General features: G+C 41.4%; 1 protein-coding gene and 1 long non-coding RNA gene across 5 annotated transcripts; one reads left to right on the forward strand and one right to left on the reverse strand.

The window, feature by feature from the left end:
• Window positions 1-31,151: 31,151 nt before the first annotated feature.
• On the reverse strand, window positions 31,152-553,574 carry ASCC3 (activating signal cointegrator 1 complex subunit 3). Of its 4 annotated transcripts, XM_069974770.1 has the most exons (43): window positions 553,500-553,574; window positions 520,708-520,817; window positions 483,830-483,979; window positions 481,084-481,231; window positions 480,176-480,735; window positions 443,763-443,883; window positions 439,782-439,989; window positions 438,157-438,295; window positions 437,941-438,066; window positions 401,634-401,834; window positions 397,706-397,846; window positions 335,293-335,457; window positions 318,582-318,758; window positions 298,902-298,973; window positions 255,111-255,245; window positions 173,210-173,401; window positions 170,903-171,127; window positions 159,870-159,989; window positions 159,295-159,459; window positions 158,111-158,197; window positions 146,976-147,152; window positions 146,075-146,300; window positions 143,638-143,792; window positions 136,959-137,057; window positions 136,423-136,591; window positions 135,181-135,401; window positions 134,322-134,407; window positions 132,106-132,272; window positions 131,415-131,560; window positions 128,159-128,279; window positions 122,095-122,237; window positions 107,867-108,004; window positions 107,664-107,784; window positions 107,182-107,314; window positions 105,877-106,002; window positions 96,730-96,841; window positions 90,602-90,736; window positions 62,570-62,794; window positions 41,737-41,888; window positions 40,000-40,150; window positions 36,298-36,504; window positions 33,660-33,835; window positions 31,152-33,573 (listed from the first exon to the last, which is right to left on the reverse strand). In XM_069974770.1, the coding sequence occupies exons 3-43, from the start codon at window positions 483,917-483,919 to the stop codon at window positions 33,426-33,428; spliced, it is 6,606 nt and encodes a 2,201-aa protein (XP_069830871.1). In that variant the 5' UTR covers window positions 483,920-483,979; window positions 520,708-520,817; window positions 553,500-553,574; the 3' UTR covers window positions 31,152-33,425. The 4 variants fall into 4 exon arrangements, with proteins under 4 accessions (XP_069830871.1, XP_069830868.1, XP_069830869.1 ...); XM_069974767.1 differs by lacking the exons at window positions 520,708-520,817; window positions 553,500-553,574 and adding an exon at window positions 500,561-500,602; XM_069974768.1 differs by lacking the exons at window positions 520,708-520,817; window positions 553,500-553,574 and adding an exon at window positions 495,725-495,789.
• Window positions 453,868-455,880, forward strand: LOC138794751 (uncharacterized). The gene is made up of 3 exons (XR_011363489.1): window positions 453,868-453,923; window positions 454,064-454,197; window positions 455,822-455,880. It is a non-coding gene; the product is annotated as an uncharacterized lncRNA (long non-coding RNA).
• Window positions 553,575-995,000: the final 441,426 nt, after the last annotated feature.

Here is a 995,000-nt window from a genome sequence, read left to right on the forward strand (position 1 = left end):
AGGACAGCCCTGCAGGTTGGGGTTCCCCCATATGACAGTTCCCCCCTCCTTACCCCGGCAGAGCACTCACGTGGTGTCCTGTGGAGCGCGGCTCCCGGGCTGCTGATCACCGGCCGGTAATTGGGAGCTCAGGAAGCCCATTAACTTGTTCCTGTCTCCGCGCTCTACTTAGTACAACTCCATCCCCGGTGCCGCTCCGTGTCTCCTCCCTCACTGCCACTCACAGCGCCCGGCGGCTGCCCATTGGTCGGAGGACTCCGTTAGCTGCCCACTGATTGGCTGCCGACCGAGATGACGTCAGAAGAGCGGAACACTATGAGGGGTCCTGGCCTGTGACCCCATGACCTGTCCTGGCGGCGGACTTGCCTGCTGCAGGATCCGGGCGGAGGGTGTGCGGCCGGGGAGGCTAAGAGCAACAAGTGACGGAACTTTACCGGGACTGATGGATGACTCCATGCATCCGGGACTGGGATACCGGGACTCTGCATCCGGGACTGGCGCCTACTGCCCGTTACATCATGTATTAGGTTCTCTCCGTGTACACTGCCTCTCCTCCTGTCCTCACCCTCTATCTATCTATTCAGTCCTATTTATTTATTACATAGACAGATAGATAGATAGATAGATAGATAGATAGATAGATAGATAGATAGATAGATAGACAGACAGACAGACAGATAGATAGATAGATAGATAGATAGATAGATAGATAGATAGATAGACAGATAGATAGATAGATAGATAGATAGAATGAAATGGACAGAGAGGGGGAGAGAATATACAGAAAACTAAGACAACAGAACCAATAGAAAATAATTATTATTTATAGGGAACAATATGTGATATAGATTATGAACGGATATAGATACATAATAATCTACAGATTTTTAGGTAGATAAAAAAATAAAATACATGATTGATAAATAAATAAATGTGTTTGTATGTATGTATATATATATATATATATATATATATATATATATAGTGTAAAACAGTAGATTATAAAAAGCAAGAAAAAATGGATAGAAACATGCATGTAAAAGACAGCTAATAAATAAAGAAACAATTATATATATATATATTAGGAGAAGATAGATAGAAAGTAGATGATAGATTATAGAAAGATATAGAAAGGATGTTGATGGGAAGATGATATATGCGGAATAGATAGTAGATAAATAATTACATAGGTTATAGGTATAGATTTTAGAGAGTAAGTAGATAGATAATAGATAGATGATAGATAGATAGATAGATAGATAGGAGATAGACAGATAAAAGACATATAGATATTATGATATTATAAGAGCAATTATAATTGTAAAAGTAAGAAAAGGACATGGTAGATACATATATATATATATATATATATATATATATATATATATATATATATATATATATCACCGCAGCACCGATCCTCTCCCGGTTATAGATTTCGCTCTGGTTTCACATAAACAATTGAATCTAATTGGAAATGAGGGAAAACAAACAAGTGGCGCAATATCCGGCGCAGTCTACAGGCGCAGTCACCCAGAGCGGCCTCTACCTTACACCGCACTGTCTCCTGGAACCTGTTCACACCTGTCTGGCTTATTCCTATCCGGCAGAGGAGACTGTGCTGGGGGAGGGCGGGCAGCCACATGATGCGCACACATTATTCACCACTATAAGCCATTATTACTGCGACAATTTCCTCACCCAGGACAGGGCTGCACGTATCACAGGGGGTTAACCCTTTCTTACATGGAAAACATTGACAAAGATTTATTACAGATAAAAGCAACAGAATAATAGTGGATTATTACATCTACATGATATATTACTATCTAGTTGTACATAATAATATTATGATATAACATAAGTAATACAGGGCAGAATAATAGTATGATATAACATAGGTATTACAGGGCAGGGTAATAGTATGATATAACATATTACAGTACAGAATAATAGTATGATATAACATAAGTATTACAGGGCAGAATAATAGTATGATATAACATAGGTACAGGGCAGGGTAATAGTATGATATAACATAGGTATTACAGGGCAGAATAATAGTATGATATAACATAAGTATTACAGGGCAGGGTAATAGTATGATATAACATAGGTATTACAGGGCAGAATAATAGTATGATATAACATAGGTATTACAGGGCAGAATAATAGTATGATATAACATAAGTATTACAGGGCAGGGTAATAGTATGATATAACATAGGTATTACAGTACAGAATAATAGTATGATATAACATAAGTATTACAGGGCAGGGTAATAGTATGATATAACATAAGTATTACAGTGCAGAATAATAGTATGATATAACATAAGTATTACAGGGCAGGGTAATAGTATGATATAACATAAGTATTACAGGGCAGGGTAATAGTATGATATAACAGGTATTACAGTACAGAATAATAGTATGATATAACATAAGTATTACAGGGCAGGGTAATAGTATGATATAACATAAGTATTACAGGGCAGGGTAATAGTATGATATAACATAAGTATTACAGGGCAGGGTAATAGTATGATATAACATAGGTACAGGGCAGGGTAATAGTATGATATAACATAGGTATTACAGTACAGAATAATAGTATGATATAACATAAGTATTACAGGGCAGGGTAATAGTATGATATAACATAAGTATTACAGGGCAGAATAATAGTATGATATAACATAAGTATTACAGGGCAGGGTAATAGTATGATATAACATAGGTATTACAGTACAGAATAATAGTATGATATAACATAAGTATTACAGGGCAGGGTAATAGTATGATATAACATAGGTATTACAGTGCTGAATAATAGTATGATATACCATAAGTATTACAGTGCAGAATAATAGTATGATATAACATAAGTATTACAGTACAGAATAATAGTATGATATAACATAAGTATTACAGTACAGAATAATAGTATGATATAACATAGGTATTACAGTACAGAATAATAGTATGATATAACATAAGTATTACAGGGCAGGGTAATAGTATGATATAACATAAGTATTACAGGGCAGAATAATAGTATGATATAACATAAGTATTACAGGGCAGGGTAATAGTATGATATAACATAGGTATTACAGTACAGAATAATAGTATGATATAACATAAGTATTACAGGGCAGGGTAATAGTATGATATAACATAGGTATTACAGTGCTGAATAATAGTATGATATAACATAAGTATTACAGTGCAGAATAATAGTATGATATAACATAAGTATTACAGTACAGAATAATAGTATGATATAACATAAGTATTACAGTACAGAATAATAGTATGATATAACATAAGTATTACAGGGCAGGGTAATAGTATGATATAACATAAGTATTACAGGGCAGGGTAATAGTATGATATAACATAAGTATTACAGTGCAGAATAATAGTATGATATAACATAAGTATTACAGGGCAGGGTAATAGTATGATATAACATAAGTATTACAGGGCAGGGTAATAGTATGATATAACATAAGTATTACAGGGCAGAATAATAGTATGATATAACATATTACAGTACAAAATAATAGTATGATATAACATAAGTATTACAGGGCAGGGTAATAGTATGATATAACATAAGTATTACAGTGCAGAATAATAGTATGATATAACATAAGTATTACAGTGCAGAATAATAGTATGATATAATATAAGCATTACAGTGCAGTATAATAGCATGATATACTGTAGCATATCTATTATAGTGAAGCATATTACTCTACCATAGCACAGTACTATTACAGTACACTGTCACAGAACATTATTGTAGCTGTACCATATTGTAGTACTAGATGACTATAGTAATCGTAATGCAGCTTTACAGTAAAGTGCAATACTACAGTAAATCTTACTACAATATTATGGGACGTTAATTATAGTATGTGTACTGTACGATAAGTTGTTACAGCAGTGCTACATTGAAGTACAATACCCCAATATATTACACAGTAAGCGTAGCTTCACACGTACCGCACCACAGCTGATTTTCTGCTGCGGATCCGCAGCAGATTTGACTGAATGAATGAACTCAGCATTAAATCCGCGCTGTAAAATAAGCTGCGGATCTGCTGCGGATCCGCAGCAGATTTGATGGTGTATTCACTCATTTAGCCAAATCTGCTGCGGATCCGCAGCAGAAAATCTAATGTGATACGGTACGTGTGAAGCTGCCCTAATACAATGTTCCAGAACCTTACTACAAACAACCTCATTCCATTATCACAGTCATCTCACGGAATAATATTAGTAATACAATTAATATAATATATTATATAAATAATATAATATATAATATAATATATATAAATAAATAATATAATATATAATATAATATATAAAGTATAATTCATTGCTACAACACATTACTGTAGTAGTACAATCCCCAGTATAGTAGATGTAGACGGTACATTGCAGCGCTACAGGACAACAATCCCTACGTTATCCATTGTACATTACTGTGATACAATAGTACATTGGTACACAAGTACCATCTTATAGTTACACTATTAGGCTATGTTCACACAACGTTTTTTCAGCTCCGTTTAAAATAACGTTCGTCATTTTGAGTCGAAAATAACAGATGTCATTTAGCAGCCTGACCTCCCCTTAGTGCAATATTCTAGTTTTAGTTACTATTTAGACTTTGGATGCGGCTTAATTGAAAAGTCCATTAAATTTAATAGTAAAAACGGAGAAAGAACGGTGACCAAAGAAAAACTGTGTGTGAACAACTAATAAAAAACGTCCGTTGTTTGCAAAAGACGTCCGAACATAATGATGATGCTTATTATTTTGACATCCGCCGTAAAAATGTCCGTTATTCAATGCATTGTGCGTATTGGACGTCTGTCTTCCCATTGACTTAAATGCCTTGCCATCAGTTTAAATCATGGCAAAAACGGACGTTTTGTTGAATATCAAAATCAGCCGCCTTTTCTCTCTTTTTGACATTGTGTGAACATAGCCTTACAGTACATTGCATTGTATCAGTGATCTCATGGTGTGAGCACAATATCACATATTAGTAATCATAGTAATCAATTAATTTCTATAGCAGTACAATCCCCCAGTATAGTAGATGTAGGCGGTACATTACATCGCTACCGGACAACAATCCCGATGATGATAATAATAATAATATTATTATTATTATTTTTATTTTTTTTATTTGTATAGTGCACATGTTTTTTTTTATTTTATTTTTTTGTAATGACAATTTTATTAGATTTTGAACAAAGCATTACAGATTCTCAATTTCTACAGGTTATACATAGTAGCAATGAAAAGAAATATAATGATAGTATAAAAGAAATATATAGTATATACAGTAAAGTAATGCCATATAGTGATGTCTAGATCACCCAGCTAGAATATACTTTGATATTGTACATAATATAAACCGTAACCGTAACAGGATAATAAACACAAAAAACAGAACCTGCCCCATAACAGACAGGGAGACTCCGCAACCGCCAGCCAGTGCAGTCACTCATATACCAAACCACAGTTATAGAGTCTTAAGAACCTTTCTGATATTGTACAGAGGGCCATTCCGAGAGGAAAAAAAATCTGCATTAATGATTTCTTATCAATATCTGAAAGGGATTTCTCAATAAAATCTCTCCACTTCTTAGAGAAAGACAACAATCCCTATGGTATCCGTTATACTGTGATACAATAGTACATTGGTACACAGGTACCATCTTATAGTTACACTATTACAGTACATTGTATTAGCACAGTCATCTCACGGTATAAGCACAATATTACATATTAGTAATAATAGTAATCAATTACTATAGTAGTACAGCGCCACAGGACATCAATGTGATACAATAATACAAGTACCATCTTAGAGTTACACTATTACAGTAGTAATACATTTCTAATGTACATATTACTTCTCACAATATTGTACACATCCTACAGTTATACCCTCCTAGTACATTACAGTGATACCCTCATAGTACATTACAGTGATACCATCATAGTACATAACAGTGATATCCTCCTAGTACATTATAGTGATACCCTCCTAGTACATAACAGTGATATCCTCCTAGTACATTACAGTGATACCCTCATAGTGTACTATGTATTACAATAATACCATCATAGTACATTACAGTGATACCCTCCTAGTACATTACAGTGATACCCTCCTAGTACATTACAGTGATACCCTCCTAGTACATTACAGTGATACCCTTATAGTGTACTATGTATTACAATAATACCATCATAGTACATTATAGTGATACCCTCCTAGTACATTACAGTGATACCCTCCTAGTACATTACAGTGATATCCTCCTAGTACATTACAGTGATATCCTCCTAGTACATTACAGTGATACCCTCATAGTACATTACAGTGATATCCTCCTAGTACATTACAGTGATACCCTCCTAGTACATTACAGTGATACCCTCCTAGTACATTACAGTGATACCCTCATAGTACATTACAGTGATATCCTCCTAGTACATTACAGTGATACCCTCCTAGTACATTACAGTGATACCCTCCTAGTACATTACAGTGATACCCTCCTAGTACATTACAGTGATACCCTCATAGTGTACTATGTATTACAATAATACCATCATAGTACATTACAGTGATATCCTCCTAGTACATTACAGTGATACCCTCATAGTACATTACAGTGATACCCTCCTAGTACATTACAGTGATACCCTCATAGTACATTACAGTGATACCCTCATAGTGTACTATGTATTACAATAATACCATCATAGTACATTATAGTGATACCCTCCTAGTACATTAGTGATATCCTCCTAGTACATTACAGTGATACCCTCCTAGTACATTACAGTGATACCCTCATAGTACATTACAGTGTTATCCTCCTAGTACATTACAGTGATACCCTCCTAGTACATTACAGTGATATTCTCTCCTAGTACATTACAGTGATACCCTCATAGTGTACTATGTATTACAATAATACCATCATAGTACATTACAGTGATACCCTCATAGTACATTACAGTGATATTCTCTCCTAGTACATTACAGTGATACCCTCTAAGGCCGGGTTCACACAGCATATTTTTTAAATTACTAGCGGCCATTGTTGCACATTGCAACACTGGCCACTATTTATTGAAAAAAAACAACAACATTGTATTGTTTTCTATGGAATCCCGTCCAGAGTGTATACATTCTGTATACACTCGGGGCCAGGATTCCATGCGGCAGCACAGAAAACTGACAGAGCAGACAAGGTACAGTGCGGCTCCGGCCGCACTTTACATTGTCTGCAATGGCTAATTAGAATGTGGGCACAAACGTATGTGCCCGCATTCCAGTTTGAAAGAAATGAAGTTCATCTGCCTGGCACTACAGTACCAGCTGCATTAAACTTCACAGACAGCGGCCGTTCTGTGACATAGACCGTTCTCTGTCACAGAACGGCCGCAGTCATACATTGTGTGAACTTAGCCTAATAGTGCATTACAGTGGTACCCTCCTAGTTTATTACAGTGATATAGCAACGGACGCTGTTAAACTGCTGGCCGCCGGGCTGCATTCAGGACGTTCCTGCAGCCGATACCTCTGTATCGACTGCAGGAACATTCTTTTTTTACTATTGATTTGCGGGCACCGTCAAGTGTGCCGGCAAATCAATTAACCATTCACTTCAATGTAATGTGCGGCCGCCAGCCAACTTTACATTGTGCGAACAGCTATTATTTCCGGACGCTGTTCACTGAACAGGATCCAAAAATAATAGGCAGCTGCATTATTTTAACGCCCGTTCTAAAGAATGGGCATTAACATTACGATATGTGAATACAGCGGGCGGCATTGCATTGACTTCAATGCAATGCCGCCCCTGCAATAAAGAACGGACGCTGATTCCATTGCAATCAGCGTCTGTTCTTTACTGAAATATTACGTCGTGTGAACATAGCCATACCCTCCTAGTGCATTACAGTGGTCCAGACAGTAAATTGCTACAATAGGTCTTTCAGTATGGGATAGACCATCACAAACGCACATATTTACAGAAGTTCCCCTTCTACACAGTCACAAAATGTACATCATTCCAGAACAGGAGCTCCATCTTGTTACAGTATACAAAGCATTCTTACGGCTATTTACAGCACTACACTTTACTGTGATATCGAACACTACAGGTCTCGGCCACAGTCCATATTGGTGCAATCCTACAGTACTTTGGTTAACTATAGGAATTATGCTAACAATAAGTTGTTACCCTGTCGTAATGTTTCATAGCAATATACTATAATAAAACAGCAGTAAAATATACTATATATAAAATATAATAATACATTGCCAAAGTATATAATACAAGTAGTAAAGATTTCTCAGGGTATTATAAGGAACAGCTACAGAACACCATCAGTACATTCACTTTAAAGTGTCACTGTCGTTATAACTTTCAAAATCTAAATGAACAGTAGATGTGATATAAAGCAAGTCTGCAATTTACATTCATTATTTTTTTTTTTAATTACTATGAAAAACATGGAACTTCCTGTTTTCTGACACTTTTTTTCCTCAAAAAACAGGAAGTCTTTGTTTCCCAGGCCATCTGAGCACTCACAGAGAGAAGGCAGTCATGTGACTGATGGACACATTGAGCCGTGACTCTCTGTACTGGCCGGAATTCCTGTGTTTAGTCTGTTTTTTTTTCAATCTGCCTTGAGGAGACTGGACCTGGATTTTTGGTAAGTACAGCTTTGTTTTACAGCATGATAACAGCAAAAAAAAATATGAATGTATATTGCAAACTTGCTTTATTTCACATCTACTGTTGATTTAGAAAGTTATAATGACAGGTACACTTTAAGTTTTGCGCATGAATAGAACGGCACCGCTTTAAGGTATTTTATATAGCTACAGTATATTTTACAGTGTACTTCCAGTGTTACATTATAAAGCTATAAGAAGAGATTTATCAAACATGGTGTAAAGTGAAACTGGCTCAGTTGCCCCTAGCAACCAATCAGATTCCACCTTTCATTCCTCACATACTCTTTGGAAAATGAAAGGTGGATTCTGATTGGTTGCTAGGGGCAACTGAGCCAGTTTCACTTTACACCATGTTTGATAAATCTCCCCCATAGAATTTAAAGCTAAAGTGTAACATTACCAAGGTAAAATATCACAGTACTATACTTTACATATAATAACTACAGTATAATATGGATGGCACAGTACACTGTTAGATCACAGGAACAATTGCCTGGTATACATTGCTCCAGTACATTATACCTTCTATACTACATTGTTATAGAACTGATTAAAAAAATAAATAAAAAAAAAATGGAAAAAGAACACAGAAAACTCTCTGTGACCAGAACTAAGTGTATTTCCTGTATGTGCATATAGTTAGGGGTCCTCCTCTGTTACAGGTTACGTATCTGCTGCTTCTTATCCACATCACTGAAATTACTCTGCCTGACTGCTAAACAGTAATGTGCATAGTAGATATTAGTATTCCTTCCTGCGTGGGAGGTTGGTGCTAGTGGTTATAACTGCTCACACTGACCTTTTCAGTAGTCTGGGCCTACAAGTATTGCAGTGATACAATCCTATACGGTGAGGAACATATAGGTCGTGTGCACGGGGTGTATACAGTAATAACGTTATATCACAGCGACTGGGCAGCATTAGAGCAAATATACGTGGGCTGCTAATTGAATAAACGACGGATGGCTGTTCACCTGCAGAAAGACGTGTAAATGAGTGTAATTAGTGAGCCGGGCTCCTGGGCACGGAGCAGACGAGTTACTGTAACCTCCAGTCATAGAGTAGTCATCAGCGACAATTAGTAGCCGGCTAATGAGTCCTCCAGCCCTTCTCCCAGCTACTGGAATGGTATTATCTATTTATCTATCTATCTATCTATCTATCTATCTATCTATCTATCTATCTATCTATCTATATCTTCTATCTATATCTATCTATCTATCTATCTCCTATCTCTATCTATCTATCTATCTATCTCCTATCTATCTATCTATCTATCTATCTATCTATCTATCTATCTATCTATCTCCTATCTATCTCCTATCTATCTATCTATCTCCTATCTATCTATCTATCTATCTATCTATCTATCTATCTATCTCTTCTATCTATCTCTTCTATCTATCTATCTATCTATCTATCTATCTATCTATCTATCTATCTATCTCCTTCCTACTAGGAAGTGAAACCTTGATTCACAGTCCTATAACACTGAATGTTTGGAGTGCCACCATTTTTTATTTTACTATAGTACTTAAAAACTGATAGGACAAAGAAAAGAAGTGTCCTTTAAAGGGAACCCGTCACCATGAAAATGCTACTTAAGCTATCGCCATCATGTTATAGAGCAGAAGGAGCATATATATATATATATATATATATATATATATATATAGTGATACCTTGGTTTAAGAGTAACTTGGATTGAGAGCATTTTGCAAGAAGAGCTCACAGTTTTTCAAAATTGTAACTTGGTTTAAGAGCTCCCTGTACTGGGTAGGAGCAGGAGTGGGGGAGGGGCATGGTCTGTATAGTGTGGTCTACAGCACTGTTCTCTGACCCAGGAAGTCTCCATCACCTTACAAATCATAGCAGATCCACTTACATCAGAAAACAGGACTGTGGAGCTAATCTCTTCATAGCTGTAACACCCCCCCCCAGAGAACAGAGAATGCTGTTATACTGTGCCCACATCTGGCCTGCTCATTCCTTCATGATCCCTGCAGTCTCTGTCAGCCCTTGTATTTCCCATCTTCTTCATTCCTGCTATAATGTGCCTGCACTTACACTCAGCTATACACACTGCTGCTATAATGTGCCTGCATGAACACTCAGCCATTTAAACTGCTGTATATAAAGTTTCTGTCACTGTTCTCCTGCACAGCCCTGTGATTCTCACTTCCTGATTGGTCCATGCTGAACACACCCCTTCCCCATTGCTGTCATGTGACCACACAGCCCTCTGACAGCAGCCCTGCTTCTCTATTCTAGCCTGTTGTACTACACTACTGCATGGGGATCTGCAGTTCCATCCTGTATCTACAAACTGCTGCTGTGTTATCAGGTTTATGCACTTACTATACATTATACTCCACATGCTGATTGCTATACTGTACAGTAACTTATAATATCACATATTCAGCTGTTTCATCATTGTTTGTTTCATCTTCATGTTATTTAGAATAAAAAATTATTATTATGGGAAAATTTGCTTTGGTTTAAGAGTGATTTGGATTAAAAGCAGGGTCCCGAAACGAATTATGCTCGTAATCGATGGCACCACTGTATATTGTTATAGAAAAAATTCAGTATAACGTGTTTCTGTATAAGGCTATGTTCACACAACGTTTTTTCATCTCCGTTTAAAATTACATCAGTAATTTTGAGTCTAAAATAACGGACGTCATTTAGCTGTCTGGCCTCCCCTTAGTGCAATGACGAGTGTTTGCACATTATTTTAGTTTGGGGTTACTGATTGCCCTTTGGGTGTGTCTTAATTGAAAAGTCCATTGAATTTAATAGTAAAAACGGAGAAAGAATGGTGGAAAAAGAAAAACTGAGTGTTAACAACTAATGAAAAACGTCCGCTTTTTGCAAAAGACGTCCGAAAATAATGATCATGTTCATTATTTTGACGTCCGTGGTAAAAACGTCCGTTATTCAATGCATTGTGTGCATTGGACGTCCTTCTTCCCATTGACTTCAATGCATTGCCATTGCAGTCAGTTAAAACGCTTTTTTAAATATCAAAATCAGGCGCCTTTTCTCTATTTTTGACATTGTGTGAACATAGCCTAACTTGTAATTTATTGATTGAAATATCTGATGTTTCAAGGCTAAGGAGTCGAGTCCATTGAGTGACACCGCCCACTGGACTCCTTGGATGAGCAGGGATTTCAATCTACATGTTACAAGTTATACTAAATCTTTTCCCACAAAGTTATATATCAATCTGCTCAACTCTTCCTGCTTTATAACATGATGCTGATAGATTTGATCAGCGTCGGACTGGGCCACTGGAGAATCCTCCGGTCCCCACGCTGACGTGGCACACTAACTGTCGGGCGGCAGGGCCCCGACAGTTATACAGTGTTGCTCTTGGTCCCCCCTTGCCGCACTGCCCCCCCCCAATCACTGTTGTGACGGCAAGCATTTGTGTCTTCCTTGCAGTCACAAGAGGCAATCTGGCCCCCAGCTAATGTTCAGCTCCCTGAGGGGTAGTCACGCACCCGGCCCGCACATGCATCAGAAGCTCTGTGTGCACCGGGGGCTGGGACTTTCGGTTCAGGAAGCGCGTGTTAGAGACGCTCCCTGTACCGGAAGTACTGGCCTCAGCGCACACAGAGCTTTCTGATGCGTGCACTCTCCCGACAAGAGGGGAATCTATCAGGGGGAAAGCAGGGGCCATCTATAAGGGGATAACAGGTGAGGCCATGTATAAGGGGAATAACAGGGGGGGGCGCATCTATAAGGGGGACAACACAGGGGGCATCTATAGGAGGGATATCAGGGAGCCATCTATAAGGGGAATAACGGGGGGGGCATCTGTAAGGAGGACAACACAGGGGTGCAATTTATAAGGGGGGAAACATAGGGGGCCATCTATAAGAGTGAATACACGGGGGGCAACTATAAGGGGGACAACATAAGGGGCCATCTATAAGGTGGCTACACAGAGGGGGGCATATATTATAAGGGGGATCACATAGTGTGAACCTACCCACTAAATAAGGGCACAAAGGGGCCAATACAGATGTGCAGTTTGTAGAGAGATGAGGATGGTAGGGAGTGAGGAGCCTAATATGTTTGGTAGATTCTGTGGATTCGTGGCTCAGAGAAGTTCTCATAATGGCCCAGGGCAGATGGAGAAGAAATTGAAAAGGGAAGAACTCTGATCAAAGAAGACGTCCCCTGTGAGTCACTTGATATAACTGCACTGTAATTTATATGGTGTATACAACCTGTGTAGAGCTGGGTCCACCTCTATATGACTGGATGAGGTGATATTGATCTTTGTACAGAGGATTTTATTCAGTAGCAGCGGTGGTGTTAGTCAGTATGTGGTGGTATTAGTCAGTAGCAGTGGTGGTGTTAGTCTGTATGCGGTGGTGTTATTTTTTTACTTGTTATCTGGTACTGTGTTTCATTGGTTTTAGTATACTGGATTTGGTCAGAAACAGGTATGGCGGTAATATGTATAATGATAATATTTCCTTCCTATATACTTTGTAATGTGTGTTATTTAAGTGAACGATGGCCCCCTTCCCCGTGTTCCCCCCACCCCGGAAGTGTGGGGCAGTATACTTACTCAATTGCTGTCAACCACGGGCACTTAGCGGCATTAGTATCAGCCATAGATGGGATGTGCAGCCGTTCCACTCTCTCCAGTTCGTGTATACTTACTCAATTGCTGTCGACCACGGGCGCCATCTTGAGTTGACGACGTCGGCATTAGGGAGGGCTGGACTCGGCCTCCCGAAGATGACGTTGTTGACCCAAGATGGCGGCCGGGGTCGACAGCAATTGAGTAAGTATACTGCACCACACTTCCGGGGTGAGGAGAACACGGGGAAGGGGGCCATTCACCTAAATAACACACATTACTAAGTTGTATAACTTTGTAATGTGTGTTATTTAGTGAATAAATGTTAAACGCCGCACTACCCCTTTAAGGCAGTGAGGGCTTGCACCCATTTTCTGTTGTAGGCATTTACCCCCCCCCCCCCCCCCCGCTTGCAGGAAATGCCCCTGTAAGTGATGTCCCCTGACGGCAATCTCCCTCGCCTTCATGTGGATATCCACCTATAAGTAATTTCCCCCCTGTAGTTAGCATCTCCCCGACACCAGCCCTCTTCCATCCACCTTGTAAAATGCAAAAAAAACAAAACAAAAAAAAAACAACACATGCTCACCAGCTGACCACCGCATCTTCTTGTGGCTGCTGGTGTAATGCTGCCTCCGGCCACAAGAGTGACTGGCAGAGTGGGAAGCCAATGGCTCTTCTCTCTGACAGTCAGAGCGACATGGCCTCACTGCTTAGCTGTGAGCTGTCATTTTTTTTTCTATTTTGAGCGGTTTTGTGTTTACGCCGTTCACAATACTGTAAAACTAACATGTTCTCTGTTTCTCAAGTCAGTACAATTACAACAATAGGTAATGTATATGACTTTTATTTTATTTGATTGCTTTTAAAAAATTAAAGACTTTAAAAAACAAATAAATAAACATGTTTAAAAGTGATGTATCTTCCTTTATAACCTTTTTAACCTATTTTTTTGGTCTATGGGGCTTTTTGAGGTGTGATTTTTTTTTTTGTGCTCAACTCTTCCCGGCGACTCCTTAGTCACAGCTGGTCTCTTACTTGTCCCCAGTCCTGTGCACAAGTTAGTTTTGCCTGGACGGCCTCTTTTAATATGTTTTTTTAAAGACTTAGTGATGTTGTAAATTTTCCATTTTACTATTGATATTATAAAACATTTTTGGGCCACTGGCCTTAAAGTGACTGTACCACCAGGCTGAAGCACTGGAGGCGGGCCGACCCACTCTTAGTGGCAGGAAACCCTAGCCCCTCTATGATAGGATTCCATTGATTCTAATGGAGTCACGCCATGGAGGGGCTGAAGTTTCTTGCTACTGGGGGTGGGTCGGCCCGCCTCCAGTGCTTCAGCCTGGGCCTGGTGGTACAGTCACTTTAAAGCTAGGCTGAGACTTCCAGTGTTGTCTGAGATAACAAGTAAGGGGCTGCTGGAAAGTGTTCGGTACGGAACCAGACATTGATTGACTGCAGCAATGCAACGGTACTGGCAGTCTGGGCCGGGGGTTGGGGGCCTACAGATTTCCTTTAATAAGTAGATGAGAGGATGCTTTACAGGTTTTATATACACGTGCATAAAAAAGTGTGTGGACAGGAAGGGATTGGTCTGGACGCAGTAAGCTTTGAATGGCGTTTTTTATTGTATTTTTTTAATTGTATTTTATTTATGTCTTTATTAAGGAAAAATTGTTGAACAACAATCTGGTAATAAATCAGTCTAGGAGAGAGAGCAGCTAGAGACAAAGTCATCTCCCCCACCCTTCAGCTTGTCAGCAGCATTCTAGCACTTAGTGTTACCTTTTTCTTGCTGTGCTGCTTTTTTTTTCTTTCCTTCTGTTCGCATAGCACCTTGCAAAGCCAGTGCATCAGTAACTCCCCCCACATCATCTATATAAGTATATTTTGTAAATCAGCAGCCCAGCACAGTGCCAGGCTCTTCAGTGCACCAGCCTTATGTTAAGGCATAGCAGAGAGGTATTGGTTTGGCCAGACAATGAAGGTAAAGAAAGTACCAGTGTGTGTACTACTAGCAAACAGAACAGCTCTGGTCCTGCCCCTGAAATGCAGAAAATTATAGCTGCATATGGAGGGAACTTTCAGGGCCTCAATAGCAGCAGGAGTTACATTGTCACCACTCTGAAGGGTTAATCTAACAAGACACTGCAGGTTTTTAAATGATAGGTAGATAGATTCAAAACAAATAACCTATAATAAAGGCCCTATTACACTGTGTGAATATCAGCCTTACTTGGCCTGTTCCCGACCGTTCAAGCCAATAATCGTTAGGTGTAATAGCGCATGTTTGAAGGCCAAGATCAGCCGACATGCACAATGTCATAATATGTATATGTAATAGGAGCGGCAGCAGCAGCAGACCGCCAAAGACTTTAATGGGCCACCTGAACAATCTAAGGATCATTTGGGCGGCCCCTCCCCTCTCACTGTCTGCGCATGTAATAGTACAGTGCAGTGAGCAGAAAGAAGGGTGACAGCGGGAGTTGAACTGACTGGTAGGTGCTCAGTTTCCCTGGAACATTGAGTAATACAGCTTTTAAGCCCCTTTTAAAAAGTACACTAACCAAATGAAGGGTAAACAATACAATATAATACCGCCTACAATGTCCATGAACAATTAATAAAAACTACTCCATATGTCAAAAAAAAACTTCACCCTCCAAAGCATTTTATAGTCCTGTTTCAAGGATTTGACTAAAAAACACGTTGGAAGTCTTGAAAAATTATGAAATGTGTTGTAGGGTGAGGTGGAGGGGCAAATATCTAATAATGGGTCACATGACTGCTGTTCTAGTTTATTATGGTCTTTATACCTAGTCACTTGCACTTTATAGCAATCCAGCTAGCATCAGCACTCCATGGATTATTCCAAGCCCCTGATGTGACAAGACATACAGTAGGTTCTTTATATGAAACTGCTTTAGCACTAACCCCTTTACACACACACACACACACACATATATATATATATATATATATTTTTTTTTTTTTTTGCATCGTAATATATTGATTGATCTTGGGTTTGGAATATATATAAATTTAGGGATGTTGATGTTTTGTGACACCATGAATCATGCCATTTGATTGATACATGTATGAAATGTGAACTTCACCCCTTTTTTTAAGTTGTCTAGTGTCTACGTTTGGGTTATTTGGGTAATTACGGTTCTAATTTTCAAAAAAGATTGAATGTTTTTGGTATATGGTACAGTTTCTATCAGACGTTCAAATACTTTCAATTCTGTTCAGTTCTTGTCAATGTTTAATTTACTCTTGGGGTTTGTAAGAAGTGGGGATAAAGGGGGACATTTATTAAGTCCGGTGTTATCTGCGCCAGACTTAAAATTGTCCCCGCAGCTCTGACAGTACAGAGATTAATGTAGAGGCGCACTGCCTCCACATAAATCCTGTGCATGCGAGTGCGCGCCAGGAAATCTACGCAGCTAAGAGCTGGAGTAGGTTTCTTGATAATTTTTTAGTGAAAAAAAAATTGAACTAAAGGGAACCCAGAGTCCGCGCCCCCCCGTTCCGCCCCTCCACACCCCCTCTTGGCGTACCAGGCGGAAAATCGCCAGATCCGAATATTTATACGCAAAACAACCATTTGCGAATAAATTTATTCGCATCTGACCATTTTCCGCCAAAAAATACACATTTTTTTCTTGATAAATGTCCCCCAAAGTGTTTAAAGGTGTTGTTCTTATTCTATTAAAATATACTTTTTTTTTTTTTTTTAAATAGTTTAAGATAATTGCTTAGATTTACAAAAACTGACTTTTTAGAATTGGAAAAATTTCACTGGCAGTGCTTGTCCACCAGTTACATAGATCTTGTATTATTTGCATGGAAAATAAACCAAGGATGAACAATAAGGCTGCATTCCCACGTTTCGTACGGAACACGGACATGGAATGCCTGTAACGGAGGGGGAAACTGTATGCATATGGGCCGCACTGCAATGAAGCAGCCTGTCTTTACAGTGCGGCACATGTGTATAGTCCCTTACAGGCATTCCACGTCCGTGTGAATGCGGTCTAAAATTTACAGTATGTAAAATACAGGTGGTCTCCAGCTTCAGGCAATAGTAAAACTTTATATGCACATATTAAAAGCAAGGAGTACACAAAAACATTTTAAAAAATACACAGAAAAAACTTCATGACATGTTCACATTTATTGAGATTCTTACTTACTTATTCTTATGAGTTCTTACTTAAAGTGAATCTGTCAGGTCAAAATTAAAGTACAAACTACTGGCAGATAGGAAGTAGTAGCATAACAAAATAAAATCCAGTACCTATTTGGTAGCTAGCTGTGCCCATAGAATGCCTAAAGACACTTGAATCCACTGGTGGCAGGTGTCAAAGAGGCATAGCTTCTCAAGGGCCCCTGTGCTGCAGCGAGTCTTTGTTCTCAATTACTGTCCTACCCTTGTCTGACAGACAGGGTTCGGCTCAGCCAAAGCACAGCAATCTCTGTGTACCAGTATTCACTTAATCAGAACTGGATAAAATATGTGATCAGCTGATCCTTTAGCCCTACTTTTGAGTGTTTTTGAATAACGTATTACAAATTACAGTGCGGATGTTAAGAGACACACTTTCCTAATACAAACTCTTCATCAGAGCTGGGGTCTAGGAGTGTATTGCTTTTGTTATAGAAGCCCAGTGGTGAATGACTAAGTCCATAGTGATCTAAAGGGGAACCCACTTCTTCTTTGGTCATCTAGTGGAAGATGTTTTTTCTCCTGCAGAAATCCACATCGGAACCAGCTTGGTGCTGGTGGTCCAGTGGAACTCGTCCTCCTTTATGATGGTCCAATGTTGTACCTCCTCCTTCATGCGGGTCTCCTGGGAAAACTTCCATCTTGCCGGCCTCCTGGGAAAGCTTCCTCCTTGCCGGCCTCCTGGGAAAGCTTCCTCCTTGCCGGCCTCCTGGGAAAGCTTCCTCCTTGCCGGCCTCCTGGGAAAGCTTCCTCCTTGCCGGCCTCCTGGGAAAGCTTCCTCCTTGCCGGCCTCCTGGGAAAGCTTCCTCCTTGCCGGCCTCCTGGGAAAGCTTCCTCCTTGCCGGCCTCCTTTGGAATTTCCTTCCTCTTGGCCCCCTGGGCAAAAGCCATTATTCTTGAAATTTCCTCGATGAACTACCCTCGATTGACTTTACTCCCTCTACAGGTAAGGGAAATGTCTCTCTTCCATGGTTGTAAAGTGGAAGGCCTCCTCCTAACATCCCAGTGGAGGATAACCACTTTCCTGTAAGCTCTCTGGTTGGGCCTACTCCGTTTGTTTTTTGGGGAAGCCTTCTCGTTCCTGCAGGCCCACTAGGAGGATTTTATCTTCCCTGCAGGTCCCCAAAGCTACCCTCTTCATGCAAGCCATTTAAAGGAACCTTATGCACCTTATGAGGAAACTCCTCCTTTCTGCTGGGCACTTTGAGGGAAACTTATCCGTTAGCCAAACTGGAACAACTTCCTCTACATATTATGTGGCTCCCTGTTTTTCCCCTTTAGGTGTGTTCCTCCGTCTCCTTTGGGGGGGGGGTATTATATTTATTTTCTGTCTCATTTGTATGAACCTAGTATATTATTGCCCCCTTGGAATAACAGTCTTTTCTTTGTTTGCACCCCCCCCCCCCCACCGGGAACCCTCTAATTTCTGATGGCTCTCCTGATGCTCACCTGTGTGGGGGACATTCATCTTCCCTACTGACCTACCTCCTCATGCAGGTACAGTAGATCCATTAAAGGTCCATTCGGATAACCTTCTCTGCCCTGCTAGTCACCCAGGCGCCCTCCTTGTCACCCAGGCACCCTCCTAATCCCTCCAATAAGTATAACCTTCTGCTACTTGGGAACAGTCAGGGAGCTTCCTTTGCTTTTATACTCACTAACTTGTGACAGACTCCTCCTACATTTAGTTAGCCCTGTCATAAGACCTTATCTTTGTAAGGAACCTTCTATCTGCAGATACCTTTGGGAGCCTACTGCTCCCAAGTCAGTACCCTACAGAACCTGAATTACAAATCTCTGGCACTTTCTGGCATCAGTTGATTTGAAATTTTGTTGTTGTTGCTACTGAACTACCCCTTTAAAGGAGTTATTCCACGGAACGATTATCGTCCGTATTCGGACAATATCGGCCGCTACGGATGATAATCGTCCCGTGGAATAGAGTGCAACGATCAGAGCCGACATCGTTCATGTCGGCTGATCGCTGCAGTTGCTTGTTTTTCAACATGTTGAAAAACAAGCGACTGATACAGCAACGATCTGCTGCCATCGCTCCGTTGAATAGGAGCATCGGCAGCAGACGCTGCTATATCTTATGGGCTGCCCGGACGATCAGCGATCACCCGGGCAGCCCCCCCGCAGCTCCCCCTGCACTAACCCGCTTGCTGCCGCCGCGCCGAATAGCGGCGGCAGCGAGCGGGGAACGAGGAGCAAACGAGCGCTGACAGCGCTCGTTTGCTCCTCTAGACGGCCCGTGGAATAGGGGCATAAAGCTAAAGCTTTGGCTGTCCAGGCATGATGGGAATTGTAGTTGAGCCACAGCTGGAGGGATGAAGTTTCTCTATCTCTGATCTATATGAACAATCAATGTATTGTATATAAAAGTCCCCTAAGGGGACTACAAAGTACTGTAAAAAATAAAGTAAATAAGTAAAAAAAAAAAACTATAATAAAAGATCCCATCCCAAAATAAGTTACAATCACCTCCATCTTTCTGCTCTTTCTCTCATTTATTATGTTTCTGCAGCTGTGATGTTGTGCCTTACAGTAGGTCTCAAGTTGGTGTACCTGGTTACATTGTTCTCTGAGTGGATCTAATTGCTAAACTAAAGTGTCTGATCTAGTTGTTTATTGCGTACTGAGGACGAACAGTTGGTACCTGTTAATTTTGATTTGTACTCTAGCTCATGCTGTATTCTTATTGCTGCCTTTTTTTGCACTAAGTTTTGTAATTTTGGAAAACGTTTTTTTTTAATAAAAATTGTTGAATACGAAAAAAAATAAATCACCCCCCTTTTCCCTTTTTCTATATAAAATAATTAAATAACGTATTCGCTATTGCCAAGTGCAGAATCGTCAGAACTATTAAATTATCGCATTCTTGATCTTGCACGGTAAACAGTGTAAGTGCAAAAAAAGCCAAAATGCTAAATTGCTCATTTTTGGTCACATCAAATCCAGTTAAATTGTAATAAAAAGTCATCAAAAAGTCTCATATACGCAAGCAAGGTACTGATAGAAATTACAAATCTTGGTGCAAAAAATGACACCTTACACAGCCTCATAGACCAAAAATCAAAGCGTTATAAGGATGGTAATAGAGTAAATTTAAGCACATTTAATTTTTTTTTTTAAAAAGGTTTTGATTTTTTTTTTAAAGGCGTCAAATTAAATAAAAGCTATAAGTTGCCTATTGTTAAATTCGTACTGACGTGAGGAATATAATGGAAATATGGAAAAAAATATGTCCGTCATTGCAAAGTACAATCGGTGTCACAAAAAAATAAGGGATCATGTGGGTCTCTAGGAAAAAAAAAATGCAAGTGCTATGGCCTATTGAACACGAAAGACGAAAGTACAAAAATAAAATTTGGCCAGGTCATCAAATGGTTAATAAACATTTCCAACAGTCTGTTTTCTCATTTTGAGTCACTGAATGCAAAATGATGGGGAGAAAACATCAACAAAAAAAAATTACTTCCAGAGACAGCCCCACTCTTGTCTCCACCATGGGTACGGTTTTGCTGCTCCGTTTTATTGAAGTAAATTGAGCTTAATTGCAAACCGCACCTGAACTGGAGACAAGAGTCGTGTTGTCTCTAAAAGAAAGTGGCCATGTTTTTGTAGCACTGGATAACCCCTTTAAAGAGCGACTTTGGTGCCAACCCTTTAAGCGTTATACTTTCCCTTTGAGACCAGTTTATGTACTGTCCTTTTAAAAGCAACTTAGGTACCACCCTTTAATAAGTAACAATCCCTGTAAAAGTGACTTTGGTACTGTCCTTTAAAGAGCTACTTTGGTACGGTGCTTTAAGGGCGACTTTGGTACCTTCACCTCTGCTACTTCACTGACTCATCTCTGCTACATCATTTGGTCAGCTCTGCTGTGTCATGCGGGTATCAGCTCTGTTAGATCACTGGCTCAGCTCTGCTGTGTCATGCGGGTATTGGCTCTGCTAGATTACTGGCTCAGCTCAGCTGTGCCAGGCGGGGCTCGGCTCTGCTACATCACTGGCTCAGCTCTGTCATATGGGTATCGCCTCTGCTACCTCACTGGCTCAGCTCTGCTGTGTCATGTGCGTATCGGCTCTGCTAGAACACTGGCTCAGCTCTGCTGTGTCATGCGGGTATCGACACTGCTAGAACACTGGCTCAGCTCTGCTGAGTCATGAGGGTATAGGCTCTGCTAGATCACTGGCTCAGCCCAGCTGTGTCATACGGATATCAGGTCTTCTAAATCACTGGCTCAGCTCTACTGTGCCATGCGGGTATTGGCTCTGCTACATCACTGGCTCAGCTCTGCTGTCATGCGGGTATCGGCTCTGCTAGATTACTGGCTCAGCTCTGCTGTGTCATGCGGTTATCAGCTCTGCTAGATCACTGGCTCAGCTCTGCTGTGTCATGCGGTTATCAGCTCTGCTAGATCACTGACTCGGCTCTGCTGTGTCATGCTGGTGTCGGCTCTGCTAGATCACTGGCTCAGCTCTGCTACTTCAGTGACTGACCTCTACTACTTCACTGATTCACAGCCTTATATTGGTAAAGAGCATTACTCGGTTACTATGACAATCTTACTCATGTCAGTGAGATAAAATTGTTAAGGACCTTTCTTCTTCTATATCTTCTATTGGCCAATAGTGGACATGTGACTGTGTGGATGTTGTGAGGCATTGACTGACAAGACCTTAGAATTTCTATTGGCTGCTATTTGCATATGTGCTGTAGAGACTGGCCGTTATTTCCTATGGGAAATTAGGGGCCTTTAAATGTTAATTTCTTAAACATGACGAATCCGATTGAAACAAAAAATAGATAGCACACCTGTCACCGCCGAGGGCTTCAAAACGCAGCTTTAACGGTGTCTGTGTACAAACCAGTTCGGGCTGTATTCATCGCAGAAGAATAGCTAGAAGAAGAAGCGGAAGAAGAAGAATACGGATTACAATATAGTGCTTTTTCAAGCACTATAATTAACTCCTTTAGTGTTTTTCTCCTAACCTAACAGCCATACCTACAGTATTTTCCATCAGTAGAGCTGTATGAGGCCATGTTTTGTGAGACAACTACTTTTTTTTTATTGCAACTTTTTATTTTATCATATAAGGCAATGTAAAAAATGTTTTGCCTCCTAACAGATATTTGACATGGATATACAGTATGCTTTGCAAAAAAAATGGCTGGGCACTCCGAAAGCCAAACTGTACATCATTACCAGAAAAGGGGGCCCTGCTCTTAAATTTAATGTGTTTCACGTCCCTCACATAATTACTGATCACATATTGATAGCATATCTAGTTGATTAAATGTTTTTTTTTTCCGAAACCCCTTTGAACACAGTACTATGTATAGTATGATGAAATGAAGCAATGTAATCCAATCCATAGGTCATATCTGTATCCCAGACTATTCTGAGTGTTTAGACACAGTATGCCAGATATTATCATTACTTTTATCCACTGATTAAAGTTTTTGACTCGTGTAACATTTCGTTTCTAGCCTGATATGGACACTTCCAAATGATTGGCTTATGGATTCTGCAATAGTAACCACATCCAGTCTGGTAATAACAGCTTCATTCCCCTTGATGACTAATTCTGTCTTCAGATCCATTTTTATGACATCTTCCTTATCTTACTTCTTTATCTTCACCCTTTAATGAATCCTTCCTGTGGCCAGCAAAGATTTCCTTTCCTTGTTTCTTCAACCTGAACACTAAGCTAAACAGAACTTTGGCGGTGTAAAGTAGTGACACTGTAATTAATGCATTACCACACACACACAAGGCACAAGGGATCGCTCGGAAGAGATTTATTTTTTCAAACTTTCATATTATTACAATCTTCCTTTGCTAAATACTTCAATGTACTGTTAAAAAATGTTAACGTTGTCGGTAGGCTGAGGTTTCACTGAAGACGTTAGTTTTTTAAATCATATATAGTGAAATTCCTCCAAAGCATAAGGGAACTGCACAATAATTCAATAAAAAATATTATCATCATAATTCTTTCCAGCCAGATATTTCATATTAAAGCTGGTGTAAAAGGAAAGCAGAACTGGAATTCCCTATAGCAGTAGCCTCCAAAAGTGGCTTCCAGAACTCAAATGCCCCCAGGACTGATATGTGTAACATCCAGGCAAAACACAAAAACAAATATATGAAAATACACACCAATATGGCCCATTCACACAGTAAAACAGATGCCACGTTGTCACACAGTGTCTCTATGGGATGGCTCGCACATCTCCGCTTCCACCGCTTTCCGCTTAAATAACTGACATGTCAATTCTTTGAGTGGAGAGCGGCGGGAGTGGAGGCGCGCGAGCCAACCCATAGAAACACTGAGGCAGGTGGGATTGCGCGGCAGGGGGGCCGCTGCGGAATTCTGCCTGTTTTGCTCAGGGTGATCATACCCATAGATATCAAAAAACAAATGATGATGGGAATGGACCATAGCAGTCAAGAGCTAAAGTAGACACGATATGAACAGAAATAATTAGGAAGTGATGTAAGTCTATATTCACTACACTCTTTGGGTGGCTGACTATCTGTCGCTGTGCCAGAATCAGAAGAGAGTAAGCCAAAGAGTACACTGAATGTGGACTACATCACTCACCATGGATCACAGTATCCACTGTGTCGCTCATACTCCAGATCACAGAGAATGTAGAATAAGTACAAGTAAGGACCCCTTATATAGAAAATAGAAAATATGTTCAAATTTCTTATGAGGAAATTCAGCCATATTTCAGACCCACGGGGTCTGAAGGGTGTCCATTCCAGAAAATAGGTTAGGATTTTATAGAAGTCTATGGGAGCGCTGGAATTCTGGACGCTTTCCTAATGCACTTCAGGAAAGCGTCTGGAATTCCGGATTGTTGGCCAGCAGAGTCCCCTTTAAGCTGCACAGCCCTGAAGGAAGGCCAAGCACACTGCTACCAGCCGCCTGCTTAGCCCAGGATCTCTGGGCGGTGGCCGGCAAAGGTTACTGTATCTGTATCCTTCTTGGGACACAGACATAGTTTTAGAATGGCACAGCAGGTGCTGCTAGTACCCACCTGGCCATTCATTTTCTTAGACTGCAGGAACCTCTGTCTTGCAGCCTATGAGTAGCAAGAACAAGGACCCCCAGTATCGGCTGGCGTGATGACATCGTATGATCACGCCAACCAATACTGGGGGACCTTGTTCCTGCAGCGAGAGAGCCGGAGAAGAGGAGAGGAGCGAGGCAGATTTTCTGTTTGTGTAAAGGGGCATAACTCCAGAAAAAAGGAAGGATGAGAGGTGGATTCCACCAAACTTCTGTATGTTATAAAGTATCCCAGCACATAAAGTGTATAATTTTTGGCACTGGTACAAGATTTATATCCCTATATTGGGATCCTTTGATTATCCCTCTATACTGTATGCACCAAATGGAAAGGATAATTGAACATCAGAAACATTGGCCATTACAGTAAAACTGTACATGTTAAGGCTGGGTTCACACACAGTATATTTCAGGCAGTATTTGGTCCTCATGTCAGGTCCTCATAGCAACCAAAACCGGGAGTGGATTAAAAACACAGAAAGGCTATGTTCACACACTGTTGAAATTGAGTGAATGGCCGCCATATAACAGTAAATAACTGCCATTATTTCAATACAACAGCCGTTGTTTTTGTTTTTTTCAAACATATTTTTATTGTTTTCACTTTTTACATCATATACAGCAGGTAGTCATAAAACTTAGTAAAAGTACATCAGTGTGCCTCTGTTACATTAATAAGAGTAATCCAGAGTCTAGAATGCAGGGACAGGTAAAAAGCGCCTGCTATGCAAAATAAACCAACATAAGAAACTAGAGAAAAACATCCCCTGAATTCTCCCTCCCATCCCCTCAACGCCCACCTCCCCCATCCCCTAAAATACCCTCCCCTCTCGCAGCAATAGGTACTCGCATCCACCCGTCAATTACAGTACTTAATCTTGAATTTTCAGGATTCCTAAAGAGCCTGCAATATCCGCCTTCAGGTACCATGTGGTGTTCCGGAAGGGAAACATCACCTTCCGAATCTCCGCCTGGTCCAGAAAGGTTATTATAAACGTCTTCCATTTTAAAAAAAAAAGGATTTTGCTCTCAGTTTCCTTGTTGGCTCAGCGTCCAATTGGTCCATTTGCAAGTAATGTTTCATTTGTGAAAGGATTTGTTCTACTGAGGGCATCTCCCCCATAAGCCACCTCGCCAGTATGCCACGTTTAGCTACCAAAATCCATAAGTGAAATAGATGCGTAATCCTAACATCGGGAGGGGGGATATGTAACAGTATGTGGTGGGGAGTATGCGGACAGGTGAAGTGGAGTTTATTCTCCAACCAAGCTAACAATGTCGACCAAAATGTCTGGACTATGGAACAGGAGTATAGACCATGTTCCAGATCCGTACCTACTTCTCCACACTTCGGACAGGCTATGATTCTATCGGGATGGGCCTGTGTTCTAGGGAATGTGAACCCATACGTGGCATGGTGCATTATTCGAAATTGGGATTCCCTCCATTGCTCAGAAATCACAATAGACCGTATAGTGTTCCACCCCTTCAAGGCCTGAGCCAGTAGATTGTCCATAGGCTACTTAGCTTCCCAATATTTCAGAATAGTGGACGCCGGCCCTTTGGTAACTGCATCTTTGGTAGAGTGCATAGGAGTAGAGGCTGTAACATACATAGATATGGGGTTAGAAGACAATTCTGTGGTCAAGTTGCGTAAGCGGGAGATAAGGAAACTATGAATTTGATGAAAGGCCAAAAAGTGTCCCGGGCCCAGCCCAAACTTAGTCTGCAACTCGGGGAAGGTAAGATACCGTTTCTCGGAGGTGCACACCAAGTCCTGGACTCTAAAAATACCCCTAGCCCTCCATTGGGTAAAAAGGGGGTTTTGTTGTCCCTGGGGGAATGCTGGTTGATTCCAGAGATCCAGAAAGGCGCTAACTTGCCAGGGCAACCCCAGGAGTTTACGGCCTATTTGCCATGCTTTGATAGAGTCACGGAATAACAAGCTAAGTCTTATATCGCGTGGCATGTCTCCGTATTTTGTGTGTAGTAGGCTATTAAGGGACCAGGGATGGGCCAGATGGGTCTCCAATGCGTAATTGGAGTAATTACTAGACCCTCGTAGCCAATCCAGTCCATGTCTCATAAGGCAGGCTACATTGTATAAACGAGCATCGGGTAGATTTAGACCTCCCCTCTCTTTAGGCAACATAAGCTTCTTATGAGCTATTCTTGTCCTCTTTGCAGACCAAATAAATTTACAGATAGCCGATCTGATAAGATTTACATTAGCATGTTTTAATAAAAGCGGAATGGTCTGGAGTGGATAGAGGAGCTTGGCAAACCCTATCATTTTGACTAGGGCTACCCTAGCAAAGAATGAGAGAGGTAAGTGGGACCATCGTTGGAGGTCTGAGCGTATCTTCTGTATTATGGGGGGGAAATTTAACAAGTAAAGGGACCCAGAATTGGTGCCTATCGTAATTCCTAAATAAGTAATAAAGTGTCTAGTGGATCGTACCTGTAAAGTTAGTGGCGGTAGAGAGACGGAGGCGTGATGTTGGGAGAGGTCTAGTAAATTGCTCTTGTCCACGTTGACCTTGAAGCCAGACTGCTGCACAAAGTCATACAAATACTGAAAGACTTTTGCCAGGTCTCTACCGGTGTTGTTAAAGAAAATCAGGAGGTCATCGGCGAAAAGAGCAATGCGTACAACAGCCGTTGTTTTAAGATAACAGCAAATATTTCCCAGTATATGGCGGCCATCCACTCAATTACAACATTTTGTGAACAGAGCCTGTGCTTCCAATCCACTCCTGGTTTTGGTTGCTATGAGGACCTGACATGAGGACCAAATACTGCCTGAAATATACTGTGTGTGAACCCAGCCTAAGCACAGAAAGCCTTAAACCTTTGATTACCCACTCAGGATATCGGATTATACACACAGAGAAGTGTTGTGCACTCGGTGAATCTATTCCTTTTTTTTTTGTGGGCAATTCAATATCAGTTTTTCATGAACAAAAACAAACTACAAAAAAAAAACTAACCCTTACTGGCTTAAAGGAGCCAGAGCGACGGCAGCAGATCGCTGCTATATTATTTGTTTGTCTTTTAACATGTTGAAAAACAGACGACTGCAACGACATCCTTCATGTTGGCTGATTGTTGTCTTCTATTAAACCAGACGATTATCGTCCACAATGGATACGGCCGTATACGGACGATGATCGTTTTGTGTAATTGGGCCTTTACAGTCCCTTAAAATACCCTAAAAACTAACCAGGAAAACTGACCTTAACATGAACAATAGATAGATATAAGTGTGTGTTATAAGGTTGTAGACATTGTCCTGCATCTTTTACCAACAATGCACAGATTGATATGTGCTCTGTGCTGTGACCTCAATAGAAACAGTGAGCTGTAGCTGGCCTGTCATTAGCCACAAAAGATTTTTAAAGGGGTTTTCCAATTAAAACTTACTTTTCCCCTATCCACCTGTCGACATGTGGCTGTATTCAAAACAAAAGAGCCCCGCAATCTGTGGATAGGGGACAAGCAGGTTTTAATCAGAAAACCCCTTTAAATTATGCCAGTGACAATTTATTGATTCTAGAGATGAACAAGATCTTAAAGGGGCACCCCAGAAAGTTAAACGAAAAATAAGACACTTTTTAAAAAAATTGTGTACTTGGGAGACTAAGCTACAATTATGAATACAAAAGGGAAGATTTACCAAGCTGTCTTAAAGTAAGAGTCTCATCGTGTTCCATTGAAACCAATCAAAACTCAGCTTTCATTTTACCAGAGCAATATGAGAAATGAATGCTGAGCTGTGATTAGTTATGGACAAGTGAGTCTTACCATAAGACAGCTCGATAAATCTCCCCCAATGTATTTATGAATGTATAAGGCCTACAGGAAGGTTTTCTGTTCCGATGCAAAGGTGTCCCCCCCCTCCGCTATCAGTAAAACTGTAAATAGTTTTCTGGGGTTAATTCACCAACAAACCTTGTGTCATAAACAAACAGCACGAGAAGACATTGACAGCAAAGATCATTCCTTTTTATTTGCTTACAGCTTCTTGTTCACGCTCAAAAATATGTATAATATTCGGAAATCAGCAAAATATAATTGAAAACAGGCTTGTATTTTTGTACATAACTGCTGTGCTTTCGATTTTCTCACGATGTTACAATAATTAACTTTCAGGTATGTACAGCAATTACAATCGTCTCATATTTTCACAACCCACTTATTTACATACAAGTTATATGAAATCTATTTACTCTCTATACTTCCCCATAAAGAACAAACCATTGTGAGGGTATGTTCATACAGGGCTGTTTTCCTTTCTACAGTGCTTCTTTTCACTCCTTATATTGTAGATTTTGGAGCAGATTTACCGCTACAGGTTTTGCAGATTGAAAGCAGAAAAAAAGGGTTAAAGGGGGAGATTTATCAAACATGGTGTAAAGTGAAACTGGCCCAGTTGCCCCTAGCAACCAATCAGATTCCACTTTTCATTCCTCACAGACTCTTTGGAAAATGAAAGGTGGAATCTGATTGGTTGCTAGGGGCAACTGAGCCAGTTTCACTTTACCCCATGTTTTATAAATCTCCCCCATTGAGTTAAAAAATTTGCAGCTCTGGATCTTGTGGTGGATCACCAGCAAAATTGCAAAATTTGCATCAAAATACTTTGTTGCTTATTTATTGCGGCTTTTAACTTTCCTGAAGTCATTGGTGAAGATCCCCCACAAATCAGATGTGATTTGTCACTTTGCTGATACCGTGATGTGCTGCAGATTTTCTGCTCATAAAATCTAGATGAAGATCCGCTGACTATTAGAGATGAGCAAATTTATATTACAAACAAAAGGAAGCGCTTTGTTTGCTCGCCAGTCGGCTTATACGCCGGCTGTCTTTGATCTCTGTGCCACTCCCTGCCACTCCACCCCGGTGCCTGGAAAAGCTGGATCCAGTCCCAGGAAACTGAGAGAAGTTTCCCAGGACTGGATCCAGCTTTGCAGGTACCCGAGGCGGAGTGGCATGGAGATCATAGGCAGTCGGTGTATAAGCAGACTTCCAAGCAAACAAAGCGTTTCCTTTCGTTTGTAATGTAAATTTGCTCATCTCTACTGACTATCCTCCCCATGTGAACATACGCTCATTGCTTGTCCCCAAGGTCAACTCTTGGGACTTGAAAATAAGAAAAAGGTTGTGCAGACTATTGCTTTTATGTTGCAGATTAATAAGTGGAGGATACAAGGGTTTTGTGCAACAATTACAGATAGCAGAAAAAAATAAACTAATGGATTTTTATGGACTTTTCCTTTAAATGCAAGAACAAGGTATATTGAAGGAAAAAGGCACAAACGTTTTCTCTCTAAAGACCACTATCTGGTGGTAGTTATATGTTATGTTCTTACACTTTAGATACATTGGCAGGTTCTCAGAAAGTGGTATATAGATTTGATATAAATCTAATCTAAGGGATAAAACATCTGCTCCATTAGTTAAACTAACGTATCAATTGGCCCAAGAAAATTATAACCTCTCACCCTCAGCAGACTTTGTCAAAATTTCAAAAAAATTACAGTAGTTGGCAAATTAACATTAGGCTATGTTCACACACCGTCAAGATGACGGACGATTTTAATGGACGTTGGTCATTTACCAGCAAATAACGCCCATTATATGTATTGTTTTAAAATAACGTCCGTTCTTTGCTGTTAAACGACGGCCACCTAATTTTGACAGGGTGTGAAGATAGCCTGAAGGGTTTTTCCACGATTACAAGTTATTCCCTATCCTCAGGATGAGAGATAACTATCTGATTGTTGGATGTCAGGCTGTTGGGATCCCTCCTGAAGGGAACCGGCAGTGATCGAGCATAATGCTTGGCCATCTCTGGCAACTCACATATACAATGAATGGAGCAGAAGGTATACATGCACACTGATGCTCCATTCTGACATAGGCTCGAATCCTTAATGTTGAGATCCCTGGGGTCCGATTAGATAGTTATCAATAACTTGTAATCATGTGACAACCCCTTTAAAGTAGAAGTCCGGCAAACATTTTTATTAAAGTATTGTATTGCCCCCCAAAAGTTATGCAAATCACCAATATACACTTACTACGGGAAATGCACATAAAGTGCTTTTTTTCCCTGCACTTACTTCTGCATGAAGGCTTCACTTCCTGGATAAAATGGTGATGTCACGACCCGACTTTCAGAGCTGTGCGGGCTGTGGCTGCTGGAGAGGATGATGGCAGGGGGACACTGAGGGACACAGGGCACTGGAGGGACACTGAGCATCCCTCTGCCATCATCCTCTCCAGCAGCCACAGCCCACACAGCTCTGGGAGTCGGGTCGTGACATCACCATTTTATCCAAGAAGTGAGGCCATGATGCAGTAGTAAGTGCATGGAAAAAAGCATTTCCGGTAATAAGTGTATATTATTAATTTGTATAACTTTTGGGGGGCAATACAATACTTTCATAAAAATTTTCGCTGGCCTTCACCTTTAACATAGTATGATTAATAACAAATAATACATACTTCTGTATGGTTTAACTCAACAAGCTTTAAAAGAAATCACTACAGAGAAACTGGTAACAAATAGGATCCCATAATTTCCTATGGTGTCAATTGTGTGCCAGGTGGCATCATCCTATAGGATCCAGTGTACCGTATATTTGGCTAAGAATTATTTTTAATTTGTTTGTTTCTCCTAACAGTAAAAATGGAGGCACTGTGCATAAAAGGCCTCAGTTGTTGTATAACACATGTTCTATGATAAGCTAAAGTTCTTCTAGTAAGATTCAGCTGGGCCTTAGCTTAGAGGGTGCTGTGGACCCAGGAGACTGCTGGATCAAACTGTACATATATCAATGTACAATCTTCATTAAGTAGAAAACTTCATTTGGTAACCATTCCTCGATACCATAATGAAAGTCATGTAAACATACACAGGAATGTTCGACTATTGTGATCTCTTACATAAGGCTCTGTTCACATTAGGACCATTTAAGCTGTTATCGCTCATTAAAGAGGTTCCAATAATTGAATATTAACTGACCAGGTTAGAGAAAACCAATATAATTTCCCAATTGAAGCCATTTTATAAAACGAATCTTGTGTATAAGATATTGCGGTTCCATACAGGTTAATAAACCAACCGGTGTTCTACAAATTCCTTCTTTGAATTTCCTCCTGCATGTCCGGTGCTGGTGGGATGAAGCCACTTATAGTGTGTGGATTCTTAATGGCTAGCAGGATCCCTCTGGTACCAAAGCAACCAAAGAACTGCAGGGGACACTATTACAAAAATATATCTAGAGTGTCTTTAAGGCCTCTTTCCAACTATGTATTTTCGGATTAAACAACGGCCGATGTTGCAGGATCACATTAACCCCTATGGAATCCTGGCCAAAATGTATACACGCTGTATACATTGTGGCCGGGATTCCATGCGGCCGCATAGAAAACTGCCTTGTCTATTTTGTGCAGCCGCTATACACTAAACAGCGGCTGTACGAAATAGCCTGTGCACACAATTTAAAGTACGGCTCCTGGCCGTACTTTACATTGTGTTCTATGGCTAATTGGAGTGTGGACACACCTGAATGTGCCCGCATTCCAATTAAGCTAAAGTGATGTTGAACATCTCAGACAGCAGTTGTTCTGTGACAAGGCCGTGTAACAGAACAGCCGCTGTCTGGCCATGGCCTTTAAATAAGCTTTAATTGACAATGTGTTATATTTTGTATTATCTGTCAGTGATTTATTCATAGGACAACCTCTTTAAATAGAAAAAAGAAGCCATAACAGTTAAATCCATTTTAAAATGTGTCCTGACAGATCCACTAATATACATTGGGTCGATCAGGTTTCCAATTTTATGCTGATAGAAATAATAGTGCAATATAACAATCCTATTTCTGCAGCCCCCAAAAAATGGAAAACAAAAGGTACAGAAACCAGTGCTAATGGCAGCAGGCCTAGCCAACCTTTCACACATCGGTATTAGGCTGTTTAAACAACGGCCATTTCGTGTGAACAGCCATTAACGCTACCAACAGCTAGAAATAATGATCGTCATAAGGGCCGTAGGCAGCGTTTAATTATGGCCGTTCACGCGGAACGGTCGTTGTTTAAACAACGCGTGAACATAGCCTTTTACTGTCAGCAATTACGCAGACAGTATAGTGTCCATTAATTTAAACGTACCCTTTTATACAGGCCATGGACCTGTAAAAGGGCCATGATCCTGGCAAGCCAATTTACGGGATATATTTGCAGCACGGATCCCCCCTACTTTGGTCCATGCAAATATGGACAGTGATGCACACACATCTGAATGTGGTCTGTAGTTGCGGGTCTGCTATTGACTACAGGATTACCGATGAGTGAAAGGGGAAATTCTGAAAGTTGTAGACATTTTGTATATTTTCCTATATCGTACTATCCTAGTTACAATATTATATATATATATATATATATATATATGTCTTATTGACATTAGATGGCACCTTCCATTTTATACTAAACTGTTATTACACAAAAAGGCAACTTTACATAAGGCCAATGCGGCTCTGCATTTCCAGTGCGGCCAGATATTTGTACAAGCGTGTTGTGCTAAGGTGGAAACTTGACTCTTCTTCTCAGGGAAACATCAAGCAATTCCTTTACAGTTCAGAATGACTTAACAGCTGTTTTCACAAAGAGAGTTCCCCTGGCGGAGTTGTAAAGGTCAGGTTACTTTATGGCAAGGTCACGGAGAGAAGCAGAGACCTCCGTGTTCACTTGGGCTGATACACTGGCTGGAATAATGTTGAGATACAAGTCATACTGTTGGTCCATGCCCAGGTAGCTGTCACTCATGATATACAGCGTGTAGATGCACCTGAGAAACAGAAGGAAAGGGAGAAGAATTTCAATAAGCTAATATACTCTGTGGAAATGTCATCTGTAATAATCGCTGCCACTTACCTGCCAACATTCTCTGGAGTGTAGAACGCAATGGACACAGTGCTTCTACTTCTTATGTATCCCACTCTCTTAAGTGCAACCAGCTCTTTCTTGTCCACCTCTCCCAGGATTAAAAACCAACCCTCATCTTTTGCCTTTGGGAACTTGGGAGCAATTGCTTTACTGTCTTGCTTTCCCTAAAATGAATAATAAAAGTATAAGAATATTTTAGATAAATAACTGTAATTGTGTAAATACAAAAGAAAAAAGTGCTGCTAGACGACTATACTAATGTAGACCCCATTATTCAGTCAGTGATTAAATGTTTGTTTCCTTCTAACCAACTGCATCTACATCTACAACACACATAACTGCCACTATTTAAAGTGTACCTGTCTTTCAAAATCTAAATCAACAGTAGATGTGATATAAAGCAAGTTTGCAATATACATTAAGAATTTTTTAGTCGTTATCCTGCTGTAATACAAAGCTATACTTACCAGAAATCCAGGTCCAGTCTCCAGAAGGCAGATTTTCTGACTTGTGCTGGTTGAAAAAAAAAACAGACTAAACACAGGAATTCTGGCCAGTACAGAGAGTCACGGCTCAATGTGTCCATCAATCACATGACTGCCTTCTCTCTGTGAGCGCTCAGATGACCTGGGAAACACAGGACTTCCTGTTTTCTGACTGTTTCCTGTTTTTTTAGAAAAAAAAAATCAGAAAACAGGAAGTGCCGTGTTTTTCATGATAACTAAAAAAAATTATGAATGTAAATTGCAAACTTGCTTTATATCACATCTACTGATGATTTAGTTTTTGAAAGTAAGAACAACAGTTACACTTTAAATAATTTACAATGTGGATATTTATCATAGTTCTCCTTTATGTCTACTCTTCTGTTTGCTGTAGCATGTGGGATTTCTATCCCTCCTTTTCCAATAGTTACTAGTAAGAATGAAGACTCCAACTAACTGCAGAGTTTCTGGCCTTCAGACTATCAAAAACTGCCCTGCTCATTCATCACAAAAAAATTTGCCAAAATTTCTTATTACAAGAGCAGGATATTAGGATTATAAGTAATGAAGAGGGTATCAGTACAGTAGCATTAAACCTCGCCATTGGATGATTCAAATGTACCCTGCGGTTTGGAATAAAAACATTGCTTGATAAATCTTCCTGTCTTTATCTCAATGAAAAAAATGTATTGCAAAATATCATTCTGGCCAGGATCGTGTAGAAGTTGCAAGATAATGAAGCCACATACTGCGCCAACAGAGAGACAGGTACTGTTTTATCTTGGCACTGTCTCATTGTCGGAGCAGGAATGGTGCAAACTGAAGCCACGGTTTTAACTACATCAAAGCGTCACTATTGTGGTTATTTTGAAAACCACCATATTGGATCATGGGTAGGTTTTTCCAATAGAAAGATCGTCAGAATTATCTTGATTGCCAAAATCAAATTTGCAATTTCTCTTGTGGTTCAACAGTTATCAATACAGAAAGTTGCTTGATGTTCAGCTTCAGCTCTGTGTTCAGCACCATGAACAACACACTGAAGAAGGCAACTAGCTGCGCATCACAGGGAATGTTCCTGATGGTTGTTGCAACTTTTTGTGTTGGTAACTTTTAAACCACAAGAGATATTTTATTACTGCTATTTAAGGCATTCAATTCCCAGTTGCTTGTCTCCTTCCCTATCCCTCTGCCATGCAAGCAGGATGTTCAATAACATCTGGAGTGGTCACTAGAGGCTGCACTGCCTGTTCCCATGTGAAGGGAGGGGATACTGTGAAGAGGGCAGGGACAAAATCTAATTTGTAACTCTGGACAAAATCCAAATTGTGCCGCACTAAAAGGGGAAATTAATTAGATTAAAGGGGTTGGCCACTTTATAAATAGTTCAGTATACAGTATTAGTAGATGAACTCACAGTATATACTGACAGCAGCTCCCTGTGTACCTTATAGAGCTAAAATCACTCCCTTCCTCCTGACTGTGCTGCCCTGCTCTGGGGTGATTATGTCCATAAGATGGCCGACATGGAGGAGCATGTGAACATGCCCCGCCCCCCAGTGTCCACCGCTGAGCCTGTATATGTCTATGGAGGAAACAGGGGGCGGGGCATGGTCACATGCTCCTCCATGTCGGCCATATTATGGACAGAAACACCACAGAGCAGGACAGCACAGCCTGGAGGAGGGGAGCCTGGTTCAAACTCTATGAGGTACACAGGAAGATGCGGTCAGTAAGTGCAGTGAGTACACTTACTAATACTGTACACTGACCTATTTTACTATAAAGTGGCCAACCCCTTTAATCACAGAGCTCTAGTTGGAAATAGGAAATAAATGAACCAGGGCGGCCACAGGTCAGAGTCTTTTCTCAGGACAAGCCACATCATGTCCCCATCCATGTCTGTGATGACAGTTACTATCACCCTTTATGTACACCATCTCCGATCATACACTAGGTTGGGGTATAAGGCCATCAATTCAGTCACCATACATTTGAATACATTTAATATCCTGAATATCATCATTGTCTTTTCACTTTAATCCATTGTACGCTACCTTATAATAAACCTATATTAAAAAATATTAGAAAAATACTACATAACAGACTACATTAAGATCTTGTTATGTGACTGGCTGTACCTTTCTGTATCCTGCCCGAAGCCGGTGCAGATTCACCTGCAGCACGTACTCCTGATCAGCATGTAATGAAACCCATTTTTTCTCTTGTGCCCCTGGAAAAATGATCGGTATGGGGAGTTCATTGTGCGCCTGTACCGGATCCTCCCACCATCCTTTAATGGTCATCTGGACGTCAATCACTGGGAGATTTGAGACAAAGGCCCATGCCTAAAAAGAACAATAGTAAATCATTCTATTCATAAAAAGGGAAAAATTCACAATGAAAAAAAAAAAAAAAAAAGATTCTGAAGACGTTCCATGCTAAGGAATGTATGTCGCTTACGTCAGGGTTTCTTGTGTTTTTTTCTGCCTGAAGTTGGGGGAATAATCCAACCTGTATTCTGTACACTAACCCTTGTGTTCTTCACAGTGCTATTTGCATTCAACCAATTGTTTACAAGACAATGCTATAGAGCATCCCTCCCTACAGTCTATTATTCCTGCTCATAGGTTTGCTTGTAAGATTAGTACAACCATAAATGTGATTGAATACTATATACCTCTGTTTGTGTACATACACCGATAAGACTGTAGAGGGGCCACATATATGCTCACACTATTTTTGCAGGTACTAGGAACACCAGCCAAACATATTTATCTGAGGATTAATCTTCATCTATTGAATCAGACAAGGACGCCACCATGCATACAATTATTTAATTAGCAGCCAAATCCTCTTCCAGTTAGCAGCCGTTGCAGGCATACTGATGTGGCAAAAGATGCAAATCTCACAGTAGTACTGCTTTTTCTCATTACTACTGCAATTAACACTTAAATTGATGCTTTAAACCCGCTAATTTCTGGAATAATTCTGAATTTTGATGTTACCTGGGATCGCCTCACAATAGAGTCGGCACCAGATTGCTACGCAAATTGAAGTGCTTTTCAGCCAAATAACCATCATCGTATCAGACAGAACCAATTTGCATTTGGTTTAAAAGATAACAGAATGACAATTTATGCAAATAAATTAGGTAAGTTTACTTCTGAGTTCTCCCCGAGCTAATTATAACAATGTCCCGATCATCTCTCATCGCATGTGAAACTTGTTGTGCGCGAAACTTCCATTATGACGGAAATGGAGTAAGTGAATAGGCTTGGTCCAATTTGTACAAAATTACCTTTACATTGAATTTTTTATTTTTTTTTGGTTTATAGTAGTCAAGCTCCTTAAGGAGACGGTACATTTTTATTGAAAATTTTTTTCCGTTTGCATTCTTTGGTCGGGACAAATATGGGTTCAATAAAAGTGATTACAAGCAAATGGAACAATCAATGGCAGAGTGTCAGTATTAACATTAATGGCGTTGTCAATTTGAAGGATACAATAAAGAGGTCTGCACAGAGCTCTGCCATAAAGCTCCCGTATAGCAGTGGATAGTAATAAAAGTCAAAACTAATAATAATGAAATTACAAAATCTCCTTCTAGATGGTTCCTTGCACCTTCCATGCCTAACAAGTAGACTCTCTAGGGAGCAAGCTGCATAAAGCAGGACCTCTATTCTCTAATTATTGCATTGTACTTTTACGCAGGAATAATTTCCTATGCTAAAGCATCTACAATTATCTGCTGATGTAAAGATAGGCGGAGGCTGTCATTATCAATGGACTGAATAAACACATATAAAAAGGTGTACAATTTATTTCAACATTGAGCATTACACCATTTGCACTCAAGGGACGAAGAGGGTCTGGATTAAAATGTTTGCTCCTAATGGAAAGCACATAATAGTCTGTGGAGAAAACATTTCCATGTGTAGTAACAACAGCTTAATGAGCAGAAGCAATATCATATTAAGCACCTAATGAAGTGGATAGCCATAAACCCGGTTCTTTGTTGGTTAACAAGTCTAGTTAGGTAGGAATGTCATTTCCATCAGAAATTCATAGAAATACACTTATGTAATTATTGTATTTCCATTCAAGGTTATTTGAATAATCTCTACAAATCATTAAATGCAGAAAGGAAGTTGAGGGATTTCGCAATAAGGTAACCCTGCCGGTATATCAGACCGAAAGGTCCGCATAGGGAATCTAAGAAATGAACTGCTGATGGCTTTGAGCACCGTTACGTGCAGGACAGAGCTCTGCGGATAAGTCTATGTCATAGAAAGGCTGTTAGGAATGAGGAATTGTTTGTTAATGGTGCGTTCACACCTACAGGATCTGCAGCTGATTTTCTGCAGCAGATTTCAGTTAAATAACTGAACACAGCATCAGATTTGATGCTGTGTTCAGTTATTTAACTGAAATCTGCTGCACAAAATCAGCTGCAGATCCTGTAGGTGTGAACGCACCCTAAAGGGGTATTCTGGGCAACAAGTAAAATTTGGCTGCAGGCATGGGCAGGGGGAACATAATAAAGACGCTGTACTTACCTCTCCCCATGGCTGCACAGCACCGCATCACAGACTCCAGGATCCCAGCTGGAACTCATTTTTCCCTGGGTTCCGTTGTTGAAAATACTTGCCCAATCAGCCAATCAGTAAGTGTGTTGCTGACTTGCCCCCGTCACTGATTGGCTGAGCAGGTAATCCAACCCCCTGGTAAAGTATTATTTTTCTTCACTTTTTAAAAACATATATTACAAGTAATAGTTAACATTTTCATAAAATTATCTTCAGAAATTTATATTTTATTTTGATAACGGTATGATTAGTATTATGTATATCTATCTTTGGCCTTAAAAACTAAGTTTTGAATTATCAATGGTAACAACATGGCTAGGATCAAATCTTCTGCCTAAACTGAAAGAATTGTGCTCTAGACCTATACAATATTTGTTAAACTTAAAGGGGTTGTTCCATAAAAAGGATAATCTCACCAGATGGTAAAAAAGTAGATATCAACGTGGACACACATGCTTAATTTAACCCTTGCTACCTTACCAGGGGCAGATTAACTTTACCATAGGCCCCAGGCTGCTCACCAAGCCTGGGCCCCCACCCCACTCTAAATATGGCAGCACTAGCATGGTGTTCATGGTATAGTATAGATAATGTCATGATTGCTGTAAAAAGGAGTGTTTTTTTGTGTTTTTTTTTAAATCCTGGCAGAACTGTAACCAAGAGACAATACATCACTAACAGTATAAGTCTTTTTGGGTGGCCATGGGCCCCCCAGTAGCTCAGGGCCCCGGCCCAATACGGACCTATTATAATCCGCTACTGTACCTTACACATCAATAAACCTTTGGGGTCCGTGAGTCTGTTGCTTCATGAGTTAGGTGATAAATGACAATCACTGGGGGTTTAACTATTGGGACACCCACTGATACAAGAACGGGAATCCAAAGCCCCCCACTTGTTTGCAATGGTGGGCATGCACTTCTTTCTCAGCTATATCTTTCAGTCAATGAATGTGGTAGCAGTGCACACACATGACCGCTGGTCTATTCAAATGGGAGAACCAAGAACCTCATTTTGATCATTGGTGGGTTTTCCAGTAGTAGGAAATGATGAATTACCTTACCATTCTCATCATGCCTGGAGCTTTTGCTGTCTAGTAGTAATGGGAATCATAGTTTTAAACCAGCTACAGGGTTGCAGGTTCCACATCTCTGCTTTAAACGTTAATTTCCACCCCTTCAATTGTGTTTTTTAAATACAAATTTGTCTTTCATTAGTGCATGCTTAGTGTAGAATATAATATAAAGTAATTACCTGTGAGATATGTGCAGCTGACAGTTCCCTTTCTGTAAAAGAAAAAAAGATTTCTTCTTTGCCTTTACATGCAGCCACCAGCTCTGGAAGACACTCAATAGGTCCAGTAACTTCTTCAGAATTACAGATTTTCTGTCCTGAATTCCATTTTCTTAAAATACAGGAAAAATAATTAAAAACAGCACCTACACAATGCATCTCTGCTGTGTACTGCAAGTATGCTGTTGTACATACAAGAATTCTGCACATATAATCTGCTCTACAATAAAGTATAGTAAACTCGGAAACCCTTTCATCAGACATTTTTATAAGCAGTAGGATGAACATACTTGTTAACTGGTTAAAACAAAAAGATCTAAATTATCCTCTTAAAGGAGGAGTCCGGTAAATGTTTTTATGATGAATTTTGGTGATGATTTATAGATTGTAAGCCCGCGCGGGCAGGGTCCTCTTCCCCCTTGTACCAGGCTGCCATTTGCCTTATGTAATGTGTTTTGATCTTGTATTGTTCCTGTCTGTTACCCCTATACCCCTATGTATAGCGCTCTGGAATTAAGGGCGCTTTATAAATAAATATAAATAATAATAATGATGCAGTAGTAAGTGCAGGGGAAAAAAGCACTTTATAAGCATTTCCCGTAATAAGTGTATTTTGGTGATTTGTATAACTTTTGGGGGGCAATACAATATTTTAATAAATTTTTTTGGCAGGTTTCTCCTTTAACTGCATTTAAAGTACCAATGTCATTAAAAATAAATTCTGATGTCATCAGGAATGTCCAAACATTTTTTATTGCAGTGGGTCTCACTGCTCAAACCTGCTTCGATCGAGAGATATGGCGGGGGAGAGAGTGCGATGGCTGTGCCATCCACTCCCCAGCTAATTCTGCGGAATGGTTAATTCCGACCATGTACTACATTGTTGGAATTTGCGGGCTGCAGGGGAATGGATGGCACAGCAGCTGTGCTCTCTCCCTGGCTATACAGTGGGTCTACGCCGTGAGACCCACTGCGCTTAATAACTTTTGACAGGTCTGATGACATGTCAAAAGTTATTTTTAACGTCAAGTACTATGATCACAAAACAGAGGCTAAAATTTAAACCTACAAGAATTTGACTATTTACATAGTCATGGGGTGCTGAGGATGAAGGTAAGCTACTTACCTTCACCCCTGGGGCTGTTTCAGTGGTATTAGGTGTTTAATCCTTATGCTATCTAGGCATTTTGGTGCATTGGGGATGGGACTACCACCCCCAGTGCTTCGGTCCGGCCTGCCCCTTCTAATGAATATTAGCCAAGTGGGCCGGCCAAGGTGGATCGGTGCACTGGGAGGTGGTCCAGTGCACTAAAATGCCAAATTAGCATAAAGAGTAAACTCCTAATAGCACGTAAACAGCCCCGAGGTGAAGGTAAGAAGCTTGCCCTCATCCTCAGCTCCCCGCGCACAATAGTGACATATTAGCAGGTTAGATTCTTCTATTTAATGGGGTCTCTACAATAGACAATCTCTAATGTCCCTCCAGCAATAATCTGTTCTCTGTGGAAAAACCTGGAAGTACCACCACTGGCAAAAGTAAGCAATAAACAGTACCCATTGTAAAGAAAAACTAGTTTATAACATAGGGCAGGATAGGTCCTCCACAGTGAGAAATAGTATATTGTGTATATAAATGACCATTTATAAATCTAGTTAAAGACCAAAGAAACTTCTCTACAGAAAAATACACATCCATACCTGAAGAGATAGAGGTGGTGTTTCTCAATATTGGGCACCGTGAGTAAACAGGAGTCGTGTATCCATCGAGCTTGGACTACCATTTGCACAAGATGTGTGATATTTAGGACTGTGACAAGCCAGCCATGATGAGCTGCAACATCCAACATTGCCTAAGGAAGGTGAAATATACTACACCTAATTATTATTGCTAATATAGAAGAAAAAAATTGCTTTCATTATTATTATTATTGATAGATACTAAACATAATCATATATAATTGACTCAAAGAGTTTTATTTAACCAGTTCTCAACAACAGTTGTTATTAGGCCTAACTCCTCTCTGTCCACACTAATGGCTTCTTGCTGCCATCTACAGAATATAGGCTGATTAATACAGAGTGAGACAAAAGTCTCAGGACTCATTTATTCTAGAAACGAAAGGGTAAATTACATATTTGAATACCCCAGAAAGTAATGGGTGAGGGGGCTATCTTTTAGACTATGTCTGGAACACAGCCATCATTTTTAAAATCGCCATATTGGATCAAGTTCTTCCAATGGAATGGTGGTCATGTAGCATCTCAAAGAAGACCTGAATTGTCTTGGAAACTGACCGCCACACTCTGATGTGCACCAAAGAAAACTACGGAATAAGCACAATCACAGTAAATAGGTGCACACTTACTACAGTATGTAGTATACCACATTATGTATCAACCTTGGAAGAAAAAAGTACACAGGAAACCAAACTGGCACACCAAAGCCAAATTGGCAAGTTGACCTAAAACAGCAGCCACTGAAACCACTGGAGCTGAACCCTTACAACTGGAGGCAATGCTATGTCCAACCATCCTGTGATTGGGAAATCTTCCTTCTGCAAACACTGAGCAGAAGTAGCTATTCCAATGGTCAGCGACCGCCTCATCTCCATCAATTGAGGTATTCTCCCCACTACTTACAGTACTTAAGTAATGCCGCTGTTTTTCTTCTTTCTGTCACTAATATATTTTAAGGTGGTTTTATTCCTCTCCTTAGCAGAATTTGCCATTTCTTCCTCTTTTGAAGCTTTAGACGCATTTTAGGCTATGTTCACACATAGTATTTCCATCAGTCTTTTTTAAACCAAAACTAGGAGTGGAACTGACAGGGCAAAATTATCATGGAAAGATTTGCCCAACTTCTGTGTTTTCAAACCACTCCTGGTTTTGGATTGAAAAAAGACTGACCAAAAAAACTGCTAGAAATACTATGTGTGAGCATAGCCTTAATCTGCTTAGCCTTCTGTATAATTTAATACACCTCTCTGTCATCTACACCTATAGCCTCTTTATATCTATCATAGGATGACTTTTTCCCTTCTACTTCTTCATTATACTTATGCTAATTTGTCATATAAGATGGCTTCTTAAAATATTGTCCATTAACCTCCCAGTCCTGCTGTTTTATCCCATCAATCATTACATAATTTATTATCTGGTGAAAAAACGATAAATTATCCTGCTGCTGAGGCTGTGGGGAACATAACAGACCTGTATACTTACCCATCCCACTGCTGCCAGTTCCCAGGCCACCCACTGTTTGCCGCCATCCTCTTCCGCAAAGCTTTCTCTGACATGCTATGCGGACAGGAAATGCCCATAAATGAGCCCATGGCTAGATAGAGCTGCCTTTCATGACTACCTTTTTTTTGTCTTCATATCCTTCTCCATCGGTGAGATTTAATATAGAATACGTAAATGAGGGTCAAAAAACAAATTTCCTCTTCTTGAGTTGGTGCGGAAAGCGGAAATTCAAAGCTCCAATGACTTCTCAAGCGCAATCCACCCAAAGAATTGACTAGTCAATTTTTTGGGTGGAAAGTGGATTCTTGGTGGAAGATTCAGTGTGTAAATTCTGCCGTGTGAACAACAGACCGGAAATCCCATTGAACACAACGGGACATTGCTCTGTACATAATTTACAGGTGGAATTCCAAGCGGAATACATGTCATATTAAGCACGGATTCAACTTGAAATTCCTTGCCTACGGAAGAACATACCCTAAGGCTGTCTCTTGTCAGCCGCTATATTAGTAGGGTTATAGACAGAAGGCTTTTCTAGACTTAGCTTACAATGCAGATCTGATCATGTCCTAGAGTAATCTTACACATGAACATGATGGGGATACTTTGTGCCCATCTAAAAATGAGGTTAAGTGTTCAGCTGAGCTCAGTTTTATACAGTCTATCTGAAGTGACAGAGATAGAAGCTAAATTCTGTCTAACATCATGTGAACACTATCTGTAACAAATCTTGCTAAAACAGCTATAAGCCATGTTCACACACTGTATGAACATCGGCCGTTGTTTGACACGACCACTGTTCGCAGTGTCAGATCTTCACCCGGCCGATACAGCAGTCAATAAACAGCCGTTGTTTATTGTAAAAATACGTAGTGTGAATGCGGCCATAACATAGATATATACCCCTATGTTTAAGCGCCCAGGGCTATTAATTGTAGTCTTCAGTCTAATGTTTTACAGACAAACAGTAGGCTGTGGACTTAAGACAAACTAAACACTGGAAGCTTCTTCCAACAAAGGACTTGTGTACACACAGTTTCAATTAAATTAGACAAATTCTCAAGAAGCGCAGAATTGGTTCAGAGATGTAAAGGATGCACTTAGGTGCCCTATACAACAGCTCAGCTTTCCCAGGTTTATTATTACTACGGCTTTCTAAGAAGTACATGCTCAGTGGAAATACACAACATTCATATTAACAACTATGATCACAAACACTGTAAGCCGCTCCTTAAAAGGGAAAAGGAGGTTTGGAAGAAAGCCTAACCCAAACCTGAACATCTGCAGCGTCTACAACGCTCATCGGATAGTTCACAGATTTAATAAATAGGCTGTTATGCTTGTTCATTTTAACCAATCATTATGCGTGATCTCCAATATCTAGAGTTGCACAAATCTTTTTTCAAAAAGTCCATATAATAAATGCGTCTAATAGTTCACTACACCTACGCCATGCCCCACTAATATTGAAGCCCCACCCCATTGTTGGACAAGGTGCCAAAGTACCTAAACTGCGCAGAACTCCCAATAATGGAAGTCTAGGTTAAAGTGAATGCCCACACGAACATTATTATTTTATTTTTAACTTAAAAGGTAAATTCTGCAATTATTTTCTTAATCTATTTTAAAGTGTACCTGTCGTTTTTTTGTTTGTTTTTTTGCAGAAATCAATAGTCCAGGCGATTTTAAGAAACTTTGTAATTGGGTTTATTAGGCAAATATGCCATTATCTGCATTCAAAAAGACTTTCCCCAGGTCCCCCCCTCCCTCCTCTCTCTCATCCACTGCTCATTATCAGAAAATCTCGACTCTTTTACATCAGTCGGGCCTTGTCTGTTCTATGGAGAGGGGAGGAGGAAGGAGGGAGATTAGTTGCCAGCAGAGAACAAAGGATTACACAGCGGGACCTGTGTGAAAGCTGGTATTCAGAGGTCAGAGAGGTCAGTGCTGACCTCAGAGGAGATAGCCCGGTGATGTAGCTGTAAATTAACTCTTTGTTGTCCTGTTTTGGTGCCTCATCTCTCTCCACCCCTCTCCATAGAAAACCATGAAGACGGGGGGAGGGCTTCAAACTGCTTCTTCATGATAAAAATGCATTTTTCAGCTAATAAACCCAATTACAAAGTTTCTTAAAATCGCCTGGACTATTGATTTCTGCAAAAAAAAAAATGTAAACTACAGTAACACTTTAATATTAGTTGGAGTTCCCAATACAGTTATACAACCAAATAATAAAATCTTGTCTGCCTGCAGCCACCATTAGGGGAGGTGCTGTGCATATTGCATACACAGTAGATTTACTAATAAAACCAAACCTCTTCCTTTGGAGATCTATTTTAGAAAAAAAAACTACACCGGGTTTTCTGAATAGGAATAAACAATATGCCTAATTTTGTATGAATAGTTGTAACAGAGTGATTTAATTTCTAATGCCGCATGACCCTACCACTCATTTTGACCCATAGCTATTATTATTTTCCTCTACTTTGGAAAAAAAAAAAAAAGCATAAAAAAAAACAAAAACAAAAAAAAACATTAATTTCCAAGCAGAGAAAAATTAAGTCCCCTGTATGCATTCTGTTGTCTATTAAAGTGAGTAAGGCTGCAGCTGTGCCTTCTTTCTGTGTAGATTTAAGTTAGCTGGACAGTAGCAGGGAAGCTAATTGTAAATCAAACACAAGTTCATGACACTCCCCGCTATTCATTAGGACGCCGACTGATAGCAGAATTGATCAAGCCTCGCTGTAGTAAATCAGCAGGTCTACCTTGACAACTCGAATCAACTGTTTTTCTTAGGAATGAGGATTATAACCGTTGTGTTATTTACAATGCCTCAATGAATGAGCTGTTGATTTTGTCGCCGCTACTATTTACCGTCTTCTTATAGAAACATGTATTTTTTATTTTTATTTTTTTAATCCAAATTAGGCAAATTGTATTTGAGAATCCTATTTTAATCTACAATTTTAGCTTCTTTCAATTTTCCGTATAATAAAGGTTACTTTTTACATATCTCATCCCGGCAGCAAATCCCTTATGTAATAGGTAATTCGCTTTCAGTGTCGGCTTTTGTTCTTAATTAACATAGGTGGTAACAGTATCATGGGTGAGTAAGTCTCTTCTAATGCCAGAGGGCTAAGTTTATTAACCTGGGATTTCAGGCAAGGTTTTGGAGTGCTTTTAACCCTTCATCCAAATCCACCAGTTGATATAAATTTACAAGCACATTTGAATACTTTGTGGAATCACGAAATGGACGGAAACTACTCTATAAGGTGAAATTAAAAAGTTGAAGAATAGCACAATTATTGCATTTTACTTCAGCATTATAGGGGCACTTACAATGATACAATGACTAAATGATGATGGTTCATGTAGGAATTATTCTATCATCTGGAAGCATCTTATAGAAATAGCAGAGACCTGTTTAGCATTTTCATATAAACCCATATTCAGTAGGTGTCAAGTGTAAACAGTTGCAGGAAACTAACTTAGTGCGGTACGTTCTATGTTCAGTCTCTTTCCAAATATCTGTCTAAGGGTACAAACACACACACCGTATACGCAGCAGATCTGCAGCAGATTTGATGCTGTGTTCAGTTATTTAGATCTAATCTGCTGCGTATCGCAGCAGAAAATAAGCTGTGTGTACAGTGTGTGTGTTTGTACCCTTAGGGTGCGTTCACACATACAGGATCTGCAGAAGTATATAGACTGTATGTGCCTTCTATATTACATACTACTTAGCAAGACTAAGGTCATTTTTGGATTCAGCACACCTGTAATGCCCTAAATTTGCTTAAAAGGCATTCTTAACTACAACTATTTTTATGGGGCTTCCCCATTTAATCAGTGTGTGTTATTAAAGTGTCACTGTCGTTTAATTTTTTTATTTGCAGAAATCATTAGTACAGGCAATTGTAAGAAACTTTGTAATTGGTTTTTATTAGCCGAAAAAATGCATTTTTATAATGAAAAAGCAGTTTTAGGGTGCGTTCACACCTACAGGATCTGCAGCTGATTTTCTGCAGCAGATTTCAGTTAAATAACTGAAATCTGCTGCAGAAAATCAGCTGCAGATCCTGTAGGTGTGAACGCACCATTAAGCTCTCCCCCCTGTCTTCATGGTTCTCTTATGGAGAGGAGAGGGGCTAAGGGAGATGAGGCACCAAAACAGGACAGCAAAGAGTTAATTTACAGCTACATCACCGGGCTATCTCCTCTGAAGTCAGCACTGACCTCTCTGACCTCTGAATACCGGCTTTCACACATGTCCCACTGTGTAATCCTTTGTTCTCTGCTCTCCGCTGGTGACTAATCTGCCTTCTCCCCCCCCCCTTCCCTCTCCATAGGTTAAAAAGGGCTTGACTGATGTAAAAGAGTCGTGATTTCCTGATAATGAGCAGTGGATGAGAGAGAGGAGTGTGGGGGGGGGACCTGGGGAAAGTCTTTTTAAATGAATATAATGACATATTTGCCTAATAAACCCAATTACAAAGTGTCTTAAAATCGCCTGTACTATTGATTTCTGCTAAAAAAAACAAAACAGAAAAAAAAAATGACAGTGACACTTTAAGACCTCCTGTCATTCCCATCTTTCAGATCGATTGGTAACATTATGAAGTAGTGTGGGCTGAGTACATAAGGCTGCTGTAGAATAAATATTGCCAGACCTGATCAATCTACTCGAAGCCTTGGGCAGAAATCCCATTGTATCATTATGTGTTCCATGGAGCTGCAGAATATGAGGCCCCTACGCTACTGGAAATTCATACAGGACCATACAAAGTTGGTCTTTCTACTGAATTCTATATTAAAGGGGTACTCCAGCGTATCAACTGATACCAGAAAGTGACAGAGATTTGTAATTTACTTCTATTAAAAAAATACACAGTGCTCTCTGCTGCCACCTCTGTCCATGTCAGGAACTGGCCAGAGAAGTAGCTAATAGAAAACCTCTTCTGCTCTGGACAGTTCCTGTCAAGGACAGAGTAGGCAGCAGAAAGCCACTGTGTCAGACTGGAAATATACCACTTCCTGCAGGATACCCAGCAGCTGTACTGGAAGACTAGAGATTTTTAATAGAAGTATATTACGAATCTATATAACTTTTTGACAACAGTTGATTTGAAAGAAAACATTTTTGCTGGACAACCCCTTTAATCTAACAGACAAAGAATTGTGACCTTCTCTACCAGAAACATCTGCTTATGCTTCCAGGGAGAATATCTCCAACATATAGCCCTATACTAAGTCCTTGACTATGAATAGCAAACTGATAAAATGCTCAGTCCTAGACTTACATGTCATATTCACTGCACAAAACCAACTTTCCCAACAATAATCCAGGTCTTCGTATTTTCCACCATGAACCCCTCTGTTGTACACGGTGCAGCAGCCTTCTATATTACAGCTTTGGGGGGGGGTCACAATATTGTAAAGGCTTCAGCACTGGTAATAAATTGTTCCAGTCCTTGCTATGGACATGTTTGGCTGCGGCCATTAGCATTTATTGCTCACACCTCGGATGCTTTGTGTTGCATGTATGTGTTTATCTAACTTACAAGCAATATTTTGCCTTCCGTTAATGAGGTTAATTATTGATGTGTTTGGTGATAAATCTTCCAGGTTATTTTATAACCCAGGAGTCAAGTGTTCAGAATTACACTAGATTGCCGGGAGCAATTTGACTGCATTTACTTTCCCTTGAAAGGCTGGAAAATAAGCTAATGCTGGAGGGCACAGCCAAAACCTAACCTCCCTATAAAGAAGTGCCGCTGTGTATGAGGATACAAACTTTGATTTGAAAGATTTCACTTTTTAATGATAGGTGGCTAGGTAGGGTTCATGTAACTGCAAATGTTTATGTTGTTCTGGCATAGGAGCAGGGAAATAATGTAAATGTCTGTACTTTATTAGCACTAGAGGGCTTTTCATGGGGTGGACTACAAGTCCAAGGAATGGGGACAGGAGCCATCAAAGTTGATTAAGTTCTTCCTCTTTATACACATAGCAAGATATTAAAGATAATATATATATATATATATATATATATATATATATATATACAGTAGTGGATTATAATAGGGGCATGACATTATCTATACTGATCTATGAACGCAAGGCTAGTGCTGCCATAGTTACAGTGGGGTGGGGGGGGCCCAGGCTTGGTCTATGGTAATGTTAATCCGCCCCTGTATATATATATATATATATATATATATATATATATATATATATAGAAAAATGATTGGGTTGAACGGCACTGTGCAGACTTAAAGTCAGATGGCTTCCAGCCGATGGGTGCACGTCCTTGGCAGTCGACCCCCGACTCCACAGATAATGCAGTAAAATGAAGCAGGTAGACGGCACTCCAATAAAGTAAATAAGTTCAGGTTTATTCACCCGTATACGTACAGCGACGTTTCGACTCACCAGTTGAGTCTTTCTCAAGCAAGTACAAAGTGTCATACATGTGGTATTTATACACATGTATAAGTATACATTATGTTACATAGCGATCCTAGTAAAATCCATGCACAATGGATTTCTCACTAGGATCGCTATGTAACATAATGTATACTTATGCATATATTTTTCACGTGACTGCACTAGATGAGTGTATTTATGTATATAATTTTCCATTGTTTATGTATGACATCATTGATTGAGAGACATACCCCTCTGGGCAGGGCCGTTTTAATACATTGGTGGGCCCAGTGCACAGCCCTCAAGAGTGGGCCCCCCCTCCCTTTTCGGCACATTGTATAATGTACTGAATTTGCCCCCACACTGTATCAAGAGCCCCAATACATACAGTAGTTACCTTATAACACTATTTCCACCATACAGTGATTACATATTACATAAAAACTGCACTGAACAAAACAGAAAGATATCACCAATGATACCATTACATAATACCGCCCTAACACTACAACCCTATAACAGAGTGCAGTTACATCCAGTGACTCACTGGGGGCGTCTTCTCCGATCAGAGTCTGTCACCTTTTCTTTTTCTCTCCATCCAGCCTGGGCCACCTTGAAGTCTTCTCCTGGCTGTGAATCTTCTCTCCAGAATCTGCCAGACAAATATTTTAGGCTCCAACACATACAGTAGTTAGGTCCCTTGTACCCCTATACAGTAGTTACACCCCTCTGTACCCCTACATAGTTACACCCCTCTGTGCCTCCATAGTTTTAAGGTGTCCCTGTAGTATATAGCCCCTCATGTGCTCCTCCAGTTATATACAGACCTCCTGTGCTCTCCCACAATAGTATATAGCCCCCCTGTGCTCTCCCCCAATAGTATATAGCCCCCCTGTGCTGTCCCCCATAGTATATAGCCCCCCTGTGCTCTCCCCAATATATAGCCGCCCTGTGCTCTCCCCCATAGTATATAGCCCCCCTGTGCTCTCCCCAATATATAGCCGCCCTGTGCTCTCCCCAATAGTATATAGCCCCCCTGTGCGCTCTCCCATTAGTATATAGCCCTCCTGTGCTCTCCAATAGTATATAGCCCCCGTGCTCTCCCACAATAGTATATAGCCCCCCTGTGCTCTCCCCCCAATAGTATATAGCCCCCCTGTGCTCTCCCCCCAATATTATATAGCCCCCCTGTGCTCTCCCCCCAATAGTATATAGCCCCCCTGTGCTCTCCCCAATAGTATATAGCCCCCCTGTGCTCTCCCCAATATATAGACCCCCTGTGCTCTCCCCCATAGTATATAGCCCCCTGTGCTCCCCAATAGTATATAGCTCCCCTGTGCTCCCCAATAGTATATAGACCCCTGTGCTCCCCAATAGTATATAGCTCCCCTGTGCTCCCCAATAGTATATAGCTCCCCTGTGCTCCCCCATAGTATATAGCTCCCCTGTGCTCCCCCATAGTATATAGCTCCCCTGTGCTCCCCAATAGTATATAGCTCCCCTGTGCTCCCCAATAGTATATAGCTCCCCTATGCTCCCCAATAGTATATAGCTCCCCTGTGCTCCCCAATAGTATATAGCTCCCCTGTGCTCCCCAATAGTATATAGCCCCCTGTGCTCCCAATAGTATATAGCCCCCTGTGCTCCCCCATAGTATATAGCTCCCCTTTGCTCCCCCATAGTCTATAGCTCCCCTGTGCTCCCCCATAGTATATAGCTCCCCTGTGCTCCCCCATAGTATATAGCCCCCTTTGCTCCCCCATAGTATATAGCTCCCCTGTGCTCCCCCATAGTATATAGCTCCCCTGTGCTCCCCAATAGTATATAGCCCCCTGTGCTCCCCCATAGTATATAGCCCCCTGTGCTCCCCCATAGTATATAGCCCCCTGTGCTCCCCCATAGTATATAGCTCCCCTGTGCTCCCCCATAGTATATAGCTCCCCTGTGCTCCCCCATAGTATATAGCTCCCCTGTGCTCCCCCATAGTATATAGCTCCCCTGTGCTCCCCAATAGTATATAGCTCCCCTGTGCTCCCCAATAGTATATAGCTCCCCTGTGCTCCCCAATAGTATATAGCCCCCTGTGCTCCCAATAGTATATAGCCCCCTGTGCTCCCCCATAGTATATAGCTCCCCTTTGCTCCCCCATAGTCTATAGCTCCCCTGTGCTCCCCCATAGTATATAGCTCCCCTGTGCTCCCCCATAGTATATAGCCCCCTTTGCTCCCCCATAGTATATAGCTCCCCTGTGCTCCCCCATAGTATATAGCTCCCCTGTGCTCCCCAATAGTATATAGCCCCCTGTGCTCCCCCATAGTATATAGCCCCCTGTGCTCCCCCATAGTATATAGCCCCCTGTGCTCCCCCATAGTATATAGCTCCCCTGTGCTCCCCCATAGTATATAGCTCCCCTGTGCTCCCCCATAGTATATAGCTCCCCTGTGCTCCCCCATAGTATATAGCTCCCCTGTGCTCCCCAATAGTATATAGCTCCCCTGTGCTCCCCCATAGTATAAAGCCCCCTGTGCTCCCCCATAGTATATAGCTCCCCTGTGCTCCCCAATAGTATATAGCCCCCTGTGCTCCCCTATAGTATATAGCCCCCTGTGCTCCCCCATAGTATATAGCTTCCCCATAGTATATAGCTCCCCTGTGCTTCCCCATAGTATATAGCCCCCTGTGCTCCCCCATAGTATATAGCTCCCCTGTGCTCCCCCATAGTATATAGCTCCCCTGTGCTCCCCCATAGTATATAGCCCCCTGTGCTCCCCCATAGTATATAGCTCCCCTGTGCTCCCCCATAGTATATAGCTCCCCCTCCCATATAACATTGAAAAAAACAAACACTTACTCACCTGGGTCCACGCGTTCCTCTTCTCTTCCTTCTTGTGGCCGCACTTCCTGCGGTCACAAGAGGCTGCACTCCCCTTACCCTCGCGCCGACGCTCCAGTGACGTTGGGCGCTAGAGGGAGAGTGCGGCCTCTTGTGACCGCAGGAAGTGCGGCCACAAGAGTGACTGACAGGGAGGGAGCCAATGGCTCTTTCTCTGTCAGTATCGCTGCCGCTGAAACGCCGCAGCGGCAGCAGGCGGGCGGGGGCAGCGGCGGACGGGGGGGCCCTGCAGGGGGCGCCATGGAGGGGTAAGTAGATTACCCATCCATGGCGCTCCCCCCTGACAGGCTGGTGGCCGGAGCCCTGTGTGACCGCACTGGTCGCACATAGCAACGGCCGGCCTTCTCGGGGGGGCCCCTTTAACCAGTGGGCCCGGTGCACGTGCACCATGTGCCCTCTGGTTAAAGCGGCCCTGCCTCTGGGTGTTACCTTTTGTATAAATACCACATGTATGACACTTTGTACTTGCTTGAGAAAGACTCAACTGGTGAGTCGAAATGTCGCTGTACGTATACGGGTGAATAAACCTGCACTTATTTACTTTATTGGAGTGCCGTCTACCTGCTTCATTTTACTATATATATATATATATATATATATATATATATATATATCTCCGCAGCACTCTGATACACTCAAAAGAATATGGGGTTTATTTCACCCAAAAACTTGGGTGAAATAAACAGCATATTCTTTTGAGCGTATCTGGAGTGCTGCGGTTTTCTCTTTTTATATCTACTTGGCACTATTGGTCCACTGTGCTGACTGCTTGAACTGACTTGTTTTTTATTTGAGGAGTGCTACAGAACTTTATTTTATATATATATATATATATATATATATATATATATATATATATAATTTTTTTATTTATTATTATTATTAGAATTTAAATCTGAAAGAAATAAAATAAATACTACAACAACAACAAAAAAACAATCCTCTGTACAATGGAACACCAAGGTCATCCGCTTTACACCAGGACAACATTAATGGATACGTCCATAGTTAACTATGTGCACAGCACTATGGAAAGAAAGTAACAGTAACAACTCCTATGTTTTCTTAGACAGCACCAATATATTGTGTAGTGCTCTACAGGGATTGCAATGACCTATCCTGGTTGCTGTCCCTAGTGGAGCTCACATTCATTCACATTAGAGCACCCAAGGGAAAACCCAAGCGAGCACATCAAAAACACACAGACTACGTACGTACGTTTTGAAGTTGTACCTGACTTTATGTAAACCCAAAACGCTAGTACGGCACAGTAATTGTTTATACCACTCCTCCACAGTGTTATCCTCCTACTTGTCTAGTGTAAAGGAAGCCACCAGGGGATCTGATAGCAGGCATTTCAAAAGCCCTGGTAAATTGCATGGTACATATTACTCTCTTAATAGACTGGGCAGCTGACAAAAACATCACTGAGCTAATCACAGTATAAAATGAGTTAAAGCAATGAGGAAAGCAAGGGCGTAGCTATAGGAGGTAGCAGTCCCACCCAAGGGGGCCCAAATGCCCTCTGATACATAGCCAACAAGGGGGGGAATTACGCAGGATTTACATATCTTGGGGGAGATTTATGAAAGGTACGCCCGGGAGAAGGTGCAGATTCACCCCTTCTCCCTGGAGAACGCCTTCTGTATGCCCCGCTTGCCCGATGGGTGGGCTGGCGGAGCTTGGGGGGGCGTGATTAGGTGGGGAGGAGCCATAAAACATGATCAAAATCTACACCTGCTGGTAGCAGGTGCATATTTCATACACTGGGGCAGGTTCAGGCGCCCGGCCGGATTCACTAGGAGGCGTGCGCCTTTTAGTGAACCCTGACGGGGAAAAGGGGGCGGGGCATAACACAAGACCGGCATACTTGTACGCCAGTCTTCGTAAATCCCCCCAATCCAACCAATAGTTTTATGCCAAGACAGGAAGCAACCTATGCCATTTTTTGTCCATTTTGTGCACCAGTCCGGCATCCACAGGCGGATAGAGTAACAACATTGCATGCACATCACAAACGATGCATCCTATTCCAAAGCTGCTCCCATTAGAAATTATGAAATCAGATATACTCTAGAATTTATCTAGACCATGCAAGAAAGGAAAAAAAAAAAACCTAGATCACACATATGTGATGACTACGTTGGAAGGAAAATCCTAACCGGACCATCAGCCCTACGTAAAGGTTCCTTAGAGATTGTGCAGTGGAGTCTGGGAGCTACGCTTCTCGAGAAAACACAGTATAGACAGAACTAAACAACAGAAAGGTGAACAGATTTACCTTAGTACAATGACACTTTGCCTATAAATCACAATGTAACCAATTTCTAACATCTGTTGAGAATGTTCTCTAGGAGGAAAAAATCTACATTTCCCGCTGTATAACACAATATGTGTTTCTATAATAATTTCCCGTGCAACAGTTGTTCCTAAGATCAGCTGCTGTCTAACAAACTTAATTAATGAAAAAGTCATTTCCCGGCGCTATGTGGGGCTCGAAGAGCTTCAAGTATGGCAGCTAGTGCCGAGTTAATCAAAATGCTAATGCGGGATGAATTAAAGTTGTGATTAACATTTCCCAGCTAACGCTTAAGTGAAATGATCACACCAAATGGGTTAAGCACTAATCATGTTATCCACTCCCATACAACAAAAAGGTGGGTGGCAATGACTTGCTGCTTTCATGTCTCCATCTACTTGGACGTGCATCTTAATTCAGTTGATAGAACAGTCAAAAGGCTTTAAAGTACACACAATTTATGGACGTTTTACAAAGAGAAGTATCAGATGGGGCAACATTGGTGGTGGTGGTGTAGCCAGTCAAACAAAGTAATGCTCCTTCATCCCAAGCAGAAACTGACATTATAGTAGACTGCAAGCTGCTTACTTCTCTCTGTTACTCTGGGTTCACCCATCGGTCAGTGGGGGGTGAGAGAAGAGATTTACTATAGCCTTAACTTCACAAAAATGTAACCTCTGTTCACCAACCGTAACTAATAAGCAAATTGCTTCAAGCAGGTATTAAATGAAAAGCTCAGATAAATTATATATGTTTAACAACTATTTCCATAGCTTGTCCCTCTACACGTGTGCCTTTGTCATGGGACAGACTTTTTTTTTCTTTTTTTGGGGGGGAAAATCCAAAGTATATGAATGAGGTGGGTAGTTTGTTCTCCTGCCCAAAAGCAATGGGTTACTTTCCGTGGGAGTAGGTGAATTTCCTGATTAATACTCAATATGTGGAAATATCAGAAAGGTTAACTCTGCTTTGGGTATCAAAACTTTAATTGCTGTAAATGCAAAATGCAAAACCTGGACGGGAGGAGAAGGCAATATTAGGCTATGTTCGAACATTTTTTCAGCTCAGTTTAAAATGACGGACGTAATTTTGATTCTAAAATAATGGACGTCATTTAGCAGCCTGGCCTCCCCTTAGTGCAATGACTGGTGTTTGTATATTATTTTAGTTTGGAATTACTAACTGGACTTTGGATGCGGCTTAATTGAAAAGTCCATTGAATTTAATAGTAAAAATGGAGAAAGAACGGTGACAAAAGAAAAACTGTGTGTGAAAAACTAATAAAAAACGTCCGCTGCTTGCAAAAGACGTCCATAAATGATCATGTTCATTATTTTGACATCGGCGGTAAAAACGTCCAATAGTCAATACATTGTGTGCATTAGACGTCCGTCTTTCAATTGGCTTCAATGCATTGCCATTGCAGTCAGTTAAATCGCTGCAAAAACGGACATTATTTTAAATTTCAAAATCGGCCGCCTTTTCTCCATTTCTGACGTTGTGTGAACATAGCCCTATACTGTCCCACTTGCAACTATCTAACCTAACATAATCTATTATCTCTTTTATATGTACAGTTTATTTAAAAAAAAATAAAAAACAGAATGATTAGTTTAGGACTATGTATTAGTTGGAATATCACTTAAATATCAGACTAAAAAAAAGGCATAACCACCCCCAAAACGTTATAATGGTGACATTTTTCTGACAGAGTGTGATAAGTGTACTATTTACTTGTATAGGTCCATTTCAGATACATGACTATATAAAACCTGAAAATACTATTTTTACACTTTTCGGCTTCTCAACAACTAATGATACCATTGGCATTTGGTTGATACAGCTTATGCTGCGTTTACACGGAACAATTATTTTTCGAATTTTCGCGATAATCGCATTTGAGCGATAATCGGCTTGTGTAAACACAATAAACAATCAAGCGACGAGCGAGAAATCGTTCATTTTGATCTCTCAACATGTTCTCAAATCGTTGTTGGTCGTTTGCTAAAAATTTGCAGATCGCTTTGTGTAAACAGTCTTTCACCGATTTACCCTATGTGTGAGATAGGCTTAAGCGATCTTAAAACTATCACAATAACGAATTTTCATAACGATATATCGTTCCGTCTAAACACTGATCGTTATAAAAAACACATTGTTACTTCGAAATCGTTAATCGTTCGATTGGGTGAATTATCGTTGCGTGTAAATGTACCATTACTGTTAGTTTCGGGGAATAAAATTGCTAGTCAGAACCAATATGAAGGAAGAGTGAGAAAAAAAAAAAGAAAAATTAAAAGTATTTGGCTGAAAATTATTTGGCTGGAAATTAGCACAGAGGTCGGAGGACATCCAAGTAAATTTTAGTGCACCTTGAAGCATATCTGTCACAGTGCTAAGGTTGAACCTTCTGCATGCCGATGAAGCGGACGCTGGAAGTTCAGGTTGTTGTGAAAACATCCTGTGCCCCGATGAGTTTTATGCATGAGCCTATTCTAAGTCATTAGGGCTTCATTTACCGAACTCACTAGAGTATGGAACGCTTCCACATCAACCGTGCAAGTGCAAAGAAGGGAGGAGAGGGGGCGCTGCAACTCAGCCAGCCACACTGGCTGTTCAGGTGAGTTAAATATAGGGGGGCTGCAGCTCCCTATCTAAAAGTCACATTTTAACATGTGCTACGGACAAAAACAACAGATCCCAGCACAAAAAATAATTAATCCTCATACATCCCCATAGCTGGAAAAAAAATAATGGGTCAGATTGGAATAATTTTAATTAAATTAATTTTTAGAAGTAAAATAAATAAAAAAAACTAATATAAATTGGGTATCATTGTGATGGTACTGATACAGCTAGTATGTCATGTTTTACCATAAAATGCACTGCATAAAAGCAAAAGCCTCCAGAAATAAATTTCCCCTCACAAATATTTTTTTTCCTGTTTCACTGTACATTTTGTGGTAAAATGCAAAGTGTCACCACAAAGTACAATCGGTTCTTTTCCTGGCTTCTAGAAAGCAAGGAGGAAAAAATAAAAAATGCAAAAAGAAAATCAAGTGCGTCCTTAGGGGCTTTTAAAGGGGATCTGTCACTAGGTTTATTCCGCCTTAAATGAGGGAAGCATAAACTAGTGATATAAATGCTGGACAGATCAGTGTATTACTTACATCATTCTATTCAGCCGTTCTCCTAATATGCAGGAGAATAGGATTCTTGCCTCACCCCTCCCCCCGCAGCTCCTGATTGACAGTTGACTGCCTATACACAGAATAGATAGATAACTGCAGATCAGCAGCTGGTGGTCGAAGTTTTCTTCTCATGAATAATGAGGACTACTGAGCTCATGCACATAATGGAGAGGACTACTTATTGCCTATGTTATTCAGGAGGATATTTCTGAATTAGCAGCACAGAACAATGTAAGTGATACATCATTCCGTTCGGCTTTTCGGTCTCTAGTTTATGCTACCATTATATAGGACAACATAAACCTACTGACAACATGTAAATGCAGGTGTCAGTTTTGACTTAGTCACCCTGCAGAACAGCCAATTTTGGCTAATAACGGTGCTCCCCAGCTACTGATAGCCACCGGGAGCTGCGCCATTTATAGTTGTGTCATGGCACGACCCGATCGGTATAGATGGAACTTTTTGATCACATATTTAATTTTATCTAAAATATATGTCACCAAAAAATGCAATTCTAGGGTTTAGCATAGTTTTTTGTTTACAATATTCACCATGCAGGATCAATCATTTTTTATTGTTATAGTTCAGTCAATTCCACAATCGGTCAAAATCTGTCAATTCTTTGAGCGGAGAGCGGAGGTAGCGGAGGGGTGTGAGCCATCCCATAGTGACACTGAGGCAGACGCGATTCCATGGTGAAAAGCTCTACCGCTGAATTCTGCCTATATTACTCAGTGTGAACATACCCTAAGGATCTGGAGCACCTGGAATCTAAGAACAGGTATTAGAAGTCTTTAAAGATAGATTTATAAAAAAACAATGGCGGCATACAGTACACTGAATAAAGACTTCTATTCCCATTGTATGAACTGCAATCCAGCTAAGAAGCAGGGAGCATTGCCCACATGGTCACCGTGTGAATCCTTCCTTGTCATTCACTGGAGGGAACCATTTTTGCTTTTTAATCAGCCATTCCTAAGGTTTTGTGCAGGTAATATCGGAATCAGGTTACAGTAGTAGGTGTGTGGGTGAGATTTTACAAATCCCATCTATCAATTATCCTTGTTATTATAACCTAGAGGAACACCTGGATTTGCATGTGGCTAACAATATTTCCTTCATTCATCATTCATACACAATGATACCGTCACCATGACAACAATGTCAACTTAGGGAGGTTTACAATTATCTTCGGCGTGCACAAATTAAATCTAGAAAAGACCCCCTACTGAGAAAACATGTGATGTTCTTAGGGGAAACACGAGTCCAGCACACCTGTGCTTCATAGTTGGCTAGTATGTTGCACCACAATATTCCAATGTAAACCACTCAATGCTGCAAACTGCGGTATAATTATTTTTATTTTCAAATCAAAATCAAAATGTAAATCCACCTGGTGCAAGAGAAGGCTTCATGTCCATTTTGCCTTGAATATTTGCACAAATGTGTGTGTATATACTGCTGTGTAACCTCATAAAGCGTACAGCTAGGCATGATCTGACTTCTGAAGGTTTACATATTTAGCTTAAAGGGGTTATCCGGCAAGGGAAAAGTTAACTTCCTGCTGTGCTGTACCCTCGCAGTCACTAATTGGCTGAGCAGGCTGTCACCGCTGAGTCTGACTAGGAAGTGGAGGCGGATCAGTCAGCAGGGGAGCAGGGAGAGGTAAGCAGAGCTTTTTTATTTTCTATATACTTGTAACAATATATAAAAACTTTTCCCTCACCTGATAACCTATTCAATTACTGCAGACTTAGATGGTGCTTGAAGGAACCTCCAAATTAATGAAATTGTACGAAATTGAAAAGTTGATGTTTTAAAGTAAGGAAAATGGGTGTAAAGGTCTCTGTGGCGAAATGACTAAGTTAAAGTATCTTCAAATCTTGTGTTTCCGGTATGTAGTAGTTAGTACCTATAAAAAAGAGGTAGCTGGGGAAGAGATGGGACTAGGATGAACTGTCCTGCTGCAAAACCTTTGGTCCTGGCATCACATGGATGTTACTGTGACATGTAACACCCATTAAACAATGTTGCAGGACAAGTGCACTTCCTCTGATAGAAGAACAACTGATAGAAGGACAACATACCCTGAAAACATAGTTCAGGAAAGGTTTGAGGGACATGACAAAAAGTTCTAGATATTGACTTGATTTCTACATTCTCCAGTTTTCTGTTCAAATTAGGCATTTTTTGAGTGTGCTGGAAAAACAATCCCACCTCACTTGCAAGATTTAAAGTGAATGTACCAGCTCCAGAAGTGAATCCCCCCCCTACAATACATTGTCGTGCCGACACACAGACCCTGGCGGTGTGATCAATTTTTCAAGACGCTGGTTCCTGCAATCAGTGCAGTTTTCTTCATGGGCATCTGCCCTCTCTAAGCACTGGAGGTTGGCCCGGCGCCCCTAGTGTAATGATAGCCCCTCCGCTCGGTCACGTCCCTCCATGCCATTCCTTTCCAGCGTACCTGTATTGTCATGGGAAACGCTCACCCCATTTAGGCTTTCTACTTCAGCTAACGGCAAGGAAACTTGCATGGTGAATTTTGATTACTATTTTTATCAGACGACTCTCCTGTTTAGGTGATAACCACCATGGAAGGCCTGATTGCCTCTGTAAAATGGTGGTATTTCCATGTTGTATTACTTTTGATATACAATTCTGACTAATAAGTAAAGCTTTGCTGATCTTCTTGTAGACTTCACTATTCTTGCATAAAAACACTGTGACATTTCTCTTCCATGTGGTGCCATTGATGACAGCTTGAACTGGCATTTTCCGCCCAAAATTAACTTTTGACATTTTGCTGCCCATGGGGATAACATGACAGGGTATTCTTGCTCTTACGCTCTCCCTTTACGCTCTGTCATCTCTGGGTCCCCGATTGAGCAATCTCGCCTCTACTTCTGAGAGAGGCTAATATAAGGGTGACAGATCGCTCACGAATACCCCTTTAAGTAACACCCTTTTATAGTAAACTGTCTGCTGGAAACCTATATAATGAATAATCAATACTCACCTGTGGTTAATTCTTTTTTATAAGATTTTTATACTCTAAACTTTAGCTTTGCTCCAAAAACTTTCAATGGAGTGTGCTGATTTTTGCCACATGGCCTTAAGTAAATTTGTTAGGAAGTTTACTTTTTTGTGTAAGGAAATTATAAATCTATTTTGCCCACGTTTGTGAGAATATCTTGCAGTATGAAAATGTTGATTCTGAAAGGAAACTAAATATTACCTTACAAATCTGTTGGAGTGTACTCATTTATGCTGAGCACTGTACATGTCCCCAGAAGAATAGATGAGTTTAGTAAAGGTGCATATACAATATACATATACAATACATTTATTACACAAAACAATTATCGTACGTACTCGACCAATAATCCTCTCGTGTAATAGAAGACAATGTTCAGACGACATGAACTATGTCGGCTGATCGTTGTCTGTCATTTGACTTTCAACATGTTGAAAGATAAACAACTAAGATAGCAACGATCTGCTGCCGTCACTCCGTGGAATAGGAGCGGCTGCAGCAGAGCGCTGCTATCTTCTATGGGCTGCCCAGACAATCTAGCGATCACCTGGACAGCCCCACGGCTCGCTCGCCGCTGACACGTGTAATAGCGTTGGCAGGGAGCGGCGAACATGGAGCAAGCGAGTGCTAACCTCGCTCATTTGCTCCTCTGCATCGCCCCGTGTAATAGGGGCTTAAAGGAGAAGTCTGGTGAAAATTTTTATGAAAGTATTGTATTGCCCTCCTAAAGTTATACCAATTATCAATATACACTTATTATGGGAAATGCTTATAAAGTCATTTTTTCCTGCGCTGACTACTGCATCAAGGCTTCACTTCCAGGATAACATGGTGATGTCACGACCCAACTCCCAGAGCTGTGCGGGCTGTGGCTGCTGGAGAGGATGATGGCAGAGGGATGCTGAGTGTCCCTCCAGTACCCTGTGCCCCTCAGTGTCCCCCTGCCATCATCTTCTCCAGCAGCCACAGCCCGCACAGTTCTGGGAGTCGGGTCGTGACATCACCATGTTATCCAGGAAGTGAAGCCTTGATGCAGTAGTAAGCGCAGGGAAAAAAGGACCATGTACATTTCCCGTAATAAGTGTATATTGGTGATTTGTACAACCTTTGGGGGACAATACAATACTTTCTTAAAAATTTCACAGGACTTCTCTTTTAAGTCTTCAGACTCTTTCACTTTTTCACATTTTGTTATATTGCAGCCTACTGGTAAAGGTAAAAACACTCAGAATTGAGGCCAAAGGGTTAAATTGCAGTTTTATCAAACCAGAGAATCTTGTTTCCCACAGTCTGAGAGTTGTTTAGGTAGTTTCTTTTTTTGCAAGCTTTAGGTTGGCTTTTTTACAACATAGCAAAATGTTAAAAAAAAGTGAACAGGTCTGAAGACCTTCTGGATACACTGTGGATCTGACAAACTGATGAAAAAACAAGCTTACCTGGCACACTCTTATGGCTTGATCCAGGACTGTTTTGGTGTCAGTGCCATAGTCAGGACAAGGTAATGCGGCCCTACTGAAATGGGCTTGCAACAGCAAATGTGCTTTGGTGTGTGCACTGTCCATAGAATGTGGGTTCACTTCAATAGGAAGATGTTTCGCTAAATCGCTGTTCATTTGGTCTTCATTGTGTCTGACTGGGAGATCTGTGTACTCTTCAGCATCCTTTAAAAACAAAAAAAAGTTTGTAACTTTCTATCAGTTAAACATGTGGTTTATACAATATATACAGAATTCTCACTGTCATGAAAAACAACAACTTTTGACACGTCACAAATGTTTTGATCTGTGAAGGTCTTACTGTTGAGACCCCAATGATCAGGAGAATGAGTGGGGGACAGCTCTTGTCACCATGCTGCACTTCCTCTCTGTCAATCATCTCCGTTTAGGCAGCCCCACAGACATATAATGGAGCTGCCTACACAGAGATAATTGTGAGCCAGATAATGAAATTTGCCACCATACACTACTGGCTTATTCTCCTGATCAGTAGGGGTCTCAGCAGCGAGGCCCTAAACAATCTCAATTTGTCCATGTGACATGTCAAAAGGTTTATTTTTATGACAGTGCTCATTGTAGGCAATGAGGGATTATATTATACAGCATCAACACAATATATGAAATAATTGCATTTAAATCTATTGCAAGCGAATCTATTTTCTGACTTATCAGAACAACAAGCTTTGTATGTAACACCAGTAAGTTTATTTTACAGTATGTTAAAAGTAGAAGTTCCATTAAAAAAAGTAAAAAAAGGGTGTGGAAACATAAGGCATACTTACCCGTCCTCGTGCACTGTAGTGCCACTCCCAACTACTGCAGTAACGTACCTGGCTTAGTAACTGCCCGCTCAGCCAATCAGTGACTGGGACGGGAAACAAGGACAACATCCATGACGTTGCAGCTGGAAGAGCTGAGTATGTGACGTACCTGGATTCCAACCGAAAATGTCAGCTGGCGGCCATCAGAGTGACCCAGGAGTGGCGCTGCAGAAGCACAGGGACGGGTAAGTATACATTGTTTATTAAGTTCTGGGACTTCCCTCTTAATTTGGACAAACACAAAAAAAAACCCCATTGCAATCTGTTTCTTTTTGCTTTTGTTCTTTTATACCGTAAGTCAAAAGAAAACAAATTCTGCTACTTGGCATAGCATCCATTTTTACCATCCAATAACAAACTCTTTTTAAACTGTAGAAAAAGTATACATTAAATGGAAACAAAAAAGCAGCATAAACTTGGTTTCACACGTACAGAATCACAGCGAAATCCACTGCGATACTCTGTCTTGTCATGGCCCGCCTAATTAACCCATCAGCTGCCAGGCTTTAACCAGCTAATACATTACCTGCCTACGCTTCCGGGTCACTGGTATCCCGCTCAGCCAGTCAGTGAGTTGTCCCGCCACAGCCGCTGATTGGCTGAGTGGGATGTCAGTGACCCGGGAGCTGATGATGATCTATTAAACAGAGTCTACTAACAGATTTGAGCATGTTAGGCTATGTTCCTACTTAGGGAACATATTGGGGGAAGACGGACGTCTTGTTATATAGACGGCCGCTATGAAAAATCACGATCATTATTAGTGGCTGTCTATGTAACGGCCTTAACCTAAGGAATAAGATAATAGGGCACTTTACTGTGATCGTAGTGTCACCTTTATTACGTCTTTCTGCTGCACTGTTATTCGGGTAAATGCAGTTTCATCAATATGCAACTAGCCTGTTTAGTGCATCGAGGACATTACTTTACCCCTATCTGCACCGATAATCCCACCCGCCTGCTCTGTAAATCTGTCAATAACCACATCTTAAAACCATGGCAAACGGAATTCCCGATGCAGTTTTAAATTCAGATTGACTGCTAAATGTGAATACACTATACAATATGTAATACTCAAACACTCCCACCACTAGAAAGACCTCGTCCAACAATACCATAATATTAGGTGACTGCTATTTTATCTTTTTATTTTTGCTAGGGTTTTATGTGATGTAAAGCATAGCCTAAAGTTCCAGAACCCTACAAGTAGCTATATAGGATCAAAATAAGCTGTAAAATCATGTACAGTGGTGCTTGGATTACGAGCATAATTCATTCCAGGACTGTGCTTGTAATCCAAATCACTCTTAAACCAAATTTTCCCATAAGAAATTATTAAAATCTAAACAATTGGTCCCCCCCAAAAAATAATTTTATATTCTAAATAACGCAATAATGTAAAACAAATTAAACAAACATTCAGAAACAGCTGAATAAATTATATTATAAATTACTGTACAGTAAAGCAATCAGCCTGTGGTGTATAATGTATAGTAAGTGCATAAGAATGAAAAAATGAGATGCAGATCCCCATAATGCAGAAAGCAATTTGGAAGGGGGGTGTGTTCAGCATGGACCAATCAGGAAGTGAGAGTCACAAGCTGTGCAGGAGGACAGTGACAGAAACTTTTCTATACAGCAATGTGAATGACTGAGTGTAAATGCAGGCACATTATAGCAGAAGTGTGTATAGCTGAGTGTAAGTGCAGGCATATTAGAGCAGAAGTGTGTATAGCTGAGTGTGAGTGCAGGCACATTATAGCAGCAGTGTGTATAGATGAGTGTTAGTGCAGGCACATTATAGCAGCTGTGTGTATAGCTGAGTGTGAGTGCAGGAACAATATAGCAGCAGTGTGTATAGCTGAGTGTTAGTGCAGGCACATTATAGCAGCTGTGTGTATAGCTGAGTGTGAGTGCAGGAACAATATAGCAGCAGTGTGTATAGCTGAGTGCTATACACTTCCTCTCTCACCCAGAACAGGGAGCTCTTAAACCAAAGCAATGCTCTTAAACAAAGTTACAATTTTGAAAAACTGTGAGCTCTTCTTGCAAAGCACTCTTAATCCAACTGTAGTTGCTTAGTGGGATGGCTACATTATCTTTGGCTGTAGAGAAGATGATGCTACCTGGAGGGCCATATAGCTACACTATTGAAAGGCCACAGTCTGGAACAGGTTTTCCAAATTCATAGCCATTTATTATTCTCCTAAACGCTTGTTGAATAACCAACAATAGAGACATCAACAACGTTGTTAAGTGTCTGTGTGATTAACAATTAATTGACGATCCAAACAACAGCGTATAAAATGTCCCGCAATACGTATGACGCGAAGAATTGTAAAGTAATGCCCCACCAGTGCCACAATGTAGTGCGTGAGGTAACACATCTTTTTTTTTCTTCCTGCCAGTAATAGACACAGTTTTTCTCACACTTTATGTTAAATAATCCTCTGGGCATTAATACCTAGCAGGAGGCTTGCTAAATGAGCTGTATGACCATATGGCTGATTTTGTGTTCCCCACAGAATGACTACCTAAATGCAAAAGTTTTTTTTTTAAACACGTGTAAAAAAAAAAAATTCAGCTGTTTTTCAAGTCTTGTATAGAGGCGTATGGGAACGAGAGACATACCCGGAGCAAGCTGTGTTTTGGAAAACAAAAAACAATAGCTGATCACCCCCCCCCCCTTCTTCCGATAAAAAAGGTATGTACTGTAGGGTTTTTAGATTTGATTATATGAGTACAGTTTTTACAGTATTTTTTTTAATAAAGAAAAAAATTTCGTAAAGAACGCAGCATTTTCCTAAAAGCTTTTTCAGATAAATACAAATGTATAGACAGACACAATGCAGGAGCCAGTGCACAACATAAAAAGACAATCGCATTTTACACAAATCATTCGTTCACATCAACAGGCGCAGTCCTGTTCGGCAGAGTTAGTATTTTCACACTGAACTAAATTGTTGGATTAATTTCCTGTTTGAAACCCTTAAGTGCAAATTGTTAATTTTCTTATCTTCATGCACACGGCAATTAAAGGAAATTGAGAAAAGCAAGTGAAGCTTTGATTCAGCTTGGAGCGGAGATGAATGGAGGGCAGCAGGGTCAGCAGAGTCCATTATATTCTTATGTGAAATGCTGGTGCGACTGCCCTGTCCTTGTTTGTTTAGTGGAGGCTGGATGGACTACTAACTGCAAATCTGTTCCTTGCGATTTGACCAGGCGGCCCAGCATAAAGATGTCTCCCCACTGCAAATGTTAAATGACAGTGATTGACAATCATACGATGAAGTCTGCCTGTAACCCCCTGCTACTGTTTTCAGATTGCAGCAGAAAAGACGGAATAAAGAAACATTCTTCATAATCACATCAAATGGGCCCTGCTGTTCACTCAATATTTTTCATTTTCGTTTCCCTTTTCATTACAAACCGCAATCTGTTCTGCAAATGCCATGGACTCGACAGTAGCAACAAAAAAAAAAAGAAGAATGAATTTATCTAAACACATTCTGTCCGTGCGCTTTCTTTAAAGCGCCAATAGAATTGGACACAATTTGCTGCTTGGATATAAATAGAATATAGGTAAAAATGGCTACTCAAATCTTTACCTTAATACTAGAAATTAGATTTTAGACACAAAATAAATAGGTCAAAAATAAAGCTGCGTCATATGTCCAAAAATATTTATATCATCTTATGAAAAAAAAAATGAAATGGGGTGGGGGGGATGATTTCCTGATAAAAGTGTAAGAAATGCATGCAGATACAGGCTACACTCACACAACTAAGCACAATAGAGAAACAGCCAATCAAGGCTAAAAGACAACCAAATAATAGTATTCACAGAAAAATGCCCCTCTATAAAAAATAGCTTTAATAAATATGCATTAAAATACTAGGATATCAAAAAACAGCATAAAGTGCTCACCTACACCGCACACATATACAAAAAATAGCCATATGCCAAATATAAACAACGTTTGCCTTGATCTCAGTACAATGGCTTAGCAGAGGAGATCAATATGTATAACAAACAATGTAAACAGCAGTGGGTCACGGGAGTAGGATGCATGCCAGTGTAGGGAGCATATAACCCTTATATGCCCTACCGTGGTGCACCAAACTACCCCTGCTCGCTCAGGGAACCATCGGAGTAGAGGCCCTAATAAGGACGGCTTCCGCCCCGTACTACCCCTAGGTTTCGACCCTGCGCTTACCCTTAAGCAGCTCCCTACGCAGCGTTTCATCCATAAGGAATCGTCAGGGGAGAAGGATACAATTCGGGTAGTAGTGCCGCACACAGATGGAATAGTGCAGCAATTCTTGGCCAAACAATCTGCGTAGTGCGTCCCAGCAGTGGCTGGTGCACCTCATGGGCACTGGCGCTCCCGTCTCAGCCATACGCTGATGACTGCAACAGGTGCACCAGTGAATGCATTGAAGTAAATGGAATGAAGGACGTCCAATGTACACAATGTATAAAATGACGGACGCTGTCTGCGTGGACGACAAAATAATGATCAGGACAATTATTTTCGGACGTCTATTGCAAACAGTGGATGTTGTTTTTTAGTTGTTCACACAGTTTTCCTTTTTTCACCATCCTTTCTCTGTTTTTACTATTAAATTCAATGGCCTTTTCAATTAATGACACACCCAAAGAGCAATTGGTAACCCCAAACTAGACTAATGTACCAACAGCCGTCATTGAGAGGCAGCCAAACTGTGAAACAATGGACGTTATTTTAAATGGACTGTAAAAAAACGTTGTGTGAACATAGCCAGTAGGTCAATCAAATGCACATGACCCCACAAATAGAAGTGTAATAATGTTATTTACATAGGGGATTTCATAGTCTGTATAAGGGGTAAGGTTGGTCATCATGATGCACACATACAATATTATCTAACAGGTTATGTAGCATGCTAGTGTTGAATTATAAGGTATAAGAAAAACAATCTTACATCTTTGTTAGCATATTACCTACAGTAACTCCAATACCGTGGGACACATATCTTTACAGTTATGTTACTGCAGTATAGCAGTGGGTGATGTGGGAAAACAATGTTGAGGCACCGTTCACATTAATGTAAAAAGGCTTCATTATGGACTAGAATAACGGTGCCGAATCTATATTGAAAGGCATATGTTTGAATATCAAAGTACTTTTTTATGGGGTGTGACATGAGGACTGATTCTGGAATGGCATAAGGTGTTATTCCTGTGGTCAAAAAATGCTGGTAAGTGGCATCAGATCCCCAGGCGGAGACTATGAACACAAATGTGAACCTAATTTTCATGTAAATTCTAAGATATAAACAGAAATTTATTGTATGACCCCAAGCTTTAAGGGTCTCAGTGCTGATGTAACAGGGGTTTTCCATGGATAGGCCATCAATAGCTGATCGTCCATCCAGGGCTGAGACAAGGGGTAGACAGAGTAGGCACCCACCTAGGGTACTATCAACTATCCAGCTCAGGGGGCCGATTGCTGGTGTTTGGTAGCCCTGGGAATCCTAGGTACTTGCTAGCACCGCTTACAAGTGAAAGCCAACAGATTCCTTGCACTGTACACAGCAGATTGCATTGAGTCTGTGCTCCAAAGAATACTGGCTCACACACATGCACAATGACTTTACTTATTGTATGTGCCTCTGTTATCAGCAATGGGGGAGGAGCACATTTTTTTTCCTAAATGGTGCTTTGTCTACCTTCAGGGGGGCATATACCTACTGGGGCACCAGCTAGCTACAAGGGCAACTACCTACAGGTGGGCATCTGGAAAGGGAGCAACTGTGTACTGAGGAGGCATCTATCTACCTACTAAGGGAAATATACCTACTGGGGAGGATGGCTACTTACTGAGGGTAGACACCTAAAAGAGGCACCTACCTACCTAGACGGGCACTATTATCATTTGGGACACTAAGGGTGGGCATAAAGTGAAAATGATTTTGGAAAAAGTGCAGAGCCTAAGGGTGCATTCACATGTCCTGTGTTCCTCATGGAACTTGGGCGTGGACCCTGTAACTGGGGCGTCCCTGCCTGGGCAGCATCAGCATGTGGGATAAGATGCTGGGAATGGGAGAACCGCATGAATATACGTCGCTCACTATACGCAGTATACGCAGCACATATTCATATGCGTTGAACACTCCGTTACAGGCATTCTATGTCCGTGTTCCGTGCGTAAGATATTTCCCCAACAGATTTTGCAGATACAAGATCCAGCAGTCTGGGTCTAAAAGGAAAGGGAACGTCTACATACAGTGAGATAAAATGCCGCCTGTATGTCATTGTATGTAATCACTTATGCAATCTGCAGAGCATGTATATCTGCTGCTTTACGGTCAATAAATGGGGTAATATCGGTCTGATAATAATAATATTTATTTGTACAGAGGCAACAGACTCTGCTGCGCTCTGTATATAAGGTGTTTTGTTCAGTAACAGTATGGCAATAACATTCAGGCACTATATTGTTATGCTATGCGGTCATGCTCTGGCAGTGGTATTTGTTCCTTGTATTATTTTTAATGTTGGCTAGATATACCGGGTTTTGTTCAGTAACAGTATGGTGATATATTTCAGTCACTATACCAATATAGTCTACCAATACTGGTACTGTTGGTAATGTTTGTCGTGGTATACTGGATTTGGCCTGTAATAGCATAGTGGTAATATGAATGGGGATAATATGTGTGCCTTGTATACTGACACCTATTGGCCTTGTCTCACCACACTAATAATGAAGCTGGGGTCATAGAGAGCGTTAGGGGCAAGCAATATCCTGGCCAAGAATAGAGACTGCAGTATCAACAAGTCTGTCCACTGTAGAAGTAGGAGCAAGGCCAAGAGGAGCAAATTGCCACTACTCTATGCTGACCTGGGGCTTTGAGGGTTCAAATGTAGTAGGAGTAACTATCACCATAAGAGACTGTTACTAGGCTGTCTTCTTGAGTTGTCTCCTATGAAATTGCTAAATTCTTTGTTGGATGACATTAACACAGCATCTCCAAAAGGGTTGCCTGCCCTATCTAAAATACAAGGATTGCAGTGATATAGTAGGCAAGTCACTACCATGATTACCTCCTCTACCTCACACTGCCTGCCAATAAAATCTGTGTGCAAGACCCGTGTTGGTGGGGTTATGCAACCTGGGCAATTGCCCTATTCCCCAAATTTCCAAAAGGGTTGTCTGCCCCATCTAAAATACATGGATGGCAGTGATATAGTAGGCAAGTCACTACCGTGATTAGCTCCTGAACCTCACACTGCCTGCCTAGAAAATCTTAGTGCAGGACCCGTGTTGGTGGGGGTATGCAAACTGGGCACTTGCCCCGGAACCCCAATCCAAATGGTGCCCAGATTATAAGCACTGCCTTGAAGGCAAAGACAGTTGAGACCCATGTGTGGGTTTGATACTACTCTATGGGGTATTAGGTATTTATGTACAATGATGTACTGAACTATGGTTTGTATACAGAGATTGCTATAGTAATAATCACTGCATCCACATGTATTTTTAAAAAAATGGGGTAGAGTACATATATGTGTGATTACATCTGAGTACATCTGTATTATTATTTTTATGGTGGTTATTCCTGGGGCAGAAGAGCATTTTACATTAGATGAAATAAAGTTGTAAATATACTTTAGTGATGCCATGATCTTTATCCATGGGTGGGTATATTTAGTAGAGGAGCTGTTCTCACTAGACAAACCTTAAAGTGACTCTGTACCCACAATCTGACCCCCCCCCCAACCACTTGTATCTTCGGATAGCTGCTTTTAATCGAAGATCTGTCCTGTGGTCCGTTCGGCAGGTGATGCAGTTATTGTCCTAAAAAACAACTTTTAAACTTACAGCCCCATGCCCTATGGGCGTGGCTCAGAATATCTGTGCCCTAACTTTGCACCACCCCTCTGTCCCTCCTCCCCACCCTCCTCATCATTAGGAATGCCACTGAAACATTTTCTCCATGCTGAACATTTACACAGGTGACTTAACGATCCAGCCCATGTGCCGTGCTGACACAGCTGACGAATAGGAGGCAATCTGCCTGGAGCACTCCTAATGATGAGGAGGGCAGGGAGGAGGGACAGAGAGGTTGTGCCAGCCTAATACATACACAATCTAGGCCACTCCCATAGGGCACGGGGCTGCCAGTTTAAAAGTTGTTTTTTAGGACAATACCTGCATCACCTGCCAAACAGACCCCAGGACAGATCTTGGATTAAAAGCAGCTATCCGAAGGTACAAGTGGTTTGGAAGGGTTAGATTGTGGGTACAGAGCCGCTTTAAAGGAAAAAAAGAAAAAGTACAAATTTCCTTTCAAATAGTGTTCTGGTTTTGCAGCGTTCAATAGCCTAAGAAAAAAAAAAGTTTTCAACGCCTAAAAAAATGGCACAAAATGAGCAGATTCTGTAAATTTCATAATTTATACTTTTCAACTCCATATTCTCAGTGCTCCCATGTGAAATCTGAAGCTAAATCCATTCAATTTCCAGGGATTTTTTATAACATCAAATTGTCTTTTTAATACCCCTACAAATTCTACAACAATAACGCCCCACTCAGAGTTGTCAAACAGGACAAACAAGACAACCTCAGGTACTCCAGCAAAAATATTTTTCTTTTAAATTAACTGGTGTCAGAAAGTTATAAAGATTTGTTATTTACTTCTATTTAAAAATCTCAAGTCTTCCAGTACTTATCAGCTGCTGTATGCCCTGCAGGAAGTGCTGTATTATTATTCAGTCTGACACAGTGCTCTCTGCTGCCACCTCTGTTCATGACAGGAACTGTCCAGTGCAGGAGAGGTTTTCTATGGGGATTTGCTGCTGCTCTGGACAGTTCCTGTCTTGGCCAGAGATGTCAGCAGAGAGCGCTGTGTCAGGCTGAAAAGAAAACAACATTTCCTGCAGGACATACAGCAGCTGATAATTATTGAAAGACTTTAGATTTTTAAATAGAAGTAAATTACAAATCTATATAACTTTCTGATATCAGTTGATTTGAAAGAAAAATATTTTAGCTGGAAAACCCCTTTAATGCTTCCTAGCCCTGCCTCATAGTGCACAGCCTTAGTAGTGGGCATTGTTGGGTGACTTGGTAAAATCTCACTAGAAAACCCCTTAGTTTAGATTTCAGTTCAGTGAAAATCAAAAGAGAGCCAGCACTTTCGCAGATGGCTTCATGGCATGTGCGCAGGGTTTACGCAAGCTCAGATTTATGTGGGGAAAACAAATAGGAGCTTTGGGAAAGCTTTCTCCCCCACACACAGGAGCAGACCACATGGTGAACAGCTGGGTGCTAGCGGTCCTTAAATAACACTAACCATACTTTGTTACATTTCTTCAGTGGTAATAAAACAGTAGCACGGAAGGTGTTGGCACTAAGCAGTTTGGATTTTCTTACAATGGTGGATTTTGTGATTCACAAAGGGCCCTGTTCTCTGTTCATGTTAGTTAGTTGAACAAATAGGCTTACTAGAAGACATAGTAGCTTTACCTATATAGCCATGCCAAATGTTTGTTTTTTTTATGGTCTCACTTTTGTGTCCCATTATCAGTAACATATTACATCACATATTATTCAACATATCAATGAAGTAAATTTTTTTTTATATATATATATATATATATATATATACACACACACACACACACACTCACAGTTTATCAAAATTATGACTTGGTTTAAGAGCATTGCTTTGGTTCAAGAGCTACCTGCACTGGGTGGGAGGGCGAGTGGAGGAGGGGCATGGTCTACATAGCGGGGTCTACAGCACTGTACTCTGACCCAGGAAGTCTCCCTCACCTTCCAAATCATAGCAGATCCACTTCAGGCTGTGGAGGTAATCTCCTCATAGCTGTAACCCCTCTTTCCCTGGACAGAGAGTGCTCCATTTATGTTCCCCCATATACCCTGCTCATTACTTCATGCTCCCTGCAGTCTCTGTCAGCCCTTGTATTTTCCATCCTCTTCATTCCTGCTATAATGTGCCTGCACTTACACTCAGCTATACACACTGCTGCTTTAATGTGCCTGCACTTACACTCAGCCATTCACACTGTTGTATAGAAATGTTTCTGTCACTGTCCTTCTGCACAGCTCTGTGATTCTCACTTCCTGATATCTACAAACTGCTGCTGTGTTATCAGGTTTATGCACTTACCATACATTATACTTCACATGCTGATTGCTGTACTGTAAAGTAACTTATAATATCGCATATTCAGCTGTTTCTAAATGTTTCATTTGTTTTAACTGTTATTCATAATAAAACATTATTTATGTGTGTACATTTTAGAGGTCTCTATTACTAGAGATGACCGAATCTCAAGCATTTTGGATTTGTCCAAACCCTATGGTGCGGCATTTGATTACCGGTGGGTGGAGAAGTTGCATGCAGCTCTAAGGCTGCCTATAGCTCTATCCATGATTTCCAGAACTTTCTAGGGTTGCATCCAACTTCTTCAGTTACCGATTCTCAAATTCTGCACAATTGGGTTTGGATAGACCCCAGCGTGCTCGAGATTTTTTCATCTCGCTCTACTACCTTCATAAGGCTACATTTCTTATTTCATCAAAAATGTATTTCTCATCATATATTTGCTCAAGTGCTTCATATGGAATATATGTATCCTCACCTGTTACATTGGGCTAATTTCATAGTCAAGTTAGCAAACCTTCAAACATGAAGAGAACATAGGAAATTCATGCAGCTATATCTCTGGACTCAAACCTTTGGCTCCCATGGCTCAGTGACTGGATGAGCAGACCCGGAAGTGGTGAGTAGTGGGGACCTGGCACCATTGGGATGGTAGCAGTGACAAATTGAAACATATATTTTTTAGCCTAGCTTGGCCACTTAAAGAGGATGTACCACCAGGTACATCCTCTTTAACCTGAACCCACGAATCAATCGGCGCCGGCCACGGGGAAGCCGGTGGCGCGGTCCGTTTTTCGGATCCGTGGGTTCAGGTTAAAGAGGATGTACCGGGTGGTACATCCTCTTTAAAGGAGTTATCCAGCGCTACAAAAACATGGCCACTTTTCCCCCTCTCTTGTCTCCAGATTGGGTGCGGTTTAAAACTCAGTTCCATTGAAGTAAATAGAGCTTAATTGCAAACCACATCTGAACTGGAGACAACAATAGGGGGAAAAGTGGCCATGTTTTTGTAGAGCTGGATAACCCCTTTAAAGATAAAGAAACTGCAGGAAAAACTCATACATAGAATTTAGCTGCAACCCACGGAGTGGTGGGGGACATTTTTTTAGGTAGAGAGATTTTTTTTTAATTCCTGGAAAACACCTTTGATGCTTATTTTTCACATAATCATCCCTTGGAGCTCCAGTATTGTATAGCCTATGGCAAAAATATTATTATCACATCCTGAACAGAACTACATGTAAATAGAGGATGCAAGGTCCGGATCAGGAGGTCCCATCGAGAAGCAGACCGACAGCTGGCCAGGTCTGTTGTACGGGTACAGTACATGTAGTTTCCCCCACCACTATTTTATTAGCATATATGAGAAATGTGTTTTATTAGGAGTGATGTGTTGGAATACAAATATACCATGGATAGCAAGCAGTCACTGTTTCCACAGCAAGCAAGGCTTCAGGTTGCTGGTTATGTATTAATATTCAATGGAGGCGAGAAACCTCCTACATAAACATATCAACACATCTCTTAGCCTGTAACAATAGCTTTAGGTGGAGAAATTATGCATGTCCTCCTAGACTTGCGTGCAGGCTTCCTATACGTATAGAATTCAGATGACATGGGAAACCGGAAAGATGTGTTTGCTCCCACTAATCAATAACTAAAAACATCAACAATACACACTAACATGTAACAAACGACACAAGAAAAGGATGACATTGTAGGGTAGACTCAACACCAGTTATCACCAATGGCTCGTTCCATGACCAAGTTTTGCTATATAAGTAATTTGGCTCCTGCATTATCTACAAATCTATAAAATACCTTCCATGGCAGAATGTAAAACCTACAGAAAAAAATCCATAGCTTGCCTATAGAGAACAGGCTACAACGAATTAAACAGACTGCAAGTGATACGTTAGCTGCCACATAGCGTTCCTAACCAGAGAATCTCCATATATCCAGCTGTGTGCATAACGGCATGTCATCTCACCAACACATAACACAACTGAGAATGTCCTTCGAAACATGGAAATATTTGTATTAAAAAGAACAAAGACAAAAACAGGTATAACACGTATCAATGCACATAACAAATCCATAAAGTCGTCTACCTGTAAATAAACACTGTCCGCCAGTCACATCCTGCTAGAACTGAATTACGTTAATGTCAATTTAATTTGGCAGTGTTTAGGTACTACAGATGTAAATGGGCACGTGTCCGATACAGGTTCCTATGGACCCAACTGTATGTAACAGTCTACCCCTGGATCTGGTCACAGCAAAAACAGTAGAGGACTTCAAAATAGGTTTAGACAAGTTCTTAGACCAAAATAGCATAAATACATATGTATAGAATCTATTATTATCATCCTCCCTGCCCCTTCCCTCCATCCACCCCCTCCTTGGTAGAACTTGATGGACATGTGTCTTCTTTCAGCCATACTAACTATGAGATGTGGACCCATCATATGATCATCTTCCTCAGGGAAATGTTATTCCCTGCCAGGAAGGCAATAGCACTATGGTGGATAGAAAGGCCCCGCCAAAGAGGTGGTGTCATATGAGCGCATAGTTTATACTACATAGAAAGTGCCCCTCCAAATTTAGTAAGGTATGGGACCTCTGGTGTCAATCACCTCTGACAATGATTTCCAAAATAGAAATACCCAACTCTGGATAATTTCCATATGCTAAAACACCTCGCTTGCCCATCGCATGACAGAGTACTTTCCTGGTCTGCAGTTATGTATTAGACCATGGGTCTCCACACTGCGGCCCTCCAGCTGTTGCGAAACCACAACTCCCATCATGCCTGGACAGCTAAAGCTTTGGATTTGGTTGTCCAGGCACGATGGGAAATGTAGTTTTGCTGGAGGGCGGTAGTTTGGAGACCCATGTATTAGACTAATAGTAGACTAATGTTTATGTAATTGTTATGTTTTCCTTTGATGGTTTTGAGTAATGAGTTATTACTGAACTTTTGCTGACATGTTTGTTGATATTTCTTCTCCTTAACGTACATGTACTGTATGTTATACTTTGTCTTCATTGGAATATCTTCTAATAAAACTGAGTTAGGGTGCGTTCACACCTACCGCATCCGCAGCTTATTTTTCCGCGGAAATCCGCAGGTCTGGTAGTGCAGATTTCAACCTGCGAGAAATCCGCATATGTGTGCGTTTTGCGGTTTTTCTGCAGCAAGTTTATCGCAACTGAAATGTCCATTTAGAATGAGAGACATTTTAAACGGACATTTCAGTTGCGATAAACTTGCTGCAGAAAAACCGCAAAACGCACACATACGCGGATTTCTCGCAGGTTGAAATCTGCACTACCAGACCTGCGGATTTCCGCGGAAAAATAAGCTGCGGATGCGGTAGGTGTGAACGCACCCTTAAAAAAAATTCAAGAGTTGTTATAATTCCCACAGACGTTAAAGGAGAGAGCTGTATATTTGCTATTAAAAAAAAAAAAAGGTGTCCAGGGCCGATCAGTGACCCCCCCCCCCCCCCCCCCCCAACACTGACTAGGCATTTCATAAAGTTTTAGATGTGACTGCCCCTTTAATGGAATGTGGTGTCTGTGTAGAATATGTTGGTTTTTAGTAACTTTACAGATGAATAATATTTATAATTAATATACTTTGTTTACCACTGTTGCTGTGAAGAGATGAGCGCAACTTGAGCCCGATTATTTGGCATTTGATTACCAAAGGCTTAAGAAGTTGGATGCAACAATAGGGAGTCCTGGAAAACATGGGTACAGCCTATGGCTGAACGATCGGACCTAAGCATGTTCGAGTTACGCTCTTCCCTATTGCTGTGCTCCCTTTAGGCTGCATTCACACGTTCACTGTTTTTCATGGTCTGTGAATGTAGCCCACAGTTTTGCATCCGTGTTTTTCCCAGATCTGTTTAAAGCATTTTAAACTACACTGATTACATCACATCTGTGTACATCCGTGAAAAATACGGATCTCATTCATTTCTATGGGGAATCTGTGACGTGCTTCTGTCCCGAGTTAGGTGATGTCCTATTTTTAGTGTCAAACATATAAATTTTATTAAAGGACAAAAGATAGCAGATATATCGTTCAGTGGCCTACATGGCCAGCTCTAAACAAAGAAAAGGTAATAACAAGAAAAATAGATCCAGTGTACCGTTACATATCATGAGGTAATATATGCATCACAGTAATGACATAAAGTGGGACCAGTTATGCAAACTTAGAGAGATACATAATAAGAAATATCCGCAACAAATGGAGAATTAAACCAAGGGGTCCAGGTCTTCTCATAGAGGGCAATCGTATCAGCACGTATGGCTGCTATCTTTTCTGAGAGCATAATTTCGTTCACCCTTATTATTATTTTCTCTAAATGGAGATGGGATTGCTTCCAACAGGACGCTATATGGATACGTGCTGCCAGGAGAATGAATTGTGAAAGCTTAAATAGCTGGTTCGGCATCTTAGGTGGGCGGACTCCAAAAAGACAAGCTTTAGGGGTCTTAGGGTAAGTGTGTCCTATAGTTGTTCTGATTACATCTACCACTGATCCCCAGAGCGCTTGCACAATGGGACATGACCACCAAATGTGGTGCATAGTGCCATTTACCAAACAACCCCTAAAACACAACGGAGAGACGTCTGGGTATATGGCATGAAGCCTGGCCGGTACGTAGTAAGCTCTATGGAGAACTTTAAGAGCAGTTTCTGTCAGAGAAACCTGCCAGCTACCCTTGCTAAGAAATTCACTGCTCGTCCTCCACTGGAGGGGGGATAGGGAAAAATGTAGGTCTGCCTCCCATTGTACCATATAAGGCAGTTTCACATCTATCGGTGATGTCCTATTTTTAAACGGAACGCAATGGATACGCGTGAAAACACTGAACATGTGAAAAGCCCAATACAAAGCAATATGCTATAAATTTGTCAGCGTTCACGGACAACTTTACGGAACATGTGAATGCAGCGTGAAGTCCCTATTACACAGGGCAATTCAGAGGAGCAAGCGAGCGCCGACCTGTCAGGTCAGCGTTCGCTTGCTCCTCCTTCCCCACTTGCTGTCGGCACGTGTAATAGCGATCGTTAAATCGTCCGGGCAGTCCATAGAAGATAGCGACAGTCTGCTGCCACCCCTCCTCTTCCACAGAGCGTTGGCAGCAGAGCGTTGGCAGCAGAGCGTTGGCAGGCTGATCATTGGTGTTTAGGCCTGTTGAAAGACAATAATCAGCCGACATTGTGCATGTCTTCTATTACACAAAGTGATTAAAGGCCTTTAGAATGGAAGGCTAAAACACAAGAGATAGTGTAGAAGCAGGACTGTATTCTGCACTACTCCTCTCCATTGCATAGCAGAGCCTAGCGCCAGTCTCTTGTATTTAACCTCTATGGGGGACACTTGAAAGGGAGTTAAACAATCACTATCACTAAAATAACAGTAGCATGAACACCTTCTCAGTGAGAATGTCATCAGAGCTGCTCTGAAAGTGGAGACTTATTTTCATCTACATATAGAGGCATATACAGGCATAACCTAGTCAATATGTGTCACTACATCACAAGCACATTGTTCATGCTGCTGTGTACTATGCTGTATTTACTAACTGTGTTCAAAGGCAACATGATGTGGAGGCAAAATGTATACAAATGACTCCAACTTCCACAGGAACATGTCGGGGGTTTGTGAAAACAACACTCGATAACCAGTGTGAAATGCAGGTCAGGGGCAGTCAAACAGGTCAGTGATCACTTATAAATTCTGAAGGGCATAGGTTTCACCAATTCACCTTTTTTTTACTTAAATCACTATGGCAAACATTGTGGATGGCATTCTTGGCGATCGAGGGTCAAGAGCTCGGAGACCTTTGCCACTGTCTATAGAGTAATAAGAGGTCACACGTTGCTACCAACAAGCCGACAGCCTCCGAGGGATTCCATTCATAAATAAAGTCACTTACATTGTATAATACCTGAATATAGGCAAAGGAGCTGAATAAGTGGAAATAGAAGAGAAAAATGAGGGGCAAAGGCTGGTGCCTGGAATACTGTACAATAAAACAAATATACTCTAAGGGCTTGTTCACATGGCGGAAACTGGAGACAAAATCTGCATCAATTCTGCTCTGAAAGGGCATCCTACTATCTTTAAAGGGAGTGTACACAGTGCAATACTAGCCAATGCCATAAACACTAGCTCAAAATCAGACCTGTATATCACTGATTATTTCTAGGTGACATAAAAGACTGGACAAATTCTGCCAAAAATATTATATGCATATAAGTGGAAGTTAAAGGGGTACTCTAGCAAAAAATATTTTTTATTTCAAATCAACTGGTTTGGCTGGGTTCACACTACGCTTTTGCAATACGTTCTTTTCATCTGTTTTGATCTTTTTTTCCATTGACTTCCATTATAAAAAAAACAGATGAAAACGCATCTGTTTTTTTTTTAAACATACACAAGAATAAGGTCACCTACATTTTATGTACATTAAAAAATCTGATGCGTTTTGATACTTTTTTTGTAATTGAAGTCACTGGAGAAACGGATCAAAACGGCTGCACACAAATGCATCTGTTTTTCCATCCATTTTTTTTACAAAAACGCAGTTTGAACCCAGCCTTTCAAGTTATATAGATTTGTAATCTACTTTTATTTAGAAATTTAATGTCTTCCCATACCTATAAGCTGCTGTATGTCCTGTGGAAAATGGTGTTTTCTTTTCAGTTTGACACAGTGCTCTCTGCTGCCACCTCTGTCCGAGAGCAGGTAATTTTTTCTCTGGGGATTTGTTACTACTCTGGACAATTCCTGACCTGGACAGAGGTGGCAGCAGAGAGCACTGTGTCAGACTGAAAAGAATACACCACTTCCTGCAGGACATACAGCAGCCGATAAGTACTAGAAGACTGAAGAGTTTAAAAAGTAAAAGTAAAATTACAAATCTATGTAAAACTTTCTGAAACCAGCTGATTTGAAAGAAAAAGATTTTTTGCCGGAGCACCCCTTTAGGCATTCAGTAGGCCGATATATACGAATGAAGTTTATTTTTAAGATATATATATATATATATATATATATATATATACATGTGCTATAAGTCAGGGGTAAACTAACTTTGTTAGCAAATCGCTTGGCTTGAGCGTAAACTTTCAAGGACTTTTTTTTTTCTGCAAGCAAGAGTTTGGTGCCAGATGTTTTTCAAGATCCCATTTGGATTTTAGCTACTTAGATTTGCAATCAGGTTTTTATACATCTAACTGAGCTTCTGTTTCCTCTGGAATCAGAAAATTAACTAGCTTTGTAGCATCTTCCTTGATCTGCCACCCGTGCCCTGAGGATTACAGACTCCACCTGAGCTTGTTTTACAAGCATAACAGAAAAAATTAATCTCTGCTGGCAGCGCTCCCACTGGGACCCTAATGAATAATGATATCCCTCTCTAGCTGCCCTCTCAGTCCGACAGAAAAGCCACTCTAACCTAGAAATGTAGGGGCTGCTGAAACCAATCCAGCTGTGGATTAGCAGTCAGTCAAGCATCCATCTGCTCTTCATGACAGGATACAAAAACACAGGCTTACATAGCCGTATCTAGTAAAATGATCAAACCAAATGACGTAATAAAAAAATGCATATAAAACAATGTTATGGTATAAAAGCACAGACCCTTATAATACTACAAATGTATATAATCGTGTACATTGTCATACATATGTATTTGGATCATCTATAATACCCGCACAAATGTAATCATAATATGCTATGATAAAGCATTTAATAAGAATATTTAAAAAACTAAATCACATATGTCTATGCCATTATGTTCCCAAATGTCCACCCAATACTGATGGCTGGTAAGTAGGTTGTTCATTAAAGGATCTCCTTTTCACGTATTACAGAGACATGTAAAACGATCGGTCACCACAATCTCTAGAATAAGCAGGGAGAAGCACGTGGCTCATCACTTCTTTTCCAGTCTTGCGGTGATCTCAGTCTCGACACTTGAGATAGACTCCATAGCCTAACAAAGGAGCCCATCTGCTGCAGCAAGAAGGAACGGGAAGCTAGATGGGAAGAGAAGCACTTAGACAAATGCTTCTCCTGACTCACTGTAGAGATTGGTGGGAGTCTGAACACCCAGGGGGACATTTACAAAGGGTCCAGCAAGTGAGTATGCCAGGGAGAAGGCGCAGATTTGCCCCTTCTCCCTGGCATACGCCTGCCGTATCCCCCCAATCTGCCCAATGGGCGGGCAGTGGGAGTGTCAAGGTGGGGAGTAGGTGTGGCCTCCTCCCGCTCCTCATTTATCATGTTTTATGCCTGCTCACTGGAAACAGGTGTAGATTCATTGCACTGGGCACAGGTTCGGGCGGCCAGCCGGATTCACTAATAGTGAATTTGGAAGGGGAAAAGGGGGCGAAGCCTAATTTATGCCTGTCTTCATAAATCCATTACCCCCCCGAACCCAGCTCAGCACAAACTGGTAGACTGAATTATCACTGACTGCCAGAACTCCGGTTCCTGAGATGATGCCAGTCCCTACTAACCATTATGGCGGTAAACCTTTATCCGGGGTCTTAATGGGGATGGCTGCAGTTTATTACAGGGCCTCAGGGCTACAGTCTTAGGTTTTATGGAGGTTTCAGAAGATGACACCCCCCCGACAATGAATCATTTTATAGCCTGTTGATTTCCAAAATCCTTGGAATAGTGGAGACTTAAGAGACCAGTAAAACACTACTGGAATCAGGACACACGAGGCTATAAAATAATACCGTACAAAACCTAATTCTTCGGGACTCCCCACAGGTCCTCTGTAAGCATTTAAATCATCAGGTCTTGTCACTGCATTTATCAAAATTCTTAAGCTTCAGCGCTTTCTTATAATTTTAAACTATTTAGATTAAAGAGACAAAAGGACATTCAAGTTTGCCATTTGCTTTAAAGATTCATTTCAATATTTGTGTTGGCAAACTGAAATAATGCTATAAGAACACCCACTTTTTTTTAATAAAATGTCAAAGTATCAGAATAGTGACATAATCCCTAGTAATTTGGTGCACAGTTGATCACACCACAGGAGACTAAGAGCTTATTCCCAAATTCTGTGAAACATGGAACCCATGGACAGGTAAGCCCTGTAATGAACTCTATCCCTGCCCGGCATCATGTATCAATATGATGCCGGCAGTGAGGAAAGTGTTTGAATCCTTGCGGCAATGTAATGACACAGCCGTGTAAGGATAGAGTCCACTACAGCGATTACCCATCTGTCAGTTCCGTGTTTCCTGGAATGTAGTGTCTGAATGCTGTGCCTGACGGCTAAAAGGTACTGCGAGCGTTTAAAGCGACTCTGTACCCACAATCCCCCCCCCCCGAAAGCCGCTTGTACCTTCAGATAGCTGCTTCTAATTTAAGATCTGTCCTGGGGTCCGTTCGGCAGGTGATGCAGTTATTGTCCTAGAAAACAACTTTTAAACTTGCAGCCCTGTGTCAGACTGGCGTGGCTTAGAGTGTGTGTGCCCTAGGCCTGCAATGCCTCTCCTTTCTTCCTCCCCGCCCTCCTAATCATTAGGAACGTCCCTAGAAGGATTTCTCCTATTCATCACTTATTCCACTTAGCCCTATTCCACGGAACAATATCGTCCATATTTGGCCAATATCGGCGATTACGGCCAATAATCGTCCCGTGGAATTGAGGGCAGCAATCAGCCAACATCGTTCATGTCGGCTGATCGTAGCGTCGCTTGTTTTTCAAACATGTTGAAAAACAAAACAAGCGTCTGATAGCAGCGGTCTGTAGCTGTCGCCCCGTGGAACAGGAGTGCCTGCAGCAGACCGCCGCTATCCTCTATGGGCTTCCCGGATGATCTAGCGATCACCTGGGCAGCCCCCTGCGCCCCCCTCCCCGGACTCACGAGCGGGGAACGAGGAGCACATAGCGCTCGTTTGCTCCTCTCCATTGGCCAGTGGAATAGGGCCTTAAGTGGTGCACATGTGTTGGATTGTTAAGGCACCTGTGCAGTGTTTAGACATGTGATAAATAGGAGAAATCCTGCCTGGGGCATTCCTTATGAGGAGGAGGGCGGGGAGGAAGAAAGGAGAGGCGACACGACCTAGGGCACAGGCACTCTAGACCACGCCAATTTGACACAGGGCTGCAAGTTTAAAAGTTCTTTTGAGGACAAGGTACAACTGGTTTTGGGGGGGGGGCAGATTGAGAGTAGTTGGAGCTGACTGGTTGCCTACAAAATGCAACCAATGTACAATTGGTAACAGTGCTACAATGCAAAAATATCTTTTATCTATCTATCCATCTATCTATCTATGTATAAGACCAAGGTTTGATTAAGTCAATATATTCTCAACCATTCAGTGGGATTCCCATTTCCAATTAAAGTAGCCCTAGTGTGGCTATTTGTTTGGGATTGTGAACCCTATAGAGGACACAAACTGGTTTGACGTGTATTCTTGCAATCATGTCAAACTTTACACATATTTTGAATAAAAGAATTTGAATATTCGCGCGTGGCTGCTTCATTACCATTCTGCGATTATTTAAAGACTTTCCCCGCTCCCAGCAGCATATTGACAGAGAAGGGGGGTTTTCAATGTCAGGCCTTCCACGGACGGCACGTCAGTGAAACAAGGAACGTGTGAATAAGGCCTAAGGCTACATTCCCACAACAGGACACTGACAGCCATCTTTCTTCTAGCGCCAAAAGACGGCTGTCATGTTTATGTTCATTATTTGCAGACGCCTTCTAGCACTAAAAAGACAGCCGAACAGAAAGAGGGCTGTTATTTTCCCGTTGAGAGAACATAGCCTTATGCTGTAATATAAAGAGGTCTTTTAAAGTAGCACAGCAAATTACGTATTACTTCTGTGAAAAACAGAAAAGAATATTATTTTTTGGTCTTCTTTTCACTGCTGAAAGATAAGAACATTCAGAGCCGGGGAGCCATGTCAGCATCAGGTGGTGCTAAATTAGGTAGAGCTCCAGGATTGCAGAATACACAATGACAGCTTCTCTAGCACTGGGGAAAGCCTTTAAGAAAAATAAAAACTACAAGATGCTTGCCCTATAGAATTCACAATGTATTTAAGTTTCTATAATGGATTATCAAAAGCAGTGGAAATCTTTTATGTAGTTAATAAGGGGCATGGCTGCCTTACACACTGTATTTAGTATGCAACTACTGTTAGGAAAAAAAAAACAATAAAAAAAAAAAAAAAACAGAAAATGGTATGGCAAGTAAATATTAGTACACTGCCCTGCATAAGGAAGGTGTAAAGGAATGGGGGGTGCTGAAGTACATACAGGCCCAGCATAACAGCTTCTTCCTGCCTCCTGTAGCTACTTGGTGGTCTTATTAGAGGATGATGTAATGGTCAAATGATGTCTGGCCTATCAGGTGTGGCTATGTGTGGTATATAGGTCCGCCTCCTTTCTTCCCTGCCCTCTTTTCCCCATGTACCTGACAAGAGCATCCCACCTGCCCTCCCTACATTGTTAGGCTATGTTCACATTTTGTAAGAAACCGGCCGTTCTGTGACCCGACCTGATCTCTAGCACCACTGTATTCTGATGCGGGCGCATCCGTGCGCGCCTGCATCAGAATTTCCCACTGCTCACAATGGAGCGTGCGGCCGGAGTTGCACGCTCCATTGTGAGCACTGACAGGGTTTTCTGTGGCCACTATTCAGTGAATAGCGGCCGCAGAAAACTGACATGTCATTTTTTCCAGGCCCCGCTAGGGATCCCTGCCGGAGTGTATACTATGTGTATATGGCAACAACAGCTGTGATTACTACGTAGCTTACATAGTGTGAACATAGCCTTTAAATGTATTGTTCTGTATTTTGTATATCATTGCCTATTTCTTACATATGGTCTTGTTGTCACAGCTGGTGGCTGGTGAGATATCTTTACTTGGAGGAAATTTAGTTGAACACCGGTGGTTGGTGGCTGGCATGCCGCTTGTTGGAACACCTCCTGTGCTAGGTTTATGTATATGGTTACTTTGGTGGTGTAGGTTCCCTCCCTTCATAGATACACAATACATTTATATCTTTAGGTTTTTACAATAACAAGATTTGAATTCACTTTGATAATGGGACTTTTTTGCAAACGTGTTTCAAGCAGCAAATTGTCAGGTTTTTGCCTATTTTTTCGTTTTCGTGTTCCGACATATTTACTTAAGGAGTGCATCATAATAAAGGAAAAACTGACAAATCTGTCATTTTTGTCCCAAAACCTGCCAAGTGGGCATGTAGTGGGGGTGTCATGGGAGTGCCCTTTAAATCCCGCCACAACTAACCAACATTTTTTTTATGGGTTTTCTATTCGAAAAATCTGCCACTTATAGTTTGTCAGGATGGTCGGGTTTTAGTTTTGCCCTGTGAAAAACCCGACAAGTTTATTAAGCGCAATGTAAATTTGATGCAAAACCAGCAGCATAACGTCTTCAGATTGACGCATTGTTAGTAAATGAGGTCCAATGTGACTGCTTAGAAGGATGGATATTGGCAAACAGGTAGAAAATGTGATTTACTTCAAGATGGAATTAGCCTTGCAATTCAGAGGATCTCCCCTGAATTCTCTGGTGTAACTACACACTCCAAAATATACTGATATATTAAGCAGTTATTTAATCATAAAATAGTAAAGTACAGTATATCACTATAATATGCTGTCATGCGGGTGTGATCCAAGAGAATTTGCACCTTTTCTGAGGCAAAGGATTTCTATTTTATTTTCTGATGGGACTCATCACCACTTTTTGAAAAGACAGGTATATGGATGTATCAGATCAAAAATATGAAGCTTGGTAAGTTGTTATGATGCCATTAGTATGGCAATTAGTTTACGTTTCCCAGTTAGTGGCTTTTTTTTCCATTAATAGAACGGAAATGTTTATTGTGAGTTGAAGTAACCAGCAGGATAACTAATGTAAAGCTGCAAAGGCATCCGACACACTTCAAGTATCATTTGCCCCCTAGTGGATATTCCAGGTTATTAGATAAGACTGGAAATAAGACACAATAACACACATTCACATATTTACCGTGGTCAATTCTCATTCGCATTTCTTTGATATAACATTGTACATTTGCACTTAGTCTTATGAAGAAAGCTTCTGTCAGGCTTTTTGCTCTCCCCCCCTTCTCTTTCAGCATTACAGATCACAGAATGAAAGGGATACACCAGAGAGAAGAATGTAAATGGGGGTCAGGCTTAATGGAGGGCACCTCACACAACTTTCTGTTGTCCCCCTTCCTTCTCTCAGTTTTACAAATAGCAGAATGAAAAGGGAGGGAGATGTATGCCTGAGACAAGAAATTGCACAGTGGGGAGAAAATACATGGAGGGCAGCTCACACAGGCTGGAGATAGGGAGGATAGCACACTAAAGGTTTGCAGTGGAAATCACATGGTCTGTGTACAAGTAAGAAGGTAGAGCACCATAGAAAATTGTAGACTCCTGAACAAGAGACCTCACATCCAGTATGTAATAAAAGGAAAACACAGGAGCAGGCTGAGACTGGCTCCAAACTGAATATCAGAGGGGCTGAAAATGCAAACTGCAGTTAAAGTGACACTGTCCCCCCCTTTTTGCTTATGAATTGTCTACACAGGTGTAAAGGGTACATTTGCAGTTTTCATATCTTATTCTATATCATATGTAATGGTGCTTGTTCCAGTAAAAAGTGATCGTTTATCATCTGGGGACTGTGCTGCCTGGGCGGGGCTTCATGGGAGCAGCGCCACTTAGCCACACCCACCGCAGGCCCCTCCCCTCTGTGACGTCAGTGTCACATAGGCCTGCCCCCTTGGCGGCCATTGATTTGGGTCGACTTATAGGGGTGGGGCTTAGACCTTTAGGCCAGCCGCTCCAATGGCCTAGACAGCTATAATGGCACAGAAGGGCCAGAGAGGAAGAGGTTTTCTATAGGAATCCTCATAGAAAACCTCTCCTGCTCTGGACAGTTCCTGTCTCGGCCAGAGATGTCAGCAGAGAGCACTGTGTCAGCCTTAAAATAAAACATTTCCTGCATGACATACAGCATTTAAAGGACAACTCCCACGGAAATTTTTTTTTGGCTTATTTAACACACATTACAAAGTTATAAAACTTTGTAATGTGGTTAAATACCCGGCCTGGCCCCCTTCCCCCACTTTCCGACCCCCGACCCCCCCCTTCCCGGAAGTTAAAGAATGTATACATTACCTATTACGGTCGTCACGGTCCTCTTCTCCCGGGCGGCATCTGGTGACGACGACGTCAGAGTCGGGGGGCGGTCCGGGTCTTCTTCCTCATCGGCGTCTTCATTGAAAGCGAATGGGAGAGAAAAGGCTGCTGGTGCGCATGTGCACCAGCAGCCTTTTCATTGGCTGGAGCGCATCACATGGCTTCCAGCTTGCTCAGCCCTGATTGGCTGAGCTTGCTGGAAGCCATGTGATGCGCTCCAGCCAATGAAAAGGCTGCCGATGCACAAGCGCACTGACAGCCTTTTCTCTCCCATGGACCCGGAAGTAAGAGACATCGCTGGAAGGCAGACGCAGGTGATGGTGAGGCGGACGGCGGGCGAATGGAGTGGCGATCGTCACCGGAGGGATGGTGAGTATGTTTTCTGTGGGTTTTTTTTTTGGGGGGGGGGGGTCCCACCGGAGTTGTCCTTTAATAAGTATGGGAAGACTTTAGATTTTTTAATAGATGTAAATTACAAATCTATATGACTTACTGACACCAGCTGATTTGAAATAAAAAGATTTTCGCTAGACAACCCCTTTAAAATGATCTCATAATAGAAAAGCTTTGTATAAAATCAGAGGTGGTTACTTATATACTAAATTATAAACACACACACACACATACAATGCATACTAAGTATGAAGCTACATCCTGGCCTGTGTTGTCATTTTTTAGTGTTGGTGTGTTAGTTTTGGAGTTAATTTCCCCTTGACAATATCACTTATAAGTAATTAGTATTGGCATTAGCATTCCCTGTTACCAAAACTGTTAAATGCCCCCATAAGTGCAAGAAAGGCGCTAGCACGGTACAGATGTGATGTTACTGGATGACAATGGAGGTGTGGAGCAATTGGCTTAATTAGAAAGCTCATTAATTTGCAGACAAAAAAAATTTCCCCTAAATGCTGTGGTTTACTTCTTATTAATACCAGCCCTTCCAAAACCTTCAATTTACACTTCTAATAGGGACGCCTAGAAAAGTAACTTAATTACCAATTATCTGCTCCAGAAAACATGAGATTGTGAGAGGCACGGCTGTGAAAGATCACACCTAGCTCTATCTGGCGACACAATCGTAAAAGCTGCACACCAAATGTTATAGTCGCCAAATTATGTTACAGTAAATGATACTCTATATTTATAAACAGAATAATAATATAGAATATGCACATACACAAAGGGTTTACCAGCTATAGATAAATAAAACTTATTCAAACGCCTGGTACTAGAATTTGTTTCTGTATTCTAGTTCCTCAGCTTTCGATTTGTCCTGACCTGTGTGTTTAGATGGTCTCCTCTTTGCTCATCTCTTTCCAAAAACTGTTTTGATCCCCCCCCCCCCCAATAAATAAAGAATTTGAAAAAAATTCAGTATTTTGCATTTCAGTTTCAGAAAAAGATTGCAATGCTATATAAATATCTATATAACAGAGCTTTAAAAATACTTCTTGAAATAGAAAAAACTAACAGGCTTAGGTCTATACACAATTACCAGTGATTTCCTTTTTATTCCAGTTGGAAAAGTTTAAAGTGGTTGTCTTATGATGACAAAGCATGTGAGGCCATCATGTCAATGCAGGGATAGATTTCTCTTACCCTCGGTAAGTGGTTATTATCTACAGAAGCTGGAAAGGCAGCAATACATAGTGGCAACTCAAATAAATACTGTAAATACATATGTAATACATGCACACCATGGGTCCTCCAGAATAGCTATTTATTTTAGCACGTGCCCATGACAGGGCAAAATCAAATGGGATGTCATCCTGAGACAACCTCGTTAAAGTTTAACAATGGTATAATATAGTTAAAAAGCAGTGCCAGACATCTGGACAATGCAGACAGTTCAGATGCAGGAGGGCCCAGAAGGAGGAAAGGCCCATTCAACCCGTGTCCCTTGGTGGGCGCCAATGTCTGTACAGTACACTGTGCTGCAGGACGCTCCTGGAAATCCAGGACACGTGTCCCAGATTTACAAGCAAGTGTAGCTTTCAACTGTGAAATAGTGAGTAGAGGACTGAGACTTCTGCCACAGGTAGGGTCTCTGTTCCATGCAGCCTGCATCAGTAGCTGAGAGAACATATGACTTAAGTGCTGAACCAGAGGGGGTGGGGGAGTCTGCAGAGGAGCAGTGTGAAAGGTGAGGTTTATTTTATTTATTCAGACATATGGGGGAATAGAGGAGCCCTAACATTATACAAGGTCACAAAGGGGGCCTTACACTAAGCACAGATGAAAAATAACACTAAATAGGGGGACAGAGGAGGTCTATTACTGTATAGGGGCACAGAGGGAACTAGCTATTATATAGAAGCCTAATTCTATATGTGAGAACATACTGGGGTACAAAGGGGAGGCCTGATATTATATGAGGGCATAAAGGGGCCTAATTACTATATTGGGGAACAGAAGGTGACTTAATACTATATAGGGCCTAACAGTATATAGGGGCACAGAAGAGCCTAATGACTATACAGGGGCACAGAGTGGGGGTTAGACCATATGAGGGCACAGAGACGCCAAACTACTATATGGAGGCACAGAGGGGCATAACACAATATGGGGGTGCAGAGGGGGCCTAATACTATAGGAGAGCACAGATGGACCTAACTACTATATTAGGGCAGAAAGGGGACCTAACCGTGCTCAATGAAAACAGAAATGGTTATATAAAATGAATCATGACAAACATGTCAACTTTAATCCACTTACTGTCAAAACTGAAAGCAAGTCTTCAACAGAACATTCTGCCTTTAGTCTGTCCCGAAACATCCGAACAGTCTGGTGTTTCAAATAATAATATGAAGCAATCCGTCCATAGGTTTGAGGCTCAATGGTGCGATTGTCCTATGAAGAGGAAAAAAAAATTCTTAGTCATGGACTTTGGAAACCTAAAGGAAAAAAGTAATGCTAGGTTCACACAACTGAGGGGAAAATGAAGCGTAAATCTAGCCTAGAATGCACAACAACCAATATTTAAACATCACATACAAGTTATAAAAATGATCAAAGTAATAGCACATCACTATGAAAGACTATATAGTACTTGTGATGATGAGATAGAACCAACAAAGTTAAAGAGCAACTAATTTTTTTATGTACCGTATTTTCCGGCGTATAAGGCGACTGGGCGTATAAGACAACCACTGACTTTTAAGCAGATTGTCAGGGGTTTGCCTTATACATAAGCATAGATGTATGTAGATGAAGATCAGCTCACCTGATTGTGCAGCTCCAAGTGAATAAACAGGATGGGTGGGGTGCACGAGTCCTGGCGTGTGCTAGACGCTGGATTCAAGGAATAGTGGATAGGCCGTGAGTAGGTCGGCACTCCCCGGGGAGTGCCGACCTACTCACAACCTATCCACTATTCGTTTTCCTTATACATTGGAAAATGTTAACCCCTGCTGCAGTCAGGCAGGGGTTAACTGCAGCAAATTTTTTTAAAAAAACAAACCTTTAACTTAACTAGGGCCCGTTCCTGGCCTCCGCGCGCCTCCTGTAATGTTCCCGGCGCAGGCAGCGTGACGTACACTACCTGCGCTGGGGACGGAGATCGCCGAACCTCTCCCAGGCAGCCAAGTGCCTCATCAGAGGGGCTCGGAGACGCTCATATGCCAGGAGAGCTTCAAGAGAATGAGAGAGGCTTTGGGAACTTCTGGCGCCTCTCTCCTTCTCCAGAAGCAATCTCCCGGCAGTTAAAGGTTTTTTTTTTGTTTGTTTTTTATAGTGGTTGCCCCATACGGTGGGGATGGGGCCATTTTTTAGCCCCCCCACCGTATGAGGCGACCATACCCGGCGTATAAGACGACCCTGGACCTAAACCCCGATTTTTTGGGGTTAAAAAGTTGTCTTATACGCTGGAAAATATGGTAAATTTTGCTCAGGCAGGTGCTAGGGCATAAAAAAATAAATCTTATACTGCTCAACCAATCAGTGGCTTGGGTGGGACACTGCGGTCACTGGTTGGCTAAGTGGGCTATTCCATGTGCCGACCCCAGAGGTGCTGTGCAGTGGGACTGGGGCTCTGGGAGAACAGATAGCGACAGGGGAGCAAGCAAGGTGAATATAGGGATCTTTTTATGTCTATGTCCCTGGAACAGAGGACCTGTCACCTCTACTGTGTCTGTTTAAGCAAACACTTGTTTTTGTCATGAAATAACAATTCTGGAACATCTTTCCTTATAGCTCTGCGATGTTCCACTGTTATTCTTCCTAGAAATGTATACAACTCAATATAACAAACTGGGTGTTATCAGCTGAGAGCATTTCCCTAAAGAGTCTGGCACTGTAGGCTCTGACTACATAGTGTCAGACAGTGTAGGGTCATGCTCTCAATTCATAACACCAGCAAAACACAACAATCACTGAGCTCTGGTGGCAAAAAAAAATCAAAGAAGTACTCATTCAAAAATATACATAGCCCTCCAAAAAATTAGAATATGCAAAACAAAAAAAAAGGGGGGGGGGAGGTGTCTGTGGAGCCTCAGTTACGAATCGCAAAACACGGGTATAGCCAGATATTCCTCCTTGGATGGAAACCTGTTGCTAAGGGGAGCCTCGTAGTGAGCACTATACCACCCTGATGTGTAGGCCCTTAAGTCCCAGTCGGTTGAGAGCATGAGGACACAATGGTGGCCCCTTTTATGTCAAAGTCTAACTAAGTTGCAAGCATTATGACATGACAAGGGAAATATAAAGCCAGGCATCCATCCACAGACAGCTGTTTCAGGGTCATGACTGCAAGTGCCTAGGAGGTGGACCCTTTATGTCAAAGGGTTTGCATCAAGAATCAAAGTTGGTAAAATCTAATGTGTGTCATATACATATGTAAAAGTGTATTAATTCACATTTTTAGTAGAGTAACTTTCATCGCTGTACTGTTTTTCTTTCCCATGGATTTAATCACTTCCTGGTTTTCTCTCTGAACTGTGACCCTGCTGTTGCCATGCAACAGTGCACACACTTTCCTACAATTTGCTTTGCTTGCAGGCTCAGTGGAGACTAACTGCCAGTACATCCTGGCGATTTTAGTTGAAATGATTAGTTTGAAATGTTTAATCTCACATAATGCATTGGTTTACATCTGCTTTCTTAATTAGACAGCCCCTTTAAAAGGGATTATATAAGATTATAAAAACATAGCTTCTTGTTTTGCTGAAACAGCACCACACTTGTCCACAATTTAAGGTACTACAGCTCCTTTCCATTGATGTGAATGGAGTCAAGTTAGTAATGCAATAGGGAAACACTCAGGGCAGATAGCTGCGAGCCCCTAACATGAAAAGCATACTCCTGGACAATGCTAATTATTTTATGTGTCATTTTAAGGTCTTATATGTTCTACAAACGTCTGCAGACTTTCAGCCAGCACTAGAGATAAGCGAACCGGGTTCGGGTTCGAGTCGATCCGAACCCGAACGTTCGGTATTTGATTAGCTGCTGAACTTGGATAAAGCTTGGGCAAGTTTGGGTTCGGATCGACTCGAGCATGCTCGAGGTTCGCTCATCTCTAGCCAGCACCAAACACATCATTCTCTTAGGCTAGATTCACACGTCCGTTGTTCTGTCAGCAATTGCAGGCACACAATCACGGACAGAATATAGGACCAATGTTATTCAATGGCCCCGTTCACGTGTCTGTACCTGTGTCTGGGGCCGCGATCTGTGGCCTGCTGTAATGGGGACCACGGATTGCTATGCTAATGAAGCGGCAATGTAGTTCTCTGTAAAGCACGGAGCCCTACAGATGCACATTCGTAGTGTGGGCCGCGGTCGCGCGCTGCACTACGGGTGTGTAAATGTAGCCTTAGACTGGCAAAGAGTTCTTTGCTTGTAGAACTCAGTTTCCCTCACTGTTCTTTAACACCTCTGCCAAAGGACAGAACTACGCATGCTGAAATCCAGGCCAACCCTTCTCTCCCCTGACTTCTTCTGCTTCCATATACATTAGAATGTTACCCAAACAAGCCAAAATAACAAAATTTTGTGCAACCTTGATAAAATATACATAGGAGGCTTGAGTGGTCAGTGGGAAGAGGCAACCGTGTTTCTAAGGAGTCTTGTTAGTGAACAGTTTGATCCATTTCAAAGTGAAGTAGTATGGGTTAAAATGTTTTACCTTAATGGTCAATACGATAGAATATGGAAATTCGTTAAAATCTTTCGGAGAACCTTAGAAACCTTGTAGAACATCTAAATAATTATGAAGTCTTGAATTACTTTCTGCAGCTGCCTTCTGCTATATCACAGTTTAACACCTTTGTTGGCTTTGTGTTTTGCGGCACAAATTGCCTATTTTTAATTTGTACCTTGGAGACATTTAACGCTCCCCATTACATTTCTCTATGTAACTTCCATCCCTTCCTACTGTACAGTACTGTGCGCACTCTTCACATGCTCCTCATTAGGCATGGACTACCACATATGCTCTTACATCCAGGCGCTCTCAGATGGTTTGGTAGAAGGGAAAAAATAGACTTTTAATCAATAATACCTGAACTATTGAAATGTAAGAAGTCATTTAGGTTCAAAGCTGGAGAGGAATGGATAGTCCTTAACAACTAGAACCTCATCACCCTCATACTATTATGTTAAAGGTGACAGCAATTTAAGGTATTGGAAAGAAAAGACCCTGCCCTTTAATAACAATTCAAATGATATACTGCAAGAAATGAATGATGAAGAATAATCATTACAAACATAAACCTACAATTAAAGCATAGAAAGCCAATGTGTTGTAGAGGGAGAAATTGATTTGCCACTACCTGCGATACAACATGAACTACCCACATGAGTTGCAATATACCGTATTTTCAGACGTATAAAACGACCCCTGACTGTCAAGATGATTTTCAGGGGTTCAGATTATACGCCAGAAAATGTTAACCCCTGCCTGACCGCAGCCCTGCTGCAGTCAGGCAGGGGTTAACTGCGGCTAAATTAAAAAACGAACTAACAGTTGACTCACCTGGGGCCCGTTTCCCGACCTCCACGCATCTCTTGGCTGCGTTCCCGGTGCAGGCAGTGTGACGTACTACCCGAAGCTCTCCTGAGCAGATGAGCGTCTCATCGGAGAAGCTCGGAGACGCTCCGCTGCATGGAGAGCTTCGGGAGAATGACAGAGGCTTCAGTACTTCTGGAACCTCTGTCATTCTTCGGAAGCTCCCCCGCCAGCCGAGCCTCTCTGATGAGACGCTTGGCTGCTCGGGATAGCTTCGATGATCCCTGGTGCAGTAAGTGTACATCACGCTGCCTGCGCCAAGAATGGGGCACAAGGCGCACGGAGGTCGGGAACGGGCCCCAGGTGAGTTAACCATGTTTTTTTGTAGTGGTCGCCTTTGGGGCCTTTTTTTTAACTCTCCCACCGTATGGGGTGACCATACCCAGCGTATTAGGCGACCCCCGACTTCTAAGAAGATTTTTCAGGGTTAAAAAGTCTTATACGCCAGAAAATACGGTACTGTTGTTCATTATATTTTACATAAGACTATGTTGCTAAGTTGTATTTCATTTGCTTTAATGGATCCATGTTATATGATGCATCTAATGTCAATATTGATCAATTTCCCTTTTGTGCACTCTACTCCTGGGGTTCCTATTCCTAAGTGCCTACACTAGGAGGCACTTCTAAGGCCCTTTACACAGGGCGATTATTCCTCAAATGCTCGTTCGTCAGCTAACTGCATTTTTATACATCACTAAAATTATTGGTTGGCAGCCCATTTCCTAGTGTCAACAGGAAGTGCTGCCATTAAAACCAGACGTGAACCCCTGCACGGACGATTCAATATAAGTTTGTATGGCTGTTCACTCCTGATGGTTAGTGATGAGCAAGCATAGCAAACGTTCAGGTTTGTCCAAACCTGAACACTCAGCATTTAAAGGGGTTGTCCAGTGGAAAAAAAAAAATATTTCTTTCAAATCAACTGGTGTCAGAAAGTTATATAGATTTGTAATTTACTTCTATTTAAAACCCAAGTCTTACTATACTTACAAGCTACTAAATATCCTGCAGGAAGTGTTGTTTTATTTACATTCAGACACAGTGCTCGCCGAGACAGGAACTGTCCTGAGCAGGAGAGGTTTTCTATGGGGATTTGCTATTGCTCTGGACAGTTCCTGACATGGACAGAGGTGGCAGCAAAGAGCACTGTGTCAGACTGGAAAGATACACCACTTCCTGTAGGACATACAGCAGCTGATAAGCATGGGAAGACTTGAGATTTTTAAATAGAAATAGATTACATATCTAAATAACTTTCTGACACCAGTTGATTTGAAAGAAAAAAACAAATCGCTGGACAACACCTTTAACTCCTGTTTAAGTGTGAACTTGCCCTATGTCAGTTCCAAATTTAAAATATTTGATTCTTATAGCCCATAGTCTTCTGTGTATACATTCTATTATCTTTCATGTAAGCCACATAAAAGCTGGGCTAAAAAAAAAAAAAAAGTGGTACAAAGAAATTTAAAAAAATTAAGAAATTAAGTGAACGAATCAATCCTCCAATCAAAAGACTGCGACTTTCTTCCAAGAACAACATTACTAATATTGAGTGGAGAGGCCGAACTGTTTGGGCTCGGCAAGGTTGCCAAACCTAAACAGTCCGACCTCTTGACTCAACATTAAAGACCATGCCAGCAGGAAGATCAGACACAACCAATGGATAAGTGTGGTGTTGTTTGGGAGAAATATAGCAGTGTTTTTTTGAATTCTAATTCTGTTAAACCCTTTTAATATATTATTTGTCTGGTGGTTTATGTTATATCATGTAAAAAGTATTGAAAAACAAAACAATACATGCAACCAGTACTGATGGGTACGTAGAGCTCCTCACCTCGGCAATCTCTATGCAGTATGAACATTCCAGGTCAATGAGTGATTTCTCCACAAGACTTGAAAGGAATTTATTCATTGATTCATGTCCAACATCTTCCAAATTGTAGTAGCTAGGGTAAAAATAAGACATTATAATACATTGGAGGCAGTGGCAGAAAAGTTAAGTTCCGTCACTATAAACTCCCTTTTATAAATTAATGTCCCCTAGTGCATTAAAACAAAACAAAACAAACAAAAAAAACAACTAAAAGAAAATTCACTTTAGAACATAAAGTTTTGGATTTAACACTTTAATGACATCTAAAGAATTAAGACAATGCTTTATCATGCTAACTGCATTGAATCATCCGGCCATTATTGTTTCGTTGCTGTAAACAGACAGCCTGCCATTTTTATCAGCATGTTATTTCATTTAATTCACAATGAAACCCGGTTTTACAATAATTGACTTGTCAGAAGCTCTAATTTATAAATCTGGGCTCTGCCAGCCTCCTAGATATTGGTCTCAAGCAGCATACAAGCAGGGTTGAATATTTACAATGCTGTTAACAGGTGCTGAGTTGTTTAATGACTCTAATAGCCAGAAGCGTACTGAGAAAGCCAGCGGGATCACAATTACAGGCTGTTTGAACACAACAATTACTCGTCCCCTGAGAGGTGTGAAAGTCAAAGGCAGTTTCATACTAACAGCATCTAGCACATGGGCTAGACAGTCAAACTTCTATTAGTATTCCAATGGGAAAACAGAACAAGCCCTTCTGTACCATAAAAGAAGGAAGAGTAGAAAATGAAAGCAACTTTAAAAAAAATACAGAAAATTAATTTCATTTGTATACAGTGCATAAAGGAAATGCTATAAATGTGCATGTGATAGAAGCAGATGATAGTTATGTTATTATTTAGGGCTGCGGTCTGTAATCTTCACACTAAAACTTTTACAGTACTTGGGCCAGTTCTATCACGTCACCATACTGTACCACTAGAAAAGTCTTTAAGACATCATTTCTGTGTCTATAGGTGGTGCTCGTAGTAAGAAAAAATCCCAGCAGTATTACAAAAGTTCAATCTCGGCACTCACCATCATGCTTCATCATTTTTATTTTAGAAAAAAGTCCATTACAAAAATACAACGGTAAGAGGACGTTTCGGCGTCAAGCCTTCCTCAACTCAGGAAGGCTTGACGCCGAAACGTCTTGTTACCGTTGTATTTTTGTGATGGACTTTTTTCTACAATAAAAATTATGAAGCATGATGGTGAGTGCCGAGATTGAACTTTTATAAACCATACTGTACCACTAACATATACAGGATGATGACTATACAAAATAATGAATGTTCCATTGGCTATCGGAAGCTGGTGTTGATTTGTTCCAATGTGGACTGTTTAACTGACCATCACAACAGGTTCACAATTTTTAATTTACCACTAGGAACCAGGTATATATTTGGGACATCTGAAAAGATATGTGGAAAATTCTGCTGACTATTAGGCACTAGGACTGTTTATTAATGTAGAGTGGCGATACAAAACTGTTCAGGTCCAGCAACGTTCTTTGAATCCAAACACTTGACATCTGACTTTCTGCTGCCGCATAAGTTGGACGTAGCCCTGGGGAGCCTATGGCTGTATCCATGTTTTCCTGGACTCCCTAAGGTTGCATCCAACCTCTGCAGCCACAGGGAGTCAAATATTGAGCGTTTGATTTCGGAGAACGTTGCTGAACCTAAACAGTTCAACATTACTGTTGATTTATTTCGCCACCAGGCATTTCGGGCTGTAATATTTCACTGACTACATGAGGCCATCGGTTCCGCAGTCATAAATATGAAGATCTAAAGAATTTTTCATACATTGTTCTATTAACATTATAGTTCAGTTACTTCACTTTCTATTAAAATTATATAAGAAATGTGTCAGCAGCAATACCTAGGGTTATTTTTTGAGGTGGCTCTGTATTTTTTAACTGCTGGCATCAAACACAAATTCAGGAGATAGCTGTTGAACTAATACTATAGGACAGCTGTTTTCTCTGTTAAAAGTTCTTGCTCCTATAGACCAGTTACCAGCATTAAAGGGGAACTCCGGATAAGAAAAACTTGTTTTCTATTAAAAGTACATTAAAAGTTATATAGATGTGTCTATACGATGTATTACTGAATCTGTATGGTTCTCCCACACTGGTAGCTGATAGAAATCCAGGAAGTGAAAAAAATTGTCTCCTGCTCCTTCTGCTATCCCCCCTAGGAGACAAATCTTCCTTGCCTCTGTCTCACATTGTGTGTGTTTGCTGATGATGCATACAGGGGGCAAGGCGTGATATCACAGGAGGCTTGGCTGGATCAATCCCCTGACTGATTCACCATCTCTGACCGAACAGAATCAGCTGCTGCACTACTTTTACTGATTGTAATGGGTGGGGGCTGTGATGATCACATGAGGGAAAGCACTGCATTCTGGGAAATGCCAAACCAGGAAGAACAGAAACACAAAACAGAGCAAACCCTCCCGAAACGAATGGATTTTTGGTAGTTTCAAAACTGGGATAGACAGTTAGGTCAGTAATGCATTATGCTTCTGCAGAAGTTTCATTTTTTTAACCTCTACCTGGAGTTCCCCTTTAAAGACAGCTGTCTTAAATTGTTACCTGTCTAAAAGTCTCCTGTCCACAGACACAATTAATCAGTCAGTCTCTAACCTCTATAACATGGGAGAGATGGAAAAAGCTTTCTAAGGATGTCAGGTACAAGATCATAGACCTGCACAAGGCTAGAATGGGCTAAAAAAACATAAGTAAGACACCAGATGAGGAGAAGACAACTGTTAAAGCAATAGTAAGAAAATGGAAGAAATACAAAATGACTGTCAATCGACATCCATCTGGTGCCCCATGCAAAATCTTACCTCGTGGTGTATCCTGGATCATGAGGAAGGTGAGAGATCAGCCTAAAACTACATGGGGGAACTTGCTAATGATCTCAAGGCAGCTGGGGCCACTGTCATTAAGAAAACCATTGGTAACACATTACATCGTAATGGAATAACATCCTGCAGTGCCTTTAAAGTCCCACTGCTCAAGGAGGAACATGTGCAGCCCCATCTGAAGTTTGCCAATGAACACCTGAATGATTCTGAGAGTGATTGGGAGAAGGTGCTGTGGTCAGATGAGACCAAAATTTAGATCTTTGGCATTAACTCAACTCACTGTGTTTGGAGGAAGAAAAATGCTGCCTATCACCCAAAAAACAATGTCAAGCATGTAGGTGGAAACATTATGTTTTGGGGGTGTTTCTCTACTAAGGGCACAGGACTACTTCACCGCATCAATGGATCATGTACCATTGGCTGGGTCTTCCAACACGAAAATGACCCAAAACATACAGTTAAGGTGACAAAGGAGCACCTTAAAAAGAAGAACCTTAGGTTCATGGAGTGGCCTAGCCAGTCTCCAGACCTTAATCCCATAGTAAACTTATGGAGGGAGCTAAAGCCCTGAGTTGCCAAGTGACAGCCTCCAAATCTTAAAGGGGTACTCCAGCGTGGGGGCACTTTTGCCCTGGGACCGAGACGAGGTGGCCAAAGGAAAAGACGTCCACTCACCTCCTTGGTTCCAGCGGCGGGTCCCGCATCATGGCGCTCTGGTACCCGGCCGCTTCCAGGTGTCTGATGTGCGCCCGAGACGTGACGTCTAAGGTCCACTCAGCCACTCAGTGACAGAGGCGGGATCTGAGCGGACTTGAAACGGATCCCGCCTCCTTTACTGAGTGGCTGAGCGGACCTGAGACGTCCGCCGCTGGAACCGGGGAGGTGAGTGGACGTCTTTTCCCTCGGCCACCTTGTCCCCGGTCCCAGGGCAAAAGTGCCCCCACGCTGGAGTACCCCTTTAATGATTTAGAGATGATCTGCAAAAAGGGATGGACCAAACTTCCTACTGACATAAGCGCAAACCTCATCATCAACTACAAAAAATATCTGACTGCTGTGCTTTCCAACAAGGGTTTTGCCATCAAGTATTAGGTCTTATTTGCCAGAGGGATCAAATACTTATTTCTCTATTCAAAATTCTAACAAATTTATATATTTTATACAATGGGATTTTCTGATTTTTTTTTTTTATATTCTATCCCTCACTGTTTAAACAAATCTACCCTTAAAATTATAGACTGTTGATGTCTTTGTCAGTGGATAAACTTACAAAACCAGCAAGGTATCAAATAATTATTATATAGCTAAAACATGACACATATAACAGAAACCCACTTTTAATAGCTCACTGCGGGATAGGTGCGAATAAGTGGGACCCTGAGAAAGATCCTAACTTAACAACACACAATAATAACACACAACATTATAAAAAAAACAAGAAACTAATACAATGTCCTAAATTATGGACACCATTGTTGGTGAGACTAACACAATAGATCTAAGTTGTCCAGAAAAATATAATGATTTGTTGCCTCTATTATTCCACTAAATAGCAAACATGTCAGCTATCTCTCAGTTGTTCTAAATTGATGTAGCAAGGATATCTGTAAAACCAGGGAGAAAATGTAAATTAAAGATTGATGCCAACGACCACATTAAATAAATAAATAAATCAATCTCTCAGGGTCCATGAATAAGAATGATACTTCTCTAATACATTCTATTAAACCAATGTGCATAGAGCCTAAGATGCCACATGGCAAGACAACGCTCCTTTTTAGCCTATGACCACAGAATGAAATTGTAAGAAGTGAACAGTATATTTTCTAATAAGACTATTAATAATGAAGCTGAGACGCTCCTCAGCATAAGACACAACCACAGCAACAACTACTGTACGTGATTTCATGTATTTCCGTAAATGCCTTGTTTTACTATCCAAGCCAACTTTTTGCTTTTTACACATTGTAATTCTATGTGATTCTTTCTCTAAAGCTCCTTTATGTGACTTATTTACCCTATTTCTAAATGTTACAGATGCCAATACTTTCCTCAACAAACACTTTACCTTACAAAAGGAGTAACTGCTGTACAATCTGGAGCGAATACTTTATACTTTTTAAAGAGTCACAAAGTGCAACACCCTCTACTTGTGCCCTTCAATTTTCTTCTTAACCCTTTCTGGACCGAGCTAATTTTCGTTTTTGCGTTTTCGTCTTTTCCTTCTTGTGCTTAAAAGGCCATAGCGCTTGCATTTTTACACCTACAGACCCACATGAGGCCTCATTTTTTGCGTCACTAGTTGTACTTTGCAATGACAGGCTAATTTTTTGCATAAAATATGCTGCGAAACGACAAAAAAATGATATGCGCAGTGAAATTGAAAAAATAATTTTTCCTTTAGGGGGGGGTTCGTTTTTATGCCGTGTGTCCTCTGGGAAAACTGACATGTTACATATGTTTCTCAAGTTGGTACGATTAAAACGATACATAACATATATAACTTTTATATTATGTGATGGCTTGTAAAAAATTTAAACCATTGTTAACAAATATATGTTCCTTAAAATCGCTCTATTCCCAGGCTTATAGCGCTTTTATCCTTTGGTCTATGGGGCTGTGTCAGGTGTCATTTTTTGCGCCATGATGTGTTCTTTCTATCGGTACCTTGATTGCGCATATACAACTTTTTGATCGCTTTTTATTACAATTTTTCTGGATTTGATACGACTAAAAATGCACAATTTTGCACTTTGGGATTTTTTGCGCTTACGTCATTTACCGTGCGAGATCAGGAATGTGATAAATTAATAGTTCAGTCGATTACGCACGCGGCGATAGCAAACATGTTTATTTATTTATTTTTTATTTATAACATGGGAAAAGGGGGGTGATTCAAACTTTTATTAGGGGAGGGGGCTTTTTCTTAATAATAACACTTTTTTTTTTATACATATACTAGAAGACGATGTAATTAGCGGGCACAGCGATCATACAGTGCCCGCTAATAGCCGCGGTCTGGGGCTACATGCCGCACCCGGGACCTCGGCGGTTCAGAAAGGGTTAATATATTGCTGCCTTTATATACAACATAATAAAAAGCCTATTCATACTTCTCCACATTCTCCTGGGGTTCTTCTGTGGCGTTTTCGGGTCCCCTACTGAATGCTCCCACAGCCACTTCTGAGATGGACCTGTCTTGGCAGTGACAACCTGCTCAGCCAATCACTGGCCACGGCACTGTCCCATATCAGTCCGTGATTGGCTGAGAGCACTGCCACTGCCAAGACGAGTCCCTCTTGAAAGTGGTGAGGGGAGCATTCGGCGGGGACCCGAAGACACCACAACATATATTATGTTGCTCAAAAATGTCAACAAAAAAGGCTGTAAAACTATGCGTTGGCCATTTCTTGGATGTTTATAATAGAGCCTCATTCTGCCGTGTATTTTGGGGTAAAACATGTCAAGACTGAAAAAACAAAAAAAAGTTTGAAAAAAGGGGCAAAAAAGAAATAAAAAACACCCAGATGGAAAATAAATAAATCTGAAAATACATATTGTAGCCTAAATAATAGCAGAAAGTTTAAGGACAACAGGGTGGCTCAGTTGTTAGCACTGTTGCCTAGTAGCATTTTGTTCCTGGATTCAAATTCAGCCAAGGCCAACATCTGCAAAGAATTTGTATGTTCTCCCAGGGGGGTAACTAGGATTCATTGTGCCACCCCCCCCCCCCCACACACACACACACTCAGCCAGCCTGGCGCAGCCCCCCAGAATTCCTTCTTTCTCCCAACCAAGTCCGTATTAGTATGCTGATTGGTGGGGTGGGGGTTGCTGTCAGTGCCATAGCTAGTACCATGGAGGCAGAAAACACTTTGCCAGGGTAGGCCCCCAGCACACGGGGCCCGTAGCAGTTGCGTGGGCTGCCTCCATGGTAGCTACGCCACTGCGTTCTCCCCCTGTTTATGTGGATTTCGTCTGGGTATTAAAATATATATATATATATATATATATATATATATATATATATGTGCCAATTTTTTTCAAGTGAAAAAAAAAGCAAGAAGGAGGAGTAATGGAGCATTGGAGCTTTCCTCCAGTGTGTCTCATTAGTAGCCTATTCAGCAAGTGGTGCTCTGACATTCCTCCAGATGCCACCACCTGCCAGCAGACACACCCTCCAAATCAGATGCTCAATTACTCGCTTAAGAACCCATTTCACAGACAATAGCGCATGTGGTTCAACAGATCTGGAAAATAATCAACAAAGCAGGGAGAACAAACAGGGATGTGTCACTTAAAGATACTGAACAATGTCACTTAAATCCCCTTATTAGAGGCATAGCTAGCACTAGACTTGTAACCCTTAGATGTCTGCTACAGCTACACATGAAGAAAGTCAATTACTTTCCTCTCCATTTTGATATCATGCAAATTTACAATATGAACTTTCTTAACAAAGCAAACATATAAGCAACAATATATACCGGAACTTAGCTTAGACTACTAAACAAGTGTGGTGATACTAGGCAATAAAATAGGATGGATATGATTTACATCATTACTTTGCTTCCATTTTGCTTGTCTTTTTGGTGTCATTTTGCTTTGACTTTTACGTTTTTATTAGTTTATCCACACACTGACCCAGTGATTCTGAATCCAATAAAAATATTATCTGTATAACATTTAGGGCATACACAGCTATAGTAGTGCCCTACAGAGTTATACCAGTGCTTTCTTATGACTCTATACAGACCCATTAAAATGTCCATTTGCATGTGACGTAATACTTTATAATTACAGATGCAAAAAAAAATTATTAATTAATAGGAAAAAAAAAAACTTAAAATGATTAGTGGGTTTTATTCTACCTATTACCTATTATGGCTGTGCAGTGATGAGCTTGGGAGTGACATAACTGCAAAGCCCCACCTCAATGCCTCCAGTGCACCAAACCGTCAAATTAACATAGTAAATTGAAAGTACCACTAGAACCAATTCTTTTTTTTTTTTTTTTACATGAACAGACCGTTGCTGGCAAAGGGGATGCGGTGCTGTGGTCCTTTTTTTGAATTGTCAGTCTATTCCTGAGCTCCGGCCCAGTATGAAGCAACTGGGGGCGGGCCTGTGGGCCCCCAGTGTGACGATCTCCCCTCTGTGATGCAGCTTCATTGATTCTAAGGGCCCTATTCCACCGGACGATTATCATTTGCATAATCGTTAACGATTAACGATCTCAAGCGACCGCTATTGCGAAAGACCTGAAAACGTTCACTCATTTCCATGGAACGATAATCGTTACTTATGATCGTAATTGCAATTGTTTTTTCTTCGCTATTTATTCGCTATTGCATTCGTATCTATTGCGAACGACCGAACGATGTCTTATTCAATGCGAACGTTTTGCGAACGAGCAACAATAAAAATAGGTTCAGATCTTATAAAGCGATACACGATTTCTCGTTCGGTCGTTAATCGTTAACTGCATTTCAACCGAACGATTATCGTTTAGATTCGAACGATTTAACGATAATCTGAACGATAATCGTCCGGTGGAATAGGGCCCTAATGGAGCTGCATCACGGGGGGGGGGGGGCTCCATCACACAGGGGGACTGCGGGCCCGTCCCCAATTGCTTCATGCCGGGCCGCTGCTCGGGAATAGGCCGGCGCAGTCATCGGTCTGTTCATGTAATAAAAAATAAAAAAACTATATACCTAGTGGTACATTCACTTTAAACTAAACATTTAACAAACAAGGCGCTGAGGATGAATGTGAGAAAGTTACTTTCTTCCTCAGTCTTTGGACCTAAGAGAACATAACAGCGAAAGGTATTTATAGTAAGGCTGGGGTCACACTACGTTTTCAAAGTCCATTTAATGTATCCGTTTTACGGAAAAAAAGCGGATGCAAAAAAAAGATGCAAAAACGGATGTGTATGTACGGCTTTGATGTCCAGTGTGAAGTTCTGAATAAAGGCTGACATTTTTTTTTCCTCTAATTGGTGCTGGATCCTTTTTCCTATATATGGCTTTTCTGGACTAGAACCTTCCGTGCATCTCGGAGTGGCTGGAGCGGCTTCTACACTTGCTACACAATGATTTGTTAACACTGCCATGAAATACTGACTACAGCAAGGGCAAAAACAACTGAAATAAGGGTTCAAAATCAACACCGACTCCCGCCATTCAATAATCATAAGTAGCTCAAAAGAAATCCCACCTTGGGTTCATCAAAAGTCGACGGAAAAAATAGGTCCATGTGATATAATCCATTGCATCCTGTTTTGAGGTTATAGTTCCAGCTGCAATCTCTGCATTTAAATGGTCAGACAGGACTTCCAGCAAACTGAAAGACAAATAACAAGGAGGAAGGAAGTTGTGTTTAGCAATGTGTGGGGTTCATAGGACCAAACTAGTTTGCTCTATTTGGGTTGTATACAGGTTTACTTTCCTTTTTTTTGTAGTGGGTTGAATTTAGGTTGAACACATGATGTATTTGCTTTTATTTGTAGCCATTCCTTAGCATATATTTATATTGGGCCACTTTAATGCCTGTATATTCTCTCACAGTGTATACTCTTGTATAACTTCAGAACTTCTGTATTTGCATACAGCAAATTTATATACTGTACATAAATATAAAGTAGAAAATGAGTTGCACTCACCGGTAAAATCTTAAATTTTATTTCTTCATATTAAAATATTCGGACACTGGGCAGGCGCCAAGATCAAATGGTGACAGACTGTTTCACGCCCACGGTGCTTCCACAGACAAACGTGTGGTCCGCAGAAGTGCAGTGGGCGCAAAACAGTCTGTCACCATTTAATCTTCGAGTCTGTTAATGTTATGTCTGCACAGTGGCTGAATTTTTTAATATGAAGAAATAAAGTTGAAGATTTTACAGATGAGTGCATTTCCTACAGTATATTTATGCAGTTTTGAAGTACTGGGCACCTCCAAGTTTTTTGCCAGCTGCTGCATGGTATAATATAGTCCTGAATCTTCTGTGACTAGTAGTGCCACCTCTCTCTCATTTACTACATTTTATATACATTAGATTTAGAGATCAGCAAACCGGGTTCGGGTTCGAGACGATCCGAACCCGAACGATCGGCATTTGATTAGCTGGGGCTGCTGAACTTGGATAAAGCTCTAAGGTTGTCAGGAAAACATGGATACAGCCAATGACTATATCCATGTTTTCCACATAGCCTTAGGGGTTTATCCAAGTTCAGCAGCCACCGCTAATCAAATGCCGAAAGTTCGAGTTCGGATCGACTCGAGGATGCTCGAGGTTCGCTCATCTCTAATTAGATTCCATGGTGTTATACAGTTTTTTTTGTCTTGCTTTGTTTTTGCTGTACATGATATCATAGAGCTACAATATCCTTCCAGGTCCTGGTCCCTGGGAGTCACCCTTATTACAGGGTTACCCCTTCCCCCTTATCACAGGGTTATGCCTTTGCTTGTCTAACTTGTACATTTTAAGTGTTTTTCCATGGTTTGTCATATCTTGTTCCTTACCTGGATTCAACAGGGAATGGTTCATAAAGGAACTTCTTGTAAAAATCTTTTTTTATGTCATGGACTAGAATCACGGCTTTGCCTTGGTCATCAAACTGAGGTCTACCGGCTCGGCCCATCATCTGCAGTACATCTAGGAACAATGCAGTAGGAAACTTGTAAATGTGGCAAGGCTTGCAATATGCATTAAACTGCAGTGAATTTTAGAGGTGAATTACAAGGGTGGTCTAAGATCAGACTTCACCAATGAGATCTTCTTACATGTACTTGTCTCATATATGAAGAAAATTGGCTTTTTGTTTTTATTTAACAATACAGCTTTTTAATGAAATAGGAAATCCCCCTTTAAATGTATGATTCACATGTTATATACAGATATACAAACCCCGATTCATTGTTAAATAAAAACATTAAATAGCCAACTAGCCTTCTTGTATGACTAGGAAGGCTAGATATGTATATAGCTATGACCTTGTTAGTACCTGTGATAGGATAATCCACATATCTTCTTGTTTTACCATCATAGAATTCAGTTCCCTTCACAATAACCAGGTGAGCAGGGAAATTAACCCCCCATGCCAATGTACTGGTTGCGATTAGAACCTAAAAAAAATGTTGAAAAAACAAATTCTAAGTGAAAGAGATAATCTACAATCTAACATGCTAGTGTCAGGGAGAAACTAACCTGGATTTTGCAGTTAACAAAAAGCTCCTCCACTGTCTTCCGATCCCTTTCATGCAAGCCGGCATGATGCATTCCAATTCCAAATGCAAGGGTGAGCTTCAAGTTGGAATCCCTCACGGTGGCAATGATGTCATCCATCTGTGCAAAACACATAAGCAAAAGAACTGATATGAGATCTTCCCATGTCTACCCATTACAATTACATTTCTGCTTCCAAAACACAATCTAGTGATCTCAAAACACATTAAAGAGGGTGTACCACCAGGTACATCCTCTTTAATCTGAACCGACGGATCAAACAGCGCCATCACGGGGAAGCCGGTGCCGCAATCCGTTTTTCGGACGGCGTCCCGGTTCCCATGCACGGCCCCATTCTATGCACCAGAACCGGCCGGTGCTCAAGCACTGGAGGTAGGCTGGGCCGCCCCTAGTGGGAGGGAATTCCCTCCCCGTATGACGCGGCTCCATTAGAATGAATGGAGCCGCGTCATAGAAGGAAGGGAATTTCCTTCCAGTGAGGGCGGCCCAGCCTACCTCCAGTGCTTGAGCACCGGCCGGTTCCGGTGCATACAACGGTGCCGTGCACGGGAACCGGGACGCGGTCGGAAAAACGGACTGTGGCACCAGCTTCCCCGTGACGGCGCAGTTCGATCAGTCGGTTCAGATTAAAGAGGATGTACATGGTGGTACATCCTCTTTAAGATTATGTTCACACAGGGTGGATACGCTGCAGATTATCTGCTCTGGATTTGTGGGGGCAAGAGATATTAAAGGGGCTATCCAGCGAAAATCTTTTTCTTTCAAATCAACTGATATCAGAAAGTTATACAGATTTGTTATTTACTTCAATTAAAAAAATCTCAAGTCTTCCCATACTTATCAGCTACTAAATGTCATGCAGGAAATGTTGTTTTATTTTCAGTCTGACATGGTGCTCTCTGCTGACATCTCTGGCCGAGACAGGAACTGTCGAGAGCAGGAGAAGTTTTCTATCGGGATTCATAGAAAACCGAGACAGAATTCCCGTTTCAGCCAGAGATGTCAGCAGAGAGCACTGTGTCAGACTGAAAGTAACACAACATTTCCTGCAGGACATACAGTAGCTGGTAAGTATGGGAAGGCTTGAGATTTTTTAATACAAGTAAATTACAAATCTATATAACATTTCTGATATCAGTTGATTTGAAAGAAAAAGATTTTTGCTGGACAACCCCTTTAAAAGAGTATTATTGCAAAACAAAGGTATTTGCACTAGAATAGAAATTACACCTGAGGAAGCAGCCTGTGTAAGTAGCTCTGCAGCCGCAGTACAATAAAGCACAGTGAGCCGTGATTGACAGGGTTGTATTACACCGATCACTATAGTAAACAAGCATCAATCTGCTAGATCGGCCAACGATTTTAGGTAAGGACGCAAAGACACAATCAGCCAATGATCGTTGCCATCAGCTGATTATTGTTCTGTGTAATAGGGCCCTTATCCCAGCCCTTGCAGCATCATACATTACCTATCCAGGCTTCTTCTCCGCGCTGTCTTCATCCCCGGGTCCCGCGCGCTCTATCTTCAGAATGGCCGGTCAGCTGACCGGAAATTCTGCAGATAGAGCGAGCGGGACCCTGGGATGAAGACAGCGCGGAGAAGAAGCCTGGACAGGTAATGTACGATGCTGCTGCTTGTCAAATTGTCGGTCGCCCGCCGCGCACCGCTATTCAACCGTAGCGATGCACGGTGTGGGAACAAAGATTTTAGGTCTGGCCCTAAATGAATGATCAGCCGATGACACGATCATCGGCTGATCGTTCTCTCTATTTCACCGAACGATAATCGGCCGAATCGGGCCAAATGGGGCCGATCCGGACGATTATCGTTACTGTGGAATAGGGCCCTAACTGTGCTAGGACCAGAGCCTCTGATGCCCAACAATTCTTGACTAAGGGTACTATTACACAGGCCAATGAAGGCCCGATCAGTATTGTAAACAAGTGCCGATCTGCTAGATCGGTGCTCATTTACTGGGCCTATTACACGTCCCCATAATCTTTAAGCAAGGGCTGCGATAGCGTTAGTGATGTCCTGCAGCCCTTGCCCAAACAGTTACTACATTGCATCTCCATGCTTCCTGTTTTCTCCTGCGCTCTGCATGCTTCCTGGTTCCGTGGCTGCAGCTTTAGAGCAGAAAATGGGAAGGATTCACCAAAAAAAGGCACATAATGACTGTATTGTTGAGCTGCACCTTTTTGAAAAAGTTTTTGTCACACTAAACACCTGATTGTTTCAAAAATTCAAATGGAGTGCTCTGAAGTATCTATTCATTATCTACTTGGAATCCTGGTCAGATTCAAATTTGCTGGCACCAATTTCGTGGTTTCTGGGATTTGTAGTGCTGCTGATATCATATATATATATAAACTGTACCAGCAGATCACTGATAAATCAATGGAAAAAGTCTAAAAAAAATAAAATAAATAACCCCCTAATTTTTATTTGTTTTTAACATTTCACCTCACAAATTGTACTTTTCTTTTTGCAGTATATTGCATGGTAATGTGCAAGATCTCATTATAAAGGACAATTGATCATGTAAAACAAGCCCTCATATGGCTGTGTTCATTAAAAAAATGGCTCTATTTCCACCTGCAATATTTCAATATTTCTGTCCTGTCTGGATGTAACCATGAAAGTCACACCTGTAGTGGTCTCACTTCTTAGGGATAGAACACTATGGGGGACATTTACTACTGGGTCAAAAATTTTCAGTATTCGTCTGTTTTATACCCGGCCAAATAAGGGCTAATTTAACAAACTGTTCATAAATTGGTGAATAGAACATTCTCAGAATATTGCGCAAAACATTGCGCAAACAAATCCACCTGATACTGACCAGACGTAAGCCTGCACTAGTTTGTGCAAATTATAAATTGGGCGCAAATCCCAGAATTTGCAAATGTTTGGGTGCATAGTGAAAACAGGCAGATTAGAATAAAGTCCCACCTAAAAAATATTTGCTCGTTGAATACTGGTTCAAAAATAGAACTTAGATCAAAGATGGGCAAAGAATCTGATTATTGACCTAAAAATGAATCTGCCCTAGATAAATTCCCCTCCTATATGTACATTACTGTGTACTCCTATGCAGCATGCAGTTATATACTTACATAGATACCACCATTGATCTAGTTATATAATCTACTGCTGCCATTGCTCTAAATCCTTCCTATTACTCTATACTTAAAGGGGCGGTGTCATGAAGCGAGGAACGTATAATCTGATGTGTACCACATACACAGATGTAAAGGAGATCAAATGTGATATTTTTAGTGAAGAAGCTTACATCACTGCACTATTTTTATTCTATATGCATCTGATCACTTTCTGATTTTCTCTCTGAACGATGACCCTGCTGTTTCCATGCAAGGGGCCTTTCACGTTTGAAGCTCCACCGGTCCCATATATTGAACAGGATGTCTCATGCACACTCCGCCATCCACCCAAATAATTGACATATCAATTCTGTGTCACATCCTATGGAATGAATGGGACAGGCTGCACTTCCACGCAAATTCCTGGTGTGAACAGCCCCTAAAAGTGCAGGCACATTCCCACAATCCTCCTTGCTTACATGTAAAGTTAAACCCAACCAGTACTAATGGGACATGTCATGTAACTGCGATTGAACTGAGCATGAGTGACCCAAGAAAACGATCAAACAGTTTACAAGATTAATGACAAAGAAGACCAATAGCTTCTCCTAGAACAATCCTTTGCCTAGGATGTGGTGCAAATAAAGCAACTTGGGAGCATTTGTAACCCTAGTGCTGGAGAGCATGCGTTAGATTTTGCCCACAATTTTAAAGCGATACAACAACACTATTTTTCAGCTAATACTCGGTTCAGAGATATTGTTTCTATAACAAATTAGTAGTGAATCCCTCTTTTTTCCTGGCTTGCTGCCTAGCATGGGTTCGGTGCCCCGTGGTGCAGTTAGTCATGTTCCACTAAGCAAAGTAATTTAGCTGCGAAAAAGGATAGAGCCCTTTGCAGGAGAATGTACTAATATACTGTCAGGCTAGCAGCTGGAAGCCCTGGTCACTTTTCACTGACCTCCCTCTAACTTTCACATAAATCACTTCAGCAAACAAAACTACTTTACCTATTGGTACAAACCTTGGGGCTTACAGCTCTCAGGATGAATCAGTTTCTACAATGATACTTTCTTTTTTTTTTTTTTTTTTTTTTTTTATATGCCCTTATCCCATTGCAAATGTCTTCTGGGTTTTATCAATACAGTGGTGCCTTGGATTACGAGCATAATTTGTTCCAGGACCATGCTTGTAATCCAAATCACTCTTAAACCAAAGCAAAATTTGCCAGAAGAAATCGTTGAAATGCCAACAATTGGTTCCACACCCCCAAACAGCTAAATATGTCGTATGTCAAGTTACTGTACAATATTGTACAGTGCTGTAGACCCTGCTATACAGGCCATGCCCTTCCACCACTCCCCTCCTACCCAGTAGAGGGAGCTCTTAAACCAAAGCAATGCTCTTAAATCAACAAAAGTGTAAGCTCTTCTTGCAAAGCACTCTCAATCCAAGTTACTCTTAAACCAAGTTACCCCTGTATAAGGTTTTATTGCGCATACTACATACAGATAAATCATTGTCTTTATTTTGCAGTCATTTACATCTGTATCAACTGAGGTAAGCGCAGCAATGATTGGACTCATGTTAATGTTGCATGTATAAAACGTATTTATAGACTTTCTTTACATATTTTACTTATTCTACAAGAATGTAGTGCGAAGCTTCTAGTAAGAAATAAGAGGTTGACAAAAGAAATGAGTGCTTATTATTTTCCTCCAGGAAGGATCATGTTCACTTGGTTAAAATTTCCCAATGTGCTTTGTACAATAATTACCTGTAAGTGTCTAAGTTGCTTGTTACCGCTATTACACAGTTGACATTATTATGACCACCGGCTAATATTCAGAGTAATCGCCATGTGCAAGAAAGGCTGGGAGCTATGGAGCTATGCTGACTGCTGCTGGAGGATGCATGGGCAAGCATCAAGGTGGTCCCACAGCCATGTCATTAGGTTCATGTCTGGTCAATTAGGGGTAGTACTTGGCCATGCTATTCCAAACAATCGGCTAGGGTCAACATATATAGTTTGCATGCGTTTCATTTTTTTGAAAGAAACTGACCACAACTGAATTCCCAACTGATGCCAAAAAGGCATCAGTTGTCATCAGGTTTTCTATCCTTTTTTTCATAAAAATCAGTTGGCATCAGTTACAATTAGTTTATTACATCAGTTGTTATCATTTTTTTCCTTTACATAGAGGGGCTATCTATTTTAGGGGGCAGTAGCACAGGAGTAGATGGCCCCCTGTGAGGTGTACCCCTAAAATAGATAGGGTACACCTCACAGGGGGCCATCTACTATAGGGTCAGCTACTACAGAAGGCAGCATCAAAGCAGGTGAACTACTAAAGGTGGGCAGGGGGAACAACTCACATCGGAGCCATTTACATGGGGAAATCTATAGGGTCAGCTGCTACAGAAGGCCACCAGAGCCATCAGAGCAGGTGAACTACTACGGGGAGTGGGGCAACTCACATCGTAGCCCTTTACTGGGGGCAGCAGGAGATGGGGACATCTCCTGTAGAGTGCTGCCCCTCCTGCTAGGGGCCCCTCTGCTTCAGGGCTGGGGTCACAAGGGTTAATGGGGGGGCTGGGGACACCTTTCCTTGGAGTGCTGGAGGAAAAAAGCCAGACGGCGCATAAATGCATGCGTTGGTACCAGCAGGGCCTCCAGCACTCTATAGACGTCAATGGATGTGGCCCCTGCATCATCGGACTGCGCGGTGCATCAGGACACTGGAGGATAAGTTTTGCCGCACAGGGACATCCGGCGATGTGGCGGCACTATTTGCATGCCGCATGCTTTGAACGGTCCCACTGAAAACAATGGGATCAATTTAAAGATGTGTTTCCCTCTGGCACTTTTCTCCTGCACCAGAGGGAAACGCCGCCACACCGCCTGATGAGTGTAAACCCGGCCTTACTAGACAGCTGTCATTTAACGTTAAATAGTAGACGTTATTTTACAACAATGGCTGTTATTATAGGAATACCACCTGTTATTTTTCGTTAAATGATGGCTGTCATTTTGACAGTGTGTGAACATACCCCAAAGGTCACAGAGAACAGGTATTATTCACATTTATCCCAAGGGGACAGATTCTATTGTCATCTACAGGTATGTCCATGAGGCTTGCCGTAAAGCATGCCACTAAATGTTGTTAAAAACAGCTCGGGCAAGCTGGCAGCCTCCATAACAATGTACAAAAAAACAAAAAATACAACCATAAAATAGAAACAGATTAGAAGAAAAGAATGTATTTTAGTATTTGACTATAATCCGTAAAAGAAAATCTAGGCAACACATTCCCTTTAAATACAGTCAAAAAATGACCCCATAAGGGGGCCTAAATTTTAAAATAAATTTTAATTTTAATTTTTAATTTTAAAAATAATATTTATTTAAACAAAAAACGATTGACCAAATACAAAAATTTAAACTCCAAGAAAATAATGCATTTTACGATTTTTGACCAATTCAGTCGAACATTAGTGAATTTAGCTGTTAAAATATATTTCTTTTTATTCAAAAGGACAACAAGGAAGATTTCTTACACTTACAACTAATGTTTTCTTCATGACAAATGGAATCGTCTTGAAAGCAGAGTAGCCGTAACCCTCCCCCCCCCCCCGGAGCATGTGTAAAATGTTGAATCATTTGTGTATGGTTCTGATACCTGCTTTCCAGCGTGTTAAAATTTATTGGTGCAGAAAAAAAGGTCTTTGTAAAGGATGGGATTCCATCTGAGTAGATACATTACCCCATGTCTGAAAACCATTCGAGGCAGGGTATAATTCAGCACAATGATGACAATGCTGGCTCCAAAAGAAAAGACAAGACCAGATTGGACAAGAATGAGCTAACAGATTGTGCAGCCCAGTTCTGTCCCTTTGAGTGTGATATATTGTTTCAAGATGCTAAGTGCACAGGCTTTTTTGGAGCAGGTCTGCGGTTGCTTCTGTTGGTTTTTCCTCTTTATTTTTACAGAACACTAATTATTAGTCGTCTAATTTCAGGGCACATCAGATTCTTACCATATGCTACTGAGTAATGCCCCTTGATTGCCTGCAATGCCCGGTGAAAGCGCGATATGCCAAGAAACACAAGTCTTTAGCGCGGAGATTTACTAACGTCACATCTGCTGCAGATGTTAAATGGAGTAAAAACTTCTTTTTCATAATTAAGTGTTCACTTTTTATGAGGCACTTTTCTATCATAAAATCTCAGCTCTCAGGAGAGCTCAGGCATGTTGGCCTTCCATGCTAACTGCTAAATGCAAACGCTGGCAATAAAAAAGAATTAATATATTAAGCAAGCTGCCCTAAAAGATCAGCACTTATTGGCAACCGGTGACTTTTATGGTTTAACTACAATGCATAAAAGCAATTATGAAAGATTTGTACAAAGCATAAACGTGTATTCATATGGGGGGCGGATTTATCAATCCTGTGACGGTATATGTGCGGCAACAATCACTGATTTTAATCTGTGATTTTTTTTTTTTGCCCACGTACACTCTGCTTGTCGGATTGGTGGGGACACAGCAAGGTGTGGAGGAGGCGTAGCAGATGTGGTGCAAGCATGCCTAAATCATGGTGCAAGCATGCCTAAATCATGGCGAAAATCTACATTCTGAGGCTGCTGCAGGGCAGCATCAGATTCGCCAGATTTACTGAGAGGCATGCACCTCTCAGTAAATCTTAGTAAGGCTGGGTTCACACTACGTATGTTTTTGCAATCCATTTTTTTCAGTCATTTTTGCAAAAAAAAACAGATGGAAAACGGATGCATTTGTGCGTTCTTTTGTGTTTTTTTTCTTAGACTTTCCATTGTAAAAAAAACAAAAAATGGATCAAAACACATCCTTTTTTTACGTACAGAAAAACGTACTTTATCTTATTTTGTGTAAGTTAAAATATAAGATGTGTTTTGATCCCTTTTTTTAATAATGGAAGTCAATAGAAAAGCAGATCAAAGCGGATGTACACAAAAGCATCTGTTTTTTGCAAAAACATATGAAAAAAAAATATGATAAAAAACATAGTGTAAACCCAGCCTAAAGCAACTTTTTTGGGTGCGGAGAACCTTTTTTTTTTACTGTCTATAGGGTCAACCCCTTCTCCAGGGCTCTTTTTGTTTGAATCCATTTCAGCTCTCAGTAAATCTGCCATGGGGCACAAGGGTGGGGATTTAAGTAAGGCCATTTCTTTTATTAATGAAGCCTGTTTCCATGAAAGCTTGAAAGTTATTCCATTTTAAACATCATGAATGATTAGTTGTAACATCAGGGGACCTATATCTTGCCATTAAATTCTGCTGCAGCTACTATATGCAGAATTTCACAGTGGCCTTTCAATAACTGGCCGACCATATAATAGATAGAAGGATTGGGTCTGTCAGAGCTGGAGTTGCTATTACACGGCAATGCTGATCTGCCTCATAGAAAGGGAGCTTCCTCTATCATGTCCAAATTAAAATACTGGAATAGTTTGGTCCACTGCTGCGATCTAGAGCAGGGGTGTAAAATTCAAATACACAGTGGGCCAAAATTAAAAAACTGGACAAAATCGTGGGCCAACCTTGATTATTATTGAAGTGCAAATGGGGCGGTCCTGGCACTGTCAGCAGCATGCGGTGTTCCTGGCGCTGTTAGTGGTGTGAGTCACGCAGCGCTGTGCACAATGGTAAATGACATGATAAATTGCTATGACATGATTAAACCCTGACCCATGTAACAGCCAAACCCCCCCCCAATATTGCCTCATGTAGTAACCAACCCAACCAAAACTGCCCCACACATGAGCCAGCCCTCCCAATAGTGCCCAAATAGTAGCCAGCCCCCCCAAGTGTCCCATATAGTAGCCACCCCTCCCCAATAGTTTCATATATTAGCCAGCTCTCCCCCATAGTCTCTCTAACAGTGGCCAGCCCTCTCCTTTAGTATGTTATATAGCAGCCAGCCTTCCCATAGTCTCTTATATAGTAATCAGGCCCCCCATAGTCTCTTATATAGTAGCCAGCCCTCCCCCATAGTTTCTCATATAGTAGTCAGGCCTCCCATAGTCTCTTATATAGTAGCCAGCCCTCCCCTATTGTCTCTTATGCATAGTAGCCAGCCCTTCCCCATAGTCTCTTATGTAGTAGCTAGCCCTCCCCTATAGTTACTTATATAGTAGCCAGCCCTCCCCATATCATAATCTAATGCGATATCGGCGGACAAGATGCAATTCAATTTGTGAATTGCCTGGTGGGCCAAAAATAATGGCACTGCGGGCCAGATTTGGCCCGTGGGCCAGAGTTTGACATGACTGACCTAGAGGCTCTTGAAGTTAGTATGTAGCTTTCATGTAGTTAACTCTGGACTGCAGGAATACATTTTCTCACAAAAGGCATGTTAAAGCGAATGTACCATCAGGCACATTCGCTCTAAATTTCGTCAATGAATAGAACAGTGCCGGCGCGGGGGAGCCGGTGCTGCGGTGCTATTTTTAAATCGCGGCCTGGTTCCAGTGTACAGCATTGTTCTATTCACGGACACCGCCTGGGGGTGAAGCACTGAAGGTGGGATGGGTAACCCCGCCCTTCGGTAATGTGGCTCCATTGATTCTCCATTGACCACGGCACCAGCTTCTCCATACCGGCGCCTTTCTATTCATGGACATTAAAGTGAATGTACTTGATGGTACATTTGCTTTAAGTCTTATAGACCATGTTCTATCAGGAAAAATATTTGCAAAGAAGGTATAGTGCTGTCTCTCTGGTGCCACCTATTGGAAGTAGCAGAAACATGACCAGATTATTAGCCAACCAAAAGCTACGTCGCATATTTTTAACCAGTGGGGCACTGCACGGCCTATAAGACTCCACAGACCTGTTGACACGCTCCTCAAGGAGAAGCTTTATCCTTCATTCCCACGAATGCACCCTGCTCTCTACTGATGAGGCGCAGTAAACCCAAAACAGCGGGTTATAAATGGGTTTTCTCTTCCTTTTGGGAGAGATTCTGGCTTGGCAAATAATCCCCAGTCCTTTTTCAAGGCTCTATAAGAAGCTGAGCAGTAACGTGCCATAGTAGGCACCAGAGAAGGCTAGGGGAAGGCTACTTTGCATATCAAGGATAGCATACTGGCCAGAGGAAACTAGACCTGTAAGGAATACAAAGTTTCCCCTATCAATATACTAAGAGAAGCTTGAGTTCTGAAAAGAATATGGTCCTGACATTTGTAATCCATTTATACATGCATGCATGCTGACTGAATTCACATACAGGATAATTGTATCTCTGTTTGATATATTCTGTATTTAAATGGACATAACTTTTTTTGCCTTCCAATAGCTGAGCTCACATCCCCCCCAAAAGCCTAGTCTCATAATATTCAAGAGAAAAGAAAACAGCTATTCAGTGAAGTTAATAAAGTACTCCATGGAATACAAAATCCATCATTTATGAGCAGATAACCATAAATACAGCCCAGCAGCCATGCTAATGATTGCACATGCACAGCTGTAAGCAGTAAAACTTTCCCTATTGTAAGGAACACTACCAGGACTCCATGCGGCAACACAAAGCCGGGATATGCTGCTACCTTACAGCCAGCCACAACTAATGCGATTTCTCTGCTTTTAACATGTAAGATATGTGTTTCATATTTTTTTCTAATACCATCTGAGCTGAAAGACGACTATTTACAAGGGCATGGAAAAAAAAAAAGAAAAAAGGTCAATTGCTTGATAATATTTGTGGTTTAAGTATATCATTTGCCTATTGGTATATGCTACAGGTATAGTAACTTTTTGCATATACAGTGGTTTGCAATAAATTAGAATCAACAACATTTTTTTTTTTTTTTAGTAATTCAATTCAAAAAGTGACCTCATATATTCTATTGAGTCATTACATAGAGAGTGAACTTTTTCAAGAGTTTATTTCTGTTAAAGTTATTGATTATGGATTACAGCAAAGAAAGACCCAAAATGTTTTTAACACAGAAATGTCGACCAATTAAAAAGTCTGTACAGTAAATGCCCTCAATACTTGGTCGGGGCACCTTTTGCATGAATGACGGCATGAATGCGGCAAGGTGGCATAGAGGCAATCAGCTGATGGCACTGCAGAGGAATTATTAAAGCCTAGGTTGCTTTGTTAGCAGCCTTCAGCTCGTCTGCAATGTTGTGTCTTGTGTCTTTCATCTTCCTCTTGCCAATACCCCATAAATTCTCTATGGGGTTAAGGTCTGGCGAGTTTGCTGGCCAATCAAGCACAGTGATGCTGTAGTTAGTAGACCAGGTGTTGGTACTTTTGGTAGTGTGGACAGGTGCCAAATCCTGCTGGAAGATAAAAATTCCATCTCCAAAAATCTTTTCAGCACAGGGAACCATGAAGTGCTCTAAAATTTCCTGGTAGATGGCAGCGTTGACTTTGGTTTTGATAAAACACAGTGAACCTACACCAGCAGATGACATGGCTCCCCAAACCATCACTGATTGAGGAAACTTCACCTCAAGCATCTCGGATTGTGTACAGCCTCTCCACTCTTCCTCCAGACTCTGGGACCTTGATTTCCAAATGAAATGCAAAATTTACTTTCATCTGAAATCAGCACCTTGGACCACTGATCATTAGTCCAGTTCTTCTTCTCCTTGGCCCAGATAAGACGCTTCTGGAGTTGTTTATTGGTCAGGGATGCAACACTTGTAGCCCATGTCCTGCAGACGTCTGTATGTGGTGGCTTTTGAAGCACTGACTCCAGCAGTCTACTCTTTGTGAATCTCTCCCAAATTTTCGTTACAATCCCGTTAAGACTGCGGTTCTCCCGGTTGCTTGTGCACCTTTTTCTACTACACTTTTTCTTTCCATTCAACTTTCCATCAATATGCTTTGATACAGCACTCTGAGAACAGCCAGCTTCTTTAGCAATGAACTTTTTCGGCTTACCCCCCCTTGTGGAGTGTGTGAATGACTGCCTTCTGGACCTCTGTCAAGTCAGCAGTCTTCCCCATGATTGTGTTGCATACTGAACCAGACAAAGGGACCTTTTATAACACTTAGGAAGCCACTGCAGGTGTTTTGGGTTCATTATTCTAATTTTCTGAAATACTGAATTTTGGGTTTTTCTTGGCTGTAATCCATAATCATCAACTTTAACAGAAATTAACGCTTAAAAAAGTTCACTCTGTATGTAATGACTCTATAGAATATATGAGGTCACTCTTTAAATTGAATTACTGAGAAAAAAAATAACTTTTTGTTGATATTCTAATTTATTGCAAACCACTGTAGAATCACAAGATGTTCAGCACACCATAACCGAGGAACTCTGAACAGAGACAAAACACCAAAGGGCATCTGTATAAAAGAAAGAGCCCTGTTTGTTAGGGGTATCCCTAAAAACATCACTTGACTAAATGTGTAAGGGGTCATTCAAACGTCTGTGGCTGTGTCAGTACAGTAGCATGAACCTTTAAATTGCTTAGGAGCTCCCGACATCATAATTAATCACGATGCTGGGAGCTCCCCGGTCCAATCCGCAGAACACAGTCCATATACGGACGGAATTCTACGGCCACTGTGTGAGCAACCTCAGCAGAACTGATTTTTCTAATGAGTTCAGATTGACTTAAAGCGACTCTGTACCCACAATCTGACCCCCCTAAACCACTTGTACCTTCGGATAGCTGCTTTTAATCCAAGATTTGTCCTGGGATCCGTTCGGCAGGTGATGCAGTTATTGTCCTAAAGACAACTTTTAAACTTGCAGCCCTGTGCCAAACGGGAGTATCTGTGCCCTAACTTTGCACCAACCCTCCATCCCTCCTCCCCACCCTCCTCATCATTAGGAATGCCACTGGAACATTTTCTCCTGTCTGAACGATCCAGCCCATGTTCAGTATTAACACAGCTGACGAATAGGAGACAATCTGCCTGGAGCATTCCTAATGATGAGGAGGGTGGGGAGGAGGGACAGAGAGGTTGTGCCTGCATATTGCATACACAATCTAAGCCCGGCCGTTGGGCACGGGGCTGCCAGTTTAAAAGTTGTTTTTTAGGACAATAACTGCATCTCCTGCCGAACAGACCCCAGGACAGATCTTGGATTAAAAGCAGCTATCCGAAGGTACAGTACAAGCGGTTTTGGGGGGGGGTCAGATTTACAGAGTCGCTGTAAAGAGGCGGTTCTGCAAGCAATTTTGCAATATACTTTGTATTTGTTTGAGTCTTCAACGTTTAAATGAACATTATACATGTGGCCAATAAGTCTCTTTCTTCTTGACAGACTGCGTTCCAGTGTCGATACTTTGTCTTTTCACTGTTCAAAAAAAGAGACCGAACACAGGAAGTCCCAGTCCTTTGTGTGCTCACAGACATGGTTCGGTATTGACTTACAGCCCTTTTTTAGTGCGCAATGAGCGGGACAAGTCTTTACTGCGTACAGTATATGTACAGATGCTACTATATGACTGCACTCTTAGATAGGGCAAATTGATCTCTACAGCAGCACACTATGCACAGGAGGGGTCTAAGAGCTTTCGGGAGGGCTTTCATAAATGGTTGTATAATTCTATAGTCACCCATACAGGAGAAATGAACACCCTGGGGGAGATTTATCAAACATGGTGTAAAGTGAAACTGGCTCAGTTGCCCCTAGCAACCAATCAGATTCCACCTTTAATTCCTCACAGACTCTTTGGCAAATGAAAAGTGGAATCTGATTGGTTACTAGGGCTGAGCCAGTTTCACTTTAAACCATGTTTGATAAATCCCCCCCACTGTCTTCACAGGGAAGCATGTAGTAGTCTGGTGTTATAAGTGAAGAGTGCCTGAGCTGCAATAAGCAAAGGGTTCAGAACGTATGGATACGGTGGTAGTGGGGGCAGGGGGTGTTAAGGCAGGGAGGAGCTGTAGCGTACTCGTCATAAATCTACTAGCACATTTATAAAGATCTCTGGCTTGGCATACATTCCCAATCATCGGGACAAATTGCGTATACATCTCTGCTAAAAATAATGTTATTAACATACTAATAAAATAAACCAAAAGACTTCTTGTGGCTATATTACTAAATATCCTAACTTAAAATCATACCTCTCTTTCATCCATATTGAGCCACTGTTTGGGGTCATTTTCAGTCGCTAGGAATGCAATCAAATCGATAGCAGTGAGACGGGTCTGACGTCTGGACGACACAAAGATGAGTACAGGCTTTGCAGGGGAGTGACTTCTTATAGCTGTAATAACAAAGCAGTAACACAGTTGGTTATCCCTTTATTAGACCACTTTTCATGGCAAACCTCCTTAATATCGAGGCTATATTCCTGTTACCAGGCCCAAACATTTGCTGTTTGAGGACCTGTTCACACGTACAGGATCTGCAGCAGATCTAATGGCGCAGATATCAATTCAATTAAATGATGGGACACAATATCAAATTAGCTGCAGATCCTGTACATGTGAATGGACCCTAAAGTCCATATTACACAGCCAGAGACTCACTCAGAGAATCAACCGGTGTCAGAAAGTTATATACATATTTGTAATTTACTTGTATTAAAAAATCTCAAGTATTCCCATATCTATTAGCTGTTGTATGTCATGCAGGAAATGTTGTTTTATTTTCAGTCAGACAGTGCTCTCTGCTGCCACCTCTGGCCGAGACAGGAACTCGGTTTAATATGAATCCACAAAGAAAACCTCTCCTGCTCTGGACAGTTCCTGTCTCGGCCAGAGATGTCAGCACAGAGCACTATGTCAGACTGAAAATAAAACAACACTTCCTGCAGAACATACAGCAGCTAATAAGTATGGGAAGACTTGAGATTTTTTAATAGAAGTGAATTATATATATATATATATATATATATATATATATATATATAATATAATATATATAAGTGAAATCTATATAACTTTCTGATATCAGTTGATTTGAAAGAAAAAGATTTTCACTGGATAGCCCCTTAAAAACAGAAAGTTTAGGCAGAGAGATGTGCAGACCATATTGATCACTTTACCAGCGGCACAAAATTTACCTATAATCGGCTAAATGAAGGTTCCTATGAACCCTGGTTAGCGATAACAGGACTGTGTAAAAAGCCTTCAGAGAAAAAATGATGAAGCTCCCTTTAGCTCTTTCTAAAATGTGTTGTAGGTAGTCAAAATTTTTAATAAGTTTGCTCTATTGTATATTTCTAGTGGAAATGCTATATTTTTCACTTATTGTCTCAGTTGATCACTGTAGTTTAAAACTATTTGCCTCCAACCAATGTGATTTCTAACATATTACAAAATCTTTTAATTTCACTTCAACTCTGAAGTCGTAGCCACTAGGTGTGTCATTTCCTGGTAAACTACTGTTTGCTGCCTTTTAGGAAAATCCCATCTATAGTAGCAGAGAGACCAAGACTGAACACAGGAATTGGAGTAGGGGTCTATATGGAGTTATGCAGGGGTGACTGTGTGCATGCTCTGATAAATCAAGGCCTCCCTCTTATCTCTTACCACCCAGAAAGTTCTGGGCGGCTGTGAAATTACTTGTGTCCTTACTAAATGCTGCTCCCTCAGTGTAATCACTCTTCCCATAAGTCATCACTAGCAGGAGGTTAGGCGTCTTGCTGTGATCCACCAAGGAACTCTTAGGAGTTCAATAGTAGCATTAAAGGTGAAGTCCTGGGAATTGGAAAATCTGGCAGCCGACAGGGGGAATTTGATAACAAGTACGAACTTACCTCCCCCCATGCCTGCGGTGAGCAGTGGGACTGGCCTCGGACCTCTTCCAGGTTCTGGGATCTCTGGGGGGGCACGTCACGTCACGTTGATATGGGGGGGGTTTGATAGACTGGGGGGGTTGATAGACTGACGCCGCTCCAGCCACTCATTGGCTGAGCAGCCAGTCCATCACCCAGGACAGGCATTTTCCACCAAGGTTTGACCCCCCCCTCCGCCGCTAGGCTCTGGTGCGTATACTCACCAAAGGTAATCGGTGTCCCATGGTGTGGCTTTGTTCCGGTCCTGTGCCGCGGTTCAAATCCGGTGCGTGCTCACGTCCTCATCTCCTGTGACCCCTCTTCTGTCTCCTGTGATCGAACGCCGGAAGTCACACTTTACAATGCATTCTTTATGGGAGAGCGTGACTTCCGGCGTTCAATCACAGGAGACAGAGGAGGGGTCACAGCAGTGGATGACGTGAGCGTGCGCCGGATTCGAACTGCGCCATGGGACCGGAATAAAGCCGCAGTAAACCAATCACCTGTGGTGAGTATACGTGCCAGTGCCTAGCTGGGGGCCAATAAAAAGATTTTGTAAACTGCTTCTTTAAGGAAGGGATAATATTTATCCTGGACATTTGGTCATATGATGGGAAATCCGTGAGTATTTAACATAAGGGTTTGCTGTGGATTTTCTTGCAGGTCACGGCTGCAAAAATTCTGCAAATCCTTTCCTCACCATACAGGCACAGCCTTAGGGATTTGTGCATTGTGTTTACTGTTGCGTTATTTCAAATTCTAAAATTTGCAGAGCATCTGATGTTGAACCAGGCAGCTCTTGCTGAAGGTGGCTCACAGGATATTCCTTTAATGCTTTTATTACTAGACACATAAATGGATTTGACATTTTTACAGCTATTGCAGATGTTTGTCTCTAGACACCTTGAGTAACGTGGGGTAAAAAATTCCACCATTTAGAGTGTAAATACTTATGCTGCGCCCAAGGGAAAGTCAATAATGAAATAGACTAGCCATCTGATAAGGCTGTTCCGGGGTAACTCATCAGGAGGTGTCTAATACAGAGATTACGCCTCCTGAATTATAGGAGATTGCCGGTTTATGCTACAAATGAGTCTGTGGAGATGGCAGGAATACATCATCATTATATACACATACAGCCTGGAAGAATCTGGAGACACAAGATGTAATGGGTTCTTTCTCCCCCAAGAACAGGTGCGATTAAACAGCAAGAGCCTGATTTATTGTTCATTAGTGAGTTTTACATAGCGTTTCTGTAGCCTATAAATAACGGGAATAGTCAGGGCCAGTCTAAAAACGCCATCAATACTGCGGCTCTGTCACAGGGCTAATTAGAAAAGCTAAACAGTCATTTCACAGGAAACTACAAGGCTTGATGTAAATTTTATTTCTAAGAATGAGATATCATAAATACCACCCAAATACCCAAACAGGAATCCATTCATCTGTGGCTAATGCATTTACCGCACATCACATCCCAGGCATGCTTTTTATTAATGTCCACTGTGGAGTGGGGTAGAAAAAAGGCTGCGGATCTGTAAATGATAACAGCCACAATAATGGGATTTTTTGTAACAATTTACTAAAAAGCTACTTTTCTACAAGGCTTTGAGTCTGCGAATGAAGAAGAACTGAATGTGTTGTGTGCGGCATCTCTTTTTGCAATGCCAAATTTCTGTCAGTTAATGGGGTTATATGGGGAGCAGAAAGCAGCTGATGCCTTCTCCTCCCCGCAGCTTACTCCCTCTCTTACCACATATACCTTCCGAGAAGTGAAGGAGTGGGAGTAAGTCCTGATCACCATCTGCGATGAAAGTATGCCCGCATGTGATGTCCAAGAGCTGTACGATGTTGCCCCAAGACCGGTTATTGTGATGTTGTGGCAACATTGTGTAACTTGCTTATTGGGACTTACACCCACCCTCTCACGTCTTGGGAAAGGAAGTAAGTGCCAGGGAGTAGTAGGCATCAGCCATATTCTGCTCCCCATACAACTTCTTTAAAACTGGGTTAACATCTGGGTCAGAAGCTTTGTTTGGGGCCTCCATTGCAAAATATGTATAAATAACAAAAAAAAAAAACATAACAAGACCATAGCAAGAAGATCAGCGCAAAACCCAAAGTACCATATTAAAGGTAATAAGGTCCATCGGGCTCTGTTGGTGTCCGTCAAGCAGCGGACCAATTGGCCCCATTTACGGCTGTATAAAAGTATCTGCAACAGAAGCCCTGATTGTTACGGATTTGAACATAGCCTAAAACAGCTTAGTAAGTTGACCAATACTTTTTATAGAACTCCACAGATAACATACTCTATGACAAACTTAGCTTCAGGTGCATAACTATAGTAGAATTAATAGGGTCTTAAAATGATTATCTAGGCAGGGGACTTTTTCACCTTCCTGGCTCCTGCACCGCTATTCGTATCAGATTTCTTTGATTATGCCACAAAAGTGCTGGATGAAGGTGGTGCTGTGGATATCGCCTATCTGGACTTCAGCAAAGCTTTTGATACAGTTCCCCATAAAGAGTTGATAGAGAAGTTGGAGAAAATTGGACTTAATCCCTGGATAGTTCAGTGGATTTTTGGTTGGCTGAAGGATAGATATCAGAGGGTTGTTGTTAATGGTGTATATTCCGAGCAGAGACTGGTTACAAGTGGTGTGCCACAAGGGTCTGTTCTGGGTCCTATTCTTTTTAATATGTTTGTAAGTGACATAGGAGAAGGGTTGATAGGTAAAGTTTGTCTGTTTGCTGACGCCACAAAAGTGTGCAATAGGGTTGATATTCCTGGAGGTGTCAGTAATATGGAAAATGATTTAGCTTTGCTAGATGAGTGGTCCAAACAGTGGAAATTGAAGTTCAATGTTTCCAAATGTAAAATAATGCACTTGGGGAGGAGGAATCCTCTATCAGAGTATCACCTCGGCAATACTGTGTTGGAAAAGACTTCAGAAGAGAAGGATTTAGGGGTAGTGATTTCTGACAGCCTAAGGCTGGGTTCACACTATGTATATTTGAGGCTGTATTTGTGAGGCTGTATAGCAACCAAAACCAGGAGTGGATTGAAAACACAGAAAGGCTATGTTCACATAATGTTGTAATTGAGTGGATGGCCGTCATTTAATGGCAAATTTTTGCTGTTATTTTAAAACAGCGGCCGTTATATTGAAATAATGGCAGTTATTTACCGTTATATGACGGCCATCCACTCAATTTCAACATTGTGTGAACAGAGCCTTTCTGTGTTTTCAATCCACTCCTGGTTTTGGTTGCTATGAGGACCTGACTTGAGGACCAAATACTGCCTGAAGTATACAGTGTGTGAACCCAGCCTAAAAATGAGTCACCAGTGCAACCAGGCGGTGGGAAAAGCAAATTGTATGCTGGGGTGTATAGCAGAGGTATAACCAGTAGGAAGAGGGAAGTTGTGATCCCGCTGTATAGAGCTCTGGTGAGGCCACATCTGGAATACTGTGCCCAGTTCTGGAGACCTCATCTAAGAAGGGATATTGATAAAATAGAACGGGTCCAAAGACGGGCTACAAAAATGGTGGAGGGTGTGAGGTATAAACCATATCAGGAAAGAAGGGAAAGGGGGGACATGATTGAAACCTTTAAGTATGTTAAAGGACTAAATAAGGGGAGTGTTTTTAGTAAAAAAAAAACTGAGCTCATGAACAAGAGGACATAGTGAGAGGTTAGTTGGGGGAAAGATCAGAAGCAATGTGAGAAAATATTATTTTACTGAAAGAGTAGTAGATACCTGAAACAAACTTCCAGCAGATGTGTTTGGTAAATCTACAATAACAGAATTTAACTCTGCCTGGGATAAACATACATCTATCCTAAGATAATAAGAAAGAAAATACTAAAAGGGCAGACTAGATGGACCCAGTGGTCTTTTTCTGCCGACAATCTTCTATGTTTCTATGTAACTGATTTACATCAATTTATACATCCCTTGAATAGACAATGAATTATTGTAAAAAAATAAATAAATGAATGAATAAAATAAAATGTAGGCAATACATTCACTTTAAGGACATTGGTCTGTGTACACTATATCTTTTCTACTGGTTTGCAATATAGAAAAAAAGACGGAGACTTATCTCATTATTTATAAACGGTGCTTATTATGGGGGTTATATTAGAATTTAAACACTTAGGGGGAGATTTATCAAACATGATGTAAAGTGAAACTGGCTCAGTTGCCCCTAGCAACCGATCAGATTTCACCTTTTATTTCACAAAGAGTCTGTGAGAAATGAAAGGTGGGATCTGATTGGTTGCTAGGGGCAACTGAGCCAGTTTCACTTTACACCATGTTGGATAAATCTCCCCCTTAGACCTGGGCTTTTCTATGAAATGTAAGCCATGCTTTATTTTACTGTTTGGACACTTACCTTGAAATGCAGGTTTGTTCATGCTAGCCATACGAGGGCAGTAGTGTTGTCCAGGGAAGCCCTGAATGTGGACCTCCAAAGGTACCGGTCGAACAGAAGGACGAAAGTTAAACAGTCCCATCTGCAATAAAGACATAGGGGCTGACTTAGTAAGGTGTTCTAGGCAAAAAATGTTCAGGTTTTTGTTTATTTACCCAATCGGTTTAGTGTTCTGACACATTTACTAAAGGCGCGCAACACAAAATGTCGACAAACAGGCCCAGACTGACAATCTGGCAAATGCCTGGTGGGCTGCTTGCCAGTCCGAGGGGGGGGGGGGGAGGATCGGAGGACAGACATCGGGCTACAGAACTAAATAATGCAGAAATAGTACTAGAAATTAACTACCGACTACCGCTAATGGCTGCTAATCGGAGGCTGAGGGCCACTGCCAAACTAAAGGGACCGCCCACTGTCAGACACTTACTCCGATTGTCTGGCTGCGGGCAACTCCCTAAGTCTGGCGGCGGTCCTCAGCCTCTGAATAGCAGCACTGCAGGAGGGTTGTATTAGTTACTATATGGGGCACTATTGCGGGGGATTGGATACAATAAAGGGGCACTGGCTACTATATGGGACACTTTGGGGGGGGGGGGGGACTGGCTAGTATATGGGACATTACTGGGGAATTGGCTACTATATGGGGTACTATTGGGAGAGAAACTAGTATATACTTCTATAAACTTCTAGTTAAAGTCAATGACACTGTCTCCTGTCCCACAAGTCCATTGCTTCAGAATAACTTTTGACTCTGACCTGTCATGGAAACTACACATCAATGCTGCCGTAACCACCCCCTCTGCCACTTCCACCTCAAAAGCATTTCTTGAATCCGCTCTTTTGTCAAGACTAACTCACCAACCATAACCCACCATCGAAGCTCTCAAAGAAACCTGAAAACTAAACTCTTCCGAGAAGCCTACAATAACTTTGCTGCCACTGTACTGCTATAAGAACAGCTACTTTCCTAACCTACTGTCTCTTTCGCTTTTCCCTTGTAAACTGTAAGCCCTCACAGGCAGGGTCCTCTCTCCCTCTGTTCTATTCTCTCATTCATTTACTTCATGTTTACTGTACCTGCTTTTTGTTCTATGTTATGTACTTAAACTCACTTTTTCAAAGTACAGAACCCAGGAATTCTCATTTCCCACAATCCCCTGCACAGACATCATCATCAGGATCTTGCTGTGTATATATCAAGCATATACCGTACTTGATTCGTTCTATAACTTAAATGACTTTTTCAGAAGTAAGTTGATGTTTTATAGCTATTTGTTCTGCAGCCATGCTCCCCATACCAACACCGTGACTGTGTTGTATGTGATCAAAAATAAAAACTGGCACTCCATAGAGAAGTGCAGAATATGTTAGCTTCTTCTCTCCTGTAGTCTGGGCTGCTGCTGACACCTGTTTTATGTTTTATGTAAAATACAGTATATGTAAGGATGTACATGTTAATGCCTACTGAGCTTGGGTTAGGAAGTTCTTAACTCCTTCAAGACAGAGCCCTTTGATGCACAAAAATCCGGGTCAAATTAATGCAATCTTCCTCCCCGCCTCCTAGGAGCCATAGCACTTTTATTTTTCCACCCACAAAGCTGGTTGGGGTGTCATCTTTTGCGCCATGATCTCTAGATATATTAACATCATATTGGTGTAGCAGAAAAATTGTGATTGCTCTTTTTAATAATTTTTTTGTGATATATAATTTAATAAAATCAGCAATCCGGTGTGTTTTTTTTTTGTTTCTGTTTACGCCGTTTACCGTGCGGTAACAATAACGTTATATTTTAATAGATCGGACAATTCCGCACGCTACGATATGTAATATGTTTATTTATTTATATTTATATTTTTATAATGGGCAAGGGGGTATTTTAAACTTTTATTGGGAGGGGGTTTATACGTTTTTTTAATACTTTTAAAAACTTTTTTATTACACTTTTTTTTAACCCTTATTTACTGTAAAATATGCAATCATTAGATTGCATATACTGATCTATGCTATGCCATATCATAGCATAGATCAGTGTTATCGGCGATCTATGTATAGAGCTTCTACACACAGATCGGGGACCTGACAGGACGGAGGTAAGGAGCTTACCCCGATCGGGACCCCTGCAGCTCAGGACCCCCAATAACTCAGTGACAAATGCTTGATCTGTCACTGAGCACCTTAAACTTAGCGATTGCACTGTTTAAGGGGTTAATGAGACTCAGCTGCGGGATCGCAGCTGGGTCTCATTACCCGCGGCCCCGAAGACTGAGGTGAGCGGGATTGCTCTCTGCGCAGCGGTACCGCTCCAATCAATAACCCTGTCAGTACAGGGAACATATATATACATTCCTACTGCACGGAGTATGTGTAGTAGGAACGTATACATACATATTACTGACGCGAAGGGGTTAAAGAGAACCCATCACCATGAAAAAGCTACCTAAGCTATTGGCATCATGTTATAGAGCAGAAGAAGATGAGCAGATTAATATATAACTATGGGAAAAGATTCTGTATATCTTGTAATTTATTGATTGAAATCTCTGATCTTTCCATGCTAAAGAGTCCAGTCCATTGAGTGACGCCGCCCACTGGACTCCTTAAAGGGACTGTACCATCAGGCCTGGGCTGAAGCACTGGAGGCGGGCTGACCCACCCCCAATGGGTGGAAACCCCCGTTCTTCTATGATACAGCTCCATTGATTCTAATGGAGCAGTGTCATAGAGGGGCGGAGGTTTCCTCCCATTGGGAGTGGGTCAGCCCGCCTCCAGTGCTTCAGCCCAGGCCTGATGGTACAGTCCCTTTAACTCAGAATGAGCAGGGATTTTAATCAACAAGTTATACTGAATATTTTCCCAAAAAGATATATATGAATCTGATAAGTTCTAATGATCAGCCGTTTAAAGGGGGACCTTCTATAGTTTTAGTAGTGCACCTTACTTTTCATTCATCCCACACCATTAAATAGTGCTGTGGTGTAATACCTGACACAGCCACTGCCGGCAGTATACAGCTGTGCCCCTTAAACACTGAAGAGGAAGCGGCATTCAAAGGAAGCTGATGCCCCTTCACACGGCTGGTCAGCTATGCTGAACCCCCTCTACTCTAATATTCATGGCCTGTTCTTAGGAAAGGTCATAATTTTTAGATGACTAAATAGTATTAAAAGGGAAATTATTAGGTATGATGTTTATGCTTTTGCAGCAAATGTTACCCACCTGGCCAATGCCCAACCAATCTGCAAGGTCTCTGGCATTTGCTAGAGCAGTTGATAACCCAACAACTCGTACAGTCTTCTCTGTATGTGAGGAAATGAAGTTGGTCCGAGACACAATGACTTCTAGTACAGGTCCTCTCTCATCCCCTGATAATGAAACATGGCGGCAATGAATACATACAGTGTAGAAGCTGTAGCAGAGTTATGCTCTGTTGTTAATATGTTTTAAGTGACACTGTCACCCCCTTTCTGTATCAGGACCTCCCTAAACAGCCGTAAAGCCTAAATTCAGCAGTTTTCATACCTTACTTTATAACAGATTTCTTGGTGCTTGGTCCAATGAAAAATGCTTTTTATCATTGGTGGATTGTGCCACCTGGGCTCTCCATGATGTCATTGTCGTCTAGGCCTCTCCCCCTTGGCGGCCATTGGAATGGGCCGACCTAAAGGGGGCGGATCCTAGACTTCTAGGCCGGCCCATTCCAATGGGCGCTAAAGGGGTGGGGTCTGGACGGCAATGAAGTCATGGGAAAGGCGGGGTCTACAGAGCCAATGTGGGCAGGGTCAAGTGGCACTCCAAGAAATCTATTATAAAGTAAGGTATAAAAACTGCAGAATTTAGGCTTTACAGCGGTGTAGAGAAGTCCTCATACAGAAAGGGGGTGACAGTGTCACTTTAAATCACTACTCACCAAGCAAATGGATTTCATCAATCACTAGAATGGCAACCTTTTGCACGTAACTCCTGTTCTGCCAACTCCTGCTGACACCATCCCACTTTTCAGGGGTAGTGACAATGAGGTCAGCTTCCGCTATGGCTCTCATATCCGGAGTGACATCTCCTGTCAACTCTACAACTCTGTGAACGAGAAAATGTGTGTTTAGTTCAACAACAATGAAGTACTATATAAAGTGATTATTGAAGATATCCTAACCACACATTCCAAGACAGGCCTGAGAAAGGACAGCTTCTCACGTCACTGTGAGCAAGAGCAGTCCTGCTGATGTCATTGAATCCCACATCATTCCATGTGATCTGTTTCCCATTAATCCCTTGTGCGTCTACGGCTCTTTTGTAGCAGAAGTCTTTAGGGACTTGTATCAATAATCCCCAGATGACCATAAACAAGTACATCTCTGAGAATGGGGGTATTTTTAACATAACTGGTTTGGTTTACAAGATAAACTGGTTTGGTTTAAGATAACCTACAATTTTGCACAGAAGTGCATGGAGTATATGAATGAGTTGAGGAGGAAAACCTTAAAGGAGAAGTCCAGCGTCAGACAATTTTTTTTTTCAAAAGAGCTGGGGAAGAGGTGGCTTGTGCATATTTTATGTATTCTGTCCCTTTTTTTTATTTTGGCTGGCACTTCTCCTTTGTAAGACCCATGTGATCCAAATTAGCAGGAAGCACCTGTGTACATATGGTAAGTACCTCCTTTGATTCTCCGTTTCTACCTGCAGGAGTAATGGTGAGAGGTAAGAGCTTGTTCACACTTGTGTTGTTTGGTGCCCACTCTCTCCGCCGGTGGTGCCTGCGGGGTTCGGGGGGCCCTTTGGGGTTTGGTCCTGTGACATTGAAGTTGCAGGCCATTCCGTGGCCCCCCTTCTTGGCTTGCGCACGCTTTGCGGGGATTGTGTTCGCTGACCGGCACAGTGATGTTTTTTGGTTAGGGACTCATGTGTATCAGAAGACCTGCACGTGGTACATGAGGCAATATGGTTTGATCAAATTGTATACTAACTTCTGGTTTTTAATGTAGCTGAACAAGCTTTCGTGTCAGCCATGGGTGCGATGTGTAGCCATTTCTGTCTTTTTGGCTTGTACATAACAACATGCACCTACCTCTCTGGCTCCAATGCAGGGGTCTACTGTCCCCCACTCCGGTTCCCGCCCCCCTGACCACTTCCTGGTCTGAACAGGGACCCGAGTCATACCAGCCCTACTCAGCTAGTTATAGTCCAATTTCCCAGGACCGGATCCAGCTTTTCCCACCACCTGGGGAGGAGCAGCACTGGAACTTGGCGATACCAAATTTAGACCCGTTTTTTATGGTTTATTACATTTTCAAACCCCCAAAAAAGAAATTATGTGTGTTTGCATATTCGGGGTAATTTTTTAACTAACAGAGCTGTACAAGGGCACAGTTTACATTTTTTTAGTGGTACTATTTTTGGCAACATCAGACAATTTTGATGTTTTATTTCATTTTTTTAATGAACAAGGATTAAGAAAATCCTATAATTTTTAATGACATGTTACTGATATTCTGCCGGTCAGTACAAACACAGCAATACCTCTTTTTTTTATATGGTATACTACATGTACGATGTACATTTTGTTTGTAATATTTTCATTACCATTTATTTCATTTTTATGGAGGCATGATTAACAAAAATTGCTTTTTTAAATTATTTTTTTATAGTGTTTAATGTGCTACAGAGTGTGAAGCTGCGATCACCATCAGGATCGCCTGGCATTATGTATCATTATGATGCTGGGAGCTCCGATCCTGTTCAAATCTTTTTATTTCTTTTTCCTTCTACAGTAGCGGGAAGATTTGAACAGGTTTGGAGCTCCCGCCATCATAAAGATACCAGGACTTCCTAATGCCGGCCCACAGCTTCACACTTCATAGCATCTGTGATCAAAGGAGCGTGTGAATTTCTAAAGGATAAACTGGTGGGATTGAAGCTCCACTCTTCTGCTGTCAGTTGTGGCAGGAGCCCAACAATATGTGCCAGATAGGTCCTGCGGCGGGTAACACTGGGGCTGCTCCTAAGCTGGTGTCATCCTCTTAATCTACCTGGTACGATGACTTGAAGTAAAACGTTTGTAGTCCCAAAGTCCCAGTTATGTCATTTACCTACTTTAGGTAAAATTACACTGAGTGATCAGATACTTACTTTTTGCCAAGTTTTTCTTCAATCCTTACTTTCCAGTCCTCCATTCTTTCACGGACTAGAGCCTTCAGTGGAGCTATATAGACCGCCTAGAAACACAAGCAAAGGGGAAACAATTTGTGCCAATCAGTAGGATAAAAATATAAGGGGCCAACTCCAGCATGCTCGAGTTTCATCATTCGGCATTTGAATACCGGTGGCTGCAGAAATTGGATGTAGCCCTAAGGCTGCCTAGAAAAGGCTGGAAAGACTCCCTAGGGCTGCATCAAACACATTCAGCCACTGGTATTCAAATGCCGACCGATCGGATTTGAGCACGTTAGAGTTGCATGCATGTCTTTTTACTATCATCTACAGACATTAGAAAAAAATTCACCCAGATACAAATGTTGGATATGGGTATCTTTCAGACAAATATAAGAATGATTACAGGTATTATCTGATAAGACACTGGGTTCTGCTACAAGAGGGCATATAATTGCTTCAAAAGTCTCTCAGAAGCTACTTCTGGGTAGAGTAACCCTTGGTTAAAGATCATTGACTCCTAGACAAGCCTCTATGATGCACTCAGTTAACAGACTTGGAGAGAAGGTCCATCATCGAAATGAGAGAAGCAGGATTTCAATAAAAATTCTGCCTTTAGGCCACTCTGACCAAGCTGTTAGGAGGTGTTGGGAGCAGTGGTTACATGAGGGACATACACATGGTGAACAGGCTCCAGAGGGCCCACACAGACCCCCAGTAGAGAAGATTTATGATCTGACAAAAAACAATAACCAAAAATATTTTTATTCCCCTGGACAACCCTTTTAAACCTTTATAACTCACTCTATACATAAATATATTGAAACTCATTTTTGACCTTGGATGTTGGATACTTGTTGAAGACTCTAAAGATGGCCAACTCGGCAGCTACTGTTTTTCCAGAGCCTGTGGGAGCCCCGAGGAGAACATTTGTGTCCGTATGATAAAGAGTATAAAAGATCTGAGTCTGAACTGGGTTGAAATGTGTAAATTTGTAAAGGGCTTCATATTCTCTATGTCCCAAGGCAGTGACTGGCAAAGGCTGCAAATCCAGTAATTCTGAAAAAGAACCAAAAGAAAGCAGGGAATTTATTTACCTTCCATAGAAATTAAAGTGTACCTGTCGTTATACTAACTTTGGACATATCATAGAGACACGCCAAAGGTTTTCATAAGTCTGAGTGCTCAGACCTGTACCGATTGGGAGATAGAGCGGGGATAGGACTGCAGCTGCAGCCCCTCCTCTCCCTGCTCTGAGTTAAAAGTTATAAGTCCGATACTTTTTTAAAATTCAGAGCGGAGAGAAGAGGCACTGCAGCAGTCTTCTCCCTGCTCTATCTCCTTATTAGTAAGCGTCGGAGCTCTCAGGCAAGGACCAATCAAAACTTTTGACATGTCTCTATGAATTGTCAAAGGTTTTGTATAATGAAAGGTAAACTAAAAATAGCTCACCAACGCCTAATATAATGCAAGAAAAGCAAGTTAAAAGACAACAACATTGAAACACACCAACACAACAAAGACTGATTTAGTAAGATCAAGTTAGAAAACTAAGGAGGCCTCTTATGTATAGCCACAGAATCATAGCTACTTAATTTACAAATGTCTTCTTCTTAAATCTGGAGGGTACTGTCATGTTCATGGGAATTTAGGTCGGCCATCACTACTGATCCGTTATAACAATGTGCAGTATCTCTGCAATTACACTAAGAAGTTTTCTAGCGAAGAATAGACATTTCAAAAAATTTGGACCATGAATCTGCTAAATTCATGAGCTTTCATGACCTAAACTGACAAAAAATGGTCATAAAGACCATCCGAATTCCAGCAGATCCATCAAAGGTCACTTAGATATAATGTGGAAAAATGTTATAATGTAATTGTAAACGTACTGTCCATCACTATATAGGAATAACATGTATGTTGAGGGAAGTGAGACAGGTCCCCTTTGCACTTGCTGAACAAAGACAATGTTAATGGTGTATGTGTTTCGAGTCTATAAAGAATGACTGGTCTGATCCAAGCATTGAAACTGTAAGAATGTATGTATATGTGTTAAACTTGTGCACCAACTTCTTACCCGTGTGTGGTGGATGCCTCTCCGGCAAAATGAGATGTTGGAAATTGATTATACACACGGCTTCAGCTCCCAGCCATCGATCAGAAACGGCTCTGATATAGTATTGGGAGGGTAATGGTTCAAAGATGGGTATTGTGAACACCAGACACTGCTGCTCTATAGTGACAACCTGAAAGAAGGAAACTGATCTTAATAAAGGTAACATGAACAGCCTATTTACAGAGGACCATTCAGCCCTCCGAACACGGCAGTGCCTTCTGCATTTACTCTGATATTCTTCCTGGAGATGCAGGAATAAACTGACTATTCGCCTTGTCCCTACACAGTCTGATACAGTCCAATCGGGGCAGATCCTGCCATATTATAGCAATGTCCAGCTGTCAATTTATTCATGCACAACACAATGCCGCGTTCTAAGAAAAGGTGACATGAAATCCTCTTTATATAAATTTTTTTTTATAACTACAATATTTTATCCATAGGTCAAAGCAAAGGAAGCCGCAGTCACAAAGGTAAATGCTGTATCAGTACTATACCTGTTTCTTCTGAAGTAGAAAGTATTCTGAATGATAAATATGGTCATTAGTAGGATCCTCAACCCAAATCCACCAAGGTTCTCCAACAGTCCCATGCACCTAGGATACAACAACATACAGTGGGAAAGCTCAGATAATAGGTTCTAAAATCAGATTTCCTGGTTCATGTATCACATGCGCACTCATGCATTTCAGATGTTGATACATACATCAGTCATTTGGTAAATCTGAACATTTCATGACTATCCATGAACATCACATCTTTTATATACTGTATGTATCCTGTTTAAATACAACTGTTCCAAAATTATTTAAGTGTCCCATATGCTCTTGCAGTCCCTTTAACTGATTAGAGCCAGATACTGGAACAAGTCATTTTTCCTAATCTGTTTCCATTTTTTGATTTATGAAAAAAAAAGAAAAAAAAAAAGGGTTTTCGGGAGCTGTACCGTTCCTTCAATCAGAATAGAGCTCTCCACAAAAATAGCACTTACATTTGGGAGTGGTGTCTCAACACAACTCTCCTTAACCCTTAGGGGACAAAGCGAGTTTTCATTTTTGCGCTTTCCTTTTTTCCTCCTCGTGTATATAAGGCCACAGCGCTTGCATTTTTTTCACCTAGAGACCCAGATGAGCCCTTATTTTTTGTGCCACTAATTGTACTTTACAATGACAGACGTAACGTTTGCCGAAAATATGCCGTGAAACCAGAAAAAAAATTATATGTTTGGTTAAATTGAGAAAAAACACACAATTATTTTTATTTGTGTGTGTGTGTTTGTTTTTACGCTGTTCGCCTTGGGTAAAACTGACGACTTATATATGTTACTCAAGTCAGTACGATTACGATCATATGTAACTTGTATAACTTTTATTTTCTTTGATGGCTTTAAAAAAATGAAAACCTTTTTTTAAAAAAAAATATATGTTCCTTAAAATTGCTTTATTACCATGCTTATAATACTTAGAACACTTTTATCCTTTGGTCTATGGGGCTGTGCGCCATTTTTTGCGCCATTATGTGTTCTTTCTATCAGCACCTTGATTGCACATATGCGACTTTTTAATTGCTTTTTATTACAGTTTTTCTAGATTTGATGAAACGAAAAATGCGCAATTTTGCACTTTGGAATTTATTTGCGCTTATGCCGTTTACCGCACAAGATCAGAATTATGTTAATAGTTCAGGCGATTACACACACAGCGATACCAAACATGTTTGTTTATTTTTAGTTATAAAATGGGAAAAGGGGGTGATTCAAACTTTTATTAGGGGAGGGGGTTTTTTTATTGAAAAAAAAAAAAAAAAACACTTTTTTTTTAACACACATACTAGAAGTCCCCCTGGGGGACTAGTATTACTACTCTAATCTCTCATTGAGATCTATGCGGTATAGATATACAGTATAGATCCATGAGATCTGTGTTCTATTGCTCTCGGCTGCTGCAGCCGAGAGCAATAGAATGCTGAACTGAGATCAGCGTCATTACGGCACAGACCCAGTCCCAGACCAGATGCAGGGATCGCTCCTCCGCGATCTCGTCGCAGGGGGCGATCCCTCTGCTACACCACAAATGATGGGGGACAGCAAGCATTGAGATGAAGCTGTCAACTTTGATAGCTGCATCTAAATGCCTAATTAGCGGGTACAGCAATCAGACCACGTCCACTAATAGCCACGGTCCCGGGCTGCATATAGCACCCGGGATCGCAGCGGTTCAGAGCGGGGTAACCACGCGGCCCCCCTCTGAACTCTGCTAGCGACGCCAGGATGTACAGTAACGTACTGGGGCGTCTAAGGGTTAAATGAAAAACGCCCAACTAGCAATAGGTCTAGTCCGCTGCAATCCTTCCAGATCTTGGTATTCCTTACCAGTATTACAATATGTCAAAGAAAAGACAAGGGAGAGCGAACACAATTGTAAAACATATACTTTAAACAAATCAGAAAAACGCAGTGCGAACCCAGCCTTATGCGTTATAGCAAGCCTCATGGACCATAGGACCCAACAGACAAGACCTGTACCATTCAAATGAATGAGAACGACTTCTGAGTATGATCAGTGATCTTTATAGAAGTCATTCTACATGGGAGGGGGCTAAGTTGTCAGCAACAGCTATTGTGTGTACCTCTGTTATCTATACATTGATGTCCCCTGTCACTGTACTCCTGTCTGCTTCAATAAACAGGAAGTCTCGGATTAGTTTTAGGCCTAGTGGCCAAAAAGAAGACTACAAGATTACAGAATTATTTTATAAAATAAATAGTAAAATGGATCATTAGAAAAAAACATCACTGACAATTTTTGAAAACATAAAAGTTAGGATATGCACTTTCTGATCCATGAGAGTCCAAAGGCGGGGGTCTCCACTGATCCTGAGAATAAAGGGGTGCAGTGCTAATAAATTAGGAATACACCATCTAGTTTGCCCTTATTTCCCTTTTCTATTGATCTGAGGATATAGGATAATTCCAGCCAACTTTTACATCCTATTTAACAACCACATCTGCTGGTAGATAGTTTCAAACATCTACTACTCTTTCAGTAGAATAATATTTTTTCACCTTGCTTCGGATCTTACCCCCATTTCCTATATAACGCACAGGAAAAGAATAATAATCTCCAAATCATTTTTATTATTATTCCCAAAAAGTCACCCAGTAACAACATGGTGAGATGCGCAACGCGTTGTCACGCTGTAGTGTATTTTATATGCTGCTTTAAATCTGTAAACTTTCTGACATAAAGCGAGGTAAAAAAAAAAAAAACTCTCCGCCACATACAGATCAAATGCAATCGGTAATGTTACTTAGAAACACCATGATTAGCTTGTTTCCTTAAAACTAGATGGGATAAATAAATGTACAAGCAGGTTCAGTCGGGAAAAAAATATTAGATTAATTGCAAGCTAGACGCTATCCGACAACAATTCATTTCCCTCATTTATTGTGTCGCCTGAGTGGTGCACTGTATTATGAGATAAATGAAGATTACTTCATAAAACTTAAATCAACATTTATAGTATTTCTCACTCAACGGTGACACCGAGGTAACTAATGTACTATGCAGGCATAAATCTCCAAATGTAATATGGAAAATAGATTCAAATAAATTCCGCACTAGCTTTGGGACTTAACCGTAAGCTTATCACTGTAACTTTTTTAAATTAACTTTCAAAGGAAAAGAAAAAAAAAACAAAAAAAAAACGATCTGCCAGGATTGTCCTAGAGATGTAAAAACCAGACAGGATAATGAACACGTAAGGCATAAAGGCTGCATCGGAGATAAAGAGCTACAGGGTGTTGACCTTGTGAACTGTTTGGGTCACCACATACTGGGTGACCGAGTGCCTCTCACCGTGTTCAGTCTATGTTTTACAAAAGATTGGCAAGTCAGTGAGCTGACCTAAAGGTTAAATCCAACAGCAGGCATTAATGAGCTTTGTACTGGTGCTGAACATGACAAAACTGTAACCACCTCATCACTCGGGCAGACATTAGCTTCCTTTTGTTTCCTTTTTCCGCCTTGTTATTTTTCTATCATGTTCCAATAATGAATTAAACATCTGTTTAGCCGAATTACATAATGAATTTAAAGCCATGAAACGCTTGGAGGCATTGTGACATCATTTCCAGCTAGCCAAAATTAAGGCTTTGCATATTTACATAGCTATATATTCCATGTACTATAAAAAAAAAAAATAATAAAAAATAGTAACAATAAAAAATTATATATATATATATATATATATATATATATATATATATATATATATGTATTTACACATGCACACAAACATACATAATTTATTCAGTTTCTCACCAATATAATTATAATTTTTTTCAAGCATTACAAATTTTGGGGAAGACAAATCTTAATACTTACCGTAGATTAACATAGAAGGTGTTTAAGTCTCTAGTTAACATACTGTATGTGTTAAACTGGGTTTGTGACAAATACCTAACCAGTTTGCATCCATAAGTCACAGGCAGATCTATTAAATCAATTGTATTGTAGCCTATGGGTGACAGGTGGCACTATTAGGAATCTGTTTAAAAGATATAACAGATATATCCTGAAAAGCTTACGTTTAGGTGAGTATATGTTTTATTGCTGGGGACCGATGAGATACATTGATATCAGTTACCCATAAGCTAATATGCTATGTATTTAACATGTGTATTTTTGAGACATGGAATAGCAAGTCTAATTTTCTATGCTATACATTATTCTCTATGGGGTATGTTCACATACATTGTATAGTATATGCTGCTGATTTTATGCTGGGTAAAAGAATCTAAATATACAGCTAAATTGAGCATCTTACCTCCATTTATCTTTTTATGAAATATTAACACAGAACAAAAAAAGGTTATGTGACTGGGAACTTATACAGCATAACACGTACCAAATAACTTTTTGAAGCTGTCAGAGAGATAGCACTTTAACCACTTCATGACCAAGCCAAAAATGGCCTTAATGGCCGCGCCAATTTTCACTTTTGCGTTTTTTCCTCTCTGCCTTCTAAGAGCCATAGCGCTTTTACTTTCCCATATACAGGGCATGTAAGGGCTTGTTTTTTTCACAATGTAACAATACCTTTTAATCCATCACAAAATGAACCCCCAAAATATTATTTATTGGAAGCAATCAGAAAAAAGCAATACAATTTTGTAATTTTTGTGAGGTTTCTGTGTTAATGTAATGCACTTTATGGTAAAATTTACTAGATATCTTAATTCTAAAGGTCAGTCTAAACACAGAGATATGCATGTTTAAATAGCTTTTATAAAATTGGAAAGCGGGTGATTTAAACTTTTATTGGGGAGGGGCTATGTCATATTTTTTTTAAACATTAAAAAAAAACACTTTTCAAGTCTCCCTGGGGAACTATTACATGCAATCACTAGATTGCATACACTGGTCAGTACTATGCCATAGCATAGCATTGATTGATGTTATCTGCTCTCTTCTGGTAGAGCCTGCCTGTGGCTGAAGATCAGACTGCACGGAGGTGATTAGTATACCTTACAGTTAAAAGTGGCGCTTAAGGGGTTAGTGGTGGGCGGACGCATTATCGCAGCAGCCCATCATTGATGGTGAGGGTCCGGCTGCTAATAGAAGCCAGTCCTAACCCTCTATGAAGTGAACACAGCTCCAGAGATCACTACATAGAGCCTGTACAGGTCAAGATGTAGATGTATGCCATCTGTCTTTAAGTGACGGACATGGATGGCATACATTTACGTCATTTGTCATTAAGGGGTTATGCAGAATTAGAAAAAAACAAAACAAAAACAACTATTGGCTTGTAAAAACAGCACCTCCCCTGTCCTCAGGTTGTGTGTGTTATTACAGTTGAGTTCTGTTCTTTTCAAAAGAACTGAACAGAAAAACTCAAACTGGGGAAAATAAAGGTGCTGTTTCTGGAAGAAGGCGGCCATGTTTTCTTAAGTCTGGATCATCCTTAATATTCTTATTTAAGAAAAACTGTGAATTTCTATGTGTAGGTGGGGACAACAGGATTCACAAGCTTTATCTATAAGAGAAACAGATCACTGATCCCAGGGAGACCAGCCAAACGATAACACTGCTGGCTGACGGTTAAAGCACTCAATGCAGTGAACTCCTAAGTGCATTGCTCCCTGGGAAACATAAATATCCAAAAGAAGAGCCTGTGGAGCCTCATTTAAGAGTCTCGAAACACGGGACTAGCCAGATATCCCTCCAGGAAGGACCCAGCCAAGGGGTGGCTCCTGTAGCTTTATCTATAATTCCAAGCAGCAGTTAGGCCTCTTTCAGACATCTGCTAATTCTGTCTGACTGTGGTTCAGCATCTACGGGCAGAATGGGGATCTATTAATTTCTATGGCCCCATATACACATCAGTACTTGCTACGGATGTGAGTTGGGGCCATGTGTCCGCTTCAAACGGCGGGACAACATTAAAGGGAACGTTAATGGGAACCTGTCATGTTAAAAATGAAGTCCACTCTGCAAACAGCATGCTATAAAGTGAGAGCAGATACAGTTTTTAAGGGCAAAGTTCCAGGATAACTTTTTATTCCTTTATTAAAGTCTCTGCTTACTTTGGGTTAAGTAGTTAAGTGGGTGGTCCTTCTCAGTGACTGACAGCTATCTATGTATAAGTTTGCATACAGTGAAAGAGCTTTTACATAGGGACACTGAATCAGTCATTTTCTAACATTAATGGAGTAATATTCTGAGTTGACAATATGTCTTCCAGTACTTATTAGATGCAGTATGTCCTGCAGGAAGCGGTGTATTCTCTCCAGTCCGACACAGTGCTCTCTGCTGCCACCTCTGTCTTTGATAGGAACTGTCCAGAGCAGTAGCAAATCCCCACAGAAAACCTCCCTGCTCTCCAGATTGGAAAAAATACACCTTTTCATGCATACAGCAGCTGATAAGTACTGGAAGACTTGAGATTTTTTTTTTTTTATAGAAGTAAATTACATATCTCTGGCACTTTGTGGCACCAGTTGATTTGAAAGAAAAAAGTTTTTGGTGAACTAACCCTTTAAGGGAACCTTCTCAGCAAGGGCTCTATTAGAGTTGAACACCACACACTGGAATACTGTGATACAAGATAGTGTACTATTTTTTTTTTGTCCTTATACTTAGGTAGTTAGCCCATTAGAAGTGACGGTAATACCTGATCATTCCACTTGAAGTCTGGATTGATAGTTAGTCGAACTCTTAGAACGGTGCGGGTAATTGGCTGGATAGTCGCTTCCATTGTAATGGATGGAATTTGATGGACGCACTGTTTCACCCTTAGCCCAATGTTCACATGATGGAGCATGTGACCTAAAAAAGGTACAATAGGTTAGAAACGTTTGCATATACAGGAACACTAATGCAATCAGACTTGTAAATCAGCTAGACGAGCATATTACAGCTTACATGCTTTGCATTGTGGTGTACAAATGACTGACTTTTTTGACCTGGCATGTTCTAATGTTTTGTAATACTTAACTGGAATTAGTATAGTGCGGTTTTAGTATTAGCAACTTGGAATAATAATTGTTAACCCAATCAATGATTTCCATACACCAAAGTTAAAAATAGCCCCAAATATTAGAGACAATAGAATTTGGACATTTTCTAACGTGTCACGATAAATGTGGCCAATCTGGAATATGCAAACGCTATTTATATTTATAAATAATTATTTATGTATTCATTATCTACCCATTGTTAATAAGTAGGAAAAATAAGAGCACGATTAAAGAAAAATTCTCAGGGACAGGAAGATAAAATGTCGCTGACCAGTCCTTCTCCACTCACATACAGGAAACTTAATGGACGTTTTTCTTATATTCCTGTCTGCAGCTACAGACACTGTCATCATCTCTACGGAAATCTTGAGGGTATCCCATAAACAAAAAAACCCCACAATTTCTACTGATCAGTGCAGGACAAAATGCAATTTCTACACAAGAGCACAAAAGTCCATGTGAAAAAATACTAACCCTTTGGGGTTAGTGTTTAAAGGGGTACTAAAAAGCTGATTTTTTTATTCCTTTTAAATAAACTTGGAAGAGAAGATTATATCGATTGGTAATATACTACTATTTAAAAAAACTTAAGTATTCCAGTACTTTTCAGCTGCTGTATGTCCTGCAGGACGTGGCGTATTCTGTCTAGTCGGACACAGTGATCTCTGCTGCCACCTTTGTCTGTGTCAGGAACTGTCCAAAAGAAGGTTGTGCAAAGGGTCTGGGACTTTAGTGGTCCTGATGGCATCTGATGGATTTTACTTCTTGAATGATGGGAGTAGTAGTGGTAGATGTACAATCAAAACTTTATTGCAGGATTGTACATCCACCACTACTACTCCCATCATTCAAGGAGTAAAATCCATCGGATGCCGTCAGCGCCACTAAAGTCCCAGACCCTTTGCACTTTTGTACCTCCAGCCTGCACAACCTTCTTCTGATTCTCCACCAGGATCCCCCGGCCCCACAGGCTGGTTGCAAGTGGATATATATTTCATTATGCGATCAGCGCTGTCGGGCTCGTTGCACGACCACCCCAGGTGAGCGGCTCTGAAGCCACCTTTTATATTGTGTTTGCAGTAACACACTATGTGCGCCTCCGGTGTTTTTTAATTTTTTCAGAGGAATTGTCCAAAGCAGTAGCAAATCTTTTGCTTTCAACAGTTCCTGTCACAGACAGAGGTGGCAGACTGGATAGAACGCATCACTTCCTGCAGGACATTCAGCAATTGATAATTACTGGAAGGCTTCAGATTAAACAGAAATATATTATAGAACTTTCTGACACCAGAGGATTTGAATTTTTGTTTTTGCCAAAGTACCCCTTTAAGATCCATATTTCCCCAAACCTCAACAACTATGACTCACTGGTCTCCTACAGAATGTTCCACACACACACACACAGTAAGGCTATGTTCACACTATGTCAGAGACCGGCCGTTCGGTGACCCTTCCGGGTAACGGAACAGCCGGTCTCTGAAAAGATCATGCCGGCTGGTACTGCAGTACTGACCAGATGATCTTTAGGGCCGCAGAGCTCTGATGTGGGCGCATCAGTATGTGCCCACCTCTGAACTCCCCACTGCACGCTATGAAGCGAGCATCAGGAGCCGCTCGCTCCATAGTGTGCACTGACAGGGTTTTCTGCGGCCGCTATTCAATGAGTAGCGGCCGCAGAAAACTGACATGTCAGTTGTTTGCGGCGCTGCAAGGGATCCCCGTAGGAGCGTATACTATGTGTATTTGCTCCGGCCGGGATCCCATACATGGCAAGGTAACATATATTTTCGTAATTATCATGGCCGTCGTACAACGACTTACTACTAAGTAGAGAGATACATCGAATATGAGAGAAAGTGGTCCAAAAACCAAAACAGGAAACATTCATAGAGAATAATGTGAAAAACAGAAAGCATCCTAGATCTGTGTGAATATCTGTTACAATAGGAACACGCACAGCAAACAAGCCAGAAAGTGGACGGCCACAGCTGCTGCAGCAATAGAGGAAAGATTAATAGTTTACAGTGTAGAGTGGTCGAGGGCTCACTAAAACCAACATAGATTTGACATAGATTAAACTATTTATTTTACCAATCTCATCTTTTCCCATATCCCTCAGTTTATCGATGGTTAGTTTCTTCTCTTCCAGCTTTGTGAGCACAGTAGGGGGAAGAACAGAGAATTGCCTTAGGGGGCTAGCCCAGCCCCACAGACGCTTGTCGATGACTTTGCTAAGGTTTAAAAGCCTGTAAGTCATTGCTGGCCATCTTTTCCTTAGGGCTATCTCAAAGAGAGCTCTCACAATTCTTGCAGCATTCTATAAAAACAAAAACGTAAATGTCAGATGTCTCTGAAACTTATAGGGATGGACCAATTGATGATAACCATTCTGTCATTATATCAAAACATTCTGCCTAATATTGTGCAGTTGCCCTCGGTACTACAAAAAAAAAGTCTATCCCAATGAGAAATGGACCTCACTGAAACTCAATTTTCCAGCACAGATGCTAAATCAAAGCTGGGCCAAGTTAGCAAAACAGCAGTCATGAGCGTAGGCCTAGTCTTCTCGCCTCGATTGCTCCATGGCCCAGTTCTGGTGCTGACGTGCCTACAATGGGGTCAGCATTTCTACTCTGTGATTACACAGCCCCATACACAACATATTATGGTGCACTGTTTGTCCCAACTCCTTTCTGCTGGAGCATTAACTTTTCCAGCAATTTATTTTAAAGTACCTCTTCTGAGGGATCATATCAGGCTGGCTATTATTTACTGTTTACTACCGACATTGTGCAAACGTTCTGTTGGCTGATCTTTGTCTTCTATTAAGCGAATATGCCCGATAATCGTTTTGTGTAAAACGCAACACTGTGATTTAGAGCATTTGCTTTAGCACAATAAAAGAGAAATTTGTTAAAATGTCTGAAATATTTATTTGTTTTTAATTCTAAGATCTGCACATTTTACGAATATTCACCAATTCTAATATTACCTGGGCAACATATGCCGAATCAGATATGAGTGAAAAATTGTCCATTTCTCCACGTCCGATATATGTCTGAAGAAGAATATTTATTTTTCCATAGCCATTTTCCACTCCACCGGCGACAGGCAGTTCACAATAATTATCAATTAGATGCTCTAATTCTTCGCTCTCCTCATCACGAACCTATCATGTAAAAAAAAAAAACACATTAAATATAAAGTATAAAATAAATAAATACAAGCTATAAAGGGCTGAATGGATGACCAGGCACATGAAAGAGTGTTGCAACCAATTATGCTTACTTCCAGGTATTTCCAGGGCAATGAATTGTCACAAATTTGTCCTCAATCAGTGTATTGGTATTACTGAACACATGGTTGTTGGTGTCATAGACGCAGTTGATTTTCAGTGGTTTGTTTTGCAGTTGATTTTCAGAATAAAATCAAACATGATATTCTTCATATAATAGCTTGTACCCTAGGAAACAAACTCTGCGAGCTAACAGCTGTCATATCTAGGGAACGTAGATCTGACTACAACGCCAGATGCATGGTTCAAGAACTATAATAATTAGGAAATAGTAATACCTGGACACACATTGAAAAGGAAAGACATAGTAGAAATAAGTCTGAAATCAATAGAAATTTGCATGTGAGCTAAAATAGGAATTGGTACTAGAATAGGTGTGATATATATATATATAGGCCACCAGTGGAAAAAAAGAGGATTTGGAAGACTAGGAAAAGAAATTAATCCACTTATGGGCTCCTTCCGATATATATACATCGGTTTGGCAAAGTCTCCCTCTGACATGGTAGTAAAACACCAGGGGGAACGGACACGGTACTAAACTTATTGCTGTCAATGAGACTATTCCAGGCATCTGTGATGTCAGTGGAGACAGTGAACAGGTCCAGTTACAGAAAAGTAAATCTGACAAAGTCTTCCTCTGCAGAGGTGGTCAAACACAGAAGGAAAAATGATGCTACAACCGATCCCATTATTGTCAATGGAACAGTTCAAGGCAACTGGCAAATCAAGTAAGAACACCTAATTGGTCCAGACGCCAGACTGAATACCGTGTCCTTCACCATTTCCTTCTTCGACTTTGAATCTTCTTGTACTGAAAAATGCTGGACGACAACTAACATATTCTTGCATCTTTTGTGGCATCAGCTAGCCTGCTAGGGGTCTGTTTTTCTGTGCATGTGCAAACACACACACACACACTGAAACTGATAAAAATTACAGCTCATAGCGCAAAAAATAAGCTCCCACGTGTATCCGTAGATAAAAAAAAAAAGTCAAAATATGGAGGTTCAAAACCATATATATTTTTGTTTATAAAAAACAAAACAAAAGGTATTAACTGCCTATTGCTGTAATTGTCCTGTCCTACAGAATAAAGATTACATACAGTATCTTATTTATTGCAACGTTAACAATGTACTGTAGGCGCAAAATCACTTAATAGGTGCAGAACTGCAGGTTTTTTTTGTTTTTTTACAATTATGGTTCATAATATTTTTTCCTGTTTTTAAGTCTGTTTTATCATAAAATGAAGCATGTCATTAAAGGAGAAGTCCAGCGAAATTTTTTATTAAAATATTGTATTGTCTCCCAAAAGTCACAAATTTACACTTATTACGTGAAATGCATGCACATACAGTGCTTTTTTCCCTGCACTTACTACTGCATCAAGGATTCACTTCCTGGATAAAATGGTGATGTCACGACCCGACTCCCAGAGCTGTGCGGGCTGTGGCTGCTGGAGAGGATGATGACAGAGGGATGCTCAGTGTCCCTCCAGTGCCCTGTGTCCCTCAGTGTCCCTCTGCTATCATCCTCTCCAGCAGCCACAGCCCGCACAGCTCTGGGAGTCGGGTTGTGACATTACCATTTTATCCAGGAAGTGACATCACCATTTTATCCAGGAAGTGACATCACCATGTTATCCAGGAAGTGAAGCCTTAATGCAGTAGTAAGTGCAAGGAAAAAAGCACTTTATAAGCATTTCCCATAAAAAAGTGTATATTGGTGATTTGTATAACTTTTGGGGGGCAATACAATACTTCAATAAAAGTTTTTGCCGGACTTCCCCTTTGAAAAGGTCAATTTGTCCAGCAAAAATTAAGCACTCATATGGGTTATTATATGGAGAAATATATGAGTTATTTTTAAATGTGAGGAAATTTGACAAAAATCTCATACGGGGGAAGTGGGTCAAGTGTGAAATAATGCGCATATCTATGTATATATGTCACAGTGTGTGCACATGCATTAGGGTCTGTTCACACTGAGTAAAACAGGTGGAATTCTGTGCGGAGCCCCTGCTGCGGACTCCGTTTAGAATCCCGCCTGCCTCAGTGTGTCAATGTGATGCCTCATGCGCCACTGACATGTCAATTTTTTGAGCGGAAAGCGTCAGAGAGTGGAGGCGGCCGAGGCATCCCATTGACACACTGAGGCAGGCGGGATTCTGAGAGGAGTCCGCAGCGGGGGCTTCGCATGGAATTCCACCTGTTTTACTCAGTGTGAACAGACCCCTAGTGTTTATAAATGTGTATTTGCCTGACAGTGTGTATATGTGTTTTCTTGCAAGTATGACTGTGAACCTCAATGACCACCATGCCTGAACGTCTATTCAGAGGCCTTGAATAAGTATCTAAAAAGGCCAAGACGATATCTATCCATGCAGGAGCATCCCATGACTATAAAGAGTGAAATCTCGTTGAGAATTATTTTTACCAGAATATTCTAAAACCTAATAATCTTCACGGGAGGTAGGATACGGGATTAAACAGCCTTGGAGACAATTGCTTATTAATATTATGTCTTCATACATTTCATAGTCTCGGACTTTAGCACAAAAAAAAAATAATACATATAATTATTACTTGCTTCCACCCAATATCTAAGTCAAAGCAATTTTTCTCATAAGGCTGCAGAGCAAATTGTTCTTCTGTAACTAAAGCAACCTAATTGAAAGTATATTAATAATGACACAATTACATTTTATTATTCATCACTATTATTAAGGCTGTCATTGACACAGAAAAAATTGCTATGCTAAACAAATTGGCCTGCTAACCCCACCATCCTGCAAATGATGAGATTTCATTTCAATTTGACCAAAAGGAAAATGTCTATCCATCCAGATTAGAACAATCTTGTATTAACTTTGAATGTATTCATTACAGTTATAGCGCTGGCATGCAGCTGGTGGTCAGCGGAAGACGCATGCATGCGTAGCTCCTTAATCCAAGGGCCGCAGATTCACTGAAGTAAACTGTCAGGCAAATAAAAGTAATTTCCCTTGAAATGGAAAATCAATAAATTTGGCATGTTGGCGAATTTTCATATTTGCAGAGTGGAGATGCCACAGTTAGAACCCTGGTTGTGCAGATCCTGCTACATCAATTAGACAGATCATGTCATCTACCACTATTGTTAATCCTGGCTCTGTGGTAAGAATACTGTAGTAGTAGTATTCTAACAATGCTGATTATATATATATATATATATATATATATATATATATATATATATATACCACTGTTCAAAAGTTTGGGGTCACCCAATTTTGTGTTTTCCATGAAAAGTCACACTTATTCACCACCATACGTTGTGAAATGAATAGAAAATAGAGTCAAGACATTGACAAGGTTAGAAATAATGATTTGTATGTGAAATAACATTGTTCTTACATCAAACTTTGCTTTCGTCAAAGAATCCTCCTTTTGCAGCAATTCCAGCATTGCACACCTTTGGCATTCTAGCTGTTAATCTGTTGAGGTAAGCTGGAGAAATTGCACCCCATGCTTCTAGAAGCAGCTCCCACAAGTTGGATTGGTTGGATGGGCACTTCTAGCGTACCATACGGTCAAGCTGCTCCCACAACAGCTCAATGGGGTTCAGATCTGGTGACTGCGCTGGCCACTCCATTACCTATGATAGAATACCAGCTGCTGCTTCTGCTGTAAATAGTTCTTGCACAATTTGGAGGTGTTTAGGGTCATTGTCCTGTTGTAGGATGAAATTGGCTCCAATCAAGCGCTGTCCACTGGGTATGGCATGGCGCTGCAAAATTGAGTGATGGCCTTCCTTATACAGAATCCCTTTTACCTTGTACAAACCCCCCACCTTACCAGCACCAAAGCAACCCCAGACCATCACATTACCTCCACCATGCTTAAAGAGAACCAATCACCTAAAATTAACTGTCCCTATAATAAAAGATTCTCTCTCCCTAAATCTATTCCTGAAGATACAGACTGCCTGTGCAGTCTGTATCTTATGCTTTTACCTAATCCTGTAAAGCGGAGCAGTAAGGACGGGGGCGGCCATCTTGATGACGTCACAGTGGTGCGTTCCAGCGCTGGAACGCAAGGGACGTAATCAAGATGGCGCCCGGCTTTACTGCACCGCTACAGAGGACTGGGTAAAGTATAAGATACAGACTGCAAAGGCAGTCTGTATCTTCATGTAGTTTATTTCTGAAGATACAGACTGCCTGTGCAGTCTGTATCTTATACTTTACCCAGTCCTCTGTAGCGGTGCAGCTAAGCCGGACGCCATCTTGATTACGTCCCTTGCGTTCCAGCGCTGGAACGCACCAGTGAAGTCATCAAGATGGCCGCCCCCGCCCTTACTGCTCCGCTATACAGGATTAGGTAAACGCATAAGATGCAGACTGCACAGGCAGTCTGTACCTTCAGGGACATACTAATAGGCCCAGTTAGAATAGACATACACAGTGATCTCGCGCTGTATAGGCCGGGATCACTGTGTATTTACAGAGCGGCGGCAAAGGCTCATGGGAGCCCTTCCCGCCGCTCGGCATGCTGGGAGCTTCCTGTCTCGCGCCGGCTCTTTTGAAAAGAGCCGGCGCGAGACAGGAAAAGAGAATGTGTATATTGTAAAATCACGGGCATAAAAGTAAATAATTCCAATTACAAATATTAATAAAATATTAATTTACAGCTAATTAGCAAAAAAAAAAAATTTAAAATTTCGGCCATGATTGGTTCTCTTTAACAGATGGCGTCAGGCATTCTTCCAGCATCTTTTCATTTGTTCTGAGTCTCACAAACGTTCTTTTTTGTGATCCAAACACCTCAAACTTGGATTCATCCGTCCACAACACTTTTTTTCCAGTCTTCCTCTGTCCAATGTCTGTGTTCTTTTGCCGATCTTAATCTTTTTCTTTTATTGGCCAGTCTCAGATATGGCTTTTTCTTTGCCACTCTGCCCTGAAGCCCAAAATCCTTCAGCCGCCTCTTCACTGTAGATGTTGACACTGGTGTTTTGCGGGTACTATTTAATGAAGATGCCAGTTGGGGACCTGTGAGGCGTCTGTTTCTCCAACTAGAGACTCTAATGTGCTTATCTTCTTGCTTAGTTGTGCAACGCAGCCTCCCACTTCTTTTTCTACTCTGGTTAGAGCCTGTTTGTGCTGTCCTTTGAAGGGAGTAGTACACATCGTTGTAGGAAATCTTCAATTTCTTAGCAATTTCTCACATGGAATAGCCTTCATTTCTAAGAACAAGAATAGACTGTCGAGTTTCAGATGAAAGTTCTCTTTTTCTGGCCATTTTGAGCGTTTAATTGACCCCACAAATGTGATGCTCCAGAAACACAATCTGCTCAAAGGAAGGTCAGTTTTGTAGCTTCTGTAACGAGCTAGACTGTTTTCAGATGTGTGAACATGATTGCACAAGGGTTTTCTCTTCATCAATTAGCCTTCTGAGCCAATGAGCAAACACACTGTACCATTAAAACACTGGAGTGATAGTTGCTGGAAATGGGCCTCTATACACCTATGTAGATATTGCACCAAAAGCCAGACATTTGCAGCTAGAATAGTCATTTACCACATTAGCAATGTATAGAGTGTATTTGTTTAAAGTTAGGACTAGTTTAAAGTTATCTTCATTGAAAAGTACAGTGCTTTTCCTTCAAAAATAAGGACATTTCAATGTGACCCCAAAGTTTTGAATGTTAGTGTGTGTGTGTGTGTATATATATATATATATATATATATATATATATATATATTTATTTGTTTTTCCAAACTTATTTTATTGAAAAGGTCAGTTAAGCATATACAATAAGCATTAGGGAATTAGGGAATACGCAGTTCCTTGTCCAGAAATACAATCAATTTAATACATAGTGACCTCAATTTTTTGAAATTTACAGAGACCACATATATTCCCAACGTTCCAGATGATCTAAATAAAAGTGACCGGTTGGGAAAAAGCAGAAAAAGTGTAATAATACAAATTAATATAACATATGAAGGTATTTGAGTAAAAATGAAATGAGTGTGTACCGAAAGTCCTTACGTTTTGTACTATAGAGGAATGACCATATGGCATAAAATAGAGAGAAAAGAACAATTGTTGGCTCTCAATACGAGTATTCTAAGTACTGTCTAGGTAGGGGTGGAGGTTTGTAGATATTGTTTGTAGTATATGTTCCACGGTTCCCATAGAGTTAGATATTTCTCATATGTGCCTGATTCCCAACTGCATAGCTCTTCTAATCTTGCTATGAGTTGAACTTTTTCAATCCATTCTTTTAGGGTGGGTGAAATATCCTCTCTCCAATGCAGTGGGATTAACAGTTTTGCAGCTGTCAGTAATAGAGTTGGTAGGTGGTTTTTAGATGGCGTAAACCTCTGATTGGGGACCCATAGGAGTATTAGTAATGGGTCTAAGGGTATATCGCTTCCACAGATTACCAATATTTGTTGGGTGATTGTTTGCCAAAAATTTGTTAGTTTTGGGCAATTAAGCCATATATGAGAAAGCGTACCTGAACCTGAATTGCATCTCCAGCAGGTGTCTGTTTTTAGTATATTCTTTTTTTTCAGAAGATAAGGTGTTCTGTACCATCTGGTAAGTAATTTATAAGAATTTTCTTGTATCTTAACACATCTCGAGAAACCGTGGGAGTTTCTGAAGATTTGCAAGGTTGTAGTGTGAGAGAATGAAGTATTAAGCTCCTTTTCCCAAGCACCAATGAAAGGTGGAGTGGAGTCTGCCTCCTTAGTTAAAAGGCCATTATATAATTTAGAAATTAAACCTTTAGGAAGTCCATCCATGTTCAGGTAGTTTTCTAGCCATGAGGATTCTCTATAGGAAGGAAATTCTCTTAGGAATCTCTTACATTCACTTTGAAATATCTCATTATTGGAGGATCTGGCAATACCCATCGAGGTGTTATCATATAAATCCTCCAGATCTGGTATGTTTACGGTTGTTCTAATGTGTGGGTATATAGTCAGATGCAGTAGATTCGACCAGGGAGATGTCAGAGATGTTTTAGGTCCATACAGGAAGGAAGGTAATAACCCTAATGGCATGTGTGGTGGTGGGTCTTTTGTTGCTAATGTTTTATAAAAGTAGTTTTGCCACACATCAAGGGTTCCTTTCAATAGGGGGCCAACCCATTTATCTGTGTATTTACATTTTGTCCATAGGCAAATTAGGTTATCTCTACCTAATATATGTTTTTCTAACTGTACAAATAAAGGGGATGTCTTAGTTGAAGTCAGAGATAACCATCTCGCCAAGTGGATTGCTCAATAATATGTCCTCAAGTCGGGGAGGCCACAGCCACCTAGTGATTTTTGCTGTCTCATGTGCGTATATGCTATTCGGGGTCTTGAGTTTTGCCAAATAAATCTATTACAAATGGATCTCCATTTAGTGAAGAAAGCTGCCGGGAGTTTAATTGGGACAGTCTGTAAGAGGTATAACACTTGCGGGAAGATATATGTTTTTATCAAGTTTTTTCTTCCTAGCCATGACACAAAGGGGATTTTTAAAGACTCAAGTTGTTTGGAAATCTTGGTTAGCTGAGGTTTATAATTCAAATCATAAAGTTTACTCAGGTCGTTTGGGACAAGTATGCCTAAGTATTTAATTGCCGTACCTGGCCAGGAAAAGGGGGCTAATTTTTTTAGTTCCGTGATTTGAGCGTGAGGTACTGAGATGTTTAAAGCTTCGGATTTAGTATAATTAATTTTAAAATTGGATATGGTACCATAGTCTTTAAATATTCTGAGTATTGTGGGGAGAGATTGTTTTGGGTTTGTAACGAATAGTAATAAATCGTCTACAAAGGCAGCTGTGGTGTGGACAGAGGAGCCAATTCTAATTCCCTTTATGAGAGGTGTTTGCTTAATTTTTTGTAGCAGGATTTCCATAGTTAAAACAAATAGAGTGGGGGATAGGGGGCAGCCCTGTCTTGTTCCATTTCTGATCAGAAAAGGATCAGATAGTGTGTCATTTACTCTAATTCTAGCTGTAGGGACGGTGTATAGAGACATAACGGCAGATATGAATTGTGAAGGGAACCCAAATAGTTTCAAGGTGTCTATTAGAAAGTCCCAAGCTACCCTATCGAAGGCCTTCTCTGCGTCTGTGCCGAGAAGGATTAGGGGAGTGTTAGATCTTTTAGCGTAGTGAATTCCGTTAAGTACTCTAGATGTGTTGAATTTGCCTTCCCTGCCCATAACAAAGCCAGTTTGCTCTTCAGTAGTTAGGTAGGGAATCATTTTTTTCATCCTAATGGCTAGAAGTTTTGCCCACCACTTCAAGTCGGAGTTGAGTAATGAGATGGGTCTATAACTTCCGCAGTGTGTGAGATCTTTTCCCTCTTTGGGTAGTATTGTTATGTAAGCCTCTAACATTTGTTTTGGGAATTTACCTCTAGCTAGCATATCATTACAGAGTTTTGTAAATTGTGGGGTAAGTATGTCCTTAAATTTTTTATAATAAGCTATGGATAGACCATCAGGACCTGGACTCTTGTCCCCCGGGATTGAGGTCAGTACTTTGTCTAACTCGTCTGTTGTAATTGGGTCTATAAGTGAAAGTTTGTCATGTTCCCATACATTAGGGAGTTTTATCTGTTGTAGGAAGTCTTTTAATAATTGTGATTTGTAGCTGGGGTTGGTATTTTGTGTTTGAGGGATATTATATAATTTCTCATAGAAGGAACAAAAAGTTTTTGCTATACTTGGGGTGTCTCTTACTATTTTGCCACTATCATTAGTGATTTTATATATAAAGGATTTTTCTTTCCTTTGTTTAATCAAAGCTGTCATAATTTTTGAGCCTTTGTCTCCATGTGTGTAGTGTTTATACCTACATCTTTGTAGTGCTTTAGCTGCTTGTATGTTTAGCAAATCTTTAAGTTCCATTCTTAACTTAAATAGGTTATCTTTTACTAGTGCATCAGCATTTGTTTTGCGTTTGTTTTCCAAATTGGAGATTCTGCTAGTTATCTCTTCTATACGTGCGGTTCTCTTTTTTTTAACTCTGGAACCTAGAGCTATTAGTTTGCCCCTTATGAACGATTTATGGGCTTCCCAAATAATGGGTGTGGGAACCTCTGGCGTGTTGTTATTTTTAAAATATTCAATGAGTCTGTCTTTTAAGAGAGATATGTTGGAAGGGTCTCCTAGTAGGGTTTCATTCAAGGACCATGTCCATTCCTTCTTTGGAGCCCCTTGATAGTTTAGCTTTAAAGATATTGGAGCGTGGTCTGAAACTGTAATCGTGCCCATATTAGTGGATACCAAACTATGTAGATATCTGTCTGTTAGAAATATACAGTCTATTCGATGATAGGTGCCATGTACAGGGGAATAAAATGAATAGTCCTTAGCATCTGGGTTGAGTATTCTCCAGCTGTCTACAAGATGTAGGTTGGCAAGGGCTTATATATATATATATATATATATATATATATATATATATATATATATATATATAGATATAGATATATACACACACATACATATATATTCGAGATGCATACCTAATGGATACACAATGTAGGCGAGATTTATAAAACATGGTGTAAAGTAGAACTGACTCAGGTAGTTGCCCCTAGCAACCAATCAGATTCTACCTTTCATTTTCCAAAGAAAACTGCTATGTGCAAACATACATCTGGTGTATCTGAAGACTGCCTAGTCTCTATTTTGGCCAGCTCTTCATTGGCTTGCTTCAAACCAGATTCACATGAAAAACCTTTTGGGTTATCCCACTTTCAGTTGCGCAGCATAAAAGTGTTTTAAAGTGATAATAAATGTAGTGCAAGGTATTATGCCAGTTTTGGTTTAGGGTGGGGTGGGGGTTACACTACAAATCTGGCAAAGTTGCAGTAGTCAGTACCGCTAGGAATCCTCCAAGAGCACAGCTGGATAACAGCATGTCTGCCATGAGGAATGCTCCATCATACTGTCCATATAGTGGCCCATAACAGTTTTTTTTTTACTATTGTATGCTATGATGCCTCTTTGTTCAACAAAGGAGACCTGTTACCCCGGCTGCCGGGGTGAAGGCCGCCTGACCCCCCGCTGGAGCCCCTTAGACTTACAGCTTCCAGGTGACAGGTCTCCTTTAAGGCTATGTTCACACATAGTATTTCAGTCAGTATTCTGAACAGTATTTTTTTTTGCAACCAAAATCAGAAGTGAAACTGACAGGACAAAACTATAATGAAAAGATTTACCCAGCTTCTGTGTTTTCAACACACTGGTTTTGGTTGAAAAAAGACTGACGGAAATACTATACAGTATGTGAACAGCTTCTGTTATTACTGGATGTTATAGGCTGTGTAGGAAATAAGTGACTGTAAACCAAATATATAGGACTAAATAGCAATGAGGAGATTATGAATTGTACAGCACAGTGGTGAACAACCTGCAGCAAAGCTACAATTCCCATCATTCCTGAATAGGTAAAGGCTGTCCAGGCATGAAAGGGACTGTAGTTTTGCAACAGTCGGAGGGCTGCAGATTGTGCTTCTCTGCTATAGTGTATTTGTATTTATTTTCAATAAGAAAAATTTCGCTCCCAGCCAACGTCCCCTCAGAACTGTCCGTTCTGCACTGTAGCGCTAATTACCAAGTCAATGTATTGACAGTTTACTAAAGACTAAATTCCCAGTTCAGTTTCAGGTTTCTCCTGGGACCAATTACTTTATTGGCCATATTGCACCACGGCAGAAATGAAGCTCTAGTTCCTGAAATAAATCAGCACACAACACGTCTATATAAGTGACTATATCTGTAAAATACACTCTCACGATACGGCTGCCACTTATAAACAATATCTTACCTTGATCTGCTCGAATTCTTCAGCTTTAGAGACAATAGCAAAAATATCCCCCTCGGTTTTGTGGGCATAAAATAATTCATTGAATGTCTGTCGAGTAAGAAAAGGATAAAGGTGAAGTGACAGGTCACACTTTTACAATTCTAATGATTGCATGTATATGTCCTCAGTATGACTTATTAAGACACAGTAAGAAGGTACGTCTAACACAGGGGTAGGGAATATTGGCTTTCCAGCTGTTGCAAAACTACAACTCCCATCATGTCCACACATAATGGGAGTTGTAGTTTTGCAACGTCTGAAAAGCCAATATTACCTACCCCTGGTCTAACAGCTTCACATGCAGACTAATGGTTTGTTTACACGGAGCGGTAATTCGCCCAATCGAACGATTAACGATTTCGAAATAACGATGTGTTTTTTTATAACGGAACAACATATCATTTGGAAAAATCTATTTTGCGATCGTTTAAAGATCACTTAAGCCCATCTCACACATTGGGTGAATCAGAGAAAGACTGTTTACACAAAGCGATCTGCAAATTTTCAGCCAACGACCAACAACCATTCAAGAACTTGTTGAAAGATCAAAATGAACGGTTTCTCGCTCATCACTTGATCGTTTGCTGTGTTTACACAAGCTGATTATCGCTCAAATGCGATTGTTATTGCAAAAATTTTAACAATTATCGTTTCTTGTAAATGCACCATTAGAAGGTAATAGGTTGGCCTAGAGTAAACTCGAAGAATCTGATACTTTTCTTTCTATGGCCATTTCCTCATTTTAAGAAACTAGAAATAGTATGTTTAGAGAAACAATCAGAAGAGACACTCAATTTCTAAATTTGTCCCTATACTATTCTGCTTGACTTGGAACCCATCCAGTTGACTCTGGCATAGAACTGCTGAGCACAAGCCAAGGTACTTCAATAGTATTATTCCTCTCCTTACCTCAAAGCTCTACACTTATGACTACACATTAGGACCTTCGCCAGTCCTTTTGGCTACACATTCACACCACAGCAGCCCTTTATATGCATCTCCAAGTACCTCACTGGCATCATCCTATCTCACATAGGTCTTTGTATGAAACAACTAATAGGTCACTTTGCCACTTATTCTGTTAAAATGCAGCTATGGACTGTTCGCTTTCAGTATTGTATACTTGTAAAGAGACTATTTATTACCTCAATTGTATTATATTTAATGTAAAAGTGGCTGGCGGTTCTGCCCAGGTCTGTAGAGGAAAAGAATCCCGTTCTTTCTTCAAAGCGAATCATACGAGCTTTGTCGAGTTTGCGTCCCACTTCAATTACGAGTTGTTCTCGGTGCTTCTCCAATATGGGATCCATCTGTTGGCGGGGCCAGAAAGAACAGAATTTCAGTTATCAATGTTCTTGCGTCCAATGACATCTACAATATGTACTGCCTGAAAAATAACTTACGATTTAAAAACACTTTGAAATATAATAGTTGTAAAACATCAAATTGTAATAGTCTACATAGCCGTATGCATCTGTCATATGCAAGGTGTGATTCCATCGCCGGATCATACACAGAACACAAAGGGTTAAAATCCGCAAGGATCACTGCTTGCCTTTGGCTAAAACCATTTCAATCACCAAGGCCTAAATAAATTGAACTAAACTAAATGAGCTAAAAGCGGGGCTGTTATCATGTCAGAAAACAAAAGCAAATATTTATCCTGGCATTACCGACTGGAGAATAGGGGTTAGATATTCATAAGAAATGGATTTCCTACCTGAAACACCTTATGACTAATGCCGTATGCTAATGGGTTTGCTCTCATCCGTACAAAAAGATAAGTGTAACTCAGCCACTTTACTGCCTCCTCCACATTGGTTACTGTTCCCAGTGCGATCTGTAATAAATAGTACAGACATATCAGCTGCGTTACTATTGGAGAAATTTCTTTAATTATTTTCACACAAAGAGAAAATTAATAAAAAAAAATAAAGAAAAATAAACCATATTACACAGTGAGTTTAAAGAGGTTGTCCGGGCAGGGCACTTTTTAGATATGTGAGGAGGAAGTAATTAAAGGAGAAATTTTTATAGAAGTATTGTATTGCCCCCCAAAAGTTATACAAATCCCCAATATACACTTATTATAGGAAATGCTTATAAAGTGCTTTTTCCCTGCACTTACTGCTGCATCAAGGTTTCAATTCCTGGATAACATGGTGATGTCACTTCCTGGATAACATGGTGATGTCACGACCTGACTCCCAGAGCTGTGTGGGCTGTGGCTGCTGGAGAGGATGATGGTAGAGGGACACTGAGGGACATAGAGCACTGGAGGGACACTGAGCATCCCCCTGCCATCATCCTCTCCAGCAGCCACAGCCCGCACAGCTCTGGGAGTCGGGTTGTGACATCACTATGTTATCCAGGAAGGGAAGCCTTGATGCAGTAGTAAGTGCAGGGAAAAAAACACTTAATGTGCATTTCCCGTAATAAAAGTATATTGCTGATTTGTTAAACTTTTGGGGGGCAATATAATACTTTCATAAAAAATTTAATGGGACTTTTCCTTTAAAAATAATTAACTATAGTTACTTCTCTGGCTCCTGCCCCAGCAACTAAGTGGCAGATTCTGTGTTCTGGGGCTGCTACGTCCCTCAGCCAATCAGCAGGCTGCATCGGTGTCCTGTCTGAAATGTCACTGCCCTAGAATCTGGAAGTGCCACACAGCAGGGATTGAGGGGTAGGATGTGGTAAGTGTAACTATTTAAATCATCCCCTCCCCATTTATCAAAACCGGTCCCCTGTCCAGACAACTCCTTTAATTCAGAATATATACATAGACAGATAGAGATATCGATATGGGAAAGGGAGATCGATATAAGATAAAGATATAAGACCGCTAATAGATAAATAGACAATATACAGAGGTATAGATAGAAAGACAGACGCACAAAATAATAATCCTATTCTGCAATACAAATTGTGAAGTCCAAACAGTTGTCAGTCTAACAAATTACTATAAAGAAATTCCATCTACTCTGTGTGTTACTATGCTAGGGAGATTTTCCTCGGACGAGAGGAAACTAAAGGTTTAGTGTTAACCTTGGCTACAGTTCACGCTTATTTTTTTTCTACTTTTTTGGAGAACCAAAAAAAAAATTAAATTTTTTTTTATATATATATATATATATTTTTTTTTTTTTTCCATAGGTTATATTTGCAACTATTCATATCCATCTATTCCTATGGGGTATAAAATTGTAACACAATAATTATAATCTATTTCGTCTATTCCGTCTCATCCTACAGAACAGTATGCATCCTTATGCATGAATAGTAGTGATGTAAGAATTGCATGTTATTAACTAAAATGTAATTGTAGCTTTCCTAACGTCGAAGGATAGGATTATAATAAGAAAATGTACATATGTCATAAAGGCAGCAATAAAATATAAACACTTCATCTTTAACACTGCAAAGATTCATATAAAAAAAAAAATAACAAAGGAAAGCAAAAAGTGATATTTCATTGGCTCTAGACAGACCATTGCATATTGTAAAACAAATATAACAAAGGATATAAAGAAACCCTGCGCATGGTACATCTGACCCTCGAATAATTCAGTTCACCACTGTCTACATCTCAAATCCCGGTTTCAAACTATGCAATCTGTCACCCCATCCTAAATTCAACGCTCCATTTAGAGACAGTTTATCTCGGGGATATTCTCAGAAGGAAAAAAATAATCACTTTGTTTGGCCCGTGAAATGCACCTACATAGCAAAATACTAAAAAAAAAACCCACAATATTTTCAATTATTAAAAAAAAAAAAAAAAAATGTATTTTTCACATAATATTTAAACTGCGGAGATAAGAATATTTTTTACTATAGAGGAATGTAACTATCAATATTTGCTGAATTTTATTTCTGTGTTTTCCCCAAACACAATGAGGAGATATGGCGATACATTCATGAAAATTCACAAACAGAAACAAATTAACCTGTGGGAAAGGTATTAAACTGGCATTAGGAGAGCTTTACTGGAATCTGCTCCGTGACTAAGAGTACATGGAAACCCAAACATCACATGACATGTAAAGCACACAAATATTAGCGGCATCCTTTATGAAACCTGCCATTGTATAGAGCTTGTATGCATCTGTTGGGCTATAGAAAACAACTATATAAAACCCATAAAACAACTGTGTGAGCTATTGTTGTGCTCAGAAGCAGCGTGAAACACATAGAGGGGATGATGGCCCAATGGAATACATTACAATCTACAGCCAGTCTTCCTTACTCAAGATTAAAGCTAAGAGGTACTGTATAGAGGAGCATGTTGTCCATTTATTATAGACAATGCCCACAGTAATGTAATATATTAACTAGAATTATACTTCTCCGACTATTACAAGAGCTGATGTTATAACTAGGGAGCCCCATGACTTACATCTGTGCTGCAGCTTGCTGAACAATGGGTGGATGGGGGTGCTGCTGTGCAGGCAAAAATCTAGAGGAGGTGCTGACCCTCCATTCTTGCAATTATTTGAGAAATACCAGGTGATAACCCAGAAACCCAAAAGTCAGACCCCCTGAGAGTTTTATCAGTATACCATAAATTACTAAATTGGAACAACCATTAAAGGGGTACTCTGAAGAAGTTATATATAAATTGTCTTCCAGTACTTGTCAGCTGCTGTATGCCCTACAGGAAGCGGTGTCTTCTTTCTGGTTTGACACAGTGCTCTCTGCTGCTCCCGCTGTCCATGTCAGGAACTGTCCAGAGCAGTAACAAATCCCCACAGAAAACCTCTGCTGCTCTGGACAAGTCCTGTCCTGGGCAGAGGTGGCAGCAGAGAGAACTGAGTCAGACCAGAAAGAATACACCATTTTCTGCATGGCATACAGCAGCTGATAAGTACTTAAGGACTAATATTTTCTTTTTGTATAACTTTCTTTACCCCTTTAAAAACGGTTAGCTTATTTCATTATCCTTCAAACCCACAGGGTGTGTGAGAGGATGCCCATGGTTCCATGGTACTACCATGGCTCCTCCAACACTGATGAGAGCAGACAGGAAACAGTCTATGAAGTTTGGGTAGAATGTGATACCCTAAGATCTGTTTTAGTGGCATCTTCCTGATGCTTAGTGCTGCACAGTGATCTATCATTATACTAGTAAACACTGACCACCATTGCAAGGAGGATACATGTATGTGTGAATCTTCTTCCCGTTTGCACATTCATATACACAGTGCTTACACAAAAACATATTGATAATAATGACAATTCTCAGTATATAATTCTGATCTGCGAGATTATTCAATGTAGCCCCTACTAGAAAACGGACTGTTTTTGGCTAGAAACATATGTTAGTATATTTTGTATACCTATACATCGATCCTCCATTTATCGACCTCATCCACAGGTTATATGGGAATCGAGTTTTAGATTTGTGCTGCACGTCTATAACCCCAAAGTGGTTCTAAGGCTAAAAGTATGTTTCCCATTTATCCCTTTTAAAGCACCAACTGAAAGTAGAAGACGTCGTATATCAGCCGATAGACTTCTTTATTTCTCCCGATGACTTTCTAAGTCTGCCAACATTCTACACAACTGTTACCCATAAAGATAATGGAAACCTCTCCCCTAATGCTATCTCCAGATTTGGCCAGGAAAGTGCAACATTAAAGTGGCAAATAAAAACAAACGGTTAATAGCTCATCTGTAACCGGCTCCGGACCAGGAAGTCTTTAAAACGTTGAGAGCCAACATGAAACATGTCATTTGGCAACAGGTATCACTCACTCCATCCCATCTACTGCTATCTCCCTCCTAAAAAATAAAAAACTAAAAAAAAAACCAGAACTATATACTGACCATATGTATTACAAACATAAAAGATATGGCCAGGACTTTGCAGATCTTATATCTTAAAGGAGATATTTATAACCTTAAAGTTGATAGCTTACAGCAATTTCTAACATTAACATTTCCCAGGTCGGCCATACTGAACGTCCCTCCTCTCTTATAAAGCTTATATTCAGAGGTAGTTGTAACCTGGTTAACCGAACAGTCAGTTCGCTGCCAGTAAAAGCTTTTACTGGTCTAGATTAAAATACCATCCATCCATCAGAAGAAACCAGAACGGTACCTGGAAAGTTAAAAACAAAGACAGGGACACTTACCGCTCAGATAATATTACAGCCTATAGACTAAGGGCATGTTCACACTGAGTAAAACAGGCGGAACTCACACTTGTCTCAGTCTGCCATAGCATGTCTATGGGAGAGTGCGCACTCCTCAGCAGCCGCCGCTTTACGCAAAGCGTAAAGTGACATGTTACTTCTTTGAGCGGAGAGTGGCGGCAGCGGAGGAGCAAGCGCCCTCACATTCACTCACATCGGGACACTGAGCGCGGCAGGGATGCACCGCAGAATTCCGGCGTTTTTGCTCAGTGTGAACATACTCTTAGCCCTAAAAAAATCATTGAAAGAACATTTGACCTGAAAAATATGACTGTAACGACGATAGAATGATAAAATGGGCGCTGTGACGCTCCCCTGGTTTTGCATTACCGGTATGTCACGGCTTTAATAAAAAAAACATGACCCCAGACAGTCATGCTTTCAATGTGACTCTATTCCATGTTCACACAGTGAGGTTAGGACCAGGAGTGGGTCCAAGACTAAGGGGGCCTATTAGACAAAGAGATTTTTAACGATAAACGATTGCAAACAAGATCATTTAATGTTAACCTGAAATCGTTCACCATATTACACAGAACGATAGCCGTTAGTTATAATCGTTACTATGATCATTTACTCCATCTGTTCCCAGCAAATAAAGGAACGATGTGGAGTATGCCGAACGATTAGTGAATGCGGAATTACAGAAAATGATTAGCGAACGATTAACTAAGATTTTGGTGTCAGCACCAAACGAACCATGAACGATTTCCCGTTGGCGGTTTGATTGTTGCCTGTATCAACATGAAACGATTATTGTATAAATTTGATCGATATAAGGGTAATTCACACAATAATCATCGCGTGTAATGGGGCCCTTAGGGGAAAAAAAAGAAACAAATAATTTCATTGTCCTTCTTAGCAAGACAAGCAAGAGACACCAGTATATAGATAAGCTGTGAAACCAGTATATAGATAACAGAGCTCACAACTATAGGCCTCATTACAGTAAATGATTATCGGCCTTACTTGCCCGATTACCAACAGTTCAGGCCGATAATCATTTAGTGTAATAGTGCAGGTTGAAAGACTACAATCAGCCAACAAGCACAATGTCGGCTGACCATGAAATTTTAGGCCAGGTTCCCCCTACGTGAGACACCGGCAGTTCTGTGACCCGGCCGTGTCACAGAACAGCCAGTGTCAGTGGCGTTCATGAACTTCATTTATGTTAAATTGGGATGCGGGCGCTAGGGATCCCGGACAGAGTGTATACTATGTGTATACACTCCGTCCAGGATTCCCTCTGACTGCAGTGCAACATAACTTTTCTATTAATCATGGCCATTGTTGCAAATCAGCAACAACGGCCGTGATTAAGAGAAAGGTTATGTTGTGTGAATGTAGCCTTAACATGCTAAAAAATCACAATGTCAGTGACAGTCTGCTGATCATTGCTCCACTGGCCGCCACTGACTTCAATAGGTGGAAATCTACGGATAATTTAAGTGGCCCCTCCTGCTGTTCCCTGCTCACTGCAAAATCTTCCCAATAGAAAATCGTGCCATGTAATACGCCCTTTAGACGCCCTCTCCGGAAGAATGAGCCCACAAAGCATGCTCACAAATGTGTCCCATACAAAAAATAGGATCCGGGGACATTCATTGTATGTGTCAATGAGGCTTGTCATAAAGTACTAACATCTCTTAAAAACAGTCACGGCAAGATGGCAAAAAATCAGAAATGAGAAAATAGAAACAGATCAGAGAAAGAGAACATGTTCCAGTGTCTGTCTCTAATCAGGAAATAGCACTATCGCTATTTAAAGCTTTCGGAATTTCAGAATGAAATGTTCTACAACTTGTTATTGTTTGTCACACATCTCACTATCTTCAGGATCTGCTTGTTGTCAGCAATGAGGAACAAGTGCAGAAGCTAAAAACTCATACACTACTAATACTATACTTCTCCATACACTTTATACTAAAAGTCAGATGAATCTACGGCTGGCAGCAGGTTCGGAAGTCAGGACAAAGGTACTGTATATTTAAAAGGATTGGCCCAGGTTATAGAAACATTGCTGCATTCTACCAGAAACAGTACAGCTCTTGTCCTCAGTTTGGGAGTGGGGTTTGCGACTCAATTCCATTGAAGTGAATGGAGCTGCATTGTAATGCCACATACAAAGGTATGCACAGGGTTTGCCTTTTTTTTTTTGCAAGAAAGTATTTTTCTAATTCAGCATAGCCCCTTTAAGGAGCAAGGTAGAAGATGGTTGAAGAGGGGATTTAGCTGTCTGGAGGGGGTTTATAGAAACTGGCACTGAGGGCCCCAGCCTGAAAATGGAAGCTGTAAGTAATAAATAATCTAATCTAATATAAATATAGTTTATTTAAAATATTTTATAGATATATACATTTGGGATTTCCATTTCTTTACTGTATGGATGGTAGCTGTAATATGAAGTAATAAAATATATATATATGAATAAAAATGTAGTGCAGCACACCTTTAAGCAAAATGGTTTGGTGCCTGCCGGTGAGCACCCCTACGACCACAGCTGCTTGCGTATATAACCAGGAAGAAACCGTGGCACTCGAAGGTAGTGAAAAAAAATGGTGGTTTATTACCCCGAACCGCGGTTTTACTAGGGATTACCCAGAGAGCAGTAAAGGTCCTACCTCTTCTGCTCTCCGGCGCTGCACTTCCCCCTGACCGTCTCTGGTGACAACTTCCAAGATGGGAGGAGAGGCAAGTTGCGGGCAATGATCATTAACCTGCCTGACGTTACCGATGTTGCAGTGACATCGGGCAGCTATTGGTAATTCGCTGTGTTTTTAATCTCTTCTCTATCTGTGTATTCCCTAGTGTATTTTTTTTAGCTTGTGTGTCTGATTTATGAAATTGGAGTCTACGTGTGCAAAATGTTGTCACAACATAGCTTTGTCTTTAGTTGCTAGGACTGACAAGAGATCACTTATTCTTTATACCCATTTCAAAAGTGGTGTTGGGTTCAAAAAGTGCAAATGTTTTGCACAAAAATAGAGTTGCATAAAATGACTAATACTTCTCCCAGGCTATACTTGTATCTAGACTAAATCTAAAAACAGATTTGCACAAAAATTTGCACCAAAATTATATAAAACAAACCCATCAATCTGTGGCCACCACGTACATGTGAAAATTTTAAGTGACATCAGGTGACATTTTAATTTCCATCATCAATGAGCAGGTTGTATTGCTTGACAACCAAAAAACTTGTTAAAATCGTAAATCAGTCATGGTGTTCAGCTTCATTTCTTGGTTTTCATAGTTGTTTTAAGCAGAGACTCTAAAATCGCTTTCACAGTGTAATTCTTTCAGCAGATCAAGCCACTTAGACGAATACCATGAACAAGATAATCTATACATTCTTGTTGCTGACAGAAATACAATGAGTGCTGCATATTTGGTCTGAGAACGCCATCTGGTGGCAAAATCGAAAATTAAATCTTAGGTATTTGGCGCCATCATGTGGTCACACATTACATGTGCATGTAAAAAAGAACAATATTTTTCCCACCTATTATTTGACGTGAATAATGACAATGAGATATACCACCTATTAAGCAATTACTGCAACTATAGGTGTCTGCGGATATTTTTATTTTCAGTCACTGGGAACATGAAATTGTCATATTTGATCCAAATAATGATTATTAGAGAAATAGAATCACATTTTGCTACATCTTAGGAACAGGGAGTGTTAAATCACTGTACGTGTATCTCCCAAAATGGTTACGCTACCCCCTAGGCTGCAAAGATTGGCCCTTTTCCGCCTAACACCCCTATGCCAGTCATTATATGCCCACAGACTCTGGACTGACAGGCAGAACCTTGTACTTTCAGCCTGGCACAAGCACTTGTCAGTGGCAGCCGATGTCATCACTAGGGGCACCCAGGAGAAGCAGGAAGGTGAGTGCACGCGCAAAGCAAGTTCACCCAGCTACCGCTAGTGACACCCTGCACTAGACCAAGCATGAAAACAGAGATCAAAGATTGACACCCCCAGTGGAAAAGCAGATCTGAACGCGCGGCAGGCGCAGGACTTTCAGATTTATTAAGAGGTTTGCACGGTAATTACGGTGAGGTGCATGGGGCGGGACTTTAATTAAGACTGGCACAACCCAGCAGGAAGGGCCCGCCCAGCCAGTCAGTGACTGCAGTAGTGTACCGCCCCAATCACTGTGTGGCTGAGCGGGCATTCCTGTAGAAACAGGAAATCCAGGAGGATAGCGAGGGGCCAAGAGGAAAGAGGTAGCCCTACAGGGGCACAGGGATGGGTAAGTACACATTCTTTACCATGCCCCCGCACCCTCCAGCCAGAAGTGAATTTTTTTTATTTTTTTTTGGGGGGGGGGGCGGCAGCTTCTCCTTTAAGTAGTCATGTGGGTGGTCGTACTCAGTGACTGACAGCTCTCTACATGCAAACTTATACACAGATAGTTGTCATTCACTTATTAAGACCACCCACATGACTACTTAGCCCTGAATAAGCAAAGGCTAACATAATTAAAACACAAGATTAGGAGTGGTTTATACAAAGCCACATAGGTATGGTACAGCAGCACACAGTGACGCTGCATCTCTGTAGTATGGAGCCAAAAGAGACTCCATGTGCTGCCACATGCTGCAAGAAATACAGGAGTACAAACTAACAACATGACCATAAAGCTCTGACTCCTGAGATCTCAGCCTGAGGACTGAATTTTTAGCACACAAATATATAATACAAGCTATTCCCAATTCTAGCTCTAAGCTAGTGGCAGCTGATAAACTAAACCTAGAGACCAGGAGGAGAAATGGAATAAAAGAACCATTAATCATTTTTTTAAGATTTGATACAGGCTTCAGAACAGGCTTTAAGATGTTTAAAGGACATCTCCAGCGCTGATTAAAAAAAAAAAAAAAAAAACTAAACTGAAGCTTCAGTTGGTGTCTTATTTTTTCTTTACTTCCTGGTTTGGGCTTTCCCATGATGCACTTTGTCTCCTGTGATGTCTAACTGACTCTGTAGAACTGTTAGACTGCTTACAGCTTGCTCAGCCAATCAGAGCTAAGCAACCTGTGTCATCTGCGGCACATGGAGCACAATCGCGGCTGAGCAGCTGATGTTGCGGAAGAGGGGGTCGGCATGAGGGACGGCTGGAGCGGTCCGGCTGGCCTCCCGAAGATGACATCATTGTCACAAGATGGCGGCAGGGGTCGACACGAATGTGGTAAGTATAATGCACCAACACTTCCGGGTCTAGCGTAGGTGGGGGGGAACACGGGGAAGGGGGCCATTCACATATATAACACACATTACAAAGTTGTATAACAGTCATTAGGTAAGAATGGGTTTACTTTACTTCGTGGTGGGGGATTGAGGGGGGAAAAGATAGGGAAGGGGGGCAGATAGGTGATTGACGCATATTACAAAGTTATATAATGTGTTTCAATTACTGGGAAAAATATTTTTGCCGGAGTACCCCTTTAAAGGGAATGCGTCATCAGAAAATTACCTATTGTTTAAATAAAGTTTTTAAACATGTTGAATTTTGGTTGAATTTTTGGTGACATTTTTTCAAATTTTTCATTCTACTCTATATTATAAAATAATCCTCAGATCTGGCAGCTTTCATTTTCACCACTGGGGCTAAAACTAAGCTCAGATGTCCTGTCCTGTCTATGGTGATAAGAGGAGGTCGCTGTAAAGTGATCTGTACAGCATTGCAGCGACGTGTGACAACAGTACATAGAGGAGACAATAGCAGCTCCCTGAGGAATGACTTTCTCAGAGGTCACAGAGCATGCTCAATAATGTTTTACATTCATCTTAAGGAAACAGGTCTGTCTATTATCATCTGCGTCCATGTGGCTTGCCGTAAAGCATGTCAATAAATGCTGTTAAGAACAAGATGGCAGCCCCCATAACAATGTACAAAAAATGAAATAAAAAAAATTATAGTCAGAAAATAGTATCTGACTTTAACCAGTTAAAGAAATTCTAGGTGACACATTCCCTTTGACAACATAGACAGGAATACAGTGAAAGGTGACACCAGTATAGAGATTACAGATCTCAACTTAGACCCCCTCTCCCGTGGAATGAACCCACAGAGCATGTTCACAAATGTGTATCACACAAACAATAGTGTCTGGGAATGTTTATTGTGTATACTGTATGTCGATAAGGCTTGCTGTAAAACACTGTCACTAAATGCTGTTAAAACAGGTTAGGCAAGATGGCAGCCTCCATAATAGCACACTGCAAATAAAATTACTATCAGAAAATGGAAACATTCGGGGGAAAAACAACTTATTCCAGTGCGTGTTTCTAATCAGGAAAAACAAATGTAGGTGATACATTCTCTTTAAAGGAGAATTCCAGGCCCCCTGGACTCGTAGGACTCCTCAAGTTAACCTCCTCCCACCACTGCACTGTAAATTAAAATCGCTGCAGCCTATGCCTCATGCAGGATAACACAGGCAGGATAACACAGGCGCAGGAGCTGCTCACAATTTGGTTTTCCCATGTGAAATACATTTTTGGTAGGTGATTCAAGGGTAAGCGCAAAAAAAAAAAAAAAGTTACCTCTGCATTCAGATTATCTGCAAGGCTTTCAAGGAACTGACTTTCAATTGGATTTTGCTGCGTAAGCAGAGACAGGTAATGGCTGAGTTTATCGTGCGTTGTAATGATGGTGCCTTCTCCAAATTTATCAAATTGTGGACGTCCAGCTCGGCCAAAGATCTGCATGACATCTAGAATTCCTAGATCCACGAATGAACCTCTTTTGGCATCATATATTTGTGTACCCTATATGGAAAAAGTTAAAATATAACTGATAGGTAAAACTGTACAATAAGCCACCAGAACTGTCTTTATACGTAATGCTTTAAGGGTGTTGTCATGTCAGATATTTCAAGATATTGTACATATTTTCCCATTGGCATTTCCTCCATTACCATTAAAGTCAACAGGACACTTGAGCATTTTTTTCAGGGGCCTCTTATTCGGCAGAGGGGAGGATGTTTGGTGTACCTAAAAATCTCAGAAAGTAATGGAAACACCATTGAAATGGTACTGGCACAGCAGTGGGAGCATGCATGGATGCAATAATAACTCCCAGGTCCCTGAATTAAGTTACTTTTACATACTGTAAAATAATATTGCACACCCATCCCAAGTCCACCTTCTAATTGTGAATAAGACCCTAATGTGACTATCATTATAATTGTGGGTAAGAGCCTGTTGTGACCTTCCTTATAATAGTGGGTAAGAGCCTGGTGTGACCCTCCGTATAATTGTGGGTAAAAGCCTGGTGTGACCTTCCTTATAATAGTGGGTAAGAGCCTGGTGTGGCCCCCTTAAAAATTTTGTGGGCGAGAGCCTAAAACTGCAAAAGTTTGGAAGGACCTAAGTCTCTGGTGTCCCTCGCTCACCTCCAGCCTGCTTCAGCCAATCACTAATTGAGACAGGACAGCACAGCGGCCAGTGATTGGCTGAGCAGGCTGTCACTAGTCTCTCGAGTGACAGCCCCCCCAGCCAATCATTAGCCGCTATGCTGTCTTGTCTCACTTAGTGATCGATGGAGCAAGCTTTTGGTGGATCTGAGGGACACTGGAGACCGATAAGCGAACCTTGTGGACCGCACTAAAACAGGTAAATACTAGAGATGATCGTACGAACCCGGAACATCGGCATTGGACTCCTGCTGCCTTCCCGTTCCCTGGGGAAGGTGGAGAAAGCCCGAGTACTGCCTGGGAAATAGGAATACAGCCTAGATAATAGGGTGTATCCCTGTTTTCCAGGCGGTACTCGGGCTGTCTCCACCTTCCCACGGAATGGGAAGGCAGAGAGAGTCAAATGCCGATGGTCCGGGTTCGTATGAACCTGAACCTCGGCCCTGTTCGATCATCTCTAGTAAATACCTGCAATCGTTTAGCTGTTTTTGTGAAGTTCATTTAAGGTTCGGTTTGGACAAGCCCGAACTTTACTTCAAAGTGTGGCGAACCTGCCGAACCCAACTTTTAAAAAGTTTGCTCATCTCTATACAGACTACAGAAATGTGTTGCATTTTAGGCTTTAGTTATACAAGCACAGTTCCTAAAAAGGTATATCCACTATGGATTAGACTATTCCCATTACAGTACGTTTCATCTCGCTCTATACAAAATGTAGACAATTATGCTTTTGTGTACTATATATATATATCTGTATATGTATATATGCCCTATATATTTATGCAATACACCTGGCATTACTTTTTCTCTAGTGTTATGGTGCATTGTAAGTTTTATTACATGTCACATAACAGCCACATATACATTTACAACCTGCAAGAAAGGAAGGCAAATCAAAATAACATTTACACTTGGGCCTTGCTAGCAATGTCATCTTAACAAAAGGAGAAAGCCGAGGGTATGCTTTTATTTAAGGCTTCAGAGCTGCTTCTAAGCCCTCGACGCTCCGTTCAGCAATTCCTAAGGCATGATTTGTCTTTTTTACATGCAGACAAGTTGTAGGTTGCTATTCAATTAAATGGAGCACGAGAGGTTTAACCCGACGGGTCATTTGCATTGTGCACATCCCGCGGCAAACAGCTTCTCCCCAGACTGTGCTTGTACAGAAGTGAACTGCCAGGTGATTTCTCCTGCTGCAGTCGGGGAATGGCAAGATACTGGGCAGCATTTATTATATGGCTTTATTATGCACTGATGAATACAGAGAAGGGCCGGACCATGGAAAACTCAGATGGCTATAAATTACAGCTGGGTATGTGCCGGAAAGAACCTCGATGTATTAACAAAAAAATGTATCACTGCTTCAATTGTTCTAATTTCCACTGCAGAATAAGCGGCGGACAATGTTATTCCGTTCTGCGGAATAATCTCTTACCTTAATGATAACAGCGTGAGCAGGGAGATTGACACCCCAGGCTAATGTGGCTGTACAAACCAGGACTTTGATATGTCCCTGAGAAAAGAGGTTCTCCACCAAACTCCTATCTTGCCGCAGCATGCCTGCATGATGAATACTAAATCCATCTGGAAACAACTCTCTTAGCTGCTTATTTCTAGACCTTTGCACCTGTAGAAGACAAAAGCATTTGGTAAATGACTGATTAGTTCATAATGAAAAGACATTCATGTGTAGCGGAAATATGCAATCACGCAACGGACTAAGGCTCCTTCTTTTGATATTCTTAATACCGCTATTGTTTGCATTGAAGCTAAAACACGAAGTGTGGCAAATGCAGACAGCCCTTTGTTCCACAACTAAGGCTAAATATTCTTACTACATATTAATGTTGTGCCGTGCCTTCGTGTAAAGGCTTCTCGGTTGTGCATCATTTCCATCCACCCGTGCTGTCAAGCTCAGAAATGATGACAACCAAGCTATCAAAGTGAACCTTGAGACTGACATGTGACTGACAGAAAAGAGAAAGATGCTCTGAAATACCAGATTTAATGATGGAGCATTGATTTTTGAGACCAGCCTAGTGAGGATTTAGACCTACTGTAAACTACACGGCCAACAATGCCCTGAGAAGCTTTGGAGCAAGGCCGAATGTAGATCGGAGGGATCAGCAAATGCCAGCTTGCTGTTGTGCTTGTTGATAGTATGGATGGGATAGAGACTAGATGGAAGATGGAAGCTTTCTTCTGTATATGGCTTAGTGTAGATACTATCTTGCCCTGGCAGATACATAGTAATACAATTTCATTAAAATGTGTACTTATGCTGCAAATTTGTGCCCCCCTCCCACTGTAAACCACTGGTATAGTTGCGTAGTGTGCATCAAAGCATCTTCTGTTCCAGGGTCGAAATCACTGCTAGTGCCATAATTTGTGTAAAAAAAATCTTTTGACCTTCAGAGCGGGGTCTGCGGCTCTTCTCTTCTCTGTTCTCCATTATAGCTGTGCCCCTGGCCGCTGAGTAAGAGACAGATGCTGCAGGCCCAAAAAAAGATATTTTGTATTGAAATAACAGCACCAGGGGTGATATTTGGACCCCAGGACAGAAGATGCCCATAAGATTGAGGGGGGGGGGGGGGGGGGGGGGGGAAGAGTCACTTTAAGAGGCTGTACTCCCTTTAACAACACAAAGGGACAATCATAGGTAGTTAACCTGCCATCATGCCAAGTGTCAATGTGAAATAAAGCAAGTTTGCAATATAGGTAATTTTTTTTTGTTGTTATCATGCTGTAAGACAAAGCTGAACTTACCAGAAATCCAGGTCCAGTCTCCTGAAGGCAGATTTTGTGATAGAAAAAAAAAAATTCCAGCCAGTACAGAGAGTCACGGCTCAATGTGTCCATCGATTAGATGACTGCCTTCTCTCTGTGAGTGACCAGATAACCTGGAAAACACAAGACTTCCTGTGTTTAGGCTCTCAGAAAAAAAGAGCATCAGAGTACAGAAAGTGCTGCGTTTTCCATGAAAAAAAAATAATGAATGTATATTGCGAACTTGCTTTATATCACATATACTGTTGATTTAGATTTTGAAAGTTATATCGAAAGTGACATTTTAACATTTATCCAACATGGTAGTAATACACTTATCTGCCATGATACTAAAACCATTGAGGCACAGACTCCACAAGACGTCCTGTGGTGTCTGAGACATTTGCAGGTGTTCCTGTCAGGGCTGTGGAGTCCGTAACCCGCAGTTCCGACTCCAACTCCGACCCATGAAATTTTATCAGAGTCCACTCAGACTCCTGCTCCTTCATAAATGGCCGGTCATATACCAGGGGAGTTATTTATCACACTGGCTCAGCAGCTTCTCCCTAATGTTCTATATGATCCTGGGGCAACTTCTGAGGGAATAAAGGAATACTGTGTATAAAGCAGCTTCTCCTGTGTGTGCAGTGGATGCAGCCAGTCTCCAGCCTGCATGTCCTGAACAACTCACAACTAGACTAGATGGAGCAGGTGATCTTTTCCTGCTGACAGTCTTCTATGTTTCTAACTAATATTCATCATATACACAGAAACACTGCTAACAATGCCAGATACCTCTAATATAGATGTCAGCCATAGTGATATAGAGGGGGTCACACATAGTTTATATAAAGAAGTCACACATAGTGATATAGAGGGTCACTGTGGGTGTGGGGGTATGCTGCAGCCATAGCACACACACACAGCCTGCTGCAGCCATAGCAAACACACACACACACACACACACAACTGCAGCCATAGCACACACACAGCCTGCTGCAGCCATAGCACACAGAGTCCTACACACATGCAAAGCCTGCTACAGCCATAGCACATACACACACACAGCTGCAGCCATAGCGCACACACACACAGCTGCAGCACTAGCACATATACACACACTCAGTGGCAGCCATAGCACACACACACACACAGCCTGCTGCAGCCATAGCACGCACACACATACACACACAGCTTCAGCCATAGAACACTGAAGAAAAACACCACATTGAGGACAGAGGTTACTGCTACACTACTTCTGTCTTCTCCTCCTCCTCTATATTACACAGGATATCTTCATATTACACTGCTGCTCATGTACAGTCATTCAGCATCCAGGAAGTGAACAGCACAGATCTCCCCCCACACAATGGACTCTTCCAGCTCAGAAACAAACTGCCAAATAGTGACTGACAACTTTTCCTCGACCACCCTTACCTAATAAGGACAGTGTCCTATTAAAATGTTGCTCATAATATATATATTGACTAACAAAACTTAATTTTAAATTGTTCTAAGATTTTTTTTTAAAGCTGGGGTCGGTACATTTTTTCCCACTCCAGCCAAAGCTAGTTTCGACTCTGACTCCACAGCCCTGGTTCCTGTAAGGCAGGGCCTCTATGGACTGGACTGGGTTTTCCAGCATATCTTGCAGATGCTTTATAACATGTACAAAATCATAAATGAGTGTCTGTGGTTTTAATGGCTGATCAGTGTATATGTAACACGTCAGGAAACAGAATTGTTTCAGGGCCCCATCATAGGAATGGTTTCTCATTGCCAAATTTGGATCAAAGATTTAAACAGAACTCTCTGCATCCTACTGACAAATCCCTGCGTGAGCAGTAGCATGTACAGCCAGCCTGAGATTAGCCACATGCAGTTACCGAAAACCCATTTGGGATTCCAGTCAGTCTGCCTCCACTATAATTGATGGGACCTAGTGTTCTGATATTATGTGCCACATCCTTCAACTTATAAAATACATTGGACACTGATTTGTAAACAATCGCAGACGCCGTTCTCATAGCCGTATTTCAATATTCTACATTGTCCACGAGTAATTGAAAAACAGTGCATTAACATTTCTTGTCAGCTGCTCGGCGGATATTCATTGTAGCATGAATTTTCAATCTTATGCATAAGATTAACATAAAAATATAGACAATCTATTAAGAGAGTGCTTTGACTGCCCTGGTCCTTCTAATTTTCGGAACTCAAAGTAACCGTATGGAATCTTTATCAAATCTAAGCAAGCAAGCGCACACACAAACACACAGACACACAGCGGCCCTAATGCTTTACAAATGTATGCTGAGTGCCTGAGAATTTTATTATTATTACTTTTTTTTTAACAGATAAAGGTTGTGTAGAATTGTTGTATGTAAAAACTGGTACTCCAAGTAGTCGCGGCATACTGCAGTAAACTTTACAGCATTCCTTGTAGATGGGAAACCCTTCATTTTAATCATCTAGACAACATAGCGGTGAAATGAGAGCGCTAGGCGACACACAAACAGTTCTACTACCAAATGGAGCTGCGTGTTTGGAAGACACTGATAGCAACAGCCATTAATCATCTTTAGTCATTCTATGTATCTAATAGAACTTGTGCTGAGATAAGCACAGGCTGGAAGCAACCCACTGTCCTTGTTCTTAAAAGCAAGCTATAAACTAGCAGCTCATAAGACCCAGTATAGCAGACTTCTTTGTAGTTTGAGGTAAAAAATGGCTGACATGCAGCAAAAACAGTATATATAATCCCCACACAGGGGCACATACATATATGCAGTAGAGAGAATACATTATATGACTGGACAACAACAATATAAGGTTAATAGCAACTCAAGGGCTCAAATTAAGATTATACAGATTTATATATACTCTCATTACTATATATATATATATATATATATATATATATATATATATGTAAAAATAATATAGTAAAAAAACTTGATACCAATAAAATTTAGAGATCATGGTGAAAAGTGAGTCACAATAGAGCAATTTTAATCATAATTAATCAAAGTTTTGTTCTAAAAGTAAAATCTACGCAAACGTGCATATCGTTATATTCGGACTCACGTATAGAATATACTGCTTTACGTAGACACAGAAACCTCCCCAAAGATATAAAATTGCATTTTTTCCAATTTAACCCCAATAAATAATATGTTTGGGGTTTCTTCCTACATTTAATGGTGTATTAAAAGGCGCCATTACAAAGTATACTTGTTACTGGGAAAAAAAAACAAAAAACAAACAAGCCCTGTAGATGGAAAAATAAAAGTTCATGACGTGAGTGTATTCTAGGACATTGCCCCCTGGGAAATCAAATATTCAAGAGAACACTCCAGAGACACCATCACAGGTCTCAACACAGTGAGCTAGCCAGACCTTTCCTCTGGGAAGGAACAGCCAAGCCAAGGAATGTTTCCAGTCAAGGAAACCACCCAAGAAAGGTATCCATCCACAGACAGCTGTTTCAGAGTATTTGCCCTTCATCAGTGTGCAGTAGTTTCTGGCTAGTGGGAGCAATGCTAGTAAGTGCATGCAAAGAGATGATGGTTGACCTCAGGGAGATCAACCAAAAACACCACAGAGACACCATCACAGGTCTCGATGTGAGTGTATTCTAGGACATTGCACCCTGGGAAATCAATGCAAATAAACACTCCAGAGACACCATCAGAGGTCTCAACGTAGTGAGCTAGCCCTACTTCACACTGATGAGGGGCAAATACCCCGAAACAGCTGTCTAATGATGGATACCTTGCTTGCGAGGTTTCCTTGACTGGAGACATTCCTTGGCTCCATTGTTCCTTCCCAGAGGGAAGGTCTGGCTAGCTCACTACGTTGAGACTCGTGCTAAAAATCTACAGTTTGTGATTTTCTACTGTTGGTTATAGACTATCTATGGATTGCTATCCGTTTATACAGCAAAACATTCATTGTTGCTGATTGATACCAAATCGCTACCTTGTGGAGCACAAACTGCCACAACAACGTGACTGCATCTGAACTACTGTAACCCGCAAACTCCGTGGCACATAGCTGCCTATTATATCTATAGCTACTCTGCCTATTGCTGTTCGGACATCACCCATTACAGACTTAACCCGCAGTGCTGGTATCCAAATATTCATTTATTTATTTTCCCGCCAGGGCCCGGAGGCATTTTTACTAGTACCTTTATTGTATTTTATTGTTTCCATGATCATTATATGTGATTTTATATATTCTAATTAAATCAGCATTTTATATTGTTATTTTATTGTGTTTCAATACTATATCACATAGGGCTGCTGGGACTTAGAGGACTATATAATTTTTGTTAACACTTCTTGGTACTCATATGCCACTATAGGTAGGGGCAGACTATATTTTAAACTCAGGCATTTGCACTTAGACCTGTGAGCTGCACCACTTCCCCCTTACGTTGAGACCTGTGATGGTGTCTCTTGAGTGTTCTTTTGCATATTTGATTTCTCAGGCAATGTCCTAGAATACACTCACGTCGAGACCTGTGATGGTGTCTCTGTGGTGTTTTTGGTTGATCTCCCTGAGGACAACCATCATCTCTTTGCATGCACTTACTAGCATTGCTCCCACTATCCAGAAACCTACTCCACACTGATGAGGGGCAAATACCCCGAGACAGCTGTCTGTGGATGGATACCTTGCTTGGGTGGTTTCCTTGACTGGAGACATTCCTTGGCTTGGTTGTTCCTTCCTGGAGGGAAGGTCTGGCTAGCTCACTGCGTTGAGACCTGTGATGGTGTGTCTGGAGTGTTCTTTTGCATATGAAAAATAAAAGTACTAGAGCTCTTAGAAGCCGAGGAGGAAAAATCTAAAATGCAAACTCTTTGGGCTGGGACATTCAGGGGTTAAACAGGTATCACAATTTATTAAGAAAAGTAAACTTCAGGACTGTAAAATAAAAAACAGCAAACTACTCACCTCACCTGGTCCAGTGTCAGCACTTTATTCCATCCCGATGCCTGTGTTTACCTACACGGATCATACACGATTCCTGTTCCGCTGACTGTTATACAGGGCTACAAAAACATGGCCACTTTCTTGTCTCCAGTTTAGGTGGAGTCTTGAAACTCAGTTCCACTGAAGTGAATGGGGATTAAAGGGGTTATCCAGTGCTACAATAACATGGCCACTTTCCTCTAGAGACAGCATCACTCTTGTCTCCAGTTCAAGTGTGGTTTGCATTTAAAGGGGTTATCCAGTGCTACAATAACATGACCACTTTTCCCCCTCTCTTGTCTCCAGATTGGGTGGGGTTTGAAACTCAGTTCCATTGAAGTAAATGGAGCTTAACGGCAAACCACATATAGGCACACCAGGGCTAAACCAGGCAAGGTCAGCGTGCCACAGTGTGTTATTTTACAGCCCGGGCAATCTGCAGTTTAGTTTTTAAATAAATCAGAATATCCCCTTTAATATTTGCAGGTGAAGCTTCGAGTCTGATCTGCTGGCTGTGATCTGTAAGCCATGAATTACCTACAGTGAAAAAGCCTCAAGTTATGAAGTTGTAAGGCTGAACCTGACTGAAAACAAACATCATCTAAGAAAGAGTCACAGTGCTCCGGTGACACGTCTGGTAGTGGCGGTGGATGTATTTACTTTCCTTTGGGAAACGTTATAACCCTTACTAAGATTCACTCTTAGTAATGTACTCAGCTGCTGCTTTCTATTGGTTGTGGGAAAATGGATGCAATGATGTTCTGGAACCGTCTATTCAGCTATTTCACTGATAACCTGGATATCTGACCAAATGTGGCAGCTCCAAATTCTTTTTTTTTTATTACTAGAAAAATCCTATATAACAAATTTTGCAAATAAAAATGTTTTTTTTATTTTTATTTTTTTTAAATATTATTATGCTCTAGAAGAGGTTGTGTCACACACATGGCCCGCAGGCTGGATCCGTTTCAACACGTCATTTTATGTGGCCCGCAAGGTTTAGGCAGCACCAGTCTAGCAGTATACAGCCACAGCAGCCGCCAGCACCAGTCTAGCAGTATACAGCAGCCGCCAGCACCAGTCTAGCAGTATACAGCAACCAGCACCAGTCTAGCAGTATACAGCAGCAGCTAGCACCAGTCTAGCAGTATACAGCAGCAGCCAGCACCAGTCTAGCAATATACAGCAGCAGCCAGCACCAGTCTAGCAATATACAGCTGCCGCCAGCACCAGTCTAGCAATATACAGCAGCCGCCAGCACCAGTCTAGCAGTATACAGCAGCAAGCACCAGTCTAGCAGTATAAAGCAGCAGCCAGCACCAGTCCAGTAGTATACAGCAGCAGTCTCCAGCCCCAGTCTAGCAGTATACAGCAGCAGTCAGCACCAGTCCAGCAGTATACAGCAGCAGCCAACACCAGTCCAGCAGTATACAGCAGCAGCCAGCACCAGTCCAGTAGTATGCAGCAGCAGCCAGCACCAGTCCAATAGTATGCAGCAGCAGCCAGCACCAGTCTAGTAGTATACAGCAGCAGGCAGCACCGGTCCAGTAGTATGCAGCAGCAGCCAGCACCAGTCTAGCAGTATACAGCAGCAGTCAGCACCAGTCTAGTAGTATACAGCAGCAGCCAGCACCAGTAAAGTAGTATGCAGCAGAAGGCAGCACCAGACTAGTAGTATGCAGCAGCCAGCAACAGTCTGGCAGTTTACAGTAGCAGCAGCAGCCAGCAATAGTTCAGTAGTATGCAGCAGCAGCCAGCAATAGTTCAGCAGTATGCAGCAGCAGCCAGCAATAGTTCAGCAGCATGCAGCAGCAGCCAGCAATAGTTCAGCAGTATGCAACAGCAGACAGCAATAGTTCAGCAGTATAAAGCAGCAGCCAGCACCAGTCCAGTAGTATACAGCAGCAGCCAGCAATAGTTCAGCAGTATGAAGCAGTAAGCAGCAATAGTTTAGCAGTATACAGCAGCAGCCAGCACCAGTCCAGTAGTATGCAGCAGCAGACAGCAATAGACCATCAGTATGCAGCAGCAGTCAGCACCAGTCCAGTAGTATGCAGCAGCAGACAGCAATAGACCAGCAGCATGCAGCAGCAGCCAGAACCAGTCCAGCGGTATGCAACAGCAGCAGGCAGCACCAGTCTAGCAGTATACAGCAGCAGGCAGCACCAGTCCAGCAGCATGCAGCAGCAGCCAGCACCAGTCCAGCGGTATGCAGCAGCAGGCAGCACCAGTCTAGCAGTATACAGCAGCAGCCAGCACCAGTCTAGCAGTATACAGCAGCAGGCAGCACCAGTCTAGCAGTATGCAGCAGCAGCCAGCACCATTCTAGCAGTATACAGCAGCAGGCAGCACCAGTCTAGCAGTATGCAGCAGCAGGCAGCACCAGTCTAGCAGTATACAGCCGCAGTCTGCACCAGTCTAGCAGTATGCAGCGGCAGGCAGCACCAGTCAAGCAGTATACAGCAGCAGCCAGCACCAGTCCAGTAGTATATAACAGCAGTGAGCAGCAGTCCAGTAGTATACAACAGCAGTGAGCAGCAGTCCAGCAGTATGCAGCAGCAGTCCAGCAGTATGCAGCAGCAGCCAGCAATAGTCCAGCAGTATGCAGCAGCAGCCAGCAATAATCCAGCAGTATACAGCAGCTGCAGCCAGCACCAGTCCAGTAGTATACAGCAGCTGCAGCATCAGCCAGCACCAGTTCAGTAATAAACAGCAGCCAGCAATAGCCCAGCAGTATAAATTAACTTTTTTTTTAACATTTGGATGGTTGTTCTTACATATGGATAGCATGTAATAAAGGTTATTAAAAAAAAAAGTTAAAAGGGCTGTCCTGGATAGATAAAAAACAATATCGCCACAACTGTGTTAAGTTGTTTAGGATATTAAAGTTCTGCTCCATTCACTTCAATGAAGTGGAGCTGCAGTGTCTGGCACAATCCATGGAAAAGGGTGGTGCTGTTTTTGGAAAAAAAAAAGCTGCTATGTACAAAATGGCTCTTTAAAAACATAGGTTTAGCACCCCAGCTCTAGAGTATGAAGAAATATTTATGGGTTAACTCCAGTGCCTAAAAAGTCAAATCTGATCATTGCGAGTCCAGTCACATACCTGGTTGTAGAGTTGATTTAAAGAAAATTAAAGTAAAAGTTCAAGTTGTCAACACATGATAAAGTGCCTGGTAACATCACAAACACAAAGCTAGCACATTGCTGACTGCGCTGCCCACTTTTTTATAACTTGAGAGCAGTTGTGAGCTTAGGACATCTAGGAATATAGTGGGACATTTTAACTCTGGAAACCAATGATTTTTATGTTTCATTCTGCAGGAAAACTATTTGTTTGTGTTACTTAGCATGTAACTTCCCAACTGTACATCTCTCCCGACATCTGTCTATGGAAAATGGTTATCTGATTAGTCCATGGAAGGTACTGTGCTTAAAGGGGTTATGGTATGTTCACACTGAGGAATCTGCAAGGAATTTGAACCAGAATCAGCACTTAAAGGGGTTGTCCAGTGAAAATCTTTTTCTTTCAAATCAACTGATATCAGAAAGCTATATAGATTTGTAATTTACTTCTATTAAAAAATCCTGTATGTCCTGCAGGCAATGTTGATTTATTTTCAGTCTGACACAGTGCTCTCTGCTGACATCTCTGGCTAAGACAGAAATTCTGTCTCGGTTTTCTATGAATCCCCTTAGAAAACCTCTCCTGCTCTGGACAGTTCCTGTCTCAGCCAGAGATGTCAGCAGAGAGCACTGTGTCAGACTGAAAATAAAACAACACTTCCTGCATGACATACAGCAGCTAATAAGTATAAGAAGACTTTACATTTTTTAATAGAAGTAAATTACAAATCTATATAACGTTCTGACACCAGTTGATTCGAAAGAAAAAGATTTTCGCTGGACAACCCCTTTAATTTCCAGTGGATTCCGCTTGAAATTCCACCCATAAAATATGAACATACCAAAGTTCCATTGTGTTCAATGTCATTTCCGCTCTGTTGTTCACACGGCAGAATTTTCTGGCAGAATTTTACGCAATGGATCTGTTTTCTGCCCAAAGAATTGACATGTCAATTCTTTGTGCGGATTCCGCTAGAGAAATCCTATAGAAGACAAAGGGGCTTTAATTCTGAAGAGCTGAAGAGGAAAGTTTTCTGCTTGAAATTCCTTGCCTATACAGCTCTGGCGGAATGCAAGTGGAATTCAAGCAGAAAACTTTCCTCTTCAGTTCTTTGCCTATAAGGGTGGGTTCACACTACGGAATTCTCGCGGATAAACTCCACGGAATTCCGTCGGCTGTCCGCACACCTTTCCGCCAGCTCCATAAATACCATTCTATGGGCCAGCGTATTCCGCTATCTGCCGAAAGAAAGGACATGTCACTTCTTCCGGCGGATAGTGGAATATGCCGGCCCATAGAATGGTGTCTATGGAGCCGGCGGAAAGGCGTGCGGACAGCCGACGGAATTCCGTGGAGTTTATCCGCGAGAATTCCGTAGTGTGAACCCACCCTTACTTTGTGTAAATATATCCTTATCCAGCATTAGAATAACAAGGACACTTTCTTCCAGAGACAGCACCACTCTTGTCTCCAGTTTGGATGTAGGTTTTGCAACTCAGTTCCATTGAAGTAAATGGAGCTTAACTGCACACCACACCTGAACACAAGAGACGTGGTTTCTCTGGAAGAGAGTGTCCATGTTTTTCTAACGCTCGATAACCACTTTAAAATGGGAGTGTGGCCTAAAGTGTAATGGGTATGGCCTAGTTGGACAGATGTGGCTTGAGAAGCAACACCTTAGAGGAGATTTATCAAGCTCTTGTACGCTGATCAAAAATAAGTCCCGCCCCCTTTCCCTGGCTGGATTTACTAAAAGGCGCACAGGACTTGGGTCTGTCGTATGGCGGATGCTGAAATCTACACCTGCTCCAGAACAGGTGTAGATTTCTACCATGATTTAAGCCTGTTTGCAGATATAAACCATGATAAATCAGGCTGAACTGTGATTGGTTGCTGTGGGTATTTTACATCAGTTTTAGTTTCACACACTTTTATAAACCTGTGCCTATGTATTAATAAACGTGTCCCATTGTAAGCACTGAACGCCTATTGAACAACTTCTAGTGACACAATGGCAAAGAGAGGTACAAAAGGTAGGAAAGTAGGCCTATACAGTAATATAAAACAAGTACAACCCCTGTGCAATTATGTGAATGGGGTATTTACCACTAGGTTAGGCTGATAGGGGTTCCTAGTTATTGAATTGCCCTGATCTTTTACTGACATATATAATTTTAAAGGTGGGCCAGGTATGCTCAGAAGTTCCACATCCAGCAAGTAATAATAAAACAAATTTTGCTCAAACATTTAACTTTGCAATAGTGATCTGCATGGCAGGCGAGAAGCAAACGGTACGGTTACACAAAGCACTAAAGTTAAAATAAAATAATAATAAAAAAGCAACCAACACTAAGCACTTCTTCCCTGAGCCGACACAATACATTTGTATTTCAACAGGAGCAAAACCACATATCAGTCGCTTAATGCTAAGTAGACCGCAGACAGGAAGAGAAATAAAGCAAACATGCAAAATTGAGGGGAAAAAAAATCAATATTAATGTCTCTAGTCTTTATTGCTTACAATTTTTCCAATGTAGATAAAATAATGTCAAAATGTTACGAAAAATGATAGGTGCAATGATCCAAGAAATGGAAGTGTGTAAGACTCAATTGCAGGTGAGAATTCATTCAAAGGCGCTGAAATAGGAATGACAAAAGAAGCTTCAGAAAGGCTGTACGCCTGGAAAAAAAATGGTTTTGCAAAAATATGCAGAACTTTATGCATTTTTTTTTATCCCGTCTATGACATTTAAAAAAAAAAAGTGAATGGGGCTTAGCAGCTTCTTAGCAATCAAGAGCAGATCCATTAAAGAAGCACTACATTATCTTGAGTATAGCTCCTCCTACATAGTGGGAGGCAGTGAGAGTTGGCTGAATTCCCGGCTATAGTGGATATAGAATGAACATCAGACAGGAGATTGGGCTAATAAAGAGAACAGAGCGGTTTGCATTTAAAGTAGAAGAAAAGCATAAGACCACAGAAAGTTACAATAGCAAAAAAATAAATAAAAAAAAATAAAAAAATATTGAACAGGGCTCCTTTTTATGATTATTTTTGCCCCACTCAATAGCTGGCCTGTCCATACAACATGGCTTGAGACCATACAACATCACTCAGTTTTCTCTGCTGCAGTAGCTGAGTATGTCCCTATGGAGGAGGCTATGTGGTGTAATGGTCACATGCACCAGCATTTACACCATGTCCTGGAGAGGGTAACTGAAGGATGGCATGGTTGGGCCAGTGATCGTGGGGGCGGATCCATAGTAAGATACCCATTGGGGCAGAAGTAGTCATAATGGTGTTGCAATATGTTGCCCTGTTTCATTCTTATGTTAAAAATGTCAAACAGCCGATGTTCTTACAGAGTGTGAACATGGCCTTAGAGTTAATTGAAAGGAAGGCTCTAGTCTACTTTTAGTCTGGATACAAATTAAGATACAGGTTTTATTTGGCATTCTGCTGCACATTTACAAAATGAAGTTGCAGCTGGGTCTGTAGATTCTGCACTATTTTAGGTCAATTCCTTAGACATTCCCAAGAACCCCAGGCAATTTGTCAAAACTACGACCTTCTCTCAAAGTCTGTCAACTGATCAAAATGTCTTCATGTGCGTCATAGAATTGCGTTAAACTACCCCAAAGTAGCCTCTGAGGGCCTCTTTATTACAGGTCAGTAGGAAGGCACTTTTATACCAGTGTGTAATCAGACCACATATGTAATAATTGACATATCTACTGGGTGTTCCATTCATCCTGCCAAAGGGGTGTGTCTCAACACAATGTGACTGGAAAGGGTCCAACTGTGTGGTGAACCTTCTCTCAACCAGTAGCACTCAATTGTCAAGTTACTCATACTGTACATTTCCAGGGGGAATAGCAGATGAAGGAAAAAAAGAGAACATGCAGAATACAAGTATATATTAAAACGCATATCCTGAATGAGATGACATGTTCTTTTTAAAACTTTTTTCTTTTTGTGCTTTTTTTCCTTATTATTTTTATAACTGTACTACAATAAAAGTATTTTCTTTATATTGAGACTAGCTGCTTGTCACATGGGTAACAATATATTATATCACCATATCGGTAGTGCTTCACATGCCTTTTTTATATCATTGAAATGGGTCAAAGTGACCTGACATTTATTTGATAATACTGTACAATGCTTAAGCTCATGTTTAAAGAATCTGGTGTTCTAGGCAGTCTCTTATCACTCCAAGGATAGGTCACCCTGAACTGATTAGGTTTGTACGTTAAACGTCTTTCAAATTTAAATATAAACTAATCTCCTCATTGAAATACTAAATGTTATTAGTGCTTAAGATTTACACAGGTTCAAAAAAAATAAATCATAAAGCATAATTTAACAATGACATTATGCTCACTTCTTTAGCTATTTTTTTTAATGTCATACTCAACAAAGGGCACATAAAGAACATAGGAATGGTGATATACTATAGGTGTCCAGAAGTATAGGAGGAAAAACAGTTAACAGTAATAAATATTTTTCAGTTGTTATTATATATGTCCCCACTCCAGAACACAAACCTGTCCCTTCAAATGTTTGCATGTCCTCATACTGTGTCAGCAATGCCATCCATAAAGACATTACCTTCTTTGCTCCAGGCTGTACCCCTTGCTTTGGCTGCCTTGGCCCACAGGTTGCATGTTTGCACCCGCTCCATTTCTGAAAGGGATATTCCAGGAGGAAGATGTGCACAGTGCATTGGCAAAACCTGGAGCAATGACAGTTTCAGGCTACACGCCTATCTTTCAACCAGGTGACTGAAAGATGGGTGTGCATACTTACCTACCTGGGTCTCCCGAGGTTCTTCCAGCTGAGCAGAGCACCAATGCAAAGATAAAAACATCTTGAAAGAAGCAGCTAGCGTGACCAGTTGGGAGCCAGAGGTCATCAATAGGGGACCATATCAGTATGTGTTGATTGCAATATATATATATATATATATATATATATATATATATATATATATATACACTCACCGGCCACTTTATTAGGTACACCATGCTAGTAACGGGTTGGACCCCCTTTTGCCTTCAGAACTGCCTCAATTCTTCGTGGCATAGATACAACAAGGTGCTGGAAGCATTCCTCAGAGATTTTGGTCCCTATTGACATGATGGCATCACACAGTTGCCGCAGATTTGTCGGCTGCACATCCATGATGCGAATCTCCCGTTCCACCACATCCCAAAGATGCTCTATTGGATTGAGATCTGGTGACTGTGGGGGCCATTTGAGTACAGTGAACTCATTGTCATGTTCAAGAAACCAGTCTGAGATGATTCTAGCTTTATGACATGGCGCATTATCCTGCTGAAAGTAGCCATCAGATGTTGGGTACATTGTGGTCATAAAGGGATGGACATGGTCAGCAACAATACTCTGTGGTGTTGCAACAATGTTGCAATAGGCTGTGGTGTTGCAACGATGCTCAATTGGTACCAAGGGCCCCAAAGAGTGCCAAGAAAATATTCCCCACACCATGACACCACCACCACCAGCCTGAACCGTTGATACAAGGCAGGATGGATCCATGCTTTCATGTTGTTGACGCCAAATTCTGACCCTACCATCCGAATGTCGCAGCAGAAATCAAGACTCATCAGACCAGGCAACGTTTTTCCAATCTTCTACTGTCCAATTTTGATGAGCTTGTGCAGATTGTAGCCTCAGTTTCCTGTTCTTAGCTGAAAGGAGTGGCACCCGGTGTGGTCTTCTGCTGCTGTAGCCCATCTGCCTCAAAGTTCGAGGTACTGTGCGTTCATAGATGCACTTCTGCCTACCTTGGTTGTAACGGTTGGCTATTTGAGTCACTGTTGCCTTTCAATCAGCTCGAACCAGTCTGCCCATTCTCCTCTGACCTCTGGCATCAACAAGGCATTTCCGCCCACAGAACTGCCGCTCACTGGATGTTTTTTCTTTTTCGGACCATTCTCTGTAAACCCTAGAGATGGTTGTGCGTGAAAATCCCAGTAGATCAGCAGTTTCTGAAATACTCAGACCAGCCCTTCTGGCACCAACAACCATGCCACGTTCAAAGGCACTCAAATCACCTTTCTTCCCCATACTGATGCTCGTTTTGAACTGCAGGAGATTGTCTTGACCATGTCTACATGCCTAAATGCACTGAGTTGCCGCCATGTGATTGGTTGATTAGAAATTAAGTGGTAACGTGCAGTTGGACAGGTGTACCTAACAAAGTGGTCGGTGAGTGTATATATATATATATATATATATATATATATACACACACACACACACACAGTATATGCACCCAAAAAAGTCAACAGCTTATTGCTATCTTGTACCACCTATATTGGGCAGCTCCACTGTCAGCTATTTACGAGCGTCGGAATCCGTGGCAAGTTAGCTGCGAGAAGAGCAAGGGGTGTGCGAGCCCTCCCATAGACACACCAATGGATACTGAGGCAGGCTGGATTCCACAGATTTTGCTCAGTGTGAACATACCCTTAGTGTGCACATACTCAAAGAGAGAGAAAGAGAGAAACAAAGAGAGAAGATAGAGAGAGAGAATAATAGAGAGAGAGGGATGAGAAGAGGGAGGAGAGAGGGGGAAAGAGAGAACGAGAGAGGAAAAAAGAATTGGGATCAAAAGTTTGTTCCTCTCTGTAGAACTAGACTTACAAAAAAAAAACCCTTTGTGAAATGGTCTTTGTAGGTTGTAAGAGTGTTATGAAATTATTTTATCTGATCAGAACCTTGTCAAGCTTTTCACTGCTTGAAAATATTTCTGTGGCAATTTATCTTAAATGTCCTTGAGTGCCTGGAGGTGTACTGAGGTATATAAGGTCTGCTACTAGTCCTGATTAAAATTGATTTTTTCCCCCCGATATCCCAGGTGTTTCTAATATGCCAAATGCCTGACCTTTTTTCGGACATGCACACTTGCATAATCTGCACACAGTCATACCTGCTATAAAATGTTTAACAAATCTAAGAGTAAAGCTTTTAGAAAAAACTAAACATTAACCATCGCCGAGCTCGATTTCATATTAAAAACCTTGGACTTGATGAAAGAGTTACTCATTCTTCCCTGCATGCTCAAGCATTTCCAATTTTTTTTTTTCTTATAAGCTGTTACAGTATGTCGAGGAGGTTGTGAATGCATTACTTTAAAACTCAAGACCGTGGTGCACTTGGGAATTGTGATAAGTGTCAACGATAACCATCAGCATCGAGAGACACATCGAGATTCATCTCTTAATTGCCAAGTACAGCCTCTCACACAAAATGAGAATCTGTTAATGTTTGGTTTTAATTTACATTATTTAGTTGATGTTGTGAGGCTGAAAAGCCGGAGCTGAACTTAGTAAAATCTGCTAATTTGCTTGTACAGTGATCACAGTGCTTGCATATTAAAGTTGACGCTATGTTAAATTCCTATCGAAAACGTGTAATTATAAATATAGCCCAATAAATGTTGAGGGGGTAAAATAAAAAGCTTCTGCATTGCTCCGACGGCAAATTGTTCCGTAAGCATTGTATGAGCAATTACACCAGCAATCAAGGAGACTGACAATAAGCTTAATATTCCCATAGTCTATCAAAAATATCCAGTCTAAAATTAAAGGCCTAAAAGGAAATTATACTAAAACACAATCAGAATAATGATACCAAAAAAAGACAGAAATCTGCTCAGCTAGTATATGATATGCAAAGCCTACAGATGCAATCTTGTAATGTTTACAAAGTTATTACGCCAAAATACAGCTGAAGACGCATCCTTGTTCATCTTCAGAGACAGCTTTTCAGATAAGATGTGGCGCTGCTCCCATATGTAAGGGATGTGACTGAGTCAGGGAGATGCCGAGTATTTGTGCTAGCTATAAAATGTCCACAATCTTCTCCCAGTTGGGATGAAGAACCTCTCCACAAAGGACCACTAAATGGATAGATGGTAACGGGAGTCAACTTCTAAGCCTGTGTTTCAAATGGCGACATATTTTACATTAATGTGTAGCTGTCATATGACGGGAGAATTGTCAAATGAATGAGGTACCCCCAAAACGAGGAGAGAGCTTCACCCAGCAGTGACTGGAATACAGATACAGGTAGGACACTCAGCAGCTCAATTGTGCAGAAAACAGTGGAAGCACCTAGAGATCAGCAAATTTACAGTAGGACGAAGCAAATTGCTTAGTTCCTATCTGCATTGCCCTCATCGGGCTGAGAGCGTTGAAGTCCGCTCTGTGCCGCTCCTCCCCAGGTACTGGAAAAAAGATGGATCCAGTCCTGGTGCCCATATAATTCAGTCAAAAGCCTGCTGAAGCCATTAACTTTGGCAGATTCAGATGACTGTTTTAAGTATAGGGCGGCCTCCCGATTCTCTCCCGATAGAAGGGTAAGGAGTAGAGATGAACGAATCTCAAGAACACTTAGTTCTGTCCAAATATGAACTCTGTGCATTTGATTAACGGGCTGAGGAAGTTGGAAGCAGTTCTAAGGCTGCATGTTTTTTAAGACTCTCTAGGGATACATGCAACGGTAATCAAATTGCAAGAGTCCTAAACATACTTGAAGTTTGCTCATCTGTAGTCACGAGTGTCGTATATAAACCACCCAACTAAGGTTCTGAGAGACATTAGCCGCCACCAGAGTAGAGGATCGATGCTGTGTCCAAATTTCATGTGTATGGGGTGGTTAGGAGCTACAGATGTCAGCTGGCAGCAAAGTGCATAGCCACCTTAAAATAGAAAAAATGTACAGCTGCATGCCTCCTAATACATTTATCACATCTATAGATGTACATGCAACACAATTCTATCACAGCTATATCTATAGAAGATATCAGGTGTAATTTCTGTAACTTTTCAGGCATAAATTTTTGTAAACCTGTTAAGTCTTAGCAGGCCATACCGATTCCACAAGTTCCACCAACTTTTTCTTTCTTACAAACTTGCAAAGTGCAGGAAAAGAAGTCACTACATTTCTGCACAAAATGGTGCTGTGCGAAAATCTGCTACTTTTCTAAGCGAAAAAAATGGTCAATGGGCTTAATAAATTCCTGCTCATGTGAAAGAGAAAGAAGAGGATGTCACAAGGATGTTCACTCTGTCCTGAAATGACCACTGCTCCCAACAGCAGTCCTGGCTTATATCGAGAATTATCACACTGCCTGATGACTTTCTATGATTTCAGAAAAATAATGTTATTGCTTAAACTGCCCTGTTTGGCAGAAGCCATTGGCAAGAAGTCAATAGTCGATTCAAGTATCTTTACAAGAACATTAAGATAATACACTGGGTAAATATATGCATTCAGTGCTAAGCATTTGAGCAGAGTAATTTACCCATCTCGAGTACATTTTAAAGTGGCTCTGTACCCACATTCTGCCCCCCCCCCCCCCCCCCTCCCTAAACCACTTGTACCTTCAGATAGCTGCTTTTAATCCAAGATCTGTCCTGGGGTCCCTTCGGCAGGTGATGCAGTTATTGTCCTAATAAACAATTTTTAAACTTGCAGCGCTGTGTCAAATTGGCATGGCTTAAAGTGTCTGTGCTCTAGGATTGCACCCCTCCTTCCCTCCTCCCCATCTTTTTACCATTAATAATGCCCCTAGGTAGGATTTCTCATATTCATCACTTTGTCAGAAAACTGAACATGTGCTGGATAGTTAAGGTCCATGTGCAGTGTTCAGACAAGTGGTGATTAGGAGAAATCTTGCCTGGGCTATTCCTAATGATGAAGAGCGCAGTGAGGATGGACAGAGAGGCGGTGCAAGCCCAGGACATAGACACTCTAGGCCACGCAAATTTGACACAGTGCTGGAAGTTTAAAAGTTGTTTTTTTAGGACAATAACTGCATCTGAGGGAGGGGGGGGGGGCTGAGGCAGATTGTAGGTACAGAGCAGAGTTAGACTTTCCTCTAGATATTGATTAATATATTTATACACATTGGCTGCATAAAATGTGAATGTTTTAATGAAGCAGAAGAAAATTCAAAGAGCTCCTTGTATGGCTGTAAGCTGCTATGCAGTAGCTGAGGATCTACAGCTGTTGCACAACTACAACTGCCTAAGCATGTATAGAGCCTAATCGCTCTGCATTTTATTACTGGTGGCTGACAAATTTGGATGCCGCCCTAAGGCTGCCTGGAAAACATGGATATACGATCCTTAGGGCTGCATCCAACTTTCAGCCACTGGTAATCAAATGCCAAGAGTTGGGGTTTAGACAAACTCGGACCTACTCAAAGTTGTGTTGATCTCTAGTCAGGAGTGTTGTGCAGTAGTTTTCAAACAGAGGCTCCAAAGTCGTTGCAAAACTGCAACTCTATCACTTTTCAGTCAGCAGAACCATAGAGTCCTGGCATCAAGAGTATGAAGTATGCTAAAACACAATGGGGTAGATTAATCAATACATAATGGTACCTTGGTTTAAGAGTAACTTGGATTTAGAGCGTTTTGCAAGAAGAGCTCACAGTTTTTAAAAATTGTAACTTGGTTTAAGAGTATTGTTTTGGTTTAAAGTGACCCTGTACCCATAATCTCCCCCCACCCCGGCTTGTACCTTCAGATAGCTGATTTTAATGCAAGATCTGTCATGGGGTCCGTTCGGCAGGTGATGCAGTGATTGTCCTAAAAAACAACTTTTAAACTTGCAGCCTTGTGTCAAATTGGTATGGCCTAGAGTACCCATGCTCTAGGATAGCACTACCTCTCCGTCCCTCCTCCCTGCCCTTTCATCATTAGGAATGTCCCTAGAACAATTACTGCTATTCCTTACCTGCTAAAACACTACACATGTGCTGGATCATTAGGCACCTGTCTAGTGTTCAGACAAGTGATGAATAGGATCACTTGTCCAGGGGCGTTCATAACGGTGAGGAGGGCAGTGAAGAGGGACAGAGAGGCGATGCAGGCCTAGGGCATGGGACTCAAGGCCACGCCAATTTGACACAGGACTGCAAGTTTAAAAGATGTTTTTTATGACAATAACTGCATCACCTGCCGAACCAAATTTGCTTTGGTTTAAGAGTGATTTGGAGTACAAGCACAGTCCTGCACGAATTATGCTCGTAATCCAAGGCACCACTGTATTTGTAAATGTTTTATGGCAGAGCATTCGATTTATAAACCTTTCAGCATTTTCATGCTCGGCCACAACAAAACAGCACACCCATCCATAGAATTCTTCAACTAACTATATGCATGTCCAGAACCCTGATTTACATGCTCTATGGAATAAATACTAATCTAATAAAATCTAAAAAATAGAAAATAAATGTAAAAACAGCAGCTTTTCTGGAAACCTTTACATCTAGAGCTATATCTTTAAAAAAAAAAAATCTTGAAATGTGGTTCCAAATGGCCCATTCTTTAAATGTTCCCTGATAAATTCATGTTAATCTTGGAAATGTTTAACACAAGGCGAATAAAGAAAAATATTAAGCTGCCTCTGTGTATTTTATGTTGTCTGTGTTTTCATGTAAGTTCAGGATCAAACCCCAAGTGCAAAGGAAATCTACATAGACGCTAAAGGGCTGCAGAAGAAAATCAATCAAGTCTACAGTAGTAGAGAGGGAAAATCAATGCTACTCATTTACAGTACACTTTAGAAAGGTAAATAACCTGGACTGCGGGCGAGCGTTGCAGGATGCAGATTTCATTGAACTGATATAACTGCAATTATGTTTTATGCAAATCAGAAAATCTAAAGTACTTGGGGTCTCTGTGACTACAGATTGCAACAACGGCCGCTGTTTAATGACTGTGTGGCTTAACATTAGAGTCTATAGAACATCGGCCATGGTGTATACACTCCGGACGGTGTTCTATGTGGCCGCACAAAAAAAGTGACATGTCTATACTGTGCAGCCGCTATTCAGTGTACAGCGGCCGCACAAAATAGCCAACAATGTAAAGTACGACTCCCAGCCATACTTTACATTGTGTTTTATGGCTAATTGGAGTGCCGCCACACTCGAATGTGTCCGAATTTCAATTAAGATGAATTGATTGCGGTATCGGCTGGGGGAAGATCTCAGACAGCGGCCGTTCTGTGACACGGCTGTGTCACACAACGGCCGCTGTTTGTGCCATGTGCGAACATGGCCCTAGGCTGTTTCTATTTTTTCCCAGACTCCTTAGGTCTGCATCCATTTTCTTCAACCAGATATTCAAATGCCGAACAATTGGACTCAAGCTGCAATCATCTCTATTCCTAATAATAGAAATGGCATCCAGGGCCTATGGAGTTAGAAAGTTGACATAAAGTTAGCTGAGGTTATATACAGAGCTAGAAGAGAGCAGTAAGCAGCTCTTGATATGTTTTAATAATGTCAAGACTTTAAAGTTAGATTCCTTTCAGCTACAGAACATTTCCTAGATGCTGGGTGAGCAGAACCCTGATCAAGAATTGATAAAGGTTGGAAGAGAGCAGTAGAAGTTGTTGGGTTGCTCTGCACAAATCACTTCTTGTGATGGAACGATGTTAAACACTAGACGATAAACTGTACAAGAGAGGGATTGATGATGTGGGCATGGCCACATTTCATACAATGGTAGGAAAAATACAGATGAAGTGTACATGGTAAATTCCATTAGAATGATCCTTGCTCTAGGCGGGGAAAACATTTATTTTGGGTGTGTTAAGGAGGCATGCTATATTGTGGGTGCATTTTGCCGGGGGGGGGGGGGGGGGGGGCTTATTATCCTCATTGTATGGACCTTACAGTTAGGGTATGGCCATTCAGTGCGTCGGCGGCTGAATGGCTGAGTTGCCTTGAGACGTCTTAGACCAGGAAGCGGCCGCGGGATGGAAGAACGGGGCAGCGCAATCCAGGACCCCGCGCTGGAACCGGGGAGGTAAGTGACCGGCGGCCTCTATTTCCACCCCTTCCCCGCCATATCATAAAAAGAACCCCAGCCCGGAGTACCTCTTTAAGCCATATTGGGAAACTACTCTCCAACTTAATGTGCATTAAATATTCATCCAACAGAGGGCTTGCCCCCAGACAGATGCTCTCTGTAGTTATAGCCGAGTATATGTTTTTCTTGATTCATTTTATAACCTCTTGCTTTGACTTTATTACAGTAAACTATCTTTTTCCAAAGGCCCAGAAAGAGAGACTGGAATAAACTGCCCATAACAACCAATCACAGCTCAGCTTTCTGTAAAATGAAAGCTGAGCTGTGATTGGTTGCTGTGGGCAGTTTTCACTAGTTCATAGTGTACACAGTTTGATACATTTTTGAGACACGTCTGCTATGTTTTTGAACAATCAACTGAAAAGGTTTTGTCTACAATCGTAAATGATTCTTCTCTCCCATCCCAGTAATACAGTACACTCTGGATTTGCTACCATAGAAACAATTGAACCATCCACTGTATATAGGAAATTGCTAGCAATGTGCAATATCACACAAAAATATTTCACTAAAAAAGAAATCCAACATATTCAGTTTTTTTGACCAGTTGAGCTGGCATGATTTACAAAAAAATATATAAATAATTATTATAAGAACGACTGATATATCAAAATGGCTACAAAATTATCAGTGTCTCTGGCCAGCTTTTCTCACCACAACACACAAACTATCTCGCAGAGGTACACCAATGACTAGCTTATATATCATTGGGATTTCTGTCTGAAACACACAATTGTGAAGGTTGTATTGATTTAGTCAGCAGAGGCATAGACTGTGCTCACAACCTAAAGGCTCAGACATTGCACAGGCTCAGCGTGTTTGACATTTCAAATGCTAAATGCATACGGTAAATCAAAGAGACATTTCATCAGGTTTCAAATGCTAGTTTTTTAATACAAGTGTTTGCTTTACGTAACTTCGCCCATATGTTTGCTATATGCAATAGAACATTTCTTCTGAACAATCTACAGCACAGTAACATGCTCACATTCTAAACAGAAAAAAAACAAATGCTTGCCCATGTCATATAAGGGCCAGTTCACACAGAGTAAAAAACTGCCGGAGAGTCTCCATGTCTCCGGCAGTCTATGGGAGGGCTCGCGAGATTCTCTCTCCGCTCCTCTCGACGCTGTTTCCGACCTGTCAGTTCTTCTGCTTGGAGAGAGGAGGCGCGAGTCCTCCCATAGACATGCCAGTATGACACAGAGGTTGGCAGGATTCTGCAGTGGAATTCTTCGCCAGTTTTACTCTATGTGAACTGGCCCTAAGATGGTAACTAGAGGTAGTGACAAAAGCCAAAGCTTGATCCATTATTATATAGAGAAACAGAAATTCTGCTCTTCATTTTCAGATCTTTACATACATTTTTAATAAAATTACCACTATGGGCAAACACAATGGCCGCAAGGTAAGGTGACATGTAATAATCTGGAGTTGAAGGGTCAATACCAGTGCTGAGTGGACCAGTCAAACTGTACGGGTTAGGGAAAGTTTTCCGAACCAAAGCACTTGGCATTTGATTCCCCCTGACTGCAGAAGTTGAATGCAACCCTAAAAAGTCCTGGGTCCTGGAAAAAATGCATGCAGTCATTTCCCTGGCATCCCTAGGGCTGCATTTAACTTCTTTCTCAGCAGGGAATAAAAGGTCAACAAAGTTGCCAAGGCCATTTGACAGACCCACTCAACACTTGTCATTACTCAAAACACACCTCTCATAGGAGTTAGGGCAGGCTGTTGTTATTATAATCTGGAAATCTTGGTGAGACTATGGGGGATTATCTATGGGAACAAAGTCCTACTGGCAACACAGCAATATAATTTCAATGTAAATGTAATCATCTATTGGCGGGGCAACACTTCTAGGCCCTGTATAGAAAGACTTTCTTTTTTCTGAAGCCTGACCATGTACTGTACCTGTACGTCCATATCTTCAGAGGATTGAATATCCTTAAACTGATGTACCATAGATACATATGTATGTACAGTATGTCTGGCTGGTTAGCTAAAGGTTATATACTGTACATAACTATGAACTAAAGTATTATATAACAATGATTACTTGGGTTGGTCATGATGTGCTCACTTGATTGTAAAATACCAGGCCACTTTCTCACACATGTATGAATTTTAGCATGTATTACTGCTGCAATACCCAGACTTGTGCCCATAATACAGATACTATCATCTACCTCTATTACAGCCAAGAGATTTTAATTGTGTAAAAAGAAAACAAGTTTACTTGTGTAAAAAAAAACAACACTTGGATAGAAGGACCAATTTTTACACAAATCCACTTGGCTTTTCCCGTGGCCTGTATAAAAACTAAAGTTTGAAGAAGATTTTTTTTTTTAAATAATGGGAAAACATGCATCCAACTGTTTATTAGCCCTTTAAGGAAAATATGGAAGGGCAAGTTAACATATGCTAACCGCTGGTTACCGAACTGCTAACGATACTTACAATTGAGTATATTCATCAAAGAAAGGATATAATCACAAGTGAGATAAGCCCACTTCACACTGTTATTTTATTGGGTCAATTTATCAAACATTGAGCTACTACAGACAATGATGGATCAGGGCTACGGGATAATATTGTGCACAATAAGATATTATCTCATGTGAGATATTACCATCTGCTTGATGAATGTACTGTAAGAATAAAACATTTGGATATTCATCCTCTACCACTCATATTTTTTTTTTAGCACGTAACTGTCTGCAGAGTCCCTTGGATACAGCAGGTGATTTCCATAGATTGAGTCTAATAAGCTTTCATCATCATCACTAATCATTTAATGGTCTTCTAAAGCAGCATTTCCATGGCAGATCCCATAACAGGTGAATGCTGGGGCGTAAAGTGTATAGCAGCAGCCGGCACACAACTGGGGGTAGGCAAAGCAACATGTGGAACCCTTTATGTCAGCATACACGCTATACTGAACATGAATAGTAAATTAAAAATAATCATCGCCATTATGGCTCCAGAAGACAATAATGCAGTCTGAATTTCCCCTGGTAGTCTGGGGCAGTAATGGGTTAACTTCCTGCGCTTAAGGCTGCAGAACCCCCTCCTTATGCTCATCCACCTGTGGCTGTAGACTGATCAGCATATATCAGTCAGTCATAGAATAGACTACGTTGAATTATATTTTATCCTAATGCTGCAGTGTTTTAGAGAAGACCTAGTTTTAATAAGTAGTAAAGGCGGCCCGGCACTCACTAAATAATTCTAATTTTTATAGTGCAGTAAGCATCAGGTACATTAGGGATGCGTTTCAGCCAAGCATGCTTGGGCGAAATGCGTCCTTACTGTACCTGATGCGTACTGCACTATAATAAATTAGCAGAATTATTTGGTGAGTGCCGGGTCTTCTTTACCACTTATCTGGATACCTACCACCTCGGGCACCACCACTGATGGAAGTTCTGTCATCTCCACATCTACATAGTTTTAATAGGTGAAAGATTTACCATGGCCCTTCCACAATGTATGTAGCTTCATTCTTAGTAAAAGCAGGTACCATGGGGCTGGTAAACGGCTAATCGGTGTAGGGACTAAGGTCAGACTCCCACTGATCAGATATTGAGATTCTCTTTTGAGGATCAGCATCAGGAAACTCCTTTCAGGCTTCTTAACATCCTGATCAGCTTGATTGACAAGTTTTTTTCTATACACAAATAGGAAGGAACCTGTCAATCAAGCTGGGGTTGGGTGGGGGGAAGTTGGGGGGGATTTGTCCAACCAACATTTCAAGAAGGATTCCCCTTCCTTCTCTATATCCATGCCGTTATTATGTGGTTTTCCACTCCACTTGCTGCACCATCTGCGCCTTGAACCCTAGTGGATCGTATGCGGTTTCTGTGGTCCTGCCTAGAATCCGTTTTCTTCTGCCTTGCGTATGGCGGGGAGGTGGTCATCTGGGTGGCTCCCCGCCAGTGTCTGGTCTCCACTCTCTGCCTGTCAGCGCGCTCAGAGGGGATGATTGACAGGCAGAGAGATCCGTTACTGGCCTCTCTCCCTGTCAATCATCCCACCGAGCACGCTGACAAAGAGCGGTGACTAGACACGGGCAGGGAGCCACGCAGATGACCGCATCTGCCTGCCACATGCCCCGGTAATAAAACCTCTTTTTTTCCTGTACACAGCTTCTGCTGCAGCCAATACGTGCATCGGGCTGCTCAGAAACTCTATATAGTGCTCCAATTGGGCTGATTGGTTCCCTTTAAGGTGTGGTTTGCATGGTAAACTCCATGGTAATGGCAAGCTCCATTCACTTAAATGGAACAGAGCTCCAAAACCTACACTAAAGTGGAGACAATAGTCATGCGGCCTCTGGAGGAAAGTGGCCATGTTTTCTAATACTGGATAACCCTTTAACTGCTGGAAAAGCTGTCGTAGTGCAGACATCTTGGAACTTACAGCTCTATCTGTTCTTCTCCACTGATAAATACTGTTTAAATTGATATCATAAACAGGAAATAGAAGGCTTCTGAAGTCTTCTTTTATTATCCGTACTAGACTATTTCCATTCATTATAATACAGCGTGGCTGGCAGATATCTCATTATTGCGAGTATTGATTAGTAACTTTGTATGGGAGACCTGATTAAGAGAGACATATTGAGCGTTGCCATAGACAATTTCTAGCCTTCCTGTTGATTGTCCATTAATCTTGGTAAACTTTCCAAATCACCAGAGGTGACTGCTCTCCTCTTATCAGCTATATCGAGCTTGGAAAATGAACAGACACCAACAGTTCAATTGAGGCCATAGTCATTCCTGCTAAACGCGGCTGAAGAATATGAGTAAAAACGACAAAACTATATGTCACTCTGAAAAGGGAATAAATCCATAGCCTGGGTGTGAATGCAATTTACCTCCAGATTTGTCTTTCATATGGTGTTCAGCAGAATAAGCTGTAGTCTACAATACCCAGGGTTGTTCATCAATATGTTAGAAAAGTGAATAAATGCAGGAGGCATACAAAGAAGAGGCTGATAATGGCTGTTTTAAAACATTTACAATATTTCTGGTGTAAAAAAAAAAAAAAAAAACCTTTTTAGTAATGTTTTGATTTAATGTGCAGCCCCTTATGGACAGCCTCTATCTTCCTATAGCAGGTGCCTGTAGAGTCCCAACATACTTTCCCATCGGGATTATTCACTATATGGCCATGCTACTGCAGAGGCTCTGGTCCTACTCTGACAACCAGTACATATAGCTTTTAATGATGAGCAAACCTCAGAAAAGTGTCCGAACCCAAACCCTCATTTAGCTCCTGGCATCCATAGGAGTTAAATAACACCATACAGAGTCCTAGAAAGCATGGATAAAGCCTATGTATCCATATTTTCCTGGCATCAATAGGGCGCCATCCGACTTCTCCAGATGCCCGGAGCTAAATGCCGAGTGTTTGGGTTCAGTCTCTTCTCTGGAGTTTGCTATATGTTTTGGCTATGCATAGAGGATCACTATGTAGAGAACTGGCTGTGGGGAGAGTGTCCACCAGCACTTAGCTCAGTAGGTGCATAACAATTTTTACGTAAGCTCTTCCTTCCTAATACAGGTTTATTGACAACACACAGTTGTATAGTATACAGGGAGAAACAGCGATCGGCACCACTCACTAAGCATAGCATGTCAAAGTCCACACTTATAGGAACAGAAACCATGGATCATTGCAGCGGGTAGCAGATGCACATACACAACCAGCTACAGCTGTTTCGCGCCCATGTATGCTTCTTACAGACACGACTGTATAGTGTGTGTATAGAGAAGTGTGAGTAGGACTCTTGCAATCTGCCCCAGACTCCTTTATTTGAAGTCCACCTTTTACTAAAAATCCTGGTCCACATAGTATAAGCCAATATTTCACAGAACTCAACTGGTGCCAGGAAGTTATACAGATCTGTAAATTACTTCTATTAAAAAATAAATTTTAAAGTCTGACACAGTGCTCTCTGCTTCCACCTCTGTCCATGTTGGGAACTGTACAGAGCAGGAGAGGTTTTCTATCGTTATTTGCTGCTGCTCTGGACAGTTCCTGACATGGACAGAGGTGGCAGCAGAGAGCACTGTGTCAGACTGGAGAGAATACACCACTTCCTGCAGGACATACAGCAGCTATTTTTTTTTTTTAATATAAGTAATTTACAAACCTGTATAACCTTCTAGTACCAGGTCATTTTTGAACATTTTTTTCCTCTGGAGTACGACAATGACTGGGCTAAACATAGGAGAATTTTGGCTGAACACACCATGTAAGTATGCCATGTTTCTCAAGTGTTCCTAATCCTATTCTTTTTATACAAGCGTTTTGGTGCTCTATTTCATCATGATTTTCAGTAGCTATTTTCACTTTGTCTTTCCTCCAGATAAGGCTGCAGAGTAAAATACCAGCCCAAATGTCATTGACCCTAAGGCGATGTTCACATCTGCATTGTTTTTTCCGTTCATTTGCATCGAAATTGAACAAAACAGAGCTGCATGCCAGACACCAACAGTGTTCTACATATCCTACTAACTTTTAGACTATGTCCAAATGACGTCCGTCATTTAACAAAAATTAACAGCCGTTATTTTAAAACAACGTCCGGTATTAAATGACGGCCATTCCATAAAAAGAGCTTCCATTTTGATGGTGTGTAAACATAGCCCGATCAGGTCTGCTAGATGTTCTGTTGCTGCAAGATGAGGAAAACTGAGAATATGTTTATAAGGTAAAATATCATTTTACTTTGCCTAACATAAAATCGTTCATGTAATAATCAACAAAATATCCTCCTGATACACGAAGGTTAAAACCTTTCTCAACTGCAATTACACAACTATAGATTTCCAATAATGAACTGTATGTATTTTTAAACAGTCTGCGTACTGCCTTGCACACACACCATAGGATAACTTGATGGTGGGATCCTGGTTAAGCACTTTTTTTTTTTTACATGGATCACTGCAAGGGAAATTAGAAAAATAATTTGCTATTAGTATCTCAAATGAAAATAAACCCCAGAGTATTTTGCGATACTTTGGCTTTAGATGAAGGTCGTAAAGCTCAAGTCAATCAATGAACAGTACAGGAATTACTGCCATTTACCTATACACCCCCCCCCCTCCTCTTGATATCATCACTCCCATACTTCTTTTTAGATTAAAATGCACGTCACATCGCACCTCAAGGGAGAGGGGAAACGTATACTTGGAAACATAAGTGAGCAAGCCAGCACGGAAGACAAGAGTAGTAGCGCTAAACATGGCAGGGGCTACTGTTTGTAAAGAGCTAAAGAAAAAAAAAAGCATTGCACACCCTGGAAGGCAGTTAAAGGGGCATTCCCCTGCCCTGGCACAGAACATAACAAACAGGCTATTCTTACCTTTCCACGCTCCTCCAGTGTCCTCCTATGTCATCCTTGGGTCCTGGCTGAAGGGACCCGTCTTCTCTAGTCACAGCCCTCTTAGGCAATCACTGAATAAACCAGAACAGGGCCACGGCCAGTGACTGGCTGAGTGGGCTGTCACTGCTGAGATGGGTCAGTTCAACGGAGGAGCAAAGAAAGGAAAGAATAGCTTGTTTGTTATGTTCTGCACCAGGGCAGCAACATATGAAAAGTTTAAAGCGACTCTATACCCACAATATGACCCCCCCCCCCAAAACACTTGTACCTTCGGATAGCTGCTTTTAATCCAAGATCTGTCCTGGGGTCCGTTTGGCAGGTGATGCAGTTATTGTCCAAAAAACAACTTTTAAACTGGCAGCCCCGTGCCCAATGGCCGTGGCCTGGAGTATCTGTGCCCTAACTTTGCACCACCCCTCCGTCCCTCCTCCTCCCCGCCATCTTCATCATTAGAAATGCCCCCAGAACATTTTCTCCTGTCTGAATATTGCACGGGTGCCTTAACGATCCAGCCCATGTGCCGTGCTGACACAGGTGATGAATAGTAGAAAATCTGCCTGGAGCATTTCTAATGATGAGGAGGGTGGGGAGGAGGCACAGAGAGGTTGTTCCAGCCTAATGCATAGTCACTCTAGGCCACGGCCATTTGGTACAGGGCTGCAAGTTTTAAAGTTGTTTTTTAGGACAAGAACCCTGTCAGTGCACATTATGGGCCCTAAAGTACCGGCCAGGATGATCTTTAACGAGACCAGGGTCACGGAACGGCCGGTCTCATACTGTGCATGAACATAGCCTTAAAGTGTAACTGTCATTTAACTATCACTTTGCAGAAATCAATAGTATTAACGATTTTAAAAAACTCTGTAACATGTGTTATTAAGCAAAAGAGTTTCATTCTGTACTTAAAAAGCTGTTTTCCAGCCTCCCCCTCACTTCAGAAGAAGAAGCTTTTCTGTGTCCATTATGGTCTATGGAGGGGGAGGGGTCTTGTACTATTGATTCTGCAAGAATATTCAAAATAACAGCTACACAATTTAAATACACACACACACACACACACACACACTAGCCATTGGGTATAAAACCTAGCCTGCCACTATGCAGATATGTCAGTAACTATTTGGTATGAATTTTATGAAGTCATAATGAAACCCTGTGAATATTTTGGTTTTCTGAAATTTGTATGCTATCCTATGGAAAATTAATTAATACATGGTTTATTCTCCCCAAATGCAATGCAAATAACCATTTATTCCCATAATGTATATTTCCTGTTTATAGGCCATTTCATTAAGCTACCTCTAAGCTCTAATAGCATGTTTTCTCTTTGGACGGCTTATATGTGGTTATCACAGGAGTTATTCATTTTGTTCTTTATGATGGTAATAAGCACTCTCTTGGTCAGTGTTTCAAAGAGCATGAGTCATAAGCCCGTAAGTAGGCGAAAATGGCAAATTTAATGTTATGAAGTATTAAACCTTTACTAAAGCGCTCGTAACAGTTGGGACTATGACAGAGCAGAAAGTCAGGTCTTCTGCAATGATAATATTTAGGTGTCAGACTGAAAATGATATAGTTTATCTCTATTACTGCTACAGAGGTCAGGATAATGTTCTTTAGCAGTATATAGATAACACAGCTATTTTACCTCATGGATGCTCTTCTACAATTAAAAGGGTATTTGACCACTAAGATCACCTAGTTTGTATGGAAAAATGATCTTTTTGTATTTCCAAAAACATAAAGGGGATCATTCTTAGACATATTTGTAAACAAAACTATATAAAATGAATTAAAGTGGTATTCCGCTCAAACATAATTTTCATATGTTGTTGCTCATGGTGAAACTAACAATTCATTCCATACTTGTTATTATCTATTCAGTCTCCTTTCCACAGTTATGATCCTGCTGTTTTTTTAAGACAAAGAAATAGGTGTCTGAGCTGTTCTCTCCATCTCTGCTCTGACAACCCCCCCCCCCCCCTTTCCCATCTCCACACTCCCTTCTGAGACAGCTCATGTAAAAAAGTCCCTGGCTGGCTGTATCTGTAATTTTGCAATGCTTGAAGGGTTAATCTGAGGGTCAAGTTGCTAAAGGAAGGAGTCAATGACAGACTGAGCACAATCGATGCAGCCCTTTATTAACAGTGAGGATCCGGTGTATGATAGCAGCCAGCCTCACCCTCTATGAAGTGAGTAGAGATGAGCGAACCTGCTGAGGTTCGGGTTCGTATGAACCTGAGCTCTCGGCGTCTGATTCCCACTGCCTGCAGCCTCCGTGGAGAGGGTGGATACAGCTGGAGGACCGCCTGGAAAACTGGGATACAGCCATAGCCATAGCCATAGGTTGTATCCCAGTTTTCCAGGTGGTCCTCAGGCTGTATCCACCCTCTTCACAGAGCGGGCAGACAGCGGGAATCAGATACCAGAGTTCAGGTTTATACGAACCCGAACCTCAGCAGGTTCGCTCATCTCTAGAAGTGAGCTCAACTATGTGCCACAAGACCTTCTGGCATAGCTGTATGTCATGGGTCCTTAGGTGACAGGCTCCTTAAGGGGTTAAAATCAAAATGTTACACTAAAACACATTTAAGACTCTGTCAGTAGGTTTACGGTGTCTTAACTAAGCATAGCATAAACTAGTAACAAAGAAGCTGAACAGAATGATGTAACACTTACATTGTTCTGTGCAGCTGATTCAGAGATATCCTCCCGAATAATATGGACAATAAGTAGTCCTCTCCATTATGTGCATGAGCCCAGTAGTCCTTATTATTTATAGGAAGCAGAAAACTCCGCCCACCAGTTGCTGATTGGCAGTTATCTATGCATGCTGGGTATAGGCAGTCAACTGTCAATCAGCAGCTGGAGGGCAGGGAAAGGGGTGTGGCAAGAATCCTATTCTCCTGCACATCAGGAGAACGGCTGAACAGAATGATGTAAGTAACACATTTCTGTCACTTGTTTATGCTGCCCTCATTTAAGGTGGAATAAACCTAGTGACAGATTCCCTTTAGGCTTTGCTCCTTTTCCATTATAGTCATTAAGTAGAAGGAATAGCACAGTATGGGGGGGATGTAAACACCAGTAGGTGGACAGGAGTACTGGAGCAGGCAATGTGAGTACAGTACAGTTTACTATTTTATAGATCTATTATGCTACAGTTATGCTACCTCTTAAAATCAGTAGTTTGTCTCTGCACATATGTGACAGGTCCTGGGGTGGTATAGAGCTCTGGATAAGGGATTCTAAAGGGGTACTCCCCTCTATCATATCAGAAGAAAATACTTGGGGTGCCTCTTTAAGATCGACCTCGTTGTTAAAATAAGAGGTACATATTAAATAAATGGGTTATTTCAGGTCCCTGCACACAAATGACACAGTTTCTGTTACACTCGTTATGTACTCTTTTAACTATCCCCAAGAGAGCATTTATCTGCCAAATCTACACAGTAAATGATCACAGGGAACCAGCCAGTTACTAGCAAAATTATAGACAAGAACATTTGATAGCTTAGCTCTACTGCATCTGAAAAGTACTTTGAATTACACGAATACTGGAAAAATATCTGATAGGGTTAGTACATTATATAATTAAATCTTCAAAGTAGAAAAGTACTTATCGAACAACCTAAACTAAAAGACAGCTTTGCATTTCCTTACTTTTTTATATCTATAAAATGTTTTATGTATTTTATCATTGTAAATTAAAAGAAAATACTTTACATATTTATGTGCACAGTAAGTTCAGGCGTCAGCAATGCTAAGGACACATTAAGGTAAAGGGAAATTCCAGCTTTTTTTTTTTGCTTTTTTTTTCTAGTTAAAAAATAAATCTTCTGCAGCAGGTTTATTTGTTTCATCTGATGTTGGATGGTATGCAATAGAATAGATTAAGAAAAGTTATAACCAAGTGTATAACAACCAATTCCATTATGACTGGACAGCTAAAGCTAAGGGCATATTCATCCAACATCAGATGAAACAAATAAACCTGCTGCAGAACATGTAACACTGCTTACCTGTCTGCCCCAGTTCTGAAACTACCAAAAATCTATTTGTTTTGGGGCACTTAGGGGGAAATATATTGTCAAGTTTCATTTTTCTAACTAGAGCATGGATTGATAAAATTATGCACAGCATTTTTTTTTCACCTGGTCTGGACCAGTTGTAGGCCTGCGCTAGTAGATTTGATTAAAAAAAAAAAAATCGGGGCACTTGATAATAAACAAGATGCAAATCCCGAATTATGCAAATATTTAGGCAAATGCACAAAACAGACAGATTATTAAAAAATCCCATCTAATAACTATTCAGACGTTAAATACTGGTTCATAAATACCTATTCACCAAAAAAAAGGCACAGAGCACTTAATAAATGTCCCACTTAGGCCTTATTCACACATCCGTAGTTCTGTCTTCAGTTGTGGATAGGACATAGGACCAATGTTTTTCAATTGCCCCGTACAAACGTCTGTACATGTAGTGGGGATCGGGATTTGCGGCATGGATCGCTATCTCAATGTAGAGCTCCGGGAAGCATGAAGCACTACTGGTGCACATTCGTAGTGTGGTCCGCAGCTGTAGCCTTAGTTCTGTACTTTGTGGTTGTACTTCCAGGTTGAGGAGTTGCTCACTCATTGCTTTCCCTCAGCTATTAATTACAGTTCTCCCTCCCTGCCTTAACCCATCTGTGAGGTTGCACCACCAATACAATACTAATTTTGTAGTCCTTTTATTTTCTGTCACTGGTAAAGCACGGAAAAGCTGCTGAAGTCAGTACTATTAGTGATTACATTAGATTAGTAAGTTATATACAGTCACCGGCCACTTTATTAGGTACACCATGCTAGTAACGGGTTGGTACCCCTTTTGCCTTCAGAACTGCCTCAATTCTTCGTGGCATAGATACAACAAGGTGCTGGAAGCTTCCTCAGAGATTTTGGTCCATATTGACATGATAGCATCACACAGTTGCCGCAGATTTGTCGGCTGCACATCCATGATGCGAATCTCCCGTTCCACCACATCCCAAAGATGCTCTATTGGATTGAGATCTGGTGACTGTGGAGGCCATTTGAGTACAGTGAACTCATTGTCATGTTCAAGAAACCAGTCTGAGATGATTCTAGCTTTATGACATGGCGCATTATCCTGCTGAAAGTAGCCATCAGATGTTGGGTACATTGTGGTTATAAAGGGATGGACATGGTCAGCAACAATACTCAGGTAGGCTGTGGCGTTGCAACGATGCTCAATTGGTACCAAGGGGCCCAAAGAGTGCCAAGAAAATATTCCCCACACCATGACACCACCACCACTAGCCTGAACCGTTGATACAAGGCAGGATGGATCCATGCTTTCATGTTGTTGACGCCAAATTCTGACCCTACCATTCAAATGTCGCAGCAGAAATTGAGACTCATCAGACCAGGCAACGTTTTTCCAATCTTCTACTGTCCAATTTCAATGAGCTTCTGCAAATTGTAGCCTCAGTTTCCTGTTCTTAGCTGAAAGGAGTGGCACCCGGTGTGGTCTTCTGCTGCTGTAGCCCATCTGCCTCAAGTTCAACGTACTGTGGGTTCAGAGATGCTCTTCTGCCTACCTTGGTTGTAACGGTTGGCTATTTGAGTCACTGTTGCCTTTCTATCAACTCGAACCAGTCTGCCCATTCTCCTCTGACCTCTGGCATCAACAAGGCATTTCCGCCCACAGAACTGCCGCTCACTGGATGTTTTTCCTTTTTCTGACCATTCTCTGTAAACCCTGGAGATGGTTGTGCGTGAAAATCCCAGTAGATCAGCAGTTTCTGAAATACTCAGACCAGCCCTTCTGGCACCAACAACCATGCCACGTTCAAAGGCACTCAAATCACCTTTCTTCCCCATACTGATGCTCGGTTTGAACTGCAGGAGATTGTCTTGACCATGTCTACATGCCTAAATGCACTGAGTTGCCGCCATGCGATTGGCTGATTAGAGATTAAGTGGTAACGTGCAGTTGGACAGGTGTACCTAATAAAGTGGCCGGTGAGTGTATATTGGGGTGGTCGTTTTATTTAACCACAATTTTCTGATTAAGGAGTGCCCCTTTAAGGGACAATATAATCCCTGTCCCTTTTTGTAGACAAAACCTCTGTGAAATGACTACTGGGGTGTACATTTGCATAAACCCTGCCTCCTTTTACCTTAGGATGATTGGAAGGTATGGAAACATTATTACTCCTTTTCCTAACTGAGAGAATGTAGCAAATGATGATACTTATAGAAGAAAGGGAAGAATAGTTTTCTTTATAGTTTGAAAAACACTCCCCTAGCTTCAACACACACACACACACACAAATCTGATATATCTTCATTAAAGGGGTTGGCCACTTTATAGTAAAATTGCTGAGTATACAGTATTAGTAAGTGTACTCACTGTATATACTGATAGCAGCTCCCTGTGAGCCTCATAGAGCTAATATAAGACTTCCCCCTCCTGTAGGCTGTGCTGTCCCACCCTATGGTCTGTCCATAAGATGGCCAAAATGAAGGAGCATGTGACCACGCCATGCCCCAAGTGTCCATGCCCCGCCCTCAAGTGTCCACCATATATGTCTATGGAGGACAATGGGGCGGGGAATGGTCACATGCTCCTCTCTGTCGGCCATCTTATGGACAGATTGACCACAGAGCAGGACAGCTCAGCCTGGAGGGAGGGAGTGTGATTTTAGCTCTATGAGGTACACAGGTAGCTGCTGTCAGTAGGTGCTGTAAATACACTTACTTATACTACACATAAAAATTTTACTATAAAGTGGCCAACCCCTTTAATTTTCCTTTACACAGCTGGGGTGTCTAGTGGAGCTGTAGTAAACTGGCTACCAGCGGTAGTTAGGCAGATTAAGCTGTATCAGATGGAGTTTGACTTTACTATGGGTTTCTGGCTCTTTGGCAAACAGCCCGGACAGAGAGTAGAACTCAAAAGCTTTAAAAAATAAAAATAAAAATTATTTTTAGAGATACAGGCTCATTTTATAAGAAAATCAGATCATATTTACTCCCCCTGTCTTATTACCACTTCTGCTATTTTTTACTATAATATTAAGTCTAAAAACATAAGTGGTTTACAAGATACCAACAGAGACCATTTCATCTGTAGCTTGCTCTCAATTTCACACACAAAGATTTTGACTTTAGTCCAAACACAACTCATAAACTTTCAGCCATTTTTTTCTTATAAATCAATTCAGCAGAATGAGATTTTGCTGCCTGGCTTATTTGAAGCTTGTGTGTGGAAATTTATATGGTCTATAACTCTACATGTAGGCCAGATATCTTGTCTGTTGGTTTGGACCTGTCACCGCCATAATGACAGATTAGTAGGAGTTCAAAATTGTGTAGGCTGAATAGGAGGAGCAATAAAAATTCTCTCCCATTTCTGTGGATGATCAAATTTTATAGCTTCAAAATAAACCGATTAACATGTAGTAAACATCCTACAGTGTTATAAGGTTTAGGCTAGGGATGCCCTGAATCTAAATTTTAACACTTGGCTGAATATTATATTCTCCTAGTGAATACTAAACCAAACATATAGCTCAGATTGAAATATATAGGCAATCGCTGGTAAAGAAATCCTCTAAAATGGCATCTGTAAAGCTTTATAATAGGACTGACACGTAAAAGAAAAGAAAATTGTATTGTTGGCAAATCCATAAGTTTTTTTGGAATCCATTTAAAAAATAACATACATAATTACATACTTAGAACTGTTTAAAAATGTTTAATTTGTATGTACACAGAAACGACGACCAACCATAGAGTTTGTTCCCAAAACGTCTTTTTATGTAAAATAACGGCCGTCGTTTTTAAAATAACATCCGTTATTTTACAACGACAGCCGTCAATAATGTTCATGATCGTTAAGTATGGCCGTCGTTATAAAAAAACAGACGTTATTTTGCCTAAAAAAGATAACTTTTGAACATATCGTGGATTAGTAGTCAAAATATCAAATGCTCTTCATAAACAACTAAGATGTAAGTTTCAAAGCATGATCGAGACTAGAGAAAGATCTTCAAAAAACGGTGACAACTTTCAATGATCACATTTAATAAATCGTTACCACTACAAGGTTATGTTCACTCAGTAAAATAAAGGTAAATTACAGCTGTAATTTTGAATTCAAAATACGCCCATATTTTCAATGTAATAACGTGCGCCATTAAAGTCAATAGGAACGTGGAAAACACTGCAAAAACGTAAAGAATAATGGCCGTTATTGATTATGACTGTCCAAATGATGAAAATGGCCATTATTTATTGCCTGCTTATGCCAAAAACAGCTGGGGAAACTGCTGCAATTCTGTTACATGTGAACCCACCCTAAGGGTAGATCTGGAAAACAGGCTGATATGCCTCTTCGTAAAAGGGCAGCTGTCAGGGAAGCTGACAATTAAAAGGAACCTGTCATTCCCCGCTAGAGCCCTGGATACTTACCCAATCTCGCCAAGTTCATTCTCTATGGGCATCGGACTCATCTATGCAGCGCGCGCCGGACTTCCTACAAGGATATCTCTGTCCCGGGACTGGCTCCAGGAGTGGGATTGGTGAGATGGGGTAAGTATCCGGGGCTCTAGCGGGGGGTCGTGCTGCCTACACCCCGGCACGGGGGATGATAGGTTCCCTTAAAGCAATCACTGGTTTTACCTGCTAAAAAATCATTGCCCATCAGAAGCACAACTACTTGTGTAATATTTTATGTACAGCCGCAGGACAGATTGTGCCTAGTAAAGGCTCTGTAAACAAGCTCTGATCATAGTGATAGGCGCTCTTCTACAGACAGGGCTCTCATAGTATCCTACGTGTTCCAATTTCCCTGTATCATCGTAGGGGGGGGGGGACTAAGCATTACAGTTCACAATCAATATGTTATATGTGCTACAAAGAGGGAACAGGCCCTCCAAAGAGAGAGAGATGCATGAAATGAGCATATTAGATCAGGATTTCATAAGGTGTGCACATTTTTTGTTTCAAAATCCCTAGAACCTGTGAATGTTCCTTTTGAAGCACAGTTATCTGACTTGTTCAATGTGTTGTCCGTGGTGCTGAACACTGAGCTGGAACTGAACACAAAGCAACTGTCTGTGTTGATAACTTTTGAACCACAAGAAATATTGCAAATCTGATTGTGGTAATCCATTTCTTAGGTGATTATGGTCTTTCTGGTTATGCTACATGACCACCTTTCCACTGGAAAATCTTACCCTTGATCGAATATGGCGGCTTTAAAGATGGCTATGTTCCAGACTAAGGCTGAATTCACACGTCCGTGACCACAGACAATTTTTGGTACCGTTAAAGTGAATGCAGCCATTCACATGACCTGTGCCGCGACCCCCACCGCCATCAGCATTGTGAAAATATAGGACACGTCCTAGTGCGGATCACGGCACAGATCACACCCCAACCTCTCCTATGGATCGCATCACGAATGGTGTGAATGCAGCCATAGCCTAAAAAATAGTCTCTTTCGCCTATTACTTGGGATATTCATATATGTCATTTTCTCTTTCATTTCTCTGAAATAGAAGGGTGTCCTAAGACTTTTCTTTTGACTTTTTTGAGATATATATATATATATATATATATATACACACACACACTCACACTTTATTGCAGGAAGTGGAATGTAAACTTCAAGTAAATGTACTGTTAAAGGACATTCAATGAGCGCTCAAGTACTTGACTTTTTACCGCTCATATACCAAGCACCTTTAAGGCAAAATCCTCCTTTTAAAACGAAGACACCGAAATACCATCTGATGTGGTTATGCACTCCTAACGTTTAAATGAGGAACAAAATCTAAATATCCTTCACTTTTAATAGAGGAGAAAAGGCTACTAATCGTGAAAGATATACGACTTTTCATCAGCCCAGAATTTCCAGTTCCACTTCAAGTAGTCCTGGATATCTAAACATTTCTGCAGTAATATAAAAAAGGGTGATTGGCTGAAATTACATTTTTATGCTTTGAAAGTCTTTTTACACTTCCAGTTTTTGAAATCTATATAGCTAAAAAAAAGCATAGCTAAAATAGCTATACTAAGCGGAAATTTGATGACAGGCTAGAAGTGAAATGTAATATTAAGTCACAGTTTTCTATGATTTTCACTAAAGTATAAAAATATCACTCCATGATCTAGGAGCAGATATAGAAAATTCACATGACTAATATAAAGCCAAACAAACATGGACATGCTAGCTGCATAAAAAAAAAAAAAAAAAAAAACTCACTAAAAATGTATTAGTGCTCATGCTTATAATACAGTAGGTACGGTGCAGAGAGCACGGGATTGATGCTATTATGAACAGGCTAGCTTTTGTACTGTATGGTGCAGTTCTCTCCCTCAGTAGGAAGACTTGAACAATCTCATTCGCTGTTTAGAAGCTACATACAGCCAAAAAACTCAATTCTGCTATTAGACACCAGAAAATTATAACAAGTTTTTGGTCACTAGCATCCAGTTGGTAAGGAAATGATGTATTTCCTGACATGGGAATGGGCTTCCAGTTTGCTATCAAAATTAAAGTATGTGATTTTAACAGTTAAAGGGAATCTGTCAGCACCTGGGCTCTACTTAAGGTGCTGACAGTGTGCTGTAGCTGGCAGTCCCCTAGTGAGCATGTTGCCTTTCAGTAATTTGTCCGTGCAGTAGATTATGCACAATCCTACTGTGATGAAGTGTCAAAGTGTTGTTTGTGCCACACTCAACACTCCTCACCACTCCTTTCTCTTCCCTCTTGATCAGAAATAATCCATGCTGCCCGGTCTCCTGCTCGCTCAGCTGTCAGCCAGTGTGTCTGATTGCAGATCAGTCCTCTGTAGGCAGTTTATGTCTGAAAGAAACACTCAGATATAGTTGAACCTCTGAACCCAAATGTGTTGGAGCTGTGGTCTAGGGGTAATTTATTTGTCTAGAGACCTGCCAGCAGTTCATTCTTTGGTTCAAATCCCTGTTGAAATTGATGGCCGCCATTTAATGGCAAATAATTGCTGTTATTTTAAATCAACAGCCATTGTTTTGAAATAATGGCTGTTTTTTGCCATTAAATGGCAGCTTTCCCCTCAATTTCAACAGTGTGTGAACGTAGCTTTTCTGTGTTTTCAATCCACTCCTGGTTTTGGCTGCAAAATTCTGAGCATAAATACTGTGTGTGAACATAGGCTTAAAAATGATGCAATAATGAGAAACAAAATTTTAAAAAATAGAGACCTAGGTTTCATTTCCATCTGGGGATTTGAACCAAAGAATGAACTGCTGGCAGGTCTCTAGACAGGTGAGTTACCCCTAGACCACAGCTCCACAAATTTGGGTTCCGAGATTCGTATATCTGAGTGTTTCTTTCAGACATACACTGCCTACAGAGGGCTGATCTGGGAGACATAAGCCACAGCCCTCTGGCTGTGGCTTAAAGGGGATATTTGGAAAGCAGCAAAGGTCCTACCTTTTCTGCTCCCCAGCTGCTTCACTTCCTCCCCATCTGCCTGTCCGTGCAAGTAACTTCCGCAGACCAGAGGGGGAGGGAGCATTTTGTAGGCAGTGACAATAGCTGCCTAATGTTACCAATGTTAGGGTATGTTCACACTGAGGAATAGGCAAGGAATTGAAGAGGAAAGTTTTCTGCTTGAGATTTCTTCTTCTTCAGTTCTGGCGGAATTGGCAAAGAATTTGAGCGGAAAGCATATATTCAGAGCCCCAATGACTATGGGATTTTGGGCGGAATCCACCCAAAGAACTGACATGTCCCCTTGTAGGCTTTTCTTTAATAGGCATGTTCAGCGGAATAACAGATAAGTGAATTCCAAATATTAATTGAACATTATCCACATTGTTCACATTGGCATAATAAAAATAAAATTATTTTTTTTTAAAAAACAACCCTTTTGCTATGCGAGTGTTGTAAGTTTTTCCATTTTCTCTAGGCTGCTATTTAGTTAAAATGACACTATTTTAACATGGGCTTTCAAATCACTTTATTTTTGGTTAAAAGCTTTGTGACGCGGTTGTACTCAAGGTTACATACTTGAAATGACAGCAAGTTATTGTTGCTTCAAAAAATTCACATTTATACCTCAAAAATCACAGCCTTAAATTAAGCATAACATCGCAACTGGAATGTGCTGTGTTACATTTACCATTCATAATACCTGACCTTCCGCTGAGCTGTATATGATTAAGATTGCATAGCTTTGACCTTTACTGTTCTGCCATGAACACTTATAAAAGCAAGCAGCGAAGGCCAGCATGTAATGCGTTCGTGTTTCTGACATTGGCCTCGTAGTGGCCAGCTAACATTTCTGGAACTGCTGTTTTCTCTTAGGACTGCAAACCACTGCTGAATAGCAATGCAATTGTCTACAATGTGAATTGTTCAAGTAGCTGTTTGTCCTCTCCCGTCCATAAACATAGAGTGACAGAACATCTATTACTTTTTTAAATAACATTGAACATTTGCTTATAACATAATCTCTGAATTGTTCAATTTACTTAAAAATCCTAGCCATTCCTAGCTTGTCTGTTTTGGCAAATACAGTTGTGCCTTGGATTAGGAGCATAATTCGTTCCAGGACCGCGCTTGTAATCCAAATTCACTCTTAAACCAAAGCAAATTTTCCCATAAATCATAGAAATGCAGACAATTGGTTCCACACCCCAAAAATAATGATTTATTATTCTTAATAACATGTATAACGGATGAAACAAACATTCAGTAACAGCAGAATATGTGATATTATAAGTTACTGTACAGTAATGGAGAAGATGGGAAACACAAGGGCGGAAAGAGAATGCAGGGAGCAGGAAGGAATGAGCAGGGCATATGTGGGCACATACATGCAGCGCTCTCTGTCTGGGGAGAGAGAGGGGTTACAGCTATGGAGAGATTACCTTCACAGTCCTGTCCCCTAATGTGAGCCCCAGCCTGAAGTGGATCTGCTATGATTTGGAAGGTGAGGGAGACTTCCTGGGTCAGAGTACAGTGCTGTAGACCCCGCTATGCAGGCCATGCCCCTCCTCCACTCGCCCTCCCACCCAGTACAGGGAGCTCTTAAACCAAAGCAATGCTCTTACACCAAGTCACAATTTTGTAAAACTGTGAGCTCTTAAACCAAAACGCCCCCTTAACCAAGTTACTCTTAAACCAAGGTACCACTGTACATACAATGCCCATGACATAACCATTCTGGATGAGCTATTTTTTTGTTATAGCTTTGCGATGTGCTGTTCCTCTGTTACTACTAGAAATCTATGACCCAACAACCAACTGGGTGTTACCAGACGTAGTCCCTACACTGGCACTATCCAATCAGAGTAGACAGTGTCAGACTGTAGGGACATGTCCCTAACCGGTAACACCCAGTTGGCCGTATTTGGGTGATAATCGCTTTGTGTAATAGAAGGTAACGATCAGCCGACATGCACAATATCGGCCCATCGTTGTCTTCTAATGTCTTTCAACATGTTAAAATACAAACAAAGAGCATGGCAACGACCTGCTGCCTTCCCTCTGTGTAATAGCAGCGGTGGCAGACAACCACTATATCCTATGGATTCCCCGGATGATCTAAAAATCATACCCCCCCCCCCCGACGCACTTACCTGCTCGCTTGTCAGCGCGTGTAATAGTGGGGAAAGAGGAGCAAGCGAGCACTGAGCTGATAGGTTGGCGCTAGCTTGCTCCTGGAGATCGCCCCGTGTAATAGGGGCTTCAGTCATAGATTTCTAGCAAGAATAAAAGAGGAGCAGCACAACACAGAGCTAAAGGTAAAGATGTTCCATGAGCATTGCATGTATTTTCTAAAACAGACAGGCCAGGAGTGGTCACAGGTTCCCTATATAGTGAAACTGTCAGCTGTAATTCAAGTTCCAAATTGCTGCTAGAATAATGAGGCACATGGTACTTTTCATAGTCTATTGGATTTGGTTTATGGAAGCCGTAAAGTGTACCTGTCATGACATATAAAAAAAATCCCAGCAAATGGTAGTTAGTGCTTGCATTATGTATGCTGTCTATTTTAATTTTAAAAAGGTACTATGGTTGAAAATTTTTCTTTTTCTGGTTTCAGAAAATTATATAGATTTGTAATTTACTCCTATTTAAAACTCTCCAGTCTTTCAGTACTTATCAGCTGCTGTGTGTACTGCAGGACGTGGTATATTCTTTATAGTCTGACACAATGCTCTCTGCTGCCACCTCTGTCCAAGTCAGGGATTGTCCAGGGCAGAAGAGGTTTTCTATGGGGATTTCCTACTGCTCTGGACAGTTCCTGACACGGACAAAGGTGGCAGCAGAGAGCACTGTGTCAGACTGGAAAGAACAGGATAACTCCACAGGCTTCTCATAGAGGTACATTGAAGATACTGACTTCTAGCCTGATCAAATGCATTGCGTATAGCAGACTGTCAGAGGTAGGGTCACATGATCCCACAGGGGGTCTGAAATGGCCTCTGAGCTGAGGAACAACATAGTACTGGCAAGCAACAATCAGCACAGGTCAGCAAGCGTGCCACCTTACTCCCAGGCAGCAAAAATAAAGTGTGTTTTTTTGTTTTGTTTTTTTATTTTGGAACAGAAATAATTTTCATACCCTTTTCCTATGGACCACTCAACGTGCCAGTCTCAGGATACACATTATTATTAAAAAAAAAAAAAAAGAGCTTGATAATTCTGTCAATATATTTTTCCAATATAATTTAAAAAGGGAAAGGTAACTCTTAACAGGTCAGTAAAAATGTTTCAAAGGTTCTGCCATCCATGTACATTAAAGATAATCTTAAAAAAAACTATTTACAGAGCTATTTCAGAGAGTCTGTGAACTCTGTCTCCAACGATGGATCTTCTGAGCGATAGCACTGGTAGCCAATATAGTCCAGATCACATCTACTTTTTAACCTGGCGTCAAAGCTTTGAGATCATCCGTACGAGAACTGGCCGAGTAGTTTCCCAAATCCTGGTGAGTGCGACCGTTCTTTTTTTTTTTTTTTTGTAAGGAAAGTGATACGTTGAAGAAATGATTAGTTTGACATCAGTAAAGTTAGTAAGAAAAATTTTTGACCTTCTGGAAGTATCATACAAGTATGAGCAATGGTTCCGGTATACCAAGTTTCAATTTAAAGTAGCGGTTTATACGTACAGCTAATGAGTAGCTCATTAAGAATAGAGCAAATATTGGGAGCATGCCACTGGACTATCTAATGATTTCCCTTAATGTAAAATTGATCAATTGCACTTTTAACTAGATGCTATAAGAATTTTTATTACTATTAATACAGCAATCAATTCAACTGGAATGAGCCCAACTATAGGGCACACATTCGGTGTAGTCTTCTGTACAATTTATATGGCAAGGTGATTCATTGAAAAAAAAAAAAAAAAGTACCTGTCCTATTTGTAAAGTAAATTAAAAAAGATTACTTAATTATTTGCTGAGGAAGACATCAGCGCTTTATCAGTAAAAAAGAAAAAAAAAAAAATCAATACTTGTTTCAGTCAATAACATTGCAGGATTTTCAGCTTCAGAACAAATTTTCATCATCATCTAATGACAAAGGAAGTGAAGTTACATGCATGGAATAAATAGGACTACTGTAATAAGAATGTACTAGGTGTACAAGGAAAGCCTGGGAATTGCTAATCTGAAAACTCTTACAGTCTGGCATAGGGATATATTAAAGGGGTACTCTGACAAAAATAGGAGGATGGGGGGAGCAGAGGGAGCTGCAAAGGGGGCCTGGGGAGGACATCAGTAGTGGCGGCAGGAGGAGGCAATGTGTCGCAGCCTCTTCCTGCCGCCCGATCGGCGAGGGAGGCATCAGTTCTCCCCATAGATGCTGCGGTCAAAACGGCCGCAGCGCCTATGGGGTTAACTGCCCGGGGGTGTGACACAGCCTCCTCCAGCTGCCCGATCTCAGTTAGGGACAGTGGGGGGAGGCAGGGAAAGCATGACGTCCAGGGACGTCATGATGCGTTCTGGCACTGCTTTTCATGACGTCCCTAGACGTCATAGACTTTTTTTCCCCACAAAAGTGACTTCACTAAAAATAGAAAAACGCAAATTTGTGAAGTTCTGTAAAAAACACAAGACCCTGTGCTGTAAGGCTGCATTCACATGTCCGCAATTTTGCCGATCTTACGGACAGGGACGACATGCAATGGATTGGAATCAAAATGATTGGTTAAAAAAAGATAGAGTAGAGAGGAGGGATGGTGGGGTAACCATTAGTGGTGAGCAGATCTGTCAAACTGTTTGGGTTCGGCAACATTCTCCGAACCCAAACACTTCATGTGTGGCTGCAGAGGTTGGATGCAGGCCTGCAAGGAAAACACAGATACAGCCTATGGTGGTATCCATGTTTTCCAGGGTTCTCTAGGTTGGCATCCAACTTCTGCAGCTGTGGGGAATCGAATGCCAAGCGCTTGTGTTCAGAGAATGTCACTGAAACCAAACAGTTGAAAAGTCCGCTTAAAACTAGTAGCCATTTAAGAATAGTCTAAAATCAACAGTGGTCCATAATACATATAAAGAGCTGGACTCTCTGGGTTTGCATTCAGTCTAGAGGGATCTAATATTAGGATAGGCGTCATCTATAGGAATTCAAGGAATATGGAGGACTATGATAACATGTTGATGGATGAAGTTATCAAAATATCTGTAAAGGGAGACATTATAGTTATGGGTGAGGGATAAATCTACGTGCTACTGTACTGACACGGCTGTGTCAGTACAGTAGCACAGAAATTTAAAAGTTTCAAAGCTCACAGCATCATAATGAATGATGATGCCTGGAGCTCCGAGGTAGTGTACAGTTCATGCACGGACTGTATGCACATACTGTATATATTGGACATGTGAACAGCTAAAACAGCTTGTGAGGTCACCAACCAGAGGAGAGAACATTTTAGATTTAGTATTTTCTAATGGGGATCAGGTGTATGATGCCAGAGTAGAAAAAAAAATAGGTTGCTGTTATTTTCAGTGTTTATGGTTTGACATACAAACTGACTGCATGCAAACCTATACTACAACCAAAAGTACAGCGTTTTAGACAAATGTTGAGGAAATTGGGGAGTATTAACAAAATGAATAAAAATGGTAAGAGAAAACATCAGGAGCAAGAGTTCAGTGGGCGGTCAAAAGAGGAAAAAATGGCTAAATCTGTTAAGGAGGGGAATATAACCTTCTTCAGATATATTGCTGACAGGAAGAAGAAAAACTGCAGCATTACAAAAAGAAGTTCATTTTAAAAAATGGGCACAAAACATTTATTGATGGACATATGGTGGTCGATTTGAATAGCTACTTCTGCTCAGTGTTTTCAGAAGGAAGCTTTCACAATCCCAATATGGTTGGACATAGCATTGCCTCCAGTTGTATGGCTTCAGCTACGGTGTTTTCAGGGGAACTTTGCCCGTTTAAAGTTAAATAAGGCAATGGGTCCAGATGGTGTCTAGTCTATAAAGTGACACTGTCACCCCCTTTGTGCATTCTGACATCTCTACACAGGTGTAAATGGTAAATTTTGCGGTTTTCATACCTTATTTCATATCATACATCATGGTGCTTGTTCAAGTAAAAAGTGTCCTTTTATCAACTGCAGATTGTATTAAGTTGGCGTGACCTCACGGCATTAGCACCACTAAGCCCCGCCCACAACTGCACATTTGGCCCCACCCCCTTGACGTCCATTAGTTGCCCGTGAGGCCCCACCCACTTAATACAATCTGCAGATGATAAAAGATAACTTTTTACTTGAACAAGCACCATGACGTATGATATAAAATAAGGTATGAAAACCGCTAAATTTACCCTTTACACCTGTGTAGAGATGTCAGAATGCACAAAGGGGTGACAGTGTCACTTTATAGACTAGACACCAAATTTACCCGTGTAGAGATGTCAGAATGCAAAAAGGAGGTGACAGTGTCACTTTAAAGCGACTCTGTAAACACAATCCCCCCCCCCCCCCCCCAAACCACTTGTAGCTGCTTTTAATCCAAGATCTGTCCTACGGTCTGCTCGGCAGATGATGCAGTTATTGTCATAAAAAATTACTTTCGAAATTGCAGCCCCGTGCCCTACGGGCGTATCCCTAACTTTGCACCACCCCCTCCATCATTAGGAATTCCACTGGAACATTTACTCCTATTTAAACATTGCACAGGTGTCTTAATGATCCAGCCCATGTGCTGTGGTAACACAGGTGGTGAATAGGAGGCAATCTGCCTGGAGCATTCCTAATGATAAGGAGGGGAGGAGGAACAGAGGGGTGGTGCAAAGGTAGGGCACAGATACTCCCGTAGGGCACAGAGCTGCAATTTTAAAAATAATTTTTTTATTTTTTTTATGACAACAACTGCATCACCTGCCAAACGGACTGCAGGACAGAGCTTGGATTAAAAGCAGCTATCTGACGGTACAAGCGGTTTAGGGGGGGGGGGGGGTCAGATTGTGGGTACAGAGTCGCTTTAAAGAACTCGGATCTGTGATTGCTTCCCCCCTGATGGCCATCCCTCCTAACAGTAGATGTTCCTGATAATTGGAGAATGGCTAATGTTATCCCGATCGACAAAAAGGGTAGTAAAGAAGAGCCCAGTAACTACAGGCCAGTTAGCTTGACATCTGTGGTAGTAAAAATGACAGAAATGCACTTAAAAAAAAAAAAAAAAGACGTTAATTGATCACCTGAAAAATTAACAACTTGATGGATTCAAACCAGCATGGCTTTACTGAGGGGAGTTCAAGTCAAACTAAACTTACTGATTTATTTGACTATGTCGCAATGTGCTAAATTAAGGTGGTGCCATGGATATTGCCTAGTGGGACTTCAGCAAAGCCTTTAATACAGTTAATACAGAAAAACTGAAAAATGGACCGTGAGAAAAGACTTATCTGTATACCTAAATCTGTATAGTCTGGAGGAAAGAAGGGAAGGGGTGACATGTTTGAAATCTTTAAATATATTAAAGGAATAAAGGTTCAAGAGGGGAGTGTTTTTAATAAAAAACTGAACACTAGAACAAAGGAGGCACAATCTGAGGTTATAAATCTTGTCACAGAGAATCAGTAGCGGCACTCACCCATAGGTAAAAGACGCTTTATTTCACAGGCAGAAAAATGGACAAACAGTAGTGCAATCCACTACTGTTTGTCCATTTTTCTGCCTGTGAAATAAAGCGTCTTTTACCTATGGGTGAGTGCCGCTACTGATTCTCTGTGACAAGATTTATGAACTTTACCCGAAGCAGAGCACCCCTGATGGTTGTGACGGAAAATTGGGTTTTATGTGCATAGCCCGTGCCTGCAGACTCAGTCGACCGGAGTGCCCGCCTACATATCTACGTTCCGGTGACAATCTGAGGTTAGTTGAGGGAATATCAGCAACAGTAAACAAACAGTAAGTGAATGTAAACATGCCTGGAATAAATGCATCCTAATATAATAAGAAAATAAATAATATGAGCTAGGCCATATGGACCAGGTGGTCTATGCTGTAGTCTATGCTGGCAGTAGATTAGAGCCAGCACCTACTGCTGATGTACCGTACCATTATGTGTGCCGTATGAGCTAAGAACACCAATGTTTGGATGTAATGGCCCAAGAGAATTGGTTAAAACCATTGTTACAAACTCACTATTTTTCATTGCTAGTGATGGTCACTTTTATACATATGGGATGCAGGAATTTACTATAAATGAATGAAATAAACTATTACTTTTTATTTCTAAATGAAGGTTGTTTTTTTTCTTGTGTTTTACCAGCATCAAATCTGTTTCTAAAGCCATTTTTCTGGCTCCCCTGTAAGAGAATGTCTTACAGATCTGAGGGGAATATTGCAGCTGCAGCGTTGTACATACACTTCCTCAGAAATCCAGCAGGGGTCTCCCTTTACACAAGTTGTGAACCATCATCGACTGCATTAAAGTTCAGCGTAATGATGAGAGTAAAATCTAAAATGGACCATTAGCATTTTCATCTGCAAAGAACAGCTGCTGCCTTTTCATGTTCTGTCCCTCCCAAAGATGTCTGCATGATATGATTTTGGAGAACAAGCTACTGACAACTAGGTAGTGGTTAAGTATAAGAAATGATTCTTACATACAAGTAAACATCCTGTATTTATGTGGGCATTATGTTAACCTCAGGAAAGTCACAGTACTGTACTCTTCCTGTGCTAAGCACTACAACCTCCTTATAAACACATTATAGCGTATTTCTTTATCCTTGGAAAATAAAATCAGTTTACTACAGAAAGGGCTTATGTTTTATCCATCAGCAGCAGCTCCTGTTCAAGCTGGAGCTACATGCGGACATAAAGGGGACAATGCCGCACCGACATGGTAGATGAGCAGGTCTTATTCTGCGCTAGTGTCTCAGTTGGGTTACATGGTAGTTCTTGATACAATGCAAACTTGGATGAAAACTGCTAGGGTGAAAATGGCAATTCTTCATTTCCATAAGATTAGGGGCTCTTCTATATTAGCCAATACATTCTATGTAATAAAAACAAATAAAAACATCAGGGGTGGGCTATCACTCTATATACGTGGCTTTTTTGTGTAAATATGCTGCAAAACAAAAAGTACTTTGTGCAAAAAAAATAAGTGCTTTTTTCACCCCCACATATTTCCATAATTTTGTCTTTTGCAGTTGATTTATCAAATTTTACGATTTAAGATTTACCTAATTTAGAAAAATCTCACTGCACCCTGGACCACACATTGACACTTATCTACATCTCAGCAATTTACAAACAATGTGTACCATTTTGGTACATTTGAGGTACGAAAAAAGACTTTAAATACACCAGCATAGGGAAGAGTTTAGAGAGTGCAGTCAGAGTTTCTATCAGTTGGGTTTCAGACACTAATGGCTTACTTTACTGTTGGTGGATGCCTTTAGTAATTCTGTCCAGTCTCAATGTGCACAAAACTTAGTCCACTGCACTCTGTACCCACAATCTGACCGCCCAAACCGCTTGTACCTTCAGATAGTTGCTTTTACTACAAGATCTGTCCTGGGGTCCGTTCGGCAGGTGATGCAGTTATTGTCATAAAAGACAACTTTTAAACTTGCAGCCCTGTGTCAAATTGGCATGGCCTAGAGTGTCTATGCCCTAGGCTTGCACCGTCTCTACGTCCCTCCTCCCCACCCTCTTCATCATTAGAAAACCACCAAGAACAATTTCCCCTATTCATCACCTGTGTCAACACTGCACATGAGCAGGATCGTTAAGGCACCTGTGCAGTGTTCAGGTGAGGAATAGGAAAAATGCCTGGGGGCGTTCCTAGTGATGAGGAGGGCGGGGAGGCGTTGAAAGCCTAGGGCGGACACACACTGTAGGCCACGCCAATTTGACACAGGGCTGCAAGTTTAAAAGTTGTTTTAGGACAATAACTGCATCCCCTGCCAAACGGACCCCAGGACAGATCTTGGATTAAAAGGAGCTATCTGCTGGTAAAAGCGCGGTTGGGGGGGGTCAGATTGTGGGTACAGAGTCGCTTTAATGTATCTGTCTAAAACTAGAACACACTTTTTGAGAGTTAGACAAAAAAGTGTGTATCAGTTGGAAACAAATGGATTTTTTTTGGCGCACAATAAGATTTAGGCACATTTATTTGTGCACTTGCGCATTTTTTCCGTGCTGTGCAAAAAACCACAGATTTTGCAGACAGTGAATTTATCAGTAGAGGCATGGGATTTGATGAGTCTTGCACAATGTTTGTGTAAAAAAATTTTTTTGCCTAAAACAATCTACCCCGGTGTAGGAGTGGAGTACTGCTGCATAATCACACATAATAAATCTGACTAGTAAAGTAGCTAATATTAAACCACGCCGCCTCAGAGCATAAAAAAAAATGAAAAATAGTGCAGACTGTGCAAACTGCCCAAAAGTAACGCAAATACCTTTATACATTTTCCGCCAATTTTTACTCCTATCACAGAAACTCATTTTTAGCCAAAACAGTAGCACAAACTCAATGATACCCGTGCCCCTTAATTTGTCAGTCGTAACATGTGGCAAAAATAATGTGCACATTGTTACCATTGAATATTTGTCCAGCAACTGATGGTAAATTCCCCTCCTAATCACAGTTCAAGTAAAGCCTTACATGTAAGCTGTCAGATGAATGTCTGTATTAGAGATGTACAATGCACTTATATAAGCAATGTATTAGTGCTGTCTATATAACAACATGTTGCACACAGCTGTAATACATAACAGTCAACTGATCTAATTGGATTTGAACTGGAGTAAGGCTGCATTGCCACGTACCAGAAACTACGGACCCCTACAGACGGTGAAGTTGTGAACCATCATCGGGAACTCCCGATATCTATGTGTCATTTTGATGCTAGGCGTTCTGAACCTTCCTGCTACTGTACTGACGCGGCAGTGCGGCACAGTGGCAGGAAAATTTGAACAGGTTCGGATATCTCAGCATCAAAATTATACATAGAGTCCAATCTCCAGCTTCACTGTCCATAAAGGTCTGTAATTTACAGGATGTGGGAATGCAGCCTAAAGGATAATACCAAACAGAAGGCACACAGCCCCCCCCCCCCCCCCCCCCCTGTTTGCCGGCTTTGCAAGATTTCCTGCACCAATTAAACCTAAATGCCTTGTAAAAAATCCTTAAAAAAGAACCCAGGGGTAACTTTCCTTCTGACTGCCTCAATTTCTGGGATGTCTCTTGAAGGGATATTCCCAACTTGCACAGGATAGGGTATAGGCAAGCTGCAACATTTGGAAGCCCCAAGGACAATGAATGGAGCACTGACCAGTACTGGCATAGTGTCTATCATGGTTGGGGTTGGAGGGGTGGTGGTTCTTCTGTTCTTGTGATTGGTGGGGGTCATACTTCCACTGATCCCCCACATTTAAGTCCAAACTGGCTATTACAGTTGCTTATATAGGGCATATAGATCAATGACACCAGGAAAAGAATGAATAATCTTTCTCGAAATGTTTGTACAACATGCTTTCCTACAAAATCATTAGTAGATGAAAGATCTATCCCAAACAAAAGATCTTTCACATGATTATTGGTCAAAACACAGTTAATCTATCCCCATATGTCAACAGTCTGTCCTTTTGGCTAAATGATCATTCTAAATGAGCATTGTTAATTCTAAGCAATAACAGGTAAAGGGGTTGGCATTTTCTAGAAAACCTCAAAGCAACTCTGTACCCACAGTCTGATGCCCCCCCCCCCCCCTCAAACCACCGCTGCTTTTAACCCAAGGTCTGTCCTGGGGTCCGTTCAGCAGGTCATGCAGTTGTTGTCCTAAAAAACATTTTTAAACTTGCCGCCCTGTGTCAAATTGGCGTGGCCTGGAGTGTGTGTCCGCCCTAGAATTGCAACGCCTTTCCGCTCTCCTCATCACTAGGACTAGGGGTATGACACTGCCCCGGATTGCTGCAGATGACAGCTAGTAGCGATGAATGGGAGACCGAGCGGTGTAACAGAGGCAGGGGGAGAGGGGAGTTCACTTGTTTGTTTTTCTCACCCACCCCCTTTCTCTCGCCTGCCCCTTCTCCTCCCTCCCTTCTGAGACAGCTGATGAAAACAAGTCCCTATCTGCAACTTTGTATTGCCGGAAGTGTTAATAACAGTAAGTTTATTGGCAACTTGACCTCAGATTAACCCTCCCTGCATTACTAAAAAGCTACAAAGTTGCAGATAAAGCCGGCTAGGGACTTGTTTACATCAACCATCTCAGAAGGGAATCGGGGGAGGAGAGGGAGACGGAGAGAAAAGCTCACACAGTTTTTGTGTCCTTGGCAGAAAACAGCAGCTCAAAACCGGGGGATAGAGACTGAATAGATAACAACAAGTATGGAACGAATTGTTAGGACATGGACAGCAACATATGAACGGTTATGTTAGAGCGGAATACCCCTTAAAGGATTGCAAATTTTTGAGAAACCCATTCAACACTAAATCAGGACATGCTATCAGAACATTAAAAAGGCTTAAAGCGTAACTGTCATTTCAGGGCCATTTTTCTGAAAACATTAAATATCAACAGTACAAGCGATTTTAAGAAACTCTGTAATAGGTTTTATGTACTTGAAGAGTTTCCTTCTGGACTGAAAAAGCGATCTCCCAGCCTCCCCCCTCACATCAAATGAAGCAGGATTTCTGTCTCCATTATGTGGCTATGGAGAGGGGAGGGGCTGTTAGGAGTGACTGAGCACGGAGGATTTCTGCACAGCACAACACCCTGCAATCTTCTCTCAGTAAGTTCATAGATAAGCACTGACCTTTTTGACCCCTGAATTTAGCGTTTTAGGTGCCCAGAGAGTCTACAAACAGCTGACCTTCATGTCACCTCTTCCTGCTCCCTCGGCCCCTCCCCCCTTCATAGGCTTACAATGGAGAGAGCAGAACCCGTCTTCACTGGCTTCTCTGTAATGAAGACGTGTTTGCCTGATAATGCACAGATAAGAAGTCAGGGGGGGAGGCTGGGAGATTGCTTTTTGAGTACAGAAGGAGGCTTTTTTGGCTGATGAAACCTATTACAGAGTTACTTAAAATCGCTTATACTACTGATTTCTGCAATAAAAAAAAAAAACATGACAGTTACGCTTTAATTTAAATACTCTCTACATGGCCACATGTAGTCATGCATCTTAGACAGTGTTTTGTGAGAATTTTGTTATCTCAAACCATACATTTCAAGGCTGCGTTCACACTACGTATATTTCAGTCAGTATATTTCAGTCAGTATTGCAACCAAAACCAGGAGTGGATTAAAAACACAGAAAGGCTCTGTTCACACAATGTTGAAATTGAGTGGATGGCCGCTATTTAATGGCAAATATTTGCTGTTATTTTAAAACAACGGCTGTTATATTGAAAAAATGGCAGTTATTTACTGTTATATGGCGGCCATCCACTCAAGTTAAACATTGTGTGAACAGATCCTTTCTGTGTTCTTAATCCACTCCTGGTTTTGGTTGCAATACTGACTGAAATATACGTAGTGTGAACGCAGCCCAAGAGATGAGAAAAGAAGAGTTATTTTTTCCCCTTTAGACACTGATTTTAACCATACAAAATGTGCATGTGTCCCCAACCAGCAAAGACCACCTATTAGGATACTCATACTCGTCTGAAATCTGTATGTGTAAACTCAAACATTAGCTTAATACTGTACTGGACATAAGTACAGATAAAGGACGGGTAGATTTTCGATAGACGTATTCCGCCTGGCCCAAAATACCTATTACCCAAAAGACTATTCCCTTTTTACAGTTTGGTTTGGTCTGTTTCTAAACTTGAAATAATTTATATAAAACAGTCATGTGCAAACATTGATTTGCATGAAATTTTAATAAAATTTCCAAGCACTGAGATAAAACAGCTGACTGTAACAGGCAGGGAAGCTAGAGAGAATAATGTGCATGCATACTCAATGAGACGTTTATACAAATAATAATTAGCCTGCACAATTCGCACGTTATTACGCATGCCTCTCTATGTGTCTCTTTCTCAGCGCATCACACGCAGGGGTTTACATGTAAATAATGGACGCTTCATTGCCAATTCATACTCGAGCAGTTGTTTCCTCACTCAACTATCCACAGGTCATCACAGAGAAAATGGTCCAGTTCATGGTCATTAGCCAGATAACAGCAGATTACCTTACACTATAAATATCTTACAAAACAAGAAGAGCAAATTGCTGGATTCATTACCTCTGAACTAGTCAGCTGACAAGTAGGCAAAAAAAAAAAAAAACACAAGCCCATCGTTCTCTTCTGGAAAGCCATTGAGTACGCAGTGTAGGTATCACAAGCTGGATCTTAAATAGAAAACGTGCCTAAAATTTTATGGATATTTTTGAGCCTCATATTACAGTGGAGAGCTGTATTATGTTGCCGTTTTTGCACGTGGTGCGATGCATTAGGCAGGTAGTTTAGAAATGATCTAATCGGGCACTCTAGAAACCATTCCATTTAGTTTAATGTATGAATTGGAGCATGAAATGACAAAAAGAAGCAATTTTCTTGTGCACATTCATATTCCTAAATCGCAGAAATGTGTTATCTACATTATATTTTTTTTTCCACTTAGATCCTCTGAGTATTTTACTCTCAGCTTAAAAATATAAAAAGGAGATAGAGGAGACAAGACTAACAATAGGAAGGAATATACAATACAATGGCTAATAGTGTGCAGTGAGTGATATCTCATACTTCTCAGTAATAAAGGTCTACAGTGTATTTAACAACATTTTAAAGTGGAGCTTGAACTGATCACAGCATTGAATACACTCCTATACTGTATGCCTATACTCATAAGGTATCATACTACATTTCAGAATAATTACTAGTAGTGAAACATCAGTTTATTATGTCAATTCAAAAGTGACAGGTGCCCCGCCCCCTTTCCCCCTAAGCCCCGCCCCCATTTCCTGCCATCAACCCGCCCCCTCTAGCCCTAGTGACAGTTCCCCCGCCCACTTTCCCACGCATCCCCCGCCCACTTTCCCACGCTGTTAACCCTGTCCCACATGCATGTGACGTATCTGGTATGACAGATACGTCTCCACCCCCTCCCATATCAAGACCTATGAAACATCCCCCAGATTATATCATGCACCCTGCTTATCGCCCATATCGGGTAACCCTAATAAAATGACTAACCTTTATCTCAAGTCCCAGTCATGGTTCTGTGTGTGTGTAGTTGTAGCAGATATAATAGCAAGAGAGATGGAGAGATCCGTACAAATCCCTGTCTTGAAGCGAAGTGTGTGAATTAGCTTACAGTCTTCTGAGAGGGGTCTGAGTACACGCCCATATCCTGTTGTAATAGGGAGGCCTTGAGACATGCCAGGACATGTCCCCACATCCCATAGCCTATATACCCCACAGTGTATATATTAGGCGTAAAAATCAAACAAGGCGATAAAAGTTTAAAAGCTTTATTGAATAAAAAGATGTATACAATATTCGTATAATAAGCAATGTTTTTTGTTCATAAAGTTACATTTTGTAAAAGTTAAAATAAGCGAACAAAAGTACAAAAATGGTATGACTGTGATATAAATAACAGAAGTAAAGTCTTGTGACTCACACACAAGACGGGCCTCACAATGAGACACTATTCACCTTAAAAAGTCATTATTTTGTTCAGATATATATTGTATTTCTTCAAAGGAGTCGTAACATGTGGGGTTACACAGGGTTAATTGTCTTAAAGGTCTTAATTTTGTTAAAAGTCTTGGGACTCTCATACATGTGAGTTCTCACAATGAGTCACTATTTTACTGTGTAATAGCACATTGTTTCGAAGGGTGGTTATTAAACAATTAAGACAGTTCATACAGGGTCATCTGCAAAATTAAGGTGTGAATGGCTGTAAAGTTTGTAGTGAAAGTCTCGTGATAGTCTTGCACAGTGTAGATAATAAGCCATAAAGTCATTTGAGCAGCAAAGAATTTGTACTTAAAGCCTCGTGATAGTATTGTAAAAGAATGTCATCACAGCGGCACAGTGTAGATAATAATCCGTGATGTAAATTTATCAGCAGAGGATAGAAGAAATACATTGTAGGTATATAATGTTTTATCAGTTTATACATAGAGGAAAGCACTCCTGTTTAAAAACTAAACACGCTGTACATCCTAATTTTACACAAGCCAGCTTATTCTTCACAAACACATCTACTAAATGGTCATTTTGTTTAAAATCCTTGGTAAAGAAATGCAATGCTTTCTTGTAAGAAATACCCCTAGCCAAATGAAATAGTATAAAAAGACAATAATGTCCGCAGAAAGAGCTGGAAGTATCTTGCAATTGAATATTTTGATATGTGTATGTCTCACAATTCCTTTTTAAGAACTGTAAAAATTCTTTGGGAAATATTTCAGCATCCGGGGAGAACCCGTAGCTGTCAAAAAATATCGCTTTCTTATCATTACACAATACAATTAATATCCAGTGACGCCCTCGTTTTTGCGACTCGTCCGTGTTCACTATGTAAGCCGCGGGCCTCTGAAGAACACGCTGTAATGGTAGAAAATCACACGGAAATACGCCTTCAAATAAGACATTTATATAAGGATCGGATTTAGCTATATTCGTGAGCTGTAGATTATTCATCTTTAGTTATAGTCATTGAGTATTTCTCTTCTATTGTTTATCTCTAATATGTTTGAATTTATTGCATAAACAATCATATTCAGGGTGTGCGGTGTTGGTTCTGCAAAGCGTATCTCGGCGCGTAAATTTCCTGTTTTTATGAGGGAAAAGTGACCGCCCGGCTCTTGATCCGGCGATAGATCGAATGCAAAAAATGTGTAGCCGTTCATAAATTCTTCGCGGTCTATCGCTAGCCCGCTATCAGATTTTTGTTTACCCGCTATGTGTGCGAGGGCGGCGTACTCTCTAATGGCTAATTCAGCCTCAAAATTTGGCTGAAAAGGTTTTGCAGGTATCTGTTGTCCGTCCAGGTACAGAGCCGCATGATTTATGCTGTAGTGGTGAAAACATAGCGGATTTCTTTGGTAGCTCCCGCTAAAGGCTTCATTGTCCACAAAACCTAATATTACTGTTTTAGGGATTTGACCAAGAAACAGATTCTCATGATTTGTAATTCTTGTTCCTGTTGGAATGCTGTATACTTTTAAGCAGGCTCTATCAATGGCGTATTTGGCCGTAGACGTCAGAAGGGCTTGGCTGTGGCCTATTCTGACAGCCGGTGAAACCTGTACTCTTTTTACATAGAGAGCCGCTTGCAGGATCTGTATTTTAAAAGGCTCTGCTTCGGCTGACATCAGGCTAAATGTATCTTTATTTCTGGTCAGTTTGATTTTAAGGTCCAGGCCATTGAGTATGAGTTTGGGTTGATTGAATATATCTCCAAAAATTGGTCCTAAAAGCTCTACAGGCTTAGAGCGCGCCGTTGTCCGTGCTCTTTTGATGAATCCTGAATTTTCACCAGCAAGAGCTCTGTCGTGGTGGTGTCCCGCTGAATCTTTGTAAAATAATCCGGCTGTAAACTGAGATGACAGTGTTTGTGGGCTATAATTTAAAATAGTCTCGATGTAAGCTCTGTAACTGTAAAGGTTATCCGATTGTGAAATAAGTCGGTCGCCCAGGGTAATGTCCACTTGATTGAAAAGCGTAGCTATGGGGTAATTTATAAAACCCACACGAGCCCCGTCGGCTATCGCTGTGTTGTCTTGTTTGACAATGCGACAGTTTATGTACAGGAGGGTGTTGTTCAGGTCGTAATAATATTCTCCGCTACCTGAAATGAAGAATTCCAGCGGCGCATTGTCGGCCAGAGCTGCAATAGGTTGAACCTCTACAAAAAGCGATTTTTCTATACTCGTTTGTGTGGGCGGAATATCAAAAATATCCAGTTCAGATTTTGCACACTCTACGGATCCGTCGTGTATGAACGCCATGATAGTCCTCTAGAAGATGTCGTCCGCTGAGCGTCTAACTGATTTGTGACGTCTGAGCCTTTTGCGCGCTATAGTCTTATTCATGAGCAAGGGCGGGAATGATGTATCGAAATTACGTTTTCTTTTACGTGACTTTTTTGTTACATAAACGAGACCATCGCCGGCCTGCCGCTCTTTCGGAGGCTGATTTATTTTATCCATGATAGCCGTTGATACGCTTGTGAAGGCATCTTTAGCAATGTTTCTGGCAGCTGTTTTTACGTGCGGTTTTACAAGTTCTATACCCTTTCTGAAAAGAGGCACAGCGCGACGAAAAAGTCCTCTAAACAGACCCGCAAGACCGGCGCCATACATGTATTCATCACCACGGAAGCCTTCTAATCCATGACCCGCTTGAAGGGAATAATAGCGGGCATAAACGGCGGGGTCGCCGTAAACTCTCTGGGACAACATTTTAGCGTGACAGCTCCCTGCACGGTCTGAAATGTAATCTCACGATACTTTTCCCGTACCTAAATTTAACAGGATTACCTTGATCCGACAAAATCGAAACGGTTATAGAATCAAAGTGCTGTTTGCACAACGGTATGTAATCCGGTCTTGTGTAGTGTAGGGTAACAACTTCGTTGTGTTGTCCGCGGATCTCGACGGTTCTTAAAAGCTGTACATAGCTATCACCCACCAGCTGATGCTGTATTATATCGGTGTACACAAATAATGTGTAAAATCCAGCTTTTATATCTGCGTAAAAAGTCTTCTTATCAGAGTAATTAGGTTCTGTGGCGTTTTCAACATAACCTGGTAGCCCTAAAATACGGGACAACTTATCGCTGGGCGCAAACTGCAGGTTTTGCGATTCAGTTGCAAATACGGTTCTTTTTATCTGGTCAAATCGTAATTTAAAGGGTTCTTCTGTTAATCTCAAATTATCGATTTTTTCGTTGATGACTTTTACCACTTCACCAACACTAGAGTAGAAACCGGATTTGATGTAATATTCCTTTAGTTCTCCATCTCGTTTTCCCATAAAAAATGCTCCTTCTTGATTTCCAAGGGTATACCAGGTGTGAGGGTATTGTATCTCTGTCAAAGCAACTTCATAGGGGCCGGAAAGGTGAACGGGTTTTGCCAATTTAGTTGTGTAGGTCGAAATTGTGTTTTCGGGGTAAAATCTGGATGATGAATTACTAGGTAGCGTGATATAAAATGAGCCGGACTCCATGACCTATACACTAGTCAGCTGCTTTTCCTCTATCCAGCTGTTGAATTTAGCGGGATACCCCCGCCACTTTACAAAATAATACGTTTTACCCCTGTTACGTTTTTTCTTCAGTATTTTCTCTATTCTGTAGACACGGTCCTCGTTCTCAGGAACCTTCTGAATTTCCTCGTTATAAAATGTACCTTCTATGGGTTCTCCGTACAAATCAGCGAGTTTATAAAGAGGTTTTTGGAATTTTGTGTTGACATTGTTGATCACAAAAATCTCATCCGTGTAACTTTGCTCGTAGCCTTTACTGAAAGTCCCCTTATACTGAGCGATTCGTACGTGGTCACCAGTTTTTAACCTAGGCTTAATAGATTTAACGCTCAGACTTGAACTGTAAATGTTTTTCCATATTCTTAAGGAGTTACTCTTTGTCACATCGACGGGACGTGCTTGAATCGTACTGTGATAAGTATGATTGTAACTATATACTAGATCCTTTAATACATTTAGGTATCTAAAAGTATTGTGTTTTGTGAGGTAGCGCCACATTTTAGTTTTTAATGTGCGATTAAAACGCTCTACTAGTGCGGCTTTTACTGTGTTTGAAGTAAAGAAATGATGAATATTGTATTCTTTACAAAGGCGCCTCATAGAATTATTCATAAATTCCCGTCCACGATCCGTCTGTAACTTTTGTGGAACACGTTCATCCCCTTTAAAGATCAGCTCAAAGGCTCTAGCAACCGCAGGACCCGTCTTGTTTTTCAGAACCACGCACCAGGCATATTTTGATAGTACATCTATCACTGTTAAAATGTATTTTATTCCGTCATTGTCTCTTGAATATTCGATGAGACTAACAAGATCAGCTTGCCATTGTGCATCGATATCCGAAACAAAAATCCTGTTTCTCACAAAGTTTTTTCTCACAGGTTTATGCAACGTATAGGTATCTTGTTGACTCAGCCACGATCGCGTCGCTTCTCTGTTTATTCCGTGTTTCTTAACAGATCTGTATAAGTTTTCAACACCCCCGAATGAACCAGCCTCTTTAGGATTATAATAGTGTTTTTTAGTATCTTTTCAGGTTGCGTACATGCCATGTTCGTATCACGAGCGATGGTAATCATTCTTGTCAGTATTTTTGTAAAGCCTGTCAGAGGGTATCTTGTGCAGAAGTGATAGGAGATCACCCGCGGTGTTTAACCTGTCGTGTATTTTGTCGCTCGCGTGATTGTTTGCAATTGCACATACAGCTAGCTAGAGATGATCCGGAACTCTGTAGGTTTAAGACTTTTTGTGATCGGTGCTGTCGTTTTGTGGTCAATAGGGATGAAGGTCATAAGTGTGGTGGATTGCGGTGCAATGTGTGCAATGTTCAGCTAGCAAGGTTTGATAATCATCTCTGCTACATGCAGCGATACAAGGCAAAGGCAGCCTCTGATCTGTACATATTTTATGACTTTGAGTGTATGCAGGAGACTGGCACACACATACCAAATTACGTTTATGCCACTACACTGTACGGAGACTCTTCTTGGGAATTTGAAGGTGAGACATGCGCTCAGGAGTTTGTTCGTTTCTTTACCTCTGGTAAATTCACTGGATATACATTTATAGCTCACAATGCCGGCAGATATGATTCCTATTTTATTATTAAAGAACTGATTAGAGAAAAGTTGCAAGTCAAAATGGTTACCCAAGGAGGTCGTTTGATGTGTGTTACTCTGCCTGATTTGCGTATAAGATTTATAGATTCTTTAAATTTTATACCCATGAAACTTAGTAAAATGCCTCAAGCTATGGGATTTTCAGACTCAAAGGGACACTTTCCACACTATTTTAACACCGTAGAGAATCAAAATTACGCGGGCCCTGTACCAGCTATTGAGTATTATGGCGTTGAATACATGCTGCCTGGTGACAAAAAGGAATTTATGGAATGGTACGAAGAACAAAAAAACAAAACTTTTGATTTTAAATCTGAACTGAAAGCTTACTGTAAACAAGATGTTGTTGTCTTGAGACAGGCCTGTGAACGTTACAGAGACAGAGTGATGGAAATGACTAGGAAAAAAGTTACAAAATACTGCCCTCAACAAATGAAAAATGTTGAGGTAACTCAGTGTGTTGATCCTTTTCAGCTCATCACTCTGGCCTCTGTATGCATGGCAATGTACAGATTTAAGTTTCTTCCAAAAAATATCATTGCCATTGTACCAGAGGACAATTATCACAAAACCCAAAAAACGCTTGATTGAGAAAGACACAAATCTCCAATCATTTCTTCTTGAAATGCAATTCCCAGAGGCCTTAGATCCTCGTGATGCGCTTTATGGAGGCCGAACAAATGCAGTCAAACTCTATCACAAACCGGATGTGGGGGAGACTATACAGTACTACGATTTTACCAGTCTGTACCCCTTTGTCAACAAAAAAAAAAAAACATATCCCTCAGGTCATCCCACCATCATTTATGACAATTTCAGGTATATAAAAAATTACTTTGGCATTGCAAAAGTGAAGGTCTACCCTCCGAGAGATTTGTTTTTTCCTGTCCTGCCGGTAAAAATTAACAAAAAATTAATGTTCCCTCTATGCTTCACATGCACTACAGATTCACAGCTGACCGTCTGTATGCATAGCGATGAACAACGATCTCTGACGGGTACATGGTGCACGATAGAACTCGAGATGGCCTTGGAAAAAGGGTACAGAATCGCACACGTCTACGAAGTATGGCATTTTCCCGACACCACAGATAATCTGTTTGCTCCGTACATTAAATTACATCTCAGGGATAAGCAAGAGGCCTCAGGTTTCCCTAGTTGGTGCACGGATGATACCAAGAAAAAGCAATACATCGACGCTTTTCTTGAAAGAGAGGATGTGCAATTACAGGCCGAGAATATAGCCGTAAATCCGGCCAAAAGACAGATCTCCAAGCTTTTCCTTAATTCATTATGGGGAAAGTTTGCTCAGAGATCAAACTTACCGTGTACCAGCATTGTGAATAACCCAGAGGAGCTCTTTCAGTATGTCTTTCTCCCCTACCACGAGGTTACTGAATTAAATTTTATAGATGACGAGACAGCCGCTGTCAATTGGAAATACACAAAAGGACACCACACATTGAACAAAAATACAAACATTTTTATAGCCTGCTTCACAACCGCCTATGCCAGATTAGAACTTTACTCGCTTCTGGACAGACTGCAAGACAGATGCCTTTATCACGACACTGATTCTGTGATTTTTGTACAACGGGAAGGAGACTGGAATCCGCCTTTAGGTGATTATTTGGGGGAGCTAACCAGTGAAATTCCCACAGGCACATACATCACAGAATTTGTATCTGCGGGTCCAAAAACCTACGGATACAAACTGAATTCTGGAAAAACAGTCTTAAAGGTAAAGGGCATTACGCTGAACGTGTCTAATGCGCAATCCATTAATTTTGACAGTCTGAAGGATTTAGTTCTCGCCTATCGCCAAGACAATGCAACAGATACTCAAAAATGTATAACCATTGAGCAGTCCGGCATTGTTAGAAACAAAATGCAATTTAACATTGAAACGCGGCCACTGCGCAAAACGCAACGTTGTGTTTATACAAAGAGGGTTATGTTAGACGATTTTACAACCCTTCCATTTGGTCTCTAAAGTCAATTATCACACACTTACAACCGTCTTTTTCAGAAGTCCTAGCCGGCCTTTTTAAAGAAGCTCCGGATAACCGACGCTCCTAACAGGCACGACTAGCAAGCGGCGAGCGACACTAAACAACTTTTTGTAGGCGTCACATATTACACGGAATTTTAACATTATGGATACCCGCTTACAGCATCCTTTTTCGTGCATTTTAGCCGGACCTTCAAACTCCGGCAAGTGTTATTTTGTAAAACAGCTGTTGCAGAATTCAGGGACTCATTTATCACACAAACCCGATAATATTGTTTGGTTTTATGCGTGTTGGCAAAAACTGTACGATGACTTGTCTCATTCTTTTCCCAACATTAGGTTTATTGAAGGACTCCCTCAGACTTTCATAGACGATGAGCTATTTCCCCCTGACAAGGTGAATTTGACTATTGTTGATGACCTCATGGAGAGCGCTAGTGAAAATAGTGAAATAGAGAAAGCATTTACCAAGTACGTCCATCACAGAAACCTCAGTATATTGTATCTAGTGCAAAACATATTTTGTCAGGGAAAAAAGAGCAGAACGATCAATTTGAATACCAAGTACATGATTCTCTTTAATAACCCACGTGATAAATTGCAAATTTTAACATTAGCGAGACAAATGTACCCCGGGAAAATACATTTTTTCTTAGAAGCTTTTGAGGACGCAACGCGAGACGCTTATGGCCATCTGCTTGTGGATTTAAGAGCCAACACCCCCGAGCAGCTTCGTTTAAGATCAGGTTTCTTCCCACCAGCTTTACCGGCTGTGTATATTCAGAAGAAACATAGTTCAAAAAAGTGAAATTTACAATGAGGCGAGCATTCTATCAGTTGTACATAGTACTGACAAGATGTCAGAAAGGATCCGCCGTAATTGGACTCTCTTAAAAACACTGGTGAAATCCACTCCGTCGGTCAGAAAATCTATTTTGCGCGACGCGAGCTCTGATTTAATAGCCTCCATAGCTGAAATAGCCTTAAATATTTTAAAAGGAAAGATACCTCTGAAAGATCGCCAGAAAAATATACTAAAGAAGTGGCGTAAGGCTATAAGGAGGCTGAGCGATAAAACATTGGCCATAAAGAAAAAGAAGCGCTTAGTGATTCAGTCTGGAGGGTTCATAGGCCCGTTACTGGGATTTGCAATTCCGTTAATAAGCAGTCTACTCTTTAACAAATAATGAATCATGCGGAGAAAATGTACTTGGTACCCAAACACGAGCTCAACAAAATAAGTCAGGGCGTCACACCCGCAAACAACATACGTCAGAGTGTGATACTACGTCTCGATGGCGAAATTGCTGACATTTTACATCGAAACGACATGCCTGATGATGTGAAAATTAAAAGATACACAGATATTCTGCAGAGATACTTGGTACTTGCTAAACAAGACGTCAGTGAACTAGCAACTTTAAATCTTGTCACGCCTCCTAATTCTGGCCATCAACAATCGCCAAATACAAACCCTGATAAAAGTGATGATGTACGTGAAATTGTAACTCATGTTAACCAGCGGTTTAAGAAAAATGCTGAACTTCTACTGCACAGACTCCTACAGAACCAAGAGATTGCCGCATGGAATGATAAAGGCGAATTTCTTTATAAAGGAGTTGTTGTTCCTGGCTCTAACATGCTGGACTTGGTTCGTAGCACAACCCAAAGCCACGGTCTGCTAAAAAGCAAAGTGCCGCAAGGATGGGATACATTTATGCACGCCATGGCTGAAATAAATATACCCTCTACTGTTGTGGGGAATTCCTCTACTAGAGAAATTCTAGACGACTTAAAGACGGCACTGAGCTATACTTCTGGAACTGTCACCCCTAAACGCAGCCCCCCTGTCTATTCAGCCTACCACACCGCTGGGGATAATGCAGGGTAGTTTGCTACCTAAAAAAAGGACTTTACCCTTACTACAAACAACCTGGTTAACTCTGTAAATGCAGACGTCTTGTAGCTCTTGTATATTATGTGATGTCTTTGATAATGCGGCCATACCATTTTTGTACTTTTCTTCGCTTATTTTAACTTTTACAAATGTAACTTTATGAACAAAAAACATTGCTTATTATACGAATATTGTATACATCTTTTTATTCAATAAAGCTTTTAAACTTTTATCGCCTTGTTTGATTTTTACGCCTAATATATACACTGTGGGGTATATAAATAGTGACTCATTGTGAGAACTCACATGTATGAGAGTCCCAAGACTTTTAACAAAATTAAGACCTTTAAGACAATTAACCCTGTGTAACCCCACATGTTACGACTCCTTTGAAGAAATACAATATATATCTGAACAAAATAATGACTTTTTAAGGTGAATAGTGTCTCATTGTGAGGCCCGTCTTGTGTGTGAGTCACAAGACTTTACTTCTGTTATTTATATCACAGTCATACCATTTTTGTACTTTTGTTCGCTTATTTTAACTTTTACAAAATGTAACTTTATGAACAAAAAAACATTGCTTATTATACGAATATTGTATACATCTTTTTATTCAATAAAGCTTTTAAACTTTTATCGCCTTGTTTGATTTTTACGCCTAATATATACACTGTGGGGTATATAGGCTATGGGATGTGGGGACATGTCCTGGCATGTCTCAAGGCCTCCCTATTACAACAGGATATGGGCGTGTACTCAGACCCCTCTCAGAAGACTGTAAGCTAATTCACACACTTCGCTTCAAGACAGGGATTTGTACGGATCTCTCCATCTCTCTTGCTATTATATCTGCTACAACTACACACACACAGAACCATGACTGGGACTTGAGATAAAGGTTAGTCATTTTATTAGGGTTACCCGATATGGGCGATAAGCAGGGTGCATGATATAATCTGGGGGATGTTTCATAGGTCTTGATATGGGAGGGGGTGGAGACGTATCTGTCATACCAGATACGTCACATGCATGTGGGACAGGGTTAACAGCGTGGGAAAGTGGGCGGGGGGATGCGTGGGAAAGTGGGCGGGGGAACTGTCACTAGGGCTAGAGGGGGCGGGTTGATGGCAGGAAATGGGGGCGGGGCTTAGGGGGAAAGGGGGCGGGGCACCTGTCACTTTTGAATTGACATAATAAACTGATGTTTCACTACTATTACTGATGAGAAAACCACTGTTTATGTGCTGGATGTGTCATTCACTTTTATTACTAAGTGTTGAAAAAAAAATAATAGTTCTATGAGCTTCAGTGAAACTTGAAAGTTTCCCTTGATCTCTGTTCAGGCACACTGCATGATGTGCTGAAAAATATAATGCATCCGCAAGGTCTTCGCACTGTTTTCACATTTGTGCTTAAAAAATAAATAAATTATGTTTTCTCCCATCATTCTGCACTCAATACCCCATAGTGAGAATTTATCATAAAGGAAAAACCTAAAATAATACATTGATATACTGTAAGTGTTCATGACCTATTACAGCCTCCAGTCTTCTTGGGTACGATGCCACAAGGTTTGCACCCGGATTTGGGAATTTTCTGCCTTTTTTCTGTAGACCCTCTCAAGGTCTGTCGTTTTGTATGGGGACTGTTGGTGGAAACTTTCAGGGCTCTTCGGTGATGCTAAAGTTAGCTCAAGTCAGGGCACTGTCTGGGCCACTCAAGGATATTCACACGGTTGTCCCTAAGCCGCTCCTGTGTTGTCTTCAGCCCAGTCTGAGGTTTGAACCACTCTGGATCAGGTTTACATTAAGAGTAACTATGCACTTTGTGCCATTCAGCTTTTCCTAACCAGTCTCCCTGTCCCAGCAGCTAAAAGACATCCCAACAACATGGTGCAGCCACCACCATGCTTCACTGTGGGGTTGGTATTGGGCAGGTAATGAGCAGTGTCTGGTATCCTCCAGACATGATGCTAAGAATTGAGGTCAAAACCTACAATCTTGGTTTTATCAGACAAGAGAATTTTGTTTATTACAATATGTTTCTTTTTGCTGATGGGCTTTCATGTATATACATATGCTTTTAACAGAAAACGTCTCATTACATAAGAAGAATTTGCAATGGATGAAAAAACTAAAAAGAAGCATAACAGATATGAGCAGCTAGATTTATCCGAGAATCTCCCGGTACTTTAATATAAATTACTGTAGTACAGAGTAGACACAGGTAGCCGGCACCACTAATTTCGAAGTGGCGCGATCAAGGTAACAGGTGTATAGCTCTAGATGGCTCAGACACAAAAAAGCCGCCCTCATGCGGTGCACAGACAGAAAAGGAATTGAATAAATGTTAAAGAGTAGATATAAAAAGCCTGTCACTCACGGCTCTTATGTAATAGGCGTTGGCTTTATTTCTTTTCAGTTACATAGCAGGGAGGGGATGGGCAGGGGTTCAGTACTTGTCTCCTGAGACTACGGCCATTTCAGGCCATCTGCCCTTCTTCCGTCCAGGAAGAAGGACAGAACGCCTGAAATGGCAGTAGCCTCAGGAGATGCGCCCTGCGCCTGTCTGCCCTCCCTGCTATGGAACTAAAAAAAAAGAAATAAAGCCAATGCCTATTACAGAAGAGCGGTGAGTGATGGACTTTCTATATGTACTCTTCAAAATTTATGCAATCTTTCTCTGTAAAAGAAATAATGCTGATGCCTATTACAGAAGAGAGTTGAGTGCCAGACTTTCTATATCTGCTCTTCAAACTTTAATATGCGTATACTTTTACATATCCCATACATGATCTGTAATAAATGTACCATATATGCAAGTATGAAAACAGGCTGTGTTATTTTCATCAAGGTTGTACTGACTTGCTGGTAGCTGCTTGTTATTTAAATGTAGGGAAATCAATCAATGATCAAAGGATCTTTAAGCTAAAGTATGTAATCTATGGCTGTCCTCAGGCACAAACGAGCGTTGATCAACAAGAATCGCTCTTTAGAAGGCACACTTGTATAGTTCACTGTTTCGTTAATGTGGCCTTTTAAATATATTGCTTTCGGCCACACATCTGTCTACACAGGTAGTCGTGTGGCCGATAGCCGTAAATTTTACGGATAAAACACAAAAGATGTGATAAGGCAAAGTAGTATTTTTTAGCAATGCTCCTTGCCGTTATTTGGCCGGTGTAACAATCTGCTGATGGCCAGAACAATCAATCACTGTGGTGGTGCCCACCCTCCACCAATAGCAGGAAGCATTCAGGAAGTCCGATTCACACCCCATCAGATTCACAATCACCACCCATAAGCTAGATTAATTTTTCATCAGTCTTATATGGTGTGTTTACCATAGGAGAGATTTATCTGAAAGATCTTGGAAGCCAAAGCCAGGAATGGATTTGAAAAGAGGAGAAACCTCATTCTTTTCTTTATGACCTGTTCTCTACTTATAGTCTGTTCCTGGCTTTGGCTTCAAAAATCTGTCAGACAAATCTCTCTGGGTAAACGCACCACTTATCAGCCCTCCTGAGCCTAAAATCAAGCTCCATGCAATCTGACTTTTCAGGGGAAAGTACAGGCAATCAACCAAATATTAAATCCCTATATCTCAGGAATTGGGGCAGGGAGAAAAGGGCATATCAACAAAAACAATTAAAAAAAAGCCCAAAAAACATTGGAATCGGGAACGCCAAAGGTAAATAATGATATAATTTTTTTTATTTTTTTTTTCAGTGACCACAGATTCTCTTAAGTAAAATGAAAGGCAGTACTGAACACATGATTATTTTATGAGCTTCTAATAGTGGGTCAGTTTTCAAAATAACCTTCAAATATCAATGTTAATTTATTTTTATTTCATATAAGACAAAAAAAAATGTTATTACACAAAACAAAGACTAATTTTTATACCAATAATTGACGATGGTCCGATAATGGTGGCATTCAACACAACACCACTGTATCAATTTTCTCTAATCTTAATATAATATTATATATGGGAACAAATGTAAACACATCAATATTTATCTATCGGTCACTATTCATCCATTTTCTCTAAGTTCTCATAAATGCCTGAAAATCTAAACGCATCAATATTTATCCATTCGTCAATATTTATCTCTTCTCTCCATGTTTTCATATATGGCTGCTAATCTAAACATATCAATATTTACTTACTTGTATTTACTTTAAGCTCCAAAAGCATTATTCAATTCACAAATACTTTCCCTATCTCTTTTCAAATGTCATATTAATTTAAGCAATAGTCATAGTGCGGCGTCTAGACGTCAATATTACATGAAAATTTAAAAAAATTAAAAAAAAATGCCCAATTTTCCTAATTAACTAAAAGAGAGAATTCTTTGGCATCAAACAAGTCTTACAAATTCCATGCAAATTATTTCAAAATAGGAATGACTGCCAGTCCAGCAGCCTCACTGTAAAATCTTCTCAAGCTGTTTCTTCAAAATATTAACTGGAGCTGCCAGAGCTGGCACGATATACTGCCCATTCCTCTCCCTGACTGTGCAAACAGTGAGATACTTCATGTTAACCAGATGAAGCCCAGGACCAGATTGATACAATGCACCTAACCCTGGCTGGAATTTCCGAAAACAAGTGACCTATTACATAACAAGTCATTGTCGGGTCCTCTGCACTACAGTGGAGCGCCCGACCATTCATTAATTTGGGAAAAGATCATAGAGAAAGGTCATAGAGAAGCAATGATGGGTTAAAGAGGTGTTCTACAATGGAGCTTTGCTGAATTAATCAGCTGCCGACATGAAATATTTATACAAGCTGAAGGCATTTGGCATTATTTAACGCTCTGGGACATTTTTTTTAACTTTAAATCCCACCTGGGCTTCATTCTACAATTTTAAGACTAGATAAACAGTTCCAGTAAGCCTCGTCCTTCAAAGATACTGTATAGTGACATTAATTCAGTTCTGAAATCTGTAACCTGCAGCCATTGATCTAATTGTGAAGGACCGTAAGGAATTGCATCCTAAAAGACAATGTCTTCCCTTGGTCAATTCAACTTATTCCATTACACGTCTGCATGGCAATGAGCTCAGATCCTAGTCCAGCGCTGTGACAATGATCATACGGGAAAGCAGATTTGCCACTGGCTACCTAGACATTCCGAGTTTTGAAGGACGGACACGTAATAGTAGAGCAACATTATCATTTGTTTCTGCTGCTAAGCAATTTTTCCAGCAGTAAGTATGAGCCGCCTTGCTTCCAACTTACACAGGGTGCAGTGCTGCTGACTATTAAACTGTTAGAAGCCGAGCACGGGTCTTAGAGATCAGATAGCAAGTAAATTGGTGCGAGGCGAGCAGCGGAATGTGGAAGGAAAAAAAAAAAAAAACAGTAAAGGACAAATAGGAATAGACAATACCTAAAAGGCAAAAGAATCAAAATGAAAATAAAGGTGGAAAGAAGTCAGGCTGAAACTGTACGATGGGAATGGACAAAAAACAACAGATAAAGGAACATCTGTGAAGAATGAGAACTACAAAAGGGAAAAACAGAACAGCTGAGCACAGGTAAACACTACACTAGAATAGAAAGTGATGAAGAAGGTGAAAAACATCTATCCAGTAATTACAGCAATAACACTAGGTCCAAAACACACGTAAAATATTCACATGTATATTTCTCAGATACTTGTACATTGTGATCAGATCGCCAGATGTAAATTACCCTGAGCTTGATATACTGTCCTGGCACTGCAGTCCACCCTGTCTTGTTTTTTCAGACTTATATGAGTGAAGATCTATCCATAGGAGAGATCATCAATCGCTGATCAATGGGTTACCAACAACTGGCATCTCTGCTGATCAGCTGGTGAGCACACAATACAATCCTTAGGCAATGAGACAGCGGTTGTAATGTAAATTGTGAGGTTTATTCACACCAGTAATGATGTTTCTAGTATCACCAATGGGAATACTACACTGTCAGTGAGGTTGCCGCACCTGCTGCCTTTACTCCCTGTCTGCTCTATCTGTATCATTTTTTATCACAAGACAGCATTCTGTAACCCCACCATTTATAGTATATATATATATATATATATATATATATATATGTGTGTATGTGTGACAACACCCAGGGTGGGGCGAGAGGCTACAGCTCGGAGACACGATACAGCCAAACCTCCCATGGCATCAGACGATGATACGTTGTCTATGCAGAGAGGGGGCAGTCAGGGAGCTTTAGACAATACACATTTGGTAGATTTCCTATTTTCAACTTAATTTCAGAGGTGAATCATGCAAAAGCATGCAGAAGCCAGTACTATTACTGAAGATTCTATATTAGAAAATTGTGTGTATTGGGGTGATAGATTTATTTAAATACAATTTTCTTATAGCAAAATATCCCTTTAAACCAGGATGCTATTTAAAGCAAACCAATCACTAGGAATTTCCTTCTAAAGCTACTAGCAGCGGCCAAAAGATGGTGTAAACCATTGTCTTACCATGTATTCTATGCGGTCTGTGGTACCTTTAGCTGAAGGAACTCAGATTTTTTAGGGCCCTATTACACAGAGCAATAATCAGCCTGATTTGGCCCATTATTACTCAGCGTAATAGAGACAACGATCAGCCGATGAAACGATCGTCGGCTGATCATTGCTTTAGGTCCAAATCTAAAATACTTGAACACCGACCGTGCATCTCTACATGTAATAGCGATGCGCGGCCGGCAGCTGACGATTCTGCAAACAGTAGACATTACCTGGTCCCGGCCAGTGATTGGCTGAGCGGCCCGTCAGCTCAGACAGGCCACTCTGAAAACTGCAGCGCACGGGACCCAGAAAGAAGCAGAGTCCTGAAGCGTGGATAGGTCATTTCTACTGTTTAAGCAAGGGCTGCAAGGACATCGGTAATGATGTCTGTGCAACCCTTCCTAAATGATTATTGAGCAGTGTAATAGGCCCAGTAAACGAGCGCCGATCAAGCAGATCGGCACTCGTTTACAGTATTGATCTGGCCCCATCAGCCTGTGTAATAGGCAGGGTTGTAGAGTCGGAGTCGTGGAGTTGGAGTCGGAGCTAGCTTTGGCTGGTGTTGGAGTCGGAAAAAAATGTACCGACTCCGACTCCAGCTTTAAAAAAATCTTTATAAAATGTAGAATTGAATTTTTATATAAATTTTACAAGTTTTGCTCTTGAATATATATTATGAGCAACATTCTAATAGGACACTGGCCCTATTACATAAGGGGGGGGGTCAGGGAATATATCAGTAATAGGACACTGGCCCTATTACATAAGGGGGGGTCAGGGAATATATCAGTAATAGGACACTGGCCCTATTAGATAAGGGGGGTCATGGAAAAGTTGTCGTTCACTATTTGGCAGTTTGTTTCTGAGCTTGAAGACTCCATTGTGTGTGTGTGTGTGGGGGGGGGGGATATCTGTGCTGTTCTCTTCCTGGATGCAAGATGACTGCAGTGTAATATGGAGATATCCTGTGTAATATAGAGGAGGAGGAGAAGACATAAGTAGTGTAGCTGTAACCTCTGTCCTCAGTGTGGTGTTTTCTCTCTGGGAAAAGATTGTGTGTTTTTCTTTAGTGTTCAATGGCTGCAGCTGTGTGTGTGTGTGTGTGTGTGTGCTATGGCTGCAGTAGGCTGTGTGTGTGCTATGACTACAGCAGGCTGTGTGTGTGTGATATGGCTGCAGCAGGCTGTGTGTATGTGTGCTATGGCTGCAGCAGGCTGTGTGTGTGCTATGGCTGCAGCAAGCTTTGTGTATGGGTGCTATAGCTGCAGCAGGCTGTGTGTGTGTGCGTGCTATTGCGTGCCCCCACAGTGACCTTCTATATCAATGTGTGACCTCTATATTACCGTGTGATCTCTATATCACTATGTGTGACCCCTCTCTATATCACTATGTCTGACCTCTATATTACAGTGATCTGGCATTGTTAGCAGTGTTTCTGTGTGTATGGTGAATATTTAGTTAGAAACATAGAAGACTGTCAGCAGGAAAAGATCACCTGCTCCATCTAGTCTAGTTGTGAGTAGTTCAGGAAATGGAGGCTGGAGACTGGCTGCATCCACTGCACACACAGGAGAAGCTGCTTTATATCTTTCCTCATTCCCTCAGAAGTCACCCCAGGTACATGTAAGACATTAGAGAAAAGCTGCTGAGCCAGTGTGATAAATAACTCCCCTGGTATATGACCAGCCATTTATGAAGGAGCAGGAGTCGGAGTCGGTCCTGATAAAATTCAGGTGTTGGAGTCGGTCCTGATAAAATTCAGGTGTTGGAGTCGGTCCTGATAAAATTTAGGAGTCGGAGTTGGAGTCGGAGTTGCGGCTTACCGACTCCACAGCCCTGGTAATAGGACCCTTCATAAGTAACCGCTAACTGTCAGTACATATACATATATATTCTGTCAGTTTCCTTTTAATACAGTATTTATTTCATGCGGTTCTTTATTGCTCAGAGGGAACAGTCCTCAGATCCCTAAGTGCCCCACTCATGAGCTACAAGACCTAGAGGGAACATGGCCAGTGACACAGCTTAAAGTCACTACAGGCTAAGGCCAGGCTCCATGTAGAGAAGTTTCCCAAGGGGGCAGGGACTGAAGATGGATTTCTAAACCAGGGCTCAGTCTTTAGCTATGCCCCTGGTCAGAACTTACATTATACTACTTTAAATGCTACTTTTGCTCTACTATTAAACCATACATAACTGAAAACCTAGAAATAAAATATTACAATGACCTTAATTTCTACACTGCCCAGTCAAATTTATACAAAGGAAGGTTCTGATCTTCCCACATAAAATGAATAATAAGTGTTAAACTGTATTAACACGAGCTGAATATGGTTGACTCTCAGGAATACAAATTGAGTGCTCAGTCAAGCGAATAGGTATCAATATTTTAGCCAAGAGGCAGAGAAGGATGTTCACTGAATTTACCATGAGTATATGTCCCACTTTCAGGATTTTAATAAGTCATGAACTGAAATATGCCACTTACAAACATTTATGTTACTGTAAACTCCTTGGTGCTCACTAAAACTGCTTTTGTTAATAAGTGCAGTATAAGAATAAGAAAAATATTATTAGATTCACCAAGTGATTAGGCATTATTAACCAAATATATGTACATAAACATATAGACATTAAAGAGGATGTACCATCAGGTACATCCTCTTTAATATGACCCACGGATAGAATGGGGCTGTCACAGGGAAGCCGGTGCCGCGGTCCATTTTTTGAACCGCACTGTACGGCACTGTTCAATGCAGGGGTACCGGGCCGGGGCTGAAGGACAGGAGGTGGGCCAGACCACCCCCAGTGGGCGGAATCCCCTGCCCCTCTATAATGCAGCTCTATTGATTCTAATGGAGCCGCATCATAGAGGGGAGAGAATTCCCTCCCACTAGGGGCGGGCTGGCCCGCCTTCTGTGCTTCAGCCCCGGCCCCCGTGGATAGAACTGTGCTGTACACAGGAACTGGGCCGCGGTTCAAAAAACAGACTGCAGCACCAGCTTCCCCGTGACGGCGCCATTCTATCCGTGGGTCATATTAAAGAGGATGTACCTGATGGTACATCCTCTTTAAGTTAAAGGAGTATTCTGCTCAAACATAGCTTTTCATATGTTGCTGCCCATGTGAGATAATTGTTATCTATTCAGTCTTTTTCCCATAGTTCTGAGTTCCTGCTTACTGCTGAAGACACACAAAACTCTGTGTGAGCTTTTCACTCCATTTCCCCCTCCTCAATTTCTGAGACAACTAATGTAAACAAATCCCTGGCAGGCAGTATCTGCAACTTTGTAGCTTCTTCTTGACCCTGAAATGTCAATAGAAGCATAGTTATAAAGCTGGCGAGTAGGGATGGTCCGAACCTGCTGTGGTTCGGGTTCGTATGAATCCAAACACTCGGCAGCAGATTCCCGCTGTCTGCCCGCTCTGTGGAGCGGGCGGATACAGCAGTAGGAACGACTATGGCTATGGCTGTATCCCAGTTTTCCAGGTGGCCCTCCCGCTGGATCCGCCCGCTCCACGTAGCGGGCAGACAGCGGGAATCATTACCAAGGGCTCAGGTTTGTACGAACCCGAACCGAACTCGGTTTGGACCATCCCTACTGGCGAGGAATAGGACTTTCAATCACTGGGGCATCCTCTGACGGCTTCTCCTCACTCTGCCAACCTTTTGCGATATATTTCTCACTATGTGCATAAGGAGAGGTCAGTCAATTTGGGCCAGTAGGCAGACGTCTCTGGGGACTGTCCAATGACTCAAGCCCTATTCCTGGCCAGCTTCATTACAATTATCCCTCTAAAATGCAACAGCAATTCAGAGTGAATCATATTAATGTACAGAGAAAACCCCTCAGTGTTTAATGTTGCTCATGGTTCAGCAGAATAACCCTGATGATAGTTTTTCTTTAAAACAATCTGCTTTGCATCCCATAGGCCAACTAAAGGCCCTTTTTGGAGGGAAACACTTATGCAGAACAAGGTTACACCAGTAGGGGACACCTATCGCTAGCTATGGAGCATAAAACTCAAGCCGGCCATACACGTCAGATAGTTGTTGGTCAAACAAATCTATCCTGACTCCCTAATATACTTGCAAGCTTGGTAGCGTATTAATACATTCTGAATGGGGAGTGGGGTTAGCTATTACCAGACCCCCTCTGGCACAGGCTTATCTAGTCTGACATGTAGAAATCCAGATGCCCGTTCCATTCCTGACTGCTGTTAGGGAGGCCCCCATACATATTTATTTGTTGGTGGGTTGAGGTAACATTAATGTAATATGTTTGGTCAGTTTAGATATATTTCATTATGCTATCTCAGGTATGAAAATCTAGGACAAGAGCTTCACAGCAGGATCACTTACTTCATGTCAAGAGCGTCTATTAACATTTATATTTTTAGTTACTAAGCACAGACAACATATGTGTACCACAAAGACATCAAAGAATGGGAAAAAAAAATGTTTTACCAGTGGCATATAAAAGAGACACTCAAGTAATTGTTTTACTTAATGGAAATGACAAGACAAAACCCAAATAGCACAACTCATTTACAATGGAATTAATGTAATGGCTCATGCTGTGAAGCTCAGTAACGGCACAGGCAGGCGCAGGGCAGGTACGCATCGATGCCAAAACATTTTTCGTCTTCTTGCAAACTTTCAGCTTCACGCTCCTTGTTTTCAATTATAAATGTACAAATCATATGCACAAATTAACATTCCGAGTATTTGTCTCCAGCAATTGAGAATTTTTATTTAAGAACAGATGTTTGGACTGGGTCCAAGCTATTGCACAAAACAGTGGGGATGACTCTCTAATAAATCTTCCCATTGTTTTCGATACTTTTAGTATGATAAATACCTGGCACAACAGATGACAATATTTCCACGGCTTTAGATAAGCTCAGTTCATTAGTGGCTTTATATGTGCACTTTACATTTTAGTAATTCATATAAAAGATTATTCAAATGGAGCTATTTAGATTATGTTACAGTATTTGAATTAAGTACATAATCCCGAAAGAGAAAAAAAAAGTGTCTCTGTAAAAGATCATGACTATGATGCAGGTGTGTACGGCGCTGGGGAATATGCTGAAGCTATACTTCACATAAAAATAAAAAAAAAATATTAAATTAATGGAGAAGTCCGACAAAACAAAAAATACAATGCGGGGAGGGTGGTGCAGGGAAATAAGAATGTATACTTACTAGAGATGAGCGAACCTCGAGCACGCTCGACTCCATCCGAACCCGATCGTTTGGCATTTGATTAGCGGGGGCTGCTGAACTTGGATAAAGCTCTAAGGTTGTCTGGAAAACATGGATACAGCCAATGACTATATCCATGATTTCCACATAGCCTTAAGGCTTTATCCAACTTCAGCAGCCACTGCTAATCAAATGCCGAACGATCGGATCGACTCGAGCATCCTCGAGGTTTGCTCATCTCTAATACTTACCAATCCCCACCGCTCATAGCATATTATTTTCGACTGCCTTCCTGGTACACCAAGATCCGTGAAAAAGTACTTGCTCAGCCAATTAGCGACTGCAGTGACAGTGGTCTTCCCATACATTCGATACGGCGAAACATTCCATTCATGTGTTCTCAATGAAGTGAGGGGGGGGGGGGGGGGTTTGAGCCACTGCTAGACAGCTGTCAATTTGTTTGAGTTCAGCAACAATTGTCGAACCCGATTGATCAGTGTTTGATTTTAGACTACTGCAGAAGTTGGATGCTGCCCTAGGGCTGCCAGGAAAATATAGATACATCCTATGGCTATTTCCACAAAGTATAAACGTTATTAGGCACACAAAATAACGACCGTTATGTTGAGGATCAAACAATGGCTATAATTTTGAATAAAAATTGCATTGAAGTCTATTGACAATGGACGGAGATAATTCACATGCTCATTATTTCGAAGGCCAATGCAAACGACGGCCGTTGTTCAATAAATGTGTGAAACAATAGCCGATGTTTGCATTGACATCAATGCAAATTGTTGCAGTATGAAAAGAACAGCCGTTGTTTAAATTGAAAACAATGGCTGTTCTTTTCATAAAAAGTATGTTTTGTGAACATAGCCTATGGCTGTATCTGTGTCTTCCAGGACACCTTAGGGTGACATCCAACGTCTGACGCTGTAGGGAATCAAATACTGAGCATTCGGGCTTGGAGATCATTGCCGAACTCCAACGGTTCGGCAGGCCCGCTTGACACTACTCACTTGGCTTATATCTTTGATAGAGATGAGCGAACTGGGTTCGGGTTCGAGTCGATCCGAGCCCAAACGTTCGGTATTTGATTAGCGCGGGCTGCTGAACTTGGATAAAGCTCTAAGGTTGTCTGGAAAACATGGATACAGCCAATGACTATATCCATGATTTCCACATAGCCTTAGGGCTTTATCCAACTTCAGCAGCCACCGCTAATCAAATGCCGAAAGTTCGGGTTCAGATCGACTCAAGCATGCTCGAGGTTCGCTCATCTCTAATCTTTGAGAACAATGGGTTCAGGCAGTTGAAATTCAACATGCCTGATTCTTCTCTTCCCTGGCACAAGTCAGGAGGCCTCCATACACTTTAGACACTGGGCCGAGCCTGCTGAAGTCAGCAGATTTGAACTGGGTACAGTGTACGCAGATCAATTTAATCTTAAAGGGGGTAAAGAAATTTAAGAAATCACAATCAAATCTGTAGTAAAAACCTAATTTTCTATCGTAAAATGAAAGGCTATACTCACTTTAAGGAGAAAGTTTGCCTGAGACACAATATTTAGACAGACAGTGCTACAACATTTAGCCGACATGTGTAATGATGCAAAAAAGAAAATTTTAATTTGTGAGGAATAAATATGGAGCAGTAATATATATGCAGCTTAGTTTCAACACTAATTCCACGGCTAATGGATAAAAATGAAAACTATTTTCCAACCGAAAAGGCCAAAATTAAAATATTACTTTTCCCTTAACATGCATGAAATACACAGTCACAGAATTATGCATATATTTTCGTGTAGTAATCACGTTTTCTTTCTAAGTGAAAACCTGCAATTTCTCATGGGAAATAACCAAATTAAAGACACAGACGCTTAGAAGCATCTCATACACGGAATACAATTACCTGGTTCAGCAACGTACTCTCAAAGGAATAACAATCATAACAATATGTTAGTCTCCCAACAAACTTTATGAAGGTAAACCCCCCTATGATTTGCATCTCTTTAAAGAGGTAGTATGGGATTAGATTAGAAAAATGGGGCTGCTTTCTTTCAAAAACAGCACCATACTCAGAAGGGATAAACTGCAATACCATGCACAACCAAAAGACAGTTAATTTAAAGTGTACCTGTCATCATAACTTTCAAAACCTAAATCAACAGTAGATGTGATATAAATCAAGTTTACATTTTTTTTTTGTGATCATGGAAAACATGGCACTTCCTGTTTTTTGACATTTTTTTTTTTTCTCAAAGAGTCAGAAAACAGGAAGTCCTGTGTATCCCTGGCCATCTGAGCGCTCACAGAGAGAAGGCAGTCATGTGACTGACGGACACATTGAGCTGTGACTCTCTGTACTGGCCGGAATTCCTGTGTTTTGTTCTTTTTTTTTTATCCAGCACAAGTCTAAAAATCTGCCTTCAGGAGACTGGACCTGGATTTCTGGTAAGTACAGCTTTGTTTTACAGCATTATAACAAAAAAATAATGAATGTATATTGCAAACTTGCTTTATATCTCATCTACTGTTGATTTAGGGTTTGAAAGTTATAACGACAGTGACACTTTAAAGCAATGGAAAAATGTATATAGAAAACTATCAGCAGATTAAAAGCCAGGGGTCTGCGCCAGGTCTTTTTCTCCCATGATTGTAGTGTGACTAGGGACCCTTTTATGTGCATTTCCCTTCTTGGCTTGTATGCACTATATATGTTTGTACATAGTTAGTTGTTATGCACTTTTTATATTATTGGTGTTTATGGGGGCTTTTTTTTGTAGATGCAGTATAGCACTTTATTATAAGCAATAGAATCATTGTCAGTATATTTATTGTTGTTATTATTGTGTTCTATCTATTTGAAGAGGCTTGCCTTACGGTTTATCATAATTGAGTATATACAATTGTAATTCATTTGAACCATGTGGAGCAAAAATATTGTATAAATTTCCTAGTGGGTTGGTGAATAATCATGTCCAGCTATCCATAGTAACCTATGTGTGTTTTTAAATTGTTTTAACAAAGTCTTTTTGTGGTGTTGTGTACCAATAAAGCTACCTTTGTATACTCTGTAATATATGGTGGCTGATGTGCCTATTTGTATAGTGTCTAGATTTTTTTATTTTCTTGTGTAATAAGGTGGGGCAGGACTATCCCCCTCAGTGTGCCAATCCGCACCAACTGGCCTATCCTTCTAATGAATATTTATCCGGCACTCTGCAGAGATGAGAACCTTAGTGCGGTCACTGCAGAACACCGCCCCAATATTCATTAGGAGGGGTCAGATGGGTGGGGAGGATTGGTAAGGGAAGCGGTTGTGCCCCCAGTGCACCAAAATGGCTAATTTGCATAGGAAAAAACAAAAAATTTCCTGAAAACATCGATGAGGATTAAGGTAAGAAAATGACCTTCATCTTCAACACCTTGTGCGCTATAGGGACATAACAGGTTAGATGCTTCTTTTCCCTTTAACAAATACCATTTCTATAAACAGTGGTATAGACAACACTGCTAGAGATTGGTGTAACACAAGATGATGAAAGCAATGAGCGGGAGGTCAATGGATGCCATCGCCTTTGGCACCAAGAGAGCTTGTGGTAACCTTATATTAGAGTATGTTCACATGCAGCAGGTTTGTAGCAGAAATTTCAAACATCAGTAACGCTTACCAGGAGAACAAAGTTTAAAGAAATGTGGTCACAAACGAAAAGCCAGGTTTGTCAACAAAAAGCAGCTTGGCTAAAAATACTATTTACTAGTTTAACAGCAACAAGGCAATCCTTGCTGAAAGAGTTAAAATAGATTCTGCTAAATATGTAATTTTACATTAACATGCTTATATGGATAAACTGGCAGGAGAGATAAGAAAATATACTCAATCTTTAATCAGGCTAGAGATACAAGTGGCACTAAGTAGGGCATGAAGCCCCATGCTAATTGCAACCTCTTAGATGAAAACATTCAACTCTACAAACCAGCAGCAAACTATAAAAAAAATAAAAAAACTAGAGAACTAGAGCATATTTGTCCCTTACTTCTCAAGAGCTGCAAAGAGTTAAACTGATCCACAAATGAACTCATGTTTTATCCAGGGAACACATTTTGCACGTCTGACAAGGTCAAGAAGAAGGTAACGGTGGATTATTCAGCTCTTACCTGTTTTTCAGCGTGACCATAATCTGAGCCTTGATTTGGCAAAAAATGTAAAATGTGGCCATTGTTTTTTGCTAGCTCCCTCAAGGCCATCGCTGTACGGACTGTGGAATTCCTGGCATGGACGAAAACCATTACCTTAAAAAAAACAAACCACAAATATTAGGAGGCATGAAAACAGTAGGTATAGCTTAGTTAATTACTGAGCAAAACACTGTTTGACCTACAGTGAATAGGATCTGCATACAATACAAGTAGATTTTATGTTTAAATGTTAAAGGAGTTATCTTAGCGTATGGAAAACATACAAGCGTGCCTAAATGCCAGATGATACCACAATGCAGTAGAACAGTTGTTTATATATTGCTAGGGCTTGGTGTTAGCAGAATTACCAATGTACAGGACTATAGTTTGCCATGTTTTCGCTTCCCTTTCATAGACAATCGGGGAGATTTATCAAGACAGGCATCACCTACTCCCACCAGTGCACCAACATAAATCCCATGAGCACGGAGCTCCCTGTGCAGTGAAATTTACGTCAGCACTTGTAATTCACCTCAGTGAGCCACCATAAGCTGTTGTTCACGTGATAAGGCAGCACCACGTCTGCCTGTGCTCGCACCCACTGCCCCGTCCTTCCCCCGCCTCTCTGGCAAGAGTGGTGAAGGGGGCAAATATTTGCATAGTTTTTGTGCAATACGGAGCAGTTGTTTGCACCACTAGTGCAGCATAATAATCCATCCCTATTCTTTATATACAGCTACCTGCATGCCTCTCTATTATTACAAGTTGAAAGGTAAAGCTATAACTACTCCATGTTATGCTATTCTGTTGCATCCCTACATTTGCCATAGAAATATAGAAGATTGTCAGCAGGAAAAGACCACCTGGTCCATCTAGTCTGTTCTTTTAATATTCCCCTTCTTATTATCTTAGGATAGATATCCCAGACAAGTTTAACCCATAGCTGCACCAGGACGTTATTGAACGTCCTCGTGCCGCTATGGGAGTTCAGAGGGGGGTCGCCGCGATCCCGGGTGCCGCATGTAGCCCGGGCTCGCGGCTATTAGCGGGCACGGTCCGATCGCCGTGCCCGCTAATTAAGTACTTAGAAGCAGCTGTCAAAGTTGACAGCTGCTTCTAAATACTTGCTGTTATACATCCCTGGTGGTCTAGTGGGGGGATTGCCCCCCTGCGGCGCGATTGCGGGGGGGCGATCCCTGCATCCATACCGGGCCGGGGTCTGCTCCATAATGGCGCTGATCCCGGCTCGGCATTCTATTGCTTTTGGCTGCAGCAGCCAAAAGTAATAGAACACCGATCTCATGGATTCATGCAGTATAACTATACTGCATGGATCTCTATGAGAGATCAGAGTGCATATACTAGAAGTCCCCCAGGGGGGCTTCTAGTATATGTGTAAAGTAAAAGACAAATGTATTTTTAATAACACAAAATCCCCTCCCCTAATAAAAGTCTGAATCACCCCCCTTTCCCCATTTTATAAATAAAAATAAATAAATAAATTAATAAACAAACATGTTTGCTATCGCCGCGTGCGTAATCGCCCGAACTATTAATTATTCACATTCCTGATCTCACACGGTAAATGGCGTCAGCGCAAAAAAATCCCAAAGTGCAAAATTGCGCATTTTTGGTCGCATCAAATCCAGAATAATTGTAATAAAAAGCGATCAAAAAGTCATATATGCGCAATCAAGGTACCGATAGAAAGATCACATCATGGCGCAAAAACTGACACCTCACACAGACCCATAGACCAAAGGATAAAAGCGCTATAAGCCTGGGAATGGAGCGATTTTAAGGAACATATATTTTCTTTAAAAGGTTTTAATTTTTTACAAGCCATCAAATCAAATAAAAGTTATACATGTTACATATCATTGTAATCGTAACAACTTAAGGAACATATATAACGAGTCAGTTTTTCCCCAGGGTGAACATAGTAAAAACAACCCCCCCCCCCCCCCCCCCCAAATAAAAAAAAAAAACATTTATTTTTTCCAATTTCACCACACATATAATTTTTTTCTGGTTTCCCGGCACATTTTAGGCAAAAATTACATCTGCCATAGCAAAGTACAATTAGTTGCGCAAAAAATAAGGGCTCATTTGGGTCTCTAGGTGGAAAAATGCAGGCGCTATGGCCTTACATACACGAGGAGGGAAAAACGAAAATGCAAAAATGAAAACTGGCTGTGTCCCCTAAGGGTTAAATTCTGTTATTCCAGGTTTACCAACCAGATCTGCTGGAAGTTTGTTCCAGGCATCTACTACTCTTTCAGTAAAGTAATATTTACTCACATTGTTTCTGATCTTTCTGTACAGCATGAGTTGGAGACTGCACAAAGTACATTAAACTTGAATGGGAAAGCTTCAGGCATGAGAACGGAAAAAATAACCAGGTACATTTGGCTTCATATTTGGCAAAATGGTACTGTATTTAGGCTTCACACAATGACCATCTGAAGAAAAGGCCAAAATATGGCCAAAAATGATGTTGCTTGGACATAATCTTACAGTGTCTTTGCACTTTGAGTACTAGCACATTTAATATTATCTGCAATCTAACTACTACACACACTGTCTTACATTGTCAGGCTATTTTCACACTACGTAGGTTCCTCAGAAATCACCGCCGTTTTTTCAACTTACGTAGTGCTGCAGGCTGAGGGAATCCCGGCCGGAATGTATACACATAGTATACACTCCGGCCGGGATCTCTAGCGGTGCCATAGAAAACTGAAAGCCCTCTCAGTTCACACGATGGAGCGAGCGGCTCCGGTGTGCTGTGGGGAGTTCTGATGTGGGCGCGCACGGATGCGCCCTCATCAGAGCTCAGTGGCGCTAAAGATCATCCGGCCAATACTGCAGTACCGGCCGGGATGATCTTTTCTGAGACCGGTCGTTCCATGACCCGGCTGGTCTCTTACTGTGTGTGACCATAGGCTCACATTGTTGAGGAATTTTAACTTTAGATATGCAAATGGAGAATTTAAAATACAAACTGGGCACAAACAGAAGTTTATGTGTACCGGGGAAATGAAGCCATAATATATTCCAACTATTGTAGGGGAAAAAAAACAAAGCACTTTCAAAGTGAGGTTTAAAGTGAGGTTTGTTTTAATGATGTAAACAATGGTTTAATTTGCACTGCAGTTTGGTTTAATGAGGTGTAGAAAAAAGAGGTTTAGCTTTGTGCACCAAGTTTTTAGACTGTTTTGGATTCTTAGGCCGTATGCTCAGTGAGTAAAATTATGCATCATTATTCTCTTAGATCTACAGAAAATGCTCTACTCGAAATCCATGGAAATAAAAGGACGCAAACACATAGGAAGAATGATTATGTACAAGTCATTATATTGCAATAAAATCATTATTTAGGCATAAAGGACGTTTAAAACAACACTTTGTATTCTACTTTTACTCTTTGTTATACTTTCAATACGTTCTTGGGTTTATACTTGGAAGCACATAAGCTACAAAAACGAGTGCTTCCCAGTTAATTTATGGCTCCTTCTTCCACTTCTGTACTGGCTATATAAAGCAGTATAACACAGAACTCGGGCAGAGACAGGCTCCTATCTATATTTCCATAGACTAGAATGCTGTATGAGGCTTGATCCCCTGTTTAGTTTAGCTACAAAACAATTGTTATTTATAAGATGGCCAGTTCTTGTAAAAATTCTATAGGAAACTAAAATAAGATAGCAAAACAAAATGTGCACAAGAGAACATGCTACTTCTTGAGGCTATCAAGTTCTACTCATTAATAAAAATGGAACATATTTTACTCAGGTTTTTAGTTTATAAATAAACCAAGACCCCCAACGATTAGGAAAACGAGAAAGATAATGAGGTGGCTCTGTCTATGGTACCACTGAAAAGAGATGATTGATGGTGAAGAGGAGATGTGCGCTACAGTATGCATCTGGCCAATCACAACTTTTGACATGTCCCTGACAAGTCTGTTTTGAGGGGCTTTATAGAGAGTGAGTAGCTCCTTCTGTCGTCTTACTGCCCCTTCGCAACATGATGACAGGGTGCCAGTAGGTTTTCATGGCAGCCAGGCGCTTAACCAACAAAACACAGTAATCACTGAACTCAAGGAGAACAAAAACTCAGATGAAGTACTCAATCAAGAGTCTCCACTGATGCCCCCAAAAATTTAAATATGCAAAAAAAGAGTCTGTAAAGTCTTGGTTGCGAGTCTCAAAACACGGGATAGCCAGATATCTCTAGCCTGTTGCCACGGGGTGCCTCCATGATGGGGAGAGCACCACACCACCCTGATAAATAGCCCCTTAAGTCCCACTCGGTTGCGAGTATTGGAACATAAATAGGGAAATACCAGGGTGGCCCCTTTTTGTTAATGTCTAACTCAAGGTACGAGTATTGCGATCATGACAAGGGCTTGCCAGGCTAGGCATCCATGCACAGACAGCCGTTTCAGGGTATTTGCTCCTCGTCAGTGTGGAGTAGGATACTGGGTAGTTGGGGCTATGACAAATTAACCAACAAAACACAGTAATCACTGAACTCAAATTTCACTGAACTGAAATTTAAATATGCAAAACAAGAGTCTGTGGAGTCTCAGTTGCGAGTCTCAAAACACGGGATAGCCAGATATCTCTAGCCTGTTGCCACGGGGTGCCTCCATGATGGGGAGAGCACCACACAAAGCCCCTAGGATTGCCAGAAGAATGTCAGATTTGCCCATAAAAAGCCTTTATCAAATAGTAAAAAAAAATTAAAAAGATATATAGCACCATAATAATCACACATTATTTAAAGAGATCATTATTTTCTTATAAGTTTCCATTCTGTGCAATAAATATTATTAACAGCCTGGTTCTAGAACAAGCCTTATCATTATGCAATAAGTAAGTCTGTCCTTCCTCACTGCTGCAATATAAGAATATTAAAGGGCATTTAATGACACTATCTGTACAAAAAAATTAAATAAATTGTCTTTGCAAAATATTTTATATTATTTGATAAGTTTTTATTTGTGTGAACTATAATTACAAGCAGCAATCACCATTTAATCTGTTTAAAAAAATTGTAAAGAGGCTTGACCTGAGGGGAAAAAAATATAGATATTGGGCAATAATTACCTAAATCAATATCATGGCACATTTAGCCGCGGTAACATAAATTGAAGATAATTATGACATGCCCCTTTTGAATCCACACCCACTTCAAAAGACACACCCATTTGGCCAAGCCAAACTGCAGAATTTTTCTTCTTCTTGAATGATTGCATTAAAGGGGTTATCCAGAGCTACAAAAACATGGCCACTTTCCCCCTACTGTTGTCTCCAGATTGGGTGGGGTTTTTAACTCTGTTCCATTGAAGTAAATGGAGCTGAATTGCAAACCGCACCTGAACTGGAGACAACAGTAGGGGGAAAAGTGGCCATGTTTTTCTAGCGCTGGATAACCCCTTTAAAGCTGGGATGAGAAAGAAGGGGAGGAGGAAAAGGGAGAAGAAGAGAGGAAAGGAGAAAAAAAAAAGGGGGTGGGTGTGTGTGTGGAGTAGACCACGTCAATGAGCTAACAGAGGTTTGCATTCACCTGTTTCTGTAAATTGGTCCCAATATAACCAGGTCCAGAAAAAGCGTGGAGCAATCATAAAACTGGGCCGTGAGGCCCTCTATACGCTTAATTGGGGAGATTTATCAAACATGGTATATAGTGAAACTGGCTCAGTTGCCCCTAGCAACCAATCAGATTCCACCTTTCATTCCTCACAGACTCTTTGGAAAATGAAAGGTGGAATCTGATTGGTTGCTAGGGGCAACTGAGCCAGTTTCACTTTACAACATGTTTGATAAATCTCCCCCAGTATCCTCAACCTTGAAGACACTGGAAGGATCAGGATTCTTCCACAAGACCAGTACACATGTTTTAGCAGTGTTGATCAGATGGCGGAGAACCGAGTGGCGGAGGGATTTTAGGGGGATGTCAGAGATATGCAGGAGAAAGAGAGCAGGGGGGAAAGGGAAAGGGTAGTCTGTGAAGGTAGAGGCAATGAAACTTCCTTCAAGTAGGGGGTAAACTTAGGGAAGCTCCAAAAGGTATACAAGAGAGAACCCTCTTCCCCGCAATTTCTCCAGCGCTCGGTGAGGCCTTCGTGAACATCCTGTGAATACGAGTAGGGATGTGGTACCAGCCAGAGACTTCCTGGAATCGGGAAGAGATAAAGGATGAATGATTGCAGGAGTATACTCTTTCCACCTGAGCCGCAGAGAAAGAAAGGCCTAAGTCTTCCTCCCAAACTGACAGGAAAGGAGGACAGGGTTGTTCTGGCACAGAGCACAACATGGAATAGAGGGAGTGACGGAGAGGGCCAGAGCCCAAGCACAGTGCAGTTCTGTTTCATGTCTTCAGCTCCAATGCAAACCTATGTGTCCCCAGGTTACAAGACCACAAACCAGCCTTTCCGTTATATATCCTATCTGGTACCCATCATCTTATATCTCTAAGTTATTAAGAAGATGGATGCCTTACACTGTACATACAGAGGGCTCTGCTATACATTATATATACAGGGGGATCCACTATATATTACACTGTATAATGCTGTATATATACATATGTTCTTCTATACATGATCCTGTATATGTAGTGACCCACCAGGCACTACAAAGTTTTATCTGCAATATGACATGTGCTCTGTATAAAGTAACTGTATAATGCTTTATCATTGGTGTCCAGCAGGTGGCAGTGCATTGCCAACATGTTGACAGTGAGCATTGGGACCCAGCGGCCTTCCACCTCAAGTGTGTTGCCTAGGCAACAGTAGGAGGTCTGACAGGTCCTGAGAGGAGTTGAGTAGATGTAGTCGGTGAGGAGGAGCAGACACGTGCTCTCCATCATAGTCAGATATAAGCAGTCGTGTGCTGACTAAAACCTTCAAGTAAGTGAAGTAACCTGCTGAGTGCAGAGCAGGCAAAGCAAGGAGAGAGAGAGGAGAGATTCTAACCAGCCAGATAAAGGCTATAACCACTAAGGCAGAGGGAACCCAATGCTCACTTCATGCAGCCTGACTGGAGAGTGACTGAACACCATTCCAATGTGCTGTATTACTGTGTAAACCAGAAAGTAAAGTCCCTCAGTTATATCACCGTCTATTCATTGTCTCCAAACACTGGAAACCAACCACCTCATTGCTGTGACGACCGCCCGGGGCCTTAGGAGAGCCAGGAGCGCTAAGGTAGGAGTAAAGCACCGTGACACTATTGCCCCTGACAACACCACCGGCACCCTATCTGGTCCTAATAGAGCCTCCAGTCCACCGTGCGGACGTTGCATATATACAGGGGTATCTGTTTACCATTAAAGAAAACCTGTCACCCCCCCATGCTTGGGCAGAGCCCGGCCAACCCCCAGCTAGAGACCCTTATACTTACCCGGAGAGCGAAGTCCCGCTCCTGGAGCCGCTCCCGCTGCCGAGATATCACCGTGGGAAGCCCGGCGTGCGCATCAGAGATGAGTCCGATGCCCATAGGGAATGAATGGAGCTGTCATTCTCTATTGGCATCGAACTCATCTCTGATGCACGCCAGGCTTCCCACAGTGATATCTCGGCAGCGGGAGCAGCTCCAGGAGCGGGACTCCGTTCTCCGGGGAAAGTATAAGGGTCTCCAGCCAGTGGGTCGGCCAGGCTCTGCCCCATCACAGGGGGTGACAGGTTCCCTTTAACTACAAAAATGGACTAAGTTTTAGATTGTAATTTGCACTATTAGCCTAAAAGCCAATTTTTTTTTTCTTTCAGACTATGATTAAAAAAAAAAGAAGACCATTTTACCCATGTAAGCAATAAGGGGCATGTGTGCAGACTATGGCACACTTTGTATAACAAGCAAGCCAGCTCATGACACATGACTTTAATTATGACCAGCACACTGCCAATGTAGAAAGTGGCCATTTTGAGGTTGAGATTTAAGGCCCTTTTACTTTTCTAGGAATGCTCATTAACTCAATAATCATCTTGTGTAAAAGTACCAGTGACCAGTCACACATCAGGTCATCTAAAAGGGCCCTAAGTAAACCACACTACCCCATATATATATATATATATATTATACAAATATTCTATTATTAATATATATTAGAAAATTTTAACACGTGTGTATCTCTCTTTCTCTCTATCTCTCTCTCTATACACACACACACACACATATATATATATTATATATATAGAGAGAGAGAGAAAGAGAGATACACACACGTGTTAAAATTTTCTAATATATATTAATAATAGAATATTTGTCATGTTTGCAGAAAAGAAAAAAAAAGGAAAAATATAACACACGGAACGTCCTAAAACCTCTGACCAGCAAACTACGCAATCCGAGAGAACAGCGAAAATGGGATTATTATGGTCCATTACATTTCACGGCTGGTTTTCTCCTATGTATGGATAAATGCAGAGACTGCCACATACTTTGTAAAGCAGGGAGGGCTACCTTCAACATTGACCCAGTGAAAGAAGAGAAAAGTAATCAGGGTCCATTTACTATATTTTCTTCTTCGAGCAGATTTCTCTGCACCTCTGAAATCAATAATCTTTATCACTTCGGTTGCATTCATACTAATTCATTCTCTTTGTCAGTTCTGCTTAATTAAATCCATTTGGTACACCTCATTTAAAATCCAAGAAAAACTAACAGCAAAACATGAATTCTGACTATTTGTTTCAAATAATTCAACTATGTTCTTTTCCTACAAGAGTGCATTACATGTTACCTTCTACTACCTTCTACTACATCCGAATAGTCTCTCTAATTCCGAGACTGCAGGAATTCAGTTCAGGTCTGCTATTATTGTGAAAAGTGTTAGATTAAGTGCTGTGTTTAAATCAAAGGAAACGCACATCATTTCTGCATAATAGGCACTTATTACCATGAAAATGCCAGAAAGTATCCATTAAAGTGATCAACTAAAGAACATTGTAGTATTGTCCTCCTCCAGTGAGATTAAAAAAAAAAGTATTCTTTTAAAAAAGACTAATAAAAAAATTGAGATTTTTTTTTTTTAGCTTTTCATTCCCAAACAGCATCAAAGGGAGCTGTTAGGTATGTTAATGTAGCTAAAAATATTACGCAATTAAATTTATACTCCAAAACCAAGAGCATAAACAGATCCCAAAGTGCTGATGGATTTAAATCTCTTGTATGGTAAGACTAATGTTGGCTGTTAGAGACGAGCGAACCTGGAGCATGCTCGAGTCCATCTGAACCTGAACCCGATCGTTCAGCATTTCATTAGCGGTGGCTGCTGAAGTTGGATAAAGCTCTAAGGTTGTCTGGAAAACATGGATACAGCCAATAACTATATCCATGTTTTCCACATAGCCTTAGAGCTTTATCCAACTTCAGCTGCCACCGCTAATCAAATGCCGAACGATCGGGTTCGGATGGACTCGAGCATGCTTAAGGTTTGCTCATCTCTATTGGCTATAGGGATGTCACGATACCAGAATTTTGAGTTCGATACCGATACCAGCTTTTTTATTTCGATACCAGTTCGATATTTAATAAAGTTTGGAAAAAATTGCTAAAAAATACAAATGTAATGACCCCCGCCCAAACTGCGGATATGATGCTGGGATACATACTTCCGTGTGCACAACAACTCCCAGCATACCTCTTTGTGCATATATACCTGCTGGGAGTTGTGCACAAGGAGGTATTACTGGGAGTTGCAGTTGTGCAGCAGACCCCCAACCCCAACCCCTTCCCCCCAAGTCCTGGACCGGATCTACTGCCACTGTATCGGTGAGCCGCCAGGGGGACATGAAGGGCCACTGCAATGGCTTCTGGAGGGGAGGGGGATAGATGAAGGACCGCTGCACACTGGCAGGTCCCGGGCACACCATGGCAGTCCCAAGTGTATAAAGGGCTGCTGATCACACATCATGGCATCCCACGCCACCCCTGCAGCGTGCGGAGAGCGGTACCGCAGACATGCCTGTGTGGTGTGTACAGCAAGCACAGCGCTCACCTTTCTCCCCAGCTAAGACCAGCATTCCCAGGGTGACAGCCCTTCTCCTCGCCTCAGTGCTGGTGATTAAGTGTCCTATACCAGCGGCACCACATCTATCACTTGCCGTTGTTCCGGGAGGACTGTGTCTCCTGCAGCGCTTCCTGTGTGTCTGCCCTCCCCCGTGCAGCTGCTGTCTCTCCCACCATCTGTCTGTACCTCCTCGGTCCCAGTGAACACTCTCCACACGATTCTCACTCTTTCTTCACCCCTGGAGCTGCTCTGGAGAGGTCAAATGCCGCTGTCAGTTGTGACAGCAGTATGTACTCAGTAAAATAGCCGGCACTAGCCACTGCTGTGTGTGGCTATTTGAAGTTCGCGCCGCTGTGAGCAGAGGGTGCGCGGGCTGAGGAGGTGGCGGCACAGAGAACATGGCCGGCGCTCAGCTAGCCGCCGGCTGTGTTCTCTGCACTGTACTTTATATTAAGCTGCGCTATAAGGCAGCTTAACATAAAGTATCGATACCAGGAAATCCTGGTACCGAATTGTTTTTTTGCCCGGAATATCGATAGTAGTATCGATATTTCGGTGCATCGTGCAACACTAATTGGCTATACATCAGAGATTTCAGACGGCTGTATTTTCAATGACTTGTTTGTTTGGCTGCAGAGGGTGTTATTTTGGATTTAATGGTATAAGATAAAGAGTTACACCCATATCCACAGGATATGCCATAATTGACAGATGCAGCTCCCACCTCTAGGATCTGCACCTATCCAGAGATCGAGAGCTCCCGTACACCCCTCTCAGCTGCTGGATTCCACGAACAGCCAAGTGGACTGCCTTTGACTTAAATGCAGCACCACAAGCTAAGCTGTTTAAAGGGGTTATCCAGCGTTAGAAAAACATGGCCACTTTTCCCCCTCTCTTGTTGCCAGTTCAGGTGTGATTTGCAATTAGGCTCTATTTACTTCAATCGAACTGAGTATTAAACCCCACCCAATCTGGAGACAAGAGAGGGAGAAAAGTTTTTGTAGCGCTGGATAACCCCTTTAAGTAATGTATTTTCCTGAGTATAAGACTACTTTTTTAACCAGGGAAAACCTTCTCAAGAGTCAGGAGTCGTCTTAGAGGGAGGGTGCCAAAAAACTTTCGAATCGGAGTGAAGAGTCTGCGGTTGCCGCATACGGTGGGGGGAGCTCAAAAATGTCTGCATCCTGTCATACCTTTCTATATATCAGAACTTGCCTTGGACCAGAACAAAGTTATGTCTATATGGCCATAGCGAAAAAATAAAATAAAGATCTCACTTTAGCCAAGCTAAGATCATACAAAACATTATGCAGGTTGTTTTAATACAGCCGTTCTACAGGCAAGTAATGTTGCCAATTATAAAGCGTTTATATATAAGGGGCAGAGCAAGCTGCAGGCAAAAATAGATACAGTAGAGTGGTGATGTGCCCAGAAAAAAAAAAAAACATCTTTCATCCAACTGGCCCGCCCTTGTATCCTACCGGTATTACTGAACCTCCTTCTCCGCTTCTCAGATCTCGCTGCTGTCTGATGTTTTTTTATAAATTTTTATTTGCTGTAGAAAAGGGATAGTCTTATATGGCAAGTATATCTCAAACTTCATATTTTAAATGGAAAAGTTTGGGGTCATCTTATAAGGTAATGCCTTGCCATGTTAATGTAGGTTACACAAAATACACAAAACTGCTTGCTCAGCTGTTATATATGCCTTCTGTGGGCAACTAGGCCATATGCCATTGTCATGAAAGGTGCTAAAAATAAGCCTTTTCAGCTATTCAAAACCTTTAGTGTAAGGAGTACTCCGGCGCTATAACAAAAACAAAAAGCGTAGCGGGGGGTGAACAGAGTGGGCTGAAAAGGAAAGTCCATCTGTCCCCCATGAATATACTACATTTATCCAAAGATGCGCCTGAAATTTAAGTCAGCATTGGGCACTCCTGTTCCGCATATAGACAAAAAGTGGGGGACCTTGCCCGACAAACGAATCCAAAGTACAAAAAGTCACAGCATAGCCAGGTGGTCATGTATAAGCAAATAAGCAAAGGATCTATTGTATTCCACCATCCCCAGATAACTTTAAACCTTAGGCTCCATTCACATGTTCAGGAGATACGGTCTGTGCACGGACCGTACTTATTAAATGTGTGAATACTGCCTTACTATTTGGGGGAAAATGATAAGTTTCAGAAGAGCGGCTCTGCAATAAACAGAGAGGTGAAGAGGCAAGAGGAAAATTATATAATCTAGGACATAGCACTGAACCTTTTTACTTGCCTTAAAGGACAACTCCCACAAAAATTTTTTTTTGCTCATTTAACACACATTACAAAGTTATATAACTTTGTAATGTGGTTAAATACCCGGCCTGGCCCCCTTCCCCCACTTTCGGACCCCCGACCACCCACCCCGGAAGTTAAGGAATGTATACATTACCTATTACGATCGTCACGGTCCTCTTCTCCGGGGCGGCATCTGGTGACGACGACGTCAGAGCCGAGGGGCGGTCCGGGTCTTCTTCCTCCTCGGCGTCTTCATGCAAAGTGAATGGGGATGAAAAGGCTGCTGGTGCACATGCGCACCAGCAGCCTTTTCATTGGCTGGAGCGCATCACATGGCTTCCAGCTTGCTCAGCCCTGATTGGCTGAGCTTGCTGGAAGCCATGTGATGCGCTCCAGCCAATGAAAAGGCTGCCGGTGCGCAAGCGCACTGGCAGCCTTTTCCATCCCCTGGACCCGGAAGTTGGAGACATCGCTGGATGGCGGAAGGCGGCGACGGAGAGGCGGACGGCGGGCGAATCGAGTGGCGATCGTCACCGGAGAGATGGTGAGTATGGTGTCTGTGTGTGTCTGTGTTTTTTTTTTTTTGGGGTCCCGCGGGAGTTGTCCTTTAAGCTCAGTGCCATTTATAGAGATGTGCTGCCTGACAATTGCTGCGAGGCAGAGAATACTTAGCAACCAGGTACTCTCTCAATCGTAGTATATACCTGCCTATATATCAAAACTTGCCTTGGACCGGAACAAAGTTATGTCTACATGACCATAGAGAAAAAATGCAATAAAGACCTCGCCCTAGCCAAGCTAAGATCATGCAAAACATTACGCAGGTTGTTTTAATACAGTCGTTTTACAGGCGAGTAATATATAAAGCGACTATAGTATTCAATAGAAAGTCACAAAAGATGGCTGTGGTCTTTTATCCGAGCAATATTAAATTTGCTTCACATCGCAATTACACAGCCTGAACAGTTTCAAATATTTCTGAGAGCTTACAGTCTCTATGGACTTTCAATAATACAGTATGCATATTACTGGTTACCAGAAGATAAAATTGACGTGTTTCTTTAGTCAAGCGTTTAAAGAAAAACTATTTATATAACATGTATTTTTTAGGCACAAGCTGCAGTTTTTATGAGTCTCTGACATTTTTATGAAACATTTAAAGGACATCCAAAGTCAAAATTAGATTTTTCTTACACATGAAGCATTACTGTAAAATGGTCAGTTCTACCAGGAAGGTTCACTTTATCACTGTTCAACGGTAGATGATTGAAATAAAAATCTATCGCACTTAAAAGGTACACAAACCATAACTGCAGGTTCTTCTTAAAGGGAAACTAACAGTAGGTTAGAAGAATCTGGTTATTACGTTCCCTTAGAGCAGGAGAGGCTATGGAAGAAATTAGCTTTATCACCTTTAGGCCACGTTCACACAACGTAAAAAAAATCAATAAACAACGGACATTGTTGCAGATTGCAGCAACGACTGTTTTTTACTGACAGCGGCCAGCTGCATTTGTTTCTATAGAAAACACCGGCCGCACTGTATACACTCTGTATACAGTGCGGCTGTTATCTGCAGCCGCACAAAAAACCCGTCATGACTATTTTGTGCGGACGCAATTTACTGAATTGCGGCCACACAAAATAGTTTGCGCACACAATGGATAGTACAGACCCCGGCTGTACTGCCCATTGTGCGCTATGGTTAATTGGAGTGCGGGCACAGCCGAATGCGCTTGCATTCCAATTAGGAGAAAGTGACGTTGAATCACAAAGAGTGGCTGGTGTTTGACACAGACGCTCTCATGCAAGGTGTGAACGTAGCCATAGGGGCCTATTCCACAGGAGTGATAATCAGCTGAATCGGCCCCATTCGGCCAATTTTCGCTCCGTGGAATAGAGAGAACACAATCAGCCGATGATCGTGTCATCGGCTGATCGTTAATTTGGGTTCAGATCTAAAATCGTAGTTCACCACCAGCTCATCGCTACGGTTGAATAGAGGTGCACGGCGGCGACCGAAGATTTCAGCAGAACCATACATTACCTGTCCGGGACGCAGGTCTTCTTCTCCCGGTCCCAAAGAGGGGCTGTTTGAACTGACAGACCGCTAAGTCAATCACTAGCCGGGACCGCCGCGGCCAGTGATTGGCTGAGTGGTCTCTCAGTTCAGACAGCCCCGCTCCAAAGTTGCTGCAGCTCGCGGGATCGGGAGAAGAAGACCTGTGCCCGGACAGGTAATGTATGAAGCAAGGGCTGCAAGGGCAACGGTAATGTCCTTGCAGACCTTGTTTCACGATCATTAGGGCCGTGGAATAGGCAAAGTAAACAAGCGCCGGATCGGCACTCGTTTACGTAGTTGCTCGTCCGGTGGAATATGACCCATAGCCTAGAATCACACATGGCAGTTTTTTTTTAAAATTGCCACTCCAGTTTTTGTGCCAAAACAAGAAGTTGATTCAAATGGGATGGAAAATATACATGCAAATATACATGCAAAAAAAAAAAAAAAAAAAAAAAGCTGTGTGTGTTTCCAGTTTTATGAATATGCTAATTAATCTGTTTGGGGCTCTGAGGGAATTAAAAAACGTGTGTCTTGTGACTTAATAAAGCCCTATCATTACAGCAGCCTCAACCCTGATTTTAATAGAAGTGAATGTAGCAGTGGCTTGGTGATCATGACTGATGGTTCCACTGAACCCATAAAGTGATAACACCACAAACTACTGAGCTCTAAGAGATAGGCGTCTGAAAAGAACTATACATTATATTCTATTACTCCCTGGAGGTACACTTTAAAATCTGTCAATAGCCTTAAAAATCATTTTGCAAATGTATTGCTGCATCTTAAGCTGCAGCCAACCCTAAAGAGACTTTACAGCTTAATGTCTTATTGAATGCAATGTATAACAGTATACAGTAAGCACCTAGGCTCCTCATGGAGGTGGTTGCACGCACTTCACACACCTTTGACACCTAAGCATGGAATTTGGAGCTCTGTACCAGAAAAACAGCACATCATTTCTGTTTATAGCGCTCAGAGCTTTGTTGTTGATTCCATTTTTGTTGTTTTTACATTATAAGAAAAAAATCAGACCATGAGGATGTTCTCTCCTTGTTCTGTATCATGTGCCTGAGCTAGACTTCCAATGGAAGTCTATGGGACCACCTTGTTCACAAAGACACAGAGAAGGGGGAGAAGTGAATGGCCACGTCCTTCTTTTCCAACTCATTCTACTGACGTTTGTGGTCAGATGTACTACATTTATCTGACACTGTGGGCTGGTTAAGAAAACCATGGTACCTGTCAGTCAGTCAATTCAGTTCTTGGAAAAGCCTGACACTTTGTACTGGGGAACAAAGAGGAGGAGTGGTCAGGACCGAGCTCAAGGCAGAGAGAAGCGGGACAGGACTGGGAATAGGAGACTGACGGTTATATAGGTTGTTTATTCCAGTCATCCCAACAATGCCTATATCCACGACATCCAATGTCCTATAGAGTCCAGCATATCTGTCCCATTACAGCTACCCCTAGTGCACACTGCGCAAACTGTTTTTGTAGCTCACTAATAAGCAGCCTCCAGCACCTCAACTGAACCAGGTTGACTCTGTAACTTAGACTTGTCAGGAGGAGAATGATAGTTCCTATGTCCAAACTGCCAATCTTTCCCAAAAATATAGTACTGGGCACATGATTTACCAAAGTCCCTAGCAAACTAGGCCCTGCTAAGGATAGCCAACTCGGGGATGTCGCACATCTCACTAAGCTTTCCTTAAGTTTCACAGACATAAGGAAGGAATCTTGTAGAAATACATTATAGCAATCCCTAACCACAATTTCTCTCTCTGGCTCACAATATAATATGAATATAAAAAAAAACCACTTGACTTAGACGTCTCTAAACATTTCCTGGGGGGAAGGGGGGGGGTGGGGAAGGGGGGGGGGGGGTGGGTGTAATACGGTAAATGATTTAACTTTACTAGATAAGTGGTCAAAATAATGGAATCTGCAGTTCAATGTTTCCAACTGTACAATGATGTGCTTGGGAAGAAGGAATCTGCGTTAGCAAAGACTTAAGAAGAGAAGGATTTAGGAGTAAGGATTTCTGACAGCCTTAAAATAGGAGTCACCAGTGCCACTAGGTGGTAGGAAAAGCTAGGCGGGCCCACACAATTATACTACCCTAGGACCTTGGTTTTAAAAGCTAGTGCCGCTCGACAGCGAGGGCTCGCTTCATAGGGGCTCATATTGATGCCTGGTGCGTGGACATTAAAGAGGATTTCCAGGATTTCAAATACAGCTGATTATTTTGTTTTTGAGTAAGTAAAGTGGTACATCCGCTTTTCTCCCATAATGACCAGCTAAATTTTAGGCTGCGTTCACACGATGTGTGCTACTGTATGGCTATATAGTGGCCTACCCTGGAGCCTTCTCTTTGAGGTCAACCTGGAGCACTACCCATACTAGTAGTGATGTGATAAGATATGGCAACACAAACATTTAGTACTAAATATATAGCAGAATTGGAAGTTCATGATGTATAAACACATATATGTTAGTCAATTAATCTATTTGTTCCTAGAAGCACAACATATTTTTCGCACCATCAAGCAAATCTTTCATTCGCACCATGCTGTACTACGGATCCAACAGGGAAGCATACAGCTTTTTCTTTTCTTTTTTTATACAATGAATATAGACAGTTCAATAGGTTCACTGCAGTGTGCCCTTCATTATTATTATTTTCCACTAATAACCTATCATGCTCCTCTCTCCTACCAGGCACAGCATTTGGTCTCCTAGATTTTGTTTTTCATCCTTACATTTCCCTTCTGGCCTTATTATAACACTAAATGTCAAATCTACCAAGTGCCCTGTATTTTTTTTTATTATTATTTTCATAGAAAGTATACTTCTAGTATATATTTCTGTTTGCAATATATGCCCTCAAAAGTCTCAAGATAGCCTTTTATAACAGTAATGAAAGAGAAAATGATATGTCTAACTACCCTAGCAAAGGGTAGCCTTTCTTTTAGGCTATGACCGGATTATGGTCACCATATAAAAAGCCTCTAAATTGGATCACTGGAACTTTTGCCCTTGATTCAGCATCCTAAACACGCGCAGGCACTGAAGCTGGGAGGAGCGGCGCATGTGCGTCCAGCGACTGAAGTCAGTTCCCTCAATGAAAGAAAGGACTTTGGCTAGGATGCATGCAGGACACACGCTCCTTCACATCACATGCACAATTTTTTTTAAATTGGAGGCAGAGCTGGAATTATTATTAAAATAAAAGGAGGAGGAAGAGCAGGAACTAGTGATGAAGCATAAAGAAAACTAATCACACCTACTGCTAGGGAATGAAAGATTGGTTTCACCCCTGAGACCCATCTCGCAGGTGTTATCAAATCTTTATCAAACCTTAGGAAGCAGATATAAAAAAGGGTCTATAGTTCTCTAGGTCTCTAGCCTGGTTATTAATCAAATCCTATTTAATTTCAAAATCAATGATACCCCCAGTATCGGCATCTTCCAGCAGGGACCAATCTGTTTTTTTTTTAACTGGCAAGTAGGATGGCTTCTTACTTCTTTATACACAATCACACTGCTTTGTTGCTTTTACATATATGACTAACATTCACAGCCTTAGTTAGCTTTTTTTTTTACTATTATTAATGCTGGTAATGTCTTTATTTAGCTGACCCACAGGGGTTGAAACTACTAGGGGCGGTGATATGCCCCATAAAAGGCTGGCGATAGAGAGCGGGCTAATTATCTGAAAAATTGGCCCTGCTGGTACTGTATGTCTATGTAGCTGTGTTTAACTAAGGATTGGATGCAGGTGGACAGTGAATGCAGACGGACTGGGTCCCAAATCTCCAAAGGAAGAAGTCAAGAAATGCCACAAAAATTTTTTGAAGATCTCAACCCATCAGATATTGGCAAGATTAAAGAGGACCTGTCACCCCCCTTGCCGGGGTGACAGGCTCCCGACCTCTCGTCGGACCTCTCTTCAGAGCGCGCACGCCGACTTCTCACCGTGATATCTCCATCCCGGGACCGGCTCCGGCAGCAGGACTCGGCGGGATGAGGTATGTATAAGGGGATCTAACTGGGGGGTCGGGAGCCTGTCACCCAGGTACGGGGGGTGACAGGTCTCCTTTAATGTGTCAGATTCTGAACAATGTGGAAAATGTTGCAGTCTTAAAAATTTGTACACATATATGTGATGGGTCTATCCAGTTGTGTATTCCTTTTGGCTAAACCAACCCAGCTCTAGCTTTCTGCTTTCTCCCCCACACATCCATTCCTTCTCATGCTACAATAGGGGCAAGCCATATTATTCTTGGAGATAGGCATATTACTGCCAAACAATGGAACTTTTGACATCTCCTATTCAAGAAACACATTGGTGAATCAAATTTACAAAGAAGAACTTATAGATATATGTTTAAAAAAAAAAGATAAGAATCTGACAGATTTTTGAAGCCAAAGCCAGGAACAGGCTATGAACAAAGAACAGGTCATAAAAGGAAAGACTGCGATTTTTCCTCTTTTCAAATCCATTCCTGGCTTTGGCTTCACAAATCTGTCAGATAAATGTCAGATTTATGTGTATATTAAATGGCTAACTGGAAATCATAGTTTGATGACTCGTTGAACAAACAGGTAACAACTTAGATATTAGAAGGAGTCTTTTCCAAAGGAAAGTATATTGTATTTAAAAATGGAAAGCCCTTAGTCCAAAAGGGTGAAGGGGAAAAGGGTAAACCAAGTGTAATGTTAATGTGCATTTATTATAAGGTACAATGCCATCTAGGACTTTGTCTCCTGTTCCTTGTACTTGTCTATTTATATATAGGAGCTGCACATAATAATTCATATGCTAGTTCATAACTTTTTACTGTGAGATGATAGTGTCAATATAATTCATATTTATTTTTACCTCTCATATGTTTTATATACATACTGGGAAGTGTTATAGCTTAGGGGTAGGTTTCACCTCTATGCTTGAGAAAGAGGATGTGCCCTCAAAACATTTCAAGACATAATCTGAGCTCTCGATGCGGTGAAGATACCACATCCTAGATGTTTAATCTTTTAGCACTAGTGGTTATGTACATTGTTACTTTTTATTTATGTACCATTGAATAATTATGAAAAAAGTTAAACTCAAGATAAAACACACTTCTTCATGCATACGTAAAAACTAAAACAGAATAAGGCCATGTCCCCACACAGTATTTTTACTCAGTGTTTTGGTCAGTATTTTTCAACCAAAACCATGAGTGGATTGAAAACGCAGAAAGACTATGTTTACACCTTGTTGAAATTTAGTGGCTGGCCGTCATTTAACCCCTTAAGGACAGAGACAATTTAAATTTTTGCGCTTTCATTTTATCCTCCTATGAGCCCTTATTTTTTTGCGCCACTAATTGTACTTTTGCAATGACATGCGACTTTTGGATCACCTTTTTTTTACGATTTTTCTGGATTTGATGCGACCAAAAATGCTCAATTTTGTACTTTGGTGGGTTTTTGAGCTTACGCCGGTTACTGTGCGAGATCAGAAACTAGATAATTTAATAGCTTCGGTTATTACACGCGTAGCGATACCAAACATGTCTGTTAATTTCTTTTTATTCATAATAGTTTTATTAATAATAATAATTATATATAGCCTTAGACAATATGCATTACGTGTAGAGATGAGCGAACCTGGAGCATGCTCGAGTCGTTCCGAACCCGAACTTTCGGCATTTGATTAGCGGTGGCTGCTGAAGTTGGATAAAGCCCTAAGGCTATGTGGAAAACATGGATATAGTCATTAGCTGTATCCATGTTTCTCAGACAACCTTAGAGCTTTATCCAAGTTCAGCAGCCACCGCTAATCAAATGCCGATTGTTCGGGTTCGGATCAACTGAAACTCGAACCTGGTTCACACATCTCTAATTACGTGTATTTTTTCTTTTACTTATGTCCTAATATGCATTTGCAGTGAATTCCATTGTAAATTAACTAACAAAGTTCCATACTGAACAGTATACTATAGGCTGTAATTCAAAGCAAGAGTGAACAAGGCTTTTAAGAAAGTAAATTAATGTGAGTAATTTAAAGTGAATCCCGTAGGATCGCATTGGTTTTAATAATGGAAGGGTCAAAATTTATGTGTGCTCTTACACAAGCAGCTACAGCAGCGGCCAGTGCTTGCAATTTAGCATGAATTCTCAGCTGACAATCTGGACTTGCAGCTTAAAACAATAGCAAAACGAGATGCTGCCTTCCATTTAGTCCCATACCACAAGTACTAACCATGGGTAGAATGGCCTGTCTAACAGGACTTTGACATGTTCAGGTTTTGTGATTCATTTGAAGAGGTCAACAAAAGTATAATTTTTGGGAGAGAAAGCTAAAAAAAGTTCAAACAAATTGGAAAGCACTCGTATTTTTAATGTGTAAGAGAACGAAACAAAACAAACAGCCCGCAGGAGCCCTCACAAGGAATGCAGCCTTTTAGATTTTTTTTTTTTTTTTTTTTTTTATAGACAGTGAAGCAGCAAACAAAAGTATCTGCATGTATCAAGAGGATGGCTTCTGTAAACGACATGCACATTACACATATTCATTCTAGTCTTGCTCTATTACATCTAAGTGAGCATGGCCGTATCACTTTAGTGTGAACCACAGAGAACATCAGTTTAACAAGTATAGGCAGTGAAGCATAGCTCCTTTGTTTCCGCAAACATATCCAATAAAACATATCAATCTTCCAAACTGAATTGAACCCATTGATGTTGTTTTAACAAACTGATGCTAATTTTCCAATCTAACCTTTTGTATTGAACCAGAATGTGTAACAGGGCTTGCTTAGCATCATTACATAAAATGAAATTCAACTATATTTTGGTTTAGCAAAATGTAATCATTCCTGTTCAGTAGCATCGGAAAATATAGCGATAACAGAAAAATAGATGGATCACACATATAAGAAAGACAAAGGAAAAATGTGAAAGAGATGCTCAATTGGTGCAAATAAATTGCATATATATGAATATTTTGGTCAATGGAGTGGGCCAGATGATATTGAGTGACTGTTGATATCTGTTAACCCTTACCTGCACCACAACGTACAGCTACACTGTGGTGTTGGTAGTAGGGTATAGACAGGGCCAAGGACTCAAGCCTTTTCTATACGCGGCGGTGTATGCCATTGGTGGTCCGATGGTCAGATCGTCTCTCCATGATGCAATTGCAGGAAGCAAATCCACTGTGATGACAACCCAAGGCCTCTGGTAAGCCTTGTCGGATCAATACAGTACATATGTGCTGAATTAATCTTTATAAGAAATCTATGTATTGATAACAGAAGCGCCCTAGGGGGACTACAAAAGTGTGTAAAAATAAAAAAATAAAATAAACTTATAAAAGTAAAAAAAAAACATCTGATAATATATGTTCAAAGCGACTCTGTACCCACAATCTGACCCCCCCCCCCCTTCTCTTCGACACTGGCCGGGGGTTGAAGCACTGATGGAGCCTCATTGGTTCTAATAAAGCTGCGTCATAAAGAGGTTTGGAGTTTCCTCCCACTGGCGTCAGGCTGGCCCATCTCCAGTGCTTCACCCCCCGGCCAGTGCCCAGGAATAGAACAGCATCATACGCGGAAACCGGGCCACGGTTCAAAAAAAAAGGACCAAGGCAAAGGCTTCCCCTCACCAGCGCCGTTCTATCCATGTTGAAAACTTAAAGCAAATGTACTGATGGTACATTTGCTTTAAGCACATTTATTTTTTTTTAAGAAAAATGGTTTAATTTTAAATGTTTTACTTTTTTTTAAGTAGTAAAATAAAAGTTATATAAATTAGGTATCATTCTGTAACTGTAGGGATATAGAGAACATCTTACGGTTATCACAGGCAAACAGCATTCACCTTCCAAATAGATGAATAAATGAAAACAAGAAGGGGGGTGGCTGTGTCATGAAGGGGTTAAAGGGGTTATGCTAATCTCTATTCATTTCAATGGAAATTAGCTGCAATGTCACATATAAAAGGATAAAAGTGGCACAAGGCTTGCTTTGCGCTTCCTTATTAAATAAAGCAGCATGTTTAGGGGACTTTGAGATAGGTGAAGGTCTTATCAAGTGTATGGCTAGCTTCTATTGTTTGCATTAGACTCAGATTAGCTTTGTCACTATTTATTCAGCTTTACCAGGCCTAAATATAAGTATTAAGAATATCTGTGTCTTAAAGAATTACTATCAAATAAATTCAATTTTGACATTTCTCAAGACAAAACATTGCACAGTGTCTTGCAGCAGCACACTTCACTACCCGGCCATATGCAAGACCAAACTGATAGCGACCATAAACTATTAACTAGAGTTAATCAGACGTACTTGATTGGCTGCCAGGGAGTGAAGCACGCTGCCATAAACTTCACCCAGCTATATCTTATGATTTCAGATGGTTCTGGCTTTGAGACTCTGTGTGATCTTAAAAGCTGCAATTCACATTCCAAACTTCTGTCACTGTTACAAAGCTATTTGAGCCAGGAGACACATTGTACCTTTCATATATCTGTCTGTACTTCTATAATGTAGAAAAATCCTTTTTATTATAGTATAAAGATTCAAAGAGGCATTCCAGAGTTCTTGAAGTTCAGCAAGCTGGAACACCTCCTTGCTCCGTCCCAAAGCCCTCACATGGCTTATTATATAGGGGAAAAATAAAAAAGTGTGGACAAAGATTGATGGCAGGGGAAGGTGTTAAAAGGGTTATCCAGCAAAAAACTTTTTCTTTCAAATAAACTGGTGTCAGAAAGTTATTTAGATTTGTAATTTATTTCTATTAAAAATTCTCAAGTCTTCCCAATCTTTTAGCTACTGTATGTCCTGCAGGAAATGTTGTTTTATTTTCAGTTTGACACAGTGCTCTCTGCTGACATCTCTGGCCGAGACAGGAACTGTCCAGAGCAGATGAGGTTTTCTATGGGGATTCATAGAAAACCAAGACAGAGTTCCTGTCTTGGCCAGAGATGTCAGCAGAGAGCACTGTGTCTGACTGAAAATAAAACAACATTTCCTGCAAGACATATAGTAGCCGATAAGTATGGGAAGACTTGAGATTTTTTAATAGAAGTAAATTACAAATCTCTATAATTGTCAGTTGATTTGAAAGAAAAAGATTTTTGATGGGTAACCCCTTTAAAGCCTATGGATTTAGAATGTTCTCAAACGCCTGTAGGTAAAACATGTAGCTATCCCAATATTTCTGCCCATATAAGTGTAACCAACTCCCCCTCCCCCCATCAGCATTAAGACCACCTTCTTAATATTGTGTAGGTTGCCCTCATACCCCTGCCAGGTGGGTATCCCATGGATCAAAGGTGACAGCACATTTCATACTGTATATGTTCAATCAGATTAAGATTTGGGTAACTAGGCAGCAATGAACACCATGAACTCTTTGTCATGTGTGTCACGGGTTATCTAGGATAAGAAAAATTTGGCGGCTTTTTTTTCCCCCCCTTCTTCAGAAAAAGCACCCCTCTTGTTTCTAGTTTGAGTGTGGTTTTGCAGCTCAGTTCCATTCAAGTGAATGAAGCTGAATTGTAATACCACACACAACCTGAGAACAGGTAACCAATCCACTCGGGTATTGAACACTATTTAGGCAGAGCTTCTTGTTTGCTTGTGTCAGGAATGTGACTTTGCGCTCCTCGGTCCGTGCTGGGCGACCGAGGAAGCGCTGAGCCTCTGGTTGTTTTTTGTTTGCAGTCCTGTCTGAATGCTGTCTTAGTTTCCCAGCCACACCCGCATTGCCTGTTACACTCTGGCAGTGCAGGGGTTACTCCTTATAAGACCTGTCCAGCTGAGCTGGGTGCTGGGATCAGGGCTGATCCAATCAAGTGCTGGACCCAGTCCCTGATTCCAGATAAAAAAGCAGCAGGCTCTTCATTTCCCTGCTGGCTATTGAGTGTTACTCAGCTAAGCGCTTCATCTCTCCTGGTTCTGTTACTTCTGTTGCCTGACCTATTGCTTGATCTTCCAACCTGCTTTGTCTGCTGCCTGCCCTGACCTCCTTGCCTGTCTCTGACTCTTCTTCTGCCTTACGTTTTTGTACCTCGCTGACCGCCGTTGCTGAGCCGGACCGTAGACTTTGCATTATTGTGTTTGTTTCGTCTGTCTTGTTTTGTGTATCACCTGGTGTAGGACAGGGACTGACACCGAGGTTGTCCACGGCCGTTTAGGGCCGTTGAGGCAAGTAGGTAGGGTCAGAAGGTGGGTTCTAGTGGTTAGGGCTCACTGTCTCGTTCTGTTCCCTACCTACGTCCTGCGCATTTGTGACAGCTTTGTTATTTTAGAATGCATAAATAATCCAGTAGCCAGGCCCCACAAACGATCACAGTATCATTTGTGGGGCCATTTAAATATATTGCTATTAGTGACATATTTCCTGTTAACACAGGTAGATGTGCAACCCATAGAGATATACAGTATTTTACCGCCCGCACAGAAGATGTGATCAGCCATTGAGCGTCTGATCACTGACAAAAAGCCAGTTATCAGCGAAGGAACATTTCTTAGAACTATCCTTGCCAATAACTGAACTTCCCACTATCATCATTACGAGGATTGCTCAGAATGGAATTCTCTTGCAAATATACATACACATATATGTATTTTTTCTATATTTTGATATTTGGTTTGCTACATATAGATATATGACATGTTTTAAGTAGTCAGGCAGACATGTAGGTTTTTTTTTATACACATGTGAAAAGATAACTAAAGCAAAGAAGAAAAAAAGAAGAAAAATGTCATGGCAACTAGAAAGAAAGCACATATTCTTCACATTAGTGGTTGTATTCATGGAACTAGAAAAACGTCGCACAACAGAAAAATGTGTCTATTGCTAATGTACTTCATCTGAATTTTATGAAGAAATTGTTATTTATAATATGTTTACAATCCCCATTAAGGGACTAGATTACAGCCTTGCCATTTTAATCTAAAAGTTGATCTGAAAATTTCAATGAAACTGGAACGACACTTATTTCCATTATGTACGCTGCAATTAAAACAGGAAATGGTGTACCACAGCAGTGTCCATCCGGGATGACTTTAGCTATGCAAATCCATACAGTAATGTAATTCTGAAGAATAAGCATAGTGACTGCTAGCTGTGTAATTAAATGCTTATTTTCAGATGAAAAGCAGGACTGCTGTTACATGCAAATGCATTCCATGGTTTTACATGGAATAAAAATTAGGTAGGTAAATGCATGTTACAAGCAGAAACATGAAATCGTCCTGAAGTCATGTATTCAGTAACAGATTATAACAATAAATATCAGTCATTGTGACGTTCTGCACTCCCCCAAGAGGTCAGTTTGTACAGATTTAAACCGAGACCCCCTTTCCACACGGGGACAGGAAAGTTGAGGAACCCCCCTTATGACTAACACCAGTAAAATGGATTGATAATACTGCCACCAGCTCCCCGTTTAGATAGATTACCACTATATAGGGCCCAATGGTGTGTAGCAATAGCCTAGTGTGGATCTGTGGATCGAGATAAGAGAACAACCCGAGAGTAAATTGAATATTTAATTGCCTTAAGGGTACACTAGATAAGACACTATATACATGTTATAATATATAGACAGATAGAAGATATATACAATGGTTAGATGGTTCAGTTTTTTTACACTTTTACCATGAAGCCCGTTGAAGGTACTGCCTGGGGCAGCGACACCTGCTGGCCAAAATGGGGCCGGTCACAGACTGTACAGGGAATCCCCTCATAATGCCAGTGATTTCCTGCTCTGTACAGGGTTTCCCGCCTAAGAGCAAAAAGCTTCTGTTTTTGAGCAGGCTCTTTGAAACTCAAGATGAATTGCAAAACACAGCAGCGGTCCTATACCTTTCCACAAGTTGTCAGCCTCCAGAGTCCCGCACAATCGTCTCTAACATTTATTTGAGGAAAATACAGTATACAGATGCAGGGAAGTGAACATAAGCGTTGGCCACTTAACGGCACCCGCTGCTTCGCCTGGCCATGGCTTCATTAGACAACAATTCCCAGAAGGTGGTGCACATCATTGGAAGTAAAACGCATCCACACATTCAACTCAAGCAGGCTGCAGTTGATCAACCAAAAACATTGGGGAACTTTTACTGACGATCAAGTGTAAAACACAAATATAAATTACTACTCTTCCACGCTGCTCTTATTCACTAAACAGACACCCTACCCATCAATAATACTGAGGAAATCCATGATACAGCTGCCATTTACTCAATACACTAGCATCATGTTTTAATCTCTGATAGATTACTATTAAGTTCTGTGTCTAGGATGCACGGCTGAATAGTTCACAAAGACAGCTGCTTATTATTCATGCTCCGACACTCAGCCAAGCTATTTCGGGCACACTCTGTGGAACGTTTTATGAGTTTTACCTAGAATTACCTTCACAATCAATATATGTGCATTATCCCAATGAACGCACTTCACAGTTAACATAACAGCTATTCATCATGTTGTGTGTCCATCAGCAAAGAATACATTTCCAGCTCTTTACATGGGCAACATAATTGTGAAGCCTGGGCTAACTGAAGAGATACAGCTCTGATGCTGCTAAGCAATAGATCTATTTAAACTATTATGTGTTTTCATAATTACAGTCTATACAAAGTAAGCTGTAACTACAGTGTATTACTTTTCCTACTGAAAGGCTTGCTATAAGCTCAAAATGATAATTCATATAGATATTGCTAAATAGTAACAACTGAAAGGCATCAAAAGGAATTCTGACAAAGAGACCCATCAAAGAATTGATGATCTGAATTAAGAGTAGTTCAAATCATGTTGAGCCGAAGAGTGAACAGAAAAATCAGGCGTCTAGGAGCTGCTGCTTTTAAAGGTGTTGTCTGGGATAGTATCTTAACTAGCCATGCTGCCGCGGCTGTGGGGGTCACGATGGTGATGTATACTTACCTGTCCCCCTATGCCGTAGCTGCCGGTTTCCAGGTCGCCCGCTCTGCGCCACTGTGAGCATTTTGACAACATCCATTGACATATTGTTCCCAGAGTAGTGGCAAGTTAGCAGCCCATGAACTGGCATCTGCGGGGGAGTGGGACTAGTATACATTATTGTTATGTCCCCCTCAACTCCAGTACCATGGCTAGTTAAGAAATTATCCTGGACAACCCCTTTAAGGAGGCCTCAAGAGCTCTAAATTGGGTTTCTGAAAACATACATTTATGAAATATCAATAGCCTATGTAACAAATGTCAGATGGTTTGGAGTCTAACTGATGGAATCCAATGGCTAAAATGAGGGGGATGCAGTTCTCAATAAAGCACTAAGCCCCTTCTAAATTTGGGATCATATTGGATTTAATGGGTTGACATGAGTAAACTTTAGGGCCCTATTACACAGAGATAATATGCTGATATGGTAGATCAACTGACAACGATTAGCCAATGAAAGCAATAATCAGCTTGTGTCGTTTATTCCAGCCTAAAAATCATTGGCCGCTGTGTGCGCATTGCTACATGAAATAGCAATGGCCAGTAGAGATGAGCGAACCAGCTGAGGTTCGGGTTCGTATGAAACTGAAAGCGACTCTGAACCCACAATCTGACCCCCCAAACCGCTGCTTTTAATCCAAGATCTGTCCTGGGGTCCGTTCAGCAGGTGATGCAGTTATTGTCCTAAAACCAACTTTTAATCCCGCAGCGCTGTGTCTAACGGCACAACCTCTCTGTCCCTCCTACCCGCCCTCCTCATCATTAGGAAGACTACAGGCAGATTGCTTCCTTTTCCCCACCTGTGTGCATAATGAACATGGGCTGGATCGTTAATACACCTGTGCAAAGCTCAAACAGGAGTAAATGTTCCTGGATCATTCCTAATGATGAGGAGGGTGGGGAGGAAGGACGCAGAGGCGGTGCCAGCCTAATGCATATACAAATGTAAGCCCCGGCCGTTAGACACAGCGTTGCAGGATTAAAAGTTGTTTTTAGGAGAATAACTGCATCACCTGCCTAACGGACCCCAGGACAGGTCTTGGATTAAAAGCAGCTATCCAAAGGTACAAGTGATTTTGGGGGGACAGATTGTGGGTACAGAGTCGCTTGAACTATCGGCTTCTGATTACCGCTGTCTGCCCGCTCCGTGGAAAGGGTGGATATAGCCCGAGGACCGCCTAGAAAACTGGGATACAGCCTATGGCTAAATCCCAGTTTTCCAGGCGGTCCTCAAGGTTGTATCCACCCTCTCCACGGAGCGGGCAGACAGCAGGAATCAGAAGCCATTAGTTCGGGTTCATACGGACCCGAACCTCAGCCGGTTCGCTCATCTCTAATGGCCAGCTGATGAATGGCTGGCTGAAGACTGTGTAAAGAAAAATAGTAAAGTTTATACATACCTCTCCACGCTTGCCGATGTTCTTCTCACTTCTGCCCGATGCTTGCAGACGCCGCTGGAACTTTAGAGCCAACCAGTGATTTGCTGAGTGGCCTGTCACTTCACAGACCGGCTCTGAAGTTCCATCAATAGTGCGGGCAATGGGCAGAAGCGGGGGAAACACCGAGTACTGTGGATAGTTATGTATAAATTTTATTATTTTACATCTAACGATGTCTGTGCAGCCCTTGATGCTGGATTATAGAGCAGTGCACTGGGCTCAGTTAGTGATTGTCAATCTCGCATATTGGTACTCATTTACATTAGTGATTGGGCTGTATAATACGGCCCTTAGTATGACTGACAAAGGTGAAAAGGTGGAAAATGTAGCACTCAGGACAGTGGTAGAGACCTTCTGCTTTTGCAGATGTATGCTCTGCTACTGTGGATACTATCATTAAGGGTCATAGTAGACAAATAGAGCTTAGTTTTCTTTGATTAACAATAAACTATTGTAGACAACCCGGGTATCGTTCATCATAATACCCGGGACTTTAGTTATTAAAGGAAAAGTCCTGCGAAAATTTTGGAGAGGATGATGGCAGAGGGATGCTCAGTGTCCCTCCAGTGCCCTGTGTCCCTCTGCCATCATCCTCTCCAGCAGCCACAGCCCGCACAGCTCTGGGAGTCAGGCGTGACATCACCATGTTATCCAGGAAGTGACATCACCATGTTATCCAGGAAGTGAAGCCTTGATGCAGTAGTAAGTGCAGGGAAAAAAAAACACTTTATACGCATTTCCCATAATAAGTGTATATTGGTGAGTTATATAACTTTTGGGGGGCAATACAATACTTTAATAAAAAATTTCTTCTCCTTTAATTGTGATCGTTCGTATATTCTATCGTATAACAAATGAACAATGTGTACATACTGTACAACGAAAGATTTATGAACGATTAATGGCAATTTTAGGCTCAGCTCAAAAAATGCGATCAACAGCACAAACAAATTTTCGTTATTTGGTTACTGTCTGCATACACACGTAAAGATTATTTGCTTAAATTTGAACAATATAATTTTTTGCACTATAATCTTTCTGAGTAATAGGGCCCTAACATTTGCTTTAACCAAAGGCTCAATCTAAGCTCATAGTATTAAACAAACTAAACTTGTAAATGGAATGGAAATGGAGAGAGAGAGATTTTTTTAATTAAAATATATTTATGTGCATCACCAGAATAGGCTGTTTCCTATTACAAGAGAGACAACTCTACTTTGGCAATGGATGACTAGGTATATAATCAACATTTATATTGTTATGTTAGATTTGGCCACCTCTTGTGTCACCTCTTAACACTGAGGGTAAGTTCACACTACGGAATACGCGTAGTTAAGGCCGATAAAGTCCTGCTCCATATCACCAGTATATAGAGTAATTGAGCAACTGGCTTTGAAACCATCCATTGCTATTCTATACTGTTGTCTAAGGGAGAGATAGTTAACCTAACAATCTAAGATATAGTGCCTCCCGTTCAGGACCAAATCTGTTCCTTGGGTGTACGATTAGGAGCAGTATAATCACATATTATACTATAACAATGTTCTAACAGCGTAAGAGACCCAGAAGTCATATAAAACAGCAAATGAAAAACAAACAGCAGGCTGAATCGTTAAAGGAGGCGATGGGAGAAAAAGAAGACGCAGCTCCAGGAAAGCCAAGGCAACTTTTGTTTGCATGAACACAATGTCTGGAAATGTAGATAATGCAGTGTGTTAAAAGGGAATTATAAATGCTTCCCCAAATAACCTCCACTTCTGTATCCACCTAGAGTTCCCCTTTCTACCTACAAAGCATAGAAGCTTTGATGGAAAAGGTATCACTCTAAGCTTCGAGTCGCCTTACGCGCAGTCTTCCTAACAAAAGTTGATGGTTAGATTACGGTCTCATCATAATATGGTCGAGCAATATACCAGATGAATGGTTTTCAGTTTGTGAAACCGACACAGAGATAAGAATGCAAGTATGATTTATCCCTGGTGGATGGTCGGTCTGCAAATGTTTTTCATAGTTTAACATCAGTTTCTTTTAATGTATTCACTGCAAACAGAAAACCTTGTCTTCTCATTAGAAAAATACTCAAAAGAGATGTTATTCATGTCAACGCAGCGGTGCAAATGTCACATCTCACATAATACTGATAACCTATACTATTCCCAGAGCAGCATAACAACTTCTACTATGGAGTAGAATTAGGGTTATGCAAAAAATCCTACAAAGTGAGACGTTCATTGGCGCTCAAAATTAAGTAAGGAAATGAGTGCTCGAAGGATCAACAGTAGAAGCCTAACCCAGAGAAGTCTATCAAAAGCCCCAAGTCTAAGTAAGCTATCTATTATTATTAATATTATCCATCTTTGTAAGTTACACAGGAGGAGATGGCACACTGGGAGGAAGAATGATAAAGCTGCACATGCATTTGGTAATTCAAAGTGAAGCCTACAAATGAGACGTCTCATTAGCCGGAGCAGATGGATAAAAATTAAAGGCTGAATCGCCAACTTTTAATTTCCCAGTAGCCAGGAAGAGCTTGGAGTCTTGCAGAGTACGACTGTTGAAAAACCAACATGAAAAGATTTTCTCCATCTGTCATAACACATGCCGGAGTGAAATACAACTACCTCCCACTGTCCTTTCTTCTGCAAATGGCAAGGATATGCAGAATGTGTATTAAACACATGAATATACAACTGTACCCATATATAATCATTTAAACTGGTTTTTACATCAAGACACTTGGCATTTAAGGTAGTAAAATGAAGATCTCACGCTTGGCTGTTAGAAAACGCGGCCATGACCGCTCTGTCTGCAAGGTGCAACGTAACCGGAGCCGCACAGCAAATCTGCTAAGTTGTATATCTAAATATTTGAAATGAAACTAATCACTTTCTGACGTCTCCTCGAGGCAGATCTGGAAGGAGTGGATTAAATTTCTGGACGCGAGCCTTCAATAATTTGCTGTTACAGATTGCTTATGCTTATACGCGTTAGGTTAGCATTTTATTGTTAAACACTACAGCATTACTTCTAGATGGTTTCTGCAGAGTAGAAGTCTTGCTCTTCTAAAGCGAACAAATATTTCTGTCCTTTCAGACTAAATAAGAAAAGGAGCATAAACAGTGTGCACAGATGCAACCTTAGCTGTGATACCTTATTACCGCTCCATAATGGATAGATCCATCTTTAACCCTTTAAGGACATGGCCCATTTTCGTTTTTACGTTTTCGGTTTTTCCTCCTTGTGTTTAAAAGGTCATAGCACTTGCATTTTTCCACCTAGAAACCCCCATGACCCCTTATTTTTTGCGTCACTAATTGTACTTTGCAATTACAGGCTGAATTTTTGCATAAAGTACACTGCGAAACCAGAAAAAAATTCGAAGTGTGGTGAAATTGAAAAAAAAAAAACGCATTTCTTTTATTTGGGGGAAATGTGTTTTTACGCCATTCACCCTGGGGTAAAACTGACTTGTTATGCATGTTCCTCAAGTCGTTACGATTAAAACGATATGTAACATGTATAACTTATATTGTATCTGATGGCCTGTAAAAAATTCAAACCGTTGTTAACCAATATACGTTCCTTAAAATCGCTCCATTCCCAGGCTTATAGCGCTTTTATCCTTTGGTCTATGGGGCTGTGCGAGGTGTCATTTTTTGCGCCATGATTTGATCTTTCTATCGGTACCTTGATTGCCCATATACGTCTTTTTGATCGCTTTTTATTACATTTTTTCTGGATTTGATGCGACCAAAAATGCGCAATTTTGCACTTTGGGATTTTTTTGCGCTGACGCCGTTTACCGTACGAGATCAGGAATGTGATTAATTAATAGTTCGGGCGATTACGCACGCGGCGATAGCAAACATGTTTATTTATTTATTTATTTGTTTACTTTTATTTAAAACCTGGGAAAAGGGGGGTGATTCAGACTTTTATTAGGGGAGGGGGCTTTTTACTATTAACAACACTTTTTTTTTTTTTTTTACACATATACTAGAAGCCCCCCTGGGGGACTTCTAGTATATACACTGTGATCTCTCATTGAGATCTCTGCAGCATAGATATGCTGCAGAGATCCATGAGATCGGCACTCGTTTGCTTTCGGCTGCTGCAGCCGGAAGTAAACGAGTGCCGAGCCGAGGACGGCGCCATCTTGGACGCGTCCCCGGCCGGCATCAGTAACGGAGATCGCTCCTCCGGGACAAGGTCCCGGAGGAGCGATCTCCCCCACTAGACACCAGGGAAACGGTGCCTCCGGTAATCGGAGGCAGCTGTCAACTTTGACAGCTGCCTCCGATTAGCTAATTAGCGGGCACGGCGATCAGACCGTGCCCGCTAATAGCGGCGGTCCCGGGCTACACGCGCCACCCGGGATCGCGGCACTTCAAAGCGGGGCCGCCGCGCGGCCCCGCTTTGAAGTGCAAGTGAGGACATAGGACGTACCGGTACGTCCTATGTCCTTAAGAGGTTAAAGAGGATGTACCATCAGGTACATTCTCTTTAATATGACCCACAGATAGAACAGCGCCATCACGGCAAAGCCGATGCTGTGGTCCGTTTTTTGGACAGCAGCCCGGTACCAGTGTACGGCGCCGTTCTATCCACGGGTATCGGGCCGGGCTAAAGCACTGGAGGCGGGCCAGCCCACCCCCAGTAAGAGGGAATTCCCTCCCCTCTATGACACAGCTCCATTGATTCTAATGGCGTAGCATCATAGAAGGGAGGTAATTCCCTTCCACTGGGGTCGGGCCGGTCCGCCTCTGTGCTTTATTCCCGGCCCGGTACCCGTTGATAGAACGACGCTGTACACTGGAACCGGGCCGCGGCTTCCCTCTGAATGCGCCGTTGTATCTGTGGGTCATATTAAAGACGATGTACCTGATAGTACATCCTCTTCAAAGGGGAACTCCAGGTAGAGGTTAAAAAAAAAAAAATTTAGCTGCAGCATTTCCTAGCATCATTTCCTTGTGTTACTGCATTATTTTGTGAAGACGCTGCAGTACTGCAATGAAACTCCAACGTGTGTGAACACAGCCCTAATTTCACTGGAGACTTTTGCACAAGTTGCAGCACCTGCTTCTGGCCGGTCAGAGATGGTGAATCAGTCAGGGGATTGGGGGATCCAGCCAAGCCTCCTGTGACACGCCCTGCTCCCTGTCTGCATCATCAGCCTGTGCTCAGCAAACACACACAATGTGAGACAGAAGCATGGAATCTTTTTCTACTAAGGTGGGAGAGCAAAAGGAGCAGGAGACAATGTGAATTGGCACAGAGTCCATTTTTCTTAACTTTCTGGATTTCTATCAGCTACCAGTGTGGCAGAACCATACAGAAATGGTAATAAACTATATAGACACATCTATATAACTTTTAAAAGAAAAACAGTTTTCCTTATGTGGAGTTCCCCTTTAATAGTGTATGAACAAAACATCTTCATTTCCACTGAATGCAACACCAAGAATAAAAGGATGTATCCATTCCCAGCTTCTTTTCATCCTTCCCACTGTCATCATCTGTGATACAAATTATTTTCTTTAATTTTAAGGGAATCTGTCAGCTACAATTCATGTTGTAAATTGCTGTCACTTTTAGGTAGCTGTAGGTCAAGGAGACATGTGGTACCTCTCCTATATCCAGCTGTGCTTCCAAAATGTAGGAACAAAAACACTTTTATTCTCTGGTAAAAGAAGTTAGTAAGGCTGTTCTAAGCTCCTGAACAGCTGCATTTACACAGAGAGATTTATCGGACAGCTTTTTGAAGCCAAAGCCAGGACAGAAACAGGTCAGGGAAAGACGTGAAAGAGTTATTTTTACAACTCTATAGCATAATATTCTCGGAGCAGAATTTAAATAGAGCAGCATAGACTTTAATTGAAATCAGTAACTCAGCGAATTTCACTGTGGGAAAGTCACACCATGAAATCCGCTGTGAAATCTGTGTGAAGGCACCCTAAAGGTAATTTATCATGTAGATTTTTAAATATTTTTTTTGTTATTTATTTATTTTAATATTGGTGCATGCTCTTTGAGCTGTGGAGGGGGGGGGGGTAGTGTGGGGGCATATTGTGAATGGCCTGATGCCATTTTATCTGTTTACTGATGTCACCTTTCAATGTTATTTTGTCAGTGACAGTTGACAAAGGCAAGTAGCCGAAATGCGTTCTGTAAAGTTTTTTGTTTCATGGATTGATACAATAAAGACTTCATTAACTAAACTGGTGAGTGCCGAGAGATATACAGTATGAATATTCTGTCAGTGGTGGCAGTGAGGAAGCAGTTCTCTCTAAAGAACAGTAACTGAGTAGATCCCTGTCAATCAATGTGTGTAGCCAATAAAATTTGCACTTGAGCGCACCCACTAACGACCAATGAACGATCAAACAATTTTTTATTCCACAGAAAAATGTGCGAAACGAGCAACAATAAAAATAGGTCTAGGTCTCTTCAAACGATCAACGATTTCTCATTCGTCGTTTAATCGTTAACTGCTATTCAAACGAAAAATTATCGCTTAAATCCGAATGATTTAACGATAATCTGAACGATAATCCTCCCGTGGAATAGGGCCCTAACAGCCCTGCCTCTGTATCTTTCTAGTTAACACGTTTCACAAGTCACGGAAAGTGGGGCAGGGAAAAGGCGGCCTCCTAAACGCCCTAATGCTAAAACCAGGCCCACCAAGGAGATGTCAGATTGGACATGTCACTGCCCTAAAATGAAGGCTGATCCTAATCAGTGTGACGAAAAAATGTAAAAAAAAAAAATGTTTTGTTTTTAAATTATATTAATATTACAGTAAAAATTTAAATCACCTCTTTTTCCTATTATACATATAAAAGAAGCATATTATGTGCAGCAATAACACATACTGCTGTTTCTCTTTTATTGACAAATAAAACTTATCTGCTTAAAAAAAAAAAAAAAAACTAAAAAAAAAACCCACTGTGGAAATTGTAATATGGTGTTCAAAGGTGAACATATGCTTTAAGTATGTGGTATCTCAGTGCCCTTATGCTGTGTGTCTATACATTAAGAAGCACATGTGTTGATAATAAAATAGGCACATAAATGAGCAGAACAAGGTGAGCAATACACAAGAGATGATCCTAGTTATAAATCAGGAGCAGAGGGATTGCCATATACTGGAAAAGACAAAAGACAAGGCCTGAGATAAATTAGAGAAAAATGCGTATAAGCATTGACTGTATGCTTTATTGTGTAACGCACCCACCCTTAGGGAATTTATACAGAACGGGATAGGACTGAAGCACAAAAGAACTACAGCAATAGGAATATGAATCTGTCAACACGGCATACCACACTAAATGGGTGGCTGGAATTAAAGTATAGGGAAAAAATAACTTTCCAGGGATTATAATAATAGAAAGGGCAAGCATCTTTTCTGATCAGGTAACGTAGATTGTAACTTTTTTTCCAATTGGTTTGCATACTAAAAGTTAAGCACTGATCAGCCATACTATTAAAGGACAACTCCGGCAAAAAAATTTTTTGGCTTATTTAACACACATTACAAAGTTATATAACTTTGTAATGTGGTTAAATACCCGGTCTGGCCCCCTTCCCCCACTTTCCGACCCCCGACCCCCCACCCCGGAAGTTAAAGAATGTATACATTACCTATTACGGTCGTCACGGTCCTCTTCTCTGGTGTCAGGTGACGTCAGAGCTGGGGGGAGGTCCGGGTCTTCTTTCTCTTCGGCGTCTTGAGAGTGAATGGGAGAGAAAAGGCTGCTGGTGCACATGCGCACCAGCAGCCTTTTCATTGGCTGGAGCGCATCACATGGCTTCCAGCTTGCTCAGCCCTGATTGGCTGAGCTTGGTGACGCAGGTGACGGTGAGGCGGACGGCGGGCGAATGGAGTGGCGATCGTCACCGGAGAGATGGTGAGTATGGTGTCTGTCTGTGTTTTTTTTTTTTTTGGGGTGGGGGTCCCGCCGGAGTTGTCCTTTAACGCCACAATTCATCTGAAAGGGTGAGTTCACACAGCACGAATCGCAGAGGAAATCTCGCTGCGAGTTTTGCAGCGAGATCCGCTATGATGTAAGGTCCTGGCAGGTCCCTGGGAATGCATATTCGCAGTGGTCTGAAAAACTGAAAATACTGCGAGTATGTCATTCACCTGCCCTCCTTAATCGGCTCCTGCTGTCTGTATACATTACCTGTCTCCTTGCTGCAAGTGGTAGACCGCACAAGGGGAATCCCAAAGTGGGTTGCCCTGTTGAGAAGAAATGGCTTCCCTAATGGGGAGAAGCAGCAAAAAGGAGGTTCATCAAACAAGGAGGTTTCTTCAAAGGGGCAGTTCTTTCAGCTTCAGTTATCTAAGCCCTGCAGTTCCCTATCCCCAACTCTTGTCAGTCACTACTGCACAACACTATACAGAGCAGGGTCCCGTTCCCCCCGAATACTGTATGTTCATATATATAGTACACAAGGGGAGCGGCTGCCCAGTACGATCACTGCCTGGCATCTGCTGCACAGCGAGGGGTGGTTGCTATTTTAATCACATATGTTGCATTTTCCTGTAATTGATAGCATGACATGACAAGCCCGAAGACTTTATCTATTTAGCACTGTGTATTTCATTGTTTAAAAAATTCTGGTAAGATATAAATCTGTGTCAAGCCCCAATACGTCCAGTCATGTGAGGAATGAAAAATCACCTCTTCCATTTCAGTCAATGGGCAATAAAAGAGGTGTGAAGCCATTGCCTTAATCCCATAAGGCTAATGCAATGTAATTTACTATTACCATCACACGTCTGAGCCGGATAGAGTTTAAAACGATACAGATGTCTTCTCATGATATCGTCAAGTCATAGTTGTACCATATTCTGGACATATATACATTCCAAATATTTAAAACAAGGAATGTGGACCGTCACCACTCACCTCTGTAATAGGCCTTTTACTATGAAATTCAATGCATAACAGCAGTCACATTCAGCTAATTTTAATGCTCCACTAAAGAACCTGGCACTAAATTAACTTACAGTCACGGCCCTGTCCTGCCTTTAAAATAATGCTTTCCTAAGTACTCCATTTACAGAATAAATCAAGGGAGATACCCTCTGTTTTATCTGCAATAGAGTTAAGAGCTTTCTATTGCTTCACATTTACAGAGCTCATGGTAAACTAGTGTCCTTACTACATCCTCACATAATAATATCCTATTTATTTGTGATGACTAGGAAAGGGCTGACCTGTAAGATTACCTCCTATCACAACTACAGCAGGATTAGTACAATAAACTGCATGCTTCTCACTAACATTAGGGAAACAATGAAAACATTGCAATATCTACAAGTATAATGCAACAAATCAATAATATTGAATAACCATATTTTCATTAGTTAAACCTTCAGCTTGCACCTTTTGAGCTAGTCTATTGTGGATTTGGAGGTGTGCATACCATCATTATCCATTTGTTGAAGCCATCCTCTTTTCTGTTTCAGCTTGTTTGCAGGTGGTGTTACAGTATGTTTGAATTACATTCAATCTGTTCTTCCCTCTACCTGTTAAATGTTCCCTGTACCATTTGGTGCAACACGACCCCAAAGCATGACTTGTCCACCCCCATGCCTAAAGGGGTTGGACACTTACTTATCTAAGATTATATATATTCGAATTCCTGCTTAAAGCAGTATTCACACGGTGTATGACAGCGGCCATTCTGTGGCACAGCCGTGTCGCAGAACAGCCGCTATCTGTAAAGTTCAAACCGGTAGGTATTGCAGTACCGGCCAAATGAACTTAATTTCCTTTTTTACTGTGTGCCTGCATTCCAATTAACCATAGCAGACAATGTAAAGTGCGGCTGGAGCTGTACTGTACATTGTCTGCACTGTCAGTTTTGTGCGGCCAGCATGGAATCCAAGCCGAAGTGTATACACTCCGGCCAGGATTCCATAGACTTCAATGCCATTGGCCACCTCATTAAATAATGGCCGTTGTTTAAATGGGTGGTGCAGTTCTGCCTCTTTTCTCTTGTCCCATCCCCTACCGGGAGTTCTGTAGTTTCTTTAATTTTTAACTCGCGTCGACACATTGCCCCTGCTGTCATCTTGTATCAACGCATCACAGGATCACGTGTTGTGGGCTGTCCTGGGCTGTCCAACCCCTCTTCTGTTCGCCTCCAGCTCAGTAAACTGACTCCCTGAGTTTTCGCCCCGTACCCACTCCCTGCAATTACATGATAATCGCAGAGAGTGCATACAGAGGGGCAGGCAGTACAGGACAGGGGGAGTGAATATGGTAAATAGAGGGGAGCAAGAAAGCCAGGATAGGCGGGTAGAGGGGGTGGCCATATGATGAAAGGACGTGCGCTGCAGCCTGGGAATTGTAGGCAGTCTGCAGCGTGCGCCCAGCCTGCCAACACAGGAAGCGTGGGAGTTTTAAAAACCAAGCGGGGAGCAAACCAGAGGACTGAGAAAGGCGTATCAGGGCTCCTATTAATGCTTCCCAATGGCAGTAGGCAATAAAAACAGGTCTACAAATGTTTTTATTATTTATTTAAGCGCCACACTACTCCTTCAATGAATTTATACGTTGTGTGAACTTAGCCATAAAGTGATGCTCCTTACTAATATGCATTCTGTTTCAGTTCTGAACTGTTCATGCACAGCTATGTTGAAGTAGCCAATTGCCTGTGCAGCCTTCCATAAGAAGTGAGGCCCTGGGTGCAGTGGCGGAACTACCACCATAGCAGCCGTAGCCGTTGTAATGGACCGAGCCCCCTGAGAAGACACTCGCAGCACCCAGCCACCGAGCAGGCCTCCCGGGTGCTGCAAACGCCAAGTCGCAGTGTGCCCACGCCCCCATCCTCAGCGTCCCCTGTGGCACCCGCCCCCTCCTTCCCCTGTCCTGCGGCTCCTGCCCCCGTCCTCAGCGTCCCCTGCGGCTCCCACCCTGTCATGTGTCCCCCTGCGGCCTCCGTCTCCGTCCCGTGTCCCCCTGTGGCCCCCGTCCCCATTCTGTGTCCCCCTGCGGCCTCCGTCTCATGTCCCCCTGCGGCCTACGTCCCCGTTCTGTGTACCCCTGCGGCCCCAGGCCCCGTTCTGTGTACCCCTGCGGCCCCCGGCCCCGTTCTCTATCCCCATGCGGCCTCCGTCTCCGTCCCGTGTCCCCCTGCGGCCTCCGTCCCCGTTCTGTGTCCCCCTGCGGCCTCCGTCCCCGTTCTGTGTCCCCTTGCAGCCTCCATCTCTGTCCCGTGTCCCCCTGCGGCCTACGTCTCCATCCCATGTCCCCCTGCGGCCCCCGTCCCCGTTCTGTGTCCCCCTGCGGCCTCCGTCCCCGTTCTGTGTCCCCCTGCGGCCTCCGTCTCCGTCCCGTGTCCCCCTGCGGCCCCCGTCCCCGTTCTGTGTCCCCCTGCGGCCCCCGTCCCCATTCTGTGTCCCCCTGCGGCCCCCGTTCTGTGTCTCCCTGCGGCCTCCATCTCGTGTCCCCCTGCGGCCTCCGTCCCCGTTCTGTGTCCCCTTGCCGCCCCATCCCTGTTCTGTGTCCCCCTGCGGCCGCCGTCTCCGTCCCGTGTCCCCCGTCCCCGTTCTGTGTCCCCCTTCGGCCCCCGGCCCCGTTCTGTGTCCCCCTGCGGCCTCCGTCTCGTGTCCCCCTGCGACTCCCAACCCCTTCCTGTGTGCCCCTGCAGTCCCCCGTCCCTATCAGCCCCCCCTCCCCCCAGCTTTCTGGGGCCAATCCCCCCACCCCCTCAGTGTGCCAGGGCCACCATCCCCAATATCCCAGAGGCCCCTGTGCAGCACCCCCCCCCCCCGCAACCTCACGACCTTCGGGGTCCCTGTCCTCTACCATCACCATCACTGCCCCCCACAGACTAGAGAGAAGAGGAAGGCGGGAACAGAAGCTACACAGGACCGAGGACAGAGCAGGAACCAGGACAGGTGAGATTACACCCAGAGAACTACAATCCCCACTATGTGCTGATAACAGTTCATGAAGGGAGATGTAGTTTTACAGCCTGTGGACATTCAAGTTGCAGAACTACAACCCTCATCATTTCCTATTGATGGTTCATAGTGGGGATTGAAGTTCTGCAAGGGATTAGAGGTTGACATAGTATAGGAGGGGGGAGGCATTGACACAGTAGGACTACTTCTCCCAGCATGCTGTGTGGTAATATGCAGGACTACATCCCCCAGCTTGGTATATAGGGTGGGCTGTAGAACTACATCTACCATCAGGGTGTGTAGTAACATACAGGACTACATCTCCCAGCATAGTGTGGGGTAATATACAGGACTACATCTCCCAGCATGATGTGTGGGGTAATATACAGGACTACATCTCCCAGCATGGTGTGTGGGGTAATATATAGGACTACATCTCCCAGCATGGTGTGTGGTAATATACAGGACTACATCTCCCAGCATGCTGTGTGTGGTAATATGCAGGACTATTTCACATAATAGGAGTTGTAGTTTTGCAACAGATAAGACAATGACAGGGTACACAAGGGGGGATGGTGGCACAGTAAACTAGCGGCTATGTGGGTGCATGTGTATATGTAGGGCTCACAACACGTTGCCAGAGGCCCCAGACAGTTTTTTGCTATGGGGCCCCATGAATCCTAGTTATGCCCCTGCCTGGGTGAGTATATGACATTTCATGTAACCTGCACATCCATATGTAAAAAATGGACCTTATAAAATGAATATTTTGTAGTATGCCATATATTATATATAATATAATGTATTCATTTAAGGGAGTTAAAAGATGGAGGATCCTGTGTTTTGCATGTCTGGATTCCATGCATGCTAAATACCCATTGTGGGCCAGATTCTCGAAAGGTCACTTGGTTTCACAGGAAGAGTGTTTACAGATGCAAAATAACAATGTGATACCAAATGACAATTTGTCCCTGTGATGATCAAACTAGGGATGGGACGCAAGAATGGGGGGAGAACAAAGGAACCAAACATGGTTTATTGAGGAGGTGAAAGGAAGACAGGAAGGGAGAGGACACAGACAAAAAGGAAGTCAAGAGATGGGAGACTAGACCTGAAGGGGAGCTGCTACTGTAAATGTGACCTGTGTGTTTAAGAGTACAGTGTAGTAATTTATGTTGTTGGAAAAGTAATACTTTAGTTTTCTCTAATGTACAATTTATTCATTATTGTTCACATTGTATAGTATTTTTGTAATTATTCAATTACTTTTTGCCTCCTTTAGATCTTTGCACAACCACTATAACAACTATAAAGGCAATATTCCATACTGACAATATATGATTTTTTTACACTCTTGTAATTCATTTGCTGGCCTAACCGCGAATCTAGTTAACCCAGTTCACCCAGCAAGAGATTATCTACAGTCTAGGTATATATATATATATATATATATATATATATATATATATGTATATATATATATTAATTCTTACACATACTGCAGCTCTATGCACACTCCTGATACAGTTAGAGTTACAATGGTCTGTGTTATCTACAGTCTGTGCTCTGTGACAATATCCAATGTTCACTAGTTTGCATGCCCACAGTCCTGTCATTGGGCACTAAAGTCTGGGTGACAGAACAGTAGCTCAGCTTTAAGACAATACAATACAGGGCAGAAGCAAGAAGAGCAGGGCAGGTATCCTACTCATTTAAGCTTGCCAGCACAGTATCATGGCAAGACACCATGGGATCCACTGGGGAAGATCAGGACCACTATGCACATTATACTACTATTGTAGGAACCTACTCATTTATGTCAAACATAAATAAAAAGGCTACTACGTACTGGCCAATGCCTTTAAACGCTGGTTGAAGAGGTGTTTTTAACATGAAACTCTGTGCTATTTTCTCAAAATATAAATTTTCTCATTGTGGCCAAAGAGTTCTATATTAACCTCTTTGGTCAACAGGACTTTTATTCCAAAATATATCAATTAAGGGTGACCAAAGGGTTGACCAAAGCTGTATATTCAAAGGGGTATTCTCATCTAAGTTTGTTATTCCCTATCCACAGAATGAGGGAAAAGAATCACTGGGGCTCAAACCACTTGGACCCCGGTCAATCTAGAGAAAGAGAAAGATATAGGGGGGCATTTATTAAGTCCGGCGTTTTTTACGCCGGACTTAAAAATGCCCCCGCAGCTCTGGCGCTACGGAGATTTATGTAGAGGCGGACTGCCTCTACATAAATACCGTGCGTGCCGGTGCGCACCGCCGAAAACCTACGCCAGCTGAGGACTGGAGTGGGTTTTCGGCGTATATTTGGGCGGAACGGATGGTAAATCGCGCGGACTCTGAGTCCGCGCCCTCCGTTCCGCCCACTACACGCCCCCTTTCCGCCCCCCTGGCGTACTCGGCGGAAAGTGCCGATTTGCGAATATTTTATTCGCAAATCGGCCATTTGCGTATAAAAAAATACGCAAATCGGCACTTTCCGCCAAAAATCATCCGTTCACCGGATGATACATGTGGCCCATAGTGTGTGCGCAGATGACTGAGATTTCCTACGTTTGGTCTCTTTATTTCAATCGGCACAAGACTAAAAAGCTGCCTTCAGGAGATTGGTGTAGCTGTTGTTATAAAAAAAAAAACCTTTGATCAGTTAGGGTCTAAGTGTTCAGACCTGTAAGGATCGGGAGATAGAGCAGGGAGAGGACCGCAGCTTCATAGGAGCTCGTTATAAGTCTGACTCTTTTTTTAAATTCAGAGTGGTGAGTGGACACGCTGCAGCGTGCCTTCTCCCGGCTCTATCTCCCGATTGGTGTGGGTCTGAACATTCAGAACTGGACCAATCAAAACTTTTGACATGTCTCTATGACATGTCAAAAGTTTTTTATAACAACAGGTACACATTAAAGCATAATAAAAAAAAAAAAAATATGTAAATTGCAGTCATGCTTTATATCACATCCCCTGCTGATTTAGAAGTGCGGTTTACACAGGTTAAACTGTACTTAAGCAATGATCTCTACTTAGGATTACATTCTGTGCACTGGCTGATCATACCTGCCGACCTGCTCTGACTTCTCTAAGAACATTCTCATAGCAGACTTCTTCCATATCGTGGAGTTGTTGTGTCTAGAAAATCAGAAAAGACAAACATTATATACTGTACATAAAAAGAAACACACACATAGGACAGCATTTACCAAGCATAAAAATGGAATGAATTTAATTCAATTAAAACCTATATCACAGCACTCATTTACTCCTACATTAAAGGGGTTATCCAGCGCTACAAAAACATGGCCACTTTCCCCCTACTGTTGTCTCTGGTTTGGGTGCAGGTTTTGAAACTCAGTTCCAGTGAAGTAAATGGAGCTTAATTGCAAACCACACCTGAACTGGAGACAACAGTAGGGGGAAAAGTGGACATTTTTTTTTTTTGTAGCGCTGGATAACCCCTTTAAAGGGAACCAGTCACCATAAAAATGCCACCCAAGCAGCAGCATCATGTTATATTGCAGGAGGAGCTGAGCATATTGATATATATCTTAACCCCTTAAGGTCAAAGCCAATTTTCGTTTTTGCGCTTTTGCTTTTTCCATTTTATGTTTAAAAGTCCGTAGCGCTTGCATTTTTTCACCTAGAGACTTATATGAGCGCTTACAGGCATAATTTTTCCATAAAATATGTTGTGAAACCGGAAAAAAATCATTTGCGCTGTCAAATTGAAAAAAAAAAACGAATTTGTTTTGATTTCGGGGAGTTTTGCATTTACGCCGTTCGCCCTATGGTAAAACTGACTTGTTATGCATGTTCCTCAAGTCGTTACGATTACAACGATATATATAACATGTATAACTTATATTGTATCGGATGGCCTGTAAAAAATTCAAACCATTGTTAACAAATATATGTCACTTAAAATCGCTCCATTCCCAGGCTTATAGTGCTTTTATCCTTTGGTCTATGGTGCTGTGTGAGGTGTCAGTTTTTGCGCCATGATGCGTTCTTTCTACCGGTACCTTGATTGCGCATATACGACTTTTTGATCGCTTTTTATTACATTTTTTCTGGATTTGATGCGACCAAAAATGCGCAATTTTGCACTTTGGGATTTTTTTGCGCTTACGCCGTTTACCGTGCGAGATCAGGAATGTGATTAATTAATAGTTCGGGCGATTACGTGTGCGGTGATACTAAATATGTTTATTAATTTATTTATTTATTAATTTATAAAATGGGAAAAGGGGGGTGATTTGGACTTTTATTAGGGGAGGGGATTTTTTTATTAATAAAAACACTTTTTTACTTTTTTTTTTACATGGACTAGAAGCCCCCCTGGGGGGCTTGTATATACATAGCACTGATCTCTCATAGAGATCAATGCTGTGTATATACACAGCAAAGATCCATTAGATCGGTCATAGATTACTATGGCCTGCTGCAGGCCACAGCAATCTATTGCCGAGCCGGGATCAGCGTCATTCCGACACTGAGGCCCGGCACGGGCAGAAGAACGGATCTCTTCTGCCGCATCGCGGGGGGGAGATCCGTGACACTAGACACCAGGGATAGTGTGCATAAAGCACTTCAATGCAGCTGTCAGGTTTGACAGCTGCATTGAAGGGCTTAATTAGCCGGCGCGGCAACGGGACCCGCGCCGGCTAACAGAGGCACTGCCCGGCTGCAGATTGTAAGCCGGGATCGGTGCCGTTCAGAGCGGGGTACCGGCGGGACCCCGCTCTGAACACCCCCTGCGGCACCATGGCGTATCAGATACGTCATGGGTCGCTAAGGGGTTAATGGCAAAAAAAATTCAGTATAAGTTGTAATTTATTGATTGAAATCGCTGATGTTTCCATGCTAAAGAGTCTATTCCATTGAGTGACACCGCCCACTGGGATCCTTAAAGTGATTTTGTACCCACATTCTGACCCCCCAAACCACTTGTACCTTTGGATAGCTGCTTTTAATCCAAGATCTGTCCTGGGGTCCATTCAGCAGGTGATGCAATTATTGTCCTAAAAAAACAACTTTTAAACTGGTTTACACTGCGTATGCATTAGGCTGACACAACCTCTCTGTCCCTCCTCATCATTAGGAATGCTCCAGGCAGATTGTCTCCTATTCATCAGCTGTGTCAGCTTGGCACATGGGCTGGATCGTTAAGCACATGTTCAGCATGGAGAAAATGTTCCAGTGGCATTCCTAATGATGAAGAGGGTGGGGAGGAGGGACAGAGGGGTGGTGCAAAGTTAGGGCACAGATACTCCCGTTTGGCACGGGCTGCAAGTTTAAAAGTTGTTTTTTAGGACAATAACTGCATTACCTGCCGAACGGACCCCAGGACAGATCTTGGATTAAAAGCAGCAATCCGAAGGTTTTGGGGGGCGGTCAGATTTTGGGCACCGAGTCGCTTTAAAATAGAATGGTCAGGGAATTTCAAACATCTTGTTACAAGTTATACTGAATCTCTTCCCACAAACTTGAGGAATTGTATCCCGCCAGCCTCCGTGTCCTACTGGGAGTCTATGGGAGGCAAGAGAGCCTTCTCTGTCCACGCTGAAGAATGGATATGTCAATTCAGCGGGGAGAGAGGAGGCGCCAGTTTTGCTATGCGTGAACGGTGCCTAATTGGGGGGGGGGGGGAATCACTTCACAGATACTGTTATTTAACCCCTTCGGGACCAGGCTAATTTTCGTTTTTGCGTTTTCGTTTTTTTCCTCCTTGTGCTTAAAAGGCCATAGCAGTTGCATTTTTACACCTACAGACGCAAATGAGCCCTTATTTTTTGCGTCATTATTTTTACTTTGCAATGACAGGCTGAATTTTTGCATAAAATATGCAGCGAAATCAGAAAAAAATGATATGCGTGGTGAAATTGAAAAAAAAACACAATTCTTTTTCTTTGGGGGGGCTTCGTTTTTATGCCGTGTGTCCTATGAAAAAACTGACATGTTATGTATGTTCCTCAAGTTGTTACGATTACGACGATATGTAACATGTATAACTTTTATTGTATCTGATGGCCTGTAAAAAATTCAACTTCATCATGAACCAGATACTGACAATGCCACAAACAACAACCCTAGTCAAGCGCTAAACGGTCCATTGTGTTATTTTATTGTATCCAATAGCTTCTATTGAATATATTTTACATCTTAATGGAAATATAACACTACTAATGGCATATGTTTTAAATCCAGGGATTGTCATATTTCATAGAGTAGTAATTGCTTAGGTAAATATATATGTTTACTTATGCAATTCTCAGAAAACAGGATATAATTTAATGCATGGCGAATAAACGTGAATTTCCATAACTAAACAAGTAAAATGTCATTCTAGCATTTTAAGAAAAGTAAACATCCTCAATGAATGGCTGTATTCCCCGTCCTCATAGTTAATATGCCACACTACAAAGACCTTATCATGCACTAGCAGAACACTATGGAAATTGATTTATATGCAGCATAGCTGTCTATTGTCTCCTATAGTGTTATTTACGTTAATATCCTAAATCGGTCCTGGAATTGTATGTGGTCATCATCAGAATTAATGTGTTTAGTTGTTGTTTTGAGAAAGCTGCCATATGCTTACAGATTAACTCTTAAAGGAAAAAAATACAACGAATAAAAAAAAAATATCCTGGGATAATTAATATTTAAATATTTAAAGCTGTTACTGCACAAAAGCAAGAAGTATAGAACAAAGGCAAAATTTACACTAAAAGCAGCGATTGGAAGTACATTTAAGTGTCACTGCCGTATTTTGTTGTTGTTGCAGAAATCAATAGTACTGGCGATTTTAAGAAACGTTGTAATTAGGTAAATATGCCATTATCTGCATTCAAAAAGACTTTCCCCAGGTCCCCCCTTCCTCCCTCCTCTCTCTCATTCACTGCTCATTATCAGGAAATCTTGACTCTTTTACATCAGTTGAGCCCTGTGTAACCCATGGAGAGGGGAGGGGAGAGGGAGGAGGGAGCTTAGTCACCAGCAGAGAGCAGAGAATAAAGGATTACACAGTGGGAGCAGTGTGAAAGCCATATTCAGAGGTCAGAAAGGTCAGTGCTGACTTCAGAGGAGATAGCCCGGTGATGTAGCTGTAATTAGCTCTTTGTTCTCCTGTTTTGGTGCCTTATCTCCCTCAACCCCTCCCCTCTCCATAAGAGAACCATGAAGACAGGGGGGAGAGCTTCAGGGCGCCTTCACACATACGACCTCTTAGCGGAAATCTCTCTGCGAGTTTTGCAGCAAGATCCACTTCAAGGTAAGGTCCTGGCAGGCCCCTGAGACTACATACTTGCAGCAGTCTGACAGAACGCTGCGAGTATGTAATGCAGCCGCCCCCTTAAACCCTTAATTGGCCCATGCTGTGTGTATACATTACCTGCATTATTATGCGATCGCGGCGGGGCTCAGCGTCGCTCCGACGCTGTTCCCGACTCGGCAATCTATTTAGTTGGTCTGCAGCAGACCATTATAATAGAGCCATGATCTGATGGATCATTGCTCTATTATATACACAGGATTGATCTCAATGGGAGATCAGTTCTGTGTATATAGAAGTCCCCCAGGGGGGCTTCATATTACTGTAAGTGAAAGTAAAAAAAAAGTGTTTTTATTAATAAAAAATCCCCTCCCCTAATAATTCTGAATCACCCCCCTTTTCCCATTTTACAAATAAAAATAAATAAATAAAAAACAAACATGGTTGGTATCGCCGCGTGCGTAATCGCCCGAACTATTAATTAATCACATTACTGATCTCGCACGGTAAATGGCGTCAGCGCAAAAAAATCCCAAAGTGCAAAATTGCGCATTTTCGGTCGCATCAAATCCAGAAAAAATGTAATAAAAAGTGATCAAAAAGTCGCATATGCGCATTCAAGGTACCGATAGAAAGTAAACATCATGGCGCAAAAAATGACACCTCACTCAGCCCCATAGACCAAAGGATAAAAGCGCTATAAGCCGGGGAATGGAGCGATTTTAAGGAACATATATTTGTTAACAATGGTTTTAATTTTTTACAGGCCATCAGATACAATGAAAGTTATACATGTTATATATCGTTTTAATCGTAACGACTTTAGGAACATATATAACAAGTCAGTTTTTGCATAGGACATACGGCGTAAAAATGAAGCCCCCCCAAAGAAAAATAATTGCGTTTTTTTTTTCAATTTCACTGCGTATATAATTTTTTTCTGGTTTCGCAGCATATTTTATGGAAAAATTCAGCCTTTCATTGCTAAGTACAATTAGTGACGCAAAAAAAAGGGCTCATGTGGGTCTGTAGGTGTAAAAATGCAAGTGCTATGGCCTTTTAAGCACAAGGAGGAAAAAACGAAAACGCAAAAACGAAAGTTAGCCCGGTCCTTAAAGGGTTAAAGTTTTTTTTGTAACCATACAGGTACATGGTCGGGCTAGAAAATAAACTGCCCTGCCCTGGTAATAATGTTCTGAAGCAAATGCAACCTACAGCTTAGGCTGCAGGGTATTCAGGGCATTGCTAGGAGAGGTGGTACGGTGTGTGGCAGGTAAACAGTAGGACTCGAGTGGATCGGAGTTCCAGGATGGGTGGCCTACAAAGAGCATCAACAAGCTCTAAAAGTACCTGCAGCATTTTTGAGAAACAAATATTGGGCAGCAATGTAAATCTAATTTTGTATTTGACGCGAGAATAGGGTGAACATTATTCATATGTGGATACATTTTTCTCAATGTAGAAATAGAACATACTGGACAGAGGTCAGACTGGCAAGGAAAAAACATGGTTCAAGTGAGATACAGGGTATTCAACACATCATTAGTACAGATGAGCTGCCTGGAAAACATGGACACTTTGCAGGACTCCCTAGGACTGCATCGAACTTTTTCAGCCACCAGTTATCAAATGTCGACCATACTTGAGGTTCCCTCATCTCAAATCCTTAGTATCAGTGTACATGGTATCTTTTGATGAGAGAAAAGCAATTCTTCACCTAAGAGTCAATATGTATTCTAAAAGACACTGCTGTAAAGTGAAAAAGCTTATAGGTTTTAATTAGAGATGAGTGCAACTCAAGCATGCTCGAGTCCATCCGAACCCACAAGTCTCTGCAATAGATTACCGTTGGATGAAGTAGTTAGATGCAGCCCTGGGAGTCCTGGAAAACATAGATATAGCTATATATATTCATGTTTTCCTGCACTCCCTATGGCTGCATCCAACTTCTTCAGCCATCGGTATTCAAATATAGAACTATGAGATTATAAAACAGTTTGAGTTGAACTCATCTCTAAAATTTAGGTACCTAAATATCTATCACATAGAAATATCACAGATGTTTTAAGTATTTGGATATGCCCAATTGATGTGTAACTGATTCCCAGGCTTAGAGTGTTACTGTCATTTTATTTATTTATTTATTTTTGCAGAAATCAATAGTACAGTACAATAGTAAAAAAAACTTTGCAATTGGGTTTATTAGGCAAATTTGCCATTATCTGCATTCAAAAAGAGACTCCCCCCCCCCTCTCTCTCTCATTCACTGCTCATTATCGAAGTCTCGGCTCTTTTACATTAGTCGAGTCCTGTCTGTTCTATGGAGAGAGGAGGAGGGAGACCTGACTCCCAGAGCTGTGGGACACTAAGCATCCCTCTGCCATCATCCTCTCCAGCAGCCACAGCCCGCACAGCTCTGGGAGTCAGGTCGTGACATCCCCATTTAACCCCTTCCCCCAATATGACGTCATGAAAAGCAGTGCCGGAACGCATCATGACGTCCCTGGACGTCATGCTTTCTCTGCCTCCCCCCACTGTCCCTATCTGAGATCGGGCAGCAGGAGGAGGCTGTCTCACACAGCCCCCTCCTGCTGCCACTGCCCAGAGGGGAGCCGTGCTCCCCCCAGGCAGTTAACCCCATAGACGCTGCGGTCGTTGCGACCGGCGCGTCTATGGGGAAATCTGATGCCTCTGCCTCTTCCTCAGCTTTTACTCCCCCCCCCCGCCTCTCTCCCTTCTCTGACCCCATGCTGCTTCTTTGTGCATTCCGCCCCCCCGATCCTCTTGTCCCCGTGCAGTCCGCGCCCCCCCCCCCCCCGATGCGCTTCTCCCCGTGCGGTCCGGCCCCCCTCCCCCGATCCGCTTCTCCCCGTGAGCCCCCAACTCCCTCCGGCTCAGGCACCCTCTCCCATTCACTCCCAGTGCAGGGACCTGATCGTTTGAATGAGCTATCAGCTGTAAAGCTGACAGCTCATTCACTATATCATGCATTACAGCACAGATCATGTGCTGTAATGCATGATACATATATCTGCAAAAGTAGAGAGAAAAAAAAACACACACATAATTAATTAAATAAAACACATCAATAAATAAATTAAAATAAATAAATAAATATACACATTCCCCATCCCCCTTTATAAATGATCCCCTATAAAAAAGATACACATATTTGGTATTGCCGCGTCTGTAATGACTCCGTCTATTAACCTGCTACATTAATTATACCATCTAATGAACGCCATTAAAAAAAAATAAATAAATAAAAATCCCTCACATAACTCCATTGGCGAAAAAATAAGAATATGCAAGACACAAACAGTTTTTATAGCATAAATGTCATAAACTATAACAAAAGTTATATAAAGGGGTTATCGTTGTAATCGTACCGACCTGACGAATAACGATAACATGTCATATATGACGTAGAGTAAACTGCGTACAAAAAAATGGTGAAAAACAGCTGCTAAGTTGTGTTTTTTATTCGTACCACCTTATAAAAAAATTAACTAAATATTGATCAGGGTGTCACATGTCCCCCAGAATGGTACCGATGGAAACGTCAACTTGTCTTACAAAAATATTTTGGCCCCGCAAGGCCTCTGTGACATGGTATAATGGCAATAAAAAAAGACCCCAAAATTCACCAGGTCTTTGTCATGTCTGCGGCCTGTGGTTAAGTCAGGTGACGCACTGCGGCCACATATAGGGGATTTCTAGAAACATTGGCATAAGGGGAATAAATAGTGAGTTCCATTTCTCAGTTAGTATTTGCTGTGTTAGAGGAAAAAATGGATTAAAATGGAATATCTGCCAAAAAATTAAATTTTTAAATTTCCCCTCCAACTTGCTTAAATTTCTGTGAAGTACCTAAAGGGTTCATACACTTAAGAAATGTTACTTTGAATACTTTTAGGGGTACAGTTTTTACAGTAGAGGGATTTATGGGGGTAACTAACATATTGGCCCCACAAATCCACTTCAGAACTGAACTGGTGCCTACAAAAATCTGAATTTGAAATTTTCCTGAAAATGTGAAAAATCGCTGCAAAAGTTCGAAGCCCTCTAACATCGTAACAGATAAAAGGATGTTTACCAAATGACGTCACCATAAAGCAGACATGTTGTAGATGTTGCTGTAATAATTAGTTCATGTGGCATGACTATTTTTCTTAGAAGAGAATTTTGAATATAAAGGATTGTAAATTTTTCTAATTTTTGTGCAAATGTTGTGTTGTTTACAAAAAACTACTGAGTGTATCAACCAAAATATACCACAAACATACAGAGGAATATGTCACGAAAAAACAATTTCAGAATGACTGTGATAATTAAAAGCATCGCAGAGTTATCACTAGATAAAGAGAGACAGGTCAGATTTGAAAAATAGGCCCTGGTCATTAAGGCAAAAACAGGCTGCGGAGGCAAGGGGTTAATCCAGGAAGTGAAGCCTTGATGCAGTATTAAGTGCAGGGAAAAAGCCCTTTATGTGTGTTTCCCGTAATAAGTGTATATCGGTGATTTGTATAACTTTTGGGGTGGCGATACGATACTTTAATAAAAATTTTCGCCGGACTTCTCCTTTATGGCCATTTTCAGCACTGTCCCGCCCCAGAGTGCCGATTCAGCCCGCTTCACTGATAATCATTGGAAGGGGCAGGTCGGGCAAGGGCAGAGCAGTGCTCGAAGGACAGGGCAGTGCTTCAAACAGCCCTACCGGAGGCAGGATTACATTAAAAAAGAACAGCACTTGGGATGAAGGTAAGAGACATACTGTACCTTTATCCTTTGCTACCTGTGCACAAAAGGAGTCTATCATCGGGTCAGATTCGTCTAACCTGCTGATAGTTTTCCTTTAAGCATAGCTTAACGCAGTAAAAGTTTTCATTTTAACTTTGAAGTATAGACTTCTATCTGCTGGTTTGAAAGGCTGAGTATTAGGGGGGGGGAAACCTTAATAAGGTTTCAAAATTGAAAAAAAATATAAAAAATAATAATACACAAACACACGCGCACATGCACACCCACCCACACACAAAACCCTCCCTGTAACAAGCAACATCTCCAGTGGACTAACAGACTGATTAATCAAAATGTGACATTTTTGGTACATCATACAGGGTTTTTGTTGGTTGTTAAGCAGGTGAAAGGGTGGTTTATACCAACTATCAAACATGGAAAAAGAAGTACAATAGTCTGGGGTGACATTCATCATGAACATGCAAAACCCTCTGGTGTAGACTTAATTGGAATTTCTGAGCAATAGCTGAATACAATTGTAGACAGAATGCATAAAGCTGTTCTATCAGCTAAAGCTACTTGGAAAAGTCAAAATTAGGTGATCATAGTTAATTGGTAATAACACTGTAATTGTGTTTCCTTAAACCATGATGGAACCAGATAAAAGAAAAGTACCCGCCTCAGTGATTTCCGAGACCAAGATAAGGTTAATTTAATGAAACATACAAATACTTAAAGCCTCCTTTTTTCTTTTTACTGCTACACCTGAGTAAACAAGAACCAACACCTTGCCGGTGAATAGTTAAAGGGAGGAGTGGGAATGGAAAGGTGCCGGCCCGTAATGGTTTACTAGCAAGTGTAATTGCTGATTTTCTCCTTCATAGAGAGAAACAACAAAGAAGAAAACATGGGTGGGATAATAGATTGAAGCCCCTTGCAAAGCAAAAGATCCATTAGTAATATTTAGCCTGTAATGTCTAAAAAAAAAAGGTGTAATGGAAGACCAGGTAGCCACTTTACAGAACTGATTTATAGAGGCTTCATGACTTTCTGGCTGGGAGGTGGCTAGAGTCCAGGTAGAAGGAGCCATAACCCAAAAAGGGGCTGAATATCAAAAAGTAATGAAGGCTAAGCAAATGGCATGCTCAATACAACTGGAAACAGAATCCTTACTAGCCTTACAGCCCACTGGGGGAACCTGCAATCTGGACAAAAAGACTGGTGGGAATCCTGAACTCTTTCTTATATTCCAAATAGTTTTGACCTCCTGACATTAAGCATATCAAAAAAGACTTCCTTATCATTCAAGGGATTCTCAGACTAAAATGGCAGAACCACTTCTTGTGCTCTATAAAAATTTGAGAAAGCTTTGTCAGTTCTGACAATAACTCTGTCCTAAAGAATCTGTGTTTAAATCAAAACACAAGAAAGGAATGAGATATCTCCTTCCCCTCTTGTTTAAGATTAGAGATGAGCAAACCGGGTTCGAGTCGATCCGAACCTGAACGTTCAGTATTTCATTAGCGGGGCTGCTGAACTTGGATAAAGCTCTAAGGCTATCTGGAAAACATGGATACAGCCAATGACTATATCCATGTTTTCCACATAGCCTTAGGGCTTTATCCAACTTCAGCAGCCACAGCTAATCAAATGCCGAAAGTTCGGGTTCGGATCGACTCGAGCATGCTCAAGGCTCGCTCATCTCTATTAAAGATGTTTTCAATGTTATCATCTCAAGAGAACAAGAATCCAAAGGCTGAAAAGATCTCCCAATAATGATTTAAAGTGTCGCTGTCTTTATAACTTTAAAATTCTAAACCAAACTTACATGTGATATAAAGCAAGTTTGCAATTTACATTATTATTTTTTATTTTTTTTTATCACGGAAAACACGGCACTTCCTGTTTTCTGACTCTTTTTTTTTCTGAGTCAGAAAACAGGAAGTTCTGTGTACCCCAGGCCATCTGAGCGCTCACAGAGAGAAGGCAGTCATGTGACTGATGGACACATTGAGGCATGACTCTCTGTACTGGCTGGAATTCCTGTGTTTAGTCTGTTTTTTTCTAGACTACACAAGGTGAGATTATTTCTGCGAAAGATCTCAATACATCACACTGTATCTAGTTCTATTTTGTTATCTTTACTATGTTTCTATTACTATTTCTATTACTGCTCATTGGAATTGTACCCATAATTACAATCATACTTTATTGTTATATTCATGCACTTATCTTTTAACCAGCAGGGTCTGCGTGCCTGACAAAAATTGGCACTTAGCACTTAATATACAATGGATGCAATTCAGTTAACTCTGTTTTCTTGATAAAAAAAAAATAAAAGAAATAAAAAGAAATTTGAAAAAAAAAAAGAAAATCTGCCTTCAGGGCACTGGACCTGGATTTATAGTAAGTACAGCTTTGTTTTACAGCATAATAACAACAACAAAAATAATGAATGTATATGGCAAACTTGCTTTATTTCACATCTACTGTTGATTTAGATTTTGAAAGTTATAATGACAGGTACACTGGGATCCCAAGCAGCTACTTTAAAGGGGTATTCCAGAAAAACAAAATATTCTCCACCCACCCATGTTTTCATTGACTGTCAGCAGTAAGGGGCGACATGGGACCCTTTCCTGCCACCAGTGGCTGTGTTTGGAACTGGAGAGCTTTAGAAGCCCGGTCCCTGCCATCTACTCTAATGCATATTATAATAGTCATTATAACTGGGGAAGTTGCAGCACAGTGAAGCAGTGGATCAGCCGCAAAGCAAAGGGGCCATGTCGGCCATTACTGTTGACAGTCAATTGAAATATGTAGATAATATACATTTTTATATCTAAAATAAAAAGAGGGCTACTCAATAGCAATACGAGCTTGTTTGTCATTGTGTGTCTTGGTAGAACAAGGTCAACTTTCAAAGATACAATTAAGCAACCAACTACTTGTCTTTATCAAGCTATTCATTTTAATTCCAGTGTGCAGCCAAATCACAATCTGTAAGGATAATTAAGGAGAGGCAATGGCAGTTTTTATAGACAGATACTTGATACAATTAATGAAGGTTAAAATATGCACATTGCAATAAGTGCCATATGGCAAACTATCCTTTTGTGTATAAACTTGAAACTGCTCCCTACAGTTGGCAGGTATCTCGCTTTAGAGAAACGTGGATGAAGATGCTACTTAACCCCTTAAAATTGGCAGACTGCTCCAGAAAGTATGTATAAAACAGTGGATAAGTTTACAGGGCGTATTGATAACACAACAGCACAAATCGAGAGCAGCGTGTAAGTAGTTTTATAGGAAGCATGTACTTGGTGCAAGTGGTGAGAGCAATAATAGCGAGACTAATGAGACTTGCAATGTGTATGTGACAGGCGCGAAGAAACTTCATAAAAGAAAATGAGGCAAGAATGTAATCAGATGCAATTGCGCTTTGGAGCCAACTCATTTTACAGGATACCTGTTTCTTGGTGTGATATTGCACAGGCTGATTTACCAATTATTCAAAACACTTCAGTTAAATGACTCTTGCGATAGCTTAGCAAATATTTTGTTCCTCAAAATCTTATCAAATATATATAAAATATAGCGTAAAAAAACAAAAGATAAAACTGATGCATAAAACAAACATCTGAAATAAATAAGGAATTGAGTGGTTACCCGACTCTAGTTGATGATGAGAGCAAATGATTCAGAGTGATGCATTGGATTACTACGATCCTCCACTCAGAGATATGAAGGGCAACAAATGGTGAATCTATAGCAACTTTAAAGGCAAGCTGTCAGCTCTAGATCATGCTCAGAGCCGAAGGGTTAATGAGGGTGTGTTGATCATCAGAACGCATGCTGGCTGACAGTTTCTCTTTAAAAGGTGATAGGATCATGTTCTATTTCTTTAAAAAAGAGCGATTGCTGTCAGAATGCAGCCAAATGAGCAGATTAGACAAATCCAACCTCCTGATAGCCCCCTATTGTGCAGGAGACATTGAGGATGAAGGTATGTCTCTTACCTCCGTTTCGGTGCAGTTAACTGTTTGCTTCACGGTCGGGTAAGACTATTAGGAGCACTGCCTTGCCCCCCTATCTACGATCCGGCCCGCTCCATTGATTATTATTAGAAAGGGGCAGGCCGTTTGGCAGACTGATCAGCACTAAGGGGGCAGGGCAGTACTCCTAACGGTCTTATTGAACCGTGGAGCAAATGTCAAACAGCCTTGGAATGGCGCCAAGGGTGAAGGTAAGAGACATACATTCATCTTTCGTGCCTCCAGCACAATAGGGGGCTTTTAGCTGGTGAGATTAGATGAACCTGCTGATAGTTCCCCTTTAACATGTATATATACACCACTCGTTGAGGATAACTGTATACAGAGAGAGAACACAGAGAAATGTATACACAGTGTATACGGATTGCATTCTCTGGTGGCGAAAGTGGCTTCAGAGATTTTGAAAATCTATCTTGTGAGCGGGATCAAACCATAGATGCTTATCAACTTTAAAATGGGCAGCAAAAAAAAAAAAGGAGAAATACTTCAAGAGGTTCGTCGGTCAAGGACTTTTTTTGATATGTGCACGGGGTGTTCAAAAATAATAAAGCGCACTTAACTACCTGTCTCCCACAAACTCTTTCCTGCTGTACAGCTGCTTCCGGAACCTGTTGTTGTGACATTGTAGCCCCCTCAGCCAATCAGCAGTTGCAGTGGTGTCCAACCTCAGCCGCTGATTGGCTGGACGGGCCTGCAACATCCCAACAACAGATCCCAGAAGTGGCCATGCAGTGGGACGGAGCAAGTGAGATACTGGTGGTGCCACGGAAGCCAGGGAGGTAAGTGTGCTCTAATATTTTTAAACACCCCATTCCCTGGTCCTTTAGGGTATACATTCATGGAAGATAAATAAGGATTCACTGCTGCGTGGGGTGGAAAGTTAACAAATTTCATCAACAGGTTTTTTAAATTCTATCTGCTAAGGGTCCATATGGAAATTGACAAGAAGCATTGTTACCAAATAGATTTAATGCAGATATTATCTACTGACTTTAATAGGGAAGTCAAAATTTACAATAATCCTATGGCCCAGATACAGTATTGTCCTGCGTATAAGACTACTTTTTAACCCAGGAAAACCTTCTCAAAAGTCAGAAGTCGTCTTATACTCCGGGTGTTGGCTTATAGGGAAGGTGCTGAAAAACTTCGGAAACGGACTGTGGAATCTGCGGCCACGGCTCATGTTTTATAACTTAATTAGCACTGGTAAACAGAAACCTGAGCTGTGATTGGTTGCTGTGGTGATAACCAGAGTGTGTGGGTTTTAGGCAGCTTGATAAATAGGTGCCTTTGATCACACACTGTAAACAAAAAAAAAACTTTTTTTTCCAGAAGTTTTTTGTTATTTTGGTCCTTTTTTAGCCATCTATAGTTAAAAAAAAAACAGTGAGTGAACACAGCTAACTGCAGATGCTATGTCTTGAGTGACCAAGGCTATTTGGGCCTTTTTGCCCAAACAGTTGTCCCTTTTTTTCCGTATTGAGTTCTATGAGCCATAACCCTTTTTATGTTCTCGTAATGTAGCTATATGAGGACTACTTACTAATGGACATTTATAAATTTTTGGAGAGATGGTAGAATAATGGGAAATGCAGCTGTCTTATTGTGTGTGTGTGTGTGTGTTTTAAATTTACCTAATTGATCCTGCTGTAAAAATATTAATATAGGTTTTATTTTCTGAATCACTATAATTATAGCCAAACCAAATGTTTACAGTTTTGCTGGTTTTACTACTGCATTTTGGAACATTAAAAAAAACAAAAACGACACACACTATACACCTGTCTCTCCAGCCGGCTGTACATAGGCACATACATGGCACACACAGGCTTGAAGACCCATACATTTAATATTTTCAGATTTTTTTTTTATTAAATTATATTTTATGAAGCGTTTTTATTTTCTTTTTCCAGAAATGTTTAAAGGAGACCTGTCACCACCCGCGGCCGGGGTGACAGGCTCCAGACCCCCAGATAGATCCCCTTATACTTACCTCATGTCGCTGAGTCCCACTGCCAGAGTCGGTCCCGGGACGGAGATATCCTGGTGAGAAGCCGGCGCGCGCGCTGTGGAGATGGGTCTGGCGTCCATAGAGAATGAATGGAGCCGTGCGCGCGCAGCAGAGATGAGTCCGGCTCCATTCATTCTCTATGGACGCTGGACTCATCTCCTCAGCGCGCACGCCGGCTTCTCACCGGGATATCTCCGTCCCGGGCAGTGGCGGTCTTTGGCACCAAGCACCCCAAGCGATCGCTTGGGGCCCCCAACATCCAGGGGGGCCCCCCACGCCCCGCTCTTGTGCTCAAGACCGCTGGACAGGGCTGCTGCACCCGCTCGCTGCTGCCATCTGAACTGTAACTATGAGCACTCGTAATGAGCGCTCATAGTTACATGCAGCAGCACTGACAGGGCGGGAGACATTGGCTCCCTTCCTGTCAGTCACTCTTGTGGCCGCAGGAAGGGTTTTCCCTGCGGTCACATGTGGCAGCATTGTCCTTGTGGTGTCGGTGCTGCAGTGACATCACTGGAGCATCGGCGCCAGGACAAGGGGAGTGCGGCCTCTTGTGATCGCAGGGAAAACCCTTCCTGCGGTCACAAGAGTGAAGAGAAGAGGAGACGCCCAGACCCAGGTGAGTATAAGTGTTTGTTTTATTGTGTTATATACTATATGGGAGGGAGAGCACACAGGGGCCTGTGTAACTGGGGGAGCGCACAGCGGGGGTCTATATAAATAGGGGGAGCACACAGGGGGGCTATATAACAGGGGGAGCACACAGGGGGGCTATAGACTACTGGGGCTTCACAGAGGGATTTATATACTACTGGGGGCAGCACACAGGGGGTCTATATACTACTTGGGGCAGCAGAATGGGGTCTATATACAACTTGGAGAGCACACAGGAGGTCTATATCCAAGTGGGGGAGCACACAGGGGGGCTATATACTACTGCGGGAGCACCCAGGGGTCTATATACTACTGGTGGGGCACACAGGGGGTCTATATACTACTGGAGGAACATACAGGGGGTCTATATACTACTTGTGAGGCACACAGGTGGTCTATATATAACTGGGGGAGCACACAGGGATCTGTATATTACTGGGGCAGCACACAAGGGGTCTATATAATACTGGTGGGGCACACAGGGGGTCTATATACTACTGAGGGAACCACACAGGGGGTTTATATACTACTGGAAGAGCACACAGGGGTCTATATCCAAGTGGGGGAGCACACAGGAGGTCTATATCCAAGTGGGGGAGGACACAGGGGGGGCTAAATACCCCTGAGGGAGCACACAGGGGGCCTATATTCTTGTGGGGGAGCACACAGGGGGTATATACAACTGGGGGCAGCACACAGGGGGTCTATATACAACTGGGGCAGCACACAGGAGGTCTATATACTTCTGGGGGAGCACACGGGGGGCTATATATAACTGGGGGAACACACAGGGGTCTATATACTACTGGGGGAAGCAAACAAGGGGTATATACTACTGGGGGCAGGACACAAGGGGTATATACTATTGGGGGCAGCACACAAGGATTATATATTACTGGCGGTAGCACACACGAGGGGGGGGCCCCAGACATAACTTCGCTTGGGGCCCCAGAAATGCCAAGACCGCCCCTGGTCCCGGGACCGGCTCCGGCAGCGGGACTCGGCGACATGAGGTAAGTATAAGGGGATCTATCTGGGGGTGGGGAGCCTGTCACCCTGGCGCGGGGGGTGACAGGTCCTCTTTAAGGAAATTTCACATGTGATCTTCTGATCACTCATGTAATACACTGAATTTTCATTGTATAGCAGTGTACTGCTGTATGCCTGTCAACATAACACTGACAGGCAATCTATACACCTGTCTCTCCAGCCGGCTGTACATAGGCACATACATGGCACACACAGGCTTGAGGGCCTCCAGAAGGTTTCCAGCTGCCATGTACACCTTGCCATATTACGGAGGGGTAGCTTCTTAAAAAAATAAAAAAAATGTCATTTTCATGTCTAATTAGTTGTATAATGTCTTTATTTGTAGTAGTTCTGGAAAACATTTGCATACATCGGATTTCCCTAGAAATCATTAAAAATGTGTAAAATAAAAAAATATTTATGTCGTTTTTATTTAATCTTTCAAGATGCAGTACAAAAGAGCTGTCAAGAACTTATTTATTCTTACTACTACAATGATAGGGATGCATATTTCAGTTACTATATAGGTGATATATGCCTAAAAATTATATTTTAAGGATGGGTTCCCACTGTATTTGTGTTAAGTTTAGTATAAATGTTTTGTACTCTTGAAATTATAAAAACATACACATTAACAGATGCAAACTACGCATTGTTCTTTATATCATACCATAGAACCGTTTCCCCTGACTTACATTATAAAGAAAAACTTATTGCAACATGAGTTTTTATTAGCTTTTTTTCTTTACTTTATTGTTTTTTTTATTACTGGCAAAAGATTTCTGGCACAAAATACTGCCAAACATGCCTTGAACCACAATGGAAAAAGATGTGACCTTGTTAGAAAGAGAATTACACACAGTGGGGAAAATAAGTATTTAATACACTGCTGATTCTAAAAGTTTTCCCATCTACCGAGAATGGAGAGGTCTGTAATTGTAATTTTTAAATAATTATTTCACATTTTATTGCATGAAATAAATCCATTTCAGGACCTTTAAATGCTTCTTATGGAGTCACTCCTTAGTTGCCCTGGCTGTGTGTTTCACGTCACTGTCATACTGGAAGAGTTGGCAAAAACCTTAGTGGCACATGGCCCCCATCCACCCTGCCTTCAATATGGTGCAGTTGTACTGTCCCCTTTGCAGAAAAGCACCCCCAAAGTGTTTCCATCATGCTTCACGGACTGTGTTCTTGGGGTTCTACTCATTTTTCTTCTTTTTCCAAACATAGAGAGTTGAGTTGATACCAATAAATTCTATTTTTGTCTCATCTGACCTCATAATCCTCTCCCATTCTTCCTCTGGATCATTCAGATGGTCATTGATAAACATCAAATGGGCCTAGACAAGTGATGGTGTGAGCAGGGGGACCCTGTATGCCCTGCAGGATTTTAATTCATGACGACGTGGAGTGTCCAAACTCTATTTAGGTCATTGACTAGGTCCACTCGTGTAGTTCTGGGCTCATTCCTGACCTTTTTTCAGAATCATCCTTACTTTATGAACAGTGATCATGCATGGAGCCCCAGAGCGAGGAAGAGACAGTCGTCTTGTGTTTTTTTTTTTCATTTTCTAATAATTGCGACAACTTGTAAATTGTCCTGTAGCCCATCCCAGCCTTGTGCTGGTCTATAATTTTGTCCCTGGTGTCCTTAGACAACTCTTTGGTCTTGGACATGGTGGAGAGGTTGGAGTGTGATTGATTGAGTGCATGGACAGTTGTTATTAATACAGGTAATGAGTAGTGCTAACATTCTTGCTGGTTGGTAGGTGATCATATACTTGTTTCATGCAGTAAAATCCAAAATAATTATTTATTCATCATACAATTGGATTTCAGCAGTATTGTTTACTTATTTTCCCGCACTGTAATAGGTGCACACAACTTTGAATCTATTGAAGTGTCTAAATTATAAGACAGTATGAGCCACTGCGATAAACCTAACTTTTTTTAGATAGTAAAAGTAGGTAGCAGATCCATTTTACATACCATAAATACAACAAAATATGGTAAAAAAAAACATTTCAGTTGCACTTTTCTCACGCTATCTTGGTGATTGGTATAAAGAGTGTTGATGGATGTTATGTCTAAAACATTTTTAGGGTATATTCACACGGGCGGGCTCGCAGCGAGATTCTCGCTGCGAGCCCGGCAGGTCCTGTCAGTTCCCATAAACTACATACTTGCTGCGGTCTAAACGACCGCAGCGAGTATGTAATTATACCGCGCTTAACCCCTTCTACTCCCGCCGGCTCCCCCGCTGTAAGCAGCATACATTACCTGTCCTTGCTGCACGGGTCCGGCGTCCTGCTCTCCCGCCCGGCCAATCAGTGGCTGCGGCTGGGCAACACACTAATTGGCCGGACGGGAGAGCAGGACGCCGGACCCGTGCAGAAAGGACAGGTAATGTATGCTTACAGCGGGGGAGCCGGCGGGAGTAGAAGGGGTTAAGCGCGGTATAATTACATACTCGCTGCGGTCGTTTAGACCGCAGCAAGTATGTAGTTTATGGGAACTGACAGGACCTGCCGGGCTCGCAGCGAGAATCTCGCTGCGAGCCCGCCCGTGTGAATATACCCTTAAACATTTTGCAAGCTTATGTCTAGTGCTCCATGTACATTGTATGGATCATACCCAAGACGACTGGTGGCTGTACTCACAGCCAAAGGGGCTACGAGTGAGTGGTCTGAAAACTTATGGCAGATAATATTTTAGCTTTTGCCTTTCAAAAAAACTACTAAAGATTGCTTAAGTTCTTTTTTAACTTTGTTATTATAGGACACCAAAAGAAAATGCATGATTTTAACACAAGGCTTCAACATAAAATGTAGAAAAAAAAGTGAAATGGTCTAAAGACTTTCCAAAAATGTTGTACATATGGAGAGTATACACACACACACCTATACACATCCAGTACTGATGGCAGTAAAAAATAGTACTGCTTTGATAGTGGCCCTGTTAAAATTTATACTTGCCTTGTTGTTTGACTTTATTCCAATAAATGTTTGTCCAAGGGGAACAGGTCGGAATCGTCCATCGAAGTAGAAAAGACCAATATAAGGATTGACATGAAGAAATGAAGCAACATCCAAGTAGTTGGGTAAAGTAGCTGAAAGGCCCAAGATCCTAATCATACTTTGTGTTGATTCCACCTGAAACAATAACAGAATAGATTACTTACACTGAAAAACTGTAAACTATTGAAAAAAGTAAAAAAAAAAATAGATTTATTATTAATGAGCATTTCTATGACATTATAGCATATCAATGAATTTATATTATGACCATAACTATGTAATGGGCACTGGAAAAATAATAATTGTGAATTCACAATGAAAGTATTGGTATGTTAAAATGTCTGAATATAGATATGCCAACCAGCGTATAAAATGTTGATTATTTACAGTCATTCTCACATCAAAGGTCTGAGAGCATCAAAACTTGTTTTATAAGACTACTAAATAACTAGTAAAGCAAAAGCACAGAAAACCAAAGGGGATACCAATGCTCCTTGAGGAGAATGTCATAAAGATGTATAGAGAATTACAGGCCTTTCAGGCTCCACTGGAAACTTTGAGAAGGCAGGATAAGTAAAGTAGCTCTCGCATACAACAATTGGCCTCTAATCAGTTAGCACCCGGGTCTGTACGGACAAGGGGCAATAACCCTGAAGACAGCTGTCTGCATATAGGTACTCTTTTCTTTTGGAGAGATATTTAGCTTAAAGGGGTACTCCAGGCCGGGGGGTATTTTGGAGGATGGCCGTGGAGGGGGTGGAAGAGCTGCCTTGAGACGTCACGTCTCATGCGGCAGCTCAGACCAGGAAGTGGGACAGGAGTACTGAGCGGCGCGATTCGGGCACTGGAACGGAGGAGGTAAGAGACTTCCAGCTTCAATTTCCATCCCCTCCTCAGCGGTCCACCAAAACACCCCCCGCCCCAGATTACCCCTTTAACATCTATCCCAAGTCATTCTGAGACTTAGTGTGTGTGAAAAACTGACCGGAAGGAAAATCCATTTTTTCAAGGTAGTGTGAGAGATATAATCTAGTGGGCACTTTGAGAGGGACAAGTGTCCCATAAGTGAACTGTGTGCCTCCTGCAGATACTGAATGATCTGAGGAGTGCATGAATCAAGTATATGACTAGGTTGCATCTGACTGCTGTATCTCCTTACTGAATGGTCATCAGAGTTGGGTAGTGGTTACCCACCATGAGAACCTAAGTCCCAGGTTTGCTGAGAAGCAAGCTCCGGACTACCGATACAAACACAAGATTATCCAATGGTATTCTGTGTGGTACAGGGGGGGGGGGACTCCTCTATTACCCATGGAGGCACATACTTGTAAGTAGTTCAATTAAGAGTGGCCTAGTAGGTTGCTACTTGGAGGCTGGAACGCAGAACACTAGGAATGAAGTGTTGAACCTAATCATTTGCATAAAAACATTCTCTCTTTTTGGTTGTGTTAATATAAGAACAATGTGAACAATTTATCCTTCCCGGGTGAATAAAAAATCAACACTCTTTAAAATATGGTGGGAAGCAGAAATTATAGAATGCCATACTCGCTTCTCCGCAATGCATTTTTTTATAAGTAAGATTGGGAACATAGATTCCCAGTATGGAAAAATTAATCAGAGATTCCCAATGGTAATTAGGTTGGGATTTACTGAACCAGACGGTGTGTGCATGTCTAGTTACAGAGGCCGATCCGGTCCTGTGAGAGCAAACTGAAATAATCAGTTCCATGTCACAAAAATAGGTATTGTACGCTAAACTAATAAATGCTAAATCCTTGCTTCTGTGTTTGTGTTGAGAACACACATGACGTAGATTATGGCATTGTATAGAACAGAAGACACAATCTGTGTTGTCTCTACATGGCTCTGTATACAGATTACGATAATCGAATGGGCTGTTACAATTAGATTACTATCAGTCATCTGTATATAAGTACAGCAGTAAACGCCAAGATAATGTGTTTCTCACTAGCCTGTTCTCTTTTCTCTTAAAGTGGAAAAAATATATAATAATAATAATAATAATAATACAGGAGGAAAAAGACCCCCTTTCCGCCAAGAATGCATACCTATCATAAACTACATGCATTAATTTTACTTGACAAGCATGCATGTATGGGTATCGGGTGCTCAAGAATTAATATATTCCTATGAAACAGAATAAATTTTATCCCAAACATCGCTGGCTACCCCAGCCAGCAATTTTAATCTGGTCTTTAATCTTGTCTTTCTTGGGCCTATTCGTTTTTGGGCTTTTACCAAAAACATATATACTTGGATGACTGTCATTCATGTACAGAGACTGTGTCTAAAGCTAGAGAAGGGAGACACATATAAATGATTTTTGTTTTCATGGCATATAGATAACAGGTGGCGTTTCCACTAAAATTTAGGGCATTATAACTAGAGCACAAACAAGAATGTTTTATGGGAACTCATGAGGTCACCAGCCAACCTACCTAGTGAAAAGTGTAATTTAACAGGCTACTATTGGCAACTGCTTTACTTTCTCTCTGCAATAGTTTATATATAAAAGGCACAAAACTATCTGTTAAAATTAACAAGTAAACCATCCGGATGCTGTCGCATTATAGTATATCACAAAAGGAGGTTTGCCTTTTTAACAAACTAAAGTTGTATTTCTTTCCTACATGTCACAACATTGCCTAATACCATATCTGATTCCACTATGGACACCCCTAAGCTACACTCACACTTTGCAGTGTACACTTTTATTTTTTTTTCCAAACTACATTTTCGTTTTTAACTTTAAGTTAGGGGAAAAAATCCTACCCAGGAAAATTATGCTTGGGCCATACAGCTGACAAATAAAGAAAAAAAAAAAATATTTAATACACACACAAAGCACTCATTATTTTGTGTATTTTTAGCAACCGCTAAATACGGTATGTACTCTTTTTAAAAGGTAAAAGATTTTAGAAAATCAAGGGGTTGGAGTAGTATATCGCTTTAGACTGTTAAACTATAACGATGGGATAGAAGGGGTCCTTCACAATAAGCTGATTCCATAGTTTTCACCTACTAGAACTGGAAATATCAGCAGTTATCTTTGGAAAACCAGGCAGTAAAACCAACTTAGTTTCCCTGCAGCACCACCACAGGGGAAATTAAGCTATTCAAATCGATAAGCTGTCTGCGTAATGTAGGACGGTAGAAGTCCTTCTGAAAATTAGATACTTTTTGGAACTGTTCTCCACTCTCACTAAGGAACAGGAGATTTTCCTCTATTAACTTTGAATTTCCTGATTCAATATATAGGAAATGGGCATTACTAATACCTGTAATCAGGTCTATGATAGCACCCCTGGAGAGAACCACCCAATGCAGGACACGAAACGTGTTAAAATAAAAGTTTAATACAACTCTTCACACCTAATTTTTTTTTGCAAAGACTTCTGCAGAGCCAATCCTAACACTATGTCCAAACTAACCTTTATTAGGGAGGTTGTGAGGTGTGATCCCGGCTCGGCAATCTATAGATATGGGCTGTAGCAGCCCAGAGCAATACAGCACTGATCTAATCGATTAATGCATGTGTGTGAAAAATGCATGTGTTTTTATTTATTAAAAAAATCCCCTCCCCTAATAAAAGTTTAATATCACCCCCTTTTCCTATCTTGTAAATAATAATAAAAAAATAAAATAAAATAGAAAAACATATTTGGTGCGTGCATAATCACCTGAACTAATAAACTATCACATTCCTGATCTCGCTCGGTAAACGGCATAAGCGTAAAAACCCGCCAAAGTGCAAAATGGCTGATTTTTGCTCACATCAAATCTAGAAAAATTGTAAGTGAGCAAAAAGTCACATACAGTATACGCAAGCAAGGTACTGATAAGTACAGATCATGACGCAAAAAATAATCTCACACAGCCCCAAAGACCAAAACTTAAAAGTGTTGTAAGGCTCAGAATAGAGCAATTTGAAGTTACATATCATTGTAATCGCATTGACTTGAGGAACATAGATAACATACCAGTTTTACCATAGGGCGAACAGAGTATCCATAAAACCCCTCAAAATAAAAAGAATTGCACTTTTTCATTTATTTCACTGCACTAATAATTTTTCGCAGCATATTTTGACAAAAAATTAAGTCTGTCATTGCAAAGTACAATTGGTGTCACAAAAAAATAAGGGCTCGTGTGGGTCGGTAGGTGAAAAAATGTGTGCTATGGGCTTTTAAACAAAATTGAAATTGAAAATTGGCTCGGTCCTTAAGGGGTTTAATAGAGACATGTGGCACTGGGCTGTGGTGCGCGGGAGCACACGCTCTGCCCCTTCATCTCTGCTACAGGGAGCTGAATTCTGTAGACTGCTCGTATTAGCAGTCTATGGAATTCAGCTCTCTGTAGCAGAGATGAAGAGGCAGAGTGTGCTCTCCCGCGCATGGCACTCCTTTGTTCTAGCTCTCGGCAGGGTTCTCAGCAGCCAAACCCTGACTAATATACACTTCTGACATGTTGCTATGACATGTCAGAAGTTTGTTTAAATGGTAGTTACACTTTAAGGCTATGTTCACACTATGTAACAGTACGGCTGTTGTTGCCATCGTACGGCTGTTGTTGTGCGGTGTGTAACATAGCCTATCTTCTATGGGATCCTGGCCGTAGCGTACACACATTGTATATGCTCCGGCCGGGATCCCGTGCGGAGCCGCAAATAACTGACATGTCAGTTTTCTGTGGCCGCAATTCAATGAATTGCGGCCGTAGGAAACCCTGTCAGTTCACACAATGAAGCGAATGAAGCTTTATTGTGTGTTGTGGGAGGTTCTGATGTGGGCGCGCACTGACGCGCCTGCATCAGAACCAAGCGGCCGAAAAGATCATCCAGCCGGTACTTAAGTACCGTCCGGGATGATCCAGGCAGAGACCGTCCGCTCCGTGACCCGGCCTGGGTCACGGAACGGCTGGCCTCTTGTGTTGTGTAAACATAGCCTAAAGAATTAATCCAGGCTTAGAAAAACATTTTAGACACATATCTAAAGGGATATTAAACAGGGTATTCCAAAAGCAACTAAAGCCATTCCAGCTCCCAGTTTCACTGACTGGCCCTGACAATGGTGCATTTTTAGCAGCACAGAGGCTTCACAGAACATTTTCCCCAAGTAAACTGTAAAAGTCTTCTTTTCATATCAACAAAACAAATTAAAACTATATACTTAGCCGTAATTACAGAGCAGCTCTTGAAGAGTCAATTTTGCAGAATTAAGAAATAGCTACATGCGTAGTATAATCTCTATTACCACAGAAAATGTCAAGTACACCAGCAATTGCTGCAACTTGGGCAATTAGGCAATGAGGTGTTATTTTTTCTTTTAAAAGCACTTATACCTAAAATGCCTAATTGGTCATATATTCATAAATGGGGTGAATAGGCCTTTGGATAGGATTATAGAAGCACTGTGTCACTCGATTAGATTTAGCTCAGAGCTAACATATTCAACATAAAACACAGCGCAAGGAATTCCCAAGTTGTGTTCCTGACATAAAAAGCAGCCACCACTGATGGAGAATAGTTTTGCCCAGAGGACACCTGTGTCAAGCCATCAGCCGCGGCAATTGGTCTTTAACCCCTTCAAGACAGAGCCCTTTGATGCACAGAAGTCCAGGTCAGATTAATGCAATGTTCCTCCCTGCTTTCTAAGAGCTATAGCGCTTTTATTTTTCCACCTACAGGGCTAGTTGGGGTGTCCTTTTTTGTGCCATGATCTCTAGTTTTTATTATTATCATATTGGTGTAACAGAAAAAGTTTGATCGCTTTTTATTAATTTTTTTGCGATATATAATTTAATAAAATCAGCAATCCTGGTGTGTTTTTTTTTCCGTTTAGGCCGTTCACCGTGCGGGAACACTAACGTTATACTTTAATAGATCAGACAATTCTGCACTCTACAATATATAACACGTTTATTTATTTATATTTTTATAATGGGCAAGGGGGTCTTTTAAACTTTTATTGGGAGGGGGTTTATAAGGGGCTTTTTAATGCTTTTCTAAAACTTTTTTTATTACTTTTTTTATTTTTTACTCTTTTATCACTGTAAAATATGCAATCATTAGATTGCATAAACTGATCTATGCTATGCCATGGCATAGCATAGATCAGTGTTATTGGCGATCTATGTATAGAACGAAACAGAAGGGACAGGTACAGCTCACAGTCAAAGTACTGGTTCTGGCCGAGGTTAAACTAAAGGTGCCCTAACCTAGAAATGGGCAGGTATGAAATGGGGGTAATAAAAAATAGGTATAGTCCTAAAGACCAGGAATCAGCCCTACTTCATATAATAGTAGTTTAAATTTAATGTGATTCGGTGATAATGATACTTAAAACATGATTGTGTAATATATAAGAGTAAAAATCAACACATGTGATGCAGAATAATAAATGTCACAAGATACAAATGTTGCATATCATAAAAGTCACATGAAGGAAGAAAAGAGAAAAAAAGGGGTTTAAAAAGAAAGGTAAAAAAAGTCTCTGTATATTGCGGTACCGCTAGGTGCTGGCCATATATAAAGTCATATTTTGGATAATCGTATCAGACCCTTGGGTTCATCTCATAAAAGTCTCTATTGCAAAGAGGGCAAGATGCTCCTTCAGATATAAATAAATAAATAATTTATGCATGGTTGATGGTTGGTCTGGGACCTGTGGTCCTACCACTCTCCAGATACGCAGTCTATTTGATTATGTATATAGTGTCTCTGTGTTGTACACATACTTCAACTCCAATTCGGGTTGTTACTGAAATTCATAAGTAGAAGATATACGATATTGCTAGGCTGCGATGTGGCGGCGTTTATAACGCCTCTCACCCGTCCTGAAGCGGCTGGTGGTGGCGCTTCCTCTGATTTCCTCTCTTGTGAAGCGGACGGTCAGTGATCACAGTTCCAGGCTGGAGCGATCCTGCAGAGCGTCCTCGTGTCTCTGGAGTTGGATTCGCGAGCAGTCTCCTAGCCTCTCTCTCGTTCCTGACCTCTCCGACCGGGACCGGGAGATGTGGATGTGAATGATTATGAATGCAAGGCGTAGTGTAGCAAACTACGGGGGCCCCCAAAAAAGGCGATATTACACAGTAAAAGGCAGAGGTGAAAAAATAGAAAGATAATAAATAAAAATTAAAAATTAGAATAACAGTCTCAATATGAAGTGGCCAATCCTATATGGTATTAGTCCACAAATAGTGTGTGCCAAACGCGTTTCAAGGTTCTTTAAAAATTAACCCCTTCGTCAGTGGCAATAAAGATATTGATAGATAAAAATAAATAAATAATTAATATCTATATTATATCTGAAGGAGCATCTTGCCCTCTTTGCAATAGTGACTTTTATGAGGGTCTGATACGATTATCCAAAATATGACTTTATATATGGCCAGCACCTAGTGGTACCGCAATATACAGAGACTTTTTTGACCTTTCTTTTTAATCCCCTTTTTTTCTCTTTTCTTCCTTCATGTGACTTTTATGATACGCAACATTTGTATTTGTGACATTTATTATTCTGCATCACATGTGTTGATTTTTACTCTTATATATTACACAATCATATTTTAAGTATCATTATCACTGAATAACATTAAATTTAAAATACTATTATATGAAGTAGGGCTGATTCCTGGTCTTGAGGACTATACCTATTTTTTATTACCCCGATCTATGCATAGAGCCTGCCTGAGAGCAGACTCTATACATGGATTGCCAAACCGACAGGACAGAGGTAAGGAGCTTACCCCCGCCTGTCGGCATGGCTGCTGGGGTCCCGATCCCTCAGCGACAGATGCTTGATCTGTTACGGAGCACCTTAAACGCCATGATCGCTGAAGATCGCAGTGTTTAAAGAGGATGTACCACCTGGTACATCCTCTGTAACCTGAACCCACCTATCGAACGGCGCCGGCACGGGGAAGCAGGTGCCGCGGTCCATTTTTCGGACTGAGGCCCCGTTCCTGTGCACAGGGCCGTTCTATGCACGGGAACCGGCCGTTGCTCAAGCACTGGAGGCCGGCCCGCCCCCACTAAGAGGGGAGCCCTCCCCTGTATGACGCGGCTCCCTTAGAATGAACGGAGCCACGTCATACGTTCGATAGGTGGGTTCAGGTTAAAGAGGATGTACCAGGTGGTACATCCTCTTTAAGGGGTTAATGAGAGTCTACTGCGGGATCGCAGCTGCCTCTCATCACCTCCGGCCTCGGACACTGATGTGAGCGGGATCGCTCTCTCTGCAGCGCTCCCGCACACATCAGGAAACCCCTGTCGTTAGAAACGTATGTATACATTCCTACTGCACGGGGTATGTGCAGTAGGAACGTATATAAATGTTACTGACGGGAAGGGGTTAATAGCAGCCAATGACGATATTAATAGCAGCTTGCCGATATTTAAAAACTGTGGCACCTGAATCAATTTCATTGTATATGAGATGGCGAAACATTCTTAAAGGGGAACTATCAGAAGGTTAGACAAATCCCTATTGCACACACAGCACTGCAGATGAAGGTCTCTTCATCCTTGGTGCCATTCCTGTGTAGTTTTAATGCAATCCTGTTTCCATTAGGGCCATTTGGAGCAATGCCCTACCCCTAAAAATGGCCTTACCGGACACAAGATTAAGTTGAAACTACATAGGAGTGGCATTGAGGATGAAGGTAAGTGACATACCTTCATCCTCAGCACCCGTGCACGATTGCACAAAGCACTTACAGGGTTGACTAAGCAATGTCAACCCTGCAACGTGAAAGTGGGGTTCCTATGATTGCCATGTCCTTCAGGCCTGTCAGAAGCAGTGTCTTGTAGTGGGTTATGTTATAACAGCAATTGCAATGATTGCAATAACAGCAACGATTGCAGCTTCAAGGGGAGAAAAAAGCTGTAGAAAAAAAAAATAAGGCCTACAAGGTGGTGAGAGGGTCTGTTCATTTTGTTTGGCAGGTGTTTGATAGTTATGATGAACATCCTTTCTAGAATCTTGTATCTCTTCCAGGCTTTACCAGACCATATACTGTACAACAAGGCTTCTAAACCTAAATCAGGAGATATAATGATTATTTCATCCTGTCGCTACAGTGCTAAATAGTTATAGCACTATAAGCTTTATGTTATATGTAAATTAGGATATAACGCCCCTATTCCCTCGGGCTGCAAGATCCTTCCTTCCTAAGACCGTTATGTTGACAAGTAAACACCCATGGTATTTAGACTGAAAGGCTTTTGCGGCTGCGGGAACACCCTGTGGGCTTTATCTTCTAATCTGCACAAAACTTTTAAGGCTTATACCTTTTGTGCTGGATCAAGAGAATGTATTAAGAGTTATATCTCCTGTTTCAGGGTAAGAAGCCCTGAAGCTGCTGACATGTCCACTGCTGCGAGGCCTATTACTGCATGTCATAGAGGTTTTGCAATGTTATTGACTGTGCGTGCTATTTTCACAAATGAAACACATTAAAAGCAACGTGTTTCCATAAGAAAAAGAAGCAAAAACTGCAGCAATTGTGGAAAAACCTGAATATTTTGCTGCACTGTAATCGATTGCGTGCCACACAGGGTACAGCCTAAAGCCGTGTTCCCATTGGGTAGAACACCGGCCGGGTAACACAGAACAGCTGGTGTTACTGAAGATCATCTCATGATCTTCATTTCTGGTGAATTTGGATGCGGATGCACCAGTGTGTGCCTGCATCCCAATTCACCACAGCACACAATGGAGTGTGCGGCCAGAGCCGCGCGCTCCATTGTGTGAAGTGACATGTCTCTGTGGCCACTGTTTAATAAATAGCGGACGCAGGAAACTGATGTGTCAGTTTTTTTTGTGCGGCCAGAGTGAATCCCGGCCAGAACATATATAAGTGTATACGCTCCGTCCAGGATTCCATTCATTCAAATACAATGTATGTTTAGCATAAATCACAGCGGTTGTTGCAAATTGCATATTTATGCTAAACATACGTTTTGTGAACATGGCCTAATACTTGGTATTAGCATTTAATTTTAGTTGCCTTCCTGAATGTTCTCTTTTCTATAAACAGATAAGAAAGATACCTTTTACATAGTTCATTATCCATCTGATATAAAGTCCTGTTAGCAGCAGATAAACAGAATTGTTTTGTATGATTGTATACATCTGATATCTTTGTTGCTGTGAAAACATTGATAACCTGTAAATCTGTGATTTTTGCAATCTGAAAGAACTCATTCATTTGATGAAGTGAGAGTATTGTAGGACTATACTGCATGACCTGAAATACAACCACAAAGTAAGGTATTCATAGGAGATTGTATTCTGCAATTTCTAGGAAGCAACCCTGAGCTTGAAACAAATACAAACCAATCACTTGTATACTGTATCAGGAAATGTCTTCAGGTTGCATATTACCATAAGCTTGGATACAAGAAGCAGCTGGATAGCTAGAAGTCCCAGATAGAACAAGGAATTCAAAATACACCACATGCGTTTTTGTTTTCTTTTCTCATTTCGTGCACATCTTACTTGATATAAAAGCAACACAGTACTTCTAACATAGTGACACCTTCTTTAGAAGTGGTCTACTGACACAAATCTCCTTCCTGCCATGTTATATAGGCAGCTGACTGCACTGCATGTCATGAAATGGGCATTGCAATTGAGCCTTGTTTTAGCAGGTATAAAATAACAAGCGAGGCTCATGCTGCTCGGCTGAAACAAAAGGATGCTTATGATCAATCTGTACGGTGCCGTAAGAATGCTGTCAATATAGAGAAGTTGCAGTAAAAACAGATATTGTCATACTTTTTTTTTTTTTTTTTTGAGAAAACGAGAGAAAATATATGAGAATATATATTATACATATAGTTTTGTTTGTCTTTTCCCCTCAGTAATTGCTATTATTTTTATAATTTAATTTTTTTTTAAAGCACTCTTAATTCCAGAGTACTGTACATACGGGTAAAGGTTAACGAACAAACTGTAATGTAAAATCAAGAACTTACTACAAGAATAAAGCAAACAGAGTGTGACTTCTTGATAACTGAGGTGCAACTTAGTGGCAAAAAAATATGGTTCACTTAATAGAGAATTAGTGTGAAAATGTTGTCAGTGATTACCCCCCCCCCCCCTTACGTTTTAGTAAACCCATATTGATAATTTATTGATGGACACTGTTATTTCAAACACCTTCTTACCAGTTGATAACTTATACGATTCCTTATGTTTCTGTAAATAACAATTTACAGAAGTTGCTTATTACCCCCCCAAATGCTTAGAAGATGTTAATGCTGCGTTTACACTGAGCCATAATTCGCCCAATCGAACGATTTCAAGGTAACAATGTGTTTTTCATAACGATCAGCGTTTAGACAGAACAATATATCGTTTGGAAAATTCGTTATTGCAATCGTTTTAAGATCACTTAATCCTCTCACACACATAGGATAAATCGGTGGGAGACTGTTCACACGAACCGATCTGCGAATTTTTAACGAACGACCAATGACAATTTGAGAACATGTTGAAAGATCAAAATGGACGATTTCTTGATCATCGCTTGAACGTTCGCTGTGTTGACAGGAGCAGATTATCGCTCAAATGCAATCGTTATAGCGAAAATTCGAACGATAATCGTTTTCTGTTGCTGCTGATTACATCTCCAACTTCCTGTTTGGACCAGTGTCTGTGTGCTGCATATTCCTACAGTCCCCACAATGCATTGTTTCCCTGGCCTGCCTCTGTAAACCTCCCACCTCCTCCTCCCACCCACAAACATGGCCACAACCCCGCCCTCCATCCCTAGCTCCTCTATTCCCCGCCTCCCTCCATCTATTCCCCTCCCACTGCACAGCTTAGTCCCCTACACAAGCAGTAATGGTAAATACTGACAACCCAGCCCCCTTATTTGTGTGTCCAGTGTGTCCAGTGAATAAAAACTGCAGCCGCCATTGTCTACTTTTAATATGGCATGATGCTGAGGGTTGTGGTTGTGCAACCTGGAGTTGCACAGCTTGAAAAATTACTACCAGCATCTTGTTTCCTTCTTCCTGAAATACAGAACTTCCTGTGGGATTTTTTGAAAAACGGGTAACATTACAGCTGTCCTAATGAGTGTAAGTGGCAATGTTATACAACTTTCCTTTTTAAGTGCAGTGTTAAATTATGTAATTTGCCCGGAGTACCCCTTTAACAGCAGCAGTAAAGGAACGAAGATCAGTTTGTCTCCACCCTACGGGGCGGTTCACACTATGGAATTTGAGTAGAATTTCAAGCGTAGTGTTGGGTGCGGACTCCATTTGAAGTCTCGCCTGTCAATTCTTTGGGCAGAGTTCACGTAAGACATCCCATTGAATGAATGAGACAGAATTTCAAGCGGAGTCATCTCAAAAGTGAGCACAGGCATATAAAAGGTCTATAAAAGACAAATAAGTAATGTAAAGACATTATATAAAAGAACATGGAATATATTTTAAAGTGTTGTCTGACAACATGTATCATGTTCTATCATGTTGTAAAAATGCTATGAAAATATAACATCACATTTTTGTATGCCTAGGGGATTTTATGGGGAAAAAAAACCCTTTAAGTAATTGGAAATCTATGGATCATAGGTGACAGCCCTATACCAAAGCTAACAGCACATTTTCAGAGATAGCTTCATTTAGAGCCTTAGAAGAGAAAGAAACAACCACAGGCAATTCTCAAATAAAAATGTTTATCATTAAGCATTACAAATGGAAAATTTACTAAAGGTGATCCTGAAAATGGAAAGCTAAAAGGGATTATTTTCTCTTTAACCCGCACTGTCATTTCGCTGACACCAATCATTGGTTGTAAATCACAAACCTATCATCTTATATTTCTCATACTGACAAGTTAGTTTAACTTGTGAGGGCGCCATTATAACTAAGCATAAAAATCACTACATACAAAAGAATTCATGGTTCACAAAATATAAGATTCAACATATAAGCCTCCACACAGCCCAGTAGATTGACAAATGGAAAAAAATTATACAGGTCAGAGATTTTAAAAGGGAATTGTGAACTAAAAAAAAAAACACCCTAAACTACTCACATGGCTACTTTTACTATGTAAGTAGTAAGACGATCTATACTTTTATTCCAGTTATCTCAGGCTATAATCACCTGAAAAAATACTTATTACTACTCTTAAGTGTCAAGGAGGTGTGGCCAGGTTACTAAAGTGTAATTAAGTATCCTGGCCACGCCTCTATGACACATGACGGCTAAAATAGAAAGAAAAAAAAACTTTTTTCTTTTAGGTAATTGCAGCCTCAGGTAACTACAATAAAGGTATGGATAGTGTCACTGCTTACATGAAAGCAGTTTGAAAATGCAAAAATGAATATTGTCTGTGTCCTCTAAGGGTCCATTTTTACATGGTCAATAGTGTAACTTAAACCATAAAGAGAGAGGGGTATTTTGACATAGGAGAACACACAGATAGCCCTATGTGCACTATATGTCTGAAGCTTTGGAATGCTAAGGCTGGGTTCACACTATGTTTTTGCAATCCTTTTTTTTGTGAAAAACTGATGAAAAAAACGGATGAAATTGTGTGCATTCGTTTTGATCTGTTTTTCCATTGACTTCCATTATATAAAGAAAAAGAAACACGGATGAAAACGGATTCGTTTTTTTAACAGACACAAAAATGAGGTTGACTACGTTTTTGTGTACATTAAAACATAGTGTGAACCCAGCCTAAGCAGCTAACAATGGCGGCAGGCAAAGAAAAACCTACAGCCTTGCAGTGTGCTCTCCTATATTGCCCCTCTTCCGGCAGGTGTCAGGTAGCATTGGGGGTGTATTCTAGCAGACATGTCTAGTTTAAATCACTGCTACCTATATTAACATTAACTTTCTTAAAGAGTAACTATCATTTCACTTGCGTGCCATTATACTCTTTTAAAAATCCAACAGGCACATAGTCTGCTCCTAAAGCAAGTGGACTACAATACTGCCATATATTTTGTGTTTGCATAGAAACTTATGAATGACTGGATTTTAGATAGGGTTAGTTAATTTACCATGAAGTACTATGTTCACAGAAACCAATGTCATTATGTCATAACAGCACAGTGTTTCAACAGGGGTCTCTATGAACTGCTATTTTATTAGCCGTGGGCATTCTTGCTGTTTACTTTCTGAAAGTAAAACTATAAAGGACATATAACATAGGGAGTAATTGAGGAAGAAGAAAAAAGATTGCTGGATGTGGATTATAGCAGGAGGGGAAATACACAGTACCTGTAGGATAAAAACAAAGAGAAAGTGACTTTTAAAGTCAGACTTTGCTCATTAAAGTAGTTATCCAGTGCTACAAAAACATGGCCATTTTCCCCCTACTTTGTCTCCAGTTTGGGTGGGGTTTTGAAAATCAGTTCCATTGAAGTAAATGGAGCTTAATTGCAGACTGCACCTAAACTGGAGACAACAGTAGGGGGAAAAGTGGCCATGTTTTTGTAGCGCTGGATAACCCCTTTAAGGCTATGTTCACACACTGTCAAAATGACAGTCTGCAAACATAGCCTAAAACTGAAGGAGAAAATATGTGTACCTAGGAAACATTGAACATTAGACTATAATGCAGCATGGGCAGCCTCATATGCGCATGGATTAAATAGTGTGCAACTCTACCATAGCTTTTTTCCACCCACCAGAAAAGATTTTCAATAAATTGTACATATTCAAAATAGCTTCAATAAACACTACTGCTCAATCTGTAAAAAACAGGCCATGATGCAACTAAGATGAATGAAAAATCACAACATTCGCATAAACTCCCAAAGAGCCCTATTACACAGAACGATAATCGGCCGAGCCGGCCCTAACCGGCCGATTATCGCTCCGTGTAATAAGCACAACGATCATCGGCTGATCGTTAATATTCACTACTACGACTCCCATCTGGGATATCTGGCTAGTCCTGTGTTTTGAGACTCTTCAATGAGGCTCCACGGGCTCCTCTTTTGCTTCCCAGGGGTAATGCACCTAGGACTTCACTGCATTGAGCTCTTTCACTAGCAGCCGGCAGTGTAGTCATTTGGCTGGTCTCCCTGAGTTCAGCAATCTGTTTCTCTTATGGCTCTACTAGGCATTGCTCCCACCTAGCCAGAATCCTGCTCCACACTGATGAGGGGCAACACCCCGAAACAGCTGTATGTGGATGGTTACCTGGCCTTGGTTTATCCCTTGTCATTACACTGACTTATAGGGCCACTTAATCTGTTGGATTTGGTGGTTTCCTAACAAGAGCTCTCCCTTGGCTGGGTCCTTCCCAGAGGGATATCTGGCTAGTCCTGTGTTTTGAGACTCTTCAATGAGTCTCCACGGGCTCCTCTTTTGCATACTCATGTTTCCAGGGGGCAATGCACCTAGGACTTCACTGCATTGAGCACTTTCACTAGCAGCCGTCAGTGTTGTCATTTGGCTGGTCTCCCTGAGTTCAGCAATCTGTTTCTCTTATCATTTTAGCAGTGAAAACTACTTGCCGTTCTGTGCCTGGAAGTCCTGGATCTTGCTACTCTGCTCTGATTTCCTACCAGGATCCCCCAGCCCTGTGGACTGGCTGCAAGGTGCAAAATTTGACCAAGTAATTGGCAGTGTCGCGCTTGAAGCACAACCACCCCAGATCATCGCTTTTGAGCCATAACTGAATATCAGTTTCCAGTATGCAGTGTTACACTACGTGCACCCCTGGTGTCTTCTATCTGTCCTTGTTCTATTAAAGTGAAGCAGCCATGTTTTTCCACTCCTGGATAATCCCTTTAAAAAAAGAGGTCCAACATACTTCCAAATGCACAATTGTTTTTTATATCTTTTATAGCCTCAGGTGTCCTGATTCGAACAGTATTTTAACTTAATTAGTCCCCAACCCCTTCCCTCAATGTACTTGGCTGACTCTCTTTGCCTATGACAAAATTGTTAAATATATTAAAACAACAATAAATGGCTAAGGGGTGTGAATAGGAGGCTGAGGGGCAAGAATCATGTGATTACAAAGCACCAGATCCCACTCTCATTTACACCCTATTTTGTAATGAAATTTCACCCATCAGTGTGTGTGTGTGTGCGTGTGTGTGTGTGTCTGTGTGTGTCTGTGGGGGGGGGGGATCACAGGAAAGAAGAAACCTTGTGGTAACCAGAGCACCCAAGGCAATACAATTTTCTAAGGTTATCCAAAGGTTGTTTGCAATGTTGCAGTGTAGACCTATTAGACCAAATGATCAAGTTTAGAATGGAAAGTAATCATGTTTCTGTAATCCTGAATAACTCCTTCAAGCTAAGCAGGAGGAGAGCTTAGCCTTGGAGTACACAACCTATATAGAAAACATATTTCCCAGAATTATGTGAACAGTTCACTAACAACCTATAATAACGAACGTTTTTTGGCATTTTTCCAGAATAAGAGTGGTTTCTACCACATGGACTGGTCCTTCAGGCGACGTAAAGACAGAACTAATGCAGATAAACAAATGGAGTTGGCAGTGGAACATACTAACAAACTAGGTGGCCCCATAAGTCACAAAATTTTTTAGTGAAAATGTTAACACTTTTGTAACTATACATTTTCTATATTTTTTTCATGATGCAATAACAACTGGTATAAAATAAGAGTTCCAATAAGAGTTAAAATGTGCTTACCTGTCGTAATGTCCTGGCCACTAAACTTTCCAATACTGGACCTCTGTCTTCATGCAGCAGATGCACTTCATCTAATATCATCAGTCTCACAAGCTGAGACAATGCCACATCTCCCACGCTTTTTCTAGTAACAACATCCCATTTCTCCGGAGTAGTCACAAGCATCTATAAAAAAAAAAATTGCACAGAATTTATTTGTATTATCCAAAATTAAAAAAGGGAACACTAAACAATAGTTAGAAGGATTTTAGTATGTCTGTTCTCACTTCACACTGTATATATGGCATATATGGAAGGGCTTGTTCAAAGGTCAAAACCCCTTCTTAAAAACAGTCAAACTTTTCCCCAGCAGGAGACACTGCAGCAGACATGAAGTAATATGTAAATGCTGCCGATTTGTTTTCTATTTCTATTGAAGTTTATTAGGAAAACCCACTACAAGGCTATGTTCAAAAATAGTTGTTTTGAAATAATGGCTGTTATTTGCCATTAAATGATGGCCATCTACTGGTTGGAAAATACTGACCAAAATAATGAGCAAAAATACTGTGTGCAAACATAGCTCAAATCTGCAAGATTTGTGATTAGACTATAATCTGTTAAAAATGAAAATAAAAAGTCTGACTATAAAGATTTCAGTCTTTTGTTAACATACTCATATTTTTTTTTTTCAAACTGAATGGGTGTCCTGAAACACCCATTAAAAAAATAATAATTGCAAAGCAGATCTTTTCCTTTTCTGGGCAATTTATCCAAAAATCATACACACACAATTTTTTTTTTTTATAAACAAATAAAACGACAACACAAATAAAGAATTACATGTACATAACCGAGAATACAGATCTAAACACATAAACAGCACTTACAATAATTATTTAAGTGGTTATTAGGGTCCATTTACACAGAAAGATTATCTGACAGATTATCTGCCACAGATTTGAAGCCAAAGCAAGGAAAAATCTCAGTCTTTCCTTTATGACCTGATCTCGGTTTATATTCTGTTTCTGGCTTTGGCTTCGAATCTTTGGCAGATAATCTGTCAGATAATCTTTCTGTGTAAATGGACCCTTAGAGTTACAAAACCTGTACAGCTTCCTTAAATTAAAAAAAAAAAAAAATAATCCACAGACGCAAGGAAAAAAATTCCCAATGTTTACAGACCGTTTAGGAATTCACAGATAATTGGCAACTCTGGTAGCTATGTAATACATGGGGATCTAAAGGCCACTGATGTGGGAGCTACGCTGCTCAGCAACTCTTACCTCTCTTGACTTAGACATTCAAATGTTTAAAACTTTTTTTATTTAAAAAATCTTGTTTTCCATTCTTTTCACATGTACTTGATTTAAACAAAGAAATATTCCCCAACCACTTCCTCTTAACTAGTTGAAGACCTAGACTGCTCAAATGACCTGGCCTCCAACCCCTCAACTAAAATGCATGCCACCCTAGACTTGATTTTGTCACATGGAAGTTTAAAGGGGTTATCCAGTGCTACAAAAACATGGCCACTTTCTTTCAGAGACAACACGGCTCTTGTCTCCAGTTCAGGTGGGGATTGCAATTAAAGTGACTCTGTACCCACAATCTGACCCCCCCCCCCCCAACCGCTTGTACCTTCGGATAGCTGCTTTTAATCCAAGATCTGTCCTGGGGTCCGTTCGGCAGGTGATGCAGTTATTGCCCTAAAAAATAACTTTTAAACTGGCAGCCCTGTGCCCAACGGCCGGGACATATATTGTGTATGCATTAGGCTGGCACACCCTCTCTGTCCCTCCTCCCCGCCCTCCTCATTATTAGGAATGCACCAGGCAGATTTTTTACTATTCATCTCCGGTGTCAGTACGGCACATGGGCTGGATCGTTTAGTCACCTGTGCAATTTTCAGACAGGAGAAAATGTTTTAGGGCATTCCTAATAATGAGGAGGGTGGGGAGGAGGGACGGAGGGGTGGTGCAAAGTTAGGGCACAGATATTCTAAGCCACAGCCGTTTGACTCAAAGCTGCACGTTTAAAATTAGTCTTTTAGGACAATAACTGCATCACCTGCCATACGGACCCCAGGACAGATCTTGGATTAAAAGCGGCTATCCAAAGGTACAAGTGGTTTGGGAGGGACAGATTGTGGGTACAGAGTCACTTTAAGGTCCATTCACATCAATAAAACTGAGCAGCAAAACCCCACCCAAGCTGGAGACAAGAGTGGTGCTGTGGAAGAAAGTGGCCATGTTTTTGTAGTGCTGGATAACCCCTTTAATACCATTCCAAGGAGACAGAGGGTGCAGAAGGCTTAAGGGTACATCCATTTTTCCAAATGCACTACTTACAGCTTATTACTTCATTTACTTCTTCTGCATAGATGGATAAAAAAACAACACAAATCTTCCTGTGGGCCAAATACTGTGACAATTTTAATATAATAGGGAAAGAATTTGACTTTTTCTATTTACTTGACCCTTTAACTTTTTTAAATTTAACCAGGAGGTGAAAAGATCCAATCCAATTTTCTGGTATAAGGCCATGCTCACACCCTGTACAATGGCTAATAGGCTGCCTTTTATTGTAAAATTGAAAGGCATGATACACTACAGTTCAGACATATTGCAGTATAAGGCTATGTTCACACTCACAGCCGTACAAACAGCAGCCATCTCGCGTGAACGGCTATTGTTTAACGCTACCTACATCCGGAATTTATCATCATGATCATTAATTCCGGTCGTAGGTAGCGTTTAACAATAACCATTCACCAGAAACGGCCGTTGTTTGTACAATTGAACACAGCCTTATACTGCAATATGTCTGAACTGTAGTGAATTATGCCTTTCAATTTCACAACAAAAGGCGGCCTATCAGACCTTGCCTCTGGAAGGTCTAATGGTGTGTTTACACCTAGTTATCTGACAGATCTTTGAAGCCAAAGCAAAGAATGGATTTGAAAAGATGAAAAATCTCAGTCTTTCCTTTATAACGTGTACTTTTTTTATAGTCTGCTTCCGGCTTTGGCTTCAAAAATCTCTCCGTGTAAATACACCATAAAAGACATCTGTACATGGTGGACCTCTACTGTGATTACACTGCAGTGGACTGATGGGGTACGGGTGGAGCCTCTTCCTGATGTCAACCATATGGATAATATATTAAGAAAACTAGAAAAATGACGATTAATGAAGATTATGAAGATTATGAAGAAATGAAGATTAATGACGAATTACACATGAAAAATTTTCTTATCTTCTCACATTACCTGTCGGAGACAATAATTCCCAAACATAGGGGCGTGCTGACAACAGTCTTACCTTATAGCTTAATGAACCTTTAAATAGAAGCCATAAGGTCAATTCTGCTCCCATTACCACCAACTAACTATATGAAATACATCAACAGCATGGCGTTACACAAACCTGGGCCTAGATGGTGCAGATGGAACAGTTATCATTTGGAAATTAACCATGCCAGCCATTGAGATTAGCAGCTGTACTTCGACACAAGACTAATTAGCAAACTGTAATGGAATACATTTAGCAATGCATATTACAATTTTCAAGGTGTGAAAAACAAGTAATCCCAGCTATTTAAGTAATTTGTTGGAGCTATGCTGCATTTACTGAATAATATTCATGACATGAACATAAAACACGGAAAGATAGAACTTGTTTTCTGTTATATTCTAATAAATGCAAATGACTGGCCGGTAATAATGCGGGCATACCTCTGGTATAATTATCAGCACCAAATCAGCATTACAATCCAAAGAAATTACTGCAGCCATTCACTTCTATGAAGATACATTACAGTATATGGGCACTTACACATTACACCTACAGAATCTTTTAGGACATATTCTAAATCCAGAAGGGTTAAAGGAGAAGTCCGGCAAATTTTTTTATAAAAGTATTGTATTGCCCCCCCAAAGGTTACACAAATCCCCAATACACACTTATTACAGGAAATGCACATAAAGTGCTTTTTTCCCTGCACTTACTACTGCATCAAGGCTTCACTTCCTGGATAAAATGGTGATGTCACTTCCTGGATAACATGGTGATGTCACGACCCGACTCCCAGAGCTGTGCGGGCTGTGGCTGCTGGAGAGGATGATGGCAGGGGAATGCTCAGTGTCCCTCCAGTGCCCTGTGTCCCTCAGTGTCCCCCTGCCATCACCCAGCAGTCACAGCCCGCACAGCTCTGGGAGTCGGGTTGTGACGTCACCATTTTATCCAGGAAGTGAAGCCTTGATGCAGTAGTAAGTGCAGGGAAAAAAAGCACTTTATGAGTATTTCCTGTAATAAGTGTATATTGGTGATTTGTGTAACTTTTGGGGGGGCAATACAATATTTTAATAAAAAAATTTGTTGGACTTCTCCTTTAATATGAAGGTTCCCAGATACAGCGGCTTTTACTCTTCCACTCAAGATTTTGGAGTTTGTCTGTAGGAAGGTTTCCCTATTCATCTAAGGTCATATTTTTAACAAAGCCTAAGGCTATGTTCCCACACAGTATTTTTGCTCAGTATTTTGCAACCAAAACCAGGAGTGGACTCAAAATACATGGATGACCATCATTAAATGGCAAATAACAACCATTATTTCAAAACAAAGGCCATTGTTTTAGAATAAAAGGAAGTATTTGCTATTAAATGACGGCCATCCACTCAATTTCAACAATGTGTGAGCATAGCCTTTCTGGGCATTCAATCGACTCCTGGTTTTGGTTGCAACATACGGACCAAAATACTGAGCAAAAATACTGTATGGGGACATAGCCTTAAAGAGGATGTACCACCAAAGTTTTAATATTGACATATACATACCATCCTGTTGGCGCTGCAGTCTAGAACCCGGTGATGTGGAGCTTTAGTAAATCCTATCCTCTGTTGCTGTTATATCCGCCGAAATATTTATATGCTAATGAGCTGAGGTGAAGCACAAGAGGCCGGCCTGGCACCTTTTATTCAAACTCCTCTCCTCCCCTCTCTGTGAAGTGCTTGTGCTGGCACACCTCATATTCTAATACAGAAACACCTCCTATGCTATGCCGGGAACCACCTACTGCACAGCCATGCCTCCTGTCTTCTGGCCCCTCATCACGCCGGGATCACCAGCGCCATCATCAGAGCGGGGTCCTACTGCGCAGGCATATACCTAGCTCTATGCTCCACCTCTGATGACAGCACTGAAGATCCTGGCGTGATGACAAGGCGGCTGGGCGGATAATTTGGCAACCGAGAGGCGGATTTACAAAAGCTCCACATCACCGGTTCTAGACTGCAGCGCCAACAGGATGGTATGTATATGTCAATATTAACACTTTGGTGGTACATCCTCTTTAAACAGCATTTGTGAGGTCATACACTGATGGAAGGGCCTGGCTTAAAATTTCTTTTCTAGTTTTACTTAAAGATATCAATGTTGAGGTTCACACCAAACTCACCCAAGCATTCCTAAGTTTCCAGATAGCAGGAAGCTTACAATTGTCCATTAAGCATTAAAATATCCCTTCACTGAAACTAAGCGGTATAAACAAACAAGCAACACATGCCCGTAGCATTATCGCTCCTCCTTAAAACTTTACAGCTTGCATAATGCAGTCAGACAAGCTATACTCTACTAGCTATATTCAAACCGAGACTCATCCATCAGACTACCAGATAGAAAGGCATGATTCATCACTCCATAGAACACTTTCCCACCACTCCATCCAATGCTTATGCTTGTTGATGTAATGCCTGTAGGCAGCTGCTTGGCCATAATAATCCAATGCCATGAAGCTCCCATTACATGTTTTTTTCCTTTGCTTATTTTGATGCTAGAAGAGATTTTGAACTGTGCAGCGGAGCATTCATAATTTTCATGCACTATGGGCCCGAGGTCTTGGTTTCTCCACTCTGTAACTTAAGTAATCTCCACTTCATGGCTCTGATGCTGTAATTCCTAAGCTCTTTGACTTTTCAGTCACGGGCCACCTCCTTTTCTCACACTACACTTCCCCCTTTGACGCATTATCACCAAGTTTGGCTTTCAGTGAATCTCTAGGGTTTTTTAATACACAGTAACCCAATAACAAAATATAGTCATAATTTTGAGATAAAAACATGGCTGTAATTTCAATGTAATAATGTGCTCTACTAAAGTCAATGGAAAAGTGGTCGGTAGTGCACAAAAATTTTAGAATAACGCCCATCAATGATTACGACCATCAAGATAATAAACATTCTTACTATTTATGATTATCTATTGCTTTTTCAAATCACTTTTTTAACTGTCCACACATTGTATTATTTTTATTCAAAATTATTGAAGAATTTTTGTATTATTATACTGTGAACATTATGTCCTTCCTATATCTAAAAATCAATCGTACTAAAACTGAACATGTATGCCCTCCTTCTACAAACTGACCTACACCTGACATCTGCTCTTGATGCTACCATAACCCCCAGACAGGCTTATGTTTGACTCTGATCTGTCTTTCACTTCCCAGTTTTAATCTCCTTCATGTTCTTGTCAAATGCTTCTAAAAAAAATCTCTAGAATCTGGCCATTCCTCACTGTAGAACAGCTAAAACTCTTATTGCCTTGGTTCATTCATGCCCTCTTACAGCGACTCCTTACTAACTGGACTTCCATTCTCTGAACCCTACTTTTTTAGCCACCCTAAATTCAGTAGCCAGGCTCATCTCCCTGTCGAACCTCTACACCAATGCCTCTTCTCAGTGCCACTTCACTGGTTGCCCATTCAGCACAAAGTACAATGTATAATCCTCTTGCTCACCCACAATGCTCTCTACCCTGCTACACCTCCCTACTTCTACGCTCTCACCTGTACCTACCTACCTGTGCTATATGCTCTGCCAATCAGTGACTTACAACTAGAATCCTACATCATCCGGACCTCTCCCTCCTATGCCCAGGACTTTACCCGAGCTGCAGCGGTTCTTTGGAATGCATTAACTTAGAAAGTCCGACTTATTCCACTTATCCAAAGCTTTAAATGTCACCTGAAAAACAGGTTTTAAACCTGGTTGATTGGTTCATCCACCTATACTTTCTGAAATATGGCTGGACCATTGTAAAAATGAAGCAATCTAGACCCTCTGGCCTTTCTTTTGCACCTTTTCCTCACATACTGTAAGCAGGGCCCTCACTCCTCATGTCTGACCTGTTTTTTTTATGATTGAATTTTAATACTTTTTTAAAAAAAATTAATAATGGAAGTCAATGGAAAAATGGATCAAAACGGATTGTAAAGACGTAGTGTGAACAAAAAAAATTAGAAAAGAAAATGTGTTAAAAAAAAAAAAAGAGACCGGTCATCACAAATAAAATATGTACAAGGGCACAGCGTAATACAAAACAGGTTAACAATACATATTTTTGCTGTCAGACTAAAATTCTTTCAGCCCATATAACCTTTTTTTCCATGTCTAAACTGGTTTAGAATTACTATTAGGTTTTGCTACAGGTTTATCTTACCCATAGGGAAAAGAGCAGACGAGAAGCATTTACATTTTAAATCTCGCTGAAGGTTACATTTAGAAGCATTACACCGCTTTAAAATAAATAAATAAATAAATGTGCATTTTACTTGTTAAATTTACAAACATTAGCATCCACAATGTGCATATTTTAATGAGAATGGAATAGGTCAGAATCCATTTAAAACTGAAATGATACAGTCATAAATATGTCAAGCCAAATGTAACATGTATATCAGGAATATTATCAGTGACGTGAAAACATATATGATGAGATAATATTAACAGTTAAGGAGTGAAAAGTCTATGTTCACATGACAATACTGATGATGAGGTTAAAGGGGTATTTCTTCAAAGAGCTAAAAAATTGAATGCTTCCAAACCTCGCTTTATATTACCCAAGTCTCCTTGAGTATTTTGAGACATATCCCGTCTTTCTAGCTGCCGCCACTTCTGAGCTACAAGTTTTTCTAAAAGCCGGTCTATAGCCAAGATGGCGCCGACCAGGAAACTACATTTCCCACGATGCAGTGCTTCTCCCTATCATTTGGTGGAAAGAAGAATTGTGACATGAAATAATGTGCAATGCATAGTACCACAGTACTGATTCTTCTCCAGCAGCATCTATCAATTCGCATCCGTCCATGCTCCGGCTGCATACCCAAAACCTTCTCCCCCCACACACACACACGCAGCTGACAGACCAGCTCCAGCTGCATCCCTGAAAACCCTCCCCCCCCAGAACACAGTTGACAGGCAGTCCATGTCCTTGCTGCTGCCACATCCCTAATCCCCCCCACCACACATCTGACAGGCCAGCTCCTTATGCTGCCCCTACATCAGCGATTAGATATTTTACACTACAATTCTATTTTAATGATACACTCATTGTTAAATGAGAGAACGAACCTACTGATATTCTCCCGCTGTACTTGTTGTCTTTGTCAGCCCTATGGTTTGTGTTCAATTGAATTAAAAAAAATATGCATATTATGCTGGTTAGGAGCACTGGAGGTGTTTCATGGCAGCACAGAGCAAAACAACCCCCTTGGCCTGGCCGCCGCCTCCATCAGTGACGCCTTCTTTGCGCATATTCTTATATCCATAATCAGGCCGGTCAGGAGGCTGTCCATTCTGCTGAGAAACGCCCCCAATGCTCCTAACTAGCACATTTTATATCTGCTCTTCATGCGACTGACCCACTGGGCTGACGGAGACAACAAGCGCAGCGGCACAATCGTCAGGTACAGAACTGCAGGGAGATATCAGCAGGTTTGTTTGCGCATATAAGAAGTAATTAGTTACTAAAATACGGCATTGAAATCGATTAGCATGTATACCTTAGGCTGTGATCAAACTAAGATTGGTGTTTAAGTTCAAAGCTTAAGTTTGAACGTTTGCAGGACTATAAAACTTTATTCCTGAATAGACCATATTTACTATCTAAAGGTCCTATTACGTGGAGCGATTGTTTAAAAATTCGCTATAACGATCGAAAATCGAGCGATTATCTGTCTGTGTAATAACACCCAACGAACAAACAACGAATGAAAAATCGTTCATTTTTGTCTTTTAACATGCTGAAAAATTATTGTTGGTAGTTCGCCAGTTATTTGCATATCTGTTTGTGTAATAAGTCGTTCGCTGATAAAACGTGTTGTGTGGGTTGTCCTGAGGAATCAAAAAAAAGTCAAGGAGGTCGGCACTACCACTCGCACTCCATGTAGGTTCCGCTAGGAGTAAAAGTCCAAGTGGTGCAGGCTCCACAAAAGAAGCTTATAACAAATCAATCCAATGTGGAAGCTGCACTCACCATCCAACATTTTCAATTCTTTATTTCATCGTAAAAAGCAACAGACACAGTATGGACAAAGGCTAGGGCAGATGCCAGGCAGGTATGGTAACAGCCTGTTTCACGCTATCGCGCTTCTACGGACCAGAAAAGGCGCGATAGCGTGAAACAGGCTGTTAACATACCTGCCTGGCATTTGCCCTGGCCTTTGTCCACAATGTGCCTGTTGTTTTTTACGATGAAATAAAGAATTGAAAACAATAATCCTATATAAGGCCAAAATAGTGCGGTCTATGCGCACCCAGAACTACCCAACATAAAACCAAAAAAAAGAAACTACAGATGCAAGACCAATATATATATACAAGTACTTATTTTTATTTGAAATATCAAAGAAATAATTATTTCAGTTAAAAAATACATAATACATAACAAAGGGGCTGGAGCAAATACAAAACCCCATAGAAACGGTGGATTAACTGGGTTCTTATATATAAGATGCTATATCGCAGAATAAATAACAGTAAAAGAGAACCTATATATATATATATACACGTATACTGGGCACTGGGTTGGTACTACATACAATATATAAATACAACTCAAAGTGAGTACATAAAGAAAACACACCATTTAAATGTAGTGAATATTACCCATACATGTCTTAAGTACACGAGTCCACCTCACCATACACCCGGGTGTATGGTGAGGTGGACTCGTGTACTTAAGACATGTATGGGTAATATTCACTACATTTAAATGGTGTGTTTTCTTTATGTACACACTTTGAGTTGTATTTATATATTGTATGTAGTACCAACCCAGTGCCCAGTATACGTGTATATATATATATATAGGTTCTCTTTTACTGTTATTTATTCTGCGATATAGCATCTTATATATAAGAACCCAGTTAATCCACCGTTTCTATGGGGTTTTGTATTTGCTCCAGCCCCTTTGTTATGTATTATGTATTTTTTAACTGAAATAATTATTTCTTTGATATTTCAAATAAAAATAAGTACTTGTATATATATATTGGTCTTGTAAAGAATTGAAAACGTTGGATAGTGAATGCGGCTTCCATTCTATCTCTGCATTGGATTGTCCTGAGGAATGATTAGCGAGCATAAAACAACATAAAAATGATCAGTCATAGCAGTAATAGATGAATGTAATAACCTCAGAATTGTTCACTACAAAACGCTAGTTTTCACTAACAATTGATCGTTATAGCGAATCTTTAAACGGTAATCGCTACATGTAATAGGGCCTTTACTTAAGTCTGATTCGTTCCAGAGAAAAAAAATTATCTCCTTGCCCAGGAATTATAAAATGTATTTTATCCCAGAAAGATTTGATTTTATCACAGCAGAATATATGTGACAAAGTCCCAAGATTTGCTTTGCATCTCCAACAGTTTGACAAATAATTACAGTCTACTTTAACAATTAAGGGGATTTATACCAACGAGAAACAATCTTATAATTACGTTCCCGAAAACTAGCAGAGATGGAAAAGAAATGGGGGTTTTCAGGATTATTTTCTTGTGATGATATCGGTGTGGGAAGTAGAAATTATAACCTAAGGTAGAACGTTCTCATGTGAGGAAACGTCAAATGCGGGAATACCAGTTACTTTTATTGAATCAAAGAAGTTATTGTCAGTAAGACGGCTACCAATAGGGATTGCATTTAGAGACTGGTTGTAGAAAAATTAGTAAGAAAAATAACTAGAAAAATAACCAAGATGATAAATATGGTCTATTCAGTTACTCATGTGTGATCCTATACCTTTTGAACACAGCTAAAATTCTGTTAGTAGGCAATTGGAAAGAAAAATATATTTCCCCTATTCTTGAATGGTTAAACAAAATGCATGTGGTTTCTTCTTTTAGGCTGGGTTCACACTAGTGATGTCACGATACCAAAATTTTGAGTTCGATACCGATACTAACTTTTTTATTTCGATACTCAATACCGGTTCGATACTTAGTAAAGTATAAAAAAAACACAGGGGTAGAAATATAGTCACTAGTCATTATCATTAATACAATTCTGCTTTTCCAAATAGCCTGATCACTAAAACAGCTCTGCTATACCAAGCGATAAGACAGCTCTGCTGCACCACCCATCACTAAAACAGCTCTGCTATACCAAGCGATAAGACAGCTCTGCTGCACCACCCATCACTGAGACAGCTCTGCTATACCAAGCGATAAGACAGCTCTGCTGCACCACCCATCACTAAGACAGCTCTGCTGCACCACCCATCACTGAGACAGCTCTGCTATACCAAGCGATAAGACAGCTCTGCTGCACCACCCATCACTAAGACAGCTCTGCTGCACCACCCATCACTAAGACAGCTCTGCTGCACCACCCATCACTAAGACAGCTCTGCTGCACCACCCATCACTAAGACAGCTCTGCTGCACCACCCATCACTAAGACAGCTCTGCTGCACCACCCATCACTAAGACAGCTCTGCTGCACCACCCATCACTAAGACAGCTCTGCTGCACCACCCACCACTAAGACAGCTCTACTGCATCACCCATCACTAAGACAGCTCTGCTGCACCACCCATCACTAAGACAGCTCTGCTGCACCACCCTCCACTAAGACAGCTCTGCTGCACCACCCATCACTAAGAAAGCTCTGCTGCACCACCCATCACTAAGACAGCTCTGCTGCACCACCTATCACTAAGACAGCTCTGCTGCACCACCCATCACTAAGACAGCTCTGCTGCACCACCCATCACTAAGACAGCTCTGCTGCACCACCCTCCACTAAGACAGCTCTGCTGCACCACCCATCACTAAGACAGCTCTGCTGCACCACCCATCACTAAGACAGCTTTGCTGCACCACCCACCACTAAGACAGCTCTACTGCACCACCCATCACTAAGACAGCTCTGCTGCACCACCCATCACTAAGACAGCTCTGCTGCACCACCCTCCACTAAGACAGCTCTGCTGCACCACCCATCACTAAGACAGCTCTGCTGCACCACCCATCACTAAGACAGCTCTGCTGCACCACCCATCACCAAGACAGCTCTGCTGCACCACCCACCACTAAGACAGCTCTGCTGCACCACCCATCACTAAGACAGCTCTGCTGCACCACCCACCACTAAGACAGCTCTGCTGCACCACCCATCACTAAGATAGCTCTGCTGCACCAGTTACCAAGATTGCGGAGGAAGAGAAGAGGAGGTTACACAGGATCCCACACACTACAGCAGATCTTATCTGCTCCTCTCAGCCCCGGCCACCTCCCCCACCTGCCAGCCGGCTGGATCCTCACATGTGCTGCACTTCCCCCGGCCTCCTCTCCCGGATCTCACATGTGCTGCACTTCCCCCGGAAAAAAACAAAAAAAAACACAGGGGTAGAAATATAGTCACTAGTCATTATCATTAATACAATTCTGCTTTTCCAAATAGCCTGATCACTAAAACAGCTCTGCTATACCAAGCGATAAGACAGCTCTGCTGCACCACCCATCACTAAAACAGCTCTGCTATACCAAGTGATAAGACAGCTCTGCTGCACCACCCATCACTGAGACAGCTCTGCTATACCAAGCGATAAGACAGCTCTGCTGCACCACCCATCACTAAGACAGCTCTGCTGCACCACCCATCACTGAGACAGCTTTACTATACCAAGCGATAAGACAGCTCTGCTGCACCACCCATCACTAAGACAGCTCTGCTGCACCACCCATTACTAAGACAGCTCTGCTGCACCACCCATCACTAAGACAGCTCTGCTGCACCACCCATCACTAAGACAGCTCTGCTGCACCACCAATCACTAAGACAGCTCTGCTGCACCACCCATCACTAAGACAGCTCTGCTGCACCACCCATCACTAAGACAGCTCTGCTGCACCACCCATCACTAAGACAGCTCTGCTGCACCACCCATCACTAAGACAGCTCTGCTGCACCACCCATCACTAAGACAGCTCTGCTGCACCACCCATCACTAAGACAGCTCTGCTGCACCACCCTCCACTAAGACAGCTCTGCTGCACCACCCATCACTAAGACAGCTCTGCTGCACCACCCATCACTAAGACAGCTCCGCTGCACCAGTTACCAAGATTGCGGAGGAAGAGAAGAGGAGGTTACACAGGATCCCACACACTACAGCCGATCTTATCTGCTCCTCTCAGCCCCGGCCACCTCCCCCACCTGCCAGCCGGCTGGATCCTCACATGTGCTGCACTTCCCCCGGCCTCCTCTCCCGGATCTCACAGACCCCCGCTCTCCCTCTTCATCCTCTCCACCCCCAGCCTTCTCCGTCCTCCTCTCTCCGTGACCTCCCGCTCTCCCTCTCCAGCCGCTCTCCTCTGTGCAGCTCCGGCTCCTCTCCCAGACATCCCGCTCTCCCTCTCCGTACTCCTCTCTCCCGGACCTCCCGCTCTCCCTCCAGCCTTCTCCTCCGTCCTCCTCTCCCGCTCTCCCTCTCCAGCCGCTCTCCTCCGTGCAGCTCCGGCTCCTCGGCATAAATCATCTCTCTGATAACAGAGTCTGGTGGAGCCGGACTGTGTTATCAGAGAGACACCAGCAGCGGGGGTCTGTTACACACAGTAGCCGACCCCCCGCTGTATATGGAGCGGGCTCAGGAGGGGTCAGATGCCGCTGTCAGTGTGACAGCGGCATCTATATACTTAAATAGCCGGCACTAGCAATAGCTAAGTGCCGGCTATTTGAAATTGGCGCCAATGGGAGCGGAGGGAGGGAGAGCAGAGGAGGAGACTGCAGGGGGCAGGGGGAGGCACATAGAGAACACAGCCGGCGCTCAGCTAGCCGCCCACCGTGTTCTCAGCTTAACTTAAAGTTTCGATACCAGGAAATCTTGGTATCGAACCGTTTTTTTGCCTGAAATATCGATAGTAGTATCGATATTTCGGTGCATCGTGCATCCCTAGTTCACACTATGTATATTTCAGGCTGTATTTGGTCCTCATGTCAGGTCCTCATAGCAACCAAAATCAGTAGTGGATTGAAAACACAGAAAGGCTCTGTTCACATAATGTTGTAATTGAGTGGATGGCCGCCATATAACGGTAAATGACTTCCATTATTTCAATACAACAGACGTTGTTTTAAAATAACAGCACATATTTGCCATTAAATGGCGGCCATCCACTCAATTACAACATTATGTGAACAGAGCCTTTCTGTGTTTTCAATCCACTCCTTTCCTTTAACCCCTAGACGACCCTGGACGTAGGGTTACGTCATGGAAGTCTGTCCCCAGACGACCCATGACGTAACCTTACGTCCTGGGTGTTTTTCCCGCTATGAAGCGCGCTCCGGAGCGCGCTTCATAGCAGGTGGGGGCCGGCTGCAATCAGCAGCCGGGACCTCACCGGTAATGACACGCTGCAGCGATCGCGCTGCCGCGTGTCATTAACCCCTTAAACGCCGCGATTGCGGCGCGACCGCGGCGTTTAAGTGTAAGTGACAGGGGGAGTCCCCTGTCACTTACCGATCGGGACCCCCGCAGTGTGACTGCGGGGGTCCCGATCGTTGAAACGGACCGCCGGAGGTCTCTTACCTGCCTCCGTGCGGTCCGATCGGCGATCTGCTGCACTAAGCCTGCACAGGCAGGCTCAATGAGCAGATCGCCGATAACACTGATCAATGCTATGCCTATGGCATAGCATTCATCAGTGTAGAAATCTAAGTATTGTATGTACAAGTCCCCCAAAGGGACTTCAAAAGTGTAAAAAAAAAAGTTCAAAACACTAACACACTACCCCAAAACCCCTCCCCCAATAAAAGTCTAAATCACCCCCCTTTCCCATTATATAAATAAAACATATAAAAATGAATAAATAGATAAACATATAATATACCGTAGCGTGCGTAATTGTCCGATCTATTAAAATATAACAAGCGTCATTGTGATCGGTGAACGGCGTACACGAAAAGAGGGGAAAAAGTGCGCAGATTACCGATTTTATGTTACATTATATATTAAAAAAAATCTATAAAAAGTGATCAAAACGTCCGATCTTCACAAATATGGTATTAATAAAAACTAGAGATCATGGCGGAAAAAATGACACCCCATACAGCCCCGTAGGTGAAAAAATAAAACCGTTATAAGCGTCACAATAGGCCCATTTTATTAATATTCAATTGCCAAAAAAAAGGATTTCATAAAAAAAAATATATATAACATTAGAGAATCTGTGTAACCTGCATATGGTTGTGTTCGGACTGACCTATAGAATAATAGTGTCATGTCGCTGTTACCATATAGTGCATTACGTAGACACAGGAACCCCCCAAACGTTACCATATTGCATTCTTTCTTACGATTTCACCTATTTATATCTTCATAAATAATATATTTGGAATTCCATCATAGATGTTATGGTAAAATGAATGACGCCATTACAAAGTACAACTATTCCTGTAAAAAACAAGCACTTACATGGCCTGTAGATAGAAAACTGAGAGTGCTAGAGCTCTTAGAAGGGGAGGAGGGAAAAACAAAAGCACTAAGATCAAAATTTGCGCGGTCCACTGGGTCATTTTGGGCCTGGTCCTCAAAGGGTTAAGAAGAAGCTTTTCAGTGAAAGCAAAACTATCAGCAGGTTAGAAAAATCTATAGTGCTGGGACTACTGCCTCCAGTACACCGCTCCAGTCCACCCCTGGCAGATCTGCTGTCAGGATCGGTAGTCTTGCCCCCAGTGTACCAAACCACCTTACTGGCCTAGGGATTTAACTAGAAACTGCACAGATACAGTGCAGAGGATGAAGGTAGGAAATGTACCTTCATCCTCAGCTCCCTGTGTGCACTAAGGACATATCATCAGTTTACATTTGTCTAACCTGCTGAGAATTTACCTTTAAACAACACAGCTCTGTGAGTGACAGCCCTGAAGTCTTAGGGGATAAGCTTTAAGTTATCCATACAAACCTCAAGAACACTTTTAAGAGAACATTATATCTCACACGTTTATTAGGCTGATAAGCTAACACAAAATAAAGATAATTTATTTTGGACTTTACAAGTAAAATTGAAGGGCTTCCTCTAAGTTATATCCAATTTACTTGACTGGACTAATTGCATAGATAATATACAATCGACAGTGAAAATGAACAAAGATCAAATAGAGAATAAAATATCCTCCTTTGATTTAGTATAGCTATAATGACCGCAAGAACAAATGTCATCCTTTTAAACCTAATGTAACTTTTTAAGTCTTAATAGTTTCTTTATAGGTATAATTTACAGTTTCTCAGTGAAATAGCAAATACATGGCGCACCTGGGAAATATGCACAACCTTTAAACGGCATCACACAAAATGGATAATTCTATAACTAATCAACATGAAAAACCCAACCTGGGAATTCAATAAGGCAAAACTTCTGGATTACTAATGTATGAAAACTTATGTACCATTTCAGAATTTCAAGGTTTAATCTGATAATGCCACAGAAAATGGACTCTGCCCTTGGGGTGGGGAAAATTAAACTATTTTTACTTATATACATGGAGCAGGTACTACATAGCAACCATGCCAAAGAAATATTCTTTTTCAAAGGAATCTAATCTGGGCTGCCAAATATTAGTCAAGCTTAATATGGATCCATGGACCTGCATTTTTCACTGTGAACTATGAGAAATAATAAGATTCCTTTATGTGCTCAGAGAGTCCTCTTGGCAAAAAAAAAAAAAAAAACATCACAAAGCTGTGAAACTATACTGATTTTCCGACTACTTAAAAGGTAAAAAAAAAATAAAAAAAAAGATATAAGAAAATTTTATAAAAATCAATAAAAGTAATTAAGATGCTTAAAAAGTGTAGCTTAAGTTAAAGAAGAAGTCCGGCCTCCCCTTTAAATCATCAGCTCCGAATTACTACTACAGGACCCCTGCCAGGCTCCGGGATCTCCAGTGCTGCACACGTCATGACCTGGCTGCTCAGACAGTCAGTGACTGGGGCAGGGCACTGTTTAAGTCACTGATTGGCTGAAAGGACTGTCCATTAGCTGGGACAGACAATTTACCCTGAGTAGTGATGTCATCACAGATCAGGGAAAAAAGGCCTTTTGGCGGAGGTCCTTAGGCCAGTCCACTGCTCATCTCGGGTACAGGGAGAGGTAGGTTAGGCCTTGTTATTACACTCCCCCAGCCCCTGTCCATTTTTGAAAATGGCTGGACTTTTCCTTTAGGGTGCGTTCACACATACAGGATCTGCAGCAAATCTGCAGCAGATTTGAATCTGCAGCAGATCCACAGCAGATTTGATGGCCCAGATTTGATTTGCTTTGAATCTGCAACTTCAAGTCTGCGCCATCAAACCTGCTGCAGATCATGTACATGCACCAACTGCAAATTCTGCCCTTATTGTCTGCACACTCTGGATGGGTTACTATTTCAGCCAGTCTTTGAAAGGAAAGAAGGCGAAGGGATGTAATGCATTAAGGTCATTCTGTATACCTAGCAAACAATGAGGTAAAAGATGATGTCTCGGAGGGCTGATTAGGCTGGGTTGACGCTACGTTTTTGCAATCTTTTTTTTTTTTTTTATCCGTTTTTTTGTAAAAAAATAAATAAATATATATATATATATATACGGATGAAAAAAACTAATGCCTTTGTGTGCATCCATTTTGATACGTTTTTCCATTGACTTTGCAAAAAAACGGATTGCAAAAAATGAGTGTGAACCCAGCTTTATAGATTGGTCATCAAGAAAAAAAATTTGTTGGAAGTGTGGTCACCTTGTTCCCAAGTTGGAAGCAGGGTCTGCTTTAAAACTCAGACTTTTGGCTTTTGTTTTTATTTCAACAGGCAGTTTCCCACTTGCCAGTATTTCATACAACACATCTGATTCTCACACAGGCCATTCTTGTGTGAATTAGGCTTTCAAAATTAAACATAACTCAAAAGTGGTAATTTAGGCCTCCATTTAATCTGGTTTACAGGGTATAACATGTGCCCACTAGAGATGAGCGCTATTCAAGTAGTTGAATACCAGAGGTTGATGAAGTTGGATGAAATCCTAGGGTGTCCTGGAAAATATGGATAAAGCCGCAGGCTGTATCCATGTTTTACAAGACCCCCTAGGGCTGCATCCAACTTTGTCAACCACCAGTATTCAAATACCGAACAATTGTTCTTGAGCATGCTCGAGTAGCGCTCATCTCTTGTGCCTAACTATCAACATAGGATCTACCATAATGTCCCAAAAAATCTCTGGAATATATGATGGTCCTTTCTGGCGTCCTTATGATAACAATTATGTTCAACGTAACATTTTCTGCTATCTGTAGCTATATTATGCCATTACCTCTCAGGAACCCTCAACAAATCTTACAAGCTTATACAGTTTTTAAAAGTTCAACTTAAACACACAAAGCTGCCAAATGGAGAACCAATTCATGCCGACAAATACATTAAATAATGTCTAAATAAATATGGGCCACTGTGGGGTCCTTGGCTGGATCAATCAGCCTCATAAGGTCTTTAAAGGGCCCTGACCAATTTCCCCTTAAGGGTACAAACACACACAACGTATACGCAGCGTATTTTCTGCTGCGATACGCAGGAGATACGCATGCAGATTAGATCTAAGTAACTGAACACAGCATCAAATCTGTACCATCAAATCTGCTGCAGATCTGCGGCGTATCTGCTGCGTATACAGTGTGTGTGTTTGTACCCTAAGAGTACAAACACACACACCGTATTGCAGCGTATTTTCTGCTGCGATACGCAGCAGATACGCAGCAAATTAGATCTAAATAACTAAACACAGCATCAAATCTGCACCATCAAATCTGCTGCAGATCTGCTGCGTATACGGTGTGTGTATTTCCTTAATCTAGTATATGCTATAAAGATGTCCATATGGTCCTTTGTAGTTTAGATTTTGTGTGTGTGTGTGTGTGTTTTTTTTAACTCATTTGAATTGCTTTTGACTTTCGCAGTGGTATGACATTATTGTACTTTTTACTGTTAATATATGTCCAGGGCAGATCTCTCTCCCTCACACGGTCTGGATTTTTGGAGGTGCCCTGGCCTCACTTAAATCCTGGCGTGGGATGTGCATTATATTTGAGACTATGGGACTCTAAATTGGAGAAACTTGGAGAAAAATAAAAGGGAAGCCAGACACAATCATAATTAGGGGTCTGCAAGGACCCAAAACATGTTGGTGTTTTTGGTGTTTTGACTATGCTAAAGAACTAAAGATCTGACATTTTAATCTAGGGAAAAGCTGTTGTCCATTCACTTTACTGTCTGCATGTTGCTTTGGTCCCGGGATCCACAGGAAACCCCCAGGCTTGAAGGATTTATTAAATTTCATAAAAAATAGTAGGTATAATTCTGTTTTTTTATATTCATGGACTGCTAATTTGACTTTTTTCATGACTAAACAGAATTAATTGGTAGATATTAAAAACACAAGAGCATCTTTGGCTCATATATCAGAAAAATCCATTTTAAACTTATTTAGGCTATGTTCTCTTAGAATTTGCAAAGGCTAAAATGTCTAATAGAACATAATTAATGTGAGTGACCAGCAACACACAGCAATCCACCATCGCTCTTGGATTTTAGATATGCTTAAACTTGATGGACACTTGTCTTTATTCAGCCACACGAACTATGTAACATTTTTCATTTTCCTGGGTTCATGAAAGACTTTAACATTATTCAGATTGCAGTAGTTTGCAATTTATCAGTTGCTGATAGAAAAATTGGAGAGGTTAATTGGCCTTCATTCACATTTATTTTTGGAACTAAAGGCAGTGTACTGCCAGTTCCTTTCAAATACTAAGCTGATTACATTTTAACAAAAATGAGAAAAATGATGTTGTAAATGTCAGCAGTAACACTTCAACAATACACCGTACAATGATTTCCCCGCAAAGACACCGAACATTAATTTTAAAGAAAATCTATGTCTGGCTACTCATGAACAATTCAGCAGAATAAAGAGATTGTGTTTAATCACTTTAGTGGTACTGGAACATTACATTCAAAATCAAACCTCTGGTTCTCTAAGCTTCTTCAAGTACTATAATACAAAATCCTACTTTATGAAATCACCAGTCATTAAAACAGTTTGAATTAGGGACTTCAACTTAAAAAATACATTGATTCTGCTTTATTTAGTCTATTCTGGAAAAAAAACCTTTACATTTCTGTCATAACTATTGGGGGCAGATAACAACAGGGTCTAGAAGTAGCAATTATCACATATGTAGGACATGCTGGAAAACCTGTCAACTAGATTACAATAATTCCTGCAAGACATGTTCAATAAATAGAAAAACAGCTCTCCTCTACATGACTACATTAAATGATTATAAGGAGAATGTGATAACCAGTTATCCACTACGCAAATACAGTACCAGTCAAATTGTTTGGACACACCTTTCAAATCCATGTTTTTATAGCTTTTTTTAATTATTATTTTCTACCTTCTACATTGAATTAAATAGTAAACATAAAAGTGTTAAAAAAAGAATATATTTTAGATTCTAAAAGTAGCTCCCCTTTGTTCTGGTGACAGCTTTGCACACTCTTGGTATTCTCTCAATCAGCTTTATGGGGTGAACACCTGGAACACCTTGAAGGAGTCCCCAGAGGTGCTAAGCACTTGTTTACCGTCTAAGTGATCCAAAACCATCTCAATTGGGTTTCGTTTGGATGGAAGCCATGTTATTTGATGCAGCACTCCATCAGTCTCCTGGCTGGGCAAGTAGCCCTAAAATAGCCTGGAGGGGTGTTTGGGGTAATTGTCCTGCTGAAAGTCAAATGATGGTCCCACTTAGCACAAACCAGATGGGATGGCATTTTGCTGCAGAATGGTATGGTAGCCATGCCGGTCATGTGCGTCTTAAAGTGACTGTACCACCAGGCCCAGGCTGAAGCACTGGAGGCGGGCCGACCTACCCCCAGTGGGAAGAAACCCCAGCCCCTCCATGACGTGACTCCATTAGAATCAATGAAACCCTATCATAGAGGGGCGGCGGGTTCCACCCACTAAGGGGGTCGGCCCGCCTCCAGTGCTTCAGCCTGGGCCTGGTGGTACAGTCGCTTTAAACTTTTAAAAATTCACAAAAAAGTTTCACTAGCAAAGCACTCTCACACCATTAAATATCCTCCTCCATGCATCACAAAGGGAATTACACAAATAGAAATAGCTGTATCCACTCACAAAGGCATAGATGTGGGAACCAGATTTTTTTTTTTTTTTTTTACCCAAGTACAGATTGCCCTATCTAATGTTCATTCCTGTTATTTCTTGACCCCAAAAAATCTCTTGTATTCTCCTCAGTATTGCTGCTTCCTTGCAGCAATTCTTTGGGGTCAGTATGATTACTGTGAATTCCATATGATATAGTTTTTGTTATGCTAGAGCTCACATTGTTTGAAGGGGAGATGAAGTTTCTGTTGGTAGCCTTTTTGGAGTTTTTTTTATACCTATTTTTTTTTACCACTTATTACATTTTTGGGGGATGAGAGGTAACACAAAAGTCACTTCTGGCATTAGGTATATATTTTTAGTCATTTACAGCATTCATTGCTGTGCCCATGTGCACATTGAAAAAACACATACGCCATGTCAATGAGACATGTCAAAAGTTTTGATTGGTCTAGGTCTGAGTGTTCAGACCCGTACTGATTCTGAGAAACAGCTGTGAGAGGACTACAAGGAGTCCGGCTCCATAGTCTTACATTATGAGCCTGACCCAAGACGTGACACAAAAACAGGAGGACTTCTCCAGGCTCGTTCTCATGATCAATATGGGTCTGAACACTCAAACCCGGACCGATCAAAACTTTTGACAATCTCTATGGCATGTCAAATATTTTTTTGAAACAACAGTGACACTTTTAGGCCACTTTTAATACAGGTGTGTCCCATCTGTTAGACACACAAACAAAATACATAAATTAACAAAAAAGAAAATAATGTTTTTGGACAAATGTGAGAAAAGCACACAGTCACTGCGCATAAAACACTGTAAAAGTTTATAAACAGTAAGCACGTCTCGAAAAAGCAAGTCACTGCTATTTGTAAAGTACTGCATTTTTGCAATAAATGTGCAATTACACAGAAAAAATGAAAATGCTTTTAACACATTTCTAATGGCAGATGTAAGCCTAAGCATGAGTGGCTCAATGAGTTCTGTCAATATTGGTAAAGAAAGAAATGAGACTTAAAAGCAAATAAATAGGCTCGGAGACTGTAATAATTCATTTACAGCATGTACTGTGCTTCTAGCTAGCAAGCATACTACTTTATGCACACAACAGTTGCATATACTCCAAGGAGAAACCAATTGAGAGAAGCAATTTCAGCAATAGGGTCGTATTAACTGTACTGAAAAGTAATATCATAAGAACACCTGCTCTGAGGATCTTCCGAGGGTAAAAACAGTCTGTTTGGAGTCAGTGCAAATCACATTTTTAATAGCTGGACTGCAGATGGGACAGAACAGCTTGTGTGCCTTGAGAAATCCAGCTTTTCAATATTGTAAAATAGATAATTAACTAACCACATGTACGTATAAATAATGGCGCAAGTATTATAAATGGAAAATTGATCCCAGAACATTACACAGCATTTCTTTTGTCGTTAATCATTTTGCTAATTACGCTTATGCTAACCCTTGATATAACAATGTCAACTTTCATTGTTGCCAATGGCTCCTTTAATCAGATGTGACAACTTTCTACAAGTGTTAGTCCCCAGAGACGTCTAGCTGAACTTGTTGGTTTCACTCGGAACAACATTTCCTTACAGATGTGTTATTTCTTCTCCCCTCTTTCTCTTTATAACGTTCCTTCGACGGAAAAAAAAAAAAAGATGATTGGCACAATGCATGAAGCATATACGTGTTATTGTAAAGCAATAAGCGTTTTGGATTCAAATCCAGTTAATTATATTTAGGTCAAGGATGACAGGTTTCAATTACAGATCCAGAATGTAAAAATTAATTGGAAAGACTTCACATACAAAAGATAATTTGACACTGTGCCACTGATTGGGAATACACCGTTGCAAGACCAGAAAGAGTTTAATTTACAGCCTTATCACAGATCAAAATGTTCAAGACTGGCAATAATAAAACAGGTATTAAAATACATCAAAATAATGGATCCTAAAATGTGTTGAGGGGGGAGGGTTGGGGATAGCGGCCAATATGTTTCTCAAGTAACGGATAAAAATATAGAGTAAAGTAACTAAAATAAACACACCTGTAACTGCCATGTATGAGGAGACTCAGATGTTGTATCTGACGGTCTATTTACCATGAAGACTAGGGACCGCTGTTCTCAGGATTGGCGGGGTGGGGCTCCCACATTAAGAAAGTTATCAACAATTCTTAGGATAGGTGAAAACTATAACTATAATGTTTAGTGATTGGCAGGATAAGCTATCGAAAAAGTTGCTGCTGCGCTCCAGTTGCAATGCAATCGACTGCTGCTGGAAGGAAACCGTATCCACCATGTGCCTGTGTTGGGAGCCTGGCGGCAGGTTTTTTGATAGAGTATCCTTCTGTCTGCTAAACAGTATAGTTACACTTTAATGGGAGTCTGTCATCTGCAATCCACATCCCAAACTGAAGACACTGTTAAAGGGAACCTGTCATCTTAGAACGGAGGGAAGAGCCCACCCAACCCCCCGGTGGAGCCCCGGATACTTACCTCATCCTGCGAGTCCCGCCCCAGAAGCTGGTCCCGCCGTGGACAAATCTCCGCCCGACGATCTGCGTGCGTGATATGTAAATGAGAAGAGATGAGTCCGGTGTCCATAGGAAATCACTGCTCTACTGATTTCCTATGGACGTCGGACTCATCTCATATAAACATAAAAACAAATGGAAAAAAAACACAAAAATAAATGAGAAGAAAAATGTAATGGGTGAATAAAATATATCAATAAATGGGTATAATTTCCCAAAATAATATTAAAACAACATGCACAAAGTCTGTATAGTGAAGATCGTCATTTGCATCCACATATAGTGCAAATAGCTTAAAGGGGTACTCCAGCAGTGGGGCACTTTTTTGCTGGGACTGGGGAGGAGGTGGCTGAGGGAAAAGACGTCCACTAACCTCCCCGGTTCCAGCGGCTGGTCCCGCATCGCGGCGGTCCGGTCCCCGGCCACTTCCTGGTGTCTGACGCGGACCCGAGACGTGACGTCTCAGGTCCGCTCAGCCAGTCAGTGAAGGAGGCGGGATCCGTTTCAAGTATCGTCTCGGGCCCGCGTCAGACACCAGGAAGTGGCCGGGAACCGAGCACCGAAGTGCCGCGATGCGGGACCTGCCGCTGGATGCGGTCCCAGCAAAAAAGTGCCCCCCTGCTGGAGTACCCCTTTAGGCTGGGTTCACACTATGTATATTTGAGGCTGTATTTGGTCCTTATAGCAACCAAAACCAGGAGTGGATTGAAAACACAGAAAGGCTCTGTTCACATAATGTTGTAATTGAGTGGATGGCCGCCATATAACGGTAAATAACTTCCATTATTTCAATACAACAGCCGTTGTTTTAAAATAACAGCAAATATTTGCCATTAAATGACGGCCATCCACTCAATTTCAACATTATGTGAACAGATCCTTTCTGTGTTTTCAATCCACTCCTGGTTTTGGTTGCTATACAGCCTCAAATATACGTAGTGTGAACATAGCCTTAATGTGCTCAAAGCTTGTATCGGGTGTGTATTGTATTTTGTCCCCAATGTTTATGAGTAATTGATCTTTCTTATACCAGACCTTGTGGTAGACTTTTCAGTATATTCAAAACTATGTATATAGGTGCTGTACTAGAGTTTGTTTTACAGTAGTTCTTGTGAGGAAGAATATTATTATTATTATTATTATTATTATTGTGGATGCAATGCAACCAGAAAAAATGGCTGGACATGTTTAAAAACCCTTTTGGTTTCTTCATCAGCAGCAGTTGCCACACTCTCTCTCATTACCTTATTCACCACTTGCCTACAAAACTCCAACCGGTATAAAACTATTACTCATAAACATCAGGAATAAAATACAATACACGCCCGATACAAGCTATGAGCACATTAAGCTATTAGCACTATATGTGGATGCAAATGATCTTAACTATACAGACTTTATGCATGTTGTGTTAAATGAGAAGTCCGGCAAAAATTTTTATTTAAGTATTGTATAGCCCCCCCCAAAAGTTATACAAATCCCCAATATACACTTATTACAGGAAATGCTTATAAAGTGGGGTTTTTTCCTTGCACTTACTACTGCATCAAGGCTTCACTTCCTGGATAACATGGTGATGTCACTTCCTGGATAACATGGTGATGTCACAACCCGACTCCCAAAGCTGTGCAGGCTGTGGCTGCTGGAGAGGATGATGGCAGGGGGACACTGAGGGACACAGGGCACTGGAGGGACACTGAGCACCCCTCTGCCATCATCCTTTCCAGCAGCCACAGCCCGCACAGCTCTGGGAGTTGGGTCAAGACATCACCATGTTATTCAGGAAGTGACATCACCATGTTATCCCGGAAGTGACATCACCATGTTATCCAGGACGTGACATCACCATGTTATCCAGGAAGTGAAGCCTTGATGCAGTTGTAAGTGCAGGGAAAGAAGCACTTTATAAGCATTTCCTGTAATAAGTGTATATTGGTAATTTGTATAACTTTTGGGGGGCAATACAATACTTTAATAAACATTTTCGCTGGGCTTCTCCTTTAACACTACTTTGAGAAATTATACCCATTTATTATTTTTCTTCTCATTTTTTTTTAGTTTTTTCGTTTGTTTTTATTTTTATCTGGTACTCCGACACTTGCTCCTTTTTATTGATATATATATATTTTTTTTTTATTATTATTTGTATTTTATTTTATTTATTTTTTTCCATTTTTACATGCTTTTGGGCGTACACCTAATTTAGATAATTAAATGTTTAATTTGTGATTTTATATACTTGAATTTTGATCTACATCTTTCTCTTTTACAATAAATTGTCTGACATAAGGATCTTTACGTCTTTTTCAACTTTCTGGCACCAGTTGATTTGAAAGATTATTATTTATTTTTATTTTTTTTTGCTGGATAATCCCTACAGCTCTGCCACATAGTAGAATTAGATTCTGGTGCATGAACTCTGAAGATACTAACTGAAGGAGCATAAACAGATATTAAAAAGAGAAATGAGGTAAAATTACTATAACATAATCTGCTACTTGGCTATTTACAAAACATGCAACAGACCAAGAAATCTTACCGAGTAGTGTGTTCTGAAGCCAGAGATAACACATTAGAAGAACATGCCTTTTTTAATATTTTGTTCTAATGAACCATCATTCTACAGAGAAATACTCAGCAGGCACAGCTGTTATTCTGAATTTTTTACAGCTAAATCAAAGATAATTGGACTTCTGAGTACCTTTAAATTGTACTCCGGGAGAAGGGTCTTGCTTAATGCATCATTAACGATAAGGATTGCTTTTTATTTGGCTGAATTTACAGTGTTGTCTTGTGTATGTGAGAGTGTATTATATATATACCCATAATCAAGAGGGGGTAAACAGGATCATTCTGGCCTGAGAAGTAAATCCTTTACATAACCTATGCTAGATCCCTGAAATGTCAAGATATGATACCGACTTAATGACGTCTAAAGATGTCTATATGGACACCTTTAAGAACACTCTTAGTTTGGTAGCTTAATGATCTGGTTCTTGAGATACCTAGGTATAGAATTAAATGAGACCTGTCATCACTTTCATGCTGCCTACGCCACAGTCTGCATTAAACAAGGGCACTAGTGTTTAAAAGGCATCATAATTACAAAATCAGCCAAGAACAGGGCTCCAAGTCATTGCGGTGGATCCCAGTGGCGTCTCTTCCCTGTATAACCCTTCATGACCAAAGATTAATGCACGGATGTCCAGGTCGCATTGAGGCAATGTTTTTTTTTCTAATCAATAATTTTTAAAAATCAGCAATTCAGCAGTTTTTTCCCCCTCTTTTTGTTTATGCAGTTCACAATAACAATATTTTAGTTATATTTAGTTATTTCAGTTCACAATATTGTTATATTTTAATAGAATAACAGACAATTTTGCATGCTACAATACTAAGTACGGTGAGGATGCAGCCATTTTTGAGCCCCCCCACCATATGGGGCGACCATGCCCGGCGTAAAAGACGACCCCCAACTTCTAAGAAGAATTTTCGGGGTTCAAAAGTCGTCTTATACGCCAGAAAACACAGTATTTGTTTTACATATTTTTATTTGTGAACTGGCAAAGGGTGGAATTTAAACTTTTATTGGGCAGTTATTTCGTTTTTAACAACTTTTTTTAAACACTTTATAAGTCCCCCTATGTGCAGCGAGTCTGCCCTCTGCATGAGAAGATCGCCGATCCAACAAGACAGAGCTAAGTATTATATCCCTGCTTGTCAGGAAAAGTGATCGGGACCCTCATAGCCGCGTTGCAGGGGTCCCAATCAGTCAGTGGGGCCCTTGGTTATCAAGGGGTTAAAATGTACAGCACTGACTGGACTGAAGTTAATGGACAGGAGTTAAAGTACACGGACAGACCCTGGTCTGTATTAGTAGAGCTGTGCAGCAGAGCTACATTAGACTATGGGATGAGGAACTGCAGTGTGACTGCTGGGGTCCTGATTGATTTCTGTGACAGAGATATACTGCTTGCCTTCGTGCAGTCTGCTCCTTGATTTTCTCATAGAGTCTGATTCTGTCAAACTCTATGAGAAGATCACAGATAACATTGATCACATTGATAACATGGCATAGCATTAACCAGTGTTAATCTAACGATTGCAAGTAATAGTCCCATAAGGGGACTGTAGAAGTGTTTTTAAAAAGTTTTTAAAAATATGCCAAAGCCCCTCCCCCAATAAACGTTTAACTCATCTCCCTTTCCCAGTATACAAATAATCCACATAAAAATAATAAAATAGACATATTATATATTGTAGCCTGGCCAATCGTCCGATTTATTAAAAAATTACAATATTATTCCTGTACGGTAAACGAAGTAAATGAAAAAATTAAAAAGAACACCAGTACTGCTGATTTTCTGTTACATTAGCTACAAAAACAATTGAATAAAAAGTGATAAAAACATCCTATTCTACACAAATTCAATACAAATAAAAACTATAGATCAATAGATCATCTCATGGCATCCCATATAGCCCCATAGGTGGAAAAATAAAACTGTTATAAGAGTCACAATAGAGCAATTTTAATTATAATCATTTGGAAAAGAAAATATTGTAAAAAAAACATAGTAAAACATTAGAAAAGCTATGTAAATATGTCTATCATTGTATTTGGACTGATGCATAGAAAAAAGAGATCATGTCAGTTTTACCAGAAAGAATCCAATTAGTCACGGCCCACTCAGAAAACATTATTAATGCAAATAAAAGGATTTTATTCCAGAAGACAATTAGATATAATCCACCTAGACATAAAGAGTGTAGTCAAAGGTCATTGAGAATATAAGCAAAAGCTATGGATGTCAATGTTTCTGTCAAAGTTCGACCATTATCAAGCCTGTGTAGCCAACTATTGTTGGGTGTGTGCAGAACAGTAAAAACTATATACAGTGGTACCTTGGTTAAAGAGTAACTTGGATTGAGAGGGTTTTGCAAGAAAAGCTCACAGTTTTTCAAAATTGTAACTTGGTTTAAGAGCATTGCTTTGGTTTAAGAGCTCTCTGTACTGGGTGGGAGGGGCATGGTCTGCATAGTGTGGTCTACAGCACTGTACTCTGACCCAGGAAGTCCCCTCACCTTCCAAATCATAGCAAATCCACTTCAGGCTGGGGGCTTGCATCAGGGGACAGGACCGTGGACAAAAATTTTTTTTATAGCTGTAACTCCTCTCTTCCCGGACAGAGACTGCTGCATGTATGTGCCCACATATGCCCTGCTCACTCCTTTAAGCTCCCTGCAGTCTCTGTCAGCCCTTGTGTTTCCCATCTTTTCCATTCCTGCTATAATGTGCTTGCACTTACACTCAGCCATTCACACTGCTGCACATAAAGTTTCTGTCACTGTCCTCCTGCACAGCTCTGTGATTCTCTGACAGCAGCCCTACTTCTCTATTCTAGCCTGTTGTACTACGCTCCTGCATTATGAGGATCTGCACCTCCATCCTGTATCTACAAACTGCTGCTGTTTTTTTTTATTATTATTCCTATGCACTTACTATACATTATACTACACATGTTGATTGCTATACTGTACAGTAACTTATAATATGACATATCCAGCTTACTAAATGTTTTATTTTTACCTGTTATTCAGAATAAAAAAATCATTATTTTGGAGTGTGGAACCATTTGTCTGCATTTCAGTGATTTCTTATGGGAAAATTTGCTTTGGTGTAAGAGTGATTTGGATTACAAGCATGGTCCTGGAATGAATTATGGTCATAATCCAAGGCACCACTGTATTGAGTTTTACCTCAAAGTGAATTAAGTAAACACCCTTAAAAAGTTACAAGATAACATCTTTTTCCAATTTCCCTTCATAAATAACATTTTTGGGGTTCCATCATACATTTTATGGTACATTAAAGGAGCCAACACAAAGGACACTAGTTCCTAAAAAACAGCCTTTACATGGCCCTGTAGATGGAAAAATAAAAGCTATGGCCTGGTCATTTAGGCTGCGTCATTAAGGAGTTAATGAAGTTATATTACAGAATATTGTAACTTTTTTTTTGAATTTTTTTTTTATTAGATTTAACAAACAATCCTTATAAAATCGCCTCCACATTATTATAACAATTAACATAAATACCCATACCCCCATCACAAAAACAACTGTCCAAATAAGCCCCTATACCCTTACAAACCCAAAACTGTGCCCAAAAAGTCTTAAATTTGAATTGTACATGAACACCTTTTGTCAAGTGGTTCTGTTGTCTATGTAAACATTTTCTAAGAACTGCATTCGCATATGAAGGATATTATTAACGGCTGCTGCTTGGCAAGTCTAACTGCCTTCCTTACTAGAGAACTTTCCAAAGAAAACCGAGCTCTGCTGCCAATAAACCACCATGTCATGACTTTTAAATCAAACTCTCTGAGAAGTGTGCTGATACCAGATAAAAGCAGTGCCAAAGAACAAACCTAGGAATGATGCAAAAGAAAACAGTGAAAAGGTCAAAACTTAAAAATGTATCACAAGAAATGCAGGACACAGAGACTCAGAACAAGTTGCTAACAACCTGGTCAGCGTTAACAGGGTTTAAAGCCAAAAATGAGACAGACATGTCACTTATGCTATTCTAAAGGCAGCATAGGATAAACTCAGAAATATACAGCTTCCCACTTGTAGATTTAGCTGTTAAAAGGCGTTTTTCATGAAGCATAGAAGATTATCGGCAGAAAAAGACCACTGGGTCCATCTAGTTTACCTTTTTAGAAATTACATTCTTATTATCTTAGGATAGATATATGTTTATCCCAGGCAGGTTTAAATTCAGTTACTGTAGATTTACCAACCACATCTGCTGGATCTTTGCCCCCAACTAACCTCTCACTGTGTCTTGTTCTTGAGTTTAGTCTTTTAAAGGAGAAGTCCGGCAAAATGTTTTATTAAAGTATTGTATTGGACCCAAAAAATAGAAATCGCCAATATACACTTATCATGAGAAATGCTAATAAAGTGTCTTTTTTCCCCTGCACTTACTACTGCATCAAGGCTTCACTTCCTGGATAACATAGTGATGTCACAACCCGACTCCCAGAGCTGTACGGGCTGCGGCTGCTGGAGAGGATGATGACAGGGGGACACTGAGCATCCCTCTGCCATCATACTCTCCAGCAGTCACAGCCCGCACAGCTCTGGGAGTCGGGTCGTGACATCGCCATTATATCTAGGAAGTGAAGTCTTGATGCAGTAGTAAGTGCAGGGGAAAAAAGACACTTTACAAGCATTTCCCATAATAAGTGTAAATTGACTTCTCCTTTAACCTCTTACCGCAATATGACGTTTGAGAAACATCATGTAATGCAGGTAGTTCCTACAAAATGACGTTCCCTAAAAGTCATCCTTTCCCTGCCTTCCCCCGCGATCGGGCAGCGGGGGAGGCTGTCTTACACAGCTTCCTCCCGCTGCCACTGCTCAGAGGGGATCTGCGCTCCCCCGGGCAGTTAACCCCATGGACCGCAGCGCCTATAGGTTTAACTGCCCAGGGGGAGATTCACTCCCTCCTACCTCCCCCTTCAGCCCCCCGGATCCGCTTGAGCAATTGCGCGGCTCTGGGGGAGTTACCATAGCAACTATGCTATGGTTTGAACGATCAGGCCCCTGCACTGAGGCAGGGGTGTGATCGTTTGAATGAGCTGTCAGTGTTCTGACAGCTCATTCACTCTATAATACATTACAGCACTGATCACGTGCTGTAATGTATGATATATGTAACTGCAAAAGTTAAAACACACACACAAATACATACATACTTAAATAAATACACAAATAAATAAAATAAATTAATTAATAAATTAAATAAATAAATAAATAAATATACACATTCCCCATCTCTCTTTATAAATGATCCCCTATAAATGAGATACATATATTTGGTATCGCCGCATCTGTAATGACTGCGTATATTAACCCGTTACATTAATTATACTGCCCGATTAACGCCACAAAAAAATTTAATAAACAAATCAAGGTGATTTTTTTTTTTGTTAATCCCACCCCCTAAAAAATATAGATAAAAGCTATCAAAATGTCATATCTAAAAGGTGTACTGCTAAAAAAGTCAGCTTATGCCACAAAAAAAAATTTCCTCACTCAATTGGCGAAAAAATTAAAATATTACTGCTCTTACAATATGCAAGACACAAACAGTTTTTATAGTATAAGGCTATGTTAACACTACGTATCAAATAACGGTCGTTGTTTATATGGCCCCGTGAAAAATGAACATGTCAATTATTTCCGGCCGGTGAAACTGCACCCACGGCCGTGGATTTCAATGCGGTAACGATTGTAAAACTTATATCTGCCGAATTAAACTTGATTTTGATGTAAAAAATTTTGAGTGGTTTCTCGGGCTGGGTGCAGTATTTAAAGTAAATGACCTGTTTCATCCCATTTATAATCATGCTAGGAATCAAAATAAAACAACGGCCGTAGTTTCACGACAAGCCCATACAATAGTAATTCTACGGCCGTTGTTTTGGCCTCAAAATAACAGCCGTTATTTTAAGCAGTGTGAACATAGCCTAAATGCCATAAACTATAACAAAAGCTATATAAATCGTACTGACCTGACGAATAAAGATAACATGTCATAGGTAATGTATAGCAAATGGCGTACAAAAAAAATAGTGAAAAACAGCTGCTAAATTGTGTTTTTTTAATTCATACCACCTCATAAAAATTTTTATGTAAAATTATCAAGATTTCACTTGTCCCCAGAATGGTACCAATGGAAACGTCAACTTGTCTTACACAAATATTTTGGCACAGCACGGCCTCTGTGACATGGTACATGGTGTATAATGCCTAAAAAAATGATATAAAAAAGGGCCCAAAAACCCCCAGGTCTCTGTCATGTCTGCGGCCTGTGGTTGAGTCAGGTTACGCACTGCGGCCACATATAGGGGATTTCTAGAAACATTGGAATAACGTGAATCTATAGTGTAGAGTGGTATTTCTCAGTTAGTATTTGCTGTATTAAAGGAAAAACATTGATTAAAATAGAATATCTGCCAAAGAAATGACATTTTTAAATTTCCCCTCTAATTTGCTTAAATTTCTGCACAACACCTTAAGGGTTAATAAACTTGAAATTTTACTTTTAATATTTTGAGGGGTGCAGTTTTTACAGTGGAGGGATTTATGGGATAACTAACATACAGTCCCCACAAATCCACTTCAGAACTGAACTGGTCCCTAATAAAATCAGAATTTGAAATTTTCATGAAAATTTGAAAAATCGCTGCAAAATTTCGAAGTCCTCTAATATCCTAAAGAGTAAAAGGACGTTCACCAAATGACGTCACCATAAGGTAGACATGTTGTAGATATTGCAGTAATAATAAGTTTATGTGGCATGACTATCTTTCTTAAGAAATGATCATTTTGAATATAAAGAAATGTAAATTTTCCTAATTTTTGCGCAAATGTTTTTGTTTTGTTTTTTAAAGAAAAAACTACTGAGTGCATCAAACAAAGTATACCAAAAACATACAGAGGAATATGTAACGAAAAAACAATCTCAGAATAACCGCGATAGTTAAAAGCATTGCAGAGTTATCACTACATAAAGAGAGACAGGTCCGATTTGAAAAATAGGCCCTGGGCATTAAGGCCAAAACAGGCTGCGGAGGCATGGGGTTAAATCTCTACAGTACAGCACAGAGCAGCACTATACTCTACAGGACATTATACACAAGAAAATTTGAACAAAACCAGAAATTATTGTACAGCAGTCTCTAACTCCTTACTCATCTTTTACTTTATAGAGCCCCCCCCATCCCAGCACTGTAAAGTATGGGGGGGATGGTGGTACACTGACTGTACTACTAATGTACTGTATATGCACTCCAGCAATCTTATACAGTACTGTACAGGATGGGAGATTGTGGTGCATTGCCTGTACTACTACTGTACTGTATATGCACCCCAGCAGTCTTATACAGTACAGGATGGGAGATGGTGGTGCACTGCCTGTACTACTACTGCACTGTATATGCACTCCAGCAGTCTTATACAGTACTGTACTGTATGTGAGGCCTCACCAGTGCTAAACTCACCAGGTACAACCAACCATCCACACTCGCAAAAACGTTCAGATACCGAATACTTCAAGACTGAGTGCCCGAAAAGTGTTTGAGAACCGAGCAAGAGTTTGAGAACCAAAGCAAACATTACTCAAAAATACAGTTTAAAACGACGCTGTACCCACAATCTGCCCACCCCAAACCGCTTGTACCTTCAGATAGCTGCTTTTAATCCAAGATCTGTCCTGGGGTCTGTTCGGCAGGTGATGCAGTTATTGTCCTAAAAAACAACTGTTAAACTTGCAGGCCTGTGTCAAACTGGCGTGGCCTAGAGTGTCTGTGCATTAGGTTGGCACAACCTCTCGGTCCCTCCTCCCCACCATTTTTAGGACAATAACTGCATCACCTGCCGAACTGACCCCAGGACAGATCTTGGATTAAAAGCAGCTATCTGACGGTACAAGTGGTTTGGGGGGAGACAGACTGTGGGTAAAGAGTCGCTTTAAGTTCCAAGCAGTTTGTAACCTAAAAGTTTCAATGTTTTCAGACCTACTTCTATCTTTATTTTAGTAGTTAACACTTCCTACAGAATATTGTTGTTAGTTCCAAAATCCAATTACTGTAATTTAACTAATTAGTTTGACTACTAAAAATGTAAATGTTATAAAGAAGTAATGTTTAATTATCTTTGCTAATAAGTTTGAGGTAGCTTAATGTAGAAAGAGAGAATCCCTGCTGTCTTCTAATCTAGCTTTAAACGGCTTCTTGGATGAGGAAGCTTATTGAACCGACTAACATCATAACTTCAATTACTTAAGACAGCATTTCGGAAGAAACTCACATTTTTCCGACAATAATGATTACAATGAATGGCTGGTATGTCAAGGACAATAAATACCATTATTTTTTATTTTCACCAATCTGACCTTTCCACTCAAAGTATGAGCACAAAGGCAGCAGCATCAGTCCATGTGCTTGAGTCGGTCTTGCAAGCTGAGGGTATGTGCACACTACACCATCCGCCGCGGATTCTGCAGCTCGCAACCGCTTGTGGACGCTGACTGCCTCGTGAATCTCCGTTGGTCCCAAAGGCTTCATTCTACGGTTTGCCAGATTCCGCCGTCCACCCGAAGAATGAACCCTCTAATTCTTCGGGCGGTAGGAAGAATACGGCAAACCATAGAATGAAGCCTATGGGACCAGCAGAGATGCGCCCATCTGCAAGCAGGTGCGAGCTGCTGAATCTACACCGGGTGATACGCCGGGATTCTGTAGTGTGCACATACCCTTAGTGCTGTCATCATAGTACGATATTTCACTGACCAGTAAGTAGTGCTTTTTATAGAACAAATACTGAAAGCAATACTACAGTATATTACTTAAAATAATGGAAATTGTGTAAAATAAAAACTGGTGTAAACTGCCCATAGTAAAAAATCCCAGCTTAGATTTCATTTTACTGGAGCAGTTTACAATAGTTTCTATTTTACACATTTTGATAAATCTGGGCCGTAGAAACTACCATATCCTTTTCCAGACGTGTGATTCTCCCTTCCCAAAATACCTATTAGATGGTCATAGAGAGGATAGGTTAAGATAATGAGCAAACAGTAAGTACCTCCCAGAGAGAAGAAACCTTGAGGTCTGCAAATTACTCCTAATCATGATATGACTGACCGTCAGAAGATTAAAAAGGAATTTTGCTAACTCTACTTTTATGTTCTTCTAACAGTTTACCTGAGGACTGTGTAATGTACACTTAAAGGGAAAATTTGCTTTGGTTTAAGAGTGGATTTGGATTACAAGCGCGGCCCCATAAGGAATTATGCTCGTAATCCAAGGCACCACTGTATCTATCTATCTATCTATCTATCTATCTTACTCCTTATGTAATTTAAGGTCCACTTTAGACTTTGATCGGCTGAACAGTCTGGCTGCGGAAGATAGTCTAGAAACATAATTGATGGCCGGACAATCATTCGGCCTGTGCAAAAACGGAAGAAAGGATGTATTGTTTTTTTCAAATCAGATTTATTTAGTACAAAAAAGCAAATGAGACAGTCGACAGTTATATAGTAAACAATACGGAAGCAAATTATCATTACAGACAAGAAAAATGTTTACCAGGCAAATATAAACATAAGGGCATTATTGCTGAATGTGTCAAAAATCAACATTTCCTCATAATAGTTTGTTTAGTGATCTGAATACTACTTCTCGACTATCTAAAAGGTGGCATTATTCCTAAATGTTATGTACAGGCAGTGAGAATCTCTGCACCCCCACCAGCTCCCTCCAGCATTTCCGGAAATTAATTACCATTATTAATCAGGTCTCAGCAACACAATCTTTTGCTGCAAATATTATCAAGCTGTAAAAAAAAAAAAAAAAAAAAATCGTAAAAAAAATGCGGTTTTAAAATGTCTAGAGATTGAGTATAATCTAAATGATATTTCCCTAAAGACTGATTTTTTACATTTGCCATATGGAGAATGTATTAGGCCATTCAATTCACCTGCAGGTGACACTGTTGGGCTTATCCGCAATATTTGTCTGCTGTGCATGGATCAATGATCTGAATGAAATACAATTATTTTCGACAATTCTGCACCCTCATTTAGCACAGTTATAGTGGCGGCAACCTAATGTTTATTGCTTCTGCTTTTATGGGTAAAAACAGAAAGAAAAACTCGCTCAAACAGGAGTTATTTTGCTTTTTTTTTTTTTTTGTGCTCAGAGATGTAAGCGATACAAATTTTCTTACCGGCCATAGGAAGAAGAAGAGGAGGAAGAAGAGGAAAAAGAAGAGGAAGAAGAAGAAGAGGAAGAAGAAGAAGAAGAAGAAGAAGAGGAAGAAGAGGAGGAAGAAAAAGAAAAACCCTCTGTGAAACTAAATTTTAGCCCTAAAAATTCTGCAAAGAAATAGTTTTTTTGCTACTTTTTTTTTTTTTTTTGAGTCTAGAGAAGTAAACAATGCAAATTTTCTTACCGGCCATAAGTAGAAGAGGAGATAGAAAAAGAGGAAGAAGAAAAACCCTCCCTGTAACTAAATTTTGGCCCTAAAAGCACAGTTCTGCAAAGAAATATACCTGCATAGTAAAAATAACTTGGTTCATAGCTGCTAACAGTAAAACAGAAGGGTGTTGTTTCTATTATCTGTAGCCTCCTATAACAGTTTCTAAGTGCCCCGCAGCAGATTCCATACCAGGCGGCGCTTTATTGTTTGCTGTAACCCCCCCCCCCCCCAAACACTAATAGCAGAGTACACAATACAGTTTGCAGACTTTATTTCCCCTACATAACACATATTGTTGTATAGATACTAATGCAAACAGCCTACAATAAGGCAAGTAGTATTCACTGTGAACAATATGTTCGAACAGGTTTCTGCAGTAAAATCCTTACTATGGTTTAAATAAAGCAGCTCTTCCCTAGAAACTACCCAGGCTCAGGAGATGGATTTAGTATGTGCAGTCATGTGGCCACAGCAATTATACAGACCCCAATACCAAAGTCTTGAAGCATAAACCACTTGTGGCACAATATAGAGGTCAAGCCACAGGAGACCCCAGTGTCAGAAATAGACTTTTCCCTGCACTCGTACAGAAAACAATGGACTCCTACTCTGGAATAAGAAGCCACAATACTATTCAATAAAGTATATGTGCACATGCTTCCATTCTCCGCACACAGCTTTGCCAGCCTCTTTACGCTGTGCCTGTAATATCCAATGGCTACCCCATTCTTAATCATTACGCTTATCCAAGAGTCTAAAGTATCAAGAACTATTATTTTATTTTATTAGCAGCAGATTGCAACTGGGAGTTGAACACTCACGACTCAATATTACAGTCCATCAGCTGACAAAAAGCATCAGTACGGTCATCCATATTACTCAGAGGTCCTTATGCGGCTTGCCATCCTCGGCACTGCTCACCTTATTCAAGTCTGACACCCTTATCATGGTCTCTGTCTCACCACTCACTTCTACTTTGTCATCACTGCTACAATTAATCATCTGTAATCTTTTGGACGCCAGAATCTATTCAGCCTTCTAAGCTTTTTCTTCCATTCCAGAACAGCAATCCCAAGTGAACAAGAAAGCAGTGAAGCCTTGTATGTGTATCGCACAGTATTAAAAAAAACAAAAAAAAAAAACCCTCAGCAACTGAAGCCCAGAAAGCAAAAATGCAAGGGGGTTTAACTCATTTAGGCATTAACCCTATAGTTAAATGCATATATGGAGCTTATTTGTGTAAGACATTGAAGGCTCATCCAGCGAAAATCTTTTTGTTTCAAATTTAACTGGTTTCAGAAAGTTATATAGATTTGTAATTTACTTCTATGTAGAAATCTCAAGTCTTCCCATACTTATCAGTTGCTGCATGTCCTGCAGGAAATGTTTTCTTTTCAGTCTGACACAGTGCTCTCTGCTGACATGTCCACAACAGTAGCAAATGCCCATAGAAAACCTGTACCGCTCTAGACAGTTTCAGATACAGACAGAGGTGGCAGCAGAGAGCACTGTGTCAGACTGAAAAGAAAACAACATTCCCTGCAAGACATACAGCAGCTGATAAGTATGGGAAGACCTGAGATTTTTAAATAGATGTAATTTACAAATCTATATACCTTTCTGAAACCAGTTGACTTGAAAGAAAAAGATTTTTACTGGATAACCCCTTCAATGCACTAAGCAGTACTCACATGACCAGCTGCCATTCCCATGCACACATTTGTAGTAATCAACAGTATTCTAAGGCATGAACTCATGTAGTGTGTACATAATCCTATCCCTTACCAACACAAGGGATACAACGCATTTGCATTGAAATAGATGTTTTAGATGTGAGGCTTTGCTTGGGCTTATTAGTAATCAGATAATCTATCTAAGTTCCATAAATCAAGAACAACCAATAAGCAAACATTGCTCAAGTAAACACTGGTAAAGCAAAGGGGAGCCTGTGTATACAGAAATATCTGTGGCAGCAAATCATTATTCAGTGTATTTAGTATATTTGAATAAATAAAAATATTTTAAAGTGAATCTGTCAGCTGTAATTCATGTTCCAAACTCCTGACACTGTTAGGCTACATTCACACGTTCCATGTTCCGCACAGAACACATTGGTGGAATGCCTGTAATGGACTTTCCCCCCCGCCGGGCAGTATCCGTAATTAGATGCTGGGAGCGGGGGAACTGTACAGATATGCACAGCGCTGTAATGACAGAGCCGCGTGGCTGCCTCATTACAGCGCGGAGCATATTTGTACACCCCCGCTCCCAGCATCTTATCACAGATGCTGCCCGGGCGGGGAAGAGTCCGTTACAGGCATTCCACGTCCGTGTTCCATGCGGAACACAGAACGTGTGAATGCCGCCTTAGGCTGTGGTTATATCAAGGAGACTTATGAAACCCTTCATATACCAGTCTGTGCTTCCATAAAGTAGAAAAAAAAATTCTGCTGCAAAGTGTCAAAGAGGCTTTCCCAAGTCCCTGAACTGCTGCAAGCTGCAATGCCTCTCCTCACTCCCCTTCCCATCATTTCCCTGCTTGAACGCCAGCCTGCTGGAAGCTGCATCCCAAGCAGGCATAAGGATAATGAGGAATTCCAACTTGCAGCAATTCACACTCTACATCAGAGAATAACCCCCCCCCCCTTTTTTTTTTTTTTTTTTTGCATCATGGAAGTACAAGCGCAAACAGAGAAACATGGTCCCTTTTATATATGTGACAGCTATTCAACACTGTCAGCAGTTTGTAATGTGAATTGCAGCAGATAGATTTATGTTAAGGGTGGGTTAACATATAACCTATCCGCTGTGAATCCCTTCACTGTTAGGCAGGGTTCACACTACGTTTTTGCAAAAAATGGATGGAAAACACGGATGCATGTGTGTGCATCCGTTTTGCTCAGTTTTTCCATTGAATTCCATTATTTTTAAAAACGGATCCGTTTTGATACTTTTTTTTTTTATAATGGAATTCAATTTAAAAACGGATCAACACGGATGCACACACATGCATCCGTTTTTTGCAAAAAAAAAATTAATGAAAAAAACATAGTGTGAAGCCAGCCTTACTTTCACTCGCAGCTGAATTGTCATCCCGATGTGAGTATGTAAGCAGCAGCCCCCTTAACCTCTCGCGGCCCGATGCATACATTACTGGTCCACGCTTCGGCTTGCTTTTAGGGCTCCCGCCGCCTGGACTTCCCCCTCAGCCAATCAGTGGCACTGATTGGCTGAGCGGGATGTCCAGAGGCCAGGAGTTCCCGAAGCAAAATGGAGCGTGGACCAGGCCATGGTATGCACCGGGCCGCGGGAGGTTAAGGGGGCTGCTGCTTACATACTCACATCGGGATGACAATTCCGCTGCGAGTATGTAATCTCATTGAAAGTAACTGTGAAGGGATCCGCAGCGGATACGTTATGTGTGAACCAACCCTCAGGATATGTTCACACTTTTGGTCAGCATTTTTTTTAACCAAAACCAGGAATGGGTTGAAAACACAGAAACTGTGCATATCATTCCATTATAATTTTGCCCTGTCAGTTCCATTCCAGACTTTGGTTGAAAAAAATACTGACCGAAAGACAGATGGAAATACTATGTGTGAGGCATCGTCTCGAAGAGTTCAATACATACCAAACAGGGATCAGGACACGTCATTAGATATGTCTGAACTACAGCCTCAGCATTTGATTACCGGTGGCTGAAGAAATAGGATGGGCCCCTGGAAACCATGGATATAGCCTATGGCCCATGGCTGTATCCATGTTTTCCAGGCAGCCTTAGGGCTTCAGTCAATCAAATGCATGAATGAATGAAATTCATGTTTGGATAAACCCCAGCATGCACAAGGTTTGCTCATCTCTAACCATAATAAGTAATGAGTGTCACAGAAGTTGAGACCTATTACCCTTCATTTTTGTATTTTTTTTTTTTTAAACGATATTTTATTAGTGGCGTATAGAAAAATGTATAGTATGGTACCGTGTTAGCCAGAAAAATCCATATTGTGGTAAATACTTGAAATCAAAGTATTTTAGGAGTGATACCTTTATTGGCCAACAAAAAACTGTTAGAGCTGTGAGCTTTCGGGATTCACAAGATCCCTTTGTCAGACAAGTTCACAAATGAATGACTTACAGAAACAGCACAACATTTTAGGGATGTTACAAGCCAGAAGGGAGAGACATCTGTGAATGTGGGGGTGAGGGGGTATATACATCACATAGATAAGCCAGGGCAATAAAAAGGATTTGTTGTAAATTAAAGGTTATTTGGAAGTCCAAGATTGTTGGTCAGTTCAGTCTTATCTGTGGAGTGTGTCCATGTAGTGGGTCATAAATCCAGGTAAAGGATAAGCAGATAAAGGAGGAGCTGTAGTGATTATGAACACGTCTGATTATATCAAGGAAGCAAAAAGACAACTCCAGGACAGAAGATACTACAAGCCATTGCAGGAGGACCCCACAAAACGATATACTAAGGAACTTTTAAACGTCATAGGGAGCTTCAACTCTACATCTACCAATCTACTGGACCTTGTACCAGACAATCCCAAAATGGGGACTTTCTACATCCTACCAAAAATACATAAAGAAGGTAATCCAGGGAGACCAATCATCTCTGGTATTGGGACACTAACAGAAGCCATCTCTGGCTGGGTTGAAAATATTTTAAAGCCTTTGGTGAAGCAAATACCCAGTTATGTCCAGGACACCACTGACATTCTCTACAAACTGTCAGCCCTGGGCCCACTACCACAGGATACAATATTGGCCACCATGGATGTGGAATCTCTGTATTCAAACATCCCCCATGAGGATGGCATTGCTGCCTGCCAACACTTCCTTCAGAAACACAACAGAGCCATGGAACCAACAACACAACTCATCAGGTTTGTGCTTAACCATTACTATTTTTGTTTTGGGGAAGACATGTATCTGCAATGTATGGGAAGTGCTATGGGAAGCAAAATGTCTCCTCAATATGCCAATCTCTTCATGGCCAAATTGGAGGAGGAGTTCCTAAATACTTGTATGATCAAACCTCTAGCTTATTTCCGGTACATTGATGATTTACTCATCATTTGGACAGCATCGGAAGAGGAACTGCTCACCTTCCACAGCAACTTTAATAATTTCCATCCCACCATCAAACTCACACTCAGCTACTCCAAATCCAAAATCCATTTCCTGGACACAACCATATCTATAGAGAACAACACCATACAAACATCAATCTACAAAAAACCTACAGGCCACCCAGCATACTTAGAATGGAACAGCTTTCATCCAAACCACACAAAAAGTCCATCATCTATAGCCAAGCCCTCAGATACATTAGGATTTGTTCTGATGATAAAGATAGAGAACACCACCTATCATCTTTAAGAGAGACATTCCTAAAACAAGGCTACCACCCAATAACCATTGATGAACAGATCCACAGAGCCCAAAGAATTCCAAGACAAAGCCTCCTGGAATATAAGCAGAAGGAGGAGAACAGCCGGGTGCCATTGGTGGTCACCTATAACCCTAATATGAAGATCCTAAAAAAGATTGCTGCTGAACTACAACCAATATTCCAGAGGGACAACAGACTGAAAGAGATTTTCCCAGAATTACCTCTTCTTTCATTCAAACAACCCCCGATTTTAAGAAACCTCCTTGTAAAAAGCGCTCGGACATCAACAACAGAGACTGGCACCTTACCCTGCAACAACAGAAAACGCAGCACATGTCCCCACATATTACAAACAAACACAATCCGCATCCCCAACACACAGCGAGACTACACAATCACCAATGCTTTCTCATGTACATCCTCCAATGTGGTCTACATGATAAAGTGTACACGATGCCCCACAGGGATTTACATTGGGGAAACAAAACAGAAACTACAAACTAGAATGAACTTACATAGACATACAATAAAAAGAAGTCTCAACACCCCTGTAGGCCAAAATTTCTCAGGACTGGACCATAGAATAACAGATTTAAGGGTTATGGTCCTCAAAGGTCACTTCCAGAGTGACAGAGAGAGGAAAGTGTGGGAATTCAAATTGATAAAAACATTCCAATCATTAACACATGGATTAAACCTGGCACCTGGATTTATGACCCACTACATGGACAAACTCCACAGATAAGACTGAACTGACCAACAATCTTGGACTTCCAAATAACCTTTAATTTACAACAAGTCCTTTTTATTGCCCTGGCTTATCTATGTGATGTATATACCCCCTCACCCCCCCCCCCCCCCCCCCCATTCACAGATGTCTCTCCCTTCTGGCTTGTAACATCCCTAAAATGTTGTGCTGTTTCTGTAAGTCATTTATTTGTGAACTTGTCTGACGAAGGGATCTTGTCAATCCCGAAAGCTCACAGCTCTAACAGTTTTTTGTTGGCCAATAAAGGTATCACTCCTAAAATACTTTGATTTCAAGTATTTACCACGATATGGATTAGTGGCGTATGTAATATTTGAAGATACATATTGAAAATTCATTACATATTCAAAAAGAAAGTCGCTCACAGGCAACAAAGGATTGTATGTTTACAATATCATACAGATACTATGAGCCTTTGTAATAACCTTAAAAGACATATCATATACAATACAACATAGTCTTACCAAAAACATAAGTAGAAAAACAGTAATCTATAATATCACCTTAAAACATGGTATAGATGTCAGATATTCAAATATGCTACCAATAGAATGGAGAGAATTGTCTTTAACAGAGAAAGGGAAAAGCTTAAGATATTTGGAGTGCTCCCAGAGTTCCCTTTTGGGCGGCCATGCAATACCAATCAGTGTCCTTAAATTGATTAATGACAGAGTCTTTCTCTTCTATAGTAAAATCATGAATTAGAAATTGTGTCCATTTGGACATACATGTTTTTGTTGATTTTTCTTTGGTGCGCAATACATCCAAAAGTTCCCAATGAAAGATCTCCTTCAGAGCGGAGTTCATTTTTGTATTAAATGCACATGCTTAGATACTTCCCTATAGAAGATCCAGAAGTAATTGTCTTTCAAGATCACTGCTGTTTGCAGCAGAAGAAATGATTGAAATATCAAAAAATGTCAACCTCAACAGTGTTGAAAGCAAAATAGATGTGTGTGATCTCAAGTTATACTTATTTAGGCTATGCTTACACTGCGTATGACACCGTCCGTTCTGTGACCCTGCCAGGGCACAGAACAGCCGATGTTACTGAAGATCATCCCGGCCGGTACTGCAGTACAGGCCAGATGATCTTCATTTCTGGTGAATTCAGATTTCCAATTTACTGCTGCACACAATGGAGCATGCGGTCAAAGTCGCACGCTCCACTGTGTGAACTGACAAGTCTTGCAACCGCAGATAACTGACATGTCAGTGTTTTGTGCGGCCAGGTGAAATCCTGGCTGGAGGATATACTGTGTATATGCTCCGGCCGGGATTCCATTCATTCAAATAAAATGAATGTTTGGCATAAATCACGGCCGTTGTTGGAAATTTCAACAACGGCCACGACAGATGCTAAACATGCGTTGTGTGCACATGGCCTTATACAGAACTACTTAGCAGAATATTTTTCTTAGTGGGAACTTTCTATGAGAAGATTTTCCCATGGATGATCACTTTTCAATAAAATTCCCAGTAGTAGTTATTATTTTCTTTATCACCCACCTATATTATTTTCTCTATCACCCACCAATCTCCAAAGGTTGTGTCTGTATGCACACACCGTTCATTTCTCTTTATGCACAGCCACCAGGGGAAAAAGATCTTGTACGGGATTGGAAACTCAGCAAGGTTACATCAAAGGCGAGCAGATGTGCTTCCAATGGTAGACAACCCAAAGATCACTTAAAGTTTATATTCTTTTATACAGTATAACAAACTTTTCATTCTGATAGCTATGTACAACTTGTATCTATCAATACATAAAATCCCAGGTTGAAAATTCATAGCATTGTCTGATGCAGAGCTCCAACACAACCTAAAGAGGGTCTCCTACTTTTAACCTTTAACTATCATATACATTCTATGTATCATTAAAAATGCAAGTTTTCCAGCTGTTAAAATCATCAAGAGGGGATCTAAAACATTTATTTTCAAAACATGCTGCCACCTGATGTCTACAATACATAGCACTATGCACATCCACCTAGTGAGCTTAGGGTTGGTGGACACACATGCTCAGTCACTCTCCCTCCAGCTAGGTCTTTGCATAGTGATCCTCTGTTCACAGGTTATATAATATTCACAAACAAGTTCAGAAGCCTCATGCTTAGCCCATGCTTCTCTTCTACAGTAACTAGCTTTGCTTTCCAAGCTCTTTCTTGCTTATTAAAAGGTAATCAAATTACACTACAGTATGTCTGTTCAATGGGAAGATGGGGAGCAATTTAACTGGTGAAGAATACAATAAATAATGGGATAAGCATTAGGCATGCAAAACACTGTTAATGTATTCTGCCTGTATTCATAAAGCAAAGTATATTTACCTAGAACACCAGAGAGCACATCATTTGCTCACATTGCACATACTAGACATAAGTTAGTCTGGGTTCACACTGCGTTTTCGCTGTCCGTTTACCAGAAAACCGCTTTCGTAAACTGACAGCAAAAACAGCAAAATTTTTATTTGGTGTGCGTTGGAGGAGGGGTAGTCTTATACGGCGAGTATATCACAAACTCTATATTTTAACTAGAAAAGTTGGTGGTCGCCTTATACGCCTAGTCGTCTTATATGTTACAGAAACGGTATACAGAAACATTCTTTATCTTACTTCTCTGCTTAAATCATTGCAGAACACATCCTCCTCTCTGCTATGCCATTATGCAAGACTGATAAAAAGGCACTGTGCTGGGGGATGATTTACACAGTACAGCACTATAGATGGCATGAGGGAAAAAGCCCAATTCACACATCTGTAGAGCTGTCCACGGCAGCATACCCACAGCTATGGAGAGCACTACGGATGTACATCTGTAACCGGCCACATTTGACCCATTTATTAAGAATAAGTAATCTGTGGTGTACATACTGCCCTGAGCTTTATGGGTGGGGAGAGACTTGATTTACCTTTTAGAAATAGTGCAGCAGATTTATCAGCTTGCAGGTATAAATTTTTCTTACACATATGACAAGCTAAGCCTTGTCCTCACTTCCTTTGTTCTGTCCTGATCTGTTACTAGAGACAGATATTCCCAACAAACAGGAGGCAGTAAACAGTAGATTGCAGGGAAGTTAACCCAAGATGGAGCAGATAAGTTAGCAATCTATAATACTATTGGGGCCACAAACCTGTATGTTTGGAAAGGGGAATTTCTGTCCTATTAAGGGCCGTATTAGACAGCCCTTGCTTTTAAAGTGTAATAAAGTTCATACATTACCTGTCCACGCTCCCAATGTGTTCCTGTCTTCTCCCCGCAGCCACCGATGCAACTTTAAAAACAGTCTCTGAAGTCAATTCTGAGCGCAGCTCTGAAGTTGCATCGGCAGCTGCGGGGAGAAGAAAAGACGCCACAGAGGAGCATGGACAGGCAATCAATGAACTTTATTTTTTATTTTTTACAGATTCTTCAGCCGTTGGCAGCACAACGCTGTTACACAAAGCAATGCGCGCACAGTGGCCAATGATTTTAGGTCAGGACTAGAGATGAGCGAACCTGGAGCATGCTCGAGTCCATCCGAACCCGAACTTTCGGCATTTGATTAGCGGTGGCTGCTGAACTTGGATAAAGCCCTAAGGCTATGTGGAAGTCATGGATATAGTCATTGGCTGTATCCATGTTTTCCAGACAACCTTAGAGCTTTATCCAAGTTCAGCAGCCCCAGCTAATCAAATGCCGATCATTCGGGTTCGGATGGACTTGAACCCGAACCCGGTTCGCTCATCTCTAGTCAGGACCAAAAGACACAATCAGCTGATAAAAGACAAGAGGAAAAAAGGAGCAGGGAGGAATGATGCCTCGTGTAATCCTGTTATGTGAAAATGTGTGAAATAAAAGTATAGGTGTACTGTCACCTTTTAGCCCCTTGGGCTTTATGCATATCACCCCACTTTGGGGTCGCTCATAGCGTTGGATGATGGCTGCTGGCCAAAGGATCCAGGAAACGGGACTCTCCCAGTGTCAGGACCCGTGGTTTCATGCAGTGGAGAGAAATAAAAAGTACCTGGGTGGGTATCCTGGCGCTGCCAAAAAAAATGGCTGATTTATTGGATAAAATCAGTAAAAAAGTACATAAAATAAGCAATTACATGTTTCGGGAGTTGCATCTCCCTTCATCAGATTGCATGTGCAATAAATCAGAAATTTTATGTTTCATACTCCACTCATTGTGAAGGAATTTTTGGCAGCGCCAGGATACCTACCCAGGTACTTTTTTCTTCTCTCCACTACAATCAGCTAATCACAGCTGTCCTTGGCTGATTAGTGTCTTTATTACATGGAGCGATAATCTGCTGAATCGGCCTGATTTGTCAGAATATAGTTGTGTAATAGGGCCCTAAGTCATCCCCCTATCTACATGATAAAAGATAACAAGTTGATCGGGGAAAGTCTGACCACCAGGACCCACTGATCCCAACAATGCCATCGGTTTTTTATAGAGCTGCTAAACAATCAACATTAGCATTCAAGTTCATTCCAGGAGCAATTATGTTACTATACTTGGGACTGTGCAGGTCCTAGCAGTCAAGCCGCCACCAAATCAGTTTGGTATCCTTGTAAATATATAGCTTTACCTACAGGGTTATTCTTAAGGACATTTTTGCACAGGATTATTATGGCTAATAAGTGTTCCTAGAAAGGCTCATTAACCCAATAATCCATCCCTGAAAAAGCCGATGAGCGAGCAAACACCTGCTTGTCGGCTGATTTGATCATCAATGATAAAATCATTGTAATGCACGGGCGATAACAATGTATTTACATGGTCGCACAAAAGGTGCAATGATCCTTGTACGGCCCGGCCATGCCATCAGTTGTGCCTAGTAAAGGAACTTTAAGCCAGAGCCAATGTCGCAGATCAGCATTCGTTTGCGGCTGTACAGGGGCCGTGTAAAAGGACCCTTATCCGGATTCAAGGGATCTGATGCAATCCATTCACTAATTTACAGCTGGACACAGTACTTTCTGTATGTCCCAGAGACCTCTAAATGCAGGCACCTACATAATTAAGGGTCCAAGAGGAGGGGCCATCATCTTTCTAGGATTTTTTGCATTTCTTGTGTGTAGGCTGTAAATTATTAAGATAGACGTTCTCCCTTAAAAACAATATTTCAAATATCCAGTGATACAAAGAGAAGTGTATACATAAAGTAAAGTTAAGACAGCATATGTAGGAGTGTAAGAAGCTGGAAACACTCAGTCTGTTGAGTACATTATCAACTGTGGATTTAAAACAAAATGAGAAGTTAATACATATTTTATGAGTCCTCCATGTGAACTAAATCTCTCATTTGTAGCTAAAAACGGATGAGCCAAAGCATTTGCATTTCATTGCCACACCAAAGAGGTCACCTGAGGAAAGATATAATGTCAGTAGTCAAATTCTTCTAAATATCTTCAGTGATGGAAAAATATCCACTGATATATGTAGGTACACTAGAGGCTTTTATTCAAGATCATTCAAAAGACAATGAATGCCGCATATGCTCATGCATTCCAATATCTTCACTTAACTTGCTCTACCACAAGAACAGAACACGCAGATATCAGTGCGCATATAGGAAAACCTATTCTGGTTACACTGAGAAAAATAAAAATAAACCGGGTAGTTTTATGTGGTCTTATCTTCGTCACATATTAAGCATGTCTAAAGAAAAATACTGTAGTACTAGCTTAAAAAAAAAAAAAGTAACCTGTCTACAGGGGAGGTCACTGTCACTTCAAATAATGGGTGTCACGCCATGGCAGCCGGAGGCCTTCAATATATATCCATGCTGCCTAATCGGCAGTCTGATAATGGAGCCTGCCTTAGGCAGACTCTACTAGTAAAACACTGATCTGACTAATCAAAAGCATTTATCAGTGTAAAAAAAAAAATCCCCCGCCCCTTAATAAAAATGTAACCCCCCCCCATTCCATAAATAAAAGTACGGTAAGCCTAATTGCATTAACTAATAAAATGTAACGTTACACATCCCGCACAGTGAATAAAGTGAGCTGAAAAAAAATTATGAAAACAACCAAAAAAGTAGTACCCCCTAAAACTACAGATCACAGAAAAAACTATATCGAGTCCTGAAACTGCCAAAAAGATGGAAAAATAAAAATGTCACAGGAGTCAGAATAGGGCAATGTTAAGTATTTTTATGTTCTTAAAATAAAGATTTACTTTTCCAGAGTAGAAAATAGAACAATACATGGGTACTGAAACATGGGTATTGTAATTGGTGTTACCTACAGAACAAAAATAGGTTTTAAAGTAAAGTGCACTGTGCAAAAATGAACTGTTGGTATCGAGAAAAACTAGCCCTCATGTAGCTCTAGAGATTAAAAAAATAAAAGTTTTTGGCCCTTAGAAGGTAGAAAGGAAAAAGCATAATGCAAAAATGAAAACTGTCCATGTCAACAGGGCCAAAATGGGCTGTGTCTTGAGGCAAAATTGGTAAAATCAGAAGTCTACCACATACATTTATATAAAGAAGGATGTGTGCTGTTTTTAGTAATGCAACCCTGACTGTTTTCCTCTCCCATAGATTTAATCACTCCCTGGTTTCCCCTCTAAACTGTGACCCTGCTATTGCCATGCAACAATGCATACCAGTGGGTTGTAACCAAAGACAACAGATAATTAAAACTATGCAGGCACATGGGGGATTAGTAAATCTATGTCTCAAAAAGTAGCTTCAGAAATGTTTGTACATTCCAAATTTCACATTGCATAAGTTTAGACCTAGTTTTCTCAAGGACACATCCCTTTTAAAGGGTTAATCCTGAAAAAAAGGCTAATATAATATAATTTATTTTTAGGTCTAAAAATCTAAATATTTTGGTTGCATCGGCATCTGGACCCACTGAAAAATGTAACTGTGCAGTGCAGGATTGCCCTCTGTAATCATAAGCAAGGTCTACATGGAATTAGAGAAACAGATCGCTGATCTCAGGGAGATCAGCCAAACGATAACACTGCCGGCTGCCAGTTAAAGTGCAGTGAAATCCTAGGAGCATTGCTCCCTGGGAAACATGAATATGCAAAAAAATAGCCCGTGGAGCTTAAGAGTCTCAAAACACGGTACTAGCCAGATATCCCTCTGGGAAGGACTTTGGCTGGGTCCTTCCAGAAGGAAATTCTGGCTAGTCCTGTGTTTCGAAATTCTTAAATGAGGCTTAACAGGATCTTCTTTTGCATATTCATGGACTTAGGGATCAGAAGAATCAATCGTTTAAGGTACACTTAATTTATTTTCTCATTTAAACAGCAGACACTTATAGTAAATCTATAAGTAAAAATGTTAGGTATATAGTAGTAACTGTATTAACAGCAGCTCCCTGTGTACCTCATAGAGATAAAATCATACACCCCTCCTCCAGACTTTTCTGTCCTGCTCTGTGGCAAGTCTGTCCCTAAGATGGCTGACATAGTGGAGCATGTGACTATCCCCTCCCCCCAGTGTCCACCACTGAGCTTGTCTATGCTTATGAAGAGAAACAGATCGCTGATCTCAGGGAGACCAGCCAAACGACAACACTGCCGGCTGCTAGTGAAAGCGCTCAAAGCAGTGAAGTCCTAGGTGCACTGCCCCCTGGGGAACATGAATATGTAAAAAAAGAGCCCGTGGAGCCTCATCAAAGAGTCTCGAAACACAGGACTAGCCAGATATCCCTCAGGGAAGGACCCAGCCAAGGGGTGGCTCCTGTAAGGAAACCACCAAGACCACCATATTAAGTGGCCCTATAAGTCAATGTAATGACAAGGGAAAAACCAAGGTCAGGTAACCATCCACTTACAGCTGTTTCGGGGTGTTGCCCCTCATCAGTGTGGAGCAGGATTCTGGCTAGGTGGGAGCAATGCCTAGTAGAGCCATAAGAGAAACAGATTGCTGAACTCAGGGAGACCAGCCAAATGACAACACTGCTGGTTGCTAGTGAAAGTGCTCAAAGCAGTGAAGTCCTAGTACTCCAGACTGATGAGGGGCAACACCATAAAACAGCTGTATGTGGATGGTTACCTGGCCTTGGTTTTTCCCTAGTCAGTACATTGACTTATAGGGCCACTTAATATGGTGGTTTTGGTGGTTTCCTTACAGGAGCCACCCCTTGGCTGGGTCCTTCTCGGAGGGATATCTGGCTAGTCCTGTGTTTCGAGACTCTTTGATGAGGCTACACAGGCTCTTCTTTTGCATACGCCTATGGAGGACACTGGAGGTGGGCCTGGTCACATACTCCTCCATGTCAGCCATCTTATGGATAAAATCACCACAGAGCAGGTCAGCACAGCACCGCCTGGAGGGGTGAAATCTCATTTTAGCTCTATGAGGTACACAGGAAGCTGCTGTCAGTATATACAGTGAGTACACTTACTAATACTGTACACTGGAACTTTTTACTATAAAGTGGCCAACCACTTTAACATAAATGTCACAGCTTTAAATTAATTAAAAGTTACCAAAGATATTCAGTCACAAATCACAGAGCTAAAGAAAATAAATACCTTCTACTATTAATGATAATAAATAGGAAAAACTGAAAACCATCAGTAATATAGTGTTGGGCCAATTGGTTTCTTTGTCTAGATTTTCACATTAGTGCCAAGCAATAATCATTTGATTTGACTGCTGTCCCCAACCACCCTCTTGTCTACAGAGATATTTAATATGTTCCGTGATTGACACATTCTCTGTAAACAAACAAGAAAAAAATAAATACTGAGAAAATCCACTTTCACAAAAGGACAACTTTCCTGAAAATCTGGTTACTATTCAAGGCATGCAAAGAAATAAATGCATGTATAACTTATCAGGAATTAAAGAGTTCTCTGCAATACACCATCATTGCATCTTATTTAGGTGGAAGAAAAGCATTTTTAACTCATCTAGTTCATGACACACAGAAACCACAGATGTGTATAGGGCACCATTGTAGCTCAGGACACCTCTGATGTCATAAGAACGTATGCATAATTATGAACTCGCATGCTGAAGTGTTTCACTGCACTATGGAATGGCTACAATTCAGAATGAATGATATGTGGTATATTCCATCAGATGACATATCAGAGAGATATATGCCCTCTGTACATTTGTCTCTGGGCGAATTTATAACTGTGATCGTGTGGCACAAAAAGGCTAGACGGTGGTACAAGGAGTGTCTTCAGCTCAGTGGTGCTGAACTGTGAAAATGCAGCATAGTATCTTACTTAGATTACATCCCATCAATGGGCTGCTGCAGACAAAACTTATTGTACAGACATGTAGTAGTAACATAACTTAAGCAGTTTATGTATGGCACATGCTCACCAGTAGAAGCTAGGTGTGAATGGCAGCTGTCATCCAGTAGGAACTGTTGAGATTAGAGATAAACCCAATCCTAGGCTCTTGAGGGAGGATGTACCATCAGGTACATCTTCTTAATTATGACCCTTGGATAGAACGGCACCATCAAGGGGAAGCCCGTGCCGCGGTCTGTGTTTTGAACCACAGGCTGGTTTCTGTGTATGGCGCCCTTCTATCCATGGGTATCGGGCCGGGGCTGAAGCCCTGGAGGTGGGCCAGCCCACCCCCAGTGGGAGGAAATTACCTCCTCTCTATTACGCGGCTCCTATAGAATCAATGGTACATCCTCTTTAAAATATTGTCACCCCCCTCCTTACCCTATGTATGGTTCTCCACACTATCCACAAGTTTAGATGCTGTACATTCAATATATACCTCTATAACACTTGTCTGTTTGCTCTCTGCTCTAAAATAGTTTTATTTTACTGGTGGACAGAGGCACCTAGGTGGTGCTACACGGCAGATGGGCCCCCTCTCCTATATGGACAGTGTCATCTAGGCGGGGCTTCACAACAGTTGGGATCCATCTACCATCTACTAGGCATTGCTCCCACCTAGCCAAAATCCTGCAACACCCCGAAACATCTGTATGTGGATGGTTACCTGGCCTTGGTTTTTCCCTTGTCATTACATTGACTCATAGGACTTCACTGCATTGAGCATTTTCACTAGCAGCTGGCAGTGTTGTCTTTTGGCTGGTCTCCCTGAGATCAGCAATCTGTTTTTCTCTTATGGCTCAACTAGGGATTGCTCCCACCTAGCCAAAATCCTGCTCCACACTGATGAGGGGCAACACCCCCAAACAGCTGTATGTGGATGGTTACCTGGCCTTGGTTTTTTCCTTGTCATTACATTGACTCATAGGGCCATTTAATATGGTGGTTTTGGTGGTTTTCTTAAAGGAGCCACCCCTTGGCTGGGTCCTTCCCGGAGGGATATCGGGCTAGTCCTGTGTTTCGAGACTCTTTGATGAGGCTCCACGGGCTCTTCTTTTGCATATTAAAATGGAAGCAAAGAAAGGTATGTATAACGTTTGTTATTTTTTTTTTACACATTCATCAGCCATTACATATTGCAATGCGCAGCTGGTGGTCGAAGATTTTTTTTGGCAGGTTGAAAGACAATAATCAGGAGATGATCGCTTCTTCGGCTGATCATTGTCATTATCACATGGAACAATAATCTGCCAAATCAGACTTTTTATAAAGCAGGGATAAGGTTGGGAGAGGGAACAAGAAGGTATTCATGCTTTTTCGACACTTAGCACTTAAAAATTAAAGCAAATAAGATTACTTACACCTACACAATTCCAGAAATACATTAATATAAAGCTGGGAAAAATATTAAATCCAATCAACACCTACAAATTATTATTATAATTCTTATTTTTCTTTACAGCAAATCAATATAAAAATCACAAAGGATGTTGAGCATAAATATGACTAGGGAGAAGAGTTCAGGAACCACAATACATAGATTGCTGCAGATGAAAGTATATAAACACACAGATCAACTATACATATTAATATACAAATATAAGTCCAAATAAAACATATAATAAAGTGTGCATGCCAAAAATAGATAATTCAGGGGAAACTACAGCCAAAACCATAAATACAGGGCAGGAAGGGTGCAGAAACATAATACAGAACATATACTTATGCATGTGTCACAGGCTCACTGATCACCGCAGGGCACCGATGTCGTCACAACCCAGCGGGAAGGGCCCACTCAGACAGTCAGTGACTACAGTGGTGTCCCACCCCAATCACCCACTGGCTAAGTGGGCATTCCTGAGCTGGTTTGTGATGCTGCAGGAGCTAGAGGAGGCCAGTAGGGGTGCAGGGAGCAGTAATGTAGCACTCCTGGGGCACGGGGATGGGTAAGTATATATTGATTATTTTTACATGATCTCTAACTGGGAACACAGTTTCCCTGTTCAAAGTAACAATCTAACAACAAATAAAGTGCTGCAGAAGGTTACCTGAACCTAATCTTTGACCCCACCACACACTTTACTTCCACTTCTTCTGGGGGTACCCAGAGATATGAACCTTATTATGTTATTTGTGCCGAGGAAACTGGGAGGAGTGATTTACATACATTTCACATGATCCTGCTGCGCTATTCTTAGAATGGCTACAGGTCCTCTTTACCTTGTTACAGATTAGTTACATAGTAACTATGTTACCAATGTGTTATTTTTACATGTATCTGGGAATCTGGGGATTTTGAGGCAGATTTTAAATTGTGCGAAAAAGTCATTTCAGTGGAGAAATCTGCATTAAATTCCACGACAGTGAATGGTGTGTATTTGAAAGTGTGCACCATGCCTCATCTCCGAAGTGAGCAACGGGGTTAAAATCTAATTTACTAACATTGTACTGTACTGAACCTCCAACAAGAACATGATGTGTGAATCCCCCCAAAGGGCAAATCACTTAGGACCTTTTTGCATTTAGCACAGTATGAATTACTTGGGAGGGGATACAAGACAACACAAAGGTCGACAGTCATATAAACCTTTGCTTATAGTACGCAATGCTTTCTTTTGCAATCTGTACAAGTGCCACATACAAAGTCCTTATTAAAACCCTCTATGTATTTTCATGAACCTCAGACTCGGGTGATTGACACAGAATGTACTGAGGAGAATGCAGCTCAGCAATAACAAATGCTTTGTGCACATACATTATATGCAGTGCAGATCAACAGAAAACACAAGAAGAAAGTCAATGAACATGGCCACATACTGCAGACCTGAGGACTGGGACTTGCTGTTACACCATTCATTCCCCAACCCTGGCTCTATATGATTAGCTGGTAACATATGGACATGTAGAATACACGAGTCTCCTGTAACTGTCAGCATTAAGACCACATGGAGATCTAATTAACGGTTTAAGCCAGATATTAATGAAGGAGAAAAATGTGCTAATTCTTCTGGCTGAAGGTAAAAAGTAATTGAAATCACATCTAAAAGGCTTAAACCAGATTAAGAAGTTGATCAGCAGGAAGTGCTGCGATAAACTGAGAAACAAAACCTGCCAAGAGAAGACATGCTTAGACGCTCTCCATCTAAGCGCCACATTGGAACAAAAAACTATTCACTTCTTCAGCTATCTTGCTTCGCTGCAAATAGAAAAAGATCATCAGCTCAAACAAATGATATTTTAAGAAGAAAAAAAAAAAAAAAAAAAAAAAAAAGGCGGCTGCAATTTGATGGGGAAATGAGATGGCTATTTTATGCATGCTGGAAATTAAAGCTTCATTATGCTAAAAAGAAGCATAGATGGAATGTGGAAAGAGAAAAAAAAAAGTCTCCTAATATAGATTCCAAAAGTTTTAGCGCTCTAATCCTGGTTTTATAAGAGATTTCCCTTCAGATGAGCACATTTAGATATGGGTAAGCAGAAGGTCAGCTGAAAGTCATGCTTTATTGAAGAACAAGCACTGAAGGCCTGAATCGGATTAGCATTTGAAGTACTATAGCAAGTCTTTGTGCAGAGAGAACATTGCGCTGATAAAAAAAAAAAAAAAAATCTTGTAATACAGTATCCACTCCATAGAGAATGTAACAGCTTTATGCCGTCGCAATTTTTCACCAAGTGTTCTATAGCAAAAATATTCTATACATCATTTAAATGAAACACGCTACGAGCTGAAAGTCCCTTCTGCAAATATCGCAATGACAATGTCATTATACTCTATGGGACGCAGGCGACAGAAATAATTATGAAAGTTTCTAAAGGGCACAGATTCTCGGTTCTGATACTAGGTAACAAAACAGAGTTATTTGCTTCTTGTAAATCACTTTGGTCACTGCCCCCATTACGGGAACGCTATACATTACGTTTTCTAGCAATATTAACGCCATAATGGCATAAGCAAAAGGCGAAGTCACTCTTTTGCTAAACCTGAACTAATCGGAACCCCTCCCTCAGCATGGTGCAATTTTCTGAAAGCTAGTACACTTAGATTTATTTTTGAAAGCAGGAAATGGTCTTGTTTGGTATTGCAGAGAAGCTACATTTGTTAACAGTGAGCCTTTACTTGAATGCTGCTTAGCAATTTTATACCTGTAAGGGAATAAAACATGCACGGACCATTGCATTATGAGACGGGAGTCTGGAACCTTTCTCCCATAAAGTACAAAATAGATTCCATTTTCTAGAAGGCAATTTTGCATGCTGCCACTACACCATAAAAAATGTAAAAGCTCTTCACTCAATTGAGTATAATGAAATTTACCAAATAGCACAAAATGAAATAGTAAGGTTGTTCTGGTGAAATGTCTTCTGTCTGCTTACGTGGGTGATTTGTTTCAAAACCGGGGAAGCCGTAAAAGATGGCTGTAAACAACAGTTTGTTCCATTTTAATAAACAGATACTTGGGCAAAAACAATGGACCTGACTACATTCATTCCCCACGTACGACGGAGAATCGGACTCTTATTATATAGGAAATATACTGCTGGGCTCTGATAAATGTGCACTATGGCTATTTTTTTTTTCTTCTTCAACTGGAAAATGGATGTCTCAGCAAAGAGTGCTATGAAACAACTACAGTAAGGACAAAAGCAGAATTTTTAAATTAGTCCCATTGTGTCGATGTAGTGTAACCCTTTGTCTAGGAGATTACATGGCACCCTGAGATTTCTGACACAACACATATAGAGACAAGATAATTCAACTAAAAAGCTGCAAATATAATGCACTTTGAAGACAAGATTGTAAGGAGAAAAATATTGTATGTGTAAATATATCATATATATATATATATTACACACACATACATACATACACACACACACTGCATAACATTACACATATGTTTTTATGGTGAATTTTCCAATTTACTATTGTTATTTTAACAGTCCTTAAAACTTGGAGTTTCCATTCTGGCCACTACGCCTACAACTAAGCTGAGACTTCCTGACCTGTACAGATCATTTGCCAGTAGTCCTCTCTTTATCAGCAGGTAGGAGTACAGTAAGGTGACACCAGTATATAGATAACAGAGAAACACACAATAGTTGTTGCTCACAAATCAGCACTCAGCGTACCCTCCACGTAGAATGGCCTCTATAAAAGGTCACTGTGAACACCCAGAAGCCTTTCTAATTCATCTGTATGGAAAAGGTTTTGTCTATTGTTGCCTATAGTTCAAGTGGTTTGCTATAAAGCCTCTCTCTAAATTATGTTAAAGGGGTTATCCAGCGCTACAAAATTTTTAACATGTTGCTGCCATATTAGTAAACATGTTATGCTTACCTCTCCACATTCTCCCTGTGTCCCGATGCAGTGTTGCCGATGTCTGTAGCCGTTGTTTCTTCCGAGATTAAATCATCTAGGGAGTGACAGCCCGGCAACACCGCATGGGTACACTGGGTTGGCACAGAGAGGTAACCATAACATGTTTACTAATATGGTAGCAACATGTTTGTTATGTTTACTTATGTGGCAAAATGCAAAAAAATTTGGAGTGCTGGATAACCCCTTAGCCGAGGCAAGATGGCAGCAAAAATGTAGCCAATACATCATCTTTAAAAAGGACAACTCCGGCCCAAAGTATTTTTTTATTATGTTATTACTTATGGAAAGTTAGACAAATTCCTAACGTACATTAATTATGGGAAATGCTCATATTAATTTAGTAGAGTCTTCAAATTCTCTCAAAATTCATGACGTCGCAAATCAGGGTGTAATTCCTATGGAGTGTCCAGCAGGGGGCACACTATATTTAGAATTCAATGAGTGCGCCCCTGCTGAACACCATATGGAATCTATGGTTGTATATGTAAAATGTCTGTCTGCACACATATACACTGTACTACTCTCCCATCATCTGCTCATAGTGTGAGCAGATGATGGGGAAGTAGTACCAGGGTTATCCCAATCACCACCGCCGCCGATGATGCCCCTGCACTGTAGTTCCCCTGATCCTGGAGCAGCATTCTGGAGCTCCGAATCACTATTCCCCCCATGGCCTACTTCCTCCCTTAGACCGGGGCCTCAATTACAGCAGAGAACACGCCCGGACCCCATGCGCCGCCGCTGATGCCTGCCCCTGCTGTCACTCAATGCATTGCTCTGCTGGTCGCAGCTCCGGTGTGCCTGGCGGGTCCGCTGCTGTAATTGAGGCCCCGGTCTCCGGGAGGAAGTAGTCCCCGGTCTCAGCAGATGATAGGGGAGTAGTACAGTGTATATGTGTGCAGACGGACATTTTACATATACAGCTATAGATTCCATAAAGTGTCCAGCGGGGGAGCACTAACATATAGAAGTCAATAGTACTCATTGAATTCTATATATAGTGTGCCCCCTGCTGGACACTCCATAGAAATTACACCCTGATTCGTGACGTCGCAAATTTTGATTTCAGTTTGAAGACTCCATGATCTACTAACTTAAGGGAAATAGCCCTATATGTGCATTTCCCATAATTAACGTACATTAGGAATTTGTCTAACTTTCCATAAGTAATAACATATTAAAAAATACTTTTGGCCGAACTTCTCCTTTAAGATCCCACTCATAACATGTTTTGCCAATGTGTTCTCAGTATAAAACACTATATCAGCAAAAAGGAATGTTAACGTATACAGCACTGTACTTGTCGCAGAGACACTGAAACTAATGATTGTAGTATGCTATTTGTCATGTTCTGTCCTTTACACAAATGTATATTTATTTTTGGGTGGAATCCAAACATTGGAAAGTTTTTACATATGTTCCCCCCGACACTCTTCATGTGGTTGTACAATAGTCCTGCTCCTCCGATGCCATTTTCTGCCTGATGTGTTTCTGTTGCTGTTCCACTTCCCCTGCACTGCTATCAGACTTCATTTCCCAGCAGTCTTTGCAGTGCAGGCTCAGAACATCCTGTATCTGCCACCCCACCACATTTTTTCCATAAAGTGACCCAGCATGTGTACAGGTACATTGTATTGTTTCAAGTGAATTAGGCCATGTCTAAATCCCAATGCACAGTTGAAGGCCAATGCGTCACAGAGGAAAAACACAGAGCACTAGAGCTGAAGCCCTTCCATCCTCCTGATCGTTGAGTTCCCAGAGGTCGGTAACGCACCAGTCATAAATTGATGCCATTTTCTAAAAACATCACTTTAACAAGGGAATACCCTTTAACACAGACTATATAACAAAGCGTGAGGACTCAAACTCTTTAACTCAAGTAAAATTTTTCTAAAACCTTTAAAAATATGTCATCATATTGTTTGCAATGTCAGCTATGCAGACAAGAAGATTACTGCATGGCATATGCTGTATCTTGTACTGTGCAAGGAAACAATTAGAATAGAGATGAATAGCTGAAGAGAGGCAAAAATTTCAAGAAGATTCTCAAAATCATATCACAACTTAAAGGAGAAATGAAGATACATAAAATGGATGCTTCTTTTAGATAAAGAGCTTTGTAGCATTCATTGCTTACTTTGTGAATTTCTTCACCTAGAGCTTCAATGTTATTACTATTTATAGAGATTTTTTATTATATCTGGCTCTTGGAAATTAGATCTCCCACCAACATAACAGCTCTTTCAAAGACGCTTGTGCTTGTCAGCGGGCTAAGCAGACCGCTTCTGAACTCTTGAAAATGTAAGTGCACATGGTTTTGCTTGCGACAGAGAGAGCTAAATCTTTTTAATAAACGGCTGTTTACGGCTGGTTTCAAATACTGTTTTTGTCACACAAAAAAAAATTGGTGGGAATTTTTTTGTGTTACAGGTCAAAGTCATGAGATAATATAAAACATACTACATACAATCATGTAGATTATAAGCCCTCTCTCCCTATGTACCAGCATATCAATTATTCATGTTATTTTCTTGATTTTATTTGCGGTTAGCCCACATCATATATGTACAGTTCTCTGGAATCAAGGAAGCGTTAAAGGGAATCTGTCAGGTCCAGACCAGATACGGAGAGACAGGCAGATATAGTATATGATATCTTTGACTTAGCTAATGACCATTTGCACATATATAAAATTGCTATTCCTAAAACAACGGTCATTATTTACCGTTAAATGATGGCTGTCCAACAAACCAGCAGTCATTTTAATGGTGTGTGAGCCTCAAAATACATTTTTACTTACTGAGAAAAGAATCCCAGACTAGGAAATGCCTCACATTGTGCAAACACCAGAAGATGGGGGGAGGTTGGTTCGGATGCTACAGTAAACATGTGATAGTGGTTTGGTGTCCCAAAACTACCCAACAGCTTCCCTTTAGATAAGCACATATAATTGTATCACTGCAAACTGACTGATATGCCAAAACCAGATTTTTTTTTTATGTGTGAACCTGTTAAAAGTTATTGCCCAACAAAAGTTATGAAAATTACTAATAGACACTTATTATGGGAAATGCACCTATAGTGCATTTTCCCTGCACTTACTACAGCATGGAGTGTTCAGGTCTGTGCAAAGTTGGTGATGTCACGTCGCATAAACTGCCGACACCTGCTGCTCCAGTCTGTCCCACCGTTGCAGCAAGATATGGCAGTTTATGTGACGTGACATCACCAACTTTACAGAGACCTGAACACTCCATGCTGTAGTAAGTGCAGGGAAAATGCTATATAGATGCATTTACCATAAGTGTCTTGAAGTAATTTTCATAATTTTTGCTGGGCAATAACATATTTTAAAATTATTTTGCCTGGACTTCCCCTTTAACTATAATGGATGTAAATGTATGACATGAAAGTCATGGCCCAGATGACACATGGCATACATTTACGTCATGGTCTGCAGGGGCTCTATGAAGCGAGCTCAGGGGGGGCAGGCGGTGGTGGAATGAAAATAAAGAAGTCCTATTAACCCGTCCCCATAGGGCAGTGCCACGGCTCATTGTCCCCCACCAGGCTTTCAATCCAGTGATCATGGCCCCAATCAGTGAGTGAGGACACAGCTGTAATCACCGACTGACTGAGTGGGTAGTTTCTTTGGGGCCGCGACGATTCAGGTGACAGAGAGCCGATAAATCTGGGCCTATATCTCACCTCTATATCACTTGTATCTTGGCATTGTTAGCAGTGTTTCTTTGTGTATGGTGAATATTTAGTTAGAAACATAGAAAACTGTCAGCAGAAAAAGTCCATCTAGTCCAGCTTTGAGTTCTTCAGGACATGGTGGCTAAAAAATAGCTGCATCCACTGCACACAAAGAGGAGAATCTGCTTTATATCTTTGCCTTATTCACCAAGAAGTCGCCCCAGGATCATGTAGGACATAATCAAGAAGTGTGATCTCGGCTGTCTGTTATTATATATGGTTTCTGGGACACTGAAGCAGCCCCACGCACATTAAAACCCCTTCAAAGCAGGCACGTAGATGTACATTCCTTCACCACGGGGCATCGGCAGTACGAACACATATAACTGTATTGCTGCAGTATAGTCTCTCTCAGTCTGTTTCCACTCGGGTTACATAGATGTCAGGTCTTTAAATTTTACAAGGTGAGGTGACAGATGCCGATTAATTATTTGTAAGACATTACTGTAAGAGATGTTCCTGAACACAGAAATATAAAGTGTTTTCTGATGAGTCCATATAAACTGCATCTAGCGCAATAAACTGCAACAATTATATGGACACCAAGGAAGACTACTTCAAGTTATAGCAGTGACCAATCACTATCATTAGAAGTTGTTTATAGGCTATAGATTTTATACTGATTGTCACCCTGGGTCACATTTACCTTCATAATACCATCAATTGCAAATACAATTCCTATCAGTAATATCAAGAAGCAAGTAAAAGGCATAAAGCAAATGTCACACATTTCACCTTAGCTGAACTTACCTGGGTGCGTAAAATTTCACCTTTTGACAACTGCATATCACCAGTCAGCTCTTTCACCGTGATACCCAGTGGCTCTAGACGCTTGCTGAAGTAATTTGTCATCTCAGCTGCCAGGGCCTTCATAGGAGCTACATACACAATCTGTAGAAAAAAATAAATAAAAAAGGACACTAAGTTGATAAATGAGCAAAACTCACAATGTCATTTGTCCCAAAGCAAGCAGTACAAATCACAATATATTGTGAAATATGATGCAAGGCACTTACAGTGAAAAATCTTAATAGTGATATATGAAAAGTCGTTATCTTTGCGGGATAAGTGTGCAGCTGTTTAGAGGACAATGGATTTTGTTTATATAGCCTCATCACTTGGAAAATTGGTTCTGCATCAGAGCTAAACGCATTTTCATAGCTTTTCACATGGGTAATAAGGTTTTCAGGACACAAACACGAATTGCTGTAATAGTAATGAACTAAATTAAGCAGCATTCTTTGTGTGAATTAGGAATGACTAATACCCTTGAAAAACTTTTGTCTTTATTTACTAGTATGAGACGACAGAACTACTCGACATGGGACATCCGCTTCCACTCACAAGAGGACTCCATCCAAACTACAGTAACTGGAGCAGAATGGATTTTTTTGCCTGATTTAGTCTTGTCCTTGTTTTACATTATGATGATGCGCTCAGAGGATTTCACATCATGTTATAATAGCCCGCTATATTGTTTTGTAATGACAATAGATGGGATTTTGTCACATGAATTAAGAAGCGCATCATAGTCACGCCAAACAGGAAACTACAGATAAACAATAATTGTATTTAAAGCGTTTCTCTAACTGGTGCCTAGTATTACAGGTACAGCGCACAATACATAATCTCTTTAGTACCAGTGGTGGCTTGAAATCACAGCATTTATGTATCTGACATCAGGAGAGAGTCGGGAGGCTATATACGTTATATGGGATATATGATAGATGGTCAACTAATACCACCAGTATAGGCAGGTTCAGCCGATACATACCTAATGTGTATGGCCAGCTATACTAATTATAAGAGCTATGTAAACTAATTATGTCTCCTGGCAGGAAGAGAACTTCCTGTCTGAGTGACAGGAAGTAAAAAGAAAAAAAAAATCTGTGACCATGACCAATTATCAACGGAAGATCCTGATGAGTTGGCTGCTAAAGGAAGTACCAGCTTATCATTATTCTCAATAGCCAGAGTGAAAACTACAGGAATTAAAGTGACACTGTCACCCCCTATTTGCATTTTGACTGCTCTCCACAGGTGTAAAGGGTAAATGTTACAGCTTTCATTACTTATTTTATATTACTCCTCATGGTGCTTGTTCTGGTAAAAAGTCATTTTTATCACCTGTGGATGGGTATATGTGGTCGGGCCTTGCAGCTTATGTGCCACATCGCTCCGCCCCTAGCAACACTCAGCCCCGCCCTTATCCGTGACATCATCGCCACATAGGCCCCGCCCGCCTTAGGCTGGCCCTTCCAATGGCTGCTGAGGGAGTTCGGGCCTATGCGGCGATGACGTCACGGATGGGGGAGGGGCTAAGTGGTGCTAGGGGCAGAGCTATGTGGCACATAGGCTGGAAGGTCCCGCCCACATATACAAATCCACAGGTGGTAAAAACAACTTTTTACCAGGACAAGCACCATGAGGTGTGATCTAAAATAAGTAATGAAAGCTGTAACATTTACCCTTTACACCTGTGGAGAGCAGTCAAAATGCAAATAGGGGGTGACAGTGTCACTTTAAGGCATTTTTTTTTTTTAAACTTACATAGTGTTAAAAGGAAAACAAAAAAATCTGTGCTCTTAAGTGCTCTTTGGCCTTGTAATATTAAAGGGGAAATCCACATAAGAAAAATTTGTTTTCTATTAAAAGTACATTAAAAGTTATATAGATGTGTCTATACAATGTATTACCAAATCTGTACGGTTCTGCCACACTGGTAGCTGAAAGAAATCTAGGAAGTGAAGAAAAATTGGCCTCTGTGCCAATTCACATTGTCTCCTGCTCCTTCTGCTATCCCACCTTAGAAGACAAATCTTCCATGCCTCTGTCTCACATTGTGTGTGTTTGCTGAGCACAGGCTGATGATGCAGACAGGGGGCAGGGCGTGATGTCACAGGAGGCTTGGCTGGAACCCCCAATCCCCTAAGTGATTCACGATCTCTGACCGGCCAGAAGCAGGTGCTGCAAGGACTGTGGACTGTCATAAACAGCAGAGGGAAAGCACTGCATTCTGGAACCAGTACTGCATTCTGGGAACTTCTCAACCAGGAAGTACAGAAACACAATACAGAACAAAAACCCCCCAAAACAAATGGATTTTTGGTAGCTTCAAAACTGGGATAGACAGGTAAGTAATGCGTTCTGCAGAAGTTTAATTTTTTTTAACCTCTACCTGGAGTTCCCCTTTAATGGCCTTCATTATGAGATTGTCAGGTGTCAGACCTCTGGCACCCACACCAATCAGCTGTATGAAGAGGCCATGGCACTAAAGTGAACGCTGCAGCCTCTTCCATGTTTACCGCCACATTCCTGTACTTTTAGAAGCAGTACAAAGCACTGTAGTGTTGCCTCATTCACTTCAGTGGGACAAGGCTGCACTTTGCACCGTGAGGACTAAGGGTATATTCACACGGGCGGGCTCGCAGCGAGATTCTCGCTGCGAGCCCCGCAGGTCCTGTCAGTTCCCATAAACTACATACTTGCTGCGGTCTAAACGACCGCAGCGAGTATGTAATTATACCGCGCTTAACCCCTTCTACTCCCGCCGGCTCCCCCGCTGTAAGCAGCATACATTACCTGTCCTTGCTGCACGGGTCCGGCGTCCTGCTCTCCCGCCCGGCCAATCAGTGGCTGCGGCTGGGCAACACACTAATTGGCCGGACGGGAGAGCAGGACGCCGGACCCGTGCAGCAAGGACAGGTAATGTATGCTGCTTACAGCGGGGGAGCCGGCGGGAGTAGAAGGGGTTAAGCGCGGTATAATTACATACTCGCTGCGGTCGTTTAGACCGCAGCAAGTATGTAGTTTATGGGAACTGACAGGACCTGCGGGGCTCGCAGCGAGAATCTCGCTGCGAGCCCGCCCGTGTGAATATACCCTAAAAGCATAAAATGATGCAGCTACAAGCCAGGTAAACAAAAAAAGAATCTGCAGGTTCCTCAAACATCTGTTTGATCGGGGCTGGACCCCCAACCAAACTGACAATAAAGAAGTGATACTTACCTGTCCCCTGCAGCACCACTTACTGTCAGTCTCTGATCTCCCTTTTCTTATGGCTTCCAGTGTCATCACTACCCAACAGGAACTACCCACTCAATGACTGCGGACGTGTCCTGCCTCAATCACTTACTGGCTTAGTGGGCATTTCTGAGCCAGGTCGCACCATCACAGGACCAAGAACTACAGGAGACTGGCCACTGTTGCCACCTTCTCCGGACAAGTGGAGGTCTAAAGGCCATATTACATACACGGCAAAATGAGCGGGAAGCGAGCATTTACCTGTCAGGTCAGGACTCGCTTCCCTACTCTCTGCCTGTGATATTATACACACGGACAGCAAGCAAGGAACAGCAGAAGGGGTGGCCTGGACAATCCTTAGATCGTTTGGGATGTCCATTAAAGTCAGTGGTGGTCTGCTGCCGCTGCTATGACACAGAGCTACGTGCAGCAGACCGTCGTTGACATGATCGACCTAGTATAATCGATAATTGTTTCCCGTAATAGGGCCTTTACAGTTAAGACCCCCACCGAACAGGATAATATGGAATATTGATAACAGTAGAAAATAAGACTACATCATTACCTAAGCAGACACACTTCTGCATTGTAAATAAACTGCCTCTTATATACAAAAATTTGGAGAACAGGCATTTAAGACTATACAAGATCTTACCTTGAAAGCATCCTTTTTAATGACACCTTGTTGAATATTTTGACGAATGACATGCAAGACTGTTAGCATGGCAATGTTAGTTTTGCCGGCTCCGGTTGGTGCACAGATGAGCATGTTTTCATTCGTGTTATAAGCTGTTTCAAAAACTATGGACTGGATACGGTTCAATCGCTTTATACCCTTGAAGACCAGCTGTCCAATCTGATGTGGGAGAAATACAGAAAAGTTAGAAATAAATATTACTCCTTCCTAAATAGCATACAAAACTGCAGCTCAGTACAAGCAGAGGAGCTACTGAAAGTGTGAAAAATAGGATGAGAAGCTAATCCATGTTGCAAATCCAATTAAAAGAGTTTAATGTGACATTAAGCCTCAACAGAAAAAAAGTTATGTTAATTATAATAAAATATAATCATATGCTAAGCTGGTAGTGTGTGTGCGAGCAATTCTACAGCAAATAGGAAAGAATCAGAAGTTCGCTTAACATTGTGTGGCTGTCATTCTCGGGGACAGACAGTACAAAGCTAAAGCTGTTACACTAATATACAGTGGTCCCTTCAAGCGGTACTCCAAAAACTCAGGTTTTTTTATTTTATTACATTGCTTTAATAAAGTTACATTACTTTATAACATTATTAAAATAAATGTATAGATTTTTCAATACTATTCACTTCTGTAGAGTGGCAGCAGTCACTTGGCTGCCATGTGATCGATGTATGCGCCAGCCTCTGTACCTTGAGTGGTGATTACCATCACCGCATCCCCACTAGTAATGATAGAAATAACCACTTGCTGCGCGAAGGCTGCCGCACATACTGTAGTGATCGTGTCGATCAGTCTCCCCCCAGGTACTGTATAATAACATACATAACACACATTCCCCTGCTCTGCATAGCACTGTGTGGCAGCATTTGATCAGCATTGTATGTTCGTATGGTTTTAAAGTTACAGTGGCCTAGCAAAAAAACATGTTGAAAATATTGTAACCTGAAGGAACATTGTTCAAAAGTTAAATAGGCACTGTCATTACCAATAAAGAATGGTAAATCAGCATAGGAGTATGTATGATATAAGTCATCACTGCAATTAATTTTGTTTATTTTTTTGCCTTTTTTGTATGAATATTATAAAATGCTATAAAATTGCCCACAAGATGTCTCACTTTCTGGAAACTACAGTCGAGGCTCCATCACTAAGGCCATTTGGTCTCTAGTTACAGCAAAAAAAGTGACCAAATGCAGGAAGTGATATCAGTTGTCCGTCTGCTCTGCACACAATGGCCCAGTGAAGGTGAATGCTGATTGGCCAGTGGCTGTGCACACCCCTGTAGACATGATCGAACAGCGGGAATTTTAGATTTAGGCTTATTACCTAGGCTGTATTCCTGTTTTCCAGGCGGTTCTTGGGTCGTCTCCACCTTCCCCACAGAACGGGATTCCTGATGTTCGATCATCTCTACACCCCTGTACACGTCCTTGAGCACCGCTGCAGATGAGTAAACTAACTTATCTAAGGGCCCGCCCACTATCTCAGTGTAAAATGCAATGACAATATTACAATAAAAACAAATGGCATGCATATGGCAAGCATTAACTATATATTTACTGGGTTTTGTTTTTTTCTATATGTCATGTACGGGGGGTGACAGGTTCCCTTTAAAGTGAATGTACCACCAGTACATCGCTTTTCTGAAATTTACCACATACGTTGCTGTTCAATTCCCGGGCACCGGCCGGAGGTGAAGCACTGCAGACAGGCTTGCCCGTCCCCAGTGGGAGGAAACTTCTATGATGGCTCTAACCGGTAATCAGGCCACGGTTCAAAAAAGGACCATGGCAGCGATATCAATGTGTCAGGGCCGCTCTATCCATGTAAATATGAGAAAAGCAATGTACCAGTGGTATATTCACTTTAAAAAAAAGAGACAAACAGAAAACCAAGTGTAATATGGTCAAATATAATATGTAGTTATGACTGAAAAATTTAATCTTAGTAAATGCTTTTAAAGCAGCCATTATGGTACTGAAGGCCTCATAGGACAGCATGGGATATGAGAAGCTCTGGAATAGATTTGTCATTTTATTTAGTATTTTCAAGTATAAAATAATTTAAAACTGTAAGGACAAATAGAAAATAGTGATTCCTACTTCTCCCCGTCCACACACGGTGATTGACAGCCTTTTACCATCATTGACAGCCCTTTGCCAATCATTCTGTATGTGTATACGGGAAGCAGGATTCACTGCGTTCTCTAGGAGTTCTGTAAGAATTTAGACCGTTTTCCACCTGACTAAACTAAATAAATTTGTAGAGAACTATCTGTCCCCAAGCATCGTCAGAGTAGCATAGATCTAAAAGGAGATCCAGGCACAGCTGGAACAGAGACTACAGTAGCAGCAATTTATAGGAGTTTTCTAGGCTATTATCTAGCTATGTTCCCTGTATAGAAACTGTGATTCTGCAAGAAACTGCAGGAGAAATGTTTATTATATGGGCACCAATATATAAGATATTCTGGTACCCTTAATCTAAGCTTCTTTGTAAAAGGCTTCTATTACATGAATTGGGTCATTTGTCAGCAGCACATCTTGACTTACACCCTGAACCTGCAAAAAAATCCTCACTTCCTGGTCCAACTGGTCCACTTCCTGGTCTCAAATCCTCTGTCCTCGCCCTCTCTTCTGAGACCAAAGTCACATGATCTGTCTCTTCTGTTGCCAGGCAAGCTGTAACACCTCATCTTAAACCCAACCCACCACTGACATCCCACCAATCAGTGAGCACCTGGCCAAGGAGAGGGGAAACATCAAAACAGTGACAGCCTCCTGAGCACTATAGGGAAAAGAAAACATATTTGTTACATCTATCTTTCTCTTTCTAATCTAGATAGATAGATAGATAGATAGATAGATAGATAGATAGATAGATAGATTTTGTTTATGGTGTAAAGCAGAAGCAGATTGAGACAGCGATAGGCTACAAGATACTACAAGAAGAGGTTGATACTCATGGCAGTTGGCTCTGAGGTGCCATGCATGTAGAGAGATGTAGTTTCCCAGCTGACGCCATCTTCGATATAGACTGGCGGCCAGAAATATGGGAGACAGCACAAAATATTCATTTAGGGTGCGTTCACATCTACAGGATCTGCAGCAGATCTGCAGCAGATTTGATGCTGTGTTCAGTTATTTAAATGAAATCTGCTGCAGAAAATCAGCTGCAGATCCTGTAGGTGTGAACGCACCATTAATATTTTAGCTCTTATGTTAAATACCCCTTTAAGCTGCCACGCAGTGACAGTTCAACTCTGAGTGATGTCAGCGATAGGTGATGGGTCTCAACAATCAGCCAGGGACCTATCATGACAGCCTAGGCCAGGGATTGGTCTGCCTTCACAGGTGGAGCAATCACAGTGAGATTACAAGGAGAGGATGGCTTCATGTTGTGTGGGAGTTGTTCAGAACAGCATCTTTGGCACAGTACAGTAAGCACAAAGACAGAAATGGACCCCTTCCTACGGTGATGGTTGCCCCTCGTCTTGTTGCTGTATTTAAAATCGCCCCTGTCACTGTACCTAATAGCCTCCCCTGTCGCTGTACCAAATAGTGTGGTGAATGGCAATGTACATGGTTAATCAGGTTTAAAAGAAAAAAGATGCTGCAGAGAATAACTAGCAATAAAATAAAAAATAAAACAATATAGACTATATAAGCTATAGTTTAAGATTTTGACCTAATCATCTATTCAGCTTGCATTTTCAAGCTACAAGGTGAAGAATCTGAAAAATCCAATTCACAGTAAGAAATTCAGTTCTAAGGAGTCAATAGTGACCATTCAATATAAAGAGCCATAACTTTCCTGGGTACTTGCATAATGGTGTAGGATGCCCTGCTGTTAACATGAAGTCATTCAATACATAGCACTGGGAAGCATCTCGACAGAATCATAATCAACTCATACTGAAAGCTTGTAGAAGAAAACAAAAGTGGTATAAAAAAAAAAAAGTAATAGCGTTCTTACTGGCAATTCCTTGATTAAAACACGTTGGATGCGAAATATGTCAGACTTTAACATGTATATGATTACGGAGATTATTACCGATGTTGATGTTGATACATGTATTTCATACCTACTTGAGACAAGCTACTTTTGCTATTTTCTGCCTGTGTAATAATAGAGCCAATTTCTATCAAACATCCATGGCTTTCCATTTATTCCATTTTTTTTAACAGAGAAGATTAGCACAGCAAGATAGACTGTTCTACTAATCAAGAGCAAAAGAAACTCAAAGCATAACATCAGTGTGAACGTAGCCTTAGGCAGCTTGTAGCGTATACCTGGTGTATGGGCCAGGGGAGCTCCTGGTGTAGAAGCCAAGCACATACATAGGACCCCACTGACCCAACATAAGTTAAAGAGTGTTTTTGGAATACAACAGTAGTAGTTTGGGTAGGCATACTTTTATACTGAATAGCTTAGTCAAAAAATTTTCAAGGATTTAAAAACTGGAAAAGAAAAAGCACTATAGCAGTAAAATGTCAAACAATAGTTAAAAAAAAAACTATAGGGGTAACCAAAACAGAAGTTTCAAAATCCTTCATATACATTGATAAGCCATAACATAAAGACCATTGACAGGTGAATATAATTATCTTATATGTTAGGCAAAGTGAACAGTCAACTGTTGGAAACATGAAAAATAGGCAAGTTTAACCCCTTTCCCAAGCATTCATTCTGGGCCTTAAAGTAATTTTTTATTTATTTTTCCATCAAGACAGCCATATGAGGGCTTACTTTTTCACGGGCCAAGTTTTACTTTTTAACGGTACAATTGAATACTTGTGTGTTTTTTTTGTTTGTTTGTTCCGCCGCAGATCCACTTTATGCCCAAAGATTTGACATGTGCCGAGAGAAATCCTACTGAATCTAAGGGAAAGGCAGAATTTCAAGTGGCGTCCGTGTCACAGGCTCCGCTTGAGATTTCTGCCTTTTTTGCTCTGTGTGCACAGGCCCTAAGAGAGGAATCACAGCAGGCCAAGTGCAGTGATAAAACTCCACTCTTGATCTGAGGTGTAATGGGGAATGTAGGTTGCATTATTCAGAGAGGGACTCTCTGAACTTTGCCACATCAAAGTTATACACAGGGCATACACTAGAAGCTTTACATATCCCTTTAGGGTGGGTTCACACGTTATGGATCCAGAGTGAATTTCATGCTCCGAGTTCACAGCAAATCTGCTGCGGAACCTTTACTGTCACTTTCAATGAGATTACCTACTCGCAGTGGGATTGTCAAGTATGTAAAAGGCAGCCCCCTTAACCCCCCGCAGCCCAGTTCATACATTACCGGATCCGCGCTATGGCTTACTTCAGGGGCTCCCGATGCTCAGCGAATCAGTGCGCTGCCACTGATTGGCTGAGCGGCACCCCCAGACCCTGGGAGCCACCAAAGCAAGCCGGAGTGTGGACTGGTAATGTATGTACCAGCCCGCGGGGAGTCCCGCTGAGGGTATATAATCTCATCGTAAGTGACAGTTAAGGATCTGCAGGGGATTTCGCTGTGAACACGCGGTGTGAAATCCGCTGTGGATCCGTCACGTGTGAACCCACCCTTAGGGTGCGGTCACACGTACAAGATTCGCAGCAGACTTGATGGCGCAGATTTGATGCTATGTTTAGTTATTTAGTTACGTTGATATCTGTGCCATCAAATCTGCTGGGGATCCTGTACGTGTGAACACACCCTTAGGGTGCCTTCACACCTACCGGATCCACAGCGGATCACACTTCTGCGGATTCGAAGCAAGAACCGCTGTAGATCCGGTATCAATTCACCCCTATGATAGCACATATTCGCAACGGAATTAACATCCCGCTGTGAATATGTGCTTTAACTCCCTGGTGCCCGCAGCCCCGCCGTCGCATTCCCCATCCCCGGCGGCGGCACATTCCCCCCCCCATCCCGGCCACATCCCCCCCATCAGCCCATCTCCGGCCCGCTGCCGCGAGCTTACATTACCTGCTCGGCGGCGTGGCTGCAGTAAGGCTCCCGCCTCCGGTCCCGCTCGGCTGATCTGAGCGGGACCGGAGCCAGCAGCCTCACTGCAGCCGCGCCACCGAGCAGGTACTATATGCTCTCGGCGGCGGGATGCGGGCGACGGCGGGCTGGGGGTGGGCTGATGGGGGGGATGTGGCCGGGATGGGGGGATGCGACGGCGGGGCTGCGGGCACCAGGGAGTCAAAGCACATATTCACAGCGGGATATCAATCCCGCTGCGAATATGTGCTATCATGGGGTGAATTGATACCGGATCCGCAGCGGTTCTCGCTTCGAATCCGCAGAAGTGAGATCCGCTGTGGATCCGGTAGGTGTGAAGGCACCCTTAAAGGGATTATCTAGGAAGGGAAAAAGTTGGCTCTCTAGCCCGATACCTTTTTACCTAGTGTAAGGAAGCAGAAGGAGACAGAGCAGAAGGTATAATATTGTGATCACTGCAATGGCCAATGTAAGAACAATGTAAGAAAGGTAAAAACTTTCCTGCTCCCTTGATAACTCCTTTTAAAACCGCCCTACACTACACAATACCGGGTTAGCCGGAGTGCTTCCCTATGTCACTAATATTTGTAGTCACTGCACAGTTCACACCCCAGTTTTAATTAGGAGTTATTAATGATTACACATACCTCTGAGCGCAGAAACAAACAAGAGAAGAAGGTTTCCAAGCCAACCGTTAACATTTAATCATTGCTGGTACATACAGCTGCTTCAATATATATTTTACGTGCTCTGTAGAGGTTGTAATTAGAAGCATACTAACAAATAGCAGTTATTTCATCCATCTCAAAGCTACTCAGAGAGTGTTTACTGATACAATTTCTAAGGTTTCATTAACAATGAGATACCGGACAGAACTGGAGCGTACTAAAGCTGTGCAGCTGCAGAATCCTCCGCTCTATTCTCCCATAATGGTCAGAGATTAAAACTTTTCTTAACCAAAATGAAGCCTTTCAATGATATCATGCTCTCTTCAGAGAATTGTAAGCACACATAATAAACCATGATTTTCTGAGAATGTAATTTAAATGTCCTTTTCTGCTGAAGTGACAGAACCATAATTTCCAGCTTGACGTTACAACATCTAAAATATCATATGCTTCTAGCAATGCCGCCAGAGGAAAAATAACTTGGGTGGTAAATGGCACCTGTAATTACGTGATAATGCTACAGTTTGCTGTAAATAGTTTAACAATATTTTTGTACGGAAATGTGTGTTATGTGTACTTTGTGTAAATTACACTTGGGCTCCAAAGGGTAGTTATGTATTGTTAAACAACTTTATCTTTATCCAACAATAAAAGAAAAAAACAAGACGGTAATGTGTTTGCACTCACGCCATCATGCAATTGATGATCGTGAAAAACATAACAAATCATATAATATCCAACTTTCCATACAAAGCATTTACTGTGGCAAATAACAGAATTAACGCATCTGAGAAAAAGCTTCTATAATGCAAAAAAAGGCAGAAAAAAAAGCTGCTGAAATTTCCAGTCATTTTCGGAGGCAGAATATATGGACCAGAGCACTATGTATACTTGGCCTGAAAGGAGAAATTCAGCAAAAATTTTTATTAAAGTATTGTATAGCCCCCCAAAAGTTATACAAATCCCCAATATACACTTATTGCGGGAAATGCTTATAAAGTGCTTTTTTTCCCAGCACTTACTACTGCATCAAGCCTTCACTTCCTGGATAACATGGTGATGTCACGACCCGACTCCCAGAGCTGTGCGAGCTGTGGCTGCTGGAGAGGATGATGGCAGAGGGACACTGAGGGACACAGGGCACTGGGGGGACACTGAGCATCCCTCTGCCATCATCCTCTCCAGCAGCCACAGCCCGCACAGCTCTGGGAGTCGGGTCGTGACATCACTGTGTTATCCAGGAAGTGACATCCCCATGTTATCCAGGAAGTAAAGCCTTGATGCAGTAGTAAGTGAAGGGAAAAAAGCACTTTATAAGCATTTCCCGTGATAAGTGTATATTAGTGATTTGTATAACTTTGGGGGGGCAAAACAATAGTTTAACAAAATTTTTTGCCAGGAAGAGATACACCTGTAACTTCAGAAATATGGATCCGTAGTTTGTGGATATTATGTATGCTCCCATAGCCTTCTATCAGTGTGTCAAGGTCAAATTATGGTCCACTCTAAGGCATGTCGATATTTTTTGCAGCACAGGTTACAGATACACCAACACCCGGAGGTCTCCTTCACTCCATTAGAAGCTTATGATCTGCTGAGGGCATCACAAAGGAATAATGGCTGGTGACGCTGCTAGGAAACTGTAAGCTTGGAATGGACTAAAGGAGACTACAGTGTGAGTTTATATCAATTAAGACCAATAAAGGTGATACTTTTTGTATTTTTATTGGACACAGGTGGCAGCAGGGAGCACTGTCAGACTAGAAAGAAAACAGCACTTCCTGCAGGGCATACAGCAACTGATAAATACTGGAAATTCTTAAGTTCCCTTTAAATGGTAAGAGAGATAAAAGTAGATCTAAAACATACTGTAAAGTCTCTTTTTCTCTTCTCTGACCTCAGCTCACTGCCAGCTACATGCCAGCTCGAAGCTGAAAACACAGGTAATCTGGGGCAGACTGATGGATGCGCATCATGACAACCCTATAAAAAGTGCTATAACACCTAGTCAGTTTGTCCCTGGCAATTAGTTTAAGCCAACTAATACTTGGTTTAAAACAGACTAAAGTTATCGAACAACACTAGATATTGTAACACCCCCCCCCCCCCCCAAAAAAAAAAAAAAAAAAAAAAAACTCTAATATAACATAATAGTTAAAGACCTCTGACGGTTGAAATGTCACATTTTTGTAACAGATGTTGTAATCAAGCTCAAACCTTGATTATATATTGGATGCTGTGGGAGTCTATAGGTTGTTCCTGTGTATTTCTATGGCCGAGTGATGTGTATCGTCATGCACTCCTCCACTGGGTGTCCTGTAAAGACAGAGGTGCCATCCGGTGGCACAGGGGACCAGACAGGGGTGTCATATCACGCATGACATTCAATTCTAATTATTGCCATTGCATAACCTGGTTGTTACAGTGTAAACAGGTATTTCTACAAACACTAGTATATGCAGGGTTAGACTATCATATAACAGAATAGAATATTAATGTAAACAGATATAAAACCCAGCTCAAAAAACGAATTCATCCAAAAGGTCAAAGAGAGATCTTGAATGTTGGGATAAGAAGGTAGAATCATAGAAACATGTAACATTCACACTGCCTATTTATCATATACAGTAAAAGTATCCACAAATTCTTATTACCTAAAAATAAATACATACATTTTTCCAGTTCGGGTGGAATATGTTGTGTATTGCTGTACGGAATAGTGCTGACTCTTGCGCTATTCCATCAAGCAAGATACAAATATAAAATAAAATTATTTATACTAAATGGAATTTTTTTTAGCCCTGGGAACCAAAGTATGATGCATACCATTCCATAAAGTGACATCCGTCATAGGTATACTTTTGAGAGACCCTCAATGTACAGTATGCTTCCGAAGGATACTGCAAGGCTGAGAAAACCGCCTTAGGGTCCTATTAGACTAAACGATTTTTAAATATTAGCGATTAACGATAAACGATCGCAAACGAGACTGTTTATTGTTAACCTGAAATCGTTCACCTTATTACACAGAATGATAGTCGTTAGTTACGATCGTTACAACGATTGTTACTACGATCGTTTACTCCATCTGATCCCAGCAAAAGAAGGAACAATTTGGAATTACACTGAACAATTAGCAAACAAATGCGGAATTACAGCGAATGATTAACAATGATTTTAGGGTCAGGTCTAAATCAACGATCAACAACACACAATCGATTTTTCGATCGTTGCCTGTAATAACACAGGACGATTATCGTTTAAATTCAAACGATATAACGATTTTCCGCACGATAATCGTCCTGTGTAATAGGGTCCAGAGAAAACAACCCTACAGTATTATTTCTCTGTGTGTTGCTAGTTAAAAAAAAAAAAAAAAAAGGGTAGGTGACAAAAGAACATATTTCACGTTTTAGCAATTCAATCCCACTTAAAAGCATTGGAAAAGCATTGTGATTTTTTTTTTTCCTTACAAGAGCCAGTGGTGACCTTTCTATTTGAAGTCTAATCCCATTAGACCTTAGCACTTTCGGAAGCTGTAGGAATACACAGACATACTGTATTAATTGGAAGAAAGAAAACCATTGCTGATCTTTCTCGAGTGTAACATAATGCACATGTAGTACAAATACACCCTTGTAGTCTCGCTCAAACCCTTTTAATTGCGATATTTTTGTCAACGTCAAAAAGCGAGCGCAACGTACCATTTTTCATTGTCAAGTAACTCGTAAAGGTTCCTTAAGAGACTGTGCACGCCAAAATATTTATGAATTGTGTTGTTTCAAAAGCGTGGCAATCCCTAGTGTCTGCAATGCCGCTCTTTGCCTCAACTTCACCGGAGTTTAGAAAATATCTTTGCTATATGTTGTGCAAATCCACTCGGATAAAGGGATTTTCTTCTTTGCACCAAAGAAAGGTTGACTTGTTTAAAACGAATCGCACTATAGCTTTGTTAAACTAAGCATTTCAAGCAAGACGAGAGGTTGGAAAATGTAACACTTTCTTTAACCTCCTGTTTTAGGAGGACTTGTAAGAATTCACAAGGAAGGATAATAAAGCTTGGTTCGTTGAAGACTTACATACTCAACCTATTAAGGTGGCATATGTAGTGCCCGGACTTTATGCCAATTTTAAGTATAAAAAAAACAATAGCAGGGGAAAGATAATAAAAAGCTGCGTCTCTTCATAGTTTATAATCTGCCAGTCTGTAATTGGTATTGTCGAAGAAATATAAAGTTTGTTAGGAGGAAAAATAAATAAAATATATACGGATACTTAAAAGGAGAAAAAATACAATAAAAATCTTGCAATTACAGTTGCTCCATTAAACCATGGCTTTATTGTGCTGATAAACAACATTTTATTTGTTTGCGGGTTTAATTCGTTCTTTTTTAAACTTTAGAGAAAACTTATTTAAAATGTCAGCGCTAATAACATATTCTAATTATACAAAGCCTATGCACACTATAATCGGTGTCTTTTTGTCAATACCAGAATCATATAAACTGATCGGCCATAACATTAAAAACCTATATAATACTAAAAAATGTATTTCAGATGTCCCAATGAGGATGGAAGCTATCACTGTCATTAGGAAATACCATTGCCCCCACCACCACCAAAAAAAAGCCCAGGCTGCCATGTCATAACTGTATAGCATGGGTTGTTAAAGGGTTAAATATATTTGTATGTTCAAGACCATCAGTAAGGCATTTAAAGTAGGCTGAACAGAGTCACTTAAAGTGTGCTTGTCACGATGGTCCACAGCCGGATCAGTGGAGATTTCCTCTGTTAATCTGGAAGTTTGTGTCTCCACGGCTATGAACACAAAATGAGACCGTAAAAGGCATGACCCCCATTGAACCAGAATGGGGTTGCACACATTACGATCTCATGACGTGCTCACAGCCGGATTAAAGGTAAGTGCACACTACAGAATCCTAGCGGATCAACCGCCGCTCATCCCCGCTGGCCCCATAGGCTTCATTCTATGGTTTGTTAGATTCTGTCGTCCGTCCGACGAGAGAGCAGGTTTAGGGGAGATGCGTAGTGTGGACATACCCTAATGTGGTGTCCCACCAAGGGTGTTTCGTGTCTCCACACCTTTCACAAAAGCCCTTCACTCAAAGATAAGTGGCGATGAAGGTGTATGTATATATATATATATATATACACACAGTAATACCTCGGTTTTTGAACGCTTTGGAACTCGAACTGCTTGGTATTCAAACGAAAATTTGCCCAGAAGTAGTGTTTGGAATTCGAACTTTGCTCGGTTTTCGAACGTTTTTGCGAGCGTGGATGCAGGATTTTACCTGGCGAGTTAAAGTGGCAGTGGTGAGGCTTCACATACAGTACAGCGCTGTATAAGACTGCTGGAGTGCATATACAGTGCAGTAGTAGTACAGGCAGTGCACCACCATCTCCCATACATTACAGTGCTTGGATGGGGGGGACACTATACAGTAAAGGATAGGTGAGGAGTTGGTGACTACTGTACTATAATTGCTGGTTCTGATGAACATTTCTTATGTTTAATGTCCTGTACAGTATAGTGCTGTTCTGTACTGTACTGATTATACTGAGCACTTATCAGTGTAATAAATGAGTACTGTAGGTAATTATTGGTGGCTGCTGGAACCAATTAATCATATTTACATTATTTCCTATGGGAAGACTGCTTGGTTCTCAAACTGCCTTCCGGAACCAATCAAGTTCGAGAACCGAGGTACCACTGTATATATATATATATATATATATATATATATATATATATATACACACACACACACACACACATTTTATGTACTGCACAGCTGAAGCCAACAAAGGGTTACTATTTCCTATGTATTAAGCACTTTTTTTGTCCATTGAAGATGCTCTCTCTTTCTGACCTATCACTTCTCTTCTTTTCTTTGCACACATTCCTTTCCACCACTCACAGGGTCCCATACACATCCCTGTAGGAAGTAGTCAATGTGTGGAAGGAAGTTTAGCTTCAGTCTTACCCAGATTCTTGTGGAAGAAGGGCACACAAAGCAGACGTCCCTGCTGTAGTCAAGCCAGGGTCTAGTCTCGTTCACACTTTGTTAGTGAGTTGGTGAGAGACACACGTGTGCAGATGCAGTTAAAGAAAAACAGACTTTCCAGTATCTACCTTATATATACTATGCAGTACTAGACACTACCAAGGGAGAAGAGTCAGGGATAAGCCCAGGCAACGCCGAGAACCACTCTTCAAAGTGCGGGGCAGTATCCTGATATAGAGGAACTAGCTTGGATAGAAAAAAGATACCAGAAGGTCTCTGTATTCTATCTCACAGTGCAGGTGAAACCGACACTTAGCTTCACTCAGGTAACCATGGCTAGGGCTTGTATCACCCTATTATGACGAGTAGCTCGACACTGTAGGGCCGATGGTGGTCAGACATTAGTCTAAACACTGATACAAGTATCTCTCATTCTCAAGAATTTATTTCAAGTTACGGCAGAGCACAGTACTAGTTTGGGTTGGGATTCCCTTGACACACTCTTCTCCTCTAGGCTGCTCCACTCTACTCTAAACTTTACAAGCATGGCTACAACTGCCTTTTTCGTATTTTACACTTCCGAATATCTCTGCAGCACAAACCAAGTTAAACACTTAAGTCTATACCAAAATTATCTATTTTCTGTCAAAGTGTTTTACCTTATCCAAAGACTTCACAGTAAAAGCTGTTAAATTGTTTTTATCACTGTTGTCTTTTTATCAGCACCAGCACTTATACACCTTAGTCACACACCTTGGGTCATTTCTACTCTTTCTGTGGTTGGCGGTACCGATAGTCCAGGTGGGTCAATTAGCACTCAGGACTACCATTACAGGAGCCCTAAGGGACCCATCACAGCCCAGCAGGTGACCAACCATTTTCGGGAGTACAGCCAGCCTCTATACAAAACAGGTACCTACCACATACCTGTGTGCGGGACTAGCACTGGCGTCACAACAGTTACACCCTTGGCTGAGCTGTCTAACGCCACTGATAACATCCACAAACCAGTGGTATCCATATATAAGGAAAACTCGGTTGATCTGGCAGCAGGCCATCATGACAGGTACACTTTCCTAAAAGCCTTGATGTATGATGCCTGTCATGAAAAACTGTATTCACAGAACATTTTTGTATTTTTTTAACCTTGTGAACCACTTTCTACTGCGATGGTCTAGGCCAAAGAATAATGAAATATGACAAAAGTAAGGCGCTCAACATGGACATTCAGAACGAAATATTACTTTTTCACAGTGCTATCAACAGTCAAGTAAAAACTGTTATGTACTGTAGTGACAGTCATTATAAACTGTAAAACATGCATTGGGAAGTTCTACAGTGAACAGCATTAAAGGGGTAGTTCACAAAAAAAATCTTTACAATCAACTGGTGCCAGAGATTTTTTATTTATTTTATCAGACAAAGTGCTCTCTGCTGCAACCTCTGTCCATGTCAGGAACTGTCCAGAGCAGTAGAAAATCTCCGTAGAAAACCTCTCCTGCTCTCCAGACTGAAAAAAATACCACTTTCTGGCACCAGTTGATTTGAAAGAAAGAAAAAATTTTGAACTACCTTTTTAAACATATTAGGGAATTTATCATTGGCTTTCATGTGGTTTCTTGTCTGCATCTCAACTTCTCGCCCCTTAATTTTGCAACTTTAGTCTACTCTGCTCACTCCATTTGTCAAAAGCACTTCAAAACTAGCTAATTTTGTTAAAGAAAATGTACCATTAGGTAAGTTCGCTTTAATTTGACCCACAAATAGATTGGCGCTGGTGCAGCGGTCCATTTTTTGAACCACAGCCTGTTTCCCGTGTGCGGCACTGTTCTATCCACGGGTACCGGGCCAGGGCTGAAACACGGACCAGTGCACCAGCTTTCTCGCGCCGGCACCAATCTATCCGTGGGTCAAATTAAAGCGAATGTACCTTATGGTACATTCACTTTAAGGGGGCTGACTTTTACATCTGAAATCCTCTGTGGATCCATTACGTGTGAACCGACCCTACACCCCTCGCTCTCTCAATGTACTACCTTCTTAAATCCTTCCCCTTTTATAGACTTGGGAGAAGATAGAACAACAGTAGAAGGAAGCATTTTTTGTCTGATACCATGCACTGCAAAGTTTCTTATATTCACTTATATTATCGATTTTTCTTGACTTCAAAAATACGCCTGTACGTCTTTTATGCTCTCAGGTTTTATCCTATTAAGGCTAGTCCTACTTACACGGTTTTAATACCAATAAAGGTATTCATCCAACCCTCCTGTGTGCAGCAGCTTAAGGGACAAACTACCGCACCCAGCAGATGCCCCTCTTCCATACTGTCTATGCAGTGGCTTGCTTTGATTCAGAAGCTGACTCTGAATCTTCTTGAGGGAGTGAAGGCTGACAAGTTTGATGATTACTGTCATGCCAGACCAGATGTTATGTCCCTAGCATAAGGCGCCTAGGTAAGTGTAACTCCTAAAAGGTAGGAGAATCACCCCCAATATCCATGATCCTGCAAATTGAAGCACTGTGTCTTCTTTTTCCTCCTAATTAATCATTAACATGAATTGGGCTCTGCTGCAGTTCCCTGTTTCATTCTAAGGGAAAATGTCTAAGCTTCAGGAGTCCAGAGTAACTAACCCACCCACAAATTCTTTTTAAAACCTCCATACATCATGCCCAATTATTTACGTTGGTTGTGATGCGCGGAAGGTTTTAAAAGATGAAATAAAGATTTTTTTTTCCCGTTATTTCTCATGACTTCTCATTACTTCTCCTATGATGAGTGGCTGTGCTGTATGCAGTGGCGGGATAAGCTGATTAAATCTTATTTTTTGCAGTTCCCTGTACAGCAGGAAGTCTCCATTCCACTCTGCAAAAGAAAAAACAATGAAGGGAATGCAGCACCATACCAGCACTCCCATCCCTTTCACTATCAGGATTGGTGGCGGTCACAGAGGTTAGATTATACATTGATGGCATACCCAAGGGATAAGACATCACTTTGCGAGATGAAAAACGGCACTGTGCAAAGTAATAAGGAGTTGTACCTCTCCCAGTCTTAAATATAAAAAGGAGGGAAGAAAATGGTGATGCTATATAAACATTCGGAGAATCTAACAAGTTCCTTATTTAAAGACTGAATAAGGTTGGGTTCACACTATGTTTTTGCAAAAACCAGATGGAAAACGGTTGCATTTGTGGCCATTAGTTTTCAACCGTTTTTCTATTGACTTTCATTATAAAAAAAAAAAAAGGATCTAGATTTATACGCTTGGATCCCCGATGTGAGGAACATGGGACACCTAACGGCCATGCTAGATAAAAAAAAATGGACCTGTTTAAAAAAGTCTGGAGCCCGTAGGATGTTTACTGGAAAGAGAGGAACTCTGACCGTCCTATGCCCCCCCCCCCCCCCCCCCGACTGCTTACAGGCTACAGAAATAAGGTCCAGTAAGTTAAAGAAAAAAACGGATGCATTTTTTTGTTTTTGTTATATAATCAAAGTCAATAGAAAAAATGGATGCACAGAATTGCATCTGTTTTTCAATCTTTTTTTTTTTTTTTTTTTGCAAGATAGGATGAAAAAAAGGGTTCGCAAAAAAGCAGTCTTTATAAAGTGCTTTATCAGGATATACAGTGAAACCTCCCTCTATCGAGGTTTGCTTTTTTATGCCGTCAAATACAGAATTACATTTCCTTACATCTTTGGGAAATAACCAAGATGGCTTCAGAAATAAAAAAAAAAGAGAGTCCAAATTAATATTAAATAAAGCCAAGCATTTTCTACCTTTTTGTGTCAATGGGATTAAACAAAATTTTTATATTTTATCTTACTTCAATGCTAATTTTGGGTTTGTATTCCCTGCTATCAAGGGATATATTTTCCAACTAACTGTTCAGCTATACACATTCGAAAGAAAAACAGTTTCCATTAAGCAGCTACAAACCAGCGGCATATCTTCTGAGAATACAAATGACAGCCAATAACCACCAGAAATCTATTCAATGTTAAATGTTGAGGGCTAAAACGTCAGAAGCTTCAAAAGCATCATCTGAAAGTCAAGTCAGTTTTTTTCCCCCCTTCTTTTTTAAGGTTTGCAATGTTCACGATGTGATATATGATAAGCAGCTTGCAGCTCATGATGAACAGCACCGATAAGTGAATTTAGTAAAAAACCCGAGAGGAGAAAGGCATCAAAGCAATCAAGACCAAAAAGTTATTGTGTCAAGAGAGTAGTAGCAGCAAACCTCAAGTACACAGACGGCTGGAAAGAGGAGATAAAGAATATGGTAGGGTAATTTATCTCTCTTTATTCCCCAGGTACCGCTCCCTGATGAGGAATTTTATTGTTCATAAAGATTACCAACACAGCAGGCACAGATCAAGTATTTTAGCAAGTACCACATATCGTTTTTATTTTAGAAATCTGGAATAAAAATAGAAAATAATAATATGCGGAAAACAAATGCATTGGACATGTTTAATGAGTCGCTCTAATAGTTGAGAATAAAAGCAATATAATTTTTTTCTTTTTTTTTTTTATCATAAGAGAATGTAAGTATCTGCCTGATTACATATTTTGTATTCTGTTTTGCAAGGAGCGGCTCGATGTTTGCTATGCAAATTAAGTGAAAATTGGATTTCTAAACAAATTCGCCAACTGCTGAACATGCTTATTATATTTATTAAAATTATTAATACTGTTCTTTACTAGAACAAGACTCAAGGTATTTGGGAGGGGAAAGGCAATAGAAAACATCAATAAAGGATAAGAAAACAGTGCCATTACTAGTGTTAGTGTAGGAGACAACCATTTTTTTTTTTATTAGCTTTCTCGATTTTATTAGCCATAATCGAAATCCAAATAATTTCTCTGTAAAAAAAATAAATAAATCAGCTATCCCTAGCAAAACTTACATAGGACAGTATATATGTCAGGGCAAAGCAGGCTACAACTGTTACCGCTAATCCCTGACCACTAGTTTTGAGGCACAATAAAACCTTAAAGTGGTGAGGCTTGCAGAAAAATAAGTTCTAAATTCTATATGCCCTGAAGGGAAACTAACAGCAGGTTAGAAGACTGTAACCTGCTGTTAGTTTCCATGTAAGACAATTACCTTCACTCTCAGTGTTCTGTGTGCTATGGAAACACAACAGCAGGTCAGAGTCTTCTAATCTCCTGTTAGTTTCCCTATAATAGATTCTCGTGTTATTATAAGGTAAAGTTTAAGGGACCCGCACAGATTTATAAAAGGAGACAAAATCTTTAGAACGGAATCCATGACGATGCTGTGAAGCAGTAAAACGTGCATTGGATAGGACAATTAAACTTCCGATTTTCTTGACATTTTAGGTCACTTTGGAGTTTTTCTTGTCCTTGGTTACACGCATATGCATGTTTGTATGATATTATTAGGGTTTCCTATCGTGTTTTTGCTAATATTTTTTGCTTCATTACTTACCTGCAAACATATTCCTAAAGTATGTGCAAACCACTATTTATCTACCTATTTACCCAGTATTCCTGCACATTTGTGTACACCATCACTTTGCTGTTTGCACTACCTATCATACATAACTTATGCAGGCTGTTTACATAAATTCCCTTCTGGAAGTCCTTGTGGTCCATTGTTTTCCATCATTCTATTTTTATGTACTTGCAGCATTTTGCTTTTAAAATTTCTATAACATCTAACAAAATAGATTTTCAACTAAAATGCTGCAAATCTTAGAAAACCACAATAAGGTTCCTATTACACGGAGAGATTTTTAATGATAAACGACTAACGATGAACGATCGCAAACTAAATATCGTTTATCGTTAACCATATTACACAGAATGATGGCCGTTAGTAACAATCGCAGTAACGATCGTAACTATGATCACTTATTCATTCTGATCCCAGCAAAACAATGAACAATGTGCAATTACACTGAAGGATTAGCGAACAAATGCGGAACTTGAGCGAACAAATGTGGAATTACAGCGAACAATTAGCGAAAGATCAACGACATACAAACGATTTTCCGATCGTTGCCTGCAATAATGGTGCGTTTACACAGACAGATTTATCTGACAGATTTGTGAAGCCAAAACCAGGAACAGACTATAACCAGTGAACAGTTCATAAAGGAATAACTGAGATTTCTCATCTTTTGCAATCCATTCCTAGCTTTGGCTTCAAAAATCTGTCAGATGAATCTCTCTGTGTAAACACACCCTTACTCAGAACAATTATCGTTTAAATTCAAACAATACATTTTTACAATACATGATTTTTCACACGATAACGGTCCCGTGTAATAGGGCCCTAAAAAATGTGATTCCATTAGTACGTGTGAACAGACCCTTATGTTTTACTTTTCAATTCAAACTGCTATCTACTGTGTAGTAAACTGTTTAAATGTTAGCGCAGCTGTGTCAATACCGTAACATGAACATTTAAACAGTTTCGGAGCTCCTGGCATCATGAATAAATGAATGTTTATGCCAGGAGCTTCAAGGTCCGGTCTACAGAATAACGTGGTGCAGGGACAGAAATCTGAGACGTGTAAATGTCCCATTAGTTTTTTTTAAAGGTTAAAGGGTTTGTCTCCAGGCACTTTCCCCTGTCACATATGGCAGTTTTTAAAGAATGGTCACTGCAGTTCTGGAGCCAAAGCTAAAAGAGAACTCAAAAGGAGTGGGATATATAAAGTAAGGAGAACTACTTCTGCTTCCTGCTGGATCTACTTCTGGTTTGGGCTCAAAAATTGTAGTTGCAGTTTTCCATATAAATTGTCGTGTGACACTCACTTCCACATCTCGGAGGTATCCCTTCCAAGACATGTAGGGGCAGGTCTAGGCTGCGGTCATCGAGTGTGGGTGAAATACCTTGGACCCACTCTTGCACATGAGGTCCTATAGCTGGCGTGCTGGCATAGTTACACCAGCATGTGATCATCGCAACTTAGACCCACCCTTCCATGTCTTGGCACGAATACTTAGGAGACACAGAATCTCATGGAGTAAGCGGCAGAGAGCAGAAGGTTTCAGCTGTCTTCTGCTCAAAAGACTACCCCTTAAAGGCTGTTGTCACACACAACAGTTTTTATGGAAAACTGCAACTACAGTTTTTATGCCAAATCCAGAATTGGATTCAGTAGGAAGCAGATGTAGATGTCCTTACTTTATATAGCCTATGCCTTTTGAGTGCATTTTAGCTATGGCTCAAAAACAGCAGTGACCGTTCTCAAAAAAGATAGAAAATTGTCAAGTGTGACAATGCCCTAAAGGATACTAATCCTAATAACGGTATCACATTTAAATAAAGTACTGTAATATTTCATAGAAATATGCATTTACATTCCCACATGTTAAGGTGGAAAGCTTTGGTGAATAGTAAAAGAAAAAAAAAATCTAAAATACTTGAACAGAATCCATGAAATATACATAGAGTAAAATATGCACCTCCATAGGAAGCAATAATAATATTTATTATCATCTAAAGTGGAAAAGCTGTTTCAACATTTCAAAGCAGCTTTCTTTTATTACACTATACTTGTTACAGCTGTTTTCTACTAGTTTTTGTAGGAAGCAAAAGATTTGCATTTGGGATTCACTGTCAAACCAGCAGAAAATTAAAAGAGTCAACACAAGCAGCCCCTGAGTTCAATTTCTTTGCCACCAGCCGGGCCTTTCAGAACTTAAGAGTTTGTGATCAATTCCTTTACATTTCTTTTTCAATGAACCGTGCAATCTGACAGTCCCAAGCATAGAGCGCTACCAGCTTTGCTCGAGGCTCTGTTAGTCCACACGGCAGGGAAACTGAGAACTTCAGCATGACCCCATTGTGTTGCTGAAAAGGGCAAAATAAATAAATAAGTAAAGACTGCAGGTGGCATGCAGTTAATCTGACTGTGAACTGGTCCTACACAAGCTAAAATAGAATTGTATACCCTATAAATGGCAAACCGTTTTTTGTTTTTTTTCAGGGCTCATTGGTATACATGCTTTGAGTACTATACATTGCATTATCTTCACATGCTAATGTATTTGCTTTACAGATTGTTCAAATAGTAATGATCTAATATAATTTTGTCACTAGACCACTTTATGTGCATGAGCTGATAAACCTGCAGTGGCTACTAGAGACCTTGACGAGAACACTCAGGTTTGTCCGAACCCCAGCGTGCAGCATTTTAGAGTCTGAACCCGAGCATACGCATTTCATTACCGGCAGATGAAAAAGTTGGATGCAGCCCTAGGTAGTCTGGGAAAACACGCATACAGCCTATGATGTTTTTTTCCGGCCACTGTTTTGAGTATCCCATAATATACGTGGTTTAGCATGTTTCAGTGCCTGTCGCAATGACAGTCACTGGAACATTCTAGTTCAGGAAAACTTATTGCCCTTTGGGTGTGTCTTTAATTTAAAAGTCCATTGAATTTAACAGAAAAGACAGGAAAAGGACGGTGAAATAAAAAAAATGTGTGTGAACAACTGAACAATAGCACTTGTGGATAACAATAGACATCCGGAAATAATTGCCATGATCATTATTTTGACGTCACTCAGGTCTACTGACTACTAAGTGGCCTATTTGGGCTGCTTAGGGACTAGAACCCACGACAAATGGATATGTTAAAACTCAACACTTCTAACACAAACAAAAAAAATCTGTGACACAAGTATCTCTTTAGTTACAAAACCATATAGCACAGTTGGTTAACACTAGGGATGGTCCGAACCCGCTGAGGTTCGGGTTCGGCTGAACCCGAACGCTCAGCATCGGATTCCCGCTGTCTGCCCGCTCCATGCAGTGGGCGGATACAGCGGGAGAACCGCCTGGAAAACTGGGATACAGCCTATGGCTATATCCCAGTTTTCCAGGCGTTCCTCCCTCTGGATCCGCCCGCTGCACGGAGCGGGAAGACAGCGGTAATCATTGCGGAGGGTTCGGGTTCGTTCGGACCATCCCTAGTTAAAACCTAACCACCTGCAGAATCACACACACGGTGGCGACCACACACGTACTGGTTTCCTCAGGCAACAGTTTGTCTACCCTGACGACCTTCATGGTTACAATATCTTATGATCATACCTACAGTTGTCTGGCGATTTTTTAAATTTGTCAGCCGGCAGGAGCATGAGGCAACATGACAAATCATTACTTACTTCTGGACCCCTGCCAGAAGGCATTTTCCCCCGAATTCTGATGTTGTCATGACTCAGGGAAAATATCTGACCAGGCTGATAGACTGGCCCATAAGCCAATCAGTGACTGTAGCAGTGTCCCACCCCAGTCACTAACTGGCTGAACGGGCAGTTTATCAACCGGGTCATGACATTCCAGGCGAAGAAGATCCCGGAGCCAGTCTGCGGTCTTGGAGCGGCAAACCAGCAATGTAAAGGCATGAGAATAGGGAGATTGTTTATGTGCCCCCCCCCCCCGTCCCTGGGGTTATCCAGTGTTAGAAAAACATGGCCACTTTATTCCAAAGACCGCATGACTTTTGCCTCCAGCTAAGGTGTGGTTTGCAATTGAGCTCTATTCACTTCAATGGAACTGAGTTGCAAAACCCCACCCAAACTGCCGTCTTTGGAAGAAAGTGGTCACGTTTTTCTAATGCTGGACAACCCCATTAAATTTAGAAAACTTATATCAGTCCAATGAAAACCAATTGAAGGGGTCCTACTACTGGCTGCTGCACCACAATAAACAAGCAGGTCTCACAGGGTTACATTAAAACATGCGTAAAAATCAGGTTAATGTACCAGTTCCTTGCAGGTTCTATTTCTATGTAGGTATGGACTTTCTAAAGGGGAGTTAAAAATCTACTTTCACTGCAGCAGAGTGGTAACCCCTGCCCCTCCATGATGCGCCTCCATTGAGGGCAGACCGGCCCGCCTCCAGTGCTTCACCCCCGGCCCAGTAACCATGAATAGAACGGAGTCGTATGCGGGTACCAGGCCACAGTTAAAAAAAAGGACCGCTGCACCGGCTTCCCCGTGCCGCCGCCGTTCAATTCATGTGTCATTTTAAAGAGAGTGTACCAGATGATACATCCTCTTTAATTTGATGAGCCCTCCATGTATAACTATATTAGATGAGCTGGGAATACCCCTTTAAGATTAAAATACAGTACTGTGGTTGTTCCAGATCAATGCTTTCCTTCTGGTCTTACAGACTTTATAATAGTTTTTTTTTCCTCTGTGTGTTTGAAGGAGTGATTGTATTCACCAGGGTGTGTTTGCATGCATGCACACTTATTTTCATGAAGGTAACACCATTTACCCAGCATTTATAACACTTTGTACAGTACATACTGAAATTAAAGAGGAATTCCAAGCCGGAAACTGAGAAATATAGATGTATTAAATGCCGTAAGAAATCCTCATTTTACAGTTATGAATATTTGATAGGTTGGTGTGAAGGGGACATAGAAAAAAAAAAGGTGACAACCAATGAATTTGCCTAAAACAATATCAGAGTAAAATGACTTAGAGATTATTATTTCTCCATTCATAGCTTTTTTCCCCATAAATATGACAGCCTTTCCACTTAAATGCGTTCGGATTCAACCTCTGCTACACAATAGCGAGGAACAATTCCTAGAAGACTTCAAGCTTCAAGTAATAGGCAATTCCCACAACATGACTTATAAGGTTTAATTCTTGCTGTCCTACTGCACTACCTGAGCCAGTGATGACTATTAGTAGGAAACCTAAGGTCTGAATCATCCCTATCTGGCATTTCAAGTTAGATATTCAGATGCAGAACTAAACTAAATTGTTATGTGCCAAATGCCAAGGGATAATAAATGCAGAAATAAGAAACATTTATGCAGATCTTGGAGAGAATTATGACCACAGAAGCATAGTTCTATTAACTGCTAAGCTTTCCAAAGGATAGTATAAACATGGTAATTTATGCACTAATGTGTCTAACTTCACCCAGCTCTGCTTACTTGGTAAAATTATAAAAGCAACAAAACATTACTGAAAGAAAGGGCTTTATTGATTTTGTAATAATTCCTATGCATTAAGCGCAGAAATCCACTTTTTATTTAGGTCATTAATTATGTACTGTAAGTAAAAGGAAATGGAAATGGCATGTAACAAAGAAATAAATCCTACCTCGAGCACCCACTTTAGGTAAAAAGCTTTCGCCATTTATCAGGGACAGTGAATCTAAGGAGCAGGATTTGCTTTCTACCGTATGCAAACTGAACCTGAGTCTCGATGCAGTCAATGAAATACTTGTAAGTATATTAAATGAGGACATGGCAAGTAAGGATGGAACTCCTATAAAATATCTGTCGAGCAGTTATGATGACCGCATGTGTTTATCTGCAAAATTATTAAAGGAGAGAAATAATCACTTGAAGACAGGGAGGTGCAGGGCTCCAGATGGCGACCAAAATGGTCGCCAATGCGACTGATATCTTGCAAATGGCGCCCAGATTTATTAATCTGGGCGCCATTTGCGACTGGCCCTGGCGGCGGCGGCTGTCTCTTTAAGGACTTCCGCACGCTGCACCGAAGCACGTGGCGCCTCTGCGGCCGTCTGTCCAATGAATGACTGACGTGCTGGATGACGTGTGCGGGGACACGCTTCTCCAGTGACGTCATCCCGCACGTCCTTCATTTATTGGACGGACGGCCGCAGAGGCGCCATACTCCTCCAGCGCCTCTCTCCCGCCTCTCCTCACCCAGCGGTTCTTCAAGTGCACCCCAGCGGCACCAAGATTGTGGATAGTGTGTGTGAGTACAACCGGAGGGACGGCAGGGGTGGCGGCCGGCCACTAATCTGTGTGGGGGGACCGCGGCCTGGGCAGCTGATTGGTAGTGTCTGTTGTGATGGCGGCCAGGTGCGGTAGTCAGTGCGGGGGGGGGGGGGGGTATGTATAGACTGCACAGTACCACTTCCCTCAGTGTGTGTGTGTGTATGTGTGTATATACACACTGCACAGTACCACTTCCCTCAGTGTCTGTATGTATACACTGCACAGTACCACTTCCCTCAGTGTCTGTATGTATACACTGCACAGTACCACTTCCCTCAGTGTCTGTATGTATACACTGCACAGTACCACTTCCCTCAGTGTCTGTATGTATACACTGCACAGTACCACTTCCCTCAGTGTCTGTATGTATACACTGCACAGTACCACTTCCCTCAGTGTCTGTATGTATACACTGCACAGTACCACTTCCCTCAGTGTCTGTATGTATACACTGCACAGTACCACTTCCCTCAGTGTCTGTATGTATACACTGCACAGTACCACTTCCCTCAGTGTCTGTATGTATACACTGCACAGTACCACTTCCCTCAGTGTCTGTATGCAGTGTCGGACTGGAGTGCCTTGGGCCCACCAGGGGAAATCATTCTTAGGGCCCACCCTTCAGCCACCATACTTATCTATGGTAACATTAATAAGGGTCCAGTAACACGGCGTGATTTGGGGCAGTATGGGGCTGCAAACGATTGCTAATCAGCAGGGCAGGAATACACAGAGATGTGCAGCCGACAGCAATGATTTTTACAGCCGCACAAAAGATCAAATCAGCCGACTATGGGGCATTTGCTTGTCAGCTGATCTCTGACACTGTTACATGGGGCTTCCTAGGAGCGCTTGTTACCTATAATTGGCCGGTGTAATTGGGCTATAAGACAATTTCCTTTGTATGATAACGCTGTATACTTAGATACAAAAGTCATACAGCTACCAATGACACCAGTATATAAAGAGCAAATATCCCCACACATATTACCGCCATACTATTACTGACCAGATCCTGTATACTGAGACTGATTTTACCAATAATACCATTATATAGGCGGGAAATATTATCACCATACATATTACCGCCACAATTACCGCCATACTGTTACTGACCAGATCCTGTATACTGAGAGTGATATTACTAATAATAACAGTATATCAGAGGGAAATATTATCACCATACATATTACCGCCATACTGTTACTGACCAAATCCTGTATACCAATAATACCAGTATACAAGGGGAAAATATTACCGCCACACCACAACCAATATTGTTACTATATTGTTACTGACCAAATCTAGTATACTAAGACCAATAAAACACAGTACCGGATTACAAGCAACAAATAACACCACATACTGACAAATACCACCACATACTGACTAATACCACCACATACTGACTAACGCCACCACTGCTACTGACTAATACCACCACATACTGACTAACACCACCACTGCTACTGAATAAGATTCACTGTACACAGATCACCATCACCTCATCCAGTCATATAGAGGTAGACACAGCTCTACACAGGTTCTATACACCATATACATTACAGTGCAAATATATCAGGTGACTCACAGGGGACGTCTTCTCTGATCGGAGTTCTTCCCTTTTCATCTTCTCCATCCGTCCTGGGCCATAATGAGAACTTCTATGAGCCACGAATCCACAGAATCTGCCAGACAGACATATAAGTCTCCTCACTATGTCACCATTCTCATCTCTCTACAAACTGCACATCTGTATTGGCCCCTGTACGCCCTCACTCTATATATATATATATATATATATATATATATATATATATATATTCCTTACAGTATATGGTCCCCCCTCTGTTGTCCCCCTTATAAATGGCACCCCATATTGTCCATCCCCCATATAGGTACCCCCCTTATGCTGTCCATCCCCATATATATAGCACCCTCAAGTTGTCCTTCTTCAATATAGATATCCTCATGTCCATTCACCCCATATGGCCCCCTCATGTTGTCGATTCCTCAGTAATAGCCCCCTCATGTTGTCCATTGCCACCTATAGCCCCCTCATGTTGTCCAACCCCCCATAGCCCCCTCATGTTTTCCATCTCCCCATAGCCCCCTCATGTTGTCCATCCCCCTCATAGCCCCCTCATGTTGTCCATCCCCCTCATAGCCCCCTCATGTTTTCCATTCCCACTATAGCCCTCTCATGTTGTCCATTCCCCCCTATAGCCCCCTCATGTTGTCCATCCCCCCCTATAGCCCCCTCATGTTGTCCACCCCCCCTATAGCCCCCTCATGTTGTCCATCCCCCCATATAGCCCCCTCATGTTGTCCATTTCCCCCCTATAGCCCCCTCATGTTGTCCATCCCCCCTATAGCCCCCTCATGTTGTCCATCTCCCCCCTATAGCCCTCTCATGTTGTCCATCTCCCCCCTATAGCCCCCTCATGTTGTCCATCTCCCCCCTATAGCCCCTCATGTTGTCCATCCCCCCTATAGCCCCCTCATGTTATCCATCCCCCCTATAGCCCCCTCATGTTGTCCATCTCCCCCCTATAGCCCCCTCATGTTGTCCATCTCCCCCCCATGTTGTCCATCTCCTCCCCATGTTGTCCATCCCCCCCCTCATGTTGTCCATCTCCCCCCCTCTTATGTTGTCCATCTCCCCCCCTCATGTTGTCCATCTCTCCCCCATGTTGTCCATCTCTCCCCCCCCATGTTGTCCATCTCTCCCCCCTCATGTTGTCCATCTCTCCTCCCCATGTTGTCCATCTCTCCCTCACCCACCTCATGTTGTCCATCTCTCCCCCACCCCCCTCATGTTGTCCATCTCTCCCCTCCCCTCATGTTGTCCATCTCTCCCCCACCCCCCTCATGTTGTCCATCTCTCCCCCACCCCCTCATGTTGTCCATCTCTCCCCCATGTTGTCCATCTCCCCCCCCCTCATGTTGTCCATCTCCCCCCCTTCATGTTGTCCATCTCCCCTTCATGTTGTCCATCTCCCCCCCATGTTGTCCATCTCCCCCCCCCATGTTGTCCATCTCCCCCCCCATGTTGTCCATCTCCCCCCTCATGTTGTCCATCTCCCCCCCCTCATGTTGTCCATCTCTCCCCCATGTTGTCCATCTCCCCCCTCATGTTGTCCATCTCCCCCCCCTCATGTTGTCCATCTCTTCCCCATGTTGTCCATCTCCCCCCCCTCATGTTGTCCATCTCTCCCCTCCCCATGTTGTCCATCTCCCCCCCCCATGTTGTCCATCTCTCCCCTCCCCATGTTGTCCATCTCTCCCCTCCCCATGTTGTCCATCTCCCCCCCATGTTGTCTATCTCCCCCCCATGTTGTCTATCTCTGCCCCCCCATGTTGTCCATCTCTCCCCCTGGTCCCCCATGTTGTCCATCTCTCCCCCTGGTCCCCCATGTTGTCCATCTCTCCCCCTGGTCCCCCATGTTGTCCATCTCTCCCCCCCCATGTTGTCCATCTCCCCCCCTCTCATGTTGTCCATCTCTCCCCCATGTTGTCCATCTCCCCCCCTCCCCATGTTGTCCATCTCTCCCCTCCCCATGTTGTCCATCTCCCCCCTCATGTTGTCCATCTCCCCCCCCCATGTTGTCCATCTCTCCCCCCTCATGTTGTCCATCTCCCCCCCCCATGTTGTCCATCTCTCCCCCCTCATGTTGTCCATCTCTCCCCATGTTGTCCATCTCTCCCCCCCATGTTGTCCATCTCTCCCCCCCATGTTGTCCATCTCTCCCCCCCATGTTGTCCATCTCCCCCCCCCCCTCATGTTGTCCATCTCCCCCCCCCCCTCATGTTGTCCATCTCCCCCCCCATGTTGTCCATCTCCCCCCCTCATGTTGTCCATCTCCCCCCTCTCATGTTGTCCATCTCTTCCCCATGTTGTCCATCTCTCCCCCCCCCATGTTGTCCATCTCTCCTCCCCATGTTGTCCATCTCTCCCCCACCCATCTGTTGTCCATCTCTCCCCTCCCCTCATGTTGTCCATCTCTCCCCCACCCCCCTCATGTTGTCCATCTCTCCCCTCCCCTCATGTTGTCCATCTCCCCCCCCATGTTGTCCATCTCCCCCCCCTCATGTTGTCCATCTCTCCCTCATGTTGTCCATCTCCCCCCCTCATGTTGTCCATCTCTCCTCCCCATGTTGTCCATCTCTCCCTCACCCACCTCATGTTGTCCATCTCTCTCCCCTCCCCTCATGTTGTCCATCTCTCCCCCACCCCCCTCATGTTGTCCATCTCTCCCCTCCCCTCATGTTGTCCATCTCCCTCCTTTGATAAAAAAAACAAAACCGAAACTCAACTCACCTGTCAACACGCTCCCCCGTCGTTGGTCTCTTCTCCTCTGTTCCCCGACAGACGAGCAGCTCCTGGTCCTGGACAGCGCCATCAACACTGAGCTCCGTGCGCGCCGCAGCGGCTGGGACTTCCGGTATGCGCTACATGAACCGGAAGTCCTAGCAGCCGCACCGCGCACAGAGCTCAGTGGTGATGACGCTGCCGGGACCAGCAGCTGCTCATCTGTCGGGGCGGCGGCGGCGGCAGCACCCTTGTGATCGCAAGCTTGCGATCACAAGGAAGGGAAGGTGCCGGCGGCTGAGTGGGCCCCGCAGGAGCACGGGGGCCCCCGATGCGGGGGGACCGTGCTCCCTGACTGGGGGCGGGGCCTACTCCTGCTTGGGGCCGGTCCCCCGGTGGCCCAGTCCGCCCCTGTCTGTATGTATGTATAGACTGCACAGTACCACTTCCCTCAGTGTCTGTATGTATAGACTGCACAGTACCACTTCCCTCAGTGTCTGTATGTATACACTGCACAGTACCACTTCCCTCAGTGTCTGTATGTATATACACTGCACAGTACCACTTCCCTCAGTGTCTGTATGTATACACTGCACAGTACCACTTCCCTCACTGTCTGTATTTATACACTGCACAGTACCACTTCCCTCAGTGTCTGTATGTATACACTGCACAGTACCACTTCCCTCAGTGTCAGTATGTATAGAATGCACAGTACCACTTCCCTCAGTGTCTGTATGTATACACTGCACAGTACCACTTCCCTCAGTGTGTGTGTGTATATACACTGCACAGTACCACTTCCCTCAGTGTCAGTATGTATAGACTGCACAGTACCACTTCCCTCAGTGTCAGTATGTATAGACTGCACAGTACCACTTCCCTCAGTGTCAGTATGTATACACTGCACAGTACCACTTCCCTCAGTGTCTGTATGTATATACACTGACTCAGAACCTGACTTGTAGACCACCTCACACATTCTAGTGGACTGTATATTGTTGTCAAGTTGCAAGCTTTTAAGTTCAAGTTCAGAAGAGTAAGCCTCATTAAAAGGCTAGCCAAGTGAAGCTGAAGTACTGAGTCAGACTGTATATGGTTGTCAAGTTGCAAGTTTCCATGTTGAACGTTTTCAAACTAAGAAAAGAAAGAATCTAAAGGAGGAGGATGCTGCCGTGGCCTCTGCACACAGTAAGTCCCATTTAACATAACATTAATTTTACATGTTTTAAAATGTTGGCGACCAAATATTCTATTTGGCGCCTAAATTTTTCAGGTTAGGAGCCAATGGCTCCTAGGTAAATTTTTTAGTCTGGAGCCCTGAGGTGCGGGAACATAATAAAGAATGTATACTTACCCATCCCTATGGAACATCACAATTTGCTGTTGGATTGCCCGCTTAGCCAATCAGTTACTGGGGTGGGACACCGCTACAGTCACTGACTGAGTGGCCAATCAATCAGCTGGGTCGTAACGTTGCAGTAGAAGGATTCAGGCCGTGACATATAGTGGCTGTTAGAGAGCAGCACTGCGGGTCCACAGAAATGGTGTAAGTATTAGAGATGAGCGAACCTCTAGGGGGAGATTTATCGAACATGGTGTTAAGTAAAACTGGCTCAGTTGGCCCTAGCAACCAATTAGATTCCACCTTTCATTCCTCACAGACGCTTTGGAAAATGAAAGGTGGAATCTGATTGGTTGCTAGGGGCAACTGAGCCAGTTTCACTTTACATCATGTTTGGTAAATCTCCCCCTTATTATATACTGTATAGTAGTTGTCATCACAAACCAGCATAACCAGACAACCCACCACCTTCCCCCAGCCCTTAGTGGCATGGTGGTGGAGGGTGGCAGTGGGGGTCCTCCTATTGGGGGATGCCTTATTTTCAGGGGGGAGTCTTTTTTTTAAGCTATTCTATAGTCCACCACTATGCGCCTTATTTTTGGAGGATGTCATATTTTTAAGGAAACACGGTGTGTGTGTGTATGTATATGTGTGTATATATATATATATATATATATATATATATATATATATATATATATATATATACACACATATATACACACACACACACACCATTGAGGATTTTGTAACTTCTTGTTCTTAGTAAGCTCTTTGATATATTCTTGTGGTGAGCTTGACCTAGATTGTATGGATAATAATGGATAATATTTCCCCATAATGTTCTGTCTGATTTGAGACAGATTTCTCAAGAGACTAATAATGACTTCTGTGTCTGTGTGACATCTGAAAAGTTTTTTCTTAACCCCTTGCTGCACAGCGCCATGCATGTACATGGCAGGCAGTTAATGAAGCGTGCCGTACACGTACTGGCATTCTGTGGGCTCAGAAGCTGCTCCCGCCACAGATGCAAAGACCAATGCCCATAAGTTTAACCCCATAGATGCTACATTGATTGTTTCTTCTATCAGAGTTAGATACCCCATCACTTATCAGCATCCAAATCACAGCCTCAGCATCTGCCAGCTATGGACGTCTGTGAGGCCCAACAACAGGCAGGGTCCGATAGGGTAAAGGGATTAAAAAATAAGTAAATAAAAGAAAGGGTTTTAGAAAACTAAAAACTGAAAAACACCTTTCCAAAAAGTATTTACAAAATAATGGGGGGGGGGGGGGGGGGGGGGGAATTACATATTCGGTATTACTGTATCCTGTACAGTGAACACCGTAAGAAAAAATATCCAAAAAACAATGGCAGTATTGCTGTTTTTGGTCACCTTTCCTTCAAAGAAGCCGCAAAAAAATTGCAAAAGACTATATGTATCACAAGAAAACCAATAAAAACTATGGGGGTTTGTACCGTACAGGGATCGCAATTTTATTTTTAAAATTAACAGGTCCCTAAAAGAATCAACTTGAAAAATTGTGATGAAAATTTTATAATTTGATCATACAATAAACTAGAAGTACTTCTGTGGAGCAGTGTATAATGACTGTCAGCATAACACTGGCATGCACCCTGTGCATGTGCCTGGGCATGTGCACTCTAGAGAAATCTCGCGGATAAGATCCCGCGGCTCACCCCTGCGTGTTCCCGCTTGACTTTCCGCCCGTCCCATAGACTCTATTCTATGCTCAGGAGGATTACACTGTCCGCCTAAAGAATGGACATGTCTATTCTTTGGGCAAACGGCAGAATCTGCCTGAGCATAGAAGCGAGAGCGCGCAGGGTAAGCGGCAAAATCCGCAGGCTCTTATGCATGTGGATCCCGTAGTGTGCACACACCCTAAAAGCAGTATTAAGGTAGCAGAGTTAGGGTGTGGTCATTTGGTCCCTGGCTGTCACAACAGCGTGCTGCAATCGCAACCCATGCGGTGAAATAGGAAACACCCTCTATGTCTAATCAATTAGATGCTGTGGAGCGAAGCACATCTAAGCGGTTAAAGGGGTTATCCAGCACTACAAAACATGGCCACTTTTCCCCCTCTCTTGTCTCCAGTTCAGGTGTGGTTTGCAATTAAGCTCCATTTAGTTCAATGGAACTGAGTTTTAAACCCCACCCAATCTAAAGACAAGAGAGGGGGAAAAGTGGCCATGTTTTTGTAGCGCTGGATAACCCCTTTAAACTTCTGGGATCAAATTTATAGCCGATGTTGCCCCTTAAAGCAGGGTGACGTGGTGTAATATAACCATCACCCGCAAATGCATTCCTGTGACATAATAGCACATGACAAGAAGGGGTTAAAGCAAAAGAAACCCTCACATTCTGTCAGACAGTAAAATTTTGCCATCAGGAAAAGTGGCAGATAACAAGGCAGGCAGACCTAGTTAAGCTTTGTAAAAACAGTTTACCCCTTTTAGACTAGGCTGAAATGATGGAGAGAATGTGGGTCAGTAGGAATTACAACGGGTCTCCTGGGACATCATAAACGCACTTTTATAAAGAAGACTAAACCGCTCTACTAATTTGGTCTGACATCTGTATATGAGCAGATTTCTTGCACATACAAAGGCAATTTCAGTATGCTTCTTAAAATGTGTGCTAGGCAATCTCCTGTCCGTGCATGTTACTCCATTCTCTGCTCCTAATCAATGGTTTGTAAATTGATTCAATGGAAGAAGTCTGTCAGGCAAAGTGCTATTGCAGATACTCGGTTGCTTCACATACGTCCTCATGATGTTATTTTCAAGCTCAAGGACATTTTAGTAAAGCACCCGCATACGCACGAAGCTCATAAGCCGAGGCCTGAGTCACTGCACATTGGAAATATTAGAGAGCCTGGTTGGCCTGGATTAAGAACTACTGAATTACTTGCTTAATTTTATTCAACATACAGAAATGGCAATGTGCATGCAATATAAGCGATGAAAGATGCTGCTTAGTCAGTTAAGGATGTTTACACCCATAAAGGGCATCATATATTTGCTAAACCATGGTTGTTTTAAGAAGGAAAATAGATTACTTAAAGGGATACGTTAAACAGAGAAAAGCAGGGTCTCTTCGATATATACTGGTTTATAATTTGGAGAAGGATGTGAAAACCAGGACTCTCGTCGGAGACAGAAAGAGAGTTGCTTACCCCTCCCATAGAGTGATTGACAGCTTTCACTGTGTTAGTGTGGACGTGTCTGCTGAGAAGGTTGAGGAGGGGTGTATGCAGGACTCTCACCGCCTCCAATGAGTCCTGTCTAGAGATGAGCGAACCTGGAGCATGCCCGAGTCCATCCGAACCCGAACATTCGGCATTTGATTAGCAGTGGCTGCTGAACTTGGATAAAGCCCTAAGGCTATGTGGAAATCATGGATATAGTCATTGGCTGTATCCATGTTTTCCAGACAACCTTAGAGCTTTATCCAACTTCAGCAGCCACCGCTAATGAAATGCCGATATCGTTCGGGTTCGGATCTCTAGTACTGGCATATTTGCTCTACTTTTTACTAAAAAAAAAAAAATCCTTTTCAATCACAGAGCTCTGTTGTTATCTCATTTTTATACTTTTTCATATTTGTAACACAGCAAATAAACTAAATAAAGATCCTTGAAAGTACCTTAGGTTACAGTCAATGTACCATCAGGCCCGGGTTGAAGCACTGGAGGCGGGCCAACCCACCACCAGAGGGAGGAAACCCCCACCTCTCTATGATGTAGATGTAGCTCCATTAGAATCAATGGAGCCACATCATAGAGTGGTAGGGGTTTCCTCCCACTGGGGGTGGGTCGGCCCGCCTCCAGTGCTTCAGCCCGGGCCTGATGGTATTTTCAATTTAAGTTCCCCTTTTTTAATTATCAGTGCTTTCAAATCTTTGCGCAAAACACAACAAAAGTGACAAATGTTTGGGCAAATAAGCAATTTATCCTAAAAATTTACACCATGAAAACTGATAAATCCCCCGGCCCCACCCCTCATCCCCGTGTCTCTTAAAGCCTTTGCTTTGTTTACTAGGGGATACCATACAAAGACCCCTCTTCCCTCTATATCTCTAGTCTAGCTATACAAAAACACAGTGGTACCTCAGTACCAAAGCTGCTCTGAAATCAAATCAGTTCAAGCAGGTGGAATCTTGTGTAAAGCCATGCTGCGACACACCACAGATCACACACAGTGACACCAATACAGCACAGGTTCTATTGGTATCATGTCAAGGTGATACAATTCTTTGCCACCTACCAGAGCTTTCAGTTCTCCCCCTCTGCTGCACTGGCTGGCACCTCACAATGGGGTCTGAGTGTCCCAGTGTACACTATTTTACTTTACTCTAGTAATTCAATAGTACATTACAAATAAAACCTATAAGTACAGTAGTTATTGGTTAATGCTTGAACAAACTACATTACATTAATTCTTATGGGAAAAAAATACTTGATTCTCAAAACGCCAGCCTTCCAGAATACATTGTGGTTGAGTAAGGAGGGACCACTGCACTGGGCTTGGATGAGAACGACAAAGCCAATCGCAGAGCATGTTATAAAACATTTCTATAACTACACCAGTTATATATGTGTACACTGAAGTGTCATTTACAATCTATAACGGCTCTCCCTTTTCTTTATCACCTGCCTTCCCTTTCCTTCAGTATAGTGAATATAGGGACAGCCATATTGAAGTGGCTCTCCGCAGGGTGTAACAGGCTGCAGTAGGCATATATTTCCATTCATGCACTTTTAGGAAAAGTGTGCATTACATTATTTGGATCATTATTTATGGCTTAAAAATTGTTTACAAGCAAAAAAAACCTTCCTTTCTGCCTTTTCCCACATGATCAATGTACAGGGCTTTGCTTCCACTGCAGAGTCCTGTACATCATTCTATGAATGCATGATGGAAAAGGAAAGGCGGAGGCGTGCCTGCTGCGGATCATGCCACCTCTATGCAACTTCGGCTTAAAAGGAAAACCAAGATTTTACAACTTTGCAAAAGGTCATCAAAACGTACAAAAGTAGTTTTTTCTTCCTATCTGAACCTTTGTTCCTTGTATGAAGCTGACAGATTACCTCTAAACTCCTCCTCACTTATCAGACCCTAGACCTCTGACTATCCTGAATGGGTGGAAGGAGGATAGTGTGATACACGCTACTGACACATTAAGAAAATGATAATAACTAGAGATGAGCGAATATCAAGCATTCTCGAGTTTGTCCGAACCCAAGTGTTCAGCACTTGATTGGCTGGGGCTGCTGAAGTTGGATAAAGCCTTTAGGGCCCTATTCCACTGGACGATTATCGTTCAGATTATCGTTAAATCGTTCGAATCTAAACGATAATCGTTCGGTTGAAATGCAGTTAACGATTAACGACCGAACGAGAAATCGTTAATCGCTTTATAAGACCTGGACCTATTTTTATCGTTGCTCGTTCGCAAAACGTTCGCAAATCGTTTGCATTGAATAAGACATCGTTTGGTCGTTCGCAATAGATACGAACGCAATAGCGAATAAATAGCGAAGAAAAACGTTTATTTAGTAACGATTATTGTTCCATGGAAATGAGTGAACGCTTTCAGGTCCCGTGGAATAGAGTGCAACGATCAGCCGACATCGTTCATGTCGGCTGATCGTTGCAGTCGCTTGTTTTTCAACATGTTGAAAAACAAGCGACTGATATAGCAACAATCTGCTGCCGTCGCTCCGTTGAATAGGAGCATCGGCAGCAGACGCTGCTATATCCTATGGGCTGCCCGGACGATCAGCGATCCCCCGGGCAGCCCCCCCGCAGGTCCCCGCCGCCCCCTCCCGCACTCACCCGCTCGCTGCAGCCGCGCTGAATAGCAGCGGCAGCGAGCGGGGAACGAGGAGCAAACGAGCGCTGAGAGCGCTCGTTTGCTCCTCTAAACGACCTGTGGAATAGGGGCATAAGTCTGTCTGGAAAACATGCATACAGCCTATGACTATTTCCATCTTTTTCAGATAGCCTTAGGGCTTTATCTAACTTCAGAAGCCACTACTAATCAAATACCGAACGCTCAGGTTTGGATAAACTCCAGCATGCTCGATAATCGCGATAATCTCTATTAATAACCAAACCAACCTCATCCAGGTCTTTAATGTAGACCGGCTTCTCTTCCAGACCTATAGGCATTGGTTCGGTGACAGGGATCTTCACTTCTTCATACATTTTGTTGTTTTCCCTTTCAATACCTTCTGGCAGAAGCAGCTAAAATAATTAACAAAATACTATTAGCCAAAGTTATTTTCTATTTTTCGAGACAAAAATAAATAAATAAAAAGTCAGCTGTAAGCATACCTTAGCTCCACCAACAAATGCAGACGTCTTCATGGCTTCAGCATACGCGTCATAAACGTGTGGATACACAACTCTCTCACCATAGTCTCTTTCTCTACTCAAAACTGGCATGTTTCGAGCGTTTAATAGTGCCTGTTCCCTGCAGCAAAAAACACAAACAAAAAAATAAAATAAACGGTAACAAAGATGTTCTGATCAAGACAAATAATGAGAATAAGCAAAGCAGTAAAGCATGTAGTACACTGCACGATAATCTAGGGGAAGTGAGCGCCAACCTGTCAGCTCAGCGATTGCTCTTCCCTTGTTCCCCGCTTGCTGCCTTTACAATTACACACACAGACAGCGAGTGGGGAGCAGCGGTAGGGGACGCCTGAACAAACCTTAGCTTGTTCGGGTGGCCCATTGAAGTCAGCGGAAGCCTGCTGCTGCTGATCCCCGTTGCTGATCCCCATGCTCTTTCAGCATGCTGAAATCCAATGATCAGCCGACATTGTGCATGTTGACTGATCGTGGCCTTTCAACATGTGCTATTACACTTAACAATTATCGGCCTGAACATATCGGTCAACATATTTTTTCATTAAAAACCATACACATTTTATTGACGTTACTATACTCCGATAATAAGCAAAAAATTTTGCACCGAGATATAAGGTTGCGCAAAGAGCATAAAACTGTAAAGGTAGAAAACACCAACCAAAATGCAATGTAAACAACAAGGCTGATATGTGACCATTTTAGCTACATTGCTGACCAACTGCAGGATATTCGGAGATTCGCAATGAGACATAAAACTGGTGACTGATATTACAGCAGAAATATATTTTTGCATAGTGCTCCCTAGAATGAAGTCTCTGGGGTGACCCTAACAAGATAAAGCACAGGAAAGAGGTGGGAGTTTATGCAGCAGTCTGGTGTGAGTGTCACAGTCAATTTAGCAATTCACCTGCTTTAAAACAAAGAGGTCAGCAAGTAAGTAAAAAAATAAAAAATAAAAAAAAACAGCACACTCCCAATAACAACTGCAGCAAATTATAGGCATAATTTGTAGGCATTGGCAACTCAATAACCGCAGAGATGTTCTTATTTACAGGGCTCTTGTCCCCAACTCTATGTCACATAACAATGTAGAGATCACACGTTTTATGGGTTCAATATTTAAAAAGCCAACAAGGCTCGTTTTTTTTTTTTCCTTCACTGCAGCAATGCAACGCCTTATTTGCTTTCCCTTTTTTCCCTATATTTCAAGATGACAACATAGAAAATAGCAACCATTAATCTCCAGAGGAAAAACAGATAGTTTCAATGCATTTAGTACAGACTTCATAAATCTTAAACTAGTGGTGTGTACAGAGCACCTAAGGAAGATAGCTTACCTCCTTAATCTGCATTTCTAAACCGCGTGAAAGCGACCAAGCAGATTCTAATTAAGCAGATCACTGCTTTCTTATCCTAGAAAATTAGGTTTTCATAGAGAAAAAAAAAATTCTATACTTGTGCTAAGACGTGACCTGAAGATGAAATCGTGTAATCTCCAAAAGCTGAACTTAAGGAAAATAAATGATTAGGATACATTAAAGTACCAATTACAGCTGAAACATTTTTCAGCTTTTGGCATTTATTACCTTTGCATCCGCAGTTCTTTCGGATCAAAACCTATTAGTCCTTCACCAGAAGTCTCTCCATCCTCGCCTACTCGTTTTTCTCGTCTGGCACTGCGTTTTTCTTCTCGTCGATACTGCTTCATGAGCTGCTTTTCCTGTTCAGACTGGACGGTGACTTGACAGCCATAGTTTGGTTTCCCACCGTCGGGAGAATTCTTTTTACGATATTCTAAAAAAAAAAAAAGGGGGGGGGGAGGCACTCAGTAAGTAAATTATTATTAGATTATTTAAGAAGTCCAGGCACAGACTTTTTTTTTTTTTAAATAGCCAGCTCTGGGGTCCGCTGTCCGCGATCACTTCTAGGTCTCAGAGGGGACCAGATTGGAGGACAGCGGATGCCAGTGCTGGAGCCGGAGAGGTAAGTGCATGTTGTTATGTGCAGCCACCTCCTCCCCGGCAGTTTTGAGAAAAAAAAGTCTGTGCCTGAACTTCTCCTTTAAGGTAAAATGCCACTGGTGCTGGTCCTTGAATGTCCTTAAAAACATCCAGCTGTCAGCACCATTTTATAGCCGCTGCTCCACTGATGGGTACACTTTTTTACATCTTTATAACTCGACCAGGTACGGTCTCGGCGCAGGGATGCCAAGGTCCCTTTTTGAACAGCTGCCCAGTTCCCACACACGGCGCTGGTCTATTCCAGAGCACTGGCCAGGGATGAAGCACCGGGTGCTGGCCTGTCGGCCCCCGGTGTGACGATCTCCACTCTGTTATGTGGCTCCATTGATTCTAATGGAGCCGCGTCACTGATGGGAGTGGTTTCATCACACTGGAGCACGGTGGGCCCACCCCCTGCTGGGCCAGTGCTCGGGAATAGACCAGCGTTTTCCAAGGAAACCGGTTCAAAAAGAGGACTGCACCATAGGCATCTCCGCGCCAGTCTGTTAATGTAAAAAGCCCATAGCAATGTACCTGGTGGTAAAAATAGCTTTAATAAATACATGCTTCAGGGGTGTATATGCATAGGTTTCTGTACGTCAATTAAGTATTCTAAGCACTTTTCCAACAGTACATAGAACGTCATTGGTTTTACATTTTTGCCAACTGAAAAGGTTAAAATAAATCAAGTTATTTGAAGACAGATACTGACGAAAACTGGTGAGGCACTTATGAGTGTATTCAGAAAAACAAATACACACCAAGATCTGTGAACACGACCTATGGGAACAAGACCGTAAGAATGAAGAGTCAGCTAAAAGTTGCAACATCAGGGGGGTGGTGTACAGAAAAGGAGATGAGAAGAGCCAAACATAGCCTCATACAAAAGTAAGAATAATACCAAAAGCAACACAATAAGGAGAAATACAATGTAGTTCATGAACAAGCAAAAGTCAAGGAGTAGAGTCAAAGATGTACAAATAAGAGCAGGAGATAAACGTTCTATCCCCATCTGCAGGTCGGAGTTGCTAACCTTCCTGGCTCTGGTATCAATTATGGTGTAACATTTCTTCTTGATAATTGCAGAGTACAGGCCTAACATTGGAAATACATTTGCTGCAATATAAACAACTCACCTTTCTCTAGGAATGTGAACAAAGGGCTAGAGATGTGAAAGAGACATGACAAGAACGAGAGAGGCCAAGAACAAAATAAAATAAGATAGATAGAAAGGCTGAGAAAAGGTGAATCAGAAGAATAGCAGAAGGAAGAGGAGGATGTACGATCAAATTAGTGCAAAGGAGGTAGTGAATCTCTACCTGAAGGGTAAAACTGAAAGACGACAGCTTTATTAAGACAAAGGATAACTGACGGCAATAGGTAGAAAGGCATCCTAATGGGAAATCAAGAAGACATGATATACTGTTGCCCTGATAGCTGCAGATTGATTGTTGACACGAGCTGGCAGAAAGAAACAGGTTTCCTTAACTGTAATCCAAATGCAAAGCAGCTTTCATCCATTAAAATGCAGTGACTACAGAAAGGCGCACACAAAGCACATCTGATTGATCATCTGGCCACAATAAAACTAAGTTACCGTCAAGTGACCAAGAGGAATAGCTTCTGGTCAAATAGATAGACTCAAACACATGCAGGATGAATGCAGAAATATAATTTTATATAAAACAAGTTTGTGTGTGTGTGCGTGTATATATATTAAATATTTTTCAACATCAGTTGAGACAAAGAGAAGTACAGGTGAACACAGAATGTCCAAGATTCACAGTTAAAGCGACTCTATCCCCACAATCTGACACCCCCAAACCGCTTGTACCTTCAGATAGCTGCTTTTAATCCAAGATCTGTCCTGGGATCCGTTCGGAAGGTGATGCAGTCATTGTCCTAAAAAACAACTTTTAAACTTGCAGCCAGTGCCAAACAGGAGTATCAGTGCCCTAACTTTGCACCACCCCTCGGTCCCTCCTCCCCACCCTCTTCATCATTAGGAATGCGACTGGAACATTTTCTCCATGCTGAACACTGCACAGCTGCTTAACGATCCAGCCCATGTGCCGTGCTGAAACAGGTGGGGAATAGTAGGCAATCTGCCTGAAAAATTCCTAATGATGAGGAGGGTGGGGAGGAGGGACCGAGGGGTGGTGCAAAGTTAGGGCACAGATACTCCCGTTTGAAGTTTAAAAGTTGTTTTTTAGGACAATAACTGCATCACCTGGCGAATGGACCCCAGGACAAATCTTGGATTAAAGCAGCTATCCGAAGGTACAAGTGGTTTGGGGGGGGGGGGGTCAGATTGTGGGTACAGAGTCGCTTTAAAGGAAATTAATCACCTGGAAAACGTCATATAACCTATCAATATAGCATAATACAGCTTGCAGTACTCTTTCCAGCCATAAGTACTGTTTGTCAGCATCCCTTCTTAACACCCCCCCCCCCCCCCCCCCAAAAAAAAAAAAAAAAAAGTTTGCAAAACTCCTGTGTCATATGCAAATTACCTCTATGCAGATATTAGGGCGGTCCTCAGGTCCAAAGTAGCCATGGATGGCGCATGAAAAGTGGCTGGAATCACGGACCTCTAGTTGTGATTCTCAGTCTAGGAGCCTGCAGCGGCAGAGAGGGGCCGCCCCATTATGATGCCTGAGCGCTGATGCCATTACAGGGCGGACCCTCTCTGGCACTGCAGGCTCTTAAACTGAGAATAACACTTACACTGGCATTATTTCAGACTCTTCTTTAGGACCATGACTACTTTGAATCTAAGGACCGCCCAGTACTTGCCTGCAACCAATGACGCCTTATGTAGGAGCAAAACTAGTTGTCAGGGTGAAGTGTTCCAAAATTTTTCATTCACCTACCCCACAACTGTGTTATTATTATTTATAGGTAGTCTGAGGTTACTGTACTGTAATTGTATTACGTCAGGCAGGTTCACTGAGAGAGAACAACGAGGAGAATTATCAAACATGATGTAAAGTGAAACTGGCTCAGTTGCCCCTAGCAACCAATCAGATTCCAGTTTTAATTCCTCACAGACTCTTTGGAAAATGAAAGGTGGAATCTGATTGGTTGCTAGGGGCAACTGAGCCAGTTTCACTTGACACCACGTTTGATAAATCTCCCCCATTATGTATTGAAGCATAATTAGCAGTTGTAGGTGGTAGTGGGCTTTTAAACCATGTTTGTTCTATACACCTTTTTTCCCCCTAAACAATTATACAATTTTTCCCCCCTAATAATTATACAATTATTTTTTCCTAAAAAAGTTACATCCTAACACTTATACAGAAGAAATTGGGGTCTATGTGGCCCTTTGCACCAGTTGATATACCCCCATATATGATAAATGTTTTTGGTGGACACCATTAGTTTGTTCTTGATTCATGACCACTTCAGACTTGAGGCCTGTCCCAAAGCCTACATAGAGGAAATATGCATACGGTGCAGGAGTTTTGCAAACTTCATTTTCATGTGGTACCAAGGATGCTGACAAACAGTACTTTACGGCTGGAAATAGGCTATGTGATGTTTTATTTCTTTTATCTTCCCTACCTGAAACATTATATTGCCTGTTATCATTTTGCCAGTTAATGGATTTAGCCACAATTTTTTGCCTCTGTTGCAGGAGAACTTCTATGACTGTAAATCCTTCAGGTCCAAGTAGTTCAAATAGCTGCAAGAAAGAAAAAAAAAAGAGAGAATATACATTAACAAGCATTTGTATAATTTAACAGAATCTATGTTATTAGATATTTCACACAAATACTTGCATAGTAAAAACAAATGAGTGCTAAGTACAATGCAGTAGCACGAACATTTAACGATTACAGAGTTCACAGCATCATCATGAATGATGAGGCCGGGAGTTCTGAAGTCTGGTCCATTAAACAAAGTCCATAAAAACAGTTTGTGCATGGAACAAGTGAAACAGGCTTCACACAGTACAGCTAATAGCTGATTGGATACAGGGTACAATTAATGAGAACACAGAGTACCCCTGAAACTTTACAAAACCAAGGGGGGAAAAAAGAGGGGTCAATCGGGGTCAGAACCTATATAAAATAAGATGGCCTCTAGATTGCGAGCATAATTCGTTCCGGGGCCGTGCTTGTAATCCAAATCCACTCTTAAACCAAAGCAAATTGTCCCATAAGAAGTCATAAAAAAACAGACAATTGGTTCCACACCCCAAAAATAAAGATTTATTATTCTGAATAACATGTAGAACAGATGAAACAAACATTCAGAAACAGCAGAATATGTGATATTATAAGTTACTGTACAGTAATGGGGAGGATGGGAAACACAAGGGATGACAGAGACTGCAGGGAGCAGGAAGGAATGAGCAGGGCAGATGGGGGCACATACATGCAGCACTCGGTCTGGGAAGAGAGGTTACAGCTATGGAGAGATTACCTCCACCGTCCTGTCCTCTGATGTAAGCCCCAGCCTGAAGTGGATCTGCTATGATTTGGAAGGTAAGGGAGACTTCCTGGGTTAGAATACAGGCCTGTAGACCCCGCTATGCAGACCATGCCCCTCCTCCACTCACGCTCCCATCCAGTACAGGGAGCTCTTAAACCAAAGCAATGTTCCTAAACCAAGTCACAATTTTGAAAAACTGTGAGCTCTTAAACCAAAACGCTCTTAAACCAAGTTACTCTTAAACCAAGGTATCACTGTATATATATATATATATATATATATACATACACTTCTGAAGAAAGGAACAGAGGATCGCTGAAACACATCCAACAATCAAACTATCATCACCTGATGCCACTCTAACCCTACCTTAATATCAGGCTGCCAGCATCAGTATTGCATACAGAAATTTTTATCCATTTTTTCCCACCATGACAACCACAAGGTCTTAGCGTCCCTAGTCAGACACTGCAGGAACATGTATAGTCCTTTTACTTTTAGTGTGGTATTGTCTCAGCAACTCTCCAGCTCCTCCCTCTTCCCCAAGACAATCAACCATCCTCTGTTGAGTCAGGAAGCTTGGCTGGATCTTGCTTTGAGCTGAAGCCCGCTCAGTGATGTCATCACCTCTGCCCGGCCCCTACAACCTACATCTATATACACACACATATCTTTATTGGGACATATAGAGAAGAATGAGGCATGTTTACAGCATGATGCCTTGTGCTACTTGATACTACAACAGCCAATGAATGCAGCAGGTGCTGCAGACTTACTAACTGCATAGCTGTGGTCTGCGGTGTACTGAAAAGTTCTGCAACAGTTCTTGGCAGTGAACTGGCAACTGGTGAAGTGATGTGGAAGAGGAATGGGCAGAGTGAAGTGGCTGTAATGGAGAGCGGAGGGAAAACAATGCATTCTGGGAATTGTATAACACAGTAGGAGGGAGCGTTATATATTTGCCAAGCAAATGGATACTTGGTTGTTTTTAGAACTGGGGCAGCTGGGTAAACAATGCTATGTGCTACTCCACTTTTTTCTTTTACCCGACATTGGAGTACCTCTTTAATACTCTAATGCTAGGGGGGAAAAAAATCTCACAATACAGCTTTGCTAGCATAATCTATAATAAAAATTCAAGAACATGCTTTCCAAAACCAAAAGGAAGAAGGAGGTCACATGTGATTGAAAGCATACTTAATCTGTAATTGAGCCAATTAGTCAGTGACAATGTTCATTCCAAGAGAAATCACAGAACCATAAGATTATATATGTTTTATTGTTTCAAGAATCCCAGTGGTATCAGTGCTGGGGGTATGGATCATAAAAAGAATCAGGTGTAAAATACACATAAGAAAAGGTTGGTATACATTTCTCTCAATATTGTAATACAGAAATTCTCTGTAGGTGTCACATCAGCTTTCCAAATTTCCACAGACTACTAGCATGTGTCAGACTTAAAAGAAAACAACATCACTTCCTTCAGGACATACAGCAGCTGATAAGTATGGGGGGAAGTACCTCTTTACAGACATACAATAACTTTCTTCAAAGTTGATTTTTTAAAATTGATCTTGCATAAGCATCTAAACTTTTCTTCATCAATCAATCATCAAACTTTTCTTCATCAATCAGTCTTCACAGTCTTTTTGTGTTTCTAGGTCTTTTTTTTTATTTTTTTTATTTCAATCTTCGTCATGCCATCTATATAAACACGCTTGGGTAATTTCTAATTCATTTGTCATTCAGGTAGATTATGAACCTCTCTAGCTCCCTAACAGACGTCCAACAGAAAGAAAGTAACCAAATTGCTAAAGCTATGATTCCTTGCCCATAAGAACACCTATTCAGGTGATAATATGGTTGTTTTATACATCAGTCTAATTATTTTTTTTTTTTCTACCTTGCTGGCAGGGAGATCCCGGTGGCATAATCCTTTTTTCAAAATGTCGCCCGGTTCCCGCAATCTGTTTTGTTTTCTGCACCTCCATTAGAATCAAGCCTGGCACGTCACCGAGGAAATACTGTTACACTGGGGTGCAGGGCCTGCCTCCACTGCATAGAGCGGTGCAGTGAACATGAAGAAAACGGCACCTATTGTGGGAAATAGTTGGCAGTTTTTCTTTTTTTAAAAAAGGACTGCGGCAATTGGATCACCAAATTGTTAATTTGCTTTAACTATAGGGCAAAATGTGATAAAGCACCAGCCCTAAAAGTATTGGAGTTCCCTGACGGCACTGCTTCACAACTTATGTGCATTCACAGGGCAGGAAGATGACCCCGCAGTCAGTCAGGGGCCCCAGCAGCCATATGACTGGTCAGCTCCTAGCTGCGGTGTTCTGTGCAGTGTACAGGATCTTCCAGCAGAGATTCTGAAGTGGCCGCCACACTGGATCTGGAGTGTGTGTGTGTGTGTGTGTGTGTGTGTGTGTGTGTGTGGGGTGGGGTGTTAGTGTACTTTATGTGATAATGCTGCACTCACTAGTGGAAATCTGACTTCCATTTTGACACTAGACAAACAGTCTTTATGTTTAGTGGGAAACCGAAGTTTAAGCAAGACTTAGAATTTTTAGTCATTAAATATTAGCGTACTTGATCTGCTGCAGATTTCATGCCCCAGATTTGAAGCTAGAGATGTCAATTTATTGTAACTAAATGATGGTACACAGTAGGGATGGTCCAAACCTGCCGAGGTTCGTACGAACCCCGACTCTCGGCAATGATTCCCGCTGTCTTAAACCTCCGTGGGGAGGGTGGATAAAGCGGGAAGACCGCCTGGAAAACTGGGATACAGCCTATGGCTGTATCCTGGTTTTCCAGGCGGTCCTCCCGCCGTATCCACCCTCTGCACGGAGGATTAAGACAGCGGGAATCATTGCCGAGAGTCCGGGTTCGTACGAACCCAAACCTTGGCAGGTTCGGACCATCCCTAGTACACAGCAAAAAATCTGCAGCATTAGATCTGCGACAGCTTGACAAAGTGCCGGAAGGACACAAAATGGGCCGTCGCTGCTGGATGGGCTCACCAGCACTCCCATCTCCCTCCCATGCATCTACCATTTTAGATACGTGAGTGCCACTGGCTTTATTTTTTTTATTATGAATGGTATTAGAGCTGTGACATCAAATCTGCTGCAGATCCTGTATGTTTAAAGGATGCTTAAAGTGTCACTGTTGTTTAAATTATTTTTGCAGAAATCAATAATACAAGCGATTGTAAGAAACTTTGTAAATGGATTTATTAGCCAAAAAATGCATTTTTATCATGAAAAAGCAGTTTGAAGCTCTCCCCCTGTCTTCATTGTTCTCTTTGGAGAGGGGAGGGTTGGAGGGAGATGAGGCACCATAACAGGACAACAAAGAGTTAATTTACAGCTACATCACCGGGCTATCTCCTCTGAGGTCAGCACTGACCGCTCTGACCTCTGAATACAGGCTTTCACACAGGTCCTACTCTGTAATCCTTTGTTCTCTGCTCTCTGCTGGCGACTTTTCTCCCTCCTCCCCTCTCCATAGGTTACACAGGGCTCGACCGTTGTAAAAGAGTCGAGATTACCTGATAATGAGCAGTGGATGGGGGCTGGGGACAGTCTTTTTGAATTCAGATAATGGCATATTTGCCTAATAAACCCCATTACAAAGTTTCTTAAAAAAAAAAAAACAGTGACACTTTAATGTGTATTCTATTATATGCCTTTCAATGGCTTGCTGCAACACATGAAGACACATCTCCGCCTTTACAACAATTAAACATTTTTATAAGCATTACTTTGATTGACAAAACAGAGTAAAAAAAAAGTAAAAAAAGTTGGCACCCCATTAAACATACATACCGTATATAAAATGAAGACGAAACATCCACATATATAAATTAACCTTTGCAAAGAAAGCTGCCAGTGAGAAGAAACATGAAAACTATTGACAGCGACTGATGAGCTGGGTGAGCAGTGCTCCTTTAAGAGAACGTCCTCCATTCTGCCTCCATTTACAATAAACAGGTAAATTACTTGTCAGCTCCACTCGGAGACCTCCAATACAGCCAATTATGAAACAAATCTAGCCAATTATGGGGAGAACAGGCAGTACCTGCAGCACTGCGGTCAATCAGACGTGTTATTTACTGTTTTCATGGATGCACTGAACCTAAAAGCATTCCAATTATGAATCTCTTATCGGATGGACAATTGAGATAGACGGCAACTATTTCTTATAAAATGGATGACAAGCAGCTAAAAATATTTACTGAACACGGACATAAATGAAATGGACAAATGAGCAAATGTTGAACAAGGCATAGCACAAAGCCATTAAATATACAACTAGACACACATGCACCACATACAGTATGCATAGGGTCTAATAAGTAAGAGATACAAGCATATAGCTAAAAGGTAAGATTTAATAGGTTTTCGAGTCTAAAACAAAAACAAGGAAAAAAAGAAAAGAAAACAAGGAAACACCAAAACATACTAATACACAATACTTTGTTGCTGGTGTATTTAAAAAAAATATATATTTTTATTAACATTTTCTAAACTACTACAATGACAGAACATATCATTATTAGAGATGAGCGAACCGGGTTCGGGTTCGAGTCAATCCGAACCCGATCGTTCAGCATTTGATTAGCGGTGGCTGCTGAACTTGGATAAAGCTCTAAGGTTGTCTGGAAACCATGGATACAGCCAATGACTATATCCATGTTTTCCACATAGCCTTAGGGCTTTATCCAACTTCATCAGCCACCGCTAATCAAATGCCGAACGATCGGGTTCGGATGGACTCGAGCATGCTCCAGGTTCGCTTATCTCTAATCATTATACAATGATGTAGGAGACGTGAATAAAGACATAATGGGGGAGATTGATCAAACATGGTGTAAAGTGAAACTGGCCCAGTTGCCCCTAGCAACCAATCAGATTCCACCTTTCATTCCTCACAGACTCTTTGGAAAAGGAAAGGTGGAATCTGATTGGTTGTTAAGGGCAACTGAGCCAGTTTTGCTTTACACCATGTGTGATAAATCTCCCGCAAGGTCTAAATGTTCCCATCCGTTCCAGAACAGCAGCAAAAATAGGTGGAGGCTATACTTATCAGGCCCAAAATTCACATAGAATTTCAGTGACATTTAACAGGAAGTAACAATATGGCGGTGGGAGCTGACCACTGACGATACAACAACATTATTGTCATTATGACAGAATTCCAGAACACCTTTGGTGTTGATCCCTAGAGACTAGGGGGGAGATTTATCAAACTGGTGTAAAGTAGAATTGGCTCAGTTGCCCCCTAGCAACCAGATTCCACCTTTCATTTTCCAAAGAGGAGGAATGAAAGGAATGTGAGGAATGAAAAGTGGAATCTGATTGGTTTCTAGGGGCAACTGAGCCTGTTTTACTTTACACCATGTTTGATAAATCTCCCCTTAGATATTTAGATGGGTGCCTGACGACATCGGGAAAGTATATGGTCAAAAAAATGCTCTGCAAAACAACTGCGGTTTCACTTTTTTAAGTTTTATTTTCTTTTTGTGTAATGTTTTCAATTGTATACTTTGACTTATGACTAATACTTGAAGTAATTACATGAGCCCAGTCATTTTCATGCAGGAAAGGGCTCACGTCAGAAGCAGGATTTGTCAACTGTAGGGACTACTCCTTTTTTTAAAACATACAATTCCCTGGCTTGCCTTGACATCTAAAACGATATTCCCCCATTTGCAGCCTGTGGCACACACCTACTTCTCAGTGATCAATCATAAAAGGGAAGCTGTAATCACAGTATTACAAGAGATGAGAGAACCCGAGCGTGGGACATCTGATTAATGGTGTCTCTACCTATGGCTGTATCCATGTTTTCCAGGCAGCCTTAGGGCCGCATCCAACTTCTTCAGCCACCGGTAATGAAATGCCTCATGCCTCACACCTCAAATGAACCCACACTGCTCAAGGGTTGCACATCTCTAATTATTATTAAAAAGGGGGAGCTAAAAACTTTCCCACTATACAAAAATAGTAAAAATATAATTTAAAAAATACATAGCTGTAGAAATGCAGAAAGGTACAAACTAAAAAATATTTTGGTCCTTGAAGGACAACTCCCACGAAATTTTTTTTTAGCTTATTTAACACACATTACAAAGTTATATAACTTTGTAATGTGGTTAAATACCCGGTCTGGCCCCCTTCCCCCACTTTCGGACCCCCGACCCCCCCGCCCGGAAGTTAAAGAATATATACATTACCTATTACGATCGTCACGGTCCTCTTCTCCCGGGCGGCATCTGGTGACGACGACGTCAGAGCCGGGGGGCGGTCCGGGTCTTCTTCCTCCTCGGCGTCTTCATAGAGAGTGAATGGGACGGAAAAGGCTGCTGGTGCACATGCGCACCAGCAGCCTTTTCATTGGCTGGAGCGCATCACATGGCTTCCAGCTTCGTCAGCCCTGATTGGGTGAGGTTGCTGGAAGCCATGTGATGCGCTCCAGCCAATGAAAAGGCTGCCGGTGCGCAAGCACACTGGCAGCCTTTTCCATCGCCAGGACCCGGAAGTCAGAGACATCGCTGGACGGCGGTGACGGTGAGGCGGACGGCGGGCGAATGGAGTGGCGATCGTCACCGGAGGGATACTGAGTATGGTGTCTGTGTTTTGTTTTTTTGGGGGGGGGTCCCGCGGGAGTTGTCCTTTAAGTCCCCAAAAAAGGCTTAATATACAATAGATTACATTTGTAATACAATGGGAAACCAAACTGTACCATTAGATTGAAATACTATATTTCTTTCAAGGGGTTTAAATTACATGTAACTATTACATCTAACGTTTGGACTTTACCCAAAAAAAAAAAAAGAGAGAGAGAGAGAGAAAGAGAAAAGGGAGGAAAACAACTAACTAGACTGCATCCCGCTTAGCTATCTGTAACATTATAAGCCATATCAGGATGTGTATACACTACTAAGTGATACTGTATCAGGGGAATTTTGTGCGGCTCACCTCCAGCTCTGTCTGTTCACACTGGAAGCTTTTGTGCATATTTGTCTAATAAATTGCTGAGTGCCATGCCAGAAGCCCATTAAAGGGGCTTGTCCCAATTCACAAAGCTATCCCCTATCCCCAGGATGGAGATTCTATCAGATGAGGGGGGTGGGGGTCTGACAGCTGGGAATTGGGACCCAAATCTCCAGTCAGAACGGAGGTGCATGTGTGTCCCGGCTCCATCCACCCTCTATAAAAGCTGCATAGCTGAGATAGCCAAGTACAGCATTAGGCTATGTTCACACAACATAAGTTTTGTACTAATCATGGCCGTTTTTGCCAATTTGCAACAATGGCCGTGATTAATACAAAACTTACATTGTACTGCAGTCAGAGCGAATCCCGGCCACAGTGTATACACATAGTATACGCTCTGGCTGTGATCCCTAGTGGGTGCACGAATAGCTGACATGTAAGTTTTGTGTGGCAGCTATTAATTGAATAGCAGCCGCACAGGCCTGACAGGTCACACAATGGAGAGTGCGGCTCCCACAATTGGGATGCAGGCGCACACGGATGCCGGTGGGGATAAACTTCACTGACACCGGCCGTTCTGTGAGATGACCATCATACGATTCTTCGAGACTGCTGTGGGCAATGGTCTCTGCAGTAAGACCCCTGCGATCAGATATTTAACTTTGAGAGTTGTGACAACCCCACGTGGTTTGTTGGGCATGTTAATAACCATTGTGCAGGGGATTGACCAATGCTGTTTTTACATTGTTCTGCTGCAATGAAGGAGCACATCAAAAGGAAACAGAATACAATATGCTGCTAAATTATACTGCTGTATGCAGATTTTACATAAGAAATGCTATTAGAATACAGCAAACGAATCCGGTTCATTGTAATGGTAACATTTACAGTGCATTGCATGTGTGATCTTCAATTAATAACCAATGCATCACACAGACACACATAATGCTCTGTTCACATCTGTGCTAGGGCATTCCATCGGGGGATCGCTCAGGGATTATGTCACTGCAGCAGTATTATTCAGGACACCACAATGACCTATTTATGTCAATGGTGTCTGACAGACACTATGCCGCCGGATCCATTGTATAAAACCATGACACCACTATGAAGGGCTGAATAATGTAAATCCAGCTGCAGACTTCTCTATCTGTCAAAGAGCACGATCTTATATTTGCCCTAACACAAGAAGTCTCTTAGAGAAGTTCTCATAAAGCAAACTGTTCTTAGGTTACTGGCTTACCTACAGTATGGAGTTACTGCATATATATACTATAAATACATATACATCATCTCTCTGGTGACCACAATCACCGCGTACCATCGCCTCCACCACACTTCAATAATAATCTCAATATACGGATTCTGACTCTATAGATTTCCCATGGCAGAAGAGGAATTAATACTAAACTCATTAACTTTCAATGGCAAAACTCATTTATCATTGTATATCATAGAATAAGCATTGATATAATACAAGAGACAAAGGTTCTGTAGTCGGATATGTGAGAAAATATTGGCTACAGAGGCAAAGAAAGAGATGGGAGGCTGTGCTAAGTGGCGGAGCGGACCCCCGTGTGAGGCAGGTGAAGTAGCAAGAGGTCTCCTCTGACAGCTAATAGCCGCGCTCTATCTTATCCAGATAACTCCCGCTATTTCTGGGCTAAGTTTTTCACCAAAGAAAAATCTGCAGACACTTTTGTCCGGGAGCATCACACCGGCCTTATTTTCTGTGTGATAAACGCCGTCTATATCCACGTGACAAAAGTGATAGGAAGACGCTGCAACAAGATACGCAACCGGGCTACAGCTTGGGGAACGAGATAACAAATCCAATTGATTTCTTAATAGTTTTAGTCAAGATAAATTTACTTCTAATGGCCTTCTGACATTCACCAAATGGTGTAATCTGTCTGAGTCCAATGTTTTACCTTTTGGATAAAAAAACGGACAACTGTAACTGTAAATCTAACAAGCTAGAGATGAAGATTAAATGTCGCAAATAAAAATCAGGTTTAGTGCAAGCTAGCATGTTCTCCGAGCAGTTTACCTCATAAAGAGAAATACAATCTAAAATACTAGTAATGGAAAACAAACCAGATGGGATCAAAGGATAAAGCCTCGCTTATATCTCTACATGCTCACGTCACTTTCCACTATAGTGCGATAAGGTATCTCTTCAAGGTGGAAAACCTAGCAAATAACATACTTTCTGCAATGGTTACCAACAAATGGCAACATATTACTCAACCTAGAGCTACCTTCCTGTACACATCATTAGGTAGGTACCTTAAAGTTTAATGCGACTCTGTACCCACAATCTGCCCCCCGTTTGTACTATGTGATAGCTGTTTTCAATCCAAGATCTGTCCTGGGGTCCATGATGCAGTTAATGTCCTTAAACTTCTTTTACTTTTGCAGCCCTGTGTCCAACTGGCGTGGCCTAGAGTGTCTGTGCCCTAGGCTTGCACCGCCCCTCCGCCCCTCCTCTCAACCCTCTTCACCATTAGGAATGCCCCAGGCAGGATTTTGAACACTGCACATGGACCTTAAAGGTGAACTCCGGATAACAAAAACTTGTTTTCTATTAAAAGTACATTAAAAGTTCTATAGATGTGTCTATACAATGTATTACTGTATGTGTACAGTTCTGCCACACCGGTAGCTGATAGAAATCCAGTAAAAGAAAAAATAGCCCCTGTGCCAATTCACATTGTCTCCTGCTCTATTCTGCTCTCCCACCCTAGGAGACAAATATTTCATGTCACTGTCTCACATTGTGTGTGTTTACTGATGATGCAGACATTTTGTGCCAAAGCCAGAAGTGCACTCAAAGGGGATAGAAAGTATAAAGGGAAGACTTGTAATTCTTTTTCCTGTTGGATCCACTTTTGGCACAATATTACCATGCATGAAACCAGCAGATTTTCGGGTGGAGGGGTGTGTGAAGTTTTGTACGTTGTTAAACAAGAAGAAAAAAATAACACATGGTACTTATCCACACCTGTTCCTCTGTGCTCCTTCTCCATGGGCTTCCAGATCCCTGGTGCTCACTGTTTCTGCCTGCTTCAGATTTAGAAAGACTGAGCAGGACCTACTCCCTAAACCAATCACTGACTCCAACGATGTCCCATCAAATGATTTGGCTGAGCAGGCAGCCCCTTCTCTCACTCCTTGAATTGGAAGCAGGCAGAAACAGTGAGCAGCAGACCAGAAGTCGATGGAACAGGCGCTGTGGGAGAATGGAGTAGGTAAGAATTATTAGGTTATTTTTTTCTTTATTCCCAGCAACATATAATTTTATCTTTTTTAAGCACCACAGATAACTCCAGGTCCATTCTGGTATATGTTAGGACAATATGGATCTGCATAACTTTCTTAATCACTAAGTACTGTATATGCCATATCTGAATATGCATTTAAAATCAGGATCTGACAATAAAATAAACAGTACTAAAACTAGAATGGGGGGGGGGGGGGGGGGTGCTGCTGCTACTAATATGCTAAAGGAAGGGGAGCACTGTGACATACAGCAGTAGGTATACCAGCAATTACACAAAATGATGATGAACAGCCCTCTCAGCCAATCAATGACTGGAGCGGTGTCCCTCCCCAGTCATTGACTGGCTAGGCGGCCAATCCATCAGCCTACTCGCGACTTCAACTCTGGTTGGCTCCAGGAGGGGCAATCCAGTGCTGGAGAGACATGGGGAGAGGTGAGCTAGTAGAGTTGTTTATGTTCCCCCATGCCCTTGTTGTTTCTCCTGCGGCCGGACTGCTCCTTTAATCCATGTGCTAATTAGGTGTTTTGGTGCACTGGGGGCGTATTCGTGTTAGCCCCACCCCCAGTACACTAAAACACTTAATTAGCATTAAATTGCTAATAGCACGGAAACGGTGAAAAGGGTGAAGATAATAAACTTACCTTCATCCTCAGCACCCCGTGCCTAACAGGGAGATACTGTATCAGCAGGTTGGATTCTTCTAACATATCACCCATGACCAAGTTCTAACCTTTAGCCCTTATATTCTGGCTGTGGCAAACAGTTGTGCTAAGTATTACATACAATCTCGGCAACACATTAATTTGTTTACTCTCCCACAAAAGTGCAATGCAAAAATTGTTACTTTGCAGCTTTAAATGTTTTCTTCATTTTATTGTATTTTTTCTAATTTTAGAAGCAAGAAAACATTCATACCTTTCTGCAATACCTTGAAGCACTTTGGAACAACTACACCTAAGTGTTTGCCATCTTCTACTTATATAATAAAAAGGAAACTTTGCCGACCTTTTAGATTGTGCCGTGTCGTTTGCTAGAACAGAACGCCGGGAAGATTGCACTAATTAACTTTCTACATAGTCTCATATTCTTACAGAGGATTTTTCTGAAATAGCAATTCAGTGCACAAAAAAAGCATACAAAAAAAAAAAAAAAAAAAAAAAAAAAAAAGCTCTGAAAAATAAAATAGAAGCAGTGTCAATATCTGTATTCTGAAGCTGGCCTCTAAGGGATTCTGCCTGGGATTTCTTTTAAGAAAAGCTTGTATTAATAGTTTATTGAACCACCAGTCTGCACAGCAGGGCTCTGCGTTCACTGTTCATTTAAATCTTTTTTTCCCCACATTTCTCAGTGGGCTAGCTCCAGTGCGGATGGACATTGAAAGTTACAAAAACAAAAACACAATTTCTCACTTGCTTGCGCTTCATTACCGTTATAATAATATCTACGACTGACTGCAATGTCATTCTGTATATGAAAATAAGAAAGACATGAGCTACCTACAAATGGTCTCTGATTAAATGTCTGCAGACCATTGTAATGTAGAAGGAAAATTATAGAACTGTGTCTGGATTATTCTAAAGAATCACATTATAAAAAAAAAGAACTACTACAGCAACATGCAAGGTATTATATTAGCTAAGAGAGCAATGGCAACTCGACTACGAACAAAAGGACTAAAAAAAAAATCTATGAGCAGTTACATAAATGTATTAGAAGAAAATAACTTGCTACTTAACCTCTTAAGGACACAGGGATATTCTGCTGAAACATTAATTTACAGATGTTTCTGCCCATGGGGAGAATAACAATTCATTCTTGTTATTATCTATTCAGTCTCCTTCCCCAAATTATGAGCTGCTGCTTTCTGCTGAAAACACAAAAATCTGTGTGTGAGCTTTTCTCTCTGTCTCCCCTCCTCCCCCCTCCTTTCCAAGACAACTGATGTAAACAAGTCCCTGGCAGATTGTATCTGCAACATTGTAGCTTCTTTGTGATGCTGGGAGGCTTAAAGGGAACCAAGGGCTGATATGGTTCCCTGAACTGCTGTATACAGCTCCTGCAGCAGCCACAGAACGTACCGGCCGCGGCTGCAGCAGTAGCTGTATACATGAAAAAAGGACTTTAGTCCCCCAGTCGCGTGACAGGCAGTGGCAGGGAAGTAGTCATCTGGACGGCTCCCCGCCCGTATCTAGTCACCGCTCTCTGTCTGTCAACGCGCTCGGAGGGATGATTGCCAGGCAGGGGGGCCAGTAAAAGACCCCCTGCCCATCACTTATCCTCTCTGAGCGCGCTGACAGGCAGAGCATGGTGACTAGATACAAGCGGGGAGCCACCCAGATGGCTGTATACAGCAGTTCAGGGAACTGAACCGATTGGGCTGATTGGTTCCCTTTAATTTGATCAAGATGCTGAAAGCAGCAGCTCAGAGCTAGAGAAAGGAGACTGAAAACATAATAACAAGTATTAAAAGAATTGTTGGTCTCACTGCACTTCCTGACAGCAGCTCCCTGTGTACCCCATAGAACTAAAATCAGACTCCCCTCCTCTAGGTTGTTCTGTCCTTCTCTGTGGCGAGTCTGTCCATAAAATGACCAAGCACTGAGGAGCATGTAAACATGCCCTAACCCCTGTGTCCTCCATAGGCATATACAGGCTCAGTGGTGGACACTGGGAGTGGGGCATGGTTACATGCTCCTCCATGTTGGCCATCTTACGGACAGAATCATGACAGAGCAGGACAGCACTGTATCTGTGTTTGGAGGAGGACTCAGCTACGGTTTTGCCAGCCGCCATTTAAAGCGACTCCGTACCCACAATCTGACCCCCCCAAACCACTTGTACCTTCGGATAGCTGCTTTTAATCCAAGATCTGTCCTGGGGTCCGTTTGGCAGGGGATGCAGTTATTGTCATAAAAACAACTTTTAATCCTGCAGCGCTGTGTCTAACGGCCGGGGCTAACATTTGTATATGCATTAGGCTGGCACAACCTCTCTGTCCTTCCTCCCCACCCTCCTCATCATTAGGAATGATCCAGGAACATTTACTGCTGTTTGAGCTTTGCACAGGTGTATTAAGGATCCAGCCCATCTGCCTGGAGTATTCCTAATGATGAGGAGGGTGGGGAGGAGGGACAGAGAGGGTGTGCCAGCCTAATGCATATACAAATGTAAGCCCCGACCGTTAGACACAGCGCTGCAGGATTAAAAGTTGTTTTTATGACAATAACTGCATCCCCTGCCGAACGGACCCCAGGACAGATCTTGGATTAAAAGCAGCTATCCGAAGGTACAAGTGGTTTGGGGGGGGGGGCAGATTGTGGGTACAGAGTCGCTTTAAAGATTCAAGGCTGAGCGGGTGGCTGGTGGCAGTCAGTATAGTTTCCTTTCAATGGATTTCATGGCTTTGTGGCCATGCAGCCTACTGGTAACACTGGCTGTGAGTAAACTGTGATGTGTGTGCAGAAAATCTGCTGTGATACGGTATGTGTGAAGCTACCTTAAACATGTATGCATGCTTCTATATTATTGCACTGTTTCGTCTCAGTTAGTGATTGGCTAAGCGGGCTTTCACTGAAAAGACAAGTCTGTCCTGGAAATGGTGGCAGGAGTGTTCAGCGAAGGACCCTTAACTCCTCATTCCCCAGTCTGCTGCCGCTCCTGCACAAATCAACAAGCATCATATAGCTGCTGACATGATCGGCATCTTTCAACATGTTGAAAGACCATGACCAGCTGACATTGTGCATGTTGGCTGATCGATGTCTTTTAACATGCACGAATAAACAAAATGATTATCGGCCAAGTATGGCCGATAATTGTTTGGTGTAATAGTGCCTTTAAATTCCACAGGAAGAACCAGGGAAAGCATGGTGAGGTAAGAATAGCATCTTAACATCTTAATGGCCGGACTACCCCTTTAAGGGGTTAAGAACAACTGTAACATACAAGACCAGCAACTAGGTAATCAATAACTTAATAATACTTACCAAAAAGAAAGCCAACATAGAAGTATAATTATTCTCTGCAGTTTACTCTAGTAAAACACAGTGTTATCACCATAATTCTTACCACCATCGCTACAAATCCTACTGCTGTATTATTCTCATCTTAATTAAGTTTTAACAGAGGGTGGAAAAACTGCAAATCAGAATTGTATGCTAAATAAATGTACTTAAATCTTAGTATAGAACCTACTGAGAAATCTGATTATTCACAAAGCCACCCGGGAAATAGGATTATGCATCACACATGCTAAACCCACCAAATCGAAATTTAAAAACATTCTTATTCTTCTGCATTTTCAAAGGATCTGGTGAGAGTTTATTAGATTAGTTGCTTCCAACCCTTTTGTGTATTTCTTATACATTACAGGTTTTATTTTTTTCTCACATGCGCTTTATCCATCATTTAAGTAAAGTAACAAAGCTTCACTAATAACAGCATGTAGAACATTTTTTTAGACCTGAATAATAATTCATTCATGTGGTTTCCAGTATTCTGTCAGCATGGTTAGTGGAACTGTCATTTTAACAGGGTATTCCAGAGAATTTATTTATGTTTTATAGGTAATTGTGCTCAGCCTGCTGTACTTTCTTCCATACCTGTCACCAATATTATGAACGAGCCTGGTCCCACTGCACAACTATTCCAAGGTTGGGATCGGCACAGGCAATTGCCCCCTCTGGTGATACCACATTGGTGTCAGAGAGCAATAAAATCAAGTGCATGCTTATCTTTTTAACATTAGCTGGAGGAAGGGTATGTGCACACTGAGCAAATGGGGCGGAACTACGCCTGCTTCAGTATCAGACGGCATCTCTATGGGAGGGCTTGAGCACCTCCGCTCTCCGCTCAAAGAATTGACATAGAGATGCCGCCTGACACTGAAGCAAGCGGGATTTGGCTGCAGAATTCTGCCCGATTTGCTCAGTGTGAACATACCCATAACAGGGCTCCAGACTAAAAAATTTACCTAGGAGCCATTGGCTCCTAACCTGAAAAATTTAGGCGCCAAATAGAATATTTGGTCGCCAACATTTTAAAACATGTAAAATTAATGTTATGTTAAATGGGACTTACTGTGTGCAGAGGCCACGGCAGCATCCTCCTTTAGATCCTTTCTTTTCTTAGTTTGAAAACGTTCAACATGGAAACTTGCAACTTGACAACCATATACGCCCCTGCTGCCGGTGTGTTCCCTCAGCTAGCTGCCATCTTACCGGCAATGATCTACTATATATATATATATATATCCCCCGGCAGCCGATGACATATAGCCCCTGTGGCAATGTATATGGGAAGTGGTACTGTGCAGTGTATACATACACACACACTGAGGGAAGTGGTACTGTGCAGTGTATATACATACAGACACTGAGGGAAGTGGTACTGTGCAGTGTATATACATACAGACACTGAGGGAAGTGGTACTGTGCAGTCTATACATACACACTGAGGGAAGTGGTACTGTGCAGTCTATATATAGCTGGAGGGCCATAGATTTGGAAATGCCTATACAGAAGCATGCTATATTTTATGTCATTCTTAGGCTGCATCGACAAAGAACTACAAGTCCCAGCTCACCTACAAAAAGGATTTCTCCACCTGTAAAAATAAAGTTCCACCCCAGCGATGCCCACAGCCGCACTTGTATCTATAACCCCGCCAGCTCCCAGTCCCTGGCTGCAGCACAGCACCTACCAGACAAGTAGTTGGTCCATTTCAGCAGTGAACCCTCCATGTCCTGCAGCCTCATAGCCCCGCCCCCTACAAGAGGCGATCTCGTCCATGAGCGAGTAGCCTCAATCCCCCGCCCAGGCCTCGGTCCCCCCACACACATTACTGGCCGTCCGCCACCCCTGCCGTCCCTCCGGTTGTACTCACCCACTATCTAAGCTTGGTGCCGCTGGGGTGAACTTGAAGAACCGCGGCGCCGGGTGAGGAGAGGCGGGAGAGAAGCGCTGGAGGAGTGTGGCGCCTCTGCGGCCGTCCGTCCAGTGAATGACGGACGTGCTGGATGACGTCACTGGAGAAGCGTGTCCCCGCACACGTCATCCAGCACGTCCGTCATTCATTGGACGGACGGACGCAGAGGCGCCACGTGATTCGGCGCAGCGTGCGGAAGGCGGAAGTCCTTAAAGAGACAGCGCGCCGCCGGGGCCAGTCGCAAATGGCGCCCAGATTAATAAATCTGATGGTTGGGGTCGGGAGGCCATTCAGAGGGTGGGGGGTCATGGTTTAAGCATGGAACCAGGCATAAACCATGGCAGAAATCTACACCTACTCCAGAGCGTTAGGTGCTGGTCCCGGCAGATTTACTAGGAGGCGTGTGCCTCTCACTAAATTCAGTGGCTTAATTGGGGGCAGGGTCCCCCAATCTCTATACCCAGCCCAGCTCTATACCCAGCCTACCGTACTAGATTCCCAAATGTATTATTTACAACCTTCCTAAAATATCTATTTATTTTTTTAAATTACACCACTACAGAATCACGTCAATGGCATCTTATAGTTCAGGGGTCCTCAACTGGCGGACCGTGGAGGCCAGCTGTCCGGACCCCTGCTGCAGCTCAGTATACCTGTATGGTCACAAGAGGCCGCACTCTGCCTCTGGTTTTGGTGTTGAGTGACGTCACTGGAGCGCCGACGTCTGGACAAGGGGAGAGCAGCCTCTTGTGACCGCTGCAGTGTGGCCAGAAGAACGAAGAGAAGAGGAAACGCCAGACCCAGGTGACTATAAGTGTTTGGTTTTTATGTTATACTATATGGGAGGGGGAGAGCGCACAGGGGGGGGGGGGGGGCTGTATAGGAGGGGGAGAGCGCACGGAGGGGCTGTATGGGGGGAGAGCGCACGGAGGGGCTGTATGGGAGGGGGAGCTATATACTACTGGGGGAAGCGCACAGGGGGGTTATATACTACTAGGGGAGCACACAGGGGGGCTATATAATACTGAGAGCGCACAGGGGGGCTATATACTACTGGGGGGCTATATACTACTGGGGGAAGCGCACAGGGGGGTTATATACTACTGGGGGAGCACACAGGGGGGCTATATACTACTGAGAGAGCGCACAGGGGGGCTATATAATACTGGGGGAGTGCACGGGGGTGTTATATTCTACTGGGGGAGCGCACAAGGGGCTATATACTACGGGGAAGCGCACATGGGACTACATAAGCCAGTTTTCCCACTAATAAGCATCAATTCACTATAAAAATAGTTCAACAACATTTGTGAAAAGTTAACAAAACACGTTTACTACTGATGTTCAGCTCGGACCTTCACCTGACAATAGACCCCGGTAAGTGGACCTTCACTAAAAGTTGTTGAGTACCCCTGCTGTGCGATTACACAGCACAGTGCCCACAGCCTGCATGGGCCGCCCCAAACTACTGTATAATGCCCTGTGCCTGATTTTTATTTTATTTTTTTTAAAAATTTGAAAAACATTCCAAAGACAAACTGATAAGTTAAATTAGAAATTGGTTTGTGGGCTCTACCGGGGACAAGGAGCAAGATGAGTGATATCAATCACTGCACAGCCCTGTAAAATATACTGTAAATATATAATATTTTATATATTTATAAAATATAGATATATATTTATAAAAAAAAATATATATATATGGAAGCCCTGAGATAATCTACTCCAAAAGTGCTCGTAGGTTAAAACAGAGTGTGTTATGAGAACCTCTCGGGGCGGCAGATATTATAGAACTGTAGGCTTATTACAGGTCCATTCATGCAGCATCGCAGCGAGCGTGAGGTCTACCCAAGATGATGTATTCATTGAAATAAAATAATTTTTCATCGTCACAGCCATATGCGTTATTGTGCACAGGTGTAACATCACAGAAATGGAATACATGATGAAGAAGGCACTTCAAAGAAATTAAAAGAGCAACATACAGTGCTTCCGAGGCATGATCTGAAGACCTGAACAAGACTCCCCTTGGGAGGCCACATATAAGCCTTGTGATTAGTGATAGATACACGGAGAGGAAGACCGTCTTGCGGTTTTCTTTCAAATCAATTTACTTGTCTAATATGTACTGAAACAAGTTATAAGCTTCAATAATAACACTTTACCCCGCTGAAATTACAAACGTGAAATTGCTTCTCTGCAGCGATGCAATCAAAACTAGCGTATGCCCCGAGCATAGGTAACCTGTCAATTAATGTGCTCACTTGTGAAAGCAAAATGTCGAGTGAGCTTTTAAATTCTCAAGTAGCTGCTTTTAACCTTATGTACAGCCCACTGAATTAATTATAGCATCCAGAAATAAATAATCCTCCCATTACAGGCAGCTTTAATTAAGCTGGAAAGTGACCTTGGCTTTGGCATTGTTAAAGTGGTTAACAAATAAGGTGCCTCCAAATAAAAGCCATTCATTACTCCCAAAGCCATTACCTGCGAGAAACGGCACCGACCGGATTCTCTCAAGATAAAGCACTGCCATGCGCTGTATCTACATACATGGGAATTCACCTATGCGGCTTGTAATTAAAAACGTACATAAATTGGGCTCATCGGGTGCAGAAGAAATAATTCCTGTCAATGTCTTTTTCTTTGCATCGGTACAAAGGCAGCTGTCATGTAGCAAAGGAAGGAGTCGGCAATAGGTATTAGCCTATGTGATGACACAAATAGGTTCCATTACATTTATAATGAGCTCTTCATCGTGCATCTAAAGAGGGTGAAAACACATCTTGATCTGCATCTGTGTACAGAATAAGTAAGGCGCTGAGCTTGCAAGATCATTATGTGTAGTACAATGATTCTGAAGGCCAGGCCTCCACCAATCATATACCTGTATTTACAGCCTATCCTAAGATCAGGAAAAGTGGTGGTTGAGCAAAAAAAAAAAAATATATATATATATATATATATATATCTTTCAAATGAAATGGTGTCAGTAAGTGTCAGAGATTTTTAATTTACTTAAAATCTCAAGTCTTCCAGTACTTATCAGCTGCAGGAAGTGGTGTATTCTTTTCAGTCTAGAGAGAGCAGGAGAAGTTCTCAATTGGGATTTGCTATTGCTCTGGGCAGTTCGTGTCAGGAACAGAGGTGGCAGCAGAGAGCACTGTGTCAGACTGGAAAGAAAACACCACTTCCTTCAGAACATACAGTAGCTAATAAGTACTGGAAGACTTGAGATTACTTTTTTATAGAAGTAATAGAAGTTTTTAAGAATTGTTCACACATAGGAGGTTTGCTGCAGACTCATGTAATACATTTAAAGAACTGGCACCAAACCTGTACAAATTCTAATGGGGATTTCCCCCTCTGCATCAGCACCCTCAAAGGTAAAATCTATGATCAAATACACCACCTTACTACGGTAAAATATAGTATGACACATATCTCTAAATTTGCTGCATGCTCTTAAAAACCCCCTCCACTAGCATCACACTGTGAAGTGCTAGAGATTATTGTTATAGAATCAGCATGGAAAATCCACAGCAAATACTGTATGAACATGGCCTTTAGGTTAGCTGGCCGATAGAGCGTAACGAGTATGCTTGAGTCCGATCGGCATTTGAATACCGCTGGCTGATGTTGGATGTAGCCTAAGGGAGTCTGGGGAAAAAATGGATACACACTATGTATGTATGTATGGACTCCTTATGGTTGCAACCAACTTCTTTAGCCCCCAGTATATAAATACAGAACAATTGGATTCAACATGAACGACAGTATTTTGGCATTGAAAGTATTGAATGCTCATGAACAGGAAGTAGTCAAGAAAGGAAAACAGTGGAAAATGAATGACTAGACACTATATAACAGGGGTCCTGAACTGGCGGACCGCAGAGGCCAGCTGTCCGGACCCCTGTTGCAGCTCAGCCATCGCCTCCCTCCCTGTCATTCATTCTTATGGTTGCAGCGGTCACAAGAGGCTGCTCTGTCCTGTCTCTGGTTTCGGCGCTCCAGTGATGTCACTGGAGCACCAGCGCTAGGACAAGGGGGGAGCGGCCTCTTGTGACCGCTGCAGTGCGGCCCCAAGAGGGGAAGAGAAGAGGAGATGCCCGGAGTATAAGTTTTTTTAATTTTATATGCTATATAGGAGGGGGGCACAGGGGGGCTACATAACTGGGGGAGCACACAGCAGGGGTGCTATATACTACTGGGGAGCACAGGGGGTCTACATACTTCTGGGGGTGCGCACAGGGGGGGCTATATACTACTGGGGAGCACAAAGTGGGGGTCTATATACTACTGGGGGAGCGCACAGGGGAGTTATATGGGAGAGAGCACAAAGGGGGCTATATATTACTGGGGAGCACAAAGCGGAGGTCAATATACTACTGGGGGAGCACACAGGGGGGCCAAATACTACTGGGGGGGCGCACAGGGGGGCTATAAACTACTGGGGGAGCGCACAGGGGGACTATATACTACTGGGGGAGCACACAAGGGTCTATATACACGTTTACTACTGATGTTCAGCTCGGACCTTCACTAAAAGTTGTTGAGTACCCCTGCTATATAATATAAAGCATATGCTATAGTAGTAACTCTTTTACACCAAAAAAAGAAGGATCATTAGCAAAAAAAAAAAGAAAAAACAGGAAAAAGGAAGAAGAAAACCAATTTCTTTGAAGTACATTCGTTTCACTTCTTACAATGTATGTTTTTCACTCAGTCGGATAGAGATTTTAGTGGGATAGCATTCAATGCATAGCTACATCAGCAGTGCATTTATGCCGGTATTTTCTCTTGTTCTCTTGTGTATTGTGGACTAAATTGAAATGTAAAAAGAAAAACCCTAAAATTCAATGTTTCTTGAAGAGGTTTCAAAAGCTGAATGATTTATACAGTGTCTCTGGGGATCAATGAAACAAGTGCCTAAATTAAAAAGCCTTTGTTTTCTGACACATCTGAAAGGAAAAGGAACACATAAGCAATTACATTCAATTATAAGCTACATTTCACTTACACGTTTTATAGTATTGTTTCATTACTTTCAGGGTTCTGAGCAGTCATTTGCTGCGATTCCATCTTTTCTTAATACTTCTTAATTAGATATAGTTTATATGGTTCCATTTAATGCCCTTTTGATTTAATTTGTACTCTGTCCGGCAGACGTATTCTAAATAGGAGAACTTTTCTATTTCTTTATACTGAAAATCAACAGGACACCGAGACACAATTCCCTGGGGGGAAAAAATAATGATCCAAATTGAAGATTTCACAGCATGCAAGATGGTGACTTGGAAGGTGATTTTTTTTCTCTTCCCCAGAACATTGTCTAATGCGTCAAGGCTTCAGGAAGTTCTATGTTTAGATTTAGGAAAGCTGAACTAGAAAAGTACACTGCTTTCCTAAAAGCTGGAGAGGCAGCTGGTGCCAGGGTTAGGGAAAGCTGGGTATGTCCCCATCCTGCATTATAGTCACAGTGTAGAAGTGATTGAAGGGGAACTATCAGCTGGTTAGACAAACCTAACCTGCTGATAGCTTCCTATTGCGCAGGAGATGCTGAGGATGAAGGTATGTCTCTTACGTTCATCCCCGATGTCATTTCCGTTCCTCGTTTACTCCACGATCCAGCAAGGCTTTTCGGAGCACTGCTGCGCCCCCGTAGCATCTATCCACCCCCAGGGGACAGGCCGGATCGGTGCTATGGGGGAGGGGCAGTGCTCCTAACGATCTTCATCCTTCACGTCTCCTGTGGAATAGGGGGCTATCAGGTTAGATTTGTCTAATCTGCTGTTACTTTTTAAAGAATTGCTTGGATTTTAGGGCATGAGGAGGGCATATGGAGTAATAGAGGAGGTCCTCCTTTTAGGATCTTCTCTCTGTGAGCCAGAATGGAGCGCCACTCTGTTACAGCAGCTTTTGTTCTGGTGCGCTTGACTGTGTATTACAAGGATGTCCATTCTTCTGAATTCAGCAGATTTATTAAGAGATGCATGCCTCTTAAGGTACAAACACACACACACACCGTATATGCAGCAAATACGCAGCAGATCTGCAGCAGATTTGATGGTGCAGATTTGATGCTGTGCTCAGTTATTTAGATCTAATCTGCTGCGTATCTGCTGCGTATCGCAGCAGTAAATACGCTGCGTATACGGTGTGTGTGTGTTTGTACCCTTAAAGTGTACCTGCCATAAGGGTCGCTGCCAGATCAGCTGTGAATTCTAGAGATGAGCAAACCTCAAATACAGCGTTCAGCATTTCATTAGCAGTGGCTGAAGAAACTGGATGCAGTCCTGAGGTGCCTGGAAAACATGGATATAGCCAAAGGCTACGTTCACACAAAGAGGGACATTTACTAAGGAGTCTAATGTGTGCAAGTATTCAAATGGGGATTGGTATATTTTGTTCCAAACAGGCATTAGCAAATAAATTCATTCGCATCTGCCCATTTTACAACAAAAAATACTATTTTTTTAGTTGATAAACGCACACCACAATGTGTGAACATAGCCATAGACTGTATTCATGTTTTTATAATCTAAGTGTGCTCATCTCTAGTAAATTCCACTTTGGGGGAAGTTCAGGTCTCCCCATTCTGACCCAATTGGGGTTGCGCATATTACAGTCTCATGCACGTTCACAGCCATGGAGATGTGAGCTTTTGCTCGCAAAGTGGAACTCACTGATGATCCGGCAGCGGCACTGGCGATACATACACTTTAAAGTGTAACAATCATCTTTAGCAGCCAAATGGATATGGTGTTAAAATCCTGCCGCCAGGTTCCTGATGCAGGTGCACAACGGAGGCGGAATTGTTCCAGAAGCGCAGTTGACTCCATTGTATACAATGGCACTGCCAGAAGAAACCGTTCTCCGGCACGCACTTGAATCTGAAGCGCGGTGGGTTTTTACAGTGTATCCTGTTACCCGCTAAAGATCACAGTTACACTTTAAGGAATCTGCCGCTGAAGCTGATGCCTAGAGTCCTGCACTTAGAAATTTCAGCTAACCCTAAACTACCATAGATTTCAGCTACAGTGTAAACCAGCTCCTGGTGTGAACTATAGTAAATCTGATGGCCAAAGCTTCTGTCATTTTTTTTCACATTGGCTAGAGAAATGCAAACACACAGAAAAGTAGAAAACTTTGTGCAAATGAGCACTGCACAAAATTGTGAGACTTTTTATGCAGAATGGTGTACAAATGGTGATAAGTTCCCCCCCACTGACCTTACTAGATTTTTTAACTAGTCACTAAAGGTGAGCTTTACCTTTTCTTTTCTACAGATGGCTTAGCCATGGGCATAACACAGTTTACTTTTCGGGACATTTTCCTCACCCTCTGGTATACCTGCACACCTTAAAGGAAATCTCTCATTCTGTTCAGGGGTTCTCCTGATATGCAGGAGAATGGGTTTTGTGTTGCACCACTCCCTCTGCTCCCTGGGTTCTGACTGACAGCTCTCTGCCTATACTATATACATATGACATCTGCCAATCAGGGAACAGCGGACAGAGGGAGCTGGTGCTCATGAATATCGAGGACTACTGAGTACACTCACATAATGGAGAAGACTAGTATGGGGTACTTAGAGTTTTTCCTATTCAGGAGTATTTCTATCTTTAGCTGCACAGAACAACGTAAATGACTGTGTGTGTGTGTGTGTGTGTGTGTGTGTGTGTTTGTGTTCACGCAACGTATGGCAACCTATGGGCCATACACAGAAAAAAAATTGAAATTCGAGACACTACAAAATGACTGTTAATCAACTATTTATTTGCCCGATGCTTGGCGAGCCACTTGGCTACTAAAAAATAGATATGAAGCCAGCAGAGTAGAGCCAGAAGTTACAGCCAGAAACAGTGCTGCTCCTCATGTACACACAAGAAAAGCTCATGATAAAAATGTACAATTTAAAAGCAAATCACATTTACATGATACCTTTTCCCTGTGTAGATTTCTCTAACAAACTCTTTTTAACAATGCCGTATGCATGGGGGGAAAAAAAGAGACCTTGTATATGTTTCATACTGAAAATGCAATCTTATCTACAGGCAGCTTGTTATTAAGAGGAGGTAAGGAGATTGATATATAGTTCTGTGGAAAAAGCTTTAAAATTACTTGTCATTTAGTGATGTAAATTTCAGCTCATCCTAGGCTAAGTAGTTATGTGGGTAGCCCTGGTTGACAGCGTGTGTATAGAGTTCTGTCAATCACTGATAGGACCACCCACATGACTACTTAGCTAAGGATGAGCGGAGATTTCCCTGAATAAATAACTAGTTATCCTAGAACTTTACCTATAAAAAAAATATAAAAAAATAGATATATAAATCTACTTAGCCCCTGCTGCTCTATAAGAAGATATCTGGACTGTATTTTAAATGTGACAGGATCCCTTTAAATACTGACTGTATAATTCCATACGCAGCCGGTGTCCTGTACTGGTGGCCACCATTATCTTCTGAATATGCCATAAATATGACTGATGGAAATCACATTTTAGGTGTATGAAAATACCTAAAAAGCAAACACAGCTAAGGGCCCTATTACATGGGACGATTATCGTGCGAAAAATCGTTATATGGTTCGAATTAAAACAATAATCGTTCTCTGTAATTGCAGGCAACAATCGAAAAATCGTTCGTATGTCGTTGATCGTTGATTTAGATCTGAACCTAAAATTATTGTTAATCGTTCGCTGTAATTCCACATTCGTTCGCTCAAGTTCTGCATTTGTTCACTAATCGTTCAGTGTAATTGCACATTGTTCATTGTTTTCCTGGGATCAGAAGGAATAAACCATCATAGTAACTAGGGATGGTCCGAACCGAGTTCGGTTCGGGTTTGTACGAACCCGAACTCTCAGTAATGATTCCTGCTCTCTGCCCGCTCCGTGGAGCGGGTAGATACAGCAGGAGGACCGCCTGGAAAACTGGGATACAGCCATAGCCATAGGCTGTATCCCAGTTTTCCAGGCGGTCCTCCCGCTGTATCCACCCGCTCCACGGAGCGGGCAGACAGCGGGAATCTGATGCAGAGCGTTCGGGTTCATACGAACCCGAACCTCGGCAGTGTCGGACCATCCCTAATACTAACGATCGCAATAACAATCATAGTAACGATCGTAACTAACGACCATTGTTCTGTGTAATCTAGTGAACGATTTCAGGTTAACTATAAACAATCTCATTTGCGATCGTTTATTGTTAGTCGTTAATCGTTAAAAATCGATCCGTGTAATAGGACCCTAAGACATCAGTGCCAAAGTTTTTTATGCTGTATGAAAAAGCAAGCCGTATTTGTTGCACTGGTAAGTAAATGGTAAAGCTGTGTTTCTATATGAAATGAAGCCAGCTTAGTAAAAAGCTACACTGGTATATACAGTCTTCATGTCATAAAACTGGGTTCCCAATTACAGTTTGGCCAATAAAAACGGCTGGCGATACTGTAAAACATCTATTACAGTACCATTTAGAGCTTCAGCGGCTTTTACGTGATGCACACAAGTTGCTCTTCTGTGTACTGTTATCTTAATAGATTCTGACTGCTTTTGAGACCTCAGGGGCTCTATTCTGCAGCGTTTTATATACATGGAAAACTGCTGTTTATCTATTATTGTTAATGGGAAGCATCCAGAATGAAGCAAGTGCCGTTACGCAGCATTATGAAATCTGGCTAAGCATTATTATTTTTATTTTTTTTTATTAATCCGGGACTAAGTGACTGGTAGTCGTGACAAATCAAAAATAGTAATGGAAGCTGCGTCCGTGCCGTCATCCAAGTGAGCCAGCTGTGACCAAAAGTGGTGAGACGGTACTATTTACCCCTTTGTATTTATCAACCCATCTGCATGAAAGCAGGGCGTCACTGTGTTGCTCTGTCAAATAAACGTCTCATAAAAGGTTTAGGATTCAGAAGAAAAGGAAGAAAAGTTTTACTCTTTTGTCTAAAGCAGGGATGGGGAATCTTTGCCCCCCCAGCTGCTGCAAAACTACAATTCCCATCATGCCTGGACAGCCAAAGCTTTGGCTGTCCAGGCTTGATGGGAATTGTAGTTTTGCAACAGCTGGGGGGCCGAAGGTTCCCCATCCCTAGTCTAAAGAAACCAAAAGCATAAATGATAGCCCCTCAACTAGGGACTGATCTCAGTGGTCTTTGCCGTGAGAGTATTGCACAGTATAAGTGATCTGCTCTTCCAGCTACTTCTACAACTGCAATCTACTGAGATCCTCTCAGAAATGTACATAAGCAATTTAAAGGAGAAGTCCCACCAAATTTAAAGGCAGGCAGGCATGCAGAGGGGTGGGGGAAAATAATAAACGCATAAACTGGCCCATCTCCCTAACTCTGTAGTGCTGCTCCCGGGTCCCGCTGATGGCTATCGGATGTCATTTTCAGCTGGAAACCGGGTATGTCATGTACATGACTCTTTCAGCTGCATTGTCACAGCTGAAGCTGAGTGATTGCCCGATCAGCCAGTCAGCGACTGGGGCAGTGTCCCGCCCCAGTCACTGATTGGCTGAGCAGGCAAGCTAAAAGAGCTGCAGGACACTGGTGGCTGTCAATAGGGCTTGGAAGCAGAGCTACAGGGCACGAGGATAGGTAAGTTTATGTTATTATTTTCCTGCACTCCCTGCCTTCATCATTAATAGTCTAAAGCGGGAATAGTGAACCTATGGCCCTCCAGCTGTTGCAAAACTACTATTCCCATCTTTCCAGGGCAGCCAAAGTATGATGGGTATTTTAGTTTTGCAACAGCTGACGGGCCGAAGGTTCCCCATCCCTGGTAATTTCATAGTCCCTAAAGCCATGAAATAAGTCCCACTATGCAGGATAGTCTAAAGCGAGAGCTTTATGGCAGCAGCCAGTAGAAACAGGTAATAATATAATGCTTTATCTTGTATAGCGCACACAGATTCCGCAGCACTTTACATAGTTTCACCAATTATTGCTCCCTGTCCCCAATAGGGCTCACAATCTAAATCCACCTATCCGTATGTTTTGGGTGTGGGAGGAAACCAGAGTACCCGGAGGAAACCCACGCAAACACGGAGAGAACGTACAAACTCTTTGCAGATGTTGCCCTTGGTGGAATTTGAACCCAGGACTCCAGCGCTGCAAGGCTACAGTGCTAACCACTGAGCCACTCTGCTGCCCAAACAGGTCTTGCTTAGATATGCATATCAGAATGGACAAGTTTTCTATATCAATGATCTCAGTAATCCTCTAGAACTGTTCTATCAATATTTGCACGGATGAATGCCATAAGCCTGAGGTTTATGCAATTCTTAAAGGGGTTGTACTATGGTTTTTCACCAAGCCGATTGCCCAGAATCTGGCTTCGGTTCTCCCCAGTAATTCCGATAGTTGTTATCATTGGGGAGAAGCAGTACCTGGCTACATCTGTTTATTTCAACAGAATGCGGGATATCTTGACAGCCATTTGCATCATTAGCTGACCACGTAATACAAAAATACACTGGACCTGTAGAAAGCACACCTTAGTTCTGGCTTATAGACTGACAGCGTGAGCATGGGACCCCACTCTGTAATTTAAAGCCATCATCATATAACTGTACTTGGATTCCAAAGATTTTTTACACCCACACTATTATTCTAAGATGAAAAGTACAACGCTTCTACCTCTTAAGATTGAAACACATTACGTAAAAGCCTTCAAAAGTACAGTAATAAACACGCCAAGTGTTTCGTCTGTATGCATAATGCAAGTGAATACACTGCGTACAGAGAAAAGGAAGGTTAGTGCATCCTACATATTACTTATCTAATACACGGCAGATATAACTGGCCTTAGGGTACTATTACACGTCCGATGGGGGCCCGATAATAACTGTAAACTGGGCCTCGGTTACTGGGCCTATTACACGCCCATGATAATTGTTTGACAAGGGCTGCATGGACATTGTTACTGATGTCCTTGCAGCCCTTACTTAAACTGCATACATTACCTAACCATGGTCCAGGGCTTCTCTTGCGGTCCGCTTTTCCCCGGGTCCCACACGATGCAGCTTCAGGGTAGCCTGTCTTAGCTGACAGGCCACTCAGCCAATCACTGGCCGCAGCGGTCCCGGACAGTGATTGGCTGAGCGGCCTGTCAGCTAAGACAGGCTGCTTTGAAGCTGCAGCGCGCGGGACCCGGGGAGAAGCAGAGCGCAGAAGGAGCCCTGGACCATGGATAGGTAATGTATGCAATTTGCAAATCCTCAGTCGCCGTCCGTGTACCGCTATTACACGTGATGATGCACGGTTGGTGCCCGACAATTATAGATTCATACCTATATCAACGTTCAGCTGATGATCGCTGTCATCGGCTGATCGTTGTGTTTATTACATGGAGCAATAATCAGCCGGATAGGGCCGATTCAGCTGATTATCATTCCGTGTAATAGGGCCCTTATGGTCCTTCCACACCTTATAATAAACGTGGAGCATGTATATTATGCACATGTAGACATCAGACACTGTAATGCTTATAATGAAAATGCAAATGGTATAGCCCCTTCATAAAGTGCAACTAAAACAGATTTAAAAAAAAAAAGTAAAAAAAAAAAAAAAAAAAAAAAGTCTAATGATGCCCACAGTGACGCTTGCCCTTGTAGCTAAAAATATAATTGAAAACTGCATAAATTGCAATTACTTTACACACTGCTTTCGTCAGGAAAGAACATGCAAGGCTACAGGGCATATCACATTTGCATTGGTCGCTCTGTAGAGCAGTGGAAGAATATTGGCTGTCATTTATATAGATGCGGATTTTATCAATAATACATGTATTTTGCTGCAAGGGAAATGTATGGGGATAATAGCCACAGAGGGGAATTCAAGAGCTGGACTTGCAGCGAGGAGCTAAAAGTTTATTTTATTTATTTATTTATTTTTTTTATTTATTAGAGAGGAGGATTTGTAGAAAATGGTTTATCTTCATAAGAAAACCCTTTTAAATGATATGAGTAACCGACGGACTAGAAATGGCAGCAATGAGAGTAAGAAACGGCCGCAAACAAGGATATTTTCCAGTGGTTGTGAAAGAAAAATAAGCATATACAAAAGAGAACCTCACAAATTATCAGAGAATTACTTAGACCATGAAATTTATCTGTCAATGTTCATACACTATATGTTAAAGGGGTTATCCAGCGCTACAAAAACATGGCCACTTTTCCCCCTACTGTTGTCTCCAGTTCAGGTGCGGTTTGCAATTAAACTGCATTTACTTCAATGGAACTGAGTTTCAAAACCTGCACCCACTCTGGAGACAACAGCAGGGGAAAAGTTTTTGTAGCGCTGGATAACCCCTTTAAAGCCAACCATTACATAGCTATGTATATTATCTATATACTGTAGAATGCTAACATATTTCCTTACTGTTGTAATCTTCATGGCTGTTCTCCTCCTGGCCTGCCACCACTCTATTCCTGCTGGGATCTTTAAGGGGGTTCTCCAGCCTTGGCAAAGGTTTCCTATACAGCTGCGGTCATATGGAAAATAATAAACTTCCTATGCTTACCTGCCTGCATTCCCACAGTGTCCCTCTGGCGGTGTCTCCAGTGTGCCCCACTGACTGCAGACTGTTCACTTCCCAAAGAGACTCTTCTTGGAATTGACAGCCAGCTCACTGACTTGGATGGGTCAGCACCGCTGCCTGTGATTGGCTGAGCAGGCAGTCACTCTCGAGCTGAGTTAATCTTGGAAGAGAAGTGTCTGCAGTCAGTGGGGGACAGTGGAAACACCACCATAGATACAGATCAAAAGTTTTTAGCAGACAGGGTCTGAGTATAAAGACCCTGACTGATCCCAAGAATGAGTCAAGAGAGGTTGGTGATTAAAGGGGAACAATGAAGGCAAAAAAGTTTTCAAATCAGCTGATAGAAGAAATTTATATAGATTTGCAAATTACTTCTATTAAAAAAAAAGCCTTCCAGGGCTTATCAGCTGCTGTATGTCCTGCAGGAAGTGGTGTATACTTTCCAGTGTGACAACAGTGCTCTCTGCTGCCACCTCTGGCTATGTCAGGAACTGTCCAGTTCAATAAATAAAGATTGGGAGAAAAAACCCTCTCCTGATCTGGACAGTTCCAGACATCAACAGAGGTGACAGACGAGAGTACTGAGTCAGGCTGGAAATAATACACCACTTTCTGCACAAATACTGTTTTGCTTTTAACCCTTTCCCGCACGAGGACGTAACTGCGCGGACGTAACTGTTGAGTCTCTGAACCGCCGCGGTCCCAGGTGCCACATGTAGCCCGGGGCCGCGGCTATTAGCGGGCACGGTCCGATCGCCGTGCCCGCTAATTAAGTCTTCAGATGCAGCTGTCAAAGTTGACAGCTGCATCTGAAGACTTTAGAGCAGCTCTTCCCTGGTGTCTAGTGGGGAGATCGCTCCCCTGTGACGTTGTCACAGAGGAGCGATCTCCGTGACTGTTGCCGGCCAGGGTCTGCGCCGTAATGGCGCTAATCCCGGCTCGGCATTTGGTTGCTTCCGGCAGCAGCAGCCGGAAGCAAACAAGTGCCGATCTCATCGATCTATGCTGCATATTTATCTATGTTCCTTAATATCGCTTATAGCGCTGTCATTCTTTGGTCTATGGGGCTGTGTGAGGTGTCATGTTTTGCGCCATGATGTGTTCTTTCTATCGGTACCTTGATTGTGCATATCCAACTTTTTGATTGCTTTTTATTACAATTTTTCTGGATTTGATGCGACCAAAATGCGCAATTTTGCACTTTGGGATTTATTTGTGCTTACGCCGTTTACCGTGCGAGATCAGGAATGTGATAAACTAATAGTTTGGGGGCGATTACGCACACGGCGCTAGCAAACATGTTTATTTATTTATTTTTATTTATAACATGGGAAAAGGGGGATGATTCAAACTTTTATTAGGGGAGGGGACTTTTTATTAATAGCAACACTTTTTTTTTCTTTTACACTTATACTAGAAGCCCCCCTGGGGGACTTCTAGTAAATGCACACTGATCTCTCATTGAGATCTATGCTGTATAGATCTGCTGCAGGCGGAAGCAATCTAGTGCCGAGCCGGGATCAGCGCCATTACGACGCAGACCCTGGCCCGAGCTGGATGTGTGGATTGCTCCCCCGGGACAATGTCCCAGGGGGGCAATCCACCCCACTAGACACCAGGGATGGCTGTATACAAGTAATCAGATGCAGCTGTCAACTTTGACAGTTGCATCTGATTACTTATAGCCGCAGTCCCGAGCTACATGCGGCACCCAGGACCGCGTTGGTTCAGAGCACAGCACCGCTCTGAACACCCATAGGCGGTCCTGGACGTATGGGTACGCCCAGGGTCGTCTAGGGGTTAAAGTGTCACTGTCGTTTACATTTTTTTTTTTTTACAGATATCAATAGTACAGGTGGTTTTAAGAAACTTTGTAAATGGGTTTATTAATCGAAAAATGTATTTTTATAATGAAAAAGCTATTTGAAACTCTCCTCCCTGTCTTCATGGTTCTCTTATGGAGAGGGGAGGGGTGAAGGGAGATGAGGCACCAAAACAGGACAACAAAGAGTTAATTTGCAGCTACATCATCGGGCTATCTTCTCTGACAGTCTGAATACCAGCTTTCACACAGGTCCCGCTGTGTAATGCTTTCTTCTCTGCTTTCTGCTGCCGACTAATCTCCCTCCTCCATCCTGCCCCCTCCCCTCTCCATAAGCTACACAAGGCTCGAGTCGAGATTTCCTGATAATGAGCAGTGGATGAGAGAGAAGAGGGAGGGGGGGGGGGGGGCTGGGGAAAGTCTTTTTGAATGCAGATAATGGCATATTTGCCTAAAAAAAAACAATTAAAAAGTTTCTCAAAATCGCCTGGACTATTGATTTCTGCAACAACAAAAAAAAATACGACAGTGACACTTTAAGCCACATCTGTTGCAACCCAAGGCATCCACACCTGTCCAGGTAGAGCCTCTAGTAAATGGTGCCTTCTTCCTCGCTCATTAGGAGAATTTACAGCAATGCCGATTCAGACTCAACAGTACACACCCTTTTTTAAGCCAACCAGAGAAACATTTTGAAACAGCGTAAATGTCACTATTTCGTGTTGCTAGTGTGCATGTCACATATAATAAAAATGTACCATATCATAAAGTCCAATTACAATTCGCTTTATAAATAATCTCATGCAGAGTGTCATAAACTAAAACTTACCAGGTCAAAAAGTTATACTTGTGACTCTTAAAATTTATTGATGTCATTTGCAAGAGTCTAATGTTCCCTAAATCTTGACAGTTTCTAGGATAGCTTTTTTTAAAAAAAATGAATTTGGCAGAAGCTTAAGCAACAACATTTGCATTTCACTTGCGTGCCGTAATACATCATATCTCGCTCTAAAATGACACACACTCTAAGAGGCATAACTCTGATCTGAAGAAATGCACTAAGCAATAATAACACCTTAAAGGAAGTCATATAAGACAAATCTCAGCACAAACTCTTCTTGCTAGTTACTTATCTTATGGAAGACATTATTGATTAGACAATAAGCCTGGCAGACAATGCTCACCGAGATCAATTCCTCCATTTACTTGGCAAAAAAATATTTAAATTATCTAAAATGTTAAGTCAAAGAACTGTCATCAACTTGGTAATGCCTGGTAATATTGCACTAGGTACAATATATATACACAGTGGTACCTTGCTTTAAGAGTAACTTGGATTGAGAGCTTTTTGGAAGATGAGATCACAGATTTTCAAAATTGTGACTTGGATTAAGAGCATTGCTTTGGTTTAAGAGCTTCCTGTACTGGGTGGGAACGGGGAATGGGGAGGGGCATGGTCTGACCCAGGAAGTCTCCCTCACCTTCCAAACCATAGCAGATCCACTTCAGGCTGGGGCTTGCATCAGGGGACAGGGCTGTGGAGGTAATCTCTCCATAGCTCCCAGCCAGAGAGTGCTGCTATACTGTGCTCACCCAGCTCATTCCTTTATGCTCCCTGCAGTCTCTGTCCGCCCTTGTGTTTTCCATCCTCTCCATTACTGTACAGTAACTTATAATATCACATATACAGCTGTTTCTCATTGTTTGTTTCATTTGTTTTACATGTTATTCAGAATTAAAAAAATAATCATTTTTGGGGTGTGGAACCAATTGTCTGCATTTTTATTAGTTCTTATGGGAAAGTTTGCTTTGCTTTAAGAGTGGATTTGAATTACAAGCGCAGTCACAGAACAAATTATGCTCGTTATTCAAGGCACCTCTGTGTGTGTGTATATATATATATGTATATACAGTAATACCTCGGTTTTCGAACGATTTGGAACTCGAACTGCTTGGTATTCGAACGAAAATTTACCCAGAAGTAGTGTTTGGAATTCGAACTTTGCTCGGTTTTCGAACGTTTTTGCAAGCGTGGATGGGGGGTTGTACCTGGCGAGTTAAGCAGTGGTGAGACTTCACATACACTGTATACAGTACAGTGCTGTATAAGACTGCTGGAGTGCATATACAGTGCAGTAGTAGTACAGGCAGTGCACCACCATCTCCCATACATTACAGTGCTTGGATGGGGGGGGACGCTATACAGTAAAGGATGGGTGAGGAGTTGGTGACTACTGTACTATAATTGCTGGTTCTGATGTACATTTCTTATGTTTAATGTCCTGTACAGTATAGTGCTGTTCTGTACTGTACTGTACTGATTATACTGAGCACTTATCAGTGTAATAAATTAGTATTGTAGGTAATTATTGGTGGCTGCTGGAACCAATTAATCATATTAACATTATTTCCTATGGGAAGACACTGCTCGGTTTTCAAACTGCTTTCTGGAACCAATTAAGTTCGAGAACCGAGGTACCACTGTATATATAATCAATCTATATCTTAAAAAGCATAATACATTACTATCACAACTGTTCCAGTTGTGCAATATGAACACACTGAGGGGAAGACCTAGAGAATCCCTGGTGAGTAGTAACTACAGCCATATAAGCTTCCAACTTTCTCACACAAGAAATAAGCAACTTTGCTCTAATGGGATACTGCTGCCTTCTAGTCAAATAAACCATGTCTGCGCATGTATGTATTGCCTCCATCCCTCTGTCAGCTCCCCATGGAATGCAATCATTATGAGACAGACTTTACAATCTATGTCTGCAGGTTTTATATATATCAATGTTGCCCACATTTGCCTTTTAGAAGTGTTTATGATCGCAACTGACCTTAAGTGATTATAGACTATGATCAGTATTTAGCAGTTCTTGTTTCAGAATGTAAAGGCCCCCATACACAGTTGAGAAAACACAATTTTAGCAGGACTGGCTTGCTTTCAAGGGTGCATGAGGGTCTCCTGACTCATCCCCAACAGAAGATGTCAAGGAAGAGAAGAACCAGACATCAAGGAGAGACATGCAGCGGCTATAACCATGTGCTTATGTGTAGAACAGGAGATAGTTATCAGCGAACACTGCATGGCCACCGGGAACATTCACATGTGACACATTTTCGCAGACATTTCTGTGACTTAAGATAATTTTCATGCATTTGAATGGAACGGTCTGTGTAGCAAGTGCAGGATTCTCCACCAGCCCTATTCAGACAAATGAGACAGTTACAGAAATTTTCAGCAAATATGCCTTGCCTGAACTCACCCCAAAGGGGGTATTCACACGTCGTGTGCACTGTTCGTAAATATGGACAATGTGCTACGAAACAGAGTTCCCAGCGTCTTCATTCATTATGATGATGGGAGCTCCAAAACGGTTTAAATTTCCACACTATTGTACTGACATGCAGTGTCAGTACAGTAGCATGATCATTTAAACAGCTTTGGAGCTCCCTGCATCATGATAAATGAGGAGGCAGGGAACTCAGAACAACATTCTGTAGCACATTGTCTGTATTTACGGACTGTGCACGGAGCGTGTGAATGCCCCATTAGACCTTATTCACATGAAGAGTAAACCTATTAAAACTTACTTCAATCTCAACCAACCATAGGAACACAAAGAGGTAAGAAAAGACAACATTTTTTACAAAGGTAAATGCATATTATTAGAGATGAGCGAACCTCGAGCATGCTCGAGTCCATCCGAACCCGAACTTTCGGCATTTGATTAGCGGTGGCTGCTGAACTAGGATAAAGCCCTAAGGCTAGGTGGAAAACATGGATATAGTCATTGGCTGTATCCATGTTTTCCAGACAACCTTAGAGCTTTACCCAAGTTCAGCAGCCCCAGCTAATCAAATACCAAACGTTCAGGTTCGGATCGACTCGAACCCGGTTCGCTCATCTCTACATATTATACATACAACACAGATTCACAAACCTCATTCTGAAGCTCATCGTTGCTTTTGGAAGAGGCCAGCATCTCAAATATAGTGCTACACAGATCTTCAACCGTGGGACTTCCAACAGAATTCTCCAAAGTCTGGACAACGTATTTTTCAATTTCATCATATAACAAAGAGCCATCATCTTCGCCGCTGCCCACTTTCTGCTGTGCTCTGGATGTGTCATTTTGGAGTTTTAAGAAATGCAAGCTGATGTTATCATTGGTCTCAGCTTCGCCATTTAATGGCATTTCTTCAGTATCTTCCAGCTCGTACATTTCTATAGAGAATTTGACATTTCTCCCGAATGACACTGTTTCTCCAAAACCGTCTTCTTGAAACATCAGTGCAAGCCTCTGGAGCTGTTCATCCGTCAAGAGCGACACTATTTTATTTGTGGCATCACAAGCTGCCGTGGCACACGATGAAGGGAAAGGGCCAAACATCTGTTTAATGGCTTTGGTTGCTTCTTGACTGACACAATCTTTATCGTAGAAAGTCCTAAAAAGGAACACGGCCCCACTTTCAATTGCTTCTTGTCCATGGTCGGTTCCAACTGTAAGAAAACGAGGCAATGGATTTGGCATACTGCATGTGTTTGATTTAAACTGCCTCTAAATAAATGTGTGCTATCTCCCCTGTAATAGCTTAAACCTTTCACTCCAAATCATAAGCACTACAATAAAAATGACAACCTGGGAGAATTACAACCCCCAAAGTCACCCTTATGTAAATATTTAAGTCTGAATTATTGAACCAAGGATCAGTAGATTGAAATTCACTCGTTGCAGAACAATCAAGTGAGGTTCTCCTCTACTCTGACTAGCCAGGTGAAAAATTACCAAGTTGAATTCACAGCACATCATGAATTTCAAAGAATTTGTCTTTAACAAAAGTAATTTACCGATCTGTTTTGCAGCCTGTAATATTTCTTTTAGGCCCGCGTTTATTGCTTCATGCTCCTTGTCCACAATGGCGGTGACAAATTGAGTTATTTTCTTCCAAGTAAGGTCAGACTCCAAAACTTGCTCACGCAACTTCGATCTTTTGTTCTGTAAAGTGAATGCGGTATGGTTACAAGAAATGTATCTGAAACCACTTCAGAAATAGACGATCTGCCTACAAGTGCGCCACTAAATAACTATTAATGCCTGTTAGCAAACACGGATTTTTTTTTTCCCAAATCTAAAATAAAAAGTCACAAAAAGTAAGTTAAAAAACAATGAACTTTTAAGACAAAACAAGACACCACTCAAACATATACAGTTATTTTATTCTAGAGTGTCCAGAAAGGGTTAAGAACATCTCTAGATGGTGTTAGATATCTTACATGCAGCTTCTTCATTACAGTGAAAATAAGGATTTAAATAACATTTTAAAAGGGGGAGATTCATCAAACATGGTGTAAAGTGAGAATGGCTCAGTTGCCCCTAGCAACCAATCAGATTCCACCTTTTATTTTTCCAAAGAGTCTATGAAGAATAGAAAGTGGAATCTGATTGGTTGCTAGGGGCAACTGAGCCAGTGTCACTTTACACCATGTTTGATAAATCTCCCACACAGTGCAACAAATACACACAGATTTTGGGGCTTGTTGTGGATTTTGAAATCTTGTCATCACAAAGAGTGTGTGGTGTGTGTGGTATGGATTTCCCACAGCAAATCCACCTTAGCTTTACACACACCATATCGCAGCGGCAGATCCGCAGCAGATTTGCTCTAAATAGCTGAACACAGTATCACATCTGCACCATCAAATCTGCTGCGGATCCGGTGTGTGTGAAGGCACCCTTAGGGCAGATTCACACGCAGCAGATTTGACTAAATGAACGAACACAGCATCAAATCTGTACTGTAAAATCTGCTGAAGATCTGCTGTGGATCCGCAGCAGATTTGATGGTGCAGATTTGATGCTGTGTTTATTCATTTAGTCCAATCTGCTGCGATACGGTACGTGTGAAGCTGCCCTTAAAGGGGTTATCCAGTAATGTAAAATACCTGCTGAATCATCCCCCCCTTCTGGAGACTAATGGTGCATTTACACAGGCAGATTTATCTGACAGATTCTGGAAGCCAAAGCCAGGAATGGATTTGAAAAGAGGAGAAATCTCAGTCTTTTCTTTATGACCTGTTCCCCGTTTAAAGTCTGTTCCTGGATTTGGCTTCAAAAATCAGTCAGATAAATCTGTCTGTGTAAACGCACCATAATGCTAAGTTTACACGGAGCGATAATTGGCCCGATCGCACGATTAACGATTTCGAAGTAACAATTTTTTTTTATAACGATCAGCGTTTAGACGGCACGATATATCGTACGGAAAAATCGTTTTGTAATCGTTTCGCGATTTCGCGCCCGCAGCCCGTCCCCCCGCTCGCAGCCCGGCCCCCTGCTCATCCGCAGCCCGGCCCCACGGTCAACCACAGCCGCCCCGATCGACACCCCTGCCGCTCCGATCGCCATCCCCGCTGTCGCCGCTCCGATCGCCCCCCGCCGCCGCTCCGATTGCCCCCCGCCGAAGCTCCGTTCGCCCCAAAGTCATTTCTTTGAGCAGAGAGACCGCGGAGGAGCGCGCCCTTTCCTCCACCCAAAGCAGCACACAGAGCAAACAGAGACGGAGAGCTCCGTTGCGGAATTCCGACGTTCTTGCTCAGTGTGAATGGGGCCTAAAGCTGTAAAAATCAGATAATCTGTAATATCTGTTGGTGTAATAGAGCCTTAACAATTCATTCCATACTAGTTATGGGGGAAGGAGACTCAAAAGATAATAAACAAGTATTCGCTCTATTCCTGCTATAATGTGCTGGCACTTACACTCAGCTATTCACACTGCTGTATAGAAAAGTTTTTGTCACTGTCTTCTTCACTTCCTGATCCTGGTCCTTGCTGAACACACACCACTTCCCCATTAATGTCATGTGACCACACAGACCTCTGCCAAACTAATGCTGTTGAGGTTTATCCCCTTACTATACATTATACTCCACATGCTGGTTGCTATACTGTACAGTAACTTATAGTATCACATATTCAGCTGTTTCCGAATGTTTGTTTCATTTGTTCTACATGTTATTCAGAATTTAAAAATATATATATTTTTGAGGTGTGGAACCAATTGTCTGCAGTTCAATGATTTGTTATGAAAAAGTTTGCTTTGGTGTAAAAGTGATTTGGATTGCAACCATGGTCCCGGAACGAATTATGCTCGTAATCTAAGGCACCACAGTGTGTATACACATATATATATATATTTTTTTTATTTTTTTTGCTAATATATTGCTTTAATAAAGTCATGTTACTTTGTAATAAAACTTTTTTTATTATTATTTGCATGATCCATTAAACAAATAACTTGTGTGGGACAACCATTTCAAATGGGTAATTGAGAAGCTAGTAAGGGTCAGAAATTTTACTTGCGACGTGTGGAATACAGTTCTCACCGATTATTCCACCAAGTACAGTAATAGGATCAAACTCACTTTAACATTAAGGGCGTCAAGGCACTTTGGCACTTTTACATTTACAAACTGTAGTTTGTGGAAATGCTAGCACAACAGCTGTAACTGCTGTTTACCACGCTATATAAAGCATTCTACTATCATGAGGCATTCTGAATGTTTAGCACTTTGAGTCCTGGATAAAACATTTTACCATCAAGTCTGTTGAGTCTCCCCTGTAATCATCTTGTCTGGTGACATTTGAAAAGGAGCGCAGCGCTCCTGTGAGACGAGGTAAAACCATCTCTTTCTTATTCAGTGATCCATAGGATGAAAAATAGGATTTTGCTGCAACTTGTAACACCTAAAAATGAAACAAGGGAAAATGTTTGATAAGAAGCTTAAAAAAAAAAAAAAAAAAAAAGGATGAAAGAAAACAAACAATAACCAAAAAGCAGCACTAAAATAAAGAAATAGTTTTGCTCTAATATATACATGGTTTTGCCTGTATAATGTATGTCAAGGGGGATGTGTGAATAGGGCCTTATTGTTTCCTTCCTTTCTGCTCATAAAGCACTTTGTAACCCAACCAGTAACCCCTTCTCCTCCACATGCCATCAGTAGTGCTTGCTGTGATGCTGCAGCTGTTTCTTCTGTTTCTGTTTCTACAGCACCTGCACAGTGGAAGCTTGCTCAGTGCACATCCACCAGCACTATCTCTTGGCATAGCCAAAAATATATTTTGTCGTGCTCCAATTGGCAAGAGAAGTCAGGGAAAGGAAGAACCTGTGTGTGTAATACTGGCAGCCTAGCCCTGGTTCCGCCTCCCTGAGAGAAATTATCCATCCCATGGCCATTCACTTTTTCCAACAGTTCAGCCTTATTATAGTCTATGAGATTAAAGTGTCGGAATAAATGAGTGGCCTTGGAGCATATCACATGGATACCGCGCTCTCTCCCCGGCTATATCACCTGTGGTTCACAGCATTGAGATCAACTGTGATCAATAACTTTTGGCATGCCTGATGACATGTCAAAAGTTTTTTTCAATGACAGGTACTATTTAACGGGAATCTGTCACTAGGTTTATTCCATCCTCAATGAGGGCAGCATAAACTAGTGACTGAAATGCGTCATTACGTCATTTTGTTCAGCCATTCTCCTTATATGCAGGAGAATAGGATTCTTGCCACCCCCCCCCCCTTCCCGACCTCCAGCTGCTGTGTGTATACAGGTGACTGTCTATACACAGTATTGAATAGATAATTGCCATTTAGCAGCTGGTGGGCGGTGTTTTCTGCTTCTCATGAATATCTAGGACTACTGGGCTTGTGCACATAATGGAGAGGACTACTAATTGTTCATGTTATTCATGAGGATATCTCTGGATCAGCTGCACAGAACAATGTAAGTGATACTTCATTCTGATCAGCTTCTCTGTCACTAGTTTTTGCTACCCTGAGAAAGAACAGTATAAACCTGAGTTCTAAACCTCATCTGGCATTACTATCAGCCTTACATCACCAAGTACAATGCCAAGCATCAGTCAGACCCCCAACAGTGCTAATGGCAGGTGTCAATACATGTAAATGACAAAGCTGGATTCATCAATGACAGTGGGGAAACCGCAGCAGGATTCCAACTGATCCACTTTTAGGTCAGTAGGGCCTGCCGGCATTCAACATGCTCACAATCTGGCACTTTATTATGGCGTAACAGGTAATGTGCAAGAGTGCTGGCAGCAAATATCAATATATGGCAGCAGCCCTACTCCATATATGCCCAGAAGCATGGAGATCTGCCCACAACACTCCATGACTCAGTATTGACCCCTAAATTTCTCAACCTCTGCTTGGCAAACAGTATAGATAGGAAATTACCTTTCAGGGCGTCTCGATGATTTTGTATGCAGCAGCAGCCGTTTCCCTTTAAACCATCACACAGCCACTTTCAGACATCAGCTGACGCATTGATACATTTATAATGTGAAACCTTGAAGAGCTTTGGATTTTAGCTGACAAGCGTGAGAAAAGTTTGTGGCCTGTAGTAAAGGGTAGACTTTTTGGCAACTGAGGCAGTGGTGATGCATGTGTTGTCAACATTGAGAAGAGGGGAAATGAAAGGTTAGTGACAGAGTGAAGGGTGGTAAAATTGGATTTCAGTTTTTGTCATATTAAGCTTCTGGCAGCTGGATTTTATCCAGCGGAACAGAGAAAAGACTGAAATATGAGCTATGACCTGTAAAGGTGAACAAAAGGAAAACGTGGGAGGTTTTCTAGAATTATTCATTCTTTATATAGGGAAAGACACAAAGAAATATGCAGATGCTGGAGAATGCACAAAGCTGTCTGCTGGTAACATGGAAATTCAAGTATGGCCACATACAGGTCGTAGGTATATATAAAAAAGACTGTATGTGCCTGCACATACTGTATGTATGAAAATATCCTCCCCTAGAAGCACTTGTAGAGAATAGCTGTGGCTGTATACAGAGTAGTGATGCACTGAAGTAACATGCACCGCTACATAGAGTATACTCCCGAAAACATGGCGGGTGGCAAGATGAGCACCTGCCATGTGTTTGCTATTGCCCGCCTTTCCCCCGCTGTGGTTTACTATTGATCGCCCACGCTCCCCCGGCTGCTTTAAGTAACCGGGTTGCCAAACTTGTCCCCCTTTTTCCCACCTCCCATAGTCCATTGGATCTTTAGTAATCGGTGCGCCACCCTCCGGTCCTAGTAATTATTTGCATAGTTTTGTAACAATATTGCAGGATGCCAATCCGACATTTCGGTGCTATTGCTCAAGCTCATCTCCATTCCTGTGCTGGTAAAATAGCACTGTTGACTTTGCACAATAGTCCTTGTTGATTCTACACACATATAATACATGTGTGTTCCTGCGGCAGCTGAACAGATACCGAGTTAGAAAGAATATGCTGCAGTTAGACTTCCCGACCACCTTTTGTAGCTGCGTCACAGGCGCATCCAAGCTCAAGGGGGCCTCTGACCCTAAGATAGATAAGGGTTCTCTGGGACCCCATCCATCTTCTGAGGATACTGTCCACTCCATTCCCATCCCATTTAGTCCATAAGTGGCAAATGCCTCCTTAATAGAAAACCCCATTAACCATTCAGATGTGTTGTTGCATGCAGATTTGCCCCATTCACATTCTATCCTGATCTTGTATGGTAAACATTGAAAGCACCCCCCCCCCCCCCACCCCCACACACACACACACACATAAATACAGATTTCTTTACAATTCTTTTATGCTTATTTCGACATTTTATGGGAAAATCAAAGGTCATATATGGCATTCATAGAGGGACCCCAAAGTACATTGAGCCTCAGGCTGGGCATACATATCCTGCTGCCAACAGTGCTACAGGCTTAACTAACATCTAACATTTCTATTCCAGTACATTTGTCTTTCATGACCAAAACTTTAACACCTGGAACTCCTTGAAGTTTGCTTGGAACTGGAAATGTAAAAACACAAGGAAGGAAGGAAACCTTGTTTTGCTGTGTGTACAAGAGCTCCACAAGTAGCTGAACACATCATCCTGATAGAAAGACAATGATCATGACCACACCAGGATCAGTGTGACTCCTCTGAGTGGGTCAGTGGGGTGAGTACATTGGGCCTGAGCAGCATATACCTCCCACTGCCAACAGACCTAGGCGGCCTACGTACCTTCCTTCTGTTCCAGTACCACTGTCTTTTATAACCAGACTCTCTAAGGTTTGCTTGAAACTGGAAATGTGAAAACACCAGGAACCTTTAGTTTGGCCACATGCACAAGAGCTCCACAAGCAGCTGAACACATAGGGGAGATTTATCAAAGGGTGTCAATTTTACACCCTTTACACCCTTTAGGCAGTGCTGAAAGGAAAGCTGAGCTGTGATTGGTTGCTGTGGGCAGTTTGCACCAGTCTAAATTTTACACCCTTTGATATTACACCAAACAGGTATCGGTCTGAACGGCCAGTAACTGGCCAAGTAAGGCCGATAATCATTTTGTGTAATAGGGTCTTCAGGCATTCTGACGACCTAATAAAATAACACTCCAAGGGAAACAAAGTTGTTGCAGATGCCATGGCACAAGCTTCTTCATGATGAGCCACCCAGGTGGAATTCAGTATACGACATGGTGGAGAGGTTATGTAAACAACAACAAGCTGTCTACCCCCTCCATCCCTCCTCCCCACCCTCTTCATCATTAGGAATGCCACTGGAACATTTTCTTCTGTTTGAACATTGCACAGGTCCTTAACGATCCAGCCCATGTGCTGTGATAACATAGGTGGTGAATAATAGGCAATCTGCCTGGAGCATTCCTAAAGATGAGGAGGGCGGGGAGGAGGGACGGAGGGGGTGGTGCAAAGTTAGGGCACAGATACGCCCGTTTGGCACGGGGCTGCAATTTTAAAAGTAATTCTTTATGACAATAACTGCATCACCTGCCAAACGGACCCCAGGACAGATCTTGGATTAAAAGCAGCTATCTGAAGGTACAAGCGGTTTTGGGGGGGTCAGATTGTGGCTACAGAGTTGCTTTAAGTGGTCTTCAGTTGATTCTTTGATCTGGAAAATCCATGCATGTCCCACAAAAAATTAAAGAGACAGCAACCTGGCAAAAAAATAAAGAAAAAAACAAAAACAAAAAAAAAAAGTTTAGAAATGACATCAGTAAGAGATATGAGGACAGAAGGTTGCAATTCCTCCTCAGCATTGCCACATTTCTTGACCCAAGATATAAAGGGGTACTTCGGCAAAAAAAAAAAAATTCTTTCAAATCAACTGGTGACAGAAAGGCAGAAATTTGTAATTTACTTCTATTTAAAAAATCTCAAGTCTACCAGTACTTATCAGCTGCTGTATGTGCAGTGTCCCAGAGCGGGTGTGGTCTCTGATGTTTCCTGCCCACCTGAAATTATCTGCACTCTGAACATATTCCCTGTTTGTACCTTTATTTTCTACTTGTGCCTGCATTACTTATTTTATGCCACTAGATGTCACTGTATTATATGAACTGTATGCACAGCTGAAGGAAAGGGTTAACTGTCACTTATGTATGAGCTGATGTTCACTGACCAATCCCTGAGCTAGGTGCCTCAAATGATCTGTCCAATCCCTGTCCAGTATTAAGGCCTCCCAGTCTGTGTTCAACCAATAAGGGATTAGATTATTCCCCTGAGGGAAATCAGTTCAGTCAGGATTTTCTCAGAGAGAGGACTACACTACAGAAAGCTCCTGCTGAGGTTTTTTTTCAAGGTACTCTGCATCCACAATCTAACCCTCCAAACCACTTGTACTTTCAGATAGCTGCTTTTAATCCAAGATCTGTCCTACGGTCTGTTTGGCAGGTAATGCAGTTATTGTCCTAAAAAACAACTTTTAAACTTACAGCCCCGTGCCCAACAGGAGTATCTGTGCCCTAACTTTGCACCACCCCTCCGTCCCTCCTTTCCACCCTCTTCATCATTAGGAATGCCCCTGGAACATTTTTCTCCATGCTGAACATTTGCAAAGGTGTCATAACAATCCAGCCCATGTGCCGGGCTGACACAGCTGACGAATAGTAGAAAATCTGCCTGGAGCATTCCTAATGATGAGGAGGGCGGAGAGGAGGGACAGAGAGGGTGTGCCAGCCTAATACATACACAATCTAGGCCACTCCCGTTGGGCACAGGGCTGCCAGTTTAAAATTTGTTTTTTTTTAGGACGATAACTGCATCACCTGCTAAACGGACCGCAGGACAGATCTTGTATTAAAAGCAGCTATCCAAAGGTACAAGCAGTTTGGGGGGGGGGGGGGGGGTCAGATTGTGGGTTCAGAGTCGCTTTTAGGGCCTGGCTTATGCCAGGTCCCCTGTGCAGGACTATAGGGATAAGGATTCTTTTATTTTATACCTTCTGCAACTGCTTCAGGTCATCCACGTCTGGCTAACAACATACAGAAGAGACTGATGTGAAAAAGGACTCAAGGTATACCCTATCTACACTGGGCGATAATGGCCTAAATCAATATCGCGGTTTATCACACGTGTAGCTACGGTAACGATAATTGAACAATAATTATGACTCGCCCCTTTTTGCAAACCACACCCACTTGCCATGCCAAACTGGCAATATTTTGATTCAAAAAAGTAAAAAAGAACTCACTGAGCAGCAACCCATGGTTAGTCTATTATGATTATTATTTGTCATTATTAGGGGGTCTCAGCAGAGACCTGGACATGTGCATACAGGTATACAGAATCTACCGGGTGTGTATACACAGGGGGTCACATAGGGATATGGGTGTATGACTATATGGTGGGGATGGATTGGGGTGTATTACTACACGGTAGGTTGGGATCGGGTTACAGGACTATACAGGCATCACATAGGGATAGGGGGCGGATAGGGGTGTATGACAATACAGGTGGGGGATAGGGGTGCATGACTATACATAGGGGGGGGCGGATAGGGGTGTATGACTATATGGGTGGGCGGACAGGGGTGTATGACTATCCGGGGGGCGGCGGACAGGGGTGTATGACTTTACAGAGGGCACATAAGGATGGCAGGCTGATAGGGGTGTATTGCTATATAGGGGGGGGGGGCAGATAGGGGTGTATGACTATACATAGGGGGGCGGATAGGGGTGTATGACCATATGGGTGGGCGGACAGGGGTGTATGACTATACGGGCGGGGGGCGGATAGGGGTGCATGACTATATGGGTGGGCGGACAGGGGTGTATGACTATACGGGGGGGGGGGGGGGGCGGATAGGGGTGTATGACTATATGGGTGGGCGGACAAGGGTGTATGACTATACGGGGGGGGGGGTGGCGGACAGGGGTGTATGACTTTACAGGGGACACATAAGGATGGCAGGCGGATAGGGGTGTATTGCTATATAGGGGGGGGGGGGGCAGATAGGGGTGTATTACTATACAGGGAGAAACATATAAGACAGGTAGCCAAAAAGAAGAAAATGGATCTGAAAAGTTTGCTGTCTAGTATTTTGAGAAAAGGGCGAGTGGTTCTGAAGGAACAGAGAATGAACAGGCTGCATCATCTTCTGTATGTCACAAAACTCCAGAGGAAATGACTAGAAATGAGTTTATATTGTACAAGCAATTGAAGGAGATGCCCTGACAAAGACCCACTTGCACTTGTGAATCATCCATTTCAATGTCGCAATCGCATTACATTGCCCCATTGAAGAAACATGCCACAAGCCTGCCTATGCTTGCCCATTTTGCCAAACAATACATTTGCATTTCAGCCTCAACTTGTGCATCTGAAAGTGCGTTTAGTATGTCTTAAATAACCTGCAATTCAAGGAGAACAAGACAGACAGAAGACAATATAGATATGCTACCAGTTGGTTGTCAATCAGGCAGGTATAGCCAAGCATATATGTAAGATACAGTTTCTCTTTATTCTAGCAGCTATCTAACAGTGTTGTTGTCAGCAGTTTGGAATGTGATTTGCAGCTGACAGATTCACACAATGTATTTTTTCAAATTAAACAACGGCCGATTTTTAATCACAGCAGCTGATTTCATTAACCCCTATGGAACCACAGCCATAGTGTATACACACTGTATACCCTACGGCCGGGATTCCATGCGGTCGCACGGCTGTGGAGACAATGTAAAGTACGGCTCCTAACCTTACTTTACATCATGTGCTATGGCTAATTGGAGTACGTGCATACCCGAATGTGCCCACATTCCAATCATGTTGAAGTTATGTTCACCCGGCCGATAGGTTGAACATCTCAGACAGCAGCCATTCTGTGGCACGGCCGTGTCACAGAACGCCCACTGTTTTGTCATGTGTGAACATGGCCTAAGGGTGCCTTCACATGTAGCACATCGAAGCAGATCTCACTCTGCCAGATTCGCAGTGAAATCTTCTGTGATACGGAGTACTATTAAAGTCTATGGCACTCTTGCAGCAGATTTTCATTCCACTGTGAAAATGTAGTTACACAGCCTTGTAAAACCTAAGATGCTGTACTGCAGGTAAAGTAAAAAACAATAAAGCAGCCATACTTACTTGTCTGCGTTCCGCTGATGTTCCCCGCTCAGTCAATCACTGGCTGGTGAGGGCCAGAGCAGTTATTGTATGAACAGACGTCACTGAGTGGTGTTCTTGTCAAAACGTACTTCGGAGTGGGGTGACAGGTCAGCACGTATTCCCTGGGGGTAAAGATATCACTGTGATACTTTTATACCACCTTGGACTTTGTACTGCCCATGCAATATATACCGTAACTCTATCTCTTTGCACTTGATTGCACCTTATTACCTACCATCTTTCCATCTTATTTTGTGTGGTTTTTTATCTTCATTACAAGTGCCACTGTTCATTTATCACCTGCCCCCTCTTTATCACTGCCCTTGATTTCACCCTTTTTGGAGAGTTTATGTGTATTTTAATATGTACATCTATGAAAAAATCACATGTGAGAATAGCATGCCATATACCTTACTCAGTACCGCATTCCTGACCCCTGATGTAACAGTATGGCACCGTCAGCAATGATTTACCACTATCTAGCACAGTTCCTGTTTATGCTGCAGCAATGACCAACGGAAGAGGGCAGCTATCCCTGATAGCCACCAATCTCATCTAATGGCTCAGGGGAGTTTTGTACCCTCAACCCAAATCAGTGATTGCTGTCATTGACTAATAACAATCTTATTACTGTGCCTGGTGGTGATTTGTTCTGTATAACACAACTCTAATCACCACCATACTTACATTAGGCAGTTATAACCATATTGGGTTAAAGGGGTTATCCAGTGCTACAAAAACATTGCCACTTTCCCCCTACTGTTGTCTCCAGTTTTGGTGTGGTTTTGAAACTCAGTTCCATTGAAGTAAATGGAGCTTAATTGCAAACCACACCTGAACTGGAGACAACAGTAGGGGGAAAAGTGGCCATGTTTTTGTAGCGCTGGATAACCCCTTTAAGACTGGCTGATCAGGGTGACCAACCAATCATAGCCATGGGGGACTGTGTAGAGCGACGAAAAATGCCCCGCTCGCGTCATTCTGGTTTTGGCCAGTGAGCAGAGTTGTGTCCATGTTGGTTCTGCTCTGTCCTTTTCGGGACTTAAAGGGATATTCTACTCAACCATAACTTTTCATATTTTGCTGCCTATGGTGAGACTAACAATTCATTCCACATTTGTTATAATCTATTCAGTCTCCTTACCCCAGTCCTGAGCTGCTGCTTTTTTCTGAAGGCACAAAAAAAGGTGTGGGAGCTTTTCTCTTCGTTTCCCCCTCCCTTCCTAGACAACTGATGTAAACAAGTCCCTGACAGGGTTGATCTGCAACTCTGTAGCTTCTTTGTAGTGCTGGGAGAGTTAATTTGAGGTCAAGCTGCAGATTAACTCACTGTGATTAATCCTCCCAGCATTACAAAGAAGCTACAAAATTGCAGATAGGGACTTGTTCACACCAGCCATTTCAGAAAGGCGGGGGAGACTGAGAGAAAAGCTCTCACACAGTTTTGTGTGTCTTCAGCAGAAAGCAGCAGCACAGAATTGGGAGAAGGAGGCAGGAGTAGATAATAAAAAGTATGGAAGGAATTGTTAGTCTGGGAAAAAGTTTGCTCACTTGACCTTTTTTCAAAGAATATGAATGATAACACAAAAACTTTTTTTCCACACTTATGGTTAGTGGTTGGGTGAAGCTATTTAGTAATTTTGCATGTTTTTGGTTGTCATGATCGACCTGTCATTGGCTACAGCAGAACAAAGTGAAGGTTCTGGAGTGACCATCTCCTGACCTCAATATTATTGAGCCACTCTGGGGGGATCTCAAGTACGGAGTTCATGCAAGACAGCCCAGTAATTTACAGGAACTGGAGGCTTTTTGATAAGAAGAAGAGCCTCATCCACAACTACCACAAAAGACTTCAAGCTGTCATTTAGGTTAGAGGGTCGCAATCCACGGTATTGAAGGGACTGTACCATCAGGCCTGAGCTGAAGCACTGGAGGCGGGCTGACCCACTTCGAATGGGAGGACCCCCCCCCTACCCTATGGTACAGCTCCATTGATTCTAATGGAGCAGTGTCATAGAGGGGCGGGGGTTTCCTCCTACTGGGGGTGGGTCAACCCGCCTCCAGTGCTTCAGCCCAGGCCTGGTGGTACAGTCCCTTTAAGAACTGGAGTATGTGAACTTTTGATCAGGGTCATTTGCATGCTTTTGGTTGTCATTATGATTCAAAAAGAGAAAACACAGTAGTTTGACAATAAATGTCTTCACCTTACCGCAAACCATGAGTGGGAAAAAAAAAATGTTTTTGTGTTATCATTCATACTCAAAGGACACGAAAGCATAAATTCTGTTGGGGTACTTAAACTTTTGAGCACAACTGTATGAAAAGTTATGTTTGAGCGGAATACCCCTTTAAATGCTGGTGGCAATCAATGTCAACCTTCAAGAGCTGGCGTGGCCTCCTGCACCCTCTTCTTCTTCGGCTTATACTGCGTTTACACGAAACGATTATCGTGCAAATTTGCACGATAACGATCGAATTCGAACGATAATCGTACGTGTAAACGCAGCGTACGATCGAACGACGAGCGAGAGATCGTTCATTTTGATCTTTTAACTTGTTCTTAAATCGTCATTCGTTGTTCGCAAAAAATTCGCCTATCGTTCCGTGTAAACAGTCGTCATGCGAAAGTCCAGCCGCCCGCAGCCCGGCCCCCCACTCATCTGCAGCCCCCTGCACCGGCTCGATCGCCACCCCCGCCGCCGCCCCGGCCACGAGCATACCGCCTTACCTGCTCCGCGTAGCAGGTGTTCGAAATCCCTGGCTCCCCTCTTCAGTGCATTGATTGGCTGAAGAGGGGAGTCGGGAATTTCAAACTGCTCCTCTTCAGCACTGATTGGCTGAAGAGGAGCCGTTTGAAATTCCCGGCTCCCCTCTTCAGCCAATCAATGCACTGAACAGGGGAGTCGGGGATTTCGAACACCTGCTACGCAGAGCAGGTAAGGTATGCTCGTGGCCGGGGCGGCGGGGGTGGCGATCGGGGCAGCGGGGGTGGCGCAGGGGGCTGCGGTTGACCGTGGGGCCGGGCTGCGGGCGCGCAATCTTAAAACGATCGCAAAACGATTTTTCCGTACGATATATCGTACTGTCTAATCTGATCGTTATGAAAAAAAATCGTTACTCCGACATGGTTAATCGTACGATCGGGCAAATTATCGTTCCGTGTAAACGTAGCTTAAGTTGTCAATCTCACTGAGCACTTTTTTCCCCTAGTGGCTTACCCCTTTGCTGTCCTCTGAGTGCTGTTTAGTGGCAGTATACAGATTAGCCCCTATTTTGAGGAAAGAGGGGGCTATTACCCCCTGTGTACTGTGTAGCAGCTATAAATGCCTCGTAGAACTGATCCTGTGCAGAAACAGCACCTGTACGGAGACAAACAGCTTTTACTGTGCATGTGTGGTAAAGAGACCAGTCTGCTTATGTACACCTGGATATACATCAGTAGGCATGAATATACAGTACACAAGGAACCCCCATTGCACCAAAGGAACTGATTTTCATATTTATTTCTGATATAATTTATCAAAACCTTCGGGACCTACAAATATAACTACAGCAGTGCCAGAAAGTGAGGTAACATGAAGATATTAGTGGGTTCATATATAGAACCTGCTGACAGTTTCCCTTTAACACTTCTGCCCCAGACCCTTAGGATCCTAAAAACACGTCCAGCTCTCCCTTATGTAACCAGACCTGTCACACTATCTGAGACACCGTGAGGAGGCTGGAATGGCAGCCATGTTTGTTATCACCCAGGAAGTAATAGCTAGGCAGCAGCTGCTAGTGGGAATGAGCTTTGTACCAGCTCATATGGACACATATAATGTCCTCACCAGACAGCATGACAGACTGGCGCCTGTACACACTATTATAGCACACAGTGCCGCTTCTATGACGTAGCATATATATATACCACACTTACAAAAACGTGTTATTTAATGTTAACTGCCTCTATTCTTACACTTTCTATGTCCTTGAGTCTATTTATAATGATACAGACTCTCTATGCAGTCTGTATCTACTACATTACCTTATCCGGCTGTCACGGTGCAATGCCGACGGGCGCCGCCATCTTCTTGACGTCAGTGCGTTCCAACCCTCCTCTTCCGGCGCTGCACGTGATTGGGCATGCGCGGTGTGTATCCCGCACATTCCGGGTCGGAGGAGGAGGGAGAGACGGTACCGCAGACGGCGGACAGAGTAAACAAAGAGGACAGGCGGCAGATTACAGAAGGAAGAAGGAAGACAGACGGCAGATTACAGAAGAAAGACAGACGGCAGACTACAGAAGGAAGAAAGACAGACGGCAGACTACAGAAGGAAGAAGACAGAAAATAGACTAGAGGAGGAAGAATACAGAAGGAAGAAGGTAGACTACAGAAGGAAGAAGGCAGAAGGAAGAAGACAGAAGGTAGACTACAGAAGGAAGAAGGCAGAAGGTAGACTACAGAAGGAAGAAGACAAGATACAGTACATAAGGAAGAAGACAGAAGGTAGACTACAGAAGGAAGAAGGCAGAAGGAAGAAGACAGAAGGTAGACTACAGAAGGAAGAAGGCAGAAGGTAGACTACAGAAGGAAGAAGACAAGATACAGTACATAAGGAAGAAGACAGAAGGTAGACTACAGAAGGAAGAAGACAGAAGGTAGACTACAGAAGGAAGAAGACAGAAGGTAGACTACAGAAGGAAGAAGACAGAAGGTAGACTACAGAAGGAAGAAGACAGAAGGTAGACTACAGAAGGAAGAAGACAAGATACAGTACATAAGGAAGAAGACAGAAGGTAGACTACAGAAGGAAGAAGACAAGATACAGTACATAAGGAAGAAGACAGAAGGTAGACTACAGAAGGAAGAAGACAGAAGGTAGACTACATAAGGAAGAAGATAGGCTACAGAAGGAAGAAGCCAAGATACAGTACATAAGGAAGAAGACATAGGATGAATACAGAAGATAGACTAGAGAAGGAACAAGACAGAATATAGATTAGAGGAGGAAGAAGACAGAAGATAGACTAGAGAAGGAACAAGACAGAATATAGATTAGAGGAGGAAGAAGACAGAAGATAGACTAGAGAAGAAGGAAGACAGAAGATGAATATAGAAGACCTTATCTATAGTTGAGGATCATTTGGTTAATATGATTTATTGTTTTTTTTTTGTGCTGTATCCTTACATCAATCATTATGTGTGTATTGGTGGTGGTGGTGGGTTACAGCTGCTCTGAGGAGGGGTAAAGAATCCTAAATAAATAAATATAAAACTATCATCTAGAAATAAGTATTGGGATGGGGGGGGGCAAATAAATACAGGGGCAGAGGATATAATTGTCCCAGTTGGAGGGTCTTCCTTGCTTTTCATATGGGGGCATAACATTAACATTGAACATCTGCATTGAACTGTAGAATTGTATGGAGGTCATGTGGGAGTGTGGTATACTATTGTCCGTGGGGGTTAATTATTTCCTACAAATATAAAGGGGGGGGGGGTGTTATCATTTCCCCTAAGTGCCTAAGTGTGGATGTAATTTCCCACAGGGTGGCCTGTGATTGCCCACGTTGGGGGGGGGGGGGGGTATCATTGCCCTTTGGGGAGGATATTATTGCCCACAGAGCCAGTTATAATTGCTCATCGAGTTTATATCTTAGCACACAGTGGGGATATATAGTTTCAGCAATTATTGTGTAAATTTGTACTCTTCAGATTTATGCACCCCTTGACATGACACTGTTACTGGCTGCATAGGACAGTATTATTTGCTTTATGAGGCTAGTAGTACTAGTTAACGCTTGAATTTAAAGTGTAACTGTCATCTGTTTTTGTTTCATTTTTTTTACTGAAGTGAATAGTACAAGCAATTTTAAGAAAATCTGTAATAGGTTTTATTAGGCAAAAGAGACTCTTTCTTTACTCAAAAAGCTGTTCTGGTCTGGTCTTCATTCTTCAGCAGACCTGGCACAGAGCTCTTGATGTGCGACCAGTCCTGCTCTGGCATGTTTACTAAAGATTGAAATCTGCAGCAGCAAATATAGCCCCCCCACACACACACACACACTGTCTGGCTTCCTGGGTTATTGGACATGCTCTGCAGCTCAGCCCAATCCCTTTGGGGCTTCAAAGGGGGTTAAGTGGGGTCACATAGCATATCCATGTAACTTCTTGGGGGCCAGATTAAACAATTTGTCCACTAAAGGGGTTAAGTGGATATGCTATGTTACCCCACTTAACCCCCTGGGGGCCTGATTGTGATCCATCTTCTATGCTGAACGCACTGCACCTGCCCCAGTAAGAAAGGGTTTAAGTGACTTTATAAGAGTCTGTGTATAATACTTTGGTTATTACTTGTGTTTTTATTTTGTATAAGTTGTCTTTTTGTAATTTACCAAAAACTCTTATACTATACCATTTACTTTTATAGGTGACTTAATTCCTACCTTGCTGTGGCAGGCGCAGTGCACTCAGAAAAGCAGATGGACCAAAGTTTTGCCCCTAGGGGGCTAAGAGGGGATGCGTAGCTTATCCACCTAACCTCCTGGAGGCCAGATTGTAAGCAGCTATCTATAAAGATTTCTGTGTTTTGCTCTTGCCTTTTTTCTGTGTCTCTCCTTTTTGTTTTTCAGATATCAGTATGCTGAGGAATACTTCAGATTCAATGGGCTTGCATAGCATATCCTGCTCAGTCAGACCCCCAAAGGGTTAAGTGTGGTTGCATAGCGTGTCCACTTAACCCCCTGGTGGGCAAATTGTTCAGTCTAATCCCCAAGGGGTTAAGTGGATATGCTATGTGACCCCGCTAAACCCCATTTGGGCCAGACTGTAATTCTACTACTGTGCTGTGCAGTACCCATCCCATCAAAAAAAGGGTTAGGTGACTTTACTCCTACCTTGCTAGGACTGGCGCAGTGCACACAGGGCAGCAGATGAACCAGACTTTTGCCCCCAGGGGATTAAAAGGGGATGCATTTCCGTATATCCTCCTGGGGGCAGAGTGTAAGCAGCTATCTGTACAGATGCTTCATACTGTAAGGAGCAGAACACTGAGCAAGAGCTGCCAAAATGAGCGGTGTTCTGTTCCTTCTTTTTTTTCCTGTCTTTCCTTTTTGTTTTTCGTTTTCAGATCCTGTGGACTGCTTTGAAGACCAGCGGACTTTTCTTTATAATAAAATGGATGGGTGCAGGGGTGTTTTTATTTTAATAAAAAAAAGAATAATTATATTGTGTATTGAGTTTTTTTTTTTTATTTACAGCTGGTTACCAGCATTCCTGGAGCGTAAAAAAAAAAAATGGCGCTCCTGGACTGGGTGGTAGCAGGCTGGCACATTAGCCTGGGGAGGGCCAAAATAAATGGCCCTTACTATCCTGGTATTTTTAGGCTGCTGTTGTTTGTTTTTTTACACAACTGGTTATGGAAAAGATGGGGGGGGGGGCTAAATGCTTTTTTAAAATTATTTATTTAAAAAAAATGTTTAGGAATCCCCCTCTTTTCCATAACCAGACAGGTGTGGGTAGTGTAAGCCATTTCACAGGCTAACACTAAAGGCCCTATTACACGAAGTGAGTATCTGCCAATAATAAATGTAATAAAAGGCAACGATAGGCTGACATGCATGATGTTGGCTGATTGTTGTCTTTTAACTGCTAACTCCTATGGGTTATGGTCACTTACATTTCTGTGTACACTAAAAAAAAAGAAAACACGCATGCTTTTTGATCCATTTTTAAATTCTTTTTTTCAGGGTAGCTTCACACGTACTGTATCGCAATGGATTTTCTGCTGCGGATTCGATGCTATGTTCATTCATTTAGTTAAATCTGCTACCGATCCGCAGCAGAAAATCCATTGCGGTACGGCACGTGTGAAGCTACCCTTATGATGGAAAAACGAGTGCACAGAAATGCATTTGTTTTTCATCCGTTTTTCCTTGCACAAAATGGATGGAAGAGACTAATTGCAAAAACAATGTGAACCCAGCCTAACTAAAAAAAAAAAGGATGTCTTTTTTCCGTTGGTGATCAGGTCTTTTTTGAACAAACAGAATATTACTGTATGCACAAATTTTGTGTCCATTAATAATGACTGAACATCGGGGGATTTGATGAAAACGGAGCACAATAAAAACTAAATGAAATAAATAGGGAGTTTGATGGATCTGCTAGTTTACATTTCTCTATTGGCAAAAAGGGAATTGATGCAGAGGGTAAAACTCTGGTGATAACCTAGCCTAAGGCAGATGGCAACCAAACCATGGCTCATTTTGAGAAATAAACTGAGCTTTTATTGATTGCTATCTGAGACAAAAATCAGACATCAGACGAATGGCATTTGTTAGTATATGTTTGCACAAAATTGTGTGTTTTTCAAAGAATATACATGGTTGCACTAATAAGTGCCCAGCCACACTTTTATAATTATCAGTCACAAATTCCCCTATTAGCCGTCTAACAACAGGTGCCCACATAACTGACAATCTGTGCCTGTCAACTATGGATTTGATTACTTTTGCCACTTACAGAGTGAGTTCTGTAAGTGGCTTCGGGCGCTAAAATCTCCGTGACCCGACCGGCTCAGGAAGCGGGACCCGGCGGGATCACGTAACAGGGGGTCGGGAGCCTGTCACCCCGGCACGGGGGGTGACAGGTGTCCTTTAAGGTAATGATAAGGGTACCAGGGTAACCCTTCACCCTTTACAAACTTCACCTATACACATCTGGGTAATATCCAAATGGCTTTTAACATTAATATAGGATACAAACATTACTTGCAATTTTGAATAAATTTAAAATTGTTTAAACTCTTATTTCCCCTTCATCAAGTGAAAATATTTTACAAAAATATGATGCTCTGCACCCTCTGTATGTGAACTCACAATTATGAAGAGAATGGAGGATCCCAGGCCCATGTCTTTCCTGATGAGATGTGACCAAGTAAACATAATGCTGCACAACTTCCTCATTCTTCCATGAGGTTGCATAACTTTTTATTATGATTTATTATAATGAAGGGGTACTCAGGTGTTGGAAAACTTTTTATATATTACTGCAGTTAAATAGAAAATAATTAACATGCTACTCTCCAATCTTTAGATCTCCCGCTGAACAATCCTGCCACCACTTCCAAGACTAACTTGTATCGGCAGTGACAGCCCATAGAGCCAGTCACTGACTGCAGTGCTGTCCTGTCTAATGCTGCATTTACACGAAGCGATGATTCGCCCAATCGATAGTTTAACGATTTTGAAGCAACGATTTGGTTTTTATAACGATCAGCATTTAGACCAATCATTAGAAAATTCGTAAGAAAAATCGTTAATGCGATCATTTTTAAGATCACTTAAGCCCATCTTTTACATAGGGTGAATCTTTGAAAGACTATTTACACAAAACGATCTGCGATTTTTTAGCGAACAATGAACATCAATTTGAGAACATGTTGAAAGATCAAAATGAACGATTTTTTGCTTATCGCTTGATCGTTTGCTGTGTTTACACGGAACGATTATCGATCAAATGCAATAACTATTGCGAAAATTTGAACGATAATCATTCCGTGTAAACGCAGCATAAGTTACTGATTGACTGTCACTGCTGAGACAGATCCATCTCGGAAGTGGTGGCGGGATTGTTTAATGGGGCACCCAAAGACATGGGGGCATAGCATCTTTATTATTCTCTGTATAACTGCAGCAATATATAAAAAGTTTTCCAATGCCAGAGTACCCCATTAAGCTTTGTTTATATAAAATAATTAAACCCCCTCATATCTCCTATGGTCACATGGGCATCATTTAGGAGCTTTCTCTCTTAGCCGAAGTGGATTGCTGCTAAACAGAGCTGCAGCCTCTCCGACAGACTCCGGCTTCCTTCAGGTGGAAATTTTGTATGACTTTTTGTAGCATTAAAAACAGCCAGCATTTTATTGCATTTTATTCTTCTATTATTTTTCTATTGTTATTCTTTTATGTTACTCAAGGATGCAACGTAATTTGCATGTTGGCAAATAAAACACCAACATGCACACATGGCATTTTTCCTCTTATAGAAGTCAAAGGGAGGAAAACTATAAAAAAGTGAGCCTAGAATGCCACACAAGCATGAAAAATGGCCAAAAACAGCTTGGAGGTACAGCATTTCATCTTTCTCCATTGATCCCAGATAAAAAATACAAAGTGTAAATCCAGCTTTGGGTTGGGTTCACACGTAACTGATCCACAGCAGATTTCACGCTGCGAGTTTTCAGGGAAATCTTTTCATCCCACTGCGAATATGTAAACTGTGCCCCCCCCCCCCATAACCTGCGCTGTCCCGGTGCATACATAAGCGGTCCACGAGGCTGCCGCAGGTTAAGGGGAATGGCATTTACATACTGGCAGCGAGTATGAAATGAAAATTGAAAACTCTGCGAGTATGTATTCCTATTCAGAATGACAATAAGGCATTCAGAGCGGATTTTGCTGTGAATTTGCAGGGTGAAGTACGCTGTGGATCAGTTACATGTGAAGCCACCCTCAGTTTGTTAATATAATTATTTGTTGCACTTGCGTCTAGATAGCTCTATGTTATACTACACAACTGGGCAAGAACAGCTGCGTGGATATAAATCTGCATTGATCAACTGTTAGGGTAAGTTTATTCTAAAAAGAGGCCACTCCAACCTCAAAGTGGACCTGATTTCAAAACAACATGTAAATAAGCACATGGCTCCTCATCACTATTTTGGGCATGCTTTTTTCCCCCTTTTTTACATTTTCATAGTCCTTTCCAGCACCTAGACAATTGTCTTTTTGTTAACATCCTAATGAGACTCAGAAAGCCCAGGGGGCGTTCCCCAGCATGGTAAAAGACCAGGTAAGTCCAACCCATATTCTCTAATTCACTGCCTCTGTACCTGCTTTTACTGCCTACCCCATTTCACTGATAGCCACTAGATGAAGAAGACATGGGCTAAATTCACCTTGGCTTTTGCCATGCTGGGGAACATCCCCTTCTCAGTTTCAATTTTAATTTGAGATGGTTCCTCATAAGTACAATGCATATACGGACAATGACAATCTATAGTAGCGCTTTTAAACTGTTAATATTCCTTATGCCTTGTATGTGAACAGTTGGGACTTTAAATCATATTGGACACCGAGTGACTAGAATATAGTATTATCACTGTACGATTGTTCAAGTCTCAACATCAAAGACTTGTACCTTCCGAGCATGATATTACTATGTGAAATATAAGAAATAATTGGATAATGATTAGAGGCACAATTGCAATTTGCATGCTTCTTTAGAGATAAGGAATATGTGTTCTCACAGCAGTGGCTAGAACAATAATAAAATCTATAATCCTTAATACCACACGGGCAGTAATTAACTGTCTGGGTCTGTTTTACCATACTGTGCTATTCAGGGTGCCTTTCAATCTTAGACTTTACGTGATGTGCACAGCAATTCCGCCTGACTCCTACTTTCCTCATGATACTTTTAATATCCTTTTAAGTTGTTTCAAAAGCAAATATATCTATTTTCTATAGCCTTTTGCTAACATAAATTGAAGAATACATGCTTGTTATTTGCCTGTCACCTGGTAAGACCACTCACTGGAGAATCTATAATATGTCTTTTCACTTAACAGCGGCTTTTCCCTAGGCATTTGTTGTAAAAAAAAATTATAAATTGGATCAATGTTTGTTTAGAAGTATGTACTGTCTGACTTCGTTTGATAAACCTAAAACAGAGCACATGTAAAAATTGAGTCATTCGAATTTATATCCCAATTACATGACCTGTAAGCTACCTATGGGTTTTGAGTCAGTAAGATACTAATGCTTTTATAACTCTTATGACATGTTTGATAGACTTTCTGTCCCAATTAAATTGTGGTTTAACCCCTTCACGTTAGTTATATGGCTATATAGATTCCTACTGCACGGGGCATCTACAGTAGGAATGTATATATATATATGTTCCTGCCATGAAGGGGTTTTAATGCGTGCGGGGCTGCTTCAGCGTAAGCAGCCCTGCACAAATTAGTGTCCCAGGAGCCAATGATAATGACAGGCAGCCATGATCACAAAGCTGCCTGCCATTAACCCCTTAATCAACGCAATCTATAGCAATCGCAGTGTTTAAGGGGAGCTTTGACAGGGGAGGTACCTACCACTGACTGAACAGGACCTCTGCAGCATGAGTGCAGGGGTCCTGAACACTTTTTCCTGATCGATGGAGAAACAATACTTACTTCCGTCCTGTCGGATCGGTGAACTTCTCATAGAGTCTGCCCCAGGCAGATTCTATGAGAAGAGCGTCGATAACACTGATAAATGCTATGCAATGACATAGCATTGATCAGTATATGCAATCTAATGATTGCATATTAAAGCCCCCAGTGTAAGAAAACAAACATGTTTTTAAAAATTTAAACCCCCCCCCTTTCCAAAAAAAGTTAAAATCACCCCCTTTTCATTGTACAAATAAAAATATGTAAAAATAATATATATATATATATATATATATATATATATATATTTGGCGGTGTAGTGTGCAAAATTTAGTAAAATATAACAATATTGTTCCTGCATGGTGAGTAGCGTAGTCAATAAGGGTAAAAAAAAGATAGCTGAAAAATCAAATATACACATAGTATACGCTCCGGTCGGGATACCATTCGGACGCACGAAAAACTGACGTCAGTCTTCTGTGACCGCTATTCATTGAATAGTGGCCGCAGCGACATGTCAGTTCACACAATGGAACGCTGAATTGGAATGCACCAGAAATTCACCAGAAAGATCATCCAGCACAGAGCGGCGGTGTTATACCATGTGTGAACATGGCCATAAACCTATTATCACACATACAAACCACCTTTTCCAATATTTTCCAATTAGGCATTTCTTAATATCCCTGCCAAATAAATTGAAACCACATAAACATTCTAATTATCACAAATTTTTGAATCAATAAAAAGAGTTTGCCAAAGGTCTTTCGCTTGTTGAAGTGATGATGATGCGAAACTATCTAAATGGGAGGGGGAGATGGGTGTATCTTACATGACTGAACAGTGGAAAGCAGCAATACCGTGGCCCCTTCATTCATCTCAATATCTCGCATAAATCATGTGGAACTCATGAAAAAAAATCCACATGAGGTGGTACTTTACTCGTTGCCTAAAACATATACTGCCTTACTATTCCTCAACATGCTGTGAAAAAATGTGGCCTCACATCTACATATGTTGTGGTCATTGTTGTGATATATATGCCTACAGTCATGTCCAAAATTACATAATTTTTGGAAAGAAGTTTTCTAACGCATATCCAAAATTTATAGACTGGTGATTCCACCTGACCCTGCTCTTGCTGTGTCGTGGCAGGGAGGTATGGGGTAATTAGGGTAATTTATTCTGCCACGCTTCAACTGACTGTCTATGTCTCAATTGTAAAATAGGGAAGTGTCGGCCGTAAGGAAATCACACCAACAACCAGTTTGGTCCAAGTTCCATATACACTCCTCTTTATTACTTCCTTGATCCATACATTTATAGGGTAGAATATAGGGGTGGTTACAATATAACATTATTACATTCCTCTTTGATCTAATTGGATTACACCAAATCTCTATTAATTTATGCATTTTCTACTGCGTAGCTTAGGCCTTTAGACTCTTGTGGTAGTAACGTCTTCTATCTTCACATATCTTCTGGACGTGACTTCCTCTATCTTCCTCTGCAAACCACCAGCATACCATTCTTTGTCCAGGACAGGAACCATTAATCTTCCATGTGAAGGTTTTGCCTTGCATAAGCAGTTACGAGCTACTAGTATATATATATATGTCTGAAGCAGTTTGTTAAGAATTATATATTGTAATGAGAATCACGTGTTAGTATACATTGTAGATTTAAATGTTTCTCTTATGAGGGTCATCCCCTGACCCCATACTTGACAGCTGTACTGGATATTTCTTCTTGATGCTTTTCTCCATCTTCCCGCACCATTGTGCACCATAATATAACAGTCGTGGAAATTACCCCCGCCCCCCCTCTTTCTCTGAGATTGTAGGTTGAGTGAACTTCCAATGTCATCATAAGTTGACTCTCATTCCTAAATCTATCGGTTCAAAGACAGATTAAAGCTTGGAATCAATAGACTTCCTCCAAAGCTCTGAAACTCTTTAGCAATGCCTTGGTATTGTTTCCTTTTTGTTTTTATTGTTATGTTGAACTGTTTGGCTTTGTAGGAGCTATTTCTTGTAAAAACAAAAACATTGGTGGTGCCAACAAGCTATGGTATTGAGGTACTACAACATGTACACCACTTTCACTGAAATTATGGTTCAACTTTGTTCATTAGAACGTCAGAAAAATATTTTTAACTGTCCCTTCAGACTGTAAAATGTATTTTGTCTGGGGAAGATATTTTAAATAACCTGTATACATACATTTACATAGTTGAAATTAAATCTTCACAAAGCTTTTGCATAGTAGCTGGATTCTGTTGACAGGTACTTTATTTCTTCTGTCACTGTTTTCTATCATGATCACTCAACCTGGCACAACTTACTCAAGGCCACTTTTAAATAATATAGTAAAAATAAAAAGTTGTTTCTCCTAAAAAAAACTTTGGTAACATTTGTGCTTATAAGATATTTTTCATCAGAAGACCTTACTGTGTTAAGCTGACCATATAAGTACCACTCAACCCTTTCATGACCCAGCCCAAAAAGGCGTAAATTTTTATTTTTACATTTTAGTTTTTTTCGCTTTGCCTTCTTAGAGCTATAGCGCTTTTATTTGTCTATTTACAGGGCCATGTAAGCGCTTGTTTTTTCAGAAATAAATATACTTTGTAATGGTGCCAATCTACCATGGTAGATGGTGCCAATGGTTTCAATCTACCATAACATGTATGATGTAACCCCAAAAATAATATTTGCAAAAAAATGCAATATTGTAACTTTTGGGGGTTTCCCATGTCTATGTAATGCACTATAGGGTAAAAGTGACGTGATACCATCACTTTATAGGTCAGTCTGAACACAACAATATGCAGGTTTACACAGATTTTCTAACGTTTTTTTTTGCTTGTTTTTTTCTGCTAATAATTATTATTAAAATTGCCCTATTGGAATAACAGTTTTATTTTTTCACATATGGGGCTGTATGGGATGTCATTTTTTGCACCATTATCACATTTTTTATATTAATACCATATTTGGGTAGATTCGGGTACGTGTATATATATATATATATATATATATATATATATGGATAGATGGATGCATAGATAGATACAGTATGTACAAAAAATAAGCAATCATAATTTTTTCCTTCTCTTTTTTTCCTTTTTTTTAAATAAAATAACAGCAATTATTTGCCATTCAATGGCGGCCACCCATTTAATTTCATCAGTGTGTGAACATAGCCTTTTGCAAAATACTGAGCAAAAATACTGTGTGGGAACATAGACTAAAACTGTTGCAAATCAAGTTTGTCCCCTCATGACAACAGTATTCTCTAGTGGCATTGGCCTCTTTCGGTAGAGTAATGTGCCTGTCAGGACTGGCAGGTACAGACAGGACAAGAGACAGTGGGCCCTAGATCTGAATCCACCCACTGACTACTTGCCTCAATCGACCCGTGGTGGTCGCTGACAACCACAAAGACGTTCCCTACGCTACATATGTGAAACACAGAACAATACGGGCAAACAAAACACAATAAAGAGTAGTGGACAAGCCGGGTCAAACCACACGGGCAACGCAGTACAGAATCAGCAAAAACAACGGATAGTCACAAGTCAGGTGGGGGTCAGAATAACAAGTCTGTCAGGCAGAAGGGATTAGGACGGAGTTCGCAGGAGTAGACACGGGGGAGCTGGGACCAGGAGTTAACTTAATAGCCAGCAATTTGAAGCTGGCTCTGACTGTTACTTATACTGGATCAGGAGCCCGGACCAAAGACTGATTGGTCTGGCCTCCTGAATCCAGCCACAGAACAGCTGCGGCACTGCAGGCTGCGTGGCAGAGTGATCTGTCACTCAGCCTGAGAAGGGGCCACCCAGCTGTGTCACGTGAGACTGCGGCGTCCCCGGTTGCTAGGGACGCCGTCGGGTCTCCGTGACGTCACTCGGCTCTGGCGGGCGGAGCGACGGCGTGCTCCTGAGCCGGCCCCCGGAGAAGAGTCAGAAGCAAACGCCGCTGGACCCAGGTGAGGTAAGTTCCTGGCAGTGCCCTGTTACATTGGAAAAATATGTTTTAAACACAATACAAAGAAGTAAATAAATTTGGTTTGATGAAGACAACAAAGAGTTTTAGATGTAGAGTTGCATTCCAAAGGCCAAGGGAACATCTGTGGCATGTGCTGGAAAAAGAAGTCCAATCCATGGAGGCTCCAGCCTGAAACATACCGGACTTAGCAGATCAGCTGCTAATGTCTTGGTGTTATATGCCCAAGGATACTGTCAGACTTTATAGAGTCTAAGTGTCAGGGCCCCAGATAACAAAGAGACACAGGACAAGTGGGCCCTATGGCTAACACCCCCCACACTGTCCCTACCTACTTGCAGTGCAGGTCCTAACTGACCGTCCGCAACTGGGCATCATTCCCTGCACTCAAATAAGTGCAAAACAGACAAACAAAACACAGACACGACACAGTACAGGCGAACAAGGTACAATGGCAGTAGACAAGGCAAAGTCACACAGAGGGACAGGACCAAGAAGGCAGCGAGGAACAGGGGACCAAACCAATGGAGGTCGAAAGCCAGAGATGCAACAAGGTAAACAGAACGAAAAGCCAAAGATATTAGCAAGATGAACTAAGGACAAAGGAAGAAACACTGAGGACTAAGCGAGGGAAACTGAAGACTAAGCAGGATACACTGAGGACAAAGCGATACAAAGAACCAAAAGACAAAGAATGTCAAGAAACAGGCAAGGTGGTCAGGAAACCAGTAATACAGACTGAAGGCAAAAAGGCTGGATCTAGCTAAGCAGACAAGCTGCACAAGACTATGAAGAGCCCAGACTGAAGGGAGAGGGACAGCTATAAGGGAGACCAAGTCCCGGACACAAAACTCATAGGTTGAGCAGGAGAAACACAGCCAGAGGAGAAGAGACCTGTCCATCAGAACACAGCAGAGACAATTAGTGAGAAGACCACAGCAAAGGGGGGAACTAAGAAACATGGAAAGGATCACCAAAAACAACAGCAAGGAACATAATAAAACCAGGAACGGAGTTAAGGCCAAAAGCTCAGGCACAATCTCTCATCAATCTATCTATCTATCTGTATATCTCTCATATATACTATTTATCTCTCTCTCTCTCTCTCTCTCATATCTATTATCTATCTATATCTATCTATAATCTATCTATCTCTGTTCTATCTATTTATCTGTCTATTATCTATCTCCTATCTATCTACTATCTAGCTATCTATCTCCTATCTCTCTCCTATCTATCCATTTATCTCTCTATTATCTATCTATCTATCTATCTATCTATCTCATATCTATCTATCTTCTATCTATCTATCTATTATCTATCTATCTATCTATCTATCTATCTCCTATCTATCTATCTCCTATCTATCTATCTATCTATCTTCTATCTATCTATCTATCTATCTATCTCCTATCTATCTATCTATCTATCTATCTATCTATCTATCATCTATCTATCTATCTATCTATCTATCTATCTATCTTCTATCTATCTATCTATCTATCTATCTATCTATCTATCTATCTCCTATCTATCTATCTATCTATCTATCTATCTCCTATCTATCTATCTATCTATCTCCTATCTATCTATCTATCTATCTATCTATCTATCTATCTCCTATCTATCTATCTATCTATCTATCTATCTATCTATCTATCTTCTATCTATCTATCTATCTATCTATCTATCTATCTATCTATCTGTATATATGTCAGCTAGCCCCATACAGTCTGTAAAATTTAAAGATTTGAGTACTGTTGTAAATGAAGTGAATTGTAGAAACAAGAAGGATTTAAACTAATGCTATATTTTATGTTTGTGCGGTAATTGTCTTTGCCTTTTTTTTACCGGCTTCTTTGTCATTTTATTTGCTGAATGTGTTCTATTGCTATTTGTAACATCACACATACACACTAGGGAGCATGTATATAGTAAGAGAAGCATTGTTCAAGTTTACCTTGCGTGAAATGTTACAGAGACGGTCTTTGGTAAATGACTAGCAAAACCTTTATACCAGGCTTATCAGTTCTTTTCTGCCTTTGTCAAGCTAACTCTTAAGCACACGTTGCCGTATCAATATGTTGTTCTCCTCTTTTTGTTCTGTTTAAATTGCATTACAGTTAGGTTACAGAGTTATGGTTTGTCAGCTTTTGGATCTAAGGCTAAGCCATCAGTGCTCCATAGACTGGAGTACAAGGGATTCTAAAGCACATTGTTCTAATGACATTCACTTATGTAGTCTGTTAAATCCACTGAACATCCTTACTGCTCTGGAAATCTGCAGACATTTCTTTGTTCTTTATAGAGTACAGTAAATGTGTCCTGCTTATACTCCATTAAAGGCAGTTCAACCTTTTTTTTTTTTTTTTTTTTACAATTATTAATGGTTGTAAAAATTTTTTTACAGCTGTAGAAGGAAACGTGATTTGCCACAATTGACCTAGAATCCCAATAGTTCGCCTTATAAAGTGCTAAATGTTCTTCTTTGCAAACTGATACCTGTCAAAAACGTATTCTTAGTAGGCTTGGTTCACACTAAGTTTTTGCAATCCGTTCTTACAAAAAGCGGATGAAAAAACGGATACATTTGTATGCAACCATTTTATAAAAAAAACAAAATCCATCTGTTTTTGTAACGTACACTTAAAAAAACGTGCTTAAAAAAAATCGGATGCGTTTTGATCCTTTTTTTTTTTATAATGACATTCAATGGAAAAATGGATCAAAACGGATTGATAAAATGTATTGTGAACCCAGGAAGTATGGGAAATATACAGTTATCTTCTGTTATCTTTATTTGTATTTTTTATTCCTCACCTTATAGTAAGTTTCTTACATATGCTACATGGTGCTTTATATTTGCATTACCATATTTGACAGGTGTAACTTATCACTGCAATTAGATATAATTTTACATCTGAAGGCCTCATTTACACTTGCATATTCTGGTCAGTATTTTGCATTCTTATTTCTAAGTAAAAACCAGGAGTGGAGCATAAACTTAGAAAAACTATAATTGAACAATTTGTTAGACCCGCTTCTAACATTTTATTGTAAGATTTTGCTAAATTTTTTTGCAGATTGGCTTCCTGATGACAGTAAATGCCATGATAACATATGCTTTAATGTAAGTCAATATACTACTCTACAGTAAACAAAGAAACATGTACAGTAAAATGCAAAGAGAGAAAGAAGTCTGAAGAAAGTGGTCACCAAAATGACCTTAACCCCTTAACGACAAAGGGCGTATATTTACGCGACTTCGCTCTGAACCGCCGCAGTCCCGGGTGCCGCATGTAGCCCGGGACCGCGGCTATTACCAGGCACGGTCCGATCGCCATGCCCCCTAATATGTGTTAGGGCCACGGCGGTGTCCCGTGCTCCGGACCACCGCCGCACCCTCTCTCCCACTTCTGCAGCAGCCGGTGTCCATATGCAGGGACCCGGCGCTGCTGTTGCTTCGGCCCCGGGGGGGCGCCTCACCTCACCGCGCTCCTGCCCGTCGCTGTGCCGGCCGGCGCACGCGTCCCCGCCTCCTAGGGCGCACGCCGGCTGTCTCAGATTTAAAGGGGCCGTGCGCTCCTAATTGGCTTGAATGTCAATCACTCCCCTATAAGTTCCAGCCCTGCCCCCTTCCAGGTGTTGGAACCTCTACATGCTTCCCATAGCGTTTGGCCCAGCTCCCTGTTGTTCCTGATTCCTGTCCGCTACCTGGTCCCTAGTCCTTGTTCCTGATTCCTGTCCGCTACCTGGTCCCCAGTCCTTGTTCCTGGTTCCTGCTCCTCTGTCACACTATCGCTCCTGTGTTCAGCCTGTCACCTGCGGCTACGCCTACAGACCTCTGCCAGCACCATCTTCTGCCTACTGCTCCCGCCTCGCCTCGCCTGCTGTCACTAGCAACCAAACCAGGGGTAGCGACCTGGGGGTCGCCTGCCGCAGCAAGCCCATCCCTCCTTGCGGCGGGCTCTGGTGAAAACCAGCGGCCCCTTAGACTCCGCTCCCTGGTGCGGTTTTGTGCCATCGCTAGTGTCGGTTACAATATGGTAATCAGATGCAGCTGTCGAGTTGACAGCTCCATCCAAATACCGGATCCAGCGCTTCCCTGGTGTCTAGTGGCGGAGGAGAAGGAGCGATCTCCGTATCTATTACCTGCCGGGGTCCTCTCCAAGATGGTGCTGACCCCGGCTCGGCACTCATTTGTTTTCGGCTGCTGTAGCAAAGATCTCAATGAGAGATCAAAGTGTATATACTAGAAGTCCCCCAGGGGGAATAACCCAAACCCCAGGGGGGCTTCTAGTATAAGTGTAAAAAAAATAAATAAAGTCTTATTGTCAATAAAAATCCCCTCCCCTAATAAAAGTCAGAATCACCCCCCCTTTTCCCAGGTTATAAATAAAAATAAATAAACATGTTTGGTATCGCCGCATGCGTAATCGCCCGAACTATTAATTAATCCCATTCCTGATCTCGCACGGTAAATGGCGTCAGTGCAAAAAATCCCAAAGTGCAAAATTGCGCATTTTTGGTCACATCAAATTCAGAAAAATTGTAATAAAAAGCGATCAAAAAGTCGTATATGCGCAATCAAGGTACCGATAGAAAGAACACATCATGGCGCAAAAAATGACACCTCACACAGCCCTATAGACCAAAGGATAAAAGCGCTATAAGCCTGGGAACAGAGCGGTTTTAAGGAACATATATTTGTGAACAATGGTTTGAATTTTTTACAGGCCATCAGATAAAAGAAAAGTTATACATGTTATTTATTGTTTTAATCGTAATGACTTGAGGAACATATATAACAAGTCAATTTTACCCCAGAGCGAATGGCGTAAAAACAAATACCCCACAAATAAACAAAATGCATTTTTTTTTCAATTTCACTACACATTTATTTTTTTTTCTGGTTTTCCAGTATACTTTATGAAAAAATTCAGCCTGTCATTGCAAAGTACAATTAGTGGCGCAAAAAAATAAAGGCTCATGTGGGTCTCTAGGTGGAAAAATGTAAATGCTATGGCCTTTTAAGCACAAGGAGGAAAAAACAAAAACGCAAAAATCGAAATTGGCTCTGTCCTTAAGGAGTTAAGGAACATTAATAGGGAAGCTTTTCCTCCTTCATGTTAAATGGGTTGTCCAGCATATTAAAACAATAAAGAGCCTATACTTGCCTCTCTGTGCTCCCTCTGTGTCCTGTAGCAGTGTTGCTGGTTTCTAAGCTGACTGCAGTGCCTCCACTTCCGAAACAAACTTGTCTCCACAGTGACAGCCATCTCAGCCGATCGCTGGCCGCTGCAATGTCCTGTCTCAGTGAGTGATTGTCTGAGTGGGCTGTCACTCCTGAGATGAGTTTGTCTCAGAAATGGAAGCTCTGCAGTCAGCAGGAGACAACAGGACACCGGGAGAGCATGAAGAGGTAAGTATAGGCTCTTTATTGTTTTCTATATGCCAGCAGCGATATATTAGAAATTACCTAACAATGGGCAAACTCTTTAAAGGCTGGAAAAAGATATGTAACCCCATTGATTCCCTGGTTCTAAAGATAAGTATTCCAATGTACTATGCATGTGATTGTTCCAAATAATACAAAAACACATCTCTGAAGGACTATGAAAATAGAAGGACTTGAAATACTGTTAAGTTTAATTAATATGTATAGAATATTAATATTTCTAGACTAGATATGATTTGGAGCCACAATTGGGAATAAAGATGAGAGGATGGGCCATAGTCAAAGGTATATAATCTACGAAAAGACAAAGCTGCTGTCAGGTCAGTAACCACAATGCCCTTGGTGTCATCCTTGACTTTAACAAGCATTGCTAGTGGCTTTACTACAAGTAGACTTATCTTACTCTGAGAAGAAACTAAATGATAAATATAAAAAATAAGTGCAGAGGTGACCATAGCCTATAAAGTTAATGTCAACTGTGTACTGAAAAATCCATTATATCTTTATGATAGTTGAAGCTCTGTTTTCTTGAAAAGACAACTTTAAGGTGTATGTGTTAGCTTTTACTGACAGAAAATACTCATCAAGAAGTGCTTCAGGAGACTCCAGGATATGATCAGTATTTCCTGACAGTAAAAACTAAAAATAAAGAAAAAAGAAAAAGCCATACTCACCTGCTGCAGTGCTACCCTTCTCCAGCTGCTCTGTAAGCGCCCAAGTAACGTCACTCGTGTACTGCAGCACTGTGGGAGAGAGTGGCCTCTTGTGGCCAAAGGAATGCTACCTCTGGCCACAGGATTGATTGACAGGGTGGGGAGGCAATAGCTCCTCACTTTGTCAATAACAGTGCCACATTTAATTCTATGCATTCCTAATCAGGAGTACATATTGTTAAGGGGCCAGGCCCAGCTCCTGGTGGTAGTTCCTTAGGTGCTGGCGATGGATGTGTGACATTATTTTACACTGTCATTTTACACTGCAATACCCAGCATCTTGTTCATGATGTGCTTGGAGTTTGCAGGACTCTCTGGCTATTTCTGGCTTCCCAAATTCGCTAAACATGGCGGCCGCAATGGTGGCACATGATACCTTACAGAACTGTGTTTTGGCAGGAGCAAGGTATTATGCATAATCCCTAGTGCCCTTCCAATCAGCAGCAAACCCCACTGTCATGTCAGCACCTCCCTCTCACCCTCTATATAAGGTGATTGGCTTCCTGGAGGCGGCCAGTCGGCTGTGTAAAGTGGAGAGTAGGTTGCAGCAGGCAGTTAGAGCAGGGAGAGGAATACAGAGAGATAGAGACAGAGAGGAGAGGAGGGTGGATTGTGGGTGGTTTTCTGTGGGAGCAGTGAAGCCATTGTCCAGTATACTAAGTAACTGGGTGACTGTTGTTCATTACACCAAGTCACTGGGTGCTGGATGTGCATTATAGGAAGTCACAGTGAACACAGTGTCCATCCTAATAACTCACTGGGTGCTCATTTACCAATGTCCACTGCTGTCCAGGGAGAAAATTGATATTAAGCCGCTAATCAACCAAGGTCCACGACTGTCCATGGTGAAAACTGATTGATTGATTGACAGGCTGATTGACATTTAAAAAAAATTGACATTTTCCAATTTTGACAGTCATAGCAACAGCTGTTGAAAAAAATGCTGCTCTGTAAGGGTATGTTCACACTGAGTAAGTACCGCAGAATTTGAATGAGAGGGCTGTCTTTAAACGAGAGGGCGCACGTTCCTCCGCAGCAGCCGCTCTCCGCTCAAAGAAGTGACATGTCACTTCTTTGAGCAGAGAGTAGTGGCTACGGAGGAGCACGCGCCCTCTCTATCACTGACAGTGGGACACTACTATAGTTTGCCTGTTTTAATACAAATTTGTTTGTATGCAATTCGTGAATATTTGCTTATCTCTAAAGATTATCTATCAGTCAGTCACAGAGCAACTTTACCATTCATGGGGCCTTGTGATTAGCTGATGAAGATGATGGATTGTCTGTGCTGTCTATCAGTTGCAATGCTCTAGACCAGTGCTTCTCAAACTTTTTCTACTGGAGCCTCACCCAACAGACCAAGGCAATGCCTGGGCCTCCCCACATTGACTAAGAGGATGTCTGGGCCTCACTATCTGTGGTAAAAGTCCATTTAAAAGCTGAAAATAATGCCTTTTACCCATCTCCCAAGCTAATAAAGCAAGTACAAAATAAATTAATAATGTTGCTAAAATGGAGATTTTTGCAAACAGCAAAAGGACTACAGATCATAGTTACTTTTGTGAAAACTGGCTCCCCAGCTGGGCCTCACCAACAACTAGTGGGCGCCTCACTGGTGAAGCCCGCCTCACAGCTTGAGAAGCACTGATCTAGACCATGGGTCTCCAAACTGCGGCCCTCCAGCTGTTGCAAAACTACATTTCCCATCATGCCTGGACAGCCAAACTCAAAGCTTTAGCTGTCCAGGCATGATGGGAGTTGTGGTTTCGCAACAGCTGGAGGGCCGCAGTTTGGAGACCCATGCTCTAGACTCTAGAATGTTGTCACAAATCAAGAAAGTATTCTGGCTCCCATGGCCCTTGTGTTCCTGACTTTTGTGCAACCAACCAGTATGCCCTAGCGTATGTATATTTTAATGACATACACACCAGCCATGTCATTGTAAATGCAAAATGCAATTGTTCTTTTGGATCAAAATAATAAGTTTAAAGGAATAAATGAGAATCCAGTTAAATATAAAACACCTGCTCGGTGAAGCAGCCTGTCAGTGGCAAATATATAACTATGTCTAAGGCATTTCACAAACTCATTTTATATATACAAAAAAAAAACTTTTTGTAAGTTTGCCAACCAGACAATTGAGACAAGTGAAGACAGAATTATAGCTCACTTGTTTTCAAAGCAATTGCTGCCAAGATCTGAACTAGGCATACTTCACAAGCTCCTTCAGGATAAAAGGAAAAAGACAGATAATAGCCGAATGAAACAAAATATTAAAAGGAAGCAACATTCATACATTGATTTGTAATTTATGTGACTGTATCATCCATTAATCGCTCTTTGGTTATAGGAGCACTGTTTTTCCTGTTTTCTTTTCCTTATAGGTAGGCCCAATGCAGAAAAAAAGGTTAAAATGTGTTAATTATGAGATAACATAGAACTAGAAAAATTACATTACAGGATTAGGCTATGTTCACACACAGTAATTTGGTCAGTATTTTGCAACCAAAACCAGGAGTGAATTAAAAACACAGAAAGGCTATGTTCTTTGATATAAACTGGATAGCAAGCTGATCACTGGAGGTCCAACCACTGTAACCCCCGCCAATCACAAGAAGAGGGGCACAATTGCCCCACAATGAATGGAGTACTCAGGGATTGTGGGGGGTTTCCTCATTCATAGGATAATAAACAAATATCCCGTTAAGTAGATTTTATTATTTATTTTATTTGTATAGCGCACACAGATTCCACAGCCCTTCACCTTTCTGTATGTTTTTGGGTGTGGGAGGAAACCCACGCAAACACGGAGAGAACATACAAACTGTTTGCAGATGTTGCCCTTGATGCCCCTGTAAGTAGGTAATCTCTCTGCCCCAATAAGGTTAATGCCCCGGGTGTCTTGAGCCCTCTCTATACCTCCATAAGGGCCTCATGATGAAAATGAACGTCATAGGTTGTTAAGGGCTTAATGGGGTACTCCAGATAGAAAGGGGAAAAAAATCTTATCAACTGCTGCCATGAAGTTACTCAGATTTGTAAATTACTTCTATTTAAAGTGACTCTGTCCCCACAATCTGCCCCGCCTCTCCCCCCGCCTCTCCCCAAACCGCTTGTACCTTCAGATAGCTGTTTTTAATCCAAGATCTGTCCTGGGGTCCGTTCGGCAGGTGATGCAGTTATTGTCCTAAAAAACAACTTTTACACTGGAAGCCCAGTGCCCTTTGGCTGTGGCCTACATTGTATATGTATTAGGCTGGCACAACCTCTCTGTCCCTCCTTCCCGCCCTCCTCATCATTAGGAATGCACCAGGCAGATTGCCTCCTATTTATCAGCTGTGAGAGGACGGCACATGGACTGGATCGTTAAGGCACCTGTGTAGTTTTCACTGCAGAGGAATAGGAAAAATGGTGAAGCGGGTGGGGAGGAGGGACATAGAGGTTGTGCCAGCCTAATGCATACACAATTTAGGCCACGGCCATTGGGCACAGGGCTGCCAGTTTAAAAGTTGTTTTTTATGACAATAACTGCATCACCTGCTGAACGGACCCCAGGACAGATCTTGGATTAAAAGCAGCTATCTGAAGGTACAAGTGGTTTGGGGAGTCAGATTGTGGGTACAGAGTCGCTTTAAAACCTTCCAGTACTTATCAGCTGCTGTATGCCTTGCAGGAAGTGGTCTTTTTCCAGTCTGACCAAGTGCCCCCTGCTGCCACCTCTGTCTGTGTCAGGAACTGGACAATTCCTGACACTGACAGAGGTGGCATTAAAGCGCACTAGAGTGTCAGACTGGATAAAAATACTGGAAGACTTGAGTTTTTTTTTTTTTTTAAATAGAAGTCAATTACAAATCTGTATAACTTTCTGATATCAGTTGATGTAATTCCCCCCCCCCCCTCCAGAGTACCCTTTGATTAAAAGCCACAGAATTAGTTGGGGCCCACAGTCTTCTGTATATAGCCTTTAAAAGGCCAATGTTTGTCATTTGCTCCTCTGCTCATATTTTAGAGGTTACATCTCTAAGCAAAACATTTCTTTATGGATTAAAATCCCAGTAAACAGTTTATTTTTAATATTTTAATTTTTTATAAAACAATATAACATAACAGTAGGAAAATAAATGCGGTTTTACAATGGATAGCATACCCATGGCGTCGCATACACTAACTCTCCGAGCAGCTCTAAGTTAGCTCTTCTGAATTCTGAGTTATGTTATGTTGATTTTCACAATAATTTGAAAGATGTGTTTGTGATTCACTAGGGGGAAATGTTCTGGGGGCAATACAGACTTATAGTTATTGTTTAAACAGCCTCCAGGCAGCAGGGATGTTCAATCCCTCACTGGCTGGGACATAAATTCACTACACTGCACAGTTCCTATCATAACAATATTTCTATTGTAAACAGCAGTCACCGTTGCAGATGAAAACGCCAGGATGCAGGGGCCAGAATTGAATTTGTCCAAGTAGAGCCTATTAAAAAGAGTTACCATTTGTGAAGTGTTCTCATATTATTTATACCTCGGCTTCAGACCTGTCCTATGTATCAAATTCTGATTGAAGTTATTAACTCTAGTATAACACACAACATTTTTTTTAGGCAAAAATACAGACGTAGCTTCATAATTATGTCCGTAAATAAAGAATTTGATTGTTATTTACGGCAGTTATTATGAAAATACGGCTGTATTTTCGTCTAAAAATACGCTGCCTTACACTTGGCCTCAAACAACTTACAGTGCTCTTTTTCCATTCTTTAGGCTTTGTTCCCACACAGTATTTTTGCTCACTATTCTGATCAGTATTTTTATTTTCTGCTGTGCCTGTACTGTGACTTTTCTTGGATTGCTTTAGAAACTGTATAAGTGATTACAGCACATTTATATCTAGTGTTCTGATCATCTTCTCTGATCAGTCATTCTCCTTGGTTGCCATGATTTCTCTTTCAGCCACTACTCAGCATGCAGAATCCATTGCACAATTCTCAGAGCCTCTTCATTTTTCCACCATCGCCACCTCTATAAAAACAAAACTCCCTATTCATAGTGTCCTAAATTGTAATAGCGCCCCATTCAGGCTAGACCATTCCTTTTGTTCATAGAGTATGTTTGTGTGTGTCCATACGGCCCTGTTAAACTATCTGATGCTCCATGTAAGCGAGCACCAATCTTAGGGTCGTATTACAAGGCCTGATCATAAACTGGAAACACGGGCCCACTATTGGTCACCAAGGGCTGCACGGACATCGTTAGCGATGTCTGTGCAGCGCTTGCCTTTAGCGTAAAAATAATAAAGTATTAACTTACCGTACCACGTTCCCTGGTGTCCTCGGGCCTTCTCCGCTGTCCTCAGAGGCCTTCCCCAGTTCCCCAAAGAACGTTGTAATGTAAGTTAAAACTTTATTATTTTATACCACAATCTGTCGCATTACACGTAGCAATGCGCACCTGACACGTGATGATTTTAGGTCTGGACCTAAAGAAACGATCAGCTAATGATCTTTTCATTGGCTGATCTGTCTCTCTATTATGGTCAGTTTACACGGAGCGATAATTTGCCCAATCGAACGATTAACGATTTTGAAGTAATGATGTTTTTTTTTGTAACGATCATCGTTTAGACGGAACGATATATCGTTTGAAAAAATCGTTATTGCGATTGCTTTAAGATCGCTTAAGTCTATATCACACATAGGGTGAATCGTTGAAAGACTGTTTACACGAAGCGATCTGCGAATTTTCATTGAACGACCAACGATGATTTGAGAACCTGTTGAAACATCACGATGAATGATTTATCATTTGTCGCTTGATTGTTCGCTGTGTTTACACAAGCCGATTATCGCTCAAATGCAATCGTTATAGTAAAAATGCGAACGATAATCGATACGTGTAAACGCAGCATTACACGGAGCGATAATCGGCCTGATTCGGTCAATTTTGGCTCAGTGTATTACACTACCTGAGTGTTGGATCAGATCATTCAGACGGCCTTATGCTGCAATCAGCCATATGCTGCATGTCCCCTTTTACATTTTTTCCAGCCGAAAAACAATTGATAGTTCATCAGTTTATTGCTGTCTCTATTATACAGGATGATGTCAGCCTGTTCAGCCCACTTTTGCTACGTGTGAATGTAGCCTTAGACACTGTCAGTACTGATCAGACTGAAAAAAGGGGCAGCTCAGGTCTTTCCTAGTGATTGGTTGGTATTAGGGGTACCATTCTATCTAATTTATTTTAAAAAGATAAATTGTATTATAAGTGAAGTATAAAAGTAGAATGTATTAAAGATAAAATAACACTTTATAAAATACAAACTTTTTAGATTTTATTTTACATACATTTTGGCATTTCATGATTGCATGGATATAAGTAGTAGAAAATTGCTAATGGGCATTAAAATACCATAATAATGTCTAATTTACTGCTCTAAAAGCTTGTGAATAAAGACCACATTACATACTGTACATTACACGATTTTTTTTAAACCAAGGTTCTGCAGTGCTTTTCAATCATTAGACAAATAGAATTTTCTATCTTATCTAACAGACCCTCTACCACCTTCAAACCTGTGTGCTTTATCTAAGTAGGGAAAGTATTTTCTGAATTATCATCTAAATAACTACCTTTAGTTATTAGCAGAACATCAGCAGGTGTCCAAGTACAGCTTGAAATAGAGTAGAATATATTCCAGCATCTCTTGGTTTCTTCTCTGTACACTGTATGCTTACACCAACTACAAAAGAGATTATAAGTTTAGACTAGGTTCACACACAATTAAAAAAAGCAAAATACAGCAGTAATACAGCAGTAATTTTAAGTGACAGTAAAACAATGCATGGTTAAAAAGAGGTTGAAAATAATAAGCATGTTCATGATATGGATGGTCGTAATCAGTTATGAACATTATTCTATATAGTGTGTGCGCTGTTGGACGATTTTCCGTTGACTTCATTAAAGCCCATTATTACATTGAAAATACAGCTGTTTTTAATCAAATTACAGATATATTCTGATAGTTTTTCACTATGTGTGAACATATCCTTAGTCTGGGTTCAGCTCTTGAAACATAGAGTTTTTATAAACATCTAGTACCATTTGTTTGATGAAAGTGAATCCTTACCGGTTGTGTCTTATAGGATATGTTGCCACACAGTATTTTTGTTCAGTATTTTGGTCAGTATTTTGCAACCAAAACCAGGAGTGGATTGAAAACACAGGAAGGCTATGTTCACACACTGCTGAAATTTAATAGATGGAATGGCAAACAATTACTGTTATTTTAAAACAATGGTCATTGTCTTAAAATAATGGCTGCTATTTGCCAGTAAATGACAGCCATCCAGCAATACTGAGCAAAAATACTGTGTGTGAACATAGCCTTAAAATGTGCCTGGCGCCTTGGTTAGAGAAAAACATGATCTTTTAATCTGCAGCACAAACTGGTGTGTCTGTGCCCCAGGTCTGTGGCACCTCTGCTTCGTTCCTCCCTCGGGCAGGATTTTTCCTTCTCATCACTTGTTTAAACTTCTGGGCTAGACTGCTACACCTGGGCTGTAGCGACACAGGAGCAGCTTAGATGAGTTATGAATAGAAATCCTGCCTGGGGGTCTTCCTAATGATGAGGAGGGTGGGAAGGAAGGAAGGAGAGGCATTGCAGACCTGGGGCACAGACACACCAGTTTGACACAGCACTGCAGATTAAAAGATAATTTTTTTGCTCTAACCAAGGCACCAGGGACATCTTAAAAGACACGACTGGTAAGGATTTACTCTCATCAAACAAATGATACTAGATGTTTGTAAAAAAAAAAAAAAAACTGTATGTTTCAAGAGGATGCATAAACATGATGTGAACACAGTCTAAGGCTATGTTCACACATAGTAAAATACTACCTGAATGCATCTGTAATTGGTACTAGAGGTTTGATGGGGTGAATTGGTGGATACAGAGTGACTTTAATTTCAGATAACCCCTTTAAATGTCAGCTGTTCTCCAAAGGTAGACTGTGCCAGTAGAATAATGTGTTAAATCTTTTATAGCCTATACACTTGTGACCTAATACATATATATATACACACACACACACACACACACACACACACCATTTTTAACTAGCCATATCTTAATATTAGGCATCAGTTCCTCTTAACGTTTTAATAACACCTAAATACACGTTTATACAATATACTTTATGATAGTTCCAGTAGAAAAAAAAGATTGTACTGGGAAGTCTCTCATAGACTTTCTAAGTTTATTTGTAAGCAGTAAGGTTAATAGATACAGTATGTACAGCTGCTATGCCATAGCTGTTAAATGTAATATTTGTGTACTGTGCGGAAATAGAGAAGAAAATAGATATTTTTATTTGCTTCCATCAAACAACATGCGCTTCTTTACAACAGTTATATAAAGCTCAAACTATAAGAATACAGAAAGTGTCGGCTCAGCATCTCTAAGACAGTTTCTAGGTTGTTGTTTTAGGGTCTAATAGTGTGTAATGACATTTACTGTATACATTGTGTGCAAGTGTATAAAAGATATATGTGTAACCGGTATAGGTGTAGGATATAGAAAGACGAATGATATATTTATGCACATATAAACTAATGAGGCATTTAAGGGGAACAATATTATTTCTGGACCTTTTTATCAAACAAGAACATCTTGTGCAAGCCATGCAAAAAATGCACACTTTGATAGATTATGGAGTAAAAAAAAGGAAGATTTTCAGGCTTTTGCTCATCGTCCACACAACATTAATGAGAACGCCATTATAATTCCTTGCAAATCATGCAAATCTCTTCCCCTGGCATTGTATTGCTGTTGGCAGGCAGTGCCTTGCAGTTGCAGAACCACCAAAATGATATAAAACATTCAGTATGGATCTGAGTCCTAGTAATACCTTTTAGTTACAGCAGAATAACAAGAGCAAGGGAAAAAAAGTTTATAATTTGCGGCCGTTTTTCTGGCGTTTTTTTGTATTGTAGTGTACGTGTTAGTTTTTTTTTAGTACTGGCGTTTTACCCCCTGTGTTTTTTTAGTACAAGTCATGTGATTATTTATTATGGGATTCCAGGTTTTCTATTGAGGAATTGAAAAAAAAAAAGCCAGAAAAAGGCACCGATATACATATAAACATGGAGGGGTTTTTTTTAAACGTCCCTATAGAAGTTTCTGTGAAAAGAATGCAGAACACAGGGCCTGCTGTAGTTTTACAGAACTGCAAACATTTTGAAAAATCCAAAACTGCCCTGAAAGAACTCCAGAGCAGAAGAGGTCTTGTGGGTATTGCATTTTATTTCCCCCATTGAGTACTATATTCATTCCCCCCCATACAGTACTGTATACCCTTCAGTTGGCTTCCAGATTTGAGGATCTCTGGTCCAACGTATCCTCATGGCAGCCCCAGGGCTGCTAAGGATGCCTGAGTACCGGGCCGTTTTTGTAGCATGGCTGGGTACAGTGCCCGTCAGGCTCAATAGAGGCTGTAATATACTGCACTAGATGACTAGATTACCGTAGTGATCCAATGATCAGTGTAAAGGTCCCCTTGTGGGACATAAAAAAAAAGAATATATATATATATATGTATATAAACATACAGTATATATAATAGAAACCCCACCCCCACTTTCCTATAAAATAGACAATAAAAAATATAAAAAATACCCATATTAGGTATTGCCGCGTCCATTACAACATGAAAAATAACCTAATTTTATTATTCATCCTGCACAGTGACAAAAAAAAATAATGATCAAATAACGCTGTCATTGGTGCTCCTAATGGTAGTATCAGCGTTTCGTCTTGTCACTATAGTGTGATAATAGGTGCTGAATATCCTTTATTGGTTTCCTTGTGGTACTTTACAATAATTGAAATGTTTCTTTGCATGCTGCCATTATTGTCTATGCCTACCAACCCACCTGACCTTCTCCATCTGTTGTCCCTGACTGACTCCAGCTTTATTCCATGTTTACATAGTTTGCCATTGTATTACATGTAAAAACTTTTGGAATGACAATTCTCTTACCTTCAGTAATTGACAGTAAGGGACGGTCGTAAGAACCTTGGGAGAACTAGTGCTGAATGTATGTTGATCCTTTTTGTGAAGGAATGTAATTGTTTTGATAACGAAATAATGTAGAAATGTAAGCCAATTTGACATCATCTCTTCATGTTGATTGTCGCTGTTTGCACCGTGAGTTATTCATATGGGTTGCTGTGAATTGACACTTTTTGCATTGTGTTTTGTCATCTTAAATTAAGGAATTTTTTTATGCAAACAATGGTTTGTTTTGTGGAAGAGACCAAGGTGCTTGTAATGTGCTAATGGTCATTGTTAACAATGTTCTAAGGAAGAGCACAACCTTTTCTGACGCATTTATTTTATTTATTTATTTTTTTTTACGCCGTTTGCCCTGGGGTAAAATTGACTTTTAAAAATTTTTATCCTTTTAAAAAATATATATGTTCGTTATAATTGCTCTATTACCAGGCTTATAAGGCTTTTATCCTTTGGTCTATGGGGCTGTGTGAGATGTCATTTTTTGCGCCATGATCTGTACTTTCAATTGGTACCTTGATTATTTTTTTAACGATTTTTATTACAATCTTTCGAGATTTGATGCGACTAAAATGCGCAATGTTGCGCTTTGGAATTTTTTTTACGCTTACGCCATTTACCGTGCAAGATCAGGAATGTGATAATTTAATAGTTCAGGCGATTACGCACGCGTTGATACCCAACATGTTTGTTTATTTATTTATTTTTATTATGAAAATGGGGAAAGGGGGGGATTCTTACTTTTATTGCGGGAGGGGGCTTTTTATTAATAAAAAACATTTTTTTACTTTACACCCTGGGGGACTTCTAATATGACTGCTCTGATCTCTCATTGAAATCTATGCATAATGCATACAGTACAGACCAAAAGTTTGGACACACCTTCTCATTCATGCTATTCCATCCGGTTTGCGTTTAGTTTGACCATCAATTATCATTTTTTAACAGGACAATGACCCCAAACACCCCTTTAGTCTGTGTAAGGGCTATTTGACCAAGAAGGAGAGTGATGGGGTGCTACGCCAGATGACCTGGCCTCCGCAGTCACCAGACCTGAACCCAATCGAGATGGTTTGGGGTGAGCGGGACCACAGGGTGAAGGCAAAAGTGTCAACAAGTGCTAAGCATCTCTGGGAACTCCTTCCAGACTGCTGGAAGACGATTTCAGGTGACTACCTCTTGGAGCTCACCAGAGGGTGCAAAGCAGGAATCAAAGCAAAAGGTGGCTACTTTGAAGAACCTAAAAGACATACTGTATTTTCAGCTGTTTTACGCCCTCAGCGCCAGTCTTTTCCCATGCATCAGCTCTAGAATCAATGGAGCCGCGTCATAGAGGAGAGTGGATATGGTCACACGACAGGCCTGCCCCAGTGCTCCTATACCTGGTACATTCGCTTTTAAATATGTGGTATGTATTTTTTCACTTACAGGATTTTAACTCTGTGTAGGAGTACATAGTGAATATATTTCCAGACCAAAAAATAAAATAATGTTTTTTAACCCTTGCTCGGAGAACTCCTTTACTAATATACAAGGGGTCTATTTTCAGAAAATATATTGGCATAGGGAACTCATTTTTTTTATTTTTTTTTATTTTGTAATTTCATTTTTATTTGTACATGTCAAAAGTGTGAAAATTTTCCTGGCCTTCTGAGGGACCAAATCCCCCCCCCCCCCAAAAAAAAAATAAAATAAAAAAAATGCTGGCACCAAAAGGGTGGATGGCAATGCTACCAAATACTAATGTAAACTCTTAAATCACTGGGGATGAAAATTTTTTAAGTTGAACTAAGTTTTAGTCTCTAGTATTATTCTGACATTCACATTCTTTAAAGTAGTAGTGATCCCAAGTGACCTAGTAGAGGAAATGTGTACTACTAAATGTCAGGAACTGTAAAAAAAACAATTTAATAAATGTTTTTCAAAGGGTATAAAACTCATGACTTCAACTGTGCAAATCTCCTGCAAAGTGTACTGTTAACAAAACCCAATAGTTTATATATTTATGCAAAGATGATATTTTAATTGATAGCAGTTGTCAAGACCAGGAAGCTAATGAACCACCTCCTTATAATGAAGTACAGGCATACAGAAAATGTTCTGCCTATTGGCGATTCACACCTAGAAAAAGTTTCTTTATTGCTACCTGAACAAACACTGTTTACATTAAATAGCCACTTAATAAGTGACACCTGTGCTTTAAGATTGGAGGATCCCTGTATGGAAAGCAGACACATGCCCCCAAAGTGCAGCATAAAATAGAGTGACCACGTTTTCTGTGGATAAGTTAGAAGAAATTAACTGTGTAGTCCCTCAGGATGCAAAAGTGTCCCCACTATTAGTCTGGGTTCACACACAGTATATTTTACTCAGTATTGTGGTCCTCATATTGCAACCTCAACCAGGAGTGGATTGAAAACACAGGATCTGTTAACACAATGTTGAAATGAGTGGATGGCCGCCATTTAACAGCAAATATTTGCTGTCAGTTAAAAACAACGTCCGTTTTATTGAAATAATGGCAGTTATTTACCGTTATATGGTGGCCATCCACTCAATTTCAACTTTGTGTGAACAGATCCTTTCTGTGTTTTCAATCCACTCCTGGTTGAGGTTGCAAAATACTGACCAAATACTGACTGAAATATACTGTGTGTGAACCCAGCCTTAGAGTACAAACATTAAACAAGATTTTCTTATAGAAATAAGTGGTGGACTGACACTACAGGTTAGAATTGTCAATAAGGATATAAAGCGCAAGTTTTTTTCCCATTGGGATGTACAGTGAGGCAAAATGATGGGTAGGGTCGAGGTCAATGTATCTATAACGCCCTACCTATTTGACTAGGGGACCACTAGGATGGGGCGTCCCCTTCACCACGTGGAAATGACCCTATGCTAAAATGGATGTCATCCAATGTCTGGTCATAAGCGGAGAAGTCACGGTTGTATGATTAGTTAAAAGGTGAATGATGATCAATGAGAGAGGTTGTATGATTGAGAAGGTGAGTGATGTGTCCCCGATTGATGTCTTGGGGCCACGGAGGTTGAGTAGTCCTTTCAGATGTGGATAAGGTTTATCTCCATCTCCGTGCCCCAAGGTTCCCTAACTTCTGAGGATCTTTATGTGATCTAACTCGCAGCACAGTGACAACAAAGAGGCTAAACTTACCTTTCCCATTCCACTGCTCCTGCCCCTGCTCCCTGGTGTGGTCCTTTTCTTCAGATGACATCTCATCTCAAGAAATATAGCATCATCATAAAGAGGAAAAAGAGCGCTGCCTCGGGGACTAGAAGACTTGGCAATGGCAGGAAAACAGGGCGGATGAGTAAAGTCTCTTTGTTGTCTCTCAACTGCGCTGGAGTAGAACTAGATAAAAATGCTGCAGCCAGGTAACCCCCTTTAAAGGCTTGCACCTTCAGATAGCTGCTTTTAATCCAAGATCTGTCCTGTGGTCCATTCGGCAGGTGATGCAGTTGTTGTCCTAAAAAACTATTTTAAACTTGCAGCCCTGTGCAAATTAGCTGTGGCCTAGAGTGTGTGTGCATTAGACTGGCACAACCTCTCTGCCCCTCCTCCCCACCCTCATCATCATTAGGAATGCTCCAGGCAGGTTTTCTCCTATTCATCAGCTGTGAGAACATGGCACATGGGCTGGATCATTAAGGCACCTGTGCAGTGTTCGCTGCAGAAGAATAGGAAATATCCTGCCACTGGCATTCCTAATAATGAAGAGGGTGGGGAGGAGGGACGGAGGGGTGGTGCAAAGTTAGGGCACAGATACTCTAAGCCACGGCAGTTTGGCACAGGGCTGCAAGTTTAAAAGTTGTTTTTTACGACAATAACTGCATCACCTGCCGAACGGACCCCAGGACAGATCTTGGATTAAAAGCAGCTATCTGGGTGTACAAGTGGTTTGGGGAGGTCAGATTGTGGGTACAGAGTCACTTTAATGATAGCTAAAATTAAGTATTTGAGACACTCTTTTTAAAGGAATACTATCTGAATTACAAATTATTTGGGTACCATATTGTCGAATTGCGTACCCTCTATATGGAAGTATTATTTTGGCACTAGATGGTGTTTTATGTGGGCCGAGTGTGCAGTATTAGGCAGATGCAGCTTGTAATTAGCTTTTGAAATGATCAGAAAATAATGAGCAGAACTCTGTTTCTGCCTATAGACACTAATGCCAGTGACAAGCAATTTGGATCTCTTTATGTAGCGATTTCAGTAAGAACATAATCCACATCAGTGACTGTATGCAATATCCCACAGTTGCAGTACAGGTACTGTACTCACTAATTGTCATTGTACCAGACTAAAGCTCAATTTTGAAAACACTATTGAGAATACCTCAAAGGCTTCAATGAATTACCTTTCCCATTATACTGTTATTATAGTTATAATGTTCTTTTGTTGCAGTAACAACACACTGAGCTACAGACCATGTTCTCATTTTGATCCATCCTTAGGCCTCATATGTACGCATTTTACAGATCTGTGTTGTACTGATCCAAAATATATTTTCAAAAGTCTGCTATGAGCTGAGACTTTGCCTTCTGTGCTTGTGATTTTCTATGAATTCCATCAGATATGTGGCATTCTCAATAAAATATTGAATTATGGAGGCACTGTGGGGGGCAAATAACATGCCTACAGTTCTGTATTATGGACATGTATTATGTTATTTGGTATGGCTCCATACAGGGTCCATTCTCAGGTACAGGACTGGGGGAATCGCCAATGATCTCCAGACCCAGGGCTGGCCTTAGGGTAGATGGTGCCCTGTGTGAAACTTTCTTTCTGAGCCCCCGACTCCCAATGCCTCTGCTAAGACCCCCTAATAGTGATAGACTAAATTCTACAGCCTCACACCCCTCCAGACCACATCCATGAGTGTCAGTTTCAGGCTACAGATCATGAATGGTAAGGAGCAAATAAAGCAGTCTGTATGAAGTTAGTAACAGTCTACCTTGAGAGGAAGCAGTCTTTTTGAAGGGGAGCAGTCTGTATTACTGTAAGGGGGCATAAGGAACAGTCTAGGGGGAGGGGGCATGAAGAGTACAGATGGTCATGGAACACAGTATGTCTGAAAACTGGTAAATGGTCTGTGAGAGGAAGGCATGGGGAACAATTTGCGTGAGAAAGAGGTGGCATTTGGCTAAGTGTCTATGAAGGGGGGGGATCAGTCTATGTGAGACATGGGGAGCGGTTTGTGTGAGAGAGGGGCATGTGGTGCAATCTTTTCAAGAGAGGACATGCATTTTATGGTAAAACTGACATGTTATCTTTATTCTTTGAATCATTACGATTAAACGATACCCAATATGCATAGCTTTTATTTTACTATAAATTTTTTTTTTTTTTTTTTAAAGTAAATTTACTTAAAGGGATTATCTAGGCTTACAAAACATGTAAACTATTTCAGAAACAGCACCTATCCTGTTCTTTGTTTGGGTGTGGTTTTGAATGTCAGTTGCATTCAAGGGAATCTGTGAGCACCCAGGCCCTACCTGAGGTGCTCACAGTGTGCTGTAGATGGCAGGGGTGTAGGATACCCCGGTATAGGGTAGTAAGGGTGTAAGTTCAAATATCCCTGATGGGCTATGGGCTAGAGCAGTCAACTAATTAATATTAGGGTTCCTTATGAAGGGCAGTGGAATGTTCTATATCTAGGGTCCACTGGTTACTCAGGAGCCCTTTACCTAGTCATCAAGGGGTTAGTCAGTGTCATGGAGAGAAGAAGGGCCTGTGGTCCACCATGGCTACAGGTCCAGTCACTTCTGTCCACTATAATGACCCCTATAACTCTACATCACTAGCTGCAGCTCTCTGCACAAGGTCACTGTTTTTGTGGTACAATGTTTCAGCATTTGGGCAGCCAGTTTTAATTTTATCCATAGCTACACTTAGTCTCTCTGTAAGAAGAAGGCAATCATATGACGGGTTTTATCAGTCCCAATGTCTTACGTGCCTTGATCAGAGAGACTATGTAAGTGGCTTCTTTTCCGCTGGCCAACACATCATGTGGGCAAATTTCTTCCATATTGATTGGCCTATATATTAACCTATAAACAATGAAGGTGTAAAAAATAATAAATGCATGGTTTGCTAAAAATGCATTGACACTATAAAGGCATGTTTGTTTTTCTCCATAAAAAATGCCAGACATATGACTTATGTGTATGTTACCCATACAACCAGAAACATAGAGATTTGCATGGCTAATGCAGTGCGTTTATGGAATACACAATTGACATATGACAGCTATACTATTTTTTTATTATTATTATAGCTGCATAGTGGCAAAAACATTAGTATGCATTGGTTGGCATGCATTGTCTATACCCTTGTCACCTGCTTTATTATGATGGTTGTACTCTACGCAAACATCTTAGCTGCCATATAAATCATATTGCATGTTAGAGCTGAAGAAATGCAGCAGCGCAGAGAAATAAGTAGGAAAAAAATATAATTCATGTAGGACGGGGACGCAACATATGCTTTATGGCCTTTAATGTGATGTACTTTTTTTAGAATTTCATCCAATAAAGTGGTTTTATGGAAACCTGCTGCTGGAGCCTTTTCTTAGACTTGTGATACAGCTGCCTACCAATGGAACTCTACAGCACAGGAATGTAAGGTCTAATAAACCAGCTATGAGCAAAAGGATGCGCTAATGGAACTTTCTTTTTTCTTAGAAAAAAATTAGACTTCATGTAAGGTCCTACTAGTAATATTGTCATGATCTTTAAAGCCACCCTAGGTTCAAAATACAAATGTTATTATACATGCACATATCTGGTGCCCTTTTTATTATTATTTAGCACTATAATAATTGTTATCTATTTTATTTTAACCCTTTCATGACACAGACCAAAATGGCCGTAAAGGGGGTTATCCAGTGCTACAAAAATATGGCCACTTTTTTTCACTCTCTTGTCTCCAGATTGGGTGGGGTTTGGAACTCCATTGAAGTAAATGGAGCTTAATTGCAAACCACACCTGAACTGGAGACAAGAGAGGGGGAAAAGTGACCATGTCTTTGTAGCGCTGTCTTTGTAGCGCTGCGTGTAGCGCGGTAATGACCGCACCAATTTATATTTTTGCATTTTAGTTTTTTCCTCCTCACCTTCTAAGAGCTATGTCACTTTTATTTTTCCAAAGAAGAAGAAAACAGCGACTAGACTAACAAAGAGTAATGCACACCCAATAATTCAGAAAAATAACAGTAGTTTATTAACAACCAACAAGAACAATATTGTTAAAACCACTTAAAAAGGCCTCATAGGCCAAGATGTAACTACACAAGTACCCTGGAGAATAACCAGGGCAACAAGTAATGTGCCAGGTGGGGTAAAACCCTCACAATAAATGTCCTGCCAATATTGCACTATACATAGATGAAAAACATGAATAAATGAAGGAAAAAGTTAAAGCATATACAACAAATACTCATAATCCAAAAAATACAAAGGTAACCTAGTCCATCATGTAAACAAATGACTGCAATGGCAGCCATTGGCACACACATATTTACACTGGGATGTGATTACACTACGGCAGATGTATACACCATGAATAGACCGCACACAGGGAAATCATCTCCCAAGTGTAATAAGAACTACTGAGCCAGAAACAATATCATCTGCTGCAGAACATTATTATAAACAGATCCTTCAATCAAAAGACTGCTGAAATGAGAGACAATTTGACAAGATACAATATATGCTTGGAAGCATTTGCTTTTAGTGGTGGGTTCTCTTTAAGAGCACAGCATTAGAGGGGAACTATCATCAGGTTAGATTAATGGTTTTTCATGACCACTATGGTGGTGGTGGAGATTTTCATACCCTAGAACTGTTGGTCATCCCACCACAATCCTTCAATGGTGAACGCTATTGATGCCTGTTCACTCTTCTTATATTCAGTAGGTCTTTCCAAATCACAATGCAAACCTTTCAAAAGAGCAAAGCTCCATGTCTAAGGGCCCTATTCAATGGGCTCGATCAACAGTATAAATGAGCGCCGATCTAGCATGCTAGATCAGCGCTCGTTTACTGGGCCTATTCTACGGCCCGATGGTCGTTTAGCGAGGGCTGCACTGACATCGTTACCAATGTCCTTGCAGCCCTTGCAGCATACATTACTTAGCAGGGCTTCTCCTCCGCTTCTTCTTCCTCCCCGGGTCCCGCGCCGCAGCATCAACTCCGGAGCGGCCTGACTGAGCTGTCAGACCGCTCAGCCAATCACTGGCTGTGTTGGTTCCGGCCAGTGATTGGCTGAGCGGTCTGACAGCTCAGTCAGGCCGCACTGAAGCTGATGCTGCGCCGTGGGACCCGGGGAGAAAGATGGAGGAGAAGCCCTGCAGGTAATGTATGCTGCTTCTCAAATCGTCGGTCACCGATGCACGGTGGGTGACCGATGATTTTAGATTTGGGCCTAAATAAACCATCAGCCGATGACACGATCATTTTCCATTTTCCACCGAGTGATAATTGGCCAAATCGGGCCGATTTGGCCGATTATTGCTCCGTGGAATAGGCCCCTAAAAGTTAAGATCACTAGGGAGTGGTTGGAGGAACACAAGAATGAATTTTCTATAATGCCATGACCCTCAACCTAACTGGGTTGTAACTTTATTGAATATGTTTGGGATGATTTGGGATAGGCTGTGAGATCTACCCATACTCCTCAAAATGTGCACCAAACGATGGAGCTGCTGCAGCAGGCATTGTTTGAATTGCATATGGAGGATGTTTGCCACTTTGTGGAAGAACCATTAGGGTATGTGCACACTACAGAATTACCGTGGACAGTTCAAGTGGATTTCGCCAGATGGCCTCCGCTTAAAGTTCCGCCCATTCCATAGACTCAACGATAAATTCTGATGTCCGCCTAAAGAACTGACATTTCAATGCTTTAGGTGGAACGGGCGGAACTTCAATGGTAGCCGCCCGGCGGAATCCGCCTGAAGTCTCTGTGGAAAGTAAGGGGGGCATTTATTAAGTCCGGCGTTTTTTACGCCGGATTTAAAAATGCCCCCGCAGCTCCGGCGCTACGGAGATTTATGTAGAGGCGGACTGCCTCTACATAAATCCTGTGCGCGCCGGTGCGCACTGCCGAAAACCTACGCCAGCTGAGGACTGGAGTAGGTTTTCGGCGTATATTTGGGCGGAATGGATGGTAAATCGCGCGGACTCCGCGCCCTCCGTTCCGCCCACTACACGCCCCCCTGGCGTACTCGGCGGAAAGTGCCGATTTGCGAATATTTTATTCGCAAATCGGCCATTTGCGTATAAAAAGATAAGCAAATCGGCACCTTCCGCCGAAAATCATCCGTTCGCAGGATGATACATGTGGCCCTAAGTGTTCTTAAGGCAGTGATTATTTAATGTATATTGAAGACATAGTATTGTTCTGCTCTAACTGCTTCTGTTTTCAGACCTGCAAACAAAGCCAGTGGGGGATACTGAAGTGGGGGTGCTGCACATGATGAGTGGTGAGAATAGGTTCTTATTTTATTTGTGCTCTCTCCTAATCACTTATTACGCCAATTACAAAAAGAGCGAGAGTTTTTATTTCTTGTAACAGTAAAGGGCTGGGATATATAAGTTATCAAGTGAGCAGCAAATAATGAGTTGAAAGCAGTGAAAAAAAAAAAAAAAAAGCGTAAAGAGATTTTGACTAATTTGGCCAAATTGTGGTGACTATATGAGCACCACCCATATGGCAGGTCTTATGAAATTTTCCCAGAATGTAGAGGTTAGTAACTACTAAAAGGAAGAAGAATTGGAGGTGATATGGCTTCCCGGGGCTCATTGACGCACATAGGAAGAGAAGTCGCACAAATTGCCATGCTAGGATGGGATAAAATGCATTGTTGCTTACTGCATATAGGGCTGCATAGCTGCAATATAAACATTTTTGGAGGTGGTTTCAATGTTATAACTGATTTATGTATATTGATATATTTTCACATAATGAAAACTATCACAGGCAATGGACAGAAAGCCTGAATACATGAGACCAACTCAAGAGACATATGGGATTTTTGGATTTTGGACGCTCTCCTAACTTCCTGTCAGACATTGTAAGCGAGTAAATGAAGAGCAGCACTGGTGGGAGTCAGTCAGGCCAACATCCAGCAGCTTGCACACATGGCAAATAGAATGTTGTGAATCTGATTGCTGGTTCCCAAGTCAGACACCGTGATGCCTGCCAGACAAGAGGATTTTCAACCGAAACCTATTCCTCAATATTCTGGGTTGAAACCCTTCTGGCTTTTAGAAAGCTTATGTCCCCATGGTAATATCTTGAAAAGGGCAGCCAGTGTGTCTGTTTTTCATAATTTGAGTCGATATATACTGGAACATTGTAGTTAAAATTTGACAAACATATTTTACATTTTAATCAATCAAATATAATAGGAAAAGCACATTAAAATATGCCAAAAGTACAACGATATGTGTTGCATTTGGATGTGCTGACTGTTAAGATGTAAAATCCTCTTTCTTCTACATGAGTGGTAATCGTTTTTGAAAATATTTTTCCAAGCACAACATACATTTTTGCAAGTGAGTAGATTATACTGTAGTGAAGCAGCAGGAAATCTGTAGATTGATGTGCACTGCATGCTGTACCTGCATGTGGCCGGCAACAAGGATCCAAGCCAATAAAATCTCTATCAAATAGACACCACGATGTAAAAAAAAATTTCAACCGAAATTTCAAATTAAAATTTTCCAGCAGGTATGGGCAAAGGGAAACATAATAAACAAACACAGCATCACAGGCTTACGGACCCCTGCTGGAACTCTGGGTCGTGATGCCACTGAAGAAGGAGATCTGGGAATCCCAGAGCAGAAAGACAGCACTGTGGAGGCATGGGGATTGGTAAATAGTGCTTTTTATTGTGCTTGAAAAAGCACTATATTGTAATCCCTTTTCTTTCTTCTTGTTCTTCAAGCTTTTTTTTCTGCAATTAATACAGCCAGAAATGCTTTGAGCACAGACTTCATTCAAACTGTGTTTCAAATCCCTCAGTGGTGACCAGTGTGCTAAGTATTTTTGGTTTCGATCTAATTTGTCATTTTTAAGAGATTTACATTTAAAGAATATATTTCCCATAGAAATTAGTGGCAGAATGTCCAGCACTGCACTTAACAGCCAATCACAGCACATATGCAAATAGCTGGAATGTAGCAGCCAATAGAAACTGGCAGGTCTTTCACTCAATGCCTGACAACATCCACACAGTCTCATGTTCCCTATTGGCCAATAGAAGATGGCAGGTCCTTAATGATGTTGCCTTACGGACATAAATACAGATTTCCACAAGATTGTCATGGTAACCAAGCAATTTCCTTTACCATTATACATGCAGGAAGTGAAGAAAACTGGCCTCTGTGCCAATCCACTGTGTCTCCTGCTTACAGGCATTACATGCCTCTGTCTCACATTGAGTTTGCTTGCTGAGCGCAGGCTAATGCAGACTTGACAGGGGGCAGGGCGTGATGTCACAGGAGGCTTTGCTGAATCTTGTCTCCTATCCCCCTTAATGATTCACCATCTCTGACCAGCCTCTCCAGCCTACACCTGAGCAGGCAAGAAGTGACAGAAGCAGCTGCTGTAACTTCACTGCAAAAGCCTGCAGTGAAATTAGGGCTATGTTCACACATATTGGAGTTTCATTGCAGTACTGCAGCATCTTCACAAAAATGATGCAGTAAGGCAATGAACTGATGCAGTAACACAATTAAATGATGCTAAACAGCACAGAGGATCAGAGCCAGCACTGCCAATCCCACCTGAACAAAAAAACGAGGCATAAACAGTATATCCCATGTAACATACTATTGGGGAATGGACAGGGTTGAGGACTGTGATGAACAGCTGAGGGAAAGCAATGCATTCTGGAACCTGTAGTACTGTGTACAACTGCTCAACCAAGATGTATAGCCACACAATACAGAACGAAGACCCCCCCAACCAAATGGATTTCTGGAAGTTTCAGAACTGGGTTAGACAGGTAAGCAATGCTATATACTTCTGCAGCAGTTTCTTTGTTTGTTTTTTTTACCTCTACCTGGAGTTCCCCTATAGGAAGTTGGTATCAAAGTCACTGTTAAAGAGCTGGTACCGAATTCGCTCTTAACCCTTTAAAGACAGAGCCCAAAATGGCCTTAAGGACCGCGCCAATTTTAGTTTTGCATTTAAATTTTTTCCTCCTCACCTTCTAATAGCCATAACTCTGTTATTTTTCCCTCTACAGGGCCATGTGAGGGCTTGTTTTCTCAGGAACAGGTGTACTTTGTGAAAATGGGAAAACTATTACCAATTTTGTGCAGATTGGACGTATTGCTCACTTTCTATTCATTTTTTTAATATATAAAATGTAATAAAAAAATCAGGAATCCTGGCTTTTTTTTACCGCTTTTTGTTTACTCCGTTCACCATGTGGGAACAATATTGTATTAATTTAATAGATTGGACAATTCCACACACTACGGTATATAATATGATTACTTATTTATTTTTATATGTTTTACTTATAAAATGGGAAACTTGGGTGATTTAAGTTTTTATTGGAGGAGGGGCTGTGGTGTGTTTATTAAAACTTTTTTAAATTTTTTATTTTACACTTTTTAGGACCCCTTAGGGGACTTTTACATTTTTACAGTAGATTAGTAACACTGATCATCACTATGCCATAGCATAGCATTGATCAGTGTTATCTGCGATCATCTGCCTGTGGCAGATTCAAGGCAGGGATCGCCAATCTGACTGCCGGGGAAGAGGTAAGAGACCTCTGGCAGTCAGTTACAACGATTGGGACCTTCGCATTACACTGAGAGCCAAATTAGCTCTTAAAGGGCCAGTACTAAAGACAGTACATAGATCGCTCTTTAAGGGACGGTACTGAAATAACTTTTAAAAGGCAAGTACGACATTCACTCTTAAAGGTTCTGTATCAATTTTTCTCTTAAAGGGCCAGTACCAAAGTCACTCTTAAAGGGACAGTACATAATTCTTAACCCTTTGAGGACCAAGCCCAAAATGACCCTTTTAAGAGCTCTAGCACTTTCATTTTTCTATCTAAAGGGCCATGTAAGGGCTTGTTTTTTTGAGGAATAGGTGTACTTGTAATGGTGCCTTTAATTCTACCATAACATGTATGATGGAACCCTCAAAATATTATTTGTGAAAATAAAAATTGTTGAAATTGGAAAAAAAGAATGCAATATTGTAACTTTTGGGGGGTTTCTGTGCCTACGTAATGCACTATATGGTAAAAGCTACATGATACCAATATTTTATAGGTCAGTCCGAACACAACCATATGCAGGTTTAGGCTATGTTCACACAACGTAAAACTACGGCTGTAGTTCTCACCGCAGAACTATGGCCGTAGTTTTGCGGTGTGTAACAAAGCCTTATGTGCAATGGGATCCCGGCCGGAGCGTACACACATCGTATACGCTTTGCGGTATTTTTAAACAACATTTTTTTTTTTATTATTTTTTTTTTACACATTTTGAGTCCCCCTGGGGGATTTTTACATGCAATGGTTAGATTGCAAGCACTGTTCAATGCTATGCCATAGGCATAGCATTGATCAGTTATCTACGCTCTGCTCATTGTGCTTGCCTGTTGCAGACTCAATGAGTAGAGCGCCGAATGGGCCGCACGGAGGAAGGTAAGAGACCTCCGCCAGTCCGGCAGAGCAGTCGGGACCCCTGCAGCCACACTGCGCGGGTTCCGATAGGTAAGTGACAGGAGCTGATCCTGTCACTTACACTTAAACACCACATTTAAGGGGTCTAATGGCAGGCTGCAGTGTGATCGGTTCAGCCTGTAATTAACGGTGAGGGCCCGACTGCTGATTGCAGCCCGCCCCTACCTGCTATGAAATGTGCTTCGCTCTGGAATGTGCTTCATAGCGGGATAAATACCCAGGACGTACCTGTGCGCTCAGGGTCGTCTGGTGACGGGCGGCCAGGGCATACAGGTACGTCCTAGGTTAGTTTAGGAGTTAAAAGCAACACATTTCGTCTCTTTCATGTTACTAAGCCTTTCTTAGGCATGCTGAAGCAAGGATTTCTTTATTCGACAAAAGAATATAGTGGGCACCACTCTATAAATTTGAGTGCTGAACCAATGCATATAAAAAAAACATAATACCCCCAGAGAAAAAGCTTATGCACAAGAAAGGTAGCACATGAAAAAGAATCTATTAAATAGCAAATAGCAATACACACAATGTAAACAAAACAGGAGCAATAAAACTAGGGAGACAAGCCCTAAATGCCACTCAACATTAAAAACACTAAAATATCACCATTATTCCTGCTGGCGTCCCAGACAGGACTTATAACCCAACCTGACCCCGAACTGTGATAGATGAACAACCTAAAAAACCTATCCAGAAAACAATAAGTAATGCAGTAATAATGCGGTAAAAAAAAAAAAAACATTTTGACTACTGTGTATAAGCAGAGCCTTAAGGAGAGTGAGTTGTGATTGCAACATTCTGCCTTGTTGTGCTGAATGAAGCAGCAGGTGCTGCAGCCTCATTGATTGTGCCAAGGTCTGCAGTGAAATGAAATGTTGTGCAACAACTCTGGACGGGGACTGGCAGGAGTGTTGGGTGAAGAGAAGTAGGCAGGGTGGGAGGTCTGTGATGAACAGCTGAGGGAAAGCACTGCATCCTGGGGTTTAAAAGGATGATGCATTATCCACAAAGAAAGGGAGGAGGTGGGGAGCTGTCGACAATACTCATTTTGTAGTTCTGCTGTTTCCCATTTTCTATCAGTCATGAATCACGCAAAAGCTGCTAAAGCCATGACTATAAATAATAATAATATGTTAGTAAGTTATATATATATATATTGGGGTGATAGTTTTATTTAAAGCAAATTACCAGCGGTGCATAGCTTTTTTGTTTTTAACTTGAATAGACTGGCGGCAACAAAGGGATGCTGGTGCCGCGGTCCTTTTTTTGAAGCCTGGTTCCAACACATGGTGCTGGTCTATTCCCGAGCACCGGCTGGGCACGAAGCACTGTAGGTGAGCCGGCTGACCCCCAGTGGGAGGAAACCCCCTACCCTCTATGATGTGAATCGGTTTCCTCCCGCTGGGGGCGGGCCGCCCTGCCTCCACTGCTTCATACCTGGCCGGTGCTCGGTAATAAACCAGCACTGTGCACGGCAGTTCAAAAAAAGGACCACAGCACCTTCTTCCCGTGCTGGCACCAGTCTATTCAAGTTAAAAACAAAAAAGCGATGTACCACTTGTACATTCACTTTAAATAAACTTTCCTTATACCAGAGTTTAATAGACCACATTATTAAATAAAAAATATAGCGTCTTTTTATACCTATTTTACCGCTGTTTCTTTGTTTTCATTTTACAGTGTGGGAACCTAACCTAGCCTTAGGGCTTTTCATCTCATTCTTTGCAAAGTAAGGATATTGTAAAATATCTGTGCATATCAGATGACAGATGGTGGTATGCGCTGAAACATTTCCCTGTAACCTTATTAATGACCTATTACTGAGATTATACATGAATAACTTTGTATTTTAACTCAGGAGACCTGGATTTATTCCTTGTGGAGATGTGACAACATCCAGCTAACTCAAAGCTTTTAGGAGTCGTCTCGGGTATAACCACAAGTTCCCGTATATGGTGAAAAGTCGTTCTATACATAGTGTTAGTTAACAATATAAAGCTTTCACTTTTTTTAAATAGGATTAAAAGCGTGGCATTATATTTTAATGCCTTTCATATTTTACAGCCTATTATCTTTCTTATAAAACTGTACCCCATGTGGCTTGTTATTAGAGGAACACATATGCTGTACTATATATTAAATGAGATCTACTTTGAAATCCTTCGTTGATCTCCACATGACCACAAGTCATTTTTTCTTCTTCGCTTCTTCTCCCGTTTCTTTACTCGGAAGGTTTTAGAAATTAGAATTGCAACACCATTCTTTTTTATATCAACAGAAATGAAAGTGGAATCGCCAAGTGTTTACTTTTAAGATTAAATTCTCTGGATTTCTGAAAAAAAAAAAATGAATCTCCCACTAAATGTACACATTCATTTAAAGATTATTGAAGTTGTGAAATAATTGCCTCCTTTTAACTGGAGAGTTAAGCCTCTTGACATTTCACATTATGAATTTGCACTTAGCCTTCCTCATTTCTATCATTATTCCATTCCTATAGTTTTAGCTTAATCCCAAAGGTAGAAATGCGTCACTGTGAATTTAGTCGCTGAAAGCAACAGGAAGATGGAACTTTACACAGCTGTCAGTGGAAGGAATTTCAAGGAAATATTACAAGGGTTCTATACAACCTGCTGACTGAGCTTTATGTATTTCACGTGGCATTGTTAAAATCACAAGCCGGTTTTCATGTTTATCTAGCCTTTGACTTTTTTTTTTTCCGTTGCTGTGACCAAATTATACAATACAATAATATTTCCATTATTGTATTATATGTAACATAAAAAATAATGTCATGCACAGTAAAATGCCATTTTTAATTTGTAGTAGTAGGAAACTGCTGTCCAGGCTATGAAATGCTTCAGACAAATCTATTAGCTCTTATCAGAATAAGAAAACATGTACTTTTACTTTATATTCCAGAACAGTAAATTAGATACATACTGTATGTGATTATATATAATATATATATATATATATATATATATACTATATATATATAGTTCATATTCTAATCTAAAGTTTAAATGTTCACGCATTGTTCTAATATATTTTTTATTTTAATTCCTTGCCCTGTTTAAGATCCCTTAAAGATAAGTGAATATATATATATATATATATATATATATATATATATATATATATATAAATATATATATATATATATATATATATATATATAGATTAATTATTTTATTTTCATAGTAAGTGTATGAATACAATAGTATTTTTTTTTGTATAAAACAATTTATGATCAAGAGTAAAGTATACAATGAACTTATAACCCAATTGGGTAATTACACCTTATTCAGAGAGTTTGCCCTTTATGTGATCCATGGAGCCCAACTTTTTTGATATTTAGAGCATGGTTTACTATACTTGTTAGCTCCTCCTGTCTGTGAATATGATTGACTTTACTAATCCATTGTCCTATCATTGGGGGTGACTTACTCAGCCAGTGCAGGGGAATCAAGAGCTTCTCTGAGAAAATTCTTTACAAGCGAGGCCCAGTGGCATCATCTCTATAGTCAATTTTGTTATGGAGGTACATACCTCATTTATTGTGCATTCGATATATTTTCTCAGAATTTGATAATGTCCTGGCAGGTCCATGATATAGCATACTTTTTCCGCTATGCACCTCTAGAACATGTCCGAGTCAGACATTGTTATTTGGTATAGATGTTCAGGTGTTTTATACTACCTTGACAGTAGCTTGTAGTGGTTTCTCTGATCTTAACCCCTTCCCATCAGTAACATGTATATATACGTTCCTACTGCACATACCCTGTGTAGTAGAAATGTATATATACGTTCCTGCAGGCTGATGATGTGTGCGAGACCGCTGCAGTGAGAGTGGTCCCGCACACATGAGGCCGTGGCCAGAGGTAATGAGAGGCAGCTGTAGCAATCTGTAGCATCGATAAAGGCATCTATAGCTATCGCGGCGTTTAAGGTATGATCACTTGTGCCGACAGGTGGGGGTAAGTCACTTACCTCCATCCTGTCGGATCAGCAATCCATGTATAGAGTCTGCTCTCAGACAGGCTCTATACATAGATCGCCGATAACACTGATCTATGCTATACTATGGCATAGCATAGATCAGTACATACAATCTATTGATTGCATGTTCAATGGTGATAAAAAGTGTAAAGAAAAAAAATGTGTAGTAAATTTTTTTAGAAGTATTAAAAACCCTTATAAACCCCCTTCCAATAAAGGTTTAAAATACCCCTTGGCCCATTATAAAAATAAAAATATTAAAAAATAACATATAACAAAAAAACATATTACATAACGTAGCGTGCGGAATTGATCGATCTATTAATATATAATATTATTGTTCCCGCACGGTGAACGGTGTAAACGAAAAAAAAAAAAAACAACACACCAGGATTGCTGATTTTAGTAAATTATATATCAATATATATAAATCAATAAAAAGCGATCAAAATTTTCTGTTACACCAATATGATATTAATAAAAACTAGATATCATGGCGCCCTGTAGGTGGAAAAATAAAACTGCTATGGCTCTTAGAAGGCAGGGAGGAACATTCCATTAATCTGACTTTAGTGCATCAAAGGGCTCTGTCTTGAAGGGGTTAATGCATTTAGAGAAACCATGAACATATTTAAGAATAGAAGCGCGTTCTGATTCTGTAAATGTCTTGTTTAGGTCCATTTCCCAAGACTGAAGGAACAAGGAGGGTCCAGTAGTTTTATCTTTTAATAGGTGTTCTACATACCTTGAGAGTTTGTGCTTGAGGATGGCTCTGGAGACAAGGAGGCGCTCTAGCCAAGTAACCTCTCTCCATTTACTGTACCATCTCAGGAAAGATTCACACGTTTGTCTGATGTAGTGTACCTGGAGGAAGTTAGGGTGGTGAGGTGATAAAAGGTCATTTATTGTTTTGGGGTCCGGAGGTTTAAAATCTTTAACTAAAGATCCTATTGTGATGTGATCTAATTTATCTCATACTGATTCAAGCAATTTTAGGTCTGGATTTGTTCGTTATGGTCACAACCTAGGAGGTGAGGGAAGTGAAGCATGTGTGTGTGTTGTGTAAATGACAATATTTTTGTTTACAGACAATAAAACAGAAGGTGCAACAGCAACCCACAGCAATGGCCTCTCCTGGGCTGAATAATATTCTTTTTTACATCTAAAGGGCTCATGCACATTGAGCAAAAGACGAGGAATTGAAGGAGGAAAGATTTATGCTTGAAATTCCTCTTTTATTCTGCTCTGGCAGAATTGGAGTAGAATAGGAGCTGAATTTAGCGAATTCAAGCAGAATTTCAAGCAGAATTCAAGTCCCATTGACTTCTATAGGATTACTCTAGTGGAATCCGCCCAAAGAAGAAATTCTGCTGTGTGAAAAACACAGTGCAAAGCCCATTGAAAACAATGGAAAAGTGCTTTGCTCAATTTAAACGGGTGAATTTTCAAGCCAAATTTTGTGCGGAATCTGTTGAAAATCCTCTTTTGCTCAGTGTGCAAGAGCCCAAAAGCTTCAACCTTTTATAAACCTATGACCTCATGTAGATGACCATGCTCAGTGTTGGATTAGGGTGAGTGGTTTGGATGACCACCTCTAGGCCCCAAGAGTTAAAGGCATTGTTCACCATTTTTTTTCTTTCAATCAACTGGTGCCAGAAAGTGCCAGAGATTTGTAATTTACTTATATTAAAAAAATCTCAAGTCTTCCAGTACTTATCACCTGCTGTATGGTATTTTTTCCAGTTTGGAGAGCAGGAGAGATTTTTATGGGGATTTGCTACTACTCTGGACAGTTCCTGACATGGACAGAAGTGGCAGCAGAGAGCACAGTGTTACCACTTCCTGCAAAACATACAGCAGGTGATAAGTACTGGAAGACAAGATTTTTTTTTAATAGAAGTAAATTACAAGTCTCTGTCACTTTCTGGTACCAGTTGATTTGAAAGAATTTTTTTTTGTAAACTAGTCGGGGAAATTTTAAGCTAGTTTTAAGATTAGTTGTATTTTCCTGTAATAATGTGTCCAGTCTGCTGCCATGAGGCAAGATGAGCATCTCATCTCAGGTGGGAGATTATACAGTTCTTGAGGAAGCAGCACAATAAATCTCTAGTAAGCAGCCTTGCATACCTTGTTTGTATGGTCACTCTCTACAGTATAGGAGCAGTGAATTCAATGCTAGACAAGGGTAAAAGCATCTGTACACATATTCTAAGGTGCGGTACACTATTAGTCTAAAGCTGCACTCCCTGTACAGGGGTGCCATTTTTATCAACTGTGTCTTTAAATGTGGTAAAGGTGCAGAAAAAACTGACAGGAAGCATAAAGCAGTGCTCCTAGTCTTTCAGTTTGAGACCGCAGGCTGCATTAGGCCTGCTGCCTAGAAGGAATTTGGAGCAGCTGGTGATGTCTGCCCAAAACAGGCTGCACAATGAAATCAGCATGCGGCCTGCACCAGGCAGCATGTGATGGGGCATAGCAGTGCGGGAGTGACTGGAGTGGTGAGTAATACATGGGGGCATAGAAGAGGCATTATTACTACCTGGGGACACAAGATGGGGCATTATTACTACTTGGGGTATACAGAAGGGGCAATCTTACTGAATGGGCAATTTTACTACTTGGCAAAGAATTGGACATTATTATTGTGGCACATAGTAGTCATTATTATAATGTTTAGCAAAGGGATCTTATTTAAATGTGGGGGTAAAAAGCGGGATATTAACAGCATTGAGGAACAGAAGTGGCTAATTATAGGTTGGGGCTAAAATGTTTTTGGCACTATGGATGGGGAGTAGAGATGAGCAAATATCGAGCATGCTCGAGTTCTTCCGAACCCGAGCGTTCAGCATTTGCTTAGTGGTGGGTGCTGAAGTTAGATAAAGCCCTAAGGCTATCTGAAAAACATGGACATAGTCATAGGCTGTATCCATGTTTTTTAAACAACCTTAGGGCTTTATCCAACTTCAGCAGCCATCACTAATCAAATGCCGAACAATCGGGTTCGGATGAACTCGAGCATGCTCGATATTCGCTCATCTCTAATGGGGAGTTACTGGGGGTGCCGGTAATGTGTATACCCTAATATGTTTGTCTGATAGATCCTGCAGAGACAAGTCATGGTAAAAATAGTCTTCAATGATGGCCTAGACCAAAGGAAAAGAAAGGGGAAAGTGAATGGCTATGATGAAAGAAGACATTACCTGTGAATCACTGGATGTAACTGCACTCTAATTACAATATTGAGACCACATAGGGGTACTGTTGGAATGCATGGTGTTGCTGGAACTGGTGGTATTTTCCATTAATTAAGCAGGGGTAATGTTTGACCAGGATGTAACATTAAAATGTACAGTGATATTTGTTCCTTGTATAGTGTTATTATTTGGTAACTGTTTGACTATTAAATAGATGCCTCAACCACATACTCTGCAAATAAATTGAAATTGTGGTCTAGGCTGGATGGAGAAGAAAATGTAGGAGAATAGGGGAGGGGGATTAAAATTGTTCTTCATTTGTACTTGTACTGTATTTTTGATGCATATTAGAGACTTTTTAGACATTTTGGCGGACATTTATCAAGAACGGTGTACTCGTATGCCAGTCCTAAAAAAAACAACGTCCTCTTTTCTCAGATGGATTTACTTTGAGATACATGCCTTATTAATAAACTTTCACCTTTTTGCCTTGCTGACCAGAAAATGATCATAAAGCATAGCCAACTAATAGATGATCTGAACTTAGTCTAATGATGCTTTAGAGTGGGTCAATATGATCCACATTTACAAATGTAGTACATATTTAGGCTATGTTCACATACACACACACACACACAGTAAAATAATAAAATATAAAACGTGGGTGTATTTAGAATCTAATAATGTGTTACATTAAAGTCTAAGGAAAAAATCATTTTTTACAACGTGCGCACAGACTGACATTTTTCCATGCAGATAAACATTATTCAATACAATGTAATAATGCACTCCATTAAAGTCAAAAGAAAAATTTGCTGGCAGTGCCTACAATGTATAGCATAACGGCCATAATGTTGATAATTTCAACTACTCAGTGGTAATGCAAGGAGAGACATTCTTCTGGTCGGAAGAGACTGTGGTCAGGAAAATACTGCCATATTTATTGTAATGGTCTCATGTTTCAGGTACTATTAAACTTCATGTTGCTAATAAAGTAATGAAGTAAATATTTCCTTTTTAATATTATTGCTGCTTATATACTTCCATCTGGTTTGCATATTTTCTACTGATCTTAGTATTTTTACAAAGGTCTTTGCTAAGATTAAAAAAGTAAAAAATAAAATAAATAAATAAAATTAAACAAAGTGGTGGAATAGGATATATCCTTGATAGAAAATATTTTTCTATAGTAACATAATTACTGACTACAAATTAAAAAAAAAAAATCAAACTATAAAAAAAGTATTCATTTTATGTTTAACTTACCTGGAGGCAATCTAGCAGTAAATATAAACCCTGGTGACTCACAGTTTCAATTTAAAATACCAGACTTGAGTACAACTAGCATAAAGTGGAGAATTCTTCTCTGTAGACTACTTTGTAAAGAGAAATACTTTCTTGCCTGAACTGGCCAGGGATATGTCCTCAAAGAATGGGCAATACAAATTGAAAATATGTCACAGTGTCTTTGATCCTAATTTGTGAAATAAGCATTTGTTCCATTTTTGCCTATTTTCTTGGTTTGTATCTGTTATTAATATGTATTTCAATCAATTTCATACTTGCACTTTTTTTTTTCAGGAAATAAGCTTAGCTTAGGCTTACTTTCTGTTTGAAGATTTTTGATGTGCTTGTATTATTTTAATTACCTCTGTCATATTTTTCTTTTATGTATTGCTATTTTTGCTGAACTCTTCTTGAGAAAAATGTATATTGTACTACAAGAAAAGGATAATAATGATTAAAATTCATTGATGTTGTGCAGTGTATTAGGTTTTACATATATATATGTACATTTTTTTTATTCCAAGCTAGGAAAAGCTAGGGAACCAGTGGCGGCCTAATATCATTCCAACGTAATCCTGATAAAGCTTTTGTAATATTTGAATAGGATGCATATAGTAGCGTATTGCTAATTTTTACCGGGAGTTAGGAAGTGGTATTTGAAACTGATGGTTTTAGCTAATGTTTTTCTTTTTTATTTCATTTTCTTTTACAGCATATTTAACTTGATTAAATAGGCTATAAATATTAAACTCCTCTTCCTCTCCACACACTTCTGTTGTCTATTGGAAAACCCACATCTAATTATAAATGCTTAAGAATAAGATATGAAACAGTTCACAACATATCACAATTAATATTTAAAGAGTATGTACCTTCAGAAAATGGGTAAGTCAAGTTTTTATGTTAAACATAGTTTTTAAGATAAAAAACAGAAGGTGCAACAGCAACCCACAGGTGCAAGCGCTTAACGTACATACTCCCCCCAGCATACACACAATAAAAACCTGCTTTATAGATATTAAAAAATGAGAATCTTAGCCAACTATTTGATCAAACAGAGTGTACCATGTCACCACGTTAAGATGTCCTCAGAGACATGGTTCTACTCTAGCATTCCCACACTAGCAATGGCCTCTCCTGGGCTAACAATAAGCCTACAATGAGCAAATAGGAGCCACATTTCTATTTATACCACCCATGAGACATGGGTGGAGTGCAAGCCAACAGGAGGTAGCCACACACCCCACATACAACAGAAAAAAAAAGAAAAAAGTTGGAAGCACGCCTATGCCTCTGTTCACACTGTAGGTTGCAAGTGCTTAATTTACATACTCCGCCCAGAGTACACATGATAAAAACCTGCTCTATAGATATTAAAAAATTAGGATCTTAGGATAGTTTTTAAGACATACTAAATTTGCATACAGTATAATGCCTTCAAAGTGCCCCAACACAGTATAAAGTGCCCCAATACATACATAATTATCATATAACATGGTTAATAATAATAATAATAATAATAATAATAATAATAATAATAATATTTATTTATATAGCGCCAACAGATTCTGCAGCGCTTATTTAAATATATAAATACATTACAGGTTATATATTAAATTATACAATGAATAAATTAAAATACAGAATTAGAGACCTGCACTCAAGAGCGTACAGACAAGGATGACTGGGAGTAACACGAGAGGCAACAAGTGCTTTATTTGTCAATGTTCTAGTCATTGTACATAGAATCTGGGCAAGCCAGTCACAAGCTCTGAGCTCAGATAACAGGGACAGTGTAAATAGCACCAACGAGGTTGTAGAGAGGATGGAGAAGGGATAGCAGAGGGAGACGAGGTTACGAAATGTTATAAGCACGCCTGAAGAGATGAGTCTTCAGGGCACGCTTGAAACTGGGGATGTTGGAAATAACTCTGAGGTCTTTGGGTAGGGAGTTCCACAGAACTGGTACAGCACGAGAGAAGTCTTGGAGGCCGGAGTGAGAGGTTCTAATTATGGTTAGTGTGAGGTCATTAGCAGAACGCAGAGCACGGGAAGGATGGTAAGTGGAGATGAGGGAGGAGATGTATGGAGGGGCAGAGTTGTGGAGAGCTTTATGGGTGAGGGTGAGGAGTTTGAACTGTGTTCTATATTTAATGGGTAACCAGTGCAGTGACTGGCACAGAGGGGAGACATCAGTATAACGGCTGGAGAGGAAGATTAGCCTGGCTGCTGCGTTCAGGATAGACTGGAGAGGGGAGAGCTTTTAGAAAGGAAGACTGATTAGTAGGGAGTTACAGTAGTCAAGACGGGAATGGATCAGGGCGACAGTCAGAGTGTAAGCGTTGTCAGTGGTGAGAAATGGGCGGATTCTGGATATGTTTTTGAGATGAAGATGACAGGAGCGTGCCAATAAATATTACTACAAGCAGTGATTACATATTGCCTGCATGTCAAACAAGACAAAAATATATTACCAATGATACCACTACATAATACCTACATAATACTGCCATACCATGACCACTACCACTATAGACCCTATAAGAGAGTGCAGTTACGGCCAGTGATTTACAGAGGGCATCTTCTCTGAGTCGTTCATTTTTCCTTCTTCTCTTCAGTCAGCCCAGGTCATCTTATGAATCTGCCAGAGAAACATTTTAGGCTCCTTGCTCCAGCACATATAGTAGTTAGGTCTCCCATGCCCCTTTATAGTAGTAAGGCCCTTCTGTGCTCCCATATAGTTTTAAGCCCCCCTGTACCCCCAAATAATAGTTAGGAATGTTCTCCGCATATAATATAGCCCTCCCCCCATGCTCAGCATCCTCATATAGTAAAGGCCCCCCATGTGCAGCATCCCCATATAGTAAAGGCCCCAAAGTGCATCATCCCCACATAGTAAAGGCCCCATGTGCAGCATCCCCATAAAGTATAGCCCCCCATGTGCATCATCCCCATATGCATCATCACCATATAGTTAAGGCCCTCATGTGCAGCATCCCCATATAATAAAGGCCCACATGTGCAACATCCCCATATAGTAAAGGCCCCCCATGTGCAGCATCCCCATATAGCATAGTACTCCATGTGCTTCATCCTCTTATAGTAAAGCCCCCCATTTGCAGCATCCTCATATAGCATTACCCCCATGTACAACATTCTCATATAGTAAAGCACCCATATGCAGCATCCCCATATAGTATAGCCCCCATGTGCAGCATCCTTATATAGTAAAGGCCCCCCCATGTGCAGGATCCCCATATAGTAAAGGCCCCCATGTGCATCATCCCCATATAGTAAAGGCCCCCCATGGCCCCCCATCCACATATAGTAAAGATTTAATGATTAAACTATAAGCATTGCATTAGATGTGCTTTAAGTTAAAGGGGTCAGTGCAGCACCCGACAGTGCATTCTCTCTCGTGAAGAACCATTTGCTCCCCTCCCTGACAATCACTCTTATGGCTGCTGGTGGCATTATGTCATTTTTAGCGTCAAAAGGCCGATTCTGCAGAGAGTAGTGGTCTGGGCCAGATGTAAAAGAAAAGGAAATGACTGTCATCAGGGAAGATGTCACTTAGGAGTCATTTGATAGAGGTGCCCTTTCATTATTTGTATGTGCTGCAGAGCCTGTGTAGAACCCTCTGCCAATATACAGTATGAATCAAATGATATAGGTCTTTGTATAGTATAGGATTTTATTCAGTACCAGAATGGTCGTAATGGCAGTGATCATGGTGTGGCGGTATTATTTGTCCCTTGTTTACTGGTATTATTAGTAACACTTGTCATATACTTATCTGCCCGCATTCTAGTGACGTCCTCCCCTTCTGCTGGAGGAGAAGCAAGCTGCACGAGCATGCTCCGAATCTCTCAAACACTCCCAGTCAGGTAATGTCATGGAGATCCGCTGATGTCACTCACAACACGAGGTGCTGTGACTCTTTGTTACTCAGCGGGAAATTTGAATACTGCAGGATTTGAATCCTATTCACCAGGATTCTGTGTGAATCGCAGGTTCCCTGCCACTCTAAAGTGAATATCTTCTGTGCTTGGTAGGGATCAGGGCTTGGTTCAATCACGTTCTAGACCGTTCTGGCCCACAGTCTCCTAGGGCTGTCCCGGGATAGTAAGCAGGGAAAGTGGACAGGGAATATGTTATGGTCAGTATGGCAAAGGCAGTCTGACAAGACACGGACAGTGATCCCTGAGCTGACCCCACCCACTGACCCTGCTTACTTGCCACGGACGGCCCTAAACGGCCCGGACAACCACGGAGTTGGTCCCTACACTGAATAGGTGTGACACACAAAGCACGGACAGACAAACAAAACACAATAAGAGGTGTCAGACAAACCAGGTCAGCAACAGTCGAGCGGCAAAGTACAAAAACAGCAAACAGGAGAATAGTCAAGGTCAGATGCAGAAGGTCCGGAATACAGAGATGAGAGTAACTAAACAGGGAGGTGAGCAGGCGAGTGAACTCTAATAGTCAGCAGGGAAGAAAGAAACTTGCTGCTTTTTATCTAGGATCAGAGACTAAGTCCAGCAGATGATTGGACCAGCCCTGATCCCAGCAGCAAGTTCAGCTGAGAAGATCATGCAGAGCAGTAACCCCTGCACTGCCAGAAGTCTGCCAGAAAAAGCGGCTGTGGCTGGCAAATACAACACAATTCAGACAGAGTAAAAAAAACCACAGACAAACTTAGCGCTTCCTCGACCGCCCAGCACGGACCGAGCAGCGCAAAGTCATACAGTATTCCTAACAGACTAGTCCAGGGTTAACTGTCTGTGTCCATCCTGTTCCTTCCCTGACTGGTGCTTGCTGCATGCTGACAATACTGGTCTTGGTATACTGGATTTGCCAACAACTAATCCACCGTTATCTACAGTAGCAGCATAGTGGATAAAATATTAAAAAATGTCATCCAGATGCGTGACTTTAACCCATTTGGCAAGATGACATGCACTTCAGGTTCAGGCATGCCAGCTATACTTGCAGCTTTTGACTTCTACAATACAAAGATTGAAAGCTGCAGGAGATCTGCTGAGAATACAGCAGGTGCCCAACAATAAAGTACATTCTGTGTCAGTACTATTTCTATTTTACTGCTGCTGTGTGGGTTGCACTGCAAAGTGCCCACTAAGGGGCCACCTGCATAACCTGGAGTCGGACCTCATCCAAGGGGTCGATATTTTTTTTAGAATTTTTTCTGCCCCTAGCCTTTATTTCTCTTTGGAGATTATTAATCAAAATTTTACTTAACAAGTTTACTAGACAGCTTTATAGTCGGGGCTGTGGGAACATCGCAAGTGATGTTTGTGCAGCCCGTTTCTTTAATCAGCCATCAGAGGAATGTGCTGCCAACAAAAGACTAATGGTCCTTTTACACGGAACGATTGATCGTTCGTTTTTGCACGATAACGGTCGAATTTGAACCATAATCGGACGTGTAAACACAGCGAACGATCAAACGACGAGCGATAAATCGTTCATTTTGATCTTTCAACATGTTCTCAAATCATCGTTTATCGTTCGCAAAAAATTCGCAAATCGTTCAGTGTAAACATTCTTTCAACGATTTCACCTATGTGTGAGATAGGCTTAAACGATTGCAAAACGATCGCATAGCGAATTTTCCGTACGATGTATCGTTCCGTCTTAACGCTGATCGTTACAAAAAAACATAGTTCATTCAAAATCGTTAATCGTGCGATTGGGTGAATTATCGCTCCGTGTAAAAGTACCATAATTGTTAACATTTTGAAAGACAACAATCAGCTGATGAGTGAGATCGGCTGATCGCTGGCTTTATAACACAAAGAAATATCTGCCTGATTTGGCTGATAATCGTGTAATAGGGCTCTTACATAAACCTTTTTTTTACCAAAAGAAAACTCAAATACAAAAACATAAATTCTTAGTTTTTGAATAAACCTTATCCTAAAAAAAATAAAGATAAAAAAAAGGGACCAGGATCATGTAAAGGCAATTTGCTGTTTGAAGATCTATGTTCACACTATGTAAAACACAGGCTGTTTTGTGATTTGGCCGGGTCACAGAATGGCAGGTGTTAGTGAAGATCATCCTGTCCAGTACTGCAGTACCGGCCAAATGATTTTCACTTCTGCTGAATACGGATGCAGGTGCACCTGTGTGTGCCCGCATCCAAATTCACCGCTGCACATAACGTAGCGTGCGGCCGGAGCTGCGCGCTCCATTGTGCCAGCTGACAGGTTCTCTGGTTCTCAGGTTTATTGAACAGCGGCCACAGAAAACTTACATGTCAGTCTTTTGCGTGGCTGCTAGCGATCCCAGCTGGAGTGCATACGGGGAGATTTATGGAAGGGTGTAAATATACACCTGGTGGAAACTGCCCACAGCAACCAATCACAGCTCAGCTTTCAGCTCTGGTAAAATCAAAGTGGAGCTGTGATTGGTTGCAGTGGGCAGTTTACACCAGGTGTATATTTACACCCTTTCATAAATCTCCCCCTATGTGTATACACTCCGGCCATGATTCCATACACGCCAGCACAATGTAAGTTTCATATTAACCACACAACGGCCTTGATTAATATAAAACTTAAGTAGTGTGCACATAGCCTAACTGTAGTTATTAAAATATGATCACATACAGCAGATTTGTTGTATCAATTTATTTAATTTACGTAAATTGGGCTTGCAAATGTCCATGCACATGCTGCGCACATAAACGTTGACGGTATAGAATTTATTTTTAGTCCTAGAAATGTTTGTATCCAATCTGACGCATGTAAATATACATATCATGTAAAATCATATAAAGATTTTGCATCATTTTTTAGGTTGTTATATTAGAGTTTTGTATTGTATCTTATATTATATGCTTTGCCTTGTGATTTGATGGCTCACTGGGATAAGCCGCATCACATTTAGTAGTAGAGTCATAACAAAGTTTCTTCAAACCTAATTTTGCTACTAAAAGACCTTCAAAACATGAGTGCATGGATATATTCCACACATGAGTATAATTTCTTTTAAACTGGAGACATTTTGACATTTTCTAAAAAACCCCTCATAAAACTGGAAGATAATTTATGATAACCTTTCTTTGAAGAACATGCAATTAAAGAGAAAATCTTACCCTTCTACCATCCTGTTGGAGTGCGAACACCTGGGCATCACGTAATCAGTCCTGAGCGAGGGAGATTGCTGGTGCCTGTAAAATGGTAAAACTATAGCGCTGATTACATACAGCACTAAGTATAAATCTTCTTCTACCTATAGATGAAACATTCGACTGTGATATCAATTAACAATTTTTTTTTTTCTTCTTTTCGTTTACGTCGTTCACAATATTGTTACATTTTAATATATTGGACAATTCTGCATGCTAAAATATATATGTTTATTTTATTTTTATTTTTTACATATTTTCATAATGGGAAAGGAGGTAATTTAAACTTTTATTGGGGTTTATTTTATATGGGTTTTTAAAAATATTTTGTAATTTTTTTCTTTTACACTTTTTATTTACCTTTTTTTTTTTTACAATTAAAGATGCACTCATTGGATTGCATATACTGATGAATGCTATGCCATAGCATAGCATTGATCAGTATTATTGGCCATCTGTGCATAGAGCCTGCCTGAGGGCAGACTCTCTTTATCAGCAGATGGCCGATCCAACGCGACAGAGGTAAGGAGATATCCTCCGCCTGTCAGTGCAAGTGATCGGGACCTGGTCGTGATCAGTCAGTGACAGGTGCTTATGCTGTCACTGACTTCCTTAAACACTGCGATCGCTATGCATTGTAGCGTTTAAGGGGTTAATGACAGGCAACAACGTGACTGCGGCTGCCTGTCATTACCGCCGGCTCTGGGGACACCAATGTGCACGAGGCATCTGCAGCAGGATCATATATAGCTATATTGTGGACATGAAGCAAATGGATATATATATCTTCTATATATCTATATAATAAATATATATTTTGTTATATAATGGATGTATATTTCTTCTTATATATAAGTATAAATAATTTAGGATACATATTTTTACAGTTAAAGCACATCACATTCAGAAACTCCACATTATAGATGAGCTAACCGAACTTCTCGAACCCAGATACATTATGAACTCTTTCCAAAATGGTGTTCACACAAGGTGCTACTGCTTCCAATGTCAACTGGCTGATCTAGGCCAAAAGAGTGCTGCTGGTGTCACCTCCTTCAACTGACTGTTCTAGGCTCTACTGGGTCCAAGAGAGTGCTGCTACTGCTTCCACATCACCTGGCTGTTCTAGGCCCTAGCGGGTCCAAGAGAGTGCTGCTGCTGTCACCGTCTTCAACTGACTGTTCTAGGTCCTACTAGGTCCAAGAAAGTTCTGATTTCTTTATTAATTTTCCATAGTACAAAATCATGTTAAAACCTCAATTATCCTCTGCTACCACTGTTGACTGGCAATTCTAGGCCCTTCTGGGTCTATACACTGATAATGTGGAGCTCTCTGCTTTGGAATCCTTGCTGTGTGCCAGTGTTGGTCACGCACCCCACCACACATTGAGTTGTGCCTTACAGTTTGAGAAACCCTACTGTAAAGGCTACATAGTGAATGTGCCCCCCTCTGCGTGCAGCCCCACCCCCCGTAGCGCCCCATCTACTCCCTGCTGGCGCAGGAGGCAGAGATCGGCCCGATGCGAATAAAATATTAGCAAATAGAGAGTTTGAGAATATTTTTACAACGATCAGGCCCATCTGCGCCTAAAAAAGGCATTTTAGCCTTTTAATAAAATTTCCCCCAGTGTGCTCATATCTCCAATCTAACAATGTAAGTGTTTCCCTTTAAAATTAACAACTGATTGTACAATGCGCTAACTATAATTTGAAGTAATCAATAAGAATATGATGAATAATAATTTCAACCTACATTTGTAAATTGTAGAGCGCATCAGCCAATGCATATATGTATACAGATTAATTGCATCATTTGTATGAACAGGCCTCTAAGGCAAATAGAAGACCTAACATGGGCAAGCCTGTCCTAATGCTTAAGAGCGAGATTATTCTCTATTAATAATTACTAACCAAGCTGTTCATTATTTTACTAAGCAGTACAGTGAGCCTATTATAATATACTTTTTTTTATACTACCATAGAAACTTATTGTGATTTATTCCTTATAAGTAGTTTCCCTCTTATTCTCTTTCATGGAATTACTTATAACAATTCACATCAGTTCTTAAAAAACAATTGACTAATTTTTATGACACTGTGTTTAGTAAAAAAACATTACAGGTCAAAAGCTGCTTTGATTTGTCAGAAGGTATATACCATTATTCAGTTTCTCTGCCACCCTAAAAGCATTTGACCAGGTAGTAAGAGGGCTTGAAGCTACCAGACCTCACCGACTTACTTAAAGGGAATCTGTCAGGTGGAATTCACATTCCAAATAGTTGATGCTGTTACCTAGCTATTAGGTCAAGGAGACAAATGGGGGGAGATTTATCAAACATGGTGTAAAGTGAAACTGGCTCAGTTGCCCCTAGCAACCAATCAGATTCCACCTTTCATTTTCTAAGAAGTCTGTGAGGAATGAAAGGTGAAATCTGATTGGTTGCTAGGGGCAACTGAGCCAGTTTCACTTGATGAATCACCCCCATGGTGCTTTTTGTATATTTATCTGTGCTTCCAGGATGTAGAAAAATGCTTTTAATCTCTGATACGAACAGTCAAAGAGGCTTTCCCAAACTGTTGATAAGGTGCAAGCTAAAATGTTTTCTCCCTCCCCCTCCCTTCTTGATTGACACCTGGAAGCTAAGTTAAAAACAGGGTCAGGTATGGGGGGACGGGGAGACATGGAGGTGTTACAGCTTGCTGAACTCCGGAAGCTCGGGAAAGCCTCTTTAACTCTTTGTACTATGAAATAAAAACATTTTTCTACATTCTAGAAGCACGCAGATGAACGGTACAGTGTCTCTCATTGACCTGACAGTTATCTAAAGACCCTATTCCACAGGTCGTTTAGAGGAGCAATATCGTTCGTATTCGGCCGATATCGACCGCTACGAACGATATTCGTCCCGTGGAAAAGAGTGCAACGATCAGCCGACATCGTTCATGTCGGCTGATCGTTGCAGTCGCTTGTTTTTCAACATGTTGAAAAACAAGCGACTGATATAGCAGCGATCTGCTGCCGTCGCTCCGTTGAATAGGAGCATCGGCAGCAGGCGCTGCTGTATCCTATGGGCTGCCCGGACGATCAGCGATCCCCCGGGCAGCCCCCCCTAGCAGCTCCCCACCGCCCCTCCCGCACTCACCCGCTCGCTGACGCCGCGTTGAATAGCGGCGGCAGCGAGCGGGGAACGAGGAGCAAACGAGCGCTAATAGCGCTCGTTTGCTCCTTCAAACGACTCGTGGAATAGGGGCATAAGGCAGTGCTTCTCAAACTTTTTCTACTGGAGCCTCACCCAATAGACCAAGGCAATGCCCGGGCCTCACCAGACTGACCAAGAGAGTGCCTGGGCCTCACCATCTGTGGTGAAAGTCCATTTAAAATCTGAAAATAATGCTAGGGCTGCCTTTCACCTGTCTCTTAAGCTCTATATACTAATAAAGCAAGTACAAAATAAATTAATAATGTTGTTAAAATGGAGATTTTTGCAAACAGAAGAAGGACTGAGCAGATCATAGTTACTTTTGTGAAAACTGCCTCAGCTGGGCCTCACCAACAACTAGGGGGCGCCTCACTGGTGAGGCCCGACTCACAGTTTGAGAAGCACTGATCTAAGGGCCCTATTCCACCTGACGATTATTGTTCGCATAATCGTTAACGATCTCAAACGACCGCTATTGCGTAAGACCTGAAAACGTTCACTCATCTCACTCGTTTTTTCTTCGCTATTGCGTTCGTATCTGCTGCAATTGACTGAACGACGTTTTATTCAACGCGAACGATTTGCGAATGTTTTGCGAATGAGCAACAATAAAAATAGGTCTCGTTCGGTCGTTAATCGTTAACTGCATTTCAAACGACCTATTATCGTTTAGATTTGAACGATTTAACGATAATCTGAACGATAATCGTCCGGTGGAATAGGGCCCTAAGAGTGTCAGCAGTTTGCAATGTAATTTGCAGCCGACAGATTCCCTTCAAATATGACTGATGCCTTCTGCTCCCTGGGAAACTATCAGTGGGTTAGACGAATCTAACCTGCTGATAGCTCCCTATAGTGCACAGGGCACTGAAGGTGAAAGTATGTATGTTACCTTCATCTTTGGTGCTGTTCCCCTGCAGTTTTGGGCTGTAGGATTTAATGTTCCGTATGGTAATGCTGTTTGGAGCACTGTCCTTCCCTCAGAATGCTGAGCGGGTGTGCCGAGCAGTGCTCCAAAAGGGCCTTACTGTATGGAGCATTACATTAAAACTGCATAGGAGTGGCTCCCCGTGCAGTATAGGGAGTTATCATAGGTGAGATTCATCTAACCTGCTGAAAGTTCACCTTTAGTTCAGCTCTGTAGGTTTAGAGCTTATTCAGTTTTCAGGTTGTATAATGTCCTTCAAGCAGAGGCAGAATACTCCTCCAAACAGGGGCATAGGTAGGATTCATGGGGCCCCAAAGCAAAAAACTGTAACGCCCCCCCCCCCCCCCAGGTGGACGACCCCCTGTATAGAAAAAAACAAACAAAAAAACCCCACATACATGGCTTTCTCTGTTCTCCGGCTTCTCCTTCAGTGACATCACTACTGCGCTGCTGAAGCACTGCGGGAGGGAGCAACAAATTGTGCTCTTTTTTTCCTTTCTTACATAAATATTTAATTTTGTTTTCTACAGCCATATTAGGGCTTTTTTTGTAGAACAAACTGAACTTTGTAATAACATAACATAATAACCCTACATTTTACCCATTTTTCAAATCTGACCTGTCTCACTTTATGTGGTTATAGCTCTGTGATACTTTAATCATGCTTACACAAGTGATTCTGAGATTGTTTTTACGTGACATATTGTACTTTAGATTAGTAGTAAATTTTGACAACCACCTGATTAGTCCTGCAGCTGATGTACAATAGATTGCCTCACCTTCCAAGTGGAGCGCCGATTACTTTTTCTTTCATGCACATGTAATGAGTTAAGGAAGCATAGAAAAGGTAAAAGGATTCTGATAATTGGAGAAAAAGCCAAAAGATATATTGCAAAGTTCCTTACTTTCGCTTGTACAGTTGATTTATGGAAAGTTGTCTATAATCAGAGATACACATTAAATTCCTTGCTATGAATTGTGAATACATTAAGTTAGTGTATATTCAATTGAATTGTTTTTATTTCCTTGCAGCGTCATTCATTGTTACCCAATCTTATTCATATTGAAGCTAAAGTAATTCTTATGTGCTGTGTGTACAAAAATCATTCAGAATATATGATTATGGATAGATATGCATAGGAATGTATTGCTATCTTAACACTATGTACAAACAACAGCCATTGATTGACACAGTTTACAGTGTCAATCAACAACCCCTGTTTTACATGTTCCTGCGGCTGATACTGCCATATCGTCCGCAGTAACATCATATAAATATATTGAATCGTGCAGGTATGGGTGTAACTGAGCATTGATGCTCAGTCACACTACGGCACCAAGACAGACACATACTGTATGAACTGTCAATTATTACCATGACCGTATTGAACAACGGACATTGTTTATTAACCCTTTGAGGACCAGGCCCAAAATGACCCAGTGGACCGCGCAAATTTTGATCTTAGTGTTTCCGTTTTTCCCTCCTCCCCTTCTAAGAGCTCCAGCACTTTCAGTTTTCTATCTACAAGGCCATGTAATGGCTTGTTTGTTACAGGAATAGTTGTACTTTGTAATGGCGTCTTTCATTTTACCATAAGATGTATGATGGAATCCCAAATATATTATTTATGAAGATATAAATTGGTGAAATCGTAAAAAAGAATGCAATATGGTAACGTTTGGGGGGTTCCTGTGTCTACGTAATGCACTATATGGTAAAAGCGACATGATATTATTACTCTATAGGTCAGTCCGAACACAACCATATACAGGTTTACACAGATTCTCTAATGTTATATATTTTTTTAAAATGAAATCCTTTTTTTTGGCAATTGATTATAAATAAAATAGCCCTATTGTGACGCTTATATGAGGTGTCATTTTTTCCGCCTTGATCTCTAGTTTTTAATAATACCATATTTGTGAAGATCGGACGTTTTGATAACTTATTAATTTTTTTTTTATATATAATGTAACATAAAATGGGTAATCTGCGCACTTTTTTCCCTCTTTTCGTGTACGCCGTTTACTGTTCGCAATGACGCTTGTTATATTTTAATAGATTGGACAATTACGCACGCTATGGTATATTATATGTTTGTTTATTTATGTTTATATGTTTTATTTATATAATGGGAAAGGGGGGTGATTTCAACTTTTATCGGGGGAGGGGTTTTGGGGTAGTGTGTTAGTGTTTTTAACTTTTTTTTTTTTACACATTTGAAGTCCCTTTGGGGGACTTGTACATACAGTACTTTGATTTTTACACTGATGATTGCTATGCCATAGGCATAGCATTGATCAGTGTTATTGGCGATCTGCTCATTGAGCCTGCCTGTACAGGCTCAGTGTAGCAGATCGCCGATCGGACCGCACGGAGCAGGTAAGAGACCTACGACGGTCCGTTTTAACGATCGGGACCCCCGCAGACCCCCGCAGTCATCCCGATCGGTAAGTGACAGGGGACTCCCCCTGTCACTTACACTTAAACGCCGCTTAAGGAGTTAATGACACGCTGCAGCGCGATCCCTGCAGCGTGTCATTACCGGTGAGGTCCCGGCTGCTGATTGCAGCCGGCCCCCACCTGCTATGAAGCACGCTCTGCTGCGGAGCGCGCTTCATAGCTGGAGAAACACCCAGGACGTATAGTTACGCCCTAGGTCCGCACGCCAAGCACAGTTTGGGGGTCAGCCTGTCTCCCAATGTGAGTATTTAGAAGAAAAACGACAGGGCAGGCATTGAAACTGGGCCCTAGGCCTGCAGTGCCTCTCACCCGCCTCCATTCAGCCCGGGGATGTCCTGAAAGTGAAGGGAGACGGGGAGAGAGGCGCCGCAGGCCTAGGGCACTGATGCTCTAGGCCACGCCAGTTTGACTGCCTACCCCACCACGCTGCATTGATAAAAGTAGTTCTTCTAAATACAGGCACAGGGAGACAGGCCAACCCCCAAAAGGTGCAAGGTGCTGGTACAGAGTCGCTTTGATCAGCAATAATGGCCGTTCTTGTCATAAAAAATACTTATTGTGAACACAGCATTTAATATTATATGTGAATGCCTAAAAGCGGCACTATCAGCAGGTTCTTCCCAGAGAACCTACTGATATGCCGCAGTAGCTATGTATCTCAGTAGTAGATAGCCATTATTTTAAGCCCTGTCCTCCCCCGCATTGTTTGTAAAATCACTAAATGCTCTTATGTAAATTACTAGCATAAGAGCATTTAGGCAGTTGCTCGGGGCCGGAGAGCATCGCCGCGGACCGCCCAGCCCACCCCCTCCCGTCCCGCTCTCTATGCATATTCATAACTGCATAGTGGGCTGTATACACTGCGGCTGTGCAGGGAAGCAGTCCCGCCGGAGATGTGCTGCTTCCCGCGCATGCGAGAACCCCCCGGGCCGCCACTGATCCTCCCGTAGGTTCCTCAGGATGTGATTATAAGATAGACTCTATACTTACGTCTTGAGGAACCTCCGGGAGGATTGGCGGCGGTCCAGGGGATTCACGAATGCTCGGAAAGCAGCCCGTCTCCGACGGGACTGCTTCCCTGTGCAGCCGCAGTGTATACAGCCCACTGTGCAGATATGAATATGCATAGTGGGTGGGATGGAAGGGGGAGGGCTGGGCGGGACGCGGCGATGCTCTCTGGCCCCGAGCAATGCCCTAAATGCTCTTATGCTAGTAATTTGCATAAGAGCATTTAGTGATTTTACAAATAATGCAGGGGAGGACAGGGCTTAAAGTAATAGCTATGTACTACGGAGATACATAGCTACTGCAGCATATCAGCAGGTTCTCTGGGAAGAACCTGCTGATAGTGCCGCTTTAGGGTATGTTCACACTTACCAGATCCGCAGCTGATTTTCTGCTGCAGATCCACAGCAGATCTGCAGCAGATTTCATTTAACTAACTGAACACAGCATCAAATCTGCACCATCAAATCTGCTGCAGATCTGCTGCGGATCCTGTAGGTGTGAACGCACCCTTAAGAAAAGTACACACTCTTGAAATAACCAAATGGCTTACTAATATGCCAATGAAAACTGTCTTTTCTTACATAAGGGTAGTTTTTTTTGTTTTTTTTTACATTTTAATGTTTCTGCTACACTAATGCTGAACTAGGCTTCTTTCCTTTCAAATGTGTGCATGGCAAAATGCCTAGTATTTATGTATTTAACATAGCCAGAGGCAGAACATATTATTTCTCTTAATGATGCTTATAGAATATGCTTTGGTGTATTCACTTGAAATGTTTCTCATGCAATCATTTATAGAGGAAACTAAATTTAGCATTACATGGATTTAAATGGAAGAAGACACCAAGCACAACATACTGAGATTCACCAAACTGCTTCCCTCTATTGGATAAGGGGATAATTTCACTTTTGTCCCGATAACCTGCCCATATGCCGGAATCATCTGTTACATGGAAATGCGAATGCTGAAAACAAATGTTCACTGATGGTTTGGTCACATAACTATATCTCGCTTTATCTATAAAAAGACTAAAAAGAAAAAAAAAATGAAAATAATGACTAGCACAAATAAAACATTATTCACCTGGCCGCTTTGTCACAACACAAAATGTTTATGTCTATGGGATTTTTTTTTGTTACTTGATGTATTTATTGTTCAGGCATAGTAAACTCCTGAGGATTTTTCCCGAGACATCTGTACAATTTCTACATGGAAAACATCATGGCTCGGGGAATATGTAATAAAATAGCATTTTTAAAGACAGAAAATTATATGCTGTAAAAGATATATCGCTAAAACCTATTATTTAATGTTCCAGTAATGTCGTATGCATTTATACCTGAAGATTAGGATTCTAAAGTAAATTGCTAGGTTCAGTTAGCATTTTTTTTTTTTAAACTTATTTATTTGTACTGCCTTTAGCTGTAGCACGCTTTTTATCTAATAAGAACATGTTACCAGAGAATTGATCAACTTCCATGATCTGCTACATCACTCACAAACTACTGATACTATCCTGCATTTTACTAAGAAAACACTCTACAAAGTGTAAGACTAGAGATGAGCGCAACTCGAGTCCAGTCGTCCGGCATTTCAGTACCGGTGGCTGAAGAAGTTTGGTTCAGTCCTAGGAAGTCCGGGAAAACATACATACAGCCTATGGCTATGTCCCCACATCTTTTTTTGGCTGTTTTGTGTCTGATTTTAAACATCTATTTAAAAAAAAAAGAATTCACACAAAACACTTTTATTGGTTTCTAAACAATAAAGCTGGTTTACTAAGGTTGTTATCCTACAATTTTGTCCTCAAATTCACCAGAATTTTGTATTTACTGCAAGATCAATGTTACCAATATTAACCCTATAAAGAGGTGGAAACCAGCATTACAGAGGTTCTGCACCCAGTGGGAATAATTTCAGTGCATCCTGTGACTCACATGTGATGTTTTTTTTTCTGATTGGAATTTATCTCCATGGCACCCCCATTAGTATAATATACAGTAATAATAATCTCACTAATAATGCTCCAACAGTTATCCCGTTTACAAATAATGCCCCAATAGCACCCATACTGTGCCTCTGAAACACTAATAATGCCCCTTTTACATTAAAAATTCCCTTGTGCCCTCATTTAATAATTCCCCTCATACAGTAATAATTCGCTTGTACCTTCATGTAATAATTTCCTCATACAGTAATAATGCCCCATACAGTAATAATTCCCCTGTACCCTCATGTAATAATGTCCTCATACAGTAATAATACCCCCATACAATAATAATGCCCCTCATACAGTAATAATTCCCCTGTACCCTCATGTAATAATGTCCTCATACAGTAATAATGCCCCATACAGTAATAATTCCCCTGTACCCTCATGTAATAATGTCCTCATACAGTAATAATACCCCCATACAATAATAATGCCCCTCATACAGTAATAATTCCCCATGTGCCCTCATGTAATAATGTCCTCATACAGTAATAATGCCCCCATACAATAATAATGCCCCTCATACAGTAATAATTCCCCTGCACCCTCATGTAATAATGTCCTCATACAGTAATAATGCCCCCATACAATAATAATGCCCGTAATACAGTAATAATTCCCCTGTACCCTCATGTAATAATGTCCTCATACAGTAATAATACCCCCATACAATAATAAAGCCCCTAATACAGTAATAATTTCCCTGTGCCCTCATGTAATAATGTCCTCATACAGTAATAATACCCCCATACAATAATAATGCCCCTCATACAGTAATATTTCTCCTGTGCCCTTATGTAATAATGCCCCCTGCTCCTCATACAGTAATAATTCCCTTCATACAGTAATAATTCCCCTGATCCCTTATGTAATAATGCCCCCATACAATAATAATTCCCCTATACCCTCATGTAATAATTTCCCTCATACAGTAATAATTCCCATGTACTCTCATGTAATAAGGCCCCCATACAGTAATAATTCCCATGTGCCCTTATGTAATAATGCCCCCTGCTCCCCATACAGTAATAATGCCCCTCATACAGTAATAATTCTCATGTGCTATCATGTAATAATGCCCCCATACAGTAATAATGCCCCTCATACAGTAATAATTCCCATGTGCTATCATGTAATAATGCCCCCATACAGTAATAATGCCCCTCATACAGTAATAATGCCTCCTGCTCCCTATACAGTAATATGTCCCCCTGTGCCACTTATACAGTAGTTACTGTATGCCCCTGTTGTCCTCATGCATTAAAATGTTTCTTCTGCCCCTTTTTCTAGTACCCTAGTAGTTATAGCCTCTGTGCTCCCATACAGTAATATTGACCTTTGTAGTAGTAACGGCCCTATATCCCCTTGTGATTATAAAGCCCCCTTAGTCCCCCCCCCCTGTGCCCCCATGAAATAATAGTGTTAGACCATTATGCCAACTCCCTTATTGCTTGCACCATTTCCACAACATCCTTCCAAACAATGTCATGTAGAACTTTTACTCTTTTAAATAAACACTGATGATTTGCTAGGACTGAAATGTTTCCATTCTCCCGGAGTTACTCTTACAAACTTATTCAACGTCTCCATCTTATTTTCCCTTTTATTAAACATATGGGAGCTGACAGGGCTACTGACACATCAGAATTAGAGCTGACGCTTACAGTATTCTGACTGGGAGTTCATTCATTGTTCCTGTTGTCATTCACTAGCGTAACCTTTAACTCTAAATCACCCAAAAAAAAATCTCCTAATTCCCAGCTCTTATACATCTTAGGTTTAAAGCTCCAGCAATGTGTTTGTTTATCCGCTGGTCTCGTCGTCATTTTTAATCACTTCCACCAAAAAACACTAACACAGATATTCTGTTTCTCCTCCTTTGAGCCTGCTGGCTGTCAATACACTTTTGACATGTGTATATATATATATATTTTTTTTTTCCTTTTCCAGACTGAATGCTGTATCATTTCAAAGAGATATCTCATTAAAGTTTCATCATATGAGAAGAGTTAGAATCCCCTCGTGCCATGTGATTGAAACAAGGAGGCAAAATGAGAACGTTATTCTTACAATTTCCAAGGCTATTTGTAAATACCATCTAATTAAAGTAACTCGCCGCATAGTACTATCTATAGGGCGATCAGCCCCTGGTAAAATTTCAAAGGAAATTAAAATTTTGTATCTCTTATTGCTTTAAGCTTTATAGATGTAGTCATTTTGCTTGAAAGCATTAAGGAGATGACAAACATGAGTTATGATTACTGCGCGGTTATCGGATTTTTAATTGTCATAGACGGAATTAAAAAAATAAAAAAAAATTATGTTTTTGGCTCATAAACATCCTGCAAGATTTGAGTTTATGATCCATATTACAGGGATGCTATTGTCAGGTGTTTTCTTCCACAACCCACAAGGGTCTTTGCTTTGAACAAACACTTAGTTGTATCTTATCATATAACTTTCTTCCAGTGATTGTCATCATTTTTTTTTTTTTTTTTTTTTTTACAAATAATGAGAGACATAAATCATGTTTTTTTATGCTCATAGGCTTTTTCCCTCCTTTAATTGGTGATATGCTCTATGACAAAATGGTTTGCTGTTTTTATAAGCCATTTGAAGTCATGGGAGATTACAAGGCATTTTTCTATGTTAGCCAGAATTCTGCTAGTACTCCCTGTTTTCAACCCTAAAGCCCTTGTTATGGGAAATATATGCCGTGTAACACCATCGTACACATGCGGACTTGCGGAATTTCTTGTCTCTTGCGGAATGTCTTGTCTCTTCATCAGTTTTACCGGGAACATTATAGTGAGCATATTTCTTTATGTGTAGACTATAAGTAATCCCTATAAGGGTTCATCATACTTATGTGGTATATAAAATTTAGAAGCCTAAAATATGTTATTTTTTATAATCAAATACAAATATACATTAATCAGCCATAATATTGAAGCCACTGACAGGTGAAGTGAATTTCATGATTTATCTCACTAATATGGCACCTGCCAAGGGCTTATATATTAGGCATCAAACTATGATGTCCTGATGACTCAAAGCAAATGCCCTGATGACCTGAAATAGTGTGCAGTAATTACTACCTACCCAAAGGTTTATAACAACGATCAGTTAACCAACCACAGCATCAAGGTGCCCAATGGGCAACAATAGCTAACCTGAAAAAAAAGCTACTGTACTGCAAATTTTTAAAAATTTATTGATGGCTTTGATAGAAAGGTGTAAGGTGTAAGAACATGGTACATTGCAGCCTACTGCTTATGGGGCTGGCTATAGTGAGCACATAGAGAAATGGAAGAAGGTGGCCTGGTCTCATGATTTCTATTTGGCCTGGTGCATGTCTACCACTTACATTGGGAAATTACACCAGGATGCACTATGGTAAGAAGGGAAGCTGGCAAAGCCAGAGTAAGGATGTGTTCACGCCTTGTTTTCTGCCCCATGCCAGGCCATACCTCAGCAACCTATGAAATTAGGATGCTGACGTTTGGCCAACGTGTTGCCAACAGCCCAATTGACCAAAATGGGCAGGCTGACGTTATTATGTGACTATGTTCTACGTTCTGACGATTTCCTGGACGTACTGTAATGTATAGTCTGGTGTTGGGCAGAAAACTCGGGGCAATGGTTCACTGGAAAACCTTGAGTCCTGGCATTCATGTGCATGTTACTTTGACAGGAATCACTTACCTAAACATTGTTACAGACTAAGTACACCTCTTTATGGCAAAAGTATTCTCTAATGGCAGTGACCTATTTCTGTAATAAAAATGTGATCAATGAGGGGGCCTATTTTCTGCACCCATCCACACTACAGAATTTGTTCAAGAATGGTTTGAGGAACATAGCAGTCAGTTTGAGGTGTTTACCCAGCCAGAATTCTCATGTCCTAATCCCACTCAGCATCTATTTTGAATGCTGCAAAATACAATCCCTCTTGTGTGCTATAGGGACAATTGGTAGTGTGTCAGTCACCTGACCTTATCACTTACCAGACACAAGGGCCATCACAGACAGTTGTTAGGGAATCCTCAACTTTATCCTGACAAAAATCCAACAACATAGAGTAAAGAAGTTGCAATCGCCCACAAAGTCTTCTAAAACTTTAGTTTATTCTTCTCAAAAAACGGACATAGTGCGGACATAGACACGAGCAGACGCTACGTGAACAGAGTGGTGACAGCCTGTTTCATGCTCTAAGGCACTTCTAGAGGTCTGTAGAAGCACCTTAGAGCGTGAAACAGGATGTCACCACTCCGTTCACGTAGCGTCTGCTCGTATCTATGTCTGCACCATGTCCGTTTTTTGAGAAGAATAAACTAAAGTTTTAGAAAACTTTGTGGGTGAGTGCAACTTCTTTACTCTATGTTGTTGGATTGATGATAGACCGGTAGCTGTCCGCCAGTGGTTGCATGCATAGGAATACCCACGAGTAGTGCCGCCTATTTACCTTTGTTTGTGCAGTATATAAAGCACAAACAAGTACAATATATCTAAAGGGACAGCACTGGTTAGCAGCGAATATCAGAAAAACAGAGTGGAGTGCATGGCTCACCGTATGGGACCCATCCGTCCGGATGTGTAATCCAACCAAACAGCAGGAGACAGCACCTCTTTTATTCCCATCAGACGCAACGTTTCGGCTGGTACTTCAGCCTTTTTCAAGCGTGACTACATAGTGGCAAGTCAATTTCTTATATGTGTTACACAGCAATTACACAGCAATCAAGTGTACGTACAGTGATCATAATTTTTCAATCAAATAATAAAGTCATCCAGTAATAAAGTCATATCTTCATCAACTATATTGTGTATAGTGTATTTCTATTCAGTGACTTATGTTCAAATAAACAATACCTCATTATATCATAACATGTAAAACAGATCTGTGTATATAACTCCCCCACATGCTCATAATTAATACAGTGTAATGTTCAAACAGTGTAAATAAACCTACTTTACCAGACATCCATGCTCCTGTAACATGGCGTACTCGCGTACAGCAAATTCTGAGCACAGGGCGTCTCTGCGCATGTGTTATCCTACTACGTCCCCGCACAATCATGTGTGTGATTGGCGTATGCGCAGAGACGTCCCCAAAGACCCCGGCACCATCTTGGTTATAGGAAAAAGGAATGGTCACTAATGCACGGCTGGAATATTATAACTTCACAGTAGAAAGTGGCCTAGTAGACGCCCTTCTACGCAATTCTTGGCATGTAGGGTTAGAAAGGGGGGATGAAAGTATAACTAAATTCTGTATATCATAATACAGACCTGTATATGTCAAGCAGTCCAGAGCAGGGAATTGTGTCCCTTGTGGAAGGCTATCCAAATTGCAGCAGTTATACGAGGGTAATATTGCCCCTATATTTATGTCATGTTACTTCTTTGAGCGGAGAGCGGTGGCAGCTGAGGAGTGCGCACTCTCCCATAGACAGGATATGGCACACTGAGACTGGCGGGATTCCGTTTTGCAGGATTCTGATACTTAGTGTGAACATACCCCAAGAAGGCCTTAACACCTATCTGAATTACAAGAAAGCCAGGCCACATATTTAGTGGATTGAGAAGCTTTCATTATGTAGTAGTTTTTTAAGGAGATTTTTTATTTTAACATGGGCTACTAAAGAAACAACTTTGCTGAATAGGCCAATATTGCATTGTGTAATAAGATCAGTGAATAGCTAATGAATGAGCAAACACTTGGTTGTCAGCTGATTGTATCTTTTCAACAGGTTTAAAAATTCTTGTTTGTTGGCTGAAATAAAGGGCTGCATCAGCCAAAACATCGTCAGTGCCGCCCTGTCTGCACAGTTATTAAGCCATGTCAAAGGCTCCTTAAAAAAGCACCCATGTACTTGAATGGTGGTTACATTGGACGCTGGACTACCCATGTAATACTATCCTTAGGAGTAGAGATGAATGAATTTACAGTAATAATGAAGCAAATCACTGTTAGTTTAGCAGTCTGATCACTGGTCAACAAATTTTCTAAAGTTGTTTGGTTCAAAAATAAAATGATCCATTTCTTAATGATTTTTTTGTGCTGAATTCAAATATCACAAGGAAAAATGTGAATTGGCTCTAGTTTCTATGATATGGAAGAATCTCATGTTACTGTTTTGTGAATTGTATAGAATACAGTATAATAGCCGACATATTTATTACTTCTGCAATCATAAGGAAGCAAGTTTACTATTCATAAACTTTTGAAATATATTCATAGGAAACTTAGTTTTATCTGAAATCAACTACAATTTACAGGCATATCCAAGAATTTTTACAAATTAATTATGTTTATTGAACTCTGGAACGTAGGTCCTTATTCAATGGCTTCTCGGTGCATTTACACATTTACACACTTTTGTATTCATACATGGGATTGTCTCTGATAACTGTCCAACAGTAATCTGCAAGCATTGATGGGTTCCATTAACCCCGATAATTTAGGCTTTGTTCACACTGCATTTTTGCAATATGTTTTTTTCATCCGTTTTTTGCAAAAAAGGGATGCATTTGTGTGCATCCTTTTTGATCCGGTTCCATTGACTTCCATTCTAAAAAAAAAAAAACGGATCAGTTTTTTTTAACCCTTAGACGACCCAGGGCGTATAGTTACGCCATGGAAGTCTGTCCCCAGACGACCTAGGGCGTAACTGTACGCCCTGGGTGTTTCTCCCACTATGAAGCGTGCTCCGGAGCGGAGCGCGCTTCATAGGAGGTGGGGGCCGGCTGCAATCAGCAGCCGGGACCTCACCGGTAATGACACGCTGCAGCGATCGCGCTGCCGCGTGTCATTAACTCCTTAAACGCCGCGGCGACCGCGGCGTTTAAGTGTAAGTGACAGGGGGAGTCCCCTGTCACTTACCGATCGGGACCCCCGCAGTGTGACTGCGGGGGTCCCGATCGGTAAAACGGACTGCCGGAGGTCTCTTACCTGCCTCCCTGCGGTCCGATCGGCGATCTGCTACACTGAGCCTGCACAGGCAGGCTCAATGAGAAGAGCGCCGATAACACTGATCAATGCTATGCCTATGGCATAGCATTCATCAGTGTAGAAATCAAACTAATGTATGTAAAAGTCCCCCAAAGGGTGATTCAATACTGATGATGCAAACGTTTCCCAGTATTGTATCACAGGCTGGGAGAAGTATAGAAAGTACGTCTATATCTTGAAAATTAGAGCCAGTTTCAAAATTTGAACATCATTTTCGATCTCAGCACCCCAAAATTAGTTAAGTTCAACTGTTTTCATGTCGGAACATTTTTGGCTGTTGACCAGTGTTATCAGTCAGCAGCCCTTTAACTCAGCGCCGCTCCTTCCCGGGTGCCGGGAAAATCTAGATCTGGTCGTGGGAAACTGCCGAGCTAACAAAGTGATTTGCTTTGTTATAACTGTAAATTCGCTTATCTCTACTCCTAAGGATAGTATTACATGGGTAGACCAGTGCCCAATTTAGCCACCATTCAAGTACATGGGACATAGCCTCAGATCCTGACCTTAACAAGAGAAGATGGTGAATCACTCCAAATTGACGAAGAAGGGAATTTGATTTATACCCCCATATGTTTACATGCAACATTTCACCTCATTACCCTGATGGTTTTTCAAGCATGAAAAAGGTGCAAGGTAATGAGCTGAAACATTGCATGTAAACATATGGGGGTATAAATCACGTTCACTTTTTCATCTGCTTGGAGTGATATGTTTTTTTTTTCTTGGGCTCTCTGCTTGGAGACTGGAGCCATTCCCAAAGCAGGTGCACCTGAAATTCTCTGTGTTGCTTACAGATTGTGGTAACAAAGTCTATTTGTTATATGTATATATATATATATATATATATATATATATATGTATATATATACATATATATATATATGTATATATATATATATATATATATATATATAGTTACAGTTGATAATTTATACAATATACAGTAAGTATGACAGATAGACTGACTTTGATGCCGCAATTTCAGCAGCACAATTACCGCTATTTGCCTTAGTCGAGTGCTTACTACTTATTTACTATAGGTCGGCCCACAGTTATTCTATAAGATTACAATAACAGCATCCCTGTATAATGAATGATTCAATAGGAAATTTGTTGTATATGCAGTAATGCTTCATTTCATCTGTCCAAACATCCCAGTTCTTAAACCATTTCTTAATGCCGGCTTTGTCTCAGTATAAGCTCACTTGAGGAAAATGACATGTCAGCTATTAAAAGGTGATAATGATTATAAAAGAACTTTCTTTAAATGGATTCTTTATAATGTGAGTAAACAGAATGTGAGTAGCAAGTTAAAGTCTGAAGCAAGCCAAATAAATTTCTACTCTAAATGCTAAGTACCAGGACTTAAAGGATGAAATCACAGTGTAAGGAATGGATGAAAGTGCTGGGGAATGTGGGCATCATCGTGTACTCACTGCTCTGCTGCTTATTTAGAAAATAGATCAATCAAGACAAACATGGATGGCTTCATTGCTAAAATAGCTGGGACCTTAAATAAGTCCCGTTAGTATTTACAAAAACGGATCACATTCTTTGTGTCCAGAACCTTAAGCTCAGGAACACTTTGGCGCAATGCTCATTTCATCCAAACAACTTCAGAAAATGGAATTCAGTTTAGGGTAGCGTCACATGTACTGGATCCACAGTGGATTTCACGCTGCAAGTTTGCGGATCCTGGTAGTGGGAAGGTCTATGGGGTTACATACCCCTGCTTGGTGCCGCGGCTGCAGTGAAGCTCCCGGCTCCCCTCGCTCCCTATCAGCCAATCAGTGCTGCCAATCAGTGCTGCCTCACACAGCCCCGTTGCCGAGCAGGTAATGTATGCTCTGGGCTGGGGGCTGCGGGGGGTTAAAGGGGCCAGGTCACATATCCACAGCGGAATGAAAATTCCACTGCGGGTATGTAACCCCATAGACCTTTACACTACCAGGATCCGCACACTTGCAGCGTGATCCGCACTCCGCACACTGCTGCGGATCCGGTACATGTGAAGCTACCCTAGGGCTATATTTTTTTTTGAATGAATGTGGCTCTGGACGAACTTTCCATTGTGTGCTATGGTGAATTGGGATGCGGGCATGCACAGGCAGTACTGCAGCACTGGCCAGGATGATCTTCACTGACACCGGCCATTCTGTGACACGAGTAGAAAAAGAATTGTCCACAGCAGGTTCCAATCGCCGTGCCCGCAAATTAAGTAATCAGATGCAGCTGTCAAAGTTGACAGCTGCATCTGATTACTACTTGCAGCCGATTCCCTGGTGTTTAGTGGGGGGATTGCCCCCTGCGACGCGATCGCGGAGGGGTGATCTCCGTGTCCTTACCCATCCGGGGTCTGCGCCGTAATAGCGCTGATCTTGTCTCGTCACTTGATTGTTTTCAGCTGCAGCAGCCGAAAGCAATCGAGTACCGATCTCATTGATCTATGCAGTATACTGCATAGATCTCAAAGAGAGATCAGTGTACTTATACTAGAAGTCCCCCAGGGAGACTTCTAGTATAAGTGTAAAAAAAAAAAAAGTGTTTTTAATAATAAAAAGCCCCCTCCCCTAATAAAAGTTTGTATCCCCCCCTTTTCCCATGTTATAAATAAAAATAAATAAATAAACTTGTTTGGTATCGCCGCATGCGTAATCACCCAAAATATTAATTTATCACATTCCTGATCTCGCACAGTAAACGGCGTTAGCGCAAGAAAATCCCAAAGTGCGAAATTGCGCATTTTTGGTCGCATCAAATCCAGAAAAAATTTAATAAAAAGCGATCAAAAAGTCACATATGCGCAATCAAGGTACCGATAGAAAGATCACATCATGGCGCAAAAAATGACATCTCACACAGCCCCATAGACCAAAGGATAAAAGCGCTATAAGCCTGGGAATGGAGCGATTTTAAGGAACATATATTTGTTAACAATAGTTAAGAATTTTTTACAAATAATTATCAAATAATATAAAAGTTATACATTTTACATATCGTTTTAATTGTACCGACTTGCGGAACATATATAACATGTCAGTTTTACCCCAGGGCAAACGGAGTAAAAAAATACCCCCCAAATAAAAGAAATGTTTGTTTTTTTTTTATTTCACCACACATTGAATTTTTTGTGCAAGTGCTATGGCCTTTTAAGCACAAGGAGGAAAAAAAACAAAAACGCAAAAATTGAAATTGGCCTGGCCCTCTAAGGGTTAATAGTAAAAACGGAGAAAGAACGGTGATAAAAGAAAATTTGTGTGTGTACAACTAATAAAAAACGTACGCTGTTTGCAAAAGACGTCCGAAAATAATGTGATCATGTTCATTATTTTGACATCAGCAGTAAAACGTCCGTTATTCAATGCATTGTGTGCATTGGACGTCTGTCTTCCTATTGACTTCAATGCATTGCCATTGCAGTCAGTCGCAGCAAAAACTGACTTTTTAAAATATCAAAATCGTCTGCCTTTTCTCAATTTTTGACGTTGTGTGAACATAGCCAGTAACAACAAGCCTGTTTGTTGATTTGCAGTATTGCATAAAAGGAAAGCAAACAATCTTACAAGATAAAAGACAATTTTCCTCATGTTAGGAATAAAATCCTTCCTGACTCTTAATATCTCAAATCTTAATAAATCCCTGGATCAATACTGCTTCTCTAGAAATCTTGTAACTGTAATCTCAAGAAAGATATCTAAGACATCTTAAACTCCTTTATTGAAAGCACCATAAAAACTAGGGCAATTCCACCAGTGTCAGAAACTTATACATGTTTGTAAATTATTTCTACTTAAATCTCAAGTCTTCCAATACTAATCAGCTGCTGTATGTCCTGCAGGAAGTGTTATATCCTTTCCAGTCTGACACAGTGCTCTCTGCTGCCACCTCTGTTCACTTCAGGAACTGTCCAGAGCAGGAGAGGTTTTCTATGGGGATTTACTACTGCTCTGGACAGTTGCTGTTATGGACAGATGTGGCAGCAGAGAGCACTTTGTCACTTCCTGCAGGACATACAGCAGCTGATAAGTACTGTAAGGCTTAAATAGAAGTAATATGCAAATCTGTATAAGTTTCTGACACTAGTGGATTTGCCCTACTCATCTGTTAGACAGTTCCATAGTCTTACTACTCTTACAGTAGAGAATTCTCTTCTATGTTGGTATAAAAATTTTTACTCCTCCACACATGGAAGATGCCCATTGTTATAAATACAGTCCTGGGTATGGGTATTAGGTCGTTTCTTTTTCATCTTCAAAATAACGCTAATTTTAATAATCCTTCTGGGTACTGTAGACAAATCATTCTACTTAAATAGGTTGTTTAGGAAAAGTTCACTTTCCAAAGCTATACAGTGGTGCCTTGGATTACGAGCATAATTCGTTCCAGGACTGTGCTTGTAATCCAAATCCACTCCTAAACCAAAGCAAATTTTCCCATAAGAAATCATTGAAATGCAGACAAATGGTCCTACTCCCCCCCCCCCCCCCCCCCACAATTTTTTTTTTAAATTCTGAATAACATATAAAACAAACAAAACAAAAAATAAGGAAGCTGGATATGTCATATTATAATTTACAAAACACTACCCTGTTCCCACTATTGTTATTGATTTCTTCATGTGTTCCTTGGTTGATACGCCTCCATTACAATCAGTCTGTCAGCTTCATCTAGGGTAGGGAATATCGTTACACTGGGGGCACTGGACCCATCTCTAGGGCATAGAGCGGGCTGAATTCCAAAGTAACTGGTGCTGATCGTGGGAACTTTGAAAAATTTACTGCGCCACTGAAATCTCTACGCTGCTGATCAGGTCGTGTAAAAAAGTCGGCGAATCGGAAAGTTTGTGCTAAAAATATAAGTGCTACAAGCCAGAAAGGACAAAAATGGAGACAGCCTGCTGTACCGTCATCATTGTTATGGACATGTTTATTATATGTTATTTTGTATGTGCTTGCGGTATCCCCAAAAAGAAAGAAAAAAGATCATGCACTCTCCATCATAGGGTCCATTTACACAGAACGATTATCTGACAGATTATCTGCCAAAGATTTGAAGCCAAAGCCAGGAACGGATTCGAAAGAGAAATCTCAGGCCTTCCTTTATGACCTGTTCTCTGTTTATAGTCTGTTTCTGGCTTTGGCTTCAAATCCTTGGCAGATAATCTGTCAGATAATCTTTCTGTGTAAATGGACCCTTATGCTAAGTTTCCACGAGGCGATTATTGGCCTGATCGTACGCTTAACGATTTCGAAGTAACGATTTTTTTTGATAACTATCAGCATTGAGACGGTACGATATATCGTACGGAAAAATCGTTTTGAGATCGTGCGCCCGCAGCCCGACCCGCCCGCAGCCGGCCCCCCCCGCTCAACCGCAGCCCCCTGCGCCACCCTGATCAGTGCTCCTCTTCAGCTATCGGAGCAGCAGTGAGGGAGGCGCGCGGGCGGCGCAGGGGGCTGCGGATGAGCGGGGGCTGCGAGCAGGGGGCCGGGCGGCGGGCGGGCGGCCGGACTATCGCGCACGACTGTTTACATGGAACGATCGGCGAATGACGATTTATGAACATGTTAAAAGATCAAAATGAACGATTTTTCGATCGTTCGCCGCGTTTACACGTACGATTATTGTTCGAATTCAATCGTTATCGCGAAAATTTGCCCGATAATCGTTTCGTGTAAACGTAGCATTAGAAATATCAAAAATTTATTGGGTGTAAACACCCACCGGACAAACAATTCATGGTTACCGGGCCGGGGGTGAAACACTGGAGGTGGGCCAGCCCGCCCCCAGGTGGGAGGAAACCCCTGCCCCTCCATGACGTGGCTCCATTAGAATCCAGTGCCTCCAGTGCTTCACCCCGGCTCGGTAACCATGAATAAAGCAGCGTCGTAGTCGAAAACTGGGCCACAGCACCGGCTTCCCTGTGCGGTCGCCGTCCGATTCATGTGTAATTTTAAAGAGAGTGTCCCTGATGGTACATCGTCTTTAAAATAATAAAGCCCTGTTCACACATTGCAGTCTCATTGCAGTTTCTGCTTTATTTCCAGGAAAACATTGCTTCTCAGAAACAGTACTGTAATGAAACTGCAGCTTGTGTGAACACAGCCACATATTCTGGACAGCTCATTTAAAGATCAATAGGCAGATATAGCTATTCAGATTTTTCTTAACTTGCTTTTTCTTTACAACATCCCAAATTCAAAAGAGTCTAAATAATAGGTTTCTTTTCATCTACATTGTATTGACTACTATGTGAATTATGCTAAAGAACCCAGTAACAGTTACATAATGACTTTTTGCTAACATATGTTCCAGATATTGGCTTTTCCTGGTAATATAAACTATTGAAACATTCTCCAGGTCATTGGTCTTGCTCTAAACATTAACGGCTGAGGCGTTTCAAATAAATGGAGCAGTCAATGTTAAGTTAGTGTTAATATACCTATTAGCATAAGTGTTGACAATATTATTAGTGAATACTAAATATACAACACAATGTTAGCACAGGAGAGCTGCTTCCAAGTTGGAATTGTTAGCCAATCCTATGTGAAGCAGTAAAGGAAATAAGCTACAATTTTGGCACTAAATTCAATTCATATTGCTAGGTAAAAACGCTAACGGAATAAAGATGGATCCTAAGGTTAGCAGCTAGGCTTTAACCCCTAGAAGACCTTGGGTGACTGTCCCCAGGCGACCCTGGGCATACCGGTACATCCTGTGCTATGAAGCGCACTCCGTAGTGGAGTGCGCTTCATAGGAGTTGGGGTCCTCGACGTTAAATACAAGCTGCAGCGATGGCGGCGTTTAAGTGTAAGTGACAGGGGCAGTCCCCTGTCACTTACCGATCACTGTATCGGAACGCCAGAAGTCTCTTACCTTCCTCCGTGCGGTCCGATCGGCGATCTGGTCATTCAGTCTGCCACAGGCAGGCTCAATAAGCAGAGCGCCTATAACACTGATCAATGCTATGCCATAGGCATAGCATTGCACAGTGCTTGCAATCTAACGATTGCAGGTGAAAGTCCCCCAGGGGGATTTAACCCTTAGGGGACACAGCCAGTTTTCATTTTTGCGTTTTCGTTTTTCCCTCCTCGTGTATATAAGGCCATAGCGCCTGCATTTTTCCACCTAGAGACCCAAGTGAGCCCTTATTTTTTGCGCAACTAATTGTACTTTGCTATGGCAGATGTAATTTTTGCCTAAAATGTGCCGGGAAACCAGAAAAAAATTAAAAGTGTGGTGAAATTGAAAAAAAAAACGCATTTCTTTTATTTGGGGGAAATGTGTTTTTACGCCATTCACCCTGGGGTAAAACTGACTTGTTATGCATGTTCCTCAAGTTGTTACGATTAAAACGATATGTAACATGTATAACTTATATTGTATCTGATGGCCTGTAAAAAATTCAAACCGTTGTTAACAAATATACGTCACTTAAAATGGCTCCATTCCCAGGCTTATAGCGCTTTTATCCTTTGGTCTATGGGGCTGTGTGAGGTGTCATTTTTTGCGCCATGATGTGATCTTTCTATCGGTACCTTGATTGCGCATATATGACTTTTTGATCGCTTTTTATTACAATTATTCTGGATTTGATGCGACAGAAATTGCGCAATTTTGCACTTTGGGATTTTTTTGCGCTGACGCCGTTTACCGTGTGAGATCAGGAATGTGATTAATTAATAGTTTGGGCGATTACGTACGCGGCGATAGCAAACATGTTTGTTTATTAATTAATTAATTTATTTTTATTTATAAAATGGGGAAAGGGGGGTGATTCAGACTTTTATTAGGGGAGGGGGTTTTGTGTTATTAAAAATACATTTGTCTTTTACTTTACACATATACTAGAAGCCCCCCTGGGGGACTTCTAGTATATGTACTCTGATCTCTCATAGAGATCCATGCAGTATAGTTATACTGCATGAATCCATGAGATCGGTGTTCTATTACTTTTGGCTGCTGCAGCCAAAAGCAATAGAATGCCGAGCCGGGATCAGCGCCATTACGGAGCAGACCCCGGCCCGGGATGGATGCGGGGATCGCCCCCCCGCAATCGCGCCGCAGGGGGGCGATCCCCCCACTAGACCACCAGGTATGAATAAAAGCAAGTATTTAGAAGCAGCTGTCAACTTTGACAGCTGCTTCTAAGTACTTAATTAGCGGGCACGGCGATCGGACCGTGCCCGCTAATAGCCGCGAGCCCGGGCTACACGCGGCACCCGGGATCGCGGCAGTTCAGAGGGTGGTCGCCGCGCGACCCCCCTCTGAACTCCCATAGCGGCACGAGGACGTTCAATAACGTCCTGGTGCAGCTATGGGTTAAAATGTGTAAAAAAAAAAGTAAAAATGTTTTTATAAATACCCCAAAGCCCCTCCCCAATAAAAGTTAAAACCACCCCTTTCCCATTATATAAATAAAACATATAAAAATAAATAAATAAACAAACATAATATATAACATAGCGTGTATAAAAAAACCACCAGGATTACCAATGTTTTGTTACATTATATTTATAAAAAAATTATTAAAAAGTGATCAAGACGTCCAAGCTACACAAATATGGTATTAATAAAAACTAAAAATCATGGCGCAAAAATTGACACCCCATACAGCCCTGTAGGTGTCAGAATAGGCCCATTTTATTAAAACTTAAATTCCAAAAATAAGGATTTCATAAAAAATAAAATAAAATAAATAACATTATAAAATCTGTGTAAGCCTGCATATGGTTGGGTTCGGGCTGACCAATAGAATAATGGTATCATGTCACTTTTACCATATAGTGCATTAGGTAAACACAGGAACCCCCTAAAAATTACCATATTGCATTCTATTTTTACGATTACACTAATTTTTTATCTTTGTAAATAATATATTTGGGATTCCGTCATACATGTTATGGTAGAAAGAATGACGCCATTACAAAGTACAACTATGCTCCCACATGGTCCTGTAGATAGAAAAATGAAAGTGCTAGAGCTCCTAGAAGGGGAGGAGGAAAAAACTAAAAGACAAAAATGAAAATTTGCGCTGTCCACTGGGTCATTTTGGGCCTGGCCCTCAAAGGGTTAAATGGGTTACTCTAGAGACAAAAAAATGTTATCAATGTTTCTAAATGAGCTGGTACCAGAAAGTTATACAGGTTTGTAAATAACCTCTATATAAAACATCTCAAACCTTCCTGTACTTATCAGGAAGTGATGTATTGTTCCTGGTTTGACACAGTGTTCTCTGCTGCCACCTCTGTCTGTGTCAGGAACTGTCCAGAGCTGTAAAAGGTTTTCTATGGGGATTTGCTCTGGACAGTTCCTGTCATGGACAGAGGTGGCAACAGAGAGCACTTTGTCAGACTGGAAAGAATACACCACTTCCTGTAGGACATACAGCAGCAGATAAGTACTAGCAGGCTTGAGACTATTAAATAAAAGTCATTTACAAATCTGTATAACTTTCTGAAACCAGTTGATTTGGAAAAAACTGTGTTTTTTTTTCTCTCTCTTGGTTACCCCTTTAAGTAGACTTAGAACATAACCAAAAACCAGTCACAGCAAAAATCTGGCATGGACCACACTCCAGCAGAAACTATTCCTGTTGTCTGTAGCTGACTGATCATTAAAAAGCAGGAGGTAAAGACATGGTGGAACTGGTACCAACATCTTTAACACCTTGTTGACCCTCCTCCTTTCCACTGCTGTCTATATCATGTACTGTAGCCATGGCAATGAGGGCTTCTTGATGACATTGGTCCTGGTTTAAATGGACTTTGTCTTGTAAGGCATGCATGCTTATTATGATACATGCTTTGTGGGCCCGGGCTGAAGCCCTGGAGGCAGGCCGACCCACCCTCACTGGGAGGAAACCCCCGCCCCCCCGTCCATGATGCGGCTCTATTGACTTTAAATGAAACCACTTCTTAGAGGGGAGGGGGGTTTCACCCACTGGGGGTGGTTCAGCCTGCCTTCAGTGCTTCAGCCCAGGCCTGATGGTACAGTCACTTTAATGCACAAGAGTTCCGAGGAGGAAGATGTGTTTCTTACCTTCCTCCTTGGCACCATGCTGAGCCATCCCACAAGTTCCAGCGGGCTGACTCGATGTGATGGGGGCTATTTTTTTGTGGATGCAAAAACATTATTATCCACAAAAAAATCTGGGTCCGTACTAGGACATGTCCTTTCTTTTTCTGGATCGAATTATGTACTCGTAAACTACTGATTGTGTGAAAAGCCCAAAAGAAATCAATGAGCACTATCTTAAGTATGTAATTGTGAATCCATAATTATGGACTTGATTACGGGATGTGTGAATAAGGCCTTACGAATGCACAAGATCTATAAAAGTGACTTATGGTATTTAAAAAAGTTTTATCTTTATACTCTCTGAGTTTGCGTCTTCTATAAGTTATTATGCCAGATGTACTGTATTCCAAAAGCTAAAGGATATTTAACATATTTAAGCCATGCCACATCTCGCCTTAGTCACCATCACTTTCTGGTAAGGCACAAGGCTTGATGAGCATTGTGGAAGTGTGTCTAAATCACAATGAACAAATCACGTAAGCCAGGTTTTTGGTGCATATTGCACCATTTTTTTTGCACAGGAATTTTGATGACCCTCCCACCCCAACTAACTGAGCTCAATCTGTTGCCCAGTGATCACATACTCAACCTCAATAATGCTTTTAACTCCTTCATGACCAAAGGTTATTGATGCACGGATGTCCAGGTCACACTGAAGCAGTGTTCCTTTTTGCCTTTTTTGCCATGACACTTTTATTTTTACACCTTTGGGACATTTTTTGCACCACGATTTATAGTTGTTTTTTTTTTACTATTTTTTCCCCCCGATAACTAATTTAAAAAAATCAGCAAACCTGGTGCTTTTCCTCCTCTTTTGTTGAAACTGTTCACCATGTAAGAACAATATTGTTATATTTTAATAGATCGGTCAATTCTGTGTGCTATGATGTCTGTTTATATATTTAATTTTACATATTTTTGTTTGTATAGTGGGAAAGGGGGGTGATTTTAAAAATATTGCAAAGCCCCTCCTCCAATAAAAGTTTAAAACAGTTTTTTATTAGGTCCTACCAGGGGACTTATATAAGCAATCATTATTGCTTATGCTGATCAATGCTATACCATTACATAGCACTGATCAGTGAGATTAACGTTCTGCATGTAGAGTCTGCCTGAGATACAGATTGCCGACTCTAGATGCAGATCACCAATCCGACAGGTCTAATCCTGCATCTGTCAGGGAAACTGGGTACGATCAGTCACTTATAGGTACCACTCCTGTAACTTCCTTAAAGGGGTTAAAGGCAGGCAGCAGCATGATCCTTGCTGCCTGCCATTATGCTGGCTCCTGAATATTAATGTGTGTGATTCTGCTCACACTGAATGAGCCCTGCACACATTAAAAACCCTTCACACTAGGAGCATTTATAGACATTGCAACTGGACAGGTCATCGGCATTTGCAATGTATATGAACATATTACTGATGTGAAGGGATTTAAGATGGTCCCTGCAGGAATATACACAAGATTTAAAGCAAATGTACCATCAAGTACATTCGCTTTAAGTCCTGCCCATGGATAGAATGTTAACTGGGCGGGGTGCTGTGGTCCTTTTTTTGTACTGCAGCCCGGTTCCTGTGCACGGCACAGTTGTATTCACAGGCACCGGGCATTGGAGGCGGGCCGCCCCCCAGTGGAGAGGAACCCTCTATGATGCAGCTCCATTAGAATCAATGGAGCTGGGTCATATAGGGGCGGGGGTTCCTCCCACTGGGGGTGGGCCGGCCTGCCTCCAGTGCTTCACCCCCGGCTTGGCATCCAAGCGCCAATGCCATTCTATCTATGGCCAAGACTCTAAGCAAATGTACCTGATTTTACATTCACTTCAAAGCCGTGCCTCTCCAGATATTTTTCTTACAAAAATTCTTGCTCATCCAACACTCATCCAATCATGTTTTTCCTACACCATTTACAAACTTTTTTCTAGAATTATACATACAATTTCTTAAACCTTAGGATACTATCAGTATTAAATATGTTAAGAAATAAGAAAACAATTCTGGTGACCTACTAGTCAAGGTAGTATGTGTTGGCAGCTACTGTGACTTCCCATAGGACTCATGGAGAAAGAGATCAAAGATTACATTGATTTCTCACTTTACTTCATAAGCTGTATGTAGCTTTACAATATTCTACTTTGTCGGACACTTTCTCGGCATTACTATGACCTTCTATTAAAAAACCTGTCACTTCAGTCCCGGTGGGTATGGTGGAGTAACTTGACAGTAAGCAGTCCGGTTTTGATCTCTGGTGAGGACTCCCCTGTAAACACCCCTCCTCCAGTTACTCATCGTTGCATTATACAATATGTCCATTTTCTGGTGCTTTTCTCATTTATAAGTAAATTAATGATAGAGTGCTAAAATAAATGCTATTTCTGTCCTCTTTACAATATCGATACACATACAACCAGAATCAAAGCATCACCAACACTCTGGGGATATTTTCTGCAGCTTATGACATATTTTTGTTCCAACCCTTCCATATGTTACCCATGTAATGCTGCAATTTCGAACATATGTTCGGTAGTGTAAGTTATATCAATATGACAAAATTACATGCGTTCGTGTATGCAAAAAAAAAAGAAAAAAAAAAGAAAAAATAAAGATATAAATGTGAAAACTGATGTCATATTAAAAAGCAAGAAAAACACGGAATCGGTAAATTGTGAAAATGTAATTTTCTTGAAACGGGGATTGAAAATCATCCACTATTCAAGGCGTTAATAGTCGTCTCTTTAGAGGAAGATTTGAAAACTCTGGGAAAATTTGAGACTATAGCTTCTCTCTACTTGTCTCCCTGATTTTTTGTTGCTGCAAGAAAGCCTATTCAGGGGTGCTGTAATGAGTTATTTTAGTGACTGAATGGTACTTAGATGTTTATTCATCAAAGGTCGTTAATTATCTCTTGTAAGGTAAATAAGATGTCTTTGCTATAGTATTCTGTGGGGCTTTTTCATCAAATAGTGATTTAGACACTAATGAATAAGCCTCATTGAATATGTTAGCGCGATGTCTTATTTATCGTACGTGAGATAAATAAGTCACTTTGATGAATATAACTGTTAGTCTTAAGCAAGAAAGCCAGGTTTGATGCGGAATTAATGTTTGATATTAATGAATGTTGGCAAATGTAAGCTTCTGATTAGTAACGCCGAATTTGTCATAAAATAAATGGTAAAAGGCGAACAACGTCATTAATAAGAATGGCTCTCAAGATAAACAATCCACCTTAAAAGTGTACTTTTTGTCAAGGTAAACAAAGCGATCAATTTAAGAACGGTTAATTCAATAGCCAGAACAATCATTTAATACAAAGCTGTCACCGTATCGGAGTGTGTTCTGGCGTCGCCGTTATTACTGTAGTGTGCCGAGGACTTTCAAGGAGGGGTCTAGTGAATACCTTGTTGTCAATCCACTACCTGCAGTATGTACTACATGTGTATATATATATAGCATTAGGTAATCTACATCCTCTACCCTCTCTTTGCATGGAAATACAGTCATTTCCGTTAGGGACCAATGCTGGCTGGCAAAACTGACCAGCAGACTTAAAGGGGTTCTGCCGTGAAGTGGTTAAAAAAAATTAGACTAATACCACAATTTTAACGCTACTTATGTGAGAACAGCTGCTCCCCAGTGTTATTTTTACCCTTTTTAGCCTATTTCTTGGTCTCTGTTTCTTGCTGCTCAGATATCCCCACTGTATGTGGGCGGGGTCCAGTGTGAACCATGTGACCTGGAGGCTTCTGTATTTCCCAGTAGTGCATTGTAGCCTTTGTTACCATAAATACCAGATAGCAGTTGCTCTGTTTTCTTGCACTGACCTAACCTGCATAAAAAATAACTGCTGTGATCTCACTACTGCAATGGTGCATAATTTCCCCTGGGTACATATTAGATTGAAAGATTGATATGTGATCAAGATAGATAGATAGATAGATAGATAGATAGATAGGAGATAATAGATAGATAGATAGATAGATAGATAGATAGGAGATAGATGATAGATAGATAGATAGATAGATAGATAGATAATAGATAGATAGATAGATAGATAGATAGATAGATAGATAGATAGATGATAGATAGATAGATAGATACATAGATAATAGATAGATAGATAGATAGATAGATAGATAGATAGATAGATAGATGATAGATAGATAAATAGATAGATAGATGATAGATAGGAGATAGATAGATAGATAGATAGATAGATACACAACGAAAGTTCCAAGCACTCCAGCATAAGTGAAAAAAGTAGTGGTTTATTGTAAAGAAAAATTTACAAGGATGCAACGTTTCAGCTCCCTCTCGGAGCCGTTCTCAAGCTCCGAGAGGGAGCTGAAACGTTGCATCCTTGTAAATTTTTCTTTACAATAAACCACTACTTTTTTAACTTATGCTGGAGTGCTTGGAACTTTCGTTGTGTATCTGGGGATCCCTCCTGCCAAGGGACTTGCATCCTACAGCACCCGCTACAGTTTTTAAGAAGTGCGACTTCTCCTCTAGATAGATAGATAGATAGATAGATAGATAGGAGATAGATAGATAGATAGATAGATAGATAGGACATAGATAGATAGGTGATAGGACATAGATAGATAGGAGATAGATGATAGATATATAGGATAGATAGATAGATAGATAGGTGATAGTTAGGACATAGATAGGTAGATAGATAGGTGATAGATAGATAGATAGATAGATAGATAGGTGATAGATAGGACATAGATAGATAGGCAGGGGCGTAGCTAGGGGTTCAGTCTAGGGGGGGCGAGCAAGTCTGAGTGGGCCCCCAACCGACTAAGTTACCCATAGGGAACCTCAGCAGAAGACACTGCTTTCCAAATAATAAAGGAAATATTTAACTACATTACTCATAGAGAACAGGGACTGAGAGCAGTGTAAAAGGCTTTCTACTTTTCACATATACGGCCATGTAAAATTTAAAGGGGTTATGCAAGATAAAAGAACCATAGCTGCTTTGTTGGGTGACCTCCATCATACTGAGTATTAGATGCTGGGAAAGCAGGGTGACCTCCATCATACTGAGTATTAGATGCTGGGAAAGCTGGGTGACCCCATTATACTGAGTACAAGATGCTGGAAATGACCAACATCATAAGGGGTGTAGTAGTGAGGTATAGTGGATAAGGGGTGTAGTAGTGAGGTATAGTGGATAAGGGGTGTAGTAGTGAGGTATAGTGGATAAGGGGTGTAGTAGTGAGGTATAGTGGATAAGGGGTGTAGTAGTGAGGTATAGTGGATAAGGGGTGTAGTAGTAGTATAGGTAGATATGAGGGGTGTAGTAGTGGAGGTGTAGTGGATGAGGGGTGTAGTAGTGGAGGTATAGTGGATAAGGGGTGTAGTAGTGAGGTATAGTGGATAAGGGGTGTAGTAGTGAGGTATAGTGGATAAGGGGTGTAGTAGTGAGGTATAGTGGATAAGGGGTGTAGTAGTGGAGGTATAGTGGATAAGGGGTGTAGTAGTGAGGTATAGTGGATAAGGGGTGTAGTAGTGAGGTATAGTGGATAAGGGGTGTAGTAGTAGTATAGGTAGATATGAGGGGTGTAGTAGTGGAGGTGTAGTGGATGAGGGGTGTAGTAGTGGAGGTGTAGTGGATGAGGGGTGTAGTAGTGGAGGTATAGTGGATAAGGTGTGTAGTAGTGAGGTATAGTGGATGAGGGGTGTAGTAGTGAAGGTATAGTGGATAAGGGGTGTAGTAGTGGAGGTGTAGTGGATGAGGGGTGTAGTAGTGAAGGTATAGTGGATGAGGGGTGTAGTAGTGGAGGTATAGTGGATGAGGGGTGTAGTAGTGGAGGTATAGTGGATATGGGGTGTAGTAGTGGAGGTGTAGTGGATGAGGGGTGTAGTAGTGGAGGTATAGTGGATGAGGGGTGTAGTAGTGAGGTATAGTGGATGAGGGGTGTAGTAGTGAAGGTATAGTGGATAAGGGGTGTAGTAGTGGAGGTGTAGTGGATGAGGGGTGTAGTAGTGGAGGTGTAGTGGATGAGGGGTGTAGTAGTGGAGGTATAGTGGATAAGGTGTGTAGTAGTGAGGTATAGTGGATGAGGGGTGTAGTAGTGAAGGTATAGTGGATAAGGGGTGTAGTAGTGGAGGTGTAGTGGATGAGGGGTGTAGTAGTGGAGGTGTAGTGGATGAGGGGTGTAGTAGTGGAGGTATAGTGGATATAGGGTGTAGTAGTGGAGGTGTAGTGGATGAGGGGTGTGGTAGTGAGGTATAGTGGATGAGGGGTGTAGTAGTGAGGTATAGTGGATGAGGGGTGTAGTAGTGAGGTATAGTGGATGAGGGGTGTAGTAGTGGAGGTATAGTGGATATGGGGTGTAGTAGTGGAGGTATAGTGGATGAGGGGTGTAGTAGTGGAGGTATAGTGGATGAGGGGTGTAGTAGTGGAGGTATTGTGGATAAGGGGTGTAGTAGTGGAGGTATAGTGGATGAGGGATGTAGTAGTGGAGGTATAGTGGATAAGGGGTGTAGTAGTGGAGGTGTAGTGGATGAGGGGTGTAGTAGTGGAGGTGTAGTGGGTGAGGGGTGTAGTAGTGGAGGTATAGTGGATATGGGGTGTAGTAGTGGAGGTGTAGTGGATGAGGGGTGTAGTAGTGGAGGTATAGTGGATGAGGGGTGTAGTAGTGGAGGTATAGTGGATATGGGGTGTAGTAGTGGAGGTGTAGTGGATGAGGGGTTTAGTAGTGGAGGTGTAGTGGATGAGGGGTGTAGTAGTGGAGGTGTAGTGGATGAGGGGTGTAGTAGTGAGGTATAGTGGATAAGGGGTGTAGTAGTGAGGTATAATGGATAAGGGGTGTAGTAGTGAGGTATAGTGGATAAGGGGTGTAGTAGTGAGGTATAGTGGATAAGTGGTGTAGTAGTATAGGTAGATATGGGGGGTTTAGTAGTGGAGGGGACAGGGCACACACCTTCCAGTCAGCTCTAATGTGTGTTGGCTCTCTGCATAAGTGAAAGTGAAAGTAAGGGATTGTGCTGTGCAGCCGTCCCCTAGTGAGGCAAAGAGTCTGCTGCCTGAGGCAGAAAGCTCATTCTATCTCATGGCAGAAGCGGCAGTTACCAGGTGAACACATGGTAGACCCTCTTCTTACCACCCGCCCGCCATTTTTTCCACTAATACAGCAGGTATACACACCCCAAGCTGCATCCCCCCAGTAGCCTTTAATTCCAAATTAGGTCCCTGTCATTTGGCCAGACCAGCACATCACACCCCACACCTCCTCTCCCCCCAGAAAAAGAAAGGACGCCATAATTACCTGCAACGCAGTACTGTCACAGTCAGCCTCAGGAGTCAGCTCACTCCCTGAGTCTCTGCTCTGTGTGTGTGACTCAAGTGCAGGGGGAAGGGAGCGGCCTCTTGTGGCTGGAGGCGGAATTGCTCTGCCTCCGGCCACAGGAGTGATTACATGGCCAGGTCAGCATCCAGCAGCTGAGTGCCGTCCCAAGAGAACTTGCCGGATGCCGGGGGACCCAATTCAGCGAAAAATCTCTGGAGATCACAGTGGGCCCCTGCCAGAGTGGGCCCGGGGGCGGCCGCCCACCCTGCCCCCTATCAAATATCGCTACTGTAGATAGGTGATAGGACATAGATAGATAGGAGATAGATAGATAGATAGATTAGTAAAGGAGCAGCACATCCTAAAAACTAAATTCTAAGTGGGTGTCGGCAGAAGTAAAGGCCTTGGTAAGGGGTCCAATCATTAATTGAACATGCTAGTCCAAGAGGTCCTGCACATTTTAGCAAGGTCACTCAACTTTGTCAGGAATCCGTCCTAATTCATCAGGGATCTACCTAATGAGGGGGGATTATCAATATCGATTACATTACTGATGACATCATTGTTGATATCACTGCTGACAACATTGGTGACATCACTGATGACATCATCGTTTTGATGACATAATCAGTTACATAGATAATGTTATTGATCTGACTACATTGACATCACTAATGACGTCATTGATCTAATGACATCATTAACTACCACTTATTACATGGTCATTCTGATGAAAACATCAGTGGCATAACTGATTACATCATCAGTTTGATGATATTATTGATTATATAAATAATGTCATAATCGATCTGATGAGATAATCGATGACATCGTCAAGCTGATGGTATCATCGATGACATCACTGATGACATAAATGATGGCAATTGATTAAGTCATCATCAATCTCATGACATAATCAACAACATCAATAAAGACATTATTGATCTGATGTTATCAATGATAACAAGATCGATTATATAACTGATGACATCATGGATCTGATGAAATCACTGATCTGATGACATAATCAGTAATGTAACTGATTAAATCATTCATCTCATGACATCACCAATAATATCAACATTGGCTTCATTGATCTGATTGATGATGTCATCAGTGATGACATGTGTTCTCTTTGTGTGTTTTCTTTCTTTTACAAGATGTACTGCATCTTACCTACTGCACGAGTCACTTTACCATAGCTGGCCGAGTAAATTACTATTATAGCACAGAGCCCACAGTACGTGTTACTTATGCCATCTGAGTATTTTTAGACTCATTCTCTATTTGCTAACAGCGTGGTGCAGCCTGTATTTATAGGTTACCCTGACCTGCTCTTACCTGAGGTGCTGTTTTCCATGTGTGGATTTCTGAATTTTTACTGCATTTTATTGTTAAGTTTTTAACCAATAAAGTCATGGACCATACTATATTTTGGAGTTTACTTTCATTTTAGTGATATATTACACATAAGGTCTTCATTTGTTTATAGGATTAAAACCCATCATACTGAGTACAAGATGCTGGGAAAGCTGTGTGACCCCCATCATACTGAGTACAAGATGCTGGGAAAGCTGGGTGACCCCCATCATTCTGAGTACAAGATGCTGGGAAAGCTGGGTGACCCCAATCATACTGAGTACAAGATGCTGTGGAAGCTGGGTGACCCCCATCATACTGAGTACAAGATGCTGGGAAAGCTGGGTGACCCCAATCATACTGAGTACAAGATGCTGGGAAAGCTGGGTGACCCCAATCATACTGAGTACAAGATGCTGTGGAAGCTGGGTGACCCCCATCATACTGAGTACAAGATGCTGGGAAAGCTGGGTGACCACCCTTATACTGAGTAGTACTAATGCCCATCTGTGGAAAGGAGGGGGGTACTTTATGGGCACCAGGCCCTTTGTGACATATGGGGTGGGGAGAAAGGTATCATATAGGAACACCCCCCTTCCCTATATTCTGTATACTAGGCCCTGAATGTTAAAATGGAGGGGGGGGGGTGTTACTACATGATAACCGCCCCTTCCCCCCCAACCCACACATACATACAAACACATAGGGAGGCATTTATCATCCGGCGGACGGATGATTTTTGGCGGAAAGTGCCGATTTGCGTATTATTTTATACGCAAATGGCCGATTTGCGAATAAAATAATCGCAAATCGGCACTTTCCGCCGAGTACGCCAGGGGGCGGAAAGGGGGCGGAAAGTAGGCGGGAAGTGGGCGGAACGGAGGGCGCGGACTCAGAGTCCGCGCGATTTATCATCCGTTCCGCCCAAATGTACGCCGAAAACCTACTCCAGTCCTCAGCTGGCGTAGGTTTTCAGCGGTGCGCAACGGCACGCACGGGATTTATGTAGAGGCAGTCCGCCTCTACATAAATCCCTGTACCGCCGGAGCTGCGGGGGCATTTTTAAGTCCGGCGTAAAAAACGCCGGACTTAATAAATGCCTCCCATACTGTTCAGGGACTAGAACACTTGTTGGCTCTGCCATGTAGATCCGGCCCCAGGCGGGGGGAAATTTAGACAGCACATACATTGAGGGGAAGGAAGAACACGTGCTCGGTAAGAAAGTCTCTATCATGGATGGACAGAGGATCCTTTACTAGAACATCAGGGGGTTCCATCCCTGCTATTAAAGGTACCAATATTTTCAAGGGGAGATCATTTTAATAGAGTGCACATTGTAAATATGCTTAAAAATATGCTTTAAAAAAAATAAATATTAACTATCTTACTGAGACAGTCCGCACATTTACATAAATTACTATAAGCTGGTTTGTATGTCTCCCGGTGTACATGGTAATGTTAGTACAGTGTAGTCAAAGGGTAGAAATATATAGCTTATTTTAAGTAGTATGGACATAAATCTCTGAATACATAGCGTACATATACAGTACATCATATTTATAGTAACAGAAAATGTACCCTGAACGCCTAGGATAATAATAGTAGTGCTACATTAGTCTGCAATTATTTGTTATGTATGTGCCGGTCCTGTATATATTAGTTATCCTTCGAGAAAGTTAATAATACAGTTCAATATGTCTGTCATCCACATACTAGGAGATGGTAAATGGGATTTGTGAACTACATTGTAAATTTAAATGTGTCAGACAGTTTGGTTATGTTTAACGTGACTACTTAATGCAAGTATTTCCAAATTCGATTTATTTCCATAATAAGTAAGGAAGTATACAGCATCTTAACATGCAAAATGTCTGAGTAGCTCAGAAAAGCCTTGATACACTGCTATGAAGATCATAATACAGAATCATCCCTTAGCCCATCTTACAGGTGCCTGAATGTCATAGAGGCTAATACATCTAAAAATTCATGATTCATAGACCATGAACTTTCTTTAGCATTGTTCATATTTGACAGGTTATTACAGTGACGTATATTTAGCAATGCATTTATGTATCAGAAGGATTTATTTCGCTGGCAGAAATACAATGCAACATAACAGTTGATACAATGAGTATTCTGTCAAGGCTGGCACTTAAGTCATGTATTCAATCAGAGTAGTGGAAGAAAACAGACTTTCGCCCTTGTAAACAACTGAATGATAATGAAAATTCCTTCTTTTTTTAAGTTTAAGATGTTCGCTGACATTGCATCATATTCAGAAATCAATGTCTTGTATGGCAATCCATCAGGAGTTTATGATATAGTTATATAACTTGTTTTTTTTTTATTGTGTAGGACCCACTGCCAAAGCAGTCTAATCTATAAAGGCATGGACAGCACAAGGCCTCTGAGTGTGTCCTGGGTTTGGCTGGGTTCACACTACGCTTTCGCAATCCATTAACTTCATCCGTTTTTGCAAAATATGGATGCATTTGTTTGCGTTTTTCCCTTGACTGCCATGATTAAAAAAGATATCAAAACGCACCTTTTTTTTAACGTACACAAAAATGTGGTCAAGTATGTTTTTGAGTATGTTAAAAAAAAAAGGTTGCGTTTTGATCCTTTTTTTTTTTATGATGGAAGTTAATGGAAAAACAGATCACACAAATGCATCCATCTTTTCCATCTGTTTTTGCAAAAACGGGTGAAAAAAGGTATTATAAAAACGTAGTGTGAACTATCTGGTTATCACCAAGTTTATCTACAGTAAAAAACAAGTTTTCATAGGGCCCTAAATGAGATAAAATACCACAACAACAGTTTTATAACTTCTCCGATCCTATGCTGATCCCCGTTCAGGCTACGTTTGACAACCTAGTCATCCGCAATACTCTTGGTACTGCTGCTGCTCAGTGATGACAACCAGATGCCAGGAGTATGGCCCATAACCTCTGAGGTTGCTGATTTGGTTAAGTGTCACCCACTCTAACAGGAGGATTGAGTGGATGGCTGAATTTTTAAGCTTCATGTGGGATCATTGAAGGTGTACCTGTGGCAGTATGCACAGTAAAATGATGTCATTGCAGCCCATGCCCGAAGCTACAGCGATGTTAATTTACGATCCAGGATGACACAGGTGCAGAAGCTGCGCCTGTGTAATCTGTGGTGGGTCCCAGCTGTCATGACTGCAGCCTCTATGGGGCTCCAGATGGAGAATTTTCCCTCTATAGAGAGAGAGCCCCAATGATAGCCATGAAAACCAGAAGCCTCAGGCTTCCAGTTTCCTGGCTGTGGATTCTGGTGGGGAATGGAGCGAGGTAAGGCTTGTGTGCTCCTGTGGGTAGCCCACGGCAGCAATCTCTGCCCCCTCCCCTGTTTCCCCTACCGCTGTTACAGGCTTCTAACAATGGCAGTGGACAGAGGAGAGGGGGCAGAGCTATGGACTTCAACTTAAGGGATCATTGTGATCCCACAAGCTGAAGTCCTAAAATTACCTGGGCATTGAGGCATCAAGGCCCATTGGCCAGGAGAGGGTTAAGCACCACTTGCCTCTTTGCTCCACATCATGGGAATAAAAGACACCAGAAAATGAATTGCGGATGTTTTTGGGAGAAATCTCCAAATGCTTTAAGGTACCAGCTTCAAAGTGTACTTAGCAAGAAAGAGGCCACTTCTTCAACACTTCCATAAAAAGCCAAGTTACTCTTTACACACATGGGGAAAAAAGGGGGAATTTATCAAATATGCGCCTGGCGTTAATCAGGGTGAAAATCTACACTAGAGTTGGCGTAGATTTCTGTGACTGTCATACGGCAGCCTCAGATTCATGGATTTACTGAGTATTTATTGAATATAATATTTTCTTGTGTTTTTTCTAACCTTTTCCCCCAACTCAGATTGTGTCCTCTTGTTCTTTTGTTCAGATGTTTTTTTTTATTTATTAGGAACACTTCCCTCCTGAACCTTACTAAGTCCTTTAACATATTTAGGCTATGTTCACACAACGTATAGAGACCGGCCATTCCGTCACCCGGCTGGGTCACGGAACGGCCGGTCTCTGCCGGATCATCCCGGCTGGTACTTAAGTACCGGCCAGATGATCTTTCGGCCGCAGGGTCCTGATGCAGGCGCATCAGCGTGCGCCCGCATCAGAACCTCCCATAGCACACAGTAAAGCGAGCAGCCGGAGCCGCTCGCTTCACTGTGTGAACTGACAGGGTTTCCTACAGCTACAGAAAACTGACATTTTAGTTATTTGCGGCAGGATCCCGGCCGGAGCGCATACGATGTGTGTATGCTCCATCCGGGATTCCATAGAACAATAGGTAGTGTTCACCCGTACAAAGTACGGCCGTTGTTGCCACGGGCCGTACTTTTACGTAGTGTGAACATAGCCTTAAAGTGTACCTGTTGTTATAACGTTCAAAATCTAAATCAACAGTAAATGTGATATGAAGCAAATTTGCAATTTACATTTTTTTTATGGCTGTATCCCAGTTTTCCAGTTGGTCCTTCTGCTGTATCCACCCGCTCCACGGAGCGGGCAGACAGTGGGAATCATTACCGAGGGTTCGGGTTCGGACCATGCCTACCACAAATGTCAAACTATAAACACTGATGGTCACTGGAACCTAACCCACTCTAACTTCAAACACCCAATCCCCATGAGTAGATACTAAATTTGTTATGTTCTTACTTTTTCATGTAAATGAACTAGGGATATTCCAATTAACATTAGGAATGATGAAGTCACCCATAACTACAATGTCCCACCAACATGGGTGGCTCTAATTACCCTTTCAATGACTGCATTATATTTGCCCGTGGTGCTGTAGTTGCAAACAATACAATAGTATACAATAATATTTAGAAAGAAAAATACAAAAAAAACAAAACAAAACAAAACAAAAGCCTGTTTGACTTTACTATTCACAGTAAAGTCTAGAAAGGATAATCTGCGTTAGTGCCGCAGCATGAGCTACACCAGTTGTCATCTTGTCCTCTTTCCCCGTTACCTCTAGCTAGATTTTAATCATATAAATCTGACAGTGCATTTGACATGTTTTCATAGCTTCTCTTCAGCAGCAGGAAACTTCTAGAACTACTATGGTTGAAAATTGCATTCAAAGTCTTGAACTGTTTAACATTGCATGTATATTTTATATGGTAAGATATGTTTTTTTCCCTATATTAAAATAATATTATTAAATGGGTAAGCCATTCAGAAAGATATTGGCCTCTTATCTATAGGTTATGTTTTTCTGTTATAACACCGACAGGCAAAGAGGCTAAAGCAGCTGTACAGTGTGAGAAGTGCAGATCTTAGTTTACTATATCCTTGTCAGCTTTCATTGTCACAAATGTTTATGATACAGAGCCGGTTAGGTACACTAGTGGCTACAATTGCATACAATAGTCTTAACATATGCATGGCATGCAGTTTTGAACAGCTTTGTACATTAAGTCTGAGAAAAGTACAGGGAAAGGTAATGCATAAAATTACACCAAATCTCATGGATGACTGACATTCCTATAGAATTTAGCCTTAATGCATTTTTTCTACCATTTATTCTGTTTACTCAAGTGAGATTAAAAGCACACCATGTGGAATGTATTTTAGTAAAGTGTACCATAATCTGAATTATTTAAATCTCCTCATTTAAATCCCCTTGATGTACCTTGATACCTTGATGGTTTATGCATTTGAGATATTTAACATTTGGAAGCAGGCTTTTCATCTACTTCTTGTGTTACATTAGATTTCTTTGCTGTACTAGCATAAGTTGGGAGGGGAACTGATAGTTTATAGAGATATAATCCTGAACCTTTAATTGTATGAGAACAACTTAGAACTTCTTTAAAATATAAGTAAGGTTGGGATCTATCCTCTTTTCAAATCCATTCCTGGCTTTGGCTTCCAAAATCTGTCAGATAAATCTGTCTGTGTAAACGCAGCATTACATGTTATCATCACAAGCGTGTCCTTTAAAATTTGCTTTGTCCAAAAAGATTTAGTTACATATACCGGTTTGGACCTCTGACTTGTTCTCTGATTGTTGTCTGGACTATGATTTTTTTTTAATTTGGTGAGTTCGTATGTTTCTGACCCAGTCTGTTTGACTACTCCTTCAGGCTATGTTTCTACTTCGGGAACATATTGGGTAAAGGCGGCAATCTCGTTATCTAGATGGCCGCTACTCAGGATCATGATCATGATCGCCTATATTAAGAGAAAGCACCTTTGCCCAGTATGTTTCCTAAGTGGGAACATAGCCTTATAGTGTGAAGGCGCTATTACATGAATGCAATTTTCAGCCGTATTTGGCTGATACCGACCGTTACGGACGATAATCGTTTTGTGTAATAGAAGACAACGATCAACCGACATGCACAATGTCAGCTGATTGTTGTCTTTCAACATGTTAAAATAGCAACAACCAGGACAGCAGCGATATGCTGCTGTCGCTCCGCGGAATAGGGGTGGTGGCAGCAGACCGCCACTATCTTTTATGGGCTGCCTGCATTATTTAGCGATCAGCCGGGCAGCCCCCCTGCAGCTCCCCGCGGCCCCTCCTGCACTTACCCGCTCTCTGCCAGCGCGCGTGCCAGCAGCGAGTGGGGAACGAGGATCAAGCGAGCGCTGACCTGACAGGTGGGCGGTTCTTTGCTCCTTTGAACCGCTCCGTGTAATAGGGGCTTAAGCCTTGTGCACTACATGACTGTAGGAACAGTCACCCAGTTGGCGTCCTCCAGTTAGGTTGGATCATCCAAGTAGGTATGGACAGTTGGGTGGGTTCAGCCTAAGACCGCACTGTCCCCCTACCCATTATATGTATGTGTTACATGATATGTTGCTAAAAGATTTGCTTTATGTTATATTATTATATAAATCTTACTTTTCCCATTTTAGTTAAACTTTAAAAACTGGATTTTTACTTGCATTAACAGAATAGCCTTTTTGTTGCTAGGTAACATTAAGAAATACACACAGTACACATTATGTTTTAAATATTCCCAAAGGCATTAAGTTGTGCTCAGAATCATGAGAAGTACGTTATAATGCATAACATAACACATAATGCACTCCGATATACATTATGTTATTGTTATATATTTTACTGGTTTTAGGGAATTTGAGGATATTTGTAGCACCATGGAAACTACTGTCTTAACCCCATTTGCTTGACCCCTGCCTACCATGTTCAGATACTTTGAACTGCATGTTCTGTGAACAATTTTTTTTACAATATAATGACAGACCCCAGAAGACATTAAGTAGATCGGTAATGGTAATTGGTGTGGTATGAATACATAGGATTTAATTGGAATCTCTGCAAAGAAAATGCAAATTTTAACTTTTTGCAGTTATTCCTGTGAAATGCCTAAAGGGTTAAAAACCTGCATGAATGTCAATTTAAATACCTGAAAGGATGACGATTTCAAAATGGGGTGATTTATGGGGGTTTCTAGTGTACGGGCCTCTAAAATATACTCCAAAACTGAACTAGAACCTAAAAAAATTCTGAGTTGGGAATTTTGAAAATTGCTCCTAAACATTTACAGCCTCTAAGGCTAGGTTCACGCTACGTTTTATTTAACCTTTTTTTTAAATACTTTTTTCAAAAAATTGATAAAAAAATGGATGCATTTCTGCGGTTGACCACGTTTTTGTGTATGTTGCGTATTGATCAGGTTTTTTTTTTTTAAATAATGGAAGTCAATGAAAACATATGGATGAAAAAAGTCTTGTGAACCCAGCCTAACATCCTAAAAAAGTGAAAGCATGTTCACCAAATGATGTCAATATAAAGTAGACATGTTATAGATATGAATTAATAAATAATTTATGTATTATTACTATCTTTCCTATTGTACTGTATATTCTCCTAAACTAACCAAATACCACAGCCTGCCAGGGCTGTAACAATACAACTCCTACAAATACAGACACATATTAATCAATAATCATAATCTTTATTATTCAATTTCAGTTAAAATACATAATTAGGCCATGTTCACACAACGTGACAGACCACCTGGGAACGGCCGGTCTCTGAAAAGATCATCCCGGCTGAAAGATCTTTTAGGCCGCAGGGTTCTGATGCGTGCACGCCCGCATCAGAACTCTCCACAGCACTGACATGGTCACAATGGCGGTTACACAATGTATTGCACAGAAGTCTGTATGAAATCACACGACCATTGTACAGACCCTCCAAACAACACCCATCCAGACTATTGCAGCATGCCCTGAATCTTCATCATGGTCAAAAGTAAAGAAGTAATCATAATACCTGTAGTGTGGACGTGTGCCTGCTAAAATAACGACCTTCATTTTGAAATAGCTAACATCATTGCAAAGTAATGGACGTTATTTGGCCTCAAAATGACAGACGTCCAAAAAGACATACATCAGACGGCCAAAAAGAGTTGGTATGTGAACCTAGCCTGAGGCGTTTTTTTCTTTTTAAAATGACGTCCGTTACTACAGTATTTTAATTGACCTCAATGGAATGACGGATGCTCAATGCAAACAGTGTATCAAATAACAGACGTTCTTTGCACGGACATCAAAATAATGATCATGACATTTATTGGCGGCCGTCTTATGTAAACAATTTTTAGTTGTTCATACACAGTTTTACTTTTTTTCACCGTCCTTTCACTGTCTTTACTTTTAAATTTAATGGACTTTTTTTTTAAATTAAAGACACACCCAAATGCCAATCAGTCCACCTCAACTAGAATAATGACGGACGTCTTTTACATAAAATAAAAAACTGAATGAAAAAACGTCATGTGAACATAGCCTATATCAGTAACATTTCTGCAACAGATAGAACACACGGGGTATGGAAAACTCTGCAGCATGCCTAGAATCCACTGTTGATTTGTCATGTTGTGAGTGAATGGGGTTTGCTAGTGCTAAAAATGATTTAGAGCTTAGCATGATATAAATGCGGTTTTATCCCCTATAGTGATGTACTTTGATGACATTTTTTTCTGCACAAAATGTTGGCCCTGAAAAACCAACATCATGTTAGAAGGTGGGCATTCACTTATGAAGTAATGATCTAAAGAGATGTCACCTCATTTGACCCGGATTATAAGGTTCATTAGAGCTGGCTTAGGCAGTGGCATCTTACAGCATTTTGCCTCAGTATTTGAGGCTATGTTCACACAAAGTATCTTTTGTATTAATTACGGCCGTTGTTGCTGATTTGCTACAACGGCTGTGATTAATACAAAAGATACATTGCCATAGAAGTCAGAGGAATCCTGGCCAGAGTGTATACATATAGGGGGGATTTATAAAGACCAGTGCACAAGTCTTATATTAGGCCCCGCCACCTTTCCCCGGCAGGATTTACTAAGAGGCGCACGCCTCTTAGTGAATCTGGCCGGCTGGGCCCCGAACCTGTGCCCGGCGTACTAAATCTACGCGTGCTTCCAGCAGGTATAGATTTGGATCATGATTTACCCCTGCGAGCAGACATAAATCATGATTAATGAGGCGTGGCCTCCTCCCCACCTTGTCATGCCCCCCAAGCTCCCCCAGCCCGACCATCGGGCAATCAGGGCATATGGCAGGCTTATACCAGGGAGAAGGGGTGAATCTGCACCTTCTCTCTGGTGTACGCCTTGGGCGGAACATTACATAAATGTCCCCCATAGTATACACTCTGGCCGAGATTCCAAACGGCCGCATGAAAAACTGACATGTCAGTTTTGTGCGGCTGCTATTCATTGAATAGTGGCCACACAACCCTGACAGCTCACACAATGGAGAGTGCGGCTCCGGTAGCACTTTCCATTGTGTGCTATGGTGAATTGGGATGTGGGCACATACGAATGCGCCTGCATCCTAATTCAACATAAATGAAGTTCATCCAGCCGGTACTGCAGTACCAGCCGGGATGATCTTCACTGACAGCGGCTGTTCTGTGACACGGCCAGGTCACAGAACGGCCAGTGTGTTACATAGTTTGAACCCGGCCTGGATATTCATGTAAAAAAAAAATGATAATATGCTCATTGTCCGGGTTCTTCTGCAAAATTGACTGAAGCATGTATTATTAATAACAAAACAATAGCCTGTTATTCGATTGCTAAGGAGCAACTACCAGATTTTATGTCCAGTCGTATTTTATTTATAAAGCTGCCTGATTTTAATACGCTGTATGGCAAATTACACTGAAACTCGAGCCACACCATGAATATCAATACTACGTCTATATGTTCATAATTATATGGCAATGTCTTCCGAGACATAATGAGATATTTGAATGATAACATTTTTATTCTCAAACTGGAAAAACTACAGTCGTCGCTGAACATGTTAGAAAATGAAGTTAAAACATTTGACTAACCTAATTTCAGTTCAAACAGTAATAGCAGAACTGGTACAAAAAAAAAATGTGCATGAACAACGACTAAGTTTATGGAGCACGACACTCTTCCAATTTGGCATTAGAAAAGCTCATTCCACTGAAATAGCTCTAATAAAACTGGTACATGACATCGCCATTGCGAAAGACAGAGGATTTACAGCTGGCGCAGTGTTTTCACATCTAGCTAAAGCATCTGACACTGAAAATGATGAGGTGCTCTTAGATAGGAAATATTGTGTTCCGTTTAATGTGACTGGTAGTGGGTTAGAAAAATTGGGTTAAGGACAGATGCTTCTCCTGCAACTCTAGAGATAGAACGGAGATCTGTTCGAAACCTTCTGATGTTTTGCTTTTGACTTTTAATGCAGAGAGGCTTGAACTGCAAGAGGAATAAATGTATTTATGTATGCAAATGACAGCTCTGCGTGGTTTAGGGGGGAAAGAGTCACATTCACTTGCTTTCTCAGCAGTAAACTGAATTTATTTAGATTCTACAATAATGTCTGAGAGCCATTAAATCGGATATGAATACAAAGCAAATAGGAGCGATGGATTAAGTAATACATTTCAACATTATGAACTCCTGAAAGTCATTACCTGGTTTAGTCTTAATTTTTCCCATAAATTAGTAAAGCCATTTTTGTCTTCAGTTGTACATTAACATGCGTGCAGATGTTCTGCTGATTGGAGTCGGGGTTTCGGAGCAAAGCGTTGATGAAAAAAGAAGGGACATATATTCAGAGAGAAATATACTGTATATATCTGATTCCTCTGTAGTTGCACCACATGTACATATATTGAGTTTTTTTATTACCAGTTTTCAGAGAAATATACTGTATGTTGGTGCAAAGCCAAGCCCCAGCTCCAGTTGTGCCAGAATACTAAGAAGTTGTTTCTTTCCACCTAAAATATTATGTCCTAAAGATAATATTTATGATATGAAAAACAGGAGCAAAGGAGTGTAGTTTCCATAATTTAACTACTAACATTTAGTAAAAATGAATTGTGCCTTTTCCATAAATATGGCTAAATATGGATCTTTGCATTTGCAAATATTTCAATTTTTAATGCTAGGATTTACCAGGCTCAATAGAAAAATATGGAACCATATTCTGTCAGGAATGTGCAGTAACCTGGTGTGAACTGGGCCTGTTTTTACTTTTGTGTAACACTCCTGCTTTCCTCTCAGCTTCCTGGCTATTCAGGAGTTAAGCTGAGCTCTGCTGGACTTGGACTCTGCTGCAACCTGGAAGATCAGAGCGCCGGTCCAATGGGGATCCGGACTGGGCTCTTGGTCAGTGTAAATGAAAGCTGAGGCAGTCTCCCAGCGCTGGCTATTAGGTTTCATACACTGGTCTCAGCTCCCCCTGTCTATTCCTGCGATCCCCTACCTAACTCCCTCTGTTTTGCTCAGTTTTGATACCTGACCTCTGGCTTGACTTTTTGACTATCCGATTGTTACTTGATTCTGTACTATGCTACCCGTTTGGTTCTGACCTTGCTTGTTTGACTATCCCATATTGTGTTTGTTTGTCTGTCTTGTTCTATGTGCACGTATCCAGCGCAGGAAACGTCTTCGTGGTTGTCCACGGCCGCCTAGGGCCGGTTGAGGCAAGTAGGTAGGGCCAGTTGGTGGGTTCAGCTTCAGGGCTCACTGTTGTTTCTTGTCCCTGCCATCCCTGTCCTGACATATTCCTGTTCATATAAACATAATACTGTATAAAGAATTCACTTTAACCCCTTCCCGCACGAGGGCGCGGGTGGGGGAGTTCAGAGCGGGGCCACACAGCGACCCCGCTCTGAACTGCCGAGGTCCCGGGTGCGGCTATTAGCGGGCACGGTCCGATCACCGTGCCGCTAATTAAGTCTTCAAATCTCATCGATCTATACAGTATAACTATACTGCATAGATCTCTATGAGAGATCAGTGTGCATATACTAGAAGTCCCCCAGGGGGGCTTCTAGTATGTGTGTTAAAAAAAAAAAAGTTGTATAATTAATAAATAATGCCCTCCCCTAATAAAAGGTTGAATAACCCCTCTTTTCCAATTTTATAAATAAAAATAAATAAATATATGTATAAATAAACATGTTTGAAATCGCCACGTGCGTAATCGCCCAAAATATTAATTAATCACATTCCTGATCTCGCATGGTAAACGGCGTAAGCGCCCAAAAAATACCAAAGTGCAAAATTGTGGATTTGTGGTCACATCAAATCCAGAAAAATTGTAATAAAAAGTGATCAAAAAGTCACGTATGCGCAATCAAGGTACCGATAGAAAGTACACATGATGGCGCAAAAAATGACACCTCACACAGCTCCATAAACCAAAGGATAAAAGCGCTATAAGCCTGGGAATAGAGTGGTTTTAAGGAACGGTTATTTTCTGTAAAAGGTTTTATTTTTTTACGAGCCATCAATTAATATAAAAGTAATGCAAGTTGCATATCGTTTTAATCGTACCGACTTGAGGAACATATTTAACATGTTAGTTTTTCCATAGGACACACGGCGTAAAAACGAAGCCCCCCAAAGTAAAAGAATTGCGTTTTTTTTTTTTTCAATTTCACTGCGCATATAATTTTTTTCTGGTTTAGCAACATATTTTATGCAAAAATTCAGCCTCTCATTGCAAAGTACAATTAGTGACGCAAAAAATAAGGGCTTATGTGTGTCTGTAGGTATAAAAATAAAACTGCTATGACCTTTTAAGTACAAGGAGGAAAAAACGAAAACCCAAAAACTAAAATTAGCCTGGTCCAGAAGTGGTCAATATGACGGACAGAAAAAAAAAAAAACGATCACAGAAAGATGTGATCCTGCAGCTTCTTCCAGTCACCACCGAACTGCTATCACTGGTAGAAAGGCCAGGGAGTGTGTGGGCGGATTGCCAACTCAGAATTCTGACCTAGCGTACTAGGTCTAACAATATGTCTAACAATTCTGGTATCTTTCTGGTATTAAAGGGGTAGTTCGGCGCTAAACAATTATTCACTAAATAACACACATTACAAAGTTATACAACTTTGTAATGTATGTTATGTTAGTGAATGGCCCCCTTCCCTGTGTTCCCTCCCGTGTTCCCCACCCAGGCTAGACCCGGAAGTGTAGTGCTCTATACTCACCTGATTCGTGTCGACCCCCGTCCGCCATCTTGTGACAATGATGTCATCTTCGGGCGGCTGGCCGAACAGCTCCGAACGTCCTTTGTGCCGCCCCCCTTCTGCCGCGTCATCAGCTGCTCAGCCGCGATTGGCTGAGCACAGTTATGCTCAGCCACGGGGAAGGGGGTCATTCACTAACATAACATACATTACAAAGTTGTATAACTTTGTAATGTGTGTTATTTTGTGAATAATTGTTTAGCGCCGCACTACCCCTTTAACTAGAGATGAGCATACTCAAGTCACGCTCATCTCTAGTATTGACTTTGGATTGTTGTAACGCCCGGAGTAGTGGATCCACTGGACCGGGACCAGCGATGGCACAAACCTCACCAGGGAGCGGAGTCTAAGGGGCCGCTGGTTTTCACCAGAGCCCGCCGCAAGGCGGGATGGACTTGCTGCGGCAGGCGACCCCCAGGTCGCTACCCCTGGCTTGGTTGCTGGTGACGGCAGGCGAGGCGTGAAAGGAGCAGGTACTGACAATGGCGTGTAAGCGTACCGCAGGTGACAGGCTGAACACAGGAACAGCAGAGAGACGGGAAGCAGGAACCAGGGACTAGGAGTAGGGACTGGGTAGCGGACAGGAATCAGGAACAAAGACTAGGGACCAGGTAGCGGACAGGAATCAGGAACAAAGACTAGGGACCAGGTAGCGGACAGGTATTAGGAACAACAGGGAGCTGGGCCAAACGCTATGGGAAGCATGTAGAGGCTCCAACACAGGGGACAGGGCATGCTGGGATTTATAGGGAGTGATTGGGAGTGATTGGGTGCAACTATCAATTAGGGACGGACTGGCCCTTTAAATCTGAGACAGCCGGCGCGCGCGCGCCCTAGGAGGCGGGGACGCGCGCGCCGGCCGGCACAGACGGAAGGCGGAGCGGGACGAGGTGAGGCGCCCCCCGGGGCCGAACAGACCGCAGCGCCGGGTCCCTGCACCAGGACCCCGGCAGCTGCCTGGGCAGGATGGCGGTCGCGGCGGCGGCCCGGAGCACGGGACGCCGCCGCGGCCATGACAATTGTTTGACTCTCAAATTCTGTTTTGGCATTGTTATATATCTGATTTCTCTTTAACCCCTTCCCGTCAGTAACATGTATATATACGTTCCTACTGCTCATACATCGTGCAGTAGGAACGTATATATATGTTCCTATATACAGATACTCCAGTGGATGATGAAAACACATCACCAAGTGATAATGTTCTACAATTAGTAATCATCCTATCTAGTAATCACGGAGATCCCCCATAATATACATATCTACAAAAATTGGATCAACACCCATATAAAAATCAAACATCTTTATTTTGAACAATAAACACACAATAAAATAACCAAGAAGCAATTCCAAACATGAAAAAAGTTTCAGACCAAGTGATTAGGGAAAAAAGAAAAAATCTTTTGAGTAAGGCTATGTGCTGTAAACAATATTCAGAGAGAAAGTGCTAATAGTGCAAACTTTAGTGCAAACTGATTGCTATTAAGGCTGTGTGTGCACCGGACCACAGTATACTAAGGCATATCCTGCTCTACACCCACATAGTGTTCAGTCAACTGCGTCTCATCAATATGGTCTGTTAGCAGCACTATCTATGAGCTTCTTAGTGCATAAAGTCCGCACTATGCTCATATGTAAACATAATCACACATATTGCACAAGCCATATAAATAATCATTGCATCTTACCCATAAAGTCACTGGTCTGGTCAGTTCCCCAACGCACGTTTCGCGATCGTAAAGCGACCTTTTTGCTTCCTCAATATATATGTTCCTGTACTGACGGGGTTACTGATGTGAGCGGGAGCGCCGCAGTGACAGCGATCCCGCTCACATCAGTGTCCGGGGCCAGAGGTAATGAGAGGCAGCTGCGATCCCACAGCTGACTCTCATTAACCACTTTAACGCCGTGATCTAGAGCGATTGCGGCGTTTAAGGTGCTTAGTGACAGATCAAGCATCTGTCACTTAGTGATCGGGACCGGTCCCAATCGCAAGTGCCGACAGGCGGGGGTAAGCTCCTTACCTCCGTCCTGTCGGTTTGGCTATCCATGTATAGAGTCTGCTCTCAGGCAGGCTCTATACATAGATCGCCGATAACACTGATCAGCATATGCAATCTAATGATTGCATCTTTTACAGTAAATAAGTATTAAAAAAAGTGTAATAAAAAAAGTTTTATAAAAGTATTTAAAAAACCCTTATAACCCCCCCCCCAATAAAAGTTTAAAAGACATATTATATATTGTAGCGTGCGGAATTGTCCGCTCTATTAAAATATAACATTATTGTTCCCGCACGGTGAACTGCGTAAATGAGGGAAAAAAACAAACCAGGATAGCTGAATTTATTAAATTATATATCACAAAAAAATTTATAAAAAGCAATAAAAATGTTTCTGTTACACCAATATGATATTAATAAAAACTAGAGATCATGGCGCAAAAAATGACACCGCAACCAGCCCTGTAGGTGGAAAAATTAAAGCGCTATGGCTCTTAGAATGCGGATAGGAACATTGCATTAATTTGACCCGGACTTTTGAGCATCAAAGAGCTCTGTCTTAAAGGGGTTAAAGATCATTAGGTTGTTTCTCACTTGCCTTTCACACCCACCTGTCAGCACTGACTTTATAGACTCAACCTAGAGAAATGTAGCAACCAAATCCAAATTCCTATATAAGAGTATGTTCACACTGAGAATCCTGCCTGCCTCAATGTCTCTATGGGATGGCTCGCGGGCCTCAGCTCCTGCTGCTCTCCGCTCAAGAAATTAACATGTCAATTCTTTGAGCAGACAGAGACAGAAACAGTTTTGCCCTGTTATAAGATGCAGGGTGCAAAAGAACATATTTATCTGGGGTCTAGGTCTGTGTATCCTCAGATGTCTACGGGGGGGGGGGGGGGGGGGTTGGGTGGATTTTTTTTCTCGTCCACCAGGATGTGGCACTGTGTTAAAGGGGTGGATTAAAAGGTAGAGGTGATATGTTAAAGGTTAATCAGTGAAGGGCTAAAATATATGTCCTGAGTGATTACAGATGGTATGAAAAATATGGCGTGGATGAACAAATGTCAGGAGAGATGACTGGATTCATTGCAGTGAGTACAGATACGGATGGGTGACAGAAAGGAAGGGTTATAATAATGGGTGTAATTAGATGAAGCAGATAAACACTAGTTAGTCATTGAGTCCTTGGGGTTCTAAGGTCTTAAGTTAGAAAATCCACTTTTCTTCTTTACACAAAGTTGTCCTTCCTACTCGTATGTCTGATTACTTCTACTTAATGTGTTATCAATAAAAAGATAATAAAAAATTAAAAAACGTAACAAATGTCATGTGCTGCTGTTGGCTCTTTAGTAGTACTAACCCATGTTTGTGTCATGTTATGTTATAGTCTCTTGAAAAAAAAAGTTATAGTTGCCGTCTATTGTAACCTTATTTCTATACTAAGTTTACAGACAGAAATAATAATTAACCAAATACAAATGTATCCCAAGGCAGCATGTAGACGCTTAATACTTTTTGATGGCTTTGTTATAGCTGGAGAGAGCTTGCTGAGGAAGTGTGAATGACAAGTTATGGTTTTGTTATTCTTGTGAAATTAGGTGAAGCAAGTCTGTGAGACTTTCTTACAGTTCAGAGGGAATTTCAGGCTATGTTGAGGTGAGGTGAGATTGGGTTATTGTGATACTAGGGATAAGGGTAAAGGTAGGGAAATAAGATGAGGCAAGGTTATTTGATGCTATAAGAATGAGGTGAGATTGGGTTATGTGATGCTAGTAAAATAAGGTGAAGCTAGGCTCTGCCTTGCTAGGGAAATGAGGTGAGGATGAGTTATGCAATGCTACGAGAATTAGGTAAGGAAGGGTTTTGTGATGCTAAAGAATTAAGATGGGTTATGTGATGCTACAGGAATTAACCATTGGTTGGTATCTTGAAGTTAGCTCATAAAACTCAGAAGGTAGTCACTAGTTAAAGTGAATGGGCCCACTGCCAACATGTTGCCAATGTGTATGTATGGTCACATACAGACAAATGGTGGTGTGAACAAGTAGAACTATATTAGTTGAGATGAGAATACCCCTTTAAAGTTCATCCAAAATAAGAAATGTTTTAAAATGATGTTTAATATTGTAATTAAATTTATTACCAAAGTGTTATTTCACAAACACGGCAAATGTATTTTTAGTTCCTTTTATTTCAACTTTAATTCCCTCTATATGTTCTCAATTTCTCGATCTTAAGCTTGACAATTGAAAACCAACTGCGTGTGACTGAAGTGTAGCCAGGCGAGGATGTCATCGCTATGCCCCAATGTGTAGCAGGTTGCAATTAATAATACATTCCATCCGTATGATTTTTCCATATCTAATCAGCATTTTTACTTTTAGGCAATTCAGAGGCAGTTTGTAAAATAAAACATTTGGATAAGTTTCACTGTATGAATTATTTCCTTGTACATAACCAACAAGAATATTTCCTGTGAATAAAATATGTTTCTCCGCCTATGGTGTGCTGCCTACAAAGACAAGAGACATAAACCAGATATAGTGCCACACTTCTCTAATGTGTATTTCATGATTAGAGAGCTTGTTCTTTGCCTGGATAGAGTGCTTTTCAATATGTGGGAAATATTTTCATTTTCGACTGCATGTCAACCACCTTGTGAGGACAGAATACAAAACCGGATACAAATTGAAGGAAACGATTCATTTTCTATGTTTCCTGTTTCGGCAAGTGACATGATTCCTTTTAATAAAAGTATGAGTCTTTCTTTCCATTGTAACACTTATGGTAAAGTCTTCACTCAATATCTAGGCTATGACAAACGTGCCATTTCATCTTTTTCTTTAAAAAAAAATAATCTAACAGTTGTATGCAATTTACTATGTGTATGTATGTGCGGTGTGTATATATATATATATATATATATATATATATATATATATATTCTTAGATATAAGGATCTCAGGAAATCAGGGAAATAATATAAATGCAAAAGTAAAGAAATAGAGATGGCCTATTTACATAACAGTGTTTCTAATAGAATGAAGAAAGTAGTGATGTAAATATCAAGTGAGAATAATCATTCCCATTACACTTCAATATGTACGTGGATCTTTACCACTGATTGTTTGGGAATACATATATATATATATATATATATATATATATATATGGACAAAAGTATTGGGATGCCTACATATTACACCTGCATGAGCTTTTAGGGCATCTAACTCTAAATCCATAAGCATTTTGTTAGGAATGTGACTTTGCGTTCCTTGGTCTGTGCTGGGCGATCGAGGAAGCGCTGAGTTTGTCTTTTTGTTGCACTGTATGAGTTGTCTGAATTGTGTCTTACCTTCCAGCCACAACCGCCTTGCTTGTCAGACTTTGGCAGTGCAGGGGTTACTGCACTGCTAGGTCTGTTCAGCTGAACTTAGTACTGGGATCAGGGCTGATCCAATCAGTTGCTGGACCTAAGCTCTGATCCTGGCTAAAAAGAAGCCAGTTGCTCAGTTCCCTGCTGGCTATTAGTTGTTACTAGTCCCAGCTCCCCTGCTCCTTTCCCAGCGTTCCCTGTCCTAATCCCCTTGCTATTGCTCTGCCCGTGTTCTGACCTCTTGCTTGACATTTGACTATCCGCTCTCCTTCTGATTTTGTACTGCGTTGTCTGTTTGGTTTTGACCCTGCTAGTTGACTATTCTCCATTGTGTTTTGTTTGTCTGTCTACGTTTTGTGTATTCACCTACGCAGTGTAGGGACCGACTCCATGGTTGTCCGCGACCGTTTAGGGTCGACTGAGGCAAGTAGGTAGGTGACAGTGGGTGGGTTCAGATCTAGGGCCCACTGTCTCTTGTCTTGTCTACACCTGCCAGTCCTGACACATTTATATGGAGTCTTGCCATGTGTCTGTGTAGCTGTTCTTACTAACCAAATCCCCATGAATATTTTGAGCCATATCCCATCATTCTAGCTGCTGCCATTCCTGAGTTACAAGTTTTTTGCTAAAAAGGCGGTATATATCCAAGATGGTAGGAAACTACATTTTCCAGCATACATTAGACCTCAGAGCCAACTGCCAAGTATCTGCCTTATCTTCCATTATTTACCCATTGCTGGCTAAATCTGCACCTGCTTTACACTGTCTATTTATCTAGCTATCTATTTAGATTAGAAAGAGAGAGAGCGAGAGATGAAACAACTGTGTTTGCTTTCCCCTATACTGCTCAGGAGGCTGTCATTGTTCTGTTGTTTCCTTGCCCTTTGGGCAGGTGCTCACCGATTGGTGGGATGTCAGTGGTGGGCGTGGTTACAGATGAGGTATTACAGTTTGCCTGGCAATAGTAGAGACGGAGATGATGTGACTTTGGTCTCAGAAGGGAGGGAGAGGACAGAGGAGTGGAGACAGTATGGGCCAGGAAGTGAGGATTTTTAGCAGCTTCAGGTCACCAGAGACGAAATAAAAATCATAACAACAGAAGAAAGAAGATGGCAAAAAAAAAGGTGGAAAAAAAAGGAACATGAATTAAAAAAACAACAAAACAACAACAGTAAAAGTAATGTCAAAATAAAGAGATAGAGACATGTCAAAAGCTTTCATCGGTCTGGGTCTGAGTAGTCAGATCCATACCAATTGGGAGAACAAGCGAGGAAAGGTGGTGCTGCTCTGTGGTCCACTCCGCTCTGTGTCTGGCTTATCATGTAGCTCTATGGAGCCTGACTCTTTTTCTTAGGGTATGTTCACACTGAGGAATAGGAGAGTATTCAGGGAGGAATTGAAGAAAGTTTTCTGCTTGAAATTCCTCACCTATTCAGCCCTGGCAGAATTTGAGCGGAATGCAAGTGGAATTCAAGCAGAATTTCAAGCAGAATTCAAGACTCCTTGGCCCAAAGAAGTGACATGTCAATTCTTCAGGCGGAAAGCGGATCCACAGCGGAATTTTCAGTGCGAAAATTCTGCAGTGTGAACGAAGAAGCGGAAAGCCCATTAAAGCCAATGTACATTCACAATGTTTAATTTTTACTGGCGAAATTTCGGGCAGATTCCATGTGCATTTTGACGCAGAATCCGCCTGAAATTCTGCACATATTCCTCAGTGTGAACGTACCCTCACACAGAGCAGGGAGAGGACAGGCTGCAGAACGCTGTGTGAACAATGAGACCCCGACTGATTGAAACTTTTGACATGTCATTTTTTTTTTTAAATGATAGGTACACTTAAAAGGAACTGAACAGCAAATTTAGAAAGAAAAAAGAAAAATGCTAAATTACAAGAGCATCTGCAGAGTGCAACACTGAAAAAAATTAATGATTTTCAGATGATCTTTGACATAAAAACCTAAAATGTGCATGTGGAACAATGTCATATCATAACTGATGAAGAATCAAGAAAAGATGGAATGAAGGCAGAGAAGACATCTACAGAAGGAACATCAATAACCAAGACACTTCTAATTATATCAGCTCTACGGAAGATCTTTCAATTCTGGAAACTCAAATTAGCCCTGAGATCATTGATGAAAGGAAGGCTCTGGAATCAATTGAATTGTAATTAAAATATTACATGCAACTGAAGGGAAGTCGTCAGAGTGTTGACTAAATTACAGTCTGTCATCAAGTTTTGAGAACGGTTTAGTCAACAAGATAAGAGTTAATATTCTCAATCACAGAAATCAGAACCCAAAAGGTGTACAAGCTGTTGTACATTTCCACTACATTACTGTTGCTATTAAATTAAGGGGTTGTTCAAATGATGAACTTTCACAGTTAAAAGTGCTCAGAGTGTGGGAAGTGCTTAAAAAACTGAAGTTGGTTGAGCGTAAAAATTACTTTGAAAACCCTTTTAATGAGGTTAAAGGAAGTGCCACCTATCTACAGTGTTTGGGCATATAGACATCATAAAGATGGCAATCCACTCAGAACCCCTGAGTTAGAACAGGGAGAAAGCCTTTAATAAAGATGATTTTAGATGTTACAAATATTAAGGAATTATCAAGGTTAATTAAAGTGGTATTTTAGCCACTAAAACATGTCTCCTATACAGAGTTAGTGAAAAGAAGTAATGCCAGCTCACCGATCCATGCAGTCCTTTGGTGCCCAGATCCGCATCTGGCCAACGCATGTACTGTATGCAATCCACAAGAAAAACTGGTGATCTGGCACTTGCAAAGAAGAATGATTTATTTCCAAATATGCAATACATACAAGAACACCTTAGTGCACCTTAGTGCAGTGACCTCATGGGCAAGAGGAGATAGGCAAGAGCGTGCATGTGCTTGAAACGCGTCTGCCTCCGCACTAAGGTGTTCTTGTATGTATTGCATATTTGGAAATAAAGCATTTTTCTTTACAAGTGCTGGATCACCAGTTTTTCTCCTATACACAGTGTCTGATAGGAGGGATGACCTTTGTGATTCTCTGTGCTTAATGGAACAGTGGGGCAACTTAAGGCCATACACATACAGTAGTGTGGTGCAGGGTCAGGGCCCAGGGACATAGTTATATAAACAGGCAAGGTCAGAAGCATAGGAGAAAAGAAAGAAACAAACTAAAAACAATAGTGAAAACAATCACAGGTAGCTATAGACATTAGCTGTCCATTTAAATCTCTTTCTAGGTGTCACTCTGGAGCACCAGGCTGTCTGTGATTGGCTTAGTGCTCCAGAGTTCCTAATAAGCTGTGGGGCCACAGCGTTGCTTGGTCTGGCCAACCTAGCACACCCATATAGATTGGTTGGACGCCTGGCCACCGCTTGTGATGGCTGGGTATTCTTGTGCCTGCTTTGTTTTGCCTAGTTGCCCTGAGAGGCAATTAAATCTTAGGACATCCACTGAAATGTTAAGTTAGTTACTTGATTCAACCACTTTTCAATGCTCAACTTGAGTAACTAGGTCCCCACTACTCGAGAGTTAAAATTCCCTTTTTTACTTTTATTTTATGAACATACCTAAAAAGTGTTTATTCCGAATGTTGCACTTTAAAACCATAAAAATGTTTCTTCCTGTCTAAGGTTCTAAGGCGGCTAGAAGTCTGAATGGAGCAATGTTCTGCATCACACAGGGTTCACGGTCGGTTTTATAGCCGTGGGAGGGGGTATTCTAGTGAGCGGTGGATGTCCCATCAGTTATGTCCCAACTAGAGATAAGCGAACCTCGAGCATGCTCGAGTCAATCCGAACCTGAACTTTCGGCATTTGATTAGCGGTGGCTGCTGAAGTTGGATAAAGCCCTAAGGCTATGTGGAAAACATGGATATAGTCATTGGCTGTATCCATTTTTTCCAGATTTATCCAAGTTCAGCAGCCACCACTAATCAAATGCCAAACACACGGTTCGCTCATCTCTAGTCCCAACTCATCTAACGTGTATAAAGTATCCAGTGGATAGCTAACAAATACTTCAGGCTATAATGCCCCTTTACCCTCTTCCCATATTGTCCTGTAAATATGCAGTATGACACAGGCAGCAACTGTTTAGGGCAGGGTGCTATATATATGTACAGTATATTTATGTGTATTTATGGCACAGTGATGGCGCAAGCACAGACGTTTGTATAATAATTTTATTTCATTGCATGCTTAAGGTAAATAAATATTATTAGATTTCAGAGTTTTTTAATGTTTGATTGTTTTATATCTGATGTTTAAAAACAAATATGCGGTTTGAAAAGCTATCCTGTTGTAGAGGTGGAGAGAATTTATGTTAAATTGCCTGAAAAGATGCAAGAAATAATGGGTCGAGGAGGGCTGCAGTCCCGCTAAGCGTGGGCATATACAATGAGTGATAAATTATATACAAGATGACAGTGTGACTGTTTAAACACTATTTGCAAAGCTACATCTTCTGCTTGTGTGCTTCATTGAATCACTGTTTTTATATCTTCACTGTGATAGAGAATAATTATTGTGTATATCTATCTCTTCATCTGGAACCAGCAATTCTCTGCAGCGATAGGAAAGTTTAAGGAACATATAAGCCATATTCACTTACACTCTAAACATTAATATTTAGGATATTATTATTAGTAAGAGTAACATTGCATATCGTTTACGTCTTACTCCGTTACTACAACCATTCATATACTGTATATAACAATGTAAAAGATAGATCTGAAAAATAGTGGCAAACATCTAATCGAAATCTTGCAGAAATAATGTAAGTACAGGAGTGCCTTATATTGGCTACATTTAGACATGTAGCTTAACACTTTAATATCTACCTATGAATAGTGATGAGCAAACATCCCGATGTTTGGTTTGGATTCCGAACACAAAAAAAAAAAAAATGACCAAGATCGGTTTGTGTTCATCGACATTCAGGAACAAATAACGAACGTACGCTAAAAGCGTACATTTCGGTCTATGCACATGTGTGCAGATTATTAGGTGCAAAGTGTCAATTGTGCATTTTTGCACAGTGTGAGTGAAACATTCACATGTTCTAATATGTTCGAAAATGATCGTTATAACCATTTTAATCAAACAAGTTTTTTGTGATCGGGGAACACGAACGATTAGCGTCATGTTTGTACAAACATACAAACATTTACAAACATGTTCACTCATCACTACCTATGAACTCTATACCTGTTCTGGTTACATATCATAGTTACATGGCTTAAAAATAATGGCAGATCTTTCAAGTTCAACCTTTCTCATCAATGGGACATTAATTCAGGGATATTCCAGCAAATATAAAATAATTATACCATACCTATACTATAAAATAACTTTAATAATCCCTTTTAGTTAGCCATACAGCTACAGTACATATATATGTTCCAACTGACCATGCCCTGTGCAGTTTGGAATGTATCTTTATGTTCCTGGGGCGTAACTACCCCTGTAGCAGCCATAGCGGTTGCTATAGGGCCCACTGCATTAATACACTGGGCCCCCTGAGCTGTCATCATTTGCAGCATTAGGTGGCCAAGCAGGCCCCCTGGGTTCTGCAAAAGTCTCTTTAACTGCAAACACTCCTGACAAGCACTTGGAGTTATGATTAGACTTGATGGCTCAGCGGTCAGTCGGGAAGGGTGGGACCCCAATCAAAAGTTTGCTATGGGGCCAAGCCATTTCTAGTTACGTCCATGGAGGGCACTTTAATGTGTACTGCACACAGAAATTGTCAGAAGCTGGTACAATGATGGACTATTTAATGGTTTAAAGGGGAACCATTAAATAGACTAATCTGTCAGGACTGGCGGTCATGGCGTCCGTGCCGCCGGTCCTGCAGGTGATGTGGATGCTTGCGTTCTCAGTAATTAGGTGCACGCCGGAGAGCGTAAGCATTTTAATCCATTGCTATGTTGTACACCTGAAGGGTTAATTGTTCTCTGGAGCTTCTCCTCCCCTCACCTGGTAGGGTGGGGATTCCAGGCTGCATTTAAGGCCTGCAAACAGCATGCTAGTTGCCAGTGTTTGAGTTTCTCTGCACCAGCTAGTCTAGTGGTTATTTTCTGCAGCTCTGACTTCGCTACTGGTTGGTTTTTGACTTCGGCTAGTTTTTGACTACTCATAGCTTTGTTTGTTTTGTCTTTCTTTTGTCTCCCATCCCCTGCACACTAGTCAGTGTATATCGCAGTCATCGTTGTTGTTGCACCACGGTCTAGCGTGGGTGGGGCAATAGGCACGGACAGAGGTTGGGGTAAGCTCAGGGCTCACGTTCCTCTGTTGTCTGTTTATCCCAGCCCTGACACCAACCTGTTGATATGTCCCTACTGCGCTGGAGACACCGAGGAGGAAGGTAAAGTATGTGTTGTACTTTCCGCCTCTGCGCTGTTCCGGTGCAGTTAGTCTTTTGCTCCCCAGTTTGGAGTGACCGTTAGGAGCACTGCCCACCCTCAGCCGCCCCGTCTCTTTCTAGTGATAATGAATTTGTCCTGCCTGTGCTAATTTTTCCAGTCCGAAGAGGAGGAGACTTTTTCTATGGGGAGTTGCTACTGCTCTAGACAGTTGCTGTCACGGACAGAGGTGTCAGAATAGAGCACTGTGACAGAAAGGAAAGAAAACCTGGATATACAGGAGCTGATAAGCACTGGAGGACTTGAGATTTTTTAACGGAAAAAAATTACAAATCTTTGGCTCTTTCTGGCAACAGTTGATTTGAAGAATTTTTTTTTGTGAACTACCCCTTTAAGACCTCTTCCTACAGTATCTACAACTTTATTCATTTTTCACCTGCTCTTGCATTTATAAGCTCTAGATCTTCATTTTCTAAATATTTCACGTTATTTATTTTGATCCAATTTTATTTCGGAGTACATGACTTATTTATTAAGATGACAACACGTATAATGATATCTCATAAGAAAGCTGTTGAGCCACATTAAATTACATTAATGCATTGCTGACTGGTCAAGTGTGGAGTAGTTACAAGTAAGTTTTTGCTGCATTCTGTAATGACTTCTTAATTGTAGAAAACTTCCCTTATTTCGGTAAACATCGCTGCTAGGCGCAGCAGTATTTGGGGGTAATCTGAAAATGGAATCTAGAATGAACAAAGTCAATGCTGTCTATGTGTTTGTCGTAACATATGCATATATGTATTAGAACGGTATTTGCTAAGATAAGAAATCAAATCTGCAGTCAATATTTTCATAAAGAGGACAGCTCTAGGGCAAATGGGTTCTAGAAGTATGAACTTAGATGTAACACAATTGCTTTTTGGTTTGTCTGGGGATATTATAAGGCAGTTTAAAATAATTATCGCTACATTTGCAAGAAAGCAGTGGCATTTGGAGATTATAAAATTGCTTTTTAAATGGAAGGAATATTTAGCTTCTTTGATGTTTTACGCTGCAGGCGCTACTGAGCTAAAACTAATGACAATGCTCAGTGCTTCACCTGACAACTCTGATTCATGGACAAACTTCATTTTAATTAAAACTAAACTTTTCCTAAGTGGAATAACTGCATTTGAAAATAATAGCCATCTGCTGGGCACAGTAATAAAATAGAACAACACCAATATATATATATGTATATGAAAAATTACTGCACGCTATGTCATAACCAAATATTTCATGTTGTGTACTATACTATATGTGCAAGTTATAGGTTATTGTATCTGTATACAAATATAAGTACAGTGGTAGTCAATGTATAACAGTTTATTATACCACTAAATGTCTATGTGGTTTAAGCATCATAAGTTTTTTTTTTCCCCCTAACCTCCCACCCAACCGCCCAATCTCCCACCCCACCCCCGGAGGAGAAAGAAAAAAAACAAAAAACAAAAAGAAAAGTAAATTAAGATGTGGGAGGATCAGTTACTAAACATGACTGTATAATGAATCACTGTTTAAAAAGCTACCGGATACTGCTGTCTCCCATACCCCCTCACAACGCCCTTCTGCTTTCCCACTTAGACCAGATCCTGCAAAATCGTACTAACGCTCTGCTAGATTGTCTTTTGGCCAGAGCCTTTTCATACTTATAGACTCTTTCCACCAATCTTTCCCACTCCTGGAAGGAGGGAGGCGATACCCCCATCCAATAACGGGATATAAGTACCTTTGCCAACACCGTAAGTTTATTTATTAACCTACCATCTACTTGATCATTGGGATGCGCCCCCATCAGTATTGGGAATATCTCTTCCTCCACCCTCAAACCAAGAGTGATTACCATATAATCTATTATTTTCTTCCAAAAGGCCTGGACAGGAATGGAAGAAATCAGCCTGGTCATGGTGGCATTTAGGACATCTAGAATCCTCCCAAAGCTGTGTCTGTGCAAGCCTCTGGGAAGTCAAAACAAAACAAAATCTTTAAAAGAATTAATTTATGGGAAGCACTAAGAGAGCTGGATTTAAGATTACTCTTCATTGCTTCCCATTGTGAATCACGTATATTCCCTATCCTAAGGGCCCATTTTTCTTTCATTTTTAAAAGGTAGGGATTGCTCCTCTCCCGAACCAGATATCTGTAGATGCCAGACAGAACCTTTTTCCCCTCAGGAAGATTCCCAAGGTAAATTAAAAAAAGGATGTGAATCAACATGCCATTTACTACCTTCCCCTGAACATTTATAAGCATATACTAGTTGCATATACCAAAAAAGCTGTGAATCCACCACATTATATTGTTCCTTACAATCCTCAAAACTGATAATATTCCCATCTTTTAACAATGGACTAACACGATTCAGCCCACGGTTTATCCAGAACTGAAAGTGTGACATTTTCAAAAATTCTTTAAATGCTACATTACCCCAAAGTGACGAAATTTCCAAACTACCTCTACAATTACAAATCTTTTTTTAAGTGTCTCTAAATATTACAATATTTATTAACCTGTGCAATAATTTTACAACCTCCAAATTCTGCATCTGCCCCCACCATTGCATCTTGCAGTGAGTGTGCTCCAGGGGAATTCTTACCCTTGTGCAAATCTCGTGCTCCTATCGCTAAATAATAAATAAAAAAATCCGGCAATCTGAAACCTTCTTCCAAGAATGACGTCCAGTTTTTGTACTTCAGTCTAGGTTTACGACCCCCCCCCCATATGAAAGAATTTAATATTACAGCCAATTTGTCAAACCATGATTTGGGAATCCATATGGGAGCTGCATACAAATAATATAAAATCTGAGGCAACAGGACCAAGGGCTATCCTATCAGCCATCGAAATGGACAGCTGTGACCAAAAACTGATCCTGCCCTGGAGCTTCTTCCGCAGGTGAGAAAGATTTAATTCTATATAGCATCATCAGTTAACCACATAGATGTGTATGTTATTGTGCTAACTGTAAGAATTTATTGTCTCTTATGTTCCTGGGAAATGCATTCTATGTTCTTTCCAACACTGCCCTGCCTTTAAAAGATTTAAAAGTGGTTTATGTTTGAGCAGTACATTGTTAGGGCCCATTCACACTGCGGAAAAGAGGCGGAAATTCTGAGTGGAAACCCTGCCGCAGACCCCGCTCGGAATCCCGCCTGCATCACTGTCTCAATGTTATTGTCAGGGAGTCTCAGGGTCCGGGAAGATGGAAGTCCCTTGTCTAGACCTGCAACCCCTGTCCCTACCTGCTTGCCCCTCTAGGCTAACCCCTAGGGCAGCAACTGGGCGACAGTCCCTAGCCTACCTAGGGATACGGGAAGGTAGACAGTACACACAGACAGGTATATACAAACAGGTCAGGCAGTCCGAGTCAGCAACAGGAGGTCACGTCAAAATCCGAATCAGCAAACAAGGGGTAAACAGAGTCCGGTCCTAGGTCAAGCACAAGAGGTAACGCAGTACAGAGGATGAGGCAGATGCGAAGTCCAAGTCCAAGTCCTAGTGTCAAATAGCAAGCAGAACAATAAGATACGCTGGTGTAGCTGGAGACCAAACACACACTGGCAACTACAAGGTGTAAATCACAAGCTTAAATGCTACCAGAGCTCCCGCCCCAGCCTCTGATAGTAGCAAGGAGTCTGACAGCAGCATGAGACACCAATAGCAGCCAGGGAGCCCTCCCCTGTACTCAGACAGGAGCAAGCCTCAGGAGAATGCAACACCTGAAGGCTTAACTCCACGAGCACCAGAAAGGAGTCAGGAGAAAGGCATGAGACTGGGTGTCGGCTCCCTGGCAGCAGAGCAAGAAGTGGGAACAGGTCAGAGAGAAATCGGGCGTCGACTGATTCTTCCAGCCTAGTTCACACACACAGACTGAACTCTAACAGTTATGTATAGGACATGTCCATTCTTTGTGCAGAGAGTTGCAGAAAGCGGTGGCGCCCTATACATAACATTGAGACAGGCAGGATTTCAAGTCTGTGGCGGGTATTCTGCTCTGAAATTTCTGCAGTGTTAATGGGCCCTTAAGGAGGAAACACAGTATGGGTATATGAGTGGTATAAATATAGGTGATAAGAACATCTATCCTCAGTTCCACCAAAGTACACATGTAGGGGCCCCAACATAGGTATTTCAATCTGAAATCTTTTAAAGAAATTATTTATTTTTTATGGGTTGATAAAAAGTAGTCGTTTTTCCAGCTTAAAGTGTCACCCCCTGACCGCCTACCTAGCCTGCAGCACCATTTGATAGATATTAATAAAAGCATCTTTACTTTGGCTAGGAAAAGTGTCAAGGAGGTGGGACCTATCATTCCCTGTGTTTTAGCCCTCTTACACCTCCCTGTGTTGTATGACCGCCTCTTTGCACAATCAGCGATGCATGCTATGCTATGCAAACAACACAACCCAGTGAGGTGTAGGGGTGTTGGGGCAGGCAACGATACCCCTTGAGGAAATAGCATAAAACATAATTTAGGGTGATCAACGAAGGAAGAAATTTAAGCTGGCACTCACAAACGTTCAATAGGCTTCTTCAAATTTCAGAAAAACCAATTCAAACACCATTGGGCGGCCAAGACGCCAACATGCTTCCAGTCACCATGACATGACATATACTGAATGACAAGAATTCAGTATATTGGTTGTGTGGGCATGCTGAATTTTAATTTTATCCCTTCTACTTACAATATTTTCATTTCCTCAGTAAATAATTGTGTTAACAATTCTCATCCTAGAATAACAAAGGCGAAATGTAATGATGCAGAAATAATAGTGAATTCAGCTCACTCACCCTATAGGCATTGCACTATTTTCAACTTATACCATACCTGATATGATCCTGACATCAAGAATGATTTACTAAATATGATTTAGCAGAAGTTTACAAAGGAATAACAGCAGGGTGTTGTTAAAGTGTCACTGTCGTTATAACTTTCAAAATCTAAACAGTAATATAAAGCAAGTTTACAATTTATATTATTTTTTAGTTATCATGGAAAACACGGCACTTTCTGTTTTCTAACTTTTTTTCCTCAAAGAGTCAGAAAACAGAAAGTCCTGTGTTTCCCAGACCATCTGAGCGCTAACAGAGAAGGCAGTCATGTGATTGATGGACACATTTGAGCCATGACACTTGTGTACAGGCCAGAATTCATGTGTTTGTTTAGCAAGTCTAAAAATCTACCTTCAGGAGACTGGACCTGGATTTCTGGTAAATTTAGCTTTGTTTTACAGCATAACAAGAAAAAAAATATGAATGTATATTGCAAACTTTTCATATCTACTGTTGATTTAGATTTTGAAAGTTATAATGACAGTGACACTTTGACGAAAATTGTTACAAAATATTTAATCTATTATCATAAAAAAAGGCTGAAAAGGGTGGTGCTGAAACACAGTGAAGCAGTGTGCGAGATAGCTACCTGGCCATAAGAAGTACGCTTAGTACAAAACAGCCGTCCTATGTGCACGCCTCCACACTGACTTAACCTCCCTCCCTGCAATGAAGATTTTAACCCCTTGCCTCTAAAGCCTGTTTGGGCCTTAATGACCAGGCTCATTTTTCAAAATCTGACCTGTCTCACTTTATGCGCTCATAGCTCAGTGATGCTTTAACGTATGCTAGCGATTCTGAGATTGTTTTTTCATCACATATGGCACTTTATATTAGTGGCAAAATTTGGTCACTACTTTGTGTGTTTTTTGTGAAAAACATCAAAATATCATGAAAAATTTGAAAATTTAGCATTTTATGAACTTCTGAAATTCTCTGCTTCTAAAAAAGGAAGTCATAGCACATAAATTAGTTACTAAATCACATTACCAATATGTCCTTTTTATTCTGGCATAATTTGGGAAACATATTTTACTTTTTTAACTTAGAAATTTATTAGCAAATTATCACATTTTGTGAAAGTTTCCAAAACTGATTTTTTTTAGGGACCAGTTCTTTTTTTAAATGGATTTAGAAGGCTTTTATACTGGAAACCCCCATAAGTGACCCCATTTTGGAAACTAGACACCTTAAAGAATTAATCTAGGGGTATAATGAGCATTTTAACCCTACAGGGGCTGGAGGAAAGTATTCACAATTAGGCCGTAAAAAAAATCGAAGATTTAAATTTTAAAATAATATAGATTAAAGTTTCTCATTTTCAAAAGGAACATGAGAAAAAAAGCATGCCAAAATCTGTAATGCAGGTTCTCCTGAATACAACGGTACCCCATATGTGGCTGTAAACCACTGTATGGGCACACAGCCGGGCTCAGAAGGTAAGGAGCACCAATTAGCTTTTTTAATGCAGATTTTGCTGAAGAAGTTTCTGAGCGCCAGGTGCGTTTGCAGTGCCCCTGTAATGTTCGCAGAATAGAATCCCCCCAAAAGTCACCCCATTTTCGAAAGGACACCCCTCAAAGAATTCATCTTTGGGTAGGATGAGCATTTTGACCCCACATGCATTAGAGGAAAGTATTCAAAATTAGACAGTAAAAATGAAAAACACGAATTTTTCCAATAATATGTTCGTTTAGTTTGAAATTTCTCAATTTCACGAGGAACAAGAGAAAAAAAGTACCACAAAATTTGTAACGCAGGTTCTCCTGAATACAACGGTACTCCATATGTGGGCATAAACCACTGTATGGGCACACAGCCGGGCTCAGAAGGGAAGGAGCGCCAATTAGCATTTTCAGTGCAGATTTTTCCGAAGAAGTTTCTGAGCGCCAGGTGGGTTTGCAGCGCCCTTGTAGTGTCAGCAGAATAGAATGCCCCCAAAAGTCACCCCATTTAGGAAAGTGCACCCCTCAAAAAACTCATCTTGGGGTGCAGTAAGCGGTTTGACCCACAGGTATTAGAGGAAAGTATTCAAAATAAGACAGTAAAAATGAAAAACTCGAATTTTTCCAATAATATGTTCGTTTAGTTTAAAATTTCTCAATTTCACGAGGAATGGGAGAAAAAACGTACCACAAAATCTGTAACACAGCTTCTTCTGAGTAAAACGGTTCCCCATATGTGGGCATATACCACTGTATGGGCTCACAGCGGGGCTCAGAAGGGAAGGAGTGCCAATTTGCTGGAGGAAAACCGCAGCTAGTAATAGTTATTAGAATAGCGCAGTTACTAAAATACAATAAAAAATTAGATTACAGGTAATGTGGGGTGGTCATGGGCAACCTGTGGTGGTCATGGGCAACCTGCGGTGGTTACAGACAATCTGGGGTGGTTACGGGCAGCTTAAAATTTTCCGAGATAACTGATTCTGGAGCGCATGCGCACTTCAGAATCAGCCTGGACACCAAGGAAGGACCTCCCTGGATCAGGTAATGTATATAGGGAAGGGGGTGACTGGGGGACGGGGGTGACTGGGGGGGTGGGGGTTGACTTGGGGGGGCGACACTGTATGACTTTTTATCCCCTGTCACCAATCATTTATGGTGACAGGTGATAAAAAGTGCTTCTTTGCACTGCGAACAGGCGATCAGCGGTATATAGTATACACAGTATACACTACACAGGGGGGTCCCCGATCACTGCCCCATGCTATCCGCTACCTCCGGTGGCGGAGAGCATGGGGCTTTGATTATTATTTTATTTCCATCCCTGTGAACAGAGATAGTCCGTTCACAGGGATGGGGGCGGCCATCTTGGATGTGATGACCACCCGGGGAGGGGAGCGGGTTAGTGATCGCCCACTAGGGGGGCTGATCTGGGGTCTGATTGATACTTTTTCATCTCCCTCCACCGTGGATTCACGGTGGGGGGAGATGAAAGGCGGTGGCGGCGGTATTGCCCGGTACCGTCGGATCGCCGCTATAACGGTAATAGCGGCGATACGCCAGTATCGCAGGACGAGGGGAGGGGGACATACATGTAGTGGCGGTGAGGGGAGGCAACGTTCTGCAGCTTCCCCCCGCCGCCCGATCGGCGGGAGGACATTGAATCTCCCCATAGACGCTGCAGTCGCATTGACCGCAGCGTTTATGGGGTTAACTGCCATAATACCATGTCACAGAGCTTTTGTTATAATTTATGGCATTTATACTATAAAAACTGTTTGTGTCTTGCATATTGTAAGAGCAGCAATATTTTAATTTTTTCGCCAATGGAGTTATGTGAAGACTTTTTTTTGACGGCATAAGATGATGCTTTTAGTGGTACACATTTTGGGTACATGTGACATTTTTTCTATATTTTTTAGGGGGAGGGATTAACAAAAAAATTGTCATTTTTGTTAGATCTTTATTTATTTTAATGGCGTTAATCGGGTGGGATAATTAATGTAATGGGTTAATAGAGGGGGTCATTATGGACACGGCAATACCAAATATGTGTACTTTATTTATAGGGGATCATTTATAAAGGGAGGATGGGGAATGTGTATATTTATTTATATTTATTTATTTATTTAAATTATTTTTTTTTATTTATTTTATTTATTATGTACCTATTATGTATTTATTTTATTTATTAATTGTAATTAATTATTTCTTTATTTATGTATGTAAGTGTGTTTAGTGTTTTCTTTTATAACTTTCACTTTTTCACCTCTATAATGCATTACAGCACATGATCAGTGCTGTAATGCATTATATATTGAATGATCCGTCCCTGATCAGGTCCCTGCCTCAGTGCCCTCCCGGAGTCGAGCGATTACTTGCGCGGCTCCGGGGGGGGGGGGGGGTCGCCGCCGGTAAAGGAAGCACGGGGGGGGGGGGGGGGGGGGCCAGGAAAGGAAGCACGGGGAGGGGGAGGGCTCCGGTAAAGGAAGCACGGTGGGGGGGGGCGCCAGGAAAGGAAGCACGGGGAGGGAGAGGGAGCACCTGCAGTGGGAGAGAGCGGGCTGGGAAGGGGGAGCACGGGGAGGAGGGGAAGAACGGGGAGAGCAGGGGGTGCAGGGTCGGCTCCGGCAGAGAGCGGGTGCCTGGGAGGAGCACAGCAGTGTTACAGCATGTGCAGTTGCCTCCTCCCAGCACCCGATCGGCGAGAAGAAGGAGATCTCCCCATATATGCTGCGGTCACACCGACCGCGGCGTCTATGGGGTTAACTGCCCGGGGGGGAGCGCGGCTCCTCCCTGGGCAGTGGCAGCGGGAGGAGGCTGTGTGACACAGCCTCCTCCTGCTACCCGATCTCAGCCAGGGACAGTGGAAAGAGGCAGGATGAGCATGACGTCCAGGGACGTTATGATGCGTTCTGGCACTGCTTTTCATGACGTCCCTGGACGTCATATTGGGGGAAGGGGTTAAATAAACACCACATTTTGCAGCTACTTCATGGGTGAGTGCCGACTGCTCTTTTTCTTCCAGCTGTTTATAGTTTTGATAGCTTTAGTTTTAGAATCAGTTAGTTTTAGATTCAGTACGTATGCCGGTCTAACATAAATTTCTGTCCCCGTGGCCTTTGCCTGATTTACTAAAAGGCTACACAAAAATGTACCACAAAACTGTACATCAATGGTCTTAGCAAATCCTGCTCTATATCATGGTGCTGGTAGACTAGACTGCTTATTCAACACGACAAGCTCCCTTGTATATTTTTTACTTGCTGCACAGCCAAATTGTGTTAGAACACTGAGATCATTTTTATTATCTTTCAGCGAACCCAATAAATTAGCTTATTGCTAAGAGTGGTATTTAATTTCTCAGGTAACAACTATTTCATTCTTAAACCAAGGATAACTGTGGATTACACGTAAAAGAAAAACGGTCACCCTGCATGCCAGCTGCCAGTAAAAATCCATCCCACAGGACCTTAGGCAAGATGTGAAATAAACCAGCTGCTTCAATATACGAAAAATCTATTATTTAATTTGATAGGATATAATTAAACATGATATATTATTTCCAAGTTGGTCACAGATTTTATGTAGTGTAGTTTTTACTTACATTATAAGGTCATTAGATGCCGCAATGGATTTCCTTGACTGCATAAAGGGAACAGACGACTTTTCAAGTAATATTAGTTTTAGAATTTTTATGTGACATCTTATAGTCTCAAAATCTAATTATATTGATACTGATTATATTGATTCCTTTGCTTTAAGCATATAGATTTTTTTTCTAATTAATTTTTGTTAAATATTAAAGGACCCATATGGAAAGTGCATTATTTTGCCTTTTATCTATTGTACACTTGACTGTCTCTGTAATGCTAGTGGTCGGCACACTGCTACTCACTTCTAGTGCTGTCCTGGCCACAGTCCTGCCCAGGCTGCTCACTGCCTCAGGTTTCGCCATGCCCGCTTCTCTGCCACACTCCTCACTGGTCCCTCGTCTGCTGATGTCCACTGGTGTTCTCACTCCCCGCAGTGATTCTTTCTGGTTTATGTCCACGGCTGCTCATCTGGGATTTAAAGGGCCAGTGTGTCTTCACTTATTTCTTCCTTCACCAATCCAGTTGTGCTTGCACCTATTTAGAGTTTCTCCCCTTGTTCCTTCTTGTCTGAGCATTTTCGGATCCTTGTGTTCCTGAGTGAAGGTGTGTTCACCAGTAGTGCTATTCCGTGTATCCTGACCCATGCTATTCGATTAAGTTTGCTTGCCTGACCCTTTTTGTACTTTTTGCCTCTCCCGTTGCCGATTTGAACTGTTAGACCTGAATCTGAAACTGCCTGCCCTAATCTTTCTTTTGATTGACTACTCTGCTGCCTCATCCCTAGTACAGCGCTGATTCTCTCATTGTTGACTAAGCTTGCCGACTACGCTCATTTGCCATGTTCTCTGGTGCCTGTCACTGGCACTGTCTAATTCTTGACACCAGCCGCTACCCACACCAAGACCAGACTTGTGAAGCGACCTGGTGTTCTTTAGCTGCAAAAGTCCAGCTTCTGCATCCTGGAGCAGGAAAAATGGTGAAGACCTAGAGGAAACTTGAACTACACTCCTTAGTGTAGCACAGGGGGTCCACATCTGTAACCTGTAAAAGTTTTTATGTCCCCTACAGTCTTGGATGCCCTGCTGTGTCACCATACAACCTTTCTTGAAGAACCTGTTACATGGCTTAGTTATCAGGTGTCCAGAGCGACCCAATTGCTGCATCATCCACATTACCTATTAGACTGTGTAATATGGCCCTAACACTGTGTAAGAATATATCCTAATGGGAAAAAGAATAATAACACAAAGGTGTCAATTTATTCATATATTTTTAAGTGAAATAATGGAGTAATGGCACAAAGCAGAAGGCTATGAAAAGATGTTCCGTAAGAATTGCAAGTACTGTATTTACTAAAAGGAGAGATGAGTTGTCTTCTTTAGCTAGTATTACCTTTCTGATGTTAGCAACATTCCCAACCTCAAGAAAAGCACATGTACTCAAAAAATACTCAATATAATGGTTTCCGTGTATCAAACCTATAGGATACAATTATTTTATGCAAATGCCCAAGCACCCCCAATCAGTGGTATTTATCGTAAGAGGACATAAACAAAAGAACGGAGATTGCAGCTGTGATATGCAATTACCAAAAAAGAGCTGTTTTTGTTCTCATCTCATGTTATAAAACATGTCATTGTAGCTAGTTGTTTTTCGCACAATCATTTAATGCTCATTCTTTGCGGCTCCAACAGATTTGGTCCAGAATGCTTACAAAAAAAAAGTTGCAGTGTCTGCTTTTTTCTTTTTGATTTAGCTGTACTTGGCAACTGGGTGAGTTTGAAATCTTTATTTTAACGGTTTGTCAGTGTTCCTACCTGTCAAACCAATTCAGCTAAAGATGATTAGGAGTTTCTGAACACTTTCACAGAATTCTTTATATTATGTTGGGCTTTGACAGTTTTTTCGATCCCTGCAATCTGCTTTATGGTAGCCTGGTTCCCTTGGTATCCATCATTGTCACTGTGTTTTGTCCGATTTTTTTTATTATTATTTTTCTCCATGCATTAAAAAAAAATTAGCTATAAAACTTAAATAGGATTGAATTAGCCTTTGGTGCGGTTTTATCAAATTGGGGTTTAAAGCTAGAGCTATTCATTTTGGGAACCTGCTGTATAAAGGTTATCTTTTTGCTATTTTATTCAAGCATGAATGGATATGTGGAAAAACTAACTGTATCAATAACAAAAGTGGGAATGACCGATTTTTTTAAATTATTATTATTTTTCTCCATGCATTAAAAAAAAAATTTAACTATAAAACTTAAATAGGATTGAATTAGCCTATGGTGCGGTTTTATTGAATTGGGGTTTAAAGCCAGAGCTATTCATTTTGGAAACCTGCTGTATGAAGGTTATCTTTTTGCTATTTTATTCAAGCACGAATGGATAAGTGGAGAAACTAACTGTATCAATAACATAAGTGGGAATGACTTAAATCATAACTTTTGTTAGTGTTTTAAAATGTCATTCCCACTTTTGTTATTGATTTTGCATTGACGGGGAAGTATTCTAGCATTTCGGTTGAGTACATTGGATTGCACTATTTAGTTTCGAGAACCTTGCTGGACGGTGCACCCATAAACCCTAACCCTTCTAGTTGTGTAAATATGACACTGGTAATGAAATTACTGTATATCATGTGGTCCTGTTATCTGATTGTGAAAGCAGTGCTTAAAATCACAGGAAAAGATCATACCTATTGAAACAATGGCAGGTTCAAACACAGACACCCTATTGTTTTTAAGGTTACAGCTTAGGGGTATGTTCACATATATTTTTTGAAACATTGATAATTACAGCCTTAAATAATGATCATCATTATTTATTGATAATCATTATTAATGGAAAAATCTGACAAAATTTAAATATTTGGTGCAGGCAGGGGCAAGGGGAAACACAATAAAGAAAGTATACTTACCCGTCCTCATTCCCCTGTATTTCTGCACCTTCCGGATCCAGAACTAATTTTCCCCAAGCTTCCTGGTATGTCATGACTTGGCTGATGGATTGCCCGTTCAGCCACTCAGTGACTGCAGCGGTGTCCGTCCTCAGTCACTGACTGGCTGAGCAGGCAATACATAAGCCGTGTTGTGACGTTAAAAAAGGGAAAGTTGGAGGAGGTGGGTCAGGGAGCAGTAATACGACACTGTGGGGGCTTGGGAACGGGTAAGTACACTTTATTATGTTACCTTGCGCTGAAATTTGTATCTTCGTCAGACTTCTCCTTTAACTGCCATAATTATCAAAATATATTTTTACCTCAAAAACGTGTGAACATTCGCTATTATTGTTTTTTGGCTATAGATAAGGCTTCCATTCATTTTTCTGTTATGTGTAGTGTGCATCATGCTGGCTTACAGCCAATACTACTAGACTAGGCAGGCTCCCCAACACCTGGCACTAACACAAGACACTGACATCCAAACCTGTACCAATATCCCAGGGCCCAACTGCATGGCAAAAAAATGATAAACTTGAAATGTTAGTTGACATTTTAGCTAACCTACACTAGCTAGTAACCCACACCTGTTAGTCTTATTGTCATGTGAGTTCCTATACATGACTGTCACGGCCGCGGCGGCGTCCCGTGCTCCGGGCCGCCGCCGCGACCTCCCTCCATCTCATGCAGCTGCCGGGGTCCCTGTGCAGGGACCCGGCGCTGCTACATGTTCGGCCCCGGGGGGCGCCTTACCTGGTCCCGCTCCTGCCTCCGTCTGTGCCGGCCGGCGCGCGCGTCCCCGCCTCCTCGGGCGCGCGCGCGCCGGCTGTCTCAGGTTTAAAGGGCCAGTCCGGCCCTAATTGGCCAGTTGCACCAATCACTCCCTATTTATTCCAGCCCTGCCCCACTACAGGTGTTGGAGCCTCTACTTGCTTCCCATAGCGTTTGGCCCAGCTCCCTGTTGTTCCTGATTCCCGTCCGCTACCTGGTTCCTAGTCCCTGTTCCTGATTCCTATCCGCCACCTTGTCCCTAGTCCTTGTTCCTGGTTCCTGTTCCCCTGCATCACCTTTGCTCCTGTGTATTGCCTGTCACCTGCGGTTACGTCCACTGACCTCTGCAGCACCATCTCCTGCCTACTGCTCCTGCCACGCCTCGCCTGCCGTCACCAGCAACCAAGCCAGGGGTAGCGACCTGGGGGTCGCCTGCCGCAGCAAGTCCATCCCGCCTTGCGGCGGGCTCTGGTGAAAACCAGCGGCCCCTTAGACTCCGCTCCCTGGGGAGGTTAGTGCCATTGCTGGTGACGGTCCAGTGGATCCACTACTCCAGGCGTTACAGTAGGCTCCAACCATGGATCCCGGCGAGGTGCCTGATATCCGCGAGGTAGCCCGAGTGGTCGCCCTACAGGCTCAACAGATTCAGCAACAGTCACAGCTGATCCAACAACTGACTGCAGCCGTTCAGCAGCATACCACAGCTCAGCAGTCATCACCTCCGGCAGCCTCTTCTAAACTACGACTGGCTCTCCCAAGTAAATATGGAGGTGACCCCAAGTTGTGCAGAGGATTCCTGACCCAATGCACTATGTATATCGAACTTTTAAGCAGTCAGTTTGCCACCGAGCGCTCTAAAGTGGCTTTCATTATCAGCCTATTGGAAGGTAGAGCTCTGGCCTGGGCCACACCACTATGGGACCGTAATGATCCGGTTGCTGCCAATTTCCGAATCTTCCTGGACGAGTTCCGCTCTGTCTTTGAGGAACCTGCCCGTGCGTCTTCGGCTGAGACTGCTCTTCTCAATCTATCCCAAGGTACTTCCTCCGTTGGTGATTACGCAATCCAGTTCCGCACCCTGGCTGCGGAACTAGACTGGAATGAGGCCGCTCTGATTGCCACCTTTAAAAAGGGCCTATCCAGCCAAGGAAAGGATGTGCTCGCTGCCCGGGACCTGCCTACCTCCTTGAACGAACTTATCCTACTGGCTACCAGAGTCTACACCAGGTTTTCCGAGAGAGAGGAGGAGGTCCGGCAAGGACGGCGTCTGAGTCTGCCCCGTCGCCATCCTCGGCTGGCACCGGTGTTCCAGAATCCCGTTGCTCCTATGTCCCAGTCGCCTCCAGAGGTTCCTATGCAGGTGGAACGTGCTCGCCTGACGACTGATGAGAGGAACCGTCGACTGGACCAGAATCTCTGCCTCTATTGCGGTGGCGCGGATCACTATCGGCAGAGATGTCCCCAACGCCCTCAGCGTCCGGGAAACGCTCGCACCTAGGTCCGGTGGGAGAGGCCTCCCTAGGTGTGAATGCCACCTCTCCAAGGTTGACTATGCCCGTCTCCATCCAGACACCCTCAGGGCAAGTTTTCCAGACTACTGCCCTAATCGACTCTGGCTCTGCTGGCAGTTTCATCTCTGCTTCGTTGGTCCAAAGATGGCGGCTACCCGTGATCCAGCTAGCCCAACCCCGGTCTATCTCTTCGGTTACGGGGGAGGTTCTTACCGAAGCTGTGTACTGCCAGACGGCACCCCTAGTCCTCCAGGTGGGAGCCTTACATCAGGAGAGGATCTCCTTCTATGTCTTGCGCCATTCCTCTTCCAACCTCCTGCTGGGTCTTCCTTGGCTGCAATTTCATACCCCTAGGCTGGACTGGAGAACTGGGGAGGTTCTCAGCTGGGGCCAGGACTGTCATAACCGGTGTCTGAGAGCTCCTCAATCCAAGTGCTCTACAAGGTCACCTGCTTATGTCAAGCCTCTATCCGGGCTACCAGAGGACTACCAAGACTTTGTCGATGTTTTCTCGGCCAAGGAGGCGGACTCACTACCACCTCATCGAGCCTATGACTGCCCTATAGACCTTCTTCCAGGGGCGTCTCCTCCACGTGGTCGAGTATACCCTCTCTCTGTGCCCGAGACTGAAGCCATGTCCTCCTACATCCAGGAGAACTTACTAAAGGGCTTCATCCGTAAATCCACGTCTCCAGCTGGCGCTGGATTTTTCTTTGTTCAGAAGAAGGACGGTTCCCTCCGCCCATGCATAGACTATCGGGGCTTGAATAAGGTGACTGTTAAGAACCGCTATCCTCTTCCGCTTATTCCTGAACTATTCGACCGTCTTCGTGGAGCTAAGATCTTCTCCAAGCTGGATCTCAGGGGAGCGTATAACTTGGTCCGTATTCGTAAAGGAGACGAATGGAAGACCGCTTTCAACACCAGAGATGGGCACTACGAATATCTGGTCATGCCATTCGGCCTATGCAATGCCCCAGCGGTCTTCCAGGAATTCGTGAACAATATCTTCCGAGACCTCCTCTATGTCTGCGTCATTGTCTATTTGGACGACATTTTGGTCTTCTCCCCGGACCAGCAGACTCATGTGGCACAAGTGCGTCAGGTCCTACGAAGACTACGGGCCAACCATCTATACGCCAAGCTAGAGAAGTGTGTTTTCCATCAGCGCAGTCTTCCATTTCTTGGCTATATCGTCTCCGACCAGGGTCTACAAATGGATCCAGCCAAGCTCGCAGCTGTCCTTCAGTGGCCCCGCCCTGTGGGACTGAGAGCCATCCAACGTTTCCTTGGCTTCGCCAACTATTATCGGCAATTCATCCCTCACTTCTCTACCCTGGTCGCACCCATAGTGGCTCTCACTAAAAAGAAGGCGGACCCCAGACGTTGGCCTCCAGAGGCCGAACAAGCCTTCAATAGCCTCAAGTCTGCCTTTGCCTCTGCTCCTGCTCTAGTCCGCCCGGATGTCTCCAGGCCGTTTTCTCTCGAGGTCGATGCTTCTTCTGTGGGCGCAGGAGCCGTTCTCTCGCAAAGGGACACGTCAGGCAAGACCAGAACCTGCGGGTTCTTTTCTAAGACTTTCTCCCCTGCCGAGAGGAACTATACCATTGGGGACCGTGAACTCCTGGCCATTAAGTTGGCACTGGAGGAGTGGCGTCATCTATTAGAGGGGGCTAAACACCCTGTTAACATCTACACGGACCACAAGAACCTCCTCTACCTCCAATCGGCTCAACGCCTCAATCCCAGGCAGGCTCGGTGGTCCCTCTTCTTCTCTCGGTTCAACTATACCATCCACTTCCGTCCAGCCGAGAAGAATCTAAAGGCTGATGCATTATCCCGAGCATCCGATGTCATGGGGCAAGAGGAATCTCCTCGTCACATAATACCTCCCGACCGCCTAGTACCAGTTGCCACTTCTGCTCTGCAGAGACTGCCTCCCGGGAAGACTTATGTGCGCCCCGCACTCCGTAAACGCATCTTGAAGTGGGGGCATTCCTCTTTGGTAGCCGGGCATCCAGGAGCCCAAAAGACCGGGCAATTGATCTCCCGTCACTACTGGTGGCCCAATCTCCTCCAGGATGTCAAGGATTTTGTGGCTTCCTGTGCAGTGTGTGCCAGGAATAAATCTCCCCGTCAAAGACCTGCCGGCCTACTATTGCCCTTGCCAGTCCCGGACCATCCCTGGCACCACATTGGGATGGATTTCATCACAGACCTACCTCCATCTGCGGGCAATACCGTTATTTGGGTGGTGACGGACCGCTTCTCTAAAATGGCTCACTTCGTGGCCCTTCCTGGTCTGCCCTCTGCTCCTCGTCTGGCTCAGTTGTTCTTCCGACACATCTTCCGCCTGCATGGACTTCCTCTCCACATTGTGTCCGACCGAGGCTCTCAATTTGTCTCAAAATTTTGGCGTGCCCTATGCTCGCAACTCCAAGTGAAGCTGGACTTCTCATCGGCCTATCATCCTCAGACTAACGGGCAAGTGGAGAGAGTCAATCAGATTCTGGGTAACTACCTACGCCATTTTGTTTCCAGCCGCCAAGACAACTGGTCCGATCTACTCCCATGGGCAGAATTCTCATATAACCATTTGGACTCGGCTTCCACAGGCAAGTCCCCTTTCTATGTGGTCTACGGGCATCATCCTCGTCCTCCTCTGCCTCTCTCTCCATCCTCTGAAGTCCCAGCCGTGGAGGAGTTGTTATCTGACCTGCAATCGATCTGGGAACAAACTCGACAGTCCTTACTCAAAGCCTCTGAACGCATGAAGGACCAGGCTGATAAGAAGAGGAGACCTGCCACGAATTTTCTCCCAGGTGACAAAGTCTGGCTCTCGGCCAAATATGTCCGACTCAAGATTCCCAGCTACAAGTTGGGCCCTCGATTCCTCGGTCCTTTCTCGGTGCTAAGACGCATCAACCCTGTCACCTACAAACTCCGCCTACCCCCCACTATGCGGATTCCGAACTCCTTCCATGTTTCCCTCTTAAAACCAGTGGTCCTGAACCGGTTCTCCGATAAGTCTTCGTTCTCTGCTCCACAAGCCGTCTCTGACGACGTCTACGCTGTTAAAGACATTCTGGCCATGAAGACTGTCAGAGGGAGAAGGTTCTTCCTGGTGGACTGGAAAGGATTTGGTCCTGAGGAGAGGTCCTGGGAACCCGAGGCTAACATCCTGGACCAAGATCTCATCAAGAGGTTCCTGCAGGCTAGAAAGAGGGGGAGGCCAAAGGGGGGGGTACTGTCACGGCCGCGGCGGCGTCCCGTGCTCCGGGCCGCCGCCGCGACCTCCCTCCATCTCATGCAGCTGCCGGGGTCCCTGTGCAGGGACCCCGCGCTGCTACATGTTCGGCCCCGGGGGGCGCCTTACCTGGTCCCGCTCCTGCCTCCGTCTGTGCCGGCCGGCGCGCGCGTCCCCGCCTCCTAGGGCGCACGCGCGCCGGCTGTCTCAGGTTTAAAGGGCCAGTCCGGCCCTAATTGGCCAGTTGCACCAATCACTCCCTATTTATTCCAGCCCTGCCCCACTACAGGTGTTGGAGCCTCTACTTGCTTCCCATAGCGTTTGGCCCAGCTCCCTGTTGTTCCTGATTCCCGTCCGCTACCTGGTTCCTAGTCCCTGTTCCTGATTCCTATCCGCCATCTTGTCCCTAGTCCTTGTTCCTGGTTCCTGTTCCCCTGCATCACCTTTGCTCCTGTGTATTGCCTGTCACCTGCGGTTACGTCCACTGACCTCTGCAGCACCATCTCCTGCCTACTGCTCCTGCCACGCCTCGCCTGCCGTCACCAGCAACCAAGCCAGGGGTAGCGACCTGGGGGTCGCCTGCCGCAGCAAGTCCATCCCGCCTTGCGGCGGGCTCTGGTGAAAACCAGCGGCCCCTTAGACTCCGCTCCCTGGGGAGGTGAGTGCCATCGCTGGTGACGGTCCAGTGGATCCACTACTCCAGGCGTTACAATGTCAAACAAATCCCAGAAAGTTGGACCAAATTTTCTTAAAATCAGAGATAAGGCCATACAAGAAAAGGTTGAAATACTAATTCCCGGCAGCAACTTGCGCAGGTCTGAATACCGCTAAACAGCCTCTTACATGCCTACTATTTATGAAGGATGTCTTGCTGTTAGTGATGAGCGAACTTATTGAATATTCAGGTTCGAACGTTCAGGCTCAATATTTTATTCCCAGTGGCTTAGATACTGTAAGTGTGATGCAGCCCTAAGGCTGCCAGGAAAACTTGCATACAACCATGTCAGTACAGTAGTGCAAAGATTTAAACTGTTACAGAGCTGGCGCCATCATAATGAATCATGATGCCAGGGGTTTCCGAATTCCAGTCCGTAGCACATTATGGAACGTGTGAATGCCCCTTCGGCTTCTTTTGGATGCCAGTCATATGGTTGCCTCTAGGGCCCCATGCTGGCTTAGACCTATTAGATGAGATAGGCTGTCCAACACCTTCTGTTTGCACTGCACAAGGAACTGACACCCGTTCTCCACATTCAGAGCTTAGCATCATTGGGGATTCTTTTTGTGTGTGTGCAATGAATTATAGAATCAGCACACATGATAGTCACAAAGCTTTTTTTATTTTTTTTTTATTTACTTACTTCATAGGAAATACAGTAATCACAGATATGAAATAAAATAATGTTTGTTTAGCAGAGGAACAGCTGAATATTCACCAAACAACAGAAAGTTTTTTTTTTTTTTTCATGGAATTTTTTTCCAGATTAGATAGAAGAAAAGGGCAGTAACTAATTGTTGAGGTAAAAATTATATAATAATAATAATAATAATAATAATAATAATAATAATAAAACTTTGTTGCTTCTCCTTGGGGTTTTATGGCACTTTGAATTTGTTGAGACATGAAGTTAATAATAATAATAATAATAATAAATGTTCTAATTTAAACTGGTCCAGATGAGCTTTGAAAGATTGAGCCTTGTCATGTGCTAAACTTTTTCTACCTATCTGCCATAAATTTTTAATTGGATAAAAATGATTTTATCACCACCAAACCTATTTTCTATTGATGGATCATAAGAAGTGGCAACTGTTGAGCGCAGCTGGATTGGCAGCAAACTTAGCAAATATTCGAATTGCTGGCAAAGCAAATTGTGGCTAAATTTGTTAACAAAATTAGCAAGAAAAAGTTTTTCCATCTGTCCGCACTCTCCCAGTGTCCTTTTCAGTGTCTTCAGCTGTGCATTCAGGCAGACACATAGCACCGCAGCCAGGGATTGGCTGAGTGTTCTGTCACTCTTGTCTGTCTATCTTGTCTTGTCTTTCAGCCAATCACTGTCCGCAGTGCTATCAGTTGGCTTAGTGGGCTGTCACTCTCCACTCAGCCAATCACTGACTAACTGAGAACGGACATCTCCGCAGCCAGTTATTATCTGAACATGTGGCTGAAGACACGGAAGAGGACAGCGGGGAAGCATGAACAGCTATGTATAAATTCATGAACCTCGAGAACTCATTTTTTAAATGATTGCTCTGTACTGTATACCAGTGTACTTACTGTGGAGGTAATTGTCATCTTCCTGGACCTGAAGAAAAAACACCACAAACAACCCATATACTAAATAAGTAGGGATATTATTGTTTTCTTTAGTATTTTACGATGCAGATCATCACTGAATATCACTTTCCTTCTGTCATTCATAATTGTTTATGTTTGTCAGTATTGACAGTACTATTCATAGGAAAAAGAATAGATTTTTTTCATATGTTAAAATATATACAGTAACCTTCCTATAAGGTGAAATTTGATAGTACTCATTGAACAAAAGTTAGGATATTTTCCATACTTTCATGCCCTCAATGGGTGCACTTCTCAAAAATATAGTGGGTGTTCCCAAAAGAACACAAAGCACTTTAAATAATCAATTGTTGTTCATTGACATTTCTTTTCCACCATATGGGAGAAGCCATATGCCAGATTGGTTTTAAAAACATGCCATAAACTTTTAATACATCTACAGCTAACATCTTGTTAAAAGCAGCAATCATTTACTTCCATGGCGTGTAAGGGAAATTGCCCTTCCCAACGAAGTGAAAAGGGATTAGAATTATGTGCAACACCCAGGATATGTATATGTTGTGTGAAAGCTATCTGAAATGACTGCAGAACTGCCTGACCTCCAGGACTGTCCACCAAAGGGGGACAATAAATTAGCATGACAGCAGAAAATGCAAAAAGCTACACAATGGCACAGAATTTAATTGCATGCGTTATACCAGAAAAAAATATTGAAGTAGGTGGAAAGTGTCGATTATCGTTTGGAAAAGCGTTATATTGTTTGAATTTAAATGATAATCGTCCTGTGTAATTGCAGGCAAAGATGGAAAAATCGTTCATGTTTCGTCGATTGTTCATTTAGATCTGACCCTAAAATCATTGTTAATTGTTCGCTAATTGTTCGCTGTAATTCCACATTTGGTCACTGTAATTCCGCATTCGTTCACTAATCGGTCAGTGTAATTGTTCATTCTTTTGCTGGGATCAGATGGAGTAAACAATCATAGTAACAATCGTTGTAACAGCCATAACTAACGACTATTGTTCTGTGTAATATGAACAATTTCAGGTTAACGATAAACAATCTAAATTTATTATTATTTTTTTTTTACTACAGTACATCCTGCCTAAAGCGACACTGTACCCACAATCTGACCCCCCCAAACAGCTTTAACCTTCGGATAGCTGCTTTTAATCCAAGATCTGTCCTGGGGTCCGTTTGGCAGGTAATGCAGTTATTGTCCTAAAAAACAATGTTTAAGGGGCATGCCTAATGATGAAGAAGATGGGGAAGAGGGATGGAGGGGTGGTGCAAAGATATTGTAGGCCACGGCCGTTTGACACAGGGCTGCCAGTTTAAAAGTTGTTTTATAGGACAATACCTGCATCACCTGCCGAACGGACCCCAGAACTGATCTTGGATTAAAAGCAGCTATCCGAAGGTACAAGTGGTTTGGGGGGGGGGGGGGGGGGGTCAGATTGTGGGTATAGAGTCGCTTTAATGAAAGGTCTATGCCATTCAGTCCAGGAAATCCTAATTAGAGATGAGCGAACAAGGTTCGGGTTCGAGTCCATCCGATCCTGAACGTTCGGCATTTGATTAGCGGTGGCTGCTGAACTTGGATAAAGCACTAAGGCTATGTGGAAAACATGGATATAGTCATTGGTTGTATCCATGTTTTCCAGACAACCTTAGGGCTTTATCCAAGTTCAGCAGCCACCGCTAATCAAATGACGAACGATCGGGTTCGGATGGACTCGAACCCGAACCGGGTTCGGATGGACTCGAACCCGAACCGGGTTTGGATGGACTCGAACCCGAACCCGGTTCGCTCATCTCTAATCCTAATTGATACCATCTAAAGGATCTGAATGTTGGGTAATAAGGGTAAATTTGTAAATTTAGTAGAGCACATTTGGGCTTGTCAGAACCCTTTCATTCAGCATTTGAATACTAGTGGCTGCAGAAGTTGAATGTAGCTTTAAGGCTGCCTGGAAAACATGCATACAGTCATAGGCCAAATGATGTATCCATGTTTTTTAGGATTCCTTAGGGCTACATCCAGCTTCTTCAGCCACCGGTAATCAAATGCTGCATGCTTGAGGTTCACTCATCCACCCAATCACTCACTCATGCACCAAATTTTGCATATACTTCTTATATACTTCTGACCTTAAATTCTTGTGTAAAATCAGCAAAAACAAAACAAAACAAAATATAACAGAATGGTCCGGATTTATAAATCTGTGATAAACATTGGACATATAGCAATCAATCAAAGCTCAGCTTTCACATCTCAGAATGGGCTGTGGTTGGTTACTATCTGTCTGTCTGAGACAAAAAAGATTGATAAATCAGGGCCAATGTATTTTTTTTCAATGTTGGCTTTGTGATAGGATTTTAAAAAAATATATAGACTGGGCTTTATAAGATCTGATCTAATTATTATCTTTATAGAGCAGAGAGCATAAAACGGTTTGCAAAGCAACAATAAATGAAGGTGTATTAGTTCCTTGTCAAGGCAAAGGAAACACCCAGTCTTTTTGATCAAATGGAGACTTGTATGTGATTTTTGCTCTTAACAGAGTACCTATTCTTCTTGCCCTGGTGGTACCAAACTCTTTTGCAATCTTTTGAATAGTTCTGGGGCCTAATACTTATCTTTCTGCACTCATACCTGGCTATTTGCTTTGATGGTAGAAGGTGGACAATTAAAGTGGTATTCAAACCAAATAAGTTTTTTGCTGGCTATAATGTAAAAATAAAAAATCACTGGTTTTTGGCAGTGTTTGGCTAAGCAGGCAGGTCCTGTTCCTACTTCTCATTGTCATTCTCCTTCTGAAGAGACAAGAAATAACGTACTGGAAGTCTATAAAAAAGACGTGGGGATCCACCATAATTTAGTGTGTGGATGATCTGTTGTTATGCTCCAGACCATCTGAGAGAATTAGTGATCAGTATTTTTAGCAATTTTCTTTTTTTTTTTTTTAATTTTTTTATTGCCATCTTCCAAGAGCCATAATTTTATTTATTGCCAACATAACCTTCTGAGGGCTTCTTCTGTTTTGTTTTTAAAATGCCTTTTTTGGAGGCAGATTGATACAGCAATTCAGACACAATCTTTTTACACCGTGTTGTATAAGCAATGTTATAGTTTTGGATCATTACAAACGTGGGGATACCAAATATGTATGGATTTTCTTTTTTATGTTTAGGTACCAATTTATTTTGTATGGGGAATATATGTAATTTTATCATTTGTAGGCTTGCAGGTCTTTTTTCAAAATTATATTTTATTTTATTTAACACTTTTTTTGAACTTTGCACAGGTTCCACTAGTGAACTTCACCTGCCATCTTCTGATTGCTGATACAATACCCTGCACTGCTACAATGGTGTAACTGTCTACAAACCTTGGCATAAGCATACAGGGTGGATGCAGCAGAAGATGCACAAACTGGTTCTTAAAAATCACATGAAATGTGGCCAGAAAAGTATGCAATCTTACGGTCTCTGGACAATCACACTCCTAAAACTAATGCCTAAAGTTAAGGCCTCTCTGGACAGCAAAGAGACAATAACTTTCAACTTTAATCATTCCTTGCAAACGTCAACTTCAACATCAATGTGTCCTTGCAGCTCAAAATGGATCAGGCACTGGTTTAAAAAGCCTTGGCAGGACTTGATATCTCCATTGTTTTGTGGAGGCAGGGGGAGCTGGACATCAGTAGCACTTTGGTCCTGGCATAGGGAGATTAGAACTGACAGAGAAACTGTAACTCATGTTTCATTAGGAAACGGAATAGAAATGGAGTCCAGGCAGGCAGAAATTGTATCCATGTACTGCCTTAGGACATCTTGGCGTCCACTCTGGTGTATCATTTAATGCAGTTGTTCTTTTACCATAATTTTGGGTTGACCAGCAGGGTCCATGGCCTGGAGGTAGCAGATGTGGACCAGCTGTGCTTTCTGTAGTAGCTGGCAGCTGCGAGGAAGATGACTGAGTGTACTGCCTTGCACTCCACCATTGTGCAAAAGCAAATGGGTTGAATGTCAATAGGCGAAGCCGGCATTCTTAAGGGCCAAAGACAGAGGCAGTGCATGGGGAAACGGATATGATAAAATTGTGAAGGAAATAAATTTACAGTTATATAGCTCAACATGGAAAGGATGGATGACCCACAAGAAGAGCAGCCCACTAGAAATCTGCCCACCTGGACAGATTGCCATTCCGTGCCTGATTTTAGCCATGTAGTGTATGTTGACAATATACGGTACAGTATATTAAAGGCATATTTATGATTTACAATAAGGAAATATTCTAGAAAATATGTTAACACTGTAACTGTGCATACCACATAGTTGGTAGTCAAATTATATTCTTGCTTTTAAACCAGTATGACCCCAAATGGGCATTTCTAGAAACCTCGGTCCTATAAGAAGGTGGTCTCAAAGTGATTCTGAGAATGTAACAACGTAAAGAAAAAAAGAATGTTACATGTTGTATAGATCATTAAAACTTTACCAATGCCTAATGGGACATTGCTTTTGAATAGCTACTAAAGGAAAAGATAACCAGTGGATTTTATGAAGGAATTGTCAGGTCAAGTGTCTGATTAAACAATTTCTTACACCGTGCAAATACCAGAGGATAGAAATGTATTTCTAGCTAATTGAAAACATCCTTTACCTATTATTTCTAAGTGAAATTGACTCTAAAAGGATCTTCTTTGATTTTTTTATTTTGCTCAGGGACTCCTAAAAACATAAGAGACAAAAGGTGTGAAGTGAAAAGGGACTGTTTCCCATAGGAATTGGATTTCTATTCAAAGTGTTCGTAGAAAATTATTGATCCGCGTTTATGTAACAGAGAGTAAGGCCAGTGAAAAATGCCTGACAGTTGTAAAACATATTGCACATTAATTTGAATTGAAGGTAAAAGTTAATAGTTATTGATCTATTTAAAATGTTACCCTTTATAGTTATATCCCAAAGACGTAACTGTTTTAGCTGATATTCACTCTACAGCCTTTCATTTACAGCTAAAAAACCACAGTGCCAACCCAGTGAGGGATGGGAAGTGATGGCAATGACTCATTGAACAGTAAATGTTGACAGAGAAAGCTCATTCTCTTAGTGCATCTTTAGGAATTGAAGTAATTTAAAGCTAAAAACGAATAATTGGATGCTATCAAGAAGGATGAATGGTGTCATAGGATGTGAGAATAAAAAAAATCTGGTATAAACAGATAAAAAACAAAACAAACAGACAATAAAAAAAAAACAAAAACAAAACAAGAATTTGATGTATTTTGTAATGTGTAAACAAACAAGAATCAGTATCAGATTTTACATAGCTAAATAAGCATGCCAATAAGAAAGGAAAGCTAGCATACATCACATACTGTATGTACATAGCAAAGTAATACTGGGGCATAGAAAAGAGAGAGAATGCTTCTAAGATCAGTCCATGAAGAAGAGTATTTGGCCTAGATCCACAAGCACAAGTGTCCATAAGAAAAGAGACTTGGATATTTAAGAGACCAGAGTTGCAGAAAAGCAACCGGGACCTCTGTGGGGCTGTAAGCAATGGCACAGGATCAAGCTAGCCTGTTAGCATTAGGTGAGAAAAACAAAGTAATAACAAATCAACCTGAACGCCTAGACGACCCTGAACGTACCTGAATGCCCTGGCTGTCTGTCACCAGATTACCCTGGGCATACAGGTATGTCCTGGGTGTATATCCCGCTTTGAAGCGCTTCATAGAAGATGGGGGCCAGCTACAATCAGCAGCCAAGGCCTCGCCATTAGTTATAGGCTGCACCGATCGCACTACATCCTGTCATTAACCCCTTAAACGCTGCAATTGTGGCGTTTAACTGTAAGTGACAGGAGCAGCTCCTGTCACTTACAGTTTGGGACCCCCACAGTGTGACTGCAGGGGTCCTTATTGCTGTGTCGGACCGCTGGAGGTCTCTTACTTTTCTCCGGTCGGTCTGATCGGCGCACTGTTCATTGAGCCACAGGCAAGCTCAATGAGCAGAAAGCCTATTTCACTGATCAATGCAATGATCAGTGTATGCAATCTAATGATTGCATGTAGAAGTCCCCCAAAGGAACTTAAAATGTGTAAAAAAATTAAAAATGTTTTTTAAAATACCCCAAAGCCTCTCCAATAAAAATTTAAATCAACCCCATCCCATAATATGAATAAAAAATATAAATATTAAATAAATGAACATATTATATTATGTCCAATCTATTAAAATATAACAAGCTTCATCGCAAACGGCGTTAATGAAAAGAGGGAAAAAGAGAGCCAGAATTACCGATTTTTGGTTCCATTTTATATATAAAAAAATAAACATTTATCAAAACATCCGATCTACACAAATATAGTATTAATAACGAATAGAGATTATGATGCAAAAAATGACACCCCATACAGCCCCGTAGGTGAAAAACTTTTTACCATTTTATTAATAATTAATTGCAAAAAAAATTAATAAAATAAAACATTGGAAAATCTGTGTAAACTTGCATATGATTGTGTTCAGACTGACCTATAGAATAATGGTATAAACCGCCCGAAAGTTATAATATTGCATTCTTTTTTTCTATTTCACCAATTTATATTTTCATAAATAATATTTTGGTGGTTCTATCATACATGTTATGGTAGAATGAAAGGCGCTATTACAAAGTAAACTTATTCCTGAAAAGAACAAGCCCTTACATGGCCCTGTAGATAGAAAAATGAAAGAGCTAGAGCTCTTAGAAGGGGAGGATGAAAAAACTAAAACACAAAAATGAAAATTGGCGCAGTCCACTGGGTCATTTTGGGATTGGTCCTCAAAGGGTTAAGGAGTTATGTTAGATTAGAAAAAGCAGAACTTGCAAAAGCAATGCTACCCCTGTCTTCAGGTTGTTTGTGGTATTGCGATTCATCTCCACGCACTTAAATGGAACTAAGGTACAAAACCACAGCCAAACTGAGGACAGGAGAGGAGCTGTTTCTACAGTGGTTATCTCATCACTAATCACTCATCATCTCATCTCGTCACTTTGTGATTGCCCAGAGAACCTTACAAATCCTGTAAGCGACACCATTCTTTGTATTTGAAATTTAATATTAGCGTATTTCTTTCTGCATCTGATAATTTTGTGGTACCAGATTCTTTGTTACACAGAGTCATAGTTACATGAAAATCTGAAATGTGTCTAGGCACATCCAGGGCCTGCTTCCTTAGGCACTAAACCTGAAGAAGACCCATCTTCATCTTCACCAATTAGCATCAGGATTGGTAGATTGGTAGGTAATAGCTCCAGACATCACCTTAAACACCACCACACCAGACCTGACCAATACCGCCATACTGTGACTGGATAACACTGCCATACCAGACCTAATCAATACCACCACACTGTGACTGGATAACACCGCCATACCAGACCTGACCAATACCGCCACATTGTGACTGGATAACACCGCCACACTAGACCTGACCAATTTCACCATACCCCCACTCACCCCCTTCGAAAAGACACCAGGTTTACTGGCAAGTCTGAATGGGAGGTGGGAGACTAGAAAAATAAAAACAGCAAAAAAAGTTGATTCTTTCCCACTGCTCCCTGCTGCTGCCCCCTGCAAGGTGCTGCCCTAGGCACCAGACCACTGGTGCCTAGTGGTAAATACGACCCTGGGCACATCATCTACTTCCAACAACACTGTGCAATTTATTTAATGCAGTAATGCCTAATTAGATACAGAGGAGGGATTAAATGAAATGTTCATGTTCTATGTAAAAGGACCACCAAACATTTAATTGTAGTAAAACATTTGGAAATTTTTAAGCGGAACCCAACAACGGACTCCACTCAGAATCCTGCCTCCCTCAGTGTCTCAATGTAATGTGTAGCGCATCTCTGCTCTCCGCCGCTCTCAGCTCAAACAATTGACTTATCAATTCTTTGATCGGAGAGCGGAGGTGCGCAACACATTACATTGAGACACTAATGGTCCTTTTACACGGAGCGATAATTCGCCCAATCAAAATACTAATGATTTCGAAGTAACGATGTGTTTTTTCTAACGATCAGTATATAATTTGTAAAAATCGTTATTGAAATTGTTTTAAGATCGCTTAAGCCTATCTCACACATAGGGTGAATCGTTGAAATACTTTTACACGAAGCAATCTGGGAATTTTCAGTGAACGACCAATAATGATTTGAAAACATATTGAAAGATCATGATGAACGATTTCTTGATCGTTCAATGTGTTTACGTGAGCCGATTATCGCTCACATACAATAATCGTTCCATGTAAAAGGACCGCAAGGCAGGCGGGATTTCAAAAATTTCCACCTGTTTTACTCAGTGTGAACATACCCTTACTGTAGTGACGATGAGGAGGATGAAAAACATAGTGCAGGGCAGTTCGCGTTAGTAGTACTTCTTCAAACTAAGTACCAGCTTTTAATTCCACTGAGATTCCAGGTTTTTGGTTGCATATTTTATAGACCTGCTAACATGCTTGTCACTTTGTCTTGCTTGTTTAGCACAATGTGGCTCTCACACCTATGTGTATTGTACCAGAGAAACAATGGAGCATCCCGACGACTATATTGGCAGCCAGTACATCTGTATATATTTCCCCTCTATCTAGCAGGAAGGAACATAAGAGTCTTTTATATGTGACAGGGTGGAAATTTTTGGCAATGAGAAAGTTCTAATAGAACAAGTGTCCAAATCCTGATAGGACAAGTGGTGTGTAGTTGGCACTTGAGGCATTTTTTGTACACTTCTATGACTGAGTGCAGCATGAGTGCCTTCATTTATCCGAGTTGACAAATATCACTCAATAAAGAACATTTCTGCAAAACTAAGTGCTAAATATATATTCTTTCTTACTAAGGGCTTTCTGGACCATTACAAGCACTTAGCTAAAAGTTATACCATCCAAAAACATATCAAAGCTGTAATTATTTATTAGGCACTCTGGATTATTTACTCGAATCAATTTTCTTCCATGTACTTCCAGTTATGATTTTCCACATCTCTTATCAGCATAAATAGTTAATCAGAAGTCATCTCGGCATTGGAAATGAGGAGGTTTATTAATGACCTATGTCTGACAGTATTAAAGATAGCATTGAAAAGTTACAGTACAAGGTTTGCATCCTTCATTCACATGCGCATTCTTATGCTTATTCATGCATACCAAATTAAAGACTGTGTCAGGGCAGAGGGACCTTTTGCAAGAAAAGTATGTGAGCTCATAATGTTCAACTGTTAATTTGATAACGGGGTGCCTCAGAATACCTCTTTTTAACTTGTGATGTGAGAAATCGTATGACGAAGAGAATTAGTATCCCTTCGGTCCCACAACAGTAGGCCCTTCAATAGCCAGTCAGCACACTGCTCGGTACTGATGAGAGGCAATTACCCTGAAACAGCTGTCTACAGATGCTTTTTCTTTCCTTTTGGAGAGATTTCAGTAAAGTCAGTGAAGCAACATTTTCCGAGCACTGGCCAGCCCCCCCCCCCGTGTGATAAAACCCCGGAACGGGTATATGGTCACACCAGGGGGTGACGGGCCTGCCCCCAGTGCTTGGCCTCCCCAGCCTTGGCAGTATAGTACAAATGTTATCATGGACAAACCCTTTAAGTGCATGGGCCTTGCAGCTGAAAACCCTATGTAGAAACCCAAAGTGTAGAAAGCCTGTTTACTAAAATTTTAAACTAATAAAATAAACATAGTAATAATAGATTAATAAAAAAAAGTTTACATTCAGTAAAATACCCTCATAAACAAAAACAAAACAAATAGCAATGGCCAATAGTTAACGGGGTTATCCAGCGAAAATCTTTTTCTTTCAAATAAACTGGTTTCAGAAAGCTATGTAGGTATGTATTTTACTTCTATTTAAAAATCTTCCAGTACTTATCAGCTGCTGTATATTCTGCAGCAAATGTTCTTTTTTTTTTAGACTGACACAGTACTCTCTGCTGTCACCTCTGTCCATGTCAGGAACTGTCCGGAGCAGGAAAGGTTTTCTGGTTCAATGTTTTTATTAGGTTTTTTAAGAACATATTACAAAAGAAAGTCTATAAGCACTGACTCTAGTGCCAACAGTAAAGTTAAGGTGTTTGCTTTGGACAGTTCCTGTCTCGGACAGAGGTGGCAGCAGAGAGCACTGTGTCAGACTGAAAAGAAAACAACATTCTCTGCAGGGCAAACAGCAGCTGATAAGTATGGGAAGACTTGAGATTTTTAAATAGGAGTAAATTACAACACCAGTTCATTGAAAAGAAAAATATTTTAACTGGACAACCCGTTTTAATCCTAAACCCTTATTCTCAATAAAAGCTCGCAACTAGGGATAAGCAAACTTTTGAAAAGGTCAGTTCGGTTCGGTTCGATCCGGCGAACTTTAGGGAAGTTCGGATTCGTACAAACCGAACCTAAAACGAACCTTGCTATAACGGCTGAATAATTGCAGCTACAATAGTGGGAGTCTGATAGGGTATAGTTTAGTTTAGTTGCTATTACAATGAAAAAAGTGGAAAAAATCTAAGTGCAAAAATAGTGGGGGAAAAAATTGTTGTCAATAATACCGTACCCTGTAATAGTTAATATTTAATTTATAAAACAAATTTTCATTCTAAAAAAGCTATTTTTGTTGTTCAATAGCATAATTAAAACGAATCAATGCTTTTGCAATTAAATATACTGTTAACAAAAAGTAAATATATAAATAAATGTATATATAAATATATATATATATTTATTTACAGTATATTTAATTGAAAAAGCATTGATTCATTTTAATTATGCTATTGAACAACGAAAATAGCGTTATTAGAACGAAAATGTGCTTTAGTAATTAAATATTAACAAATACAGGGAACTGTATTATTGTTAATTATTTTTTTTATCACAATAACAGTATTAGAAGAAACATTTCAATTTATATGTCTGCTCAGCTGATTGGCTGAGCGGACGTATAAAGAGCTGAAGCCGACACACTGAGCTCACTGAGACAAAACATCCGAGGGTGAGTAGAAAGCTCTCCCCCTTCCTTGCTGGTATGGGTGCAGTCTGACATCAGTCTGGTTCCCAAGGGGTTAAGTGGGGACCCTTACTTAACTCCCTGGGGGCCAGATTGTTCAGTATGGCACCGAAAGGGTAAAGGGGGATGCAATTCATCCTCCTTTAACCCCTTGGGTGCCACACTGTAAACAGCGATCTGTAAAGATGCTGCATACTGTAAGGAGCACAACACCGCTCACAATGATGGGTGTTGTGCTCCTGCTTGTGTGCTTTAGATATCGGTTTTCTGTGGATTACGGTGGATTCAGTGGACTACGTCGATGACCAGCGGTTGTTTGGATTTTTTTTTAAATAAAATGGTCAACAAGGGGTGTGGGGGTGTTTTTATTTGAATAAAAAAAATTTCACTTGTGTCTTGTCTTTATTTCTTTACTATATAGACTTAGTAATGGATTCCGTCTAGGGTTAAAACCGGGTTAAAAACCAAACAACAGCAGCCTAGTAACACCAGGGTGGGAAGGGCCATTTGTTTTGGCTTTCCCCAGCCTAATATTACCAGCCTGCTGCCTCCCAGTCCAGGAGCGCCAATTTTGATGCTCCGGGACCACTGGCACCCATCTCTTCCAAGTACCCCTGGTGGCATTTTGTACTGGGGTAATAATGGGGGGTTAGTGTCAGCCATTTTATACTGGCTAACACTAAGCCCCGACTTAGTAATGGATTCCATTTATTAGAAGGCTTCCACTACTAAGTCTATATAGTAAAGAAATAAAAACAAGACACAAGTGAATTTTTTTTTATTCAAATAAATAAAAACCCACACCCCTTGTTGACCATTTTCTAAAAAAAAATTCCAAACACCTGCTGGTCATCGCCGTAATCCACCGAATCCATTGTAATCCACAGGATACCGATATCTGGAAAACAAAAAGGGAGAAACACACAAAAGACACAGAAACAGGAGCACAGCACCCATCATTGTGAGCGGTGTTGTGCACCTTACAGTATGCAGCATCTTTACAGATCGCTGTTTACAGTGTGGCACCCAAGGGGTTAAATGAGGGTGCATTGCATCCCCCTTAACCCTTTGGGTGCTATTCTGAACAATCTGGCCCTGAGGGGCTGAAGTAAGGGTCCCCACTTAACCCCTTGGGGGCCAGACTGATGTCAGACTGCACCCATACCAGCAAGGAAGGGGTTAAGTGACTCCCCTTCCTTGCTGGGATGGGTGCAGTGCAGGGGAGGAGCTTTTTACTCACCCTCCCAGGTCTTCTATCTTCTTTTCTCACTGGTCCCCGACACACTGTGCTCAGTGTGCCGGCTCCAGCTTTTATATGTCCGCTCAGCCAATCAGCTGAGCGGACATATTAATCTAAATGTTTCTTCTAATTCTGCTATTGTGATAAAAAAATTTGCATAATTAGAAGAAACATTTGCTGTTTTAATTAAAGTAAAGTATTATTACATTGAACTGTATTACTGGCAATAGGAATTGCCAGCATTAATACAGCTCCCCGTAATTGTTAATATTTAATTAATAAAGCACATTTTCGTTCTAATAATGCTATTTTCGTTGTTCCATTTCATAATTAAAATGAATCAATGCTTTTTCAATTAAATATACTGTAAATATATATATATATATATATATATATATATACATTTATTTATATATTTATTTTTTATTAACAGTATATTTAATTGCAAAAGTATTGTTTCGTTTTAATTATGCTATTGAACAACAAAAATTTAGAACGAAAATTTGTTTTAATAATTAAATATTAATTATTACAGGGTTAGGTATTATTGCCGGGGATACCGTTCCCTGTAATACTACTTCCCTGCTTTCCCAGATGCATTCCAGAGGTGTTTGCATCACTTTCTAAAGATGTCTTGGACTTGTCTATTCTGTGATTTTATTTGTTAAAGTTATTTTAACCAGATGCGTTACGAACTTTCTCAAAGTTCGGTTCGGTGACGAACTGAACTTTTTGAAAAATTCGTAACGAATCTGGTTTATTACGGTTCGGTTTGCTCATCCCTACCTGCTACCATACATAGAAAAATAAAGCGAAAGAGCTCAATAAGTTCAAACATAACAGCTGACCCCCATGTAACCCATGTACAGTACATGAATTTACAATTTACCTTCTTCCCTTTCTGTACAATCATTCCTTTTTTAAATTTATCGAAATCAGCAATTTGCAAACTGATTTTTTTCCATTGAACTTTTGGTAGATTTATGACCAAAGGCAGCAGCCACTCTGAGCATGCAGAGTAGCAGTGGGAAGGTAAATGCAGTGACCTGAGCCTCTGGTGGTCAAAGTCACTGTTTTAATCTTATTGAGAAAAGTAAAAAAAATTTAAAAAAGTAAAATAAATGGCGAAAGTGAAATATAATATAACTATATAAACTCATTCATACCAATCTATTACACCAAATTATCACTGTCCAAAATACACCCAGCTGCCAAATATACTGTATGCTTGCTGAGAAGCAGTGGAGTAGATAATAGTTGCTACTTCTCTAGCTTCATTGTGGTTAAGTCTTTTTCATACAGTACATCAGATCTAAATCTGATTAAAAACAGGTCAATTCCGGTCCCCTACTTCCAGAAGAGAATACATTCACTGACTGAAAGGAACTCAAATGTTGGAATATGAATTATGCAAAAGAAAAAAATTTGGAGCAGTTCTCATTAAAAGACAAGTATAATCATTTTTATTTCTGCTAGACCTGCAATACACACTTAAATTACTGAAAAATTACATTATCAGACAGCCTTTAAAAAGTGCACAGTGGCTAAATGTCAGAATCTGCAATATTCCATTTTACTTAACCCAAGAAGTTTATAACACACGGCGTATTGCAGTTTCTGTGCATATTACCATTGTATGTAAATAATCCTCCACTATTCTAAATTCAAACATGGGCTGAGCTATGTGGCTCAGCTAGCCTACTTATTCTAGACCCCTCCAGTGTCCAAACCCCCAATCTCAAACCCTAAAATATGCATGTCCTGTGTCTCAGACATAATATTAAATACTCTACAGATATAACATAACCACACCTGCTTTCAATATGTGGATTTCCTTTCTTTTTTCCAGCACTCTTTTCTTGCTTTTGCTCAAATATTTCTGCATTGGACAGCCTCTACTTAGATTAGTCCCCCTTCTCCCTCTTCTCATTGAGAAATACAGTCTCTTCTTTTGAAGAATCTTTATATTAAGAATAACACAACTAATAATACACTTGTGAAGAACACGACTCAGACCTTGACCCTTACTTTCTCTGAATATAGATATGATTGTTATTCTTATGTTAATTTTAGTTATATATTTGAATAGTCAGGGACCTATAACACTGGCCAGGGTTTCAAGGGGCACTGTGATGAGTACACACTGAACACAGAATACAGTTTCCTTGAGCATTAATAAAAAAACAGCACAATTTGAACAGCATACTTATTTTATATATATTTTTTAATGTTACAAGCGCAGATTGCGTTTGGCCAGGGCAGGAATGGGGTGGACACAGACTATAAGACCTAAAGTAGCCCCCACCAGCTGTCCCTGCCACTTGCCTTGGACAGCCCTAGGTAACTACAGACAACTTGGAGACCATCCCAAACCTGCGACAATGTGAAACACAAAACAAAGACAAGCAAACATTAAAGGGTAGTCGTGCAGGCCGGGGTCAAACCAAACAGACAATGCAGCACAAAATCAGGATGCAAATAGAGTAGTAAAAAGAACAAGAGCTGAGGTCAGAAAAGCCAGGTATAAAATCACAGAGGGAATGACAGCCAATGGTATTCTGAGCATACTTGTAAAGACTAATAGCCAGAGAGCATTACGAGAACTGGGCAATGTTAAACAGGAGGTTGGGAATCCAGTACAGAGACGTGGTCCAGTATGTAATTGGACCAAACACACTGAACATAGACTGACAGAGCAAAGAATTAGTGAAAAGAATAGATGTCATCCACCGAGGCAAAACAGAAGTTACAGTAACTATGCAGTGGCCAGAGGGAACTAGCAGGAAAGAGATGGGTGTGGTAAGAAATCAATCACCTGAGCAGAAGGAGTAAAGTTTTATTCAGACACTGTTCCGACTAGTGCAAATAAAAATTACAATTCAAATACAAAACATGACTAACAGTGCAATATCGGCTGTATACCACGAAATGAGGACCACGGCAGGTTCCGAATAGGTACAGGCATGGTTCCAAATAGGCACAGGTGACAGCGAACAACTTGGTGTCGTTCCCTAACTTAGGCAAAGTGCGACACAAAAACCAGACGAACAAACACAAATAAGGGATGGTCAGAGGTCAGAAACAGCCGGTCAGCGAAGTACAAAAACAGGATCCAGAGAATAGTCAAACTCCAAGCAGAAATCTAACAACCAAATTCACAGTCAAAACAAATGCTAGGTCAAGGTAACTCTCACAAGTGAGACAGGCAAAGTACTGGGATAAGGGATGATACTTATAGGGGCTGGGCTCCTAATCCCAGGACAACAGGACTGATAGGCAGTGTTAACTGTCAATCTCCCTTTGATTACACAGCTGTGCCGCTCAGCCAGGGAGGCAGGGAAACCCCGGCTGCAGCAGATAACTAGAAAGAGCCGACTCGCCCCTCAGCATCCCGGACGGCCGTTAGGGACGCCGTCGGTGCGGTCCCAGCTAAATGGGACTAATGTAACAAAATATTGACAAATTTGTGGGGAAAAATTGTCGCAAAAAAGTTGCAAACAAATTCACCTAATACTGACCAGATGTAAGCCTGCACCTGTGTGTGCGACTTTTAAAAAAGTTGCAAATGATAAATTAGGTGCAAATCTTGGATTACGTAAATTTTTGTGTGCTAAATACTCAAAACAGGCAGATAAAAAAAAGGTATATAAAAAATATTCATCTGTGGAATACTGGTTTATAAATAATACTTAGACTGAGAATGGTTGAAAAATCCAATTATTCACCTTAAATAGGTGAAAATCCTTTGATAAATTTCCCTGTATGTGTTTGTTGGTCTATGCACTTGTTTATATATAACTGTTAAGCCCCAATTACACAGCCCAATCAGTGGGAGCAAGTGAGCGCCAACTTGTCAGGTCAGCGCTTGCAAGCACCAACAGCGAGCAAGCAAGTTCTGGGGGGGGGGGGGGGGGTCACTGGGGGCTGCCGGAGGGGCTCCCTGGATGATTTTCTGGGAAGCCCATAGGAGATAGTGGCTGTTGCTATCCTAGTTCTTTGTCTTTCAATATGTTGAAAGACATTGAAAGACAATGATAAGCCGACTTCGTCTTTTATTACACAAAGCTGTTATCTTCCGTAATGGTCCCTGTGTGTGTATCTGTGTCTTGTCCAGCTTAAGATTGGCAAATATACAACTGCCATTCATCTTTTCTTGTCCAGTGTGTCTTTGTGGGTTTTAGCATTTGATTTTGGAAATTTTTCTGGTGTGTGAACAAAACCCTACAATAAGTATGCCCTTTGTTGCCCATAGCAACCAATCAAAGCTCCCCTTTCATGTTACCAGGGCTAACTAATATTTAAAAGCTAAGCTGCAATTGGTTTCTATGGGCAACAAAGGGAATTTTTGTATGCGTACAAACACACACACCGTATATGCAGCAGATACGCAGCAAATACGCAGCAGATACGCAGCAGATCTGCAGCAGATTTAATGGTGCAGATTTGATGCTGTGCTCAGTTATTTAGATCTAATCTGCTGCGTATCTGCTGCGTATTTGCTGCATATCGCAGCAGTAAATATGCTGCGTATACGGTGTGTGTGTGTTTGTATCCTAAGATTGTTTGCTAAATCTCCTTCTCTGTGTTTTGCCACTTTAAGAAGAACTTCAGGGAAAAGCAAAAAAATACAGTGCAGGAGTCTATACTTATCCATTCCTGTGCCCCCACAGCCCCACTTCACTGGTTGTGGACCCCCGCCAGCCTCCAGCAGCTCCCGTTCCTGCAATGTCACAACCTCACAGAGCAATACCTGCTAAGCAAGTCAGTGGCTGGGATCGGACATCTCTTGCTCTTTTTGCAAGAAAATAGCTGTGTTTCTTCAATTCTGGATAACCCCTTTAGAAATCCATAGTTGACAAATCCTATTGTGCTCTCTAATGCCTAGTTCACACCACAATTTTGCTGTCCATTTAATGTATCCATTTTATGGGAAAAAGAATGGATGTAAAAACAGATGGCAAAAACGGATGCAGTTGTATGCCATTAGTTTTTTTTTTTTTTAAATCTTTTTTCCCCTGAATTACATTATAAGGCCAGATGAACTTCATTTCTTTTAGAGTTGGGATGCGGGCACAATCTGGTGTGCCCGAATTCCAATTACCCATAGCCGACAAAATAAATGAATAGCAGCCGCACAAAACTGACATTGTCATTTTTTTCTGCGGCTGCAAGGAATCCCAGCCAGAGTGTATACAGAGTGTATACACTCCAGCCGGGATTCCATTACAATCAATCAGCAATTTCAATAAATACTGCCCGTGGTTGCAAAACTGCAACTATGGCCGTTGTTTAATGAAATTATATGTTGTGTGAACTTAGCCTAAAGAAGGATCAAAATGGATAATTTTTTCCTTACATTTTGTCGTGTATACAAAAACTTGGTTGACCACATTTTTCGGTACATTCAAAATATTATTTAACAATGGATATAACAGATAGATATATACAGATAGCAAAATCATGATGTGAACCTAGCCTTAGTCTTCGATCTTTTAACATACATGCAATAATAAATAAACATGCACTTCCTTGCCCTGCAATATTTGGGGATTTGCGTGATACATTTGGATGCTTTTGTTTGATATTTGTTTAGTTCTCTGCCCCTCTGACTGCACTCTTGAAAAAAACTCCTCAAAAAGGCTGTCCTTTTCAAATAATTTGACACTTGTGACGTGTACTTTGAACAGTTTGACATATGTACTTTGTCCTGTTCTGCTAAAATTTTTAGGCTATTTTTCCTTCACAATTTCTTCTCAGTGTATTTGTTATGTGACTCCATCTGTGATTCCATATTGTCAGTTCAACAAGGAGCAAATCTTGATGTTAATATTATTATGTTCTAACTAGAGATGAGCGAACCCGGTTCAGGTTCGAGTCGATCCGAACCCGATCGTTCGGCATTTGATTAGCTGTGGCTGCTGAACTTGGATAAAGCTCTAAGGTTGTCTGGAAAACATGGATACAGCCAATGACTATATCCATGTTTTCCACATAGCCTTAGGGCTTTATCCAAGTTCAGCAGCCTCCGCTAATCAAATGCCGAAAGGTCGGGTTTGGATCGACTCGAGTATGCTCGAGGTTCGCTCATCTCTAGTTCTAACAAATTTATTTTAGACATTTTAGTACTCAGCTAAAAATTTCAACAATTAACAATGTATAACAGTTAGGTAAACCAAGGATACTGAGCATTAACTGATCCATAAAAATTCTAGTGCTTATTCCAAAATTAATTTCTAGATGTAATTCTGTGCTTGCTAATAACAACAGAGATAATTTTACCTTTATGCAGTTTTAGAAATCTTTCAAATAATTCTATAATTTAGAATAATATCCGATTGCAGTGTTTTGAAAGGAAAAAACAAACAAAACAAAAAAAAAAAACGGTTAAAACACTAGTATAAGCCTGTTTGTGAATCCAGTCTTCAAGTTGTTATCGAGGATAAAAAAACAAAACACCTAGCTGCTTTGTTCTAGAAACAGCACCAAACTTATCTTCAGGTCACGTGCGGTAGGGCAGCTCAATTCTATTAAAGTAAATGGAGGCCAGTTGTATAATACTACGTACAAGCTGAAGACAGGTGTGGCACTTATTTTAAAAGAAATGTGTTTCCTAATCCTGGATAACCCTCACATACAGCAGGAAGTAGACAAATAAGTCTTTCCTTTATGTTTCCCATTCCTATTTAATTCACTTTTAATTTTGGTTCAAAAATTGCACTGGCAATATTCCAAAAAAACTGCTGTGTGTGACAGCAGCCTTAAAGATATTTTATCATACATTCTGTTAGTTACATAATGATATTACCCCATGCTATTAATGAACAGCAGTGCCTAACACACTGTGCCAAACACATGTAGTGCAGTGATGCTGTGGATACAAAAGCTGGGACTAAGCCATCATCAGTGGATGGGGACTTTAATATATAACCAACATCCCACAGCAATGACCTTTTAACCCCTTATGTAATGTGAAACCTAAGCAGTTTGAAAGGTACATGGACTTGATTGCTCATCCCATAAGCACTGTCACAGTTGTGAGCTGCTGGTGCATTGGCATCGCTTATGTCTATTTCATGCTATCTACATGACCAAGAGAGCATGAAAAGGTAACAGGCACATTTATTTGCAGTACAATAGTATAGCAATGTATTGTAAAATAAATAAATAAATAAAAAATTGCACGATCAGTTTCAAGTTGAATAAAAAAAAGTTAGCTGAAAAAAAAGTGTCCAATGTAATGAAAACCATAAAACTCTGTTTCTTCATTAATCTTCAAAATGGAAGCAAAAAAAAAAAAAACCTTTGTCATTTTGAAGTAAAATAACACAAAGAATAAAGATAATATGTTCTCTATATCACATGTTAAATGTTATATTAGGCTATGTTCACGCAACGTAAGTTTTTTGGCCATCTTTTCAGAGTGCTGTCATTGATTATAGCCACAAATAATGATTATGATCATTATTTGTGGCCATTATTTTGACAATGTGTGAACATCGCCTTAAAGTGTCAAAAAGATATTTTTTGACCAAACCTTCACGAATATAATAAAATTTATTGACGCAGAGACAAGTGCAATTCATACCCTGTCCCTCTTGCTCAGGACAGGACACAAGACAAATTCGAGGCAAACATGAGACAAAAAATACACAATGGCAGCTGGTAAGCAAGCAAGGGTCAAACTGGGAGGGGCAAATACTAGTACAAAGTTGCTAGGCGATAAACAGAGTGAATGTGGCAAACTAGAGTAAAAAACTAAAAAACACAGGACAAAAATACAGACCATGTCAGGAGACAGACACGTAGTCAGGTACACAAGCCAAAGTTAGGAAACCAATTTATTAGGATAGCAAATCACAGGGTAGGAAGCAGTTATAGGCACACTAATTATACACTATAGCAAGCATCAGACATAGAGGATGACAAAATTTTTAAGGAAACAAAGTCCCAGTCTCAGAGGTTATTGGGGCAGACAAAAATGTAGACAGGAGGATAGGGCTGTCAATCACTGGCAAGGCAAGCAGTGCTTGTAAAATTCACTCCAGAAAATGCACAGGCCTTAAGCAGAATACAATTAACTAGGCCAGGGCAGGAATAACCCATGCTCACACTAGGAATATACACAATCATTCCGGCTGGGTCGCCCATAACGGACACCACCAGGGTGTGTTCCGAAGAGGAGTACCAGCTGGAGGGATGCAGTGACAGAGATAAGCAGCACAGAAACTGCTCACAGCTTAAAACAACTAAGGACCAATTCACATTCACACCACATTCAATTTATTTATTTTTTGACTTTTGAGTCTCAAAAAGAAAAAAAATAAGTTGAACGTGATGAAAATGTGAGACAAAAATGAAGCCTAAACTGCATTCATTCAATTTAAGTCAATAGGGCTGCCCAAGTGTTTAAATACGTACCTTTTTTACCAATACCCCAATGTTTACCGCTGACATACCTGAATACATAATATAAATGCGGCCTAAGCTACATTTTTTGGAGCCCAAGCTCCTTAGTCATGGCTTGCCATGACTAAGGAGCTTGGGCTCTGAAACATGTAGGCGGTTTCTTGATATCCATGTATTTTTAATATATATTTTTAAAATAAAAATTCTACTTTTAAAAGCACTTGCTGGAGCTGGTTCTATACCATTTTTGCGTCAAGCACAGTATCTGGACGGGAGTCGGCCCGCTTTTACCTTGCTCCACCAAAGGCATTGGGTCTTGCTGCACACAAGGGTGAGCTGACAGTCTTTGTATTTTTTACAAGCTATATAGTGTTGCTGAGGCCTGGGCCGTTAAGTATAACAGATCGCCTTCCAGTGATTGCATCACAAGAGGTCAATCTTGCCATTATACCACCAATGAAGGCGCTTTAACAGCATTTAAATGCTGCTGTCAATTATTATAGTGGCATTTAAGTGCTTAATAAGCTGACACGGCTTATCGGACTGCGCTGCCTGTTAGCTGTGTGTGGGCCCCAGCTGCTCATAGCAGCCAGGAGTGACATGGTACAGAGAGGGCTCAAGTTGTGAGCCCTCTCTGTACCCCTTTGAAGGGACGTTATGATGTACCGGTATGTCATGGGTCCTTAAGGAGTTAAGTAAGAACATCTCCCTACTTAACTATATTTATATTTAGAACTTTTAATATGTTTTATTTAGCTCTTAATAAGTTTATATAGAAAACCTTGTGAATTGTATATTGGCTTTTTATTGGTGCTCTTAAAACATTTATGAAACTAATCCTGAAATGGTACCAGATCCAGAAGAAAGAAAAGTAATTTAGGTGTTGTCTCAATGTCGGTTATAAGTGCTGATTATTATTTATGTGATTTACACTAATGAAAACAAAAGTGATTTTCAAAGTCACTATTTATTTATTACATAAAAAAACTTATTGTGCATTGATGATGGTAACTATTATTTCTTCATCCTAGATTGGAAGAAAACTTGAATTGCGCACACAAACATTTAAATAATGGATCTCTTTTGTAGGGCTTAGTTTGTCTTCATTACAAAACAAGTCTGCATGTATCGTTTTAACTAAGCTGAAGTTGTTCATCAAACTCAATGTTGTAGAAAATGTGAACAGAAAATAAACTAATAAAACTAGAATGTTTACTCAATGTCCTTGCCATTAATGCCCTAATTTAAGAAAGCACTACATAAACTCTAATTTTTTTTCTCTCCATTTAAAAAATATGAGGTGCAATAAAATGAAATGTTTTAGCAACTTTAAAAGATTTAGGCAAGGCACAAAAGTGCATCGAAGCTAGTGACAAATTAAAATATTAGCACTGTTCATCACATCAATGAAGGTAGTAATGTTAAAGTGCATTCTCAATCACAAGGATATATTTACTGTTCTTGTAGAGAGGCAAAGAAATTAGTATCCAAAAAAAACTATCGTAAATGACTAGAGATGATTGCGACACGAGCATGCTCGAGTCAGATTGCTTGGCATTTGAATACTGGTGGCTGATATAGTTGGATGCAGCTCTAGGGAGTCCTGGAAAATACAGATGCAGTATAGGCTGTCCATGGATTGGGTGTACATGGATCTTGCATCTGAAAACAATAGAAACTTGAGCAAGGCTAAACAGACAACAAAACCGTAGCTCCTGACCAAAGCATATTTTATTGTCCGGACTGGTCAGGGTACACACAGAAGACACAGAGACAATGCAGCCCTGATGTTGTCCCACACCCACTGTCCCTACCTACATGATTCAATGTATCTTAAGCAACAGTGGACAACTTGAAGACTTTCCCTGTGCAATGGGACACGAGACAAATACAAGACAGTAACAAGACAATTACGAGACAATTACAAAAAAAAACACAATGGCGGGTGGTTAAGCAAGCTAGGGTCAAACCAGAAGATGTAGATACTAGAACAAAGTCGCTGGGCAATAAACATTCAATATGGCAAACCAGAGTAGAAAAAAAAAAGACCAAATCAGAAGATAAACACGTAGACAGGGACACAGGCCAAAGTCAGGAAACCAATAACTCAAGATAACTAGCACAGAGTATGAAGCGCCTATAGGCACACAAGGTAACGCTATTGCAGGCCTCAGGCACAGTAACTGAGTTTTAAAGGAAGCCAGGTCCTGGTCTCAGAGGTGATTGGAGACAGACAGACGAGAACTAAGACAGAGGAAAGGGCTGTACATCACTGGCAATGCAAGGAGTTAACTGCGAAGGTGCTGGGAAATTCACTACGAAGATGCAGGGCGTTAACCAGAATGTGATCAAGACAGAATCTAACCATGTTCATACCAATGAAATGCAAATATAAAAACAACTAGCAAAAATGTGACTTCACTGGCTGCCAGAGCGCAAGACCAAGGGTTTTTCAGGTACAGTCATGACACCTAGCTTAATGTTTTATCGAATTTCACCCAACCCTCTCCAGATGTTTTTCAATCACCCTCCTTACTTTACTAACATCTTTAGAATACTGGGGGATCAAAGGCAATTCATCTTGAGTTCTCTCCTTTCATTGTCTTCCCACTCAATGTTCCCCTACTTTTCTCACCCACTTCTGCTATCACAACCTTTAATTCTTGTTTTTTTCTTTAATCCGTCTCCATTATGACTTTACACTGCTCTTTTTAGTCTGTCCATCTACTTTAGTTTTTCCTTATTCTCAAAAATAGATTTTTGCGAACATTTTTAATTTGAGGTCCGTGATGGCAGCTATGTCTCTATCCATTCCAGTCAAACTTCTTCTTACGGTGCGTTCACACGTACAGGATCTGCAGCAGATCTGCTGCAGATTTGATGGCGCAGATTTAAAGTTGCAGATTCAAAGCAAAGCAAATCTGGGACATTAAAATCTGCTGCAGATCCTGTATGTGTGATATTTAGTGAACATGCTTTCCACTGATATCCCATACAAGTTTAATGCTTTTATCATTTCTATTTAGATGATTCCCAAATTTGTGTATTTACATGATTTTCCTTCTCTCCTTCCATATAAAGAAGCAATCATCTATATACAGTACTTCCAATAGGCTTTTATTATTTTGGTCTATTTTCATATCCTCTGTCTTTATGGCCTCCTCCTCTTAGACAGACAAGAACAAATTTGCATAACTAGGCATGAATTTCGCACCCATCGTGGTCCCTTTTGTCTGAAAAAAGAAGCAACTATCCCACCAAAAGTAATTGTGGGTAAAACAGAAATTTGTACATTCTAAAATTAATCCCAACTGTTCCTGTTAACAATCCCTTTTAATTTTTCTCCAGGAAGAGAAGAAAATGGAGTTAATATAGCGCTATCACCCTTTAATCACCCTTTACCAAAGACTGTGGTGAAAAATCAAATCGGTGCCAGGAGAGAGAACATAGTGCTATTAGAAAAGCACATCGGGAAAAACTATTTGCTAATTATAGTGCTAAGAAGAGTGAATCAAAATTGGAACTAACAGTGTTAGTATTAAGTAGACAATTGCATTTTCAAGCACACAATATGTTTTTTTGACGAAAACCATATCTTTTTCAAATGGAACAATCATTTAAAAGTTGTATTTTGCATTTACCTGTGTTGTCTTTAACTTATATTACTTATATTAACTTATATATTTGTTGATTGTCCTGAAAAGATGAAATGTAAGAAAATTATGTAATGTTTATAGAAGAAACTGAATAAGGAACGAATGTTATGTAAATGCACTGTACATTAATTATGCTTGAAAGATTGTCCTCTAAGTTTGTATATGATGAAGCAAATGAAAAAAGCCTATTGCTCTGGATACTGAGGTACATTTTGAATCAAATGTCATGACTTTATGTTATAGAAGACACATCATTCTACAGTCTAGGAAAAAATAATTACTTGGCAAACTGCCACATACACATAGCTATATTCTCAAGGTGTAAGGTAATTGTGTCCAGAAAGACATTATAAAATAACACCTGAAAACTATGTTGCGGGCTGTTCACAATCCTTTCTTAAAGTTAGAATGATAATATGAAGGTACCACATGTAATTTTCATTTCAGCACTAGTCCACTACTATGATCAGCACAGGAGTAAATCTTTCCTCTTTAATTTCAAATCAGACAAACTCACAGAGCTCAAACTCCCTTAAACTTCATTTAACTCACTATTTCTGCAAAATATTCTGTTTTTTTTCCCCTTTAATTTTCACAATATATTAATTAGTTTTGCCTAAATTGCACAATCTACTTCTGATATGTAAAATTCTCATTGTGGCAATCTTATTTAAAGGCTTAAATGAGTTTGTTAGGATAAATTGATAATTAGTGATCCTGCCAGGGCTGTTCCATTTCTCAGGCCTGTTCCATTTCTCAGCTGCTGGATCCTGGGCCGCCTTCTCTCCGCCGTTGTCAGTGTTTTTAACAGATCCAGTGACGTGACATTCCCCTTGACTTCAGCCAATTAACATAGACATTATAGGATCTATGCAGAGTGGCCATTTCCGGTGGGAGCAGCATATCACTAGATTTTAAACCAATGACATTGGCAGAAAGTGAGCTGACCTGCATTTGGCAGCAGCAAGGGAACCGGACAGGTAAGTATATACCACTGACATGTCCCCTGAAGCCCTGGCAGAATCCAAAATTATCAATTTGTCCCGGACAACACCTTTAAGGACAGGCAATGCATTTATTCAATTTGAATCCTCAAGGCAATAGCTCCAATAGCAGCTTAATGGTAATATTGAGCATAGCTTTTTTTATCTTTCTGCAATGTTCTATACATTATTGGAAACTGTGTTACACTGTAGATATATTCTAGCACAGTGTAAAAATTTTTGCATTTACTGTTACAGAGAGGTTTGTCACATTTTGTCGCAAATCAATACATTTATTAATCATGTGATATTTTCTTTACATTTGCAAACGTATCATGAGGCAAGTGCACACAGTTATTCGCAGATAAACCCCACTCAAAATGGGAAAGATTTAAATGGCTGTTGAAAATTAAACATACTAAAAATACAGACTTTCTATTCTGTAAACATGATCACTCTTAATGCTAAATTCTGGGTTATCGTCTACACTCAGGGTATTACACCTCCCGCTGACGTATGGTGCCAAAACACGGCGAACGGACCATGCCGCTAATTGCCGCTGTCCCGGGCTGCAAATAGCACCCGGGATCGCGGCAGTTCAAAGCAGGGTCGCAGCACAGCCCCCCCTTTGAACTCCTCTGACGACCCCAGAGCATACATTTATGCCCTGTGTCGTTAAGGGGTTAAGAAAGGGATATAAAACCCATGTACTTATTATACTTACTGACAGCAGCTCCCTGTGTGCCTAATAGAGCTAAAAATCAGACTCCCCTCCTCCCGGCTGTGCTGTCCTGCTCTGTGGTGAGTCTGTCCATAAGATGGCTGACATGGAGGAGCATGTGACCATGCCCTGCCCTCTATGTTCTCCATAGGAATATACAGGCTCAGTGGTAGACACAGAAGGTTGGGCATGGTCACATGCTGCTCCATGTCGCCCATCTTATGGACAGACTCAATACAGAGCAGGACAGCACAGCCTGGAGGAGGGGAAACTGATTTTAGCTCTATGATGTACACAGGGAGCTTCTGTCAGTATATACAATGAGTACAGTTACTAATACTGTACAATGAACTATTTTACTAGTGGCCAACCCCTTTAACTTACCTCTTCTGATGAGTAGAGGTGGGTGAAAGAGTTCCCCAACCAGTATCCCAACATTGTCCCCACTGTCATCTATTGAGCTGTTTACTCTATTCCCTGACCTCTCCAATCTATTCTATATTTCTTATAGATTATTAGCTTGCGTTATTACAGCTCCTACCCAAATATATCTTTTAATCGGTTGTTTTATGTGTCTGTACCAAACTCTCTTTTGATTGTTACAATATGTTACCCCACGATTACACCATGTAAAGCGCTACAGAAGTTGACAGGCCTATAAAAGTAATAAATAGTAATAATGATTAAAATTGGATAGGAGAATGCTACATGCAATCATAAAATAGGAGGTAGGAGTAAGGAGTAGGATGAATAGCTTTGTCAAATATATGGGGAAATATTGTGGCATTAAACAAATCTGTTTGTGTAATGAAGTGCATACATCAAGGTTGTTTTCATTTCTAGCATGTTATTCAATCCATCCGCGTGCCTATGTTTTAGAAAAGAAATGGGGTAAAGAAAACAAAGCCCACATTATTAACATAGTCCTGAAATCATTTATTTAAAGGAATTGAAATGATTACACAATTGTAAGCTTTATATTTCTGCCTCATTACAGAGAATCAGAAAAAGAATACAGAGAAATACCACTTTACCATTTAACACAATGTCTATAAAGTTTGCCAAGTGCCCATCCAATTATAAAAGGGTGTTAAAATTGTGCGCGTCAGTTCATCATACGGTCATTTGAAAAATCGCAGATCGTGGATAAAGGCAGTCTGGCCAGAACGAAGACAATGCTGATTCCTATCTTGTCAAATCTAATTGTCTTTATAATATTGTGGATAGAAGGTGTGCTGAGCCAGCACCTAGGTTTATGACTGATTCCTTTTGTCTTTGAAGCCAGTATAAATCCTATAGATCCTGTGGAAATAATTATAGATAAGTAAAAAAAGGCCCTTAGAGCACATTGATTGAGAATAACTTAAACTTGATTCACGTCTCTTCGTGTATTTTTTTTGTTACTTTCCAATTGTCCATAACAAGTAAAACGAACAAGGACAACAATATAATGGCACCTATATAAAAGTCTTGGAGCAGTAAATGGGAATGCAGATGTCAAAGGAATAAAATGCGTACTTGGACATTGATTTTTCTTAAAGTGATGTGCCCGGAAAGAAATGGGTAAACTACACGTAATAATATACCTGTGAAGAAAATACAAAAGGGATTAAGATAACAATAAGGTATTATCAGCAATAGGTGTGCATTCAGCCTATATAATAGCAGGGTTTATCCCTGACTTGGCATCCACTATCTTAGAATGTCTATGTTTAACCACCTACTGTATATAATCAGACAGCTTAAAAATGACAAAAAGGAACAAGGACACATTGAGGGTGAATGACTGAAAGTCAGAACTTTATGTAGGTGGTTTCTGTTCGACAAGGAAAAGATCTCATTTATTACATGGCAGTATTTTTTAACTCTTTATTCAATTATAGTGGCTTTAAAGGCTATTTGACTGATTTTTTTTTCATGTTGTAATGTTAACAAAATTTTTAACTGGATTAAATACTAGTTTACAGAGAAGCAGAAAAAAACAACTTCAAAAGCCAGCACACACCACACTAACACTATGCAGTATGCACGCAGCCGTGGCTAACAAAGAGACAAAAATAGAAAATTGATGCAGCAAACTGGAAGTGCCAAATAGGATTTAATTTTATTTATTTTTTTAAATTGGGGTTCCTTAGCAAACCATTTGATCGAATAGAATGTACCAACTCACCACGTTAAGGTGAACCCCAAGAGAGTTGGACCTACACTAGCAATGGCCTTTTTCAGACTATAAGTCTCCATATCTGGCCATATACAGTAGGATCAACAGAACTCAAGGGGGGACATTTGTGAAACGTCCGCCCAAAGCGTATGTCAGGGAGAAGGAGCAGATTCACCCCTTCTCCCTGGCGTAAGCCCAGTAGCGGATCATAATAGGTCCTGAGCTCCTGGGGGGCCCATGGTCACTCAAAAAGACTTATACTTTCAGTGTTCTGTCTCCTGGCTACAGTTCTGCCGTGATTTGCAAAAAAATGCTGCTTTTTTACCGCAATTTAGCACAAATCAGGGCATCATAACATTATCTATCCTGTACTATGAACACCAAGCTAGTGTTACCATAGTTAGAGTGGGGTGGGGGGGACGATGCTTGGTGAACAGCCCGGGGCCTATAGTAAAGTTAACCCGCCCATGCGTATACCTGCCGTGTGCCCTGCTGGGGCTGGGGGAGCTTGGGGGGGGCATGACAAGGTCCCCTCCCGCGCCTCATTTAGTATGATTTAAGCCTGGCGTAAATCGTGATACAAATCTACACCTGCTGGAAGGCATGCACCTCTTAGTGATTCCTGCCGGGGGAAAGTGGGCGGAGCCTAATATAAGATCGGAGTGGGGTGTGTGGCTACCTCCTTTATAGCCATGCACTCCACTGAGCTCCTGTAGGTGTTTAACAGAGTTCAGTTGATCCTATACGACCAGATATGTAGACTTATAGTCCAAGAGAGGCCATTGCCAGTGTAGGTCCAACCCTTTGTGGTTCACCTTATTGTGGTCAGTTGGTACATTCTATCTGATCAAATGGATTGCTAAAAAAACCTCAGTTAGAAAAACAAAAAACTAAATTCTATATGGCACTTGCAGTTTGCTGCAGCAATTTTCTATTTTAGTCTACAGAGAAGAAGACTCTTCATACTTAAGTCGGCCATCCGCTTTCAATAACTGACAGCCAATTACTCAGCAGTCAGTTATCTTTCCCGTCTGCCACCCCCCCCCCCCCCGTATTCCACATAAACAGGAATGTTCAGCATAGCGGCACAATCCTGTGTTCTGTGTAAAGTAAGAAAAAACTGCATTTTTCTTTTCTTTTACTATGTGTGAACCTAATCTAAAAAGTGTGCCTATTTAGTGTAATATGCCGGTTCTCAACTCCTGAACTAACCCAAAAGTGAACACATCTCTTCATTACAATAATTAAACACAGTTATTGTTTGCATACATAGTTACTCCTTTGAAGTGACTGTATTAGGCTATGTTCACACAACGGTTATTCAGCTCCGTATAAAATGAAGTCCGTTATTTTGAGTCTAAAATAACGGACGTCATTTAGCTTTCTGGCCTCCCCTTAGTGCAATGACTGGTGTTTGTACATTATTCTAGTTTGGGGTTGCTAATTGTCCTTTGGGTGCGGCTTAATTGAAAAGTCTATTGACGGAGAAAGAACGGTGACAAGAAAAACTGTGTGTGAACTACTAATAAAAAACGTCTGCTGTTTTCAAAAAGACATCCAAAAATAATGATCATGTTTACTATTTTGAGGCCCGTGGCATAAACGTCCGTAATTAAATACACTGTGTGCACTGGACGTCCGTCTTCCCATTGACTTTAATGCATTGCCATTGCAGTCAGTTAAATCACGGCAAAAACAGACGTTTATTTAAATAACAAAATTGGTCGCCTTTTCAATATTTTTGACGTTGTGAGAACATAGCCTTACAGACATATTTGGCAGCAATTATAGCTTTACAGGCTGTGTACATCATTGCAAACGTTTCTTTATTTTCTCTTTCTCCTCTATAAATCTTATGTTGCTAAATGAAAACTTAGGTGTTGCAATAGGTGTTCATTGAAAGTTTCCTACTGTTTTGTTTCTATAGCTCCTGTGCAGACTATAGTAACAAATAAACTATGTGTAAAATGATCCTGAAGTCAGTCTTCCTCCTTCTAAATGCATTCTTTTCTGGCAAAACTACCAAATGTACCGGTATGTCGGTTAGACGGTCACACTACACAGAATTAGTTTGTTGTCTATTAACATAGACTCATAGGAGCAGATTTAAAGGGGTAGTGCAGCGCTAAGCAATTATTCACAAAATAAGACACATTACAAAGTTATACAACTTTGTAATGTATGTTATGTATGTGAATTGCCCCTTTCCACGTGTTCCCCCCACCCACGCTAAGCCCGGAAGTGTGGTGCATTATGTTCACCTAATTCATGTTGACCCCCAGGCCGTCATCTTGTGACAATGATGTAATCTTTGGGAGGCCAGCCGAACCGCTGCAGCCGTCCCTTATGCCGGCCACTCTCTGCCGCGTCATCAGCTGCTCAGCTGCGATTCGCTGAGCATAACTAAGCTCAGCCAATCGCGGCTGAGCACCTGATGACGCGGCAGATGGGGGCCGGCATGAGGGACGCATCATCTGCTGCTCAGCCGCGATTGGCTGAGCTTAGTTATGCTCTGCCAATCGCGGCTAAGCAGCTGATGACTCGGCAGAGGGGGGCCGGCATGAAGAAAGGCTGGTGCAGTCCGAATCAGGTATGTATAGTGCACTACACTTCCGGGGGTGGGGGGGACACGGGGAAGGGGGCAATTCACTAACATAACATACATTACAAAGTTGTATAACTTTAAAATGTGTTGTTTAGTAAATAATTTTCTAATGCCGCACTACCCCTTTAATAAAATGTCTTTCCGGTCTTTAGCTAATATGAGCTGGAGATAGATGGTACAAATTTATTGAGAGGTGAACATAATAAATGTATCATATACTATAAATGTGGTTTTCTGTGCCAAAAAGTGCAATTTTTTTCTGCCAAATAACTGACACGGAGGCTTGATAAACTCCCCCCATAGGAGCACAATCTACATATGAGCTATATAAACAAGACTGTAGAATTGTTTCAGTTAAAATTTATTGTGATAATGAAGGTATATGTAGCTTTTTACCCATTGATACACCACAAGGTAACGGTATTTCATGGCTTAACCACGCCTTTTAACTTTTTGGATGGTCAAAGAGTTCATTGTGTTCATTTACAGTTCATTGTGTAAAAGATCTTAAAATTCTAGTTTTGCACAAAAATCAATGAAGTTATAGTGCACATGATGACAATTGGTTCTATTTACCTTACTAGCTGTGTGTCACTACTAGGCACTCAGAGCTGTGTATCATGTATATAGCTGGTTACCTAGGTTTTTGACCACCTCTGTGTTATCAATGGGATGACCAGGCTGATGCCTCACTGCTCTGAGTGGTTGGGATCTTGGAGCACAGCTCCTTTGCTCGGCCACCTTATCTGCCATTCATCCTCATCCTGACAGCTCTCAGCCCGTGGAGCTATCAGAACAGGACCTGAAATAGCAGAGCTGAACAGAACAGCAGAATGCAGGACAGAGTGGGACAGTTAAGGCCAAAACAGCCAGGCCGAAAAAGCCAATGACTGTGGAGGTGCCCGCCCTCCACCTTAATCAGCTGTTGTCAGAAATTTGTACAAGTATTTAAATTTAAAAATCTTTTAGTGCTTATCAGCTGCTGTATGGGCTATAGGAAGTGTATTCCTTGCAGTCTGACACAGTGCTTTCCGCTGCCACCTCTGTCCATGACAGATAATTATCAGCATATAATAAAAAAACATCTGGTGTTTTTAGAACATCGGAAAGTTATGCAATGTGTAAAACTCCCATTGACATTAATGGGGGTTACACAAATGGTGTAGCCCTTGAGCTATGCGTTTTACATAGCTCTGGGAGTTACACAAACATTGTAGTCATGTCCACCTCCAGAGGCCACAAACAGGCTGGAGAGTGCTGGGGAGCCCTTGATCTGATGATAGGTGTGGCATAGTTGGCATATTTTGGATATATTCCAGATGGGTATATCCCTTTAATGCATCCATAATGAACCATATAAAGATCACTTTATTATCTAGGGTACACTTAAAGTATGGCATATACTGTACATATGCAATGTGTCCTAGATTTAATACTTATTATATTGAGTTTTTGTTTATTTTTTTCACAATGAATCATTTTTTGTACATTTTTTAAAATTCTACAATGGAAATTAAAAATGTCATTGGTCTTTTGCTATCGCTCCTGCACTGCTTTGTATTATGCCAGTCATTGATAAAGAGACTGAGATTGATTAAGTCCTGCCTTAGGCAATGCCTGAAAGACTTACATAGATGGCAGACTGGGTGCCTTCTTAGGCCCTCAGATTTCATGGCAAATAATCAGCACCCTGCAATCAGTGGGCTTACAGAGGGAGCTCCTATCTGTAAACCATAAGTGCCATAGTCACTATTGAATATGGCCTTTAGAGAAGTTAAAGTAACTCTGTACCCACAATCTGACCCCCCAAACCGCTTGTACCTTCGGATTGCTGCTTTCAATCCAAGATCTGTCCGGGGGTCTGTTCAGCAGGTGATGCAGTTATTGTGCTAAAAAACTACTTTTAAACTTGCAGTCCTGTGTCAAATTGGGGTGGCCTACAGAGTGTGTCCGCCGTAGGATTGCAACACCTTCCCGCCCTCCTCAACACTAGGAATGCACCCAGGCAGGATGTTTCCTATTCCTCACCTGAATACTGCACAGGTGCCTTAACGATCCAGCTCATGTTCTTGGGGCGTTCATGATGATAAAGATGGTGGGGAGGAGGGACAAAGAGGTGTTGCAAGTCTAGGGCATACACACTCTAGGCCATGGCTTTTTTGCACAGGGCTGCAAGTTTAAAAGTTGTTAAAAGTTAAAAGTTGGACAATAACTGCATCACCTGCCAAACTGACCTTAGGACAGATCTTGGATTAAAAGCAGATATCTGAAGGTACAAGCGGTTTAGGGGTCAGATTGTGGCTACAGAGTCGCTTTAAACAGTCACGATCGATCATTCCTGGCTAAAAATTCCAGCTATTTGATTGAAAATTCAAGGTGTTTGAGTAGGAGCCTTGCTTTCGTCAAACATCTGAGCACCTGCTTTGTCCAACACGAGGCAACTATAGAGGGCTTCTTCTACAACGCCATAATACATGACCCTTTACCAGCTAGAAATATAAGTTTAAAATTGAATTTACAGTCATTAAAAGGTTAAAATAAATAAAAATAGGTTTTGGCAAAGGGTAGACTATTTTGTGACATAATTAATGATATACGACATTTAAGATTAATGACTACGTAAAATCTTTAGAGACGACTATTTATATTTAGTACCTAGAAATGGTAGTTGTCGTGTCCCAGTTCTTTGGTTAACTATGATTCATGTTTACTGCATAAGAGCTATTTTTAATAATGCAATATAGATTAATCTCTGAAGACATATGCATACCTAAATAGTGCCTACTCCATACAAAGTTATTCATTTATTTATGGAGCTCCAGTTCCGTCCCAACTTTATTCTTGCCTATAAAATGTATGTATTGTGTTTAGCTTTAAAAAAAAAAAAAAAAATCCGTGCAAGTTTTACTAGAGTTCTAAAAAGTTCTATACAATTGCACTAAAACTGCATCGAAAGGCCATATACTAAAAAAGTCACTGGAGTATTGTGTGCTACAGCAGATTAAATCAATTACTCAAAGAAACTGGACGGTATCCACTATCCGGTGTAGACATTAAATGCAATATGTTTACAAGCACAACCACTTCAACAAAAGTTGGTGTCGCGCCCCCTGTGGCTCGACATTTTGAGGAACAGGGTCCTCTTACTAGTGTGTGCAGTTACAAGGTGCCTAGTTAGCTTAATACCGGTATATATCCCTCCTATGTAAATGTCACATTTCATAAAGTATATTGATATAGAAGTATATGTCATACATTAATTGTATAAAATATCATAACATTAGTAACGCGTATAGTAGATATATACTATCTCAAAGGGAAGTATTTATAAAATTATAATTCGTACCCTTAGGTTCTAAATTTTCCGGTTTTCTAATCCAGTACATTTCCCTCTGTAGTAACCTCTGTCTGATCTTGCCTTCAGGTCCTATAGCATCTATTTCTTAATGGATCAGCCATTTTAGTTCATATAAATGGTGTCCTTCTTCCTTGAAATGCCTAACCACGCTTGTTTCCTCATAATTCTATTTATCATTATTTATTATTATAAATTCTTTTTTTTTATTTATCTGTTAGATCATTCTTAAGATGTTTCCTGATCATTGATTTATGTTCACTGAGTCTAATGTGCACCTGTCAGGTTCTTTGACTTACGTAAATTTTCCTGCATGGGCACTTAAAGGAGTATTCCAGGGTATTTTGACATTTATTCTACAGATTAGTCTTGTAATATAATTAATTTGTCTCATTGGCACCAAGATCAGGTCCAGCGCTGCACCACGCTTAAACCAGGGGGTAGGGGTGAGTGATCTGTGTATCGCAATGTTTACACAGGGAGGGGGGCTGGGGGGTCCGCAATCATTACACAGGGAGGGGGCCGGGGCTGGCGGTCAGCAATCATTACACAGGGAGGGGGGCCGGGGGGTCCGTAATTATTACACCGGGAGGGGAGCCGGGCCCGGGGGGTCTGCAATCATTACACAGGGAGGGGTCCGGGGGAGGGCACAATCATTACACAGGGAGGGGGGCCGGGGGGATTGGGGGGATTACACTGACAGGCCAGCTCTGGAACAGGTCGTCATGTGATGTCCCGTGCTCAGGGAGGGCCGTTTGTAAGGCTCTGAAGCCTGCTAAGTGCATAAATTAGAGGATAACTAACTAACGTCATAGGACCACGTGACTTATGTAAATATTGAGAGAAAGAGACAAAATACGTAATAGAAACCAATGAGACAAATCAATTATATTACAAGACTAATCTGTAGAGTAAATGTCAAAATAACCTGGAATACCCCTTTAACATATATCTTGCATTAATGGTGTTGCTAGTAAAAAACCTTTAATTGATATAGTCTATTAGTCTATAGTGTAGTGTGGCAGATCGACCCACCCTTAAAGCAATGTTCATACAATGTACATTTTCAATAAATAATACAGTTGCAACACCGGCCGCTATTTATTGAAAATTAAAATAACATTGTGTCCTATGGAATCTCGGCATTCTGTCTACACTCCGACCGGGAATCCATGAGCCTGCATAGAAAGCAGACACGTCAGTTTTATGCTGCCACTAATTATTGAATAGCAGACACAGAAAACTGACAGTGCAGACAATGTAAAGTGCGGCTCTGGCTGCACTTTACTTACTATGTCTGCTATGGTGATTTGGAATGCAGGCACACCCGAATGTGCCCATATTCCAAATGCAAAGAAGTAAGGTTCATTCACCATGAACTTCACAGACAGAGGCCGTTCTTTGACACGGCTACTGTCATACACTGCCTATTAATACAATTCTTACACCCCAAACAAGCATACATGCCTTTTCTCTGTGTGATTTTTTTGTCCTTTATTTGTCAATGTCACCTCTAATGATTTTATTGACTATTGCCTTCCCTTTTCTAAGGGCAAGCATTGAAATATTCTGAAACAATTTCGTCTCTCTCTGCAAAGCTGGCCAAAATGTATGTATAGCACCATGGCTCACTGATGTATGGTGATCATAAGTGGTGACAAATATCTGCCTTTGTTCATTTCCATTTACACACCTTTTGTCTTGTTTGGACAGAGCTATATGGCATTTGTTATAGCTAGTGATGAGCGAATAGTGAAATATTCAAATATTCGATATTCATATGAATATCTCCCAGATATTCGAGCGTTCGATCGAATATTCTATCCTATTAAAGTCTATGGGAACAAGTATTCGATTATTGAAAAAAATCTATTTGACCACTTGGAGGTTCACCAAGTCCACAATGACACTGTCAGGACAGGGGAGGCAGGGACAAGACACAACAGTGAGCCCTGATGCTGAACCCACCAACTGTCCCTACCTACTTGCCTCAATCGGCCCTAGGCGGCCGTGGACAACCACAAAGACGTTCCCTACACTGAGTACGTGAAACACAGAACAAGACAGACGTACAAACACAATATAGAATAGTCGAACAGGCAAAGTCAAAAACCAAGCAGGCAGCGCAGTACAAAAAAAGTAGCAGTCGGATAGTCAAAAGTCAAAGCCAGAGGTCAGGTAACACAGACGAGCAAGCAGAGGGAGTTAGGATGGGGAGCGCAGGAATAGACAAGGGGTAGCTGGGATCCGGATGTTAATCTAAATAGCCAGTGCTGGGACTCAGTCCCAGCTTTGTTTTATGCTGACCAAGAGCCCGGTCTGGATCCCCATTGGACCAGCGCTCTGATTTTACAGGTTACAGACAGGCAGAGAGACTCATCAATCACAGAGACCAGACAGGTGCAAAATCAAGTCCAGAAGCTTCTAAGCTTAACTCCTGCATTGCCGGAAGCTGAGAAGCAATCGGGTGTGGCACACAAAAGCAAAACACCAGGCCCAGTTCAGACCAGGCTACTGCAGATTCCTGACAGACACCTCAGGAAAAGGGAAGGTGGATTTGAACGCTTATCGAATATTTATCGAGTATTTGGCATACTATTTGATAATATTCAATGCTATGGAATACCTTACTATTCGATTGAATATCTATTCGAACAGTATTCGCTCATCACTAGTTATAGCCCCTCTGTAAAAGAAAATTAATAATCATTTTTGTTTTACAGATCTCCTGATGTTGCTCAGTGTTATTGATCCTATTCATACGGGTAAGTTGACTTTTGACAATACTTTGAAATACTTGTGGTGGGTGATGGTGTAATAGATTTTTTCTATCATTTTGTATATAGCGATGTTTCAAATTGTTCTCGTTTTTTGGTTAATGCAACATCTAAAAATTGTATTGCTTCCCTATCACATTTCAGTCAGTGGCATGTATTAGGATAATCTACAAAAGCAAGCAGAGATGTTTCATCATCATACCACAAAAAGAACACATTGTCCATGTAGTGATACCACGCAAACTATCTGTTCAATTGTTTCCATGAAGATCTGTATGTGTATTGTAACGATGCAAGAAGACATCGTGGTAGATGTCAATCATCATGACTTCTTTTATTTGTGATTGTAGACATGTGGTATCAGGCTTATTATCCGTATTAGCTGGAGGCTAAGTTTGCATTGCTTCCCTTGCTGAATGTGGTTTCAAGGGACGGGGTCATGGTACTCATGCGCGCAGTGGGAAGGTGCCTAGTTCGGTGTGCCATGTCACAAACACTGTATTATTAGTATAGTTGTTTAAAGCCACACTGTATCCACCAACCCACCCAACCAAACCACTAGTACCATCTGTTTGATGAGAGTAAATCCTTTCCGGTTGTGTCTTCTAAAATACGTCTGGTGCCTTGGTTAGAGCAAAAAAATAATCTTTTTATATGTAGCAGGCAAGTAAAACTGGTGTGCCCTAGAGTGTCTGTGCCCCAGGTCTGCAATACCTCTCCTCATCTAAACTACACCTATGTCAGTAAGGCACATGTGCACTGTTTAGACAAGTGATGAATAGGAGAAATCCTCCCTGGGGGTGTTCCTAATGATTAAGAGGGAGGGGAGGTAGAAAGGAGAGGTGTCGCAGACCTGGGGCACAGACACTCTAAACCATACCAGTTTGACTCGACTGCTACAGATAAAAATATATATTTTTTTCTCCAACAAAGGCACCAGGCACATTTTAAAATGAAAGCATTTACTCTCATCAAGCAGATGGTACCAGTGGTTTGGTGGGGTGGGTTGGTGGATACAGAGTCACTTTTAGTACATTGTTATCAACATCTTTTTAGACAGAGACATGTGCAGCTGACAACGAGGATTTTACCGTCCATGCGTTTACTTTTTCCTCGGCTGATCGCTGGCCCTTTTACACTGACTGATTATGGGGTTAATGAGCGTTCCTAGGATAATTGGTCAATGTAAAAGTGCTTTCAGAGAGATCAATCATGGATGCCTGTGACGAGCAGGCTCCCTGGTTTAATACAGGGGGCTATGGAGGCATAAAATGCTGACTCTGGACCTAACTGGCCCAGAACTATTCATTGTCTGCCAGTTCTCGACAGTGTATGGATTTGTAGCCCCAACCTTACCACATACCCGTTCTTCTGACAACGCAGATGAGAATCCCCAGGCTTAGAGGCGAAGTAAAGAGGTGCAGGCAAAGGATCAGATGTGTTTCTGACAATGTTAACCTATTTTCAGGCCAGTAATAGGTCTAGTATTTTGGCAATACCTACCTTCTGTACATTACTGTTACATAGTACTTGAATTAAAGTGACTCTGTACCCACAATCTGACCCGCCCAAACCGCTTGTACCTTCAGATAGCTGCTTTCAATCCAAGATCTGTCCTGGGGTCGGTTTGGCAGGTGATGCAGTTATTGTCCTAAAAAACAACTTTTAAACTTGCAGCCCTGTGCCAAACGGCTGTGGACTAGATTGTGTATGCATTAGGCTGGCACAACCTCTCTGTCCCTCCTCCCCGCCCTCCTCATCATTAGGAATGCTCCAGGCAGATTTTCTACTATTCATCACCTGTGTGAAGACGGCACATGGGCTGGATCGTTAAGGCACCTGTGTAGTTTTCACTGCAGAGGAATAGGAAAAATGGTGAAGAGGGCGGGGAGGAGGGACAGAGGGGTGGTGCAAAGTTAGGGCACAGATACTCCAAGCCACGGCCATTGGGCACAGAGCTGCAAGTTTAAAAGTTTTTTAGGACAATAACTGCATCACCTGCCAAACGGACCCCAGGACAGATCTTTGATTAAAAGCACCTATCCAAAGGTACAAGTGGTTGGGGGGGGGACAGATTGTGGGTACAGAATTGCTACAATGCACAGGCCCAGTTTAAAAAAGGAGTGGAAATGGACTAGACGTTTACTTTTTTTTTTTTTTTTAATATGTCAACGCTTTTTAGTATAGACAGCTTTCCTATAAGCATGTGTTTTTGAAAATTGATTGAATTGATTTGAATGCATTCGGCTTTCTCCTGCTGTAAATCTTTTTCTTTAATTTTATGATGTGATTTTTTTTTTATTTGACTTATGGGAATAACCTATTTCTATGCTTGCTGGAAAACATCTGAATTCTTTACTCAAGGATTTTATGTTATTTTGTACAGTGGGGGGCATTCTGAGTTGCTTTGTTCTCATAAATCCATTTAGGTGCTATTACTGATCCAACATGCTGTTGTCTACACCCTAGAGCTGGTAAATTATTTTACACGATAGAAAAATAAAGTGTATATTTTATATGAATATAAAAACGCTACAGCAAGTAAGTCATTTACAACATCAGGAATGTGGCAGCATAGCATGTTTTATATGCCAGTATAGCTATTTTGAGCGCCACATGTAAATACATTCAAGGCACATAAAGCAATCTCCTTGTCAGTCTACAATATGTACTAAATATAGCAGTTCACGGGGAAGGAACATAAGTGATAACACAGCTTCTAATATAGTGCTATCATACATACATACATACATACTTACCTACCAGCACAATGTTTTTCCAGTGTATAAAACCATAATGCAGAAAAACTGGCCAGAAACATACCTTACTCCAACTACATACAATGAGGGAGAGCTAAAGGGGTTGGCCACTTTATAGTAAAATTGTTAAGTTTACAGTATTAGTAAAGTGTAAAGTATAGGTAGTTTATTAGAAGCACCTAACTATAGGACACACACCTGGTTTAGACAAATGAAAACAGGGAAAAACACATTTCATGCGAAATCTATTTCCCTGGTGGTCTAAGGCAGTGAAGCTCTGCAGCATGCACAATACACACCCAGCTCTACTACATCATACACACCCAGCTCTACTACACCCACCCTAGCTCTGCTACATAAACAGGCACATAGTACTGTATCAATATACTTTATATATTTTCAAGCTAAAAAGCCCATCTTATTTAAAAAAAAAAAAAAAGATACCTCTCAAAATTCCACATTTTTGAAGGGCTAACTGACATTTTAATTAGAGTTCACAGGTATCTGTTTTGCTGTCTATAGTTCACCATTTTGCTTTATTGTTCTATCATCAGCTGATATCAGTATCCTACTGACATGTTCAGTAGATGGGAGGACAGGTTACAGGGCAGTCCACTAATATCTCTTAAAAATAACAAATACACTTAGCTATAATATATTGCATTTGAAGCTTAAGTGCCCTGTTATAGTAGATTACAATGATAGAGGTCAGGATTGTCAGTAAAGTTTTATTAAGGTCTGGTAAGGAGAGCAACATATGTGTCCATTAGAGATGAGTGAAGCAGGCGGAAATTTGTTTTGCAAGCTTTGCAAATTTTGGGTCAAATTTGTTATTATTTGCAAATTGGATCTTAGCAAATTTCAATAAAATAGCCAAACTATAGTAGCTACAATACTGGGACTATTACAGAAGGACAATTTAATTGTTAATGCATGTTATTTTAAAAGTGTTAAAAATTGAAAAATCACAGCTTTTAAAAAAAAAAAAAAAATATATATCAATCAGCCAGTCATCCAACCTAATGAAACCCAACTTGCATAATGCAGTAGGAGTGGAGTGCGACCACTTGTTACTTGTTAAACGGAGGGCGCGGACTCAAAGTCCGTGCAATTTACCATCCGTTCCGCCAAAAGATACGCCGAAAACCTACTCCAGTCCTCAGCTGGCGTAGGTTTTCGGCTGTGCGCACCAGAGCGCACGGGAGAGCGCCGGAGATGCGGGGACATTTATAAGTCCGGCGTAAAAAACGCCAGACTTAATAAATGTCCCCCTATGTCTTCATTGGTACCAGTAACCTGGTAAAATGGACATTTGGTTGCCAACTACTACAACAAACAGTCACCCACAATCAGCCCTCCTTTTCTCTCTTCTCTGTCTCTATATCACTCTGTTAGGGCCCTATTCCACCGGACGATTATCGTTTGCATAATCGTTAACGATTAACGATCTCAAACGACCGCTATTGCGAAAGACCTGAAAACAATCACTCATTTCCATGGAACGATAATCATTACTTATGATCGTAACTGCGATCGTTTTTCTTCGCTATTTATTCGCTACTGCGTTCGTATCTATTGCGAACGACCGAACGATGTCTTATTCAATGCAAACGATTTGCGAACGTTTTGCGAACGAGCAACGATAAAAATAGGTCCAGGTCTTATAAAGCAATCAACGATTTCTCGTTCGGTCGTTAATCGTTAACTGCATTTCAACCGAACAATTATTGTTTAGATCGTCTAGATAATCTGAACGATAATCGTCCAGTGGAATAGGGCCCTTAGTCTCTCCCTGCTCTGCTGTAACTGCCTGCTGCCATCCTGCTCTCTCCTTATATAGAGCAGAGAACCTACTATATAGAGGGGGAGGTGCTGACTTCACAGAGGGGCCTGCAGCTGATTGGACGGGTGCTAGGGATTATGGTTAAACGCAGCGAACGATCAAACGATGAGCAAAAAATCGTTCATTTTGATCTTTCAACATGTTCAACATCTTTCAAAAAATTCGCAGATCGTTCCGTGTAAACATTCTTTCAGCGATTTCACCTATGTGTGAGATTAAACGATTGTAAAATGATCGCATAGCGAATTTTTCGTACGATGTATCGTTCCGTCTAAACGATGATCGTTATAAAAAAAACATTGTTCATTCAAAATCGTTAATCGTGCAATCGGGCGAATTATCACTCCGTGTAAAAGTACCATTAGTGTTTTGTATTGGACTGTCAAAGAATTCACTATTTTCTTTACAGATCTATCTGTTACTGGAGCTAGTTCCAATGATTCATGTGTGCCGTCATGTGATCATTCCCAACTTGGTGTACAAGTATTTCCACTTGTATATCAATCAAAGTAGGCACCAAAGGCACAATGCTTTCCCTATGACAGTATTTTATTATATTAAGAGGGGATAGAAGCAAAGTGTCTTCATACTTGTACCTTCTATGATGGTCTTAGTTAAGGCCGCTTGTAATAAATTTCGGTTAACAGGGATTGTAAATTCCTGTCACATTTACAGTATGAAATACCGCTCTAAATCATAGGCTTTACTACTATTGAAGTAATCTGCAGCCTAAGAAAAGAACATGTATGAACACATATAAGGTTTTTCACAGGTCAACTTCAAGTATCTGTTCTTGATTAGTTTCATCATGGAATATTTCAGACTTGTCTTAGCATTAACTATTTTTGTCTCAAAAATCCTCAATATTGCTCATGCACATGGCAGAGAGTGTACAGGGTATATGGCTCTATACTATTTGTTGTAGAAACATATACACACACATGTATATATATATATATATATATATATATATATATATATATATTATGTATGTGTACTGACAGACATTTGTTGTTATGTCTTACCTCTCCCAATATATCCTCACTGAGCAAATGAGAATTTATTTAAAAGTATATTTTTTCCCTAATCACTTAAAGGGGTTGTTCACCAGTTTTTTTTTCTTTTAAATCATTTGGTCGCAGCGAGTGCCAGAGATAATTAACTTCTATTAAAAAAAAATCTTAGGTCTTCCAGTACTTATCAGCTGCTGTATGTCCTGCATGAAGTGGAGTATTCTTTCCAGTCTGACACAGTGCTCTCTGCTGACACCTCTGTCTGTGACAGGAGCTGTCCAGAGCAGTAGCAAATCCCCATAGAGAACCTCTCCTGCTCTCCAGACTGGAAAGACTACCACTTTCTGCAGAACATACAGCAGCTCATAATCTCTGGCACTTTCTGGCAAGGGTTGATTTGAAAAACCCATAAATAATTTATATATATATATATATATATATATATATATATATATATATATATATATATATATAAAATAATTTTTTGGTGCACTACCCCTTTAAAAAAACGAAAAAAGAAAAAATACCATAAATAGCGATCTCTGATCTTCACAGCCATCACCTAGGCACCCTTATTATAACATTCTTATCACAGTTCAGATTATCCATTTTCATTAGTCAGTCCTGTGTGTGTTTTTTGGGTAACTGATGCACATCAATCACTGGTAGATAATTGTATTGCACCACTTGCAATATTAATTACACATATAGTTTTATATTGCACTTATTTCTAATAATAATATGCTGCACTTTGATTTCTGTTATTTCATACGTTAGTTCTAGTAAAAATATCTTTATAAGCAGTCCCGTACACTTGTCCTATTAATATCTCCATAATATACATGTCTGGACATACATATAATTGTCACACTTTGAAGGTGTTTTATTTCCCTCGTTTACTTTGGGGGATCTTCAGACTGGTCTCCTTGGCCCAACGTGTTTCTTTTGCAGTTGATTTTCAGGGGCCTTGCTGCAGTTATTTGCTCTGTACATGGGACCAGCTACACAGATGTGATGTGATGGCTGCACACACATATATACAGATATACACAGATATTTTAAAAAAAGGCTGTACTTTACACTGGTAAAGAAAGAGCATGTTCATTATTTGAATGGTCATAAAAATTATGGCCATTATTCTATACGTTGTGTGCACTGATTGACATCGACCAATCTCCCATTGATTTCAAATGCGAGTATTATTATGTTGAAAATACGGTCTTTTTGTTACTTCAAAAGTACAGACATATTTTACTTTTATAGTGTGTCAACATAGACTAAGGCTATGTTCAAACAACGTTTTTTTTTAGCTCTGTCATTTTGAGTCTAAAATAATGGACATCATTTAGCTGTCTGGCCTTCCCTTAGTGTAATGACGGCTGTTGGTACATTTACTTTAGTTTGGTTACTAATTGGACTTTCGGTGCCGCTTAATTGAAAAGTCCACTGAATTTAATAGTAAAAACGTTGAAACAACGGTGACATAAGAAAAACTGTGTGTGAACAACTAATAAAAAACGTCCGCTGTTTGCAAAAGACATCCGAAAATAATTGTCATGATCATTATTTTGATGTCCGCCGCGAAAACATCCGTTTTTTAATACACTGTTTGCATTGAATGTCCATCTTTCCATTGACTTCAATGCAATGCACTGCAGTAAGATAAATCGCGCCAATAACGGACGTTTTTTAAAATAGCAAAAGCGGACGCCCTTTCTCTATTTTTGACGTTGTGTGAACATAGCCTAAAGCTGAATTCACAGCGTCCGTACACATGGTTCATTAGTGGCATTTTTATAGTCCCCCTAGGGAACTTCTATGAGCAATACCATGACAATATTATTTAATTGACATATTTGTTTTGTCACGTTGGACTTAGGCGAAGTGTGCAAAGTTTCATATGGCAAATGATTGCGGTCGCATTGTCTGTTCATACATTATGCGACTTATGACCTGTATTTACGCATATGCTCATTTAGGTTGATAATATATTTACATTATGCGGTTTATGCATTAGGGCGCTATTATTGCTACGTGGTGTATTTACCCTAGAGCGCATGCGCTGTGCATACTCATTTGTATTCATGTTGATTGCACTTATCTTTGTCGCGCATGCGCTGTGCACATTTATGTGAACTTAGATTCCGTTCACTTTACACCATTCAAACATTGCGGTATCTACTTAGGTCTCGTTGATCAGGTGATGACCTGATCATGTGACCGGAACAAGATGGCGCCGGGTCTATGCAGGGTCCGCCGATTGCTATTTTTTGTTATCTGTGAGGTGCAGTCCATTTTTTCAGTCCTTTTCTTATTTTTGTTGCAATACCATGATTGCTCTTAGAGATCAATGCAGTACCTATTATCAATGTTATCTGTGCTCAATTGCTACAGACTGCCTGTAGCAATCAATAAGGTGGGACAGCGTCAGAGCATTGCAGAGGCCCCCGGGCTGTAAGTAAAACAGAAAGACATTGCGGTGTGCTGATCCCCTCACTGGACTAAAAATGAATTGTTAGTGTCAGGGACAGGGGAGGCAGGGACAAGACACGACAATGAGCCCTACTATTGAACCCGCCAACTGTCCCTACCTACTTGCCTCAAACGGCCCTAGGCGGCCGTGGCCAACCCCAAAGACGTTCCCTGTACTAGATAAGTGCACACAGAACAAGACAGACAAACAAACACAATAATGGATAGTCAAACAAGCAAGGTCGCAACCAAACAGGCAGCGTAGTACAGAAACGGTAACAATCGGGTAGTCAAAAAGTCAAGCCAAATGTCAGGTAACAAAGTCGAATGAGCAGAGGAAGTTAGGACGAGGATCGCAGGAATAGACAGGAGCAGCTGGAACCAGGGTTTGAAACCTAATAGCCAGCAATCAGGAAGTGACCACTGGCTCTTTGAATACAGGACCAGGAGCCTGGACCAGAATGTAATTAGTCCGGAGTCCTGACCACAATCAGCTGCAGTGCTGCAGAGCGAGTGGCAGAGACGTCTGCCACTCACCCTGAGCACCAACACCACTCAGCTGAGCTTTATACCGCTGTCGGGTATCCGTGACATCAAGCAGCCCCGGCTCGTGCTCCAGCCGAGGAGGACGTTGCTGGAGCACGGTCAGGTAAGTTCCTGACAGTTAGTTTTGACAGTGGTATTTAAATGTTTATATAGCCAGCAGGAACTATCAGTCCATGCAGGCTTTAAGCCAGGGTCCCCAACTGCCGATAGCATCTGGGAGTAGTGCGGTACAGAGAGGGGTCACATCTGTACTTTTGGACATCGTGACATACCAGGTACTTCATAGGTTCTTAAGGGGTTAAATATGAAATATTTGGAATTCTGTTTATTATGATTTTCTACTTTAACATCATAGGGCCAAGCTCAACATATGCTAGTATGCTGTCAACAACCAAAGGCATATGATTATAAAGAAGTAGTAATCAAATGCCTAATTTTATGTAAAAGCTTTTTGTCAATAATTTTTTTACATTTGTGTAATGCACTTTTAATATAGATTATGAAACCCTGAATATATGTTCTGCAAACATACACGGGCAGAGCAAAATAAACAAAGTCCTTATTTATGAATAATATATATAGGAATGCATTAACTTCAGAGAGTTCTCCTTATTTCCATTCTGTCAAGACCTCTTTCAGCATAAAAAAAAAAAAAAGTGTAGTGCAGGCAACTCAGATGACTATGTGTTCAGTTTCTACAGTGGAAGGTAGAATTAAGCTCAATTTTAGAGCATTTGATTTGATTCCATAGGACAGTGGAAGGATAGTCTTTCACACTATAATATTTTAGATATAGATGTTTCTGAAGATGAAACAAGAAAGTAGAAAAATGTTCTGCTCACTAAAACCCTGCGAGAGCAATCTTGAACAAAAGCTCTAATCTCGACAGGAAAGGTGCTAAATTAGTTTTAGTGCTTTTAAAATATAGGTAAAACAAAGCTTAGAACCGCAGAAATGTCTACATTTATTGCACATTGATGGTAGAGAGAACACAGTGTTCAGTATTCATGTATTCAAAATAAGCAATAGACCTCCATGTCGAATATAGTCACAATTGGAAAACTATTTAGTTACCCGATTGGAACAATTGTTGTATTGGACATAAATAGCCATAAACGACTGATTAATTAAAACTATTACTGTATTAAAGGGCTGTTGGCAAGTATGGACTGCTTGTCTTTAACCGAGAGATATTAGTTTATCCATTTCGGTAGGCAGGAAGTGGTTTCTTCTAGTTTCAGAAATTAAAGAAAATGGTAAATCTGGTTAACCCCTAGATGACATTGGACGTACTGTATGTAATGGGTGCCTGTCCCCAGACGACCCTGGGTACGCCCTTTGCTATGAAGCGCGCTCCGGAGCGGAGTACGCTTCATAAGAGGTGGGGGTCGGCTGCAGTGAGCAGCCTGGCCCTCACCGTTAATGACAGGCTGCAGCGATCGCGCTGCAGCGTGTCGTTAGCCCCTTAAACGCCACGATCATGGCGCGACCGTGGCGTTTAAGTGTAAGTGACATGGGCAGTTCTCTGTCACTTACCGTTCAGGACCCCCCCGGTTTGACTGTGGGGGTCTCGATCGCTGTATGGGACCACTAGGGGTCTCTTACCTTACTTCATGCAGTCCGATCGGCTTTCTGCTCATTGAGCCTGCCACAGGCAGGCTCAATGAGCAGAATGCCTATAACACTGATCAATGCTATGCCTATGGCATAGCATTGTACAGTGTCTGCAATCTAATGATTGCAAGTAAACATAAGTACCCCAAAGCCCCTCCTTCAATAAAAGTTAAAATCACTCCCTTTCCTATTCTATAAATAAAACATATAAAAATAAATAAATAAACATATTATATACTATAATTGTCCGATCTATTAAAATATAACAATCGTCATCGCGAACGGTGTAAACGGTGTTACATTATATGTAAAAAAAAGTATTAAAAGGTGATCTAAACGTCTGAGCCACACAAATATGGTATTAATAAAAACTAGAGATCATGGCGCAAAAAATTACCCCCATACAGCCCTGTAGGTGATAAACTAAAACAGTTATAAGCGTCACAATAGGGCCACTTTATTAATAATTAATTGCAAAAACAAAAAGGATTTAATTAAAAAAAAAAATAGAACATTAGAGAATCTGTGTAAACTTGCATATGCCTATAGAATAATGGTATCATGTCCCTTTTACCATACGGTGCATTACATAGACACAGGCACCCCCCAAAAGTTACCACAGTGCATTCTATTTTGCAATTTCACCAGTTTATATCTTCATAAATAATATTTTTGGGGTTTCATCATACATGTTATGGTAGAATTAAAGGCGCCATTACAAAGTACAACTATTCTTGTAAAAAGCAAACCCCCACTTGGCCCTGTAGATAGAAAAATTAAAGTGCTAGAGCTCTTAGAAGGGGAGGAGGAAAAAACAAAGACACAAAAATGAAAATTTGTGCGGTCCACTGGGTCATTTTGGGCTTGATCCTCTAAAGGTTAAACTTAAAAAATAAATAAATAAATAAAAAAGAAACTGCACGGAGATGTTAGTTATGAGGCAGCTTTCACACATCCTTTAATTCTGTCTGCATATTGCAGAAGGTTGCAACAGTTTAATATTGGCATTAGTCACTTTTTGCTGTTTCACAGTCAGGAAATACTTAAAATTTCAATAACAATTGTTGGTAGCCCACATTTTGGTTGCACTTGAAGCCCTCTTTTCCTCCCAATACTATTTTTACAGCCATATTATGGGTCCCCAAAAATTTAGCAAAAGTTGCAAAAGTTCGGTTAAAAGTCTGGGTTGCCAAACGTTTTTTTTTTTTTTTTCAAGTTCAAACTAACCGGTCGAACCCAAATATCCACAGGTCCACTCATCCCTAATAGTGTGTGTTAAAGTAAGTTCCTGCGGCCACGAATTATAGACAAGGTAGGGAACCAATCTGATATAGCTGTTTAGCTCCCAGCTGCACCAAGAAGAACTCCTACACAGCCTCCCAACCATGCAATGCCACCATTGCAGAAAAGAACAGATGCTGATTTCATTGCAATCAGCGTTCCTTTAAATAAAAAAAAAAAAACATTGTTGTGTGAACCTAGGCTAAGGATGTGTTATATGGGAAATGATCTCTGTTTAGTGCATATTTTACATGTATCAAATTATTGGTAATATGTAATTAATAGAGATGAGCGAACCGAGATGAGCAGCCGCCATTCTAGAAATCAGGAAGTGTTCCTGGCGGGAAAAGCACTTTCCCATCATGCCAAGAACATATCCAATCAGCAGGGATCTTGAACTAGCCCACCCCCTGTGTGATGTCGGTATTGCTTTAAGAGGAGCAGTCACATGACCGCACCACGCAGTGTGTAGAGGGAGAGAGAGAGGAAGCAAGCTGATGTTGTGTACTACAGACTACTGAAAAGATATTGTGGCAAAGGAAAGGAAAGATTAGGAAAGTGGAGAGGAGAAACATCTAATGATTGAGAGAGAAATATAGAGAGGGCGAAAGATAGATAGATTAGGCATTGGACAGAAAAGGGTGCACGAAACCAAAACGTTCAGTAAAGATATACAAGTCCTATACTTCTGATATCACATCTGTATATCACATCTGTCTTATCCTGAGAGACAAAATACCTGTTTCAGGTGTATAGCATTGTATCTTAAAAAAAAGTACTATATATATATACATACCTCATTTCCATTTGTCAACTTTCCGTGACCTGATGTAGTGTGCGGAGCCACGGTGGAAGGTGCCGAGTCGACACTACTTTTCCAACACAGCTATCCCGGCCATGTATAGCTATGTTCGCAAAAAATCTTGCTGACTGGCTGAGCCATTCTGTGAGCAGACATGTACATTTAGACAACAGACATCTGGAGCTGTAATTACGGGCAAGGGCAGTCCATTACTGCTCAGTGGGTAAATGTAATATGGCCGGCGGACGCCCAGCAACTTGGCCAGGGAAGGGCGATGACACCACCCCGTTGTCACAGCATGGTTCCTGTGTCGCGGTCCTCCTCCACCTCCTCCAGTAGGTCCAAAACCTCCTCAACCGCCAGTGTTCCTCCCTTGTACCACTTGGGTGTAGCACAGAGGTGTCACGCTGTGCTGCATCTAGCCTGCCTGGGTGAAAGGAGATAGACAGGGGAAGAGCTGCACCGCCTGCTCGAGACAGAAATCCTCTCATGGCTGACTCCACGCCATCTTAAAGTTGGGACGGTGGTGAGTGACAATGGGAGCAACATTCTCTTGTGTCGAGGAGGTATGAGGCATGCCCGTGTATGGCACATGTTTTAAACCTAATAGTTACACACTTTCTTAAGTCTTCTTTCCATTTACAGACTGTGCTGTCAATGGCTCGAAAGCTGTGTAACCATTTCAGCCATTCAAGTCGCTCTCACCACATCCTCCTTGACCTGCAGCGGAGGAATGGTCTTCCCAACCATCGTCTCATTTGCGATGTAGCCACGCGGTGGAACTCCACCCTCCACATGCTGGACCGGCTCTATGAGCAGAGGAAGGCTTTGACTGATTTCCTCTTGATGCAGATTGACACGGCGACTCCCCTGTGTAACCTGGAGCTCGGCCAGTGGCAGCTCATGCGTGACACCTGCCGCTTGCTACGACCCTTTGAGGAGGCCACCTTTCTGGTCAGTGGGCAAGAGACAGGACTGAGTGCCATCATACCCATGCTTCATGTACTGGAGCTGATGCTGATGTGATTTAGTGGCAAGGGGGAAGCCGTAGCTGTTGCTATGGGGCCCGGTGTCCGATCCTGTAATGGACCAGGCCCCCTGAGCTGTCATTTGCAGCACCCGGCCGCTTCATGGGTGCTGCAGATCATTTCAGAGGACTTGGGGCTTTGACTGTGTGCGCTCCTGATGAGCGCTCACAGTTCAATGTAGGCTGCTCTGCCAATCACTCCTGCAGGGGCCCGGGCTGCCTCCCACACACTTCAGTGAATGCTGTGTAGAGAGCCTGGTATACAGAGAGTGCAGGGGAAGGGGACGGGACCTGCTGATGATGATTCTTTTGGGCTCTTGCATCAGCAGGACTCATCCGCTCCCCCTGCACTCTCTGTGCACATTGAGTGACCCAGTGTGCCTCCTCCAGGTGACAGGAAGAGGCAGAGACATGTGGGCTCCCTCTCCTACTTCCCCCTCCCTCCCAGCAGTGAGGTCTGTTCCCTCCAGTGCCTATCTCTGCAGTCGTGCTGAGGGGGAGGGGCTGCAGGCTACACAGCCCAGGAGCAGACACTTCACAAGATGGACCCCCCCAGCGTCATGTATAAAAAGTAAGTGTATGTGTGTGACTTTGTTCTTACTGGACTATCTGTGTATGTGTGTATAATAAGTGTATGTGTGACTGTGTATAATAAGTGTATGTATGACTGTGTATAATAAGTATGTATGTGTGACTGTGTATATGTATAATAAGTGTATGTGTGACTGTATGTGTGTATAATAAGTGTATGTGTGATTGTGTAATGTGTGTATAATAAGTGTATGTGTGACTGTGTATAAGTGTATGTATGTATGTATGACTGTGTATAATAAGTGTATGTATGTGTGACTGTGTATAATAAGTGTATGTGTGACTGTGACTGTGTATAAAAGTGTATGTATGACTGACTGTGTATAATAAGTGTATGTATGTGTGACTGTGTATAATAAGTGTATGTATGTGTGACTGTGTATAATAAGTGTATGTATGTGTGACTGTGTATAATAAGTGTATGTGTGACTGTGTATAAGTGTATGTATGACTGTGTATAATAAGTGTATGTTTGTGTGACTGTATGTGTGTATGTATGTGACTGTGTATAATAAGTGTATGTATGTGTGACTGTGTATGTGTGTATAATAAGTGTACGTATGTGTGACTGTATGTGTGTATAATAAGTGTATGTGTGATTGTGTAATGTGTGTATAATAAGTGTATGTGTGACTGTGTATAAGTGTATGTATGTATGTATGACTGTGTATAATAAGTGTATGTATGTGTGACTGTGTATAATAAGTGTATGTGTGACTGTGACTGTGTATAAAAGTGTATGTATGACTGTGACTGTGTATAATAAGTGTATGTATGTGTGACTGTGTATAATAAGTGTATGTATGTGTGACTGTGTATAATAAGTGTATGTATGTGTGACTGTGTATAATAAGTGTATGTATGACTGTGTATAATAAGTGTATGTGTGACTGTGTATAAGTGTATGTATGACTGTGTATAATAAGTGTATGTTTGTGTGACTGTATGTGTGTATGTATGTGACTGTGTATAATAAGTGTATGTATGTGTGACTGTGTATGTGTGTATAATAAGTGTACGTATGTGTGACTGTGTATAATAAGTGTATGTATGACTGTGTATAAGTGTATGTTTGTGTGACTGTATGTGTGTATGTATGTGACTGTGTATAATAAGTGTATGTACGTGCGACTGTGTATAATAAGTGTATGTATGACTGTGTATAATAAGTGTATGTTTGTGTGACTGTATGTGTGTATGTATGTGTGACTGTGTATAAGTGTATGTATGTGTGACTGTGTATGTGTGTATAATAAGTGTACGTATGTGTGACTGTGTATAATAAGTGTATGTATGTGTGACTGTGTTCATATCTATCTGTGTAATGTGTGTGTTTCTGCATCTATGTTATGTATCTGTGTGTTAGTGGAGGTATATATGTAATCTACATGTGTTTGTATCTGTGGAGTTGGCATATTTGTGTATCCTGTAATGTGCCTGTGTTTGTATCTGTGTGTGTATCTGTGTTTGATGTGTGTGCATACTTGTGTATATCTGCCTGTGTGTACAGTATGGGTGTGTGTACAATCCCGATTCCCAGACAGTCGCTGTTTTGCAGTGGTAGCTGCCTTCACATGCATCATGGCGGATTTCACTTCTCTGGCTCCCTGGCGTCCTGCTCAGCCAGTTAGTGCGCTGTTCTGTTGCAGCCATGAATTGGCTGAGCAGGACGCCAGGGAGCCAGAGAAGCAGGTAGGAGCATGGACAGGGAGAGGTGATGTATTAGCCGGACAGTGGTGGGTTAGGTGGGAAGGGGCCAGATTTTAGCAGCAGAATGAAAATCTGCTGCGAGACTGTATAGCCATAACAAATGACACTACAGAGTATTGCTGCGGATTTCACTGCTAAACTCGCAGCATGAAATCCCCTGCGATATTGTATGTGTGAAAGCACCCATAGAATAGCCAGCCACTGTCACTCTCCCTTATAGCTGCATCAGGCCTGTGGCCTGTGAGTAGCTGTAGCCGACAGTGTTACACCCAGCAGAGATTTTTATACTAGGAGGGTTACCTGCACAGGGAGGCCTAACTACTATACAGATGCACAGAGAGGGGCCTGACCACTATATAGGGGCATAGAGGGGTCTAACTACTATACAGATGCACAGAGAGGGGCCTGACCACTATATAGGGGCATAGAGGGGTATATTGGGGGCATAGAGGGGCCTAACTACTATACAGATGCACAGAGAGGGGCCTGACCACTATATAGGGGCATAGAGGGGTATATTGGGGGCATAGAGGGGTCTAACTACTCTGTGGATACAGAGGGGACTAACCACTATATGAGGGCACAGTCAAGGCATTATAGGTATGGAGGATGATGATGGTGCAAGAGTGAGGAGCCTAAAATGTTTGTCTGGCAGATCCTACATGGAGGACTCATGATTGAGAGAAGTCCTCATGATGGCCCGGGCCGGATGGAGAAGAAGAGGAAAAGAGGGCATTGCCGATGGGAGTAGAAGCCCCTGTGATTCACTCAAAGAAGACGTCTCCTGTGAGTCATTGGCTCTTACTGCACTGTGGTGGGCAGAGCCTGTGTAGAGCTGCTATGTCCTGCTATATGGTCACTGTATAAGGTAATATTGGTCTTTGTACAATGGATCTTATTCAGTAGTAGATTGGTGGTATCAGTCAGTATATGGTGGTAATATTTGTCCTTTGTAAGCTGGTACTGTTTGTATTCATCTTACTATACTGGATTTGGTCAGTAACAGTATGGTAATATTAGTGGTCATGGTGTGGTGGTAATAGTTGCTCCTTTTATACTGGTATTATTAGAAATATTGGTCTCGGTATTCAGGATTTGATTTGTGTGACGGTGATATATATGGTAATAATGTATGATAATTTTGGTAATAATTTTTGCTCCTTACATACAGGTAAGGGGAGGGGGGCCCAATCAAAAGTTTGCTATGGGGCCCAGCCATTTCTAGTTACGCCCCTGGAAGAGGTCTTGCCACTGTCACAGCCTGGGTCGCTGGAGGAAGGCTTGGCGGAAGAGGAGGGAGAGGAAGTTGAGGAGAAGGAGGAGGACCTGAACGCACAGGAACTCTTAGGGGAGACAGGTGGAGGAGAAGGAGATGAGCCTTCCTGCCAGACCAGAGGGGGGCCAGAGGAGGATATGCAGGGCTATGAGGAGGATGAGGCGGATGGAGGCAGTACCCATTGGCAGTATGCTGTGGAGACGGAGGCGGGGACTCCGCATGTTGATATGCTTTCGGCCGACCCACGCTTGCAAAGGATTCGTCAACGGGACGAGTTCTGGCTGTCCACACTACTGGACCCACGGTATCGCAACAAGCAGTGTGAACTCATTCACCCTTCCCAACGGGAGGAAAAAATGAATTATTATAGAGAGGAGCTGGGTGCACAGTTAGTGGCAGTCTTTGGAACACGGCGCTCTTATTCACGCCATTCCCACCAGGGCCACACCAGCAGCGCTGCCTCCTCCACATCCTCCTCTAGCAGCTTGGGTGGCATGAGCAGCGGCACCAGTCTGAGCCTGATGTCCATGATGCACGCTTTCATGCAGCCACAAGCCGGGGTAACAGGGGCACCCGCACAGCAGCAGGACATCTCAAACAGCAGGTCCAGGTGTTTTTGTCTGGTCATTCCACCATTCCTGCTGCTGCTGCTGCCACCCTGCTACCTCTCGCCTGTCCATGGACCTCATTATTCTGCTTCCGCTGCTCATGTCACCCCATCACAACGGCTACTACTGCCGGGCCTCCATGTGGACTCCTGCCGCTCCTGCCCTGGCCTCCATATAGGCTACTGCTGGTCCTTCACTGGCCTCCATTTTGACTACTTCTGCTCCTGCCCTGGCCTACATGTTGGCTACTGCCGCTCCCGCCCTGGCCTCCCTCTTGGCTACTGCTGATCCTGCCTGGCCTCCATGTTAAATACTGCTGATCCTGCCTGGCCTCCATGTTGGCTACTGCTGATCCTGCCTGCCCTCCATGTTGACTACTGTTGCTCCTGCCCTGGCCTACATGTTGGCTACTGTTTCTTCTGCCTGGCCTCCATGTTGGCTACTGCTGCTCCTGCCTGTCCTCCATGTTGGCTACTGCTGATCTTGCCTGGCCTCCATGTTGGCTACTGCTGATCCTGCCCTGGCCTCCCTGTTGGCTACTGTTGCTCCTGCCTGGCCTCCATGTTGGCTACTGCTGCTCCTGTACTTGCCTACTTGTTGGCTACTGCTGCTCCTGCCTGGCCTCCATGTTGGCTACTGTTGCTTCTGCCCTTGGCTCCATGTTGGCTACTGCTGGGCCTTGACTGGCATCTAGGTTAACTACTGCTGTGCCTGCCCTTGCCTTAATGTTGGCTACTGCTGGGCCTTGACTGGCATCTAGGTTTACTACTGCTGTGTCTGCCCTTGCTTCAATGTTGGCTACTGCTGGGCCTTGACTTGCATGTAGGTTGACTACTGCTGTGCCTGCCCTTGCCTCAATGTTGGCTACTGCTGGGCCTTCACTGGCATCTAGGTTGACTACTGGTGTGCCTGCCCTTGCCTCAATGTTGGCTACTGCTGGGCCTTGACTGGCATCTAGGTTGACTACTGCTGTGCCTGCCATTGCCTCAATGTTGGCTACTGCTGGGCCTTAACTGGCATCTAGGTTGACTACTGGTGTGCCTGCCCTTGCCTCCTTGCTGGCTACTTCTGCTCCTGCCTGGCCTCCATGTTGGCTACTGCTGATCCTGCCTGCCCTCCATGTTGGCTACTGCTGATCCTGCCTGGCCTCCATGTTGGCTACTGCTGCTCCTGTACTGGCCTCAGATGACTATTGCTGGACCTCCACTGGCCTCCAATGACTACTGCTGCTCCTTCACTGCATTTGTGACCTTTTTCATGCATAGACCCTGTAATGGTGAATTTCCTGTATAGACCCTGTAATGGTGAGTTTCCTGCATAGACCCTGTAATGGTGAATATTGAAGTCTAAAAAAAAAAAAAAATTACTTTGAGATATCAAAAAGATAATGATGTTACTGACATGTAGAGCCCTAAATTCAACCAAATACACTACCCCCGTATCATATAGATGCTTTAACCCCTTAGCGACCCATGACGTATCTGATACGTCATGGTGCCACGGGGGGTGTTCAGAGCGAGGTCCCGGCGGACATGTGCAGCCGGGCAGTGCCTCTATTAGCCGGCGCGGGTCCCGTTGTCGCGGCGGCTAATTAAGCCTCTAAGTGCAGCTGTCAAACCTGACAGCTGCACTTAGATGCTTGGATAAACACATCCCTGGTGTCTAGTGGGTCAGATCTCGGAGATCCGTTCTTCTGGCCGGGCTGGCACTCAGCGTCGGAATGACGCTGATCCCGGCTCGGCAATAGATTGCTATGGCCTGCAGCAGGCCATAGCAATCTATGACCGATCTAATCGATCTTTGCTGTGTATATACACAGCATTGATCTCTATGAGAGATCTGTGCTGTCTATATACAAGTCCCCCAGGGGGACTTCTAGTTAAAGTAAAAACAAAAGTAAAAATGTTTTTTTATTAATAAAAAATCCCCTCCCCTATTAAAAGTCCAAATCACCCCCCTTTTCCCATTTTATAAATATAAATAAATAAACAAATAAATAAACATATTTAGTATCGCCGCGCGCGTAATCGCCCGAACTATTAATTAATCACATTCCTGATCTCGCACGGTAAACAGCGTAAGCGCAAAAAAAATCCAAAGTGCAAAATTGCGCATTTTTGGTAGGATCAAATCCAGAAAAAATTTAATAAAAAGCGATCAAAAAGTCGTATATGCGTAATCAAGGTACCGATAGAAAGTACATGTCATGGCGTAAAAAATGACACCTCACACAGCCCCATAGACCAAAGGATAAAAGCGCTATAAGCCTTGGAATTGAGCAATTTTAAGGAATGTATATTTGTTAACAATGGTTTGAATTTTTTACAGGCCATCAGATAATATAAAAGTTATACATGTTACATATCGTTGTAATCGTAACGACTTGAGTAACATGCATAACAAGTCAGTTTTACCATAGGGCGAACGGCGTAAATGCAAAACTCCCCGAAATCAAAACAAATTCCTTTTTTTTTTCAATTTGACAGCGCAAATGATTTTTTTTCCAGTTTTGCAGCATATGTTATGGAAAAATAATGCCGGTCATTGCAAAGTACAATTGGTTTTGCAAAAAATAAGGGCTCATGTGGGTCTCTAGGTGAAAAAATGCAAGCACTATGGCCTTTTAAACATAAAGTGGAAAAAGCAAAAGTGCAAAAACGAAAATTGGCTTTGACCTTAAGGGGTCAAACTATGAAATCCCAAGAAATCCGAAATTCGGTCGGACCGAACTCTCCGAAAAAATCCGAAAGTCCGATTGGACCGAACTTTTGAAAAGTTCGCTCATCTCTAGTAATTAAGGAGTAATTTTGTAGTATGTTTCTTCAAGCGCATGTATTAGCATGTTAGCTCACAAGGGAAATCTTTACAGTTATGGAATTTAGTGGGGGTTTTAGGCAAGAAACTTCTTTATTTCCCCTCACAGCCAAAGCAGTGCTTTACCCTCCATAAATAGCTTTTTAAAGTGTCACTGTCGTTAAAAACATTTAATTCTAAATCAACAGTAGATGTGATATAAAGCAAGTTTGCAATTTACATTCATTATTATTATTTTTTTTTAGTTATCATGGAAAACACAGCACTTCCTGTTTTCTGCCTTTTTTTCCCCAAAAAATAAAAAACTGGAGACAGTCAGAAAACAGGAAGTCCTGTGTATCCCAGGCCATCTGAGTGCTCACAGAGAGAAGGCAGTGATGTGATTGAAGGACACATCGAGCCGTGACTCTCTGTACTGGTCAGAATTCCTGCGTTTTGCCTTCTGGAGACTGGACCTGGATTTTTGGTAAGTTCAGCTTTGTTTTACAGCATGATAAGAACAAAAAAAAATAAATGTATATTGCAAAATTGCTTTGTAAAAGAAAAGCCTGTGGAGCCTCATCAAAGAGTCTCGAAACACAGGACTAGCCAGATATCCCTCCGGGAAGGACCCAGCTGAGGGGTGGCTCCTGTAAGAAAACCACCATATTAAGTGGCCCTATAAGTCAATGTAATGACAAGGGAAGAACCAAGGCCAGGTAACTATCCACATACAGCTGTTTCGGGGTGTTGCCCCTCATCAGTGTGGAGCAGGATTCTGGCTAGGTGGGAGCAATGCCTAGTAGAGCCATAAGAGAAACAGATTGCTCATCTCAGGGAGACCAGCCAAAGGACAACACTGCCAGCTGCTAGTGAAAGCGCTTAAAGCAGTGAAGTCCTAGGTGCATTGCCCCCTGGGAAACATGAATATGCAAAAGAAGAGCTTGTGGAGCCTCATCAAAGAGTCTTGAAACACACGATATCCCTCCGGGAAGGAACCAGCCAAGGGGTGGCTCCTGTAAGGAAATCACCAAAACCACCATATTAAGTGGCCCTATAGGTCAATGTAATGACAAGAGAAGAACCAAGGCCAGGTTGCTTTGTATCACATCCACTGTTGATTTAGATTTTGAAAGTTATAACGACAGGGACACTTTAAATGAAAAAAAAAATTAAGTAAAGGCAAATAGAAAAAAAATGGACAAAAAGGGATCCATTTAAAAGTGGGTATTTAGTAGACACTATCATAGGTAGATGGGTATTCTAACATGTTACTAGAATGTAAACACATGTAATATAAGACCCTCACATCTGCAGAAAAACACAGTGACTCTGATTATCTGTTTTTTATACCCTGCAGGGGGACAAACTGTATGTGTAACAGAGAATTCTTATTTAATTTGATTATACTGTGTGCATTTACTTCCCAGATTTCATTATATTGGACACATCTGAAATATTTTCTTTTCACTTTAGGGAGACGTGCATTTTTTTAGATTTACAACAGATTCTTGGAAGAACACCACCATTTCACTTATTGTGAAATATCAATTTTTATTGCATTAACCAGCAGCTATGATTGTGGCTTCAAGCTGGAGACTTTTGGGCCGAATGACAGAGGTAATGATTGCTCTGGCAATGATATATCAGGGATTAGTGATCAACTTTGCCCCTTTAATACAGCAGCTCATTTTGAGACAAGCTTATTGAGAAATAACAGCAGATCATTCTATCATAATACTGTAAGCTTTTCTTTGTTGTCTGTTTTGAAGTTGCAATTACATCTTCTTTGAAGGCCATCTGAACACATGCATTTAGTGTACAATAGAGGTTGTTGCTTTTGCTATGTTCGTTTTTTCCAAGCACTGGTGGAAAAGAGGATTAGGAACTATTTTATAGAGGACTTAATAGACCCTGATAAGGGAGGAGATATGTGATCTAAAGAAGAAGCATGTTCAGCAGACATTTATGATGCCTTTACACACAATAAGGTAGTAGTGGTGCACATGCATTTGCTGTGTGTCAGACATCTAATCCCCTTTAAGGGGTATTCCTTTCACAGAAATAATACATTTTTGATGGATGTCTGTCTAAGGTAATAAAGAAATCAACTCTCCGTTTAGACTCTGGAAGGTGTGTCTAGTAGCCACTATAGTAAGAAAAGTTAGAAAAGTAAAAAATATACATATATATTGGAGGAAATTGATCAAGAGCTTTGTGCCTATTTTTAAAGGAATAATCAGATTTTTGGTCTATCTATTTACAAACCAGTATTTGACAGGAGAACATTTTTTAGATGTGAGGTTTTTTTTTAATCTGCCTGTTTTAAGTATTCAGCCAAAATTTGAATAATCCGGGATTAGCACCCAATTTATCATTTGCTGGTAGGGAACCCACACACTGCACATAAAGTATCTGCTGGCTTTATTTATTTATTTTTTAAACTGGAGCATAATACCTCCCATGTACTGCAGTGCTGTGCCTCCCATGTACTACTGTGTCTCCCTACTGTATACTACTGTGCCTCACATATATTACTATGCCTTCCTATTGTGTACTACTTTGCCTACCATATACTCCTGTGCCTCCCTACTGTGTAGTGCTTTGCCTCCCATACAGGGCCGCTTTAACCAGAGGGCACATGGTACACGTGCACCGGGCCCACTGGTTAAAGGGGCCCCCCCGAGCAGGCCGGCCATTGCTATGTGCGACCAATGCGGTCGCACAGGGCTCCGGCCACCAGCCTGTCAGGGGGGAGCGCCATGGATGGGTAATCTACTTACCCCTCCATGGCGCCCCCTGCAGGGCCCCCCCGTCCGCCGCTGCCCCCGTCCGCTGCTGCTGCGGCGCTTCAGCGCTGCAGCAGCAGCGACACTGACAGAGAGAGAGAGCCATTGGCTCCCTCCCTGTCAGTCACTCTTGTGGCCGCACTTCCTGCGGTCACAAGAGGCCGCACTCTCCCTCTAGCGCCCGACGTCACTGCAGCGTCGGCGCGAGGGTAAGGGGAGTGCAGCCTCTTGTGACTGCAGGAAGTGCGGCCACAGGAGGGAAGAGAAGAGGAACGCGTGGACCTAGGTGAGTAACAGTGTTTGTTTTTTTCAATGTTATATAGCAGCTATATACTATTGGGGAGCACAGGGGGCTATATAGTATGGGGGAGAACAGGGGGCTATATACTATGGGGGAGAACGGGGGCTATATACTATTGGGGAGCACAGGGGGGCTATATACTATGGGGGAGAACGGGGGCTATATACTATTGGGGAGCACAGGGGGGGCTATATACTATGGGGGAGAACGGGGGCTATATACTATTGGGGAGCACAGGGGGGCTATATACTATGGGGGAGAACGGGGGCTATATACTATTGGGGAGCACAGGGGGCTATATACTATAAGGGAGCACAGGGGGCTATATACTATGGGGGAGCACAGGGGCTATATACTATGGGGGAGCACAGGGGGCTATATACTATGGGGGAGCACTGGGGGATATATACAATGGGGGAGCACAGGGGAGCTATATACTATGGGGGAGCACAGGGGAGCTATATACTATGAAGGAGCACAGGGGGCTATATACTATGGGGGAGCACAGGGGGCTATATACTATGGGAGAGCACAGGGGAGCTATATACTATGGGGGAGCACAGGGGAGCTATATACTATGGGGAGCACAGGGGGCTATATACTACTGGGGAGCACAGGGGGCTATATACTATGGGGGAGCACAGGGGGCTATATACTATAGGGGAGCACAGGGGGTTATATACTATTGGGGAGCACAGGTTAGTTATATACTATTGGGGAGCACAGGGGGCTATATACTATTGGGGAGCACAGGGGAGCTATATACTATTGGGGAGCACAGGGGTCTATATACTATGGGGGAGAGCACAGGGGGCTATATATTATGGAGAGCACAGGGGGGCTATTTACTATTGGGGAGAGCACAGGGGGGCTATATACTATTGAGGGGGAGCACAGGGGGGCTATATACTATTGTGGGAGAGCACAGGGGGGCTATATACTATTGTGGGAGAGCACAGGGGGGCTATATACTATTGTGGGAGAGCACAGGGGGCTATATACTTTTGTGGGAGAGCACAGGGGGGCTATATACTATTGTGCGAGAGCACAGGGGGGCTATATATTATTGTGGGAGAGCATAGGGGGGCTATATACTATTGGGGGAGAGCACAAGGGGGCTATATACTATTGTGGGAGAGCACAGGGGGGCTATATACTACTGGGGAGAGTGCACAGGGGGGCTATATATTAATGGGGGAGCGCACAGGAGGGCTTTATATAACTGGAGGAGCACATGAGGGTCTATATACTACAGGGACACCTTAAAACTATGGAGGCACAGAGGGGTGTAACTATGTAGGAGTACAGAGGGGTGTAACTACTGTATAGGGGTACAAGGGACCTAACTACTGCATGTGTTGGAGCCTAAAATATTTGTCTGGCAGATTCTGGAGAGAAGATTCACAGCCAGGAGAAGACTTCAAGGTGGCCCAGGCTGGATGGAGAGAAAAAGAAAAGGTGACAGACTCTGATCGGAGAAGACGCCCCTGGTGAGTCACTGGATGTAACTTCACTCTGTTATAGGCTTGTACTGATAGGGGTCATGGTGTGGCGGTATTATGTAATGGTATCATTGGTGATATCTTTCTGTTTTGTTTAGTGCAGTTTTTATGTAATATGTAATCACTGAATGGTGGAAATAGTGTTATAAGGTAACTACTGTATGTATTGGGGCTCTTGATACAGTGTGGGGGGCAAATTCAGTACATTATACAATGTGCAGAAAGGTAAGGGGGGGCCCACTCTTGAGGGCTGTGCACTGGGCCCACCAATGTATTAAAACGGCCCTGCTCCCATATACTAATGTGCCTCCCTACTGTGTAGTGCTTTGCCTCCCATGTACTGCTGTGCCTACTACTGTGTTCTGCTTTGCCTCCCATGTACTGCTGTGCCTCCGATGTACTGCTGTGCTTCCCTACTGTGTACTGCTGTGCCTCTCATGTACTGCTTTGCCTTACATTTACTGCTGTACCTCCCAAGTACTGCTGAACCTCCCCTGTACTTCTGTGTCTCCCATGTACTACTGTGCCTCTATTGTTCTACTGTTCCTCCCATGTTCTTCTGTGCGTCCAACATACTGTGCCTTCCATTTACTACTGTGTTTCCCATGTACTACTGTCCATCTTATGTATTGTGTACTGTGCCTCCCATGTACTGTGTGCAGTGGCTCCCACTTACTGAGCTTCCCATGTACTGTGCCAGAATTGGGGGGGGGGGGGTCTGGACAAGTTGAACTTTTCCACCTGGGCCCATGAGCCTCTAGCTATGCCCCTGCCTCTGGCTTCAGTGATCATTGTTTCAGGCCGATGATGCGTTTTGCTGATGCAAGGGTGTTGATATATTGGGGGGGGGGGTTAAGAAGGGGCCCAGTTCACAGCCTTGCTCAGGGGGACCAAGGGGCTGTTAAGGCAGCCCTGGAGTGGAGAAAGGAGCTTTCAAACTTCTCTGGTGGTGGCTTAACTCCTTGAGAACAAAAGCACAAAGCAACTGATACTGTATGTGACATGCTGACCTTTCTCTTGCCACACATCTGCTGTTGGGGATGTGTGGCATGTTTAGGAGGGATGTAAAGAAATAGCGGTGTATGACCAGCGTTCTAAATTTTTTTTGTTATTTTCAATAAAGTACAAAGCAGACATGTATATTCCCAAATTTCACAAATTACAAGCTAGTACAATTAAACAGAAATGCTTATAATTTAGATAGTTACTCATTTGCTATTCCTTATTCCAAGTTGCTTGTACATGTCAGGTTATGATTGAAGATATTGCTCGAGAAGAAGCACGAATTTACACAAAACAAAACATTAGCAAACCTTATTTATTCGGAAAAGATGTAATGCATTCTGTTATTTTCCAGTTACTAACCTTTCAACAAATAGAAATTTAGAGTGGCCCGGTGAATTTTAATGATTAATAAATGCAAGGTAGCAAAGTAACATATTGTACGTGGTTTTACTACAGAAACAAAACTGTTTAAAGGCAAAACGTTTGTGTCCAATGTGACGCGATTCGGGGGTCTACCGCCCCCTTCATTAGGGGTCTGATGAAGGGGTGGGGGACCCCTGAAATGCATCCCATCTATACAATAAAGGGATACTAATCTACAAAAAGCTTAACAGCATCTTCTTTTTAATCGGGAGATCTGAACCTGGCTTTCAAAAAGGGTTTGGCAACAACGAGTGATCCACCATTGCTCTACAAAATTTTTACTTAGTGGTATCTGTCACACAAATGTTAAAACATGTATGCTACACGGTGTATGTTTTTTTTTTTATGGGATCAGCCAATTGGAATTGTGTGGTAGCCTGCACTATTTCATCTGGCAAACCCAGTTGTATACTTCCAAAAAGAGGTCAAACTGACATGAAATTATGTGAATGGGGCTCTGTCGATTTATTTAACACGTGAATTAGAACTATTCCGCCCACTTGTGTTAAATGGAGGTTACAGGTTTACTGCTAAACACAATGTGAATGTAGCCTTACCCAGGTATAAATCACAGAAAAATTACAGATTGAAGAGCTCAAAAATCAATGATGAAGCTGAACAGTATGAGCATGTGTCCCATCAATAACTGATTTGCTCCACCATAAGATTACGTAAGATATTATTTATATATATATATATATATTTATATATATATAGCTATAGCATATCTATGAATATAGCATATATACAGCATATCAATAAAGATATCTAAAATATCTTTGTAACTTGACCAATTATTACCACCATATATTACAACTAATAATAAGATACAGTAGCGATGCATTAATATAAATTCAACCTTGGTCGGGGGACAAGCTGGGGAGAGAGAAACACAGAAATAGAGTTATGTATAATAATGAGAAATTCTCCCCACAAGATATCAGATAGAGGAGTGAAAAGAATTATCAGAGGAGATGTCCAAGAGCCAAGGTCCACCTGTGGAGAGCTGCAGAAATTCCTGGAATCTGTAGGTACAATTGTTCCAAAGATCTCAACAATAAGTAATGCACTCAAGCTCCAAGTCATTTATTCATGCTGACCATACAAGACCCCATTGCTGAACAAAAAGCATGTGCAAGTGCTTTTAAAGTTTGCTTAACAACATTCAGACAAGACTGTGAAATACTGGGAGAATATAGACTGGTCAGATAAGACCAAAATTGAACTCTTTGGATGCCATAATACACACCATATTTAGAGGCCAAAAGACGTTGCATACAACATGGTGTGGGACTGTTTTTCAGTATATGGCACTGGCAAACTTCATATCAGAAAGGTTGAATGGACAAATATACCATTACATTCTTGATAAAAATCTGCAGTCTACCAGGATGATGAAGATAAAATGAGTGGGGAAATTCTAGCAAGGCAAAAAGCCCAAACACACAGGCAAGGGATAAATCTTACTTCTTGAGAAAGACTGAGGCAGAAAAGTGCATTGGGGTGGGACTATATATTGTCTACTCAGATACAGGTATACATTATGTACTTCAATTGCAGATTTGCTCTCTTTACGATATAAATTCCTGTATTTGGTGATCATTATGCCCTTTGTTTTGCATTGTGTTGCAATATATTGTATAATGCCACATGGTACTAGTCCCAGATCTGTTTTTTTCATCAGTTTTGAATCATCTTTTGGTGTGTAATATTTTGTTTACATAAAATTATTTTTCATAAATTCATTTGCATTTAATTTACTAATGGTGTGGCAATTTTCTGATTGGTGGAATTCCTTCTTCTAATCAAAATGTACCTGACACAGAGATTTCCTGCGATAACGTTGGGACTGCCAAAAGAGAGATCCAATTGTCACAAGTAAATGGGAGAATGTTACTGAAATACATAAAATATCACAAGAACCAAAGGTAATTATGAAGCGTAATGTGATAATATTGAACTGCTTCTAGTACCTATGCCATATTTACATGTAGTTGATATGAATCAGTCTCTATGAATGTGTCTCACTGAAATAATAATATATCTGCTTGGTGGAAGGTTTACACTGCTGTCATTTCTTGGATGAAATTGGAGAAAAATACGAGGATGACCAGGGTGGTTTTTGATGCTACAAAAGTTAAAGCGAATGTATCAGAAGATACATCGCTTCAAGATCTTTACATCACTAGATGGCGCACAGGGCCGGTCTATTCCCTGACACCAGCCCGGCCTGAAGCACTGCGCGCGGTCCTGCCTGCCCCCCAGTGTTTTCCGAGTCCAGTATTTTCTCTTCTACATCAGGTATTTGCTGAAAAGTGCCTGCACAACTTTGCCGCCACTGTTTGTTTTAGGCTAAGTAAAGTTAAATTTGATCTCCTAAACCGGAGAAGCCTGTGAAGTGTCATGCACTCTCCTGCATGCTTATATTCTGACAATACTTTATTGTAACCAGCGTAGAAGCTGATCTATTAAACAACTTCAGTTATCCTTTATAAACTATAATAAATGACAAGTTACATAACGCTAAACTATTGTGAAAACCATAAAAGACCAGACCTATTAAATGTGTATTAGAGATGAGTAAGTAGTGAAATATTCGAAAACTCGAAATTCGATTTGAACAGACCACAATGTTCGACTATTCAATCAAGTATCAAACCCCATTAAAGTCTATGGGAGAAAAATGCTTGTTTCTTAGTGACCTCCAAGTGGTCGAATTTAGGTTTTTAATGACACCTCAGAGATGGATGCACACACTTCTGGAATGTAACTGGGATGGCAGGGGAAGCATGCCTGGGTGCATCTAACACGCCCAAGTCGCAGTATTACGCCACTATAACAGGTTCAACTTCTCAATACACTCCAAACACAATATATAGCGACAGGTGGCAAGGGTTTTACTGGGCAATCAACTACTGCAACAATTACTAACTAGGACAAAATAGTCAGACACAAGTCTATGCAAGATAATTATAAGTTGTGTGACTGCCAGTCTGTGTCACTATCTGATATGTTACTAGACAGTATCTGCAATCTCAAGGAAGCAGCTATATGCTGTCTGTGCCGTGTAGTAGCCCTGATAAGGGCTTTTATGGTCTCTCCTGCCTACAATCTTCTAAAATCCTCATTGTCCCTACTGCAAAATCTATTTACTCAACTACCTGCAACATGTACACTGAAAGAGGAAGTAGATACACTGCAGCCCATTCTCCACAGTGAGCAGATCCTGCTTGCCTGTCTGTAAGAATAGGTGGATATACTGTTAGCTGGTTGATTCGGTGATTATCCGCAGACAAATGCTGTGTTGTGTATAATTGTAGCCCTAACAAGAGCTTTTGGGGTTTTCCTGCCTACAATAAGCTAAATCCTCACTGTCCCTGCTTCCATCTCTCTCCCTGCCTATTTTCAAGATGGCATCTGATGATGAGTAGGAAATGCCAAGTTCTTATACTCTTGAGGTCACATGAGTAAGCCAGCCAATGAAAGTAAACGCTGTTCTCACAATGCCAGTGTGCTGCTAGGGCCTTTCTACCCCCCCCCCCTGCATAGTTATTGGCTAGAAAAAAGCACCAGGCAAGGTGGGAGTGAGAATCATATTTTTGCTGCATTTTGGTTTGATGCTCGATCGAAAACGAGTATTTCGAATAGCGTAGTATTCGATTGAATAGCTACTCGATCGAGTAGTACGCGCTCATCTCTAATGTGTGTGTCTACATCGATATCACTCACCCGGTTCTTATAAAACTCTGATTTGAATAATTCTGAAAAGAAACTAAAAATAAAGTTTACCAAATGATTCACAGGTGAGAAAACAACTGTCAAACACTTGCAATATTAAGTCTTCACAGTGGTTTCAGAAACAAACAAAATTGCTAGCTTGTTTTGAGTTTCAAACAATGTTTCTACTGTTTTCTTACATTGACTGGACTTAACAGGGTGCCAATTTCAGAGAAAAAAGAATGGGGAATAGGATTTTATTTCAGTATTGTGTTTCACCTTGACTTGGTCTGTGATGGATTTTTCAAACAGCACTCCATCATAATACTATAGTTTGATGCTGAAACTCAGCCTTTTGAAAGATCTGCCAAATTAGGACTCTAACAATGTGTGCAAGAGACATTGCACCCATGACCTATCTGTTTTTCATCTTGGCTTTACACTACAAAAAGGAAAATAATTGTCTCCTCTAGTTTCATACCATGCCAAGAATAGGAACATTTTTAAGTCTTTTTCTTTCATGAAATGTCCAAGCTTATAAAAAAAAATAGGTAAAGATGAGTGGTACACCTTGTTTTATTTGCTATGGATTATGTACTATGATTAGTTTTCACTATTTTAAAATGACAATGTAATATGGATTTCCATCCTTCCGGCAGATAAATATCGAATACACATTGGATAGGTTAGAACATATCAAAGAAGAGATGTGAATAACTGACTTTTGTCTTCATATAGGGAACAAAATGTCTTGTCATTAAAAGGTATGGACAGATTTAAAAATATATATGTTTTTATTCTTTGTACTCACACTTTCTCCATTGGTATTTCAAAAATGTTTTGCTTTGTTTCTGTTTTATTCCTCTACAGTTTTTGTGAGCGCTTTCATCCACAGTTGTACATAGCCTATATGAGTCTAATCTAAAAACTGTTTATTGTGTGCCTACCTCACTATCTACAGCCCATGTCAAATACTCTCCAAGTAAGTTCTTTCTTCTGTCCAAACTTTGAGCTGGTTTGTAACCCTCTGATATCTCTAGCATAGACAGAGAGCAGCCTGTCAGTCTGGTTAATATATCATATTTTTTGCAGAGTAGCAGCTAGAAGGGGACTTTGTTGAGGCGAACCCTAGACAATATACCTGTACCAGGGGGGAGGAAAAGCTTCCTTGTGTTTATTAAAAACTGAACACTAACAATAGTGGTCCAAGATTGACCTCAGAAATACAGATTAAGGAGATCAACTTTTTTTTCTTTTTTAAAGGAGTTCTGTAGCGGAAAAAAAATCTTTTTAAATTAACTGATAACAGAAAGTTATACAGATTTGTAAATGACTTCTATTTAAAAATCTCATTCCTTCCAATACTGGTTAGCTGCTGTATGTTCTGCAGGAAGTGGTGTTTTCTTTCCAGTCTAGCACAGTGCTCTCTGCTGCCAGCTCTGTCCATGGCAGGAACTGCCCAAAACAGAAGAGGAATGGCCATTTTTTCTGTATAAAAATGCTGAAGGCAGGTTGGCTACAAATTCAAAAAACAAATGCCGAAGTTCCCCGAAAAAAGGTCAGGTGAATATTGTGTTTGATTTTTCCCTATTTATTCTCACATTCTCTTACATCTGGCTGTAGCATTTTTGAGAACAAAAAAAAAAAATAAGAAATCATCTAGTCTGATTCCAGCCTGGGATCTATTAACCCTTTAAGGACATGGCCCATTTTCGTTTTTACGTTTTCGGTTTTTCCTCCTTGTGTTTAAAAGGTCATAGCACTTGCATTTTTCCACCTAGAAACCCACATGACCCCTTATTTCTTGCGTCACTAATTGTACTTTGCAATTACAGGCTGAATTTTTGCATAAAGTACACTGCGAAACCAGAAAAAAATTCAAAGTGTGGTGAAATTGAAAAAAAAAACGCATTTCTTTTATTTGGGGGAAATGTGTTTTTACGCCATTCGCCCTGGGGTAAAACTGACTTGTTATGCATGTTCCTCAAGTCGTTACGATTAAAACGATATGTAACATGTATAACTTATATTGTATCTGATGGCCTGTAAAAAATTCAAACCGTTGTTAACCAATATACATTCCTTAAAATCGCTCCATTCCCAGGCTTATAGCGCTTTTATCCTTTGGTCTATGGGGCTGTGCGAGGTGTCATTTTTTGCGCCATGATGTGATCTTTCTATCGGTACCTTGATTGCGCATATACGACTTTTTGATCGCTTTTTATTACATTTTTTCTGGATTTGATGCGACCAAAAATGCGCAATTTTGCACTTTGGGATTTTTTTGCGCTGACGCCGTTTACCGTACGAGATCAGGAATGTGATTAATTAATAGTTCGGGCGATTACGCACGCGGCGATACCAAACATGTTTATTTATTTATTTATTTGTTTACTTTTATTTAAAACCTGGGGAAAGGGGGGTGATTCAGACTTTTATTAGGGGAGGGGGATTTTTACTATTAACAACACTTTATTTTTTTTTTTTTACACATATACTAGAAGCCCCCCTGGGGGACTTCTAGTATATACACTTTGATCTCTCATAGAGATCTCTGCAGCATAGATATGCTGCAGAGATCCATGAGATCGGCACTCGTTTGCTTTCGGCTGCTGCAGCCGGAAACAAACGAGTGCCGAGCCGAGGACGGCGCCATCTTGGACGCGTCCCCGGCCGGCATCAGTAACGGAGATCGCTCCTCCGGGACAAGGTCCCGGAGGAGCGATCTCCCCCACTAGACACCAGGGAAACGTTGCCTCCGGTAATCGGAGGCAGCTGTCAACTTTGACAGCTGCCTCCGATTAGCTAATTAGCGGGCACGGCGATCGGACCGTGCCCGCTAATAGCGGCGGTCCCGGGCTACTCGCGGCACCCGGGATCGCGGCACTTCAAAGCGGGGCCGCCGCGCGGCCCCGCTTTGAAGTGCTAATGAGGACATAGGACGTACCGGTACGTCCTATGTCCTTAAGAGGTTAAGACATTTGACGATTAGGTAACAAGGATCTGGAATATAGAGGTGACACTGGAATATCCTGAGAGTGAATTCATATCTTGTTGGGTTGGCTCCCCTTACCAATAAGTTACATATAAAGTAGAAAAGAAAGGTCGCTTACAGATGGACAGGTCACCAATAAAGGCTCATTTGTTTAAAGAAGTAACACAGTCACTGGAAAGGTCTATGATATGAGGTATTATACAAATTGTACGACTAAGTGATTTACCTATATAAATATACTTTTTCTATGGACTATATAGGTAACTAAATAGGCATTTAGGAGGTGTGTCTGAAACCACACTGGGGATTTTGGAAATAAATTGACAAACTGCCCACAATCTAGGCCATTCTGACCTAACTGTTAGGAGCCATTGGGAGCAGTGGTTATGTGGGGGCCAGTTTACATGACAAACACGGGTAAGAGTTATTTAGACCTTACTTGCCCCTTAACAGGTTTGGCAACTTTAGCCACAGTGCAAGTGACCCCACAAGGCCTAGGACAGAAAATTAAATGTGTCGACCCCAGCAGCACATTCTTGGACTGAGTAGGGCCTAGAACCTTTAGTTGACAGTAGAAGTAGAAGCAGTAGCAGCACTCTCTTAGACCAAGTAGGGCCTTGAACAGCCAGTTGACTGATTCCGCCAATTGATGGCCACGAGTATGGCTACTGGCAAATGTGGAGCTCAAACACTGTGTCAACTAAGACTGCAGGTGGACTGGTCAAAAGATGACCACTAGATCCTACAGGTAGCTACATCCTTTTGACACGCCTGCTGCTAACACCACCACCACAACCACTTGTGCCTTTACCTCTCCCACCTTTACTACTAGTTTTGCTGCTACAAGGATTAAATTGAACCAGAGTAGTTAGAAAACTGCTGTTTAATCACGGTTTTTGTCCTAACAGATACGGTTTTAAGAAAGCACTGAAGATATCCCCTGACAGGTGATTCGAATGGTTTAATTGAAATGGAAGAATTGGATGACTGACATTTAATTGCATTTTTTATCCTAAAAGACACTCAAAAAAATAAATGCATAAAGAACTGAAGATGTCACCTGACAGGGGATTGAAAGGGTTATTATATCCTGAAGGAGGAAGTATGACGCTGCAGTGAGGTGGTTTGCAGCTGATTGGCTGCAAGGGATTATGGGTAATCCCTTGAACCCGTGATGTGATGTGTTTTTCATCATGCCTTCTCAAAAATGTTATTAAATCTGCTGAAAAGTCATATGTTCCCCAAAATGGTGCCAGTAAAAAAAAACAGCTTGCTCCACAAAAAAAACTGTATTCCACTATTTGTCACACCTAGTTTGAATGAAATCAACATTGCCCATACACAGTATCAATGATCACCTCTCTTCACTCAAACCCTCCCTTCCTGTAATTGGTTCAAGTTGTCAGACTCCCACCTATCAGTTTTAGTCATAGGATGATGCCTTGCTGCATCAAGACGACCACAATATGCACAGGTCACACCTCCAGAATAACCTGGATATGTTAAAGCATTACAAAGTAAGACATAAAGTAAGACAGGTCAGACTTGAAAAATGGTGCTGTAACAGCAACCCACAGGTGAAAGCGCTTACCATATATACTCCCCCCGGTGCACACACAATAAAAACCTGACATGTAGATATTAAAAGATGAGGATCTTTTGAGCAAACTATTTAATCAGAGTGTACCATGTCACCACGTTAAGGTGTCCTCAGACACATGGCCCCTACTCTAGCGCTTGCACCTGTGGGTTGCTGTTGCACTCTTTATTTTGTCTGTACTTAAGCTACATGCAGCATACAACTTGCAGTGTGAACAGAGGTATAGATGTGCTGCTTATTTTTCCTTTTTTCTTATGTCATAAAGACATGTCAAAAGTTTTGATTGGTTCTGACCTGTACTGATTGGGAGAACAAGCGGGGAGAGGACCATGCTTCACCACGGTCCACTCCTACTCTGTGTTAACAGAATAGTCAATGGAGATCAACTCTTTTTCTCTTACACAGAGTGGGAAGTGAACACGCTGTAGCTCAGCAGAAAATGAACAATAAAACAAAATCATTGCATATAGTGCATAGTCCATAATCTTTAAGTATTTAATATTTCTTGAACCCCTTGCCTCTTCAGCCTGTTTTGGCCTTAATGCCCAAGGCCTATTTTTCAAATCTGACCTGTCTTTCTTTATGTAGTGATACCTCTGCAATGCTTTTAATTATCACTAGAGATGAGCGAACCTCGAGCATGCTCGGGTTGATCCGAACCCGAACTTTCGGCATTTGATTAGCGGTGGCTGCTGAACTTGGATAAAGCCTTAAGGCTATGTGGAAATCATGGATATAGTCATTGGCTGTATCCATCTTTTCCAGACAACCTTAGAACTTTATCCAAGTTCAGCAGCCCCAGCTAATCAAATACCGAACGTTCGGGTTCGGATTGACTCGAACCCGAACCCGGTTCGCTCAACTCTAATTATCACGGTTATTCTGAGACTGTTTTTAGTGGTATACTTTGGTTGATACATTCAGTAGTTTAAAAAAAAAAAAAAACACAACAAAAACCTTGAAAAATTTACTTTTCTTGATATTCAAAATTCTCTCGTTCTAAGAAAAATAGTCATGCCACATAAGCTAATTATTACTGCAACATCTACAATGTCTGCTTTATGGTGACATCATTTGGTGAACGTCATTTTACCTATTAGGATGTTAGAGGGCTTTGAAATTTTGTGCGGATTTAAAATTTTCAGGAAAATGTCAAATTAAGCAGTGCCTGGGTTGCTATGGTAAAGGTGAAGGGGGGTCGGAGGGAGTGGATCCCCCTCTGAATTCCCTATAGACGCTGCACTCCCACTGTGTGAGGCAGCCTCCTCCTGCTATCCGATCGCCGCTAGCTACAATGGGTATCTATCTAAAAGCGATGATACAGATCTGTGTTATAAAACCTTTTTTATTTTATGATAAGAGATGTTAAGAACATCTGTAATATGATACAATTGTGCAGTAAGATTTAAAATTTCCCCTTGGTAATAATGGTCATAGTCCCTTTAAAACAAACAAACATCCTTAGCCACATATTGTGCATTTTCCTTACTGGCTCTAAAAATTCCAAACACTTCTAATCTGAACCTAAATTTGTGCAGCACACAAATAATACTATCACATAGTACCTAAATAATACTAATATGTAGAATCCAAATAATACTATAACATAGAACCCAAATAATACTCACATAGAACCCAAATAATACTCATGTAGAACCTACATTATACTAGCATACAGAAACCAAATAATACTATCATGCAACACACAAACAATAATATCATGCAGAACACAAATAATATTATCATAAAGACCACAAATAATCATTCCAGGAATAGGCTATTGTCACACAACATTTTTTCAGCTCCGTTTAAAATGACGTCCGTTATTTTTAGCCTAAAATAACAGACATCATTTACCTTTCTGGGCTCCCCTTAGTGTAATGATTGGTGTTTGCACATTATTTTAGTTTAGGGTTACTAATTGGACTGGTTGGGGCTTAATTGAATAGTCCATTGAATTTATTAGTAAAAACGGAGAAAGAACGGTGGAAAAAGAAAAACTGTGTGTGAACAACTAATAAAAAACGTCCGCTGTTTGCAACAGACGTCCGAAAATAATCTTTTTCATTATTTTGACGTCCCGGTAAAAACGTCCTTTATTCAATGCATTGTGTGCATTGGACGTCCTTCTTCCCATTGACTTCAATGCATTGCCATTGCAGTCAGTTAAATCGTGGCAAGAACTGACTTTTTTTAAAATTTAAAAATCGTCCGCCTTTTCTCTATTTTTGACGTTGTGTGAACATAGCCATACAGTGTCAAATACTATTCTGATAAAAAATACACCATAAATACACTGATGTGGAGACTGAAATAGTTGGAGAAGTGCACCGTAGTATGTGTATCTGCTACCATGCTAATTATTATTTGTACCCACACCACAAAACAGGAAATTGTTCCATATATACTGTATTACTCCTTTAAGGAATGGGATATGTTGACACAACAGAGTTTTGCGGCCATCATTACCGTTATTATCATGATCATTATAGCCAGCCATCGATGGCAGATAACAAACGTGTTTTTGACGGCTGTCAGCAATGACATTGGCAAAATCCTTTTGTGTGAACATAGCCATGTAGTCTACTAAACATTTTAGCCCACATCTGTCAAAGGGTATGAAATATAGACTGGTTTAAACTTCCCACATCAACCAATTACAGCTCCTCTTTAACTTTACCATTGCTAAAAACTGAGCTGTGATTGGTTGTTGTGGTCAATTTGCATCAGTGTCTTTTTTACGACCTTTCATAAATCCTTTAACCTTCTTTTTCTAAAAGTGTTTGAAACGGCTATTATCTCTTTATTATACAATTTCTGCATGTCCGGTTAAATCAGATAATATGATACTGACCTCTAATGGTGCATGAGTTTCTCTCTTTGGTCTAACAAAACAATATGAATAAATAAGTTTCATTGTTTAAAGCATAAAACCATTGAGTAACCACATGTAATTGTAATAATTATTTAAAAAAAATCTCTAAAAACTGCTGCATATTTACAAATATAGGACAGTCGCATTAGTATATCTTTCCATTTTCTCTCTGATCAGCAGCTTTCTCTTTTCACATAATTACATTTTAATAATTTAAATTATGCAGTTACGTAAAGTTAATAAAATGATGCAGCTCTATGAAACCTTATTATTATAAAGATGAAAAAGTGTAAGACATAAAACTAACAAGAAGTGTAAGCTACAAGTATATACCACAATCTTTCATCCGTACATAAATAAAATAAATAAAGGCTATTAATACATTTTATTAATGTTTTGAACAAAGCTAAATTAAATATCAAGGGACTTGTGTAATAAATATTGTGCTCCTTGGAATGTGATACATCCTTATCTGGCTTGAAAAAAAAAAAAAAAAAATCTATATATTTTTTAAACATCACAGGTTTCTCTCCCTTTCATGTGTTTGCATTGGGAAACATCTTATAGACTCCTGTGAAGTCTCAGAAGCTCGGAACATTATAATTTCATCTATGAAACACTCTCATGTTGCCTCATGAAAGTATCACAAACTGCAACAAATCTATACTTCTCCAGGGCAAATTTTACTTCTAGAGAACTTAAATATTTTCTCCTAAAACAATTTAGTCATCAATCCTTTGGTTAAGAAAAAAAAAAAACCACTTAATGATTAAGCCATATGAGTTTGATTCTAGTGGGAATGTTAAATCCGTTATTTAAAGAGACATATCATGTTTTTGTTCTTTAATAGGTTCAACCTGCTTCATGCATTTACTTATTTTTAGATGTAGTCACAGATCCACACAGCAGTTTAAATATTAAAGGGAAACTATCAAAAGGTTAGAAGCATCTAACCTTCTAATATGTTCCTATAGCACAAAGGGCACTGGGGATGAAGGTAATTTTCTTATGTTCATCCTCGGTGCTGTGTAGCTTGTAGTTTAATACATATGCTAATGAGGTGGTTTGGTGCACTGGGGACGGGGCCCGCTCCTTCTAATGAATATTCATCCAGACGTTCTGCAATGATGAGCGGCCGAAGTGGGGTCACTGCAGACTGCCACCCCAATATTCATTAGAAGGCGTGGGCTGACCAGGATGGACTGGTGCACTGGAGACCCCAGTGCACCAAACTGCCTCTTTAGCATATGGATTAAACTACAAACTTCTAACATGCTGATAGTTCCTCTTTAAGGCTAAGTTCACACAACATATATTTTTAATCATGTCCGTTGTTGCCAATTGCCACACACCGGCCATGATTAATTGAAAATATACATCGCATTAAAGTCTATGGAATATCGTCCAGAGTATATACACACTGTATACACTCCTGCCGGGATTCCTTGTGGCTGTTCTGTGCGGCTGCTTCTGTGCGGCTGCTATCCATTGAATAGAATAGCGTTTGCACAAAACTGACTGTGCATACAATGTAAAGTGCGTCTCCGGACGCACTTTACATTGTATGCTATAGGTAATTGAAATGCGGGCACACTGGAAGGTGCCCGCATCCCAATTCAAAAGATATGAAGCTCATCCGGCCGGTACTGCAGTGATACGGCCGGTGTCTTACGTTGTGTGAATATGTTTCCAATGTGTTAATATGTTTCCAAGTCAAAAAACTTCCTTCTTTTGGAAACAAAATCCTTAAATACGACTCCCAAATCCTAAATTGATTGCACACCTTTCAGCACTGCCTATCGGTCTAGTTCTCTGAACTTCCCAGTATTTTTACTGTATTTCTACCTGAATTAGCTGAAATATGAAATGAAAAGCAGGGGGCCAAAGAAAGCAAAACAAAGACTTTTTTTAAGTATACTGTAAGGATGCCAGAAAAACAAGGTCAGTACATGTGGGGCCTCTAAAAATAGTAATGAGAAGATGGTTCCTGGAGATCAAGGGAATTCAGAGCTATTAAATGAGTTCTTTAGCTATGTATGTACAAACAAGAGGGAGTAACTGATGCTCTATAGGCGGGCCAGAGTTGTTAATACACAGCTGCAATCAAAATAATTCAACCCCATTGCAGATTAGTTTTATGTGCAAAATTTATAAACTTTGTTATTTGTAAAAAAAAAAAAAAAATGTAAAAAAAAAAATGAAACAAACAATATAAATAGCTTAACCCCTTAAGGACAGAGCCTGAAATGGCCTTAATGACAGACAAATTTTATGAATATGACCAGTGTCACTTTATTCATTAATAACTTCGGGATGCTTTTACCTATCCGGCTGATTCTGAGATTGTTTTCTCGTGACATATTGTACTTTACATTTCTGGTAAATTGGAGTCGATACTCATAACAAATCTTTATGAAAAAACCCAAATAATGTGAAAAAATGTGAAAAAATGCATTTTTCCAACTTTGAAACTTTTTTGCGTATACAGAAAGTGGTTATACCACATAAATTATATATTAAATAGCATTAGCAACATGTCTACTTTATGTTGGCGGCATTTATTAAACTATCTTTCATTTTTTTTAGACAATAGGAAGCTTAAAACATTAGCAGCAAATTTCCAAATTTTCAGTAAAATTTCAAAATCAGATATTGTTAGGGACCTGTTCAGGTTTATAAAGTGTATTTGAGGGGCCTGTATGTTAGAAAGCCCCACAAAGCACCCCATTTCAGAAACTGCACCCCCCAACCTCTGCAAAAGCATATCCAGAAAGTGTTTTAACCCTTTAGGGGAGTCACAGAAATAAAAGCTAAGTGTGTAAGGAATTTTAAAATTTTAATTTTCTGTGCAGAGATTTTATTGTAATCCAATATTTTTCATAATTATAAACCTATTACCAGAGAAATGCACCCCAATAATTATTGTCCCGTTTCTGCAGTTTATAGAAATACCCCATATGTGACCCTATTGCGCTATTTGACGCAACCACAAGCCTCAGATATAAAGGAGCGCCTAGTGAATTTCAACGCCTCCGTTATATTTGGTCATTTCTGACTGTACCACTTCAGGTTGGCAGAGGCTCTGGGGTGCCAAAACCTAAAAAACACCCCTAAAGAGACACCATTTAGAAAACTACACCCCTCAAGGAATGTAACAAGGGGTGCGGTGAGCATCTGGACCCCATAGGTGCTTCACAGATTTTCCGAACAATATGGCGTGAAAAAAGAAAAATTTATTTTTTTACACTAAAACGTTGTTCTAGCCTTCAATTTTTCATTTTCTTAAAGGGATAAGAGGCAAACAAAGACAAAAAATGTGTAGAGCAGTTTCTCCCGAGTACGGAAATACCCCACATGTGGCGATAGAGTGCCAAGGGGGCGCAGGACGAGCCTCCAAAGGGAAGGAGCGCCAATTGGCTTTTGGAAGCTGAATTTCACTGAAAAGGATTTCAAGGGCCATGTTGCATTTACAGAGCCCTCGTGCTGCCAAGACACTGGAAACCCCCCACAAGTGACTCCATTCTGGAAACTACACCCCTCAAGGAATCTAACAAGGGGTTCAGTGAGCATATGGACCCCACTGGTGACGGGCACAAATGTGGAACAATGTGACGTGAAAGGGAAAAATTTCATTTTTTCACTTTCATGGCACAAATGTGCCCGTCATCAAGGGGTCCATATCCTCACTGCACCCCTTGTTAGATTCCCTGAGGGGTGCAGTTTCCAGAATGGGGTCACTTGTGGGGGGTTTCCACTGTCTTGGCAGCACGAGGGCTCTGTAAATGCGACATGGCGTTCATCATCCATTCTAGCCAAATCCAACCTCCAAAATCCAAATGGCGCTCCTTCCCTTCGGAGGCTTGCCCTGCATCTACATGGCGCTTTATGTCCACATGTGGGGTATTTACGGACTCAGGGGAAATTGCTCTACACATATTGTGTGTTTTTTTCTCTTTTAACCCCTTGTGAAAATGATAAATTCAAGGCTAAACCAACATTATAGTGTAAAAAATTTAATATTTCATTTTCACGCCACATTGTTCCACATTTGTGTCCGTCACCAGTGGGGTCCATATGCTCACTACACCACTTGTTACATTCCTTGAGGGGTGCAGTTTCCATAATGGGGTCACTTGTGGGGGGTTTCAACTGTCTTGGCAACACAGAGGCCTTTTGAATGCAACATGGCCCCTCGAAATCCATTCCATCCAAATCCAGCCTTCAAAAACCAAATGGCGCTCCTTCCCTTCGGAGGCTTACCCTGCACCCGCATGGCGCTTTATGTCCACATGTGGGGTATTTCCGTACTCAGGGGAAATTGCTCTACACATTAAATGTTTTTTTTTATCTTTTAACCCCTTGTGAAAATGAAAAAATCATGACAAGATTAATGATTTAGAGTAAAAATTTTACAAAAATTACACTAAATGTTGGTCTAGCCTTGATTTTTTTCCATCTCCACAAGGGGTTAAAAAAGAAAATGAACACAAAACGTGTAGGGTAGTTTCCCCTGAGTACGAAAATACCCCATATGTGGGCATAATGTGCCATATGGGCACAGGGCAAGTCACCAAAGGGACAGAGCGCCATTTAGAGGCTGGAATGGAGGATGGAGGCCACGTCGCAATTACAAAGCTCCTGTGCTGCCAGGACAGTAGAAACCCCCGACAAGTGACTCCATTCTGGAAACTACACCCCATAAGGAATCTAACAAGGGGTGCAGTGAGCATATGGACCCCACTGGTGACGGGCACTTACGTAGAACATGTGCCGAGAAAATAAAAAATACAATTTTTTTCAATTTCACGTCCCAAATGTGGCCGTCACCAGGGGGCCATATCCCCGCTGCCCCACTTGTTAGATTCCTTATCGGGTGTAGTTTCCAGAATGGGGTCACTTGTCGGGGGTTTCTACTGTCCTGGCCGCACAGAGGCTTTGTAATTGCATCATGGCATCCTCTAATGGGAATGGCGGCCATACCTATTTAGCTGGGGAAAAGGGAAAATTCTAATTTATTTCGGGGTATTAGGCCAATTATTACTTTATAAGGTTGAAAATGACAGGTGTCCATCAAATTCAACCTGTGTTGATCCAGAGGAAGGCAAAAAACCCTCGTGAGGCAGACGACAATAGCCTCATCACAGGGGAAAATTCCTTCCCGACTCCATAATGGCAGAATAATCCCTGGATCAACGTGACCCCTGAAATAGGAATAAGGGACAGAATTTAGATAATGTAGAACCCCAGTGACGTGTGGTGCGCCTTGGAGCGATCCAGTATACAGAGGCCGGGGGGATCAGGACACGTGTCACACTGGAAAATGGTGTCCTTCCTGATCCCCCTGTTACGCCACACTCTGCACTCCAGTGTGGGGGACGTCACCTGGAAAATGTTGTCCTGGTGCGATACGGGGTCCTTCATATCCAGAAGCGCTGGGGCCGCTCCATGGCTGCTAAATATTAGGGCACTATTACTACTTCTGATATGTTCGGATCATGCCGCAATCTACAGGGCAGCGAGGGACCAGAAGAGGGGGCGCTGGTATAAAAGTTATCCCCGTACAGGTGGTAACCTTTATCCAGCAGTGGGAAGATCAGTTCCCGGACGATCTTCCCACTAACTCCGAGGATGGGGGGGGGAGGGGGCATCTGGGGGCTGCATTCGGTGTCCCTTCCTACATACACTCTAAGGGTACGTGCACACTGCGGAATCGCGACAGATAACCCTTCGTGCATTCCACAGCTGGCACCCGCCGGCGGACTGATGCAGGCGCACGTCTCCGTCCGTGTCATAGACTCCATTCTATGCACGGGCGGATTCCGCTCTCCGTCCAACGTGTTCATTCTTTGGACGGACGACGGATTCCGCCCGTGCATAGAATGGAGTCTATGACACGGGTAGAGACATGCGCCCGCATCAGTCCGCCGGCGGGTGCCAGCTGCGGAATGCACGAAGGGTTATCCTTCGCCATTCTGCAGTGTGCACGTACCCTAAATCTGTAAGTGTACCCTGAGGTACTCTCACAGAGTTTGGAGAATTTCACGCCATACCGTCATCTCTTATTGGGACGGTACTGCGGAAAAGACGTGTCTGGGGGGCAGCGTACGCTACGCTACCCCCCAGACATGTCACTGGATGATGAGGATGAATGGAGGAAAGAAGGATCCCCCCATTCATCCTCACTGGCTCTTTTGGTGTCGGAGGCAATAATAACGTATCCCTCTGACGCCGAAAACACCCTGGGGGCCATCTTTATACGGGGATTGGCATATGGGGTATGTAGTGGTGTAGTGTCAAACTTTATTCAATGTAGTGTGGTGTAATGTAGTGTTTTTTACGTGTTTTTTTACAGTAAGTATAAAAAAAAAACCTACGCCAACAAAGGAGTTGCTGATAAATGCCGCACTTATGTGCGGCACTTATTAGCAGACTGTGGCAGTAGAATATAGAAAAAAAACACCCTACGCCAAAAAGGAGGAGTTGCTGATTAGCAGCGCACTTTCGTGCGATGCTGATCAACACTCAGCGGTGATAGGGTGCGGAAAATAGAAAAAAAAAATTTTGAAAAAAAAAAATAAAAAAATTTCTACATCCTGAACATCCCTGTAGCTGCTGATAAGTGTATTACACATATCAGCCGCTAGAGGGCAGCAGAGCGCAAAATACGGAAAAAGCCGACGCTGGAGCCGAAAATAGCCGAGAGAAGCCGAACGTGACGTCACGGAAGAAGCCGAAGACCCGAACGAAGACGAGGACGCCGCGAACCCGGAAGACGCCGATCAGGAGCCCGGGACAGGTGAGTAATGTACAAATACCTGCTCTGGACCCCTCGGCTACCTAGCTGAGGGGTCCAGGGCAGGTATTTACTATATTGTGGGACTCTGATCGCCGTGCCACCGGCCCGATCGCCGTGAATGGCCGGCTGGTACCGGCCGGCCGTTCACGGCGATCGGGCCGGTGGCACGGCGATCACCATTATTTTTTACAGTAATGGCGGTCGGTGCCGTCCTCGGACAGCACCGACCGCCATTTTTTTCCGGGTCATCGGGTCGCCGATGACCCGGAAAGGTTCCGATCGCCGCTATTGGCTGATCTGAATTGATCAGCCTATAGCGGCGATCGTAAGCACGGGGGGTGTTAACCACCCCCCGTGGCGAGAAGCTATGATGGCCTGCTATGATTTATAGCAGGCCATCTTCCCCGACCGCTGTGTGTGAACACGCAGCGATCGGGGAAACATCGGGCGTAAATTTACGCCTTGATGCGCCAAGTTCCAGGGCGCGAGGGCGTAAGTTTACGCCCGATGTCGTTAAGGGGTTAATACAAATAACATAACATGTTTTCTCTAAATTCAATTTAAAGTGCCAATAATGACTACTGCTGTCACAGAATTATTCAACCTCTTCATGACAAACATCTTTAGCACTTAGTAGGGTATCCTTTGCTGTTATGACCACGGCAATTACAATGCATAGCTAAGCATCTTTGTGCATTCTAAAAACTCACCTGAAACCATAATTACCCTTTAAGGTTATGTTCCCATTATGCGGTCTAATTATGTCCAGTTACGCCCATCATTTACATAATAAGCCTAAAGGGAACAGTCTAGCAGTTATCCTTTGCAGTTACATTCTTTCTACGAATGGCTACTTTCACTTTAAACGACAATTTTAAACTTCATGGACTGTTTAGTGAATGTTGTTGTATGTTATTTATTGATGACTGTTTATATTGATGTATGATGTTGTATTGCGCTATACACAAGTTGTTTTTATCAGAGGCACTGCAAGCTGGGGGAGGGCTAGGTAAGCAGAAGCTCTGCCATGTTGGTTTGTACTACTCACTCTATAAGCAGCCAAATTTCAGTGACTGGCATTAGAAAATGCTCTGATGCTGGATATTTAACTTATTTAACTTCCTGAATACTGTGGTCAATAGTAACCGACGTATTTAGGTGGATGCCTGATGTCTGCCTGACCAGCTCCAATGGGCAATCACAGGGTGCCAATTGGTTATTATGTCAGCCAGATGCCTTCTCAAGGCTCCTGTTGCCACCACTTTACTCTTACATCCTGCCTGAGGCTATACTAGTAATGATCTGACTGTTCTGATCTGCAATACAATTTTATGGCAGTCTACTGTTTAAGAAATCGAATGATTGAGTGTACTGGTTCCCCAGTGGGTATAAACAAAGTGGAAAAAGTTTTTACATATAAAGATATAGATCTAGAGCTATAGATATATATAAAAAACTGACTGGATTTCCTCTTGAAAATAAAAAAAAAAGTTTAAACTCCCAAACAAATAATAAAAAAATAATAAAAAAAAAACAAAACAAAAAATGTCCTACCTACTCAATAAAAACAATAGATTATTAAACAAAAAAATAAGTTCTCACATATATCTGTAGATATAAATAATAATAATAATAATAATAATAATAATAATAAAACATTTGTATTTACTTATGGCCTTAAGAAGGAGAGGCGTAAAAAACTCCCCAAATACTAAAAAATGGAAATTTGCCCAGCTTACTGCAGGATATTTGGGAAGGAGGTATAGCAACACAATTATGTTGTCACTATATTTCCTTTCATCATTTTATAGGTGAATTTAACTGTTTATTGCTAGGGCTGGAGAGTGTTTTATTATGTAAATATTTTTCTTTTGTTAATGTGGCGGCTTTGTAGTGTAAAAAAGAAGAGGACATTGTCTCCCTGCTTGAGGTTTTCTTTGAAGATCAATCTAAAACATATTGCTTGTTGCTGTTCATTCTCTTGTTGGGAACTTAAATATTGATTGGCTGTGGACATCAATAAAGACTGCTTGTTAACGGAGTCTTGCACAAATATGAAAATGTTTTGGAAAATATACTAGCTACTGCATTGCATTAAATACCTTTAAGAGGCACTAAACCACAAAATTGAAGTGCTTGAATATTAAATATATAAAAAAATAAACACTAAAAACGCAATATGACAACAACTGAATCAGTGACCAGGCTCGTTCACATACTTCTATGTACTTGTGTGCTTTCTAGTGCTAAGGTTCAGGAGCAGTTTACAGGAAGTCTGCGCTCTTAGGCAATAAGGGACAATGAACTCATGCCAGCTAATTATAATTCATTTCTTATATAATTTACATATAATCTTAATGTCAGCATAAAATAATTAAGTCAATGTAAGAAAGTAGATTATGCATCAATAAGTGATATAGTTTGTTTCAGGAATGCCTCCATTGACAATTAAGAAAATTTATTTCCACTTACTTGAGTCCTGCTTGGTGTAAATACACTCTACGGTAAGTCTCACCCAGCATAAGTAGCCAAAAGGCGTGCAGTTAATAATTGCTGCATCATTGCTGCATGCGTCAGGGAAAAGCATAAGCGGGTCTTTCCGCCTAAGAAACCTAAGGCTGAGTTAAATATAGTTAGGCTTATATATACACTATACATGTGTGTCATGTCCTGAACAAAGTCCCCCACGTGGCATTCATGAAAATGTAAGACCCACCAACTTCTTCTCTTTGCACACTGCGTCTAGATCTCTTCCCCAGATAAGTGACCAGGGTCGGATTAGGACTAAAAAGCAGTCCTGGCACACAAACACCTCAAGGTTACATACTACATCACCCCTGCCTATGAAAAACAGAGGTCCACAATGCACTGTAGCACAGTATTTGATCCTATCCTTCACGACTCTCTATACTAAATCAAACCATCTATACAAGCAGAAAAATAAGGGAAACATATAAACACAATCACATGGTCAGGGACAGGTGTACCCTTAGGGCCCCATTCTATGGGATGATTCTCGCTTGAATTGTTAGATTGTTCATAATTGAACAATTATCATTTTGAGTATGTATGTTCCTGCTGCACGGGGCATCTGCAGCAGGAAGGTATATATACGTATTGCTGACGTGAAGGGGTTAAAAATTTTTTGAAGGACTCAATAGTCCTCATTACCCCATTTTTATAAAGGCAAATTTAAATTACATTGAGAAGCTAGCATACTGTCAATATGGTGTTTGATTAAAACCATTTTTTAATACTTTTATGTTCCTACACAGTATTTTAGGTCATTTCTGTACCATTACATAGCTGTTTTACAATTTAAAAAAAGGGCCTCAAAACAACTGTAATTTTTACTATTAAGTTCATTTTTTTCAAACAGTGGTGTTTGCTTACTTTCACAAGTTAAGTCACAGTTAGGCTCCGTTCACACGGAGCAAAACAGGCATAATTCAGCGGCAGAATCCAACCAGTCCCCATGTCATAATGACAGTCGATAGGAGGCTCCCACCCCTCCTCTCTCGGCATGGACATGTCCATTCTTCAGCGCGGAGAGAGGAGGTGAGCCTCCCATTGACTGTCATTATGACAGAGAGGCTGGCGGGATTCTGCCGCTGAATTACATCAGTTTTGCTCCGTGTGAACAGAGCCTTACACTACTTTTTGGGCAATGTCAAGTGCATATGCTCTTGTCAAAACCAAGGATCAAACCCATGCAGGGAAAGGTCATAAAATTTTTTAAAAATCTAATGGAATATATGTCATCATAATAGAAGTGAGTCACATTTAACCTCAATCAGATTACATGGATATCAATCAGCCTTCTATTGCTACTTAGAAGGTGCAGCATCATTGCATCAATATTCCAAAGTCATAAGAATAAAATTTTTCATAAGCGTGATGCATTAAACGGGTACTGACACCTAAATTGAAATAGTGCAATGCTCCAGGCTCCCACAGTTAAAATGTTACTTTGAAGCCATTGAAAAGAATTGTGTTGTCAGAGTGTCAAAAGTATAGATTAATGGCATTTAAAGAAAGTATTTCTAGACCACCAGCCCACTTCTTCATTCTCTAAGACTGACAAGGTCATGTGTATGGCGTGAATAGAACATATGAGACAGAAAAAGGCATTTTTACAATAATTGGATTTTTACATTTGGAGAATGATATTGTTAAGTAAGAATGAAAGTAAAGATATCAATGTTTTTGGAACAAACTGTGCGCCAATTATCACTATATCTAATGTTACAATATTATTTTAAACTATATTTTTAAGTTACTACATTTGCTGAATATGATGTATTTAACTTAAATATATATTATAATTATTCTTAGATGTAAGAATGCCAATGTCGGAATTGCCAGTTTGTAACAAATGGATTATTTTTTACATTGAAAATAGCAAATGTTGTGGGTTTATTATGAGACTTAACTGTCAGGGTAGAATTCTATTGAACACATTCATGGTGAAATGTACCTAAAATAACACAAATTATAGCAACACAATAATTATAACTGGAACAACATAATACAGGTTGATATTTTTCACTTGTAAGGATATCATTTTGCCTGATTTACCTGCATAGGCAGCAGCTTTTGCAAAAATGGTTCTGTTATGGTTACATTATTTGATATAGGAAAAAAATACTCCTGTTTCAGCTTGTAATACCATTTTGTACCTAGTAAGAAGTATTTATTTATTTTGTAGGTACAAAATTTTATGTTTGCTTTACTTTCTAATATCCATCTACTGGTATTTTTATCGCAAACTAACAAAGTTAAGCGATATGCACCACCTTGTACTGGGTGCTCATTGACCAACATACCAAAACTACTAACACCTCCATAGTGAAAGAACAGCGTATGTTATATAATGCAAGGCTAGCCAATTAAATATAAAAAATTGTAGTCTTTATTGAATTGTAAATTTAAAGAGGATGTACCATCCGCTTTAATCTGACCCACAGATCGAACGGCGCTGTCACAGGGAAGCCTGCTCAATGATTCTAAAGAAGCCGCGTCATAGAGGGGAGGGAATTCCCTCCCACTGGGGGCAGGCCAGCCCGCCTCCTGTGCTTCAGCAGTGGCCTGGGACCCGTGGATAGAACAGCGCTGTACGCGGGAACCAGGCCACAGTTCCAAAAATGAACCGCGGCACCGGCTTCCCCGTGATGGCGCGGTTTAATCCGTGGGTCAGATTAAAGAGGATGTACCTGATGGTACATCCTCTTTAAGCAAAACAAATCACTAACCCAATAAAAATGTTTTAAATAGATTTCCACACAAGGTAGACCAACTCAACACAAGTGGTCCACAAGCCTGTGACCATCCTGGTAAGTATACTATCATATAAAAAATTGATACCAACCTAAAAATATTATTTGGATAAAGCGAAGACAAAGAAAAAAAAGTTCTTAGAGTAGTAGATAAGTATCACCATGTAGGGATGTAGCTAGATAGTGGCTCAAGAGTACCCCCCCATGCGTTATGTCTCAATACTGGAACTTCATTAGACTTGTAAGCAAAAAGCCTGTTTTTTCTCATGCAGATGCTTCTTCTGCTGTAAAATGTTGTTATTCTTAAACCTTATGGAACCTTTCTAACTGCATAAGCGTAAAAAAGAAACAAAAATGTTCACAATTTCCTACCAGAAATGCTTCTTTTAACCCTTTCCCACCAAATCACATACCAGATCTCGGCAGTTACCCTATAGGTGCTGCGATTAGTGCAATTGCAGCCCTTATAGTGCTAAAAGAAGGGAGAATCCTCCCTTCGTTCCCCATTAGGGCTTTGCGGTACGATCGCACAGCCCCGATTGTTGCTGTGACATGAGAAGGCTTCCCTGAAGCCTCCTGTGTCTGAGCTACAGTGGCTCATCAGGCTCAGCCTAAGGCTGAGTCTGATCAGCTTTGCCTATTACAGGCACATTGCAGTGCAATGCAATATGCCGGTAATGAGGCAATTACACAGTGAAGTCCCTATGGTGGGACAATAAAGTGTAAAAAAATACACATATTTAGTATCGCCGCGTGTGCAATGATGCTGGTAATAAAATTATAACATGATTAAACCTGCCGGGTGACCGCAGAAAATTGAAAGAAAAATGCAAATGTCATTTTTTTCATGAAAAAATAGCCTTTCACAAATAATTTTTTTTCGCATATCAGTCAAAATTTACCACAAACCTAAAGTACAATATGTCACAAAAAAAATCTCACAATCACAAAGAAAAGTTATAGCAGCTACAACCACATAAAGTGAGACAGATTGGATTAAAAAAAATGGGCTCTGGTACTAAGAGCCAAAATCAGTCCGGTCCTGAAAGGGTTAATTTAGCAATTAGTAAACAGATAAACAGGCCTTAAAGGGGAAGTCCAGGCAAAACTATTTTAGGATACGTTATTGCCCAACAAAAGTTATGAAAATTACTAATAGAAACTTATTATGGGAAATGCACCATAGTGTATTTTCCCTGCACTTACTACAGCATGGCGTGTTCAGGTCTCTGTAAAGTTGGTGATGTCACGTCACATAAACTGCCTACTCCTACTGCTCCTGACTGTCCCACCGCTGCAGCATCACCAACTTTACAGAGACCTGAACACACCATGCTGTAGTAAGTGCAGAGAAAATGCACTATAGGTGCATTTCCCATAGTAAGTTTTTATTAGTAATTTTCATAACTTTTGTTGGGCAAAAAAATATCTTGAAATTATTTTGCCCGGACTTCCCCTGTAATGTCCATCTGTCAGATGCAATTCAAATAAAAAACTGCTGACACTGTTAGATAAGGAGACACATGGTACCTTTCATATATCTAGCTGTGCTTCCAGAATGCTTCTGTTCTCCTGTGGAAAGTGACAAGAGAGGATTTCCCAGTCACCTGTGTAGCTGCTAATGCTGAAATAGCACCTACCCCTCCTATACCTCACCCTGCTTGATTGACATTCAGCTATAAGCTGAGCTCTGCACAGAGTAAGGGATGGGATAGGAGGAGGTGTTACTCAACTCAGAAGATCTCTGTGACACTTTTTTTACTAGAGCATGGGTCTCCAAACTGCGGCCCTTCAGCTGTTGTAAAAGTACAACTCCCATCATGCCTGGACAGCTAAAGCTTTGGATTTGGCTGTCCAGGCATGATGGGAAATGTAGTTTTGCAACAGCTGAAGGGCCGCAGTTTGGAGACCCATGCACTAGAGAATAAAAGTATTTTCTATGTTCTGGAAGCACAATGAATATATGCAAGGTATCATGTGTCTTCTTGACCTAACAGTTATCTAACACTGTCAGCATTTTGGAACATTAATTGTATCTGACAGGTTCACTTTAAGTCATGAATATCATCCTTTCAGTTTTGCAAAAGACTAATTTACTTTGTATATAGAAATCCCATATTCAAAAAGTGAATACATATTAAAGATGACACTTATGAATAACTGAATATTTTCTGTTTTCGCTAAGCTGAGATTTAGAACAAATCTCCATTCACATGCGTTATGAGAGTATCACAATAGGTTGAACTGGGTTTCAATGTTCATTATGATTTCGATCTACTTATCAGTACTTCATCTGTCTGTGCATACGTGTACTGTATGTATATCATACAGTATATATATATATATATATATATATATATATATATATACTGCTGTCCTAATAGCACTGGGGCTTGTACATAGAAATTAGCACAGGCACAATATTGTTGAGGCGGTTCACGGAAGAAAAAGAGCGCTGCACCTCACACCTATGGCTGATACTAGTGCCCCTAGGCTAAATAAAAAACACATCAGAATTTTGTGTATGAATTGATCAAGCCATACTGCCCCATGTACCATCGTGCAGGTATCTGATACACATGGGTCCCTACACTAAGTCCACACCGTGCCAGTCAGTGGCCACCAACCCCGCAGGCGCGCACAGTCAGGGAACGGGGGCCATGGGACGGCCCTGCGACCCCCATGCCACAGGACCAGACCCAAAAACACCACACCAGAACCCGGCCAGCACCGCCGGCGGAGAAGGTCGCCCCCAAACAGCACAAGTCTGGATGAGGTATTGCGCTCACCATAGCTGCTGCAGACAGAATGGGAAAAGACAGGAGGGATTAAAACCATGTGCACTCAGGTGTCTCCTGCTAATTGCGGTCATGTGGGTCTCACCAGGAGGAGTGCAAAACACTGGGAAAAGAGAGAAACAAAATGCGGTTCACGGAAGAAAAAGAGCGCTGCACCTCACACCTATGGCTGATACTAGTGCCCCTAGGCTAAATAAAAAACACATCAGAATTTTGTGTATGAATTGATCAAGCCATACTGCCCCATGTACCATCGTGCAGGTATCTGATACACATGGGTCCCTACACTAAGTCCACACCGTGCCAGTCAGTGGCCACCAACCCCGCAGGCGCGCACAGTCAGGGAACGGGGGCCATGGGACGGCCCTGCGACCCCCATGCCACAGGACCAGACCCAAAAACACCACACCAGAACTCCGGCCAGCACCGCCGGCGGAGAAGGTCGCCCCCAAACAGCACAAGTCTGGATGAGGTATTGCGCTCACCATAGCTGCTGCAGACAGAATGGGAAAAGACAGGAGGGATTAAAACCATGTGCACTCAGGTGTCTCCTGCTAATTGCGGTCATGTGGGTCTCACCAGGAGGAGTGCAAAACACTGGGAAAAGAGAGAAACAAAATGCGGTTCACGGAAGAAAAAGAGCGCTGCACCTCACACCTATGGCTGATACTAGTGCCCCTAGGCTAAATAATTTATGTATTCTGTCCCTTTTTTCATTGTGGCTAGCACTCGTGCTGTGTAAGACCCATGTGATCCAAACTTAGCAGGAAGCACCTGTGTACATAAGGGGAGGATCTCCTAGTATTCTCCCATTCTACCTGCAGAGGAATGGAGAGAGGTAAGAGCTTGTTCACACTTGTGTTGCTTGGCGTCCACTTTTTCCGCCGGTGGCGCCTGCGGGGTTTGGGGTGCCCTTTTGGGTCTGGTCCTGTGACAATGGGGTTGCAGGGCCATTCCGTGGCCCCTCTTCTCTGCTTGCGCACGTTTTGCGGGGATTGTGGTCGCTGACCGGCACAGTGATGTTTGGTTAGGGACTCATGTGTATCAGAAGACCTGCACGTGGTACATGAGGCAATATGGTTTGGCCAAATTATATACTAACTTCTGATGTTGGTTTTAAATGTAGCTGAACAAGCTTTCGTGTCAGCCATGGGTGCGATGTGCAGCCATTTCTGTCTTTTTGGCTTGTGCATATTTTATGTATTCTGTCCCTTTTTTCATTGTGGCTAGCACTCGTGCTGTGTAAGACCCATGTGATCCAAACTTAGCAGGAAGCACCTGTGTACATAAGGGGAGGATCTCCTAGTATTCTCCCATTCTACCTGCAGAGGAATGGAGAGAGGTAAGAGCTTGTTCACACTTGTGTTGCTTGGCGTCCACTTTTTCCGCCGGTGGCGCCTGCGGGGTTTGGGGTGCCCTTTTGGGTCTGGTCCTGTGACAATGGGGTTGCAGGGCCATTCCGTGGCCCCTCTTCTCTGCTTGCGCACGTTTTGCGGGGATTGTGGTCGCTGACCGGCACAGTGATGTTTGGTTAGGGACTCATGTGTATCAGAAGACCTGCACGTGGTACATGAGGCAATATGGTTTGGCCAAATTATATACTAACTTCTGATGTTGGTTTTAAATGTAGCTGAACAAGCTTTCGTGTCAGCCATGGGTGCGATGTGCAGCCATTTCTGTCTTTTTGGCTTGTGCATATTTTATGTATTCTGTCCCTTTTTTCATTGTGGCTAGCACTCGTGCTGTGTAAGACCCATGTGATCCAAACTTAGCAGGAAGCACCTGTGTACATAAGGGGAGGATCTCCTAGTATTCTCCCATTCTACCTGCAGAGGAATGGAGAGAGGTAAGAGCTTGTTCACACTTGTGTTGCTTGGCGTCCACTTTTTCCGCCGGTGGCGCCTGCGGGGTTTGGGGTGCCCTTTTGGGTCTGGTCCTGTGACAATGGGGTTGCAGGGCCATTCCGTGGCCCCTCTTCTCTGCTTGCGCACGTTTTGCGGGGATTGTGGTCGCTGACCGGCACAGTGATGTTTGGTTAGGGACTCATGTGTATCAGAAGACCTGCACGTGGTACATGAGGCAATATGGTTTGGCCAAATTATATACTAACTTCTGATGTTGGTTTTAAATGTAGCTGAACAAGCTTTCGTGTCAGCCATGGGTGCGATGTGCAGCCATTTCTGTCTTTTTGGCTTGTGCATATTTTATGTATTCTGTCCCTTTTTTCATTGTGGCTAGCACTCGTGCTGTGTAAGACCCATGTGATCCAAACTTAGCAGGAAGCACCTGTGTACATAAGGGGAGGATCTCCTAGTATTCTCCCATTCTACCTGCAGAGGAATGGAGAGAGGTAAGAGCTTGTTCACACTTGTGTTGCTTGGCGTCCACTTTTTCCGCCGGTGGCGCCTGCGGGGTTTGGGGTGCCCTTTTGGGTCTGGTCCTGTGACAATGGGGTTGCAGGGCCATTCCGTGGCCCCTCTTCTCTGCTTGCGCACGTTTTGCGGGGATTGTGGTCGCTGACCGGCACAGTGATGTTTGGTTAGGGACTCATGTGTATCAGAAGACCTGCACGTGGTACATGAGGCAATATGGTTTGGCCAAATTATATACTAACTTCTGATGTTGGTTTTAAATGTAGCTGAACAAGCTTTCGTGTCAGCCATGGGTGCGATATGCAGCCATTTCTGTCTTTTTGGCTTGTGCATATTTTATGTATTCTGTCCCTTTTTTCATTGTGGCTAGCACTCGTGCTGTGTAAGACCCATGTGATCCAAACTTAGCAGAAAGCACCTGTGTACATAAGGGGAGGATCTCCTAGTATTCTCCCATTCTACCTGCAGAGGAATGGAGAGAGGTAAGAGCTTGTTCACACTTGTGTTGCTTGGCGTCCACTTTTTCCGCCGGTGGCGCCTGCGGGGTTTGGGGTGCCCTTTTGGGTCTGGTCCTGTGACAATGGGGTTGCAGGGCCATTCCGTGGCCCCTCTTCTCTGCTTGCGCACGTTTTGCGGGGATTGTGGTCGCTGACCGGCACAGTGATGTTTGGTTAGGGACTCATGTGTATCAGAAGACCTGCACGTGGTACATGAGGCAATATGGTTTGGCCAAATTATATACTAACTTCTGATGTTGGTTTTAAATGTAGCTGAACAAGCTTTCGTGTCAGCCATGGGTGCGATGTGCAGCCATTTCTGTCTTTTTGGCTTGTGCATATTTTATGTATTCTGTCCCTTTTTTCATTGTGGCTAGCACTCGTGCTGTGTAAGACCCATGTGATCCAAACTTAGCAGGAAGCACCTGTGTACATAAGGGGAGGATCTCCTAGTATTCTCCCATTCTACCTGCAGAGGAATGGAGAGAGGTAAGAGCTTGTTCACACTTGTGTTGCTTGGCGTCCACTTTTTCCGCCGGTGGCGCCTGCGGGGTTTGGGGTGCCCTTTTGGGTCTGGTCCTGTGACAATGGGGTTGCAGGGCCATTCCGTGGCCCCTCTTCTCTGCTTGCGCACGTTTTGCGGGGATTGTGGTCGCTGACCGGCACAGTGATGTTTGGTTAGGGACTCATGTGTATCAGAAGACCTGCACGTGGTACATGAGGCAATATGGTTTGGCCAAATTATATACTAACTTCTGATGTTGGTTTTAAATGTAGCTGAACAAGCTTTCGTGTCAGCCATGGGTGCGATATGCAGCCATTTCTGTCTTTTTGGCTTGTGCATATTTTATGTATTCTGTCCCTTTTTTCATTGTGGCTAGCACTCGTGCTGTGTAAGACCCATGTGATCCAAACTTAGCAGAAAGCACCTGTGTACATAAGGGGAGGATCTCCTAGTATTCTCCCATTCTACCTGCAGAGGAATGGAGAGAGGTAAGAGCTTGTTCACACTTGTGTTGCTTGGCGTCCACTTTTTCCGCCGGTGGCGCCTGCGGGGTTTGGGGTGCCCTTTTGGGTCTGGTCCTGTGACAATGGGGTTGCAGGGCCATTCCGTGGCCCCTCTTCTCTGCTTGCGCACGTTTTGCGGGGATTGTGGTCGCTGACCGGCACAGTGATGTTTGGTTAGGGACTCATGTGTATCAGAAGACCTGCACGTGGTACATGAGGCAATATGGTTTGGCCAAATTATATACTAACTTCTGATGTTGGTTTTAAATGTAGCTGAACAAGCTTTCGTGTCAGCCATGGGTGCGATGTGCAGCCATTTCTGTCTTTTTGGCTTGTGCATATTTTATGTATTCTGTCCCTTTTTTCATTGTGGCTAGCACTCGTGCTGTGTAAGACCCATGTGATCCAAACTTAGCAGGAAGCACCTGTGTACATAAGGGGAGGATCTCCTAGTATTCTCCCATTCTACCTGCAGAGGAATGGAGAGAGGTAAGAGCTTGTTCACACTTGTGTTGCTTGGCGTCCACTTTTTCCGCCGGTGGCGCCTGCGGGGTTTGGGGTGCCCTTTTGGGTCTGGTCCTGTGACAATGGGGTTGCAGGGCCATTCCGTGGCCCCTCTTCTCTGCTTGCGCACGTTTTGCGGGGATTGTGGTCGCTGACCGGCACAGTGATGTTTGGTTAGGGACTCATGTGTATCAGAAGACCTGCACGTGGTACATGAGGCAATATGGTTTGGCCAAATTATATACTAACTTCTGATGTTGGTTTTAAATGTAGCTGAACAAGCTTTCGTGTCAGCCATGGGTGCGATGTGCAGCCATTTCTGTCTTTTTGGCTTGTGCATATTTTATGTATTCTGTCCCTTTTTTCATTGTGGCTAGCACTCGTGCTGTGTAAGACCCATGTGATCCAAACTTAGCAGGAAGCACCTGTGTACATAAGGGGAGGATCTCCTAGTATTCTCCCATTCTACCTACAGAGGAATGGAGAGAGGTAAGAGCTTGTTCACACTTGTGTTGCTTGGCGTCCACTTTTTCCGCCGGTGGCGCCTGCGGGGTTTGGGGTGCCCTTTTGGGTCTGGTCCTGTGACAATGGGGTTGCAGGGCCATTCCGTGGCCCCTCTTCTCTGCTTGCGCACGTTTTGCGGGGATTGTGGTCGCTGACCGTCACAGTGATGTTTGGTTAGGGACTCATGTGTATCAGAAGACCTGCACGTGGTACATGAGGCAATATGGTTTGGCCAAATTATATACTAACTTCTGATGTTGGTTTTAAATGTAGCTGAACAAGCTTTCGTGTCAGCCATGGGTGCGATGTGCAGCCATTTCTGTCTTTTTGGCTTGTGCATACAATATTGTTGAGGTGCTGCCTCTGCACTTATAAGTAACTGAATAATTTCTATGAGCAATCTGATCTTTGCTTTAGCATTCATATATTTTTTTTCGTGCCAACAAATTATCATTATTATTTTGTGGCCAACAAAGACATATTGCTAGTGTGTATAGATTGAGATTAGGGAAACAAAAATATTATGAAAAATCAAAGCAGCAACCAAATCTGTTTCATATGGGCAAATTTCCTCTGCACTTGTTATGACACATTTTCCCTTTTAAGTTGTCTTACATCTCAATCACTCATCATTGTATATGGTGCAGAGTGTACTGAGAGAATTTTCAAAACATCAATAGTGTTGGTTCATAATTATTTCACGGCTAAGAATATTTGTCAGGAAAGTGTGTACCACACCAGAGAGAAAAGTCTTGTACAAGATCAGTCTGAGAACAAGGACAGCATACAACAAAGAAGAAGTTATATGTACAGATGTCTGAAAATTCTTGGAGAAGATGCCCTTCCTCGTTCGGGATTAGGCCATGTTCACATGCTTTAAGAAACCGTCCCTACCATAACCGGGCCAGGTCACGGAACGGCCGGTCTCCGAAAAGATCGTACCGTCCGGATGATCTTTCTGCCCGCAGTGTTCTGATGCGGGCTCATCCAAGAGCGCCCGCATCAGAACTTCCCACTGCACACTGTGGAGCGAGTGGACGGAGTGTGCAATGACATGGTTTTCTGCGGCCGCTATTTATTGAATAGTGGCCATAGAAAACTGACATGTCAGTTGTTTGCGGCGCCGCTAGATCCGACAGACAGCAATACAACTTATATTCTCGCAATAATAATTACGGCTCTTGTACAACGCTTGTGTCAGGCTAGGGAGACACGGACAAGACAGTGAGCCCTGAACTTGCCCCAACCAATGTCCCTGCCTACTTGCCACGCACGGCCCTAAATGGCCGGGGACAACCATAGAATCGGTCCCTATGCTGAGTAGGTGAACACACAGAACGTAGACAGAGAAAAAAACAAAATGGAGGAGAGTCAGCTAGCAAAGTCAAAACCAAACGGACAATGCGGTACAAAATCAGAAAGAGAGTGGATAGTCAGAGGTCAAGAAAGAGGTCAGAACGCGAACAGAGCAATAGCAAGGGTATGAGGACAGGGAAATCTGGGAAAGGAGCAAGGTACCTGGGACTAGTGTGAACTAATAGCCAGCAGTGAAGTGAGGAGCTGGCTGCTTTTTATCCAGGATCAGAGACTGGGTCCAGCAGCTGATTGGACCAGCCCTGATCCCAGCACCAAGTACAGCTGAACGGACCTAGCAGTGATGTAGCCCCTGCACTGCCAGAAGTCTGACAGTCAAGGCAGATGTGGCTGAAAAGTAAAACACAATTCAGACACAATTTATTCAGTGCAACAGGGAACATAAACTCAGCGCTTCCTGAGTGGACTGAGGAGCGCAAAGTCACATTCCTAACACGTTGTGTGAACATAGTCTTATATTGAAACAACTGTTTAACAATTTAATAGCATAAAAATGTCTAGAATAATTCAAAGGTAGACATAACCAAGGCAGTGTTTCCATGTTTAAGTAATCAGGATTCATTTGTTTATAACTCTTTTATCCACTCATTGCAGCAACAAGAAATACAGAGTTCAGTTTATGATTCCTAATAGGGTAAAAGAGATGGAAGAAAGGACCTTGAAGACACCAAGGTGAAGAGCACAATTTTTCCATTTGAGGGTACTTTAGTATCATTTCTAAATGTTTAAAATACCCCAATTGTTGTCCTGGTTAGCCTAAGGTGCTTTCCTGTGCTCGTTGGATGATCAGTCTAGTTGTGGAGAGAGTCGTGTTGTGATTAGTGTGTAACAGTACTTGTAAGGTAACTGGTGAGACATAACCCTGTTACTATAACCATCTGCTGTCCTTGACATCTCCAACATTGATGGCAGCCATCAACTCTGCTTAGCGCAAGTCAATTTTCATTAAGGAAGAGCACTGAGGCCCACTGGTCCCTCGTTCAGTGTAGGAGATCACTTTGCATCAGTCCCTGATGATTTTGGTGGTGGTGGTGGTGTTAGTGTTGGAAGGTGTGTCTATTCAGTACAGGACTGCCTTACACCTAATAGTACAGTAACAAGCCCATACTACTGTACATGTATAAAATTATTAATCCAAGCTTTGTGCCCAGGGGCGGTCTTAGCATTTCTGGGACCTAGAGCAAAGTTATGTCTGGGGCCGCCCCCCCCCCTCGACACACACTCTCCTCCCCAGTAGTTATCTTATATCACTGTGCCCCAGTATAGTAGTAAGGTATATACTGTAGGCACCTCTGTGCAGAAAAAAAAAAAGGACAAATTCACACTAGGCAGGAGCACGTTGCTATGGCTGAAGTTGCAAACACACAATGCAGCCCCAATGTAATATAGACGGCTGTGTGCTGCCCTCAGTAGTATATACCCCTTATGCGCTGCCACCAGTAGTATATACCACTTGTGTTCTGCCCCCCAGTAGTATATACCGCTTGTGTGCTGCCCCCCAGTAGTATGTAACCCTTGTGTGCTGCCCCCAGTATTATATAGACCCCTGTGTGCTTCCCACATTTATATAGTCTCCCTGTGTGCTCCCCCTATTAATAAAGACCCTCTGTGTGCTCCCCCTGTTTATACAAACCCCTGCTGTGTGCTGCCCCAGTTATACAGACCCTTGTGCTCCCCTCTCCCATATAGTTACAGTTCAGATCACAGAAGCGAGCGGGGCAGCGGCCCTGTCTAGCGATCTTGGGCACCAGAGCGGGGTGTGGGGGCCCCCCTGGTTGTTGGTGGCCCCATGCAATTGCGTTGGGTGCTTGGTGCCCAAGACTGCTACTGATTGTGCCTCTGCATGTACAACACAGGCCCTATTTAATCTCATCAATGACAATGCTCCAGTTAATCAAGGTCCCATCATTAAGGAATGGCTGTTGGAGACTGGGGCACCTCTAATGGAGTAGCTTCTCCTTTCTCCAGACCAGAATTTTAAAGAAAACCTATGGGTTCAGCTAAGTTGCAGTGTAGAGGCTCATAATGCTTTTCCAGAGTACATGTATTACCTCAGAAGACAATAAGTGGAATTGTGAACAGCATTAGATATGATTGTCAAGCTGTAATTGATACTCAAGGACACATGACAAGTTATTGAGATATTGACATTCTTTGTTGGGGTATATCCACCAATGTTGTTGGCTTTTGTTTCAACAAATAGTTTGAGATGAGGAAATCTTTGTTGTTTGTTTTTACTTAAAGAAAAACTCCATAAAAATAATAAAACTCTTGGGGTGGCATTTATTAAGTCCGGCGTTTTTTACGCCGGACTTATAAATGCCCCCGCGGCTCCGGCGCTACGGAGATTTATGTAGAGGCGGACTGCCTCTACGTAAATCCCGTGCGCGCCGGTGCGCACCGCCGAAAACCTACGGCAGCTGAGGACTGGAGTAGGTTTTCGGCGTACATTTGGGCGGAACGGATGGTAAATCGCGCGGACTCTGAGTCCGCGCCCTCCGTTCCGCCCACTACACGCCCCCTTTCCGCCCCCCTGGCGCAGTCGGCGGAAAGTGCCGATTTGCGAATAAAATCGGCACTTTCCGCCGAAAATCATTCGTTCGCCGGATGATACATGTGGCCCTTGGTGTAGCATTTGCAAATAGTGTAAACCATTCCAGCACAATAAGGTAGCCTCATGCTGGGATGGACCTACACTGTACTAGCCTCTCCATGGCATATAATAAACCTATGCTCTGGGCATGCAGAATCCATCTAATACTTGCTAAAATAATAACCACCTGGGTGGGATGGGTGGACTGCATGACCAAGTAGAGATAGCAACTCCCCCCATCTGGAATACAGGCAAAAACACAAATTTGGTCAATTCTCCTAAAACACCATTCACACTAGGCAGGATCATATTATTATGGCTGAAATTGAAACATACAAAAACACCAAAAAATGCAACAACTCGCCGCTAATTACAAGAAACAGACACAATATAGATATGAAAATCGCTAAAAGCAGCCCCCCAACTGCTAAATTTTTTTTTGTGTGCTTAAAATACTTACAACAGACGAATACCAGTGTACACTGAAAATCATGTCTTCCAGGTCTTCCAATGATGGAACGCACTGCCATACAAAATTCAATGTAATAGAAATGAATGGGGCATAACTGTGAATGTGTTCCACCAAGTCAATTAAAATCACACTGTCATTATCCAGATTTTATCTATATTAAGCAAAACTTCATTCAGTATTCATAAAGAAACCAATGTAGACAATAATTAGCAAGACAATAAAGGATGAGCAGGGCTTAACTGTGAATGCGTTCCAACAATGGAACGCAATTAAAATTCATAAAATATGTTAAATTATTGTTTATAGTTTTTTTTAAGAATAATTAGCAATTTATCATGATTTACACCTTCCAGCAATTGTAATTCATGGTGAAAAATCTAAATTTGTTTTTAGCAGGCCCTCTGGTCCCTTGTCCAGTGAAGAAGATCGCGATGCATCAGCCACTGTTGATTTTGGTGGTGGTGGTGGTGTTACAGTGTTGGAAGGTGTGTCTATTCAGTACAGAACTGCCCTACACTGAATGGTACAGTGACAAGCCCATACTACTTGAATAACATTATTCATCCAATCATTGTGCCTCTGCATATACAACACAGGCCTAATTTAATCTTCATTGATGACAATTCTCATCAAGGTCCCATCATTAGGGAACAGCTGTTGGAGACTGGGGCACCTTTAATGGAGTGGTCTCCACTTTGTCCAGACATGAATCCCATAAAAAACCTAGAGATGCAGTGTAGAGTTTCATAATTCTGTACCACAGTACCTCAATGACCATGGCGTCATCCTTGAAGAAGAGTGGGATTCCATGCCTCAGCAGACATTAGGTCGAATTGTGAACAAAATGAGATGTCAAGCTGTAATTGATACTCAAGGACACATGACAAGTTATTGAGATATTGACATTGTTTGTTGGGTTATACCAGCCATTGTGTTGGCTTTGTATCTGCACACAGATTGGCTGGTGGCTGGCTCATCCCCCTTTATGTTCATAATACTATTCATATACTATGGCTGGATCTTCATACCAATATTGCACTTTTTGCCTTTTGTCCCAAACCCATTCCTCATAAATTGTAAGCTTTTGCTATCAGGGCCCTCATTACTTTTGTTTTAGCAAGTAGTGAGTAATTTTGGAATGTGCGGTTGTTCATGTAACCTCAGAACTGTAAATGGTACAAAACTTGGTGGCACTATATAAATTTTATTGTTATCCATTTGTACTCATGCTATGCTATGCTCACATGATCTTTTTTACGGTCCATCTTTCCTTTCTCAAAATGACGTCTGTCATTTTGTGTTTTGGGCGCCTGTCTTTATAATGACAGCTGTTGGTACATATTCTAGTTCAGGCCCTTTAATTGAAAAGTCCATTAAATTTAATAGCAAAAAATGGTGAAAGGGCGTTGAAAAAAAGAAAAGCTGTGTGTAAACAACTGAAAAATAGCGTGCGCTGTTTGCAAAAAAAAGTCCGAAAATAATCAACGTGATTATTATTTTGGAGTCCGCACAGACAATGTCCGTCATTTTATACACTGTGTGCATTGGACATCCATCATTCCATTGACTTCAATGCATTGCAGTGAGTTAAATTGCGGCAATAACAGACGTCTTTTTAAATACAAAAAGTCAATTCCTTTTTTCGATGTAGTGTGAACATAGCCTTTGGCAGATGGGAGAAGTACACAATAAATGCCAAGGCAGCAACCCCATACATGCAATGCAAAAAAAACCCTAAACAAAAAAACTCTGTACTTCCAATAAACAATGAAATACCAGTATAGGGGACGCTACTTTGGTTGCAACGCTTTTGCGATGACACAAAAAGTTCAGCGGCACTCTGCAAACCCTAAAACATATGTGAACATTAAATATATAAATGATAAATTTGAGCTGCATTAATTTTATATTTTCTGTGCTAAGATCCTAAATTTTACACAAACAGTAAAAATAACTATGATGCAGTTCAAAATAATTCATAAGTTAAATGTGCACATATGTGTGTTAGTGAGTGCTACTATATTTTTGTGTATTTGATCACGCAGTTATGTCTTGTCTCCTTCCATCTGTCATTTCTGGATGTTATACTTTGAAATGTACATTATGTTGGAAAGAAAAAGCAGAAAATAAACAGAAAGGAGTATAACTGCAGCGCCTCACATCACCTGGATTGCTTGTAATTTGTAACTGTGTAGCTAAGGGGGACGAGTGTGCCGGTCTTAAATTAGGAACGCCCCCTTTCCCTGGCCAGATTCACTAAGAGGCGCACACCTTAGTGTGTAGATTTGTATCATGATTTACGCCTGCGAGCAAATAAATAATAATAAATGAGGCATGGGTGGAGGCCACGACTCCTCCCTGCCTTGCCGCGCCCCCTGCCCACCCCTTAGGCAAGCGGGGCCAACAGCAGGTGTACCCCAGGGAGAAGGAATCTCTCTATGGAAGGAATCTCATTTGGTAAGATTTGGTAACTGTAAACTTGGGGACACCCTTTCAAAAATCTTTAGTTTTTTGGTGTTCATTATTCTGATTCATACGAATTCAGAATTTTATTTGAATCCACAAAAAAATTACAAAAATAGTGCAATCTCTCGTGTACGCTTGAAACGTTTCGGCCTTGGTGTGGCCTTGATCTTTTACTTTTTCTATCAATAGGGCAGTGAGAACGTTACACAAATAGCTATAGTTTAAATTGGTGTTGTTTTACTTTTGTTATATTATTTAATATATTTTTTATGAGGTTATGAATTTTTAAAAATGTTTTACTACTTTAGCAAAATAAGCTCATTTAAAAATGTATTGCCATATTTTCCATCAGATGATGGAGTTTGATAAGGGCTTGTTTTTTGTGGGACTAGCTGTAGTTTTTATTGTCAGGCTATGTTCACACAACGTAAAACTATGGCCGTAGTTCTCGCCGCAGAACTACGGCCGTAATTTTGCGCGGTGGAACAATGCCTACTGATGAATGTGATCCCGGCCGGAGCGTACACACATCGTATACGGTCCGGCCGGGAGCCCATGAGGGGCTGCAAAAAACTGACATGTTTCAATGAATTCCGGCCGCAGAAAGACCTGTCAGTTCACACAGTGAAGCGAGAGGCTCCGTCCGCTTGCTTCACTGTGCGCTATGGGAAGCTCTGATGCGGGCGCACGCTGATGCGCCCGCATCAGAGTTCCGCGGCCGGATGGATCATCCAGCCGGCAGTTAAGTACCGGAACGGCCGGTCTCTAACGTTGTGTGAACATAGCCTAAGGCTATGTTCACATTACGTAAAATAACGGCCGTTGTCCGCGCTGCAAAACTACGGCCGTTGTTTTGAGGTTCCCTATAATAACTGCAATGCAATGTAGCTACGGTCGTTGAATTTACACTACATATCAGATAACGGCCGTTGTTTATACGGCCCCGTGAAAAATGAACATTTCAATTATTTCCTGCCGGTAATACTGCAACAACATCCGTGGATTTCAATGCGGTCGCGAACGTAAAACTTATATCTGCCGCATTAAACTTGATTTTGATGTAAACAATTTTTTTGGAGTGGTTTCTTGGGCTGGGCGCAGTATTTAAAGTAAATGACTTGTTTCATCCCGTTTATAATCATGCTAGGAATCAAAATTAAACTAGCCGTGCAATAGTAATTCTACAGCCGTTGTTTTGGCCTCAATATAACGGCAGTTGAAAACAACGGCCGTTATTTAAATAGTGTGAACATAGCCTAATACTGTATTTTAGGTGAAAATCACCTTATTGTGGTGAGGCAGTTTACGCTGTTTGCAAATAGTAACCAAGAGACTCATTATTTTTGTGGGAATTTTTTTGGCAGTTGCCTAGTGCTCCTGCCTAGTGTGAACGGTGTTCTAGGAGAGCTGACCAATTTTTTCTTTTTTTCCGTTTTCCAGTTGGGGGAGTGGCTGCCTCTATTTGGTAGTGCACTCCACCTGTCTCACCTAGGTGGTGCAATTATTTTTGCAGGTATTAGACGGATACTGCATGCCCAGAGCATAGGCGTATTACACGCCATGGAGAGGCCAGGATAGCAGCGATATGCTGCCATCGCTCTGTGGAATAGGAGCAGCAACAGCAAACCGCAGCTATCCTCTATGGGATGTCCAGACGGTCTAGAGATCACCCAAGAAGCCCCCCCCCCCCCCCCCCCCCCGATCTCACCGCGGACCCTGGAACCAAGATCAGATTAGCATAAAACCTGCAGGTGAGGCTGAAAGACTTTTGTGAATATTTTAAATTGTCCACAAATTATTAATATTTCACCCCTGCTACTTGGCAAGATTAGAAGACCATTATTTGTTATTTACTGTATGCAGTTAAGCTGTTGGAACTATTTACCAGCTTCCAGCTAATTTCCCAGGAGGACATGGTTGGCTATTTTGTATTTGGAACAATAGTCAGCCACGTGGAACATTACAAGGTGCCCTGTAAAATGAACTGGTCGCCTCTATAATACATAAATATGTTTTGCACTATAGCTAATAGAGAGAGAGGCCCGAGGGATAAACCCTTCTCTATCAAATCCTTATACTCTGTTAGGGCAAGAAGGTCAGATGACAGTTAAAATAAATAGCGTGATGCTGTCTCTACTAACCAGACTTATTCAAATGCATTATATGTTCTATTCATTAAGAACTCACTCAAAAATGACTTCTCTGTGTTTTATTTTTCGTTTTTATGTTTTCCTCTAATATATATATAACTGTGAATATAAACAACTTTCATTAAAAACAGGTAAAGTATAGTAGCTCCCAGCACCCAGTGACTTCCTATAATGCACACCCAGAAGCCAGTGACTTCCTATAATGCACACCCAGAAGCCAGTGAATTCCTATAATACACACCCAGCACCCAGTGACTTCCTATAATGCATACCCAGCAGCCAGTGACTTCCTATAATGCACACCCAGTACCCAGTGACTTCCTATAATGCACACCCAGCAGCCAGTGACTTCCTATAATACACACCCAGCACCCAGTGACTTAGTATAATAGACACCCAGCACCCAGTGGCTTGGTATAATGAACAAAAGTCACTTAGTTACCCAGTTACTGGACAACGGCTTCACTGCTCCCACCAAAAAAGCACCCACAATCCCCCCTCCTCTCTGTCCCTGTCTCTGTATTCCTTTCCCTGTTCTAACTATCTGCTGCAGCCTACTCTCCACTATACACAGCCGACTGGCCGCCTCCAGGAAGCCAATCACCTTATATACCTTATATCACAGTGGGGCTTGCAGGTGATTGGACGGATGCAAGGGATTATGGACAATCACTTGCTTCCGCCAAAAGACAGTACTGTAAGCTAACATGTGCATTTACTATTGCGGCTGCCATGTTAAGCAAATTTGCGAAACGAAGCGGGCAAATTCACAAATCGCAACTAGACAAATTAAACACCCGATTTGCTGCAAATAGGAAATCGGCAGATTTGGTTCGCTCATCCCTAATATACAGTTTATGGCCGGGTTCACACTACGTAAAAAAACACGTCCGTTTGCAAAATAGCGGCCGTTTTTTGCGCAAATACGGCCGTTGTTATGAAATACAGACTTTTTTTTAGGTAATGTGAACATAGCCTATATATATATCTTTATATTACATTAAATGTTATTTTGTTTTCTAAGCACTCATGGAAATAAGGGGCAGCAATACAGACACTTTATCACATATAAATGGCAGTATATTTTAGTTTCTGCTCCGGCAGTGGTCACTTAGTGGTTACAGCACAGGTCCAGGAGAATGACAGAGAACTAAAATGATTTCTAATCTAACATTTCACAGCGCTTCACAAGATTATTAAATCATTACAGAAATGTTTGCTAGTCTAACAGCATCTTCAGTGAATTGGAATTATTTAAGCCTTCGCTGCCATTGATTACTGTCACAGCGTTGGTCATTATAAACAGTGAAGATCAGTAGGAAGTGGACGCTGTAAGCCAAAATAAATCTGTAATGCTGTGTTCCTAAATAATAATGTCACAAAGCTCATTAATTAGGCCCATTTATTAAGACCAGCATCTTGCCTACTATGGCTATGTTCACACTTTGGGATTTTTCAGCCGTCAAAAAGACATCTGTCATTTGTTAATGGCAACCGCAAACTGGGGCAGATTAACGTTACTATAGGCCCTGGGTTGTTCAGCAAGCCTGGGGCCCCCCACCCCCTTTTAACTATGGCACTACTAGTGTGATGTTCATACTACAGGATAGATAATGTCATATTTACCATGTACCTGTGAAAAATGATTATTAGGCAGCACTGTGCTCACTTTTCCTTTTCAAAATTACTTCCATTTTGAATTTGGTGCTTAAATACCTTAACAGAGGCGCCAATATCTCCGCTTCCTGCTGCCTGTACCTGTGGAGGCGCTGTTGTCTCCGTTTCCTGCTGCCTTTACCTGTGAGGCTCTGTTGTCTCCGCTTCCTGGTGCCTGTACCTGTGGAGGCGCAGTTGTCTCCGTTTCCTGCTGCCTGTACCTGTGGAGGCGCAGTTGTCTCCGTTTCATGCTGCCTGTAACTGTGGAGGCACTGTTGTCTCCTCTTTCTGCTGCCTGTACCTGTGGAGACGTAGTTGTCTCCGTTTCCTACTGCCTGTACCTGTGGAGGCGCAGTTGTCTCCGTTTCATGCTGCCTGTAACTGTGGAGGCGCTGTTGTCTCCTCTTCCTGCTGCCTGTACCTGTGGAGGCGCTGTTGTCTCCATTTCCAGCTGCCTGTACCTGTGGAGGCGCAGTTGTCTCCGTTTCCTGCTGCCTGTACCTGTGGAGGCGTAGTTGTCTCCGTTTCCTGCTGCCTGTACCTGTGGAGGCGCAGTTGTCTCTGTTTCCTGCTGCCTGTACCTGTGGAGGCGCAGTTGTCTCCGTTTCCTGCTGCCTGTACCTGTGGAGGCATAGTTGTCTCCGTTTCCTGCTGCCTGTACCTGCGGAGGCGCAGTTGTCTCCGTTTCCTGCTGCCTGTACCTGTGGAGGCGTAGTTGTCTCCGTTTCCTGCTGCCTGTAACTGTGGAGGCGCAGTTGTCTCCTCTTCCTGCTGCCTGTATCTGTGGAGGCGCTGTTGTCTCCGCTTCCTGGTGCCTGTACCTGTGGAGGCGCTGTTTTATCCGTTTCCTGCTGCCTGTAACTGTGGAGGCATTGTTGTCTCCACTCCCTGCTGCCTGTACCTGTGAAGGCGCAGTAAACACCCATGTAAATAAAGGGCCGCAATACAGACGCTTTATCACATATAAATGCCTCCTGGCTGCAGTTTCGCCCTGATCTGAGCAAAATTTCAGTAAAAAATCAGCAATTTTTTGCAAATCATGGCAGAACTGTAGCCAGAAGACAAGACACCACTGAAAGTATAAGTCTGTTTGGGTTGCCATGGAACCCCCAGGAATTAAGGACCTCCAGGCCCTATTATAATCCACTAATGGCCACAAATTATGTGTGAATGAACATAGTGTCAGCATCCGGCCATCATGCTTGGCTCCTGGGACTGCCAGAGCGTGCGGCTGGCCTCCTCCTGATGGCATCCCTGGCAACCAGCCCCCTTACTTAGGTGCAAGTCATATGTATGTACTGACCGGCACCACCAGTCACCGCAGTGATGTGAGCTGGAGTCTTAGCCCTAATCATAGCCTGGGACTGGGACTCCAGTCTCCATAAATACACTCCCCTATGTGTCCTCCTTGCCTGCGGTAGAGCCTCTTTGTAAGTGTAACTAAGCTAGTGTTTTGTACCCCTGGTTTTCCTGATTTCTGGCTTGGCTTCTAACATTTCTCCTGACTACTGATTTTGTACCCCAACAACCGTTTGTTACTGACCCGTCTTGTTCACCCTGCGACTATTGTGTTTGTTTGTCTTGTCTGTGTTACACTCTAATAGGTTAGGGACCATTGCCCAGTTACCTGTTGCCGCCTAGGGCAGTTGTGGTATGTAGGATGGGTGCCAGAGCAAGGGCCTCACCAGTGCTGTGTCCTTTTGTCTCCAAACCTAACACATAGCCTGTCAATGTAATATTTTCTGTATGCATACATGCATTAATAGTTAATGCTATTATATATATGTATTCTTTACCTGACCATCATTATATCTATTAACAAACTATAAGAAACATTAGTAGCAGTTTGCCTGGGAGACTACTTCCCTTCGCATTTTGAAGCCATTTTGTATGTATATATTGCAGTGATGTCCATGCCTATTACAATCTATCTAAAGAAGGGGATCCAGCCCGAATTGGGTTTCTGCTAATATAGGTTTTTATGTTTTGAAACTCACAAAATTCACTACTCACTACTAGCAACAATCCAGCAGATTCACTACTCACTACTAACAACAATCCAGCAAATCTATGGTCCCTTTTTTTTTTTACACAAATTAACATCCTATCATCAGTAATAATAATAATAATAATAATAATAATAATAATAATAATAATAATAAGCTTTTGGATTCATGTCTCCTTTTCTTCTTAAATAACACAAGACTAAATGTATAGCATGTCTGTACTGGAGAATATTGGCAACATATTGAGTCTTTTTAGATGCCCATTGTGTCATGTATCATGTCAGATTTGCTACTTTGTAGAAATACTTCTGTCCGTGTAATGGTGGCTGGATTGTCTTCTTTCTATTTTCCTATTTACACCCTTGTTTCGGTTAAACCTCTATAACAGTTACAGTAACTATTAAATGGAACATGGCATCTATTGTCTGGGGAATATTAGAATCGTATCATCTCTGATTGCAGCTGATTGCTACCTTAAAGGCTCTCACTATACAGTTCACTTCTCCAGGCTGTGATTTTCTGGATGTGATCAACCATTCTCTGATTTCAGTTACACTAGTACTTTTTCCTCAAATATAGAGCAAGTTGACCTATGACAATACAATTGCATTGTCTTCACGTGCTTCTTTCTTTACCATTTAAAAAAAAAAAATCTTTTTATTAATTTCATAGGAAATAACTAATGCATATTAATTGTGTATGTTGTACTTTGGCAAACTAATTGTTTGCTGAAATGAGAAATTATTAAGAATGTATATTGATGATTGTATTTTGCCAGGTTCATAATGAGGAAAGTATGGACATATTAAACATAAAAATAATTAGTGGGTATGGCATGCTAATGGCAGAGTGAGGATGTCTCTGAGTTCTTCTCCGTGACTAGCCCAACTATTGCACCCTATTCCTGACTAACCATCACCTTTTTCTGATCTCCATAAGAGGCAACTAGAAGAAGGAGGAATCACATATCTCCTGTACCTTCCTACATAGAAACCAGCTCCATGGATCAGTGCATTTGGTGATGTGGCAAAAAATCTCTTGTGGCCAGAGGCAGAATTCTGGTGCAGCCACAACAGTGAGTCACAGAGGAGAAAGCCAATGTGTGCTTGTTCTGTCCATCCACTGTATTTAACTGTAAGGGTACAAACACACACACCGTATACGTAGCGTATTTACTGCTGCGATACGCAGCAGATTAGATCTACATAACTGAACACAGCATCAAATCTGCACCACCATATCTGCTGCGTATCTGCTGCGTATACGGTGTGTGTGTTTGTACCCTTACAGCATATTAGGAGCCTAATGGTTATATACATAGGTTCAGGAGCAGACTACCTTTTGCTTAAACCTTTATTTACTGCAGTGTGTAAGTGACCCAGTGTTCTCATACATACATGCTGCAACACAAACAAAGGGTAAATGCAGAAGACAATTAGCTCTCTCCTTGCTACCCCTGCACTGATAACCCCTGACCCCTGCAGGAGCTCAGAAGTCAGAGGTAATCAGAGAGCTAATTGTCTTGAGCTTATATTAACCTTTTTTGTGTTGCATCATGTAAGAGAACACTGGGTCACTTACACACTGCAGTACATAAGGGGTTAAGCAAAAGGACACAGAAGGCTCTTATCTTCCCTGGGCCCCCTCCCTCCACGGGCCCCATAGCAACCGCCTTCCCTGCCTCTATGGTAGCTACGCCACTGCACTAGAGATGGAAGCTATGGAGATTGAGCGAGAAACTCCTAGGATACAGTTATATGTGGTGGGGAAAAGCTATACAGAATTTGGTGCCCTCATATGCTCAGGGTTTATAGGGTTCTTGATATTAGATCCCACCAATTTTGTTGTGGCCCAGATTTATCATTCTGCCTGAGATTACAGCTGTCTGGTTTTCTTATAGCAGCTAATCTTAGCTCTGCTTTCATTTCTCAAATTGCTCTGGTAAAATAAAATCTGAACTGTAATTGGGGTATAGATGAAGGTGAAGGTGGTGGTGTGGGGGATAGGGCTCCACCAATGCCCAGCACCTAAGGAGCTGTTCACACAGTGCTTCAGTGACTCTTTCCTGGGAGTTGGCAGTGTAAGGAGCCTCCAGCTCTCCTGCACTGCCACCTCATGTGTGAAATAAAGGCAGTGTAATATGTTATCATATACTTTTATCTCGAACTAAGAGCCAGACCTTACCAGCAAATGCCAAAGCAGCAAGGGATCAGGCAGATGAGCATGAAATCTTGCAGAGAGGGCCATAGTACATTATTCCACAATAATGTGTGTGTAGATATGCACAGTGCATTATATCTTATTAGGAGGCAAAGTGCCTTATACTGTACCTATTCAAAGGGGCACAGTCATTATACACCATTAATGGAGGAAATGGTGCATTTTACCTTATTAAGGGGGCACACTACATTATACCTCATTAAGGGGGGGAGGGCATGGTGCATTATACCTTATTAAGGGGGGAGGGTATGGTGCATTATACCTTATTAAGGAAAAATACGATGCATTATACCTCATTAAGAAAGAAGGGTGATCACAGTTCTTTATAATAAGGGGACACAGTGTAAGTTTTTAATGGGGGCACACAGTGCTTAAGTTAACAAGAGAGAACAGTGTAATATAACATGGGGTCACACTGCAGTATAAATGAGGGAGGTTACAGTATTAGTTATTAAAGGGCAGAGTGCAATATCTCTCATTAAGGGGGCACAGTACATTATAACTAATTGAGGAGACACGGTGTATATTAAAACAATTTAAGGTGGGTACAGTGTGTATGATTATTAATTTACACGTGTAGCAGTATTATATTTAGAAGGTGCAGTATGTGAGAGTATTATATTTCAGCGATATGGGGGGAGATTTATCAAACATGGTGTAAAGTGAAACTGGCTCAGTTGCCCCTAGCAACCAATCAGATTCCACCTTTCATTCCTCACAGACTCTTTGGAAAATGAAAGGTGGAATCTGATTGGTTGCTAGGGGCAACTGAGCCAGTTTCACTTTACACCATGTTTGATAAATCTCCCCCATGGTGTCTGGCAACATTGATAGGGTGCAGTGTGTGACACTAAGAGGAGCTTTAGTAAGTTTAGTGGAAAAGGCTGTTCAAAGAAGCTACAGACTAGGCTCTATAAAATTATCACCCTCTCCCACACATACAATCACACACATTTCCCATACACCTTACTGAAATTATTAAGGGTAGCTTCACACACACCGTATTGCAGCGGATTTTCTTCTGCGGATCCGCAGCAGATTTGATCTAAATAAATGAACACAGTGTCAAATCTGCACCATCAAATCTGCTGCGGATCCGGTGTGTGTGTGAAGGCACCCTAAAGTAGTATTCCCATCTCATATTGTTATACTTGTAGGGATTGTCACCTTAAATATTTATTACAAATACATTCAATTAGCAAACCTGCCTTCTTCTTCTGAATGCCTGCTCTCTCTCTCCCCTATTGTTGACAGCTCTAAAAGCAATATTGCAAAGGGACTATTGACTTAAAATTCTCACCAGATGTTGGTAACAACTAGAGATGAGCGAACCGGGTTCGGGTTCGAGTCGATCTGAACCCGAACGTTCGGTATTTGATTAGCTGGGGCTGCTGAACTTGGGTAAAGCTCTAAGGTTGTCTGGAAAACATGGATACAGCCAATGACTATATCCATGATTTCCACATAGCCTTAGGGCTTTATCCAAGTTCAGCAGCCACTGCTAATCATATGCCGAAAGCTCGGGTTCGGATCGACTCGAGCATGCTCAAGGTTCGCTCATCTCTAGTAACAACACATCCAATCCACATGGGCAAAATAACAAAAATCATAGGGCTATGTTACATAGAAACATAGAAGATTGTCGGCAGAAAAAGACCACTGGGTCCTTCTAGTCTGCCCTTTTAGTATTTTCTTTCTTATTATCTTAGGATAGATATATGTCTATCCCAGGCGTGTTTAAATTCTGTTATTGTAGATTTACCAACCACCTCTGCTGGAAGTTTGTTCCAGGTATCTACTACTCTTTCAGTAAAATAATATTTTCTCACATTGCTGCTGATCTTTCCCTCAACTAACCTCTCACTGTATCCTCTTGTTCTTGAGCTCAGTTTTTTACTAAAAACACTTCCCTCCTGAACCTTATTTAGTCCTGTAACATACTTAAAGGTTTCAATCATGTCCCCCCTTTCCCTTCTTTCCTCCAGACTATACAGATTCAAATCTTTAAGTCTTTCCTGATATGGTTTATGCCTCACACCCTCCACCATTTTTGTAGCCTGTCTTTGGACCTGTTCTATTTTATCAATGTCCTTTTTTAGATGAGGTCTCCAGAACTGGACACAATTATCCAGATGAGGCCTCACCAGAGCTCTATACAGCTGGATCACAATCTCTCTCTTTCTAGTGGTTATACCTCTAGCTATACACCCCAGCATACGATTTGCTTTCCCCACCGCCTGGTTGCACTGGTTCACACGTAACTTTTAATTAGTGTTAATTAGCGTTATTTTGCCCTACATTGCGCAATTCACAGTAAAAGCTCTATTTTACTGCAAATGCGCAATTCGCTGCTAAGTAGTGCTAATTAACTCTAATTAAACACAAATTAAGCGCTATGTGTGAACACAGCCTAGCTATCCATAAATTATGTGTAATAATGAGAAATTACAGTGAAAAGAAAGGGAAGTGCAAAAAGCCATGGAAAGTTATAACACCAGCCTAAATCTATCAGTAATTAGAATGAAATTTTGCCACTTAGTGACAAATGATATCAGCTGGATCAGCTGGCCTATAAAAAGGTGTCTCAGGGCTTATTCCTACATCCAGTATTCTATAGACGCTACGGATGGAAAAGGCCTGTAGTGGACTCTTTCCCCGCCTGGCACGTTATATTGATACTATGATGCTGGGGCAGGGAAAGTGTTTGAATTTTCATGGCACTGTAATGATACATCTGCGTGGCTGTGTCATTGGTACATGATGCTGGGCGGTGAAAGAGTCCACTACAGGGCTTCCCCATCTGTAAACCCTTACTAAGGTGCCACAAAAGAAACATCTCAGAATGAGTAAAATCAGCTGTCTCAGCACCTTCACAACCTGGGGCCATGTTCACATAACGTAAGTAAAGTATTAATGAAAGCCTTTGTTGCCGATTTGCAAAACGGCCATGATTAATACTTTACTTACATTGTGCTGCAGCTAGAGGGAATCCCGGCTGGAGTGTATGCACATAGGGGGACATTTATTAAGTCCGGCGTTTTTTACGCCGGACTTAAAAATGTCCCCGCATCTCCAGCGCTGCGGGGATTTATGTAGAGGCGGACTGCCTCTACATAAATCCCGTACGCTCGGCCGAAAACCAACGCCAGCTGAGGACTGGAGTAGGTTTTCGGCATATCTTTTGGCGGAACGGATGGTGAATCGCGTGGACTCTGAGTCCGCGCCCTCCGTTCCGCCCCCTTCACACCCCCTCCCCGCCCCCCGGCGTACTCGGCGGAAAGTGCCGATTTGCGAATATTTTTTTGCAAATCGGCCATTTGCGAATAAAATAATGCGGAAATCGGCACTTTCCACCGAAAATCATCCGTACGCCGGCTGATACATGTCCCCCATAGTAAACACTCTGGCCGGGATCGCTAGCGGCCCACAAAAAACTGACATGTCATTTTTCTGTGCCCACTATTCATTGAATAGTGTCCGCAGAGTACCTGTCAGTTCACACAATGGAGTGTGTAGCTTCAATGTATGCAGTGTGGAATTCAGATGCGGGTTTGCACGTGTGCATTTGAATTCAGCTGAAGTGAAGATCATCCGGCTGGTACTGCAGTACTGGCTGTGATGATCCTCTCTGACACCGGCAGTTCTATGACCTGGTTGGGTCACAAAACGGCCGGTGTCTTACGCCATGTGAACATGGCCTTAATGTTGCAAAACATACTAATGGCATTGGCTACAGAAGAATTTCTAAACTACTAAAGGTTCCAGTGAGCACTGTTGGGGCCATAATCTGTAAGTAGAAATAACATGTTTTCACCATAAAATTATCATGACCAGGTGCTCCCTGCAAGATTTCAGAAAAAAAGAGTCAAAAGAATTATCAGAAGAGGTGTAAAGAAGCCAAGGTCCCCCTGTGGCAAGTTACAGAAAAACATGAAATCAGCAGGTATCAAGAAGTTTCAAAGAAGAGGTACAGCGGAGCTATGCACTGCTGCTGTAGCCAATGGTAGTTTATGTAAACATAGTGCTGCCAGCTTCTATTGCGCTACTGTACGGCACACAGGAATCGATTAAAGAGGTTGTCCAACATTTTTTCTTATTGGAAATTTGAATAATTAGTAATCTGTCCCTTTCCCTGAGCGGTTTTCTCTCACCTTTTTTCGCCTCTTTCTCCCTCATCTGTTGCTGCTTTTTGGATTCGTGTTTGTTTACATAAAGAACTTCCAGGTCACAGGGGTCAGCAGTGACATCACAGCTCTGCAAGCCTGTAGCTCCACCCACTCTACCCATAGGCAGGAAATGTCTATATTACTACAAGTGTCTTTTGAGCAGCATGGTGGCTCAGCGTCTGCCAATTAGTTATGTTATCAAATCAACTATTTTTTTTCACACTTTTATCTGTTGTAGGACTACAAACCACAGCACACATGTACATGATAGGAGTTGTAGTTCTGGGTTACATATACACTACAGTAGCCATCCTACTGGTGGCCGGGGTCTCAATGAGGCAGGATTTTGTTACAAGTTTACCTCAGCAATAGATTGATAGATGACATGGTGACTGCCATGAGGTGAAGTCTCCTCTCTCCTCTCCATATTACACAGAAGCAGCATCTCTCCTCTCCATATTACACACAGCAGCAGCAGCACTGCCCTAACACTGTACATCTTTATAGTACAATAGCAACAATATAGGGGAAGATTTATCACAGCCTGTGCAGGGGAGCAGTTACCCATGGCAACCAATCAGATTGCTTTTATCATTTTAAAAAGAGGCCTTATCGAAAATGAAACCTAGAATCTGACTGGTTGCTATGGGCAACTGCTTTCCTGTTCCTCTGCACAAGTTTTGATAAATCACCCCCTCATACTTCCTTTATTTACTGTTTATAGCTCCAACCTATGCTGCAGTGCTGTACAGAGATTGTAGCCTGTCATGCTGTCCTTACTGCTGCAGTTTCTTCTGGGCTCAGATTTTAGTTACATGTTAGGGGTGTGGCTAAACAAATGTGGCTGTATAACCCCACCCACCTGATGACTCACTGTTCCCTCACAGGCAGGAACAGGAAACAGAAAGGGAACAGAATTTCACAGGAAGTAAAGAAAACACAGGCATAGTGGTCATGTGACAGAGCCTGAGAACACAGTAAGTGCTCTAAATAAAAAATAGAAGTGTATGTAGAATATGCAACACCCACAGAGGTCAATGCAAAAGTAGTTTATTAAAAAATACCGGACAGCCCTTTAAGGTTTAACTGAATATACCATGTATTTTAAACATTATCACTCTGTGTATTTTATAAGCAGACTTCATCTGGGGCTGTAGTGTAAGGGACATGATTGCATGTAACAGGAATTCCATCCCATGACATCATAGAGGTAAATGGCCATCTGACACATACCTCATATCATACTTGCATAAGACCATATAGATATCTTAACTGGTCCATATATCATGAATCAGGAGACATCTCAATTTAAAGCCTATTCCCAGGCCTTAGTGAACACTGCAAACTGCCTTCTTCAAAAACCCCATAGTCATAAAGCTCAATGCCTGCACGTTCACTAATTCCCCATAAGGATGCCTTCACACATACCATATCACTGCGAGTTTCTCGCACATAAATCCACAGTGAAACTGATTGCTATAAAGTCAATGTATGTGTATTCTCGCTGCGTGTTTGGTGCGATTTTGGTGTGTGTTTGGTGCCATTTTTACATGTGAGTTTTAATTTTTAAAGTAAAGTTTAACACCACATAAAACATATTTGTGCGAGTTTCATGCAAGTTTCACACGAGTTTTGTGCCATAAATACGCAGCGATACGGTATGTGTGAAGACACCCTTAAATAATACAACCTAACTGCTGTAGCTCATGGAGGTTTTCTCCCATATTCCAGATTCCTTTTATATTCCATCTGTGGTGTCATGGGTGTCATGCTCTACACATACTGTTAAGAACCGAAAAAGAAAAAAGCTAGAGCAAATAAAGAACTAGTGCACACTAACAAGTATAAAAATAAAATAGTTTTATTAAATCGGCTAATTCACATAAAACAATACATGCTGCAACATTCTGGAAATAAAGGACTTGCCTCACTGTTAGAGAGTGGGGTATATTCCTAATGTGATTCGGAGCCACAAGGGGTAAAGTGGTAAACAATATGTATCATGTGGCATGAAATAGTAAAATTGTCAAAAAATCATAACAATACAGCCTTATACCCCAGGGACTGGTGACAATGTGAGAGGAGAGACACCCCACATGTTGCACTGCTTTGCAGCTTCATCAGGAGGTGTTAAAGTAACATCCCCCTACATAGTACATGGCCCCCACTGTGTGGTCTCCCTAAAGTAGATAGCCCCCCTGTATTGTCCTCCTATAATATATGGCCACCTGTGAAGGTGCCCCTATAGTAGATGCCCCCCCTGTGCAGGTCCCTCTATAGTTTTTGCCCCCTGTGTAATCCACCTATGATAGATGGCCCCCTGTGTAGCCCCCCCTTTAGTAGATGGCCCCCTGTGCAGGTCCCTCTATAGTTTATGCCACCCTGTGTAATCCTCCTATAGCAGATGTCCCCCTGTGTGGGCCCCCCTTTAGTAAATGGACCCCTGTGTAATGCTCCTATAGTGTGTGGTCCCCTTAATGTAGATTGCCCCTGTGCAAGTCCCCTGTAGTAGATGTCCCCCTGTAGTTCCCCTATTGTAGATGGCCCCCTGTGTAGCTCCCCAAAATTATGTAAGTAAATGATGGGGGGGGGGGGGGGACAACAACTCATGGCATCCAAACAGCCTGCATTATAATCTGATAGAAGATAGAGGCTATTGTTATTAATTGATGAATTATGCAGCAGTGGTGAGTAGTAATAATAAAAATAAAAATAATAATAATAATTATTAATAATAATTAATTGTAATAATAATATTAATAATAGTAATAGTAATAATTAATGTTGTTTTAAGATTTTATACACTGTTTGCTACATGGATTATTGCACAAATTATTGGAATCGTTTGGAATGTGTCCACTATGTGTTTTTATGGAACCCTAGTTGTATAGTTGTGCTCTCTTATAAAATATACACCAACTGTTCAATAATTGAGATGAATCACATTTGATTTATAGAGGTTGCACTGCTCACTGTTTGTAAATACTTGAGAGGGAGCAGAACTGTTGCACTGAATTGGCTTTTGTTTTGATGGAACCTGTTGAAATTTTCACTACGTGTTGGGGTGCTGCAAAATTCTTCATTGGATACCTACAAGGAGATAGGTATTGAGTCTCAGGAGGCTTGTTGACTTCAGTCCAGTGTACAATTATGGCTCTCAACACCAACGTCTTTGTGTAGTGATGGTAATAGGATGGAAGGAGGGAGGGGAAATTAACCTTTGCCCTGGGTGCAATAAAAAATAGCTTCTTCGATGCCCAGATGGATAAATCTGGGCTAGTTTGTTAAATGTCAAAATTTAAAGTACACAAATTTATAACTGTATCTAGTGAAGATGATGCATCTTCAGAAATGTATTATTTATCCCCATGTTTGAAGGGGTACTCCAGTGAATTTCTTTTTTCTTTCAAATCAACTGGTGTCAGAAAATTATATTGATTTGTAACTTCTATTAAAAATCCTCCTTACTTATCAGCTGCTGTACGTCCGACAGGAGCTGGTGTATGCTTTCAAGTCTGACACAGTGCTCTCTGCTGCCCCCTCTGTCTGTGACAGGAATTGTCCAAATCAGTAGCAAATCCCCAAAGAAATCTATTCCTGCTTTGGACAGTTCCTGTCATGGACAGAGGTGGCAGCAGAGAGCATTGTGTCAGACTAGAAAAAAATACACCACTTTCTGCAGGCCATACAGCAGTTGATACATAGTGGAAAACTTCGGATTTAAATCTTACAAATTACAAATCTATATAACTTTCTAACACCAGTTGAATTAAAAAAAACCTTAACATTTTTTTTTTTTAAAAACTGCGCCTTTTAAAAGGGGGCTAGTTTCAGTGTAATCATCCCCTCACACATTTGTGTTCCAGGAGAGAGAATGACAGCCCTGATCAGGCTGCTGCCGGTTATTAGCGCACTAAAACGCCACAGTCGCCATGTGTGGCGATTAAGGGAGTCAATGACAGGAAAAGTACGACGATTGGGACTCCAGCAGCAAGACCGAGGGGGTCCTGATCACTTTCCTATATACATGGGGGTAATGTACTTACCTCTGTCCTGTGGGATCGTCAATCTGCTCTTAAAGTCTGCCTCAGGCAGACTGTATGGTAAGATCACTGATAATACTGATCAGCGCTATGCATAATGATTGCATGTAATAGTCCCTTAGTGGGGACTTAAAGGCTGACTCAGTCCCCACCCATAATCTAAGCTTGTTTGTAATAGGTTTCTAATACACAAAATGGTCTGTTTGTCTACATCCTGACTGCTGGAAACCCTCACTACCTGGTCCACTCTGTTTCCACTCCTCTGTCCTCCCTGGCAGTTGTCTCTAAGATGCCATTCAGGCTGGGAGATGTAGTTTCCCAAGTGAATGTCATGTTATAGAACTTGGATCATTTATAAAAGTTAGAATCTGGGGCCAGGAGCAGCGTAGACAAGTGGGAAAGATGTCAAACAATCAGTGGGGGATCGATGGGTGCACCTATGCACCTGCTTTTTGTGATATTTATTTTTTTATGGCTTTGCTGGAGTTCCCCCTTTAAGAGGAAATTTAAGTTACCGCCTTTCACATTTTACAAATATATATATATGAGCGAGCGAATTTACAGTAATAACGAAGCAAAGCACTTCATTATCTCTGCAATCCGCTTATCAGTCGGCTGCCTTTTAACTGACTGCAGCTCTGTACCACTCCTCCCAGGGTGCATTTTAGCATTTTTTAGGGCATACTTACTATGCTTTTTAGCAGTTTTTAGGGCTACTTTACCTACAGAGAACGTAAGGTAGTCTGCAACACATCCCCTGCCTAAGGGTATGTTCCCACTGTGGATTATGCACAGAGAGGGAGATTGATGAAAGGGTGTAAATATACACATTGAAGTTCCGCACGTCCCATAGACTCAATGATATTTGGCGGCAAATTCCGGTGTCTACCCAAAGAATTGACATGAAGCTACCCCTTTAATGAATGCAAACATTCTCATGTTCTTACATTTATTTTACTAGAGAACACCTCTCCAACGGCTTTAGAGGAGGCCTCTTGTACCATTGAAGAAGTTAAGACTACACCAAACTTTACTACTCATGCGCACTGAAGTGAGGTGTACTTTACAAATTGTACACAGGGGACCCCATTATTATGATTGTGGGGGTACCAAAGGTCAGACCAATTCTAAATTCCTTACTTATCCTGTGGATTAGTGGTGTGTGGGGGACCACTCAGTGCAGTATACTGGTTATAAAATTGTCCATTACAAATCTGGATCCGTATAAACAGCTGAAAAGAGATTTTAATTTTAGGCAAAAATTTCCCTGGCCCTAGGTCCAGACAACTAATCCAGCAGTGAAAAAAGTTAATCACGGAATCCCTGCCCATTTATGTAGATAAATGGGGGTGCCTGTAGTATCATGTTTAAGAGTTGTTTCCAAGTAAAATAGACTGAATAGCTGGGTGACAAGTTTCTCTTAATTCACTGTGTAGCAGTGGCAACCTGTTACTGCAGCTCAGCTCCTATTGACTTGAACGGGAGGTGAACTGCAGTTATAGGACGCCACTGCTACACGGTGAATGAAGACAAACTGCTTTGGAACCTTGCTGAAGAGCTGATCGGTGGGAGTGTCTGGTGTCGGCACTGATGCAGTGACTGATGAGCCATTTTGTTAATAGCTAGTCAGTCCATTTTGCATAGAAAACCCCTTTAATCTATGGCTTAAAAGGGTTATCCAGCGCTACAAAAACATGGCCACTTTTTTTTCCCCCTACTCTTGTCTCCAGTTCAGGTGTGGTTTGCAATAAGGCTCCATTTACTTCAATGGAACTGAGTTACAAAACCCCACCCAAACTGGAGACAAGAGTGGGGCAAAAGTGGCCATGTTGCTGTAGCGCTGGATAACCACTTTAAAGGGGTATTCCCATCCCAACTGAATTGCTCTGAGACTTGCACCTTTCTTGAGATCAAGGGCCCCCCTCCAGCCTGCTTGCTCCAGAAATATTGTAGCTTGTAGTACTTTGCTATTTTTGCAGCTATCTTTAAAGTCAACAGTAAATTTTTTTTGTAAAGATCAGGATTAATGATTCATTCCTAATCGATTTGGTCACCACTACTGTTAACAATACATAGATAAACAAGATAAATTATCAAAGATTTGAAGGAAACACCATGAACAATTTTTTTTTTTCCTGTAACCGAAAGCTCCAGTTTCTATTCTGCAGCTTCCTCTTGTAAGGAAAAGATATTGCAGTAGTAGACATTAGCATTAGCTATCAAGCTACAGTATGCTATACCGGCAGAAATCCTGCTGTTTCCACTTATCTTATTCTTCACCAAGTGTCATCCTGCAGTTTCCATTACAGTATGCAATCAGTTCATCTCTCCATCATTCCAGACTTCAACTGATTTCTTTCCTCTCTATAGTCTGTGCTCTGTGGACAGTGCAACAGTCTTCAAATATATATATTCTTATATGATTTCCTTCTTTCATCTATTGTTTTAGTTCTCTGTTTGTCAACAGAGAGTTCTGTATGGTATTATATGTATGCTGATGTACCTATCTATCTATCTATCTATCTATCTATCTATCTATCTATCTATCTGTCTATTATCTATCTATCCATCTATCTATCTAAAATCTTAGCAGCAGTCAGAAACCAAAATTGTAGATGTGGGTGCCAGCTCTTTACACCCGTTCCTGTGGTGAAACTAAATATGCATAAAAAATTGCCCCATAACTCCGGACTTAAAGTGTCACTGTCGTGTTTTTTTTTTTCTTCCTTTCAGAAATCAATAGTACAGCTCCTATCTGTGTTGGGACCACAATTTGTCATGAAAAACACTAAGCATTTGTGGCACGGAGTTGCCCATGAAAGTTAATGTATTCATGAAAAACATGGATAGTTTATTGCTAAAAACCTTAAAATTACATAGAACAGCTAGTTTGTATAGTATTTCAGGACAATTAGTATAAAAATTATACATGGGATAAATCCTTTAACACCGCTAGAAATGCTTGCTCTGCTTATTCATGTTGGGTTCTATATTTGAGCAGACGCTCATAACTAGTGCACCAGAATATCAGTTAATGGGGATTTCCATTGTTTATAGGTGTAATGATCAGGTTAGTAGGTTTGTGCTATTCTGACAAAATCTATGTATGAGGAAATGCAGCAAACAGCAAGCTATGTATGTGGAAGATAACAATGAGAATGAATATAAAACATACTAAGGACACTATATTGTATGGGTCCAAAGTGCAGTTTCCAAGATCCAAATGGAGCCATCCAACCAGTGCCATGATTAATAACTCTGTATGCTGTATCTGTTAAAGCCACCAAACGTTAAACAATATGATTGTTTGCTAGTCTTTATATTTTCATGTCTTGCCTCTGCTAGTTTTCATTATGTTACTTAAAGGAGATGTCTGACCATTTAATAAATGTTTATAGCTTAGTGAGCTAAAGCAATCAATGCTTGCTGTAAAGAGGCTGCCATGCTGTGCTATAGTGGTGGGCAGCCTCCTCCCCAGGTACCGTATATAGTAATCTACAGTACATGAGGGGAATGGGACCCTGCTCTGCATATGTACAGTATGTGCTGCAAAACTTGATCAGAGCAGGCAATTGGGATTGGCAGAGCTTAGACAGCCCTGCAGTTCCTGACACAAACATCAGTGGCAGCAAAGGGACCATGTTGCCTCTTAGGGTGCGTTCAGACTATGGAATTTGCATAGAGAACATCCCGCAGATTCCAACAATCACTCCTCCTTGACTCTCCGCCTGTGCCCTAGACTCCATTTTGTGCTCGGGCAGATTCCCCTGTCCGCCCAAACAACTGACATGTCTTCGGGCTGATAGCAGAATCCGCCCGAATAGAATTGACTCTATGGCACAAGCATAGAGTCAAGAGGCAGAATCCATGGGATGTTATCCACATGGATTCTGTAGTGTTAATGCACCCGTACAGTTATTTCCAACATGGCTGTCCACCACCTTAAATCCAAGTAAACAACACCACCAGCATTTATTCTATATAAGACATATCAACTTTTGATTGAATCTCTGCTCTAGATCATACTGTTATTGACAGCCTGACCCTAGATATTACAGCATTATCTAAAAAAAAATTTATTTGTATAACTTTTGTGTCTGCTCTATAAGGCTTAGGTCGGTGTTCTAGCAAAAAGATAAGATAAGAATCACAGTCCACAATCTTAATTTAACCCCTTCACGTCAGCAAAATGTTTCTATACGTTCCTGCTGCCGATGCCCTGTGCAGCAGGAACATATATAAACGTTCCTGTTTTCAATGGCTTTAGATGTGTGAAGGACCACTGCAGTGTGAGCGATCCCGCACACATCAGTGTGTCCGGGGCCAGAGATAATGACAGGCAGCTGCAATCCCGCACTGTTAAAGGCAGGCCGCCATGATTGCGGAGACGCCAACAATTAACTCATTCAGTGCTAAGCTCCTGTCACTGTCCAATCGAGCTGCCACCATGTGACTGCGTGGGCCCCGATTGTTGCCAGAGGTCTTTTACCTTCCTCCCATCAGTCAGCTCGGCAATCATTACACAGAGTCTGCCACAAACAGATAACACTGATCAATGCTATGTAATGGTATAGTATTGATCAGTGTCAGTAATATAATGCATAACTGTAATAGTCCCCTAGGGGGACTTAAAAAGTGTATAATAAATTTTTTTTAAAAGACATGGCATAGCCCTCCCCCAATAAGTCTAAATCACCTCTCTTTCCCATTTGAAAAATAAAACATATAAAAATAATAATATCAATAATCGTTTTATATATGCCAGTTTACGTAATTGACAGATCTATTAAAATAAAACAAAATTGTGAACGGAGTAAACAAAAAAGCATTTTAAAAAATGCCAGGATCGCTGATTTTTTATTTCATTTTATATTTAAAGAAATTAATGAAAGTGATCAGTGCGTCCCATCTTCAAAAATATACTAATAAAATCTCAAGATTATGACTCAAAAAAAAAAAAAAAAATGATGCCCCATACAGCTCCATAGGTGAAAAAATAAAAGCATTATAAGAGTCACAATAGGGTCATTGTAATCATACACATTTGCAAAAATAAAGTTTTACTGTTAAAAAAAGGTATAAAATTTGAAAATCTATATATGCATATTGCTGTGCTCAGTCTTCAAGACCAAGCCTATTTGCACCTAAAAAACCAGGCTCATTTTTCAAAATCTGACCTGTCTCACTTTATGCTCTTATAGCTCAGTGATGCTTTAACGTATGCTAGCGATTCTGAGATTGTTTTTTCGTCACATATGGCACTTTATATTAGTGGCAAAATTTGGTCACTACTTTGTGTGTTTTTTGTGAAAAACATCAAAATATCATGAAAAATTGAAAAAATTAGCATTTTATGAACTTTGAAATTCTCTGCTTCTAAAAAAGAAAGTCGTATCACATAAATTAGTTACTAAGTCACATTATTGATATGTCCTCTTTATTCTGGCTTCATTTCATAAACATATTTTACTTTTTTAGGGTGTTACGGGGCTTAGAAATTTATCAGCAAATTACCACATTTTCGTAAAAGTTTCCAAAACTGATTTTTTTAGGGACCAGTTCTTTTCTTAAGTTGATTTAGGAGGCTTGTATACTGGAAACCCCCATAAGTGACCCCATTTTGGAAACTAGACACCTTAAAGAATTAATCTAGGGGTATAATGAGCATTTTAACCCTACAGGGGCTGGAGGAAAGTATTCACCATTAGGCCATAAAAAAAAGAAAAATTACAATTTTCCAATAATATATACGTTTAGATTAAAGTTTCTCATTTTCAAAAGGAACATGAGAGAAAACGCACCCCAAAATTTGTAACGCAGGTTCTCTTGAGTACTACGGTACCCCATATGTGGGCGTAAACCACTGTATGGGCACACAGCGGGGCTCAGAAGGAAGGGAGCGCCATCTAGCTTTTCCATTGCAGATTTTGCTGAAGAAGTTTCCGACCGCCAGGTGCATTTGCAGTGCCCCTGTAGTGTCAGCAGAGAGAAAACCCCCCATAAGTCACCCCATTTTGGAAAGTACACCCCTCAAAGAATTCATCTTGGGGTAGGATGAGCATTTTGACCCCACAGGTGTTAGAGGAAAGTATTCAAAATTAAACAGTAAAAATGAAAAACTCGAATTTTTCCAATAATATGTTCCTTTAGTTTAAAATTTCTCAATTTCACGAGGAACAAGAGAAAAAAAGTACCCCAAAATTTGTAACACAAGTTCTCCTGAGTAAAAAGGTACCTCATATGTCGGTATAAACCACTGTATGGGCACACAGCCGGGCTCAGAAGGGAAGGAGCGCCAATTAGCTTTTTCAATGCAGATTTTGCTGCAGAAGTTTCTGAGTGCCAGGTGCGTTTGCAGAGCCCCTGTAGTGCCAGCGGAGTAAAATCTCGCCATAAGTCACCCCATTTTGGAAAGTGCACCCCTCAAAGAATTCATTTTGGTGTGTGGTGAGCATTTTGACCCCACCGGTATAAGAGGAAAGTATTCAAAAGTAGACAGTAAAAATGAAAAACTCGAATTTTCCCATTATTTGTTCCTTTAGTTTGAAATTTCTCAATTTCACAAGGAACAGGAGAGAAAATTCACCCCAAAATCTGTAACGCAGGTTCTCCTGAGTAGAACGGTACCTCATATGTTGGTATAAACCACTGTATGGGCACACAGCCGGGCTCAGAAGGGAAGGAGCGCCAATTAGCATTTTCCGTGCAGATTTTTCTGAAGAAGTTTCTGAGCGCCAGGTGCATTTGCAGCGCCCCTGTAATGTCTACAGAATAGACCCCCCCCAAAAGTCACCCCATTTTGGAAAGTACACCCCTCAAAGAATTCATCTTGGGGTAGGATGAGCATTTTGGCCCCACAGGTATTAGAGGAAAGTATTCAAAATTGGCCAGTAAAAATGAAAAACTTGAATTTTTCCAATAATATGTTGGTTTAGTTTGAAATTTCTAAATTTCACAAGGAACATGAGAGAAAACGTACCCCAAAATCTGTAACGCAGGTTCTCCTGAGTACAACGGTACCCCATATGTGGGCATAAACCACTGTATGGGCACACAGCAGGGCTCAGAACGGAAGGAGTGCCAATTTGCTGGAGCAAAACAGTAGCTAGTAATAGTTATTAGAATAGCGCAGTTACTAAAATAAAATAAAAAAATATAGATTACAGGTAATGTGGGGTGGTTCCGGGTAATTTGGAGGTGGTTCCGGGCAGTCTGGGGTGGTTACGGGCAGTCTGAGGTGGTTACGGGTAATCTGGGGTGGTTACGGGTAATCTGGGGTGGTTACGGGTAATCTGGGGTGGATACCGTCAACATGGGGAGGTCACGGGCAACCTGCTGTGGTTACGGCAACCTGGGGTGGTTACAGGCAACCTGGGGTGGTTACAGGCAACCTGGGGTGAATACGGACAACCTGCTGTGGTTACGGACAACCTGCTGTGGTTACAGACAATCTAGGGTGGTTACAGGCAACCTGCTGTGGTTACGGGCAACGTGGGGTGGTTACAGACAGTCTGGGGTGGTTACAGACAATCTGGGGTGGTTACAGACAATCTGGGGTGGTTACAGACAATCTGGGGTGGATACCGTCAACATGGGGAGGTCACGGGCAACCTGCTGTGGTTACGGCAACCTGGGGTGGTTACAGGCAACCTGGGGTGGTTACAGGCAACCTGGGGTGAATACGGACAACCTGCTGTGGTTACGGACAACCTGCTGTGGTTACAGACAATCTAGGGTGGTTACAGGCAACCTGCTGTGGTTACGGGCAACGTGGGGTGGTTACAGACAGTCTGGGGTGGTTACAGACAATCTGGGGTGGTTACAGACAATCTGGGGTGGTTACAGACAATCTGGGGTGGTTACAGGCAACCTGCTGTGGTTACGGATAATCTGAAGTGCTAATAGGTAATCTGAGGTGGGTACCTGTAATCTGGCGTAGTTGCGGGCAATCTGGAGGGGGTCACTGGCAATTTGGGGTGGTTAGAGGCAAGGTGCGGTGGTCAGAGGCAAGGTGCGGTGGTCAGAGGCAAGGTGCGGTGGTCAGAGGTGACGTGCGGTGGTCAGTGGCGACGTGCGGTGGTCAGTGGCGACGTGTGGTGGTCAGTGGCGACGTGCGGTGGTCAGAGGCGACGTGCGGTGGTCAAAGGCGACGTGCGGTGGTCAGAGGCGACGTGCGGTGGTCAGAGGCGATGTGCGGTGGTCAGATGCGACGTGCGGTGGTCAGACGCGACCTGCGGTGGTTGCGTGCAATCTGGGGGGTTACATGTAATCTGGCATGATTACGGGCAACCTGGGGTGGTTATGCGCAACCTGCGGTGGTTACGGGCAACCTGGAGGGGTTACAGACAATCTAGAATTGTTACGGATAGACTGAAGTGCTTATAGGTAATCTGGGGTGGGTACATGTAATTTGGGGTGGTTACAGGCAATCTGGGGTGATTACGGACAATCTGGAGGGGGTCACTGGCAACGTGCTGTGGTTACGGGCAGTGTGCGGTGGTTACGGGCAACGTGCGGTGGTTACGGGCAACGTGCGGTGGTTACGGTCAACGTGCGGTGGTTGCGGTCAACGTGCGGTTGTTACGGGTAATCTGGGGGGTTACGTGCAATCTGACGTGATTACGGACAACCTGGGGTGGTTACGGGCTAGCTGCGGTAGTTACTGGTAATCTGGGGGGGTTAGGGGTAATTTGGGAGTAAACTGCAATTATTACTATAATAGAAAGTGTGTGTTTTATTTTTTTGTATGTTTGTCACTTTTTGTACTTTTCACATTCTTTTTCACTGTATTACTATGATTACTGTGATATTTTCTATCACAGTAATCATAGTTTAGTGACAGAGATCAAATTGGTCTCTGTCACTTTAAATTTTCAGAGCTGGCTGGTTGTGGAGCGCATGAGCACTTCATAACCAGCCAGAACACCGAGGAGGAAGGAGCTCCAGGATCAGGTGAGTATATGGGGTAGGGGAGGGTGACTCGGGGACGGGGGTGACTGGGGGGGTGGGGGGCGACTGGGGGGGTGGGGGGTACATCACTTTTTATCCCCTGTCACCAATCATTCATGGTGACAGGGGATAAAATGTTCCGGCGGCACATGGCACAAGCGATCAGCGGTATATAGTATACACCGCTGATCGCTTGTACCGGGACCCCACAGGGGGGGTCCCCGATGACTGCCCCATGCTCTCCGCTACCTCCGGTGGCGGAGAGCATGGGGTTTTCATTCATTTTTACAAAGAGATCACTGTGAACAGACATTAGTCTGTTCACAGTGATCGCGGCGGCCATCTTGGATCTGATGGCCGCCGCGGGGAGGGGGGTTAGATACCGGGGCACTAGGGGGGCTGGTCTGGGGTCTGATTTTAACTATTTCATCTCCCCCCACCGTGGATTCACGGTGGGGGGAGATGAAATATAACGGCGGCACCGGCCCATTAGTGACCGCCGTTTCGGCGGTCACTAAGGGGTTAATGGGGGTCAGCTGCGGGATCGCAGCTGATTCTCATTATCTCCGGTGCCTCACTCAGATGAGAGCGGGATCGCTGTCCCTGCAGCGATCCCGTTCTCATCACAAACCCCCGTCAAAGCAGGAACGTATATGTACATTCCTACTGCACGGGGCATGTGCAATAGGAACGTATATATACAGATGGCAGCTCTTAGAAAACGAAGAAAAAAAATGAAAATGCAAAATTGAAAATTGTCACGGTCATTAAGGTCATTTTAGGCTCTGTTCTTAAATGGAATGTAAAATATGACATGGAGAGAAAGGAGCTGCTGCACATCACACCTATGGCGGACACTAATTCCACTTGGCTATATTTAAAAACCAATGCCAGGATGTTGGTATATAATTTGATCAAACCATATTGGCCCATGTACCACGTGCCGGAAATGTGTCCCCAGAAAGAGGATTATTGTTCAAATTTTATATTAAACATTTTAAAGAATTTTTGGCGACTTTTTTTCCCTAATTTTTCATTTTCTATCTATTTTAAAATAATCTTAAAATCTTGCCATTTTCATTCTCATCACTGAAGCTAAAAACAGGCTGAGACTTCCTGATGTGTTCATAGTGATAAGAGGAGGCTGCTGTAAAGTGATCTGTACAGCATTGCAGCAAGATGTGACACCTGTAGGTAGAGGAGACAATAGCATCTCCCTGTGGAATGACTTCCTTATCTCAAGTGGTCAGACTCAGTTTATTGACATCTATGTCCATGAGTCTTGGTGTAAAGCATGTCACAACATTTTGTTAAAACAGCTCAGGCAAGATGGCAGCCACCATAACAATGTACAAAAAGTTAATTAAAAACAAACAAACAAACATTACAGTAACAAAGACTCCAACCTCATATAAAAACTCTTAACCTGTTCAGGACCAAGGACGTAACTGTATGTCCTTTTTTGCGGTGCATTGCCGCTCAAGGACGTACAGTTACAGGTACAGGAGCTGCGCCCATGTCATCCCGCAGTGGGTCCCGGCTCTCAGTGATAGCCGGGCATCCGCCGCATCTGCAGTGACCTGCACCGGGTCGAATCGCGGCAGTTAACCCTATAGGCCTATAGGCCGATCGCAGCATCTAGAGTGTGGAATAGAGGGAGAATCTTCCCTCTATTCCCATTGGGGCCTTACAGAAGCGATCTCAACCGATGGTTGCTGTGGCACCAGGAGGCTTCCCTGAAGCCTCCTGTGTCATAGCTATGGTGGCCTAAGGCTGAGCCTATTCAGCTTTTCCTGTTCTTCAGGCACATTACAATGCAATGCAGAGCTGCATTGCAATGTAATGTGCCTGCAAGCATGCAATCAGATAGTAATGTTCCCATGGTATGACAGTAAAAAAAAAAATACAACAATAAATAAAACATACACACAAAAAAATAAATAAATAAAGTGCAAAACACATAAAATTCCCATAGCCCCCCAATGCAATAATAAATGTAAAAAAAATAAAAAATAAAAAAGTACACATATTCAGTATTGCCGCATGCGTAATGATGCTGGCAATAAAATTATCACACAACTAAACCCGAAAGGTGACCACAGAAAAAAAAAAATCTGAAAATCATTAATTTTGTCATTTTATCATGAAATGTGGGCATTTTTCACACCAAAATTGTACGGATATTAGCCAAATTTTACCACTAACCTAAAGTACAATGTCACAAGAAAAAAATCTCAGAATTGCTGGGATAAATTATTATATCACGGAGGTATAACGACATAGGGTGAGACTGGTCAGATTTAAAAAATGGGCTCTGGTCCTCAAGGCACTATCTGGATCGGTCCTGAAGGGGTTAAACATACAAAATTATGAACACATTTTTGTAACAAAATGGTTCTGGAAAACGTAGTTTGATAGCAAGATCTTCTCTATGCAGACATCTGTAGCATGATTTAACATTCACATGCATTGTACTCGACAGCTGTAATATTTTGTATGCCTTCAGATTTCTTCTTGAAAAATGCTTGGTATACAAGAAAAGCTAGAAGTAAATGATTTGATGATAAATTTATTATTATCACCATTGGTTTTCATCAATGCAAACATGTTTTCACAACCAACACTGTAGTCAGAGTGATGATTGTATTTGTGACATTATTTACTATATATTCAAGGTTATCACATAATACATTCAATGGCAAAATATAGTCAGTATAGAACATTACAAGGACACTGCTCTAAAGTACATTTGTATAGGAAACAATGAAAAAAGGATCAACATCATAATTCTTGCTTTACCTTTTCTAATATCTTTGGTTTTGGTTTAGTCAATAAAATGAAAAAATCAAGCTCCAGAAATGAACTAGGATGCAAATATTGTTTATGATAAGAAATATCATAAACATTTGAACATAAAATAAGTGTAGTCTATTACTAGTGATGAGCGAATAGTATTCGAGCGAATAGTATTCAATCAAATAGCTATTCGATCGAATAGTACGTTATTTACGCTTTTCAATTGTGTTTGAATATTCGATCGATAAAGCAGTGAAAAATCGAGTCGCTCTCCCACATCCCCTGGTGCTTTTTTCCAGCAAATAAACATGTAGGGGGGAGGGACAGGCACTAGGAATAGACAGGACTTAAAAAAAACCCCTCTAACTGTGATTGGTTGATTGGTTTGCTAAACTACGTAACCTCCTGAATATGAGAATAATGGATTTTACATTCATGTCACTTGCTGGTTGGAGATAGAGACGGACAGACTGTATACCAGTGAGAGAGCTTTTAGGTGAAGTTAGGTAGGAAGGGACCCCCAAAAGCCCTTGTTAAGGTTAAAGTATAAAAACCATATATTAAGAAGCTGTTGTGAGACAGGCAGTGTGTTCAGACATTTACTGATACTGTATACTGTGATTGCGGGATAATACCTGTTATCTTGCTACTACTGATTTGCGCAGTCTGCATCCTGTAAAGAAGTTGAACAGCTCTTTCATTTTATTATTGTAAAGAACTATTATATATCCGGTATACGGCTGTATACTGTGATTGCGGGATAATACCTGTTATCTTGCTACTACTGATTTGTATTTATCGTTAATTTTCGTTATTACTAGAGATGAGCGAGTAGTGAAATATTCGACATTCGAGAATTCGAATCTAATAGGCACCGAGATTCGACTATTCAACCCAAGTCCTCAATTAACCCTCCCTAAACGATGCAAACACCTCCGGAATGACACTGGGACATTAGGGGGAGCATGCCTGGGTGCACCCAACACCCCAAAATCACAGTATAATGCCACTCTCTGCAGTTGCAAAGGAAAAATATTTGCGAACGCTTTACGGCAATGTTCACACATTTTGTTCGTATTTCTTGCGCAGCGTTACATACATGATTCCAATGTGCGTCTGTAGAGCATCATGTTATTTGTGCGTATCACGCATCATGCTGTACGAGCGTTCCTGGAACAGTATGTATGATGTGCCTTTTTCTGGGCAACTGGCACAATAGGTATCACGTGCCTTTTACTGGGCAACTGGCACAATAGGTATCACTTGCCTTTTACTGGGCAACTGGCACAATAGGTATCACTTGTCTTTTATTGGGAAACTGGCACAAAAGGTATCACGTGCCTTTTACTGGGCAACTGGCACAATAGGTACCATGTGCCTTTTACTGGGCAACTGGCACAATATGTATAACGTTTACGTGCCCTTAGTGGCCTAAACGAGAGACACTATAAGTCACTTGTAAACACAGGGTACTGGAATAAATACAGCTGCTGCTCTTATATCATCTATGTCTTAGCAATGAGAAGTGCTTTGGATTCAGATATGACTTTTTCGCTGGATCTAAGCCCTGAAAACGCTACTAAAACTCTCCTTGCTGCAAGATCTTTCCCTGGCTAGGTTGAAAGCTCATCTGCCGTCAAGAGGCGGGAGCCAAGTATTTAACATTTGAGGTCATGTGGTTCAGCCGTCCAATGAGGGTAGATGTCGCTTTCGCGTTGCGTGCGCACTCACAGGGTCCCTCACGGCCTCCCTGCATAATGATTGGATTAAAAAAAAGGCACCAAGTGCGATGGGAGGGCTTTCAAATGTTTCCCACGTATTTGTCACCCTACTCGAACTGGAGGTGATAAGGAAAGTTTAGGAGGCACAGATGGTTAGGAATCTGGCAGGATTAGTAGGTGTGCGTCTTCATGCCATTAGGCTAGGCCATGTCCCACTCAAACTATTTCTTGTATGATTCATTTATACAAACATATAAATGGTCACCTCACTGCACAAGAGGACACACTGTCAGGGTGGAATTAAAAAAAAAAGTCAACCTCCAAAAAGCCTTTTCTGTTGTAAGAAATGTGAAACTGTAAAAGTCTTTACAGGAACTGATAAAACCTGAAAATGCAACTATAAATAGAATAACAACAAAAAAGTATAGGCTACTAATACCAATCACTAGCCCTCTTCATACAATAACATAAATGCTTTTATGAAGGTATACAAATTGACACTTAAACTTTTCTACCACACTAAGTAAGTAGAGTAATGCAATGACCTCAAGCAAATATTTTCTAAGAAGTCCTTGAGGTTAGAGTGTGAAGAGGTGATAAAAGTAAAGAATACATTGCGTTTTAGGTGGTATCTGGAAATTCTGAAGAGGTGTAAGAAGGTTAGAAAGAGATTTACACTTTAAATTAGAGTTAATCTTAATGAAATATGAGTAATAGCACAAATTAAAAAATCTAATGTTCCAGAGACGTTAGAAATATGCATCACTAAACAGAACTAGTTTCGAGTTAGCTTCCATTTGCGTTTTATGCACCAAAACTTTGTTGATATGTTTACAGCCATATTTCATGGTTACGTACCTCCCATAAATTAACTATCCAGGATGGTGTAGCAAAACCAAAAGGCACTTGTATCTGCTACAGATTATTCGATTTACATATTTTCTCACCTTAGGAATGCTGTTTGTCATTCTTCTCGCATTTAATGTAATGTAGTTATAAAGCTGATGCTTGAACAGGAACAATCCTTTTAGATTAATCCATAACTTGCAAGGTTGAGCCAAGCAAACCTGGGAATTCATTCATCCTTGCATAATTCATCACATCACATTATGATTGTATTCATTTCAGGAGATTTTTTTCCAATTACAGAAGAAAGAAGAAAAGAATATAGAAATAGTAGGAAAATGCCAAGAGTATATTAGCTGACAGTGACGAGTAAGGTTTATTGTAATGGAGACTGCACAAAGCAATCAGCTGAATAGGTCCATGAAGGACACATTTCCCTCTATAATTTATCACTTCTCAAATACCAAAAGAAAATATAAAGATGGTATAACATCCCAAGGGCTTAACTTTTGATGTGGAGGTGGTCTGTGGTCATTGAATACTAATGGAAAAATAGGCAAAGACAAGAAAAGGAGATTTGTGTATAAAGATTTATAGACGATTGTAGCCGATACTGTAAATGTCATATAATGGATCCCTGGTTGATTCAAGTGAAATGTATATAATTATGTCTTCAATGCTATAAAAAGTGTCACTAGATAGTTTTCTTCCTTTTTTTCCCCTGTGATCCATTAAAAAAAAAAATGCTTCGAATATTCAACTCAAAATTCTAATTTAGAACTAAAATAGAGTGCTCTATACTTTGATATATGTAAAATTACACAACTATTTTAATAGAGGAAACTTACACGTTGTTAAGTCTCAGTACAAAGCTCAAGTATTTCTTGTTGCTTCTATAGCTCTAACACATCTAGTTCACTGTATAGATTGCTATCTTTCATAACAGTCTGTCCCCAGTGAGGCTCACAATCTAATTTCCCCTTTATCAGCAATACAGACACTAGGTCTCTTATTTTATCAAGCAAATAAACCTACCAGTATGCTTTTGGAGATTACTGGTTATTAACATTCTGTGATTACAGTAGTCTTGGCAATGATTCAAGCAGGCAGTATCTGTTATTTGGGATGAATCTGACCATTGAGGTATAAAATGGGGAGTGGAGGAGTATCAAGTATAATGAAAGCTATCAGTCTTTTAAAAACAGTCAATGGTGACCAGACAGCAGCTCTACTATACAGTATCTATGGAATGGTCATGTTAACTCCATGCATTTAAAGAGTCACTGTCGTTATAATTTTTTAATATCTAAATCAGCAGGGGATGTGATATAAAGCATGTTTGCTATTTACATTGTTTTTTTTATCATGATGTAAAACAAAGATTTACTTACATGTATCCAGGTCCAGTCTCCTGAAGGCAGCTTTTTAGTCTTGTGCTGGTTGAAAAAAAGAGACTAAACACAGGAAGTTCCAGTCATCTGCGCATTCACAGAGAGAAGGCAGTCATGTTGATGGACACATTGAGCTGTGATACTCTGCACTGGCCTGGACTTCCTGCCTTTGGTTTCTTTTCAGGAGCCTGGACCTGGATACATGTAAGTATAGCTTTGCTTTAAAACATAACTAACAAAAAACAAGTTATTGAAATTGCAAAAATGCTTTACTTGACATCACATCTAAATGTTGATTTAGATTTTGAAAGTTATAACGACAGTGACACTTTAGGGGAGGCATAGGACGACAATACATAAGGATAAACACTGACGGGAAAATTTTCATAAGTGTGCTACACATAAGAATCTAAAATCCAATGTAAGGTTTTTGTTTACTGAAAGCACACTTTTAGTACATTTTGTCATACAATTTGTAAAAGTGCATTTTGATTTTATTTAAATGGTGGCCATTTATATAACCTTATGTTATGTGGAGTCTCTGGGAGTGCCAAAGTAACTAACTAGCAGTCACACTGTTCCTGAAAGCCTATGATAAACATATAATATACCGTAGCGTGCGTAATTGTCCGATCTATTAAAATATAACAAGCTTCATTGTGAACGGTAAACGGCGTACACGAAAAGAGGGAAAAAAGTGCGCGGATTACCGATTTTATGTTACATTATATATTAATTTTTTTTTATAAAAAGTGATCAAAACGTCCGATCTTCACAAATATGGTATTAATAAAAATTAGAGATCATGGCGGGAAAAATGACACCCCATACAGCCCCGTAGGTGAAAAAATAAAACCGTTATAAGCGTCACAATAGGCCCATTTTATTTATAATTAATTGCCAAAAAAAAGGATTTCATTTAAAAAAATTTATAACATTAGAGAATCTGTGTAAACCTGCATATGGTTGTGTTCGGACTGACCTATAGAGTAATAGTATCATGTCGCTTTTACCATATAGTGCATTACGTAGACACAGGAACCCCCCAAATGTTACCATATTGCATTCTTTTTTGCGATTTCACCAATTTATATCTTCATAAATAATAACTTTGGGATTCCATCATACATGTTATGGTAAAATGAATGACGCCATTACAAAGTACAACTATTCCTGTAACAAATAAGCCCTTACATGGCCTTGTAGATAAAAAACTGAAAGTGCTAGAGCTCTTAGAAGGGGAGGAGGGAAAAACGGAAACACTAAGATCAAAATTTGCACGGTCCACTGGGTCATTTTGGGCCTGGTCCTCAAAGGGTTAATTTCATATAATACATTGGATTGACCTATTTATCTTTGAGGGACATTCACTTTAAGGTATTATCATTAGTTACTATACTATACATAAAAATAAAGCATAAGCATATGTTCAAAAAATATTGTTTCATCCATACAGCTGTTGTTCTGTTCAGACTCATGCAAGGATGGCATTCTGACTTAACAACAAACCTGTTTGGGGTGATTTCTCTCGCCTTCTGTATCCCTTGGATGCTGACCAACTATAGCTCATGTGAAGAAAACCCTTACTTAATAAAATAATGTTAGTATCTAACTAAACCACAGATTAGCAAGGGTCTCTTTAGTGCCATAAATTTTTAATTTATGCTCATACCATATGTCAGAGGTCTGCTTTTAATGTGAGCATCAACTATTAGTATATTGTAGTAGGGAAGACAATAAACAGTTACATGTATTCACCAACATTTAATATTTAAGTATAATGCTGCTGAAGTACTGTATAATTCCCTGCTTTGAATGTGCTCCAACAGATTTGTCCATTAGTTCCTTATTTTGTTGATCAAAGATGATACATTATATGGGGGATTTACATTTTTTTCCCTTTGAATTAAATGCAATAAATGTACATAGTATATACAAGGAACAGTAACAAATATCTAAACAGAGATGTTTCATTGTAAAAAGAATTAACATTATACTAAAATATTTGTATTAAAAGCCTTGTGTTTATTAAAAGTTATGCCCAAGGACGCACACTGTATCATAAGTCTGTCTACAACCAGTGGTTGCAGCGAGAGAGGGTGATAGAGGAGGACAGATCTAAGTTGTAACACATTATGTATATGCAAAGGAAAATCACTTACTTTATGCTTTCTGCGAGGAACCTATATGTTTTTCTGTGAATGTATTTAAAGGGTAGCTTAAAGGAGAAGTCTCACCAACTATGAAATCTTCAGGTAGGTGGGGGTGGGTGTGAAAATTACTAACAAGTTAACACATCTATCCCCCGAGCCTCGTAGTGTCGCCACTGGGTCCCATTCGCCACTGCCAGGGTCCTGCAGCTCTGCTAGCTGCAACGTCATGACCCTGGCTGAGTGCCCGCTCAGCTAATCAGTGACTGGGGCAGGACACCAGCCCAGTCACTGGTGGGACTTCTTAAAGTTGGGACTGGTGGGACTTCTCCTTTAAGTTGGGACTGGTGGGACTTCTCCTTTAAGGCTGGGTTCACACTATGTATATTTGAGGCTGTATTTGTGAGGCTGTATAGCAACCAAAACCAGGAGTGGATTGAAAACACAGAAAGGCTATGTTCACATAATGTTGTAATTGAGTGGATGGCCGTCATTTAATGGCAAATTTTTGCTGTTATTTTAAAACAACGGCTGTTATATTGAAATAATGGCAGTTATTTACCGTTATATGACGGCCATCCACTCAATTTCAACATTGTGTGAACAGAGCCTTTCTGTGTTTTCAATCCACTCCTGGTTTTGGTTGCTATGAGGACCTGACTTGAGGACCAAATACTGCCTGAAGTATACAGTGTGTGAACCCAGCCTAAAGGAGAAGTCCTGCGAAAATTTTTAGTAAAGTATTGAATTGCCCCCCAAAAGTTATACAAATCCCCAATATACACTTATTACGGGAAATGCACATAAAGTGCTTTTTTCCCTGCACTTACTACTGCATCAAGGCTTCACTTCCTGAATAAAATGGTGATGTCACGACCCGACTCCCAGAGCTGTGCGGGCTTTGACTGCTGGAGAGGATGATGGCAGGGGGACACTGAGGGAAACAGGGCACTGGAGGGACACTAAGCATCCCTCTGCCATCATCCTCTCCAGCAGTCACAGCCCGCACAGCTCTGGGAGTCGGGTTGTGACATCTCCATTTTATCCAGGACGTGAAGCCTTGATGCAATAGTAAGTCCAGGGAAAAAAAGAACTTTATGTGCATTTCCCGTAATAAAAGTATATTGATGATTTGTATAACTTTGGGGGGGGGGGGGGGCAATACAATACTTTAATAAAAAATTTTGCCGGATTTCTCCTTTAAGTTTTAAGAACTTTCCAATATGTCATAGTGACAGTTCAGAAGTTTTGAACGTTGAACACATATATAAACTCCTTTTGTGCCTTTACAGTGTATCTCGTGGGATTTTTCTCCTAATATGGCTAACATTGATAAAGTTATGTCCCAGGATAAAAATCTTGAATGTATGTTTTCAGCCCTTCTACAAACCCAAAAAGTTGAGGTGCAGCGTGAAATGTAAGTAGAAACACAATGGAATACTTTACAAATCTCATAGACCCATGTTCTACTTACAATAGAATATAGCATACATTTCAAATGTTAAAAGTGAGATATTTTTACTTTGTATATATTTCTTCCTAGAATTCCCAGCTGGAAAGGTCTATAAGTGTCCATACATCACAATTTTTAGATGTAGTTTTTACAGATTGGTAAACCTTCGTTCACCTTTCCATCTGAGAAATTATAATATGTTCTTTTTACATCCAATTTGCAATTTTTTCTAAAATTAGAACCATTCAGTTTTCAGTAGTGATGAGCGAACATGTTCATAAATGTTTGTATGTTTATACCAACCTGACGTTAAAAATTTGTTCGATGATTGTAATCATTTTCAAACATATTCGTACTTGCGAATGTACGCAACTGTGTAATTAATCCTTTACATATGATAATCTGTACACATGTGCTTAACTCTAGACCGAAGCGTATGCAATCTGTACGCAACTACGTACACTACTGCGTATGCAACTGGGTAATTTACGCTTTGCACCTGATAATCTGTTTGCATGTACGTGGACCAAAACATGCGCTTTTACCGCACAGACCATACAGACCGATCACAATATTTTATGTCCAAGTTCAGGATCCAAAACAAACATTGGGATGTTCGCTCATGACTAGTTTTTAGGCCTTTTGTTGCTCCTGTCCCATGCTTTTCGAGATGCCGTCACGTTTGACATGAGTAGATTTTTTATGACATGGTAGAATGTCTACCTTTTAATATCTAGTTTGCTTTCAGTGTTCTCTTGTGAATAAAATACAGGTCTATAAGATTTGCAAATCATTGTATTGTGTCGCAACTTTTTGGGAGAAGAAAGAATCATGTAAACCCTTGCTTGTAATGATCCAAGGACTCTTTTTCCTCACAAATTCGCTATAACATGCTTTTTGTATTTGTAAAATATTAAAACAATGCAGCTGATATTTCAGATTTTTAAGTAAGAACATGCATATTTTAGGACACGCCATTGATATTCATTCGCTTCACCTTCACAAATTCATGAGATTGCAGTAATGACAGAAAATCTTATAATGCTATCGATAGGACAATTTAATTTTCCTTAAAAACTATTCCACTTTAGTTTGATTTTTAATCATCCCATTTTCCACTTTAATCCGGCTGCTGAAATTTTATAGTATGAGTAAATGATGTACTTTAACTAAAAGAAGAAAAATGGTACTTATAAAGCTCTTTAATTATGTAAAATATATTTAATCACATTGAGCATCACTACTGCATTTCATCAGCAGTACAACTTTCTCTTTCCTAATATCATAAATAATACACCCCACTTTTTCGTGCTCGGTGGTGATATGATGTCAAACTAAAACCCACGGAAAATCCTTTCCTGAAGACCATAGAGGTTAATTAAAGAAAATTTCTACTTTGTATAGCTGCTGATATTTTACATCTGGAGTTGGAAAGAGATAAATGGAGCGAATTTAGGTGAATTTGGGCAAGGTTTACACATTGTTTGTTGAGTCAAAAAATGGCCATATTTTGATAATTACGGCTGTAAATGACAATCAAGCTCTTTATTTATCAAAATATGTCTGTATTTTCACCTATAAAAGTTGTGTAAACATAGCCTTAAAGAGGATGTACCACCAGGTACATCCTCTTTATTCTAAATGCACGAATTGAACGGGGAAGCTGGTGCCGTGGTCCGTTTTCATTCTAAGGGAGCCACGTCATACAGGGGTGGGAATCCCCTCCCACTGGGGGCGGCCCGGCCGGCCTCCAGTGCTTCAGCCGGTTCCAGTGCATAGAACGGCACCGTGCACGGGAACCGGGCCTCGGTCCGAAAAACGGACCGTGGCACCGGCTTCCCCGTGCCGGCGCTGTTCGATTCGTGCATTCAGATTAAAGAGTATGTTCCAGGTGAAACTAGCTTTGAAACATTTAGGGCCCATTGACACTAAGGAATCGACGCTGAAATTCTGCGTTGAATCCCTGCTCGTGGACTCGGCGTCGAATCCTGCCTGCTGTCAGTTTGAATAGGAGAGATTGTGTGCCTCGACTCTCCACTCAAAGAATTGACATGCCAATTCTTTTAATGGAGAGTGGAGGTACGCAAGCTCTCCCATTCAAACAGATAGCAGGCAGAATTCAGCGCAGAGTCCGCTTGCGGGGGTTCCGCACAGAATATCGGCGCCGATTCTGTAGTGTGAATGTGCCCTTAAAAATAAACTGTAAATAATTACCATATTTTTATTATCTTAAGGTACACTTTCTTCTTCTTTTAATCAAAAGTCAGCAGGCCCATGCCCTTTAGATGTCTTTTAGAAACCATTGGTCTTTTTCTGACTGATTAAAAAAGATCATAGAGCGAGAACTGTGTTTTTGTACTGCTCCACAATCAATTCTTACTGGAGAAACCAAATTTGATAAAGAGCAGATCGCATGTTGCAGATCACTTTAGTTGAAATGAATGCCAACCCTAATTCCAAGCATGCCACATGGGTATACACCTCTTGCTAAATCTGGCATGATTCCCACACTGGCAGGGATTTACTTGAGTAAGTCCACCCCATCACCCGCCATTTAAATATTCTGATATAAAAATTTTAAAACAAGATGTTCAAAACGTTTCAGGTATATGTGGATACTATTTGACCGCTAATGCTCAGTGAACTGATACATTATATTTGTACTTTTTTGAATTAGGAGAAGCTAAAAGGCTCGATTGGATTGAGAAGTGACCACCAAAACACATTTTGCAGCTAGTCTGTAAGTGGCTTTATTGATGGTTTTACAATGTAGCACTAATAGTTATCTAATGACAGCTGGGATATTGCTCTAATGGCTGAGATCAGAGAAATCTCTGTTTTCCATGCCAATGCCATGGTCAATAGTGACCACTACGTTGAAGTGTTTCCTTGAGAGAGGGGGTCTCCCTCTATCTCTCTCATGGTGTCTCCTCAATGGAATTGTAGGTGCTGATTGTTTTTTCTTGTCATCTGAAGGGCTAATAAAGGTTTCTAGGTAAGCCATAGAGATTTGTCCTTTCCTAATGTATTTCTAAACTCAGTATATTCTGAAATGTATGGTATAAATCACCAGCTTTCTACAACATGATTTTGTAACTAAGTTTATAAACTGTCTATATTTGGACATTACATAAATGAAACATTTTTTTAATGTCCCGATATTATGCTGAATTTGTGTTATGACGCATTTGATTTCTTAACTTAAGGCCATATTACTTGTACTGAGTTGCACTGTAAACAAAGAACCTATTACACGGCCAGGGCTGCCCAAACAATACCAGATTAGGACTACATCGAACTTCTCCAGCTACCGGACATAAATTACAACGAGTTTGGGTTTGGATAAATAAATGAATGAATGAATAAATAAATAAATAAAACAATCAGATGTACTCAGAGTAATGGTACTAGTAATCCTGTGAAAAAAAACCGACAAAAATTATTTTCTTTCTTCTACCCCCCCCCCCCAAAAAATGGTGCTCAGTCAATGACATATTGTCACATCCGCGGCCGCGGCACATACCTTTCGCCATGGTCTTGCCGTCACCCCTGTCACGGCCAAAGTCTCGTCCCTGTGCGGGTTCTGCTGTTGCTGCTCTGATCCAGGGCTCCTCCTCCAGCTCCCTGTCAGCTCGACGGGCGCGTCCCTGTCTCCTAGGGAGAGCACACGCCAGCTCTGCTTTCATTTGAAGGGCCAGTGTACCCTTGATTGACTGATGCTCTGCAGATCTCCTATGGATTGCAGCCCTGCCCTGCCACATGTGTTGGAGTCTGTACATGCTTCCCATTAGTGTGTGGCCCAGCTCTCGTGTATCCTGTCCCTATATTCCTGCCTGTGTATCCTGCCCGTATATTCCTGCCTATGTATCCTGAGCAACGGTTCCAGCTATTCCTGGTTCCTGCCATCTGACTGCTGTCTCATTTCCAGCTGAGCTTCCTGCTGAGTTCCAGCCTATCTGCCTACTTTTCTCCAGCCTCGCCACCGACACTAGCAAGCCAAGCCAGGGGTAACGATCTGGGGGTCGCCTGCCAGAGCAAGCCCGTCCCGCCTTGCGGTGGGCACTGGTGAAGGCTAGCAGCCCCTTAGACTCCGCTCCCTGGTGCAGCTTACGTCATCGCTAGTGGTGGCACAGCGGATCCACAACACCCGTCGTTACTCTTATTATAGACATATTTTTACCTTCTTCACTCCCCCACCACCACTGTTGACTAAGTGGTGGCAAGGAAGTAAGAAAGGTAAATATATACACTAATATGGTGCCATTTAAAATAAATTAATTCTTGATGTGGCTATGTCTAAAAATAGTAATAACTAAAAAAGTTATAACCATTTAATGCGAGAGTGAAAAAGATTGCTTGATCATTTAAACCTAAAATACAGTAGGCTGGTCACAAAGGGATTAAAATATTTTTTTTAGAGAAGATGGAAGGTACAGTAGGTGGTAGGTTTAAGTGGGACTACAATTTTACCACACTGAGATAAAACTGTGTTACCCTTCTAATTTTCAATCACATTAGCCTTTTTTAATAGTTTGATAAAATAGTGGGAAATTATATAAACAGTACAGTTGAGCGAATTCTCTTAGTTGTCTCTGCAATCCGCTGATCAGCCGGCTGCCGCTCCATGCTGCTCATCCAGGCACTGGGAAAAGCTGGATTTAGTCCTGGGAAACTGGGTGAAGTTTCCCAGGACTGGATCCAGCTTTTTTCAGCATCTGGGGAGAAGCAACATGGAGCTACAGTGAGTTAATTGCGTTGAGTTAATTGTACTATTGCACTACTCGAAGTATCTGATCGAAAATTCAAATCTAAACGAGCTTTGCATATGCTACGTTTACACCGAACGATAATTCGCCCGATCGTACGATTAACGATGTCAGAGTAACGTTTTTTTTCCATAACGATCAGCGTTTAGACGCTAAGATATATTGTATGGAAATTCGTTTTGCAATTGTTTTGCGATCGCTTAAAGCCTATCTCACACATTGGTTAATTCGGCGAATGACTGTTCACATGGAACGATCTGCGAATTTTTTGCGAACGATCAACGACGATTTGAGAAGTTGTTGAAAGATCAAAATGAACGATTTCTCGCTTGTCGTTTGATCGCTCGCTGCGTTTACACGTACGATTATCGGTCGAATTTGATCGTTATCGTGCGAATTCGCATGATAATCGTTCCGAGTAAATGCAGCATAAAACAGCCAAACAATTTTTTAGCTGTTTTAGTAAAGTATACCATAGTTAACCAGCTACGTTCCCCCAGCGTCTTCTTAATTAAATTTAAGCTATTACCGGGAGCGGTATTTACCAGTATTACATAATACAGCTTCCTGTCACAGTTAATATTTATTAAAACAGCACATTTTCATTTTCATATTGCTATTTTTCGTTAACAATAGCAAAACTGAAATGGAAAAATGCTGCTTCAATTAAATATACTGTAAATATATATATATATATATATATATATATATATACACAGTATTTACTATAATATATTTAATTGAAACAGCATTTTTTCATTTCAGTTTTGCTATTGTAAACAAAAAATAGCAATATGAAAACAAAATTTTGCTTTTTTAATTAAATATTAAAGAGGTACTCCGGGCGGTGGTTATTTTTACAGTATGGCCGGGGAAGGGTTGTAAATAGAAGCAGCCGGTCACTTACCTCCCCGAAACGGGGCGGCACTATCTGGGACCCGGCACTGGAACTGGGGAGGTAAGTGACCGGCGGCCTCAATTCCCGCCCCTTACCCGGCCATACCCTAAAATTAACCCCAGCCTGGAGTACCCCTTTAACTATTACAGGGAGCGGATTTATTGCCAGGGACCGCTAATACCGCTACGTGTAATTGTGGTTTAATACTGCTTCCCTGCTGTCCCAGTTCCACTCCAGAGGTGTTTACATAATTTTCTAAAGGTGTCATTAAGGCCTCCAAGTGGTCAAATTTAGGTTTCCAACAAACAAGCATTTTTTCCCCATTGATTTTAATGGGGTTCTATATTCAGACAAATAGTCGAGTATCCTGGTCTATTCAAATCAAATTTCAAACTTTTGAATATTTCACTACACGCTCATCTCTAGTAATAAACAGTTATGTAGTTACAAAATTGTTCACTGATGTGTAATATTGTCATTTGTTACAATTGTTTCTGAGGAAACTTGTAAATGTTCTTCTTTATCATGCAACAATAAAAAGACAATGTTCATATTAAATACATTAGATAAATTTTAAAAAGCTTCAAATTGGGTCTTTTTGATTTCCAAAAAAACTCTGCTTTTTAACCCCTAGGCAATTTAGGACGTACCGATACGTCCTGGAAGTCTGTCCCCAGATGACCCTGGACGTACTGGTACATCCTGAGCTATGAAGCGCGCTCCGGAACGGAGCGCGCTTCAAAGCAGGTGGGGGCCGGCTGCAATCAGCTGCCTGCACCTCAACGTTAATGACACGCTGCAGCGATCGCGCCACAGCGTGACATTAACTCCTTAAACGCCGAGGCCGCGCAGTTTACGTGTAAGTGACAGAGGGAGTCCCCTGTCACTTTCCGACGGGACCCCCACAGTGTGACTGTGGGGGTCCCGATCGTTAAAACGGACCGCCGGAGGTCTCTCACCTGCCTCCGTGCGCTCCAATCGGCGCTCTGGTCACTGAGCCTGCACAGAGCGCCGATAACACTGATCAATGCTATTCCTATGGCATAGCAATGATCAGTGTATAAAATCCAAGTAGTGTATGTACAAGTCCCCCAAAGGGACTTAAAATGTGTAAAAAAAAAGTAAAAAATTACTAACACACTACCCCAAAACCCCTCCCCCAATAAAAGTTTAAATCACCCCCCTTTCCCAATATATAAATAAAACATATAAAATAAATAAATAAACATATAATATACCGTAGCATGCGTAATTGTCCAATCTATTAAAATATAGCGTCATTGCGAACGGCGTACATGAAAAGAGGGGAAAAAGTGCGCGGATTACCGATTTTATGTTACATTATATATAAAAAAAATTTATAAAAAGTGATCAAAACGTCCGATCTTCACAAATATGGTATTAATAAAAACTAGAGATCATGGCGGAAAAAATGACACCCCATACAGCCCCGTAGGTGAAAAAATTAAACTGTTATAAGTGTCACAATAGGCCCATTTTATTAATAGCTAATTGCCAAAAAAAAGGATTTCATAAAAAAAATATACAGTATATAACATTAGAGAATCTGTGTGAACCTGCATATGGTTGTGTTCGGGCTGACCTATAGAATAATGGTATCATGTCGCTTTTACCATATAGTGCATTACGTAGACACAGGAACTCCCAAACGTTACCATATTGCATTCTTTTTTACGATTTCACCTATTTATATCTTCATAAATAACATATTTGGGATTCCGTCATACATGTTATGGTAAAATGAATGACGCCATTACACAGTACAACTATTCCTGTAACAAATAAGCACTTACATGGCTTTTAGATAGAAAACTGAAAGTGCTAGAGCTCTTAGAAGGGGAGGAGGGAAAAACTAAAGCGCAAAGATCAAAATTTGCGTGGTCCACTGGGTCATTTTGAGCCAGGTCCTCAAAGGGTTAATGTGCACTTACAGGGCTTGTCCAGCAAAAATATTTTTCTTTTAAATCAACTAATGTCAGAAAGTTATATAGATTTGTTATCTACTTCTATTAAATAATCTCAAGTCTTCCCAAACTTATCAACTGCTGTATGTCATACAGGAAATGTTGTTTTATTTTCAGTCTGACACAGTGCTCTCTGCTGACATCTCTGGCCAAGACAGGAACTGTCCAGAGCAGGAGATGCTTTCTATGTGGATTTATAGAAAACCGAGACAGAGTTCCTGTCTTAACCAAAGATGTCAGCAGAGAGCAGTGCGTCAGACTGAAAATAAAACAACATTTTCTGCATGACATATAGTAGCTAATAAGTATGGGAAAACGTAAGATTTTTTAATAGAAGTAATTTACAAATTTATATAACTTTCTGATATCTGTGGATTTAAAAGAAAAAGATTTTTGCTGGAAAACCCCTTTAAATAACAGTGTATGAAGAGCTTCAAATAACAAATAGACAATGTAGAATGGGAATATAAATTCATATTTAAATTTTGAGCTATTGTTGTGGCCTTTACAAAGACAGACAGTTTTATGTTCTACTGTAAATTCAAGTAAAATAAGTATGTACCTTTTGCCCTAAGAAGAACTTGATGCATTTTATCTTTTCCCTGTAAGACAGTTTGTTCTTTCAGGCCTTGATCAAAACTGTATAGAACATTAAACACTCAAAATCATGTGTCAACTACTCAAAAGCCCCAAAGTTGCTCCCTATCTTGGTATCTTTACCTGTGCATCTTTAATTTTACAATAGCTAATAATGCTTGTATATTGGAATAAAATGGGCAGAATAGGAGTGACAAGCATTTGAGAGAATCATTGGACCATTTGAAAATTACTTATTATCATCAGTCAAGGACTAAAAGGGTTTATCCAGATTATACATACAGGAATATTTTTTTTTAATTAGGGCCAGGAAAGTAATGAATAAAAAGCACCTTTATCATATAACTCCAGTTAGACATACATAACTCTGTTTTACATTACTTATGGTGCTCTCAGCCAAATTATGGCCCCAGCAGTGTCCTACCTTAGCCACCAATACGCTGATTTGCAGATTTAATGCCCCATGGGCCCTGGGCTTTCCACCCAACCTGCCCCCCCCCTCCAGTGCACATGCACACTGACCTAGGACCCTACAGTGATGAGCCACCTGTGTGCCTTTTTTGCATTCTCTATATAGTAAATGCCCCTCCCCCCCCCCGAGTAGTTTCCCCTATAGTGAATTGCACACTCTGTGCATCCCCATATAGTAAACAGGCCCCTGTGTAGTCCCCCTTTAGAAGATGAAGCCTTGTCTAGTCCCTCTTTAGTAGACAGCTCCCTTTGTATTCCCCCTTTAGTAGAAGCCCCCTTATGTTGTCTCATTTAAGTAGATGGCCCCCTATGTAGTTTCCCTGTAGTAGATTGTCCCCTTTGTTGTCCCCCTTCAGTAGGTAGCCTCCTGTGTAGTCCCCTTTCATAGATGGCCACTTGAGTGGTCACTTTTAGTAGATGACCCCCAGTGTAGTCCCCCCTTAGTACAGGCCCTCAGAATAGTCCCCACATCATTCTATGTCCTCTAGTGTATTCCCCCTATCAATATATGGCCCCTAGTGAAAGTCTTTCCTTAGGAAATAGCCCACAGTCAGTAGATGGTCCCCAGTATAGTCTGCTGTTTAGTAGATGGCCCCTTTGAAGTCCCTGTTTAGTAGATGGCCCCCTTGGTAGTTTCCCCTTAATTCCATGGCCTCCAGTTTAATCCCCCCTTTAGTAGATTGTCAGTAGTGTAGTGCCTGTATCAGTATATAGTCCCCAGTGTAGTCCACCTGTACTAGATGCCCCCCAGTATAGTCATTCTTTTAGTTGATGGCCCCCAGTGTAGCCCCTCTCTGCAGGGTCGGTGAGTGCACTAAAGAAAAACAACAAAACTCACCTCCAACATACTCTCCAGGGGTTTCTGTCCCCTAGGGAGGGTGTTGGAGGTGAAGGTTTTTCTTTTCATCCTTTGATGTGGGTGGTTTAGACGACTGTTGGACCGCCGCCCAAACCATCTATAAAACCAAATGAGAGTTTATTTGCTGAACATATTTTAATTTTATAAATAAATCCTTTATTTTACCATAAAATGAACAAGTACATGTCAGAATTAACCAGCCAAACAAGGGAAAACAAGGGAAAAACAACTCCCCCTTAGGCAGTGAGGCAAGATGGACTATGTTATGAACAGCAGCCATCTTTACTTATTCACCCTGTCTGTTGACATGGTGATCCCATTATACACAGTTATACTGTATATGTAAAGCGATTTGAGCCAAGGCTCGGGTGATTGTCAAGGAGTTAAAAATGACCAAGGAAAAACATAGTGAAGACATGCCACAGTTAGCTATCTCACCGGCACTGCTGGTCCCAGGCGTTTGTGCTCGATCAGGTGTGCAATCACATCTCAACAGTGCTGAAGGTGGTCTTCAGCTTATGGACATAGGTTCATAAAAGTCTAAACAAGAAGATTACACTTCCCAACAAAAGCTTCATCTTTATTGTATCCAAACACACATAGAGGAACGCACACTCCCTGCCGACTGATTCGTGCTATCAAGTACTTCCTCAGAGCATCACGCTGTCTGAAGGTTGCCTTGAGAAAGCGCTTCATAACGTGAAATGGTCAGCAGGGAGTGTGCGTTCCTCTATGTCCTGTTGTGTGTTTTTTAATACAAAAAAGATTAAGCTTTTAAGGTGAAGTGTGGCGTTATGTAATCTTTATAAATAAATATATATATATTGGAGACATGTCTCGATTAGAGATGAGCGAGCATGCTCGTCCGAGCTTGGTACTCGTTCGAGTATAAGGGTACTCGATGGTGCTCGTTCCCTGGATGACCATCTCTTGATACTCGAGACAATGGCATTTTCCTCTTCCTGCATGATTGGTGGCTTTTTCTCAGCCAATCTTCATGCAGGAGAGTCTTTGGGAGCTTGTAGCATCATGTGGGAACCCTACATGTCGATAGCAGTGGTTGGCTGGCCAGGTCAGATGACCTGGGCATATAAGATCCAGATCACGCGATGCTCGCTTCAGATGCAGGCTGGATGAGCTTAGGGAGAGAGCTGCTGTCTGTGAGGGAGAGTGTTAGGCAGTGAATAATAGTATCTGTTAGGCAGGAATCATCCACAAAGAACCCAACAGTCCTAAGGGCTACAACTACATTCTTTTTGGCCTCCTCTTGGCTGCTGGCTGGGACTTGTAGTGCAGCTACTGCCATCTTTGCTGCATTCTGTGCAGAGCGACTGGTGCCAGAAAGGGGACAGCACGTGGTCCACATAGATCCCAAAGAAATTGCCCAAAGTCCTCTCAGTACTCATTTTTTGCTGCTGCTGTACCTTGGTTTGCTGGGACCTGTAGTGCAGCTACACCTATCCTGGCTGTGCAGTGTGCAGTGTAACGGGTGCTCTAAAACATACAGCACCTGGTACACACTGACTTCATAGACTACACCAAAAGTACCCCCATTCTCATTTTTGCCGCAGCATCTTGGCTTGCTGGGACCTGTAGTGCACCTACCCCAAAAGTCCTCCCAGTTGCACCTAGTTAGGTGCTTTCCTAATATGTGCTTAGCCCTTCTTGATCTGGGTCAGCAAAATTGTATTGAGGGCCACCACCTGGCTGTTGCCCATGATTAGGCATAATGGTACAATTAGGCAGCCTCCGAGGCATCCATACATGCTGCCCCTGCTGTTTCCAGTCCATTTCGGTGTTGTTTCCATCATTTTCTGAGGTTTCCCGGTTTTCACACAACCTTCCCTGCGCAGAGCTTTGGTCCCCTGCAAAAATGCTTGAGTTTCCCATAGACTTAAATAGGGTTCGTTACTCGAAATGAGCATCCGAGTATCGGGAAATATTGGTCACCCGAGCAGTTTAGTACTCGCTCATCAGTAGTCTGGATGAAAGCTACGACTGGTCGGTAAACATACAGGATTAGGCTAGGTTCACACTACGTATATGTCCGGCCGCATATTTTTTGCGGCCGGACATATACGTATGAAACTCCGGCCAGGACTTTACGCAAGTTGCGGCCGGACACGTACGGACCGCGAACTTACGCCCGTAGCGTACTTATGCTTCCCGAGCGCTCTTCGTAGCGATCTAACAGTGGTCTTTAACTTGGAAATCTTCGCCTAGCCCCGGACACCCCACAGAAACTTTTGGATCGGAACAAAAAGCTGGCAAAATGAAGAAATTACCACTATGTACGGGACCGCCTGTTACGCTACTGGCGTAAGTTACGGCATTTCCGTCCGGAAACAATGGTCTGGTTCATTTTTTACGGCGCCGCATACGTAAGTTCGTACGTAGTGCGAACTGTGCGCCCGTAGATCGTATACTTTCCATTGTACGCAAACTAGGTAAGTTTCCGTCCGCTTATTCACGGAACGCGCTACGGCCGGAAACTTACGTAGTGTGAACGTAGCCTTAAAGTTTATTCAGGAACGACTGTAATAATCAGAAAGGGGACGAGTTTGCCTTTTTGTGAAGTCCTGTCTAAGCCCCACACTGCAGGGAGATATTTGCGAGGGAAATGAACACGGAAAATCTCAGTGGGTAGAAATACATATAGGGAAAAACATTAATAAAATACTCCTAGGGATGTGCTATAAGCCACCAAATATAACAGAACCCCCCACAGAGAATCTATTACTAAGGCAAATAGATAAGGCAGAAGACCATAATGGGGTCATTATTATTGAGGATTTCTACCCTGATATGATTTAGGAGCTTAAACCTGTGAATCTTATATAGAGATCTAGTTCCAATATTGTCATCATTCTGTATAATTGTCTTTCTTCCTAGGCCATTGTAAATTGAAACCATACTCAACATTTAATGCAACAGACAGCCTGGATCTGTAGCATGTATGAATGGCTAGATGATCTGCTAAGCCAGAGGTAGAATTTTACAGGTAATTCACCTGAAGCACTGATGTGCCTTAACCCCTTAAGGACCAGCCAATTTCCATTTTAGCGCATTCATTTTTTCCTCCTTGTGCTTAAAAGGCCATAGTGCTTGCAATTTTTCACCTAGACACCCAAATGAGCCCTTATTTTTTGTGCCACTAATTGTACTTTGCAATGACAGGCTGATTTTTTGCATTAAATATACTGCAAAACCAGAAAAAAAAATAAATGTGTGGTTAAATTGAAAAAAGTAACAAAGAAAAAAAAAAACACAATTTTTTTTCTTTGGGGGAGAGGGGAGGTTTCGTGCTTACGCCATTTGCCCTAGTGTAAAATTGACTTGTTATACATGTTATTCAAGTTAGTACGATTACAAGGATATGTAACTCATGTAACTTTTATTTTATTAGATGGATTTTAAAAAATTAAAACCCTTTTTTTTTTTTAATGTTCTTTAAAATTGCTCTATTATCATGCTTATAGCGCTTTTATCCTTGGATCTATGGGGCTGTGTGAGGTGTCATTTTTTTGCGCCATGATCTGTAGTTTTTATTGGTACCTTGTTTGTGTATATGCAACTTTTTGATCGCTTTTTATTAAAACAATTTTTGCACTTAGTTTTATTTTTTTTTTAGCTTTCGCCATTTACCGTGCAGGATCAGGAATGACATAAATTAATAGTTTGGGCGATTACGCACATGGTGATACCAAATATGTTTATTTATCTATTTTTATTTATAAAATGGGAAAAGGGGGTGATTCAGACTTTTATAATGGGAGGAAATTTTTTATTAATATATATATATTTTTACACACATTGTAGAAGTGTCCCCAGGGGACTTCTAGCATTACTGCCCTGATCTCTCATTGAGGTCTATGCAGTATAGATATACTGCATAGATTGCCGAGCCAGGATCAGTGCCATTACGGTGCAGACCCCAGCCCGGAGCAGATGCGGGGAGCGCTCCTCTACGATCTTGTCGCACGCGCGGGGGGGATGGGGGGAAATCCCCCCACTACACCACCAATGATGGGGAAAAGAAGCCTTTTAAATGCAACTGTCAACTTTGACAGCTGCATTTAAAAGTCTAATTAGTGGGAATGGCGATCAGACTGTGCCTGCTAATTGCTGTGGTCCCGGGCTGCAGCCCCCCTTTAAACACCCTTAACGACGCAAGGGCGTACATTTACAGCCTTGGTTTTTAAGGAGTTAAGTCAGAGGTACACTGTGACTTATAACTTATTTTATTACTTTAATACTTATTTTATTTTAACCTCTTAAGGACCCATGACGTACCGGCACGTCATGGATCACTGTCACTTAAGGACCCATGACGTACCGGTACGCGGGTCCTTTAAGAGGGCGCCGCGGCCGGCCAGGTCCCGATCGGGGGAGATAGCCTGCTATAATACATAGCAGGCCATCTCTCCCTGTCGGCATGGAGGGTTGTTAACCCCCCCATGCTGACGATCACCGCTATTGGCTGATAAGCCCATAGCGGCGATCGGAACCTTTCCGAGCCATCGGTGGCCCGATGACCCGGAAAAAAATGGCGGTCGGTGCTGTCCGAGGACGGCACCGACCGCCATTACTGTAAAAAGTAATGGTGGTCACGGTACCACCGTCCCGATCGCCGTGAACGGCCGGCCCGCCGGCCGGCCGTTCACGGCGATCAAAGTCCCCACAAGTAATAAATACCTGCTCCGGACCCCTCAGCTAGGTAGCTGAGGGGTCCAGAGCAGGTATTTGTACATTACTCACCTGTCCCGGGGTCCTGATCGGCGTCTTCCGGGTTCCCGGCGTCCTCTTCATCTTGTCGGGTCTTCGGCTTCTTCCGTGAGTCCCGATCGGCTTTTTCCGGCTCCAGCGTCTTTTTTCGTATTTTTCCGGCTCCAGCGTCGTCTATTTTCGGATCTTGCGCTCTGCTGCCCCCTAGCGGCTGATAAGTGTAATACACGTATCAGCCACTACAGGGATGTTCAGAATGTAGTAAAAAAAAAATTTTCCCAATTTTTTTTTTTCTATTTTCCGCACCCTATCGCCGCTGAGTGTTCATCAGCATCGCACGAAAGTGCGCTGCTAATCAGCAACTCCTCCTTTTTGGCGTAGGGTGGTTTTTTTTTATATCCTACTGCCACGGTCTGCTGATAAGTGCCGAACATAAGTGCGGCATTTATCAGCAACACCATTTTTGGCGTAGGTTTTTTTTGTATACTTACTGTAAAAAACACGTAAAAAAACACTACATTACACCACACTACATTGAATAAAGTTTTACACTACACCACTACATACCCCATATACCAATCCCCATATAAAGATGGCCCCCAGGGTGTTTTCGGTATCGGACGCATACGTTATTATTGCCTCCGACACCGAAACAGCCAGTAAGAATGAATGGGGGGTCCTTTGTTCCTCCACTGTAGTGTGTAAGTGACCCAACGTTTAGAAATGTTGTACTCTTAAGTTTTATTACTGTTCATGTATTGTTTGGTTTTCTTGGCGTATCTGCACACACTGCATCTCGATACTCCGCACTGAAAAAAAAACCCTTTTGTTATATACTGGAACCCTTCTATTTCACCATTTTTCAGCATGTTTGGAGACAACATGTCTTTCAAGGATTTACCACGTCACGATACACTCCTGTGTCCTCCCTCTGTAATCTGTGTGCAGATACGCCAATAAAACTAACCAATATGTGAACAGTAATAAAACTGAAGAGTACAATATTTCTGAGTTTATAAATTGCAACAGCCAATATGTACTATATATGATTGAATGCACAATGCGATCTCAACTCTGTGGGTTTAACAATCCGAAAACTGAAGACTCTGATACGTGAGCACCTAGTAGAGGCACAAAAAGTAGGATTCCCCAAGTCTCTGGGGGCTGCGAAACACTTTGCAGATGTGCATGGTGGAGACCAGTTTCCATTTCTATAGTTTAAAAAAAATTTAATAAAACCTGTGGAACATATTTTCAGGCTAAAAACTCGTTATCCACACAGACTGAACTATAAAAATTACTTGTTATACCATTATTCATATTAGTCTATCTTAGCAAACATGATTTGTACATTTATATAGACATAGTGGGAGTATTTCTTTTAAATGCATGTTAGAAATATGGAGCATTCCATGATTAAGCAGTGAGAGTGTGAAACGCGTAGGTGCGGTTCTCCCATTGGGAGTAAAACTTTCTTAACCACGATGAAATAAAGGACTGCTTTTAATCGTTTACTATTTTTGGTTGGAGTGCTGGAAGAAAAACCTCTCTTCTGATCTGCAAATGTTAAGGAAACTGGATGGCTCTTACCTTCTTCCCTGGGCCCCCTGCTGCACGGGGCCCCATAGCAGCTGCCTACCTTGCCTCTATGGTAGCTATGCCACTGATACTGAGTCATTCAATTGTTAAAATCAGTCTTGTAGTGCTACACAAAGTCGCAGTGTAGTCCTGGCCTAACAGATGTTTTTGTTTTCAGTAGCATGGGGATAACAGCATTTTCAAAGTATAAAGGAAATATATCAGAAGAAAGTACACAAATTGTTTAGTTGGGTGAGTAGTAACAGGGAAAGAGAATGGACAATATGGTAATTAATACAGGTAATTAGGGGGGAAAGAATAGATGAGCCTATAGACAACTTATGCTTTTGGGTCAAATAATGAACATGAACATGAAAAAATGTTGGAGAGAATGGGATCACTGTTATATAGTAGTAATGATCCCAGCTGGGTAGTAATTTGATGCTGTCAATTTCAACCATGAAATAAGTTACCAGGACTGACGGTATGTTCACACATGTAGGTGTTTTATTGCAATTATCTAAGCCTGAAATAAATGTGAAAAGAGATGAAATTTTAGTCTTTCTTATGCATCTCCCATTTATAACCTGTCTCTGGCTTTGGCTTTGATAAAAGCAATTAAAGGCTATGTTCACACACTTTTGAGTGATGGCTGTTATTTGTTTATTTGTTAGTTAGTTGTTATTTGTTAAATAAAGACTATCCAATAAAAACATACTTAATTTCAACAGTGTTTAAATATAGCCAATAATCTCAATGCACGAACACACCCTTACTCAAGCGTCTCCACTTTAGGACTAAAGAAAGAGTGGAAAGTATTTTTAAAAAATTGTTAAGGTGTACACAGTCTATGGAAAAGAATTAACTGAAAAAGTATTTTGAGATTTTTGTCCTCCTCCTCTAGGTGACTTTTAAATTTCGATAAAGGTATTCTGCCGCAACATGCTTCGGGTTGGGATTGGGGGACCATACCATAACACTTTACAGGTATAGCTAATACATTGATTATAAATCCAAAAAGTCCGCAGCACTCGTAGATGCATGAAAAAAACTCAGTGGTTTATTAAATCACAACTCCATGTGAACAAATAAGTGAGTAACAGGTGCGGCAAAAACACGTAAATGCGACGTTTCGATAGCCTCCCGCTATCTTTTTCAAGCATGGTGAATTGAAACACAATCAAACTTTATATACAATGTGAAAATTCAACAAACAAATGCCATTGGTGATCAGGTTCGGGGTTAATTAACCAACACTTGTGCCAAGGTTTGCACGTGATTTAACCCTGTGAATGTCTCTGCTGTTGTAATCAGCTGTGCATCAGATCCTCTGTAATCAGAAGGAAGTTTTCCAAGTGCAAGTGTCCAGTGATAGAAACTTGAAAAAGTCCCAGAATGACTATTCCAAAGTCATTATACATATGTTCCACTTAGAATATATAGATGCGAGTAAACATAAAAATAATCAATTAATATTTCAGACCATAAACCCACCATTGTGAGAGGTGCGCTGTTGGTAAAGGACTTGCAAGATCATAATGTGGTCGTATGACTGACAGCTTCCCAACCTGTGAGACTTGTGCATATATTGCTCCGGCTCGGGGGGACAAGAAGTTATGGCTCACCGTACGGATCATTGCCTAGCTCCTACCCCGGGTTTCAGACGTCCCGATACCTCAAAATAGTACCGTTCTGTATGTCCCCGGTTGTGACAATCTCCCGTCTCCGCCAGATGGCCACTCCAGGCCGTATTAATATTGTGCAATGTGCTATTCCCTCCAGGTTGCATGAACTCCATATAAATCAGTAGCGCCTCTCTCATTGCTGGTGAGTTCTTGATCTGTACATACTAAAATAAAAATAGAAACAACTGTAAGTCCTAAAGAATAAACAAAAAATGTCTTCAACAGTATTAGATCATTGTGTTTCACTCATTCATTACCAAAGCCGTAGTTGATCAACATCATGACTGTACAAAGGAACAGCCGCTATCTATACATACCACTGCTAGTTTTATATTCCACATTTAAGCCATTTGGAGTTAATGTGTTTAGTTTGTATATCCATTGGAGCTCTCTTCTTTTTAGAACTACCTGTCTGTCCCCACCATATTTTAATGGAGGGATTCTGTCAATCACCATAAACTTAAGGTCTTTTTCTTTATGACCGGCCTCAGCAAAATGTTTAGGAATCGGTAGATCAGGTTTATTCGCTCTTATTGTATATCTATGTTGATTGATTCTTGTACGTATATCATATGTTGTCTCCCCCACATAAAGCTTTTTGCAGGGGCACCATAATGTATAGACAACCCAATCTGAGTCACAGGTTAGTAAATGGTTAATTTTATACTCTATTCCATGAGTAGGGTGAATAAAATGTGTTCCTTTACACATGTACTTACAATTTACACATCTGCAACAGGGAAAGGATCCCTTTTTAGGGGGTGCAAGATACATTTGTGAGTCAGTCCTAGGACGTGCTATATCCGTCTTAACCAATTTATCTCTCAGATTATGACTGCGTCTATAGGAGAGAAGCGGTGGTAACTGAAATTCTGGGATATCCTTAATTGTATTCCCGATGACATGCCAGTGTTTTCTAATCACCCGTCCTATCCTGTCAGAGTGATGTGAATAAGTAGTGACGAATGGTATCCTTTCTGTACTTAATGTTTTCATACGTCGAGTCAGCAGATCTGAGCGTGGGATACTTTTAATATGTTGCTGACATTCTTTTAGCAATTTGGGGGGATAACCCCGATCCATAAAGTCCCTACTCATATCATTAAGGGCAATATCAAGTTCTTCATCTCTAGTAGTGATGCGTCTGGCTCTCATCATCTGGCTTTTAGGTAGGGATTTGATCATTCTTGTGGAATGACAACTGGAAAAATGTAAGATATTATTGCAATCAGTTGGTTTCTTATACAAACTGGTAATCAAACACTTATCCTGTTTGTGTACCATAACATCCAGATATTGTATGTGTGTCTCTGATGCAGTCATAGTGAACTTTATAGTATTATCTATGGTGTTGAGAAAACCTAAAAACTCGTCCAACTCCACCCTACTACCGGTCCACACCATGAAGGCGTCATCTATGAAACGCCACCACACTAACGCGTGTGTGAATAGTGGCGAAACATAGATGAACCTTTCTTCAAGAAAATTCACAACAATGTTAGAATATGTCGGTGCGACATTGGCACCCATCGCAACTCCCCGCTTTTGTAGATACACCTGGTTGTTGAATGAAAAATAATTGTTGGATAGCACTAACTCAAGAAGTCTCATCACGAAATCACAGGCCTTAGCCGGCAAATTTAATTTAGGTAATTCATTTGATACTGCCATGAGTCCCATATTATTATTATTATTGCCACTTGCACAGTGATATATGCTTTTTCCTGTATTACAGAATGGATATGTTAACTTATGTGTTTCTGCTGCTCCACTATTGCACTTTAAAGAATACTTGTGCAGTGCTTGTGCAGTGCTTTTTTTCACCTCTAGCCCCCCTTTGTATATTTGCAGTTGCAGACCATCATTCATGACATTTGGAGATTTATATTTTAATGTTTTTAAATAATAAAAGTTTTCAGTTTCGAGTGGTTCAGCTCTTTATTATTGGTGGTATATTTTAAAACTAGAACCCTTTCTCTTTTTGGCCATTGTGCTTTTGATACAGATATTTCTCTCTATGGTGTACTGATGTAAGATCCTCTTAGAGGATCTCTGATTACTATAATCTTCATCTATATAGTCCTCCTTTTGCGCACTAAGGACAAAAACAAAACTCACCTCCCTCATACTCTCCAGGGTCTGCTCTTCCCTGGTCTCTTCCTGCACCGACAGCATATGTTACGGACACTGTCTGTGTCAGAATCCCCATCTGTCTGTGCTGCTCAATTGACAAAGTGCTAACAGGCGGGCAAGACTTCCGGTGCAAGGAGCCTTTGTAATGCACACTGCCTGTGCCGGAAGACAGAGAGGATACTTTTAATGATGTACTCTCCTCTAATTCAAATGGATTTGTAGAAAAAAACCTGGAACCTTGCAAGAGAGTCATTCTGCCAAATTAATAGGCAGGCGGAAACAGGGGCAGGCTCATTTGTTAAAATGAACTATTTACTTTGAAACCCAGTTAGTTTTTATACCATATGGGAATGGAGCTTTGAGTTACTAGGGCTGTCCCAGCCCCACTGAGCTTGATAGATAGATCTGTTTCTATGCACAAACTGTTAATCCCAGTGTGGCAACAAAAACCTGGCTAGGAATGCCCAAGTGACTTAAAGCTCTTTTCTGAGATAGCTTTAGAGGGAATCTGTCAGCACCTGGACCCAACCCGAGTTGCTGACAGTGTTATATAGGTCACAGCACCCTATTCAACATGGTACCTGTAGCTTATCTGTCCATGTAGCCGAAAATTTACAATCTTACTGTGACCAAGTGTCAAAGAGGAGTTGTGGCTCTCAGGCCGTGCCATGCTCTGTTACACCTCCTCTTTGGTTCCTCCTGCTTTTGAATAATATTTTTATATCAGCCTCTATGTCCCACACCAGTGATGACCTGCGCCCTAAACTGATTCAAGCGCCATAGCCAGGACACTGAACGCATGCTTTGTCAGAAGTGTTTGAACTGGAGGCCAGTATAAAATTATTATTTAAAAGAAGGAGGGAGGAGAAACCAAGGAGGAGGTGTAACAGAGCATGTCATGGCCAGAGAGCCCCAACTCCTCTTTGACACTTGGTCACACTAAGATTGCAAATTTTCTGCTACATGAGTTGATAAGCTGAATAGGGTGCTGTGACCTACATAACACTGCAACTCGTGTTGTGTCCAAGTGCTGAGATATTCTCTTTAAGAGAAAGATGTTTGTAAAATGGCCAATATTCTAGACTAGATCATAGTTTCCCTTTAAACTTAACAAGAAATATTCAGTGGTCATGCAAAAAACTAAACTTGCATTGTGACTTTAAAAATTGCATCTCAGTAGCTATGAAACTCCTTCCTTTATTGATGGGCATGCAACTAGTCTGCACTCGCAACTGCTAATATCACATTCATTTTTTAGATAGCACCATGGAAATAGAAATAATAATGACCTGGTTAACATTTCAATCCTTTTCAAAGTTCAGCCATCTGAATGGTTTCTTAGCAGACTGTGCATTGTATAGTTTTGGTATTAATTATTTACCAAAAAGATGGAATTGTTTTGCAATATATGACCATTATTAATTCTATTTTATGAGCTTTTACACTTCCACGAGTGAACATAAATGTCTTTATATTTTCATATTTATTGAGCATAAATATTGTTTAATGCAGTAAAAAAGTACACATCTACTGTACTTCATAGCTCCTACAAAATGACGGTAATTTACGGGCGACATTATTTTAGCTGAACAAAAATGTAACAAGTGCACTGCTGGAATATTGCTGGTCATGAATATTTTCCACAAAATAACTTAGTGTTTTTTGATAATCACTTCATGATATAAGCAGCGATTAATCATTTTTATAACTTTATGATAATTACCATCGCACATTGAACGGAAACTTCTACAAACCCCATTATGGAATTGACTTGATCAATCTATGTCAACGAAACTTGGCCACAGCTGAATTACTGGACATTAATTACTATTAAGGTGTCTCATAAATGGTTTTTTTACTCAGTAAAAGGAAAATGTATTTACTCCATTTTATGCTGGTACTTCATAGAACACAAGACACTTTCCTAATTAAAAGTTATCAGTGTAGATTTACTGAGGCAAATCTGCCAGAATTCTAGGGCAAATTCATGGCAAGAACTTGATGTACATGCCATGAGCAAGATTTGTTACATCTTTTACACAGTGAAGACTTATAAAAAAATGTCAAAAAAGGGCTAAGTGGAATTCTAAAATGCATAACATTTATAAATGACTTGAATTTTGGAAAAATATTGGTTTTAAAGTATACCTGTCATTAGAGAAAACAGGTGTATTCAAGTATAGCCACAGTAGTTGTAGATGAGTGCACACTGGTAAGCCCATAATCCCACTATACAGGAATATAAATGTGAAGATGAAAAAGTCCAATACATCCATGAAGCAAATCAATCCAATTGAAATCATATGGTGTTTTTTGTGGCTCTGTGGTATGTGATCTGGATGGCCGTGTTATGTATGTATTTGACAAAGACCCAAGCTCTGTATCTTTGAACACACAAAAAACTGGGCAAAGATCTAATTCAATGAATGCTCAGTGAAAACTTTGGCTGCATAATGTGAGTCTATGGGGCTGTCAAGGTCGGATGGACACAAGAGGGAGAGGAGAACACAACAGTGCAGTCTCCTCAAGACTTCTTGAGTTCTTCTGATCAATTACAGACTCAAACCCTCAGACTCTGACTGATTAAAACTTTTGACATGTCTCTATGACATAACATATAGAGAAGGTCCAACAACACCTCAATGAGAGTGGATTCCAAAGATAGAAGAAGTGGAGGATGCACACTGGAAAGTCAACAATCCCAAAAAGTGATCAAGGTATCATTTAACGGCAAAGTTGACTTTTATTTAGCTCATCTGAGTTCCATTATGGACACCAAACAGAACGTGAATATTTTTTATTTTTTTTATTTTACTGTCTAAAAGTCCCCATACACATTAAAGAAAAGTCAGCTGATCTCACCTGTTAAAACTCATTTTCTTGATCTTGTTGTTCTTGAGGAGATATGCTGCCCCCACAAGTGTCTGGCTCTGGCTTATTACCACTCTCTATATATTTAGAACACATGCATGCTCTATCTAGCCAACCATTCATATGTATAGAGGGACCAGGAGAGGTAACTGTTGGACAAACATTCAGCTGTCATTTCAGCCAAAGGTAAGCCTTTTACTATTTATATAGATCACAGGAGGCAAACTCAGGCCCTCCAGCTGTTACAAAACTACAATTCCCATCATGCCTGGACATCCAAAACTAAACCTTTGGCTTTCTAAGCATGATAGGAGTTGTAGTTTTGCAACAGCTGGAGGGCCTGCGTTTGACACCCCTTATATAGATGGAAAAAACTTGGTATTGCTATCATAAATATTAAAGTAAATGTAAAAATGTTACTCAAAAAACATATTTATTTCTTAATCAATAATATGGTACATATGGTATTAGTATATAACTCGTCCCTAAACAAAGAAACCTTCATATGGCTATGTTAACAGAAAAAAAAAAAAAAAAGCTATGGTTCTGGAAAGAGGGCATTGAAAAAATAAAAAATTCTAAAGTAAAAAATCTCAGAGGTGACTATCAAAAATCAATACCAAGATCTCTCTGATAATCTATTAAAACTCACTACAGGATGGTTCCTCTGCATTTCTATGCCACAATAGAAGGGGATTATTTCCTGTAAGATCAATAAAAATAGGGAATACCCTACCAGCGGAAATCGCCAAGGTGAATGCCATGAAAAAGGTTAAAAGGGTCCTCCTGAATATTGTTATTGCGAGTAATACGATTTTAAGTTATGCGTCCTTGATTACTGGTGATTGATTGCTGAAACAGGATTTTATTCTAATTGTTATGTTTGCAGTAGAAAATGATTGAGTAAATTAGGCTTTGTTTACTACGCAATATGCCACCCATTGAATCTACTGTATATCTTTATATCCTTATTGTCTCATGGACCCTGTTCTCTCAGATGCCATAATTTTAATACTCTGTTCTAGAAGCATTGCTACAATGCTACAATGAGAGAGTACCTCAGAATATACAGTTATTGGTAAATTGAGCACAGTAGGGGCAACACCTATCAGGCATACAGGGTGCACTGCAGAAAAAATATATATTTTTAACACAAATGATTTGACTAGTGAATAATTTTGCAATCTGCGCAGAAAGACAGGAAAGAGAATGCCCTTCTATGATTCAACCTATACGATGTCAGGACCGGCAGGCGTAGACAAGACAAGAGACAGTGGGCCCTCGATCTGAACCCACCCACTGTCACCTGCCTATTTGCCTCAGTCGGCCCTAGGCGGCCGTGGACAACCATGTTGACGTTCCCTGCGCTAAATACGTGCACACGGAACAAGACGGACAAACAACACAAAAGAATAGTCAAACAAGCCGGGTCCAAAATCCAAACAGGCAATGCAGTACAAAATCAGCAAGCAAACGGGTAGTCAAAAAGTCAGGCAGGAGGTCAGGTATCAAGTTGAGAAAACAGAGGGATTAGGAGTGGGGATCGCTTCCTATTGATACTGAACCAGAGCCCAGTCCGAATCCCCCATTGGACCGGCGCTCAGATATCCAGGTTCCAGATAGGCAGAGATTCCTGTCAGTCTAAAGACCTACTCAGCTGGAAAGATCAAGTCTCCTAGGAAATCAGATTAACTCCCGCATTGCCAGGTAGCAGAGAAGCAAGCGGGTGTGGCACACAGAAGCAAAAACAGGTTCAGTTCACACCAGGTTTCAGCACAATCCTGACATACGAATATCCCTTTAGGCTACAAACACACACACCGGATTCTTAGCGGATTTCATGCTGCAAATTCTCTGCCAAATTCACTGTGGATTTATGGCCTGTCATTCTTAATGAGAAGACATATGAAAAGAAGTAGGTAAGGAGACCACCCCATTAACCCCCGCTGGCTGGAACGTATACTGTACTTGCTCCAGGATCTGGCTTTCTTCAAGGGTTTCGGGCTTGACGTTCCGCTCAGCTAATCAGTGCACTGCCCCACTGGAGCAGGTACAGTATATGCTCCGGCCAGCAGGGGTTAACTGGGCTGTCTCCTTACATACTCGCAGCGGGATGTCAATTACGCTGTGAGTATGTGTTCTCATTGATAATGACAGGCCAAAGATCCGCAGCGGATTTTGCTGCAAATTATCAGCGTGAGTACCACTGGGGATCCGGCATGTGTGTTTGTAGCCCTAACATTAGCCATTCATGTGCTTTATAACACTGTATTCTAAAGACGATTTATTTTTTACTATATAGTCTCTATATGGTTTCTATTTTAAAGAACATATTGGCCTTTTCTGGAACAAAAATAGTACAAATATAGAACCTCTAAGTATGTAAAAAAAATGTAAACAATCTTCTGGAATGGGCACAAATATTGTAGCATTTGTAGAACATTAAGGCTATGTTCACGAAAATATATGTGCCTTTGCTGCCTAGTTGCCTACTACACATAGTATATGCTCCAGCCAGGATCCCTAGCGGCGACGAAAACAATGACATGTCAGTTTTCTGTGGCCGGTATTCATTGAATAGTGGCCGCAGAAACCCATGTCAGTGCACACTATGGAACGAGTGGCTGCGATCGCAAGCTCCATAGTGTGCTGTAGGGAGTTCTGATGCGGGCGCACACAGATGCGCCGACATCAGAACTCTGCAGACAGACAGATCTTTTCAGAGACCGGCCGTTCCGTGACCCAGCGGGGTCACAGAACGGCTGGTCTCTTACAGCGTCTGCATATGATGACGTAATGAATAATGCATTATAAAAATACATTTGAATAGGAAAACAATTCAGCTTGGTTATTTTCTTAATATAATGTTTTCCTATTTGTATAATTAACCCCTTAAGGACAGAGCCTGAAATGGCCTTATTGACAGAGACAAATTTTATGAATATGACCAGTGTCACTTTATTCATTAATAACTTCGGGATGCTTTTACCTATCCAGCCGATTCTGAGATTGTTTTCTCGTGACATATGGTACTTTTGGTGGGGCTTTTTGGGTCTGGTCCTGTGACATTGGGGTTGCAGGGCCGTTCCATGGCCTCCCTTCCCTGCATGTGCACGCTTTGCGGGGTTGGCGGTCGCTGACCGACACGGTGTGGAGTTAGCGTAGGGACCCGTGTGGACCAGAGGACCTGCGCGGTGGTACACGGGGCAATATGGCTTGATCAATTCATATACAGACACTCTGGTGTTGATTTTTAATATAGGCCTAGCGGCATTAGTATCAGCCATAGATGGGATGTGCAGCCGTTCCATTCTCTCCAGTTCGTGTTTCACATATGGTACTTTACATTTCTGGTAAAATGGAGTCAATACTCATAACAAATCTTTATGAAAAACACCAAAATAACGTGAAAAATTTAGAAAAAATGCATTTTTCCAACTTTGAAACCTTTCTGCTTATACAGAAAATGGTTATGCCACATAAATTATATATTAAATAGCATTAGCAACATGTCTACTTTATGTTGGTAGCTTTTATTAAACTATATTTCATTTTTTTTAGACAATAGAAAGCTTAAAACATTAGCAGCAATTTTCCAAATTTTCAGTAAAATTTCAAAATCAGATATTTTTAGGGACCTGTTCAGGTTTAGGCTATGTTCACACTATGTATGTGTGCGGCTGTATTTTTTATGCGGCTGTAAATGTGCGGCTGAAACTACGGCCGTGGGAAAAAATAGACATGCGGCTGAAAACATACGGTCATTTACTTGGAAATCTGGTTCCACTAAAAATAACAAATAAAATCTTAAGAAAGTGATGCAAACACCTCTGGAATGCATCTGGGAAAGCAGGGAAACAGTTTACATGAATTGCTATTACCGGGGTTTGCGATCCTCTGCAGTATGCCGATGCCGATGCCTCTCATGGTTAATATATTGAATTAATAAAACACATTTTCGTTGTAATAAAGTCCCTTTCATTGTTCAATAATTAAATTTCAATGATTCCATCATTTTGCAATTAACCCCTTCACGTCAGCCATCTGTATATATATGTTCCTATTGCACATGCCCCGTGCAGTAGGAATGTACATATACGTTCCTGACTTGAGGGGGCTTTGTGATGAGAACGGGATCGCTGCAGGGACAGCGATCCCGCTCTCATCTGTGTACAGCACCGGAGATAATGAGGATCAGCTGCGATTTCGCAGCTGACCCCCATTAACCCCTTAGTGACCGCCGAAACGGCGGTCACTAATGGGCCGCTGCTGCCGCTGTATTTCATCTCCCCCCACCGTAAATCCACGGTGGGGGGAGATGAAATAAGTAAAAATCAGACCCCAGATCAGCCCCCTAGTGCCCCAGTCACTAACCCCCCCTCCTGCGGCGGCCATCGGATCCAAGATGGCCGCCGCGATCACTGTGAACAGACTAATGTCTGTTCACAGTGATCAAAAAAGAAAAATGAATGAAAGCCCCATGCTCTCCGCCACCGGAGGTAGCGGAGAGCATGGGGCAGTCATCGGGACCCCCCCTGTGGGGTCCCGGTACAAGCGATCAGCGGTATATACTATATACCGCTGATCGCTTGTGCCATGTGCCTCCGGCACTTTTTATCCCCTGTCACCATGAATGATTGGTGACAGGGGATAAAAAGTGATGTCCCACCACCCCCCAAGTCGCCCCCCACCCCCCCAGTCACCCCCGTCCCCGAGTCACCCTCCCCTACCCCATATACTCACCTGCTCCTGGAGCTCCTTCCTCTTCCGTGTCCTGGCTGGTTATGAAGTGCGCATGCGCTCCACAACCAGCCAAGCTCTGAAAATTTAAAGTGACAGAGACCAATTTGGTCTCTGTCACTGAACTATGATTACTGTGATAGAAAATATCACAGTAATCATAGTAATACAGTGAACATGAATGTATAAAGTACAAAAAGTGACAAACATACAAAAACATAAAACACACACTTTTTATTATAGTAATAATTGCAGTTTACTCCCAAATTACCCCTAACCCCCCCCAGATTACCCGTAACCACCGCAGGTTGCCCGTAACCACCGCACGTTGCCCATAACCACCCCAGGTTGTCCGTAATCACGTCAGATTGCACGTAACCCCCAGATTACCCGTAACCACCGCACGTTGCCCGTAACCACCGCACGTTGCCCGTAACCACCACACGTTGCCCGTAACCACTGCACGTTGCCAGTGACCCCCTCCAGATTGTCCGTAAACACCCCAGATTGCCTGTAACCACCCCAAATTACATGTAACCACCCCAGATTAGCTATAAGCACTTCACTCTATCCGTAACAATTCTAGATTGTCTGTAACCCCCCCAGGTTGCCCGTAACCACCCCAGGTTGCCCGTAATCATGCCAGATTACATGTAACCCCCCAGATTGCACACAACCACCGCAGGTTGCCTCTGACCACCGCACCTTGCCTCTGACCACCGCACGTCGCCTCTGACCACCGCACGTCGCCTCTGACCACCGCACGTCGCCTCTGACCACCGCACGTCGCCTTTGACCACCGCACGTCGCCTATGACCACCGCACGTCGCCTATGACCACCGCACGTCGCCTATGACCACCGCACGTCGCCGATGACCACCGCACCTTGCATCTGACCACCGCACCTTGCCTCTGAACACTGCACCTTGCCTCTAACCACCCCAAATTGCCAGTGACCCCCTCCAGATTGCCCATAACCACGCCAGATTACAGGTACCCACCTCAGATTACCTATTAGCACTTCAGTTTATCCGTAACCACAGCAGGTTGCCTGTAACCACCCCAGATTGTCCGTAACCACCCCAGATTGTCCGTAACCACCCCACGTTGCCCGTAACCACATCAGGTTGCCTGTAACCACCCTAGATTGTCTGTAACCACAGCAGGTTGCCCGTAACCACCCCAGGTTGCCCGTAACCACCCTAGATTGTCCGTAACCACCACAGATTTTCCGTAACCACCCCAGATTGTCCGTAACCACCCCAGATTGTCCGCAACCACCCCAGATTGTCCGTAACCACCCCAGATTGTCCGCAACCACCCCAGATTGTCCGCAACCACCCCAGATTGTCCGTAACTACAGCAGGTTGCCTGTAACCATACCAGATTGTCTGTAACCACAGCAGGTTGTCCGTATTCACCCCACGTTGCCCGTAACCACCCCAGGTTGCCTCTAACCACCCCAGGTTGCCTCTAACCACACCAGGTTGCCTGTAACCACCCCAGGTTGTCGTAACCACAGCAGGTTGCCTGTGACCACCCCATGTTGACCGTATCCACCCCAGATTATCCGTAACCACCCCAGATTACCCGTAACCACCTCAGACTGCCCGTAACCACCCCAGATTACCCGTAACCACCCCAGACTGCCCGTAACCACCTCAGACTGCCCGTAACCACCTCAGACTGCCCGTAACCACCTCTAGATTACCCGGAACCACCCCAGACTGTCCGTAACCACCCCACATTACCTGTAATCTAATTTTTTTTATTGTATTTTAGTAACTGCGCTATTCTAATAACTGTTACTAGCTGCGGTTTTGCTCCAGCAAATTGGCGCTCCTTCCTTTCTGAGCCCTGCTGTGTGCCCATACAGTGGTTTATGCCCACATATGGGGTACCGTTGTACTCAGGAGAACCTGCGTTACAGATTTTGGGGTACATTTTTTCTCCTTTTCCTTGTGAAATTTACAAATTTCAAACTAAACCAACATATTTTTGGAAAAGTGGTAGTTAGTGTGAGTTCTACTGCTAATGACTTGGCGAGGTTAACCTATATGTTGTCTATACCCTAAAGACAATGGTAAATGTAGTAAAGAAAAAAGGAGGTTTATAGGTCCTCTAGACAAGTCTAAATGAGGTAAATGACAAGATGTGAAGATGATTTGCAGGATAATTTTACTGGTAGATAATTAAAAAATGTAATGTAACCAAAAGCATGATAAAAACATGGATTAAATCACAAGTGACATGGTAGAATACAGATAGATACAGATATATTATATAGAATGTAATTTGTACCAGAAAAAGAACGATAACAATAAATAGGAAAAGTAGGATAAGAAAAAATATAAAAATAACAATGAATAATGAAAAATGAAAAATGGAGAGATGAAAAATAAAATGAAAAAATCAAAAATGGAGTGATGAAAAATGAAAAAGATGAAAAAACACTGATAAAAAGGTTAAAAAATTGTGCACATAATTGGTATACCAAATAAACTCAATTCATCAGCACTATGTGCTAGAATTAATAATGATAAATCATATATAGAACCAAGTTCATAGTAAAATGGCGCTTTTGTACCACTTAGTTATGTCACACATGTATGAATATGTGCTACTCAAAACCAGTTGTAAAGTCTTACGTGGTAGCACTCATATGGCGAACTGTTCCTATGGCAAATGCGCCTGATATACAGTCAGCTGGAATAGGTTGAGTGTTAGTTATCGCATATATGTAGCGATGAGCATGCGTTTGCTAATAAAGTTAAGTGGTGTATGTTACACCTCTCACCGTTCCTGCGGAATGTAGGGTCCCCGGAGTGGCTGGCTCGTATGTTCAGACTTGCCGGTCTTGGTTAAGCTGTTCCGTGCTCAGACCCTGAGAGCGAGTACCATGCTCTGATGCTGGGAGCAAGTGCCGTGCTTAGGTGCTGGAAGCGAGTGCCGTGCTCAGCCCAGGTATATATACAGATCGGAGCTCCGTACATGCGCAGTGAGGTGTGTTGCCCGCGGGACCTCGTGGTGGTTTTAGCGCCAAATTGGAAAAAGCTGTAAGCGTGGTATGCTTTTAGGTAATGGTTCTTAGGTAAGGTTCTGTTGATGGCTGATAGGATATTGTTAGTAGCTGGACGCGTTTCGATACTTTCTTAGTATCTTTTTCAACAGCAAGAAAGAAAATAATAATCAAGTCCTGGTATTGATGAGTATATATGTATATGCTATACATATATACTCATCAATACCAGGACTTGATTATTATTTTCTTTCTTGCTGTTGAAAAAGATACTAAGAAAGTATCGAAACGCGTCCAGCTACTAACAATATCCTATCAGCCATCAACAGAACCTTACCTAAGAACCATTACCTAAAAGCATACCACGCTTACAGCTTTTTCCAATTTGGCGCTAAAACCACCACGAGGTCCCGCGGGCAACACACCTCACTGCGCATGTACGGAGCTCCGATCTGTATATATACCTGGGCTGAGCACGGCACTCGCTTCCAGCACCTAAGCACGGCACTTGCTCCCAGCATCAGAGCATGGTACTCGCTCTCAGGGTCTGAGCACGGAACAGCTTAACCAAGACCGGCAAGTCTGAACATACGAGCCAGCCACTCCGGGGACCCTACATTCCGCAGGAACGGTGAGAGGTGTAACATACACCACTTAACTTTATTAGCAAACGCATGCTCATCGCTACATATATGCGATAACTAACACTCAACCTATTCCAGCTGACTGTATATCAGGCGCATTTGCCATAGGAACAGTTCGCCATATGAGTGCTACCACGTAAGACTTTACAACTGGTTTTGAGTAGCACATATTCATACATGTGTGACATAACTAAGTGGTACAAAAGCGCCATTTTACTATGAACTTGGTTCTATATATGATTTATCATTATTAATTCTAGCACATAGTGCTGATGAATTGAGTTTATTTGGTATACCAATTATGTGCACAATTTTTTAACCTTTTTATCAGTGTTTTTTCATCTTTTTCATTTTTCATCACTCCATTTTTGATTTTTTCATTTTATTTTTCATCTCTCCATTTTTCATTTTTCATTATTCATTGTTATTTTTATATTTTTTCTTATCCTACTTTTCCTATTTATTGTTATCGTTCTTTTTCTGGTACAAATTACATTCTATATAATATATCTGTATCTATCTGTATTCTACCATGTCACTTGTGATTTAATCCATGTTTTTATCATGCTTTTGGTTACATTACATTTTTTAATTATCTACCAGTAAAATTATCCTGCAAATCATCTTCACATCTTGTCATTTACCTCATTTAGACTTGTCTAGAGGACCTATAAACCTCCTTTTTTCTTTACTATATTTTTGGAAAAATTCACGTTTTTCATTTTTACTGGCCAATTTTGAATACTTTCCTCTAATACCTGTGGGGCCAAAATGCTCGTCCTACCCCAAGATGAATTCTTTGAGGGGTGTACTTTCCGAAATGGGGTGACTTTTGGGGGGATTCTATTCTGTAGACATTACAGGGGCGCTGCAAACGCACCTGGTGCTCAGAAACTTCAGAAAAATCTGCAGAGAAAATGCTAATTGGCGCTCCTTCCCTTCTGAGCCCGGCTGTGTGCCCATACAGTGGTTTATGCCCACATATGGGGTACCGTTCTACTCAGGAGAACCTGCGTTACAGATTTTGGGGTGAATTTTCTCTCCTGTTCCTCGTGAAATTGAGAAATTTCAAACTAAAGGAACATATTATTGGAAAAATTTGAGTTTTTCATTTTTACTGTCTACTTTTGAATACTTTCCTCTAATACCTGTGGGGTCAAAATGCTCACCACACACCAAGATGAATTCTTTGAGGGGTGCACTTTCCAAAATGGGGTGACTTATGGCGAGATTTTACTCCGCTGGCACTACAGGGGCACTGCAAACCCACCTGGCGCTCAGAAACTTCTTCAGCAAAATCTGCATTGAAAAAGCTAATTGGCGCTCCTTTCCTTCTGAGCCCTGCTGTGTGCCCATGCAGTGGTTTATGCTCACATATGAGGTACCTTTTTACTCAGGAGAACCTGTGTTACAAATTTTGGAGTACTTTTTTTCTCTTTTTCCTCGTGAAATTGAAAAATTTCAAACTAAACGAACATATTATTGGAAAAAATTTGAGTTTTTCATTTTTACTGTCTAATTTTGAATACTTTCCTCTAACACCTGTGGGGTCAAATTGCTCATCCTACCCGAAGATGAATTCTTTGAGGGGTGTACTTTCCAAAATGGGGTGACTTATGGGGTTTTTTCTCTCTGCTGACACTACAGGGGCTCTGCAAATGCACCTGGCGCTCGGAAACTTCTTCAGCAAAATCTGCAATGGAAAAGCTAATTGGTGTTCCTTCCCTTCTGAAACCCGCTGTGTGCCCATGCAGTGGTTTACGCCCACATATGGGGTACCGTAGTACTCAAGAGAACCCGTGTTACAAATTTTGGGGTGCTTTTTCTCTCATGTTCCTTTTGAAAATGAGAAACTTTAATCTAAATGTATATATTATTGGAAAATTTTAATTTTTCATTTTTTTACGGCCTATGGTGAATACTTTCCTCCAGCCCCTGTAGGGTTAAAATGCTCATTATACCCCTAGATTAATTCTTTAAGGTGTCTAGTTTCCAAAATGGTGTCACTTATGGGGGTTTCCAGTATACAAACCTCCTAAATCAACTTAAAATAATAATAACTGGTCCCTAAAAAAATCAGTTTTGGAAACTTTCACGAAAATGTGGTAATTTGCTGATAAATTTCTAAGCCCCGTAACACCCTAAAAAAGTAAAATATGTTTATGAAATGAATCCAGAATAAAGAGGACATATTGGTAATGTGACTTAGTAACTAATTATGTAATACAACTTTCTTTTTTTAGAAGCAGAGAATTTCAAAGTTCATAAAATGCTAATTTTTTCAATTTTTCATGATATTTTTATGTTTTTCACAAAAAACACACAAAGTAGTGACCAAATTTTGCCACTAATATAAAGTGCCATATGTGACGAAAAAACAATCTCAGAATCGCTAGCATACGTTAAAGCATCACTGAGCTATAAGCGAATAAAGTGAGACAGGTCAGATTTTGAAAAATGAGCCTGGTCTTTTAGGTGCAAATAGGCTTGGTCTTGAAGGGGTTAAATATACTGTTAAAAAATAAATATATATATATAAATATACATTTATTTATATATATATATTTATTTTAACAGTATATTTAATTGCACAATGATGGATTCATTAGAATTAAATTATTGAATAACGAAAGGGACTTTATTACAAAGAAAATGTGTTTTATTAATTTAATATATTAACTATTAGAGGCATTGGCATTTGGCATCATTGCCGGCTATTTTTGAAGTACTCTGTACGAACCGCCTGTCAATCCACGGCCGCATTTCCAGCCGCAAACAATGGTCTTGTTCATTTTTTACGGGTCCGTTTACGATCGGGCCGTAGATTGATACATAGTGTGCACTGTGCAGCCGTATATCGTATACTTTCCAGCTTACGCATGAACCGGAAAAATTCCGGCCAATGATTTACCGCCCGCAATACAGCCTTAGGCTAGGTTCACACTATGTAACTGTGCGGCTGTATTTTTTATGCGGTTGTAAATGTGCGGATGAAACTACGGCCGTGGGAGAAAATAGACATGTGGCTGAAAACATACGGTCATTTACTTGGAAATCTGGTTCAACTAAAAATAACAAATAAAATCTTAAGAAAGTGATGCAAACACCTCTGGATGCATCTGGGAAAGCAGGGAAACAGTTTACATGAATTGCTATTACCGGGGTTTGCGATCCTCTGCAGTATGCCGAATGCCGATGCCTCTCATGGTTAATATATTGAATTAATAAAACACATTTTCTTTGTAATAAAGTGCCCTTTTGTTGTTCAATATTTTAATTCTAACAAATCCATCATTTTGCAATTAAATATACTGTTAAAATAAATATATATATAAATAAATGTATATTTATATATATATTTATTTTTTGACAGTATATTTAATTGCACAATGATGGATTCGTTAGAATTAAATTATTGAACAACGAAACTGATTTTATTTCAACGAAAATGTGTTTTATTAATTAAATACTAATTAATACAGGAAGCTCCAGTAAGCCGTTAATTCATATTGTCGGCAATAGAGCTTTCTGTACTAATCATCACTTTAATTAAAACATCAAATGTTTCTTCTAATTATGTTATCACAATAGCATTATTAGAAGAAACATTTAGAATTATATGTGCGCTCAGCTGATTGGCTGATCGCCTGAGCGCACATATAAAGAGCCGGTCCGCAGTACAGTGACTTCATTGTGCTGCGGACCAGCGAAGAGGACACATCGGGGTGAGTATAGAGCTCTCCCCACCCCCTCCCCAGCACTGCACCCCTCCCAGCAAGGAAGGGGGGTCACTTAACCCCTTTCTTGCTGGGATGGGTGCAGTCTGACATTAGTCTGGCCCCCAAGGGGTTAAGGGGGATGCAATACATCCTCCCTTGGGGGCCAGACTGTAAGCAGCGATCTGTAAAGATGCTGCATACTGTAAGGAGCACAACACCGCTCACAATGATGGGTGTTGTGCTCCTGTTTGTGTGTTTTTTGTGTGTTTCTCCCTTTTTGTTTTTCAGATATCGGTATCCTGGGGATTACGTCGGATTCCGTGGACTACGTCGATGACCAGCGGTTGTTTGTTGTTTTTTTTTTATAAAATGGTCAATGAGGGGTGTGGGGGTGTTTTTATTTGAATAACATTTTTTTTTAACTTGTGTCTTGTCTTTATTTCTTTACTTTATAGACTTAGTAGTGGAAGCCGTCTAATAGACGGAATCCATTACTAAGTTGGGGTCAAGTGTTAGCCGGTATAAAATAGCTAACACTAACCCCCTATTATTACCCCAGTACCCAATGCCACCAGGGGTACTGGGAAGAGCCGGGTGCCAGTGGTCACGGAGCGTCAAAATTGGCGCTCCTGGACCGGGCGGCACCAGGCTGGTAAGATTTAGGCTGGGGAGGGCCTAAACCAATGGCTCTTCCCACCCTGGTGTTACCAGGCTGCTTTCGTTTGGTTTTTAACCCGGCTGGTTATAAAAATAGGGGGGACCCTATGTGTTTAAAAAAAAAATAATAATAATAATTTAAAAAAACGCATAGGGTCCCCCCTATTTTTATAACCAGCCGGTTTAAAAACCAAACGACAGCAGCCTGGTAATACCAGGGTGGGAAGAGCCATTGGTTTAGGCCCTCCCCAGCCTAAATCTTACCAGCCTGCTGCCGCCCGGTCCAGGAGCGCCAATTTTGACGCTCCGGGACCACTGGCACCCGGCTCTTCCCAGTACCCCTGGTGGCATTGGGTACTGGGGTAATAATAGGGGGTTAGTGTTAGCCATTTTATACCGACTAACATTAGGCCCCAACTTAGTAATGGATTCCGTCTATTAGACGGCTTCCACTACTAAGTCTATAAAGTAAAGAAATAAAGACAAGACACAAGTTAAAAATTTTTTTATTCAAATAAAAACACCCCCGCACCCCTCATTGACCATTTTATTTAAAAAAAACAAACAAACAACAACCGCTGGTCATCGACGTAGTCCACGGAATCCGACGTAATCCCCAGGATACCGATATCTGAAAAACAAAAAGGGAGAAACACACAAAAAACACACAAACAGGAGCACAACACCCATCATTGTGAGCGGTGTTGTGCACCTTACAGTATGCAGCATCTTTACAGATCGCTGCTTACAGTCTGGCCCCCAAAGGGTTAAGGGAGGATGTATTGCATCCCCCTTAACCCCTTAGGGGCCAGACTGATGTCAGACTGCACCCATCCCAGCAAGAAAGGGGTTAAGTGACCCCCCTTCCTTGCTGGGAGGGGTGCAGTGCTGGGGAGGGGGTGGGGAGAGCTCTATACTCACCCCGATGTGTCCTCTTCGCTGGTCCGCAGCACAATGAAGTCACTGTGCTGCGGACCCGCTAATTATATGTGCGCTTAGCCGATCAGCCAATCAGCTGGGCGCACATATAATTCTAAATGTTTCTTCTAATAATGCTATTGTGATAACATAATTAGAAGAAACATTTGATGTTTTAATTAAAGTAAAGTGATGATTAGTACAGAAAGCTCTTTTGCCGGCAATATGAATTAACGGATTACTGGAGCTTCCTGTACTAATTAATATTTAATTAATAAAACACATTTTCGTTGAAATAAAATCAGTTTCATTGTTCAATAATTTAATTTTAACGAATCCATCATTGTGCAATTAAATATACTGTCAAAAAATAAATATATATATAAATATACATTTATTTATATATATATATTTATTTTAACAGTATATTTAATTGCTAAATGATGGATTCGTTAGAATTAAATTATTGAACAACGAAAGGGACTTTATTACAAAGAAAATGTGTTTTATTAATTTAATATATTAACTATTAGAGGCATCGGCATTCGGCATCATTGCCGGCTATTTTTGAAGTACTCCGTACGGACCGCCTGTCAATCCACGGCCGCATTTCCAGCTGCAAACAATGGTCTTGTTCATTTTTTACGGGTCCGTTTACGATAGGGCCGTAGATTCATACATAGTGTGCACTGTGCAGCCGTATATCGTATACTTTCCAGCGTACGCATGAACCATCAAAAATACCGCCGCACAATTACAGCCGCAAATACAGCCGCACAGTTACATAGTGTGAACCTAGCCTCAAAGTGTATTTGAGGGGACTGTATGTTAGAAAGCCCCACAAAGCACCCCATTTCAGAAACTGCACCCCCTAAACTCTGCAAAAGCACATCCAGAAAGTGTTTAACCCTTTAGGGGAGTCACAGAAATAAAAGGTAAGTGTGTAAGAAATTTGAAAAATTTTATTTTCTGTGCAGAGATTTTATTGTAATCCAATATCTTTCATAATGATAAACCTATTAGCAGAGAAATGCACCCCAATATTGATTGCCCCGTTTCTGCAGTTTATAGAAATACCCCATATGTGGCCCTATTGCGCTATTTGACGCAACCACAAGCCTCAGATATAAGGGAGCGCCTAGTGAATTTCAACGCCTCCGTTATGTTTGGTCATTTTTGACTGTACCACTTCAGGTTAGCAGAGGCTCTGGGGTGCCAAAACCTAAAAAACACCCCTAAAGGTACACTATTTAGAAAACTACACCCTTCAAGGAATGTAACAAGGGGTGTGGTGAGCATCTGGACCCCACAGGTGCTTCACAGATTTTCAGAACAATGTGGTGTAAAAAAGGAAAAATTCTATTTTTTACACTAAAATGTTTTTCTAGCCTTCATTTTTCAATTTTACAAGTGGATAAAAGAAAAAAAAACACCAAATGTGTAGCGCAGTTTCTCCCGAGTACAGAAATACCCCACATGTGGACATAAAGTGCCAAGCAGGCGCACGACGAGCCTCCAAAGGGAAGGAGCGCCAATTGGCTTTTGGAAGCTGGATTTTACTGGAATGGATTTCAAGGTTCATGTCGCAGTTACAGAGCCCTTGTGCTGCCAAAACACTGGAAACCCCCCACAAGTGACCCCATTCTTGAAACTACACCCCTCATGGAATCTAACAAGGGGTGCAATGAGGATATGGACCCCACTGGTGACGGGCACAAATGTGGAACAATGTGACGTGAAAGTGAAAATTTTCATTTTTTCACTTTCACGGCACAAATGTGCCCATCATCAAGGGGTCCGTATCCTCAGTGCACCCCTTGTTAGATTCCTTGAGGGGTGTAGTTTCCAGAATGGGGTCACTTGTGGGGGGTTTCCAGTGTTTTGGCAGCACAAGGGCTCTGTAAATGCGACATGGCGTTCATCATCCATTCTGGCCAAATCCAACCTTCAAAATCCAAATGGCGCTCCTTCCCTTCGGAGGCTTGCCCTGCGCCCACATGGTGCTTTATGTCCACAAGTGGGGTATTTACGGACTCGGGGGAAATTGCTCTACACATTTTGTGTGTTTTTTTCTCTTTTAACCCCTTGTGAAAACGAAAAATTTAAGGCTAAACCAACATTATAATGTAAAAAATTTAATATTTCATTTTCTCACATATTGTTCCACATTTGTGCCCGTCACCAGTGGGGTCCTTATGCTCACTACACCCCTTGTTACATTCCCTGAGGGGTGTAGTTTCCATAATGGGGTCACTTGTGGGGGGGTTCAACTGTCTTGGCAACACAGAGGCCCTTCAAATGCAACAAGGCCCTCGAAATCCATTTCAGCCAAATCCATCCTCCAAAAGCCAAATGGCGCTCCTTCCTTTTTGAGGCTTACCATGCACCCGCATGGCGCTTTATGTCCACATGTGGGGAATTTCCGTACTCAGGGGAAATTGCTCTACACATTTAGTGTTTTTTTTTATCTTTTAACCCCTTGTGAAAATGAAAAAATCCAGACAAGATCAATGATTTAGTGTAAAAATTAAACATTTTATTACACTATATGTTAGCCTAGCCTTGATTTTTTCCTTTTACACAAGGGGTTAAAAAAGAAAGTGAACAAAAAACGTGTAGGGTAATTTCCCCTGAGTACGAAAATACCCCACATGTGGGCATAATGTGCCATATGGGCACAGGGCAACCCACCAAAGGGACAGAGCGCCATTTAGAGGCTAGAATGGAGGATGGAGGCCATGTCGCAATTAAAAAGCTCCTGTGCTGCCATTACAGTAGAAACCCCCACAAGTGACCTTATTCTGGAAACTACACCCCATAAGGAATCCAACAAGGGGTGCAGTGAGCATATAGACCCCACTGGTGACGGGCACATATGTGGAACATGTGGTGTGAAAATAAAAAATAAAATTTTTTCTTTTTCACGCCACAAATGTGCCAGTCACCAGGAAGCCATATCCCCGCTGCCCCCCTCCTTAGATTCCTTAAGGGGTTTAGTTTCCAGAATGGGGTCACTTGTGGGGGGTTTCTACTTCCCTGGCAGCACAGAGGCTTTATAATTGCATCATGGCATCCTCTAATGGGAATGGCGGCCATATCTATTTAGCTGGGGAAAAGGGACAATTCTAATTTATTTGGGGGTATTAGGCCAATTATTAGTTTATAAGGTTGAAAATGACAGGTGTCCATCAAATTCAACCTGTGTTGATCCAGAGGAAGGCAAAAAAAAACCCTTGTGAGGCAGATGACAGTAGCCTCATCACAGGGGAAAAATTCCTTCCCGACTCCATAATGGCGATCAGAATAATCCCCGGATCAACTTGACCCCTGAAATAGGAATAAGGGACAGAATTAAGAAAATGTAGAACTCCGATGACGTGTGGTACGCCTTGAAGCCATCCAGTATGCAGAGGCCGGGGTGATCAGGACAGGTGTCACACTGGAAAATGGTGTCCTTCCTGATCCCACTGTTATGCCACACTCTGCACTTCTTCTAGGGTCTCCTGTTTTCCAGTGTGGGGGACGTCACCTGGAAAATGTTTTCCTGGTGCGATACGGGGTCCCACATATCCAGAAGCGCTGGGTCCGCTCCATGGCTGCTAAATATTAGGGCTCTATTACTGCTTCTGATATTTTTGGATCGTGCCACAAGCTGTGTAGGTGTAGTGTAGTGTTTTTTACGTGTTTTTTTGACAGTAAGAAAAAATATCCCTACGCCAAGAAAGGAGCTGCTGATAAATGCCACAATAACGTATGCCTTTGACGCCGAAAACACCCTGGGGGCCATCTTTATATGGGGACTAGTATATGGGGTATGTAAATGTTTAATGTAGTGTAGTGTAAAACTTTATTCCATGTAGTGTGGTGTAGTGTAGTGTTTTTTTGACAGTAAGAAAAAATATCCCTACGCCAAGAAAGGAGCTGCTGATAAATGCCGCACTTATGTGCGGCACTTATCAGCAGACAGTGGCGGTAGGATATAGGGGGGAAAAAATGCCTCTACGCCAAAAAGGAGGAGTTGCTGATCAGCGGCGCACTTATGTGCGATGCTGATCAGCACTCAGCGGCGTTAGGGCGCAAAAAAAGAAAAAAAAAAATTGAAAAAAAAAATCTTTTTAACCCAAAGCAACTGATCAGTGAATGATATTCACTGATCAGCCGCTAGGGGGCAGTAGAGCGACGCTGCCGGAGATTGCCGAGGCCTGCCGAACGTGAGGACCCGAGCGTTTCCGAAGATTTCTGACGCTGGACGACTAAACCCGGAAGTGACCCGAAGAAAACGCAAGGACGGCGCGGACCGCAGATCGTCGCTCCGGACGCCCAGATCAGGTGAGTATGGTACACCTGCACCACACACACCTTATCTTCTTTATTGAAAAGCCAACAGGTTACATGGTGCAGACAAGAAAAGGCCTTTTCTTGTCTGCACCATGTAACCTGTTGGCTTTTCAATAAAGAAGATATTACTTTTTTTGCCACAATCGGGTGAGTGCCATATTAACTCCTTTAAGTTGTTGTGTTCACACTGGACTTTGTTTCTGCTTGGTGAGCACCCCCGGTAGCACAGACTCTAATGGCAGGTCTCCACCTAAAGCACCTGAGACTAATTACCAGTATACAGGAGTGCCAAGGTCTATGCTTTCTGTGGACATTGTTCTTTTAGAAATGAGCTTTGCATTGAATTTTGCCTGGCTTGTAATACTCCATACCCTAGTTGGCAGTCTCCATAATGAGACACACTAAGGGTCCATTTACACAGAAATATTATCTGACAGATTATCTGCCAAAGATTTAAAGCCAAAGCCAGAAACAGACTATAAACAGATCAGATCATAAAGGAAAGCCTGAGATTTCTCCTTTTTTTCCAAACCCATTCCTGGCTTTGGCTTCAAATCTTTGCCAGAAAAATCTGACAGATAATCTTTCTGTGTAAATGGACCTTAATTCCCTACTTACACACTCCACAAACATATCTAGGGGCTAATTGCATTATAAATTTTGACACATACTGGCCCAGTGCGTTAAGGTAAGCTTTGTGCAGTGCTATGAGATATTAGTGCTCTACAATGATATTACTAAAACGCTAAATTATAGATCCCAACTGCATTTCGGATATCAAATTAATATTTTTTAAAAAAAATCATATATATATATATATATATATATATATATATATATATATATATATAAAATCATATTTAATTTAGTCTTTTGTAGCTTGATTCTGCTTTTTCTTATAGCAGCAAAATGTCATATCCTATCCTGAAATAACACATGGTATATTGAGTTGTTCTGATAATGATTACCCTATTGAAACACAGAAAGAATCCAGCAGGTATATTATTAATGTTATCTTGTTCGTTATATCATAAATAGTGCATACTTACATATGGCACTTTGTTGTATAGTAAATTTCCAATAATGTTCACTGATACTAGTATTTCAGGTTACTGATAAAAGTCTAACATTGTTGGTTCAATTAATTGCAAAACATTGATTTCCTTGGTTTCTGCCAGCAGGAGTCAGTGAACTGATTCATTTGTTCATTGATTTATTATATTATATCCCTACCTTAGTGATAATCTGTCTATTGCATCATTGCTGCCTACAACCATTTTCTTTGTGATCCTAAATGCATACAGTTGTATTAATAAAATAGCTTCTTATATACTGTACCATGTTGTTCTAATAAGAATATAGGACTATATTTGAGCTGAAATGTGTGCAATGTTTTACCATCGCTGCAATGTACTTTTTTTTTTTGTGGCAATGTTGGTGGAAGTGTTTAAAATTTTTGGTTCTGAAATTGTGTTCACACACATCACATTCTGAGCGGATTTCACACTGCGAGTTTCGTGAAACCTTCTGCCATACTTAACCCCTTAACGACATCGGGCGTAAGTATACGCCCCCGCAGGGTGGGCTTTAACGCAAATGGGCGTATACTTACGCCCGATGTTTCCCCGATCGCTGTGTGTTCACACACAGCGGTCGGGGAAGATGGCCTGCTATAATGTATAGCAGGCCATCTCTGCTCGTCGGCACGGGGGGTGATTAACCCCTCCCGTGCCGACGATCGCTGCTATATGCTGATCAATACAGATCAGCATATAGCAGCTAAATTCAGCTTTCCGGGTCATCGGTGACCCAGAAAGCAATGGCGATTGGTGCTGTCCGAGATAGCACCAATCGCCATTAGTGTCCCCACTAAAGATGGCCGCGGTGCCACCCCCACGATCGCCGTGATAGGCCGGCCAGTACCGGCCGGCCCATCACGGCGATCATACTGTAAAAAAACAGTGTCGCCGGGTTCTGCACCCCTCAGCTAGGTAGCTGAGGGCTGCAGAACAGGTGTGTGTGGTGCGTAGGGGCATTTTTTCCCCCTATATCCTACCACCACTGTCTGCTGATAAGTGCCGCACATAAGTGCGGCATTTATCAGCAGCTCCTTTCTTGGCGTAGGGATATTTTTTCTTACTGTCAAAAAAACACTACACTACACCACACTACATGGAATAAAGTTTTACACTACACTACATTAAACATTTACATACCCCATATACTAGTCCCCATATAAAGATGGCCCCCAGGGTGTTTTCGGCGTCAAAGGCATACGTTATTATTGCCTCCGACACTGAAGCAGTCAGTGAGGATTAATGGGGGGATCCTTCGTTCCTCCATTCATCCTCATTGTCCTCATCATCCAGTGACGTGTCTGGAGGTAGTGTAGTGTACACTGCCCCCCAGACACGTCTTTTCCGCCAGTACCGTCCCAATGAAGAGATGACGGTAAGGCGTGAAATTCTCCAAACTCTGTGAGTATACCTCAGAGTACACTTACAGATTTAGGGTACGTGCACACTGTGGAATGGCGAAGGATAACGCCGGTGGACTGATGTGGGCGCGTTCGTCTCCGCACATGTCATAGACTCCATTCTATGCACGGGCGGTTTCCGTAGTCCGTCCAAAGAATGAACACGTTTATTCTTTGGACAGAGGGCGGAATCCGCCCGTGCATAGAATGGAGTCTATGACATGTGCGGAGACGCATGCCTGCACCATTCCGCCGGTGGGTGCCAGCTGCGGAATGCACAAAGGGTTATCCTTCGCCATTCTGCAGTGTGCACGTACCCTTAGAGTGTATGAAGGAAGGGACACCCGAATCCAGCCCCCAGATGCCCCCCCCATCCTTGGAGTTAGTGGGAAGATCGTTCGGGAACTGATCTTCCCACTGCTGGATAAAGGTTACCACCACCTGTACGGGGATAACTTTTATACCAGCACCCCCTCTTCCGGTCCCTCGCTGCCCGAGCTACTGTAGCTTGCGGCATGATCCGAAAATATCAGAGGCCGTAATAAAGCCCTAATATTTAGCAGCCATGGAGCGGACCCAGCGCTTCTGGATATGTGGGACCCCGTATCGCACCAGGAAAACATTTTCCAGGTGACGTCCCCCACACTGGAAAACAGAAGACCCCAGAAGAAGCGCAGAGTGTGGGGAAAGGACGCCATTTTCCAGTGTGACACCTGTCCTGATCACCCCGGCCTCTGCATACTGGATCGCTTCAAGGCGTACCACATGTCACTGGAGTTCTACATTTTCTAAATTCTTTCCCTTATTCCTATTTCAGGGGTCATGTTGGTCCAGGGATTATTCTGATCGCCAATATGGAGTCGGGAAGGAATTTTTCCCCTGTGATAAGGCTACTGTCATCTGCCTCACGAGGGTTTTTTTTGCCTTCCTCTTGATCAACACAGGTTGAATTTGATGGACACCTGTCATTTTCAACCTTATAAACTAGTAATTGGCCTAATACCCCCAAATAAATTAGAATGGTCTCTTTTCCCCAGCTAAATAGATATGGCCGCCATTCCCATTAGAGGATGCCATGATGCAATTATAAAGCCTCTGTGCTGCCAGGGCAGTAGAAACCCCCCACAAGTGACCCCATTCTGGAAACTACACCCCTTAAGGAATCTAACAAGGGGGGCAGCGGGGATATGGCCCCCTGGTGACGGGCACATTTGTGGCGTGAAAATGAAAAAAAAATATTTTTTATTTTCACGGCACATGTTCCACATATGTGCCCGTCACCAGTGGGGTCCATATGCTCACTGTACCTCCTTGTTGGATCCCTATGGGGTGTAGTTTCCAGAATGGGGTCACTTGTGGGGGGTTTCTACTGTCCTGGCAGCACAGGAGCTTTGTAATTGCGACATGGCCTCCATCCTTCATTCCAGCCTCTAAATGGCGCTCTGTCCCTTTGGTGGCTTGCCCTGTGCCCATATGGCACATTATGCCCACATGTGGGGTATTTTCGTACTCAGGGGAAATTACCCTACGCGTTTTGTGTTCACTTTCTTTTTTAACCCCTTGTGGAAGAGGAAAAAATCAAGGCTAGACTAACATATAGTGTAAAAAATGTTTAAAGGACAAGTGCCATGAAAACCTTTTTCCCAGTAATTGAAGCACATTAAAAAGTTATATAACTCTGTAATATGCTTCAATCACCTATCTGCCTCCCTTCCCTGTCTTTTCCCCCCCTCCACCCCCCTACCAGGAAGTGTCCTGACTCACACAGACCTGATTACTGTCGTCACCGTCACCAAGCTCTTCTCTCAGCTCCTTCTCCTCTTACACTAGCCTCCCCCCTCCCCTGCCTTGTCAGGTGACAGGCTTGATCAGCTCCCATTGGCTGAACAACTGCAAACCATCACTTGTCACATCTCACTTGCTTATCTTCCCTCCGACTGACTCCGGCACGTAGGCAGCTCCCCCTCCCCTCATACCCTCTCTGCTGCTGCCGTGGACTCAGTGAAGGAGTCATGTCACTAGAGAAGATAAGCTGAGCAAGCAGAGTCACCTGACAAGGAGGGGAGGGGGAGGCTGGTGTAACAGGACTTAGAGCAGCCCTTCTGCTGATGACTCATCCTCACAAGAAGGAGCTGCCTGGTGACGACAGTAATTAGGTCTGTGTGAGTCAGGACACTTCCTGGTAAGGGGTTGAGGGGGGAAAAGACAGGGAAGGGAGGCAGATAGGTGATTGAAGCATATTACAGAGTTATATAACTTTGTAATGTGCTTCAATTACTGGGAAAAAGTTTTTCATGGCACTTGTCCTTTAATTTTTACACTAAATCATTGATCTTGTCTTGATTTTTTTCATTTTCACAAGGGGTTAAAAGATAAAAAAAAAAAAAAACACTAAATGTGTAGAGCAATTTCCCCTGAGTACGGAAATATCCAACATGTGGACATAAAGTGCCATGCGGGTGCAGGGTAAGCCTCCAAAGGGAAGGAGCACCATTTGGCTTTTGGAGGCTGGATTTGGCTGGAATGGATTTCGAGGGGCCATGTTGCATTTAAAAGGCCCCTGTGTTGCCAAGACAGTTGAACCCCCCCACAAGTGACCCCATTATGGAAACTACACCCATCAGGGAAAGTAACAAGGGGTGTAGTGAGCATATGGACCCCACTGGTGACGGCCACAAATGTGGAACAATATGGGTTGAAAATGAAATACTACATTTTTTACACTATAATGTTGGTTTAGCCTTAAATTTTTCGTTTTCACAAGAGGTTAAAAGAGAAAAAAACACACAAAATGTGTAGAGCAATTTCCCCCGAGTCCGTAAATACCCCAAATGTGGACATAAAGCACCATGTGGGCGCAGGGCAAGCCTCCGAATGGAAGGAGCGCCATTTGGATTTTGGAGGTTGGATTTGGCCAGAATGGATGATGAAGGCCATGTCGCATTTACAGAGCCCTTGTGCTGCCAAAACACTGGAAACCCCCCACAAGTGTCCCCATTCTGGAAACTCCACCCCTCAAGGAATCTAACAAGGGGTGCAGTGAAGATATGGACCCCTTGATGACGGGCACATTTGTGCCGTGAAAGTGAAAAAAATGAAAATTTTCACTTTCACGTCACATTGTTCCACATTTGTGCCCGTCACCAGTGGGGTCCATATCCTCATTGCACCCCTTGTTAGATTCCTTGAGGGGGTGTAGTTTCAAGAATGGGGTCACTTGTGGGGGGTTTCCAGTGTTTTGGCAGCACAAGGGCTCTGTAAATGCGACATGACCCTTCAAATCCATTCCAGTAAAATCCAGCTTGCAAAGGCCAATTGGTGCTCCTTCCCTTTAGAGGCTCGTCCTGCGCCCGCTTGGCACTTTATGTCCACATGTGGGGTATTTCTGTACTCGGGAGAAACTGCGCTACACGTTTGGTGTTTTTTTTTCTTTAATCCTCTTGTAAAAATGAAAAATGAAGGCTAGAACAACGTTTTAGTGTAAAAAATTTAATTTTTCCTTTTTTGCACCACATTGTTCTGAAAATCTGTGAAGCACCTGTGGGGTCCAGATGCTCACCGCACCCCTTGTTACATTCCTTAAAGGGGGGTAGTTTTCGAAATGATGTCCCATTAGGGGTGTTTTTTAGGTTTTGGCACCCCAGAGCCTCTGCCAACCTGAAGTGGTACGGTCAAATATGACCAAATATAACGGAGGCGTTGAAATTCACTAGGCGCTCCCTTATATCTGAGGCTTGGGGTTGTGTAAAATAGCGCAATAGGGCCACATATGGGGTATTTCTATAAACTGCAGAAACGGGGCAATCAATATTGGGGTGCATTTCTCTGCTAATAGGTTTATCATTATGAAAGATATTGGATTACAATAAAATCTCTGCACAGAAAATAAAAATTTTCAAATTTCCTTCACACTTAGCTTTTATTTCTGTGACTCCCCTAACGGGTTAAAAAACTTTCTGGATGTGCTTTTGCAGAGTTTGGGGGGTGCCGTTTCTAAAATGGGGTGCTTTGTGGGGCTTTCTAACATACAGTCCCCTTAAATACACTTGCAGGCCAGGTTCAGACTATGTAACTGTGCGGCTGTATTTGCGGCTGTAATTGTGCGGCGGTATTTTTGGTGGTTCATGCGTACGCTGGAAAGTATAGGATATACAGCTGCACAGTGCACACTAGGTAGGAATCTACGGCCCGATTGTAAATGGACCCGTAAAAAATGAACAAGACCATTGTTTGCGGCTGGAAACGCCGCCGTGGATTGACAGGCGGTCCGTACGGAGTACTTCAAAAATAGCCGGCAATGATGCCGAATGCCGATGCCTCTAATAGTTAATATATTAAATTAATAAAACACATTTTCTTTGTAATAAAGTCCCTTTCGTTGGTCAATAATTTAATTCTAAGGAATCCATCATTTTGCAATTAAATATACTGTTAAAATAAATATATATATATATATATATATAAATAAATGTATATTTATATATATATTTATTTTTTGACAGTATATTTAATTGCACAATGATGGATTCGTTAGAATTAAATTATTGAACAATGAAACTGAATTTATTTAATCGAAAATGTGTTTTATTAATTAAATATTAATTAGTACAGGAAGCTCCATAAGCCGTTAATTCATATTGCCGGCAAAAGAGCATTCAGTACTAATCATCACTTTACATTAATGAAAACATCAAATGTTTCTTCTAATTATGTTATCACAATAGCATTATTAGAAGAAACATTTAGAATTATATGTGCGCTCAGCTGATTGGCTGATCAGCTGAGCGCACATATAATTAGCGGGTCCGCAGCACAGTGACTTCATTGTGCTGCGGACCAGCGAAGAGGACACATCGGGGTGAGTATAGAGCTCTCCCCACCCCCTCCCCAGCACTGCACCCCTCCCAGCAAGGAAGGGGAGGTCAGTTAACCCCTTCCTTGCTGGGATGGGTGCAGTCTGACATCAGTCTGGCCCCCAAGGGGTTAAGGGGGATGCAATACATCCTCCCTTAAACCCTTGGGAGCCAGACTGTAAGCAGCGATCTGTAAAGATGCTGCATACTGTAAGGTGCACAATACCGCTCACAATGATGGGTGTTGTGCTCCTGTTTGTGTGTTTTTTGTGTGTTTCTCCCTTTTTGTTTTTCAGATATCGGTATCCTGGGGATTACGTCGGATTCCGTGGACTACGTCGATGACCAGCGTTTTTTTTTTTTTTTTATAAAATGGTCAATGAGGGGTGTGGGGGTGTTTTTATTTGAATAAAAAAATTTTTTAACTTGTGTCTTGTCTTTATTTCTTTACTTTATAGACTTAGTAGTGGAAGCCGTCTAATAGACGGAATCCATTACTAAGTTGGGGCCTAGTGTTAGCCGGTATAAAATGGCTAACACTAACCCCCTATTATTACCCCAGTACCCAATGCCACCAGGGGTACTGGGAAGAGCCGGGTGCCAGTGGTCCCGGAGCGTCAAAATTGGCGCTCCTGGACCGGGCGGCAGCAGGCTGGTAAGATTTAGGCTGGGGAGGGCCTAAACCAATGGCTCTTCCCACCCTGGTGTTACCAGGCTGCTGTCGTTTGGTTTTTAACCCGGCTGGTTATAAAAATAGGGGGGACCCTATGCGGTTTTTTTTGAATAAATAAATAATTAAAAAAAATCGCATAGGGTCCCCCCTATTTTTATAACCAGCCGGGTTAAAAACCAAACGACAGCAGCCTGGTAACACCAGGGTGGGAAGAGCCATTGGTTTAGGCCCTCCCCAGCCTAAATCTTACCAGCCTACCCCTGGTGGCATTGGGTACTGGGGTAATAATAGGGGGTTAGTGTTAGCAATTTTATACCGGCTAACACTAGGCCCCAACTTAGTAATGGATTCCGTCTATTAGACGACTTCCACTACTAAGTCTATAAAGTAAAGAAATAAAGACAAGACACAAGTTAAAAAATTTTTTTATTCAAATAAAAACACCCCCACACCCCTCATTGACCATTTAATAAAAAAAAAAAAAAAAAACGCTGGTCATCGACGTAGTCCACGGAATCCGACGTAATCCCCAGGATACCGATATCTGAAAAACAAAAAGGGAGAAACACACAAAAAACACACAAACAGGAGCACAACACCCATCATTGTGAGCGGTGTTGTGCACCTTACAGTATGCAGCATCTTTACAGATCGCTGCTTACAGTCTGGCCCCCAAGGGGTTAAGGGAGGATGTATTGCATCCCCCTTAACCCCTTGGGGGCCAGACTGATGTCAGACTGCACCCATCCCAGCACGGAAGGGGTTAACTGACCCCCCTTCCTTACTGGGAGGGGTGCAGTGCTAGGGAGGGGGTGGGGAGAGCTCTATACTCACCCCGATGTGTCCTCTTCGCTGGTCCGCAGCACAATGAAGTCACTGTACTGCGGACCGGCTCTTTATATGTGCGCTGAGCCGATCAGCCAATCAGCTGAGCGCACATATAATTCCAAATGTTTCTTCTAATAATGCTATTGTGATAACATAATTAGAAGAAACATTTGATGTTTTCATTAAAGTAAAGTGATGATTAGTACAGAATGCTCTTTTGCCGGCAATATGAATTAACGGCTTATGGAGCTTCCTGTACTAATTAATATTTAATTAATAAAACACATTTTCGATGAAATAAATTCAGTTAAGTTGTTCAATAATTTAATTCTAACGAATCCATCATTGTGCAATTAAATATACTGTCAAAAAATAAATATATATATAAATATACATTTATTTATATATATATATATTTATTTTAACAGTATATTTAATTGCAAAATGATGGATTGGTTTAAATTTAATTATTGAACAACGAAAGGGACTTTATTACAACGAAAATGTGTTTTATTATTTTAATAGAATAACCATGAGAGACATCGGCTATAGTGCAGAGGATCGCAAACCCCGGTAACAGCAATTCATGTAAACTGTGTTCCCTGCTTTCCCAGATGCATCCAGAGGTGTTTGCATCACTTTCTTAAGATTTTATTTGTTATTTTTAGTTGAACCAGATTTCCAAGTAAATGACCGTATGTTTTGAGCCGCATGTCTATTTTTTCCCACGGCCGTAGTTTCATCCGCACATTTACAGCCGCATAAAAAAATACAGCCGCACAGTTACATAGTGTGAACCTAGCCACAGGCTGCGTTCACGCTACGTATATTTCAGTCAGTATATTTCAGTCAGTATTGCAACCAAAACCAGGAGTGGATTAAAAACATAGAAAGGATCTGTTCACACAATGTTGAAATTGAGTGGATGGCTGCCATTTAATGGCAAATATTTGCTGTTATTTTAGAACAACGGCTGTTATATTGAAATAATGGCAGTTATTTACTGTTAAATGGCGGCCATCCACTCAATTTCAACATTGTGTGAACAGATCCTTTCTGTGTTTTTAATCCACTCCTGGTTTTGGTTGCAATACTGACTGAAATATACTGACTGAAATATACGTAGTGTGAACATAGCCTTAGGCTATGTTCACACAACGTATGTTTGAGGCTGTATAGCAACCAAAACAAGGAGTGGATTAAAAACACAGAAAGGCTCTGTTCACACAATGTTGAAATCTAGTGGATGGCCGTCATTTAATGGCAAATAGTTGCTATTATTTTAAAACAACGGCTGTTATATTGAAATAATGCAAGTTATTTACCGTTATATGGCAGCCATCCACTCAATTTCAACATTGTGTGGACAGAGCCTTTCTGTGTTTTCAATCCACTCCTGGTTTTGGTTGCTATGAGGACCTGACATGAGGACCAAATACAGCCTCAAATATACATAGTGTGAACCCAGCCTTACTTAACCTGAACAGGTCCCTAAAAATATCTGATTTTGAAATTTTACTGAAAATTTGGAAAATTGCTGCTAATGTTTTAAGCTTTCTATTGTCTAAAAAAAATGAAATATAGTTTAATAAATGCCGCCAACATAAAGTAGACATGTTGCTAATGCTATTAAATATATAATTTATGTGTCATAACCATTTTCTGTATAAGCAGAAAGCTTTCAAAGTTGGAAAAATGCATTTTTTCACAATTTTTTACGTTATTTTGGTGTTTTTCATAAAGATTCGTTAGGAGTATCGACTCCATTTTACCAGAAATTTAAAGTACATTATGTCACGATAAAACAGTCTCAGAATCGGCTGGATAGGTAAAAGCATCCCGAAGTTATTAATGACTAAAGTGACACTGGTCATATTCATAAAATTTGTCTCTGTCCTTAAGGCCATTTCAGGCTCTGTCCTTAAGGGGTTAAAAAAACAAAACACAGATTTAACTATTTAGCTGCGGGGCTGGTAAAAATAATAAACAGCAAATGCTTACCCGCTTGTACTCCCTCAGCGCTCTCCTGCTTCAGTCTCCTGGTCCCAGCTCATTAACAGCCCACTCAGCACTTATTGCTATGTGTGCTATGGTGAATTGTTATGCGGGTGCACACTGATACGCTCGCATCCCAATTCATCACAAATGAAGTTCATCCAGGGGGTACTGCAGTACCGCCCGGGATAAACTTCACTGACACCGGCCGTTCTGTGACATGGCCAACTCACAGAACAGCCGGTGTCTCAGGGAGTATGAACCTGGCCTGAATGTGCAGGAAAATTGCAGTATAAATGTAATGTATGAGGGCTTTTGACATACATTTTAGGGAAATACTGCAGATTTTATACACAACAATATAATAAAAAAAAAAGAAACAGAAAACATAAAAACATAAAAACAAACTTCTCCTTGTTCAGTAATATACTGTATACTGTGTAAATATGCTTAGAATGCTATTAACAAGTCTTAACAGTTTATGTTTCATCACATAACAAAACGCAAAATAGACAGCACAAAATCTAAATCAAATCAATATTCGCCTTCAAAACAGCATTATTTCTTCTCAGTTTTGGAAGCACACACATATACACACAGAAAGCCACACACATACACACTATACGGACAACAGTATTGGGACCCCTCCTCCACACTACTAAAGTTTATATTTTCAGGGCAAACACTGAAAATATATGGTGGCATTGTGGAGATTTAGTGATATGCTTGATCATCAGGACTTTTGTACTACCAGCTCCACAATACTTACTTTTTAGTACATTTTAGTTTTTTTTTTATTCTTACTTTTAATTTTAAATGTACCGTTTAACATTATGGAGCACTGCATAAAACATGATTCCTTCATTTTAGATTTTCTTCAATACATAATTTTACTTTAAATGTTACAATTATGTTAACCATAGGTTTAGATAAAACGTAACACTCTTTCTGCACATTTGTAAAGAACAATCTAAGAAGATCCGCTTAGCTTTAAAGCTGATGGAAGTAACATTGCTTTTTATGAGTGAAAGGGCTTAAGGCTAAAGTAACTGTAGACACCATTCTTAATTATATTTAGTTCACTCTAAAATCCATTGCATATATTAAGAAAATAATTTTTTGACTGCTCTCCTTATAGTTTTCAAACAGTATTAGAAAGGGGTTTTAGAATTCACTCCACTGCCAGCTTTACTAAATTTGGCACACTAGGTACTGGATGGATAATAATTTATCTATTCATCTAGGAACATAAGAATTAGGTATAAGGAAAGTTCACTTGAAATGTCTGAAATCACTCCAGGGTTTCCAACGTTGGTGTCTACGTGTAGATATATTCACTGAAGACAAAGTAATTTTGTGTCCAAATTATGAGTAAAGGCCATATTACATAGCAAAATTTGCCAGGGGAAATAAATGTCCACTTTCCCTTAGTTCCCCGCTTACAGCCTGTGCTATTACATGCACAGACAGCGAGCAGTGAGCAGTGGAAGTGGGCCGCAAGGAACAGCGGGATGGGTTGACCAAACAATCCTTAGATCGTTCGGGTGGCCCATTGGAGTCAACAGCGGTCTGCTGCTTCCGCTCCTCTTGCACAGGGTGACGTGCAGCAGACTGTTGCTGCAAAAATCGTGACCACGATCAGCCGACATTGTGCACGTCAGGCGAATTGTGACCTTTTATTATGTCATATTACCTGAAACGGCCAGGTAAGGCTTATAATTGTTGCATGTAATAGGGCCTTTAGTTTGTCGAAAAATGTAAGTTAAAGAAGGAGATATAGGAAACTTCCAAGACCATGATTTTTGTTTTCTAATTAATACATTTCCTTATTCCATGTACAACTGTACTAAACACCTTACGTAAAGGCTGATGATGCAAGCGATAACGATAGATGCACTAACACAATTTATTAAATAAATCTCAATGACAGAATTACATTTCACATTTACAGAACCATGTATTAGCTTATGCTGAAAGGGATTTTCTGAGCAACATAAACTCAGGAGCTTTCCACAGGAGACCTCCACATTAATCACTGATCGGTGGAGTGCCAACAGCCTTCACTAGTAATGTTCAGCTGTTCGTCACTTGTACTATTAAGTGAATAGAGTTTGTCTCTATTCACTTGAACTATCATGTGGATTTGCAGTCTACTTCGGCCAGTATATCTACATACCCGTAAGTCCAGGGGCGACTCTATGTGTTTAGAGCGGGCCGCGCGGTGGCTGCGCTCTGAACTGCTGCGGTCCCAGGTGCTGCTTGTATCCCGGGTCTGCGGCTATTAGGTCCGATCGCGGTGCCCACTAATAAGCTAATCGGATGCAGCTGTCAAAGTTGACAGCTGCATCCGATTACTTGATGCAGCAATTCCATGGTGTCTACTGGGGTGGATCGCTTCTCTGGGACATTGTCCCCGAGGAGCGATCCACACATCCTTCTCCGCCGGGGCTCAGCGCCGTAATGGTGCTGATCCCGGCTCAGCGCCGTAATGGTGCTGATCCCGGCTCGGCACTCGATTGCTTCCGGCTGCAGCAGCCGGAAGCAATCAAAGGGCCTATCTCATCAATCTATGCTGCATATATATGCAGCATAGATCTCAATGAGAGATCAGTGTACTTATACTAGAAGTCCCCCAGGCGGTCTTCTAGTATAAGTGTAAAAAAAAAAAAGTGTTATTATGAATAAAAAAAACCCTCACCCCCCTTTTCCCATGTTATGAATAAAAATAAATAAATAAATAAACATGTTTGGTATCGCCGCATATGTAATCGCCCAAACTTTTAATCAATCACATTCCTGATCTCACACGGTAAATGCAAAAAGCGGTAAGCGCAAAAAAAACAAAGTACAAAATTTTTTGGTCGCATCAAATCCAGAACAATTATAATAAAAAGCTATACAAAATTTGCATATGTGCAATCAAGGTACTGATAGAAAGAACATATCATGGCGCAAAAAATTACACATCACATAGTCCCATAGACCAAAGGATAAAAGCGCTATAAGCATGGGAATAGAGCTTTTTTAAGGAACATGGTTAACAATGGTTTGAATTTTTTACAGGCCATCAGTTACAATAAAAGTTATACATGTTACATATCGTTGTAATCATAAGAACTTGAGGAACATATAGAACAAGGCAAACAGCGTAAAGATGAAAAAAAACCAAATAAAAGAAATGCGTTTTGTCTTTTTCAATTTCACCACACATTGAATTTTTTTCTGGTTTCGCAGTGTACTTTATTAAAAAAATTTAGCCTGTCATTGCAAAGTAAAATTAGTGGCGCAAAAAATAAGGGCTCATGTGGGTTTCTAGGTGAAAAAATGCAAGTGCTATGGCCTTTTAAGGAGGGAAAAACGAAAACACAAAAATTTAAATTGGCCCGGTCCTCTAAGGGTTAATAGCACAATGAACATTTAGGCCATGTTCACACTGAAAGACTGGCCTTTTGTGACCCGGCCATATCACAGAATGGCCGTTTTTACTGAAGATCATCCAGATAATCTTCATTCCTGCTGAATTCGGAAGTGGACGCATCCGAATTCCCTGCTGCACACAATGGAGTGTGTGACCGGAGCCACACGCTCCATTGTGTAAACTGACAGGTTCTCTGCGGCCGCTATTTAATGAATAGCTGCCGCAGAGAACTGACATGTCAGTTTTTTGCTTGGCCATTAGCGATCCCGGTCGGAGTGTATACTTTGTGTACTGTATACACTCCGGCAGGGATTCCCTCTAGCTGAAGCACAATGTAAGTAAAGTATTAATTACGGCCATGTTGCAAATCGGCAACAATGGCCATGTTTAATATTTAACTTACATTGTGTGAACATGGCCATAGAATGTTTTGTGACCTACAGATGCGATATGTGTTTTGTGACCCACTCCCTTGATGCGATATGTTAAGTAATTAAATTAGTTATGCTTTATAATTAATACTGAGCTATTTTTATTTCCATGTATTAGCTTTTTCAACAGAGCAAATATTAATAGACACAGTAAAAAACAGAATAATATTATATTCATCTCAAATGGACCATCAGTTCATCCTTAATTGTCAACAGATGCTAATATGTCCAGAATACCCATCTGTAAGCTAGTTTTTCATTACACACAAGAGAATGAGCTTAATTAACACCTCTGTCATGTTTATAACTTGTACTTAGGCATTTTCTTGTGTCTAAATAAACTGCTAAATAAACGGCTTAGAAACATAACAACAGCCTTCACTGTTCTATAGACTATGAGTGATGCATGAAGGAGATTTGCATTTAATATTACATTATGCCCCTGCATTTCAAACTAAGAGATACCAAGACAATGCCAGTCTGTCATTGCATTTGTTACAATTATGTCATGTTTTCTTACACTTGCTCGTCTACAACGTAGTCCTGTTCTGTTTTACATACTCAATGGGCAATATGATGATGACAGCTGTCTGAGTTATCATTTCTGAGCAAGTCAACATAACATCATATCATAAGTAATTCTATCTAAATTCAATTAAATCTTTTAAAAAAAAATCCAAACAGAAAAAAAAGTTACAAAAATATACATAACAATTAGAGAATACTCCGTGTCTAGGCAATATACACTTACAAACAAAAAATAATAATATTCATCGGCAAGATATGTAAATGATTACAGAGGTGTCTGATTAGAAAGTGGGTCTTGCCACAAAATGGTATAAACATGTCTAGGACTGGTAACAACCTAGAACCATATTGCCTTTATTGATGAATCAAGGTTCTGTTTGTCATCTGATGATGTTTGGTTTATGTATAGCAGCCTTGTGGTGAGCGCTTTAATCCCACTCCAGCGCTCCAACTGCTGGTATGATGATTAGGAAGCCATCTAATATGACAGTTACCCGTAACAGTGATACGATGGACACTAACAACTAAGAGACATGTACCTACTGCAACCACATGGGTTGCCTCTTATGGCAGGGCCTCCAACTAGCAGTTTCTAACAGAATAATGCAGGAATGTGTTCCCCATGTTCCAACACTTTCTTGGCTTTCACAGTGACCAGATTTATGTACAATTGGGCAATTAAAGTGACCCATGAGTGTGCAGGATCTACAGGCCTAGCTGCAACATCTGTGTTCAAATGTGCCACAGGGTGCCATATGGACCCTTTCTGCCTCCATGCCAACTGTAGCTCATCTTGTATGCAGTCTAGTGGCAGTCGAAGAGGGTACTGGAGTTCAATCAACTTATCTTTTTGCTCCAATATTGTAACCGCTTACATATATCATCATTACAGTCAAACACATATAAAGTTTAATTTCATTACAACAAGTCATTCTTGATGCATTATTATTTTTTTTTTTTAAATGTATGTAATTCATACGAAAACAGATGTGTCTAGTCTTCATTTTTTTAAACTTAGTTAAGGACTCTCACAATACAAATTTCCCTAAACGTAGTTTAATACATTCACGGGTTGGCCAACCTAGACACGTACAGCATATACATCTTCTGAAATAATATTATGAAATCAGTTTAGGTTTTCATTCTTAACCAGTAGGAGATTCACTTTTTAGGATACATTAGGCCATAAAGATGGTTCTCTGTAGCCCACTTGAACCTTTTCTTCTGTTTAGGTGTTAAGCTTTACATATAGTAACATCCAATGAAAACCAACACTATTTTAGCCCATAGCTTACAGATTTCCCTATATTTGATTGTAACTGCATCCTTAGGACAAACATTCAATTGAAATTGTAGTATAAAAAGCCATTGGTACCTATGTTATGCAGGCAACTTGATTACGATACATGTTGTCTGCATTTCTTTCTAGCAGAGGTCAGTGCACAGTGTGAGCAATGTCACACATGAGTGTGTATTAGTGTAAATTCAGAGGGAACAGTGTATGAAAATGCATTTTGGGGGCTCAGTGTGTATTATGATGAATTTGTGAGTTTGGAGCCATGAGGGGTCTCTGGACCAACAGGAATCTAGGTACAAATCGGGCGCAGGTAAGATGGTGATCTTCAGTAAAGGATTTCCAACATAATATATCCAAGTCGATTACATCCATGGATATAGGAGTAAAATAAGCATTTTTTTTAGCAACCCATTTCAGGGCAGCCTTTCTCAAACAACTTGGCATTTGGCTGGCTAAAACGCGTTGCTAAAACTAAAATTGCTTATTTTACTCTTATATCCGTGGATGTAATAGACTTGGACATATTTCAAGTTAGAAATCCTTTACTGAAGATCAACGTTTTAGCTTACCTGAGCTTGACTTGTACCTGGATTTCCGTTAGTCCAGAGATCCCCTGTAGATCCAAACTCACAGATTTCTACACACCCCATTGTGTGGTGTTTTCAGGAGGAGCAGCAGCTACACCAGGAGGCGCCCCTTTGTCTTTTTTGTAGTCATGATGAATTTTATGATCATACAGAACACTAGCTTTACAACATTTACCATAACCAGAAGAAATATAGTATATAATTGTAACACTAACTGTATACTATTTTTAAAAAGGAATAATAAATATTATTATCTGTAATTAAAGCATAACTATAAAATATTTTGACCTTTCAGTTTTAGTTAGCTTAGGGCATGATAACAATTTTTGCAATATACATTAATAACCTAAAATGAACAGTTTTTTAAATACATAAGGCTGATTATGCCCTTACAGCTCTGTCTGGCTCTGACTTATTTCTGCATTCCTGCTGGACACGCCCCCTCCCTGCAGATCCGTCCTGAGTGTACAGACTCTGACAGCAGCATCAGATAACAGCCATGACACACAGAGAGAAACAGAAACAAAACCTCCTCCCCTCCTCCTAGCAGCACGTTCTCCCCCCTCCCCTCACAGAGATCACATAGCAGAGCTGAGGGTGTTGTGTGTGAGAAGCAGCGCAGGGGAGGAGCTGGATAGAGGGACAAGTACCCAGTGCTTCAACAAGGAGGGACATGCCACCATGACTCCAATGTGCTGCATGAGGGAGGGTGGGTGAGTCACTGAGGGGAGGACTACAAGTCCCAGCACAACACAGCTGTAGTCCTTCCATAGTACATATAACATTCACTATCAGATGTCTGCAGCAGGTGCCCCCACCTCCATGGCTGACATTATCCTACAGTGTAATGAGAGCAGATGACTGTATCTAATCCCACTGTGTGTGATACCATCTGCTGGGGCTTTGTATCTAATCTTACATTGTGATACTGTATGCTGGGGCTCTATCTGATCCTGCTATTTGTGATACATCTGCTGAGGTTTTGGTCAGTGAATGGAGGGACGCAGCCAGGGAGATGAGGGATAGGCCACGCCCACTTTCTCTCAGCTAGAAGAAAAATTCATTTATTCTTCTGAGCCAAACAACTGGGGATATCTCAGCGAGCGTAAATGCTATCAACGGGGCACAGTTTAGGGCTCTTTTTAAAGGGTAACACATGGGCTTTTTATTTGAGGAATTTCATTTTTTGGCTACTGAAATTATAGTTACGCTTTAAATTAATGAAAATGTCGCTGTCGTTATAACTTTCAAAATCTAAATCAACAGTAGATTTGATATAAAGCATGAATGCAATTCATTCATTTTTAGTTATCATGCTTTAACCCTTTCCCGCACGAGGACGTAACTGTACGTCCTCGCGCGGGTGCGGGCGTTCAGAGCGGGGCCGCACGGCGACCCCGCTCTGAACCGCGGTGGTCCCAGGTGCCGCTTGTAGCCCGGGACCGCTGGTATTAGCGGCCATGGTCCGATCGCCGTGCCCACTATTACAGTAATCAGATGCAGCTGTCAAACATGACAGCTGCATCCGATTACCGGATACAGCATTTCCCTGGTGTCTAGTGGCGGAGATCGCTCCTCCCGGACGTTGTCCCAGAGGAGCGATCTCCCTGTCTGATGCCGGCCGGGGACTCGTCCAAGATGGCGTCGTCCCCGGCTCGGCACTGCAGCAGCCGAAAGCAAACGAGTGCCGATCTCATTGATCTTTGCTGTATATCTATACAGCAAAGATCTCAATGAGAGATCAAAGTATATATACTAGAAGTCCCCCAGGGGGGCTTCTAGTATATGTGTAAAAAATAAAAAAAAAAGTGTTGTCATTAGTAAAAAGCCCCCTCCCCCAATAAAAGTCTGAATCACCCCCCCTTTTCCCAGGTTATAAATAAAAATAAACAAATAAATAAATAAACATGTTTGCTATCGCCGTGTGTGTAATCGCCCGACCTATTAATTAATCACATTCCTGATCTCGCACGGTAAACGGCGTCAGCGCAAAAAAAATCCCAAAGTGCAAAATTGTGCATTTTTGGTCGCATCAAATCAAGAAAAAATTTAATAAAAAGCGATCAAAAAGTCTTATATGCGCAATCAAGGTATCGATAGAAATTAAACATCATGGCGCCAAAAATGGCACCTCATACAGCCACATAGACCAAAGGATAAAAGCGCTATAAGCCTGGGAATAGAGCGATTTTAAGGAACGTATATTTGTTAACAATGGTTTGAATTTTTTACAGGCCATCAGATACAATATAAGTTATACATATTGCATATCGTTTTAATCGTAACGATTTGAGGAACATGCATAACAAGTCAGTTTTAACCCAGGGCGAATTACGTAAAAACACATTCCCCCAAATAAAAGAAATGCGTTTTTTTTTTCAATTTCACCACACTTTGAATTTTTTTCTGGTTTCGTAGTGTACTTTATGCAAAAATTCAGCCTGTCATTGCAAAGTACAATTAGTGACACAAAAAATAAGGGCTCATGTGGGTCTGTAGGTGTAAAAATGCAAGTGCTATGGCCTTTTAAGCACAAGGAGGAAAAAACGAAAACGCAAAAACGAAAACTAGCCTGGTCCCGAAGGGGTTAAAACAAAGCTATACTTACTCCTAAAGACAGCTTTTTAGTCTTGTGCTGGTTGAAAAAAGAGACTAAACACAGTTTAAGTCCCAGTGATCTACGCTCACAGAGAAAGCAGTCATTTAAATGATGGACTCACTGAGCCGTAACACGCTGTACTTTAACATTTTCCTTGGTATTCCCTAGGTTTAAATTTTTTAACTTTCGATTTTGATTATACTGGCATTTTAATTTTATACACAATAACTATTTGATTTATACACAATTTTTTGATTTTTTTTATTTCAATTGACAAAGCTCTTTTTGGGGCTATATTTTCCATTAGCCAATGTCTGTAAACTATTTTAGCTGCAGACTATTTTTCATTTTAGACTTGTATCTGTTTTTATTATACAAATAGAAATTATAAGGTAATTCAGTACAGTATATATTTTTTCCTTTATTTAGGATCCATTTACATGTACATGATCAGAATATTTAGCTATTGGTCCAGATTTATCAATCTCTCAGAGATAAAAAATTTGTCAATTTTTTGTCTCAGAAAAATTGCAACCAATCGCAGCCCAGCTTTCATTTTTTCAAAATGGGTCGTGATTGGTTTCTATCTCTCTGAGACACAAATTGATTTATAACTCTCTCTACACCATTGCTTTGTGTTATATCTTTGATTTGTGTATTTGTTACAAAATAAAAAATCTAGGTCAACTCTAGGTTCTGGTGAGTTCATATTTTCTTTTGCCAGTGGTTGTAAATACATGTTGCGTAAGAATCACTTTTTTATTACTTTATGTATTTACTGACTCTATAGCTTTTAAATTCGGCATTTTTATTTGGATTTTATTGATATTACGCCTTAATTGACTTTTGCAATTACAATCTTTTTAAGATTCATTTAGGAAGCAACACATTAATTAAATTCCTACAAAGAACATTAGCAGATCCATTGACTACTGAAGCATTGCAAAGAAAATTAAAGTGATGAAGTCATTGGAAGATGAAACACCAGTGACATGATCTGAGCTTTCAGAGGTCACAGTAACAGTTGTTATGTCAGACCGAGAGTCTGAGATCACTGCATTGACTGTAAGTTACCCCATAGTAAATATCCAGAGGAATTGAGCCAATTAACAATTATATTTACAACCCATCTGTGAACAGTTATTAAGATAATGTATGTGATGTAAAGCATACAATTCCAGCTTGTTTTTATGCTGCACATTGTGTATATAAATATGTGTTGCATACATTCTTTCTATTACAGCAATTACAGAACATTAATTATGCTATTTTAATATGATTTTATGTTAAATGCTGTCATGAATAACTGCGCCATTCCACAATTGATCTTGTTGCATACAATGTTGTCACATCATGGAACTGAACTAAAATGTTTCATCTCCCTTCCTTTCTTTATATGTTTGTGTTTTTTGTTTTTGCATCACAAATACCACCCATTCACATCAACAGATTGCATCCATTGCATTTTCATATCGGCCTCCGGGCACACTAATGTTCTCAAATGGTTTCAGGATACAATAATGCTTGACATCTGCATGAAAATATTGATCTATATTTCATCTCTATGGGATTACATTATGCCATATGTCATATGCTTCAGATGCTGTTGCAGAAAATATATCATTATGATCAATGTGCAGAAACTGTGTGTTGACACAACTGAAAACACAAATTCTGCATGGACAATTTTTTTTAAAGGTATCATTCCAACATACAGTATTATGCAAGAATGCAACTGTCTAATTTTTGCCTCCGAGTATGCAACTTACAAACATACCAAATAAATGGTAAGTCTACAGTCATGCAAAGCCACAGAGGAAAACCTTCTCAATCTCCGTTCTGGAAAGGTAAGTCGCACTGTCATCATCTATGGATTTTAATAGAAGCAGCATAATGTGGTGTATGATCATATCCACAGGAGTATTTGGCTTATAAACGTTAAGGCAATGTGCCCTGATGAAAAAACTTTTCTAGGCACTTCGAAGAATAAAATGCATGTCTGAACTTTGAGTGAGTACCAAAATGCTTGACTGCTCATTACTCAAGTTGAGCATTTTCAAGTGCTTGATTTGAGTAACAAACCCCATTAAAGTCAATAGGAGACTCAAGTGTTTTTTCAGGGTCCTCCTATTTGGCAGGGGGGAGGGTGTCTGGTGCACCTTAAAACCACAGAAAGTGATGGAAACACCATGGAAAGGAAACTGGCACAGCAGGGGAAGCATGAACGGCCGGTCTTTCACGTAGTGTGAACATAGCCTAAGAGTCTGTTGTGATCCTGTTACAAATAGTAGGTAAGAGCCTATTGTTACCCTGTTAAAAAATTGTGGATAAGAGCCTGGTGTGATCCAGTTAAAAATTTTGGGAAAGAGCCTGGTGTAAACCTTATTAAAATTTTGGAGGTGAGAGCCTGTTGTGTCCCTATTAAAAATTGTGGGTAAGAGCCTGTTGTGATTCTCCTTATAATTGTGGGTAAGAGTCTGTTGTGATCCTTTTAAACATTGTGGGTGAGAGCCTGTTGTGACACTCCTTTATAACTGTGGGAAACCGCCTACCTAACTAGCCACATTAAGCCCTACACCTGCTCCAACAGCTCCCTGACAATTAAGGCTGGTATTACACAGAGCAATTATCGTTCGAAAAATCGTTAAATCGTTCGGATTTGAACGATAATCGTTTCATGTAATAGCAGGCAACGATTAAACAACCAACGAGAAATCCGTTTGATCGTTCGCACATCGTTCGCACATTGTTCGGTGGAATAAGAATTCGCAGCTGAAATGTACGCAATACCGACGACTAAACGACCGCAAGAACGATCATAAATAACAATCATCATTCCATGTAATTGGGCGAACGATTTTGGGTCGTTTGCCTTATTGGTTGTTTAAGATCGTTTATCGTTAATCGTTAGTCGTCGAAAGATTGCTTGGTGTAATAGTACCCTAACAGACTACAAGTGAGTCAAGTATCTGGAGACCTGTGTCTATATTTACCCAGATCACCTGATGTAGCCTGCTATTCCCTGCTATGGTATTCATTTAAGTATCAAGTACATTCTTTTGAGTACCGCGATACTTGAGCGAATATTGAGCTTGAACGAGCATGTTCGTTTATCTCTAGTCCCAACTAAACATGTTTCAGGGCACGATCCATGTCCTCAGATCGAAACACAGCTCAGTGCCACTGCAGAGAACAGCCACGAACTGTTCTTTGATCTAAGGAAGGGTTAATGCTCTGAAAGCGCTTAATCTGGAAAATTAACGTTAATTAAAGGGGTTTTCTGATAAAAACGTACTTGTCTAAATAGAGAATGGATAGAATCATGAGTCAGATGCCAACCTGCCGCTCTTTTAAAAAAAAATAGTGGGGGCTGATCTGGTGATCGCCTGGGGGGGGGGGGGGCACAGAGTTTGGACCGCCAGCAATCTCTTTCTTGTCTCCTATCCTTTTGATAGGAGACAAGTAAGTTTTAATTGGGAAAGCCCCTTTAATATCTGCATTGAATTATTTTACAAATGTGGGGTGCTATTGTTTTTGGATCCTCCAATTTTTTTTTGCAATTATGATTTCTTATTTTTTTCTAATAATGTCTTCCAATATTCTGTTCTGAACAACCCAAACAAAAATCTAACACAAATTTTTTTTTTTTTACCAAGTCAAATTTCCTATTCTGCAGCTCTCTGGGTGCTATGTGGCCTCTGCAAAGGTCTAAAGTTATCTAAGCAGAAAGCAAGTGCTATGATTTCAAAAAATGCAAGGATAAACATTTTTGTAACTTGCAAAGAACTTAACCTGCCTGGAACTAGTGACAATGACAGTCAAATATTATCTTTATACCAGTTATTTAAGAGAGTAGAGATTCATTTAGTAATTTTTTTAGTTTACATATTTGTTTGGCCTGAACATAATTTACATTAATCTAAGGTCATTTCTTTAGGGAGTCAATTTGTGGTGGTGGTGGTGGCAGTGAAGATCAAAAGGTCCCATTATGCCATTTGCTGCAATGTCTATTTGCCTCCATTGTATTATTACAGTCGAGCCCTACCTCCCCCTTGAAATGAACCACTTTTTAAAACCAAACACCCCATAGAAATTATCTAGAAGTAGTGGGAGCATTTATACCCCCAGGTGTTAGCTCAAAATTACAGATTTTCATGACAAACACAGGGGTTTATGTACCCCAACATTTATTTAGCAATTCCTTATGAGTACAGATGTATGCCATATGTTATCATAAATTGCTGTTTGGGCACATAGCAAGGCTCAGAAAGGGGAGGAGTGCTATTTTTCTTTTGTGCACATTTTGCTGAACTGGTTTTAGGGCACTATATCACATATGCTGACACCCTGAGATACCCCTAGCAAGTGACCCCATTTTGGGTTGAAGTGAGCATTTTAATCCCATAGGTGTTTTCAAGAGCTTAATACGCATTAGATGGTGCAAAATAAAAATAAAAATCAATTTTTTTCTACGCTTGTGCCACTGCAGACAAATAACTAGAGATGAGCGAACTGCTCGGACTTTCGGTCCGAAAGCAGTCCGCTCTCTCATCAAGTCTTTGATCCCGGCCACATACTTGCGCTCATGGGAATCCCTGTTGAATTCCCTGGAATATCCTGGCTGCATATTCGTGGGAGCGCAAGTATGCGGCCGGGATCAAAGGCATGATGAGAGAGTACGGATGCCGTCAGACCAAAAGTCTGATGATCCGCTCATCTCTACACTTAACCCATAAATTTTAGAATATTTTGAGATTCTACATTTCTATTGTTTTCTATAATTTTACGACTTTTGTATTGTATGACTACTTTTATCCAATAGAAAAACCTAAAGGGGTTATCCCATGACTACAACTTAACACCCATCAGCAGGATGAGGATAAATAATCAGCAGGGTTATAACTGCTTAAACCCCATCAATAACGTTAAAGTCACAAGCTTTAGGAATGGGACTAGGATAGCAGATAAGATAGCAAAATAAAGGAACTATCTTGAGCAGTCCAATAGTGTGTAAATGAAGCCCAGTCTGGTATGCATGTTGCAGTTACATTCAAAACGGGGCAGCCATTTTAAATATTAGTGAAGGTCACACTGGACAAACCAGTCACTTGTTCCCTGTCCTGTTAAAATGTCATAAATTGTAGTCTTAAGAAAACAGAAGGAGGGAGGGGGGATTACCTACCTAGGGATTCCTACATAGGGAATACTACTTACTGGGGGGCCTTGCTTCACAGAGAGGCAAAACTATTAAATGGGGGGATGGGGTTTTCAGAGAGGGACTAAGGCTGGGTTCAAACTGCGTTTTTTTCATCCGTTTTTTTGCAAAAAATGGATGAAAAAAACGGATGCATTTGTGTGCATCCGTGTTGATTAATTTTTCCATTGACTTCTATTGTAAAAAAAATGATCAAAACGGATCAAAACGGATCCATTTGTTTTGACGGACACAAAAATGTAGCTGACACTACTTTTGTGTCCGCTAAAAAAAAAGGATCCGTTTTTTTTACAATGGAAGTCAATGGGAAAACGGATTAAAATAGATGCACACAAATGCATCCGTTTTTTGCATCCGTTTTTTGCAAAAAAAGGATGAGAAAAAAACGGATTGCAAAAACGCAGTGTGAACCCAGCCTAATACTTTTTGGGGGCACAGAGAGGGAATAAACTTTATAGGTCACAGAGGGGCCTAACTACTATGAGGGCACAGTTAATCTCGCTACTATTTTGTGCCTTTATACTATATGAGGGTACAGAGGAGACCTATTGTGCTGGATTGGGCCAGATGAAAAACAAAAATAAACATGAATAACTCAGATCAGAAAAGACATTACCTGCGTGTCCTTGAATAAGTCACGTTCATTTCTTATACGGTTTGTGTAGCACTGGTCTCTACCAATACATGGTCAATCTAGGTTGGCCGATGGGCTGGTGACCATATCAACACTATGTTGTTTCTGTTCAGAGTTTCTGTGCTGAGTAGAATAGCAAGCTGTTGTGGAGAAAAGGTCTGCAAAAACTGTAGTAGAATTTTGCACTGTCAGTAGGAACCCATACTGTGAACCTGCCACTAGTGGGAGTATATAGTGAACAGTTGGCTGATTTGTATAGAGGAGACAGTAAAGGTAACTGTAAACCAAATATTAATTTAGCTAACAGTTATTGAAGGTGTACAGGTACCTCAAGAATGAAACAGTTTTTGTTTATCTCTTCCATTGTTCAGAGGTTTTTTATTTATAAATATTCTCTATTAAATGCCTTTTCCTCATTGTCACCCAACGTCTATGAGTAAAACAAGGAAATATTCATTCCTTGGCTGTTAATACTGTACATGGCTCCTGAATAGAGAAGAGAGAAGCAGCCAGATTTTTTTTTTGCGAGCTTCACAAATTATTGGTCAAACACCAATTTCATTAACAGCCAAAACTATAGTAGCTACAATTCTTGGACTATTACAGAAGGGTGAATAAAGCATGTTGTTGTCAAAGTGTAAAAAAATGGAAAATCACAATTTAAAAAAGAAGGTCAATCATCCAGTCAATTATTCAGTTTCCACCATTCCTCTCCTGTCTGTCCCTATATCACTGTTAGTCTCTCCCTGCTCTGCTCTAACTGCCTGCTGCCATCCTGCTTTCTCCTCCACACACAGCTGACTGGCCACCTCCTCTAACGAACCACCTTATATAGAGGGGTGTGCATCTGGGTAATCCAGTGACCCTCTAGACAGCATTTGCGGTCACCATTTAGTTTTTTTTGTGAATTTCCTTAACGAATCGTCAGGAATTTGCTTCGCAGAATGAAGCAAATTGACAGTGCGATTCACAACAAATCTTGATCCGCCAGATTTGCTTCGCTCATCTCTACAGTTTCTTTTATCCCATATTTAACCATTTCTTTATAGTTATTCTTCACACTCAATATCATTTTTAAGGACATGATGGATACTGAGATAAAATACTTATTTGCTATATATTAAATCCATCTTTCTACCCTAATTAAATTCAAGAACTTCACGGACAGAGAATAAATGCTGATCATTTAAAGAAAGCAATGAAATTCATTTGAAATCTAACAATTAAAGAAACAAATCAAAGGGAAAAAAAAAGAGCTAATGACACTGTTAAATGTAAAAGATAAAAATGCTAAACAGTTCGCTGTCTATTGCCCCGAGAACTTAAATTATTTGCTCAATCTTTTGCAATTAAAACTTTCAGTATTAAGAATCAAAGTTTATATAGTATAGTCCCACTTGATTAAATTAGCTTTTATAATAGGAGGATTTTTGTCTGTGTTACTGGCCTCTTCTGCCCTGGAGCATTTGTGAACAAATGCTAATTGCTAATAAAAATCTACTACCACAATCAGGAGAAATATTCCTCCTCGTGCAAACAACATACTTTGTATCACACAGCAGCTGTAGTCATTAAATTACTAGAATTGCTTTGCATTATGTATGCAAATAGTAAATACTCTAGCCATTATGAGATTGAAAGCTTTTGTTAGTTAATTGTGACTGTATCTTAACCAACAGAGCAAAATTTTTAAATACAGCATCCAATCTAATTACAAACTAATATCTGATAAATAACAAACATTATGGGTAACGCATATACAACGTTGCTATGTGAATATCATGCATTCTTCTGTTTTAATGTAAACAGCTTTACTGTTAGGACTCGGGCCATGCGTTCAACTCTGCATCAATAACAGCCAGAATGCTTCCCATGTTTTTGTCATACTCTACTCTGCTGCTCCTTGTTGTAGCTGTGGCAAGTATTCTCTCCCTGGCTACTCACATAGGTGTTGTGTGTGTTTGCTGATTGGTGATTGACAGCTGACACACTAGTCAGCTGTCGGTATCTGGGCAGGACCTGGAGCCTCAGCCCCAATCACACCTGGGGGCTGGGACTACAGGTTCCATAAATACCATCAAATGTCTCATGATCCTTGCCTGTGAAAGACTCTAGTTACCTAGTGCTTTTTGAACTAGCTATTCACTCTGACTTGAACTCCTGATCACCTGACTTTTGGCTTGTACCCGACTATTCTTTGGATCTAGACTTTGTATTTATATTGACCGGCTGTTACCGACTAGGACCTCTGACTATTCCCTTTTTGTGTGTTAGTCTTGTCTCCGTTTTGTGTTTCCACTTGGATCAGGTTAGGGATCGCCGCCCAGTTGTCCACAGCCATCTTAGGGCTGTCGAGGCAAACAGGTAGGGACAGCTGGGGCGGGTGTCAGTTCTAGGGTTGCACCTGTCTGTTGTCATCCCAGACCCCTCTACCTGACATTTTCACAGGCCTTACCGAAGTCACTCCCGGCGGTTCGGCATGAGTACCGACACATTGGTCGCCGACCGTCTTGATGAGCTGGCTACTCATCTTAAGGGTGTTATGGGGTTGGTAACGCAATTGTTTAACCGGGTGGACAATTTGTCCCAGACTACCTCCCCATTATCCAAGACACAGACCTCGGTGACAGCGCCTCTTCAGGTAGTACAGCATAAGTTAAAAATGCTGCTGCCTGACAGGTTTGATGGAAACTTAAACAAGTTTCGGACGTTTAGGGAATCATGTTACCTGTATTTCCATTTTAATCTGTTTGTTTCAGACTCTGAAAGGGTTGCTATAGTTTTCTCCCTTCTCCAAGGTCCCCCTCAGGATTGGGCCTTGGCCCTTCCTCCTGAGGCTCCTGAGTGGAGTTCAGTGGAGACATTTTTCTTCTCCTTGGGTCAAATATATGATGACCCTGACCGTGTTGCTGTAGCAAAATCCCATCTTTTGTCCATCCAGCAGGGTTGTCGCACTGCGGAAGAATACTGCTCCGAGTTCCGACAATGGTGCGCCCTGACTGGATGGCAGGATTCCCCCTCTGAAGACCTTGTTCCGTCAAGGTCTTTCAGACCCCATAAAGGACGTTATGGTTAGTCACCCCACTCCTGACTCCCTCAGTGATTACATGACATTAGCTGTTACCATTGACAGAAGACTGAGGGAGAGGAAACGGGAAAAGATGGGGGTGACAATGGCTCAGAAGAAATCGAGCCAGCTTCCTAATACCTTTCTCAAACTGACGGAGCTATCTCCACCTCCAGCGACCTCTGATGAACCCATGGTTCTTGGAAATGCCACGGCCCGTAGGAGATATCGTTTGGAGCACTCCCTTTGTCTGTATTGTGGGAGACCAGGTCACTATTTGAAGAACTGTCCGTCCAAGCCTCCTCAGAAGTCGGGGAAACTCCAGTGCCTGAGTGATGGTCCAGAGGGTCACTCAGGCACACAGGTACCTCCCAAGAAATTTGATAAGTTTCTTTTACCTGTTACCCTGGTTTCTAGGAATATTGTTTTTGCGTGTTCCGCTATGGTTGACTCAGGTGCTGCCCTGAGTTTTATCCGTACCCCGGTGGCAATGTCATTGGGTCTTGAATTGGTACCCCTTTGTTGTCCCTTTACAGTGGCTGGTGCAGATTCCACCCCTCTGAGTGGTGGAGCAGTGAAATACCGTATTCCCGAAGTGGCCATGCAGGTTGGGTGTCTCCATCATGAGGAGATATCGTTTTTTGTAATGGATAAGCTAGCTGTAGATATTATTCTGGGCTTACCATGGCTACGTCTGCATAACCCGAGTTTTGACTGGAGAACCACAGAGCTGGTTAAGTGGGGTAGTTCCTGTGGTTCTCATCTGACTCAGGTAAATCCCCTAGTATGTACTGTTGATGATGTTTCTGATCTCCCTAGTTACATTACTGACTTTGCAGATGTGTTTAATGAGGCTATTGCTGACGCCTTGCCTCCTCACCGTCCGTATGACTGTGCCATCGATCTCGTGTCTGGGGCCAGGTTTCCTAAAGGCCGTATTTTTAACTTGTCCCCCCCAGAACGGGAGTCGATGCGCCAGTACATACAGGACAGTCTGAGGAAGGGTCACATCCGGCCTTCGGTGTCACCACTGGGCGCTGGTTTCTTTTTTGTAGAAAAAAAAGATGGGGGCCTCCGCCCTTGTATCGATTACAGGGAGCTTAATAAAATAACTATAAAGGACCAGCACCCACTTCCCCTGATCCCGGATCTTCTGAACCAGGTTGTAGGTGCTCAATGGTTCTCTAAAATTGACCTTCGGGGCGCCTACAATCTGATCCGGATCAGGGAAGGTGACGAATGGAAGACGGCATTTAACACTCCTGAAGGGCATTTCGAATATCTGGTGATGCCATTCGGGTTGAGTAATGCCCCCGCCGTTTTTCAGAGATTCGTCAATGATATATTTCATGACTTCTTTGGTCAATACCTGGTTATTTACCTAGATGACATTCTTATTTACTCCCCGGACTGGGAATCTCATGTTAAGCATGTCTGTGAGGTATTATCCAGGTTAAGAAACAATTATTTGTGTGCCAAGTTATCTAAGTGCTTGTTCGGTGTGAAAGAGGTTGGGTTCCTTGGGTACATACTAACTCTTAACTTGGTAAAAATGGACCCTAAGAAGGTGTCAGCAGTGCTTGAATGGGCGAGACCCACTACCTTGAAAGAGATTCAGAGGTTCTTGGGGTTTGCCAACTTCTATAGAAAATGTATTCGTAACTTTTCATTGATTGTCAAACCTCTCACAGAGTTAACCAAAAAAGGTGTGGACCCAACCTCTTGGCCACCTGAGGCCGAACAGGCCTTTACTCAGTTAAAAGGAAGTTTCTCTTCTGCCCCTGTATTGGTGCATCCAGACTCTGAGCTGCCATTTGTGGTGGAAGTGGATGCATCCGAAGCTGGTGTCGGGGCAGTTCTCTCACAGGGAAAAGAACCATACACTAACCTGAGACCAGTTGCATTCTTCTCCAGGAAGTTCTCCACTTCTGAAATCAATTACGATATTGGCAACCGAGAACTTTTGGCCATTAAATGGGCCTTTGAGGAGTGGAGACACTTCCTGGAGGGAGCCAGACACCAAGTGACAGTAATAACTGATCACAAAAATTTGTTATATTTGGATAAGGCCAAAAGGTTAAATCCCAGACAAGCCCGCTGGGCATTGTTCTTCACCCGGTTTAATTTTATTGTTACCTATCGCCCAGGTTCTAAAAATGTTAAGGCAGATGCCTTATCCAGGAGTTTTGGTTTCTGTGAAATGCCTGAGGTGGAACCTGAGACAATTCTATCCTCGGGCACTGTCTTAGCAAGTATTTCTGTGGATCTGAAAGATGCTATCTTGAAAGCTCAAAATGATACCCCTGCAAATGTACCTGCTGATAAATTGTTTGTGCCTATGAATCTCAGGTGGGCAGTGTTGAAGGAGGTCCACTCCTCTGTTCTGGCTGGTCACCCAGGTATAACTGGAACAGGTTATCTGCTTACCCGTTCTTGCTGGTGGCCTTCTTGGCAGAGAGACGTCCGGGATTATGTAAGGTCATGTGAGACCTGTGCCCGGGCAAAAACCCCTAGGTCCTTACCGGAGGGTTTACTCCAACCCCTCCCTGTGCCTAGTCGGCCATGGTCTCACATCTCCATGGATTTTGTAACGGATCTTCCCCCCTCTCAGGGCAAGACAGTGGTTTGGGTGATAGTTGACAGGTTTAGTAAGATGTGTCACTTAGTGGCACTCAAGAAATTACCCTGTGCTAAGTCCTTGGCAAGTCTATTTGTACGCCATGTCCTCCATTTACATGGCATACCAATGAATATCGTGTCAGATAGAGGCGTTCAGTTTGTCTCTAAGTTCTGGAAAGCATTTTGTGGTTTGCTGGGGGCAACATCGTCATTCTCATCTGCATTTCACCCCGAAACCAATGGGCAGACAGAACGCATGAATCAATCCCTAGAGCAATACCTGAGATGCTACATTTCCGATAACCAAGACCAATGGTCAGAATATCTACCCATGGCTGAATTCGCTCTTAACAACCACACAAACACTTCCACTCAACATACCCCCTTCTTCTGCAACTATGGATTCCATCCGCGATTTTCTGTCATTCCAAATAATGAAACTCAATTTTCATCCGTCAATGAGTTAACTCAAAAACTGTGCACAGTTTGGGCAGAGAGTCTGGCGACTCTCCAAAATACCCAGCAAAAACAAATTAAATATGCCAACCGCAAACGTCGCCCCGACCCTGACTACACCATAGGTGATAAAGTTTGGTTATCAACAAAAAACTTGCATCTTCGTGTACCCTCTGTAGGGGAGTTGCTCAGGTATAGCTAGGTAGCGGTCGCAGCAGAGGAAAACAGGCAATTCACAGTTCAAATCTTAGTGTTTATTCACACCACAAAAACAAATGGAACAAAAATCCAGCATTACCTTCATGTTGCCATCACACATAAGTGCAGTTCCAGCTTGGCCTTTAAAGCAGCAACAGAAGTTCTAAGTGTTGGTTCAGACCTTACAGCAGCAGCTGCCTTGTACACAGTCCATGTGTCTGAACACAGTCCAACCAGTCCTCCTAGACAGATGACATAGGTGTACTCCAGACTTGAGCACACACCACCTCTCTGCCCTCACTCCCAGCTCAGCTTTCTATGTTGGGAAAATGCCTAAAAACCTGGAATGGCTTAATAACTCCAGTCCAGTCCTTGAACCTAGCTCTCTGCATTCCTCAGAGCAAGACAAGCTGAGAGGAAAATACCTCCCATCCAGCAACAACCCCCGGACTATGTCACATACCCCCCCCCCCTTTGTTCAACCTTGAGGGGGTGAACACTTGCCAAACAATGCACTCGGGACAGGGCATCTGCATTCCCTTGTAGTCGGCCTGCTCTGTGTTCTACCGTGAACTTGAAGTTCTGTAATGACAAGAACCATCTGGTGACCCGAGCGTTCCTCTCCTTCGCCTGGCTCATCCACTTGAGAGGTGAATGGTCAGTCACCAGACGAAAATTCCTCCCCAACAGGTAATAACGGAGAGACTCCAGTGCCCACTTGATGGCTAGGCATTCCCTCTCCACTATACTGTACCTGGTTTCGGCTGGGGTAAGCTTGCGACTCAGGAATCCAACGGGATGTTCTTCCCCGTTAACCTCCTGAGACAGTATAGCCCCGAGGCCCACTTCAGAGGCATCGGTCTGTACTACAAACTCCCTTTTGAAGTCAGTTGTCACCAGGACTGGTGACCCACACAAAGCAGACTTCAAAGCTGAAAAAGCCTTTTCAGCTTGGTCATTCCAGTGTACCATCACTGACTTATGTCCCTTCAAGAGCCCTGTCAATGGAGCTGCCAAAGTAGCGAAATGGGGAATAAACCTCATATAATATCCCACCAAACCCAGGAACGATTTTACTTGCCGGATAGTGACAGGCCTTGGCCAACCCTGTATCGCCTCTACCTTATTCATCTGGGGTTTGATGACTCCGCGCCCAATGACATAGCCTAAGTATCGGGCCTCCTCTAACCCTATGGCACATTTCTTTGGGTTAGCAGTTAGTCCCGCCCTACGGAGTGAGTCTAGTACGGCCTGTACCTTCGCTAGATGACTCTCCCAGTCAGTGCTGAAAATGACAATATCGTCAAGGTACGCCGAGGCATACTGACGATGTGGACGAAGAACAATATCCATTAAACGCTGGAATGTGGCCGGAGCACCATGAAGACCAAAAGGTAATACCTTATACTGATATAGCCCCTCGGGTGTGACAAAGGCCGTTTTCTCCTTGGCAGCCTCCGTCAAGGGCACTTGCCAGTACCCTTTGGTGAGGTCCAAGGTGGAAAAGTACCTGGCCTGTCCTAAACGCTCAATTAACTCATCCACCCGGGGTATAGGATAGGCGTCAAATTTAGAGACCTCGTTTAGCTTACGAAAATCATTGCAAAAACGTAAAGTTCCATCAGGTTTGGGTATTAATACTATCGGGCTGGCCCACTCAGTCTTAGATTCTTCAATCACGTCCAGCTGTAGCATCAACTGTACCTCCTCTGCGATGGCTTGGCGCCGAGCCTTGGGTACCTGGTACGGCTTTAGCCGGATTTTCACCCCAGGCTCGGTGACAATGTCATGTTGGATTACGGAGGTACGCCCAGGGAGGTCCGAGAACACGTCCGTGTTCCGACTAATGAACTCCTTGGCTTCCTGAGCCTGTTTCGGTGAAAGGCTGTCAGCAACACGTACTCTGGCAGCTGCTTCCCCTGAAACAGTCGGAGGAGCTAGCTTCCCTTCCCCTAAACATACCGACTGTGGGCAGCCAACACAAGTCTCTCTATCCTTCCATGGCTTCAGTAAATTGACATGGTAGATCTGCTGCGGTTTCCGCCGACCAGGCTGATGTACCTTGTAATTTACTTTGCTTACTTTCTCCAGAATTTCGTAGGGGCCCTGCCACCTTGCAAGGAACTTGCTGTCTACAGTCGGTACGAGAACCAAAACCCGATCTCCTGGGTTAAAGTTCCGGACCTGAGCTGCTCTATTGTAGACCTGACTCTGGGCTTGCTGAGCTGCCTCCATATGTTCCCTGACAAGGGGCATCACTGTCTCCATCCGCTCCTGCATTTTAGTAACATACTCAATGACACTCTTGTGTGGAGTAGGCTGTTGCTCCCACGCCTCTTTGGCCACGTCGAGCAAGCCTCGGGGGTGTCTGCCATAAAGAGGTTCGAAGGGCGAGAACCCAGTAGAGGCCTGGGGCACTTCTCGCACTGCAAACATTTAATAGGGCAGAAGCAGGTCCCAGTCCTTCCCATCCTTAGACACTGCTCTTTTCAGCATATTTTTCAAAGTTTGATTAAACCTCTCCACAAGACCATCCGTTTGGGGGTGGTAAACAGATGTCCTTAACTGTTTAATGCCAAGCAACTTGCAGACTTCCTTCATGACCTTAGACATGAAGGGAGTCCCCTGGTCTGTCAGTATCTCTTTAGGTAACCCTACCCTTGAAAACATCTCCATTAATTCCTTAGCTATGAGTTTGGCAGAGGTATGGCGCAGCGGCACCGCCTCCGGGTACCGGGTTGCATAGTCAATAACTACTAAGATGTGTTGGTGACCCCTAGCAGACTTTGGAACTGGACCAACGAGGTCCATGGCAATCCTCTCGAATGGTACCTCTATAATCGGGAGGGGTACTAGAGGACTGCGGAAGTGCTGCTGGGGGCTAGTTATCTGACAGGTCGGACAAGACTTACAAAATTCCTCCACCTCTTTGAATACCCCAGGCCAATAAAACCTTTGCAGTATACGGTCCTGGGTTTTCTGTGCCCCAAGGTGTCCACCTAACACATGTTGGTGAGCAAGATTTAGTACCAGGTGACGATATGCCTGGGGCACTAATAATTGTTCAACATTCTCCCCAAGTAGTTGAGTGACACGATATAACATATTGTGGTGAACCACAAAACGAGGAAATATAGCCTCAGCTCCTTGTTGTTGTGGTTCACCATCGACCATTAAGACAATCCCCCGTGCTCGGGACAGAGTCGGGTCCCGAAGTTGCGCCGTGCCAAAATTGTCACCAGAGATGTCCAGATCTGACAATTCGGGGCCCGGTGGCAAGTCCTCTACATCCACAACCATTACATTCACTGGAATTGTCTCCATCTCATCCACCGAAGTGGCGGTCACCCCTACGGCTGGCCCTTCTATCTCGGTGGCCCATGGTTCTGGCTTAACATCTGGATTAGGACCCTCAGCTACTGCTCTGCCTGACTCTTGGGGACAGACATTCAAAAATGATGGCCACAATGCAGAGAATAAGGGAAAGTCTCTTCCTATTATCAGGTCATATGGCAGATTCGACGCTACTGCCACCTCATGGACTTTCTCCCCTGCAGGAGTTTTTATTACCACCTGGGCAGTAGGATAGTCTTTCAAGTCTCCATGAATACACAACACTCCAACTTTGCGCTTAGTGAACTGAGATGGAAGCGCCAGGGTATCCCGTACTAGGGTCACCAGGCTCCCCGAGTCCAGTAGAGCATTGACCCTGCACCTGCCGATAGACACTGGGCACATGGGAGGTGCCCTATCCTTGTCCGGGAGGTTAGCGGTACATACACTAACAGCAGGTCGGGCATAGAAGGATGTCCGGCGAGTATAGCCACAGTCCATAGGCTCAGAGGTTAAGGGGCACCTTGCGGCAACATGTCCCGGACCATTACAGCGCCAACAGCGGATAATGTAATGGGGACCTCATGTAACCTTGGGGAACGTTGGTTTGGTGGGGAGTTACTCCCAGCAGGAGGTTGAAGCTTTTTCTCAGCCACTGCAAGTGGGGGTATGGGATGGGGTGGCCTCCGGCCAGGGTTACAGTCTCGTACCAAGTCTTGGGTAGCTACATAACGTTCCACCAGACCAACCAGCTGGTCTAAATTGCCTGGGTCACCTTGGCCTACCCAGCGCTGGATAGTGACCGGCAGACTGCGCACAAATCGGTCAACCACCACCCTCTCCACTATTTGGGCTGGAGTTAAAGTCTCGGGCTGGAGCCATTTCTTTACCAGGTGCAGCAGGTCATAGGCTTGAGACCTGGCGGCTCTGGATTCCACAAACCCCCACTGATATACACGTTGGGCCCGAACATATATATTGACCCCCAAGCGTGCCAGGATCTCACCTTTCAGCTTTTGGTAGTCCTGGGCGTCCTCCCGAGTGAGGTCAAAGTATGCCTTTAGTGCATCTCCTGTGAGAAATGGGGCAACCACTTCAGCCCACTGGTCAGGCTGGAGACCCTCTCGCTCAGCCGTTCTCTCGAACACTCCCAGAAAGGCCTCCACATCATCCTCTGCCGTTACCTTTCTCAGCGCCGTCCGGGCTCTCTCTCTGGCGGCAGGCTGTAGCTGGGAAACCACTGGCGGAGACTCACGAATGGCCACCATTTGTTGTAACAGCAATTTGTTAGTCTCTTGCTGCTGGGCATTAGTCTCTTGCTGCCGTATATTAGGCTGTTGCAGCTGGGCATTAGTCTGTTGCAGCTGGGCATTAGTCTCTTGCTGCTGGGTATTAGCCCGCACCAGCTGTTTAATCAACTCCTCCATCTTGTCTGGAGATGCCGGCTGAAGCTTTGCAGGCTTAATCCAGGACATGCAATGTTGCCAGGAAAAAAATATGAAAAAAACCCTCTGTTTTTTCTCCTGCCTCACTGCGTATGCCCGCTCCAAGCCACCATATGTAGGGGAGTTGCTCAGGTATAGCTAGGTAGCGGTCGCAGACAGAGGAAAACAGGCAATTCACAGTTCAAATCTTAGTGTTTATTCACACCACAAAAACAAATGGAACAAAAATCCAGCATTACCTTCATGCTGCCATCACACATAAGTGCAGTTCCAGCTTGGCCTTTAAAGCAGCAACAGAAGTTCTAAGTGTTGGTTCAGACCTTACAGCAGCAGCTGCCTTGTACACAGTCCATGTGTCTGAACACAGTCCAACCAGTCCTCCTAGACAGATGACATAGGTGTACTCCAGACTTGAGCACACACCACCTCTCTCTGCCCTCACTCCCAGCTCAGCTTTCTATGTTGGGAAAATGCCTAAAAACCTGGAATGGCTTAATAACTCCAGTCCAGTCCTTGAACCTAGCTCTCTGCATTCCTCAGAGCAAGACAAGCTGAGAGGAAAATACCTCCCATCCAGCAACAACCCCCGGACTATGTCACACCTCTCATAAATTCTCTCCCCGTTTTATTGGTCCCTTCTCCATCATCGAAGTAATTAACCCGGTATCTTTTAAACTGCAGCTACCTCATTCTCTTCGCATTCACCCAGTTTTTCACAAAAGCCTACTCAAACAGTATATTCCTCCTGTGGTTTCTCGTCCTCCACCTTCTCCAGTGGTAGTACAGGGGGAACTGGAATTTGAGGTGGAACGAGTCCTAGATTCCAGAAAAGTGTGCAAGTCCATTCAGTATCTAGTACATTGGAAGGGTTATGGTCCTGAAGAGCGAACATGGGTCTCCGCTAAAGATCTCCATGCTCCTGACTTGGTGGAAAAATTTTATTCTTTATACCCCATCAAGCCCGGAGGTCCTTGTGAGGGTCCGGAGGCCCCTCCTCAGGGGGGGGGGGGGTTCTGTTAGGACTCAGGCCATGCGTTCAACTCTGCATCAATAACAGCCAGAATGCTTCCCATGTTTTTGTCATACTCTACTCTGCTGCTCCTTGTTGTAGCTGTGGCAAGTATTCTCTCCCTGGCTGCTCACATAGGTGTTGTGTGTGTTTGCTGATTGGTGATTGACAGCTGACACACTAGTCAGCTGTCGGTATCTGGGCAGGACCTGGAGCCTCAGCCCCAATCACACCTGGGGGCTGGGACTACAGGTTCCATAAATACCATCAAATGTCTCATGATCCTTGCCTGTGAAAGACTCTAGTTACCTAGTGCTTCTTGAACTAGCTATTCACTCTGACTTGAACTCCTGATCACCTGACTTTTGGCTTGTACCCGACTATTCTTTGGATCTAGACTTTGTATTTATATTGACCGGCTGTTACCGACTAGGACCTCTGACTATTCCCTTTTTGTGTGTTAGTCTTGTCTCCGTTTTGTGTTTCCACTTGGATCAGGTTAGGGATCGCCGCCCAGTTGTCCACAGCCATCTTAGGGCTGTTGAGGCAAACAGGTAGGGACAGCTGGGGCGGGTGTCAGTTCTAGGGTTGCACCTGTCTGTTGTCATCCCAGACCCCTCTACCTGACATTTACAAACAATAGGAAAAAAATGATAAACAGTGCATTTAGTGTTGTTTGTTAATCATCAGATAATTGATTATATACAACATAAAATACGTTAAGGCTTCTTGACTCTGATCGACCAAAAAAATTTGTGACTGTCAAAGTGAATATAATTTTTTCCCATGTTTTAATATTTGGGATCATTTTAAAACACCTGAGAGCAAAGCTAAGCAGGCATGACTCTTAAAGGGGTTATCCGGGTAACAAACACAATATTTTAAAAATCCCCCTTCCCAATACCACCCTATGTCTAATATACATGTATAACCTATCTTTCACTGTTAAAGAGCCGGTCGCCAGGCTGCACTCAGCCGCTTCCTGCAGCCGATACCTCCGTATCGGCTGCAGTAACATTCTTTTTTCACAATTGATTTGCGGGCACCCTCAGGTGTGCCCGCAAATCGATTAGCCATTCACTTCAACGCAATGTGCAGCCGCCACTACACATTGCATTGTGTGAACAGCTGATGTTTCCGGATGCTGTTCAGTGAACAGTGTGCGGAAATAATTGTCAGGCACATTATTCTAATGCCCGTTCTAAAGATCGGGCGTTAGAATAACGATGTATGAACACAGCGGGCAGCATTACATTGACTTTAATGCAATGCCGCCCCTGCAGTAAAGAACAGAAGCTGAGACAATTGCAATCAGCGTTCGTTCTTTACTTAAAAAAAAAAGATGTCTGAACATAGCCTTTGCCTTTATCTTTTACATTCTCATCGACTCTTGTCAAAATCCTCTACCCTGCTCTCTACTCTACTCATATTCTGCATCATCTCCATGCACCTGTTCTGCTTCCATAACCTTACATGTGTCCCTGAGCCTAGGTTTCTGTAATATGAAACGTTATAGTATTATCTATGCTTGCTGTTAGTGAATGCAGGTATATGTACCTGTCTTTATGTCACAGCTCTGTATATTGTAAGTAATATGAATGCTTTCATTCACAGTCAGCAAGCAGAGATCTAAACCTACACTAAACCCACCACCATCGGTAAACAGATGCCTGTTATGCAGCACATAGCTACACCATGTGCACATCAGCTCTGCTACATCATCAGCTAATATGAAATACATACTGGGGTGATGTGATGCAAAATCAGTGAAAAAAAAAACAGTCCTGTGTTTACTGTGCAATAGTAATGACAGCAGTCGGCAGGAAAAAAAGCTAAGAGGGCGAGTACACAAATGGACCAATCAGGGAAATGCATGATAGGTAATCTGCTTTTAGAGAAACTTGTAGCTGAGGAATGGCAGCAGCTAGAAAGAGAAGAAATGGCTCAAAATACTCAGGATGACTTGGTAAGACCAGCTAGCATTTCCTTTTTTTTCGCTCTTGGGTGCATGATCCCTTTAATGTATCAATCAAAATGACCTGTTACCTCTTAATGATGGTAAAACATTTTACCATGGAATTTCTAACAAACTTCTTACAGTAACTTTGTTTCTGACCACTCTTTCTGCCCCTCTTCTTTCTTTTCACATCAGTTTCTATTGATCCTTTATGTATAGTTTTGAAGCAACATTTTCAGACTATGGCTATGTTCACACGTCTTTTGAGCTCCATTTAAAATTACGTCCGTTATTTTGAGTTTAAAAAACAGACGTTATTCAGCTGTCTAGCCTTCCCTTAGTACAATGACTGGTGTTTTTACATTATTCTATTTTGGGTTTGCTAATTGACCTTTGGGTGTGTCTTGATTGAAAATTCCATTGAATTTTATAGTAAAGACGGAGAAAGAACGTCAAAAGACGTCTGAAAATAATGATCATGTTCATTATTTTGACGTCCGCTGCAAAAACGTCCATTATTCAATACACTGTGTGCATTGGACATCCATCTTCCAATTGACTTCAATGCATTGCCATTGCAGTCAGTTAAATCTTGGCAAAAACTGCTGTTTTTTTAAATAAGAAAATCGGCCGACTTTTCAATATTTTTGACGTGTAAACATAGCCTAATAATTGAAATGTATTTTTTTCTCTTTTGCCCCTTTCCAAAACGACAGAAATAGCATGTAAGGGACTCGTGATGCACACATTTTATTAGTGCTTGTGGAAAACCCTATGAAATATTAAATGGGTCACTTGCCAGGGGTTCTTACTTTTTTGGTCACATGTGGGGAACGTATGTACGCTACTGTAGTGAAAAATAGTAAAAGTAATTTTGGAATACATATATTCTATGTGTTCTTTGGGGAAAAGAGTAATTTTGAGCTTAATTTTTATATAATTAGGAAAATGTAAGTGTTAATTTGTGTCTTAATGCCAAAGGCATTCCTCAAACATCTGTAGGGGCTAAATGTTCCCTACACTCCTAGATGACTTCTCTGAGGGGTGTAGTATCCAAAATGGGGTTACTTCTGTGTGGGTTCATATCATGGGGACACTGCAAATGCAGAACTAATCCAGCTACCGTACATCTGCACTTCAGATCCCTGTCACATATGGGGTACCGTCATACTCCTATAGAGTCTAAGGGGGGCATTTATTAAGTCCGGCGTTTTTTACGCCGGACTTATAAATGCCCCCGCAGCTCCGGCGCTACGGAGATTTATGTAGAGGCGGACTGCCTCTACATAAATCCCGTGCGCGCCGGTGCGCACCGCCGAAAACCTACGCCAGCTGAGGACTGGAGTAGGTTTTCGGCGTACATTTGGGCGGAACGGATGGTAAATCGCGCGGACTCTGAGCCCGTGCCCTCCGTTCCGCCCACTACACGCTCCCTTTTCGCCCCCCCCTGGCGTACTCGGCGGAAAGTGCCGATTTGCGAATATTTTATTCGCAAATCGGCCATTTGCGAATAAAAAAATACGCAAATCGGCACTTTCCGCCGAAAATCATCCGTTCGCCGGATGATACATGTGGCCCTAAATGTCCATCATACCCATCATAGGTCACTTCTGGGGGGTTTCAACCGTGCTGACACCAAAGGGGGTTTGGTGCACTGTAAGTGTGTATGGGGCCCAAAAATGGTTCTACCAAAATCTGCGCTAAATAGGCAAATCCAAGCCCTACTGTAAGTCCAATATATGGATTTTTTCAACATAATTTTAATCCACTACGCCCAAACTAATTTTTGTTTGAGGATTGTAGTCATCAAAATATGGTATTTGGGGGAATTTGTTATGTTTTCGCTTGTCAACTGCTTTGCCAACCATATACGGTGCATTAAAAACACCTTACTTATAGGGATGAGCAAACCTTGAGCATGCTCGAGTCCATCCGAACCCGATCTTTCGGCATTTGATTAGCTGTGGCTGCTGAACTTGGATAAAGCTCTAAGGTTGTCTGGAAAACATGGACTATAGCCAATGACTATATCCATGTTTTTCACATAGCCTTAGGGCATTATCCAACTTCAGCAGCCACCGCTAATCAAATGCCGAACAATCGGGTTCGGATGGACTCGAGCATGCTCGAGGTTCGCTCATCTCCTCTAAAAAGAAAGCCAATATAGAGTATTCCTTCATTTCTGTTGCCTTTGAGGCAAGAAGTGCACCTGGGCCACACAAGGGATATTTCTAAAAACTTCAAAATCTGGGTATTAAACATTCAGTTATATTTATAGATCAATACCTGCCCTGTTACAGAAAAAATAATTTTAAATAAAAATGTAAACCTTCCTTTATGCTTTGCCTTATTTTCTGTGAACCCTGTGAAGACTGTTTGAGCAGTGCAGTTTCTAAAATAAAACATTACAAATGGGGTTCTCTATTTTACAATTCTCTAAAATGCGCTTCAGAAATCATTTGGTTCCTAAAAATTCAGTCTTGGAAATTATAATAAAAATTTGATAATATGCCGCCATTTTCTAAGCCCTCGAACATTCTAAAAAAGTAAAAGGACTCTTGCCAAATGATGCCAACATAAAGTAGACATATTGTGATTGGGAATTAAAAACAAATTTATAGTTAAAAAAAAAAACATAGAAAAACTTAAAATTTCAATAGTTGGATCTATTAATGCCATAATAATACTGTATTATCTTAGGTGCAGAGGTAGAAAAAAGATAAATGAAAAAATTGTTTTTTTTTTTACCCGGCTGGTTATGAAAATAGGGGGAACCCTACCCAACAGTAGCCTAGTAATACCAGGGTGGGAAGGGCCATTTATTTTGACCCTCCCCAGCCTAATATTACCAGCCTGCTGCTGCCCAGTCCAGGAGAGCCACTTTTGAGGCTCCGGGACCACTGGCACCTGGCTCTTCACAGTATCCCTGGTGGCATTAGGTACTGGGGTAATTATGGGGGGGGTAGTGTTAGCCATTTTATACCGGCTAACACTAGGCCCTGACTTAGTAATGTATTCCGTCTATTAGACGGCTTCCACTACTAAGTCTTTATAGTAAAGAAATAAAGACAAGACACAAGTGAAACATTTTTTAAATTCAAATAAATACACCCCCCACACCCCTTGTTGACCATTTTATAGAAAAAAAATAAACAACCGCTGGTCATCGACGTGGTCCACCGAATCCGCCGTAATCCACAGGATACCGATATCTGAAAAACAAAAATAGAGAAACACACAAAAAACACACGAACAGGAGCACAACACCAATCATTGTGAGCAGTGTTCTGCACCTTACAATATGCAGCATCTTTACAGATCGCTGCTTACAGTGTGGCACCCAAGGGGTTAAGGAAGGACGCATTGCATCCCCCTTAACCCTTTGGGGGCCATACTGAACAATCTGGCCCCCAGGGGGTTAAGTAAGTGTTCCGACTTAACCCCTTGGGGACCAGACTGATGTCACACTGCACCCATACCAACAAGAAAAAGGTTAAGTGGTTAAGGTTAAGGTTAATCCTTTCTGGGATGGGTGCAGTGCAGAGGAGGGGGGAAGAGCTTTCTACTCACCCTCCAGGTCTTCTCTCTTTACCGCAACTGGACTGTGGATGGACATATAACACAAAATGCTTACTATAATATTTATATTGTGATTTAAAAAAATAGCAGAATTAGAAGAAACTTTTGCTGTTTTAATTAAATCTAAAGTTTTACATTGAGCTGTATTAGCGGTATTATCAATCCCCGGCATTAATACAGCTCCATATAATACTTCATATTTAATTAACAAATCAAATTTACGTTCTAATAAAGCTATTTCCAATTTATAATAGCATAATTAAAATGAATAAATGCTTTTTCTATTAAATTTATTGTAAATAAATAAATATATATATATATATATATATATATATATATATACATATATATCCCCTTAGTGACTGCCATGCTGCCTTTTCAGGGCTGCCACTAATGGGCTTTATTCCCATGCGTACGCCTTTTAACGGCGGGCGCATCGGAACAAATTACCGGCCGGCGGCGGCTGCAGGTCGGGTGATCAGCGGTCAGTGTGACCGCTGACACCCTCCTGTAACTGTGACAAACTATGACAGCGGCATCTAATGGGTCCCGGTGGATCCCGGACGGCGCCGTGGGTCACTTACGTGATCGTGATGTCCCGCGAAGCCGTCTGGTCCTCCGATGTCTCCATGGTAATCCCGGGGTCCTAATGAAGGTCCCCGGGGTCACCATGGAGATGCCTCATGCTGACAGGGGTGGCCGTGGCTATTGCCTGTCAGCATGAGGAATGATACAATACACTGCAGTACATCAGGTACTGCAGTGTATTGTATCAGTGATCTAAGTATTTTACACTAGTGTACAGTAACGTGACATAAAAGTGATCAAAAACACAAATCCTATACATATTTGGTATCGCCACGTCCGTAACAACCCAATCTCTAAAATTTTATCAATAATTATATCGCACGACACACACTGTAAAAAAAAAACAAAAAAAACAGTACCAGAATAGCTGTATTTTATCAATCCACTTTAGAAAATACGTCATAAAAGAGATCAAAAAGTCATATACATATAAAACTTGGTATCAATAGAAACTACAGATCTTCGCGCAAAAAATAAGATCAAAACCAGCTCTTTCACGCAAAAGATGAGAACGCTATGGATCTTGCAATGCAGCAACAGTTTTTGTGGGTTTTTGCTAGGAAGATAGTTTCTATTGCACCAAAGCGGTAATAGTTAAAAAAACCTACACAAATGTGGTATCACCGTAACCGTAATGACCCAGAGAATATATGTATTATGTTATTAGTGACCGCAGATACAGATTTTTACAGCGATCACTAATGGGCTCTATTCTGCTGCCATCAGCTCTTTATGGCGATGGTGCAAAATAGTGCAGCGGCGCCGGTAATGCCCGCAGCCCCCTCCTCTCAGCTATCGGAGGTAGCTGAGGGGTTGAGGTACAATGTCAGGTCAGTCCTGGCCAGTCCCCTCACCGGCCGTAGTTACCAGTATAACGGCGGCCACCGGTAACAGAAATTGCCAGCGCAGCTGAACGCTTTCATCTCTTCTCACCGTAAATCCACAGTGAGAGGAAATGAGAATATGTCCCCCCCTGTCCCCAGAATTAACCCTAGTGACCTGGTCACTGACCCTTCCCTCCCAGCGCTGCCATCTCTGTGAACAGACTCTGTTCACAGTGATGGATTCCTAAAAATGATCAAAGCTTCATTCTCTCCACCACCGGAGGTGGCGGAGAGCATAAGGGCAATGATCGGTGACCACCTTGTGTGGTCTCAGTACAAGTGATCAGCGGTATATACTATATACCACTGATCGCTTGTTCCAAATGGTGCCGGCACTTTTTTACGCCTGTCACCAAAGTCAAGTGCCCTGGATTACGCGTAACCACCCTGGATTACTTGTAACCACCCCAGATTACCTGTAACCACCCCATATTACCTGTAACCATCCCAGATTGCCCGTCAACACCCTAGATTGCCTGTAACCACCCTAGATTGCCTGTAATCTCCTCAGATTGTCTGTAATCTCCCCAGATTGCCCGTATCAACCCCAGATTGCCCGTATCCACCCCAGATAGCCCATAACCATCCCAGACAGCCCATAACCACCCCAGATTGCCCGTCACCTCCCCAGATTGCCTGTCACTACCCCAGATTGCCCGTAATCTCCCCAGATTGCCCGTAATCTCCCCAGATTGTCCGTATCCCCCCAGATAGCCCGTAACCACCACAGATTGCCCGTAACCACCCCAGATTGCCACAGACTGCCTGTAACTACCCCAAATTGCCTGTAACCACCCCAGATTGCTCGCAACCACCCCAGATTGCTCGCAACCACCCCAGATTGCCCGTCACCACCTCAGATTTCCCGCCACCAACCCAGATTGCCCGTTGCAACCCCAGATAGTCAGTGAACACCACCAGATTGCCCGTCACCACCCCAGATAGCCAGTGAACACCCCCAGATAGCAAGTAACCACCCCAGATAGCAAGTAACCACCCCTAGATAGCCAGTAAACACCCCAAGATTGCCCATAACCACCCCATATAGCCAGTAAACACCCCAAGATTGCCCAAAACCACCCCATACAGCCAGTAAACACCCCCAGATTGCCCGTGACCACCCCAGATTGACCGTAACTTCCCCAGATTGGCACAGACTGCTTGTAACCACCCCAGATTGCCCATAACCCCACCAGATTGCCTGTTGCCACCTCAGATAGCCAGTAAACACCCCGAGATTGTCCATTGCCTGTAACTAAAATTACACTCCTTCTCTTCTGAGCCCTGCTGTATGCTCATACAGTGGTTCATGCCCACATATGGGGTACCATTGTACTCAGGAGAACCTCCGTTACAAATTTTGGGGTGCTTTTTCTCCCCTGTTCCTAGTGAAATTGAGAAATTTCAAACTAAACAAACATGTTATTGGAAAAAAAATTTTTTTTCCATTTTTACAGTCTAGTTTTGAATACTTTCCTCCAATACCTGTGGGGTCAAAATGCTCACCACACCCCAAGATGAATTCCTTGAGGGGTGTACTTTACAAAATGGGGTGTTTTTTGGGGGGGTTCTATTCTGTAGACATTACAGGGGCACTGCAAACGTACCTGGCGCTCAGAAACTTCTTCAGAAAAATCATGCACTGAAAATGCTAATTGGCGCTCTCTTCCTTCTGAGGCCCGCTGTGTGCCCACACAGTGGTTTATACCCATGTATGGGGTACCGTTCTACTCAGGAGAACCTGCGTTACATATATTGGGATGAGTTTTCTCCCCTTTTCCTTGTGAAATTGAGAAATGTTAAACTAAACAAACATGTTATTAAAAAATTCTATTTTTTCATTTTTACTGTCTTCTTTTGAATACTTTCCTCTAATACTTGTGGGGTCAAAATGGTCACTAAACCCCAAGATGAATTCTTTGAGGGGTGCACTTTCCAAAATGGGGTGACTTTTGGGGGGGTTCTATTCTGCTGACACTACAGGGGCTCTGCAAACGCACCTGGCGCTCAGAAACTTCTTCAGCAAAATCTGAACTGGAAATGCTAATAGGCGCTCCTTCCCTTCTGATCCCCGCTGTGTACCCATACAGTGGTTTACACCCACATATGGGGTACCATTGTACTCAGGAGAACCTGCGTTACAAAATTTGGGGTGCATTTTCCCTCATGTTTATTATGAAAATGAGATACTTTAATCTTAACAAATATATTATTGGAAAATTTCAATTTTTTATTTTTTTCCAGCCTAATTGTGAATACTTCCCTCCAGCCCCTGTAGGATTAAAATGCTCATTATACCCCTAGATTAATTCTTTAAGGTGTCTAGTTTCCAAAATGGGGTCATTCATGGGGGTTTCCAGTATACAAGCCTCCTAAATCAACTTAAAAAAGAACTGGTCCCTAAAAAAATCAGTTTTGGAAATTTCATGAAAATTTTATAATTTGCTGATACATTTCTTTCAAAATATTTTATTAGTCACAATCAGGTAATAATCTTCAGGTTACAAGGCATATTGACATCATTACACATTGTATGTAAATCTTTAACATGTGTATTTGTAGGGTAATGCAATCGCAATATACATCAGGACGGAGTGACTAAGTTTTTCCATACAGTTATGTTATTGTAACTAGAGGCCTTGACGGAGGCCAACCAGAGACCAACATGGTCAACCAAACGAAAAGAAAGAAAAGGAAACAACCCGCTTACACACAGATAATAAGAGTAATGAAGAGTAATGTGTGCTAATATTGGTAGTATTTAGAAGACATCCATTTGTGCCATATATTATCCATTTTTACACTAGTGTGGTGATATGCCGCTATAGAACGCTCCATTCGACAATTAAAATTAACTGAGGCGATCACCTCTTGTTTGGTGGGGGCGGTTGGAGATTTCCAATGTCGGCTAATGGCGATTTTTGATGCTGCTAAAACATGGTAAACTAGGGAACGCTCATCTGGAGGAAGGTCTATAATTCCAATATGTAAGAGACCAATCAGTGGGTCACATATAAAGGGTTTCGCCAGGACTTCAGATAAAAGCAGATTAATGGAGTTCCAAAATGGCCTTATCATGGTGCACGCCCACAGAATATGACGTAGTGTGCCTGTGTCCGTCCCACAACGCCAACATAGGCTCGAGCATGTAGAGTATATTTTTGCTAGTTTCTCTGGAGTGTAGTACCATTGATAAAGAACCTTCCTTGCTGCTTCCAGGTGATTAGTACATCTGGACACCAGGGAAGGCAGTCTAAATGAAGCTCTCCAGTCCTCTATTGGGATCTGCACATTCAGATCATTTTGCCATTTCTGCATAATTGGGAGATCCCTTATTTGGGTGGCATCACAAATGGCCTGATAAGCCTTAGATGTCCCCTTCTGCATTTTCCTGGGATTGTAAAAGAAAAGTTCATAAAGCGTCTTGGGGTAAGACCCAGGCACACCTTCACCAGACAGGTAATGTCGTATTTGCAGAAATTTATAGAAGTCTTGTTTTGGCAGTGAGTAATGTAGCATAAGGTCAGAGAAGGAGCATAAATGTAGACCAGACCATAATTGTCCCATTGTGTGTATTCCCGCCGCGTACCAAGATGTTAAGCTAAGGTTAGGGATAACATGTGTGAGATATAGTAATGGTTGATCTTTCAGTCTGAAAGGCAGCAATTTATGGGGTACTACAATCCTGTTCCAAACCTTCACACTTGTTTTCATGGTGATGCTAAGGTCAGCGCTAGACATGATGGGAGCTGAAGGTCTCATAGGTGACCTCTGCAGGAGTAAAGTAAGGGGAGTGGGGGAGGCAACCCCCTGTTCTATATGGACCCAGTGTTTGATATGATCTGAAAGGAACCATTGTCTAGTTTGGTCTAAGAGAGTGGCATAATAGTAGTTTTGCACATTGGGAAAGCCTAAGCCTCCCTTAGCTACTGGGAGGTAAAGTATTTTACTATTTACTCTTGCTCTCCTTCGGTTCCATGCGTAACGTAGCAGGGACGCTTGCATTTTTTTAATGTAAGAGGACGGGAGAGGGATGGGCATATTTCTAAACAGATATAGAATTTTTGGTAAGATTAACATTTTGATAGAGGAAATACGTCCTATCCATGACAGTTCGTGGGCAGAGTAGGATTCCATTTCTTTGGTCAAGGTCGTGAGCAATGGAGGGAAGTTTAGGGCAAATAGAGTAGTAGACGGGTAGCCCAATTTAACACCCAAATAGGGAAGGCCATTTGTCACCCATGGGAAGGAGTATACCTTTTGCAACTGCTGTTGAGTTTGTGGGTCTAGCCCCATATTTAAGATTTGAGACTTGGTAACATTAACCTTGTAGTAGGACACATTGCTAAATTGATGTATCACTTGCATAACCGCCGGTAAGGACTTGTCGGGGTTGGTGATTGCAATAAGGACATCATCTGCAAATAGGCCTATGACATGAGTTCTGTCCGCTATTTGTATCCCAGTGATATCAGTAGTAGAGCGGATGTACTGGGCGAAGGGTTCCATAACTAATACAAAAATTAATGGGGACAAGGGACAACCCTGTCTTGTTCCATTTGTTATGTGGAAGGATTGAGAAGTGAAACTTGATGTGAAAACGGATGCAGATGGACAGGTGTACATTGCCATAATGGAGCGGAGTGCAGTACCCACTATACCAAATTTTCGTAAAACCTCCTCTAAGAAGCCCCAATGTACGCGGTCGAATGCCTTCTCCGCGTCCAAAGAGAGGAGCAGAGAAGGCATTCGACGGCGCCCCACCCAATCAATAATATTAATGAAACGCCTTGTGCCATCCACTGACACCCTGCCCTTAACAAATCCCACTTGGTCTTGGTTAATGAGATCTGGTAGAGTTTCAGATAACCTATTGGCTAGAATAGAGGAGTACAACTTGAGGTCCGTGTTCAGGAGGGATATCTGGCGAAAGTTCCCGGGTTTGTCAGGGGTTTTTCCAGGTTTGGGGAGGACGATTATTAGGGCTTTTAGCATTTCAGAAGGAATTGTACCCGTGGTTTGAAAGGATAGGAGGGTTTTGTGGAGATGAGGAGCTATAATTGGTTGAAATATTTTATAATATTCGTTGGAAAGACCGTCAGGTCCGGGGGTTTTGTGGGGCTTTAAAGACTGAATAGCTTTAGTAACCTCGGATAGTGATATAGGGGATGTTAATAACTCAAGTTGGGATGGTGTTATTGTGGGGAGCGTTACCTTTTGTAGAAATTGTAAGATGGCCTCACGGGAGGGTTGGGGGGTAGAGGTGTCGTCCCTCAAGTTGTACAGCTCAGCATAAAATCTAGCAATTTCATCCGCTATCTGTTGGGGGTCAAGAAGTTTAGCGTTAGATCTGTCATAAACATAAGGGATTCTAGATTTGTTTGCCTTGCTCTTGAGTTGGGCTGCTAGGAGTGCGCCAGCTTTGCCAGACTGAGAATAATATTTAACTTTTAATCTATGAAGTGCTGCCTCATATTTGTCTAAATCTAGTTTATGGAGTTGAGTTTGTAGATCTTTTAACATGTCCCACTTATGCGGGCAGTAGATAGTTTTTAGTTGACCACTCAACTCTGCAATATTTGCCAACAAGTGGAGGCGAAGGCTATTACGTTCCCTGTTGTGACGAGCTGTGTTACTGATAAATACCCCTCTTATATACGCTTTGTGTGTACACCATAGTGTGGTTTCGGAAATATCAGGGGACATATTAAGCGAAAAAAATTCAGTTAGCTGATCTTTGACTGCAGTTTGATGCTGCAATGAATGTAGGATAAATTGATTTATGCGCCAGGGTGTTGAAGGAGGGTTGTTAAATTCCTCTGCAAGGTTTAGATGGATCGGGGCATGGTCTGACCAAGTGATCGAACCAATGTCTGAGGACACAGCTCTTGCAAATAGGTTGCGGTCGATCAAGAAAAGATCTATTCGTGTGAAAGTCTTATGAGGATGTGAGTAATATGTAAAGTTTTTCTCAGTTGGGTGTTGTAGGCGCCAGATATCTAGAAGGTCTTCTAACTGTAATAGGTGATGTAGATCAGAGGGGTTGGTCGCACTATGTGTTGCTGATGAATCTTGTACGGGCCATAGAGCTTTGTTAAAGTCGCCACCTATTACAAGGGACCCAACCTTGTGTTTGTGTATCACTGGTAGTATAGATTTCACAAATTTGGTCTGTCCGGAATTAGGTGCATACACAGAGACTAACGTATAGGGGATGTTATTTAATAGGCAAGTCACAACAAGGAAACGACCCTCTGGGTCAGCATGCGATGTTATTAGTGAAAAGGCTAATGAGTCCTTAATGATTATAGCTACACCTCTCTTTTTAGCAGTTGCTGGAGCAACAAAAACATATGGAAATCGTTTATGCTTCAGACGAAAGGAATCATCCTGATTTAGATGCGTCTCCTGGGCATAAATGATATCCGCCTTTGCCTCCATTGCCTCCCTCCAAAACTGCGATCTTTTGAATGGACTATTCAGACCTTTCACATTAATGGATGTTATCCGTAGCACCATACCATGTAAGGTAATATACTATCGTCTGATTGGATATAAACATTTTAGCACTGCAACGAGTGTGATAAGCAGGTATAAAACTTAACAGCAGAACATAATAACTAAAACAATACCAGGCCATAGTCTAGTTCCTCGTAGGGGGTGGATAGAACCTTGGACGGGGAATCGGGTCACCAAAGTAACCAGTGTGGCCTACATCCAGACTCCTTCAGGTTGAAAGTCTAGGGAAACAAAAGATAAACTACAAAACAAAACAATCAGGGAACCAACAGAACAAAACATATACATAGGTGGGGAAAGGTAGGGACCGCCCGCATAATGCGGCTGCAGGGCCCTCCACCTTACCAGGTGCCGTGGTGGTGTAGGGGGGTGGGTGGGATGGGCAGAGGCAACAACCCAACATATAGCTACTTAGGAACACATTCATGTCATCATATGAGAATTTTTTTTTTTTTTTTAATATATACATCCTAACCCCCCCCCCCCCCAATTGTCCCTATGTACAATCACCCAAGTCCCTTTTCCAGATAAGTAACTGGACACCTGGTCATAGTGTCAACATGTCGCAAACCTAAATAGAATAAACCAGGTATAACCATCAAGAAGCAGTCACTTGGGACTTCAGCGGGGTGATCTCCTTTTTCCTGATGTAGTTAGCGACCATTCGTCAGCCATTCGCCGGGGTGGAGAACGACGCTCTCGGTTGTTGTAGCTTGATGCTGATCCAATAGGGATTTGCCATCTGTCAAACCACTGTAGCACTTGAGACGGTTTAGTAGCAATGTGCTTGGATCCCTCCCAGGTGATCACCAATTTTACGGGAAATCCCCATTTGTATGGGATTTCTTGCTCCCGCAAGACTTTAGTGACTACTGCGAATTCACGTCGTCTTGCTAGTGTGACCGCTGAGAGGTCTGGAAATAGTTGGATCTCTTTAAAACGTTCTGGTAGGGAATTAGTAGTGCGCGCAGCATACATCAGTTTATCCTTGAACTGAAAGAAATGGAGGCGTGCGATCACATCCCGGGGCAGCGTTTGAGGTAGTGCTTTAGGCTTTGGGATACGATGTGCTCGATCAATAGTTAGCTCCAGTGGCTGCGCATCAGGTATCAGCGCCACAAATAGATCAGTAAGGTATTCAGAGAGCTGATCTGGCTTAACTGATTCAGGTATGCCTCTGAACCGCACGTTGTTTCGGCGCGACCTGTCCTCTAAGTCGGCCATTTTAGTTTTCAGCGCCTCCACTTGTTCCTCTAATGCAATACTAGCATCTGCCACAGTATTGTGTGCTTTGGCATATTCCGCCATTTTGTTCTCCACATGTGCAGTACGCTCACCCAAATCTGTAACATCTTTTTGCACGCTCAATAGAGCTGATTGTATGTCATGCTGTAAGGAAGCACGGAGCTCAAAGAGCATGGAGCGTAAAGTTGCCTCTGTTACAGGTTTCTCACTTGCAGCATCAGTCATTGTATAAGGACGAGACAAGAAATTAAAGGCGGGTTGCTCCGGAGCCGCAGATGCAGACGGTGTGCCCGTTTTGTCTGCTGCTCGTGACGCCGAGCTTACCTCCGACAGGACCGAGTTGGTAGGTGATCCTGGAGTCATCGGTAGGTGTCTGCCTGTACTTGGAGGCCCGTGGGAATCTCCATCTTCTCTCTCCGCATCTTGCAATGCCGGAGCGGGGCTCTCGGCGCCATCTTGGGTGCGCGCCACAGAGAAGAATTCAGTAAGTTTACCTCCGTCCTTCTTCTTATTGGCTTTTTTAGAGGTCCTGCCGGTTCCCTGAGAACTCATCGTCGCTTGTAGATGTAAGTTTCCCCAGGTAACAGCCGGTATGAGCAGCTTTAGAGTCTAGATGCACGGAGCTGAGCTCTCACACGTCTGCCTCCATGCAGTGCAGGCCACGCCCCCCTGCTGATACATTTCTAAGCCCCGTTCACCCTAAAAAATTGGAATATGTTTACGAAATGAATCCAGAATAAAGAGGACATATTGATAATGTGACTTACTAACTAATTTTTGTCATGTGCCTTTTTTTTTAGAAGCAAAAAATTTCAAAGTTCGTAAAGTGCAAAATTTTCTAATTTTTCTTTATATTTTGATGTTTTTCACAAAAAACACACAAGACAGTGACCAAAATTTGCCACTAACATAAAGTACCATATGTTAGGAAAAAACAATCTCAGAATCGCTAGCATACGTTAAAGCATCACTGAGCTATAAGCGCATAAAATGAGACAGGTCAGATTTTGAAAAATGAGCCTGGTCATTAAGGCCCAAACAGGCTTGGTCCCTAAGGGGTTAAATACATTTATTTATATATTTTTTTATTTAATAACAGTAATATTTAATTGAAAAACCATTTATTTGTTTCAATTATGCTATTGTTAACAAATGGGGATCGCTAATACTGGTAATACCGGTCCCTGTAATACTGCTTCCCTGCTTTCCCAGTTGCATTGTAGAGGTGTTTACATCACTTTCTAAAGATGTCTTTATGGACTTAGTGACCTCCAATTCGTTGAATTTAGATTTCCAAGTGTCAAGCATTTTTTTCCCATAGACTTTAACGGGGTTCGATATTCGATCGAATAGTGAAACATCCCAGTCTATTTGAAATTAATTTCGAACTTTCAGATATTTCACTATTCGCTCATCTCTACAGCTCAGTACTGCTTGAGAGATCTTGAAGTACAGATCAGTCTTATGAGATGGTATATTGAAGGTTACGCTTCTCCAATATATCTTCTGCAATCTTTGTTGTTTTCATAGTGAACTGGGTACCATCTACTTTAGGGAAAGATCCATCTTTGCATGGAGCTTCTGTAAAGGATTCAGTATATGTCTTTTCATGAGAGTAATAATGATGAGATCTTAGAAGATGATGAGATTAGCCCTCAAATTGTTTGGATTGGATTCTTATGTTTTCTTTAGAATTCCTTCATTCAGGTTGGTGACATATAATCAGCAGAGGCAATAGACAAGCCCTGAATCATCTGTATTTTTTCTTAATGGCAATAGGTTTTGGTTTCTTCCCCCCCCCCCCAAAAAAAGGTGCTACCATCTTCAGGCTATGTTCACACAATGTAACTTTTGTAATAATCACAGCTGTTGTTACCGATTTGCAACACCCTTGATTAATACAAAAGTTACATTGCACTGCATTCAGAGTGAATCCCGTCCAGAGTGTATACATATAGTATACACTCTGGCTAGGATCCCTAACTGACGCAGTAAAGACTGACCTGTCAGTTTTGTGCGTCAGCTATTCACCGAATAGCGGCCGCACAACACTGACAGCTTACACAATGGAGAGTGCGGCTCTGGTCGCGCTCTCCATTGTTGGCTATGGTGAATTGGAATGCGGTGCGCACAGATGGGCCGGCATCCCAATTCAGCACAAATAAAGTTCATCCGGCCGGTACTGAAGTACCCGCCAAGATGAACCTCACTGACACCGGCCGTTCTGTGACATGAAAGAAGGCCGGTGACGTCAAAGAACGGCCGGTGTCATATGCTGTCTGAACCCGGCCTCAGTCTGTATATCTAGACTTGTATAATAACATTCTCATAGTCAAGACTAAAATCCATCTTCATATTTATCTCTGATATTGCAAGTAAAGCCACCAAAGTCAGTGCCTTATCCTATATCAAATCATGGGTTGCAAGAAAAATGGTGGGTAAATACACAAGTTATTAATAACGTTTTTAGGAATGTTAATCAAACATTAACAATTAAAAAAAACGTTTATCTGTAGGTTTTTTTTTTTGTCACTGGAGCATTAGGGCTTGCTTTATGTGAAACAAGTTGTAGTTTTCAATTTACTATTTTTTAATAACATATGACAATTCATCACTATCTGGTCCCATCACCTTTTTCAACTTTAAACACACAAGTTTGCCTACAATTTCAGCCTCTGAAAACTTTGGGGCTAAACCTATACAACTGGAGGCAATACTGTGTCCAACCATACTGTGATTGTGAAGGCCTCATTCTAAAAACACTGAGCAGAAGTAACTATTCAAATAGTCAGCGACCGCCTTATCTCTGTCAATAAACATATTCTCCCCATTACTTATTTTAGTAATGCTGCTACTATACTACTTCTTCCCGTCACTGAAGAAGGTGACAGGAAGAAGGTTTTGTCTCCCTCCCTCACAGATTTTGAGGCTTTAGCAGCATTTATAATCTGCTTTGCCTCCTTCTGTATAATTTTATACGTCTCTTTGCCAGCTACATTTCCAGTTTCCTTATACCTCCTAGGAGCCAAGGATGTTATTGTATTATTCCTAGGGATGGTCCGAACCGAGTTCGGTAATGATTCCTGCTGTCTGCCCGCTCCGTGGAGCAGGCAGATCCAGCGGGAGGACCGCCTGGAAAACTGTGATACAGCCATAGCCATAGGCTGTATCCCAGTTTTCCAGGCGTTACTCCTGCTGTATCCGCCCGCTCCATGGAGGGGGCAGACAGCGGGAATCTGCTGCCGAGCATTCAGGTTCATACGAACCTGAACCTCGGCAGGTTCGGACCATCCCTAATTATTCCACCTATCAATGTCTCAAAGTAATTTACCTAAGGATATGCGAAGCAGATGGCCATAGTACATAGAAGGAGCTTGACCAAGACTATGTTCACACGTTTTTTTTTTTAGCTCCTTTTAAAATGACATCCGTCATTTTGAGTCTAAAATAACGGATGTCATTTAGCTGTCTGGCCTTCCTTTAGTGCAATGATGGGTGTTTGCACATTATTTTATTTTGGGATTACTAATTGGGCTTTGGGTGTGTCTTAATTGTAAAGTCCATTGAATTTAATATTAAAAACGAAGAAAGAACGATGACAAAAGAAATACTGTGTGTGAACAACTAATAAAAAACGTCCGCTGTTTGCAAATGATCATGATCATTATTTTGATGTTTGCGGTAAAACGTCCATTATTCAATACAATGTGTGGATTGGATGTCCATCTTTCGATGATTTCATGGCATTGCCATTGCAGTCAGTTAAATCGCGGCAAAAACAGTTGTTATTTTAAATTGCAAAATCGTCCGCCTTTTTTTGACTTTGTGTAAACATAGCCTAAGGGTTCAGGGACTACCCATTCCTCCAAATATTAGGTACGCAATATAATTTAAAATCCTGCAAATTAAGACCATACAGCATGATGCAGTTGAAAATATTAAAATCTAAGATGAATAAAAGTTGGAAATTTCTTCTCATCAGCCAAAATTTTAACAACCAGGGCAGCACATCCCCTATGATCTGGAACAGATCTCAGGTGTGGAAGGAGGGAATTGTACTACAATGGAGAATAACTATTCACTTTAGTAGAAATAGGGTTCTACAATAGACTTTTAATACAGTTTTAGGCTATGTTCACACTACGTAAAACTACGTCCGTAGTTCTCACCGCAGAACTACGGCCGAAGTTTTGAGGGTGGAACATAGCCTTATTTGCAATAGGATCCCTCCCGGAGCGTATACACATCGTATGCGCTCCGGCCGGGATCCCATGCGGGGAATTCCGGCCGCAGAAAGCCCTGTCAGGTCACACAGTGAAGCAAGCGGCTCTGGCCGCTTGCTTCACTGTGGGCTATGAGAGGCTCTGATGCGGGCGCATGCTGTGGACTGTGGACTTTGGGTGTGGCTTAATTGAAAAGTCCATTGAATTTAATAGTAAAAACTGAGAAAGAACGTTGGAAAAAATTAAACTACATTATCCATAGACTTCAATGCATTTTAGTTAACCCACTTAAAATAATGCAATAAATACAAAAATGGACATTTGTTTCCTTTTTTGGACGTTGTGTGAACCTAGCCAAGGGAGGAAATAAATAAAAATTGGGAAGAGCAAGGAAATAATAAATTATTACCATAAAGTAAGAAAAAAATGTCTAAACAAAGATAGGCCAAATGCATATTCAAAAAAAGAAGGGTTATATAGACACAGAAATTCAGTTTCAATATACAGTGACCTGTCAGATCAAAGCTATTAAGTTACAGTTGTTGCTATGGTAAAATTGAAGCAATGGCAGTTTTTTTTTTTTTTTTTGCTGTTATGAACACTTTATGTCTGCTTCAACTTAACATTAAAATAAACAAAAGAATTTTTAAAAGCAACATCAAGAATAAACAACTATATTTGTCTAACATTAAAGCAACTGTAAATAGCAGTATTTAGTGAAATTTTAAAATGTTTAAAAAAATATAGTTTTCATATTACCTTGTAGCCTCTGGCTTCCTAATTTTAACAGTCTTTTTACTTTTTGCTATGTCCTTGGTTCCCCAGATATAAGCGTTATACTATTTGGTTGACTTTTTGACCTTTCTACTAAATTGTCAAATGGGTGGGAACTTTATTGAAAAAGGGATTTGACTGCTAGGCTCAGTGGGTGTGATTAGGTAGATGAGGGGGTGTAAATCATGTTTGGGAGGGCATAATTATAAAAATCCCAATCACACCACCTAACTCTAGCATGCAGACCTTTTTAGACACAAATTTCGACCTATCCGACAATTCAGTGAAAAGGACAGATAGTCAACCAAACATGGAAACCAGGGGCAAAGCAAAAAATCATACCATTGAAATTAGAACCCATGAGATATTGAAAACTATGTTTTTATGGTGCCCACAGGACATTTTTAAATACCTTTACATGTAGGTGATTTATTAACTTTTCAACAAGCTTTTTGGGAACAAGCACCCAACCAGCACTTAGTACTAGCTCGAAAATCAAGTATTTTTTAGTAGCCTGATACTTAATACCATACCATACTCCAATAGAGCATGCTTACTCATCCCACGCTACACATTCACATTTACAATAAGGCTTTACAATTTACAATAAGGCTTAGGGCACTGATCACTAATAAAATAGGTAAAGATTATTGATACATGAATACATTTTTAGTGATGTGCAATAGCAGTACGTGTTAGGGAGATCACCGGCACTACTGTGAATTGGATCCGGACCCAGCGTCGTGTGTCTAGGACTTGCACAAATCCCTACGTCGTGGGTGCACTTCAGTAGAAAGACATAGCAATAGCGTTCATAGTAGAAGAAAGATGAAAGCACTCACCGCTCTGATGCAAGGTGTCTTTTTATTTCGTAGTAGATAAAAACGTGGACAAATTAGTCCTGCAGGACGGCAGATGCTAGCTCCTACACAAACATATCTTTCATGACGGCCATTTCGCGCGCATGCGCGCTTCGTCAGATGAACGCTCCTCCCGCAGGTCTCTAGATAAATACCTGAGATGACGACTGCGGGTGGGCGTAACAACGAAAAGAGGTGATTTAACCTTTTAAAAACATTTTAAAAAAACATTGTTAGCTATGTTCAATGGTTGTGACTATAGGTTTTAGAATAATATAAATCTATATAAACATTCCCAACTCTATCCTCTCATTAAGACCGCTGTTCCCTTGCGCTCCTGTTGCCAGTATTAAGCGTGCTTCAATTTTTAATAATTCAGTGTTACTGTCTTGTCCTGCCTTATTGTGCACTCTTCTGAGCCCTATAAATTTAAGGCAGGTAGTGTCGGCATTATGTTGTTGATTAACATGTTCAATGATTCTCATTGTGCTTTTTTTGTTTTTTATTGCATATATGTGTTCATAGAATCTACGATGTAGTGGTCGTAGGGTCTTCCCTATATAGAAAAGCCCGCAAGTACATGTAATGGCGTACACTACGCCTTTTGTTCTACAACAGATGAACTCATTAATATCACATTGTATGCCTCCTAGAGTAATTGTTTTTGCAGTAAGTGCCTGGTCACACCACGAGCAATTACCGCATCTGAACATGCCACTGGGTGCCGTTGAATTCAACCAAGTTTGTTCTTGTATTGTTTTATTATTTTTAAATTTACTATGGACTAGGATATCTTTTAAATTTTTGCATCTTTTATATGCAACAACGGGTTTTTTTGAAAAATGTTCTGATAATATTGGGTCTTTTTGGATCAGGTACCAATTTGTATTGATTATTTCTTTAATAGTATTTGCCATTGGGCTATATTTGAAAGTGAAGGTGAAATTTGGTCTATGTGTTCTGGAGCTACCACTATTCTTTTTCCTTTTTCTTATATAGTAAGGATTTTCTATCAATTGAAAAGGCCCTTTCCTCTGACGCTCGCAAATCGCCCTCCGGGTAACCCCGCTGCAGTAAACGACAGGTAAGTTCCCTTGCTTTCTCTTTATATGTATCATCTGAACTGTTAATGCGTCTTAGTCTTAAATATTGCCCAAAGGGTACTGCTGTTTTTACGTGAGGGGGATGATAACTGGTATGGTGCAGTAAGGAATTACATGCTGTGGGTTTACGGTAACTATTAACTGATATACTGTTGTTAGTTACTTTGACAATAGTGTCTAAAAATTCCATTTCTGTTGGGCTGATTTTACTAGTGAATCTCATACTAAAATCATTCTGGTTGATATATTTAACAAAGTCATCAAAGGCTCTGGGGGTATCATTCCATATTATAAATATATCGTCCACATAGCGATAATAAGCGCTTATCGCTAGTGTGAACGGATTATCAGTACTGAAAATTTTTTTCTTTTCAAACTCCCCTAAAAATAAATTAGCTAGGGTACATGCCACCGGTGTACCCATCGCGGTACCATTTTGTTGCTGGTACCACGTTTTATCAAATATGAAAGCATTATTTTCCAGAATGAGTTTCAGAGAATCACAAATAAAACCTACAAAACTATCACTTTTCCCTATTTTTTGAAGCATCTCGCCTATTATTTTCACTCCTAGGGATTGCGGTATGTTTGTGTACAGGCTTTCTACGTCAATAGACGCCAAGAAAGCCCCTGGTGGTAGGACACATGTATCTATTACTTTCAAAAATTCATTAGTGTCTTTGATCAGTGCTGGCACTTCGTCCAGAAGGGGCCTGAGGAGCCAATCAATATATTGGGAAATTGGTTCAGTAATGGATCCAATCCCGGAGACGATAGGTCTCCCGGGTGGACATACAAGCGATTTATGTATTTTCGGGACGAAGTACCAGCACGGATGTTTGGGGATTTTTGGCAAAAGTTTTTCTGCTTTACCTGGAGAAATAATATTTTTTTCTACATATTTTTGTAGCAAGGACCGTAATTTTTCTTTGATTTTTTCTGTGGGGTTTGCTGTTAATTTTATATATGTCTTTGTGTCCCCTAATTGTCTTAGTGCTTCTTCCTGATAATATGTTTTATTCATTAGGACTACATTTCCCCCCTTGTCGGCTTTTTTGATTTCGATGTTTTTGTTGTTTTGTAATTGGCGTAAAGCTCTTTTTTCATTTGGAGTAAGATTAGAAGGGGGATCGGGGTAGACTAGTGCTCTCATTTCTTCCATAACTTTAAATTGAAACATATCAATATTACTACCTGGCACGACTGGGGGGGTAAATGTAGATTTTATACCTCCTGAAAAAAATGGTGCAACCACAGAATAAGCATCAGAAACATTTTCTTCCACATTATGAGTAAAAGTGTCAGTGTGGGTATCAATATAAGTATCAGTGTGAATATCACTAGACAAACTTAACAATGTGGATAGACATATTTTATCTACATCTGTAGTGGCCCCCGCTAGAAGGAATCCTAAACCTTTGGGTTCTATAGGTACATCTCCCTCTTTTTTTGGGGCTTCCCCACTATTTTTTCCTGCAAAAAATTTTTTAAGATTTAATTTACGTATATTCCGAAACAGGTCGATTTCAAAGGTCACTAGATCAAATTTTTCCGGTATACAAAAGTTCAGTCCTTTATTTAGAAGATTTAAGGTATCTTGGTCCAGCTCACAGTCTGATAGGTTAACGACTATTGGTGGGTCTCGTACGTCAGTTGCGTCCTCTGTGTTTTCTATGAGTTCTTCCAAGTTACCTGTCGTTTACTGCAGCGGGGTTACCCGGAGGGCGATTTGCGAGCGTCAGAGGAAAGGGCCTTTTCAATTGATAGAAAATCCTTACTATATAAGAAAAAGGAAAAGAATAGTGGTAGCTCCAGAACACATAGACCAAATTTCACCTTCACTTTCAAATATAGCCCAATGGCAAATACTATTAAAGAAATAATCAATAAAAATTGGTACCTGATCCAAAAAGACCCAATATTATCAGAACATTTTTCAAAAAAACCCGTTGTTGCATATAAAAGATGCAAAAATTTAAAAGATATCCTAGTCCATAGTAAATTTAAAAATAATAAAACAATACAAGAACAAACTTGGTTGAATTCAACGGCACCCAGTGGCATGTTCAGATGCGGTAATTGCTCGTGGTGTGACCAGGCACTTACTGCAAAAACAATTACTCTAGGAGGCATACAATGTGATATTAATGAGTTCATCTGTTGTAGAACAAAAGGCGTAGTGTACGCCATTACATGTACTTGCGGGCTTTTCTATATAGGGAAGACCCTACGACCACTACATCGTAGATTCTATGAACACATATATGCAATAAAAAACAAAAAAAGCACAATGAGAATCATTGAACATGTTAATCAACAACATAATGCCGACACTACCTGCCTTAAATTTATAGGGCTCAGAAGAGTGCACAATAAGGCAGGACAAGACAGTAACACTGAATTATTAAAAATTGAAGCACGCTTAATACTGGCAACAGGAGCGCAAGGGAACAGCGGTCTTAATGAGAGGATAGAGTTGGGAATGTTTATATAGATTTATATTATTCTAAAACCTATAGTCACAACCATTGAACATAGCTAACAATGTTTTTTTAAAATGTTTTTAAAAGGTTAAATCACCTCTTTTCGTTGTTACGCCCACCCGCAGTCGTCATCTCAGGTATTTATCTAGAGACCTGCGGGAGGAGCGTTCATCTGACGAAGCGCGCATGCGCGCGAAATGGCCGTCATGAAAGATATGTTTGTGTAGGAGCTAGCATCTGCCGTCCTGCAGGACTAATTTGTCCACGTTTTTATCTACTACGAAATAAAAAGACACCTTGCATCAGAGCGGTGAGTGCTTTCATCTTTCTTCTACTATGAACGCTATTTTTAGTGATGTGCTATTGCAAAACTATGGTTTTATATGGGGGGGGAAACTTTTAGGGGACATTTATTAAAACAGCCGTATTCGTGCGCCAGTCTTAGATGGAACCCTTCCCCCAGTATGTCATGGGCCAATAACAAACATCCCATCATAAAATAATAGTATGTAATATAGGGATATAATATGGCGATAAGCGGTTAACTGGGCTCAACATTTTTTTTCCTTATGTGGGCGGTAGGAATAAATAGTTCTGGAGCATATTGCAAAAAAATATTAATAATCACAGTTTTAAGAAATAAATGAAGTATATTTAGAAAACAACCCTGGTTCTCAATTCTATTGTTGAATTCATTGTTTAATTAGACACTTTTAAGTTATGGGTAATGAGTACCCACTTCCATATATTTATTTTGGCTTTTAAGCCAATTGCATTTGCTTTTAACTCTCTGGAAATCACAGCTGGAATTCCTTATAAAATGCACATGATTATTCTGCTAAATGTTCGCTAATGTATCAAGAAAATGTATGTAATTAGTAGACTTTTGTTTGTATCTCCTATTTCTTGCTGCACAGCAAGTGAGTCTTAGTTATGGAAATACATATGTATGATTTTAGATAAAATCTCAAGTTTTCTATTTTATATGAAAAATTATTTTAATAAAAAATACAACAAAACGCACAGTAAAAAAAGATAATAATTTCTTAGCCAATGTAAGGGCACAGTTTTATCAGACTGCCTGAAACCCGCAAAGACTGTTTTTTTTTCTACATCAACCAATCACAGCTCATCCCGATGTTCAATTCGGATCCTCACGAACATAAAAAAAATGATCAAGATCGGTTCATGTTCGGCGAACATAAACGAACAAAAAACTGAACGTACAGTAGAAGCGTACATTTCGGTCTATGTACATGTATACAGATTATCAGGTGCAAAGTTTAAATTATGCAGTTGTGAAGCATTTGCGTACAGATTGCGTATGTTTCGGTCTAGAGTACATACATATTATTAGGCGAAAATTATTGTCATAACCATTCCGATCATCAAACAAATTGTTCTTGATCGGCGAACACGACCAATTAGCGTCATGTTCGTACGAACATACAAACATTTATGAACATGTTGGCTCATCACTAATGGTAAAATGTTTTTTTTTTGTGCCAGCTAGGCTGTTAGTTGATAAACAGTACTAGCTGAATTTCAAGATAAGTGACTTGTTCATGAACAGTATAAATAGTGTGTGTATGAAGTAGTTTAGATCAACAGCTATATTTATATAGTTTTGCTTTTTGTTTGGGCAAAATGTCATAACCAGCGTCATAGTTCAATAGTCTAGAGGTGGTGGCACTGTTTATATACTTCGTCTAATAAAGTCCTTTTAGGACTAGAAAAAAAAACAAAAAAAAACTCAGTATGCGCTGTTGCATACTACTCGTGTCAAGGCTGGGGTAAACAGACAACAGAGGTACGTGAGCCCTGAGCTTACCCCAACCTCTGTCCCTGCCTACTGCCCCACCCACGCTAGACCATGGGGCGACAACCATAATAACTGCGATGTACACTGACTAGGGTGCAGGGGATGGAAGACAAGAGACAGACAAACAAACAAACAAACAAACAGAAGAATGGTCAATAAAGCCGAGTCAAAACCAGAAAGGCGCGTCAGGACAAAATCACAAAGCTAAGAAGAGTCAAAAACAAGCCCAAGTCAAAAAACAGCCGGTAACGAAGTACAAAAGAATCAGGCAGAGGCAGTAGTCAAAAACAAGAAGAAAGGTCAGATCTGAGCAAGGAAATCACTAAACTAGCTGGTGCAGAGATACTCATACACTGGCAGCTAGCATGCTGTTTGCTGGCCTTAAATGGAGCCTGGAATTCCCACCCCCACAGGTGAGAGCTGGAGAACTCCAGAGAATTAACTCTAGGTTGACCAGGTCTGCACAACATGGCAATAGATTACAATGCTCGCGTTCTCTGGCGTGCACTTAGTGATGGAGAACGCAAGCGAGCAACCACATCACCTGCGGAGTCAGAGGCAGGACCGACGGCACGGACACCATGACCGCCAGTCCTGACAACTTGTAATTTGCTAATAAAAAAAATGGGAAACAATTGTGTAAGGGATGAGGACGTGGGCGAGAATGTGGGCATACTAATGAATGCAGGCACAAGCCATGCACCTGGTAATCTTGAATCAGAGCCTGCTGCTGAAGCACAACACCACAGCCCTTGCGGGATTCCTCGCCACCACTCTCTGTTAGCAGGGGGATACAGTACACATCTATTGAATACAGAGCAGCACAACCAGGTTTTAACGTGAATGACAAATAATGCTGCCAGTCAGTTTACCATGACAGACTCTGAAATAATGGGTTCAGGAGGCACCAAAGGAAAAGCACTGTACTTTTCAATGAAGATAACTTTAAACTAGTTCTAACTTTAAAGAAATACACTCTATACATTGCTAATGTGGTAAATGACTATTCTAGCTTTAAATGTCTGTTTTTTGGTGCAATATCTACATAGGTGTATAGAGGCCCATTTCCAGCAACTATCACTCCAGTGTTCTAAGGGTACAATGTGTTTGCTCATTGGCTCAGAAGGCTAATTGATGATTAGAAAACCCTTTGCAATCATGTTCACACATCTGAAAACAGTCTAGCTCGTTACAGAAGCTACAAAACTGACCTTCCTTTGAGCAGATTGTGTTTCTGGAGCATCACATTTGTGGGGTCAATTAAATGCTCAAAATGGCCAGAAAAAGAGAACTTTCATCTGAAACTCGACAGTCTATTCTTGTTCTTATAAATGAAGGCTATTCCATGCGAGAAATTGCTAAGAAATTGAAGATTTCCTACAACGGTGTGTACTACTCCCTTCAGAGGACAGCATAAACAGGCTCTAACCAGAGTAGAAAAAGAAGCGGGAGGTTGCGTTGCACAACTAAGCAAGAAGATAAGCACATTAGAGTCTCTAGTTTGAGAAACAGATGCCTCACAGGTCCCCAACTGGCATCTTCATTAAATAGTACCCGCAAAACACCAGTGTCAACATCTACAGTGAAGAGGCGGCTGCGGGATTTTGGGCTTCAGGGCAGAGTGGCAAAGAAAAAGCCATATCTGAGACTGGCCAATAAAAGAAAAAGGGATTCTGAATAAGGAAGGCTATCACTCAATTTTGCAACGCCATGTCATACCCAGTGGACAGCGCTTGATTGGAGCCAATTTCATCCTACAACAGGACAATGACCCTAAACACACCTCCAAATTGTGCTAGAACTATTTACAGCAGAAGCAGGCAGCTGGTATTCTATCATAGGTAATGGAGTGGCCAGCGCAGTCACCAGATCTGAACTGTTGTGGGAGCATGACCGTATGGTACACCAGAAGTGCCCATCCAACCAATCCCATTTGTGGGAGCTGCTTCTAGAAGCCTGGGGTAGAATAGAATGCCAAAGGTGTGCAATGCTGTAATTGCTGCAAAAGGTGGATTCTTTGACGAAAGCAAAAGTTTGATGTAAAAACAATGTTATTTCAAATACAAATCATTATTTCTAACCTTGTCAATGTCTTGACTCTATTTTCTATTCATTTCACAACGTATGGTGGTGAAGAAGTGTGACTTTTCATGGAAAACACAAAATTGTTTGGTTGACCCCAAACTTTTGAACGGTAGTGTAGATATAGCTATTGATTTATGTGATGTCCTAATTAAGCACTACCTCTTAGTAAAAAAAGACAAGTTTGGTCAGCTCTCCTAGAATACCATTCACACTAGGCAGGAGCACGTTGCTATGGCTGAAATTGTACACAAAAACACAGACAAATGCAACAGCTCACCGCAATGGCAAGATACAGACCCACTACAGACATGAAAATAGTTAAAAGGAGCACCCCCAACTGCTAAAAAAAATTCCCACAAAAATAATGAGCCTCTTTTTTTGGCAGTTGGGGGGGGGCTGCTTTTAACTATTTTCATGTCTGTAGTGGGTCTGTATCTTGCCATTGTGGTGAGCTGTTGCATTTGTTTGTGTTTTTGTGTACAATTTCAGCCATAGCAACATGCTCCTGCCTAGTTCCAGATGGGGAAGTGGCTGCCTCTACTTGGTCGTGCACTCCACCTATCCCACCCAGGTGGTGCAATTATTTTTGCAGCTATAAGACGGATCATGCATGCCGAGAGCATAGGCGTATCATACGCCATGAAGAGGCCATAGTACAGTGTAGGGTTTGCTCCGATATAAGGCTACCTTATTGTGGTGGGGTGGTTTACACTGTTTGCAAATGGTAACCAAGAGCCTCATTATTTTTGTGGGAATTTTTTTTAGCAGTTAGGGAGGGGGGGGGGAAGCTGCTTTTAACGATTGTCTATTTAGCATGTCTGTAGTGTGTAGTGGGTCTGTACCTTGCCATTGCGGTGAGCCCTTGCATTTGTCTGTGTTTTTGTGTACTATCTCTTAGTAGTTGTTGTACTATTTAGTAGTTGTTCTACTTAGTAGTTGGATTATTATTCATACATTTTTGCCTCTCAGGGTTTATCTAATCTGATTGTAAGTGACAATGGTTCCCATTTTATAGTACTACCAAATACAGTAATTACAGGATTACCTAAAGTCAAATGCCATTGTACATCACAATTCATCCTTATATTGTCCACAAGCTATTTAGGAGGTGGCATAGTTTTTTTTTTCTTTATAGAACTCTGCTGAACAACTTTATTATCATAAATATAGGACAGGATTTCTAGACACAGCTGTTTAACTTTTACTGTTTTTTTTTTCCCTACAGAAAAAGTTTATGAAGAAGAAGAAAAGAAATTCTAAGGTGAACTGTATACTAGCCATTAATGCTATTGCCAAAATAGTTTTGTCCTCCTACTTGTTTCAAAAAGACTATTTTAACAGTGTCTAATATCCTAAACTCAAAGTAATAAAGGGAAAAAAAATAATTTTACATGTACAATGTTGTTGATTTATTAATGATTAATATATATATATATATATATATATATATATATATATATATATATATTTTTTTTTTTTTTTTAAGGAGAAGAGGTGTTGTATATTGTGGACAGTAATTTTTTTCGATTGGTGGAATTTCAGCAGGGTGTTGTGAGATACATAGGGATGGCACATCAGCGTGGGCATCATCCTGTAGATAAAAACTAAAAAGAGCCATAGATAAAAAAAATGTAAGTCTAAGGCTAAGTTCCAAAAATAATAGAAGAAAATATAAGGGAGGGCACTCACCATTAAAAGTGTAATCTTTATTTCATATCTTTAAAATCGTCCATGCAGTCAGGTACGAGGACGCCAGCTCCGGCGTGATTGTGAGGGGCGTGTGTAATGCTAAGTTAACACCGTATTTTTTGAAGTCTGTTTAATGTTTTATGTTTTATGAAACGAAAAATGGATGGAATTGTGCTCAATCCATTTTCCATTGACTTCCATTATTAAAGATGTAAAAAACAGATCGAAACAGATCTTTTTCTCCCCTTTTAAGTGTACAGAAAAACAATACCATAAGAAAGGTGTAGAAAAAAATAAATAAAAGTACACATATTTAGTATTGCTGTGTAACAATGCAGTAAATAAAATTATTACTTAATTAAACCCGCCCTGTGACCTCAGAAAATGTAAACAGAGAAAAATGTGAATTTCCCCATATCATCCAAAATTTAACCTTAAGTACAATATGTCACTAAGAATTAATCTCAGAATCGGTAATAAAAGTTATAGCATCACATAGCTATGAATGCATAAAGTGAGAATAGATTTTTTTTAAAAAATTGGCTCTGGTCCTGAATGCCAAAACCAGACCAGTCCTGAATGGGTTAAAGCAAACCCACCACTTAATATAATACACTGTTAAGTAAGCAGGGATATATAAAAAATATTTACATAACTACTATACATAACTATTTATATAACTACTGAGCAATAATTGTTAGAATAGTCAAAGTGAAATATTTACAACCTGGCAGATTTGTTTAGAATTGTATCTTTCTAGTGATATTTTGATGTTTTATGTCCTGATGACAAGATAATATTTTTGTTTACTAAACATAAACATAAACAAGAATAATAAAAGCACAAATTGTACAATGTATTGCATGTTCCAGTCTCACAAAAAACCTATTCTGATAGTTCATTTTTGTCAGACAGATGACCGAGAGGTGCAGTTCAGTAGAGGCGTAGGACTTTTTAATCCTGGTCTGCTGCTGACTGGAGGTAGAAGAAGGCTCCTTCTGAAGCAAGAAATCTTAAGAGGAAAGGGGGTGTTATTTTTAGTGTGTTTTTCAATAATTTTTCAGTGATCCATTTAGGATATATAGATAGGGTTCCCTTCTATTTGTCTCCAGATGCCACTTTCAGGGAATTATTTGAAAGTTACCTATGATCTTGGCTGCTTTAAGACACTTTCTACATACAGTATGAAGAAAGCTCTTCTTATGAGCCCACTCAGTACTTACATTATGTCATTAGTACATGTATGTTAATTGACATGAAGTGGTTAAGTGTGTCTTAGTGTCTTAAAAAAATATATATATCCCTGGGTAGCATGCATATGTCTTTATTGAAACAACTTAATTTTTCAGTAAAGAACAGACTCGGATTGAAATGAAATCAGTGTCCGTTCTTTACTGCAGGGGCGGCATTGCATTGAAGTGTTCACACAGCTTTATGTTAATGCCCGTTCTTTAGAATTGGTGTTACAAGAATGTACTTGCCTATTTTTTCCGGACGCTGTTCAGTGAACAACGTCTGGAAATAATAGCTGTTTACACAATGTAATGTGCGGTGGCAGCTGCACATTACATTGAAGTGAATGTCTAATTGATTTTCAGGCACACCTGATGGTGCCAGCAAATCAATAGTAAAGAAAGAACATTCCCGCAGCCGATACACAGGTATCTGCTGCAGAAACGTCCTGAATGCGGCCGGCAGTTTAAAAGCGTCCGTTCCTATGCAACAGACTCTGTTCAACATGATGTGAACATAGCTAATGAATGCTTTATGTGGGATTCTGGATCTTTTTACATTATGTATTTTATATATATTATTTTATTGCATGATACATTGTACCTCTGTTTGTGTACATGTAATGTTTACAAAAACCATGTCACTTCTGTTTTATATACCAAATTTATGAATATAATGAGTACAGTGCTAGGTCAGAAAGAATAGGGCAAATCTATAACTATAATATGTACTAACTTCACGTTAATTGAAATTATTTTTCAGACCTATTCAATTAAACTTGCTGTGTAGAAGAAAAATATTGGAATGTGTTTAAGACATCCAGTAATGTGACATAATATTGAATTTATAGCACAATTTTACTGAAAAGAGGTCATGTTTTACAGTCCTCGCTGGAATTATAGGCTGGGTACATTTACTGAAACTTGATAAAAAAGCTTTGTAAAAAGAGACAAAAATCAACTTCTTCACGTATAAATGGAATAGGAGGAGTTGCTTAACCAAATAAATTGATGCAATATAGGCTATGACCTGATATGCTTTTTTTTTTTTTTTTTTTTTTAAAAACAACAACGTTAAATCAAATAGATTACCATTAACAATCCTCCTCAAAGTATGAATGAGTACAAGTTTAAAATTATTTTTATATGCCACATTAAATTGTAAGAAAAACATCCTCATGTATCAGAGACAAATAATTTGCTGCTTATATAATAGACCAGAGAGCAGGTAAAACTACAAACAAACATTTTATTCAGTGTCAGGGCTTGAAGTTTAGCTTCTGTAATATATAATCTCCTCATTAACGGCTGTTAAAGGATTCTTCACATTTATTATTCAACTTTCAATTTTCCAGCACACAAAAAAATTGTCACACCAACAAAAACCATTCAGCGATGATAATAGAGAGCTAAATAGAGCACTAACTTTATTGTAAAGGATTCTTTATAGAGGTACTACTCATTTATCATATGCGCAGACAGTCAAGTTGGTTATTTAAAATACAACCTTTACGGCAGGGTGGTCTCCAGTAAATGGTGACTGTCATCTGCCCAGATGCATAAGCCCTTGGTGTTCATCTTAGTAATGCTGGTAAAGCTGTGGCTGATTATGCATTTGGCAGGGTAACTGTGACTAGTCACGCAAGTATGTAATGTATGTGTCAGGAGCTTTCCGACACCCTAGCTCCCAGCACTACCAGAGTGTGCAGCAAGCCTCCAGGATGCACCAATGGCTGGTTGCTGGGGGCGCCGGCAGCATCCATAATTTCTAGCAGTGGACGGGGCCTCACCGCTTCCCCTGGCTGATCGGCTCAGGTGTTCAGCATAATGCAATGCTGACTGGCGGCCGGCAGTAGTGGATTATAATAGGGGCTTTTCGGGCGGCAGCCTGGGGCCCTGAGCTTCTGGGGGGCCCATGACCACCCAAAAAGACTTATACTTTCAGTGGTGTACTGTCTCCTGGCTACACTTCTGCCATGATTTGCAAAAAAAATCACATTTTTTTAAATGGCAATTTTGCACAAATCAGGACACCATGACATTATCTGTCCTGTACTATGAACGCCAGGCTAGTGCTGCCATAGTTACAGTGGGGTAGAGGGGCCCAGGCCTGGTGAACAGCCCGGGGCCTATGGTAAAGTTAATCTGCCCCTGGCGGCCGGTACCACCAGTCTGCTCTGCGGTGTGTGCCCCAATCATGTTCTGGGGCTGGGACATCTGCCTCCATAAGACTATTACCCCTATCATGCCTCCTTGCCAGCTTTAGAGCCTTACTTCTAAGTGCCTAAGCTAGATATTTCTTATCTCGTTATTTTCTCTAGTTAGCTCATTCATAGATTGATTTTCCCCTTGCTTTCTGACTTGTACTGCGACAACCATTTGTAACTGACCCAGCCAATAGACTCTCTTTTTATTGTGTTTGTATTATCTTGTCTCGGTCTTTTATGTTACACCCTATCCAGTATAGCAATCAGTCTTCAGGTTGGGCCTTTTAATGAGCCGATCACTCCAAAAGGCAAGGACAGTTTGTGGGTGCAAGTGACAGAGCTTCACTTTATCTTGCGTCTCTGAGTCCTGTCCTAACAGTATGGCTGTCTATGTAAAACTTAGACCAGCCAAGACCACCAGAATGAGATTTGTGCTCGCTCTAATTTATGCACTAGAAGGTCATAAAAGGTCATTCTATTGGGAGACAAAAATGTTTGTAGAAATATTAACCATAGTTCATCACTATATTTAGGTTTACAAGTACTAAGTGAATAACTGGTGTGTTATTAACCCGTTCACAGTAGTTAAGGGGGTCTTTCAGACATATATTTATTTATTGCAGTGTACTCTATAAGCAAACAATCATTTAAAAAAAAAAATCACACCACATCCCCATAAACGTCAAAGATGAACTGGTGGTATCACTAGATCCAAAATGTCCAAACTATTAAAATATCTATCTATCTATCTATCTATCTATCTATCTATCTATCTATCTATCTATCTATCCCACACAGTAAACATTGCAAATGTATGCGGGTGCAATGGGTGCGATGTGCAGCCATTTCTGTCTTTTTGGCTTGTGCATATTTTATGTATTCTGTCCCTTTTTTCATTGTGGCTAGCACTCGTGCTGTGTAAGACCCATGTGATCCAAATTAGCAGGAAGCACCTGTGTACATAAGGGGAGGATCTCCTAGTATTCTCCCATTATACCTGCAGAGGAATGGAGAGAGGTAAGAGCTTGTTCACAGTTGTGTTGCTTGGCGTCCACTTTTTCCGCCTGTGGCGCCTGCGGGGTTTGGGGTGCCCTTTTGGGTCTGGTCCTGTGACAATGGGGTTGCAGGGCCATTCCGTGGCCCCTCTTCTCTGCTTGCGCACGTTTTGCGGGGATTGTGGTCGCTGACCGGCACAGTGATGATGTTTGGTTAGGGACTCATGTGTATCAGAAGACCTGCACGTGGTACATGAGGCAATATGGTTTGGCCAAATTATATACTAACTTCTGATGTTGGTTTTAAATGTAGCTGAACAAGCTTTCGTGTCAGCCATGGGTGCGATGTGCAGCCATTTCTGTCTTTTTGGCTTGTGCAAACATTGCAAATGTAAATGGAACTGCAATGTAAATAGTTATTGAGGTAAAAACATGGTGACGCAAAACAATTTTTTGAAGGGTTTCATAAGTTTTCATAAGGAGTTTGAAGGGTTTTCATAAGTAGAAAAACATAGCAAAAACTATTTGAATTTGGTATCACTGTTATCCTGTTACAATACCTATCCTCAGAATAAAGTTCTCTAACCAAAAGCCACACACATTTTAGAATTGTGCTTTTTTTTATTTTATAATTACTTAGCAACTGAGCCTGCAAAGTCCTAAAAGCATAGCAGTTGAAAAAAAAATAAACAACCTGAAAAATTGACAGTGTACCAAGGCAATAAATCATCCAATATGCAAAAATTCCCAGAGTGCTATGTTCTCAGTCATGCAGGGGGGCCCATTGAAGTGCAATGCCTTATATAACTACACAGGTGATGGATGTTAAATGTCATGAGCATCTCATCAGAGATTCTTGTAAACCAATTAAGACAAGAATTTGTCTAATGAATGTATGTTTGTTTATTTCAAAAATTCTAAGAATACACTAACCCCAATATGTCTTTTAATGAGTCAAACAGCAATTGAAACTGCAAGTTAGTCACAAAATTATTTTAGAAACTAAAAGAAATAAAATCTAACATCATTATTTAAATAAATCAAACAGTGTTTCACTTTTATGTAAGCAAAAAAAAAAAAAGTTTTGTAGGACTCATACAGCCATGTAAAGTTGGAGTCTCACTGGCAAGGTAATCTTGAATGGAAGCTTCCAGGTGCAGAAAAGCTGTTCTGAACGCCTAGTAGGAAGGCACTAGAGTATTTATTTATTTTTATTTATTTTAAAGATGTAGCACCAGGTTAAATGGCATTAATTAGGTTCAAAATCGAGCTTTGTTACACATGAATCCACAAAGCAATTAACCCTTTTGTGCTGCAGCTAGTTTGGGCCTTAGTGACCAAGCAAACTTTTCAAAATCTGACCTGTTTCACTCTTAAGTGGTTATAGTTTTGTCATGCTTTAACATATGCTAGCGATTCTGAGATAGTTTATTTGTGACATATTGTACCTTTTAGTGGCAAAATTTGGCTTTTGTGTGAAAAACTTCAAAATATATTAAAACATTTGAAAAAGTATCAACTATTTGACTTTCTTTAATATTAAATGTATGCTATTAAGTGTGTGGTATAAATGACATAATAATTGTACTCTCTGGATCATTATGGTTACAGCGATACCAAATTTGTGTGTGTGTGTATATATATATATATATATATATATATATATATATATATATATATATATATATATAGTCATGGCCAAACGTTTTGGGAATGATACAAATATTAATTTTTACAAAGTCTACTGCTTTAGTTTTTAAAATGGCAATTTGCATATACTCATGAATGTTATAAAGAGTGATAAGCTTAACAGCAATTACTTGCAAAGTCAATACTTGCCTAGAAAATGAACTTCATCCCCCAAAACACATTTCAAGATCATTGCAGCCATGCCTTAAAAGGACCAGCTAGCATCATTTCAGTGATTGCTCCATTAACACAGGTGTGGGTGTTGATGAGGACAGGGGTGGAGATCAATCTGTCATGATTAAGTAAGAATGACACCACTGGACACTTTAAAAGGAGACTGGTGCTTGGCATCATTGTTTCTCTTCTGTTAACCATGGTGATCTCTAAAGAAACACGTGCTGTCATCATTACACTGCACAAAAATGGCCTAACAGGGAAGAATATCGCAGCTAGAAAGATTGCACCTCAATCAACAATCTATTGTATCATCAAGAACTTCAAGGAGAGAGGTTCTATTGTTGCCAAAAAGGCTCCAGGGTGCCCAAGAAAGACCAGCAAGCGCCAGGACTGTCTCTTAAAAGTGTTTCAGCTACGGGATCGGGCTACCAGCAGTGCAGAGCTTGTTTAGGAAAGGCAGCAGGCAGGTGTGAGTGCATCTGCATGCACTGTGAGGTGGAGACTCTTGGAGCAAGGCCTGGTCTTGGCAGCAAAGAGGCCACTTCTCTCCAGAAAAAACACCAGGGACAGACTGATATTCTGCAAAAGGTACAAAGAGTGGACTGCTGAGGACTGGGGTAAAGACATTTTCTCTAATGAATCCCCTTTCCGATTGTTTGGGACATCTGGAAAACAGCTTATTCGGAGAAGACAAGGTGAGCGCTACCACCAGTCTTGTCTCATGCAAACTGTAAAGCATCCTGAAACCATTCATGTGTGGGGTTGCTTCTCAGCCAAGGGAATTAGGTTTCTCACAGTCTTGCCTAAAAACACAGCCATGAATAAAGAATGGTACCAAAATGTCCTCCAAGAGCAACTTCTCCCAACCGTCCAAGAGCAGTTTGGCGATCAACAATGCCTTTTCCAGCATGATGGAGCACCTTGCCATAAAGCAAAGGTGATAACTAAATTGCTCAGGGAACAAAGCATAGAGATTTTGGGTGCATGGCCTGGAAACTCCCCAGATCTTAATCCCATTGAGAACTTGTGGTCAATCATCAAGAGACGGGTGGACAACTAAAAATCAACAAATTCTGACAAAATGCAAGCATTGATTGTGCAAGAATGAACTGCTATCAGTCAGGATTTGGTCCAGAAGTTGATTGAGAGCATGCCAGGGAGAATTACAGAGGTCTTAAAGAAGAAGGGTCAACATTGAAAATATTGACTTGCTGCATCAACTCATTCTAACTGTCAATATAAGCTTTTGTTACTCATAATATGATTGCAATTATATATCTGTATGTGATAAAAACATCTGACAAACACACATATAAACCAGAGGGCAGCAGATCATGGGAAAATATAATATTTGTGTCATTCTTAAAACGTTTGGCCATGACTGTATGTATATACACATACATACACACACATATTTAACTATTAGCACTTTGGCACAATAGAAACTTTCCTGAAGAAAAAAAAAAAAGAAAAAAAACAAAGACTGTGGCCACTTTGCAAGATCCGTAGTGTTCTTATATTTTGTGTGACAGAGTTGGTTTTGGGCTCATATTTTGTGGGAAGCAGTATAGTATTTCTTTATACTAAGTTTTACACATATGAGTTTTTGATCGTTTTTATGACGTTTTTCCTGAGGTAAGTATAATGCACTTACCCCTCCGGATACCATTACATGCCATGTCATGATTTGACAGTGGCATGTAACAGATTAAATTACCGGGAGTGGGTACAACATGTATTCAATGAACAGCCAGATGTTATAGCCATTCTAGATATTGAAGAAGCTAATCAAATATGTATGCCGATTTCACAGTTTCAGAATCCAGAAACCTGAAGCCAATGAACAAATAAGAAGCGAAGCCACTCCCACACATTTCATATTAGGGAGGAATAGAGTAGAATCTGACTTTTCACTTTAATTTGTGTAAACCCTTTAAAAGATTGTTCTCAAAATGGTGAAGACCTTAGAACACACAAAAAGTGGGATAGATTATTAGCCTTTTGACCTAGCAATAAAGTTCATCTGCTTCAAAGTGGGGACTGTTAAGGATGTCATATTTTGTATATTTAGTGAAGCCATTACAATATGGCGCTGACTTTCTAAACACACAGAGATGTTTGCATTGCTTAAAGCTAATGTCAGTAAACACCAGTGCTACGCAAGGAGTTGTTCTTGTACCTCAGCCAATTAAGTAAGGACACTAGCCTAAGTAGAAAAATACACACCTTAACCATCAATGTGTCAGGGTGTTGGATTTTCAGTGTGCACTATGAACTTTATAGCTTGTAATTTGGAACAGACAGATAATATGACAGCACTCTTGAGGTGCAAGACTTTTCATAGCTTGATGAGTTCTACATAACTGTTTTTCATTTTAGTAAGTTCTTACATTTTTTCAGTTAAAAGGGTACTCCCAACGTTCATCTTTTTTATATATTACTAAAAATGTATAAACAACCCAAACTTATCTATAACATTGGCCACTAATTCCGAGACAGACTTGTGTTGCCAGTGATAGTCCGGTCACCAGATCAGATACAGCCAGGAAGAGAGCGCAGTAGCACCTCTCTCCATGACTGTCAATCATATCCAACCTTTTCACTTCATTATAATTAATGAAGCAAAGTGTTGAATCTCCAGCACACAGCTAAGTGGAGTGTATTGTTGCACTCCCTCCCCACCAAAAACTTTTGACATGTCTGATGACCTGTGAAAAATTATTACAAATGATAGTAATGCTCTATTAGAGCCATGACATTTCAGAGCACTCAAGACCATACTATATGGGTATCCAACTTCCATATGGTGATAGCCAAGGAGACAGGTATGTGTTTAAATAATAAATAATAAATAAAGATGCTACGTACAACCTAATGATGTCTGTGTGGTGATTAAAATACATCACTTATGGCTGTATGCATAGTTGTTACATGTTAATGAAACAACATTAATAAAGGTTAATTGCTATATGGGTTCCTAGTACATAAATACATGAATGCAGACAGAAGTAACTGTAGGTAAGCCTGGTTCGGGCCAAGTTGTGGTGGTATGAGAAGGGACTTAACATGTTTAACATGAATATAGCATGCCAAGGTGATAAGTCTACTTCTACTTCATACAGATCATTCCTTGTGGAGTAATAGCTCAGTCAGTAGCCACAGCAGTAAAGAAGAAAGAACGTGTGGTTGCATTGTGATCCTGACAATTTCTTTAAGAAATGATCAGTTTGAATACTGATACTTGAGAATGAGGCCTCTCTGTTTACTAAAAGTGCAATGCCACCAACTCCAAAAGGCAAAATCAGTAAAATAAAATAATTACAAAAGTTTATTTAAAGGTAGTAAAACAAAATAAAAATTATATAAACATGGGGGGAAATTTATCAAGGGCTTTGCACCTATTTTTAAGTGAATAATTAGATTTTTCATCAAGTTCTATTTACAAACCAATATTCGACAGGCGAATATTTTTTACATGCAACATTTTTAAAAATCTGCCTGTTTTGAGTGTTCACCCAATACTTCGCATAATCCAGGATTAACCCCTGATTTATCATTTGCGACTTTTTAAAAAGTTAAACAAACAGGTGCAGGCTTACGTCTGGTCAGTACCAGGTGAATGTGCTTGCACAATTTTTGCAATCTTTCAACTTTCTATGCGACTTTTTACTTAGATACATTCAGTATGACCGAGCTACATTTTAATGAATCAGTCACAAGCTACTGGTACAAAATACACACTAATCCTCATTAGAATAGTTGCACACATTAAACTCCTTTGTAACTGTCCACCATGGTGTCACTATAATCATAATAACCTGCTGAATAAAGTTACTGTATGATGAAACACCCCACAAAATTTCAGTTTTTTTCCGCAGTACATTATACTGTAAAAATAAGGAGTTTCTTCAAAAACTTTAAAAACTCCTGCAAAAAGACATTATGTCTGTATTTGTGTGACTGTGTGATAATGGTACACTTATTTACCTTCTTGTTTAACTGGTGGAGTTTAGAGATTAGTCAAAGCAAATACTGATAAATTTGCCATAGTGTATTGTACAGCGCTGTAGGGGTTAGAGGTGATATAAAATATGTACTGGTGGGTCCATGTGCAAGGCCTGGATACATCTGCTTCGTAGCATAGCATGAAAATTACATATTTGAGTACACCAGCTAAGCAGCAATGTATCATACAGGATGAACTCATACATACCAGCTCAGCAGAAAATATCATACATTACAGGTTTAGCTATACAAAGTGTCCCTATAGGCTGTATCCATGTTTTCCTAACGGCAGAAGGAGGACATCCAATTCAGATGTCTGGAGATGTCAATTTTTTGCGCGGAGAACGGCTGGAGTGGAGGCGCGGAAGCCCTCTCATAGACATGTTATGGCTCACTGAGGTAGGTGCGGAACTCTACCCCATTTTCTTAGTGTATACTGTACAAATCCTTACTTACTGTAGTTAGCAGGTTACCTGTGGCTATTGTGTTAGTGGAGGGGGTGCTGTACAATATTGATTTTCTAACTGTAACCATGAGTCAAAGAGAAGTCGTGGTGAGGCGCTTGTGCCCTGCTTTGGCACACCTCACCACTCCCTACTCCTCCTTCTTCTCCATAATTATTCTGAACTGCCTGTCCTCCTGCATGATCACTCCATTTTCCTGCTCTGCACATGCACCGCTGATGTCAACACTGATAGTAAATGCAGGAGACGTGTGACATTAGTAGTAACATGGTACGATCATGCAGGAGGCTGGGCAATTCAGAATATTCATGGAGGAGGAAGAAGTAGTGAGGGGCACCAGAGTGCAGCACGAGCGCCTCACCATGACTCCTTTTTGACTCTTCTTTACAGTGGGAAAACCGATATTGTACAACAGCCCCTCCACTAACAGAATAGCCACAGGTAACCTACTAACTGATGTAATCTACACGATCTACAGCACACTTGGTTGGGTCCGGATGCTGACTGATTCCCTTTAAAACATATTTGTACTCCTTTACATATATGTATGTGGTAGTCTGATTTTTGCTATGACACAACCACATACCTTAAAGTATATCTGCACTACTTGGAACATATTAGTACATTAGTCTGTTAGTGGTATTTTTACACTTGGTCTATATAATTGACCAGCAGTATATGTTTGTGTGAAATGTTTCGACAGTTCTTATTATACCTCTCTTTGAAATCTCTGAAGCTGGTGGCAAAAGTAGTCAAGTATACAGTAGGTTGTACAGTAAAATATGTTCGTCTGTCTCTGACTTTACATATGTGTTAGTGACAACAATGTGAAGATTAATGATTGTGCTACTTGACAATGTAGGTGACTGACTAGGTGAGTAAACTACTGGTCATGGTTAATACTATAAGGAAGCAGTAATGAAAGGAAGGGTCTGTTCACACTACGGAATCGGCGTGGAGATTCCGCTTAGAACCCTTGCCCACAGACTCAATTCTTTGAGCATAAAAGGCACGGGGAGCGGAGATGCACGAGACCTCCCATTGAAAGACACAGCAGGTGGGATTCGGGCAATTCTGCAGTGTGAACGGGACATAGATCTGAATGCTTACAAGCAAATGCTGCGCCATACGGAAAAATGATGGATTGATGATGGCAAAAAATCTGTGTAAAATTGTGCAGAATCTATGGATTACTGCTCTGGAAATTTAATGAGAGGACAACCAATGTATATGGATTTGCTAGGGTGAACTTTGAATGTTAAATGGTCACTAACTTTTCATATGGACAGTGGGCATTTACATTTTTTACGTACTGTGAACATAGCCTAAAAATGTAGCTGTTTTCCATTGCTTTTGCTGTTAACTGGCCGTTGAAAGCTCAGCCTTATCTTTCATATATAGGATAGCTAGCTTGATAGATTATGACTCTTGTTTCAGTTCTTCTTAATAGATTATGATTCCTATGCATACAGTTTTTTTTTAAATATGTAACTGCTAGCAAATGTAAATGGAACATGGAGCTGAGTTTTATGTTTCCATGGAGAGTTGTAGTAAAAAATTAAATTCACATTAAAATGTACTTTGGTTTGAAAAGCTTGTGTTTCTAGCAGGCAGACACTGCTAATGTAAAAAAGGAGAAGAAATTAAAATAAAATGCAAACTGCAGGACAAAAGAGAAATTTATTTTCAACTACAAATAATAATTTAGAAAAATTGACTCTAAGTTCTCCTTGTAATGTATCATGCCAAATAACAGCAAGTTATTATGCATTTTCATTACCATGGAAACAAGCTTATTTATAGGGTTTTAAAGCAAAAGTCCTTTTTAAACATCTGGCACATCACTGCAATATGGCAGATGTCAGAGGTTAAGGTCAGCTAGCCACACACAGATCGTAACGCACTTTGAAATCTCCATTCCAGTTTATTCGAGGGAAAAATTGTAATGTGCCTTGCTAGTGGAGTATCGGCTCCTTTATGCGTATGGTACCTAGAGGTTTCAGATGTTCTCTACCTCTTCTAAGTCTAATGACATGCGCAGAAGACACCAGTGGACCAATCTATTGATAATCTGTCGAATCAGGCCAATTCGATCATCTTCTAATTGTGTCTTTAGGGCCAGACCTAAAATCATTGGCCTCATACATGTGCAGTGGGAAAGATAGATTCTCTTTATTTTAAAAATCTGGTGTGTTTTTGTTTTTGTTACCCTGGAACCCCCATATGGGATGCGTGTTTCGAACTAATTTCACATAATACAAAAAGGCTTGTTTATTTGCATGGTTCATGTGCTTCTATAACTATTTTATGTGGCACTGCTATCTTTCTTACAAACAAAAAAAGTTAGAGAAATTGTATTTTTTCCCCATTTTGATGACATCTTTCAGTTTAAAAACAAACAACAACAACAAAAAACTATTTCAGAATCACTTGATAAAAGCACCTTAAAATTGACCTTATCAGGAAGGTTAAGATATGGACTATATTCACACAACGTTTTGAGTTTAAAATGACGTCTGTCATTTTGCTGTTTGGCCACCTGTAAGTGCAATGACGGCTGTTGGGGCATTATTGTAGTTTAGGTTGACTAATTGGCCTTTAGATGTGTCTTTAATTGAAAAAGTCCATTGAATTTAATAATAAAAATGGTAAAAGGACGGTGACAAAAGATAAACTGTGTTTGAACAATTAAAAAATAATGTCAGCTGTTTGCAAAATATATCCCAAAATAATTGACACCATCATTATTTTTCATCCAAATATAAACATATACATGTTCACAATAGTAAAGTTTGAAAATGTATATCACCCAGTGAAAGTAGCAGAGTCTTTTGTATACGTCCTGCTTCAGCATGCCGCCCTTCAGACGCAGTTCACAGTCAGGACAGAAACATCCATAGAGTCCATGAAAGATACGCAACGTTTAAAGAGTTCTCGCTCCCTTTGTCATGCCTACTTTTCAGACTTTACTATTGTGAGCATGTATATGTTTATATTTGGATGAAAAAGAAAAAAATATGAAAATGAAGTCTTAAGCAGCTAAAAAGAAACCATTGTGGTGTGTGTTCTATACTTTTTATTTTTGAACTGTTATGTTGGCTGAGGAGCGGCCTAATTGATCACACGTGGACCCAATGATTAGGATCCTATTCACATTTGTTTGTTGAACCATCATTATTTTGACTTCCACGCAGACAACGTCCATCATTTTATACATTGTGTGCATTGGACGTCCGTCATTGATTTGAAGTTAATTACATCGCGGAAATAACGGACATCTTTTTAAATAGAAATGGAAACCACTTTTTCTCTTTTTTGATGTTGTGTGAACATAGCCCTGGAGAAATATCAATTTTAATTTGGTTATGTAGAAACTGGCAAAAATGGAAATTAAGTAATAAATATGTTTTCATAACTACTGTTTTTTCTCTGTAAGTTACATCTCCCCAGAATGGCTCCAGTTATATATAACCATGTTGATTCCAGAACAAAAGATATTGTATGTTTATATTTTTGGAGGATAAACATGCTGTTAATGAATTACTGATGTGGTGAATTCAAATAGTCACCGCTCAGCTGCAAAAAGCTATAATCATAGGATGTAAATGCTTCTTTTGACAAGCCAGTACAGTTCTATTGTATTTAACTGTCTGTAAAAAAAACACTTACAGATAAGTTGACTTTAGTATCCTAGCACAGGATTGCATCTGTCCATTTTGACGGATATTTGTATGCCTTAACTATGGGAACAAATTGTAGTTTTGCTTAAAACCATTCAAGCTTATTAATAATTTGCAAAACAAAAACTTGGGTCACTTTCTCTTTTAAGTGTTGGACCCCTATTATTTAAATAATTATCTACTATCCTATCAATAATTTTTTCATTTCTGGGGTGTAAAAAAAACAAAACACTTTAAAGCCTCATGCCAATATTCCATGCACGGTTCGCAAATATGGACGGAGTGCAATGGAACAGATTATTGGAACTCACTGCATCATGTGTTATTATTATTATATGTTTACTGGGTAAGTATTTTTTTCCAGATAGGTAAAACTAAACATTGTAAACAGCAGAAAGTCTAAGCATAATATTATTTAATACAAGTGCACCAGAAAAGTAAAACATCCAACATGGTACAATTTCTTTTTAAAGCAGGATCTTCTTGGCACTTGGCATTTTTTTTTAAGGGGGGTACTTGGAATAGTTTTGTAGCAAATTACTTTTCCCCTGTATAAAAAGTTAAAGCCCTTATTTACAATGTATATAACTATATTATAATTGTTAGCTTTGATGTATTTATTAAATGTCAATGCCATCTTTACTTCATTTCTAAGCAGGTGTTCTCTGAAGAACACTTTGAGTGCACACTGTAAAAGAGTGAACCCATTTTCTTTAGACCTAAAGAGGTACAGATTTCACAAGAGCAATAAATCTAAAAAAAAAAAAGAAATTCCATCTCATGAATCTTCTAATAGTTGTTGTTGTTGTTGTTGTTGTTATCATCATCTTTTTAAAGAACACATGGTAAAAATGCAGTTAAGAATAACAAAAAACACTAGGTAATTTGAAAAAAGAGCTGCTCAACTAAATGTATTTAGTTGGTGAGAAAAAAAATAAGTAAAAAAGAAATCTGGATTTTACAACACATAGTAATTAGTTAAAAGACTCATTGATACTACTTATTAACCCAACAAAAGGTATGGTAAGGTCTTAAAGCATACCCGGCAGGAGATCTTTGTTGACTAAAGTAAAGGCAGTGTAAAATCATTTTAGTGTCCAGCGTCAAGATGTAAGCTTTAGAAGTTTTATGCAAATTGAGAGATAAAGCCCATGGGGTGTTCCCTGGGCTGCAAAAGTCCAGCAATGTTCACAGAGTGGGCATTTACATACAGGTATAAGGACATTAGGTAGGGAATAATGGGCTGAATATTGTGTCTTTTAAGCTGAAGGGAATGTACCATAAGTTCTACAGTATCTCTTAGCTGAGATAACACTTCTAAAGCTTATAGTACTGGAATAACATAAGGGTACATAGTATAAGGGTACATAAGGGTTAAGGGTACAAACCCACACACCGTATACACAGCAGATACGCAACAAATACGCAGCAAATACGCAGCAGATTTGTTGGTACAGATTTGATGCTGTGTTCAGTTATTTATATCTAATCTGCTGCGTATTTGCTGCGTATTTGCTGCGTGTTTGCTGCGTGTTTGCTGCGTATCGCAGCAGTAAATACGCTGCTTATACGGTGTGTGGGTTTATACCCTAAGAAGGTCTATTGCAAAGGGCCTTTACTATAATGGCAACATGCTGCTGACAGGTCCACTTTATAAGAGTTCAAATTTATATGTAATACAGATTTAGGCTATGTTTACACTGCGTATGAGTCCGGCCACATTTCGTACGCCGCCGTACATGTGCAGCTGAAACTATGGGCGTGGGAAAAATCGACATGCGGCCGGATGCGTACGAACCGCGAACATACGCCTGTAGTACAGTTATGCTTCCCTAGCTTGTTTTGAAGCGATCTGAAACAGGTCATTTACTTGGAAATCTTCGCCCAGCCCAATAAAGCTTACAGAACCTTTTGGATCGAAAAATCAAGTTTAATTTGGCTGAAATAAGTACTCCGTACGGGGCCGCATGGGAATCCACGGCCGTGAATTTCAACATTTCCGTCCTCAAAAAATGTTATTGTTTATTTTTCATGGCGCCGTATATGATCCGGACATAAGCTCATACGTAGTGTGCATTGTGCGGGCGTATATCATATACTTTCAAGCGAACGCATCAACCTCAAAACTACGTGCGTATATTCGCGGTTCGCACTACAGCTGGACTCATACGCAGTGTGAACATAGCCATAAGCATATTTAGAATCCAAAGTAAAATTAGCAAATTTCTTCTTGCTATTCTTTACCTAATGCAAAGAAATGTTTCTCTATAATGCTAATAGCAATTACAAAGTTGTAAATTTTGTCAATGTATTTTTTTTTATTTGTTGTCTACATGCTGCATTTTATTTGTAGTACTGCAGTACCATCACATTCCTGGTGTACTCTTAGGCTATGTTCACACAACATTTTTTCAGCTCTGTTTAAAATTACGTCCGTCATTTTGAATCTAAAATAACAGACGTCATTTAGCTGTCTGGCCTCACCTTAGTGCAATGACGGCTGTTAGTACATTATTCTAGTTTGGGGTTACTAATTGTCCTATTGATAAGTCCATTGAATTTAATAGTAAAAACGGAGAAAAAACTGTGACAAAAGAAGAAAACGTAATAAAAAACATCCGCTGTTTGCAAAAAAAGTCAGAAAATATTCAATACAGTGTGTGCATTGGACGTCCGGCTTTCCATTGACTTCAATGCATCGCCATTGCAGTCAGTCAAATCGCGGCAATAACTGATGTTTTTTAAAATATCAAAATCGTCCACCTTTTCTCTATTTTTGACGTTGTGTGAACATAGCCACAATGTTATTTTTCTAAAATTGGGCAGTTTTGCTCCCACAGAAATTATGGAAATTGTTGCACAAATGTATCATTTATAGGCTATGTTCACACAACGTTTTTTTCAGCTCCATTTAAAATAACGTCTGTCGGGGGGCGCGGCCGGAAGCCGAGCTGAGCAGACACGCCTAATGTGAGCTCCGCTCCGTGACTTCGGTGTGCCGCTATTATCCTGCCGATATCTACTTGCCACCCGATTTATACTGCCTCGGATTACTCCAAGAACGTACCAGCCCTAACATGAGCCGTTCCAGACAGACCGGGGCAGCCGAAAAGCTTGCTAATTACATGCGGCCTCCCGGCCAACATGGCGCCGACATGCAGGATGCAGCACAGGACCACAGCGATGAGGTGGAGTCCCTCGCCTCTGATGTTGAGGACCCTGCACCCGAGCCAACCATATCTCACACAATTTACACACAATTACTTACAGCTATCCGAGCCTCCACTGCCTCGCTGACGGGTAAAATTGATGAGGTAAAGGTGGACGTGGGTCTCCTGAGACAAGACTTGCAAAACTTGCGTGCCCGAGTCAGGGGGACCGAGTCCCGGATCTCTACGCTAGAGGACACGGTTAACCCTATGCCGGCTAAACTTGCTTCTCTGGATAAAGCGGCTGCAGCCTGGATGTCCCGCACGGACAAGCTCGAGAACCGCCTGCGGCGTAATAACCTGCGAATCCTGAGAGCGGAGGGCAGGGACCCATGCTCATTTGCAGAACGCTGGCTCCGAGATCTGCTCCCGACTGCCTCCTTCTCCCCCGCATTCGCAGTTGAGCGAGCCCATAGGGTCCCCTCAAGGCCATTACCACTGGGCACGCCACCAGGACCGTTCCTCATCAGGTTGTTAAGCAGCCGCGACCGGGACGCAGCGTTGACAGCAGCCCGTAAAGCGGGTAAGCTCACCTATCAAAATGCGTCTATACTGCTGTTCCCAGATTTCTCAGCCGCGCTGCAGAAGGCCAGAGCGTCCTTTACCATCGTAAAGGCGAAACTGCGTGACCGCCAAATTGCCTGTTCAATGTCATTCCCGGCCCGGTTGAGAGTCATCTATGATGAAAAGGCTATATTCTTCACTTCGCCATCCGAGACTGAGGAATGGCTTCTATCACTGGGGCGCGGAGCCCGAGACCAGCCCTCGAGATCCCCGCGGCGCTGAATTTTGGTGAGGTGTGGAAGTTGACTGTGCACTGGCCGGCTGGCTTCATCTTCTGTTAAAGTTAAGTTATGATTAATGCCGCGACCTTTACCGCACATTCTGATCCTACAATGAAACCTGACATGCTGACCCCATGGTACATTGCTGCCTCCTTGACACTCCCTAGGCCCTGTGATATAGGGCGCTTAGCCTAAGAGCTCTCCAGACTGGCTCCACCCTTATTTACCTTTGTCCCCGATATATGGAGTGCCTTGGTACTGTATCTACAATGTACTCTGAGGTGGCGCAAGCCTAGGTACACCGGTTCACAACCTCACCTGAGTCTGAGTTCCTACCACCCTCTCAGACTCCCCCCGTGAACTTGCCACGTAGGCTGACCATTGTAGTCAGCACTGCATATACTGCTGTGTTAACTGTTGGTTGTTTGTTGAGTTACCTTTACTGTTTAGTTACTGCGGATTGCTGTGTCGAGTCAGATCAAACTTATATTTCTTAGACGTTAGCACCATAGATGTCTACACGTATACTGTCATTGAATGTCAGGGGGTTAGGTACACCTCGTAAAATAGCGCTGGTCTTTGATCATATCCGCAGACAGAACCCGCATGTGGTGTGTCTGCAAGAAACCCACCTCACGCCCTCCACTGTCCACTATGTTAATAAGCCCTGGGTGCAATGGTCTTTACATACTACACACACGACCGCCTCTCGCGGGGTCTCCCTCCTGGTGCATAGGTCTCTTCGGTGGGAGCCAGGCAGGACGCATGTAGATCCCGAAGGAAGAGCCTTGTTTATATCTGCTAAATTGGACCAAATTCCTATTGTTATTATATTTCTATACTTACCCCCCCCCGCTCCGATTTCTGTACTACATGAAGCTATACGCTTTGCATCGGAGTTCCCCTCAGCGCTCCATCTATGTATGGGAGACCTCAATATGGTATATGATCCTGTCCTGGATAGGTTTCACGGCCCGGGGGGACATCCGGTGCCTCCCTCAGCTTTGGTGTCCCCTTTGGCACGTTTGACTACTGAGATAGGTTGGATAGACTTGTGGCGTACAGCTCATCCTCACGCAAGGGAATACACATGCCATACTCCCGGGAGGGACTCCCTGTCCAGGATAGACTACCTGTTTGGTAACCCAAAAGCCACTGCCTGTTTAACATTCATGTCACACATTCAGAGGGCAATATCTGATCACTCCCTAATACTAGACGAATTTAATTTCACCCCACTGGCTATCCCGACAGGTCCACGCAAAATACATCCATTTTGGCTGTCTCTGTTCTCTGAACAGGACAGAATCCCAGATCAGTTGATAACCTTCTTACAGGTTAATTTACCCGCAGACAACCACTCTCACCTCTGGGAGTCCCTAAAAGCATATCTTCGGGGTTGTGTCCAGTCATCAATCTCTTACCATAAACGTGAGGCCACCGGGGTGGAGGATGAGCTGGCCGCTGAATGTGCCGCTAGGGAGGCCAGGTTTATAGCTCAACCACTGAGACTAATCGGGTCACTTGGTTGCAAGCTGGACGACAATATATGGCAACATTATATGAAAAGGCAAAGCGAAAGGTGTTTTTCACCAACCAATATTACTTCGAACATGGTAATCATTCTAGCAGCTTATTAGCCTATCTGATCCACAGGAATACTGCTTCACCTGCAGTGCTACGGATTAGGGATGCTGTGGGTAATTTAGTTACTAACAGTTCAGATATTCTTTCTGTGTTTGTAGATTTTTATACAAACCTATACTGCACGAGGCTCACCCACTCCCCAGCGGAAATAGCACACTATTTATCCACGGTAGAATTGCCCACCCTCTCATAGGACTTCTGCACTCTATTAGAGGCCCCTATTACCCTAGACGAGCTTAAAGAAGCAATGTTATCACTGGCTAGGGGCAAGGCCTCAGGCCCTGACGGGTTCCCCATTGAACTCTACACTCAATACCAGGACTTTCTTCTCCCTTCTCTCCTATCTATCCTTCAGTCTTCCTTTGAACTAGGTATACTTCCCACATCATTTTATGATGCCAACATTATCCTACTTTTAAAGCCGGATAAAGACCCCCTAGAATGTGGCTCCTATAGGCCCATATCTTTATTAAATTCAGACTATAAAATCCTTACAAAATTACTGGCCAATAGATTTAATCAGGTAATTCCCTCCATAATTCACCGAGATCAGTCAGGATTTATCCCTGGACGCAGCACCTCTGATAATCTTCGTAGGGTGCAACTGGTCGTCCAGCGAGGAATTCTGGTAGATGAGGATTGGGCCTTGGCCTCATTAGATGCAGCCAAGGCTTTCGATTCAGTGGAGGTTCCTTTCCTTATTGGGGTGTTGGAATGGATGGGATTTGGCCCTGATTTTATAAAGTGGATCCAAGTACTATATGCAGCGCCCAGGGCAGCTATTGCACTTAATGGATTAGTCTCCTCTTCCTCCTCCCTGTCCCGTGGAACCCGCCAGGGCTGCCCATTATCCCCCCTATTATTTATCCTATCTATTGAGCCCCTGGCCTCACTTCTAAGACAGGACCCAAATGTAGCTGGTATACCCCACTCCGCAGGGGAGGATAGGGTGGGCCTTTACGCAGATGATCTTATACTGTTTTTGGCTGACCAAGAGAAATCCCTATCGAGAACTATAGAGGTCATAGACAACTTTGGCGAGTATTCTGGCCTCTCCATAAACTGGGGAAAGTCTTCCCTACAATACCTTAGTTCTGCCCGGAACAACATGACAGGACAGGAGGTGTGTGGCTTAAAAGTGGTGGATAACTTTAAATATCTTGGGGTCATTATCACTAAAACCAACTACTTATCCTTATCTTTAAATATAGACCCACTGCTCCATCACTTTAAAGATAAGTTTAGGTTGTGGTCCACTTTACCACTTTCGGTGGCAGGCAGGATTAACCTGATTAAGATGGTACTGCTACCTAAGTGCCTCTATGTACTTCAGCACATATTTTACCCAGTTCCTAGAGCCTTTTTCCGGGAACTAGATTCAGCCATGATTTCCTTTATCTGGGGCTCATCTAGATCCAAGCTCCAGTTCGCCAAATTGCAACGCTCTAAGCAGGAGGCTGGCATGTCCTTACCTAATATGTACCTGTACTATTTGGCTGGGCAACTCAAATACTTGCATCCCTGGACATCTGCGACCCCGGTTGGGCAGCCTGAGATACATGCAGCGGATTATATCTCCCCAGTAACACTATGGTCCATATTGGAGGCCCCAGCCTGCCCACGCATTCCCTTACTGCCAGCACATAGGGTGGCCCGTAGGATATGGGAAGCCGCTAAACATATAACAAATTTTCAGAAAATCCTCTTAGAATCCCCGTTGTGGTCTAATTTGGCCCTGCCTCAGCTGGTTACCTTTGAGGGTGCCCAATACTGGTCTCAGAAGGAGGTGTGTTATTTGACGGACTTATATGTAGATGGCTCCATGTTACCTTTTGATGCAATAAGAGATACATTCTGTGTTCCTCATACCCACTTTTATCGTTATCTACAGTTGCGCCATGCATTATCAGCTCAATTCCCCTCACCCTCTGAGGCTATATCCTCTTATACACTAATAGGTATAATCCGCTCGCAAGGCCCGGGCGGTATAATCTCCTCCCTATATGCCTACCTAATTCAGGCGGTGGTCGCGTCCACTCCTCTTCCAGCCCTTGAAAAATGGAAAGCATTAATACCCACTCTAGATGATGAAGATTGTGAAGCCATTCTGGAATCACATAAATTTGTATCGCCTGCAGCGAATAATAAACTTATACAATTATACTTTATTCACCAGGCATACCTGTCACGGCCGCGGCGGCGTCCCGTGCTCCGGGCCGCCGCCGCGACCTCCCTCCATCTCATGCAGCTGCCGGGGTCCCTGTGCAGGGACCCGGCGCTGCTACATGTTCGGCCCCGGGGGGCGCCTTACCTGGTCCCGCTCCTGCCTCCGTCTGTGCCGGCCGGCGCGCGCGTCCCCGCCTCCTAGGGCGCGCGCGCGCCGGCTGTCTCAGGTTTAAAGGGCCAGTCCGCCCCTAATTGGCCAGTTGCACCAATCACTCCCTATTTATTCCAGCCCTGCCGCACCACAGGTGTTGGAGCCTCTACATGCTTCCCTTAGCGTTTGGCCCAGCTCCCTGTTGTTCCTGATTCCTATCCGCCACCTGGTCCCTAGTCCTTATTCCTGGTCCCTGTTCCCCTGCGTCACCACTGTTCCGGTGTACAGTCTGTCACCTGCGGTTACGTCCACTGACCTCTGCAGCACCATCTCCTGCCTACTGCTCCTGCCACGCCTCGCCTGCCGTCACCAGCAACCAAGTCAGGGGTAGCGACCTGGGGGTCGCCTGCCGCAGCAAGTCCATCCCACCTTGCGGCGGGCTCTGGTGAAAACCAGCGGCCCCTTAGACTCCGCTCCCTGGGGAGGTTAGTGCCATCGCTGGTGACGGTCCAGTGGATCCACTACTCCAGGCGTTACAGTAGGCTCCAACCATGGATCCCGGCGAGGTGCCTGATATCCGCGAGGTAGCCCGAGTGGTCGCCCTACAGGCTCAACAGATCCAGCAACAGTCACAGCTGATCCAACAACTGACTGCAGCCGTACAGCAGCATACCACAGCTCAGCAGTCATCACCCCCGGCAACCTCTTCAAAACTACGACTGGCTCTCCCAAGTAAATATGGAGGTGACCCCAAGTTGTGCAGAGGATTCCTGACCCAGTGCACTATGTATATCGAACTTTTAAGCAGTCAGTTTGCCACCGAGCGCTCTAAAGTGGCTTTCATTATCAGCCTATTGGAAGGTCGAGCTCTGGCCTGGGCCACACCACTATGGGACCGTAATGATCCGGTTGCTGCCAATTTCCGAATCTTCCTGGACGAGTTCCGCTCTGTCTTTGAGGAACCTGCCCGTGCGTCTTCGGCTGAGACTGCTCTTCTCAATCTATCCCAAGGTACTTCCTCCGTTGGTGATTACGCCATCCAGTTCCGCACCCTGGCTGCGGAACTAGACTGGAATGAGGCCGCTCTGATTGCCACCTTTAAAAAGGGCCTGTCCAGTCAAGTGAAGGATGTGCTCGCTGCCCGGGACCTGCCTACCTCCTTGAACGAACTTATCCTACTGGCTACCAGAGTCTACACCAGGTTCTCCGAGAGAGAGGAGGAGGTCCGGCAAGGACGGCGTCTGAGTCTGCCCCGTCGCCATCCTCGGCTGGCACCGGTGTTCCAGAATCCCGTGGCTCCTATGTCCCAGTCGCCTCCAGAGGTTCCTATGCAGGTGGAACGTGCTCGCCTGACGACTGATGAGAGGAACCGTCGACTGGACCAAAATCTCTGCCTCTATTGAGGTGGCGCGGATCACTATCGGCAGAGATGTCCCCAACGCCCTCAGCGTCCGGGAAACGCTCGCACCTAGGTCCGGTGGGAGAGGCCTCCCTAGGTGTGAATGCCACCTCTCCAAGGTTGACTATGCCCGTCTCCATCCAGACACCCTCAGGGCAAGTTTTCCAGACTACTGCCCTCATCGACTCTGGCTCTGCTGGCAGTTTCATCTCTGCTTCGTTGGTCCAAAGATGGCGGCTACCCGTTATCCAGCTAGCCCAACCCCGGTCTATCTCTTCGGTTACGGGGGAGATTCTTACCGAAGCTGTGTACAGCCAGACGGCACCCCTAGTCCTCCAGGTGGGCGCCTTACATCAGGAGAAGATCTCCTTCTATGTCTTGCGCCATTCCTCTTCCAACCTCCTGCTGGGTCTTCCTTGGCTGCAATTCCATACCCCTAAGCTGGACTGGAGAACTGGGGAGGTTCTCAGCTGGGGCCAGGACTGTCATAACCGGTGTCTGAGATCTCCTCAACCCAAGTGCTCTACAAGGTCACCTGCTTATGTCAAGCCTCTATCCGGGCTACCGGAGGACTACCAAGACTTTGTCGATGTTTTCTCGGCCAAGGAGGCGGACTCACTACCACCTCATCGAGCCTATGATTGCCCCATAGACCTTCTTCCAGGGGCTTCTCCTCCACGTGGTCGAGTATACCCTCTCTCTGTGCCCGAGACTGAAGCCATGTCCTCCTACATCCAGGAGAACTTACAAAAGGGCTTCATCCGTAAATCCACGTCTCCAGCTGGCGCCGGATTTTTCTTTGTTCAGAAGAAGGACGGTTCCCTCCGCCCATGCATAGACTATCGGGGCTTAAATAAGGTGACTGTTAAGAACCGCTATCCTCTTCCGCTTATTCCTGAACTATTCGACCGTCTTTGTGGAGCTAAGATCTTCTCCAAGCTGGATCTCAGGGGAGCGTATAACTTGGTCCGTATTCGTAAAGGAGATGAATGGAAGACCGCTTTCAACACCAGAGATGGGCACTACGAATATCTGGTCATGCCATTCGGCCTATGCAATGCCCCAGCGGTCTTCCAGGAATTCGTGAACGATATCTTCCGAGACCTCCTCTATGTCTGCGTCATTGTCTATTTGGACGACATTTTGGTCTTCTCCCCGGACCAGCAGACTCATGTGGCACAAGTGCGTCAGGTCCTACGAAGACTACGGGCCAATCATCTATACGCCAAGCTAGAGAAGTGTGTTTTCCATCAGCGCAGTCTTCCATTTCTTGGCTATATCGTCTCCGATCAGGGCCTACAAATGGATCCAGCCAAGCTCGCAGCTGTCCTTCAATGGCCACGCCCTGTGGGACTCAGAGCTATCCAACGTTTCCTTGGCTTCGCCAACTATTACCGGCAATTCATCCCTCACTTCTCTACCCTGGTCGCACCCATAGGGGCTCTCACTAAAAAGAAGGCGGACCCCAGACGTTGGCCTCCAGAGGCCGAACAAGCCTTCAATAGCCTCAAGTCTGCCTTTGCCTCTGCTCCTGCTCTAGTCCGCCCGGATGTCTCCAGGCCGTTTTCTCTCGAGGTCGATGCTTCTTCTGTGGGCGCAGGAGCCGTTCTCTCGCAAAGGGACACATCAGGCAAGACCAGAACCTGCGGGTTCTTTTCTAAGACTTTCTCCCCTGCCGAGAGGAACTATACCATTGGGGACGTGAACTCCTGGCCATTAAGTTGGCACTGGAGGAGTGGCGTCATCTATTAGAGGGGGCTAAACACCCTGTTAACATCTACACGGACCACAAGAACCTCCTCTACCTCCAATCGGCTCAACGCCTCAATCCCAGGCAGGCTCGGTGGTCCCTCTTCTTCTCTCGGTTCAACTATACCATCCACTTCCGTCCAGCCGAGAAGAATCTAAAGGCCGATGCATTATCCCGAGCATCCGATGTCATGGGGCAAGAGGAATCTCCTCGTCACATAATACCTCCCGACCGCCTAGTACCAGTTGCCACTTCTGCTCTGCAGAGGCTGCCTCCTGGGAAGACTTATGTGCGCCCCGCACTCCGTAAACGCATCTTGAAGTGGGGGCATTCCTCCTTGGTAGCCGGGCATCCAGGAGCCCAAAAGACCGGGCAATTGATCTCCCGTCACTACTGGTGGCCCAATCTCCTCCAGGATGTCAAGGATTTTGTGGCTTCCTGTGCAGTTTGTGCCAGGAATAAGTCTCCCCGTCAAAGACCTGCCGGCCTACTATTGCCCTTGCCAGTCCCGGACCATCCCTGGCACCACATTGGGATGGATTTTATCACAGACCTACCTCCATCTGCGGGCAATACAGTCATTTGGGTGGTGACGGACCGCTTCTCCAAAATGGCTCACTTCGTGGCCCTTCCTGGTCTGCCCTCTGCTCCTCGTCTGGCTCAGTTGTTCTTCCGACACATCTTCCGCCTGCATGGACTTCCTCTTCACATTGTGTCCGACCGAGGCTCTCAATTTGTCTATAAGTTTTGGCGTGCCCTCTGCTCGCAACTCCAAGTGAAGCTGGACTTCTCATCGGCCTATCATCCTCAGACTAACGGGCAAGTGGAGAGAGTCAATCAGATTCTGGGTAACTATCTACACCATTTTGTTTCCAGCCGCCAAGACAACTGGTCCGATCTACTCCCATGGGCAGAATTCTCATATAACCATCTGGACGCGACTTCCACAGGCAAGTCTCCTTTCTATGTGGTCTACGGGCATCATCCTCGTCCTCCTCTGCCTCTCTCTCCATCCTCCGAAGTCCCAGCCGTGGAGGAGTTGTTATCTGACCTGCAATCGATCTGGGAACAAACTCGACAGTCATTACTCAAAGCCTCTGAACGCATGAAGGATCAGGCTGATAAGAAGAGGAGACCTGCCACAAATTTTCTCCCAGGTGACAAAGTCTGGCTCTCGGCCAAATTTGTCCGACTCAAGATTCCCAGCTACAAGTTGGGCCCTCGATTCCTCGGTCCTTTCTCGGTGCTAAGACGCATCAACCCTGTCACCTACAAGCTCCGCCTACCCCCCACTATGCGGATTCCGAACTCCTTCCATGTTTCCCTCTTAAAACCAGTGGTCCTGAACCGGTTCTCAGATAAGTCTTCGTTCTCTGCTCCTCAAGCCGTCTCTGACGACGTCTACGCTGTTAAAGACATTCTGGCCATGAAGACTGTCAGAGGGAGAAGGTTCTTCCTGGTGGACTGGAAAGGATTTGGTCCTGAGGAGAGGTCCTGGGAACCCGAGGCTAACATCCTGGACCAAGATCTCATCAAGAGGTTCCTGCAGGCTAGAAAGAGGGGGAGGCCAAAGGGGGGGGGGTACTGTCACGGCCGCGGCGGCGTCCTGTGCTCCGGGCCGCCGCTGCGCCCTCCCTCCATCTCATGCAGCTGCCGGGGTCCCTGTGCAGGGACCCGGCGCTGCTACATGTTCGGCCCCGGGGGGCGCCTTACCTGGTCCCGCTCCTGCCTGCCTGTCTGTGCCGGCCGGCGCGCGCGTCCCCGCCTCCTAGGGCGCGCGCGCGCCGGCTGTCTCAGGTTTAAAGGGCCAGTCCGCCCCTAATTGGCCAGTTGCACCAATCACTCCCTATTTATTCCAGCCCTGCCGCACCACAGGTGTTGGAGCCTCTACATGCTTCCCTTAGCGTTTGGCCCAGCTCCCTGTTGTTCCTGATTCCCGTCCGCTACCTGGTTCCTAGTCCCTGTTCCTGATTCCTATCCGCCACCTGGTCCCTAGTCCTTATTCCTGGTCCCTGTTCCCCTGCGTCACCACTGTTCCGGTGTACAGTCTGTCACCTGCGGTTACGTCCACTGACCTCTGCAGCACCATCTCCTGCCTACTGCTCCTGCCACGCCTCGCCTGCCGTCACCAGCAACCAAGCCAGGGGTAGCGACCTGGGGGTCGCCTGCCGCAGCAAGTCCATCCCGCCTTGCGGCGGGCTCTGGTGAAAACCAGCGGCCCCTTAGACTCCGCTCCCTGGGGAGGTTAGTGCCATCGCTGGTGACGGTCCAGTGGATCCACTACTCCAGGCGTTACAATACCTCACTCCCTTGACATTACACCGTATGGGCCGGATAGTGGCCCCAGCATGTCCTAGATGTCACCATGAACCGGCCGACTTTTGGCATATGGTCTGGGCCTGCCCACATATAGCTTTATTCTGGTCTGAGGTGACACAGCTCTTAACTTCCCTGGTACACATCCCTGTCCCCCTCACCCCATCTGTGTGCTTGTTTGGGCTCTTAGACGAAGAGGAGTGGGCGCACCTTACCCGCATAATGCTTAGAGAATCTTTATTTATAGCGAGGAAATCCATTGCCATCCGTTGGATGGATCCCCGCCCCCCCCCCCCCCCCCACCGTTCAGATGTGGAAGCTACAAATTAATAAAATTGCCGCATACGAGAAGGTGATTTATAAGCACAGAAAGTGCCCCAAGAAGTATAATAAGATTTGGGATCCATGGTGTCAATCCCCATTGACAATAGCCTTGGAGGGTGCGGACCCTACTTAATTCATGCGCGCTGTACATGCACAGTTTTAGACCTAGTGCTAATGTGACATTTGCATTCTGATTTTTAGACACTAAGTTGCTCCAATGCCTGACTGTTTGTGTGTGTTGCAGGACGCTGGTTGCGTCCTTTATAGCTGTATATGGCTCCTGATGATATTGTTAGATCTGCTCTTAATACATACATCTGTGTTATATATGTAACAATGTTAATATTGTTTGTATACTTAATAAAGCTGAGTTAAAAAAAAAAAAAAAAACGTCTGTCATTTTGAGTCTTAAATAACTGTTGGTACATTATTCTTGTTTAGTTACTAATTGGACATTGGGTGCGGCTTAATTGAAAAGTCCATTGATTTTAATAGTATAAACGGAGAAAGAACGGTGACAAAAGAAAAACTGTGTGTGAACAACTAATAAAAACGTCCGCTGTTTGCAAAAGACGTCCGAAAATAATGATCATGTTCATTACTTTGCTGTTCGCTATAAAAACATCTGTTATTCAAAACACTGTGTGCATTGGACGTCCATCTTCAATGCATTGCCATAGCAGTCAATTAAGACGCTGCAAAAATGGACGTTTCTTTAAGTATCGAAATCGGGCTCCTTTTCTCAATTTTTGACGTTGTGTGAACATAGCCTTAACTGTGATTTTGGTCATTTGTTGTAAAAACATAGCAAAAATGTTACAGTACTAAAAAAAGGGTACCACAAATATGAAGTAGTGAATATAGCCTTTGGTTGATTCCATTTTCTATAATAAATTAATGTTATAATAATTATCCAGTCCTTATTTGGATGTTAATGCAGATGCTACATGGTAATGATAGTAAATGATGTCATGTAGGTATGATATGCAACATAGCATGTCTGTGATGTTGCAGTAACCAAAAATCCATCCTTGATGGATTTTTGGTCATAGGTCATAAGTTGCCTTTGACCTTCCCAATTCACAATTAACCTCAATTTAAGTCACTTGTGACTGTGACCTTTTTGTGACTTTTGTGTGAAATGGAAAGCATCAGCCATGTTGTACGAATTCATTTGGAAATTTAAATTAGATGTAACTTGTTGATACATGACCAAAGTTGCCACGAAGCCCAAGCCTTAACCTTTTTTAAGAGCAGGTGTACTTTACTTTCTTGCATCAAAATTAAATGTGTACGCCAGAATTTAAGGGCATATACAGGTGAATTATAAGTAGTGATGAGCGAGTACTAAAATGCTTGGGGGCTCGTTACTCAAGACGAATATCTCCCGATACTCGAGTGCTCGTTTTGAGTAAAAAAAAACCCATTGAAGTCAATGGGAAACTCGAGAGTTTTTGTGTTCGGTAGAGGGAAGGTCGTGTGAAAACCTGTGAAACACCATGGAATTGGACAGGAAACAGCAGGGGCAGCATGTATGGATGCTTCTGAGGCTGCCTAATGGCACCATTATGCCAAATTCTGGGCAACAGCTGTGGGATACAATCTGTTGGTGGCTGCACCTATACACACTCTGTGACACCCCCTTTTACACTGAGCAAGCAGTAGTGAACTTACATATGCCTTGCGTAAGAAATACAGAAATCAGAAAATATAGTAGAGGGCCCAATATAATAGTACTGAGCACTTCTTAGGGGTCTGTGTGCAACACCTAATGTCCCGTTTCTGCAAGCAACCGATCACCACATTGTGCTGCGGAAATCGTGGTAGCTGCACTGCAAGTCCCAGCCAATAGTCTGTAGTAATACAATTTAAAAACAATTTGAAGCCCTTACAAGGGCTGTTTGGTTGTTTTGCTAGTATTCCCTGCCTACTGGAACACTAATTCCCTCCCTAACGCTCTCCCTGACCAGCAGCAGCTCTGTCCCTTATCTCCTCCAGCATTCTTGTGAGCCGAGCCTCGGGGGCTGAGATTTTTATATGGCAGGGTCATCTCATCTGGCCAACCAATCGCTACTATCGACATGTATGGGTCCCAAGTGATCGCAGAATGTACCAAAGAGTCTCCTGCATGTTTATTGGCTGAGAAAAAACGCTGAAACTTACAGGAAATGGATGATGAGATTTTCTCGAGTATCGTGAGGTGCTCGTCCGAGTAATAAGTACCATCAAGTACCCTAATACTCGAACGAGTACCAAGCATATTCGCTCATCACTAATTATAAAGTTTAAATTATTTGATGGGAGGTGCAGGAGAAGGAAAAAGACCAACGTGCAGATTCATTTCATTTGTGCTTCTGAGTTACCAAAATGTATTTGTTTCAGGCAGATTGATAAGGCAGTCTTCCAACTTTGGCTTTTTTTGGCCGCTTTGTGGCCCTTTTGTACGGCCGTCATTTTGACACCAGTTTAATGCAAATTACAGCCATAATTTGCATAGAATGACTGAGTTTTCACACTAAAATGATGGACGTACATAAAAACTGTGGCAAAATGGCCACAAAAAGACGTTGTGGGAACAGAGCCTAAATCTGGAACAGTGTTTGAGTATTTTACTTTGAATAGAAGCAGTAAGGGGCGGCCCTGCTGCAATAAAGTGTAAGGAACTGTTGTTCAATCCCTGGTCCAAGTACAGTTACATATCGCTAGCACTGCTGCATGCAGTGCCAGCGATACTGGGTCTCCCCTGATGTCTATTCTAATGCATGTTAGCATTAGACTAGACATTAAACTTAGCATGGCAGTCTGAATCAAGGGCAATTCAGACACTGCACTGTATAGCAGAGCCAACAGAGATAGTCACTAATCAGGTTGGCCTCATTGGTACAGTTTTCCAAACTTCTGTCTTTTGCAAAATCCTGTACCAATGCAGTTCATTGTCATTTGTTTTTCTATTATGGAACAATTTGGACTACATTGCTGTCATTGGAATAGTGTAGGTTGGGGGGATTAGTGTAGACCTTTCTTACATTGTTCACAGTGTAGTCAAACTTACATTATAAGTCAGGCTTTGTTCACACAACAAACAGACAGCAGCCCTTGTTTGGTACTCAAAAGCAATAAAATGGCCGTTGTTGTATTGAAATTGCATTAAAATAATTTCACAACGGCCGGAAATAATTGACATGTCAATTATTTCAACTGCCGTAACAAACAATGGCTGGCATTCAATACATTGTGTGAACAACGGTCGTTGTTTAAATTGACTTCAGTGCAACACATTTCATTATGAAAAGAGCGGTTGTTTTAATAGAGAAAAACGGCCATTCTTTTCATAAAATGTATGTTGTGTGTGTATAAAGCTTTAACCCCTTAAGGTCAAAGCCTATTTTCGGTTTTGCGCTTTTGCTTATTCCATTTTAAGTTTAAAAGTCCATAGCGCTTGCATTTTTTCACCTAGAGACGTATATGAGCGCTTATTTTTTGCGAAACCAATTGTACTTTGCAATGACAGGCATTATTTTTCCATAACATATGCTGCGAAACCGGAAAAAAATCATTTGCGCTGTCAAATTGAAAAAAAAAAAACGAATTTGTTTTGATTTCGGGGAGTTTTGCATTTACGCCGTCCGTCCTATGGTAAAACTGACTTGTTATGCATGTTCCTCAAGTCGTTACGATTACTATGATATATAACATGTATAACTTATATTGTATCGGATGGCCTGTAAAAAATTCAAACCATTGTTAACAAATATACGTTCCTTAAAATTGCTCCATTCCCAGGCTTATAGCGCTTTTATACTTTGGTCTATGGGGCTGTGTGAGGTGTCAGTTTTTGCGCCATGATGTGTTCTTTCTATCGGTACCTTGATTGCGCATATACGACTTTTTGATCGTTCTTTATTCCATTTTTTCTGGATTTGATGCGACCAAAAATGCGCAATTTTGCACTTTGGAATTTTTTTGCGCTGACGCCGTTTACCGTGCGAGATCAGGAATGTGATTAATTAATATTTCGGGCGATTACGCGCGCGGCGATACTAAATATGTTTATTTATTTATTTATTTATTAATTTATATTTATAAAATGGGAAAAGGGGGGTGATTTGGACTTTTATTAGGGGAGGGGATTTTTTATTAATAAAAACACTTTTTTACTTTTTTTTTTACTGTAACTAGAAGCCTCCCTGGGGGACTTGTATATAGACAGCACTGATCTCTCATAGAGATCAATGCTGTGTATATACACAGCAAAGATCGATTAGATCGGTCATAGATTACTATGGCCTGCTACAGGCCATAGCAATCTAGTGCCGAGCCGGGATCAGCGTCATTCCGACGCTGAGGCCCGGCACGGGCATAAGAACGGATCTCCCCCCCGCGATGCGATCGCGGGGGGGAGATCCGTCCCACTAGACACCAGGGACGTGAGGTCTGAAGCCTCTAAGTGCAGCTGTCAGGTTTGACAGCTGCACTTAGAGGCTTAATTAGCCGGCGCGGCAACGGGACCCGCGCCGGCTAATAGAGGCACTGCCCGGCTGCACGTGTCAGCCGGGATCAGCGCCGTTCAGAGCGGGGTCCCGGCGGGACCCCGCTCTGAACACCCCGAGCGGCACCATGACGTATCAGATACGTCATGGGTCGCTAAGGGGTTAAAGTTGGTATGATAACAATGAAACCCAACAAATGACATTTTTTTTTATGATGTACACTACCGTTCAAAAGCTTGGGGTCACCCAAACAATTTTATGTTTTCTATGACAGTCACACTTATTCACCTCCATACGTACATGAATCCATGAATGGTAAAGTGCTGTGAAATAAAGTGCTATAAGATAAAGTGCTAATCGTGCTATCCAAACAAAAAAAAACAATAACAATAACCTAACACAATATAAATGTAAGCAAATGTAAGCAATAAAGTGATATAGCACTTTATTTCACAGCACTTTACCATTCATGTATTTATTGGAGTATGTATATTGTATAGTATTATTGATGTGATTTTTTGGAGGCCGATATATATTACAGTTTACAAACTACACCACCATGTAGAACTAATAGAATTGTTTGATTCCCTTGTTGAGTAGGGGAGTATTACATCCCCATACTCAGTTCTTTGACATACCTATATGGTTTTTTAATTGATTTTATCTGTTGAGTTTGTTGTGATGCTCTGTTTTTGATTCATTGTATAAATAAAGATTACATAGAGGTATTTTTCATATGTTTAGTGGTGTGCGCCATTTTATAGTGTCCAGCTGTTCTTTTCTTTTTATTATAGTTGTATGTAGTGGATACTTGGCTGCACCCTTGTTATCATCATTTGGTTTTGTGAGCTCCCTCAATTGTTTCTGTTATTTTGTCTTCACTGTAGATGTTGACACTGGTGTTTTGCGGGTACTATTTAATGAAGATGCCAGTTGGGAAGCTGTGAGGCATCTGTTTCTCAAACTAGAGACTCTAATGTGCTTATCTTCTTGCTTAGTTGTGCAACGTGGCCTCCCACTTCTTTTTCTACTCTGGTTAGAGCCTGTTTGTGATAGTTGCTGGAAATGGGCCTCTATACACCTTTGTAGATATTGCACCAAAAACCAGACATTTGCAGCTAGAATAGTCATTTACCACATTAGCAATGTATACAGTAGAGTGTATTTGTTTAAAGTTAGGACTAGTTTAAAGTTATCTTCATTGAAAAGTACAGTGCTTTTCCTTCAAAAATAAGGACATTTCAATGTGACCCCAAACTTTTGAACGGTAGTGTACTAGTTTAAAAAAGATGCAAAAAAAACCCAGGGAAGCCTCATTTAAGAGTCTTAAAACACAGGACTAGCCGGATATCCTTCCAGGAAGGACCCAGACAAGGGGTGGCTCCTGTAGGGAAACCACCAAAACCATCATATTAAGTGGTCCTAAGAGTCAATGTAATGACATGGGAAAAACCAAGGTGTTGTCCCTCATCTGTTTGGAGCAGGATGTAAAGTTTTTAAAAATGTTTTTTTTTTTTTTTTTTTTTTATTATTTAAAGTGCGTAAAATCCCTCTGCTCTGATGCGTATAACTTTTTTATTTTTCTACCTAGGGTATTGTATTGAGGCATTTTTTGTGCTGTGATCTTTCTTTTTTTATTTGTGCCATTTAAATGCAGATGGGACTTTTTGATTAGTTTTGATTGAATTTTTTATTTTTAAGATTCTAACATTTTTTTTTCCCATATACACCTTTCTCTATACAGGATCAATAATGTTATATTTTAGTATTTTGAACGATACTGTGTGTGGAGATACCAAATTTTTTATTTGAAAAATGGGAAAGTAACTGCTTGATTGCTCATACAGATTAATGTAATACTATGGTATTACATTGATCCCTCAGATTGGCACCAGATTGCTCCCCTCGACCCTCATTGCCCCATAATGCACTTGTACATCTCAGTGGCCTAAGGGGTTAAAGAGATTTTCTGAGTAAAAATTATTGATTGACAATCCACAGGATTTATAAATGTGTCAAGATTTACACCAGTCACTTAAAATATCAAAGCCTCCTACCTAATGTTTTCCCATGGTGCTGTCAAAGCATGTATGGAGTAAAAAAAATTGAATGTTGCAGCAAGAAATAATAAAGCCTAAAAAATTCCAAGGTAGAACCTCTGTAGATTAAGCTCCCATAGATCAACATCCCATGGTTCTTTGCAAAAATTGTTTAGAAATGGTCTGAAAAACATGACAATATGGCAGGAGTCAGGACACACTGTGTTACTGAAAGAGGTCATTACCATTGTAGAATCATGTTGCCATAAAAGGCTGTAGTTGATCTGCAACAATAGGGACATACACAACAAAATGTACATGCATGTCAGGACCTAAGGTTTTCCAGCAGAACATTGTTCAAAGCATGACATTGCGTGTTCTGGTTTGCCTCCTTCCCATAGCTGATCCTGGAAACACCTCTTCCTCAGATAAATCAAGATACCAAGCCATCTTCCTTTGCTGCATGGTCCAGAACGAACCTGGGCATGCTTAAAGCTTGCTCAAATCTACTTACAATCTTTCTATAGTAGCAAGCATTTACCTTTTTTCACCAGTTTGGGCTACAGTAGTTTTAAATTTGACAGCCAGATGTGCTAGCCTTTGCTCCCTATGCATTTGGTGCCCATGATTAGAGAAGAGCAAAGCGCATCTGACGAATTCCGATTCACAGCAAATCAGCATTACATTCGCTTTGTAGCCATTTCGTGAATTCCCCGGATTTGCTTTGAAAATTCACTAAACATGATGGCCACAATGGCGGACGCACATGTTAGCTTACAGAACTGTCTTTTGGCAGGAGCAAGGGATTATCTATAATCCCTTGCGTCCGTCCAATCATCTTCAAACCCCACTGTGATGTCAGCAACCCCCCCCCCTCTACAGGTGATTGGCCTCCTGGAGGTGGCCAGTCGACTGTGTATAGTGGAGAGCAGGTTGCAGTTAGAGCAGGGAGATAAATACAGAGAGATAGAGACAAAGAGGAGAGGAGGGGGGATTGTAGGTGGTTTTCTGTGGGAGCAGTGAAGCCATTGTCCAGTATAAGTCACTGGGTGACTGTTGTTCGCTATATAAGTCACTGTTTGCTTGGTGTGCATTATAGGAAATCACTGGGTGCTGGGCGTGCATTATAGGAAGTCACAGTGAACATAGTGTCCATCTTAATACCTCACTTGGTGCTCATTTACCAATGTCCACCGCTGTTGTCAGGAACCGGACAGCAGGACAAAACAATGAGTGAGCCCTGACGCTGAACCCAGCCCACTGTCCCTGCCTACTTGCCACAATCTGCCCTAAGATTGCGGTGAGCAACTGGGTGGCGGTCCCTGCACTGGCTAGGTGGGACACAAAGACAAGACAAACAGACGAAACACAATAAAGAATAGTACACAGTCTGGGTCACAACAATCGGGCAGCAAAGGTACAAAATCCCAATCAAAGAGACGTAGTCAAAGTCCAGGCATTATGGTCAGGGCAGCCGGCAAGCAAGGGAGGTCAAGGAATAAGGCAAAAATCAGGGAATGCAAATACACAGAAGATACAGGCGGGCAGAGACAAAGTCAATAACCAGCAATGAGTGCACAGACTGAGGTTAGTTAAATAGGAGGTCAGGGTTCTGGTCCAGAATGTAATTGGACCATCCCCCTGATCTCAGACAGCTGCTCACAGACAGCTGAAAACAAAACAGATCACTGGCAGGAATACTTGTCAGTCACAGCAGAACCAAACACAGATTAACCATAACATGGTCAGGCAAAATTCAGCAGATGAAGTCGGATGTGTCTTCAAAGTGAGCAGATAAACCAGTGTTCACACACTGCAAAAACAAAACACAGAACAGAATACAAGAAAATCAGCGTCTTCTCGGCTGCACAGCCCGAGCCGAGGGGCGCATAGTGCTCCACAAAGATACCATCCTGACAGCTGTCCTGGGAGAACATTGATATTATGCCGCTGATCCACCAACATCCACTACTGTCCATGGCAGACATGATTGACAGGCTGATTGATATATATTTTTTTTAATTCCCATTTTCCAATTTTGATACAGCAACAGCAACTGAAAAAAAATTCTACTCTGTAATAGTCCCACTATTGAAGCTACTATAGTTTGCCTGTTTTAATAAAAATTTGTTTGTATGCGATTCGGGAATATTTGCGAATTTGAGTGAATATTCGAGAATTTTGTGAAATTAATTTCTGAGTGATTCGCTCATCTCTACCCATGATCCTTTTAGCGATTCACTGGTTGTCCTTTCATGTTCCTTTGGGGGTACTAACAAGTGCTTACCAGGAACACCCTACAAGACTTTCCACTTAGGCAATGTACTTATCTAGTCATTCAAATGTATTCCTTGTCAAATTCATGCTGGTCTTTACACTGGTCCATTTTTCCAGCTTTCAATACATCAGCTTTAAAATCTTGCTGACTTTTTTATATTATACCCCTTGAGACATGCCATTGTCACAAGGTAATCAATATTATCCACTTAACCTGTCAGTGGTGTTAATGCTATGGCTCTTCAATGGACACAATTTCATTAATATTAAGCATATTCATGGTTGGCACACTGTACTTCACTGACCACCGAAAGGTTGGCACAAATTTACATTAATGTATTGTCCAAAAAAAGTCAAAAGTCTCAGAAAAGCCTTTTATTTATTTATTTTAAAAAAGGGAAAATTACATATCTGAATACCTCACCAAGAAATGGTTGAGGTAGCCTTTTAGGCTAAGTTCGGAACATGGACGCTATCTTGGCTAGAACACAAAAAAATTCTATATGTTCAGCTTCAGCATCAAGGACAAGACATGGAACACCTCAAAAAGCCTTGAATTACAGGAAACTTTCCTAGTTGTTGCTGCAACTTTCTGCATGGGTAATGTTTGAACCACAAGAGATATCCCAAATCTGATTGTGGCAATCAATTCTATGATAATTCTGGTCTTCTGTAATATGCTACATGACCACCTTCCTATTGGAAAAAACTTGTCCTTGATCCAATATGGCAGCTTTTTATGATGGTGGTGAAGTTCCATAGCCTAAAAGTTACATAGCCTAAAAGATAAGCCATCTCACCCAGGTTTTCAGATATGTCCTTTCCCATTTCTGTAATAAAATGACATTTGACTTACTCTGTATTCCCTTTTTTAGATGCAGTTTGTAAAAAGATTCTAAAACATTCTAAAATTCTTCCAATGTACAAAAAGGGGGTTATCTGAAGGCTTGAAAAACTTGATATGATGATATGATGACTAGAAAAAAAAAATATTTCCTGAAGTCCCCACTGCAGTGAAGAGCTCCCCCAGGTCTCCCCAGCAGCATATTAAGTTTTGTAAAGGGGTACTATGATCTCAACTAATCTAGATAAGCTAATAGAACTCTGTTGAATATGCCCACATTTTCCTTTCCACTGTTGATAACTCATTTTCAAAATTACCGACCACCACTCTTCTCTAAAAGAATTGTCCAGACTGCTAGATAGAGATGTATAGCGTTTTGAGTTAGAGGCTATGTCTTTTTATGCATTATAATAGACTATGGACGGGTTCACACAACGTAAGACACCGGACGTTCTCTGACACGACTGTGTCACAGAACGGTCTCTGTTAGTGAAGTTCATCCCGGCTGGTACTGCAGTATCGGCTGGACGAACGTCATTTCTTTTGAATTGAGATGCGGGCGCATTCCGGTGTGCCCACATTCCAATTACCCATAGCACACAATGTAAAATGCGTCCGGAGCCGGACTTTACATTGTCTGCACTGTCAGTTTTGTGTGCCCGCTATTCAATGAATGGCAGCTTCACAAAACTGACATGTCAGTTTTTCATGCGGCTGCAAGGAATCCTGGCCGGAGTTACATACTGTATGCAGCGTCTATACACTCTTGCTAGGATTCCAAAGACCCATAGATTCCATAATCATGGCCGGTGTTGCAATTTGCAAAAACGGCCATTATTAATTGAATATATATACGTGGTGTAAACATAGCCTATAGATAGATAGGGGGACAAGTCTGGCGTTTTTATGCCGGGCTTACAAATGTCCCTGCAGCACTGGAGCTCTGAGGATTTATGTAGAGGTGCCCTGCCTCTACATAAATCCCGTGCGCACTAGGCCCATCCGTGCAAACTAAGCAAAACTGAGCTGGGGTAGGTTTCATTGACATTTTTTAGCAGGAAAAATGATAAATGCAGTGCACGCAGAGGTCATGCCCCCTTTGCGTGCTGCTGCATGCCCTGTTACACCCCTCTGGCACAAGTGGTGCAGAGAGACTACTTGCAAATAAATTATTCACAAAACAATGTATATAGATGTAGAGATATAGTGTATATATATATATATATATATATATATATATATATATACACTACCGTTCAAAAGTTTGGGGTCACATTGAAATGTCCTTATTTTTGAAGGAAAAGCACTGTACTTTTCAATAAAGATAACTTTAAACTAGTCCTAACTTTAAACAAATACAATCTATACATTGCTAATGTGGTAAATGACTATTCTAGCTGCAAATGTCTGGTTTTTGGTGCAATATCTACATAGGTGTATAGAGGCCCATTTCCAGCAACTATCACTCCAGTGTTCTAATGGTACAATGTGTTTGCTCATTGCCTCAGAAGGCTAATTGATGATTAGAAAACCCTTGTGCAATCATGTTCACACATCTGAAAACAGTCTAGCACGTTACAGAAGCTACAAAACTGACATTCCTTTGAGCAGATTGAGTTTCTGGAGCATCACATTTGTGGGGTCAATTAAACGCTCAAAATGGCCAGAAAAAGAGAACTTTCATCTGAAACTCGACAGTCTATTCTTGTTCTTAGAAATGAAGGCTATTCCATGCGAGAAATTGCTAAGAAATTGAAGATTTCCTACAACAGTGTGTACTACTTCCTTCAGAGGACAGCACAAACAGGCTCTAACCAGAGTAGAAAAAGAAGTGGGAGGCCGCGTTGCACAACTAAGCAAGAAGATAAGCACATTAGAGTCTCTAGTTTGAGAAACAGACACCTCACAGGTCCCCAACTGGCATCTTCATTAAATAGTACCCGCAAAACACCAGTGTCAACATCCACAGTGAAGAGGCGGCTGCGGAATTGTAGGCTTCAGGGCAGAGTGGCAAAGAAAAAGCCATATCTGAGGCTGGCCAATAAAAGAAAAAGATTAGAATGGGCAAAAGAACACAGACATTGGACAGAGGAAGACTGGAAAAAAGTGTTGTGGACGGATGAATCCAAGTTTGAGGTGTTTGGATCACAAAGAAGAACGTTTGTGAGACTCAGAACAAATGAAAAGATGCTGGAAGAATGCCTGACGCCATCTGTTAAGCATTGTGGAGGTAATGTGATGGTCTGGGGTTGCTTTGGTGCTGGTAAGGTGGGAGATTTGTACAGGGTAAAAGGGATTCCAAATAAGGAAGGCTATCACTCAATTTTGCAACGCCATGCCATACCCAGTGGACAGCGCTTGATTGGAGCCAATTTCATCCTACAACAGGACAATGACCCTAAACACACCTCCAATTTGTGCAAGAACTATTTACAGAAAAAGCAGGCAGCTGGTATTCTATCGGTAATGGAGTGGCCAGCGCAGTCACCAGATCTGAATCCATTGAGCTGTTGTGGGAGCAGCTTGACCGTATGGTACGCAAGAAGTGCCCATCTAACCAATCCAACTTGTGGGAGCTGCTTCTAGAAGCGTGGGGTGCAATTTCTCCAGCTTACCTCAAAAGATTAATAGCTAGAATGCCAAAGGTGTGCAATGCTGTAATTGTTGCAAAAGGTGGATTCTTTGCCGAAAGCAAAGTTTGATGTAAAAACAATGTTATTTCAAATACAAATCATTATTTCTAACCTTGTCAATGTCTTGACTCTATATTCTATTCATTTCACAACGTATGGTGGTGAAGAAGTGTGACTTTTCATGGAAAACACAAAATTGTTTGGGTGACCCCAAACTTTTGAACGGTAGTGTATATATATATTTGTATTGTAAAAGTTAACCCCTTAAGGACCGGGCATGAAATGGCCTTAAGGACCGAGTCAAATTTTATGAATATGACCTGTGTCAATTTATTCATTTATAACTTGGGAATGCTTTTACCTATCCGGCTGATTCTGAGATTGTTTTCTCGTGACATATGGTACTTTAAATTTCTGGTAAATTAGAGTCGATACTTATAACAAATCTTTATGAAAAAAAACAAAATAAAATGAAAAATTGTGAAAAAATGCATTTTTCAACTTTGAAACTTTTCTGCTTATACAGAAAATGGTTATACCACATAAATTATATATTAAATAGTACAGCAACATGTCTACTTTATGTTGGCGGCATTTATTAAACGATCTTTAATTTTTTTTTTAGACAATAGAAAGCTTAAAACATTAGCAGCAAATTTCCAAATTTTCAGTAAAATTTCAAAATCAGATATTTTTAGGGACCTGTTCAGGTTTAAAGTGTATTTGAGGGGACTGTATGTTAGAAAGCCCCACAAAGCACCCCATTTCAGAAACTGCACCCACCAAACTCTGCAAATGCGCACCCAGAAAGTTTTTTAACCCTTTAGGGGAGTCACAGAAATAAAAGCCAAGTGTGTAAGAAATGTGAAAATTTAAATTTTCTGTGCAGAGATTTTCTTGTAATCCAATATCTTTCATAATTGTAAACGTATTACCAGAGAAACGTACCCCAATATTGATTGCCCCATTTCTGCAGTTTATAGAAATACCCCATGTGTGGCCCTATTGCATTGTTTGATGGAACCACAAGCCTCAGATATAAAGGAGCGCCTAGTGAATTTCAATGGCTCCGTTATATTTGGTCATTTTTGACCGTACCACTTCAGGTTGGCAGAGGCTCTGGGGTGCCAAAACCTAAAAAACACCCCTAAAGGGACAACCTTTTGAAAACTACACCCCTCGAGGAATGTAACAAGGGGTGCGGTGAGCATTTGTACCTTACAGGTGCTTCACAGATTTTCAGAACAAGGCGTTAAAAACTAAAAATTAATTTTTTTATACTGAAATGTTGTTCTAGCCTTCAATTTTTCATTTCCACAAAGGGATAAAAGGAAAAAAGAACACAAAACATGTAGCACAGTTTCTCCCAAGTACGGAAATACCCCACATGTAGACATAAAGTGCCAAGCGGGCGCAGGACGAGCCTCCAAAGGGAAGGAGCGCCAATTGGCATTTGGAAGCTGAATTTCACTGGAATGGATTTCAAGGGCCATGTCGCATTTACAGAGCCCTTGTGCTTCCAAGACACTGGAAACCCCCCACAAGTGACCCCATTCTGGAAACTACATCCCTCAAGGAATCTAACAAGGGGTGCATTCAGCATATGGACTCCACTGGTGACAGGCACAAATGTGGAACAATGTGACGTGAAAGTGAAAATTTTAATTTTTTCACTTTCAAGGCACAAATATGCCCATCATCAAGGGGTCCATATGCTCACTGCACCCCTTGTTAGATTCCTTGAGGGGTGTAGTTTGCAGAATGGGGTCACTTGTGGGGGGTTTACAGTGTTTTGGCAGCACGAGGGCTCTGTAAATGCGACATGGCGTTCATCATCCATTCTGGCCAAATCCAACCTCCAAAATCCAAATGGCGCTCCTTCCCTTTGGAGGCTTTCCCTGCACCCACATGGTGCTTTATGTCCACATGTGGGTTATTTACGGACTCAGGGGAAGTTGCTCTACACATTTTGTGTTTTTTTTTCTCTTTTAACCCCTTGTGAAAATTAAAAATTCAAGGCTAAACCAACATTATAGTGTAAAAAATGTAATATTTCATTTTCACCCCACATTGTTTCACATTTGTGCTCATCACCAGTGGGGTCCATATGCTCACTATACCCCTTGTTACATTCCTTGAGGGGTGTAGTTTCCATAATGGGGTCACTTGTGGGGGCTTTTACTGCCTTGGCAGCACAGGGAGTTTTTAAATGCAACAAGTCCCTCGAAATCCATTCTACCCAAATCCAGCCTCCAAAAGACAAATGGCGCTCCTTCCCTTCAGATGCCCGTCTTGCGGCTGCATAGCGCCTTAAGTCCACATGTGGGGTATTTCTGTACTCGTAGGAAATTTATCTACATGTTTTGTTTTGTTTCTTCTCTTTTTACCCCTTGTGCAAATGAGAAACGTCAAAACTAGATCAATGATGTTGTGTAAAAATTACATTTTTTACACTTAAACATTGGCCTAGCCGTGAATTTTTCATTTTCACAAGGGTTTAAAAGAGAAAAAAAACACAAAACTTGTAGAGCAGTTTGTCCCGAGTACGGAAATACCCCACATGTGCACATAAAGCGCCATGCGGCCGCAAGACGGGCCTCTGAAGGGAAGGAGCTCTATTTGGCTTTTGGAGGCTGGATTTGGCTGGAATGGATTTCAAGGGCCATGTTGCATTTACAAAGACCCTATGCTGCCAGGACAGTGGTAAACCCCCAAAAATGACCCCATTCTGGAAACTACACCCCTCAAGGAATCTAATAAGGGGTGCATTGAGCATATGGACCCCACTGGTGACGGGCACAAATGTGCAACAATGTGACGTGAAAGTGAAAAATTTAGTTTTTTAATTTTTACAGCACAAATGTGCCCGTCTTTGAGGGGTCCATATCATTGCACCCCTTATTAGATTCCTTGAGGGGTGTTGTTTCCAGAATGGGGTCACTTCTGGTTTTTTTTCAATGTCTTGGCAACACAGGGCCTTTGTAAATGCGGCATGGCATTCACCATCCATTATAGCCAAATGGCACTCCTTCCCTTCGGAGGCTTACCCTGCACCCGCATGGTGCTTTATGTCCACATCTGGGGTATTTCCGTACTCAGGGGAAATTGTACTACACATTTCCTGTCTTTTTATCTTTTAAACCCTTGTGAAAATGAAAAAATAATGACTAGATCAATGATTTAGTGTAAAAATTTAAATTGTTTTTACACTAAATGTTGGTCTAGCCTTGATTTTTTTCATTTCCACAAGGGGTTAAAAGAGAAAATAAACACAAAAAGTGTAGGGTAATTTCCCCTGAGTACGAAAATACCCCACATGGGGATATAATGTGCCATATGGGCACAGGGCAAGCCACCAAAGGGACAGAGCGCCATTTAGAGGCTGGAATGGAGGACAAAGCCCATGTCGGGTTCGCAGAGTGCCCGTGCTGCCAAAACATTGGAAACCCCCCACAAGTGACTCCATTCTGGAAACTACACCGCTCAAGGAATGTAACAAGGGGTATAGTGAGCATATGGACCCCACTGGTGACAGGCACAAATATGGAACAATGTGCTGTGAAAATGAAAAATTTTATTTTTTACACTACAACGTTGGTCTAATTTTGAATTTTTCATGTTCACAAGGGGTTAAAAGAAAAAATAAACGACTATTCACGTAGCGCAATTTCCCCCGATTACAAGAGTACCCCACATGGGGACACAAAGTGCAAAGTCACCGCACGGAAAGCCTTCAAAGGGAAGGAGCGCAATTTGGATTTTGGAAGCTGGATTTGGCCAAAATGGAGGGCGAAGGGCTCGCAGAGCCCCCGTGCTGCTAAAACAGAGGAGACCCCCCCACAAGTGACCCCAACGAACTCAGGAATCTGTGGTTCGTACGGGGTGGGGTCACTTGAGGGGGCTTTTGGGGCTTCCTGGGGCCTAGTCCTGGGGCAGCGCCTTGGGGGCTTGTCATCACTAAATGGTGATAACAATGAGGACGAAGAGGAAGGAAGAAGGAACGAGGGATCTTCCTCTTATCCCCCACTGGTTGTCTCAGTTTTGGAGGCAATCCAGGTGAATGCCTCCTCAGCCGAGAACAACCTGTGGCCATTTTTTTGTTATTTTTTCTTTAGGATGCCTTCACACACACCGGATCCGCACACTGCGGATCCAGCATCAGTGCATCTCTATGAGAATACATACACGCAGCAGGAATGACATCCCGCTGCGTATATGTAAGTTAACGCCTGCTGGCCGGAGCATACTTTACCTCCTCCCTGCTCCGGCTTGCTTCGGGGCTCCCGGCGTCTGCTCATCCCGCGCAGCCAATCAGTGAGCTGCCCAGCCGCAGCTGCTGATTGGCTGAGCGAAACGTCCTGCTGAGAACCCCCGAAGCAAACCAGAGCAGGGAGGTGATGTATGCTCCAGCCGGCAGGGGGTTAACTTACATACACGCAGTGGGATGTCATTCCTGCTGCGTGTATGTATTCTCATAGGGATGCACTAGCGCTGGATCCGCAGCGGATTTCGCTGCGAATCCGCAGCGTGAAATCCCCTGCGGATCCGGTGTGTGTGAAGGCATCCTTAGAGGGGTGTGTAAGTGTTATGCTTTTACACGTGTAAGTGTTAGTGTTTTATGTACTGTTTTTACATTTTATTCATGTGTTTTTTAGGAGGGGAGGGTGGCAGCAGAGAGGGTAAGAGGAGAGGGTGGCAGGGGAGGGGAGAGGGGCGGCAGGACGGAGGGGAGAGAAGAGAGGGTAAGAGGAGAGAGGCGGCAGGACAGAGGGGAGAGGGTAAGAGGAGAGGGGCGGCAGGACAGAGGGGAGAGGGAAAGAGGAGAGAGGCGGCAGGACGGAGGGGAGAGGGAAAGAGGAGAGGAGCGGCAGGACGGAGGGGAGAGGGAAAGAGGAGAGGGGCGGCAGGACGGAGGGGAGAGGGAAAGAGGAGAGGGGCGGCAGGACGGAGGGGAAAGGGAAAGAGGAGAGGGGCGGCAGGACGGAGGGGAGAGGGAAAGAGGAGAGGGGCGGCAGGACGGAGGGGAGAGCGAAAGAGGAGAGGGGCGGCAGGACGGAGGGGAGAGGGGCGGCAGGACAGAGGGGAGAGGGAAAGAGGAGAGGGGCGGCAGGACAGAGGGGAGAGGGAAAGAGGAGAGGGGCAGCAGGACAGAGGGGAGAGGGAAAGAGGAGAGGGGCGGCAGGACAGAGGGTAGTGGGTGGAAGGGAAGGGGAGAGTGGCAGGAGAGGAGAGAGGGTGAGAGGAGGGTGGCTGGCAGGACGCAGGGGAGGGTGGCTGGCAGGACGCAGGGGAGGGTGGCTGGTAGGACGCAGGGGAGGGTGGCTGGCAGGATGCGGGGGGCTGGCAGGATGCAGGGGGGGGCTGGCAGGATAGAGGACACAGGTGAGGGCTGGCAGGACATGGCGGGGGGGCTGGCAGGACGGGGGGGCTGGCAAGACACGGGGGGGGGCTGGCAGGACACAGGGGGGGGCTGGCAGGACACGGGGGGCTGGCAGGACACGGGGGGGGGCTGGCAGGACACGGGGGGGCTGGCAGGACACGGGGGGCTGGCAGGACACAGGGGGGGCTGGCAGAACACAGGGGGGCTGGCAGGACACGGGGGGGCTGGCAGGACACGGGGGGGCTGACAGGACATGGGGGGGGCTGGCAGGACACGGGGAGGCTGGCAGGACAGGGGGGGGGGGCTGGCAGGACACGGGGGGGCTGGCAGGGCACATCGGGGGGCTGGCAGGACACAGGGGGGGGCTTCAGGACACGGGGGGGCTGTCAGCTCGGAGGGGGGGAGCTGAAGGACGGAGGGGGGCTGGCCGGACTGAGGGGCGGCTGGCCGGGCACATGGTGGCGGCAGAAGCATGGGGAGGAGGGGAAAACACCGCAGAGGCACGGGGGGCAAGGAGGACGCCGGAGGGGAAGGACGCAGGAGGAGGGAGGCAATGGAATCAGGGTAGGAAGCACAGGGAGATCAGCTCTCCTGATCTCCCTGTTACCGGAGGCGGCCACAGCTCGGGGGGAGGAGGCACCCGGCACCTTCCAGGACCGCGGCGGGTGCACTCTACTCCCATCATCTCCTTCTCTGCTGCTGATTATCAGCAAGCAGAGAAGGTGATGATGGGAGTAGTAGTGTGGATCGCCCGTGACTGGCCGGCTGGCGGCAGCCGGCCAATCACGGGCGATCGGGGGGCCGGATCAACGGGCAGGTGATGCCCGGTCACAGCTGTGATTGGTGCTGTCTCTGACAGCACCAATCACAGTTCTTTGCCGGGGTCCGGTCCCGGAAATCCAGCAAATTGCTGTGATTGGCCGATGCGAAGTCATCGGCCAATCACAGCGATTGTCGTCATGGGGGGCAGGGAAACTGCCCCCTACGTGACACAGAAACATGGCTGCTGATAGAATCAGCAGCCATCTTCACCGGAGTGCCGCTCGATTTTGCGCGGCGCCCGTTTAGAGGGCCGGCGTACCGGTACGTCATGGGTCCTTAAGTGACAGTGATCCATGATGTACCGGTACGTCATGGGTCCTTAAGAGGTTAATATCCTTATAATAATGGTGAAGAAAATTGAACAGAAAGGGGTGATTTTATCATTTACAACTTTATCACCTTTTTTTTTTTGAGCTTCCACTTCCTTCTTTATGTGAGTTTCAATTGTGTAAAGATGTAAGATTAACAAAAAAAAATCACATATAATAATCCCAGCTAAAAAGCCATTACATTTAAACCACGACTAGGTCCAAAACTAAGAATAGAACAAATTCTAATAAATGTGTCCAAAAGTCAAAGACAGAAAAAGATAATGCATAAGAAAGTAGACAAAAAATGCTTATTAAATTGTACCCAAAGTATTTTGAAGAATTTTCAAGGTGTACATGTTTATTCCTCTGCAGTATAGTACCTTGATAAATAAAAAATCATGACAGTCCTTCTGATAACAGCTTCAATGATTTATTATCATCAAACAGTATTGATACAGTAATGAAATTTGTCATTCCGCATCCACTTTACAGATGGTGACAGCAGCAGCGGTATGGCTTACAGATGGGACTTAGTGGTTTTCCTCCATTCCACAATACTCTTACATATGCCATGGAGCAATTTATTTCCTACATTTGTCAAAATACTCATTCGGATGTGGCTGAAATGGTGTTATTTACATTCATAGAATTCCATTCCCATTCAGTTCAATTCATATTAGGCAAAAGAGCCCATGCTTTGCAAGTGAAGTCGTTGAAATACAAATGATGCAATTTAGTAACGAATTCTAAAGTACATCACCTTTTATTTCCCTCTTTTCACATTTGCCTGTTAAAACCACAAGCCAGAGGCAAATAGTGTAATTATGTGCACCAGTTATTCAATATTTATGTTCTGAGCCAAGACACTGCATAATAATAAAATGTGTTGATCAATCAAAGCACTTTACAGTTGAAATATATTTCTGGTGTGGATACAGAATATTACATTATTGTTGTGTATTAATTGGCTACACTTTGCTCAGCTTGCACCCTGTTTGGAAATGATTTTGTTTATTGGATATCCTCGCCGTCTCTTTCAGATCCCATTTACAGGGGGGGTGTTTACACTAGTGCTCTTGCTGCTACTGCTGCCGCTATTAAGAGCCTTTTCCTTTTTCTTTATTCGGCTAAATGGAAGTGATAAGCATTTACAGAACATAAACATAATGTTTCCTCTTCTTTTATTTCTTTTAACGTTAATAAAAGAGGATTCATTTTGCAAAATTTATTACTTGCCTATACTCATCTTATCTTCATTGCGGCCCCAGGCAAATAAAGTAAATAATTAATTTACATTTGGACATGCAAGAGCGCTTGTAATTAAAGCATGTACTATAGGTGCCAATTAAGCTGCAAGTCACAGAAAACAGCAGAGGCCAATCACACCCAGTGAGGCTCATGTCTGTGCGCCCTTGTTCCTACATTACAATACACTCATTGACTATTTATTTACTCTTCACAAAAAGGCTGCTGTTTTTTTTTCTTCTTCTTCTTACTATTGCATCTTTTCAGTCCCTGAGCTATGAAAACTATCTCCCTCAGCAGAGATGATTATATTTTCTGTCCACTGCATTCACGATCTTAAGAAACAAATTTAATTTGTTGATTTCTTTCAAGTTGTATTAGTACGGCAGAAAATTATAATGTGCAGATTGTCTTTCTTCTGTAAAACATAGTTATGCCAATACATTCATTTGTCTAACGTGCCTCCTCCTTCTGATATGTTCGCACTTTCTCTGCCGCTGTTGATAGCTAATTCTCTAAATTACCAACCACCACTCTGCTCTAAAAGCACACACACATACAGTACGGACCAAAAGTTTGGACACACCTTCTCATTTAGGGTGTGTTCACACCTACAGGATCTGCAGCAGATTTGATGCTGTGTTCAGTTATTTAAATTAAATCTGCTGCAGAAAATCAGCTGCAGATCCTGTAGGTGTGAACGCACCATTAACCCCTTCCCCCAATATGATGTCCAGGGACGTCATGAAAAGCAGTGGCAGAACGCATCATGACGTCCCTGGACGTCATGCCTTCTCTGCCTCCCCCCACTGTCCCTATTTGAGATCGGGAAGCAGGAGGAGGCTGTGTCACACAGCCTCCTCCTGCTGCCACTGCTCAGAGAGGAGCCATGCTCCTCACCGGGCAGTTAACCCCATAAACACCGCGGTCAGTGCGACCGCAGTGTCTATGGGAAGATTCTGTGCTGCAGGTTGATCGGGTGGCAGGAGGAGGCTGCAGCACGTTGCTTCCCCCTGCCGCCACTGCTGTCATCCTCCCCCAGGCCCCCCTTCATTTCCCTCATAATGTCCAGGCTCCCCCCGGCCCCGGTCCAGCCCCCCCGGCCCCGATCCAGCTCCCCCCAGTGTTCCCCCGTCCTCTTCTCTTTCCCCCGTTCTCCTCTCCCTCCCTCCCTTGTCTCCCTCCCCGTACTCTTCTCTGTGGCCTCCCCCCCCCCCCCGTGCAAACCTCTGTGCTCCCCCCCCCTCGTGATTGCACTCACGCTCACCTTTGTGCGATCCCCCGTGCTCCTGCTCGTGCTCGCGCTCGTGGTCCTCTCCGGTCCCTCTCCCTCCCCTTGTCCCCAGTTCAGGCTCCCCCCCCCCCCCCCCGTGCTATACGATCAGGTCCCTGCACTGATCGTTTGAATCAGCTGCAGGGACCTGATAGTTTGAATGACTGTCAGTGTGTGTGACACTGACACTCATTCACTCTATAATGCATTACAGCACAGCTTATGTGCTGTAATGTATTGTAGATGTACCTGCAAAAGTAAAAAAAACACCCACACAAATACATAAATAAATACATAAATAAATAAATAAAATAAATACATAAATAAATAATTAATTAAAATAAATATACACATTCCCCATTCCCCCTTTGTAAATGATCCCCTATAAATAAAGTACACAAATTTGGTATCGCTGCATCCGTAATAACCCCGTCTATTAACCCGTTAAATTAATTATACCGCCAGATTAACGCCATTCAAAAATTAAATAAAAAACTAACCAAAATGCCAATTGTTTGTTAATCCCACCCCCTAAAAATATAGATAAAAGCTATCAAAACGTTACATGTGCCCAAAAGGTGTACCACTAAAAACGTCAGCTTATGCCGCAAATCAAAACCCTCACATAACTCCATTGGTGAAAAAATTAAAATATTACTGCTCTTACAATATGCAACACACAAACAGTATATATAGTATAAATGCCATGAACTATAAAAAAAAGCTATATAAAATGGATATCCCTGTAATCGTACCGACCTGATGAATAACGATAACTTGTCATATGTGACATATAGTAAACGGCGTACAAAAAATTATGAAAAACAGGTGATAAATTGTGTTTTTTATTCGTACCACCTCAAAAAAAATTAAATAAATATTGATCAGGGTGTCACATGTCCCCCAGTATGGTACAGATGGAAACGCCAACTTGTCTTACACAAATATTTTGGCCCCACAAGGCCTCCATGACATGATATAATGGCTATAAAAAACCTGAAATAACATAAGACCCCAAAAATACACAAGACTTCTGTCATGTTTACGTCTTGTGGTTGAGTCAGGTGACGCACTGCGGCCACATATGGGGGATTTCTAGAAACATTGGAATAAGGGGAATAAATATTGAGTTCCATTTCTCAGTTATTATTTGCTTTGTTAGAGGAAAAAATGGATTAAAATGTAATATCTTACAAAAAAAAATGAAAATTTAAAATTTCCCCTCCAACTTGCTTAAATTTCTGCAAAACACCTAAAGGGTTAATACACTTATGAAATGTCACTTTGAATACTTTGAGGGGTGCAGTTTTTACAGTGGAGGGATTTATGGGGGTAACTAACATACAGGCCCCACAAATCCACTTCAGAACTGAACCGGTCCCCAAAAAAATCTGAATTGAAATTTTCATGAAAATTTGAAAAATCGATGCAAAATTTCAAAGCCCTCTAACATCCTAACAAGTAAAAAGACGTTCACCAAATAACGTCATTATAAAGTAGACATGTTGTAGATGTTGTAGTAATAATTAGTTCATGTGGCATGACTATCTTTCTTAGGAAAATAGAATTTTGAATATAAAGAAACGTAAATATTTCTAATTTGTGCCCAAATGTTGTGTTTTTTACAAAAAACTACTGAGTGTATCAACCAAAGTATACCACAAACATTAAGAGGAATATGTCACGATAAAACAATCTCAGAATAACCACGATAATTAAAAGCATCGCAGAGTTATCACTACATAAAGAGAGACAGGTCAGAATTGAAAAATAGGCCCTGGTCATTAAGGCCAAAACAGGCTGCGGAGGCAAGGGGTTAAAGAGTTTTCTGTATTTTCATGACTAATTTTCATGAAAATTTAGGTGTTTTGCAGAAATTTAAGCAAGTTGGAGGGGAAATTTAAAATTTTCATTTTTTTTGTAAGATATTACATTTTAATCCATTTTTTCCTCTAACAAAGCAAATAATAACTGAGAAATGGAAGTCAATTTTTATTCTTCTTATTCCAATGTTTCTAGAAATCCCCCATATTTAATTTTTTTTTGAGGTGGTACGAATAAAAAACACAATTTATCACCTGTTTTTCATCATTTTTTTGTACGCCGTTTACTATATGTCACATATGACAAGTTATCGTTATTCATCAGGTCGGTACAATTACAGGGATATCCATTTTATATAGCTTTTTTATAGTTCATGGCATTTATACTATATATACTGTTTGTGTGTTGCATATTGTAAGAGCAGTAATATTTTAATTTTTTCACCAATGGAGTTACTGTATGTGAGGGTTTTGATTTGCGGCATAAGCTGACCACTTAAATTGGCAACATTGGCAAGTGGCAGAGTTAATAAAGGAACGAGTAACATTTTTGCATGATGTTCGATTGACACACTGATTAACACATGATATGTACCATTAGGCCATGTTCACACAACGTATATTGCCGATGGCAACAACGGACATACTTTTTAGGAAAAGATATGTTGCCTTGCCTTCAATGGAATCCCGGCCGGGGCGTATACACATACTATACACTCAGTCCGGGATCTCTTGTGGCACCGTAGAAAACTGACATGTCAAAGAAGGAAGAACAAGGGAGAAGAATAAGGCGCCTATATTAGAAGGGAGTAGTGATGAGCGAATAGTGAAATATTCGACTATTCGATCGAATATTCGATCCCATTAAAGTCTATGGGAACAAGTATTTGATTATTGAAAAACATCTATTCGACCACTTGGAGGTTCACCAACTCCACAATGACACCTCAGGGAAAGGGAAAGGAGATTTGAACGCTTATCGAATATTTATCGAATATTCGGCGTACTTTTTCGATAATATTCGATTCTATCGAATACCTTACTATTGGATCGAATATCTATTTGATCAAACAGTATTCGCTCATTACTAGAAGGGAGGAGAGTAGGGCAATATAAATGCAGAAATGAGAATCAAGCAAGAAAGCACAGTAGTGCATGTGGAAAAGAAGCAAAAAGAAAGAGGAAGCAGAAAACCATGGGAGCAAAGCCCAGGACTGTGACAACTATGATAATAACATTAATTCTAAAGTCAACATTAGGAAAAATATACCCCTTAAAAATTTCAAAGTATAGTGCAGAGATGTATATTTATCAATGCCCTATGCCTAACACGTAATCTGTGCTGTGTCAGACTGGTGTCAGACTGGAAAGAATACACCATTTTCTGTATGACATACAGCAACTAATATGTCAGATGGTCAGAAGTGCCAGATGGTCCAACTGTACATTTCTCCTGAGAATCCCTGATTATCTGGCATCTGTTTCATTTTTTTAAGTTTATTATGCAAAAGAGCCTCATTAAAGAGTCTTGAAACACAGGAATAGTCAGATATCCCTCCAGGAAGGACCCAGCCAAGGGGTGGCTCCTGTAGGGAAACCACCAATACCACCATATTTAGTGGCCTTATAAGTCAATGTAATGACAAGGGAAAAACCAAGGTATCAATCCAAATACAGCTGTTTCAGGGTGTTGCCCCTCATCAGTGTGAAGCAGGATTCTGGTTAGGTGGGAGCAATGCCTAGTAAAGCCATAAGAGAAACAGATCGCTAATCTCAGGGAGACCAGCCAAAGATAACACTGCCAGCTGTTAGTGAACACGCTCAATGCAGTGAAATCCTAGGTGCATTGCCCCCTGGAAAACATGATTATGCAAAAGAAGAGCCTCATTAAAGAGTCTTGAAACAGAAGACTAGCCAGATATCCCTCCAGTTTCCCAGGGGCAACGCACCTATGATTTCACGGCATTGACTGCTTTCACTAGCAGCCGGCAGTGTTATCGTTGGCTGGTCTCCCTGAGATCAGCGATCTGTTTCTCTTATTTCCTTAAGTTGACAATAATTCTGATCTCAACTGACTTTCTATGGACCACACAGATTCATCATCCACATTCCAGGAGATGGCGAGTTATTGGCGACCTCCTAAAATTCTAACATTGTTGTCACTAGGTTGTCCAGTTACTACAAGCACAAATAATCTAGTACACTTATCTGCCCCCTAACTATTCCCCGCCATGGATGCAGAGCACTTATTTAGTTAAAACTCACTGTCTATTTCCCATGCCCAGGAGTTGAGTAGGGAAGAGCAAATTTACAGTAGAAACATAGTGAATCGCTTCATAAGGATCAGTCAGCAGCTTCTCCTGGTTTCCCAGGATTGGATTCACCTTTTCCCGGCACCTGAAGCAGAGCGGCCTGGAGCAGCATAGAGTGACACAGACTTCAATCCTAGCAAAGTGCTTTTCTTTGTTCCTACTGTATATTTGTCCCAAATCATTAAATATGGTGGCCCACCTATTAAACATATTATAACTCAACGGGTCGGCTGCCTTGTTTTCTAACTTTGCATACAAATAGGACAAAGATAAATTGGCTGAGGGAAGATTAATCATTGAGTCTATCTCTGTAAAATGTGCTAATGATGCAAGATCGTTCAAACAGGAAGATAAAAGAATGAAGCACCTGGCAATAAGGAAGATACTGATACTTTTGTAAGGAAAATTTGGCTCAAATTTCAGGGAACATAAGAAGTCTATGCTCCTGTAGGTGGAATATCTGGCGAAGAAAAAGTATCCCCACCGCTCTCCACTTTAAAAATGCAGGGTTATCATTACCCTGAACCAATTCTGGGTAATTACGGTTGGCCATACATCCTTCTCCCAACCTTTCAGGTTGTTCGTTTGTTTAGCCAAATGTATCTTGCAAAGGCAGACTGTATCCTTACAAGATCTTGACGAAGTAACAATGGGATAGTTTGTACTAAGTATAGCAGTTTTGAGAAGCTAAGAATTCTAATTAGGTGACATCTACCCAGAATTGAAAGCAGAAGATTTTCCCACTTCTTAAATTCGAAAAAGATTTTCTTAAACAATGTAGGATAATTTAAGTGCTAAGAATAATGATTCTGGGGTACACCCTATGTATTTTGTGGCTCTGAATAAGTTGAGGAAATCTTTAACCCTTAGAGGACCAGGCCAATATAAATCTTTGGGTTTTCGTTTTTTTCATCCTTCTGCTTAAAAGGCCATAGCACTTGCATTTTTTCACCTAGAAACCCACATGAGCGCTTATTTCTTGCACCACTAATTGTTCTTTGCAATGACTGGCTGAATTTTTTCATAAAGTACACTGCAAAAGCAGAAAAAAATTAAATGTGTGGTGAAATTGAAAAAAAAACAAAAACATTTTTTTATTTGGAGGGTTTTTGTTTTTTACGTCATTTGCCCTGAGGTAAAACTGACTTGTTATATAAGTTGCTCAAGTTGTTACAATTACAACGATATGTAACATGTATAACTTTTATTTTATCTGATGGCTTTTAAAAAAATTCAAACCATTGTTAACAAATATATGGTCCTTAAAATCGCTCTATTTCCAGGCTTACAGCGCTTTTATCCTTCCGTCTATGGGGCTGTGTGACGTGTCATTTTTTGTGCCATAATGTGTACTTTCTATCGGTACCTTGCTTGCACATATGCAATGTTTCGATCGCTTTTTATTACAATTTTTCTGTATTTGATGCACAATTTTGCACTTTGGGATTTTTCTGCACTTACGCCGTTTACTGTGTGAGATCAGGAATGTGATAAATTAATATTTTGGGCGATTACGCACGCGTCAATAACAGACATGTTTATTTATTTATTTTTATTTATAACATGGGAAAAGGGGGGTGATTCAAACATTAGGGGAGAGGGCTAATAACAACTCTTGCAGGGGAGGCAATCTCCCCACTAGACACCAGGGATGAGACTGCATGAAGTATTCAGATGCAGCTGTCAACTTTGACAGCTGCATCTGAAGATTTAATTAGCGGGCACGGTCCGATCACGGGCTACATACGGCACCCGAGACCCTGGCGATTTAAAGCGGGGCCGACGCGCGGCACCGCTCTGAACTCCCCTAGGTGGCCCAGGACATACGGGTACACCCAGGGTCCTCTAGGGGTTAAAAAAATAAAAGAAAAAAATCTAAATTAATTTTAAATTAAAATTTTAATTACTAGTCCAAATGATCAAGCATTCGGTAAATGATAGGAAGGTCAGTCACCGGTGAGGCCAAGAAAAGCTGCAAGTCATCTGAAAAACCTGTAAATTTAAAAATCCTTATCTTGGTTGTCTCCATCATACTCAGAAAGGGCTCTATTGCTAGATTGAACAATAAGGGGGAGAGAGGGTTTCCTTGCTTTGTCCCTTTCTACATGCGTAAAAGGGTTGACAAGTAACCTGGCATATGTATGCTGCCAATGGTAAAGTGTAAAGGGTGTTAAAATTTTTTTGAAAAGAACCTGAGAACCCCATCCTATCCAGCATCCTATCCGCTCCCAAACACCCCCAGTCCACGTTGTCAAACGCTTTCTCTGGGTCTAGGATAAGAAGGGATGGGTGGGAAACAGGATCACGAGTGATGTAATCATGTACCATCACCACTTTTCCCAGCTGGCTAGAGGTGATCATTTTAGGAGGCAATCTGATCAGCCTATAATTTGGAAAATACCTATAGATCCATGTTACTTAGGGAGATGGGACAACAAGCTGCCAGAGATGTGGAATCTCTTGTTTAGGGAGAGCGTTAATAGAAGCTGTGCTATTTTCAGCAGTATGTCCCATACTCCATAAAATCGTTAAATAGATTGGTGAGATGTGGGGCTATCTGACATAAACAACATTTTTAATTCCCTCCGTGAACCCATCTGGACCCAGGGTCTTATTGCCCGGCAGCTTTTTAATGGCCATTTTAACCTATATTTTCAGAAAAAAGGGAGTAAAGCATCTCTCTATCCTCCAAAGGCAGATGGGGAAGATTCCCAACATCCCTCTCAAAGGGCACATATGGAACCGGATGCAGATTCCTTGGGTATCAATGAATGTAGAATTCTGTGAGGATTCAATTAATGCAGAAAGGGTGTGAGGCCAAGGATCCAGAGGAGTCTCGTAACTGTGTTATGTTAGATGGCAGTAGTTTCCCCTTAGCCAGTTTAGCCAGTAGCTCACCAGACTTGTTTCTAAATCTAAATAGCCTAGCTTCCTGAGAGGTTGTGTAGGCTGCTCACAAAGCCACACCTATGGCCATGAGTTTTATATTGATTTCCTGAAATATAGGATCTAATCTGTCCCTGTATCAATGTCTTAGCCGTACTCTAAAACTGCTGTGGATTATCATTATGGCTGGAATTATTTGCTTTATATCGCCAGGGCAATTCCTTAACCAAACAGGGATAAAAAGCTGTTTAGCAGACCCCTTTTTCCCACACATTGTCTACATAGAACAGTGCAAAACTAAGCAACAGAATAAAAATAAACACTAAAGTGCACATTTTAGAAAACAAACTAAATTGAATAAGAAGATCAAGAACATAAATTAATTATACAGCATATAATTACTCTAACTGACATGCCCATATGAGACTATTAGAAATCCGCGGCAAATGTATCTACTGTTCCTCAGCGTTTGTAACATACGGTAAGTCACCTTATGGCCCCCACAGAAATACAATCATTCTCACAACCAACCCCCGTTTCAGTAAATAGTCTAGATCCCCTTTGACTCTACTCTTTGAGTAAAGACTTCAAAGGATCAGCACTACCCTCACAGTGGTCGGGAAGTTGGTCCCTTGAAGTGGTCTGGAGTAATGGACTGATCCTCAGTGATTTGAAGTGTATGGTGATGAAGAAGAGGGACAAAATCCTAGAGTAGTTGTCGCTGTCTGTGGATGTTGCAAAGTCTTTGTAATCCCATCTGGTTGAAATACTTTCAAAGTTGCTTGGAAAAGCAAAGGAAAATTAATTTGCTTCTTAGTTCTAAGCATAAAGAGGAGAAAGCTTTGCATCTCTTGGAGACTTCCAGTGAATAATCAGCAAATGTCCCTTGTAAGACACCCATTGTGTCTGCTGTTCTAAAGCCCTTAATATCACCATCAGTATAGTCTAGATATTTTACTTGATGGGGGCGATTGTTGGAAGCTTTTTGCGGGTTTGTTTGGATCATCAGAAGAATGCAAATTAGGGCCTAAACCCCTTAATCCCAGCAGTTCTAGCAGCTCAGGTTCACATAGCAAACAAATCGTTTTGAGGGTCAGCCTCAGGAATCCCCACTTTGCACAAATTATTCCTGCAGGATCGGTTGCCTAAATCTACTACTTTTTCCACCAACATTTTTTCTCCTGCTGTAACTCTCCGAGTCTTGCAAAGCAGAAATTCATATCTGCTTCCAAAGAGAGAACTCTTTGATCAAGATTGTTAATACTATCAGTATGTTAAGTAATGTCTTGCTGAAGCTGCTGAAAGGAATAAACAATTGTAGTTGCCAGAGTCTCTTGAGTATCAGAAGCAAGATGGCGGGCAACCTCCTCCACCAATTTTTTGTAATTATGGATGTATCTTGTGAGATTATATCCTTCTGGAATATATTAAGATGTTGACATCACAGGTATAGCCAGAACACTAAAGTTAAAAGCAAAGTCCTGCATCTGGGACACTGCCTTGGGAGATTTTATAGTTCTGCTAGCCCCATTTTCACCAGGTACTGGTCCATAAATGAGAAGACCCACAACCCCAGTCAGTAGGCCAGTTAGTATAAAGATAACAAGCTACCAAGTAAGAGCTAGTGCCTCCTGTGATTAAGATATGAGGAAATGTCCAACTGAAAAGTACTGATAGTAGGTCCAGTGGGCTCGTAGTGCTAGTCTGTGCAGATGAGAGTATTATGCAACAGCAGAATTTAATGATAATTGAATGACCCTTTGCTTAAAGTAGCAGCAGAGACTTCTCACACAGCTGATTCTCCCCAATACTTCCTGTCTACAGGATATGCTATCATACTCATCAGCCATTTGGTGTCCACACTACAGTGAGCCAGAAGTAGTGGTGGCACCTGGGTAAAGGAGGTGAATAGAAGGCAAGGCTGCAGTACATTGGCACTGCCACTACACAGGGAATGGAGCAAGCTGGTTCCAGTTCCGTTCTTACTGTAGTGTGGGTGCCAAACTGCTGATTGGCATGGGAAAAAAACGCAGAGCTTGTGATCTAGGAAATATCTGAAAAGGTGCTATAGGCAGAAGGAAAGCTTAATATGAATATATTAGTCAAAATATAACCTGGTCTAAAAATATTAAAAGAGCTGGAGGGTATCATTCTAACAAAACCTAAATACCATGCTCAGCAGTCAGTGTTAAAAAAGAGTAAATCTTAATGATTAGAGATGAGTAAATGTAGGGATTTATTTACAGTTTGAACTGCAATTTAAACAGATTAGATCAATTACTTAGAGTAAATCACATTGCAGTTGACAGAACCTTAAATATTGGTATGAATTTTATATGAGAAATTGTGGAAGAAACTTCTTAATGTGGGTGAGTCAGAAGAATCAATTACATTCAAACTTTAACATGTTTAACAGATAATTTAACAATTTCTGCTAAACTAACCAAGACTGGCAACAGTAAATAGCGCTAAATTATTTTAAAGTAAATCTGTCAGCTGCAATTCACGCTCCAAACTGCAGGCAATGTGTTATAACTATTAGATCAAGGAGACACATGGTACCTTTTATATATCTGTCTGTGTACACAGAAAAATGCCTTTATTTTCCTGTGCAAAGTGTCAAGAGGCTTTCCCAAGCCCATGAAGTGTCTAGGGATATTATGCCTTCTTGTTTCTCCCTCCATCCCTCACCGTGCATAAGGCTAACTACATGGCATGTACTGTACATCTCCAAACACAGCCATCTTGTGACTTCCATTTTGAAATATTATGAGTAGAGATGAGTAAAGCAAATCTGGAGAATCAAAATTTACGGTGAATCACGTTGTCAATTTGCTTCCTTCTGGAAAGGAAAAAAATAAAAAATGGCAGCCGTATATGCTGCCAGGAGCATCACTGGGCGAGAGAAAGGGATTAATGATAATCCCCAGAACCTGTCCAATCAGCTTCAGGTCCCTCTGTGATGTCAGCACCTCCCCCACATCCTCTATATAAGGAGGTTAGTAGGTAGGAGTTAGTAGTGGAGGTGGCAGCAGACAGAGAGGCAGAGCAGGGAGACAAATAAACAGAGCTATAGGGACAGAGAAGAGAGGAGGGCTGATTGTGGGCAGATTGTGCGCTGATTGTGGGTAAATTGTGGGTAGATTGGTGGTATATTGTGGGACTAGGTGGGTATATAATCAGCAGTGCAGCCAGTGTAGCCATAAACTGGGTGCTGCTGTATTCTCAGAGATTGTTTCTGACTACAAAGTGAGTGGCTTCTGTTCTGCATCCACTCACTTTATTTACAGAACACTTTTATAGGTGTGTTAGGTACTGTTAAAAAACACCATTGCTTAAGTTGCTGCACAGTACCATCATGGCAAAACACCCTTCAGCCAGTATTTGCTGCCACATCCGGATGTTTGTCCCAGGCCCTTCAGGGTCGAAGAGAGTCCAAGTGCTTCCACTCCACTGCCACATCCGGATGTCTGTCCCAGGCCCCTCGGGGTCAAATAGAGTCCAAGTGCTTCTGCTACCACGCCCGGATGTCTGTCTTTGGCCCCTCAAAATCAAAGAGAGTCCAAGTTCTAGTATAGTTTAGCTTGTTTATCAAAATTTGTTAAAATTCAGATCGCAAATCTTAATGAATTTGACCCAAAATTTGCGAAGCTCGCAAAACGAATTTCTGGCTGCTTCGCTTATCTCTAATAATGAGCCAAGATTATAGATAAAGAATGACACATTTTTACTTATTTTGTTGTTATTATTATTTATTTAATTTTTATGGCTAGATAACTCCTTTAAATTAACAACTGCTTTGATTTATTAAAAGCAACTTGTCACTCTCATTGAGGACAACATAACATAGCAATAAACACATTGTTTTCAGCAGTTTAGCAGTTATTCTGATATGTGTAGTAATTAGAGATGAGCGAACCTCGAGCATGCTCGAGTCGATCCGAACCCGAACTTTCGGCATTTGATAAGCGGTGGCTGCTGAAGTTGGATAAAGCCCTAAGGCTATGTGGAAAACATGGATATAGTCATTGGCTGTATCCATGTTTTCCAGACAACCTTAAAGCTTTATCCAAGTTCAGCAGCCCCCGCTAATCAAATACCGAACGTTCGGGTTCGGAACGACTCGAACCCGAACCCGGTTCGCTCATCTCTAGTAGTGATTTAGTCACACTTACATTATGAAGCATGGAGTAAGCACGCTATGAGCTGCTGGAGATTCATTGATATCCATTAGGAGCAGCATAACTACAATGACAGGTTCTCATTAAGGGATTCTTTGGAGAACTCTCTTAGCTATTTGGTTTCTTAGTATCTCTCTTATTTTGGAAAGAAATCTCTAAATAAAGATGAGGTAAATTCAATTGGCCATCAATCTGATTCTGATTTACTAGTAAGTGAAAGCCGATACACACAGGGCAGCACCACCTAAAGGGGTACTCCAGAGGAGAAAAAAAAAATCTGATCAGCTGGTATCAGAAAGTTACAGATTTGTAAACAACTTCCATTTGAAAATCTCAATGTCTTGTACTTGTCATCTGATGTGTGCTGTGCAGGTGGTGTATTCTTTCCAGTCTGATAAAGTGAACCTCGGTCCATGTCAGGATCCGTCCAGAACAGTAGCAAATCCCCACAGAAAACATCTCCTGCTCCTCAATCTCCCAAGCTCCTGTTTCATTATGGCCCCATGGGAACCACTGCTCAGCCAGTCACTGACTGCCAACATGTCCTGCCTCTGTCAATGCAAAAAAACAAAAGGTGCAACAGCAACCCACAGGTGTAAGGGCCTACCGTATATACTCCTCCCAGCGTACACACGGTAAACACCTACTCTGTAGATATTAAAAATTAAAATATATTTTTTTTTAGACAAGTGAGGATCTAAGCAAATTATTTGATCAGAGTGTACCATGTCGCCACGTTAAGGCGTCCTCGAGACATGGTCCCTACTCTAGCATTTTCACACTAGCAATGGCCTCTCCTGGGCTGAATAAGCCTACAACTGAGCAGATAGGAACCAAATGATCTCTTTTTTAGCAGCCTTGGGACATGGGTGGAGTGCAGGCCAACAGGAGGTAGGCACACACCCCACATTCATTGAACAGCCAAGTGGGCATTTGTGAACAGGATCGTGTTGACAAAGCATCAGGAGATTTGGGGTGCTGGCGGGGGACCGTGAGCAGTTATGCCTGCGCTGCGGGGGCATGGGGATTTAACCAATATGTAATTTGCTTTTCTTTTAAAGTCTTTATTTAGAAACTCTGTGTCAGGTAGAATGCATTACAGAGCGGTAAACCGTAAGCTCACTTTAACACAATCGGTTTACAAAAAGAAGTAGTGTGTTTGTTATGTTTTTCTCAGCACTGAATTATGGTTTCTAAATCAGGAACAATAAACCAGTTACTAATGAACATTAGAATGATGTGAGTGGGAGGTGGCAAGGATTATGATATCCTGAGGCATCTAGAGGTAGTTTTAATCTTATGTCTTTAAACAGGAACTATATAGAGAGAAAGGTCAGATCAAGTGGTGGGCATGAAATTTCTTTTAGCCTAGGGAGATCAGATCTTGCTGGTATATTCACATGTTCAAGTTTTTAATTGCAATTGATAAAAATACATCTAGGTATGGATAAAAAGAGAAGTATCAGTCTTTCTTTTTTGACCTGTCCTCCATTTATAGTCAGTTCCTGGCTTTGGCTTCAATAACTGCAATTATAAACCTGAACATGTGAATACACCCCTAGAGAATTTCTCATTTCCCAAGAAGCTTGTTCTTTCAGGCAACAAATCTTGTTGACCTTGACCAACCATCTAATGATTGAGGGAGAGACAGAAATGTCTTCATATGAATGCTAGCAGTAGTCGTAAGCATTCTAATTAATTTTGCTTGTGCAGGCAATATAATGTGGGGTACTAAATTTAGAAAAGGCTACGCGGTGAAGGGAAGGTTGTCATTACAGAAGTTAGTGGATTTGTGGTGACAGTGTTCTGTAGCCAGTGTTTTTTTGGGAAGAAATATCTGACAACCAGAAAAGAGAGAGTATGCTCTCAGTATAGTATTTGCTCAAGTATAGGGCTACTTGAAAGTACTTGATACTCAAATGAGTACTGCATGCTGCTCTGGGGCTCAATAACAAAAAGCTTGTTAAAAGGCTGCTGAACATTTCCACAGCCTTAATAAAGTGTGTCTGCTGTCTCAATGAGACCTTTCTGATTAATGGAGAGATCATCTACTGATCTGGAAGGTTGAGTCTCCATGGATACGGAGATGCAATCAGACGATAATGCATTATCTGACAGCATCTCTGTATTCATGGAGACCTAACCTTGCGGATTGTCAGACGATCTCTCTGTTGATCTGGAAGGTCCGATAGTGAAAAGTACACAGCGGGGAACTTACTGGAGCGGTCTTCTAGCTGTCTTCACTATCACAGCTCATGCAATCAGTGGCCGAGACAGGACTGCATGCAGTCCTCTCATCCAACCAATGACTGAAGCAGCGTTCTGCCTGTGATTGGCTGAGCGGCAATAATGAAGACAGAAGTCTGGAACAGTAAGTATAATTTCCCCACTACCCTCCCAATCAACAGAACACAGTCTGGCCCCCTGGGGGTAATTTATCCCCTTGGGGGCCAGGCTGTGACTTTTAGATTAAACAGGTACCCGAAAAAACTTGAGTCTCCCATTGATTTCCCATTGACTTGCTTGAGTATTGAAAAATACTTAACTTGAGTAACAAGTATTTGAGTGTTTTGGTTATCACTAATCTCTACCAGTAACCTATAGGCTATTTTTTAATGGATCATTCTTTTCTGTCACCCTTGTTTCGGAAAACTAATTTTCTCATTTTCTTTAGCAAAGTAATGTCCCCAAGTGGTACATTAATGGGGAGTGCTTGTGTCTTCTGCGTATTTAGATGGTAGTATGAGTATGAATTTATTAAAGACATGAATGCTGGTAATGAGCTAGAAGGATTAGTGAATGTTAAAATGATGTCATGCGAGTAAAGCGACATGACAAGTTCTTTTCCAGGATACAACCAGAAAAACCCATATGGCGGAGTACGGAGAAGGTGAACGACTACAGAAGGCGGTCAAACATCTTCTCAGCATCTAATGCCAACACCACAGCAGGCTAATCTGGATGCTATTAATTTTGCAAAAAGTTTCAAATTGCAATTTTAATAGCGACATGGGCCTCAAGTTCCTTCCTTCATCTGTAGGCTTGCCCGGTTTCGGTAGTGTTAATATTAAGGCTTGTAGGTTTTCTTTGTGAAATCAGCCAGATTGGATACCTTCCCTAAAAAAATTACATAGGTGTGGGGCAAAATAGAAGAGAATGTTCTATAGCAGTGGTTTGCAAAACCATCTGGTCCAAGTGCTTTGTTTTGTGGTAGGGATTTGATAGTTTGCAGAACCTCAGTTTCTGATATTTCAGAGTAAAACGATTGTATTTGGGCATCTGATAAGTTAGGAAGATTCAGTTTGGACAAGAAGTTTTGAACCAGTGAGAAAAGACATACCAATCAGTGTTAGTGCAGATTCTAAATCTGGGAGCCCACTGGAGGATCCTCCAGTTGTCTGGTGGGCCAGTCCGACACTGGTATAATGAATACAGCATTGTTCTCTATAAGAGATTAATGTAGTTGTATTAGAGGTCCCCAAGGGTGAATCATCCCCCTTTTCCCATTTTACAAATAAAAATAAATACAGTGGTCCCTCAACTTACAATGACCTCAGGATACAAAGTTTTCAACATACAATATTTCCTTTTGGACCATCATAACTTGAGACCAAACTCAATATACAATACTACAGATAGTCAGGATCTGCAGGACATGTGAATAAGTACATGATTGATCCATAAAAGGGGCCATTTTACTGGTAACATCCCAGTATTGATGAAGTGCATGCAGTGATTTGCTGTCTAGTATCTCCTCTCTACAGTACAGTGGGATACTACATGTCCTGTACTGCTGTATATTTCTAGTATTTCCTCTCTACAGTATAATGTGATACTACATGTCCTGTACTTCTGTGTGGGTCTAGTATCTCCTCCTTACAGTATAGTGTGATACTACATGTCCTGTACTGCTGTGTGTTTCTAGTATCTCCTCTCTACAGTGCAGTGTGATACTTCATGTCCTGTACTGCTGTGTGTGTCTAGTATCTCCTCTCTACAGTATAGTGTGATACTACATGTCCTGTACTGCTGTGTGTGTCTAGTATCTCCTCTCTACAGTATAGTGTGATACTACATGTCCTGTACTGCTGTGTGTCTAGTATCTCCTTTGTACAGTACAGTGTGATACTACATGTCCTGTACTGCTGTGTGTTTAGTATCTCCTTTGTACAGTACAGTGTGATACTACATGTCCTGTACTGCTCTTTACCTGTGCCAGGATGAGTTGCTCCTTTAGGCACCATTTGAAGGCGACTTCATTTTATTTTTCCGGACCCTGACGGAACTGTACAGGACCCTGAAAACAGTCCAGTCTTCTACATAGGAAGTAATTCACAGCTTCCAGTAGTTCTTTCTATCTGCACGGCACATCAGAGGCTGTTTTCAGGAAGAGGACTTTAGGGTGGCCGAGAAGGGACAAGCAATTATACAGATTTGCATTTTTAATTATCAATTAAAAAAAAACAAAAAACTTTTAAGTGCTGATTACACACAAGGCATACCTGGGAGCCTTTGCTAGGATTTCTACTGTCATGGCAGCCCTTCAATAACATGCTTTCATGTGGGGGCACCAATGTAATAGCAGAAGAAGGCCCTCCTTCTGATTGATAACTAACGCCATAGTTGTCTTTGATTGCAGCATCTAAGGGTTAGGATGGCATGTTGTATATGTGACGCTAGTTTGAAATTTTATTAGACAAGAGAAGAAACCCAAGTAGAATGTAACATTAATAGAATAATAATACTAGGATATTGTATGCATAATTTAATAGAATGTCCATATCAGCAGCTGTTGGAATGGCAGTTGGTTCACTACAGAAACAGTATATGCATTGTGAGTTTAATTAAGCAGGGAATATAATATGCACTTTTTCCTGGAAATGAAAAGAATGGTCTGTTGGGATATTTTAAATGATAATGCTAGTGATTTATATGCACATGTATTTATGTTTTGAATTGCAGATTAAAAGAATTAAATACATTAATATTAAGAAATCTGGTACTTAGACATCAGTGGGGAGAATCATGAGAATTGAGAAAAAGCCACTATAATGGAGAAATATGCAAGATTATCTTATTAGGCAAAAATATGCTAATAATTATTTTGAGTCAATAGAGAATGTGTAGTTTTAAATATGGGAAATTAAAATACAATATTCAACCTAGAAAAAGAGCCACGCTACAGCAACCCAACTGCATCTTTTTAATGACAAAGTCTGAGTTCACCAGAATTTACTTGCAGTGCTATTTCCATTTTATGAATATTATATTTCCAGGAACCGTTTGGATCAGCATTTCATACAGTATCATTAGCTTATAGTGAGATTTATGGCATTATCTGTATTGAAGACTTTTGTGTCAGTTAACAAGCCGATATGAAATCTTCAAGAAATTTGTTTGTGTTATAGCTTTCTTTCATCAGAATCCTTAAAAATGTTAGAACAGGTGAATTCCTCAAGACGAAAAAACAAACAAACAAACAATAATATAAAGCAAAGCCTACTACTTTTGTTTAGAATATACAAAAAAAACTCTTTTATTGTATATTTATGTTACTCAATTGGTCACTGTCAAACAACATCCTGCATTTGATTTGTAACATATTGGTATATCACTTTATCAGCCAAAATGACTCCTTACCCCCGAACAGGAATGCAAAAAAAAAAAAAAAAATGATTGAGATCAGTTAATGTTTGCTGAACATTCACAAACAAATAACGAACGTACAGTAGAAGCGTATGTTTCAGTCAACGCACATGTGTACAGATTCCGTATGCATATATTCTGCCGGTGCATACATTTTGGTCTAGAGTTAGGCACATGCTTACGGATTATCAGGTGCAAAGCGTAAATTACACTGTTGCATAGGTTTTGGTCTACACACATCCGTTTAGACTATCAGGTGCAAAGCGTAAATTACACTGTTGCATAGGTTTTGGTCTACACACATGCGTACAGACTATCAGGTGCAAAGCATAAATTACCCTGTTGTCTACATTTCGGTCTAGAGTTACACAGATGCGTACAGATTATCAGTTGCAAAGCGTAAATTGTGCAATTGCGTACATCGCGAGCTAAATGTTAACATGTTCGAATATGTTTGAAAATGATTGTTATAACCAATCCAATCATTGAACAAATTGCAGAAAGTGGGGTAGAGATTACCATGTAATCTGGGCAGGATAAGGGGAGAAAACCCGAAAAGCTTGTGCTGTAAACCAGCAATCAGTGAGCCAGTTTGCCTGCTGAAGATGATCTGCTCTGTTCTGCAGGTAAAGCAAAGGTTGCTTCTCATCTCTACCCACCTATGAAGTTCTTACCAGCTGTTTTTTGTGAAAATACCAGTGTTCCTACTGCTGTATGTCTATAGTGCTGGAGTAACCCCCTCCCCACCTCCTATTTTGCCCCTCAGCAGCAGCTCAGTGTTTTGTGTAACATTTGCCTTGCCCTGATCCTGCTCATGCCTTATGTGATAGAAGTATGACTGCAATTCTTAAAGTTTGAGGTTTCTCATGTTGCCTTTTAAACTTTCAAAACAATTCAGTTCAGTGTATTGAAAGTGTTTCATTGCGTTGTGTCTTCTATCAACAGTGGGAAAGTAGTGAATTAAAATTTTCCATTTTTTTATTGTTTGTTGCCATCTCTTTGTTTTAAGAGTTAGCAACCAATTCAAGTTTCTATATGTCTCTTATCATAAGGGTTACATTTTAATGTCACCAAAAACATCATATCGAAGCACTAGAAAGAGATGAAACTGCAGACAAACTGTAATCTCATTAGAGTTAGATGTAGGTTCGTTCACCTTATGCGGTCGTGCTTTAGGCACGTCATCGACAATAATATCAGAGGAGAGCGGGGAATCAGCCAAGCGCTGCCCTTACAAGGCACCAGGCCACGAGTAAGGGGAACTGGGTAAAGGATGCACAAGCAAAGGTCCACCTGTGTTGACAGGAGTCACAGATGGTGATCGGCTGGATGATGATCTAACACCACAACGATGAGTGCCACTACGACCCATATCATCCTTGAGGTGTTAGCACATCATCCAGTCATTCAGTGCCTGTGACTCCTGGCTATGCGATCCAAGTGGACCTCTGTGCATCATTCATCCAAAAAACATAATATGAATCCCTATATGAGCTATTCGGGCTTTAAAAGGTTCCAAAGGATCTCTAGGCATAAAGTAAAAAGGCCATGCTAAAGGTGTTAGGTGGCTATCTCCTTTCCAGACCTTCAGTTCATTCAAACCTGTTAAACTCAATGGCAATGCATAGACAGCATATGAGATATGCCACGAAACAAACATTGTGTGAACACAGCCTAAAAGCTAATTCAGTTGCCCATGTTTTACATCTCATAATAAGCATTGTTCACATGAGGACTGTTTTCTACTCCTTCAAAAAAATATTTTCTAAGGCATGATACTTTAACTATTTGGAGTTAGAGACATACCTCATAGAATCATTCTTGAGATAAAATCAGACTATTAAAATTTCCATTACTTTGTTCAGCTGCCCAGAGATAGCTCTGCATGTCTTACTGTATATTTCCATAATTCTTATAAGAGAGTTTGTATCAAACAAAAATAGCCTTCTTAAACAAACTCAAGAGCAAAGTAATTATGTGTTTTACCTGAAATGTAAAATACAATTCTACATATTTTCATGTTCCCCGTATAAAGGTTGCAAATATGTTTGCAATAAAGGGTAATTAAATTGTACCAAATTAAAGTCAAATGTTAAGAAGTAAAACATTAAAACCATATGAACTAGAAGTGGAAACCAATTATTCATTAGTTAAACAGCCCTTGAAGAAAATAATCTAGTCTCTCAATTTTTTTCCGAACAAAAAAAACACAAGCTTGCAACTCACCAATTTAATGTTTTAAAAGTTTAGTGTCATCTTATTCCAGTATTTTAATAATAATAGTGTGTTAATAAGTTTTGTAGTGGTGTCTTAAAAGCCTAATACAATACACTTTAAGGCTATGTTCACACAACGTATATTTGTGTAAAACCACGGACGTTGTACAACGTCCGTGATTATTACGGAAATATACGTTACATAGCTGTCTATGGGATCCCGGCAGGAGCGTATATACATAGTATACGCTCCGACCGGGATCCCTCGCAGCGCCGCACAGAACTGACATGTCAGTTTTCTGCGGCCGCTTTTCATTGAAAAGTGGACGCAGAAACCCATGTCAGTGCACACTGTGAAGCAAGCGGCTCTGGCCACAAGCTCCATAGTGTGCTGTGGGAGTTCTGATGCGGGCGGCACGGATGCGCCCGCATCAGAACTCTGCGGCCCGAAAGATCATCCAGTCGGTACTGCAGTACTGGCTTGGATTATCTTTTCAGAGACCAGCCGTCCCGTGTCCCATCCGGGTCACGGAACGGCCGTTCTTATATGCTGTGGGAACATAGCCTACAAAGGTAAAGTCAAAATATCACAAAGAGTGGCTGTAAGTCAGTACCGATCTTGGTTTTACTTAGTGGGTCCAAAAGATGCCATTTAGGTCAATAAGATAGGCTGCAGGTTGTCACTGCAGGTTGCTGTAGTAAGTGCCCAAAGAGCAGAAGCTAGAATGGAAGATATTTCACGAGATTAGGATGACCGCTACAATGATCATAACTAATGACTATCTTTCAGTGTATTATGGTAAATGATTTCAGATCGTTTGCAAAAAGAACTCGTTTGTGATTATTAATCATCGAAGATGAAAAATTGCTTTGTCTAATAGGACCCTAAGAGTAGCATTAGAGGTATCAGATGTAGTAACCAACAGGCAGGTCTGGAACATAATTAATAATAATTTCTTTATTTATATAGCACCAACATATGCTGCAGCACTGTACAGACATTGTCACCACTAAGCAACTGAGACACTTATAGTATCCAAGGCTCAAGGCAAGAGCATACTTAGGAATCAAGAAGATAGAGCAGAACACCTACAGAGGTTTGTAGAATGCACCCTTACAGACAGTGAAACCCAAGGCTTGGATTTTAAGCCATTAGACATGTCAAAAGTTGTTGATTGTGGCAGTCTCAGCGGGATCGCTGCAATTCCGAGATATAGCCAGAGGGAGAGCACAGCAGTGAGTTCCACACCTCGGTCAAACGTAGATCAGTCTCTTTTGCTTCATAGACTATAATGAAGCAAAAGGGTCTGATTTGATTGAGGATGCTACCGTGCATTCTCCCCAGCTGTATCTCAGGATTGCTAAGGGTCTCAGTAGTGAGACCTGCTGCAATCAATATTTTTCGTCTGATGACCTGTCCAAAGTTAATACAATGACAGTAAGGCTATAAGGGTTTACAGACAAGTGTCTCGTTTTGTGATTATACCAGTATCTTCCTCAAGGTAAAGGAAACTATCTTTGACCTCATTACCATGCTTTGACCTTGTTCCTATGCTGTGTCCCTGGTGTCTGTATCTCCAATCTCCTTTCTTCCTATTTCAGCTACTTTCCACCCTTCTGGGATGTATGTTTCTGCTTATAGCTCCTTGTCTGTTTCAGGTGTCTGTGTTTTTGTTCAATCCTTTTAGTCTGGTTTCTCTTGTTCACTTTTAGTCTAATTTCTCTCCGGTTATCACCACTATCTAGTTCATCTGAAAGTGAGTGTGCGGCATTTGATTACCGGTGGCTGAAAAGTTGGTTATAATCATTGGCCATGTTCACACAGCGTAAGTAAAGTATTAATCATAGTCGTTGTTGCCGATTTGCAACACAGCCGTGATTAATACTTTACTTATGTTATGCTACAGCTAGAGGGAATCCCGGCCAGAGTGTATACACATAGTATCGGCCATGGGATCGCTAGCAGCCCTGCAACAAAATGACATGTCAGTTTTCTGCGGCCACCATTCATTGAATAGTGGACGCAGAGAACCTGTCAGTTCACACAATGGAGCATCCTAGGACTCCCTAAGGGTATGTGCACACTACAGAATCTGGGCGAATCACCCGCAGCGTATTTACCTGCTCGCACCTGCTCGTGCCTGCTTGCTTTTCCGCCCGTGCCACAGACTCCATTCTATGCACAGGTGGATTCCACTGTCCACCCAAATAATGAACGGAGATGAGTGGCGGAATCTGCGGCGGGTGAACTGCCCTGATTGCATAGTGTGCACATAAAATTGAGCTGAATCCGATTTTTTCAGCCACTGCTAATTAAATGCCACATGCTCAGGGTTCACTCATCTCTAGTTGACAGTGAATATCATAGTATTATTACTCTAGCAGAGTATATTGAGATCACACTTATAAATCATAAGCGCCTGGATAACTGTGCTGTGCTGTGATATGCTGTGGTAACTATAGTCTCTATTTCTTGTCATCCTGCCAGGGAAAGTTCTCTTCTTTTTCAGTGTAACTTTAAGGAATGTCATAGCTAGTATTGTGCTCTATGACATCTCATTTATTGTTTTCTCTCACAAAATAATAAATATAATAATCAATTGGTTGCGCTAATATTTAAGGATTATATATTAAAAGCTATGTTTCAAGAGTGATTCTTCTTTCTGAAGAGTCTAACCATAATGGCATGGTGGCTTAGAGATTGCAGAGCAGCAATTTGATTAAAGTGATAAATAAATAAGTCCTTGTTGATAAAATCTTCAACATATAAGAAAAAGATAACTTATCAAGGTAAACTAGCTAGAATATAGAAAAGTAAGATAAATAATAGAATAGAAAAGTAAGCTAAAAGTTTACCTGTTGTTATAACTTTAAAAATCTAAATTAACAGTAAATGTAATGTAAAGCAAATTACATTAAAAAAATTTTTTTAATCATGCTTCAAAACAAAGCTTTAAAAGAAAAAAATACTTACTTGTTTCCAGGTCCAGTTTCCTAAAGACAGCTTTTTAGTCTTGTGCTGGTTGAAAAAAAAATAGAGGCCAAACACCAGTACAGCGTGTCACGGCTTAATGTGTTTGCCTATCAAATGACTGCCTTCTCTGTGGGTGTGCAGATGACCAGAACTTCAAGCATTTGGTCTCTTTTTTTCAAGCAGAACAAGACTAAAAATGTCTTTAGGAGACTAGACCTGGATACAAGTAAGTATAGCTTTGTTTTTGAAGCATGATAAAAAAAAAAAATAATAATAATAATAATAATGTACTGTAAACTGCAAACATGCTTTATATCTAGAGATGAGCGAACCAGGTTTGGGTTCGAGTCGATCTAAACCCGAACCTTTGGCATTTGATTAGCTGGGGCTGCTGAACTTGGATAACGCTCTAAGGTTGTCTGCTCATGTCCGTGCGAATCTCTGCCTCTGCCATAGACTCCATTCTATGCACAGGTGGATTATGCAGTCCGCCCGAAGAATGAACCTGTTCAGATTCATTATTCGGACGGACGGCGTAATCCGCCTGTGCATAGAACCAAGTCTATGGCACAGGTGGAGATGTGCACAGCCGCGAGCGCAGACAAGGGGTGCAATCCTCCGTGGGTGATCCACCCGGATTCCTCAGTGTGAACATACCCTAATACTGGTTTAGTAAAATGAAATGAAACATGTATATTCATTTTCCATAAGTATGTAAAGAGTAAACTAATTTTACATGAACCGTCATATAGAACCAGATGTTGGTTCAAGACTTAAAGATTTTCTGTCATCGATGTTTTTAGCTTTAACTGCTGTCATGTTAATATACATAAGTACTGTAACATAATTACTTTTTAAAAATAACTTTGCTATTAAACCTATCCCGCTAACCATATTCTAATGAGGTAAAGTACAGGGATTATTATTGCATCTAATTAGCCTGGCAATTCTTGATTAATTGAAAGAAAGGAGCTCAATTTTCTGTAGATTATTTTTCATCCTATTAAGATACATTCCCCCCTGTATATTTCATCACTGCCGCTAGTGATGTCAATTAGTTGCCAATCACTAGAGACCTTTAAACAAAACAACCGTCCTTTGCATTGTGAGGACATTTATAAATATAACAAGTGTTATAATGTCCATAATTTTTCAAACGGACCATAGACATACATGCACGAGTTTGAAATAGAAAGAGGGGGATATCTTACTTCAGAACAAAAGGACCAGGCATACTAAATAGAGATGAGCGAACCGGGTTCAGGTTCAAGTCCAGCCGAACCTGATTGATCGGCATTTGATTAGCGGGGGCTGCTGAACTTGGATCAAGCTCTAAGGTTGTCTGGAAAACATGGATACAGCCAATGACTATATCCATGTTTTCCACATAGCCTTAGGGCTTTATCCAAGTTCAGAAGCCACCGCTAATCAAATGCCGATCGTTCGGGTTCGGCTGGACTCGAACCCGAACCCGTTTCGCTCATCTCTAATGCTAAACTTAAGCTGGTCTTCTCTCCTCCACAACTGCTGTCAGAATCGAGTTGGGAGAGCCACTGTACATTTTAGATGGTGGTTGAAAATACCTTTTCTCAAAGGTTGTCTGAGCTTGATCATCATATCACATTTTGAGCTGTGTGTAAGGACCCTGAAGCCCCTCTCCACCACCAGGGTTAGGTCTGGTTATGCTGGTTTGGGATGACAACTACTATACAATATATAATAAATGTTGTTGGTTTTTTTTCATTTATTTTTTGTGAATTCTCCAAGGAAAAATAAGACATTCCCTGAAAGTAAGACATAGCGCATCTTTGGGAGCAAAAATTAATATAAGAGACTGTCTTATTATCAGGAAACACGGTAGCTTCCAGACACTATGCATATGGACTCTTATGCATCTATAGATATGGAGTCTTATAGGTTACACACTGATGAACCTGTAAGTAACATTAGTTTAGCTCTGGAGTTTGAATCTCTACAACAGAGCATAACTGACCTTTCTTAAAGGGGTAATCCTCCCAAAAACATGAATGTACTATTAAACAGTATTCGCCAAGCTGTAAACACTGGCAATAAGCTATAATAAAGTGTTCTTTAGCGCTTTGGTAGCTCACTCACCCCATCTAGACGCTTAAAGCCACTAACTTGCCTTCCACTTGTTCCTTGTTCGTTCCTCCCTTCCACAGGACATCTGTTTCTCCATATGCATTGATTGAAAAAAAATAATAAGGAGACCATATTTACCTGTCCACACTCCCCTGCTTGTGTCCTAGGGTTCCCAGCTAGGTGAAGGCCCGCTCAACCAGTCACTGTGGGACAGTGCAGTGATTGAGAGGGCTGTCATTCAGCTGGGAATCTGTCACAGAGACAATGCCAGGAGGCTCCAGGGGGAGCATTGACAGGTAAATTTGGTCTCTATTATTATTATTTTTTTTTTTTACATCACAGCAGCACAAGGCTATATCACTATGGAGGCTAAAGGACTATGGCAGTTATAGCACTATGGGGTGCCACAGATTTTATAGGGACTGATGGTGGTGCACGGCATGCTGGGAGATATAGTTTTTAAGGCCATCTTCAGTTCAGTCCATGATACATGAAAACTTTGAAAACACTAATGGAGGCAAGCAGGAAAGCAGTAAAAGCATCAATACAAACCACCGGGGGGATTAATATCTTAATGCCTTTATGGCTTTTCAAAGACGACTTCACAGGGGAAAACACAATGAAAAATGTCAGATTTGCATAGCTTCTCCCACTTGAAAAGCAATCTAGTGAAGTTTCTCCAGGAGGCGCAGAACCCAATGGAAGGAGCTATAAGCTTGACTAGCAAGCCTGACAAAACTGCAAAGAACCATTAAAGGCTATCAATACATGCAAAAGATACTATAAGTTTAATCACACTGGGGTAAGGACCCTGTTGGGTCAGAAATGAGCTAGTAATTATGTCTACATGTATGCCTATGTATGACTAATTCTTTTTTGGAGTTTTAAATAAAAGAATGCTTTTATATAGTGCTGTCATCTTTATCTTTCTAAAAGCTAAGTTATTCAAAAGACTAGAATGAACAACTATAATTATTATAATTATTATAACTGATCCATGCACAGACATGGGGGAGAGTTAAATACTTTTTTCATTATTATGGTTCCTAATAGAATATCTAACTGCCAGGGCCCGTGATACTAATGCTGCCATAAAGAAAAGCAAAAGATGTCTTTAAATTCAATCAAACATCTTTGCACCCTTAGGCCGTGTTCACACTATGTATAACACAGGCCGTTCTGTGATCCGGCCGGGTCACAGAACGGCTGGTGTTACGGAAGATCATCCCGGTCGGTACTGCAGTACCGGACGGATGATTTTCCCTTCTGATTAATTAGGATGCATCCAAATTCCCCACTGCACACAATGTAGCATGTGGCCGGAGCCGCACACTCCATTATGTGAACTGACAGGTTCTCTGTGGCCGCTATTCATGCTTGGCCGCTAGCGATCCCGGACGGAGTGTATACTATGTGTATACACTCCGTCCGTGATTCCATAGAAGGTAGCACAAAGTGAGTTTCATATTAATCACAGTCATTGTAGCAAATCGGCAACAACGGCTGTGATGAATATGAATTATTTTGTAGTTAGAACATAGCCTAATATGTATTATATATTTTTTACACATTTATATATACTTAGTGAAGGAGTTTTTATGTAATGCCCTTCCTTGGTACTTCTCCAATAAAACCAATCAACCATTAAACAAAAGCCAAACATTTGTGTATGTGCTGCTTCTTAAACTTTTACCACAATATCTCGAAAACAGGGAATTCTCATCTCAACTAACATAGTTATACTCATAGGACTTTTCTAGTTAAATACTTCTTCAAATACCTTCATATACCAAACTTGCCTCCTTCTCCTGATATGCTGCTCTTTTCCTCACATGTTGACAGCTTGTTGTCTAGGTCACTGACCAAAAATTATGTATATGCTACATGAATGTATTTGCAAAAATCTTTAACTAGCCGAGCCCTATGAGATTAAAAGAGAAGTCTGGCCCAAATTTTTATTAAAGTATTGTATTGCCCCCCAAAAGTCATACAAATCCCCCATATACACTTTCCCTGCACTTACTACTGCATCAAGGCTTCGCTTACTTTATATGCATTTCCCATAAGTGTATATTAGTGATTTGTATAACTTTTGGGGAGCAATAAAATACTTAAATAAACTTTTTGGCCAGACTTCTTCTTTAACTATATTAGTTTTGATGGGGATACCATTTTAACTTACCAATAATATTTATAGCTGCTGCCTGAAGGAACATATCTTAATACTTTACTAAAAGAGTAGTAGATGGGGTTTGTAAATCTACAGTAACTGATTTTAAAGGGAATCTGTCAGCTATAATTCATGTTCCAAACTGCTGACTGTAAGATATCTGTTAGGACAAGGAGACACATGGTACCTTTCATATATCTGTCTTTGCTTACTCTACATTAAAAATGCTTTTATTCTATTGTAAAAAGAATCAAAAAGGATTTCCTGATCTCCTACAGTGGAGCAAGTTGTAATGCCTCCTTACTCCCCTTTCCCATGCCTGATCCTGCTTGAGACAAAGCTTCCACATGTCAAGCAGGCAGGGGGAGACAGGAGCATTTCAGCTTGCAGCTAGTAAGGAGTAGAGATGAGCGAACCGGCCGAGGTTCGGGTTTGTATGAACTTGAACTCTTGGCTTTTGATTCCCGCAGTCTGCCCGTTCAGTAGAGAGGATGGATACAGCCTGAGGACCGCCTGGTAAACTGGGAAACAGCCATAGCCATAGGCTGTATCCCAGTTTTCCAGGCGGTCCTCAGGCTGTATCCACCCTCTCCATGGAGCGGGCAGACAGCGGGAATCAGAAGCAGAGAGTTTAGGTTCATACGAACCCGAACCTCGGCCGGTTCGCTCATCTCTAGTAAGGAGCTTGGAAACGCCTCTTTGTGCCAGAGAATAAAAGCAATTTCTACATGAACAGATATATTTACACACAAGGTTTGAGATAAGGGGAACGGGGTAATCTAACAACTAAGGCTGCAGTACCACCCTGCACCACCAGATGTCCCCTTATCAATAAAACAACCCACACTATATTTTATACAAACGAACACTGGGCTTAGTTCATAAGAAATAAAAATGATCTTTATTATGTATAAATAGGTACCAAATACACATCAAATTTCATTGGAGTAAAGTTAAAAAAATTACCACAATAATTAAAAAGTACAATTTAAAAAGGTGTCAGCAGAAATAAATCATCATGGATAGTGCAATTGTGTGCATATATTAACCTCTATCTTAGTATGTTACACGGGGATATATATGTATCAGATTACTTTTCAAAGTCTCCTAATGTCCCCTATGTTTCCATTCACTCTAAAAGAGGTCTAACATCAGCTGCTGTTACCATCCAATATGGAAGCGGAGGCCGCGTCACATCCGGGCAGGCGGCTCACCCCGAGTGCGCATGACCGCAACATGACGTCACGGGCATGCGCACATCGGATATTGAGGCCTCCCGGATACGACGCTGGCGTCAGTGACCGACTTAGTGCGCATGCCCAGAAATGCAAGGTCACATGATTAGGACATCCAATGAAAACATGCTGTCTCTAAGTTTATGCAAGGGTGAACCCGGTCTATATAAACTAATCAGTGCTGCGTGATCCTAATGTTGCGGGACAATTACTATCTACCTATGGACATGATTATATATAAGTAAAATCAAAAAAATATTTTATAAATCTACCTAATTATTTCATATATAGTAATTAAGTGATAATTGTGAATAAATATATAAATAATTATGTGTATAATAAGTACAAAGACAACCATTATATGAAAAGCATTATATACATCAAAAATTCATATTAAATAAAATTCCACAACAATTATATTATGTGTATAGTGTAATCAAACTTCAACATGCATATACTGTATATAATCATTCATGCAATTTTTTCCTTTTTTTACGTCCATATGAAAGTATAGGGAAACGCATGGTGTGAACCAAAAGAGGTGCACAGCACGCACTTCTATTACTACATTCTGTATCAAAATCACTATATTCCCATCTTCTCCCGCATACTCCAACACTGTTTTCCCCCCAGATCCCTGGGTGTGCTTCGGGAAAATGTTTAGGTATAGTTTTGAGAGTATCAATCTCATGATGAGATTGATACTCTCAAAACTATACCTAAACATTTTAAACTCTTTCATGGCAGTGACCCAAAGAGTTTCATGGTGAGAGGCATTGAAAAGGTCAAGGTTGAAATCAGAGGGGGCAATGTACGGAAGATTTTTGCACAGAAGGAATGTCGGTGGATCACTACCTTAGGTACTTTGGCCCCGAGTGGCCTAAATGAGAATTGTAGCTTTGTTTCATTTCTTTGAACCTATATTTATACTGTTTTTTTATTTTTGTCTTTTTTCTTTCTCTACCTCTTTTCTATCTTTACTTTTTTTTTCTACAGGTTTCTTTACTTTTTTAGGATCATCCGGATTAAGTTAGGGTGAATTTCTATCTTGCAAGATGTTTCCCGAAGCACACCCAGGGATCTGGGGGGAAAACAGTGTTGGGAATATAGTGATTTTGATACAGAATGTAGTAATAGAAGTGCGTGCTGTGCACCTCTTTTGGTTCACACCATGCGTTTCCCTATACTTTCATATGGACGTAAAAAAGGAAAAAATTGTATGAATGATTATATACAGTATATGCACTTTATATATATATATATATATATATGCACTTTAGTAGCTTTACACTAGCACTTTGGATTTTCTGATATTATTAACTTGTCGTTGAAGTTTGATTACACTATACACATAATATAATTGTTGTGGAATTTTATTTAATATGAATTTTTGATGTATATAATGCTTTTCATATAATGGTTGTCTTTGTACTTATTATACACATAATTATTTATATATTTATTCACAATTATCACTTAATTACTATATATGAAATAATTAGGTAGATTTATAAAATATTTTTTTGATTTTACTTATATATAATCATGTCCATAGGTAGATAGTAATAGTCCCGCAACATTAGGATCACGCAGCACTGATTAGTTTATATAGACCGGGTTCACTCTTGCATAGAGTTCATGTGACCTTGCATTTCTGGGCGTGTGCACTGAGTCGGTCACTGGCGCCGGCGTCGTATCCGGGAGGCCTCAATATCCATGCGCACTCGGGGTGAGCCGCCTGCCCGGATGTGACACGGTCTCCGCTTCCTACTTGGTGCGCCGCGGGCCCGGAAATGTGGGTAAATTAATAAGATCTAGGGATATATAAGGGGGTAGGGAACAGAAGGGGGTAGTTCCCTGAGGAAGATAACGAAACGTACGTAGGGACGGCTCCATTTGGTGATCTGGCAGCATGGGTGAGTGCAATAATATTGGATGGTAACAGCAGCTGATGTTAGACCTCTTTTAGAGTGAATGGAAACATAGGGGACATTAGGAGACTTTAAAAAGTAATCTGATACATATATATCCCCGTGTAACATACTAAGATAGAGGTTAATATATGAGACATCATCACAATTGCACTATCCATGATGATTTATTTCTACTGACACCTTTTTAAATTGTACTTTTTAATTATTGTGGTAATTTTTTTAACTTTACTCCAATGAAATTTGATGTGTATTTGGTACCTATTTATACATAATAAAGATCATTTTTATTTCTTATGAACTAAGCCCAGTGTTCGTTTGTATAAAATGAACAGATATATGAAAGGTAGCATGTTTCTCTTTGCTCTAACAGCTATCTAACAGTGTCGGATGGTGAACTACAGCCGATAGAGTCCCTTCAAACATGCCTTGGAAAAACATATATCTATAAATTTATCCTAAGATAATGATAAAAAGAAATAATAAAAGGCCGGAATAGATGGTCTTTTATGTATTTTTTATGTTTCAATGGTTTAATAAGGAATATCCCAAAGTGCTAAATTTGGTAGTGACAACTAGTAAATGTCTATAGAGGGGGCATAAATGTAGGCATAAATGACCCATCAAGGTACACAGGCAGTTCAAAACCATCTATGGGCATTCTCAACTATTAAGTGTCTGTATTATACAGTGATCAACATGAAACAGAAAGCACAATGTACAAAAAAAACTAAATTTGCTTTGTCTAACAGAATCCAAACAGTTCCTCAACTGCTCGAAGCCATAGTCAAGGGCGGAATTTATTGTGGGTTTGGGCGTCCGTCTGGGGCCCAAGGATCCTGGGTGCCACATGGCAACTACCCACATCATTATGCATTGTGTAGTGGCACTGCAGCACATCACTCAGGGGCCTGCCAGAGCCCATATGTATAAGATGTTTTATATGTGAAAACAACATAATAAAAAAATTGGTATATTGCAAAAATGCTTATATTTAATAGATACATTAAGAAAAAAAAATAGTTGTGGTCACAGTGTCCATTTAAGGACACACACAATATAAATGATGGTGTCCATTTCTAATAAACATCTTTTCTCATACTTACCCCTTATGTTTTCAAGGTCGTTGTGCAAAGCACACAAACAGGTGATGATCTCTTAGATTCTGCTGACCAAAAGTTACCATGTCATAAAAAAATACAATGCCAAAGCTGGATATCACTTTCTTCCAGCTTCCTGGTATGTCACGACCCAGTGGAAGGTACCTGCTCAGCCGATCTGTGACTGCAGCTGTGTCCCGCCCCCAGACATTGACTGGCTGTGCGGGGCATCCATCAGCCGAGTCGTGACATTGCAGGAGGGAGAGCAGGAGGACACCAGGGCATGGGGACTGGTAAGCATACATTCCTCATTATATGTGTACTGTATAAAAAAAAAAAAAATTAAAGGCTATTTGTGTTTCCTTACCCCAAGAACTATGTAGCATTGTCACAAGTTTTCAATAAAGTCAAAATGTACAACTTCAATAATACAATTACTTTGGTTACCTTTTAAAAGTGCCTAGAGTTGACTCTGCTGGGAGGGTCGATCTCAGAGACACTGAAACGCTTAACCCCTTAAGGACCGGGCTAATTTTAGTTTTTGCGTTTTCATTTTTTCCTCCTTGTATATATAAGGCCATAGCAGTTGCATTTTTACACCTACGGACCCACATGAGCCCTTATTTTCTGCGTCACTAATTGTACTTTGCAATGACAGGCTGAATTCTAGCATTAAATATGCTGCAAAACCAGAAAAACATACATAACATGGAAAAATGACATGTTATATATGTTCCTCAAGTTGGCACGATTAAAACGATGTGCAGCTTGTATAACTTTTATATTAATTGATGGCTCATAAAAAAATAAAACCTTTTACAGAAAATAAACGTTCCTTAAATCGCTCTATTCTCATGCTTATAGCGCTTTTATCCATTGGTCTATGGGTCTGTGTCGGGTGTGATTTTTTGCGCCATGTTCTAAACTTTCTATTGTTACCTTGATTGTGCATATGCGATTTTTAAATCGCTTTTTATTACAATTTTTCTGGATTTGATGCGACCAAAAATGCGCAATTTTGCACTTTGGAATTTTTTTGCGCTTATGCTGTTTACCGCGAGGGATCATGAATTAAATTAATTATTATTTCGGGTGATTACGCACGCGGCGATACCAAACATGTTTGTGTATTTATTTATATTTATAAAATGGGAAAAGGGTGGTGATTTGGACTTTTATTAGGGGAGGGGGTTATTTATTAATAAAAACACTTTATTTTTTTTTCACATACAGTAATTAGAAGCCCTCAGGGAGACTTCTATATACGCAGCACTGATCTCCCATTGAGATCAATGCTGTGTATATAACAGAGCACCGATCCATTAGATTGGTGCTCTATTATAATGGTCTGCAGCAGACCATCCAAACGGATTGCCGAGCCAGGATCATCGTCATTCCGGCGCTGATCCCCAGCTGGTTCATTAGAACAGATCTCCCCTCCGCGATCACATGGCGGGGGGGGGATCCCCTACTAGACACCAGAGAGAGGGGCACTGTCACTATTCAAATGCAGCTGTCAGCTTTGACAGCTGCATTTGAATAATTAGCCGGCCATGGCCTCTGAGGTTGTTGCCATTCTGTAGATTAAAATGTTTTACCAATTAGACACCTGCCTGATGAGAGGCATTATTTTTCCATACCTGCCTAAAAATATTGCATAGTACTCTGGGTAATTTCCAGTGTTGCAGTCTCATGGTTTGAGGTTCTATAGCACCCTACTCTGTTTCATATTATTTCCATCTTCACTTTTTATCATTCTATTTTTCTGATACATTTTTCTGTTTTAATTTGACATTTTATTAATTAGAAGAGCATCTTGAGCAAACTCGGTAATTACATCTGATGAAAGAATTTGCATTATTACTCTTTAAGAGCTACTTAGCATCAGCATGAACTTTAATTTTCATCTAAATACAACTGTGTAATAAATATATTGAATGTGAAGGAAGTGGTGTTTTCCTAGCACCACTGTGATCATAAACCAATTTTTAAGCATAATATTTATTAGTTTGCTTGTTTAGTAACAGATAATACATTAGGTATTTTCAGATATTATTTATATATTTATATATTATTTATATATAGTTTCTGTTACATTTGTGTTTACATAATTTTAAATGTTTTTATTAGCTATTCAAGGACTTATTTTTTGCAGGAAAGTTTTTTCTTTAAATTGTATAATTTAAAGTGCAAATAATAAAAAACTTATTTTACAGAAGGAATATAAAAGAAAAGAAAATTCTGCGTTTGGGAGTTGAAAGGGTATTTTGTCATTCATTTTTTAGAGCATTCACGATTCAGTATAAATGGCAATTAAGCTTTATTGTGTTGTTTCTTACATTAACTGCAATACCAAATTTATGACATATATATATATATATATATATTGTATTGAATTTGTGTATATATATATATATATATATATATATATATATATATATAAATATATATATATGCCCCCGCATTCCAAATAAAAAGAAGCGAAGTTCATCCGTCATAAACTTCACAGACATCGGTTGTTCTGTGACAGGGCCGTGTCACAAAACAAATGCTGTCTTACTAAGTGTGAATCCAGCCAGACACTGTATATATATATATATATATATATATCACAGAAAAAACCCAGCTATAGGCCATGTTCACACTGTGTATAACACGGCTGTTCTGTGTGTTACTGAAGATCATCCCGGACGGTACTGCAGTACCAGCCGGATGATCTTCATTTCTACTGAATCTGGATGCGGGCGCACCCGTGTACATCAGCATCTGAATTCACTGCTGCACATAATGGAGCATGCGGCCAGAGCCGCATGCTCCATTGTGTAAAATGACAGGTTCTCTGCGGCCGCTATTAATTGAATAGTGGCCGGAGAGAACCTGTCATTTTACACAATGGAGCATGCGGCTCTGGCCGCATGCTCCAATGTGTGCAGCAGTGAATTCAGATGTCCATTTTTTGCAGGGCTGCTAGCGATTCCGGCTGGAGCGTATGCTATACTTTTAGGGTCAGAATATCCCTTTATTTCTGTAGTCCCTTCCTATGACTCAAAGCAGGCTGAATTATGTATCTGTACCAAAACATCTCAACCCCAATTGAAAAGAACACGTTTTCTTTGTTTTGTTTTTGAATAAAATGTGAAAAATGAATGCAAGTCCTATAAATGTGCTGAAAAATAAATCAACCACATACACAGAATGAAGCCTGACACTTTCTATCTTAAACACCTGTTGTACAGATGGAGTGGAATTTACTTTGGAATGCAGGAATGCAGCTCTGTCCTTGCAGGATTATTGGAACTGTGATTGTGCTTTTGCATTTTGAATTACTAGAATGAATTAACAATTACAAGTTTTTATTTATTTATTATTAAAACTAACTTTTATGACAGGCACATACTGTAACTATAAAAAAAAATAACTGCAAAGATAGCAGATAAGTAGAAATATTCGGAGAATATATCCAAGTTGTATTTTTGTCATTCTAGAACTATAAATACACAGTGCTCTGCACTTTTATGTTGCTTTTCCTGTGTGTGACCTGGAGCTAAATATGAGCAGATAGCTTTTAGTATTATTTAAAGAAAGTGATGGTAAAGGGAGCAGGAGGAAAATATCATCATTGCATTGTAACATGTAAAATTTTAGCTCAGGGTACTCCTACCAGAAAACATTCTATAAAATACAAAATACACCATTCAGTGACTCACAGGTGACATTGTTGTTGCAGCTGAGCAGTGTTCTTTGACTAACAGTTTCCTCTGCCTCTCTAGAGCCTGGGTGATCAGAGCACCGGTCCAGAGCTTGGTCAGTATAAAACAGAGCTTAGGCAGAGTCCCAGCACTGGCTATTAGATTAATACCCTGATCCCAGCTTCCCTGTATCTATTCCTGTGAACCCATTCCTAATTCTCGCTGTTTGCCTTGTTATCTAACCTTCCATCTGACCTTTGACTATCCGATTGCCTTCTGACTTTGTACTGTGCTGCCCGTTTGGTTTCGACTTGGCCTGTTTACTACTCTATATTATGTTTGTCTGTCTCATTTTGTGTTCCACATATCCAGTACAGGGAACGTCTTTGTGGTTGTCCACAGCTGCATAGAGCCGATTGAGGCAAGTAGGTAGGGACAGTGGGGTGGGTGCAGACGTAAGGCCTACTGTCTTGTTCTGTTCGTATCTTCCAGTCCTGACAGACGTCTTCTTTGATCTGAGGCATTCGCTTTTGTTTTCTTCTCCATCTGGCCCAGACCTCTATGATGATTTCATCCAGCTACAGTTAATCTCTTCAGAACCTGCTGGACAAACATCTTAGGCTCTGCACATTTTTAGGAACTTTATTTCCTTTCTCTCTCATGCTGTGCCTCCCATATAGTAATGATATCCTCTGATGTGCCCCCCGTATAGTAATTATGCCCCCTGCTGTGCCCTCATATATAAATAATGCCACCTGTGCTGTGCCCCAATATAGTAATAATACCCCTATTGTGCACCTCACTATTGTGCCCTCCCTAATAGTAATGCTCCTATTACTGTGCTATTCATGGTAATAATGCCCCCCATGATGTTCCCCTCATTTATAATGCCCCCATGCTGTTGCCTCCATGGTAATAACGCTTCCCATGCTGTGCCACTCATAATGCTAAGCCCCCCCATGCTGTGCCACTCACAATACTAAGCCCCCCCATGCTGTGCCACTCACAATACTAAGCCCTCCCCATGCTGTTCCACTCACAATACTAAGCCCTCCACCCACTTTGCATCTATAAAAAAAAACAAAGAACCTCATACTCACCTAATCCGGGCGCAGGGAACAGCTCTTTTGCTTCTTCTGGCTGCATGCTGTGCGCTGCGGGGATGGAACCTCCGGCAGGCATGATGACGTCACATCACACCTGCCGGATAGGTCATGTCCCGGAGTCCCATAGGCTGCAGAAAGGAAGTGTTGGTGGCCTATGGGATTAAATGTAGGAGCAGGATGCTGACAGGTCCTGCTCCTACATTCTGTTCACTTTAATGTTCTGCCCACTCACCGTGCGGGCGGAACATCAAAGTGATTGGTGCATCCATAGAAGCTGATTATCGGCAAGCAGCATCACTAGAAACGCTCCTGGGGCCTAAAGTCCTGTGTTAAAGTGACAATGATCAGCCGAAGACCAGGCAAACGTCTGATTATCGACTAATTGTCTGTTTAGAACTTGCATAAACAGGGGTTAGTGCAGCTAATAAGTATAAAGGGAAACTGTATATATATCTGTGCTGTCACTTTCTAGATCACAAGGATTGTTCACGCAGCCCAGGTTCCTTATTGCATTATGTAAAGGCAGTGCAAGCGAGCACCGATCTCGCTGATGATTGAGATCTTCTTGTCTGAAAGGACCCTAAAACAGCCAATGATCAGCTTGCTTATCAGGTGAATGAGTTGTTTTGACCAGCTAAAATATCTCCCCACGTAATTGGGGGTGTGCAGTCAATGAGAAATAGCCACAAAGGACACAATCCATTGTTTGCACGGCTCTCTTCATCTCACACTTGAGCTAATAATATATGTAAATGAGCGCAAATTGTGACTTCAGTGCTCATTTACAGAGAGGGTCAGGCCGTCTTAGTAAGGCCCTAAGTAGCAGCTTAAACAAGACAACTGTTTCTTTAATCATGCAAAGAATTGTAAATTAAAAAAAATATATATTTATATATATACACAGTATATATATATATATATATATATATATATATATATATATATATATATATCACAGTATATAGGTAGCACTATACCAGTAGTGGATCCGAGTGCCAGCAGGGACGGCTTTGACCAGGAGCCAGTTGAATATAGCAAGGAATTCCCCACAGCACGGCTTAGAATTCAAACGTTGTGATTTTTTTTATATCCAAAGCAGCAATAAACAGTGCAACACAGCAAGGTGAGTCTGATGCAACGTTTCTGCTTGAGAAAGGCGGCTGAGGCTGCAGAAACGTCGCATCAGACTCACCTTGCTGTATATATATGGATGCCTTTATTGCCCTTAGGAATGGAGCAGAGTGGAATTTATGAAACAAAAGCTGCATTGTTATTGGTTGTTATGGGAAACTAAGCCTGTTTGTCTTTTAGACATAAAGAACCTCTCCTGCTCTGGACAATTTCTGACACATACAGACGTGGCAGCAGACAGCACTCTGTCTGACAGGGCATACAGCAGCTGACATTTACTGAAAGCCTTGAGGCTGGCTTCACATTGACTTAAAATTTGGGGGAAAAGCCAATAAAAATGCCATGATGTTTCTTTTTTGCAAAACGCCAGCGGCCAGTTGTTAGCTGGAAGTCAATGGAAGTTTATGATATGCTTTACACACATGGCAAATATTTGGTGTGGTATTTTTGAGGCTCTCCGAGAATACTTGAGAAAAGAACACTTGTGCCTGTGTTTCGACCTTTGTCGTCATACAACCTTTTGCCCTACAGTGTCGGGTTACCCATCCTACTAAGGTGACACAAGCCCCAGTCCTAGTTACTTGAGTTGAGCAAAGTGTCCGAGTGTGTCCCCGTGTCACCTGCTTTGAAAGATAGAGTATGTAAGTTCTTAGCTGCTTTGCTCTATCCGGATCAGTTACTCTTCTTATAGGATACTGTCCTGCACCTTTAGACACAGTCAACGGCGTGGGTTGAGATTATCCCTGACTTGTCCTCTCTTGAGTTGTTTAGCATTGCATGGTTAAGATAAGAGTCTCTGTGTTTTCCATGAGCATCTGTAAACTACAGCTGGTCTGTCCCGGAGGCGGAACCTGGCAGAACCAGGCTCCTGGCTAAACTCTGCAGGTCTGGTCTGTGTATCTTGCCTCTATTAAAACCAAAGATGAACTCCCTAAGTGTGCGTCTATACTTCCTCTTCCCATTTGACAACTTCCTACAGGGTGTGTAACAGCTCCTGTGAGTGGTGGAGAAGAGAGTGCTAAGAGAAGAGAATAGAGATAGGTGAAAGGAAAGAATAGCTCTCATTGGTGTGCAGATCACAGACAAACAATACCCTTTGTTCAGGATATACTCCCAGTGGCTATGTTCACACAATGTCAATAATAGAGAAAAGGCGGCTGATTTTGATATTTTAAAAAACATCAGTTATTGTCGCGATTTAACTGACAGCAATGGCAATGCATTGAAGTCACTAGAAATACGGACGTCCAATGCGCACAATGTATTGAACAACGGACGTTTTTACAGCGGACGTCAAAATATTGAACATGATCAAACAGCAAACAACGGACGTTTTTTATTAGTTGTTCACACACAGTTTTTCTCTTGTCACCGTTCTTTCTCCATTTTTACAATTAAATTCAATGGACTTTTCAATTAAGCTACACCCAAAAGCCAATTATTAATCTCAAACTAGAATAATGTACAAAGACCAGTCATTGCAATAAGGGGAGGCCAGGCTGCTAAATGACATCCGTTATTTTAGACTCAAAATGACAGACATAATTTTAAACAGAGCTGAAAAAACAATAGGTGAACACAGCCAGTGAATGCCAGGGAACAGAAAGCTTCAGCAGTCTTCAGATTTCAGGACAACCCCCCCCCCCCCAATGCCACATATCAATAAACATATTTTACGGTGTGGATCATTTAAAATGTAGTGTTGTATAATAAAATGTTGTAGAAGATCATTTGAGACTATCTTGACACTGCATTTAAAAATCTTAAAAAAAAACAAACAATACTGTGCAGTGCACAGGTACATAATTAAATTATACTTGGTTGAGGAAGGAACAGTCTGTCATAACCAGATGTGAAGTGTTTAATCTAATGTGCATTTAACCATTTTTTTTTGTCAATTGTGTTTATTTCTGAATGTGCATGTGCATGGTGCAGAGATAGCCAAACGTTACACACAAACACACATTGACTTTCTAGCCTGCACCTGGGATGTGCTCAGCAACCTGATAAAAGGGTCAAGCTTCTAGAAAAAGTCTATAAAACCCTTTTATGCAAAAGAACACTGCAGAGACACCATCACATGTCTCGACGTCAGTGAACTAGCCAGACCTTCCCTCCGGGAAGGAACAACCAAGCCAAAGCGTTCTCCAGTCAAGGAAACCACCTCAGCAAGGTATCCATCCACAGACAGCTGTTTCGGGGTTTTTGCCCCTCATCAGTGTGGAGTAGGTTTCTGGCTAGTGGGAGCAATGACTAGTATGTGCATGCAAAAGGATGCTGGTTGACCTCAGGGAGATCAACCAAAACACCGCAGAGACACCATCATGTGTCTCAACGTCAGTGTATTCTAGAACATTGCCCCCTGGGAAATCGAATATGCAAAAGAACACTGCAGAGACACCATCACATGTCTCGACGTCAGTGAACTAGCCAGACCTTCCCTCCGGGAAGGAACAACCAAGCCAAAGCGTTCTCCAGTCAAGGAAACCACCTCAGCAAGGTATCCATCCACAGACAGCTGTTTCGGGGTTTTTGCCCCTCATCAGTGTGGAGTAGGTTTCTGGCTAGTGGGAGCAATGACTAGTATGTGCATGCAAAAGGTCGCTGGTTGACCTCAGGGAGATCAACCAAAACACCGCAGAGACACCATCACGTGTCTCAACGTCAGTGTATTCTAGAACATTGCCCCCTGGGAAATCGAATATGCAAAAGAACACTGCAGAGACACCATCACATGTCTCGACGTCAGTGAACTAGCCAGACCTTCCCTCCGGGAAGGAACAACCAAGCCAAAGCAGTCTCCAGTCAAGGAAACCACCTCAGCAAGGTATCCATCCACAGACAGCTGTTTCGGGGTTTTTGCCCCTCATCAGTGTGGAGTAGGTTTCTGGCTAGTGGGAGCAATGACTAGTATGTGCATGCAAAAGGATGCTGGTTGACCTCAGGGAGATCAACCAAAACACCGCAGAGACACCATCATGTGTCTCAACGTCAGTGTATTCTAGAACATTGCCCCCTGGGAAATCGAATATGCAAAAGAACACTGCAGAGACACCATCACATGTCTCGACGTCAGTGAACTAGCCAGACCTTCCCTCCGGGAAGGAACAACCAAGCCAAAGCGTTCTCCAGTCAAGGAAACCACCTCAGCAAGGTATCCATCCACAGACAGCTGTTTCGGGGTTTTTGCCCCTCATCAGTGTGGAGTAGGTTTCTGGCTAGTGGGAGCAATGACTAGTATGTGCATGCAAAAGGACGCTGGTTGACCTCAGGGAGATCAACCAAAACACCGCAGAGACACCATCACGTGTCTCAACATCAGTGTATTCTAGAACATTGCCCCCTGGGAAATCGAATATGCAAAAGAACACTGCAGAGACACCATCACATGTCTCAACAGTGAACTAGCCAGACCTTCCCTCCGGGAAGGAACAACCAAGCCAAAGCGTTCTCCAGTCAAGGAAACCACCTCAGCAAGGTATCCATCCACAGACAGCTGTTTTGGGGTTTTTGCCCCTCATCAGTGTGGAGTAGGTTTCTGGCTAGTGGGAGCAATGACTAGTATGTGCATGCAAAAGGACGCTGGTTGACCTCAGGGAGATCAACCAAAACACCGCAGAGACACCATCACATGTCTCGACGTCAGTGAACTAGCCAGACCTTCCCTCCGGGAAGGAACAACCAGGGGGCAATGTTCTAGAATACACTGACGTTGAGACACGTGATGGTGTCTCTGCGGTGTTTTGGTTGATCTCCCTGAGGTCAACCAGCGTCCTTTTGCATGCACATACTAGTCATTGCTCCCACTAGCCAGAAACCTACTCCACACTGATGAGGGGCAAAAACCCTGAAACAGCTGTCTGTGGATGGATACCTTGCTGAGGTGGTTTCCTTGACTGGAGACTGCTTTGGCTTGGTTGTTCCTTCCCGGAGGGAAGGTCTGGCTAGTTCACTGACGTCGAGACATGTGATGGTGTCTCTGCAGTGTTCTTTTGCATATTCGATTTCCCAGGGGGCAATGTTCTAGAATACACTGACGTTGAGACACGTGATGGTGTCTCTGCGGTGTTTTGGTTGATCTCCCTGAGGTCAACCAGCGTCCTTTTGCATGCACATACTAGTCATTGCTCCCACTAGCCAGAAACCTACTCCACACTGATGAGGGGCAAAAACCCCGAAACAGCTGTCTGTGGATGGATACCTTGCTGAGGTGGTTTCCTTGACTGGAGAACGCTTTGGCTTGGTTGTTCCTTCCCGGAGGGAAGGTCTGGCTAGTTCACTGACGTCGAGACATGTGATGGTGTCTCTGCAGTGTTCTTTTGCATATTCAATTTCCCAGGGGGCAATGTTCTAGAATACACTGACGTTGAGACACGTGATGGTGTCTCTGCGGTGTTTTGGTTGATCTCCCTGAGGTCAACCAGCGTCCTTTTGTATAAAACCCTTTTAGGCTAGGTTCACACAAATTTTTTTCAGCTCCGTTTAAAATAACGTCCGGTATTTTAGGTGTAACATAATGGACGTCATTCTAATTGGCCTTTGGGTGTGGCTTAATTGAAAAGTCCATTGAATTTTATAGTAAAAAAGGAGAAAGAATGGTGGAAAAAGAAAAACTGTGTGTGAACTACTAATAATAAACGTCCGCTGTTTGCAAAATACGTCTCAAAATAATTATCATGTTCATTATTTTGATGCCCGCGGCAAAAACGTCCGTTACTCAATACATTGTGCGCATTGGACGTCTATCTTCCGATTGAATTCAATGCATTGCCATTGCAGTCAGTTAAATCGTAGCAAAAACTGATGTTTTTTTAAATATGGAAAATGGTAAAAAATGGAAACTATGAGGCAGTATTAACCTAATAACACAATAAGATAGTAGTATTATTAGAACTGTGCTTGTGTGGGGTACACTATGAATATTTAAATAGGATTGGTTGGGGAATTTTTTCTCTCGCTCTCTAGGGGAAGAAGAAGGGGGGAGTTTTTTTTAGGGGTATGACGTTATGATGTTTGGAATTTAGTTACTATGGACTTCTAACATATTGTCATACTGTTTATCCCTGTTTGATCGGCACAAAGTGTGTTGTATTATTAACTGCTCGGAAAATAAAATTATTAAAATATATACTGTATAGTAAAAAAAAAAAAGGAAAAAGAACGGTGGAAAAAGAAAAACTGTGTGTGAACTACTAACAAAAAACATCCTCTGTTTGCAAAAGACGTCCGAAAAAAATTATCATGTTCATTATTTTGACGCTCCCGGCAAAAACGTCCGTTACTCAATACACTGTGTGCATTGGACGTCTGTCTTCCCATTTACTTCAACGCATTGCCATTGCAGTCAGTTAAATTGCGGCAAAAACAGACTTTTTTTAAATATGGAAATCGGCTGCCTTTTCAATATTTTTGACATTGTGTGAACATAACCAAAGACTATGTTCTCACTCAATATTTTGGTCAGTATTTTGCAATCAAAACCAGGAGTGGATTAAAAACACAGAAAGGCTATGTTCACACACTGCTAAAATTGAGTGGATGGTTGTCATGAGGAAATAACTGCCTTTTTTTAAGGAATGTCCATTTCCATTTTCCGTTTCCTCTCAATGGTGAAAAGCCAGAAAAACAGCTGAAGTGAGGACTATTGGTAAAAACATTGCATTAGAAAGTTATATATCTTAGGGTGATAGTGTGACTTAAATACTGTTCTACTACTACTGTTCCTGGTCCAGTTAAAGGGGTTATCCAGCGCTACAGCAACATGGCCACTTTCCCCCTACTGTTGTCTCCAGTTTGGGTGGGGTTTTGAAACTCAGTTCCATTGAAGTAAATGGAGCTTAATTGCAAACCACACCTTAACTGGAGACAACAGTAGGGGGGAAAGTGGCCATGTTTTTGTAGCGCTGGATAACCCCTTTAATATAGTGCGCCCTATGCAATGTGATTACAGCTGTTATAATAGCAGCAGCATCGTCTTTTTATTTTCTTTTAAATGTTAGGATTTTATGTTTCTTTTTATTTTTTATTTATGGAAGATACAAAGGCAAATACCTAGGGCAGTCCCTTGTTGGGATGCTTGTTCCCCTTTGACATCTCACAAGCCCTCTCCTATTTTTTTTTCTTAGATGATCTTGTCACTATTGACATTTGCATTTAATGGGTCAAAAGTCTTGGGAAAGATCATGCAGTTAATCTTTCTGGTCCCCTCTAGGTCAGGAACAGTAAAGAGACTATCCTTTATGCCACAGCCATTTTTCTTTTTAGCATTTTCATTTTTTCCTCCTCACCTTTTAAGATCAATAACTTTTATTTTTTCACGTACAGAGAGCTTTTTTCAGAATTAATTATACTTTGTAATGACAACCTTCATTTTTTGCACTGAGAAACAAAAACAATAATTCTTTGTGGAGTAAAAATTAAAAAATGCAATTTTGCTGCTTTTGAGGGATTTCTTTTTTACATTATGCATTTTATGGTAAAACTGACACAGTGGCCCAGATGTATGCAAACTTTGTATGTGCAAACATAGAGTAGACAGTCTTTCAATTTGCTAGATTTATTCATTTGCCTCAGGCTGTTTAATAAATCTGTTGCATCTAAAGACTGTCTCCTCTAAATTTTAAAGATAATTATTTAGAAAAAGACTGCAGTACCGTCCGGGATAATCTTTTTAGAGACCTCCAGTGACCCGGCCGTGTCACAGAATGGCCGGTCTCATACGCCATGTGAACATGGCCTCAAGAAGAAAACACCATTCTAAGTAGAAAGTGTAAATGATAAAGAAATTCACCACAGTGGTGAGTGCCCTTGGAATTTCTTGCAAAGCATGGTGAACACCAACAGTAAGATGCATCTCCATCCCTGTATTTCCCCATAAGCATGGATACTAATGTAAGTGAGTTTCACACAACCAAAGTGTGCAGTAGTTCCACTCAGGTCGTCATGTTTGCCTTAGCCCCCTCCAACAGGGGGCTCAAGCAAATCTTTATTTTCTTGCCCGGCAAAGAGCGCCATCATCAGAGTGGGGCATGAGGATTCCTACTGTGCAGGCTCATAACCCGCACTGATTATAGGGCTCAAGCACAGACTACATGCAGAGCCGGACAGGGAACTGAAGGTGGGGGAAAAAAAGGGTGCATCACCTGGAGGAAGGAGTCTTCTTAGCACTGGGGGTGACGGGCCTGCCTCCAGTACACAACTGACCTTATTTGCATTTATAAATACAAACAAAGATCACAGGAACTGGGAGACTGATTTAACCCCTTAACGACATCGGGCGTAAATTTACGCCCTCGCAGCCTGGTACTTAACGCACCAGGGTGTAAATTTACGCCCGATGTTTCCCCGCTCGCTGTGTGTTCACACACAGCGATCGGGGAAAATGGCCTGCTTTAATGTATAGCAGGCCATCTCTGCTCGTCGGCACGGGGGGTGATTAACCCCCCCCCCCCGTGCCGACGATCGCTGCTATCGGCTTATCAATACAGATTAGCCTTTAGCAGCTGAATACAGAAAGCAATGGAGATTGGTGCTGTCCGGGACAGCACCAATCGCCATTAGTGTCCCCAACAAAGACGGCGCCGGTGCCACCCCCACGATCGCCGTGATAGGCCGGCCAGTACCGGCCGGCCCATCATGGCGATCTAACAGTTAAAAAGTGTCCGGCCGGGTTCTGCACCCCTCAGCTAGGTAGCTGAGGGGTGCAGAACAGGTGTGTGTGGTGCAGGTGTACCATACTCACCTGATCCTGGCCTTCGGAACGAAGATTCACGGTCCTGCGCGTCCTCTTCTCCTCGTCGCCGCCACTTCCGGGTTCGTTCGGTCTTTGTTCGGTCTTGGTCGGGAATCTTCGGCTCTTCGGGCTTTTCCGTTGCCCCCATCTTCGGCCATCTCCGCCAGCTCCATTCTACTGCCCCCTAGCGGCTGATCAGTGTATATTATACACTGATCATTTGCTTTGGGGTAAAAAGTTTTTTTTTCCAATTTTTTTTTTCTTTTTATTCGCCCTAACGCCGCTGAGTGCTGATCAGCATCGCACGTAAGTGTGCCGCTGATCAGCAACTCCTCCTTTTTGGCGTAGGGGCGTTTTTCCCCCCCTATATCCTACCGCCACTGCCTGCTGATAAGTACCGCACGTAAGTGCGGCATTTATCAGCAGCTTCTTTTTTGGCGTAGGTATATTTTTTCTTACTGTAAAAAAAATACGTAAAAAAACACTACATTACACCACACTACACGGAATAAAGTTTTACACTACACCAGAACACATTTACATACCCCATATACCAATCCCCGTATAAAGATGGCCCCCAGGGTGTTTTCGGTGTCGGACGCATACGTTGTTATTATTGCCTCCGACACCGAAACAGCCAGTGAGGATGAATGGTGGGATCCTTTTTTCCTCCATTCATCCTCATCCTCATCATCCAGTGACGTGTCTGGGGGTAGCGTAGCGTACGCTGCCCCACAGACACGTCTTTTCCGCCAGTACCGTCCCAATAAGAGATGACGGTATGGCGTGAAATTCTACACACTCTGTGAGAGTACCTCAGGGTACACTTACAGATTTAGGGTATGTGCACACTGCGGAATGGCGAAGGATAACCCTTTGTGCATTCCGCAGCTGGCACCCACCGGCAGACCAATGCAGGCTCCACCTGTGTCATAGATTCCATTCTATGCACAGACGGATTCCATCGTCCATCCAAAGAATGAACACATTGGTCGGAGAGCGGAATCCGCCCGTGCATAGAATGAAGTCTATGACACGGACGGAGACCCACGCCTGCATCAGTCTGCCGGTGGGTGCCAGCTGCGGAATGCGTGAAGGGATATCTGTCGCGATTCCGCAGTGTGCATGTACCCATATCAGAGTGTATAAAGGAAGGGACACCCGAATCCTGCATATCCCCCCCCCCCATCCTCGGAGTTAGTAGGAAGATCGTTTGGGAACTGATCTTCCCACTGCTGGGTAAAGGTTACCACCTGTACGGGGATAACTTTTATACCAGCACCCCCTCTTCTGGTCCCTCGCTGCACAAGCTACTATAGCTTGTGGCACGATCCGAAAATATCAGAGGCAGTAATACCAGCCCTAATATTTAGCAGCCATGGAGCGGACCCAGCGCTTCTGGATATGAAGGACCCCCTATCGCACCAGGACAACATTTTCCAGTTGACGTCCCCCACACTGGAAAACAGGAGACCCCAGAAGAAGTGCAGAGTGTGGCGTAACAGGGGGATCAGGAAGGACGCCATTTTTCAGTGTGACGCCTGTCCTGATCCCCCCGGCCTCTGCATACTGGATCGCTTCAAGGTGTACTACACGTCATTGGGGTTTCACATTATCTAAATTCTGTCCCTTATTCCTATTTCAGGGGTCACGTTGATCCGGGGATTATTCTGATCGCCATTATGGAGTAGGGAAGGAATTTTTTCCCAGTGATGAAATTTTCAAATTTCTTACACACTTAGCTTTTATTTCTGTGACTCTCCTAAAGGGTTAAAACACTTTCTGGATGTGCTTTTGCAGAGTTTGGGGGGTGCAGTTTCTGAAATAGGGTGTTTTGTGGGGCTTTCTAACATACAGGCCCCTCAAATACACTTGGGGGCTCGGTTCACACTATGTAAGTGTGCGGCTGTATATGCGGCTGTAATTGTGCGGCGGTATTTTTGGTGGTTGGAAGTATAGGATATGCGGCTGTCAAGGGCACACTCGGGCCTGATTGTATCCGGGTCCGTAAAAAATGAGCAAGACCTAAACCTGAACAGGTCCCTAAAAATATCTGATTTTGAAATTTTACTGAAAATTTGGAAATTTGCTGCTTATGTTTTAAGCTTTCTATTGTCTAAAAAAAATTAAAGATCGTTTAATAAATGCCGCCAACATAAAGAAGACATGTTGCTAATGCTATTTAATATATAATTTATGTGGTATAACCACTTTCTGTATAAGCAAAAAAGTTTCAAAGTTGGAAAAATGCATTTTTTTCACCATTTTTCACGTTATTTGGGTTTTTTCATAAATATTCATTATAAATATCGACTCCAATTTACCAGAAATGTAAAGTACAATATGTCACGAGAAAACAATCTCAGAATCAGCCGGATAGGTAAAAGCATCCCGAAGTTATTAATGACTAAAGTGACACAGGTCATTTTCATAAAATTTGTCTCTGTCATTAAGGCCATTTCAGGCTCTGTCCTTAAGGGGTTAAAAAAGGACCAAATCAGCTGAATAAGCAACTTGGCACCTATAAGGTGGTGTTAGTATAGGGACAAGGAGACACAAGGACAGGTGAGCCCTGAAGCTGGCACCCGCCCTGCTGTCCCTACCTACTTGCCTCAGATGCCCTAGGTGGCAAACGGACAACTGGACGGCAATCCCTAACCTACTAAAGTGCAACACTAAACGAAACAAGACAGACAAAACACAATGAAAGCAAGGTCAGGAATCCGAGTCAGTAACAGTCGTGCAGTACAAAAAACGTTTCCAAGGGGTAGCCGATAGTCAGAAGCCAGAAGTCAAGTTACCAGAAATACAAAGCAGGGAAAAACACTTGATCCAGATACACTAGCGAACTAGGCACTTTCACAGGCAAGGGGTGGAAGACAGAGGAGGATACTTATGCAACCTGTAGTCCCAGCTCCAGGCGTGATAGGGGCTGGGGCTCCAGGTCCAGCCCAGGTACTGACAGCTGACTGGTGTGTTAGCTGTTAATCAACAATTAGTGAAACCTTCTACAGCTATGCTGATCAGCCAGGGGATTGCACCCTGGCCACTGCTACAATAAGGAGTAGGAAAGCAAAAACAGTCCGACTGCTATGAACGCCATCGTCGCGCCCCCAGCAATCGGCCTGAGCAGTTGTTATGTATTCTTTGACCGTACGCATCGGCACCACTAGGAGCCGAACGCACAATCCTAGTCTTAACAGGTGGTGTGCAAAGCTTAATATTGTCAATATGTGGAACATTACCCAGGAGAGCGGTGGACAGGGTGTACTGACCCACTAAGTGACAAAACAAGAGCAATTTGACAATTAACCTCTTTCCTCCCAGGCTAATTTTCATTTTTGCATTTTTAATTTTTCCTCCTCTTGTTCAAAGGTCATGGCGCTTGCATTTGTTCATCTACAGACCCACATGAGCCTTATTTTTTGCGCCACTTATTTTACTTTGCAATGTCATACTTTATTTTTTCATAAAAAAAATGCTGCAAAACCAGAAAAAAATATATATTTGCGGTGAAATTGAAAATAAAACGCAATATTTTTTATTCAAGTAATAAAAATATATAAAAAAATGGAGAAAGGACATCAAAATCATAACTGACATCATAGTAAAAATTTTTTACTAGATTGAACTCACTTGGAGAGGAGTATGTGACCCCCCCCCCCCCAACCTGGATCATTTTGTCAGTGGACTCTCCGCAGCATCTCCCTGCGCACGTGCCGCAGTTTCACCAGCCCTTATGACCCCAGTTTAACTTGTCTTCGATTGCAGGGCATCTCTCTGAAATCCAGAGTTCTGGAGCTCAGAGAGACACCCTGCAATGGAAGACAAGGCAAAGCTGAGGTCAAAAGGGCTAGTGATACAGGGGCACGTGTGCAGGAAGATGCTGTGGAGAGTCCACTGACAAAATGATCCAGGCTGGGGGGGAAGTGTGTAACATACTCCAGTAGCTCCATAGTCCGCTCTCCATTTTTTAAAATAATTTTATTGCTTATATCTATGCCAGAGGATCCTGGTGTCGATTCAGAAGGATAGCAACGGATTTTCTCTTCCATTATCTTTGGGCGTTGTCATACAGGGAGTGGTGAGAAGTTCACCACCCACCAAGTGTAAGTGTATTCACTGATTTGGTTGCTGCTTACACCATAAGATCAGATCTGCTTCCGATTTGTGTTTTCTTTGTGTTTTTACAGATAAATATTTTTTATTTGTGTTTACGCCATTCGCCCTAAGGTACAACTGACTTGTTATCTATGTTCGTCAAGTTGGTACGATTACAGTGATATGCATAACTTTTATTTTATGGCTTTTTAAAAATTGAAACCTTTAAAAAAAATAAATAAATGTTCCTTAAAATTGCTTTATTCTCATCATTATAATACTTTTATCCTTTGGTCTATGGGGCTGTAATTTTTTGTGAGGTGTCATTTTTTGCGCCATTATCTTTACTTTCTATCCATACCTTACTTGCATATATGAAACTTTTTGATCCCTTTTTATAATTTTTCTGGATTTGATGCGACCACAATTTTGCACTTTGGTATTTTTTTGCGCTTACACGATTTAATAGTTTCAGCGATTACGCACGCAGCAATACCAAATATGTTTATTTATTCATTTAGTTTTATTTTTAAATGGGAAAAAGGGGGTGATTAAAACTTTTAATGGGGGGGGGATTTTTTTTATTAAATAAACTTTTTCCCCCTTTACTTTACACATTAATTAGAAGCCCCCTGGGGGACTTCTATATACACAGCACTGATCTCCCATTGAAATTGATGCGGTGTATATTATAGAGCACTGATCCATTAGATTACTCTGGTCTGCTGCTGTTCTATTACTGGTCTGCTGCAGACCAGATACACAGGTTGCCGAGCCAGGATAAGCTTAATAATAAGAATACGCTACGTCTAAGGTCCGCTCAGACATTCAGTGAAGGAGGTGGAATCTGAGCAGACTTGACACGGATCCCGCCTCCTTCACTGAGTGGCTGAGCGGACCTGAGACGTAGCGTCTCAGGCGGCGTCAGACACCAGGAAGCGTCCGGGAACCTGGGACCAGAGCGCTGCGATGCAGGACCCGCCTTGAACCGGGGAGGTGAGTGGACGTCTTTTTCCTCAGCCACCCCCTCCCCAGTCCCATCAAAAAAGTGCCCCCCCCCCCCCGCCGGAGAACCCCTTTAAATAATTTCATCATTTGTCTACTGGACCCTCTTTGGACCAAAGTTGTCGTGTACCAGGAGGATGACAAGGACTACAGTCTTAGAACTTAATATTAATTTATTTACTTTCAAATTCAAAGCAGTTTTGTACGTTAATATTCATATTCACATTTAGGATATGAAGTGATCAGGAGAAAGGGCAACATGGAATAATAAATTAAATGTATAAATTAAATTACCAATGACATTAGTATAAAAATGAGACCAACTTTTTATGCCAATGCCATCAATAATTTATTAATTATCTGACCTTAATATTTTATTTTTACCATGCTTCTCCCATTGCTCTAAAGCACCAATTAAGCCACAAATTTAGAATGAACTTTACAACCTGCAAGCAGTAAATTAATGCATACTATACATCACTACCTGTCCATTAAATATATATAAAACAGGTGCATTTCTACAGACTTGAGGGGAGATTTATCAAATATGGTGTAAAGTAAAACTGGCTCAGTTGCCCTTAGCAACCAATCAGATTCCACCTTTGATCTTCCAAAGAGTCTGTGAGGAATGAAAGGTGGAATCTGATTGGTTGCTAGGGGCAACTGAGCCAGTTTCACTTTCCACCATGCTAGATAAATCTCCATCTTGGTGTCTATATCTTTTTTTTTCCATACCCCACTTGAGTACTATTAGCTCATTCCCACAGAGTGGTTTTCGTGGTGTTTTTTTTACTGAACACAATTGATCACGCCACTATCTGGAGGGACCCCTTTTTCAAGCCTGGCCCAGGTTGGCGACATCTTTCTCTGCATGTTGTACACGTTGGCTTTTAGCTAAGAGTTACTCTCAGTGAGCTGCATCGATTCCTGGAAGCACTACATAGAGTTGTGTCTATGCTTTTGCACAACTCCAATAGGTGGGGGGTTCTGTGCACTTATCTTTTAACCACAGTGTGCTTACCAACATACTTTACCAGGAAGTGCTCCTCCCCCCTCCCATTGCCTCCGTGTAATACACCTGCTCCATGTTGTCTTCCTACACACTGGCATTACAGATAAGAAAATAAGCCCACATGTTTTGATGGGGGGACACTGTTTTTTCTTTATATTGCGCAATTATAAAAAATGGAACAAATTTTTTTTGTGCATTTTTCATAACAGCAAATCACCTATTCCTGGTGTTTTTGCCATGACATCCCTTCATCACACAGAACAAGAGTTTGCTCTTATACTATACTTTAGGATGACATGAAGTCTTAGACAATGCCTTCTGGTAAAAAAATTACAATAAAATACACAATGTTGATAGCTGTATATGAAGTTACAACCTCCGCCCATATAAAACGTAGGATGTAGTTCATTTCCAAACTATGCATATCAATAGAAATAAAGATTTATTAGTTTCAGGCTATGTTCACACTATGTAAAAGTACGCCCGTTGTTGCCATCGACAACAACGGCCGTACTTTCTACAGAGTGGAACACTGCCTATTCTTGTATGGGATCCCGGCCGAAGTGTATACACATCATATACGCTCCGGCCGAGATCCCATGCGGCGCCACAAAGAACTGACAAGACCTGTCAGCTCACACAATGAAGCGAGCCGCTTGCTTTATTGTCTGCTATGGGAAGTTTTGATGCAGGTGCGCGCTGATGTGCCCGCAACAGAACACGGCATCCGGAAAGATCATCCTGCCAGGATGATCTTTGAGGAGACCGGCCGTCTCGGAACGGCCGGTCTCTTATGTAGTGGGAACATAGCCTAAATATACAGTGGTACCTTGGTTTAAGAGTAATTTGGATTAAGAGTGTTTTGCAAAAAGAGCTCACAGTTTTTCAAAATTGTGACTTGGTTTAAGAGCATTGCTTTGGTTTGAGAGCTCTCTGTATGGGGTGGGGGTGAAGTGGGAAAGGGAGATGGTCTGTATAGCGGGGTCTACAGCTTTGTACTCTGACCCAGGAAGTCGCCCTCACCTTCCAAATCATAGCAGATCCACTTCAGGCTGGGACTTGCATCAGGGGACAGGACTGTGGAGATAATCTCTTCATAGCAATAACCCCTCTCTCCCCGGACATAGAATGCTGTTATACTGTGCCCACATATGCCCTGCTCATTCCTTCCTGCAGTCTCTGTCAGGCCTTGTGTTTCCCATCCTCTTCATTCCTGCTATAATCTACCGGCACTTACACTCAGCTATACACACTGTTGCTATAATGTGCCTGAACTTACACTCAGACATTCACACTGCTGTATAGAGAGGTTTCTGTCACTGTCCTCCTGCACAGCTCTGTGACACTCACTTCCTGATTGGTCCATGCTGAACACACACCCCTTCCCCATTGCTGTTATGTGACCACACAGACCTCTGACAGCAGCCCTGCTTCTCTATTCTAGCCTGTTGTACTACACTACAGCATTGTGGGGATCTGCAGTTCCATCCTGTATCTACAAACTGCTGCTGTTTTTTTAGGTTTATGCACTTACTATACATGCTGATTGCTATACTGTACAGTAACTTATAATGTGACATATTCAGCTGTTTCTAAATGTTTCATTAGTTTTACATGTTATTCAGAATAAAAAAATATTTTTCAGGTGTGGAACCAATTGTCTACATTTAAATGATTTCTTATGGGACAATTTGCTTTGGTGTAAGAGTGATTTGGATTATAAGCACGGTCCCGGAATGAGTTATGCTCATAATCCATAATCCATAATCCATACTTTGTACTGACCTATTTTACTATAAAGTGGCCAACCCCTTTAATGTCGCCATGACGAGTATACTCCTCATGTGTTGTTAAGGGGTAAAAACATTTTTTTTTGTTCTTTATTATTATTATTATTATTATTATTATTATTATTATTATTATTATTATTGATATTGATATTATTATTATTATTATTATTATTATTATTATTATTATTAATTATTATTATTATTATTATTATATCATTTTACCACTACTTTCCTGAAACTAATATAACATTTTTAGAACTGGAAATCATGAGTGGGTTTTCATTACATCTCATCACTTTTTTTTTTTAAGTGTTGATGTGACTAGCTTCCTATTCCTAAATGGCTACAAAATGTTCTTTATGGACAGTATTTATGTGTCTGTCAGATTCGTACTGCCAAATCTGGATGATATTGGGTAATCTAGGGTCCTTTGGGACCGATTGAAGGCTAAAGGTTATCCAAAACAGCTTCTTGCATCTGTTAATAATGAGACATATAAGCTGAAACAGGATGATCTATTGACTCCACATACTACTATTGCGGCTACTCATAAGAATGTACCATCTAAGATATCCATCTAACTATAGGCATAATTTTACTACTTTGTTCAATTATGCTTACAAGGAGATTAGGAACATTCTGAATAGGCAATGGTCAATATTTCAAAAACAATCCGGTTTTGAAAGATATGATCTGAAAAAACAAAACAAAAAAAAAACTTTCAATCACTGTTAGGAAACCTATTTCTTTACAAAACATGCTTGCATAAGTAACTTGAGAGATAGTAATATCTTGTATACGAATGGCATACCCTCAAATGTGGATGTAGTGAAATGTGGGAAAACAAGGTGCCAATGCTGTAGTATGATAGGTTATGGCTCGTCTACATTTCAGTCTAATCAGACAAAAGAGATTTTTCTGTTAAATGGATCGTTTACATATAAAAATATATTTATTGTGTTGCAGCTGTAAAATTCAAAAGGTTAGCCGCTCAGTACAAACAGTGCATGCTAGAATTAATAAACATTGCTTTAATATATGTAATGTGTGTGCATAATTATAAGCCTTGTTTGTTACAGTTAATTATTTTAGAGACTATTCGAGGTTCTGTACTGAGTTGGGTTCATTGTTTAAAGTGACACTGTCACCCCCTTTCTGTATGAGGATTTCTCTACACAGCTGGAAAGCCTAAATTCTGCAGTTTTCATACCTTACTTTATAATAGATTTCTTGGTGCTTGGTCCAGTGCAAAATGCTTTTTATCGTTGATGGTTTGTGCCACCTGGGAGAAGCTTCACATCTGCAGCGCCACTAAGCCCCACCCACATTACACCATAGGACCCGCTCTTCAGTGATGTCATCAGCGTCTAGGCCCTGCCTAGAGAAAGGGCCGACCTAGAGGGGGTGGGGCCTAGATTTCTAGGTAGGCCCTTTCCAATGGCCGCTGAGGGGGCAGGACCTAGATGCCAATGACTTCACAGGGGCAGGACCTATGGCACCAATGTGGGTGGGGCTAGGTGGCGCTATGGACATTAAGTCCCACACAGGTAGCACAAAAAAACTATGATAAAAAGCATTTTTCACTGGACCAAGCACCAAGAAATCTATTATAAAGTAAGGTATGAAACCTGCAGAATTTAGGCTTTACAGCTGTGTAGAGGAGTCCTCATTCAGAAAGGGGGTGACAGTGACCCACGACTAACTGTCTTTGTGTGTGTGTGTGTGTGTGTGTGTGTGTGTGATTTGTTCAGACACGTCCTTTAAAGTGACACCGTCACCCCCTTTTTGCCTTGTGACTGCTCTTCTCAGGTGTAAAGGGTAAATGTTACAGCTTTCATTACTTATTTTATATCACACCTCATGGTGCTTTTTCTGGTAAAAAGTCACTTTTATCACCTGTGGATTGGTATATGTGGGCGGAGCTTCGTGGGCTATGTGCCACATCGCTCTGCCCCTAGTACCACTTAGCCCCGCCCCATCTGTGATGTGATCACCGCATATGCCCCGCCCCCTCAGCAGCCATTGGAAGGGCCAGCCTTAAACTCTAGGCCCCGTCCCCTCAGCGGCCATTGGTGTGGGACAATCTAGGCGGTGGGGCCTAGAGCTTTAGGCTGGCCCTTCCAATGGCTGCTGAGGGGGCGTGGCATATGCGGTGATCACATATCATGTGATGATGTCACGGGGCGGGGCTAAGTGGTGCTGGGGGAGGAGCAATTTGGCACATAGGCCGCTAGGCCCGCCCACATATACCAATCCACAGGTGATAAAAACGATTTTTTAACAGAACAAGCACCATGAGTAATGAAAGCTGTAACATTTACCCTTTACAGCTGTGGAGAGCAGTCTAAATGCAAATAGGGGTGACAGTGTCACTTTAAATCTGGCGGGGAGCCAAATAAAATACTGTGACCAGTGCTATCACACCAGAACTAGGCCAAGCCTGGCGTGCACTGTATATATCTAAAATTTTAAGTATGCCTTCCGGCAATATGTGACACGTGTTTGTTTGTTTGTTTATTTGTTTTTCAACAGGTGCAGAGTGCAATAAACTGCGACGTGCATAGTTATTGAGGGGGGGGGGAAACGCTAGGGAAGGTGGGAGGGAAAACTATTTTTTACTGTGTTTTCATTCTGATGCTCAAAGTATTCGATTAAATAGCTACTTGATCGAGTACTACTTGCTCATCTTTAATATTTATCATTATGAATGGGTAAAATGTATGCACTTACATTTATATGTTCCTTTTTGGTATTATGTTACACTGTTTTGCATGGGTGTCTCTTTTTAGTGCATATAGGTATATAAATCTTGCTTGTCTCTAAGGGGTAAGGGGTCTGATCGACTCTTAAATGCATTGCATCTAAAATAAAAATAAAAAAAACACTTTTATATATCACCTTCTACTTCTTTGGTCCGTTCAGCGTTCGGAGGTCCCCACTTGTCTAGTGGCTGATGTCAGTTTCTCCCTTGGGCTATGTTCACACATAGCATGTAAATTGTGTTAATTAGCTGTATTTTTCAGTGAATTGCGTAATCACTGTAAAATAGCAAGTTGGGGCAGTAATGGTTAATCTGTCTCCACCTTGGCATTATTAAAGGGGTTGTCCAGCGAAAATATTTTTCTTTCAAATCAACTGGTTTCAGAAAGTTGTATAGATTTGTAATTTACTTCTATTTAAAAATCTCTAGTCTTTCAGTACTTTTAAGCTGCTGTATGTCCTGCAGGATATTTTGTTTTCTTTTCAGTCTGACACAGTGCTCTCTGCTGACATCTCTGGCCGAGACAGGAACTGTCCAGAGCAGCAGCAAATTCCCACAGAAAACCTCTCTTTCTGTGGACAGTTCCTGTCTCTGACAGAGTTGGCAGCAGAGAGCACTGTGTAGGGCTGAAAAGAAAACAACATTTCCCGTAGGACATACAGCAGATGATAAGTATGGGATGACTTGAGATTTTAATATAGACGTAAATTACAAATCTATATAACTTTCTGAAACCAGTTGATTTGAAAGAAAAAGATATTTGCTGGATAACCCCTTTAAGTGCTTCACAGAGTTATGCCTAGTCCGCACAACCTGACTTGGTAAGCCATGTTCCTGGTGGTGGTGGTTTGAATTGTTCACTTACAGTCTTCTCTGTACTATGGAGCACTTATTGTATTTTTCCATATGGGGAATACACACCCTCAGCATGGTAAAAGCAAATCTCCATCAATTTCCACAGCAATGCAATGTGTGAGATATGTGTGAGATATTAATGCAGTCCAGAGAATAATAGTCTGTTTCAACCTACTCTGTTATCCATTCCCCCCTCATTTTACAAGTGAAGGGATTGTACTAAGTATACACTAGTGATGAGTGAACATCCTGATGTTCGGTTCGGATCCCCAACGGGAACATTAAAAAAATGATCGGGATTGGTTCGTGTTCACATTCACCGAACATTCACAAACAAATAAAGAATATACAGTAGAAGCGTACGTTTTGATTTACGCACATGCGTACAGATTATCAGGTGCAAAGCATAAACTAGGCATTTGCGTATGCATTTCCTTTGCATTCATTTGCGTGCACAGTTGCGTACAGATTGTGTACTTTTCAGTCTAGAGTTACGCACATGCTTACAGATTATCAGACGCAAAACGTAAATTATGCAGTTGCGTACAATCGCAAGTTTGAATATGTTCGAAAATGATCATTATAACTATCCTGATCATCGAACAAATTGTTCGTGATCGGCAAACATGAACAATTAGTGCAATCTTCGTACGAACACACGAACATTTATGAGCATGTCCGTTTGTCTCTAGTAGAGATGAGCGAACCGGCTGAGGTTAGGGTTCGTATAAACATGAACTCTCGGCTTCTGATTACCACTGTCTTCCCGCTCCAAGGAGAGGGTGGATACAACCTGAGGACCGCGTAGAAAACTGGGATACAGCCTACGGCTATGGCTGTATCCCAGTTTTCCAGGCGGTCCTCGGGCTGTATCTACCCTCTACACGGAGCGGGCAGACAGCGGGAATCAGAAGCTGAGAGTTCAGGTTCATACGAACCCGAACCTCGGCTGGTTCGCTCTAGTCACTAGTACACACTGTTATATTAGAGAATAGGGTCGGCTTCCATCCCATTCTCATACTGTGCCAGCTACTGTATATGGCAATCTTTAGAGCAGTCATTCCCAGCTTGGAACAACAGCAGAAAAAAAGTTGACTATCCTCATAAATTATAATAAAAAAATCACAAAATAAATTTAAAAAGTTAATAAAAACTAGTAATTAATACAAAGTAGCAATATATTTTCTGTACCAAAACTGTTGTATCCTCTTAAATTTTGCTTGCCACATTCCAACCAAGTCATGCATATATGTTCAAGACACACATGGATTAATCTTTCCTATAAACCTAAATTATACGTTAAGCTTTTCAAGGAAATGTACTTGATTGTTTGGCTTTTGTTACGGAGCCGTTACAGCTGGGTTTGCATCATCTAGTTGATTACCATCTGCAGCTCAATAGCTTACTAATGCAAAACTGCAATAGCCCTAGTTATTCCATCCCATGTGATATACTCATCAATAAATACAATTTCTCAGGGGTTGCGCTAGTTTGACAATGTTTCATTTGCTCTCTTACAAAAGGCAAGAAATTTTCAGAGTCGTCTTCCCAATAGAATTCACAAAATATGGCGATATAAAATTGACCAGATGCTCGTATTCAGATGTTTATGATTTTCTGAGTTAGAAAATAAAGGGATCTTTTTCCCTTGTAATGTGCCCAAAACTGCCAAAACAAAATACAAAAAAGACTCTTATGTGTTAGGTTAAAAAAATGATGTTCAATAAAAATGCCCTGTTAAGTGACAATTGAAAAAAACTCAGCTAGTATCATTTTGAATTCATAGTGACTTGCTGGGATTTTAAGTCAATGCATACCAAAAGAGCTTGCTTATTGATGTATGCACCAATGATTGATTGCAGAATAATTAAAGAAACCCAAACACATCACAGATCAGTGTTAGTTGAAGGCTGAATTGGACATACTCTTGCTTGCGGTGACAGATTTACAAGTACGAATGAATGCGCTTACTATAATGTTGACTTTTCATATGATGCATGCCATTCATGCTATTGGCAGGAAAGCAGTTATGAAACTCTATGGGCATGTTTACTGCTTGGGATGTGTTGCCGATTTTGCATTGGTCTTTCCAAGCCTGATAAAACTGGCATGTGTTGAAAACTAGAAAACCTATAACATGTCATTTTTTCGACACAGTCCTTGTGATAGGATATGTTGCTTACTGATTATACTGTATTGGAATTCAATTAGAGATATAGCTTAAATATTTAAACTTCAACTTCCGAGACAAGAGGAGGGTTGGTGCAATTTGCGGGAATTACATGCAGGCAATGTCTTATAGCTTCCCGATGTCGCGGCAACATCAGTACCATCAGATATTCAAATTTGCCTGCAACATTCTCCGGCCTCTCTCTTATCTCAGAAGTTATCACCGTAGACGGCCAGAGGAAAGAAGTGCAGCATTAGTAGGACCTTTTTTGCTCTCTGGATAACCCCTTTAAAGGGTAGCTCCAGAACCCCCCCCCCCCCAAATAAATAAATAAATAAATAAATAAATATATACAAAAAGCATGAAGGTGCACTCACCAATCCAAATACAATCACTCTCACAATACATGCAAAACAGCTGTCGCCTAATTATCCACCTAATGTTACATGTTTGATGACTGAATAAAGTAACCTATGTGTTTTTGCTGCACATGGTGAGAGCCATGTTTATTCCTTCAATGACTTTAATTTGCACTCACCAGTCCCCCACTGACACCTTGTTTGACACCTTTACCACTTGTCTATGCTGCTCCTAGCAGCATAGACATATTAAAACGTATTTAAATGATCCCAGTTTTCCTTCATGGCTTCCGTCTGGGGAAATTACAGCTCCTGTCATGCATTGCACCTCTGTGCCAACTGGCAGGCCCCCACTCCTATAGTATTTTCCGACCAGTGGTTTGATCTGTTTCTCCCTTTTTCTACAGTAAGGACAGTATCTATCTATCTATCTATCTATCTATCTATCTATCTATCTGTCTATCTATCTTTTTGTCTATTTATCTATTCATCTACATAGATGAGAGAGAGAGAGCGATTGACTAAACACCAGTGTCTCCTTTCCCCTATACTACTCAGGAGAAGCTGTTGTTTTCCCACCCTTAGTCAGGTGACCACTGTGTGATGTCAGTAGTTGGAAGAGTTACAGATGGGGTTTTACAACTTGCCTGGAAAAAGAATAGACAGAAATCATCATGACCTTTGTCTCAGAAGGGAGGGGGAGAACAGATTATTGTTGGGAATTGAAAAGGGTTAAATGTTTCTTATTCTGAGTTCCCCTCTAACATTCAGAGATATCCTAAATCTTCAATTTTAAACTTTTAAAATGCTGCATAAAAGATTCTACAATAAAAAGCCTTGATTTTATCCCTAGCTCTTACCCCCCTGCTTGTGCACTCACTCTGACATCGTCGTCACCAGATGGCGCCCGGGAGAAGAGGACCGTGACGATCGTAATAGGTAATGTATAATTTCCTTAACTTCCGGGGGGGGGGGGGGGGGGGGGGGGGGGGGGGGGGGGGTGTCGGGGGTCCAAAAGTGGGGGAAGGGGGCCAGGCCGGGTATTTAAACACATTAGAAAGTTATATAACTTTGTAATGTGTGTTAAATAAGCAAAAAAAAAAAAAAAAAAATCGTGGGAGTTGTCCTTTAATATACCTAGTGGTCAGTCAATGAATAAGCAGTTGCACATCTCCCCCTGTAATAGGGACTGTGCGGTTGACAATAATAGAAGTATTGAGATTCATGAATGATGCCTTGCATTGCTGTATATGTTCCCCAAAATAGAACCAATGAAAAACAAGTTTTCCCATAAAAACAAGATTTGCCGCATATCTCCATCAAAAGAAAAATGAAAAGTTATGGGTAAAGATGACTGAAGGAAATTTTCGCAAGCTTTGTTTTTAAATTTGTTCCAGATGTGGCCAAGGAAAAAAAAATGTATGCTCACCTGTCTGCACTCCCCCAGTGTCCTCCTATGTGTGTTTGGTTGCTCCAGCCACCTACTGCCCTCCAGGACAGTAATTTGGCCATTGATTTGCTGAGTGGGCTGTCACAGACAATCACTGGCCACCACTGTCCCATTTCAGCTAGTCAGTGATTGGCTGAGCGGGCTGTAACTCTATTCTCTGAAGTGACACCACTGACTCACTGAGACAGGACAGCACAGTGGACAGTGTATGGCTGAGAAGGCTTTCACTCTTGTGTATCGAGAGGGACAGCCACTCAGCCAATCACTGGCTGCAGCACTGTCCCTCAGTTAGCGATAAGGCTGAGCGGGATTTTTTCTATGGGGGACAACGAAGACCATAGAGTGAAGACATGGAAGAGTTGGAACAGGTAAGTAGAGAAAAGTGAATAGCTGAACTACACTACGCTGCAATTGTTTAGCTGTTTTAATGCTGATTGTCAAGGTTCGGTATTGCTGAAAAAAATCATAAACCTGTCAATGCGAACTTTTGAAAATGGTATATGGTATATGGTGACACAGTAATTGCTCTGATATATTTACCCTGCTATATTTGCCCATTCACCACATGAAATTGACCATTACATGGGAACAGACTTCAAAGATAAATCCAGGATAGGTAGGATCCAGCTAAGATCCCAAACTAAACGGAATTCCACCTCCTGGTGCTAGACCTCTAAATGAACTCCAACTATAGTTTGCACTATTTAAAACCAGCCAGACAGATGGAAGGATTGGACAACCAAAAGTGACAGCCATTCCCTTATACATATAGTGCAAAAAGCAGAAATGATCAGCACCCCCAAGCAAATTAAATAAATGAACACTTACAAGACCACTCTGCAGATGCTATGACGTATGTGAACAATGAATATGTCAGAACCCAACCTATCATGAGAATGATGTAGAAAAATATTCACTTAGCACATTCTCTCTCAGTTAGTGTTAAGCCAGCACTAAAATACTTGAGTGCTCATTACTCATGTTGACCAATTCTTAATGCTTGAGTGCTCGACTGGAGTAACAAACCCTATTGAAATCAATGGGAGACTCAAGCATTTAACCACGAGCAATGGACGGTGCCTGGTTTAGACGTGTAAACGAAATTTACAAAAGTTAAAATAGAAAGTTGCCTTCAAATGTGTCTGGGAGTGGCTTTCTTGCTATTGGAAGCACACTTGTTTAGGTGATCTGGAGAGGTACTTGTCAGACAGAGTTTTTGGTCAACAGTATGTTATGCATATAGCCAACTTAACCCTTTGAGGACCAAGCCCAAATTGACCCAGTGGACTGCGCAAATTTTTTTAATTTTTACCTTTCATTTTTTCCTTCTCTCCTTCTAAGAGCTCTAGCACTTTCATTCTTCTATCTACAGGGCCATGTAAGGGCTTGTTTTTTTTCAGGAATAGGTGTACTTTGTAATGGTGTCTTTCATTCTACCATAACATGTATGACAGAACCCCCAAATTTTTTTTAATGAAAATATAAGTCATAAAAAAGAATGTAATATGGTAGCTTTTGGGGGGTTCCTGTGTCTACGTAATGCACTATACAGTAAAAGCGTCATGATACCATTATTCTATAGGTCAGTCCGGACACAATCACATGCAGGTTTACATCCTTTTTTTTTTGTAATTAATTATTAATAAAATGGTCCTATTGTGACTCTTATAACGTTTTTAGTTTTTCACCTATGGGGCTGTATGGGGTGTCATTTTTTGCACCATGATCTAGTTTTAAATAATACCATATTTGTGCAGACCGGACGTTTTGATTACTTTTTATTTATTTGTATATATATATATATATATATATATATATATATATATATATATATACATATATATATATATATATATACTGTATATATACACTACTGTTCAAAAGTTTGGGGTCACATTGAAATGTCCTTATTTTTGAAGGAAAAGCGCTGTACTTTTCAATGAAGATAACTTTAAACTAGTCCTAACTATAAAAAAAAATACACTCTATACATTGCTAGTGTGATAAATGACTATTCTAGCTGCAAATGTCATCGGTTTTGGTGCAATATCTACATACTGTAGGTGTATAGACAACTTTTCCAGCAACTATCACTCCAGTGTTCTAATGGTACAATGTGTTTGCTCATTGGCTCAGAAGACTAATTGATTATTAGAAAACCCTTGTGCAATCATGTTCACACATCTGAAAACAGTCTAGCTCGTTACAGAAGCTACAAAACTGACCTTCCTTTGAGCAGATTGAGTTTCTGGAGCATCACATTTGTGGGGTCAATTAAACGCTCAAAATGGCCAGAAAAAGAGAACTTTCATCTGAAACTCGACAGTCTATTCTTGTTCTTAGAAATGAAGGCTATTCAATGCGAGAAATTGCTAAGAAATTGAAGATTTCCTACAACGGTGTGTACTACTCCCTTCAGAGGACAGCACAAACAGGCTCTAACCAGAGTAGAAAAAGAAGTAGGAGGCCGCGTTGCACAACTAAGCAAGAAGATAAGCACATTAGAGTCTCTAGTTTGAGAAACAGACACCTCACAGGTCCCCAACTGGCATCTTCATTAAATAGTACCCGCAAAACACCAGTGTCAACATCTACAGTGAAGAAGCGGCTGCGGGATTTTGGTCTTCAGGGCAGAGTGGCAAAGAAAAAGCCATATCTGAGACTGGCCAATAAAAGAAAATGATTAAGATGGGCAAAAGAACACAGACATTGGACAGAGGAAGACTGGAAAAAAGTGTTGTGGACAGATGAATCCAAGTTTGAGGTGTTTGGATCACAAAGAAGAACGTTTGTGAGACGCAGAACAAATGAAAAGATGCTGGAAGAATGCCTGACGCCATCTGTTAAGCATGGTGGAGGTAATGTGATGGTCTGGGTTGCTTTGGTGCTGGTAAGGTGGGAGATTTGTACAGGGTAAAAGGGATTCTGAATAAGGAAGGCTATCACTCAATTTTGCAACGCCATGCCATACCCAGTGGACAGCGCTTGATTGGAGACAATTTCATCCTACAACAGGACAATGACCCTAAACACACATCCAAATTGTGCAAGAACTATTTACAGCAGAAGAAGCAGCTGGTATTCTATCATAGGTAATGGAGTGGCCAGCGCAGTCACCAGATCTGAACCCCATTGAGCTGTTGTGGGAGCAGCTTGACCGTATGGTACGCCAGAAGTGCCCATCCAACCAATCCAACTTGTAGGAGCTGCTTCTAGAAGCGTGGGGTGCAATTTCTCCAGCTTACCTCAACAGATTAATAGCTAGAATGCCAAAGGTGTGCAATGCTGTAATTGCTGCAAAAGGTGGATTCTTTGACGAAAGCAAAGTTTGATGTTAAAACAATGTTATTTCAAATACAAATCATTATTTTTAACCTTGTCAATGTGACATAAGTGTGACTTTCCATGGAAAACACAAAATTGTTTGGGTGACCCTAAACTTTTGAATGGTAGTGTATATAAACAAAATTTTTAACAAAATTTTATATGTTTTATTTATGCAAGGGAAAGGGGCATGATTTTAACTTTTATTGAGGGAGGGACTTTACACATTTTAAGTCCCCCTGGGGGATTTTTACCTGCAATCACATAGCATTGATCAGTGTTATATGAGCTCTGATCATTGAGCCTGCCTGTGGCAGACTCAATAAGCAGAGTGCCGATCGGACCGCACAGAGGAAGGTAAGAGTCCGTTAAAACTATTGGGACCCCAGCTCACTGCAGTCAGCCCCCACCTTCTATGAAGCACCCTCTGCTCCGGAGTGCGCTTCATAGCACCTTAGACAACCAGGACATACAGTTATGTCCAGCGTCATCTGGTAACAGGCGGCCAGGGCGTAACTGTACGTCCAGCGTCATCTAGAGGTTAAAGGAGTACTTTGGGAAAAACTTTTCCTTTCAAATTAACTGATTTACGAAAGGCCTGAGCTCCTCAAGTGTAGCAAGCAGCAACACCTCCTTCCTCCCCTACCTGATCCTGCTTGGGACCGTAGGTGTCAATCAAGAAGGGAACGGAGAGAGGAGATATTCCAGTTTACAGCTATTCCAGGGCTCGGACAAACCTCTTTGACTCCTTGCACCAGAGAATAAAAGCGTTACATTTTTATCTTTTTGATTGCAGTCTTTTAAAATTATTTACTGTTGCTATTACAATTATACAGTTTAATGCAGTTTAAACTGTATTTTCAGAAATCAATAATACAAGTGATTTTAAGAAACTCTGTAATAGGGTTTATTTGGCAAAAAAAAGCCTCTTTCTGTACTCAAAAAGCTGTTTTGCAGCATCCCCCTTCCCCCCACTTCTTATCTGCTTATTATCAGGTAAAGCCGTCTTCATTATAGAGAAGCAAAGTGCAGACGAGTTTGCTGAGTCCATTATAATCTAAAGGACGGAGGGGGGGGGCAAGGGGGATGAGTGAGCAGGAAGAGGAAAAGACTGGATTCATAGGTCAGAAAGGTCAATGCTTATCCTGGACAGAGCCTGGACAGAGCCTGGCTGACCCCCTGGTGCAGACCCATATCCTTACAGCTTCTGAGCAGTCCCAGTCTCGGAGCCCATCCCGCTGCCGAGATATCCCCATCCGAAGCCGTGAGCGTGCTCACCAGAGATGAGTCAGACGCCCATAGAGAATGATAGCTCCAGTCATTCTCTATGGACGTCAGACTCATCTCTGGTGAACGTGCGGCTTCGGACTGAGATATCTCGGCGACAGGATGGGCTGCGGGACCGGGACTTTTCAGAAGCGGTCTGCACTGGGGGTCGGCAGGGGGGAAGGGGGTGTGACAGGTCTCCTTTAAGAAGACAAGAGATGTGCAGGGTGTAAAAGAATGATAAATGGTGCATGGTATGTGGGGGTTGTTACAGATTTAGTTTTAGGACTCAAAAGCTTCATATTATACCTTTGCAGTTACCTAACTTGTGGAAAGAGTAAATGACAATTTATATGTCAGCCCTTAATGCTCCCAGATTGTCAATGTACAGTATGGCTATGTTAACAACATTTTTTCAGCTCTGTTTAAAATGAGGTCTGCTATTTTGAGTCTAAAAGAACGGGCATCATTTAGCAGCCTGGCCTCCCAATGACGGGTGTTGGTACATTATTCTAGTTTGGGGTTAGTAATTGGCCTTTGGGTGTGGCTTAATTGAAAAGTCCATTGAATTTATTAGTAAAAACGGAGAAACAACGGTGACAAAAGAAAAACTGTGTGTGAACTACAAATAGAAAACGTCCGCTGTTTGCAAAAGACATCTGAAAATAATGATCATGTTCATTATTTTGGTGTCCGTCTTTCTATTTACTTCATGCATTGCCATTGCAGTGTTAAATTGCGGCAATAACAGACATTTTTTAAAATATAAAAAACGTCCTTTTTCTCTATTTTTGGCGCGTGAACATAGCCTATGTCAGATGTCTGAATGGGGAATTAGATTAGGTGGATAGACATTAAGGTTATTACAGAATGATAAAGCAAATTTGCTATTCAGGATTATGGAAAAGCTGGGTTTCCAGGGCAAACTATGTACAATCTATTAAAATAATAATAATAATAATAATAATAATAATAATAATAAACAACTGCACACGAGATATAAGTTTCTAAATGGTAAAATAAAGTAGGTGGGTGGAAATGAAGAGTATTATAAAACAGATTTGCCATTCAGGATTATGGAAAAGCTGGGTTTCACTGGCTAACCCTGTAGAATCTAAATAATAATAATAATAATAATAATAATAATAATAATAATAATAATATATTAAAAGACTGCACCCAATAAGATATGTTATTTTAGGGGAAAAAATGGTCTTTAATTGATGTATACACAGACCTGATATATATTCTCTAGTCAATTGAGACATATGTATTCTCTCACAGAATTGAGGCTTGAAATGTGGACTGGAATATAGCATGCCTCATACACTAAATCACAACTACATGTCTCCTGATTACATTTTCAATGCCTGAGTGCACTCTCTGAAATTCCTCTGGGAAGGTGTGATTTTGACTAAGATGTGCATTTTATTCCCTTAGAACTTTCTCTATTTGCTCTGAATGCGTCTTACCCGAAAACCTGTGATAACACACGGCGATAA

Source organism: Dendropsophus ebraccatus, chromosome 6, assembly GCF_027789765.1.
Source record: "Dendropsophus ebraccatus isolate aDenEbr1 chromosome 6, aDenEbr1.pat, whole genome shotgun sequence".
In the NCBI taxonomy this organism is placed as follows: domain Eukaryota; kingdom Metazoa; phylum Chordata; class Amphibia; order Anura; family Hylidae; genus Dendropsophus; species Dendropsophus ebraccatus.

Excerpts from the sequence above, each read along its gene's own strand:
- ASCC3 (XM_069974767.1), bottom strand. The coding sequence starts at position 500,593 with ATGGGCCTGGGATCCTCCATTCTCTTCATAATT. Across the intron at positions 158,198-159,294 it reads TTAAATATAATACAATTGAG|ACATTCAATGAATTATTTTA; the intron begins GTAATAAATAGT and ends CTTACTCGACAG. Across the intron at positions 108,005-122,094 it reads TCAATATGGATGAAAGAGAG|ATGGATGACATCATTGCCAC; the intron begins GTATGATTTTAA and ends TGTTTTGCACAG.